Source organism: Mobula birostris, chromosome 11, assembly GCF_030028105.1.
Source record: "Mobula birostris isolate sMobBir1 chromosome 11, sMobBir1.hap1, whole genome shotgun sequence".
NCBI classification, from domain to species: Eukaryota; Metazoa; Chordata; class Chondrichthyes; order Myliobatiformes; family Myliobatidae; genus Mobula; species Mobula birostris.
In genome coordinates this window covers 93,663,183-94,816,615 of record NC_092380.1, presented here as the reverse complement: position 1 = coordinate 94,816,615, position 1,153,433 = coordinate 93,663,183, and the positions used below count along the sequence as shown (strand labels likewise).

The following is a 1,153,433-nucleotide window of genomic DNA, read 5'->3' as shown; positions in this document are numbered from 1 at the left end:
ATTACGAGACTATCAGGCAGGAAACTGGAGGCTTAAATTGGAAACAGATGTTCTCAGGGAAATGTACGGAAGAAATGTGGCAAATATTCAGGGGATATTTGTGTGGCGTTCCGCACAGGTACATTCCATTAAGACAGGGAATTTATGGTAGGATACAGGAACTGTGGTGTACAAGGGCTGTAACCTAGTCAAGAAGAAAAGAAAAGCTTACAAAAGGTCCAGAGAGCTAGGTAATGTTAGAGACCTAGAAGATTAGCAGGCTAATAGGAAGGAGTTTAAGAAGGAAATTAGGAGAGCCAGAAGAGGCCATGAGAAGGCATTGGCGGGCAGGATTAAGGAAAACCCCAAGGCATTCTAGAAGTATGTGAAGAGCAAGAGGATAAGACATGAAAGAATAGAACCTATCAAGTGTGACAGTGGGAAAGTGTGTATGGAACCGGAGGAAATAGCAGAGGTACTTAATGAATACTTCAATTCAGTATTCACTACGGAAAAGGATCTTGGTGATTGTAGTGATGACGCAGTAGACTGAAAAGCTTGAGCATGTAGATATTAAGAAAGAGGATGTGCTGGAGCCTTTGGAATGCATCAAGTTGGATAAGTCGCCGGGACTGGATGAGATGTACCCCAGGCTACTGTAGGAGGCAAGGGATAAGATTGCTGAGCCTCTGGCAATGCTATTTGCATCATCAATGGAGAAGGGAGAGGTTCCGGAGGATTGGAGGGTTGTGGATGTTGTTCCTTACAATAAAGTATGACTATGGCTATGACTATGACTTTATTCAAGAAAGGGAATAGAGATAGCCCAGGAAATTATACACCAGTGAGTCTTACCTCAGTGATTGGTAAGTTGATGGAGAAGATCCTGAGAGGCAGGATTTATGAACATTTGGAGAGATATAATATAATTAGGAGTAGTCAGCATGGCTTTGTCAAGGGCAGGTTGTGCCTTACGAGCCTGATTGAATTTTTTGAGGATGTGACTAAACACATTGATGAAGGAACACAGTAGATGTAGTGTATATGGATTTCAGCAAGGCATTTTGATAAGGTACCCCATGCAAGGTCTGTTGAGAAAGTAAAGAGGCATGGGATCCAAGGGGACATTGCTTTGTGGATCCAGAACTGGCTTGCCCACAGAAGGCAAAGAGTGGTTGTAGACGGGTCATATTCTGCATGGAGTTCGGTCACCAGTGGAGTACCTCAGGGAACTGTTCTGGGCCCCTTACCCTTCGTGATTTTTATAAATGACCTGGATGAGGAAGTATAGGGATAGGTTAGTAAGTTTGTTGATGAAACAAAGGTTGGAGGTGTTGTGGATAGTGTGGAGGGCTGTCAGAGGTTACAGCGGGGCATAGATAGGATGCAAAACTGGGCTGAGAAGTGGCAGATGGAGTTCAACCAGGTAAGTGTGAAGTGGTTCATTTTGGTAGGTCAAATATGATGTCAGAATATAATATTAATGGTAAGACTCTTGGCAGTGTGGAGGATCAGAGGGATCTTGTGTTCCGAGACCATTGAACACTCAAAGCAGCTGCGCAGGTTGACTCTGTGGTTAAGAAGACATACGGTGTATTGGCCTTCATCAATCATGGAATTGAATTTAGGAGCCAAGAGCTAATGTTGCAGCTATATAGGACCCTGGTCAGGCCCCACTTGGAGTACTGTGCTCAGTTCTGGTCGCCTCACTACAGGAAGGATGTGGAAGCCATAGAAAGGGTGCAGAGGACATTTACAAGGATGTTGCCTGTTTTGGGGAGCATGCCTTGTGAGAATAGGTTGAGTGAACTCGGCTTTTTCTCCTTGGAGCGACGGAGGATGAGAGATGACCTGATATAGGTGTATAAGATGATGAGAGGCATTGATCATGTCGATAGTCAGAGGCTTTTTCCCAGGGCTGAAATGGTTGGCACAAGAGGACACAGGTTTAAGGTACTGGGGAGTACCTACAGAGGAGATGTCATGGGTAAGTTTTTTACTCAGAGAGTGGTGTGTGTGTGGAATGGGCTGCCGGCAATGATGGTGGAGGCGGATACAATAGGTCTTTTAAGAGAATTTTAGATAGGTACATAGGGTTTAGTAAAATAGAGGGCTATAGGTAAGCCTATTAATTCCTAAGGTAAGGACATGTCTGGCACAACTCTGTGGGCCGAAGGGCCTGTATTGTGCTGTAGGTTTTCTATGTTCTATGTTTTCTATGAATAGAGTGGCCGCACAATCATCAATCCCCAAATCAAAAAGATGAACAAAATCAGAACAGGTACATCAACCCCCAAAATCCCCTCTCCCGCACACAAAAGTATGAGAAAGATCGAGTGAAAAACACAGAGTACAATAAAAAAAAACCATAAGACTGAAAAAGAGTCCACAGTCCAAGTCTACATCAAAAACACAGAAAACCCTGGGCTGTCTCCTCTCTCCATAGCAGAGTGATCTCAACAGTGATAAAAAGGCAGTCTCCCCTCTCTGGCAGCAGAGCAATCCTCCAGCGATAAAAAGGACAGCAGCTGGCGTTTTCTATCTCCCTCATTGTTTAAATTGTTTTCAATGGAAGCTTTAATCAGTGAAATAGTGTTGAACATCATCTTGCAGGCTTCTTGCCATGAAATTCCCACATGCTGCCCCTGTCTCCTGGAATCCCCTTAGAGACTGAAACACCCGGACGATCTCCAAACTACAAATCACAGGATCCAACAGTTCCAGAATCACATTCAAGATGAAAAACAAATGTAAAAACATAAGAGGAGTGAGGTATATGGTTTTATGATCGATCCAAAAGATGTCACCAGAAGGAGCATTGGACGTAAGTGCCATCTTAATTGGAAGTCCGTCTGTGTTGCAGCTGTGTAATACATCTGTTAGGCCACATTTCGAGTTCTGTATACAGTTCAGGATGCCGCATTACTGAAAGGATTTGGAGAAGACGCAAAAGAGGTTCACCAGGATGTTGCCTGGATTAGAGTGAATTAGGATTCACGAGAGATTGGTCAAACTTGCATTGTTTTCGCTGGAGTCTCAGAGGCCGAGGGGCAATGTGATAGAAGTCTATAAAATTATGAGAGGCGTAGAGTGTTATATCAACTACTAGGCAGTAAAGATTTTTCAGATTAGATTAGATTCAACTTTATTGTCATTGTGCCGAGTACAGATACAAAGCCAATGAAATGCATTTAGCATCTGACCAGAAATGCAAAGAATAGTGTTATTTACAAAATAACTGCGAATAAAAAAAGTGCTACAGCACACAAATATAAAAGTACTGAGACAGTACAATACGGATGCAATACTGCTTAGCGCTGTGACGTGAGGTTCAGCAGGGTCACAGCCTCAGGGAAGAAGCTCTTCCTGTGCCTGCTGGTGCGGGAGCAGAGGCTCCTGTAGTGCCTACCGGATGGGTGGAGAGTAAAAAGTCCATGGTTAGGGCGAGGTGCATCCCTGATAATGAAGATGGAAAAGCTTAAAGGAGATTTTCGATTATTCTTTGCTGAGAGTGCAGGAGCCTTGAATGCACAGCCAGGGAAGTGGTGGAAGCAGCTAAGGTAACAAAATTTAAAAAGTATCTAGACAGACGCATGAACAGGCAGGTAGTGAAGGATTAAAGATGATGTGCAGTAGGTTTGGCAACATGGTTGACAAAGAAATCGTGGGCCAATTGGATTGCTGCATTGTTTATTTTTGTGTCTTCTATTTGCACTCATTCAGGTCAGTACCGCCCGCATCGACAGCAGCTGGGCATCCTTAAATAAGGGACGTTAAGTTGTATTGGGATTCTGTGGAGAGCTTATCATAACTGTGTCACGGCTGCAGAGTGACTCACAGCCTCAGCAAAATGGCTTGGAAATGCTGCTGACCTTCAGAGGGAAAAGGCCTGTAAGTGGCAATAATTATGAAAGAAATCGGATGCAGATCTTTTGAAGATTTTTCTCAATGTGATGATAAATTTACTATTGTTCATTACAAAAAAGATGTAACCAGGAATAATACCCAATGTTCAGAAGAAATGGAAACCGCAGATAAAAAGTCTTTAACAATTATTTTGTATGTATAGTTTAGATTCAGTCAGAATAAGTGGGCTGTGGAACACATTATAATTTAGTTTGTCAGCATAAATGGGCTGTGGAATACATTAGATGTAAATGGACTTGATTTAAATCATAAATCTGCAAGAAGCATTCTCTGTTATAGCAACTCCATTCCATTAAAATCATTAGAAACTTATTTGGAAGTTGACAAATGAAAATTTTCTTTACCATTTTTCTTTGATGGTTTGATTTTGCATCACACACTCAGCAGAGCTTATCAAGTGTGCATTAGCTGGTGCCAGTAACATGGAAACATAGAGGAAGCTTCAGAACACAGATGACCTTTAATTTATCCAACCTAAGGGATTGTCCCAGTCCATATCAAATAACCTTCTTTCCAGCTTCAAGATTCTAGATTCAGGATTCAAGTTTATTTACTGTATCACATGCACATCAAAGCATACACTGAAATGTGTCATTTGTGTTAACAACCAACACGCCTGAGGGTGTGCTTGGGGCTGGTCGCAAGTGTTGCCACACATTCCGATGCCAACATAGTATGCCCTCAACACTCGTCAGAACAACACAAAACACAACAAAATGGAACACAGCAAGAAACAAAGTGACAGAAACAAAGCAAGCTCCATTCCTCCCACCTACACACCCACACAATCCTCTAACCCCACAACTTCTTCAGCATCCAGCTGTCTCAGATTTGGATTCAGATTCAGACCCAGACTTGTAGATGTTGGGCCTTTGACTCCCCCAGCAGACTCATTTATATATTTTTTATTTGTTTATAAATATCAAGCTTAATCCTTCTTAAGTATTCTTTGCCAACCACATGGACAAGTAATCCATCTTTCATCTATTATATTCCATCAATGAAAATATGATTCATCCAATTCCTAAACAAGAGACAATCTACAGATGTTGGAAAACAGTCCTGCCTAAGGGTTTTGACCCAAAACATCAATTGTACTTTTTCCATAGAGGCTGCCTGGTCTGCTGAATTCCTCCAGCATTTTGTGTGTGTTGCTCATGCACTTCCTGTTTTCTTCTGTTATCCTTACTCAGTTAAATATCTGGCATATTTTTGTTGAAGCAAAGCTCGGCATATCATGGACCTCACATTTCAGTCAAATGGCAGATAGTTATCAATGACATTGAATTTAAGAAAGAGTGTCCAATGTTTAATATGCTTTTGTAATATGCATTGAGTGTTTTAGCACATGCAACCATGAGTTAGTTCCTAACCACATTCTTCATTTCCGTAGTTTAGTGAATCTCCAACTCCTCTTCAAATACTGAAGGCAAATGATTCCAAACGTCACATTATGACCTTAAAACAGCAATAAGTAAAGCATGACAAAATATTGTATAGTCCAAAGACACACACAGAATGATCTTTAATCTATCATTTCTGTGAAGAGTGAGGCAATACACTTTCAAATAAACACGCACAACACGCTGGAGGAACTCAACAGGTTGGGCGGCATCCGTGGAAATGAACAGCCTACGTTTTGGGCCAAGACCCTTCATTTCCACGGATGCATCCCGACCTGCTGAGTTCCTCCAGCGTGTTGTGCGTGTTGCTTTGACCCCAGCATTGCAGAGAATTCTGTGTTTACACTCTCAAATAAATTAGACTAATAATATTAAGCAAAAGAAGAACAAGATATAAAATAAAGAAGAGCAAAAATTATTCAGATTTTGTGCTCACGAGGTGTAAATAAAAATACCAAAAAAAAAATCACAAGTTATAAGCAACACCTTTGAGAGAACCATGGGGTTTGGAGGCTTGCATTCCTCAATGACCCGGAGAGCTATGTTGCCTGGAGTCAGCACCTTGTGCTTTGATCCTTGGTAGGGTCACCCATGACAAACAGGTCAAAGGGTAGAGGTCAAAATAAGAGTGGTCCAGGTTTGGGTCTAACAACCCTGACCAGTCAAAAATAATTGTTATGGAAACGGCGATGAAGACTCCTTCTATATCTATGTGCAACAGTATTCCTGAATGTCCTCCCGGGACTTGCATGGCTGACAGTAGTGAAAACCAAGAGGAAGCTAATGGTACGATGGAGGAAACCCTGAACACTGCCAAGAGCAAGACCAAATTTGGTTTTAGGAAAGTATGAACCATGTACAGGCCAAGGACAGAGATGAAGGACTTTATTGCTGCCCTAAGCACTAGCGGCATTAAGGCAGTCAGTAAATATGTAAGTTATAAGGAATAGGACATGTATTCTCAGCGTTGGTATATACTATCAAGTAGAAGACAGCAAGGACATAAGAATGTGTTAAGGCATCTAGATGGACCAGTAACTCAATTTTGAACAAACGATATTAGAGGAACATGGAGCCAGCAACTATATTGCTTAACTTTGCATGTCAGAATTAACTAAATATTCTGGTACAGTTGGTGATGCATTGGAGTCTGCCCTAGAGTTAAACAAAGAACCTGTCATCTCACTTACATGTATCTTTATAATAAAACGGGGGATACCCTGTTGTCTGTGTTCCCATGATAGCTCCCTATTATAACTTTGCTTTGAGGATGTGTCCATGTTCCCTCTGCTCCTGTGAAGTGCTCAGCGTTTTGCTGTTTGAGTGATGCTGCTGCATTTGACAAGCTTGCCCTTTGAAGGCTCGTGCCACTTGTTGCTGAGTATATGGCGTAAGAAGTGTAGATGGAAGCTGCTTAACATGTCATCTTGATGTGCCCAAGTTGACTGTGATTCTCTGTGTGACATGTTCTACACACCCAGTGTTCTTCCTCAAAGGTGAACTTGTCATTGTTCCCTGTGTTTTTTGTTAGTCTGCTGAAGATGGTGGCCATTTTTCTGATATAAAGAAGGCAGTTTTCCTCCAGGGAAAGATAAGTGTAGGCTGCAGAATCCTGGCAGCTTGAGCTCCTTCTTACTAGCTCTCATTAAAAATGGCAAACAAATATGGCGAAGCTCTGTTTCCTGTACAGCTGCTTTTTTTTTGCTGATGAGAGCAAATGCTTAGAAGGTTCTTGAAAACTCAGTAGATTCTTGTTGTAGGTTTTTTGCACGAATTGTAAAGCCAGCATCATGAGCAGATTAAAACTCCCTGAGAAAAAGTGGGAGGAGCACCGGAGGGAGGTGATAGCTCCCTTTTTCTTTCTTTCATGGTCTTCTGTCTTTCCCCAATCAACTTCCCAGCTCTTAAATTCATCCTTCGCCCCTCTAGGTTTCATCGATCACCTCGTGTTTCTCTCTCCTCTCCTCACCCCACCTTTTAAATCTACTCCTCAACTTTTTTCTCCAGCCCTGCTGAAGGTTTTCAGCCCGAAATGTTGACTGTACTTTTCTCCTAGACACTGCCCGGCGTGCTGCGTTTCTCCAGCATGTTGTGTGCATTGTACTCACTAACTGCTTTTGGTTTAATTTTGTCAAGTTAATGGTGACTGGCATGAGGTTCCAACATTCTATAATTATCTAAGTGGATCTCTCGTCAGCTCTATCGTCTTTTAGAGAATGATTTGTCTTGCAGTGTCACTCGTTCATCCCTTTGAGCCTCTGTCAGTATTCCTATGCCTAACCTCTTCATGGGGATTCTGCCACTCCTCCACTCCTGGGTCGAGTCCTGAGTCTGCTGCCCACCGCTCCTGGTGCCAGTGACCTCCAGGACAGAGAGAGTGTCTGCTGTTCCTCTGCACTTGAGTCCAGTCCTGTGACATTATTAGAATCTTGTTCCCACATTCAACAGATCCACTAGGCTACTTATATTCCAACAAACCTACTGCTTGATAATGAGCAGACAGCTTCAATTAGCTTTCCCGCGGTTGGTTCCACGTCTAACTCTGGCATGATCTGTGCAGTTGGTATATGGTCCAGTGGTTTGCAATGTTCCCTTCTCAAGAGTATATATCTCTATATGCTTATTTTTATCTAAGATAGTTTTGCCACTGGATAATATGAATGCAGCACATCAGCCTAGATCCTTCTTCATATCACCCTGGTTGTCTTTTAGATTCATGGTGTTGTTGGCTCTACATGATCTAATGCTGATTTGTGCACTAAATGTGTGAAGATTTGTTTCAGTGCTCTCTGCTGGCTTCTTTTTTGAAGATTAGCTTTATTTGTCACATGTATATCAAAACAGATATTGAAGTACATTTGCATTGATGTTCAACACAGTCCGAGATATGCTGGGACAGCCCATAGGTGTTGACATGCTTCCTGCACCAATGTAGCATTCCCAGAACTCACTAACCCTAACCGTACGTCTTTGGAATGTGGGAAGAAACTGGGACACCCAGAGGAAACACACACAGTCACGGGGATAACGTATAGACATTTTACAGACAGCGGCAAGAACCAAACCCTGTTCAGTGATTGTTAGTGCTGTAAAGTGATTGCTCAAACCATCATGCTTTTTATGTTTCTTACCTACCTTGGATGTTTTGCAGATGGACTGTGTTTTTGACAGGGATGAGAGATAATGTTACCTCAGATAAACAGCACAAAGGTGAGGAGAATTACCTCTTGGCAAGAAGAGGAAAATTTGAAAAGGGAGAGAAAATAGAGGAAAAACAGGCAGTATGATGAAATTGGGAATTCAGACTCACATTAGGAATTGGATGAAGTCTGCTGGGGCTGCGCTGTCACCACAGTGTGGGGAATGTGCCACAATTTTCTGATAAACCTAACAGCAAGCAAGGATGTCAGCTCATGCTTAGAAAATCTAAGCTGTTAAAAAAAAGACATAAAATGCACTCCTGAGAGCACTGCAGTGTTGACACCTAACAAAGCTGGCTCATTGGGCCAGAAGGACCTGTTACCGTGCTGTATCACAAAATAAATAAAGGTTCAAAGTTCAAAGTAAATTTATTATCAAAGTACAGATATGTCACCATATACAACCCTGAGATTCATTTTGTTATGGGCACACTCAACAAATCCATAATAGAATAATAATCATTAAAGAGTCAATGAAAGATCAGACTAAACTTGGGCATTCAACCACAGTGCAAAAGATTTAAAAAAAACCGTGCAAACACAAAAAGAAAGAAACAATAATAATAAATAAATAAGCAATAAACATTGAGAAAATGAGATGAAGTGTTGTTGAAAGTGAGTCCATAGGTTGTGGGAACATTTCAAGTGAAATTGAGTGAAGTCATTCCCTTTGGTTCAAGAACCTGATGTTGAGGGGTAATAACAGTCCCTGAACCTGGTGGTGTGAATCCTGAGGCTCCTGTACCTTCTTCCTGATGGCAACAGTGAAAACAGAGTATGTTCTTGATGGAGGGGTCCCTGATGAGGGATGCTGCTTTCCTGCAACAGCATTTCCTGTAGATGTGTTCAATGTCGGGAAAAGCTCTACCTGTGATGCACTGGGCCGTATCCACTATTTTTGTAGGATTTTCCATTCAAGGGCATTGGTGTTTCCATACCAGGCTGTGATGTAGCCTAAATGAAATAAATAAAATAAAGTAAAACAAAACAGGAAATGCTAGAAACATTCAGCAGATCAGGCAGCATCTGTGTGGAGAAGTACCTTGGATCTAAATTGCAAAATGTGTTTCTTCCCTGAGATAATTCCTTATCTGTGCAGTGTTTCTAGCACTTCCAAGTTTTTTATTTCAGATTTCTAGCACTTGCAGTTTGATTCAGTTTTCATTTACTGCTGTAGGTATAATAAAGATATGTTACTCTTTATGTTACTGTTGTCTGAAGGGATAACTTAATTGAGATGGATAAATTATAAAAAACAGAGACAGAGTAAACAAGAAGAACCTATCCCTCATTAGAAAGAGACCAAAGACCAAGGGACATAGACTTAAGAGAGCTGGGGGATGGGAAGATGGGGAGCCGAGGTAAATTAATTTGACCCATAAGGTGACATGGTTTGGGAACTCACTGTCCAAAAGTACTTGGATCTGTATTTGAAAAGCTCTAACCTGCAAGGATAGAGAAGTAATGCTAGAGGATGAGAATAGGCTGGATAGATAAGTTTTTTTCTTTGACTGGGATAGATAGGATGAGCCAAATGGCTCCTTGTGTGTTACAAATGTTCCATGAATGTTATAGGATGCCAAAACATTAATTATAAAAGAGCACAAGCTTTTTGGAGAACATCCATTGAGCACTGGGATCATAATAACTTGAAATATGCCATTTTATTATTTAGAGCAGTTCATCATTACTTGCTGATTTGTGCTAATCTGTTTGGTCTAGCGTGAATCTATTTTTCCCTATGATATTACATAGGGTGCTTGTTGCTCTCAAATTCAATAAGTCAGCCCAGCAATTTAGAGGGCAACATAGAAAATTAATTAAAACTGCTAAATAATTTCAAGGAAGCTTCCAAGAAAACAGCACAAGTACATTGCTAAATGTAACTATTATGTGGCTGAATTGAATTGAATTGACTTTATTACTTACATCCTTCATATACGTGAGGTGTAAAAACCTTTATGTTACATTGCCATTTAAATGTGCAAAGTGCAATTTATAGTAAGTTATAATAAATAGTATGTACAAGAGGACAGTCAATATAACATAGAAATACAATTGTATTAGCATGATTTAATCAGTCTGATGGCCTGGTGGAAGAAGCTGTCCAGAAGCCTGCTGGTCCTGGCTTTTATGCTGTGGTAGCGTTTCCCGGATGGTAGCATCTGAAACAGTTTGTGGTTGGGTGACTCGAGTCCCCAATGATGCTTCCGGCCCTTTTTATCCACTTGTTTTTGTAAATGTCCTGAATAGTGAGAAGTTCACATCTACAGATGTGCTGGGCTGTCCACACCACACCCTACAGAGTCCTTTGATTGAGGGAAGGACTGTTCTTATACCAGGCAGTGATGCAGCCAGTCAGATGCTCTCAATTGTGCCGCTTTAGAAAGTTCTTAGGGTTTGGGGGCCCATACTAAACTTATTCAACCGTTTGAGGTGAAAGAGGCCCTGTTGTGCTTTTTTCACCACACAGCTGGTGTGTACAGACCATGTGAGGTCCTCGGTGATGTGGATGCTGAGGAACTTAAAGCTGTTTACCCTCTCAACTCCAGATCCATTGATGTCAACAGGGGTTAGCCCATCTCCATTCCGTCTGTAATCCACAATCAGCTCCTCTGTTTTTGCGACATTGAGGGAGAGGTTGCTTTCTTGACATCACTGTGACATCGAGATGACTTCTTCCCTGTAGGCCATCTCGTTATTGTTTGAGATTAGGCCAATCGATATAGTGTCATTGGCAGATTTAATTAGCAGACTAGAGTTGTGGGTGGCGATATAGTCATGGATATACAGAGAGTAAAGAAGAGGACTTAGTACACAGCCCTGAGGGGCTCCTGTGTTGAGAATCAGAGGGGTGGAGGTGAGGGAGCCCACTCTTACCACCTACTGGCGATCTGACAGGAAGTCCAGGATCCAGCTGCACAATACAGGGTGAAAGCCATGGTCTCTGAGCTTCCTGTCAAGCTGGAGGGAATTATGGTGTTGAATGCTGAACTGGGGTCCAAGAACATCATTCTCACATAAGCATCCTTCTTTTCCAGATGTGTAAGGATGGTATGTAGAGCAATGGCTACTGCGTTATCTGTCGATCGGTTCTGTCAATAAGTGAATTGTAGGGGGTCTGGTGTGGGTGGTAGTAAGCTGCAGATGTAGTCCTTGACCAGCCTCTCAACGCATTTTCTTATCATTGAGGAGAGTGAGTGCAGCAGGACCCCAGTCGCTCAGACATGTTACCTTGGTCTTTTTAGGTAGAAGATCAATGGTGGTTGTTTTGAAGTAGGAAGGAATGCTACACTGGGAGAGGGAGAGATTAAAAATATCTGTAAACACACCTGCCAGTTGTGCCACTTCAAAGCTGAATACTTGCAGCTTCAGCAATACTTCTAAATATATTGTGTTCCAATTGAATGGCAGCACTCCTGGATGCTGGAGGGCAGCTATGTGGCTAGACAAAGTCCAAGTGAGTTTTTAAACATGTATTTATGCCAGCTGATATTGCAGAGGACCAAATTTTCCCAAATCTGCATTGCAGTGAATAATGCAGCATATTAATATGCATTTCTAAGTTTAAGGATTTATAAATCTCAGAATGGCAATGCCTGCCCTCCATTGTTTTTGATGTAACACACACAAAATTTTGGAGGAACTCAGCAGGTCAGGCAGCACCTATGGAAAAGTTTTTGTGACCAGTTCAATTCCAATAATCTTGTACAGTCACATAGGTAGAAGCATCAGTATTTCTGAGCCCAGAAACTGTACATTTAACATCATACTTTCCAATTTCTGGCCTCCCTCCTGCTGTTTATTTTCCATTGATACAGTTTATATCATGCAACAATCCATATGGAGTGTCTATCTTCCGTGAAGATTCTGAAGTAGTTAAATAATGCCCGGGGTCTTTTCCACAGTCTGTGCATTTGCCATCTAGAATTTTTAGAAATATATGGGCATGATTACAGCCGCTATATTGCAAGCAGTGTGTGAGGTTCAAATCTCATGCTGCATTTTGTCCTCAAATGCTGACATGTGGATACAAAACTCTCAGGTTTTTACCCACATGTTGTCTGCTATTATGAATATTATTCTATCATAATTCAAAGTAAATTTATTATCAAAGTACATATATGTCACCACTTACAACCCTGGTTTATTTTCTTGTGAGCATACTTAACAAATCTGTAACAGAATAATGACCATAATAGAATCAGTGAAAGATTGCACTAATTTAGGTGTTCAACCTGTATGTAAAAGACTGAGCAAATACAAAATGAAAGAAATAATAATAATAAATAAATAAGCAATAAATATTGAGAACATGAGATGAAGAGTCCTTGAAAGTGAGTCCATATTTTGTAGAAGCATTTCAATGATGGGGCAAGTGAAGTTGAGTGAAGTTGGTTCAAGAGCCTGATGGTTGAGGGATAGTAACTGTTCCTGAACCAGGTGGTGTGAGTCCTGAGGCTCCTGTACCTTCTTCCTGATGGCAGCACTGAGAGAACAGCATGCCCTGGGTGGTAGGGGTCCTGATGATGGATGCTGTTTTCCTGCAACGATGTCTCATGGAGATGTGCTCAACAGAAAGGAGGGGTTTACCCATGATGGACTAGGCCATATCCACTACATTTTGTAGGATTTTCCTTTCAAGGGCTTTGGTGATTCCATGCCAGGCTTTGATGCAGCCAGTGAAATTTGTCAAAGTCTTAGATGTCATGCCGAATCTTCACAAACTCCTGAGGAAGCAGAGGCACTTGTTTTAAAGTACTGCTGCGGGAGAATACACAACATTCATGTAAAACATCTATCTATTCATCAAGATTTGTAATGGTGTATAATGTCCATCTTTTTCTCTGCCAAAATACCCACTACCATGCTTAATTGCTGTGCTGACGATGTACCACAAAGGATTCTTACTGACGGGTAATGGCGATAATTTCCTAATCATGCACTAAAACCTCACTCCATACTGCAGATATCATTGTGGCTTTGATATGCTTAAATGTTACTTGAAAAGCAATAATCACACTGCCTACACATTCCAAGAAGAGGCTTTTGCACCAGTGGACACAAGTGGACAATAAAGATTAAAGCACACTTGGAAAATTATCACAAATTATTTATTTATTTATCTAATTTTATTTATTTATTTGCTTGTTTGTTTATTTATTAAGATGCAGCTTGGAGTAGGTCCTCCAGGCCCTTTGAGATGGCCTGCCCAGCTACCCCCAATTTAACCCTATCGTAATTATGGAACAATTTACAATGAGCAATTAGCCCATCAACCAGTACTTCGTTGGAATATGGGAGGAAACTGGAACACCCAGAGGAAACCCAAGAAGTTACAGGAAGAACGTACAGACTCCTTACAGGCAGCGGAGGAGTTGAACCCGTTTTGCCTGTACTGTAAAGCGTTGCCCGTTAAACAAACCCGGGACGAAAAACTCCCGCAGCTTGATGGAGTAAATTGAGACAGACCAGAATGGAACAAGGTTTGAATTTGGCTGCTGAAATCATGACAGAAAATATGTGAGGTTAGGACAGATCTCCAAATACATTTGCAATTGTCAGGACTCACTAATCTACACCAGTTCATGATCTGGCAGTGACTCATACTTTTTCGTCAATGGCCCTTCACCTTCCCTCTTGCAATCATTTCTTTAGTCCTAAAACATTCAGAGGTATTTACAAAATTGTCCCCTTCTGGTCCCAACTTTCAGCTCAATTACCAGTGAAATGTTAATTAAGACCATAATATGGAAAACAGAATTGAACTGGATGGTCTGTGGCTGACCATGAAATGAGGAGATTGTTTAATTGTTTTATCCTCTATGAAGCAATATTTTAAAATTGTTTTTACTTCAAGTATTGGAAGTAATGATCAAAACACTATTTTCTATGACAGTACAATAACACAGCTCACTCTTCGTACTGCCTGACCGCTCTTTCTCAAATCAATGTCAGCACGTTTCTATTTCTTAATTGAAAATGTACCTAGTGGTGCTTGCAGAGAATTCCCTTGAGTTGAATACCACCATTCTTTACTTGGCAGCATATGGGGGTTGTTTGTGACCTTAATTTCTCGACAATTTAACAACTTAACTCAATAGACTGTATCCAATAGACTACCAGACATAAAATTAGTTAACTATTTCCCTAGTTTTCATTTTCCATGGCGATCTGAACTCACCAACACCTTGCTGAATTCAATATTTCCAAAAGTATTGTGTGTCATATGAACAATTCCATGAAACTTTTGGGCAATTGTATTTCACAGTGCTATTATCTTTAATTCAACACAGACCTTTGAGAGTTTTCTATTTTCTAGGGAAAATCACTATTGTCATCTGCTTTAAACTAAATTGCGCCTTAAATTACGCATTCCAGAATATAGTTATTCTGCACAAAGCATTGAACTCTACATAAAGGATTTCATTTTAAACCTCAAATAATATATAATAGCTTTCTGATAGCCGTGGCTTTTTAAAACATTCTTTCTGTCATGAATATTAACAGCAAAGTACAATGATTATCTTAAAGTGAAGTTGTAAAATAGAAATTTCAAGCAATTGTTCCTTGTTTTATTCCTGATGGACAGAATCAGGTCACAAGTCTTTCCAAATAAAAAAATAACTTTGTAGTCATTAAGGTTTTCTCACACTTTAGGAAGAACTTTTTTCCTTTTGGACCTGAGTTTAAAATTGGCACAATTGAGCAAAAATTGCAAAGCCTGTTCTCATCCCTTCCCAAGTTTGACTGGTTAATAAGAAGAAAGCAGTACGTGTTATAGAAACATAAATGTCCACAAATTATGTTGTTGGATGTAACAAGTATAGTATATTTATCAACGTGCACAATGGACAGTGTACGGGATTCTATTTTATATGTCTTTAATTATTTAAGCCTCATTAGAATTTTAGCAATCGTTGTTGAATTGCCTATATGAACCAATTCAGTAGGCAATACATAGAAAACGAAATCTGTAGATGATCAAAATCCAAAGACTTTTGAAAATCTGCAGTCTGAGCTAAACAAGGCCATTACCTCAATAATAACTGGATACTGGATGACCAGTTTACTGCATGCACATGATGGAAGACGTACTTACATAAATAAAATATTTTCATATCAACAGTTGGAGAATGACTCTACTCTTATTCAAATTTAGAATGAGGTGCTAAAGGAAGTGATTGAAGTAGGTGCAAATGCAATAATTAAGAGGCATTTTGATAGGTACATGGAGGGAAAGGGCTTGGAGGGTTATGGGCTGAATGCAGGCAACTGGGAGTACCAGGGAGATGAGGTGGATGGCAGGGACCAGTTGTGCTGAAGGGCCTGTTTCCATGTATCAATCATCTCTTACTCTAAGACATTGAGACAAAATATTTTGTGAAGTGTTTCTCTATTAAGAGGCTTGAGTTAAGTTCACTCAATGTTTTTCTGCTCCTTCTTTTCAATATACTTCTATGACTAATCTGTGTGTGATTGGAGCCTATAATTTATATTGTGATAATGTGTTTTTGGGCTGACTGAGAAATCTGGCACAATTGCTGTCTTTGGGGAAATTTGACAAGGCTGAAAAAAGAATTTCCAGCCTAAAGGCAGAGCACGGACCCGTGATCAGCTCTGTTTCTTGCCAATCTCAACAATTAAAGTGTATAGCAAGATTGAAATCAGTGAGGACAAGAGCGGAAGGCTAGTGACTGTGTTTGACTGGCTCACTCTTCCTCTCACTTGCTGTGCCAGAGGAAGGCGCAAGGGTCTTGGGTCTTGGGTAATGTATGATAGGCGCAGTTTGTGGATTGGACTCATCTTTAGGTAACCCTGCAGTTCATGTTATATGTGTTTATGGTTCCTCATTTTTTCATTGCTATTTTGCGCAGGTTTTATCAGGGCAGGCTGGCTCTGCAGTCAACGAACAACACAGTGTTAAATTAAAACTGAACTGAACTAAACTGAACATACCTGGACTGTTTCAAGAACTTTGTTTTGATGTATAATATTCTCTGTGTTATTTGCTCAGTTTTTGCCATTTGCACGATTAGTCATTTTTTTTGTTTGTTGGGTTTTTGATGTTTTCTTTGATCAAGTTCCATGATATTTCTTTGTTTTGTGGCTATGTGCAGGACAACAAATCTCAGTGTTGTATATTGCATGTGTACCTTGTCAATAAAGATTATTTAGAGATACAGATCGGTATCAACACAGGTCCAGCATTTAGAGATGCAGGCCACACTGCCTAGTTACATCTATGTGACCAATTAACCTATAAACCCGTCCTTCTTTGGAATGTGGGAGGAAACCTGAGCTCCCAGAGGAAACCCATGTGTTCCCGGGGAGAACATACAAACTCCTTACAAATAGTGGCGGAATTGAACCTGGTCACTGATGTTGTAAAAGTGCTACATGTTGTAAAAGTGATGCTACCACGCCAGTTGTTGGAAGAGCTTTCTAAGCAGCAGTTTCTCTGAGGGAAATTCACTGTCTGCAGAGCTTGGTTGCTGAGTGATATGAGTAAATAAGAGGAGGAGATGCTGAAGATGGTGGGGTAAAGCAGGTGCCCATGTTGGGTTGGGGGGGATTAGACTCTCCCATCAGTACTGCCTTCCAATGTTCACTGAATAGAGTACAAGCTCAATTACATTCATCTGCGGCTGCACTAACGCGTGATGATTGCACTGCTACATGCTCGTTCTTGCTGGAAACCTGGCCCTAGGACAACATCTTGTGCATCTTGAGGTCATGACATGCAGGAATTAGGCTATATTTTTTTTTGTGACTGTATGTTTTACTCCTGTCGTAATTATATGTGCTTTGTGCTGTGTGTGATTGTTGGTGCTGTGTTTAGCACCTTGGCACCAGAGGAATGCTGTTTCATTTGGCTGTATCCATGTGCATGGTTGAATGACAATGACACTTGGAAAGTGTTGACAGCACCCAGAGAGAAATAACAAAGTGCATCGCTGCCACGTTACAAGAAGAGATTTATTAATTTGCAAACATACAAATTTGATGTTTTTGTTTGTTAATAAGCATTGTACATTCACGTGCAGTGTGTTCATATCCTTAAAGGAGGGTTCAGTTATACTTATGGAATTAAAATGAACGTAAATCCTTAACACCTCAACCAGCATCTGTAGAGAGAAAAAAAGCTCCAGTCAATGATCTTTCATCAGAGGAAGATCTGAAAATTAACTTCATTTCCTTTACTACAGAAGCTACCTGACGTAGTGAATTTTTCCAGCCCTTTCAAATATTTATTTTGGATTTGCAGCATCTGTAGTCTTCAATATTGCAGTAACACTTGTGCAACCACAAAGGGAACCCATCTCTTGTCATAATCTGGGTAATATTTTAGAAATTTACTTAAGGGCATTCTTCTATATATTTTGAAAGACATGCCAAACTCCCTTTCTAATCACAAATATGGTCTCTTGCCGAAGTCTGAATTATTGAGATACTAATTTATTTTGGAATGTAAAACATTTCAGTGGAATATTAGTTTTATTTTTGCAGTAGTTGTTTTTTTGAAATTTGGAACACCCTGAACATCGTTTCATCAGAATTACTGTGATACTCAACTGATTCTATCTAACTCATTAGCAAATGAAATGCCTATGTGAGACTGGTTTGAGTGAATATGTGTAATGAAAAGTGACATATGAGTGAAAATCGTAACTCTGAGAAGCTTCGGGGGAAAAAAAATCAGCAATCTGTCCATAAAATAGGTCAAGGGTTTACAGTACTTTCCCTTATTCTATGGAGCATAGTCGTGTGGACTTTCTGCAATGACAACTGAACAACCAGATACACAATTCAACAAAATGCATACACAGCAAGCACGGAAAATGTAGCAATCACCCTCGCTACTGCTGGCAATACTGTGTTCACAAAGGATGTATTTAGTCACCTTCCTGAAGAGAAAACAAATAATATTTGTACATACAATGCTGGTGATCATGGGGCTGAAAGCAATTTAATTTGTCATCTGGCAGCAACAGAGTGATGGTCAATTGGGCAAAGTTCACAGCAGCCTTCAGATTTGCTTTTTTTTTGTGGGATAAAAGTTCAAATATACCTTCTTTTTCATTCATTGGCAAGCTGGAAAGTAAATCAATGAGTCCTGCGCTTTTCATGTGTGCTTCTCTCGTGTTTAATCTTCTCCTTCCTCTAATGATAGTTCAAAGGAAAAGAAACACTTCAGCCATTTTAGCTTCATCCTATTTCCTCTTTGGCTTTTGGCTTCGCTCATTTTTGACAAGCTTCCAGTCCAGTCTTATCAGTATCAACACATTGCCTTTGAATTGGTGCTAAAATATTGCATATAGTTATGCAGTTCATTACTCGTGCTCTTTTTTTGAAAACATCAATAAGTAAAAGAGGAATGCTTTCAGCCTTTAGCTTAGGGCAATGTATCATTAAAAAAAAACACATTCAAATTCTACATAGAACTGCAGGAGCACAGATAAACTGCATTTCCACGCATCTGCCCAAAGGGAAAAAGACAATCACATTTTTTTTTAACTTAGATTAATTAAAATTTAGCAGGACATGAGTATGATGAACTACTCTGCACTTGTTTGGAGAGGTTTAGTTCCAACAACATGCAAGAAGCTTGACATCATTCATCGGAATGACACCTTTTCCGTCACTTTAAATATTTATTATTGATACCGATAGCCTACTGACGCTGGATTGTGCACTTTCTCTAAAATCTGATGTAGCAATTTATTTCCAGGACTGCTGTGATAGCACTTTCCAAAACCTTACCATCCAGATGGACAAAGGCTGCAAGCCCATGGGAACATCACACCCAACATGTGTTCTTCCAAGTCACATGTCCTGAGTTGGGAAAAAAACATTGCCCATTCCTTCAATGTGGCAACACTTAATCCCTGAAGCCCCTTACCTAAGCACATTGACAGCACTGAAGTGGTTCAAATAGAAAGCTTAATATTTTCTTCTGATGGCAGTAGAGAATGACTTTCCACTGACACCTACATTTCATAAAAGCATGAAGATCTCCGGTTTAGCTTATATTAAGTACTGTCCAGATATTCACTCCATTCACAAATACAGGTTAAGCAAATCCATAGTTTTAAAGTTTTCAGCATTGTTTCCAATCTCTTTCATGTCTCTTCCTTATTTCCGAACCCCCTCACAAGTTTATAAGCTTCCAACAAACAGAATATGTGAGCTTTTGGCCCTGGTTCCTTTGTACCATTTTTGTTTAATTTGATTCCTCTGGAATGCCTAATTTGTTGAATTCTCTCTCAAAATCACTTTATTTATATTTCTGTAGTCTTTTAAGGCATTTGTTAATGACAACACTCTGTTCATTGTAAGACAAACAACCGGGATATATACAACTAAATGGCCTTCCAGAAGGTTAATTTACGGACTGAGTCTGGTAAAGAAGGCAAATGCAATGTTGCCATTTATTTCAAGGGGAATAGAATATAAAAGCAAGGAGCTAATGCTGAGCATTTATAAGGCACTAGTCTGGCCAGTATTGTCAACAGCTTTGGGCATCATATCTCAGAAAGGATGTGTTGTCATCCTCGACTTTCTAACCAGAAGACTACCATCTGTGCAGATTGGTGATAACATATCCTCCTCGCTGACGATCAACACTGGCGTACCTCAGGGGTGTGTGCTTAGCCCACTGATCTACTCTCTACATACACATGATTGTGTGGCTAGGCATAGCTCCAATAGAAGAGAAGAAATTTGCTGATGATACACCATTGTTGGTAGAATCTCAGGTGGTGACGAGAGGGCGTACAGGAGTGAGATATGCCAACTAGTGGAGTGGTGCCACAGCAACAACCTGGCACTCAACGTCAGTAAGATGAAAGAGCTGACTGTGGACTTCAGGAAGGGTAAGACGAAGGAACACATACCAATCCTCATAGAGGGATCAGAAATGGAGAGAGTGAGCAGCTTCAAGTTCCTGGATGTCAAGATCTCCAAGGATCTAACCTGGTCCCAACAAATCAATGTAGTTATATAGAAGGCAAGACAGTGGCTATACTTTATTAGGAGTTTGAAGAGATTTGGCTTGTCAACAAATACACTCAAAAATTTCTATTGTTGTGCCGTGGAGAGCATTCTGACAGGCTGCATCACTGTCTAGTATGGAAGGGATACTGCACAGGACCAAAAGAAGCTGCAGAAGGTTGTAAATCTAGCCTACAAATTACCGAGGACAGTTTTAGGGAATGGTGTTTCAGAAAGGCAGCGCCCATTATTAAGGACCTCCAGCACCCAGGACATGCCCTTTTCTCATTGTCACCATCAGGTAGGAGGTTACAGAAGGCTGAAGGCACAAACTCAGCGATTCAGAAACAGCTTTTTCCCCTCTGCCATCCGATTCCTAAATGGACATTGAATCTTTGGACACTACCTCACTTTTTTTTAATAGACAGTATTTCTGTTTTTGCATGTCTTGTTTAAATCTATTCAATATATGTAATTGATTTACTTGTTTATTTATTTTTTTCTGCTAGGTTATGTATTGCAGTGAACTGCTGCTGCTAAGTTAACAGATTTCATGTCACATGCCGGTGATAATAAACCTGATTCTGGTTCTAGTTCGGATTCACTGGAGAGAGGCCAGAGGAGGTTCATGAGGATGATTCCGGGAATGAAGCGGTTAACATATGAGGAGCATTTGGCAGCTTTTGGCCTGTACTCACTGGAATTTAGAAGAATGTGGGGGGATCTCATTGAAACCTACCAAGAGCTGAAAGGACTTGATAGGGTGGATGTGGAGAGGATGTTTCCTATGGTGGGGGTATCCTGAGCTAGAGGACACAGCCTCAAAATTGAGAGGTGACCCTTTAAAACAGAGGTAAGGTAGAATTAATTAAGCCAGAGAGTAGTGAATCTGTGGAACGCTCTGCCACAGACTGCCAAGTCCGGGCATATATTTAAGGCAAAAGTTGATCGTTTCCTGATCAGTCAGGGCATCAAAGGATATGGCAAGACTGCAGATGTGTGGGATTGAGCGGGATCCAGGATTAGCCATGATGGAATAGTGGACCAGACCTGACGGGCTGAATGGCCTAATTCTGCTCCTATGTCTGATGGTCTCATGGTCTTATTCACTTAGAGTGAGCAATACTGAATGACTGATAAAACAATATGCGATTCTTGAAGGTACAGACACACTTCCATCAGTGCATTTTACCTCAATCTTTAATTAATCTAAAATTTGCTTAACATTGATCACTAGCCCGAATATCCCATTACAGACATGGTTTGTAAATACTTATAAACACAAGAGATTCAGCCGATGCTGGAAGTCTTGAGCAACACACAAAACAAATGCTGAAAGAACTCAGCAAGTCAGGCAGCATCAGTTGAGTCCTGAGGAAAAGTCTCAGTCTGAAACATCAACTGTTTATTCCCTTTCATAAGTGCTGCCTGTCTTGCTGAGTTCCTCAAGAATTTTGTGTATGTGTTTTTGGAAATTCTTATGAAAATATTTACTAGTTCCAAAACCATTAACATTGTTGTTGTGCAAAGGGATCTTGGGGTCCAAGTCTATAGCTCCCTGAAAGCAGGGGTGCAGTGCTAATTATTTAGGTGCTGGAGCTGACAAAATGCTTGCCGTTTCCTATGTCCTCTCTCTATATAAGAGGGAAGATTGATAAGTTTGTGGCCTAAGGTTATACAGCTCTCATTACATGCACGTGCAGTTCAACTCTTTGAGTGATTATGCAGGAAGTTTGAAGTTAATAACTCTTGTGCTATTTCTGTTTCAGATAATTGAAAATTGCTACATTTTCTAAAATTGACTCCTACCTTAGGCCACGAACTTATCAACCACTCCTCGTATGTCACACCCAATTTGTGTACCTGCTCATTTCATGTACTGGGCAACTTCCTTGCCCCATTCATGTAATGAGCAGGTACACAAATTGGGTGTGACATATATATATGAATAGGGCTTCTTATAGTGTCAAGCACTAAACCAAGACGAAAGAAATATATGAATTCCAGAGCTTCACAGAAATATAGTGATACTTAAGACAATAACAAAATTATAGTCTATCATTACATTTCAGTGTATAACTGGTACAATAAAACATATAATACTTAATAATATAACAAAGTATTGCACGGTTGCACTCACTAATTATCATAAAAATCAAGCAAGTAAAGAAAAAGACGATAATCATGTATTTTACCAATTTAAAAGTAATTACCTACTTACTAAATGCCACCAATGAGAAATTTCACAATAATTTCCACAAAGGGTCAGGCGTAATGTGTGTTCAGGGGTCTGAATCAACTCTTGTCCTGGTGTCATCTGCTGATCTGTGGTACCGCAGCCATGATGTGACATACGGCTCAGAATTCCACTGAACTAGAGGAGGTCCGTGTAGTTTAACAAATATAAGTGCCGATACATGATGTATGAGAATCCTTGAGCGTGTTGTTGTTATTATCAAGTTCATGTGACATAATTCTCTCTCACATTCAGCAGTACTAATAGGAATAACTTGTGAACAGCTCAGTGACGGGCGTAAATCTTGGGGGATGTGGCATCCACAAACCTCCACACAATCTCTGAAGGCATTTTGATAGTTTGTGATCTACAATATTTTTCCGAGAGACTTCAAGCGTGTACTTTGATTGGCTCCATAATAGGATACTTGGGACATCTGCCATTCATTTGACAGCCTCAAACCCTTAGCAGTGAAATGTGTCAGATTGCTTTTGTTTGCAGTTGCACATACTTTACACCCAAGTTTATCATCCTTCAAGTCCAACCAGGGATAACTTTCCTTCTTCTTCCACATTTCTTCAGTCCAAGCATCTGAACAGGGATACAAGCCTGACTTCACCATTCCTTTCAGAACTCCATAAGGACCTGGGTAGAAAATTTGAACTGGAAGCAGGCGAAACACAGCTTTTGTCACTTTTACTGTTATCAGTCTCATGTACGTTATTCTTGTTACACTCCTCAGCTCGTTTACGAAAGAAAGAAGTTAACGTTGTTTGCTTAGAAGCCATAGGGTTGTTAGCAAGAAAAATTTACTTTCGTATTAGCGAGTAATCCACGGACCACCACAGATGTAGCCTTACTAATAACGAGTGCTGGAGAGAGACTGAGGATCTGTGAAATGGCCGGAAGCTACAGCAGGGTATGCTGGGAAAACAACGGGTCGAACAAGGATGAATTTCACAAATACCTCAATAAAAAACAGTCACAGCTCCAGGATTTCACCAAAAACGATCAAATATCCTAATGTTATTAGTGGTATTTTCCCCACCAGCCACCACCCGCCTCTCCCCAACCACCGCTTCCATAAAATTCCCTCTACTTAATATATGGCGGCTGCTAAATTTCCTGCTTGTTTACTTTGACTTCTTTTTCACAGAGGTGCCAGAGCGGTGCGCCAGTGAGCTCCGGCAGCACTGCACCCCGCCTGAAAGTGACTAACACTGATTGATAGGGTGGTTTAGGAGACATATGGCATGCTTGCCTTTGTTATTCAAGGAGTTAAGTTCAAGAGTCAGGAAGTTATGTTGCGGCTTCTTTTCAACATTCCATGCATTGACACGGTGACTGTAAGATAGCTTACTATCTTATTCCTCAAAGTTCAAAGTAAATTTATTAACAAAGTATGTATAAATCACCATATACTACCTTGAGATTCATTTTCTTGCAGGCATTCACAGTGATATACAATAGAATCAAAGAGAAACGACATGCAAAGATTGACAAGCAAGCAATGAGCAAAGGAAGCCAAACTGTGTAAACAAAAAGTAAATAAATAAACAAATAAATAAATAACACTGAGAACTTGAGTTGTACTGTCCTTGAAAGTGAGTCTTTAGATTGTGAAATCAGTTCAGAGTCGAGGTGAGTGCAGTTATCCACACTGTCTCAACAGCCTGATATATGAAGGGTAAGAAGTGCTTCTGAACCTGAGAGTGCAGGACCTAGGGCTCCTCTACCTCCTTCCCAAGCTTCCCCATATTCTTCCCTGAGTTTTTTTTATTAGATTATGAGGACACACAGTCCTCTTTTATTGTCATTTAGTAATGCATGCATTAAGAAATGATACAATGTTCCTCCGGTGTGATATCATAGAAACACAGGACAGACCAAGACTGAAAAACTGACAAAACCCACATAATTATAACATATAGTTACAACAGTGCAAGCAATACTGTAACTTGATGAAGAACAGGCCACTAACATGGTAAAAAGTTCAAAGTCTCTTGAAAGTCCCACATCTTACACAGACGGGAGAAGGATGAAAATTCTCCCTGCCATATCCGACCACAGTCCGACTCTGAGTCGTCCGAAAACTTCGAGCTCCGTCCAGCCCTCTGACACCGAGCACCGAGCACCATCTCTGCCAAACGCTTCAAACTAAACCCCAGCTGCCAGCAGCAGGCAGAGCCGAGGATTTGGGGCCTTCCCTCCGGAGATTCTCGATCGCACAGTAGCAGCAGCAGCGAACCAGGAATTTCAGAAGTATCTCCAAATGTTCCTCCCTGCTCTCACGGCTGTCTCCATCAAATCAGAATTGTGCACGGCCCCTATTTAACAATATGATATCATTTCACCGGAGAGGCTACGCGCGCTGCCATCTTCTCCTCCTGCCCACTTTCAGAGTTTCAGAGTTTTGACACATTCCTCACCTGAGCAGACTGTGTAACTTTTGGTCAACCACGTGGAATCCATTCAGTGTTAGATCTGAGGACTGAAGGTTCAGACTAGATCTCTATGTAAGTACACAGAAGGGAGGATATTACATATCTCCTAATAATTACATACTTCCTGTTAATCCAGCTAGAAAGGTTTATAGACCACACAATAATGAGCCTCAAACTATCCAAACCTACTGAGTCTAACTAAAATCTTCTCACTTCGGCAGTTTGAGGTGAACCCTGCTTTAAGCAGGCTTTGAAGAACGTGGTAACCTGCCGCAATGATTATCATCCAGTAGCAATTACACCTACGCTGTTGAAATGCTTTCAAAGGTTGGTGATGAAATATATCAACTCCTGTCTGAGGAACAAACTTTGGCTACTCTGATTTGCCTACTGTTTCAACAGATCAACAGCAGATACCATTTCATTGGCTCTTCTCTCAATGCTGGAACATCTGGACAGTGAAGGTGCTTAGATCAAGATGTTCTTCATTGACTGCAGCTTGGCATTCAATACTATCATCCCCTCAAAACTATCAATAATCTTCAAGACCTAGGCCTCAGCATGTCATTGTGCAATGGGTTCCTCAATGCAGATCCCAGTAAGTTTGAATTTGGCAACAACATTTCCGCGACAAGCACCATTGCATAGGTGCCCCACAAGGCTGCCTCTGCACACTTAGTACTTATGACTGTGTGGCTAAGCACAGCTCCAATACCATAATTAAGCTTGCTGATGACACCATTGTTGTTCGGCCACATCAAAGGTAGTGACGAATCAGCAGAAAATCTGGCTGAGTAGTGCCACAACAACAATCTCTCACTCAATGTCAAGAAGACCAAGAGTTTCACTATTAACTGCAGGAGGAAGGAAATGGAGGTCCACGAGCCAGTCCTCATTGGGGAATCAGAAGTGGAAAGGGTCAGCAACTTTACATTCCTTAGTGTTATCATTTCAGAGAACTTGTCTTGGGTCCAGCTCATAAGTTCTATTACAAAGAAAGCACAGCAGTGCCTCTACTTTCTTTGAAGTTTGCAAAGATTTGGCATGGCACCTAAACCTTTGACAAACTTTATAGATGTGCGGTGGAGACCATTTACTGGTGGCATCACGGCCTGGTGTGGAAATGCCAATGCGCTAAAGCAGAAAATGCTACAAAAAGTAGTGGATACAGCCCAGTCTATCATGGCTAAAGCCCTCTCCACCATTGTGCACATCTACTTGGAGTGCTATGACATGAACGCAAGATCTATCATCAAGTACTTTACTATTCAGCTCATTCTCTCCTCATGATTTAAAATGAATTACTTTCAATCAGTTGCCCAGATGAATGGCATCATCTTTAGGAGAAATTCTAAGAACAATTTAATCAACAGCCAGCCCATTTTTAAAGATAATTCAGTCATAAATCTCACTGCTTTTTAGTTTGCATTTTAATTTCTTGTTTTGTTTTTTTTTGAAGTGACTGTGCATTTTCAAAAAAACCCACATTTCTACATTATGATGTACATTGTAGAACATGTGGGTTATTTAAAAATGCACTAGTCATTTGAAGTATTGAAGTATTGTGGTATGTATCATGTCTGTAGTCCATACTCAGCACTGATGGTCTGTTTTACAATACCACAGGATTCAACTACAATGGAACCTTCTGGAATATGTGCGATGCTTATTTCTAGCTGTTCAAATTTCTTTCACATCCTGTTAATCCCCTGTATTTAGCAAAAGAGATAAAAAATATAGTACAAAATGTAATCTATCTCATTTATAATAATTTATTCATAGTTATGTGAATTAAAAGGAATGACACCTGAACATTAGCTACTACAACTTATTGCAGGTAAAGTGGGTTAACAGAAAAATAAGCACCTGTGGTAGGGACTGTCACAGGCTTTCAGGAGAATTTTAACGGCATTAAAGAAGTTACGAGGAGAGAATTTGTTAGGAAAAGAATTCCAATAAGCTCAGGCGTATAGGTTGAAAGTCTGGATAGCAAACGTCATTCTGGAGATGATAATATACACCAGATCCTTTCTTCTCATTGCTTATGTGGTTAGGCAGCAGTACTGGGATCAATGAGTGAGCTAAAAAGGCCAATGACATGTACCAACTGCAAGAAAATGAATCTCAGGCTGCTTTTTACTGACATAAACGCACTTTGATAATAAATTCACTGTGAACTTTGAACATCTCCACCAACTTCCATAATTTTGCCTGTGAGATAATTATTCTGCTAATGTTCAGGTGTCATTCCTTTTCATTAAAATGAGCTGTACCTCACATAACTATGAATCAGTTGTTATAAAAGAGATAGATTACATTTTGGCTTTATATTTTAGTCTGCTTTGCTAAATACATGGGATTAACAGGATGTGAAAATATCTTGAACAGCCAGAAATAATCATTGTACAATTGCCAGAAGGTTATTATGTATTTGAATCCTGTGGTATTAATACAGAACTGTAATTCCTCAAGAAAAAAAAACAATGTAACATAAAAAACTCTATTAACTACCCCAACAGGATCAACCAGGTTAGTTCGAATCTCAACAATATAAAGGCGTAAACACTACCTCACTACTGTGCTCTCGTGTTGCACCAGTGAATTATTTATTCTGATATTGTAACCTGTAACAATTTTTATAATGTATTACACTGTACTATTTTGTAAAACATTTATCGGGGACAATAGAATCTCATTGTGATTCTGATTCTTTTTCCCACAGCCTCTCCATAGCAGACATTGTCTACCATGACCTTTGCAATATTGTCACCCACAGTCCATCGTTCAGCAAGGTACTAATCGTGTCCCCTTCAGTCCAGTGCTCTTGCTGGCTTCCCCACACATCTACTCCAGAACACTGGTGTTCAGTTTCATTGCTGGGTCAGGGTTACTGAATATCAGTTATAATTGTCCTGCGTTCACTTCCGCTCCATCCACAACTCAAAAAATGTAGAAGTCTTACTTGTGCCCTTAATTTCATCACTAGTTCACCTACCAAAAGTAGTGGATACAGCCCAGTCCATCACAGAATAAGACCGTCCAACATTGAGCATATCTACAAGGAACAGAGCCACAATAAAGCAGAATCCATTATCAAAGATTCCCACAAGCCAGGCCATGCTCTCTTCTTGCTGCTGCCATCAGGAAGGAGATACAGGAGCCTTGGGTCCCACACCACCAGCTTCAGGAACAGTTATTACCCTTCAACCATCAGGCTCCTAAACCAGCGTGGATAATTCTACTCATGTCAACACTAAACTGATTCCACAACCCATGGATCAATTTTCAAGGATTCTACAACTCATGTTCTCCATATTATTTATTTATTTATTATGCTGTACTTTATTTGCATTTGCTGAGTTTGCCTTCTTTTGCATATTGGTCGTTTACCAGTCTTTCTGTGTAGTTTTTCATGGATTCGTTGGCATTTCTTTGTTCTACTGCGAAAGCCTGCCAGAAAACGAATTTCAAGATAGTATACAGTGACATATAACACATACTTCAATAATAAATTTACTTTGAACTTTGAACCTTGTTCTCACTATCTCTATAACATACTTCGGGACACAACCTCATAGTTCTTCCATCTCTGGCTCATTTCTCCTCTTTCTTCTCACCACTGATGTTAATGTTCTCAAGTGCTGTTCCTCATTCATTCTCTCCATTCTCTTCATTCGAATTCTGGCCCTCCTTAATACAAAGTCTATCTCTCATCATTTGACTCTGTTGTCGTCTACTCCATATTTCTAAACAGTTGCTTTCTTTGTTAAAGGTTATATATAAATTGAGGTTGTTAATGCAGCAAGGTATATTTGGGAGAGAACAAAAGGATAGATGGATTTTTGAAACAGGGAGATAAACAACTGGAGATATAGGTTCAAATGTAGAATTCCAACTAAAAGATGTTAACAACTTGAAGGTCAACTTTTAATTACAGAGCAAAAGGCAGGAGCTGGAATTCACAGTGAAAGAAGATTGAGAGGCATCACGTCCAGATGATTTGGAAAAATGAGACATTAGCCACCTTGGACTGAGAAGAGGAAAATTGTTTTATTGTAGAACTGTTGTGAAGCAGGAAATATCCATTCAGCTCTTTGAGCCTGTGACAATTTATTGTAATTAAATTCCTATCAGGGCCATTCCTCCATTCTTTCCTCATACACCTGCAACTCGGCTATAACCAGAGCACTAATTGTGAGTTGGAGAGCTGGGAAGGTCCAGGCACAAAAGGGAAATGCTGACTAGTGGGGTGGTCATCAAATGAGCAGTCATCAACAGAGTGGTCTGGTCTGAGGCAGGGTGGTAGGGCTTTGGCTCATTCAGGCTTCGGATGGGTAAGTCATTTTTTTTTTTCTTGCATTTTTTTTGGAGAAATAGAGAGCATGTCTGTAGGGTTAGTATTTTGCTCTGGGTTTCAGATGTGGGAATCCTGAGAATATTCCAGTCTCTCACATGGCCACTTCTGAGTCAGGTGCACCTGAGAGACCATGTTAGGGATCTGGAGCTGTGGCTTGATAACCTACAGTTTATTAGGGAAAGTGAGCAGGAGATAGATAGGAGCTACAAGGAGTTAGTCACCCCGAGGCTGCAGGAGTTAGATGTGGGTGACTGTCAGGGAAGGGATGGGAAGATCTCAGATAGTAGAGAGCACCCCTGTGGCCATCCCCCTCAGTCATCGTTATCTCGTTTTGAATGCTGTTGGGGGGGGGGGGTGACCTGACGGAGGACAACCACAGCAATCAGGTCTCTGGCACTAAGCCTGGTTCCGTGGTGCAGAAGGGAAAGAGGAAGATGAGGAATGCAGTAGTCATAGAGGATTCCATAGTGAGGGGAACAGACAGGAAGTTCTGTCAGCCCGATAGAGATACCCACATGGTGTCATAGTGTAGGTGCCAGGGTACGGGATGACTCGGATCTAGTGCAGAGTATTCTGAAAGGAGAGGGTGAACAGCCAGGAGTCTTGGTACACATCACATTGGTACCAATGACATAGGTACAAAAAGGAAGGAGGTCCTGAAGAGAGAATTCAGGGAGTTGAGTAGGAAGCTAAAAAGCAGGACCTGTAGGGTAGTAATCTCTGGATTGCTGCCTGTGCCACATGCAAACGAGTGCAAAAATAGCACGATCAGGCATGTTAATGCATGGCTGAGAGACTGGTGTAGGGGGCATGGCTTCGGGTTCCTGGATCACTGGGGCCTCTTCCGGGGGAGGTACAACATGTACAAAAGGACAGGTTACACCTGAACCCAAAGGGGTCCAATATCCTAGCAGGCAGGTTTAATAGAGCTGTTTGGGAGGGTTTAAACTATTTTGGCAGGGGGATAGGAACCGGAGTGATAGGCCTGAGGAAGAGGAAAACAGAAATAAATCAAAGATAGCATGCAACAGAGATGATTGAAAGGACAGGCAGGAGATGAGGCATAATCTCAGCCAGTGGGATGAGTTGCAGGGCAATAGAGGCATGGTGCAGTTAAAACAGAAAGCAACAAATATTAGACTGAAAATGTTATATTTGAATGCACTCAGCATAAGAAATAAAATGGACAATCTTGAAATTCAGCTATTTCTCCTCCTATATCTTACAGTCTTATTCTTTTACAAGTGTCTGTAATATTCCCTTTTGAAGTCACTGATCAATCCTGCCTCCACTCACTCCTCTTGCAAGGATTTGTAGAGCTTCAAAGTTGGAAGTAAATTTATTAGCAAAGTACGTAATAAGGCCTCGCTACTCCCCTGACAGAGGTGTGCTGCGTGGCTTCGATTGTTGCATGGACCAGGCCCTCGAGCCGTAGGTCGCTCGTTGTAGCCACCCAGGAAAGGAGATGCTGGAGGCAGTGTAGTGTGTAGGGCGTCCATGCTGGGTTCTGGGCTGCCCTCCAGTGTTCACTCGTTGAAGATGAGCTAGATTGTGTTTGTCTGTGGTTGTAATAGTGCACGATGAACAGACTGCTACGTGCTTATTCTTGCAGAAACATGGCTCCAGACTAACATTCCATGCATCGTCAATCTACAAGCCATGATACTCAGGGACTTGGGCTATATATATTTTTGTCACTGATTGTTTACTGCTATCGTAATTAATTGTGCCTCACGCTGTGTGTGACTGTTGGTACTGTTTTTTCATCTTGGCCCCATATTCATGAGTTTTGTTTGGCTGTATTCATGGGTATTCATGTATGGTTGAATGAGAATTAAACTTGAACTTAAACTTATATACTACATGCCAGCCTGAGATTCATTTTCTTGCAGGCACCCCCAGTAAAACAAGAAATACAATAGAATCCATGAAAACCCTCACTGACAAATGTCCAATGTGCAAAAAATAAAAATATTAAACAAATAATACTTAGATCATGAGCTGCAGAGTCCCCCGAAAGTGAGTTCAAAGCTGTGGCGTCTTTTCAGTGCTGAGGTGAGTGAAGCCAATCCAGGAGTCTGATGGCTGCAGGGTGACAACAGCTCCTGAACCCGGCAGCCTGGGGCTCAAGACTCCTGCACCTCCTGCACAAAAGTAGAAGTGAGAAGGGTCAGACGCAAGCATGCAGGACAGGATCGCATGGGGGATCTAGACTGGAATGGAGAAGTGGTGCTGAACCCCAGTTCATTTTACACTCTCGGGACTTGACGCCTTAATCTAGATTGGAGTCTGCCCCAGCGGTCTCTTCCGCACTCTCCTCTGATGATAGCTGACATTCATTCACCTCAAGGTCCTGTACCTGCATTCCTGAGGATCCTACTGTTCAAAGTAAATTTATTATCAAAGTACATATATATCGCTATATACTGTCCAGAGATTCATTTTCTTGCAGCCATTCACAGTAGAACAAAGAAATACAATAGAATCAATAAAAAACTACACACAAAGATTGACAAGCAACCAATGTGCAAAAGAAGAGAAACTGTGCAAACTCAAAAATACAAAAATAAATAAATATATTCTGAGAATACGAGTTGTCGAGCTGGCTGTGTTCAGTGATCAATTCTGTGTTGAGGCGACTGAATTCATCCACACTGGTTCAGGAGCCTGATATTTGATGGGTAGTGACTGTTCCTGACCTGGTGGTGTGGTACTTAAGGATCCTGTACCTCCTTCTTGATGGCAGCAGCTAGAAGGGAACATGGCCTGGATGGTTGGTTGAGGGGGTCCTTGATGATGGACGCTGCTCTTTTGTGGCAGCGCTCCTTGTAGCTGTGCTTGATGGAGGGAGGGCTTTTCTTGTGACAGACTGGGCTGTCCACAGCTCAGGGAGATACGGATGTAGAATCACTGGGTATTTTCAAGACTGAAGTCACTTGATTTTTTTTGCCATTGAGGGAAAGAGAAGGTATGTGGTTCAGATGTCAAAGTGGATGTGAGGCATAAACATTCATAAAATGAACATAGGTAAACCGGAATTTTTAACTTCAGATTTTAGCTATGTGGTCTATATACTCGAGAGTCATAATGGTTACACTAAGATGCAACTTGTCTAATCCATGCATAATATGTATCTATATGCATTGTTAAGAACATACATTTATACTGTCACAACACGCTGGGGGAACTCAGCAGGTCGGGCAGCATCCGTGGAAAACAGATGCTGCCCGTCCTGATGAGTTCCTCCAGCGTGTTGTGAGTGTTGCTTTGACCCCAGCATCTGCAGAATATTTTGTGTTTACATTTATACTGTAATATTATATCTAGGTTGATTATGAGGAGTTCCAGAGTTATGGAGATAAATTTGAATCATCTTTCATTTTACTTTTGTCCAAACAGTTCATCTCTCTAAGTTCCTCGGGCTGCTACGAATGACGTTCTTCCTTGGCATGGATCCTTGACTTCCTTGTCGGTAGACTTCAGCCAGTGCAGATCAGCAATAACATCTCCTCCTCACTGACAATCAACACAGGCACCCTTCAGGGATGCATGCTTAGCCCTCTGCTCCATTCTGATATCTACATCTGCACGAGGTGCATCGAGCTGCCGGTCCTCAGAGACCGTGATAAGGAACTGGAGTTACAGCTCAATGACCTTTAGCTCATACAGGAGAATGAGGAGGTGACAGATAGGAGCTACAGGGATTATAACTTGCAGGAGGCAGGTCCCTAGGTGACTGTCAGGAAAGGGAAAGGGAATTTGCAGCCTGTGCCGAATACCTCAGTGGCTGTTCCACTGAATAATAAGTACACCACTCTGGATGGGGGAGACCTACCAAGGAGAAGCTGTAGTGACCTGGTGTCTGGCACTGAGTCTGGCTCTGTGGCTCAGAAGGGAAGGGAGGAGCAGAGGAGTAGAGTAGTGATAGGGGTTCATAATTAGAGGAGCAGAAAGCAGATTCTGAGGATGTGAATGGGACACTCGGATGGTATGTTGCCTCCCAGGTTCCAGGGTCAGGGGTCACAGATCGGGTCCACGGTATTCCAAAGGTGCACAGAGAACATCCGGAAGTTGTGGTACATAACACAGGTCGGAAAATGGAGGAGGCCCTGAAGAGTGGATATAGGGAGTCACACAGAAAGCTGAGAAGCAGGACCTCCAGGGTAGTAACCTCTGGATTGCTATCTGTGCGGGCTGCCAGTGAGTGCAAGAATAGGATGATTTGACAAATTAATGCACTGTCTGAAAACCTGATGCGGGGGCTTGGTTTCAGATTTTTGGATCATTGGGAGCTCTTTTCAGGAAGGTCCCTCTCTCTCTCCAGCTATCCATCCCATAGGATGATGATGGTTCCTTTCAGTCAGTTAGTGGGGCTTGATATAGGATACCCCACTCCACAGAAAGGAACAGCGTGTCCGTGAATGGATTTAGGTGAGTAGGGGGTTGCACAGGTCCAGACCCACCTTCTCGACATCCCCTCCCGGATCCAGCTGCATGGTGGGGTCCAAGACAGCTGGGGGAAGTTCTGTTGCAGTGAATGGCCAGACCAAGCTTCGATGCAGGGGATGCCCTTTCCGCACTTCACAGCACATGTTTGCGAGATGGCCGTTGACCCTACAAGAGGGTTCATCCGCCCTTTGACAGGTCTTGTTATTCGTCCTGCAGAGTGTCTAGCCACCCTCCTCACCAGGCAAGCCTAGTAGGGGAGCCAGTTTAGTTGCTGACCACCCGACCATGCGACAGGTAGTACTGGGCTACATGGTACCAATAGCACTCAGAGGAGTGACCTGACAGGAAAGTAGGACCTGTACAAAAATGGTGGGTTTCACTTTTGCCCAGTAACAAGCCTTATTGCATTTAGCTGTAGCTGTTGTCCCTTTTATCGGTGAAGAGACTATAGCTGTAGGAAATGTTTCCAGGGTGACCCCTCTGTGGGAGTGGGGAAGATGCTGGTGGGGCCACCCGGGGGTCTGTGTGTCCGTATGTGTAGCTATTGTAGTGGCTGTGAGGCTGATATGGTGGCGGTGAAAAGTACTGGGGGGGGGGGGAGACATCATATTTCTCATCATTGCAAATCCTCTGCAACAGAGTTAGTCAGTTTTTCTGTGTTCATCGTCAGCTGGGTCATACTGTCTGTGAACTCCCTGTCGGTTACCTCCATACGCTCCAGTATTTTTTTTTAGTTTTAAATCCTCCTGTGCGAGAGCCAACAGTTGTCCGTCATTTGGCAATTTCCTTTTAAGTTTTTCTAGTCTGTAACTGGACAAACGTGCACCAAGTATACCGTTTCCTCTTCGCATGTGTTCTGTAGATGTGTCCTGCGCATGCCCGGTAGGAGGAGATTCGCCCAAATACCCGTTTTAATGTGGACGGAGGTATTTTCAAAAACGCCTGGAGTGGACGCCTATCGTTTTTACAGGAAACTGGTGTTTTCAAAATTATCCAGTCTAGTGTGGACATAGCCTTAGACCTGAGGGCACAGCATCAGAATAGAGTGACGCCCATTAGATCAGAGATGAAGAGGAAGTTCTTTAGCCAGAGTGTAGTAAATCTGTGGGATATATTGCCGCAGATGGCTGTGGAGCCAAGTCATGTTTAAAGCAAAGATTGATAGGTTCTTGGTTAGAGTGGATGTCAAAAGTTATGGAGAGAAAGCAAGAAAATGTGATTGAGAAGGATAATAAATCAGCAAGAAGGAATGGTGGAGCAGATTCAACAGCCAAATGGCCAAATATTTCCCCTATATCTTATGGTCTTATTGTTCTTTTTTATTGCTGACTTCAGGAACAGGAAGTTGGGAGAACACACAGCAACCCTCATTGCTGGGTCAGTGATGGAAAGAGTGAATAACTTCAAGTTCCTGGGCATCATAGTCATAGTCATACTTTATTAATTCCGGGGGAAATTGGTTTTCGTTACAGTTGCTCCATAAATAATAAATAGTAATAGAACCATAAATAGTTAAATAGTAATATGTAAATTATTCCAGTAAATTATGAAATAAGTCCAGGACCAGCCTATCAACAGCTCAGAGAGTCTATGTTGGGCCTACTACACTGATGTAATCACAAAGACGGCACACCAGTGGCTCTACTTCATTAGGTGTTTGAGCAGATTTTGTATGTCACCAACATCTCTTGCAACTTCTTACTCAAGTATGGTGAAGAACATTTTAACTGGTTGCAACACAGACGTATATGGGGCCTCTAAAGCATAGGATTTCAAGGGCCTGCAGAGGGCTGTAGATTCAGTCAGTTCCATAATGGGCACAACCGTCCATGCCTTTAATGACATCTCGAAGAGGCGGTGCCTTGAGAAGGTATCATCTATCATTAAAGACATGTCCTCTTTGTGCTACTGCCATTGGATGGAGGCACAGAAGCCTGAAGATGCACACTCAATGTTTGAATAACTGCTTCTTCCTCTCTGCTATCAGATTTCTGAACGGTCCATGAACCCATGAACACTACCTTGTTATTCATATTTTACACTGTTCATTAATTTTTATAACATATTAAATTTTGTGGCTTGCACTGTACTGATTCCACAAAACAACAAATTTTACAGCATATGTTAGTGATAATAAACCTCATTCTGATCCTAACATTATTAGAGTATTCACATAAGAAGTGCCCCCATTCTAGAAGTATTCCAAACTCCATCACAGAAAGAGATTACCTGGTGGACAGAGGGAAATAAATTGGAGGTTAGATTCAAAACTTCAATGGAAGAAGTGCAAAGACCACAATAGGACTTGCAAATTCTGGACCATAATGACTCTACGTGAAAAGGAGATGTTGGAACGATGTTGAGAATGTCAAGTCTATGCATTGGTGACAGACAAATGGTGCATATCACCTCAGAAACCATCCACCTTCCCACCCTTTCGATGGGTATCTCCTGTACAATCAATGGACGGGCCTGTGGTTTCCATAAACACCAGAAAATCTGTAGGTGCTGGAAGTAGAAAGCAACACACTCAAAATGCTGGAGGAACTCAGCAGGCTAGGTAGAATTTATGGAAAAGAGAAAACGGTCGACATTTCAGGCTGGACCCTTCATCAGGACCAGTGTGAGTTGCATTGGTTCTGTGTGGCTTGCGAAGGCAAAAGTGGAAGCAAAAAATTTTGAGACGGATTTCCAAGGAAGGATTATTTATCAAAATAATCGCTTTTAATATTCACCATTCTTCCTAAGCCATTTAGGACTTTGACTGCTCTACAAGGATGCCAAAGAACTTTTGGAGTAATTCTCCAGTGATCTTATACTCAATAAAATCCTGGATTTTCCTCAGCTTGAATGCAATAGAATTCTCTGTTTAATTCACAGACCATTATGCTCTTCATTTCACTTCTGTGGTTTAATTAGAAATGTTACAGAAGATACACAGAATGCAGCAGATTCATATCTGAGAGATTTATAAATCATTGAAACAAGCAAATCATCCTTAGAGCATAGATTAATTATACATCCAGATAATCATGTAACCATGTTTACTTTACTGAATTTTAATTACATGAACATAGTGAAAGTAATAGTGACAACCTTAAAAAGTTGAGATGCTCTGTGCAAAAGAATTTGAAAAATAGAAGTAATAATAGTAACTAATTATTTGTATTGGTCCCTTCCCTGAATACCACTACATCTGAAGTCCCATTAGAAATTCATAGATAGTTACATTTTGCCTTGTCTATAGAGAACACAACAATGTAAACAGCATGCAAATAAATGCTTATATTGCTGCTTCCAGGTTTCCTGGCATTGATCGGAAAAAAAGATAACAAAACTTTTCAGAATTGTTTTATACATGCAAAGCTTTTGTATATTTTCATTAACCACTAGCCTGCATCTGATTATACAAACTTACACCCTCCTGTCATTCATATTCCACTAAGATCTTTTGTTTGTATCTCATTAAGCAATAGGTTGCAGGACTGAGCCATTTACATGGTGGGCATCTTCAATATTTTAGATTATCGAATTACAGATTGGTTGTAGCACAGAGAGAAACAATTCAACGTCATGCCAATGCCGAAACAGCTCTCTAGTTCCACCCATTGGCCCTATCTCCAGAGCCTTGCAATTTCTTTTCTTCACTATTAAGTTCTTCAGTTTCCTCAAAGGTCACAACGGATCCTGCCTCCTCAACATCTGCAACCAGCACATTCCAACATTAATGCATAATGTGCAAAAAAGATTTAACATGCTATTGTAAGTGTTATTGCCTATTTTAATCCAATGACCTCTCAGAATCAATCCCTCCACTCTCCACTCTTTCCCTAAGCCCTCATTATTTCAAATCGTCATTATCATTATGCACCGTGTTGTATGACATACGTGATAATGGTGGAGAAGTGAAGTTTGAAGTGATATTTCAAACCTTTATCACTTCAAGCCTTACTCTCCATAGATAACAGTTCCAGGCTTTCTACTCTATTCTTGTAACAGATATCATCAACCCAGGAACAATCCACAACTTCTGTTTCCCTGAAGCCTCTCCACTTCCTACACATCCTTCTTACAATGTGGTGAGCAAAACTGAACACAATTTGCTAGTTGATGGTAGAGCAGGGTCTTCTAAGGTTTCAGCATATCTCCCCTGATTTTATTGCCCATGCTTCTATTGATAAAGTCCCAGAATAATAAGCCATTTTCTCAACGTGTCTGCTGAGTTTAATGACTCCTGAAAACATTCCCACCAGAACCCGTGTTTGAACAGGATTGTTTATTAAAGTATAAATTTATCTGACTTGGATGCTGGATTCACATGTTATAGTTCACCACAAGTTGCCATATCCTGTAAATGTCAATCATACCTCAGCTGATGAAAATTCAAAAATCCTAGTTGCAAAGGGACTTGAAAGTCCTTGTGCAGGATTCCCTAAAGGTTAACTTGCAGGCTGAATTAGTGGTAAGGAAGGCAAGTAAAATATTAGTATTCATTTTGAGAGGATTAGAATATAAGACCAACAATTTAATACTGAGGCCTTATAAGGTTTTGGTTGGACTGCACTTGAAGTATTAGGAGCAGCTTTGGGCCCCTTATCTATGAAAAGATGTGCTGGCATTGGAGAGGTCCAGAGGACGTCCACAAGAATGATTCTGGTAATGAAAAGGTTAATGTCTAAGGAGCATTTGAAGCCTCTGGGCCTGTACTCACTGGGCTCTCATTAAAACCTATTGATCATTGAAAGCCTAGATAAAGTGGATGCAGAGAGGATGGGTGAGTCTAGAATCATAGGTCACGGCCTCAGAACAGAGGGACATTCATTTAGAGTGGTGATGGGAAGGAATTTTTTTAGACAGAGGATGGTGAGTCTCTGGAATTCATTGCCACAGACAGCTGTGGCGACCAAGTCACTGGGTATATTTAAAGCAGAGGTTAATAGGTTCTTGATTAGTCAGGGCATTAAAAGTTACAGGGAGAAGGAAGAAGAATGGGGTTGAAAGGGATAATAAAGCAGCCATGATTGAATAAAAGAGCAGACTTGATGGGCTGAATCACCTATTTCTGCTCCTATGTATTATGATTTTATGGTTTTCTGGAGGACTCTTATCTTTCAGTGAGAGTGCAGATGTTCAAATCTCAGTGCAGAGACTGGAGTACAAAAAATTGTAATGATTTGCCACTGAGGAAAATATGCACCATAGGAGTTAGCAGTATTTAGATGAGCTGTTAAATTCTTCAGTTCTTCACTTTTGTAACAACTGTAACCTTACAGTCAACATCAGCAAGACCAAGGAATTGTTTGCGGACCTCAGGAAGGGGAAGTTGAGGGAACACACACCAGTCCTGATTGAGAGGTCAGCAATGAAAAGGGTGAGCAGCTTCAATTTCTTGGGTGTCAACCTCTCTAAAGAACTATCTAAGTCCCTACATACTGATGCATTAGGAGTTTGAGGAGAATTTGCATTTTACCAAAACTTCAGCAAATTTCTATAGATGTACCTTGGAAAGCATTCTGACTGGTCCCCACCACCAAGGACATCTTCAAAAGGTGATGCCTCAAGAATATGGCATCCATCACCAAGGAACCTCATCACCTGGGACATGCCTTCTTCTCATTGCTACCATCAAGGAGGAGATACAGGACCTGAAGACACACACTCAATGTTTTAGAAACAGCTCATTCCTGTCTACCATTAAATTTTTTGAACAGACCATGAATCCATGAACACTACCTGACTATTTTGTCCTCTTTTTGCATTACTTACATATTTCATTCATATTTCTTATTGCAATTGGAAGTATTTTATTATGTATTGCACTGTACTGCTGCCACAAATCACCAAATTTTACAACATATGTCAGTGATAATAAACCTTATTCTGATCCTGATTCAGAATTTCTTGACAGGAGGCTAAAGGTTTTAAACTACTGTTCAGAAGAAGTAGGGGAAAGTTATCTCTCATATGCCAATCAAATATGGCAGTCAACAAAATCAATAAAATTAATCATCAGTTCATTTTACATTTCTAGAGAGATTGTAGATTGAGACTGTTCTGTGTACAATTGCCTGTCATTTTTCCTTCATCACAACAGAGTCACACTTCAAAAATCCTTTCAAATGTCATAAGGTCTGGATTATTGGCTGCCTTTTGTTCTTACTGTTAAATTTCAACATGCTAAATATGCTCAGTGACCTTTTAAAAGTCTGCATGCTTGTCACCTGGCAAGATTTCTCATTCAGTACCAGAGGCCATCTTCCACTGCAGTCATTATAAATTACCTCTACAGCCGCAACAGAGGTTCTAGTCAAGGTATTAACCTTAGCACTGTTGAATATTGAGTTCCAGAGATGATACATCCAAATGAAGGGATGAACAGCAGTAGGAATATGCCAAGCATGTTAATCCCTTAAGCATGCCATTCTATTTAATGGGATCAGCCTAAAGTTCATAACCATTCAGAGGAGGAATAACACATACAAAAGATGCTGGGGGAATTCAACAGGTCAGGAAGCATCTATGAAAAGGAATAAAGGGTTGAAATTTTGGGCCGAGACACTTCATCAGGACTATAAAGGAAGGGGATGAATTCAGTTCAATTCAAGTTTAATTGTCATTTAACCATACAGGAATACCCATTTATACAGCCAAATAAGACAGTGTTACTCTGGAGCCAAGGTGCAAAACACAATACCAACAGTCACTCAGCACAGTCAGCTGATGATAAAGCAGTGGTTGGCCATATCAGCATCAATAATGAGCCAACATACAGAGAGGAGGTAAAGAGGTTTGTCATATGGTGTGAGAACAACAACCTGAGTCTCAACATGGTTAAGACAAGAGATGCTGGTGAACTTCAGAAAGACGCAGGTCAACCACTCTCCATTGCACTTCAATGGCTCTGCTGTGGAGAGCTTCCCTGGTGTGCACATAATGGATGTTCTAACCTGGATCCACAATGTCTCCTCACTAGTCAAGAACACACAGCAGCATCTACAGTACAATTTCTGAGAAGATCTAGCTGTACAAGCCTCCCCACATCCATTCTAACAAATTCCTTTTCTTTATTAATCTTTTTATTGATGTAAAAAAAGCATAAATACAATCAAGAGGCAAATTAGTTCAAATATATATATCAATAACAATATAAACCAAGATTAAGATAGACATTGTCAAAATCATAGATATTGTTAAACTAATATAAAATACACAATAAAAAAATGAAAATAACAATTCTCCTCTTACCAGTTTATGAAGAGAAAGGAAAAAACATTGGATTTTAAACGAAAAGAAAAAAAACACTACACTGAAAAAAAAAAACACAAAACAAAAGAAAAGGGACTGGGCCGTCCATTTTGAGTATACGACCAAAAAGGAAAGAAAGAAAGACTTTCTGATCAAATCTAAAACTTCGAAAAAAAAGATTGGAAGAGTAATAAATCAAATTAAATGAAAATATTGGATAAAATGTCGCCATATTTGCTCAAATTTAAAGGATGTATCAAATGTCCGACTTCTTATTTTCTCCAAATTTAAACAGGACATAATGGAGGAGAGTCAATAAAAGACCGTAGGCGGTAACAAATTCCTACAGCAGCATTATCAAAAGTGTCCTGTCTGGCTGCATCATTGTGTGGTACAGAAGCTGCAGGGCATTGGACTACAAGATGCTACAAGGGACAGTAAATACCAATGAGAGGGTCACCAGGATCTCCCACCCTTCGATTTGTGACATTTACCTGAAGCATGCAGACGAAGGGCCCGAAGTATTGTTGAAGATCCCTACCACCCATCCCACAATAGCTTAGACTCACCACTGTCAGGAAGGAAGTACAGGAGCATCGGGATTATGACTGTCAGTCAGAGTAACAGCATCTTCTCTCAGAATGTGAGACTAATGAATATCCTGTCACTACTCATCATTGAGCAGTAAGCTGTTTGCTGTTTATTTCTCTGTTTACTGTTTACCTGCGTTGCACATGACATGTTGAATTATATTTTATTAAACTTGCTTATGGTAATATTTTGTTTTATGTGCTGTGTGTTATATACCTGTAGCTCCCTGGTAAGCCTCAGGCTCGCTCAGCTCGCTTTCGTCTAGGGGGAGCAGCCTTCAGCCCCGCCAAACTGGCCAAATATCTATCAGTTTGTGGAGATGTTGTGTGATGTACCCCACCACGCCAAATAACAGACAGTACACCATATGCGATTAAATGATTACAGTTTATAAATCTTACTGGAACTATGTAATTAATGGAGATACAATATAAAAAGGAAAGTAAAAGGCGCCAGACTTATCAAAGTTCAAGCACTTCGTGCACAACCGTTGGAGCTCAATTAAAGGAGTCCTCTTTCCACCATTCGATCCCCTTCGACCTCCTCGACCCACCGCCTGGGACCAGCCATGGTGGTCGACCAGACGCTCCACCCAAGTCTGTCCTCGTCTCCTCACCTCGCCGAAGACCCTGGGTCTCGGACTCCCGCTCGCGGTCCGTTCCGTTGCCCAGCTTACAGCATCGCGTCTCCTCTCTCTGTCCCCATCCGCCTTCTGCCCCAAAGCCTGTGAAAACAATAGCTTACAGACACACAAGAAAGAATAACATCTATCCCAATTGGTTAGCAAATGAATACAATTCTCTTTATCAGTAATATAACCCAAACAAGCTGCTAGAGGGAGAATCACTGTCTCAGCAGTTAACATCACAGAGAAGCCATTTTATTGTTAACATAACAAAGAAGAAACCCCTTACACTCTCCCCCCACCAAATTTAGTCATGTCCTCATGACTTCTAAATAACTCGCCAACCCTTCCTGCAGACACAAAATCCCAATCCAGGTACAAACAGTGACATTGCTCCCCAAACAGTGGACATTACGTCCTGTTCCTCAGGCGCTACATGGCCAACCTATCGGGAGTTTCCTGCTCCTCCGAGACCTCCGTACCCCCTCACCTAAACCCTTCAGGCTCAGACACTACTGGGAATACCTCGGGTCTGCTTGACAAATCCTCTCTCAATCTCTTACTTGTGCCCACTGCAACTCGGAGCCCCCTGTCCTATGTCCAGGGCCTTTTTTTTTCTTCCTTCAGGATCCTGCAGTAACCCAGGCTGCCCACAGCTAACCTTCCTCACTACCCCTGACTCAGTGGAATAAGGGCCAAAAGTCTCTTCATCCAACAAGGGGAAATTAGCGAAAGGCAGCATGTACCACACATACAGCACATATTCCTTCGAATCCGTATTTTTTCCCATTTCCTCGATTGGTAGCTGCTGTTTGATTTTCTCCAAACTGAAACACTTAGCCTGGGCTGCCTCTGCAGCCTCGTCAACCTCCTGCAATCGAAACGTCAGCTTCTTCTTTGACTCCGCTGCCTCCACCCGTAGTCGCAGCAGTTCAGACTCACATCTTGTGTTCATCTCCATCTGGAACACAATTACACCACCAGCTTCTTCCAGTCTGTTCTGGATCGATTTCTTGAGTTTCTGCTGATCCTTTCGAAGGTTGGTCATTGTTTCGTCTCTCTAGATTAATTCATCAGTAAATGACCGCAGTTTTGGCTTGGAATTCCATTTCCCCATCTCTACTTTGACAAGCATGGACTCCAATTCTTCAATGGTTGTCCCAAAATTGCAGCACTCAGTCTCCAGCCTGCATTTCTGAGCGTTCAGTTCAGCAGTGCAAATCTCCTCACTCAGGAGCTGCGCCCTTCTCCAGACCTGGCACTCGTCCAAAGAAAGTTTTACTTCATTAATCCCTAGTTGCCCAGGATCCCTCACTCACCTCGCTTCATAGTCTTCCAAGGCGAACGCCAATGCTAGGAGATCATCCAAATACACCAAAACTCCAAACACCTCCACATCCCCCATGGTCTTCCCCATGCCCCGCGGTAAGGTTGCAAGGGCTCTGGATATGCCCTGTGGCATCTTTTTGGACCGGAAGAACCCTAGGGGACTTATAACGGCAGTCTTCTCCTTGTTGGCCTAACTCATCAGGATCTGGGAACATCCACTCCTCATATCCAGCACATTAAACCACGTTGCACCATTCAGACAGACCATCGCGTCTTCGGCCCTCAGGACCATATTCTGGTAAATGACAGTGCGTCTGTTCAGAGTCCTATAATCCACACACATGCTGCCTATGTCCTCCATGGCTACAGGGCCAGTCGCCACGACCTCTCTCTCACTGAGGTGTCTTCAGTGTCTTCCCCTCCCTCGTGGTATTTTGGAGCATCCACTAAGAGGGCCTCACCCTCAGATATTTCCCCCGTTGGGCTGTACCACCATCAGCTCTCGTTTGAATTCAGTACCGGCCCAATCCTGCTACACACGTCCTCACAAGCAGCTCAAAACACTGGGTGCACAGACAATGCCCCCTAACAGCTTTCACCTGCCTCCTCCTGGCAGGCCTCCATGAACCTCCTCACCAGCGGGGTGTTGGTCCCCTCCTGAATCGAAACACTGCCCATCTACCAGGGTCCGGACACATCAGCATTAACGATTCACAGCCCTCTGACACCCACACATTGGCCTCCAAGAACTCCAGTTTCACTGACCAATAACCATCATCTGGATAATCACCGGCATTAGTACCCCAACCTCCAGGGCCCTTAATGTTGTCAAGGGTAAATGCTTCAGAAACCGGTTGTAAAATGAACTGTACAACAACTTGACCTGCACCCCGGGGTCAAGGATGGCTTTAGCATCGCTTCCCTCCACCCGTAACGACACCCAAGGGCGTGGTCCCTCTAAGCCTTCATGAATAGGGTCTTTTCCTTCCGGGAATTCCTTGGTACATTGCTGGGAATGTGTTCCCCCAGAGACCCCAAGCCGTTCCCCCACTGGGCCTCCACTAAGTTTCCCGACACCTCTCTGATCAACTGAACAACTGAGGGAGGGGCTGATCTCCTTAAATGATCCCCCTGGCACTGCAAGCAATTTAGCTGCCCCCTAGCCAGAGAAGATACACTGAAAGCTTTTCCTCAATTTCCTAACACAGGTATGGAAAGCCCCCCAGGTGCTGCATTTTACTTCCAGTCGAACCAAACACATTTTCCCCCGTTTTCAGATAACTGGCAGCTGTCACTGCGGGGTAAGTGAACCTGACAGTTCTGACAACGTCAACAGCCTGCCTATCCAAACTTCCAACCAATCCCTGCCGCTTTCCTTCAACTGAGCACTGCCACTCATCTAACAACTGAGAGATCCGTTCCGCCCACGTCTTGTACGCCCCTCGCCCCTTTAGGGGTGGACATTATCCCAAATATCAGGCGGAGCCTGCCATAGCTGGAACATATATTCGCAGACACTACCTCCGAATCAGACCACTTTATCAGACCTTCGCTCTACGATTTGAAACTCACCATCAGCTTTAACCATACTCAAAAATCAAATTATCAACTCCTCCGGGGTACGACTATCCACCCCACTCACCTCATTACTCACAACAATCCCACGGATGCAGGCATCACTAACCGCAATCCCACAGGAACACAGCAGCACTGATTTAAACAAGCTGATCACACAGCACCCTACAAAAATCCATATCCCGGAGGAGCCCCCACAATGTAGCCCCTGGTAAGCCTCAGGCTCGCTCAGCTCGCTTTCGTCTAGGGGGAGCAGCCTTCGGCCCCGCCAAACTGGGTAATCAAGTTTGTGTGGATGCTGTGTGATGTACCCATCCCGCCAAATAACAGACAATACACCATATGAGATTAAATGATTACACTTTATAGATCTTACTGGTACTATGTAATTAATAGAGATACAATATAAAAGGGAAAGTAAAAAGCACCAGGCTTATCGAAGTTCAACCACTTTGTGCACAACCATTGGAGCTCAATTAAAGGAGTCCTCTTTCCACCATTCGATCCCCTCTGACCTTCTCGACCCACTGCCTGAGACCAACCACAGTGGTCGACCAGACGCACCACCCAAGTCTGTCCTCGTCTCCTCTCCTCGCCGAAAACCCTGCGTCTCGGACTCCCGCTCGGGGTCCATTCCGTCGCCCAGCTTACAGCATCGCGTCTCCTCTCTCTGTCCCCAACTGCCTTCCGCCCCAAAGCCCGTGAAAACAATAGCTTACAGACACACAAGAAAGAATAACATCTATCCTAATTGGTTAGCAAACGAATACAATTCTCTTTATCAGTAATATAACCCAAACAAGCTGCTAGAGAGAGAACCACTGTCTCAGCAGTTAACATCATAGAGAAGCCATTTTATTGTTAACATAACAAAGAAGAAACCCCTTACGTATGTTTTGTGGGTGCACTGTGTCCAGAGGAACGTTGTTTTGTTTAGTTTTATATATGAAGAGTCAGGTGACAATGCACTTGAACTTGATTTTGAGAGGAGCAGAATATAAAAGCAAGGACATAATGCTGAGGCTTTAAAAGATTGCACTTGGGCGTACGTGAACAGATTTGGGCCCCTTATCTGAGAAAAGGTGTATCAGCATTGGAGAGAATCCAGAGGAGGTTCAGAAAACGATTCCAGGAATGAAAGGGTTAGCATTTCTCACAATGCGCTGGAGGAACTCAGCAGGTCGGGCAGCACACATGGAAACGATCGGTCGACGTTTCGGGTCGGAACTCTTCGTCAGGACTGAAGAGGGAAGGGGCAGAGGCCCTATAAAGAAGGTGGGGGGAGGGTGAGAAGGAGAAGGCTGGTAGGATCCAGGTGAAAAACCAGTCAGGGGAAAGATAAAGGGGTGGGGGAAGGGAGGCAGGGAGGTGATAGGCAGGAAAGGTGAAGAATGAATAGGGGAAAACATAATGGGTAGTAGAAGGAGGTGGAATCATGAGGGAGGTGGTAGGCAGCTGGGGGAGGGGGCAGAGTAACATAGGGATAGGGGAAGGGAGGGAGAGGGAATTACTGGAAGTTGGAGAATAGGGGCTGGAGACTACCTAGATGGTATATGAGGTGTTGCTCCTCCAACCTGAGTTTAGCCTCATCATGGCAGTAGAGGAGGCCATGTATGGCCATATCTGAATGGGAGTGGAAAGCAGAGTTGAAGTGGGTGGCTACTGGGAGATCCTGTCTGTTTTGGCAGACGGAGCGGAGGTGCTCGACGAAGCAGTCCCCCAATCTGCGTCGGGTTTCACCAATGCAGAGGAGGCCGCACCGGGAGCACCGGATGCAATAGATGACCCCAACAGACTCACAAGTGAAGTGTTGCCTCACTTGGAAGTACTGTTTGGGGCCTTGAATTGTGGCAAGAGAGGAGGTGTAGGAATTGGTGGACGGAGCGGAGGTGCTCGACGAATCAGCAGACGGAGTGGAGGTGCTTGATGAAGGATTAGCATTTGATGGCTCTGGGCCTGTATTCACTGGAGTTCAGATGAATGGGGGGTGGGCTCTCATTGAAACCTATTGAATATTAGAATGCCAAGATAGAGTGGAGATGGAGAGGATGTTTCCTATAGTGGGGGAGTCTAGGACCAGAGCACAGCCTCAAAATAGAGGGACATCCATTTAGAACAGAGATGAGAAGGAGAGTAGTCTTTAGCCAGAAGGTGGTGAATCTGTGGAATTCATTACCACAGGCGGCTGTGGAGACTAAGACATTGGGTATGTTTAAAGCGGAGGCTGATAGATTGTTGACTAGTATGTGCACCAAAGGTTATGGGGAGAAGGCAGGCGAATGGGTTTGAGAAAGATAGAAGATCAGCAATGATGGAATGGCGAAATAGACTCAACAGGCCAAGTGGCCTAATTCTGCTCCCACGTTTTATGGTTCTATCTAGATTAAAGCCTGGAAATATTGCTGGTTGGCATGTATGAATTGTATTGCAGCATTAGTAGATAAATTGCAAAGTAAAAGTCCTCTTGTAATTACTGACCACACTCCCAAGTTTTGCTGCAGTGTTTTATAGGCAGACAGTCTGTCTTCATCTCCTTCCCACAAACCCCACCACATTTAATTGCTTTACTTCACCTTTTAACACATCCAGTGCTGGCTGATGGGTGGCTGCAGTGAATTCCTAAAAGGAACACATGGGCTCATATAGTCCAGTAGCTATCCAGTAGTACATGAGCAAACATTGATGTACTAGTAGAATGTAAAGCCCACCCCATTCATTGGATTAGGTTAAATCTAGCTATTGTTGAATTTGATAACATCTGTCACAAGGGATTTCCATCAGTTCAACAGATCTGTGTATTCTATTATTGTGTCTTGGGCAACATAAAAATAGATAGCACTTAAAAAGGGATGTGGACAGTGGCAGTAACATCAAAGTTGTTTGAACCTTGAAACGTGCTGTAATGCTTTGGAAAAACAGCTGAAAAAGTTAGGTAGCTCTCACCAGAACTGGCAATGAATGAAAATGGACGTTTTGGTTCAATATGCAGAGAAAAGACAGAGAGGAGGGCTCCGCCACTGGTAGTTAAAACTGCCCAATGGATCATCGCCACCAGCTTGCCCAGCGTCAAGGACGCATATACAGAAAGGTACCGGAAAAGGCCATCAATATCATGAAGGATCACACCCACCCTTTTATAGACTGTTTGCCCCACTCCCATCAGGGAAGAGGTTACACAGCAGCCATGCCAGGACCACTAGGTTCAGAAACAGTTGCTTCTACCAAGTCATCAGGCTGATTAACACTTCCAACCAATAACTCAGCCACCACTACTACATATACCTAAAGTCACTTTATGTCCATATAACCAGTCTGTATATACATTGGGTTTTATTAGATTGTTTTTCTATTTATATGTATTGTGTTTTTGTTTTTATTACTGTGTTCTTTGTGTGCTTATGTTTTTTTTTATGCTGCATCAGATCCAGAGTAACAATCATTTCATTCTCCTTTACACTCTTGTAATGAAGAATGACTATAAAAATCTTGAATCATGAATCTTAAAATAACCTCGACTCACTGGACACATGCAGTCCTCCAGGCTTGTCCGTGTGAAATACTGGGGACAGAGGTGGTGGATTGGTTAGCTGATTAAGATGAGTCTGTTTGATCATTCAGCTGCATACAGGGTTAGCTCAGACAGTGTGTGAAAAGAGTGCGAAATGAGAAAGAGAGAGGGCCCTTTTTCTCACAGGTGCTGCAATTCCTGTAGAATAATTCCAGCATTTTCTGTCCTTACTTCGGATTTTCAGCACCTGTATGTCTTTGATTTTGTGATAAAGGAGAATGGGGTTGAGAAGGATAATAAATCAGCCATGATGCAATAGTGGAGCAGACTCAATGAGCTGAATGCCATAACATATCTTAAGGTCTTAACACATCATTTCAGAGAACAGCTCCCAAAGGTCTGAAATCTATTATTTTGCAATGGATCAGGAGAACTGCAAAACACCTTCATCCACCGCCATTCCCCAGGAGATTTCCAATAACACCATCCTTTCCTAAGACGTGTCTACCTGCAGCACATCCCAGCCATCGTCACACTGTCAAGGTCAGGAGTCAGTACTCTAAAATCAGCCTCTAATAATCTGAAACTGTTCAACAACATCTTACAAGTCGATTGCTTGCTTCCTCAAATAGAACTCAAGGGACAGAAAGAGGGAAGATTCTACATAGAGAATAATCTCCCCTCTCTTTGCAGTCCTGATGAAGGGTCTTTACCCGAAATTTCGACAATTCATTTTTCTCAGTAGATGCTTGTTGACCAGCTGAGTTCCTTCAGCTCCTTTGTGTGTCAGTACAGATTTTCAGCATTTGTATGACTTTGATATTTCCTTATTCTGGTTTTCCCTCTCAGAAGGTGATAAATCTGTGAGGGGCACAGCAGTTGACACAATTGCTTTAGAGCCAGTGATCACCAGTCGGAGTTCAATTCCTGCCACTGTCTATAAAATTTCTTGGATGTTTGTCACTCTTTGTTAGGTTTGGTTCTATTGTGTTTCTTTGTTGTGTGAGAGCCTACAAAAAGATGAATCTTAAGGTTCTATATGGAATACATACTTTGATAATAAATTTGAACTTTGAGTTTATACATTCTCCAGGTGCTCCGGTTTCCTTGCACGTTCCAAAGATGTACAGTTATAGTTAGGGTTTGCAAGTGTTGGCATGCTATGTGGGTACCAGAAGAGTGGTAGCACTTACAGTACAGGCTGCCCCCAGCACAATCCTCACTGATTTGATTTGACACACTCTATTTTTCAATGTTTCATGAAACACATAAAGCTAATCTTAAAGACTTTTAATCTTTAAATCACCACCTCATTCTTTGAACTATCATCCCTTGTCTGTTGTGTCTCACTCAGTGTACTGTTGTCTGAGTTCCTGGACTAAGAAAATGATGTAGTGTTCAGGACATTGTTGTTGGGATTACCCATGAAGGACCTAATACTCAGGTCCTGAACTTCATGTTGAGGAATGGAAATTGCCCGAGTAGAAATTTTCTGTCAATATCGCTCAGTGGTCATTTTGTTAGGACCATACAGACTTAGCCAAGTAACTGAATGACTGGAAACCAGATTTTCATGCATGGCATTAACATGCAATTATATACCCAGTGGCCACTTTATTAGGTGCCTCCAGTACCTAATAAAGCGGCCATTGAGATTATGTTCATAATCTCCTACTGCTGTTCACTACGTTGTGCATTCAAAGATGCTCTTCTGCACACCACTGCTGTAACTTGTGATTATTTGAATTGCTGTTGCCTTCCTGTCAGCTTGAGTAAGTCTAACCATTCCCCTCGCACCTCTCTCATTAACAAGATGTTTCCACCCAGAGAACTGCCACTCACTGCACCATTCTCTTTAAATTCCATAGAGACGCTTGTGCGTGAAAACCCCAGGAGATAAGCGGTTTTAGACTTACTCAATCCACCCTATCTGGCACCAAAACCATTCTGAGGTCAAGATCACTTAGCTCACATTTCTTCCCGACTCTGATGTTTGGTCCTAACACCAACTGAACCTCTTGACCATGTCTGTATGCTTTTATGCACTGAGTTGCTGTCACATGATTGGCTGCATTATGCATGATACTTGCATTAATATGCAGGTGTACTTTATAAGGCGGCCAATGAGTGTAGGTTCGACCTCTTGAATCAGATAAGTAAAGAGATAGAGAATGTCAAGCAGGATCGTGTATTTACTTAGTTAGATATAGCAGATTCAGAGAAAATTTGGCTTCACTTTGCAACACTGATTGCCAGAGTTACTCAGGCATTACATAGTTTACCTTGTATCCAAACACATGGGCCGTAGCATAAAAGAAGCTTGAAGCTTCTATTTGCTATTTGATTGCTTTTATGTTTGGTTTGGCAGTCATTACATAAGCAAGCAAAAAGGTTCTACGGCTCAATCAATTCATTCACTGATGTCAAAAAATACGATCCAGGAACTGAATTCTTGCTTAATTTTAGACAGATAGGCTAAAATTCAAGCCACGAGCTGCCCAGGAGAGAGGCGACAGAGTCGGTGTGGAGTTGGTGTGTTATCATCCACTCTGGAGTCAGTACTGCCCCTCAGTGTTTGCTCAACAGAAGACAAGCTGTATTGTGGGTGACTGCAGATTTCTGCAACATTCATGGACTCAGGGTCTTGGATTTTGTCACTGTATCTTACTGATATCTTACCTGTGCTTGCTATCTTACATGTGCTAAAAGTAGCTTGTGCTGAGTGTGACTGTCGGTACTGTATTTTGCAACTTAGCCCCAGAGTGATGCTGTTTCATTTGGCTGTGTTCCTGGATATTCATTATGGTTGAATGACAATTAAATTTAAACTTGGGGACTTGAAATTCATCAAAAGTTCTGGATACAATTATCTCTGTTACAGGATGGTGACTAAAATAGTCATGTTTTCACAAAGCCTTGGACTAATAAAGCTCAGGAATAATAAATCAAAAGCCACAAGGATGAAACCATCAGAAGGAGGAAGGACATCCTCTTCATTTATGGAAACCTGCACTAGGAATTAACCTACTCCCTTCACTGAATTCTCCAACTAAAAAATCAATTTCCTCTACAAATACTGCTGAAAATATTCATTAAAAAAAATCTCACCTATAATTTCTGGCTCCATGCACAGACTGCACATGCTGTTCCTCATGGCCCTGTTTATTCTTTTGCACTTATTTATAGAATATCTCCAGCAATAGTCCCTGATATGTGTTACTTCAGCCTTTTACCATTAATTAGTCTTGTACTCATGCTATTTCTCCACTATGCAAATGCAAACTTAGCTTTAAGTAGATGCCCCCATTCTACCTTTTCCAGGTCCTTTGTTATGTTACTGTAATTGGCTTTCTCTTGAAGCTCCATCCTTATCCTTTTCAGAAAACACTTTACAATATACATATAGTTATTGCCACTATCTTCAAAATTATCCCCCACTGATGCTGCCTTCACTTACTGACTACATTTCCTAAGATAAGGGCCATTAATTTTCATTCCCTCATTGCTCTATCTACATATTGCATCAAAAAGATCTCCTGGGCATACCTCAAAAATTCTGCCCCCTCTGAGCATTTAGCATTATTGCAACTCCAGGTAAGATTTTGGAAATTGTATCCTCCAGTACAATAACCTAGATGGCAGCGCACATGGACGCAGCAGCCCCTCGGGGAGTGATAAGTGTATCTAGTGTTTGTTCTGTTTGTCCTAGACGCATAACATACAGTCGGAATATGCTCCTTAGCATCAGGGCATACTATGTCAGAAAAACTGACGAGTTCTGGTGTGGCATGGACAGTTTACGCCGCTATGGACTACCATCCGCTACCAAGCCGGCTGCTTCCTGAGGGAGGAGGAAGCAAAAGCGCTGTGAGAGAAGACAGAGGAGGGGGTAAGAGGGCCGGCATCCATGCTAGGCTAAAAGCTAACCCCACCAGGCCAGCGGTACCGTTCTTCCTGCTCTCAAATGCCCGCGCCATCGACAACAAGCTGGATGAGCTGTGTCTGCTGAGAGAAACACGCACGGAAATTAAAGACTGCTGTGTGTATGTCTTAACGGAATCCTGGCTCCATGACAACATACCAGACACGGCGATACAGCTAGAGAGAATGACATCGTTTTGTGCGGACAGAGAGGCAGCTAGCTCTGGTAAGGGCTGAGGAGGAGGTCTGTGTGTTTATATAAACAAAGACTGGTGTGTGAACGCTACAGTAGCTGCTAAACACTGCCCACCGCTGGCTGAGTTTCTCATTGTGAAATGCCGGCCGTTCTATCTGCCGAGGGAATTCACCATCATGCTTGCGGCAGCTGTTTACGTAGCTCCCAGTGCCAATGCTAAGGCTAATACTAATGAAACACTGGGAGGCCTACATGAAGCCATCAGTGAGCTGCTGACTACACATCCTGACAGCTTTGTGGTATTTGCTGGCGACTTTAACCACACCAGCTTAAAGACTGTGTTCCCCAAATTCCTGCAATATGTGGATTTCAAAACCGGGGAGACAACACATTGGACTTGGTTTATACCAACACACCACAGGCATACAAAGCAGCCCCCCCACCCCCATCTTGGCCACTCTGACCACATATCTGTCATGTTAACGCCAGCATATAAACCACTGCTTAAACGTGTGAGAACAGAGAAAAGACAGATAAGGGTCTGGCCAAAAGGAGCGGCCTCAGCACTACAAGACTGTTTTTTGCACACAGACCGGGACATATTCAAAACAGCAGCCTCCTATGACGACCATACCGACATCGAGGAGTATGCGGAGGCAGTCATCAGCTACATAGCCAAATGCACGGAGGATGTCACTGTGATGAAAACCTTCACCGCAGGTGGTTATAAAAAGCCATGGATGACAACAGAGGTGCGTTCACTACTGAAGGCCCGTGACACAGCCTACAGATCGGGGGACAGGAGTGCGCTTCGCTCAGCCAGGTCTGCGCTTTCACTAGGGATCAGAAAAGCGAAAAGGGCCTATGCGGGCAAAATACATGGACTCTTCTGTGACACAGGTGACACCAGACGGATGTGACAGGGAATTAAAGCTCTGACAGACTACAAGATCAGGCAGAAAACTGATGACAGCGATGCATCTCTTCCAGACAGGCTTAACAATTTCTTTGCACGCTTTGAAGCATCAAACACTACCGCAAGGGGGAGAGCCAGTCCCTTTCTACCATCCGACCAGCCGGCTCCAATCATTGATCCAGAGCAAACACGGAGGACTCTTGCCAGGGTCAACCCACAAAAAGCGGGAGGTCCCGACAACATCCCTGGATGTGTGCTCAAGGAATGTGCTGATGTATTAGCAGATGTCCTGACAAACATTTTTAACATTTCCCTTAGTCAAGCCATTGTCCCCAGATGCTTCAAAACCTCCACAATCATCCCTGTAGCAAAGAAATCAGTTGTAGCCTGTCTGAATGATTACCGTCCCGTTGCCCTGACCCCCATAGTGATGAAATGTTTTGAACGGCTTGTCAAGCCTCATATCACAGCCAGCCTCCCCTCATCACTGGATCCTCTACAGTTTGCATATCGTCCAAATCGCTCTACGGAGGATGCAATATCCACCACACTGCACACAGTTCTCTCTCACTTGGACAACAAAGACACTTATGCCAGAATCCTGTACATTGATTTCAGTTCAGCATTCAATACCATCATCCCGCAGAGACCTGTGGAGAAACTGTCGCTGCTTGGTCTTAGCACTGCCATGTGTCGCTGGATTCTGGATTTCTTGACAGAGACCACAGTCAGCCCGTGTTGGCAGGAACATCTCTGACTCCATCACAATGAGCACTGGATCCCCACAAGGCTGTGTGCTTAGCCCATTGCTGTTTACACTGTTAACATATGACTGTGCAGCCGGATTCAAGGAGAACTTGATCATTAAATTTGCAGATGATACCCAGTGGTGGGGCTCATCAGCAAAAATGATGAAACAATGTACAGGGAGGAGGTCAAACACCTAGAAAGCTGATGTAGTGATAACAACTTGATGCTTAATATCACCAAAACCAAGGAGATGATCGTCGATTTCAGACGGTCTCAGCCTGAGCACACACCCCTCAGTACCAGCAGCTCCACAGCAGAGAGAGTGGAAAAAATCAAGTTGCTTGGGGTGCAGATCTCGGACAATCTCACCTGGTCCAGGAACACCACTGTGATTGTGAAATGGCCCCAGCAGAGATTGCACTTTCTGAGGAAGCTTAAACAAGCATCACTCCCCACTAGCATCTTAACTACATTCTACAGAAGCGTGGTTGAGAGTGTGCTGACCTTTTGCATCACAACCTGGTACTCCAGCTGCAGTGCTGTCAACAAAAAAGCCTTGCACAGGGTGGTTAGGGGAGCAGAGAAGGTTACTGGGGTCTCCCTACCTTCTGTCCAATACCTCTTTCAGAGTCGATGCCTCCAGAAGACACAGTACATCATTAAAGACCCCTCACACCCTCTCCATGAACTGTTTGTTCTTCTGCCATCAGGCAAACGTTACAGGAGCATCAAAACTAAAACCACAAAGCTACTAAACAGCTTCCTCCCACAGGCAGTCAGACTGCTAAATAGCTGCCCTACCTGACTCTGCTTTGGACACTTTTAACTTGCACTGGACACTTATAACTTGATTTTAACTGACATGTGGCTGTTGTGTTTTACTATTTATTGTTATGTTTATTATTTAGTGTTGCGTTTGTTATGTTATGATTGCACTGCTCCTGGGAAACGCTGTCTCATTCTGCCCTGCAGAGCTGATATACGGTTAGAATGACAATAAAGTTTTTTGAATCTTGAATCTTGAATCTATCATTATTGCATCTCTACGATATCTACTCATTTTTCTGTTCCTTTATCAGCCATTGACTTGGGAGATCTGTAATACATCCCCAAAGTAATAACATCACTTTTGTAAAGACGAGAGGTTCATCAGATGCTGGAAATTCAGAGTAACACACACAAATATATTAAAAGATTCAGCCTCCAAAGCTTTCAAGGGCAAAGAATTCCAGAGACCAACAATCTTTAAAGAGAAGAATGTTTTTCCTTATCTCAAACTTTGATGGCATCTCTTTACTCTGATACCATGCTCTCCATCTCCAATGAGGTGAAACATCCACCCAGCTTTGATTCCATCTAGATCAAAGATTCCCAACCTTTTTTATACTATGGAGATTTACCATTAACAATGGGGTCCATGGATCCCGGTTTTGAAACCCCTGATCTAGATCCATCAGAAGTTAATATATTTTAATACACTTCATTGTTCTGAACTCAAATACACACAGACCAGACTTATCATTATTTTCATAATACCTTTGTACCTTTTACTATCCTAATGAAACCAATCTGAATCTCCAATGATGATATCTCTTTTTTAAGTAAGGAGATTAAACCATTCCGAGTACAGGGGAGCGATTGATAAGTTTGTGGCCTAAGGTAGGAGTCAATTTTAGAAAACCTAGCACATTTATTTTTCAACATAGTCCCCTCCTACATGTACACACTTAGTCCAGCGGTCGTGAAGCATACAGATCCCTTCTTTGAAGAAGTGGTCCACAGCAGGGGTGATTGATAAATTTGTGGCCTAAGGTAGAAGGAGATGAGTTATTAACTTCAAACTTTCTGCATTATCACTCAATGAGTTGAACTGCACGTGCATGTAACGAGAGCGTCTTGGACCTCCTGGTGGTCCACAGCAGGGGTGATTGATAAGTTCATGGCCTAAGGTGGAAGGAGATGAGTTATACAGCTCTCTTTACATGCACGTGCAGTTCAATTCTTTGAGTGAACATCCAGAAAATTTGAAGTTTCTCCTCACTGCCTTTTATTTTGGGCCACAAACTTATCAATCACCCCATGCTGTGGACCACTTCTGGAGGTCCAAGACATCGACTTCTACAAAGAAGGGATCCGTATGCTCCACGACCACTGGACTAAGTGTGTAAATGTAGGAAAAATAAATGTGCTAGGTTTTCTAAAATTGAATCCTTTTACCTTAGGCCACGAACTTATCAATCACCCCTCGTATTCTTGTTGTACTCTCATTGATGCTTTATAATTTTTATACTTCAAACTCCTTTAAGTATAGGCCATCCTGACTTTCACCTTCCCAATTGCCCGTATGTGATGTTCCATGTTTCATGTAGGACTATCTCCATCCTTCAACACTGCAGCTCTCTGCAGTTTTTCTATTGAAGTAATAATGTGTTTCTGCATTATTCTTTTCAAAGGGAAAAACTTTACATTTTTCCAATTGACACTACATTTACCAATGTTCTACTACTCACCATAACCTATTGATATTTTTTCTGTAAATGGTCTCTAGCTTGTCTTCTCACCTACTTTTGTATTATTCTCAAATTATACTACAGTACATTCGATTCCTTCTTCAAAATCCCTGTACTGATCCCTGCTGTTCACAACATCCAATCTGAAAATCACCCTCCCGAAAAGCTCTTAACGAGCTGTGACTCACTGCTTTCCATTTGTTAGCGAGGAAGTTAGCAGGTCCTGATGCAGCGTTTTGAACTTTCCACAATTCCTTCCCCCAGCTCCCATAGATGTTGTTCAATCTGCTGAGTTCTCCAGCAGCACTTATCAGTATCTGTAGACTCCAATGACCCTTATCCATGTTAGTACATTTGTTCCAAAACAGTGAATCCCCAACTTGTGAAACAATAGTTTTTTTGTATGACCTTATCAAGTGCCTTTCACAAATCAGAATATATTACATCCACTCACTTTGCCCTACCCACTATGGCTGGTACTTCAAAGGATTCAAATAAGTTTGTCAGACATGATTTTCCCTTCACAGATCTGTTCTGTCTCTGCATAATCAGATCATGACTTTTCAAGCATTCTGCTAATATTTCTTTAGTAGATAATTTAACATTTTTCAATAATGGATGACAGGCTAACACATAAGAGTTTTTGCTTCCCATCTTCCTTACATAAGGATGTTGATAGTTTACAAATCCTTCTGCATCTTTCCAGGTTTTGGTAAGATAACAACCAATGTAACCATTATATCTGTAGCTTCTTCTTCTCGGATCTTAGGATGCCAACCAACACACACAGGGAATTTTTGCTTAATGTTAATTTGTGAATGATGATCATGATGTTTCACCTTTTTAAGCACCTTTGAAACACCCTTCTTCATCAAAGAATTCAAATGTTTGAATTACATCTGTTTTAGTATTAATGGGGTGCTGATGGTATTATCTATCATAAAAAATGATGTAAAATATCTGCTTAACTGCTATGACATTTCCATGTTCCAGTAACTAGTTTCTAAGCCTCATTCTCAAAGAGGACTCTGTTCCTTTTGACACTTTCTTTCCTTATCTTATGCCTAAAATAAACTCTCATTATTAGTTTTTTAAATATATTTCTCATTATTTGTTTTCTCCATTTGGTCTTCTTACCCTCCTTCAATGGATTCTGCATTTCTCCAAATCTTCCAGTGTGCCACTAGCTTTTATCACCTTCATATGCCCCTAAACTTCATCTAAACTTATTAATTTATCTAAAATTGGTTCATCCACCACTCTCACCCCACTCTGTTCCTCTCTCCCTAAGCTTAGAATCTTCACTCCTCATTGAGATGTATGTTGGGAGTCATAAATATTGACTTAGGTATCCGCCTCTACCGATTGTCTCACTTGATAATTCATTTGTCCAGTCCACTTTAGCCAATTTTATCCTCATTCTTTCTGTAATTTCCCAAATTTAAGTTTAAAGCAGTTGTTTTTCTCCCTTATACTGAACACTAAATCCAATTATGCTGCAATCACTACTTCCTTGGGATCTTTTCTTCTGACATTATTTATTAAAGTTGTCTCAATACACATTATCAGATTCAAAATAAGCCATTCCCTGGTTGGTTCAGTAACATATTGCTCTCAGTAACTATTCCCAATGTACACTACGAATTCATTCCTGTGTCTACAATTTCAGTTGACTTATGTAAAGAACCTGACACACTATTCCTTTTGTTCATCCCTATTACTTCTTGATTTATATCCTTTGCTATAACATGCACACGGTTTTGGGACCAACACACCATTCCTACTAGTGCTTTCTTTTCCTTTCTATTTTTTAAACTCACCCAGATGTATTCTACATCTTTTGAGCCTGGACTCATTCTCCAAACTTCATTTATTTAATCTCCTGTTAGCAGAGTGACCACACCACATTTTCTTTCACACATCTCTTTCCCAAAAGCAACAAACTTGCATTCATTGTTAGTAGGACCAAAAAGCTGATTGTGAACTTCAGCGAGAGTTAGTCAAGGGAACACAGACCAATCCTCGTAGGAGGATCAGGAGTGGAGAGAGTAGGCAATTTCAAGTTTCATCGGGCAGAGAATTCCACAGATTCATCAGTCTTTGGGGAAAGCATTTCCTCCTCATCTCTGTCCTAAATCTACTCCCCCAAATCTTGAGGCCATGTCCCCTAGTTCTAGTCTCACCTACCAGTGGAAACAACTTTCCTACCTTTATCTTAACTATTCCTTTCATAATTTTATATGTTTAAGATCTAATAGTCTCCATAAAGGCTATCAGAAATTATCCACCTATTTGTGTTAGCACATTAAGTTATTTTTCTTGGTCACTGTGTATATTTAGAAATGGAGCTCCTTATTATTTTTAACCATCTTTCCCAAGTTTAACCCAAGTTTTTTTGGGGGTATATTGCAACTTCCTGCCCTTTACTGTACATGGTCAAGTGTACAAAAGTATTATTTTCCTTCAAACTAGAGACAGTAAGATAAGCTGTATGGATGTAATAGCATGTTATTCCCCACTCTGGCCTCTTACCTCTTTTCACCTGTCTACACCTCCCCCTCCATCTGTATCCTCCCCTCCTTCCCTTTCTCCTATGGTCCACTCTCCTCTCCCATCAGATTCCTTCCTCTCCTGCCCTTTACCTTTCCTACCCACCTGGCTTCACCTATCACCTTCTAGCTACCCTCCTTCTCCTCCCCCCACCCTTTTATTCTAGAATCTTCCCCCTTCCTTTCCAGTCCTGAAGAAGCTCGTCGACCTGAAACATTGGCTGTCTACTCATTTCCACAGATGCTGCCAGACCTCCATCGAGCATTTTGCGTGTATTGCTTTCAATAAGAACGTAGCTGATCTAATCCTTGTCCACTAATCTACTGAATTGCCATAACCCAAAATCTCTTGCAGTCAGAAATGTATTCCAGCCTTGAATAAACTTAATGTCTCAGGTCAGGTAGAGAGCTCCAAAGATTCACAACTTTCTCAGAGAAGAAATTCCTCCTCATCCCAGTCTATAGAGGATATTTAGAGGGTGTTTTGCCTCAGGATGTTCAAATTCTGATACTGATAAATTTATTTGAGCTTTTTCAACAGCACGTGCAACTTTGTCAGTAATGGTAACCAAAACCTTTGAGATGAAAGAGGTTTGAATATGTGCAAATTTTCGTAATTTCACTAGTTATTGTCAAACAGTATGTCCTCAAATTTTACAAATGTGCAAGTATCGAGTGGGATTGCTTTTTCTGAAAATGGATTTCAGAAAAAGGACATAGGAAATCAAATGTAGGCCCCAAGACACCCTTGAGGTAGATCTGCCATTCGATAGTATCAAAACTGATCAAATTCTGGCCTTTTTTCTAATTTCTACCAGCTACTTGTGATATGTACCGCATGAGCTTTGATATGTACAGCAGTGTTCCTTGTCACCAGTTCCCTCCAATGAAGAGTAGACAGATTAAGAGCTTCACAGCATATGCAACTGGTTTGTTCAGCTCTTTAAATGCACTTCACATATACATTTCATATATACATTTACACACTCTACCCTGGTTTCCACTTTGGAACAAGAAAGAATGTACTGTATTTAGAAATCTAGCTTACATATTGGCTCTCTCATTTTTTAATATTTTGTTTGTAGAAACATGTTTCATTTATATTATAACCACTCCGTAAATTGGACAAAATCATGTCCTTGATAAAATTAGCTTTATTTGTCACGTGCACAATGAAGCAACGAGTCAGACAATGAAATGCATTGTTTGCGTCAAATCAAGTGAAATCAAATCAGCAAATTAAATCTTGCATAGATTGTTCCTGTCTTCAGGAGGTCAGCTTTCAAAATTATATAACTTCAAAATTCTTTTGTACAAATCTTGCAGATATTGGTTGATTCAAATGTAGACTTCTAATTATATTTATTTATAGTGTATTATTCAATCATCGCATCAACAATTAGTTCCAAGAGTCAATTTTTTTAGTAGTGTTAACTGTGAGAACAATCTTTCTTCCATCTTTGTCTGCAAGATTACCTGCATTAAGCTTAGTCATACGCAGTGTCTTTAATGCATTAGTAATTCAACATGAGTATTAACCACTCTCAAATGTGGCATTATTCCAGAGTTTCACAAAAAAAAGCCAGCCCTATATTGCATTATTTTATTTGTTTCTTCATTGTGCATTTTAGACAATTTTCACTAATCATTCTGCTTCATCATTTGACTTGCTTAAGATGGTAAAATTCTCACTAATCATTGTACCTCATAAAATATTCAAATTAAAACTGAGAACTGTTATCTGAGACTAATTCTTCTGTAAATGCATAATATTAGAAAGTGTTGTTTTGTAGCATGCTTCATTGTAGCACAAGCTCCAGCAAGTTTCAATTCAATCTATTTTTGGTTCCTGTGTGTTGCTACCAGCTCCCTCACCTACTGATAATTCAGTCCTTATTCAGTGGATTCAGTGGAAGGCAAAATGGAAGAGAAGATTATTATTTAAATAGCTTAAAAAAACTGCAACATGCTGATGTGTAGAGGGACTTAGGAATGCTTGTGCATGAATCACAAAAGGTTGGTTTGCAGGTGCTGCAGGCTATCAGGAAGGCAAATGGATTGTTGGCCTGCGTTGCTAGAGTGATTGAATTTAAGACCAAGGAGGTTATGTTGCAACTGTACAAGGTATTTGTGAGGCTGCACCTGGAGTCCTGCATACAGTTCTGGTCTCCTTACTTGAGAAAATATACACTGGCTTTGGAGACGGTGCACAGGAGGTTCACCAGGTTGATTCCAGAGATGAGGAGGTTAGACTGTGAGGAGAGATTGAGTCACCTGGGACTGTACTCGCTGGAATTCAGAAGGAGAGATGATCTTAGAGAAACATATAAAATTATGAAAGGGATAGATAAGAGAGAGGCAGGAAAGCTATTTCCACTAATAGGTGAGACTAGACCTAGGGGACATAGCCTAGGGGGAGTTGTTTTAGGATGGAGATAAGGAGAAACTGCTTTTCCCAGAGAGTGGTGAATTTGTGGAATTCTCTGCCCAATGAAGCAGTGGAGGCTACCTCAGTAAATATATTTAAGACAAGGTTGGATAGATTTTTGCATAGCAGGGAAATTCCACCACTCCCCTCAACTGTGATGATACTCACTATTAAGAAAGCATATCAAAGTGCAGAATCAAATATCGCTGTGATGATTGTACGTTCTAGTGTCAATTGTTTGGCGACAATAAAGTATAAAGTATAAATTCTGTTTTTTTCTCTCCAAAAATGTTGATTCATCTACTGAGTATTTCTAGCATTTTTTAAATTTTATTTTAGATGTCCAACATCTGCAGCATTTAATTTTTGGAGTCTGGTTGACTGGCAGATCTTTATTTCAATTTCAAGTACACATCTCCGGAAAAAGGAACACGTTCTACTGTAATATGGATAATATTCTAGTTCTAGAGTCTCTTGATACTTTGTGGAGATTCTGAACAGCTTCAAGGAGAGGGATTTCATTGATTGTATACTCATTTAGGATTCAACTGTGCAATCATATACCTCATCTTCTCCTTACAACAAGTGAATATACAAGTGGCTACACTTCAGAGATAACTAGTAGTTTATGAAGCACTTTACAATGTCTTGAGGATGTAATAAGCACCATATTACTCTAAGCTTGTTATTACTTTGACCTTTGCTCATTTCTATGTTTGATTGGCTAAGTATCTATAAACAATGTATCTATTGTTCTTCAAGTGATCTAGAATGATTTGGTTCTCCAGCTTAATCAATTCATGTGCTTACAACTGTGTAGCACTTATCCAAAGTTTACATCTGAAGGTTTGGTGATAATAAGTAGAGTTCAAGCAGTGTGTGTTTTGTATACGTAGAATTATAAGAGGTTTCTGTACAAACATTTACACTCAGTGGCCACTTTATTGGGTACAGTTGTGGAACCTGATGTAGTCTTCTGCTGCTGTAGCCCATCCAGTTCAAGGTCCAATGTGTTGTTCATTCAGAGATGGTCTTCTGCACACCACTGTTGTAATGCACGGTTATTTGAGTTGCTGTCGCCTTCCTGTCAGCTTGAACCAGTCTGGCCATTCTCCTCTGACCTCTCTCATTAACAAGCTGTTTTTACCCACAGAAGCATCGCGAACTGGATGTTTTTGATTTTGTTTTTTCACACCATTCTCTGTAAACTCTGGAGACTGTTGTGCATGAAAATCCAAGGGGATCAGCAGTTTCTGCGATTACTCAAACCACCCCCTTTGGCACCTATGATCAGTCCACAATCAAAGTTACTTAGATCCCATTTATTTCCCATTCTGATATTTGGTCGGAACAACAACTGAACCCCTTGACTATGCCTACATGCTTTTATGTATTGAGTTGGTACCACCTGGTAGGCTAATTAGATATTTACATTAATGAGCAGGTGTACCCAATAAATTGGTGACTAGGTATATTTTCCTGCATATCCATTGTGATAAAAGAAGGCAGATATGCAGTCATAACAAACCACATGAAGTACAAGAATCTGAAGACAAAAAGGCAAAATGACATGTATTTGGTAGAGAAGGCTAGGGCTGAGAGCTGCAGGTAATAAATCAGTGATCTACTTTGCTTTAAATTTGAATTATTCAAGAATCTGAATACCATTATATGATATGCAATTATGTGCATTTACAATATACAAGGTTAAATGAAAAACAATAATGTAGTTATTGTCATGAAAATAAAGGATTTCCTGTTGATTATTGGTGCAAAGTGAGCAGATAAAAAAGGCGTGTTTAGCACTGTGCCTATTATATATACTGTTTAGCATTAACACCAAAGATATCAAAAAGAAAACTAACAAAACCACTATAGCACTGAATAGAATATTGACTTAGTGATGAATAAGATATTGAATAGGATATTGTTAGTGTTCATTTAACTAGCATATACCAATTTTAATAGAAGTTGGTTAAATATCGAGGATGTGGATGATACTGAAGGCAATTTCAATGTTCACTGTTGCTCAGAATGGGTGGACTTATTTTATATAATTATGGTACAAATTCTGAAAAACGGCAGCGTTATTCATTATTATTTACATAGAATAAGTGTTCTACATTCTGATCTGGATTGAAATTCAAAGACATAATGTCCTTAAAATAAGTAATGGTAATGTACTGGAACATTTTCAGATGTGAATATAATGTACAAACAATATCAACTAAATGATTAGAAAGGATAGAACATAACTGTAACATAATGTATAAATGTACTATTAGTATCACATTGATAAAGGCCTTGAGTTAGACATGGGCAATGATGTAAAACCTCACAGCTCGCAGAATAAACCAAAGACATCTTGACAAGCGTACAGTTCAGAAATAAACAATGGTTTAAAGCTTCCTGCCAAAGTACAGTGTACAGAGTTACTAATGTGTTAATCATTCAGCAACTCATGACAAGACAGTGACAGCCCACGAATTATGCTTCATCATAAACTGCTGGAACATTTCTGAATGTCCAATGATAACCTCACAAAGCAGCAATTCATGTATGTGTATTATATATTTATCAGGTTTTCTTGTAACATTGGAGGAGGCTGTTTGACCTATAATTCAAAGCTTCCTCTTAAAACAATACCTTCAATACTTTTTTACACACTTACAGTATTTTCCTGTGACCTATTCTCTTTCATAGGTTAATCAACTTGTCCTTCTAACAACCATCACCAGTTCCCTTAACACCCGCCATTTAGGCCAAGTTACATTAGCCGAATAACACAGCAGCACATCGTTGGGATGTAGAAGAAAACCCTTGAGAGCACAGGGAGATCATGCAAACTCCACACAGACAGCACCAGAGGTCAGGATCAAACACAGATGCTAACCATTGCACCGGATGATGCTCTCAATCTTTCTGAGACTTTCATGATGTTGTTGTATTTGTAAAGCAATTTCTAATTCACCTTGCAAGATAACATTCGCTGTATGAAAATAAACTTCTCTCTTCACTAGGACTAGCTGATTTGGAGAGCATGTCCCATAGCTCAGATACACTTTTCCCTGATTTAACCTATTCTTTTATTTGTTTTCTCTCTCAAACTGCCTCTGATTAATCTATCAACTAGATGGCTTCATTAATTGCTTATCACGATAATCTTGGTCTCTCCCTATCAGAGATATTTCTTCTGTCCTATCCTTCCCTTTCATATTATTTACAATAATAAAATAAACTTGTTTTTCTTTTCCATTTCTGACAATGGATCTCAAACCTGAAAGCTTAACGTGATCTGTTTTCCACAGATGCTACCTGACTTGCTGGGTGTTTCCACACTTCCTGTTCTTACTTTAGATATCAACCATCCTCAGGGTTTTCAATTTTTATTTGCTCCTGATATTATAGACCAGAAATCATTAAAATGTTTTCAGTTTAAGTTTTGACTACTTTCCTCAGTGTAAGAATCAGAAAAAAAAACTATAAATGATTGACACAGGGTCTTTCAAACATTTTGTGACAATTCAATCCATTAGGAGACTAGACACTAAAGAGGAAGAGTTTAGAGGTAACTAGCAGAACCAAAAAGCAAAGTCTAACGAGATGGGATTGTGGAATATCTTCTATGTTGAGGTTTAGAGTAAAATAAAACCAGTTCACCCTTAAATATAACCTATAATTTTTGCACTGATCAATAATTTACAACAGCTCGAGTGCATACATTTTTATTGGTGGTAAGTGTGTTGCAAAAGATAGGTTTTCAGGTTGCTGAGTGCTACAGCTAATCAAAAGGTTTATTCTACTTCATGATATTGTATCCGCAGGTTGCCAATACTAATCTTCCTAAACAAGGTGTAAAAAAGGATATTATATTTTCACATAAAATTTGAATGGTTTTACAACCATAAAACAAACATAAATTTAGGTTTGTTAGACCTATTTAAAATAGAGCAAAACATCCCCATCAAATGAAATCCTGTATCCATCACAGACACAAATGTGCATGTGAAACTTGGCATCTAAAAAAGTTATATTAAACAAATAATAAAACAATTGCATTAACACAGCTAAAAAGAATTTGCACTGTTAATCTCATTAATCTCTTCGAGCCAGTGAAGCATTTTTGAAAGACAGTCACTTATGCAATGAAATGAATCAGAAATGATTGTTTTCACTCAAGATTCAACCAAGTTAATTCACACATGAAAGCAAAGAATGGAAATGGTACTATGATGGACTGGATAGTCTTAAAGTACATCTTTTGATATTGAGCCTCATTGACCATTGAAGAGTGTATACCAACCTTCTGGAATTTCACAAAAGAAGAGATCTTAAAGATTTAGTTTTGTCACTAGAAATAACCCTCAGTAAATGTCAGGAAAGGGACAGTAGAGGAAGAGGAGTTGGGAATTTGAGAAAGAAGAGAAGTAGTTGTGAATAATGTGGGAAACAATGGTGACAGAAGAATGAAAAAACAATCATGTTGCCAGGTCCAGAGGACATGAGCTATAAGGAAAGACTGAATAGCTTAGGTCTGAATTGCTTAGAATGTAGAAGATTGAGAGGAGATTTGATAAAGGTATGCAAAATTATGACAGGTATATATAGGATTAAGGCAAGCAGACTTTTTCTACTGAGGTTGGATGGGACTGCAACTAGAGTTTGTGAGTTAAAGATGAAAAGTGAAAAATTTAAGGGAAACGTGAGAGGAAACAATAGAAGACCCATAGAACACTACAGCACAGAAAACAGCCCATTTGGCCCTTCTAGTCTGTGCCAAAACTTTATTCCGCTAGTCTCATTGACCTGCACCCAGTCCATAACTCTCCAGACCTCTCCCATCCGTATATCTATCCAATTTATGCTTAAAACTTAAGAGTGAGCCCGCATTTACCACGTCAAATGACAGCTCATTCCATACTCCCACCACTCTCTGAGTGAAGAAGTTCCCCTTATGTTCCCCCTAAACCTTTCCCCTTTCACCCTAAACACATGTCCTCTTGTATTTATCTCTCCTAATCAAAGTGGAAAGAGCCTTCTCGTATTTAGCTCTTCACTCAGAGGGTCATGAGAGTATGGAATAAGCTGCCAGCACAAATGATGCATGCGAGTTCACTTCCAATGTTTAAGAGAAGTTTGGTGAGGTATATGGAGGGCTATGGTCCCAGTGGAGGTTGATGGGAGCAGGCTGTTTAAATGGTTTCGGCATTGGAAAGATGGGCTGAAGGACTTGTTTCTGTGCTGCACGTCTATGACTCTACAACATAGGGGGCTCAAAGGTCATAACACAAAAGATTGAGGGTGCTAGCAGTGAGGTACGATGTAGACTATCTGCAGTATGCAGAAAGTGAGGAACACTTCAATTTTGTCCTGCTCCACATTTGAAGTATTCAGAAACCTATCTTGAAATCAATAAAAAAGTGTCTGAAATTAGAACATTTTCCAGTGTTTCATTGTTCTATTTAATCAACAGCCTGATAAGTTCCATTTGCATTCTCTGCAAGAGACTATAATAAATGAAGTGAACCACTGCTTTTCCTGTGCCATAAAATCTGCAAAATCCAAAGGAAGCAGAGTTTACTGGGACTTGATACAGAGCTAAAGAAAGAATGAAGCTTCAAACTGGTACATTAAAAGACTCAATGCAAATCTTATACAATTCCAGCAGGCAAGGTAGTGCATACCAGAGTTAATTGTCAGCCCTGGGCTATACAAGGCAAAATAACAAAATATGCATAGAAAGTACGCTGTTAATGGAAACTATCACAATGGAATTTAAGTGGAAACAAGACTGAAAAGTGTTAAGATCCAATAATTATTCATTGCCAAAATAGGAGAAATGTGAAGAATGTTAACAGATATACTTATAAATAACAGATGTACTTATAAAATAAAATTGCCATCATTAGGAACTACTAAAATTGGTTCTTGCATCTGATTAGTTCCATCTAATTTTGTATGTTTTTTTTGTCATATAATTAAAGTGTGATCCCATTATAAACAAAGTGATTGACATGCTCTTACAAAAGTTTAAACATGACATTTTTCAAATTAAGAAAATGCAATCGCGGCACTTGCTTCTTTGAGTGATCACCTCATCTGAAAATAATCATTGGGTTTAGCCTTGATGCTAACAGCAGAACAGGAAATAAAATCATGTGAATATTCCACCTTAATTGATGTTAAATGATACCTGCAGGTGTGTGTCAGTGAAGTTGGAGTTTAATGTCTTGTGTTCAGATACTTCAACCATGCTGACTTAGGAACCAGAAAAATCCTTTCCAGAATATATTAGGTCCAGTGAACAATAACAATGTGTCCTGAAGACAATGCATTAATCAGGATTAATCTAACTCAGCCATTTATAAATCACGGAAAAATCATTTCAGGACATTTTTTTTACAGCTTTTAACAAATGGGACTAGTTTAAATGCCATTGCTAGCTATGAATCTAACACAAGATAACATATTCAAAATGCAAAGCTAAAATAAATTTATTATCCAAGTACATAAATGTCAGCATACACAACCCTGAAATTCATTGTCCTGAAGGCATGTTCAATAAACCCGATAACCATAACAGAATCAATGAAAGACCGCACCAACCAGTGTGCAAAAGACAACAAAAAGCAAATACAAAAGAAAAAATTGAAAATGATAATAAATAAACAAGTAATAAATATCAAGAACATGAGATGAAGAGTCCTTGAAAGTGAGCACATAGGTTGTGGGAATAGTTCAATAATGGGACAGGTGAAGTTGAGTAAAGTTATCCCCTCTGGTTCAAAAGCCAGATGGTAATAACTATTACTGAACCTGGTGAAGTGAGTCCTGAGGCTCTTATACCTTCAGCAAGAAGAGAGCATGGCTTGGGCGTTGGTGGTCCTTGATGATGGATGCTGCTTTTCTGCAACAGCGCTCCAAATAGATGTGCTCAATGGTGGGGAGGGCTTTACTTGTGATGGACTGGGCCTTATCTATTACTTTCTGTGGGTTTTTCTTTTCAAGGGCATTGGTCTTTTCATACCAAGTGTGATGCCGCCAGTCAATATTCTATTCACCACACATCTATAAAAGTTTGTCAAAGTTTCAGATGTTATGCTGGATCTTTGGAAACTTCTAAAAAAGTGGTGTTACTGTGCTTCTTTTGTAATTGCGTTTGCATGCTGGGCCTAGGATAGGTCCTCAGAAATGATATCACTGAGGAATTTAATGTTCTTGACCCTCTCCACCTCTGATGCCCCAAAAAGGACTGGTTCATTGTCCACTGGTTTCCTCCCCCTGAAGTTGATAATCAGCTCCTTGGTCTTGCTGACATTGAATAAGAGGTTGCTGTTGTGACACCACTCAGCCAGTTTGTACCATGAATGAGAGATTTGAAAATATAAAGTAAACTTCATCATCAGGATATCCCAAGGCACTTTATAGACAATTATGTTCTTTTTGAGTGTCATCACTATTGAAATGTCATAGAGTCATAAAGAGGTACAGCACAGAATTAAGCCCTTCAGCCCTTCAGATTGGTGCTGACCACCAACCACCCATCTACACCAAGATTAATCCTGCTTTTAATCTTGCTATATTATCATCATCTCCCTCCAGACTCCACCAGTTATCCAAAGAGTCGGGGCAATTACAGCAGTCGGATAAGAGACTGATCCATGTACCTTTATGGCATGGGAGGAAACTAGAGCACCTGGGGGAAATTCATGATATAACAAGAAGAGTGTGCAAACTCCAAACACGTGGACCAGGATTGAACACAGGAATCTGGCAATGTGACACAAACATGAGAAAATCTGCCGATGCTGAAAATCCAAAGCAACACACACAAAATGCTGAAGGAACTCAACAGGCCAGGCACCATCTATAGGAAAGATTCAAAGACTTCTCTTCCTGTCCAGCCCTGATAAAGGGTCTCGGCTCAAAACCTCAACTGTTTACTATTTTTCCATAGATGCTGCCTGGCCTGATGAATTCTTCCAGTATTTTGTGTGTTACCTTGGTACTGTAAGGCACTTAGTGTGCTACCATATAGAGCAGAAAATATACAGGACTAAACAGTAGCATCCAGTTCCATGAATCAATTTTCATGTGATCTTACAAATTACATGTAATTTGTAATTCCTTATTGTGAATTTTCACAATCTTACCTTTCTTATTCTTGAATATTTAAAACCGTGGAAAAGGGATCAACTACCACACAGAAAGACAGTTTTGACATTCAAGTGGAATTTAGGTGAAATGCTAAATGTTTCAGACAATAAGAAGATCAATTTATACTCTAAGGCAGGGGTGCCCAACCTTTTTTATGCCATGGACCAATGCCGTTTAGCAAGGAGTTCGTGGACTCCAGGTTCAGAACCCTGCTCTGAGGAATGAATCTAAATTATAGGTACCTTATCCTGGTAAGGAGCTTCAATGATTAGCATGAGTTGGAAAGGGAAATAATCAACTACACAAAGGCATAAATTGTCAGTGAATTTCTCTGTAAACCCCCTCAACAGGTGTTCTCCCCGTTGGCTGCCCTTAAGTTTATACTCTGATGACGATTCACAGCCTCAAGCCCAGGTAGATAATGTCTAAGGGCGATAAAGTCACACGTCACTCTCACCAAAAACCAATTTATCAATCAGTATTGGACAAGCCAGAGGAAAATGAATGCTGTTACTTATAAAGTAGTACTTGATATTTAAAATGACTACTACTGCATACACAGGAAAATAATCAAACCTCAGCTGTCACTGTCAAATTCAGAGCACATTCCCTTTTTTATGTCACTATTCTTCGATTTAATGAGCAGTCAAAGGTGGAATACAGAACATAATTATGTAGAATTTCTCACATGTAATTCTAATTTATTTTACACGTTATACACAAATAAAAATAAAATAAAATTATAATTTTACAATATTTATTAATTTCTCATTAAGTCTAGTCTTAATTTTAGGCAAAGTGATTTAATATTTTCCTCAGGTCTCCCTGCAGCATGCACCATCAAGACAGACAGTAAACCTGCTACATTCCCTCTGATTATATTAATACTGATGTGTAACTGGTTGATTAGATGCATGTTGATGCTAACAAAGCTCTTTCTTGCCCTTCCTTCTTGTGGGACTCAGTCTAGTTTAACTCAAGCAAAATTCAGTAACTCAATGTACAGTCACAGCCTTGGATCAGTACCCTACAGCATACTGTGGTGAACAACCTTGCCATTTAATTAGCTATATGTACGACCTGCACAAAGGGACAGGTTACACCTGAACCCAAGGGCAACCAATATCCTTGCGAGCAGGTTTGCTAAAGCTATTACAGAAGGTTTAAACTATTTTGTCAGGGGATTGGAATCTAGAGTGATAGGGCTGAGGAGTGGGCTTTCGGATTACAGGCGGTGCACGGTGAGACTGTCAGGAAGGACAGGCAGATAATAGGGTAAAATTGCAGTCAGTGGATAAGTTGCAGTGTAGAAGGGGGACACTGTCAAAAAGAAAGGTTTTTTTAGATTATGAGAACACTCAGTCCTCTTTTATTGTCATTTAGAAATTCATACATGCATTAAGAAATGATAAAATGTTTCTCCAGAGTGACATCACAGAAAACAGGGCAAACCAAAGACTAACACTGACAGAACCATGTAATTATAACATATAGTTACAGCAGTGCAAAGCAATACCATAATTTGATGAAGAACAAACCATGGGCACAGTAAAAAAAAGTCTCAAAAGTTCCCAAGTCGATCGATTCCCGAGACCGCGATAGCAGGCGGCAAAAGGGAGAAGCTCCTTGCCATAAACCTCCAGGCACCGTCAACTTGCCGATGCCTTGGAAGCAGCTGACCACAGCTGACACTGAGTCCATCCGTCTGAAAACTTCGAACCTCCGACCAGCCACTCCGATACAGCCTCCCAAGCGCCATCCTCTGCCGAGCACCTTCAACCTCACCCTGGCTGCTGAAACATGCAAAGCTGAGGCTTTCGGGGCCTTCTGCTCCAGAGATTCCGGTTACCACACTGTAGCAGCGGCAGCGAAGCGGGCATTTCAGAAGTTTTCCAGATGTTCCTCTGTACTCTCACGTCTGTCTCCATCAAATCAGAATTGTGCACGGTCCCCTACTTGACAGATAACAGACATCATCAGCGGAGAGGCCGCGCGCGCTGTCGTCGCGCTGCCATCTTTTCCTCCTTTTGGATACAGGATTGAAGGTTTTTTATTTGAATATACACAGTATGCAGAATAAAGTAAATGATTTTGTAGTGCAGTATTCCAGAAGCTTGAGAATGTCAGGGGGCAGAAGTGAGTGCATTTGCTAATACTGGGGAGAAGGAGCTTGGGGAGCTGAAAGGTCTGAGGGTAGATAAATCACCTGGACTAAATGGACTACATCCCAGGGTTCTGAAAGAGGTAGCTGAAGAGATTGTGGAGGCATTAGTAATGATCTTTCAAGAATTAATAGCTTCTGGAACAATTCCAGTTGTATGGAAAATTGCAAATGTCACTCCACCCTTCAAGAAGGGAGAGAGGCAGAAAAAAGGAAATTATAGCCCAGTTAGTCTGACCTTCTGTTGAGAAGATTTTGGAGTCAATTGTTAAGGATATGGTTTTGGGGTATGTGGAGGCACATGATAAAATAGGCCAAAGTCAGCAGGCTTTCCTTAAGGGAAACTCTGGCCTGACAAATCTGCTAGAATTCTTTGAGAAAATAACTAGCAGGATAGACAAAGGAGAATATGTGGATATTGTGTTTTTGGATTATAGAAGACCCTTTACAAGTTGCCACACATGAGGATTCATAATGAGATAAAATCCCATGGTATTACAGGAAAGATACTAGCATGGATAGAGCAATGGCTGATTGGCGGGAGGCAAAGAGTGGGAATAAAGAGAGCCCTTTCTGATTTGCTGCCTGTGTCTAGTGGTGTTCCACAGGGTTCTGTGTTGGGACTATTTCTTTTTGCATTCAATGTCAATGATTTAGATGATAGAATTGATGGTTTTGTAGCCACATTTTCAGACAATAGGAAGGTAGGTGGAGACTCAAACAAATTTGAGGAAGCAGGAAGGCTGCAGAAAGACAGGGACAGATTAGGAGAATAGGTAAAGATGTGGCAAATGGAATGTAGTGTCGGGAATTATGTGGTCATGTACTTTGGTAGAAGGAATAAAAGCATAGACTATTTTCTAAATGGGGAGAAAATTCAAAAATCTGAGGTGCAAAGGGACTTGGGAATCCTCATGCAATATTCCCCTGACATTAATTTGTAGGTTGAGTCGGTGGTGAGGAAGGGAAATGCAAAGATAGCATTCATTTTGAGAGGACTAGAATATAAAAGCAAGGATGTAATGCTGAAGCTTTGTGAGGCACTGGTGAGGTCCCACAGGGTATTGTGAGCAGTTTGGGCCCCTTATTTTAAAAAGGTGTGCTGTCACTGGAGTGGGTTCAGAGGAGATACACAAGAATGAATACTGGAATGAAAGGCTTATTGTTTAGAGTAAGGGGGGGAGCTCAATGAAACTTTTTGAATGTTGAAATGCCTAGATAGATAGAGTGGATGAAGAGAAGATATTTCGTCCAGTGCAAGTGTCTAGGACCAGAGTGCACAGCCCTCGAATAGAGGTAAATCACTACAGAATGGAGATGAGGGTTAATTTCTTTAGCTAGAGGATAGTGAATCTGTGGAATTTGTTGCCCCAGGTGGCTGTGGAGGCCATGTTATCGGCTGTATTTAAGGTGGAGGTTCATACATTTTTGATTAGTGGGGACGTGAAACATTACGGGGAGAAACCAGGAGAATCGGGTTGAGAGAGAACTGGATCAGCCTTGATGAGATGATCAAGCAGTCTCAAAAGGTGGAATGTGCTATTTCTGCTTCTTTGTCTTATGGTCTTAAAGTCTAATACTATTTCTTGATGCAAGCTTTGCAAGCCTGCTCGAGGGATGTTACAAGGATTTTAAATAGTCACATATTGCTTTACATGTGTTATAAAGGAATAAATATTTTCACTGAAATCAACTTGTCCAATTTCAGTCTAAAGCAATACAATGAAGTTCACTGAAAGAATTAATATCAGTGGTGTGAATGAGTTAGTCCAGAGGGTGCCTCTTCCAGATCCCCAGAAAAACTGCAGGGCACTTCATATTTTACACAGCACCAGAAACAAAGTGTAAAATGAGTCCCAGTGAATCATTGTCTGATTTTTATAGTCTGAAATGGCTCAGAATGGCGACGGTGATCAATTATCAGACCCAAGCAAATAATGAAATCCTCAAGCAGTTCTGATTAATAACAATTTAAGCAGTTAAGGGGTAAAATTAATTGTCATTAAGCTTTCTAAGCACACAAAAGGAAACTGTTCTGAGTTTTTGCAGTATAATGCTCAACATAAATATTAGGAGAGTACAACACCTTCAACTACGGACTGATGATGCCTCCTCGATTGGAGACGAAGCATCTGCAAACATTTTGCCAAGCTCAGTGATCAACCAAACTTCCAAATGTTCAGAGAGTATATGGGCATCTAAGCTGAGAGATATAAAGAAATCAAGCAACTTACTTTGTCAGATTTGAAATTACTATGCTAACTGGAATCAGGAGGGAGTTATAAAGGATCAGGGATAAAATAAAACCACAACATTTGGGGATTTAATCAAGATAAAATAAAGCAGAAGGAAAATGTGCAAAATCATAGAACACTACAGCACAGAAAAGGCCCTTTAGACTATTTAGTCCATGCTGAGTACTAGTAATTTAATTCAAAGCAATCCAGTTGTGGATGTTACTGGCCAATTAATCCACACAAACATTTCAAAGTATAATTAATTCATACTTAACTATATATTATGTCAAAAAGAGCAAGATAGAAAACTGAAAATATTATTTTAAGATAATATGGCATTCATATTATGAATATTATTGAAATCCAAAAGTTAATGCAATGTGAGTCGGGAAATTAAGCATGTCTTGTTTGCTATGACAACTTTTCCACAAATTCATATAATATAATTATGTAACTGCATTAGAAATAATTGTAGAGCACTGATTCTAACCTCCATTATTTTGACATTACTGTAGCTTGGTAAGTGCTTAAAGTCTAAAATTAACTCAAATGAACAGGAAATATACTTAAGGAAACATTAGTATATTGACAGTCAGGGAAACAGAAAAATATGTATAACAAATTACATATAAAAGGATAAATTGATAGTGACAGCTCTGAGGCCTGAACTCACCTCAACATTTGGGGACTCAATGTAAGGTATTATTTTGTGAGTGGAAGTGTTTTTCAATTAGCAACTGAATACTCTGTAATTTGACAGATTTTAAGAATCTTAAAATGAGACAGCACAGAAGAGTAATGTTGTGCAGATTACTCTTATCCAATTCAGCTCATCCACATAACCCTGTACATTTTCACTATTTAAGTATTTGTCTGACTCCCTCTTGCAACTCATCAGAATCAGAATCTGGTTTAATATTTCTGCCATATGTTGTGAGATTTGTTAACTGTGGCAGCAGTACAATGCAATTCATGATAACTAATCAAAAAAAAACCCTGAATTACAGTAAATGTATACATGCATATTAAATAGTTAAGTTAAGTGGTGCAAAAACAGAAATTAAAACAAAAATAGTGAGGTAGGGTTCATGGGTTCAAAGATTCATCTTGTGCCTACCATCTGTGTTCTGTTTCCGGCAGAGCACACAAACTAGAAGACTTCAAAGCCAGCCCATAGAAATGCACAGATTCCAAACATCCTGATTGGTGTTCACTGGTGACATTGGATTTGATCAAGCAATGACTCCTTCAGTTCCCTACTTACGCTAGGGAGTCTGCCCTATGAACCTGAGGGAGGCTTGGCAATTCCATCGATTTCAATTGAAGGGAGAAATGGTGAATTGCATCCACTTTACAATTATATGTAGAGAAATACTTTTGCATGAAGAAAGGTAAGACTTGGATCACATTTCATTGGCATCTGAATGAATAATAGTAGAACTGAAAGGCCTAAAATTAGAATATTTGGAGAAGATTCTTGGGAAAATAAACTATGTTTTCCGGATCCAGTTAAAAACAACTTAGCAACGCGAGTTATTTATTTTGTAACTACTAATATTTTAAGGCCGGCTAGTGGCGTAGTGGCATCAGCACCGGACTTCGGAGCAAAGGCTCCCGAGTTCAAATCCAGCAGGCTCCCTTGCATGCCTTCCATCCGTGCTGGGTTGAGCGTTGAGCTAACAACTCAGCCTCGTAAAAATAAGGAAGCCTGCTAAAAAAACGCTGTCATGACAGCGTCCGGATGACTCCAGCCAGAGTTAAGGACTTTCTTCTTCTAATATTTTAAGTTGTTTTGGAATGTTTCTGAATATGAGAGACTGATATATTGCCAGTTTCAACACCAACTAATCATGAGGGATTGAGATAGCCAGCAGTTAAAGCTGTTTTTAATACCACTGCACTAACGGCAATTATGTTGAGATAGACCTAACCTGTTCAATCTCCAACTAGGGCTAGCATTATTGATGAATTTCCTATTGAAACTCAAGATTTACAGCATCTGCAGAATCTCTTGTGCTTATAATTTCCTCCTGAGGTTTCACTTATGATAGGTGCAGACCTAATGATGAATGGCGAGCTTGAGGTGAGATTGAGCCATTAATTCAAAGATTCAAAGAATATTTATTATCAAAGTATGTATGCGGTATACAACCCTAAGGTTTGTCATCCAGCAGACAGCCTAGAAACCCTAATTCACTGTGTGAAATAAATTCCCTTCACTTCTGAATGAGCCTTACCACAATTACCTAACAAGTCTAATTAAAAATTCTGGGATATTTTTGTAGTAGATGCGCATAAAATGGAATTTGAGCATAATTTCAGATCAAATTCAGAAATTATTTTGTATTGGGAAGATAATACTCAGACCACATTCAATAGGCATCTGAATGAATTGTATTAGTGCAGATGTGCTTCAAATTATAATACTTAGAAAAGATTTTTCAGAAAAAAAAAGTGTGCTTGCTGGATTATAAAATCCTATTTTCCTGACAGAATTAAAGGAAGTTTGAGAAAAATGTAAGCAATTTCCATTCTGTACCAGGGTTTTCAATAGATACCATAAATATATATTACCATGTTGTTTAGTTAGCCATGAGTAAGTGGGACATAATTCAAGTGCATTTCAAAAATGTCTATAACCAAATAATGATAGAAAATGACCATTTAGAAGATAAATGTTATCTTTAAGTATCTGCCATCAATCTGTTTACCATGATAAATTTTTAATGAGTATGATAAACCATTGCTTCAGACTGTGATGAAAATATTTGTACAAGATAAATATACTAACAAATGTAATGACTGGGATATAGCATAAATAAAGATTCCAATCAAATTGTGGCTGTGTTGATAACAAAGACCATGGCACCAAGATTTAGCTCAGATGCAATGTTGGGTCAGAGCTTCGGCAGACGAACCTTAGACCAGAATACTATAAGACATAAGAGCAGAATTGGGTCACTTGACCCAGACAGTCTGTTCCACCATTCCATCATGGCCTATTTATTATCCCTCTCAATTCTATTCTTCTGCTTTCTCCCTGTAACTTTTGACACCCTTAATAATCAAGAACCCATCAACATCTGCCTTAAATATATCCATGACTTGGTATCCGTAGCGTCTGTGGCAATGAATTCCACAGAATTACTACAGTCTGGTTAAACAAATTCTTCCTCATTCCTGTTAGTGTCATAGAGTCATAGAAAATGGGACGTCCTTCTATTCTGAGGCTGTGTCCTCCGGTCCCCAATCCACTCAAAGTTGGAAAAATCCTCTCCATGCCCATTCTAGTGAGGCCTTTTAATATTAAATAGATTGCAATGATATCTTCCTCATTCTTTTAAACTGGAGTTTCTTCTAAACTCCAGTAGGTGCAGGCCCAGACCCAACAAATGCTCCTCGTTCGGTAATCCTTTAAATCCCAGGATCATTCTTGTGAACCTTCTCTGGACCCCGTCTCTCCAATGCCAGCACATCCTTCCTTGGTACATACTTTCTAAAATATGAGGCCCCAAACTGCTCACAAACTCAAAAAGGATTTAATCTCAATAAGTTTTTGGTGTTTCACTTTGGGAGGCCAAATAGAAATCAGACATATGCAGTAAATTGCAGAGCACTAAGAAATGTTCATGGAACAGAGAGACCCAGATGTTCAAGTTCACAATTCTCTGTAAGTGGCAACACAGGTAAATAGTGTGCAGAGAAAGCCATGCGACATGCTTGTTTCCAAAGAGCAGGACACAGAAAAGAAAGAATATGAACACACTGTGTGCAATTTTGGTCACCACACTATAGGAAAGATATAATTGTGCTGGGAAGATGGAAAGGATATTCGTTATAATGCCATTTAATTAGAGGATTTTAATTATAGGGAGAGATTGTATAGGTTGGACTGGTTAAAGTGAAAAAGCTTTAGGAGTGACCCAGAAAACATGTATAAAATTGTCAGCGGCATAGATAGGGTACATAGGGTAGTTATTTCTATTCCTCATGACAGCACTCCTCTTAAAGGCAATGTTGGCATTTATTTCAAGGGGAATAGAATATAAAAGCAAGGAGATAATGTTGAGCCTTTATAAGACACTAGTCAGGCCCCACTTAGAGTATTGTCAACAGTTTTGGGCACCATATCTCACTAAGGATATGTTGCCATTGGAGAGAGTCCAGAGGAGGTTCATGAGGATGATTCTGGGAATGAAGGGGTTAACATATGAGGAGTGTTTGGTAACTTTGAGCCTGTACTCAGTGAAACTTAGAAGAATGTGGGGGGGAATCTCATTGAAACCTACCGAATGTTGAAGGGACTAGATAGGGTGGATGTTGAGAGGATGTTTACTATGGTGGGGGGTATCTAGAACTAGAGGGCATAGCTTCAAACTTGAGGGGAAACCCCTTAGAACAGAGGTAAGGAGGATTTTTTTAGCCAGAGGGTAGTAAATCTGCAGCATGCTCTGCTACGGACTGCGGTAGATACCAGGTCCATGCATATATTTAAAGCGGAAGTTGAGTGGTCAGGGCATCAAAGGATATGGTGAGAAGGCAGGTGTATGGGGTTGATTGGGATCCGGGATCAGCCATGATGGAAAGGCGGAGCAGACTTGATGGGCTGAATGGCCTAATTCTGCTCCTATGTCTTATGGTTATATGGATATGGTTAGGGAAAACAAGTAGGCATAGGTTTAAAGTGTGAGGTTCACTCACCCCATCACTAAACTGTAACCACAAACTATGAACTCACTTTCACTCTTCATCTGACATTCTCGATATTTTTGCTTTTTTCTCTCTTTTTGTATTTGCACAGTTTGTTGTCTTTTGCACACTCGTTGCTTCTTCATCCTGGGTACTGTCTTTGATTCTGTTGTCTTTCTTGGATTTACTGAGTATGCCCACAAGAAAATGAATCTCAGAGTTGTATATGGTGACGTATATGTGCTTCAATAATACATTTATCTTGAACTTTGAACTATGAAGTTTTAAAGGGAATTTGAAAATGCTATTTTTTTAACAAATCTAAGTGCCGGAGGAGAATGGAATCAGATATAATTACTACATTTAGGAGACTTCTAGAAGAACATTTGAGCAGTCAAGCCTTAGAAGCTTTGGGACTTAATGCAAGATAGGGAATAAATAGATGGGCTGAAAGGTCTGTATGGATGCCGTCAGGTGTAGGTCCTGTTTCTGCACTGTACAATTTAATGACTCTGTTGACCCAGTACTGAACAGGTTCACAGGCCCTTTGTACTATTGTGTTTGGGGCCACTTTTGCAGTTTTACAAGCAGGGAACAGCTAGATCAATATCAGGTACCCACCTCCCTAACTACACCCAATGTGTCTTAATTACTTTTCTTGAGTGTTTAGAACATAGACCTATTGAACTGAGACAGTTGTTTTGCTTATTCTGTTCTATTTTTTTTCCACAGAGATATCCTCATCAGTAATGGATGAAGATGTTCCTTTAATTTTACACTCATATTTTTTTTAAAGGCAGCATAGTTTTGCCTTGATTCTTATCAGAGTCAGGGCACTGGGAAAAAAAATTACAAAGGGTATAAATTGAGTCAGTCCAACATGGGTTCCAGTCACCCCAGCCATTGAGTACATCTTCAAAAGGCAATGCTTCAAAAAGGCAGCATCCCTCATTCAGAACCCCAGCACCAGGGTGTGCCCTCATCTCACTACTACCATCTGGAAGGAGGTGCAGGAGCCTGAAGGTACACAATAAATGTTTCAGGAAGGGCTTCTACTCCACTGCATCAAATTTCTGACTGGTTGATGAACCCATGAACACTACCTCACTATTCTGCCCCCTTTTGCACTACTTACTTATTTTTCAAATTTCTCATAACGTAATTATTTTACGTATTGCTGCACAAAACAACAAATTCCATCACATATGTCAGTAATTATAAACCTGATTCTGAGTAATGATAATAGATCATCTGAAATATAATCACATTGTGGCCATAGGTCATTGCTTTTATAGGGTGGATGCTGTGTTGATCTCTTGTTTAGAAGACTAGATGAAGTGTAGACCTTAGAAAAATAGAGGGCTATGGGTAACCCTAGGTAATTTCTAAAGTAAGCACATGTTCGGCGCAGCATTGTGGGCCGAAGGGCCTGTATTGTGTTGTAGGTTTTCTATGTTTCTAAGCCTAGAACCAAGCCTTGACAAATTAGATCATAAGCAATTCTGTGACACAGACACTCATTTTCTTCCCATTGCCATAATTCCACTGAAGTGTTCCCTTTTTGCTAGCAGTCTAATTGAAGTTGGACATGATTGTTTTATACTGCTCTTACATCAGACTTTTCCAGACAAAAGAACAGCTTTTTCTCCGCTGCTATGTTGGGGAAGTCCAGAACAAGGGATCACAGTTTGAGGATAAAGGGGAAGCCGTTTAGGACTGAGATTAGGAAAAACTTCTTCACACAGAGAGTGGTGAATCTGTGGAATTCTCTGCCACAGGAAACAGTTGAGGCCAGTTCATTGGCTATATTTAAGAGGGAGTTAGATATGGCCCTTGTGGCTAAAGGGATCAGGGGGTATGGAGGGAAGGCTGGTACAGGGTTCTGAGTTGGATGATCAGCCATGATCATACTGAATGGCGGTGCATGCTTGAAGGGCCGAATGGCCTACTCCTGCACCTATTTTCTATGTTTCTATGTTTCTAACAGAATCCTGGATCACTCACCTCTCTCACACCCACTTCCTGCTGGTTTTTGGACTCTTCGTACTACCTCACTTGGTAATTCCTTTACTGTCATCTCAGCATTTATTTTTGCACGACACCAGATTCCACTACAATCTTTGCACGACACCAGATTCCACTACAATCTTTCCACGACACCAGATTCCACTACGTTCTGCTGGTCTTCTCTTGCTGTTGTATTTATTATTGCTATGTATGTTTACACTGAGAGCAGGAATTTCATTGCACACGGGTCCATACGACAATAAACTAATCTGAATCCCCAACATAATAGCATTATTCTTAATCTGTTTAAATTTTCAGCACTGGACTTCAATAGTCATTGTATTTTTGTCTGTTAAATCTACATAAGATTGTTTTTTGTCGCATTCTCCCCATAATATCAATTTTTCATCTTAATTTTCCAAAAATACCTTTATACCATGAAACAAGCCAGCCTCCTCTGCTATGCCATAAACTCCTTTAAGTAGAATCAATTTATCTCAGCTTTGAAACACAAAGTGAATGTACACTTTTACCTAACTGATATCAATTATACCAAAGTTAGGTATTTTATAATTGCAGCAAAATCCTCCTTTGCATCTTTACCTAATACCTTAAACATGACTGGCATACAATAGTCTAGTTTTCTTGAAGCATAACCCTGTTATCGATTCAGAAAGTGGCATCCAGTAGGTTAGCCTTATTGAAAAACTAGATGCAATTAATTACATTTTGGGTTACCAACAAAACAATATTAGACATCATCAATGGATATTTGATCTTATTGTTAAAATTTGCATGCAAGTGCATCAATAGCAGTTGTTTTTATGTGCTCATTGGTGTAATGCTGAAATGAAGACAATTTTTTTTGATCAATCGTGCTTTACTTCACTGACTACTTTTTGCAATATATTGAAATGGCGTGTAATCCAAGAGAAAAATGCTGAATATCAGCTCCAGAGACAAAACAGCTATCGAGGTCAGCTCAGCCACCTCAAATAACTACTTCAGATTGGTAAACTAAACCCATTCAGCAATGAGCATTCCGATGGAGCTTGTCCAGGAAACAGACTATCACAATCTAATGATGTTCTGCATGGAAAGCAGGTACAGCCTGGTTCACCCTGTTGGGTGAGTCAACATAATTGTTGCCTGGATTGGGGAGCATGCCCTATGAGAATGGGTTGAGTGAACTTGGCCTTTTCTCCTTGGAGTGATGGAGGATGAGAGGTAACTTGATAGAGGTGTACAAGATGATGAGAGGCATTGATTGTGTGGATAGTCAGAGGCTTTATCCCAGGGCTGAAATGGCTAACACAAGAGGGCAGAGGTTTAAGGTGCTTGGAAGTAGGTACAGAGGAGATGTCGGGGCAAGTTTTTTTACACAGAGGGTGGTGAGTGCGTGGAATGGGCTGACAGCAACAGTGGTGAAGGTGGATACGATAGGGTCTTTTAAGAGACTACATGGAGCTTAGAAAAATAGAGGGCTATGGGTAACCCTGAGTAATTTTTAAAATAAATACATCGTGGGCTGAAGGGCCTGTATTGTGCTGTAGGTTTTCTATGTTTTCTATGTTTCTATAATCTGCCGGGTGTTGAGAACAATGCTGTACAAGCAAACGCTCTGTTAAGTCTTTGTATCACAATTCAAATCTTTGGTGAAAGAAAAAGCTGTAATGTTTCATACTATATGGTGCTGATGATGTAAAGCATATTTCCTCATGAATGTACATACCCTTTTCCTGCCACAGCTATACAAAGGAACTGTCAGTAATTTTTATCGGACTAGGGTACAAATGAGATGGAATTACTGGCATTTTTATCAACTGAATAAGAACAAAAAGAATCAGAATTCCTAATGTTTAGCAAAAACAATTGCAACTGTTTTATTTTATTGAAGAAATGTGTGCTTTGTTAAATTAACCACAAAGTAAATTACAGTTCTGTTATCTTTAGATTAACTGCACTGTTAATATAGAGCATGATGCCATCTAATGGTTACGATAAGTGCCTCCACTGTGCCCTTGTATAAATTACATAGCCCATGCTGTATTCTGCATACCGTGGAACTTCATCCTGTGATTTCTAAGTTATGAACACATTAATAACATAAAGGTGAATCTTAGGTATTATTATTAGTATTTATATAATTATAGTTTTGTGAACTAAAACTTCTTTAACAAGAAAGCAGCATCCATAATCAAGGACATGCCCTCATGCAGGCCATGCTCTCTTTTCACTGCTGCCATTGGGAAGGAGGTACAAGAGCCTTATGTCCCACACCATCAGGTTCAGGAACAGTTATTACCTTTCAACCACCAGTCTCCTGAACCAGCATGGATAACTGTATTCTCATCAACACTGAACTGGTTCCACAACCTTTCAGTGACTCTGTAACTCGTGTTCTCAGTATTATTTATTTAATATTTACTTGTTATCATTATATTTTTTCTGTATTTGCACAGTTTGTCTTCTTTAGCATGTTAGTTGTTGTCAGTCTTTGTGAACGTCTGTAAGAAAGTAAACCTCAGGATAGTATATGATGACATATAGACACATTGATAATAAATTTACTTTGAACTCTGAACTTAACAAGTTCTTTGTATAATGTGAATAAAACATCCAATCAGAGAAAAATCTCTAACTCCAACATTGCAAATGGAACATACTACTTGATTTAAAATTATAAAGGACCAGAGTTTCTCACTTATATCAAGTCACCCATGCTTAGTCCTAATCTATAGAAAATACATTTGTTCCCAAACAGAAATGCTGAAAATATAACACATTGATTCTAAAAATTGCAAAGAAACACTTGGGAAAGGTTCTCCTGATTTGTCAAACCATGTTCATGACTACAACCCTGGTTTGGCAGCATGGCACCTTTCCCCAAACATTTCCTTTTGGAAAATGGTGTGTTTTAACGAAAGTGACTGATGGAATTCAGCGCAGTGGCCAGCACTGAACTGTGAAATCAGGTTCTCTGCTAAAGTGGAGCCCATGCAACTTACACACACGGATGCTGCAATTTGTGGTAATCCCAACATGCCAGAGTGAGAGGCAGGAGAGGTGGGAGATTATATTGCACTGTTTCATTCCACATTGCTTCATCATTTCAGCAGTGACGATCATTTATCTGATCAATCTGAACAATTTGTGTCATTAATCATAATGATAGCAATCCATTAATTAGACATGACCATATTTATCATTTCTACCATTGTAAAAGGCAAGAAAGATCTTTGTATTCTCTCTATATATTAGGGATTAGTTAGAAATGCATTAACGCAAGAGATTCTGCAGATGCTGGAAATCCAGAGTAACACATACAGTACTGATGAAGGGTTTCAACCCAAAATGTTGACTCTTTATTCCTTACCATGGATGCTGCCTGACCTGCTGAGATCCTTCAGCATTTAGAAATGTATTAAATATTGTTCAGACAATTGTAATTGTTCTGGTTTTACAGCGTTTCTTCACAATACTTCAGTTGGCTCAAATTTATTTTATCTTCTTCCATAATTTTATTGTCCCTTTAAGATCTTACGGTTGTCAAACTGGCAATGTGTTCCCTTGAAATGTGGCATGGTAACCACAACAGTTAGCATAATGTCACTGCAGCACCTGCAGGCTTGGGTTGAATTCCCACCACTGTCTGTAAAGAGTTTATACATTCTCCCTGTGGCAGCATGGAATTCCTCCATGTGCTTCAGTTTCCTCCTACATTTCAAAGACATATGGGTTACATGGGTGTAAGAATTGTCCCAAGCTACTTTAGAAGCATAACAAGAGCAGAACAATGCATCAATGCAAATATTAAAAGATGGTGTTCAGGGTTTTCTTCAAAGAAAAAGACAAAATGACTGGGAGTTGGAGATCTTGCAGCTAAAGACTGATGCTGAAAAAAAAGTATGATGCCAAGGGGTCAGAGGAATGTGAAACTTACAGTAAAAGAGCATTCTAGAGTTTGGTGAAAATACATGAACACAAAGATAAGAAATTTACATTTTATTCAGAGGTCTGGAAGCCATTGCATTTCAGGGAGGACAAGGGTGATGGGAAACCAGGATTTAGAACAGAGGCAGTTTATTTTTAAATGAAGAAAATATATATAAATATTGGATAATATTAGAATAATAGATGATATTAAAAGAATTAGACAAATACTAGAGGAACAATACCACATATTCTGGGCCATATCCACTACTTAATGCCCTTGAATGGAAAAGCCTGCAGAAAGTAGTGGATATGGCCCATGGTTATGGCATCACAGGTAAAACCCTCCCCTCCATTGAGCACATCTACATCAAACACTATTGCAGGAAAGCAGCATCCATCATCAGAGAGCTCCACCACCCAGGACATGCTCCCTTCTTGCTACTGCCATCGGGAAGACCGTCCAGGAGCCTCAGGACTCACACCACCTGGTTCAAGAACAGTTGTTTCCCCTCAACCATCAGGCTCTTGAACCAGAAAGGATAACTTCACTCAACTTCACTTGCCCCATCATTGACTGTTCCCACAACCCATAGACTCACTTTCAAGGACTCTTCATCTTATGGTCTTGATATTTATTGTTTATTTATTATTATTATTATTATTTGTATTTGCTCAGTTTGTTGTCTTTTGCACACTGACTGAATGCCCCAGTTGGTGCAGTCTTTCATTGATCGTGTTATGGTCATTATTCTATAGATTTATTGAATATACCCATGAGAAAATGAAACTCAGAGTTGTATATGATGATGTATATGTACTTCAATAATAAATATACTTTGAAGGTAGAATCTGATAGGAGATGATGGAATTAAGAGAAGGCAGTGAAGAACCAAAGAGGTGAAGGTGTGGGTGATGACCATGTTATGAGGGGAGGGGAGGAAAAGAGAAGGGGTAAAGGGGCCATAGACATGAGGGAAAGCAAAGGGTAGAGAGGGACAGAGGAGAATGGTTACTGGAGGTTAGAGAAATTAATATGATCTCATCACCCTTTTTCCTGTTTCACTCCTCAAATCCCAGCTTCTTACATTAATCCTTCTCCCCCTCACCTGGAGCCAGGTGAATCACACACCAGCTTGTGTGCCTCACACTTCTCCACCTTTTTATTCAGGTTCTTCCTCCTTCCTTTCCAGTCACGTTGAAGGTCTTTGCCGGTACGTCAATTGTTCAGTTCCCTCCATAGTTGCTGCCTATACTCATCCAGCATTTTTGTGTCCATGACCCTGGAAACTGCAAATATTTGATTGTCCATGAAAACACTGGAATAATGAAGCCTAGGGTGATATGTTTTCATAGGTAACCAGATAATTGCAGATGATTCAAGAGCACAGACACAGGCCCAAAATCATGACTGAACTTTTTGTTCCAAAGCAGGCAATATTATTGAGGGTGAAGTAGACAGACATTGTGCTAGAAACTCTAATATTGGATTGACTAGAATACAATAATTACAAATATGGTTTAGTTGAGTCTGATGTAATATCTGTGGATGATGGAAAAATATTGAGCTTGCAGAAGAGGGTTAATAGATTAAATGTTCCCAGTTTTGTGTTGATGCACATTTGCAGCCCTTCCAACAATAAATATCAAGTAAGCAATTTGGCTGAGAAGGAGTTGTGAGAGGTGGTGAAAAGGTAAAATTTATTCTTCCTTGTATGCATTTGGAAAATGGGCCTGTATTGTAACGAGGAGGCAAGTGGATGAAAACAATTGAAATGTTCAAACTTGAATTCTGATATTCAAGTTTGAGTCCTGATGAAGGGTCTCAGCCCAAAGCATCGACTGTTTATTCCTCTCTATAGCTGCTGCCTGTCCTGCTGAATTCCTTCAGCATTTTGTATGTGTTGCTGCTGATTTCTCAGCATCTGTAAAATCTTTTGGGTTAATGAAAAATTCAAGGACAGATCGTTGGGAGACTGCAGAAGGAAGGTCATGGGACAACAAGCCATTACTGTAAGAAACGAGCTAGACGAGGACAGTTCCACTGAGCCATAAAAAAGGAATAAAGATGCTAAAGATGAATGATTCTGTCAGCATTTTCAAAAGAGGTGGAGAAAAACTTAGAGAAATACTGTGACAATGTCACAATTCAGATAAGGCTATTTATACCTTGCAAGAGAGAAGGAAACTAAACAGTTAGGATGCAAACCATGGTGGTGTATGCGAAGAGGTCATGAATCTAAGAGGTGACAACACATTCAAGGATGTTGGAGTGAAGATGGTATTTTGCAAGATAAGCCGAGTACTTTTTTTTCTTTGAGGAGTGCATTGCATCGGATGATTTGAAAGGAATGAGAGTTAATTTGAGGATTTCCACTAATAGAACATGAAGACAGAGTTATGTGTATTCAGATATGCAGGGCCACATCCAACACATGAAGGAGGAAGCCAACTTGTTGGCACTCTGATTAGAATTCTGTTAAAGACATTGGAGCTGGTTCTCATTGATGATCACTTAAGTGTCTGTACAAAAGGAAACTGAAGTGAGACACAGGGATTCAGGTCTAGGAGAGGAAGATGGCATGGTGATATTGCTTTAATGTAAGATGAAGGGTGAAAGAAATTGGTGACATTGAACTGATGGACTATTCAAATTTCTTATTAGGCAAGAGGAGGAGAGACAGAGATCTAAGGGCATGATTGAGTGCTCTAAAGACTCAAAGGAAATCTCTCTTCTTTAGAGCAGTGAAGAGTTACTTTCTCAGAGATCATGACAATAGTGGAGTTTGATGTGATCCAACAATAATAAGTCATAGGCAGTTTTACCCCAAGTTTTATTATCTGTTTTTTTCAAATTTTTATGTTTTTTGGAAAAGGATGAAGATTCAAGGTTTCCAGGGTGGTTAAAACAGCAATGGAAAATTAGGACAGGGAGATGATGATTTAATTCCACATCATTTGTTACTGCCTCAAACCTGACCTGGGAATAATCCTGTTGCTGGTAATATTGCATGTATGAGGAATGTATTGAAGATACTATATTGATACCCCTTCCTTCAGTGAACAACAAAATCTGTAAATTAATGTACGTGAAACTGACTGTTATTTTCTATAACTAGTCTTGCTAACTTCTGTTTACTATATGGTAGTTGCTTAACTTTCATTTTATTAACTTACTTAAGTTTTTTTTTACCAAAGTTTGTTGGTTGTCAATAGCTTCAGTGGCATCCATTACTGAAAAATGGAAAGATGTAAATAAGGTTGAAAGGATAGACAGAAAATTTACAAGGATGTTGCCAGGTCTGGAAGACCCGAGTTATAAGGAAAGATTGCATAGGTTAGGAACTTATTCCGTGGAATGTAGAAGATTGAGAGGAGATTTGATAGAAGTATACAAAATTATGAGGAGCATAGATAGGGTAAGTGCAAACAAGCTTTTTCTACTGAGGTTGTGTATAACCAGAGGTCATGAGTTACAGATGAAAGGTGAAAAGTTTAAAGGGAAGATGAGGGGAAACTTCTTCACTCAGAGGGTGGTGAGAGTGTGGAACGAGCTGCCAGCACAAGTGGTAGATGCAATTTCAATTTCGACTCTTAAGCAAAGTTTGGATCGGTACATAGATAGTAGGAGTGTGAAAGGCTATGGCCTAGTGCGGGTCAATAGGTGCAGGCAGTTTAAATGGTTCAGCACAGACTAGATGGGCCAAAGGGCTTGTTTCTGTGTGGTACTCTACATCATATCATAAACTCTATGATTCTATGAACAAAAATAAAATGGAACTACCAAATTATACCTTTTTCTCCTAGTGCGCATTCACAGTGTCACACACAGGGTGGCACAATAGCAGAGATTTACAGTACCAGTAACCTGGGTTCAGTTCCTCCCACTGCTTGTAGGGGTTTGTACGTTCTCTCCATGGCAATGTGGGTTTCCTCCGGGTGCTCTGGTTTCCTCCCACATTCCAAAGACATACTGGCTAGTAGGTGAATTGGGTATTGTAAATTGTCCCGTGATTAGGCTAGGATTCAACTGGAGGATTACTGGGCGGCGTGGCTCAAAAGGCCAGAAGGGCCTATTCCACACTGTATCTCAATAAATGAAATAAAAATATATATATTTCAGCTCAAAAGATTTATATGTTCATCCATTGGGAAAACAACCATGCTGGTTGCCTCTCTGTCTAAATATGGAGTAATGAAATATTTGTTTCATTCAGATTTTGTTACCATCTGTTATCTTCAGGTAGGAGGTTCAGAAGCCTGAAGGCACACACTCAGCAATTCAGGAACAGCTTCTTCCCCTCTGCCATCCTATTCCTAAATGGCCATTGAACCTGTGAACACTACCTCACTTTATTTCAATATACAGTACTTAATGTTTTTGCACGTTTTTTAAATCTGTTCAATATACGTATACTGTAATTTACTTGTTTATTATTATTATTTTATTTATTATTGTTGTTTTTTCTCTGCTAGATTATGTATTGCGTTGAACTGCTGCTGCTAAGTTAATAAATTCCACATTACATGCCAATGATAATAAACCTGATTCTGATTTTAGTTACATTCTAGTTTTACAGTCTGAATCCATAAAGTTCCATTAATAAAACATGGAGGAAGTTGCTTGTGGTGAAGAAACTAGTAACAACATCAGCAAAGGCAGAGCTGACGATGGAAGGTGGATAGCTGGGAGGGTTTACAGACATAAACTATTTGTAGATTGTCATATATGGAGCTTTGCAAAAATATCTCATTGACTTCCTCAATAGTAAACAGTGAGGTGGGATACTAATTTACACAGCACAGAAACAGACCCTTTAACGCTAATTGGTCCATACCAACCAATATACTCATTTATGCTTGTCCCATTTTCCTGTGCTTGCCTCACATCCTTCTAACCTTCCCATGTACATTTCCAAGTGCCTTTTACATGTTGTTAAAGTAGCTGCCTCAACAACCTTCTCTGGCAACTCATTCCATATATGGATCACCTTCTGCACGGAAAAGTTGCCTCTCAGGTTCCTAGTAAATCGCTCCCCTCTCACTTTAAAACTATGTCCACTAGTCCGTGATTTCCCAACCCTGGGAACAAGATTGTGCATTCACACCATCTGTGCCCCTCAAGGTAGTAATAATAAATAGTTTATTGATTGAGAGTAGTAAATTCTTATAAACCTCTTGTAAACCTCTACAAGATTGAGAATGGAGACTGCTCAGTCCTATTGACCCTCATCTGGACCACAGAGCTGCAAACCCCTCCCATCCATGTACTTAGCAAAAGTTCAAATTTGCAATCGAACCTGCATCCACCGCTCCCATTGGCAGCTCTGTCCACACTCACACCATCCTCTGAGTGAAGTTCACCCTCAGCTTCCCCTTAAATATTTCACCTTTCACTCTTAACTTACTGAGTCTCACCCAACCTCAGTGGGAAAAGGCTGCTTGCATAAACCTGTCTATATCCCTCATTATTTTGTGTGCCTCTATCTAGCCTCCCCATCATTATTTTACACTTCAGGAAATGAAGTCTGAAACTACTCAGCCTTTGCCTATAACTCATGCCGTCAAGTACCAGCAACATCCTTGTAAATTTTCTCTATGTTTGGGTAAATTTTGTAAAATCTTGTAAATTTTCTCGATATTCATTCAGTGGTATTTCTAATTGCAACTTTTAAAATCTGTTTATTTAGCTAATAAAAGCTCTTTCCCTTCATTCAACTTAATTGCTTATGACTACAACTGTATTCAGAACAGAATTAGAATCAAAATCAGGTTTAATATCACCTGCACATGTTGGAAAAATTGTTGTTTTTACAGCAGCAGTTCATTGCAATACATAATAAAAGCTATGAATTACGGTAAGTATATTATATGGGTTTGTATATAAAGTAGTTAAATTAAATTAGTAGTGCAAGAAGGGAGTGAGGTAGTGTTCATGTGTTTAACATCCATTCAGAAATCAGATGGCAGAGGGGATGAGGTTGTTCCTGAATTGTTGAGTGCGTGCCTTTAAGCTCCTGTACCTCCCCTCTGATGGTGGCAAAGAGAAGAGGGCATGTACTGGGTAATGGGAGTCTTTAATGACGGACTCTGCTATTTTGAGGCATCCCTCCTTGCAAATCTCCTGGATGCTGCAGAGGTTGGTGCCCATGATGGAGCTGACTGCAACTTCTTTCAATCCTGTGCAGGAATGTAAAATGAAAACATTGACAGTTCAGTCTATTAAATAAACAGGTCTGTGAACGGGAAGCAGCAGAGTTGTTGGAATGGATTGAGTATCAGAATGCAATTGCGTAAGGACAAGAACATTGAGCCAAAGAAAATCAGATAAATAGGAAATCATTTGTCTTACCAAAACTGACTGTCACTTAGCTGCAGATTATCAATGAGTGTTCTTTGTACCGCTTTTCCTTAAACAATGCTTCCACTGGAAATACAGAGATATCCAAAAGGGCAAGCAGGGTACAGAGATACAGAAAGAAAGAGTATGTATTTGTGCTGAACTCAATCTGGTTTTCCTCTTTAGAAGACATGCAGCAAAAGGGAAAGAATAGCTAGATCAATGGTTCCCAATCTGAGATCTATAAATCTTTTGCTTAATGGTATTGGTCCATGGCATGAAAAAAGGTTGGGAACCCCTAGACTCGATCCTGACACATAAAATACATTTGTACATCTGAGGGAAAAATGTAACTGGAACACTCAGTGTTCTCCTGAAACAGCAAAACAGTTTGCTAAGAACTTCAGTGGCATGAAAAAGGCGAGCATTGTAATATATGTTGATCACTGAATCATTAAAATCTTGAATATCAGACCTAACATACCACTCATTCATTAAAAAATATTTAATGCTGAGCAACTACTTCATCTGGGAGTGAATAGCAGTTCCTACAAGAAACAATTTTTAAAGACTCTTTCTTTAATTTACCCTACCAAGAATTCACTAACTTTACAATTTTTTTTCAGTTCATTCATTTTTTGCTGCATTGATGCTATCAACAAGATAATACTGCATGAAAAAAAGAAATAAAACTTAGCCAACTTCAATTCCACTCATTCCACAACTCATTCCATGGAGATGCAACACAGAACGTCATAGGAAGTCATTACTGCCTGTGGCCATCAAACTTTACAACTCCTCCCTTGGAGCCAATAGGCTGGTCCTGGACTTATTTTCTGGCATAATTTACATATTACTATTTAATTATTTATGGTGCAACTATAACGAAAACCAATTTCCCCCGGGATCAATGAAGTATGACTATGACTATGAATTGGAGTGTTGACCCTTTTACTTGTATAAGGTAACTACTGACATGTCAAACAAAGAGACTCTAAACCAAGATTTAGTACAATTTAATCTATGTTTCTGTACCACTGAATTCTAAAAACTTCACATTTAAATTACTATTACAACTTATCATTTCCAATATCAAATTAAAAGACATAACTTGCATTCAAACATCGCATTTGCCTTTCTTACCATCGACTCAACCTGCAAGTTATCCCTTAGGGAATCCTGCACAAGGACTCCCAAGTTCCTTTGCACCTCTGATTTTTGAATATTCTCCCTGTTTAGAAAATAGTCTATCTCTTATTCCTTCTACCAAAATGCATGACTGTACACGTCCCTATACTATATTCCATCTGCCACTTCCTTGCCCATTCTCTCAATCTATTTAAGTCCTTCTGCAGACACTCTGCTTTCTCAATTCTACCTGCCTTCCACTTAGCTTCATATTGTCCACAAGCTTGGCCACAAAGGCATCAATTACTTCATCCAAATCATTATCTTATAACGTGAAATGAAGTGTTCCCAACACCAGTCCCTGTGGCATACCAGTCATCACCAGCAGCCATCCAAAAAAGGCCCCCTTTATTCCCACACTTTGCCTCTTGCCGGTCAGTCAATCTCCTATCCATGCTAGCACTTTTCCTGTAATACGTTGGGCTATTATCTTGTTAAGCAGCCTTTTGTGTGACACCTTGTCAAAGGCCTTCTGAAAATCCAAATAAACAACATTCACTGATTTTCCTTTGTCTATCTTGCCAGTTATTTCCTCAAAGAATTCCAAAAGATTTATCAGGCATAATTTCCCCATTAGAAAACTATACTGACTTTGGCCTATTTTAATATGTGCTTACAAGTATTCTGAAATGTCATCCTTAATAACGAATTCCAACATCTTTCCAAATTAAAGTCAGGCTAACTGGTCTATAATTTCCTTTCTTCTGCCTCCTTCCTTTGATAAAGAGTGGAATGAAATTTGCAGTTTTCCAGTCCTCAAGAATCATTCCAGAATGTTGTGATTCTTGAAAGATCATGACTAATGCTTCCACGATCTCTTTCAGAAACCTAGGGTGTCTTCCATTTGCTTTAAGTGACTTACCTACCTTCAGTCCTTTCAGCTTTCAGCTGCTGAGCTCCTTAACTCTCTCTAGTTTCTGGCATACTACTTGTACCTTCTGCAAAGAGGGCTGACATAAAATATTTACTAAGTTCTCCACCATTTTTTTGTCAACTATTACTACCTCTCCAGCATCATTTTACAGTGGTCCAATATCCACTCTTGCCTCTCTTTTAATATTTATTTATCTGAAAAATAATCAGATTCCCTTTTATATTATTGGCTATCTTTTATATTTCATCTTTCTATATTTAACATTCATATTTAATCTTTTCTCTTATTATGGCTTGTTAGTTCCTTCTGCTGGTTTTTAAATGCTTCCTAATCCACTAACTTCACACTAATTTTTGTTATATTATTTGCCCTCTCTTTTACTTTTATGCTGCCATAGAGTCATAGAAAAGTACAGCACAGAAACAGGCCCTTTGGCCCATATAGTCTATGCCAAATCCATTTAAACTGCCTAGTCACATCGATCTGCTCCTGGACTATAGTCGTCCATACCCCTCCTATCCATGCACCTATCCAAACTTCTCTTAAACGTTGAAATCAAAGTCACATCCATCACTTGCACTGGCAGCTCATTCCACACACTCACCACCCTCTGAATGAAAAAGTTTCCCCTCATGTTTACCTTAAAAATTTCACCTTTCACCCTTGACCCATGACATCTAATTGTAGTCTCACCCAACCTCAGTGGAAAAAGCCTGCTTGGATTTACTCTATCTATATCCCTCTTAATTTTATATGCCTCTATCAAACATCTCCTCAATCTCCTATGTTTTCGGGAATAAAGTTCTAACCTATTCAATCTTTCCTTATAACTCAGATCTTCCCATCCCATTAATATCCTTGTAAATTTTCTTGTAAAATTGGTAGTCTTTCAACCTTATTTACATATTTCCTGTAAATAGGTGACCAAATCTGCACACAACACCTCAAATTAGACCTCTCCAATGTCTTATACAGCTTCATTGTATTCCTACACAATGTCTTGTACAACATCCCAACTCCTGTACTGAATACTTTGACCTATGAAGGCAAATGTGCCAACAGCTTTTTTTTAGGCTGTCTTTGACATCCCTTGTCAGCCACTGTTACCTTATCCTCCCATTAGAATACTTTTTCACCCTTGGAACTTATTTATCTTGCGGCTTCCAAATAGCCCCCAGAAACTCCATCAATTACTGTTCTGCCAGCATCCCTGCTGGTGTCCCCTTTCAATCAGCTTCAGCCAGTTGAATATGCAGTCCCTTCACATGAGAACTATTTCCAGACACCAGTACAGTTTCTCATGGTCAAGGCACATACCTATAAAGCTGTCTTAACTATACTCTGAACAGGTGTTAGTCACCTGACCTTTCTTCCTCTGTGTTGTCTCTCCGTCTCTGAGTGCGGCCTGCTGGGAGGACATCCCGTTTCCAGCTACAGGAGATGGTAGTGTTGCATTTCCTTCCTTTCAATCATCAGCTCAATATTTAAAAAATGACTACCAATCCACACACCATTTTCACAACTTTCTTCAGAACCTTGTATGGATGTATGCCATTAGGTTTTGGGATGTATTGGCTTTCATAAGACCATAAGACCATAAGACCATAAGACAAAGGAGCAGAAGTCAATCATTCGGCCCATCAAGTCTGCTCCACCACTTTATCATGAGCTGATCCATTTTCCCATTTAGTCCCACTCCCCTGCCTTCTCACCATAACCTTTGATGCCCTGGCTACTCAGATACCTATCAATCTCTGCCTAAATACACTCAATGACTTGGCCTCCATTGGCCCCCGTGGCAACAAATTCCATAGATTCACCACCCCCTGGTTAAAAAAATTTCTTCACATTTCTGTTCTGAATGGGCGCCCTTCAAACCTTAAGTCATGCCCTCTCGTACTAGACTCCCCCATCATGGGAAACAACTTTGCCACATCCACTTTGTTCATGCCTTTCAACATTCAAAATGTTTCTATGAGGTCTCCCCTCATTCTTCTAAACTCCAAGGAATACAGCCCCATTAGCTTCTCTAATATAGGTTTCTTTCATGAACACTGATTTGTTTCAATCCTCTTTCAGTCTAAACTAGTTGATTTTCACTATTTCTGGAAGGTTTTCTGTTTCTTATTCCATGACAACAAATCTGGTACCTGTCTGGGTACTGAAGACCTGTGCCAATCCAACTTGCTGGTGTATTCTGATATCTTCAGTCTCTCGCTCCAGCAGTGTGCAGTCCCCATCTGCTTCAAGCAGGCTTCAGTTGTGCAGGTGTCCAAGAAGAGCTTGGTAACCTGACAAGGTGACTATCACCCAGTGACATTTACATCCATCATGATGAAGTGTTTTGAGAGGCTGATTTTAAAGCATATCAGCTCCTGTCTGAGTGACGACTTGGATCTGCTCCAATTCGCCTACCGAAGCAAAAGTCTACAGCAGATGCTATCTTGTTGGCTCTGTACACAACCTTGGTATATCTGGGGAGCAAAGATGCATACATCAGGATGTTCCTTATTGATTACAACTCAGCATTTAACACCATCGTCCCCTCTAAACTAATCAGTAAACTCAAAAACCTTGGCCTCAATACTCCCTTGTACAATTGGATCCTGGATTTCCTCACTAGTAGACCCTAGTCAGTTCGGATTGGCAAAAACATCTCTTCAGCAATCTCCACCAGTCATCACAACCATAAACTGTTTCAGCTGCTTCTGTCTGGCAAATGGTACGGCATCATTAAAGCCAGGACCAACAGGCTATGGGACAGCTTCTTTCTACAAGCCATTAGACTTAAAAATTCACATGCCTCTACATTGCGATGGATTCATAATGCAAAGATTTTGACTCCCTCATGTTGTGGGATGAATGTAAGATTTAAATAAATTCTAATCCCATCAGACCATAAATAAGACAATAAGACATAAGAGCAGAATTAAGATATTTGTCCCATTGAATCTGCTCCGCCATTCAATCATGGCTGATTTTTCCCCCTCCTCAGCCCCACTCCCCAAGTTTCTCCCCATAACCTTTGATGCCATGGCCAATCTAGAAACTACCAATCTCCACCTTAAATACACCCAAAAGCCAGGCAACCACAGCAGTGTGTGGTAACAAATTCCACAAATTCACCACCCTCTGGCTAAAGGAATTTCTCCATATCTCTGCTTTAAACTGATGCACTTCTTGGAGTACTGTTTTCATTTCTGGTCACCTCACTACAGGAGGACATGGATACTATAGGGAAAGTGCAGAGGATATTTTCAAGGATGTTGCCTGGATTGGAGGGCATACCTTATGAGAATGGATTGAACTTGGCCTTTTCTCCTTGGAGCGATGGAGGATGAGAAGTGACCTGTTAGAGGTGTATAAGATGATGAGAGGCATTGATGGTGTGGATAGCCAGAGGCTTTTTCCAGGGCTGAAATGGCTAACATGAGGGGACACAGTTTTAAGATGCTTGGAAATAAGTACGGAGGGGATGTCAGGGGTAAGCTTTTCACACAGATAGTGGTGGGTGTGTGGAATGCACTGCAGGTGGCGGTGGTGGAAGCGATATAATAGAGTCTTTTAAGAGCCTCTTACATAGGTAAATGGAGCTTTGAAAAATAGAGGGCTATGCAATAGGGAAATTCTAGACTGTTTCTGGAGTAGGTTACATGGTTGGCACAACGTTGTGGTTTGAAGGGCCTGTAGTGTGCTGTAGGTTTCTATGTTCTATGTTCTTTGTTCTATACCGAGGTTATGCCTTCTTGTCCTAGACTCCACCACCATGGGAAACATCCTTTACACATCTACCGTAGAGAGCATGCTGACATGTTGCTCTGGTATGTGGAGGCTACTGCACAGGATCAAAATAATTTGCAGAGGGTTGTAAATTTAGTCAGCTCCATCTTGGGTACTAGCCTACAAAGTAGCCAGGACATCTTCAAGGAGTGGTGCCTCAGAAAGGCAGTGTCCATTATTAAGGACTCCCAGCACCCAGAGCATGCCCTTTTCTCATTGTTACCATTAGGTAGGGGTACAGAAGCCTGAAGGCACACACTCAGTGATTCAGGAACAGCTTCTTCCCCTCTGCCATTCAATTCCTAAATGGACATTGAACCCATGAAAACTAGTTCATTTTTTTAATATATATTATTTTGGTTTTTGCATGATTTTTAATCTATTCAATATACATATAGTTACTTATTTATTAATTTTTACTTTTTTCCCTCTAAGTTATATATTGCATTGAACTGCTGCTGCTAAGTTAACAAATTTCATGACACATACTGGTGATAATAAACCTGATTCTGATTCTATAGCCAGCAAAGTTATGACACTGACCTGTTAGACTGTCTGGGGTATCTTATTTTTTATTCTTTCTTACTTCCTCTCTAATATTTGTATATCTGCACATGTGTAATGCCACTGTGACACTGTAATTTTCTTTGAGATCAATAAAGTATCTATTTATGATTAGCGTTTTTTCCTTTATCCAAAACTATCCTCAACTTCTCTTGTTAACTATGACAACTAGACAACATTTCCTTTTTAATATCTTTGTTACTTACAGAGATACACATTTACTGGGCCCTATGTATTAGTCATAGTCATACTTTATTGATCCCGGGGGAAATTGGTTTTCGTTACAGTTGCACCATAAATAATTAAATAGTAATAAAAACCATAAATAGTTAAATAGTACTATGTAAATTGTGCCAGGAAATAAGTCCAGGACCAGCCTATCAGCGTGTCTGACCCTCCAAGGGAGGAGTTGTAAAGTTTGATGGCCACAGGCAGGAATGACTTCCTACGACACTCAGTGCTGCATCTCGGTGGAATGAGTCTCTGGCTGAATGTACTCCTGTGCCCACCCAGTACATTATGTAGTGGATGGGAGACATTGTCCAAGATGGCATGCAACTTGGGCAGCATCCTCTTTTCAGACACCACTGTCAGAGAGTTCAGTTCCATCCCCACAACATCATTGGCCTTACGAATGAGTTTGTTGATTCTGTTGGTGTCTGCTACCCTCAGCCTGCTGCCCCAGCACACAACAACAAACATGATAGCACTGGCCACCACAGACTCGTAGAACATCCTCAGCATCATCCGGCAGATGTTAAAGGACCTCAGTCTCCTCAGGAAATAGAGACAGCTCTGACCCTTCTTGTAGACAGCCTCAGTGTTCTTTGACTGAGTGTTTATTGTCAATTCGTATCCCCAGGTAATCCTCCACCATGTCCACACTGACCCCCTGGATGGAAACAGGGGTCACCGGTACCTTAGCTCTCCTCAGGTCTACCACCAGCTCCTTAGTCTTTTTCACATTAAGCTGCAGATAATTCTGCTCACACCATGTGACAAAGTTTCTTACCGTAGCCCTGTACTCAGCCTCATCTCCCTTGCTGATGCATCCAACTATGGCAGAGTCATCTGAAAACTTCTGAAGATGACAAGACTCTGTGCAGTAGTTAAAGTCCGAGGTGTAAATGGTGAAGAGGAAGGGAGACAAGACAGTCCCCTGTGGAGCCCCAGTGCTGCTGATCACTCTGTCGGACACACAGTGTTGCAAGCACACGTACTGTGGTCTGCCAGTCAGGTAATCAAGAATCCATGACACCGGGAAGCATCCACCTGCATCACTGTCAGCTTCTTCCCCAGCAGAGCAGGGCGGATGGTGTTGAACGCATTGGAGAAGTCAAAAAACATGACCCTCACAGTGCTCGCTGGCTTGTCCAGGTGGGCGTAGACACGGTTCAGCAGGTTATATGTTCATTTACTGCTATTTTCCCAAATATACAACCGTCATTAAACCATTCTTCAGTTTTAGAGCAAACTAAATTATTTACAAACTTAATATAATATTCTATCTTATTATCCTTATTCTTCACTATAGATCCCTTTACTACCAAATTATTGATTATTCTTTTCTCAGTGCATCACACAAGATACAAAATAATCTGGCCCATTCTGATACACGGAGAAAGCAAGGTAACTCAACACAGCCTGACCTGCTGTCACAGTGCTGAAGGACTATCATGTCCCTTTGTCCATGTTCTCACTCTCTGATTACCCCATTAACCCATGTACCAGACAGATGAAGTTGTTTCAGCTCACCCAAAGGGCAACTGCAGCTTCACCCTACCCGAGATATCTCCTTTGCCCTCCCCATCCTACCTGTAATTGGATATCAATTAATTCTCACTCTTTCCCAGTTCAGGCAGATGAAATTTAACCAGCATTCTACTTCCCTTTCTATAGATGCTCTCTGAATATTTCCTGCATTTTCTGTTTTAAATTTGATATTTTTCTCATTTGCTTCTCAGTCATTACTGAGCTCAGAAACTATCTCTAATATATGTCAAAGTTATATATAACTACACTAATATTACAAAGTGTATTCCAAGGCCAAGAAAGCACACTAGTATCTCTACTTCCTAAAAAGGCTAAGAATATTTGGCATGCCTCTAATGACCCTCATTAATTTTTATGGATACACCACTGAATATTGAAAAGCCTAGCTAGAGTGGATATGGAGAGGATGTTTCCAATTGTGGGGAGTCTAGGACCAGAGGGCACAGCCTTCGTATACAAGGATGTCCAAGAACAGAGATGAGGAGGAATATCATCAGCCAGAGGGTGGAGAAGCTGCAGAATTCAGTGTCACAGATGGTTGTGGAGTCCTAGTCATGGGGTGTATTGAAAGCAGAGGCTGATAGGTTCTTGATTAGTAAAGATGTCAAAGGTTACGCAGAGAAGGCAGGAGACCAGGTTGAGGGGGATAATAAGTCAATCATGCTGGAGCAGACTCAATGGGCCTAATAACCTCATTTTGTTTCTATGTCTTACAGTCTCATCCTATCCAGATGTACCATGTCTTAGCATGGCAACTGCTCTGCCCAAGGTCCCAGGAAATTTCAGAGGGTTATGAATGCATCTCAGTCTATCATGAAAACCAGCCTCCCCTCCATTGATGCTGTTTCAACCCCAACTGTTGATAACGCCTTTCATATCACATTGCTACAAAATCCACTGAGTGCCTCCAACTTATTGCTTTTTGCTCCAGATCCCAGCATCTCACTCACTTGCGTTCCTCCTCTACAGACTCTGCCTACTCTTCCCACTGCTATTGAAAGCAGCCAGCATAATCAAGGGCCGCCCCCTACCCTGATCACTCTCTCTTCTCCCTCCCTTCCATCAGGCAGAAGGTACAGAAGACTATAAAGGTGAACCTTCAATTTGAAACCATAACCCAATAAGTTTGCAAATCAGACATACAGCTGTGAATTGAGCTCCCACATGGTAGATTACGTCTGTGGCCACAAACATTCCTTCAGAATTATAAATTGTATATACATTGAGCACTTCTAAATTGGGAGGGCATGAATTTAGGCCAGATATCTACTTCTTAAATGTGCCATGAAGGCATTAAGCCCACAGTTGTCCAACTTGCTGTGGAGGGAGAATTTCCTCATGGCCACCCATTTTAATTCCACTCCCTATTCCCATTCCAATATGTCAGTCCATGGGCTCCTCTACTGTCACAATGGGGCCATTCTGAGGTTTAAGGAATAACACCTCATATTACATTTGAGCAGCCTCCAACCTGAAGGCATGAACATCAATTTTTCCAACTTCCAGTAATTTCTCCTCCCACTCCCCTTTCGCTCCTTTTCTATTCCATATTTTGGTTCCCCTCTTACCACTCCTCTTCTCCTTTCCTTCCTATCAACACCTTCTGGTGCTCCTCGTCCTTCCCTTTCTCCCATGGTCCACTCTTATCAGATTCATTTTTCTTCAGCCCTTTATCTTTTCCATCTATCGCTTTTTATCTTCTCATTACATCCCCCAGACTCCACATACCTTGCCCCTCACCTGGCTTTACCTATCACCTTCCAGCGAGTAGTCCTTCCCCTCTCTCCACCTTCTTATTCTGTCTTCTGCCCCCTTCCTTTCCAGTCCTAATGAGGAATATTAGCCCAAAATGTTGACTCTTTATTCCTCTCCTTAGATGCTGTCTGAGCTGCTGATTTCCTCCAGCATTGTGTGTGTGTTTTACTCTGGATTTCCTGCAGAATCTCTTGTCTATGGCACAGTTAGATGCTGTTCCCTCACAACTCCAGTGGTCCAGGGCTACTTCTGAAACTGAAGCTTGCATGTGTGGAGCAGACCTGCATTCTTCATGACCCTGTGGGTTCCATTGGTTGCTCTGATTTTATCTCATGTTCCAAAGATATCCCGAGATGTTAATCAGCTACTGTAAATGAGACTTTAATGTTGGTAAGTAGCAAAAGAATAATAGGGTAGTAGATGTGTCTATGTGAGTGAATAGCTTGAAGAGCTGCAGCTAAATCAGCAGAGGGGACAACGGAATGTTGAGTTTGCAATTCAGAGATCTGGTATGGACACATGGAGCGAACAGCTTCCCTCTGTATCATGATAAACAATTAATTGTGCACATAATTCAATACAATTGCACCGGATAAGGGGAAAATGCTTACACATTCTGAATTCATCGCTAACTCCAATTAAGTGTTTCTGACAAACAGTTAAAAGATTTGGCTACTAAGCTTTCATCTGGGTTTATCATAGAACACAAAGCTCTCATGTTCCAGGGGTTTTGAATTATTAGAGTTTCTTCTTCTGAAATCAAAAATACTGAACTAGATCGTAATCAGAATATTACAATTACTTCTGTTTCATTTTAATTAGACCAGAGTGAATTAACCACTACCCTAATGTTAATGAGTAAATTAGAATATAAACCATTTTTCAACCAGAATTAGAAATTCCCAGAAGCTAGTTTATTTTAAATTGTCGAAAGGGAGATTAAAATTTGTTTTGCTTTGAAAGTTTCCCTGATTTGATGCAGACCGTATCTTCAGTAGAGGTAACAACAAAAGTTTAGAAAACAAGTTTCCACATATTACTGTACTGGGGGAACTGAAATTATTAAAAGAAATATTACATTTGAACTGATTGTGATTAAATAAATTAGTTTCAGAAACGCAAGAGCTTATTTGAACCATCTAGCTGGTCTTCATTTTAATTGCTCATTGTTACACTGCAAAGGTTCACTTGCCAGTGTTTAACGTTGATCCACCAACGGCATTTTGGCAAAATGTGAGAATAATATGGAGTTTGTCCTTGTAATTGTCTTGGTATGTTCATCTGAATTTGAACATGCATTAAATGTGGACCAGATAATGCACAGAATTGTCTCTCCTCTTCACCTTGAGAAGTAAAAACAAACAGATTAGCACCTTGGATTTCTGTACTTCAGTTTTCTTGAGTATTCAAGCAAGAAATTTCATAATGCAAGCTTTGAGATTCCTCACAGAGCCTTCTGCATCATCACCGTTCCCACTTGGGAAGGTCAAGGGTCCTAGCTTCCATGTCTAAATCCAGTGAATATCAATGTTTTGACACAATGAAAATATTCCAGATGAGCATTGGGGTCATAAGAGAGAAGATCGTTTCTCACAAATCATAAGCATAGTGTGATCTTTAGCTTTAAGCTGAAGGAACCGAGCAGTGAAAGCTGGTGACCAATCCACCAGGCACATTTCTGCTTGAATGCCCTGATTTTACCTGTGTAAAGCAAAGTCTGCTCAGCCCCATGCCTCTCTGGCACTGATGATATTGGCATGATTCTGCCAGCAGTTATCCTGCCAGGATGCCGAGGTTGGCAAGTTGGTGAGAGTGATGATATTTAATCACCAGGCCACATGTTGATTATGTCTGAAAACTAAATGGGTTTTTGTTTGACCTGGCTATCTTGTGCATGGACATAACCTGCTATTTGCCTGATCAAGCCTAGATGTTATTCTGACACGTAACGGGCAGCTCTGTTGCCAGGAGAATTGCAGAGTTAAGATAATACTGGATGGAAAATAATGATAGTCCTGGAATTGAAGGACTGTCCATATGTGTGGATATTTATATACCTGTATTTATGTAAAATGTATTCCATATCTGTACTTTAATCTCTAACTATTTATATATTTTTTTTATGCTTTATAATTGTTGAATGTTGTTTTTTTTGTTGCATGTCACACGAAAACCCACAGCAAATTCCTATCATATATAAATGCATATGGCAAATAAAGTTGATCCTTGATCCTTGATCATTAAAATCCCTTCTCCCATGAAACTAGACTAATGGATAGAATTACCAACACTTTGAGGATCACAATGAACTAGGCCAGTTAGCATCTCATCATGAGACTATAAGATATAGTAGCGGCATTAGGCCATTTGGCCCATCGAGTCTGCTCCACCATTTCATCATGGCTGATCCATTTCCCTCTCAGCCCCGTCTCCTGCTGTTTTCCCATATCCCTTCGTGCCCCGCCTACGTGCCCCGCCTAATCAAGAATCTATTGCCCTCTACCTTAAATACCTGTAAAGTCCTGGCCTCCACAGCTACCTGTGGCAAAAAATTCCACATTCACTACTCTTTGGCTAAAGAAATTCCTCCTCATCTCTGTTCTAAATGGACCTCCCTCTATTCTGAGACTGTGCCCTCTGGTCTTAGACTCAGCCATCATAGGAAACATCCTCTCCATATCCGCACTATTCAGACCTTTCAAAATTCAATAAGTTTCAATGAGATCCATCCTCATTCTTCTAAATTCCAATGTGTACAGTGTTCAGAGCCATCAAACACTCTTCATATGATAAGCCTTTCAATCTTGGAATCATTTTCATGAAGCTCCTTTGAACTCTCTCCAATGTCAGCATATTCTTTCTCAATAAGGGGTCTAAAACTGCTCATAATACTCCAAGTGAGGTTTCACCAGTGCCTTATAAAACATCAAGATTACACCCTTGCTTTAATAGTCTACTTCTCTTAAAATGAAATTCTATTTGCTTTCCCCACCACTGACTCAACTTGCAAATTAACCTTTAGGGAATCCTGCACGAGGACTCCCAAGTCTATTTGCACCTCAGATTTTTGAATCTGGTCTAGATGACTTTCCCTTCAACATTTCAGTTTCCTAAACCCCTTCACCCTAGTAATGGAAAGTTCACTCACTTCTGCCTGCTGAATCTCTCAAACGTCCAACATTCTGATGGTGTCTTCCACAGTGAAGATTGATGGGAAATACCTATTCAGTCCATCCACCATCTTTGACACTTTATATATCTAAAGAAACTTATGGTATCCTTTTTAATATTATTGGCTAGCTTACCTTCATATTCCATCTTTTCCTTCTTCATGATTTTTAATTGCCTTCTGCTGATTTTTAAAAGCTTCCAAAATCTCCAATTTCCCACTAATTTTTACTCTATTATATGCACTCTCTTTGGCTTTTATGTTGGCTTTGATTTCTCTTGTCTGCCATATTTGCACCATCCTGCCTTCAGAATACTTTTTCTTTGGGATACTTCTATCCTGCATCTTCCAAATTGCCTCCGGAAATTCCAGCCATTGCTACTCTGCAGTCATCCTTGCTATTGCCGCTTTCCCATCAATTTTGGCCAGCTTCTCTCTCATGCCTTCACTATAATACTGATACTTTATACTTTATTGTCGCCAAACAATTGATACTAGAACGTACAATCATTATAGCAATATTTGATTCTGCGCTTCCCACTCCCTGGATTACAAATCGATAGTAATTATTAAAAATTTAAATTATAAATCATAAATAGAAAAATGAAAAGGAAAGTAGTACAAAAAAAATGAGAGGCAGGTCCGGATATTTGGAGGGTACGGCCCAGATCCGGGTCAGGCATTAGCTTCTCCCTCTCAAAATGCAGAGCGAATCCTATCATATTGTGCTCACTGCCTTCTAAGTTTTCCTTTACCTTAAGTTCCCTAATCAAATCGGGTTCATTAGACAATATCCAGTCCAGAATTGCTAATCCGCTAGTGGGCTCAACCACGAGTTGCTCTAAAAAGACATCTCATTGGCATTCTGTAAGTTCCCTCTCTTGGAATCCAGCACCAACCTAATTTTTCCAATCTACCTGCATATTGAAATCCTGCATGACTATCGTAACACTTGCCTTTTGACATACATTTTCCATCTCCTGTTGTAATTTGTAGACTACATCTCTGCTAATCTGTGTAAGTTTGTACATAACTCCCATCAGGGTCTTTTTACCTTTGCAGTTCCTTAGCTCTACCCAAAAAGATTTTACACCTGCTGATCCTGTGTCACCTCTTTCTGATGATCTGATTTCATTTTTTATCAACAGAGCCACCCCAAGCCTTCTGCCTACCTGCCTGTCTTTTCAAGACAATGTGTATCCTTGGACGTTAAACTCCCAGCTATAATTTTCTTTCAGGCACACTTCAGTGATGCCCTCAACATGATATATGTCAAATTGTTCATCTACCTTATCCTGCATACTGTGTGCATTCAGTCCTGTATTCATCACCGTTTTTGATTTTGTCCCTCTTTTACATTTTAACTTAATTCATTGACTGCAATTTTATCCTATCACCAGCCTCTTCTTGCTAGCAGTCTTACAACAAACTGCCTCAGTTTGTACTACCCCTTCCTCACCCCTATCAATCCAATTCCCATCCCTCAGCCAACTTAGTTTAAACCCTCCACAACAGCCCTAGTAAAACTGCCCGCAAGGATATTGGACCCCTCAGATTTAGATGTAGCCCATCACTTTTGTACAGGTTGTACAGTCCCCAGAAGAAATCCCAATGATGCAGATATCTGAACCCCACCCCCACCCCCTGCATGAGTTCCTCAGCCCCAAATTTATCTGCCAAGTCATCCTATTCTCACACTCAGGTTGGAGGAACAACACCTTATATTCCATCTGGGTAGCCTCCAACTTGATGGCATGAACATTGACTTCTCTAACTTCCGCTAATGCCCCACCTCCCCCCGTACCCCATTCATTATTTATTTATATACACACACATTCTTTCTCTCTCTCTCTCCTTTATTGAAACATATAAGATTATTAAGGGATTGGACACGCTGGAGGCAGGAAGCATGTTCCCGCGGATGGGTGAGTCCAGAACCAGAGGCCACAGTTTAAGAATTAGGGGTAGGCCATTTAGAACGGAGTTGAAGAAAAGCTTTTTCACCCAGAGGGTGGTGGATATGTGGAATGCTCTGCCCCAGAAGGCTGTGGAGGCCAAGTCTCTGGATGCTTTCAAAAAAGAGATGGATAGAGCTCTTAAAGATAGCGGAGTCAAAGGTTACGGGGATAAGGCAGGAACTGGATACTGATTGTGGATGATCAGCCATGATCACAGTGAATGGCGGTGCTGGCTCGAAGGGCCGAATGGCCTACTCCCGCACCTATTATCTATTTTCTCCCTCTGTCCCTCTAACTATACCTCTTGCCCATCCTCTGGGTTCCCCCCCCAGCCTTTTCCTCCTCCCTGGGCCTCCTGCCCCATGATCCTCTCATATCCCCTTTGCCAATCACCTGTCCAGCTCTTGGCTCCATCCCTCCCCCTCCTGTCTTCTCCTATCATTTTGGATCTCTCCCTCCCCCTCCAACTTTCAAATCTCTTACTAGTTCTTCCTTCAGTTAGTCCTGACGAAGGGTCTCCATCCGAAATGTTGACTATACCTCTTCTTAGAGCTGCTGCCTGGCCTGCTGCATTCAGCAGCAACTTTGATGTGTGTTACTTGAATTCCCAGCATCTGCAGAATTCCCCGTGTTTACATCCTATTCTTATCCTCGCCGACGCACGGCACAGGCAGCAATCCATGGATTATCCAAGCAAATCAAATAATGTATCACTTGTCAGTGTTACACACGTTGCTCCAGGTTACAATAATTTTGATAGGAGTAACAAAATAATTTCTATTCATGTCATGGGATCATACTCTGTGATTTACTCAGCCCATATTAATCTTGAGTTACCTCAGCATTGTCAGACACATTTGAAATGTTTCCTGCATTTTCAGTAAACTAGCTTCAAAGTTGTTGATTGACATAAAGCCAATAAAATTTCAGACGCATTTCTGTTCAGATGCATAGCTAAGATTATTGATATCCAGCCTCAGATAGCAGGGATTTCTATTTCTACCTTGACTTCACCAGAAGTTGCTAGGAGATAAGACCTGCATAATTTGGATTCATGTCAGCTGAACCTTAATGATTATCAAACCACAAATACAAAGTTCAAAGTTCTAAATAAATTTATTATCAAAATACGCATATGTCACCACATAGTACCTTGAGATTCAGTTTCTTGTTGGCATTCAACAAAGAAATACAATAAAAAGACTACACACAGACTGACAAGCAATTGCAAGACAAGACAGACTGTGCAAGTACAAAATAATAATAAGGAAATAGATAATTACAGTGCAAAAATTAAAGTGCAAAATAAAACAAAATTAAAATCTACACTGAGTGGGATGTGAACTTTCCTAATATCTTCAAATTTGTCACAATCAAGAAAAATTATATACAGTTAATTCGACCATCAGTTAATTGGGGAAGTGCTTATTAACTAAAAACAAATCAAGAAAATAGCCGCTTAGTTTATTTGGGACACTGTGCCACCTAATTAGGGCAGGAAGCTGTTGCCAAACAGTTTCTAACTAGCGTCAGTTTCATACATGCTGTGTGGTCGTTAGACACTATACCATGCTTAGAGTGAACAGTTTTGAAATAGTGTCACTTGCTTACTTGTGTTCAAAAAGTGTTCAATTTTTGTCACTGATAAAAAGTGCGTCATAAACAGTAATTGTTTGAAGGCTGTTCACTATCTGCCTTAGGTGTCTGTGCTAATTTTGTTCATTTACAGTCAATTGAAAGAATACATCAGAGTACACTGAATGAATTCCTCTATCAATAACTATTAGAAACTAACACAAAGTTTTATAGTACTGTGCTAGTTTTGGTAGTGTTGTAATTTATTCTATATTTCAGTTTAAATACATAATTTGCTATTCTATTAAATGGTAGTTTGTCTTCTTCATAACTTTTCAACGATTTCCATGAAACTTTGACTAATTAGGACAGCCAATTAATTGGTTGAAAATGTATTGGTCCTGATGTGTCCCAATTAACTGTAATCCATTGTAATTAATGACTAGTAAAAGCTGAAAAGATATTCAGCTGTAAGTAATAATTTATTATATAAAAGGACAAAATATCTTGGTGAATATGAATGTTAATAAAAGCAATCAGGATACTTCAAAATGGGGAATGAGAGGTTTCAAATTGAAGTTAACCTCTTTACCTTACTGTTGTCAATGAGAGGAGTAATACCAATAATTATACAGTGCACTCTGTACACACCTAGCTTAACAGATTCCAGTCACATAAATCTTGTCAGCCACATGCTTCACAGGAAAGTGATCTATTCATCTACATTAAAAAGGAAAAGAAAATATTATCGGAACTGGCCATGTGGTACATTGTTTGCCCTGATAAGCAAGTAAATATATTCAGTACAGATGGTAATTAGTGCACCATGTTGCATCACAACAAAAAGTGTCAAATAAGACAAAGTATAAACAAACTATCAGAGAAAAAGACATCATTTAAATAATTGGTCTATCACAGTCTTTGATTTCCAAAGAAAATTATGTATAATTTGTGCAGAAATTATGATAAATCTATGTATTTATGAAAGAACATCAATTTAGAAGCACAATCCCACTCAGCTCAGAGTCTTAAAATAATAGCACAATATGATGGAAGGATTTTGGTGAGGCAGTTTTCAAAATATATCTAATTCATCACTGTCACATAGTTTCAATGTGGATTCTCATCTGACAACTTGAAACCATTTGTCAATGACCTTCAGCCAGCCTTTTATGAATAGGAATAAATGTGAACCTTCAGCTTCTCCACCAGACCTGCTCCTCACATGGATAACAGATGCTCCATCTCTCATCCCAAAACCAGTCCCACTCTGGGTCCTGTACATGAAGTAGAATTAGATTTGAGCAGCTCACTGGATTAGGTCCAATGACCTGGCTACAATTCTGACCTCACATCCTGTAGGCATAGGAGATTGTGTGTTCTCCCTGCTGTCTCATGAGTTTTTTTCCCAGATGCTCCTGTCCCCTCTCATATCCTAGGGACATGCATATTGATGGGTTAATTGGCCACTGGACCTGTTGTGTAGGTGGGTGGAGGAATCTGACAGAGATGATGAGAACGTAGTGGGGTTAGGACTAGTGCAAATGGGATTAATGTAATTTCTTCTTTGCTAATTAGAATGGACAGTGAGTAGAAGGGTGTATGGTTCCATGACTCCATGATGTAAAAGAAACAGAAGATGAACACAAGAAATAGAAGCAGCAATAGGCCATACAATGACTCCACAACTCAGTAACATAAAGACTGAACTAATCTAACAAACTCTCCTCCTTGTTAATAGTAACTCTTGATTCACCAGAAGTCTAAAAATGAATCCATCATAACTTCAGCTATACCAGGGCTGAATGTTCTAATTCTGCACCTATGTGTTGTGTATTTAATATTTCAGTAATATCTGAGAAATATTCTAAATATATTGTTTGATTAAGCAGTCTTATTCATTTAAACAATTGATTGTGGTTATATGTATGAAGTACATGAACGATGTACATTATCACGCTACCATGTCATATGCACATGATTTGCTTAAAATTCAAACTAAGAATGTACTTGAGTTATTCCCAGCTCTGTGTTTTCCTTTTATTTAGTTTTATGATTTAGAGTTATAAAATATAGCAATAGAGATGAGGAAGTATTAAATGAACCCAAGGCAACTACCTACTTCTTGAAGCACAGCGAGACGTTCAAGTTAAAAAAAAACACAGCAAGAAACCACACAGTACATGCTGTTTCAGGAACAGACAGAGACTGTCGAGTTAAAAAAAAGCAGAAAACTGAATAATTTGCGAGTTCATATACAGTGAGTACCATGTAATAATAATCATAAATGTTTAAAAGGAGCAGAAGTGGCTGGATACATCAGAAAGATAGATGCATTTGATTCCACAAAAGGTAACTGGATTTTGTATACAGAGTGAATTGAGCTATATTTTAAAGCAAATAAGTTAGCCAGTGAGAAACAAGTCCCAGTTTTGCAGAAGGCATTGGGTTTAAAGACATACAGTTTGCTTAGAAGTTTAATTGCTCCAATCAAGCCCGCTGCAATTGATTGACTGTAGAAAGCTTTCAGTTGAATAAGTGGAATCAAAAGGAAAGGGAGTCAATTTCAGCATACATGACTGAATTGAAGAAGTTATCTAAGCATTGTTAGTTTAGTGATAGGCTTAATGATGCACTGAGAGATCATTTAGTTTGTGAAATCTTGCAAGAAAGTATTCAAAAATGGCTCTTAACTGAAGGACAACTTGCATATAAAAGAGCAGTTGAAATTGCTGTATCAATGGAAATAACAGGCAAAAGTACAATTGAGTTGGAGTCAGGAATGAAAGTCAGAGTGAACAAAATTGCAATGTCTAAACAGAAACCTGCCTGGCTGAACAAATTGTGTTAATGCTGTTGCAGGGGCTCACATACACCAGACCAATGCAGGTTTAAAGGCAAAATTTGCAGAAAATGCAACAAGGTAGGACACATACAAAGATCATGTTGGGCAGACAAAAATAAATGCTCTGCACAAGGAAGAGAAAAAAATAAAAAGTGAAGATGCAGTTTCAAAAAGAGCACTAACCTGCATGCTGTTGATGAAAAATCTGATAATGATGAGAATGACACAGGACTGATTGGTCTTGAGATTTACAATGTGAAAACTAGCAAGAGACAAGCAACATGGCTTATACCGGAAGTGAACAGCAAATTAATTAAAATAGAATTGGACATGGACTCAGCTGTTTCAGTCATTCCAAAATGAGTTTGAATGGCATTTTAACGATACTGAAGTGAAGCTTGCAGATATCCAACTTAGAACTTATACTGGAGAAAAGGTAACTCCTGTGGGAATGACATTCATGCCAGTGAAATACAACAAACAACTTCAATGTGGTAAAAAAAAAATAACAGAAGGGCCAGCATTGTGAGGCTGTGATTGGCTGAGACAAGTATAACTTGACTGGAGACCCATCCACTATTTGCATGCCACATCCCCTGCAATAGAGTCAACTGAAAGTGAATTAATAAAGTTACTAGACAATGCCACAGCAGTGTTCGGGGATGGTGAAGGAAAACTCAACCATATCAAGGGTAAAATAATGTTAAATAAAAATGCCACACCCAGGTTTGACAAAATGTGTTTGGTGCCTTATACTATGCAAAATAAATTAGCCAGTGAACTTGATCACATGGAGGTTGAAGAAATTCTTTCCCAGTTTGAGTGGAGCCTACGGTTCCAGGAGCCAAGAAGAATAGATCCATCAGAATCCATGGTAACTATAAGGTCACAATCAACTCAGGACTGAAAGTAGATCAATAACCTCTTCCCAGGGTAGAGGATACCTTTGCAAGCCTTTCTGGAAGGAAACAATTCAGCAAAGTAGACTTAGATGAGGCCCAACTGCAGATGGAGATGGAAGAAGAGTCCAAAGTTTTTCTTATCACAGACACCCACAAGGGGGTATTTTCACTAGAATAAGCTTATTTTTAGAATAGCATTTGCATTTTCACTCTGGCAGAAAGTTTTGGATCAGGTGCTACAAGGCAGCCCAAGCACTCAGAGTTACCTGGATGACATAACTGTTACTGCTGAGGATGACAAGGAACATCTCCAAAATCTCAAGACAGTGTTAAAAAGATTGAAAGGTTCTGGGCTTAGAGCAAGAATTCTTTAAACCAAGCATCTCTTGATGCAGTCATATCATTGATGTACAAACATTACATAAGTGTGCTGAGAAAGTTTAAGTAGTGTTGGATGCCCCAAGGACAAAAGGCCTGGCACAGTGACAGTATTTTTTGAGATTTACAAAATTACAACCAGCAACAGACAGCAAACATGGCTTACACAAGGAGTGAACTGCAAATTAAATAAAATGGAACTGGACATTGGAATGGCTGTTTCATTCATTCCACAAATGAGTTTGAACAGCATTTCGAAAGTGCTGATCTGAAGCCTGCAGACATCAAACTAAGAATCTATACTGGAGAAAATATAGTTCCTGTGGAAATGACATTTGTAACAGTGAAATACAGCAACCAACAAGCCACTTTGGGTTTCTATGTGGTAAAAACTGGAGGGCCAGCAACGTTGAGTCACGAGTGGCTGAGACAACTACAAATTGATTGGCAATCCATCCACCATTTACATACCACATTCCTTCAACAGAGTTAGCAGAAAGCAAATTAACAAAGGTACTGGTTGATGCCACAACTTTGTTAAAAGATGACATTGGAAAACTCAAACATATTAAGGGTAAAGTATTGTAGAACAAAAGTGCCACTCCTAAGTTTTACAAAGCACGTTTGCAAAGGATAGATTTGCAAACCTTTCTAAACACTCACAAAGAGCAATAATGGGCTTATCTTTGGAATACCATCTGTACCTGCACTCCGGCAGAAAGCTATGGACCAGGTGTCCAGGCACTCAATGTTACCTGTACGACATCATTGCTACTAGTAAGAATGACAAGGAATATCTCCAAAGTCTAAAGACAGTTTTAAAAAGATTAGAAAATTATCATCTCAAAGTACAATGCAACAAGTGTAAGTTGTTTAAATCAAGTATCACTTACAGTGGCACAGCATTGAGACACAAGAATTACACAAGTGTGTTGACAAAATTCAAAAGTCAAGCAGTGGTGGATGCCCCAAGGCCAAAGGATGTGTCACGGTTGTGGTCCTTTTCAGCATTTGTCAATTACAACAGGTTCCTGGCAAACCCGGCTACTGTGGTTCATTCGTTGAACTCGTTACTTCAAATCAGAGAGAAATGACAATGGACAGGGCAGTGTGAGGCAGCTTTCAAAAAGGTAAAGGAATTGGCATCGTCAGAAACTGTACTCACACATTATCATCCAAATCAGCTGCTGAAGCTTGCCTGTGATGCCTCACCTTATGGTACAGGTGCAGTCATATCATATGTTAAGAGAAGTAATGGAAGTGAATTGCTTCGCATTCCCTTTTCACTGCAGAGAAAAATTATGCACAGATTGACAGAGAGGATTTGAGCCTGGCTTGGGTTGTAAAATGTTTCAACAAGTACTTGTCTGGGAGAAAGGTTACCCTCATTACTGATCATCAACCATATGTGTCCATTTTCAATCCTCAGTAGGGTGTTCCACTAACAGCAGCTACGCAAATGCAGAATTGTCCTTTGTTTTTTGGAGGACACAAATAAAAGGTTGAATTCAAAAGGATGACTAATCATGGAGACGGTGATGGATTGCCCTGTTTAACTTGGGAAAGGGGAATATTTGAAAAATTTACTAAAGTGTCCACTCCTCTCAATGTTGTTCAAACGTCTCCTATTATGGCAGAGATGATCCAAAGGGAAATGTCATATGCATGCACCTCACTTCAAGCAAAGCTAAGAATGTACATGAGTTATTCCTGGCTCTATGTTATTCCTTTCAACTATTTTTATGCTTTGGGGTTACAAAACATAATGCTATGTCCTAGCAACACACATAAAAGTTGCTGGTGAATGCAGCAGGCCAGGCAGCATCTCTAGGAAGAGGTGCAGTCGACGTTTCGGGCCGAGACCCTTCGTCAGGACTAACTGAAGGAACAGCTAGTAAGAGATTTGAAAGTGGGAGGGGGAGATCCAAAATGATAGGAGAAGACAGGAGGGAGAGGGATGGAGCCAAGAGCTGGACAGGTGATTGGCAAAAGGGATATGAGAGGATAATGGGACAGGAGGCCTAGAGAGAAAGAAAAGGGGGAGGGAGGAAGCCCAGAGGATGGGCAAAGGGTATAGTGAGAGGGACAGAGGGAGAAAAAGGAGAGAGAGAAAAAGAATGTGTGTATATAAATAAATAAATAACAGATGGGGTACGAGGGGGAGGGGGGGCATTAGCGGAAGTTAGAGAAGTCGATGTTCATGCCATCAGGTTGGAGGCTACCCAGACGGAATATAAGGTGTTGTTCCTCCAACCTGAGTGTGGCTTCATCTTTACAGTAGAGGAGGCCGTGGATAGTCATATCAGAATGGGAATGGGACGTGGAATTAAAATGTGTGGCCACTGGGAGATCCTGCTTTCTCTGGCGGACAGAGCGTAGGTGCTATGCCTTATGGTCTTTTATTTAATACAAGTCACCAAATAAAAACACAGGTATGTCTTCAAAGCAGCCTTCAGCCATTGCTTTACAAAAGACCATATGTTTGTGCTGTGTTAAGGTGAATTGCCAAGGTGTACAGCCACTGACTAATTTAAATGCTGCTCAGCAACAACAATATTTAAATCACCCACCCACTCTTGACCCTCTACAGAAGCAACAGGCCCCATTAAAAATGGAGACACTTAGGCCCTACATTGCCTACTCTTGTACCTTCAGTTTCCTTGGGTAGAGAATTTATGCTGATTGCCCACAACTCTCTCCATTGCTTGTTAGGCAGCACGTCAAAAGGGATGACCCTGGAGAGTGAAAAATAGGCATTTGCTTTTCGGTCAATGCCAGCTTTACTGGGCTTTTCATGTTTTAAATTCAGTACATGGAAGAGGCATATCATTGAGCTTCTTGATTGGTACCTATGACAGATTCTGATAGATAGATTCAGTGTTAAATTAAGGGAGCACATTATACTAGTGGATGCAAATATCCCAAAGGTTGCACTGTTTTATCACTAGGTTCCCATGAAATTACTCTGAATTTTTCAGAAACTACTTTATTTCCCAGCAATTGATGTGATTAATATCATAAAATGAGCATTTTATTAAAAAGACGTGACTATGTTTTCTCAATATTCTTTGCATTCATTCAATGCCTTCATGGTTTTCACTCGATCTTACCTTGACTCAAAACATTGGCCTATTGGATCATTTCTCATAGTCCTGTGTCTGCCTGAGCTGAATCTGAATGATGCTGCCTGAACATCCTCCCAAGATGCATTGTGTCATTCTATCAGCTCAGTCCTGCTTTCTTTAATTCCCGGCTCAGCTGATTTCATCAAATAATTTTGAAAGTTAAGAGAAAATGTCCAACAACCAAATATATCTGAGAAGGGGAAAATAATGCTATTTGATTTTGCAGCTGTTGTAATGTTTGTTTTGTATTCAATTAAGACAGATTTGGTGGGTGTCTTTTGTTCTATAACATGCAGGAAATCCAATACAACACACACAAATTGTTGGAGGAACTCAGCAGGTCAGGCAACAATGAATAAATAGTCAATATTTCAAGCCGAGCTCCTTCTTCAGGAGTGTCTCGATCCAAAACGTTATTTGTTATTTAACACTAGCTGAAAAGGAAAGCTCAGCAGTTGAATTTCGAACCAGATAAATTGGTAAATTTGCCTTTTGTTATATCTACTGAGAGACAGTGGAAAACATGGTTTTTGCATACCATACACACAGATCATTTCAATACAACAGCACCTTGAGGTAGCACAAGGGAAAACAATAACAAATGCAGAATAAAGTGTTACCGTTACAGAAAAAGTATACTGCCAGCAGTGAGGTGCAGGGTCATAACAGGAAGGTTATGAGGTCAAAAGAGCATGTTATTGTGTGCGCGGACCATTCTGTAGTGTTATAACAGTTGCCTGAGTTGTGTATAACTATGAATGATTGTGGTCTGGAGCATCCAGACATTTACATCAGACTATTGTTTATGCCTTATAGTTTTGCCCGACGCCGGCCCCCTAGGCCTGAATCGACATAGTAGTACTGTTTATGCACAACAACTCCACGCTCAACACTATAATTCCAAGCAAGCTCACCACCAAACTCTGAGACCTGGGAGTGAACACTTCCCAGTGTAATTGGATCCTCAACTTCCAGACCAATAGATTGCAGTCAGTAAGGACTCTGCTTTGGTTCTTTCAACACAGCTGCCCACCAAGGTCGTGCCCTCAGCCTGCTTCTCTACTCTTGTACACTCATGACTGCATGGCCAGATTCTGCTCCAACACTATCTACAAGTTTGCAGACTTTGAGCTCACACTCAGCATCAGCAAGCCCAACGGATTGATTGTGGTCTTCAGGAAGAGGAAGTCATAAGAACACACACCAGTCCTCAATGAGGAGTCAGTGGTGGAAAGGGCAAGCAGCTTCAAGTTTCTGGGCGTCAACATCTCAGGGGATCTATCCTGGGGCCAACACATTGATGCGATTATGAAGGAGGCACAGTGGTAGCCCTACTTCATGTAGACTTTGAGGAGATTTTGCATGTCATCAAAGAGTCTCACAAATTTCTACAAAGCTACATTGAAGGACATTCTAACTAGTTGAATCACCACCTCATATGGTGGCTCTAATGCACAGTATTGAAAGAAGCAACAGAGGGTTATGGACTCAGTCAGGTCTATCATGGGTACAACCTTCCATACTATCGAGGACATCTTTAAAAGCCATAGCATCAGGAAGGCAGGATTCATCATTAAAGCTCCTCACCATCAAAGATATGCCCTTGTTGTATTGCTACCATAAGGGAGGAGATATAGGAGCCTGAAGACTCACACCCAAAGTTTTAAGAACAGCCTCTTTATACTTTATACTTTATTGTCGCCAAACAATTGATACTAGAGTGTGCAATCATCAGAGCGATATTTGATTCTGCGCTTCCCGTTCCCTGGAGTACAAATCGATAGCAAATATTAAAAATGTAAATTATATATCATAACTAGAAAATAGAAAATGGAAAGTACAACATCAGATTTCCTAATGCTCCATTAGCCCATGAACACTATTTATTTGTTTATCTATTTATTCGTTTTGAGATACAGCACAGATTAGGCCCTTCTTGCCCTCTGAGCTGCACCAACCAAATACACTCCGATTTGCCCCGTGATTTTAGCCTAATCACAGGGCAATTTTCAATGACCAATTAACTCACTAATTGGCACATCTTTGGACCGTGGGAGGAAACAGGCGAACCCAGAGAAAACCCATGCATTCCACCAAGAGGACATACCGTACAGATGACATTGCAATTTAACAAGGACACCCCAAGCTGTAATAGTGTCACGGTAACTACAAAGTACTACCCTACTGTTGTTTTCTGCACTATTTATTTATTTTGCAACTTATAATTTTCATATCTTGCACTGTACTGCTTCCACAAAGCAACAAATTTCACAACGTATCTCAGTGATAATAAACCTGATTCTAATACCACCATAATGGACTGTATCTCAAACACCAATGAGTCAGAGGACATGAGTGAGATAGAGAGCTTAGTAAAGTGGTGACACGACAACAACCTTTCCTTTACTGTCAGCAAAACAAAAGAGCTGGTCATTGGTTTCAGAAGTGCTGACGTTCAGAGGATTGAGAGCTTCAGGTTCCAAAATCACCAATAACCTGTGCTAGAACAATCACATTTATAATCAAGGACACGACCCACCCAGCCAACACAATTTTCATCCCTCTCCCCTCCAGAAGAAGGCTTGGGAGCTTGAAGACTCGTACGGCCAGATTTGGGAACAGCTTCTTTCCAATTGCTGAACGGATCCTGACCCGGATCTGGGCCGTACCCTCCAAATATCCAGACCTGCCTCTCGGTTTTTTTGCACTACCTTACTTTCCATTTTTCTATTTCTATTTATGATTTATAATTTAAATTTTTAATATTTACTAATTTTTACAATGTTTAATATTTTTAATATTTAATATTTGTAGTCCAGGGAGCGGGAAGCGCAGGATCAAATATCGCTGTGATGATTGTACATTCTAGTATCAATTGTTTGGCGACAATAAAGTATAAAGTATAAAGCAGATGCCATGGTCAAGAAGGCTCCAAAACACCTCTCCTCAGGATGCTAAAGGAATTTGGCTTATCTCCATCAACCATTACCAATTTTTATCAATGCACCATAGAAAGCATCCTGTCTGGGTGCATCACAGCTTGGCATGGCAACTGTTCTGCACATGATCACAAGAAACAGCAGAAAGTTTGACGAGGGTAGTTATGGAAAGTATGACGATTAAAGAAGAGGAAGTACTGGCGCTTTTAAGGAATATAAAAGTGGATAAGTCTTTCGGGTCCGGACAAGATATTCCCTAGGACCTTCAGGGAAGTTAGTTTGGAAATAGCAGGGGCTCTGACTGAAATATTTTAAATGTCATTAGAAATGGGGATGGTGCCGGAGGATTGGTGTATTGCTCATGTTGTTCCATTGTTTAAAAAGGGTTCTAAGAGTAAACCTAGCAATTAATAGCCTGTGAGTTTGACGTCAGTGGTGGGTAAATTGATGGAAAGTATTCTTAGAGATGGTATATATAATTATCTGGATAGATAGGGTCTGATTAGGAACAGCCAACATGGAGATTTGTGCGTGGAAGGTCATGTTTGACAAATCTTATTGAATTCTTTGATGAGGTTACTAGGAAAGTTGACGAGGGTAAAGCAGTGGATGTTGTCTATATGGACTTCAGTAAGGCCTTTGACAGGGTTCCACATGGAAGGTTAGTTAGGAAGGTTCAATCGTTAGGCATTAACATCGAGGTAGTAAAATGGACTCAGCAGTGGCTGGACGGGAGTCGCCAGAGAGTAGTGGTGGATAACTGTGTGTCAGATTGGAGGACGGTGTGTAGCGGCGTGCCTCAGGGATCTGTACTGGGTCCAATGTTGTTTGTCATATATATTAATGATCTGGATGATGGGGTGGTAAATTGGATTAGTAAGTATGCAGATGATACTAAGATAGTTGTGGATAATGAAGTAGGTTTTCAAAGTTTGCAGAGAGATTTAGGCCAGTTAGAAGAGTGGGCTGAAAGATGGCAGATGGAGTTTAATGCTGAAAAATGTGAGGTGCTACATTTTGGTAGAACTAATCAAAATAGGACATACATGGTAAATGGTAGGGCATTGAAGAATGCTGTAGAACAGAGGGAACTAGGAATAATGGTGCATAGTTCCCTGAAGGTGGAATCTCATGTGGATAGGGTGGTGAAGAAAGCTTTTGGCATGCTGGCCTTTATAAATCAGAGCATTGAGTATAGGAGTTGGGATGTAATGTTGAAATTGTATAAGGCATCGGTAAGGCCAAATTTGGAGTATTGTGTACCGTTCTGGTCACCGAACTATAGGAAAGGTGTCAATAAAATTGAGAGAATACAGGGGTGGTTTACTAAAATGTTGCCTGGGTTTCATCTCCTAAGTTACAGAGAAAGGTTGAACAAGTTGGGTCTTTATTCTTTGGAGCGTAGAAGGTTGAGAGGGGATTTGATAGAGGTGTTTAAAATTATGAGGGGGATTGATAGAGTTGACGTGGATAGGCTTTTCTATTGAGAGTGGGGGAGATGCAAACAAGAGGACATGAGTTGAGAGTTAAAGGGCAAAAGTTTAGGGGTAACATGAGGGGGAACTTCTTTACTCGGAGAGTGATAGCTGTGTGGAATGAGCTTCCAGCAGAAGTGGTTGAGGCAGGTTCGATGTTGTCGTTTAAAGTTAAATTGGATAGATATATGGATAGGAAAGGAATGGAGGGTTATGGGCTGAGTGCAGGTCGGTGGGACTAGGTGAGAGTAAGAGCTCAGCACGGACTAGAAGGGCCAAGATGGCCTGTTTCTGTGCTGTAATTGTTATATGGTTATATGGTTAAAGTTGTGGACACAGCTCAGCACATCATGGAAACCGACCTCCTCTCCATGGACTCTGCTGGAATCAGAATTGGTATCAGGTTCTTTATATCACGGCATATGTCATGAAATTTGTAGTTACACTGAAGCAGTACATTGCAATACATAATAATAAAAATGGTAAATTACAGTCTACAATCTATATATCTACAGTATATGAAGTTAAATTAAGTAAGTAATGCAAAAAGAGAAAAAAAATGGAAGGTAATGTTCAGGGGTTCAATGTTCATTCAGAAATCTGATGGCAGGGAGAGGCCATACTTCTTGCTGCCTGAATAAAGTAGCCAGAATAATCAAAATTCCCATTCTTTCTTCTCACCCTCCGCGCGGCCAGAAAATACAAAAGCCTGAAGTAATATACCACCAGTCTCAAGAAAATCATCTGCCTTGATGTTATAAGATGATTGAATGGTTCTTAAGTATGATAAGATGGGCTTCTGATCTCACAATCTACCGCATTATGATCTTCCACCTTATTGTCTACCTGCATTTTATCCTGCATGAGGTAATATTCCAGAATTGGAATACTACCCCAAAGCACCGTGTAATGATTTGATCCAAATGAACAGTCAATATATGTGACAATAATAAACCAATCTGAAATCCAATTTCATCTATAGAAGCAGATTATGAGAAGGGATAGGGGAAGACATAAATCTAGGTAAGGGTTACAAATATGCACAGAACCAACAGGAATCATTTCATCCTGTATTTTCTGTTTCAAACAATACCCTCAGGTTAATGCATTAAAAGCAGTAAGGAGCTCACTACCGAAGTGTGAAGAAGAACATTTTTGAATAATATATTAAATATTATAATTCTACATTCTCAAGCACTCTCCAAAGAAATCATGACTTTCAAAATTTCTACTGAAAACATCCATAATTCTCCCTTCACCAGGGGGGTAGTTTGCTGTCTTGTAATTTATCAGCCGGAACTCTGTGTCCGACCATTATTTTGCCTCAAAATGAATGAGCATCAAGAATCATGACTCAATGAATTGAACTTAAGAAACTGTTTCAGATATTTTTTCTTCTCATTGAGCATATAGGATATATTTTATGTAAGTACATTATGTTCACTTTCAATGTAATAAATAACCTGCAAATTCCTCATATTCCTCTGTGTAATTTCCGCCGCTGCCTGTAAGCTGTAAGGAGTTTACACACACAAAATGCTGGAGGAACTCAGCAGGCCAGGCAGCATCTATGGAAAAGAGTAAACAGTCGACGTTTTAGACTGTGTACATACATCTATTGATGCTTCTGGACACATCTTCAGTGATGTTCCTGGAATCATCGGGTGTTTCAGGTCTTTCAACATCATACAACCTCCTCCAGGTGACCCAGCCAGGGCTGATCAGACTCCAGCTTGTGTCCAGATAGCTACTTATGACTCCATGGCTCCCCTCTTTTGAGCCACAGCCATCTTGAGGCCCTCTCTGCCGCATCGGTGGTACTGCGGATGGCTCTCCTCTTCCTCCCTCCCTCGATGCCCAAAATGCTGAAGGCTCTAACTAAAGAACGGGCTGCGAATCCCCTACAACCAACCTCCACTGGAAGACACCTTGCTCTCCATCCAGCCTGCTGACAGTTGCTGACCAGTCCTGCGTACTTGGAGAGCTTCCTTTCAAAGGCCTCTTCCAAGCTATCTTCCCATGCGACTGTCAGCTCCAGCAGCACCACTTGCTTAGTCGACTCAGACACTGGGACAATGTCTGGTCGCAGGGTGGTGGCTGCGATATGGTTGGGGAACTTCAGCTGTCCTTCGAGGTCCACCAACAACTGCCAGTCCCTTGCAGAGGTCAGAATGCCTGCAGATGTTCTTTTGGCAGGTATTGGCTACTCCCCAGCTCTGACAAAGGCAATGGTCTGCTTGGAGGGTCGGGACCACTTCACATCAGGACAAGAAAGAAAGAGAAGTGAGACATATGAGAAAATGTTCAGATGCTGGAAATCCAAAGCAATGCACACAAAGTGCTGGAGGTACTCAGCAGGCCAGGAGGTATCTATGGAAAAGAGTAAACAGTCGACATTTTAGGCCAAGACACTTCTTCAGGACTGGAAAGAAGGGAAAGAAGTTGGGAGTTTGCACATTCCCCTCATAACCACATGGATTTCCTCCGGGTGCTCCAGTTTCCTCTCACAGTCCAAAGACATACCAGTTGGTAGGTTAATTGGTCGTTATGTAGGCTAGGATTAAACTGGGGGATCCCTGGGCAGCATGGCTCGAAGGGCTGGAAGGGCATGTTCCGATCTGTATCTCAATAAATCAAAAATGGAAAAAAAAATAAAGTTTTGATCTCCTTTTCTGCATCAGTTTTTAAACCCAACTTACCATTCTTTGTGTAGGTGACCAAAGCCTCTTTAATATTTGTGCTGCAACCTGGAGCTTGCTTTTAGATTGTGCAATCCTTTGTTCACTGCAGACATGTCTTCAAGACATATTAGCCATCTTGATGACGTACTTGATTTCAGGTGTCCTTCACTACACATGGAGGGCACTTTATCAGTATCAGAACATCATGACATGCTACTAATGGACTGCTGAGAACACGCAGTACATCAGATCTGAAAGAAAATGTTCTCCGTTACCTGAGCGATACTCTGTCAGACTCTACACTCCACAGGTGAATTAAAGTTTGGGTGATTTATGGTTCAGTTGGGTCCACTACTACTCACTCATTGCATTTACAACAGCTTCTGGAAGTGGACAGTGTAGCTTGCAATCCAGAGGCTATAATTGATTGATAGCTTTCTCTTTATGAAGGAGATGAACCTTTATGCAAACAACAGCCATCATTTTACCGAATGGATCAAAATCTTTTACATCCACGTGGCCCATGAAGAATCTCACCGGCCACTAATAAAAGTTAAAGCCTTTGTAGTGTCTCTGGGTTTTTCGTCTTGCTGCATGCATAAGTAAAAGACTAAAAGATAAAAATTAACATCCTTTACTGAAGGCAGTTACTTGCAACGGACTAGAAGTCTCTGGGTACAGTAATGTAATGGAATCCCTGCATGTGATATAGGACCATTTCCTAAAGATAAACAAAACTGTAAACATTGAAGAGAAATTTGGATAATTACATGGAATGGGGGAGGGGGGATATGGAGGGCTGTGGTCCATGTTTGGGTTGATGGAATAAGGCAGAATAACAGCTCAGCAAGGACTAGATGGGCCGAAGAGCCTGTTTCTCTGCTGTAGTACTCCATGACTTTATGACTGTTTTCTCTTTAATGAAAATGATCCATACTTTAAATGCAACTCTTTATATCTATTAAATGATTTAATTGGTTCATTATTGTACAGTATAATAATAAATTCAACCAATTGTGAACTTAATCTCTGTTTATGTAATGTTTTGCCACACTGCACTTGATATCTCTGTACTAGCTACTTCTGGTACTTGCAATTTCAGTAGATCATTTCCTGATTCTATAAGTGCAGGAAAACAAGGAGAAAATATCTGAACTTGGAAATTAATTTCTGATTCTTCACAATTGATGGGGCGAAATATTGAAACTCACTCCACAACAGGGAGGGCTACAATGTTTAAAGAAGGCGACTCACTATAATCTATTCAAGGAAGATTAACACTGACCTTAATTGTAATACCCTCAAACCTGAAATATAAACCAGTACTGTAATATGATGAGACCAGATGTATACATAATGAACCACATGATGCTGAATATATGGGACTACATATATCAGATCATCCCTACCTTGGTCTCACCTGCATTAACTAATCTGCTCAAATCAAAATGACTCCAGAATCCTGTAGCTCTAACCGAATAATTTCAGTACTTAGTTTGGAACATTACGGGACAACAAGAAGTTCTGCTTTGACACGAGAAAACCTGCAGATGCTGGAATTTCAAGCAACACACACAAAGTGCTGGTGGAACGCAGCAGGCCAGGCAGCATCTATAGGAAGAGGTACAGTCGACAGTTTGGCTCTGGCTCCTTCTTTAAGTTCGCCATTCTGTACCCATATTTTCACATTCCCACACATGCTTCTTCTCATTTTGAGTAACAAACTTTTCCTCTTTCCTTCCTTTAACATTAGAGTCAACTTCACTGAGCTTCCTTTCAGCATTTTGTTTTCAATCTGTCATGTTACAATCTAGTTATGCTGTCAGTCTGATGTTAATAAGTTGATGTCTTCTGTGACATTCTGCAGAGAATCACATTTGAAGCAAATAACTCAACTTGTTCTTGATTCAGTCTATGCAGCAATGCAGTATAATATGACTTGGCTTATCTCGTTGAAACTTTTCTCCTTCCCCACCTTCTTACTCTGGCTTCTTCCCCCTTACTTGCCAGTCCTGATAAAGTGTCTTAGCCCAAAACATTAACTCTGTTCCTTTCCATAGTTGCTGCCTGGTCTATTGAGGTTCTGCAGCATTTTGTGCATGTTACTCTGAACCTCGAAGACACTGAGTTCTTTGGCCTGACCAACGGAAGTCTTAATTTCTGAGTCGGTGGGAAACATCATTCCAGCATCTCACTCTGAACCTGCTACTATCACCTTTTTCTGGCTTCTTAAATCCATTTTGTTATTGCCAGGCCATCGTCTTTATTTTCAGTGGGTTGAAATTAGTGCAAGACATTGGTGGATGGTGACACAGTGAGAGGTTTAAATTAAACTAAGGTGCTGCTCTGCGATTCTTCAATGGGCTGCAATCAGCACAAGAGGTTGCTCGCTGGTGACACAGCGTGATGTTTAAAAAAAGGCTCAGGTGCTTTTTGGCTCTTTCTCAGCAGGCTGCAATTAGGCAAGAGGTCATTCATTGGTGACGCAGTGCAAGATTTGAAAAAGAGCTTGGATGATTTTTGGCTCTTTTTTTGTCTGGTTACAATCAATATGGCAAATAAAAGGAAAGAAAGTGTAAGCAGAACAGCAATTCTGTTGCTGAAGTAGCCATTCTATGAGTGGAACAGTGTTGGAATTGTCTGACTTTGGCTCAACAGGCTTATGCCTTGGTAAGCACAGGCAGAGTTCAAAAACGCAAACAACAGGAATTCTGCAGATGCTGGAAATTCAAGCAACACACATCAAAGTTGCTGGTGAACGCAGCAGGCCAAGCAGCATCTCTAAGAAGAGGTACAGTCGATGTTTCGGGCCGAGACCCTTGGTCAGGACTAACTGAAGGAAGAGCTAGTAAGAGATTTGAAAGTGGGAGGGGGAGGGGGAGATCCAAAATGATAGGAGAAGACAGGAGGGGGAGGGATGGAGCCAAGAGCCGGACAGGTGATTGGCAAAGGGGATATGAGAGGATCATGGGACAGGAGGCCCAGGGAGAAGGAAAAGGGGGGGGGGAACCCAGAGGATGGGCGAGGGGTATAGTCAGAGGGACAGAGGGAGAAAAAGGAGAGTGAGAGAAAGAATGTGTGAATAAAAATAAATAACAGATGGGTACAAGCAGGAGGTGGGGCATTGGCAGAAGTTAGAGAAGTCGATGTTCATGCCATCAGGTTGGAGGCTACCCAGACGGAATATAAGGTGTTGTTCCTCCTTATAAGCAGGATCTCCCAGTAGCCACACATTTTAATTCCACATCTCATTCCTATTCTGACATGTCTATCCACGGCCTCCTCTACTGTAAAGATGAAGCCACACTCAGTTTGGAGGAACAACACCTTATATTCCGTCTGGGTAGCCTCCAACCTGATGGCATGAACATCGACTTCTCTAACTTCCGCTAATGCCCCACCTCCCCCTCGTACCCCATCTGTTATTTATTTTTATACACACATTCTTTCTCTCACTCTCCTTTTGCTCCCTCTGTCCCTCTGACTATACCCCTTACCCATCCTCTGGGATCCCCCCCCCCCTTGTCTTTCTCTCCGGACCTCCTGTCCCATAATCCTCTCATATCCCCTTTGCCAATCACCTGTCCAGCTCTTAGCTCCATCCCTCCCCCTCCTGTCTTCTCCTATCATTTTGGATCTCCCCCTCCCCCTCCCCCTCCCACTTTCAAATCTCTTACTAACTCTTCCTTCAGTTAGTCCTGACGAAGGGTCTCGGCCTGAAACGTCAACTGTACCTCTTCCTAGAGATGCTGCCTGGCCTGCTGCGTTCACCAGCAACTTTGATGTGTGTTGCAGAGTTCAAAGTAAGTTTATAGATCCATGGCATTCTAAAGGGGTAGGGTGGAAGTTGTGGTACATATTGGTACCAAGGACAGAGGTAGGAAAAGGGAGGAAGTCCTGAAGAGAGAGTATAGGTAGTTAGGCAGAAAGCTGAAAAACAGGATCTCCAAGGTGATAATCTCTGGATTGCTGCCTGTGCCATGTACCAGTGAGAGGAGTAAGAGGATGACTTGGCAAATGAATGTGTGGCTGAGGAACTGGTGCAGGGGGTCAGAGTTTCAGATTTCTGGAAAATTGGGATCTCTTTTGGGAAAGGTATGACCCTTACAAAAAGGACAGGTTACACCAGAACTATAGTCAGGATTGCTAGAGCTATGGGGGAGGGTTTAAACTAATTTGGCAGGGGGTTGGGAACAGTAGTGAGAAGGCTGAGGATAGGGCAGTTGGCATTCAATTAGATGCAGTGTGTAGTGAGACTGTGAAGAGGTGCAGGCAGAAGATAGGGCAAAATTGCAGTCAGTGGAATGAGATACAGAGTAACAGGAGGGTGAGATCAAAAAGGTGGATGAACGCAGGACTGAAGGCTTTATACTTGAATGCACGCAGTATACAGAATAAGGTAGATGAGGCTTGTAGTATATTTTGAGATTGGCCTGTGTAAAGTTCTGGGCATCACAGAATTGTGACCGAAAGATGATTATAGCTGGGAACTTAATATGGAAGGATACACATTGTATTGAAACAACAGGCATGTTGGCAGAGAAGGTGGGGTGGTTCTGTTGATAAGAAATTAAATCAAGTCCTTAGAAAGAGGTGACATAGGGTTGGAATGTGTTGAATTGTGGATAGAGGAACTACGAGGGTAAAATGATGCTTACGTGCTCTACAAATTACAACAGGGGATAGAAAATGTATGTCAAAAAAGGCAATGTTGAAATAGTCATGGGGGATTTCAAAAGGTTGGTAGATCAGGAAAATCTGTTTGATGCTGTATCCCAAGAGATGGAATTTGTAGGATCAGAATCAGGTTTAATATCACTCACATATGATATGAAATTTATTACCTTTGCAGAAGCAGTACAATGAAATATATGATAAGTAAACATAGGGAAAAAAACTGAATTTCAGTAAGTACACACATGTCTATTGAGTAGTTAAGTTAAAATACGCAGTGCAGAAAAAAAAATACGAAAGTAGTGAGGTAGTGTTCATGGGTTCAATGTCCATTTAGATATCGGATGGCAGAGGGGAAAAAAATTGCTGAGTGTGTGCCTTCAGGCTTCTGTACATCCTTCCTGATGGTAACAGTCAGAAAAGGACATGTTCTGGGTGGTGGGGGTCAATCATGGATGTCACTTTCTGAAGCACTACTCCTTGAAGATGTCTTGGATACTATGGAGCCTAGTAGTTATGATGGAGTTGACTAATTTTGCAAGTTTCTGCAACTTACTTCGATCTTGTGCAGTAGCTCCCCACCCCCACACAATACAGTGAGCAACCAGTCAGAATGCTCTCCATGGTGCATTTGTAGAAGTTTTCAAGTGTTTTAGTTCACAAACCAGATCTCCTCAAACTCCTGAATATCTACGAGATGGCTCTTTAGAGCAGCTTGTGGTTGATTCTTCCAGGTGAACAGCATTTCTGGACTGTGTATTATGTGATGACCAGATTTGATAAGGGAACTTCAGTTAAATTAACCCTTAGGAGGCAATGATCGTAAAATGATAGAGTTCACCTAACAGTTTGAAAAGGAGAAGCTAAAATTTGATGTATCTATATTAGAGTGGAAAAAGGGGAATTACACAGTTATGAGAGAGGAGCTGGCCAAAGTTGATTGGAAGGGGACACTAGCAGGGATGAAACAGAACTGCAATAGATGGTAACACACATCAAAGTTGCTGGTGAACGCAGCAGGCCAGGCAGCATCTCTAGGAAGAGGTACAGTCGACGTTTCAGGCCGAGACCCTTCGTCAGGACTAACTGAAGGAAGTGTTAGTAAGAGATTTGAAAGTGGGAGGGAGAGGGGGAGATCCAAAATGATAGGAGAAGACAGGAGGGGGAGGGATGGAGCCAAGAGCTGGGCAGGTGATTGGCAAAGGGGATACGAGAGGATCATGGGACAGGAGGTCTGGGAAGAAAGACAAGTGGGGGGGGAACCCAGAGGATGGGCAAGGGGTATAGTCAGAGGGACAGAGGGAGAAAAAGGAGAGTGAGAGAAAGAATGTGTGTATAAAAATAAATAACAGATGGGGTACGAGGGGGAGGTGGGGCATTAGCGGAAGTGAGAGGAGTCGATGTTCACGCCATCAGGTTGGAGGCTACCCAGACGGAATATAAGGTGTTGTTCCTCCAACCTGAGTGTGGCTTCATCTTTACAGTAGAGGAGGCCGTGGATAGACATGTCAGAATGGGAATGGGATGTAGAATTAAAATGTGTGGCCACTGGGAGATACTGCTTTCTCTGGCGGACAGAGCATAGGTGTTCAGCAAAGCGGTCTCTCAGTCTGCGTCGGGTCTGGCCAGTATATAGAAGGCCACATCGGGAGCACCAGATGCAGTATATCACCCCAGCCGACTCACAGTGAAACCTGTGAGTCACACATTTTAATTCCACATCCCATTCCCATTCTGACATGTCTATCCACGGCCTCCTCTACTGTAAAGAAGAAGCCACACTCAGGTTGGAGGAACAACACCTTATATTCCGTCTGGGTAGCCTCCAACCTGATGGCATGAACATCGACTTCTCTAACTTCCGCTAATGCCCCACCTCCCCCTCGTACCCCATCTGTTATTTATTTTTATACACACATTCTTTCTCTCACTCTCCTTTTTCTCCCTCTGTCCCTCTGACTATACCCCTTACCTATCCTCTGGGTTCCCCCCCCCTTGTCTTTCTTCCCGGACCTCCTGTCCCATTCTTCCTCTCATATTCCCTTTGCCAATCACCTGTCCAGCTCTTGGCTCCATCCCTCCCCCTCCTGTCTTCTCCTATCATTTTGGATCTCCCCCTCCCCCTCCCACTTTCAAATCTCTTACTAACTCTTCCTTCAGTTAGTCCTAACGAAGGGTCTCGGCCTGAAACGTCAACTGTACCTCTTCCTAGAGATGCTGCCTGGCCTGCTGCGTTCACCAGCAACTTTGAAGTGTGTTGCTTGAATTTCCAGCATCTGCAGAATTCCTGTTGTTTGCAATAGCTGGTGTTCCTGGGGGAAGTTCGGAAGGCATGGGAAAGATACATCCAAAGATGAAGTAGTATTCTAAAGGGAGGATAAGGCAACCATGGCTGGCAAGGGAAGAAAAAGACAACATACATAAGAGTTAAAGAGAGGGTGTATAATATATCAAAAACTAGTAGGAAGCTAGAAGATTGTAAAGCTTTAAAAACTACCAAAAGGCAACTAAAAAAGCCATAAAGGGAGAAAAGATAACATATGAAGTTAAGCTAGCCAATAATATAAAAGAGGATACACAAAGTTTTTTCCAGATATATAAAGAATGAAAGAGAGACAAGAGTGGATATCCCAACACTAAAAAATTACGCTGGAAAGGTAACATTGGAGAAAGAAATGGCAGACAAATTGAATAAGTACTTTGTATCAGTCTTCACTTTGGAAGAAACCAGAAATGCAAGAGTTTGAGGGAGCAGAAGTGAGTATCATTGCTATTACCAAGGAGCAAGTGCTTGGGAAACTGAAAAGTCTGAAGGTAGATAGGGGATCAGGTGGACTACAACCCAGGGTTCTGAAAGAGGTAGCTGAAGAAATCGTGGAGGCAATAGTAATGATCTTTCCAGAGTGACTATATTCTGCAATGATTCCAGGGGATTGAAAACTGCTAATGTCACTCCACTCCGAAAGAAGGGAGGCAGTCAGAAGATAGGAAATTATAGGCCAGTTCGCCTGATTCAGTGGTTAGAAAGGTATTCAAGTCTATTAGAAAGGATAAGGTTTCAGAGTATTTGGAGGCACCTGATAAAATAAGCAAAGTCAGAATGTTTTTCTAATGGGGAAATCATGCCTGACAAATCTGTTGGAATTCTTTGAGAAAATAGCAGGCAAGATAGACAAAGGTGAGAGAGTGAATGTTGCTTGTTTGGATTTTCAGAAGGCCTTTGACCAGGTACTGCATATGAGGCTCCTTAGCAAGATAAGAGCCTATGCCATTATGGGACAGGGACTAGCATGGATGGAAGATTGGCTGACTTGCAGGAGGCAAAGAGTGGGAATAATGGGGGACCATTTTCAGTCGGTTGGCGAAGATGAGTTGTGTGTCGCAGGGGCGGTTATGGGACCGGTTCTTTTCATGTTATAAGTCAATGATTTGGATGAAAGAATTGATAGCTTTGTGGCCAAGTTTGTGGATAATAATAAGATAGGTGTTGCAATGAGCGAATGAGGTGTACCCAAGTGCAGGATACAGGCACGGAGATTTAGTTAGGATGCTGACGTGAACGGCAAACAGGAGGGAGAGCAGGAAGGTAGGAGACGGGCAGAATTTATCTTGACACAGAGTGTAGAAAAGGAAACAGCAGACAAAACTCTTCTCAGCACGGAGAGACGGAGTTACGTAGGCAACTCTCGGTGCAGAAGTAAAACTTGAGAACACTTATCTTGACACGGAGAGGCTGGGTTTCATAGGTAAACCTTGGAACTGGAGTAGAACTTAGAAAACTGATCTTGACACAAAGAGACTGAGTTTTATAGGTAATTCTCAGTACCGGAGCAAAACACAGTCCTAAACAGCTGGGAAATGTTAATTACCACACAGGCAAAACCAATGATCTGGCAACTAGTGGTTGTAAAGCCGGGGTTCTTATGCTGCAGGTCTTGATGGAAACCAGATGTGCCATTATCAAAGAGAACTAGGAGCAAATGGGAAATTAATGGTCGGAACTGTGGCACAATCAAAGGAAATTAGGAGAAAATAGGGAATTAACGATTGGGATCATGACAATAGATGCCTGCAGAAGAACTTAAATTGATTGAAAGAATGGGCAAAGTGGCAAATAGAAATAGTGTAGGGAAGTGCATTATCATGTACTTTGGTAGAAGGAATAAAGAGGTAGACTATCTTCTAAATAGGGTTTAAATTCAAAAATCAGAGGTGCAATGGAACTTGCGAGTCCTTGTGCAAGATTTCTTAAAGGTTAACTTGCAGGTTGAGTCGGTGGTAATGAAGGCAAATGCCATATTAGCATTCATTTCAAGAAGACTAGTGTACAAAAGCAAGGATGTCATGCTGAGTCTTTAAAAGGCATTCGCCAGGTCACATTTGGAGTATTGTGAGCAGTTCTGGGCTCATGATGTAAGAAAAGATGTGCTGCCAAAGGAAAGAGTCAAGAGCAGGTTCCTGAGAATGATTCTGAGAGTGGAAGGGTGCACCAATCTTTCATTCTCTGTTAAGCATTGTACCCTCGGATCTCAAGAAATTCTGTTGTGTTTCTGAGCATACAGCCTTCATTAATATTGTCCACTTGTACCAAAGACTTGATAATATTTGCATCCTCCTGTTTTCAAACCCTGTCTGAATGTAGAGTGTGAATTCAATACCTCTGGGGGATTTATTAGAACATAGAACAGTACAGCACAGGAACATCCTTCTTATAATAGGACGACCAGAACTGTATCAAGATGTGGCCTAATTAGAGCTTTATAAAGTTGCAGCATTAACTTTCAGACTTTTAAAGTTAATATCTCTATGCCTGCTTAACTTCTCTTCAATCTTTGTAGCCACTTTCAGGGAACTATGAACTTGGATCCCAAGATCCCTCTGATTATCAACACCGTTAAGTTCTTGCCCTTACTGTCTCTACATTTGACTTACTGAGGTGGAACACTTCACTTTTGACTGGATTAAACTCCATCTGCATTTCTCCACCCATATCAGCAAATAGTCTATATCTCACTGTATTTTTTGCCAGTCTTCTATGCTATCCAGAACACCAGCATTCTTCATTTTCATCTGCAAATATACCAACTCACCCATCTACATTTTCGTCCAGGTCATTTTTATACATGACAAACAGCAGAGGACCCAGTACAGATCCTTGCAGAACACCACTAATCACAGACCTCCAACTGCAACCTCTAACCTCTGCCTTCTAGGAGCAAGCCAGTTCTGAATCCAAAAGGTCAATGCATCATGGCTCCCACGCATCTTAATCTTCTGGATGAACCTCCTGTCAGGGACCTTGTCAAGCACCTACTAAAATCCATGCAGATGACATTCACAGTTCTACCTTCATCAATCACTCTCATCACCCCATGAAAAAACTCAACAAGTTAGTAAGATACAACATGCCCCACACAAAGCCATGTGGTCTCTCCCTAAATTGGCCATGGTTATCCAAATGCTCGAATATCTCAGTTCTCTCCAGTAACTTGCTTACCACTGACACGAGATTTACGAGTATATAGTTTCCAGGATTATCCCTGGCTCCCTTCTTGGATAATGGAACAATATTAGCTAATTGCCAGTTCATAAGACCATAAGACACAGGAGCAGAATTAGACTATTTGGCCCACCAAGTCCGCTCCATCATTCAATTATAGCTAATCCTTTTTTTTCTCCACCTCAGCCCCACATCCTCCATTCTCCCCCGTAACCTTTGATGCCGTGTCCAATCAAGCTTTGCCTTAAATACACCCAACATCTTGATCTCCATAGCTGCCACAAATTCACCACCCTCTGGCAAAAAAAATGTCTTTACTTCTCTGTTTTAAATAGACACCCCTCTACCCTGAGGTTGTGCCCTCTTGTCCTAGACTCCACCACCATGAGACACATCCTTTACTCATCTACTGTCTCGGCCTTTCAAAAGGCATCAATGAGATTCCCCCCCCCCCCATTCTTCTAAATTCCAGCGAGTACAGTTCCAGAGCTATCAAACGTTCCCTGAATGATAACCCTTTCATTCCCAGAATCATTCTTGTGAACCTCATCTGAAATATTTCCAATGCCAGCACAACTTTTCTTAGATGAAGAGCCCAAAACTGATCACAATACTCAAGGTGAGGCCTTGCCAGTGCCTTATAAAGCCTCAGCATCACATCCTTGCTCTTGTATTCTAGACCTCTTGAAATGAATGCTAACATTGCATTTGCCACCTACTCAAACTGGACTCCAAAGTCCCTTTGCATCTCAGGTTTTTGGATTTTCCTCCCCATTTAGAAAATAGTCTGCACATTTATTTCTTCTACCGAAGTGCATGGCCATGCATTTTCCAACATTATATTTCATTTGCCACTTTCTTGCACATTCTCCTAATCTGTCTAAGTCCTTCTACAGGCTACCTGTTTCCTCAATACTACCTGCCCCTCCACCAGTCTTCATATCAAAAGCAAACATGGCAACAAAGCCGTCTACACCATCATCTAAATCATTGATATACAGCATAAAGAGAAGCAGTCCCATGTTACATAGATGCTGCCTGGCCTGCTAGAGTTCCTCCAGCGTTTTCTGTTTTTCAGCATCTAAAGATTTTCTTTTGTTTGTGATTGCAAGCTCCCTTTATGTTTGTGTCACCCCATATTCTCATTCTTAATGACCAGTGGAACAGATCATTGCTCTCTGGTTATAAACAAGAGAAAATCTGCAGATGCTGGAAATCCAAGCAACATGCACAAAATGCTGGAAGAACTAAGCAGGCCAGGCAGCATCTATGGGAAAAGAGTATAGTCGGTTTCGGGTCGAGACCCTTCCTCAGGACTGGAGTAAAAGTCAGGGTTAGAAGGTGGGGGGAGGGAGAAATACAAGGTGATACAGTAGGTGAAACCAGGAGGGGGGTAGGGGTGAAGTAAAGAGCAGGGAAGTGGATTGGTGAAAGAGACACAAGGCTGGAGAAGGGGGAGTCAAATAGGAGACGACAGAAGGCCATGGAAGAAAGAAAAGGGGGAGGAGCACCAGAGAGTGTAGGCAAGGAGATAACGTGAGAGAGGGAAAAGGGGATGGGGAATGGTTAAAGGTGGGGAGGGGCCCGTACTGGGAGTTCAAGAAATCAATGTTCATGCCATCAGGTTGGAAGCCACCCAGCCTGAGTGTGGCCGTAATACAGTAAATGAGCTCATGGATTAACATATTAGAATGGGAATTGGAAGAGGAATTAAAATGGGTAGCCACTGCGAGTTCTTTAGTTAATCATTTCTTCCTTCTGGCTCTCAAACTATTGCAAGGCAGGTAGGCAGTTGTGTTATATTCCAGCTGATTCTTATCTGTATCTTGTTAGGCTAACGGCCTCCTCCAAACCCCTACAATGTTCATAAGAGCTTCTTATGCTTTGTTGCATTTTAATATTTTCCAAATATTTTCAGAATTTTCTACCTCTGAATCTAAATTGTAAACAGTTTGCTCTTTGTATCTCAAAGTTCAAAGTAAATTTATTATCATGCTATGTATATGCTACATATACTGCCCTGAGATTCATTTTCTTGCAGGCATTCACAGAAAAACAAATACAATAGAATCGATGAAAAACTGCACACAATGACTGATAAGCAACCAATGTGCAAGAGAAGACAAACTGTGCAAGTACAAAAAAAAGATATAATAAAAATAAATAATAGAGAACATGAGCTGTAGAGTCCTGAAAGCATGTCCGTAGGTTGTGTGCAATCATCAGTTCGTTGTTGAGGTGAGTGAAGTTATCCACGCTAGTTCAGGAGCCTAATCGTTGAAGAGCTATAACTATTCCTAAACCTGGTGGAGTGGGATCTGAAGCTCCAGTACCTCTTTCCCAATGATAGCAGCGAGAAGAGAGTATGGTGTGAATGCTGATGTTCCTTAATTGCGGATGCTGCTTTCTTGTGGCAGTCTTCTTTGTAGGTGTGCTCTATAGTGGGAGGGCTTTTCCTCATGTCAGCTCTCGGGTGTCCATTTCTTCTCCAGTTAGCAGGAATATTTCTTCAAATGATGAGAAATTAATCCTCGATCCATGGGACAGGATTTCAGGCATTTATTAGCTATTAAAAATTTACAGCTTCATTTTATCTTTCAATTCTACTCCCAAAGGCATAATAGAAATATCTAGGATTCAATTCTAAACACATGTTTTCTCAGACATTTCTAGAGCTGGCAAATGTCTGATTTTGTATATTAGCTTTATTTAATGTATTGAGAAGTACTCTGATCTCTTGGTATTTCATTGTTTTATTACAAATTTTGTAAGTTAAAGCATCGGCAATTCACCTTATGGTTCTGTTTTATGCTGCCTTAGATAAATGATCTGCCATAACATTATATGACTCCAGAGCAAAGAAGTTCAAAGCTGCTACTTCCAGTGAAATCATAAGGAACATAAACATTTTATTGGACAACTGGGCACACTGCATTAATGGGTATATTTCACAAAAAGCTATAGAGTAGACTATCCACGATGGCTTTCTCATTCTACCTCTGTGCCTTCCAATGTGAAAGATTGCTTAAAAACATTATCTCTCCTTGGAATTCATCAGGTCTGCAGAAGGAAGGTGTTGGGATGCTGCTCTATTCCAGGGTTGGCCAGCAGGGGCAGACATAGTCTGTCTGTTTGTATCTTGTTTTATGGCGGTTGGCATCCAGCTTAATGGTGCATTACCACCACAAGGGGCAGACATAGTTCCCAAAGGGCCTCTCTTATTGTTGATCATTGACCGCACATGTTCCCAATTAACATTTGTGTATTTAAACCCTGCTTCCTGCTCCTTACTTTCTCAGTCTTAAGTGTGATTTTGTAAATAGCAAGAGTCTCAGGTATCTTTGAAATTTTTGTGTTTTATTTTATGTCTGCTTACTGCCTGTCAATTTTGAATTTTATTTGTGCATCAAGATCTTTAATATCTGAATTTGTGTTTGGATTGCTGCATTTTAAGTTGGACTGGTTGCTTGCTTTTGGCCATCTTGACGAAAAGGAAGTAAAACTTGCTTTTGAATCTGGATGTTAAATCATTGTGGTTTCTGCAATTAGGTTCACTCGCAATCCTCAGTCTAGACTGCTGGACTTTCAACCCAGTGACCCGAGTTTGATTCCTGCGTGGGTCATTTCTCCGACAGAAGGTGGGAAAGACCTTGCTGAAATTCCAGGCAAATTACTTTGGTGCAGTGATATTGGAATTAAGGCTGAGTGATGGAAAATGACAAAGTAGTTATTAAGAGCAGAAAACTCAAGAGGACAATGATAATGTGAAACATATTCTGACAGTGACATCCAAATCAACAACATGTGTGGCAAGGAGAGAACCTTTTATATTTTACGATATTATTGACTAGTTTTCCTCAGTCGTAATTTAATCATTGTTTTTGGAAGTACAGTAGTATGTTTTAAACCAGGATCAGTTAACATTGATGACTTACATTTTTTGTTGCATTCTTCTGAATACATTCATGATCAGTCCTAGGCACCATTAACATTCACAATGAACTACCCAGCTCTTGGTATGCATAAAATGGGAAGAGCAATAAAATTGTGTGCTTTTAAACTATTTAGCATTACATTTAAAAAAAAACTTAGGTTGGTTCTTCCTTGGAGTATAAAATACATGAATTTTAAATTCATTAGGTGAGATACTGCTGTCTATAATCTTAGATCCTGCCCTACAACAGGACACAATTCAGAGCAATGACAACAGATGGCCTCTCTTGTGAACATTACCATAATTCATTTTCTGAAACAGAAGACATATTTTCATATAAAACATAAATTATATTCCTAGTGACTGTTTCAAAAGGATGCTGAGATCTAAAGATAAGAAGCAAGTCTATGAACTCTTCAAATTTTCAAACAATTTAAGCTCCAAAACAGAAATAAGAGGGCCAGACCAAGGGAGATGTGAGTCATATAATGAGTATGAAGAGACTCCATTTGTTTGCTATACATTGTGAAATAATTTGGGGAAAATTGTGAGAACACCTACAAGATGGAGTAATAGAATTATTTCCAAATGGGAAGTTGGCAGTGATGGATAAGAATTTGTTCTCACTGTGACTACATTCAGTTTATTGCAAGAGTGTTTTATGATGACATGACTCACTTTGCACTGGCTATGTGTCATGTGCAGCTCTTTCATGAGTCGTGCCTGCAGCTTACAGATGACTGGAGCAATTCAATTATTACTCTGTGTGGAAATTGTAATCTCACATGCATTTCAGCACCAAGTGCTCTTGGCTAGGCTGCCCAATTATCTGGATCCATGGCTGAAGAGGCCTGCCTACTTGACAGGACAAAGTCTGGTAAAGGGGCCTCTTCAAGATGATAGTTCCTCAATCCTGTCTTCCTATTTCCCCTCACTGCGCCAAAAAGTGTAGGGCTGGAAAAGAGGGCAATGTTTCCTGAGAACAAGCCAACTGATTGGATTGAAACTTGCTTTGAAGTAGTGTTAAAATCCTACTCCATATTAAGACACTGTGTGCATCATACCATTACCTCTCAAAGTACTGTACATTGGAACATTATTATTGCACTATCACTGTAAAACTTATAAGACTCCACATTTAACAGTAACATTTCTTGTGCTTGTAAGTGGCAGATGCTGCAATTTTCAACATTAAATGTTATTTGATCTTAATGAAACAATAATTGTTCTATGGGGCTTGAACCTCCTTAAGCTTTCAGACAATTCATTTCAGAATAGGGTGATGTGGAATGGCGACTGGGGGTTCCCACTGAACTTCTGCAACAAAAATCTCTCCTCACAGCATTTCCCCATGTAACTACAGGAGATGCAACACATGTTTTTCCCATTTTCCTGGGCCCTGAGTCCTCCAACAAAACATAGTGATTTTCTTCTATATTCTTCATCCCAAATTCTGTCGGAAACAATGTTTCCAATGATCCCTCTATGGTGTGTGCACACACATCTTTTGCTACTAGTACACAAAAATTTAAGCTGTGCACAAAGAGCTGTCGCCCTCTATCTTGTTTGAATGTTAAGTATATTTCATGATGGTACACAATCACATTTTTGTTTACGGTTTCTGATGTGGACAGTTTTGAAACATGGGGTTTGCGATAATTTGTCTGCAGTTTTTTAGAACTGCCTTATTTATGCTGTTTTTATTGAATAAATTATTGATTCACTACGTCAAATTCCAAAGAAGCAAAGGGCAAGAAGCGCAAAAGAACTGCTAGTGCATTTCAAGCAGAATGGATTAATGAAACATTGCACAGCGTAAGATTTTTGGGCACACTGGTCATTACCAATTAGAGGGATTATTGGTTGTTTCCACTACTTTTGGACACTAAATACAGGTTGTCTGACTACTATGCAAAACTCCTTTCAGTCAGCATGTATAACCCCAAGTTTCCATTTGCTTGTCATTCTGTTTCTCTATGCCGCTCCCACTCTGATCTCAGAGCAAGAGATTCTGCCGAGGCTGGAAAGCGAAAGTTACACACACAAAATGCTGGAGCAACTCAGCAGGTCAGGCAGCATCTATGGAGAAGAACAGAGTCAATATTTCAGGCCAAGGCACTTCATCAGGGCTGGAAGGAAAGGGAGAAGAAGGTGGGGTGAGGGAAAGGAAAACAAGCTGGGAGTTGATGGGTATGTGGACACGAGTTCAGTAATCTCTCTGTCTTCATCCTGCACTGTTCCAAATAACACACATCAAAGTTGCTGGTGAACGCAGCAGGCCAGGCAGCATCTCTAGGAAGAGGTGCAGTCGACGTTTCAGGCCGAGACCCTTCGTCAGGACTAACTGAAGGAAGAGTGAGTAAGAGATTTGAAAGTGGGAGGGGGAGATCCAAAATGATAGGAGAAGACAGGAGGGGGAGGGATGGAGCCAAGAGCTGGACAGGTGATTGGCAAAGGGGATATGAGAGGATCATGGGACAGGAGGTCTGGGAAGAAAGACGGGGGGCGGAGAACCCAGAATTGGGCAAGGGGTATATTCAGAGGGACAGAGGGAGAAAAAGGAGAGTGAGAGAAAGAATGTGTGTATAAAAATAAATAACAGATGGGGTACGAGGGGGAGGTGGGGCATTAGCGGAAGTTAGAGAAGTCGATATTCATGCCATCAGGTTGGAGGCTACCCAGACGGAATATAAGGTGTTGTTCCTCCAACCTGAGTGTGGCTTCATCTTTACAGTAGAGGAGGCCGTGGATAGACATGTCAGAATGGGAATGGGATGTGGAATTAAAATGTGTGGCCACTGGGAGATCCTGCTTTCTCTGGCAGACAGAGCGTAGGTGTTCAGCAAAGTGGTCACTCAGTCTGCGTCGGGTCTCGCCAATATATAAAAGGCCATATCGGGAACACCGGATGCAGTATATCACCCCAGCCGACTCACAGGTGAAGTGTTGCCTCACCTGGAAGGACTGTTTGGGGCCCTGAATGGTGGTAAGGGAGGAAGTGTAAGGGCATGTGTAGCACTTGTTCCACTTACACGGATAAGTGCCAGGAGGGAGATCAGTGGGGAGGGATGGGGGGACAAATGGACAAGGGAGTCGCGTAGGGAGCGATCCCTGCGGAAAGCAGAGAGAGTGGGGAAGGGAAAGATGTGCTTAGTGGTGGGATTTTGTTGGAGGTGGCCGAAGTTACAGAGAATAATATGTTGGACCCGGAGGCTGGTGGGGTGGTAGGTGAGGACCAGGGGAACCCTATTCCTAGTGGGGTGGCGGGAGGATGGAGTGAGAGCAGATGTACGTGAAATGGGGGAGATGCGTTTAAGAGCAGAGTTGATAGTGGAGGAAGGGAAGCCCCTTTCTTTAAAAAAGGAGGACATCTCCCTCGTCCTAGAATGAAAAGCCTCATCCTGAGAGCAGATGCGGTGGAGTTGGAGGAATTGCGAGATCTAGAAAGATCTAGAATTGAAAGATCTAGAAAGGGGAGGGAGGTGTCTGAAATGGACCAGGTAAACTTAAGGGCAGGGTGAAAGTTGGAGGCAAAGTTAATAAAGTCAACGAGCTCTGCATGCGTGCAGGAAGCAGCGCCAATGCAGTCGTCGATGTAGCGAAGGAAAAGTGGGGGACAGATACCAGAATAGGCACAGAACATAGATTGTTCCACAAAGCCAACAAAAAGGCAGGCATAGCTTGGACCCATATGGGTACCCATAGCTACACCTTTAGTTTGGAGGAAGTGGGAGGAACCAAAGGAGAAATTATTAAGAGTAAGGACTAATTCCGCTAGACGGAGCAGAGTGGTGGTAGAGGGGAACTGATTAGGTCTGGAATCCAAAAAGAAGCGTAGAGCTTTGAGACCTTCCTGATGGGGGATGGAAGTATATAGGGATTGGACATCCATGGTGAAAATAAAGCGGTGGGGGCCAGGAAACTTAAAATCATCGAAAAGTTTAGCGGAACAAGTGCTACACATGCCCTTACACTTCCTCCATCACCACCATTCAGGGCCCCAAACAGTCCTTGCAGGTGAGGTTGTGAGTCAGCTGGGGTGATATACTGCGTCCGGTGCTCCCGATGTGGCCTTTTATATATTGGTGAGACCCGACGCAGACTGGGAGACCGCTTTGCTGAACATCTACGCTCTGTCCGCCAGAGAAAGCAGGATCTCCCAGTGGCCACACATTTTAATTCCACATCCCATTCCCATTCTGACATGTCTATCCACGGCCTCCTCTACTGTAAAGATGAAGCCACACTCAGGTTGGAGGAACAACACCTTATATTCCGTCTGGGTAGCCTCCAACCTGATGGCGTGAACATCGACTTCTCTAACTTCCGCTAATGCCCCACCTCCCCCTCGTACCCCATCTGTTACTTATTTTTATACACACATTCTTTCTCTCACTCTCCTTTTTCTCCCTCTGTCCCTCTGAATATACCCTTTGCCCACCCTCTGGGTTCCCCCCCACCACCTTGTCTTTCTTCCCGGACCTCCTGTCCCATGATCCTCTCGTATCCCTTTTGCCTACTACCTGTCCAACTCTTGGCTCCATCCCTCCCCCTCCTGTCTTCTCCTATCATTTTGGATCTCCCCTCCCCCTCCCACTTTCAAATCTCTTACTCACTCTTCCTTCAGTTAGTCCTGACGAAGGGTCTCGGCCTGAAACGTCGACTGTACCTCTTCCTAGAGATGCTGCCTGGCCTGCTGCGTTCACCAGCAACTTTTATGTGTGTTGCTTGAATTTCCAGCATCTGCAGAATTCCTGTTGTTTGCTGTTCCAAATAACCTCAGTTTACAATCTGGGCATTACAAACTTAACAACTCAATGAGTTCAACTGTTTCAAATAAGATTCAAGATTGTTTAAAGTAATTTCATGTACACAAAGGTAAAGGAGAATTAAATGATTGTTACTCTGGATCCCATGCAGCATTTAAAAAATGCAAAAGATAAAGAATGCAATAATAATTTAAAAATATATACAAATACATTAGATAGTTTATACACATTGATTGTATGTCCATAAAGTGATGCTAGGCCATACACAAGGTGACTGACAGGAAATAATAAAGAAGTGGTGGAGTTGGTGGGTGGAGGTGTTGATCAGTCTTACTGTTTGAGGAAAGTAACTGTTTTTGTATCTGGTGGTTCTGTCATGGATGCTACATAATGTCCTCCCTGATGGAAGTGGGACAAATAGTCTGTGAGCAGGGTGCGTGGGATCCTTCATGATGTTACTGGCCCTTTTCTGACAGCTTTCTGTAGGTACAGTATGTCCCTCATGGTGGGTAGGCTAGTGCTGGTGGTGCGCTGAGCAGTTCTGACTACCCATTGTAGAGTCGTCCTCTCTGCCGCAGTGCAGTTTCTGTATCAAGCAGAGATGCGGCTTGTTAGGATGCTGTCTACTATGCATCTATAGCATGACTGAGAATAGGTGTGTAAAAGTTCAGCTCTTCATCTTGTTTCTCATATTTCCAGTATTTAGATTTCTATTCCCTCTTTTTCTGGTATTTCAGATTTGTTGTATCTGTTCTGATCTGCACCTTATCCTGATGACCTTTGTATTATTCCTTCGGATCTCACCTCTATCCATCAGCATCATTCAATCTCTTCTGGAATCTACACTATTACAGATCCATCTTTTTTCATTTCTCCACAACTTTAAAAACTCTTTTAATGTGATCTTTTCACTTCTATGATAAAGTTATCATCCTGAGGTGTCTCTATCACTAGATGTGTTGAGTATTTCAAGCACATAATTTGGCTTGCTAGCAACAGCCATTTTGTTCTGTTGAATTATTTACTAAACTCACTTTTTGCTTTTTTGCTCAGATCTGGAAAAAAAAATCACCTTGTCCATCTCAAAGTCAAAGAATGCCATCAGGTTTATTAAAGAGGATTTTCCTTTGTTGAAGTTCAGCCTAATTAACAGTTCCATGAAAATATTGTTTCGTTGTGTTAGGGAAAAAAGAGTCATGGGAAAGCAAGATGTATAGTGCCAAATTAGGGAACAATCTTGGGCAAGTTGCTAAGGTGGCATAAATGCCTTTTGAATTCAACATTTAGCCCACTTTGTCTCACTGGATGAACTGTAGTTTCCTAGTTCCATCTTTACCTATCCTGTCACAGCCTGTCATTTGCCTTTGACCAGTATAGATGTACTATTGTCTCTAGAATTAGCAAGGATTTATTCTTGAAAGATCTCTAATTCTCAGCCATGTGCTACCCCAAAAGCAACATCAGTTTCTTCACAAATGTCAATAATGCCCACATGTAAACAATCATTCAGCTCTCTTGATGTTTGCCCAGTGACACTGGTTTGTTAGATCTCCATTTCTGTGTGAACAGGGGTTGTAAGGAGGGATAATGACATGATTCAACTAAAGATTTTTTTCTTGAAACTCGGCTAATCCTACTCCCTCCCCCCCCCCCCCCCCAAGGTAATCTGAACCTCTCAGTGCCTTCTGGCTTCTGATAATTTTACTCTGGTTATAAAGCATACCCTTTTGACAAGCATTCCCTTTAGAATATCCCAATTATTTTTGTGTTTTATTGAATGCAGAATAAGTTTTTATAAAATGTAAAAAATGTGAATAAATGTTTGTACAATATGCTATATTGTTCAATCAAGTATTTCCTTCAAATGTGCACCGCTGTTGGGTCTCAATTTTGCCTTGAATTAATTAAACCTGAAATTCAACCTTATCATTTTTGAATCCATTTTATGCTCTGTTTTACTATTAATGTGGAAATGTTACGGCAGACAGGAAAAAAACATTTTAAATGAGAATATTATAAGAAGGAGCATTCAAGGAAATATTACTCTTCCATTAAGAAAAATGAGAAGTCAGGATTTAATTGCAGTTAATATAAAATTTCAGGTCAAGAAGTGCCATCTTGTGGATGACAGAATGTATGCAATGATTTTCATATTGATTTTGTACACTATAACAGTAGGTGGTAGTAGAGCATACAGTGGTCTTTATCATTCAAGCTCAATGTTCACTCATACTAACATAGAGTGCACAATTGGGGTTTGGAACTTGTTCTGGCTGAAGTACTGTTGATTTTTGTTATTTTTTAAAACAAATTGGCACTGATTATTTCACATGTGAATTAATCTGGGACCACATTCAGCGCCAATCGTATTTCTTTATTTCACAGTAAATTTCAGATCATTGCAAAAATGAGGGCAGCTTGCATAGGAAGATTTCATGATTTCAACAGCACTAGGCTGAAACCTGACAGCCTTCCCTGCAACATTAACTTTTGATCACATGGTGAACAAAATGTATTACAGTCATCTTGGTTGGCTGCAGGACCGGATGGTGTCAGTACCAGAGTGCTCAAAGCCTGTGACCCTCAGCTATGTGGAGTACTTCGCCATGTATTCAACCTGAGCCTGAGGCTCCGGAGGGTTCCTGTGCTGTGCAAGACGTCCTGCCTCGTCCCTGTGCCGAAGACGCCGCGCCCCAGCGGCCTCAATGACTTACAGACCGGTGGCATTGACCTCCCACATCATGAAGACCCTGGAGAGACTTGTTCTGGAGCTGCTCCGGCCTATGGTCAGGCCACACTTAGATCCTCTGCAGTTTGCCTACTAGCCTCGACTAGGAGTTGAGCATGACCTCGTCTACCTGCTGAACTGTGTCTACGCCCACCTGGACAAGCCAGCGAGCACTGTGAGGGACATGTTTTTTGACTTCTCCAGTGCGCTCAACACCATCCACCCTTCTCTACTGGGGGAGAAGCTGACAGCGATGCAGGTGGATGCTTCCCTGGTGTCATGGATTCTTGATTACTTGACTGGCAGACCACAGTACATGTGCTTGCAACACTGTGTCAGACAGAGTGATCAGCAGCACTGGGGCTTCACAGGAGACTGTCTTGTCTCCCTTTCTCTTTACCATTTACACCTCGGATTTCAACTACTGCACAGAGTCTTGTCATCTTCAGACGTTTTCTGATGACTCTGCCATAGTGGGATGCATCAGCAAGGGAGATGAGGCTGAGTACAGGGCTACGGTAGGAAACTTTGTCACGTGGTGTGAGCAGAATTATCTGCAGCTTAATGTGAAAAAGACTAAGGAGCTGGTGGTAGACCTGAGGAGAGCTAAGGTACCGGCGACCCCTGTTTCCATCCAGGGGGTCAGTGTGGACATGGTGGAGGATTACCTGGGGATACGAATTGACAATAAACTGGACTGGTCAAAGAACACTGAGGCTGTCTACAAGAAGGGTCAGAGCCATCTCTATTTCCTGAGGAGACTGAGGTCCTTTAACATCTGCTGGACAATGCTGAGGATATTCTACGAGTCTGTGGTGGCCAGTGCTATCATGTTTGCTGTTGTGTGCTGGGGCAGCAGGCTGAGGGTAGCAGACACCAACAGAATCAACAAACTCATTCATAAGGCCAGTGATGTTGTGGGGAGGGAACTGGACTCTCTGACAGTGGTGTCTGAAAAGAGGATGCTGCCCAAGCTGCATGCCATCTTGGTCAATGTCTCCCATCCACTACATAATGGACTGGTTGGGCACAGGAGTACATTCAGCCAGAGGCTCATTCCACCGAGATGCAACACAGAGCGTCATAGGAAGTCATTCCTGCCTGTGGCCATCAAAATTTACAACTCCTCCCTTGGAGGGTCAGACACCCTGATAGGCTGGTCCTGGACTTATATCCTGGCACAATTTACATATTACTATTTAACTATTTATTATTTATGGTGCAACTGTAACAAAAACCAATTTCCCCCGGGATCAATAAAGTATGACTATGACTATAACTATGACTATTTATATTATGTAAAAGAAAAGTTTTACTCTGTTAAGTACATGAAGGGTTAACATGCATTCCTGATTTAAAGGGACTTTGCATCTGGAAGTGGAGCATCCTCAAATTGTTTCTTGGTCACTTAAATCTGTAAACATTTAGTGTACCATTGGTATTTTCTGTTGGTCACACATTGTACTGGACAAGAAATACAGATGTATTAGAGCAAAGAACTGCAGATGCTAGGAATTTGAAAGCAAAGCAGAAAGTGCCAGAAATATTCAGCAGGTAAATCCGTGGGGAGAAAAAACAAATTAATGCTAAAGATCAACGGCTCATTATCAGAACTAGCAAAGAGAGTGCAAGCTTGTTTTAAGTTGCACTAGGGGACAGATGTCAAGAAGATGGATAAAATGTCTGTGTTTGGGCTGCAGATCAAAGTTTACAGATTTGAAATAATTAAATAACAGAAGAGAAAAAGAAGGAAATTGAATCAGAAATAGTCAGCTACAAATGTGGAAAGAAAGAAGAAAATAAATCTATAGCAAACTCAATTTCAAATGGAAGCTATTTCATGAAGTCTCTTTTGAAAGAAATGCAGATTTTTCCCACATGATGTTGAAGTGTTCATGTTACCTTAACCAAGATCTAGTATTTTTAATTTAGTCATTTTGTTTGGATCTGTGTAGGCAAACCCAAAATTTATTGCCCTTTTCTAATTTTCAGAGAAAGTGTTGATCAGCCGCCTTAAACCTTTGCAGTACCATTGATAATGGTCCAGAAGGGAGGGTGTCACAATGTCAACTGTTCACTCTTTTCCATAGATGCTGCCTGATCTGATTTCCTCCAGCATTTTGTGTCTGTTGCTTTGGATTTCCAGCATCTGCAGATTTTCTGGTGCCATTGATAAAGATCCTTCCTTAATGATTTGGGTCAGGATTTAGCAAAGTCAGTACAGCTTTGAGAGGGATATGCAAAAGATGGTACTGTATTCCCATGTGCCAAAATCCCCCAAACATGAATTTGGCAGTAGCCCTGTTAAATAACCGGCTTGAATTTTGTAGTTAATGTGTACCAGTTGGTGGTGGATGGAGTACCAATCAAGTTGGCTTCTTCACAATCACTTGTGATTCATCATTGTAGCAGATTAGTTGCACTCCTCAATTCACATGACCTATTGTATCCCCTTAAAGTGATTTTTGTTGATCATAAGATTTATTATACTGACTTCAGAAATTATTTTTAAATAGTGGAAGTGAAGATTTACATGATGATTTACTGAGTTTCAGTATATACAATATTTTATGAAAACAAATACATTACTGAGTGAACCAGGGTTGCATAAACTTAACTTCAGAAAAAATATCTGTTATGGAAATCATCCCTTTACAATACTGCATCAAATCTGAACTAATGCCACTGTGATCCATTGTCAATGATGTCAAATAAAACTCCTATGAGATGCTTTACGACTTAATTTTATTATCTAAAGCATCTATATTCTTGCATGTTGTCATCACCCACCAGTGAGGAACAAATTTGAATTATAACAAGTGCTATTACAGCTCATTACAAAGCACTCCGTGTCCATTAGGAATAGAGAAAGTGTAGCACTGTGTAATCTATTGAAGACTTGAAACGGGGAGAAAAAGCACATATCACATTGGAATGTGAGATCAAAGACTAATAATGCAAATCATGACTACTTTCCAACTAAGAATTTGTGAAGCTTGGTCGCCATACAAATATTGATAGCTAAACAACTAATCTACACAACTTAAGGTTTAAAATTAACCTGTCTTTCTGCAATTTCATGTTATAATTAGATTGCAATATGATGACATCATTATGGCAGTCTTTTGCATGTAAACTGATCCCTGCCTATTGAAGTCATCAGGTTTCCATAACACATTTAATACAGTTGAATATCAGTGAAAAGGACTCGTAAATTCAATGGCTTAATCCTTGTATAGATTACCCTGTACATAAGGAACAGAAACATTTATAGGCAATTTATCCTCTTGCAAATGATTCATCATTTTATACAAATTGTGTATTACCTCAGCACCACTATTTTGCACTAAGCTATAATCTCTTGTTTCTCTTAACATTTAAAAAAACTATCAACCTGTCTTGAATATACTTAGCAACTTCCATTTGTATAGAGAATTCCAAATACTCAGAACCCTCTGGGTGAAAAATTTTCATTTCATCTCATCTGTCCTGAATGACCGTGGCCTAAAGAGGCTCATTGCCACTCCATAGAAAAAGGTGCACAACATTTGTCTCTTATTGCCTTGTAATCTTCTGCACAGACTCACAGCTAGTCCAAGAGTTAGTAAAACAGAAAAAAAACATGGTAGTCTTAAAAGGGAAATACACTGTGTTCTTTAAGTTGATTCAACACCGTAACAGTAATACAAATATATGTGATTAACTTAAATGTTTAACTGCCTTTTGATAAAACGAAATAATCTTTATTTTTGCCAGGACACTTTATAATTAACCTCAAAATAACTGATTTTCAAATGTAGTTTACGGAGTATATTTTCCATATCTTGCATTGATAATGTATCTAGGATTCCAAAAAATGGTTTGGACCATGGATCAACATTCCTGGTATAAGATATTCAAGTACAGGAGGAATAATGTACAAAAGCAAGAAAAAAAAACTAATTAAATCTCACCATATTGTACACATACCAGTGAACGCTTGAGTAAAAGAAATCAATTTTCTTTAAATAGCTTCTTCAAAATGGAATTTAGCATTAAGTAGTAGATCCTTATTTGTACATCACTCATTAAAAAGAGGAATGTTTGGCCATCAATCACTTGTGATCCATCATTGTAGCAGATTAATTGCACTCCTCAATTCACATGACCTACTATATCCCCTTAAAGTGATTTGTGATAATCATTAAGATATAGTAAAACCTTTAGACACAAAATGAACAAAATAATTGAGGTACATTACAGGTAATGCCAAATGGTGTTCTCGTACTAACCAGAGGTAATAAAACTACAGATTGCAGTTTCTAATTTCTCTGCAGAAAGCTAAGTGAAATTCTTCTCTCATTTGTTAAGTTGCAAGCAAAAACTTGGATTTCAGTCTGAAAAAGTCTTCCATAGGCTTATTCACCAGTCAGGTTTGTGAGCCAATGGGGCAAAAGGAATCAGGACATAAAGCTTATTTAATGCTGCTGTAGGAAAGCAACATCCATCAGCAGAGATCCCCACAACCCAGATCATGCTCTCTTGCTGCTGCCATCAGCTAGAAGGTACAAGAGCCTCAGGACTCACACCACCAGTTTAAGAGCAGTTACTACCTCTCAAACATCAGGCTCTTGAATGGATGGGGATAATGGTACTCACTGGAACCATCATTGAAATGTTCCCACAACCAATGATCTCACTTTAAGGACTCTTTTTCTCAATACTGTATCTCATGTTCTCTTTGCTTATTTCCATTTATTTTTATTTGCGTTTGCACAGTTTGTCTGATTGATCTTTCATTGTTCAAAAGTTCAAAGTAAGTTTTATTATCAGAGTACATGTATGTCACCACATTCAACCCTGAGATTCATTTTCCTGCAGGCCTGCTCAGCAAACCTATAGAATAGTGACAATAACAGGATCAAGAATGATCAAGTAGAGTGCAGAAGACTACAAACTGTGCGAATGCAAATATAAATAAATAGCAATAAATAATGAGAAAATGAAATAACAAGATAAAGAGGGCTTAATGTGAGATCATTGGCAGCGGTAACATCAAGAGCCTGATGGTTTTGGGGTAGTGACTGTTCCTGAACCTGGTTAGTGAAATCTATGGCTCTTGTACCTTCTACCTGATGGATAAGACCACATTGCCAACTAGCAGACTGGCAGGAGGAAAAGAGTGGGAATAAAGGGAGCTTTTTCTGGTTGGCTACCAGCAATTAGTGATGTTCCACAGCAGTTGGTGTTGAGACCGCTTCTTTTCATGTACTGTATGTTCATGATTGGGAAAGGTACACCATTGGAAATATTTTCTACCAGCAGTGCCAAGGACCACATATATTTTACCTGCCTACTGAGATCCCCATTATCTAAGAAGGCAATCTTTAAGCAATTCAAATCAACTATTTGATAGAAAAGATCACTGATTGTACTGAAGACTCATTCTCCAGGATTACCTTCTGGTAACTCTTCTAATCTAACACTGACATCAATCCAGCAATATAGAAAACAGTTCAGGTATGTTCTGTCCAAAGTAATGCAGGACAAATCTAATCAGCCTTATCATGCAGAATGTGCTTAATTGTTAGCTAGATGGTGGAAGGTCTAGACTGATGAAGGAGAGGTAAGGTTAGTCTATGCCTCACGTTGATTCACTTCTTGGCTAACATTCTGGCATGACTCAGCTAGCTCGACCTCCTCTTGTGCTGCCAAGCCACTTGATAGTGACAAAGGTCATCTAGAGAATATTCCATGCCCTGACTACTCTCAGAGCTAGTCAGTATAAAGAACATCGATTCACTGGCTGAGTGAGCACAATAGGTGGGAATCTAAAGACAAGTTCTGATGCCAGTTTTTAATCTGATTCCATTAAATGATGGGGTCTCAAACCAGTTATGACACCAAGGTTAGACCATAAGATGATAAGACATACAAGTAGAATTAGGCCATCTGGCCCATTGAGTCTGCTCTGCCATTCAATCATGGCTGATTTTTTTTTTTTTTTCTTCTTCTTCTCCTCCTCAACCCCAGTTCTCGGCCTTCTCCCCATAACCTTTCATGTGTTGTCTTATCAAGAACCTATCAATCTCTGCCTTAAATATATTCAACGACCTGGCCTCCACAGCTGCATGTGGCAACAAATTGCACAAATTCACCATCCTTTGGCTAAAGAAATTTCTCCGCATCTCTGTTTTCAAAGGGTGTCCCTCTATCCTGAGGCTATGCCCTCTTGTCCTAGATTCTCCCACCATGGGAAATATCCTTTCCACATCTACTCAGTCTAGGCTTTTCAACATTCAAAAGATTTCAATGAGATCCACCCCCCCCCCACCCCCCTGATCCTTCTAGTTCCAGTGAGTACAGACCCAGAGCCATCAAATGTTCCTTGTATGATAACCCTTTCATTCCTGGAATCATCCTTGTGAACCTCCTCTGGACCCTCTCCAATGCCAGAACATCTTTTCTAAGATGAGGGGCCCAAAACTGTTCACAATACTTAAGGTGAGTATTGCCTTATAAAACCAAAGCATCGCATCCTTGCTCTTGTATTCTAGACCTTAAAATGACATGACATATGCCTTCCTCACCACTGATTCAACCTGCAAGTTAACCTTCAGGGTGTTCTGCACAAGGACTCCCAAGTTCCTCTGCATCTCAGAATCCTGGATTTTCTCCCCATTTAGAAAATAGTCCGAACATTTATTTCTACCAGCAAAGTGCATGACCATGCATTTTCCAACATTGTATTTCATTTGCCACTTCCTTGCCCATTCTCCTAATCTGTCTAAGTCCTTCTGTATCATACCTGTTTCCTCAACACTACCTGCTCCTCCACCAATCTTCATATCATCTGCAAACTTGGCAACAAAGCCATTTATTCCATCGTCTATGTCATTTATACACAGCATAAAAAGAAGTGGTCCCAACACTGAACCCTGCAGAACACCAATAGTTACCGGCAGCCAGCCAGAAAAGGATCCTTTTATTCCCACTCACTGGCTCCTACCAATCAGCCAATGCTCTAACCATGTTAGTAACTTTTCTATAATACCATGGGCTTTTAACTTGGTAAGCAGCCTCACGTATGGTACCTTGTCAAAGGCCTTCCCAAAGTCCAACTATACAACATCCACTGCATCCCCTTTATCTGTCCTACTTGTAACCTCCTCAAAGAATTCCAACAGGTTCATCAGGCAGGAATTTCCCTGAAGGAAACCATCTGACTTTGTCCTATCTTGTTGTGGCTCACCAAGTACTCCATCACCTCATCCTTAACAATTGACTCTAACATCTTCCCAACCACTAAGGTCAGGCTAACTGACCTATAATTTCCTTTCTGCTGCCTTCCTCCTTTCTTAAAGAGTGGAGAGACATTTGCAATTTTCCAGTCCTCTGGCACCATGCCAGAGTCCAATGATTTCTGAAAGATCATTTCTAATGCCACCACAATCTCTAATGCTATCTCTTTCAGAACCCTAGAATGTAGTTCACCTGCTCAGGGTGGCTTATATACCTTTAGGTCTTTCAGCTTTTTGAGCACCTTCTCTTTTGTAATAGTAACTGCACCCACTTCTCTTCCTTCACACACAACAGCATCAGGTATACTGCTCATGTCTTCCACAGTGAAGACAGATACAAAATACTCAGTTAGTTCATCAGCCATCTCCTTGTTGCCCGTTATTATTTCTCGTGCCTCATTTTCTAGCAGTCCTATATACATTTTCATTTCTCTTTTACTTTTAACATACTTGAAAAAACTTTTACCATCGATTTTGATAGCTTGCTTTCATATTTCATCTTTTCCCTTCTAATGATGTTTTTAGTTGCTTTCTGTAGGTTTTTAAAAGCATCCCAATCCTCTATCTTCCCACTAATTTTTGCTTTGTTGTATGTCCTTTCTTTTGCTTTTACAATAGCTTTGACTTCCCTTCAGCTATGGTTCTGCTATTTTACCATTTGGGTATTTCTTCATTTTTGGAATACACATGTCCTGCACCCTCCTCATTTTTTTCCATGAACCACACGCTACTGCTGCTCTGCTGACATCCCTGGCAGCAGTTCCTTCCAATTTACTTTGGCCAAATACTCTTTCATACCACTGTAATTTCCGTTACTCCACTGAAATACTGCTACATCAGACTTTACTTCCTCCCTAACAAATTTCAAGTTGAAATCAATTATATTGTGATCACTGGTTCCTAAGGGTTCTTTTACCTTAAGCTCCCTAATCACCTCCATTCCATTACATAACATCCAAACCGGTATAGCTGATCCCCTGTAGGCTCAATGAAAACTGCTCTAAAAAGCTATCTCTTTGGCATTCAACAAACTCACTCTCTTAAGATCCATTACCAACCTGATTTTCCCAATTAACCTGCATGTTAAAATCTCCCATGACTGCCATAACATTACACTTTTGACTTGTCTTTTCTATTTCCTGCTGTATCCTTTGCTCCACCTCCCAGCCACTGTCTTATCATCCTCATTTCTATAATCCTTGTTACTCATCCTCATTTCTATAATCCACAATTGTGTCCTCAAGGGTAAGTTTGCCTTGCCAATGAGATAAAGACGTACCCAGGGGATTCTGATGAGGAGACTGGCATACTGTTTGCAACACACACATGAGTCCATGATATAACTATGTCAGACTTGACACCACTTTCAGAATCATTGCTTTGTCTCCCTCACATGTCATTAGGAGAACAGGTTTGTTTAAAAAATTAGATGTTGTATAGAACAGGGGTCCCCAACTTTTTTTGCACTGCGGACCGGTTTATTATTGACAATATTCTTGCCGACTGGGGGCGGGGTGGGGGGGGGGGCGGTGGTGGTGGTAGGGTTGCCAACGGACAAGAGTAATACGCTGGGTTTACCACGAAAAAGACTACAATGACCATGAAGCCTTGCATGGGCACTAGTGCACATGCGTGACTTGCGAATGCGTGTACGATTTCTTTCTGCAAATCGTTTTTGGCGATTCTGTTCAGGAGGGTGGGGGTGTTAATCATGATTGGAATATCGGTGATATGTGGCTAATACACTCAATTTCCTTTCTAAAAGGGTTTATCTAACGAATTTAATATTAAACACACAGCGCATATTTTCCTCGCATGAATATAATGATAAGTCAATTATCAGGGGAGGACAGGGGAGCTTGAAGTAAGTGTTGAACGAACTTCTAGTAGAAGTGGTAGAGGCAGGTTCGATATTATCACTTAAAGAAAAATTGAATAGGTATATGGACAGGAAAGAAATGGACAGTTATGGGCTGAGTGCACGTCGATGGGACTAGGTGAGAGTAGTGTTCAGCACTGACTAGGGGAGATATGGCCTGTTTCCATGCTGTAATTGTTATATGGTTATATAAGTAAGTCAATAGCATCATAACATTTTAAGTAACGTTTGGATATTAAACACACAGCGCATATTTTCCCCGTATGAACATATAAAATCATTGCAACACACCAATATCGCTGAATCAGTGGGAGCCCTGGGCTTGTTTCCCTGCAACAACACGGTCCTATCGAAGGGTGATGGGAGACAGCGGTAGTCGAATGGGGTTCCTTATGTCCTTATGTCGTTATTTCATCCTCCGTCGGATTCACGCCTGCAATCGCCGTTCTTTTGACTTTGTCATGTTAGGCAAAGATCACAAGATCCTACATCTACGGACTCCAGAGTCTGCTGGCCCTGAAACTAGCAGGCATGAACTTCAGATTGCAGCCCCTGCCACTGATCTCGGCGGCTTCAACACTTCGGCATATTCAAAACCCGGACTCCAGCAACGACCATGGACACCTTCACAGCGATTGCGCAACCACCACCTGCGACGCCAGCCTTGAACTCCAGGCCAGGTCTTTATGTGCTGCTATTGTGACTCCCGTCTCCCCTTCCCCCACCAATACTCTGCAACCCCGTCTCCTTCAGATCCCATCGTCAGCTCCTGGGTCCTCAGAGGCTCCATCTTCCTCTCACCCCAACCCTCCCCTCTCCACTGACACCCCCAGCCTCCCCCCTCCCCCCTCTGATCCCAGCTCTCAAGATTCCAGCCTTGAACTCCAGGCCGGGTCTTTATGTGCTGCTGTTGTGACTCCCGTCTCCCCTTCCCCCACCACCACTCTGCAGCCCCGTCTTCCTCAGATCCCACCGTCAACTCCAGGGCCCTCGGAGGCTCCATCTTCCTCTCACCCCAAACCTCCCCTCTCCATTGACACCCCCAGCCTCACCCTCCCCCCTCTGATCCCAGCTCTCATCTGTGCCGGGTCTTTACCATCCCCTCCGACCTTCAACTGTCGGAGGCAGAACGCTCAGTCCTCAGTAAGGGCCTCACCTTTGTCCCCCTTCGCCCACACCTCAGTGAGTTCCGTGTTCACCACGATGCGGAACTTTTCTTTCTCCGTCTCCGAGCCTACTTCTTCGGCAAGGACTCTTCCACCCCCACCGATGACCCCTTCTCCCATCTTCAACCCTCCTCTTCTTCATGGACACCCCGCTCTGGTCTTCTGCCTGCTCTGGATCTCTTTATCGCTAATTGCTGACGGGACATCAACTATCTCAACTTCACCACACCTTGTCCCCATTCCAACCTCACTCCTTCCGAACGCTCTGCTCTCTACTCCCTCCACACTAATCCTAACCTTATTATTAAACCCGCCGATAAGGGGGGTGCTGTTGTAGTCTGGCGTACTGACCTCTACCTTGCCGAGGCACAGCGACAACTCGCGGATACCTCCTCTTATTTACCCCTCGATTGTGACCCCACTAAGGAGCACCAGGCCATTGTCTCCCACACCATCACCGACTTTATCCGCTCAGAGGATCTCCCATCCACTGCTACCAACCTTATAGTTCCCACACCCCGCACTTTCCGTTTCTACCTCCTACCCAAGATCCACAAACCTGCCTGTCCTGGCCGACCTATTGTCTCAGCTTGCTACTGCCCCACCGAACTCATTTCTGCATACCTCGACACTGTTTTATCACCCCTTGTTCAATCCCTTCCGACCTATGTTCGTGACACTTCTCACGCTCTTAAACTTTCCGATGATTTTAAGTTCCCTGGCCCTCACCGCTTTATTTTCACCATGGATGTCCAGTCCTTATATACTTCCATCCCCCATCAGGAAGGTCTCAAAGCTCTACGCTTCTTTTTGGATTCCAGACCTAATCAGTTTCCCTTTACCACCACTCTGCTCTGTCTAGCGGAATTAGTCCTTACTCTTAATAATTTCTCCTTTGGTTCCTCCCACTTCCTCCAAACTAAAGGTGTAGCTATGGGCACCCGTATGGGTCCTAGCTATGCCTGCCTTTTTGTTGGGTTTGTGGAATAATCTATGTTCCGTGCCTATTCTGGTACCTGTCCCCCACTTTTCCTTCGCTACATCGACGACTGCATTAGCGCTGCTTCCTGCATGCATGCAGAACTCGTTGACTTTATTAACTTTGCCTCCAACTTTCACCCTGCCTTCAAGTTTACCTGGTCCATTTCCGACACCTCCCTCCCCTTTCTAGATCTTTTTGTCTCTGTCTCTGGAGACAGCTTATCCACTGATGTCTACTATAAGCCTACTGACTCTCACAGCTATCTGGACTATTCCTCTCCTCACCCTGTCTCTTGCAAAAACGCCATCCCCTTCTCGCAATTCCTCCGTCTCCGCCGCATCTGCTCTCAGGATGAGGCTTTTCATTCTAGGACGAGGGAGGTATCTTCATTTTTTAAAGAAAGGGGCTTCCCTTCCTCCACTATCAACTCTGCTCTTAAACGCATCTCCCCCATTTCACGTACATCTGCTCTCACTCCATCCTCCCGCCACCCCACTAGGAATAGGGTTCCCCTGGTCCTCACCTACCACCCCACCAGCCTCCGGGTCCAATATATTATTCTCCGTAACTTCCGCCACCTCCAACGGGATCCCACCACTAAGCACATCTTTCCCTCCCCCCCCCCCCGCATTCCGCAGGGATCGCTCCCTACACAACTCCCTTGTCCATTCATCCCCCCCATCCCTCCCCACTGATCTCCCTCCTGGCACTTATCCGTGTAAGCGGAACAAGTGCTACACATGCCCTTACACTTCCTCCCTTACCACCATTCAGGGCCCCAAACAGTCCTTCCAGGTGAGGCAACACTTCACCTGTGAGTCGACTGGGGTGACATACTGCGTCCGGTGCTCCCGATGTGGCCTTCTATATATTGGTGAGACCCAACGCAGACTGGGAGACCGCTTTGCTGAACATCTACGCTCTGTCCGCCAGAGAAAGCAGGATCTCCCAGTGGCCACACATTTTAATTCCACATCCCATTCCCATTCTGACATGTCTATCCATGGCCTCCTCTACTGTAAAGATGAAGCCACACTCAGGTTGGAGGAACAACACCTTATATTCCGCCTGGGTAGCCTCCAACCTGATGGCATGAACATCGACTTCTCTAACTTCCGCTAGGCCCCACCTCCCCCTCGTACCCCATCTGTTACTTATTTTTATGCACACATTCTTTCTCTCACTCTCCTTTTTCTCCCTCTGTCCCTCTGACTGTACCTCTTGCCCATCCTCTGGGCTTTTTCCCCCTCTCCCCATTTTCCTTCTCCCTGGGCCTCCTGTCCCATGATCCTCTCATATCCCTTTTTCCAGTCCCCTGAACAGCTCTTGGCTCCATCCCTCCCCCTCCTGTCTTCTCCTATCATTTTGGATTCCCCCTCCCCCTCCAACTTTCAAATCCCTTACTCACTCTTCCTTCAGTTGGTCCTGACGAAGGGTCTCTGCCTGAAACGTCGACTGAACCTCTTTCTAGAGATGCTGCCTGGCCTGCTGTGTTCACCAGCAACTTTGATGTGTGTTCCTTATGTCCAGTCTATTCCGCAATTTAGTGTTCGTTACATTCATTGCAGAGATATGTTGGAAATGGAAGCAACGTTTTCAGTGCTTTCGTGGCTATCTCAGGATTTTTAGCCTTGAATTTGATCCAGAATGCCGCAGGGATGTTACGTCAAACATACTTTCCAGCCCGTCGTCATTTGCAAGCTCGAGGAGTTGATCTCCTTCCCGTGCTGACATGGATGACGCGAGGGTAATGACCTCAAATGCATTCAAGCTCAACAGTGCATGACAGGGAATGAGGAAAGGTGCAGCTGACTCATATCGCCAAATCATATCGTTTCCTCGTGGCCCGGTAGCGCATGCTTTGCGGCCCGGTAACGGTCCACGGCCCGGTGGTTGGGGACTGCTGGTATAGAACACTATTATTCAAAGAATGGAAATGTTAAATAGGAAAATACAGATAGTCTGACATCAATTGCAAGCAAATACTGGAAACAATTAGGACAGGTAATTATATTAACAGGACACTTAGAAAATGATAATGCAATTAGCAGGTAACAATCTTTTACGAAAAGGAAATTGCATTTGATAAATCTATTGGTTTTTACTGAGTGTGTGATTAGAAGGCCAGATATTACAAAGGCAATGGTTTACCTTATAACATATAACCATATAACAATTACTGCACGGAAACAGGCCATCTCAGCGTTTCTAGTCCATGCCAAACTCTTACTCTCACCTAGTCCCGCTGACCTGCACTCAGCCCATAACCCTCCATTCCTTTCCTGTCCATATATCTATCCAATTTAACTTTAAATGACAACAAAAAAAACCTGCCTCAACCACTTCTGCTGGAAGCTCGTTCCACATAGCTACCATTCTCTGAGTAAAGAAGTTCCCCCTCATGTTACCCCTAAACTTTTGCCCTTTAACTCTCAACTCATGTCTGCTTGTTTGAATCTCCCCCACTCTCAATGGAAAAAGCCTATCCACGTCAACTCTATCTATCCCCCTCATAATTTTAAATACCTCTATCAACTCCCCCCTCAACCTTCAACGCTCCAAAGAATAAAGACCTAACTTGTTCAACCTTTCTCTGTAACTTAAGAGATGAAACCCAGGCAACATTTTAGTAAATCTCCTCTGTACTCTCTCTCAATTTTATTGACATCTTTCCTATAATTTGGTGACCAGAACTGTACACAATACTCCAAATCTGGCCTCACCAATGCCTTATACAATTTCAACATTACATCCCAACTCCTATACTCAATGCTCTGATTTATAAAGGCCAGCATACCAAAAGCTTTCTTCACCACCCTTTCCACATGAGATCCCACCTTCAGGGAACTATGCACCATTATTCCCAGATCCCTCTGTTCTACTGCATTCATCAATGCCCTACCATTAATCATGTATTCTTCAATGCCCTACCGTTAACCATGTATACCTGTATTTTCAAAATCATTAAAATAGTGTTGCATAATCTAACGGCTCATGTGATGGGGAAAAATAAATTGTGAATTAGAATCATTTCTTTTCAAGGTTACTACTACTACTACGTCAACTCAAGCCTCCGGGGCTGGCGTCGGGCACGATGACGGACTCTCCACTTCTCCCTCTCCCTCATCAGTGTGTTCAGTTCATCTACATTAGCCGTGCCGCTGTCTTATAGGAGCGTGTTGACCATAGTTTTGGGAGGGCGCCCAGGGTTCATCCTCCCGTGCTTGGGCTCCCATATGATGACTAGGCTGGCAGGTAGCTCGGGGTGGCGTAGACAGTGCCCCGCTAGTTGCAGTCTTCTCCCCTCGATTTTAGTGGAGAGCATTGGTAGGTTGTTATAGAGCTCAACATTCGTCATGTGCTATTGCCAACTCACATCAAGAGCCATCCGGAGCATTTGTGTATAGCAACCATCTCGAGACTTTCGCATCATCTTGGTGAGTGTCCACGTCTCGCATCCGTAGGTAAGAATGGACTCTATGACTACTATGAAAATCCTCTTTTAAAGCCCTCTTGTCAGGTTTGACTTCCAGATTTCCTTCATGTCGTTCATAGCCCTCCATGCCAGCACCTTCTGTATCTTTATGTCCATCTCCGAACTCATCATTCTTGACCCGAGGTACTTGTAGTACTTGTTTTCAAGGTTAGTAAGCAGTAACTAGTTGGGTGGCACAAGTACTGGACATTTATCCATTCTATAATAAGATTATAATACAAATGTATGTGGATCAGTGACTTTGAAAACAATTCCAAGGATCTGCAAAGGGATTTAAGCAGATAGCAAAGAGAATAATGTAAAGTTATGGAGCAAAATGTAAAGTTATTCACTTCAACAGGAAGAATAATAATTAAATAGTTCAATAGTTCCCATTAATATCAAAGAATATATACAATATACAACCTGAAACTCTTGTTCTTTGCAGACATCCATGAAAGCATAAGATTGTCCAAAGAATGAGTGACAGTAAAAGCATTAGAACCCAAAGCCCCCCTACAACCCCCTCATGCACGAGCAGCAGCAAAGCAACACCCCTCTCCCTCCTCTACTTGTTTCAGCAGAATAAAACATCAGCATCCTTTACCCACCAAGCAAACAATAGAAAATCCCCCAAAAAAGATCGTGATCTGTAGTACAACAAAGACTAAACATTCACCAGATAATTCGGCATACTACAGGCTCTCTCTCTGACTAATAAAGGGACAGAGAGGTGCCACCCTTCCACTGCGAGAGGGGAGACCAGCAATGACAAAGAACTCAGTCACTTACAGTGTTAAAGTCTGTGGTGACGGTTCCATTCCGCCCCCCCCCCCACCCGACTTAAGTTCTCCGACTCAAGAATCAGCAACAAATTCTACCCTATCAATAAGAGAAAGAGAGTATTCTCTTGGGGCACTAGATGGAGTAAGTCGCATTTTGGCTTTGCTCTGTTCATTTTTTCAATCTTTTTACCACCTTTTTACTATCTATGTTGAAGTGTTTATAACACTTTTATATGCTTGAACTTTGATTTTTAATTGTTGGAAATGAATACCAGAGGGGAAAAAGGCATTAGCCGATAGCAAGGAAGCCGGTAATGGAAATGGAAGGAGAGAAAGTGACTCTCAACAGCATAATCGTAAACACGAGGAATTCTGCAGATGTTGGAAATTCAAGCAACAAATTCAAGCAGGATCTCCCAGTGGCCACACATTTTAATTCCGCATCCCATTCCCATTCTGACATGTCTATCCATGGCCTCCTCTACTGTAAAGATGAAGCCACACTCGGGTTGGAGGAACAACAGCTATATTCCGTCTGGGTAGCCTCCAACCTGACGGCATGAACATTGACTTCTCTAACTTCCGCTAATGCCCCACCTCCCCCTCGTACCCCATCCGTTATTTATGTACACACATTCTTTCTCTCACTCTCCTTTTTCTCCATCTGACTATACCCCTTGCCCATCCTCTGGGTTTTCCCCCCCCTCCCCCTTTTCCTTCTCCCTGGGCCTCCTGTCCCATGATCCTCTCATATCCCTTTTGCCAATCACCTGTCCAGCTCTTGGCTCCATCCCTCCCCCTCCTGTCTTCTCCTATCATTTTGGATCTCCCCCTCCCTCTCCCACTTTCAAATCTCTTACTAGCTCTTCCTTCAGTTATTCCTGACAAAGGGTCTCAGCCTGCAACGTCGACTGTACCTCTTCCTAGAGATGCTGCCTGGCCTGCTGCGTTCACCAGCAACTTTGATGTGTGTTGCTCAACAGCAGAAATCTCAACTCACTTTGGAGGCTATGTCGAAGTTCCTGGATGATAAATTCAATACCAGATTTTCTAATTTGGAAGTATTTTTAAAGGAGATCGAAAGTAGACTGGGAGCACCTAAGCGGGAGAGTGAAAAACAATGGAGGCAAATTTCTGAACTCAATGAAGCTGGTAGACAGAGACCGCAAGCTAGGTCTTTTGAAAAAGAAATTAACTTCGACCACTCAAACACTGGGACGATATAAAGCTAAAATTATCGACCTGGAAAATTGCAGTCGTAGACAGAATTTGCGAATAATAGGACTCAGTGAAGACGTTGAGAGTGATGACCTTACTAAATTTTTTTCGCAATTTTTAATGGACGTGTTCGGCTCTGAAGTTTTTTCTACTTCCCTTACACATGATCACGCCCACTGGGCTCCAAGAGCAAAACCCCTAAAGAACTGAGACCTCGACCTGTTATACTCCGATTCCACTATGTGCATAGCAAGGAGCATTTAATTCGAATTGCCCGTCGGAAAGGGGTTATTGAACACGAAGACATCCAGTTTCGTTTGGTTGAAGAGTACAGTCCTGAGGTAATGCGAGAAAGATTGCTTTTTAAACCGGTAATGTCCGACCTCTATCAAAGGAAGTTCCAACCAGCCCTGCTATTTCCAGCTCGCCTAAGTGTTGTTCTGCCTGATAAATCACGTAAATGGTTAAAATCCATGGACGAAGCTCATCAATTCCTTGAGGATCAACGTTCGATCTCAGCTGTCTAATAAATATACTGTTTTTTCATGTCTATATTCATTTGGTTTATAAGTTAATAACCAGTTCATAGATTTGGACTTTTAAAGTTTGAAGAATTTTGCCCTTGGTTTGATAATACTCGTACTTTGTTTTGGAGTATGGATATTTATCATGCTTTTATGTTAAAGTTCCTTTTTTTCTCCCTTTATTATTTTATTTTACTATTTTGAATTGTTTGTTATTGAAAATAATTAAGAATCTGATTTGGTGATTGATCTTTTTCTTGAAATATTATTATAATTGTACTCTACTTCACTTTCCAAGTTCTTGTCTTTCAAAATGTTTTGCAAACGGCTGTCTTTTAACATTTGTTTGTGTTTTTTATGGCATTCTTTTCTCAATATTTTGACTGTGGGTGGTGTTTTGCATTCTTGTCAATTTTGGAGACTTGCTGTCAAGATAGATGGGGTAGGGAAGTGTCTAGATAGCTTTCTGGCTGTCTATTAGCCAGTTTTCGGACTTTTGTGGGTGGAGAGTGGGTCTATTTTTAGTTTAGTTTTTTCCATCTGGGCTGATCTGAAACTAAAAATATGTCTGAATTGTCGTGCCTTCCGGTTCCTCTTTAAACCTTTTTCCCTCTTCCTGATTCATGAGTTTCTTATGCAGTAAGGTTAATCCTTTACATACCATATGGTTTATTCAAGTACAATGGATAATATTATTAACTTTGTTTCATGGAATACAAATGGTTTGAATCATCGGATTAAATGAAAGAAGATTTTTAAAGTATTTTTCATAGATTGAATGCTCAGATTATCTTTGCCCAAGGAACTCATGTAAGGAAGGAAGATAATCAGCATTTTTTTTTTAGGTTTTGGAAAGATTATAAATTTCACTTCAATTCACAGGATAAGGTGAAAGGAGTTTCGAGTTTTATAAATTCTTCGATATCATTTGTTCATTATGAAACAATTTCAGACCCGAATGGTAGATTTCTGTTGATTACAGGTTTACTTTATAACCAGAAAGTTGTTACAGTTAATATCTATGCACCAATTACTGATTATCTGAATTCTCTAAGCATTTATTTGCATCTCTTCCTAATTTAAATGAATATATGTTGATAATGGGTGGAGATTTTAACTGTTGCCTGAATCCCTCGATGGACAGGTGTGCATCCAGTCAGGTACTTCCAAACAAATCTGCTATTTTTATTAATTTCTTTTTAGTTGACTCCAGAATTTTAGAAATTTGGAGGTTTTTATATCCTAATGATAGTTCTCATTCTTTTCTCATAATTACTCTAGAATTGATTCCTTTTTATTGACTCTTGATTAGTTTTGTCTGTTACTGCCTGTGAGTACGATGCAATTGCTGTCTCTGATCATGCGCCCCTGAAACCGTCAATCAAATTAACTGATGTAACTTTCTGTGCTAGACAACGGAGGTTCAATTCTACTCTGCTTCAGGACTTAAATTTTGTTAACTTTATTAAAGAACAGATTGCCTTTTTCTTCTCAACTAATTTTACAGAAGAAATTTCCAGTGGGATATTATGGGATACTTTTAAAGTATATATCCATGGGCAAATTATAATAATGAACTACGTACATTGGTTGATAAGATTAAAGAAATTGATAAAAAAATATTCTGCTGCTCCTAATTTGGAGCTTTACAAAAAGGAAGTTGAACTTCAGATGCAACACAGTTTGTTATTAACATCCTTGATTGAAAATCAATTACCTAAAACTAAGAGCCAATTTTATATGCATGGTGATAAATCGGGTAAATTATTGGCCAACCAATTGAAAGCTGCTTCGGCTAAATGTCAGATTATTAAAGTTCGTAAATGGGATGGTACTTTGATGGTTGACCACGACAAAATTAATAAATCTTTTCAAGAATTCTATACCTCTTTATACCAATCAGAATTTCCTGATGATTCTACCATAATGCATGAATTTTTAAGAAAATTGAATATTCTAAAACTACCAATTAATGAATGTTTAACATTAGATGCACCCACTACTGAAGAAGCAATAAAGAAAGCAATTTCCTCAATGAATTCTGGTAAAGCATTTGGCCTGGATGGATATACAGTAGAATTTTTAAAATCTTTTTCAAGTTTACTTTCTCCTTGGTTCTGTAGAGTTTTTAAGGATGCCTTATTTGTAGGTAAATTACCACAATCTTTTCATGAAGCATCTATTTCTTTAATTCCTAAGAAAGATAAAGACCCCACTAAATGTGCATCATATAGACCTATATCCTTGTTAAATGTTGACTCCAAAATTTTTTCCAAAATATTAGCAATTAGATTGGAAAATGTATTGCCACAAATTGTCTCTGATGACCAGACAGGATTTATTAAAAATCGTTATTCGTATTTTAATGTTAGGAGGTTGATGAGCGTTGTATATACTTCATCTAAAATTCCAGAACGTGTTATTTCGCTTGATGCCGAGAAGGCATTTGATAGAGTTGAATGGGAATATTTATTTTACTTCCTTGAGAAATTTAATTTTAGCCCAAAATTCATATCTCGGGTTAAATTGATATATCATACAACTTTGGCTTCTGTACTTATTAATAATCAGAGATCTCCCTTTATTAGGCTTTTTCAAGGTACTAGGCAGGGCTGTCCTTTAAGCCCTTACTATTTGATATTGCCTTGGAGCCCTTAGCAATCGCTCTTCATGATTCACCCAATATATTTGGCATTGTTCGTGGGAATGGGACGCATAAGTTATCACTATATGCAGATGACCTGTTACTATATATCTCTAATCCAGAGAAATCCATCCCTGCAGTAATATTACTACTTGTTCAGTTTAGTAGTTTTTTCTAGTTATAAATTGGATCCTAATAAGAGTGAGCTTTTTCCATTAAATATGCAAGTTCCAATCTATAAGCAATCACCATTTAGACCGGTTACTGATTATTTTATTTATTTGGGTGTTAAAATTACTAAGAACCATAAGGATCTATTTAAAGTTAACTTTTTACCCTTAATTGATCATGTTAAACAACTGCTTACTCAATGGTCCCCATTGTCCCTATCATTGATTAGTCGAATCAATGCTATTAAGATGATTATTTTACCTAAATTTCTGTATCTATTTCAGGCGGTACCAATCCTCATCTCTAAATCCTTTTTTGATGTTATTGATTCTAAAATCTCTTCATATATATGGCAGAATAAAAATCCTAGATTAGGTAAGAAATATTTATAGAAATCAAAAAAGGATGGCAGTTTGGCATTGCCGAACCTTAGATTCTATTATTGGGCAATTAATATTCGATATCTAACGTTCTGGACACAAGATTTGGATGAAATTCAATGTCCGCGATGGGTGAACCTCGAGTGTGAGTCTGTACAGGGGTTCTCATTGGCACCTATTTTAGGGGCTTTGCTTCCCTTTACACTTACTAAATTGAATAAACAAATGATTAATCCAATAATTAAACATATAATACGAATATGGTTTCAATTGCGTAAATTTTTTGGATTGAATAAATTTATCCTATCAAGTCCTATTATATCCAATTTTTTTCTTCCAACCATCCAGAACTGATCAAGCTTTTCTTTTATGGAAGGCAAAGGGAATATATGTTTTTGTGATTTATTCATGGATAATTGTCTCATGTCCTTTGAACAGTTGTCTAATAAATACAATTTGCCCTGATCACATTTTTTCAGATATTTACAGATTAGAAACTTTTTGAAGGTTATTTTACCTACTTTTCCGATATCACATCAAACTGAAATTACAGAAAATATTTTAGGTTTAAACCCCATCAGAAGAGTTTAATAGCAATTGTTTATGATTTAATTACGAAAATACACGTTCGTACATTTAGGTATGCCTGATAAAATTAAGAATGAATAGGAAAGAGAACTTCAGGTATCTTCACCCATAGAGAAATGGGAGAAAATTCTCCAACTAGTTAACACTTCTTCAATGTGTGCTCGACATGCTTTGATACAATTTAAAGTGGTTCATACGGCCCATATGCCTAAGGATAAGTTAGTTCGTTTTTATGGTCATATAAATCCTGTCAGTGACGGATGTAATTCTGAGGTAGCTTCCCCGACACCTATGTTCTGGTCTTGCCCTCTTTTGGAAAAATATTGGAATGACATTTTTAATATTATTTCAGTAGTTCTGTGTATTGATTTACAACCTTATCCTATTACTGCAATTTTTGGACTACCAGTGATAGGCTTTAGTCATTTATCCCCTTCAGCTTGTCGTTTGATTGCATTTGTTACATTAATAGCCAGAAGATCCATTTTATTTAAATCCATTTACTTAAATGGAAAGATTCTAATCCCCCTACTACATTTCAATGGTTTTCCCAAACTATAACAAGTTTAAACTTGGAAAAAATTAGGAGTGGTACCACCAATCCTTTGGTTAAATTTGAAGAAACATGGAGGCCATTTATTCAACATTTTCATATGAAGTAAGCTGACCTTTTCCAAATCCTTTTTAATAACCTTTTGTTTGTGTATAGAGGAGCGGAGTTAATGACAAATAATGATCTTAACCGATGAAATATGGCAGCCCAGTCTTTGTTTTGTTTTTTTTTTAGTGCAGTGGGTAAAAACTTTTTTTTCAAATCTTTTTCACGGTCAGTTATTAAGAGATTAGGAGGTTTAGATTAAATATGTTACTCAGAGTCTGTGTCTGTATATGTTAATCATTATTAATGTAATCCCAATCGCTTTGTATCATTACCATTGTTATGCTTATCAATTTGAAACTCAATAAAAAAGATTGAAAAAGAAAGATAGAGAAAATGAGAGAGCGAGAGAGAGCACGATTTGAGTACAGAGCCTCTGACAGCTGACCTGCTGTTCCTAATGTTCTGTTTTCTTCTGTCATGCTTCAGTCAGCAGAGGTAGCATAGAATCTGCTCTTCCTCAGGGCCACAAATCCTTAGAACTCGAAAAGCGTGCTCGTCTTCTAGGTGGTGTCCTTGGGGTATTGAAAAACGGCCAGTTGGAGTACCCTGGGAGGGAATCCCATCACTGCAAAGAACTGAAGTTTGGGTGTAGCTCTAGCTCAGGGTCTTTGACAGAACACTATCCACCTTGAAAAGGGAAAAGAGAGGTGTTAAAGGTAAAGATTAAGCTGGTTCCACAGATGAGCTTGAAGTCGCTGTTGAGCACCATAGTAAATGGTGACAGACTTTAAATATCAGTCTACAGGAAGATTGGGGCATGCTGTTCTATAGTAATTGAGAGTAACTGCAGCTGTATAAGAGTCTAGTTAGATTACATTCAGTGTAATACATGCATTACAGGTAGGATATGGAGTCTATGGAGATGGTGCAGAAGAGGTCATTACCTGGATTACATTTTATCAGCCATAACAGAGGTTAGATAAATTGGGATTGTTTTCTCTATAGTATTCGAGGCTGAGGGACAACCTGATCAAGCCACAAAGGACTATGACAGGCATAAATGGAGTAGATAGTGTCATTTTCCAGGGAATGTCAAATACTAGAGGACACAGCCTCAATCCCTTTAGAACAAAGATAAGGAACATTTTCTTCATCCTAAGTGTGGTGAATCTATAGAATTCATTGCCATAGACAGCTGTGGAGGCCAAGACATCGGGTATATTTTAGGCTGAGGTTGACAGGTTCTTGTTTAGTGAGTCAAAGATTATGGGGAAAAGGTAAGAGAATGGGGTTGGGAGGAATAATAAATCAGCTATGATAGAATGGTGGAACAGACATAAAAGGCCGAATGGCCTAGTTCCAGTTATGGTCCAAGGACAGAGGGGAGAAGTACAAAGACATGTAATAGGCATCCGTTACTCTCGTGAGACCATGGATTTGTACCTTGGAAGGTTTCCAGGGTGCAGGCCTGGGCAAGGTTGTATGGAAGACCGGCAGTTGCCCATGCTGCAAGTCTCCCCTCTCCACGCCACTGATGTTGTCCAAGGGAAGGGCATTAGGACCGATACAGCTTGGCACTGGTGTCGTTGCAGAGTAACATGTGGTTAAGTGCCTTGCTCAAGGAAACAATACACTGCCTCAGCTGAGGCTCAAACTAGCGACCTTCAGATCACTAGACCGAGTTAAGGGATATACTTAAGGGATATGTGGCAGGTATTTTTGCATAGAAAGTGACAGGTGCCTGGAATGCACAGCTGGGATGGATGTGGAAGCAGAGTCAAAAGCAATGTTTAAGAGCCATTTGCACACACATATAAACAGGCAGGCAGGAAATTGAGGGATATCAACAATATACAGAAAGGCATGTAGTTAAGTTGCCATCATCACAACCATCATGAGCTAATTTGTCAGTTCCTATATTGTACTGTTCTATGTTGTACTTTGAATAATTTGAAGTAGTAACTCAGAAAACAAAACATGCATTTATGCATTTCTCAAAATGCATTTTGCAGAGGGCAGAGAACATTCAATGATATGCTCAAAGCTTCCTTGAAGAAATGCAACATCCCTCCCATTGTTTGGGAATCTCTGGCCCATTAAAAACTCAAAATGGAGAGGACCCTTTGGGGATTACAATGTGAAATTTAAGGTCATAGATTGGGAGTAATCTGAGGCCCTTTATATCTTGTACAAAAAAAGGACCACCTAACAAACTACCCACGTCATCTGCCATCTGCCTCATCCGTAGAAAAATTTCCCACTTTTGTCTTCTGAATCATCTGAAAACTGAAGTGGATGTAAATCTCAAAGGAGTCCATCTCAGAGGACTACCTCAGATAAAGAAGCATCACAAAATGTTCTGCAGCCAACAATTTACTTTTGCAATGCAGTCACTGCCATGCCTGAGCCAAATGTAAACAATGCAGGAATTTGCTCTTTCATGTAGGTGTTAGTAATAATGAGGAATGGTGTACAATTTAAAAAACAATATTTGGCACAGTTAAATGTATTCATTATTGTCATTGAACTTATTTATGATGCAGTGCATATACTTTATTTGATAATATTTGGGGTTGAGATCAGGGAAGGGAGGTAAAAGAGGTGGGGAGCGGGATTGCTAATCAGGGATAGTATCACAGCTGCAGAAAGGGAGGACATTTTGGAGGTATTATTTACTGAGTAAGTGTCAGTAGAAGTCAGAAACAGGAAGGGGGCAATCACTCTTTTGGAAGTTTTCTGCAGACACCACCCCCCTCTGCCCCCACACACTGATAACAACAGAGTAACTGGGGAAGAGATCGAGAGGTAGATTTTGGAAAGGTGAGAAAATAACAGGATTGTTGTCGTCAGAAACGTCAACATTCCTAATATTGATTGCATCACTCTTAGTACATGTGGTTTAGATGGAATAGAATTTGTCAGGTATGTCCAGGAAGAATTTGGGAAGGGAAATGATGGTAGGAAAGTGAAGTAAATAAATAGGCAAGAGGAAGAGGAAAAAGTAGACTTGTGTTTAGGAAGCAAGTGCTCTAGTGAGTTATGAAGTGGCCAGGAAAGAGCTTAAGAAGGGACTGGGGAGAGCTAGAGGGAAAATGAGAAAGAGTTGGTGAGTAGGATTAAGGAAAACCCCAAGTCATTGTGCACGTAGATGTAGAATGACATGAGTGATGGTAAGACCCACCAGTGATAAAAGAAGAAATGTTCTTGGAGTCAGAGGAGGTAGGGGAGGTCCTTAATGAACACTTTGTTTTATGTTCACCAGTGAGAATTTGATGAAGGTGAGAACAGTGTTGAACGGGCCAATATGTCAGAACATGCCGACTTTAAGAAAGAGGACATGCTGGAACTTTTGAAATGCATTGGGATAGATAAGTCCCCGGGGCTGGATGGGATATAATCCAGGTTACTATGGGAAGTGAGGGAAGAGATTGCAATGATCTTCGTCTCCGCACTGGCCACAGGAGTAATATCAGAAGATTGGAGGGTAACAGATGTTATTCTTTTGTTCAAGAAATGTAATGGGGATAATCCTGGGAATTACTGTATAGACCAGTGAATCTTATGTCATTGGTGGGCAAGTTATTGGAAAGGGTTGTTAGAGACAAGATTTACAAGCATTGGGAGAAACAGTCTGATTAGGGATAGTCAGCATAGCATTGAGAGGGTGTATCCAGAGAGCCATGCCTGTCACGGCTCAGCACTGCCCTCTACCTGGTCGGAAGGCACACCATATGGCAGTCAACATTTCACCCCTCCCAACTAATCAATGCACACTTAACCATTTGCCACCTTAATTGGATTAACCCATTTAGCACCAAGCTGTTGGCCCCCTGGTGAATCACCTGGGCTGGACCCTCCAGCCTCCTGACCTATAAAGGGTGCTACATGTGCTTGGCTCGCTCTCTTTTTTGCTATCTTTGAGGGATCACCCTGCTTTACTCCAGGCTGAAGACTGCAGAACAGCGCTGGAGACACGTGGTGAGCTGTGCATTGAATAGGGTTTTGGGAGCGTTTATTGGTGTCCCTGTAGCAGAGAAGTATGTCTGCCCATAGTCGAGGGGTGGCAGGTATCGTAGTTACTTTTCCTTGCTTGTATATGTACCTGTACTCTGTCCCCACACCGTTTTCCCGTGTATTGTACTGCCAACCCAACTTTTCCCATGCTCGTCTATTCTAAGCACGTTTGTACGAATATTGTAGCCGCTTTTGTTATCCCCAAGCTCTTCTCCACTTGTAAGTAAACTCCTTATTGTTAAAACTGTACGTCCAGAATCCTTGCCTTTGAGACCCAAGGAATCTGTTTCATTTCCATCACAACAGAGGGGCAGGTCATTGCTCATGAAGCTGATTACATTTTTAAGGATGTGTTAAAACACATTGATGAAGGTAGAGCGGTGGATATGGTGTACATGGATTTTAGTAAAACATTTGACAAGGTTCCCATGGTAGGCTCCTTCAAAAAGTCAGGAGACAAGGGATCCAGGGAAATTTGGCTTCACGGATTCAGAATTGACTTTCCCACAGAGGTGGTTCTAGATGAAATATATTCTGTCTGGACATCCAAAATTAGTGGTGTTCCAAAAGGATCCGATCTGGGATCCATACTTCTTGTGATTTGTTTTTTTTTTTAAAAAATGGCTTGGATGAGGAAGTGGAAGGGAACTTGGTAACCACATCTATCAATGCATGGCAACTTCAAGGGGTTGGTGGAAGAGTTAAGACATATGATGCCTTGGCCTTCGTTAATCAAGGGATTCAGTTCAAGAGCTTCAAGATAATATTGCGGCTCTATGAATTCTAGTTTGAATATACCTGGAATATTGTGTTCAGTTCTGGTCACCTCATTGTAGGAAACATGTAGAAGACTTGGAAAGGGAGCAAGGAGATTTACCAAGATTCATTCTGCAAAGGGAGCATGTTTTATGAAGAATGGGTGAACAAGGTAGGACGTTTTCTTTCGAGCGAAAGAGAATGAGAGGGAACTTGATAGAGTTGGAGAAGATGATAAGAGGCATAGACACAGTGGACAACCAGCTCTTTATACCCAGAACGGCAATAGTTAATACAGGGTGTATAATTTTAAGGTGATTAGAAGAAAATATAGGGGAGGATGTTTCAGGAGTAGGTGTTAAACATAGAGTGGCTAGTGTGTGGAAAGCACTGCCAGCAGTGGTAGTAGAGACAGGTACATTACGGACATAGAAGAGACTCTTAGGCATAAAGATGAAAAAATGATGGGCTTTGTGGCAGGCAAGGGTTAAATTGGTCTTGGAGTAGGTTAAAAGATTGGCACAACATCATGCACCAAAGGGCGTTCTATGTTCCAAAATGACTTCAAGAATAAGTCACAGATTTTTCTTCTCTCTAATGGTGTTGAAATTTTGATTTAGTTGATTACACTTTTGGATTTGGCCCAGATCTGTTGAAAATGTATTGACAGGGGAAAACAAAGGATTATTTAACAAATAATATGTCATCCACTTCATTTTGTTGAAACTCTCTCTATGCAATGTGGTGTTTGTCATTCTCTTGCAAAAATCACTCCTGAAACAAAATCAGAATCAGGTTTAATATCACTGGCATGTGTCGTGAAATTTGTTGCTTTGCAGCAGCAGTACACATTAATAAAAACTACAAATATCAATAAATATAGAAAAAGAAAATTAAATTAAGCGAGAAGCGCAGAGTCAAATATCGCTATGATGATTGTACGTTCTAGTACCAATTGTTTGGCGACAATAAAGTATACAGTATAAGCAGTGCAAAAAGAGAGGAAAAAATTCTGAGGTAGTGTTCGTGTCCATTCAGAAATGTGATAGTGGAGGGGAAGCAGCTGAAATTGTGTCTACAGACCCCTGTGATCGTAGCAATGAGAGGAACGCATGTCCTGGGTGATAGGGTTTTTTAATGATGGATGCCGGCTTTTTTGAGACATCACCTTTTGAAGGTGTTCTTGATGCTGGGGAGGCCAGTGCCCATGATGGAGCTGGAGGTCACAACTTTCTGAAGCTTTATCCAATCCTGTACAGTGGCCCCTCCATACCAGACAGTAATGTAACCATAGAAAGCTCTCCCCAGTACATCTGTAGAAATTTACGAGTGTTTTTGGTGACATATCAATTCCCCTCAAACTCCTAATGAAACATAGCCATTGTCGTGCCTTCTTTGTAATTGCATCAATAGCTTGAGCCAGGATATATCCTCGGACCCAGGAACTTGAAAGTGCTCACGCTTTCCACATCTGACCCCTCGATGAAGACTGGTGTGTGTCCCCTCAACTTTCTCTTCCTGAAGTCTGCAATCAATTCCTCGGTCTTACCGGCATTAAGTGCAAAGTAGTTGCTGATGCCACTCAACCAGCAGATCAATTTTGCTCCTATGTGCCTCCTCATCACTACCTGAAATTCTGCCAACAACAGTTGTGATGTTGGAAAATTTACAGATAGCATTTACGCTGTACCTAGCCACACAATCATGTAGGTGAAGAGGTAAGAGTAATGGGCTAAGCATCCACCTTTGAGGTGTGCCATTGTTGATTGTCAGTGAGAGGAGATGTTATTTTCGATCTGCACTGGTGTCCTGGTGAGGAAGTCACGGGATTGCAGAGGGAGCAACAGAAGCCCAGATTTGGGAGTTTTTTTTGATTAGTACTAAGGGAATAATTGTGTTGGACACTGAGCTGTCGTCTATAAACAGTCTGGCATAGGCATTGTAATTGTCCAGGTAATCCAAGGCCGAGTGAAGACCCAGTTAGACTGCATAAGCTAGAGACCAATTGTGGTAATAGGCAAATTGTGGTGAGGGTGCAGGTCCTTGCTTAAGCAGGAGTTGATTCTAGCTAGGACCAACTTTATCACAGTAGATGTGAGAGCCTCTGGGTAACTTGACAGCCAGCACTTTTGACACAGAATTAGTCATGTTAATAAAGAAAACTGTGAATTTTGACAAAGTACATTTCCATAACTAATGGAATTGAAATGATCTTATCACCTTATACCTCTGTATAAGATATAATGCTGTCACTGTACCTTCAAGCAGAATTCTTGTCTCACTTTTGTTAAATGTAGATCCTGTCTAGTGTTCATCCAATCAATTTTTTAAGATGTCTCTGGCACAACATTTTATTTCAGTCAATTTGCAATTTGAGTCCATGAGCCTTAACAGAAATATTTTTGAACTTCTCCCAAGGAAAGCTTGAAGTTAGCCTGAATAGCTTGTTCCCAAGAAAGCTGCAAGAAGTAGGAAGACTTGGAGAAGTTCAAAATTGTAATAGTGGCCTGAGCTGCGATGATTATAAAGTCATTAGCATTTGTCAAGCTGATACAAATCGAGGATTTCTGCACCTTTGTATTTTAACGTAGACCTTTTGAAGTTACTGTAAGCAACTCATTTCTCTTCCATAGGCCACCTATATATTCCTATTAACTTCAGGAGAAATGGGTCTCCTCTCCACCCACTCATCATCAACAACAACTCTATAGTTAGCACCATTTCGATATTCATCCTGGGCATTATTATTTTGCAGGACCTCATGCGAGAACCATATCTCCTTCATTAACAAAAAGGCTCAGCAGAGGATGTATAAAATGCCATCTTCCCCAGAACATGCTGGTGCCATTCTACACTGCCAGCACAGAGAGCTTCCTCAGATCATTCATTACTGTCTGGCCTGGTGCAGCATCCTCTCACAATGTACAAAAACTACATCAAACTGTCTGCGCATTGGCTTCAGTCTATCATCACTGCAGAACTCATATGTGTCCAAGACAAAAAAAGTGGCCGGGAAAAATCATTTTGGGCACTACCCACCTGACAAACTGCCTTTTCCAAAAGATTCTTTCTGAAAAACACTAAGGCTATTAAACAAATATTAATAGAAACATTTTGAATGTTGAAAGGCATGGACAGTGGATGTGGCAAGGTTGTTTCCCATGATGGGGGAGTCTAGTATGAGAGGGCATGACTTAAGGATTGAAGGGCACCCATTCAGGACAGAAATGCGAAGAAATTTTTTTAGCCAGAGGGTGGTGAATCCATGGAATTTGTTGCCACAGGCAGCAGTGGAGGCCAAGTCATTGGGTGTATTTAAGGCAGAGATTGATAGGTATCTGAGTAGCCAGGGCATCAAAGGTTATGGTGAGAAGGCGGGGGAGTGGGACTAAATGGGAGAATGGATCAGCTCATGATAAGATGGCAGAGCAGACTCGATGGGCCGAATGGCTGACTTCTGCTCCTTTGTCTTATGGTCTAAAACAAAAGCTTTCCACATTTTAAAAATTTCTTCCCCGAGGTAGTTAATCTGATCAACCATTTTCACTAGCCCCTCAACCCCCTCTATTAGCTTGTCAGAACACTGCATTGTAACCATTATTAACTACTTTGAAAAATGTTGTTAACATTGTAAAAATATGCTGGTATTTATGCATTTATATAGGCACATTAATTCTGTATCCATACTTTAACCACTTTAACCACTAACTTTATATAATTCTTAATTGATTTTTTTGTTGCATGCCAACACACCACTGCAAATTTATAATATATATGGCAAATAATATTGATCCTTGATCGTCATTCTTTCTGGGCCATATCTGAAAACTAAATCCACTCAATTTTAAGCAAGCAAGTCAAAATGCCAACTCCTTTTAAAGGACTGAAGTAATTACATGATTTAAGAAAATTTAATTATGTGATTTCCTTATTCTCAAAGGTATTTAACTACATACAAGTATGTTATAAGCTTCATACTCTTTAATCTATAAAATATTTTCAATTATATCAATGAATACATTTAACTGTGCCAAAACCTGCTTTTTAAATTAAATACCTCCCCACATTTACCGTATATTAACAACTAATTTAAAAGTACAATTTCAGTATTGTTCAAATTTAAATACACTTAATACACTAATTTTCTCTTCTATCATAGCTTCTACCTAAACACTTCAATCTTTGTATTGCTAATATAAAATGTTGGAAATATTAATGTAAGAACTGTCTTTCTTTTCCTTCTTGGTTAGTTGAGGTGATTTTCAATGATAAGCCACTCATCCAGCTTGTTTACCAGTGTTAGTGAACATGGGGCTTGCCTTCTGTTTCATTTTTTTTATTTTATCTAGAGATACAGACGGGTCCTTCAGGCTTACTACACTGCCCAGCTACTCACCTATTTAATACCAACCCAATCATAGGACAATTTACCAATTTGCCCCAACTGGTAAACCTATTAACTTGTCTTTGGACAGAGGGAGGAAACCAGAGCACCTGGAGGAAACTCACTCACAGGGAAAATATACAAACTCCTTACAGGGAGCACTGGAATTGAACTTCAAACTCCGACGCCCTGAGCTGTAATTGTAATGTGCTACCCATTATGCTACTGAGGTGACCCAGGGTATTACTGAGAGACTGGAGGACATCTGGTAAGGAAAAAAATGCTACTGTGTTACTGCAAGGAAGTGTTTGTTTTCTTTACTATGAGCCTGTTGCCAGAGAAACAAACAAATCCCCATCTTCCCAACATTAAGAGTGCAAAATATGCACATGAAGAGCAATTAGTCACATGATAAGCTCTTAAAGCAGACACACCAGTTATTGCATGTGTTACTCCTTGCAGAAGTACAATAAGCAATATTGGAAAGTGACAGTCAATCTCAGTGAGATAGCTGGGCTAGATTTTTACCTCACTGCTGAATGTAACTCCCAAGAATGTTGTCTTGTGATAGACAGGATGTAGGGAGAAGACAATGTACCGTAAATTCTGGTGTATAAACCGACCCGGGGTATAAGCCCCCATTTTCAAGGATAAAAAAGTGACTTCTTCATGTTACCTTTGTATAAGCCAACCCCTTTTGTAGAGGTTTTTGATTTAACCAGAAAAGATCCCAAGATCTCACATGCCAGTATTCAGCTTTGCCAGATCTGGAACCTGGAAATTTTGTGAGCCAGTACCTGCTAAGGAAATAGGCCTACACATTGTAGAGCATTATAAGCGAATTCTTAATAAATAAATCAAGGATGGAAGTTCTGGATTAGGTTCCCAACGGTAAAGGATCCTCTGAAATGTAAACCCCCGTGAAACCATTTAGCGTCTATCGTAATCTCGTTAAAACATAACATGGGGTGGCGGGATCAGTACGTATACTCAGTATTGAGTTTGTGACCACCATGTACAAAAGATTAAAACGAATGCGATATGATGCTGGATTCAAGCTGAAGGTTATTGATTTTGCTGAAGGAAAGAATAATTCTGCAGCTGCTAAGAAGTTTAGTGTAAACGAGAAGCAAGTGAGAGTGGAGAAAGGCAGAGGACACGCTGAGGGAAATGCCAAATGCGAAATGTGCAAACCGCGGGAAAACATGCCAGTGGCCAGAACTGGAAGAAAAAGTTTTAGAGTGGGTGAATCAGCAGTGATTGTCTGGATAAATTATTACCAGAGAAATGATTCGAGTTCAAGCATTGAAATGGGCCGAAAAACACCGTGAGGTCAGCGAAAGTTTCAAAGCTACGTGAAGTAGGTGCACCCGATTTATGAATAGACGTGATCTTGTGTTGAGACAAGAAACAAAGATTGCTCAGAAGTTGCCTAGCGACCTTGAGAATAAGATTACGGCCTTCCAATCGTTTGTAATCAAGCATCGAAAGGCACATTCTTACCCGCTCTCACTGATTGGTAACATGGACGAGACACCAACATTCTTTGATTTTGCTGGCAACCACACTGTCAATCAGAAGGGGGAGAAAGCAGTCCTTGTCAAAAAAACTGGACACGAGAAGCAACATTTTACTGTCGTGTTAACGTGTATAGCTGATGGGACCAAACTACCACCGATGGTGATTTTTAAGAGGAAAACATTCCCAGGGAAAGAAAAATTCCTGCGGGGTGTTGTTGTTTATGTTCAAGAACACGGCTGGATGGATGAAGCGGGTTGCTTGAAGTGGGTTAAAGAGGTGTGACGTCGATGTCCCGAAGGTTTCGGGAAGGAAAAGTCGCTACTTGTCTGGGACATGTTCAAAGTGCACTTGTCAGGTGAGACAAAAGCAGCATTGAAAGCTGAAAATACAGACATTGCAGTCATCTCCGGTGGTTTGACGTCCGTGCTCCGGCCACTAGATGTGAGTTTAAACAAACCATTCAAAGGATTCATGTGTCAAGAGCGGAACGAATGGATGATGTCTGGAAATTAGTCATTCACTCCAGCGGGAAATATGAGGGCCGCATCTCTAGCTACAGTTTGCGAGTGGGTAGTGCAATTGTGGGAGGAATAAACCCCTTGCCCATCCTCTGGGTCCCCCCCCCCCTTGTCTTTCTTCCCGGACTTCCTGTCCCATGATCCACTCGTATCCCTTTTGCCAATCACCTGTCCAGCTCTTGGCTCCATCCCTCTCCCTCCTGTCTTCTCCTATCATTTTGGATCTCCCCCTCCCCCTCCCACTTTCAAATCCCTTACTCACTCTTCCTTCAGTTAGTCCTGACGAAGGGTTTCGGCCTGAAACTCCGACTGTACCTCTCCCTAGAGATGCTGCCTGGCCTGCTGCGTTCACCAGCAACTTTGATGTGTGTTGCTTGAATTTCCAGCATCTGCAGAATTCCTGTTGTTTGCGTGGGAGGAAATGGAGGCTGAGTGCATTGTGAAGGCCCTCAAGAAGTGCAGCATCACCAATGCTTTGGATGGCACTGAAGATCATTTGCTCTGGGAAGAAGACGATGGAAAATTGGCAACCAGTAAAGCTGCAAATGACGATGTCGAAGCAGAAATTGACAATCCTTACAATGATATGGTGACTGCCGAAGAATGGGACGCAATTTTCGGAGAGTCAGATAATGAAGAGTGTGAAAGTTTCAAGCGCTGAACGTTTGAGGACAACAGTGCGTACAAGTAAATTGAGAAACAGAATGTGTTTTGTGGATCTTTTGCGTAGATTCCATAAGCATTTGTATTTGACTCAAAAACAGCCAATAAATATGACCTGTCTGCTGTGTATTCGTTTTTCCAAAGTTGGCACCCTCTGTATAAGCTGACCCCCTAATTTTAGGACCAAAATTTAGGACGAAATTCTCAGCTTATACACCGGAATTTACTGTAATTGAGGATTATACACTCAGAAGCCACTTCATTAGCCACCTCCTGTACTTTAAAAAAAAAAAGTGCCACTGTGTATATTTGTGGTCTTCTGTTGCTGTAGCCCATCCACTTCAAGGTCTGATGTGATGTGTATACAGAGATGCTCTTCTGCACATCACTGTTGTAACACGAGGCTATTTGAATTACAGTCAGCTTGAACCAGTCTGACCATTCGCCTCCGATTTTTCGTGTTAAAAAAGCATTTTCACCCATAGAACTGCTGCTCACTAGATGTTCTTCTCACCATTCTCTGTAAATTCTGGAGACTGTCCTGCATGAAAATCCCAAGAGATCATCAGTTTCTGAGATACTTAAACCACCCTGCCCAAAACCAACAATCATTCCATGGTCATAGTCATTTAGGTCACATTTTCTTCCCCGTTCTGATGTTTGGGCTGAACAACAACTGCAACTCTCGACCATGTCTGCATTGAGTTGCTGCCACATGATTTTCTGATTAGCTATATGCATTAATGAGCAGATGCATGGGTGTACCTAACAAAGAGGCCAGAGAGTGCACAGGAAGTCATCCTAGGGGAGTATGTGGACTTAATACACTTGTTATGAGGCTACAACCACTGGTAGGGGTGATCACACAGAGGGATCTATTAACTATCATATTACAATATCATCAAACACAACCACTAGTCCTGTTTTTCTCTCTCCTCAGGTACTGCCTCAGATATAGAGTACTTCCAGGGTTTTCCATTTTTATTCCACATGCAGTTGGTCTACAGGCCCTGTTTTTTAGTCCTCATAGGAACAGGCATTTTGACCCAGTGAAATTCCAATTCTAATTAAGTGATAAATGAGTTATATTGGTTTCAACGGCATTTATTTGTTGCTAATTGCAATAAGTTGTACTGTGAGTGATGCCCACATCTATCATGGCTTCCAAGAATCATTTTAAAATGACTTACAAATGAAGTAAAGCAGACAGTGGATCACTATTTTAAGTTTAAAAGATAAAAATATTTTGAGGCTCTATCTTCATTAAGATGCACCCATCGTTGTGAAGCATTGGATATATCTTCAGAATATTTTGCTTTGAAATGCAGTTGTTAATTTCTTTTATAATTGTCTGGGAGCACACATCAAAATTTATACTGTCCTGGATTTTCAGAGTATTAATTTCTATCAAGTTCCCCTTTATCTTCCTCGTTTTCAAGGAATGAAGTTTCAGGCAAGATACTCTTGCTTCATAATTCAGTCCAGTAAGTTCATGAATCAGTTTTGTAGCCTTTCTCTGGCTTTCTTCCAATAACTACTCTAATGTGGACAGCAAAAGTGAACAGCAAGCAGAATATTGTCATGACATGGACTCTGCTGCGGGGTATACTCACCCGCGCAGGCAGCTTGCAGAACTGGTTTAGCAATCGTGCTCGTGAATATACACATTCCAGCTAATTATTGCTTCACTGTGGGTGGTATTTAACTCCCTTCCTCTCATTCCAGTCTTGTCAAGACTTCACCAAAATCACAGCAACATTTATGCTCACTGCTTACATTCATCCTTGTGTGGGAAAGAGGACTACCATTTTGGTTGATGATATAAAGGAGTGGTATTCATATAGTATTTAGTTATTGCTTCCAGCTGCAGGGTTGGCATTAACTTTTAGTTTGAATTAATAGCCCTATTGGCCTCACAGTTATTGTTTCTCTTTTCACTCAAACTCTGCAACAGTCTCATTAAGGTCAGTGAACTGTTGACCCACTTTAGTGTCTCTCTCTCAGCACTTGGGCAATATCTGCACGACTTGACAAATATACAGCATTACTCAATCTAGATGCAGCTTAAAATCACTTTATCAGAACAGTAGCTCACACCTATACTCATTTTAACTGTTTTCTCATGGATATTTGTCTAAGTGGAATTAGTATTGATAGGTATTTGATGGTCAGATGGACGTGATAGGTCAAGGGGCCTGTTTCAGTGCTGTATTATACTCTGACTCACCGACCAACTAAGATCCCTAAACAGAAGTCCAGAAGACAATCACCAGAATGGTCCTTGAAATGAAAGAGTTAACTTATGAGAAGCATTTGAAGGCTCTGGGTCTATACCTGTTGGAGTTTAGAAGAATGAGGGAGGATCCCATTGAAACCTATGAAATATTGAAAACCTAGATAGAGTGGATGTGGAAGGGATGTTTCCTATAGTGGGTTAGTCTGGAACAGCCTCAGAATAAAAGGATTTTATTCAGCCCATTTAGAACAGAGATGAAGAGGAATTTCTTAAGCTCAAGCGTAGTGAATCTGTGGACTTCATTGCCAGAGATGGCTGTGGAAGCAAAGGCATTGGGCATATTTTAAGCAGAGGTTGATTGTTCTTGATTAGTAAGGGTGTCAAAAGTTATGTGGAGAAGACAGAAGAATAGATTTGAGAGGGATAATAGATCAGCCATGATAGAATGGCAGAGCAGATGTCAAGTCAAGTTTATTGTCATTTCGACCATAAGCTGCTGGTACAGTACACGGTAAAAACGAAACAACGTTCCTCCAGGACCCTGGTGCTACATGAAACAACACAAAACTACACTAGACTATGTGAGACAGGACAAGGCCACGTAAAACAACATTAAAAACTGCACTAGACTACAGACCTGCACAGGGCTACATAAAGTGCACAAAACAGTGCAGGGCAGTACAATAACCAATAAACAAGACAGTAGGCACAGTAGAGGACAAATTACAACATAATAACAAATGATGTAAATGTCAGTCTAGACTCTGAGTATTGAGGAGTCTGATGGCTTGCGGGAAGAAACTGTTGCACAGTCTGGTCGTGAGAGCACAAATGCCAGATGGCAGGAGGGAGAAGAGTTTGTATGAGGGGTGCGTGGGGTCCTTCACAATACTGGTAAATTTGCGGGTGCAGTGTGTGGTGTAAATGTCTGTAATAGCGGGAAGAGAGACCCCGATGATCTTCTCAGCTGACCTCACTATCCGCTGCAGGGTCCTGTGGTCCGAGATGGTGCAATTTCCGAACCAGACCATGATGCAGCTGCTCAGGATGCTCTCAATACAACCTCTGTAGAATGTGGTGAGGATTGGGGGGGGGGGGAGGGGGGTCGCAGAAAGTAGAGATGCTGCTGGGCTTTCTTTGCTATGGAGCTGCTGTTGAGGGACCAGGTGAGATTCTCCACCAGGTGAAAACCAAGAAACTTGGTGCTCTTAATGATCTCTACGGAGGAGCCATCAATGTTCAGTGGAGAATGGTTGCTCCGTGCTCTCCTGAAGTCAACAACCATCTATTTTGTTTTGTTCACATTCAGAGACAGGTTGTTGGCTCTGCACCAGTCCGTTAGCTGCTCCACCTCATCTCTGTATGCTGACTAGTTGTTCTTGCTGATGAGACCCACCACGGTCGTGTCATTGGCAAACTTGATGATGTGATTTGAACTGTGTATTGCTGCACATTCGTGGGTCAGCAGAGTGAACAGCAGTGGACTGAGCAACAGCCCCGGGGGGGGGGATGCTGCTCTCGATCTGGACTGACTGAGGTCTCCCTTTCTAGGATCCAGTTGCAGAGGGAGGTGTTCAGGCCCAGCAGTTTCAGCTTTCCAATCGGGTGCTGAGGAATGATTGTGTTGAATGCTGAACTGAAGTCTATGAACAGCATTCCAACGTATGTGTCTTTTTTTGTCCAGGTGGAAGGTGATAGCGATGGCATCGTCTGTTGAGCGGTTGGGACAATACGCGAACTACAGGGTGTCCAGTGATGGGGGCAGTAGGGTCTTTATGTGCCTCATGACGAGCCGCTCGAAACACTTCATGATGATGGATCTGAGTGGAATGGGACGGTAGTCATTGAGCCAGGACACTGAACACTTCTTCCATACGGGGACGATGATGGCAGCCTTGAAGCACGTTGGAACGATGGCGCTGCTCAGGGAGATGTTGAAGATGTCAGTGAGACCATCTGCCAGCTGGTCTGCACATCCTCTGAACACTCTGCCAGGAATATTGTCTGGTCCAGCAGCCTTCCGTGGGTTGACCCTGCACAGGGTTCTCCTCACATTGACCACGGTAAGACACAGCACCTGGTCATTTGGAGGAGGGGTGGTCTTCCTCACTGCCATGTCATTTTCTGCCTCGAAACGAGCTTAGAAGTTGTTCAACGCATCTGGGAGGGAGGCATCACCAGCATAGGCAAGTGGTGTTGTCTTGTAGTTGGTGATGTCCTGAATGCCCTTCCACATGCGTCGCTGTCGCCGCTGTTCTTGAAGTGGCTGTGGATCCGCTGGGCATGTGCATGCTTTGCCTCTGTGATGGCCCAGGACAGTTTGGCCCTCGTTGTTGTTAGGGCTGCCTTGTTGCCTGCTCTGAAGGCGGAGTCACGGGTCCTCAGCAGCGCATGCACCTCTGCGGTCATCCATGGCTTCCGGTTAGACCGTGTAGAGATGTGATGGGCCAAATGGCCTAATTCTGCTCTTATCTCTTAAGGTGTAATCACTCATTGCTTTCTTATATTTATCCCAACTCTTGTACTCAATTCCATACATGTTTCTCACCATTCTGCCAAACAGTGTTCCATTTTCAGGGAATGATGAATCTGTGCCCCAAAGTTTCTCTGCTCAGTAATGCTCCTTTTTACTGCATTAGTTCAACTTTCAAAGAGACATCACTTTGCACTAGTCCAAGTTAAGTTCCATCTGCTGTTCCCTTGCCCACTTTCCCAGTTGTACTTCTCAGTTCATTAGTACATTGAGCAACAAAAATGATCAGATTGACTAACTCAATCAAAATTAAATGACTTTCTCATAACCAAACAAAACAAATGTGCTAATATTCCTCCCATTGTCTTTACCTAAAGAGGAATAAAATTCAAAGCACAAAAATTAGTGAACCTTCAAGAATCTTTTTGATTTAATTTTCCTTTCCCCTTTCGATTCAAATTGGTGGGATATTATTTCCAACCACCATAAAACACATTCAATAAAGAGTGGTGAAAATCATGTTGGCTGTACGGTCCTGTTAATAAGTGAATGTTTCTCTTTCATTGTGTCCTGCATTACATCTGTATCTGTTATCAGTTCAACACTGAGCATAAAAGCTTTGGGGTGATCCACGGCATCCAGAGACCCCATATATGAAACATCTAATAAAATTATTCTTCCTCAGTGCAGATCAGTGGTGAGAATTCAGTTGTGTTCCAAACTTTCAGTGAACTTGACATGATAACAGGGTTCCGTGTTATGTGTTCTGTGAATTTAAACCTTTTTTTCTTCCCTGGTGATTAATTGCTGTTTATTCCATGTTCAATGACCTGTTCTCTTCTTCAAAGATTGTGGAGTCTGAAAAAGACTTCAGATGTTCAGAAATTCTTGACAGCAATCATGGAAAATTCCATCTGCAATTATTAGAAACAAAATTTCCTGAGGCAGCTGATGATTGCACACAAAATAAAAGGCTAGACATTTTTATAACATGTACAGCATTTCAGAGAAACTCTGAGTACAAAGGTAAAATGGATGATTGTTTCATACCCACTAGCATTGCTGTGCAATCTGGTTACAAATAAATGAAGAAATTCCCTCTTAATAACCAGCAAGTTGACAGTTTCAAAAACTGTTTGCAATAAGTTACCAGAAGTATACATTCAGAATAGTTGTAATTAGAGGATGTGTACTGCAGGTAACATTGCAAGAGATGAACCATCTGAAGCACTCTGTTCAGTGAAAGTGGTGGGTGAAATATAAAGTCACCACAGTGTATAAATGCCACCACCTATGCAGACTTCGTTATCCACTGTTTTGCTCTCTGCAGATTCGTGCATTTGTAATGCCAATCGCAGGACCCAATGCATTTTTTGCAAATAATTGTACCTGCATACATGTACATATTGAGGAACCAATCACTGTATGCACACATTGATAATCAGTTATAGATAACTAATATACAGTTTCTACACCACTTGTCTCAAGTAGCTCCCTACTCTGTACTGTTCTGATGGAGAGCATTTGTTGTTTACACAGATGCACCTTGTGATTTCAAAATATATGAGTGATTGTAAGTTTCAATAAATTCAATCAAATACAGTGGATTCTGGTTAATTGCGATACCTCGAGACCCGTATGTTTTGGCGCTATTAAACAGCTGTCACAACTACCTGAAGTTCCATGGAAATAGTTAAAAAGATACCAAAAAAGCCAAATTTCCATTTAGCCATTTAACTGAGTAACAAATTATGTACTTAAGTGAAATACAGAGCAAATTAGAACACTATCAATACTACTAAAGTACCATAAAGCTGTGTATTAGTTCCTAATAATTATCGATGGAGGATTTTATCCAGGGAACACTAGCATGTTTTTTTTTGATTGACTGAAAGTGAACAAAATCAGAGCAAAGACCTAATGTAGATAATGGACTGCTTTCATACAATGCATCCTCCAAATCTTCATTTTCATTGTAACGTTCATGATGGATGTCAATACTTTAAATTCTTCATTGTTCCTAACTTGTTGAAATAGTGAAATTGTTTCATTTCCATTCCCAGGCAAATCTGCCATCTCCAAACCTGAATACAGGTTTCCCCCGCCATCCGAAGGTAGAGTGTTCCTATGAAACTGTTTGTAAGCCGGAATGTCATAAAGCGAAGAAGCAATTACCATTAATTTATATGGGAAAAATCTGTGAGCATTCGCAGACCCAAAAATAACCTACCAAATCATGCCAAGTAACACATAAAACCTAAAATAACAGCAACATATAGTAAAAGCAGGAATGATATGATGAATACACAGCCTATATAAAGTAGAAATACTTTTCCACAATCATTGCCGCACTGTTCTCCCGAGCGAAAATCTCATGCAAGCGCTCTCGGCAGAAACATGGCGCAAACGTTGTCGGCAAAAACACGGCACAAGTGCTCTGCAGTAACCTTTAAGCTATGAAGCTGCCAAATCATACCAAATAACACCCAAACATACACAGCCTATATAAAGTAGAAATAATGTATATACAGTGTAGTATCATTTACGGGAATCGGGAAGACATCGCGCGCACTGATGATGGTGTGTTAGGCTGAGTCGTGGAGGTTGGGATGGTGCAGTGGCCCCCACCCTCCGGGCAGCGACCCGATACCGATTCGTGGAGAATGCAAGGGTACGGCGGTAGATGGAATACACTCAGCACATCTTTAAAAAAAGAAGCCAAACAAGCTAATTAATTAGGTGCCGCCCAGCATGTAAATGTCGGCCCAGATCAGAGGCGACGCAATCGTCTCTGATCTGGGCCGACATTTACGTGCCAGGCGGCACCTAATTAATTAGCTTGTTTATTTCGGCTTTTTTTCTTAAAGATGTGCTGGGTGCCTCCCGGCTACCGCTGCATTCTCCGTGAGTCGGTATCTGTCCACGGCCCGGGGGGTGGGGTGGTGTGACATAGGGGTGTCATCTCATCATCGTCTGTTTCCATCAGGGCAGGTAGGTCATCTTCTTCTATGTCTGCCTGCCTCGATGTCGAAGGTCGAGGTTCGTCATCTGCTGTGGCTGATGTGGAAGGCTTGCTTGACCGCTTAGCCTGGCACATTTTTAGATCATACAGTTCTTTGTAAGGACTCAGACCATCCTGAAAATATGCCCTAAACCGACGTACCCTTTCAAAATTAAAGTCGTACTTTATCATTGCAGCGAAAATCTCATGCAGTTGCTTCACGTTCAGTTCCTGGATGACTTCACTTTCGGTCCGTTTGCTACTGCATTCGGTTTCGATGGTTATCCTTTCCTCTTCCAATTGCATCAGTTCTTCATATATCAGTTCTTGGTCATGGGATGCCAAAACCTCTTCAACATCATCTTCGTCAACTTCCACAAGCCAAACTCACATTGTTCTTACTTCGTTCACCATGATCGAAACACTTAATTATGTCTAGTTTTATGCTAAGTGTAACACCCTTACAAGCTCTTTTAGGCTTTTCCGATACCTTAGAACTCATCTTGCTAACAGATGCTCACAGACACGTGTTTAAGCAATGCCGGTGAGAATGCTGTTCCGAATCCGGGGGAGGAGTGGCACGCTACTTTTTTTTCACGCGCTGCCTTTTTTTCATAACAGTGAAAACACCTTCTGTTAGCGAAAACAGGTAACTAATGTAGGTCTTTCGTAACAGTGAGGTTTCATAAAGCGAAGGTTCGAAAAGCGGGGGACACCTGTACTTGTAGGTGCAGTAAGCAAAACAATTGTCTTACAGCTTATTTCTCATCAACTATCTGAGCTTCTGACCACTCCTCCCCCAGCCACCTACCTTCCAAAGACAAGCGCACGCACAACTAAGACTGCTTTAAAACCCTTTGATCTAAGCGTGGTGTGGTGTCTAACAACCACAAAAATGCATGCCAGTAACGCTAATTAGAAGCTGTTCACCAACAGTCTCCTGTCCCAATTAAGTGGCACAGTGCCTCTGTGGTAAACCATATATATGTTGTAACTGGGTTAACTGTCTGGACACGACCCTCTGCTGACTGCCCCTGTGGCTCCTCCCTCAGAGTCCTGTACAAAGGTGTTTCGCCTTGCCCCTCCCCCTCAGTCCGGGGGCAAACACTGACCATGGAGGTCGTATTGTACAGCGAATAAAAGCCTTTCAGTATTTTACCCAACCTCAGTCTTTTGGAGTTATTGAAGGTGCTTCAATTTTATTCTCTGTACATTTTAAAGCATGCAACATGCACCAAGACCCGACAAATTAGACCTCGATCGATCTGCAAACACCTGAAGCTGGAAACGCTTTCGAACTCTGGCTGGCTTGCTTCGAAGAGTACCTAGAGGAGATTAAAGCGTCTGACCCTGTAGCGAAGCGCAGAGTTCTACTCTCCAGGGTCAGTCCACGGGTCTATTCGCTGATCAGAGACCAGCCAAGCTACGACGGCGCAATGAGTGCCCTCAAAAAACAATACCTGCGGCCGATAAACGGCGTCTATGCTTGGCACCGCTTAGCGACAAGGCAACAACAGCCCAGGGAATCAAGTGTTGAGTCCGGCCGAGCGCTACAGACACTCGTGCGGGCCTGCAATTGCCAGGAGCTGACGGCGGCACAGCATGCAGAACTCCTAGTGAGAGACGCCTTCGTCACAGGGACCAGGTCAGTGTACGTGTGCCAGCGGCTGTTGGAAAAAGCCGATCTTACCTTAAGTTTGGCGATCGAACTGGCCGACACACTGGAGGCCGCTCTGCATAACTCCGAGGCTCTCCAGGCACGCGATCCCCCGATATCCTCGTGGGCGCCACAGACCCCGCAACCCGCCGGCGAATTGACCTTAGCTGCCACCAGTCACGAGTCTGCGAAGTGCTACTTCTGTGGACTGGAGAAGCACCCCCGGAAACGCTGCCCGGCCCAAGAAGCTACCTGCTCCAGCTGCGGAAAGAAGGGCCACTTCGTGAAGGTCTGTAAGTCCAAACCGCGAGCGGGATCGAGCAGCGCTGCGTGCGAAACATGGGGGTCGCCATCTTGCCTGCAGCCATCTTCCCTGCACGCCGCCACCACCTGCGAGACATAGGGGTGGCCATCTTGGTCAGCGCCACCTCCCATCGCCTACGACCAACGGGCGATCATGGGGCACCCCACCGCGCCGGACCAAGACAGTGACCCCACCCTGGCTTCCGTGACCCTCGACCAAAGCGCTCCCCACCAGCTCGCAAGGTCAATGATGGATATCCTGGTGGAGGGGCGCAGGACAAGCTGCCTGTTTGACACAGGCAGCACGGAGAGTTTTATCCACCAGGACACGGTGCGACATTGCGGACTCGTGATACGGCCAGTAAGTCAGAAGGTCACCATGGCTTCCAGGTCGCATACAACAGACATCTGGGGGGGTTGTGTAGCGACACTAGTGGTGCAGGGCACAGAATATCGAGACTTTACGTTGCTGGTTATGCCTCAATTGTGTGCCCTGTGCTTTTGGGGCTCAACTTCCAGAGCCAGCTGAAAAGCATGACAATGGAGTATGATGGGCTCCTCCCACCAATCACTGTCGTAAATCCCCAGTCTTGTAGGGATATGTCACATACCCCGCTACTGACCACACACACACACCGACCCGCACATCCCACCCAACACCATGCCAACTGCTGCACTACTGACACCACTTGCGGCCTCTCCACCCTCAGGATCCCTCCCCCACTGCTGTTCGCCAACCTGACCCCTGACTGTAAACCCCTGGCAACTAAAAGCAGGAGGTACAGCGCGGGGGACAGAGCTTTCATTAAGTCGGAGGTGCAGCGGCTGCTCAGGGAGGGGGTCATTGAGGCAAGCACAAGTCCTTGGAGGGCGCAGGTGGTCGTTGTTCGGAACGGGGAGAAGAATAGAATGGTTGTGGACTATAGCCAGACCATCAATAGGTTCACGCAGCTCGATGCGTACCCTCTACCCTGCATCGCGGATATGGTCAATCTGATAGCACAGTACAAGGTGTACTAGACCATAGACCTAAAATCCGCTTACCATCAGCTCCCCATCCACCGGGAGGACCGCCCTTACACCACCTTCGAGGTGGACAGCAGGCTTTATCACTTCCTGTGCGTCCCCTTCGGTGTGACGAATGGTGTATCTGTCTTCCAGAGGGCAATGGACCGGATGGTGGACCAGTGCCAACTGAAGGCCACGTTCCCATATCTGGATAACATCACCATCTGCGGTCACGACCGGCAGGATCACGACAACAACCTCCAAAAATTTCTCCAAGCGGCCAAATCTTTCAATCTCACCTATAACAAGGACAAGTGTGTATTCAGGACCACCTGACTTGCTATCCTTGGGTGTGTCATGGAGAATGGATCATTGGCCCTGACCCCGACCGTATGCGCCCCCTGTTGGAACTCCCTCTTCCCAACACCCTCAGAGCCCTCAAAAGGTGCCTGGGCTTCTTTTCATATTACGCCCAATGGGTCTCTAACTACGCAGACAAGGCCCGCCCCCTGGTCAAGTCCACCACATTCCCCCTCTCAGCCGAGGCCCGCTCGGCCTTCAACCGCATAAAAAGGGACATTGCCAAAGCAGCAGTGCATGCGGTGGATGAGTCTGTTCCCTTCCAAGTAGAGAGTGACGCCTCCGACTTTGCACTGGCTACTACCCTCAACCAGGCGGGAAGACCAGTGGCGTTCTTCTCCCATACCCTTCAAGGCCCTGAACTTCGGCACTCCGCAGCGGAGAAAGGTGCCCAGGCCATAGTGGAAGCTATTAGGCACTGGAGGCACTATGTCGCTGGCAAGAGGTTCACCCTGCTAACTGACCAGTGCTCAGTCGCATTCATGTTTAATAACCAACAGCGGGGCAAAATCAAAAATGATAAAATTCTGAGGTGGAGAATAGAACTCTCCACCTACAACTATGACATCATGTACAGGCCTGAGAAGCTGAACGAGCCCTCCAATGCCCTATCCCAGGGAATGTGCGCCAGCGAGCAGATTGACCGGCTATACGCCCTACATGTAGATCTTTGCCACCCGGGGGTCACCCGGCTTTTCCACTTCGTGAAAGCCCGGAACCTGCCTTACTCCCTTGAGGAGATCAGGACGATGACCAGGGGCTGCCAAGTCTGCGCAGAGTGCAAACCGCACTTCTACCGACCCGAAAAGGCACAACTCATCAAGGCTACCTGCCCCTTTGAGTGACCAAGTGTTGACTTTAAGGGCCCCCTTCTGTCCACCGACCGCAATGTGTACTTTCTTAACGCTATCGACGAGTTCTTGCGGTTCTCCTTCGTCATTCCCTGCTCCAACACCACTACCACGTCAGTTATAAAAGCCCTGCGCAAGCTCTTCACTCTGTTCGGATACCCATGCTATATTCACAGTGACAGAGGGTCCTCGTTTATGAGTGACGAGCTGCACCAATACCTGCTGGCTAGGGGTATGGCAACTAATAGGACCACGAGCTATAATCCCTGGGGGAATGGACATGTGGAGAAGGAGAATGCCACAGTGTGGAAAACCACAATCTTAGCCCTCAGGTCAAAGGGACTGCCGGTCTCCTGCTGGCAGGAGGTCCTTCCCGAGGCACTCCACTCCATCCGCTCCCTGTTATGCACAGCCACCAATGCCACCCCTCATGAGCGGCTCTTTCCTTTTCCCAGAAAATCGACCACTGGGACCACCCTACCAACTTGGTTGACGTCCCCGGGGCCAGTGCTGCTCCAGAAACATGCGAGGAGCAATAACTACTCCCCGATGGTCGAGAGGATTCACTTACTTCATGCGAACCCTCAGTATGCCTATGTGGTTTTACCTGATGGGCGGGAGGACACGGTCTCCATCCGCAACCTGGCGCCCGCAGGAGCACCGGGCCCCTACCCTGAGCACTCCGTGGTGTCTATTGACCCTGTACCCACCGCTGTAAGTACCCACGAGACAACGCGCACACCAAACCATACACAGACACCACAAGACACTCCCATACCGGGCGCGACGCACACGCACAAGGGATTAACAACGCCGAACGTGCTGACACCTCAAGTCAGGCCGGAGCCAGCACAACCGCCATCGTCGATGCAATCACGACCGGTGCTACGTAGATCACAGCGACGGACTCGACCGCCTGATAGACTTAACCTGTAAATATACTTGGTGTAAATATTGTCAGTCACTTCACCCCGCAGGACTCTTTTTTAAAAAAAGGAGGGGTGAATGTGGTAAACCATGTATATATGTTGTAACTGGGTTAACTGTCTGGACACGACCCTCTGCTGACTGCCCCTGTGGCTCCTCCCACAGAGTCCAGTATAAAGGTGTTTCGCCTTGCCCCTCCCCCTCAGTCCAGGGGCAGACACTCACCATGGAGGTCGTATTGTACAGCGAATAAAAGCCTTTCAGTATTTTACCCAACCTCAGTCTTTTGGAGTTATTGAACGTGCTTCAGCCCCAAATAAATGAAGGGAGTCTCAGCTATTTTCTTGACCAGTTTTTGCTTCGTAAGAGTTGTGCCAGGTATGCAGCTGGCCCAATTAACTGGAATCCATTGTAGTTTGTTATTGAAGAATGATCCCTGATCCCAAGTGTTAAACTCTATTTCTCTTTCCACAGACACTGTTCGGCCTGGTGAGTGTTTCCAGCATCTTCTACTTTTATAACTGATTTCCAGCATGAATGTTTTTTATATTTTCATTTCTAGTGGTAGGATCAAGAATGCAGTAGCTCACAGACAGGTCAGAGTGAATATGAGATGTGGAATTAAAGTGAAAAGCAACCAGAAACTGAGAACTCTGAAAGAGATGGGAGGAGAAGACGGCAACACGCCTGCGTGTGCGCAGCTCTCCGGTGAAAAATGATGTTGTATCTGTTAAATAGAGGCCATGGACAATTCTGATTTGATGGAGAATGAATGTGAAAGCACAGAGGAACATCTGGAGAAATTTCTGAAATGTCCACTGCTGTCATTACTGTGTGGTCAAGAATCTTTCAGAGGGTAGGCCTCAAAATCCCCGGCCTTGCCTGCTTTTGGGGACCGAGAAGGAGGTCAAATCTTTTGGACAGAGATGGCGCCCAGTACTCGGTGTCGGAGAGCTGATCAGAGCTCGAAGTTTTCGGATGACTCAGAGTCGGGTTGTTGTCGGCATGACAGGGAGAGTTTTTCTTCCTTCTCTCGTCTGCGTGAGATGTGGGACATTTGAGAAACTATGAACTTTACTGTGCTCACGGACTTCTTCATCAAGTTATGGTATTGTTACACTGTTTGTAACTATATGTTATAATTATGTGGTTTTGTCAGCTTTTTCAATCTTGGTTTGTCCCGTGTTTTGTGATATCACACCGGAGGAAATAATGTAGCATTTCTTAATGCATGCATTACTAAATGACAAAAAAAGAGGACTACGTGTCTTCATAATCAAAAAAAAAGGTATTCACCCCATTCACATTCAGCTTTCCAATGTAGAAGAAACCAACACAATGTGAACATCAAATGCAGAAGGACATCAATCTTCAGGTCACATAATTCGACAGTTATCTTTCACTATTGGTCTATTATTCTAACTCTACTTAAATAATTAAATATTCTTGACTTAAATACTCACCTCCTCTTCCCTTTCTCCCATGGTCCACTCTCCTGTCCTATCAGATTCCTTATTCAGCCCTTTAGCTTTTCCTCCTATCAACTCCCAGCTTCTGACCACCACTTCCCCAACCACCAACCTTCCCCTTCACATGGCTTCACCTATCACCTATAGCTTGTTTCCCTTCCCCTCCTACTACCTTCTGGCTTTTCTCCCCATTCTTTCCAGTCCTTATGAAGGGTCTCAGCCTGACACGTCGACTCTTTATTCCTTACCATTGACGCCACCTGACCTGCTGTGTGTGTGTGTGTGGTACTGTGATTCTCTATTTAACATTGGTTTGGTCCACCTATTTCACCAGGACTGTGGTTGAAATCGGTGAACTTACACACAATCAGAACTTGAGTACTGAAAAGGGCTGCTGCGAAAGTAATTACCTGGCAGCAGCTAAAAAGGCATGTTAAAGCTGATAGGCAGTGTAATCTATATACAGCCAATCATCAAAATCCAAATTACCAGTTTAATATTGACTGTTCTAAGTTATGGCACTGATTTGTTCAGACTCTAATCACTATATTGAAGTGAATATATTGTTAACATACCATTGCAAATTTTATGCATTTTTCATCAAATAAAATTAGGTAAATCTGAATAATCCATCCAGTATTGGATCATATACTTTATGTGTGCGTCCTTAACTCCTGACGGAGTTGTCGGAGCGCAGTCATGACAAGGTTTTTGCACTGATCTTTTTGGTATGCTCGTTGTACGGCGTGTCTTGGGCATCTGAAACCTGGCAGATCCCATCCCTCTCCAGGTTTTTTTTTTACGAGGTCGAGTTGTTAGCTCGATACTCAACCCAAGCATGGATGGAGAGCGTGCAAGGGAGCCGGCCGGATTCGAACTCAGGACCTCTCGTCCCGAAGTCCAGCGCTGATGCCACTACGCCAGCAGCTGGCGTCATATACTTTACGGGAAATGTTAAATCCTTCTCTATTAATCTTTGGCCAAAATAATATCAGAATTACTGTTATATGAATTTATAATAATATTGTACTAATAATAATTTTAATAATAATCCAATTATAATATTGGAAAAGATTTAAAGGTTCTTATTATTATAATAATACACAAAATGGAAGTTGATTTGGCTAAAGAACTAGCATAAATGTTTTGAAAATGTCTCATTTTGCAATAAATTGACATACTCCATCAAATACTGATGATTTTTTTAAAAAACAGAAAGCCCAACCACATTAATCTTTTACATGTACAGTATTCTGTCTGGGACTTTGAGAACACAAACAGCAATTCTGTCAGTCACAATGTGAATGTAGTATTTTTGTTTCCTGCATGGTCACAAATCATTCAGACAGGTTTTACCTCTTATGGTCTGTTCTAAAGGACGGCAGAAACTGTTGGTTAAAAGAAAGATTAATCTTTCAACCTATGCAAGCTTTTTATTGTGGAGTTTTTTTCATTTGTCCTGGTCGGGTTTGAAACCAGCGAAACTATCACTATTACCGAACAGAACATTGTGTAGCAATATGTGATATCTGTGCAAAACAGAAGTTCAGAAGTTTTTATCGCACTTGGCCTGTTTCTCCAGATATTGTGAGTAAAAGGTATTTTGCTGGTTTCATACTTAGTCATAGTCATACTTTATTGATCCCGGGGAAATTGGTTTTCGTTACAGTTGAACAATAAATAAGAAATAGTAATAGAACCATAAATAGTTAAGTAGTAATATGTAAATTATGCCAGTAAATTATGAAATAAGTCCAGGACCAGCCTATTGGCTCAGGGTGTCTGACCCTCCAAGGGAGGAGTTGTAAAGTTTGATGGCCACAGGCAGGAATGACTTCCTATGACGCTCTGTGCTGCATCTCGGTGGAATGAGTCTCTGGCTGAATGTACTCCTGTGCCCACCCAATACATTATGTAGTGGATGGGAGACATTGACCGAGATGGCATGCAACTTATGCAGCATCCTCTTTTCAGACACCACCGTGAGAGAGTCCAGTTCCATCTCCACAACATCACTGGCCTTACGAATGAGTTTGTTGATTCTGTTGGTGTCTGCTACCCTCAGCCTGCTGCCCCAGCACACAACAGCAAACATGATAGCACTGGCCACCACAGACTCATAGAACATCCTCAGCATCGTTTGGCAGATGTTAAAGGACCTCGGTCTCCTCAGGAAATAGAGATGGCTCTGACCCTTCTTGTAGACAGCCTCAGTGTTCTTTGACTAGTCCAGTTTATTGTCAATTCGTATCCCCAGGTAATCCTCCACCATGTCCACACTGACATCCTGGATGGAAACAGGGGTCACCGGTACCTTAGCTCTCCTCAGGTCTACCACCAGCTCCTTAGTCTTTTTCACATTAAGCTGCAGATAATTCTGCTCACACCATGTGATAAAGTTTCCTACCGTAGCCCTGTACTCAGCCTCATCTCCCTTGCTGATGCATCCAACTATGGCAGAGTCATCCGAAAACTTCTGAAGATGACAAGACTCTGTGCAGTAGTTGAAGTCCGAGGTGTAAGTGGTGAAGAGAAAGGGAGACAAGACAGTCCCCTGTGGAGCCCCAGTGCTGCTGATCACTCTGTCAGACACACAGTGTTGCAAGCACACGTACTGTGGTCTGCCAGTCAGGTAATCAAGAATCCATGATACCAGGAAAGCATCCACCTGCATCGCTTTCAGCTTCTCCCCCAGCAGAGCAGGGCGGATGGTGTTGAATGCACTGGAGAAGTCAAAAAACATGACCCTCACAGTGCTCGCTGGCTTGTCCAGGTGGGCGTAGACACGGTTCAGCAGGTAGACGATGGCATCCTCAACTCCTAGTCGGGGCTGGTAGGCAAACTAGAAGGGATCTAAGTGTGGCCTGACCATAGGCCAAAGCAGCTCCAGAACAAGTCTCTCCAGGGGCTTCATGATGTGGGAGGTCAATGCCACCGGTCTGTAGTCATTGAGGCCGCTGGGGAGCGGCGTCTTCAGCACAGGGACAAGGCAGGACATCTTCCACAGTACAGCAACCCTCCGGAGCCTCAGGCTCAGGTTGAAGACATGGCGAAGTACTCCACATAGCTGAGGGGCACAGGCTTTGAGCACCCTGGTACTGACACCATCCGGTCCTGCAGCCTTGCTTGGGTTGAGACGTTTCAGCTGTCTTCTCACCTGTTCAGCTGTGAAGCCCACCGTGGTGGTTTTGTGTGGGGAAGGGGTATAGTCATGAGAGCATGGTGGAGGACTGTGAGGAGGGTTAGGAGGGGAGAGTGGAATATGTGTTGGTTCGGGGCCAACAACAGATGGCTCATGGGGGGGAATGAGCAGGGGCCACAATGTCAAATCTGTTAAAGAACAGGTTAAGTTCATTGGCCCTGTCCACACTGCCTTCAGCTCCTCTGGTGCTAGTTTGCCGGAACCTAATGATGGTCCTCATCCCCCTCCAGACCTCTCTCATGTTGTTCTGCTGGAGTTTCCACTCAAGCTTCCTCCTGTACCTGTCTTTAGCCTCCCTGATCCTGGCTTTCAGGTCCCTCTGTATTGCCCTCAGCTCCTCCCTATTTCCATCTCCAAACACCCTCTTTTTCATGTTCAGGATGTCCTTAATGTCTTTTATCACCCATGGCTTGTTATTTGAATAACAAAGGACAGTTCTTGTCGGAACATTGCAGTCCACACAGAAGTTGATGTAATCAGTGATGCACTCTGTGAGCCCATCAATATCTTGTCCATGTGGCCCACAGAGTGCCTGCCAGTCTGTCACCTCAAAACAACCCTGGAGCGCCTCATAAGCCTCCTCTGACCATTTCCTCACTGTCCTTGAGGTTGCAGGTTTACTCTTCACCAGAGGCATGTAGCAGGGTTTTAGATGCACCAAGTTGTGATCTGACCTTCCCAGTGGGGGGAGGGGAGAGGAGCTGTACGCATCCTTAATGTTAGCGTACATCAAATCCAGAGTCCTCTCCCCTCTGGTTGTACAGCTCACATACTGTGTGAAGTTGGGCAGTGTTCTAGCCATGGTGACCTGGCTGAAGTCACCCGAGATGGTAATGAGGGCACTCGGGTGCTGGGTTTGTAATCTGGCTATGACGGTGTAAATGATGTTACACGCCGACGTCGGGTTGGCAGAGGGAGGGATGTACACAACAACCACAATTGCATGCGAGATTTCCCTTGGCAAATAATATGGCCAAAGTCCAACAGCAAAAAGTTCAATATCCGGGCTACAGACATGTTCCATGATCGTAATATGCCCAGGATTGCACCATCTGTTATTTACCAGAACCGCCAGCCCCCCTCCTTTACGCTTACCGCTCTCGGTGCAATTCTGGTCAGCTCGAACGGTCTGGAAGCCCTCTATGGAAATGCTTTGATTGGGTATGTCCTCGTGCAGCCACGTCTCAGTGAAGCACATGACCTGCTCTCCCGAAATGTTCTCTGACTCCTGACAAGCGACGTCAGTTTGTCCATTTTATTCCCCAGCGATCTCACATGTCCCATGATGAGAGAGCGGAGACACGGCTTATAACTTCTCTTCTCCATGAGTCTCTGTTGTCTCAACCCGGTCCTCTTCCCTCGCCTTTTTGATCCCCCTCTGCATCCTCTGTGTGTTTTCCTCCAGATTTCAGCTGGGAATGCCGCTGCTCTCTTCGCTAAGCAGGCAGGCATGAACGCAATCAATTGGTCCCTGGCACGCTAACAAGACGTGTCCGAATGTAACTAATTCCAGCGCTAAAAAAACAAGTAAAACTCTCTCCACCAGCATGTTAGAGAGGGTGCTGCTTCAACGTGTTACCGTGAGAAAAAAAATACAACAAATAACTAAGTTAAAAAGTTTAAAAGTAAGACACTACAGAGCAACTGTAACAGGCTGCATGCACGACCAGCGCATGCACATTAAATACAATGTGAAATTCCTGTACTTCTGTGTTACGTACCCACAAACCTCACAAATATAAATTAGAATGGCAAAATATCCTAAATGCTGCTAAACAACCTCTAGTATTGAAAACTAACTTCTATTAGCCCAGTGTCCCAATTCATTTGATTTTACTTACTGAAGAATGTTAAATGTTATTTAAATGTTCAGTTTTATTTTACTCTCTCCTTTGCCTCATATCCGTTTCACAGGTTTTTCTTCCCCTCCCCTACTGTTTCATTTTTTCTCTATACTTGAATTGACAATGAAGATAGGTATTTAGTTACTCATGTTTCCTAGTCCAGACTCCACATTGACCCTGTAGAAGCCTTCAGCAGGATTGATGAAGGTGAAAAGTATGCAAGCAGTTTTCAAATCTCAATTCTCCACTGAAATGCTCCTTTGATCATTGTATATTTCAGTACCAAAGCCCACAGGAAATCCATGACTAGGTTTATGTATAATTGATGGTTGGTCCATTCATTCTTGCCTGACTACAAAAACCAATGCACTGAGCTAGGTCATCTTAAGCTTACAAGGCCATTCTGTTCAGAAACACTGGAATTCACTGAAATTGAAGAATTTCATGGACTTTCATGTGGATGCTGAATCTTGCCAACAAATTCTGAGGGCCCAATTTCCCAGATTAGAGAACCGAAGCTCTTGTGCAATACAGCAACAGAGACCAAATTTGCCAGGAATGCCTAGCATTTTGTTCAATCCCAACTATGGAATCCCAGACCTCACTGATTTTACTGGAGATTGTAGGTCAAACACTTTGCCTTATCTTTAACTACTTAATTGTTTCTTTCTTTGCATTTTTAACTAAAGTTTATTTTATGAAATTCAAAACTTGTTAATTTTGTGTTAAACCTAAATTAAAGTAAACGATTTATAACTTACTTACACAAATTTTAAGTTTCAAAAAAACTATTAGAACCAGTAATACACTTTGCATCAGATGAGGTCCACCTCTCCCATACTATCTATCAAGGATAGCATCAAGCTTCCTCATTCCATGACCTGCAGGCTGGTTACCACACAAAACAGAATGCTGTCTGGACCAGGGATGCACGAGACTACATATACTGGAAATCTGGAGCAATATGCAAAGACATTGGAGGGATGAAGCAGGTCAAGCAGCATCTCTGACGGTAAATCGACGATCCAGAATTAGATGAAGAGTCTTAACCCAAAATGTCAGTTATCCATTTTCCTCCATAGTTGCTGCCTGAACCATTGAGTTCCTCTGTTGCCTTTGCATGTTGTCATCTGGACTGTGCTCCTGGACTCAGGGATACGGAGAGCAAAGAGGTAGGCCTTCTGTATCCTGCCGAGACATCGCGGGAAACAGGTTTGTAATTCTGGGCAGAAACACTGAGTCAAACCCTTCAGACCTGAATGTACATGTTATATTATTGATCAAATTGTGTCCTTCTGCCATGTATAAAAGCACATGTTTATAACTGGAAATCCACCTAGCTAGACTAGATATTGGAAGACAATGAAACATTTCAACTACCCATCAGCAATTTTAAATGTATAAAATTAAAAGAGACATAGATAGAGTAGGTAGTCAGAGTCCTTTTTTTCCATGGTAGGTGTACTAAAAACAAGAGGGCATAATTTTCAGTTGAGAGGAAGGAACTCTGAAGAGGATTTTTAGCGGAAAGTTATTTACACAGTAAGTCAACCTGAAACTCATTCTCAGAGGGTGTGGCAGAATCAGATGCAATTATTATGTTTAAGAGGTAATTAGACAAGCACTTAAATAGACAAGGCACAGAAGGATACAGATCGAATGAGAAAAGTGGTTTGGGCAAAAAGGTTGGCATGAATCTGCAAAGCCTGTTTTTGTACTGTGCAACTCTGTAACTATGACTCTAGCTTAAATATGTCCTATTGGAATTATAATAGAACATTGTAAACTCATGAGACCAAGGATTTAATTTTGATAGAAGTAACCGCCGGTAGAAAATCACTTACGGAACTTTATTCTTGATAAAGTGCCTTACATTTTGTATTTGTGTAAAGAATTTCTAGTAATTGAGAATGACCTTGGCCCACTGTGTCTCTGGGAACACCCTACCTCCTGGGGGTTATCCCATTATCCTTTCCCTCCACCAATGCTCATTAAATAAGATTGACGTTTTTTAAGAATGCTCTTAACTGCTCAGCTTTGTTCTTCTCTTAATTGCTCATTACTAAAATGTACTACACTGCATGTGTTTGAGGAATGTTCTACTTACTTACTGTAACTATTCACACTGTTTATGTATCTATTTATTTATATTATATACTCCTTCTCAAACTTATAGTAACTGTTTTGGCATTGTAGTGCTGCTAGAAAACAACAGATTTCATGACATATATCAGTGCTAACCTGATTCTGAACACTGAAGGATGCCAATTGGCCCTTTGGCTTTCTGCCAGATCCAAATACTGTAGATCAATTCTATTTGGCCATCTCCTTTTTTCAAAGCTCTAAGTTCAAAGTAAATTTATTTCAAAAGTATACATATGTCACCGTAATCAACCCTGAGATTCGTTTTCTTGTAGGCATTCACAATAAATACCAGAAACAAAATAGGGTCAATGAAAGACGAGCCCCCAGTAGGATGGACAAACCATCGTTGTGCAAAAGACAACAAACTGGGCAAATACAAAAAGCAAATTAATAATAATCATAAATAAGCAAAAAATATTGAGAATATGTGATAAAGACTCCTTGAATGTATTCATAGGTTGTGGGAACAGTTTAGTGTTGGGATGAGTGAAGTTATCTCCTTTGGTTCAAAACCCTGTTGGCTGAGGGGTAATAACTGTCCCTGAACCTGCTGGTGTGGATCCTAAGGCTCCTGTACCTTTCTCTCCAATTGCAGCAGTGAGAAGAGAACACAGTTTGGCTGCTGGAGGTCCTTGACAATGGATGCTGCTTTCCTGTGTCAGTGCTCCGTGTAGGTGTGCACAATGGTAGGGAGGGCTTTACCTGTGATGGACTGGGCCATATTCATTACTTTCTATAGGTTTTTCCATCCAAGGGTATTGGTTTTCCATACCAAGCCATAATGCAACCAGTCAATATCCTCTCCACCATACAATTACAGAAGTCGGTCATAGTTTTAGATGACATGCCGAAACTTTGCAAGTAGAGGTGTTGCCATGCTTTTGTAGCGGTGTGCTACACACAGCGCTAGAATAACCACACAGAGTCGGTGAGTTAGAGTTGCAATGAAAGAGATTTATTCAAACTTCGCGGCCTGCTTTAAAGCCTTCCCGCTCCTGCCCTCCCTGGGGCGGGACTGCTGTGGGGAATGCCTATTCCCAGACCCTTTCCGCGTGCGGGATTTTCCCCCTGCTGGTGAAGATGGCCTGGCGCCCTTTCTGGGGCCGGCCCTCTGCCTGAGCGTGCTGTTGTGAGCCAGTTCGTGTGTGCCAGAAAGTGGGTCGCCACATAACCCGCTCCCAGAACCGGCGATACCTCCCCCAATGTCCACAGTCTGGATCGGCCTCTGTTTGGGAGGTCTGCCCCTGCGCCGCGATGCCTGAGCCTGGACCGGCCGCGCCAAGTCCACATGGGCCGGCTTGAGTCGGTCCACCGTGAAAACCTCCTCTCTCCCCCCAATATCCAGCACGAACGTGGACCCGTTGTTCCTGATCACCTTAAATGGCCCCTCGTAGGGCCGCTGTAGCGGTGCCCGGTGTCCGCCCCGTCGTACAAAAAGAAACTTACAGTTCTGCAGGTCTTTGGGTACGCAGGTCGGGCTCTGTCCGTGCTGTGAAGTGGGGATGGGGGCCAGGTTACCGAGCCTCTCCCGTAGTCTGTCCAGGACTGCTGTGGGTTCTTCCTCTTGCCCCCTTGGGGCTGGTATGAACTCTCCTGGGACTACCAGGGGTGCGCCATACACCAACTGGGCCGACGAGGTGTGCAGATCCTCCTTGGGCGCCGTGCGGATTCCGAGCAGGACCCAGGGAAGCTCGTCCACCCAGTTAGGCCCCTCCAGGCGGGCCATGAGAGCCGACTTCAGGTGACAGTGGAAGCGCTCCACTAGTCCGTTCGACTGTGGGTGGCAGGCAGTTGTGTGGTGTAGCTGAGATCCTAAAAGGTTGGCCATAGCCGACCACAGGCTGGAGATGAACTGGGCGCCCCTGTCAGAAGTAGTGTGGGCCGGTACCCCGAAGCAGGCTACCCAGGTTGCGATCAGTGTTCGGGCACAGGATTTGGAGGTGGTGTTGGTGAGTGGGACTGCCTCTGGCCATCTGGTGAACCGGTCTATCATAGTTAGGAGGTATCGCGCTCCTCTTGACACTGGCAGGGGCCCCATGATATCCACATGGATGTGGTCGAACCTCCGGCGGGTGGGTTCGAACTGCTGCATTGGATCCTTGCTGTGCCGCTGCACCTTGGCCGTTTGGCACTGCATGCACGTTTTGGCCCATTCACTGACCTGTTTACGCAGTCCATGCCACACGAACCCGTTGGCGACCAGCCGGATGGTTGTCCTGATGGAGGGGTGCGCTAAGTTGTGAATGGACTCGAAAACCTGCCGGCGCCAGGCTGCTGGGACGACGGGGCGGGGTTGGCCGGTAGCTACGTCACATAGTAGGGTCCTCTCACCTGGGCCTACGGGCAGGTCTTGGAGCTGCAAACTGGAGACTGCAGTCCTGTAACTGGGGATCTCAGCGTCTGCCTGCTGTGCCTCTGCCAGCACTGCATAGTCCACCCCCTGGGACAGGGCCTGCATAGCCGGTCTGGAGAGTGCGTCCGCCACAACGTTGTCCTTTCCAGAGACATGCCGGATGTCCGTCGTGTACTCAGAGATGTAGGACAGATGTCGCTGCTGGCGGGACGACCAGGGGTCGGACGCCTTCATGAACGCAAAGGTAAGCGGTTTGTGGTCTGGGAATGCGGTGAAGGGCCTACCTTCTAAGAAGTACCTGAAATGCCGGATTGCCAGGTATAGTGCCAATAGCTCCCGGTCGAAAGCACTGTATTTGAGTTCAGGTGGTTGTAGGTGTTTGCTGAAGAACGCCAGGGCTTGCCAGCGACCCTCGATGAGTTGTTCCAGCACTCCACCGACCGCTGTGTTGGATGCGTCCACCATGAGGGCAGTAGGAATGTCCGTTCTGGGGTGCACTAGCATCGCGGCGTTTGCCAAGGCTTCTTTGATTTTAACAAAATCGATTGCGGCCTCTTCATCCCAGGTAATGCCCTTACCCGACATCAGAGTGAACAGGGGGCGCATGGTTCGGGCTGCTGAGAGGAGGAAACGGTGGTAGAAATTCACCATACCCACGAATTCCTGCAGGCCTTTGATTGTGTTGGGTCGGGGGAAGTTGCGGACCGCGTCTACCTTGGCGGGCAGTGGGGTTGCCCCGTCTTTAGTAATCCTGTGGCCCAGGAAGTCGATGGTGTCGAGTCCGAACTGGCATTTGGCTGGATTGATTGTAAGGCCGAATTCGCTCAGGCGGGAGTAAAGCTGGCGGAGGTGGGACAGATGCTCCTGCCGACTACCGCTGGCTATGAGGGTGTCGTCCAAATAGATGAATGCAAAGTCCAGGTCGCGTCCCACTGCGTCCATTAGCCGCTGGAAAGTCTGTGCGGCATTCTTTAGACCAAACGGCATTCGGAGGAATTCGAAAAGTCCGAACGGGGTGATAAGTGCTGTTTTGGGGATGTCGTCCGGATGTACAGGGATTTGATGGTATCCCCGGACGAGGTCTACCTTGGAAAAGATCCTTGCGCCGTGTAGGTTTGCTGCGAAGTCTTGAATGTGCGGCACAGGGTAGCGGTCTGGCGTTGTAGCCTCGTTCAGTCTGCGGTAGTCACCGCATGGTCTCCAGCCCCCCGTTGCCTTGGGCACCATGTGAAGGGGGGAGGCCCATGGGCTGTCAGACCGTCGTATGATCCCCAATTCCTCCATCTTCTTGAACTCCTCCTTCGCCAGTCGGAGCTTGTCCGGGGGAAGCCTTCGAGCACGGGCGTGGAGGGGTGGTCCCTGGGTCGGGATGTGGTGCTGTACTCCGTCTCTGGGCATGGCTGCCGTGAACTGCGGTGTCAGTACTGACAGGAAATCCGCCAGGACCCTGGTGAATTCATCGTCGGACAACGTGATGGAGTCCAGGTGTGGGGCTGGCAACTGTGCTTCACCCAGGGAGAACGTTTGAAAAATCTTGGCGTGGACTAATCGCTTCCCTTGCAGGTCGACCAGCAGGCTGTGGGCTCGCAGAAAATCCGCCCCCAGGAGTGGTTGGGCCACGGCGGCCAGTGTGAAGTCCCACGTGAACCGGCTGGAGCTGAACTGTAGCCGCACCGTGCGGGTGCCGTAGGTTCGTATTGTGCTGCCATTAGCGGCCCTCAGGGTGGGTCCCGGTTCTCTGTTGCGGGTGTTGTAACTCGTTGGAGGTAAGACGCTGATCTCCGCTCCGGTGTCGACCAAAAAGCGGTGTCCCGACTGCTTGTCCCAGACGTACAGGAGGCTGTCCTGATGGCCAGCCGCCGTAGCCATCAGCGGCGGCTGGCCCTGGCGTTTCCCGGGAATTTGCAGGGTGGTCTGCAGCGGCAGGCCTCTGTGCCCCACCGCTGGTGGTAGAAACACCATTGTTCGTTGGGCTCCTCACTCCCGTCGCCGGGTTTTGTAGGCTCTGCTGCCGGGCCTGGTCTGGTCTGTTGTTGGGCACGCGGCTTGGTGATCTGTGCGACGGATGCCCCTCTCTCTTTCCTGGCATTCCACAGCACATTTGCTCAGGCCGCCACCTCCCGGGGGTTGCTGAAATCTGCGTCGGACAGCAGCAGGCATATGCCCTCGGGCAGTTGCTCTAGGAACGCCTGCTCAAACATGAGGCAGGGTTTGTGTCCTTCAGCCAGGGCCAGCATCTCGTTCATTAATGCTGACGGCGGCCTGTCTCCCAAACCATCCAGGTGCATTAAGCGGCGTGCTCGTTCACGCCGTGAGAGTCCAAAGGTCCTTATGAGCAGGGCTTTGAATGCTGTGTATTTGCCATCCTCCGGGGGCGACTGTATAAACTCCTCAACTTGTGCAGCAGTCTCCTGGTCGAGTGAGCTCAGCACGTAGTAGTAGCGAGTGGACTCCGAGGTTATCTGCCGAATGTGGAATTGAGCTTCTGCTTGTTCGAACCATAAATGGGGTCACTTTGTCCAGAAGCTTGGCAGTTTTAACGAAACTGCGTGAACAAATGCAGCGTCGGTCATCTCTGGTCCAAATATCGTTTGGGCCATCGGGGTCACCAATTGTAGCGGTGTGCTACACACAGCACGCTAGAATAACCACACAGAGTCGATGAGTTAGAGTTGCGATGAAAGAGATTTATTCAAACTTCACGGCCTGCTTTAAAGCCTTCCCGTTCCCGGTAGTGAGATCAAGTCTTGAAACTTAATGATTAGTTTTGAGGGGAGAATAGTATTGAGCTGTAGTCAATGAAAAACATCCTGATGTATGCATCTTCACTGTCCAGATATTCTAGGGTTGAGTGAAGAGCCAATGAAATTGCATCTGCCATTGACCTGTTGTGACAGTAGGCAAACTGGAGTAGATCCAAGTTATTTCTCAGATAGGAATTGATATGTTTCATCACTAATCTCTCAAAACACTTCATCACAGTGGATGTAAGTGCTACTGGACAATAATCATTGAGGCAGGTTACAATGTTCTTCTTAGGCACCTGTACAATTGAAGCTTGCTTGAAGCGGATGGGTACCTCAGACTGCTGAAGTGAGAAAGGTAGAGATATCATCGAACACTCCATCCTGTCAATCAGCACAGATGTTTAGTACTCAGTCAGGTACCCCCTCTGGGCCGAATGCTTTCCATGGGTTCACTCTTCAGAAGGACACTCTCACATCAGCTTTCGTGTGGCCCTACAGCTTAATCACTCTCACATCCAGTTAGTTTCAATTTAATTCTTTTGCAACCAACTTACACTGGGAAGTAATTTACAGAAACTAATTAACCTATCAACACTTATCTGGAAGTGGAAACAGCTGGCAAAATCTCACATGGTCACAGGGCGTACGTGCAAATCCCACACAGACAGTACCTGAGGGCAGGATCAGACATGAATCTTGAGAGCTATAAGACGGCAGTGCCAACTACTGTGCCAGTACTTTGATAATGAACTTACTTTGAATCTTTGAACCTTACTATCTGAGTGTCATCCCTTGAAGTCAATGTGCTCTCTTACCAGGCCTCGAACTGATTTGGTGATCAGAGAATCAAGGCAGCCAGCTTTTTTGCTATTACACAGCCTCAATCAGCCTCACAAATAAATTCTGTTCCAGGGCATGGTCAGTTTCAATATTCCTATATGCCTTTTGCTATCTGAAATAATTAGTAGGTTAATACTAGTAGGTTCAATCTCATCACTCTGGGCACCTTCATTCTGTGCACACGCACTAGATGCGTGCCAGATTCAATAGTTTTGTAATAATGGATTCCACTTACAATAGGTTTTTTAGTTATACCTCAGCTAAAAGGTGCATGTTTGACATTGCATTACACGGACCAGACTTTTCAATTATTTACTTATTCTGTTGTGCTTATGCCTAACTGATGAATCTATTGCAAAACCTGCAAACGTTATGCCTGTTCTACAAACTTACATTGGTTGGGAACTGGAAGCACAATCGCAGGGTCATGAACAATGGGAAATTCTTTAAGTTCTCTAACTCCAAGGGTTGTGGCTGTTGAGTCTTGGCATGTATTCTTGGCTTGGGTTAATAATCGTTGAACTTTGAGGGAATCAGGAGTGCAGGCAATAGATTTTAAGGCTTAGCAACAGCCTTGATCTTGAATTTTCAGAATGAGCTTTAACAGCCAGGTGTCTTCCTGCCATTGTCTTATCTTGTGTTTTTATAGGAGATGAAACAATACTTAACAGTTAACTGAAGGCCAAGAGGTTAACATTATACTTCATTCTGAATTTCTAATGTGGCCGTCTTAGGACTTAAATAAAGTTAAAAGCAGCCAAAAAAAACTGAATGAATAAACTATAGAACTGAGGCTAATAACCACCACAGGAACTAATTGTATATTCAGTTTTCCAGTTTGCATTGTTGTAAGAATCTCATGATAAATTTCCTTCAATTCTGTTGAAACTTATTTGCTGAGTAACAGATATCGTTAGTGGTTTTGATGAAGGTTATGAGGCAGCACATCATAAAAACTATGACATTTCCAGTAAAATGTTTGAATTTTAACATAGACCTAAATGTTCTGTACTAAATCTTCAGTCTTGTAGAGATTCCTTTGCTGTGTTTCATCTTCTTTCATTATTTTCATCACATCATAACTTCCAGGATCATAACTTTTAGACTCACTGCAGTAAAATTAAAGTCACATCTAATGTTATAAATTCCAATTCAGTTTAAGGATAACACTGCAGCTGAATGTTTAAAAATTCCACTAAATTGAGATTACAAAGAATAGTGCCGGCTGGTGGCGTAGTGGCATCAGCGCTGGACTTCGGGGCGAGAGGTCCCGAGTTCGAATCCGGCCGGCTCCCTTGCACACTCTCCATCCGTGCCTGGGTTGAGTGTTGAGCTAACAACTCGACCTCGTAAAGAGAACCTGGAGCAGGATGGGCTCCACCAGGTTTCGGATGCCCAAGACGCGCTGTACGATGAGCATAAAAAAAAGCTTGTCATGACGGAGCCCTGTTAACTCTACCAGGAGTTAAAGGCGCGCGCGCGCGCGCACACACACACACACACACACACACACACACACACACACACACACACACACACATAGAATAGCAGGCATTTAGTCCCCAACAAGGATGATTAAAAAAGAACCAGATGTGAACACAGGAGGTGAAACCCCTACTCAAACTCAAGGTGATATTTTTATAGGAACCTTCCTTTGTAATTTTCCTTTTCTTTCTCCTTCAGCTTTTGCTTCACCTTCCTTCCTTAGTGCTATTGTTGCATCTACTTGCCTTTGCCATTATAACTACTCCTGCATGCCTTGTTCTTTCAGCTGTTTCTCTTTGCAAATAACTAGAAGCAATAATCACAAGCAAAAGGCTGAACACCAAAAGTGAGTACAAAGATTGCCACAAATGTGTTGCAATACATCTATTGGTGGACATTCATTCAATTCAATGTAAAGTCCTTTATCTGATATTATGCATGTATATGTATCTATATGTCTAAGGTGTCTAAGACTTTTGTAAGGCACTGCATTTGTCAACATAGAGCGGAAAGCCAGTTTGTGAATCTGGTGGGAGCAAAGGATGTTGGGAATGGCAAGCAAGGAGCATCATGGGAGGAGTTTGGGACAGGGAGTGGCAAAGGTGCAGATACACCTAGCCCTGAGAAACCAGGCAATGTGATTTGATTCCAAACAATTGGTTTATTGATTACAAACACAAGAAAATCTGCAGCTGCTGGAAATCCAAAGCAACACACACAAAATGCTAGAGGAACTCAGCAGGTCAGGCAGTATCTGTGGAAAAGAGTAAACAGTCAACTTTTTCAGCCAAGTCTCTTCATCAGGATCTGTGTGGTCATCAGAACGTTCTGTGTGTGTTGTCTTGAGTAATTGATCATTACAGAATGTCTCTCTGGTGCTTTCTGCCCCCTTCTCTCTTGCTTCGCCTTTTTCACAACCATTAGTTCCTTCTCCCTGCTTCTTTCCCACTCTCAGTCCAGAATAGAAACCCATATCAGAATTAGGTTTATCATCACTCATCTATGTCAGGAAATCAGGAAATATAGTTTTGTTTTTTTTTGTGGCTGCAGTACAGTGCAATACATAAAATGAGTACAGTACTGTGCAAAAGCCTTAGTCAACATATATATATATATATATATACACACACACACACACACACACACACACACACACACACACACACACACACGGTGATTGATAAATTTGTGGCCTAAGGTAGAAGGAGTCAATTTTAGAAAACCTAGCACATTTACTTTTCAATATAGTCCCCTCCTACATTTACACACTTAGTCCAGCGGTCGTGGAGCATACGGATCCCTTCTTTGCAGAGGTCGGCATCTTGGACCTCCAGAAAGTGGTCCACAGCTGGGGTGATTGTTAAGTTTGTGGCCTAAGGTAGAAGGAGATTAGTTATACAGCTCTCGTTACATGCACGTGCAGTTCAACTCTTTGAGTGATTATGCAGAAAGTTTGAAGTTAATAACTCATCTCCTTCTGCCTTCTATCTTCTATCTTCTATCACCTTCTATCACCTTCTATCCAGGTGTTCGGGGCTGCCATTGTCACAGCACTGCTATACGGCTCCGAAGCCTGGGTCTTGTACCGCAAGCAAATCCAGTTGCTCGAGTGTTTCCATCAGCGTTGCCTCTGTTCCATCATGGGTATTGCAATGTATGTCCTTGTGTCTTTTAGAACAATGACCACTCCTCTCTTAGCACCAAGTATTGTTCTGTTGTCTATGCAGATGCTGTTCACTACACATACACATGTGTGTACTTTTACTTGATTGAAATGTAGTTGTGCACAGACACAACAAATTGTCGATGGGTACGAAACTGAATGTCATAAAATATCACAAGCTGCATCGACAGTCATGGGACGAAACAGCGAGAGTTAAAAAGCAGGAGAACGCAGAAGGATCGGTGAGTAACAGTAGAAGACACACAGAATTTAAAGTGACAATAACGTGGCGATGGCTTCAGTTGGGAAAGTTGACAACTTTGATAGTACTAATGAAGGCTGGAAGCCATATACCGAATGGTTGAACTGTATTGTAATGTGAACAATGTTGAAGAACAAAAGAAAGCCCCTGCACTTCTTACCTGAATGGGTGCAAGGACATAGACTCTATTACGTAACCTAGTAAGCCCTTTAAAGTCAGCAAGCAAGCTGTTCACTGAAATTGTTACAATTTTACAAAATCTCTTGAGTCCTAAACTGCTGGCAATAGCTGAGTGAAATAGATTTTACAAAAGGAACCAGTCAAAAGACAAAAGCATTTCTGAATACATTGCAGAATTGCGTAAACTTTCCCAGTACTGTGACTTTAGAGATGGATTCCCTGATGCACAAAGGGACAGGCTTGTATGTGGCATGCATAGTCAAAGCACTCGAAACAGGCTATTATCTGAAAGAGATCCAAACTTGGAATGGGCTTTGACATTGCAAAGGATGCAGCAGAACTACAGAAAAGGAGGTCAGAATGTGAAATGCACAAAATGTCCCTGGATGGTGTAAAAAGCCAAAGCTGGTGTTGATGTGGCAAATCCTCCCATGATGCAAATGACTGCTAGTTCAAAGAAAAAATCTGCATCAAGTGTCACAGACAAGGTCACATAGAAAGAATGTGCAAGGCAGACAAAAAGCACAACTGAACGAAAAGTCTCAAAGACAAAACTAAGCAAATGCAAAAAGTTAGCAAATGTAAAACAGAATCAGACTACATAGAGTCTGTCAAAGGTGAACTGTCATGCCTAGAACTGCATAGTACAACTGAAGCAGATCACAAATCATCTGGATCACAACAGATGTGTCTGGTGTAAAACTGAAAATGGAGCTGGATACAGGGTCAGCTTTGTCCATAATTTGAGAGGCTGACTACAACAGACTGTTTTCTAAGATACCATTAGAGAAGACTTCAATGATGTTAAAGACCGACACATACAAAAAAAGTGTCTCCCAAAGGCAAACTGAAGGTGAATGTTACGTATGGAGGCCAAACACAGCAGTTAGAACTTCATGTATTGAAAAGTGGAGGGCCCGAATTTTTCAGACCTGAGCAACTGAGAAAAATCCAACTAGACTGGCGCTCAATCAAGGCTCTCAGTGTGACATCAACAAGCAACGGCAGCCCAAATGGTAGCACTAACCAGAGACTGGCACAGCAGCTTAATGCCAATGAGAAGATGTTTGAGAAGGGTATTGGTAAACTCAAAGACATAAAAGTCAGCACCATCAAGATTCCGTAAAGCACGTCCAGTGCCTTACGTGCTACATCCTAAAGTGGATGCTGAACTTCAGAGCTTGGAGGCATCTGGAATTCTCTCCGAGGTTGAGTGGAGCAATTGGGCCACGGCCATTTTCCCAGTGATCAAGAAGGGAAGGCTGGAGCCATTCACATATGTGGGGATTTCATGGTGAGCATCAACCTGGTGCTGTGTACTGTGTAGTATCCCTTGTCATGAATTGAAGGCAATTTTGCATCTTTGTCAAGTGGGAAAAGGTTTTCAAAGATAGGCTTGTCACAAGCCTATCTGCAAATGGAGATTGAGGAGACAAGCAGGAAGTTCCTCACAATCAACACTCCTCACAAAGGACTGTTCCAGTATAATTGTCTCATCTTTGGCATTGCATCAGCTCCAGCAATTTGACAAAGAGAATGGATCAAGTGCTCCAAGATATCCCAGGAACAGAATGTTACCTTGATGCAATCACGGTGACTGGCAAAATGATGAGAAGCACCTCCAGAACCTTGCTAAAATGCTTACCAGACCGAGTGAGCGCAGTCTGTGTGCAAAGAGAGAGAAATGTGAGTTTTTCAAGAATGAAATCTCATATTGTGGACATGTCATTAACAAGCGTGGTTTACACAAGTGTCAAGAGAAGATTGAAGCAGTGCTACAGGCACACAAACTGGAAAATGTTTCACAATTCTGGTATTACTTAGGCCTTGTAAACCACTACCACTGGTTTCTCCCACAATTACGACAATGCTGCATCTATTGAACGCACTGTTACTGATAGGAAATAAGAAGGAATGGTCAGAAAGATGTGAAAAAGCTTTCAAGGAAACAAAGGAACTAATAACATCCGATGAACTGCTCACCCATTATGATCCATCCCTGTCCATCAGACTGGCATGCAATGCATCCCCTTATGGCATTGGATCCATTTTGTCACACATTATGAAAGATGGATCTGAATGTCTGATTGTGTTTGCTGCTAGATTACTGATAAGCGCAGAATGCAACTACACACAGATTGACCAAGAGGCCCTTAGACTAGTATGTGGAATAAAGAAGTTTCACTACTACCTCTATGGAGAAAAGTCTATTCTAGTGACAGATCACCAGTCCCTTGTGTCCAATTTCAATACCAGGGAGGGAATCCCGCTCATGACTGGTACCTGGTTACAATGTTGGGCACTATTCCTAGGAGCCCACTCTTATGACACAGAGCTCAAGGTTACCAAACAACATAGCAACACTGATGGCTTGTCTTGTCTTCCACTACTGGCAGCTGAAGAAGAAAAGTCTTCATTCTGTGACCCAGCAGAAGTGTTCCACACAGCATTGGTGGACAGTTGCCGGTCTATGAAATCATGATGCAAGGAAGGCAGCTCATGGTAACCCTATGTTTCCAGAGTTCTCAGTGAGATGAGACCAACTGTCGATATTCAAAGGACACTAATGTGTGGATCTCTTGTTATGCTGCCCTCTAAACTGCACACTAGAGTGTTAGAAAATCTGCATGAAGGACACTTCAGTACAGTCAAGATGAAGAGGCTCACCCAGAGCTCCATGTGGTGGCCGGGTATAGATATACAGACTGAAAACTTGGCCAAATGCTGTTCGGGATGTCAAAAAGTTCAAAATGCACTTCCACAGGTACTGTTACACCCACGGGAGTGGCCTTCTTCACCATAGCGAAGAGAACCTATTGTCTTTGCTGGGCCATTCACTGACTCCATTTTTCCGATTGCTTTGGATGCTCATTCAAAGTGGCTGGAGGTTATACCAATGAAGTCAACCATCTCAGCAGACTGTCTCCACTCTGAGGACTAACTTCACCAGAAATGGCTTACCGAAACAAATTGTCAGTGACAATGGACCACAATACACATCAGAGTAACTCTGACTGTTCATGAAGAAAAATGGCATCGGACATTTCAAGTCAGCTCCTCACCACCCAACAACAAATGAGTTAGCTGAAAGGTTTATCCAAACTTTCAAGAAGCGATCGACAAGGAGGACATTTCTCTACAACTCAAGGTGGACAACTTCCTTTTTGTGCTTTGGAAATCTGTTCTTGCAATGACAAATCAAACACCTACAATGCTGTCCATGAGCAGGAATCTGAGATCTTCCACAGACCTCGTGAAACCAGATCTATAGAGGGAAGTGCAGGAAAAAAAATTTCAACTAGTTGCCAAGTGAATCAGCAAGGAACTTTGAGATTGGACAGGAATTCCTTGGGTGTGATTACTGAGAAGACAAGTGGACACTTGTTAGGATAGCTACAACAGCTGACTTGCTGATGTACTGTGGATATTGGAGATCAGACATGGAGACGTTATGTGGACTAGATATTGGGTGCCTAACTGAAGAACACGCCTGAGTCGACTGCATCCAGCAAGACAGACACATTACAGTCACCGGACTTACCTCTCAGTGATGATGTCACTGACAGCAACGTGATACCGGAAACTGAGAACATTGTCTTAGACAAGACACCTACCAAACCCAATGCCAGTCCATGGTCCAGAGGTGTGACAAGAACAATATTGGTAACAAGATACCTGCCAAACCTGATATCTCTCCACAGGTCTAGAGGTGCTATACTGAAAGAATCAGTGGGCTACCCAAAAAACTGAACTTGCTGAACTGAAAAGTTAGTTATGGACTGTTATTGTGAAAGGATGTTTATTTAGAATATGGGTTCATAAAAGGCAAATTGAATGTTTTGTACATATACAGTTTTATGTTGAATTAATCTAAAGGGGAGGAAGTGTAATGTATGGATCTATTTCTTTTGGATCAATAACTCACATCCCCTTAGCACTATGCATTGATCTGTTATCTGTGCATCACTATTGTCTATGTATGCACATTTTTCCCGTTCACTCTCTTGCCTCAATGTGAATACAGCAGTTAAAGCCAACTCCCACATGCATGTTTTTTTAATTGATACGTAGCTGTGCACAGACACAACAGCTATCTCCAACAACGAGGTCCTGGAGAAGGCTCAATTTCCAAGCACTGAAGCCACTTTCCTGCTTAAGCAGCTTCGCTGGTCAGGCCACGTCTTGCATGGACAACTCCAGGTTACCGAAAGCCGTTCTTTACGGAGGACTCTCTCAGTGCAAGAGAGATCATGGTGACCCACGCAAGAGGTACAAAGACCAACTTAAGCAGCAGCCCTCTCAGGAAAATATTAAGGTCAATGAATGGCAGCAGCTGGCTTGTGACAGAGACCGCTGGAGAATGCTGATCCATGGTGCTGCCATGAATTTTGAGGAACCCAGAAGAGTGACTACCGTAGAGAACAGGAGACACAGGAAGGATCCTACTACTCGAGCATCTGCATCCCAGCTGTTCCCATGTCCCTAGTGCTCCAGAGTCTGCAGATCCAGAATTGACCTCTACAGTCACCAATGACTCTGTGCTATTGCTGCTGGGGACTCTTCTTCCCTCCTGATCTTTGCAGGTGAAGAACCGGCCATCATCATCATGATGTATACCATTTAGAACTTTGAGATATGTCTCCTTACAGGCAGCCACGTAACAAAGAAACCCAATATAACATATCACAAAGAAGAAGATTGTCAAACAACCAATGTACAGAAAAAAAAACCTAATTCATGTAAACTATTGAAATAAGAAAATAACTTTCAGAACTGAAGTTCTCGTAAGTGAGTCCATAGCCACAAAACCAGTCACAGCCGATAAAGGAGCCTGTTAGTTTCAGGTACAGCCTTGGATCAGTGCAGAAATGAGTAGGCCTTGCAGGCAGTGAGCTTAACACCAGCCCATCTCTCTCCTCCAGCCCTAACACCCTGACCTTTCCAAATGGCCTAGCACTTAAATTGGCCAAACAGTAGGTCATTGTAGTCTGTACATGCCAAGCCACAACTGTCCTTCATCTTCAAGGATTCAATTCACACCATCAAAATGCTAGATTGTACATGCAATTCAAAAGCTTAACTCTGAAAATGTAATTACAGTTTATTGATTGCAGTGATCGTCTACGAGAAAAAAAAAGGCATTATTTGATAGAGTAGTTAGTAATTTTGTTTGCTGCCAGCAAGTCATCGCTGTGTTTCATCAATGCCATTTTAAACTGAGACCTTGATAAGGAATATCTTTTCTCTTTAATTGAACAGTATAAAGTGGTAGTTGAGATCAGTTGTCATTTCTTCATTGGGTTAAGTTGGACAAATCTATTCGAGTCCAATGACTCCTACTGGACATCCTAAAATGTTCTCATTTCTATGGATTCTCTTCTGGGAACACTTGCCTTTCATAAATTAAGAGACCTCTACCTTCTTGTGCCAACTTTGACAGGTTCAGTGATTGATGTTTAGAGAGATTATGGCTACATTAGAGAGGTCAAGGCTGCCGTGATAGCATAGCAGTTCACACAACGCTATTATAGCTCGAGGCATTGGAGTTCAACGGTCAATTCCAATGTCAGCTTAATGTCCTCCCCGTGGAACGGCACGGTTTTCTCCGGGTCCTCTGTTTTCTTTCCACAGTACAAAGACACACCAGTTGGTAGGTTAATTGGTCATTGCAAATTGTCTCTTGATTCAGCTAGGGTTAAATCGAGGGCTGCTGGGCGATGTGGCTCGAAGGGCTGCAAGGGTCTAAACCGCACTGTATCTCTAAATAAAATAAATAAATTACTGCTGTCATGAGAGCTGTGGTGGGTACCCCTTGAGTTGCAAACTAAGGAGCAGCAACATCAAAAAGTAAGTGGGAAAAGGAGGGTGCAAAAGGTTCCAACAAGGCTGTGGACCTCAGGGGTACAAGTCCTTCTGAAGGTAAGTGATCTCAAAACTGCTACATCAGCTACATCACATACGCATGAAACCAGTCAAAAATTGAAATGCCTAGATACAGTGGACATAGAGAGGTTGTTCCCTGTAGTAAGGGATTCCAGGATTAGAGGGCATAGCTTTAGAATCGAGGAACAGAGGTGAGAAGGAAGTTCTTTAGCCAGATGGTGGTTAATCTGCAGAATCCATTGCCACAGACAGCCCTGGAGGCCAACTCAGTGGGTATATTTAAAACGGAGGTTGATAGGTTCTGAATTAGTAAGGGTGTCAAAGGTTACAAAGATAAGGCAGGAGAATGGTGTTGAGAGGAATAATAAATCGACCATGATCAAATGGTGGAGCAGACTCAATTGGCCAATGGCCTAACTTTGCTTTTTGGTCTTACGATCTTGTGTATTATAAGTGCTGCAGGTCATACAAGCAAAAAGAGATATGGATGATAGATTTCCTGCACTGACAATAGTCATAGTCATAGCAATACTTTATTAATCCCGGGGGAAATTGGTTTTCGTTACAGTTGCTCCATAAGTAATAAATAGTAATAAAACCATAAATAATTAAATAGTAATATGTAAATTATGCCAGGAAATAAGTCCAGGACCAGCCTATTGGCTCAGGGTGTCTGACCCTCCAAGGGAGGAGTTGTAAAGTTTGATGGCCACAGGCAGGAATGACTTCCTATGACGCTCTGTGTTGCATCTTGGTGGACTGAATGTATTCCTGTGCAATTTGTTAACAAGCGTTAACAAATTGAACATTTTTTTAACAGCAAACCATTAGTTTTGTGATCATTATTAGTAACAATAAATTTGTTTTAAAAATTCTGATTAGACTAGAAGTCATGGCTATGGATTATTAGTCCAAGCCTTGGGTTGCTTGTCTGGTATCCTTGCCTTTGTACCATGGCTTGAACATGGACGGAACTTAATTGTACCAATTACACGACATGACTGTATGTTACAAGCATGTGGAATAACTGACAGTATTTAACAGTAAAAGTACACATCTTCTTCCCAAAGGCTGTAGTGGGTTTTAAATAGCATAACAGAACATAATGTTCCCACTCCATCTGGCAATCTGTCCAGTGAACAGATGCTTTGAATTGGCAGCCTAACTTTCCACTGGATGGTCATTGAATTGTTATGACCAATGCTCCCTCGAAGGTATACACATGTGCACGCACATGCATCTTTTGCTATGAGCACACAAAGGAATTTAAATTGCACATAAGAGGTTATCATCCTCTACATCATCATTGGCATGTTAAGTATATTTCACAATCATGTTTGCTTCTCAGGTTTCTGACGCTTATCGTGCTGACAATATGGAGTTTGCGATGATTTGTCTGCAAATTTTAGAACTGGCTTATTTATTCTGTTTTTACTGAAGAAATTATTCACTGTGCATATGTTGTCACTGGGCAAAAAAATTACACAGCAGAAGACTTTTGCACACACTGGTCATTACAAATTAGAGGGAACATCGGTTATGACACAGGAAGAGGTCTATCAAATCTATGCTGGCTTCTGATGCAGCAACCCATTTATCCTATTCCCTTGTTTCTTTGCTCCCAAAGCCTGCCATTTGTACCCTCCCAAGTATCTAGCCTTTCAATATAATTGTCCCATTGAGACAAATTCCTCAGCATATTGGTGACTAAGTGATTAGGACAGGCTCTACATTTATCATGCCAATTTGATGTGTAAAAACAAGCACACCTCCATTTTGCATCAAAGTTTGGTCTGGAGAAATGTGTCCAGATTGGCTGAGCCCACGGAATACAGTTTGGGCAATTAAGTTGAACTCATTGTTACTTTTCTCACATTGCACAGAATTCCATTTCAGCTTCAACAAAATGTTCAGTCTTTCATTTTGTTTGTCATTTGTTGTAAAATGTGTGTATACACAATGCTAACAATAAAAGGGTCTAACTGCTCAGATTGAATAAACTGTTTTTGGCAAATGTCACTGAAATGGTTTTAGTACTATATTGTATGTACTGTACAACCTCAAAAGCTCCTGCACGTCAGAATTCTTTGAACTTTTCCATTTGAAGTATTTTCAAACTGCTTTTATGATTGATGAACTCATTCTATAAAACTAAACTATAGATATATTTATGAATTAATAGCTTATTAAAATCTTATAAACATAATTTCAAGAATGTAAATTATGAATGAAAAATATACAAAAATTGTTAAACATTATTCAATACTGAGCATCGTCTAATAACTAGGAAGCAATTCATGGAATAGTTCATTAAGAATAACAATTGACTTTGAAGAGACAGCTAAGGGGTCCTTTTATCCTAAATTTATCAGATGAATAATTTTTTATTGAAACTTGTGAATATAAGGTTCTAAAATCCCACTATTTTGCAAATTTTGATTCATTCTAATTTACCCTGAAATTAAACCTCAGGGTAGTATATGGTGACATTCAGTATATGTACTTTGCTAATAAATTTACTTTGAACTTTGATTTTTCAAAATGGTATTTTAATTGCCACATCAAATTCATCCACAACAGTCCAGTTTTTATGGCTTTTATATTATGTGTTTTCAGCCTGTTTTTTTTCTGTTTGTTGTGGGAGGGGAGGGGGTTTGGGGCTTGATGTTCTTGTTCCTTTTATTGTGGAGGCTGGGGGTTTTAGATTTGATGTCCTTGCTCCGTTTTGTGCGGGGCAGTGGGGGCTTTGGGATCAATATTTTTGTTCCATTTTGTGTGGGGGAGGGGGGTTTGGGGGTTGATAATCGGGATGTCATTCTATTTTGTGCGGGTAGTGGGTTTGATGTTTCTCTCTGAATGACTTTCATGTTCTTTCTTTGTTTCATGGCTATCTAGAGAAGACAAATCTCGGAGTTGTATATTAATATGGACATTGATAATAAATGAACAGTTGATCCTTTGAACCTTTGAAAAAGAGAGGTAGTGCTCATGGGTAGAATGCCTTGTGATTTTCCTTAATCCTAGTCTCCGAGGCCTTCTCATGTCCCTTTTTGCCTCTCCAAAGTCCATTCTAAAGCTCCTTCCTGGCTACTCTATAACACGCAAGAGCCCTATCTGATCCTTGCCTCCTAAACATTACATATGCTTATTTCTTCCTCTTATCTAGATGTTCCACATCTCTTGTCAACCATAGTTTCTCAGCCTACCAATTTTTCCCTGCCTCAATAGGACAAGCCTATCTGGCACCCCAAGCAATTAATCCCTAAACATCCTCCACATTTTCATTGGAGGATGAAAGATGAATTGATAGAAGTGTGTAAATTGATAACAGGCATAGATAGAGAGGACAGCCAGCAACATTTTGCCAGGGTGGCAATGACTAATATGAGAGGACATACTTTTGAGGTGATTGTGAGAATGTATCAGGGAATGTCAGGGTAGATTTTCAACACAGAGTAGTAAGTACATGGGATGTATTGCCAGAGCTGGTTGCAGAGGTGGATAAATTAAGGACTTGTAAGAGACAAGTAATTAATCCCTAAACATCCTCCACATTTCCATTGTGCATTTCCCTGACTATATCAATTCCCAGTTTATTCTCCCAAGATCCTACCTAACAGCATCATAATTCACCTTCCCCCAATTTCTCATACCGCCTGCTCCTATACCTGACTTAGACTGTGGTAAAGGCCAAGAAGTTGTGGTCCCTATCTCCGAAATGCTCACCCGCGAGTAATGTGTCATCTGACCAGATTCATTGCCTCACTCCAGATCCAGTGTTGCCTCTCCTCTAGTTGGCCTGTTGACATACCTTGTGAGTAATCCTTCCTGGACCCACCTAACCAATTCCATCCCACCAAACCTTTTGCATGAGGAAGTGCCCTTCAGTTTTAGGGAAGTTGAAGTCTTGAAGTCATCCATCATGACAACCCTGTTATTTTTCACAACTTTCCAACATCTTCCTTCTGACCTGCACCTTGGTGTCTCTATTGTATTGCTAATACTCCCAATAAAATGTTTGCTCCCTTCCTGTCTCTGACTCAGTAATCAATCCCTCCACAATGTTCTCCCTTTCTGCAGCTGTGCTACTGTTCCTGATTAACAATTCCACTCCTCCACCTCTTTTACCTCCCTCCCTGTCCCTTTTGAAACATCTAAACCCCAGAACATCCAGCAGTCATTCCTGCCCTTGTGACAGTAATAGCCACAATGTCACAGTTCCATGTACTAACCTATGCTGTAGGTTCATCACCCTTGTTACTGATACTTCTTACATTAAAAAGACTCATTTAAACCCATCCAATTGACCGCAGTTATGCCCCTTCCACTGCCCATCCTTCCTCATATTCCCTCTACATCAGCATTCCCCAACCACCGGGCCGCAAAGCATGTGCTACCGAGCCGTGAGGAAACGATATGAGTCCGCTGCACCTTTCTTCATTCCCTGTCACGCACTGTTGAACTTGAACATAGGGTTGTCAACTGTCCCATATTTGCCAGGATATTCCGTATATTGAGCTAAATTGGTTTGTCCTATATGGAACCACCCTTCTCCCGTATTTCCCCCGCTAACGTACAGCGTTCCTATGAAACCTTTCGTGCCAAAATGACGTAAAGCGAAGAAGCAATTACCATTAATTTACATGGGAAAAATTTTTGACCGTGCCCAGACCCAAAAAATAACCTAACAAATTATACCAAATAACACATAAAACTAAAAATAAATAACACTAACATATAGTAAAAACAGGAATAATATGATAAATACACAGCCTATATAAAGTAGAAGTAACGTATGTACAGTATAGTTGGGAAGATGAAGACAAAACCAATTTGTGGGAGGAAAAAAAATCGGCACGTACATGCATGTGGACATCACATGCGTACATCACGCATGCGCACACAGGGGCCCGCGCAAGGCTTCATGGTCATGGTAGTCTTTCTTGGGGTAAAGTGTCCTGGGATTTGACTGCTACTTTTGTCCTTTATTTGGCAGTGAGAAAGTTGGCAACCCTAACTGTAAAAGACATGTTGAGGTGAGTTTATCCCTACTTGAACATCCCGACCCCTTCCGGTTGGCCGGTCCACAAGAATATTGTTAATATTAAACCGGTCTGCGGTGCAAAAAAGGTTGGGGACCCCTGCTCTACATGATGCATTTACCTTAACACCTATGACATAACACTCTGATTCCCATCCCTCTGAGATGGGAAATGTGTAGTCAAAGCTTTCTGGACTTTTAAAGCATTTCTATAGTTGAGCTACTTTGCTCACAACGAATTAATTATGTTTTAACAGACATTTGAGGCCACCATTGCCGAGTTGAATCATTTGTAGTAGAGAATGCATTAAACGTCCAATTCAGAACATAGAACATAGAAAAGTACAGCACAGAAGAGACCCTTCCGTGCACAAAGTTGTGCCAACTCTTTAACCTTCTCCAGGATAAATCTAACACTCCCCTCCTACATATCTCTCCATTTTTCTTTCATCTATAGGTCTATCTAAGAGTTTCTTAGAAGTCCCTAATGTATCCAGCTCTACCACCAACTCTGGCATTACATCCCATGCACTTACCACTCTGTGTTGAAAACCTACCTCTGATGTTCTCTGATACATTCTCACAATCACCTTAAAAATATGTCCTCTCATATTAGTCGTTGGTACTGTGGGAAAAATTTTGTTGGCTGTCCTCTCTATCTATGCCTCTTATTAACTTGTGCACGCCTATCGATTCACCTCTCATCCTCCTTTGCTCCAAAAAGAATTGACATAGCTCACTCAACGTTGCCTCATAGGCATGCTCTCCAATCCAGGCAGTATCCTGGTACATCTCTTCTGCATCCTTTCCAAAGTTTCCACATCCTTCCTCTAATGAACCAATCAGAAAAGAACACAATATTTCAAGTGTGGTCTAACCAGAGTTTTATCCAACTGCAAAATTACCTCGTGGCTTTTGAATTCAATCTCCTGAAAAATGAAGAGCAACACACTATATGACTTCTTAAACACCTCATTCAACTTTCATTCCAATTTTGAGGGATCTGTAGACATGAACCCCAAGAACCCCGTTCTTCCAGACTGCTAAGAATCAGAATTTGTTGATGTAGAAAATACCCACTCTCTCTGTAAGGTCCAACAGTACGGCAGCTTCTCAACAGGACAAACCAAATGAAGACAAAAACATTCAAGACAAATCAGGGAAATGATAACAGAGAAGCACAAACTTGGAGAAGGGTACAAGACCATTTTAAAGGGTCTGAACATACCTCGGAGCTCAGTGTAGTCCATCATGAAAAAGTGGAAAAACACTGCCTAGGACAGGCCGCCCCTCTAAAGTTAGCTGCAGAAGAAGAATGGCCCTCGTAAGAGAGGCTGCTATGACACCGCCAGTCATTCTGAGTGAGCTGCTGAAGTCCGAGGCTGCAGCTGCAGATGGTGTTCATGGCTCCACAATCCCTAAGGCCTTGCACAAGAAGCGTATTTATGGAAGGGTGACAAGAAGCCCTGGCTAAAAGAAAACATATCTTTGGCTGTAAAGTCTTTGCAAAGCATCACTCAGAAGATACTATAAAGATGTGGACGAAGGTCTTATGGTCAGATGAGATTAAAGTGGAATTTTTTAGCCTCAGCACTAAGCAGTACTTGTGGTGTAAATCCAGCTCTGTGTATCAGCCCGGTAACAGAATCCCTACTGTAACATATGGTGCAGGTAGCATCATGTTATGGTGATACTTTTCAGCAGCAGGGACTGGAAATCTGGTCAGGATTGATGGGAAGATGAACGCTGCAAAATACAGAGAGATCCTGGATAAAAACCTGCTAGCCTCTGCCAGAAAGCTTAAACTGGAGATGTAGTTCATCTTTCAATATGATAAAAGCCCAAAGCACACTGACAAACAACCATGAAATAGCTTCAAATTAAGAAAATTGATGTCCTTGCATTTTGTAGTCATAGTCCTGACTTTAACCCAATCAAATACCTCAAGGTTGCTGTCCACTGCCACTCCCCATCTAACCTGGCACAGCCTGAGCGATTTTGCAAGGAGGAATGGGCAAATCCTGCTCCATCCCGTGTGCAAAGCTAATAGAGACTTATCCAAAAAGACTATTCGATGTAACAGCTGCAAGAGGTGTTTCAACTAAGTACTGAGCAAAGGGGGAAGAGTACTTTTGAACTCCTGACATTTTAGTTTTTGAATTCTTAGTTTTTCATGCTTTACAGTTTTCCCTTTTTTAGGCTCTATTGTGGGGGAAAAAAAGGAGCATATGATTCACAAATAAAAGATATCAGTTAAATTGATCAAAATCCCTGGTTGTTCTACTCATTTATGTGAAGAAAGGTTTGCGGAATGAATACTATTACAAGGCACTATAAATCTGAATCTGTTCCATTAAGGAGGATTTTAGTTCCTTTGGGATCATCACTGTACATAACCATTTGTTGTATTCACCTTTCATATAGTGCAGGAGGGAAGCATGGGTGATTTCTGCCTCTGCTGATTACTGGATGGGTAATTTAATGCGGACCGGCTGGTGGTGTAGTGGCATCAGCACCGTACTTCGAGCCAAAGTCTAATAAAATATAGTCAATTGCCTCAGAAATGGCAAAAATACCGCCTGATGCACCACAAGGCACGAAAAGGAACAACAACAATTTTATGCTACCACTAGCCTTGAAGTTTTATAATAATTTCAAGGACTGTTGAAGCATGTTGAAAGTTCATTCTGTCATTTAGTGTTTGTCAGAGATATACGGTGCTTCACATTTTCTTGAGAAGTTACAGACTTTTTATTTCAGTTTAGCATAAAGTTCCCCAGTAAATACAAACATTTGTATATAGAGGCAAAATAACCCTTTACTGGTATAGGTAAACACAAAATATTAAATATTAATGACACAAGCAGTGATTTGCACCTACACTGTCCTCGTATGCTATCCTGATGATATCCCAGATTTGGCCATTATGGACACTGAAGACCTGCACACATCATTCCCTGAAAGAAAAAGCATAAATCAACTCAGACAGCAGTAGCATAGATGATCTTGATAATGATATCAGCTTCAGACATATTAGAGATATGGGTCACTAGATAACACATTCAGACATAAAATAACTCACCAATGTCAAATGATTTGGAAACCAGCTGCTTTGAATTCAGTACAGTTGGGTATAGTAGGTAAATATCCTGACTGGAACCACTGTCAATTACCTTCATGCATGCATTTTCAAGTCCTGTGCATGTTACAGAATCAAAATCTGCATTTTCCATCAGACTTCCCATTGACAATTCACTGGCAAAGCCACAGACTGATAGGTAATCTTGCAAATCCTGCCCGTCAGATTTCTGAACAGTCCATGAATACTACCTCATTATTTTGCTTTCTGTACTACTTTGTAACTTATAGTAACCTTTTGAATGTATGGCTCTATACGCTGCTGCAAAACACAAATTTCACAACAGACATCAGATATAATAAACTTGATTCAGATTAAGCCTGATACTGACTTCGAACGTACCAGGCATAGATCCAGGAAATCACGATTTTAATAGTATTGATACAGTTGGGAGTTATGTCAAAAGAAAAGACAAGTTGTCTTTTAAAATATTTATTTAATTAAATTGCTCTTAAAAAGACATACGAAAAGAGATGAAGCTAGCAAAACTATGAATGTTCTTGATGGTGAGGTCTTCAATTATTCCATCTTGTCCCTAAATGACAGCCTTCTTCAGAACAGAGACAGGTTTTGAAAGAGAAAATAAAGATCCTCAGTTTTCTCTGACAGAAGGTTCTGAAATGACAGGGCAAACATTTAAGGTCTTGCTCAAAGGAATCTGAGGAGATGTTTAACCTCTGCACAGTGAGTTGCTTTGATCTGAAAGATGATACCTGTCCGGCAACAGAAGCAGATTCATTCCTGGCTTTTAAAAAGGAGAAAAGAGCTGCATAAATATGATGGTGAAATGCTCATAGAACTGGATCATGTAACAAAAAGTTAGAAAATGTGACTTTTTCCCCAATTTTTCCCCCAAAATGCATGGACATATTAATATTTTCAGTCATCATTTTTTTTCCATGATGCTTCTTATGTGGGTTTCTCAGTAGTTTGGTTTGGATGCTCTTAATCGAGGTAGTGAATTTTCATGCTGCAAAGACATTTACAACAAAATAAAAGATACAACATAGCATATTACAGATCTATTTCATGTAATTAAGTGAAAATTGTGAAAGGAAGTTTTAATGAATTAATTTTAACGATAAGTTACTTCATTTAAATTAACTGATAAGTAATCTCAAGTATAAAATGACAAATTCTTTATTTATTGATTTAAACATAGGAGCAGATGAGGTTGGCCATTTAATCCATCTTATGGTGCTCACAGTATGGCAATTGATTGTTCTTTAAATAACTCTGTGACTTAAGTATCCACTATCATATTTAATTATTCGAAGCATTAGCTCATGTTTCATATCTTAAAAGTTGGTTAAAATTTATTCTGCTCCCTTAATATGATTTAAAGTATTATTTCTGATTATCTATTTCAATGTGATTAACAATAGGGGTAGATCTACAAGGAGCACTGCCACAAGAAAGCAGCATCCATCATCAAGGACTCCCACCATCCAGGCCATGCCCTCTTCTCGCTTTTGCCATTGGGAAGGAGGCACAGGAGCCTCAGGTCCCACACCACCAGCTTCAGGAACAGTTCTTACCCTTCAACCATCAGGCTCCTTCACCAAAGCAGATTCACCTCAACATTGAGCTGATTCTGCAACCTATGGACTAATTTTCAATTGCTCTACAACTCATGTGTCCAATCATGAGGAAATCTGCAGATGCTGGAACTTCAAGCAACACACATAACAGTTGCTGTAGCAGGTCAGGCAGCATCTTTAGGAAGAGGTACAGTCGACGTTTCGGGCCGAGACCCTTCGTCAGGACTAACTGAAAGAAGAGCTAGTAAGAGATTTGAAAGTGGGAGGGGGAGGGGGAGATCCGAAATGATAGGAGAAGACAGGAGGGGGAGGGATGGAGCCAAGAGCTGGACAGTTGATTGGCAAAAGGGATATGAGAGGATCATGGGACAGGAGGCCTAAGGAGAAAGAAAAGGGGGGGGGGGAAGCTCAGAGGATGGGCAAGGAGTATAGTGAAAGGGACAGAGGGAGAAAAAGAATGTGTGTATATAAATAAATAAATAAGGGTATGAGGGGGAGGTGGGGCATTAGCGGAAGTTTGAGAAGTCAATGGTCATGTCATCAGGTTGGAGGCTACCCAGACGGAATGTAAGGTTTTGTTCCTCCAACATGAGTGTGGCTTCATCTTTACAGTAGAGGAGGCAGTGGATAGACATATCAGAATGGGAATGGGAATGGGACGTAGAATTAAAATGTGTGGCCACTGGGAGATCCTGCTTTCTCTGGTGGACAGAGCGTAGGTGTTCAGCGAAATGGGGGGGGGGGCGAATGGACCAGGGAGTCGCGAAGGGTCCAATGTTATTTAATATTTATTTATTTAAAGTTCAAAAAGTTTAAAGTTCAAAGGAAAATTTATTATCAGAGTACATGCACGTCACCACAAACAACCCTGAGGTTCCTTTTCCTGTGGGGATGCTTAGCAAATCTATAGAACAGCAACTATAAACAGGATCAACGAACAACAAACTGTGCAAATACAAATGTAAATAAATAGCAATAAATAACAAGAGCATGAATTAACAAGATAAAGAGTCCTTAAAATAAGACCATCAGCTGTGAGAACACCAGAAACAGAATGAGATGTTCTGTCCAAGAGCTCGATGGTTGAGGTGTAGTAACTGTTCCTGAAACTGGTGATGTGGCTCCTGAGGGAAGTGCTCCTTCCACCTGATGGCAGTAGTGAGAAAAGAACACAGACTGGGTGGTGTAATAATAATATTATTATTATTTATTTTTCTTTTTGTATTTGGACAATCCGTCATCTTTCATACGTTTGTTCTTTGTCCATCTTTCTTCATGTGTGGTTTTTCTCATTGGTTCTATTGTGCTCCTTTGTACCTACTGTGAATGCCCACAAGAAAATGAATTTCAGGGTGGTACATAATAACATACTCTTTGAACCTTGAACTTTGAATCCCTGTGTGGGAAACTATAGGGCAGTTTATTATTTGTAACAAATTTTACTTTACACAAGCATACTTTTTTTTTGCTCTATGGTTAAGACCAGCATGTAGTAAATGGAATATTCACGTAGTATCCCAATCTGTGATGTTGGTACACTGCAATTTGCAATGTCCAAGTCAGTTCAACTGCTAGCTGCTTTGCTAATTTATCTACCTAGTCCAGATCTGAAAGCTGATGGAAACACTGAAATCCCTTCTCCTCAGGCATTCAGGAGAATCTTAAAAGAATATTAATGAACTAGATAACCGGGTGACCTGTTGGGGAACCCTTTGAGAGAAAGGTAGTGCAGTCTGATGGGACCAGAATGAACGTTAAATTTCCCTGAATGCTATTGCTATTGCTTTGCTTTGGAAGTTAAAGAAGAAAAACTCAGTTTATTAAAGAAGAAAGACACGTAGCAAGACAAATATAGCTCCTCCTCGTTTAATGAAGGACAATTTTGATGACAACATTTCTGGTTGATCTACCACCCTTCAAGAATACTCTAACGTTTTCATTTCTTTTTCCCTGGCTTACAGCTGACCATGCTGAAATAGTGGTTTCAGATAAATCAACACATTCTCCATGGTTTGGCCTTGCGCCTTATGTATAGTCATAGGAAAGCATGACTGTATCGGGAACTGGCTCTGCTGAAGAGGGACATCTTCCCCTTCTGATAAACTGACAGTAATTCTTGGGATCATGACAATGTCATTTTTGAATGCACCAATGTTTACCTGTGCTACGATGAGATTGTCGTGCAGTTCTTCCACCATCATTTGCGTTCCATTGCAAAGCCTTGGTGGATCCCAGTTCCTCACTGAAATGATAGGATGTCGTGATCTTGCTTCAGGTTCGGTGCTGTTCAGTATAACGACAGCAACTTCATTGGCAATTTTTGTATTAAATCTTTTCTCATGTTCAGATGCCGGTCTCTGATCAGGATCAATGACAATGGACACCTCTCGCATGCCTCAAATTTATTCTTTTGCAAGTTGAAGAGATGCAATGTACAGTTTTCGTTGTCGTAGTAGGTTTTCCAATAATTCAAGAATCTCACGTTAATTCCTTCATTCTATAGTATTCCCATTCTCAATTCTGCGCTGTCTTGAGTATCCATGAAGTAAATTTGAAGGAACCGGGCTTGCTGTTTGGGGTCTGGCATTAAATGTCCGATGTCTATGTTTCTATGTTTCTATGTAATGATGGATTTGGCCATGAATAATCACAGAAGGATTCCATCTATTCCTCGTTGGAAGGACTTCTTTGGCACCAAAGGATGTCATTTGGAAGGGGCAATTGTATTGTCTGATGTTCTTCCTGAACTCATTTGCAATAGCTTCATCATTGCTGTATAAATTGAGGAGTTCATTGGGTAGAGGTTGCAAATTGCTTTCCCTTCATACAGCAGAAACTTGTGGTTTCTCCAGTGAATAGGAAGGCAAGACAGTGAGGGGATACTCTAGTCATCGTACCAACATCAGCAGAAATGTTACAGCATGTGAGTCGTGCATTTTGCCTTGCTCTTTCTCTGTCGTCGTTGAAAGTGGGCATTGTCATCTTCAGCAACTCTCGCAATAATTACTCTTTGCCGCATATTCTTGAGTCGATTTTTCCTTTTTTCCTCTGTCTCTTCCTCTCTCCTCCTGTGCCAGTTTTTGTCATTCTGGAGACGGTCAGCCCGTCTCTTCATCTCTTCTGCCATTTCTTCTTTGTCTCTGATCCTAGAGACGTGCATTTCTCAACTCTATGCCAGTTGTTGTCATTCTGGAGACGCACAGCCCTTTCATCCTTCGTCTCTTCATCTCTTCTACCATTTGTTCTTTCTCTCTGATCCTGGAGTCATGCCGCCCTGGCCTGATCCGATTCTTGTTCTCTCCTCCTTCTGTGCCTATTGTTGTCATTTTGGAGATGTGCATGCCTCTCCTCCTCCGTCTCTTCTTCCCTCATCTTTTTTGTCCTGACTCTTTGATCCTGGAGTCGTGCGGCCCTGGCCTCATCCGATTCTTGTTCTCTACCTCTCCTTGCCGCTTCCCGATGAGATGACGTTTGGCATAATCTCTTGACCATAATGTCCTCCTTCTCTTTCCATGCAGCATAATTAGGCTGATCATATTTTTTTACCCTAATGCTTGATAGGAGATATGAAGCAGTAACACAAAAGCCTCCAGGATGCTGATTTCTCTTGACGATGTGGTTGGTGATCTCCTAAATGGACATGATATAGTCACCATTGTCCTTTGACTGCAGCAAAGGGTTTGATGGGTGTTTTGAAGTACTTCATTACAATAAGATTAAATTATATTTTATTGATGGATCCCAATCCTGCACATGCTGATGGTGATGAGCAGAATGTGACTGCTCGAAGTAGAGCTGCCCTGCCCTTTTGCTGCGGTTGGTGGTGCTGCTGAGGCTGGCCGTGCGCATGCGTCGTGGTGTCGCGTCGCTGCTTCCATGAAAGATGGAATTGGGACCTGTTGATGAGTGAGCAATTTTAAACGAATATAACCCAATTTAACCCTGACCTTTGCAGGCATTCTGTGAGTTAACGCATTTAAGTCCATTTAGTTCAAAAGTGCCGCTGTAATGCACCGTTTGGGCTACTTCGAGGGCACAAACAGATAAACAGAATGAGAATTTTAGTAATGTATAGATAACAGCTTTGGGATAAATGAATTGTATATTCGAGGTCTATTATATAAGGACAATGTACAATGATGTGCAGGAAAATTAGGGGAAAATAATAAATTCAGGTTTCAAGCTGACAATAAAAACTGTCAACTCTTACAAAATTCATTCTACAAAAGATGTATTATTTAGAAGTTCTTTTATATATTTGCTTCAGCCTTTTCTACCTTCACTTTTATTAAAAAAAATCTTTGCCAAAGAAATCTTTGCACAACTTAAATTATTAACGGGATAATCACGGCAAGTCTCTGCTGACCTATGTTTAGCCACACACTTTTGAAGAGAAAATGGCACATGCATAAAAAAAAGGACAAATGATTTATAAAATAACCTTGATGCCCAATCAAACATCATGATTCTCAGTGACATTCATAATTTTTTTCCATATAATTAATGACATACAATAAAACAGAGAAAACTTTGATAACATACGGTAGAGGATGTGGGTTGGCAGGAGAGGGTGGTTGGGAAATACAGTCTGACCACTAACAGGCATGGTACACGGTAACCATGATGCACTGAATGCCTTCCATTTACTGATCTTTAGAATTCATTGTTACCTCACCAATTATCATGCTGCATCTTCGGACCCAAGTGCAGCATCACACAGTGTCTTGGAAGGGTTAAACAAAACTAGGAATTTTATGAACCAAAGCGACGAAACAAAACAGTATAACTTCCAAAATCTTGGATAACTCAGCCAGAACTTCACAAGGCAAGGATCAGGCCAACTCAGCCCCCAAGGAGTTAGCGTTGCCCTTATAGATACACTCCAGGACACAAAGGAATCCGTACCCAGCTAATTAAAACCCCAGACTCTTGACAAGCTTACAAGTAACCATTCTGAGAAGAGACAAAGGTCCAAAGGTATTTAATTGGATACTTGCAAAGTCTCAAGGAGAATTAGTTGGAAGTATCAAAGAACAATTGCAGCTTGAATGTAAACAAGAAGAGACCTAACTATAACACATGAAAACCCAAAGTTCAACAATACATTATAAATAATAAAATGCAGAGTATACACAAGAAATCAACAGCAAAGATCTGAGTCCTCAGAATATACTACTGACGACATGAGGTTGTAACACCAAAAAACTACTACAGCTCCTTGGTTGAACAACTTGCAGCAAATTCACACACACACCAGATGACCTGTTAACTTCCATTAGTGTCAGCACGCATGTGATCTGTAATTTTATTTATAAATTGTACACAATCTCTTTTAGTTTTCTCATTTTTAAATATTGCTAAGCTTATGCCTCAGAACTGAAAGAGGAAACATTACATATCACCACCTTGGGGATTGTTACAGAACAGAGAACCCAAGGATTGCAAGTACATAATTCCTTGAATGTAGTGACAAAGGTAGACAGGGCAGTGAAGAAACAGTTTGCATGCCTGCCTTCGTCGGTCAGAATATTGAATACTAGAGCTGAGACATCATTTTACAGCTGTACAAGAGATTGATATGGCAACATTCAGAGTACCGTGTACCATTCTGGTCACTTTGCTAGAGGAAGGATAGATGAAGAGCTTATACAAAGGAGTTTATGAGGATGTACCCAAAACGGGAAGACTTAGGTTATAAAGAAAGGCTGAATCGGCAAGGACATTTTTTTGTTTGGAGTGTAAGAGTGGTGTTATGGAAGTTTATAAAATCATAAGGGATATATTATCAGGGCGTAGCCGAAGTCTTGGTTGTTCACCTTACCTTAGAACAGCAGGTAGGCAGAAGGGATGGGGGTTGGTAAAAAAATGAAATCAAATCATTAGAAAAAAGTGACATAAGATCAGAAGGTGCAGAATCATTGTGGGCTGAGCTAAGAAGCTGCAAAGGTAAAAATACCCTGATGGAAGTTATATACAGACCTCCAAACAGTAGCAAAGATGTAGTTTACAAATTACAACAGAAGACAGAAAATGCATGTCAAAAGGGCAATGTTACAATAGTCATTGAGGATTTCAATATGCAGGTAGATTGGGAAAATCAGGTTGATGTTGGAGGTCAAGTAATGAAATTTGTAGAGTGCCTATGAGATGGGTTTTTACAGCAGCTCATGGTAGAGCCCCCTGGGGGATCTGCTATACTCGAATGGGTATGGTGCAACGAACCAGAATTGATTAGGGTGCTTAAGGTAAAGAACTCCTAGGAGCCAGTGATCATAATATGATAGAATTTACTTTACAACTTGAGAAGCAGAAACTAAAGTCAGATGAATCAGTATTTCAGTGGAGTAGAGGGAATTACAGAAGCATGAAAGAGGAGCTGGGCAAAATTGATTGGAAGAGAACACTAGCAGAGATGAAGGCGGACAGCAGTTGCTGAAGTTTTTGGGAGAAATTTGGAAAATGCAGGATAGATTATCCCTAGGAAGAAGTATTCTAAAGGTAGGATGACGCGACCGTGGCTAACAAGAGAATTCAAAGCTAACATAAAAGTCAAAGTGAAGGCATGTAACAGAGCAAAAATTCTCTCACTAGCTCTTCTTTCAGTTAGTCCTGACGAAAGGTCTCGGCCCGAAATGTTGACTGTACCTCTTCCTAGGGATGCTGCCTAGCCTGCTGCATTCACCAGCAACTTTTATGTGTGTTGCTTGAAATTCCATCATCTGGCAGATTTCATCGTGTTTGTGTTTTGGGTAGAAACCCTGCATCAGGCCCTGCAAATGCATAATAATCATGCTAACATAGAAGAGTTTGGAACTGCTCAGGTCATTTGGATCATAATATTGTGCCAATCTTGATGCCAATGTAAATGAAGGTTGCAATGAAGTAAATGAGGGTGAAATAAAAAATATGAGCTATAACGGACAGAGGTTTGGTGTAGGGCTGGATGAAATTATTTTTACAGTTGGTCGGATGTGGCACTTGATAATTACGTTGACAAGTTGGGTGAAGTTGCTAAGCTTTCTTCTACAATTAATCCATCCTTTTGGGCTTAGGTTCCTGGCTTTGGCTTCCACTTGATTTTGTTTCCATGGTTTCAGATTGGAGAATTTTCCATTACTGATCATGCAATCTCTCTTGCGTTTCACCTCATCCAAAAAGAACTCCAGTGAGGACTCTAAAAATATTAGTGCCTGCTTTCTCAAACATTTAGCTAGGGTGTAAAGTATCAGAGCACATGCCCAGTTTTCTAATAAATCCCACCACTTCCTTCAGCCATGCAGCATCTTCCCATTGGTAAAGCAAGGCAGCCCGAGTATTGGGCTCCCAGTGAATGCTGTATGCAGCTAATATTGTCCCATAGTTCCTCCCGTAAATACAGTTTCAATGAACACATCTTATGCAGAGGATCCAAAACAGAAATTCTGGAGTTCTGTTACTAGTGCATCATGTACCTGATACCAAATGCAAATATTTTAGCAATATTGGTGATTGAAGTGTTTGAATTTCTGGACTCTTTACATTTAAAAGTAAACAAACATCAGCATTTTCAAAACGTGCCTTATTTTTGAACAGCTAATGTACCTCTTATCAGTAAATTAATAAACATCACTATGTTCCTTTCTTCATCTCAGAATTATAGATAAAATTATTGAGAAAAATACCTAATATTTATTCCTACTAAGCCTCCTTCCTCCAGATGCACCTGTTTAGTATTTTTACTTCTCCGGTTACCATCCTTTGCCTTCTGACATTTCATCTTTCCTTCTTCCTTTTTGGTGACAAAATAATGGGAATGCCATGGCAGCCTTTAATATATTGCTGTAAATTATCCTTAGAGTTTCTGGATGGGATAAATCAGATTGATACCTCTTCAAGTTCAATTAAACTGTTAATCATTAATAGAGTTCAAAACACATGCAAAATCAGGCTCACAGTTAAATCACTTTATTAGGCACTAGTTAATCATTTTACTTACTTCCCAAAATGATTCTAACAGTTTCTGCGTGGGATATATACTTTTTTGTTTATTGGAATACATTAATCTACATAATTTGTGATAGAAACAAACAGTATTAATATGACACATTAGCATATCACTGGTAAGAAATCAAAACTCCAAATGCACCGATTTCAAGGTGCTGTGAAAATATCCATTAGATCTTAAGACATGGGAACATAATTAGGTCATTCAGCCCATCGAGTCTGCATCACTGGAATTGTCTGCCTATGTAATCTGCCGTGGGGTAGTGGCAAATATACTGAAGTGCATAGACTACAAGGAAAGTTATTTTAATAGAATCAATTTGAAACTCAAGGGATATCAAAAAGATGTATACACTGTGGACAACAAATTCCATTCTTTTGATAAGAATCTGTAGGTGTTTTATTGCTGAATCTTGCACTAATCTTTGCATTTGAGCTAACAGGCTCAATAAACTGATTAGAAAGACTGGCTCTGTTATAGGAGTCACACTGGAGGCTGTGGTAGAACAAAGGACCCTGTGGAAAATCCTGGCAATTCTGGACGATGTTTCTCACCCTCTGCATGCTACCTTGACTGAACAGAGGAGCAGTTTTAGTAATAGACTAAGAGTGCTAGAGCTCCAAAGAGCGCTATATGAGGTCATTCTTACCCTTGGCCATTATCAACCCATAGCTGGGGAACTGATGACCCCCTCCTGTTAGACTATTTGAGGTAACTTATTTTTTACTCTTCCTTACTTCTCCTCTAATATTTGTATATTGTATATCTGCGCACGTGTAATGCTACTATGACACTAATTTCCTTTGGGATCAATAGAGTATCTATCTATCTCAAAAAATATTTAATCTGTTTATGGGTATCTAATTGTACAGTTGTTAAATGTCTCTGAGAGTAATAACAAATTAAAATCAATGAAATATTCTTATTATAGAAACCTTTCAAAAGGGGTCAGTGCATCTGGTACCAGAGCTTCAAAATTAGTTGCCTGCCGCTTGTCACCATATGAAGTCTGGCACTATGACATCTGATATCCTTTGGGAGCAGTGGTTCTGTCTGCTTGGCCCTCACCCTTTGGAAAGTTAAGCATGGCCAGAAAATTTCTCAGACATGAAATATGGATCTGAGCCCAGTGTCGTCCTGAATTTCCTTTCACCACTGTTGGACTTGCTCAACATTCCAGCAGCTGATCCAAATCATTTGAGATAATCGACTGGCTTTGACACTAATGATGAACTCACTAAAGACGAAGGAGGAAACAGGGAGTACCCAATATCTGAAGGCCCATAGTGATTCAAAAGGAAGAGACTGGCAAAGCTATCACAAGCACTGCAAATATGTTCAGTGCGGTTTTCTTCTTGACAAAATCATTATGCACAAAAATAGCAGCTGAAAGATGAAGGCAAAGTGCAGTTGCAGGAAATAGTCTGTGACCTCATGAATTAATGGTGGAAGCTCAGCTGTGGCTTTTATGTATGATGGGTATCTTTCTGTTTGGCACTGTAGGGTACATTCCCAGGACAGGAACATTACAGCATGCCTGAAGGGAACAGAGTAGCCATAACAATCAACTACATACAGCACCCCTGGGACATAAATGAGAAAGCATGGAGAAGGAAACACGAAGAAGTTGTAAAGGTAAGACTAGTCAATGATCTTCAGGCAGAGGGCTGGAGTATGCAGTTATCAACTCTTGATCATATTACATATACTGCTGACCCATGCAAAGGGTCTGTCATGGCTTTATTGTATGTAAAATGTCCAGAGGGCACTGTAGAGTCTTGTGAATAAAACATGCGTGCAAATACGAGGAATTCTGCAGACGCTGGAAATTCAAGCAACACACATCAAGGTTGCTGGTGAACGCAGCAGGCCAGGAAGCATCTCTAGGAACAGGTACAGTCAACGTTTCGCGCCGAGACCTGTGTCAGGACTAACTGAAGGAAGAACTAGTAAGGATTTTGAAAGTGGGAGGGGGAGGGGGAGATCCAAAATGATGGGAGAAGACAGGAGGGGGAGGGATGGAGCCAAGAGCTGGACAGGTGATTGGCAAAGGGGATATGAGAGGATCATGCAACAAGAGGCCCGGGGAGAAGGAAAAGGCGGGGGGGAACCTAGAGGATGGGCAAGGGGTATAGTCAGGGGGACAGAGGGAGAAAAAGGACAGTGAGAGAAAGAATGTGTGTATATAAATAAATAACGGATGGGGTACGAGGGGGAGGTGGGGCATTAGCGGAAGTTAGAGAAGTCAATGTTCATGCCATCAGGTTGGAGGCTACCCAGATGGAATATAAGGTGCTGTTCCTCTAACCTGAGTGTGGCTTCATCTTTACAGTAGAGGAGGCCGTGGATACACATGTCAGAATGGGAATGGGATGTGGAATTAAAATGTGTGGCCACTGGAAGATCCTGCTTTCTCTGACGGACAGAGTGTAAGTGTTCAGTGAAACGACCTCCCAGTCTGCGTCGGGTCTCGCCAATATATAGAAGGCCACATCGGGAGCACTGGACGCAGTATATCACCCCAGCCGACTCACAGGTGAAGGTGAGGCGACACTTCACCCGTGAGTTGGCTGGGGTGATATACTGCATCCGGTGCTCCCGATGTGACGTTCTATATATTGGCGAGACCCGACGCAGACTGGGAGATCGTTTTGCTGAACACCTACGCTCTGTCCGCCAGAGAAAGCAGGATCTCCCAGTGGCCACACATTTTACTTCCACATCCCATTCCCATTCTGACATGTCTATCCACGGCTTCCTCTACTGTAAAGATGAAGCCACACTCAGGTTAGAGGAACAGCACCTTATATTCCGTCTGGGTAGTCTCCAACCTGATGGCATGAACATTGACTTCTCTAACTTCCGCTAATGCCCCACCTCCCCCTCGTACCCCGTCCGTTATTTATTTATATACACACATTCTTTCTCTCACTCACCTTTTTCTCCCTCTGTCCCTCTGACTATACCTCTTGCCCATCCTCTGGGTTTTCCCCCCTCCCCCTTTTCCTTCTCCCTGGGCCTCTTGTTGCATGATCCTCTCATATCCCCTTTGCCAATCACCTGTCCAGCTCTTGGCTCCATTCCTCCCCCTCCTGTGTTCTCCTATCATTTTGGATCTCCCCCTCCCCCTCCCACTTTCAAATCTCTTACTAGCTCTTCTTTCAGTTAGTCCTGACGAAGGGTCTCGACCCGAAACGTCGACTGTACCTCTTCCCAGAAAACATGCATGCGTCGTTTCATGTGCTTAATAAAAGGCTACAGCCCTTTACTTTCATTGTGAATAAAGCAAAAGCAGCTGCCTTACACTGACATCATTACATCGGACACCATCTCATAAAGTGAACACAACTCAATGGCTGTGTTTGTGAATTATGTAGAACAGTTTCTATTATGAACAACATGTGTCATCTATCACCCATTATATTACGCTGCACACTCATCGACTTCAGTTTAAAATAACATAGGGAAGCTGATTGCAGTACTATTGACTTCCATGGTGCTTTGTCAGCATTGATGGGCAGGATATGGCAGAAGGACAATGGATGCTCACGACACTGAGACTGTAGCACTGTGGGAGCAAACCATGTCACGTTGCTTGCCGGAGGGGGGAATAAAGCCTACGTTCAAGGACTCTACAATTCATGTTCTCAGTATTCTTTATTTATATATAAATTTTTCTCTTTCTTTATTTGCACCATTTGTCTCTTTTCGAACATTGGTTGCTTGTCAGTCTTTGCTTATGTATATTACTTGAGAAAATGATCCTCAAGGTACTATATAGTAACACAGGTGCACTTTGATAATACATTTACTTTGACTTTGAACGTGCTGATCTCATGTTGATTTTGACAACATTCTGATGTTGGTATATGTGTCCAGCACGTAATCAAATAAAACACTTCTGTTAATACCTGCAAACATCAGATTGTATGAACATTAAAATATCATTTTAGCCATCTAGCTAACTCTGTCAGTCAAGCTTCAATAGAAACATTGCCATTTCTCCAATAACAAAGCAAGCATGGTTTGTCTTTAGAGAAAGAAAAATTACTAATATAATTGTGTTCTTCTAATTTATTTTATTTTAATATTTATTTCTGAGATATAGAACAGTAACAGAACATTTCTGAGTTCAGCAATCCACGTTGGGGGTGCGTAAAAAGAGCTATCTTTCAATCAGGACAGCGATCGAGATTTAAAAAGGCAGAGCTTCATGGCGGTTTTCTCTGAGTTGGACAATCCATGTCAGGGGCGCGTTAAAAAAAAGCTGCCTTTCTATCAGGATGGTGGTCAAGATTTAACAAGCCAGAGCTTCAAGGTAGTTTCTCTGAATTGAGGAGCGACCAATCAATGAGGGGGATTCATTAGAAAGGGCCAATAAAAATAACTGAAGTGCGAGCCAAGCGGCCACTCTTTAGAGCGTGACAGTGTCTGGAGTGGCTTTGGCTCATCAGGCTTAGGCACGATCAGGCTTGAGTGAGATAAAGTATTTGGTAAGTTTTCTGTTCTTAATTGTTCATTCCTCATCAGTAGTTCAGTGTGACTGGCTCCAGGGGCAGGTAAGTGTTTGGTATTGTGTGAGTGGGATGTGGTAAATCTGGGAGACGCATCTGCATCAGCTACACTGAGCTGCAACTTCCGAGAAAAGGAATTGACCCAGAGCTGCAGCTCGATGACATTCAACTCATACGGGAGAATGACAAGGTGATAGACAGGAGCTACAGGAAGGTAGTCACCCTTAGGTTGCAGGAGGTGGGTAACTGGGTGACTCAGGAGAAAGAGGGGAAATGCACAGCCAGTGCAGAATACACCTGTGGCCGTTCCCCTGAATAATATGTATACATATTTAGATACTATTAAGGGGGTCAATCCACTAGGGGAGAAGCCACTGTGACCGGGTCTCTGGCACTGAGTCTGGTGCTGTGGCTCAGAAGAGCAGAGAAGTGAAGAGATCTGCAGTGTTGATAGGAGATTCCATAGTCAAAGGGACAGAGTTGAGATACTATGGGTGCAATAGAGACACCCGGAAAATATGTTGCCTCCTAGATGCCAGAGGCAGGGATGTCTCAGATTAGGTCCATGGCATTCTCAAGGGCAAGGGTAAGCAGCCCAAAGTCTCGGTGCATATTGGCACCAATGATACAGGTGAACAAGGTGAGGAGGTCCTGAAGAGAGATTTAGGGAGCTAGGCAGAAAGCTGAGAAACAGGACCTGCATGGTAATAATCCCTGGATTGCTTCCTGTGCCACATGCCAGTGAGGATAAAAATAGGATGATTTGGCAGATGAATACATAGCTGAGGAACTCGTGCAGGGGGAAATGTTTCAGGTTTATGGATTATTGGAATCTTCTCTGGGGACGGTACCACCTGGACAAAAGGGATGGGTTACACCTGAACCCAAGGGGTCCAATATCCTTGTGGTCAGGTGGGCTAGAGTCATTCAGGTGGGTTTAAACTAATTTTGCAGAGCGATGCGAACCAGTGTGATAGTGCTGAGAATGAGGGAGATGATTTACAAACAGAGGCAATGTGTAGTGAGACTCCTAGTGAGGAAAGGCTGATGATGGGGCAAAACTGCAGTCAACAGGATGAGCTGCAATGTAAAAGGTGGACAGAATTGAAAAGGGTGAACACAAGACTGAAGGAGTTAAAATTTGAATGTGCGCAGGATACAGAGTAAAGTAGATGAACTTGTCGCACATTTACAGATTGGCGTTTAGGCATCACTGAATCATGGCTGAAAGAAGATTATAGCTGGGAGTTTAATGTCCAAGGATATACATTGTGTTAAAAGGAGAGGCAGGAAGACAGAAGGATGGCGTTGCTCTGTTGATACAAAATGAAATCAAATCAATAGAAAGAGGTGACGTATGGTTGGAAGATGTTGAATCATTTTGGATAGAGCTAAGGAAATATAAGACTGAAAAGACCCAGGTGGCAGGTATATACAGTATTCTAAAGGCAAGGATACAACCGTAGCTAACAAGAGAAGTCATAGCCAACATAAAAGTCAAAAAGAGGGCAGATAATCGAGCAAAATTTAGTGGGAAGTTAGAGGATTGGGAAGCTTTTTAAAAACCAGCATTATGCAACTAAAAATGTCATTAAGAAGGTAAAGATGGAACACAAAAGTAAGTTAGCTAATAACAGTAAACAGGATACCAAATGTTTCTTCAGATACATAAAGAGTAAAAGAGAAGCAAGAGTGGATATTGGACAAAGGGGAATCGGTTGACATTGTGCAGTTGGACTTTCAGAAGGCCTTTGACAAGGTGCCACACATGAGGATGCTTAACAAGTTACGAGCCCATGGTATTACAGGATAGATTCTAGCTGGAAAACAATGCTGGAAAGATAGTAATGAGGGACAAGGAAATGGTGGATAAACTGAATAAGGATTTTTTTAATCAGTCTTCACTGTGGAAGACATTAACAGTATGGTGGAAGTTCCAGGTGTCAGGGGTCATGAAGTGTGTGAAGTTACCACTATTAGGGAAAAGGTTCTTGGGAAACAGAAAAATCCGAAGGTGGATAAATCACTTGGACTAGATGGTGTACACCCCAAGGTTCAGAAAGAGGTGGCCGAAGAAATTGTGGTAGCATTGGTAATGATTTTTCAAGAATCACTAGATTCTGGAATGGTTCTGGAAGACTGGAAAATTGAAAATGCCACTCCACTGCAAGAAGGGAGAGAGGCAGAAGACCACTGAGTTAGTCTGACCTCAGTGGTTGGGAAGATGTTGGAGTCGATAGTTAAGGATGAGGTTTTTGAGTATTCAGAGACACGTGATAAAATACGCTGTAGTCAGCATGGTTTCCTCAAGGGAAAATCTTGCCTGACAAATCTGTTGGAATTCATTGAAGAAATAACAAGCAGGATAGACAAAGGAGAATTGGTTGATGTTGTGTATTTGGATTTTTAGAAGACTTTTGACAAGGTACCTCACATGAGGCAGCTTAACAAATTACGAGCCCATGGTACTGCAGGGAAGATTCTAACTTGGACAAAGCAGTGGCTGATTGGTAGGAGGCAAAGTCTGAGGATAAAAGGAGTCTTTTCTGGTGATAGTGGTGTTCCACAGGTATCCGTGTTGAGACCAATTCTTTTATATTATATGTCAATGATTTGGATTATGGAATTGATGGATTTATTGCAAAGTCTACAGGTAATAAGAAGATGAGAAGGGGCAGGAAGTTTTGAGGAGGTAGAGAGGCTACAGAAAGACTTATTCAGATTAGGAAAATGGGCAAAGAAGTGACAGATGGGCTACAGTGTTGGGAAGTGTATGGTCATGCAATCTGTTGGAAGAAATGAAAGGGTAGATTATTTTCTAAATGGAGAGAAAATGCAAAAAACTGAGGCACAAAGGCAATTGTACTTGTGCAGAATTCCCTAAAGATTAACTTACAGGTTGAGTCTGTGGTGAGGAAAGCAAATATACAGTATGTTAGCATTCATTTTAAGAGAACTAGAATATAAAAGCAAGGATGTAATGTTGAGACATTTTAAGCACCGGTGAAGCCTCACAAGGGCTATTGTGAGCAGTTCTGTACTCTCTGTCTTAGAAAGAACATTCTGAAACTGGAGAGGGTTCAAAGGAGTTTCATGAAAATGATTCCAGGATTGAACAGCTTGTCATATAAAGAGCATTTGATGGCTCTGGGCCTGTATTCAGTAGAATTCACAAGAATGAGGGGTGACCTAATTGAAACCTATTGAATGGTGAAAGGCCTAGATAGAGTGGATGTGGAGAGGATGTGTCCCATGGTGGGAGAGCCTAAGTCCAGAGGGCACAGCCTGAGAATAGAGGGGTTTTCCTTTGGAATGGAAACAAGGAGGAATTTCTCTAGCCAGAGAGTGGTAAACCTATGGAATTCATTGCTGCAGGCAGCTGTGGAGGCAAAGCCTTTATGTATAGTTAAGGCAGAGGTTGATAGATTCTTGTTTGGTCATGAAATGAAGGGATATGGGGGGGGGAGTGGGGAGGCAGAAGATTGGGGCTGAAGGGAAAAATGGATCAGCCATTATGAAATGGCGGAACGGACTCAATGGGTCAAATGGTCTGTCTCTGCTCCTATACCTTATTGTCTTATGGTCTTATTCCTGCCCGCAAGCACAAGCCACCTAATTACAGCCATAGGACAAATTAATTCACTAAACCGTACGTCTTTGGAATGTCAGAGGAAGCCAGAGCACTCTGACGTAACCCACACTGTCATGGAGAGAACATATAAACTCCTCGCAGACAGTGGCAGAAATTGAACCCAACAGGAGTATGGAATAACATTTTTAAAAAGTCCTTAAAGTGACATCATTGGTTGTGGGAACACCAGCAAAAGATTGAGTGTAGTTTTCCCCTTTTGTTCAGAGACTGATGGGTGAGAAATAGTAACTGTTCTTGAACCTGGTGGTGTGAGTCCTGAGGCATTTGTACCTTTTACCTGAGCAGCAGCAAGAAAAGAGCATAGCCTCTGTGGTGAGGATCTTTGATAATGTATGCAGCTTTTCTACGGCAACGTTTCATGTATACCTGCTCAATGCTTGGGAGAGCTTTACTCATGATATACTGGGCCAAATTCACTACTTTTTGCAGGAATTTCTGCTCAAAGGTATTGGTGTTCCCATACCACGTGATAATGGAGCCGTAATTCTAGAGTTAGGTAATATAGCAAATATTAATTTCAACAGCAACCAGACTTCATATCTGAATGTGGACTGTAGCTTAAATTAAAAATGCAGTTCAGAACAATGGACTTCCTAGAGCTGCAGAATGGGATTGTTGGCAAACCAGGAAACACCCATTCACCTGAGATGTCTGCATATGCATGAATGCAGCTCAGATTAGAACGCATTTTGGGTGTGTTGGTGTGAAGATCTTGGTATTTGAAACTACAGGTATGCGTAACTCAAAGGAAACATTATGAATGCATTGTAACGATAGAAACTGTCCTGTAAAATGTGATCTAATAATGGGTCAGGAGGCCTCTTCTTCCAAGAGGGTCTCCAGTATGATGCCTACTTGTTTTGCTGAACGAAGACTTCTGTACCTATCAGCTTCAATGTCTCTCTGGTGACTTTGTTCACAGTCACCACATGACTATTCCATCCCAATATGACCATTCAGCCCATTAAGTCTATGTTAACTTTAAGCAGAATAATCCTATTGCTCCATTCCCTCTTTCCTTATATTTTCTTGTGCCTTCACACATGGACTTCACCCTTTTTGTTTCCTTTTTGTCATCTGCATACATTAAGGATTAACTTGCCAATTAATCTACTATTAAATCTTTGAGGTGTAGTGAAAATAGGAGCACCCAGGGGATGCACAGATTGCACATGGATGTAGAGAGAATGTGCACAAAACACACAGACGTGGTGCAAAGTCAGGATCAAATCCTGATTCTCCCAGCTGTGAGGCAGCAGTACAAAATGTTGTGCCACAGTGCTCTTTGAACAACATTGTCGAACCAAACTAATAATATTATCATTGCAAAATGGAGCAATAAGGGACAAAAGACCTGAAAAGTACTGGCGACCTGAAAAGTGCTGGCGATCTGAAACACAGACAGAGAACTTTGGTAATATATAGGTCAGTCAGTACCTGTTAAGAAAACATTTTCTGGTGGAGTATTTTGGTGGAACTGAAAACAAACCACATCCTTTAATGTGGTCAGAGGGAAAGGAGAGTGAAAGCACTGACAAGAAAATGAAGCTAATTGGTTGAATACACCATGAAATGCATTAGAGAATTTAGAAGAATCATAAAATCAGAGTCAAAGAACACTACAGCACAGAAATAGGCCTTTTGGCCCATCTAGTCTGTGCTGAACTATTATTCTCCCTAGTTCCCATCAACTTGCACCTGAACCACAGCACTCCATATTCCTCGCATCCATATACCTGTCTAAATTCTTCTTAAATGGTGAAGTCAAACCCACATCCACCACTCCCACTGGCAGCTCGCTCCACTGTCTCACCACCCTCTGAGTGAAGAAGATCCCACTCCTGTTCCTCTTAAGCATATCACATGTAACCAATGAGCTTTCATTCTGGACTCTTCCAACCTCGGTGGGAAAAGCCTATTTGCATTTACCCTACCTACACTTCTCATAATTTTGGATTCCTCTGTAAAATATCCCTTCATTCTCTTACTCTACACAGAATCTTCTTTATCCAAAGAATGAAATGTGAACTTCATTGTTATTTAAAGTAGGATAAGCCAATAATATTGATACAATTATGGATGGGTGGATAAGCACAATAAGTGAAAAGGGATTACAGGGTTACTTAAATGAGGAGAGATTGGATGAGGCTGGAGTGGATCATAAAGTGCATTATGGATTCTATTTCTGTGCAATATATCCTATCTAATTCTGTGAAAACTATTTGGAGTGGAATGATAGTAAGAATGAGACAATTTAAATGCAGTAAAATACTGAAAGCAAGGTAGGGCTCCAGTTTTCCAAGCAAATAAAAGCCAGCCAATAACCCAAGCAAAATATTACCAACTGAAATAGTAAAGAGGCTGTTGAAATGGGCCAATGAATGGCAGACAATTCCCAATCCCCCACCCCCCTCCTCCAGAACTGTATCCTGATGATGATCTTGAAAAGGAAATCCACTTCTCCTTCAGGTACCAGCAATATACCCATTCCTAATGTAGCATCGAGAAGTGGCTGGCTGAATAGAAAACTCAGTCACAGGTCTGCACAAGTTTCTGTAACTTAACACATTATTGCCCTCGTCTCTTACGAGTCTGTTTTCTCCACTTCACCCAATCTAAAACTAAAGTAGTAAGGGAATTGTTATCAACTACATTGTATCTATGCTGGCTTGGTGAGGGGATATTCAAGGATCAACAATCAAATTCATTCGCTATACAGTATATATTTACAATAATTCAGATTTTGCTGTGGTGTGTGGCTACAATGCAGTACATAATAAAAAGCTATAAATTACAATTAAAATATATACGTACGTAATTACCATTGGGACCTGAGGAGTGCTGGATTAGTGAAAATGCTGAATTACAGAAGGATCACATTAAGCATAATCAGTGCCAGAGAGAAGGAGAGAGAGTGCGCGCGCTAGGGTGCCTAAAGACTTTTATGTGTTGCACGACTGCCACAAAAAAATATATCATGACATTAATGAATGACGATAAACCTGATTCTGATATGGGTCTCTTTTGTGGACTGGGAGTGGGAAGGAGGCAGGGAGAAGGGAATTAGTGTTGGGAAGAGGGGAAGGGAGAGGGGAGGGAGCAGAAAGCTCCAGAAGGACATTCCATAATGATCAAAAAAACATTTGCTTGGAACAAAATTACCTTGCCTAATGTCTCAGGGCTGAGTGCTTCTGCACCCACGCCACACCTAGCTCTTGGCACTCCTTCTCTGCACCTGTCCCACACCCCCCTGAAGGTGCTCCACCTTCGCCATTCCCGATGTCCTTTGCTCATGCCAGATTTGCTCCAGTCTACATTGACAAATATAGTACTGTGCAAAGTGTTAGGCAGCCTAGCTAGATATACAGCATGTGCCTATGACTTTTGTACAGTACTGTGTGTATACATATATGTATTTGGTTCTAATACCTTTGGAGAAAAATGAATTTGTCACTAGGAAGTCCTCCATTTGTTATGAATCCATGGGCCATGAAGATTAAACAGCTATCTTGGGATGGGATTTATTGCAGGACACTTTAAAGTTTCCAAGGGAACATGGCTAGGACAGAAATCAATCTTCAAAAGGTGATTGCAATTTAACCTGAACTAGTATTTGGATTCTGAGAAATTTTCCATTTTTCCTTAAACAATAAATTATCTTTTTTAGTGTACTGGTTCGCGCAATGCTTTACAATGCATCACCTGTGGAATTGGGATCCAATTCTCACCACTGTCTGTAACGAGTTTGTACATTCTCGCCATGAGAGTGTAGGTTTCTTCCAGGTGTTCTGGTTTCCTCCCACAGTGCAAAGGCAGACGGGTTAGGGCGAATAAATTGGGTTAATGCTGGCACTGGATATGTGGCGACACTAGCAGGCAGCACAGAACAATCTTTGCTGATTTGATTTGATGCAAAATGAAGCATTTGACTGTATGTTTCCATGTACAAGGCACAAATAAATCTAATCTTCAAAGAAAATCTTTAAAAATATTTACCTCTCTCAGGAAGTTACATAGCTCCTGATATATGAGAATGTTGGGGACTATTATACTAAAAATACTATCATTGTGTTTGAAAGGGTTAGTTGGGCCAACAGATTTTATGTTGTCCATACTGTAAGCTCCTTAATCATCACTGCAACCTTTCTTTCCAGTCCTGATGAGGGGTCTTGGCTCGAAACATCGACTGTTTACTCTTTTCCACAGATGATGCCTGGCCTGCTGAGCTCCTCCAGCATTGTGTGTGTTGCACTGCAACCAAGTACACCGATAAAATCCTTTATTACAGTACTTTCTTTCTCACACTCTTTATATCCTTTTAAAATATTACAATTTGATTTATTAATTTCTAAGCCTTGTCCAAATTTCAGCCACATCAATCTTGAAACTATTATCTCTCTATATCGGATGTTCCCAACTTTTTTTATGCCATGGACCAACACCATTAAGAAAGGGGTCCGTAGACTCTTGGTTGGGAACCCCTGCTCTGTAATTATTGGACTCACCAATTGACTTTTGAATGCTTTCTGTATTCTCAATTTTCACTCCAAATCATTCCAATATTTGAAGCACCTTATCCTGTTCTCCTGATTTTTCATTTAACCTTAATTCTGTTCCCATGCTACATCATGATTTTCACTCTCACAGCATTTACTTTCATCTGTTCCAAACATGTTGACCTCCAGCGGTGCTTCTTTTGCTCTCAATACTTAAGATTTCATCAATCAAGATGTTTGCCTTGTAGACAGCTTCCTATGGAACACTTTTGCTGAAGTTATGAGTGATTCTCTCAAAGCACAGTGTTAGGAGAGATGTACTGACATGTTGGATCCAAGTTCTATGCCAGAAGACATCCCCCACTATAGGATCATGTGTAGGTTTATTATTGTAAGCTTGAAGCGCATAAGACCATAAGATATAGGAGCAGAATTAGGTCATGCGGCCCATTGAGTTTGCTCCGCAATTTCATCATGGCTGATCCATTTTCCCTCTCAGCCCAATCTCCTGCCTTCTCCCCGTATCATCCCTTCATGTCCTGATCAATCAAGAATCTATCAATCTCTGCTTTAAGTATACATAATGACTTCGTCTCCACAGCTGCCTGTAGAAAAGAATTTCACAGATTCACCGCTCTTGGGCTAAAGAAATTCCTCCTCATCTCCATTCTAAAAGGACACCTCTCTATGCTGAGGCTGTGTCCTCTGGTCTTAAGATTCTCCCACCATAGGAAACATCCTCTCCACATCCACTCTATCAACGCCTTTTACCAAACATTTGTTATGTGTCAATGAGGTCAACCCTCTTTCTTCTGAATTCTAGTGAATACAGGCCCAGAGCCATCAAACACTCTTCATATGACAAGCCATTCAATCCTGGAATAATTTTTAGGACTAGTAATCTATCTTGTGTATTACCAAATTTTCATTTTGTGTAAACTCCATCTGCTGTTTAGCCTACACAAGGTCCCGCATGGGAGGTTAGTTAGGAAAATTCAGTCGCTAGGTATACATGGAGAGGTGGTAAATTGGATTAGACATTGGCTCAATGGAAGAAGCCAAAGAGTGGTAGTAGAGAATTGCTTCCCTGAGTGGAGGCCTGTGACTAGTGGTGTGCCACAGTGATCAGTGCTGGGTCCATTGTTATTTGTCATCTATATCAATGATCTGGATGATAATGTGGTAAATTGGATCAGCAAATTTGCTGATGACACAAAGATTGGAGGTGTAGTGAGGAAGGTTTTCAGAGCCTGCAGAGGGACTTGGACCAGCTGGAAAAATGGGCTGAAAAATGGCAGATGGAGTTTAATACAGACAAGTGTGAGGTATTGCACGTTGCAAGGACGAACCAAGGTAGAACATACAGGGTTAATGGTAAGGCACTGAGGAGTGCAGTAGAACAGAGGGATCTGGGAATACAGATACAAAATTCCCTAAAAGTGGCGTCACAGGTAGATAGGGTCATAAGGAGAGCTTTTGGTACATTGGCCTTTATTAATCAAAGTATTGAGTATAAGAGCTGGATGTTATGATGAGGTTGTATAAGGCATTGGTGAGGCTGAATCTGGAGTATTGTGTTCAGTTTTGGTCACCAAATTACAGGAAGGATATAAATAAGGTTGAAAGAGTGCAGAGAAGGTTTACAAGGATGTTGCTGGGACTTGAGAAACTCAGTTACAGAGAAAGGTTGAATAGGTTAGGACTTTATTCCCTGGAGTGTAGAAGAATGAGGGGAGATTTGATAGAGGTATATAAAATTATGATGGGTATAGATAGAGTGAATGCAAGCAGGCTTTTTCCACTGAGGCAAGGGGAGAAAAAAGCCAGAGGACATGGGTTAAGGGTGAGTGGGGAAAAGTTTAAAGGGAACATTAGTGGGGGTTTCTTCACACAGAGAGTGTTGGGAGTATGGATTGAGCTGCCAGATGAGGTGGTAAATGCAGGTTCTTTTTAAACATTTAAGAATAAATTGGACAGATACATGGATGGGAGGTGTATGGAGGGATATGGTCTGTGTGCAGGTCAGTGGGACTAGGCAGAAAATGGTTCAGCACAGCCAAGAAGGTCCAAAAGGCCTGTTTCTGTGCTGTAGTTTCTATGGTTTCTACACATTTTATTGCTTTTATCTTACAATAAGTAGCATTTTGGTATTTTCTCTGCCATACATTTTCTTTTTCCATTGCTCGTGGACATAATCCAGCAGATGAAATTTCAAAGTAAGTTTATTATCAAAGTGCTTATATGCTACCCTGAGATTCATTTTCTTGTGGGCATTTACAGGAAAGTAAAGAAATACAATAGAATTTATGATAAACTATGAATAAAAAAGACTGAAAAACTACCAATATGCAAAAGAAGAGAAATCATGCAAATAATAAAAAAGTAAATAAGTAATTTTGAGAATGTGTGTTGTAGAGTCTTTGAAAGTGAGTCTACAGGTTGTGGAGTCAGCTTAGCAGTGGAGAAGGATGCATAGATCAGACAGACACAAGGAAGTCAGTAGATGCTGGAATCCAAAGCAAAACACACAAAATGCCGGAGGAACTCAGCAGGTCAGGGAGCATGTATAGAAAAGAATAAACAGTCAAAGGAGCAGGCCGAGACCCTTCTTCAGGACTGGAAAGGAAGGGGGAAGATGTCTAAATCGGCCCCTTCCTTTTCAGTCCTTAAGAAGGGTCTTGGCCTGGTATGTCGACTGTTTATTCTTTTCCAAAGATGCTGCTTGACCTGCTGAGTTCCTCTGACATTTTTGATCAGACATTATCTGACCTCCTACCTGTTACTATTGTCAACAATGAAGTGTTAAGCTACTTCAAATTGAGGCTGCTAATAAACAGGTTTATACAATTCATCACATTAGATTCCTTTCTATGAATGGCTATTTTTATTTCCTTTTTCCCTTTGCTCTCCATCCACTCTGTAACCTGTTTGCACCTTTGCTTACTTTGACTTCTAAAGGTCTACAGTGAAAGAATGAATCTACCTTATCTTTTTGATAACCGTTCAATAATGCATCAGCAACACTTTCAAGTTCTGGTAGAGTTAATCTCCAGGTATAGTTACGTGATCCGAAGAAATCTAAAGGAAAGTAATATTACCTTATTATGGAGTCACATTTTCAAGTAGTCTTTAAATAGAAATAGCCTTTCTATCTTGTTATCAGTGATGCTAAGGCTTTCTAGAAGGCGCACCACAAAACGTCTTTGAGTTCGGACAATGCTGTTAGTTGATGTATATTTAATTTTTTTCAATCTGTATATTTACTTCTCACTAATGTTTTTTTATTCAGGCCAGTTCTTATTGGTTTCAGCAGCATTACTTAATGGAGATCTTAAACATTGGAGAAATAAAAGCTGCATTTATTTGTAAATTTATTGCTTGGTAACCGATGAGTAAAAGTGGGTGCAATCTCTTGGGAACTCCCACTTATTCTCATCAGATTCTATATCCACATCTCATTCACTGACTGTGGTGTGGCCAAATACATTATCCATGAGCCGCATTTCCTAGCATCTACTAAAAGTTAATAATGTGTAACACTTAGCAACATTAATGCTTTAAATTGAAACCCTGATTTCTGCCAAATATGAAATATATCCTGCTTCATATTCAACATTATCCATAATTTTTTGACTGAGTAGTACCATAGTCTGAACAGATGCCTTTTTCATCTCTATATTTGTGTGTTCAAAAGATCTCCTAACTGGCAATACATTTTCCAGCTATTCTTCAAGGCCAGAACCTCCTTGACACTTCTCACCTCCTGCATTTCTACATCCCAGTCAAGTTCTCTGTTCTTTTGACTCTAGTCCCATGACTCCAGCTCTCCTCATCAATAGGCTGGCTGGCATCTTACTAACCTCCAAAGTATCCCAATTTTGAAACTGCTGCCCCTTTAACCCGCTCTGAGATCAAAGCAACACACACAGAATGCTGGAGGAACTCAGCAAGCCAGGCAGTATCTATAGAAATGAATAAACAGTTGATGTTTTGGCTGAGACCCTTCATCAGGACCCTGATGTAGGATCTCAGCCTGAAACGCTGGCTGTTTACTCTTTTCCATAGATGCCGCCTGGCCTGCTGAGTTCCTCCAGCATTTTGTGTGTGCTGTTTTGGATTTCCAGCATCTGCAGATTTTCTTGTGTTTGTGTCAGTCAGGTAATTTTTTGTGTGTGTTTCTTTTCTCTATCTAAATTCAGAGATAACAAAGTAGATAAAAATTTAGCACTGGGATATCCATTCATTCATCAAGTTAGCCTGGTGATTAACCTACTTATTCTAAATGGACAATGGCTTGTACTGAAATAGACAACAAACAATGGTTTCTTCAATTTCCATTGACATTGGCGACTTCCATCTATATTACAAGCTGCTTCACAATGATGTTAACAGACAAAGTAATGGCACCAGCTCAGAGAAAGAATGATTATAGCAGCTGAACAAAAGCTGGGTTGAGGAAGGAGGATCTGCGATGCCTTTCAGAAGAGATATGGACAACGTTAGATTGTACAAGGGACCCTATTGCTTAGGGCCTAGATATGCAAAGATGTAGCTGCTACAGAAGAGCAAAGGAAATCAGAGGTACTAGAAAATGGAATTGGGACAATGCAAACTTTTCACAAAAAAAATCTTTTCTGAAGCCCTCCTCTCTTTCTCTCTTCCTAATTTTATAGAATCCCACACTCTACTGCTCTTTCCATTTCCTCTCTTTCACTAACTGGTGCAAAAACCTCATTCGTGGTTTTCTCTCAGCAGGAAACCAGACTGGATGAGAGTTTGGCTGATGGTGGTGGCCTTGGATTGACAGCAGGAATTGGGGTGAGCCTCGGAGGCATTACTATAATCAGTAGTATTGGGGAATGAACCTCTTGCACCTGCATTCTGAAACCAAGTCCTTACCATCAAAACCATGATTTCTCTGGTTAGAAGGACAGGTCTAATGCTTGTATTCTTGGTGAGGACTCACCTCTGGACTCCCCAAAGCCAAAGACAGCAATTAAACTTGACAGTATGCTGGTTAGAACAACACATGTGGTTCACTCATAATCCTTTACTTTAGGTCTTCATTCTTTCCTATCATGGAAATTTGCTAAGCTTTGTTAAACAGGATCTTCTGAAACCTTGCCCTCTGCAATATGTTAATGGCAGGAGTCACCTGGAAAGGCCACTACTAAAATATTGTTCTAAAGTTGCACACTATTCTAAAAGAAGAAATGTACCAATGGTCCTTTAACATCAGAGGATCTATACCCTCTAAGTCCATAGGCAACAGGTCCATGAGAGGGATTGTGACTGTTCAAAAAGGCAGCTGTCCACCTTTATCTCAAGGCAGACATCCCACCCTGCAAAAACTCATTTCAGGGAGGTAGCACCCTCGCCCCCGCAACCCCATATCACCCCACCCCCGGTCGACCTCCAAGGGTGCATGTAATACTTTGTTCAGTGATTTTGTCTAATCTGTAAACCATGTTGGGTATATGCAGAAAATGTGACATTAAAATATGTACTTATATTATCATGTTTATTTCATTACATCTTCAAGCAAGTCTACAGGGAGTTTGGCCTCATCACGTAGGACATCAATAGAGTAGCTCCTTAGCAGCTAGCCAGCTAGTTTAAATAACGTTAGCTACGCTAATGAATGAATGACACCTGTTAAACTCACCTCAACATGTCTTTTACATTTTAACCCACCATGGGCAATAGAAAAGTCACTGTTGCAAACAGTGCAGCAAGCAACACTGTCATTATTTTTGAGGTTGACTGTAAAGCCCGCCCACAGAGAAAACTGATAGGTCTACTTAGCACGAAGGGAGACCAATCAGGATGCTCGCTCTCCCACTCACTCTCAACAAAATCGATTTCCAGGATATTGTATATAATTGCTGGGCAGCAGGGAGCCGCTATCAATATGCAGGAGACTCCCGGAACTTCAGGGAGAGGTGGGATGTCTGTCAAGGACGATAAGAAATTGACATTGGATGTCAGAGGTGCCATCTTTCTGCAAATGAGTTTACAAAGTGTGCATAATTTTCATGGAAGCTGGACTTAAATTCCATCAGGGAATTATGCAGGAAAAGGTGTTGGCCAACATTAGGCAGGTTCTTAATGAATGGCCACCAGGGACAAAATGCCAGATTGTTTTTTTTCCTGATCCTCATTCTTATGTTCCCCTGACCCAAATAGGCATTGCTATTGAACGCAACATCCATTAGTGCATCAATAGAAAGCAAAATCTGCTGTCTAAGCTTCTGTAAACTGAAATAAGCAAGAAAATCTTGAAGCACTCATTAGGAAATGCAGAGTTAACTTTTAGATTAACAGACCTCACATCAGAGCTTTCTAACGCCGTTTCTTTCACTTTTTAATCAAGTGATTAAACCTTTTAATCACTTTTCCATGTAAGATTTTAATAACATAAAAAACGTTTGTTTTTATTTTAAACACGGGGATAATGCTTCACCCATGCTGGAGGGTAACTGAGAATCAGACCTTATCTACACCAAAGGCGTTGAGTGCTTAAAATCCCGCTCTGGAACTTCAGATATGGTATTTATTTCTAACATGCAATAGATTGAGCCTTTGTAAATCCCTGACAGAGTGCGTTCAGACATGAACTGAGAGAATATTCACACATTCGTAAGGATGACTTCATGAGTAAATACATTCACGGTTTTAAAACAGAAATTACTCGGTGCCACTCTACATCGGGCAACATGTGCATTTGTCATAAATTAAAAATTAGAAGGAATCGATTCTTGGCGCCAAAGGTTACAGAACTTCCATTAAGTAGTTGCGCGCCACGTCTAATGCTCTGCTCCCTTTGGCAATCAACATTAAGAATTTGTTTCTGTAATGACTCGCCAACTTTTGTTTTCGGATTCGTTGGATAGGTCGTAGGCTGCCCTACTGTTATCTCAGTCTCGGGGGACTAAACAGCGTTTTGCCGACGACTGAGGCGTTTTGAGTCCGTGCGCTGCTCGCCGGACTCGAGGCTAAATTGGTACCGTATTTGTTGAATTGGGTGCCGTAGCCACACCCTGACGTTAAAGTGAATGTGCACGGGAGAATTGCTGCTCCGAGGGAGAACGGTTTATACTTGTCTGTTAATCTGGAAGTGAATTCTGAAGTCTGGATATTGTACTTCAACTAAAGTGTTTTCGACTCGAACCGAGAGCAGGTCATCGCTCCCTACTGCACCTTGCAGGCTCCAGTTCTTACCTGAGATGGATGTTGAACTCGGCGAACTGGAGTTCAAGATCGATGACAAGTCCGCCTCCGAGCCGGACATCAACTCTGCGGAGGGAACTGGATTGTTGAATCCAACCTTTGATCACGAACTTCAGCCTCAGACGCCGTCTCCGTCGGCTCCCGATGGTAAGTAGGTACCCGTGTAAAATGTTCTTCATTAATGTTTGGGATAGTCATGCTGATGGCGGGCACTCAAGTGCCTCCGCACCATGAAGTGAACTGTGTCGTACCAACAAATGCGCAATAACAGAACTTTGTGAAATACATTGTAAAACGGTCCGATAGTTGAAACGCGTGTTGTGTTGACGAAGGGGAAAATAAATCCATTCATTTGATGCCTTTAAAGTTCTTTAGGGGGAAGCCATTTCCTCAACAATTTTGCATATTTGGAAGCCCCGGTTGTAATGTAGGGAAGTCAACGACCAATTTATGGACAGCAAGGCCCCATGTAGAGAAACTTAATGATCGTAGGTTATCGTAGGGAGGCTTGTTCAGTCTATTGAGTCAATGCAAGAGTAGTCAGTATGTTACTGTATTTGAGTAAGAGCTCTACTCCCCCCCCCCAAGTAATGTCATGAGGTATTTGTCTACTGTCTGAGAGGGCAGACAGAACACCTATTTGGTAAAGTCAAGAGTTTCTGCAGATGCTGAAAATCTAGAGTAACCACACAAAATGTTGGAGGAACTCAGCAGGTCAGGCAGTATGTATGGAAAGGAATAGTCGATGTTACACCCCAAACGTTGACTTTATTTCTGTTTATAGATGCTGCCTGACCTGCTGAGTTCCTGCAACTAGAATATTTATTTGCAATCTTCGTTAAACACAGAACAAATATCAGTACAGCAGTCTCAGTGTAGCAGCAATCGAACTGTTTAGGTTTTAAGAGCAGGATTTGAAGCTACAGTCCTCAGTTTTGGAAGTAAAAGTGTTGGTAAGATACTCTAAATGTTAACGGAGAACTTTTTAAAGTCAATAATTTTATTCAGACTATATGTGTACTTAAAAATGAATCAGCAGAATATAATATCGCAATAGAGTAGTGAAAATCCGCCCTTGTCTCTGCTACTTAAGGTATTTTCATTGTAAATACGAGAGTCTGAAGATGCTGAAAATCCAAAGAAACACATACAAGATGCGAGAGAAACTCAGCAGGTCAGGCAGCAACCATCTATGGAAATGAATAAACAGTTGACATTTTGGGCCGAGACCCGGATGTCTTATTGCAGGGATGCTGTCTTTAAATTCTAAGCCTTTAATATTTTTCTGTTGAGAGGCTGAACTTCTCACTTGGGTACCTCAAGTATTATGATTTTCATTTCTGTAGTAGCCATGCATTGTAGAATTGGTTATAAAGCCAATTCTACAACAATGGAACATGGATTGTCTTCAACAGTTTCTAAACAGAAACTCTTGCATAAGTAAATGTGAAATTAAATTGGATTCAGTCACGTACTAGTATATGTATTGAAACTGCAATGTACACAATCCAGAGAAGCGGATTGTGCTTCTATGAGGTATAGATAGCCAGAGACCTTTTCCCAGGGAAGAAATAGCTAATACAAGGGGGTATAATTTTAAAGAGGATAAAGGGGTAATATTTTTATGCAGTGTGGTGAGTGGATGGAGTGGTAGTAGAAGCAAATATATTAAGGGTATTTAGGAAACTCTTAGATAGGTACATGGATGATGGAAAAAAGGATGGCTATGTAGGAGGGATGGGTTAGGTTGAGCTTAGATTAGGTTAAAATGTCTGCACAACATTGTCTATTATAGGGCTTGTATTGTGCTGTAGTGTTATATGTTCTAAGTGAGTTTAACTCCTGCCGGTGTTAATAAAACTGGAATTTAAAAAGTTAGTAATTGTAGCTTAAAACTACTGGATTGTAATGAATTCAGTTTGCTAATTTCCAACAAGGAAGATAATTTTTTGTCCTCCTGGAGTCTGACTTCCAGACTTATAGCAATGCCCTTGACCTGCAATTGCTCTTTGAAGTGTCCTGCCAAGCTTCTTTGTGTAGGAGCCATTGGTGATAGCAATTAATGCTAGGATTACTAGTGACAGCCTCATCCTGTGTGTGAGGGGGAAAACATATTTTGGTTTATATGAATAATTTAAATCTTTAGTTGCAAACTTCTGGAGTAAAATATAAGTGCTAATATAAATGTGTTCTTTAGTTAGAAACTAATCTACTTAGTTGTTGTCACTTGACTTTTTCTGCATCAAGTTAAACTTAGACATACCAAATCTGAACAAATAATTGTCAGCAAGAACATTGAATTCCACTTAGCAAAAGAGGGTCAAATTATTGCAATGGAGGAGAAGGACTAAAGCACAAGGTTAATAATAGGATTTTTCCCCCATATGACAATTGTGACCATAGTCTTATGTTATTGACTGTAAATCATTTTGAAGTCCAAAGGTGATGAGAGATTTATGTAAATGAAAGCTGATTTTTTTTTTGTTCATTTTGTGTTGCGAAGATTTGGTATATTGCAATCATTGTCTTCATGGAATTCTGAACTTGAATCTTTACCTTTAAAATCCAACATGCACTAAGTTTGAATGAAAACATACCATGGCATAAAACATACCATGGTCCAATAATAAATGAATTATTTTCCCTAATCTATTCTCGTTTGCATTGGATAATTGAAGTATAATTTACAATTTTTTATGCCATTGGAAAATTTATTTTAAAAGAAAGTGAGCACTATATGACTGGCTTACAAAATCTTAACTTCATGGATATTGCAAAGAAGATTTTCTTTTTAAAGGCAAAATTGATGAATTTTAACTCAGCAAGTTTGACTAGTTAGTTTATTTTCTGAAATTTTATTATGTTGAATAATATGCTTTAATGCTGTTACAGTATTTGAGTCCAAGGTTCTTGTATGTATTAAAACAACATTGAAGAATGCAAAGAATGTAACGTGAAAGAATTCCGTGCCAAGGTCTTGTTGTTTTGTATAAAAAAGATGAAAGGAAAACAGTTCTCTTTACAGTTCCAGAGTTCCTGAGTCATGTTGAAACTCTCAGCCTTCATTTAGTAATGTTGCAAAATGTAGTCTGTCTTGAACCATTGCAAAGATGGTCCATGACTTCAACTAAATAAGTACAGTGAGGAGTTAAGAGTATAATATTGGGTCCAAATGTTAATGGTCCCATTGAACACCAGGGCAGCGTGCGTTGATCCCTGTTGACACCACGGGTCACAAAACTCCAACCTGAAAAGCAAACTTCCACCACTACCCTCTGCCTCCTATCACCAAGCTAGTTATGAATCCAAATGGCCAGCTCATCTTGGATCCCATGTGCCTTAAGCTTCGGTACCAGCTTGCCATGCAGGACCTCGTACAATGCCTTACTAAGAAACAATGTATACTGTATTATTTTGTATAGCATTCTGTTGTCTTGCGCTCCTCCTTATAATTATTATTACCATCTACACTTAGTGGCCTCCTGTACCTAATAAAGTGGCCACTAAGTGTATGTTTGCAATCTTCTGCAGGAGAGAAAAATACTCAATAATAAAGAACATCTAATATATAAAATGTATGAAATATACACTCAGTGGCCTCTTTATTAGGTACAGGAGTAGAACCTGGTGTGATTTTCTTCTGCTGTAGCCCATTTTGTTCAGTGTTGCTCTTCTGCTCATTATTGTTGCAACGCATTGTTATCTGAGTTGCTGTTGCCTTCTGATCAGCTTGAACCTCCTGGCCATTCACCTCTGACCTCTCATTAACAAGGCGTTTTCACCCACAGGACTGCTGCACTCCTTTCTCCATAAACTCGGTTGTGCGGGAAAATCCCAAGAGATCAGCATTTTTTGAGATACTCAAACAACCTCGTCTCTCACTAACGATCATTCCTTTTCCAATCTTTTTATTAATTTTCAAAATTATAAACATAACAACAATATTAATGAACAGAAATTGGGATTACATTATTAATAATTGACATTACAAATATAGCATTGGTAATAATACAGATGTATAAAGTTTCCCAAACTCTAAATATAATTAAACATGATAGAGGGATAAATTAGAAGAAATCTTAAAAAAAACCCAAATTAGAAAAGAAAAAAAAAGAGACATATTAATTAACTAAGCAATATTATCCTAAACTAAATAAAACTAAAAAAAAAAACGAAACCAGAACTATAGGAAAAAAAAAGACAGGCTAACATATTACATTGGATAGAATCATTAATGTCGTTAACTCCACTCCTCTATCCATGTGTTTTAGGTTTTTAAAAAAAAAGATTTGAAAAGGTCAAACTACATCATATGGAAATGTTGAATAAATGGTCTCCAAGTTTCTTCAAATTTAATTGAAGTGTCAGGGGTGCCACTTCTAATTTTCTTTAAATTTAAACAAGATATAGTTTGAGAAAACCATTGAAATGTAGTAGGAGAATTGACCTCTAAAGACAAATTAGCTCGTTTCTATTCACATATAAGCCCAATTTGTGATAGATGCCACTCTGAAGTTGCTTCCTTGACTTATATGTTTTGGTCGTGCCCTTTCTTGCATAGATATTGGAAAGATATCTTTGATATTATTTCTACTGTTTTGCGCACTAATTTACAACCACACCTGTTACTGCAATTTTTGGGTTACCAATGATGGAAGATAGTTAGTTATCCCCTTCAGCCTGACAGATGATTGCTTTTTTTTAACATTAATGGCTAGAAAATTTATCTTATTAAACTAACAAGGTCAATTCCATGGTCAAAGTCACTCAGGTCACATTTCTTCCCCATTCTGATGCTTAGTCTGAGCAACAAATGCACATCTTGACCATGTTTGCATACTTTTATTCATTGAGTTATTACCACATGATTGGCCAATTGGATGTTTGCATTGCTGATCTGGCGTGTAGTTGTAACCAATAAAGTGGCCACTGAGTGAATAATGTTTACTCTATGAACTTCAATTGAACAAGGAATTTTCTTGCACATTGGTATACATGACGATAATCTAGTCTGAACCTGAATTTGCCTTTATCATTATTCTTAACTACCTCCTTAAAAAAAACTCTATTAAATCAGTGAGGTAGTATTTTTCCCAGACAAAGCATGCTGAGTAGTCCTGACCAAACCCTGTCTTTCCAAATGAATGTAAATTCTGTCCCTTGGGAATTTCTTCAATAATTTCTTTCCCACAGATGTCAGGCTTACCAAACTGTAGATAACTGGCTTATCCCTGTGGCCCTTCATAAATTTTCTGTCCCCCATTCTTCTAACTTGTCTTTGGCTGATGAAGATGCAAACCTGTCCATCAGGACATAAGCTATCTTCTCCCTTGCTCCTGAGAGCAACCTGGGGTAAATCTCTGGGCATTTGTCAACCTTTATGCACTTTATAGTATCTAGCAGATTTTCTTAACTAGCTCTAGATTATCCAACTAGAAACAAATGGCAGGTATGGGATAAAGAGAGTCTCATGACGAATATAGGGTGTTAAGGAAAACCACTGAAGAAAACAATTAGGAAGGCAAAATTGGGCCAGAAAATATTCTTGCAAGGAAGATTCTGGGGAATCCCAAAATATAAGTACATTGGTGCAAGAAAGTAGCCAGTGAAATGGGGATCCCCTTAGAGAGCAGAGGATAATGTTGGTGGTTGCCAGGTGATATTGTGCTCTAAATGGATTATAGTAAGGCATCTGAGAAGGTTCCTCATGGAACACTCATTCAGAAAGTCATGAGCTTCAGGCATCCATAGAAGCTTGTCGGTGTCGATTTGGAATTTATGAGCCCACAGAAAGAACAGGGTGGTAGCAGATGAGGTGTACTCTGTCTGGAGGTTGGTGCTTAGTAGTATACTGCTGGGATCTATTCTGGGACCCCGCTGTTTGTGATTTTTGTAAATGAATTGGATGAAAAAGTGAAGTTAATAGTTTTGCAGAAGTCACAAATATTGATAGTGTAAAAGATTGTTGTGGCTTTTAATAAGACATAAATGGGATGCAGAGCTGGGCTGGGAAGTGGCAGGTGGAGTTCATTCTGAAAAAGTGAGCAATGATACCCTTTGGAAAATTGAACTGGGAGGTGGAGTACAAGGTTAGTGGTAGAATTCTTAGCAGTGTGTAGGAACAGAGAGATCTTGGGGTCCATGTCCATACATTCCTCAAAGTTGCTGCACAAGTTGATATGGTGGTTAAGATGGTATATGTGTTTTGGCCTTCATTAGTCAGAGGATTGAGTTCAAGAGCCACAAGGTAATACAAGGGTTCTGTAAAGCTCTGGTTAAAACACACTTGGAGTATTATGTTCACTTCTGGTCACCTTATTATAGGAAGGCTATGGAAGCTTTACAGAGGCTACAGAGATGATTTAAGAGGATGCTGCCTAGGTTAGAGAACATGTATTATGAGGAAAAGTTGAGTGAGTTGCTGTTTTTCTCTTTGGAGCAAAGGAGGATGAGAGGCAAATTGAATGAAGTGTGAAAGAGGCACAAATAGAGTAGACAACGTGCGTCTTTTTCCCCAGGTAGTAGTACCAGAGGACATGCATTTAGGGTGAGTAGAGCAAGGTTTAGGGGAGCTGCCAGAGGTAGTTATTGTTTTTTTTTTACAGAGTGGTAAGTGCCTGGGATGCACTGCCTGGAGTCATGGTGGATGTTGAAACATCAGGAACATTTAAGTGAATTGTAGATAGGCACGTGGATGAATAAAAAGATGGAAAGTTCTGGGCTGTGTGGATTTAGATTGATTGTGGAGTAGATTAAAAGTTCACCATATCATTGTGGGCTGAAGGGCCTGTACTGTGCTATTTTGTTCAATGTTCTATCCACATAATCTGCCTGAACTCATTATCTTCCATGTGTTTCTCCTTGATTAAAGTAGATGAGAAATGTTAATCTAGGACCTCCTCTAAATGTCAACTCACAAATAACAATATTACCCATTGTTCCCTGACCTAACCCCAGACCATTACCCTGCATACCCCTCCCATGCAGGTACTGTACCTATCCAAAATTTCTCTTAAAATTTGAAATTGACCCTATATCCCCACATCCACTGGCAGATTCTATTTTGTTTTTTTTTGTGTCTACTGTAAATGTCCACAAGAAACAGAATCTTGGGTTTGTATATGGTGGCATATATGTCCCTTCAGGATAAACTTACTTTGAATTTTGTGTTTGACTGTTTCTAAGCCCATTAGTATATAACACAGTGAGCAATCCCAACATTATACAGGTGGCCCCTGTTTTCCGAATGTTCGCTTTACGACACCTCACTGTTATGAAAGACCTACAGCAGTTACCTGTTTTCACTAACAGAAGGTGTTTTCACTGTTGCGAAAAAAGGCGGCGCGTGCCTGAACAGCCAAGCTCCTCCCTCAGAACTGCATTCTAGCCGCCATTGTTAAATACGTGCTTTATCTTGATTTATTTTGTGCATCTGTTAGCAAGGTGAGTTCTAAGGTATCGGAAAAGCCTAAAAGAGCTTGTAAGGGCGTTACACTTAGCGTAAAACTAGACATAATTAAGCGTTTCGATCGTGGTGAACGAAGTAAGGAGATTGTCCGCACGTTGAACTTGCCTGCGTCCACCGTTCGCACTATTTATACACGGAGAGAAAGAATTTTGAAAGCTGCTGATGTTACAGTTGGTTCTGCTCTTAGCAAAGTGGTCTCTCTTAGTCGGTATCCAATAATGGATAAAATGGAAAGTCTATTGCTTGAGTGGATTGATGAGTGTACAAAGTGTGGTGTTCCGTTAAGTTTTCTTATACTTAAGGAGAAATCAGTCAGACTTTTTAATAAGCTGAAACAGAAAGCACTGGACGGTGGTGATGAAAGTGTTGTGAAAGTGGAATTTAAAGGTAGTCATGGGTGGTTTGATCAGTTTGAGGTGAGGGCAGCTTCATAGTTTAACGTTTACCGGAGAGAGTGCTTCGGCTGATACTGAAGCTGTTGTAAAGTTCCCAACAGAACTGAAGAAAATAATTACAGAAGGTGGTTATTTGTATAAGCAAGTGTTTAACTGTGAAGAAACTTCAATTTATTGGAGTCTTCCCGATTCCGGTAAGTGAAACTACACTGTATGTACATTATTTCTACTTTATAAAGGCTGTGTATTTTTATGTGTTATTTGGTATGATTTGGCAGCTTCATAGCTTAAAGGTTACTGGGGAGAGTGTTTCTGCCGAGAGCGCTTCCGCCGAGAGTGCTGCCGTGAGATTTTCGCTGCGCTAGACAGTGCTGCAGAAAAGTATTTCTACTTTATATAGGCTGTGTATTTATCATATCATTCCTGCTTTTACTATATGTTACTGTTATTTTAGGTTTTATGAGTTATTTGGCATGATTTTGTAGGTTATTTTTTGGGTCTGGGAACGCTCAAAATTTTTTCCCATATTAATAAATGGTAATTGCTTATTCACTTTACGACATTCCGGCTTATGAACCATTTCATAGGAATGCTGTACCTTCGGATGCGGGGGGGGGGGGGGGACCTGTATCCCTGTAGATAATGCTTTTTAACTTACTGCCTAATGTACTAAGCATGCTTTGCAGGACCTCATTCATTGCAGTTTCTTCCCATATTGTTAATACAATTATGTGCTCTAACCTCTGGCTGTGCTTCCTCCCTTCAGAATGTTCTGTACTCAATCCAAGACATCCTTGACTTTGGCACCAGGGAGGCAACATACCAATCTGGAACCTTGTTCTCAGCCACAGAAGAGCCTGTCTGTTTCACAAAAGAAACCCCCACCACTGCTGCTTGCGTAGACTTTTCTTGCCATGCATAAAAAGAGAACTAAACAGCCAGAACATTCATCTGTTTCCCTCTGAGAGCCCATTCTTCCTAATGGCATCCAAGCTGTTACACCTATTTGAGAAGAGAATTTATACAGGGTGTTCTACACTACCTGTTCTTATTGCTCTTCCTGATGGCCACCTATCTCCTTTCTTTCTTTACCTGTGACATGACTAACCTGCTGAAAATACTTCTATGTATTTTCATAAACACAGGAGACTCTGCGATGTTGGAGATCCAAAGCATCACACATAGAATGCAGGAGGAATCAGCAAGTCAGGCAGCATCCATTGAGGAGTATAAACAGTTGACATTTCAGGCTGAAACCATCCATCAAGATTGGAGCAGAAGCGGGCACTGGCTAGGGTGGGAAGGAAGTGCAAGATGGTGGGTAGTGGGTACGATTATGTTGAGGTGGGGGAGTAGGTGGTAGAGGCGGGTGGGTAAGAGGCTGGAAGGTGGTGGGTGGAGGCTGTGGGAGTGGAGTGAGTGGTGGGGGGAGCTGTGGGCCATGGGGGGTGAGAGGGGTGAATGAGGTGGGGGGAGTTGGTGGGAGGGTAGCCAGGGTGTGGAATAGAAGGAAAGGGGTAGGGAGATAAACTGCCATTTTGTAGGTCTTCCCTCCCCCCATCCACACCTCCTTAGTCTGGCTTCTCCCTTCCTTTCTAGTCTTGATGAAGGTTCTCAGCCTGAAAGGCTGACTGTTTATTCCCCTCCATAGATGCTGCATGACTTGTTGTGTTTTTCCTATATTTTTAGCATACTGCACACTTCAAAGTTCAAAGTGAATTTATTATCAAAATACATATATGACATCATTTATAACCCTGGGATACATTTTCTGGTGGGCATATTCAATACCCATAATAGAATTGGTGAAGCCTCATCCTTAATACTAGATTCCAACACTTTCCCAACCACTTAGGTTAGGCTAATTGGCCTATAATTTCTTTTGCCTTCCTCCCTTCTTAAAGACTGGAATGACATTTGCAATTTTCCAGTCCTCCAAGACCATGCCAGAATCAAGTGATTCTTGAAAGATCATGACCGATGCATCCATTATTTCTTCAGTAACCTCTCTCGGGACTCTGAGATGTAGTCCATCTGGTCCATTGTGCAAAAGCCATCAAGCAGTGCAAATTAACAAAGAAAGGAAAAAGAAATAATAATAATAAATAAACAATAAATATCGTCAACATGTGATGAAGAGTCCTTGGAAATTAGTCCATAGGTTGTGGAAACAGTTCAGTGATGGGGCAAGTGAAATATAGAAAACATAGAAACATAGAAAACCTACAGCACAATATAGGCCCTTCGGCCCACAAAGCTGTACCGAACATGTCCCTACCTTAGGACTACCTAGGCTTTACCCATAGCACTCGATTTTTCTAAGCTCCATGTATCTATCCAGGAGTCTCTTAACAGACCCTATCGTTTCCGCCGGCAGCTCATTCCACGCACTCACCACTCTGTGTAAAAAAAGTTACCCTTGACACCTCCTCTGTACCTACTTCCAAGCACCTTAAAACTACGCCCTCTCGTGCTAGCCATTTCAGCCCTGGAAAAAAGCCTATGACTATCCACATGATCAATGCCTCTTAATATCTTGTACACCTCTATCACGTCACCTCTCATCCTCCGTCACTCCAAGGAGAAAAGGCCAGGTTCACTCAACCTATTCTCATAAGGCATGCTCCCCAATCCAGGCAACATCCTTGTAAATCTCCTCTGCACCCTTTCTATGGTTTCCACATCCTTCCTGTAGTGAGACGACCAGAATTAAGCACAGTACTCCAAGTGGGGTCTGACCAGTGTCCTTTATAGCTGCAACATTACCTCACGGCTCTTAATCTCAATCCCACAATTGATGAAGGCCGATGCACCGTATGACTTCTTACCCACAGAGTCAACCTGCATAGCAGCTTTGAGTGTCCTATGGACTCAGACCCCAAAATCCCTCTGATCCTCCACACTGCCAAGAGTCCTGCCGTTAATGCTATATTCTGCCATGATATTTGACCTACCAAAATGAACCACTTCACACTTACCTGGTTTGAACTCTATCTGCTACTTCTCACCCAGTTTTGCATCCTATCAATGTCCTGCTGTAACCTCTGATGGCCCTCCACACGATCCATAACACCCCAACCTTTGTGTCATCAGCAACTTTACTAACCGATCCCTCTGCTTTCTCATCCAAGTCATTTATAAAAATCACAATGAGTAGGGGTCCCAGAACAGACCCCTGAGTTATCTCCTCTGGTTTAAAAGCCTAATGGTTGAGGGTAATAATTGTTCCTGAACCTGGTGGTGTGAGTCTTGAGGCTCCTGTACCACCTTCCTGATAGCAGTAGTGAGAAGTCCATCTAAGGTTCCAACTGCTCTGTGTGGCTTGATGTGAGCTAGACACACAAGCATTGTCACCATGGATATTAAATATGTCTCAGGTTTCCTACATCCTGCAAAAGGAGTATACTGAGCTTTTATATCTCCAGTCCTTTTCCACTGCAGAAGGGAGGAAATTCCTCACCTGGATATCTAAACCTGAATCCCTCCAAAGTCTGCATTTTGACCTCCCAGTCCGACTCAAAATGGCTGTTCCCACTTTGTTTACTCTTCTTTTCAAAACTGCTGCCTGTAGGCTTTGTCTTATTTACTGAGTTGCTCTTGTAACATGTCCTAGCAGCTATATCATTAGGCTTCAGTGGAGGCTGTTTCTGGCTATTGGTGACATGATAATGATGGTGGCTTTTCTTGTTAGATATAGTGACTGCCAATCATTTGGGAAGTGTGGCTCCCTCGTTAAAGCAGGGATGTTGACACGAAATGTGGTTTCTTCAAATAAAGGCAGCTGCAGGCTTTTTGGCAGTGTAATTTGATGTCAAAAAAGTACAAGATTTAGTGTAGCCCAAAGAATTATTGATTTATTTACATGATGCTACTGGTTACATTTGCAGAAGAGCTATTGTAGTTTGCCTAATTTTCTTTAATAATGGTAACCTGCCCAAGGTTGCATCATAGAAACATTATTATTCACATGAGTTCCCTTAAGATACTTTAAGGGCAGATTATTTTAAAGCCTGGTTTAATGGGAGAGGTCCTGAGGGGCATCTTAAAGGACAAGGAGGAAGTTAGAGTGTTTTAAGAAGAGAATTCCAGAGCATTGGGCTTCATTTGTTCAAAGGACAGGACTTCATGGTTCTCACTATGACCTGAGAAAGTTTAGTTTTGCATTAGTTTTACCCTGCACACCTTCCTGTGAACGTTATTGCAGCAGACTCAAACTCAGTATTATTGTTATGTGTTGTGCAAATGACATTAGGCTAAGTGCCCTTTATGAAAGGTGTTTTAAGCTTGGGACCTCAAACTGTGTACAGAGCTCATGGTTTCAAAGAGTTGGAGTGGACACAAGTCATTATCAATCCTGAAGGGCCACCGGAAAGGAAAACGTGCCTCCATTTGTGAAGGGGAGAACTGTAGTGGTGAGCACAATCGCTTTACAGCAATCACTGATTGGTGATCAATTCTTGCTGCTGTCTGTAAGGAGGTTGTACATTCTCCCTGTGATCCTGTGGGTTTCCTGCCACATTCCAAAGCTGAACAGTTAGGGTTAGTAAGTTGTGGGCATGCCATGTTGGCGCCAGAAGCATGGCAACATCTACGGGCTGCTTTAAAAAATCTTTAGTGCAGGAGACAGTTACTGGACAAGTACTTCAAAGTATAGACAGCAGGGAGCCTTGTCTGAGTTCTGTATGCTGAAACCAATATTAGAAGTATTTTCTGCTGTTTTAAAACTATACATTGTGTTCTGAAATCGTTAGCTGTAAAATGAAGTTAACAGCACAGAACAACACTATGTACTCTGATAAAGCTTTGTGCCTATGTGCACTTATGTTGACTAATTCAATAGCTCGTTACTTAAATTGTACTCTTTCAAAAAATGTTAACACTTGTAAGGCGGTTACAATTGACTTCAATTCTCTTCAACTTGCCAAATATTGATTGGCACCTCCTTAGTGCATAACAATCAGATAGGGCAGAATTTGTTAGGGGTATCCAGGAATCTGAATCTGAATCAGCTCTACTATCATCGACATTTAATGTCACAAAATTTGTTGTTTTGCGGCAGCAATATATTATAATTCATAGTTTTTATTACTATATATTGCAATAAGTATTATATAAAAACTAAGTAAGTAGTACAGAAAGAGAGGGGTAAAATTCTGAGTGAGTATTCATGAGTTCATCGTCCATTTAGAAGTCTAATGGCAGAGGGGAAGAAACCGTTCCTGAAATGCTGAGGGTGTGACTTAGGGCATGTCCTTGGTGATGGGCGTCCTTACTGATGGACGCTGACTTTCTGAGGTATTGCCTATTGAAGGTGTCCTGGACGCTGGGGAGGCTGGTGCCCACGATGGAGCTGGCAGGGTTTGCAACTTCCTGCAGCTTTGTCCGATCCTGTGCAGTGGCCCCTTTGTACGAGACGGTGATGCAACCAGTTAGAATACTCTCTGTGGAACATCTGTAGACATCTGCGAGTATCTGTGGTTACATAACAGTTCCTCATGGAGTATAGCCACTGTTGTGCCTTCTTTGTAATTGCATCAAACTGTTGGGCCCAGGATAAATTCTCAGAGATGTTGACACCTAGTAATTTGAAACTGCTCATCCTTTCCACTTCTGATCCCTCAAAGAGGACTGTTGTGTGTTCCTTCGACTTCCTCTTCCTGAAGTCCACAATCATTTCCTTGGTTTTGGTGATGTTGAGTACAAGATTTCTGTTCCAATACCACTCAGTCAGCTGATCTATTGCATTCCTGTATGTCTTCTCATCACAATCTGAAATTCTGCCAACAATAGTTGAGTCAACATCAAATTGAAAGACGGCATTTGAACTGTGCTTAGCCACACAGTTGTGGGTGTAGAGTGAGTAGAGAAATGAGCTAGGCACACATCCTTGAGGTGCACCAGTGTAGATTGTCAGCGAGGAGCAGAAGTCATTTCCAATCCGCACAGACTGTGGTCTCTCAGTGAGGAAGTCAAGGATCCAGTTGTAGAGGGAGATATAGAGGTCTAGGTTTTGGAGTTTTTTGAGGGTATGATTGTGTTGAATGCTGAGCTGCAGTCAATAAACAGCAACCTGACAGACATGTTACTATCACCCAGGAGATCCAAGACCAAGTGGAGAGCTGGTGAGATTGCATCTGCTGTAAACCTATTGTGGCAGTAGGAAAATTGCAGTGTGTCCCAGTCCTTGTTTAGGCAGAAGTTGATTCTAGCCATCAAGAATAAGAGGCCAGTAGTTAGCCAGAGATGACGACTTAGGGCAGAAATGGCTAATACAAGGTGGCAAAATTTTAAGGTGGATTGCAGCAGGCCAGACAGCATCCATAGAAAGAAGCACAGTCAACGTTTTGGGCCGAGACCCTTCGTCAGGACTAAATGAAAGAAGAGATATCTCTTATGGACTTATGAACTGTTGATAGTAAAAGCAACAGAAGGCTGATAGGAAACAAGGAAGATGCAGCATTGATCTCCTGAATGAGATGTCTAGAACCAGGGTCTAATTAAGGTACTAGCCAATCAAGGCAAAGAGAAGAAATCTCATAAATCATATTATTGCATAATATCTATTCCTTTCAGTTAGTCCTGACGAAGGGTCTCAGCCCGAAACATCGACTGTGCTTCTTCCTGTGGATGTTATCTGGCCTGCTGCGTTCCACCAGCACTTTGTGTGTGTTGCTTGAATTTCCAGCATCTGCAGATTTCCTTGTGTTTACAATTTTAAGGTGATTGGAGGAAAGAATAGGGTGTATTTCAGATGTAGGTTTTTTTTTACACAGAGGGCTGTGGGTGCATGCCAGGGTGGTGGCAGAGGTAGATACATTAGGGGCATTTAAGAAACTGTTAGATAGACAATGGAAGATAGAAAAATGGAAGGTTGTGCAGGAGGAAAGGGTTAGATTGATCTTAGAGTAGGTTAAAAGGTCGGCACAACATTCTGGGCTGAAGGTCCTGAGCATTGTACTGTTGTACTATGTAATAATTACACGATAATTGAGCTCAGGGGTGAACATTTTTTTCTTAGAACATTTAAACCAGTACTTTTGAGTAAATAAAAGGTCATTTGACTTTCCACTCGCCATGATTCACACTCCCATTCACTGCTGCATTAAGACTAGTGGACTCTGCTTATGGACTGTTGATAATAAAAGCAACAGAAGGCTGATAGGAAACAAGGTAGATGCAGCATTGATAGTTCTCCTGAATGACATGTCTAGAACCAGGGTCTAATTAAGGTACTAGCCAATCAAGGCAAAGAGAAGAAATCTCATAAATCATGTTATTGCATAATGTCATGCTAAAGTAAAAGATCAGCTAAATCTTATTATCTGCTGGAGCAGGAGTGAGGGGCCAGATGGCCTTCCTCAGCTCCTATTTTACTGATGCTTTTGTGTAAGTTACTGCTTTTGCTTCAGTCCAGTGACAAACTATTGTGATGCAATCATAGCTTGTTTACCGAGACTCATTGACATGTTTTTCTCTTATCCATCTCTTCGTATTAAACACAATCCATTCCCGTTACTTAAGTTCTCTCAAAATCAGAGAAAATGCTTCCATAGAGCAGAGAAAGGATGAACAGGATGAACCATCCCAGTGGAATTTGAAACTGGGTTCATCAGGAATCTCACAGAGCAAGAGTTAAATAATTTTCTGGTTAGCTAAGGCTTATGAAAGATGAATATTGGTGGATCTTAATTTCTAGAGGGTACACAAAAAATATTTAATGAAAAAATGATGGTTTGCATTTTGGCACTATTTGATTTTTTTAAAAAATCTGCCAAAAATGTTTTGAAGTTTAGAAATATTTACTTGATCAAAACTGAGTCATGCCATATTATCTGTCTGCCAAGTACGGCTATGGCTTTTGATCTTGGATCATTATAAAAACATAAAAGTTAAGCATTATTCTTTTTTTCTATACATAAGTACATGAAGATAGATTAGAATTGGGCATCTTAGGCTAATTTGCAGCAGACAAATTGAACAAAGTCTGACAACAAATCCAATCGGATATTAGAGCGGGTAAACGAAATGGAGGGAGAGGTAGATGGCTTGAGGGAATTTATGTTGGTGTGCCACATGCAACTGAAGTACAGGTGTCATTGCTGAAGCAACATAAACAGACAGTTGGAGGATAGTAAATCCTGAAGGCTACAGAGATCGGACATGGAGGATGTCATGGAAGTAAGGATGATTTTTAAATTTTAAAAAATCACAATGGTGTAAGTTCTCATGTCAGGCAGCATCTTTTTAGGGGTATAAACAGAGCAAGACCTTTGGATCTTCTAACTGAAATGACTCTTCACCTGCAAGTCTATCTGGGTCATTTGTTGTATCTAGTGCTCCCAGTGCAACCTCCTCGATATTGGTGAGAACGCTTGCAGATTGGAGGACTGTTTTCTCAAGCACTATTCCTTTGTCTGCAGGCGGCAAGAGGCAGGATCATTCAGTGACCACCCATTTCCATTCATCTTCCCACTTCCATTCTGACGTGTTTGAACAGAGGCCAATCAGAGATCAGACACGTGAAAAGATGTAGCTCACTCAGGTTTGCCAATTGAGTACGTAAGGCATTGATTTGGGGCAGTTTGGATTTTGAACAGCGGCCAATCAGCGATTGGGAAGAACAACTATAAATAAGGCAGGGACAAGCAGAGTGACCACTGTTGGAGTGCTCTTTGCTGGAGTGGATGGTGTCAGTGGTTATTTAATGCTTTAGTTCTTCGAGGCTTCAGCAACGAGAGACTCGTGTGAGAGAAGGCAAAAATGCTGTAGGTAGTTTATTTATTGTTTCCTTTATATCTGCACAGTTAGCAGTACAGATGCCAGGCAGGATAGCTGAATGTTCCTCTTGTGGGATGCGGGGAGGCAGGGAGACCTCCAGTGACCCTGACAACTTTGGCTACAGCTTCTAACACTCCGCATTAAGGAGTTGGAGCTGGAACTGGAGAAACTTGGATCATCCGGGAGGTTGAGGGGGTAATAGATTGGGCATATAGAGAGGTAGTTTCACCCAAGGTGCAGGACACAGGAGACTGGGTGACAGTCAGAAAGGGGAACGATGTTAAACAGCCAGTGCAGAGTACCCCTGTGACCATTCCTCTCAACAACAGGTGTACCATTTTGTCAACTGTTGGAGGGGATGACCTAGCAGAGGAAAGTTGCAGCAGTCAGGTCTCTGGCACTGAGTCTGACTCAGAAGGGAAAGGGGGAAAGGAGGCAAGCTGTGTTGATAGGGGATCTGTTAGTAAAGGGAACAGAAAGGAGGTTTTGTGGACGAGAACGAGATTCACGCATGGTTTGTTGCCTCCCAGGTGCCAGGGTCCAGGACATCTCGAATCAAGTCCTTAGCGTTCTTAAGTGGGTGGGTGAGCAGGCAGAGGTTGTGGTCCATGTGGGTACCAATGACATGGGTAGGACGAGTGATGAAGTTCTGCAAAGTGAGTTTAGGGAGTTAGGTACTAAGTTAAAGGACAGGATCTCCAGGGTTGTAACCTCAGGATTGCTAACTATGCAACGAGCTAGTGAAGCTAGAACTAGGTAGACCATACAGTTTAACACAGGGCAAAGGAGTTGGTGCAAAAGGGAGGGCATCAGATTTTGGAATAGTTGGTCTCTCTTCCAGGGAAGATGGGACCTGTACAGAAGAGATGGTTTGCACCAGACTGGAGGGGGACTAATATCCTGGCCAGGGGATGGGGGGGTGCGGTTACGCTAGCGTTGCAGCAGGATGGGAACCAGAGTACCAGAACAGATAGTGGAGAGGTTGTGGAGACAGATGTTAAGACCTCAGACAAAGTCAGGAATCAAAATGTTAAGCATAGTGTGACTAATGTTCTGAGCAGCATGTATGTCAAAACAACAAGTATTGTAGGAAACAAACAAAATGCAGGAAGAACTCAGCAGGCCAAGCAGCATCTATGGAAAAAGAAGTACAGCCTGCCAAAGGGTCTTGGACTGAAATGTCATCTGTACTCTTTTCCATAGATGCTGCCTGGCCTGCTGAGTTCTTCCAGCATTTTGTGTGTGTTACTTGGGTTTCCAGCATCTGCAGATTTTCTCTTTGAGTACTGTAGGAAAGGCAAATGAGCTCAGGGCATGGATCGACACATGGAATAGTGACACTGTAGCCGTTAATGAAACTTGGTTACAGGAGGGGCAGGACTGACAGCTCAATATTCTGGGGTTGCATTGTTTTAGACACAAGTGGAGGGGTGGAGTTGCCAGTCAGCGAAAATGTTACAGCAGTGTTCAGTCAGGACAGACTGGAAAACCGATCTAGTGAAAGGTCAATATTGATGGTATTAGAAATTAGCTGGCAGGTGTCGATTGGGACAGGTTATTTTCTGGCAAAGGTGAACTTGGTAAGTGGAAGGCCTTCAAAAGTGAAATTTTGAGAGTATTTAATGTTCTTATCATAACTAAAGGTAAAGAGACAAGTGGTTTTCAAGAGAATTGATCGAAGCCCTGGCTTAAAAAAAAGAGGAGGTGCATAGCAGGTCAAGGCAGGTAGCAACAATTGAGTATGGAATGTAAGCAATGCAAGGTAGAAATCAGGAGAGCTGACACACAGATGTGTTAAGAGCAAAGACTTCAAAAGGATGGCAAGGGACAAAACTGGTCCACTGGAAGATCAGAATGGTAACCTATGCATGAACCCAAAAGAGATGGGATCGAACCGAAATGAGTATTTTGCATCTGTATTTACTCGGGAGGTAGACACAGTGTCAATGGAAGTGAGACGAAGCAGCAGCGAGGTCATAGGCCCTGTACAGATTACAGAGGAGCAGGAGGAAGTGTTTCCTGTCTTGCGGCAAATTAGGGTGGGTAAATCCCCAGGACCTGATAATGTGTTCCCTCAGACCCTGTGGGAGACAAGTGCAGAAATTGCAGGGGCCCTTGCAGAGATATTTAAATCATCCTTAGCAACAGGTGAGGTACTGGATGATTGGAGGACAGCTCATGTTGTTCTGCTTTTTAAGAAAGGCTCTAAAAATAAACTAGGAAATTAAAAGCCGTTGAGCCTGACATCTGTAGTGGGAACATTTCATGGATGTTGCCAGGACTTGTTGGTGCTGCCCTCTAGTGCTCACTCGATGGAAGACAAGCTGGATAGTGTTGGTCTATGGCTGGACTAGCACGTGATGAGGAACTGTGTGCTTGTTCCTGCACAAACATGACTGCAGGACAACTTTCCATTTATCATCAATCTACACGCCATGACACTCAGGGACTTGGGCTATATTTTTTTGGTGACTGTATGTTTTTGAGGAGGATGAGAAGAATATCATGGACGAAACAAATATCTAACGATAATGTCATGAACAGAGCAAACACAAAAAGAGAAATAATGTATGAGATCATGAAAAGGCAACATAACCTCATTGGACATGTGATTAGGAAAGAGGAGTTAGAATGCACGGTAATTATGGGAAGGATTGAAGGGAAGAAAGCAAGAGGAAGACAAAAACAAATGATGATGGAGACAGCAGCCAGAGAACTGGAAATAAATACCAATGAATTGATCCACTTAACCCGAAACAGGAGTGTGTGGGCCATGGCAGTCAAAGCTCAAACTGGGCACGGCACCTGATGATGATGATGATGATGATTTACTGCTTCGTGTGCCTTGGGCTGTGTGGGACCATTGGTACTGCATTTTGCAACTTGGCCCCAGTAGAGTGTTTCATTTGACCGTATTTATGTGTATGGTTGAATGTCAATAAATTTGGACTTGAACTTGAGGAATTGAGTGATAGGGAAAAGTTGAATGGGTTTGGACTTTATTCCTGGGAGAGTAGGAAAACGAGAGATTTGATAGAGGTATACAAAATTGAGGGGGCAGACAGATAGGGTAAATGCAAGCAGCCTTTTTTCCACTGAAGATGGGTGAAACTAGAACTAAGGGTCAGTGGTTAAGGATGACAAGTGAAATATTTAAGGGGAACCTCCTCACTTACAGGGTGGTGTTGGGTGGATTGAGCTGCTGGAGGAAGTGGTGCATGTGGGTTTGATTGCAGCATTTAGGAGAAATTTACATGTACGCAAATGAGATGGGTATGGAGGCCTATGCTCTATGTGGACGTCACTGGGACTTAGCAGATTAGCAGTTCAGGATGTACTGGATAGGCCATATGGCCTGTTTCTGTGAGTCTGTGTGCTGTTGTATCTTGGAAGAAGATGTCGGAAATATGGAGAATGATTTTTTTAATGTGAAGGTAGGTGTGGTAAAGTATTATAACAAGTGGAACCCAGACCTTAAGTAGATGGGGGTACCTGCACTGTTTCAACAAAGTTGTAGTTTGAGGAACAGCAGCTCATTTCCAAAAGGCATATTTGCACCTTCTGAAGACAGCGTAGTGTTGAAAATTGTGCATAACCAGCTGTTTTGGTTTACATCATTTAGAATTTTATTTTCTCTGCTCTTAGAGTAATTTCAAATTTCATTAACTCCTATTTATACGTTGGCATCTGGGACATGCCACCTTATTGCTATCATCGGGGAGGGGGTACAGGAGCTCAAAGACCTACAATCAAAGGTTTAGGAACAACTTCTTCCCCTGCACTGTCAGAGATCTGATTAACCCACAAACATTACTTCATCATAATTGCTTTGCTGCACATCTTATCATTTTATAATTTAGAGTATTTTATTTTCTTTGCACTGTACTGATGCTAACAGATCGTATGTCATATAAGCTCATGACATAAATCAAATTATGAGTTTAAGATACTTCTATTATTTACCAGCTTTCATCTTCCTTCAGCCAACACCCCTTTTGTCGCTCGGTCTCTCCCGTCCCCACTCTTCCCTTTTCATTCCTTCTAACCCTTTATTTTTGCCCAATGAAACATCCCCCAGCCCTGATGTGAAACAATAATTGACTTGGTATGTTAATTTTTCTGCTTTTTCCACAGTGATCCCTGACCTGTTGAGTATTTCCAGCATTTCCTGTTTTTATTTCAGACATTTGGCATCTGCAGAATTTTACTTGCAGTTCAGTGCATAGAATGAGAGTAGTAGAGCACAGTATAGGCCCCTGCACACATGTTGTGTGCTTACCAATCCAACCCTTCCTTCTTAAATAGCCCATAATCCTCTATTTTTCTTTCACCTATGTAACTATCTAAGAGTCTAAATACTTCTGTAGGAGATCTACTTCCTTAAAAATACCAGCCTCTCCACCTATCTTCATGTTGTCTACAAACTTTGCAACAAATTCGTCAATTCCATCATCCAAATCATTGACATATAATGTAAAAAGAACTGGTCCTAACACAGACCCCTGTGGAACACCACTAGTCACCAGCAGCCAGCCAGAAAAAGCTCACTTCATTCCCGGTCTTTGCCTCCTGCCAATCAGCCACTGTTTTATCCATGCAAGAATCATTCCTGTAATACCATGGACTCCTAGCTTGTTAAGCAGCCTCATGTGTGGCACCTTGTCAAAGACCTTCTGAAAATCCAAGTACACAACATCAACAGATTCTCCTTTGGTCTATCCTGCTTGTTATTTCTTCAAAGAATTCCTACAGATTTGTCAGGCATGATTTTTCCTTTGGGAAACCATGCTGACCATGACCAATTTAATCACGTGGCTCCAAGTACCCTGAGATGTCATCCTTAATGACAGACTCCAATATCTTTCCGACCACTGAGGTCAGACTAACTGACCAATAGTTTCCTTTCTTCTGCCTTTCTCCCTTCTTGGATTGACATTTGCAATTTTCCAGTCTTCCAGAACCATTTCAGAAACTAGTGATTCTAGAAGGATCATTACTAATGCCTTCACAATCTCTTCAGCTATGTCTTTTAGATACCTGGGTGTATACCATCTGGTTCCGGTGACTTGCCCACCTTCAGACCTTTCACTATCTCAAGAGCCTTCTCTCTCTAGTTATGGTAACTTCACACACTTCATGCCCCCAACACCTGGAACTTCCACCATACTGCTAGTGTCTTCCACAGTGAAAGTTAATGGAAAAAATAACTTTTTCAGATGGTCCGCTATTTCGTTGTACCTCATTACTATTTCTCCAGCATCATTTTCCTTTAACTTCCTACTAATTTTGCTCGATTATATGCCCGCTTTTTGGCTTTTATGTTGGCTTTGACGTCTCTTGTTAGCCACAGTTGGTCACCTGCCTTTCGAATATTACTACTTCTTTGGGATGTTTATATCCTGTGCCTTTTGACTTGCTTCCAGAAATTCCAGCCATTGCTTCTCTGCCATCATCCCTGCCAGTGTTCTTTACAAATCAATTCTGGCCATCTCCTCTCTCAAGCCTCTGTAATTCCCTTTAATCCACTGTAATACTGATACATCTGATTTTAGCTTCTTCTTCTCAAATTTCAGAGTGAATTTGATCATATTCCGATCACTTGCCCCTAAGAGTTCTTTTACCTTAAGCTTGCTAATCAATTCTGGTTCATTGCACAACACCCAATCCAGAATAGCTGATCCCCCAGTGGGCTCAACCACTAGCTGCTCTAAAAAGCCATCACGCAGGCACTCCAGAAATTCCCTCTCCTGTAATCTAGCACCGACCTGATTTTCCCAATCTACCTGAAATTGAAGTCCTCCATGACTATTGTAACACTGCTCTTTTGGCATGCATTTTCTATCTCCTGCTGTAATTTGTAGGTCACATCTTTGCTATTGTTGGGGGGAGGGATCTGTATACAACTGCCATCAGGGACTTGTTCCCCTTGCAGTTCCTTAGCTCTATCCACAATGATTCACCACCTTCCAAACCTATGTCACCTCTTTCAAATAATTTGATTTCATTTTTTGCAAGTAAAGCAACACCACCCTGTCTGTCTTCCTGCCTGTCCTTTCAGTACAATGTGTATCCTTGGACATTAAACTCACGGCTATATAATTTAGTGATGTCTACAACATCATACCTTCCAATCTGTAGCTGTGCTACAAGTTCATCGACCTTATTCTGTATAAAGTGCACATTCAGATACCACACCTTCAGTCTTCTATTCACCTTCCATTTTATCCATCTTTTACGTTGCAACTCATCCGGTTGACTGCAATGTTACCTTATTTTCACACTACTTACTGCCTCCATTTGTAAACCAGCTACCTCATCTTCAGCACTATTATTCACCTTTCCTACAATACTTCTTGTATTAAAATATAGGCAGCTCAGGACTCTAATCGCAATGTTTAGATTCCTAACTTTGTCTGAGGTGTTACCAATGTCTGCCTTCACAAACTCTCCATTAACTGTTCTGGCACTTTAGTTCCCATCCTCCTGCAACTCTAGTTTAAACCACACCATGCAGCATTAACAATCCTTCCTGCTAGGATATTTGTCCCCCTCCAGTTCAGGTGCAAACCGTCCCTTCTGTACAAGTGCCACCTTCCCTTGAAAAGAGCACAATGATTCAAAAATCTTACGCCCTCCCTCCTACACCAACTCCTTAGCCATGTATTAAACTGTATAATCTTACTAGTTCTGGCCTCACTAACACGTGGCATGGGTAGTAAACCTGAGATCACAACCCTGGAGGTCCTGCCCTTTAATCTGGCGCCTAACTCCATGAACTTCCTATGCAGAACCTCATCACTTGTCCTACCCATGTCATTGGTACCTACATGGACAACTTCCGGCTGTTCACTCTCCTACTTAAGAATGCTGAGGAACTCAATCCAAGATATCCCAGACCTTGGCACCTGGGAGGCAACATACCATCTGGGAATCTTGTTCTTGCCCACAGAATCCCACGTCCGTTCCCTTAACTAACAAATCCGCTATCACCACAGCATACCTCTTCTCACCCCCTTCCCCTCTGAGTCACAGAGGCAGACTCAGTGCCAGATATGTGTGTGTTTTTTCCAGACAACCTGTTAGACGATGGGCTACACCTGGGGAAAATGTGAGAGACTTGGCAGTGATAGTGGATTCTGGTGAGGTGCTGTCAGCAGCCTATGCTCCAGTAGGGATGATGGGGTTAAGAAGAATGAAACGTATTTCAAAAAAAGTCCTTCAGATTTATCTCTTAAGAAGGCCGCTGATGTATTCTGGACCGTGTTCATATTTTCCAGTGATGTTCCTGGTACAAAAAAGCAATAACTTTTGTGAGATGAACTATGTGTAACACCCTGGCTAAGATTTTTACTGCTATGCTGTAGGTATTTCATTTTTGCAGTCGTGCAAGATCAATCTATTCTGCTTTCGGTCTGTTTGGGTTTGAGCTGAGATATAGGGCTATGTTGTTCAAAGTAGGAAAGTGGCATCAGCCAGTCAGGATGGTGGAATTGGGAGAAGGTTCTAGAGAACGCTGGGCGGAATGTTTCTTTTGGGTGAGGGACACTGGTGTGGGTCGAGGTCTTTTTGGCGGGAGATGGGAAAAGGCAGGAGGGAAGATGGCTGAGGATGCTGTCCCTGTTGTACAACATGCTTTGTGCAGATGAATGGCTTCAAGGAGGAAGGATCATTAATGCTGTGGGAGAGCCTGTTTGTTTGAGATGGATTTCGAGTGTCATTCGGCGGGTGGTGTGTGCTTTTACACAGACTGTGGGTCAAGCACTTGAGTTATGGACCACTGCAAGATGAGCTCCAACGTGTGTGCATATTTGACTGTTATTCATGATAGACTCTTTTGTTTTTTTCTTTAATAACTATTTGGTTAAGTTAACATTCTTAAATACACTTCCTTTATAATTGTACGATCTGTTATTTCATGCTAACAGGCGATTCCAGGGAGCAGTAAAGCATACATTCACACAAATTGTGATTTGGATGGGTGAAATCGCCCAACCTCACGGGTTTGACAGGACCAGTCTACACCCTAGACGTATGAAGCCTGAGGAAGGTGTGTTCCTCACCGTGTAGTCTAGTGGCTGTTAGTGAGGGACTAGTGAACCACATTTCCAGAGACGCCCAGTCAAAAGGGGTTGCATATGTTTTTAAAATCTAAAATACGGTTGTGTTGTTCATCTGTGAAGCCTCCAAGTCTATTTATTTGCCATTAACAAGGACCAATACTATTCAGTCACACCATATTAATTTAATGACCTGATTATTAATTAGTCGAGTTCCACATCACTGGCTAAACCTTGAAGTATCGCTTTCTTTTGCATTTACTGTGTACTTTTATTTTTGCTATAAAAAGTAATGACATTTTAACAGTGGATATTATGTTGCTGGTAGAGTTTATAATTTGTACTTAGCATAAATCAGGTGTTTTTGGAAGGTTTCTTGATGTTTTACTGGGAGCTGTATCGATGCCAGAGCCTGGGTTATACATACAATAAACTTCTGCACAAGAACTATGAAAGTTTGGGTTATCCAAGAAAGCTTTGAAATTTCTCCAAGTAACTTTCCAGTTGTAGCACTTACAGACGAATTATAGGATCACCAAGACCTTTGATGTACCACACCAGCCTAAACAAACCTCGGCTCTCCTGAGAGAACTATATTACAAGTCCATAACTCACCCTTTCCAAAGATCTTTCTTGTTCTAATGGCCACTAGTAATGGATTTCCCTTGTGAAAATTCAAATTCTTATGATGATTCTGTGTATAGATTGTTTAAAAGAATCATTTTATCCATAAGTGTTTGAGAGCCTTTGACTTTTATTCATTGGTAAATGAATGTGAGTAGTAATTGTAAAATGTGTGTAAATTCATATTTAATATTTCTGTATTTCACAACAACCTACAAATAGGCTATTTGGTCCATAAAGCCTGTGCTGGCTGTCAGTAAGCCCATTCTCTCACTTAGTTGCTGGTAACCTATCCTCACACCTGCCATTAAAACCATTCCTCCTACTAACCACTTACACAAGATAAAGGTAATTTACAATAGCTAATTAGTCTAAACAAATAGTAAGTCTTTAGGATATTGGAGGAAGTGCTTTACCCAGCAGAAACCCATGTAGCAATAGGGAGAATGCGAAAATGCCACAGCGGTGGTACCATGGGTCAGAGCTGAACATGGATCATCGAAGCTATAAGACTGTTACACTTTCCATAGCACGACTGTGCTACCCTTAAGCACTCTTATCTACTTGTCTTGCCATCCTCACTGAATTATGAATGTCCATTTCAAAATCTTCTGTGGTTCCAAACATTGCAGTATCTTACCATCAGTTGTGGATCCCCTCACCTTATCTGGCTGTCCCATATACTGTAGATTCAGATTTGGATAATATATACACCCACAGGCATATCTAGGATGTCTAAGACTTTTGCACTGTACTGTCGTAATTTTACCCTGCAAAAAAAATTCATGACATACATGAATGAGTGCTGGCTGGTGGTGTAGTGGCATTCAGCGCCGGACTTCGAAGCGAAGGCTCCCGAGTTCGAATCCAGCCGGCTCTCTTGCACGCTTTCCATCCGTGCTGGGTTGAGCATCGAGCTAGCAACTCGGCCTCGTAAAAAATAAGAAAGTGTACTAAAAAAAACTCTGTCATGACGGTGTCCCGATGACTCCACTTGGAGTTAAGAGATTTCCTCTTCTTCATGTGAGTGATGATAAATGTGACTCTGATACAAAGTCCCTATTGTGGACTGAAAGTGGGAATGGGACCGGGAGAGGAGATCATGGTTGGGAAAGGGGAAGGCAGCAGTAAGCACCGGAGGTATATTCTATAATGATCAATAAACCAGTTTACTTGGAATGAAATGACCTTGCCAGGGGTCTTAGGGCTGGGCATGTCTACACCTTCATCATCCTCTGCCCTTGGCACTCCTCTGCCACCTGTCTCATACCCCTCCTGGGGAGTTCTACCCTCTCCTTTGCCAATATCCTTTGCTCCTGCCGTATTTACAAACTCGCTCTCTGCTCCACATTGACAAATACAGTACTGTGCAAAAGTCTGAGGCACATTATGTGTAACATATATAATGTGCTAAATACTTTCACACAGTACTATATTTAAAGATGTACAGTTACATCATTTGTGTATATCAACCAACACACACAAGGGTTTGCTGGGGGCAGCCCTCCACTTTTGCTACACATTCTAGCACCAAGGTAGTATGCCCACCATGCTTGGCAGAACAACATCAGAATGCAACAGAACAGATTTTGCCAAGAAACAAAGCAACAACAGCAGAATAAGTCCCATTCCACCTTCCCACCCGCCCACATGACCCCAAGATAGACCGTCTTCACCTTCCAGACTTGTGGATCTGCAGGCTTTGGGCCTTCAACTTCCCCAGCGGAATCACAGAGATTCGTAGACTTGGGGCTCCGGCCATTGCACCTTGACTTCTGGACTCTCATCGACCTTCGGGCTTCGACCATCGGTATTGACCCAGGATTCGCCAATGGCAATGGATGAAGACCTGAATGCCAGACTTGCCAGTGATAGGACCCAAACACTGGGCCTTGAACTCCGGTCTTGTTGATCTGTGTACCTAGATGGTCATGTCTCCTGTGCATGGAACTCCGATCCCAGAACATGCCAAGAACTCCTGGTCTGTTGGCCCAACATCCAGTCATGCTTCATTGGCTTTCAAAAGTGAAGTGGAGGCTTGGACTTTGGCCTGTCCTCTAATTCCCCTACATCTCTGTCCCTAAACCCTAACATGACCCCTAACTCTTTCTGTCCCTAAAGCCATCCCTATTACCTGAAAACAAAAACCTAAACATCTTATTCTGAGCTGAGACTTCGACAGAGACTGAAGCTCAGAACTCACATTATCTGGGCTAGATTCTATTCACTCGCCAATTTGCCACAAATATTTTCCAGCTTACTGAAAATTAACTGCATAGCCAGATTTTTAATTATTTGGATATTCATGCCCCCTACATTCAGATGTATTTCAGTAATAGATACCACAAACAGAAAGATATTTAAAAACCAGGAAACTGCTGAAAATGGCCTGCAAGTCAGGATAATACTTATTGATAGTTTACTCCTTATTTCCTTCCACAAAACACTTCGAATTCAAATTAGTACGTTTCTTGGGCTTCATTTCTGATGAAGAGTCTGCCATGTGAGATCTTATCCAAAGACTTACTGAAACATACAGATGATATTGCAGCCTGTCCGGTGAAATGATATCATATTTGTTAAATAGGGTACCTTGCACAATTCTGATTTGATGGAGACAGCCATGAGAAGCACGGAGGAACATCTGGAGAAACTTCTGAAATGCCCAGTTCGCTGCCACTGCTACTGTGCGATCGAGAATCTCCAGTGGGAAGGCCGCAAATCCTCAGCTTTGCCTGCTGTTGGCAGCCAGGGCTGGGGTCGAAGCGCTCGACAGAGATGGTGCTCGGTGTCAGAGGGCTGGTCGGAGGCTCAAAGTTTCGGACGACTCAGAGTTGGACTGTGGTCGGGCATGGCAGGGAGAGTTTTCTTCCTTCTCCTGTCTGCGTGAGATGTGGGACTTTTGAGAGACTTTGAACTTTTTTTTAACCATGCCCATGGCATGTTCTTCATCAAGTTACGGTATTGCTTGCACTGTTGTAACTATATGTTATAATTATATGGTTTTTGTCAGTTTTTCAGTCTTGGTCTGTCCTGTGTTTCTGATATCATTTCTGGAGGAACATTGTTATCATTTCTTAATGTATGCATTACTAAATGACAATAAAAGAGGACTGCGTGTCCTCATATTCTAATCTAATCTAATCTTGAATGCACAAACTCCACTAATTGCCTCAAGAATTCAGTCAAGTTTGTTAGGCTCAGTTGTTATGTCATACTGATTTTCCTTGTTAATTTCTAAATAGTTAAATATGACCTTCTGAACCTCTAATAATTTGTGCATCACCTAGGTTAAACTGATATGTAATAGTTTGCTTATATCACTTACAAACCAAAGTACTCGTTATTTTTTTGCTCATTATTTGTTGCTTGTAGAGACTCTCATAGAACTCAGATTAATAAAGCATTGTGGAGTTCAAATTATTTTCAGCAATTTAATGGTACATTACAAACCAACACAAAATACTCTGCAGATGCTGGGGTCAAAGCAACACTCACAACATGCTGGAGGAACTCAGCAGGTTGGGCAGCATCTGTGGAAACGATCAGTCAACGTTTCGGGCCGGAACCCTTCGTCAGGACGGTATTCATTTGTGCCTTTGTTCTAATCTTTTTATTTTTGTGCCTTTGTTCTAATCTTTTTATTACAAACCAACAGCCTGTGGTTTGTACCAGTGATTGCAATGTCCAAGCGTAGCAATCAAAATTTCAACCAGACTAGAGCCCTGTTCACAGTGAATTTTTTTTTTATTGTTTTATTCTCAACATCACTAAGTATCATTTTCCAGGAAAAATCACTGCAGTCAATTTGATTTGTGAAGGTGTAATTCGGAAACTCAATCGTGAAGTCGATAAAGTTTAACAGCAATTCCACAGCATAAAATGGGCAAAAGTGCATAAGGTATAACTTCTGATTTCTGAACTTTAAAACAGAGTAGGTCTTAATAAATACCACTCAATAGCTGTCAGAGTCAGAAAATGTAGTAATACTTTGCAGATATACATCACAGTTGTTTCACAATGAGTTAATGCAAAAGTGCAAACATTTTTATAAACTATTGCCTGTGGATGTGAACAAACTAAGTGAATTATCAGTTGACTGAGTGCTTCCAGCATTTTAAGTTTGTTTTAAATTTCCCTTTAGTCCTATTTCCTTGCTTGTACCAGACCTATGAAGCATTAAAAAATTGACAGTGCTCTTCCACAAATGGCAGTAAACTCCAATAATCCGGCACATTTGGGGATTTGGTAATATTTGGCTGACAGGTTTTCCAGACTATTGGATACTGCTTCTGTTAATAGACCAGCATTTAACTTTAATTATCTTTATTTTTTTAAATTATTGTCCAATGCATAATAAAACTTTCAGTGATCCTAGTGAGTTTAAAAGGAGTACTGGTAAGCTTAAAATAAGGGAAGAAATGGGACCTTGTTGAGCTTAATAGGAACATGGGTCTGGGATCATAGTGAGCATAAAGGGAACCTGGGAATGTGGGAATATGGCCTCTGTGCATAAAGAGAATTTGAGAATGAGGTTCAGGTGAGGTTAAAAAGTCTTAGAGTGGTGCCCTTGTGGAGTTAAAGGGAGAGTGTGAAAAGCATCCTTAGAGTTTAAAGGGAGCAGAGAAACGGCACTCTGACAATTTTAAGGGAGTGCTGGAAATGGAAGCAGGTGAGACTGATGCTGAACCATCAGGTTTTCTGAATAATAAGGTAACATTGTCAGTGTTTTCCTTTTGTGCAGTCTGAAAGTGCCTCTGAGAAGTGGTTGTGATGTAATTCAGTACTCCTATTGGTAAAGCATTAGACTTGTAACACCCGTTCCTTAGTTTGCAGAGGAAGTAACTTAAGGCAAATCCAGTCTGCTGCCAATTTCAGTAAATAACCATTTCACACTCTGGTCAAAATATGCCTGATAGAAGTTCAGATGAACATATCACTAATCACTTCCAGTTTAAGATGGCGCTATTGAAGGTGTGCAACAGCTTATAGTCATTCAAAGGCAAGAGATTTGACTAAAAACATTACTTATTATATCTTTTCTGAGGCAAATTGTGGTGAACTATCACCACAGGCAGTGAGGAGGAAGATGGAAGCGAGGCTGGTTTGGGCGATGAGCTGTGTTGGGGCATTGCGAGGCGTGACATGTTGGATGGAGTAACTGATTTGGAGAGGAGTTGATGCTGAAGAGTCTCGATGCCCATCCACCTAACCCGGGTGCAAGGTTGGATTGCTCCAAACGCTGAGCCAATTTGCTGAGACCAAGAAAGGCTTCAGACTGGGCATCCCAAGCGTGTGATGGCGCTCAGGTCTGGGTTTCAGAGAGAGGCACTACCTGGTGCTTGGACCTTTTAAACGCTAGACCAGATATACTAGAAGCCTGAGGGTCAGGCTGATTTCACTCGCTCTCCTGCAAATGTTCATTCCTTCCTCTGCAGTACCAGGGCTGGGAACTGGGAACTGATCTAGCTGCTGTGCGCTTTTGCCCCTCTGGTGTCATGAACTGGGACCGAGGCTTGGCCCTACTCCAGCTGCTCCAGGAGTGGATCTGGGGACTTAGTCTGGTTCAGAATATTGTTGGCTTGTTCTATTATTTGCATGATTTGTGTTTATTCCCCCTCCCCTTTCTCTGTGCAGTGGTTTTGCGGTCAGTTTTTTAAAATTGGATCATTCAGGTTTCTTGCTTTGTGGCTGCCTGTAAGCAGACAAATCTCAAGGTGTATAATTTATAGGTTTGAATCTTTGATCTTTGAATTGACTTCTTGAGGAATATTGTGGACAGTCAACTAGTATCCTGTTACATTACTTTTTTGTTTTTATTCACTTCCCTTTTACAGATCTTTATGGATTTTGTATTGCGTTGTTCTGTCAAATTATCATACATTTATGTTTCCTAGCATGATCTTGTATTTAATATTCCTAGTGTCAATGCACAAATCTATGGGAGTAGATTCTGAAAGGAGTGACCAGAAATGGTTGTTTCTTTATTCTTGAGAGTATAGCTCCTTGAACCTCGGTGCCTCATTAGGCTATTTTAGGAGTTAGTTAAGAGTCAACTATTTTCAAGGGCTCACAATCTCATTTAGATCATAAGACATGGGAGTAGAATTAGACTACTTGGCCCATTGAGTCCGACCTGCCATTCAATTATGGCTGGTTTATTTACTCTCTCAGTCCCATTCTCCCATAACCTTTAATGCCCTTACTAATCAAGAATCTATAAACGGCCGCTTTAAATATACCCAATGACTTGGTGTCCATCACTGTCTATGACAACAAATTTCACAGACTCACCACCTTCTGGCTAAAGGAATGCCTTCTTACTGCTTTTCTAAAGAGATGTCCTTCTAGTCTTAGATGGTGCTTTCTGGTCCTCGATGCTCCCACTATCAGAAAATCTTCTCCACATTCACTTCTAGACCTTTCAATATTTGAAGGCTTTAGTAAGGTTGGATAAGAATGGCAGATTTCTATCCCCACAGAAGATTAGTGAACTACACATTTTTTGTGTTGATGGTTATATTTGTTGGTAGTATATATTTATTTTATTTCTGATTTATTTAATCACTTAATTTTTTTATTTCCCAGCTGTTATGATGGAATTTGAGTTTGCTGCCTGAATCGGTAGTACGGGAACCTTACCATTGAGGCCCTCCATTGGTTGCGGTCAGCCATGGATGTTGCATTCTAGCTGCCTATGTGATATGCAAGCCAGGACAGTACAATATGGTGAGCAAGCTATTGGCCATGTGGCTGGCTCCCTCTCTTCATGCAGCTGATGAACTCAAAAGAATAGCAGAAACCGTTACAGTTTGGCACCAGTGGCCTCACAGGAGCTGACAGTCAGTGTTGAACTCAATGTATGACTGGCTTAGGGACTCCAGCTCTGGATTTTCTCCTCAGGCCCGAGAGCATATCAAAGGGGGAAGTCCTGGGTCCCAGAGTGAGTGGTGACCTGAGGTTTGGACAATTTAAGCACCGGGCCAGATTGAAAAGGTCAGGGTGTCGGGCCTGGAGGCGAGGGACATGCCGGTTCGGCTCACTGCTCCGTGAAGTTTACTTTTCTCTGAGCTTAACTGATGCTGTGGCCTGCAACTAATGGGCTCCTGAATCGGCTACCGCGATGACTGTGACTTCAATTCTGGATGTTATTTGCTTACTTTTTTTTTTGCACATTTATTTTTGCACATTGGGTGTCTGATGGTCTTTTTTAATGGGTTTCTTTGTTTTGCTTTTGCCTGTAAGGAGACAAATCTCTAGGTTGTATATAGTATATAAACTTTGATAATAAATGTACTTTAATTGGGGTCTAACAAATGGGTTATGAGTTGAACATTGTCTTCTCCCTTTTCTAGTTAACATGTTGTTTTAGAAAATAAAAGCAATTCTTTTAGAAAGACTAAGAGCGTGTACACTCCAATCCTGGAATTTGTCTTCCTGTTTGGTTGCATATTTTGACATTTAAAAAGGTTTGTTGATAAATGCCCTGTTTTAATTGACCCTTGTCTCTGAGTAAATTCTCCTCTGTACAGCACAGTTTAAATTAAATAGTATGTGACATTGTGTCATCTGTTTTAAATAGGACAACATTGTTAACCTCATTCTACTATTTGGAAATTTATTTCACTCTGCTACTGGTTTGCTTTTGCTCAGAAATTTGATCCATTTGCCTGTTGTTTCTAAGGAGAATCCTTCTGGCGTAAATTATAAACAGAACTGATAGTCATAGTCATACTTTATTAATCCCAGGGGAAATTGGTTAAAATTGGTACAGAGGGAAATTATAACAGAGTCCATCCCAGCCACTCTTGCTGAGAATCTGAATGGATCAACCTAAATGTTGGGGATAGAGTGGTGGAGTCATGAAGCAGAGGAGCAGGTCTTTTGCCTTGCCGAGTGCACTGATTATCAAGCATTCAGTAACTTTTCATTCTCCTCACATTCTTCCCAATTATCCCCGAACTCCCCTCCTCACAGTCACTATCACTCACCCACACATTTGAGATAAGTTATAGTGGCCATTTAACATACCAACCTACACAATGTGACTTTGTTCTTCAAGCAGGTTATCCTGCTCAGTTACGCACCTAGAGATCAGGTTATTTATGCTGTGGACAGTCAACACATTATTTTCTGATGGAATAATGCCATGAAGTGTGGAGTTTGCTTAAGAGTTTCTTTTTAACAAAATAGAAAACCGCAAAAACTAGAAATCTAAAATTTTTTTAAAAAGTGTTTAAGAAATATCCAATTTGGTCAGTAGCTTTGGAATGAGAAATAGAGTCAATATTTTTCAGGTCCATGTCACTTCATGAGGACTGGGATGGACAGAAAACAAATTATTGTTTAAGTTGGAGAGAGAGATTTATGGAGGGATAGATAGGAGAAGTGATAGTGATAAGTCTGCACCAGGATTGCCAAGGCAAAAGCTGAAGATTGGTTGATCAGTCAATGAAGGAAGCAAGAGAAGGGCTGACACATTAACTGCGAGGCATATGAAGGCTGTAAAATGCAGGCCAACACTGTAGAAACTGCATTTCGGAGGAGCTTAGTGGCTTAGATTAGGAAAAAAAGAAAGCTGCTTTATTTGGAGCAGTTAATGGTGCAAATCAAAGGTTCCCAACCTTTTTTTATTCCATGGACCCCTTCCATTAACCGAGGAAATCAGCTTCTTGGAGATAAGGGATTGCAGATGCTGGATTTGGAGTAAACAAGAAAAGAGTTGCTGGTGGAATTCAGTGGGTAGAGGAAAATGGACAATGTGGCAGGTTGAGAATCTTTATCCTGTCAATTTTGCAGGTTTTGTGCATCTTGTTTACTTTCTATTTCGTTAACTACCATTATTAACCTATCAACTGCAAAATTACTTCAACAGGTAGTCAGCTTGATTGGCATGTAAAGGTTCATTCCTGTGGGGTATTGCCCTATGACTTGAACAGCAGACCACGGTGACAATTCTTGCCTCTCAGGGATATTCCATTTATCCTATCTATTCCTTCACGCTCTCCCTTGCTGCTAATTAAAGCTAACTCTTTTTGTCACTTGTGCGCCAAAACATTGAAGCTTACGAGATGTCTTGTTTATATCAATAGGCAACAAGGTGTGAGGATTGTGGTGGGGGCAGCCTGCAAATATCACCACACTTTTGGCGCTAATATAGCATGCCCACAACTCACTAACCCTAAGCCTAACTGTACATCTTTGGAACGTGGGGGAAAGCAGGAACACCCAGAGGAAACCCACCTGGTCACAGGGAGAACCTGCAACCTCCCCACTGACAGCAGCAGGAATTGAACATTGATTGGCGGTCACTAGCACTGTAAAGCATTATGCTAACTGCTGCACGTTAAAATAATTCAAACATATAACAAGTTCATAACTTTATTTCCAGTATGTGTTCTTGGAAGTTTAGCTAATTAATGGCAGAGTGAAACTAGAACAAATTATGCTTTAAATACAGGTTACAAGAATTACTTGCAGAATATTTTTTCCCTGCCCTAAGCACAGCAAAATTGTATTGATGTTCATAATAAACCTTCAAGCCTCTCATCCATAAACAGCAAACAATATCTCCCTTTTTACAAGATAATTATCTTCAGAAATTATGTCCAGTAATTATGTCAGAAGGGGAAAATGCTAAAATGTCAATAACACTTGTATCTTTATGTTTGAGTGTTTGCATTCAAATGAAGCATTAATTATGGCAGTTAATGCTGCAGAGAAGTATAAATGCAGACAACAATATTGATACAAAATAGCTGAACTGATAGAAAACAACAGGAATTCTGCAGATGCTGGAAATTCAAGCAACACACATCAAAGTTGCTGGTGAACGCGGCAGGCCAGGCAGCATCTGTAGGAAGAGGTGCAGTCGACGTTTCAGGCCGAGACCCTTCCTGAAACGTCGACTGCACCTCTTCCTACAGATGCTGCCTGGCCTGCTGCGTTCACCAGCAACTTTGAACTGATAGAAAAGTGTGTTGGCTTGCACAGCAGTAGCAAATAAGGTTATGTTTTACTGCAAGGTTCCATTCACTAGAGAACATTTCAGACAATAACATTGTTCAAAACTGAAAATTGCTTGTCAGGTTTTGCAAATAAAACAAATCTATTTCCATTTTTGAGCACAAGTAATAAAGGCCAGGCTTAAGGAACAGGGGAATAGTACATTGGTGGTAATGAGTTTCAATTGCAGACTTTGTCTCCAGTTGTAACCTGTCTGAGCATTACAGAAATTTCAGCTGCCTTATGGAACAAAATTTCATGGATTTAAAACTTTCATCCTTACTAGTTACAGATTCCAATGGTTTCATCAACAGTTAATGGTCAGGACTAAAAAGATTTTGAAAACGCCTCTGCAAGCGGCTTCTTTTTCCTCTTCCCCTTGTGCTTTAAGTCCTCCTTCAGTTTATGATCTGTTTCCACTACCCCTTTGGGTAATCCATTTATGATAAAGGAACTGCTTTGAAGTGACTTTATATTCCTTTGCAAACCATGACTGCACTTTGAGGAGGGTAGTTTCTGTGACCAACACAAATTGACCCACCAGATCCCTTTGAAATGCCTCCCCTCTTTATAAATCTGCGCCCTGTAGTTCTGTATATCCACACTCTTACCTAAACCCCACATAATGTTGTAAACTTATACAATTTAAACCATTTCAAGATGCTTTATCGATTTTCCTAAGTGGATGAAGTTTTGAACTGGCCTATTATTATAAGATTGTTACTCTCAACTCTCAATATTTGTACACAGAATCCTACATATTGTCTTTTTCTGCTTTGATGGTGTTACAAAAAAAAATCTACTTTCATTTTACTGAAATAAATTTTCATTTTCATTTTGATTACACTTGCTTTATTTCCTGTAATGTCAGCTTTTTAATGGTATTTATTTTGTAAGATCTGAATGTCATTGGCAGTTCCAGCATTATTACACCATCCCTGCTTGTACTTGAAAAGGTGGTGGTGAGCCAGCTTCTTGCACCATGGCAGTCCTCCAAACTGCTGATGAGTAGGGAATTCCTTGAGCTGGGCGCAGTAGAAATGAAGGACTGGAGATGTATTTTCAAATTGGAATGGTGCGTGACTTGCACAGCAATGGGTGGATAGTGCTGTTCCCACGTATCTACTGCCCTGTTGTTTAGAGTGGTGTCCCAAAAATATCCAAGCAAACTGGTATGAGCACAAGCCAAAATACCATGGGACAGAGGTGCAGAATTAGGCCATTCAGCCCATTGAGTCTGCTTTGCAATTCCATCATGGCTAATACATTATTCCTCTCAATCCCATTTTCCTTCCCTCTAGCCCCTAACCTTTGATACCCTTACTAATCAAGAACCTATCAACCTCCACTTTAAATTTAAACAACGATTTGACCTCCAACGCTGTCTATGGCAGTGAATTTCACAGATTCACTGTCTTTGGGCTGAAGAAATTGCTCCTCATCTCTGCACTAATTAGGATGCTCTTGTGCAATCTGTGTTCCCTATTGATTAATTGTCTCTTGGCAAGTTTATATAATATGGAACCTGCCTTGAAAATAAGGATTTTTTTTTTGTTGCTTTCTTTGGTGTCTATGAATCCTCTACGATTAATTCTTGCTGAATCAATATAAGAGATATTATGCTCCTTTTGTTATTAGTCTCCTCAAGTGGTTAGATGTCAGCATAAAATAAAGTGGCTTCTTGCATCAGAAAATGCTATCTGTTGTTTGTTTCTCCTTGAAGTTGTGAGTGGAAACAAGATGAAAGAAGATTTAACTGGGCAGGTTCAGGAGTAGGGATTGTTTACCTTTCATGGGACGTTGGAATATCTTATTCTGGGGCAGTGTGGGTTACAAAGATTAAGTTAGATTTCACTGCTTTGGCTTTTTGTGATTGCATCCATTTGTGTGGGTGTGCAGTGACAGTCAAGATGAACCACACTGGCACTTCAGACTCTTCCAGCAGTTTAACTGCATCAACTATTGGATGTGTGAATCAGACTGAGGAAGCGGTGATGTATTTTGCTCATGTGAATAGGTTGAAACAAATACAAATTTTGCGAAGGCATACACATTAGGTCAGGCAGCATCTATGGAAAGGAATAAGAGTTAACTTTTCATGCCAGGACCCTTCATCAGGACTGATTAGACAAATTAATAAACCATACGAATTGTTAAAACTTCTGACTCCAGCTGAACAAGGAGTGGAGAAGTTTGAAGAATGATTTATTGTGCTTGGGCTTGCAGAGACACAAGCTATTTTTGTCTCTTCACTGGGTATGTGGAAGATTTCTCATCTCAGTCTAACTTGGCTCCTCTCCATCAACTCATTTTCTGGTATGATGATGATTGTATTGGTTTAGTTTCTGCACTCATGCAGAATTCAAAAAATATTGTTAACTTTACAGCCCTACTCTTACTTCAATATGATTCTTCACTTCCCTTTGCACTATCTCTGGGGTTAGATTAGCTACCAGTTTCCATTAAATTGTCAATAACAGCAATAATTATTCTCACTCCCCCCACTCTATTTCATAGAAACATAGAAAACCTACAGCGCAATACATACCCTTTGGCCCACAATGCTGTCCCAAACATATATGTACTTTAGAAATTACCTAGGGTTACCCATAGCCCTCTATTTTTCTAAGCTCCATGTACCTGTCCAGGAGTCTCTTAAAAGACACTATTGTATCTGCCTCCACCACAGTTGCCAGCAGCCCATTCCCCTCACTCACCAATCTGTGTAAGAAAAAAACTTACCCCTGACACCTCTGTACCTACTTCCAAGCACGTTAAAACTGTGCCCTCCTGTGTTAGCCATTTCAGCCCTGGGGAAAAAGCCTCTGACTATCCACACGATCAATCCCTCTCATCGTCTTATACACCTCTATCAGGTCATCAGATTTCCTGTAAGAAAATCAGTTCTCTTCTCCCAGTTTCCCTGTGTGTTTTTATCAGATCAAATGATGACCACTTCCACACTGGTGCTTCTAATATATTTTCATTTTCTTTATTTTCCAAACTTGTACTCTCAATTCTGCTCCTCCTAGCCAAGTCAAGGAGAGGGTTCATGTTGTCCTCACCTTCGACCCCACCAGTCTCGTCAGAAAACAGACACTGGTCCGTAATTTTTACCACCAGAAATATCTTCCCTTCTCCATTCCTTTTGGCATTTTGAAGGGATTGTTTCCTCCCTTTTCCATACCCCATTCTGGCTCCCTTTTACCCCTTCTTTTCTCACCTGCCTTTCACCTCCTGGTGCCCTTCTTTCTTCCTTTTCTCCCATGGTACACTCTGCTCACCTATTCCATTCCTTTATCTTCAACCCCTTCATCCTTATGTGCTGGGTCATGTGACATGGGTGATCATAGTCTTCTGACTATGATTGTTGGCAATTTTTTCCCTACAGAAGTGGTTTGCCATTGCCACTTTCTGGGCAGTGTCTTTACAAGATTGGTGACCTCCAGGCTATCGAAGGGAAAGAGCACTTTACACATCTTTTGGTAGCAACATATCCCTACTCCCCCACCCAATCAGCCCTTTACATTTCCCATTATCACCTCCCAGCTTCTCAGTTTATAACCCCTCACCCACCCACCCCCTCAGTCTCTCACCTGGCTTCACCTTCTGTCTTGTGCCCTATCTTGTTTGCTTCTATCAGATAAGCAACCATCTACAACCATTCTTTGGCTTCTCCCTTGAAGTAAATGGCTAATCCAATTCACTACCTCATCTTGAGTCCCAAGGCAACTGCACCTTCTTGAACCTTTACGTGGGACATTGTCAAATGCCTTGTTAAAGTCCATGTAGCCAACATCCACCTCCTTGCCATCATTGACATTCCTGGGAAAGGGGAGGGGGGGGGGAGGGAGGGAGGGAGAGATAGAGAGAGATTAATAATAAATAAATAATGGATGGGGTACGAAGGTATGAACATTGACTTCTCTAACTTCCGTTTAATGCCCCACCTCCCCTTCGTACCCCTTCTGTTATTTATTTATTTGTTATTATTAATTTTTTTTTAAATCTCTCTCCTTTTTCTCCCTCTGTCCTTCTCACTATACTCCTTGCCCATCATCTGGGCCTCCCACATTTCTTTCTCCCTAGGCCTCCCATTCCATGATCCTCTCCCTTCTCCAGCCTCGTATCCCTTTTGCCAATCAACTTTCCAGCTCTTAGCTCCATCCCTCCCCCTCCTGTCTTCTCCTATCATTTTGGATCTCCCCTACCCCCTCCCACTTTCAAATCTCTTACTATCTCTTCTTTCAGTTAGTCTTGACAAAGGGTTTCCTATAGATGCTGCCTGACCTGCGGTGTTCACCAGCAATTTTTGTGTGTGTTGCTTGAAATTCCAGCATCTGCAGATTTCCTCATTTTTAAGATCGCTCTCATCTCTTTCAGCTCCATGCATAGATTGCCATTCTCTTTTTTCCAGAAGACTTACAATCCTTTTTCATTTAACATATCTGTACAATCCTTTAGTATTCACCATCATCTGATCAGCTAGAGCAACCTCATGTCCTCTTTTAGCCTTCTTGATTTCCTTCTTTATATGTTCTCTTATAGTCTTCAAGTACCTTTCCCTAATTTAGAATCTCAACTCGAGGACTAGACGTATGCACTTCCATAGTTACCTTAAAACTAATGGCAGTATGATCACTAGGTGCAGAGTGTTCCTCTACACAAACTTCTGACACCTGCCCTGTCTCATTCCCTAATAGGGGATCTAGAATCCCACCCTGTCTAGCTGGGACTTTTATGTACTGACTAAAGAAGCTTTCCTAAAAATATTTGACAAACCATATTTATTAATTTGATTTTGTTTAGATTTTGGAGGTACAGTGCTGAGCAGACCATTTCTGCCCAGTGACCTGCTCCACCCAGCAACCTACCTATTTAACACTCGCCTAATCATAAGGCAAGTTACAAAGACATCCATGCACTCAGAGAGAACGTACAAACCCCTAACAAGAGGGTGCTGGAATTGAACTCCAAACTTGGGAACTCCCTGAGTTGTAATAGGGCTGCCCTAGCCACTAAGCTACCTTGGTTCTTAACACAGTGTATCAGGTGTATGATGTTGCCTGGGCAATGAAGACAACACCATTCGAACTGATCAATGAGATTGGGCCAAAGACCAACAAAGGACTACCTGTAGGGATCTTTCACTCTGCCCTCAAATTCACCAGGTCCATTTCGAACACTTCCCTTTCTCAATCTCACTGTCTCTATCTCTGGAGATAGTTTATCCACCAATGTTTATTCTAAACCAGCGAACTCTCACAGCTACCTGGACTATACTTCGTCCCACCCTGCTACCTGTTATATATAAAAAAAAAATGCCATTCCTTTCTCTCAATTCCTCTGTTTCTGCTGCATCTGCTCTCAGGATGAAGCTTTTTGATCTAGAATGAAGGAGATGTCTTCCCTTTTTCAAAGAAAGGAGCTTCCCTTCCTCTACCATCAATGCTGCCTCAACCGCATCTCTTCCATTTCACGCATGTTTGCTCTTACCCCATCCTTGCACCACCCTACCAGGGATAGGGCTCCTCTTGTACTCACCTACCATCCATCAGCCTCCATGTCCAGCACATAATTCTCCGAAACTTCCGCCATCTCCAACTGGATCCCATCACCAAACATGTCTTTCCATCTCTTCACCCCCCCCCACCCCATTTTCTGTTTTCTGCTGGGATCGCTCCCTATGCGATTCCCTTGCCCATTCGTCCCTCCCCACTGATTCTCCCTCCTGGTACTTATCCTTGCAAGCGGAACAAGTGCTACACCTTCTCCCACGCTACCATGCAGGGCCCAAACAGTCCTTCCAGGTGAGGCAACACTTCACCTGTGAGTCTGTTGGGGTCATATACTGTATCTAGTCCTCCCGGTGTGGCCTCCCGTATATCGGTGAGACCTGACATGGATTGGGAGACTGTTTCACCAAGTATCTATGCTCTATCCTCCAGTACAAGCGGGATCTCCCGGTGGCCACCCATTTTAATTCCACTTTCCATTCCCATTCCGATATGTTCGTCCTTGGGTCTTTCCACTGTCATAATAAAGCCACACTTAGGTTGGAGGAACAATACCTTATATTCCGTTTGGGTAGCCCCCAACCTGATGGCATGAACATCGATTTCTCAAACTTCCAGTAATGTCTCACCCCCCCCTTCACTATTTCCTATCCTGTTTTCCCTCTCTCATGCTATCTCCTTGCCCACCCATCGCCTCCTTCTGGTGCTCCTCCCTCCCTGCCTTTCTTCTTTCTTCCATGGCCTTCTGTATCTTTCACCAATCAACTTCCTAGCTCTTTGATTCATCCCTCCCCCTCCAAATTTCACCTATCACCTGGTGTTTCTCTCTCCCTCTCCCCAACTTTCAGATCTACTCCTCAGCTTTTTTTCTCCAGTCCTGCCAAAGGGTTTCAGCCTGAAATGTCGACTTTACTTTTTTCCACAGATGCTGCCTGGCCTGTGGAGTTCCTCCAGCATTCTGTGCCTGTTGCCCGTAGGGAAGGGGCTGTTGTGACATTGCACAACATTGGATCAGTGAGTAAAAAGGGTTGTTTGCCTGTAGCGTAGTAGTCCTTCGTCAACCAATTGCATGAAAGTTCAAAATCGATTACAGTAACTGGGATGTGCAAAACCAATTTATTTTTGTAACACACATCAAAGTTGCTGGTGAACACAGCAGGCCAGGCAGCATCTCTAGGAAGAGGTGCAGTCGACGTTTCAGGCCGAGACCCTTCGTCAGGACTAACTGAAGGAAGAGTGAGTAAGGGATTTGAAAGTTGGAGGGGGAGGGGGAGATCCAAAATGATAGGAGAAGACAGGAGGGGGAGGAATGGAGCCAAGAGCTGGACAGGTGATTGGCAAAAGGGGATACGAGAGGATCATGGGACAGGAGGTGTCCACTTGCAACCACTGAAAGCTGTTGATGAAATTAGAATTATAACTTCTCTTAAAAGAACCTCTCACAGCAAGGAATACCACATGAAAGACAGCATTCTTTCATTTGACATCATCTAAAGACTCAGGTATGCCATAGTCCTTCTCAACCAGTGAAGTATATTCATAGTTTTGATTACAGACAAATATTTTAACAGCAATGAAGAAGCAATGAATACAGATTTAAATTAATGCACACATCTGGGTGAAATGTAGGAAACAACTAAGATTTTCATTGCTGAATTACATATATTCAGAATTTATAAAATATATGAGAATTTTAAAGAGATTTAAAGAGATTAGCTTTATTTGTCACATGTTCATTGAAACTTCGAAACACAGTGAAATATATCGTTTGCATCAAATCTGCGCGGGCTGTGCTGGGCAGCCGGTGTTGCTACATTTTAGGCACCAACACAGAACTCACTAATCCTGACATGTACGTCTTTGGAATGTGGGAGGAAACCAGAGCACCTGGAGGAGACCCGTGTAGTCACAGTGGGAACCTACAAACCCATTCAGGCAGTGGCAGGAATTGAACCCTCGGTGATCGCTGGCACCGTGAAGCTATGCGCTAACAGTGATGTTACTCTGCCACCCCACTTAACGAAATCCTTTTGTTGTTGGTGGGACCATGTAGCTTGCAATTTGGCTGTTGTGGTTTTGGAAAGATGACAGCTGATATGCGAACCACATATGTCTCATTGCCAGCAAGATGTTAGTTGCCTATCTTCACTGATTGTTTAAGGTTCAGACAAGTGGGAGCAGTTAAAGTGAGATGCCAAATACAACATTTGTAGAGCATGGGCATGTTTCATTTAGAAACTTGTAGAGTGCTGCTGTTAAGTTTGTTAGATTACTTTATTCCCTGTAGAAATGTTTGAGATTGATATTCATTATTCAGCTCATGCGATCTGAATAGCCTACAGAAGAGCCAGCTCAATGCACTTTAATTAAAATTCACATACTTGGAAACTGGATCTATTTGTACCTGTTTTGTTTTAAGTCCCAGTGGTACACAAGAGTGATTTTAAACCAGGTTATATCATGCAGGCAATCATTTCCCATTGCAATTGCACTTGTTAGGAAACTAACCCAGACAGTATGCAATTCACCTTAAAGCAGCTGATGTTTTCCTGTGATACCACAAGTTGTTCACCTTTCATTTCCTCCCATACTGGCGTAATTGGAGCTTTGGGGTCCAAGCTATTAGCTTTGTTAAACAGTACAAAAATAGTTTGCTATAAGTGCATAATTCACATTTCAACCATTCCCACCACTGAGTGGTTATTCTCTTGTATACAGTTTAGCCAGCCTCTGTTTTCAGTGCCTAGAATGTTTGAAATCTCATTGCTAATTGTCCCGTCTCTGATTGTAACCATTTGATCCTGAGTCTGTGAATCTCTGTGAGTCAGTTGGGGAAGTTGAAGGTCCAGTGTCTGTGATTCCATGAACCTGCTGGAAGATGAAGGATGAAGACTTCTGCTGGGATTAGAGGATTGTGTCTGTGCATGGGCAGGTGGATGGATGGGACGGAGGAGCAGGGCTTGATTTGCTGCTGTAGCTTTGTTGCTTGGTATGTTCTGTTTTGTGTTCAGAATGGTGGGTGTGATAGGTTAGCACCTGAATGTGCTGGTTGTCCTCAGCACATCCTTGGGTTGGTAACGCAAATGACACTTTTCACTGTGTGTTTCCATGTACTTGAGATAAGTGAATCTGAATCTGGTCAAAGCTACACATCATGATGTGTGCCTTGCTGATCATCCCCAGTATCCAGGGGCCACGTTCATTGGCGCTCTAAAGGACGGTGGTCCATGTAGAAGGGCCTGCGGTCTTGCACAAAAGATTGTCATGACTCCCTTCAATTTCTCTACACTTTGTGGGAAGTTCTTTTAATGTTTGATGCTATTGCCAGTGATCAACATAACAAGAAGTACTTTGGCACTCTTCAAGCAGCTCACGTGAGGAGATGGATTTGAGAGCCGAGAAAAGCTGAATGTCCTTTCGAGTGTTCCACCATTTTGAATAAGCATGGCTCATCAGATTGTAACTACATTCCCGTCTGCCTGTGGGGGCTTTTAACCCTGTTACTTATCAAGAACCTATCTGCATCCAGGAAGAGACTTGTTCTAGATAGCACTGAGCTGAGACCTCTGAGGTCAGTTTTAGCTGCTTGTTTAGAGCATTTTTGGGGTTCATAGGGATAGATTGGAGACACAAGGAGTAAGGCAGCAGGTTTGGATTTTAGGGAGAGGTATGTGGGAGCATTAGAGAATAGGTGGAGTATTAAGTCTTAAATCTCTCCTCTACATTTGAAGGACAGTGACGTGGATGTAGGACAAGTGTGGCAATGTTCCCTCTAAGGCATGAATGTGCATGCATCTTTTGCTACTCGCGTACAAAGGAATTTAAACTGCACACAGAAGGTGTCACCCTCTATTGGCATCTTAAGTATTTTTCACAATCGTACACAATCACATTTCCTTTTCCAGTTTCTGATGTGGATGGTGTTGACAACATGACATTTGTGATGATTTGTCTGCAGATTTTAGAACTAGCTTATTTATACTGTTTTTATTGAAAAAGTTATTCAGTGCACACATGTTGTTGTCACTGGGCAAAATAATTGCACGACAAGATTTTTGTGAACACTGGTCACTACAAATTAGAGGGAACATTGGTCTGTGGACTGGGCTGGGATGTCCGGTGAACAGACCAGCATTGACGAAAGCTGATGGCTCCTCTAGGATCAGCAAGTTGTCTGGCACTCCCTTGCAGACCCTCCAGGAACCGCCAAAAGACAAGGAGGAGTCCATGAATGAGGGGAGAGCTGAGGTGAAAAGCGGATGGAGCGTCGTGAGCAAATGCAAAAAGGCTCAAAAGGTGGCGGCCAAACGACAGAGGGCCGGGAAACTAAAGAAAATGGTAGGGAACCACACAGCCTCCAGTACCCCGTCCTCTTCAGAGGAGGAAGGAGTTGGGGGAGGCCAGCAGCCCCGGCGGAGAAGGTGGCTGGCAAAACAGGTGGAAAGGAGGAGAGAGAGTGGAGAAAGTCTGCTGGCCACCCCTCAAGTATAGGAGGCAGAGAGCAGCAGAGACCCCCAGCTCCGGGAATCCGGGAGCAGAGCCACGGCTGGCGCCCCGCAGCCTGAAGAGCAAGCAGCCCCAGAAGTCAACAACCCCCCAGGCTCAGAACCAGAACTGCCACACCCAGGGGAGGATTACCTGCGGTACCTGAGCCCACAGACGGTGAAAGACTTCACAAAGGCGGTGGGCATGAAGGCTCAGGACTGCGAAGGTGAGGATGGGGAGCAGCTGAAATAAAGAACTTTAAATGATGGCAGACCTTAAACTGGCGTGCTTGAACATGAGCAGTTTGAAGAGTACTGGGCGATGCGTCAGCGCGCTCCAGTACTTGGACACTGTAAAGGCCGACGCGACCTTCCTCCAGGAGTACGGACCACCACACCTCTGCAACTACTGGAGGTGGTCACGGTGGAGGACCAAAGGTTTGTCTGTGTGGTCGGGGGGCAATGATTGTCGCGCTTCTGGCCTGGGGATTCTGCTGCAGGGAGGCAACTTCTCAATCACCCAAATTAAAGAGGTAGTTGCGGGGCGCCTCCTGGTAGCAGACGTCAAATACCGGGGCACTCTGCTCCGGCTGATCAACGAGTACGCCTCCCCCGTGTGGAGTGAGCTGCTGGCCGTCTTTGAGCAGCTCCCACAGCTGCTGCTGACGTCCCAGCTGGTCGTTCCGGCTGGAGACTTCAACTGCACCGTTGATGCAGCTGGATGATCCGGCAGTGCTGACGGCAGGCTGGACAGTACCTCCAGACTCCTGATGGAAACGGTGAAGACAGCCAAGCTGCGCAATGCCTTGGCACCCCCACAGGTGGAGCACAGCCACAAGCTGCTTGGACATGATCGGACGACATAGCCTGCTCCCAGATCAACTTCCTCTTCCTGTCTGCGTCTCTCACGGTCAGGTCCACCGACGTCACGCCGGTGTTCTTCTCTGACCACTGCCTTCTGTGAGCCACCTGTCACTTACGGGAGGACCAGAAGACAGGCAGGGGAACTTGGAAGCTGAATGTTAAGCTGCTGACTCCAGAGAACATGGAGGAACTAGAGAGGGAGTACACAGGTTGGAGAACCTTGAAAGCCTTCTTTGATTCCCTGGTTCACTGGTGGGAAGCCACCAAGGAGAACATCAAGACGTTCTTCATCCGCAAGGGTATCCAAAAAGCAAAGCTGGAGCAGAGGGAACTGCGTAAACTCCAGAGAGAGTTGCAGCAACTTCTCCTTCTGCAGTCAAAGGGGTGGATGTCAGGGAGGAATTGCGAGAGGTGAAGGGCCGGCAAGCCCAGCACCTCACCGCCGAATCCTCCAAGATCATCTTCCGATCAAGGGTCCAAACCGTGGAGCAGAACGAGACGTACTCACGCTTCTTCTTCCAAAAGGTGCACAGGGGGACCTCTGTGATCCACAACCTTAAGGAAGACGATGGCTCAGTCGCGTCCTTGCAGACTGACATACTGAGGATCTGCAAGTCCTTCTATGCCGGTCTGTGTGACGAAAAGGCTACAGAATCCACAGCCTCCCGCAACTTCCTGTCGTCTATCATGCAGGTCTTAGATGACGGCAAGCGGGAAAGTCTGGATCAGCCACTGACCCTGGACGAGCTGACAGGCTCCATCCGTTCCTTTGAGTCAAATAAGACTCCCGGAAGTGATGGCTTACCGGCTGAGTTGTACTCGGCTCTGTGGAACTGGGTGGGCCCAGACCTGCTGGAAGTGTACAACGCTATGCTTCTGGCCGGCAGCATGTCAGAGTCCATGAGAAAGGGCATCATCACCTTCATCTACAAGCAGAAGGGGGAAAAGGAGGGCATTAGAAATTGAAGGCCCATCTCTCTGCTGAATGTGGACTGTCCAAGGCTATCGCCAACAGGGTCAAGTCTGCTCTGGAACAGATGATCCACCTGGACCAAACCTGTGCTGTACCAGGCAGGAAGATCTCAGACAGCCTCGGGCTGCTGAGGGACACCATCGCCTATGTGCAGGACGGGGGGGGGTGAACGCCTGCCTGGTCAGCTTGGACCAGGAGAAAGCCTTCGACAGGATATCGCACACGTACATGGCGGATGTGCTCTCCAAAATGGGATTTGGGGAAGGAATCCGGAAGTGGATCAGACTGCTCTACACAGACATCCATAGTGCAGTCCAGGTCAACGGGTGGGAAACAGACAGCTTCCCCATCAGGTCTGGAGTCAGGCAGGGCTGTCCCCTCTCCCCTGTCTTGTTTGTCTGCTGCATAGAACCCTTTGCGGAAGCCATCAGGAGGGATGAGGGCATAAGAGGGGTGACGCTGCCAGGCAGTGGAGGGACCCAAGTGAAAACCTCCCTGTACATGGACGACGTCGCCGTCTTCTGCTCTGATCTGAGGTCAGTTTGCAGGTTGATTGGCATCTGCGAACAGTTCGAGCTAGCGTCGGAGGCCAGGGTCAACCGCACGAAGAGCGAAGCCATGCTCTTCGGCAACTGGCCCGACCGATCCAGCGTCCCCTTCACCATCAGGTCTGACCACGTGAAGGTGTTGGGGATCTGGTTCGGAGGGGTTGAGGCGTGCAACAAGAACTGGTGGGAGCGGACTGCCAAGGTGAAACAGAAACTGGGGCTCTGGGGAGGGTGCTCCCTATCGATAACGGGCAAGAACCTGGTCATCAGGTGTGAGGTGCTCTCAGGGCTGCTGTACTTGGCGCAGGTGTGGCCCGTCCCCCACTCCTACAGCTCTGAAATCACCTGAGCTGTCTTCAGATTCGTCTGGGGATCCAAGATAGAGCGGGTGAGACGGACCATCATGCACAAGTCCCTGGACAATGGGAGCAAGAACGTCCCCAATGTTGCCCTCACCCTGATGGCCAGCTTCGTGTGTGGCTGCATCAGGTTGTGTGTAGAACCCAGGTATGTGGGCACCAAGTACCACTATGTGCCCAGATTCTACCTGTCGCCTGGCTACGAAGGATGGGTCTGGCCCCACTCCCGTGCAATGCCCCAGTCAGCTGGTCGTTGCCACCATACCTGTCCTACGTAGCAAAGTTCTTCTGGGAAAACGCCTTTGACCACAGGGCCATCAGGCAGTGGTCGGCACGTAATGTCCTGCAGGCACTGCAGGAGAAGGACGTGATGGACACAGTGGGATGGTTCCCTGAGCAGACCGTCCAGTTCATCTGGCAAAATGCCTCATCGCCAGATCTCACCAACAGGCACCAGGACCTCGCCTGGCTGGCGGTGAGAGGGGCCCTCCCGGTCAGATCCCTCCTGTACGCCTGGAACGTCGTCTCTGCACCCCACTGCCCACGGGAGGACTGCAGTGAGGAGGAGTCTGTGACCCACCTCTTTGCACACTGTCAGTTCGCAGAGAGGGTGTGGAGGAGGATGGATGGGCTAGTGTCACATTTCATCCCCAGCAGCTACGTAACGGAGGACTCTCTGATCTACAGGCTGTTCCCTGGGACGCACACGGAGACCAACATCCGGTGCTGCTGGCAGATCATCAACTCGGTGAAAGACGCTCTTTGGTCGGCCCGAAACTTGATGATCTACCAGCACATGGAGATGTCCGTGGAAGAATGCTGCCGACTGGCACATTCTCGGCTGCAGGAGTACGTGCTGAGGGACGCACTGAAACTCGATGCAGCCACCGCAAGGGCCCGGTGGGGAAGGACCACAGTATAGGTTTCTCCACCCGCGGGAGTGGGAGGGGTTGGGCGGTGGGGAGTAGACCCCTCAACAATAACAATGATGTGGAAAGGTGAACAACTGGAGTGCCACGTGGGTGGCCATAAGCGTGGATATGTACAGACCATAATGGAAACATACGTAAAGGATGGAAAGTTATTGAATGGTTTATTGTATATAATTTTATTTTTGAATAAAGTATATTTTGAAATCATAAAATAAAAGTTGTCCCAAGCAGCTGTGTAACAGAGGACTCTGATCTATGGGCTGTTCCTGGGGACGCACACGGAGACCAACATCCGCTGCTGCTGGCAGATCATCAACTCGGTGAAAGGCGCTCTTTGGTCGGCCTGAAACTTGATGATCTACCAGCACATTGAGATGTCAGTGGGAGAATGCTGCCGACTGGCACATTCTCGGCTGCAGGAGTACGTGCTGAGGGATGCACTGAAACTTGGTGCAGCCACTGCAAGGGCCCAGTGGGGAAGGACCACAGTTGAGGGTTCTTCTCCTGCGGGTGTCGGAGGGGTCGGGTGGTGAGGAGTTTACCCCTCAACAGTGGTGTGGCAAGGTGAAACAACTGAGTGCCACATGGGTTGCTAAAAGTGGGGAAATGTATAGAACGTAATGGAAACATCTGTAAAGGATTGACAGACATTGAATGGTATATTGTACAAAATTTTATTTTTGAATAAAGTATATTTTGGTAAAATAAAAAAAAGCAAGTTGTTGGTGTGTTCCGGGTTGGAGTTCTGTGCGGGGAGGAGGAACGAGGCCCAGTAGCCCTCTTGGTCCGTCAATCAGTGAAGCTGGTGCTAGAAGCCTAGTGTTCGGGGTTCCATCAACAGATCCAGAGTTCCAGGTTGCATTTCATTGTATGTTTTGATGCACATGTGATAAATTATCCTGAATCTCAAGAGTTCCAATCGACTTTATACTTTTTGTACTTTCATACTTTATACTTTACTGTCGCCAAACAATTGGTACTAGAACATACAATCATCACAGCGATACTTGATTCTGCGTTTCCCACTCCCTGGATTACAAATATTAAATATTAAAAGTATTAAGAATAGTAAAAATTAGTAAATATTAAAATTTTAAATTATAAATCATAAATAGAAAATAGAAAAATGGAAAGTAAGGTAGTGCAAAAAAACCGAGAGGCAGGTCCGGATATTTGGAGGGTATGGCCCAGATCGGGTCACGATCCGTTCAGCAGTCTTATCACAGTTGGAAAGAAGCTGTTCCCAAATCTGGCCGTATGAGTCTTCAAACTCCTGAGCCTTCTCCCGGAGGGAAGAAGGATGGAAGGTGTGTTGGCTGGATGAGTTGTATCCTTGATTATCCTGGCATCACTGCTCCGACAGCGTGCGGTGTAAAGTGAGTCCAAGGATGGAAGATTGGTTTGTGTGATGTGCTGCACCGTGTACACGATCTTCTGCAGCTTTTTTCGTCTTGGACAGGACATCTTCCATACCAGGTTGTGATGCACCCTAGAAGAATGCTTTCTATGGTGCATCTATAAAAATGAGTGAGGGTTTTAGGGGACAGGCCAAATTTCTTTAATTTTCTCAGGAAGTAAAGGTGCTGTTGGGCCTTCTTGGCAGGGAACTCTGCCTGGTTGGTCCAAGTCAGGTCATTTGTGATATTGACCCCGAGGAACTTAAAGCATTTGACCTGTTCCACTTGCGCACCACCGACGTAAATTGGGTCGTGTGGTCCGCTACTCCTTCTGAAGTCAACAACCAATAACTTTGTCTTGCTGACGTTGAGGGAAAGGTTATTGTCTTTGCACCATGCCACCAGGTTCTTAATTTCCTCTCTGTACTCAAACTCATCATTACCCAAGATACGGCCTACAGTTGGCAAGCTCCAAGAGAAGACATTTAATCTCATCTTGGTTTTAAGTTACTAAACCCGTGTTTTGAAACAGGAACCCCTATACTTAGATTCTGCTGGGAGGAAAGAACATTCCACATCCACCTTGTCAGGGTTATCCAGGCCTCATGAAAGTGTCTCAGCCCAAAACATCGACTGCTTACTCTTTTCCAAAGATGCTGCCTTGCCTGCTGAGTTCCTCCAGCATTTTGTGTGTGTGTTGCTTGGATGTCCAGCATTTGCAAATTTTCTCGTGTTTATCCTTCAGGATCTTGTATGTTTCAGTGAAGTATCCTCTTGTTCTTTTAACTCCAATGAATGCAAGCCTGGCTCTCTAACCTTTCCATGTAAGACAACCAGCCCATTTAGGGTTACAGTCACCCGTTTTTAGCAATAATTCTTTCGTTTCTGTTATAACTCTCAATTACTGTATAAAATGCTTGTAGTTCGATGTATTTTTTGTCAAATTTATGATATTGTTTTTGCATTGGAGATTGTAGAGCATTGCCACTGCATAGAATAGGTGCTTAGCTTACTAAAAATGGTTGAAATCCACTTTGCGATTTTCATCTTAATGTTTACCTAATGTAACTTGAGAAATTGGTGCAGGTTAATCAAATTATAGTAAATGAATTAAAATTTTAGACCATTAATGCAAACATCATAAGAAAAAGTATAGAAGTAAGCCATTCAACTTCTCATATCTGTTCTTCCAATTAAGAAGATCAAGTCTTAGAGTTAAGTTTGCACCTTGGTAGCTGTAGTTACATGGGTGCTCGGTCACCTGCTGTTGGTACTTGCCCAAATGGTTACATTTCATTAAATTGTCATTGCTATCCGTTGTGCAAGCTTAACTGATGAGTGAATTATTTAAAGTGAGTTGTGCAGTTAAACTTTGTCCCAAAAACTACTTATTGTTTGATGTTTAAACCATCTTTGTCAAGGTTCCCCTTGTTCACCTGTCATTTAAACTGCTCTATGTTACAGTCTTCAACTAAGCATTTCTGACCTAAACCTCCCTTAACACCTTAAAATCATCTATAAATTGAAATGTTCAATTGAAGTATTCATTCCTCTTTGATGTCTGTCTCTAGTTGAAAGAACTGTAGGATCAAATAAACGTTATGATCTGTCAAATGTAATCCATTTAGTTATTGATGTGTCATTCACTTTCCACCTGCAGACCTGATAAGCCTTGGGCATGTGTTTGCTTCCCATTTGATTGTCACATCCATTTTTATAGGAGTCTGCAAACTCAGCTATAAACTGAGCACTGCTGGTACGGATTGGGCACAGATGTGCTGAGTTCACAGCACAGTTTGCAGACTTCTATAATTATTTCCTGAAACTTGTATGTTGTTTCATGCAGTATATCATGTTCATAACAACAGAGAGTACTGGAAACGCCCAACAGATCAGGCAATATTTGTGGGTGGGTAAAATTGTCAGATCAACAAGCTGGGAAAGAGAGAAAACATTTATTTCTTTGGGACCACCTGGTAAAGGAAGTCATTGAAATAAAACTAGTGGAAAAGAATTTTAACAAAGACGAAGGTCTCACTCTTAAGTAAGAAAGGGAATTCAATTGTAAACAAGGTGGGAGAGTGGAAACCTAATTAGATGCAGACTAACCGACCAGGAGGGACAGACTATGGGGGTATAAATACCACTCGACTACACTTAGCCTGACATCATCCCTGAAGAAGATGGCAGTGTTTGTCGTCGAAATGTCGGTTGTAATCAATACCTATACCTGGCTTGAAGCCCAAGAAGAGTTTACTCTTTTATTTTAAGTTGCAGAAAGAAGAGGGATGGATGCAAATATTTTTGTTAGGCCGGGCTTGCCTCGAGAAACTAGACAAAAGCACACATAAAACTGTAAAATGCAACTCAGCTCTGAAGCTAAAACCAAAAGATATGCACAGTAGACTGCGCAGAAAAAAACCATAAATTTATATTCCAAATGAGTAACCCAACACCAGAACTCTTGTATGCAAAAAAGGAAGAGCAACTTAACTAAAATGAATGAATATGCGCTGGAATTCCGAAGTCCAAGGTGCTCTGGTGGAAAGTGTAGTGCTGGCCCTGAACTCAGTGTTGGATTTGGTCAGAACAGTATAAGAGGCCACAGATAGGGTGGAGTGGGGTGGATAATCAGACATCCCACCCTGCAAAAACTCATTTCAGGGAGGTAGCACTATCAATTTGTGGAAGACTTCCGGGAGAGGTGGGATGTCTGCAATAGAGTAGCTCCTTAGCAGCTGGCCAGCTAGTTAAAATAACGTTAGCTATGCTAATGAACTGAATGACACCTGTTAAACTCACCTCAACATGTCTTTTACAGTCTTAACCCACCATGGGCAATAGAAAAGTCACTGTTGCAAACAGTGCAGCGAGCAACACTGTCATTATTTTGACCCCTATTAGGCAGGGGTACACTTTAGTGTAGTCTGGGGTGACGTACGTTTTATATATTTTTTTGGAGCACTCTGCCATGGCGCGCTCTCGCTCTCTCTCGTGGTCGCTCTCGAGCTCTCTCTTGCTTTTCTCTTGCTCGCTCTCAAAAAAATTGATTTCCGTGATATTGTATATAATTTGCGGGCATCAGGGAGCCACTATTACTATGCGGGAGACTCCCGGAAGTTCCGGGAGAGGTGAGATGTCTGGATAATTAAACTGGCAATTGAACGCTCAAGGTCATCTTTGTGAACTGGACAAAGTTGCTGCTTCAAAGGACTCTGAAGTGAATGGTGAAAAAAGAATGGTAATATGACAGTAGAAATTATTGTAGTGCTGTTTGTTTTGTGCAACAACAAAATTAATACCTAATATCACTTGTTTGTGAAGTACATAATACAATTATTAAATTTTATATATTCAGTTTGTAGGGGTAATTTCTGTTAGATAATTTCCTTAGCCCTCTTAAATGTATACTTTAGGTTGACTTACAGCTTTGAAGAATAGAATAAGTCTGTTTTGAAATGTTCAAGATATAAAGGCCTAAGAAAGAAAGATTCCTTCTGGTGGATGGGCATGATCTACCCCCAGTAAAGTATATGTGCACATCATCAGAATGTTTAGTGCTAACATTGAGGAGTATTTGGATATAAAATGATTTCAGGTTGTAGGATGAATCAGACTTAATTACAGTGCCTATTAAAATATTCACCCTGTTGGAAGTTTTCATGTTTTATTGTTTTACAACATAGAATCCCAGTAGATTTAATGTGGCTTTTTTTGGTACTAATCACCAGAAAAAGACTGTTTTGTGTCAAAGTAAAAACCGATCTCTTCTATTTTTTTTAATAGTATAGTGTACAAAATTTATTGAAAATGGGGTGGATTGTTGTTGCCTTCACAGATATGCCACGGTAGTGCAGTGGTTAGTGTGACTAAACACATTGATGAAGGTAGAGCAGTAGATGTAGTGTATATGGATTTAGGAAGGCATTTGATAAGTACCCCATGCAAGGCTGATTGAGAAAGTAAGGAAGCATGGGATCCAAGGGGGCATTGCTTTGTGGATCCAGAATTGGCCTGCCCACACAAGGTAAAGAATGGTTGTAGATGGGTCATATTCTGCATGGAGGTTGGTGACCACTGGTGTGCCTCATTGATCTGTTCTGGGACCCCTACTCTTTGTGATTTTTATAAATGACCTGGATGAGGAAGTGGAGGGATGGCTTAGTAAGTTTGCTGATGACACAAGGGTTGGGGGTGTTGTGGATAGTGTGGAGGGCTGTCAGACTCTACAGCAGGACATCGATAGGATGCAAAACTGGGCTGATAAGTGGCAGATGGAGTTCAACCCAGATAAGTGTGAGGTAGGTTAAATATGATGGCAGAACATAACATTAATGGTAAGACTCTTGGCAGTGTGGAGGATCAGAGGGATCTTGGGATCCGAGTCCATAGGACACTCAACGCTGCTACGCAGATTGGCTCTGTGGTTAAGAAGGCATGCAGTGTATTGGCCTTCATCAACTGTGGGATTGAATTTAGGAGCCGAGAGTTAATGTTGCAGCTGTATAGGACCCTGGTCAGACCCCACTTGGAGTACCGTGCTCAATTCTGGTCGCCTCACTACAGGAAGGACGTGGAAACCATAGAAAGGGTGCAGAGAAGATTTACAAGGATGTTGCCTGGATTGGAGAGCATGCCTTATGAGAACAGGTTGAGTGAACTCGGCCTTTTCTCCTTGGAGCATCAGAGGATGAAAGGTGACCTGATAGAGGTATATAAAATGATGGGAGGCATTCATTGTGTGGATAGTCAGAGGCCTTTATCCCAGGACTGAAATGGCTAACATGAGAGGACACAGTTTTAAGGTGCTTGGAAGTAGGTACAGAGGAGATATCAGGGGTAAGTTCTTTTTTTACACAGAGATTGGTACGTGTGTGGAATGGGCTGCTGGCAACGATGGTGGAGGCAGATACAATAAGGTCTTTTAATAGACTCCTGGAAAGCTACATGGAGCTTAGAAAAATGCAGGGCTATGGGTAACCCTAGGTATTTTCCAGAGTATGCACATGTTTGGCACAGCATTGTGGGCAGAAGGGCCTGTATTGTGCTGCAGGTTTTCTATATTTCTAAGTTTCTATTTAGTAAATTGGAAATAATGTACAAATCAGTGTAAATAATTCTTAAACAAAGTGATTAAGGGACTGAATTACAAAGCAGAAACAAAACGGTGGTAATCTCTGGATTACTATCTGATACATGTGCAAATTGGCATAGGGTCAAGAAGGTTAGAGTGTTAAATGTGTGGCCCAAGGACTGGTGTGGGAGAAGTGAGTTTGAATTCATGGGAAATTGGCACCAGTATTGGGGAAGGAAGGAGCTGTATCATTAGGGAGGCTCCATCTGAACCATGATGGGACCTAAATCCTAGTAAATCACATAGCAAGGGTTGTGAATAGGGCTTTAAACTAAATGTTGGAGGAGTGGGTTCAACAAATTGGATAAGTATGGATAAAGAAAAAGAGAAAAGTGTGGAGAAAAATAAAGAAAAAGGAAAAAATAAAAAAGAGAAAAGTAACAGTGGAGTAAAGAAAAGTCAAATGCAAAAGAGAAAAAGATTAAAAGCTCAGTATACTCCTTTTGCAGGATGTAGGAAATCTGAGACATATTTAATATCCATGGTGGCAATGCTTGTGTGTCCAACTCACATCAAGCCACACAGAGCAGTTGGAACCTTAGATGGACTTCTCACTACTGCTATCAGGAAGGTGGTACAGGAGCCTCAAGACTCACACCACCAGGTTCAGGAACAATTATTACCCTCAACCATTAGGCTTTTAAACCAGAGGAGATAACTCAGGGGTCTGTTCTGGGACCCCTACTGGTTGTGATTTTTTATAAATGACCTGGATGAGGAAGTGGAGGGATGGGTTAGTAAATTTGCTGATGACACAAAGGTTGGGGTGTTGTGGATCGTGTGGAGGGCTATCAGAGGTTACAGCAGGACATCGATAGGATGCAAAACTGGGTGAGAAGTAGCAGATAGAGTTCAAACCAGATAAGTGTGAAGTGGTTCATTTTGGTAGGTCAAATATCATGGCAGAATATAGCATTAACGGCAGGACTCTTGGCAGTGTGGAGGATCAGAGGGATCTTGGGGTCTGAGTCCATAGGACACTCAAAGCTGCTATGCAGGTTGACTCTGTGGGTAAGAAGTCATACGGTGCATTGGCCTTCATCAATTGTGGGATTGAGATTAAGAGCCGTGAGGTAATGTTGCAGCTATAAAGGACACTGGTCAGACCCCACTTGGAGTACTGTGCTTAATTCTGGTCGTCTCACTACAGGAAGGATGTGGAAACCATTGAAAGGGTGCAGAGGAGATTTACAAGGATGTTGCCTGGATTGGGGAGCATGCCTTATGAGAATAGGTTGAGTGAACCTGGCCTTTTCTCCTTGGAGTGACGGAGGATGAGAGGTGACGTGATAGAGGTGTACAAGATATTAAGAGGCATTGATCATGTGGATAGTCATAGGCTTTTTTCCAGGGCTGAAATGGCTAGCACGAGAGGGCGTAGTTTTAAGGTGCTTGGAAGTAGGTACAGAGGAGGTGTCAAGGGTAACTTTTTTTACACAGAGTGGTGAGTGCGTGGAATGAGCTGCCGGCGGAAACGATAGGGTCTGTTAAGAGACTCCTGGATAGATACATGGAGCTTAGAAAAATCGAGTGCTATGGGTAACCCTAGGTAGTTTTAAGGTAAGGACATGTTCGGCACAGCTTTGTGGGCTGAAGGACCTGTATTGTGCTGTAGGTTTTCTATGTTTCTATGTTACTATTACCGCACAGGGCGTCCTGGAGTTTGGAGTACAGTTCTGGCGCTGTTCTGTAAGGAGGCTCTGTATGTCCGCCCCGTGGAATAGTCGGGTTTTCTCCGGGTGCTCCCGTTTCTTTCCACAGTCCAAAGACGTACGGAGTGAGTTGATTGGTCCCATGATTTGGTTAGGTTTAATTGGGTTTGTCAAGGGTTGCTGGGGCGCCATGGCTCAAAGGCTGGAAGGGATTACTCAGCACTGTATCACCAAATAAATAAATTTAATATTCTGGAGTGGAACAGATTTAACCTGTTTCTGCTTCCGCTAAAACATATTATATATCACTTCAATGTATTCTGATGAATTTTAATTTACTGATATCACCTAATACCTCTACTATTCGTTTATATTTCCTCCCAAGATCTACCACTTTAATTGTAAGATGGGATGGAACATTATGAGATGCATGGCCTTTGTGTAACACGTTGAAATATTTATGTCCAGTTTTAAGCATCTCTCGAGCATTTTGTTCAGTTACTGCAGTATGACTCGCAAACAAACTGGAACTTGCCATCTTGAAGTTATAATTGCTGATCTGTGGTTCTTCAGTTTCTTGCAGGTTTAGCAAATTTAACATGCTAATTTTAATAATTGGCCACATTATTAATGCACTTAATTGGAAATTTGTCTCTGAAATTTTAAAAGGTGATCGCTTGGCATCCAAAGTCACTAGAAGCAGGACTGGAAACTTGAGTGGCCTTTTGGTTACATTATTTCATTGCTTCTGCCTGCGTATAAAACTTTTAATGGTGCATAGAATTCAATTAGAGTTCCAAGTTATAGCTTCCAACTTTCCAGTGATTTGCAATGTTGGAAGGAGATTTATCCTACGGCATCATTAGATTTTCTCTGCTGTGTCCATAGATCTGTACTAAAGGATCATAGATGCAACCCGACACCTGGTGACTACAACCTGCTGACATTGAGCAACATTAAACGGGCCATTGGAAATTTCTTTGTGGGAAATATTTGAGGGTCTACGAGCGATTGTCATGAGTGGCTTTGCTGATGCGTTGGAGGTAAATGGTGGGACAACTGGCAATTAAGGAATGCTCTCACCACAGGAGCGAGCAGTTGGCCAGATATGACCTGGGGTTGGGGTGGCAGTGGGGAATTAGGAGAGCAGGCAGGTGGGTTGCTACTGGGAAGAGGGTGCTATGAAAAGGTGTGGAGAGGAACAGGATGTGAGCAAGAGCTGTATGTGGGAGGGATGAGATTTTTCTCCCCTCCATGCCCCCCCACATCAACACTTCTAATTTACGTGTGCAAGGTTCTTCAATTCTGCAGTTGTTGCCAATCCCCAATGCCTGTAGACTTTCTGCAAACAATTCTCACATAATTTGAATCCTGAATGTATTTATATCCAAAAGTTAATATGAAAAGCAGAGAAATTTCTAATAATTGTTCATATTATTAATGCATGTGAGTTCAAATTTGTTATTTAAACTTTGAAAGACAAATTCTTGGTATTATCAAAGAACTCGAGAGGCAGGACTGGAGAACTGCTTTAAAAGCGGCAGCTTAATAACAAAACAAAGAGCTGGCTGCTATTTCCATATTTTTGTGAGTTAAAAATAATTGTTATTTGCAAATAATCACCCTGAATATAGTCAAAAATATATTTGGGTTATTTGTCAAAGAGGATTGTTCATCTTCATTTTCACAAAAACAAAGGAGCTGGTTGTGGACTGCAGGAGGAATGGAGACAGGCTAACCCCTATTGACATCAATGGATCTGGGGTTGAGAGGGTGAACAGCTTTAAGTTCCTCAGCACACACATCACCAGGGATCGTACGTGGTCTGTATGTACCGGCTGTGTGGTGAAAAGAGCACAACAGTGCCTCTTGCACCTCAGACGGTTGAAGAAGTTTGCTATGAGTCTCCAAGTCCTAAGGACTTTCTACAGGGGCACAGTTGAGAGCATCCTGACTGGCTGCATCACTGCCTGTACTTCCCTGAATCGCAGGACTCTGCAGAGAGTGGTGTGGACAGCCCAGTGCATCTGTAGGTGTGAACTTCCCACTATTCAGGACATTGATAGAGACAGGTGTATAAAAAGGGCCGGAAGGATCATTGGGGACTCAATTCACCCCAACTACAAACCGTTCCATCTGCCACCATCTGGGAAACAGTATCGGCGGAATAAAAGCCAGGGCCAACAGGCTCCGGAACAGCTTCTTTCTCCAGGCTATCAGACTGATTAATTCATGCTGATACTATTGTATATCTATACTATATTGACTATCATGTTGTACATGCTATTTATTACAAATTACTATAAATTGCACATTACACATTTAGACGGAGATGTTACATAAAGATTTTACTCCTCGTGTATGTGAAGCATGTAAGAAGTCAATTCAATTCAATTCTCTCTTAATGAGATGAAAAAATTATGATCTGAAAAATCCACTCACACTCAGTGATCTCTATGCAAATCTAAACATTTTATGGAAGCATGTTTACTTCTGGCAATCTCTTTCCCTTTGAGCAAAGATTACAAACTGTCCAATTACTTTGCAAAAAGTAATTGGGCAGTTTTTTCTGCAGTTATTTCTGCATGCACAGAAATAACTACTTGCTTCCTTGCAAACAGCTGGCCGTGACGTGGGCACTAGTCTCCCCAGCATCAAGGACACCCTCAAAAGACAATATGTCAGAAAGGTGGCATCCCATCATTAAGGATCCCGATCACCCACAACATGCCCTCTTCTCATTGCTACCGTCAAGGAGGTGGTACAAATGCCGGAAGACACACACTCAATTTTTTAGGAACAGCTTCTTCCCTATAGCCATCAGACTTCTGAATAGAAAATGAACCTATGTAGACTACCTCACTTTTTTCTTCCCTTTTTTTTGCTCACTTTTTGTTCAACTTATTTTATAAACAGCACTGTGCGAGGCTTGGTGTGTGTGTATAGGTGCGTATATAAGCTTAGGTGTGAGCAAAGAATGTTGGGAATGGTAAGAGTGGAGCACTATGGGATGGGTCTAGGACAGGTGGCATAGAGGGAGTGCCAAGTTCAAGGGTGGTGCGGGTGCAGACACACCCAGCCCGGAGACACTAGGCAAGGTCATTTGATTCCCCAAAGAATTGGTTTATTGATTATCACAGAGTGTTTGTCTGGTGCTTCCCATTTCCTCCACTCCCTCTTCCCTTTTTCCTAACCCTCTCCCTGCACCCTTCCCACACTCAGTCCGTAATAGAGACCCAAATCAGAATCAGAATTTTTATCATATGTCCTGAAATTTGTATTTTTTTTGTTGCAGCAGTACAGTACAATATATAAAATTACCACATTACCGTGCAAAAGTCTTAGACATCCAAGCTATATATATGTGCTAAAGACTTTTGCACAGTATTGTGTATATACTTAGTGTAATTCATAACTTTTATTACATACTGCAATATTCTGGTGCTGTAATGCATTTCATTGACATGCCAGTGATATTAAACCTGATTCTGATTTTTTTAATAGTTCCTGCGGATAGGTTGTTCATTTTCCTGGCTGCTAACTGTAACTGAAAACATCATTAACTGAGAACTGAACAGACCAAGTGAAATGCTTGAAATGTAATGATCGCCAACATCATCAACTCTCCATTTTTGCCACCTCATAACCCTTGGGCAGATTCAGCATGAAATACATTCAAAGAATAGCATCTGGCCCTTTAATAATTCTGACACTTATTTAAGTCGAACACAGTGTCATGTCAGTTGAAACACTCAGCCCCCTGATAATTTTATTTAATTCATTTCTGTCAAGGAATAGCAGAGGTAATATAAGACAAATACTTAACAGTGGTAGGTAGGGAAGGGATAGTGTGACATTATTCCATGAATGAAGCTTGTGTAATTTCCCAGTGTAAGTAACTCCAGTTTGCAGACTTTTTGGAACCTTCCTAATGATGATTATGCACACTACTTTTGTAGCCTTTTCTGTTCAAGAGCATTGATGTTTCCATACCAGGCCATAATGCACCTAGTTAGGATACTGTCCACAGTACATTTGTAGAAGTTTGTCGAAGTCTTAGATTGCATGCCGAATTTCTGCAAACTTCTAACAGTGTAGAAGTGCTACTGTGTCTTCTTTATAATGGCACTTGCGTACTGATCACAGGACAGATCCTCTGTAAAGATAATACCATGGAATTTAAAGACACTGACCCTCTCCAACTTCGATCCCTTAATGAGGATTGTGGAGGAGATGTTGTTGCTAATGCTAGCGTCTGCAAGTGAGGAAATCGAGGATCCAGTTGAAAAAGGAGGTATCGAGTTCAAGGTCTAAGAACTTATTGATTAGCTTCAAGGGAATGATAACGTTGAATGCTGAGCTGTAGTCAAAGAAGAGCATCCTGATGTATGTTTCTTCATTGTTCCAAGGCTGAGTGAAGAATGGTATCTGCTTTCGACCTGTTGTGTTGGTAGCCAAATTAATGTGGATCCATGTCACTCCTCAGGCAGGAGTTGATATAATTCAGGACCAACCACTCAAAGCACTTCATCGCAGTGGATATAACAGCTGCTGGATGATAGTCATTGAGATGTTGTATTTCACCATGCAAGTGGCAGCCAGGAGCTGAGTCAAGTAAGCGGACAGTATTTGTGCACACTGCGAGTTTATACCATATCGTTGTGGGCGGATAGGCCGGTGGAGGAATAACCAGCCTTTTGTTCTCATTTATCCCTTTGTTTATATTATGTTGTTGCTAAAGCTCATTAGGTTTAAAGTTGCCATAAAAGCAAAAGTGTTACTCGACTAAGTGATAAAGTTTCCTTTTGCTTCATTTATGCTAGTATAGCACCTTATTTAAATCCTAAAATTTGACTATGGGGGGTTTGGTTAAAAAAATGTTGCAATTGATTGACCTTGCCCCATTTTTGCAACACATTTTGTTTTATTATAGTCCATCATAAAATGAAGCAAGAGATGCTCTGGGAGGCAAGTGGATATGATTATATTTATGGGTAAGCTGACATTCAGTCTGGCTACATGTTCTTAATAGATCAAAAGCAAACGTTGAAACAAAACTATACAATTGTGTGTATTTTTGTGGATAGCATCAACTGACGTAGATCAATAAACAGAATTTGAGAAGCTTTACCTTTTGAAGTGAAAGGAGCTACCATCTATCAAATCATGTTGTCAAAGAAGCAGTGTGTTGTGAGATGTTTGAACTTGCAAACTAATTAGGGATATTTAAAAAAGAAAACTTTGGATAGCCGTATGCAATGGGCGTTCAAGTTTCCATTCTACTTAATAGATCATTTTGATCTTGGAATATGCTGCCTGAAAATGTTATGAAAACAGATTTAACAGTATCTTTCAAATGAGTATTGGAAAGTTGCTTAGCAAGCAGAACATTTTGGGACTTTGGAGGAAATAAGCAGGGAATAGAACCAGTTATATTGGTTTTTCACACATCCAGTTTTGACATGATGGGCGAAGTGGCCTCTTAGAGTGTTGCAAGTTTCTGCAGCTCCATGATGAGAGATCTCCTTCATATGGTTGTACTTGTTCTCTGAATAAAAGCTCTAAATGAAGTTTTTGAATAAACAGCCACATAAAACATGAATGGGATGAACTCTGGGTAGAAGAACAGAAGGATGTAGTAAATAGTTTTAAAGTAAAACGTGAGAGGCGTAAGATTAAGGAGAGAATGCCATTTTGGGATCTAGAGAATAGTAAAAATTATACTGGACTAATGATGAGTAAAATGAAAATTGAAAAGAAATTACAGATGCTGTAATCAAAAATGACAGGTTAGGCAGAATCTGAAAAACTAAACAGAGCTATGTTTCAGATGGAAGAGTCTTCAACAGATTTGATAACTTTGTTTTACTTTTTAAAATGCTGCCACAATGAGTAAAATACTGAGTGTGACAGTGATATAACGAAGTTATTTGTTAGTCTAATTTGCAAACAACAGAAATTCTGCAGATGCTGGAAATTCAAGCAACACACATCTAAGCTGCTGGTGAACGCAGCAGGCCAGGCAGCATCTCTAGGAAGAGGTACAGTCGACATTTCAGGCCGAGACCGTTCATCACGGACTGACGAAGGGTTTCGGCCTGAAATGTCGACTGTACCTCTTCCTAGAGATGCTGCCTGGCCTGCTGCGTTCACCAGCAACTTTGATGTATGTTGTTAGTCCAAATTGCAGTGTAGTTTTGCAAGTCCATTGCTGCCTGAAAGTGGCAAGGGAATTGGAAAGGTTGGTAAAGAAGGTGTGTGGCATGTTTGTCTGTATTAGTCACAGCATTGAACAGAAGAGTCAGAAAGTTGTGTTGAAGCTGTATAAAATTTTTGCTTAGCCCACATTTGAAGTATTTGTGCAGTTTTGATTACCGTCTTAGAAGAAAGATGCTGCAGAAGAGCTTCGTCAGGATGTTGTCTCAACTGGAGTGTCAGCTCAGATTCCTGAACTGGCATGGATAACTTCACTCACCTCAAATCTGAACTCATTCCACAACCTACAGACTCACTATAAATGAATCTACAACTCGTGTTCTCAGTATTATTTATTTTTATTTGCATAATTTGTCTTTTGTACATTGGGTGTTTATCAGTCTTTATGTTTAGATATTCTAAATTCTCTAGCATTTTTTTTTTATTTTCCTATAAATGCCTGCAAGATAATATATGGTGATATATACGTACATAGTTTGACTTTGAAAAGGAGGGGTCGCCCGAACTTCGATTGTTCCTCTGGAGTATTGGAGGCTGGGAAGCCACCTTCTCAGGATGGAAATGCCAATGACTAGAGGGCATAGCTTAAGGTGAAGGATGTAAGATTGAAGGGATATGCGAGGCATGCTTTTTTTTTTTAAACAGAGTTGTAGGTGCCTGGAATGCACTGCCAGAGGACGTAGTAGAAAGTAACAGAAGCAGATATGATAGCAACATCCAAGTGGCATTTTGAGAGACACGTGAATGGACAGGGAGTAGAAGGATATAGATCATAATGGTATTAGTTACAAGGGGTGATTGATAAGTTTGTGGCCTAAGGTAGAAAGAGATGAGTTATTAACTTCAAACTTTCTTCACTATCACTCAAAGAGTTGAACTGCGCGTGCATGTAACGAGAGTGTCTTGGACGTCCAGGTGATCCACAGCAGGGGTGATTGATAAATTTGTAGCCTAGGGTAGAAGGAAATTAGCTATACAGCTCTCGTTACATGCACATGTAAGGATAGGTAGCCACAGGATTTTTTCCAAGGTGAGTGAGTATGAAAATAAACAGCATAGGTTTAAGTTGAGAAAGGAATGATTTAAATAGGATCTTAGCGGCAAGTTTTATTGATCTAAATAGGATCTGAGCGGCAAGTTTAGCAGCAAGTTTTATTGGTTTAAATAGAATTTAAGCGGGGTGTCTCATCCCCATCCACCCACCTCCACACAGAGTGATGACCATATGGAACAAATTGTCCAAAGAGATAGTAGAAGCAGCTACAATTACAACACTCAATGCATTTGGTTAGGAAAGATTTAGATCAGAGATTTCCAATCTGAAGTCCAGTGACCCCGTGGTTAATGGTAGGGGTCCATGGCATAAAAAAAGGTTGGGAACCCCAGGTATTGGGGGATATGGGCCAAATGCCGATGAATAGAATTAACCTCAATAGACATTTCGATTGGCACAGACATTGGGCTGAATTTGCTGTTTTTTGAGCTGTATAACTCTCAATCATAATACACCATCACATGATTTAGTAGTCAGGATTCAATAAAACTAGCATGTGTTCTTATATTTTCCTGTAATATTAAAGCAAACTCATTTGAGTCTATGCTGGTTTTTGGAGCAATCCAATCATTCACTTTCCCATGTCTATTTCTCAAGCCCATAAACACCATCTGTTTTTTGTCCCCACTACCCACCTACACGAGAGGCAATTTCCCCCTTGGAAAGGACATGCAAACTCCACCAAAGAGGAGGACTGAACTGAGTTGTTGGAGCTGTGAGTCAGCAGCACTGCTTGCTGTATCAGTGTGGAAATCTGTCTCCTGGTGTGCTCAAGTGTGACTAACAAGGCTAAATGTCTCCAAGGCTAAATGTCTGATCATCTGTAATCATGGGATTATCATTCAGCCCCTGCTTGCCATGTTATTCAGAGTAAAAAAAAAAGTAGAGAAGTTCACAAAACATACAAAATACTGGAGGAAATCATCAGGTCAGCCAGCATCTATGGAGGGGAATACATAGTCAACATTCTGGCCAAGACCCTTCATCAGAAATGGAAAATAAGGGAGGCAGAAGCCAGAATAAGAAGGTGGGGAGAGGCTAAGGGGCAAAGGCTGGCAGGTGATAGGCGAGAGCAGGTGAGGGGGAAGGTGAGTGGATGGGGGAGAGACTAAAGTAAGAAGATGGAAGGCGATTGGTGGAAGAGCTAAAAGGCTAAAGAAGTAGTCATCTCATAGGGTCATTTGAGAAAGGGAAAGAGGAGGGGAACCAGAAGGAGGTAGTGGGCAGGTAATGAGAAGAGAAGCGGTGAGAGGGAAACCAGAATGGTGAATGGAGAAAGAGGTGGGAGAAATAACTGGGAGAAATCAATATTCATGCCAATAGAGAGAAGCTCAGTGGGTCTTTAGGCATCTGTAAAGGGAAATGGACAGTTGATAATTCAAGTTGAAACCCTCCATCTCCCTTGCATCTCCCCTTCCACCCACTTTTCACTGAATGTTTTTACTTAACTCTGCTTTCCTATTTCCAATGGAAGGCCATTGAGCTGAACCATTACTCCTCACTTCACCAATGCTGCCTGTCCTCCTGAGCATATCCAGCTTTTGCTTGGTTCTCCTGAAGAGTGATAGCCATTTTGTTGATCACTCAAGATGGTCAGGCCCAGCTTGTTTGTACCCACAGATGGACTTTGATTTGACTCATTGGGTGGTGATTTGAGATATAAATCAGATCTATTTTTCTTTTGCACCATGGTGTGGTTGAAGACTACTAATTAAGGAGACTCCCAGATTTTGCTTCCAGCCTGGATTAGCTTGTTTCCATTAAGATTTAAAAAAGACCTATCTTTTCAAATAAACTTTGTTCAACTTTTCCTTTAAATAGAATGATTTAAAAGCTATAACTCCAGAGAAGTATTATATCATTCAGCTTCACATAGCTGTGTTAATGTGGAATTTAGAAGTGACTAATTGGAAGCATGACTTTGATTTTGTGTTTAGTGTTCAAATTTGTTTTGGAACAAAATGTTATTTATTCCCCTGCATGTTAAGTCCAGGTGTATACAGTCCTTGGGTGGATTGGTGGAGATATGTCTCTGGAAAAGAAAGTGTCAGGCGATTCTCCTTCCCTCAGCTAGCCTGCAGGTCACCCTTGGGCAAGGCGTAACACCTGCTTCGCAACCATGGGTCATGCAAAGCCATGGGAGCAGGTGGTGGGTGGCCCTATGAGCAGCTGGCGCACATAACAAGTCCAGGTTATGCAACCACTGACGCAAGACAGACAATCTCTGAAGAGTATTGAAAAAGGCTGGGGTCACCCGTCTTGTAAATGCACTGCCCAGAAAGAGGCAATGACAAACCATTCTGTGGAAGAATTTGCCAAGAATAATCATGGACAAAAGTCCATGATCACCCATGTCATATAAAATGGCACATTATAATGATGATATCTACAGTCCACAAAGGCATATGCAATCCTACTAATTTCCATCTATTAGTTTATTATCAAGCAGTGATAAAATATATGAACAGTAGCTGACGAGTAGAACTACCTGATTTATTTTGTTTGTATTTTGATAGGAACACAGTGTTAGATCTTAATGCAGCCTTGGCCCAAACATGGAACTTATTCCATGAATAAGGCACGAGGGACTGCTTTTGACATTAAGGCAGCAGTTGTCTGTGTGGCTTGAGGATCCCTGTTAAAAATGAAGTCAATGAGAATCAAGGAAAAACCCTTATAGTTTGACGGCAGTCAATGATCTCAGCCCCAGAATCAGGATCAGGTTTATTATCACTGATCCATGCTGTGAAATTTACTGTTTTGCAGCAGCAGTACAGCACAAGGCAGAAAAAATTTCCATAAGTTACAAAATAAATAAATAGTGCAAAGCATGAATAATAAGGTAGCATTCATTGACCGTTCGGTATCTGAATGTGGACAGGAAGAAGCTGCCCTTACTATATTGAGTGTGGATCCCCAGGCTCCTGCACCTCCTCCTTGATGGTGGTAATGCAAAGAGGGTATGTCCCAGTGGTGAGGGATTTAATGATGGATGCCACTTTCTTGAAGCACTGCCTCTTGATGTCTCCAATGGTGGGTAAGGTTGTGCTCAAGATGTAACTATCTGAATCAACAGGATTGCAGCCTTTTGCAATCCTGTGCATTACAGGCTCCAGACCAGGCTGGATGCAAACATTCGGAATACAAATGTAGAAATTTGTAGGTGTCTCCTCAAATTCCCAACGAAGTAAAGCTGTTGGCATGCCTTTTTCTTGGTTATATCAATGTGTTGGACCCAGGACAGATTGTAACATAATAAATTTTAATTATGGCACCGGAGAGCAGTGACTTGGTGTGTTCAGCTCCCCCAGTGCAGGAGTATATCAGGATTTGGTCCTGGGCCAAACCACCTTCATCAGATTCTGACTCTCCTTCCATAAACAATACAATCAAAACACTGGAGGAATCAATCAACATTTTGTGTGTGTTGCTGTCGACGTCCAGCATCTGTAGTCTCGCTTGTATTTCTTTCCATGAAGTCAGGAGTGGGGATGTCCCCTGATGACTATCAATAGTTCAATCCCATTTGTCACTCATTAGAAAATTCATCCAACTGGCATGCAGCAAGGCCACCACAGCCATCGAGCTCAGGCTGATAAGTTGCAGACAATAGTCATTAACAGTAGAAAATTCCTTAATAACATGTTCTTGATTTTCATAGTACAGCCATTGTCAGATCGTTTAGAATCAATAGCCTGAAGACAGATTCCCACTGATCAGAAATTTAACAGTGTTGATTACCAGAACACTCAGAGGTTGAATGACTCATTTCCTGATTTGCCAAATGATTTTTGCTATTTACAAAGCATGTTAAGAGCTTAGAGTTGCCACTTGTCGGGATGATTATTGTTCCAGCAACATGTAAGCAGCAAATCATCCAGAAGGCAAATTCACATTAATTTTTAATGAAGTATACAAGGAAAATGTTTTATTCCACAATTCAATAAGACCATATCTGACCCTTTGTCTCATCAACTTTTCAGCCCAATTCCATATTTCCCAATCCCTCGTGAGTGGCTCCCCATTCATGGCTCCCTACTCAAGTGGTTACTTGATTATGTACCCCTACCCTCTACTCCTCTATGGTTAAAATGTCTACCATTAGAAACTGCAGTACAGTTTCTCTCTGAGGACTCTAAAGTTCAAAGTAAATTTATTGTCAAAGTACATATACGTTACAATAAACTACATTCAAATTCATTTTCTTGTAGGGACTCACAGTAGAACAAGGAATTATAATCGAATTAGTGAAAAACTACACGTAAAGATTGACAAATAACCAATTCCAAAATAAGACAAACTCTGCAAATAAATAAATAACAAACAAACGCTGAGAACATTAGTTGTAGAGACCTTGAAAGCGAGCTTATAGGTTATGAATCAGTTAAGAGTTGAGATGAGTGAGTTTATCTATGCTGGTTCAGGAGCCTGATGGTTAAAGGGTAATAACTGCTCCTGAACCTGGGGTGTGGGATCTTAGTCAAGTCAAGTCAAGTCACTTTTGATTGTCATTTTGACCATAACTGCTGGTACAGTACACAGTAAAAACGAGACAACGTTTTTCAGGACCATGGTGCTACAGGAAACAATACAAAAACTACACTAGACTACAGACCTACCCAGGACTGCATAAAGTACACAGAACAGTGCAGGCATTACAATAAATAAGACAATAGGCACAGCGGAGGGCTGTAGGTTGGTAGTCCGATGGCTTGGGGGCAAAATTGTCTTATAAATAAACAGCTGAATGGTGGCATCTGGGATCACGTCCGTTTCTGTACTCCCGCCGAGTATTTCTTTGGAGTTGGATATAGTCCAATTTAATGTCCATTGGAGAGCAGAATGGACGGGAGAGCCGGCCAGCTAGGGCTTGCTTTTTTCCTGGCACGGACTCCTGCCCGCTTGCCTCGCATCCGCTTCCTCGCACACCGCTTACGACGTGACCACCTCCGGCCACTGGCATCAGGCAACTCCAAGGTCTGCGGGCCTGATTCTCTCAGCAAGCCGAGGTCACGCATTCTAACCAGCAGATCTTCATGAAGGTTTGTTTTTGGGTGATCTCTGTATTGTAGCAGTATCTGGCGATGGTAGATAGTCGTTCTGTTATCCATTGTCCTAAACCCTAATTGTGCCTTAAATTTAAATTAAAAAACTAAGTTAAAGTAGCACCAGATCCGAAAGGCCGCTGCTGCCATGCCGCGCCGCCCACTGGAGGCTACCATACCTCTTTCCCAATGGCAGCACCGGGAGCAAAGCAAGGCCCTGTTGGTGGGAGTCCTTGATGATGGATGTTGCTTTCCTGCTGCACCACTTTTTGTAGATTTGCTCAATGGCAGAAAGGGCTTTCCCTGTGATGGACTGGACTGATATCTATCACCTTTTGTAGGCTTTTCTGTTCTTGGGCATTGGTATTTCCATACCCAGCTATGATGCAACCAAGTCAGGGGACTCTCCACTGTGCATCTATTACTTTCCATCACCTTACCAAACCAATGTCCTTCATTAATTAGATGGGCAGAGAACAACTGGTGATTGGGAACATTACCTACGCTTACACTTTCAGTCAAACACCAGGTTAATTTGTAAATATAACATCAATCAATCTTTCAGCGGAATTAGTTCCGAATCCTGGAACTCGATGCCCCATAGCACTGTGTCTGTCTTCTCTCCGCAGACTGCCTTGGTTCATTCCCACCTACTTCAGCACTTGAGGAGGCTCAAGAGCAGGTTCCACACCACTGGTATCAGACTCTTGAATGGATGTCTTTACAATAAGATGGAGTCAATCTACCTTGTCATGATCTTGCACCTTATCATTTACCTGCACTGCACTCTTTCAGTAGCCTTTACACTTCATTCTCCATTGTTATTCTATCACCTTATTCTAGCTCAATGCACTGCATGATGATTGGATGTGTATAAAAAGTATGCGATGCAAATGTTTTGATGTAACTGGTACACAGGAGAATAATAATCCAATATCAATAAATGCTTCTTTCTCCCCTCCTGCCACCTTCTTATTCCGACTTCACCCCTTCCTTTTCAGTTCTGAAGGGTCTCAACACGAAATGTTGTACATTTATTAATTTCCCTAAATGTGGCCTGAGCTGCCAAGTTCCTCCAGCATTTGGTGTGTGTTACATTGGATTTCCAGCATCGACAGCTTTTCTCGTGTTTCCAATAAATGTCAGCTTTGCCAGTGGCGTCCACATCTCATTAATACAAAATTCCTAAGTTTGTATCAGTCATGCTCATTATAAACACCAGGAAAGCTTTTAACGTTTTTTCCAATTTACAAATTACTGAAGTTTGAAATGAATACCTTACTTTCTGTAAGGTAATATGAGATGCTCATGAAAGGATATAGGAGATATTTATAAATAAAACTCTCTTTTCTTTCAGTGAAAAAATAAATGAAAAGGCAAATCACTTGATATTAAACATTTGTACTTTTTATCTTGTGTGATGCCTGGTTTCGAACAGACATCAACTCAAGTCCACAAATCCTGGCAACAAAATTGGAAAATTTTCTCTGTTTCTCTTTTAATCTTATTGACGGAAATCATAAGACATAGGAGCAGAATTAGGCCATTCAGTCCATTGAGTCTGCTGCACAATTCTATCATGGTTGATTTATTATCCCTGTCAATGCTATTCTCCGGCATTCTATCCCTAACCATTCGTACCCAGACTAATCAAGAACCTTTCAATCTCCACTTTAAATATATCCAATGACTTGGCCTCTACAGCCATCTGTGGCAGTGAATTCCATAGATTCGCCACCCCGGCTAAAGAAATTCCTTCTCATCTCTCTTCTAAATATGTGTCCCTCAATTCTGAGGTTGTAATCTCTGGTCTTAGACTCACCCAGTGTAGGAAACATACACTCCATATTCACACTATCTGGGCACTTCAATATTCAGTAGGTTTCAATAAGTCTCCCCCCTCATTCTTCTAAATTCCAGCGACTGCAGGCTAGAGCCATCAAATGCTCCTCATAGATTTACCCTTTCATTCCCAGAATCATCCTTGTGATTCTCCTCTGGACTCTCACCAATGCCAGTTCATATTTTCTTAAATAAGGGATCCAAAACTGCTCACAGTACTCCTAAATGCAGTCTGATCAAAGAAAATCATTTGTACACATTCCCCTCTTGGGATCCAACATCAACCTAATTTTCCCAACCTACCTTTTACTGAAATCCCCCATGACCATCAAACATTGCCTTTTTTGCATATCTACATCTTCCAACCCTATGTCACCTCTTTCTAAGGATTTAATTATATTTTTTTACCAAAAGAGCTACCCCACCACCTCTGCCTACCTGCATGTCCTTTTGATACAATGTGTATCCTTGGTTGTATCCTTCCAACTATGATCTTCTTTCAACTATGACCTTGAGATGCACACGTCATACCTGTGCTCCTGGTTTCCTTCTCAAGTGTGCTCTTGCATTTCTGAGACTTTTCAAATACCTCATTTGATCCTTCCTGCCTATACCAGATATACTGTGTACTCCTATCTCCTTGATTAAGGCTTCAATATTCCTTGAAAACCAAGGTTCCTTAAATCTGATATTCTTTTTCTCCTGACAGGAGCATATAAACTCAGTACTCTCAAAACTTCACCTCTTGAAGGCCTTCCACTTTGCAAGCACACCTTTGCCAGTAAACAGACTGTCCAAACGCAACACTTGCTGCCAGATTATTTCTTATAAATCAAAATTGTGTTTCTCCAATTTAGAATCTCAACCCAAGGACCAGACCTATCCTTCTCCATAATTATCTTGAAACTAATGTTGTTGTGCATATCTGATGCAAAATGCTCCTCTTCAAAAACTTGTTACATGCCCTGTCTGATTCCCTAATAGGAGATCTAGTATCTCTAGCTGGGATGTCTATAATAATGACTAAGGAAACTATCCTGAACATATTTGACAAACTCTATCCCATTTAGCACTTTCTCTCCCTATCATCCTCCCCTCCCTCCTCCACCCCCCTCTCCACCCCTTCCCCTCCCCCTCCCTCTCTCCCCCTCCTTCTCTCCCTCTCCCCCTCCCCCTCCTTCTCTCCCTCTCCCCTCCCCCTCCTTCTCTCTCCTCCCCCTCCCCCTCCTTCTCTCCCCCTCCTTCTCTCCCCCTCCTTCTCTCCCCCTCCCTCTCTCCCCCTCCCTCTCTCCCCCTCCCTCTCTCCCCCTCCCTCTCTCCCCCTCCCTCTCTCCCCCTCCCTCTCTCCCCCTCCCTCTCTCCCCCTCCCTCTCTCTCCCTCTCTCCCCCTCCTTCTCTCCCTCTGTAACACTATCAAAGCTTTCCATAAGGATATTAGTCTTCCTCAACTGTAAACTGACTAGTCTGTATAGGTCCCATCTTCCCTGGATGAGAGCCCAACGATATAAAGATCTGAAGCCCTCACTCCTGCACTATCTCCTTAGCTACGTGGTAAACTGTATTATCTTTCTATTTCTAGTGTCACTACCACATGGTACAGATAGCAGTCATGAGATCATAACCCTGTGTTTTAATTTAGCACCTAACTCTCTGAACGCACATCATCATTCATCTGAAATTAGTACTGAAGTGGACATAAGCTCTGGCTGCTCACCCTCACGATTAAGAATTCTGTGGACTCAATCTCGGATGCCCCTAACTCTGGCACCTGGGAGGCACCATGCCATTGGGAATCTTGTTCTTGTCCGGAGAACATCCTGTCTGTTTCCCTCACCACTGAATCACTGCATCTCACCTTTTCTTCCTCCCATTCTAAGCCACAGAGCCAGACTCGGTCCCAGAGACCTGACTGCTGTGGCTTTTCTCTGCTAGGTTATCCACCACCCCCAAAAGTATCCTAAGCAGTATACTTGTTTTTGAGGGGAATGGCCACAGGGTACTATGAACTGCTGCCTTTCCTCCCCTCCCCCGATGGTCACCAGTTACCTGTGGCCTGCTCCTTGGGTGTGACTACTTCCCTGTATGTCCAGTCCATCACCTCTCTATCTCCCAAATGATCCAGAATTCACCATCTCCAGCTCCAACTTCTCTATATGGTCTGTAAGAAGTTGTAATTGGATGTACTTCTTGCAGATGTAGTCATCAAGGACATGGGAGGTCTCCCTGCCTTCCCACATCCAGCAAGAGGAGCATTCCAGTATCCTGTCTTGCATCCCCACTGCACTGAGTGTGCAATAAGAAAGAAAATTAAACAAAACAATAAATCTACCTACAGCCTTCACTTCTCCTCGCCAAAGCTTCGACTTTCCACTCTCACACTGGCCCACTCTCACAGTCGCCACTCTGCTTAAACCTGATTTCATTTTATTGGCCCTTGCAAAGTGCCTGATTATGGACAATCCAATGTCTCCTTGGGAACTGTGGCATGCAGAATGTCCTGACTGCTTCTGCCCACTTCTTTCAAAATCCCTCACCTGCTACGTACAATCCAGTGTCTCCTTGGCAACTCTGTCGTATGGAACTGTTGCACTGGCATCAGCCTAGGTTTGGGCACCCCGTTGCTGTGCTGTGTCGGTGTTGAGAATGGGGCTTGGTTTTGGAGCCACCTCCTCCCTTTTGATCATTTTATTGATCATTACCATTCACTACTTTCTGTGTTACGATTTCAGAGCTCTACTCCATTCCATTGACCACGTGCTCAGTTAGTTCTTTTTTGTGGAGGATTGGTTTTCCGGTTCTTAACAAATACAGAGATAGGAAAAATAGGGTAGGATGACAGGACAAAGATCTCTGGTAGGATGTTAATCAGATGGGTCAAATGACCAAGCTATGAATGCACCAAGTAAAATGGGATTCAATAGAAGTAGCAAGCTGTCACACACGTTATGTTTGGAGCACAAAAAACTAATTACAAAAACAGTATCACTCATAATTTGCACCAGTTATCCACATCAGTTAAGCAGTTCAGAAACAGGAGCAGAGGCAGGCTATTTGGCCCATCTGGGCTTCTCCATACATCCACAAGTTCACTGTCAATCTTTAACCACAACTTCATTTTTGTCCACTGTTCCTGTATTTTGTGATTGCTTGAATATCCAGAAATACTTAACCCTCTTTTGGCATCAGTTACTAAATGTTCTCAAATTCATAGCCTTCACCAATACTTTTTTACAGTTGTGTGGACCAACCATTACTCTGAGCAGAAAAAAATTTACACGGCTCGAAAACTGCGTGACATCTTAAATCTTCTTTTTGTAATATGCATTGGCATTCAGCTGGCTGGCGGTTTGTTAACAATGAGCTACCAACTTCTATTCTGTGTTTATTGTTACAATTTGTAACAATATTGTAACTTGAAGCACTGACAATGTAAATACATTGAAGCTCTAAAATGTATCAAGGTAAAGGTTGTGGTATGCTTATTATTTACAAAATTTATAGATTATATTCATTAACATATTTACAAGGTATTTCACTATTATGTTAACAGATTTCAAATTAACATGTTAGCATAATTTCAAAATTATATTAACAATATATAAAAGAAAATTCCAGCTGTATGGCAACAAAGGCTATGTATGTGTGTGCATTTTTTTTTAAGATTATGAGGACACTCAGTCCTCGTTTATTGACATTTAGAAATGCATGCATTAAAAAATGATACAACGTTCCTCCAGAATTATATCGCAAGAAAACACAGGACAAACCAAGACTAAAACTGACAAAACCACATAATTATAACATGTAGTTACAACAGTGCAAAGCAATAGCATAATTTGATAAAGAGCAGACCATGGGCATGGTAAAAAAAAAAAGGTCTCAAAGTCCCGATAGCCTCATCATTTCACGCAGGCGGCAGAAGGGAGAAACTCTCCCTGCCATGAACCTCCAAGCGCCACAAACATGCTGATGCAGCACCATTAGACACATCCGACCGCAGCGGACTCTGAGTCCGTCTGAAAACTTCGAGCCTCCGACCAGCCCCTCTGACACAGCCTCTCCGAGCACCATCCTCTGCTGAGTACTTCGACCTCGCCCCGGCCACTGAGCAACAAGCAAAGCCGAGGACTCGGGGCCTTCCCCTCCGGAGATTCTGGACCACACAGATTCTCAGTTACTGCGTGGCTGCGTACCTACACAGCTTAGAGGAAACGGTAGTCTTTACCCTCCAAGTGAAAAAAATTCTTCTCGTCTCAGTCTTAAGTACCTTGTGCTTTCCAATAAGACTGTGATCACAAGTACTGAGCTTCTTATCTGGGCAAACAAAATCCCATGACTACCCTGTTGTGTATCTGTAAGATTTTTCTATGTTTCAGTGTGCTGACCCCAATTTTTTTTCTATCTTTGAATTAAGTAGAGGCCAATTCTATCCATTATCTCCTCATCATCCCACAAACCTGTAGGGAACATCTTTTCTTCAGTCTACTTCTGCAGGAACATTCCATTTTAGCAAAAGAAAATTGTAGATGAGACTCAAGGTCTGGTCTCAAATGGTCCCTATGTAATTGACAATGTTTTTCCTCATTCTCAAGTCCTCTTGTAGTAAAGTTTTTTGGATTTCTCATTAGACCTAGCAGCAGAATTAGGCCACGCAGCCCATCAAGTCTGCTCTGCTATTCAGTCATGGCTGATTTATTATCCTTCTTAACCTCATTCTCTTGCCTTCTCCTTATAACCTCTGATGACCTTACTAATTAAGAACCTGTCAACATCCACATTAAATATTTCTAATGACTTGGCCTCCACGGCCATCTATGGCAATGATTTCCACAGTTTCACCACCCGCTGAAATTTCTCCTCATCTCTGTGCCCTCTGCTCCTAGACTTCGCAAATATAAGAAACATCCTCTTCACTTTATCTATGCTTTTCAATATTTAATAGGTTTCAGTGAGGCCCCCCCTTGTTCTTCTAAACTCCAGTGACTCCAGAGAATCATGTGCTCTTCAAGCATTGACCCTTTCATTCTTGGGATAATTCTAGTGGACCTCCTCTGGACCATTACCAATGGCAGCACATCCTTCATTAGATAAGGGGCCCGTAGTCAGATTATGCTCCTGTTTTTATCAGGGATTATAGGCAACTAAAAATGCCAAGCTTGTGAGGTTTACAAATGGCTGTGCTTTAAAAAGAACCACTTTCTTAGGTTTGCAGAAGTGAATGGAAGAAATTATAACCATTTTAGTGTTTCTGTTTTCTCTTTGTTTTTTGCCTGCAGAGGTGATTCGGCTTGACTTCCTCTTGAAAGGTAAGCTTGTGTCAGTGGATGCTCACAAGCAGAAGACCAGCTTAGCCAAATGATAATTCAAAATGTGGGCTTAGTCAGCAGGATTTGAGGATTGGTATGGTGCAGGGAAATAAGCTTTTTTTTTTAAATTGGTGATCTATTGATGACCTTTACCATAACTTAATAAACTTCCAAAGAAACATAACTATTGGAATTGTTTGTCCTTTGTGTCAATTCTACCTTGATGCTATCTATAGCTGGATGTAGCACAATTTAGTGCCCCAATTTTCATTTTTAGTCTGCTGATTGTAGCAATGAACACAGTTCTGAACTATCAACTATATCTCTCATCAGCTTGAGCAGCATTTTTAGAAATGAGTCTGGACATTTAGCAGGCTGTGTTATTTTTAAGATTTCCTGGTTAACATCCATGTGAAAAGTATTCTATCCCTGGTTTATTTGAAGTGTTCCAGTGTACCTTAAATGAGAGAAATATTTCTTTATTGTCTTGACCTTTCATGGAATGATTTCACTGTTGGCCATAAGTTATGTGATACAATATTTTTTCTACAGATGCTTTTTTTGACTCTAATGAAAAGGCAAAATGAACTTGACTAAGATCAGGAAGGGTAAGATGAAGGAACACATACCAGTCCTCTTAGAGGGATCAGAAGTGGAGAGAGTGAGCAACTTCAAGTTTCTGGGTGTAAAATCTCTGAGGATCTAACCTGGTCCTAACATTATCGATGTAGTTAAAAAGACGGCAAGACAGTGGCTATACTTTAGAAGTTTGAAGAGATTAGGCATGTCAACAAATACACTCAAAAACTTCTACAGTTGTACTGTGGAGAGCATTCTGACAGGCTGCATCACTGACTGGTATGGGGAGAGGGGAGGTTACTGCATAGGGCCGTAAGAAGCTGCAGAGGGTTGTAAATTTAGTCACTCCATCTTGGGTACTAGCCTACAAAGCACCTAGGACATCTTTAGGGAGCGGTATCTCAGAAAGGCAGCATTCAAAGGACCTCCAGCACCCAGGGCATGCCCGTTTCTCACTGTTATCATCAGGTAGGAGGTACAGAAGCCTGAATGCACACCCTCAGCGTTTCAGGAACAGCTTCTTCCCCTCGGCCATCCGATTCCTAAATGGACATTGAATCTTTGGACACTACCTCACTTTTTTTTAATATGCAGTATTTCTGTTTTTGCACATTTTGAATCTATTCAATATACATAATTGATTTGCTTATTATTATTATTAGTTTTTATTTTATTTATTATTTTTTTTCTCTGCTAGATTATGTATTGCATTGAACTGCTGCTGCTAAGTTAACAAATTTCACGTCACGTGCCGGTGATAATAAACCTGATTCCGATTCTGATTCTTTGTTTTGCAGTGTCAGATCAGTTAAGCACTGAAGTTGGGCCCTGTTTGATAATTTTAGATTGAGGACTTTTGTGTGAGCCATAATAGTTTGCTAACACTCTGACAAGAGATTGTGGTTTTAAGTCCTCTCCAGAAACTGAGTTCTGAGGGAACAGGAGGTGTTATCTGTCAACAAAAAGCAAAGCTGAGGCTCCCCATCTGTCTGTGGTGTGTATGAATGATGCAATCACATCAATCTGAAGATGTCCAGGGAGTTGCCCCATGTGTCCTGGCCAATACTTATCCCTGAATTACCAAAAAAGCTGATTATTATCACATTGCTGATGTATAATGTATATGCTTTGTTCTTATTGATTGATGCCATTCAGTCTAAATGAAACTGTTGACAATTAACAATGTAAATAGAAGCTCTTCCAGGATATCTGAATATACATGTGGAACATGGAAATGGTAGTCTTAATGCTGAACATATTTGTTGGGTCCACTGCCAAACTTCATGTGGATAAGTGAGGCATAGATTAGTTGTCTTATATTGGTGCATTGCACTAAACAGGCCGGAAATGAGACCCCACTGATTTCAGTGCTAACTGCCAAGATAAAAACATTAGGAGGTAAATCAGGTGGTAATCGTTTTAATTATTTGAATTTACCGGTGTTTTTATTGATTGTTTTAAAATGTTTAGTGCTACATCAAAGTTCAAAGTGAAGTTATTATTAAAGTACATATATGTCACCAATTACAACCCTGAGATTCAGTTTCATGTGGGCATACTCAATAAATCGATAATAGAATAATAACCATGATAGATTCAATGAAAAACCACTCCATCCTGGGTGTTCAAACAGTGTGCACAAGACAACAAACCTGTGCAAATACAAAATGAGAAAAATAGTAATAAATAAATAAATAAGCAATAAATATTGAGAACATGAGATGAAATGTCCTTGAAAGTGAGTCCATTGGGTGTGGGAACTTTTCAATGAAGGGATGCCTGAAGTTATCCTCTTTGGTTCAAGAGCCATATTTCAACTAAATAATGTTAACTTAAATAGATTTTAGTATACTTAGTGTCAGAGTCTTAAAAACCGCCTACAGCCAATGATAGCAGACCAAGCACATTTTAACTGGCATACCTGTACGCATATGCACACACACGTATGCATGCATGTGCATATGAGTGTGGCTACCAGTCCCAGGACCAGAGCTGCATTACTTGTGACAGAATATGGAAGGTTATTGAGACAGTCCCCATAAATTTATGTTGTGAAGCCTTGCTCAATGGTTCTGGGCTGGGGGGTGGAGCGGCTGTGATTACGTGATCTGGCCCAATCTCTTCTCATCAACTGGCAACATAATTAAATTTATAACCTCCTGGGATGACAGGTAAGAAATAATAAAATTATTACTATCCAGGAAACTCTTCTGGAGTACAGGAAAAGAGGAATAACATTGGTTAATTTTGCCCTATCCATTATCAGTTATATTCTATTTGTTTACTGGAGTTCTTTTTAAACAGTGTTAAGAAACATTATTTTTTATGAATCTAAAGAGCTGCTGGGAGTGTCAATAAATGTAAGATTGTTCGAGTTTAATAAGGATAAGGCAGAATTTGCTGTCAGTCCAACTGCTGCCTTTTTAGGCAAAAGAACTGAACAGTGTGAATCAAGAAGATGGGATCTGTCAACTGAAACTACTAATCATAATCAAGGAGAATGTAAAAATAGTTCAGCACACATTTAAAAGTAAGTTGGAAATAGCCAAATGGTTTGTTGATATTGTACTTGAGTTTACTTTTTGTAGATTGATGATGGTGTGCCAATGTGTGAGGAGATTATCTCTGGAAACTGTAGATAGAAAATTTACTGAGATGTGGTGCGTAGGCATTAAATAGGCATATTGGGAGTGGTGAGCAGAGTGGCAGAGATGCTGAACTGAGGGAGGGATGAGGATGAGGTACGTGTTGGGAGGAACAGGTTATATGAGATAAAAACCTGCACTGTTAAGTTGCTGAAAGTTCTGTAAGATTCTGGGTTTTTGCACACTATGTAAAGCGTGAAGGTCCAGCAACCATAACTGATTGTCAGTATTGTCTCTTAGATCCTGCACAAGATCAGACCAAGCATGGTATCCCATTTTCTATTAATTAATGGAGAGATTGTAGTTAGAGATTTAGGATGCAAAGATGAGTATATTTTTAAAGTTAGTATTTCTAAAGTTTTTAATAACTTGTATTTTTTCATTTATTTTTTTTCAGAATCACGTTTGTATTTACTGACTTATATTTGTTAACCAGTTTGACTTAATATTTCAATAGTCTTTGAAGGTATACTAGTAGCATCTGTAGTTTATTTGTAATGCCCCCTTTTTGGTATTTCTAGCACTTAGTTGTTATTTCAGCTTTCCAGAATCTTCTGCATGTCGCTCGTATCTGTATTATGATGCCTCTGGCTTTATACCTATATTTGTGTCAAAGTATTCAAAGTTCAAGGAAAATTTATTTTCAAGGTACTTATATTTTGCTGTGTTGGCACGTGGCCAAGTGATTAGGGCATTGGCCTAGTGATCTGAAGGTCGCTAGTTCGAGCCTCAGCTGAGGCAGTGTGTTGTGTCCTTGAGAAAGGCACTTAACCACACGTTGCTCTGCAACGACACCAGTGCCAAGCTGTATCAGCCCTAGTGCCCTTCCCTTGGACAACATCAGTGGCATGGAGAGGGGAGACTTGCAGCATGGGCAACTACCGGTCTTCCATACAACCTTGCCCAGGCCTGCCCCCTGGAAACCTTCCAAGGCGCAAATCCATGGTCTCATGAGACTAACGGATGCCTATAATATATTGCTATATACAGCCCTAAGATTCAATTTCTTGCGGGCAATCACAGTAAATACAAGAAACTCAATAGAATCAATGAAAGATCACATGAGACAGGTCAGACAACAAACCAATGTGTGAAAGAAAAACAACTAACTATACAAATGCAAAAAGAAAGAGAAATAAATAAATAATCAAGCAAGTTCCTAAGCTCCAGAACTTGGTCCTTAGCACTCAGATCTGCAGCTGGATCTTCAACTTCCTCACAGACAGGACCCAGGCTGTAGAAATAGGGGACAAGCTCTCCTCTACAATCACTCTGAGCACCGGTGCCCCACAAGGCTGTGTACTCAGCCCCCTGCTGTACTCACTGTACACCCATGATTGTGTAGCCAAGTTTCCATCAAACTCAATATATAAGTTTGCTGATGACACAACAATTGTAGGCCGTATCTCGGGTAATGATGAGTTTGAGTACAGAGAGGAAATTAAGAACCTGGTGGCATGATGCGAAGACAATAACCTTTCCCTCAATGTCAGCAAGACGAAGGAATTGGTTGTTAACTTAAGAAAGAGTAGCGGACCGCACGACCCAATTTACATTGGTGGTGCGCAAGTGGAACAGGTCAAAACCTTTAAGTTCCTCGGGGTCAATATCACAAATGACCTGACTTGGTCCAACCAAGCAGATTTCACTGCCAAGAAGGCCCACCAGTGCCTTTACTTCCTGAGAAAACTAAAGAAATTTGGCCTGTCCCCTAAAACCCTCACTAATTTTTATAGATGCACCGCAGAAAGCATTCTTCTAGGGTGCATCACAACCTGGTATGGAAATTGTTCTGTCCAAGACTGAAAGAAGCTGCAGAAGATCGTGAACACGGCGCAGCACATCACACAAACCAATCTTCCGTCCGTGGACTCACTTTACACCGCACGCTGTCGGAGCAGTGCTGCCAGGATAATCAAGGAAATGACCCACCCAGCCAACACAATTTTCGTCCCTCTTCCCTCTGGGAGAAGGCTCAGGAGCTTGAAGACTCGTATGGCCAGATTTGGGAACAGCTTCTTTCCAACTGTGATAAGACTGCTGAACGGATCCTGACCCGGATCTGGGCCGTACCCTCCAAATATCCGGATCTGCCTCTCGTTTTTTTTTTTTTTTGCACTACCTCACTTTCCATTTTTCTATTTTCTATTTATGATTTATACTTTAAATTTTTAATATTTACAAATTTTTACTATTTTTAATATTTAATATTTGTAATCCAGTGAGTGGGAAGCACAGAATCAGATATCGCTGTGATCATTGTACGTTCTGGTACCAATTGTTTGGCGACAATAAAGTATAAGGTAAAGGAAAGTAAAGCAATGAATATCAAGAACAGGAGACGAAGAGCCCTTGAAAGTGAGTCCATAGGTTGTGGGAACAGTTCAGTGATGGGGCAAGTGAAATTGAATGAAGTTATTCCCACTGGTTCAAGAGCCTGATGGTTGAGGGGTATTAACTGTTCCTGAACCTGGTGGTGTTGGTGCTAAGGCTCCTGCACCTTCTTTCTGATGGCAACAGTAAGAAGAGAGCATAGCCAGGATTGTGAGGGTCCTTAATGATGGATTCTGCTTTCCTGCACTTGTGCTCAGTGCTGGGGAGGGCTTTACCTTTGATGGACTGGGCTATGCCCATTGCTTTTTGTATGCTCTTCTGTACAAGGGCACTGGTGTTTCCATACTAGGCCATGATGGAACCAAAGTTTGTCAAAGTTTTAGATGTCATGCTAAATCTTCACAAACCTCTAAGGTAGTAGAAGCACTGCTGTGCTTTCCTCACAATGGCACTTGCATGCTGGACCCAGGACAGATCCTCTGAAGTGATAACACCAAGGACTTTAAAGCTGCTGATCCTGTCCACCTCTGATCCCCCCCCCCCCCCCACTGAGGACTGGCTCATGGACCTCCAGCTTCCTTCCACTAAAGTTAATAATCAGCTCCTTGGTCTTGCTGAGGGAGAGTTTGTTCTGTTCTTCAATCTCCCTTCTATATGCTGATTTGTCACCACCTTTGATTAGGCCAACAACCGCGGTGTCATCAGCAAACTTGTATATGGCATTGGAGCTGTACTTAACCTTACAGTTTAAAATGGGGGGCTAAGCTCTCAGCCTTATGGTACACCTGTGGGGATGGAGATTGTGGGAGAGATGTTGTTGCCAATCTGAACTGACTGGGGCCTGCAAATGTGGAAATCGAAGATCCAGTTGCACAATAAGGTATTGAGGCCTACAAGTTGAGGGTTATTCATTAGTTTTGAGGAGATGATAGTATTGAATGCCAAGCAGTAATTAATGAAAAGCATTCTAATGTATACATGCAACACACATCAAAGTTGCTGGTGAACGCAGCAGGCCAGGCAGCATCTCTAGGAAGAGGTACAGTCGACGTTTCAGGCCGAGACCCTTCGTCAGGACTAACTGAAGGAAGAGTGAGTAAGGGATTTGAAAGTTGGAGGGGGAGGGGGAGATCCAAAATGATAGGAGAAGACAGGAGGGGGGGGGGGATGGAGCCAAGAGCTGTTCAGGGGATTGGCAAAAGGGATATGAGAGGATCATGGGACAGGAGGCCCAGGGAGAAGGAAAATGGGGAGAGGGGGGAAAAAGCCCAGAGGATGGGCAAGAGGTATAGTCAGAGGGACAGAGGGAGAAAAAGGAGAGTGAGAGAAAGAATGTGTGCATAAAACTAAGTAACAGATGGGGTACGAGGGGGAGGTGGGGCATTAGCGGAAGTTAGAGAAGTCGATGTTCATGCCATCAGGTTGGAGGCTACCCAGACGGAATATAAGGTGTTGTTCCTCCAACCTGAGTGTGGCTTCATCTTTACAGTAGAGGAGGCCGTGGATAGACATGTCAGAATGGGAATGGGATGTGGAATTAAAATGTGTGGCCACTGGGAGATCCTGCTTTCTCTGGCGGACAGAGCGTAGATGTTCAGCAAAGCGGTCTCCCAGTCTGCGTCGGGTCTCGCCAATATATAAAAGGCCACATCGGGAGCACCGGACGCAGTATATCACCCCAGTCGACTCACAGGTGAAGTGTTGCCTCACCTGGAAGGACTGTTTGGGGCCCTGAATGGTGGTAAGGGAGGAAGTGTAAGGGCATGTGTAGCACTTGTTCCGCTTACACGGATAAGTGCCAGGAGGGAGGTCAGTGGGGAGGGATGGGGGGGACGGATGGACAAGGGAGTTGTGTAGGGAGCGATCCCTGCGGAATGCAGAGGGGGGGAGAGGGAAAGATGTGCTTAGTGGTGGGATCCCGTTGGAGGTGGCGGAAGTTACGGAGAATAATACGTTGGACCCGGAGGCTGGTGGGGTGGTAGGTGAGGACCGGGGAACCCTATTCCTAGTGGGGTGGCGGGAGGATGGAGTGAGAGCAGATGTGCATGAAATGGGGGAGATGCGTTTAAGAACAGAGTTGATAGTGGAGGAAGGGAAGCCCCTTTCTTTAAAAAAGGAAGACATCTCCCTCGTCCTAGAATGAAAAGCCTCATCCTGAGAGCAGATGCGGCGGAGACGGAGGAATTGCGAGAAGGGGATGGCGTTTTTGCAAGAGACAGGGTGAGAAGAGGAATAGTCCAGATAGCTGTGAGAGTCAGTAGGCTTATAGTAGACATCAGTGGATAAGCTGTCTCCAGAGACAGAGACAGAAAGATCTAGAAAGGGGAGGGAGGTGTTGGAAATGTCCAGATGTTCCAGGTTTGAGTGAAGAGCCAATGAAATACCATTTTCTGTGGATCTGTTGTCACAATAGGCAAATTGGACCAGTCCTAGTCCCTTCTCAGGCAGAAGTTGATAGGTATCATCACCAACCTCTCAAAGTACTTAGAGTGGATGCAAGTGCAACTGGATTATAGTACTGGAGAAGGAAAGATTAGTAAATGGGTTTATCATATTCACATGTACTTTGGAAGTAGTCAGAAATGTGAGTGCAGTTGTGTCTGCTCAGGCAGACAGTAATTCCAGACTATGCATGTTGATTCATTAAACCTGAACCAAAAATCTTTACCTGTGACTAACAAAAGTGATGTATAGCTGCCCAATGCAGAACGTTTAAAAATTCTTCTCTAAGCATTGCAACTTTTGGACTATCGGACTATCTGGGGAGGTAAACAATATCTTTCACAGTTCATATTTCACCATACTGCTCACTAACATAATTTCCTAATCGAGCATTTTTACTCCTATGGAATTCTCGTTCTTGTTTTCCAAGTTATCCATTGCCATTTGTCACCTGTCCACGTCAGTCTCTCTTATTCCATCACACTCCAGCAGTTTTGGGCTGCATTCACCCCTTCTCAGATGTTCATCACTACATGGACAGTTGCACTTTTGGCTGCCTAGACTCCCACTGGTGGAATATCATCCCAAAGTTATCCTGCATCTCCAAATTTCCATCATCTTTTCAAGCTGTTACTCGTGACTTTGTGACTTATTTGGTTGATGAAGCATTTGCTCACCCTTGTCCCAGAGGCAAAATTTATTCAGTAAAATTTCTGGTATGTTATAGGCATTATATATAATTATATAATTGCCAAGTTTCTTGAAAATACAGATTTATGAGATGAATACTGGCTAATTTCAAGTCGAATTTCATACAAAGCATTTAAAAGACATTTTGCCTTACATTAGTCTGTATTGTACTTTTCACTGGAACTTGGGGGAAGAGAAAACTGAGAGAAATTTTATATAATTTAAAATGTGGCTGACTTGTAGTGAGCAAAGGTAAATGCAGGATTCTGTCAAAGAGAAAGCAGTCCAAAAGTGGAACAAAAATGTGATCTACTTCAGTGACGATTCATGAGGAATTAAGTCAATTCTACTCTTCTCATTGGTCTCCTGTGAAAAATTTGTTTATATATTTCAGACATCCCACCCTGCAAAAACTCATTTCAGGGAGGTAGCACCATCGACTTGCGGGAGACTCCCGGAACTTCCGGGAGAGTTGGGATGTCTGCAATAGAGTAGCTCCTGAGCAGCTAGCCAGCTAGTTTAAATAACGTTAGCTGTGCTAATGAACGAATGACACCTGTTAAACTCACCTCAACATGTCTTTTACAGTCTTAACCCACCATGGGCAATAGAAAAGTCACTGTTGCAAACAGTGCAGCGAGCAACACTGTCATTATTTTGACACCTATTAGGCAGGGGTACACTTTAGGGTAGTCTGGGGTGACGTACATGTTATATTTTCTTTTTTTGGAACACTGCCATGGCGCGCTGTCGCTCTCGCTCAAGCTGTCTCTCGTGGTCGCGCTCTCTCTTGCTTTCTCTCTCTTGCTCTCGCTCTTAAAAAATTGATTTCTGTGATATTGTATATAATTTGCGGGCATCAGGAAGCCACTATTAATATGCGGGAGACTTCCGGGAGGGGTGGGATGTCTGATATTTCTCGGAGGGATCTGAAGCTGATTCACATGACTTTTCTTTCTTGTAATGGTCTTTCATGTGATTTATCACATTTACATGGTAAATAAAACCAGGATAAAGTAACCCATTTAAACCACAATAACCAGTTACTCTTGATCGACTGCTATCTGAGTATTTTAATGGTGAAATAATTACACTATTTAATATTGCATAGTATTAAATTGCAGTGTCTCAGATAGAGTGATGAGACTCCTTATTAATTTCTGTGCATAGATCATGTCATAAATCACCTTAATCTTTATGGTGAAGAACTGAAGAAATTGTCAGAATTCTTAAGGTTAAGTGATTTCCTGTTGCTCAATTGTAACCATCCATCATGGTGAAAATTCATAACATTAAATAGTGATAATGAGGATTAAAGTGGTTCCTGAAGTAACTTGATTGACGATTCTGCCACGTTGCAGAGTAATAGTCAAAAGCCCAGTTTCTCCAGCCTTTTATTCATTTTTAGTACCTGGGTACGGTGGTATGCTCAGAGCTCAATCCGTATTGCTTTTGAGGGGGTGGTGCAGAGCCATCTTATTGAACTGCTGCTGTCTTTCTAACAGATGGACTCCAAATGAAAACGTGGTGAAACACAAAATCTGCTGGAGCAACTCGGCAGGTCGGGTATAGAAATAAAAGTTCAAAGTAAATTTATTATTAAAGTGCCTATATGTCACTATATACAACCTTCAGATTCACTTTCCTGTGGGCATACTCAATAAATCCATAATAGATTATTAACCATAATAGAATTAATGAAAGACCACACCACCTGCACATTCAACCATTGGGCAAAAGACAATAACTGTGCAAACATAAAATAAATAAATAAATAAATAAATAGATAAATAAGCAAGCAATAAATATTGAGAGCATGAGATGAAGAGTCCTTAAAAGTGAGTCCATAGGTGGTGGAACAGTTCAGTGATGGTACAAATGAAGTTAAATGAAGTTATCCCCTTTGATTCAAGAGCCTCAGGTAATTACTGTTCCTGCATCTGATGGTGTGATGTTAATATTTCAAGGCAAGACCCTTCGTCAGGACCGACTGATATCATTGACTATGTAGGTGGCTGGAATTGATCATTGCCTGGCCCTTTCTTTTGTCCATTGATATTACTTGTCTTTTTGCCAACCTGCTGCCTAATGTTGTTTAGATCTTGTTCCATGTACACATGAGCAAATTCATTGAGGAACAGTGAATGACATTGAACATCATAGAGTCATGGAGCACTACAGTACTGTCTAATCCACGGCAAGCCATTATTCTTCCTAGTCCTATTGACCAGCACCTGGACTATACTGCGCCATAACCTTCTGATCCATACACCAATCCAAATTGCTCTTAAAATTTGAAATCAAACCTGTAGCCACCACTTCCACTGGCAGCTTGTTCCACACTCTCACCACCCTCTGAATGAAGAAGTTCTACCTCAGGTTCCCCTTAAATATCACCTCCAGTTCCAGTCTCACCCAATCCTTGTGGAGATAGCCTGCTTGTGTTTATCCTATCTAATCCTTTATTATTTTGTATACCTCTATCAAATTTCCCCTCATTCTCCTACTCGCTAAGGAATGAAGTTCTGACCTATTTTACCTTCCTCTAAAACTCAGGTCCTCAAGTCCTGGCAACAACCTTGTAAATTTTTTCTGCACTCTTTAAATCTTATTGATATCTTTCCTGTAGGTAGGAGACTGGAGCTGTAGACGATACTCCAAATTAGGCCTCACAAGTGTCTTGTACAACTTCAACATAACATCCCATCTCTTATGCTCAGTACTTTGATTTATGAAGGTCAATGTGCCAAAAGCTCTCTTTACGATCTTATCTACCTGTGATGCCACTTTGAAGGACCTGGGGATCTATAAGAAATAGGAGCAGGAATTAGACCATTTGTCCCTTTGAATCTGCTCCACCAGATATGGTGTATATGTAGAGCCTACACCGTAGATACAGGTTCCCAGGCCAACCCAGTCCGTGTTGTGTTTGATATTGAGGGAGACTACAGAGCACAGACCAGAAAGCCAGCATGCAGGGTACTCAACTGACAACACTGCTTGTACAGTATACAGCACATGTGGGAGTGGCTAGTTGAGTGAGATAGGAATAACACCATTAACTACCACAACAGTCCACACCCAATCAGAATCAGGCTTATTATCACCCCCATGTGATGTGAAATTTGTTAACATAGCTGCAGCAGTTCAATGCAATGCATAATCTAACAGAGAGAAAAAAATAAATAAAATAAAACATGATAATAAATAAGCAAGTAAATCAATTAAGTATATTGAATAGATTTTTTAAAAAGTGCAAAAACAGAAATACTGTATATTTTTTAAAAAGTGAGGTGTCCAAAGTTTCAATGTCCATTTAGGAATCGGATGGCAGAGAGGAAGAAGATGCTCCTGAATCGCTGAGTGTGTGCCTTCAGGCTTCTGTACTTCCTACTTGATGGTAACAGTGAGAAAAGGGCATGGCCTGGATGCTTGAGGCCCTTAATTAAGGGCTCTGCCTTCCTGAGACACCGCTCCCTAAGGATGTCCTGGGTACTTTGTAGGCTAGTGCCCAAGATGGAGCTGACTAGATTTACAACCTTCTGCAGCTTCTTTTGGTCCTGTGCAATAGCCCCTCCTTATCAGACAGTGATGCAGCCTGTCAGAATGCTCTCCACGGTACAACTATAGAAGTTTTTGAGTGTATTTGTTGACTTGCTAACTCTCTTCAAACTCCTAATAAAGTATAGCTGCTGTCTTGTCTTCTTTTTAACTGCATCGATATGCTGGGACCAGGTTAGATCCTCAGAGATCTTGACACGCAGGAACTTGAAGCTGCTCACTCTCTCCACTTCTGATCCCTCTATGAGGATTGGTATGTGTTCCTTCGTCTTACCCTTCCTGAAGTCCACAATCAGCTCTTTCGTCTTACTGACGTTGAGTGCCAGGTTGTTGCTGTGGCACCACTCCGCAAGTTGTCACATTAATCTTACAGTAAGCTCACTCCCATTTTCCACTCTTGATTCTTCCAGTCATGGATATAATGGGACACATGTACCTGGACTAATTAATCATCCTTGGAATGTGGGAGGAACCCTGAGCATCCAGGGGAACCCCATACGGTCAAAACACTCCGCGATTCAGGAAAAGCTTTCTCTCTCTCTACCATCCGATTTCTAAATGGACATCGATCCAGTGAACGCTACCTCCCTTTTTAAAAATTATCTCTGTGTTTGCAATACTATTTTAAAATTAACTATTTAATATATAAACAATGTAATTCAATTTTTTTCTATATTTATCAGGGATTGCACTGTAGTGCTGCTGCTAAGTTAACAAATTTTACGACATATGCCAATGATATTAATTCTGAATCTGATTGCCATGGAAGCCATGTTTAGCTGCAGGATACAATGTTTTGGGGATGTTACGTACCCCGTAACTGGGTTGCCAAACCAGCAGAAATGGATCACTCAGTTGGAGTCTGGATTACTAGGACTAAGAAAGTTTTATTAAAGAAACAAGCAACACAGTACTCTAATCAAAAGGATAATAAATGCAACAGTTCAGCAATGATAAACATACATGTACACAGAATTAAGATAACAGGATCAATCAAGCTCTATCGTCGTCTAGGGGTAAATGACCACTTTCAAAGTGACGCAAAGTTCAGTTCAATTTAGTTCAGTTCAGTTCGCAGTAATCGCTGCCGTGGCGATGGACAGTGGGGGGAAGGAGAGAGAGAGCAAAACGAATGAATATTCAAGGCTTCCACACAGACCTTCGCAGTCAGCTTTCGGGCGAGTCCTTTGTGATGTCACCTGAGGTCACCGACCGTGACCCCTCTGTTTCCAGATACGATCGTTTCCCTGCGGTGAACCTGGCACCCAGGCAAGGGTGGACACACACCAGGTTCCCGCCGATCGCGCCTTTCCACCCTGTGCGTCTATGGCCCGGTACTTCCCACCGACTTATGAGAGACACACCGCTTCTAGGGTCTTGTTACCTCGGGTGTCATGTGTGTCCTGCCTTAGCGAACCTGTCCCTTTTTATCCCCCTGCTGGGGTATCGCCTGTCAATCACTTCAAACTGTTCAGGGTTCAAAGGGGGAGCCGATATTGACAGCTCTCCTTCCCCTTCATTAACATCTCCAAATGCTGCTCCATTGTTTTCCTTATCTCTCTCTCTCCTGAAGACAGGTGGCAGACCAACTGCTGATCCCACTGGTGCCAGCACAGGACAGCTACATCTTAATCTATGTGTATTCTCGTCACAGGGAAAAGAGACAAAAGGTGCTGGAATCTGGAGCAATAATTTGTTGGAGTAGCTCACTGGTTTGATCAGCATCTGCAGTGGGAAAGGTGTTGTCAGCATTCCCATCAAACTGAAGAGGGACATGAAAGCAAGAAATAGACTGAAAACATTTATTTTTATATTAAGACTTTACTGACAACTGGATGTATTATAACAGAAGTAATTACTGAGTACAAGCGCTATGTGCATTGTGGGAGTTCCTCCAGTGACAAAGACCATGGTCAGATAATGGGCTGAATTGTGTGGTCCATTGATCAGCAGTTACAGGAGTAACCTGGCATTTGTGGTTGTACTGATTCCATGTTTGAGATAAGTTAGTATTCTGTATCACACATATCTTTAGCTCTCTGCACTCTTTTCATCCTTAAGCATGCTCCAGATCAATCAGTTTAGATGCCCCTGAGATGTCAATTTATCTGCCTTGGTTTGCCAATGGAAATTAAAATTCCCCGAGCAAAATCACAAATCAACTGATAATAAGAGCTGAGGTGACTTACTGATCCACATGAATCATGACCCATATAAAAAGGAATTTAAAATTAAGACGTACATTTGGTTGGTGCCACCTCTCTTCCTTTTGCTCTAGAAGTTGTTAAGATAGATTGCACTGTGCGCTTTGGTAAAAAAAACTTAAATAGGTGCTGGTATTATACTACTAGAAGAACACGCTGATGAATTTGCACTATTTAGTGAGGACTTGAATGGTGATAGATAAAACAATAGTGTACTTGGTACAGGCAGGAACCCATTTCATAAATGGTGAATGAAAATCAAACAGCTGCAGATGCTAAAAATCTGCAGTAAAATTTGTGTTTATTATCACATGACCTGGTATGGCGAGGTCCAATAAAATACTTGCTGCCACATCATAGATGCAGACAACACACAGTATATAAGTTATACAATGTAGTGAAGAGAGAGAAAACAAAAGATTGTGTGCAAAAACGAGGCCTTTGTCAGTGGTAGCGTAAGAGGTGGCCTGTGGTGTTTTGTTCCTGAGGTGGCATTAGAATTGTGCAGGTCAGTTCAAGAACCTGATGCTACCATAATGTGGTGGAAGTACTCAACAGGTCAGGTGGCATCCTGCTGAAGGTTCCCTGACCTAAAGTATTAGCAATTTCTCTTCCCATAGATATGGCTATTTCCACTATTTTCTATTTAAATAACGAATTCTCAGTTCAACATTTAAGGCTTGCATCTCTATGCTTCACCTGCGCTGAACTTGAATCTCAGATTCACAAAGGATGTTTGGATTTGTTTTTTTTTAATATCCATTGGATTCCATTTGATAACCAATGTTTGTGGTTGTAATAAATCCAAAAGATCCATATTGAACATGCTGAAGTGTAATAAGAACCTATCCATCAATTGCTAGTGTTACCTGTCCCGTGAGTATCTCGTGAACATGATGTAATTGTCTTGTGATAGTGGGGTGATGTGATGTCACGCGATGGCATGTTCCAACTGGTATATAAGGGGAAACCTTAGTTGTTGCTAGTTTGTTTTGTTGGGAATTCATTGTCGGTAGTTACGCCATCGGAGAAGAAGAGAGAGTGAGAGTGAAGAATCATCAGCTTCAAACGAACCCCAAAGAATTGGAGTTAATCAGTGGCACTCGGTGCATTAAGGGGTGTGACTGACATTTGGAACCGTCCGTACGTGGCAGGCATGTTTTGTTAACCCTTACATGGTTTGGGTATCGTGTGATGACCACTTCGTCGAAAGGCTAGTTACTTTGGTTACTTTGAGAAATCTTACTCTGCGTCATATCTTCAGACAAGGCATTGCGGCTGGGAGCTTCGTCAGCAGTGTCGTCTTTACTTCGGGAACTGTTCCAAAGCTGGTTTGGGAAGTCTCTCCTCTCGAATATTTCAGGAATCACTTGGGCTTATTGAATTACCACTTTAGAACTGAGCTTAAGAATTGTTAAGAATTGTCTTTAAGTTCGACCGTTTGATAACTGTAGACGCATAACGTAGTTAACTTCCGTTTAAGTTAGTCGTTCGTTTACTGATCAATGTTTTTGCGTAGAGATTATTAAATGTCATTATTTATTTTATAAAAACTCAACTCAAATTCATATCTATTGCTGCTGGTTCATAACACTGGAAAGACAAGGATGCCTATCATTGACTGAAATAGATCATACTGGAAACTTAACAAAGAGTTACTCAATAATCCATTCAAATTGATCTTCTTACTGCCTTTTAATAATAATAGGCATCCGTTAGTCTCATGAGACCATGGATTTATGCCTTGGAAGGCTTCCAGGGCGCAGGCCTGGGCAAGGTTGTATGGAAGACTGGCAGTTGCCCATGCTGCAAGTCTCCTCTCTCCACACTACCAATGTTGTCCAAGGGAAGGGCACTAGGGCCTATACAGCTTGGCACCGGTGTCGTCGCAGGGCAGTGTGTGGTTAAGTGCCTTGCTCAAGGACACAACACGCTGCCTCAGCTGAGGCTCGAACTAGCAACCTTCAGATCACTAGACCGATGCCTTATCCACTTGGCCACGCGCCTTTTACACTGCTGGTATTTAGGACAGCAATGAGGGTCTGCTATCTCTGGCGGTATTCAAGGCATCCTTCACTCAGAATGAAAAAGGATTCTTCTTTGATCTTTCTGTTTTAAAAAAAAGTTTTACCAGTCAGGGTTGTTAGCCCTGAGCAGACATCCTGAACTTAGAGGAAAGGTCGACGCAAACTACAACAAGGTTTTCAGCCTTTTGGAGATTTTATAATCTAATACAATATTAGTACTTCTACAAACCAATAAGTCAATTTATTTTACAAAGTATTATTATCTATCTAATACCTTCCCATATGGAAGTATTAGATAATACTAATTTATGCAAAAGAATTTCTAGCTAACTTTTGTATGGAACATCTAATCAGAACTCTTTACCTGCCACCTGGTTTGAGGATGTTTAAAGAAAAGCTGGGTATTTTTCATTGTTCCTCATCAGTACTTTGCTCTCTCCCTTTGTGGATAATTTATCTGCTGTAGCACATCTTTGCTCTGTAGGAAGAGGCAATGATATTTATTTGAAGAATTAAAACATTAAGCAAATTGAGGGAAGAACTCACTGTGATGTAATCATCTTACAAGGGCAAAAGGCTTGCAGGTTTCCCAGTGTGCTCTCTAACTCCAGTCAACTGGGCACTGAAGAGACAGTGCTTGGGGAAGATCACTTACACATATTTTAAGTGAGTACTGTCCCATCTTTTGGGACAATCTGTGCATTTATTGTTGAATGATTAAGACCTGTCTTGTTACCTTCAGCAGGTATTAGTAAAGTCTGTTAATTCAGGGTAACGAAAACTATTGACAAAACATATTTAAAGTAACATTCAGCAACTACTGCACCTATTATAAAATGGCTGATTATTCCAGGCAATGCAACAGATGTGATGATCTCATTGAAGCATCCTTCTAGGAGAGTTGCATTATGTCTTTTATGACATTATCTTGAGCTCATTTGCAATCGTTGCACTGCTCTTGCTTTTTGCTGCATTGCACTTGTGCTTCTTTGGCTTCAGGACATCGGATGCGTTATTTATTCGCTGTAAGAATGTCAGACTCTGACATATAGAAAAGGAAAGACCATTTTTATTAGTCAGTGATATTTGGTATCCTTTGTTGTATCATTTGTCATATTTTCCTTGAATTGGTTTGTAGACGGATCGACTCCAAGCAGACTGAGTTGGTGCCCTCCAGGGCCGTGTGCTCAGCCCGCTGCTGACTCATGACTGTACTGCCAGAATCAGTTCCAACAACATCATTAAGTTCACTGATAATACCACAGTGGTTGGCCTGAGCAGCAACAATGATGAGTCAGCATACTGTGAGGAGGTAGAGAGGCTTGTCAAATGGTGGGAGAACAACAACTTGATTCTCTTGGTGGACAAGACAAAGGAGATGATTGTGGACTTCTGGAAGGCACAGGTTGACCATTTCCTGTTGCACATCAGTGGCTCTGCCATGGAGAGAGTGAAGAGAACAAAGTTTTGTGGTGTGCATGTAACGGATGATCTAACCTGGAGCCACAACACCTCCTCACTAGTCATGAAGATGCAGAAGTGTCCACACTTTCTGAGGAGATTGAGGCATGCAAGGCTTCTTGCCCTCATTCTAACAACTTTCTGCTGGAGCACCATTGCGAGTGTCCTGTCTGGCTGAGTCATTATGTGGTATGAAAGTTGCAAGGCATCGGAATGCAAGACCCCAGAGTGTAGTAAAAAACTGCCATGAGCATCATCGAGGACCCCCTCTGTTTGTGATATTTATCAGGAGCGGTGCACACAGAGTGCCCAAAGCATTGTTGAGGATTCCTACCACACATCCCACAATCTCTTTGATCCACTGCGGTCAGAAAGGAGGTACAGGAGCATCAGGATTAGGACTGCTAGACTCAGTAACAACTTTCTCCCTCAGACTGTAAGACCAATGCATACCCTGCCACCAAACAAGGTCTCCTCTCTAGGGCAGCAATAGGATTGCACTGTTTACTCTTTACTGTTAACTTGTGCTGTACACTACATACATTTTGAATTACATTTTATTAAGTTATTTATGGTAGTACTTTGATTTATGTGCTGTGTGTGATTATATGTTTATGAGTGAACTGTTTTTGACGAACTTTATTTCATTTTGTTATATACATGTACGGTCAGATGACTGAACTTGAACTAGAAGTATCTTAATTCTGAATTGTTTCTCACTGTCTCTGCATGCTACCTTGGTTAAAGAGAGGAGCACTTTTAGTAATAGAACAAGATTACTGTGCTACTCCAAAGAGTTCTAGATGAGGTCGTTCTTACCCTCAGCCATTAGGCTTAATGAGTCAGTCTGTAGCTGGGAAGTGAAGATCCCCTCCTGTTAGACTGTTTGAGGTAACTTTTTTTTATTCTTTCTACTTCTTTTCTAATATTTATATATGTATGCACTGGTAATGCTGCTGTGACATTGTAATTTCCTTTGGAATCAATAAAGTATCTGTCTATCCATCTGTCTTCTATTTAATGGAATATATGGTAACTAAATCATTACTAAGCTGCAGAACACTTGCAGTTGAGTATGACATACTGTATTTCAGTCAATAATAGGCATCCTTGTCATTCCAGCAAGTGATGTGGTTTTTGTACTTATAATGATGGACAACCCTTAACATTAAGCTGTTGCTGATGAGATGCAACTGCTACTTTCCAGCTGCTGTGCAATACTGGTGGAGGAAGAATATGTATCAATCTGGTATCTACTTGCTAGAGTATTCTGTGCAACCATGTTGAGCAAGTGCAAAGTAGTTGCAGCTTTCGCATTAGAATTTGGATTCACAAGATAATTTAATTAAAAAATATATAGTAGCAGATGCTCCCAATGTACTAGTTGTCTCATTTTCTGACTTTCCGTGCATCATTGACAGCTGTTGCCTCAAATGCCTATTCTACCATCTTTTAAATCAGAGTCTCTCCTTTTTATACCCCTTTACCTCGCTCTATCCCACTTGCTTCCTCTCTCCCTAACCCCCACTCGTCTCTCTCTTGTTCTCTATATCCTATCCCACCCTTAAGATACTCCTTGAAACCCACCTTTATAATTAAGCTCTGGGTCAACGGTCTAATATATGGAGTTTAATTGTAGTTAATATTGGTTCTGTATATCATCTTAGAACACTCTACCATGTTGAAGTCAAATGCAAACATTGCAGTTTCTGACGCTCACCTTGAAATGCACCAGAGTCTCCAGAAGCATAACCAGGTTCAAAGTTCCAATATAAATTTATTTTCAAAGTGTGTAAACGTCATCACGTACAACCCTGAGATTCATTTTCTTGCAGACCTACTCAATAAATCCTTAATAGAATAACAACCATAATAGAATCAATAAAAGACCACACCAACTTGAGTGGTTGTGGGCTCACTGGGCAAGAATGGCCTGTTACCATGCTGTATGTCTAAATAAGGTTAAACAGCTTAATGGTTAAATTATTACTGCAATACCACAACTTTCCCAGAAGCTGAATTAAAATCTCACTGCACTGACTGCATTTAATCCAGTTCTTAAAAGAATCCTTTAATGAAATAATTTTTGTAATGGTAACCATATACCTATTGTAAGATCACACACAAAATGCAGGAGGAACTCAGCAGGTCTGGAAGCATCAATGGCGAAGAATAAATAGTTGATGTTTTGGGCTGAGGCCCTTGGTCTGAAAAGTCGACTGTTTATTCCTCTCATTACATGCAACCTGACCAACTGAGCTCCTCCAACATTTTGTGTGTGTCACTCTGGGTTTCCAGCGTCTGGTGAATCTCCTGTGTTTGTAAAAACACATATGATTCACTACTGGGGAAAGGATTTGCTCTCTGTACACCAGCTGGCTTATGTGTAGCTCTTTGACTAATATGCCATTTTGAATCAACCAGGTAAAACACTTCGTTTCAAGAAGACAGCTCGCTACTGAAATGCACAATTAGGCTGAGAATCAAATATTACTGTTGTCAGTGATACACACGATCTGTTTGAGCGTGTTACAGATTGAGTGATGTCTACAGGGACAGTTGTCAACAGCGCTTTTTTTTACTATATTATTTGAGGTAGTGTCATTTAAAAAAATATTTGTATGTCTACTTCATAGTAAAGCAATCATACTTGGTGGGCCTATTAATGTAAGATCAAATGCTGTATGAGTCTCGACTCTACGATCAAAGCCTATGGGTGTGTTTGACCTGCATTGTTTATGTACACATTGTTTAGTGTGAGTTGTGTTTAAAATGTGCACTGTATGTGATCTGGCAGTGTAATACATACGTGTTGCATGTGCATCATAAATATTTGTGTGATGGGATGTTATGCTGAAGTTGAATAATATGTTGGTGAGGCCTAATTTGGGGTATTGTGTGGAGTTTTAGACACCTACCTACAGAAAAGAAGCAAATAAGCATACAGAGAAAATTTACAGGGGTGTTGCTGGGACTGGAGGGCCTGCGTTGTTATGAAAGATTGAATAGGTTAGGACTGTAGATGATGGAGGGGAGATTGGCTATAGGTTTACAGAATTATGAGGGGTATATGCAAGCAGGCTTTTTCCAGTGAGGTTGGGTGGGACTGCAGCCTGAGGTCACGGGTTATTGAAATATTGAAATATCTTTATTGTCATTGCACTGTACAATTTGTCATGCACCAATACAGCGAAAATGAGTTTGCAACTCTCATACTCAATGCTATAAAACAATAAATATAATAAATCAACAATAAATAAAATCAAGTAACCAGCCAGTACAAGCAACGTCCAGCAATACAAATGCACAACTCAGATGCATGACAGCCATAAAATCAGTATTAGAGTAGCAATATAGCAAATTTATGGATGATGCTTGATCGATTGGTTCAGAACAATTATGGCTCTGGGGGAAAAAGCTATTTTTCAGTCTGGAAGTGTGGGCATAGAAAATCTTATAACGTCTGCCAGATAGAAGAAGTTCAAACAGATGATTGCATGGGTGTGTATTGTCCTTACAGATGCTTGTAGCTTTCTTTAGGCAGCAAGAGCTGTAAGTCCTCCAGGGCTGGGAGCTGTGTCCGGATGATCTTGTGTGTGCTGGAGACAACCTGCTGAAGTGCTTTCCCATCAGCTGCTGTACAACTGAGATACCACACAGAGATGCAGTACGTTAAGGTGCTCTCTCTGGTGCAGCGAGAAAAGGTCACCAGTATCTGTTCAGGTAGACCAGCTTTCTTCAGCGTCCTGAGGAAAAACAAGTGTTGCTGTGCTTAACTATTGTAGTGGTGATAGTGGACCATGTAAGGTCTTCTGAGATATGTATTCCCAGAAACCCAAAACTGGACACTCTCTCCACTATGTCTCCATTGACGTAGACTGGAGCGTACTCGTTATCCCGTGACTTTCCAAAATTGATAATTAGCTCCTTAGACTTTGCTGTATTAAGAGACAGGTTGTTTTCTGAGCACCAGCTTGCTAAGTTCTGTACCTCTGCTGTGTACACCGATTCATCTCTATTGGAGATCAACCCGATCACTGTTGTGTCGTCTGTGAATTTGACGATGGTATTGGTGTTAAATGCAGGTACACAGGTGAAAAGTGAACAGTTTAAGGGGACCATCAGGAAAAATTCTTCACTCAGAGGTCATGAGAGTGTGGAACAAGCTGCTAGCCCAAGTGGTGCATACAAGCTCAATTTCAATGTTTAAGAGAAGTTTGGATGGGTTAGTGTAGGGTATGGAGGGCTATGGTTTGGGTGCAGATCAACAAGACTAGGCAGCTTAAATGATTTGGCATGGACTAGATGGACTGAAGTGCCTTTTTCTGTGCTATACTTTTCTGTGACTCTGTGCTTTCAAGTTTCATCCTAGACTGGAAATTCCTTGGTGCTACTTTTTTCTCAGTGATAAAATGCTGTGCATGGTCTCTGATCTGTTTTTAAAAAGCTTAGGAGATTTAAGCATGTTGCATAGTAAGATATAAGTGTTTTTTAAGAGTGTAGTAAATAGTACCAATGCATTCATCGGGGTGCAGGAAAATAAACTGATGGAAAGCTGCTGAATAGGATTGAAATAAAGACTCCAAAACTAGGGACATGTAATTTTACATAGCAAAATCAGGTTAGTTATCACTGACATGTGTCAGGAGATTTGTTGTTTTGTTTTAGCAGTACAGTACAAGTCATAATAAAATTATTATAGGTTTTAATCAAAAATAGCATGATTGAGGATTAGTGAGGTACTGCTATTGACCATTTAGAAATCTGATGACGGAAGGGAAGAAGCTGTTATAAAGAACATTGTCAAACAACAGGAATTCTGCAGATGCTGGAAATTCAAGCAACACACATCAAAGTTGCTGGTGAACGCAGCAGGCCAGGCAGCATCTCCAGGAAGAGGTACAGTTGACGTTTTGCCGAGACCCTTCGTCAGGACTACCTGAAAGAAGAGATAGTAAGAGATTTGAGAGAGGGAGATCCGAAATGATAGGAGAAGACAGGAGGGGGAGGGATGGAGCTAAGAGCTGGAAAGTTGATTGGCAAAAGGGGTACAAGGCTGGAGAAGGGAGAGGATCATGGGATGGGAGGCCTAGGGAGAAAGAAAGGTGGAGAGGACTGCCAGAGGAAGATGGAGAGAAGGCAAGGAGTAATTGTGAGAGGGACAGAGAGAGAGAAAAAAGGAAACAATAAAAATAAATAAATAGCAACACACATCAAAGTTGCTGGTGAATGCAGCAGGCCAGGCAGCATTGTTGTGTCTAACCTCCCACCTCAAGCTTTTATCCAACTTCAACATAAGGTCCGAATTCTTGTACTCAGTGCATTGATTTATGAAGGCCAGTGTGCCAAAAGCTCAGTTTGTGACTGTATCCATCTGTCATGCCATATAATGGATAACGTCCTTCAACTCACTGACTCCACAATGACCCTCAAGCACCCATTTGCACTAATTCTACATGAATCCCACTTCATTCTCCCCATGTTACCATCAACTACTTCCAGATTCTTTCATGCGCCTGCACACTAGTAGCCTGGTAATCTACCAAACCTGCATGTCATTTGGATATGGGTGGAAAACCAACCACAGCACCCAGAGGAAATCCACACAGTCAAAGAAAGAACATGCAAACTCCACACAGGTAGCAAAGGAGGTCTCAGTGAACTCAAGATGTGGGATCCGTGAGTCAGCTGCACCACCGTGCTACCCTTCAGATGCCTGAATGCTCTGCCATTGAGTGCACATAGAGAAAACGTTTTCTCAATCTGTATGGCGTCTGTGTGCTGACAATGGGAACTGCAATGGCTGTGCGGGAGCACCATATGAGTAACTGCTCCTGGAGGAAGCTTGCAGTGAAAGTAAATACTCGTTCCAGGTGTGGCTGCTCTTGTGGGTATTGACTAGAATGATTTGTGGTCTGGACTTGGTTGTCAGTTGTGCTAATATAACAGTATAGTTGGGAGTTCAATTCTGACGCTGTCTCTAAGAAGTTTGTATATATCTTTCCCGTGAGCTCATGGGTTTCCTCCAGGTGTTTCAGTTTCCTCTCACGGTTCAAAGGCATACTAGTTGGTAGATTAACTGGTCATTGTAAGATGTCCCATCTTATAGTGGCTGGCTTAAATGGGTCCATTTTGGTGCGGTGCAGCTCGTTGAGCTGGAAGGGCCTGTTCGGTGCTCTATCTCTAAATAGAAAAAATATTAAGCATGTCTACTAAAGGATATGATTTAATGAACTAGTATTTTAATATGGTAATCATGTTATTATAACTCTAGTTACTGAGGGAAGTGCAGTATATTTCCAAATCAAGGAACAGTCAATCTTATTGTTTACGGTTCCTACTGCCGAGGGAAAGCAGCCATCAAAATCAAGATACTTCCCACCCATGGACTTTCTCTCTTCTCCCACCTTTCATCGAGCTTAAGATACAATGCATGTACCACCTGGCTCAAAAAAGAGTTTTCTATCTGGAATCTGGAACAGACCTGTTGTTTGATCAAAATCACAGCGAACTTAGGGATCTAGGATGAAAGTTTTAAAAAGTAGAACTTTCAGGGTTTAGACCACAAGACCATAAGATATAAGAGCAGAATTAGGCCATTTGGCCCATCGAGTCTGCTCTGCCATTTCCTCACAGCTGCTTCAATTTTCCTCTCAGCCCCAATCACCTGCCTTCTCCCCATATCCTTTCAAGATTAATCAAGAATCTATAAACTGCTGCCTTAAATGTACATGAAGACTTGGCCTCCACAGCTGCCTGCTGCAAAGAATTCCACAGATTCAGCACTCTCTGGGTAAAGAAATTCCTCCTCAGCTCTGTTCTAAAAGGACACCCCTCTATTCTGAGGCTGTGTCCTCTGGTCTTAAGACTCTCCCACCACAGGAACCATCCTCACAGGAGTAATCTCAGGATTACTCCCCATGTCAGGTGTTAGTGAGGTGAGGTGAAAAATAGATATAGTGCAGTTCAATACATGGTTAAGGAGCTGATGCAGGAGAGAGTGCCTCAGATCTATGGATCATTGGGCTCTCTTTTCCAGGGTTTGGGGAGACCTGTACAAACAATATGATATGTATTGGAACCAGAGAGAAACCAATATTCTCTCTGAGATGTTTGCTTCTGTTACTCAGGAAGGTTTAAACTAGAGTGATGGTGGATGGGAACCATAGCAACAGAGCAGCAGGTGGGTAGGTTAAGGGTCAGGAGATGTTATAAAAATGTGACATTGAAAGGAAGGACAGCAAGGGGAAGCACAGTAAAAGTGGTGGGACTGATGGGCTAAAATGTATTCATTTCGATGCTGGGAGTATTATTGTTAAGGGAGGTGAACTTAGAGCCTAGATCAGTACGTGGAACTACAGTGCTGTTGCTATTACAGAAACCCTGCTGCTTGATGGACAGGACTGGCAGATCAGTGTGCCCGGATTTTGTTTTTTTTTTAGATATAATAGGGCTTTTTTAAAAAAAAAATAAAGAGTGGAGGGGTTGCAATACTGATATGGGGGAAGGTCATAGCAGTACTCAGAGGCCACACTAGAGGGCACATCCACGGCCCATTTGGGTGATGCTCAGAAGTAAGAAATTTGCAATTCCATGGGGATTATGTAGGCCCCTCAATAGCCACTGAAAGATGGAACAACAGATATGTTGACAGATTATGGAAAGATGCAGAAACAAGGTCATCATTGCAGGGGACTTTAACTTTTCCTGTATTAATTGGAGTTGGTTTACTGTTGTTGTATGTATTGAGGGGATGGACCAGGCTGTAGTGCCTGAGCATTGGAAGCTGAAGGAAACCTGAGAGAAGATTTTATAATTATGAGCCATAGATAAGGTAGGGAGCCATACTGTTTTATTACCCAGGATAGGAATGTCAAATACCAGACGACATACTTTTAAGGTTAGAGGAGGGAAGGTCAAAGGCAACATGAAGGCATTTTTTTAACGTAGAGTGGTAGATGCTTGGAAATAGGTTACTTGGGTAAGAGTGGAAGAAGGCAGTTTGATAGAGTTTAAGAGGCTTTCAGATAGGCCCAAAAAGAATGAAGAGATATGGATGATATACAGGAGGTGGACATTTATTATAAATTGACATCAAGACTGGCCAACAATGTGGTCTATGTTGCCTGTACAGTGCTTTCTGTTCAATGTAAAGATGAACTCTAGACCTTGCAGTTGATCTCATCATAACCCTCGCACCTTATCGTCCACCTGCCTGCATTTTCTCTGTAATGATAACTGTAACAGTGCATTATTCCTTCTGTTACTGCTCTTCCCTTCGTACCTCCTCAATGAACTTGTGTTTATAAATGATCTGTATAGAGGGCATGCAACACACAGTTTTTCACCGTATTTGGGCCATGTAACAATACTTAACCATTTGCAACTCTCTGAGATGTGAACTGTGGAGTCAGTGGAACTGAACTGCAATATGGTACACAGAGAATATAAAGATGTCAAGTTTATTAGCAAAATTATCAGGATGACTGGATTTGCCAGGCGGTGACCAGACTGTCTCCAACATTGCTTAAAGAAGTAAATAAATCTCTGTTAAGTGCACTTGTGGAAAGTGAAATGAAGTGAAACAAAGCCTGAGGGAGGGGGAGGGAGACTGTAGCCACTGTGATGCACCAGTTGTGGGAGGAATAAATGTTCAAGGTTATAGACTTCTATTGATTGAATTTGAGAACTTGAGAGTCATTGGTGCTGCACCTATCTATCAGATTGCTGACTTGTTGATGGTGGGACACTTCTGTGAATCTGTTGGGGCCATCAATTGTGTCCAATGCTCCGATGTGGCCTTCTCTATATTAGTGATTAACATCACCGATTAACTGAAAACTCTCACTTATGTTCCTCAATCACTCTTTATTTACTTGTGCACAAGGCAAACAGCATGGCCCCTGCCACCCCACTGTTCTGAAGTCTGAAGTCTTTTTGTATGTAATTGACTAACAGTTACAGATATTGGTAAACTGTATGGTTAAATTCCTTATTTGCAAGATCAATCACTATTCACAATACAGGTGTTCAAAGCCAAAAGGAACTACAAGCTATCAACTGTTGATATACCACAAACAACAGAAAATCTGCAACACTCACAACATGCTAGAGGGACTCAGCAGGATGGGCAGCATCCGTGGAAAAGATCGGTCAACGTTTCAGGCCGGAACCCTTTGTCAGGACTGTAGAAGGAAGGGGCAGAGGCCCTATAAAGCACTATAAGCCCTTTATAAGGCCTCTGCCCCTTCCCTGTACAGTCCTGACGAAGGGTTCCGGCCCGAAATGTCGACCGATCTTTTCCACGGATGCTGCCCGACCTGCTGAGTTCCTCCAGCATGTTGTGAGTGTTGCTTAGACCCCAGCAGCTGCAGGTTATTTTGTGTTAAAGAAAATCTGCGGATGCTGGAAATCCAAAGGAACACACACAAAATGCTGGAGGAACTCAGCAGGTCAGGCAGCATCTGTGGGAGTACAGTCGATATTTTGGGCTTTCAGCCCGAGACATTGGCTGTTCTCTTTTCCATAGATGCTGCCTGACTTGCTGAGTTCCTCTAGCATTTTGTGTGTGTTAAACTGATGATATATTGAAGTTAGTAAAATATTTGCCCTTTAGTTGGTTTGTGTACTCCTTGCATCCTTTGGTTATATCCTTATTTTGTCTCTGTAATCAAAATTGCTCTGGCCCCCTGCTATGCAAAGGGAAGCTATGCTTTTCAAGGAACTTTTCTTGCCTGAGCTGTCGGCACTCTATCTTTGCCTGAACATTATGTTACCCATTGCATTGCAACAATTTCCACAGTATCAGATAGTGAATCACTCAAGGTAGGATGCCTGGCATCTGACCTGCTCTGAGAGTAATGCCATTTATGTGGATGTTGGATATCCCATTTGAGTTTTTGGTAAAGGCCGTGTCCTGCAGGATAATATACTGCGGGAGGGTGGTGTTAGTAATGGGCGAGTGATGGTAATGCCATTGCATATAAAATGTAGGCGATCCAACTCCCCCTTACTGATGAAGGATTTTGCCTGGCACTTTTATGACACAAATGATACTTGCCACTAATCCGGTCGTGCTTAAACGTTGCCTTGGTCTTGTAGCACGTGAGTGTGAGCTGTATCAATTGCAGAGTAGCTGCAAGTGAAGGTGAAAAAATGATCACCGTTACCTAAGCCTTTGTATTAATCCTAGCACCACAGTCTCTGTTGTCATTCATGAAGAGGACTCTCTTGTCCTGACAAAAATGTTGTCAATTTTGTTTGCAGCGAACTTTTAGTCTTTAGTGTGTAAAATGTGAAGTGAGCATGTAGAGCAGAGTACCACAGTCTGGTTGTAAATTCAGATTTAGTATGGTAGACTTGTAAGTAAAAATTCTGAGCCAGTAAATGTTGCGAGTAACCAGTACCTGTCATTTTTCAGACCATATTACTGTATAAAAATCTCCTCTGGCTATAACAGCACCATTAATGTCACTTGGGTTTGATGTTAGGGAGGACTACAGTACCCAGACATGGTGTTAGCAACTGGTAATGAACCACTTACTAGTATGTGGAAGAATATTTTAATCTAATGCAATTTTCAAAAACGCAGGTTCTTTGGACTTCCTGTCTGTATGAATCTCACTGCCATTGTAACACCCACAGCAATGCACAGCAAATGCTAGAGGATCTCAACAGGTTTAGAATCATCCTCAGCAGCTTTAAAATGTTCCTTCCTCATTCTTTTGAACCAGCTTACTGTAAATTTGGAAGATGTTGTTGATTCATAATTGTCTGATTTATTTCTGGAGTAAGAATGATCTGGAATGTTTGAATCCATTAAATTAGTTTTAAAATAAAGGCTGCTTAAGATGGCTGGATATAAATGGACTCTGAGCTTGAGAGTTGAGTAGCAACTTTCCTACTGGTGTGGGGCAGGTCAGGACAAGAAGTATATAATTGGTTCCCACTATTACCATTAAATTCATTTCAGATTTTGCCAAGAGTAGGAGCAGCAGCTGATGGACTGTAGGAAAGGGTAATTGCTCTTTGGAAAGATGCTGCTTTTAATCCAAAACACAAGAGCTTCTGCAGATGCTGGAAATCCAGAGTAACACAGACAAATTGCTAGAGGAACTCAGCAGGTCAGGCAGCATCTATGGAGAGAAGTAAACTGTTGAAGTTTCAAGCTCAGAAAGGAAAGAGGAAGAAGCCAGAGTAAGGGGTGGGTGTGGGGGGACGAAGGATTAAATGCTAGAAGGTGATAGGTGAGGCCAGATGGATGGAGAAGGGAGAATAAAGTGAGAAGCTGGGAAGTGATAGGGGGAAGAGATAAGGGACTGAAGAAGAGGGAATTTGTTAAGAGAGGAGAGTGGACCATGGGAGAAAGGATGGGAGGGGCAGCAGCGGAAGGTGCTAGACAGGTGAGGAGAAGAGAAGAGGTGATAGGGAAGGCAGAGTGGGGAATAGAAGAAGAGAGAAGGGCGGGAGTGGACATTTTCGTGGAGTTAGAGAAATCGACGTTTATGCCATCAGGTGGAGGCTACCCACATAGAATATGAGGTATGGCTCCTCCAACCTGACGGTGGACTCATCATGAAAATGAAGGGTCTCAGCCTGAAACATTGACTGTTTATTCCTTTCCATAAGTGCTTCCTGACCTGTTAAGTTCCTCCAGAATTCTGTATGTTCTTTCAATCCTGTTTGGTGCATTAGAATGTGGGAGCCAGCATCAATGCAGAACTGTCTCACAGAATGGAGAAGTACATATTAAAATTATTATTTCACTTTATTTCTAAGTATTTTTGTTTTAAATTTTTAAATTTATTTTGCAAAGATTTGCCTCAATGTTATCAGCTTTTAAAATATACCTGAATGTCAGGGAAATTTTGAAGGTGTAAAAGTTCTTGCTAGCTTTGACAAGACAATGTTCTGCCCTCGTTTTTAATTTCTGTCAAAGTCTTTTAGGAATCTTCCACAGGCAGAGCATCAGCAGTACACCACCTGAGGTCTAGGTATGGTCAAGACCTCTGACCCTCTGCAATACAGTTCAGTGTAAGTGTGCTGAGATTGTGGAAGTGACTGTGTGTGCAGCCGACCATTACAGTACAAAGCATCCCATTATATTGGATCTGAACTTCCCTCATCAGTTTAAGCCACTTTCTTGTAGTTTAACTCCAAAGCGCAGTGAGGATTAATCTTTTCAACTTGCTATCTGCTGTATTTCTATAGCCTCTCTTTAGTTTGTACCTGAAGATTTCTAATCTCTTCATATTTCAGCCTTTGACAGCATAGAGTTATCTTAGTGTTCTGTCATTGGGTTGATTCAGATGAAATGATTTTCTGACACTTGGGTGACCAAAAGTAGATGCGCTGTTTGAGATGGCATCTGCCCAGGGCAGTATAAAGCATTGGAGAGATAGGCTTGAGCCTCTGCTCATTTGGTTCATCAGCCAAGCCCAGTATTTAGATTTATTGGTTCATTACCCCTCTCCAGTGACAGAATACTATCATTGCTGAGAATGCTCCAAGTCTCTCCCACAGCTGGCTTGCCATCATTCCTCATGTGCTGATCTTTTCCTACCAGTGCGTGAAACCAATTTAGCTTCAATTTGGTCTGTCTGCACTCACAAGAACATTTACCCAACTGATTTGCCAGGCAGTCTCATGAGCCTCCTGAATGCACAAGTGACCACGATAATCAGTACCACTGTTTCTTTTTGTGTTTTGTGTAACCAGGATTTGTAACAAAACAAGATCATATCAGAGTAAGAGCTTAACACAATGGAGAAATGAATTCATTAGAAAGAACTGAAAATTTAAAAAAAAAAGGTAAGTCTCAAACACATCAATAGGTAACTGATTGGGCAGAGGAAGCACAGTAGATATATGTACAAATGTAATTAGTGGTAGATGATCTGAAATACAGATGCTACACTGCTGAAGGCTGTGGGAAGGAGATTTCTTGACGAGGTGGCAAGGAAATTGGAGTCAGTAACCAGAAACAGTGAAATTAGAACTGTGTACATGGATATTGTCTAGCTGGAATCTTCTTTCCAACATGAGCAGTCTGTTCTATGGCAGACCTGATTGACCCTTGATGATTAAGTGAAACAACCGACACTTAAACTTTCACTTATTCCTTCACATACTTACTGGTTTGATTGTGTCAATAAACATAAGTGGGATTACGAAATAAGGTTCAATAGTTCCATTTAATATCAAAGACATGTATACAATGTCCATCCTGAAATTTGTGTTCTTTGCAGATATCCACGAAAACAGAAGAGTGCCCCAAAAAATGGGTGACAGTAAAACCGTTAGAACCACAAGGGCCCCACGTTAGCAACATAATGCTAATTGCATTTTAGTGAGAAGGATCCTTGTGTTATTAGGCATGTAAATAATAATGCCCAGAAAACCTGCATTGTTTCACATGTGGACAGGTAAATGTTTCTCCAAAAGAATCAACTGTAAATTTAATGAAAAATTTCTTGGTCAGCAAAGTTTATAGATCAGCTTCGCACATAAGCATTCCTATTCATTCTGAATGAATAGCTTTCTGAGCAAATCTCTCTCCCAGAAAGCCCTCCATCTATTGAGTGCTTATCCTAGTTACAAAACTGTATACTAACAGATACCAATTCAATAGATTTTTACAAAATAATCTGCAGATGCTGGGATCAAAGAAATACTCACAACACGCTGGAGGAACTCAGCAGGTCCGGCAGCATCCATGGAAACGATGAGTCAACGTTTCGGGCCGGAACCCTTTGTCAGGACTGAAGAGGGAAGGGGCAGAGGCCCTATAAAGAAGGTGGGGGAGGGTTGGAAGTAGAAGGCTGGTGGGTTCAGTTGAAAAACAAAGGGTGGGGGAGGGGAAGCAGGGAGGTGATAAGCAGGAAAACAATGGGTAGTAGAAGGAGGCGGAACCATGAGGGAGGTGATAGGCAGCTGGGGGAGGGGGCAGAGTGAAATAGGGATAGCGGAAGGGAGGGGGAGGGAATTACCAGAAGTTGGAGAATTCTATGTTCATACCAAGGGGCTGGAGACTACCTAGACGGTATATAAGGTGTTGCTCCTCTAACCTGAGTTTAGCCTCATCATGGCAGTAGAGGAGGCCATGTATGGACATATCTGAATGGGAGTGGGAAGCAGGGTTGAAGTGGGTGACTACCGGGAGATCCTGTCTGTTTTGGTGGACGGAGTGGAGGTGCTCGACGAAGCGGTCCCCCAATCTGTGTCGGGTTTCACCGATGTGGAGGAGACCGCACCAGGAGCACCAGATTCAATAGATGACCCCAACAGACTCACAAGTGAAGTGTTGCCTCACTTGGAAGGACTGTTTGGGGCCCTGAATGGTGGTGAGAGAAGATGTGTAGGGACAGGTGTAGCACTTACGCTTACAGGGATAAGTGCCGGGTGGGAGATCCGTGGGGAGGGATGTGTGGATAAGGGAGTCGCGGAGGGACCAATCCCTGCGGAAAGCGGAGAGGGGTGGAGAGGGAAAGATGTGCTTAGTGGTGGGGTCCTGTTGAAGGTGGCGGAAGTTGCGGAGTATACATAATGTGCTGGATCCGGAGGCTGGTGGGCTGGTAGGTATTGGGGGCATCTATTGCATCCGGTGCTCCTGGTGCGGCCTCCTCTACATCGGTGAAACCCGACACAGATTGGGGAACCGCTTCGTCGAGAACCTCTGCTCCGTCCACCACAACAGACAGGATCTCCTGGTAGCCACCCACTTCAACTCTGCTTCCCACTCCCATTCAGATATGTCCATGCATGGCCTCCTCTACTGCCATGATGAGGCTAAACTCAGGTTGGAGGAACAACACCTCATATACCATCCGGTAGTCTCCAGCCCCTTGGTATGAACATAGAATTCTCCAACTTCTGGTAATTCCCTCCCCCAGCTGCCTATCACCTCCCTCATGGTTCCGCTCCTTCTACTACCCATTGTTTTCCTGCCTATCACCTCCCTGCTCCCCTCCCCCACCCCTTTGTCTTTCAAATTACTGGTTTTTCAACTGAACCTACCAGCCTTCTACTTCCAACCCTCCCCCACCTTCTTTATAGGGCCTCTGCCCCGTCCCTCTTCAGTCCTGACGAAGGGTTCCGGCCCGAAACGTTGACTCATCGTTTCCACGGATGCTGCCGGATCTGCTGAGTTCCTCCAGCGTGTTGTGAATAGATTTTTACTTTCTACATTACTTGCAAAAGTCTTGGACACATACATGTCCCACACTCCTCCTGCAGCACTGCACCCTCGCCATTTTCAAAACCTTTGCTCTTGCCACATTTACAAGCTTGCGTTCTGCTCCCTGTTGATAAATACAGTACTGTGTAAAAGTCTAGGCCACCCTAGCTATATATATGTGCCTAAGACTTTTATATCACTAAACTAAGACAATAGCCTCTAACAAACAACTGCTTTCAAACATTGAGCCTCCTGTTATCATTGAGCTAAACCAATATGAACAAACACTTACAGCATATATCTTATATTTCAAGGTAATTTCAATGGCTAAAATTTATTCACTTGGCTCTCTCGTTCCATTTACACACATCAAATTATGTGAATTCTGGAGTTGTTTAATGATGCAGTACTATAATTTCTAAATTTATGGCCTGTAACCATTGGATGGTGAAATCAAAGGACTCTGAGCTAAAGATATTATCAGACAGAATGTAAAATATATACTTTTTTTGTTCGAACTTAAAACACTAAAATAAATTATTTCTAGTGCTTCATATGCATTTCATAGTGTAAATTAACCAGTGTTAACTTTGAGAATTGACTGGGGGGTTGCAAAGATAACGGCAGTCTTTGAAGTTTCATAAAATGTAATTATTTATTAACGAAATAGAATACTAATTTCCCACTTGCATGCAGCCCTGTAGAAAATGCATACCAGGAGCACGAACTTTGCTAACTAATTAAAGGCACCTCAGAATAAATAACTAGTCTCTGGTATTGGAGGCTCTTATTTCTTTTGAATGGTGGAACAGACAAAAAGGATAACATGACCTTCTGTTGCTTCTATATCTCAGGCTTTTAATTGCCGGTGTGCTCTTCGCCATCTTAAAACAGCACTTTCTCAATTAACATGAGATATTTGTGTAACCCACAATCTTAATGCTTGGGTTAAAAATGCTCATAATGTTTGACTCCCTTGATTAGGCTGTGTACAGAAGAAATCTCTAAATCTTTCTGTGCAGTGAATGTGTGCTTCTCATTTGATGAAACCTGATCAGTTTGGACCATTTGGAATAATGTCTGAAAATATCTGCTGATCATATTCACTTGTTGTTTAATTTTCAGTCAGAATTAATGTAATCTATACTGCCTGTCAGGTGCTTGATTTGTATCTTGTTATCTTGCACTGTAGATACTTGTGATAGAGTATAGTTGTATACCGTACCCTCAACTTAGAAATAACTTGGTTTGTAGTTTAAACATTGTGATGAGGCCCAGTCTGCTTGAATACAATTGTATAACTATTTCCCTTGCTTTAGTTCTTGATGCAATAGCTCCTGTGATGTCATGTTGTGTATTATTTGGAATCAATCCCAATATCCCAGGCAATGTTGACTGTTTGTTCCTCTCCAGAGATGTTCCCTGATATGCTGAGTTCCTCCAGCATTTTGTGGGTGTTGCTCTAGATTTCTAGCATCTGCAGAATCTCTTGTGTTTATACACCAGCATTTACCTGCAGCCATTCAAACAACAAAATTTGTAGCGCTATGGTTAGCTTTACAGTACCAGTGACCCAGGTTCAATTTTCACCACTGTCTGTAAGGAATTTGTACATTCTCCCCGTGATAGCACCGGTTTCCTCTGGGTGCTCCAGTTTCCTCCCACAGCCCAAAGACACACTGGTTGGTAGGTTAATTGGTCATTGTAAATTGTCCCGTAATTAGGCTGGCTGCCCAGCCTGAAGGACCAGAAGGGCCTGTTCCATGCTATATCTCAATAAAAATAAAAACAATAAAAGCACCCACTCATCATGGTCAAGAATAAATCAGAAGAGATCAAATGTGGTATTTAGCATGGTGGTAATAAACTTCACCAGGGTCTTTAGTTTTAATGAAAGGGAGATTATGTTAAGAATTCAATTGACTTTATTACTTCATCCCTCATATACATGAGGAGTAAAAATCTTTACATTATGTCTCCATCTAAATGTGCAATTTGTAGTAATTTATAATAAATAATATGTACAACAGGACAGTCAATATAACATAGAAATGCAATTGTATCAGCATGCGTGATGGCCTGGTGGAAGAAGCTGTCCCGGAGCCTGTTGGTCCTGGCTTTTATGCCGCGGTACCATTTCCCGATGGCAGCAGCTGGAACAGTTTGTGGTTGGGGTGACTCAGGTCCTCAATGATCCTTCGGGCCCTTTTTGCACACCTGTCTTTGTAGATGTCCTGAATATTGGGAAGTTCACATAAACAGATACACTGGGCTGTCCGCATCAATCTCTGCAGAGTCCTGCAATTAAGGGAAGTACAGTTCCTATACCAGGCAGTGATACAGTCAGTCAAGATGCTCTCAATTGTTCTCCTGTAGAAAGTTCTTAGGATTTGGGGGCCCATACCAAACTTCTTCAACTGTCTGAGGTGAAGGAGCCACTGTTGTGCTTTTTTCACCTCTCAGCTGGTATGTACAGACCATGTGAGATCCTCAGTGATGTTTATACCAAGGAACTTAAAGCTGTTCACCCTCTCATCCCCAGATCCATTGATGACAATAGGGGTTAGCCTGACTCCATTCCTACTGTAGTCCCTAACCAGCTCCTTTGTTTTTGTGGCATTGAGAGAGGGGTTGTTTTCTTGACACCACTGTGTCAGGGTGATGACTTCTTCTCTGTAGGCTGCCTCAGTATTATTTGAGATAAGGCCAATCAGTGTAGTATCGTCAGCAAATTTAATTAGCAGATTGGAGCTATGGGTGGTGACACAGTCATGGGTATAGAGAGTAAAGGAGGAGGCTTAGGACAAAGCCCTGGGGAGCTCCTGGGTTGAGGATCAGAGGGGCAGAGGCGAGGGAGCCCACTCTTACCTCCTGCCAGCGATCTGACAGGAAGTCCACGATCCAGCTGCACAAGGGAGGGTGAAGACCAAGGTCTCTGAGCTTCTTGTCAAGCCTGGAGGGAATTACAATGTTGAACTGGAGTCTAAGAACAGCATGCTCACTAAAGTATCCTTCTTCTGCAGATGTGTAAGGATGGTGTGTAGAGCTGTGGCTGTTGCATCATCTGTCAATCGGTTCCTTTGGTAGGCAAATTGTAAGGGGTCCAGTGTGGGTGGTAGCATATTGCAGATGTAGTCCTTGACCAGCCTCTCAAAGTATTTGCTTATTATTGAGGTGAGTACAACAGGACGCCAGTCATTCAGACATGTTACCTTGGTCTTTTTAGGTACAAGAACAATGGTGGATGTTTTGAAGCAGGAGGGCACTCTACACTGGGAGAAGGAGAGATTAATTTTACAAGATCTTATTCTAAGTTCTTGATCTGAGGCACCAAGTGGTTGAAAGACTAACTTTCAGTGTTAGAGTGAAGATAATTCAGAACATGCCATTCATTAAATCAGGAGTCCCCAACCTTTTCTGCACTACGGACCGGTTTCATATTGACAATATTCTTGTGGACCGGCCAACCCTGGGGGGGGGGGGGGGGGCGGGTAGGGTTGCCAACGGACAAGAGTAGAGCCAAATACGTTGTTTACACAGAGACTACAATGACCATGAAGCCTTGCGCAGGCACCAGTGCGCATGCATACTTTGCACATGCGTGTACGTGCCGATTTTTTTTCTACAAATCGTTTTTGGCGATTCTGTTGGGGGGGGTGGGGGGTGTTAATCACGACCGGAATACAGGTGATAAATGGCTAACACACTCAATTTTGTTTCTAAAAACGTTTATCTAACAAATTTAACATTAAACACACAGTGCATATTTTCCTCGCATGAATATAGCGATAAGTCAATTATCAGGGAAGGACAGGGGAGCTTGAAGTAAGTGTTGAACGAACTTCCAGTCGAAGTGTCAGAGGCAGGTTCTATATTATTTAAAGAAAAATTGGATAGATATATGGACAGGAAAGGAATGGAGGGTTGTGAGCTGAGTGCAGGTCGGTGGGACTAGGTGAGAGTAGGGTTCGGCACGGACTAGAAGGGCAGAGATGGCCTGTTTCCGTGCTGTAATTGTTATATGGTTATATAAGTAAGTCAATAGCATCATAACATTTTAAGTAACGTTTGGATATTAAACACACAGCACATGTTTTCCAACATGTTTTGCAACACACCAATATCGCTGAATCAGTGGGTGCCCTGGGCTGAATGCTTGTTTCCCTGCAACAAGGTCCCATCGAGGGGTGATGGAGGACTGCGATACTTGAACGGGGTTCCTTATGTCCAGTCTATTACGCAATTTGGTTTTCGTTGCATTCATTGCAGAGATATGTTGGAAATGGAAGCAACGTTTTCAGTGCTTTCGTGGCTATCTCAGAATGTTTAGCCTTGACTTTGAGATCCAGAGTGCCGGCAGAGATGTTATGCCAAACATACTTTTCAGCCCGCCGTCATTTGCAAGCTCAAGGAGTTGATCTCCTTCCCACGCTGACATGGCTGACGCGCGGGTAATGACCTCGCATGCGTAATGGCTCAACAGCGGGCATGACAAGGAATGAGGAAAGGTGCAGCTGACTCCTATCGCCAAATCATTATCATTTCCTTGCACATGCTTTGCGGCCCGGTACCGGTCCGTGGCCCGGTGGTTGGAGACCGCTGCATTAAATTGAGTAACATGAGAGCCATAAAGTGATTTATCAGGTGATCGGAAAAACTTTCCATTCACTGCTGAGGTGGAGAGAAGAGACTAAAGGCCAATGATTTAATATGGATAGCCAATGTAAAGTTAGTTACTTCTATTATTTCAGTGCGTTAGTAATTGAAAGCTTATCCGCTAAAGCTAGCTATTTCTGATCAAGGATATTTTGGCATTTTTAAAAGCATGTGGATACAAAACCCGTTTCTTCTATATATGTTACTATAATTATTACTGCAGCTAATTTCTAAATATCTTGCAAGTCATAGATTATACATTATACTTGTTTCATTCCCCACAGTGTTATAATTCAATGAGCATTTCAAAGAGAAATTAATATTTGTATTGGCAGTACAACCAAAAAAAGTCTTCATTGAGATCAGTTAGTAAAGTTTCACAGCGTTTTTTCTTTTGAGGTTACATCTTATTATATGATTTCCTTTTAAATCAGATGTATATTATACTGACAGAAATGTACTTCTATGGTAAAAACATCTGTACTGGCATCCATGGATATATACGATGTCTTCTAAAGCAGCTGGAAATAAATAAATAAACATTCAAGAAGCCTATTAATTAAATATACATGTTATATTTTCTTTATTTGTACTAGATTATTTCTAAATATAATTTTCAGAATGTTAAGCAGATTTTTTTTAGCGTTTGACACTTCAATTCCCTCAAGTTTTGGTAAGAAAATGAACTTGCGCCTGTTGTAAAATGTTCCCGGATTCTTAGACCATAAGACGTAGGAGCAGGGTTGGGCCATTCAGTCCATTGAGTCCGGTCCACCATTTGACCATCTGAATTTCAGCCCCATTCTCTTATCTTCTCCCCATAACCTTTCATGATCTGACTTATCAAGAATCTATCAACCTCTGCCTTAAATAGACCCACTGACTTGGCTTCCACAGCCACCTGAGGCATCAAATTCAATCATTTTCTGCCAACTCCACCATTGAGATCTTGGTTAGATCACTCTTTGGAACCTCACCCTCGACCTTGCCACCATGAGTCACCCTACCAGGAGCTTAGCGCCAGATGGCTAAACTGCAGACAGCATCTTTCTCAGGAATGCCAGGTGTTCGTAAGCCTCTTCATCACGACAAGGTGATGATCCTCAGATTAACTGTACTTCCCTGAGTTCAGTTTAGATATGATGTCCCTAGTACAGATCAGTCAATTTCCAACCTGAATCAACTGCTTTGGCTTGCATGGGTCCAGCTAATTAGGCTGTTAGGTGCTGCACTCAACTATATTGACTCCAATTTAACAGTGCAGTGCAGTACTGCAGAATTCAATAGATATTATTTAATATCCATTTCCAACCTTCTGTACCTGCCAGTTTGAACCGGACTGGCTAGTGAGCTTTTACATTCATGCTGCTGAGTAGCTTGCTGTGTGTGCAAACTGCAATTTCCTGCCCAAATTGCACTGTTGGGTTGGAGCTCCCACTGTAATCCGATGATTTGTTCCAGATATTCTCATGGTCCTTTGACTCAAGCAACTTACTTCAAATGTTGAGTCAAGATTCTTTATTATCATTCTTCAGTAAACTAGTGTAAAAGAAAACAAAATGATTGTTACTCTCGATCCAATACAGCATTAAGGAACTAGAAAGAACACAATAAAGATACATTAGACATGAATACATAAGATTAGCTTTGTATGCACATAGAATGACAAGAGCGAGATATAGGAGTATCTGTGTACGTAAGGTGTTGCAGGGTGAATCTTTTGATAAGAAATCAAATCAAATCCTTAGAAAGAGGTGATATAGGATCCAGAGATGTAGAATCCTTGTGGCTAGAGTTAAGAAACTTCAAGGAAAAGAAGTCCCTGATGTGAAGTATATACAGACCTCTGAACAGTAGCCAGAATGTGTGCTACGAATTACAGTGGGAGATAGGAAAGGCATGCCAAAAGGATAATGTTGTGATAAGTCATGGGGAATTACAATATGCAGGTAGATTGGGAAAATCAGTTTGGAGCTGGATCCCAATAAAAGGAATTGGTAGAGTGCCTATGAGATCGTTGTTTAGAGCAGCTTGTGGTTGAACCCATTAAGGGAATGACAATTCTGAATTGAGTGTTCAATTTGATTAGGGAGCTTAAGGTCAAAGAACCCTTAGGAGGACGTGATCATAATATGACAGAATTTACCCAACAGTTTGAGAAGGAGAAGCTAAAATCAGATGCATCGGTATTACAGTGGAGTAAAGGGAATTACAGAGGCACGAAAGAGGAGCTGGCCAAAATCAATTGGAAGGAGACACTAACAGGGGTGATGATAGAACAGCAATGGCTGGAGTTTCTGGATGCAATTTGAAGGTGCAGGATAGATACATCTCTAAGATGAAGAAGTATTCTAAAGGGAGGATGAGGCAACCATGGCTGACAAAGGAAGTCAAAGACAGCATAAAAGGAAAAGAGAGCATATGATACTCCAAATTTAGTGGGAAGTTGGACGAGTGGAAAGCTTTTAAAAACCAACAGAGGGCAACTAGAAAAGCAAGAAGGAGAGAAAAGATTAAATATGAAGTTAAACTAGCCAATAATAAAAAAAATACAATAAGTTTTCTCAGATGTTAAAAGAGTAAAAGAGAGATGGCAGTGAATATCGGACCATTGGAAAATGACGCTGGACAGGTAGTAATGGGGGACAAAGAAATGGTGGACGATTCTAATAAATATTTTGCGTCGGTCTTCACTGTGGAAGACACAAGCAGAATGCCAGAAATGCAAGAGTGTCAGGGGGCAGAAGTGAGTGTCGTTGCTATTACTAAGGAGAAGGTGCTTGGGAAGCTGAAAGGTATCATGGTGGATAAGTCACCTGGACCAGATGGACTACATCCCAGGGTTCTGAAAGGAGTAGCTGAAGAGATTGTGGCAGCATTAGTAATGATCTTTCAAGAACTGTAAGATTCTGGAATGGTTCCTGAGGACTGCAAAATCGCAGATGTCACTCAACTCTTTGAGAAGGGAGGGAGGCGGAAGAAAGGAATTTCTCAGGCAGTTAGCCTGACTTCAGTGGTTGGAAAGATGTTGGAGTCTGTTATTAGTTTTTTTGTTTTTTGCATGTACATGTTTTTTTGTTTTCTTTGCTCGCTATTTGAATGTGCTGTGCATGTTTTGGAAGTTGACTCCAAAGGAGCACTTTTTTTTCACCTGTATAGAAATGTGGCAGTCAGTCCATGATTAGAATGTGTGGGATCCTTCATGATGTTGCTGGCCTTTTTACAGCACATTTCTACACAGCTACCCTTGATGGCTGGTAGCTGGTGCTGGTGATGCATTGGGCAGTTTTAACGACTCGTTGTAGAACCCTACTGCCCGCCGTAGTGCAGTTTCTTGACCACACATTGGTGCGGCATGTTAGGATGCTCTCAACTGCACATCTCTAAAAGGTCATCAGTATTGATTTCCATCATCTAGCTCTCTTCTGCCTCCTCAGGAAGGCGAGGCATTGGTGAGCTTTCTTGACTGTAGAGAATAAAATCATATAAAAAATGATACATTGCTTCCTAAAAATTTTGAGAAGGTTAACATTGATTCTGATGAAGGATTTCAGCCCAAAATGTTGGCTCTTTATTCCTCTCTGTAGATGCTGCCTGGTCTGATGAGTTCCTCCAGCATTTTATGTGTATTATCCTGGATTTCTGATTGTTATTTTTGTTTAGGGACCTTTTTTAATCAGCTGGGATGATGCTTATAAGCATTGATTGCCTCAATAAAATATAGAAAACAGGAACTTTTGAAGGTGGTGGTGTAAGATTTACAGAATCTTTACAGGAAACTCCTTTGGCCTGTAGTGCTGCTGCTTCGTAGCTCCAATGGTCCTCGGTCGTTCATGGGATATATGCAATTTGCACGTTACCCTTTATGTTGGAGTTTTCCTGGGTACTCGGGGAACGTTGACTCCAACCATGAGGCCTGCGTCGGGCATTTTCATGCCTTACAAGGTGCCAATTGGAAGTCTGTGTGGGGCGCCACTCCTCGCACAGCCTAGAGCAATGTGTGATTAAGTGCTTTGCTCAAGGACACAAACACGCTGCCACAGCTGAGGCTCGAACTAGCGACCTTCAGATCACTAGACAAATGCCTTAACCACTTGGCCACATGCCCAACACAAAGGTACTTAAGCCTTCCCCTATAACTCAGATGTGTGGGTTAGTGTGTTAACTGACCAGTTAAGTTGAGCCTAGTATCTGATCGGAGTGGTAAGGGGATTTGAGAGAGAATGGATTGCAGCAAAATGAGCGGGAGAGTGGGGTCGATGGAACTGCTTTGAAAGCTAGAATGGTAATAATAACATGCATCTAGGAGACCCTCTGGCTTGTCCTCTCAAGTTAATGAGTTGACAGACTGTGACTTGGTCGCCATGGCTTTTGTGGCTGTTGACAGATTTAGTGGCTGTGACTCAGAAGCTTCAGATTATCACTTTTCAGGAGCTTGGCTGAATCTTTGTGAATGTGGTTGCCAACAGGTAGGGAAGGATAATGGCAAGAACATCAAAGCAATAGCTCCCTTCAGTCGTTGGCTGATCAGCAGATTCTGAGCTGCTTGTTGGCATTGTAAGTGGAACTGATTTCAGTTTATTGTTTCTTTTTATTTTGTGCCTGGTAATATGGTGAAGACCATAGTTCAGACTCAGATTTATTTATCACACGTATGGTACATCAAAATATACAGTGAAATGCTCTGTTTGCGTTAACAACCAACACAGCCTAGGGATGTACTGGGGGCAGCCTACAAGTGCTGCCACACATTCTGGTACCATTATAGCGTGCCTGCAATACCCAGCAAACAACAGCACGACATCAAAACAGACACATTCTGGTACCTATATAGCATGCCTGCAATACCCAGCAAACAACAGCACAACATCAAAACAGACACATTCTGGTACCTATATAGCATGCCTGCAATACCCAGCAAACAACAGCACAACATCAAAACAGACACATTCTGGTACCTATATAGCATGCCTGCAATACCCAGCAAACAACAGCACAACATCAAAACAGACACATTCTGGTACCTATATAGCATGCCTGCAATACCCAGCAAACAACAGCACAACATCAAAACAGACACATTCTGGTACCTATATAGCATGCCTGCAATACCCAGCAAACAACAAAACAACATCAAAACAACCCCCTTTCTTCCCTCCCATCAACCTACACAGACAGACAGTTTTCCAACTCTAGACAGGCCTCTAGCCTCCAGGCTTCAGCCATCGAACTTCAACTCCTGGACTACTGATCGACCTTTGGGCACTGATCTTGGCTATCGATCACCAGACTGGCCGATGACTGGATATCAAACTCCAGGCTTGAACGCTGGCAGGAATAATAAAACAAAGCTCTCTTCAGTTGTTGACTGATCAATGGTCTCTGAGCTGCTTGTTGATGTTTTAGGCATCCGTTAGTCTCATGAGGCCACAGATTTGCTCTTTGGAAGGTTTCCAGAGCGCAGGGCTGGGCAAGGTTGTATGGAAGACCGGCAGTTGCCCATGTTGCAAGTCTCCCCTCTCCACGTCACCAATGTTGTCCAAGGGAAGGGCATTAGGACCCACGCAGCTTGGCACCGGCGTCATTGCAGAGGTAAGTGCCTTGCTGAACGACACAACACGCTGCCCCAGCTGAGGTTTGAATTAGCGACCTTCAGATCACTAGACCGACGCCTTAACCACTTGGTCACGCGTCAACACTTGGTGTTATAAGTGGAAAAGATTTCAGCTTGTTTTTTAAATATATATATATATATATATATATATATATGTCTGGTGATGGGAGGAGGAAGACCAGAGATGTTTTCTTTAAAACCACTTCAGAACGGAGTACCTTTACTGGTCATCTGCTACAGCAATATTGGAGCAACCCCACTGCGTTGCTCTTTGGCAATCATTGCATGTTTCTTGACTGGAGTAATTCACTCATTTATCAATTTTAAAGATAAAAGGGAATATGAAGTCCATTAGTATTTCATTATAGAAAATAATGTAGAAGTCTAAAATAAAGAACCTTGGAAAAATGTAGGGGGAAATTGTGACACTGGTTAGCAGAACTTAATGTGAGAGATGGCTGTTGAAACATTTACTCATTTCATTTCATTGGCTTCAGTAAAATAAAATATGCAAAAATGATTTAAAATGGCATTAATTATTCTTGCTGGAGTTAGGGCAGTTAACAAAAGGCATTTGATTTATTAATCGCATATAGTGAAATGTGTCATTTGCGTTAACAACCAACACAATCTGAGGATGTGCTGGGGATTGCCCACAAGTGTTGCCGCAACTTCCAGCACCAAATTGGCATGCCCAAGGTGTTTGACAGAGTTACATATGGCCAACATACAACAGGCAAAATAAATTCATTTCCCACACCCCCTCCCAAAACCCAAATACAGAGTAGAGGAATTTTAGGTTCTGGATGTAGATGACCAAAACTAATTTACTGAGAAAGCAAGCCAGTGAGATTTTTTTGCTTTTTCAAGGAGATTTATTTGTAGGGAGAAATGAAGAGTGTAGGGTAAGCTTGCACCATAAATTGTTTCATTAGCTTCTGTGAGCAGTTTGCTCCCAAAAGCATACATTGGAATCTGAGATAATGGAATAGATCGAAAGCAAAAACTTTCTTAGAATGATACAAGAACAGAGAGTTTATGTTTATGAGAAATGACTGGGCAGGATAGGACATGCATCTCTAGGTAAAGATGAACAGGTGACCTGATGGAGTCAACATAGAACATAGAAATCTACAGCACATTACAGGTCCTTCGGCCCACAATGTTGTGCTGACCATGTGACCTACTCTAGAAAATGTCTAAAATTTCCCTAGCGCATTAAAAATGTTTCTGTTGACAATCAGAACTTTGTTCATAGAGTTGGAGGTTATAATTATCATTCAGACATTCAAAAGCGAAAGAGGGAATTTGGATAGAGATGCATGGGGCTGGCGGAGATGGGGAGGTGTGGAAACAGTAGGGGAAGCATTTTACAGTGCAATTGGATAATGTAGCCCCCTGCCCACTGCATCTTCACCTAAGAATTGGCAAATGCATTAAGAGGACTGTGCAGAAAAATAAAAATGGAAAATGCTGGACTTACTCAGCAGGTTGCAGAGTCAGCTATGGATAGATGTTATCTGACTTCTCTAGGGAATCAGGCTTTTACTCAACTGAAAGTTAGCTGTCTTCATGCAGTCTCTGATGTGACCCTGAAAGTAATGATTGGCTCAGACAAAGGGGCAGTTAACTGGACAGATGGATGTTCTTTCGAAATGTAATCTGTTTAGGGGTGACAATTGACAAGAACGTGCATTATGGTCTAAGTGCCAAGAAAGAGAGACACTGAAACTGATCAACAGTCCACTGACTTTTAATAGGAACTGTGCAGAAATATATGAAAAACAATAAATCTAGACCAACAGGGCCATTAGCTAGAGCCTTCAAACCAAAGCTAACACCAATACAGCAGCTCAGCAGCAGTATAATACTGAATGAACTCCATTCCTTAACAGTGTCAGTCTAAATGTTAGTCGTCTTTCCCAGAACCAAGACAATTGGTAAGTAGGGGGCATTGACATTGCTATGCTTTAGGTCAAATCATGGCAAAACTGAAACAAGAGGACGGGAGTTAACTAACACCAGGATGAAACACTAACTGGCTGGAACATGTATACCTACTAGTGTGATTGCCAAAAGAGTTCTGCAGCCCTGCTGTGAGGCCGTGCAGAGCCTGAGGTTGTTACATGGCCCCCTCCCTTGGTAGGGCTCCCGAGACACCTGAGACCTGTGCTTGCCAGAAGTCCTGGATAAGAGTCAAGTCGAGGAAGTCATGGGCTAGAATCCAGAAATGTTCCTTAGGGCCATACTATTCACAGTCCACAAGATACTGGACTGTGCCTTGCACCCAGCGAGATGCCAGGAGGCACCACACAGAATTGACCAGGAAACCATCCAACAAGCTGGGAGGTGGGGTGGGGGGTTGACTAGAGCCACTGGGGTGTTAGTCACCAGCTTGAGCTGGGAAACATAGTACACTGGGTGAATCTTCATTAGCAACGGGAGGCACGATCTGTATGAGAACTTGTTCACAGCATTCTCCACTACAAATGGTCCCATGTGGAGTAGCTCTCGACTTTCAAGGGATGATCCCTAAACACTAGCCAGACTTTCTCCCCAAGCTTGAGAGGTCTTACCTGCCAGTGGAGTTGATCAGCCTGCTGGACATGACCTGAGTGTGCAGCTGAGAAACATTGGCCCATCTCCCCATGTGCTTGTGAGAGCAACGAAGTGGACAGCCATGGAGAAGTGGTCCACAAACACCAGAGTGGTAGTGTTCCCATTAGAGGGGGACACACCAGGGATGAAATGCTCCGAGAGGTTGGACCAAGGACAGTGAGGCACATGCTGTGGACAGAGGAGACCGACAGGGCGTTGATGTGACGTCTTGTTCTGGACACAAGTGGGACAGCCAGAGCAAAATCGTCTCTTGATAAATTCCAGGGTACTTTGAATTTCTGGATGTCCAACCAGACAGGAGGAGTAACCCTACTAAAAAAAAAAGTCTGGGGTGTATCGTATCAGGGACAAACAACTGGTTCACAGGTCCCCAATCTGGGCCTGCATCCAAATGTTCGATCCAGAGCCTTAAACTCTGCCTCTATTCCCCAAATCACTGGAACAATAATGCACGAGAGAGGAAGGATGGGCTCTGGATTGGTGTTGTCCTCAGACACTTTGGTCTGGTCTAGGCTGGTCATTCTGAGATTATCTGTCACACTGCTATTGCAGCTTCAACTCATTGTAACTTCTCTCCTGACTGTCCAACGAATGTCAGGGCTGTTCTCTCTCTGCTGGATCCATTTTCTTTGGTTGAGACTTGCTAGAGCCACTTGGTTGAGCAATATGTAGTTATGGAGGAAGTGCGGAGAGAGAGAGAGAAATGCTGAAGCCAATTAACAATTCACTGACTTTTAATAGGAGCTGTGCAGAAATAAAGGAGAAACAAAAAACACTAGACCAACAGGGACATTAACTAGAATTTTCAGTCTAAAGCTAACACCAATACAGCAGCTCGGCAGTAGTAGCTTAATACCAAGTAAATACTGCTCCTTAACAGTGTCGGTTTCCCGGAATCAGGACAACATAGGTAGGGAGTGTGGATATTGCAGTGCTTTTGTTCGCATCTCAGCAACACTAGAATGAGAGGAAGGGAGTTAAATACCACCATAATGCAGGTTGATTGTTTTAATTGCCGGGTGTAAATCATGGCCATTATGTAGGTGAGTGGTATAATTTGGGCGAGGGGGGGGGTGTGATGGGAATGTGAGAATAAAAATTGAATTATTAGGGTAAGGTACTCATCACAGGTAAAGCCTGCTCCACCATTGAACATCTACGTGAAACACTGTTGCAGGAAAGCTGCATCCATCACCACGGACCCACACCACCCAGGTTCTCACTGCTGCCCATGAAACTCATGTCTCCAGCATATAATTGGGTCTCTTGATTACTGATCCAGTGGTTATTACCACTAGGCCAAATCTCCCCCTGTTGAACCAAGGGGAATAACTTCATTTGCTGCATCATTGAAATTTCACACAACCAATGGACACACTTTCAAGGACTCTTATCTCATATTCTCGATATTTATTGCGTATTTATTTATTATTATTTCTTTCTTTTGTATTTGCATAGTTCATTGCCTTTTGCACACTGGCTGAATGCCCAAATTCGTGTGGTCTTCCATTGATTCTGTTACGGTTATTCTATGGACTTATTGAGAGTGTCCACAAGAAACTGAATCTTAGGGTTGTGATTAGTGACATATGCATTTTTATAAAAGTAATTTTTTCAACTTTAATGTAAATGGGCATTTGAGAGTTTGCATGTATCCAGTGAATCAAGGAGCCTGATTCCATCCTGTTTCACTCTAAATCTTTTGGGATTTGGGTTGTCATTTAATCTCTATTTTGCATCAGGAGATGGCAAACTGAAAGATGCTTCATATAACTTCAGCTTCCACATTGAAGTAGCTTGGTGCCTCATTGTTTTTGGCCATGGTCATCTCTATCAACTGTCAGTGTTATTCTTGTCCAACTCCAAAGTGCTGAATCAGTATAAAGAATAGGAAAATTCAAATGGGAATACCATTATGGATGTGAAAACATTTATCGCATTTGCCCATATTGAGGTTCAGAAAAAATTGCTTCTGAAATAACTTCAGATGAAAACGGCTTCCTGTGAAGTCCTTTTCTTCCTCTTCCTGTCTCATTCAGCTACTTACTCTGTTTTACAATCCCTCTGCTTATTCTCCCGGTCAGGTTGTTTTGCAGGATTGCCTCCTAGTGCGTTACATTTGTGTAGAATGTCTGAGCGCAGACTAGAATCCTTTATCCACAAAAGTTAGAATTAAAACCAAAATAACTGTGATATAAATCACCAGCACATAGGGCTACATCTCACAGTCTGCTGTTTATCTGTTATTGTAGTTGGGCAGGCTGTGCATCTGCTTAACTTTTCAGTATGTCAGCTGGAACTAAAAAAAATTGCATGCATGAATTGGATATAATTTTGGAATTTAATTGTGCTTCTAGGAGTCATGATCTGCTGATCCAAATGTTGTAATGCAATGTTCCAGCAGATCTCTGTATCAGTTTCTAACTTTGGCATTATTCTTTAACTCAATAGCCTGTTTTCTGTTAAATAATATTTTGTGAAGAAATATCAGTGGTTACCCACATAACTGCAAGAAATCCAGAGTAACATGCACAAAACCCTGGAGGAACTCAGCGGGTCAGGCAGCATCTATGGAGAGGGATAAAGAGCTGACTTTTTGAGCTGAGCCTCTTCATCAGGACACATAGCCCACGTTACCCACAACACTGTTGCCAAATCCCTGCATAAATGACAGTAGCCAGAATTTATGCCCAAAGGCAGGAGAATTGATGTTCCTTGCATATTTTTGAGAAAGCGCTCACATTAAACTAAGCGTAAATTTGTGTCAGTTCCCCAGAATTCAGACCCATCTGCCTGAGTGAATGGAGCCAAGTTGGATCTGTTATAGTATTGGTGTATTTATCTGTTTAACTAGGGATGAATAGCTGCAAAATAAAGCAAGTTAAGTTTTAGCAAATTTATGTTTATCTCTTTAGGCATCTGTTAGTCTTGCAAGACCATGGATCTGCGCCTGGAAGGTCTTCACTCTCCAGGGCGCAGGCCTGGGCAAGGTTGTATGGAAGACCAGCAGTTGCCCATGCTGCAAATCTCCCCACTCCATGACACTAATGTTCTCCAAGGGAGGGGCATTAGGACCCATACAGCTTGGCACCAGTGTCGTCGCAGAGCAATGTGTGATTAAGTGCCTTGCTAAAGGACACGACACGTTGCCTCGGCTGGGGCTCGAACTCACGACCTTCAGGTAGCTAGTCCAGTGCCTAAACCACTTGGCCACATGCCCACACTTTATGTTTATTATAATGTACTTAAATACTGCATTTTAATTATTTGAATACCTGAGGACAGGCTGCATGCAGTACCTCAGTAATGAAGGTTGGTCCAGCACCCTGAAGCACTGATGGGTATGTGGTATCTATTAAAGATAGATGCAGAAATAACATTAGCTTAAGGTAGCTCGCTGCTGGAGACTTTTTTTGTCCAAGTTTCTTCCATGCTTTTATCATGAAGTAATGTGGAAACCAACAGGATATGATTGTGTGTCACATCTGTCATATCCTCAGTCAAGTTGATGAGTCAGCTGCCACATCTCCAAACCTTTTAAGAGACTGTAAATTGTTTCGACTACAAAACTTATCAGCAATTTCTATGTAACTGATGTGAAACCCGTGAGCCAATGATTCCCAGAATCAAACTTCTGAACTCTTCCTTCCTTTAATAATGGGATCCCATGTGTCTTCCTCCAAACCTGGGCACTGTCCCAATATATGAATACACTGCGACCCAGCAGCTCCCACTGAGTTTTACTGGCTTCCTTTGGTTCAGTCGTTCATTTCTATCAGCATTTTGAATTAAAATGGATGGCATCCAGTTACAGCTGTGACTTTAAGTACCCTGCTTCAGCTCAGACTATTTCAGCAATAATTTATTTAGAAGGAATTTTAATTGTGCTTTTATATGGTATTATTAGGGATGTTATTGAATTCTGATGAGAAAGTGGATGCATGGCAGATGGGCAACCATGGGAAATGTGACAGTCTTTGTTTTTGGCTGATGAAGATTTTTGCATGTTTTGTTTATTGAATTTGAAATTTAACAAGTTTCATCAAAACTATCATAATATAGTTGTTCTATCTCATTCTAATGATATATTTTAATTTTTTTTTGTTATTGAGATACTGCATGGAATAGGCATTTTTGTCCACCCAGCAAATACACTGATCTAACCTTAGTCTAATAACGGGACAATTTACAATGACCGATCAACCTACCAATCCAGTACATCTTCAAACTGTGGGAGGAAGCCAGAGCACCCGAAGGAAACCAACAGGGTCATGGGCAGAACATACATATTTCTTATAGGCAGTGTAATTTATGGAGAGTCCATCTCTGCTGTAGAAACAAATGTAAATTTTTAAGTATTTTAGTAAGCCTTGTGTATTGTTTTAGTGTACTTTTACAATGGTGATACTGTGCATTAAACTCAAAAAACAATATAGATGCCAGAAATCTCAGGTGAAAACTTGATATGCTGTAAATTCTCAGTAGGCGAGGACACATCTGTGAGAAGAAGAAGGCAGTTAATGTTTCAGGGTTAAGACCCTTTGTCAGAATCAACAGTGCTGCAGATTTGAACATTCTTGCATGTTGTATCGGCAATTCAAATATACAGGAATATAAGAAAGAGCAGAGAGTAAAGGGCTTAGCCCAATACATCATGGACACATCCCTCCTCACATTGGTAGTATCTACAGGAGGCACTGCCTTAAGAAGGCAACGTCCATCCTCAAAGGTCACCACCATCTGGACCATGCCATCTTTTCACAGCTACTATCAAGCAGGAGGTGCGGAAGCCAGAAGTCTCATACCATTGGTTTCAAGAACAGCTACTTCCCTTCAGCCATTTTGTTCTTGCATCAGCCATCAAAACCCCCAAAAGCTACAGTTCAGAAACATTATGACCATTTCGATAACTTTGCACTAAAATTGCCTTCACTTTTTTGTGAAAATTGTGTAATATTTATGTTTAGTTCATGATTTTCTTGTGAATACTGCTTATATGATAATGTGTGCCTGTGATACCAGTAAGATTTTCATTATACCGGTGTGTATATGTTATGTGCTTGTTCATATGACAATAAATTCAACATTTGATAAATCAATATTGCATCCAGCAGGCTACAGTATGCTCAGATGAAAGATATTGTGCTGGTTATCCAACTTGTCAAAAGTCTCAGACTTGTGCAAAAGCCCACAGACAGAGAACTCAGAGAACTGTTATAAGGTGAATGGTGGATTTGATGTTTCCCTTGGGTAGAATTTCATTGAAAATATTGGTAATTTCAAAGAATGGTTGGATGAATGTTGTTTATATTAACTAAAGATAACATCTGGTTTCAGCGAAGCATTCTCCTGTAAAATCAGTATATTTTACAAGTCATTTAAGTTTTGCTGAGCTTCTAATATCTGTAACTTCCATTTAAATTCTGGTTTTGATGTTTGGAAACATTGTAAGGTGCCTGTTGGAGTGATACTGAACAATAATTGACACCAAATATTGGGAGGAAAATATTGGTTGAAGAGTTGTATAAGGAAGCACCTTACAGAATCTAGGGGAGAGAGCAGTTTGTTTCAGTGAGGGACTGATTTGAAATTATTTCTGGCTATCTGTTGACAGTGCGACTTTTAAAATTAAGGATATGCAAGAAGCCAGGTTTGATGTTGTGGTGAAGGGTTACAGACCAGTCGGGTATAATTCCGGTTAAGATGCGGCAGCATTCTGGTCATCAAAAAGCTAAGAAATCTGACTAAAAACATCACTAAAAATACCTTCCCTGAGGTAAATTGTGTAAAACTAAATTATCACTGCAAACAGTGAAGAGGCGTGTGATGGCAAGGCGAGTTTGGGGGATGAACTGAGATGGTGTGTTGCAAAATTGTTGCAGGTGTAGTTCTGTTGCCTATTTAGCTGGCTTGTGAGTGAGGCTGGATCACTCTGGGAGCCTAAGGGAGAAGTGGAGGCCCAGGCAGAGGAGATTTGGTGCCTGTACAGCTGGCCCGAGTATGAAGTAGTTGGATTGTTCTGGGTACCGAGCTGATTTGAAGAGCTTGAGAGTGGCTTCAGGCTTGGTGACCAAATCTGGGGCTGGAGTGAGTCGCTGGGCAACGTGGTCCAGGCCTGGAGCCTTTTGCAGCAGCAGTGTTTGAGTCCTTGTACAAGGTACAATACGCTATTTAGACAATTTAAATATCAGCCCAGATCGAAGGCAATAGTCGATATCACTTGCTCTCTGTGATCTTCACTCCTCTCTCCAGGGCACCGGAGCCTTTCACTGTTCTGTTGTTTGGTCAATTTAAACACCAGCCCAGACAGACTGAAAATATAGGGTGTCAGTCAGGACCAGAGCCAATTTCACTTATTCTCTGTGATGGTAAGTCATCTTCATGGAGCAGAGGCCATGGAGACTGCCTCAGCTGCTGTGCTCCTGGGTTTGGATCTGAGGACTCAATTTTGGTTCGGAATACTGTTGATCATTTCAGTTGTTTGCATAATATATATTTGTTTGCATAATATATATCTTGTGTGCCAGGTGTTGGTCTTTTATTTTTATTTTTATTTTTTTTCCTTAATTGGGTTCTTTCAGGTTTCTTGCTTTGTGGCTACCAGCAAATCTCAAGGTTTTATAATTTATACGTTCTTTGATAGTAAGTGTACTTGAATCTTGATAATTTTAACGTCAAGGATACAATGCTTATAAAAAGTATTTACCTCCCCTTGGAAATTTTCTTGTTTTATTGTCTTAAAACATTGAATCACCGTAGAATTAATTTGGCTTTTATTTGATAGTGATCAACAGAAAAAGACACTTCTGTGTCAAAGTGAAAACAGATCTCCACAAATTCATCTTAATTAATTGCAAATATAAACCACAGAATTATTGATTGCATAAGTATTCACCCCCTTTAATATGACATACCAAATCATCACTGGTGCAGCAAATTGGTTTTATAAATGGAGAACTGTTTTTGGAAATTTGTTTGCAGTCAAGGTGTTTCAATTGATTGTAATAAAAATACACCCATATCTGGAAGGTACAACTGGTGGTGAGTCAGTATTCTGGCAAAAGCTACAATATGAACACTCCAAGCAATTCTCTGAAAGGGTTATTGAAATGCACAAGCAGGAAATGGGTACAAGAAAATTTTCAAGTCACTGAATATCCCTTGTAGTACAGTTAAGTCAATCATCAAGAAATGGAAAGAATATGGTACAGCTGTAAATCTGCCTAGAACAAGCTGTCCTCAAACACTGAAAGTTTTCCCAAGTACGTCTGGGCATTATTTATCCTAACCTGCTGATATTTGCCAGGTGTCAGTCTTAAAGATAATGTACAGTACACCCATCTTCCAGTGCTATAAGAAATTGAAGCTATTGGGGGAAGATTACAGCTTTCATTACAAACCCTCCTAAAAATCCAAGAGCACATGTTCAGGGTTCAGTAATGGAGAACCTGCTTTTGGAGAGTCTGAACTTTTTTTCTTTTCAAATCTTTTTATTGGTATACAAAAGAAATAACACGAATACATTGAAGTAACAACACTTACAATGTATCAAAAAAGACATTATCTTAAAGATTTAAAAAAAATTGTGATAAAAAAAACCTACTAAGCAGAAAAAGTGAGAGAAAAAAAAGAACCCATTAGGTGTACAACCCCGGAGCCATGTGTCATACAAAAAGCTTCTAAGAGTCTGAACTTTCATATCCCTATTTTGAAAGGTTAACATGGCGATAGTCATTGCCTGGATCTCTCTCCAACGATTACAACTTTTTGTGGTCCTGTTTTAGCATGAGATTACCTGAATGAAATATGATGGCATTACTTTTCACAGACTTTTGGACAATTTCCAAAGTACTTTTGTGAAATGGAAGTAGGCATTACTGGTCTCTGGTTCAAAAGAGAATGAAGTCTAATGTGCAGCCAATTCCATTGTAAATATTCTTCAATGTTATTGAAATGGTGTAAACCAGACCAATTCAAATAGTTTAGATTTCTCAAATCTGGTAAATGTCAAACTGAGGCAAGTTATTTATTTCACCTTTCTGAGCTTCATTGCTTCTATAAAGCATTCTGCAAGGTAATGTATGGATCCCTTTTTAAACATGCACAAGCAGAAGAAGACAACTGTAATTGAAATCTTTGTAAATTCAGCAAGTTGTTTTTAAAAATAAACTTTTGCTAATATATAGGAATTTCGTACTTGATCGATGATCAGGAATGGGTGGTGGGGTGTGAGGAAAGATGGGGGTGGAGGTAGGAAGTGAATTCTGTCCGGGGAAACTTTGAGGATCTACTTTGTTGTGATGGCAGAGAACCCAATCCGAAGATTTTGGGTTTTGAACGTGTTCTTTTTACAATGTTGCTTAATTTTAGCTCTGTCTTGGAAGCGTTAAAGTACATTTGACAACATTACTGATATTAGGGATTGATGGTTCCAGCTTGACACAGATATAAAGCAGAGGAAGGTGTTTACTGTCTTATTGCTGGAATGAGGAACAATTGAAACAATTTTGTTTAACAATATGGACGTTCAGCTTTTGTGTATATTTTAGACAGGAATTAATAGATGTTTTGATAAAAGTAGGGAACCGGATAAATTTGGCCCGTGGCTCACCCCAAATTTTACTGAATACCAGAGCAACCTTTAGAGCTTTTTCTATGTTGTAACATATTGTGCTATATACTCTTGTGTAATTGAATTAATTTAAAATCTGAAGTAATTTTCATTAAAGGATATTTGAAGATCAATATTGCAAAAGGAGCATACAATGACGCTTAATGGAGATTAGAAATGATTTTTGAACATCAAAGTGCAATACAGGTGCAAAATTCAGTGGAGTATTGAACTGGTTTATAATTTTGGACTGCCAATTAGTTTTGGCACCTTTTAAAATCAAAAGCATGTTTTCTTTAAAATATTCTTCAAATAAAACCTAAATATTACTAACTTATTCTTAAATAGATTTTTTTGGGGGTCTCATTATTTCCTCTCTGATGCGATTAAAAGTAGTACAATGTGGTTATGCAAAAGTGTTCAGTATGTCAGATAATGCTAATTATCCAAGGTATCATTTGAAGGGAGAAGGGCATTATAGAAAATTAACTCTACAGATTGTATTTTGTGCTTGAAGGTGAATTAATTCATGTATAATATGCTTTTTCATTGTACACATGTAAGTCTAATAAAGCAAAATTTTTTAAGTGAGTTTTCTATTTAATAAACCTTACCTTTAGGCAATAATGAACATTATAGAGTGAAATTCCTTTGTTCCTGCTTATGCATTATGACATATATTCGCCTTGCGCTGATTTACACCTGTATTGCTAACACACAGCATGAGATAAACAAGCCACACCATTCTTTGGGCTTGACCCAATATCAATAACTGAAGCTAAAGCAGTGATTAGTTTCTGAAAATGACATCCTGAAATCCATATAGTCTTTTTCACTTTTCATCTGAAGAGATTTAGAGAATAATTAACTAAAATTTCAGCACTTGTTGAAAGGAGTATTTGTAGCTGTAGTTTTTCATCACAGCTTTACTGAAATATTTTGAAACATTAAAATTGACATTCACCGATGTGAGGGGAAATTGAGACCATAATTGAATGGAGGTCTGCTTGACAGAGGCTAGAAATGAAATTGGCAGATTCGATTTCATAGTGGCCTACCACACAATTCTCAAAATGATTTTTGAGACTCTGCACCTTTTGGTGGGAATATATTTCATTTCAGGTTATGACTTTGCACAATGGGACATTTGTCTGAGAACTGCTGCGCACATTTTTGGAATGAGGAGCATTGTAGCATGTGCTATTTTTTCATCAGTTTTATCAGTGTGGATAACTTCACTCACCTGAACATTGAACTGATTCCATAATCTATGTACTCATTTTCAAGGACTCTACAACTTACGTCCTTAATGTTACCTACCTACCTACTCTTACTAAATTACTTACCTAGTTACCTATCTATCCTTACCTACGTACATACCTTCCCTTACTTACCTACCTACCCACTCACCTACCTAGCTACCTACTTATCCTTACCTACCTATAAACCTTCCCTTACTTACCTACCTACCTACCCACTTAGCTACTTTCCTACCCTTACCTACCTACCTACATATCTACCCTTACTTACGTACCTAACTACCCACTTACTCGCCTACCTACATTCTTAGCTACTTACCCAGTATTTGCACATTTTGTCTTTTGCACTTGGGATGTATGTCAGTCTTTGTCTGTGTGTAGCATTATAGAATTAAATTCCTTTGTTCCTGCTTATGCATTATGACATATATTCACCTTGCGCTGATGTACACCCATATTGCTAACACACAGCATGAGATAAACAAGCCACACCATTCTTTGGGCTTGACCCAATATCAATAACTGAAGCTAAAGCAGTGATTAGTTTCTGAAAATGACATCCTGAAATCCATATAGTCTTTTTCACTTTTCATCTGAAGTGATTTAGAGAATAATTAACTAAAATTTCAGCACTTGTTGAAAGGAGTATTTGTAGCTGTAGTTTTTCATCACAGCTTTACTGAAATATCTTGAAACATTAAAATTGACATTCACCGATGTGAGGGGAAATTGAGACTATAATTGAATCAGTAAATGCCCTGTGGGTTTGTGCAGCAATTTCAAATCATCCTTACTTATTTTTTGTTCTTTAGGGTATTTTCTATATTACTGAATTTATTGATAAGCTTTGAATCCATGACCTTCAGATGCATGAAAGCAGACATATGAAGTATCTGTAACAATTGCTACTTCTTCAGATTTGCAGGATTGATTAATTGGATAGTAGCTTTTGAAAAGAGAGCTTCTCCTTATTAGGGATGGCTCAGTGGTAAAGGGCCACAATTGATTTAAATGGCATTTAAACGTGCGAATCTGAAGAAGTAGCAATTGTTACAGATACTTCATATGTCTGCTTTCATGCATCTGAAGGTCATGGATTCAAAGCTTATCAATAAATTCAGTAATATAGAAGAGACTCTAAAGAAAAAAAATAAGTAAGGATGATTTGAAATTGCTGCACAAACCCACAGGGCATTTACTGACCTTCAGCAAAGCAAGAATACACGTCCTATCTGATCTGCCACTGCACACCGCACGCCACATGGGTGACTTATTTAATACCATCTGAATGGATCTACTTGTAATCCAAATGTAAACAATGGCAGCAAAGTTTACTAATCGCAGTCATGCAGAAATAGCATCATCATAAATACCACAGCTCACTGCAAAGCCCCTTCTAACCCTCCCGCAGAGACAGGGAGTAAGTCGTGCATTCTGAGAAGCAGATTTCAAAACAAATGCAATGACATTTCAACAATCATCTGAAAACTGATCTTAGTAATTATTAATTTATATTTACTGACGTATGAACGTTTGTATTGAATGAAAACTTATAAAGAGTATGAGTGTATGTATTGCATACTGCTCAGAATAAAAACGAAAATTCTGCTGTGCTGCAGACACATGTAATGTTGTTTTGGCTGCACAATTACACTGTGAAATATTGGCTTGTAATGTGTGCCTCCTCAAATAGCAAGCAAATGACAGGAGAAAGGTTCTTGATTGACCTTGGAAGGTAATTTTATTGCTTAAAGCCTGGGGTGTTTAGACTCTGAGTTTCACCTCAAGGGCCATTTTGAATTCAATTGTGACTGCTTAAATATACCTCACTTAAGAACCCCTTGAAGCTATCAAAATAGGAGACCTATATCCTGTTTGCCTGGGCTTCAGGCCAGATCTGTTTTCATTAATAAGCTTGGTATGTGGTATTGTTGTTCTCTATAACAAGCATGGTGCTTCCATTTAATTGCAGCTGCCTTTATAAACAAAAACTTATCCTTGACTTTTTTGGAAAAAAATGGTACTAATTGTATTACCTTGAACAATGAATGTTCCGCTTGAAAGAGTGATGTATAGAATACACGACAGGTTAAATTCATTACAAGAATTTTGTTTGGGGGGGGGTCATTATTTCATAAAAGTAATAAACTTCTAAAGATTCAGAGTCTCAAACAGATAATAGGCTTGAATTCAGTCTAGTTTTACCCTATGTAATGTCGTTATGATTTATCTTGAGATTTTGTTCTATTCTTGCTGATATTTTAATGCCGATTTATTGGGTGCTCTCTCTTTGATACACAATGCTGCTTGGGTATCTTATATGCTTGTGAAAAATAATGAGTTACAGGAATGAATTTGTAAATGGCCAGCAGCTCTATAAACTCCTGAGGCTGAAAGAGGCTTGAGTTTCATATCAGGTTTATTCTGTGTTCTGCCACCTATACATGTCAAAATATGACATTGTGGTGTAGTTGCTTGGACAATATAACCTGAAAGGTCCACCTGCTCATAAACACTACCTCACTATTTTGCTCTCTTGTTGCACAATTTATTTATTCTTAAAGCTATTCTTATTGTAATTGATATATTTTTTATGTATTGCACAGTACAGCTGTTGCAAGAAAACAGATTTCACGATATATCTCACTGATAAGCTTTTTCAAGTATATAAGGAGTAAAAAACAGGTGAGAGTAGATATAGGACCGATAGAAAATGAAGCTGGAGAAATTGTAATGGGAGATAAGGAGATGGCAGAGGAACTGAATGAGTATTTTGCATCAGTCTTCACTGAGGAAGCCATCAGCAGTATACCGGACACTCAAGGGTGGCAGGGAAGAGAAGTGTGCGCAATCATAATTACAACAGAGAAAGTACTCAGGAAGCTGAATAGTCTAAAGGTAGATAAATCTCCTGGACCAGATGGAATGCACCCTCGTGTTCTGAAGGAAGTAACTGTGGAGATTGCGAAGGCATTAGCGATGATCTTTCAAAAGTCAATAGATTCTGGCATGGTTCCGGAGGACAGGAAGATTGCAAATGTCACCCCGCTATTTAAGAAGGGGGCAAGGAAGCAAAAAGGAAATTATAAACCTGTTAGCTGGACATCGGTGGTTGGGAAGTTGTTGGAGTCAATTGTCAAGGATGAGGTTACGGAGTACCTGGAGGCATATGACAAGATAGGCAGAACTCAGCATGATTTCCTTAAAGGAAAATCCTGCCTGACAAACCTATTACAATGTTTTGAGGAAATTACAAGTAGGCTAGACGAGGGAGATGCAGTGGATGTTGTATATTTGGATTTTCAGAAGGCCTTTGACAAGGTGCCGTACATGAGGTTACTTAATAAGATTAGAGCCCATGGAATTACGGAAAAGTTACATATGTGGATAGAGCGTTGGCTGATTGGCAGGAAATAGAGAGTGGGAATAAAGGGATCCCATTCTGGTTGGCTGCCGGTTACCAGTGGGACAGCTTTTTACATCAACGATTTGGATTATGGAATAGATAGCTTTGTGGCTGAGTTGGCTGATGATACGAAGATAGGAGGAGGGGCCGGTAGTGCTGAGGAAACAGAAAATCTGCAGAGAGACTTGGATAGATTGGAAGAATGGGCAAAGAAGTGGCAAATGAAATACAATGTTGGAAAGTGTATGGTTATGCACTTTGGCAGAAGAAATAAACGGACAGACTATTATTTAAATGGGGAGAGAATTCAAAGTTCTGAGATGGAATGGGACTTGGGAGTCCTCGTACAGGATACCCTTAAGGTTAACCTCCAGGTTGAGTCAGTGGTGAAGAAGGCGAATGCAGTGCTGGCATTCATTTCTAGAGGAATGGAGCATAGGAGCAGGGATGTGATGCTGAGGCTCTATAAGGCGCTGGCGAGACGTTACTTGGAGTACTGTGGGCAGTTTTGGTCTCCTTATTTAAGAAAGGATGTGCTGACGTTGGAGAGGGTACAGAGAAGATTCACTAGAATGATTCCGGGAATGAGAGGGTTAACATATGAGGAATGTTTGTCCGCTCTTGGAGTGTATTCCTTGGAATTTAGAAAAATGAAGGGGGACCTCATAGAAACATTTCGAATGTTGAAAGGCATGGACAGAGTGGATGTGGCAAAGTTGTTTCCCATGATGGGGGAGTCTAGTACGAGAGGGCATGACTTAAGAATTGAAGAGCGCCCATTCAGAATAGAGATGCGAAGAAATTTTTTTAGCCGGAGGGTGGTGAATCTATGGAATTTGTTGCCACGGGCAGCAGTGGAGGCCAAGTCATTGGGCGTATTTAAAGCAGAGATTGATAGGTATCTGAGTAGCCAGGGCATCAAAAGTTATGGTGAGAAGGTGGGGGAGTGGGACTAAATGGGAGAATGGATCAGCTCATGATAAAATGGCGGAGCAGACTCGATGGGCCGAATGGCCGACTTCTGCTCCTTTGTCTTGTCTTATGATAATAAACCTGATTTTGATTCGGAATTTGGATGTTAAGTTTTCTTTTTCAGTAAAACATTCCAAGGCAGATTATCATCTGAATGTTACAAGCTTTATTTTTAAAGAAAGAGATTAGCTTTATTTGTCACTTGCACATCGAAACGTACAGTTAAGTGTGTTGTTCGTGTCAACAGCCAGCACAGTCTGAGAATGTGCTGGGGCAGCCTGCAAGTTTCGCCATGATTCTGGCACCAACATAGCATGCTCACAACTTACCATCCATAACCCATAAAACTTTAGAATGTGGGAGGAAACCAAAGCACCCAGAGGAAACCCACTCCATCACGGGGAGAATGTAGAACTCCTTACTGACAGTGGTGGGAATTGAACCAAGATTGCTGTCACTGTAAAGCGTTATGCTAACAGCTATACTGCTGTGCTGACCACAAGCACCTCTTGCAAGTGTCATTGCAAATGGTGTTATTTATTTTGGAATAAAAGCGCAAATCCCTGGTCTTTAATGATGTAAACGGTGAATTGTGTAAGTCAATTTCTTCTACGTTTTTGCTTCACTGTCATTGTGCAATTTCAAATACTAATTATACACTTGCAATAAAAGATAACTTTAGAATTTGGATGATTTGCTGAATAATATTCCGTGAGATTCAGTAACTGCAGCTGATTCATACAGTGAGTGGATTTGCGTACTATTATATTGTTAAGTAAGGTTTACTTTTACCCCAGCTTGCTTTCGTTCTTCTGTTCTGCACCTCTTTCTTTTTTAAACATCTTTCTTATTTGGCTGCCCCTTTCTATGTCAGCTTCATTTTCCTTCACTTTTTTGACACTTTCTTAAAGGCTTTTTTTCAAAGATGATCTTTATTCCTCACATGTACATCACTGTGCAAAAGTCTTAGGCACATCGTATATATAGTTAGGTAGTCTAAGACTTTTGCACCGTATTACACTGTACTGTTGCTGCAAAAAAAAAAATCCCTGACATATGTGAGTGGTGATAAACCTGATTCTGATATGGGTCTGTATCGTGGACTGGGAGTGCGAAGAGAGCAGGCTTAACAGATTGCAGTAGACTCTGTAATAAACACTTTTATATCCTTTGCAGTCAGAAAAGTTGGAAGATAAATATCATCTAAAATTTGATTTGCGAGTGCAAAATATTCAAATCTTTCAGTATATGAACTCCATTGCTCTGTCATTTCATCATACGGCCCCATACTTACAAACATTGTTGCTATTTTCAAACACAATCATGTTCTGGAAATACTAACTAGTCTTATCCATCCCTCTCTCCCATTCTTAGTTGTTTTATTTCACCATCCCGTTCTCGTTCTGTCCCGTCGGATTCTTCGCTCGGCGTGCTTCCTGCGGCTGTTTTCTTTTCACTCACCCACGTTATATAGTGGTACACCACCAGTGTTGCACACAGCCTCTCCTTGCCGAAGGGAACCAAACAATACTATAATTTATGAGGTAAATCTGGGGCATAAGAAATGCAAGAGAACTCTTAAGAAAGAAATCAGGAGGGCTAAGAGAAGGTGTGAGGTTCCCCTGGCAGACGAGGTGAAGAAGAATCTAAAGGGATTCTATCGATATGTCAAGAACAAAAGGTTTGCAAGGGTCAAAACTGGTTCCCTGGAAGATCAGAATGGTAATCCACGTGTGAAAGTAAAAGAGATGGTGGAGATCTTAAAAGGATTTTTTTGCATCTCTATTTACTCAGGAGATGGACACAAAAGTCTGTATAATTGAAGCAAAGCAGCAGCGAGGTCATGGACCACATACAGATTCCAGAGGAGGAGATGTTTGCTGTCTTGAGACATAATAGGGTGGATAAATCCCAAGGGCTTGAGAAGGTGTTCCTTCAGACCCTGTGGGAAGCAAGTGCAGAAATAGCAGGGGCCCTGGCAGAAATATTTAAATCACCCTTAGCTACATGTGAGGTACCAGAGGATTGGAGGATGGCTAACGTTGTCCCGCTGTTTAAGAAAGGTCCTAAATATAAAACAGGAAATTATAGGCCGGTGAGCCTGTCATCAGTAGTGGGAAAGTTATTGGAAAGTATTCTCAGGGACTGGATATATGAATATTTGGATAGATATGGACTGATCAGGGATAATCAGCATGGCTTCATGTGTGGTTGGCCAGGTCGAACCAATCTTATGGAGTTTTTTGAGGAAGTTACCAGTAAAAGATAAAGACAAGCAGTGGAGGTTGTCTACATGGACTTTAGTAAGACATTTGACAAGATCCCGCATGGGAGCTTGGTTGGACAAGAAGTTTCAGTTGTTCAGCTTTCAAGATGAGGTAGTAAATTGGCTTAGACATTGGCTTTGTGAAAGAAGCCAGAAGGTAGTTGTAGCTAGTTGCCTCTCTGACTGGAGGCCTGTGACTAGTGGTATGCTGTAGGGATCACTGCTGGGTACTTTGTTCTTTGTCACCTATATCAATGATCTGGATGATAATGTGATTAACTGGATCAGCAAATTTGTAGATGACAGCAAGTTTGGAGGTGTAGTGGACAGTGAGGAAGACCATTAGAGCTTGCAATGGAATTTGGGCCGACTGGAAAAATAGCAGATGGAATTTAGTGCAGACAAGCGTGATATGTTGCACTTTATTAACACCAGCCAGAGTAGGTCTTACACAGGGCATTGAGGAGTGCTGCAAAACAGAGGGATCTGGCAATACAGGTCCATAATTCATTGAAAGTGGCAGCATAGGTAGATAGGGTCACATAGAAAACTTTTGCACATTGATCTTCATAAATCAAAGTATTGAGTACAGGAGATGGGATGATTCGTTGAAGTTGTATAAGATGTTGTTGAGGCCTAATTTGAAGTCTTGTCTGCAGCGTTAGCTACTTAGAAGAAAAATGTAAATAAATTTGAAAGTCTACAAAGAAATTTTACAAGGATGTTGCTGGGGCTGGAGTACCAGAGTTATAAGGAAAGATTGAATGGGTTATGGCTTTATTCCTTGGAATATAGAAGGGGAGGTTTGATAGAAGTATTCAAAATTATGATGAGTATAGATAGGGTAAATGGACGTAGGCTTTTTCCACTGAGGTTGGTTGGGACTGCAACTAGAGGTCATGGGTTAAAGGTGAAAGATGAAAAGTTTATTGGGAACATGGAAAATGAGGGAAAACTTCATTCAGATGGTTGTGAGAGTGGGAAACAAACTGTCGGCGCAAGTAGTACATGCGAGCTAGATTTCAATCTTTTATGAAAAGTTTGGGTAAGTACATGGAAGATAGGGATCTGGTTCCAATGCAGGTTAATGGGAGTAAGCAGTTTAAGTGTGCTGAAGGGCCTGTTTCTGTGCTATACTTTTCTACAACTGTCTGATTCTATCATGTGAGAATATCATCTCGTCATCATATGGTACTGGGAGCCCAGGTGGGCCATGAATAACACACACAAGAGTTAGAGAAGTGAGGAATAAGTGTGCTGTTGCTTACTTTGCTTGTGGGTCATCAACCTAGAACGCCCTCTCACGTTATGTTCAGTGTGTAACACTCAGGGAAGCTTGACTGCTACCCATAACGGTCAAAATATACGTGTTACATAACACAGACAGCAATTGTTCTCTTCTGCAACCTGGTGAGATGTCTGTAACATGTACATTAAATCTTCATATACCATCCAAGAAACTTCTCAACCAAAAAATAGGGAAACTGGTAGAACTAATGTATTAATTACCTAGTGTGACGGGGTCCTGAGTTACCTCTATGAATGAACTGTGCTTTTGAAAAGAGAGGGAGAGGGAGAGGGAGAGAGAGATAGAGATGGAGAGACGTTCAACACCAGACACCTTGTTATTAAGGATCCTGAATTACCTCTATGAACTGTGCTTTTAGAGGGAGAGGGAGAGGGAGAGGGAGAGAGAGAGAGAGAGGGGGAGAGGGAGAGAGAGAGAGAGAGAAATAGATAGATAGATAGATAGATAGTTATTCAACACCAGACAGCTTGTTATTAAGAGAGAGAGGCATAGACTGCTTGGAGATGGTGTTATGGTCTCTCTGCAGCATGTTTACACTTTGAAGGGAACTGGCAGCTTCCAAGTTTTTACAGAGAGAGAAGGGAGGAGCTGCTTGATGGACAGCGGGTGTTCAGCATGGTGAGATTAGTAGAAGGTCAGCTGTTAGACCTACAGACACATGGTTTTGGACACTGAATGAGCTTTGCTGTGCCCACAGAAAAGGTGGATCTTGGAGGATCGATCAGGTAGATCGGTCAGTGGCCCTCGCAGTTTGAAAAGGGTGTGACCGGTGGGGAGTTATTCGGTTGATCATTCCACCACAGAAGAACGGTTCCCTTTGTTGTGGTCACAGTCGGTGACTTCTAAAGGATTTCAAAGGACAACAGGAAGATGGACGGTGTCAACTCACCTGAAGACACAAATCTCTCCCTCTCTCTGTCTCCCATCATTACTCAACTCAATGCCACGAACTGAACTGAACTTTACTCATCATCATAAGACTATCTATTTACAATTAGACTTGAAGAAGCTTGGTTTTCATATATTTCCACACTTACGTATATATAATCGTTGCTAACCTGTTTGATACATCTGCATTTATATTACTGTATTGTGTAGTTACTAATAAATACCATTAGTTAATAGCAATACCGGACTCCAAAGTGTTTTCCATTTCTGCTGGTTCTTTAACCCGTCGCGGGGTATGTGACACTAGAATCAGCTGGTTGAATTTTTTTCATTTTGGATTATTTGAGTAAGTAAATTTGTGCTTTTTGAAATTGTTGAACTTGCCGGTAGGAATTTCGTAGTTTTCCCAAGTAGCAGTCCCAATTATAAAGCAATACTTTCTGCTAGGAAGAGCAGAGAAAAGCTATAGTGGGTACATTTCAAAAGAGGGTATAGGAATAGAGAGACCTGAGACCTTGGTCTATACAGTATGTGCACAAGTTCTCATTGACTCAGTTCCTCTTGCTGGCAGCAGCTGGATCCAGACCTAGATTACTCATGGCATTGGGGTCTTGTTTGACCTGGACTGGAATTTCATACGAGGTATCCACATTCCTGCGTATATTTCATCATTAATGTTGTTTGACTCTGGCCTGGCTTTGGACATAGCAAGATTCACCTCCCTTGTCATATCATGTATGGTTATGGAATATGGTACTGTTTCTAGTTCCTGGATCATAAAGGGAAACGTGCTCCCTCTCCTTGCAGAAGGCAGATTGATCAGTTGTTTTTGAACAGCTGATCTCTGTACACAGTTGGAATAGACCACTCAATTGGTGTCCTGTGATCATTTAAATTTAGCATTTGAGGTAATGGAATTAAAGGTTCATGTTTGAAATGACAGGATATAGTTTTCCACATTGATGGAATCAGATGACTGTGTGACGCTTGCTTGTCATCTTTGATTTTAATTGGAAAAGCTTGTATATTCTTTATTTTCATATAGGCATATAATTCTGTAGGGATTTTCTAAGTAAAACCAATTTTATTGCAAGTCCTTTTTTCTGGTTCTCTGCTCCATTTATATGAATCCTGAAGCCTATAGAACTAAAAATCTATAGACAGTTCAAGGTAAAAATTTGTGTCTCATTTATGGGTAATAGACAGTATGGGTGTATAATGTTGATATAATTATTACAGTTAGACATTTAGGACAGCATTGGGTGCCTACATATTTGTGGTGGTGGTGTTGTGATAAAATCTAATTTCTAGATTTGATGGATGGCTAGGGAAGAGGATTTGTTTTAGAGACCAACGATGCATTATGAACAACATTAGCAAAAATTCCATGAGTATATGAATTAGAGCAGGGGTCCCCAACCTTCTTTGCACTACGGACCGGTTTAATATTGATAATATTCTTGTGGACCGGGTGGTGGGGTGGGGGGGTTGGGTTGCCAAAGGACAAGAGTAGCAGTCAAATATGTTGAGCTTACCCCAAGAAAGACTACAATGACCATGAAGCCTTGCGCGGGCACCAGTGCGCATGCGCAATCTGCGCATGTGTGTACCTGCCAATTTTTTTTTTCTGCAAACAACAGGAATTCTGCACATGCTGGAAATTCAAGCAACACACATCAAAGTTGCTGGTGAACATAGCAGGCCAGGCAGCATCGCTAGGAAGAGGTACAGTCGACATTTCAGGCTGAGACCCTTCGTCAGGACTAACTGAAGGAAGAGTTGGTAAGGGATTTGAAAGTGGGAGGGGGAGGGGGAGATCCAAAATAATAGGAGAAGACAGGAGGGGGAGGGATGGAGACAAGAGCTGGACTGGTGATTGGCAAAGGGGATATGAGAGGATCATGGGACAGGAGGCCTAGGGAGAAAGACATGGGGGAGGGGGAGAACCCAGAGGATGGGCAAGGGGTATAGTGAGAGGGACGGAGGGAGAAAAAGGAGAGTGAGAGAAAGAATGTGTGTATAAAAATAAATAATGGATGGGGTACGAAGGGGAGGTGGGGCATTAGCGGAAGTTAGAGAAGTCAATGTCCATGCCATCAGGTTGGAGGCTACTCAGACGGAATATAAGGTGTTGTTCCTCCAACCTGAGTGTGGCTTCATCTTTACATAGAGGAGGGCATAGATAGACATGTCAGAATGGGAATGGGATGTGGAATTAAAATGTGTGGGCACTGGGAGATCCTGCTTTCTCTGGCGGACAGACTCTTCCTTCAGTTAGTCCTGACGAAGGGTCTCGGCCTGAAACGTCAACTGTACCTCTTCCTAGAGATGCTGCCTGGCCTGCTACGTTCACCAGCAACTTTGATGTGTGTTCTTTTTTTCTTGCAAATCGTTTTTGGCGATTCTGTTCGGGGGGGCGGGGGGGGGGGTGTTAATCACGACCGGAATATAGGTGGTAAGTGGCTAATACACTCAATTTCGTCTCTAAAAGGGTTTATCTAATTTAATATTAATTAATACACAGCGCATATTTTCCTCACATGAATATAGCAATAAGTCAATTATCAGGGGAGGACAGGGGAACTTGAAGTAAGTGTTGAACGAACTTCCAGTAGAAGTGGTAGATGCAGGTTCGATGTTGTCGTTTTAAGTTAAGTTGGATAGATATTTGGACAGAAAAGGAATGGAGGGTTATTGGCTGTGTGCAGGTCGGTGGGACGAGGTGAGAGTAGCGTTCAGCATGGACTAGAAGGGCCGAGATGGCCTGTTTCCATGCTTTAATTATTATATGGTTATATAAATAAGTCAATAGCATCATAACATTTTAAGTAACGTTTGGATATTAAACACACAGCACGTATTTTCCCCGTATGAACATATAAAATCATTGCAACACACCAATATCGCTGAATCAGTGGGAGCCCTGGGCTTGTTTTCCTGCAACAGGACGGTCCTATCGAGGGGTCGATAGGAGAGAGCGATACTCGAAGGGGGTTCCTCATGTCGAGTCTATTCCTCAATTTAGTTTTCGTTGCATTCATTGCAGAAAAATGTTGGAAATGAAAGCAACGTTTTCAGTGCTTTTGTGGCTATCTCAGGATATTTAACCTTGAGTTTGATCCAGAATGCCGGCAGAGATGTTATGTCAAACATACTTTTCAGCCGGCCGTCATTTGCAAGCTCGAGGAGTTGATCTCCTTCCCGCGCTGACATGGATGACGCATGGGTAATGACCTCGCATGCGTTCAAATTCAACAGTGGGCGTGACAGGGAATGAGGAAAGGTGCAGCTGACTCCTATCGCCAAATCATATCGTTTCCTCGCGGCCCGGTAGCACATGCTTTGCGGCCCGGTGGTTGGGGACCACTGAATTAGAGCAAGTTCAGCACATCTTTGTGATGGAATCTCTGTAGCTTGTATGGATGGACTGGGGAAAGAAATATGTAGAGCTGTTCCCATCTGGCAGAAAATGTCTGAGCAGCCAGCCAATCCATCCCTATCCATCTCACCGGTCTTCCAAATGCATGTTCGTATGTTCAAAACTATATATATTTTTTAAGTTACACCAGAAACTTTCAAAACCACATCACCAGGTATTTTTTGTTGTTGATTATCTTCAAGGGCTGGAGATGCCAGATTGGAAGTTTTCAGGCACACCGGAGCCCCTGAAGGATGTCTTCCCATCAATGTGGTCAGAACAAGGAGAGATCGTTGGCAGTAACAATCCTCTTCTGAAACCCAAAGAAAGATTTCCTTCCACATTCTCCTCATCATCCTCACCAACCAGTTCAGAAATATCCAAAGCAGAGGACTGGGAAACAGGTAGGACAACAATAAAAATACTCAACAAATACAATTGTTACTGAATGGAATTGACAAATGAATCTGTTTGATTGTATTTCACATTTTTTGTAGAATACATCTCCCGATGCTCTGAACATAATATCAGTGATGTCACCTAGGACCATGGGGTATTTTGGGACTTTTGACATCAGACACCCTCACTCATGTGATCCAGCCGTGGTTGAACGAGCCACAGCTTGTGTTCAGATACTATGCACTACATATCCCCATGGATTTGCTGTCTTCGTCCAGAGCCATCTTGAGGCTTTCTGTACTGCCCCAGTGATGTTGCTGATAGCTCTCTGCCTCCTTGTACCAGCGATGACCAATGTGCTGAGGGCTCTGTGAAGAGACTGTCCAGCAAAACCCTGCAGCTTACTTAAATGGGCAGAACATTATTAATTTTGAGCAGTAAGACTTTACTGATTATAATTGTTTTCAATGTCAATAAGAACTTAGGATTGGCTATCCAATATCAAGGTTACAATTCCAAAGTGGTTGCAATAACACAAAAGATCAAATGGTGTGTGCATGCATATTACAGAAGACAGATGGAGAAAGTGATGCAAGTTACTTACAGAATCTTTAACTTTATAAATAGGAGTCAAAATTTAGGTTAGCGGTACTAAGGATGAGGGACACACAGATGCGGATCGACTGAAGCAGCTGAAGTTGTTCTCATTGAAGCAGAGAAGTTCGGGAGCTGAAGTGTAAGAAGCTCATGAAGGGTCTGAAAAAAGTGAAAAGGGAGAGCGTGTTTCCATGGATGGAATAGTTGAAAATCTGGGGAATAAATTAAATGCAATTAGCAAAGTAACTTGGAGGACTGTGAAGAAAATCTCTCCACGAGTCAGCAGATGTGATCTATAATTTACACCATGAAAGTACATTTCAAATCTGATTCCAAAGGGAATTGGTTGGATGGTTGAGGGAGGAAATATTTTCAGAGACTGGCCAATAGGACTCTTTACTGCACATTGACAAATTTACTGTAACGATCCCCTCCCCCATCCCCCTCATTCCATCCCTCTCTCTGTCCCTTCCTCCCTCTCCAATTCCTTCCTGTACATATCCAGTTTTGACTTTCATGGCCCCACAGAACCATGATATAAGCCTTGCTTAGATTATAATACACTATAATTTCAAAGCTTACACTTTGAAATTCCTCCTTTATTGTCCACTCCATCTTTCGTTCTTTGAGATGGTCTAGAAAGCTGCTCTTTTTGGGCCAAGTTCAGAGTTATCTCTCCTTGTATCTTATTAAATGGCTCAATCATTTTTTTGTTTGATAAAATACCTGTGAAGCATTTTCAGATTTATATTTTTTACCTTTAAGTTTGCTATACTGGAAGTTTTATATAACCAAAAATTGTTTCTCTAAATAAATGCAAAAAATAAATAAAAGTTATGTAATCAATGTTACAGGATTCTGAATATATTACTCAAATAGAAGAACTACGTTGCAGAGTTCCTTCATAGAGCAATCATGCAGGCCCTGAGGGATATATGAGATGGACTTGCCTAATCCGTAAACATGCCAAGCACCCCTCTGACAGGAATTTTGTCAGGCTTTCTAATGGACTGTTGTGTACTACTGGACTAATTGTTGCTTAGTAATTAAATACCTCCTGATTCTTTCACAGTGCATTCTGTTGACTGGCCCACTACTGTTACATAAATAATCTATTTCCAAAATATTGATCAACGACTGTGTTTTACTTTTGTTAAAAATCTCAAGTTTGTCCCATATTTCCAAAAACTGGTAAAGTTCAGACTTTGAATTTGTAGTTCTAAGTTTAGAGCAAACATATTACTTACTTTTTCTTTAGCTAAAGGTTGGCATTTTTAACATCCGTTGTTATGAAGAGGCCAGGCCATTGAGTATATTTAAGGCAGAAGTTGATAGATTCTTGACTAGTCAGGTCATGAAGGTTTACAGGTAGAAGGCAGGAGATCAGGGCTGAGAGACAAATGGATCAGCCATAATGAAATAATGGAGCAGACTTGCTGGGCCAAATGGCCTAATTCTGTTCCTATTTCTTATGGTCTTATCAAACATGGGAACCAAAACAATCCACAAATATTGCAACCTGTCAATGTTTCTAATAATCTGGTTTACTTCCCTTCTGGCTTTCATTATGGTATTAAGTATGTCCCAAATGTCCTTGCACAACAGCCACAATAACCTTCATGCACCAGAAACCTTGCACCATTTTTGACGACGTTATTTCAACTTGTAGCCAAATTGTATTAGCTTATTTCTTTTCTCAATGTTAAACCTTATGTATACATATTGCTTCATTGATAAATTTATACAATTGCCTGGTGTTTAATAAAGTTAATCAATAGCAGTGAAGTTATGTTTTGCTGCTTTAAATTTGTGGTTGCCCTTTATTACCTCCAAGTAGTTTTAATGTGGCGAGTGAGCATAATACACAGGATTTTCAGTAATGGAGTTGAACACCTGCCTTAATCACTTCATTATTGCTTGATATTTCTATTTTTTTAAAATTGGTTATAGACATTCAAGAAGATATACAGTGATAGAGTTTCACTATAATTAACTGCACTGAGTACTTTGGTGAATCAGATCACAAATGATCCTCGTTTTGTAGTTGGTGGCAAATAAGCTGCTTTAGCCTTCCATTTGATGCGCCCAATGCATGCTCTTTTTGACCTCTTTTTTTTCCCAATAAATTCTATGATTAGAAGACTCTTTTAGTGCAATGACCTCCACAGGGATTAAACCAAATATGGTGGAAATACTTCGTAAAAACAGGCTGTATCTTGAAACAAAGAAATAAGAATTAAATATCTGTATCAGAATGTAAACATTTAGACACATCCAGAATTTTAAAATATTTGGAAAGGGAGAAGAGGATGAAAAAAATAACAAAGAGAAAGCTTTCGAAGGTGATAGGTAATATTGCTTATGTTGCATCAATTGAACAATTGTGGGGATATACTGGTAATTTAAATATATATCCAAGAAAACAAAGATATTACGTTATTCAGTCTGAATTCCATTTAAAGCATTTTTGTGACTTAAGATTCTAACAACTCCGTCGGTGATAATAGCTGATATAGGCTTCTAATCCTAATCATGTTCAGTGCCCTGTTTATTGAGAACATGTATGTGAAGTATATATACAATAGGATTAGACCCAATTTTCCAACAAATCCACCAACACTTGATACCCAGATTCACACCTATAGAATGATTCCTGGGATGGCAGGACTTTCATATGATGAAAGACTGGATCGACTAGGCTTATACTCGTTGGAATTTAGAAGATTGAGGGGGGATCTTATTGAAACATATAAAATCCTAAAGGGATTGGGCAGGCTAGATGCAGGAGATTGTTCCGGATGTTGGGGAAGTCCAGAATGAGGGGTCACAGTTTGAGGATAAAGGGGAAACCTTTTAGGACTGAGATTAGGAAAAACTTCTTCACACAGGGAGTGGTGAATCTGTGGAATTCTCTGCCACAGAAAACAGTTGAGGCCAGTTCATTGGCTATATTTAAGAGGGAGTTAGATATCGCCCTTGTGGCTAAAGGGATCAGGGGGTATGGGGGGAAGGCTGATACAGGGTTCTGAGTTGGATGATCAGCCATGATCATACTGAATGGTGGTGCAGGCTCGAAGGGCCGAATGGCCTACTCCTGTACCTATTTTCTATGTTTCTATGTTTCTGTGACCACCTGGCTGAAGTACTTGGATTCACAATCTCATTTAAATTCCAATTTATATTGCTGCTCCAAGACTAGGTGGGAGTGGAGAACATTTGAAGGAGCAAAATGTTTGGTGCTGTTTTAATGCCAAGGTGAAGGAAACCTTGTTACAAATGGTATAAGGCTCAGGTTATTGATGTGATTTTTGTTTCAGATCTTATGATTTCTGCTATTACAGATGATTGAAATTCCACTGTTATTCACTTGATTTGATTTTTAAGATAAATGAATTCATGGATGGCAAGTCATAAATAATTTCCATTTGCATCACAGAAATAATATTAGTAGGTCTAAATGCAGTCGCACAGTAAGTTACTCCTCAGCACAATATACAGTATCTGTAGTTGTGAATATGATTTGTTGCATTTAGATAGGCAGGTTTGATATGTATTCATATTCTGAATTTACGTGACTATAGATTGCTCAGATGTGAATTTCATACCATCATTTATGGGATAGGGATTTGTCATGGTTTTGTACCACCTAGTGGCAGCATTGACTTGAAAGGAAGAAATTTTGCAAATGGGTAAATTACGGAGCTGCCGTTGTACAACATGTGTTTTGCTATCAAGCTAAGATGAATTTCAAATTATCAGTGTTTTCACATAATAATGTGTACTTGTGCGATTTCGTTCATGACAAATCAGAGGTACTTCCTTTCATTTATTATTACATTTTGTAGAATTGTCATATTTTCTGTTTCAATATGGATGTTATTTTCTAATCGTGGTTGAGGGAAAAAAAAGTGGGCTGGAAAACTTGATGGAAAATACCATGTTGTCTGTTCAGTTCAGGGCTATTCCTGGCCTAGTGTATGTGTTAGGTTGAGTTAAATAATCCCAAATTGATTGTGTGAGGTTTTATTGATTGATTGATTGTGATGAGTAGACCTTCTGGCCCTTTGAGCCACCCACCCAGCAATCCCCCAATTTAATCCTAGCCTAATCACGGGACAGCTTACAATGACCAATTATCCTTGCAACCAGTATGCCTTTGGTCTGTGGGAGGAAACCGGAACACCTGGAGGAAACCCATGTGGTGAGGGGAGATCTACAAACTCCTTATAGGCAGCAGTGGGAATTGAACCCAGGTTGCTGGTACAGTACTGGAAGGTGTTGTGCTGCAATGCCGGTGTTTCTGAAGTGGAGCATTTGGTGCATGAAATCTGGTCTGTTCAAATTTTCAAAGTAAATTTATTATTTAGTAAATTGACATATACTCATATGTCAGCAGATACTACCTGGAGTTTCATTTTTACAGGCATTTACAGTAGAAGGAAATACAAAGGAATCAATGAAAAACTACACACAAAGACTGACACACAACCAATGTGCAAAAGACTAACTATGTAAATTAAAATTAAATTAATAAACAAAGCTTACTGAGAACATGAGTTGTACAGTCCTTGAAAGGAAGTTACAAATGCCTAATTTGCCTGTCTTTTAGTTTGCAAGTGGCAATGTGCCATCTACAAACTGACTGCATAAAAATCCAAACTGATAACCTGGCAGAAACCATACCCTTTATCATTGTTATTTAATGTGATATGATTAAATTAATTTCTGTTCGAGTATAAAATCATTTTAGCTATTTGAAAATATTGTACCTATTATACAGTAGAATGTAAGAGTTGCCTGACAATGACTGAAGTTAACATCTGCGGTTTCCAAAAATAATTATAATCTAATTAGCGAATTTTTGTGCTCCAACCACTTCCATTCTCTCCTGTTATGCAGCTTTTCTGTTTCAGACATTGAAGTTAATACCCAAATCCTGTTACTGCCTTTGTCCATTCTCTAACTATCTCCTCCATGGTAATCAATTCCCTAGCATTCACCTTAAAGCAAAGAATTGATCAAGTTTAACCCCAAGTTCAGTAATTTAAACTTCTTTATGAATTTTATTCAAACTTTAGCTGACCAAGAAGGTTATTCCAACTGGAAAAAAGTTAACACGCATAAATTAGAGATAGATGATATTGCAGATGCTGGAATCTACAGCAAAAAAGAAACTGCTATCCCCCTATTTTGAAATGACTAGTGTGTGCAGAAATCTTGTGCTTTGCTATTTTTTGCCCAGTGACATCATCATGTGCACACTGAATAATTTATTCTATAAAAACAGTATAAATAAGCCGGTTCTAAAGTGAATAGATAAATCATCGTGTACTGTATAGCCTACATTATAATAAGGGACTACTTTATGCTTTAGTAACACGTTGTTGCATGCGCTATTAGGCGTGTATTGATCTGTATGTGTGTGTCAAATTCGGACTTTACCAGTAAAGAACCATGAAACTTAGTTCCCATCTCCAGCGTTTTTATTAATAACATAGTTGTGTAAACAGGCCACATACACAACAAATCGGCGACAAGAATTATGAACCTACTTCTTATCGGAATGTCGTGTTTTAGTTGATAACGACACTCTGAGAAGAGAGAGAAGGGAGATGAAAAGGAGCAACACACGCATCTAGACGGAGTACACTCGTTGCTGTAGGAAAAAGGACATGTGAGGCAAGTGGAGCATGCAGTGACTGCAAGGAGCTAGCTAAAAAGAAAACGAGGAAAAATTAGACTAAATTAACATAACAAAGATGGTGATGATTAGATCAATTACAGCATTTGAAAATGGCATTGAAAACTGGGTAATTTACAATGAAAGAGTGGAGTTATATTGTGATGCTAACAATGTTAATGATGAAAAGAAACCTAGTGTCTTACTCAGTGTTCTGGGAGCAAAAACATACGGGCTGCTACAGAGCTTGTTAACTCCTGAAAAGCCAGCTGACACTACATTCAAACAAATAGTAGACACTCTCCAACAGCATTTAAACCCCAAACCACTGGTCATTGATGAAAGATTTAAGTTTCACAAACGGAATCAGAGCAAAAATAAAAGCATTTCTGAATATTGTGCTGAATTGTGCAAATTATCAGAACATTGTCAATTTGGATTGACGCATTGAGGGACAGGTTAGTGTGCAGCATGCGCTGTGAAACCATACAGAAGAAGATCCTGTGTGAAAAAGACCTTACATTAGAGAAGGCACTGAACATTGCAGTATCATTGGAACCAGCAGCACGGGGTGCTTCAGAGATGTAACAAAAATCTCTGGAATATGCTACAAATAAAATGTCACTGAACAGAAATAAAGGAAAGAAATGTTACTGTTGTGGGAACATGTCACATGAACCTGAGGGCTATTGGTTTAAAGACAAAGAATGCAGAAACTGTGGCAAACAGGGCCACATTGGCAGAGTATGCAAAGCTAGTAAACAGCAGAAAAAGGGCAAAATACAGAGAAACAAGAAACTCCAGAAAGGAAAATACAACAAAATGCAAGAAAGCAGTCCTGATGAAAACGACTCAGACAAAAGTGAATTCTCTTGTCTGCAACCTCACAGCGTAAAAGAGACAGATGAGCGAAGAGTAATATGGATCACTGCACAGGTAGCAGGCGTGAGACTGAAAATGGAGTTGGAGACGGGCTCAGCTTTAACAGTGATCTCTGTACACAACTACAAACAACTGTTTTCTCACATAACTCTGAAATGAACTGAACTACTGCTAAAGACTTACACAGGACAGAGAGTGCGTCCCAAAGGTAAAATTAAAGTGACAGTGACCTACAGAGACAAAACACAGCTGCTGACCTCTATGTACTGAAAAATGGAGGACCACCATTGCTGGGACGTGACTGGCTCAGGAAAATCCTATTGGATTGGCACACCATCAAGGCGCTAGTTGTGTCAGCAAAGGAGGGCAGCAAGTCTACATCTGATAGACTGTCACAAATACTTGCTGACTCTGATGAAGTGTTCATGAAAGGAATAGGAACACTTCAGGGCATGAAGGCAAAGATTGAGATTGAGGAAAATGCATGTCCAAAATTTCACAAAGCCAGACCAGTGTCATATGCAATCCGTCCTACAATAGAGGCAGAGCTGAAAAATCTGGAGCAGACTGGGGTCCTGTCAAAGGTGGATTGGAGTGAATTGGCCGTGATGAAGAAAACCTCCAGCACAAAACCAGGAAAACCAAGCAAGGTGTGCATATGTGAATACTTTAACGTGACTGTTAACCCAGTTCTCTGCACAGTACAGTGTCCTCTACCTCACACTGAGGACATCTTTGTTTCCCTGTCAGGAGGGGAACATTTCACAAAAATCGATTTGGCCCGGCTTATCTCCAAATGGAAATCGATGAAGCATCCAAGAAATACCTGACAATAAATACACAAACGACTTTACCTGTACAACAGGTTGGTATTTGGGATAACATAGCTCCTGCAATCTAGCAAAGGGCAAGGGACCAGGTCCTGCAGGGGATTCCAGGGACTCAGTGTTACCTGGATGACATCATTGTCACCGGCAAAGATGACGATGAACATCTTTCTAATCTTGAACAAGTGCACACCAGGTTACGAGAATATGGGCTCAGAGCTAATCGACAGAAATGTGAGTTTTTCAAAAAGGAAATCTCATACTGTGGGCATGTGATCAACAAGGATGGCTTACACATGTCTGAAGACAAGATAGAAGCAGTGCTTAAGGCACCACAACCTGAAAATGTGTCTCAACCGAGAGCTAGTGAACTATTATCACAAGTTCTTGCCTAACCTATCCACAGTCCTACACCCACTAAATGCACTATTACAGACAGGGACATAATGGAAGTGGACTGAGAGCTCTGAGAAAACATTTCAAGAAACTAAAAGACTCATAATTTCGGAAGGGGTGCTCGCGCACTTTGACCCCTCCTTACCAATCCGACTGGCTTGTGATGCCGCACCCCATGGGATAAGAGATGTATTATCGCACAAGTTTCCAGATGGTTCAGAAAGACTAATAGCCTTTGCCTCAAGAACGCTAGCTTTAGCTGAACACAACTATGCACAGATTGACAGAGAGGCCCTAAGCCTCGTGTGGGAATCAAGAAATTCAGTCACTACCTGTATGGTCAAAAGCTTACCCTGTTGACTGACCATCAACATCTCGTGTCAATCTTCAACCCAAGAAAAGGTGTTCCAGTGACGACAGCACAAAGGCTGCAGCGATGGTCTCTTTTCTTAGGAGGTCACATGTATGACATTGAACACAAGGGGACCAAGCAACATGGCAATGCAGATGGTTTGTCACGTTTACCACTGCCCACTTCAGAGATAACAACACAAATGGATTCAGCAGAGGTCTTTCACACAACAATAGTTGAATAGTCACCAGTGACAAACAGCCTCATTGAAAGAGAAACACGCAATGACCCTATGTTGTCAAAAGTGTATGACATCACGGTAAAGGGATGGCCAGCGCGGGGTAACACACTGTCTCCAGCCTTCTCAGCGAGGAAGGAGCAGTTGTCAGTGTGTTGAGGAGCAATAATGTGTGGTTCACGAGTTGTGACTCCTCCCAAGCTATGCACCAGAGTGCTGCAGGAACTGCACAAGGGGTACCTGGGTACCGTGAAGATGAAAAGTCTTGCCCGTGCCTATATGTGGTGGCCAGGAATCGATAAACAGATTGAGGACTTGACCAAGAACTGCCCTGGATGTCAAAAGATCAAGAACACACCACCACAAGCCCCTCTCCATCTGTGGGTGTGACCCTCATCACCATGGCAACCAGTGCACAAAGGCTTTGCTGGACTATTCATGGACTCAATCTTTTTAATCGCCATGGATGCACATTCCAAATGGCCAAAGGTCATCAAAAAGAAGACAACCACATCAGAAAAGACCATTACAGTTCTGAGGACCATGTTCGCCAGGAATGGCATACCAGAACAAATCTGCACAGACAATGGACGACAATTTGTCTCTGAGGAATTCCAAAGTTTTATGAAGAACAATGGAATTGAGCACTTTACATCTGCCTCTTACCATCCATCCACAAGTGGCTTGGCAGAAAGATTTGTGTAGACATTTAAGAAAGCCATCAAGGCAACAGACAATGAAAATCGACCACTGAAACACAAGATAGACAATTTCCTCCTTGCCTATCATAATGCAGTACATGCAACCACTAATCAGACTCCAGCGATGATGTTTCTAAACAGGAACTTGAGGTCTCGCATGGATCTTCTCAAACCAGATGTACGGCATGATGTGGAGAACAGACAGTTCAAAGACTTGAATGCTAAGTCAACATGGAGCTTCAGTGTGGGACAGTCAGTTCTTGTACATGATTACTGGACTGAAAAGTGGCAGCCGGGTACAATTTCCATCATAGACGGGCCACTGATATATACACTGGAGGTGGGAGACAACGTATGGAGACATCATGTGTACCAAATCCTGGATGTTCAGGTGAAAAACACAACACCTTGCCCGGACTCCCCTGATGTAGAAGCAAACACTCCTGATATGAACATATCAGCCTTATCTACAGATAAGCCTGTTATCAGTACTGATGACCCACCTGATATACCTGTGGAGACTCATTCTGCAAAGCAAATGCTTCAGGACAGATGTTACACAGAGAGGCAGAGAAGACCTCCCCAGAGACTTGACTTCTAAATGGGTCTTAGACCAAAAGTAAAAAAAAAGCTTGGTCTAATATGATATTATTACGTTACTTCGTTATAATTTGTAAACAAATGGTAGGCGTTTGTATGTTAAGGGCAAACAGATTTGTTTGGCATAGTGCCCCAGTAAAAAAAAATGGTTGATACACAATTAAAATGAAAGGGGAGGAGTGTGCTGTATAGCCTACATTATAATAAGGGACTACTTTATGTTTTAGTAACATGACGTTGCATGCACTATTAGGCGCGTATTGATCTGTATGTGTGTGTCAAGTTTGGACTCTACCAGAAAATAAACATGAAGCTTAGTTCTCATCTCCAGCGTTCTTATTAATAACATAGTTGTGTAGACAGGCCACATACACAACACATCACAAACTCCATGTTGTTAGGCAGATGAAGCAGAGAAGAGTTGAATTAGCAAACGGAGGCTGGAGGCAACAAAGGTCAACGTACAGACCAGAGAAGGGACACTGGAGCATGGAATAATTTATCACAGTTTTCTGCAATCAAATGATTTATAAAGTGATTAAAATTTTCAAGAATCATGCAAAACCAGATTCAAAACTGAAATCTTAGGGATTGTATGATAACATAAAAGTTAATCTTGTTCACTAGGTCAAAGGTCAATGTAAATATTTCTGGGGGAAAAATTACCTCAGATTTTCTGAGGTGTCATTTGGATCAATGATCCCAATTAAAACCTCTCTTTGTAAAGACCAAAGCAGTAAGAAAAATACAATTTTTGAAGTTAAATTGTTGTCTTAAGTCAAATTCTATTTCTGGGGAAAAAAGTGTTTATTTTAAGGATCTGAAAAGTGCTTAATAATTACAGAAGATTAAGTTTTATTAGAAGCATGTTTCATGTGAAAACTTAGTGATTTGAATGTCTTGAGCTGATTCTACTGCAAATTCTTTGGCATAAATACCAGATTTTAAAATATACAAATTCATACGGCTAACAAGAGAAAATCTGCAGATGCTGGAAATCAGAGCAATGCGCACAAGATGCAGGAGGAACTCAGCAGGTCGGGCAGCATCTAGGAAAAGAGAATGGCTAGAAGTTGGAAAAAAAACTGCAGATGTTGGAAATCTGAAATAAAACAAATACAGTGCTGTTAACTTTTTTTTCTCTTCTTGGAATTATATTTGTTATAGTATCACTGTGTTGGCGTGTGGCCAAATGGTTAAGGCGTTCGTCTGTGATTTGAAGGTCGCTAGTTCGAACCTTGGCTGAGGCTGCGTGTTGTGTCCTTGAGTAAGGCACTTAACCACACATTGCTCTGCGATGACACTGGTGCCAAGCTGTATGGTTCCTAATGGACAACAAGAGTGGCGTAGAGAGGGGAGACTTGCAGCATGGGCAACTGCTGGTCTTCCATACAACCTTGCCCAGGCCTGCGCCCTGGAAACTTTTCAAGGCACCAGTCCATGGTCTCATGAGACTAACGGATGCTTATATATATTATCACATGTCCTGACCTACAGTGAATAACTTGTCTTACATTCTGTTCATACAGATCAAATCATTAACACTGAATTGACATGGAACAAGGGAACATGATAACAATGCGGGTTAAAGCGTAACAGCAACAGGAAAAGTGCAGTGCAGGTAAACAACAATATCATAATGAGATAGACTGTAAGATGAAAAATCTGTTTTATCATACATTAGTTGTATAACAGCAGGGTAGAAGTTATCCCTCAGCCTAGTAGTACAGGTGTCCCCCGCTTTTCGAACGTTCGCTTTACGAAACCTCACTGTTACGAAAGACCTACATTAGTACCCTGTTTTCGCTTTCAGAAGGTGTTTTCACTGTTACGAAGAAAGGCAGCGCGCGATAAAAGGCAGCGCGCGCCCTGAACAGCCGCTCTGCCCCAGATTTGGAACGGTATTGTTGAAACACGTTGCATTGAGCAACCGTTAGCAAGGTAAGTTCTAAGGTGTTGGAAAAGCCTGAAAGAGCAAGGATGTTACATTTAGCGTAAAACTAGACATAATTAAGCATTTCGATCGTGGTGAACAAAGCAAGGACGAAGTGAGTTTGGCTTGTGGAAGTTGACGAAGATGATGTTGAAGAGGTTTTGGATCCCATAATCAAGAACTGATAGATGAAGAGCTGATGCAATTGGAAGAGGAAAGGATAACAATCGAAACCAAATGCAGAAAGTGAAGCAACTGCGTGAGATTTTCGCTGCAATGATAAAGTACGACTTTAATTTTGAAAGGGTACGTAGGTTTAGGGGATATTTGCAGGATGGTTTGAGTCCTTACAAACAACTGTATGATAGAAAAATGCACAAGACTCAGCTGTCAATCAAGCCTTCCACATCAGCCACAACAGACGACGAACCTCGACCTTTGACATCGAGGCGGGCAGTTATAGGAGAAGATGAGCTGCCTGCCCTGATCAACGGTGAGATGACACCCCCGTGTCCCACCACCCCAACACCTGGGACACGGACAGATACTGTACCGATTCGCGAAGAACGCAGCGGTAGCGGGGAGGCACACAGCACATCTTTAAGAAAAAAGCCGAAATAAACATGCTAATTAATTAAGTGCCGACTAGCGCGTAATTGTTGGCCCAGATCAGAGGCGATGCAATCGGCAATCGTCTCTGATCTGTGCCAACATTTACGTGTCGGGCAGCACCTAATTAATTAGCATGTTTATTTCGGCTTTTTTGCTTAAAGATGTGCTGTGTGCCTCCCGGCTACCGCTGCGTTCTTCGCAGCAATGTATCGGTGTGGGGGCCACTGCACCACCCAGCCTGCGACGACTCAGTCTAACACACCATCATCAGTGTGCTCGGCGCTGTTTTCCCAATTCCGGTAAGTGATACTACACTGTACATACATTATTTCTACTTTATATAGGCTGTGTATTTTTACATGTTATTTGGTAGATTTGGCAGCTTCATAGTTTAAAGGTTACTGGAGAGCGCATTTATGCCAACAGCGCTTGTGTGAGATTTTCTGCCGAGAGCCCTTGCGTGAGATTTTCGCTACAGAGATCTGTGCAGGCAATCATTGTAAAGAAGTATTTCTACTTTATATAGGCTGTGTATTTATCATATCATTCCTGCTTTTACTATATGTTACTGTTATTTTAGGTTTTATGTGTTATTTGGCATGATTTGGTAGGTTATTTTTGGGTCTGCGAACGCTCACAAAATTTTCCCATGTAAATAAATTCGCTTTACGACATTTCGGTTTGCAAACCATTTCATAGGAACGGTCTACCTTCGGATGGCGGGGGAAACCTGTACATGCTTTCAGGCTTTTGGAATCTTCTGCCCGATGGAAAAGGGGAGAAGATAGAATGTCCAGGGTGGGTGGGGTCTTTTATTATGCCGGATGCTTTACTGAGGAGTGTGAAGTACAGACAGATGCCATTGGGAGGGAGCCTGATTTCCATGATGTGCTGAGTTGCAGATATAACTCCTTGCAGTTTGATGCGGCTACAGGCAGAACAACTGCCATACCAGTCCATGGTACATCCAGACAGGATGTTTTCTGTGGGACATGGATAGACAAAGGGTAAGGGTCAATAGGAACATGCCTCATTTCTTTAGTCTCCTGAGAAGCAGGTAAGCTTTCTTGGCTATGGCCTCTGTATAGTCCAGGATAGGCTATTAGTCATGCTGCCCAATCTTCGATTTTCAGTATTTTCTGTTTTTAAATGGCTGAAACTAGATTTGCTGAACTGTAGTGTAAGTGGAATTAGTTGAAAGGCTTTCAAAAGCAATACTTTCAGTTGCTTGAGGATCCTTGTCACCACTCAAGGACTCAGATGGAATAATGGAATCAAAAATCGTTATAACATCTTTATCAAAACATCAGTTTGAGATAAGATGGCTAGAGGAAGTAAAAGAACTGGAAGAAAATGTTGTTTAAAGGAGAATTTATAATGCTCAATAACAAAAAGTCTGCCCTCTTGTGTGTACATATTTATATTTGAACAATTTCTTCACTTCAGGGAAACATAGAACAGCTTGTAGAAGTCTACAAAGGCCAGCAGAGGGAGCATTTTCCAATATTCTCCAGGATTATTTAATTACAATGAAGGAGGATTTGTTTTCAACTATATTGGAGATACTTAATAATGAAGCAAGAGGTGCAGTTTCTGAGATCAGTATGAAATGATTCAACTTTGTAGAAGAGCAGAGGTTCATGTATTCGGTATGATAACTGTTTTCAGCCAGAATGTGACAATTTGTCAAAATAAAAATAACCATCAGCAGGGTGAAAATGATGTATTTAATTTCAGGGGACTGCCTTCCATCAAACTGAACACTGGAAATTTGAAATATTTTTGTATGATAGGCCTCAGTATGAACCATTGACGGAGACTGCTGAGCAAATGCAAAAATGCCAAACAGCAGAACATATTTATTGCAACTGAAGAACATTAAACAGAAATATATTCTTTGCAGTTCAGTAACATTACTTTTTAAATGCATAGTCGGCACAGTGGTACAGGAGGTTGTGCTGCTCGCTCACAACTTCAATGATCTGAGGTTTGCCTTGATCGCTGGGACTGCCTGTGTGGAGTTTGCATGTTGTTTCTGTGCCTGCAGGGGTTTTCTTTGGGTGCTCTTGATTCTTTTCTCTTTCTCTCTATCTCCATCTCTAACTCTCTCTCTATCTCTCCCTCTTTTTCTCTTTCTCTCTCTCTCACTCTATCTCTTTCTCTCTCTCTAGCTCTCCCTATCTCTCACTCTCACTCTCCCACTCTCTCACTCTTTCTCTCTCTCACGCACTCTGTCGCTCTCTCATGCTCACACTAACACTCTCACTTGCTCACTTGCTTTCTCTCGCCCTCTCATGCTGTCATCCTCTCGCGCTTTCACTCATTCGCTCTCTTGCTCTCACGCTCTTGCTGTCTCTCGCTCTCACTCTATCACTCTTTTGCACACTCTCTCACACTCTCGCTCTGTTACTGTCACCTTCCTGTCAGCTTGAACTAGTCTGACCATTCTGCTCTGACCTCTCTCATTAATAAGGCGTTTTCACCCACAAACCTGCCGCTCACCGGGTGATGTGGGTGATTATGGTCTTTCACCAGGACTGTTCTGGGCAGATGTTTCTACAGAATTGGTTTGCCATTGCCGCTGCCTGGGCAGTGGCTTGACAAGATAGGTGACCCTAGCCATTATCAATACTTTTCAGGGATTGTCTGCCTGGAATCAATGGTCGCATAACCAGGACATGTGATATATACCAGCTGCTCATATGACCCTGATCAGGGGGCTAAGCAGGTGCTACATCTTACTGAATGGTGAGTGGTGACCTGCTGGCCAGTAGAGGGAAGGAGTGCCTTATACCTCCTTTGGTAGAGACATATCTCCACCAGGCCTCCCAAATATATGTATATATATATATATATCTGGCTAGTGTGTCTAAGGCTTTTACATGGCAATGTATTTGTCAGCATGGAGCAGAGAGTGGGTTTCTAAATTTGGTGGGAGCAGCAGATATAGGGAATGCCAAGGGTGGAGCACTGCAGGAGGTGGTGTGGGACAGATGGCAGAGAAGGAGATCCAGGATGCAGACACACCCAGCCCTGAGACGCCAGGCAAGATCAGTTGATTCCAAACAATTAGTTTATTGATCTTTACAGAATGTCTCTCTGGTGCTTCCTGCTCCCTCCCCTCTCCCTTGCCCTTCTCCCAACTGTGATTCCCATCTCCCTGCCCTCTTCCTTCTCTCAATCTGCTATAGAAACCCATATCAGAATCAGGTTTATCATCATTCACATATGTAATGAAATTTGTTTTTTGTGTGTGGCAGCAGTACAGTACAATAAACAAAATTACTACAGCACTATGAAAAAGTCCTAAGCATCATAGCTGTAGATATGAGATATTTCATTTGCTTCAAAATACTGCTCATATCACTGTTTATGCCTTTCCTTAAATGTTACCTGAGTTCTTCCAGTGGTTTATAGGCATTAGAGGCATTTAAGGTGGTCTTAGACGGGCACGTACATGATAGAAAAATGGAGAGCTACATAGGCTGGAAGGGTTAAAAGGTCAGCATAGTGGGGTGAAGAGCTTGTACTGTGCTGAAGTGTCCTATGTTCACAGCGTTGCACCAATGAGCTGAACTCCGAAAGTAAGGTGAGAGGGAATACCCTGGTAAAACTGGGTATCAAGGCAGCAAAAAAATAGTGGATGCAGTCGTACAGTGCTCAAAGGAAAATGGCGGCAATTGTTAATAATTCTAGCCCCAGGACATTACTGCAGGAATTCCTCAGGGTATCGCCCTGTGCCATCTGCCATCTACTTTCAACTGTTTCATCAGTGACTTTCCTTTTATCATAAAGCTAGAAGTGGGGGTGCTTGCTGGTGACTGCATAATCTTTTATTCCATCCACAAATCTCAGTAAATAAAGCATGCGTCAGTAAATGTAGACATTCAGGCATCGAGCTGAACTTCTGGAACCTGCTTGAAATATTTCTCTCAAAAAAAAGCAAGAAAGTGTTCTCTTTCAATTTTCCAGATGGTGGTGATTTAGGTCTGTGTTCCAGTTATGGAGGTCCACTGGAAGATTGGGTTAATTGCATGGTTTTACAGTTGTGCATTTTTTACCTCAAACTGTCTTCTTATGACTTTCTGAAATGCACCTGAGTAGCATTTGGTCTTTGGTCTTGTTTTGAACGATCCTTGAAGTTTGACAGTAGCAAGTATTAAGGGACTGTTAATTGCTCGATAGTTCGTGATTTAGGTCAAGTAAATGAATTTGACGGATAAGTGACAACAATTACAGTCCTGGTTCGATAATTCACGGATATTTGAGCAGCATTGGAGTATTTTCAGAATTCTCAAAATCTGTATGTAGTACAAAAATGACAGTGTTGTTGGCAGGGATTCTTCCTTTGAAAGGACCTTATGCCACCAACCTCATCGACTGGCTGAACCTTAACTCATTAAACATTTTGAATTTCATGTAGCTGTAGCTCAAGTGTACACTTGTTAAGTAAGGTACCCATTTACATTGTAATGTGATCTTTACTTTTAAGGCTGAGCAGAGGTGAGTGGTTTGTTTAGTAATGGATTTTGTAGCTCCAGTCTTTGAACTTGCTGAACTTTACACTTTAAAACATTAATTCAAAATTTAATAGTTTAAAACACAGAGTGTATTGGAAGAATAATTGACTATGCAACATGATTTATGTCTCCAGATCTGTGTTTGTAAGACAGAGTGCTTTGCAGTAATGCCACACTGCAGTACAAATGCAGCCAAGTTCTGCAGTCCAGATATGCCTTGAGACAGAACTGCAGTGTATGATGTTCCCAGCAATAGGGAATCTTTGCTGAGGAGTCAAGTTGAGCTGTTACTTCTGATTTACATTGCGTAATTTGGTTCTGTCCCAGTGAATTTTGCATTGCTCAGATCCCTTATCTTGAAGAAGCCATTCCACCCCAACATGCCCCATGAATAAGCTAACTATTTGTCCAAATAATGGGAATTTTAGATGTCCTGCTATAAATTCGGTGCAAGTTTGACAGAAACTTTACAGAAGTAATAATTAATCAGGCAGAGGTGTTTGCCAAATACCTTCCTAAGTTAATCCCCCTGGAAATTCAATTTATATCATCCCTTTCTTGTTGTAAGCAGTAAACTTATAGCCTTAGTTTAACTTGTGACTAATTAAGTAATGTATTTAATAGGGATTCTTGATGGTTATTAAATCTTAATTTGCTGAAACATCAGGTTGAGGTTGCTTTGCTGAATAGCCTTTGAGAATGTAATGCCAATTCTCATCTGAATATGACAAACTGAAGAATATAGGTGTATTATTTATATTGCCAAAGATCTGAACTAAACCATTTCAGAATTACAAATCATTTTTGCAGCATTTTTTCTTTTAATATATGAGTTGACAGTGAACTTTTTGTGCACAGCTTGGATTGATGTTTATCTGGAATTTTGGCAGTGTGTGGGACATTGGAGATTTGTGTAGTTCAGACATTAGATTTGCCAACTTGAAGTGGTTTGTTCAATCATCGGCTTGTCAGCCTTGGAGAAAAGAATGAGGTGGGGAAACTGAATCTAATTGCTCTGTTAGAGCAACATTTCCAAAGAGGACAGGGAAAACATTAAAAATGAGGGGAAGCAACCCGTGGAAAAAGAAATCAATATCTTTTCCAAACATCAGCAGGGGACAAAAAATAGTCTTTACGGCTCTAAATCCACAAGTGACCATGAAATAAATGTGCAGTCAGCTTTTTTACATGTTGAAAAATGGCATCAACCTTACACTATTATTTAGGTTTCGAAGGCCAAAGCAGTTCTTGTGGTTTGCATGTTTGATATGTGGCAAATAAGATACTTGCATTGGTTTAAGTTTCATGTTCAGTTAACATTCAACCATATATGAATATAGCCAAATAAAGCTGTGTTCCTCCGGGTCCAAGGTGTGAAAACAGCACACAGCACAGTGCACATAGCAGAAATGGCATGTATGGTTACAATTTCAGAAAAATTACAGCCACAAAGAGAAGAAAAATATAGCTCAACTCTCTGAGTTGACCAGGCCCAGCTTGTTCTTCCACCAAGCAAGCTCTGGAGGGCAGCATTGAGTGAGCACTGGAGAGCAGCACCAATGAGAGGAGCTACCCCCATCTGAGTATGAAATCTAGTGGTGTACAGCCAAGTCCAGCTTCTCCTTCGGTGACGGCTGCAACAATTGACCCCGAGGTATGAGAGCCTTGTCCATGTAACAATCAAGGCAATGCAGCTCCCCCTGCGCCGTCAAGTCTTACCAGTGAACCAGTGAACAGGACTTGCAGGATTTTGTTTCCAGTTTCCAGTGATACAATAAAAACGTCCAAACACTCACACCTTTGTTTTGGATGGTGGACTGTCTTGGCATAATGGTATGCAACAAGTCCAGGTGACAACACAACAACTGTATGCATTAAATCCGCTTCCTTTGCTATTGAGCAACCCACTGATGAGATAGTCCTGCAGTACTTGATGTTTTTAGTATCCTGAAGTGACTTGCAATTATAGAGAGGCATAGAGGACGAATAAATGCATCTTTGATTGGACCTGAAGTGGCCACTGCGTCTGAGTACACTGCCATTTTATCGGAAGATTAGGGCTTAATTAACCCTAACCCTAATGCATTGTGCTGGAAAATGGCATTTTCCAAGGAAGTATCCTTGATAATTAGTTGTATTACAATTGTCATATCTCCATCACTTTCATCCTGGGAGCATAATAGATAAGTTCACGGGACGAGCACAGAAGAGATGCTAAGTCAGAGACTGAGTGTCCTTTGGTGATTGGTTGATCTTCTGACACCCCAAAGACTTTCAACTATTTACCAGGCATGTGAAAGATTGCTCTGCTTTTTCTTTGATGAGTGGACCTCAATCATGACTTGGGAAGCTCAACAGAATCTAGGACGTAGGAGCTTGCTTTGCTGGCGGCCCACCCATTGGATATGAATGTTCCTGAACATTGCTATCTTCACCAGTGTTGTACAGTGGCTGCAGTATGTGCCATCTGCAGTTACTTACCTGGTCTTCTGATGGAACTGTCTAACTTTGCAGCTCCGCCCAGGGCAGTAGATGCATGGAAGCATCACCATTTGACTGTTCTTAGAGTATGATGCTGTACTGACACTGAAATATATTGCTGGCCCTGCATCATCTTCGGGTCTAAATCACAGAATTCCCTTGCCTACAGCATTTTGGATTCACCTTCACTGGAACTTTCAGAAAGGTCCAGCCAAATTGTCCATGCTGTGGGGCCGCTAGCAGTGCGCAGTCAATATGTCCTGCCAATGATGTGCAGAACCTGAGAAATGAACAAGTGAGAAAAGGATGAGGTGGGTGCAAGATTGCCTTAATTGGTTCATTTAGCCTAGATTTCTGTTTATTTCCAACAAAGGATTCAGTGATCAAATCAAGATGGACAAGCAGAGCCAACCTTCCTCTCTTTGTAAACACAAACAGGACAGCAGTAGCTCAAAATAGCCTCTTTTTAAGCTATATTTGGAAACCTTGAGTGTAAGCCTTGTGCAGGATAATGTCATCAATGAAATTCACTGCTTGTAGTCATCCAGGCTATTTCTGTAGCACCTTCTAAATCCGAAGCCTTCATAACAAGGACAGTATGTACATAATAACATAGAAGCAGGAAAAAACTCACTCAACCCTTTGTACCTGGTGCACCATTTAATAAAGTTGTGATTTATCTATTACTTTATTGCCATTGCCTTTCACACCTCCCATACTCTGATTCTCGTACCATCCAAAACTTTAACAATCTCACACTTGAATAGACTCAGCCATTGAGATAATTCCAAGAATTCTCGGTCATTGCAAGTAAGGACATTGCGTAGTCCTGACTGGCTGACCCTTACCATTGAGACTTAGACCTTAGATATGGATCAATTACATGGTATGGCCCAGGAATAAATCTGCTGGGACTTTGTTTCACTCCCCATATTACAGTTTCAAACTTCTTGAGTTTCAAAGACTAGACCAGTACACAGTATTGCATATGTGGTGCCCGGCCCCAGCAAAGAGATCTTCAACCTTGTAATAAAGGTCACTGTACCATTTGATATCTTAGCTGATGGCTGCATTAACACATTAACTTTCAGCAATTTCACCAATCTGTCTCTCACACAATTTTCAAAATGTACTTTGCCTTTTGATTTCCCTCTACTAAAACTGATGGCCTAACAATGGGAACACTACCACCAGCAGACTACTCTGCAAATTGCACAATATTCTGACTTGGAAATCTGTTCCCCATCCTTCACCTCTGGATCCTAATCCAGAACTCCTCTCTACCCCAGTGGTACTTGGGGCTAGTTTCAGCAGCAATTGAAGTACAGCATGGCTGGCTGTACCACAATGCCTACTAACCACCAATGGACATGTACTCAAAGTGGCCTCTTCTCCTTTCTTCCATCAGGAAGGATGTACAGGAGCCTGAAGATGCATTCTCAGCATTTTAGAAAAAGCTACTTCCCCTCTGCCATCAGAGTTCTGAAAGGTCATGAACCCACAAGCTCTATTTTACCATTTTGCTCTCCTTTTGTATTTTTTTAAAAGCTCAGTGGCCACTTTATTAAGTGCACCTGTATATCTGTTTGTTATGCAAATATCTCATAAAAACAATTATTTGGCAGCAGCTCAATGCATAAAAGCATGTAGATGTGGAAGTTACAGTAAAGACAATGATAGCGTGGGGGCAGTTGTGGTCAAGTGAGGCTGCTGGAGAAGCATCTGCTTACTACAAATGAGATAGTAGCACTTAGTGCTGAGGTCAAGATGTTCCACTTGAGTCTCTTTTGAGCACAAGACCTTCTTCTACATCTTTACTGTATCTTCTAAGTGATGCTTTGCAAAGTCTTTACAGGCAAGTATATGCTTTCTTCAGCAGTACATGTGGCGTAAATCTAATACTCCACATCAGCCAGATAACATCATTCCTACTGTAAAGCATGGCGGAGGTACTATCATGCTATGCAGATGCAGGTTGAGTCTGTGGTGAGGAAGGTAAATATTAAAGCAAGGATGGAATGTTGAGACTTCATAAAGCACTAGCGGGGCCCCATTTGGAGTATTGTGTGCAGTTTTGGGGCCCTTAGCTTAGAAGGGATGTGCTGAAACTGGAGAAGGTTCAAAGGAGGTCCACAAAAATGATTCCAGGATTAAACAGCTTGCCATATGAAGAGCGTTTGATGACTCTGGGTCTGAATTCACTGGAATCTAAAAGAATGAGGGGTCACCTCATTGAAACTTACTGAATGGTGAAAGGCCTTGATAGAGTGGATGTGGAGACGATGTTTCCTGTGGTGGGGGGGGATGTCTAAGACCAGAGGGCACATCCTCAAACTAGAAGGACGTCCTTTTAGAATGGAGATGAGGATGTACTTCTTTAGCCAGAGAGAGGTGAATCTGTGGAATTCATTGCCACAGGCAGTTATGGAGGCCAAGTATTAATGTATATTTGAGGTAGAGGTTGACAGATTCTTGATTGGTCATAGCATGAAGCGATACTGGGAGGGAAGACAGGAGATTAGGGCTAAGAAGAAAAAGGAATCAGCCATGATAAAATGGAGGAGCAGACTCAATGGCCCAAATTGCCTTATTCTGCTCTTGTATCGTATGGTCTTATGCTTTTCAGCAGCAGGGACTGGAAATCTGGTCAGGATTGATGGGGAGTTGAATGCTGCTAAATACAGAGAGATTCTAGATAAAAACCTGCTAGCCTTTGCCAAAAAAGCTTAAACTGGGGAGGAAGTTCATCTTTCAGCAGAACAATGATCCAGAGCACACTGCCAGAGCTACCGTGCAGTGGCTTCAAATGAAGAAAATAGATGTCCTCGAGTGGCTCAGTCAGAGTCCTGACCTTAACCCAATTGAATATCTCTCTCAAGATTGCTATCCACTGCTGCTTCCCAGCTAATCTGGCACAGCTTGAGCAATTTTGCAAGGAAGAATGGGCACATCTTGCTCCATCACTTTGTGCATAGCTAATAGAGACTTATCCAAAAAGACTACTGGCTGTTATAGCAGTGAGAGGTAAACATAGAAACATAGAAAATAGGTGCAGGAGTAGGCCATTCGGCCCTTCGAGCCTGCACCGCCATTTATTATGATCATGGCTGATCATCCAACTCAGAACACCGCCCCAGCCTTCCCTCCATACCCCCTGACCCCCGTAGCCACAAGGGCCATATCTAACTCCCTCTTAAATATAGCCAATGAACTGGCCTCAACTATTTCCTGTGGCAGAGAATTCCACAGATTCACCACTCTCTGTGTGAAGAAGTTTTTCCTAATCTCAGTCCTAAAAGGCTTCTCCTCTATCCTCAAACTGTGACCCCTCGTTCTGGACTTCCCAACATCGGGAACAATCTTCCTGCATCTAGCCTGTCCAATCCCTTTAGGATCTTATACGTTTCAATCAGATCCCCCCTCAATCTTCTAAATTCCAACGAGTACAAGCCCAGTTCATCCATTCTTTCTTCATATGAAAGTCCTGCCATCCCAGGAATCAATCTGGTGAACCTTCTCTGTACTCCCTCTATGGCAAGGATGTCTTTCCTCAGATTAGGGGACCAAAACTGCACACAATACTCCAGGTGCGGTCTCACCAAGGCCTTGTACAACTGCAGTAGTACCTCCCTGCTCCTGTACTCAAATCCTCTCGCTATAAATGCCAGCATACCATTCGCCTTTTTCACCGCCTGTTGTACCTGCATGCCCACTTTCAATGACTGGTGTATAATGACACCCAGGTCACGTTGCACCTCCCCTTTTCCTAATCTACCACCATTCAGATAATAATCTGTTTTCCTATTTTTGCCGCCAAAGTGGATAACTTCACATTTATCCACATTAAATTGCATCTGCCATGAATTTGCCCACTCACCCAACCTATCCAAGTCACCCTGCATCCTCTTAGCATCCTCCTCACAGCTAACACTGCCACCCAGCTTCGTGTCATCCGCAAACTTGGAGATGCTGCATTTAATTCCCTCATCCAAGTCATTAATATATATTGTAAACAACTGGGGTCCCAGCACTGAGCCTTGCGGTACCCCACTAGTCACCGCCTGCCATTCTGAAAAGGTCCTGTTTATTCCCACTCTTTGCTTCCTGTCTGCTAACCAACTCTCCACCCACACCAATACCTTACCCCCAATACCATGTGCTTTAAGTTTGCACACTAATCTCCTGTGTGGGACCTTGTCAAAAGCCTTCTGAAAATCCAAATATACCACATCCACTGGTTCTCCCCTATCCACTCTACTAGTTACATCCTCAAAAAATTCTATGAGATTCGTCAGACATGATTTTCCTTTCACAAATCCATGCTGACTTTGTCCGATCATTTCACCGCTTTCCAAATGTGCTGTTATCACATCCTTGATAACTGACTCCAGCAGTTTCCCCACCACCGACGTTAGGCTAACCGGTCTATAATTCCCCGGTTTCTCTCTCCCTCCTTTTTTAAAAAGTGGAGTTACATTAGCCACCCCCCAATCCTCAGGAACTAGTCCAGAATCTAACGAGTTTTGAAAAATTATCACTAATGCATCCACTATTTCTTGGGCTACTTCCTTAAGCACCCTGGGATGCAGACCATCTGGCCCTGGGGATTTATCTGCCTTCAATCCCTTCAATTTACCTAATACCACTTCCCTACTAACATGTATTTCGCTCAGTTCCTCCATCTCACTGGACCCTCTGTCTCCTACTATTTCTGGAAGATTATTTATGTCCTCCTTAGTGAAGACAGAACCAAAGTAATTATTCAATTGGTCTGCCATGTCCTTGCTCTCCATAATCAACTCACCTGTTTCTGCCTGCAGGGGACCTACATTTGTCTTTACCAGTCTTTTCCTTTTTACATATTTATAAAAGCTTTTACAGTCTGTTTTTATGTTGCCTGCCAGTTTTCTCTCATAATCTTTTTTCCCCTTCCTAATTAAGCCCTTTGTCCTCCTCTGCTGAACTCTGAATTTCTCCCAGTCCTCAGGTGAGCCACTTTATCTGGCTAATTTGTATGCTGCTTCTTTGGAATTGATACTATCCCTAATTTCTCTTGTCAGCCACGGGTGCACTACCTTCCTTGATTTAGTCTTTTGCCAAACAGGGATGAACATTTGTTGCAGTTCATCCATGCAACCTTTAAATGCTTGCCATTGCATATCCACCGTCAATCCTTTAAGTGTCATTTGCCAGTCTATCTTAGCTAATTCACGTCTCATACCTTCAAAGTTACCCCTCTTTAAGTTCAGAACCTTTGTTTCTGAATTAACTATGTCACTCTCCATCTTAATGAAGAATTCCACCATATTATGGTCACTCTTACCCAAGGGGCCTCTCACGACAAGATTGCTAATTAACCCTTCCTCATTGCTCAAAACCCAGTCCAGAATAGCCTGCTCTCTGGTCGGTTCCTCGACATGTTCGTTCAGAAAACCATCCCGCATACATTCCAAGAAATCCTCTTCCTCAGCACCTTTACCAATTTGGTTCACCCAATCTACATGTAGATTGAAGTCACCCATTATAACTGCTGTTCCTTTATTGCACACATTTCTAATTTCCTGTTTAATACCATCTCCGACCTCACTACTACTGTTAGGTGGCCTGTACACAACTCCCACCAGCGTCTTCTGCCCCTTAGTGTTACGCAGCTCTACCCATATCGATTCCACATCTTCCCGGCTTATGTCCTTCCTTTCTATTGCGTTAATCTCTTCTTTAACCAGCAATGCCACCCCACCTCCCCTTCCTTCATGTCTATCCCTCCTGAATATTGAATATCCCTGAACGTTGAGCTCCCATCCCTGGTCACCCTGGAGCCATGTCTCTGTGATCCCAACTATATCATAATCATTAATAACAATCTGCACTTTCAATTCATCCACCTTATTACGAATGCTCCTTGCATTGACACATAAAGCCTTCAGGCGCTCTTTTACAACTCTCTTAGCCCTTATACAATTATGCTGAAAAGCGGCCCTTTTTAATGCTTGCCCTGGATTTGTCGGTCTGCCACTTTTACTTTTCTCCATAGTACTTTTTGCTTCTACCCTCACTTTACACCCCTCTGCCTCTCTGCACTGGTTCCCATCCCCCTGTAGTGAACTAACCTCCTCACGCCTAGCCTCTTTAATTTGATTCCCACCCCCCAACCATTCTAGTTTAAAGTCACCTCAGTAGACCCCGCTAATCTCCCTGCCAGGATATTGGTCCCCCTAGGATTCAAGTGCAACCCGTCCTTTTTGTACAGGTCACGCCTGCGCCAAAAGAGGTCCCAATGATCCAAAAACTTGAATCCCTGCCCCCTGCTCCAATCCCTCAGCCACGCATTTATCCTCCACCTCATCGCATTCCTACTCTCACTGTCGCGTGGCACAGGCAGTAATCCCGAGATTACTACCTTTGCGGTCCTTTTTCTCAACTCCCTTCCTAGCTCCCTATATTCTCCTTTCAGGACCTCATCCCTTCTCCTACCTATGTCATTGGTACCTATATGTACCACGACCTCTGGCTCCTCACCCTCCCACTTCAGGATATCTTGGACACGATCAGAAATATCCTGGACCCTGGCACCAGGTAGTTTAACTAAGTACTGAGTAAAGGGGGATGAATACTTTTGAACTGCTGACATTTTAATTTTTGAATTTTAGTTTTTCATGCATTACAATTTTCTATGTGTTTGGGCTCTACTGTGGCGAGAAAAAAAGGAGCATATGATTCACAAACGAAAAATCTCAGTTAAATTGATCAAAATCCCTGGTTGTAATACTCACTTATGTGAACAAAAGGTTGGGAGCTGAATTATATTTCAAGGCACTGTACTGTTACTTGTGTGAGATGAGAGAGGTAAGTAAAATTGTGAGTGTTTTATGATATTGTCAAAAGCAAATAAAACATCAAAGGATCAAAGCTGTTAAGGGGAATGGGGACAATACTTGTGTGAGACTTTCTGGCTGCTCCACTATAGCCTCCGAGTAATATTGCACATTGCCTTAAAAGTATTTCGATAGCTGCCCTATGCAATTTGAATGTTATTGTAAATTATCATTATCATCATAATTATGTGCCATGTTGCATGACGTGGGCAATTATGGTCTTTGACCTTGATGGTTCTTGGCAAATATAATATCCCAGGGACGCGTACTAGAAGACAAGCACGTCTTCAGGGTTCCGGGCTTTCGTGGCTCTAGAGACAGGCTGATTCCAGGCTGGTGCCCCTGACAGAAGCGTCGAGGGAGAACACGGAACATTGGGAGCAGCGGGTTAGCTGCCAGGGGTTGTGTGCCTGCAGAGCTGCTCCCTTTTGGTCCCGACTCTCCAGGCACAGAGCTCAGAAGAAGTGATGCAACAAACTTTTAATATCGTAAATTAGTGAGTTTTGTTATGTCTCCCCTCCCATAGAGCATTCCTATGAAACGGTTCGTAAGCCAAAATGTCGTAAAGCGAAGAAGCAATTACCATTTATTTATATGGGAAAATTTTGTGAGCGTTCGCAGACCCAAAAATAATCTACCAAATCATGCCAAACAAAACATAAAACCTAAAATAACAGTAACACATAGTAAAAGCAGGAATGATATGATAAATACACAGCCTATATAAAGTAGAAATACTTCTCCACAATCATTACTGCACTGTTCTCCATAGCGAAAATCTCACGGAAGCACCGTCGGCAGAAAATCTCACACAAGCGCCATCGGCAAAAACATGCAAGCGCTCTCCAGTAACCTTTAAGCTATGAAGCTGCCAAATCATACCAAATAACACGTAAAAATACACAGCCGATATAAAGTAGAAATAATGTATGTACAGTGTAGTATCACTTACTGGAATTGGGAAAACAGCGCCGAGCACACTGATGGTGGTGCTTTAGACTGAGTCGTCGCAGGTTGGCTGGTGCAGTGGCCCCCCACCCTCCAGGCCATTGCCGCAAAGAACGCAGGGGTCCAGCGGTAGCCGGGAGGTACACAGCACATCTTTAAGAAAAAAGCCGAAACAAACATGCTAATTAATTAGGTGCCGCCCATAATTGTCAGCCCAGATCAGTGCCGATTTCCGATTGCGTCGTCTCTGATCTGGGCTGACAATTACGTGTCAGCGGCACCTAATTAACTAGCATGTTTATTTTGGCTTTTTTCTTAAAGATGTGCTGTGTGCCTCCCGGCTACCTTTGCATTCTCCGCTAATCGGTATCTGTCCGCGGCCTGGGTGTTGGGGTGGTGGGACACTGGGGTGTCATCTCGTCGCCTGTTTCCATTAGAGCAGGAAGCTCATCTTCTACTATCTCTGCCCGCCTCGATGTCAAAGATCGAGGTTCATCGTCTGCTGTGACTGATGTGGAAGGCTTGCTTGACTGCTGAGGCCTCGCGCATTTTTCTATCACACAGTTCTTTAATAAGGACTCAAACCATCCTGCAAATATCCCCTAAACCGACGTACCCTTTCAAAATTAAAGTCGTACTTTATCATTACTCATTCGGTTTCGATTGTTATCCTTTTTTCTTCCAATTGCATCAGCTCTTCATCTATCAGTTCTTGGTCATGGGATGCCAAAACCTCTTCCACATCATGTTCGTCACCTTCCACAAGCCAAACTCACATTGTCCTTACTTCGTTCACCACGATCAAAACGCTTAATTATGTCTAGTTTTACCGTAAGTATAACACCCTTACGAGCTCTTTCAGGCTTTTCCGATACCATAGAACTCATCTTGCAAACGGCTGCTCACAGGCTCGTGTTAAAGCAATGCAGTTCCGAATCCGGGGGAGAGCGGCTGCTCGGGGTGCGCTGCCTTTTATCGCGCGCTGAATTTTTTTTTCATAACAGTGAAAACACCTTCTGAAAGCGAAAACAGGGTACTAATGTAGGTCTTTCGTAACAGTGAGGTTTCGTAAAGCGAACGTTTGGAAAGCGGGGGACACCTGTACTTGCTGTATATCACTCAAGTGACTCACTTGTGACAGGGTAATTCTTATGTTGAAAGGCCTAGTTGTTTAGATAATAGTATTCTAAATGTATGGGTTTTACAGTTCTTTGATGCCACAAACATGGAAATGGGACAGTGGGGACGGTGGGAGTAAACATAATGATGTCCATGAGGGTTGTCAGACAGCCTGGCCAAACAACTAGGCCATTCAACATAAGAATTACCCACTCACAAGTGAATCACATGAGTGATATACAGCAAGCAATATTTAAAAAAATGACATTACAATAAAATTTTAAACAGAGTTAATCTGGTAATGATTAGCTTGAAGATGCCCTCAGGCCAAGGCAATTTTGATAACAGTTTCCACTTCCACCACCACCACCAGCACCATAGACTGCAGTTTACTTTAAATAATCTTTTCCCAAACTCGTATAATTTTAATTCTGCCCATTGTAAAATGCCACTTGACGTAAGCCCACATGTAAGATTTCTTTAACACCTTTTCGTCCTGATCTGTAGCTGAAAAAAATGTGGAATATTTTAGTGGGTATGTGGAGAGTGTGTGTGTGTGTGTGTGTGTGTGTGTGTGTGTGTGTGTGTGACATAACCGCTGAGGCAGCATAGCTACATTCCCTCCTGTTCTGTTCCTGCAGTTGAGCCTTCTTACCTTGACAGAAGCCTGCATCCTTGCAGGCAGTGCACTGAATCTTGTTATGCACATGACAATGGACATTTGTGGAAACTACATGGATTTCCCACCTCGTCGGAACTCTGGTAAAATACAGTGAACTGTGAACCTCTCCCCGCTTTTTAATGTCTTACTATGATTATTGTTATAAACGTGCAGCTCATACCAGTGGAAAGGGTGAAACAACTACAGGGAACAAATGAGCTGACTCCTTTGCCAAGGCAACAACAGCGGATCTTTATGGACATGTAGCACTCCAGTGTGATCAAACTGCCAATACTTTCCAAATTCTTAGATGAACTATTAAAATTACAGCATGATGCATCAGTGGCTGAAAAAGACTTTATGGTCCAAAGTACCTGCCGACTATATGCAAAGCTATAAAGGATTATGAGTATAATCGAAAATGAGAGATTGTAGACCACAGCAAGAAGAGTAGCCGAAACTAAATGATATGCTGAAAGACACTGCTGGTATTTGCCACTGGGCTCTCCCCAGGAGGTTAGCTGTGAATTTCCAAATGGATGTTATACAGTTACCTAAATGTATGTGCTGTGATTATGCACCTGTTACTGTGTTGTTATCGCCATGGGTAGAAACTTCTCAAACTCACAGAAATGATGCTAAAACTGTTGCTAAATTTTATAATGAGAATTTATTCCTAGGTTTGGGATCTCTAAGAAAAATTTCATGATAACGACCCTCAGTTTACAGATAAAGTTATATAGAAACTAACAAAAGCGACGAGTCTCCATTAGGCAGCGTATGGAGTAAGACGTTTTTTTTTGTCTCAGCTCCGTCTTTCACAACTTACTTTTCACTGCTAGATCCATTTCAAGTTTGAAGATTTATTATATTTGCTGAAGGATTTTACGATTTGATTACGAAGGCTGGAACCGAATTACGGAGTGGCAAAACTCTTCATGAGCCGCAACAAACAGAGAAATCAGAGGAACTTTCTACTTCAGAAAGAATGCCCTCTTTAATGGAAGCTATTAATGTGAAGATCGGTACGCTGGATACCAAAATGGATAAATTGACGAAAGCTAATCAATCATTTGAAAAAACCATCATCGTTATTCAGGAGTCTTTGAAGAATTCGGAAGATCGATATCAGACGCTTAAGCGGAGTACTCACAGAATTGAAAGGGAATTTGAATTAATGGATCAATCTATTAAGGAACAGGATTTGAAGATGTCTTTTATGAAAAAGAAAATTAATGAGAATACTTCGGAATTATCAAGAATTAAGAAGAAAACGATTGATTTGGAAAGCAGAAATTGCAGGATGAATCTAGGTATACTGGGCTTGCTTGAAAATACAGAAACTGGTGAGCCACTAAAGTTTTTTTTGAGCATGTTATATTCACTTTTTAGTGACATTCTCGAAACCTGTCCGATATTGGACAGAGCCCACCGAATTCAGCATTTTAAACCATCAGCCGAGATTAAACCATGTCCTGTAATTCTCTGTTTGCATTATTTTACAACCAAAGAAGCTATACTTCGGAATGCGAGGAAAAGGGATAAGCTAATCTATAATGACGTTCAGATTCGTATCGTGAAAGATTTTGCCCCAGAGATTTATGCCGGAAGAATTAAATATCGGGAAGTGATGGCGGAATTTTTTAAAGTGAGCTGTTGCCAGTCGCTGCGTTTCCCGGCACGTCTGATGATTACTCCATCCAATGCTCGTCCAAAACGGATTGAATCTCCAGAAGATGGTTGGAAATTTATAAAAGAGTTTAAGTCCACTTCGTAAGCAATTTGAAAAGTTGATCCTTAGCTGGGAGTGGTTTGTAATGCCATTGATTAAAAGTATGCTTTTCGTTTTATCAATATTCAGGTACAGACTTGGTTAACTTACTTTGATCTGTTGTTGTTTGCTTTAACAGTTAATGGAGTTCTGAATTTAACACATATATATTTACTTATTTTTTCTTGGATTTGTAAGTCTTTAATATTAGTTGTAGTATATGTTAATTGTTGGATTTATCCTTTTTGAAAACATGGCTGCGTATATTAAATGGATTTAAGATGGCCGTCGTTAATTCGGTTTTAACTACTGTTAGACATGATATGAAAATATTTGGAACTTGTTTACTTCTTTATGTGTTCTTTGTTATGTCTTTTTGGTGGCGCTAACTTTTTACTTTGTAAATAGAGCTGCCAACTGGAGACGGGTTAAGAGTTAATAGATTAGCATATCGTTCGCCTATTGGACGATTTCTAGACTTTTGGGGGAGGTGGGTGGCTCTATTAGGTTCAAACAACAGGAATTCTGCAGATGCTGGAAATTCAAGCAACACACATCAAAGTTGCTGGTGAACGCAGCAGGCCAGGCAGCATCTGTAGGAAGAGGTACAGTCAACGTTTCGGGCCAAGACCCTTCGTCAGGACTAACTGAAGGAAGAGTTAGTAAGAGATTTGAAAGTTGGAAGGGGAGGGGGAGATCCAAAATGATAGGAGAAGACAGGAGGGGGAGGGATGGAGCCAGGAGCTGGACAGGTGATTGGCAAAAGGGATATGAGAGGATCATGGGACAGGAGGCCCAGGGAGAAAGACAAGGGGGGGGGGACCCAGAGGATGGGCAAGGGGTAAATTCAGAGGGACAGAGGGAGAAAAAGGAGAGTGAGAGAAAGAATGTGTGCATAAAAATAAATAACGGATGGGGTACGACATTCCTTTATTTGTTTGTTTGTTTATTTATTTATTTATTATTTATTATTTCCCTGTTTTTCTCTCCCTTTTTTCTCTCTCTGTCCCTCTCACAATAACTCCTTGCCTGCTCTCTATCTTCCTCTGGTGCTCCCCTCCCCCTTTCTTTCTTCCTAGGCCTCCCGTCCCATGATCCTCCCCCTTCTCCAGCTTTGTATCCCTTTTGCCAATCAATTTCCCAGCTCTTAGCTTCATCCCTTCCCTTCCTGTCTTCTCCTATCATTTCAGATCACCCCTCCACCTCCCACTTTCAGATCTCTTACTATCTCTTCTTTCAGTTAATCCTGACGAAGGGTCTCTGCCCGAAACGTGGACTGTACTTCTTCCTAGAGATGTTGCCAGGCCTGCTGCGTCCACCAGCATTTTGTGTGTGTTGCAGTAACTTAATTACATTGAACAGTAGTTTTTTAAAGTATTGCTTCCTCAGATTTTTTGTGGTTATGATAGACTGCTTGAAACTAAACATAAATATTATTTCAGTCTACTTACATCATGTAGGGATTTGGAGAAACTAAAAGAAATTAACTTTTATTGAATATAATGCATTTAGTTACATAACTCTGCTGATGTTTTGCAATAGTTCAACTTAGGTCAACTGATCTAAAAACGTTTTGTTGCTGATTTTTATTTGCACTTGCTGTCTGAGGCTTCTCAGTGAGTGTCCAACAATAATGGGCCAGCATTGATGGATTCCAGTTGCCCTGGTATGGTTTCTTCATAAACTCAATATCCTGGTGAAACCTTTCACCATACTCGTCACTAACAGTGCCAAGATTAGTAGTGAAGAAGTCTAAATGGAAATGCAGAAAATGAATCTTTAGTGACATATTGCACTTCATAGTTTTGTATGCTTGAGCATGTTGACAACTAGGTGAACGTAGTCTGGTGCTCTGTAGTTGCTGAGAAAATTTTCAACAACATCTTTGAATGCCTTCCATGTGATTTTTCTGTAGTCCCACAGGAAGTTCTTCGAATTGCCTGTCACTGATGACCTGCTTGATTTGTGGACCAACAAAAAAGCCTTCCTTAATCTTAGCATCAGTTAATCCTCTGGTACCTCTCCTGTTGCTAAGGATATTTTAAATATCTCTGCTAGGGCCCTGCCAATTTCTGCTCTTGCCTCCGAGGGAACCTCTTGTCAGACCCTGTGGATTTATCGACCCTGATTTGCCTCAGGGTAGTAAACACCTCCTCCTCTGTAATCTGTTCAGGGTCCATAAAGTTAATGCCACTTTGCCTCACTTCTATAGACTCTGTGAGCACCTCATGAGTAAATACAGATGTAAAGAATGCATTTCAGATCTCCTCCCATCTGTTTTGGCTCCACACATGGATTACCATCCTGCTCTTCCAGAGGACCAATTTTATCCTCAGCAATCCTTTTGCTCTTAACATTTCTGTAGAATCCCTTAGGATTCTCCTTCACTTTGTCTGTTGGAGAAACTTCATGCCTTCTTTTAGCCTTCCTGATTAATTTCTTATGTGTTCTCTTGCATTTCCTATACTCCATAAGTACCTCATTTGTTCCTACTTGCCTATACCTGCTATGTACCTCTTTTTTTCTCTTAACCAGGGCTTCGATGTCTCTTGAAAACCAAGGTTCCCTAAAACTTAGTATCTTTACCTTTTATTCTGAAAAGCACATACAAACTTTTTACTCTCAAAATTTCATTCCTGAAGACCTCCCACCTTCCAGGTACACAGCCTGTCCCGTGCCTGAAGAGAGATTGGGATATTCAAAGATTTCTTGTTTTTAGCAAATAAACTATTTTTCTCAACTCTTGCACTGTACTGCTGTTGCAAAGCAGAAAATTTCATGACGTGTCAGTGATAACAATTCTGATTCTGGTTAATATATTGGAATATATACTGTACAGTATGAGCCTATGCAATCAAATGATTGGCAATGAGCTAATATTCCAACTTTTATACATAGACCATGACGATTGGAAGATTATAAAAGTAACTTACAGTGTTAGCAAATTAAGATGAAAAGGAGATAATGGCCTCCCACAGTACCATTCAGTGTTTGAAAAGAATGATTTTACAACTTGTTTCTTCAATGTGACTCATTTACTTGTAAATGTGCTGGAGCATAGGCTGTGAAATGTAATTATCTGGTGATATTTTTTCCACATGTATTCTGCCAAACTGAGATTTCATGCACGGGTTTCTCTTCAAAGTGTAGCATACACGATGATTCTTTATACAGGCAACAAAATGAGGATGTGGTGTGATTATAAACTTGAGCAAAGCTAACATACATAATTGGAAATAGATTGCAGTTCCTGTTTGTCAATGTTAGATGGTGACACACTTGTATATTCTTAGAAAGTAGAAGAGGAAAATAATTTTTTGAAGATTTTACTCATTTATATTGATGAGCAAGCAAATTCATAAATTCATACTACATTCCAAAATTGCCTTCTGGAAATAAGTTGCTGCTGGATACAGGGCAAGATACGATAATCCTCGATATCATTTTTACTCAGCAAATAGAATATAGATTACAATACACATTTTTTTCAAAAAATGCTCTGATTTTTATTCCTGTAATTCAGAAATAATAGCTAGTAAATATATAGTGTCTCCAACTGAGCAAAACATCCAAAAGTACCTCACGAGAGGCATTGCTAAGCTTACTTGGATACTGAACCATGCAAGAAGCTATCTGATCAACAGAGGCAGATTATAATGAGCATCTTTAGAAAGGGAAGAGAGATAAATGAAGACTTCAGCCTTTCTGATGATTGAAATTACTGTGCATAATTTATATTTTGTATCAATATAGAGGGAAGCCAGAGGTCCACAACGTGTCTGTGCTAGCTTTCACACAATCCCCATTCTCACTCCCATTCCCTCCACATTTCCCTATATCCTGTTTTCTCTCATATGCTTGTTACCTTCCCCATGAACCCCTTGCAGCCCTGGGGAAACACTGAGTTGTGGGAGGAAACTTCAGTCCCCCGAAGAAACCCATTTAGTCACAGGGAAAATATGGAAACTGAAATGTAGTACTTGGATTGTGGATTAAATTCAGGTCACTGGAGCTGAATGGAAACTGCACTGATTATTGAGATACCACGCTGTCCAGTCATGGGTTAGTGCAGGCAGTCAGTCTGAGTGAGTTTAAACATATCCAAATTTCAAAATATTTTATTCCCAACCGTGACATTTAGATTTGAAAACATATGTAAATAGCTCTGCATTTTATGATTTACACAGTATGTAATGTATAAATTGCGTTATGCTTTACTTGAGTTATTTTAAAATTCCTTTATAGGATAAGGCCAACACTGAAAAGGCTAGCATTATTACCCATCTCCAGTCACCCTTAGTGAGTTCCTGCCTTCAACAATTGCAGTCCTATTGCTTGCAATTTTCCTGCAGTGCTGTTGGGGAGAGAGTGCTTCATGACTTAGACTCAGTGCTATGCAGGGGCTATGATGTGTTTTCAAAACTTCATAGGGTATGATTTGGTGGAGAATATTCACGTCTGGCATTTCTCCTGTATGTACCACCCTTGTCCTTGGTAGATAATTGCAGATTTGGCAGAAGTCCGGATAAATAACTGCACATTAGTGCACATCGAGATTACTATGTGCTTGTTGTTGAGTGCGTGAATATTTAGAATGGTGGATAAAGTGCCAGAGTGAATCCAGCTGTCAAACCTAAACCAAAACACTTTAGAGAGGAACTTCCCTATTGATATCTCTCCATGCAATCCAGTAAGGATAATGGCAGAAAATATAGTAAGCGGTATTCATAATTAAAAGTACAAGGAACCTGTTTGCAACATGGCTGTAGTATCGTGTCTGGGTAAGCACGTGGTCGAATAGTCGGGGGGCTGCAGAGCTCTCAGAGGGGGAGCAGTGACAGATGGTTTCACTGAACTCTAATCGAAGAGAAGATTTAAACTTCCTCAGGGTAGGCATCCCTGGAAGAGGCTGCTTCCCCTCTGTGAGGAAACCCTCTCTCACTGCTACCCCTCTAGCATACTACACTGCAAAGTCTCTTCCAGGGATGCCTACCCTGAAGAAGTTTAAATCTTCCCTTCGGAAGTTCAGTGAAGCCCTCCCTCACTGCTCCCCCTCTGTGATTTTGTGTGTGTTGCTTGGATTTCCAGCATCTGCAGATTTTCCCTTGTTTCTGCTTGCATCATACTTACTTCAGTTGTGTTGGATCAGGATTTTTCTTGTTCTTCATCTTTGCTATCCTTTCATGTGCACATATTTTTTGCCATGAACACATTTGGATTTCATGTTTATGACTGATAGTAGAAAAGTAGTGAAAGAAAGTACTTATTGTTCCTTATTGTTTTATCCTTATTGTTTTAGAGTAGTTATGGATGTGACATTGAATGCTTATTCGATCCTTATTGTTTTAGAGTAGTTATGGATGTGATATTGAATGCAGACTGTATTTGTGCTATTACTGATCTACGTGTATATGAAACTGTACACCAAGACTGCAGTTTTGCCAAAGCAGTTTGCCACTAATATTCAGCAACACATACAGCAGTGGCAGTGTTTAAGCTGGCAATGGAAAATGAAGCAGGAAAGAGACTGGGGATGGAGTTGTGAGATTATAATCAATGAGTGGACAGTCAGAGTCAAAATACTGTGAAAGACTGAGTTCGAGCTGTTGCTCTCCTCAATGCTGACGGAGAATATTTTCGAAATCTGAGATGTGTGAATATCAGTGTGGACTGTGGTTTATATTAGTCTCCTTCAGTTTTTCTGTGTTTTCTTGTTGCCAGTTGGAGGATGGGTGATTATGTTGCTTTTTTTTGGTGAGGAAAGTGTTGGATGTTTGAGGTTACTGTCCCTTTTTTTTTTGCTTGGGAGGAGCTATGGGGATAGGATCTTGATGTCTTAGCTGCCATGTCTGTGTCCGGAGAAGACAAATCTCAGAGTTGTATTCTGCGTGCATACTTTGATAATAAAATAAACCTTTGAACCTTTATATTTGCACCAGAAACAGTAATTATACTGTAAATGGGTCACTGGACGATGTTTCCATTTTAAATCTGCTGTTCACACTTTGAGGAAGGTGACTATACACATACGTATTTATTTTTAATATTTTAATATCTGCAGTTAAATTTTTTCTAACCTCTAATCAACCCTGGGTCTACTTTCCCTCGTTCTACTGCTTCTTTGATACTTTATTGCAGGAATACATCCTGTTGTTGGGTAGCCAACACTCGCAGCCTGCCCTTGCACAGCTTCATGTATTTGCATGCTTTATGCATGTCTATAGAGTTAACTCTGTCTTATATAACAGCTATTTCCTCAAGCTGGACCCCTAAGTTCCACAATTAATACCTTTGCTTCAAGTGAGTCCTTCAAGCCTGGTAAGAGGCCTTAACTCCAATAAATGTCCTCCCTCGTCTTGAGTGGCGACTTTCAATTATTCCGTATCTAAGCCAGTTCCAGTATGTTTGCAAACAATGTGATACTTTTACCAGAGCCATATTTAAAAGCTCTAATGCATGGGTTCTCAACCTGGAGTCCATGGACCCCTCAGTTAATGATAGGAGTCCATGGACCCCTCAGATAATGGTAAGAGTCCATGGGCCCCTCAGTTAATGATAGGAGTCCATGGACCCCTCAGATAATGATAAGGATCCATGGCATAGAAAAGGGTGGGAACTCCTGCCCTTGTGACTAACGAGTATAACAGCATCTTCACTTCCATCTGTTCTGCTAGTATTTTGCACAGCCAGCGCAGTATAGAGTGTAAGCTCTTCCTTGCACCATAACCATTCTTAGGGTTGGTTATAAAGACAAGCAATTCTGCGGATGCTGGAAATCCAAAGCAACACAGACAAAATGCTGGAGGAACTCAGCAGGTCAGGCTGCACCGATGGAAATAAGCAAACAGTTGCCGTTTCAAGTCGAGACCCTTCTTCGGGACTTAGGTTTGGTTACTTGCTTGGAAATGTAGTGGCTCAGTTGTCTTTATTTGTCCCATGGTGTAGCATTGGAGCAGCCTGATGTCTCTTGGTTGCACGCTCATGGATTATTTTAATTGAGAGGGAGCCCACTTTGTGTTTGGTATTCAGTGTGGTGTTAAAGTTTCACACTTTTATTCACCAGTTTTTCTGACATAATATCTCTGAGATACTGGAGAATAGCTGGTAAGTTGAACAAACAAAATGTGTTATTAACCAACCCTCAGGCAGACTGGTATCATTTTTATATTGTGTGCCCAACTATACAAAGATAAGCAGATGGTATTCCACAGAGGCATACCATCTAAAGTCTCTTTAATCATTGTTAAGGTGTTTACAGAAAGCAAATGGTCACATACTACAACCCATAAAGAGTATTATCCAAGCCCCACACGGTGTTACATACCTCAAGGAGATCTTGTGACTTTATGAGAATGATGTAATGGTTTTTTTTTGGAGGTCACCTGATGTAATTTTCCCGCCGATGTGAGATCACGTGATGACATGTTCACCACGGGTATAAAAGGGAAGACCCCTGGTGACGCAGTTAGTTTTCCAGTTAGAACGTCAATGCGATACTGTGCTCCGCTGCTTATTTGCATTATGACACAGTTTTGATTTTAAACGGAGTTTTATGTTCCAATGTAAGGTACAGAAGTCTGAGCCAGCAGTTTGACAGTCGCTGCCAGCTTTGTTAGTGTATCTTTTCAGTAACATTGGAGAGTGAAGATGGGACCCTGAAGGAGCCGTTCGACGAGTTTGGAAGGGATCAACCATTTTTGAATTCGTTCACGAAGAGTGATCTGCATGAGATGGCCTCTGCTAAAAGTGACAGAAAGACTGTGCAAGATCTATTCTATGGAGGAGGAAGGTCAGTGCCTTTTAAAACTGTTTTATTTCCGTCGTTGTGAATCCTGTGGACGAGGCAGGATCCGACTGGGAGTGGCAGTGACGTCGTGTCTTTGAGGAATTCGTTACTTCATGAAAGTCTCTCCTAATTGACTGTACAAATCTCTTGGACTGTAAAATTTACCATTTAAAGAACTGTGTTTGAATTTATCGCTTGGAGAACTGGTTTCGCATTATCGCTTTAAGAACTAGTACTGAGTAGCGGTTTACCGAATGGCCACATAGCCGTTTACTTCCGGTTAAGGTTTTCATTTTTTTTTCATTGATAATCAGGGTTTAATAAATGTTTGTTTGTTTATAAATCTTGACTCGATAGATTCATTGTTGCTGATCACCTGACAACAGAAAAAACGGAGGTAATAAAAGTAACCAGCCTTTTTGAATATTTGCTTATTCAGAAGCCAACGATATAAGATTAATTTTTATTCCCAAGTGCAAATAAATTATAAACTAAACCTGATCAATTATTCAATCCAAAGGATATTTATCAAAAATTTGAAATAATTTTATTCAAAACACATTTAATCTTGTTTGTGTCATCAATTGGATTAACAGCAACTTACCGTATTTTACTCTGTATTGTGTACTGTCAAGACATTATTCATAAATTGCTAATTTAATGCAAAGGAAATTATTGATTTCAGGAAGGCTATGTAGATTTATAAAAATAATAAATAGTAATTGGGAGTGAATAATGGGCTGTGATTGAGTAAAAGCTTTGACAGAATGAATTTCAAGATTAATTTGTGAACAGCTCTTATTAATGCAGTGGTCTCACAGAATAATGTACAGATAATAACATTTAAAACTGGTAAATCTAGATTTTCCATGGTCAGCAACGTGCTTATAAAATGCTCTATAATGATTTATTGTACATCTGGTCTTCCTGCTTGCCGTGAGATCAGGTCCTGTATCTGAAATAAGTGTTCTGTCAGGCGATATATAAAAAGGAGATAGCAGAATATTGATTGTGCTAGTTGCTGGCAACAAAGAAGGGGGGCAGTTCAGGGTGGACGGTAGATTAGTGATGGTGCTCTCGAGGATAGCTTGAAGTACCCATGCTCAGAAAACAGTAGTGCAATAAGTGGAGGTAATCTGCAGGTTAAAGGAGAATCCTATTCAACCATAGGGCAGAGAGTGTCAGCAGCAGGGGTCCCCAAACTTTTTTGCATTGCGGACCGGTTTATTATTGACAATATTCTTGCGGACCGGCCAATGGGGTGGGGGGGGGGCGGTGATAGGGTTGCCAACGGACTAGGATAGCAGTCAAATACGTTGCGTTTGCCCCAAGAAAGACTACCATGACCATGAGGCCTTGCGTGGGCACCAGTGCGCATGCGTGTACGTGCTGATTTTTTGCTACAGATAGTTTTTGGCGAATCTGTTTTGGGGGGATGGGGGAAGGTGGATGTTAATCACAGCCGGAATATAGGTGATAAGTGGCTAATACACTCAATTTCGTTTCTAAAAGGGTTTATCTAACGAATTTAATATTAAACACACAGCGCATATTTTCCTTGCATGAATATAGTGATAAGTCAGTTACAAGTCACTTATAGGTCAATAGCATCATAACATTTTAAATAACATTTGGATATTAAACACAGAGCACATATTTTCCCAGTATGAACTGTGAGGGGATCCTGAAGTACCCCTATTAACTGTGCTTTTGAAAAGAGAGAGAGAGAGAGAGAGCTATTTAACAGCTTGTTTGTAAAAGAGAGGGAGAGAGAGAGACGAAGGTTAATGGTTGGACTGTCACTTTAAGGCACTGGAAGTAACTTTGGATTTCTACTGAGTTTGGAGTTGGAGACAGCACCGAGCAGCTCGAAAGTTGCTATGGCGACCGAATGCAGGCTGTTGATACTTGTTCAAGGACAGTTTGCCTGCTTGTGCATTTCTTCACAGAGAGGAAGGAGGAGTTATTTGAATGACAGGTGGTACCCAGTACGGTGAGATAAATAGGAGGTCAGATGATAGACCTCAGACACGTGATCTGGACACTGAATGAGCTTTGTTGTGCCCGCAGAAAAAGTGGGTTTTGGAGGATCGATCAAGTGTATCGATCCATCGCTCTAACAGTGGAAGGAAGGAAAAACGGTTGACTGGTGGGCAGTTGTTCATGTGTCCACCCTCGCCTGGGGGATAGCTCCACCACAGAAAACCGGTCCCCTTTGTTAAAGTCACAGTCGGTGACTTTGAAAGGATTTCGAAGGACAACGAGAAGATCGATGGCGCCAGCTCACCTGAAGACTCAAATCTCTCCCCCTCTCTCTCCATCACTCCTCAACTCAATATCACAAACTGAACTGAACTAAACTTTACTCATCATCGTCAGACTGTATCTTTTTACCCCTAGACTTAAAGAAGCTTGGTTTTTCATACATATTGTATATTTGGTACATTGGCCTTTAATAATCAAAGTATTGAGTATAAGAGCTGGAATGTTATGATGAGGTTGTATAAGGCATTGGTGAGGCCTAATCTGGAGTATTATGTTCAGTTTTGGTCACCAAATTATAGGAAGGATATAAATAAGGTTGAAAGAGTGCAGAGAAGGTTTACAAGGATGTTGCTGGGACTTGAAAAACTCAGTTACAGAGAAAGGTTGAATAGGTTAGGACTTTATTCCCTGGAGCGTAGAAGAATGAGGGGAGATTTGATAGAGGTATATAAAATTATGATGGGTATAGATAGAGTGAATGCAAGCAGGCTTTTTCCACTGAGGCAAGGGGAGAAAAAAACCAGAGGACATGGGTTAAAGGTGAGGGGGGGAAAGTTTAAAGGGAACATTAGGGAGGCTTCTTCACACAGAGAGTGGTGGGAGTATGGAATGAGCTGCCAGACGAGGTGGTAAATGCGGGTTCTTTTTTAACATTTAAGAATAAATTGGACAGATACATGGATGGGAGGTGTATGGAGGGATAGGGTCCGTGCGCAGGTCAGTGGGACTAGGCAGAAAATGGTTCGGCACAGCCAAAAAGGGCCAAAAGGCCTGTTTCTGTGCTGTAGTTTTTCTGTGGTTTTCTATAGTTTTCTATATTTCCACACTTACTGATATACTTACATATATATATAATCATTGCTAACCTGTTTGATTTATCTACATTTATATTATTGTATTGCATAGTTACTAATAAATATTATTAGTTTAAAGCAATACTGGACTACAAAGTGTTTTCCATCTCTGCTGGTTCTTTATTCCCGTCACGGGGTATGTAACAGAACATATAAAATCATTGCAACACACCAATATCGCTGCATCAGTGAGAGCCGTGGACTTGTTTCCCTGCAACAACATGGTCCTATCGAGGGGTGATGGGAGACAGCGATACTCGAAGAGGGTTCTTTATGTCCAGTCTATTCCGCAGTTTATTTTTCGTTGTATTCATTGCAGAGATATGTTGGAAATGGAAGCAACGTTTTCAGTGCTTTCATGGCTATCTCGGGATATTTAGCCTTGACTTTGATACAGAATGCCGGCAGAGATGTTATGTCAAACATACTTTGCAGCCTGCCGTCATTTGTAAGCTCGAGAAGTTAGTCTCCTTCCTGCGCTGACATGGGTGACGCACGGGTAATGACCTCGCATGCGTAGTGACCTCGCCTGCGTTCAAGCTCAACTGTGGACGTGACAGGGAATGAGGAAAGGTGCAGTTGACTCATATCGTTTCCTCGCGGCCTGGTAGCACATGCTTTGCGGCCCGGTACCGGTCCACGGCCCAGTGGTTGGGGACCACTGGTCAACAGAACCTGGGAAGAGCTCAGAGCCACAGAAGAAGGTGGAAGATCTCAATAATCCAAAATAATTTACCCCTCTTATTCATTCTGAATTGCCCTAGATAAACCTCCATTGGGCTGCTGCTTGCTGATTGTATTTATGGTTCAGGAATTAATGCAAGTTTAAAAATAGCATTGGGCAGGCAATCTTTTATAATCTGCATGCTGATGATTTTGCAGGGTCTTTAATATGATTGGCTGGAACTTCAAGTGCTTGGCTGTTTTTTGATATAAAATGGGAAACTCTTCATAATGGGGAATGGGAATTGTAACTTGAATAGGCTAATCTGGGGTCTGCTGGAGAGATTATGATAAATGTTAGCATTTTATGTTTTTTGCATTAGGAGGAACAGGGTAGTTTCTAGTGGTTAAGACCTGACTCTAATATTCCTGGTCCGCAGCAGGTCTTTGACAGTCTGCTTGCTGTGAGTTGCTTTTGGGACTGATGCAGCACTGCGTAGTTGGTGTCGAAGATGGAGTCTTCAGTGTACTGCAGTGTCTGAAAGAATCAACAGCAACAGCCTTTTGTCCAATGGGAAACTGGGGAGAAGATCTGTTAGCTTGGCTGTACCCAGAACAAAGGCGGCCACCTGCATTCCTTTTACCCTTCCATGCAAGCAGTCATCTTTTGTGGAAGTTCCTTGTGCCCTTCTTTCCACCGTGGTGTGTGGGTTCTGAGGTGTCTGATGAGTATCTACGGAGTCTGAAAATTCTGCCATTGGTGCACCAGGAGGTTCTCGATGGGGCTGACAGGGACATTTGTGGGATATTACGTTCTTACTACTATTGTTGTACTACTGCTGCTTCTGTGTTGCTCCCGCTACATGGACTCAAAAGTTCTTAGTGTTTTTCTGAATATGCATTTTAAGCCACCATTGTCCAGGAATTTCCAAGAATTAGTGAGAGCATTGCACTCTTTCAAGTAGATTTTGGATAAATTCCTTGAATCATTTCCACTCTCTTGCTCCTAACCTCTTGTTCTGACTGTCCTTGGAATGGAGAGCCTATCTCGGAACACGCAAGCTAAGTGGCCAAGTCATTAGATTTAACTAAGCATAACTGGAGCACAGATTACTTTCTTATAGAACATAGAACAGTACAGCACAGTACAGGTCCTTCGGCCCACAATGTTGTGCCGACCCTCAAACCCTGCCTCCCATATAAGCCCCCACCTTAGATTCCTCCATATACCTGTCTAGTAGTCTTTTAAACTTCACCAGTGTATCTGCCTCCACCACTGACTCAGGCAATGCACTCCACGCACCAATCACTCTCTGAGTAAAAAACCTTACTCTAATATCCCCCTTGAACTTCCCACCCCTTACCTTAAAGCCATGTCCTCTTGTATTGAGCAGTGGCACCCTGGGGAAGAGGCGCTGGCTATCTGCTCTATCTATTCCTCTTATTATCTTGCACACCTCTATCATGTCTCCTCTCATCCTCCTCCTCTCCAAAGAGTAAAGCCCTAGCTCCCTTAATCTCTGATCATAATGCATACTTTCTAAACCAGGCAGCATCCTGGTAAATCTCCTCTGTACCCTTTCCAATGCTTCCACATCCTTCCTATAGTGAGGTGACCAGAACTGGACACAATACTCCAAGTGTGGCCTAACCAGAGTTTTATAGAGCTGCATCATTACATCGCGACTCTTAAACTCTATCCTTCGACTTATGAAAGCTAACACCCCATAAACTTTCTTAACTACTCTATCCACCTGTGAGGCAAGTTTCAGGGATCTGTGGACACGTGCCCCGAGATCCCTCTGCTCCTCCACACTACCAAGTATCCTGCCATTTACTTTGTACTCTGCCTTGGAGTTTGTCCTTCCAAAGTGTATCACCTCACACTTCTCTGGGTTGAACTCCATCTGCCACTTCTCAGCCCACTTCTGCATCCTATCAATGTCTCTCTGCAATCTTTGACAATCCTCTACACTATCTACAACACCACCAACCTTTGTGTCATCTGCAAAATTGCCAACCCACCCTTCTACCCCCACATCCAGGTCGTTAATAAAAATCACAAAAGTAGAGGTCCCAGAACAGATCCTGTGGGACACCACTAGTCACAATCCTCCAATCTGAATGTACTCCCTCCACCACCACCCTCTGCCTTCTGCAGGCAAGCCAATTCGGAATCCACCTGGCCAAACTTCCCTGGATCCCATGCCTTCTAACTTTCTGAATAAGCCTACCGTGTGGAACCTTGTCAAATGCCTTACTAAAATCCATATAGATCACATCCACTGCACTACCCTCATCTATATGCCTGGTCACCTCCTCAAAGAACTCTATCAGGCTTGTTAGACATGATCTGCCCTTCACAAAGCCATGTTGACTGTCCCTGATCAGACCATGATTCTCTAAATGCCTATAGATCCTATCTCTAAGAATCTTTTCCAACAGCTTTCCCACCACAGACGTAAGGCTCACTGGTGTATAATTACTCGGACTATCCCAACTACCTTTTTTGAACAAGGGGACAACATTCGCCTCCCTCCAATCCTGCGGTACCATTCCTGTGGATAACGAGGACATAAAGATCCTAGCCAGAGGTTCAGCAATCTCTTCTCTCGCCTGGTGGAGCAGCCTGGGGAATATTCCGTCAGGCCCCGGGGACTTATCTGTCCTAATGTATTTTAACAACTCCAACACCTCCTCTCCCTTAATATCAGCATGCTCCAGAACATCAACCTCACTCATATTGTCCTCACCATCATCAAGTTCCCTCTCATTGGTGAATACCGAACAGAAGTATTCATTGAGGACCTCGCTCACTTCCACAGCCTCCAGGCACATCTTCCCACCTTTATCTCTAATTGGTCCTACCTTCACTCCTGTCATCCTTTTTTTCTTCACATAATTGAAGAATGCCTTGGGGTTTTCCTTTACCCTACTCGCCAAGGCCTTCTCATGTCCCCTTCTTGCTCTCCTCAGCCCCTTCTTAAGCTCCTTTCTTGCTTCCCTATATTCCTCAATAGACCCATCTGATCCTTGCTTCCTAAACCTCATGTATGCTGCCTTCTTCCTCCTGAGTAGATTTTCCACCTCACTTGTCACCCATGGTTCCTTCACCCTACCATTCTTTATCTTCCTCACCGGGACAAATTTATCCCTTACATCCCGCAAGAGATCTCAAAACATCGACCATATGTCCATAGTACATTTCCCTGCAAAAACATCATCCCAATTCACACCCGCAAGTTCTAGCCTTATAGCCTCATAATGTGCCTTTCCCCAATTTAAAAATTGTCCTGTCCTCTTTGATTCTGTCCTTTTCCATGATAATTATAAAGGCCAGGGAGTAGTGGTCACTGTCCCCCAGATGCTCACCCACTGAGAGATCTGTGACCTGACCCGGTTCATTACCTAGTACTAGATCTAGTATGGCATTCCCCCTGGTCGGCCTGTCCACATACTGTGACAGGAATCCATCCTGGACACACTTAACAATTTCATCCCCATCTAAACCGTTGGAACTAATCAGGTGCCAATCAATATTAGGGAAGTTAAAGTCAGCCATGATAACAACCCTGTTAATTTTGCACCTTTCCAAAATCTGCCTCCCAATCTGCTCCTCTGTATCTCTGCTGCTACCAGGGGGTCTATAGAATACCCCCAGTAGAGCAACTGCTCCCTTCCTGTTCCTGACTTCCACCCATATTGACTCAAAAGAGGATCCTGCTACATTAAGAGTCATGTTAGGGCCTTTCAGGCAATTGTGTCCAGACTGGTTCCTAGTAGAGCAATTCCATTGAAGGTATCCCACCTTTCCCAATAAAAGAAACTGAGAAAGGTACCGTGGATAGGAGACGTTTAGAGGGATATGAAGTTCAAGTTTAATTGTCATTCAACTGTACAAATGTATAGAGCTTAACGAAACAGTGTTCCTTCAGGGTCAAGATGCAGAACACAGTGCATACAGACACACACAACACGTATAGTTACAACAACATGTACAGTCACAAAATAATACTTAAGCACAAATCTCTGAGTAACATGGCCTGAACATTGATGGTACATGGGATGTTGGCTTGGAGCCATGTTTCTCTAACAACAAGCATGCAGCAATTCCTCATCTCATGCTGAGACAGCCACAAAATGAAAATAATCCAGCAAGTCTTCCAAAGAGCAAACGATAGAGTGAAGCACTGGCGGGAGAGCCAGCCTGCAGAGGATTCCAGCACTCATACTGTGCCTCTGTTCTCCCCCACGATGCATCCGTTGCCTCCTCTCATGGGTGGCTGTAACAGGCGACGCCACAGCACGAGGACCTGATCCATGCAACAACTGAGGCCGCGCAGGTCCTCCATCATTGTGCTCACTGATGAACTAATGAACCAGACTGACAGGATTTCGTATTTGCACCTTTTACATCATTTTACAGAGCAGGAAAGTGCACTGTAACCATCTTATCAGATTGCTGTGACATGTGTATGCAAATCAGGCTAGCTTGGATGGGAATCTCGGACAGTTTGGAGCACGTGAGCTGAAGGTCCTGTTCCATGCACTATGACCTAGTCAGTCCCATTCTCTCTCATTCATTTCATAAAGATTTGGCATTTATTCCCCTCTCATCTGCCTACTGATCGACATTAAAAGATCATTTGTAGTAGCTATTCCTGTAGGGATCTGAGGGGAAACTAGAGCACCAGTTGAAAATCCATATGGACATGGTGAGTACATGTGTACTGTGCATAAATGGCACTCAAGGTCAAGAGAAAACCTGGTCCAGTGGGCTGGGGGGCAAGAGCACTAACTGTTATGCTACTGTGCTACACAAAAAAAAGTGCAGGAAAGCCCTGGAATTGGAAGATTTTGCAGTGCCAGCACTAAGGTCTTGTGCAGTGACTTGGGTTACCTCCTGAGCAGGTGGTCAATATCTCAGCAGTGTACGGGAGGCCAGGGATCACTGCTGCCTGGCAGACCACAAGTGTGTTGCTTGATTTGAAGCCCTGCTCTTTAAATATCACAAGAGTCATAGAAAAGTACAGCACAGAAATGGGCCATTTGGTCCATCTAGTCCATGCTAACTAATTTATACTGCCTACTCCCATCGACCTGCACCAGGACCATAACCCTCCATATCTCTACCATCTAGTCCAACTCTTCGTGCCCTCAAGTACTTCTGCACACCAAGCCACCTTGTTGGAAGCTGCCTCTCTAAGATCCCCCAAGGTCATACACATTGTCTGAGTATTGTTATCTATCCATTGTAGCCTCTGTATCCTCTCCTTCTTTCACCTTCTGTTTTTCCTAACATGAAAGTCTTCTCCAAGGAATCCTGTCTTCTCATCAGTGTACCTATCCAAACTTGTCTTAACCATTGAAATCGAGCTTGCATGCAACACTTGGTCTGGCAGTTCATTTCACACTCTCATGACCCTCTGTGTGAAGATGTTTCCCCTCATGTTCACCTTAAACTTTTCACCTTTCACCCTTAACGTATGATCTCTGGTTGGATTCCTACCCAACCTCAGTGGAAAAAGCCTACGTGCGTTTACCCTATCTATAGCCTTCCTCGCTGTCTACTGCAACCTCAATCTTAGAGTGATCTGCAAATTTGCTGATCCAGTTAACCACATCATCATGCAGATCATTAATATAGAAGACAAAAACAATGGACCTGGCTCCGATCTCTGCACCACTCTGCTGGTAACAGGCCTTCAGTCAGAGAGGCAACCATCTACTACCATTCATTGGATTCTCCCATTCAACCTCTAATCCAATTTTCTACCTTACCTTGAATGCTGAGTAATTGAACCTTGTTGACTAACCTCCTATGTGGGATATTGTCAAATGCCTTGCATGTAGCCAATATCCACTGCCCTGCTTTCATCAACTTCCCTGGTATCTTCCTCGAAAAACTCTTAAGTTTGGTTGGACATGACCTACCACGCACAAAGCCATGCTGACTGTCCTTAATCAGTCTATGTCTATCCAAATACTTACATACCTGGTCCCTTAGAATATCTTCCAATAGCTTTCCAACTACTAATGTCAGGCTCACTGGTCGATAACTCACTGGTTAATTTTTAGAGCTCTTCTTGAGCAGTGGAACACCATTGGCCATCTCCCAATCTTCGGGAGCCTCACCTTTTGTTAAGGATGATTTAAGTATCTCTGCTATGGCCCCAGCAATATCTGCACTTGCACCCTGCAGGGTCTGAGGGAACACCTTGTCATGCCATGGGGATTTATCCACCCTAACTTGCCTCAGGTCTGCAACTACCTCCTCCTCAGTAATGCCATTTTGCCTCATCTCTGTGCACCTGTGTCCATCTCCTGAGTAAATACAGATTATTTTCCTCAGACATCCAAAATTGGTATTGGTGTTGGTTTACTGAAGGTCATAGTTCATGTTGTTATGGATGTCTGCCCTCATGAACAGGTGTTCTCTGCAATGTGAAAAGTGACTGTGTTTTCCAAGGTTATTAAAAATCTGGTCTTATGGTCTTGATATGCACCCTCATTATCAGAGAGGCATCGTCACAAAGCAGGAGAGAACCTTTGTCTTGCAAATTGTAAAACAATAGAGCAGAATTAGGCTACTCGGCCAAATGGGTCTGCTCTGCCATTCCACCGTGTCTGATTATGGAATCATAGCCCATGTTCTGCAGCTTACCAATCAGGAGTGTAGGAATGATGGTGTTAAATGCTGAGCTATAGTCAGCAAGCGGCATCCTGATATGGATGTCTGTATTGTCTAGGTGTGAAGAGGCATTGAGGTTGCGTCTGCCATAGACCTATTGTGACAATAGGCAAATTGCAAAGGGTCCAGGCCCTTGCTGAGGCAGGAGTTGATTCTAGACATGAACAACTTCTCAAAGCATTTAATCACCGTAGACGTGAGTGCTACCAGATGATGGTCATTAATGTAGCTCATTCTACTCTTCTTGGCCACTGGTATAATTGTTGCTTTTTTGAAGCTGGGGGGGGGGGTCTTCGGACCATAGCAGTGAGAGGTTGACAATATCTTTGAATACACCCACCAGCTGGTTGGCACATGTTTTCAGAGCTTTACCAGGTACTCGACTGGGTCCTGTAGCCTTGTGAGGGTTAACTCTCCTAAAATACAGACTGACGTTGGCCTCCGAGACAAAAATCACTGGGCCACTGGATGTGACAGGGATCTTCACAGCTGCAGTTATATTTTCCCTTTCAAAGCAGGCATAGAAGGCGTTGAGTTCATCTGGTAGCGAAGCATCACTGCCATTCATGCTGTTGGGCTTTACTTTGTTGGAAGTAATATCTTGCAACCCCTGCCAGAGTTGTTGTACATCTGATGTCACCTCCAACCTCATTCAGAATTGTCTCTTTGCCCTTGAAATAGCCTTCCGCAAATCATACCTGGTTTTCTTGTGCTGACCTGGGTTGCAGACTTAAATACCACAGATCTAGCCCTTAGCAGACAACAAACTCCCTGGCTCATCCATGGCTTTTGGTTTGGGAATGTAAGCAAGTTTTCGTAGGCACACAGAGGTTTTAATGAAGTCAGTAACATCCTGATTCAAAGAAGAATCACTGAACTCAGTCCAGTCCACCAATTGAAAGCAGTCCTGTAAGCACGCCTGTGCTTCCCTTGTCCGTATCTTTGTGCTCCTCACTACTGGTGCTGCAGTCTTCAGTCTCTGCCTATAGTCAGGGAGTAGAAGTACAGCCAGGCACTCTTGATTTTAGTGTATCAGTGGCCCAGTGTTCTGTTTCCTGTGGTACTGCAAGTAATTTATTGATGGTAATTATTTAGTGATAATTTATTTCAAACTGGCTTCGTTAAAATCCCCTAAAATGATGATGATGGCATCAGTGTGTACTACTATGTGCATGTTAATCCTATTGCTCAGATCATCTAGAACCTGTTTCACATGGCCTGAGGTGGAATGTACACTGCTACCAAAATGATCGCAGAAATATCCTGCAGCAGGTAAAATGAATGGCACCTGATTGTGAAATATTCCAGCTCTGGTGAGCCGAATTGGGACAACATTGATACACTTGTGCACCAAGAGGAGTTGATCATGAGGCATACACCACCACCTCTACTTTTGAGAGACTCAACAGTCCTATTCTGACAGTGAACCCATCAATTTGAATCACTGCATCTGCTACGGAAGGGTTTAACCAGGATTCTGTGAAACGGAGGACACATACTGTCCTAATGTCCCTCTGATACAGCACCTTAGCTCTGAGATCGTCAATTTCATTTACTGGAGACTGTATGTTTGCTAGCAATATAGTCGGTATTGAGAGTCACAAACTTCATTTTTTAAAGATGCACTTGCGTCCTGGAACAACAGCCACATTTCTGTCAGTTTTAATGAGAGATAGATTGTTCAATCACACTAAAACATCTTTATTAGCAGTACAGACCTTGGATGCAGTTGGGATTCTCAGCTGTAGCAGGCTGAAATGGGAATATTTAATCATATCCATTGAGCTGCACCTCATCAAGTTCTCCCTGAAGGCACCCTGGAAGCAGTCTGTATTCATCAACCTTTTCAATTTTGCACCCATGTTATACTTCAACTCATCCCACTGACTGCAATTTTGCCCCATCATCGGCCTGTCCATCTTCACAGTTTCACTTCCCACTTGTATACCAACTGCCCCATCCTCAGCCCTATCACTCCAGTTCCCATCCCCATGCTAACTTGTTATAAACCCATGCTTACAGCTCTGGGAAACCTGCCTGCAAGGACATTGGTCCCCTTTGGCTGTAGGTGTAACCTGACCTTTTGTACATTTCATACCTTCCCGAGAAAAGATCCCAATGAATCAGAAATTTGAAACCCTGCCCCCTGCACCATTTTCTCATCCGCTCATTCTTCTATACCATCATCATATTCCTGCTCTGACCAGCACATGGCACTGGGAATAATCCAGAGATTACTACCTTGGTGGTCCTGCTCTTCAGCCTCTTCCCTAACTCCCTAAACTCACTGTGCAGGACCTATTCCCTCTTTCTACCAATGTCATTGGTGCCAGTGAGCACCATGACCTCTGGCTGCTCACCCTCCCTCTTGAGAACCTTCTACAGCCGTTTTGAGACATCCTGGATGCTAGAAACTCAGAGGTAACATACCATCCTAGCTCCGTTTTGTGGCCACAGAATCTCCTGTCACTACCAATCTCCCTAGCTATCAAATCCCCTTTCACGACACTCTGCCTTAGTTTTCTTTCTTTTTCTTTTTAAATCTTTTTATTGAATAAGTATACAAAAAGGTAAGCCATATAGGCACTAATACACTGTTAGAATATAATAAAATTACAGGAGATATTAATACAAAAAAATAATACAAACAATGTAATTTAAACGTAACATACCAAGGTAACATAATAGTATACTAATTTTTATATATATCAATAGAGAAAAGGAAAAAAAAAAAACCCCCAAAAAAACCCACCGTGCAACTAACTAAAAGCAAAGCAAAGCAATGGGCTAACTTGAAACCAAACAGAGTTAAAAAACTTAAAATCACGTCCTCAATCCCGACCTCCATTAAAAACAGTAAAAAAAAAACAAGCAGGATCTATATTACATTAAATGAAAATATTGAATAAAAGATCTCCAGGTCTGTTCAAATTTAAATGAAGAGTCATAAAGATTGCTTCTAATTTTCTCCAAATTCAAGCTTAATATCGTCTGAGAAAACCAAAAAAAGGTAGTTGGAGCATTAAGCTCTTTCCAATGTTGTAAAATACATCTTTTCGCCATTAAAGTAAGAAATGCAATCATTCTACGGGCTGAAGGAGAGAGATTACTGGAAATATTAGGTAGTCCAAAGATAGCAGTAATAGGGTGAGGAGAGATATCTATATTCAATACCTTGGAAATAATATTAAAAATATCTCTCCAAAAAGTTTCCAGAGTAGGACAAGACCAAAACATATGAGTTAAAGGGGCTATCTGCCCCGGACATCTATCACAAAAAGGACTAATATGAGAATAAAAGCGAGCTAATTTATCTCTGGACATATGTGCTCTATGAACAACTTTAAATTGAATTAGGGAATGTTTAGCACAGATAGAGGAAGTATTGACTAATTGTAAAATCTGCCCCCAGTCATCCACGGAAATAATAGATCCCAATTCTTGTTCCCAATCTGACCTAATCTTATCAAATGGAGCTTTCCTAAGTTTCATAATAATATTATAAATAATAGCCGATGCACCTTTCTGACATGGATTAAGGTTAATTATAGTATCTAAAATGTATGTAGGAGGAAGCATTGGAAAGGAAGAAAGTATGGTACTTAGGAAATTTCTAACTTGTAGATATCTAAAAAAATGTATTCTTGATAAATTATATTTATTAGATAATTGTTCAAAAGACATAAGGGAACCATCTAAAAATAAATCCAAAAACCGTGAAATACCCTTAGTCTTCCAAATTTGAAAAGCACGATCCGTAAAAGAGGGAGGAAAAAATATGTTACCTAAAATAGGAATCGCTAGCCCAAATTGGTTCAGATCAAAAAATTTTCTGAATTGAAACCAAATACGTAAGGTATATTTAACTATCGGGTTAGACACCTGTTTAAGGTGTTTCCAATCAAAAGGAAGAGAGGAACCTAAAATAGAGCCAAGTGTATAGCCCTGAACAGATTGTAATTCCAATGCTACCCATTTAGGAATGGATAGTATATCCTGGTCAAGTAACCAAAATTTCATATGTCGAATATTAATTGCCCAATAATAAAATCTAAAGTTAGGTAATGCTAAGCCTCCGTCTCTCTTAGCTTTCTGTAAATGTATTTTACCCAGTCTTGGGTTTTTATTTTGCCAAATAAATGAAGAAATTTTGGAGTCAACTTTATCAAAAAAAGATTTTGGAACAAAAATTGGTAATGCCTGAAATATATATAAAAATTTTGGCAAAAAAAACATCTTAACTGCATTAATACGACCAATCAAAGTTAAATATAAAGGAAACCATTTAGATGAAAGTTGAATAATATGTTCAATTAAGGGTAAAAAGTTAATCTTAAATAAATCTTTGTATTTACAAGTAATTTTAATCCCAAGATATGAAAAATAATTATTAATCAATTTAAAAGGAAAGTTATTATATAAGGGAAGTTGTTTATTAATCGGGAAAAGTTCACTCTTACTAAGATTTAATTTATAACCTGAAAAAAGACCAAATTGTGCTAATAGCTCTAAAACAGCAGGGATGGATTTTTGGGGATTAGAAATATATAAAAGTAAGTCATCAGCATAGAGTGATATTTTATGGGACTTTAAGCCCCGAGTTATCCCAGTAATATTTGGAGATTCTCGAATAGCAATTGCAAGAGGTTCTAAGGCAATATCAAATAATAAAGGACTAAGAGGACACCCTTGTCGAGTACCTCGAAAAAGAGGGAAAAAAGGTGAGCTTAAGGAGTTAGTACGGACCGAGGCCACAGGAGAATGATATAACAATTTAATCCAGGATATAAATTTCGAGCTAAAATTAAACATTTCAAGCACCTTAAATAAATAAGGCCATTCTACTCTATCAAAAGCTTTCTCAGCATCTAAAGAGATAACACACTCAGGAACATTTTTGTGAGGGGGTATAAACAACATTTAACAGTGTGCGAATGTTATAAAAAGAGTAACGACCTTTAATAAAACCCGTTTGGTCTTCCGAAATAATAAAAGGAAGTACTTTTTCTAATCTATTTGCTAATAACTTAGAAAAAACTTTAGAATCAACATTTAATAAAGATATTGGTCTATAAGATGCACATTGAGCAGGATCTTTATCCTTCTTTAATATTAGAGAGATTGACGCTCTATTGAAAGATTCAGGAAATTTACCAAGTTTTAATGAAGCCTCAAAAACCCTACAGAGCCAAGGGATTAATGAAGGTGCGAAGCATTTATAAAATTCTACGGTAAACCCATCAGGGCCAGGAGCTTTCCCCAAATTCATAGAGAAAATAACATTCTTAATCTCATCTGTGGTAATGGAAGTATCTAACATAGAAGACATATCCTGTGAAATCTCAGGGAAGACTAGATTATCTAAAAAATCATTCATATATTTAGAATCTCGAGGAGACTCTGATTGAAGCCTTAGTTTACCCTTCTCTGTGAGTCACAAAGCCACCACAGCACCACTGGATTGGCTGCTGCTGCTGTTCCCCAAAAGGACATCCATTTCCACCCCCACCCAGCAGTATCCAAAGCAATATACTTGCTGCTGAGGGGAATGGCCATAGATGAACTCTGCACTGATGGCTTATTCCTGGTGGTTACCCATCAGCTATCCGAAGCCTGCACTCTGGGTGTGACCACCTCAGTAAAAGACTTGCGTGTGCAGCTTTTAGCCTCTCCAGATTGTCCTGAGTGCATTCAGCCCCAGCTCCATTTCCTTAACCTTGTCAGTCCTGTCCCCCAAAACCCTCACTAATTTTTATAGATGCACCGTAAAAAGCATTCTTCTAGGGTGCATCACAGCCTGGTATGGAAGTTGTCCTGTCCAAGACCGGAAGAAGCTGCAGAAGGTTGTGAACACAGCCCAGCACATCACACAAACCAGTCTTCCATCCTTGGACTCACTTTACACTGCACACTGTCGGAGCAGTGCTGCCAGGATAATCAAGGACACGACCCACCCAGCCAGCACACTTTTTGTCCCTCTTCCCTCCGGGAGAAGGCTCAGGAGCTTGAAGACCCGTATGGCCAGATTTGGGAACAGCTTCTTTCCAACTATGATAAGACTGCTGAATGGATCCTGATCCGGATCTGGGCCGTACTCTCCAAGTATCCAGACCTGCCTCTCGGTTTTTTGCACTACCTTCCCTTCCCTTTTCTATTTTCTATTTATGATTTATAATTTAATTTTTTTCTATTTGCTATCCATTTATACTCCAGGGAGCGCGAAGCACAGAATCAAATATCGCTGTGATAATTGTACACTCTAGTATCAATTATTTGGCGACAATAAAATAAAGTAACGTAAAAATCAGGTGTTGAAGTTGGGTTCATTTCCTGCAGATAAAGTCATCAGGGAGATTGTTAGGTTACCTGAAATCCCAGAACATAGGCCTCTAGAAATATGTTTCTTCTGTTACCAGCTATATCAATAACTGTGTAGACAACATTGCAAGCTTAAGAGCAGTCATCTTAGAGGCCGACTAGAAGCTCTGGTTTAACATGGAGTTGTGCTCCCTACTAAAAGCTGCCTTCAAGACTGGAGACACAATAGCTGTCAGAGTGGCTAGGGGAAACCTCATCTTAGACATCAACAGGGCAAAAGTTGCCTACACACAAAAAATTGTCAAGCCTGTCTGATAACGACCCCCGGCTTATGTTTGGACATCAAGGGAGTTACTGACTACGCAAGAAAAAATAGTGTTGACTGTACCGGTGACACCTGCCTCTCTGATGCTGTAAACAAAACAACTTCTGTGCACACTTTGGGGCATGTTATACCACAGCGACCACAAAAACTAATCCCCTCCCAAGTGACCAGCCTCTGTCTGTAACAGCAGCGGATGTGAGAAGAATCTACCAAGATGCTGTTTCTGGGTTTCAGCTCAGCATTCAGCACCATTGTCCCACAGACCTTGGTGAAGAAACTCCTACTCCCCAGTGCAATGGGGTGTTGGACTTCTAAACCAACAGACTTCAGATAGTCAGGATGCACAACTGCTTCTCCCTCCCCGTCATCCTCAACATGGGTGACCCCAGGGCTGAGTGCTGAGCCTGTTCCTGTACACTCTGCTCACACACGACTGCACCGACAAACACCCGAGTAATCACATTGTCAAGTTCGCTGATGACATGACAGTAGTAGGGCTCATCACCAGCCACGATGAAATGGTTTACAGAGAGGATGTGGAAGAGTTCCAGACCTGGTGCCAGGCAAAGAACCTCTTCCTTAATATCAACAAGACAAAGAAGTTGGTTATTCACTCCAGCAAAACTTGGACCACTCACACTCCTCTTTACATCGGCATAGCAGTAGAAACTATAAGCAATTTCAAACTCCTGGGAGAGCAAATCTTGCACAACCCCTCTCATGGTCCCAGAACACATTCTACACAATCAGGAAAGCTCACCAATGCCTCTACTTTCTGAGGAGACTGAAGAGATCTGGGCTGTGCACATCTATACTCAAATCGTTCTACAAATGTGCTGCATCTCTGCATGTTAAGGAATCTGTACTGTGGTGGATGGGAAGGCTCTACAGTGGGTAATCAGAACTACCCAATGCATCCCCGGCGCCAGCCTACTCATCATCATGGGCATCTAGGCAGAAAGGTGTCGGGAAAGGGCCAGTACCATCATCGAGGGTCTTACCCACCCTCCTCATTGGCTGTTTGTCCGACTCCTATCAGGGAGGAGACTATGAAGCATCCATGCTAGGACTACCAGACTTAAAAACAGTCACTCTCCCCAAGCAATAAGGCTGATCAACACCTCCAGCCACTAACTCAACCTCCACATCCCTCACCACCACTATTTTATCATCTCCTGTTAGTCACCTTATGTACAGGCACTCCTGTGCCTAGCGTCACTTTATGGACAAACAATCAATCTATCTATAGAAGCTATCTTATGTATTTATATTTATTGTGTTTTTTTTATTATTGTGTTCTTTATCTTATGCTTTTTTTTATGCTTCGGATCTTGAGTAACAATTATTTTGTTCTCCTTTATACTTGTGTACTGGAAATGACAGTAAACCGTCCTGAATCTTGAGTCCTGAACAGATCTGCTGCAAACCCATTGGTTCTGATTATGATTTCTCAGCCCATCCTGCAGTAGATCCAAGATGAAGCAGTATCTTTAAAGGCAATCAGTTTTGAGCAGGGTACTCCAAGGTCTATCGAAATGACAGTCAGAAGTACTTGGTACAGTTTAAAAAAACTGCATTTATATAAGGCAGTCATGAGGAAATACTGTAGAGAATTAAAGACAAAATGTGTGTTACCCAAAAAGTGGCAAGAATGAGCATGTTACCATGGTGAATTGTAGAAGTTTAAGAGGACATTGGCCAGGAATATAAAGGAGAATGGATCAGTGAGTTGCATTAACAAATTTGCTGAGGAAAGATGAGAGGAATCTCACCTTATCATTGCGAATGATCAATTAGAAATTAGAGGAATCTCATCTTGTATGAACTGGTTGGGCTGAGTGGAGTGTATCCTAGATGTTTCAGCAATATTTAATGGCCTCAGTTGCAATTATAAACTAGTGTATCCTCAGTTTGACTGGCAAATCCACAGCCGGCAGTAATCACAAAAGATTTTTCTTTGCCAAACATTAACAATCTAAAATAGGCAAGGACCAAATATAGGATAATTTAGATGTTCTGCTCGAGGTTTAACTAAAAATTGCAGCTTCAAAATTGATCATATTTGTGATGGATTCTACAGCCCACACATCACAAGTTGTGTACATATATGATTGTTTTCATGAATATTGATGTTGATAATATTGTATCACTGAGAAAAACATCATTGATCTCCCTGCAATTGTGAGTATTGGACTGCTGCTTTAACAGGATTTGCATGTATTCGAAGGGAAAATATTACAAGATTAAGGCCTATCTGGAGCTGATCCTGTGTAATTCATGGCTCTGCAGTATCAGGCCTGTGCTGCAGGTGGCTTAGATTGTCCAAACTCTTCCTGCCCTGGGCTCTCTGACCTCATTTTATGCTGTTTCTAGGATTTTGGGCCTCTCTGCCATTCTACGATTTTCCATCTGCCCACCCAATCCAAAAGTAAATTATTGCAATTAACAAGAAACACATGTTATTCCAGCACTGTTTTACTTATTTTGACTGCAGCTGAGCTATTTATGTTTTAAACTTTATCCTGCAGCTTTAAGTTGGTGTTAGGCAGAATTCTTTTTTTTATCTGGGTATTCGGTGTGTATGAATGTGACCACAAGAGGGCAGAGCAGAACTTCAGCTTCCTTAATAATTAGCAAATCTAATGTAGGTGGTATTGGATTTAGCCATTTTCTAGTGATTGATTTCTTACTTGCCGCTAAGAGGGCCTGCAGCAACTTTATATCTTCCTTCTGTTCAAGAGACAATACATGCCCCAAATAGAGCGTCTCATGTCTGCGGGCAGGAGCAAGCATGAACAAATTAGGATATAAACACCTACAATGGTTGATACATAGGCTTATATACAACATTTTGGACCAGTGGAAATGGTCCAGAAGGGTTATATGGAAACTATTATTACCATTTTTCTTAACAACTAATTCCATTACTTAGCCTAATAGGTTAGATTTACCACAGTACATAATTATCTATTTAAATGTTTATTTTCCTTTTATATCATCTTAATGTGTACTTAAGAATGTATAAATAGTTGTAGTTTTATACATATAAAAAAATAGAAAAGGTTATATGTGTGAAAAAAGTACATGATATTTGTGAATTCCTTGTCCAAATAAAAGTAAAATTAAAAAAAAAATTAGCAAATCTATCACTAATTTTCTCTTTCTTTCTTGGTCTGCCAAGTTACTTAACTGAAGCCTCATCCTGACTCTGTGATTTTGTGCAACTATACATTCTGCTTCCAGCTGAAGTAACATTGCGAATTATATACTTGAACAATTAAAGATGTTTGGTCAACAAATAATTATGGCCAGAAAGTTACTGCCACTAAGTGGCACTGAATGTAATTCATGCTAAGAAACTGCAAAAACCATCTGGTTTATGTGTTTTCTTCATGGTCAAGGAACCATAATCTGTATTTATTTGTAAATGGCTCAAGGTCATCTGGACCAGCAATGAAGAATGATCAGCTCCTCTTTCTACATCAGCAAAAACTCTAAAATACATTTTTAATCATTTTTGTTTTAAATTATGAGAATAGGATAACTTTTATCTTTTTGAATGAGTTCAGTGATGAGCTTAAATTTTAAAATTTTACTTCTCTCCACATCTGTCCATGGTTTTGCCCTCTCTATTTCAGTGATCTGCTCTATCTCTACACTCTCCTAATCCAAGATCCTGATCATTGTTCCAACCTTGGTCATCAACTGATGAGCCCCTACACTTTGAAATTTCCTTTTTAAGCGTTTTGCTTTTTTCCTTAAGATCCATCTCTGAGCATGGTTTTTGCCATCTGGCATACCATCTCCTTGCAAGCTTCACGACCATGTTTGGCTTGATTACATAACTTAATGTTTTAGAAATGTATTCATAGTAGATGTGGCTGCTCAGACATACTAGAATTAATATTTGAAATACATAAAAATCCAATTAGGTCAGACTTTATTAAGAACTAATGTTCTTAAAAAGAATGCTCTGCAAAAAGAATGTGCTTTTTATTAAAATATCCCTATGTGTGTTTATTTTTGAAGAATTGATTCCAGGCTCAAATGATTCCATGAAGACTTTGTGGTGAACCTTACCAGATGTATTCATCATTTCAAGATTTGACAAGCTGAAAATGAGTTGTTTATAAAGAAAAGCAGTCAATTTGACTTAAGAGCTTCCAGCAATTCCAAAGGGAACAGTTGGCATGATTTACATGTCCCATTATTTATTTCATTTAATTTATTTATTCAGAGGTATGTCACAGTAACACATCACACCGGCCCACAAGCCCAGACTGACCAGTTACACCCTCATGACCAATTGACCTACTAATCCGTACATCTTTGGAATATGGAAGGAAATGGGAGAATCTGGAGGAAACCCATGTCTTCACAGGGAAAATGTACCAGCCCGTTATAGACCGCAGCAGATTTGAACCGGAGTCACTGGTGCTGTAATAACGTTAACTGCTCTACCAAACTGACCTAAGGAGAAGGACTAGGATTTCTGATGTCAGGTAAGGAAGTCCTGACAGTAGTGATTTAGAATGTTAAACCTACTTGTTCACTCTGCCATTGGTGCTTCTAAGACAAACCTATTACAGGGAATTTTCACACTAGGCCTAGCACAGAGTCTGAGGCCCCAGTCAAATCACTGGGGATTGTAGGCCTATGGATATGAAGCGATAGGGAAAAGTAATTCAATGCCTTAAAGTTGTTTTTGGTTTAGTTGTTGTATTCATTCATATTGTCAGCAAACTTCAGACTTTATTATGTTCTTCACTTTTAGCATCACTTTGACCTATTGCAACAAGCAAAGTGGATGTGAGGCTTTGCTGGCTGACAGCAAATTTGTGGCAACGAACAATCTGCCGGGTGAGCTCACTAGGTTGGGCAGCATTTCCTTTCCTCTTGCTTGATCTACTGCCTTCCTCCAGCGAACCATTTGTTAATCCAGATTCCAGCATCTGCAGTCTCTATAGGGTTTGTGGTATTTTGAACCTGGGGCTCTGTAAGTGCCACCATTACAGTTGTATTCCAAGTTGCTTTGGGGTAGGTGATCTACATGAAGGCCGGGTTAATAAAGCATCTGGCATAGTTTGCATATTGTTGTTTGATTGTTTGTGGTTTTTGTATTTCTATATTTATGCTCTATTCTTGGTTGGTGCAGCTGTAATGAAACTCGATTTCCCTCGGGATCAATAAAGTATGTCTATGTCTATGTCTAAGGACACATTGATGACTGTGAGTCTGGGTGAAATGATCAGTCTGGCAAGATAGATTTAGACTCACTAAAATTTAACCAAATGATGCTGCCCTCTCATTTCATTTTAATAGCAAATTCATAATCCTGGCAATTCTGAACAATGTTTAGACTAAGAAACTGTTCTTCCCCAAAGAGCACTAAATGAAGACATTCTTACCCTTGGCCATTAGGCTTTATAATGAGTCAACCTATAGCTGGGGAAGTGATGTCCTCCTCCAGTTCAACTGATTGTGGTAACTTATTTTTTATTCTTTCTACTTCTTTTCTAATATTTATATCTGTGCACTTGTAATGCTACTGTGACACTGTACTTTCCTTTGGGATCAATAAAGTATCTATTTATCTATCTCTATTTTATATATATGTATAATTTAATGAAAGTGAAAAACAAAATATATCTTGTGAGTCATTTCAGGACAATACCATAGTCTATGTCCCCTAATGCTGGATTTACCTACCTGACAAAATATCCTTGCAGCATTAAACATGCCCAGCTTCCTCACAATCTTGCAGCGTGCCTTTGGGAGGAAAACAATGAGCTAAGAGAGAGTCCACCTACTCACAGAGAGAAAATGAAATCTCTGCACAAGCAGCACTGAGGATGGGTCAGATTTGTGTCCCTGAAGCCGTAAGGCATCACAGTTAATCATTGCACAATAGCTCCATCATCATCTTAATTATTTCAAAATGATATTACTATGGAAATTCTATGACTCTTTTACCTCAAAATCCTTCAAATTTTATGTTGCTTCACTTCGAGCTTTTCTCTGATGCTATGTGTATGTGATGCTGCTACAGGTAAGTTTTTCATTGCACATACATGTCTCGGTGAATCAGAATCAGGTTTATTATGTGACATCTGTTGTTTTGCAGTAGTGGTATAGTGCAAAGTCATAAAATTACTATAAATTGCAAAATGAGTAGATAGTGCAAAAAAAAAGGAATAATGACGTAGTGCTCATGAGTTTATGGGCAATTCAATAATCTGATGTTGGAGGGCAAGAAGCTGTTCCTGAATCTTGAGTATGAGTCTTCAGACTCCTGTACCCCTTGATGGTAATGAGAACAGGGCATAAGCACGAGATTCTGCAGATGCCGGAAATCCCGAAGGACACAGATGAGTGCTGGAGGAACTCAGTAAGTCAGGCAGCACCTGTGGAGGGGAATAGACAGTAAGTGTTTCATGCCAGGATCCTTTAACAGGAGAAGAGGGCATGTCCTGTTTGGTGAAGATCGTTAATTATGTGTGCTGCCTTTTTGGAACGTCCTCAATGGTGGGGAGAGTTGTGCCTGTGGTGAAGCTGTCTGAGTCTGTAACCCTCTACAGTAGGATTTCCCAACCTGGGGTTCACAGATCCCTCAGTAAATGGGAGGGGTCCATGCCGTAATAAAGGTTGGGAAGCCCTACCCTACAGGCACGTGACCGTGTGCGTTGGAGCATCTAACCAGGCAGTGATGCAACCAGTCAGACTGTTCTCCACTGTACATCTACAGAAATCTACAAGTCATTTGTGACATACCAAATCCCTTTAAACTTTTAACGAACTAGGGCCGCTGGGAGAATGGAACAGTGTACAAAACATGACAGATACCAGCCCAGACCATCACAGGAAAAGCCCTCCACACCATTGAGCACCTCTACAAGGAGCGCTGCCACAACAAAGTAGCATTTATCATCAAGGATTCTTGCCATCCAGGCCATGCTCTCCTCTTACTGCTACCTTTGGGAAGGAGGTGAAGCAGCCTTAGGTCCCAGATCACCAGGTTCAGGAACAGTTATTAACTTTCAGCCATCAGGCTCCTGAACCAGTGTGGATAACTTCACTCACCTCAACTCTGAATTGATTCCATAGCTTTTAGACTCACTTTCAAGGACTCTTTTACAACTCATGCACAGTGTGCCTTCTTTTGCAAGTTATTTGTTTGTCGGCCATTGTGTGGAGTTTTTCATTGATGCCATTGTATTTCTTTGTTTTCCTATGAATGCCTGCAAGAAAATAATTTGGTGACTTGATAATAAATTCACTTTGATACTTTGATAATCTTCGAAAAGATTGCACATAATTTTATCCTCAGCCAACATCAAAGTCACTGACCAAAAATTATTGATTTTTTTTCTCCAACGCATAAAGTTAGCACCTCCATTCAGCTTTTAGTGACTTCTGGAGGTTTTATAAATGTGCAGAATTTTCAGAAAGGAACTCACTTAGCCAATACATGAGCAGCTACGTCTACCATCACAATGTAACTATTCCATATGCCAGGCATAAACAATCTAATCAAGAAAAGCTGTGAAAGCAGATTAAAAGACCGTGGAAGTTGAATAAAAGCTGAAAAAAAATTCCCTTAGTTCCCTTTATGAAATCAAAGATATCCAGATCTGAACTATTCTATTATTATACACTCTCTTATTCATCTCTTGGATTTATCTGCCATAAGGCAGTACAACAAATGTGTGCTATAATGAAATTAACCTTTTAAAAAATGTTATTTAAATAGGTTAATTGCATCATGGCATGCATTTTCCTTTTACCAAGGTGACAAAGGCAGCAATTTACATTTAGCAAGCACTTGTACTAAAACGTTTAAAGCAACCTTGCAGGTATATTAAGCAACATTTCTCATTTAGCCAAATAAGGATATGTTAGGGCAGATGGCTGAAAGTGTATTCATTGAGGTGTTTTTTGAAGAAGTATCTTTTAGGAGGAGAATTTTTAGATTGGACTTCCAGAAGTGATGATAAAGCATTTAAAATTTTTAATGCCTAGCATTACTATTTAAATTAATATACCTTTAATTAGAATCCTTCATTTCTTTTGCTACCTTCAATTAAAATTCATTGGCCAAAGGGCTTGTACTTAGCTGTAATGTTCTAAAACTGTTCCTTCCCATTATTGCACCCCAAGGCTTGCTATAAAGGTGTTCACAAAGTAGCCAGTGGTGAACAATTTATAGGGTGAATCTTGAAAGCAGCCTTGTCTTCTTTTTGTGATCTTAGATAGATAGATAGAAAACCTACAGCGCAGTACAAGCCCTTCGGCCCACAACGCTGTGCCAAACATATCCTTACCTACCTAGGCTTACCCAAATAGCCCTCTGTTTTTCTAAGCTCCATGTACCTATCCAGGAGTCTCTTAAAAGACCCCTATCATTTCCATCTCCACTACCGCTGCCGGCAGCCCATTCCACGCACTTGCCACTCTCTGCGTAAAAAAAACTTACCCTTGACATCTCCTCTGTATCTACTTCCAAGCACCGTAAAACTGTGCCCTCTCATGCGAGCCATTTCAGCCCTGGGAATAAGCCTCTGACTATCCACACAATCAGCGCCTTTCATTATCTTGTACACCTCTATCAGGTCACCTCTCATCCTCCATTGTTCCAAGGAAAAAAGGCCAAGTTCACTCAACCTATTTTCATAAGGCATGCTCCCCAATCCAGGCAACATCCTTGTAAATCTCCTCTGCATCCTTCTATAGTTTCCACATCCTTCCTGTAGTGAGGCATCCAGAACTGAGCACAATATTCCAAGCGGGGTCTGACCAGGGTTCTATATACAGTAGCTGCAATATTACCTGTGGGTTCCTAAACTCAATCCCACGGTTGATGAAGGCCAATACACCGTATGCTTTCTTAACCACAGAGTCAACCTGCGCAGCAGCTTTAAGTGTCCTATGGACTCGGACCCCAAGACTCCTCTGATCCTCCACAGTGCCAAGGTTCTTACCATTAATACTATATTCTGCCATCATATTTGACCTACCAAAATGAACCACCTCACACTTATCCGGGTTGAACTCCATCTGCCACTTCTCAGCCCAGTTTTGCATCCTATCAATGTCCTGTTGTAACCTCTGACAGCCCTCGACACTATCCACAACACCCCCAACCTTTGTGTCATCAGCAAATTTACTAACCCATCCCTCCACTTCTTCATCCAGATCATTTATAAAAATCACGAAGAGTAAGGGTCCCAGAACAGATCCCTGAGGCACACCACTGCTCACTGACCTCCATGCAGAATATAACCAGTCTACAACCACTCTTTGCCTTCTGTGGGCAAGCCAGTTCTGGATCCATAATGCAATGACCTCTTCGATCCCATGCCTCCTTACTTTCTCAATAAGCCTTGCATGGGGTACCTTGTCAAATGCCTTGCCAAAATCCATATACACTACATCTACTGCTCTACCTTCATCAATGTATTTAGTCATATCCTCATAAAATGCGATCAGGCTCGTAAGACATGACATGCCTTTCAGAAAGCCATGCTGACTATTCCTAATCATATTATGCCTCTCCAAATGTTCATAAATCCTGCCTCTCAGGATCTTCTCCATCAACGTACCAACCACTGAAGTAAGACTCACTGATCTATAATTTCTTGGGCTATGTCTACTCTCTTTCTTGAATAATGGAACAACATCCGCAACCCTTCAGTCCTCCGGAACCTCTCCCATCCTCATTGATGATGCAAAGATCATCGCCAGAATCTCCTCCCACCGTAGCCTAGGGTATATCTTGTCCATTCCTGGTGACTTATCCAACTTGATGCTTTCTAAAAGCTCCAGCACATCCTCTTCCTTAATATCTACATGCTCAAGCTTTTCAGTCTGCTGTAAGTCATCCCTACAATCACCAAGATCCTTTTCCTTAGTGAATACTGAAGCAAAGTATTCATTAATTACCTCTGCTATCTCCTCCGGTTCCATATGCACTTTCCCACTGTCACACTTGATTGGTCCTATTCTCTCACGCCTTATCCTCTTGCTCTTCACATACTTGTAGAATACCTTGGGGTTTTCTTTAATCCCGTCCACCAAGGCCTTCTCATGGCCCCTTCTGGCTCTCCTAATTTCTTTCTTAAACCCCTTCCTGCTAGCCTTATAATCTTCTAGATCTCTATCATTGCCTAGTTTTTTGAACCTTTCGTAAGCTCTTCTTTTCTTCTTGACTAGATTTAACAGTCCTTGTACACCACGGTTCCTGTACCCTACCATCCTTTCCCTGTTTCATTGGAACATACCTATGCAGAACTCCACGCAAATCTCCCCTGAACATTTGCCCCATTTCTTCCATACATTTCCCTGAGGACATCTGTTTCCAATTTATGCTTCCAAGTTCCTGCCTGATAGCCTCATATTTCCTCTTACTCCAATTAAACGCTTTCCTAACTTGTCTGTTCCTATCCCTCTCCAATGCTATGATAATGGAGATAGAATTGTGATCACTATCTTCAAAATGCTCTCCCACTGAGAGATCTGACACCTGACCAGGTTCATTTCCCAATACCAGATCAAGTACAGCCTCACCTCTTGTAGGCTTGTCTACATATTGTGTCAAGAAACCTTTCTGAACACACCTAACAACAGTAAGTCTCAGTGTATACAGAAATGACAGCTGTATCACCTTCCGTTCAATGGGCATTCCCTGGGTTTCCTTGGACTTTGATAATAGCTATCCACATCCAGCTGTCCAACTTTCTGGGTCAAGTATTTTTTCACAGTTGAACTTGTTGTTTTGAATGGCGTCATGGAGTGAATTGGCTTATTATTGTGACATGGATCAAGATGGTGAAAAACCATTTTGTACGGTATCAATACAGCTAATTCCATTACAACAGGACATTAAGTTAGCACAAGGGAAAACAATAACGAAATGCAGAATAAAGCATTACAATTACAGAGGACGTGCAGTGAAGAATGACAGGGTAGATTGTGAGGTAAAACACAAAAGTTTTTTCACTTTATCTTAATGTGTATGACAAAGGTAAAGGGCTGGAAAAGGAGGAATCTGATAGGAGAGGAGAGTGGACCATAGAGTACAGCCATTTACCTTTCCCACCCACCTGGCTCCACTTATCCCCCTCCCCCCACCTTTTTATTCTGGCATCTTTCCCCTTCTTTTTCAGTCCTGAAGAAGGGTCGCAACCCAAAATGTTCTCAAATCTATTTTTCCTTGCTGCTAAATGATGTCTCCTTTGATATGACCAACAACATTTCAGACACCAGGAGCATGACTGTTCACATAGTACTCATTAAACACAAGTAAATTGATGCCTTTAATGCATTACAAAGACTGAACCATCATATACATAGGGCAAATTCAGGGGTGGTTAAAACATTATGTTGACATATGTTTCATCTATTCAGTTCTAAAACAACTGCATTATCATTGTAGTCAAAGCAAATGTTTTCCAAAATGAGTAAACACGTTCATCTGTATTTACAAAGATTCAAAGGTTAATTTATTATCGAAATATGCAACTCCGAAATTATTCTTCTCCAGATAGCCTCAAAACCAAAAAAGAGAAGAACAGCACTATGATCATCTATCTTCAACTGCCTCCTCCCCGCACAAAAAAAATGAACCAAGGTGGAACAGGCACATCGATTGCCAAATCCCTTCCCCCCCACACAAAAAATGAGAAAGATCAGGCAAAAAGCACAGAATATGAAAAACATCAAGACTGAAAAGTAAATCTACAGTGGTGATAGAACGTTTGCAAACCCTGTAGAATTTTCTCTTTCTGCATAAATATGACCTGAAATGGAGTCAGATCTTTACTTAAGTCCTAAAACTAGATAAAGAGAACCCAGTTAACTGAATAACACAAAAAATTATGTCTGTTCATTTATTTATTGAGAAAAATGATCCAGTATTCCATGTATTTGTTGGAAAAAGGATGTGAACCTTTGCTTTCACTAACCCCCTTGTACAGCAATAACTTAAACCGAACATTTCCGATAACTAAAACAACACACATCAAAGTTGCTGGTGAACGCAGCAGGCCAGGCAGCATCTCTAGGAAGAGGTACAGTCGAGGTTTCAGGCTGAGACCCTTCATCAGGACAGGCCTGCTGCGTTCACCAGCAACTTTGATGTGTGTTGCTTGAATTTCCAGCACCTGCAGAATTCCTGTTATTTCTGATAACTGTTGATCAGTCCTGCACATTGGCTTGGAGGAATCTTAGATTATTCCTCCTTACAAAACTGTTTCAACTCTGGGATATTGGTGGGTTTCCTTGCATGAACTGCTTGCTTCTGGTCCTTCCACAACATTTCTATAGGATTAAGGTCACAACTTTGACTCAGCCGTCCCAAAACATGAATTTTCTTCTTTTTAAACCATTCTGTTGTTGATTTACTCTTGACTTTTATATCATTGTCTTGTTGCATTATTCAACTTCTTTTAAGCTTCAAGTGACAGACTGCTATGCTGACATTTTCCTGTAAAATGTCTTGATACAATTTTGAATTCATTGTTCCCTCAATGATGGCAAGCTGTCCAGGCCCTGAGGCAGCAAAACACCTCCAAACCATGATGCTCCTTCCACCATACTTCATCGTTGGGAGGACGCTTTGGTGTTGGTGTGCAGTGTCCTTTTCCTGCAAACATAGCAATGTGCATTTCTGTCAAAAAGTTTAACTTTTGTCTCATCTGTCCATAAAACATTGTCCCAGAAGCAATGTAGAACTTCCAGGGGGGTTTGCAAACTTAAGACATGCAGCAGTGTTTCTTTTTGAGCAGCAGTGGTTTCCTCTGTGCTGTCCTTCCATGAACACCATTCCTGTTCAGTGTTTTTGTTTTAGTGGACACATGAACAGAGACTTTAGCAAATTTCTGCAAGTCTTTTGCTGTTACCCTTGGGTTCTTTTTCACCTTCAGCATTGCACATTGTGCTCTTGGTGTGATCATTGCAGGACGCCCACTCCTAGAGAGAGTAGCAACAGTACTGAATTTTCTCCATTTGTAGACCATTTCTCTTACTGTGAATGAATGAACAATCAGGTCTTTAGAAATGCTTTTGGAATCTTCTCCAGCTTCATGCATCTCTACAATTCTTTTTCTAAGGTTCTCTTAATGATCGAGGCATGGTATACATAAACAGATATTTCTTGAGAAGAGCAGGCTCTGTCAATAACCTGACTTAGTGTGTCTTTTTTATAGAGCAGGGCACCACTACAACCCTCACCTCCAATTTCATCTCATTGATTGGAACACCCGACTCCATATAGCTTTTGTAGAAACCATTATCGCAGAGGTTCACATACTTTTTCCAACAAATACATGTAATGTTAGATCATTTTTCTCAATAAATAAATGATCAAATATAATTTTTTTGTGTTATTTATTTAATTGGGTTCTCTTTATCGAGTTTTAGGGTATACATGAAGATCTGATCACATTTTAGGTCATATTGATTCAGAAATAGAGAAAATTCTACAGGGTTCACAAACTTTCTAGCATTATATAGTCCAAGTCCATATCCAAAATGCAGAAAACCTGGGTAACATCCTCCAGGCATAGTGGCTGGCCTTTTCCTCTCTGTAGCAGAGCCATCTCACCAGTGCTGAAAAGGCAGTCCCGCCTCTCCCCCCAACAGCAGAGTGATCCACCAGCTGTATAAAAAAACGCAATCTCCCCTCTCAGGCAGCAGAGTGATTCCTCAGCGATAAAAAGGCAGTCTCCCCTCTTAGGCAGCAGAATGATCCCACAGCATTCGACTTGATGTTTTAATCTCATATATCCTACATCTTTATAATGAACAATTATACATATATTAAAACATGATTTTAATAGGCAAATCGAGTACCGGTTTGCATGCAGAAAGAATCCAAGTATTTTTTTGTTAGCAAGAAGCACCGTTCCCCTATCCATGTTCTTCTGTTTGTTTTAACAGGGCATTGTGGCCACTTGTGCTTAGTTACAAAGTTCATTCTCGCAAACTAACAATTTGATGAAATGTGATGTGGAAAATGCCTTTGGTATGGAAGATTGTTTTGAAACAAATGAATAAGAGTGTTTATCATCATGATATTAAATAATGTCTTGGTCAATTATAAATTAAAATTAACAGATGGGAAATACAATTTTTTTAAATTAAATTTAGAGGCAGGCAAGACTGCCCACTCACTATGACCTGCTTAGTTTATGTGCTGTACTAAGTCTTTTGCGGCTTGCATTAGGAAGGACATGGGCATAAGAGGTGTGATGGTGCAAGGCAGTGAGAGAATGCAAATCAAAGCTTCTATTTCGATAGATAAACAGTGCTTTTATGCACAACTTGAGCTATACTCATTCTACAAATAGATTGGTAACTGTTATCCATTTCATGTGGCTGCAGTAAAAGTGAGCCCATGTGCATTGGCAACTTTGGGTGGCAGGGTAGCATATTGGTTAGCACATCATTTTACAGTACCAGCGACCTGGGTTCAATTCCTGCCACTGCCTGTAAGGAGCCTGTATCTTCTCCCTGTGACTGCGTGGGTTTCCTCTGGGTGGTCTGGTTTCCTCCAACAATCCAAAGATGTACCAGTTGGGAGGTTATTTGTTCATTGTAAGTTGTCCCATGATTAGGCTCGTAGGACTGGAAGGGCCTATTCTGTGCTGTATTTCAAATAAAATAAAAAGTAAAAAAAAAAGATCTGTTCTCCTCACTGATGAGTTTACCTGACATTGCTGGGTCTCTGGTTTAGAGGAACAGGGTGGGGCAAGAATTGCAAAATGAAATAGTAGAATGGAATAGAGAGCAGTGCATCCTGTTGATGGTGGGAAAGCTTTTAGTCAGTGGGTGTGAGGTCAATGGAGCAAAATCGATGGGCCAAATGGCCTAATTCTGCACCTATGTCTTATGGTCCAATGGAGCTCAGTGTTATTGTAGATCATAAGACTAAAACCATTAGATATTGGCCAATTGAGTCTGCTCTGACATTTCGTCATTGCTGATCTATTTCCTTCCAGCCCCAGTCTCCTGCCTTCTCTCCATATCCCTTCATGTCCTGGCTAACCAAGAATCCATCAGCCTCTACCCTAAATTTCCCCAATCACTTGGCTTCCACAAATGCCTGTGGCAACAAATTCCACAGATTAACCACTCTCTGGCTAAAGGAGCTAAGGGAGGAGATTGCTGAGCCTGTGGCGATGATCTTTGCATCATCAATGAGGATGGGAGAGGTTCCGGAGAATTGGAGTGTTGTGGATATTGTTCCCTTATTCAAGAAAGAGAGTAGAGATAGCCCAGGAAATTATAGGCCAGTGAGTCTTACTTCAGTGGTTGGTACGTTGATGGAGAAGATCCTGAGAGGCAGGACTTACGAACGTTTGGAGAGGCTTAATATGATTAGGAATAGTTAGCATGACTTGTGAAAGGTAGGTTGTGCCTTACGAGCATGATTGAGTTTTTTGAGGATGTGACTAAACACATTGATGAAGGTAGCTCCGTGGATGTAGTGTATATGGATTTCAGCAAGGCATTTGATAAGGTAGACCATGTAAGGCTTATTGAGAAAGTAAAGAAGCATGGGATCCAAGGGGACATTGCTTTGTGGATCCAGAACTGGCTTGCCCACAGAAGACAAAGAGTGTTTGCAGACGGGTCATATTCTGCATGGAGGTCAGTGACCAGTGGTGTGCCTCAGGGATCTGTTCAGGGACACCTACTCTTCATGATTTTTATAAATGACTTGGATGAGCAAGTGGAGGGATGGGTTAGTAAACTTGCTGATGACACAAAGATTGAGGGTGTTGTGGATAGTGTGGAGGGCTGCCAGAAGTAACAGTGGGACATTGATAGGATGCAAAATTGGGCTGAGAAGTGGCAGATGGAGTTCAATCCAGATAAGTGTTAGGTAGATTAAATATGATGGCAGAATATAGCATTAATGGTAAGACTCTTGGCAGTGTGGAGGATCAGCAGGATCTTGAGGTCCGAGTCCATAGGACACTCAAAGCTGCTACGCAGGTTGACTCTGTGGTTAAGAAGCCATACAGTGCATTGGCCTTCATTAGCCGTGGGATTGAGTTTAAGAGCCGAGAGTTAATGTTGCAGCTACTGTATATAGGACCCGGGTCAGACCCCAGTTGGAGTACTGGGCTCAATTCTGGTCGCCTTACTACAGGAAGGACATGGAAACTATAGAAAGGGTGCAGAAGATATTTACAAGGATGTTGCCTGGATTGGGGAGCATGCCTTATGAGAATAGGTTGAGTGAACTCGGCCTTTTCCGCTTGGAATGACGGAGGATGAGAGGTGACCTGATAGAGGTGTACAAGATGATGAGAGGCATTGATCGTGTGGATAGTCAGAGGCTTTTCCCAGGGCTGAAATAGCTCACATGAGAAGGCATAGTTTTAAGGTGCTTGGAAGTAGATACAGAGAAGATGTCGGGGGCAGGAAGTGGCAAGTGTGTGCAATGGGCTGCCGGCGGCGGTGGTGGAGGTGGAAACGATAGGGTCTTTTCAGAGACTCCATGGAGCTTAGTAAAATAGAGGGCTATGGGTAAGCCTAGGTAGGGAAGGACATGTTCAGCACAGCTTTGTGGGCCGAAGGGCCTGTATTGTGCTGTAGGTTTTCTGTTTCTAAAGAAGTTCCTCCTCATCTCCATTCTAAATGGGTTATTTAGTAGTATATTTTTAATTCTAGATGGTGTATTTGTAGCTCCTACCCCACTGTGGCCCAGCAGCAACTCCACAAGCCACCTCCTGTTTCATCTGAACATTTAAGGCAGATCAGGTATGATGCACAGATCTCCAGTGAAAAGCACTGGAAAATGCACCCATGGTACCTATCATTCTACTAGCCATCATTGTATGTGGCTGCATCAAGCTATCTGTCAAGTCTGTGTACTTTGTCACCAGGTCTCACCCTGTGCTGAGGTTCTAACTCTCTCCAGTCACCAAAGGATGCTTGGCATTCCATTCAGCAGGACCATTCAAGTTCAAGTTTATTGTCATTTCAACTCTATACATGTATACAGCCAAACAGAACCATGTTCATCCAGACCAGGGTACACAACACAGCATGTATAACTCACTCACAGCACATAAAGTATTATTATCACAAATAAATTAACGAATAAGGTGCATTTACTTCACAAGGTCAAAAGTAAACTTCATTTGTGGTGAGACCTGAGTGGGATCAGGGTGTTCAGTAGTCTCACAGCAAGAGGGAAGAAGCTTTTTCCCATCCTAACAGTCCTTGTCCACATACCTCGATACTTCCTGCCTGATGGTCGGTGGCCAAAGAGATTGTTGGACTTTTGGCAGTGGTTATTGCCAATGCTAAAGACATTGCATACGCAGAGTTCCTTGTAAGTATCTCGAATGGGTGGAAGAGAGAGCCTGATGATGCTCCCAGCAGTCCACACAATACTTCGTAGGGTTTTGTGGTCAGACGCCTTGCAGTTCCCATACCAGGGAGTGATCAGTCAACATCGAAACCGATGGACAGCCGAAAAAGAAGACCAGAGAGTGACGTAGCTGGTCAGGATGCTGTCAGTGGCACTACTGTAAGAATAAGTTGGAGTGGTTGGGGCTGGGGGAGCATCAGTTGCCTCAACCTCTTCCGGAAGTGGACTTGCTGCTGTGGTTTCTTGACTAAAGAGGTGGTGTTAAAGGACCAGGTGAGATTGCCATCCGTATCACCTGCCCCTCGAAGAAGAGTTTCTGTGTAACAGCATCTCTGACAGCAGTCCACCATTTTCTTCCCCTGTTCAGCCTGGACCGTGGTTTGCATGGAATGCCATCCAGGCTGAATGGGGGAGGGAAATGGTGGATTCTTTTGGATGCTTTCAGAGTCCATTCACTGAAACGCTCATCACCCAAACTCTAGCTGGTAATGTGAAAGGCCTCTCTGTTAGTGTCTTCATATACAGCTAGAATCTCAATCCTAATGCAAGGCTCCTTGTTGAATGTTCACCAACCCCAAATGTATTGAGTGGGGTTAAGGGGTGGATGCTGGGACCAATATCACCATGATCTGTAGGGTTATACCTGAGAGTAGAAAATACTATTTGCAGTACTGGGACCTAACATTCCTATCCTTCCTCAAGCTAAATACAAATAACTGAGTAACCCTTCTTAGAAAAGGAATTTTGATTAAGAAATAAATATTAACTAAACAACTCCTCTTCCTCCCCCTAAATTACTGCTAGTGGAATCTGAGAGAGAGAATGGGTGCTTGGTGTAAAAGATGGCAACAATATAGTGCTGTCAAAGCAGCACTGTAATGCCAGTAAACGTAGTTGTTTGGAGTGGGACTTGGATCTTCAGACTCAAAAAGTATTTTACTACCAGGTCATTGCTGATAACCGTATTATTAAAAAAAAATGCTCATGGATGCTTACCATGTGTCAGCATTTTTAGATACAGTGAGAAATAAAAGTAGTATTCTGACTCTTAAATTAAGCCTTAGTGACTAGGATATCATAATTTCAGTCTGAAGATTCTGTCGAAGGGACAGTTAAATAAGTGGTGGCTGCATCATTTATAACTCTTTATTATGATGTAACATTCTGCAAGCAAGTACAATTGTACAGCTAGCTCTCACGGGATATGGATTGTTTAAATATACACAATGATGTCCCTTAATGCTGTTAGAGTTTCGGAGGGGTTGCTGGTTGCTGGTGCCTCTGGACCTCCCATTCTGTCACTATGGTAACTGCAGAGAGTAGGTCTTTGAGCAAAGTGCTCCATAAGCAGGTGTCGGGTTGCGCAGTGCTTCAGAAGCTCCTGTGTGTTTGTGAGCAGCAATCCGTTAAAGTCCCTCGCTGAAAGAGGAGACGGTCGGTGTTAGATTCCACTGAGTACCGTGGGATTTTTTTGTGTGTGAACACTGACGATAAGGGAAGATGGTGCATCACTCGAGATCCATTCAATCCTTCAAGCAACAAAAGGGTCAGTAATACTTGGTATTGTTGTTAAATCTGTGGCTTTATCACTGTGTTGCTTGTGTGGGCCAGCACCACTCCAAGCTGAAGCATGCTGACAGTGCTGTGCTTTGCAGTGTACCGTAATATCCTCGTTTTGTCCATTCTGTAATGTTCTAGATGAAGGTTGTTATTTCCTCTTCAATATTTTGAACCTAACTGAATATCGGATCAAGTTTTGCACAGGACGGTAATATAGAAGCAGGGATAATGAAATTATAACAAAGCTTATTCAGCAACTAAGTGATTTGTTTCAAGTATAATAAAGAAAAAGGTTTTTTAATGTTTGTTAGTGATATTAAAATAAAATACAAAACTATTACCTTGATGTGTAACACAAACCTTCTGACCATATACTGGTAATCAAAATGACAAAGTATATTTGCAAACATTCACAACTCCTCTTTGCATCTAACACTGATCCCAGCAGACCATGTTCACGGTGATGTCAGCCCTGGAATGTCAGTCATTCTCCTGTGGATACTAGAGCTGCCTAATTTGAGCTTTGTCAACCTGACCCACTGTATTATTTAGGAAAGAAAAAGCTAGGAACATTGTGGTATCATATTACTGGATTTGACAATTGTCATAATAAATGTTTGTTTCTTTCTGTTTTTTATATAAGTCAGCACCCTCTGTCCCCTTGGTATTTGTCACCAACGGTAAAATACACTGTCCGTACGAGAAACAGTACAAGTAGCGAAGAAATGATCTATGCTCTTTACATAACTCAGAAGTGGGAGCCCATGTCTGTGAACCTTGCCCTACTCTATATCAGTATCATTTAATTCTGCAGCTTTCAGCGATCAAACTTCTGAAATGTTTCTATAATTCATAATTTTAAACAGAACAAATACTTTTCTATTGCTGCATAGATATACGTACAGTTATGCAACAATGTGGAGTAGGATCTAATTATTTTTGATGCATTTAATGGATTTTGTTTTATTGGATTTTACATGCAATCAACAGGAAGTAGGCTGTACTAACTTTATTGGCTTTCACTTCTAGATTATTTTCTCGTCCTCTCATTTGCCATCATAACCATTTACAATGCAGAGTTGATGCTTCCACTGGCTGGGCTGTCTCAGGGGTCATGGTCTCAAAGCAAAGAACATAGATGAGAAGATATTCCCTCAGAGGGGTTGTGTCTTTCCTATTTATTAGGGCTATGCAGGCTCACTCACTTGGTGTATTCCAGAGAGATGTCAATTGATTTTTAGATATCAAAGAACTTACGGGATGTAGTGTTAATGCAGGAAAATGACGCTGAGCTAAATTAAATGCAGAACATGCATGAGGGACTGAATGGCCTACTGCTGCTTTTCTTTATGTTGTAGCCATTGATTTGGGCACTCCATTAAGTAAGTGGCCTTGATTTGAACATAGCACATCAGTGAGAATTCTAGTAGTGGACCTCATGATTAACGATGTGTCGTTTATCTAGTGTTTGAACAAGTATTTAGAACACAGTTACATGCTGTTTTGCAGTCAGGGCTCACTTGGTTATTTAAATATGCAAGGACTCCCGCAAATATCTACAGATGTACCGTGGAGAGCATTCTAACTGGTTGCATCACCATCTGGTATGGAGGGGCCACGGCACGGGATGAGAAAAAGCTGCAGAAAGTTGCAAACGCAGCCAGCTCCATCATGGCACTCTCCTCCCAGCATCGAGGACATCTTCTAAAGGTGATGACGCAAAAAAAGCAGCATCCGTCGTTCAGGACTTCCATCACCCAGGACATGCCCTCGTCTCTTTGTTATCATCAAGGAGGAGGTGCAGGAACCTGAAGACACAAACCCTGTATGTTAGGAACAGCTTCTTCCCCCAGCCATCAGATTTCTGAATGGACAGTGAACCCATGGGCACTACCTCAGTATTCTTGTTGGTCTCTTTTGCACTGCTTATTATTTTTTATATATATAATGTGTGTGTGGGTATTTCTTATCATCAGTTATAACTTCTTAAATTATGTATTGCAATGTACTGCTGCCGCAAAACAACACATTTCATGACATATGCTAGTGATATTAAACCTGATTCTGATTCTAATTCTGATGAACTCTTCCCTCTCGCAGTGGCAACACCACACATGTTGCGCAGTGATGAGTTCCTGTAATTGATCATGTCATATACTGTACACAGAGCCCACACAATAGGCGCCTATAACATGCACCAAACTGACCTAAGCAATCTGGATCTTCAAGTCACATTGTATTAAAAAAATTCATGATGTGAGTCTCTGGACTTTTACCTGCATACAAGGATCAGATTTGGATTCCTTCATTTGACGTCCAATTATTGGAGTCTGTATGTGAAATTAAGATTATTTCTATCATTTTCCCAAATAAAATGGCCTTAACCAAAAAAGGGAATACTGGAATAAAAGATGCTAAAGGTTTATGTGTTTGGTGATTCACTGAAGATGCAAGTCACCCCTTTGGAATGTCTACACATGGCGTATAATGATTGCCATTGTGTTATCTTTTGGATTTTGATAACAGAGAGACAAAAGTTGCACATAATTCCTCCATGTCAGAAGTAACAGCAACACTGAGATCAACCTACATCGACTTCTTCAACACAAGCTGTTTCCTGTATGGCTGTTATGAAATACATACCCAAAGGCCTCATTCAATGTAGAGTTCTGTCAGTATTCTGGTCACACTTGACTCTCAGCCATCAATACTATATCAAATAATCCACCACTTATTGAATTAGCTCCTATTGGCTGCAGAAGATTGCAAGTTGATTGCCCTGTTTACTCACAAAACTATTGTCTAGGGTGGATCTTGGGATATACTACGGACAGAACGTTATGTAAATGCACGATTTTTCTCTTGTTCCTTTTTCTCCTCCCGCTGAAGTAAAGCACAGATATCCAGAATACATGGACATTTTAATATTGCAATGAGAAATAATCCAGTACTTACTTGGTCTTTGTGAAATGACTGGCCTTTATAAAATGCTTGATGTTCAAATGTCTATTATTGGAGAATGTATACAGTATATAGCCTGAAATACTTGTCTTCACAAACATCCATGAAAAGCAGAACTCCAAAAGAATGAACAGAGAAACGTTAGACCCCCCAAAGCCCCCTCTCTCCACTCACCGCACAAGCAGCAGCAAGCATCAACTCACCAAGCTCCCCCCTCACCACACTGCCCATTACAGCAAAAAAGCGTCAGTGCCCACCACCCACCAAGTAACAACAAAACACCCAACGAGACCATGATCTGCAGTCAACAAAAACTATTGTTTAACCAACAGTTCAACATGCCACAGTCTCAGAGAGATATCACCCATTTACACAGTGAAAGGGGAGATTGACAGTCGCTGTGATGATATTACACTCTGCAGCGTCACTTTTCCATATATCCACCGCAGCGAAATCCTGATGTTCCATCTCCACGATGCCTCAGTCGGCAACACCATCCTGGAATCAGTCATCTGCGGGGCCGCACCCCAGAGGCACCATAATCCAAGCTGCACAAGGAGAATATTGGAAAAGAGTCAACCGACGAGCTCCCGGAATGGGAACTCATCCAGTGTAAAACAAATCAAATTTGCTGGTGAACGCAGCAGGCCAGGCAGCATCTCTAGGAAGAGGTACAGTCGACGTTTCGTCCTGACGGAGGGTCTCGGCCCGAAACGTCGACTGTACCTCTTCCTAGAGATGCTGCCTGGCCTGCTGCATTCACCAGCAACTTTGATGTGTGTTGCTTGAATTTCCAGCATCTGCAGAATTCCTCGTGTTTACAGTGTAAAACAAAACACAGTTTGAGTGTCACTTGCAGATCACACCTCAATAGAACCCCAGCCTCCTTGACAAGGGAAAAAAAGAGGCAATGAAGAGAGGAATTTAAGCTGTTTTCGCAGATGAGTCTAGGGAGGCAGCCACTTGGTGCCATCTTAACTCTGCCCATGACATGACATGACATGATCATTATCCGTAGCTGGTCACCCTGCGCATTTCAGTGTGTTTTTCAAGCAAGATACTGTTTAGATTGGTGTTCCGATCTTTAGTAGTACAAATCACAGAACAACCTGACACTATTATTTTTGCAGCCTATAGTTTTAGCAGTTACAATCTAAATAAGGTTATCACTAACTTTATATGCCCAAATTTTGAACTTGCATGTCAAAAAACTGTCTCACATGTTGTATGTACTTTTTAATTTAACTTTCTATGTTATCCTATTCGTAGATAACTATGATGCCAGTAAATAAATTAGTGTTGTAGTTCCAAATTAAACGTGTGGGAATTGGCTGCTTCATTACATTTTGATGAAAGGCATTCAGATATTTTAGTTCTATGCTCTATGTTGTCAAGGGATTTAGCTCAAGGCTTTCATCATTACAAAGGATTTGCAATTTTCAAACTTTGTTTCCAAACAGTTTAAGGGGCTTGGCATCATTACTAATGGGAAATTGCCTCACTTTTTCAAGGAAGTACACAGTCTTGATTTATTTAGGAAACAGATCGGTCGAGATGCTACATTCATTTGAAGAAGAGTTACGTTTTGAAAATAATGCTGTGTTGTAAATTTAAGTTGGCATGAGTTACTTTAACACACACAAAATGCTGGAGGAACTTTAAAACAACCAGTTCCTTTAAATGTGTTCAATGGAGAAAAACTTAAACAGAAATAATAAATATAAATGTAAGTGGGTTGGAAAGAGTGGTGCTCTTCAACAAACTTTTGCTTTATTTGTTTAGGCTTTGATATACTCAAAGTCCTTTTTAGGATATGGTTTAATATTATCAGTGCTTGGTGCTTGAAAATGTAATTTCACTGAAGTATTGTGCTACATCTCTTGATTTTAATGCACTATGGCTGCACATTCTCTCACTTTCATTCCCAATGCATGAAAGCTCTCCTATCTACGACGTCCATCTGCCTCCAGTGGTGAATTGTGATTAAAAATTATATGAGGCTGCAAGTTCTAAATTTGTTCACTGCCGCTTCAACAATGCTTTAAATGATTCTGACGACTGCATTCTGTGGGTGCAGGTTGTCAGGAGAGGAGGGATATTGCCTTGGGCGTACAGAGACTACGGATTTATTCTGTGGTAGAAATTGTTCTCAGTTGCCAAGGATGGAAAGAAGCTACAATAATCATGTTGGGGGGAAAGTGGTATTTTAGGAATTTTGAGAGTGACACTGCAACCTTCCTGAGAGTGGAGTCTTCCTTGTGATATTGTGATGCATAGGCAAATACCTTTAACTAAAATCACTCCTTGGGCCATTTATCTTAACTGTGGCCTTTGAGAACTGAGGAGTGTAGTAACTTTTGCTTGGCTTTGTGGATCCCCCTTTGAATCCCACTGTAATAGCGTTCATTTTCCTAGCTGTTTCCCCCTGCTCTTCCCCCACTTAGCTCCATCTGTGCTTTCTGGTGTCTGTCTCCTTCTATCATCCACCTTCCTCTGACCCTCAACTTTAGCCCTCCCATTCCTCATCCTGACCTGATCTACGCATTATTCTTCACCCTTCTTGGTCCACTTCTCCTGTCTGACCGCTCGTCCTCCTCTCTTTATAAAGCTGCCTTCTCTCTCTATTTCTAGTCTATATCAACAATTTATCTTCCACCACCTCCCTCCCACCCCCCGAGATGCTGCCCTGCCCACTGAATTGCTCCAGCAGATAATTAGCCAGTTGGAGTAAGTTGGCATCAGGCCACAAAGAAAATGCTTATCATGTGTGTGGCTTTGTTGAAACTTCAGTAGCTTCTGAGCCTTTTTATAGTATCTTTTACTTTCAGAAATATTCCAGAATCTTCCAGATTTAAAGCTCTGAATTTAAGTTCACCTGCTACTGTGGTGATATTTAAAACAATGTTGAGATACCACTGACCCAAGGCTTGGGTTACGTCCAACAATGACCAGTATCCAACTATAGTTCACAGGGAAAGAGCATTGTCAAATATAAAAATGATTATTTTAATGCACTCAGTAGCCATTTGGTTCTTCTGCTGCTATAGGCCATCCACTTCAAGGTCCAGCGTGTTGTATGCTTAGAGATGCTCTTCTGCACACCATAGTTGTAAAGCGTGGTTATTTGAGTTACTATCATTTTCCTGTCAGCTTGAACCAGCCTGGCCATTCTCCTTTGACCTCTCTGATTAACAAGGCATTTTCACCCACAGAACTGCTGCTCACTGGATGATTTTTTTTTTTTTGTTTTCATATCATTCTCTGTAAACTCTAGAGGCTGTTGTGCATGGAATTCCAGGAGATCAGCAGTTTCTGAGATGCTTAAACCACCCCACCTGACACTAACAATCATTCCACAGACGAAGTCACTTAGATCACACTTCCCCATCCTTTCTTTTTTCACAGTGAATTTTTTTATTTATCAATTTACATGACGTGGGCATCACCAGCTAAGCCAGCATTTATTGCCCATCCCTAGTTGCCCTTGAGAAGGTGGTGATGAGCTGCCTCCTTTTTTTAAAAAATTTTTTTAATTCAATTTTCAAATTTAATTACATAGAACCATAGAAACTACAGCACAGAAACAGGCCTTTTGGCCCTTCTTGGCTGTGCCGAATCATTTTCTGCTTAGTCCCACTGACCTGCACAAGGACCATATCCCTCCATACACCTCCCATCCATGTATCTGTCCAATTTATTCTCAAATGTTAAAAAAGAACCTGCATTTACCACCTCGTCTGGCAGTTCATTCCATACTCCCACCGCTCTCTGTGTGAAGAAGCCTCCCCTAATGTTCCCTTTAAACTTTTCCCCCCTCACCCTTAACCCATGTCCTCTGGTTTTTTTCTCCCCTTGCTTCAGTGGAAAAAGCCTGCTTGCATTCACTCTATCTATACCCATCATAATTTTATATACCTTTATCAAATCTCCCCTCATTCTTCTACGCTCCAGGGAATAAAGTCCTAACCTATTCAACCTTTCTCTGTAACTGAGTTTCTCAAGTCCCAGCAACATCCTTGTAAACCTTCTCTGCACTCTTTCAACCTTATTTATATCCTTCCTGTAATTTGGTGACCAAAACTGAACACAATACTCCAAATTCAGCCTCACCAATGCCTTATACAACCTCATCATAACATTCCAGCTCTTATACTCAATACCTTGATTAATAAAGGCCAATGTACTAAAAGCTCTCTTTACGACCCTATCTACCTGTGATGCCACTTTTAGGGAATTTCGTATCTGTATTCCCAGATCCCTCTGTTCCACTGCACTCCTCAGTGCCTTACCATTAACCCTGTATGTTCTACCTTGGTTTGTCCTACATAGAATAATATCTTATCCTCCCCCTCCCCTTAACCCTTCCCCCGTAACATACCCCTACCAAAAAAAAAACAGGAAAAAAAGAAAGAAAGACTGCCTGGATATTGGAAGGTCTCCACATGCTCCATGGGATTCAAAATAAATTTATTATATGTATTTGTTTCTTTCCTCAAAGGACCAACATCTTTATCATCGGAGCACTTATATATACAATCCTATCTTTAGTAAATAAGGGCGCCAAATTGAGCCTCCACACCATATCTGCACGTTTTTGTGCACCAAGCTGCTGGCACATGACTGGGTGGTTAGAAACTTGCAGTAACGAGCAGGTGTTCATAGTGAGGAGGCCACCAAGTGTGGAAATTCTCAGCAAGATGCTTGTGTGAGCGCATGAAGTGGTGGGATTAATGGGGTTGCTGGGGCTAGGGCCCAAAGTCTGGAGAGTGGGACTGAGCTGAAATCTGTGTTTGGTCAGCCAGGCTCGATAGGCTAAATTGCCTTTTCTATACATATCCCCAATTCTTGATCAAAGATGTTACTGAGACGAGAGAACTTGAGTTTAAAGGAGAGACTGGATTTAAACAAATATATTTAGAAACAGAGTGCAAGAACAGGCCCTTCTAGACCAACTGAGCTGCCCAGTTACATCCATGTGACCGATTGACCTAATAACCTGTATGCCTTTGGGATGAAGGAGGAAACCAGAGCACCCTGTGGAAAACCGCATGGTCAGAAGGAGAGCGTACAAACTCCTCACAGACAGCTGTGAAATTAAACACAGGTTGCCAGCACTGTAAAGCATTACGCTACCTGCTATGCCGCTGTACTGCCCTTGGAGTATAGGATACAGAGGTGTGATCTCATGGATGTATAAAATCACTGGAGTCATGCATAAAGTTAATGTTCACAGTCTTCCCCCAGGGTAGGGAAGTCTGTAACTAAAGGGCATAGATTTAACACAAACATGAGGAATTCTGCAAATGCTGGAAATTCAAGCTACACACATCAAAGTTGCTGGTGAATGCAGCAGGCCAGGCAGCATCTCTAGGAAGAGGTACAGTCGACGTTTAGTCATACTCCAGTTGTCTTTAGGCCAGCTCTTGGCTCCATCCCTCCCCCTCCTGTCTTCTCCTATCATTTTGGATCTCCCCCTCCCCCTCCCACTTTCAAATCTCTTACTAGCTCTTCCTTCAGTTAATCCTGACGAAGGGTCTCGGCCTGAGACGTCGACTGTACCTGTTCCTCGAGATGCTGCCTGGCCTGCTGCGTTCACCAGCAACTTTGATGTGTGTGGCATAGATTTAAGGTGAGAGGGGAATGATTTAAAAGGGACTCGAGCAACTTTTTAACACGGGGTTGGGGGTGTTATGGGTATATTCAATATGCTGCCAGAGGAAGTGATAGTCACCTGTAGAAGTTCATCTTTAAGACATTTGGACAGGTCCATGGTTTGGAAAGATTTAGAGGAATATGAGCCAAATGTAACGAAGTGGGATTCATTCATCAGCATTTAGGAGTTGGGCTTAGGAGTGTCTATGCTGTGTACTTCTATGAATCTAACTTCAAAAGTTCGAAGGTTCATATATTATCAGAGCATGTATATTAGATTAGATTAGATTCAACCTTATCGTCATTGTGCTGAGTACAGATACAAAGCTAATGAAATGCAGTTAGCATCTGACCAGAAGTGCAAAAGAATAGCATTATTTACAAAATAACTGCGAATAAAAAGTAAGTGCTAAATATAAAAGTACTGAGACAGTCCAATATGGGTGCAGCGCTGTGATGTGAGGTTCAGCAGGGTCACAGCCTCAGGGAAGAAGCTCTTCTTGTACTTGCTGGTGCGGGAGCAGAGGCTCCTGTAGCGCCTACCGGATGGGAGGAGAGTAAAAAGTCCATGGTTAGGGTGAGATGCATCCTTGATAATGCTTTTCACCCTGCCCAGGCAGTGTTTATGGTCTGTGTTCTCAACGGTGGGCAATTGGGTGCCAATAATCCGCTGGGCAGTTTTCACCACCCGCTGGAGTGTTTTGCGGTTTGATACGGGACAATTGCCATACCACACTGAGATGCAGTTGGTGAGTAGACTCTCAATGGTACAGCAGTAAAAGTCCGTCAGTATCCTGGGACAGTGCTGAGCTTTTGTGATGCTCTGCAGGAAATAAAGGCGCTGTTGCGCCTTTTTGATCAGGATGGAGGAGGTCAGGGACCAGGTGAGATCATTGGAAATGTGGATATGGTATACAATCTGAAATTCATTCTCTGCACAGACATCTATGAAATATCGAAGCCCCCCTCACTCCCTCAGTCCCTCACTTCGCACAAGCAGCAGCAAAAGCATTGACCCCCCCCCCCCACCTGTACCAACAGCAGCATTGACCTGCCCCACTCCACCATGGAAGCACCAGCAGAAGACCCCAAGAGTCCTTGATCCAGACTCATATCTAAACTACAGTCCACAAACCAACACTTAAGTATTTCAGACAGGCTCTATCTCTCACTGAGAGAGAGAGAGAGAGGTCAGTCCTGCAACAAAGAGAGCGTAGACCAGAAGCTCGCTGTTACAGTCTTCCACGTCACTTTGCCAAGCCCTTTGTCTTGAGCACTAACAGGCAGTCACTCTCTATCAGAAATCAGAGAGGGATCACTTGAGTACAGGGGCTTTACTCCAACAGCAGCCAGTGATTGGCAGACACACCACCTGCCCATTTCTATCATTGTAGTTTTGCTAGCTTATACCTTCACCCATGGAAAAGTGCAAGCATACCTTGGAGTACTCATTGTTGAGTTTTACAATCAAGTTGGATAATGTTTCAAAACACACAGAAGTACCTATTGTATTACGAGAATCTCTGAAATAGAATGAATCTTAATAAAAATAGCAATGGCAGATAACATGAAAAATATTTTTATTTCTTCTGTCTTTCTACCATCAAATAATTGATGACAAATGAGTCGAGAGGAATTATTGTCCAAGAAGTTTAGTCATGCTTGAGAAAGGATACTCTGTGCATCTAGAAAGCTAGGCATGTGTCTGTTTTGACAATTGCAAGGACAACATGGGAAGTTATTACACTCAGTATAATGACTTGATGTGCAGCCGGTTATTATAATTTCATCCAAGCTATTATGTTGGAATTGCTATCTGGTATCATTGAGGTCTTCAAGCATAACTTAGAAGGAGTAATAATGTAAAGCATCAGTTACTAGCATGACCCACTCTAAAACATTTGACTTGCCATGGTGAGGGTATATGCCTACTTACATCAGAGTAGTATTTGGCTTTGGGATCATTTGCCATTTTGCCACATCAGTTATTTTCCATTGAATACAATTAAGGATAAACTTTCCATCTAAGTAATCGTAAGGTTAATCACACCTGCCATTATTGTTGTGCGAATGGGACAATGGGGCAGAAGATGAGGCAAATGCCACAATTCATGTTTACAAATGGTAAGTGGTAGTTGTGTGGAAAATGAAATATTAACTGTTGCATTTTCCACAGATTCTGCCTGACCTATTGTGTGTTTTCAGCATTTTTCTGTTCTTGTTTCAGATTTCTGGCATCCACAGTTTGTAGATTTACAAAAGCTATCTCACCTTTACCCACGTTATTTCAAAGAACTCCAAAAAATTAGTTTGTACCATTTCCCTCTTAATTTTAATTCTCTTGAGTTCTTTTTTCCAATACCTGATTAAGGTTATTTCTGGGATTTTACTTCTAGCTTCTATAGTGAAAACCAGTGCAAAGTTCCTGCTTAATTCTTAAGATATAGGAGCAGAATTAGGCCATTTAGCTACTTGTCCTGTGAGGGGATGTGGCTTGTATTCTGCCTGTCAAAAGTCGCTTTGTCGTGATTGGTTAGTTTAGAAACTGCAGCTGTTTTTCCCATTGGTTAGTTTCTTGGTGTCCAGTTTCAAATATCCCAGGTATGATATAGCCCAAGAAAGAGGCTTGTTCTCTGTTCCCTTGTTTAAGGTAAGTGGTGCGCATAACCATTGGGAAGGTATGCTCTGTGCACGCTTTTAACTAAGTATGTTTGTTGAATATTCAGGTTCGTAGTTTCTGCAACTAGGGGAACAGAAGCATTTGGTCGAATTTTTACTGTTTGTAAAACGATTAATGTATTCACATTTAGTGTTTCCTGTCTCATTCATTAGACCTGCAAACTCGATTAAGTGTTACACCCCTCAAGTTTGTTACGCCATTCCATCATGGCATGTTTATTATTCCTCTAAACCCATTCTCCTGCCTTCTCTCCATAACCTTTGACATCCTGACTAATTAAGAACCTTTCACCATCTGCTTTAAATGTACCCAGTGACTTGATCTCCGCAGCCATCCTCGACAATTAATTCCACAGATTCATCACCCCCAGCTAAAGACATTCATCCTCATCTCTGTTCTAAAGGAATGTTCTTCTATTCTGAGGATGTGCCCTCTCATTCTAGACTCACCTACTATAGGAAACATCCTCTCCACATCCACTCTGTTAAGGCCTTTCAATATTTGATAGGTTTCAATGAGATATCCCCTCATTCTTCTAAACTTCAGTGAATATAGCCAGAGCCATCAAATGCTCCTCATATGTTAACCCTTTTATTCCTGGGATCATTCTTGTGAATCCTCTCTGGGCCCTGTGCAATACCAACACATCCTTTCTTAGATAAGGGGTCCAAAACTGCTCACAATACTCCAGGTACAGTCTGAACAATGCCTATAAAGTCTTAGCACTACATCCATGCTGATCTGCCATCTTATTAATTTTCAAGATCAAGAGAACCACTGGAGCTTCATTTTAGTGTTTTTTTGGACAGGTTAGGCCTCCTTGGCCATTGTACTAAACTGTGTATCCCTATATTTGTGTTCAAATCCCTGGAGTGGTAACTAAACCAACAGTGTACTCATTGTCTAATTTAGCGAAGGCACGAGCAATTGAGTCGTACCTGACACTTACACAGAACACAAACTTTAATTATTTAAAATTATTTTTGCCTAGGAGTATAATTTTCCAGTTGGAGACTTGGTGTATGCCAGTCATAAGCTAGTACTTGTTAATCTTCTCTATATTTGCTGGTAGATCAGGCAAAGCTCTAGTATAACCTCAAATAAGAACAAAACAAAATAAGGGTAGAGATATGCCACCCAGCTCCTTGAGCCTGCCTCACCATTCTATATGATCATGGTTGATCTGTCCCAGGTCACAACTCCTCCTCTATACCAGCTCCCTCAACTCGATAATCTTTCAAAAACACAACCTGTGGGCACAAAGATAATCCTGATTAGGCATTTCCAAAGGTTTACTACCCTCTATGAGAAGCTCCTACACCCATCAGTTTTAAATGACCACTCCCTAAGCTAGTAACTATATTGCCTTATTTGAAATTCTTCCACTAGTGAATGTGACCTTCACTGCTTATCTTGCTCATATATCGTTCAACAAATTGGTAGGTGCCATGTATGTTCCTTCTATGGTAAATGAGTGCTTATAACCCTAGCATTATGGAAGGGTCTGTATATTCATCATATATACCCTTGATGTGCCTGATGGTTTGCAAATTTTATTTTTCTTTGAAACCAAGGTGAAAAGTTGGTCTCCTTCTGCCAATATTCTGCTATTCCCCTTCCTATCCCTGTCCGTCTTCTTGAGTGTTCCCTTTTGATCACATCCACGTTGGGTAAGATGTAACTGCGGACACGGTAGGCAGATCGTCCCACTGCTATCTCAGTGACTGGGAGAGCATGGCAGGTGGCCCAATCATGAGGAAAGAGGGCTGGACTGGCTGTCTTTTTTTGCACCTATGAGTTTAAGTGTACATTTTAGTTGCATTTCTACCTTCAGAACTGATCATCTCCAGCCCAGAGGTTGTGGGATGTCAACTATGTTTCAAAATCTATGCTGCAGCACTTAAGTTCAAGGTTAATTATTATTCAGCCATATGTGAATATAGTCAAATGAAACAGCATTCCTCCAGGACGAAGGTGCAAAACACAGTACCAACAGTCGTACACAGTGCAAGGCACATATAGCACATTTTAGATAGTAAGTAAACATACAGTCACACACAAAAAAAATATATATAGTCCAAGTCCCTGAGAGACATTTCCTGTAAATTGAGAGTGCATGGGTGTTGTCTGCAAGAAGAAGCAATTCACAACAGCCCACAGAGTAACGTATGCAAGCAATCCGGCTTATCATTCCATTGATCGAACACTGGAGGGCAGCACTGACAGGAGACGACTGCCCCAAAACCAGCAGGGATGCCGTGCTACACCACCTCTGGCGTCTCCTGTCCTGGACTGCTGCAGCAGGCAAGCCCGCAACTTGAGGCCTTAGTGTTTGCTACAACAGAGGTCACACAGCTCCCCCTGCTCCCTGTCTCACCAATAAACAAGGGCAATGGACTTGCAGCATTTTACATTATCGACACCCAACAGGCCCTTGCACTTGCAAGAGAAATGCCCAGGACAATCACTCACTGTTCGCCGGCTCACGACCTTTGTGCACCAACTCCCCTGGATTCCTGTAGCAGGCAGGAACACAGTCCAGCTCCACCAATGAGCAGCTTACTGATGGGGTAGACTTGCAGTACCAAAAGTTCTAATGTCCAGCATTGTCCTGTGATCGTAAAAAAGATAAAAACACCTTTGGTTGGCCTCCAGACGGCTGCTGCATCTGAACGCCTCGCCACCTAACCAGAAGCTAATGTTTGTTTGTTTGCTGATGGTGTAAAGCTGAAATGGTTCCCACCAGCAAATCTGGTAATGTAAAACCAGATGGCAGTTCAGCATTCTACAGTTAATAGGGCGGTCATTGATGAGTGATGGGTTATCAGTCTTTCTTGGGCAGATGCTACAGCTCAACACACAGAGTTTTATGGAAGCACTTATCTTTGATTATTGCCAGTGAACTGGGCCAGAGCTGGTAGGTTTTACTGGTGGCGTAATTTATGCAGTCTGGGACCTGTAGCCTGCTTGCCTCTTTGGAGTTCATTACTTTGGTTTTTGCTATTTCAATTAAAAAAAGAAAACCCAACTTGGCATGTTTTAAGTTACTTTGATCAGTAGTTTTGATGATGAAAAATTAGGTGGCATTTAGGACTAAAGCAGCAGTGGATTTTTACATTGGAAATTCCTTTTTACTACTTCTCTCTCTGTTATTCCTCCATTTGTGTTCTGATTGATTCCTGCAAATGACTTATTGGAAATATCTAGACTTTTTGGCAGCATGGAGCCACTCTCACATCTAAATAAAAGTTCATTATATTTCCACTCATAGAAAGAGAGGTTAAATAAAATCCTGAGAATACAAAGAATATTGAAGAAGCACAGAAGTACAAGAAAATAGTGTTAGAGGTATCACTGTCCATTCATTGCTGCTGGAACTAGTATCGTGGACATACATATATTTGCCAGAAGGACTTCAGTGGCTGGGGCTTTGCTCTTTTAAGACATTTGAAAGTTAGCAAAGAAGTGAACAAGATTTATATTTCACAGCTGACTATCTCAGAATGCTTCATAATTGGATACAAATGAAGTGAAATCACTGTGAGGATTTGGAATATTTTTGTATTCAGGAGAACACACACAAGTCCTTGCTGCAGTCTGCTGTGGAAAGGGCAAGCGGTTTCAGGATCCCGGACATCAACATCTCCGAGGATGTATCCTAGGCCTGACGTATTAATGCAGTCATGAAGAATGCACACCAGTGCCTATACTTCATTAGGAGTTTGAGTAGATTTGTTACCGAAGGCTAGCAAGGCTAGAGGGCTGTAATCTCAGCCAACTCCATCATGGACACAAGCCTCCTCACTGTTGAAGACATCTTCAAAAGCTGTTGCCTCAAGAAAGTGGCATCTATCATTAAAGACCCTCGCCATCTCTTCTCATTGCTACCATTAGGGAGGAGGTACAGGAGCTTGAAGACCCACACTCAACATTTTTGCAACAGCTTAATCCCCTCCATCATCAGACTTCTGAATGGTCCACGAACACTACCGTGCTATTCCTCTTTTGCACTATTTAGTGATTTATTTTTATAACTTATAGTAATTTTTTATGTCTTGCCATGTACAGCTGCCATAAAATAACAAATCTCCTGACATATGCCAGTGATAACAGAGGTGATTCTGATTCTGGTAACAGTTGATCTCTTGAACCATTGATTAAGATCACTACATGGTGTGTTCAGAGTCTTTTCAGATGACCGAGAGGGATCTTGCAGGTCACCACTCTTTGTCATGCATAGGGACTGAAAAATGTACCATTCCACAAGGTACATTAATTAAAAAAACTCATCTTATGGGTTTGAATTACTGATTTTTATCAAAAAGACAGAAGTAAAGATTTGTAATTAGAAAACTTGTTTGGCCTCTTTACTGGTAAGTTTTGAGGAAGCAAATCATGGAATGATTAACTTAAAGTTCAAAGTTATTGTTATTCAATTATACACATGTATACGGTTAAACGAAACATCATTCCTCTGGGGTCAAGATGCAAAATACAGTGCATGTAGTCATACACAGCATATATAGTCATGATCCAATGCATATAGTCACAGACTAATATTAATACTTATCCCTGAGTGGCATGGCCTAAAGTTTGACAGGTTGACGTAAAGTGCGAGGGTCTTGTTTATGTAAAACAGTTTAATGTGACTGGCTCTATCATAATAATAATAGTGTTATAATTATAATAGAATAATTAAGGATAAACAGCGGACATGAAGTGATTGATTGAACTTTTAGAAGGCTGTTAGGTGAACTTGTTTGTAAAATAAAAGGAACGTTTTCGTTGTGATGTATTGGCATGAATTGAAAATCGGTGACTAACAGAAAACAAGCTGGCAATGCACATGGACACTTTAGACTGGTGGACTAACAGGGAACAGTAGCTGATCGTCAGCTACTTATGAAATACTTGGATGAGGAAAAGGTCTGTGGATATCCTGAAGCTGGGTTGGATTTTTAATGACAAGGTTTAAGGCGATATTGATAGATAGGGTGAGTAGGCTATTACTGGCACTTGCACTATCTAACATGGATCAATGTGATTTACTCAATTCCATAAGAAAAAAGTCAAAAAGTAATATATTATTAACGCACTGTTAGATTGTAAAGAGTTGACATAAAAAGGGGAGTGGGTGTTCTTGTGTATCTGTCAATAAAAACAAACATGCAGGAACAGCAAGCAGTTAACAAGGCAAATGATATGTTGGCTTTAAAAGCAAAGAATTTGAGTCCAAGAACAAAGATATAATGCTGTAATTATACAGGGTATTTGCAACACAATTTCTGTGAAGTTTTGGTCCCTTTATCTGAGAAAAGAGATACTTGTTGCAAGAAGGAATACAAGGAAGGTTCGCCAACTGATTCCTGAGGTGGTAGAACTGCTGTGGGAGAAATTGGGTCAACTATGTTTGCATTCACTGGGGTTTAGGAGAACGCTCCAAAAAGCATGTACAGACATACTATTGAAAGCATCCTGACTGGATGCATCATGGTCTCATACTACAGGGGAATAAGGCCATAAGACCGTAAGAAATAGGAACAGAACTAAGCCATTTGACCCATCGAGTTTGCTCCACCATTTCATCATGGCTGATCGAATATTTCTCTCAGCTCCAATCTCCTGCCTTCTTCCCATATCCCTTCATGCACTGACCATGCACTGACCAATCAAGAACCTATCAACTTCTGCATTAAATGTAATAAGGACTTGGCCTGTGGCAAAGAATTCCATAAATTCACCACTATCCGGCTAAAGAAATTCCTCCTTATCTCCATTCCAAAAGGATGCCCCTCTATTTTGAGGCTGTGTCCTCTGGTCTTAGACTCTCCCACCGTTCAAAACATCCTCTCCACATCCACTCTATCTAGGCCTTTCAGTATTTGCTAGGTTTCAATAAGACACCCCTCATTCTTCTAAATTCCAGTGAGTACAGGCCCAGAGCCATCAAACTGTCTTCATGTATTAAACCTTTCATTCCTGGAATCATTCTCGTGAGCCTCCTTTGAACCCTGTCTAGATTCAGCAATTCTTTCTAAGATAAGGAGCCCAAACCTATTCACAAATAATCTAAGTGAGGCCTCAACAGTGCTTTATAAAGTATCAGCATTACGTCCTTGCTTTTATGTTCTAGTTCTCTTGAAATTAATGGTAACATTGCATTTGCCTTGCTCACCACAGACTTAACCTGTAAATTAACCTTTAGGGAACCCTGCACAAGGAGTTCCAAGTCCTTTTGAACCTTAGATTTTTTCAGTATTTTCTCTGCATTTAGAAAATAGTCAACCCTCTCATTTCTACTACCAAAGTGCATGACATTACATTTCCCGAGACTGGATTCCATCTGCCATTTTTTGCCCATTCTCCTAATCTGTCTAAGTCTCCTACGTTCTCAAAACCACTTGCCCCTCGACCTATCACCATATTGTTTGCAAACTTTGCAACAAAGCAGTCAATTCCACCATCCAAATCACTGATGTATAGTGTTAAAAGAATCGGCCTCAATACAGACTCCTGTGGAACATCACTAGTCACCAACAGCCAACCAGGAAAAGCTCCATTTATTCCCACTCTTCGCTTCCTGCCAATCAGCTACTGCTTTATCCATGCTAGAATCTTTCCTGTAATACCATGGGCTATACTATGGGAAGTAAAAGGAGTTATGGGCTCAGCTCAGTTACCTCATGGAGACATCCCTCCCACCATTAATCGTATATACATGAGATGCTCTCTCAAGAAGGCAACATCTATAGTCAAAGATCTCCACTATCTGGGCCATGCCATCTTCTCACAGCTGCCATCTAATAGGAGCTACAATACCCTGAAGTCCATAGCATGTGGTTCAAGAACTGTTACTTCCATTCAACCATTCTGCTCTTGACCCAACCTATTAACTTCAGTACTGCAATACCATGACTATTTTCCACTACAATGGATTTAATTTTCTTCAAATTGTATTATATCTTGTAAAAGTTATGCAAATATATGTTAAATTTATTTTTTTCTTGTGAATGCTGCTTATGTGATGTGCTACAAGTAAGTTTTTTATTGTTCCCATGCATGTACTTGTGCACATGGTAATCATCTTGACTTTGAACAAGAGGAAATCTAATTAAACTTACAAATGGATGTGGGAAGATCGTTTCTGCTGGTGTTTAGACTTAGGCCAGAGCTGAGAGAACTACCTATATAGGAAGAGTGGTAAATCTATGAAATTTACTACCAGAGGATTTTATTCCAAGATTGTGAATGCCATTTACATATAAGATATCTTGGGGAGTGGTGTGTTCTCTAACTGGTGGGATCACTTCCATTGCAGAAATATTGCTGTGTATATTTCAGAAGATGAAAAATGAATTTCTAGATTAATAAAAAAAGCACCAAGAGAAGGAAGGAGAATGTTGTACTGAGATGCATGATTAAACATGGTCCCAATGAATGACAGAGCAAGTTTGAAGGGCCGAGTGACTTACGTCTGCTCATGTATTTCTATTGAAAAAAATGCTAAAGGTTTTTTAATTAAATATTTCACATTTGCCCGGTTTAATTGAATATTTCACTGAAAATGATAAAGTAATATTTCAAACTCTTAAATAAATCTGGTAATGCAGTCATAATTTACATTTAAAGCACTTTCAATTCCATTGTCAAATCACATTAAAATTGTGATACAGTGAATTCCAGATTTCCATGATTTTATAAACATGTAAGGGTTGTCACTTAACTCAAATTGCAAAAGGTTCAGTAGAATAAGATTCCTTAAAAAACTGTACGATGCTAAATTCTGATATATTTGCAATTGCACATCTCATTGCAAGTTATCTGATTATTGGTGTTCCAACAACCTTGGAGCTCAATTGAATCAGCTTCCTCAACTCATCATAAATTACCTCCACGGCAATGCATCCCTTCATCCATGCATTAAAATATACACTGTGTCACATATTTTGGCCACAATTGTCACTTAAAATCATTTTTTATTTACTGGATACAGGCATCACTGGCAAGATGAAGATTGATTACCTGTCAGCCATTAGGCTTCAGAATCTGCGAGGATAACTTCACTCATCCCAGCACTGAACTGATTCTACAACCTATGGACTTACTTTCAAGGTCTCTACAACATGTTCTCAGTATTATTGAGGCCATGAGATGATAAGACATAAGAGCAGAATTAGGCCACTTGGCCCATCGAGTCTACGCTGCCATTCCAACATGGCTGATTTATTATCTCCCCTCAATCCCATTCTCCTACCTTCTCCCCATAAGTATTGACACCATGTCTAATCAAGAACCTGTCTAACTCCACTTTAAATATATGCAATGACTGGGACTCCACAGCCATCCATGGCAAGAAATTCCACAGATTCACCATGTTCTGGCTAAATGAATCTTTTCTGAGGCTTGCTGACGGATCCAAGACTCACCTACTGTAGGAATCATCCTGTCTACACCCACTCTATCTAGGCTTTGCAATATTCAGTAGGTTTCAATGAGATACCCCCATATTCTTCTGAACTCCACTGAGTAAGGTCCAGAGCCATCAAAGACTCCTCATACATTAATCCTTTCATTCGTGGAATCTTTCTCATAAACCTCTTCTGGACCCTTTCCAATGGCTGCACATTTTTTTTTAGATAAGGGGCTCAAAATTGCTCTTAATACTCCTAGTGCGGTCTGAGGAATACCATATAAATCCTCAGCAACACATATTTGATCTTGTATTCTAGTCCCTTCGAAGTGATTGCAAACATTGCATTTGCCTTCCTTACCACCAACCCAGCCTACAAGTTAGCCTTTAGGAAATCCTCCACAAATCCCTTTGCAGCACTGATTTTTGAATTTTCTCCCCATTTAGAAAGTACTCTACACCTTTATTCCTTCTGCCAAAGTGCATGACCATACACTTCCTGACACCATACTCTATCTGCCTCTTTGCCCATTCTCCCAGTCTGCCTATGACCTTCTGCAGACTCCCAGCTTCCTCAGCACTACCTGCTCTTCCACCTATCTTTACATCATCAGCTAAATTGGACACAAAACCATGAATTCTGTCCTCCAAATTGTTGACATATATTGTGAAAAGAAACAGTCCCAATATTGGCTCCTGTGGAGCACCACTAGTCACTGGCAGCCAACCTATATTACCATGGGCTCTAGGGGGAATGCCATACTAGATCTAATACTAGGTAATGAACCGGGTCAGGTCACAGATCTCTCAGTGGGTGAGCATCTGGGGGACAGTGACCACCGCTCCCTGGCCTTTATAATTATCATGGAAAAGGATAGATTCAGAAAGGAAGGAAATTTTTTAATTGGGGAAGGGCAAATTATGAGGCTGTAAGGCTAGAATTTGCGGGTGTGAATTGGAATGATGTTTTTGCAGGGAAATGTACTATGGACATGTAGTTGATGTTTAGAGATCTCTTGCAGGAGGTTAGGGATAAATTTCTGCCAGTGAGGAAGATAAAGAATGGTAGGATGAAGGAACCATGGGTGACAAGTGAGTTGGAAAATCTAGTCAGGTGGAAGAAGGCAGCATACATGAGGTTTCAGAAGCAAGGATCAGATGGGTCTATTGAGGAATATAAGGAAGCAAGAAAGGAGCTTAAGAAGGGGCTGAGGAGAGCAAGAAGGGGGCATGAGAAGGCCTTGGTGAGTAGGGTAAAGGAAAACCCCAAGGCATTCTTCAATTATGTGAAGAACAAAAGGATGACAGGAGTGAAGGTAGGACCGATTAGAGATAAAGGTGGGAAGATGTGCCTGGAGGCTGTGGAAGTGAACGAGGTCTTCAATGAATACTTCTGTTCGGTATTCACCAATAAGAGGGAACTTGATGATGGTGAGGACAATATGAGTGAGGTTGATGTTCTGGAGCATGTTGATATTAAGGGAGAGGAGGTGTTGGAGTTGTTAAAATACATTAGGATGGATAAGTCCCCGGGGCCTGACAGAATATTCCCCAGGCTGCTCCATGAGGCAAGGGAAGAGATTGCTGAGCCTCTGGCTAGGATCTTTACGTCCTCGTTGTCCACGGGAATGGTACCAGAGGATTAGAGGGGAGGCGAATGTTGTCCCTTTGTTCAAAAAAGGTAGTAGGGATAATCCGGTTAATTATAGACCAGTGAGCCTTACGTCTGTGGTGGGAAAGCTGTTGGAAAAGATTCTTAGAGATAGGATCTCTGGGCATTTAGAGAATCATGGTCTGATCAGAGACAGTCAGCATGGCTTTGTGAAGGGCAGATTGTGTCTAACAAGCCTGATAGAGTTCTTTGAGGAGGCGACCAGGCATGTAGATTAGGGTAGTGCAGTGGATGTGATCTACATGGAATTTAGTAAGGCATTTGACAAGGTTCCACACGGTAGGCTTATTCAGAAAGTCAGAAGGCATGGGATCCAGGGAAGTTTGGCTAGGTGGATTCAGAATTGGCTTGCCTGCAGAAAGCAGAGGATTGTGGTGGAGGGAGTACATTCAGATTGGAGGATTGTGATTAGTGGTGTCCCACAAGGATCGGTTCTGGGACCTCTACTTTTTGTGATTTTTATTAACGACCTGGATGTGGGGGTAGAAGGGTGGGTTGGCAAGTTTGCAGATGACGCAAAGGTTGTTGGTGTTGTAGATAGTGTAGATGATTGTCGAAGATTGCAGGGAGACATTGATAGGATGCAGAAGTGGGCTGAGAAGTGGCAGATGGAGATCAACCCAGAGAAGTGTGAAGTGGTACACTTTGGAAGGACAAACTCCAAGGCAGAGTACAAAGTAAATGGCAGGATACTTGGTAGTGTGGAGGAGCAGGGGGATCTGGGGGTACATGTCCACAGATCCCTGAAAGTTGCCTCACAGGTAGATAGGGTAGTTAAGAAAACTTATGGGGTGTTAGCTTTCATAAGTCGAGGGATAGAGTTTAAGAGTCGCGATGTAATGATGCAGCTCTATAAAACTCTGGTTAGGCCACACTTGGAGTACTGTGTCCAGTTCTGGTCGCCTCACTGTAGGAAGGACATGGAAGCATTGGAAAGGGTACAGAGGAAATTTACCAGGATGTTGCCTGGTTTAGAGAGTATGCATTATGATCAGAGATTAAGGGAGCTAGGGCTTTACTCTTTGGAGAGAAGGAGGATGAGAGGAGACATGATAGAGTTATACAAGATAATAAGAGGAATAGATAGAGTGGATAGCCTTTACCTCTCCCCCAGGGCACCACTGCTCAATACGAGAGGACATGGCTTTAAGGTAAGGGGTGGAAGTTCAAGGGGGATATTAGAGGAAGGTTTTTTTACTCAGAGAGTGGTTGGTGCATCCACTAGTGAAGCTTAAGAGACTACTAGACAGGGATATGGGGGAATTTAAGGTGGGGGGTTATATGGGAGGCAGGGTTTGAGAGTCGGCACAACATTGTGGGCCGAAGGACCTGTAATGTGCTGCACTATTCTATGTTCTATGTAATCTTGTTAAGCAGCTTTAGGTGCAGCACCTTGTCAGAGGCCTTCTGAAAATCAAAGTAAACAACATCCACTGACTCCTTCATCAAGGTTGAGGTTATTTCCTCAAAGAATGCCAACAGATTTGTCAGGCAAGATTTCTCCTTAAGGAAACCATACTGACTTCGGCTTACTTAGATTAGATTAGATTATGAGAACACTCAGTCCTCTTTTATTGTCATTTGGAAATGCATACATGCATTAAGAAATGATGCAATGATACATGATACTTTATCATGTCCTTCAAGTACCCTGAAACTTTATCTTTCAATATGGACTCCAACATCTTCCCAACCACTGAAGTCAGGCAAACTGCCCTATAATTTCCTTCCTTCTGCCTCCTTGCCTTCTTAAAGAGCGGAGTAACAGTTGCAGTTTGCCAGTACTCCAGAACCATTCCGGAATTGAAGATTCAACATAATTTATTATCAAAATGTGTACGCAGTATACAACTCTGAAATTCATCTTCCCATAGAACATAGAACCATAGAACATTACAACACAGAAACAGGCCTTTTGGCCCTTCTTGGCTGTGCTGAACCATTTTTCTGTCTAGTCCCACTGACCTGCACCTGGACCATATCCCTCCATACACCTCTTATCCATGTACCTGTCCAAGTTTTTCTTAAATGTTAAAAGTGAGCCCGCATTTACCACTTCATCTGGCAGCTCATTCCACACTCCCACCACTCTCTGTGTGAAGAAGCCCCCCCCCAATGTTCCCTTTAAACTTTCCCCCTTCACCCTTAACCCATGTCCTCTTTTTTTTTTCTCTCCTAGCCTCAGTGGAAAAAACCTGCTTGCATTCACTCTATCTATACCCATCATAATTTTATATACCTCTATCAAATCTCCCCTCATTCTTCTACGCTCCAGGGAATAAAGTCTTAACCTGTTCAACCTTTCTCTGTAACTCAGTTTCTCAAGTCCCAGCAACATCCTTGTAAACCTTCTCTGCACTCTTTCAACGTTTATTAATATCCTTCCTGTAACTTGGTGACCAAAACAGTACACAATACTCCAAATTCGGCCTCACCAATGCCTTGTACAACCTCACCATAACATTTCAACTCTTATTCTCAATACTTTGATTTATAAAGACCACTGTACCAAAAGCTCTCTTTACGACCCTATCTACCTGTGATGCCACTTGTAGGGAATTTTGTGTTTGTATTCCCAGATCCCTCTGTTCTACTGCACTCCTCAGTGCCCTACCATTAACCCTGTATGTTCTACCTTGGTTTGTCCTTCCAAAGTGCAATACCTCACACTTTCCCCTCAGAGAGTCATGAAACAAAGAAGAGCCCATGGAACCAACATAATCAAAGAAAAATATCAAACATCAACCCCACCAGTACAAAAAATCACGCAAATTGCAACAAAAAAAGTGAAAGCACAGAATATAAAAACATAAATCAAAAGGCATATTTCAGGATAGCTGTGGTCAGTGTTCGTTATCCGCAGACTGTCCCAAAAGTAGTAACAAAGAGAGCATCTGAACTAGAGCACATCCTGAACCTAAGAGTCCGAGCCTACAATCTGCGTTGATTAAGCCATACTATGGCACTGTCTGCTGACAGCATGGAGGGAAAGAGAGAGATCATTCGAATGCAAGCATCTTCTCTCAGGTGCAGCAAGTGAAAGGCTGATAGATGATGCTGAACACTTGCTTGCCCTCCGCACCAGCTTCAATGATTTCAAACATCCTCAGTGCTTTAGTTGGTGAGAAATCTTTAATGGAGTTATTCATGAGCTCGTGGCTCCATGGCCCCCTTACCACATGATTTCATCACAGCCTCATGGGAGACAGCAAAGCACTAGATCTCCCAATCAGCCCAATATCTAGTGATTCTTGAAAAATCATTACTAATGCCTCCACAGTCTCTTCAGCTACCAGGGATGATATCCAGATGGACCAGGTGATTAATCCACTGTCAGACCTTTCAGCTTTCCAAGCAACTGCTCCTAATTAAAACACTCACTACTGTTCAAGGCCCGGTATACAACTTCTATCGGGGTCTTTTCACCCTTGCAGTTTCGTAACTCTAGCCACAAGGATTCTATACCTTCTCCATCCAAAACACCTTTCGATCCTATATCACCTCTTTCTAAGGATTTGATTTCACTTTTTTTTACTGTCGATCTGCCTGTCCTTTTGATTGAATGTGTACCCTTGGATGTTAAGCTCCCAACTATGATTTTCTTTTACCCATGACTCAGTGATGCCCACAACGTCATACGTGCCAATCTCTAACCGCGCTGCGAGATGATGTACCTTATTCCATACACTGTGTGCATTCAAATATAACACCATCTCTCCTGTATTGAACACCCTTTTGGATTTTGACCCTACATTGCTGTCCAACTCATTCCACTGACAACAATTTTGCTCGCTCATCTGCCTGTCCTTCCTTACAGTCTCACTACATAAAGCATCAACTATATACCAATTGACCCACTCTCAGCCTTATCACTCCAGTTCCCAACTTGGTACCCTCCCCAACAACTCCAGGAAACCCATCTGCAAGGATATTTGGCCCCCTTGGTTCCTTTTTGTACAGGGCACTCCTTCCCCAGAAGTGATCCCAATAATACAAAAATTTGAAACCTTACACCTTGTCAGCCACTCATTCATCTGCACTAACATCCTATCCAAGTCTGTTGAGCCAAAGCCTGACCACTCTAACACTGGCCCACTCCCAGAATGGCTGTTCTACTTACACCTCAGTTCCTTTCATTAGGTCCGAGTGCCTAAAAGATCGTGATGAATATAGCCGGGCAAAAAAAGCCCTGAGCTCTTTTTAAACCTTGCACAGCTTCAGCAATTAACAAAAATATTTATTTATTTGTTTATTTGTTATTATTTATTTTTATTTGGTTTTTTTATATTTGTACAATTTGTCTTTTGCACATTGTTTGTTTGCCAGTCTTTGTGTGTACTTTTTCTTTGATTCTATTTTATTTCTTTGTTCTACTGTGAATGAATGCCTGCAAGTATTTCTGAAGCTGGTCTGGTCAGTGGTGACATTCAGGATGTTTTAGATTATGAGGACACTCAGTCCTCGTTTATTGCCATTTAGAAATGCATGCATTAAAAATGATACAATGTTCCTCCAGAATGATATCACAAGAAAACACAGGACAGGCCAAGACTAAAACTGACAAAACCACATAATTATAACATATAGTTACAACAGTGCAAAGCAATACCATAATTTGATAAAGATATGGGCACGGTAAAAAAAGTCTCAAAGTCCCAATAGACTCATCATCTCACGCAGGCGGCAGAAGGGAGGAACTCTCCCTGCCATGAACCTCCAAGCACCACCAACTTACCGATGCAGCACCCGACCGCAGCGGACTCTGAGTCCGTCCGAAAACTTGGAGCCTCTGACACAGCCTCTCCGAGCACCATTCTCGACCCCGCCCCAGCCGCTGAGCAACAAGCAAAGCCGAGGAATCGGGGCCTTCTCCTCCAGAGATTCTGGACCACACAGCAGCAGCAGCAGCGAAGCAGGCATTTCAGAAGTTTCACCAGATGTTCCTCCATGCTCTCACGTCGGTCTCCATCAAATCAGGATTGTGCATGGCACCCTACTTAACAGATAACAGACATCACCACTGGAGTGGCCGCTGCGAGCTGTGTCCCGCTGCCACTTTCTCCTCCCGGGTGTTGGTGTGGAGGCTTTGTTCATGATGTTCACTCAGAACTTTTGGTCAGTTTCTACTCATTATTGAGTTCAGAAGCAAGTTCCAAATTGCCTCACATGGTTAGTCCAACAGGAATTTGTAGTGAGAGGGTCAGCTCTAATAATTGTGGGGAGGCATGGGACAGCCAACAGGGTCTTCATTGTGGATATGAATTGATGAGTGAATGGTTAGGGGACAGAACAAACTTGTCCCTCCAAGAAATGAAGCTCTAGTGACTAGTGAGCCAGTTGTTGGAGCTGTCAAAGTACTGAATGCTTCAAACATTTAAGAGCATTCAAAGTTAGTCAAAAAAGCAGTTACTGTCACAAGTCTACATTCAGGAGCACCCACCACAATCATGTGCCATTTAAAGTTGTATCTCTACAGGGCCTAGCTGCTTTTGGATTCTGCTTTTTTTGTCTTCTGTTTTAATGCAGCTTTATTGCCTAATTTTCTATTTAAGAATTGTTTACAAGATGTATACTTTATCCTAAATAGCACATTCCTACTTTTATTTATTCAGTGATCTTAATACAATGTCATTACAAGTTTTGTTCACACTACTTTATTAAATTAAAATTACTTCTTGATTATATATGTGTCATGCTTAACATCTTACTTTTGGTGATGGGTATTAAATCCTTTGCCTTTGCTACTGTCAGATCTTCCGAGTGTGCAATAGTGTAGAGAAATACAAACTGTTTCATTAGCTGAAAGAGCCTGGAGCAGCTATGGTTCCAGACACCAAAACAACAAATCAACTTTGATGATTTCCTGGGCCACTTCTATCTAAAGATTAGCCTTAATTGCCGTGTGTACATCAAAACATTGAAAGGCACAATAAAATGTGTCATTTGTGTCAAATCGAATCAGTGAGGATTGTACTGGAGGCAGACTGCAAGTGTCATCACATGTCCAGTGCTAACATAATGTGCTCACAAATTACTAACCTCAACCATACATCGTTGGAGTGCAGGAAGAAATCCAAGTTGAATGGTGACTGGTGATCGCTGGCATTTACTACTATGCTACCAAACCACCTTACTATCCTGGACTGGTGGGAGAGGAGGCTGCCAGATACTGAGATAGAGTATGATCCATTGACTGACAGATATATTGCAGCTAGTCCCTGGAATGGCTCTCTCAGATTAGCTGCTAGTTATTCGGTGTTCATGAGAGGAGAAAGCAAAATCCTTTGGGCTGGTTGTGGATTTGCTACATCCAAATCTGCTACTTGGTCTGTATGATTTCTCCACTCCTAGTTTATTCAAATGTTATGCGGAGGTTTAATTTTCAAGAGAGATTTGAGGCAATGGAAGAAGTAGAAGGCAGTCAATGTTGAATTCATCCTCCTCTTCCCTCAGGACAGTCCCAAATGAATATCTTCCTGGCTCTACCACAGGATTTATTATTTGTTCTTTGATTTTGTTTCTTGCATCCTTCACATACACGAGGAGTAAAAATCTTTATGTTACGTCTCTGTCGAAATAGGCAATGTTGCAATCATAGTGATTTATAATAAATAGAACAGTTATTGTAACTTAGAAGTACACTCAAATCAGCATGAGTTAATCAGTCTGATGGTCTGGTGGAAGGAGCTGTCCCGGAGCCTGTTGGTCCTGGTTTTTATGCTGCGGTATCGTTTCCCGGATGGTAGCAACTGGAATAGGTTGTGGTTGGGGTGACTCCTCAATGATACTTCAGGCACTTTTTTCACACCTGTCCTTGTAAACTTCCCATGATTCAGGACATTTACAACTACAGATGCACACCACTCTCAACAGAATCCTGCGATTGAGGGAAGTACATTTCCCATACCAGGCAGTGATGCAGTCAGTCAGGATGCTCTCAAGTCTGCCCCTGTAGAAAGTTCTTAGGCTTTGGGGGCCCATACCAAATTTCTTCAACCGTCTGAGGTGAAAGAGGCCCTGTTGTGCTTTTTCACCACACAGCTGGTATGTACAGACCACGTGAGGTCCTTGGTGATATGGATGCCAAGGAACTTAAAGCTGTTTACCCTCTCAACCCCAGATCCTTTGCTGTCAACAGGGGTTAGCCCGTCTCCATTCCTCCTGTAATCCACAACCAGCTCCTTTGTTTTTGCGACATTGAGGGAGAGGTTGTTTCTTGACACCACTGTGTCAAAGAGATGACTTCTTCCCTGTAGGCCAACTCGTTATTGTTTGACATTTGACCAATCAATGTAGTGTTGTTGGCAGATTTAATTAGCAGATTAGAGCTATGGGTGGCATTACAGTAATGGATATACAGGGAGTAAAGGAGGGTTCTTAGTATACAGTCCTGAGGGGCTCCTGTGTTGAGAGTCAGAGGGGTGGAAGTGAGAGAGCCCACTCTTACCATCTGCCGGTGATCTGACAGCAAATCCAGGATCCAGCTGCGCAATGCAGGGTGAAGGCCAAGGTGTCTGAGCTTCCTGTCGAGCCTGGAGGAAATTATGGTGTTGAATGCTGAACTGTAGTCCAAGAACAGCATTCTCACAAAAGCATTCTTCTTCTCCAGATATGTAAGGACGGTATGTAGAGCAGTGGCTATTGCATCGTCTGTCGATCGGTTGTGTTGGTAGGTGAATTGTAGGATGTTCAGGTTGGGTGGTAGCATGCAGCAGATATAGTCCTTGACCAGCCTCTCAAGCATTTGCTTATTATTGAGGTGAGTGCGACAGGACGCCTGTTGTTCAGGCATATTAGCTTGGTCTATCTTCAGAAGTAATCTTTAATTTGCCAACCTGTTTTCGCATGGCAGGTCTTCCTTTGAACCAGGTTACACTCCAAGTTGACTTCAAAGATTCAAGGTGCATTTATTATCAAAGTATATGCAGTATACCACCCTGTGATTTGTCTTCCCACCAATAGCCGCAAAACAAAGAAAACCCATTCATAGAAAAACATCAAAAAGAACAACGCCAATGTGCAAAAAAAACAAATCTTGCAAATAGCAAAAAAAATAGCAAAAAACACGGAATATAAAACACAAAAGAGTCCAAGCATATTCAGTTCAGCTCAGTTCAATTCAATCTAGCACTGTATAATCCGTTACCTGCAGGCCTGGACGATCAAAATCGCCCAAAAAGCAACAAAAAAAGAAGAAAGCAGAAAACAGAAACACATCATAACATGAACTGCAGGGTCCAATCCACAAACCGCATTGATTAAACCTTGCTCAAGACCCAGAACTTCATCACAATACTCCGGCAGCATCAAGCGAGAGAGGGAGAGACAAACCAGTCAATTGCAGGGACCTTCCTTCAGAAGCAGCGAGTGAGAGGGGGGGAGAGAGAGAGAGAGAAGCCATCACAAGCAAATACCTCCCTCTGGCAGCAATGAGTGAGGGGCTGGTAGACAGCACTGACTACCCGTTTACCTTCCACTCTTGCCTCGATGGTTTCAATCCTCCTTTACAATTTAATCGGCGAGAAATGGAGTAGATCATGGTCTCGCACCTCCTTTTCCATGCTTCTTGGCCCTTGGTCATATTGTTTGCTAGTGCCATGTTCTATACTTAGAAGTATAGAAGTTGTAATGTTGTGTTACAGTTATAATTGGAATATTGTGTTCAGTACTTAACGTCAGTAAGTCGAAAGAGATTGTGGGCTTCAGGAAGGGTAGGATAAGGGAACACAAACCAATCTTCATAGAGGGATCAAAGGAGAGAGTGAGCAATTTCAGGTTCCTGGGTGTCAGGATCTCCAAGGATCTAACCTGGTCCCAACATATTGATGCAGCTATAAAGAAGGCAAGACAGCGGCTATATTTCATTAGGAGTTTGAAGAGATGTGGTTTGTCACCTGAAACACTTGAAAACTTTTATAGGTATACTGGGGAGAGTGTTCTGATAGGATGCATCACTATCTGTGCAGGGTTTTGGGGGGAGGTGTTGCTACTGCACAGGAGCAAAAGAAGCTACAGAAAATTGTAAAATTAGTCAGCTCCATCTTGGGTTTGCGCCTCTATGATATCCAAGACATCTTCAAGGAGCAATGCCTCAGAAAGGCAGCATCAATTATTAAGGGCCCCCATCATTAAGAACCCCATCACACAGGAGATGCCCTCTTCTCATTATTACAGAGGCCTGAAGGCACACTGTATGCAATTCAGGGGCAGTTACTTCTCCTCTGCCAACCAATTCCCAAAATGGACATTGAACCCATGAACACTTAATCACTTTTATTTATATTACCCGTTTTGCACTATTTTTAATCTATTTAATAAATATATACACTTAGCCTAATCGATTTACTAGTTTATTTTTTTCTTTCTATATTATCATGTATTTCATTGTACAGCTGCTGCTAAGTTAACAAATTTCACAACACCTGCCGGTGATAATAAACCTGATTCTGATTCTGAGTTTTGGTTGCCCCGATGTAGGAAAGATCTCATTAATCTGAAAAGAGTGCAGAGGAGATTTATGAGAATGTTAAGTTATGGAGAAAGGCCGAGCAGGTTGAGACTTTTCTTGCTTGAGTGTAGGAGAATAAGGGATGAGGAGCATAGATACAGTCAATGTGCGTTGTCTTTTTCCCTGGGTTAAGGAATCTGGAACTAGAGGGCATGGTTCATAATCTAACTGTCTGCTTCCAATGGGCTCTTGAGTTCTTCACTGGTGAACAATTAACTTAAAAGCTAACCAGTTAACAAGATAATGATATCAATGGCTCCCTACAACAACACCAGAAAATACTAGAGGTACTCAGCAGGTTAACAGCATCTGTGGGAAGAGAAACAGAGTTAATGTTTTGACTCTTCAGAACTGGGAAGGAGAGAAAAGAAGCTGATGAGCTGCAACGTGTCTCTGATGGGGTAAAACAGGGTAACTGTGAGGATTAAGTTATCTGATCAATGAACATACCGATTCTCATGCCACAGGTGCATCCTGAGTGTGTCTAGCATTTTCGGTGCTTTTGTTGAGACTTCCAGCATCTGCAATTATCTTATGATTTACAAGATGAAAATGAACTTACCTTTGACTTTGACTTTGACCACAGTATTGTCATTTGTCAGTGCTTTCTTTTACCGCTGCTTGATTTTCAAACGAAGCTCATTTTGAAAAGCAGATGTCACTGGAAGAAATGTGTAATGACAAGTCTGAACACTTTACAGTGAGCAATGATCCTCCCAACCTGCAGGGGTTTGTGATCTGAGAGGAAGCTGTAGCAGCCATGCGGTCACTGAGAGAAAAAGCAAACTCCACGCTCTCGGCATCCAAGGTTATGATTGAACCTGTGTCTCTGATGCTGTGAGGTGTGTTTTACTGCACTGAGGATTCTATACAAAAACATTTAATGTAATATTCCCATAAACTTGGATTACATTTATTGCAGTAATCATGTTTTCTTTCTGTCTGAGATTAAACAAACTTGTCCATTCATCTGTTGTTTATTGCTTAATTTGAGTTGTAATAATTTATCATCTGCTTCTCGCTCCTTCACTATCCTACAAGTTTCCAGAGCAGTTTACTAGTTAGCCTTAGTTAAACTTCCTATTTTTTTTGATCTCCGGTTTATTTTCAGATTCCATCCACTAATAGACTATGTGTTCCTTTCCCCGCCTTGTGGCACTTTGGGGGGGCAACCTTGCTGACTCTTCAGCATCTGTCTGTTTTTTACGAGGCCGAGTTGCTCGCTTGACACTCAACCAAACGTTCAGGGAGCCAGCCGGATTCGAACCTGGGACCATTTGCCTCAAAGTCTGGTGCTGATGCCACTATACCACTGGCCAGCCATAATAGTCTGTGCACTTGTTTGAAATGTCACAAGCTAATGAGACAGTTATTTGTTATTTATATAAACATGAGAAATTCTGCAATTGCTAGAAATAACCTGATGGCATGAATATCCATTTCTCCTTCTGGTAGAAAAAAAATTCCCTACCCCACCCTCCTCCTTCTATTCCCCACTCTAGCCTCTTACCTCTTCTCACCTGCCTATCATCCTATGGTCTGCTCCTCTCTCCTATCAGATTCCTTCCTCTACAGCCCTTCACCTTTCCCACCCACCTGGCTTCACCTGTCGCCCACTAGCTATCCTCCTTCCCCTCCCTCCACCTTTTTATTCTGACATCTTGCCCCTTCCTTTCCAATCCTGAAGAAGGGTCTTGGTCCAAAATGTCAACTGTTTATTCATTTCCATAGATGCTGCCTGACCTGCTGAGTTCCTCCAGCATTTTTTTGTGTGTTGTTCTGTTACTTAAATCGTGCTAGTGACTGAGTAGCTAACATGGACTGCTTCAGGGTTGAAAATAGGGATAGAAAATGTAATATGCTGGCACTTGTGCTGAATCGTATTCATTTGATGAAGCTTTTTTTTTGCTGTGTGGTGTACCTTGTGAGTAACAAAGTTTATTGTGTATCAGTGTGGTTCATCACCATCAGTGTTCCATTTGGTTTAATTCAAACACTAAACTAGACTCTTAGTAATATCTATGAAGAGACAGTCAGCATTTATAGAATAGTACAGCACAGTACAGGCCCTTCGGCCCACAATGTTGTGCTGACCCTTAAACCCTGCCTCCCATATAACCCCCCCCACTTTAAATTCCTCCACATACCTGTCTAGCAGTCACTTAAACTTCACTAGTGTATCTGCCTCCACCACTGACTCAGGCAGTGCATTCCACGCACCAACCACTCTCTGAGTAAAAAACCTTCCTCTAATATCCCTCTTGAACTTCCCACCCCTTACCTTAAAGCCATGTCCTCTTGTATTGAGCAGTGGTGCCCTGGAGACGAGGTGCTGGCTATCCACTCCATCTATTCCTCTTATTATCTTGTACACCTCTATCATGTCTCCTCTTCTCATCCTCCTTCTCTCCAGAGAGTCAAGCCCTAGCTCCCTTAATCTCTGATCATAATGCATACTCTCTAAACCAGGCAGCATCCTGGTAAATCTCCTCTGTACCCTTTCCAATGCTTCCACATCCTTCTTATAGTGAGGCAACCAGAACCGGACACAGTACTCCAAGAGTGGCCTAACCAGAGTTTTATAGAGCTGTATCACTACACCGCGACTCTTAAACGCTATCCCTCGACTTATGAAAGCTAACTCTCCATAAACTTTCTTAACTACCCTATCTACCTGTGAGGCAACTTTCAGGGATCTGTGAACATGTACCTCGAGATCCCTCTGCTCCTCCACACTACCAAGTATCCTGCCATTTACTTTGTACTCTGCTTTGGAGTTTGTCCTTCCAAAGTGTACCAACTCACACTTCTCTGGGACTGGGAAATGAAGAATTCCAACAGGCATAGGAATAATTTAAATGGCTGTATTGTTATTGTGTTCATAGTCATTACATGAACCTGACTGCCTTTGATACAGGATTTTACAGTTTTTATTTTAGTTTTATTTTAGTGATACAGCACGAGTAGCCCTTCCGGCTCTTTGACATTCAGCGTTTGAACTGGGAAATGAAGAATTCCAACAGGCATTGGTAACATTTAAAGGGCTGCATTGCATTGTGTTCATAGTCATTACATGAGCCTGACTGCCTTTGATGCAGGATTTTATATATTTTATTTTAGTTTTATTTTAGCGATACAGTGCAACTAGATCTTTTGGCTCTTTGAAGCACACTGCCCCAACAACCCCCAGCAATCCCGATTAACCCTAACCTAATCAGGGGATAAGTTACAAAGACCAATTAACCTAGCTGGTATGCTTTTGGACCGTGGGAGGGAACCGAATCTCTCAGGGAAAACACACAGCGAGGATGTACAGAGGCTCCTTACAGACAGCACTGGAACTGATCTCCGAACTCCGCTGCCCCAAGCTGTAATGGTGTTGCACTATCCGTGATGCTACTGTGATGCCCGGAGAGGCATTTGAAAAGGAGAAGTACCGACAGTCCTCATATACTTATTACAACATTGTGTGAATTTTACACACTTCAAAGTTCAAAGTGCATTTATTTTCTAACTATATATGCATTATACAACCTTGAGATTTGTCTCCTTACAGGCAGCCACAAAACAAGAAACCCAAAAGAATCACCAAAAAAATACCCAATATGCAGAGAGAGAGAAAAGGAAGAATTCGGCTATTTAGCCCATGAGTCGTCTGCCTCTCAACCCCATTTTTCTGCCTTCTCCCTGTAACTATTGAAGTCCTTACCAATGAAAAACCCTTCAACCTCTGCTTTAAATATACCCAATGACTTGGCCTCCACAGCCATCTGTGGCAATGAATTCCACAGATTCACAACCCACTGGCTAAAGAAATTCATATAGTCATAGAGTTTCTGTAATTAATTCGAAGTAATTTATCTGAAGTGTGTCTGAGCTATTCACCAACATGTGATTTAAGTTGATTCAGATACACTGTACACTTGTGATTTACGGGAACAGTACAAATATACGGTGCATATACATAGTTAAGATTCCAGAAACTTGAGCTGTGAAAATGGCCAGGGTGTGGCCTCTTTCACGGGATACCTGCCTTGTGTGTCTGAAATGCACTCGCTGCAGTTTTTGGCAGTGATGGTATTTGGTTTTAGATCAGTTCAGATTAAGAATGTGGAGACTGGATCTTACAAATGATGTGGAGTTGCAGCAGGTTTTACAAGAAAGGTAGTCAAGGGCATGAATGAAAAAGGAACACAGCAGTAAAATATTGTCAGACTGGCAGAATTCTTAAATCAGTCCTGGTTTGTTACACCTGTAAAGATATCTCTGTTTTGGAGCATGTTCTTTCGGATCGAACAATTGAACTAGGGGGATGGTAAATCAGTCATAATGGAACGGTGGAGCAGACACGATTGGCCAAATGGCCTAATTTGCTCCTATGTCTTCTGTCTCTAACATTTCATATTAACAGAGCATTTTCACCCACAGAACTGCTGCTCACTGACCTTTGTACTGTTTTTGACAGCATTCTCTGTAAATACAACAGCAGGGGTTCCCAAGCATTTTTATGCCCTGGACCAATACTATTAAGCAAGAGGTCCATGGACCCGCAGGTTGGGAACTCCTGCTCCAGAGACTGTTGTGCATGAAAATCTCAGGATATCAGCAGTTTCTGAGATACTCAAGCCACCCTGTCTGGTACCATCTATCATTGCATGGTCAAGGTCATTTAGATCACATTTCTTCCCCATTCTGATGCTTGGTCTGAACAACTGAACTTCTTGTGCAATCATTAAACCGCTGCCACATGACTGGCTGATTAGATATTTGCATTAGTGAGCAGATGTACCTCATGAAGTGACACTGAGTGGTGTGCATATGTTTGTCTGTGTGTATATATATCTTACTGTAATTATAGTATATTTTATGTATTACACTCTACTGCTGCCGCAAAACAACAAATTTCATTACATACACTATGTCAGTGACAAAATTAATTCTTAAAGTCAGAATCAGGTTTATTATCACCGATATATGTTGTGAAATGCAATGCATGATAATACAGAAAGAATAATCAATTACAGTTAGTGTATATGTATGTATATATATATATAATGTAGTGCAAAAACAGAAGTAAGATATATTTTTTAAAAAGTGAGGCAGTGTTCATAGGTTCAATGTCCACTTGGGATTTGGATGGCAGAGGAGAAGAAGCTGTTCTTGAATTGCTGAGTGTGTGCCTTCAGTCTTCTGTACCTCCTTCCTGATGGTAACAATGAGAAGCGGCCATGTCCTGTGTGGTGGGGGTCCTTAATGATGGACAGTCCCTTTCTGAGGCACCCCTCCTTGAAGATGTCTTAAATACAATGGAGGCTAGAACCCAAGGTGGAGCTAACTAATTTTACAACTTTCTGTAGCTTCTTTTGGTCCTGTGCAATAGCCCTCACCCCCATAACAAGCAGTGATGCAGCCTGTCAGAATGCTGTCCTCAGTACATCTACAGAAGTTTTCGAGTGTTTTAGGTGACAAATCAAATCTCGTCAAACTCCTAATGAAACGTAGCCACTGTCTTGCCTTCTTTATAGCTGCATTGATATGTTGGGACCAGGTTAGATCCTCAGCGATATTGAACCCAGGAACTTGAAATTGCTCACACTCTCCACTTCTGATCCTTCTATGAGGAGTAGTTTATGTTTGATTGATACGATTCTGATTTTGATTCAGAATTGTTTTTGTTTGCTTTGGAATCCTTAACATAATTTCTTCGCCTTTCCCTCTTCCCTCTGAAAACCATGTCTTCTAACACTTACTGAATTTTTCCCTCTTCCAGTTAATTTTAAGCCTCCACTCAGCCTTTCTTCTTCCTCAATGTTGTCATCTTGTTTGGCATCTCCTCTATAATAGTCCCATTCAGTGAAAAGGTTGTCTGATAGTCTGTATTCCTTACCATCTGCATTTCACCTTAATTTCTTTTCCCTTTCTACATTCACAATTTGGAAATCAGCCCCTCCCCCCAGTTTTCTACTTTCAAACTATTTTTTACCCTCTTGTTTGGACATATTCAACAATGTCATGAGCAACATTTATATCTCACCCCTAACCTTAGACTGAAGTGATTTTCTGGGCAATTTCACAGACTACATTACTGACTGTCAGAAGTCATAAGTCATATATAAATTGGAATAGGTAAGGGTGACAAATTTTCTTCTCTGAAGGAATTTCGTGATAGTTCATTAATTTTGTGCTTGCCTTTGAACGTTTTGACTTCTTATTAAATGAAGTCATGACTTCTTACGTGTTAGCCGTAAAAATAATACAAACTCAGGAATGGATTGTACTCCTGCTGACCTGGTTGGGTGGTGGGGTGGTGCGGGGGGTGGGTGAGAGGAGAGCTTGATGGAGAAGAACTTTGTACACAAATTCATAGATGCATTGTTTAAGAGGAGGAGGATATTCCAGGAGTTTGCAAGAATTGAAACAAGTCTGATTTGCTTTAATTCTCTGTGGTTTAGTTGTATTAACTGCAGTGAAGTGCCATTATCCATTGCATGGAATGCCATCCCTGTTTACTACCATAGAAGAAGGGGAAGTCAGAAGAACGCACACTAGTTCTGATTGAGGGGTGAGTGGTGCAAAGAGTGAGCATCTTCAAGATCCTGGGCATCAACATCTCAGAGGAACTACAGTACCATGCAAAAGAATTAGGCACATTAGATAGATATATGCATATATATGCACACACGCGCACACACACACACACACACACACACACACACACACACACACACGACTGTAGGACTAGTGGCAGAGAAGGTGTGCCAAGGTGGGGGGTTGTTACAGGTTTTAGATTAGATTCAACTTTATTGTCATTGTGCCGAGTACAGATACAAAGCCAATGAAATGCATTTAGCATCTGACCAGAAATGCAAAGAATAGTGTTATTTACAAAATAACTACGAATAAAAGAAGTGCTACAGTACACAAGTATAAGAGTAGTAAAACAGTCCAATACGGATGCAGTACTGCTTAGCGCTGTGACGTGAGGTTCAGCAGTGTCACAGCCTCAAGGAAGAAGCTCTTCCTGTGCCTGCTGGTGCGGGAGCGGAGGCTTCTGTAACGCCTACCGGATGGGAGGAGAGTAAAAAGTCCATGGTTAGGGTGAGATGCATCCCTGATAATGCTTTTCGCCCTGCCCAGGCAGCGTTTACGGTAGATGTTCTCAATGGTGGGCAATTGGGTGCCAATAATCTGCTGGGCAGTTTTCACCACCCGCTGGAGTGCTTTGCGGTCCGATACAGGACAATTACCATACCACACTGAGATGCAGTTGGTGAGTATGTTCTCAGTGGTACAGCGGTAAAAGTCCGTCAGTATCCTAGGACAGAGGTGAGCCTTCTTCATGCTCTGCAGGAAATAAAGGCACTGCTGCGTCTTTTTGATCAGGACGGGGGACTTCAGGGACCAGGTGAGATCCTCGGAAATGTGGACACCAAGGAATTTGAAGCTTGATAACACGCTGCACTACAGTTCCGTTGATGTAGATAGGGACGTGAGTGTGACTCCTGGCATGCCTGAAGTCCACAATGATCTCCTTGGTCTTCTGGGTGTTAAGGGCCAGATTGTTGTCGGCACACCACACGGCCAGGTGCTGGACCTCGTCCCTGTAGGCCATCTCGTCATCCCCTCTGATCAGGCCAACCACCGTGGTGTCGTCTGTAAACTTAATTATGGAGTTAGAACCATGTACATGAACGCAGTCATAGGTGAAAAGGGAGTACAGAAGAGGTACAGACCTAACCAGCCCCGCGACACCAGGCAAGGTCATTTGATACCAATCAAAATCAGGTTCAGTATCGAAGGCATATGTCGTGAAACCTGTTAACTTTGTTGCAGCAGTACAATATATGATAAATATAGAAAAAAATCTGAATAATATTAAGTATAAAAATGAATATTAAGTAGTTACTTTAAAATAGATAGTGCAAAAACAGAAATTAAAAAAAAAGTAGTGATTTAGTGTTCATGGGTTCAATGTCCATTTAGAAATCAGATGGCAGAGAGGAGGAAGCTGTTCCTGAATCACTGAGTGTGTGCCTTCAGGCTTCCGTACCTCCTTCCTGATGGTAACAATGAGAAGGGGGCATGTCGTTGGTGTTAGGGGTCCTTAATGATTGACACCGCCTTCCTGAGGCACCGCTCCTTGAAGATGTCTTGGATACTACAGAGGCTGGTGCCCGTGATGGAGCTGAATAATTTCGCAGCTCTCTGCAACTTACTTCGATCCTATGCAGATGCACCCCCGCCCCCCCATACCAGATGGTGATGCAGTCAGAATGCTGTCCACAGTACATAGGTAGAAGTGTAAAACCAAATCTCCTCAAGCTAATGAAATATAGATGCTGTTTTGCCTTCTTTATAGCTGCATCAATATGTTGGGACCAGGTTAGATCCTCAGAGATTTTGACACCCAGGCGCTTGAAACAATTGGTTTATTGATCATTACAGAATGTCTCTTTAGTGATTCACCCTCTCAAACCTCGCTCTTCCCCTTTTCCCAACCATGATTCCCCTCTCTCTGCCCCACCCACTCATTCCACAATGGAGATTCATATCTGAGTTATGTTTATCATCGGTTATGTATGTCATGAAATTAGGATTTTTTTTGCGACAGCAGTACAGTCGGCCCTCCTTATCCGTGGGGGATTGGTTCCGGGACCCCCCAAGGATACCAAAAAATGTCCATTATATAAAATGGCGTAGTATTTACATATAACCTACGCACATCGTCCTGTATACTTTAAATCATCTCTAGATTACTTATAATACCTAATACAATGTAAATGCTATGTAAATAGTTGTTGTACTGTATTGTTTAGGGAATAATGACAAGAAAAAAAATGCTGAAACAACGAGTGCTGGAGAGAGAACCTCCGAGTTTTCCCGATCCGTGGTTGGTTGAATCCGCGCATGCGGAACCCACGGAAAAGGAGGCCCGACTGTGCTGCGCAACACTCTATGTTACTGTGCAGAAGTCTGAGCCACCCGAGCTATACATATGTGCCTAAGACTTTTGCATAGTACCGTATTTGAGCCCCAACACATTGGTGCGATCACAGAGAAGGCATGCTGGTGACTGCACTTCATTAGGACTTTGAGGAGATTTGGTATATCAGCAAAGACTCTTACAAATATCTACAGATGTAGTGTGGAGAGCATTCCAACTGGTTGCAACTCTGCCTGGTAGTGAGCCTCCCAAGTCCAGGATCAGAAGTGGCTTCAGAGGGTTGTAGACACAGCCAGCTCCAAAACAGACACAACCCTCCCCATTATTGAGAACATTTTCAAGAGCTGGTGTCTCATGAAGGTGGCATCCATCATTAACGACCCTCACCTTCATGAGCATGCTTACGTCATATTCCCACTCTTGGGGAAGAGTTACAGATACATCCAAACCCACACTCAATAGTTTAGGAACAGTTTCTTACCCCAGACCGATTTTTGAATGGTTCGTGAATCCATGAACACCATCTTACTTGACTGTTTGCACGCTTCATTTATTGTAACTTGCATTAATTTAGGTTTTGCACTGTAATGCTGCTGTTGCAAATTTCACAACACGTGCAGTAAGTCAGTAATAATAAACCCGATTCTGGCCTTCTCCACTGAAGAGGTACTCTGCATATTGCAGCATGAGTTCTGCTCATCCAGAGGCACAGTGAACTTGATATTCATCATGTGTAATCTCCAAGGAATCAGCATCATCTGTGTCCTTTCTGGACCACACAAAAGCCCTGGACTCTGAGTCGAGATATCCTTCTCAAATCTGGCTGTCCTAAAAGTTCAAAGTAAATTTATTATCAGAAGTTCACCATAGACGACCTTGTGACTCATTTTCTTGCAGGCATTTACAAGAAAAAGAGAAACCAATAGAATTTTATGCAAAGCTATACATATACAGTCAAAGACCGACAAACATCCAATAGCAAAATAAGAACAACTGTGCAATTGAAGAAATACTACCAGGAACTTGAGTTGTAAAGAGCCCTTGAAAGTGAGTCTGTAGGTTGTAGAAACAGCTCAGAGTAGCGGTGAATGAAGTTATCCACGCTATTTCAGGAGCCTGATGGTTATAGGGTAATAGCTGTTCTTGAACCTGGTGATTTGTGTCCGAAGGCTTCGGTCCCTCCTGCCTGATAGTAGTGGCAAGAAGAGGACATGGCCTGTATGGTGGGGGCCTTTAATGATGGATGCTGCCTTCTTGTTGCAACACTCCTTGTAAATGTACTCATTGGAGAGAGAGCGTGGTTTTGCCTGTATTGGACTGAGCTCAATCCACTGATATTTCATTCCTTGGCATTGGTGTTTTCAGACCTGGCTGTGATGCGGCCGATCAGGATATTTACCGCTGCATCTATAGACACTTGTCAAAGTTTTAGATGTCATGCTGAATCTGTGCATACTTCCAAGTAAGTATACGTGCTGTCTTGCCTTCGTTGTGGTGATCTTTCTGGTCCCAGGACAGATTCTCTGACACATTAATGCCCTGGAATTTAAAGTTACTGACTCTCTGTCAATCATCAAATCGGCTTGGTGCTTGGAGCAATCCAACCTTGCACCTGGGTTAGCTGAAATATTCCATCAACTAGTCCTTGGCATGATGGAATGTAAACACTGATGCTTACTGATGTAAGGATTAACTAGTTCAGTTTGTCACGTAATACATACCTTGTCTCAGTAGTTTTTACCACTCTGCTTTGCACACCTGAATCAGGTTAATTTAAGAGGGGTTTTGAGGGAGGGGAAAATCAAGTGTTGGAAAAAGAAAGCTAGTATTTAGTTCAAACTTTCTTTCTTTATTTCTGATCTTGTATGACAAAAAAATGAACATCTTTTTATATGCTAATATCAAAAATTACTTATTGGCTAAAAGTAGAGGGCATAGGTTTAATGTGAGAGGGGAATGATTTGAAAGGGTTTAAGATGATACTGCTGAAGATATGTGACAGCTTACAGGTAAATCGTAAAATGAGATTCAACTAAAAACACTGCTTATAACATCTTTCGTGAAACAAATTGTGGTGAGCTGTCGCCGCAGACAATGAGGAGGCAGGCGGAGGTGAGGCTGGTTCGGGGATGAGCCATGCCGATGTTACGAGGCGCAATGTGTTCGGGCCACCTGTTTCACAGGTGGAGTTCGTGTTGCTACCGGAGATGAAGTGAGCGATTTGGAGAGGAGTCAGTGTGGAAGAGTTTTGATCCCCATCCACCTAACCCAGTGTGAGTTTGGAGCACTTCAGGCGCTGAGCTGATTTGGGAGATTGAGAGTAGCTTTGGGCCGGGCATCTGAATTTGGGTCCGGGACTGTGGCACTGCTTGGGGCTTCAACAATTTAAACATCGGCCCAAATGGACTAGAAGCCTGAATGATGGGTACGGAGGCAAAGGTCAGGCTGAGTTTGCTCGCTCTCCCATGAATGTTGATTCCTTTCTTTGCTGTGATGAGGCTGTGAACTAATCCGGGTGCTGTGCATTTCTGCCCCACTGGTGTGAAATCTGGGGACCGAGGCTTGGCTTTGGGCCTACCCTGGCTGCTCCAGTAGTGGATCTGGGAATCAGTCTGGTTCCGAATGCTGTTGGCTTGCTTCTACTGTTTGCACGAGGAGTTTTCTTTTGTCTCTCTCTTTCCCTGCACAGCGGTTTTTGTTTTTTTAATTGTGTTGTTGCCTATAAACCATCAAATTACAAGGTGTGTAGTTTATGTATAACGTGTTTTGAAACTTTGAGAAGTGACTTTTCACACAGATTACCGAATGTATGGGATGAGCTTCTAGTGGAAGTGGTTACAATTATGACATTTAAGGATCATTTGTTCTTTTGTGAATATGAGGGGGATAGAAGGATATGAGGCAAATGCAGGCAGATGGGACTGGGTCAGTTAGATTACTGTTGGATACAAATGAGTTGGGCTATATACTGTTTCTATGCCATATGGCTTTCTGATTCAGTTACTCTGAGAATGCAAACCAATGTCTCATAGAATTCACCATATAAATATGAATTACAGAGACAGGCAACAACAATAAATAAACATACTTTCAACCACCAATAGTGTGTCTTCTCTGAGAAATTTATTTGATTTAAAATTACAAATCTTATTTCTTCTCGCAGAAACTATATTGAGATGAATTGAATTGAATGGATTTTATATTTTACATCCTTCACATACATGAGGAGTAAAAATCTTTACGTTATGTCTCCGTCTCAATGTGCAATGTGTAAATTATAGTAATTTGTAATAAATAGTTTGTACAGTAAGATATACAACAGAACAGTCAAGATAGCTTAGAAATACAATTGTGTCAGCATGAATTAATCAGTCTGATGGCTTAGTGGAAGAAGCTATCCTGGAGCCTGTTGGTCCTGGCTTTAATGCTGTGGTACCGTTTCCCGGATGGTAGCAGCTGGAACAGATTATGGTTGGGGTGACTTGGGTCCCCAAAGATCCTTCGGGCTCTTTTTTACGCTCCCTGTCACTGTAAATGTCCTGAATAGTGGGAAGTTCAAATTCACATCCACTGCACTGCACACACTACTCTCTGCAGAGCCCTGCGACTTAGGGAGGTACAGTTCCCATACCGGGCAGTGGTACAGCCAGACTGGATGCTCTCAATTGTGCCCTGTAGCAGTTGGCAAGGAAATAATTTTCATATTTTCCTGAGAAACGCCACGATGAAGCTTTGGCAGGGAATTGGGTACACATTTGAAGTGTGAGAGTGCAGAGAGGGTACAGCACCCAGTGTGGCAAACCAAGACGGGCCAGCACTCAGTCTGCGACAGAGGTGGAGATGGAGCTGCCCAGAGTGAGGAGACCTGAAGGAGCAAGCTGACAAAGGGGAGGTGACTGAGGTTACCGATCTGCTGGCTTTACACAGACCAGTTAAATTCACAAGAAGAGCAGAGGCGGCATTAATCATATGCTCCACATTCACCCATCATATCCATCAAAGCCTGGCTGAGTGGGACTGAGGCTCCATGGGCCAGGTATTTAATGGGTGGCATTGAAAGGACCTTATCTGCCTGGGTCTGACAGACTTTTGCCATTGATGTAGGCTTTCTGCTGGCCTGGTGTTACGAAGTATTTGCAGCACATAAAAAAGAGCTATTCAGCCAACTGGTTCATTCCAGTGTTCACAATCCATTGAGACCTCCTCCAATTCCTTCTCTAACTGTATTGGAGACGCCTCCAATTCTTTCTCTAACTGTATTGGAGACTCTATAGTCAGGGGAGCAGACAGGAGATTTTGTGGACGTGAGAAGGACACCCGCATGTTTTGTTGCCTCCCGGGTGCCGGGGTCCGGGATGTCTCTGACCGGGTGCACGACATCCTGGTACGAGAGGGAAAGCAACCAGAAGTTGTGATACATGTTGGGACCAACAACATAGGCAGGAAGAGGGATGAGGTCCTGAAGTGTGAGTTTTGGGAACTAGGCAGAAGGCTGAAGAACAGGACCTCGAGGGTGGCATTCTCAGGATTGCTGCCAGTGCTACGTGACAGAGATGGTAAGAATTGGAGGAGATGGCAGTTGAATGCGTGGCTGAGGAGTTGGTGCAGGGAGCAGGGTTTTAGATTTTTGGATCATTGGGATCTCTTCTGGGGAAGGTGGGACCTGTACAGATTGGATGGATTGCACCTGAACTTGAGGGGGACCAATATCCTTGCAGGTTGGTTTGTCAGTATGGTTTGGGAGGGTTTAAACTAATTTGCAAGGGGGATGGGACCCAGAGCGATAGAGCAGTGAAAGAAGTGCATGGAGTAAAGCCAGATCTAACATATAGAGAGGCTTTGATGAAAGAGAAGCAGAATAAACGGTGTAAAGACAGCAAGGTAGAAGGGCTGAAATGTGTGTACCTCTACGCAAGAAGCATCAGGAACAAAGGTGATGAACTGAGAGCTTGGATACATACATGGAATTATGATGTAGTGGCCATTACAGAGACTTGGCTGGCACCAGGGCAGGAATGGATTCTAAATATTCCTGGATTTTAGTGCTTTAAAAGGGATAGAGAGGGCGGAAAAAGGGGAGGAGGAGTGGCATTACTGGTCAGGGATACTATTACAGCTACAGAAAGGGTGGGTAATGTAGCAGGATCCTCTTTTGAGTAAATATGGGTGGAAGTCAGGAACAGGAAGGGAGCAGTTACTCTATTGGGGGTATTCTATAGGCCCCCTGGTAGCAGCAGAGATACAGAGGAGCAGATTGGGAGGCAGATTTTGGAAAGGTGCAAAAATAAGAGGGTTATTATCATGGGTGACTTTAATTTCCCTAATATTGGTTGGCACCTGATTAGTTCTAAGGGTTTAGATGGGGCAGAGTTTGTTACGTGTGTCCAGGATGGATTCCTGTCACAGTATGTGGACAAGCCGACTAGAGGGAATGCCATACTAGATCTAGTACTAGGTAATGAACCGGGTCAGGTCACAGATCTCTCAGCGGGTGAGCATCTGGGGGACAGTGACCACCGCTCTCTGGCCTTTAGCATTATCATGGAAAAGGATAGAATCAGAGAGGACAGGAAAATTTTTAATTGGGGAAGGGCAAATTATGAGGCTATAAGGCTAGAACTTGCGGGTGTGAATTGGGATGATGTTTTTGCAGGGAAATGTATTATGGACATGTGGTCGATTTTTAGAGATCTCTTGCAGGATGTTAAGGATAAATTTGTCCCGATGAGGAAGATAAAGAATGGTAGGGTGAAGGAACCATGGGTGACAAGTGAGGTGGAAAATCTAGTCAGGTGGAAGAAGGCAGCATACATGAGGTTTAGGAAGCAAGAATCAGATGGTCTATTGAGAAATATAGGGAAGAAAGAAAGGAGCTTAAGAAGGGGCTGAGAAGAGCAAGAAGGGGGCATGAGAAGGCCTTGGCGAGTAGGGTAAAGGAAATCCCCAAGGCATTCTTCAATTATGTGAAGAAAAAAAGGATGACAGGAGTGAAGGTAGGACCGATTAGAGATAAAGGTGGGAGGATGTGCCTGGAGGCTGTGGAAGTGAATGAGGTCCTCAATGAATACTTCTCTTCAGTATTCACCAATGAGAGGGAACTTGATGATGATGAGGATAATATGAGTGAGGTTGATGTTCTGGAGCATGTTGATATTAAGGGAGAGGAGGTGTTGGAGTTGTTAAAATACATTAGGATAGATAAGTCCCCGGGGCCTGACGGAATATTCCCCAGGCTGCTCCATGAGGCGGGGGAAGAGATTGCTGAGCCTCTGGCTGGGATCTTTATGTTTTCGTTGTCCATGGGAATGGTACTGGAGGATTGGAGGGAAGCGAATATTGTCCCCTTGTTCATAAAAGGAAGTAGGGATAGTCCAGGTAATTATAGACCAGTGAGCCTTACGTCTGTTGTGGGAAAGCTGTTGGAAAAGATTCTTAGAGATAGGATTTATGGACATTTGGAGAATCATGGTCTGATCAGGCACAGTCAGCATGGCTTTGTGAAGGGCAGATCGTGTCTAACAAGCCTGATAGAGTTCTTTGAGGAGGTGACCAGGCATATAGATGAGGGTAGTGCAGTGGATGTGATCTATATGGATTTTAGTAAGGCATTTGACATGGTTCCACACGGTAGGCTTATTCAGAAAGTCAGAAGGCATGGGATCCAGGGAAGTTTGGTCAGGTGGATTCAGAATTGGCTTGCCTGCAGAAGACAGAGGGTGGTGGTGGAGGGAGTACATTCAGATTGGAGGATTGCGACTAGTGGTGTCCCACAAGGATCTTTTCTGGGACCTCTACTTTTTGTGATTTTTATTAACGACCTTGATGTTGGGATAAAAGGGTAGGTTGACAAGTTTGCAGATGACACAAAGGTTGGTGGTGTTGTAGATAGTGTAGCGGATTGTCGAAGATTGCAGAGAGACATTGATAGGATGCAGAAGTGGGCTGAGAAGTGGCAGATGGAGTTCAACCCGGAGAAGTGTGAGGTGATACACTTTGGAAGGACAAACTCCGAGGCAGGGTACAAAGTAAATGGCAGGATACTTGGTAGTGTGGAGGAGCAGAGGGATCTGGGGGTACATGTCCACAGATCCCTGAAAGTTGCTTCACAGGTGGATAGGGTAGTTAAAAAAGCTTATGCTGTGTTAGCTTTCATAAGTCGAGGGATAAAGTTTAAGAGTCGCAGTGTCTTGATGCAGTTCTATGAAACTATGGTTAGGCCACACTTGGAGTACTGTGTCCAGTTCTGGTCGCCTTATTATAGGAAGTATGTGGAAGCATTGGAAAGGGTACAGAGGAGATTTACCAAGATGCTGCCTGGTTTAGAGAGTATGCTTTATGATCAGAGATTAAGGGAGCTAGGGCTTTACTCTTTGGAGAGAAGGAGGATGAGAGGAGACATGATAGAGGTGTACAAGATAATAAGAGGAATAGATAGAGTGGATAGCCAGCGCCTCTTCCCCAGGGCACCACTGCTCAATACAAGAGGACATGGCTTTAAGGTTAGGGGTGGGAAGTTCAAGGGGGATATTAGAGGAAGTTTTTTTACTCAGAGAGTGGTTGGTGCGTGGAATGCACTGCCTGAGTCAGTGGTGGAGGCAGATACACTAGTGAAATTTAAGAGACTACTGGACAGGTATATGGAGGAATTTAAGTTAGGGGCTTATATAGGAGGCAGGTTTTGAGGGTTGACACAACATTGTGGGCCGAAGGGCCTGTACTGTGCTGTACTATTCTATGTTCTATGTTCTATATTAACATGTCTAATTCTTAATGCTTCATGTGCTTAATTTATCCACATTCAGCGCCAGATTTCAATCAACCCCCCTCCCAAGTTCCTCCTGAACTCCCTGTTGAAATTGTTAATTACTGGCTTAATTATATGGTCATTAGACTTGGCCTCTCTCACCCTTCATTTGGGACAGCTACTGTATTTTCATCCTACCTGGGCTTCCTCCTCTGCTCTCTGACCCCAGAGAAGCTGTTATTGCACCTGCTTCATCCCTTCCCATGAAATAGGCAGTGATATTGAAATGCCTGTTTGTAATATTGTTCATCTACAGACGTGTTTGGGCATTCGGCTAGAAACACATTAATGGTGGCTGCTTGTACTTCTCGAGAAGTCGTTCTACGTCTGAGTGTGTGACTTATTATGGGTCCTCTGGCCTTGAAACAGCTATCAAGTAGTTTTAATCCCATCAATTCTAATGGCTTGAAAGATATTAGTTTACTTGAGGCAGACTATGTATTCATCCAAATGCACATTTATTGTGAAGAAGTCTATAAAATGATTTTAGAAAGAAATAATGATCAAAATCCTTAGCTGTTTTGGATGCAGGGTCATTAAAATCCCCAAGGCATTAAGTTTAGAGATTTCATTGTCAGTTTGCTGCAGTGTGAGCAAATTCTTATTTTTAAAAGAGATAGTTGGTGAGCAGACCCTTCTGGCCCAATGTGCCGCATTGCCCAGCAACCCACAACCCTTGCCTAATCACAGAACAATTTGCAGTAGGACGTACAAACTCCTCACAGACGCTGACAGAATTGAACTTTGAACTCTGACGTCCCGACCTGTATTAGCGGCACACAATCTGCTACTTCTTGTGCCTTTGTAACAAAGATATGTGACTTTTGAAGAGCCCAATATGTGGTGTCAATTATTTGTTTGCAATTCTTGATTAGCTCAATAATAAACAATAGTTTCACTACTACATTTTTCTGATATTTTCCATAACAACTCTCTATTCATTTATATTAACTATTTTTTATGGATTCATTCCACCTGGTGCTTTTCTCACTCCTGTCCCATCACAAGCTCTCGATGGACTTGCAGTTAGGTAAGCCAATTATATCTAGTTGACTCTGTGTTTTTTGTGAAGTATATATCCAGATGGTGGTTGTTACAGACAGATGAATATGTAGTTCTATCAATTTAAGTATCCATATTAAACCGTCAGAATGATTATTTGTCCTTCTCTGTGCCTATATTTGTTACTAGCACAACAAATAAATTGTAGACTTTCATTCCCTAACATCTTATTTGTCAACACATCTTACGTGTCAGAGAGCTTCTGTATGCAGACGAATCAGCTCTGGTTGCTGATGTTAATGTGATTCAAGAAATTGTAGACCGCTTCTCGTTCGCTGCCACTCTTTTGGCCTAAGAATCAATGTCTCCAAAACCGAACTTCTGTACCAGACTCCTCCTCTGTGTAGTCCCAGTGAGACCCAACCACCAGTCATATCGGTCAATGGGGTAGCGCTGAAATGTTCTGACTCTTTCACATACTTAGGAAGCACTGTGACCAACACCAACTCATCAGATCTGGAAGTTGAGAGGAGAATACAATCAGCTACAAAAGTCTTTGGTGCTTTGCAGAGGTGACTTTGGTCTTGCCACGACATTAGAATGGCAACCAAGGTCAAAGTGTATAACACAGCTGTTTTACCATCTCTGCTTTATTCAACTGAAACAATGACATTGCATCGGAAGCACATCAAGAAATTGACCAACACACAACATAGGCATTTACACCAAATATTACAAATCAAGTGGCAAGAGAGGGTACCAGATGTGGAGGTGCTCAAGCGTGCTGGGACAGTCAGCATAGAATCACTCATTACAACTTCTCAGCTGCGTTAGACTGGTCATGTCACAAGAATGAGCGATGATCATTTACCGAAAGCTTTTTTCTATGGTGAGCTACATGAAGGAACAAGGAAGCATGGTGGTCAGAAGCTGCCCTACAAAGATGTGCTCCAGCGCCATATGAAGAACACTGACATGAATGTCAACACCTGGGAGAAAGATGCTTTGGACAGAAGAAGTTGGCACTGCATTGTCAAGAAGTCAATCCCAGCTATTGAGGAGAAAAGGCAGAAGAAATATGAAGCAGGTCATGAACGCAGACATTCGGCACTAGACCAGTCAAATCACAAGTGCAACCGATGTGGGAGACAGTGCTGATCCAATGCTGGTCTTGTGGCCCATAAACGTGCCTGCAGAGACTAAACTCTCAGCACAGTCAACATCGAAATTGATGGACAGCCAAAGAAGATTTGTCAACACACGCAAAATGCTGGAGGAACTCAGCAGTCCATGCAATACCTATGGAAAAGAGTAAACAATCAACGTTTCTTGCCGAGACCCTTCATCAGGACTGGAAAGAAAGATGAGAAGTCAGAGTAAGAAGGTGGGGGGAAGGGAGGAAGAAGTACAATGTCGTAGGTGATGGGTGAAATCGGGAAAAGGATAGGGGGTGAAGTAAAAAACCCGGCGAGGAGTCAGAGGGCTGCAGAGATCACAAAGAGAGAGCAGTGAGAGAGTGTATCACTGAATTCCTGACGAAGACAAGATTTAAACTTCTTCAAGATGGGCATCCCTCAAAAAGACTTCGCAGTGTAGTAAAATCACAAACATGAGGAAATCTGCAGATGCTGGAAATCTGAAACAACACACACGATCTGTTTTTCAGGTTTTATTGGAAGTTTAAATAACATCAATAATTTGTTGAATCACAATGATGTAGATTAGAAATATAGAAACATAGAAAATAGGTGCAGGAGTAGGCCATTCAGCCCTTCGAGCCTGCACCGCCATTTATTATGATCATGGCTGATCATCCAACTCAGAACCCTGACCCAGCCTTCCCTCCATACCCCCTGACCCCCGTAGCCACAAGGGCCATATCTAACTCCCTCTTAAATATAGCCAATGAACTGGCCTCAACTGTTTCCTGTGGCAGAGAATTCCACAGATTCACCACTCTCTGTGTGAAGAAGTTTTTCCTAATCTCAGTCCTAAAAGGCTTCCCCTCTATTCTCAAACTGTGGCCCCTCGTTCTGGACTTCCCCAACATCGGGAACAATCTTCCTGCATCTAGCCTGTCCAATCCCTTTAGGATCTTATACGTTTCAATCAGATCCCCCCTCAATCTTCTAAATTCCAACGAGTACAAGCCCAGTTCATCCAGTCTTTCTTCATATGAAAGTCCTGCCATCCCAGGAATCAATCTGGTGAAGCTTCTTTGTACTCCCTCTATGGCAAGGATGTCTTTCCTCAGATTAGGGGACCAAAACTGCACAGAATACTCCAGGTGTGGTCTCACCAAGGCCTTGTACAACTGCAGTAGTACCTCCCTGCTCCTGTACTCGAATCCTCTCGCTATAAATGCCAGCATACCATTCGCCTTTTTCACCGCCTGCTGTACCTGCATGCCCACTTTCAATGACTGGTGTATAATGACACCCAGGTCTCGTTGCACCTCCCCTTTTCCTAATCGGCCACCGTTCAGATAATAATCTGTTTTCCTATTTTTGCCACCAAAGTGGACAACTTCACATTTATCCACATTAAATTGCATCTGCCATGAATTTGCCCACTCACCCAACCTATCCAAGTCACCCTGCATCCTCTTAGCATCCTCCTCACAGCTAACACTGCCACCCAGCTTCGTGTCATCCGCAAACTTGGAGATGCTGCATTTAATTCCCTCATCCAAGTCATTAATATATATTGTAAACAACTGGGGTCCCAGCACTGAGCCTTGCGGTACCCCACTAGTCACCGCCTGCCATTCTGAAAAGGTCCCGTTTATTCCCACTCTTTGCTTCCTGTCTGCTAACCAATTCTCCATCCACACCAATACCTTACCCCCAATACCGTGTGCTTTAAGTTTGTACACTAATCTCCTGTGTGGGACCTTGTCAAAAGCCTTTTGAAAATCCAAATATACCACATCCACTGGTTCTCCCCTATCCACTCTACTAGTTACATCCTCAAAAAATTCTATGAGGTTCGTCAGACATGATTTTCCTTTCACAAATCCATGCTGACTTTGTCCGATCATTTCACCGCTTTCCAAATGTGCTGTTATCACATCCTTGATAACTGACTCCAGCAGTTTCTCCACCACCGACGTTAGGCTAACTGGTCTATAATTCCCCGGTTTCTCTCTTCCTCCTTTTTTAAAAAGTGGAGTTACATTAGCCACCCTCCAATCCTCAGGAACTAGTCCAGAATCTAACGAGTTTTGAAAAATTATCACTAATGCATCCACTATTTCTTGGGCTACTTCCTTAAGCACTCTAGGATGCAGACCATCTGGCCCTGGGGATTTATCTGCCTTCAATCCCTTCAATTTACCTAACACCACTTCCCTACTAACATGTATTTCCCTCAGTTCCTCCATCTTACTGGACCCTCTGTCCCCTACTATTTCTGGAAGATTATTTATGTCCTCCTTACTGAAGACAGAGCCAAAGTAATTATTCAATCGGTCTGCCATGTCCTTGCTCCCCATAATCAATTCACCTGTTTCTGTCTGTAGGGGACCTACATTTGTCTTAACCAATCTTTTTCTTTTCACATATCTATAAAAGCTTTTACAGTCCGTTTTTATGTTGCCTGCCAGTTTTCTCTCATAATCTTTTTCCCCCTTCCTAATTAAGCCATTTGTTCTCCTCTGCTGAACTCTGAATTTCTCCCAGTCCTCAGGTGAGCCATTTTCTCTTGGCTAATTTGTATGCTTCTTCTTTGGAATTGATACTATCCCTAATTTCTCTTGTCAGCCACGGGTGCACTACCTTCCTTGATTTATTCTTTTGCCAAACTGGGATGAACAATTGTTGTTGTTCATCCATGCAACCTTTAAATGCTTGCCATTGCATGTCCACCGTCAATCCTTTAAGTTAGTTTGTGTTCTAATGGAATTAATAAAATATCAAGTGCAACTCTTGTTAACCTTTGACATTGCTACACAATTTTATATACTCCACACTATCTACAACACCCTCAACCTTTGTGTCATCAGCAAATTTACTAACCCATCCCTCCACTTCCTCATCCAGGTCACTTATAAAAATCACAAAGAGTAGGGGTCCCAGAACAGATCCCTGAGGTACACCACTGGTCACCGACCTCCATGCAGAATATGACCCGTCTACAACCATTCTTTGCCTTCTGTGTGCAAGCCAGTTCTGGATCCACAAAGCAATGTCCCCTTGGATCTCATGCCTCCTTACTTTCTCAATAAGACTTGCTGAAATCCATATACACTACATCTACGGCTCTACCTTCATCAAAGTGTTCAGTCGCATCCTCAAAAAACTCAATCAGACTCGTAAGGCACGACCTGCCTTTCACAAAGCCATGCTGACTATTTCTAATCACATTATGCCTCTCCAAATGTTCATAAATCCTGCCTCTCAGGATCTTCTGCATCAACTTACCAACCACTGAAGTAAGACTCACTGGCCTATAATTTCCTGGGCTATCTCCACTCCCTTTCCTGACGAAGGGAACAACATCCGCAAACCTCCGATCCTCCGGAACCTCTCCCATGCCCATTGATGATGCAAAGATCATCCCAGAGGCTCAATAGTCTCCTCACTCGCTTTCCACAGTAGCCTGGGGTACGTCCCGTCCAGTCCCGGTGACTTATCCAACAACATAAGTGAGAGATGATAAAGCTGATTCTGATATGGGTCTCTACTGTGGTCTGGGAGTGGAAAAGGGGCAGGGAGAGGTGAATCATGTTTGGGAAAAGAGGAAGGGAGAGGGGAGGAAGTGGGAAGTACCAGAGAGACATTCTGTAATGATCAAAATGCCAGTTCTTTGTAATGAAATGATCTTACCTAGCATCTCAGGATTGGCTGTGTCTGTACCTGTGCCATCTTCCCCACCACCCCTGACAGTCCTTCTCTGCCATCTGTACCACCCTCACCTTTCCTGTTGTAGTGCTCCACCCTCACCATTCTCAACATCCTTTGCTCCCACCAAATTAACAAACTCGCCCTCCACTCCACGTTGACAAATACAGTCCTGTGCAAAAGACTTGGGTATCCTTGCTATATAAATGTATCTAAGACTTTCTACAGTACTGTATAATATTCCTGAAATCATCCCTTATGAGGAGCAGGTTGATGGAAGTAGGCAGTTTAAATGGTTCAACATGGACTAGCTGGGCCAAAAAGCCTGTTTCCATGCTGTATTTATATATGACTCCATGACACTATAACATCACCCCCTTATAAATATGCGGTGCATAAAATGATAAAATCTATCACTTCAGAATCATTTGACAAAATGGCTTCCTCTGATTTCCACTTACAGATGTGCCCATTCCATGTGCAAACAGAGCAGCTAATATGAAAGGTGGTTTCTGAAGTTCTGCCCCTATCCAATATATCTGCTTGAAATATTTCAAGTGTTTCGTACAGTGGATAGCTTTGGAATTTAGCTGCCTTGTTGATGTGAGTCGCTGATAGCAAAGAGTGGATGAGGCAAATTATTGCACGTTGGAATGTGAACGTAGATTGAAGCAGATAAGCGTACAGAGTTTGGGGAAGTCAGCAGGGTAGTAAGATTAATTTAAAATTGCTCTAGGTTACAGTTGTTATCTGCATTCTGTAAAGCGGCAATAGAACAAAGACATTGAACAGAAATCTTTTCCAAGGTTGTTATATTATTTCTTCTCTCCAGAATGAAGTGAGGATGCCTGAATTTAATCTTTAAAATGCATGTAATTTTGTTTTTAATATACCATTAAAACACAACTCACTTTGCCAGTGTTTCCACAAAGGTGTGATCAAATAGCACGCATTGTTTCCATAGCAGCATTTTAAATGGAGTTGAGAGTGGATATAAACCATGCTTAACTGCAGGTTGTATGAGAGAGCACTGCCTGATAAAAGCTGCATCTCCATCTGGTATGGGAGCAGCCGAGCATCAGATCGGAGGCCTTTACAAAGGACTGTGAGAACGGCTGAGAGGATCATAGGGGTCTCCCTGCCATCTGCTGGGGACATTTATCAGGAGCACTGCTTACTCAGGGCCCTTAGAGTTTTCAAGGGTCCCACCCGTCCATCCAGCATCCTTTTCGACGTTCTACCATCAGGCAGGAGACTGACGCATAAATACAAGAATGGTCAGGATGAGAAACGGTTTCTTCCCTCAGGATATAAGGCTTCTGAACACTATGCTGCTTTGTATTTGAAGGATCACCGGTTAATCTATTCTATACTTTACAAAATTTAATTCATGCACTTTACTTTGTATATTATAGTAATACATCTGAAGAATGTATCCTTACTTTCCTCAATTATTTTGTGTTGTACGTATGTGTGTTATATGTGCTACTGTACATTACACCCTGGTCTGGAGAAAGATTGTCTCATTTGATGGTATAAGTGTACATAGTTAAATGACAATAAACTTGACTTGATGTACATCTTCATGAAGCAAACGTAGAAAATTACAGCATTTTTTTTTAGAGAATGAACATACTATAGTGTTCTTGTGCTATATTGTTATCACCAGTGTTTATCTTGCCGAGAGAGATATGAGTATTTCTCGCTCAGGCTTCTGTTACACTTCACTTTTGTTATTTTATTCATCAATTACTAACTACTATTTTGAAAATTTAAAAATATCCTTTCGCTGTCCGATTTGGGAAATGGAATCAGGCAAATGCTAGGTCAACCACACTAGAATATATAAAGGACAAAACAAGCTACCTTCTATGTCAAGAGAAGCTATAAATAGTGAAAGTCAAGGTAAGCTGGTGATCCATATACATGTAACATGAAAAAATCATGTCACATCTACACATAGCCCTGATGAATCCACACCAGAAGTATTAAGGGCAGGAGTGGATACCATTTTGGCTGGGAGTGCATCATAAGTATAATCTGATACCCCAGACGTAAAGAATTCAAAGTTAAAAGTACATGTATTATCAAAGTTTGTATACTATATACTAACTTAAGATTCGTCACCTTACAGACAGCCACAAAACAAAGAAACCCGTAGAACCCGTTAAAAAAGAAAACCGTCAAACACTCAATGTGCAGAGAAAAACAAATCGTGCAAACAATAAAAATAAACAAGTAACTAACATTCAGAGCTGAAGTTCATGAAAGGGTTAAACAGTGAAGAACAATTACACGTTACAATAAATTCACTGGAATGGAGAAGATGAAAATCTGATCAAACTTTTCAAGCTCTTGCAGAGAATTGAAATGGTAGCTGGAGAGAAAACAACTATGTAATCAGGGAATTCATAACTACAGGAGGTGGTCTAGAAATTACAACATTTAGTAAGTCAGTTTAATAAAATAGTCTAGATGTTAGAAAGTTAAAATACATTTCTAAATTGTTGGAAATCCTCTGCAAACCAGGCAGCATCTGTTACAAATGTAACATAGTTAGTTTCTTAGGTTGATGATCTTGCAACATGTAAACGTTCATGGAAATCTTGTCATCACTATTACCCTAACTCAGTCTCTCTCTGGTTTAAATTCTGTTTTATTCAACAGAACTTTGTCTTTTGTGGTGATATCACGTGTCACATGTAAGAATGTGATTGGACAGAGTCGGGATCATGTGCAGAAATGTCAGAATGATCTAGAAACTGTATGTTAAAGATGTGTTTGTTGTTTGCTGTTGTAAATAAATGTTCTAGTTTTAATTCTTCCAGAATATGGTTTGTTCTTAGTAACCCATGGTACATGTAAAGAACACAACATGGTGTTGGAAGTCGGTCTGTAAGAATAATTTGTTTCGCTAACGCGGGAGAAGCGAAGATAATCGGAAAAAAAGAGTGCAAATTTTTTCGTTGTTTGCTAACAGCTTTTAAAATGGAAGATTTGCAACCCCCATCAACGCTTCAGCTGACTGGAAACGTAGCTGAAAACTAGAAAAGATTTAAACAGCGTTTTGAAATTTATTTATCAGTGATCGGAGCAGATAATAAAATGGAAAAAACGAAAGCTGTAATCCTACTCCACATAATAGGGGATGATGCAATTGAGGTACATAACCATTTTACTTTTGAAAATGGAGATAATTTGAATCCAAAAGCGACAATCGACAAATTTGTATACCGAAGTGTAATGTGACATATGAGCACTATAAATTTTTCAAATGTCGGCAGAGACCTAGTCAAACGTTTGTTCAAGTTGTTACGGAGTTGAGAAACCACAGTAAAAGATGCAAGTTTGCAGAGCTTACAGACTCTCTCATTAAAGACAGAATTGTTTGCGGCATTCTGGATAATGGTCAGAATACAGTGACTTGATGAAAGAGTATGAGGACTTGTTCAAAGGGCTTGGTTGTCTTCCAGGAGAGCACTCGATTAAAATTGACAACACAGTGCCACCCGTAGTACATCCATGTAGAAAAGTACCTTTTGCATTACGTGATCAACTGAAAACAGAGCTTGACAGAATGGAACGGTTAGGAGTCATATAAAAAAATTGATGAACCCACTGAGTGGGTCAATTCGCTTGTTATTGTTGATAAGAAAAATGGAAAACTGGGGATTTGCTTAGATCCAAGAACCTTGAATCGAGTCATTAAAAGAGAGCATTTCAAATTGCCTACCCATGAAGAAATTATGTCACAGTTTGCTAATGCAAAGTACTTTAGTAAATTCCTCTGGATTCTGGCAATAAACTAGATGAACCGAGTTCAAGGTTGTGTACCTTTAACACTCCTTTTGCCAGATACTGTTTTCTTTGGCTTCCATTTGGAATTGCATCAGCTCCTGAAATGTACCATAAAACCATTCACATGCTATATGAGCACATTGAGTACATAGGTACTTCCATGGACAATATTATTGTTTGGGCATCATCTGAACAAGAGCATGACGCTAGACTTAGAGAAGTCCTGGAGGCAACACGCAAGGCAAACCTGAAGTTGAATAAAGACAAATGTCAGCTAGGAGTGAATAAACTTACCGTTGTGGGTGAGATCATCAGCAATGAGGGTGTGTGTCCTGATCCATTGAAGGTTTCTGCTATTGAGAACGTGCCAAGACCGCAATGTAAAAAGGATGTTCAAAGGTTTATGGGAATGGTTAACTACATGAGAAAATTCATACCTAATCTTTTGGAACAGCTTGCTCCATTGAGGCAGCTATCAGAAAAGAAAAAACGAATGGAGCTGGAATCATGAACAGGAGAAGGCATGGCATAACCTCAAGAAAGTGCTCACCTAAGAACCTGTGTTGAAATTCTGTGATGCTGAGAGACTCATCAAAATCTCATGAGATGCATCTTAATCAGGCTTAGGGGCAGTATTACTCCAGAAACATGATCAGGAATGGCTACCAGTGGCATTTGCATCTCGTTCATTATCTGATCCAGAAACAAGGTATGTCCAAATTGAAACAGAATTGCTCAGCATTATGTTTGCTTGTGAGAAATTTCAGCATTTTGTGTCAGGGCAATCTATTGATGTTGAAACCGATCATAAGCCTTTGATTGCATTGTATAACAAACCTTTAAGCGACTGTCCTTTGCGAATTCAGCGAATGATGATCAAATTGCAAAGATATGCGTTGAGTGGTGTCATACACACCTGGAAAATTCATGTACACGGCTGACACACTTTCCAGAGCTGTGGATCCAACAACAAAAGACAGTCACAGGGACGTTGTTGATGTTCAGGCGTTCATTGATATGATCATAGAAACTGTAGCTGTTGCTCCCAAAAAGTTGGAACTGCTGTGTCTTGAGACAGAGAAGGACAAAATTCTCAGTCAGGTTATACAAGTGGTGATGGATGGATGGCCAGATAATAGGCATGACTGTACCTCAGAAGTAGCAGAATATTGGAACCACAGATCAGAATTTGCTGTTGTGGATGGGATATTGTACAAAGGTAGCAGAATTGTGATTCTTAAAAGTCTCTGAAAGGAAATGCCTGGGAAAATTCATGAAGGCCACCTCGGTATTGAAAAGTGTAAGAGAAGGGCGCGGGAAGTGATGTTTTGGCCTAGGATGAATCAAGAAATTGAAGAATTGGTGTCTTCTTGTCAGATATGCTTTAAATACCAACCTAGCAACCCTAAGGAGCCACTGCATCCACAACATAGTCCTCAGAGACCTTATCAGAAGGTAGGCGTTGATCTTTTTGTAACTGACAACAAAGGTTATCTATTAATAACAGATTACTACTCATTGTATCTTGAAGTGTATGGTTTGAGCAGAACAACAGCAGAGAACATAATTACATGCATGAAATCATTTTTTTCCAGACACGGTGTATCTGATGGAGTTTTCAGACAATAGTCCACAATTCAATGGTGAATGTATGAGACATTTTGCTCATGAATGGGGCTTTGTTCATGCAACATCTAGTCCATTTTTTCCTCCAGTCCAATGGATTGGTTGAGAAGTCGGTAGGAATGATCAAGAAACTGATGGACAAAGCAAAAGATAGTGGAGGTGATTTTTATAAAGCTTTGTTAGCCTGTCGAAGTACTCCACTTGAATGTGGATCTTCACCTGCTCAGCTCTTGATGGGATGCCGTTTGAGATCCAATCTGCCAATAGATGAGAGCCTTCTGAGAACAGAGGGAGGTGAACAAGGTGAGAAGATGGAAAGATGAACATAAAGCACAGAAAACATACTTTGTCAGATGTTCTCGTCCATTACCTGAACTGCACCAAGGAGATGAAGTGAGGATACAAGACAAAATGAACACATGGACACAGAAAGCTATAGTACTTGAAGAAGTAACCCAGATCATACATGGTCCAAACAGAAGAAGGAGCAGCGTTAAGAAGGAATCACAAAGACCTTAAGAAAGAGCCAGCTTCAGAGTTTTAGTTAACTGATGCAGACCAGATGAAACGAGGAAATAACAATGAAATACAAGAACTGTGTGAACCACTTAGAAGGTCTACTTGTGTTCGTAAACCCCCAGAGAGACTGACAGAGACATGTTAAATTATGTATTTGTTCTGATCAATGTTGCTAATTGTTTTTCTTTTCAAGGAAAGGAAGATGCGGTGATATCACGTGTCATGTGTAAGAACGTGATTGGACAGAGCTGGGAGCATGTGCAGAAATGACAGAATGATCTAGAAATTGTATGGTAAAGATGTGCTTGCTGTTTACTGTTGTAAATAAATGTTCTAGTATTAATTCTTCCAGAATATGGTTTGTTCTTAGTAACCCATGGTATATGTAAAGAACACAACACCTTTACCACGGTGTAGATAATTAAACCTGTTTCATTGGGAATGCTGTTGTAGGCTGCAGTCTGTGAAATTAGTACTTCATAAATGCAACATCAGCAGTGAGGAGTTTAGCAAAGACTGAGATTGTGATTTGCAATCCAATCACATCAGACTGGACACAATGGGATTTCATTACTAGAGCATTTTCCCCAATGTTCATCGATCAAACTAAGCCCAATTGTACTGTAATCACTTGGTTTAAAAACTTTGAGAGCATAATAGCTTGAAAATCTATAATACAATTGGAGGGCAAACCAATGACAAACTGTCCTGCTTCAGTGTTTTAATAACCTTGGTTTCACTCGGCAGCTTATCAGGGGGATTTGATCATCGATTTTCTCCTTGGAATTTGTTATCAGTTTATCACACAGGGAAAACCCTAATTCAAATAGAACATATGACTTCCCTCAAAACGCAATGACGTGAAATAATTGTAAAACTTCGGATGTTTACTGAGAACAATGTTATGCATCTGAAGTAACAATGGGCCAGAATATCCTGGAGATGGGTTTTCCACAGCATGTGCATTAATGTCTGCAAGATCTTAAACTAAGTTCACAACTGGAAGTGTGGAATTAATGAGTTGATAGTAATAACTGTGAGTAAACTCTTCACTCCGGATCCTGAGTGTCCACACCTCCTCCTGCAAATGAACTCTTGACCTCTTGACCAACAGACAGCAAACACTAAGAAAAGGCAGCAACATCTCTGGTGTTATTGTTCTCGACACTGGCGCCTCGCAGGGTTTCATCCTCAGCCCCCTACCTTACTCCCTGCACACACATGGCTGCATGGCCGGATTCTGCTCGAACTAAATCTGCATGTTTCCAGATAATACCACCATTGCCAATAATGACGAGTCATCATACAGGAAGGAGATAGCTTAGTGCATATTGTCATGAAAACAACCTTGCCCTCTATGTCCGGAGAACATTGACTTTGGGATGGGAATGCACCTGGTCCTCTCTGCATCAATGGTGTTGAGGTTAAGAGCTTCTAGTTCCCAGGAGTAAACATTGCCAATAGACTGTCTTGGTCTAATCATATAGATGCCATTGCCAAGAAAGCTCACCAATGTCTCTACTTCCCCTTTGACCCTAACTAATTTCATTGGTGCACCATAGAAAGCATCGTATCTGGCTTGGAATGGGAACTGCTTTGCATGTGATTGAACGAAACTGCAAAGAGCTGTGGATGTAGATCAGCACATCATGGCAACCAGCTTCCACTTTATGGACTGTATACTGCCTCAGTAAAACAATAAGAATAATCAAAGGTCCCATCCATCCCAGACATTTTCTCTTCTCCCCCTTCCATCAGATAGAATTTTAAAAAGCCTGAAAGCACAAACCAGCAGAATCAAGGACAACTTCTACCCACTTTTTAAGACCCTTGCAAACACGAGGAATTCTGCAGATGCTGGAAATTCAAGCAACATACATCAAAGTTGCTGGTGAATGCTTACGCCCCACCTCCCCCTCGTACCCCATCCATTATTTATTCATATACACACATTCTTTCTCTCTCTCTCCTTTTTCTCCCTCTGTCCCTCTCACCGTACCCCTTGCCCATCCTCTGGGTTTCTCCCCCTCCCCCTTTTCTTTTTCCCTGGGCCTCCTGTCCCATGATCCTCTCATATCTCTTTTGCCAATCAACTGTCCAGCTCTTGGCTCCATCCCTCCCCCTCCTGTCTTCTCCTATCATTTTGGATCTCCCCCTCCCCCTCCCACTTCCAAATCTCTTACTAACTCTTTCTTCAGTTAGTCCTGACGAAGGGTCTCGGTCCGAAACGTCGACTGTACCTCTTCCTTTAAGACTCTAGAATGGTTCTCTAGAACGATAAGGTGGATTCTTGACCTTACAATCTACCTCATTATGACGTTGCATCTTATTTACCTGTGCTGCACTTCGTAGCTGGTACATTTTAATTTGCCTTCTGCTATTGTTTTACCTTGTTCTATCTCACTGTGTAATGATTTGATCTGTATGAACAATATGCAAGACAAGCTTTACACTGTATCTCAGCACGTGTCAATAATAATAATTTAATTCCTCTGAATTTGTTGAGGGGTACACTCATTAATAAGGACAGCATTATTAGCAAACCATTAGTATCTTCTAGTCTGGAACAAGATGTGAAATCATTTGTTTAAAATGTATTTTTCTTTCCTGATATTCTCAACCATAATTTATTTAGATGATCAAAGTACACAAAAAGATGATTTTAAAAGTTGGGACAAATGAAAATAGCTGGTACCAAGTTCAAGTAATGATCTATCAAATCATCTGCATGTAGTAAAAATGGATAGTAAATTCAGATTAGAAACTACAGAAAGCAAATGAAACATGAACTACAATGTATTGCCGTAAAAGAAAGTTTCCTGTGTTGTGTTAACACAGAGAGACAAGCATTCTGTGTTAGCTGAAGAGAATATGGATGTAGGCTCAGGGTAGACAGGGAATAGGAGCAGAAACTAACCATTCAGCCCTTCGAGCCTTCTCTGCTATTCCATGCTATCATAGCCAGTCCTCTATTACAACACTGTATTCCATTCTCTGCACAGCTGCTTTGATGCCTTTTGTATTTAGAATGAAGCAGAATGCAGAGAGATAATCAAATATGAATTAAGAGTTAAAATTAATGTTTTATTAACACAGTACTTCAAACTATACTACTATGTCGACTCAGGCCTGGGGGGGGGGTGGGGGGGGGCATCGGGATCGATGACGGATTCTCCACTTCTCCCTCTCCCTTATCAGTGTGTTCAGTTCATCTACATTAGCTGTGCCGCTGTCTTCTAGGAGCGTGTTGACCATAGTCTTGGGAGGGCGCCCAGGGTTCATCCTCCCATGCTTAGGCTCCGATATGATGACTAGGCTGGCAGGTAGCTCGGGGTGGCCTAGACAGTGCCCCGCTAGTTGCAGTCTTCTCGCCTTGATTTTAGTGGTGAGCACCGGTAGGTTGTTATAGAGCTCGACGTTCGTCATGTGCTGTTGCCAACTCACGTCAAGAGCCATCTGGAGCATTCGTGTATAGCAACCATATAGAGATTTTGTATGTGGCCAGGTTACAGTAATTCTGACCTGTAGATGTAATTATGCCTCGTATCAAAAGAGTAGGACATCTCAGTTTGGCTAGATGCCCTCTCCATTTATACGCGATCATTAAACATCAACATAGCGTTGAAAGATGTCATCAGCATTGCTATCATTTAGTACTTACTCATAAATAAGTTGCTCACCAACTCTGGATGGAGAGCAGGCAAGGGGTTATAGTAAGAGGGAGGGAGAGAGAAAAAAAGGGAAAAAATAAAAAAATAATAAATAAATAAGGGATGGGGTACAAAATGGAAGAGGAGCATTAGCAGAAGTTAGAGAAGTCAATGTTCATGCCATCAGGTTGGAGGTTACCCAGACGGAATATAAGATGTTGTTCCTCCAACCTGAGTGTGGCTTCACCTTGACAGTGGAGGAGGCCGTGAATGGAGATCTCAGAATGGGAATGGGACGTGGAATTAAAATATGTGGCCACTAGGAGACCTATGCTCTGTCTGCTAGAGAAAGCAGGATCTCCCAGTAGCCACACATTTTAATTCCACGTCCCATTCCCATTCTGATATGTCTATCCACGGCCTCCTCTACTATCAAGATGAAGCCACACTCAGGTTAGAGGAACAACAGCTTATATCCGTCTGGGTAGCCTCCAACCTGATGGCATGAATATTGACTTCTCTAATTTCCATTAATGCCCCTCCTCCCCTTCGTATCCCATCCCTTATTGATTTATTTATTTATCTCCAACCCCCCCCCCCCGCTCTTTCTTTTCTCCTTCTGTCTCTCTCACTATAACTCCTTGCCTGCTCTACATCCTCTGGGCTCCCCTCCCCCTTTCTTTCTCCCTAGGCTTCCCGTCCCATGATCCTCTCCCTTCTCCAGCCTTGTATACCTTTTGCCAATCAACTTTCCAACTCTTAGCTCCATCCCTTCCCCCTCAGTCTTCTCCTATCATTTCGAATCTCCTCCTCTCCCTCCCACTTTCGAATCTCTTACTATCTCTTCTTTCAGTTAGTCCTGACGAAGGGTCTCAGCCTCAAAAGTCGACTGTACCTCCTCCTATAGATGCTGCCTGGCCGGCTGCGTTCACCAGCATTTTTGTGTGTGTTGCTTGAATTTCCAGCATCTGCAGATTTCCTTGTGTTAGGGTTGTTATCATGGGGGATTTCAACTTCCCTGGTATAAACTGGGACCATAATGGTAAGTTTTTCCTGAGTAGGGAAATCTAAAAGTAAAGGACATAAATTTAAGGTGAGCGTTGAAAGATTTAAGGAGGATCTGAGGGGTAACTTTTTTTGTTTACACAGAAGGTAGTGGATATGTAGAATAAGCTGCCAGAGGAAGTGATAGAGATGGTGCAAGTACAATATTTTAAAGAGATTTGGATAGGTACATGGATAATTAAAGTTAAGAGAGGTCCAGGCAAAAAGCAGGCATTTGGGACTAGCTTATGTAGACAACTTGGTTGGTGTGGATGTTTAGGGCTAAAGGGATAATTTCTGTGCTGTCTACATGCGTAAGAACAATGCTGTTTCCCTTTGCATGTCTTCAATAAATGAGTGAGTCAGTCCTTTCCTGTAACATCAGCTTGAAAGTATTGGGACATGAGCTGGTAAATAGCACTGCCGGACACTGTCTATATCCAGGAAGCAGTATCAACAATCATTCTTACCATTCACTCCATCCATCAACAACTTGAGTCTCTCTACTGTTATAAACTCAACTTTAGCAGATAAATAAGTCCCAGGTTTACAAGGAAAGCTCAAAGGCTGGATATCTTGCAGCAGTTATTTAATCATCTGATGGTCTATTGTGCTTTCACTATTTTCAAGCACAAAGCAGGAGCCTGATGGAATACCTACCATGTGACTGGATGCGCGCATCTCCAATAAGCCTGGAGAAGTTTGACACCATTGAGGACAAAGCAGATCACTTGACTGCCATCCCATCAACTATTGTAAACATTTGTTCCCTCCACTACCAGTGCATAGTGTCTTCAATATGTTAAAATGCATCAGATGTGCCTCCCTGCAGGCGCAGTGCAGGATCTACGCTGGAGTTTGCAGAAGACCTGGAGTTGGTAGGAGTGATTAAACACTGACTTTAATCAACAGTGAGCTGGGCTTAGCTCAAGAAGCAGCTCCCAGTTGGAAAAGAATAGACTCTTCCCTTTTCAGTCCCTTATTGCTTCCATTTATCACCTCCCAACTTCATGCATCATCTCATCTCTTTACCTGGTCTACCTGTCACCTGCTAGCTTATACTGCTCCTCCTCCCCCCACCTTATTCTGGCTTCCGTCTCCTTCGTTTCTGGTCCTGATGAAGGGTCTTGGTCAGAAATCTTAACTGTTTATTCCCTCCTTATATGCAGCCTGATCTGAGTTCCTCCAGCATTTTGTATGTGTTCCTCAGTGAGTAGTCTGATGCTAGATTTCGAGATACTTGATAATGATGGGGAAACCTTGGAAACTAGAAGATGACAGCATAAATACAAGCTCAATGACAGGATCTCTCTAGCATATCTTGCCTGAAATATAGCCAAATAAAGAGAGCTCAGTCTCCATTAAGAATACCAGCCCAGCAGGAAAAAAGCCTACAGTGTTGGGGCTGCACCAGGCAGTGGGAAAGTTGTTAGGTTATGGTGCTGGGTGGAAGTTTTACAGCCAGGTGGGTGAGGAACTCCATCTTGAGGTTTGAGAGTTGTTGCCAATCAGTATTCCTGGCAATTTTCCCAGACTGTTCACTCTGGGATCTTTTATTTAGCATTCAGGTCACAGGAAATCTTGGAAGTTCCAGGGGAAGCTTTAGAGGGGCTGCAGAGAAAATTTACCAGTGTGCTGTCTGGATTGGAGAGCATGTACTATGAGGATAGTTTGAATGAGCGGCAGTATTTCTCTTTGAAATAAAGGGTGATGAGAGGTGACGATAGAGTTGTGTAAGATGATAAGAGGCATAGAGCAAGAGGTTAGCCAGAGACTTTTTCCCAGGGTGCAGATGGCAAATACAAGTGGTCATAATTTTAAGTTGATTGAAGGAAAATTTTGGAGAAATGTCAGAGATATGTTTTTCACATAGAGTGCTGGGTGTATGCAACACCCATCCACAGGTAGTAATAGGGACAGAGACATTAGTGACATTTTGATAGGCACATGGATAATAGAAAAATGGAGGGCTATGTGTGAGGGATGGATTAGACTGATCTTAGAATAGGTTGAAGTTTAGCCCAACATCATGGTCTGAAAGGTGTGTATTATGCTGTGATATTCTATGAGTTTCCTCTGCCTACAGAAATTGGAGGTGACAGTATGAAAGGTTCAGGATTAAGTGAGCTTGTAGGCATGAGCATGGCTGCCCTGCAGTTCATAGAGTCAGAGTCAGATTTAATATCACCGGCATATGTCATGAAATTTGTTAACTTTATGGCAGCAGTACAATGAAATACATGATAAATAATTATTGAGGAAAAAATCTGCGTTACATTAAATATATATGGTCTATTAAATAGTTAAGTTAAAATAAGCAGTGCAAAGAAATGGAAATAAAAAAGTAGTGAGGTAGTTCATGGGTTCAATGTCCATTTAGAAATTGGATGGTAGAGGGGAAGAAGCTCTTCCTGAATTGCTGAGTGTATGCCTGCAGGCCTCTTGTGGAATTGCTGAAGGTTCTGTCCAAACAGACAGCTTCTAGGCTTGGAATTGGAATGGTCAAGTGAAAAGGGTGACTTCTGAGTCTGAAGGAAGCTAAACTTTCATTGGTAGTTGAGGGTGGGTATTCATATTGGGGAGGCATGAATTCTCAAACCCCGTGCACTTGCTGACCCATGAACTGCTGTGAATTTTATATCTGTCCCCATCTGCATTGTGTAGGTACAGCTTAAATGCATTAATTAGTTGCTTTGCCTCACAGGTTGAACACTCAGGCATTCATGTACTTGTGGAGACATTCCCTGCATTAATTTCTCTTAAACCCTCCACATATGGAACAGAGAGATGGGCGGCAATTAGAGTTTCATAGTCTTGCTGGTAACTTTGCTTTAAAGTTTCATTGTTGATTGACTTATGCTGTTTTTGGTATTTCGTGCAGGTCAACTTCAGTGGTCATTGTCTTTGTAAATATCTGAGCTAGAACTGGTAATTGAGAGCTCATTTGAAAGACAGATTTCATGTCACTTAACTAGTCATTTATGAATTATTCACCACACATCCAGTTGGATCAAGTAATGGGATATGGTAGTCATGTGGATTAAATTTCAAATATATGACTTTATAACAAAATGCAGTGTGGAAATAGGCACTTAAGCCTATCAAGTCCATACCAAAAACAGAAAATAATGGAAATACTAAGTAAGTCAAGCAGTTTTAAATATACCCAATGACGTAGCCTCTACAGTCATCCGTGGCTTCAACAATTTTTGTTTGTTAGTTCAGACAGAATCTGCAGTTTTATTGATTTTCATTCCCAGGTTCAACTGCTCATGCGCACACATGGGGCAATTTACAGTGGCCAGTTAACCAATAGGATGGGTAACCACAGTTTGAAATATTAAAGGGAACTAGAATACCTGGAGGAAGCCCAAACATCAAAAGAAAGCCAACCCAGCCATGTGGAAGATCACTAACACCACACAGACATCACTGGAGCTGGGAAGCACTAGCTTTGCCACTGTTCTAGCCTTGTTTCTGTAAAAGAATCAGCTTCTCTCTTGAAAATGGGGGATTTTTTTGCTCCCACACTTCTCAATGATAAACGATGTAATGATGGAATCAACTTGGCTGCACTGTTAATGGAACAGTTACAACAGGTGCATCAAGCACAGTGCAAAGATCTGTCAAGATCCCCAACGCCAGCCTGGATTTTATCAATGTGACAGATCCTCCATTAATCATGAAACAACTGGCTGCATGTCATTGAATCATCCTTTGTCCCACTGTGGTCCAAGGTGCAGTATACTTCTGAAGGTCTGGCTTCTTGTCTATCACTGTGGTCTAGGGCAGTCTAATGCAGTGTAGTGCAAGCAGCAACCTAGACTTAAAGAATAACCTGTCTCCAAGTTCATATGCAGTCTGAGCTGTCATTGTGTCACTGAAATTGCTGTTTTTGGCATTCATAATCTTGCAAAATCACCCTGAAATTATTCAGAATTAGAAGTAATATTGGTATTACTAAGTAATATTAAACACTTAGAGCTATGATAAGTAAGTGCTTGAAGGCAATTAAACACATTAAAACTAAGTGGATTGGATCAACTCAAATAAAAAGTCTATTTACTATTCTGTAGACAACAGTCTTTTCCCTGTGGTGGTGTTCATTAAAATCCCTGCATTCTCTGATGAGGAAGTTCACTTTGGTTGAAAATGTTGGTGATGAGATACACTTGATGGTGATGATTTCCAACAGAAATATGTTTGCTGGAAATCTGGAACAAGAACAAAAAATACTGCAAATACTCTGCACGTTCATCCTGCAACCGTGGCATATGTCTACTTAACACACGTTCAAAAGTTTTTCAAAGCCCATCCATCACTGCATTTCAAATTCAGCTTAATACAGTACAAGTAGTGTAATTTACTCTCCTCCATCACTTGTACAGTGTTGAGATTGGAGAATAAACAGGAATGCTTTTTTATGCAGATGCACTGGTGATAAAGGGTATTTCAATGCTACGTTGCTTAATTTCATTCTCCACTAAATTCAGCATGCAAATCTGAATTAGGAGCAGGAGGAAGTCATTTGGTCTCTTAGGTCTGCTCCACCAATTTATGGCACTATGGCTGATCTGTGTGTAGCTTGTATTATGTATTCTTATCAACTCATGGTACATATTCACCAACCCTCCACTCGGTCATAAAGAATCGAAAGACTCTGCATCTACCACCTTTGAAGAAGTGCCTTTGAAAGACTTGGATTCCAAAATCAAATGAGCTAGGTATTGATTGGTAAAGATTAAACTTTACTCTGAAACGTGACAATGATTTAAAGTTGATACTCATGTTGGGGTAATTGCTGGAGCAGTTGGTAACATTGGTCCTCTCTCAAATCCCGGCTGAAAATTGCAAGCTAATTTAAACAGTACTTCACTCATTGTAAGCACTCTTCGGCTATGGAGGCTAGCTGCTGATTAAACCATGAATCCAATTTCATGATGCTCCTTCCCAATTTGCTTATCACAACACAAAAAGAGGCTGTAAAGTTCATCAACTCTGTGCTAGCTCGCAATGGAACAATCCCATTAGTTTCATTTCCCCCTCGCTTCCACCAAGTATGCCAGAAACCTCCTTTCCAACATATCTACAGTAGAGTAATCACCTAGCAATTTATTTGGTTGGCTTATTGCAATCTGGAATGCACTGCCTGAGAAGGTGGTCTGAGGGAAACCCAGATGAGAATGCATTAACTCCATGCAGACAGATGAAGGTGGAAGCTGGAGGTAATCAAATGAATTGGTGCAGCACTGTACCACTTGCTGGAATCCTCCATTCTTTAATTAGTTGCTGACTGTGCTACATCAACTTGACATTCCTTTCATAGACAGATATCAACAGATCAGAAAGGTATTACTATCCGCATTGGTACTTACAGACAACTCTTCAAAATTACAGAGTTCACAGCACTTAATGAATTTGTTTGAAGATTGATCGAACCTGTCGAATTGACTTATTAAGTGCAATATGCATTGTAGCAGATCCTCCAAGGAGACCATGATAAAAGAAGCCAGAGCAAAGAAAGTAAGAACAGAGGTCTTGATACCACTTTTTAATGCATTGCTTAACTACAATATTTTATGCATTTCTGATTGCTGCATTGAATTGGTTTATTATTGCACTGAGGTACAGTCTTGCATATATTCATTATGCAGTGCTTTGAGGTAGTACCAGGTCGAGCAATAAATGCAAAATAAAGTGTAAAAACTGCAGAGAAAGTGCAGCATAGGGAAACAAAGTGCAAGATCATGACGAGGTAGATTGTGAGGTCAAGAATCCATCTTATCATCCTAGGGAACCTTTAGATAATCTTATAACAGTGGGGTAGAAGCCTGGCGGTACATGGTGAAGGTATCGCGGCCTATCCTAATGGATTGTGGTTTGTTCATCAGGAAGTCGTGGATCCAGTTGCAGGATGAGATGTTGAGTCCCAGGTCTCAAGAGTTTGGTGATGAGAATTATGGGAAATAAATGATTTTTACTGACGATGCTGCAGGGTAGATTCACCAAGATGTTGCTTGAAGTGTTTCAGTTATGAGGAGAGTTGTGGTAAGTTGTTTTTTTTTTCCTTGCAGCACATGAGACTGGGGTGGGACGTGAAGGAGGTGTAGAGAATTATGAGAAACATAGCTAGGATAGATGGTAGGTCTGAAACCAAAGAACATAGATTAAGATGAAGTGTAAGTGGATTAAAAGGGATCTGAGAAAGTATCAGTAAAAACACTTGAATTGCTATGGCTTAGAAGTAATCAACCAAGTGCTGGGAAATGGATTAGTATAGTCATAGTCATAGTCATACTTTATTGATCCCGAGGGAAATTTGGTTTTGTTACAGTTGCACCAACCAAGAACAGAGTATAAATATATCCTCATAAAACCATAAATAATTAAATAATAATATGTAAATTATGCCAGGAAATAAGTCCAGGACCAGCCTATTGGCTCAGGGTGTCTGACCCTCCAAGGGAGGAGTTGTAAAGTTTGATGGCCACAGGCAGGAATGACTTCCTATGACGCTCTGTGTTGCATCTCGGTGGAATGAGTCTCTGGCTGAATGTACTCCTGTGCCCAACCAGTATATTATGTAGTGGATGGGAGACATTGTCCAAGATGGCATGCAACTTGGACAGCATCCTCTTTTCAGACACCACCGTGAGAGAGTCCAGTTCCATCCCCACAACATCATTGGCTTTACGAATGAGTTTGTTGATTCTGTTGGTGTCTGCTACCCTCAGCCTGCTGCCCCAGCACACAACAGCAAACATGATAGCACTGGCCACCACAGACTCGTAGAACATCCTCAGCATCGTCCGACAGATGTTAAAGGACCTCAGTCTCCTCAGGAAATAGAGACGGCTCTGTCCCTTCTTGTAGACAGCCTCAGTGTTCCTTGACCAGTCCAGTTTATTGTCAATTCGTATCCCCAGGTATTTGTAATCCTCCACCATGTCCACACTGACCCCCTGGATGGAAACAGGGGTCACCGGTGCCTTAGCCCTCCTCAGGTCCACCACCAGCTCCTTAGTCTTTTTCACATTAAGCTGCAGATAATTCTGCTCACACCATGTGACAAAGTTTCCTACTGTAGCCCTGTACTCAGCCTCATCTCCCTTGCTGATGCATCCCACTATGGCAGAGTCATCAGAAAACTTCTGAAGATGGCAAGACTCTGTGCAGTAGTTGAAGTCCGAGGAGTAAATGGTGAAGAGAAAGGGAGACAAGACAGTCCCCTGTAGAGCCCCAGTGCATTGGCTTTAATGGTCAGCATAGATTTGGTGGGCTAAAGGACCCTGTTTCTGTATTGTTGGACTCTATATGAAAATAGATAATGCTAGAGGTACTCAGCCAGTCAGGCATTATCAATAGAGAGAAAAAAAAACAGCATTAATGTTTCAGGCCAATGACTGGGCAGTATGGTGGTGTTGTCGTCAACACAACACTTTATAGTGCCTGCTATCACTGATCAGGGTTCAATTTCCACCACTGTCTGTAAGGAGTTTCTATGTTCAATCATGACCATGTGGATTTAGATTATGAGAACACTCAGTCCTCTTTTATTGTCATTTAGAAATAATTTAGCATTTCCTTTAAGGACTCCATCTTCATCCACATTTTAAAGACAGTGGGTTAGGTTCAGTAAGTTGTGGGTGTGCTATGTAACCACCAGAAGAATAGCAACATTTGCAGGCTACCGGCAGCACATCTCGGATTATGTTGGCCGTTGACACAAAAGACACATTTGACTGTGTGTTTTCATGTGCCTGTGACAAATAAGGCTATCCGTAATCTTTATCTTCTCATCAGAGCTGGAAAAGACAAGGAGTATGAGGGTAGTTGGAAGCAAGAAACTGCAAGGGACAATGCAGGAAGAGACTTGCTCTGACAGGCTTTAGTTGCCTCCACATGGTGCGAGAATCCCCAATCAGTCAAGCAATGCACACAAATTACATATCCTAACAACACTGTCAGGGTTAACTTCATACTAATTATAGACAGTGGACACCAGCTTTATCAGTACTTGAATTAGATGTTGGTATCTGTAGTATGATCAATGGACTGATAAAACAACATGTGAGTGATCCCTCTGGTTATTGGTCCATAGTGCTGTTGATAACTAATAAAGTGTGGGGAAGGTCACTTGGTTTGCTTTGGGAACTAGCAGAATTCATATATGAAGTATCTCCTCATGGATTCTCCTAAGACCTGAAAATTCAGGCTTGCTTCTTTCACTTCTCTGAGAGATAAGGATCTGGATGGAGGCCAAGGGCGTTCCATCTGGCTGCCATTGACTTCCTTCTGTTCTTATTGCTCATCCAGGTCTGTATCAGCATTCCCAGGCATCACCTATTAAAACATGGAAGCAGGATATTCAGTCCATCAAGCCCACCCTGACCAGTGGGCACTGACCCATATTAATCCCAACTTCCAGCACCACATGCAGCTTTCAGTGTCTAGCTCATTCAGTTGTGCATTTATCCTGCTCAAAAATGCTGCTATCAACTCTGCTTCTGACACTCTTTCTATCAGCATTAGGGAGAAAGGGCCTGTGGTATGTGGAATTACTGGGTGAAGGAGTAGTCTTTGGGGTACTACAAATCTGTGTCTTTATTGATGCTTTGCTGCACACTTGAGTGCTCGTTGGGGGGGGTGGTCGCTGATACATTTTTGCTGGTGAAGGAGGGGGAGGGATGTTGCCTTGCTTACTTATTTAATCCCATCACCCCTACTGGGACATAGGCTGCCGATAGCAGCTTGCCAGAGTTCTTTGTCCTGGGCAAGTCTTTCAAGTTGTCCCCAGGTGTATCCCACCTTTGGAGACCTTCTTCTCCCAGAGATGAAGTCTTTAGAGCTTCTGTTGATGGCTCTGTAGCACTGGGTTTTTATTGGATGGGGTTGCTAGCCCCATATCCAACTTCCTTTTGCAGCCAGGCTTGGGACCGTCAATGGTGCAGTTTAAGGGTTGTAAGTCTGATTTTAATCTGGAAACCTGGCAAGCACTAATATTTGTATGCACATGAGGTTTGTCATTACAGACTGTCTTAGCTGGGATATACCACATGACCACTTCGCTTTTACTGCTGCATTGCAAAAGTAAAGAGGAAATCATCTGGGGTCACTTTGAGTTTTGGTCAATGCTTACTTTGCATTCACTTCTGGAAGGTCTCCCTTGGCAGCATTGCAGGTTTCTGAAATTCAAAGAGGTATATGCTGTTCCAAACACAGGCATTTTCCTGTGTTAAATACTGCTTCCTTGTCATTCTACACTTGAATTTAGGGGAGGTGTCATTCACATGTCCAGGCAATGGGCTGTCAAGGGGTCAGTCCCTCTACTAAGGATAGGTGTATGCCTGAAGAGGTCCAACTGACTTTCAGGCGGTGGTTGTGGGGGCTAGAAAGCATCCCGGACAAGAATAATGATGCCTTAATTTGAAAATATTCCAAAGGTGCAAATAAAGCTTTTTTAAAGCAAAAAAAAATGTAGCTTCTTGCAAACATTTTTCTTTAGAAGCTTTTGAATTTAAATCAGGCTTATTATCATGCACATGTATTTTAATATATATTTTTCCCTTGCCAACACACCACAAAAATGAAAGAGAGCTGATTATATTAAGATGAGACTCTCTATGGACTGCTTCCTAGGTAAGGGGAAGAAGGTGTTCTTCTGGTGCCAGCTCTTTTGTCCACAGCTTTTCTGTTTTCTTTACATTGCAGATCCATTGAATATTTGCAGAATTTCATCTCAATTACTATTGAGGAGGATCCTGCCAAAACCAGCCAGAGATATGTGGACTGGAATCCCAATTGTGTGATGCTAGTTGGGGCTTGTTTCTCACAAGATGGTGCCGAGCTACAGTCTTCATTGTGTCACAGCTCAGATCTAGTTGTTTGATTCTTAGCTGCTTTCTAGGCTCATAAGGATGATTTTGAGGATAGTCAGGGGCAGGAAGGGGTCAGGTTAGAGTCTGTGGACAGGAATGTTAGGGGATTAGAGGTTAGGCCAGAATATTAAGTCTCTGCTCCGCACTCAAAGGCTAGTGACATGGACGAGGGACATCCATGGGCTAGTCCAGGATGTCCAGCCGTATGTCAGACCAGCAGACCAGCATGGATGAAGTCAGATAGTCCCTTGGGGTCAAGGAGTCGTTAGTGGGTTCCAGAGTCAGAGTTCCATGTGGGCAGAAGAAATAAGTTCCGATGACCTTCTGAGTTTATGAATTGGTGAGATCAGAGTTCAAGGCTAAGTGTTCGATGATTGGAGTGCCCTGAGATCAAGGCCAGAGGGTTGAATCATAGGTTTAGAAGTCAAAGCCTGTTGGTCAGAGCTGATTCTGCAAATCTCTGTGAATTTGCTGAGGAAGTTGAAGCCCAACGTCTTCAGGCCTGATTCCAAGTCGATGAAAACCTAAGAAGATGGCTTGCCTTGGAATTAAATGACTGTGTATGTGAGTGGGTGGGAGGGAAGAATGAGGCTTGTTGTCCTGTTGCTTGTTGTGTTCTGTGTTGTTCTGCCAAGCGTTGTGAGCAAGCTATGTTGGTGCTGGATGTGTTGATTGTTCACACGAATGACACATTTCACTGTATCTTTCGATGTACACATAAATAAACACGCATCTTGATTCTGGAAGTCCAGCATGCTACCTGTGAATATAAGAGAGATGTGTCTGATCTTACAAATGTCATTTTCAGCCTTCAGCATTATGAAAAATTATTTTTTTTATTGAAGCGATGGACCAGTCAAGATTCAAAAAATGTATTTGAATATCTCACCTGAGGTGAATTTTGGACATTTTAATACTGTTATATAGAACTTGGGAGAGTTCAGCGCAGTGCCAGCATTGATAGTAGTGGAAAGAAAACTCCGTTTCCTGAGGCTCAGCACTTGCCTCCTCAGCATTTAGAACATCTTCAGGGAACGATGCCTCAAACAGGCATCCATAACTGAGGGCCCCTGTTACCCAAGACTTACTGTCTTCTCTTTGCTACAATCATGGAGGAGGTATAGGAGCCTGAAGACACACACTCAATGATTCAGGAACTGCTTCTTTCCCTCTGCCATCAGATTTTTGAATGGTCATTAAAACTAGGAACACGATCTCACTACTTTTTTTTCTCTTTTAGCACTCTTTATTTAATTTAACTTAATAAATATTTTTTTTAAAAGAATCTTCACCCCTTATGGGTGGTGTGTATGTGTATTTTTCCCTCAATCTTGGGTCCTCTACCAGAAGCCTGGGAGCTTGAGGGTTTGGCGAGGTATCCTTGCTGTTCATAATAGTGTGTTCTTCTGGACTGAGATCTCAGATGCTGTTCCCGGGATCTGTTGCAGCCACTCTCCCTGTCCGGGTGTCACAGCTGCAAGTGCTCCTATCACCACCGGGATTACTTCAGCTTTAACCTTCCACATCCTTCCTATCTGCTCTATCAAACCCTGGTATTTCTCCAGTTTCTCACATTCTTCCTGATGTTTCTACCATTTGGGATTGCCACATCCCTTGTCTAGTATTACCAGGTCTGGTTAGTTGGCCAGTACCTACTTAGCAGCCTGTATTTGGAAATCTCACAGAATCTTAGCTCTGTCATTCTCTACTACCTACTCGGGCGTTTCCCATTTGGACTTGGGAATGTCCAGTTTATACTCAGCACAGATGTTCCTGCACATAATTCCTGCAACTTGGTTCTGCTGTTCACAGTGTATGCTGTCCCTGCCTGCATCTTGCACCCTGCTACTATATGCTGGATGGTTTAAGTGGATTCCTTGCACAGTCTGCATCTTGGGTCTTGTCTGATGTGATAAATCCCTGCTTCTATTGCTATTGTGCTCAGTGCTTGTTTTTGTGCAGCCATGAGTAGTGCCTCTGTGCTGTCCCTTAGCCCTGTTCTTTCCTTTCTTATGTCAGCCACCTTTGATATCTGGCGATGGTACATTCAGTGCAGTGGCTAGTCGTGCCATGGACTGTCTTCTGGCTCTGCTTCACCCACTTCAATTTCTATGGTCCCTGCCTCCCTGCCTGCTGCCTGAGGTATTCTCCTTGCAGGTCATCCTTAGGGGCCATCTTCCTCACATATTCATGGATGTTCTGCATTTCTTTCAGGACTGTGGCCTTGATACTTCCAAGTCCCCATCATCCTTTATGCCGGCGGGTGAACAGTCACTTGACATTGGAGTTTGGGTGCAATCCTCCATTGTGTTGTTAGTAGTTTCTGGATCTTGATGACAGTGGCTTCCAGTTTGTTCCCTGGCCAGCACACTATTGCAGCTGGGTATTTGATGTCTGGGAGGGTGAATGTGTTGATGGCTCTGATCTTGTTCTTCTATTCAGCTGGCTTTTTAGGACCTGTCTCACTCTTTGGAGATTCTTGGATGTTGCAGCCTTACTTGTGTCCTCATTGTGGCTTCTATGTACCTGCAGGATCCCCAGGTATTTGTAGCTGTCTTGTACATCTGGTATGTGGCCTTCAGGTAACTTGACTGCTTCAGTTGTGATAAGTTTGCTTCTTTTTACTACCATCCGGCTGCACTTTTCCAGTCCAAATGACTTCAGGTGGATTAGTAAGTCAATGTCTCATTTCTGGCATACAGCCTGTTGTCGTCGATGTACAGAAGGTGGTTGATGGTCACTCCACACTTGAACCTGTACCCATATCTACTCATTTGGATGATTTGGCTGAGGGGGTTCAAGCCTATGCAGAACAGCAGCAAGAATAGTGCATCACCCTGGTATATTCCACATCTGATGGTCACGTGCTAATGGCTCTGAGTTAATTTCTAGCATTGTCCTCCAATGGCCCAATGAGTTCTTGATGAAGGTCCTTAGTGTCTTGTTGACCTTGTACAGAGACAGGCATTCCAGGACACATGTGTGAGTCACATTCTTTCTGGTAGTTGAGCCAGGCCATGCCTAAGTTGGTTTGCTTGCTCTAGGAGTCCTGCATGACTGCTTTGTCTTCCAGTAGTTGGTGCTTGGAGCCTCTGATTTCATTACGAATCCCCCTTTGAGCAGGGCTCAGGAATTTACACATATGTTCCTTCACCTTGGTGGCTGTGATGCCTGATAGGAGCTTCCATGTTGTTGAAAGGCAGGTAATAGGCTGGTGGTTTGATGGTGTTGCTCCTTTGTGACAATCCTTCATTATGAGTACTGTTCTACCTTGAGACAGTCCTTCATTAGCCAAAGTGGTTCATTTGAGCTGCCAGCTGTGTATGTAATGCTGTTTGTTTCTTCAGCCAATAGGCATGGATTATGTCAGGCCCTGGTGATGTTCATACTTGCTACTCGGTGCTGGACGTCTATTACTATGATGGTGACTGGTTCTCCCTCTGGGAGATTGAAGAGCCTTGCTTGTAGGTCTTTCAGCCATTGGGCACTGGTGTTATTTGATGCTTCTTTTTCCCATGTATTCTTCCAGTATTCCTCAGTTGCTGTTTTTGGTTGGTGCAGGTACTGTCATGTTGCTACTCTGGAACTGTGCGAATACTTTTCCTGGAACTCTTGTCCACTGTATCCTTAGTGTACCTCTGTAGGCTGGAAGCTAGAGCTGTTAACCATTGCTTGGCAGTTTCCAGGGCTTTGGTTATGGACATACCTCTGTACTTCCTTGGTAGCCGAGATGAGTGTTTGTTCTTCACACCTTTCAGTAGCTCAGTTAGTCTGCTGACCTCTGTCCTTGTGGTTTTCATCTTGGCTTCCAATCATTGTCTCCAGGGGAGGTGATAACAGTAAATCCGCTGTACTTAATTTTGTAGCCCAGCATTTCTTGGATTGCTGCTGCCAATGCATTTGTCAGGATATTAGTCTCAGTTATTTTGGAGGTTGAAATGTGAATAGTGATTCATTGGCTGCTTCTAGCATGCTGTCTGAAGGAATTTTATCACTATATCTGAGGAGTCTAGTTCGTTGATTGACAGTTGTCAGTTTAGCTATGATCTTCTCTCTGATTGTAGCAGCCAGCATCGATATGCCTGAGGTGACAACTGAACTTGTATTTCCCATGCACAAGCTGATGCTATTACCTTTGTGCCACTTATGAAGTTGCGGAGGTGCGGTTTGAACTCGCATCTCCTGATGAGCTCGGCTCTGTGGTGATGTTGCTGTGGTGCATCGTGATGCATGCCTTCCATTTCAAGATGTGATAGCAATCCTCTGTTGACAAGGTTTGATCTCTGGGTAATCAGTTGTTTTCCCGTGAATGTGGATGATGGTCTTTGTTGTTTCCAGAGGCCCCATATGTGCTTGATGTATTCTCTTTCATGTGGGTTGCTGTTGAAGTAACATTCCTTTAATTCCATGTTGTCCAGTCTCGTCCATTTATGGCTTGTTCCAGTCGCTAGTTTCTCGCCATGTTGTCCCAGATCCCCTACAGCTAGCAAATACCTTGTTAATCTGCGCAATATCTGAGCCGGCATAACTCTTCTTGTTCTCGTCACTCTCATCCCGAGGTTTTTGTGGGCACAGTAGCGTGAGCGCAGAGGTCCAGCACAAGACTCCAACCAGACCACCACCACCGAGACCCGAACCATGGACCCCTGCACCAGGTGTTCTAGGTGTTGACCTCTGCTCCTGGCAGCCTCAGGCTAGGCCCAAGTTCCAATGGCATCCTGTTGATTCTTACACCCAGCGAGAATTACTTGCTGTATGTATATATCTCACACACACACACACACACACACACACACACACACACACACACACACACACTCAGTATACATATATATATTTACTGTAATTTAATTTTTTTATTATTATGTATTGCAATATATTGGTGCTGCATAACAACAAATTTCACAACATACAATATGCCTGTGATATTAAACCTGATTCTGAAAAAGAGGATCAACCAGATGTCCTGAAATGGAAAGCCTCATCCAGTGAACAGATGCAGTAGAGGTGGAGGAACTGAGAGAAAGGAGTAGCATTCTTACAACTGACAGGGTGGAAATAGGTGTAATCAAGGTAACTGGGAGTCAGTGAGTTTGTAAAAGATGTTGGTAGATAATCTATCTCCAGAGTTGGAGACAGAGAAATCAGAAAAAGATATATATATACAGGTTTCCCCCGCCATCCAAAGGTAGAGCGTTCCTATGAAACGGTTCGTAAGCCGAAATGTCATAAAGCAAAGAAGCAATTACCATTTATTTATATGGGAAAATTTTGTGAGCGTTCGCGGACCCAAAAATAACCTACCGAATCATGCCAAATAACACATAAAACCTAAAATAGCAGTAACATATAGTAAAAGCAGGAATGATATGATAAATACACAGCCTACATAAAGTAGAAATACTTTTCCACAATCATTACTGAACTGTTCTCTGTAGGGAAAATCTCATGCACGTGCCGTTGGCAGAAACTCTCAAGCAAGCGCTGTTGGCAAGAACACTCTCTCCGGTAACCTTTAAGCTATGAAGCTGCCAAATCATACCAAATAACACGTAAAAATACACAGCCTGTATAAAGTAGAAATAATGTATGTACAGTGTAGTATCACTTACGGGAATCGGGAAAATAGCTTGCCAAGCACACTGATGATGGTGTGTTAGACTGAGTTGTCGCAGGTTGGGTGGTGCAGGGGCCCCACCCTCCGGGCCACCAACCGATACATTGCTGTGAAGCACACAGGGGTCCAGCGGTAGCCGGGAGGCACACAGCACATCTTTAAGAAAAAAGCCGAAATAAACATGCTAATTAATTAGGTGCCGCCCAGCACGTAATTGTCAGCCCAGATCAGTGCCGATTTCCAATTGCGCCGTCTCTGATCTGGGCCGACATTTACGTGCCGGGCGGCACCTAATTAATTAGCATGTTTATTTCGGCTTTTTTCTTAAAGGTGTGCTGTGTGCCTCCCGGCTACTGCTGCATTCTCTGCGAATCGGTATCTGTCCGTGGCCTGGGGGTTTGGGTGGTGGGACACTGGGGTGTCATCTCGTCATCTGTTTCCACTAGAGCAGGTAGCTCATCTTCTCCTATGACTACCTGCCTCGATATCGAGGGTCGAGGTTCGTTGTCTGCTGTGGCTGATGTGGAAGGCTTGCTTGACTGCTGAGCCTCGCGCATTTTTCTATCACACAGTTCTTTAATAAGGACTCAAACCATCCTGCAAGTATCTCCTAAACTGACGTACCCTTTCAAAAAAGTCGTACTTTATCATTACTCATTCGGTTTCAATTGTTATCCTTTTTTCTTCCAATTGCATCAGCTCTTCATCTGTCAGTTCTTGGTGATGGGATGCCAAAACCTCTTCAACATCATGTTCGTCACCTTCCACAAGACAAACTCACATTGTCCTTACTTCGTTCACCACGATCAAAACACTTAATTATGTCTAGTTTTACCGTAAGTGTAACACCCTTGCGAGTTCTTTGAGGCTTTTCCAATGCCATAGAACTCATCTTGCAAACGGCTGCACACAGGCTCGTGTTAAAGCAATGCAGTTCGGAATCCGGGGGAGAGCAGCTGCTCGGGGCGTGCTCTGCCTTTTATCGCGTACTGATTTTTTCGCACGCTGATTTTTTATCGCGCGCTGAATTTTTTTTCGTAACAGTGAAAACACCTTCTGAAAGCGAAAACAGGGTATTAATGTAGGTCTTTCGTAACAGTGAAGTTTCGTAAAGCGAACATTTGAAAAGCGGGGGACACCTGTACATATATATGTGTGTGTGTGTGTATATATACATGCATATATCACCATATACTACCCTGAGATTCATTTTCTTGCAGGCATTCATGATAGAACAAAGAAATACAAAAAAATCAATGAAAAACTACACATAAAGACTGACAATCAATGTTGAAAAGAAGATAAAATGTGCAAATGCAAAACATGATGAAGTAATAAACAATACTGAGAACATGAGATGTAGAGTATCTAAAAGTGAAACCATGGTTTGTGGAATCAGTTCAGAGTTGAGCTGAGTGAAGTTGGTTCAGAAGCCGAGTGGTTGAAAAGTAATAACTGTTCCTGAACCTGGTGGTGTGGGACCTAAAACTCTTGTATCTCCTTCCCGAAGGTGGCAGCAAGAAGAGAACATGGCCCGGATGGTGAGGAGTCTTTGACGATGGATGCTGCTTTCTTGGGCAGTGCTCCTTGTAGATATACTCAAGGGTGGGGAGAGTTTTGCCTGTGAAAGACTGGGTTGCATCCATCATTTTTTGTGGGTTTTTCTATTCTTGCATTAATATCATTTTTTTTCTAAATTCCAATAACCACTCCCCTTTTTTCTTTCCACCGCCCTTTGTTTCCCTCATTCCTGTGGACCCCTATCCCTTCTCTTCCCCTCCTCCACCCTCATAATCTGCCAATCACCTTCCTCTGGTTCCCCACCTCCTTCCTTTTATTCCATGCTCTGCTGTCCTTTCCTATCAGATTCCTTCTTTTTCTGCCATTTTCCTCTTTCACCTATCATCTAGCTTCTCTCATCATGCCCTTTCATAACCCTCCCTGCCCACCTAACTTCTTTCTCTCACTTGGACTCACCTAGCACCTGCCAGCTGGTGCTCCTCCCACTCTCCCCCCACCATTTTATTCCGGCATCTGTCTTCTTCCTTTCCAGTCCTAATGAAGGGTCTCAGCCAGAAACATCAGCTGTTTATATCAGAAACAAGAGAAAATCTGCAGATACTGGAAATCCAGCAACACACACACACAAAATGCTGGAGGAACTCAACAGGCCAGGCAGCATCAATAGAAAAGAGTATAGTTGACGTTTCTGGCCGAGACCCTTCGGCAGGACTGGAGAAAAAAAATGTTGTTTTATTTATTGTGATTAGCTTTTTTTCTCCAGTTCTGCCAAAGGGTCTTGGCCAGAAACAACGGCTGTACTCTTTTCCATAGATGCTGCCTGGCCTGCTGAGTTCCTCCAGCATTTTGTGTGTATTGCTTGAACTATTTACTTCCCTCCATAGTTGCCATCTGACCTGCTGAGTTCCTCCAGCGTTTTACATACATTGTCAAATTAAACTGACTCTCTTCTAAAGTTTCAAAGATTCAAATTACATTTATTATCAACGTATGATAGCATCAAAATATCAGTATGCAACTCTGAGGTTCGTCCTCCTGCAGGCAGCTGCGAAACAAAGAAATGCCATGGAATCCGTTCAAGAAAACATCAAACACCCAATGCATGAAAAAACAGCAAACTACACAAACAGCAAAAAGCAACTGGACATCACCTGGAATATCAACATCAAAGGAGGAGTCCAGAAGCATTGAGTTTAATTCAGTTCAACGTCATGTTGCTGGCCCACTGCAGGCCACAAAGGAAAGCATTCTTCACTGAAGCACCCCAAACCGCATTGATCACCCCAGTCAAACCACTCAAAAAGAGAAAAAAAATAGAGTTACACACATCAAAGTTGCTGGTGAACGCAGCAGGCCAGGCAGCATCTCTAGGAAGAGGTACAGTCAACGTTTCAAGCCGAGACTCTACGTCAGTCCTGACCTGACGAAGGGCCTCGGCCTGAAACGTCGACTGCACCTCTTCCTAGAGATGCTGCCTGGCCTGCTGCGTTCACCAGCAACTTTGATGTATGTTGCTATCTGTTGATACCATTTGGATGAACTGGGTGCCAGAAAATCTTGTGCCATACTCAATTGCTCTCATGTTAACAATTAACCTACTAACCCATAGGTCTTTGGAATGTGGGAGGAAATGGGAGCACCCGGAGGAAACCTGTGCAGTCACAGGGAGAATGTACAAACTTGTTACAGAAGAGCGGTGGAATTGTACCCGGGCCCTGGTGCTGGAATACTGTTCTGCTAAGAACCACACTACCAAGCCGCCTGATACTTAGATGATGCTGCACTTTTCTGCTTCTGGTCTTTGCAAAACCATTCTTACTGGTATTGTCTGCTGCAGGTATATTTTTTAACCTATTTATCAGTCGCAGATGAGCCCTCTGTATCTAATTGGTTGAAAATGAAATATTGTAACTATACATACTTTATAAATTCTACTTTCTGGCTCTGCAAAATACGTGCAGGCGTTTTGTTAAAAATGTAATGAGGACTTCTGTCTGAAACACACCTTCAGGAAATGAATTCCAATTCCCGAGTGTTTGGTTGAAAAAGCTTCCTCATCACTGCTCTAGTCCTTTTGTTGCTGCCTTGGAACTGTGCCCCCATGTTATTAAGACATCTCTGCAAAAGAAAATCCTTCCTTCAGCCATAATTTTAATGCCTCTTGATAAAATCTCCTGTTCACCTTCTCAGTTCTAAAGAGAAGCCATGTCAGCCTCGCCAATTTTTATTATATAAATTGACCTCTATACTTAAAATAATTTTTCCACCACCCCTGTTTTTCTTCTAAATTAGGGGTTCCCAATTTGGGGTTCATGGACTCCTTGGTTAATGGTAGGGATCCATAACATAAAAAAGGTTGGGAACTCCAGCTCGAGCTGTTAATATTCCTGCAATCTGCAATGTTGTTTGGCCACCATGTGTTCCATCTGCAATCTTGCTAACTGAGAAGCTGATGAGGTGGCACCTTATTCTTTTTAGTCCTTTGGGGTTCCCACATTGTCCTCTCAATAGAGGGTGGCTTCCTTCTATCTTGTTTTTGTGGCCAAAGAGGCCAGCGTGGGAACTGCAGACTGTTCAAGAGATGGTGATTAACAGGGTTTGTGAATAAATATTTGTGAGGTGATGTGCCTCTTGTACAATAAGCAGAGCTTTTGAATACTTCCATTGTATGGCCTTGAGGTTCTCAATACCTTCCCCAATGCCCCTCCTCAACTTGGAATAGCCATGAGCTAGAGATTCCTTGGAGACAGGTGGGGATGTTGCAGTCCTTCAAAGAAACCTTCAGCATGTCTTTCAATCTTGTCTTCTGTGATCACCTCCCTTGGAATAGAATGCCTGTGAGCCTGGTGTTGGGCATGTGAATTACAAACGTACATGGCCAGCCCAATTGAGTTAACTGAGTGTAACCAGGGCTTCAAGATTGGGGATGTTGGCTCGGAGAAGATGCATGTGGTTATTTGATTTTCCATCCAGTGAACTTGGAGGGTTTGCAGAAACTGTATTGGTACATCTCTCTTTCATTATTGTGGTTTGCCTCACTATCACTTTTCAATAAATTTTTTGGTAAAGTGAATTATAACCCTGTATGTTGATGGAAATTATTTCAAAGGTCCAGAGGTTCATTTATTATCAAAGTATGTATGCAGTATAAAACTCTTCTCCAGATAGCCTCAAACAAAGAAAGCCATGGAAATTGTTCAAAGAGAAACATCAAATGCACCCCCACACAAAAAAGTAACACGATCATCAACTCCCAAACCGATCCCCAAAACCCCCCCAGCACAAACTGACTAACAAAACGCAACAAGAACATCACCCCAAACCCCCTTCCGTCGCACAAAAAAAACCCACTAACCACGCAACAAGAATATCAACCCGCAATCCACATCCCCTGCACAAAAGAGCAACGAGAAAGAATGGGCGAAAACAGAGAATATAAAAATCATAAAACTGAATTAGTCCATACTCCAATCCATAAACACAGAACCTCCATAACATCCTCCAATTGCATTGAGAGAGACAGAGCAGTCAAATGCAGAGGTCTACACTCCAACCACAGTGAGACACCACACAACAATAGACTCCTTCTCCAGTAGCAGAGAGAGATCTGTCCCATCAGCGATCAAAAGGCAGGTGGTCAGCGCTGAACTCTCACTCACCTCAGTGTTTCAGTCTTTCCTGAAGCTTCATTCAGCGATTAATGGATGCTTTAATCGGCGAAATGTTGTGTCTAAGCTTTTTCGCCTCAAGGGCACTCAAGCTTATTATGTTATTGTAGATTGCCCTCTTTATCAAACTCCACTGCATTTATGCTACAAATGTTTGGGAAATGAATTGATAACACTGCAGTAATGCCAATGGAACTTGGTAAATGCTATAAACAATAGTGTAAACACAAAATAATCTGCAGATGCAGGGGTCAAAGCAACACTCACAATACGCTGGAGGAACTCAGCAGGTCAGGCAGCATCCGCGGAAGTGAACAGTCATCGTTTTGGGCCGGAACCCTTCGTCAGAACTGAAGAGGGAAGGGGCAGAGGCCCTGTAAAGAAGGTGGGGTGAGGGTGGGAAGGAGAAGGCTGGTAGGTGCCAGGTGAAAAACCGGTAAGGGGATAGATAAAGGGGTGGGGGATGGGAAGCAGGGAGGTGATAGGCAGGAAAGGTGAAGAAGGAATAGGGGAAAGCACAATGGGTAGTAGAAGGAGGAGGAACCATGAGGGAGGTGATAGGCAGCTGGGGGAGGGGGCAGAGTGAAACTGCGATGGGGGATAGGAGAGGGAGGGAATTACCAGAAGTTGGAGAATTGAATGTTCATACCAAGGGGCTGGAGACTACCCAGACGGTATATGAGGTGTTGCTCCTCCAACCTAAGTTTAGTCTTATCATGGCAGTAGAGGAGGCCATGTATGGACATATCCGAATAGGAATGTGAAGCAGAGTTGAAGTGGGTGGCAACTGGGAGATCCTGTCTGTTGTGGCGGACGGAGCGGAGGTGCTCGATGAAGCGTTCCCCCAATCTGCGTCAAGTTTCACCGATGTAGAGGAGGCCGCACCGGGAGCACCGGATGCAATAGATGACCCCAACAGACTCACAAGTGAAGTGTTGCCTTACCTGGAAGGACTGTTTGGGACCCTGAATGGTGGCAAGAGAGGAGCTGTAGGGACAGGTGTAGCACTTACGCTTACAGGGATAAGTACAGGGATAAGAAACAATAGTGTATCCTTTCAGGGAAATAATATTCTGAAAGTCTCTGTAGGGAAAGAAAACGCAAAGTCTCCTATCACTCCTGGGAACCCCTTGTTAGTATCAGTGTTGAAGTAGCAGCCAGAAAAGCATTTAGAGTCTTAAGTCCAAGCATCAGGACCATTGCAAAGCCCAATGAAAACAGCAGAAGATGAAATCACCTCACATGTTAACCATGCACTCATAACACAAGGCACTTCCTGTTCCAGCTGTGGTAGCATCTACAGTATGGGTCCTACATTGGCAATGGTAACCATCTCCGAACCCAGAGAAGCAGAATGGAAGCAAGCCATTCTTAGTCATGAGGAGCTGCCTAAGAAATAAGATCTTCAGGATAAAAACAAAAGAGAAAATCAGAGATAAATAAAATAAATTACAGGTGGAACACAAAAGTCTGGAACTAAAGTAATAAAATTAATTAAAAGGGTGAAATTTAAACCAGAGAGGAAAATTAAGGGAAAAAATTAACAAGCATGAGAAAAAGATATACTAGCAATTATATTTTGGAGAAATTGGAGTGGGAATTGTAGAAATAATCTTGATCCATGTCTTATTTAAGCAATAACTTCAATCATTGAGAGGAAATGAATATAATCATCTTCATAGATGGTTAAGAATTAGCGATGAAAAATTATTTTTCAGCATTTGCTTGGACTTATACTGCTATAGTAATAGATTTATTATGCAATGCAGAGTCATTGCTTTTTTCCTAAACATGTTCCAGCTAACTCATCAAACCTTGAATTACTCATCTATTATATTTGGAAAGGAATTCATCTTATCTGCAGTATTTCCGATCAAACTTCTTTAAATCTCAATAATTGTACCTCAGTACCAACAAGACTGGCTGATAAGAGTGGCACAAAGGTAATATTAAGAAGCATAGAAGGTTTCCAGTAGTCCATCATCTGTGAGTGAGATTGGAATCTCATAGTAAAGGAAAATTACAGATCTGCAGATTCTGGAAATATGAAGTAACAACAGGCCATGGTAGAAATACTCAACAGATCAGGCAGCATCTGTACATACATCTATTGATGCTTCTGGACACATCTTCAGTGATGTTTCTGGAATCATCAGGTGTTTCGGGTCTTTCAACATCATACAACCTCCTCCAGGTGACCCAGCCGGGGCTGATCAAACCCCAGCTTGTGTCCAGATGGCTAGCTACTTATGACTCCATGGCTCCCCTCTTTTGAGCCACAGCCATCTTGAGGCCCTCTCTGCCGCATCGGTGGTACTGCGGATGGCTCTCCTCTTCCTCTCTCCCTCGATGCCCAAAATGCTGAAGGCTCTAACTTAAGAATGGGCTACGAATCCCCTACAACCAACCTCCACTGGGAGACACCTCGCTCTCCATCCAGCCTGCTGACAGTTGCTGACCAGTCCTGCTTACTTGGAGAGCTTCCTTTCAAAGGCCTCTTCCAAGCTATCTTCCCATGGGACTGTCAGCTCCAGCAGCACCACTTGCTTAGTGGACTCAGACACTAGGACAATGTCTGGTCACAGGGTGGTGGCTGCGATATGATCGGGGAACTTCAGCTGCCCTTCGAGGTCCACCAACAGCTGCCAGTCCCTTGCAGAGGTCAGAATGCCTGCAGATGTTCTTTTGGCAGGTATTGGCTGCTCCCCAGCTCTGACAAAGGCAATGGTCTGCTTGGAGGGTCAGGACTGCTTCGCCCACTCAACTCCTGCGCTGACAGCTTCAGCGATGGTCTTCAGGACCTGATCATGCCTCCTCCTGTACCGTCCCTCACCAAGTGCCCTTGCACAGCCGCTGAGGATGTGCTCCAGGGTTCCTCGCTTGGAGCACAGTGGGCACACAGATGACTCTGCCTTGCCCCATGTGTGCAGGCCCGATAAAGAAACAGGTAACACATCAGAAGGTCCATCTGCCAAAAGCGGCACTTCCTGGTGCCCCAACATTTTAATTTTTATTCCCATTCCCATTCCAACATGTTGGTAAATGACCTCCTCTTGTGCCATAATGAGCCTACCCTCTAGGCAACCTCCAATTATGATGGCATGAATATCGATTTCTCCTTCTGGTAAAAAAAATTCCTCCTCCTCCCCTCTTCTTTCTGTTCCCCACTCTGGCCTCTTACCTCTTCTCTACCCCCCCCCCCCCCATCCCCTTCTCCATCCCTTTCTCCTATGGTCCACTTTCCTCTCCTATCAGATTCGTTCCTCTCCAGTCCTTTACCTTTCCCACTAACGTGACTTCACCTCTCACCTTCTAGCTACTTCTAGCTAGTCCTCCTTCCCCTACCCCCACCTTTTTATTCTGGATCTTCCCTCTTCCTTTCCAATCCTGAAGAAATGTTTCACCATGTAATATCAACTGTTTACTCGTTTCCCTGGATGGTGCCTGGCCTGCTGAGTTTCTCCAGCATATTATGTGTGTTACAGGTGGGTTCTTTCATCAGAACCAGGAAAAAAGAGAAAACAAATTTGTTTTACGTAGCAGAGATGACATTGGAGGAATGGGTGGAATAATCTCTGATATGCTGAGACCAGAGAACTTAATGTGGCAATTAAGTGGCAGTTAAAAATCAGACTTTGCACAGGTAGGGTATTGCTGGTGAAGAGGGTGACAGAGAAAGTGAACTTGTTACAGTGAGTAGGAATGTGATTGGTCACAGTGGGAAAATGTTTGAGTGTTAGGAGCAAGTGAAGAGGTCATATTTAGGGCATGCTCGAGATTGAAAACTGGGGCAAAGGATCATGGGCAAGCAACAACTTGTAAGTTGCGGGGGGAGTTTTCATTGATGGCCACATTTGCGGTAAGTAGATTATTGCCATATCCAAAAACTTTCTGCCTTGGCATAAGCAGGCTAATAAATAACCTAATTGCAATCTTCACGACTGTTTAACTGTGAAATGAAGTAATTTTGTTTCACACTGTCAAAGATGCTTCCTTTGTTCTATCCATCCCCATCCCTTCCCTGTAACACCTTCTCTGCTATTCTCAAACTAGTCTTCTACCTTTATCATTCTGACAAAGGCTCCAGAGCCAAAATGTTAAGTGTTTCTTTTTCCACAAATGTTATTTATTTCCAGCATTTTCCGTTTTTTTAATCCACGGCTTCATAGTTTCTATCTTGGATCTCCAAAGTTAAGTGAAATGATTGAGGCACTAATCAAGTTGTGCACAAGACCCATATATCACCACCCAGAAAACTCCATGAGAAAATTAATTCAAATTAGCAAAGTAAATCTGATAATTTAATGACACATAATGAGGAGGGAAAATCAATGTTCCTTCCTTGTGTGGTTGGGACACATTTACATCTCACTATGTGTAATGTCTTAACTTTTTATACTGGTGTTCTTTTCAAACCTCCTCTTGTCACTGAACTTCTGTTTGAATAGTTCTTTTCTAATTAGTAGCATTAGTAGCTTCAGTACCTTTTTTTGAGGCAGTGAAGAAAATAATCATTCTAATAGCTACCACTGGTTAAACGTCTATCCTTTCATTGTTCCAAACTCTGAGGAATATGTGTTGATACAAGGGACTGTAGATGTTCGAATCTGGAACAAAACAAAAATCAAGCATGGTAGCATGGTCATTAGCACAACGCTTTACAGTACCATTGACCTGGGTTCAATTCCCACCACCGTCTGTAAAGAGCTTGCATGCTCTCCTTGTGATTGCAGGTATTTCTCCCAAGTACTCCGGTTTCCTCCCACAGTCCAAAGACTTTGGAAGGTTAATTGGTCATTGTAAATTGTCCCATGGTAAGGCTAGAGTTAAATCGGGAGCTTCTGGGCAGTGGGTCCCAAAGGACTGGAAGGTCCTGTTCCACATTGTATCTCAAGAAACAGATAAATAAATGGCTAGAGGACATTGATGGGCCAGGCAGATAAAAATGGGCACATTGACATTCTGGGTAGAGAACCTTCATGTGGACTGAAATAGTAGAAGGCAGATAACTACTGTAAAGAGGTGAGGGGGAAGGGTGACATCAGAGTTAGCAAGCAATAGGTAGATCCATGTGAGATGGGTGATAGGTAAGTGGGGGAGGGAAAGGAGGAAATAGCAACAGGATATGATAATGTGTTCTCTGGCTGCTATAGAGCTGGAGATGCCTGTTTACTTTGGAGAGATCTTTGGATTCACAATACCAAGAGTTCAAAATAGCCAAAGTAAAAACCCATGTTTAAAGAATGCAAATAACATGTATATTTTCATAAGCAAGAGATGTCAAAAGTGCTTCACAACCAGTTAATTAATTCTGGAATGCGGTTACTGTTACTTCATGGGCACTTACCCTAACAAACATAATTAACCAATTAGCTGATTTCCCTAAGCATGTGAATAAGTAAGTTGACATTTTTGTAACATTTCAGAATCTTATTCAATATTATGGAGTGAATTATAAAAAAGAAACAGTTTCAAGATTGGGAATAATCAAAGGTTGCTGATGTTGTTAGATCACTCAGATCAATTAGTCTAAATGAAGTTTATGTGTGCCTCCAAATTAAGCAATCACAAAAAAATGTTGTTAAACGTGACAATCTTAAAAATCTTTAAGCATAGATGCAGTTGCCAGTGATAAAGGAAAATCCAGATGGAAAGGCCTCTGGCAGTGACTTCCCTGCACATTACAAGTTCCGGTGCAGACTCAAAGAATAACCCTCAACTCTCTAATACTTTGGTTAGGCTGTTCTTGGAGAATTCTGGTCACCCATTACAGAAGTGATGTGGAGGCTTTGGGAAAAAGAGGTTTACCAGGTTGTGTCTGGTTTAGATAATATGTACTATAAGAAGAGGTTAGACAGACTTGGATTATTTTTTGTTGGGTATTGGATGCTGAGGGGAGACCAAATGGAAATTTATAAAATTATGAGCAGCATTGATAGGGTAGAGAGTGAGAATCATTTCATTAGAGTAGAAATGTCAAATGTTAGAGGACATACTTCTAAGTTTATAAGTTTAAAGGAGATATACAGGGCATATTTTTCTTACACAGTGGTAGATATCTAGAACAGGCTGTCAGGTGCAGATACCATGGGCCAGAAGGGCTGTTCCGGTGCTGTGGTGTTCTGTGTTTTATGAATCATTTTTTGGTCAAAAATCAAAGTGCTGCGAATCGGAAAACCAAAATAAAAGCAATATTCAGAAAATGCTCAGCATGCCAGACAACAAAGAGGGAACCTGAATTAACACTTCACACTGGTAGTTCTGGTGCATGACTATTTGAGTGTGGCATGGCAGCAGACAGTTAGCAGCCATTTTGTTCTGCATTGCATCTATTGTTCAGGTAACGTTCACTGAAAAGCTAGAGTTTAGCTCTTTGTTGTAGTGTTATCTGGATTGTGGTAACATCCTTGTTTGGCATAAGAAACTTTGGATAGGAGCCAAAATTTTTTTTCTCTTTTATGGCTGTTTTTGCTTATTACAACATTGAGACTTCAGGATTTATTATACAGCACAGACATCATCATCCAAGCAGTGCTATACCTGTACTTCAGCTGTGTCTTAACAATTTTGTTTTCTTATTGCTGACTGACATCTTACTGGCTTCATTTCAATTCAGTAATGCAATTCACACTGATGTTAACTGTGCATCGAATATGAGCAGCAGTCAGGTGTCTTGAGTAAATGTTATAGGAATATGCAGTTGGAATCTGAACAAAATATCAAGGATAAAAGACATGGAGCTCCTGATATTCATAAGACAATGTAAGTGATTGGATTTGACATCTGAGAACAGAGTAGTTGTGAGTTAGTGAGATATGGCTGGCCTGGATTTCCTGCAAGTTTAGGTTGATGAGGTTCTCTCTACCTGACTGGCAGCAGGTCTTCTGGTGGGGGTCCAAAGTGACGGAATGGTGAAAAGGGAGATAGGGAAGCAGAAAATGATAAGGGGAAACTGAATATTGTGGTGATTAATGAGGTTGGGAAAGGAATTGAGAAGAGATCATTGTTGGGGCATGCCAGTGATCAGCAGGGAAGAGTTTGTGGACTGAGGGAGAACCTTTGGCAGGGATTCAAATTTAGAGCAAGCGTGCTATTAATATGTGCAATCACCACCTCAGAACTAAAGAAGACCGTCACCTAAGGTGAAGCATCTTTGTTTTAGAAGGCCTAGAACCAAGTTTTAATTCTTTACAGATATTTTACTACCCCTCAACCATTTCAGGACAATACCTTTCCATTAAAGAAGGGTTCTGCTGAGGAACTTAACTAAGTGAAATTCCAGAGATAAAGGAAGGTAGTTGAGAACAAAAGGGAAAATAGATTCATAGTCATTCAGCATAGAAACTATCCCTTCAGCCCATTATATCAATGCTGACCTTTATGCCACGTACAATATGCTAATTCCATTTGCCTGTTCCATCTGATTCTATCTCTTCAACTGGTAGCATGTTCCAGATATCAAACCCTCTCTGTGCAAACATAAAAATTTATCCTTGAGTTCCTCTTTAAAGCCCCTTTCTCTCACCTAAATCCTACATCCTTTTTTTTAAAAGACCACTACCCGCAGGAAAATAGCTCTGGCTACCTACCCTACATCTGCCTCACATAATTTTAAATATCACTCCTCAGCCTCCTTCACTCCAGGAGCAACGAGATCAGCCAATCCAATATCTCCTCATGAATGAAACATTGCGATCTAGTCAACATCCTGATGACTATCCTCTGCACTGTCTGCAACCCCATGCTTAAATATGTGATTGGACATCAGGCAAGAGGAAGTAAGTGAAAGTGGATGAAGGGACTTGGCCCTAGTTCTGTTGGTAATACTCTCACCTCTAAACCTGAACCTTGACAACTTGAACATTCATGTCTCGGCTGACACTTCACTGCAGTAATAAAGGAGCACTGCACTACCAAATATTCCTTCATTTTTGGATGAGTCAGTAAACCAACACATTATCAACACTTAGGTAAACATAAAAGTTCCCATAGGGATAGTTCGAAGAAGATATACTGCTTTGTACAATCCAATATTTAATCCTCAAACAGTCATAAATACAGTAGTATACAAAAGTCTAAGACTGATATACTGTCTAAAGCTAGGGAGCCTAAGACTTTTTCACAGTACTGTAGTAATTTTCTGTGTTGCACTGGACTGCTGCCACACAAAAAAAAACAAATGTCATGCAATATGTGATTGTTGAAAGACCTGATTCTGATATGGGTCTCTATTGTCGACTGAGAGTGGGAAGGGGGCAGGATCAAGGGAATCATGGTTGGGAAAGGGGGAAGGGAGAGGGAGAGACATTCTGTAATGATCAAAATACCAATTGTTTGGAATCAAGTGGCCTTGCTTGCTGTCTCCGGAATGGGTGTGCCTACACCTGTGCCACCCTCGCCACAACACTCCTGCCACCTGTCCTACCCTCCTCGCATGGCACTCCACCCTTGCCATACGCTACATCCTTTGCTTCCATTTTCTTTACCAACTCGCTCTCTGTTCCACGTTGACGAAAACAGTACTTTGCAGAAGTCTTAGGTATATCTAGAGTGATTAATACTTTTCACAGCATTAAAAAAAACACCACTCAGTTGATTATTTCCAGAAATGTTGCTGAAAATTCCAGTATTCACCATATCTACTAGTTGTTATTTCATATAAGCATTCTGCTTCTCCTATTGACATCTATTGCAAGCTGTAGCTCTGCTTGAAGATCAAATGATCGTAAAAATTGAAAACCTGAAATAAAAATAGAAAATGCTAGAAACTCTAAGCAGGTGAGACAGCATCTGTAGAAAGAGAAGGTGTATTAATGTTTCAGTACAAAGACTCTCGGGGTACCAGGAAAGAGATGAAATAAGTTAACATTGAGTTGCAGAGGAGATCACATAATTGAAATATAAGCTGCGTTTCCCCAAGCTGCCTTCAGCCTGTGATTTATTCATAACTGAAGCACTGCAGTGACAAGCCCAGCAGCTAAATACATTATGCAGCCAAATTCACTCAGCAGCTTGTTTATGCATTGTGCATTAGCATCTCTTGAGTCTGAAGGCAATGGGCTCCCATGTATTAATCTTAAGGCTGTAGACAGAGATGCTAATCACAAACGGAGTGACTTCTGTTTAGAAGCGTCAACAATACTGGTTACTTAATCACCTCGGACATTTCAGAAATAGTTCATTAACTCTTTCATGATGGTATTTATCCTTTCATTACAATGACCGTCAAGTTGCAACAAATACAACAGTGTAAATAGAATTTGTTAATAAACAAAGGCACAATCCCTACTTCAAAGACTCACTTATTACCAAAGTTTGTATACAGTTTACAACTCTGAGATTTGTCTTCTCCAGGTAGCCACGAAACAAAGAAAACTACGGAAGTTGTTCAAAGAAAAACATAAACATCCCCCAAGCACAAACAAAACAAATCTTGCAAACGGCAACACATGAAAAGGAAATCACGCCAATTATTCCCACTCCCCAACTCCTTCTTCACTGTATTAATGACTGCATTGCTACTGCCTCTTGCACCTGTGTGTAACTTGTCAATCTTGCTGCCGTCAAATTTTCTTGCACTAGTACCTCTCATCCATTTCTGGATGTCTCTGTCTCCATTTCAGGAGACAAATTATTCATTGACATTTAGCTGGTTCAGGAACCTGATGGTTCTGGGGTATTAACTGTTCCTGAAACTAGGGGTGTGGAACAGTGAGAAGAGAGTATGGCTTAGATGATAAGGTCCTTGATGACGGCTTGCGCCATCGACCACATCTTTGATCTTTCTCCTCGCCCTTCCAATTAGAGCAAGGATAGATTTCCCCTTGTCCTTGTCTTCCACCTCAACAGAGTTCATATTGAATGGATCATCTTTTGCAATTCCATCCACCTTCTGTGGGTTCAGCCAGATAAATTATGTGCTAGATTCTCCTTACAACATTGTAAAATGCCTTTTCCCTCTGCAACTCTGTAGATTCCTGTCTTATTCACACTAGTAGATGTTCCTCTTTTCATAGCAGAAGCCAATGCAACTCTCACCTCTTCCCTTCCTACCATTCAGAGACCCAAATAAACCCTCAGGTACAGGAGTGTGTTACTTGCCCTTTTACCAATTTATTGTTTTGTTGACAATGGATATACCGAATGCAGTTTGGATGATTGCTTCTCAGAGTACTTCTGTTCAGTTCGCAAGAGTGCTCTCACCATGCCCTTGTTTGCCTATTAGTTTAATTCTCCATCATGCACCCATTCTCTGTCTATTCCAAAGACGTTCACATATTATTCTGCATGGAGGTTGGTGACCAGTGGTGTGCCTCAGGGATCTGTTCTGGTACCCTTACTCGTCATGATTTTTATAAATGACCTGGATGAGGAAGTGGAGGGATGTGTTAGTAAGTTTGCTGATGACACAAAAGTTGGAGGTGTTGTGGATAGTGTGGAGGGCTGTCAGAGGTTACAGCAGGACATTGATAGGATGCAGAACTGGGCTGAGAAGTGGCAAATGGAGTTCAACCCAGATAACTATGAAGTGGTACATTTTGGTAGGTCAAATATGATGGCAGAATATAGTATTAATGGTAAGACTCTTGGCAATGTGGAGGATCAGAGGGATCTTGGGGTCCGAGTCCATAGGACGCTCAAAGCAGCTGCGCAGGTTAACTCTGTGGTTAAGAAGTCGTATGGTGTATTGGCCTTCATCAATCGTGGAATTGAATTTAGGAGCCAAGAGGTAATGTTGCAGCTATGTAGGACCCTGGTCAGGCCCCACTTGGAGTACCGTGCTCAGTTCTGGTCGCCTCACTACAGGAAGGATGTGGAAATCATAGAAAGGGTGCAGAGGAGATTTATAAGGATGTTGCCTGGATTGGGGAGCATGCCTTATGAAAACAGGTTGAGTGAACTCAGCCTTTTCTCCTTGAAGCGGTGGAGGATGAGAGGTGACCTGATAGAGGTGTATAAGATGATGAGAGGCATTGATTGTGTGGATAGTCAGAGGCTTTTTCCCAGGGCTGAAATGGTTGCCACAAGAGGACACAGGTTTAAGGTATTGGGGAGTAGTTACAGAGGAGATGTCAGGGGTATGTTTTTTACGTAGAGAGTGGTGAGTGCGTGGAATGAGCAGCCGGCAATGGTGGTGGAGGTGGATACGATAGGGTCTTTTAAGAGACTTTTGGATAGGTACATGAAGCTTAGTAAAATAGAGGGCTATGTGATTTCTAAGTAATTTCTTAGTCATTTCTAAGATAGGGACATGTTCGGCACAATTTTGTGGGCCGAAGGGCCTGTATTGTGCTGTAGGTTTTCTATGTTTCTATAATCTAAGGAAGCAGCACCTCATTTTCTGTCTCGGTGCATTGCAGCCCTTAGGATTCAACAATAAACTCAACAATTTCAGGTAGCCAGGCTTTTCTGCTTGTCTGATAAAAGGTAACATTAACTCAATATTCTTTCTCCACAGGCACTGAGCTGTTGTGCATTCTCTTTTATTCCTCATTTCCACCAGCTGTAGCTTTCTGTACCTTACTGTTTAAGCATTGTTAGTTTTTCTTTCCCTTGCTAATTTGTCTCTCTCTATTTACACCTCCTGCATTCAGCCCCTTTCTGATTACCAAGCATTCACCAAGCTCTCTAATAGACAGCAGCATCATCGGTCATCTGGATTTTTTAGTCACCCTATCACCGATATTTTTATCTATGTACTTCTCAGCCATAACCCAGTCCTTTTCCAATCTCCCTCCATCCCCACTGCAAAGGCCTCTGGTTAACCTTCCATTTTTGTAGTTTACTGGAATCCATGAGTATTCGGAATATGACAGAAGTATTCAGAAAAGTTGGGCACCATCTGTCTAGGCAGGACAATGTAAAACTTTAATTCTCTTTCTTGCAACACACATCAAAGTTGCTGGTGAACGCAGCAGGCCAGGCAGCATCTCTAGGAAGAGGTGCAGTCGACGTTTCAGGCCGAGACCCTTTGTCAGGACTAACTGAAGGAAGAGTGAGTAAGGGATTTGAAAGTTGGAGGGGGAGGGGGAGATCCAAAATGATAGGAGAAGACAGGAGGGGGAAGGATAGAGCCAAGAGCTGGACAGGTGATAGGCAAAAGGGGATACGAGAGGATCATGGGACAGGAGGTCCGGGAAGAAAGACAAGGGGGGGGGACCCAGAGGGTGGGCAAGGGGTATATTCAGAGGGACAGAGGGAGAAAAAGGAGAGTGAGAGAAAGAATGTGTGCATAAAAATAAGTAACAGATGGAGTACGAGGGGGAGGTGGGGCCTTAGCGGAAGTTAGAGAAGTCGATGTTCATGCCATCAGGTTGGAGGCTACCCAGACGGAATATTTGAACATCGACTTCTCTAACTTCCGCTAAGGCCCCACCTCCCCCTCGTACCCCATCTGTTACTTATTTTTATGCACACATTCTTTCTCTCACTCTCCTTTTTCTCCCTCTGTCCCTCTGAATATATCCCTTGCCCACCCTCTGGGTCCCCCCCCCCCCGTCTTTCTTCCCGGACCTCTTGTCCCATGATCCCCTCGTATCCCCTTTTGCCAATCACCTGTCCAGCTCTTGGCTCCATCCCTCCCTCTCCCGTCTTCTCCTATCATTTTGGATCTCCCCCTCCCCCTCCCACTTTCAACTCCCTTACTCACTCTTCCTTCAGTTAGTCCTGACGAAGGGTCTCGGCCTGAAACGTCGACTGTACCTCTTCCTAGAGATGCTGCCTGGCCTGCTGCGTTCACCAGCAACTTTGATGTGTGTTGCTTGAATTTCCAGCATCTGCAGAATTCCTGTTGTTTGAATTCTCTTTCTTGTTTCACTGGTGCTACTAGGGTGCAACAGTAGCATAGTGATTAGTGCAAACCATTCCAGAGTCCAGAGTTCAGTTCAGTAAGGTGTCTCTGTACATTCTCCCTGTGGAGTGCCTGCATTTTCCCTGGGTGCTCAGGTTTTCCCCCACTGTCCAAAGACATACTGGGTTGGTTAATTGGTCATTGTGAATTGATCTGAGATTACGTTAGGATTTGTCGGGGTTGCTAGGGTGGCGTTGGGTGAAGAGCTGGAAGGGTCTACTGCATTGTATTACTAAGTAAGGTAAATCCGACCTGAATTTTTCCCATATTCTCTATTTCATATTCCCAGATTTTGCAATATTTTGCTTGGAGAGTATTCTATTTGTGCCTTCTCTCTGTTGTGTCTTTTTGACCTGGCCTAGGTTCTTCCACCTCATTTCTGTTATCACAATACATTGTACTTAATTTCATTCATTTCAACGTTGCAGAGAAAAATCTTTCTGCCCCCTGGGAGTGCGTACCTTTCACCCAACATTTTTAAGAGTATATTTGTATGAACATGAGTGAATCCTTCTGTTCATGAGATTTAGCTTTGCCTCAAAGTTCATAGGTCGTACAACATAGCAACAGCCCACTGAACCCAGTCAGTCAATGCAGGAGTTTATGCTCTGTTTTTGTTTAAATGAAGGAAATTCAATTCCACTTAGTCCTCCTAATGATGCTGAAGAGTTGGAGAACACTACAGAGAGCTGTACATCACGATTTATCTGTTTAATCACTTGTAAGATTACAACCTGGTGTACTGTTTGTCTAATTATTTAAATTTTCTCCCATTATGGGTAGATGCAGACACATAAGGTGTGATTATGAAGAGTCTGATATTTGGTTATGGAAGATGATCAACATCTAATGGGCATGAATTACAATGCAGAAATTTAAATGTGGCTTCATTTATTCTTGGCTTAAAGGCCACTGTTCGTCAGTTGCACTTCTCGCAAATAACCCAGAGTATTTACTGGCAAACCTGAGTTGAAGCTGGGGTATTGTGTGCGACCTGCAGCAACAAGTCGTTGGTATCACAATAGTTTTACTTATTCCCTTGAGAAAATAGACTACTTTAGAAGCAGAGGAAACAGAAAAGAATTAAACTTATAATGAGAGCATGTATTTTTTTCTACCCCAGAGAAATACAGGAAGTGGAGGACAAATGTGCATACAAGAAGCCAATAAAATAGTTATTTATAGCAGTATGATCACGAATTTAATTGACAGTGAATCTATCCAGTCAAAGTTTTTGTCTGACATATCAATATCTGAACTGGCATTACTAAAGCAGGTTATTAAGTTAGTATTGCATGGTTCACGTTTCCTACAAATGGTCTGTTTGTGTGCTCGATACGGGATGTAAAATATTTATGAGCAGACAGTAATACAGCATTGAGACATGCTGTTCAGCTCAATGGGGCCAAGAAAACCAAGGCACTTATCCAATCTAGTCCTGTTTGTCTCATATCGCTCAAAAGCCAAGAACATGTTTGTCCACTGTCATTTAAGATTGTCAGTGAACCTGTCTCAACCACTTCATCCAGTACCATATTCTAAGTAAATTTATTTTCAGCGTACATATCTGTCACCATATACAACCCTATTCATAGTAAATACAAAAAAACCAATAGAATCAGTGAAAGACCACACTGAACAGGACGGACAAATAGTCAATGTGCAAAAGACAGCACATTGTGCAAATATGAAAGGAGAGAGAAAAAGAGGAAATAGTCATAAATAATTGAATAATAAGTATCGAGAATATTCCATATTTGAACCACCTCCTCGATCAGGGGTTCCTGACCTGGGCACCACTGACCCCTTACTTAATAGTATTAGTACGTGGCAGAAAATACGCTGAGAAACCCTCCTCTAGATGGAGAAAGTTTCCATTCAGGTCTTGTTAAATCTCTCCTTGCTCAGTTTAACTTATCAGCTCTGTGTCACCAACACTTGGATGATCATATCCTAAGCAACTCCAGGGATAGAAGTTCATCCTTGGTCTCCAGCAGTAAATAACATGATGACATCAGTCCTCCATTGTTGGGCTCACCTGATGTAAGATTCCATTGAAGTGAGTGGAACTTAATATGGGAAAGTGGATCTTGCTCTGTTGTACTCACAGATTGATGGTAAGTTTCAGATCTATTTATTTTTCATAAGTTCATCAAAACATACAGTGAACTGCATCATCTGCATCATGCCGGACACAGGCCTCTCATGGTCTTAGTCCGTGTTCCCCCTCCCCGCATCGTCTGTGTTAATAACCAGCACAAACTCATAACCCAAGCATGTGTTGGATGCAGCTTGCAAGAGCCCACACATTCTGGCACCAACATGGCATACCCACAATGTTTGCTGCAATACAAGCAACGACAACAATAGCAACAACAGATCCAAAGCTGTAGTGTGTTTGCTATTTCAGTAATATTTGAGTAATATTGCAAATAAATTGTTTGATTAAACATCACACACAAGCTGCTGGAGGAACCTAGCAGGCTAGGCAGCAACTATGAAAAATAGTACAGTTGATGTTTCGGACCGAAACCCTTAAGCAGGACTAGTGAAAAAAAGATGAGGAGTGAAAGTTGGAAGGTTGTGGGAGGAGAGGAAGAAACACAAGTTGATAGGTGAAATTGGAATGGAGGGCTGAAGTAAAGAGCTGGTAAGTTGATTGGTGAAAGAGATATAGACCTGGAGAAGGTGGAATATAATAGGAGAAGACAGAAGGCCATGGAAGAAAGAAAATGGGGGAGAGGCACTTGAGGGAGGCAGTGGGCAGGCAAGTAGATAAGGTGAGAGAGGGAAAAAGGAATGGGGAATAGAGAAGTGGGGTGGGGGGCATTACTGGAAGTTCGAGAAATTGATGTTCATGCCTTCAGTTTGGAAGCTATCCAGTTGGAACATAAGCTGTTGCTTCTCCAATTTGAGTGTGGCCTCATCATGGCAGTAGAGGAGGCCATGAATGGACATGTCAGAATGGGAATGGGAAGTGGAATTAAATTGGGTGGCTACTGGGAGATCCTACATTTTCTGGCAGATGGAGTATAGGTGCTCGGCAAAGCAGTCTATGTCAGGTCTCACCGACATACAAGAGGCCACACTGGGAGCTAAGTGATCTATTGTATCTGGTGCTCCCAGAGTGACCTCTTCAAAGGGGAGAGAGATGTTCAATAAAATAAGTGCAGCAAATGTTTTTTTGGAAGAGGAAAGAGATGTTTGAGTTTTTTAAAAAAAAGAAAAAAGGCAGAAAACAGATGAAATTCAAGGGTTCATAAACAATAAATACTGGGTGATAATAAAATGCACAAATAGCTGGCTACATCAGAAAGATAGATACATTTAATTGCACAACGGATAACTGGATGATGTATATTGAATGAATTGAGCAGTTTTTTTAAGCAAATGACATGACCAATAAGAAATGAATGCCAGTGTTGCTGAGTGTAATTGGTGGAAAAGCATAAAGTTTGCTTAGATGTTTAATTGCTTCAACAAACTAACGGAAATCAGGATTGTTGATATCATGAACACAATGCAGGAACTTTTAGAACCAAAACCACTGTTGATTGTAGAGTGAGTGAGGCCACCATTGGTCAGGGTCAGCAATGGATGTTCCGTCTTAGTTGTCTAGATATGCAACCCTGTGTAGTATGATATTGAGAGCAAGCTGTTCCCCATGTAGCAAGCTCCTCCTCTCCATGCATCTGATGAAATCAAAAGAAAAACAGAGACTGACACAGTTTGGTACCAGCAGCATTGCAGGAGTTGCCAGTCTGCATTGAACTCAATGTAGGACTGCTTTAGGGACTCCCAACTCTGGATTTTTTCCCTTGGAGTTTACTCCCAAAGACTTTCCCATGATTGGGTATAGACGCAAAGCAGCGGAGGCTTGAGATCAGAATATTCCTTCTCTTAGATAAGCTGTCAACCACAGCTAATGAGCCCCATCTACCCAAAGCAACCAGTTTTAAGGTGCCAGTAGCTGGCTTCTGCCCCTACTGTCAGTGGAAATGGGTCCACTGGGCTTAGTAGCTAAGGCGCTCATGAAGACCAGGAGCCTTGGTTGTCAGAGGCTATTTGAGGTGATTACCATTGGGAACATTTAATAGGTAGTGGGAGCTGGTCTCCATTACCAACCCCAGCTGTAACAACCTTAAGGAGCCTGATTGCTGAACACCTTAGGTTTCATAACCACAATCAAAAGAAAGGAGCGTCCATTTCAGTGTATATATCTGATTTGAAAAGAATTGTCTGAGCATTGTTATTTCAGTGCTGGGTTCAATGATGCACTAAGAGATTGTTTAGTTTGTGGGAACTTACAAGAACACATTCAAAAATGTTTCTAACTGAAACAAAACTCACATTTAAAAGAGCAGTTGAAATCGCTGTATCAGTGGAAACAGCAGCCAGAGTTGCAATTGAGTTGCAGTCAGGAATGAAAGAGAGTGTGAAAAAATTGCAACATCTAAACAAAAGCCTGCCAGGCAAATAATGTTACCATTGTGGCAATGGTTCATATACATCAGGCCAATGCAGGCTTAAAGGCAAAACTTGCAGAAAATGCAACAAAATGGGACACACACAAAGAGCATGTCAGGCAGAGGAAAACTAAATGGATTGCACAGGGGAGAGAAAGTGAAAAAGTAAATTTTGCAGTTTCAAAACGAGCACCAATCTACATGCTGTTGATGAAAATCTGATAATGATGAGAGTGACTCAGGACTGAGGAGCCTTGAGATTTACAGTGTGAAAACTAACAAGAGACAAGCAACATGGCTTACACCAGAAGCGAACAGAAAATTCATTAAAATGGAATTAGACACTGGCATTGCTGTGTCATCATTCCCTAAAATGAGTTTGAATAGCATTTCAAAGATACTGAACTGAAGCTTCCAGATATCTAACTTAGAACTTATATTGGAGAAAAGATAACTCCAGTGGGAATGACATTTGTAACAGTGAAATACAACAACCAATAAGACAGCTAGGGCTTGTATGTGGTAAAAATAGGAGAGCCAGCATTGTGGGTCTGTGATTGGCTGAAACAGCTACAATTTGATTGGAGATCCATCCACTATTTGCATGCCACATCCATGCAATAGAGTCAACTGAAAAGGAATTGACAGAAGTACTGGATGATGCCACAGCAGATATCCGATAATGGCATTGCAAAATTCAAACACATCAAGGGTAAAATAGTGTTAAAATGCCATGCCCAGATTTTACAAAGTCTGTCCAATTCCTTATAGCATCTGTGATAAAATTGCCTGAGAGCTAGATGATGTGGAGGCTGAAGGAATTATTTCCAAGGTTGAGTAGAGCCCAAGGGTGATGCCAATGGTCCCAGTAGCCAAGAAGAATGAGCCTGGCTTGATATATGGTGATTTTTAGGCCATCATTAACCCAGTACTGAAAGTAGATCAACACCCTCCACTCAAGATGGAGGATATCTTTGCCAACCTATCTGGAGGGAAACACTTCAGTAAAGAGGACTTGGTGAGGCCTACCTACAGATCGAGATGGAAGAAGTGTCCAAAATGTTTCTCACCATAAACATTCACAAAGCGCTTTTACCAATCCACAGAAGGGTGTTCCACTAACAGGAATGCAGGAGCAGGAGCAGCAGCAGGAATGTAGAGATGGGCTCTGTTTCTCGGAGGACACAATTACCAGATTGAATTCAAGAGGACAACCAATCATTGAAATGCTGATGGATTGCCCCATTTACCCTTGGAAAAAGAAATACCAGAAAAAATTTACAAAAAAAAGACACACCTCTTGACTAATGCTTTCTCCCTAATGCAAATCGAAAGTTTCCCTATTACGGCAGTGATGATCCAAAGGGAGACCAGAAAAGACTTCACACGGTTTCAGATCTACATGGCAACCAAAAATGGCTGGAATGTGCATCAGGAAATTCCATTTCTCTCATTTTACCAGCAGCAGGATGAACTTGCCTTTTACGGGAGTTAGCTTATGTGGGGATCCGATAGCTAGTGTTGGAGAAGCTACATGCTGGTCATTTAATATGGTAAAACAGAAGTGTTGGCTCAAGGCTTTGTCTGGTGGCCTGGGTTAGACCAGCAGATCAAGTGGTTTGCTATGTGCTGTTCGGGATGCCAACACATCCAGAAGATACCAAGAGCAGTGCCTCTCCATCTCTGACAATGGCCTATATTGCCCTGGCAGAGGATTCGTGTGGATTTTGCCAGACCATTTGTCGGCACAAATCTCTTGGTAGTAGTGGATGCAGCTGCAATGTGGCCAGAAGTGTTCCCAATAGCCTCCACTACAGCTTTGCACACTGTTGATGTGTTGACAAATCTCCTCTCAAGTATTGGTGTTCCAGAACACCTAGTCAGTGAGAATGGACCACACTTTGTTGTGGAACAGTTTCAGTCATTCCTGGAAATGAATGGAATGTGACACATTACATCTGCACCGTATCACCCAGCTACAAATGACTTTGCAGAAAGTTTTGTCCAGAGTCTAAAGAATGCATTATGAACAATGTCAGCAGGACACACTACACTGACACTGAATCAGAAGCTCACCAACTTCCTCCTTGCATTTCGCAATGCAGCACACGCCACCACCAACAACTCAGCGGCTATGCTTTTCCTGGGTCCTCCCTCGTGCTCCTGCTTGGATCTCCTCAAACCTAACCTCACAATAAGTATACAGGACAAACAGCTGAGACAAATAGGGGTGCTTCTGAAACAAGGTTCAGTGTTCCACTCCTGGGCAAGCAGTCCTGGAGATTACAGAGGTGATTAAAAGTGGGTACTTGGGAAGATTAAGACAGAACGGGACCACTCCCCTATAGACTGGAGATTGCGTCAGTTTGTCAGGAAATACATTATCCCACAACAGGAAGAAATCCTCCACAGCAATTAAGTCTTTAGCCCTGAAAGGGACAATTAAAATTTACTATTGCTGTGCTCACGTACCTAGCAGATCACTGACCTTTATGCCCCGGCCTGCATGAACCTCTGATCCTGACCCCACAGACCTGTGAGGGCTCGCTGACCCTGTCAGCCATAAGCCATCTTCCTCACTGGCCTCCTTCCACATTGCTTGCTGGCCTGACATCTGTTCATGGGAGTCCTTCATCACATGTCCACATCGCTGGCCTTCAAACATGAAGCCGAAGCCTACACTCCAGCCTGGCCTCTAACTCACACACATCCCTGTCCCTAAACACTAAATTTTCTTTCCCAAAATCATCCTTATGAACCTAAGAAATAACTAAATCTGAGTCATGACCTCGACAGAGACTGCAAATCAGCATCATTTAGATTGGAACCCTACGTTGACTATGTTTTTTATCTTTGGTGCAATATTCTTTCCTTCACTGCAGAGCTAGGGCTCTTGATCAATTTTGTAAGTTTATTATGAACATTTATTTTGTTTTTTTCTTCAGAAAATTGTAATGACAGGCTTCAGTCAATTTTCTGTCAACTTTAAATCATTTCTACATCGATTTTTTTTGTGGTATTCATGGCCAAGTTTTTCTTTGACAAGTTTAAAGGCAAAGCACTGGAATTATATCATGTCAGACAGCATCTGTGCAGAGAGAAGATGTGTTGATATTAAATGAGAATGGAAGAGAAAATGTGCAGGCAATATGACCATCTATTAAAAATAATAGACTTGATTCTGACAGAAGCTTTTATGTGATGTTCAAGTTATCTGCTGAATACTTCCAGCATTTTCTGTTTTTATCTCACGTTAGAGGGGGTAATATTATTTTTTCACTCATACCTCCTCCTGTTTATGTACAAGCGCAACAACCTGCAAAAGTACGTATACAAATTGTTTTAGATTTTGAGAAACATGGAAAGTTTTTTAATTAAGTTGTTAATCGTTTTAGAAATTATTATTTATTGAATATTAGTTTTAGAGCTTTACAGCAAGGCATGAGAACAAACCATAGCAAATGAACTTTTTAATGTTTCACTGTTTGTTATTGGGACTTTCCAAACAGACGAGCAAAATCTTCCATTTCTTTCCTCTTTCAGTTATAATAGATGTAGTCAAATTCCCAGTAATTTTAGAAACAAGCAAAAGAATAAAAACTAATTTCATGGATGACGTAAAGCAGGTGGAATTAGAAGACCATCCAAATGTACAGGGTCTGACATTTAGTTCTGTTGTGTCTGTACAACTATGTATCAGTTAAATAAAAGCATGCATATGGAAGTGAGGTTAGCTGGTGTATTCACTTTGCAGAGAGAGGAACACAGATCAATGTGCATGGGTAAGTTATCAGTCAAAAAGTAGTGGTATGGTGTCATTGCACTAAAAGAAGTAGATTCATACATTACAATTCCTCCCCCTTTAGATTAGTGTAACATAAAACTGTATATGTACAAAATATTCAATTTTCCTTTTACAAGCCATAGCTGACTGTACTATACTAAAGATTCAGTCTTTTGGATAGTACTGTGTTTCTTTCAGGATAGTGCCTTTGGACCTGTGGACTGGCTTCAGGTTTGGCAGGTGTCTTGTCAAAGACAACTTTCTCGGTTTTCAGTATCATGTTGCTGGTAGTGACATAATCATCACTGAGAGATAAGTCCGGTGACTGTAATGTGTCCGTCTTGTTGGATGCAGCCGACTCAGGTGTGTACTTCAGTTGAGCATCCACTATCTGGTCTATATGATGTCTCCATGTATGAACTCCAACATCCACTGCATACATCAGTGGTCTGGTTCTTGTAGCTATTCTACCAGGTGTCCACTTGTCTTTTCAACATTCAGGTGCTAGGATTTCCTGTCCAACCTCAAAGCTCCCTGCTGATTTACTTGGCAACTGGCTAAACTGTAAATTCTGCACTTTCCTCTGTAGACCTGTTTTCAGGAGGTCTATGCAGGATCTCAGATTCTTGCTCATGCACAGCAATGCAGGAGTTTGGTCTGTCATCACATGACAGAGTTCTGATACGCAAAAAAGAAGTTGTCCACCTTGTGCTGCAGAGCAATGTCCTCCTTGTCCATTGCTTTAATGGACTTCTTAAAGGTTTGGACAAACCTTTCAGCTAACCTATTCATTGCTGAATGCTGAGGAGCTGACTTGAAATGTTTGATGTCATTTTCCTTAATGAATAGTCTGAACTCTTCTGATATGTATTGTGGTCCATTGTCATTCATAATTTGTTCTGGTAAGCCATTTCTGGAGAAGATAGTTCGCAGAACGGAAACAGTCTTTTCTGACGTGGTTAACTTCATTGGTATAACCTCCGGCCACTTTGAATGAGCATCTGCAGCAATCAGAGACATGGAGTCCTTGAATGGCCCAGAAAAGTCAAGATGTACTCTTTGTCATGGTGATTTCAGCCACTCCTGTGGGCATGATGGTGCCTGTGGGGATGCATTTTGTAGAATGCTGAAGAGCTTTTGGTCAAGTCTTCAATCTGTCTATCTATTCCTGGCTACCACACGTAGCTCCAGGTGAGAGTCTTTATCTTGACTGTACCCAGGTGTCCTTCATGCAGATTTTCCCTGATGGAGTGGCAGAAGGATGGAGTGAGGGCAAACATATACAAAATGGAAGGAGATGTCCTCCTCCTTCAAAGAAAGGGGCTTCTCTTCTTCCATCAATGCTGTCCTCAACCAAATCTCATCCATTTTGTGCATGTCTGCCTTCACCCCATCCTCCCGCCACCCTACCAGAGATAGGTTTCCTCTTGTCCTCACCTACCACCTCACCAGCCTCCACATCCAGCACATAATTTTCCGTAACTTTCATCATTCTCCAACAGAATCCCACCACCATGCATTTTGGATCTTCCCCTCCCCCTCTCACTTTCAATCTCTTACTAACTCTTCCTTCAGTTAGTCCTGACGAAGGGTCTCGGCCTGAAACGTCAACTGTACCTCTTCCTAGAGATGCTGCCTGGCCTGCTGCGTTCACCAGCAACTTTGATGTGTGTCCCTTGTTCATTTGTTGTTCCCCACTGATCTCCTTCCTAGCACTTACCCTTGCAAGCAGAACAAGTGCTACAACTGCCCCTACAACTCCTCCCTTACTACCATTCAGAACCCCAAACAGTCCTTCTGGGTGAGGCAACACTTCACCTGTGAGTCTGTTGGGGTCATCTACTGTATCTGGTGTTCCCGGTGTGGCCTCCTGTATATTAGTGAGACCCTATGTAGATCGGGAGACCACATCACCAAACACCTACACTCCGTCCTCCAGGAAAAGCGGGATCTCCCACCCATTTTAATTCCACTTTCCAATCCCATTCTGACACATCAGTCTATGGCCTCCACTATTGTTGTGATGTGGCTACAATCAGGTTGGAGGAGTAACACCTTATATTCCATCTGGGTAGCTTCCAACCTGAAGGCATGAACATCAATTTCTCAGACTTCCAGTAAAGATCCTCCCTTTCCTTCACCATTCCCCATTCCAATTTCCCTCACTCACCTTGTCTCCTTACCTCCCCATCAGCTCCCTCTAGTGCTCCTCCTCCTTTTTCCTTCTTCCATGGCCTTCCGTCCTCTCCTATTAGAGTGCCTCTTCTCCAGCCCTGTATCGCTTTCCCCAATCAACTTCCTAGCTCTGGTCCACCCTTCCCCCACTCCTGGTTTCACCTATCACCTTGTCTTTCTTCCTCCCCTCCACCCAGCTTCTAATTCTGACTCCTCATCTTTTTTTCTCCAGCCCTGATGAAGGGTCTCGGCAAGAAACGTTTACTCTTTCCATACATGCTGCCTGGCCTGCTGAGTTCCTCCAGCATTTTATGTGTGTTGCTTGTTATTGTTTTACCTTACTTAGTTCAATGCATTGTGTAATGCTTTGATCTGTATATAGCTTTTCACTATATCTTGGTACGCGTGACAATAATAACCAAAAACAAAAACCAAGATGCTGAGCCCGCAGAAATATCTACCCATGAATTTGAGGAGCTTTGAGGTAAGAGTGAGGAAATAGGACTTGGGAATTGCTCCATAAGGGACTGATATGAATTCAACAAGTGGAATGATCTTCAATGGCTTAATAACGCTGAAATTCAATTTATTCTTACTCTGAATTTAATAAGCATAATAAAGCCACTGGTTCAGATTGACAAGTAAAATGAAAAATGTAAGGCAATTGTCAGAAGGCTGTTTTAACATCTCTTGTGTTCTGAACAAAGTTTACTGCACAATTTTCACATTTTATGGTAACTCACCATAGTCAGTGCATGAACAATTAATCAGTTTTATGTAGAGCTAACTTGATGGGCTGAAAGGCCTAATTTTTCTTCTGTGCCTTATGGTCTTTTTTTGCAATGGATCTTATTAAATTCAGTGCCCGATACTAGAATATCACCAGAAGTTATGGTAAGCTAGAAGTAGCTCATTCATTCATTATGTGTGGAGTTGTATGACATCGACAATTATGGTCTAATGACCATGATCGTTCTTGGTAAATTTTTCTACAGAAGTGGTTTACCATTGCCTTCTTCTGGCCAGTGTCTTTACTTTGTACATCAACGATTTGGATTATGGAATAGATGGCTTTGTGGCTAAGTTTGCTGATGATACGAAGATAGGTGGAGGGGCCGGTAGTGCTGAGGAAACAGAGAGTCTGCAGAGACTTGGATAGATTGGGAGATTGGGCAAAGAAGTGGCAAATGAAATACAATGTTGGAAAGTATATGGTTATGCACTTTGGTAGAAGAAATAAATGGGCAGACTATTATTTAAATGGGGAGAGAATTCAAAGTTCTGAGATGCAATGGGACTTGGGAGTCCTCGTGCAGGATACCCTTAAGGTTACCCTCCAGGTTGAGTTGGTAGTGAAGAAGGCGAATGCAATGTTGGCATTCACTTCTAGAGGAATAGAGTATAGGAGCAGGGATGTGATGTTGAGGCTCTATAAGGCACTGGTAAGACATCACTTGGAATACTGTGTGCAGTTTTGGGCTCCTTATTTAAGAAAGGATGTGCTGATATTGGAGAAGGTTCAGGGAAGATTTACTAGAATGATTCCAGGAATGAGAGGGTTAACATATGAGGAACGTTTGACCGCTCTTGGACAATACTCCTTGGAGTTTAGAAGAATGAGGGGGGACCTCATAGAAACATTCCGAATGTTGAAAGGCATGGACAGAGTGGATGTGGCAAAGTTGTTTCCTGTGGTGGGGGAGTCTAGTACGAGAGGGCATGACCTAAGGATTGAAGGACGCCCATTCAGAACAGAGATGCGAAGAAATTTTTCAGCCAGAGGGTGGTGAATCTATGGAATTTGTTGCCACGGGCGGCAGTGGAGGACAAGTCATTGGGTGTATTTAAGGGCGAGATTGATAGGTACCTGAGTAGCCAGGGCATCAAAGGTTTTGGTGAGAAAGCGGGGGAGTAGGACTAAATGGGAGATTGGATCAGCTCATGATAGAATGGTGGAGCAGACTCGATGGGCCAAATGGTGCTCCTTTGTCTTATGGTCTTTACAAGACAGGTGACTCCAGCCATTATCAGTACTCTTCAGAGGTTGTATGCCTAGTGTCAGTGGTCCCATAACCAGGACTTGTCATATGCACCAGTCGCTCATATGACCATCTATAACCTGTTCCCATGGCTTCAGGTGACCCCAGTCAGGGAGCTAAGCAGGTGCTATACCTTGCTGAATGGTGACCTGCAGACTAGAGGAGGGAAGGAGCACCTTACACCTCCTTTGGTTGAGACGTGTCTCTAGCCCGCCACCCTTAATTAATTAGGAAAACTAAAATTCACACACAATAGCAGATATTTTTGCTGATTACATTTTGCTGAGCCTGAAGTATTACAGTGCAATTTCCAGCCATAATATGGTCCATGAGTTAATTAGATTGATCACTTTTAGTCTCATTGATCCATTTGTAAACTTAAGTGCTGTAAAGTCAACTGGTAACAGAATTTAATGTTGCAGATTTTATGTTTGAAAAGTGCATATCAGGTGATTTATATAAAGAGAAGCTTATGATATAAACAGACAACTGAGCGTGATGCTGCCTACTTTAGAGGTCAGGGAGAAAGCGGAGAAGCCAGGGTAACCCAATCAATCACAGGAAGACCTTGCACACAGTACACAAAAGGCACTAGAGGTGAGAATCAAATCTAGTGACAGGAATTGTGAGGCATTAGAAAGTAAGGATGAACTTACTTTCTTTGCATGTATTAGGAATTTGTTGTGGTGTGTTGATCAGAGTACAGTATTCAACAATTATAAACAGTAAAGAATTGTATAAAAGTTGAAATTAGAATTTAAAGGACAGATATGGACTAAAATGTGCAAATATACAGTACATAACAAACAACATTATAAAAAGTGGTTTTAGTGTGTACAGTGCAGTGCAGGGATGCAGGTAATTGATTGAGATGGGGGAAAGTGTATATCTAGAATGGTTGATCAGATTTAGCTGCCTGGGAAGGCAACTTTTATGATGGCATGAAGTTTTTGTTTCAATAGCCCTGTATTTTCCACAGTTTTCTCATTTTGCTTGATGTTGTAGTAGTGTGATCACTTGAGTCGAGTATGATGTTCTCTTTAGGGGTTATTCCCTTAATGGAGAAGGTCTGTGTGTTACTTTGTTTGACATGTGAGCCACCGCACGGTCCTTGACCGATCAGGATCAAAGTCCAGTGGCGTGGAATCAAGTTGACTGGGGCTTTCTGCAGCCTTCACTACGATGGTGATACGTCATCATCTTCCATCAGCTCCACTGCTGAGTTCTTGGTTGGATCACACTTTGTCTGAGAGCTCCCCCTTGAACTTACAGCCATGGGTGGCCCTACCAGGAGCTAAGCTCCTGATGGTATTGCTCTCAGGATCTCTCCACCATGATAAAGTGATGGTCCTCGGAAAAGTGCTTGATATATGCATCACTAGCATGGGGAAAGTGTATGGCATGTCCCTGATTGCCTTTGAGAAGGTGCTGGTGCGCTTTCATCTTGACTCACTGCAGTCCTGCAGTCTTTCTGGTAATGATACACCCATTGTGCTTTTGGGAAGGGAATTCCAGAACTTAGACCCCCTGATGTTGAAGCACGGATGATTGATTTGCATGTCAAATTGAGGTGTGGCCTGAAGATGGTGGTGCTCCCTTACTGCCTGCTGATCCATTTTCAGAGTTTATGAAGAGTTGCGAACCTGAAGACTTTAGGGTAGTCACACTGAGAATTCTTCCTGCTGAACCAACACCAGTGTAGACCTGGAACAAGTCCAGCAAAACCATTTATTCTTTCATATTGGCAAACATTTCTACAATTTTTTAAATTATTTTCAGCTATTTAACAGAGTTAATGATTGTGGACAGATGAGTCTGATTAAAGTGCTGATTTTCTGTGACGAAACACATATTCTACTGCACTCACAAGAGAAAACCTGCAGATGCTGGAAATCTAAGCAACTCACAAAATGCTACTGCACTCAATGTACTTCACCATTTAACCATTCAAAAGTATTTCCAAGAAATATATGTTAAAATGAGAAGTGCTATTGTAGTCTATAACTTTGCCAGTTTGCACTGGTTCATGACAAATATTTTTCAGGAAGCAAAAGTGAATTTAAGTGAGATAGCCATAAAATCTACTGCACATTTGAGTGTGGTTTGCCTCTTTATTGCTGTATGCATATAAAGCAAAAAAACGCTATGTTGGCAACGGGGAGAAATCTGGCATTTACAGACCTGGAACATTAATCAGAGGTGGGGAGTATAATGTGAAAAATTCTAAGGAAGAGGCACAGACAACTGACAGGGCTTCATCAAGGGTAGGTACAATTGATTGAAAAATGGGTAGAATAGTAGCGTAGCGGACAAGATGCAAAAGAGGGTTAAGAGGATGCTGCCTGGATTAGAGGGCATGTGCAATAATGAGAGGTTGGACAAACTTGGGTTGTTTTCTTTGGAGTACTGGAAGCTAAGGTGAGATCTGACAGAGGTTTATAAGATTATGAGAGGCATAGGTAGAGTATACAGACAGTATCTTTTTCTCAGAGTTGAAAAGCCGAATACCAGAGGGCATGCGTATAAGGTGAAAGGGTGTAAGTTCAAAGGAGATGTGAGGGGCAAGTTTTTACACAGGGAATGGCTTGTGACTGGAATGCAATGCCTGGGATGGGGGTAGAGGCAGATATATTAGGAATTGTTAAAGATGTTTAGATAGGCACATGAATGTGAGAGAAATGGAAGGACTTGGATGTTTTATAGGCAGAAAGGGTTAGTTTAGTTGACTATTTGATTACTAATTTTGTTGGTTCAACACAACACAGTGGGGTGAAGGGCCTGTCCCTGTGCTATACTGTTCTATGTGCTATGTAGTGGTTAGCGTATAGCTTTGCAGTGCCTGCTTTCACAGATTAAGGTACAATTCCTGCTGCAGCCTGTAAAGAGTGACCCTGTGTGTTTCCTCCAGATGCTCTGGTTTCTTCCCACACCACAATGCTGTGTGGTTTGAGTTCATGAGTTGCGGGCATGCTACGCTGTTGGCACTGCAAGTGCAGGTTGCCTAGCACAATGCTCACTGATTTGACTTGATGCAAATGACACAGTATGTTTTGATGAAAAGCTAATTTTATCTTTAATCGTTGAATTCTTTGAAGAGGTAACAATGAGAATGGATGAGGTGGAGTGACTTACATGGATGTTAGTACTTTTGCGAAGATCACAACGGGGAGGCTGGTTGATTTGGGGAAAATTGGGAAATGAGATCTAAAATTGTCTATTCAATAGAAAATTGTCGTCGTGGCTATCCCCCGAGGTCGAGGATGATGGTCTTCATTCTGTTGATCTACTTATCGGCTCTCAAGTGGCTTATGAGTCCAACCTTGAAAATAGAAAACAGAGTGAGATTGTAGAGGGGTGTTTTTGCAGTTGGATGCCTGTGATCAGTGGCATTCCACAAGGATACATTATGAGACCCTTGGTGTTTGAAACATATGATTCGGGAGGCACCATCAATAAATTTGCAGATGACACAAAGATTGGCCAAGTTGTTGATAGTGAAGAAGATAGTCTTAGGCTGCAGAGAATAATTGATGTGTTGATGAAATGTGCTGAGAAATGGCAAATGGAATGTAATCCAGACAAATGAGAAGTGTTCCATTTTGAGTGCATACACCATGGATCATAGGGTCTAAGTGACTAATGAGGAAAAGAGGGACCTTGGAGTACGTTGAAAGTGGAAATGCAGACAGTTCAATAGTTCCATTTAATATCAGAGAAGTGTGTACAATATACATCCTGAAATTCGTTTACTTTGCACACATCCACAAAAACAGAAGAGCGTCCCAAAGAGTGAATGACAGTTAAAACGTTAGAACCCCAAAGCTCTCCCACACACAAGCAGCAGCAAAACAACTACCCTCCCCAACCCCAACAGCAAAAAAGCATCAGCATCCTCCACCAACCAACCAAGCAATAGCAAGGCCCCCAATAAAGACCGTGATCTGCAGTACAACAAAAACTAATGGTTCACCCGACAATTCAACGTACCACAGGCTCTCTCTCCCTAATAAAGGGACAGAGAGGTTCCCCTTTCACAGCAAGAGGGGAGACACAACAAAACAACTCGCTGATTTAAGGTGTTAGAAGTCTGTCACATCACTTTTTTTCTCAGTTCTGTGACTCGAGAATTGGCAACCATCTCTCAGCCACTGACGAGAGTGAGAGAGCACAACTCGCTGAGTTCACAGCCTCCAACAGCTGATTTGCTGTTCCTGATGTTCCGTTCTCTCCCGTGATGCACCGGCTTAGAATCAACCCGTCCACAGTGCAGTGAAACCTCGGAACCGCAAAGGCTCTCTCGTCTTGTAGGGTGCGTCCTTGGGATATTGAAAAGTGGCTGTCATGAGCCCCCAGGAGTGGGTCCCATCACCGCGGAGAACTGAAGTCTGAGCGTATCTCCAGGTCAGGGTCTTCAGCAGAACCCCATCCATCCTGAAAGGGAGAAGGAGAGACATCAAAAGTAGAAATTAAGCTGTTTTCATACAAGAACGGGAAGTAGTCGCAATTTAGCGCCATCATGACTCCGTCTCCACCTATGTCAGATAGACAGTGTGGTTATCAAGTTAAATAGGATATTGGCCTTCAGTAATCGGAGCATCAATACAGAAATGGAGAGTTTATGCTCTGAAATTATAAACATTTTGGCAGAGGGCCGCATGGTATTCTGGTGATAAATGTAGAAGCAGCAGGTGATAATGCTGAGAAGGTTCAGAGAAGATTGCCTGAGATGGAGCAGTCAAATTATGAGGAGACAATGAAGTAGTTGAGTTTGTTCTCCATGGAGCAGAGAGTGCTAAGAGGCGATATGATTGAGGAATATAAAATTATGAGGGATATAGAGAGAATGGGCTGCAGAAAACTTTTCCCCATGTCAGAGATAGATAAAACTAGAGGGCTTATGTTTAAGGTAAAAAGAAGTGGTTTAGGGTGGAACTGAGGGGCATCTTCTTCACACAGAGGTTGGTAAGTATCTTTAGTAGATTGCCTGAGAGAGTGGTTGAAGCTTGAGTAACACATACAATGCTAGAGGAACTAATTAAGTCAGACAGCATCTATGGGGGGGGAATGGACAATATCTTATGAATATTGTATGAGTTACTCAAGATTCTCTGCATCTGCAGTATCTCTGTTATCTGTGGCTAAAGCTTGGTTGTTCTCAACATCTAGTTGAGCATTTGGATCATTAGAGGGCTGTAGACCAGGTACTGCATGATGGGTTTAACACCAAAGAATGACATGGATGAATTGGCCTAAATGACTTGCTCTATTATAAGCATGGTGAATGTTTTGATATTGAAGAAATGAAGAGATCTGTGTTCCGTGCAGGGAAATAGCACTGTAGAATGACATAGAGAGAAGCTTTGCGGCGCCAGCAATAAATGATCAGATTTCAGTTCCAACTGCTGTCTGAAACAAGCTTGTACATGATCACAGGGTTTCCTCCAGGTGCTTCAGTTTCTTCCCACATTCCAAAAATTTCCGGTGAGGGTTAGTGAGTTGTGGGCCTGCTATGTTAATGCTGGAAACATGGCAACACTTATAGAAAACCCTAGCTCACCAATCTGATTTGACGCAAACGATGGATTTCACTTTATATTTCTATTTTTTGATGTACATGTAACAATATAATATATTTCTTTAAAGAATATTCTTGATGGTTTATTGAGTAGCAGAGCAGATGCAATAGGCCAAAATACCAACTTCTTCCATTTCTTGTCTTTTTATATGTAAAACAAAATCAAAAACTGGCTCATAAATTATCACCTGAAACAATACAGGAATTGAGCATGGAAAGAAGAAATAAAACTATTTACACACAAAATGCTGGAGGAGCTCAGCAGGTCAGGCAGCGTCTATGGAAAGGAATAAACAGTTGATGTTTCGGGCCAAGATCTTTCATCAAGACTGGAAAGGAAGCAGGAAGAAGCCAGAATAAGTAGGTGGGGGGGAGAAGGAGTACATACAGGTAGATGATAGGTGAAGCCAGGTGGGTGCAGGAGGGGGGGGGGGATGAGTTAAGAAGCTGGAAGATGATAGGTAGAAAAGGTAAAGGACTGAAGAAGAAGGAATCGGGTACGAAAGGTTAATAGGCTATGGGAGGAAGGGTGGGATGGGGCCATTAAAGGAAGGTTCAAAATTTAAAGCAAATTTTATTATCGAAGTACACATATGTCACCATATACAACCCTGAAATTCACTATCTTGTGGGCATACTCAATAAGTCTACAGAATAATAACATAGCAGAATCAATGAAAGTCTGCACTAACTAGGATATTCAACCAGTGGCAGAAGACAACAAACTGTACAACTAGAAAAAGAAGCAATAATAATTATAAATAAATAAGCAATAAATTTTGAGAACCTGAGATGAAGAGTCCTTGAAAGTGAGTCCATTAGTTGTGGAGGAGATAAGCAGGTGAAAAATGCATATGTTTCCAGGGGTTGAAATCAAAACATCACCAAGAAGTCATTTCTATGCAGTAATTTATATCTGGAACTCAAATGGAAATCAAAGTGGCTCATATAAATGGATTAAAATCTAATCAGAAGGTGCCATTTAGAATATTATCTTCTGTGGCTCTTTGGTGGTTATTTGTCTCTTTGCAGTGTTTGAATGTGGTCATGAACTTTTGAATATAAAACGGGCCTGTGGAAAAGTGATTCATCTGATGGCATGGATGAGTTAATACGACGGAGAAGATAGGTGCAGTTCTAGCCTATCACCTGAAAACTGGAACTTAGCCAACTTTTCTGATGCTATCAAATTGAGATGCCTTTGGCAACCAAGGATAGCTCATTTTGAGAGCTAGAAAATCAAGGAAGATTAATCCTAAGAGCCAGCACTGGAATTCTTAAAATAGGTCAATGCAGATGAAATTGAATATGGATAAATGTGATGCAATGTAATTGGGGAAAAAAACTCTTGTCTGAGATTTTAGGTTCTGCATGTAACAAGTCTTTTAACTGCAGTGCAGCAATCAACCAGAAAAACAAACCAGATGCTGAATGGTACAGTTACATAGAATGGTGTGGGAGTAAATTATGCCCCATCCAGTTACTAATAGAGTATCTAGGGACAAATGGCTACCTTTTCTTCTGTAAGGTCTGGGCTACTTAATCAAATCAGGATATGAGGCTTATCCTCAGCTGCAGAGGACTTGAGTTAGGAGGGAAAAATTAATAAGTAACTTTGAGAGGAGATGACTGAGAGGGTAATCTCCCAAAGTTAAATAAAATATTCAACACTCGTTGTATCTGGTCCAAGGCCTCAAAGAAAGAGCAGACAGCCATGGTAGTGGAGAAGGTGACAAGAACAGAACAGCAGTACTACAAGGTGACGACAGTGGCATAGGGCCACCAGGGAAGATGGAAAATTTGGAAGGGCATCCATCAACAGGTCATTCAGCAGATCTGACTCGTGGAAGGTCTCACATTTCAGACTCTGCTTCCTCATCAGGGCAACATATGATACCTTACCCTGCCACCGAGATCTTCATCTGTGGTTTGGCAGTGAGGGTAGCTGCCCCCTGTGTGATACCACCAACGCCAACCTCCAACACATCCTGGCAGAATGCAAGACTGTGCCATCCCAAGGGTGCTACAGGTGGTGGCATGACCAAGTCTGGAAGAAGCTGGTGGAGATCCTTGAGACCTGCAGGGGGGATGCCAGAAGCAGCCTTTCCCCCGTGGGATGACAACACATCATATTTGTAGAGGCTGGTAAGAGCGCTGAATACACCTGCCCAAGAGCTTCTTCAGGACTCCTCTCCATAGGTATGGAGTAGAATATGATGGCAGATCTCAGCAGGCAGCTACAGTTCCCAACTGAAGTTACTACCGCATCTCTCGACCCAGACAGTACTGTGGTCCATGGCTGCCAAGCCAGTCCTGCTCAGTGAGTAAACCATCTCATGGGAGGAAGGAGTGGAGGCTGCCCACAAGCAGACGATGCTGAAGTACTCATACTTGCCAGCTGAGTGTAAGGAAGCTGGTTGGAGGACCATCATCTACCCTGTGGAGGAAGGATGCCAGCACTATCTTGGTGCGTCGACGACGAGGATACTCTGTGATAATCCACATGGTGACTGGAGCGAAGCTCAGGAGGGCCATCAGATAGATGGCTGAAGAGGCAGAAAGGGCAGCTACTGGCAGTGGCTGAGGAGGAAGGACAGAAATCTGGTGACCGACTAACCCCACTGAAAGCCGCAGGGGATGGCATGGGGGGTCCCTGCCACTGCTCCACCACCAGGAGTTGTACGAGGGCTAAGGGAGCGAAACATCAATGAATAGTGGTCCCTGGTTGATGATCCTGCAGCTGAACTAAGGGCACTGTTGGAAGTGCGGCAGGTAGTAATGCCAAGCAGGAAACATCCTCCTGTAGATCTCATTGAAACTTCTGGGTATCCACTGACTACTGTGAAAGGTCAGTTGAAGTCCAGGGAAGACTGGAGGACGTCCAGGTAAAACTGGATGACTACAGGAAAGTCTGCACTAGGAGTTGTCAGCTAGTCACCCTATCCGCGAGCTTCTTGTGGCAGAGACACTATCAATGACTACAGAGATGAATAAGAGAAAACAACACAAAGGCCCCCTGAGAGGCGGGATGAAAGAATGGCCCAAAAGGATGGATTGCGTGGCAATGACCAGATCTAATACAGGCAACTTGGTAAACATCCTTTGGAAATGCAGGCATGGATGGGAGAACGTGATGAACATGACACACAGGGGACTATGAATCCATCAGGGGAGAATGAAGTGCAGTGAGCAAGGCCAACAGCAACCTTGCACAGCTGTGGCAGATCAGACAAGAGTAACGCAAAGCCAGGAAGTAAACCACAGGGCTAAAAGACCCATCATTACTGTTGGTGATATATTAATAGGGAAGAAAGGCCTAACAATGGAGGGTAAACACCACCCCCCCCCCATGTGTAAACACACAAATACACCTGACATCCCCCCATCTGTGGAGCCACACCACAAAGTAAACCAGGAATGAGGCACAAGATCAAGGGGCCAAAGGTGAATGAAGTGTCCGAGTGGCAGAGACTGGGCCCGAGCGTGATCCTAGAACACGCGCTACGCGGCCGAGCAGAAGGCAAGCTTAACTCATTTGGAGACTTCCTCTATGAGGCATATAGGAATAGAGTTGGTGAAGTTCACATCAAGCTCAACATGTCGCTGCTCTCGGAGGAAAAGGAAGAAGGGAGAAGGACGTAGAGCAGCTAGCATGAAGTCGGCGCCAGTGCGGAAGAAGTGCAAGAAAGCAACACAGGAAGAGAAGGTGGACTTAAAGTCCTAGTGGAACGAATTAAAGCAGAAGTTGACTAGGATGTGAAGGGCAGAGTGCATGTGTAAGTGCAGGAGAAAGAAGGGGGGAGAGAGAGAGAGAGACAGCTGCTTCAGGAATCCCTTCAAATATGCCATCAGCTGTTGGAGGATTATAAGAACGGGAAGCTAGAAGCCACCAAAAAGGAGTTGGAGCGGTACATCGGGGCCAGTACAGTGATCCAGCAAGGACAACTTCTCTTCTCTTGGATCACCAGGATACGTCCCACATCCTGCTCGCCCAACTGTTTCATTGGACACCAAGCTAAGTGAAGTCAGAGAAGTCATCAAAAGGGCAAAGTCAGCATCAGCGACAGGTCTGAACGGAATTCCTTACAAACTCTATAAGAACTGCCTGGTGTGTGAAAGATCCTGGGGAACCTAATGAGAACTGCCTTGAAAAACCAGAGCGGCAAAGAGCTGTGGTGGTTTTCATCTCCAAAGAGCAGAACACCAGTTTCATCAACTGCAGGAGCATTGAACTGCTGAATGTCGAGGGGAAAATCATCTTCTCTGTCATAGTTGAGAGGATGACCAGCTACCTCATGGGCAATGGCTACATTGATCCCGGCTGCCAGAAGGCAGGAGTTCTAGCCTTCCCGAGATATGTGGAACATACATCAATGATGTGGGACCAGATCCAACAAGCCAGCTGTGAGAAAGGTGACCAACATGTTGTGTGGCTGGGTATTGTGAATGCCTTTGGATCTGTGCCTCACCAGCTCATCAACTTTGCGATGGAGTTCTTTTACATTCCTGACTGCATTAGAGACCGGGTTTCTGTTTACCTCAGTGACCTCCAAATGGGCTTCTCTTTTAGAGACTTCACAAAAGTAGGTTCAAAGTTGGTATTGCAGTGGGGTGTTCCATCTCTCCCATCCTGTCTGTAGCCACCTCTGAGATCATCCTTATTGGAGCAAGACAGGTGGTTGGAGGGATAAAGCTACAGTCAGGACAGAGGCTTCCTCCGCTGAGAAGCTACAAGGATGATGTCACAAAGATCCTTAAAATGGTTGCATGCACAAGAAGGCTGCTGAAGAGGCTGGATGAGTTAATGACATGGGCAAAGGTGAAGATCAACATCTCCAAGTCGCAAAGCCTGTCCCTTCGAAAAGGGGTCTGAAGTGACAACATCACCTTTGGTGTAGGGGGCAAGGAAATCCCATGGTTGGCCAGGCAGCCCATCCAAAGCCTTGGGAGGTAGTACACCGCAGAACTCTCTGACAGGCAGATGGGAAAAGTAGCACAGAAACAGCTCGCAGAGAGCCTGGCCAGAATCGATCAGAGCCTACTACCTGGAAAGTATAAAGTGTTGTGCTACAATTCACACTGTACCAAAGGTGGCCCCTAAAAATGTGTAAAATTCCCTCATCAGCCAGTAGGACGGATGGGATAGCCAACTCCCACCTCCTGAAATGGCTGGGTCTCTCGGACACTGGCCTCTTCAGGAAGAACATGTTGCAGCTGCCACTAAGGTCCACCAGCCTGGGGTACAAGCAGAAGAAAACCCGACTGGTCATTGAGCTGAGGGAGTCCACTGAGCCGCTGATGTGGAGCGCCAGTGCCTTAGTCCGTACCGGCCATAAGTGGAGAGCTCAAGCTGAAAGTAGACCAGGCCATCAGCAGCTGGCAGCACCAAGAGGTCGTCAGCAGTGTCCAGGCTGGACATGCAGGATTTGTCTGCGGGAAGGCTTCGTATTTCTGGTCCAAGTTCTCAAAGAAAGAGAGGAAAGCCATGGTGGTGTAGAACAGTCTTTCTCAACTTTTTTGCTCTGGAGGAACACTTAAAATAATTTTCCGGTCTCAGGGAATGCCTGCGTAAATATTAATTTATCTACAGATCACAGCATGTTAGAGTGATCAGTAAGTTGTAGAAATAATAATCCAGGAATAATTGTCAATGCTTTTTTAAGCAGAGAATGATTTTTAGCCAACTTTTATTGAAATAAAACAGATAGTTAATATAAGTTTACTTTTCTTGAAATAATTAATCTCTTTCTTTCACATACATAAATTTAAAAACTCATCAGGCAAAACATTGTAAATTTCTCACTTAAGCCAAAATGGGATTTAATTTTTCCAAAGGTAGGCTCAGTAGATTTAACTTAACTAAAGGTTGTAAATTGATTTTAATTAATCCTATTTACAACATGAAAATTTATTGACAATGTTGATCAGTAAAGTTAACTAAAAACCAGAAGCCAAAGCAATATGAATAAAAATATAGCCTAAGACACAATTTTATGCAAGACTTTGAAAAAATATGTTCTTGCTAAATGACATGATCAGGTTCAAATATAGGCCTAACATGTGAAACCTGAGCTTTCTTTTTGCTGCACAAATACTCAATTCTGGGTTGAACTTAAGATAAGCACACACTGACTTCACTTTCAATTGAAATGAGATGATTTCTATCCTTCCTCTTGATGCTTGTTAAACAAGAAAAAGCTTGCTCACACAAGTAAGAAGATGAAAACTGCAGCATAATGTTCATTAATCTCCTGTGAATGGTAGGATACTCTTCTTACACAGAAATCCAGAAATTGCCCAGGGACAGGTCAGTAATTCTCACCTTGAGTGCATGATCAGACTGCAGCTCACAAAATTCTTCCTCTTCTCTCGAAGTCAAGTGTTCAGGCTGAGCAGAAGATTCAGAGAAAGGGTCCCTCACCCAGTCATACACTTGTGTTGAAAGGGAGGAAAAGTATTGTTCAGTTTTGTTCTGCAGTTCTTCCAGGTGGTCTTCAATAAGACTCAAGACTTTCTGATATCCTTCCTCACTCTCAAGCCCCAAGCAACAGTGGAAACATTTCAAGATTTCTTTTTCACTCATGATTTTTCCAAAGGTTTGGTTTCCTTTTAAATCCAGGAATCTTGTCACTTGAATTCTAAACATTTTCACCAGGGCCTTGCAGAGACTTGTTCAACCGGTTCATATGATGAAAAAGTCTGCTAAGTAGGCTAGTTTCTGTAGCCATTCTTCATCTTCAAAGCAGTCAGCAAAAGCCGGCCTACTATTTTATTGAAAGTACTCCTGCAATTCACCTTTCAGCTCAAGCACCCTGTTGAGAACTCTTCCTCTGCTAAGCCACCGGATTTCCGTATGTCACAGAAGACTGGTGTGCTTTTTGTACAGGTTTTCACAAAGTTTTTTAGACATTCTCGAGTGAACTGGTCATTGTTTAATAAAGTTCCGCTTTCAGCTGATACACCTGTTGAGAAGTCTTCTTCTGCTAACCCACTGGATTTCCGTATGTTGCAGAAGATTAGTGTGCTATTTGCACAGTTTGTTATTTAACTATTCTTGACTGAACTGGTCTTTGTTTAATAAAGTTTCCCTTTCAGCTCAAAAACCCCGTTGAGAATTCTTCCTCTAATAAGCCACCGGATTTCTGTACGTTGCAGAAGATTGGTTTGCTCTCTGTACAGGTTTTCACAGTTTTTTTTTAAACATTCTCGAATGAACTGGTGTTTGTTTAATAAAGTTAACCATTTTTGTAGCATTTCTTTAATTTCATCTCCAAGAGTTTTTGTCATCAGCACCTCTCTGAAGAAAGCCGTGTGTTGTGACTGTAAGGATTGTCTCTTTTTTTTACAAGAGAAAGAAAGCCTCTCATGAAACCAACCATTGATGGGGCACCATCTGTTCAGATGCCAACGCAGTCCCTCCAAGATAAACCTTTTCTTTCCAGATATGGAGACAAAACATTAAATATATCTTGGCCTTTGCTTATTTCGGGCAGATCTTTGCACCAGAAAAAGTTTTCTTGAATTTCACCATCATTTATAAATCTTACAAATGCTGTACCATGACATTTATTGGTGGAATCTGTTGACTCATCAACCTGGATAGAAAAGCTGTTGTTTTTCAGTTTATCACACAAAACCTTTTCAGCATCATGTGACATGTCATCAGTACATTGACTTATCGTACTGTTTGAGAGTGAAACCTTTTTGACATCTCATACTGCATCTTGTTCTCGCATTTTACTCACTATAATTTTACATGCTGACATTATTAGATTCTCACCAACTGTGTGACTTTTCCTTTTCTGGGTAATAAGTTCTGCTACTAAATAACTTGCTTCCCCACACTTTTACTGACTGTGACTTTATTAACAAGAGGTTTACTCTGTTTTGAGATTCCAATAGCCATTTAAAATAATCGGCACTTTTACATGTCATATCGCTGTGATTTGTAGTTAAGTGGGTTTTCAATTTTGCTGGAGCTATTGTAAGTTGTAAACTAGGCACAATGGAATAGGACAACTAGGATTAGTAGTCCACGTACAACTCATTGGTAAGTAGCTTTTTTTTTGTTCATTGTTGTACTAGTGAAATGAAATGACTGAGAAGACTGTAATTCTTAATTATTATCCTTATCGGAATTGTCCATTGCCCTAGGGCTGGAATCCTCCTCTTCCGTCTCACACCTCCTCTTCAATCTCACATCTCCTCTTTAAAAATTACCACATTGGACTGTCAGACATGTCTGTAAAACACAGGGGTTAATAAAATGTAGAAAAGAATGGCTTAATAAATAACTAAATGAGAAAACCACCAAAAATACAAAAACATCACAATACAATACACTTATAAACAACACAATCCAACTTTTGCAACGTTTACAACAACAGCAAAGTGGCAGGCCAGCAGTTGAGTTGAGGCATGTAAAAATTCCTTCTTTAGAATGAAAATTTTCCTCCAATTCTGTACTACGCTGGTAAAGTTTGTTCGCTCCCATAAGTCAGTCACCGGCACATATGGGAAAGTTGGATGTAATTCAGGAGGGAGGACTGATGTCATGGCCCAAGTTGGGCAAGTCAGACATGCTCGGAAAACACACTTTACGCTCCTGATCAGACTTTTTTCCTCCTCTCCGTGCAATACAGCGCTCACCAATTATCCACAGCTTCCTCCATCTTGCCTAAAACTGAGAATGGACTCAACCAAAATGAACACGGTCCTACTGCGCACTGTCATACTGGGCTGAGAGACGGCTAATGAGATCGCTAACAGAGCTGACGAAGGGTCTTGGCCCAAAACGTCGACTGTACCTCTTCCTAGAGATGCTGCCTGACCTGCTGCGTTCACCAGCAACTTTTATATGTGTTGCTTAAAATTCCAGCATCTGCAGATCTCCTCATGTTTGCGTCGCTAACAGGGCTGCTCGGTCACTGCCCACCGCTGGGAGCGCTAGCATTGTGCGCTGCGTGAGGTTCATAAAACAATGTTTTTTTTTCAAATCACAATCTCTCATGGAACCCCTTGCAGCTGCTCATGGACTCCTCGGGTTCTGTGGAACCCCGGTTGAGAATTCCTGGTGGAGGAGGTGACAAGGACAGAGCAGGAGTGTCACAGGGTGAAGGCAATGGCACAGGGCCATCAGGGAAGATGGACAACCTGGGAGGGCACCATCAAAGGTTCAAAGGTCCAATTTAATGTCAGAGAAATGTATACAAATATACATCCTGAAATGCTTTTTCTTCGCAAACATCCAGAAAACAGAGAAGTGCCCCAAAGAATGAACGACAGTTAAACGACAGAACCCCAAAGTCCCCCCCATGCTCACCCCTCCTGCGTGTAAGTGGCAGTGAGCAACAATCCCCCTTCCCCCCACCGGCAAAAAAAAGCAAGCATCAGCACCACCGTCGAGCACAAGCGTGAACTAGGCAGTAGCAAAGACACAGACCTGCTATAACTCAAAAAGACTTCGCATTTCAACCAGCATTCGACAAAACACAGGTTCTCTCTCTCCCTAATAAGGGAGAGGGAGGTGTCCCCCATTTTCACAGCGAGCAGGGAGACATAACAACAACCTGCTGGTTTGCGATGTTAAAAGCCTGTTTTGTCGCTTTTTACAAGCTCTGTGCCTGAAAAATCACCAAAATCTTGGGCCTTCAGGCTCACAGCAAAAGATTTTCTGGCCCTCCCGATGACACACGAGTCTCCTGCCGTGATACCAGCCCATCTCCAGATCTTAGGCTTCCAAATACAAGCGGACTCTCAGGCCGCACCCTTGGCATGTCGGATAACAACCAGTCCTGAAACCCCGAGAACTGGTCCCATTCCCGCAAAGAGCCAAAGTCTGTGTGTAACTCCAGGTCAGGGTCTTCAAAAGAACCCAGAAAGGGGAAAATAAAGATATTAAAGATGGAAATAGAGCTGTTTCTGAAAATGCAAGCAAAGGAGTCGCCATTCAGCGCCGTCTTTAAGAAGGGTTCTAAGAGTAAACCTAGCAATTATCGGCCTGTGAATTTGACGTTAGTGATGGGTAAGTTGATGGAAAGTATTCTTAGGGATGGTATATATAATTATCTGGATAGACAGGGCCTGATTAGGAACTGTCAACATGGATTTGTGCATGGAAGGTCATGTTTGACAAATCTTATTGAACTTTTTGAAGAGGTTGCTAGGAAAGTTGATGAGGGTAAAGCGGTGGATGTTGTCTATATGGACTTCAGTAAGGCCTTTGACAAGGTCCCACACGGAAGGTCAGTTAGGAAGGTTCAATCGTTAGGTATTAATATTAAAGTAGTAAAATGGATTCAGCAGTGGCTGAATGGGAGACCCCAGAGAGTGGTGGTGGATAACTGTCAGATTGGAGGTCGGTGACTTGTGGTGTGCCTCAGGGATCTGTACTGGGTCCAGTGTTATTTGCCATTAATGATCTGGATGATGGGGTAGTAAATTGGATGAGTAAGTATGCAGATGATACTAAGATAGGTGGAGTTGTGGATAATGAAGTAGGTTTTTAAAGCTTGCAGAGAGATTTAGGCTGGTTAGAAGAGTGGGCTGAAAGATGGCAGATGGAGTTTAATGCTGAAAAATGTGAGGTGCTACATTTTGGTAGGACTAATCAAAATAGGACATACATGGTAAATGGCAGGGCATTGAAGAATGCAGTAGAACAGAGGGATCTAGGAATAATAGGTGCATAGTTCCCTGAAGGTGGAATCTCATGTGGATAGGGTGGTGAAGAAATCTTTTGGTATGTTGGCCTTTATAAATCAGAGCATTGAGTATAGGAGTTGGGATGTAATGTTGAAATTGTACAAGGCATTGGTGAGGCCAAATTTGGAGTATTGTGTACAGTTTTGGTCACTGAATTATAGGAAAGATGTCAACAAAATAAAGAGAGTACAGAGAAGATTTACTAGAATGTTACCTGAGTTACAGAGAAAGGTTGAACAAGTTGGGTCCTTATTCTTTGGAACGTAGAAGGTTGAGGGGGGACTTGATAGAGATGTTTAAAATTATGAGGGGGATAGATAGAGTTGACATGGATAGGCTTTTTCCATTGAGAGTGGAGGAGATTTAAACAAGAGGACTTGAGTTGAGAGTTAAAGGGCAAAAGTTTAGGGGTAACATGAGGGGGAACTTCTTTACTCAGAGAATGGTAGCTGTGTGGAACGAGCTTCCAGCAGAAATGGTTGAGGCAGGTTCGATGATGTCATTTTGAAGTTAAGTTGGACAGCTATATGGACAGGAAAGGAATGGAGGGTTATGGGCTGAGTGCAGGTCGGTGGGACTAGGTGAGAGTAGGAGTTCGGCATGGACTAGAAGGGCTGAGATGGCCACATCCGGGCAACAGGTCATTCAGCTGGTCTGACTTGTGAAGGTCCCACATGCCAGACTCAACTTCCTCATTAGGGCAACATATGATACTTTGCCCTCCCCCCCCCCCCCGAGATCTTACCAGCGATTCAGCAGTGAGGGTAGCTGCCCCCTGTATGATACCACCAATGCCAACCTCCAACACATCTTGGCAGGATGCAAGACTGCGGTGTCCCGGGGGCACTAAAGATGGTGGCATGACCAGTTCCTAAAGAAGCTGGTGGAGATCCTAGAGACCTGCAGGTGGGATGTGAGAAGCTGCCTCTCCCCAGCAGGATGACAACTCATCCCATTTGTAGAGGCTGGTCAGAGCGCTGAATGCACCCGCCCAAAAGCTCCTTCAGCACGCCTCTCCACAGGCAAGGAGTGGAACATGAGGGCAGATCTCGGCAGACAGCTACAGTTCCCCACGGAAATCACCAGCACATCTCTCCACCCAGACATAGTACTGTGGTCCATGACCACCAAGACAGCCCTCCTCATTGAGTTAACTGTCCCACGGGAGGGAGGAGTGGAGGCTGCCCACGAGTGGAAGAGGCTGAAGTATTCAGACCTGGCAGCTGAGTGAAAGGAAGCTGGTTGGAGGACCATCATCTACCCTGTGGAGGAAGGATGACGGGACTTCATCAGCGCGTTGACGACAAGGTTACTCTGTGATAATCCACATAGTGATTGGAGCTGAAGAGGCAGGAAAGGGCAGCTTTTGGCTGTGGCTGAGGAGGAAGGGCAGAACTTTGGGGACCGACTAAGCCCATTGAAAGCCGCAGGGGATGGCAGAGGCGGGGGGCATCCCTGCCCCTGCTCTGCCACCAGGAGGTGTACCAGGGCTAAGGGGGTGAAACATCAATGAATGGTAGTCCTTGGCTGATGATGTAAGGGCACTGTTGGAAGTGTGGCAGGCAGCAATGCCAAGCAGCCAACATCTTCTGGTAAATGTTACTTAAATGTTAAACGGAAGAGATTCTGCAAATGCTTGAAATCCAAAGCAACACATAAAACATGTTAGCAGGACACAGCAGGTCAGGCAGCAAATATGAAAATGAATAAATAGTCGACATTTCAGGTCAAGACCCTTTCATTACAACTGGAAAGGAAGGGGGCCGTTGCCAGAGCACAATCGATGACCCCAGCAGATTCATAGGCGAAGTGTTGCCTCACCTGGAAGGATTTTGTGGGACCTTGAGGTGAGGGAGGATGTGAATGAGCAGGTGTAGCATTTCATTCACTTGCAGGTACATATGTCAGGAGAGAGATTAGTGGGGAGGGATAAATGGACAAGAGGATCACTCGGAGCGATCCCTGCTGAAAACAGGGAGTGGGTGGGGTGGGAAGTAAAGATGTGTTTAGCGGTAGATAGCAGAGGTTTCAGAGGATGATGTATTGAATACAGAGACTTATGAGGTGGTAGGTGAGGACAAGAGGAACTCCATCCCTGTTAAGGCAGCAGGAAGATGGGGTGAACACGAATATCCGGGAAGTGAAGGAGATCTGGGTGAGGGCAGCATCAAAGTTTCAGGAAGGGGAAACTTCATTCTTTGAAGAAGGAGGACATCTCTGATATCCTGGAAAGGAAAGCTTCATTTTAGGAAACAGATGTGGTGCAGATGAAGGATCTGAGAAAAGGGAATAGCATTTTTACAGGACGTAGTTGGGAAGAGATATAGTCAAGAAAGCTGTGGGAATCAGTGTGTTTATAAATATTTCTAATTAAATAATATCTCTAGTATGAGTGTACAGGTTCAAAACGACTCCAAAATGCACTTAGAACTGATTACATGAGATTCATTACAAGAGTGACTAGGGAATGAATGTTGCCTTTGAGACTATAATGTCACACTGGGAATAATACAAGAAACTGAGTAATATCTTGCTAGTAAGAGAATGATAAGCATTTCAATACGTACTTCCATTTTGAACATAGAACACCATACAGGCCCTTCAGCCCATAATTTTGTGCTGACCTTATAACCTACTCTAAGATCAATCTAACCTTTCCCTCCTACATAGCCCTCCGTTTTTATATTTAACAATATAATTTTAATTATCATAATAATGTAAGAATACGAGAAGTCAAATGTTGTTTTTCTTCTTTTGCCCATCTGTTGTCAGGCTGTGAAATTAATGACTTCAAAATAGATGGTGGAATTGGTCTCAGAACTTACGTTGGCACTGTTGTAACCCCATTATCTCTGCGAACGTGGCAGGCTCCAGTTTAGGGCGGTCAGGAGCCCTACCTATTTTGGACAACATGATCTTTTTTTTTTCATTTGCAGGTTGGGTTTCTATAATGTAAGTAACACTCCAGATGGCAAGTAGTTTAGAACACGCACCCTGCAGGGACTGGAAATTGGTATGCTAAATTCAGTGGAATTGTTGAATGCAATTAACTCATTCTTAGCAAAGCAGTTCCACAAATATTGAAATCCTGCCCTCTTTGAATGCTCAGAAATCAGTGCAGTACTAAATCCTACTGCACCTTCAGATCGGAGAGAGCTTGGGTGCGGTCAAAACCATGCTCAGGCACCATAATCAGTGAAAAAGCTAAAGACAATATCCATTTGTGTAACCAGTGTCTGTTTTGTAAGGGGATCGAGTTAAGTGTTTTATTGCTGTGCTCCATATTGCCTCTAATCAGCTAATCTGCAAAATCCCACCACAAATTGCTTCTCAAGCCCATTAAAATAATTTCAGGCAAAATTGAAAAAAGTAAGAAAGATATTTAACCTGTACAAACAATCCCTTCTTCTATCTTTCTTTTTTGTTCTGCTTGATGCAGTGCAATGACCAGCTAATGGACAATTCTGTTGTATTTTAGACTGTTGGTGCTCATAATCTTTCTTGCTTTAATATAATCTCCCTTGGAGTAAGTACAAATTTAAAAAAAAATATTTGTAGGGAGCAGATTGGCTTTGATTCAGTAAAGTATTTTTTTATTATCAAAGTGCATATATATCACCATATAAAACCCTGAGATTCATTTTCCTGTGAGCAGACTCAGCAAGTCTGTAGAAGATAACCCTAACAGGATCAGTGAAAGATCAACCAGTGTGCAAAACAATAAGCTGTGCAAATGCAAATATAAACAAATAGCAATAAATAATGAGAACATGAGGTAATGAGATAAAGCGTCCTTAAGGTTGTGGGAACATTTCAATGATGGGACAAGTGAGTGTAGTTATTTCCTTTTATTCAAGAGCCTGATGTTTGAGGGGTAGTAAGCATTCCTGAACCTGGTGGTGTGAGTCCTGAGGCTCTTGCACCTTCTATCTGATGGCAGCAGTGAGAAAAGAGCATGACCTGCATGGTGAGGATCTCTGTTGATGGTTGCTGCTTTCCTATGACAGCATTTCATATAGATGTGCTCAATGGTTGTGAATGATTTACCCATGATGTACTGGGCCGAATTCAGTCCACGTTCCTAATAAGGTGCAGGACGAGTTCGGTAGGTCAGCCAGCATCTGTTGAGGGAAATAGACAGTCCACATTTCGAATTGAGACTGAAGAGACTTCAAATGTCGACTGTCCATTTAACTTCCACAGATGCTGCCTGGCCTGCTGAGTACCTTGAGCAGTTTTTTTCTTAATGTGACAAACAAGTTCATTTTCAACAACAGAGAAAGTGTGGGACAGTGTCTAGGACATGGAGAATCTCAAGTACAAGGAGATGTGTTATAGAGTGCAGGTGAAGGGCCTTGACCTGAAATATTCCTGTCCACCAAAACGCCCTGACCTTCCAGCATCTTGTTTCCCACACCTATGGTTCCTTGTGTCTCCAAGTTCCTGTCCTTCAACTATTACTGTCTACTTTGATAGTCCCAGGTGACCTTATATTACATGAAGAGTTATCTGACTTGATACATTTCTTGCAGAAATAGACCAGTCAGATAAATTTTGTGGATAGCTTATGTTTCTTTGTTTTAGCCAAATCAAATTGGAACAGGGTTTATACTGATATCAAAGGAGAAAATTTCACCTTTGCTCACTTGTACCAAATAATGGAACTGAATGGTGCAGACGAATTCGCAGTTGCAAATGTTTAGCTTGAACAGCAATAGGACTTTTTTTAATCTCATCTCTCCCAAAGATTTTATTAAAAGCTCAAAATAAATGTATTATCAAAGTACATATATATTACCATATGCTACCATGAGATTCATTTTCTTGCAGGCATTTACAGTGCAGAAAGAAATAGAATAAAATTTACAATAAATCTACGCATAAATGGACAAAGGCTGACAAACAACCAAAGTGCAAACAAAGATCAACTGTGCAGATTAAAATTAAGACCAACAGCATGAGCTGTAAAGAGTCCTTGAGAGTGAGTCTATCGGCCGTAAAATCGGTTCAGAGTAGTTGTGATTGAAGTTTTCCATGCCAGTTCAGAAGTGTGTTTGTTGCCAGGTAATAACTGTTCCTGAACACGTTTGTGTGAGACCTAAGTCTTCTGTACCTCCCGCCTGATGGTAGTAGTGAGAAGAGGATATGGCCTGAATGGCAGAGGTCTTTGATTATTGATGCTACTTTCTTGTGGCAGTAAGTGCTTTTTCTTCATAGTCATCTGTTGCTTTAGCTCATCCACTTGAAAGTTCCAGATGTTGTACGTTCAGTGAAGCTCTCCTGCACACCACTGCTGTAAAATGTGGTTAATTGACTTACTGTTGTTTTCCTCTCAGCTTGAACCAGTCTGGCCATTCTCTCCTGACTCCTCTCATTAAAAAGATATTTATATGCACAAAACTGCCCCTCACGGGATCTTGCCCGCAATACTGCTGCTTACTCAAGCCAACAATCATTCCATGGCCAGTGTCACTTACATCACATTTCTGATGTTTGGTCTCGATGATGTCTGCATGCTTTTGTGCATCGAGTTGCTGTCACATGCTTTGCTGATTAGATATTTGCATTAATGAAGTGTACAGGTGTGCCTAATAAAGTGGCCAGAGTCTCTATACTGAGACACAAAGTCAGTTATGAAAGTGGTTAAAGCATCTGCAATCCTCTTTCTTTTCTAGGAATGAACAGCAGTATCAGTGGGATCATTACAGAGCAGCCATTGAAGCCATCCCGAAGAAGCTTACCTTGTCTGGCTCAGAGTCAAACACTTCCTAACAATCTGAGCAAGCATTCGCTGCAGCAGGCATCCAGTCAGAAGGAGGCAATAATCGCAGGACCATGTACCACAGATTTATCTTTTCAAAGCGGTCAGTGTTTCCACTAAATATTCTGAGCTACAACAGATGAATCATGGTTTGAAATTTCTATTAAATACTTCAGCATTAATTTAATGTGGTGATTATAGAACATGCACAACAAGCTGGAGGAATTCAGTGGATCAGTCAGTGTCTATGGAGGGGAATAAACAAAGTTTTGGGCTAAGTAACTATCAGGATAAAATGAAAGGGGCAGAAGCCAGAATAAGTAGCTGATTTGGAAAGGTTCAGTGCTGGGACCGCAGCTGTTTAGAATATATATTAATGATTTAGATGAGGGAATTAAAAGTAACATTAGCAAATTTGCCAATGACACAAAGCTGTGTGGCAGTGTGAAATGTGAGGAGGATGTTATGAGAATGCAGGGTGACTTGGACAGGCTGGGTGAGTGGGCAGATGCATGGCAGATGGAGTTTAATGTGGATAAATGTGAGGTTATCCACTTTGGTGGTAAGAACGGGAAGGCAGATTATTATCTAAATGGAGTCAGGTTAGGAAAAGGGGAAGCACAACGAGATTTAGGTGTTCTTGTACATTAGTCACTGAAAGCAAGCATGCAAGTACAGCAGGCAGTGAAGAAAGCTAATGGCATGCTGGCCTTCATAACAAGGGGAATTGGGTATAAGAGCAAAGAGGTCCTTCTGCAGCTGTACAGGGCCCTGGTGAGACTACACCTGGAGTACTGTGTGCAGTTTTGGTCTCCAAATTTGAGGAAGGACATTCTTGCTATTGAGGGAGTGCAGCGTAGGTTCACAGAGTTAATTCCCGGGATGTCGGGACTGTCATATGTCGAAAGATTGGAGCGACTGGGCTTATATACTCTGGAATTTAGAAGGCTGAGAGGGGATCTTATTGAAACATATAAGATTATTAAGGGATTAGACACGCTGGAGGCAGGAAGCATGTTCCTGCTGATGGGTGAGTCCAGAACCAGAGGCCACAGTTTGAGAATAAGGGGTAGGCCATTTAGAACGGAGTTGAGGAAAAACTTTTTTACCCAGAGAGTGGTGGATATATGGAATGCTCTGTCCCGGAAGGCTGTGGAGGCCAAGTCTCTGGATGCTTTCAAGAAAGAGATGGATAGAGCTCTTAAAGATAGCTGAATCAAAGGTTATGGAGATAAGTCAGGAACTGGATACTGATTGTGGATGATCAGCCATGATCACAGTGAATGGCGGTGCTGGCTCGAAGGGCTGAATGGCCTACTCCTGCACCTATTGTCTGTTGTCTATTGAGTACAAACTGTCAGGTGATAGGTGAAACCAGTTGAGGAGGAAAGCAGGTGGGTGGGGAGGGGGGAATAAACCAAGAAACTGGGAGGTGATAGGTAGAAGAGATAAAGGGTGAAGAAGAAGGAATCTAATAGGAGAGGACAGTGGATTATTGAAGAAGGGGAAGATGGAGGGGCACCAGGAAGAGGAGATGTTCATGCCATCTGTTTGGAGGCTACTCAGATGGAATATGAGGTATTGCTTCTGAGTATGGGCTCATTGGAGGAGGCTAGAGAGAGACATGTCAGAATGGGAACAAGAAGTCGAATTGGAATGTGCGGCAACTGGAGATTTTACAGTGGATGGAGCAATGGTGCATGGCCACATCTCTTAGTGGCTCCCAATTTAACTTTGACTACCTATTTCCATTCCGACATACCTGTCCATAGCCTCCTGTACTGCCACAATGAAGCTAGACTCAGGTTGGAGGAGCCACTGGAATTCACTGGAATTCAGAAGAATGAGAGGAGACCTGATAGAAAATTATAAAGTTATGAAAGGGATAGATAAGATAGAGGCATGAAAGTTGTTTCCACTGGTAGGTGAGACTAGAACTAGGGGACATAGCCTCAAGACTCGGGGGAGTAGGTTTAGGATGGAGATGAGGAGCAACTGCTTTTCCCAGAGAGTGGTGAATCTGTGGAATTCTCTGCCCAATGAAGCAGTGGAAGCTACATCAATAAGTATATTTAAGACAAGTTTGAATAGATTTTTGCATAGTAGTGGAATTAAGGGTTATGGGGAAAAGGCAGATAGGTGGAGATGAGTCCATGGTCAGATCAGCCGTGATCTTATTGAATGGCAGAGCAGGCTCAATGGGCCAGATGGCCTACTCCTGCTCCTATTTCTTATAGGAGCAAGAAATAGCTTGCTCCTATAAGGTTGTTATAGGACCTTTAGGAGATATAAGGTCCTATATACCTCCTATATGTTGTTATGTTCCTGTGAATTTGGAAGTTCACCCAATCACATATTTATTTTTGAGTGCCAAATGACAACACTCTATTTGCTTATTTTGAATCTTATTATTAGTATTGATGGAGCTGAACGATTGTGTGCAATCAAGAAAGAAAGCATCCTAACAGAATGTATTATACATATGAGCTCTCCTTATCTTCCTCCCTTTTTATATGCACGATATTGACTTGTTAGTTTGAAAGGTTGCAGAAGAAGTAGTAAGTGTAATTTGCCAATATATTGAAATTCTGGTCATTGTATTATTTTTGTAGAGGTTTCTGGTTGTTTTGGTGTTTATTGATATCAATTGAAAGGAAAATAATGTGGTTTCTTAAGTGAACAGTCATTGACGTTACTGGTTTTACCCCCACACTGGCCAACTAAAATCTATTTTTGATGTAATAACAATTTGGATTAACTATGATAAATATTTCATTGAAAGTAACCAAGCATCAGCTTAATAACATCCAGGTTAATAATATAATGCAGGCACAAACAACACTTTCTATTCCTCTTACACGAAGAGTCCACCACTCAAAAAATTTCCTCTTTTTTTCTGAACTTCAAATTATTTAAGCAGAGGTGCTTTGAGTCATGTTTTTACATAAATGCCCAGAATTTCAGAAAGCTGCTTGTTAAATTTCTCATGTCCTGATCCTTGATTGGAGTGTCAGGCCCCTCTAAACAATGATTATCCCTAATACCTCCCTAAAGTTGACTGCTCAACTGTTTAGACAGACTGCTATGTAAGCAGCTTTGGGAGCACATATTGCATTTTATTCAATACAAGATGGTGCATGATGTGAATATTAATAACAAGACTTCACAATTTTCTAATTGAAAGTAATATTAACATATGTCGCATTATAAAACTCCTGTTCTTTGCTTTCGAAGTGCTTGAAGTATGATATAATTTTGAGGTGAAATTTGTTAGCTGCATTTAAATGCAGTGGTTAAATTGTCAACCTGAATCTATTTCATTTCTCAAGATATTAGTAGAGCAAAATTAACCATGACAAAACTCCAAAATTGTTAGTTTTAGTCATGACTATGAAGAAGTTATTATTTTAAAATTTAGTTTAAACAATCACTGAATCATGTCATTTTAATTAATATAGCTATTTTGATAATGTAATCATAGCTAGGACCAATTTGACAAAAAGTACATATCAAAAAGTGTAAGAATTCCTCGTCACAAACAAGAGAAATTCTGCAGATGCTGGAAATCTGCCGAGTAACACACACAAAATGCTGGAGGAACTCAGCAGGCCAGGCTAAGAATTCCTTGTCATTTGTTCTGGAGACATTTTATATAGAGATGTATTCAAAATATTTTTGAAACCTGTTTCTAACCTCGTTCAATTTTTAGGAACCTTTTCGTGTCCTAAGGGACAGTTGTCTCTGAAGGTGCTGTCAGTTTAAGTATGATATCCTGTAAAGTTATCACAGACACAGGGGAACACAATTCCTGTAATTCGTACTTGTACTTTGTGCAGTGATAGTGCTGATGTTGGGAAGTTCTGCAGGTATAAGCTCATGGATGAAGTTTTGAAACATAGCTGACAAATTCTTAATCCATAGCTCTGAATAATTTAATGTGCAATCACCAGTTTACTAAGCCGTTCAGTAAAACACAAGGTACAGGTGCTGTCTCTTGAGCTTCACATGAGATATGAGACACATAAAATACTGACTTGGAAATATATTACCAATCCTCCATCAATAATAGGTATGAATTCTGGAGATCCCTAATGGACAACACAGGAGAAATGTCTTCACTGGAAGAATTACTATAGTGAATCCTCACCACATTCTCAAGAGCTGTTAGGGATGGGCAAAAATGTTGGCCTTTTCAGTGACACCTAAATCTTGCAAATGTATATTTAGATTATAGAAGTGAATATATCCTGTACCTGTGGAATTGGGATTTTGCTTTCCCTGACATCTCTAGTTTTAAGCTTTTTCAGTAGGAGTCTCCATCATTTTTGCTCTTCGCTTTAACCAAAATGATTCATGAATTTCCACCTGCTTTCCAGCTCTTTCTCTGTGTTTGTGAACCAGATTGTTTTTCTTCTAATTTTGCAGATATGACTCCAAAGTCTGGTTCAGGTGATAACGCTATGGTTTACAGTTCCTCGGAGCAGACCCATTCCAGACTTTGGCCACAAGAATCTGTTGTTGAATGCATTGTTCCCTTAGGTAATCTCTGCTTTAAATTACTCACCTTGGTCATTACATATAGTATTGAGAGAGTTACACGAAATAACTGAAAATTCTCAACAGGTAAAATCAGTGTTTCTGTTGCAGTTTGACGAATTGAAATGATCAAAACGTGGCATATTCAGAATGCTGTCTCCTAATGCCTAATGTTGGCTCCTTCATAGTTCAATCCAGTGTAGACTTTGAATTAGAAACCTAATGAAAATGAATAGTTTGCAAATTAATTTGATTTAAAAGGATCATTACACCTAAATGAGTAATCATGATTAAAAAAAACCTAGATAATGTCTGCAAATAGGCAAATTTATGACTGGTGCAGTTCAAGACTCTTCCTTTTGCACAACTTATTATGAAAGCTTTTGTGAGCCATGGTACATTCAGTGCTTTAAGGCTTAGTTATGATTACGTGAATACACTGTCAAATAATTCTTCAACAGTAATCCAACATAAATTGAAAATTTCCATCTGAGTGATGTATTTGAGATAGCCTTCAACACTACTAGCATCCTCAGAGCTACTTTTGCTTAACATAAGAATGTCTACAATCTATAGTGGATCTTTCAGTGTAGGAATTCCCAAGCTTTTTTATGCCCGGGACTAATACCATTAAACAAGGGGGTCAGTATACCCCAGGTAGGGAACCCCTGTATCAATGATTAGTCTTGTAGCAAGCTGCAGTTGAAGAAAAACGCAAACACGAGGAAATCTGCAGATGCTGGAAATTCAAGCAACACATAAAAGTTGCTGGTGAACGCAGCATTCTCTTACTAGCCCTTCTTTCAGTTAGTCCTGACGAAGGGTCTCGGCCCGAAGCGTCGACTGTACCTCTTCCTAGAAATGCTGCCTGGCCTGCTGCATTCACCAGCAACCTTTATGTGTGTTGCAGTTGAAGAGGGTGGATTGTACTGGCCACAGGTAATTGGCTGAGGGGAATATTTTAATTTTTCAATAGGTCATGGAGTAAGTATATCTAGCACTCAGAAATCATTACAATTTATAAGCATGTTTTCATACTCAATGGTGTGTAAGTGTGATGTGTATTTTGGCCAATTGTTTTATTAGGATGGAGTATTTGCATAACAAAAAATATGTGTGCTCTCAAAGCTAATGACAGTCCATGTAATCAAACCATCAACAACAAATGTGGAGAGTAAGCAGCATTTACTTAGATTCCAGAAAATAAGAATTAATTTCAGATCTCAAGCAAGAGAGATTCCTGTGCTCATTTCTGGTTTTGCAACTGTGTGTAAAATGTGTTCCATTTTGTTTGTCTCCACACCTTAATTGAAAGCACTATTTCTGTCCTCTTCCAGATGAAGATAAAGAGTGGAGTACAATAGAATCTGAACAAAGAACATATGATTCTCAGACTGATCATATCTTTCTCCTCCAGACCCCATCAAATCAAGATTATTTGGAAGTTTCTAATGACAAACAGAAGGTATTATTTTCTGCAAATTCATATAATATTTTTCATAATTCTGTAGGTATTCCAACTGCAACAACACTGCTCTTCCTTTCTGATTTTGCTGTAATAAGCTTAAATCAAGCAAAGAATATTGATGTATATTTTTACTTTTTTGAATGAGTAGATTTTTCGTCCTTGATTAAGTCTATCGAATTTGCATTCCATTTGTTTCTTGTTCCAACTGTTTCATCTTTTGCAACCATATTACTAGTTTTTGTGTTCTATTTTTGTTGCTCCATTGTCTGCCTTTCATAATCTTCATTGATTTGTACTTTGCCCTTTCAAAGTCTAGCAAAGATGAGAGGAATTTTGATTAAACCTACCAGCTAGCTGCCTCTTTGATGACTAGATGTTTACTGCTGCTTGGGAAATGCGCAAAAGAGTGCTGCATTATGAATCAACTGGATGAAGTAAAGTAAAGAAAAAATGTTTGTGCTCAAGAGTTTTTGAAAAATAGTTATAGAATTTCAAAATTGCGTTGGTATTCTGGCTCCTGTCACTCAGCTGTAGCCCCTTGGGAAATTGGGAAAAAGCCCCATTACTCAGCAGTATGATATGTCTGGAATGAGAAATGTGCATAACAGCGTCTGCATGCCTGGTTTAGTACTCTTGTAGAAACACTAAACAGAGGTTATTTCATCCCCCATGTTTATCTGATTGAAGACCATCTCAATCCAAGAGCCTCATGTGCAGACACATAGGAGACATTCTGGCAAAACAAAATAATTGTGTTCAAAGCAAAAAGGAGCATATAAGCAAACATTCACGTAGAGTGAATAAAGTTTTTAGTTAAGCTACTGTATTCTCAAAGCCTAGACAGCTTTGCAGAAGTGATTGAACAAATGACTGGCTTGTACACTTGATGTAAATATATTATTGTGAACCAGCTGTTGATCAGGGTTTGGATTTTCTTGCTAAGAGACGGTCTGCCTATTGAAGCTGCCTACCAACAGGTAAGAAATTCTACTTCTCAGCCTCTTCAGTCATTATTAACTTCCTTTGACGGATCGATACATCATGATTTTTCAGTATGATGGTTCTCCTTTGTAGAGTAATGCTCTGTTGCACACAGTTATCGTTGCCAATATAAAATAAAATAACTAAAATAATGGGGCCCAGAATCCACTTACTCTTTCGACTCAAACATAATTTAATTTACTTGTGCACAAGGAGAACAGCATAGCCCCTGTCACCCACACTGTTCTGAAGTCTGAACAAATAACTGCTATTTTTATACAGAATTTGCTCATCATTTATGGATATTGACCATTTGATAAATTATATATGTTTGAATTCCTTACTTGCAAGATCAATAGCCATTCACAATAGAGATGTTAAAAGTCAATTGAAACTTCAAGCCGATAACTGACGATATTTTGAAGTTGGTAGAACAATTGTCCCTTAGATGTTGGGTGTATTTCACATCCTTCCATTATTCCTATCTCATTTGTCTCTGGCACCGTTTACTGTGTAAAGAGAAACTGTATTCTTCTTGATTGATTACACACTGCTGTAGTCCTTCTCACCTGTCTACTGCAGTAAGCAAATTTGGCTCTGGCAGTCTCACTTCAAAGGTTTCCCTTGTCTGGGTTTGACTACACACCACTGCAGTCATCCTCACCTGAATGTTGTCTTTAACCCTTGCTTTACCACAACATACACACAATTATCATACTATGTTATGTATACAATATACATCCTGAATTGCTCTTCCTTTGCAAACATCCCCGAAAACAGAGAAGTGCCCCAAAAAATGAACGACAGATAAATGGAAGAACCTCAAAGTGCCCCCCCAGATCCTCTCCCGTACATAAGCAGCAGCGAGCAACAATCCCCCTTCCCCCCCCCATGGGCAAAAAAAAAAGCAAGCATTAGCACCGTCACCGAGCACTCAAGTGTGAGTAAAGCAATAGCAATGACAGAGACTTGCAATTACCCCAAAGGCTTGGCGTTACACTCGGCATTCGACATACCGCAGATTCTCTCTCTCTCTCTCTCCAATAGGGGAGAAAAAGGTGTCTCCATTTTCCCAGCAAGCAGAGAAATATAATAAGCAACTCATTGATTTATGATGTTTTAAGTCCGTTCTGTTCCTTTTTTCGAGCTCTGTGCCTGAAGGTCTCTAAGATCCTGGGTCTTCGCACCCACAGCTGATATCCGGACTCCCCTGACAACACACGGATCTCCTGCCGTGACACCGACCCTCGATCCGCCTGTCTCTAGAGCCCCGAAATGTTGGGCTTCCCAGTTCAAGCTGGACTCTCAGGCCGAACCTTTGGCATGCCAAACAACGGCCAGTCCTGGAACCCTGAGAACGGGTCCCATTCCTGCAAAGAACTGAAGTCAGCGTGTAACTCCAGGTCAGGGTCCTCAAAAAAAACCCTAAAAGGGGAAAAATAAAGATATTAAAGATGGAAATTGAGCTGTTTCAAAAGATGCAAACAAAGGAGTCGCTGTTTAGTGCCATCTACACTAATCCTACAATAATCTTACTTGCTTTAAAAATCTCTCCACATTCTTATTACTTCCCCATTTCTCCCACAGTTTACTATGGCCAACTAACCTACCGTCCCACATGTCGCTGTGATGTGGGAGAAAATTGGAGCAAATAGAGGAAACCCCCATTCATGCTTAACATAGGGAGCACCCACAATGAGATTGAACTTGGTGCTCTGGCACTGTGGGCGAGCAGCTAATAGCTGTACTGTGTGCACCACCCTCATCACTTGTGTGCACTCACACACACGTGTTGTATCACTCATATGCAAAAATGGTTACAAATGCAGGAGCAGACATTAATGAGAAAGGCTGGTCCATTTTAAGACAATAAGACGTAGGAAAAAACTTAGACCATTTGACCTATCATGTCTGCTCTGCAATTCCATCATGGCTGATTTATTATCTTTCTCAACCCCATTCATCTGCCTTCTCCCTTTGTTGCCTTACTAATCAAGAAACTATCAACCTCCACTTCAAATACATGTCTTGGCTTCAATGAATTTCATAGATTCACCACCCTCTGACTAATGAAATTGCTCCTCATCTCTGTTCTAAAGAAGTGTCCTACTATTTGGATTCTGTGCCTCTGGTCCTGACACCTCCACTATAGGAAGCATCTTCTCCAAGTCTGCTGTATCTTGGCCTTTTAATATTCGATAGGTTTCAGTGAGATCCCTTCTCATTCTTCTAAACTCCAGCAAGTACAGGGCCAGAGACTCAAACACTCCTTAGACATTAGCCGTTCCATTCCTAGATTCATTCTTGTGAACCTCCTCTGGACCCTCTCCAATGTCAGTGTATTCTTTCTTAAACAAGGAGCTGAAATTGCTCACAGTGCTCTAAGTGCAGTTTGACCAATGCCTTATAGCACCTCAACATTATATCCTTGCTTTTATATTCTAGTCCTCTCAAAATTAGAGCATTTGCCTTCCTCACCACTGACTCAATCTGCTTTTGTATAAAAAGGATTTGGCCTTCAATGAGCTGCCGTGAGGTCCAACAATGAAGCAAACTGTGGAATTGTGGATGGTCCATTGCTTCTGATTTGAAGAATAAAATGTTCCTGTTTTGTTGTGTTACATGTTACCGTTGCTTTGATTAAACGTAAGCGTCATTTAAGTGCGTGGGGGATGACGTCATATAACAAACGGGAAGGGTTCTTCGATTCAAATCAGGAGTTTTCTGGAAATTTCAGTAGCTACGCTGGAGCACGGACTGTGAGCTGCCAGTGGGAGAGCGTGCTGGATGGAGTTAGTTAAAGAGTCCACTACAGTAGTAGGCGATCCTAATATTTCTCCATGTCCAGGGGGTTATGAAAATTAATGGCACACAGTGCATATTGGATACATGACTGTCACTTTGTATGATCCATACATGGATTTCTGGAGTATTCTGTGGCGACCATTTGTTGTTAATCCAAGAATGGATTCGGGTGTGTTATGTGGCGACCACTCGTGTTAACGAATATTCCGTGACTGTCGCCTTGAGATATCCTTACATGGATTTTGGAATTTAGGCTTTACTTTGTTGCTCCCACATGGACTCCAGTTTTTAAGTGACGTCTACTCGACATCTGGAACCTTCTGTGACTGTTGCTTTGCTTTCCCTGTGTGGTCGCAGTGTGAAGGTGACGATCACTTGTCCCCTGGAATTTTCCCGTGATCGACCTCTTTGTCAATTTAACGTGTATTTTAGAACCCTTCCTTACAGACACCTATACCTGCTCCCGTAGCTTTGGAAACCTTCTGGGTTGCCATCCTAAGACGTGGGAAGAACTGTTTCTAAACCTCCACAATTTGTGAGCTAAGAGGCAGTAAACTGTTTCCGTTTTCTTTGTTGTTAGGGAAGTAATCTGTTTAAATCTGTTCAAATGTCTATATTTTGGGGTGGTATTGAAAATATATTCATTTAATATTAAAAGCAGAGTCCGTGGTCTGTTGCTGCTGGTTCATAACAGTTGTCATAGGTTAATGGGCAACACATGATTCTTTGCCTTAGGTACTTAGCTCTGACAGTGCAATTTCCCATCATCTGTCAGTCATGTGGTACTCACATTTATCTTCCAAGGTGAAGTAGTTGCATATCAGCCAGGAAAAATGAATGAAGAGTTCCAAATCAAGTTCAACTTCAAGTTTATTGTCATTCAACCATTCACATGTATATAGAGAAAAGAAACAGTATTCCTCTGGGTCAAGGAGCAAAAAGTATAGAAAGGTGTCAGAAAAAACATCATGGAGGTTACCCACCCCGCTCATGGACTGTTGGTCCCACTCCCATTAGGGAGAAGGCTTGCACCAGACTCAAAAATAATTACTTTCTCAAGCAGTAAGTCTGATCAACACCTCCACCTACTAATCCTACCCTGCACACCCCCAGCCACCACTATTCTATCATTTCCTGTCAGTCACGTTTTTGTACAGATACTCGTGAGCTTAGCGTCACATTATGGACATAAAATCTAGCTGTGTATATCTTGTGTATTTATATTTGTGTGCTTCTTGTAATCATTGTGTTCGTTATCTTAAGCAGAAATGTCGACTGTACTCTTTTCCATAGATGCTATCTGGCCTGCTGAGTTCCTCTAGCATTTTGTGTGTGTAACAATTCCTTTATTCTCCTTTACACTAGTGTACTGGAAATTACATTGAACAATCTTGAAGCTTGGAAACACAGTACATTGAGTCACGCAAGCACATATAGTTACGATCCGCACATTTAGTCACAAAATAATATCAACACAAGTCCCTGAGGGACAAGGCTGCAAGATTGACAGGTTGACATAAAGTGCAAGTTGTCTGTTTATATAAGACAGTGTAATGTTACTGACACTATTACTACTCTGTACAAGGGTTTTCATTGGTTTCTATTTTAGGAACTTCACTTCCCTTTCTATTTTCTAAATTGAATAAACAATTGGTTAATCCAATAATTAAACATACATTACGAATATGGTTCCAGTTTCATTCAATTCCAATCAAATTTTTTGGTTTGAACAAATTCGTATTATCAAGCTCTGTTATATCCAATCGTTTTTCCAACCCTCGATTATGGATTAAGTCTGTTTGATATGGAAAATGAAGGGTATAACATGTTTCCGTGATTTATTTCTTAATAACTGTTTCATGTCTTTTGAACAGTTATCTAATAAATATAACTTGCCCAGATCCCATTTTTTTTAGGTATTTACAAATAAGAAACTTTTTAAATACAATGTTGCCTACGTTTCCGATTTCACACTCTACTGATATCGTAGACAAAACTTTAGGTTTAAATCCTTATCAGATGGGATTAATAGCAATTATTTATGATACAATTATGAAAATACAGCCAGGTATATCTGATAAAATCAAAAATGAATGGGGAAGGGAACTTCAACTTCGCCTGCCTATAGAGAAATGGGAAAAAAATCTTTCAATAGGTTAGCTCTTCCTCTATATGTGCTAAACATATGCTGATACAATTTAAGGTAGTGCATAGGGCTCACATGTCCAAAGATAAACTGGCTCGTTTTTTACTCCCATATAAATCCTATTTGTGAGAGATGTCACTCTGGGGTGGCTTCTTCGTCTCATATGTCCTGGTCCTGCCCTCGCTTGGAAAAATTTTGGGAAGATATTTTTGTTATTATTTCAACAGTTTTGCATTTTGATTTACAGCAATTTACAGCTGTTACAGCAATTTTTGGTTTGCCAATGACAGAACATAGATCTTTATCCTCTTCAGCCCTTCGGATGATTGCATTTGTTACACCAATGGCCAGAAGATCCATTTTATTGAATTGGAAAGAGACCAACCCCCTACTACATTTCAGTGGGTTTCCCAAACTATATCATGTTTAAATTTAGAAAAAATCAGAAGTGACACTATTACAATAAAACAAGCAGCCGTATAATCATATAAAAGATGAAAAGTGACCAGAGCAGGATGAGACTGTGGCCTTGTCTTATGGACTGGGGTTGGGAGGTGTGGCAGGGCATTCAGACAGGGTGTAAGTGTGTGCTGGGTGGCAGCAGGGTAATAAGAAGTCTAACAGCCTGAGGGAAAAAGCTGTTATCCAGCTTAACAGTTCTGGTTCCTATGCTGCAGTACCTTCTCCTTGATGGCAGGAGGTTAAATTGATTGTGGAAAGACGGGAGGAGTCTTTGACAATGCTGGAGGCACTACATATACAGCACTTTTGATATATGTCCTGAATGGGGCTGGGGTGGTGGGAGTGGATAAAGGCCCCAATGATGTTTTCAGCTGTCATCACTATCCACTGCAGGGTCGCGATCTGATGTAATTCCCATACCAGACGGTGATGCAGCTGGTCAGGACACTCTTGATGGAATGGTTGCTTGCCTCAGTTGGGGCAATGTGTGCTCTGTTGACTAAAGAGCTGGTGGATGAGCACCACTCATTTATTTTTCTGCTGTGGTGGGCAAATAGTTAACATTTCTCACATGTCACAGAGAGGACCTGAAATTAGCCATTTTCATGTGTACATGTTCTCAGTTATGTATTTAAGGAAATGAAATCCCTGTGCCCTGAATATAACTGGGTTGGGTTCCCAAACGTAGTTCAAAGGTGAAAATTTGATGCGCTGTGACTCAAAAACAAAATTGTAAGAGATTTCAAAATGACACCGACCAAATCTTCTGCTTCATTTGGCAGTTACAAGTTAAGTGTCCATTTCCGTAGGAAACAGTAGATGAGGGAGGTCTCACGTAACAAAGGTAGAATTGTTCTGGAACAAAGCTGGAAGGAAGAGCAGATGCAGTGTGCTGTTGTTTGAATCGCTGAGGCTATCTGAAGCTTATAGTTGCAGTTGCATCTCATATGATAGCAGTGGCGATAATTAAAAAAAATTAGCGAATGTTAAGCTCTACCTCATGTGCCCTCAGCTATTATCTAATAATTTAGGTACTTCTGTTGTTAAACCTTGTCAGTATACCAGTGTGGATAAGGAGGGAGTAGATTTGATAGTATACCTTCCAAAACTGTAAGCTTAAGTATTAGCCAACAGTTGATCCTAAGAGATAGGAGAAGAATTAGGCCGTTTGGCCCATTGAATCTGCTCTACCATTCAATCATGGCTGTTTTATTATCTCCCCAAACCCCATTCTCCTGTCTTCACCCTGTATTTTTTGACACCCTTATTAATCAAAATCTATCAACCTTCGCTTTAAATATACCCAATCATTGGCCTACACGGCTATCTGCAGCAATGATTTCCACAGATTCACCACCTTCTGGCTAATTAAATTCTTCCTCGTTTCTGCTCTAAAGGGACTGTGATGCTGTTAACTGTACCAGCCTCACAACATCCATGGAATGGTTAATATAGAAAGGTGCAGCAAGGCTCATGTATTTTATGAGCAAAAAAGTTAAAGGGCCTGAGGGAGAAAAATGTGTTAAGTTGTGAGACTGATTTGCCTTTACATAAGTGGTTAGTCAGTGGCTAGGTAATGAGAACATTTTTTAGGTTTATAGTAATTTTAAAAAATGAATTGGATTATTTGGCAACCCTATGGTATCTCCACAAAAGATAAATGACAAAATAATCAAAGGGGAGTTGATGGACTTGTAGAGGGTTGCAGAGAAATATGTGGGGTTTGCATGATGTGGTGATTGGATTGATGGGATTGCTCTTCTGCAGCCGGAATGGATGCAGATGGCCTTCTGTTTAATTAAGTAGCAAAAGGTCACAGAGGCTTACTCTTACTCTGCAGAGAACGAGATCTACTCACACGTCTGTGCCAGCTACCAGTGCAGCAGTTCTGTCATTCCAATTAACATTCCCACAGAATGTGTAGCTCCGAGCTGACGAGACAAAGAATCACAGCAAGAATCCCATCTTGCTTGTATCAACTCTTTGAAGCAAAAGCCTGAGTGATACCCTTTCCCTTTTCTTTTCTCACAGTTTGCCAGTGAAGTACTTATCAAAATGGCAATTGAATCTGCCTCTACCATCCTTTCAGTCAGTGCATTCCAGTTCATTACAACTTGGTGATTTAAAGATAAATCTGGTTGGAGTAAAATAAATTAGGTCATGGTTAAATAATTTTCATCTTTGCTTTGGTAATTTGTTTGATGGATTTTCTCATTTGGATGACCTATGAAGGCAAAATGCAGATCAAAGGTAATTGTTATAAAATGCAACGAATAACACGATAGCAACCACCTGACAAATATGGCAGTCCTGTAGGAGTCACTTATTTCCTGTTGGTATATTTAGATAGAATTCAGCCATCATAAAGGACCCTCAGCATCCAGGCCATGCTCTCTCCTCACTGCTGCCATCATGAAGGAGGTTCATGAGCCTCAGGTCCCACACCACAAAGTCTGGAACACTTATTAATCCTCAAGCTTCAGGCTCCTGAACCAGTGGTGATAACTTTACTCACCCCAATATTGAAATGATTCCACAACCTATGGACCCACTCACTTTCAACGACTCTACAACTCACGTTCCCAATATTATTTATTACTTATTTATTGTTGCTGCTTTTTTCTATTTCCACCATTTGTCATCTTTTGCACATTGGTCGTTTGTCCATCTTTGTTTGTGTGGTTTTTCATTGATTCTTTTGTGTTTCTTTGAATCTACTGTAAATGTCCTCAAGAAAGTGAATCACAGGGTAGTATATAGTGGCATTTAAGTACCTTGGTAGTTAGTTGCTTTAAAATTTAAACTTAAACTTTGAATTATAAGAAAATGTAAAATCCATCTCTATACTGTCAAAGATGTTAAGCTTACTCTGCTTTTTATCACATCAATGTTTAAGCTTCTTGGCTAATTGCAAAATTATTCCAACTGGTAACGATGAAAAAATATCATTTGTGGATTATCAAGGGGCTTATGTGCCTTCGACTTTCTGTTTGCAGTGGTCAGTTCTGATTGTTCTTAGTGTTATTTGACAGTAGGAATCTTGTTTCCTTTGTCCAGCATAAAGGCCACTTGGTACTGGAAGACAGTCTGTTCTTCAAAGATGGAAAGAAAAGGATTGACTATATTTTGGTCTACAAAAAATCAGATATGCATGTAGAGAAAAGAAGCACCTTCGAAAAGAATCTGCGGGCAGAAGGACTGCAACTTGAAAGAGAGGTCAGAACAAAAGTTTGATTATTTATATACATGTTTAATGTCAAAGGTTATGATGTCTTCAGAAGTTTCTAGTTAGAATTAGCTCTTTGGATTGATCATGCGGTTGAAGCACCTACTAAGTGAGCCAAGTAGATCAAGAAGGCCCTGTTTTTACTCGATGATCTATGAAACATTAGCTAATTGTTATCTGAACAGCAGGAGTATTACAAATTAGGGTTCAAAGGATGGGTAGGATACATATCATAAAATCATAATAAATAGGAGCCAGGTTAGTCTTTTAGGCCCATAGAGTCTACTCCAGCATCCCATCATGGTTGATTTATTATCCCTCTCAACCCTTTTTCCTGTCTTCTCCCCATAATATAGAACATAGAACAGTAAGCGCAGGAACAGGCCCTCTAGCTTTCAGTGTTGTGCTGAACCAACTAAATGGCTCAGTAAACTAATCCCTTCTGCCTACACAATGTTCTTCTGTTTTCCATTCATATGTCTATCTAATTGTCTCTTAAAAGTTTGCTAATGTATCTACCACCATCTCAGGCAGCACATTCCAGGCATTCACCGCTCTGTGTCAGAAAAAAAACTTGTCCCTCACATCTCTTTTGGCATTACCTCCTCTCATCTTAAATGAATGCCCTCTGGTATTAGACATTTCAACCCTGGGAAAAAGATACTGCCTATCTCTGCCTCTCATAATCTTATAGATATCTATCAGATCTCACCTCAGCCTCTGCCACTCCAGAAAAAACAACCTAAGTTTGTCCAACCTCTTGTTCGAGCACATTCATTCCAATCCAGGCAAAATCCTTGTAAACCTCTTCTACACCCTCTCCAAAGGCTTGTCATGCTTCCTATAATGGGGTGGCTAGAACTGTATGCAATACTCCAGATGCAGCCTAACTCGTGCTTTATAAAGTTGCTGGGTACATACCTCGACTGATGCTTCTGGACACATCTTCAGTGATGTTCCTGGAATCATCGGGTGTTTCGGGTCTTTCAACATCATACAGCCTTCTCCAGGTGACCCAGCCAGGGCTGATCAGACCCCAGCTTGTGTCCAGATGGCTAGCTACTTATGACTCCATGGCTCCCCTCTTTTGAGCCACAGCCATCTTGAGGCCCTCTCTGCCGCATCGGTGGTACTGCGGATGGCTCTCCTCTTCCTCTCTCCCTCGATGCCCAAATTGCTGAAGGCTCTAACTAAGGAACAGGCTGCGAATCCCCTACAACCAACCGCCACTGGGAGAACCATTCAACTGCGAAGCTGGCAATGATTGTTGTCATGGCTTGCAGTTTCCTATCAACCCCTCCCTTCGCCATTGCCTCCAGAATTTGGTTAACATCTTCATCAAGCTGCTTCCACAATGAAGTCATGTTAGCTGCAGGCCATTAGATCCACCTCCTGTTAGACTTGATGTTCGAGGGATTAGTTTGCAACAGTTGGAGGTTCCAGGCACTATGGGTTGACTCCGGGCCTGGCACCTCCTCTGTCTCACCAGGTTGGACACCTGCGCGTTGTGCTGCTCCTGCTCCCGCCAAACACTTCATCCTCGCTTGGTGGATCTTCAAGCCGCGATCGTTCTTGCAGACTTTGCCACATGCATACTGCTTCCTCATTGTCGTTTGTTCATTGCCTGGGTCTGATGCCATTATGTCCGTCTGACTGGGGTGCTCTTCCTCCCCCCCCTCAAATGGTTTTCTGACTTTTGGATTCAATGCCTCAACTAATTAAGGGAAGCATGCCATTTGCTGCCTTAACCACCATATAAACTGCATAACCACTTTCAAAGAGCTATGAACTTTGACCCCAAGATCCCTTTGCTCATCAACACTGTTAAGTGTACTGTCGTTTTACATTTGATCTATCAAGGTGCAAAACTTCACATTTGGCCAGGTTAAACTCCACCTTCTATTTTTCCTCCCGTATTTGCAAATGATCTATATACAGTTTGCTAATCTTCTACACTATCCACAACACCACCAACCTTTGTATCATCTGAACAACTGCAAACCTATTTTCAGCCAGGTCATTTATATACATCACAAACAGCAGAGGTCCCAGTACAAATTCCTGTAGAACACCACCAATCACAGACCCCCAGCTAGAATGAGTCCCATTGACCACTACCATATGTTTTCTATGGGCAAGCCAGTTCTGAATCCAAATGGCTAATTCACCATGGATCCCATGCATCTTAATTTTCTGGATGAGCCTCCCATGAGGGACCTTGTGAAAGACCTTACTAAGATCCGTGGACAGCATCCACAATTCTCCCTTCATCAATCACCCTTGTCACTTCGTCAGAAAACTGAATCACAATTTGCCCCACACAAAGCCATGCTGGCTCTCCCTAATAAAACCAAGCAAATGCTTCCAACTTTATCATTGACTGGTTGTTCCCTCTCCTTAGTTATTGCCTTGCTCTTGACTTTTGATGTGTGTATTGAATGCCTTGTGATTCTCCTTAATCCTAATTGCCAAGGAGTTTTCATGGCCTCTTCTGGCTTTCCTAATTCCCTTCACCAGTTCCTTCCTGGCTTTTTTACGATCTTCAAGGACTCTGTTTGACTCTAGCTTCCTAAGCTTTACATACTTTTCCCTTCTTGACTAAACTTAACACCTCTCTCAATATCCAGGGTACTCTTAACTAACGATCCTTGTCATTTCTTCTGACTAGAACATACCTGCCCTGTACTTTTTGCAGTTAGTCTTTAAACACCTTCTACATGTTGGGTGATGACATGCTGTTCCAAATTAGCTGTTCCAAAATTAAAACAGCTATCCCAAATTAACTCTCCCGAGTTCCTGCCTAATTTGTATTGCCCAATTTAGTACTCCCCATAAGGTCCATTTTTATCCTGATATATAGCTATCTTAAAACTTAAGGAATTGTGGTCGTCGTTCGGCAGATAAATGTGTGGCTGAAGAATTGGGGTAGGGGGCAGGGATTCAGATTTCTGGAAAATTGGGACCTCTTCTGGGGCAGGTGTGACCTGTACAAAGGGGACGGGTTGCATTTGAATCTGAGGGGGACCAATATTCTTGCAGGCAAGTTTACTAGGTCTGTTAGGAGTGTTTTAAACTAATATGGCAGGGTGATGGGAACCAGTATGACAGAGCTGGGGGTGAGCCAGCAGGTTTACAATTAGATGATGGAAGTAACATGAATATAAGGAAGGACAAGCCAATGATTGGGTACAAATGCAGACAGCGCAAGGAGTTAAATTGTACCACAGAGGCAAAATGCAAAAGGTGAAGAATGCAGGACTGAAGGTGCTGTATTTAAATATGCATAGCATTCAGAATAAAGTAGACAAACTCGTGGCACAATTACAGATTGGTTGATATGATGTTGTGAGCATCACTGAGTCATAGATGAAAGAATGTCATAGTTGGGAGTTGAACATCAAAGGAACAGGGAGGAAGGCATAGGCGATGGTGTGGCTCTGTTGGTAAGAGATGGAATTACATCTTTAGAAAGAGGTGATATAAGGTCAGAGAATGTTGAATCTTTGTAGGTGGAATTAAGAAATTGCAAGGGTAAAAAAAAAAGACATTATGGGAATCATATACAGCCCTCCAAATAGTACCCAAGCTGAGAGTTTGAAATTGCAAAGGGAGCTGGAAAATGTATGTAATAAGGGTAATGGCTTAATTGTAATGGGGAACTTCAATATGCAAGGGGATTGGGAAAATCAGATTGGTGTCTGATCACAAGAGAGGGAGTTTGGTGAATGCCTATCAGATGGCTTTTTACAGCAGTTTGTGCCTGAGCGTACTCGGAGAAAGGCTATCTTAGATTGGGTGTTGTGTGATAACCCAGATCTTATTATGGATTTTAATGTAAAGGAACCCTTAGAAGGCAGTGATTATAATATGATTGAATTCATACTGCAGTTTGAGAGGGGGAAGCACAAGTCGCATGTATCAGTATCACCATGGAATAAAGGGAGTTACAGAGGCATGAGAGAGGAGCTTGCACAGGTGGATTGGAGGAGGATATTGGCGGGGATGACGGCAGAGCAGAGATGGCTGAAGTTTCTGGGAAAAGTTCACAAGGTGCAGGATAGATAATGTCCCACAGAAGAAGTTGTTCACAAATAGCAGGAGTAGGCAGCTAGTCTGAAGTTGATAGACCATGAATATTGCTGGAGAAGATTATGAAGTTAAAAGTTGCTTATTGTGGACACGTTACACGGAGAGATAACATCTTGTTGGACCTGCTATATGGAAAGGTGGAGGGAAAGAAAGGAAGAGGAAGGCAAAGAACAGCGTGGCTGGATAACATCAAGGATTGGACCAAGCTGGACATGATTAGGGATGCTGTGGACAAGTGTCGGGACAGAGTGGCGTGGAGGGAAATCGTCCGCCAACTGGAAACTCCAGATGCAACCTGACGATGATGACGAGGCAACTGTGGCTGACAATGGAAGTTAGGAACTGCATAAATGCCAAAGAAAGGGGATATAAGGTAGCAAAAGTGAGTGGGATGTTGGTGGTAGGAAAGCTTTTAAAATCCAACAAAAGGCAACCAAAAAAACTATAAGAAGGGAAAAGATGAAATATGAGGGCAGACGAGCCAATAGTGCTGAAAGAGGTCGCTGAAGAGATAATGGATGCATTGGTCATGATCTTTCAAAGAATCACTTGATTCTGGCACTATCCTGGACGACTGGAGGATTGCAAATGTCACTCCACTCTTTAAGAAGGGAGGAAGGCAAAAGAAAGGAAATTATAGACCAATTAGCTTAACCTCAGTGGTTAGGAAAGTGTTGGAGTCCATTATTAAGGATGAGGTTTTGGGGTACTCGGAGGCTAATGATAAAATAGGTCAATTGTCAGCATGGTTTCTGTAAAGGGAGATCTTGTCTGACAAATCTGTTAGAGTTCTTTGAGGAAGTAACAAGCAGGGTGGACAAAGGAGAGGTAGTAAGTAGAATTTACTTGGATTTTCAGAAGGCACTTGATAAGGTGCCACATGTGAGGCTGCTTAACAAGATAAAATCCTGTGGTGTTACAGGAAAGATACTGGCATGGATAGAGGAATAGCTGACAGGCAGGAGGCCGTGAGTGGGAATAAAGGGTGCCTTTTCTTGTTTGCTGATAGTGTTTAGTGGTGTTCCTCAGGGGTCAGTATTGGGACCACTACTTTTTACATTGTTTCTCATTGATTTGGATAATGGAATTGATTGCTTTATGGCAAAGTTTGGAGATGATATGAAGATGGGTGGAGAGGTAGGTAGTGCTGAGGAAGCAAGATCCTTCTGATCCTCCACACTGCCAAGAGTCTTACCATTAATATTATATTCTGCCATAACACTTGACCTACCAAAAAGAACGACCCCACACTTACCTGGGTTGAACTTCATCTGCTACTTCTCAGCACAGTTTTGCATCCTACCAATGTCCCGCTGTAGCCTCTGACAGCCCTCCACACTATCCACAACACCCCCAACCTTTGTGTCATCAGCAAATTTACTAACCCATCCCTTCACTTCCTCATCCAGGTCATTTATAAAAATCACAAAGATAGGGGTCCCAGAACAGATCCCTGAGGCACACCACTGGTAACCAATCTCCACACAGAATATGAGCCATCTACAACCACTCTTTGCCTTCTGTGGGCAAGCCAGTTCTGCATCAACAAAGCAAAGTCCCCTTGGATCCCATGTCCCCTTACTTTCTCAATACGCCTTGCATGTAGTACCTTATCAAATGCCCTGCTAAGTAATCCAGAGATTCCTACCTTGGAGCTTCTTCTCTAAATTTGTGTACTCATTGTGCAGAACCTCTCCCCCCTTTCTTGGTTCCTATGTGCACCATGAACTCTGGCTGCTCACCGTCCCTCTTGAGAATTTTCTGCAGCCACTCTGAGACATCCTGGACCCTAGGACCTGGAAGGCAACACATCATCCTGACGTTTCTTTTGTGGCCACAGAATGTCCTGGCTATCTACCTCACGATTGAGTCTCCTTTATCGCTCAGCCCTTCACTGCTGTGCCTCAGACCCAACCATAGTGCAACTGCTGCTGTTGTGCTCTGACAGGTCATCTCTGCCATCAGTATCCAAAGAGGTATCAGGGAAACCATGTGCTGACTGCTTTCTCCCCTTACTTCTTTCAGTAGTCACCCATCTACTGTTTGAAACTTCTTCTCTAGAAGTAACCACCTCAGTAAAAGTATCATCTATGAAGGTTATCAGCCTTCTGGATGGCCCAAAGTAACTTCAGCCCAAGCTTCGGATCCTTGACTTTGCAGGCCAGGAGCTAAAGTTGGGTGCACATCCCACTGATGTAGTCATCAGGGAGAACATTAAGTACACTGCAATCCCACATCTTACAGGAGTAGTATTCCATTGCCCTCACTACCATACTGTCTGCAGTTTTTATACCTTTGGCTTTAACATCTCAAGCTTAAGCTCTGCAGTCGAATAAATGATTCCATATGACTCTCACCAAAGACTATTGAGCCAAAGCCTCCCACTCTAACCCTGGCCCATTCCAACAATAGCCGCTTCCACGATGATTGCTTCCCTTAAGTCTTAACTTCTTTTTCTGGCCCCTGATAATGCAACAAAATTACCACTCTTTCGACAAGTCCCAACAGGCCTTACTCGTTCTTTAAAATTGGCATGTAAACTCCACACGGGCTGGCTCCTTGTCATTCCATGGTCTCCGGCTCTGCAGACAATCCCCGACAGGGCCTGATCACCCTTTAAAACTGGTGCATCAACTCCACAAGCAACAGTCTTCAACTCCACAAGCAACAGTCTCCAACTCCCTCCGCAATCTCTCGCTCTATCCTTTGGTGCCCTTACTAATCAAGAACTTATCAACCTCTGCATTAAATAGACTGAATAACTTCGCCTCCACAGCACCCTATGGCAATGAATTCCACAGGTTCACCACTCCCTGGCTAAAGAAATTCTTCCTCATCTCTTTTCTAAAGGAATGTGCTTCTACTCTGAGGCTGTGCCATTTGGTCCTTGACTACCAACTATAGGAAACATCCACTCTGTGTAGGCCATTCAGTATTTGATGAGATTCTTCCTCCCCCCCCCCCCCCCCCAATTCTTCAAAACTGCAATAAATACAGACCCAGGGCAAACAAACGCTCCTTATATGTTAACCCTTTCATTCCCAGGGTCATTCTTGAGAACTTCCTCTGGACCCTAAATCCAACTCTATTCACCAGAATGACACTTCTACACTGTGTGTGTGTGTGTGTGTGTGTGTGTGTGTGTGTGCACGCGTGCGTGTGCGCAATCATCTATACATGCAAAACGCACAGAGGGATTAGGTTTGGTTACTATGAAGAGTGGTCTGGCAGGATGCTTTATCCTGGATTTGTGATCTCACACTTGGATGAAGCAGCAGCAGGAAGTAATGCAATTGGAAAGAGGAGAAAGAGGAATGAAAATTGTAATAAAAGTGCATCGTGTTGTGCTACAAAATAATTTGATTTCTATAAGAAATCATCTACCCAAACTGGACCTGCAGCCAGAAGTTTGAAACTGGACCAAATGGATCTGCATTATTCATGGAATTTATGTTTTTACATTTTTTTTATTTATTTCTGGCATTTTAATTATTGTAAAGCTCCACTGACTTAGTAATAAGTTCTATTTTCAAATTGATGAGACGTATAGATAGAATAAATGCAAATAGGCTTTTTCCATTGAGGTTGGGTGAAACTAGAACAAGAGGTCATAGGCTAGGGGTGAAAGGTGAAATATTTAAGGATGAAATATTTAATATTCACTCTGAGTGTGATGCAAATGTGGAACAAGTTGAGAGCAGAAGTGGTAGATGTGGATTTGATCGCAATATTTAAGAGAAATTTGGATACGCTCATGGATTGGAGGGGTATGCAGTACTATGGTCCAGTTGCAAGTTGATGGACTAGGCTGAAGAACAGTTCAACATGGACTACTTTACTTTTCTCTCCCAGTTGATCTCTACTGCCTTTGGAAAGTGAAAGGTTCATTCCATCAAGAATGATTATCTGGGCAGATTCTGGAATAAAATCTTTTGTTGTAGCTGGTAAAAATATCAAAATTTTCACCAGTCATAGCAAAGATCAAAATCAGTTGGATGTAATGAATCTCCAACCATGTCATTCATGCACAAATAACAAGTTGCATGCATAACATAAAAAAAATAGAAGCAGGAATATATCACTCCTTAGTATGATCATGGCTGATTTGTTCCAGGCCTACTCATGTAGAAATAACCATCCCCAAGTAGAGAGAGACTCACCAGTTCTGAGGGAAACAATGGTATTGTTATTGCCCATTTCCCCTCCAGGACGTGTATTTTGAAGATTGTGATGGATTAGAAGATAACTGACTTATTCCAAGGTCTGCAGCAGCTGTATTTTGGAGAATGTAAATTCCATAGGAACCTCCTTATTTTGCAAACATCTCTGAAGTAAAAAGAGAGAATATGGGAAATGATTAGATAGTCAAGCAGTATTTGTGGAGAAAGAATCAGATTTAGTATGGACTTTGGGCATTGGAGCATATAAAGGTATGGAGATCGTGTAGGCAGGAAGTATTGGTTTAGTTGTCAATTTCATCATTAATTTGATTGGTTTTGCTCAGCATGCTGGGCCAAAATGGCCTATTCATGTGTTGTACAGTTCTGTATTCTGTGTTCCAATATTTCAGGTTTCTCCATCAGCACTTCCCATCTCCCAGTTCAATCCTTTCTTAATATTGACCAGTTGAGTTGCTCCTTCAACACTGCTCTCTAATAGTGCAGCACTCTCACAATAATGACTCTGATGATGCAGTGTTCTCTCCACACTACTCCTCTGACCGTTCGGCATTTCTGCAGCACAGCCCTTCCAATAGTGTGGTTCTTCCTTTCTACTGCCCCACCAGAAGTGTTTTCTTTCATTCAGTTCAGATGCTCCCGTAGTGTGGAGTACTACTGTGGGTGAATATATGAGGTGTAAGATGTACTGTGCAACAGTGTGTGCTTCCCATAGGAGTGATAGTGGATGGAAATATATGGCTGATTCTAATGACCTTGATGATTGAGTTTCATCATTAAACTTCCTGTGGCACTGAGATCCAGAATAAGAGGCATCAATACCAGCATTGACCACTGACCATCGCCTCTCACTTCTGTTTAATTACACTGGAGGTTATAGTGAGGAAGTGAACACGGAATGGAATAGGTGGTTAGCTAACTGAGTAATGGCAAAATACATATGCCGACTCCAAAATACATCCATGGGTGCATTGACTTCTCAAACTTCCGCTAATGCCCCACCTCCCCCTCGTACCCCACCCGTTATTTATTTATTTATATACACACTTTCTTTTTCACTCTCTCCTTTTTTTCCCTCTGTCCCTCTCACTATACCCTTTGCCCATCCTTTGGGCTTCCCCTTCCCCTTGTCTTTCTCCCTAAGCCTCCTGTCTCATGATCCTCTCGTATCCCTTTTGTCAATCAACTGTCCAACTCTTGGCTCCATCCCTCCCTCTCCTGTCTTCTCCTATCATTTCGGATCTCCCCCTCCCACTTTCAAATCTCTTACTAGCTCTTCTTTCAGTTAGTCCTGATGAAGGGTCTCGGTTTGAAATGTTGACTGTACCTCTTCCTATAGATGCTGCCTGGCCTGTTGTGTTCACCAGCAATTTTTATGTGTGTTCCATGGGTGAGAATCCAGTTCTTAATAAACTCATGAATATCTTAAACAGGAGGTTTACACTTAAGAAAAATTCTGCCATCCAAACGCATGGTCATCTTCAAGTTCAGGGTAACTTTGAATCCATCATTTAAAAAAGGTTCAAAGGTTCATTTTATTATCAAAGTATGAATGCAGAATACAACTCTGAGATTTGTCTTCTCCAGACAGCCAGAAAATACAGAAAACCATCGAAGTAGTTGAAAGAAAGACATCAATCCTCTCCCCACAGAAAAAGAAAAAGGAACAAAAACTCGCAAACCCCAAACCTCCCCAACCCCTCCCTCACATGAAAAAATGCTAATTGAGTATCATTACATCATACAGCATAGAAAGAAACCGTTGACCCAACATGCCTGTGACAAAATGACCCACTTGTGCTCTTGTTCCCTATTTTTATGAAAGTGACAGAGAATTTGCCTGCACTATGACAGAATCAAGCAACATTCCTTTCTGGAAATCCTGTAGATCACTTGGGTGGGCACTTAATGTCAGCAGTGTTGCTTTGACCCCAGCATCTGCAGAGTATTTTGTGTTTAATGTCAGCAGTGATAATTTATAAGGTAATGGAGAGAATTGAGCAAGGTTTAGAGTAACAAGCTAGTGATTACCCTTTTTGTGGAGGATTCCTTGTCCATCAGTGGAATTAACATACTTGAAATTTACACAAGAGCGCAAAAGAGAATTTTGTTTCTGTAGATGCATTGTCACTTTGCTGGAACTGGAAAGTGCAGTAAAAAGTAATGGCACCATTATACATGCTGATGTGGATTTCTAACCTTCAGCCTGATGATTCCTATTTAAGCTATTGTTTATTTGTGAATGTTACAATAAAATCCTCAAGTATCCTTACTTTGCCATCTGTGCCATTTGTTGGTGCCTTCAAAATCAATTTAGATTTGCTGTGTGGTTCCTGTGATTCATTAGTCTTGCTGCCTAAAGAAAATGACCTTTGGAAACATTTGACGATGAGGTGAAGACCTAATTGAATTTTAAGTATGGGATGATATTATAAATTTTGATGCCCTGTATATGAAGGAATATCTTTTATTACATATTAAGCTTTTGACCACTGATTTGAATTTGTAGAGCCGCGTAATACACTCTCCCTGAATTTGTATTGATATTGATGTGAAAGTATTTTGAAAGCCACTTACTTCCTATTTCTGTTTCTTTGTAACCACAGCAATCCATCACAAATAGTGACATAATGTTTGTGAAACTCCACGCACCTTGGGAAACAATATGTAAATATGCAGAAAGAATGAACATCCGCATGCCCTTTAGGTATTGTACGTGCCTTGCTCTGTTAAGTTTAAGTATCATAACTTCGTTAAATTACTAACCATTATACTGGGGTTTTAGTGATATTTTAGCAGCTAGTCAGGGAAATTGTTAAAGATGAAAGCCAGATTATGGCAACATTTATAATAGAAGCTTTGAAAAGGGATAGCCTTCAATAGGAGAATTGTTTTGTTTTCCCACTAAGAAGCAATGCATTCCTTGACTGTCATCAAGTTAGTACCAACTCTGTTAAAAGATGAATAACACTTCTTTATCTTTGGCAGTTTGTGAGAATTACCACAAGATAATAACAAGTCAATAGTAGTGACCCCAAGCATGTTTCCCAAAGCTTCCTGTTATTCTAAAGCACCATTAAATAGTGATTATTTCAATCATTTAATGCTTTAGTTTGTGTGGTACGGCATGTACTGTGCATGATTGAATTACAATGTTCTTATTGCTTAATGGCAACTTGACATTTAAAATACACAGCAAGTAAATATTACTTGGTCTTTCCTTCCTTGTGTTTAGTTTTTGTTTTCCTATCCATCCAGGAAAAAATGTTATTATACTGATTGGAGGAGCAAAATGATGAGCAGGTTGGTTGGTGCTATGAAGCATTTGCTGATACCACAGTCCATCCTGTACAGATTGTGGTTGGTGGTTGTAAAATCACAGGTAGAACACTACAGATGTTGTTGCTGTCCAATATAGTTTGATGCAGTACAAAATTAATTTTAGTGAAAGCAGATCAACTCTTTGGAGGATGAAATGCTTAAATTCAATTTGCTTATTGATTTATTAAGCACTTGGACACAACGTTGCAATCACGCAAGTTAAACTTATTCCTACAATTTTCCAAGACCTTATCAAAAGGCATAGCTTTATTTGCAAGCCTGCCACTGTTTATTTCATACATTTCCATTGAACACTTCTGGCGAACTGAATGTAATGGACACTCCACAAATGGTTTACAGGTCCTTCGCTCCCTGCTTCAGGCAGTGGGGAGAGGCTGAGACAATGAAATCCTTCTTGGCTGGTAATAAATTCTTTCAGCTGTGAATGATAAATCTACTGCCCAATCTTTTCAAGCATACTTAAATCCTTTTTAGACACTTACAACCAGGATCATGAGCTCTTCCTTTGCTTGAAAATGAAGATGTCAGATATAATACCAGATTCAACAAGCAATGTTTTCTCAATCGGAGTTTTGATTCGCATAGCAATCAAGCAGCCCACCTTTTCTAACAACAAGTAGTTGTGGTTTCCTCCATTCCATTAAACCTTCCAGTCTGCGATGTAAAGAGCTGGCAGTCTGCTCTTGATTTAATGACATACTGAACATTGTTAGTGTGTTCAACATGTGACCATAAAGTGACATCAATATATTTACCCTTTAAAGAGCATTTGTGATACTTCGTAATTTTCTCCAACCAATAGATTTAAAATATTCCCATTAGTATACTAAGAACACAAAAGTATCTGTTTCCAAATAAAATTAAATGATTTAGCCATATATTATTGAAAGTCATGTCTATATTTGTTGCATTATTTAAAACTGAGAGTTTCTTTAGCGTGAAAATAGCATTATCTTCCTATGTAGAACCTGCTGAGTCAAAGCACAGACTTTCCAGCCAAATTATTCTCAGGTGGATGCATTATCTAGAGTAATATGTAACATAAAATCAGTTATACTATCAATAAGTCTGGTTCAGCAGTTTGTAGACTTTTATTTTTTGAATTTGTTACAAACTTGGAAAGAGTTTGTTCAACCCATTTAGTCTAAAGGTGCTCCCTGAACAATCCCATCTACCTCCTTCCTCGATGTATCATTCTATGATCAATTTTGTCTCACATGCCCATCAAATCTCCCATTAACGCCAACTCCCAATTAACGCCAACTCGTCTGTGAGTTGTGCCATGGAATAAGAGCACCCAAGCAAAAGGCAAACAATACAGATGGTAGCTGAAATCAGAGTCAAATCTAGTTTGTTGGAATCATAACCACACTACCTGCTGTGTGACTGTACCCTCCCAAATTCGTTCCCACTTTGTTGTTGCAGGTTTATTATATATGTTTTTCTGTGCCACTCCTGCAGATTAAAAATGATGCAGATTTTGGCATGGAGTACGTATTTCCCAAAATGAACACTCATTGTTTGAAACACTATTTGGGATTATCAGTGTCAACATCTAAATTGTTTTGATTCTAAATTGTTAATTTTGATAATGTTCTTCTGAGATACATAGGCATTTTTTACCATGCTGAAAGCTTTACTAGTATGTTTTTTTTCTTAAGGTATAAAGTTTTCTGACTTTGTTGTTCATCAAGCATACAAATTAGCCAGAGAAAGTGGCTCACCTGAGGACTGGGAGAAACTCAGAGTTTAGCAGAGGAGGACAAAGGGCTTAATTAGGAAGGGGAAAAAAGATTATGAGAGAAAACTGGCAGGGAACATAAAAACGGACTGTAAAAGCTTTTATAGATATGTGAAAAGGAAAAGACTGGTAAAGACAAATGTAGGTCCCCTGCAGACAGAAACAGGTGAATTGATTATGGGGAGCAAGGACATGGCAGACCAATTGAATAATTACTTTGGTTCTGTCTTTACTAAGGAGGACATGAATAATCTTCCAGAAGTAGTAGGGGACAGAGGGTCCAGTGAGATGGAGGAACTGAGCGAAATACATGTTAGTAGGGAAGTGGTGTTAGGTAAATTGAAGGGATTGAAGGCAGATAAATCCCCAGGGCCAGATGGTCTGCATCCTAGAGTGCTTAAGGAAGTAGCCCAAGAAATAGTGGATGCATTAGTGATAATTTTTCAAAACTCGTTAGATTCGGAATAGTTCCTGAGGATTGGAGGGTGGCTAATGTAACTCCACTTTTTAAAAAAGTAGGGAGAGAGAAACCGGGGAATTATAGACCGGTTAGCCTAACGTTGGTGATGGGGAAACTGCTGGAGTCAGTTATCAAGGATGTGATAACAGCACATTTGGAAAGCAGTGAAATGATCGGACAAAGTCAGCATGGATTTGTGAAAGGAAAATCATGTCTGACGAATCTCATAGAATTTTTTGAGGATGTAACTAGTAGAGTGGATAGGGGAGAACCTGTGGATGTGGTATATTTGGATTTTCAGAAGGCTTTTCACAAGGTCCCACACAGGAGATTAGTGTGCAAACTTAAAACACACGGTATTGGGGGTAAGGTATTGGTGTGGGTGGAGAGTTGGTTAGCAGACAGGAAGCAAAGAGTGGGAATAAACGGGACCTTTTCAGAATGGCAGGCAGTGACTAGTGGGGTACCGCAAGGCTCAGTGCTGGGACCCCAGTTGTTTACAATATATATTAATGACTTGGATGAGGGAATTAAATGCAGCATCTCCAAGTTTGCGGATGACACGAAGCTGGGGGGGCAGTGTTAGCTGTGAGGAGGATGCTAAGAGGATGCAGGGTGACTTGGATAGGTTGGGTGAGTGGGCAAATTCATGGCAGATGCAATTTATTGTGGATAAATGTGAAGTTATCCACTTTGGTGGCAAAAATAGGAAAACAGATTATTATCTGAATGGTGGCCGATTAGGAAAAGGGGAGGTGCAATGAGACCTGGGTGTCATTATACACCAGTCATTGAAAGTGGGCATGCAGGTACAGCAGGCGGTGAAAAAGGCGAATGGTATGCTGGCATTTATAGCGAGAGGATTCGAGTACAGGAGCAGGGAGGTACTACTGCAGTTGTACAAGGCCTTGGTGAGACCACACCTGGAGTATTGTGTGCAGTTTTGGTCCCCTAATCTGAGGAAAGACATCCTTGCCATAGAGGGAGTACAAAGAAGGTTCACCAGATTGATTCCTGGGATGGCAGGACTTTCATATGAAGAAAGACTGGATGAACTGGGCTTGTACTCGTTGGAATTTAGAAGATTGAGGGGGGATCTGATTGAAACGTATAAGATCCTAAAGGGATTGGACAGGCTAGATGCAGGAAGATTGTTCCCGATGTTGGGGAAGTCCAGAACGAGGGGCCACAGTTTAAGGATAGAGGGGAAGCCTTTTAGGACTGAGATTAGGAAAAACTTCTTCACACAGAGAGTGGTGAATCTGTGGAATTCTCTGCCACAGGAAGCAGTTGAGGCCAGTTCATTGGCTATATTTAAGAGGGAGTTAGATATGGCCCTTGTGGCTACGGGGGTCAGGGGGTATGGAGGGAAGGCTGGGGCGGGGTTCTGAGTTGGATGATCAGCCATGATCATAATAAATGGCGGTGCAGGCTCGAAGGGCCGAATGGCCTACTCCTGCACCTATTTTCTATGTTTCTATGTTTCTGTGTATCTCTCTCCATAGCTTAAGGTTGAAAAGTTAATAAATTGTATCTATTGGATGCTTCAGGATGAAAATCATCCATGCATAAAAGGAAGCTATCCTTTAGATTATTCTGCTGCCTTTTTCTGAATCTGTCTTGAGCAAAATAAACAGATTTATTTTTAAGTCATTTGAAAATCCCAGAAATGAAGGTACTGACAAGGGTTTCTTCGGTGCTGCAGAAAGGAATGGAAAATTGTCGAATATTTGTAATGTTTTTTCCCACCTAATGTATAACAATTGATTTGCCTGGAAAACCTGTTCTGTTAAAAGAAGGTGCATTGATTTCATTGTGTTTGAACAGGTATTGGAGGGAATGTAAGTAAGTTATCACCTGGATTAATTTTAAAATGAATAAAATGCATTTACAATAATATTTGGAACTTGAGCAAAGGATGCTGATTACATTTTTCCAAAGTAAATTATAAATTAAATAATATAACCAATTGATCATTTTCATTTTTTTGTTCATAAGGCTCCTCTGTCTTTCATCTGTTCTAGAGTTATACTTTTTCATTCATTAGGTTTAAGATTTACCCAGTTGAGTTCAGTACAAATTACCAGATACCCATGTGTCAAACAAACGTCAGAGACGAGGACATTTTCAAAGGCAGTGCATTAAATGGACAACAACAGTAGCTGACAGATGATTTTAATGTGATTTTACAATTCTCCAAATTAGTGCATGGGCATTTACATAGTCAGTGTTTCCCAAACATCTTTACTGCGGAATAAAACTTGCCTGAAAAATCCTCCAGTGTCATGTTTACATGTTTAAAATCAAACTTCTGATATTGTATCTTCATTTCATTGCCAATATTACAACATTATTGGCCAGGGATAATGCATTAAAAACTCAGTCTTAGTTTTAAATCATTGTAGACTGTAGGAATTGATCTGCTTCTCTGCCAACTTTGTTAAAGGAATCAGTCTGGCTCAGAATTGATCTGGTTCCAAACCTCAGTGCTCTGATTGCTTCACTACCCACTGTTCATGCATTGTTCTTCACCTGCTAACAAATATTAAGAACAGTAAAATAATAACTGAAAATGCTGGAAAAATTGAGCTACGTTAGATAGCATCTATGGAAGGAGCAGCAGACAACGTTTCAGGTCAAATATTCCAGAACATCAGTAAAAGTGGGGAAAATACAGATTGATTTTAAGTCGCAGGGAATCAGAATCAGGTTTATTGTCATTAACTTAGATGATTTTTTTTATTTTTGCAGCAGCAGTACAGTGCAAGTTACAGGTTGACCTTCACTAATCCGGCACCATTGGGACCTGAGGAGCGCCGGATTAGTGAAAATGCCAAATTACAGAAGGATCACATTAAGCATAATCAGTGCCGGATTATCAAAGGAACCGGATTACAGGTAGTCGGATTAGTGAAGGTCGACCTGTGTTAATAAATAAGAAAATAAATAAATAGGTAATAAAAAGAAATAAGAAGGTAGTGTTCCTGGGTTTACAGATATTCGGAAATCTGATGGTAAAGAGGAAGAAGCTTTTTCTGAATCTTTGAGTATATTGAGAAGATAGGGGCAGGATGATAATAACTAAGGGAAAATCACTGATAGGATGAGATCAGGAATACCATAGTTTACAAAGCTGTCTGCTTCATCAATTAATAACAGAAGTTAGAGAGGGAGCAAACAAAGAGAGCCGAGGAAGTAGGTGACAGCCTTTGTAGAAAAACTGAGTGGAGAGTTTTCCTGTCTGTCAATCCATTAACCTGTCAGCCATACAGCTTCGTATGAGCATGGCAGTCTTGAATTCAGCCTCTCAGGTTCATCCATTGTTCCCCACTCTCTCTGCAACATCAAACATCTCACTTTTGCCATTCTGATGAAAGATCTTAAGCCTGATAGATTACTCTCCACAGATTTTCAACAGGGTATGTGTTTCTTTGCATTTTTTTGTTTTTATTTCAGATTTCCATCATCTCCCGATTCTTTTTGATTTTCAGTGGAATAATCACTTAGTCCAACCCAAAAATCTTTTAAACCCTTGTTTCTCAGAAGATATTCATCCAATCGAATGACCTTTGCTGATTGAAAGTTGAATCTTAGCTTCACTTTGTGCAATGCTGGGTGTTTTATTATTGCACACTGCTGTTTCTGCCAACTTGAATCATTGCTGAGGAATCTGTGGCACCTCGATGTGTATTGCTTCATTTTTTTGTACATAATAACTAGAAACCCACATTAATGCAATGATTTTAATTCAGCTCTAGTCTGCTGAAATAGTAAGTTAGTTAATCTCTTGAATTTCTGATGTGGTTCTGTCAGAAACTATTTCAACTGCTGGGATTTTTGGCACCATGGAGACAATTCATTCCAAATAGCACAAGCCTTACTGAAATAGGGAAGTTGTATGCTGATGATGCTGGTGTTATTTTAGTTTTCATCATGAGCCATGTCTGCCACATACAGGATGGTGGCATTCCAAAAGGCATTGTCTACAGTGAGCTGGCTTTGGGTCAAGAGAACCACTGACTCCCGGCAACTCTGCTACAAGGATGTCTGCAATCGGGCCATGAAATCACTGGACATCAACAGTGAGTCCTAGGAGGAGCTTGCAGCCAACCGCACCAGGTGCAGAAGCACCCAGAGCAGCAGCTTAAGTCAGGCAAGGAAAAATTCCTGAAACCAGCAAAAGACAAACAGGCCCACAGAAAGAAATGCTGGGTCTCCAGCAGAGCTGAGACCACTTATAGATGCGACATTTGCAACAGAGACTGCTACTCTCGCATTGGACGGTGCTGCACCAACAACGTAGATGGCAAGGACGCAACTACCATGGTCAGCCTCGACCAACAGAGGCCCACTTTATTTCTCGTCACTTGGGCATGTTGTAGCAATGAGGAAGGACTGCCAGATATTATCTTTCCTTAAGGTTCAGGAAGATCAGAACTGAAGTATAAAACCAACTTCTGGCTTAGCAACGAAACCTGGTGGCTCCTTTGTCTTGGGTTGTGCTTTCCTTCTTTTTCAATCCCTGTCTGAGCCCTTCACAGACTGGTGCTGAATGCTGCACAGAATGTAAGTGTTTCCCTGTCCCGGAGATAAAGTCACATTGTTCTATTGGCCCGTTGAGACATTCCCATTTTAGTTTGACCTGCAGTACTTGGGATTGATAGCGTCTCACTCTGAGCAGGTGACTGCTCTCCGGGTTTCACAGCCCACCTTCCTGCCATGCGGTCTGCAGGGAACTGGCTTTATGCTTCTCCTCTGTCACCCAAAACAAATACTGGCCTGCAACTTGCTAAGTGCTATTAACTGCCTGTGTTTGCCACCAAGTCCATTTCAACCATCCTTGGCGTTCCTGTGTCATAAGGATGACATTACTGTTTGGCAACATCAGTGTTCCATTGGGCAGGTTCCTATGGTATTCTATCCACGGGAGAGGGTTAGAACAAAGCCTGAACACAAAAGTATGAAGCAAACCTTTTAATGGGCTGCTGTTAATTGATTATAGCTCAGCCTTCATCACAATGAAACCCTCAGTTCTAATCAACAAGTTCCAAAGCCTGGGCATATGTACCTCCTCCGGCAACTGGATCCTTGACATCCTCACTAGGAAGCCACAGTCAGTACAGGTCAGAAATAACATCTCCTAGCTGACAATCAACACTGGCGCACACCTCAAAGATGCATGCCTTGTCCACTTTTCCACTCGCTATACACCTGTGATCCTGTGGCTAGGCACAGCTCAAACACTGATGACACAACTATTGTTGGCAGAATTTCAGATGGTGATGAGGAAGTGCACAGAGGTGAGATAGATCAGCTAATTGAGCGGTGTCGCAACAACAACCTTGCACTCAAGATCAGTAAGACAAAGGAATTGAATGTTAACCTTAGGAAGGGGAAGTCAATGGAATACGCCTCTTTAAGGGATCAGCAGTGGAAAGTGGGTGCAGTTTCAAGTTCCTGGGTGTCAACATGTCTGAAGGTCTATCCTGGTCCCAACATTTTCATGCAGTTACAAAGAAGGCATGACTGTGACTATATTTCATAGGAATTTGGTATGTCACCAAAATTTCTTGCAAATTTCTACAGATATATCTTGGAGAGCATCACCATCTGGCATGGAGGGGCAACTACACCGGATCGGAAAAAGCTGCAGAAAGTTGTAAACTCAGCCAGCTCCATCATTGGCACTAGCCTCGTCACCATTGAGGATGGTGATGCCATCATCTATCATTAAGGAGTCCCATCACTCAGGACATGCCCTCTTCTCAGAATCGGAATCAGCTTTAACATCACTGGCATATGTTGTGAAATTTGTTCTTTTGTGGTGGTAGTACATTATAATACATAATAAATTACAATAGGAAGTATATCTAAAAAAGAAATTTAAATTAAGTAAGTAGTGCAGAAGGAGGGAGAGAAAAGCTGAGCTAATGTCCATGGGTTCATTGTCTATTCAGAAATCTGATGGCAGAGGGGACAAAGCTGTTCTGAAATTGTGAGTGTGTGTCTTCATGCTCCTGTACCTCTTCCTTGATGGCAGCAATGAGAAGAAGGTTTGTCCTGGATGACGGGGGTCCTTAAAGATGAATGCCACCTTTTTGAAGCATCATCTTTTGAAGGTGTCCTGGATCCTGGGGAAGCTAGTGCCCATAATAGAACTGACAGAGTTTACAAATTTATGCAGCTTATTTTGATCTTACTTCTACCATCAGGGAGGAGGTACAGAGCCAGAAAGCCTTCATTTAATGTGTCAGAAAAAGCTTTTTCCCCTCTGCTATCGGATTTCTGAATGGACAGTGAACCCTTGCACACTACCTCACTGTCTTTTCTCTCTTCTTTCCCTCTCTCTTTTTGCATACTTATTTTAAATTTTGTAAAAATTTCTTATTGTAACTTACAGTTTTAAATATATTTTTATAATTATGAATTGCACTGTGCTGCTGTCACCAAACAACAAATTGCATGACATATGCCAGTGATATTAAATCTGATTCTGCTAACAGACAACTAAGTCACAGACTGCACCGAAATTTTTCATTGATCAAATCCACCATTTTTCCAGTGCATTCAGAACCATTAAAACATTCAGATTTAAACAAAAAGTAACTATTAAAATACTCTTAAAATTTGTTCGTCTTGAATGAATAAACACACTCCAGGAAACCCAGATAAGAATGCAATTGATCCTATTGTTACCATTCTGATCCCAGCTTTTAAATCTTTAAGTGGAAGGTCTCATGGATACTGCCGCAGCTGTAGGCAGGTTTACCCATGGAGTCCTGGAATACAGGGTAGTACCAGGGCTTGGCCAGCAAGTTTACAATTTGCAGGTTTTCAAAGCAACACTGAAGCTGCTGGAGATCACACTGAGAAATACCAGCACATCCAATAAGGCCAACACATTTTCAGAAGATCTTGGCCCACAGGTTTAAAGTCCTAGCTTCATGTTTTCAAATCTGTTGGGAAAGAATAAGTAAAATCCTTCTAAAATGAACCTAATCCATTGATTTACATTTTAATAAATTGCTAGACACATTCTCTGTGAAATAATGGATCCACTGTGGTGCCCTCTGAGCGAACAGGGTTACGAAGATTTTAGTATTATCTTGGTCATATAATCCAGGAAAGCTTCTAAATGGCCCATGCTTGTGGGCTTAGGGTTAACAATTTTGCATCTTAGGAAGAATATGAAAAATATTTTACCTCCTGCCCTGTAAATCATTCTTGAAGAAATGCCATTCAACCAGCTTGCCTTGTTCCAACTTTGGAGGGCCGCCTGAGTTTGGGAAACACTGCTCTACTTGCATGCATGCACTGCATGAGTTACTTGGTTAGCATGTCTTTATAATATTAATTTCCATAGGGGTGGAAACAGATGTCCCAGAATACACAGCTGGGAACCCATGGACATTAAACATGACTCAAACAATTTTGGTACAATTTATTAAAACAATTGCTGCAGTACTGAAAAGAGTAATTAAAGTTGGAATTTAGTATGGGAGATGTGATTATCTGCCACTAACAATAAAATATCAAGCCATGTGATTGGTTAATGGTCACCATGGATTGTAAATAGTAATATAAATGGCCAGTCTGGAATGATTAGTGATGACTATCATTCACAATGCACCATCTAAGATAAATAACAATCATTTTAAACATCATCCCTGAGTTTATCACTTTGAATTTGCCAAATGGACCAGATGTTTTCATCCAAACAGATAAGTGAGTAACCCCAATATATTTTATGTGTCTCCCAGTGAATTCACTCCCCTTTTAGTTACATTGGTTTTGCAACAATATCAAGGAAAACTTAAATACACTTTACTTTGATTTCATATGTCATTTTGAAATAAATGTTTAAAATGGAGAATACTTTGGCTTAACTTCCAGAATAGTCCCATGATAACTAAATTGTATCCTTATATAATTCCTAAAGTTTTTTCTGGTCAAATATTCCAGACATTTCAAGCAATAATTATTTCATGTAGGCATGAAAGATAATAAGGAAAACAATAAATTTAATTGAATGAATCGTAGGAGTGAGTATCTAATATCTTGATAAATTAGAAAGATTTCAAAATAAATATTAATAAATGACCCCCATAGTAAATATTCTGATAGATTTGAATAGTTAACATTAGTTCTGTTGAATAGTACTTCAATCAAATTTGGCCTACAATATTTAATATTTTTATAAAAGAAATATTGTAAATAGATTATTGTACATGTTTTGGGCAAATGTTTTTAAAATCCATGAGTTTAAAGTACTTAAATTAATGTTCTAAGATTATTTATGTGCACTTCAACTTAAGTGTTAGTAGTGTAACTTTTTTGTATTAGTGTTCAGAAGAACTTGCGACATATAAAAAGCTGGTTGCCAAGAAACCCAATGCAGCTTGATAAAGAAGCTCTACCAGATCTTGAAGAGACTGAGAGCTACACAGCACCATTCAGTAGAGCGAGGATGCACCAGTAAGTATAAAAAGTGCATGGAATTCAAAATTGTATGCATGTAGTCCATTAGTAATATTAAATTATATTAATATTACAGAAAGAATATGAACAAAACTATTCTGGACGTGAGAAGATACGACAATGTAAAGTTTCAAAATTCACTTAACTTCCTGAAAGTTCAACACCATTTGGATGTAATAATCTTGTTATGTGCTATCATTAATAAACTTTGTAATCAATCTCAAAAATTAATTGCCAAGTACTACTGATGGAATGTGTCTACATTTCTCGTTGCTTGGTAAAGCAGCCATCATAATCAACAATCCCACACACCCTGGACATTTTCTCTTCTCCCCCTCCCAGTGGGCAGCAGATACAAAAGCCTGATGGTATATCCTGCCTGGCACAAGGACAGCTTCTATCCCAGTGCTATAAGATGATTGAATGATTCCCAAGTATGATAAAATGGACTCTTGACTTCACAATCTACCTCACTGGGCCCTTGCACCTTACTGCCTAACTGCAGTTTCTTTGCACTGTAAACACTAAATTCTGCACTCAGTTATTACCTCAGTACACACTTGGAATGAATTAAACTGTATTGAACAGTATGCAGGGCAATGCTTTCATTGTGACAATAATAAAGTGTTTTACCAATGTACCTATAGGATTAGGTGGTGGGGTGGAAATATACCAAAGGAGGTGTAGGGCATTCCTTCCCTCCGCTAGCCTGCAGGTCACTCTTGGGCAAGGTGTAGCACCTGCTTAACCCACCACTGCCAGGGTCACTTGAAGCCAAGTGCGTTGGTGATGGTTGGTTGTATGAGCAGCTGAGCATATCACAAGTCCTAGTTCTGTGACCACTGACAGCAGGCAGGCGGTCTCTGAAGAGTACGGATAATACCTGGGGTCCCCAGTCTTGTAAAGACTCTGCCCAGAAGAACAAGCAAACTGTAAGATATTTAGTGGTACTGACCATGAAAACATCTCCGGACAATTTCTAGCAACTGTGTTTAAGTTTCAATGGCACGCAAAACTTAAATGTAAGATATCACAAATCGTACTTCTTTCTTTTTGGAACATTTTCAGCTTCACCATAACCAACAAAGATACATTCTTTAGTAATGCTACAAGAAGTAGAATAGTGCATCATGTACTACAGAGGACAAAATATGAAGATGGAAAATCTAAAATGGGTAATGTTTTAATTATTAAGTTTAGTTGTTAAATTTATTTTCTTTAAACCACTAGTTCAAAAAAAAACAATTTTGGTAATTTCAATGTGATATTGTACATATTGTATGCATTGATATTACAGACTGATATTTCAAATTAAAATAAAAATATAATATATTTTAATTGTAGTGCCATTTTTAATGTAATTGGCTTTGAACTTGTATTTTAAGTTAATGCCATAGCATTATTCTTTGATTGTTCAGAGCTTATACTGGATTTAGTTTTACAGAATGAATCCAGCGATGTAAAAAGCTGGCAGTTGGAGAGCATTTTTGTTTGACGGTTACAGTTTAATTTGGTTTAACAAAAGTCAGCAGAAATCAGCTACTTGCAGGTTCATCAGTGTCAGCTGTCACTGGGAGGTATTCAAGCAGAAGGGGTTATTCAGGCCAAATTTGTTCCTATTAAAAGTGAAAAGTTCATTCCCAAAAATAGACTTCTTGGATGTTGGGAAACATTTAAGATAGGATCAAAAAAATAGGAAACTTCTGAAGCTACCAAGAGTTCAGCATCACTGATATCTCAGAAGAATATAGGACAGAAAGGGTGAAATGAAAAAAGAGAATTTCTTGGTCAAAGAGGGTACAAACTAATTGCAAGCAAAATCAATAAAAAAATAAGGTAAATAAAAATATGATTAGAAACAGGAGAACAAAGAAAAGAGCAGTGGTTATTGGAAAAACTAAAACAGTAACCTTAATATGGTGGATACATGACATGCAGGATGTGGAGAATCTCTGCCCAATTATCATCAACATATCACACTTGACTGCTGTTATACTACAATCTGGCAACCAAGTAAAATACAAGAGTTCCAGGTATGACCTCCAGAAAGCCATCTGATACGCGTCAATTCCAGTCCAAACCTGAATCACAGGAAGATGCTGGACTGCTGTGGCAGAACTTGAATACTATCGGCACCTACTAAGTGAAACCAAGCAACACATGCAACATGATTTCGCTCCCAGGTGAGCTCAATGCCTTTTCTGCTTACTTTCACTGACAAAACATGAACTTCACAAGCTCCTACAGCCCCTGATGATGCTGTGATTTCAGCCTCTGGAGCTGACATCCTTCAGGAGGATGAATCTACAGAATGCATCAGGCCCAGCTGGGGTACCTGGCCAAGTACAGGTGGCCTGTACTATTCAACTGGCTGGAGTATTCACTGATATCTTTAACCTCTTGCTTCGGCAGTCTGGTGTACCCACCTACTTCAATTATACAGATGCCCAAGAAGAATATGATAACCTGCCTCAGTGACTATCACCTAGAAGTACTTACATCCACTGTGATGAAGTGCTTTCAGAGATTAGTGTTGATGCATGTCAACTCTGGCCTCAGGAGCAACCTGGATGGCTTCAATTTGCCTACTGTAGCAACAAGTCCATAGCAGATGCCATTTCATTGGCTCTTCACTCAACCCTGGAATATCTGGACAATGGAAGTGCATAGATCAGGATGCTCTCATCAACTACAGCTCTGCATTCAATACTATCAGCTCCTCAAGACTATTCAATAACCTCCAAGTCCTGGGCCTCAATACCTGCTTGTGGAATTGCAACCTTGATTTCTTCACAGTTCAGACTGGCAACAACATCTCTTCCGTAATCACTATTAGTTCAGGTGCACCACAGGGCTGTGTGCTTAGCCCCTGCTCTACTTGCTTTATACTTATGACTGTATAGCTCCAATATCATATATAAGCTTGCTGATGACACCATTGCTGTGGGCTGAATCAAAGGTGCATATCAGAAGGAGACTGAAGATCTGGATGAATGGTAGAACAATAACCTCTCACTCAATGTCAGCAAAACCAAAGAGCTAATTATTGACTAAAGGAGTAGGGAACCAAAGGTCCATGAACCAGTCCTCATCAGGGAATCAGAGGTGGAGAGTGTCATCAGCCTTAAATTTCTCAGCATTATCATTTCTCAGGGTCAGTCCTGGGTCCTGCGCGTAACTACTTTCTTGGAAGTTTGCATGAATTTGGCATGTCATCTAAAACTTTGATAAACTTCTATAAATGCGCAGTGGAAAGTACACTGACTGGTTGCATCATGGCTTGAAATGGGAGCGCTAATGCCTTTGAAAGGAATAACTTAAAAAAAATAGTGGATAAAGCCCTTTCCATCATACCAGCAGGTTCAAGAACAGTTATTACCTCTCAACCATAAGGCTGTTGAACCAGAGGGATAATAGATTCCACAGTCTATGGACTCGCTCTTAAGAGCTCTACAACTTGTGTCCTCGATATTCATTGCTTGTTTGTTTACAATTATTTTTCTTTTTGTTTGTATTTGAACAATTTGTTGTCTTTTACACGTTGGTTGCTTGTCTTTGACATTGATTCTATTGTCAAGGTTGCTGGTGAACGCAGCAGGCCAGGCAGCATCTGTAGGAAGAGGTGCAGTCAACGTTTCAGGCCGAGATCCTGACGAAGGGTCTCGGCCTGAAACGTCGACTGCACCTCTTCCTACAGATGCTGCCTGGCCTGCTGTGTTCACCAGCAACTTTGATGTGTGTTGCTTGAATTTCCAGCATCTGCAGAATTCCTGTTGTTTTTGATTCTATTGTGTTACTTTGTAGCTACTGTGAATGCCTTCAAGAAAATGAATCTCAGTGTAGTATATTGTGACTATAGTAGTATATATATGTACTTTGATAATAAATTTATTTTGAACTTTGAAGATTCATATGGATGCAACTTGACTTCATAGAAAGGGATAATATAGGCATTGATATTCGGGTGAAAGAATGTGAAGGAGGTAAATGCATAATAATAGATTACAAGATATGTAAAGGACAAAAGGAACTTAAAAGAAAAAATAATTGTAAATAAATAAGCAATGAATATCGAGAACATGAGTTATAGAGCACTTAAGAGTGAGTCTGTAGATTACGGGATCAGTTTAGATTTGGGGTGATCGCAGTTACCCTCTCTAGTTCAAGAGTCTTAGAACCTCCGAGACACAATAGACAGTGGATCAAGCATTGATATGTGGGAAACCTGTTGATTGGCATGGACATAGCAGAAGGAAATTATTTTCTGCTGCTTCACTCGATGCAATCTCCAATTTATTTATGCAAATGGAAGAAATTGTTAAAATTCATGCAGTTTTTTGTACTTTAACAGCCAACATGTTGAATGCAAAGGCAGGGTCATTATATCAGAACAATGTAAACACACTAGCTGATCCACAGCTAAAGTTTGGATCACATACTACTAGAATGTTATGAATGTTGACAAGACTGTCCAGGCTGAGATCATACATAAGTTTTTGATATTATACACTCTAGAGACTACTGTGTGTGAAAATCGCAGGAGATCAGCTGCTTCTGAGATAATTAGACCACTCTGTTTGGCACCTACAATCACTTCATGGTCAAAGTCACTTGGATCACATTTCTTCCACATTGTGAAATTTGGTTTGAACAACAACAACTGAACATCTTGACCATATCTGCATGCTTTTATGCATTGAGTTGCTGCCACATGATTGGATGATTAGATATTTGCATTAAGCAGCAAGTGGATCTAATAAAGTGGCCATTGAATTCGAGATTTAATTCTGAAGGAGATTTAGGGAAATTGTAAGAGGTCCAGACAGGTTGAACAGAAATAATTTATTTCCTTTGTCAGAGACATCAATAGCAAGGGAATATGGATTTAATGTAGGCACAAGAGGTACTGCAGATGCTGGAAATCTAGAACAATACGCACATTGTGCTGGAGGAGCTATGTAGCAGTTAGCGTAGCACTATTACAGCACCAGGTTCAGTTCCTGCTGCTGTCAGTAAGGAGTTTGTATGTTCTCCCCGTAACTGTGTGGGCTTCCTCCGGTTGTGCACGGTAGTGCGTTAATTGGTCAAATAGGTGTTATTGGGTAGCATGGGCCAGGAGGGCCAATTACCATGCTGCATCTCCAAATAAAATTTGTATAAAATACCACTAACATCAATAAAGGCATTTCTAGCTGGCTGAGTACAAAAACCTGTACCGGCTAACATTTATTTCACTGGTTCTTCTTCTTCTTTCCCTTTTCCTCAGGTTTAAATTAGGTTACTCAACAATGGAACATATGATGCTGCCTTCCCTCCACATGAGGTGAGAGTGTGTTAACCTTTTACTGTTGATAGAGTGAGGAACCCACCACAGTTCAACGTAAGATCATTGATGCCTGGCTAACCTGCCTGATCTTTTATTCCAGGCTGGGACTTTTGAGTCACTCCATCAAAAAAGTGAACACTCGGTAAAGATAGAACGTGACTGTAGTAGCTTAAATTTCACACATTTACCTTTAGTTCTACATCAACATTATTATCTTGCTGAAGATTTAGTAACTATGGCCATGTTTCTTGAGATATCATAGTTGGCTCCATAATACGTTATTCTCACTCCTCTGTCTTCTCAGCCCTGCCAAGTCTTTCCTTTGATCTGTAATTAGCTCTTTTCACATCACTGCAATTAAATTGGCCTCCACTTCCACTTTCCAAGTGTATTCCAGCCCCTAACCATTCCTATTTGCCCCTCATGTCATGTTCCTTTAACTTAGTTTTATGCCCTTTTGTCTGTGACCACTCTACCAATAGGAACAATTTCTCTTCATCTTTACTGTTCATCCTCATTAAATTACCTCCAATGTCCAAGGAAAACAACCCCTGCTTCTCCAGTCTGTTCACGGAGCTCATCATTGGAATCATTTTTGTGAATGTCTTCGGTGTGCTTTAGAAAGATTTTACATCCTTAAAAGTTCAAAATAAATTTATTGCTAAAGTACATGTATGTGTGTGTGTGTATATATATATATATATATATATATATATTTATGATCATATTACTACCTTGAGCTGATTTGCTTGCTGGCATTCACAGGAGAACAAAGTAATACAATAGAATCATTGAAAAACTACACACAAAGACGGACAAAAAAAAAACAATGTGCAAAAGAAGACAAACTGTGCAAAATACAAAAATAAATAAATAATATCCTTTCAAAGGTGTCATTCAAACTGCGCACAATCCATTTTGTGATTGAACTGGTGTTTTTTCAGATTCGCTATGACTTGTATTGTTAGCCCCTGTTTATAAAGTGAGAAGCATCCCATGCACTATTTTAACCTCATCTCAATCTATCCTGCACTTTGCAGGAACTAGAATGTGCTCTTGACTTTATTTTGCTCTGTTTAGCTTCTTTTCGAATTATCCAGCATTATGTTTCATCTGCTTTCCAAACTTCCATGCTATCAACCTGTTTGTCTCACTTGAAGCTTTTTGCTGTCCTTCTCCATAATTCACCATGTGGCAGGTTTTTTAATCAGCAAATATGCAAATTGCACCTTGTAGTTCAAGTATAGCTGTAGTCCTTGAACAAATCTTCATCCCAAATCAACCTTCCACTTACACTCTTTTTTCTTTCAATTTTGTATTTATATGCTATAGGACCCTTATATCCCATAGCCTTTAATCTTCTTACAAGTCTAACATGTGGCTCTTTAACAAAATGGAAGTCCATATTACCACCACAATATTTCCCTCATTTTTCTGCTCTGTTCCTTCTTCAGAAATCCTTCAAAAGGTAGTGGATTCACTGTCAGCGAGGGAAGAGGAAAGGGCAGGCAGAGCAGGGTTCCCCTGTGGCCATTCCCTCAACAATAAGTATACTGCATTGGATACCGTTGCGGGGGCTGTCTTACCTGGGACAAGCAGCAGTAGCCGGATCTCTGGCACTGAGTCTGGCTCTGCAGTGCAGAAGGGAGGGTGGAAAAAGAGGAGAGCGGTAGTGATAGGGGACTCGATAGTTAGAGGTGCAGATAGGAGATTCTGTGGTCGTGATTAGAGAATCCAGATGGTTTGTTGCCTCCCGGGTGCCAGGGTCAAGGATGTCTCTGATCGCTTGCATGACATTCTGAAGTGGGAGGGTGATCAGCCAGATGTTGTGGTGCACATCGGTACCAATGACATAGCAAGGAAGAGTGAGGAGGTCCTGGAGAGTGAGTATAGAGAGCTGGTAGGAAGTTGAAAAGCAGGACCTCAAGGGTGGTAATCTCAGATTGCTACCTGTGCTACGTGCCAGTGAGGGTAAGAATAGGATGCTCTGGAGGATGAACAAGTGGCTGAGGAACTGGTGTAGGGGGCAGGGTTTTAGATTTCAGGATCATTGAACCTCTTCTGGGGCAGGGGGACCTGTACAAAAGAGACGGGTTACACTTGAACTACAGGGGGACCAATATCCTTTCAAGGAGGTTTGTTAGTGCTATTGGGGGAGGCTTTAAACTAGATTTGCAGGGGGATGGGAACCAGAGTGCCAGAGCTGACAGTGTGGCTGGGGTGAAAATAAATGAAGTTAAAAGTTCAAACAAATCTGCTAATAGAAAGGTTGTGAGTGGTAGGTAAAAATCTTCTGAGGTGTATATATTTCAATGCTAGAGTATTGCGAGGAAGGCGCTAGGTATACATGGAGAGGTGGTAAATTGGATTAGACATTGGCTCAATGGAAGAAGCCAAAGAGTGGTAGTAGAGAATTGCTTCTCCGAGTGGAGGCCTGTGACTAGTGGTGTGCCACAGGCGATCAGTGCTGGGGTCCATTGTTATTTGTCATCTATATCAATGATCTGGATGATAATGTGGTAAATTGGATCAGCAAATTTGCTGATGATACAAAGATTGGAGGTGTAGTAAGACAGTGAGGAAGGTTTTCAAGCCTGCAGAGGGACTTGGACCAGCTAGAAAAAATGGGCTGAAAAATGGCAGATGGAGTTTAATACAGACAAGTGTGAGGTATTGCACATTGGAAGGACAAACCAAGGTAGGACATACAGGATTAATGGTAAGGCACTGAGGAGTGCAGTAGAACAGAGGGATCTGGGATACAGATACAAAATTCCCTAAAAGTGGCGTCACAGATAGATAGGGTCGTAAAGAGAGCTTTTGGTACATTGGCCTTTATTAATCAAAGTATTGAGTATAAGAGCTGGAATGTTATGATTGATGTTGTATAAGGCATTGGTGAGGCCGAATCTGGAGTATTGTGTCTCAGTTTTGGTCACCAAATTACAGGAAGATATAATTAAGGTTGAAAGAGTGCAGAAGAAGGTTTACAAGGATGTTGCCAGGACTTGAGGAAACTCAGTTACAGAGAAAGGTTGAATAGGTTAGACTTATTCCCTGGAGCATAGAAGAATGAGGGGAGATTTGATAGAGGTATATAAAATTATGATGTGTATAGATAGAGTGAATGCAAGCAGGCTTTTTCCTCTGAGGCAAGGGGACACACACCGGGTTCCCGCTGATCGTACCTTTCCACCCTGTGCGTCTAAAGGCTTGGTTCCGCAACCAGCCTTCCAAACGACTCCCGCCAGTTGCGGGGGGGGGGGCACCGCTTTCCAGGGTCTCATTACCTTGTGGTGTCGTGTGTCTTGCCTTAGCGAACCTGTCCCTTTTATCCCCCTGCTGGGGTATCGCCTGTCCATCACTTTAGACAGTTCAGGGTTCAAAGGGGGGAGCCGCTCTAGACAGCTCTCTCACACCGTCCCTTCATTACACATCTCCAGATCGCCTGTCCATTACTTCAAACAGTTCAGGGTTCAAAGGGGGAGCCGCTCTAGACAGCTCTCTCTCCCGTTCCTTCTTTACACATCTCCAAATCGCCTGTCCCATCACTTCAAACAGTTCAGGGTTCAAAGGGGAGCCGCTCTAGACAGCTCTGTCTCCCGTCCCTTCATTACTCATCTCCAAATGCTGCTCCAATGTCTTCCTTATCTCTCTCTCTCCCGAAGACAGGTGGCAGACCAACTGCTGATCACACAGGACAGCTAACATCTATGTGTATTCTTGTCACACTTCCCCCCTTTAAGGATTTTTACCGGGGGGTAAAAATTACAAACATGAAAACATTATTTGATACACACACAAATATAAGATCTTTATCAGCTATTTGGCTAACACAACGAGTTTGAAGTTGTCAACACCTTGACAGACAGTCAGCAATCACATTTTCCGTCCCTTTTATATGTGTTATTAATAATCCCTTAGACCAGGCTCCAACTTAGCAAACTTCATAGTGGCCAAAAACACTGATGAATTGCGATCAATGTAACCTCTCATTTGGTTTTGTCCAGACCACAATAACAAGGGTCATCCCATTCCGACGTAGTTTTCTCTTGCAAGGCTTAGTAGGAGGGGGAGGGTAGTGACCGCAGAGTTATTGCAAAACTTCCTACAGTACCCCACCATCTCCAAGAGCCTTCTGAGGGCCCTCTTGTCTGTGGGGTGTTGGGAGGTCAGCGATAGCCTGCACTGTAGCTTGCATCGCTGCAGCTGCCCTGTGTCACCACAATTCCCAGATAAGTGACCTTCGCGTGGCCGAACTCACTTTCTTCAAGGTTCACTATCAAGCTGGCTTCAGACAGCCGTATTAAATTGCCAATACACACCTCTGTGTTTGTCAGCCCTTTAGTCACTGAATTACTCATTCTATATGGATGTTGTTTACTAGGCTGGCTCTTATTGTAACATACACCACCCAACGTCCCAGTTCTTTGCATCCACCTCGGGACAATCAAAACACATGGGTGCGAGTCGTTTAATTACTTCTCCTAAAGAGTCGCTCTGTTCGGGGATTAAGGGAGAGACCTTATCAGTAGACCTGGCCAAAACAATAGCCTTCTCCCATCTGATCGATCCCATACTAATCTTTTTCAAAATGGTTTCTTTCTCTTATCAGGGGGCCCCTAGCTTCACTGATTTCCACGCTGACAACGACTAGGTTGGTTAGCATATCAAAAGCCGGTGGACCGTCTCAGTTCGCGTCGGTCATGATCAATAACATCCTTCCCCCTGGGCAGCCGGTAAACCTCTTTCATGATTCCACCAACTGTTTCCTCCAGCACCGCAAAATGTCCACCGGGGGGTACCCTCGTGGGCCATGTTAAAAACCTCATCCCCATAACTCTTTTGCACCACCCCCCCGTTCCTCATCTGCGGGCATGGTACTTGGTCTCCCTTTCTTCCTTAGCACTTCCTCCTCCGCACAATAGCCTACTAGTTCCCTTGTCAAGTCTGTGTCAGAGAGAGCTGTCTCTGCCAAAACCACCAGCCCCTCGTCTCGCTCCTGCGTCTGCACAAATTCTTTCCTGGCTACTGCTATGTCTGTCCCAGCTCCCTCACTACCTCTTGTCTCACTACACTCCTTCTTTTCATTTTCTACCCTCTTCTCGTACAAGGTTGGCAGAAACGTTTCAGCTAAATTCACTACCGCAGCCCCATGATGAACCTGTGAGTCCATGGGCGGGGCCTCACTGCTGGCAGGCTGACCTGTCAATCTCACGACTGGGAACACGATTCCCCCCGGCGACGTCATTACCGAGCAAGACTTCCACGCCTTTCATCGGTAATTCAGACCTCACCCCGATCGTGACTAGTCCAGAGGACCAGGTTGCTTTGTAAGTGTATCTGGTGCAAAAGGGACTGACTCTGTCCCTTCCCCAACACCTTTGACCTTTACCTCCCCAGTCTGGGTCTCTGAGCTAAACTCTAATACACTCTTCAGTATTAGTGACTGACACGCTCCCGTGTCTCTCCAGATCCGCACTGGAACTGGTTTTAAACCCCTCTTCACTGACACCAATCCGGCCGAGATAAAACCTCTCGCGCCCTTCCTGAACTTTGGCAGACCTGTCCCTTCCCTAGCGGTTTGCTTAACAGCTCGATACAGCCAGTCAAAATCGCTGTCTTCCCTTTTCCCGTCTCCTTCTTTGGGGCAAGCACCTGGACGCAAAGTGTCCGACTTTCCCGCAATTATAACAGACCACCCCAGGGAGACTTCCTACCAGACTGCTCCCGGTCTACCTTATCCTTCTCACTAGTCCCCGGCTTACTTTCTGACTTTTCCGGCGGACTCTGCCCGCCGTCTGACTACCCTTCTGGTAGCCTTTACTCGGGGCAAACTTCATTTTATGCGTCAATGCATACTGATCCGCCAACTTAGCAGTTGCGGCTAACGTGGCTGCCTCTTTCTCATCTAGGTAGGGTCTCATACCCTCAGGGACACAACCTTTAAAACTGCTCAATCAGGATCAGCTGCAGCAGTCTGTCATAATCCCCCTCTACCCCCTTCGAGGCGCACCAAACGCTCACAATATGTCTGCATCTCACGGGCAAACTCCAAATACGTGCGGTCCCACTGCTTCCTCGCATTCCGGAACCTCTGCCGGTATGCCTCCGGGACCAACTCATAATCCTGAGGATGGCCTCTTTTACCACCCTCATACCTCTGGGCATCTTCCGCGGACAAAGCGGAGTAAGCTTGTTGGGCTTTCCCTTTCAGTACACTCTGAAGTAAAACAGCCCACTTATCCCTCGGGCCAGTCCTGACTTATAGCCACTTTTTCGAAATGGAGAAAGTACCGATCCCCGTCGGTATCGTCAAATGGGGAACCAGCCTAACCTCCTGGGTCACCCGGAACCCTCCACCTTGGTTCGGCACGAGCCCCTGCTCTGCCCTTAACCTTAACTTCTCCAGCTCGAATTCCTTTCCCACTGTTCTCTCCAACTGCCTCTCTTCTCCGCTCCAACTGCCTCGTCTCTTGCCTTTCTAACTCTCTCTCCTGCTCTTCTCACTTGTAACTGTCTGTCCGTCTCTTTCTCTTCTCGCTCCAACTGCCGTACCCGGAACTCGTGTTCGAGTCTCAGTTTTTCAAGCTGCACCTGTACCGCGTCTCTTGCAGGTTTTTCAATAGACACCACCTCCAGGTCGCCTTGGGGAACACACCTTTTGATACATAGTGCTCTACGATAGCTCTGTGTATCTTCTCTCTCCTCATTGTCGACTTCCCCTTAGCAAGATTCAACCGTTTGGCCACAGCTACCAATTCCGATTTCCTGGCATCCTCTAATGCCTCAAGGTCAGCGCCTTTATAAATTCCTCAGCCTCCATTTCTGCTGTTTGTCTTTTCTCTTTCTTTCGGGAATTTTGACCCAATCAATTTACTCCGTCCCAAATTTAGCGTTCAAAATCGCGGACGAGAACCCCACTTATGTTACGTACCCCGTAACTGGGTTGCCAAACCAGCAGAAATGGATCACTCAGTTGGAGTCTGGACTACTAGAACTAAGAAAGTTTTATTAAAGAAACAAGCAACACAGTAATCAAAAGGATAATAAATGCAACAGTTCAGCAATGATAAACACACATGTACACAGAATTAAGATAACAGCATCAATCAAGCTCTATCGTTGTCTAGGGGTAAATGACCAATTTCAAAATGACACAAAGTCCAGTTCAATTTAGTTCAGTTCGCAGTAATCGTTGCCATGGCGATGGACAATGTGGGGAAGGAGAGAGAGAACAAGAACAAATGATCATTCAAAACGGCTTCCACACACAGACCTGCGATATTACTCACAAGCAGCTTTCGGGCGAGTCCTTCGTGATGTCACCTGAGGTCAGCGACTGTGACCCCTCCTCCAGATGCGGTCGATCCTCTGCAGTGAACCTGGCACCCAAGCACGGGCGGACACACACAGGGTTCCCGCTGATCGTACCTTTCCACTCTGTGCGTCTAAGGCTTGGTTCCGCAACCAGCCTTCCAAACGACTCCCGTCAGTTGCGGGGGGGTGGGGGGCACCGCTTCCAGGGTCTCGTTATCTCGTGGTGTCGTGTGTCTTGCCTTAGCGAACCTGTCTCTTTTTATCCCCCTGCTGGGGTATCGCCTGTCCATCACTTCAGACAGTTCAGGGTTCAAAGGGGGAGCCGCTCTAGACAGCTCTCTCTCCGTCCCTTCATTAAACATCTCCAAAAGCTGCTCCATTGTCTTCCTTATCTCTCTCTCTCCCGAAGACAGGTGGCAGACCAACTGCTGATCACACAGGACAGCTAACATCTATGTGTATTCTTGTCACAGTATGCCCACAGTAAAATGAGTCTCAGGGTTGTATATGGTGACCTATACATACTTCGATAATAAACTTTACTTTGAACTTTTTGATCAAGTTAATGAGGTATGACTTGCCTTTAGCAAATCTAGGTTGGTTTTTCCTAACCAGTGACATTTGTCCAAGTGACTACACATTCTGTTTCTGATTATGGTTTCTAGAATTTCCTCTATCACTGAGTGTAATCTGACTGATCTGTTGTACTAGTTTAGTCTCGTGCCTCTTGTTGGACAACACTGTTCCAAACTTCAAGCATCAGTCTTGAACTAATCTATGTTTGGAAAATTATGGCCTTGCTTTTGCAACTTGTTGCTGAGTATCTTTAGTAATCTCTAATGTATCCCACTTAGAGCAGCTGCTGGAGGAACTCAGCAGGTCATGCGGCATCTTTAAATGGAAATGGACAGTCACATATCCAGCAGGAATATTTTAAATAATGTGGGATTCACCCCATTCACAGATATGAGTGAGAATTAAAGATGAAGATTGCATGTTGTGACCTATTGATCCAATTGCTCTCAGGCCATCCCTTGTTCAAGATAGGCTGGGGCAATGACATTTGTAGAGGGAAAACTCTGTTGGGAAATGTCTGCAGTGTGGAGCTTGAAAAGGGGATTGGCGAAAGCACGACAAGGCGTGTGCTAAATGTTCCTCTGGGAAATTTATTGGTAAGGCAACTTACAAATAGTTCTCAGTAACATGGATTAAAGTGTTCATTTCTGTATGTTTCTGGAGCAGGCTTAAATTCTATAAAACGGAGTAAACAATAAATCAGAGGATAGAGAGAATTGCAGTCTAAGCAGATTGCCAGTAGTCTGTGTCCAGTTCTGGTTGCCTCACTATAGGAAGGATGTGGAAGCATTGGAAAGGGTACAGAGGAGATTTACCAGGATGCTGCCTGGTTTAGAGAGTATGCATTATGATCAGAGATTAAGGGAGCTAGGGCTTTACTATTTGGAGAGAAGGAGGATGAGAGGAGACATGATAGAGGTATACAAGATATTAAGAGGAATGGATAGAGTGGACAGCCAGCGCCTCTTCCCCAGGGCACCGCTGCTCAATACAAGAGGACATGGCTTTAAGGTAAGGAGTGGGAAGTTCAAGGGGGATATTAGAGGAAGGTTTTTTACTCAGAGAGTGGTTGGTGCATGGAATGCACTGCCTGAGTCAGTGGTGGAGGTAGGTACACTAGTGAAATTTAAGAGACTACTAGACAGGTATATGGAGGAATTTAGGGTGGTGGGGTGGTTATATGGGAGGTGGAGTTTAAGGGTCAGCACAACATTGTGGGCCGAAGGGCCTGTACTGTGCTGTACTATTCTATGTTCTATATGTTCCTAATAGTAGACTTGTAGACTTCGGCACTACAATAACGTAGTGGTTAGCGTGACACTATTACAGCTCACAGCACCAATGTCCAGAGTTCAATTTTGATACTGTCTGAAGGAAGTTTGTCAGTTCTTCCCGTGAGCATGTGAGTTTTCTTCAGGAGCTCCAGGTCTCCTCCCACATTCCAACAATGTACCAGTCAGTAGACGACATGGCCATTGTAAATTGTCCCGTGATTAGGCTACTGTTAATTAGGTGGGTTGCCGGGCAGGGCAGCTTGTGGACCGGAAGTGCCTGTGCCGCACTGTATCTTTAAGTAAAAAAAATAATGGGTGCAAAAACCTTGTAATGATTTGTTTGAAAGGTTCAGTTGGTATCTTGATTTTAATCATTATTATACATGTATTGATGACAAGGTTTACATTATTATTTTAATTCAGCACTTTTCTGTTCATAATTCTTTTTGCTCATTCTCAGCATCCAAAACAGTGATAAGGATGGAGTTTTGTTACACAATTCCTTTACTGTTCTCATCCAAAGAATACTTGTCGTAACAAATAATTTCATCATGTATAAATGTTTCTTTTGGGGTGGGGCATTACTCTGTTGCTATTTATATACTGAGCTCTGTTTCCTCACAATTGTTGTATTACTCAATGAAATTCAATGTTAGTCACACTGCCGTTTAATTTGTAACGCATTGGAAACTCATGAAATCAGTCACTCATCCACTGCTGGGTTCAGTTTCCATAGATGCTGAAAGTATTTGTTTTATTTTAAGTACTTTCCATGTGCATATCATTCAATGAAAGCAATTATTTTCCACTCGTATGTCAGCCCTTTTGAAAATTTATGTTAGATTACCATTAATGCAATAGCACTGTGCCTGCTGCATGGGATAAAATGTTTCCTTCTATCTATCTATCTATCTATCTATCTATCTATCTGGCTACCTACCTATCTACCTCCTTCCCCCCTTTATCACCATCCCTCTCTCCCCACACTCCACCATCCACCCTCTCCCCCTCTCCTTCCCCCTCCCGCTCCCCCCTCTCCCCTCCCTCCCCCTCCCTTTCCCCCTCCCTTTCCCCCTCCCCCTCCCCCTCCCCCTCCCCCTCCCCCTCCCTTTCCCCCTCCCCTTCCCCCTCCCCCTCCCCTTCCCCCTCCCCCTCCCCCTCCCCTTCCCCCTCCCCCTCCCCTTCCCCTTCCCCCTCCCCCTCCCCTTCCCCCTCCCCTCTCCCCTCCCCCCTCCCCCTCCCCCTCCCCCTCCCCCTCCCCTCTCCCCTCCCCCCTCCCCCTCCCCCTCCCCCTCCCCCTCCCCCTCCCCCTCCCTTTCTCCCTCCCTTTCTCCCTCCCTTTCCCCCTCCCTCCCCCTCCTTTTCTCCCCTCCCCTCCCCCCTCCCTTTCCCCCTCCCCTCCCCTCCCCCTCCCCCCCTCCCCCTCCCCCTCCCCCTCCCCCTCCCCCCTCCCCCTCCCCCTCCCCCCTCCCCCTCCCCCTCCCCCCCTCCCCCTCCCCCTCCCCCTCCCCCTCCCCTCCCCCCTCCCCCTCCCCTCCCCCCTCCCCTCCCCCCTCCCCTCCCCCCTCCCCTCCCCCCCCTCCCCTTCCCCTTCCCCCTCCCCCTCCCCTTCCCCCTCCCCTCTCCCCTCCCCCCTCCCCCTCCCCCTCCCCCTCCCCTCTCCCCTCCCCCCTCCCCCTCCCCCTCCCCCTCCCCCTCCCCCTCCCCCTCCCCCTCCCCCTCCCCCTCCCCCTCCCCCTCCCCCTCCCTTTCTCCCTCCCTTTCTCCCTCCCTTTCCCCCTCCCTCCCCCTCCTTTTCTCCCCTCCCCTCCCCCCTCCCTTTCCCCCTCCCCTCCCCCTCCCCCTCCCCCTCCCCCCTCCCCCTCCCCCTCCCCCCCTCCCCCTCCCCCTCCCCCTCCCCCCCTCCCCCTCCCCCTCCCCCTCCCCCTCCCCTCCCCCCTCCCCCCCTCCCCTCCCCTCCCCTCCCCCCTCCCCTCCCCTCCCCTCCCCCCTCCCCTCCCCCTCCCCTCCCCCCTCCCCTCCCCCCTCCCCCCTTTCCCCCCTCCCCCCCTTTCCCCCCTCCCCCTCCCCTCTCCCCTCTCCCCTCTCCCCTCCCCTCCCCCTCCCCCCTCCCCCTCCCCCCTCCCCCCTCCCCTCCCCCCTCCCCTCCCCCCTCCCCTCCCCCCTCCCCCCTCCCCTCCCCCTCCCCTCCCCCTCCCCCCTTCCCTCCCTCTCCCCTCCCCCTCCCCTCCCCCTCCCCCCTCCCCTCCCCTTCCCCTCCCCCCTCCCCTCCCCTTCCCCTCCCCTTCCCCTCCCCCTCCCCCTCCCCCCTCCCCTTCCCCTCCCCCTCCCCCTCCCCCCTCCCCTCCCCCTCCCCCTCCCCCCTCCCCTCCCCCTCCCCCTCCCCCCTCCCCTCCCCCTCCCCTCCCCCTCCCCCCTCCCCTCCCCTCCCCCTCCCCCCTCCCCTCCCCTCCCCTCCCCCTCCCCCCTCCCCTCCCCTCCCCCTCCCTCTCTCCCCTTTCCCCCTCTCCCCTCTCCCCCTCCACCTCACACTCTCCTCCCTCTAATCATGGGACAATTTAAATGTCCAATTAACCTATCAACCAGTATGTCTTTAAACTGTGGGAGGAAACTGGAGTGGCCAGAGGAAACTCATGTGATTAAGGGAAGAACAAATTCCTTATAGGCAGCGGAAGGAATTGAACCCGGGTCGTTTGTACTTTAATGTGTTGTGCCAGACATTATACTACCATCCAAGATAACGTTCCATTTTCTTAATTCAATTTTCAGAGTGGTGATATTTATTTCCCATCCCTAATTACCCTTGAGATGGTGGGTGGTGAGCCAGCATCTTGGACCACTGCAGTTATTCTAGTGAAGGTATTCCCACAAATCCATTGGAGAGTCTGTTCAAGCAAGCATTGACGACAGGGGAGCAGCCCTATATTCCGAAATCAGGATGATTTGATGTCGGGGAGGGGGTTACCTGTAGGTGTTTGGAGACACCGTGCATTTGGGAAGTGCGACAGCAGAGGGCCATGTGAAGTAACTTTTTCTTTAGTAACTGCAGTACTTTGTGTGCATGGTAAACATTGTACCCATGGTACACCAGTGTGGAGAAAATGTATGTTTAGTGTGATTCAGGATCTCAAGCAGCTTTATTGTTTGAGCCAGGCTGATAGGGAGTAGAGAGTATTCTTTCACTCTCCCAAACTCGTGCCTTTCAGATGACGTAAACATCTTGGAGTATCAGAAGCTGAGTCACTCACCTCAGGATATTCGGATTTTATCCTGCTCCTGTAGGCCCAGTACTTAACGATTCCGATTAGTAGTAACTTGGGGGTCGAAGGCATGCTGATGGTAATACAATTGAAAGTCAAGAATTGGTGGTTAAACCCTCTCTGTTGTTGGAGACGTTGGTTGCCTGCTGTTCGGGTTCCTGAATGAGGTTTACCCCTGAGACAACATCCAGACATGGGTGGTTGTCTGGTTTCACTGTTGAATGCTGATCATGACCCTGTGGGTAACAGGTGTACTGGCTGCACCGCTGTGATGCTACATGTGCACCATTATGCAGTTCACATCCTCACTAAATCCCGCACAGCTGAACTCCAGATGGCAAGCATATTGCCCTCGCTGTTTTCAACCCCTTCCATCATTTTAATCCCCTCAATCTTTGTGACTTGCTCCAGGCCTACAATTCCTTCCAGATATATTACACCAGCCTAACCTCTGCAGCATCCCCAAATGTAATTGCTTTATCACTGATGGCAATAAGAGGCCCTTTTACCTCAGTGCATTCTCTCAAGTGTTCTACCTTGTTTCTCTTTTAAGCCAAGTATTAAAACCTGTTTTTTCTACCCAGCTTTTAGTCATATGTACAATTATCTACTTAGCCAGTGCATTGCTAATTTTGTTTAAATACACTCCTTTTTAAACATCCTGAGTAATTTTACCATGTTTAAACTGCTGCATAAATTATTATGGTATTCTAAACTCTTCTCTCTCCAACATTCCTGTGAGACAGTTTAATTTTTTTTTAACTCTGAAAAACAGAATTATTTTAGTTAGCCTGTGGCAATTAAAGTTTAAAGCCAAAACAATATGATTTGCTCTACCTTGATGAATACATTCTGCTTTTCACAATTGTTCTTTTTTGAGATACTCTGCAAAATGGGTTCTTTTTGAATGGTACCTGGTTTTAATGGTGTGTGTCCACTGTGCTTGTACAGGATTTAAAGTTTCACAGAGTACTAACACTCATCTGCCAAAATTTATAATCTGCTGGACTTTTTCCTTCTACTTCTCAATCCCATTGTTTATCACTTTAAATCACAGTTTTGAAAATTAAGTTCTACACATTTGGCATCTTTTATTTTGCAGCTCTGTTCCCTTCATATGTTGTAGTGCACATTATTGGACCACAAAGGACATCTCCTCATCCTGTGTTATAGCGTTCGAGAAGTGAGGCAGGGCATATGACAGCTCCATTTATAATGTTTCTAAGATTAGGCACCGTGTTATAATATGATCTGTATTTATGGGAGATCTTCACACACTCATTTTTGTTTTGTACAGGGAAGCTACAAGAGCAGGCATTCGATCATAACACATGGCGCACTTAATCACAGACATTTACTATATGAGCGCTGGGCTCGTTGGGGCATGTGGTACAAGTACCAACCATTGGACCTCATCAGGTGAGAGAGATAATCTTCATGTAAGTAGTAACTCTACCTGAAACCTGTTTATTTTAGCTATTTACAATCAATTTGTCAGTGCTATCTTGGTGACAATATAAATCATAAATACTAGCTTGGATTTCACAGTTTTTATGTGTAGTGTATCATGTTAGATTTAATTTGATGAAACATTATGTGGAAGTTAGAGGGCAAAACCTTGAGGCTTGAAATGCTTTGCTGTATTGCTGAGTAGCAGTATTTTTGTAATCAAACACTAGACTGTGATTTTAAGTGGAAACAATATTGTAGTTTCTAGAGCAAGACAGGTAAAAAATATAGAGCTGTGAAGTAAACATCCTTCATTGGAGGTGAACAACACCTAAGTTACTGTAATAAAAAAGAAATGTACTGGAAATGATTGGCAGATCAGGGAGCATCTAGAAATCATCTGTTAACTTTTCTGGCCTTTGTTCTTTCGTCAGTATTGGCAAGCAAAACTGCAGGGAGTAGAGACGTTGTAGTTGAGAGCCTGATGATCTTTATGATAGAGGGGAAGGCACACTTAAGGTACTTCATAGAGAAGTACAGTACAGAAACAGGCCCTTCAGCCTATCTAGTCATGCTGAAACCATTTAAACTGCCTTCTCCCATTGACCTGTATCAGGACCATAGTCCTCCATATCCCTACTATCCATGTGCCTATCCAAACTTCTCTTGAAATCGTGCTCGCATGCACCACTTGTGTTGGCAGCTCATTCCACACTCTCATAAACCTTTGAGTGAAGAAGTTTCTCCTCATTTCCCTTTAAACTTCTCACCTTTCACCCTTAACCCATGACCTCTGGTTGTAGTCCCACCCAACTTCAGTGGAAAAAGCCTGCTTGCATTTACCCTATCTAGACCCCTATAATTTTGTATCCCTCTATCAAATCTCTTCTCAATCTTCTACATTCTAAAGAATCTCCTAACCTATTCAATCTTTCTTAAAAACTGAGGCAACATCCTTGTGATTTTTTTCCTGCATTCTTTCAACCTTCTTTACTGTAGGTAGGTGAGCTACACTGCGCACACACTTCAAATTAGGCCTCACCAACATCTTATACAACTTCAACATAACACTCTACCTTCTGTATTCAATGCATTGATTTATAAAAGCTAACGTGCCAAATATTCTCTTTACAACCCTATCAACCTGTGATGCCACTTTCAACAAATTTTGTACCTGTGTTCCTGATCCCTTTATTCTACCACATTCAACAGTGCCCTACTGTTCACTGTGTAAGACCTACTCTGGTTGGGCCAACCGAAGTGCAAAGCTTCGCACTTGTACGCCATTTTTCAGCCCATTTTTCTAGCTGATGCAGCTCCCTCTGAAAGCTGTCCACTGCACCCCCAATCTCGGTGTCATCTGCAAATTTGCTGATCCATTTAACCACATTATCACAAACAACAAAGGCACACCTCTGGGCACAGGCCTCCAGTCAGAGAGGCAAGCCTCTACTACCACTGTCTCGCTACTCTCACAAAGCTAATGTCTAATCCAATTTACATCCTCATCCTGAATGCCGAGTTACTGAACCTTCTTGACCAGCCTCCTGTGCAGGACCTTGTCAAATGCCTTGCTAAAGTCCATGTAGACAACATCCACTGCCTTGCCTTCGTCCATTTTCTTGGTAACTTCCTCGAAAAATTCTACAAGATTGATTAGACATGACCTACCACGCACAAAGCCACGCTGACTACCCTGACTCAGTCCATGTCTATCCAAATATTTATATACCTGGTCCCTTAGAATACCTTCAATGAAATTTCCGCAACTGATGTCAGACGCACCAGCCTATAATTTCCTGGCTTCTGTTTAGAGCCTTTTTTAAACAGCAGAACAATGGAACAACATTGACTATCCTGCCCCTCCTGCAACCAAGTTTCACTAATGGCTGCAGAATCATAATTCCAGGTATTGATCCATGCCCTGAGTTATCCGTCTTTCCAAAGTAAAAAGGGGAGACATCACAAGAGTTAGTGTGGAAAGTCTCATCAATAGAATGGATTTGAAGGAGATGGAGGAACTGTGAGAATGGAATGCAGTGCTTGGAGAAAGCAGGGTGCAAGGGTGTGTAGTGAACATGATCGTGGGAATTGTTGAGATTGATTGGACTTTTGGCAATTAGGACACAGAGCAGTGAAGCACAGGAACAAGCCTTCAGATACAATGCTGTGCCAAACTAAATAAATCTGTAACCAAGTACCCAACAAAACCAATCACTCTGTCTACACATTGTCAGTATCCTTCCATCTCTACACATTCATGTGCCTGTCTTGAACACATTTATCATCTTTGCTTCCAGAACCTCCCCAGGCAGTGCATTAGACCATCCACCAGTTTTCTGTGTAGAAAAGCAATCAACTTGCACCACTCTTCTTTCTGAACTTACCTCCTCTCAACTTAAATGCATACTCTCTGGTCTTAGATATTTTCACATTAGGAAAAAGATACTGGCTTTTTACTCTAGTGGCTTCTCCCTTCTTTTCCAGTCCTGAAAAACGGGCTTGGCCCAAAATGTCGACTGTTTATACATTTCCAAAGATGCTGCCTGACCGGCTGAGTTCCTCCAGCATTTTGTGTGTGTTGAAAAAGATACCGGCTGTCTGCTATATCTGTGCTTCTCATAATCTTATATACCTAGCAGTTCTCCCCCCCAGCCTTCTGCCGCTACAGAAAAACAGCACAAGTTTGTCCAACCTAACGTTATAGCACAGACCCTCTAGTCCAGGCAACATCCTGCTATACCTCCTCTGCACCTTCTCCAAAGCCTCAACCTCTTCCCTATAATGGGGTGACCAGAGGTGTGTACAATGCTCCTGATGCAGACTAACTAGAGTTCTGTAAAGCTGCAACATAACTTCCAGATTGCTGAACTCAGTGCCTTGACCAATAAAGGCAAGCATACCATATGCCTACTTATCAACCCTACCAGCCTATGTAGCCACTTTCAGGCAGCTGTGAACTTGGACCCCAAGATCTCTCTGGGCATCAACACCTTTAAGGGTCTTTCCATTAATAGTATACTCCTATATATTTGATATCCTAAAATGCAACGCTTCACTTTTGTTGGCTAAACTTCATTTGCCATTTCTCTGCCCATATCTGCAATTGATCTGTATCCACTATATTCTTTGCCAGTTGTCTACACTACCCACAACACCACCAAACTTCATATTGACTGTGAACTTACTACCCACCCATCGAAGTTTTTCATACTGGTCATTTATATAAAGTATATCACAAATAACAGAGGTCCCGATACAGATCCCTGTAGAATACCACTAGTCACAAACCTTCAACTAGAGTAAATCCCATCAACCACTACCCTGTGGCATCTGTGGGCAAACCAATTCAGAATCCAAATAGCAAATTCACTATGGATCCCATGCATCTTAATATTATAGATGAGCCTCCAATAAGGGACATTGTGAAATGCCTTACTAAAATCCATGTAGGCAACATTCCCTGTTCTACCTTGATTATTAACCTTCATCACCTCCTTGAAAAACTAAATCCAATTCATAGGACATGTCTTGGCCCGTACAAAGCCGATCAAAAAAGAAGCTGCTGCTCGTCTGTTTCTCATAGTTTGGCTGTTACCCTCTATCCTCACTGTGAGAGCAAGGATGATATTCCCTTTGTCCTCATCTTAAAAGGATGTGAAATTTCTCTCCAGCTCCTGCAGCCTCCACCTCCACAACCAGGCCATCAATGCTGCCTTCCTTTCTCAGCATTCCAAAGGAGCCATTCCCTCTGGCCTGCTGTTCCCTGTCTACCCACCGGTCTCCTTCTCATGGCATTTTAACAGCTGCCATAGAAGGTGCAACACCCTTATCTCATGTTCCATCTTGGGACCCAGAGTGTACTCCTAGATGAACCAGCGATGGGCTTCTTCCAGTTTGGGGTTTTGCATTCAGTACTTGTGATGTGGTGATAACTAGACTGAAAAAAATCAGCTGTGAATTTGTGCAACACTCCACAAGCTTCCGGTTGCCAAGGTTCAATTCTCCATCCCACTCCCACTTAACTTTTTTCTCTTCATTTCCTTAGTCTTACTGACATTGAGCGCTAAGCTGTTGGTGTAAACTAAATGTTATAGTGATCTTCAAAATTTGCAAATTCTGCTATTTATTGCAAGAGTTTAAACCTCCCCGAATAAGATAAATATTATTTGTTAGTATGAAGGACTCATGTCCTGCACTGTGAGGCTATGGTGTGGTTGAGTGATTTATGTGTTGACATGTGCTCTGTCTATTTTTGCCGTCATTTCTCCACCTACATTACAATGGCTGAGGTTGCAAAGTAATATACATCTCTGATGTTATTTTATAAATAGAGTTGATTTGAATCAGTTTCATAGAGCAATAAAATTCTGACCAATTGGACATGATGGAGACATAGAATTGTTTGTGAGTTATTTTGCATCTTCTGAACACCGTGAGGGCTGGTCTGAACTTGATTAGCTCCGCAGCAATTATGTTCATACGTACACCCCTGAGAAGTCATCAGTAATGCATTGCTTATGAACCTTTACATACTCATTGTATAAGCCTCAGGGCCAGCACAATGACATATGTTTATCCTCCCACAGTTTTATTCAAGGTTATTCCGCCAGTTGTCACGTTTATTGAGCTGAGGATGAATTAGCTTTGCTTTCACTTTCATTCTTTTAGAGGTTAATGTGATGTAACATATTGGCTTTGAGATCTTTCCATGTTGATAGAAAGTGACTATTATTTTACAAGCTTGGAAGAGGCGAGGGAAGGTGATAACTCTTGCTGCCGTTTATCCTCTCTCAATCTAGAGTCATGGAGCCCCTCAACACAGAAATTGTCCCTTCCGCCCCTGAGTTTGTACCAACCAACTAGCACCAATTTACAGTTAATGCATGTTAATCCCAATTTATTCTCCCCACATTTTTCCAAACCCTGCCTCTCTCCATGATTTTTCCATTTACCTGCAAACTAGGGGCATATCACAGTAGTCCCAAACTGTTACAATTCCCTGCAATTAACCTATCAAGCTGTACTTCTTTCTGATTATCTATGGGACTAGGAAATAGCAGTTTGACACATCTAGATGGGCTGAAAGGCCTGTTTCTCTGCTGTAGTGCTCTACAGCCTTGTGAAATGTGGAGGTTTTATAGTGTCATGAATGAGCACAGAACAGGTTTCTAAGGATAACAGTTCAGCACAGACTAGATTGAGGCCAGTTGAGGCTAGTTCATTGGCTATATTTAAGAGGGAGTTAGATATGGCCCTTGTGGCTAAAGGGATCAGGGGGTATGGAGGGAAGGCTGGTACAGGGTTCTGAGTTGGATGATCAGCCATGATCGTACTGAATGGCGGTGCAGGCTCGAGGGGCTGAATGGCCTACTCCTGCACCTATTTTTTCTATGTTTCTATGTTTCTAGATGGGCTAAAGGGCCTACTTCTATGCTGTAGACTGAACGAAACCCAAATTTTACCATTTACCTACCAACCAGGGGTAACTTACAGCACTGTTGTAATTGCTAGCAACCAACCTACTAACGTGCACGTCCTTCTGATGTGGGATGAAATCTGGAGGAAAGCCATGTAGTCACTGGAAGAATACACCAAGTAGAAGCTGAGAGACAGCCGTGCAGCTACTGCCCCACAGTGAGTGAAGCTGTCTGACAGTAGAGCAGCAAGATCAGGTGGTGTCGGGCAGAGGAGTGGATGTCTTCAGTGACAGTTGTACGTGTAGACTTAATGTCTTCTCAGTGGCTGGAGGGAAAATTCCTCATGGAGTCTGGCAGAACTTAGACTGTAGATGAATTGGCTTGTGAGAAAAATGGAATTAAGTCCAACAATCAGACCAATATTTTGTTGACTGGACAAACACAAATAAAACACTCCCCACTATCGAGCACACCTATGTGAAACATAGCAGGAAAGCAGCATCTATCATCAGGGACCCCCACCACCCAAGAGATTCTCTTTTCTTCCTGCTGCCATCACATCAGTAGGAAGGTACAGGAGCCCCAGCACTCACACCACCAGGTTCAGGAACAGTCATTACCCCTCAACCATCAGGTTCTTGAACCAAAAGGGATAACCTCTCTCAACTTCACTTGCCCAACACTAAACTGTTCCCACGATCTGTGGACTCACTTTCAAGGACTCTTCATCTCATGTTCTCTATTTATTGCTGATTTATTTATTATTATAATTTCTTTCCTTTTGGTATTTGCACAGTATTTTTGTCTTTTGCACACTGGTCAAACATCCAAGTTGATTCGATTATGATTATTATTTTATTATAGACTTATTGAGTATGCTTGCAAGAAAATGAATCTCAAGGTTGTATGTGGTGACATATATGTATATTGATAATAAATTTACTTTGAACTTTGAAAGGGGATTTAAGGGCATACCTGACTATTTTCAACTCGTAATATTTAGTCTCTATCTTTGATTGCTTAGGCATTGCCTTTGCAATCAGAGGCACAGATATTTTACACATTTACACTGACTTTTTAAAAGACATTATGCTAAATTCATGGATCATGGATGATAGAAAAATTGGAGGGCTTTGTAGAAGGGTTGGGTTTAATTGATCCTAGAGTAAGTTAAAAGGTCAGCACGACATTGTGAGCTGAAGGACATATACTGTGCTGTTGCATTTTATATTCTAAATTAAGGTTCATAATGAAGTAAAGATCTAAGAAACTAAATTCTTTTTGCAATTGTAAATCTTGAAGAGTAGCTAAGCACTCAGACACTTGGCAATGTAGAACTCTAGAAGGACATTCATTTGTTACAGCTGAAGATGATGATGCTGAAAAATGGTTGGATTTCAGCTGGACTCTGCAGTATTTAAGCAGAGTCAGTGTGCAGGGACTTTGTAACTGCCTGTCTAAAAATAATGGTGTAATAATTCCACAAGATTACAGTGGTGCATTCTGTGCAATTCCCTTAAAAAACAGTGATCCATCACAGTGGTGTAGCAGTTCGCACTGCTCCTTTATGTCTCCACGGACTCAGGTTCACGCCAGCCCTTGGGAACTCGTTGCGTGGAATTTGCATGTTCTCACTGAGACTTCATGTATTTCAACTGATAATTCTAGTTTTCTCACACATCCCAAAGATACATTGGTAGGTAACTGGCCACTGTAATTTATATCGGTGAGTGGCTAAGAAAAATCAAAGTTGTGATAGTTTTTGGACAAAATTCCAAGAAAATAAAAAGAGTAGGTTATAAGACTGATGGAATTGTTCTTTTGGGAAATGGCATGGATCTGATGGATTGAAAATTCACCTTAAAACGAAAAGAACATTCCTCACAGGAGCAGACCCCTCCTGTGATGTGTGCCAAACACGATGCCAATTTAAATGCTCACAATGCTTTCACATATTCCATATCCCTCAATTCCCTGCCTGTTCACATGTCTGTCTAAATGCCTTTTAAACATTCCTATCACACCTGCTTCCTCCATGTCCCCTGGCAAAAGATTTCAGGCACCTGTCACTTCCTGTGTTTAAAAAAAAAATCTTGTCAGATAAATTTCCTTCAAGACTTTCTCTCTCTAAAATTTATGCCATTTAGTGTTTGATATTTCCATCCTGGGGAAAAAATGCTGAGGGTCTACGCTGTTTATACCTCTCATAATTAGGTATCATTTGATCTGCTTGCCCCTCAGCCTCCCAATGCTCATGAGGAAACAATGCAAGTTTGTCCAATGTCTCCTAATCTTGTGAAACTTATCCCAGTGAACCGTTTGATGTCATAATTAGTAAAGAGCCAATCTAGCAGATGTTGACTGATGTCACAGATCTCTAATACTGTGTACATTGAGGTTCCACAGTCTTTCGCGATTGTAATATTTCCTTCCTCAAAAGGGGATAAATGCTCGATGATTGTTCAACTTAATTATTGAAAAAAATACTTCAGGATGTTATTGTTGTGAGCAACATTATTTTAGATTTTGACCATACCATTGTCTGGAAGTTCATCTCCGTTAGTAGGACTAGGTGTGCCAGATAGTCACATCAGCAAGTTTTATGCTGCCCTTGATGTTCATTCAAAGGGAGAAAGCAGACACATCTGTATAATATGTTTAACAGCACCAATCTGAATACATTTTTAAACCTTTTTTTAATGTAAAGTTGAATATTCAATGTTTAATGCCCTTTTAAAGTAAATAGATCTCCAGTGAATTTTACAGAAGAACACAGTAGAGTGTTAAGCCATGCTAATGCTTTTGCCTCACTCTGTGTAGGCGATACTTTGGTGAGAAGATTGGCCTGTACTTTGCCTGGTTGGGATGGTACACCGGGATGCTTATCCCTGCTGCCCTGGTTGGGGTGCTTGTATTTCTTTATGGATTACTTACAGCCGACCACAGCCAAGTCAGGTAGGTGAACATTGCAGTTCTTCAGCTTTCCAAAGAACATTTCATACCTGTGTTTTATTAATATTTGAACTTTGTGAACAGTGGATTTTGATCTCCAAGCAGAAGGTTTAAGGCAATGTAAAAATGCCTTGTCTGGTTCTTCATCGACAAATTTTGTTTTGCCATCTCCCTCTTGGTCTCCAGAAGCCCATGAACACTACCTTGCTACTTTCTTTTTAAGTTCTGTCTTTGCACTGCTTATTTAATTTTAACTAATTAATATATATATACAATTGTGCTAGAAAGTTTGTGAACCCTGTAGAATTGTCTCTATTTATGCATAATAGTTCACCTAGTTCTGCTCACCTCACTGCAGGAAGGATGTAGATACTATAGTGAGAGTGTAGAGGAAATTTACAAGGACGTTGCCTGGATTGGAGAGTATTCCTTATGAGAATGGGTTGAGAAAACATGGCCTGTTCTCATTGGAGCGATGGAGGATGAGAGGTGACCTGATATAGGTGTATAAGATGATGAGGGGCATTGATCGTGTGGATCACCAGAGGCTTTTTCCCAGGGCTGAAGTGGCTACATTGAGGGGGTATAGTTTGGAAGTAAGTACAAGGGGGATGTCAGAGATAAGTTTTTAACACAGAGTGGTGGGTGTGTGGAATGCACTCCCAGCGACAGCTGTAGAGGTGGATACAATAGGGTGTTTTAAGAGACATAGAGCTTAGAAAAAATAGAGGGCATTGCGGTAGGGTAATTCTAGGCATTTTCTAGAGTACATGGTTAGCACAGCATTGTGGGCCGAATGTGCTGTAGATTTCTATGATTCTAAATAAATAATACAAAAACATTATATTTATTCAATTATTTATTGAGAAAAATGATCTGGTATTACATATACTTGTTAGAAAAGGTATGTAATCCTCTGGGGTAATGCTTTGTACATTGCTATGTTTTGGAGTCAGGTGTTCCAATCAATGAGATGGGATTGGAGGTGTGGTTGTAGAGGTGCCCTGTCCTGGAAAATACACACACACGCACACACAAAGTCAAGTTATTGACAGAGCCTGCTCTTCTCCGGAAAGATCTGTTATGTGCAGCATGCCTTAATCAAAACAACTTTCAGAGGACCTCATTAGAATTATTGTAGAAATGCATGAAGCTGGAGAAGGCTACAAAACATTTCTAAAGACCTGAGTGTTCATCAGTCCACAGTAAGAGAGATTGTCTACAATTGGAGGAAACTCAGTACTGTTACTACCCTCCCTTGGAGTGGGCATCCTGCAAAGATCACGCCAAAGCACAACATGCAATACTGAAGGAGCTGAAAAAGAACCCAAGGGTAACAGGAAAAGACCTGTAGAATTCTCAAAAACTTGCTAAAGTTTCTGTTCATGTGCTCACTATAACAAAAACACTGAAAAAGATTGGTGTTCATGGAAGAACACAATGGAGGAAGTCACAAAAACAAAACATTGCTGCACCTCTCAAGTTTGCAAAAGACTTCTTGGATGTTCTACAATGCTTCTAGAACAATGTTCTGTGGACAGATGAGACAAAAGTTGAACTTTCTGGCAGAAATGCACATTGCTATGTTTGGAGGAAAATGACTGCACACCAACACAAAAGCCTCACCCCAACTGTGAAGCATGGTTTGGGACTGCTTTGCTGCCTCAGGGCCTGGACAGCTTGTAATCATTGATGGAGCAAATAATTCAAAATTGTATTAAGATATTTTACAGGAGAATGTCAGGGTAGCAGTCTGACATGTGAAGCTTAATAGAAGTTGAATATAGCAACAAAACAATGTTCAAAAGGATAAGAGTAAATCAACAACAAAATGGTTTAAGAAGAAGGAAATTTGTGTTTTGGAATTGCCGAATCAAGGTCCTGACCTTAATCCTACAGAAATGCTGTGGAAGGACCTGAAGCAAGCAGTTCATGCAAGGAAGCCCATTAACATCTCAGAGTTGGAGCAGTTTTGTAAGGAGGAGTGGCCTAAAATTCTTCCAAGCTGAGTGCAGGACTGATCAACAGTTACTGGAAACGTTTGGTTGAAGTTACTGCTGTACAAGGAGGTCACACCAGTTACTGGAAGCAAAGGTTCACATATTTTTTCCAACAAATACATATAACATTGGATCATCTTTCTCAATAAGTAAATGAACAGGTATGTTTTTGAGTTATTTGTTTAATTGGGTTCTCTTTATCTAGCTTTAGGAATTATGTGAAGAGCTGATCACATTTTAGGTCATATTTTAGATTATCAGAACACTCAGTCCTCTTTTATTGTCATTTAGAAATGCATACATGCATTAAGAAATGATACAATGTTTCTCTGGAGTGATATCACAGAAAACAGGACAAACCAAAGACTAACGCTGACAGAACCACATAATTATAACGTATAGTTACAGCAGTGCAAAACAATACCATAATTTGATGAAGAACAAACCATGGGCATGGAAAAAACAGTCTCAAAGTCCCTGAGTCGATTGACTCCCAAGTCCCCGATAGCAGGCGGCAAAAGGGAGAAACTCCCTGCCATAAACCTCCAGGCACCATCAACTTGCTGATGCCTTGGAAGCAGCCGACCGCAGCCGACACTGAGCCCGTCCGTCCGAAAACTTCGAGCCTCCAACCAGCCCCTCCGATACAACCTCCCGAGCGCCATCCTCCGCCGAGCGCCTTCGACCTCACCCCGGCTGCTGAAACACGCAAAGCCGAGGATTTCGGGGCCTTCTGCTCTGGAGATTCTGGTTACCACACAGTAGCAGCGGCAGCGAAGCGGGCATTTCAGAAGTTTTCCAGATGTTCCTCCGTACTCTCACATCCATCTCCATCAAATCAGAATTGTGCACAGTCCCCTACTTGACAGATTACAGATATCATTCATTCACCGTCGCCATCTTCTCCTCCTTTTATTTATGCAGAAATAGAGAAAATTCTACAGTGTTCACAAACTTTCTAGCACCACTGTATATATACTTACTGTAATTCAGTTTTATTTTACTATATTTATCATATATTGCATTGTACTCCTGCTGCAAAGTTAACAAATTTCACGACATATGCTGACGATTTTAAACCTGATTCTGATCCTGAAACTTGTCAATGGATTCAAAAGAAATCTGCATCATATATGCTTCAGTGATCTTTTATGTTGCATTGTTACTCAAAACTATTACCCTTTCAAAGCAAATTCCACCTTTTTAGTTCTTAATCTATAATCTCATATTTATCACAGACTTGAATCAGTAAAAAGACCTGAAAACAATTCACGTTTTGCACTATGTTGATTCTAAATTCACCCCGTAACTGGAGGCCACTGTCATTTTTGCAGATTCCAGGTAGTTCACAGGTACTATGCACCTGGCACAGCAGAAAAGTTTCCTTGCTCTTCACTCTAGTGAAGTTGCACTTATGCAAGAGATTTCCAACCAATCCTTCACCGGCTCTTGAACCGGTGGGGATTACTTCACTCACCTCAAATCTGAACTGATTCCACAACTTATGGACTCAATTTGAAGGACTCTACAACTTTTGTTCTTAGTGCTATTTATTTATTTGGTATTTACACAGATTGTCTTCATTTACACATTGGTTATTTGTTAATCTTTGATTGTGTGTAGTTTTCCATTGATTCTATTGTATTTCTTTATTCTACTGTGGATGCCTGCAAGAAAATGAATCTCAGGGTAGTATGTGGTGATCTATATCATTCAGTAGTGCTTACAGTGATGAAGTACTTTGAGGGGTTGGTTATGACTAGAACTAACTCGTCGCTCAGCAAGGACCTGGACCGCCTGCAATTTACCTATCACTACAGTAGGTCTATGGTGAAAACAATCTCATTGGCTCTTCACGTGACCTTGGATCATCTGGACAACATAAATACCCATGTCAGAATGCTGTTGATTGACTACAGCTCAGTATTTACTGTAACACAATCATTCCTACAGTTCTGATCAAAAAGCTCTAGAACTTGGGCCTCTTTACCTCCCTTTGCAGCTGGAAATTTGACTTGCCAACCGATAGCCCACTGCTCTCCTCTCTCTCTACACCTATGACTGTGTGGCTAGGCACAGCTCAAATGCCATCTATAAATTTGCTGATGATGCAGCCATTGTTGGCAGAATTTCAGACAGTGACGAGATGGCATAGAGGAGTGAGGTAAATCAGCTAGGTGGCGAGAAAACAACCTTGCGCTCACCGTCCATAAGACCAAATAACTGATTATGGATGTCAGAAAGGGTAAGATGAGGGAACACACACCAGTCTTCATAGAGGGATCAGAAGTGGAAAGAGAGAAATTTCTAATTCCTGGGTGTCAATATCTCAGAGGAACTAACCTGGAACCAACATATGGATACAGCTACAAAGAAGACACAACAGTGGTTATATTTCATTAACAAGTTGAAAAGATTTGGTATGCCTCCAAAAGCACTCGAAAATTTCTTCAGATGTACTGTGGAGAGCACTCTAACTGACTGCATCACCGTCTGGTATGGGAGTGGGTGGGGCGACTGCACAGGATCGAAGTAAGCTGCAGAAAGTCGTAAACAGTCAGATCCCTCATGAGCGCTAGCCTCCGTAGTATGCAGGCCACCTCCTAGGAGCAGTGCCGCAAAAAGACGGCATCCATCATTAAGGACCCTCATCACCCAGGTCTCATTGCCCTGTTCTCATTGCTAATACCAGGAAGACACACACTCAGTAATTCAGGAACAGCTTCTTCCCCTCAGCCGTCCGATCTCTGAATGGATATTAAACCCATGAACACTACCGCAACACCTTTTTAATTTCTATTTTTGCACTACTTATTTACATAACTATTTAGTATACATTTTTACCATAATTCACAATTTTTGTCCCTACTATTTATTATGTATTGCATTGTACAACTGCTGCAAAGTGAACAATTTCATGGCATATGCTGGTGATATTAAACCTGATTCTGATATGTGTGTACTTTCAGCTTTGAACATTATAGACCAATGGCAAACTCAGACATAAATTAGAAGTGAGTGAGATTGGTAGCTTACAAGCTATTTTCAGTCACCCTCTGCAGGATTTAGATATGAAATTGCAGTAACTTTACAAGAGATTGCTAGTCATTTGCCCCAAATGTTAAATGCTAAATTAGCCTCTTCCATCTCTTAACTCATCAAACTTTTCTAGAAGCACAACCCTCTCCTCCCCCCATGCTTATCGTTTTTTTCCCTGAAGTACATCCATGGTATTTCTCTCACCAATTCCTAATGATACATGTTCTATGTTTCCAAGTTCAGTGAAGCTACTGTTGGTTAGGCACAGATTATCAACTTTAGGGCACCTTTAAAGACTGAGAACAAGAGGTTTTTGGGGAGAATAATTCTGATATTTTAATGGCATTTATAGTTCAACATTCAAAGCACATTTATAAAAAGGCATCCGTTAGTCTTGCGAGACCATGGATCTGCGCCTGGAAAGTCTTCACTCTCCAGTGCATAGGCCTAGGCAAGGTTGTATGGAAGACCGGCAGTTGCCCATGCTGTAAGTCTCCCCTCTCCACGACACCAGTGTTGTCCAAGGGAAGGGCAAAGGCCGATACAGCTTGGCACCAGTGTCGTTGCAGAGCAATGTGTGGTTAAGTGCCTTGCTCAAGGACACAACACGCCGCCTTGGCTGGGGCTCGAACTCACGACCTTCAGGTCGCTAGTCGAAGGCCTTAACCACTTGGCCACGTGCCCACACTAATAAAGCACACTTATTATCAAAGTATTATACCGTATTCAATCTTGAGATCCATCCTCTTGCAGGCAGCCACAAAACAATGAATCACATTAGGATGCATTAAAAAAACCCACACAACAAAGATCGTCAAACACCCAATGTGTGACAAAAAGAACAAATTGTGCAAGCAATATAAAAGTTAGCAAATAACACTCAGAACTTTAACTGCAAAGTCCCCAAGGGTGAGTCAGCAGCCACGGAGCCAGTTCAGCACTGAGGCGAGTGAAACCTGCCCTGGAGCCTGATGGCTACAGGTCACAGCAATGGAGCCCATTCATTGCTTGAAATCCACAGCGGCAGAGTCGATTCTGCGCTGAAGCGCCTTGATCAAATCACGTAAATAATTTTAAAAATCAACAAAAAACACAAGAATCATGAACCGCCGAGTCCCCAAAACGGAGCCCACAGATGTGGAGCCTGTTCAGCGTTGCGGCAAGAGAAGCCCAATAAGCTGTAGGGCAACAACTGCTCCCGAATCTGGCCGTGAGGATCCAACACTCCTGCACTTCCCCGCCCGATGGTAGAAGTGAGGAGAGAGGAAGACTGGTCAAACGCAGGCAAGTCGCACTGAACACCAGTTTGTTTTCCACACTTACCCTCAACGATTTCAATCTTGCTTGACGCTTTAATCAGTGCAGAGTAATGGAGCCGACCATGACATCGTGTTCTGCCAGCAGGCATCGATGCAGCCTCCACCCCCCGTGATGGCACTCTCGAGAGTCTGGTTCGCTAAATGCCCCAGGTAGTCGCAAAAGTGCCAGATCATTTAGTTGGTTCAAAAGTATATCCTTAAAAAGGGAATTACAGGCAGCAACCTATTAAAGTTCAGAAGAAGTAGGGTCTCTTGTAGTTTTCTGAGCTGTCTGCAACATGTCACCGTTGGTCACTGGTGCCATCTTGTCATATAGCTGGCTGATCTCATATGCACAAATACACTTACAGTAAAGACTGGAATCATAAAATTATCTAGCAAACTTTGAACAAATAAGTTAGAGTTGTATCTATTTCTATTGCAACTCATTTTTATCTAATTCAATCCTAACTGTCTGAGTTAATTTATCAGAAATCCACAAGCAAGTATTTAACTATTGTAATCTGCAATGGCAGTTCTAGCAAGTATTGTAAAATGCAGATTTGCTCTTATCTAATGACTACCATATTTTATTCAATTTTTTTTATTCTTTTCTACTTTGTTGTTCTCTGGCATACTGGGTTTTTAATTCAGTAAGCTCATGTCTTGTACTTTCTTGTACTATATGAGATCAGCTCTACGATTACCCTGCACCCTCTTTCTAGGACATTTGGGGCTCCCTAATCCAACTCTCATTTTTTTAAATTAAAATTTAAGGATATGTCAAATTGGAATGTGATGATAACAATACCAGCACTTTTGAGGTACATCTGGTATCTCTCACTGATGCAGGAATTTCTTTGGAAACCCAGTGTAAGACTTATATCTTTGATTTTTACAGCTTTAATATGTAGCGGGGGGGTTGAAGTAAGAAACTGGGAGATGATAATTGGAAACGGCCAAGGGCTGGATAGGAAGGAATCTGATAGGAGAGGAGAGTGGACCTTGGAAGGAAGAGGAGGAGGAGGGACACCAGGCGGACTTGATTGGCAGGTGAGAAGAGGTAACAGGCCAGAGCAGGGAGTAGAAAAAGGGGGAAATGGGAAGGGGAAAAAAACCTGGAATAGAGAAATCGACGTTCATGCCATCAGCTTGGAAGTTCCTTCGACGGAATATGAGGTGTTGCTCCTCCTACCTGAGAGTGGCCTCATTGAGGCAGAAGAGAAGGACATGGACTGATATGCTGGAATGAGGAATTTAAATGGTTGGCCACTAGGAAATTCTGCTTTTTGAGGATGGAGCAGAGGTGCTCGACAATTTATGTTGGGTCTCACCAATGTAGAGGAAGCTGCATTGCGAGCACCGGATACAATAGGTGACTTCAACAGGTTCACGAGTGAAGTATTACCTCACCTGGAAGGACTGTGTGAAGCCCTGAATGGAAGTGAAGGAGGAGGTGAATGGGCAGGTGTAGCACTTCTGCCATTTGCAGGGATAAGTGCTGGGAGGGAAATTACTGGGAAAGTTCAAATGGACAAGGGAACCACAGAGGGAGCTGAGATTGGGGTGGGGGGGGGAGGTGAAGATATATTTGGTGGTCGAATCCCATTGAATATGGTGGAAGTTAAGAAAATGATGTTTTGGATGCAGAGGCTCATGAGGTGGTTGGTGAGGAAAAGAAGAACTCCATCACTGCTAAGGCTGTGGGAGGATGGGGTGAGCATGGATATCTGGGAAATGGAGGAGATGTGGGTGAGGCAACATCAATGGTGGAGGAAGGGAAACCCGTTCTTTGAAGAAAGAGGACATCTACAATGTCCTGGAAAGGAAAACCCCATCCTGGGAACAGGTGTGGTGGAGACAAAGGAACTAAGGAAAGGGAATAGATAGCTGGAATAGCAGAGATCTGGAAATTTTTGGAACTTTTATCACATTGTGTATCAAATGGTATCTAATTATTTATTTTATCTTCATTTTCCAGCAGAGAGATCTGTGAAGCCAATAAAACTCTAATGTGTCCAATGTGTGAGCGTAACTGTTCCTACTGGATGCTAAATGAAAGTTGTGTTTATGCAAAGGTAACACATTTTATGATCAATTTACTTCATTCTTCTGTTATCCCAATTGTCCTGAAAATATCGGCTTGCATATTAAAGCAATAAGATTTCAAGATTCAAGTTTGTTTATCACATGTACACCGAAACATATAATGATATCCGTAGTTTGCATTAACAACCAACACACTCGAGCATGTGCTCAGGGCAGCCTGCTAGTGTTGCCACACCTTTCGGCACCAAAATACAAAACAACAACAACAAAACAAGCCCTATTCCTGCCTCCCACCCACACACGTACACCGATCTGTAACCCCTGGGCAGGCCTCCAGCCTCCAGCAGACTTGGACCCAGACTCGGGTTTGCAGACATTAGGCTTCAATTTCCCCTGTGGGCGCACAGAGACCTGCTACTTGGCTTTGGCCGGTGGGCCTTGACCCCAGACTTCTGATTCAACCCTCGGGCCTCAATCCTTGGCTCTCTAATAATTTCCATTGATGGAGATTTTGTTTGATAATAGAATTATGGGTTAGGAAACCAAAATCTGCAGGTGAAGTTAGCAATTCGAGCAGTCATGCTCTAACAGGGAGAACAGGATGAGCTTGAAGGATCAAATGGCCAACTTGCATCAATAAACATGATTCTTCCTCATTCTGATTATGAATGGCTTGCAAAGCCAGCGTGAAATTTTAATATTGTATAATACCTCATCTGCATTTGTTAATACGGCAGATGCATTAGGAAATTAAGGGAAACATTATGAAGATTAATCTGGCAAAGGTATGCTAAAAAATTAAAGATTTGCTTTATTTGTCACACGTATATTGGAAGCGTGCAATGAAATGTGTCAGTTGCGTCAGCAACCAACGCAGTCTAAGCATGTGTGGAGGGCAGCCCGTAAGTGTTTCTGTGCTTCTGGTGCCAACGTAGCATGCCCACAAATTACTCACTCTAACCCCCATGTCTTTGGAATGTGGGAGGAAACCAGAGCACCCAGAGGAAACCTACACTGTCATGGGGAGCACATAACAAGCTCCTTATAAAGATGTTAAAAAGATGTTTTGTCTCATTTAAACAGAAGATGGGAGCCCCAAGTGAGCCTGAGTTTAAACTAAACCATTTATAACTGGAGTAGAACACTGCAGTGTTTCTCTATCTTTAATTGATTAAATTACTAGGATTTGGTCTTAGATGGTTTCTGTTTTTTAAAAACTTTTCATTGATCCAGATCAAACTATTACTTAAAAGTACATGAAATGCAGAAAAAAAAGTGATTCTAGTTAAATTTACTAGTGTTTATGCTTGCATCAATTTTATCAAACTCCTTCAAAATATTAATGCATTCCACCTGGCCACAACTATCCTTCTGTACAGCTTTACAAATAGATTATATCCCTTCAGTTCTGAAACCCACTTGCACAGCCTTTTATTCAATACCCCCTCACCATTTTGATTTTTATTGTTATTATGTGGAGACCAGTATACAGTTTATTAAGTGTCCACACAAGTTCAGAAAACAACTTTTTTCATTCTACATCTATTTTGTATCTTTCTGAAAATTAGCTTGCATCTTTTCTTTATAATCTTGCTCTTTTACCAACTAGGCATTGCTATTTTTACTGCATTTTTGTACCTGTAATTCTAGTTCCCCAAATGCCCATGTTCCATGTATAATATCCAACTTGTATGTGACCTACTTACTCTGCCTATTAAAGTGTCATGCTGTAAAATTTTACCATGTCAGGGGTATGAAGGCACATTGTAGGAAGAGGGAAAATCGTGCCAGAGCAAAATATAAGTAGAAGGGGAGAACACTGGCACAGGAGCACAACACTCTCAAAAGGATTCAAAGTGCATCACAACTCAGGGTAGTATGCCAAGATTAAATGGTTAGAGGGTTAAGGAAGGCCAGACACACAGGCTACAAGCTGTGGACAACTGTATTTTAATCACTTGCTTTGGTGCGTCTTATCAGCAGGTATCCATACAGCAGATGGTCTGACTGCTAGCCCAGATACTCCAAAGACTCTTTTCTACCAGTGTTGTCATGTGACTTTACTGGAGCCTGTAGGTATAGTTTCTGGCTGATTATCAGGGAGTTTTGTTAGTTCTCCAGCAAATAAAGCTCTCATGGAAGTGTTTGAAGGAAGGATGGAATATCATCAATGTTCTGCCCAGTACTTAACCCTCTGTAAACAGAATTGAGGAGCATTGTCTGATCATAACTGGATAGCTCATTGTAGGAGCATATTTCCTACATCATCATAACGTCATAAGACTGAGAAGGATAATTAGACCTTTTGGCACACCAAGCCTGCTCTGCCGTTCAGTCATAGCTGATTTATTTTCTCTCTCAACCCCATTTTCCTGCCTTCTACCCATAACCTTTGACACCCTTAGTAATTAAGTACCTACCCACCTCCACTTCAAACATACCCAGTGACTTGTTCTCCACAGCTCTTTCTAGCAACGTATTCCACAGATTCACCCCCCCCCAACCGGGCTAAAGAAATTTCTCTTTACAGTAGTATCTATGCTTCACAATTAGGTCACAGGTTATAGAGGACTTTGGGAATAAATTAAAGTGCGACATAAATGCAATTTTTTTGGTTGTCAATGCTCCCTCTCTTCTCAGCCCCCCTTTTCTCAGTTGTAAACTATTATGCCTATTATACCTTCACTCTTGCTGAGGGAAAGTAAAGTTTACTGAGAACCATATGCACATTAAAGGTCAAATGCCATCAAGCCATCCAGTCCAAGTGCTTGGACTGCAGAAGGAAAGGTTGTTTGATGTTCTTGCTCATTTTTTACAACTTTAGACCCCTTCCCTTTGATGCCAAAGCATAGAAATAGAGATGAGTCTCCAGACAATATCATGCACAGTTTTGAAATAGATATTTATGCCTGCTTAGGACTTGTGTTCCTTGGATCTGCCTGCACACCCATAACTCATTGAGTCCACTAAATCCAGGTCAATCCTCACTGCAAACCTGTCCCATTTACCCACTACATTCACTGACATTAACCTTCCAGCACATCTTTGGGATATGGGAAGACCTGGAGGGAACCAATATGGCCTCATGGAGAAAATGCAAATCACGTAGACAGAATCCATGGTCAGAGTTGAACCTGGATTCCTGGAACAGTGAGGCTATAGTGCAATAATTGTTACACTGCATTGCTGTCCACCATGTTTATGGGCTTTATTTTGGACATTGGAGAGGATAATATTACCCAGCATAATGATGTCTACACTTTGTACAACACCATAATGTCATGGAAGCAAGTACATCAAGATCTTTAGACTCCTGGAAGTTGAATTACATTGTTAATCTTGTGTACAGTTCTGGTCACCGAATTATGGGAAAGATGTCAATAAAATTGAGAGAGTACAGAGGAGGTTTACTAAAATGTTGCCTGGGCTTCATCTCCTAAGTTACAGAGAAAGGTTGAACAAGTTAGGTCTTTATTCTTTAGAGCGTAGAAGGTTGAGGGGGGACTTGATAGAGGTATTTAAAATTATGAGGGGGATAGATAACGTTGACGTGGATAGGCTTTTTCCATTGAGAGTGGGGGAGATTCAAACAAGAGGACATGAGTTGAGAGTTAAAGGGCAAAAGTTTAGGGGTAACATGAGGGGGAACTTCTTTACTCAGAGAGTGGTAGCTGTGTGGAACGAGCTTCCAGCAGAAGTAGTTGAGGCAGGTTCGATGTTGTCACTTAAAAGTTAAATTGGACAGGTATATGGACAGGAAAGGAATGGAGGGTTATGGGCTGAGTGCAGGTCGGTGGGACTAGGTGAGAGTAAGAGTTCCCCACAGACTAGAAGGGCTGAGATGGACTGTTTCCATGTTGTAGTTGTTATATGGTTATATAGTTATAATCTGGGGCAATATTGCTTCCTGTCTCTGTACAAATATTATGCATATTAAAATCTATAAATAACAGATGTAATCACCAAATTCCTGGCACTAATTTAGCATTTTAGCATTGTTATTATGTTATCAATTTTATTTATTTTTCTAATTCACCAGATACCACTAGAACAAATATTTTTGTCTTACAACGTTATATATTTTATTGAATATTGATATATATTGCTTAATATTGAAAATCTCCATGTATTTTCATAACTTCTGATATTTTTCTTCAGAGAGTTTGTGATTGTAATCTAAAATATTCGATACACTTTGCCTAAGTATCCCTCATATCTGCTCTTCTTGTTCTTTTTCGCATCTTGTGGCACATCGAGCGGCATTTTTGCCATTTCCATAGTATTTGTCTGTCTTTTACGAGGCTGAGTTGCTAGCTTGATGCTTAGCCCAGCACAAACAGAAAGCACCCAAGAAGCCGGCTGGATTTGAACCCAAGACTATTTGCCTCAAAGTCTGGTGCTGATGTCACTACACTGCTGGATGGCTATATATGCTGTATTTGTGGCCAATCTAATTTGTACCTACAGGAAAAGCACAAACATGCTTGATGAGGCTATGTTTTGACTGTACAATGATGAAAATGAAGAATTAGCACAATTGGGGATGGGAACTTGCCATTAAGAGAATGTATGACCTCTTGCACCCATTCCACCATTCAACATGATTATGACTGACCTTTCTGCTACTGTCTTGTATTTGTCCCATGAAATTTGATTTCCTTAGTATACAAAACTTTACTGATATTTGTCGTGAATGTATTCAGAGTCTAAGCCTCTGTGGCTATCAGGTAGAGAATTCCAAAGATTCATTATCCGGTGGATAAAGAAATTGCTTCACAACTCTATCCTGAATGGCTGACCTGCTCATCATTGACTGTGCTCTTGCTTTGAAATATCGAGCTAGGGGAAATATCATCTCTGTTTTCAAGCATAAAAAAACTATGTTCCAGTGAAATTATCTCTGATTCATCTAAATTCTAGACACAGACTGGTTAATCTCTATTGGCGTGATAACCCAGGAATCAATCTGGTAAACTCTCTGTGATGCAAGTGTTGCCCTCCTTGGAGAGGGAAACCAGACCTATGGGCAATTCTCCATGGTGAAGTCTCTCATAAAACATAGAACATTCCAGCACAGTACAGACCATTTGGGCCAGGGTAGCGTGCCAACCTTTTAATCTACTTTAAGGTCAATCCAATTCTTCTCTCCTACATCACCTTCCATTTTTCTATCATCTATGTGCCTATCTAAGAATCTGTTAAATGCCTCTGTCCTGCTCCTATATAGCTACAGTAATGGGTATTTACTCCTGTACATGAATCCTCTTTCCGCAAGGGCTGAAACACTGCCCACCTTCCTAACTGTTTGCGGTACTTGCATGTTAAGTTTAGTGATTCATGTACAAGGACACATGGGCCCCACTGAAAGCTTTTCATTCCCTCGTCACTTAAGGCAGTTCTCTACTTTCTTTTTTTCAATCAAATCTATGCATTTACACAACATACAAATTATATTTTTTGCAATTTTACAATTAATTTTGTCACACTTGATATCATTACCTAACCATATTGTACATTGCTGTTACTGTAATACAATGCAGTATAATCCCATAATTAACATGTTATGAAAGTGTAGCTAATATTTAATTGGAGGAGAAATACTCATGTCAAATAATTGCTTGAATTCAGGTGAGGTTTCCTGCGATGTTCAATCTTGTTATTTCATTATGTACATTATCGATTGGCAAATGCCCTGTATTATCCTGGCAGTGCAGCTGAAGAACTCCGTCTGCTGACAAGTTAGGTTTAATTTCTTTCTTACAATTTTGAAAAAAAAATATTGAAAAGCAAGACTACTATGTTTTCATTGACTGAAATTTAAAATTAAAAAAATTCACTTTGATTTTGGGAACTGGATTTTATCTCTACAATCTTGCAGGTGTTTTACACATGGCTTAGAATTCAAACAGTACTTCCACCTTTATTTCCACAGTGCTGGTGTTTTTGGAAAGTCAGTGATTGAGGATCATTGAGTATGTTTTCTCTTGTGAATTAGGGATGTGTAGATAATAAATGAAGATGTGTCAAACAGAGAAAATTCAAAGTTTAAAGTAAATTTATTATCAAAGTACATATACACCCTTGAGATTCATTGCGGACATACCGTATAAATCCATAATAGAGTAAACCATGATAGAATCAATGAAAGACTGCACCAGCTTGAGCACTATATATGTTGAATCTAAATACTTAGCTGTCAAGGGTCCTCCTGTGAAAGACTGGGGATGTAGTGGTAGCAAACTGTCAAACGAACTTGATTGTCCTACAGGCAATGGGTCCAGAAATACTAACAGGACACCTTGTGGATAGCACTATCAAAAACTAAAGACATCATCAAGGATCTCACGTGGTCTCTACGTATCAGCTGTGTGATGAAAAAGGCATAACAGCACCTCTTTCGCCTCAGACAGTTGAAGAAGTTTGGTATGGGCACCCAAATCCTAAGAACTTTCTACAGGGGCATGATTGAGAGCATCCTGACTGACTGCATCACTGCCTGGTATGGGAACTGTACTTCCCTCAATCACGGAACTCTGCAGAGAGTGGTGTGGACAGCTCAGAGCATTTGTAGATATGAACTTGCCACTACTCAGGACATTTACAAAGCCAGGTGTGTAAAAAAGTCCCGAAGGATCATTGGGGGCCGGAGTCACCCAATCACAAACTGTTCCAGCTGCTACCATCCGGGAAATGGTACCGCAGCAATAAAGCCTGGACCAACAGGATCCGGGACAGCTTCTTCCATCAGGCCATTAGACTGATAATTCATAGTATTTTGATGTTATATTGACTGTCCTGTTGTACATAATCTTCATTATAAATTGCTATCAATTGCAAATTGCACTTTAGACGGAGATGTAACGTAAAAATTTTTACTCCTCGTGTTACTCCTCATGTGTACTCCTCATAACAAAGAATAGCATAGTGCTTTTTGAAATATTAATTGACATATATCAAGGCATATTGACTGGCTGCATCACAGCCTGCTGTGGAAACATCAATGCCCTTGAACGGGGAATCCTACGAAAAGTAGTGGATACAGCCCATTCCCTCATGGGTAAATTCCTCCCCATCATTGGGCACATCTTTACAAAGTGATGTCACGAGAAAGTAGCATCTATCATCAGGAACACCCGCACTGCCCAGCTCGTGCTCTCTTCTCACTGCTGCCAACACTGTGCCGTGTTAGCAAGAGAGAGAGAGAGCCTGTGGCATGTCAGACTGTTGGGTTAACAATTTTTTGTTGACTGCAGATCATGGTCTCTCTTTGAGTGCTTTGCTGTTGCTTGGTGGATGGTGGGTACTAAAATGAGTGAGGGGGAGAGGTTGTTGTGTTGATTCTTGCTGCTTGTGCAGGGAAGGAAGGAGAGGGATCTTTGGGTTTCTAACAGTTTTCTATTGTTCATTCTTTTTTGGTTCTGTTTTTGGTGGATGTCTGCGAAGGCAAGTATTTCAGGTTGTATGCTGTATACATTCTCTGTTAATAAATAGAACCATTTGATTTGATTTGAACCATTTGACACACACTTATTGCCCCTCAACCATCAGGCTCTTGAACCAAAGGGGATAACTTCATTCAACTTCACTTGCCCCATCACTAAAATGTTCCGACCACCTTTGGACTCACTTTCAAGTATTCTTCATCTCATGTTCTCAATATTTATTGCAATTATTTATTATTAGTATTTCCTTATTTATGCATTTGCAGTTTGTTCTCTTTTGCATACTGGCTGAATGCCCAAGTTGTTGCAGTCTTTCATTGATTCTATTATGCATTTATTGACTATGCCCATCAATGAATGTCGGGTTTTATATACAGTAGTGACATATATGTACTTTGATGGTATGAATTTCTACCACCAGTATTGCAAATTTGGATACCAATATAGTCAGCAAATTGAGATTACCATTGCGGCACACAGAAAATGCTGGAGGAACTCAGCAAGTCAGGCAGCATCTATGGAGAGGAATAAACAGTTGACATTTCAGACTGAGAACCTGATTATTCCCTTCCATAGATGCTGCCTGATCTGCTGAGTTCCTTGAGCATTTTGTAGGCGTTGCTCAAGACTTCCAGCACCTGCAGCATCTCTTGTGTTTTTTGATTACCAGTGTCTTTTTCTCAATGCTCGCATGTGGATTTGGGTTCATGGGCTCATTAAATGTCTTCATTTTTTTTTCATTTGTAGCTATACTTCTGCTTCTGGCTGCAATGGTGAAGACAGAGTTTAATTAACACAATAAATGTTACATTCTTGGCATTCTCACCAATTGAGAAAACTTGGACAAAATGTAGAAATTTTGGAAAAGTGAAAATGTCAGCAAGTCTTCACTTAGTTTCAGAGTTTGTGGAAATGACACATTGCTGCCCATGATTGGCTGATTTGATATTTCCATTAATGAGCAGGTGTCCCGAATAAAGTGACCGCTCTGAGTGTGAGTGCGTGCGTATATGTATATATATTTATGCTTCTGCTGAGTTAATGCATAAAACCAATTCTTTAGCATGCTATTTTGATTATTATTTTTTGGATTCACTTCAGACTGATTGTTGTGTCTTCAGTTCATGAAGTGCAAATCTGAGATGTTTATGCACAGTCCATCTGCTCTGAATGGGTAGTTTGAACAAAGGCTTGGAAGAAATTGCTTATCTCTGAAGCTGGCTATAATATCTGTGCACCACATGCTAGTGAGATTTAATTTCATTTATTTGTATTTAGGAAAGTGCAAATTAATCAGCCAGAATTTGTTGTCAAAATAACAGAGCCTGACAGTTCCTGCTTTTATGTATGAAGAATTTAAACATCTCCAGGCATGGAACAGATGAGCAGTTAAAAGCAAGTCTCTAAGCATTACTATTTGAACTTCAGGAAATCAGTGCATTTGATTATGGTGTCTGTGTCTTTGAAAAGAAGGTGTCAAAATTGAAGAGCTGATTGAAAGCCAGCAATGCTGTTCAGCACTAAAATGGAACGTGTTGAGTGGATACTATGTAGGTTGAATAAGGACCATGTTGTCCAGCAAACTGGAGGGAGCAATTTTACAAAGAGATCCTTGGCCAGACAAGAGGGCTTTACTTTTTCTGGACATGAAAAAGGGCCTAACATTTTGTATGTCTCTTTTCCATTAGATAGGTGTTCTCAGTTCCACCATGAAATATGCCTATTTCATTGTGTCTTGTAAAACAAGCACAAATTCAGCAAATTATAGACCCACGTGTTTGTGCCTTATTACAGTACTAGAGGCAGAGACATACTTCTGGTAGAACCATTGCTTAATAGAATCAGATTCAAATGTTTCAAGATTTAAAGTACAGTTATTATCAAAGTATGTATGCGGTATACAACCAATACACACAAAATGCTGGAGAAACTCAGCAGGCCAGGCAGCATCTATGGAAAAAAAAGTACAGCTGACGTTTGGGCAGCAAAAAAAAAAGAGCAGCCGGAAACGAGAAGCACATCATAACATGAACTATGGAGTCCAATCCACAAAACACGTCGATTAGACCTTGCCCAAGACCCAGAACTCCAGCACCATCCTCCATCAGCATCGAGAGAAAGGCCATTCAAATGCAGGGACCTTCCTTTGGGAGCAGCGAGTGAGTGAGAGAGAGAGAGAGAGAGAGAGAGAGAGAGAGACTGTCACACACAAATGCCTTCATCCAGCAGCAGCAAGCGAGAAGCTGGTAGGCAGCACTGAACACCTGCTCTCCTTCCACACTCAGAGAACTGGGTTCGAACTTGGCTGCGGGTGCTGTCTGTGTGGAGTTTACACATGCTCCCTGTGACCTCATGGGTTTCCTTCAGACGTTCTGGTTTCCTCTCATGTCGCAAAGATGTGCAGGTTGATAGGTTATTTGGCCACTGTAAATTGCCTCCAGTGTGTAGGTGGGTGATGGAATCTGGAGGTGAGGGGAGTTTGGTGAGAACGTGGGGAGCATAAAACATGGCGATTGATATAGGATTAGCTTAAATAGGCAATTGATAATTGGATTAGTTTAAATAGGCAATTGATGATTGGCAGGGATTGGATACTCCAAGGGACATTTCCTTGATGCATCTCTGTCTGGGTACATCTATGCTAACAGACACTGATGTTTTCCCTTTTATTTAGATTTTACTCCAGTCTAGGTATTCCAAAAGATTTGTTTGGAACTGAAGCTCGGAGAATGATGAAATGAAGTGGGTGGATCTGATTCTGATGAGATTTGACAGAATTGCTGTGTCCCTTTGATGTTAAACTGCAGGGAGCCAGCAACAAAGGCTGTGCCATCTGCCGTGGAATAGTCTTCGATGTGTATTTATTGCAAAGAATGCTGCATCAGTGTGCATCAGAAACAACAGAAATTCTGCAGATGCTGGAAATTCAAGCAACACACATCAAAGTTGCTGGTGAACGCAGCAGGCCAGGCAGCATCTGTAGGAAGAGGAGCAGTCGACGTTTCAGGCCGAGACCCTTCGTCAGGACTAACTCTTCCTTCAGTTAGTCCTGACGAAGGGTCTCGGCCTGAAACGTCGACTGCACCTCTTCCTACAGATGCTGCCTGGCCTGCTGCGTTCACCAGCAACTTTGATCAATGTGCATCAGCTTTTGTTCTGAGACACAACATTTGTAAATTTTGATGCTGTCCTTTGAAATCTTTATCACATACTGTTTCATATTAGAAATATAGAAACATAGAAAATAGGTGCAGGAGTAGGCCATTCGGCCCTTCAAGCCTGCTCCACCATTCAGTATGATCATGGCTGATCATCCAACTCAGAACCCTGTACCAGTCTTCCCTCCATACCCCCTGATCCCTTGAGCCACAAGGGCCATATCTAACTCCCTCTTAAATATAGCCAATGAACTGGCCTCAACTGTTTCCTGTGGCAGAGAATTCCACAGATTCACCACTCTCTGTGTGAAGAAGTCTTTCCTAATCTCAGTCCTAAAAGGCTTCCCCTTTATCCTCAAACTGTGACCCCTCGTTCTGGACTTCCCCAACATCGGGAACAATCTTCCTGCATCTAGCCTGTCCAATCCCTTTAGGATTTTATACGTTTCAATCAGATCCCCCCTCAATCTTCTAAATTCCAACGAGTATAAGCCTAGTTGATCCAGTCTTTCATCATATGAAAGTCCTGCCATTCCAGGGATCAATCTGGTGAACCTTTTTTGTACTCCCTCTATGGCAAGGATGGCTTTCCTCAGATTAGGGGACCAAAACTGCACACAATACTCCAGGTGTGGTCTCACCAAGGCCTTGTACAACTGCAGTAGTACCTCCCTGTTCCTGTACTCGAATCCTCTTGCTATGAATGCCAGCATACCATTTGCCTTTTTCACCGCCTGCTGTACCTGCATGCCCACTTTCAATGACTGGTGTATAATGACACCCAGGTCTCGTTGCACCTCCCCTTTTCCTAATCGGCCACCATTCAGATAATAATCTGTTTTCCTGTTTTTGCCACCAAAGTGGATAACTTCACATTTATCCACATTAAATTGCATCTGCTATGAATTTGCCCACTCACCTAACCTATCAAAGTCACTCTGCATCCTCTTAGCATCCTCCTCACAGCTAACACTGCCACCCAGCTTCATGTCATCCGCAAACTTGGAGATGCTGCATTCAATTCCCTCATCCAAGTCATTAATATATATTGTAAACAACTGGGGTCCCAGCTCTGAGCCTTGCGGCACCCCACTAGTCACTGCCTGCCACTCTGAAAAGGTCCCGTTTATTCCCACTCTTTGCTTCCTGTCTGCCAACCAATTCTCTATCCACATCAATACCTTACCCCCAATACTGTGTGCTTTAAGTTTGCACACTAATCTCCTGTGTGGGACCTTGTCAAAAGCCTTTTGAAAATCCAAATATACCACATCCACTGGTTCTCCCCTATCCACTCTACTAGTTACATCCTCAAAAAATTCTATGAGATTCGTCAGACATGATTTTCCTTTCACAAATCCATGCTGACTTTGTCCGATGATTTCACCGCTTTCCAAATGTGCTGTTATCACATCTTTGATAACTGACTCTAGCAGTTTCCCCACCACCGACATTAGGCTAACCGGTCTATAATTCCCTGGTTTCTCTCTCCCTCCTTTTTTAAAAAGTGGGGTTACATTAGCCACCCTCCAATCCTCAGGAACTAGTCCAGAATCTAAAGAGTTTTGAAAAATTATCACTAATGCATCCACTATTTCTTGGGCTACTTCCTTAAGCACTCTGGGATGCAGACCATCTGGCCCTGGGGATTTATCTGCCTTCAATCCCTTCAATTTACCTAACACCACTTCCCTACTAACATGTATTTCCCTCAGTTCCTCCATCTCACTGGACCCTCTGTTCCCTACTATTTCCGGAAGATTATTTATGTCCTCCTTAGTGAAGACAGAACCAAAGTAATTATTCAATTGGTCTGCCATGTCCTTGCTCCCCATAATCAATTCACCTGTTTCTGTCTGTAGGGGACCTACATTTGTCTTAACCAATCTTTTTCTTTTCACATATCTATAAAAGCTTTTACAGTCAGTTTTTATGTTCCCTGCCAGTTTTCTGTCATAATCTTTTTTCCCCTTCCTAATTAAGCCCTTTGTCCTCCTCTGCTGAACTCTGAATTTCTCCCAGTCCTCAGGTGAGCCACTTTTTCTGGCTAATTTGTATGCTTCTTCTTTGGAATTGATACTATCCCTAATTTCCCTTGTCAGCCACGGGTGCACTACCTTCCTTGATTTATTCTTTTGCCAAACTGGGATGAACAATTGTTGTAGTTCATCCATGCGATCTTTAAATGCTTGCCATTGCATATCCACCGTCAACCCTTTAAGTGTCATTTACCAGTCTATCTTAGCTAATTCACGTCTCATACCTTCAAAGTTACCCTTCTTTAAGTTCAGAACCTTTGTTTCCGAATTAACTATGTCACTCTCCATTTTAATGAAGAATTCCACCATATTATGGTGACTCTTACCCAAGGGGCCTCTCACGACAAGATTGCTAATTAACCCTTCCTCATTGCTCAATACCCAGTCTAGAATAGCCTGCTCTCTAGTTGGTTCCTCAACATGTTGGTTCAGAAAACCATCCCGCATACATTCCAAGAAATCCTCTTCCTCAGCACCCTTACCAATTTGGTTCACCCAATCTACATGTAGATTGATGTCACCCATTATAACTGCTGTTCCTTTATTGCACACATTTCTAATTTCCTGTTTAATACCATCCCCAACCTCACTACTACTGTTAGGTGGCCTGTACACAACTCCCACCAGCGTTTTCTGCCCCTTAGTGTTATGCAGCTCTACCCATATCGACTCCACATCCTCCCGGCTTATGTCCTTCCTTTCTATTGCGTTAATCTCCTCTCTAACCAGCAACGCCACCCCACCTCCTTTTCTTTCATGTCTGTCCCTCCTGAATATTGAATATCCCTGAATGTTGAGCTCCCATCCTTGGTCACCCTGCAGCCATGTCTCTGTGATCCCAACTATATCATATTCATTAATAACAATCTGCACTTTCAATTCATCCACCTTGTTACGAATGCTCCTTGCATTGACACACAAAGCCTTCAGGCTTGCTTTTACAACTCTCTTAGCCCTTATACAATTATGTTGTTATATTGGACATAACAAGGTGTTGTGCAATTGAGAAACCGGAGGCTTAACTTCCTTTTAGTTTCTCTACTTGGCTGGTGATTTTACCTGTGCTCAACAGGCAAACATTAAAAATAGAAACCTTTCTTTGGGTTGATGGCCAGTACTATATTGTTCTCTTCAATCAACGGTGAAGGTTGAAGTCTCTTAAGCGTGCAGTTACTGACAGAGGTCAGGCATGTGAAGTAGCTGGGTCAATAATTTATGGTCATCTAGGATGCCCACCATCCAGGCTACGTTTCCTCCTCACGACTACCATTGGGCAGGAGGTACAGATCCCTTAGGTCCCACATCACCAGATTCAGGAACAAAGTTCAAACTGATAACTTAAATAAGTTTTGTCATCAAAGCCACTTATGGCCTCCTACCCACACCCCAGAACCTAAACCAGCGGTGGGGAGAAGACCCCGCTTGCTCTCTTTGTCAAGCACCTGGATCACTAAGGCACATTTTAACAGGATGCACCACAAGCCTCACCCAGGGGCGGTACGCTTGGCGGTATAACCAAGTTCTCAGACATCTGGCATCAATCTTGGAACAGAGGTGAATCACCACAAATGCTCTACCACAAACATCAGCAGGAAATGTCCACATCACACGATTTGCACCAGCAGACCAACCTCCAGAGCACCATTTAACATCAAGTGAGGTAAGTATTCTGCAGGTTGCTGGGGATTGGAAAATGGACGTGGGCTTGGAAAAAAGCTTGTGTTTCCCCCAGATATTGCAGCTCCTGTGGTCCATAACAGCCAAGCTGGCATATATTGTGGAATTGGCAATCCCATGAGAAGATGGTGTCAAAGAAGCTTATGAGAGGAAAAAGACCAAGTACTCTGAACTGGCAACTGAAGCTGCCCAGAATGGCTGGAAGACCAAGATTTTCCCTGTAGAAGTGGGATGCAGGGGATTTGTTGCTACATCTACGACCAGTCTATTGAAGAAGATAGGGGTGAGGGGTCACTCCCTCCAACAAGCAATCAAGTCCTTGTCAAATGCAGCAGAAGAAAGCAGCAATTGGATTTGGATTAAAAGGAAAGACAACAACTGGGCTGCAAAATGAAGACAGGAGGGTATGGAACTGAGGGGGGTGTATCTGGGACGCCAGGTAGCACCGTTGAGCCCTCTGGAGACGTCGTGGGCTTATCAACGAAATGTCAAAGAGGGAAGGTGCTCACCTGATGACCCCGATGACATACCTACCCTCCTTCCTTGTCACCACTCCAAACCCCTGCCAACATCGAGAGTGCTGACTTACCATAGGGATTGAAACATCAAGCCCTAGTAGCTCTACTAATCACTGCAACTCTGAACTGATTGTATGACGTACAGACTAACTTTAAAGGACTATTTACAGCTCATGCTCTCTGTATTATTTTTATTTGCATAGTCTGTCTTTTGCACACTGGTTGTCTGTCAGACTTGGTTTATGTATAGTTTTTTGTAAAATTCGATTATATTCCTTATTTTTCCTGTAAATGCCTGCAAGAAAATACATCTCAATGTAATATATGGTAGCATATACATACTTCGATAATAAATTTACTTTGAACATCTGATAAATATGCTCGGGGTTATAAATTATATTGCAACTACAGGGTGCTATGCCAGCATAGTGGTTAGCACAATGCTGTTAAAGTTTGGGGTGTCCTGGAGTTCTGTAAGGAATTTGTATGCTCTCCCCATGAGGGGGTGGATTTCTTCTGAGTGTTCCAAAGATGTACCAGTTAGTAAGTTAGTTGAACATTGCAAATTGTGCTGTGGTTAGGCCAGTGCTAAATAGGTGGGTTGCTGGGTAGTGCTGCTCATTTGACTGGAAGAGCCCGTTCTGTGCTGCATCTCTAAACAAATAAATAAATAAACGCCTTCACCTCCAGAAATGGCCATGAAATTGGGAAGAACTACTATTTGTTGCGCCTGATGCAAGTGTTACTTGGCTGCACACCTCAATGATACCTTGAAAGGCTCGTACAAAATGAAGCAAATTCTGCACAGGTTAAAGCTGGATAACTTCGCTTAAGGAAGAGTGTGCATTCAAGGGATCCATAAGCAGAATCCATAGCACAATAGCACAAGTAGAAGCCTGTGGAGAGCAGATCCCTGGATATTTAGAGAGGAAATAGAAAGTTCAGAGAAGAGGTGAGGCCTGGGCATATCAGCCATGATTGTACTGGATGGCAGGAGAGGGTCATCTGGCCCTTTGTCCTACCTCTCTTCCTTTTTCCTGTATTTTGATCTGGAAATGCTTGAAGAATGATTCTAGATAAAATATGTAAACACGAGGAATTCTGCAGATGCTGGAAATTCAAGCAACACACATCAAAGTTGCTGGTGAACGCAGCAGACCAGGCAGCATCTCTAGGAAGAGGTGCAGTCGACGTTTCGGGCCGAAACCCTTCGTCAGGACTAATTGAAGGAAGAGCTAGTAAGAGATTTGAAAGTGGGTGGGGGAGGGGGAGATCCAAAATGATAGGAGAAGACAGGAGGGGGGGGGATGGAGCCAAGAGCTGGACAGGTGATTGGCAAAAGGGATATGAGAGGATCATGGGACAGGAGGCCCAGGGAGAAGGAAAAGGGGGAGGCGGGGAAAAAAAACCCAGTGGATGGGCAAGGGATATAGTGAGAGGGACAGAGGGAGAAAAAGGAGAGAGAGAGAAAGAATGTGTGTATATAAATAAATAACGGATGGGGTACGAGGGGGAGGTGGGGCATTAGCAGAAGTTAGAGAAGTCGATGTTCATGCCATCAGGTTGGAGACTAACCAGACGGAATATAAGGTGTTGTTCCTCCAACCTGAGTGTGGCTTCATCTTTACAGTAGAGGAGGCCGTGGATAGGCTTCACCTTTACAGTAGAGGACTAGCTCTTACTAACTCTTCCTTCAGTTAGTCCTGACGAAGGGTCTCAGCCCGAAACGTCGACTGTACCTCTTCCTAAAGATGCTGCGTGGCCTGCTGCGTTCACCAGCAACTTTGATGTGTGTTGCTAGATAAAATATGCTTTTTATCCCTGCTGTGTTGGCAGCCTTGGTGGAAGAGGTACTAAGCACAACAGATGTGATTCATCCACAGGGACCGAGGGTCTTTTGGACGGGTACTGAATGCAATGGTAGCAAATAGCCATGCTGATCAAAGTCAGGTCCAACTCAAGAGATGGATGCTGTACAAAGAGAAGTTCAATGATTTTACCGATGCCATTGAATTTGTAGTACTACCCTCACACACACCTCAAAGCAGCACATCTCCTTCATCTTGTACCAACTATTGTGGCTTGTAGCTGACAGTGAATCCTTCACCCCACTTCGCACTACTGTAAACCTCATGCTAACACCTCATTGCATGCATGTGACATCAGCTGATTACCCATGACTGGCACACCATCCTTACTTAACACTCGTAAGTGTTAACACTATCAAGAAGACAGCTGGCCACCATCACCTTTATGGTAAGTAGTCAGGAGCAAGAAGTACTGAGTAATTACATCACATCCCAAGAACTGGATAAGTAAGTAAAAATGCTTCACTGAACTTTATGGATCAGCAATGTTCAACTACTTTATGTTCCCAGTTCTTGATATTTCTCAGCATTTCACACTTAGTTTTGTTCATGTTCAGGATTTAGGTATGAAAGTTTAATGTGGCTAAAATATACTGTAAAACATGTCTTTGCTGCCAGTTTTCTTTTGTTTGTAAAACATTTTTTCCACTTTTGACAGCGGCTTACAACAACAGCCCGTTCTGCATCTTGTTTTTGCAATTTATTTTCCTAACTCAAAAAACAGGATCTGCATTTTTCCCTTCTTTACTCAGAGAAATTGTAGTATTTGTTAAAATAAAATTGAGGTCTGGAATTATTGATGAAGTATATATTACCTGTTTGCACTCTTTGTTGAGGAGAAATGCTTAAAAGACATTTTGATGGACGTGAAGAGGAAAGGTTTTAGAGGGATTTAGGACAAGTGCTGAATGTCAGCGGAAGAAATGGGTGTGGTTCGATTAATGCATTAAGAGAACTTTGGATAATTACATGGATGGGAGTTGCATTGAAGTCTATGGTCCACTTGCAGGTCAATGTGACCAGGCAGAATAATGATGTAGCACTGACTAGATGGGATGAAGGGCCTGTTTCTGTACTCTAGGACTAGGTGGACAAATGGGATTATGTTAAGTCAAGTCACTTTTTATTGTCATTTCGACCATAACTGCTGGTCGAAACTGCATAACTGCTAAAAACGAGACAACATTTTTCAGGACCATGGTGCTACATGAGACAATACAAAAACTACACTGAACTACGTAAAACAACACAAAAACTACACTAGACTACAGATCTACCCAGGACTGCATAAAGTGCACAAAACAGTGCAGGCATTACAATAAATAATAAACAAGACAATAGGCACAGTAGAGGGCAGTAGGTTGGTGTCAGTCCAGGCTCTGGGTATTGAGGAGTCTGATGGCTTGGGGGAAGAGACTGTTACATAGTCTGGTTGTGAGAGCCCAAATGCTTCGGTGCCTTTTTCCAGATGGCAGAAGGGAGAAGAGTTTGTATGAGGGGTGCGTGGGGTCCTTCATAATGCTGTTTGCTTTACGGATGCAGCGTGTGGTGTAAGTGTCTGTAATGGCGGGAAGAGAGACCCTGATGATCTTCTCAGCTGACCTCACTATCTGCTGCAGGGTCTTGGGATCCGAGATAGAGCAATTTCTGAAACAGGCACTGATGCAGCTGCTCAGGATGCTGTCAATACAACCTCGGTAGAATGTGGTGAGGATTGGGGGTGGGAGATGGACTTTTCTCAACCTTCATAGAAAGTCGAGACGCTGATGGGCTTTCTTTGTTATGGAGCTGGTGTTGAGGGACCAGGTGAGATTCTCCGCCAGGTGAACACCAAGAAATTTGGTGCTCTTAACGATCTCTACGGAGGAGTCGTCGATGTTCAGCTGAGAGTGGTCGTTCTGTGTCCTCCTGAAGTCAACAACCATCTCTCTTGTTCACATTCAGAGACAGCTTGTTGGCTCTGCACCGGTCTGTTAGCCGCTGCACCTCCTCTCTGTATGCTAACTCATCGTTCTTGCTGATGAGATCCACCACGGTCGTGTCATCGGAAAACTTGATGATGTGGTTGGAGCTGTTCGTTGCAGCACATTCGTGGGTCAGCAGAGTGAACAGCAGTGGACTGAGCACACAGCCCTGGGGGGCCCCCGTGCTCAGTGTGGTGGTGTTGGAGATGCTGCTTCCAATCCGGACTGACTAAGGTCTCCCAGTCAGGAAGTCTAGGAACCAGTTGCAGAGGGAGGTGTTCAGGCCCAGTAGGCTCAGCTTTCCAATCAGATTCTGAGGAATGATTGTGTTGAATGCTGAACTGAAGTCTATGAACAGCATTCGAACGTACATGTCTTTTTTGTGGGTTAGGGTCAGGTGGAGGGTGATGGCAATGGCGTCGTCTGTTGAACGGTTGGGACGGTACGTGAACTGCAGGGGGTCCAGTGAGGGGGGCAGCAGGGTCTTGATGTGCCTCATGATGCGCCTCTCGAAACACTTCATGATGATGGATGTGAGTGCAACGGGACGGTAGTCGTTGAGGCAGGACACTGAAGACTTCTTCGACACGGGGACGATGGTGGCAGCCTTGAAGCACATAGGAACGATGGCGCTGCTCAGGGAGATGTTGAAGATGTCAGTGAGAATCTCAGCTAGCTGGTCTGCACATCCAGTAAGCACTCTGCCAGGAATATTGTCTGGTCCAGCAGCCTTCTGTGGGTTGACCCTGCACACGGTTCTCCTCACATCAGCCACGGTAAGACACAGCGCCTGGTCATTTGGAGGAGGGGTGATCTTCCTCGCCGCCACATCATTTTCCGCCTCAAAACAAGCGTAGAAGTTTTTCAACGCACCTGGGAGGGAGGCATCACCAGCACAGGCAGGTGGTGTTGTCTTGTAGTTGATGATGTCCTGAATGCCCTTGCACATGCGCTGCGTGTCGCCGCTGTCCTGGAAGTGGCTGTGGATTCGCTGGGCATGTGCACGCTTTGCCTCTCTGATGGCCCGGGACAGTTTGGCCCTCGCTGTTGTTAGGGCTGCCTTGTCGCCTGCTCTGAAGGCGGAGTCAGGGATCCTCAGCAGCACACGCACCTCCAAGGTCACCCATGGCTTCTGGTTAGCGCGTGTGGTGATGGTCTTGGCCACAGTGAGGTCATCAATGCACTTGCTGATGTAGCTGCTCACTGATGCCGTGTACTCCTCTAAGCTGGTAGAGTCGCCATCGGTTGCAGCCTCTCTGAACATGTGCCAGTCAGTGTGCTCAAAGCGGTCTTGAAGAGCAGAGATGGCTCCTGCTGGCCAGGTTTTCACCTGCTTCTGAACTGGTCTGGAGTGCCTGATGAGTGGTCTGTATGATGGGATTAGCATAACAGAGATGTGGTCTGAGTAACCGAGGTGGGGGCATGGCTCCACCTGTTAGGTGGAGATGAGTTGACAGTATGCGAAAATGACAGCCTGGATGAGTTGGGCCAATGCAATGAGGAAAAGCTAAGCTGCAAGCAGTAGATCGCACCTCAGTGCCTGTTGCCCACATTCAGACTCAACTTTCAGCCACGTAGTGTTATGTGAGTGAAGTGTGAAGTGCGTATGCAATGTGTCACAGGGCCTTTATTTTAATACTTAATCACTTCCAGGATGGGGAGTCACTAACAGTGCCAGCATTTATCATCCATCCACTGAACAGGAGGCAATTTAGTATCAACCAGAGTGATGAGTTTATCATTTCAGACCAGGTTTAACCTGAAAGATATCATTGAACCAGAAAAGTTTTCACTGTGATCCATAGTTACAATTACTAAAGCTAGCTTTACTTTCAAAGATCAAGATTAATAAAATTACTTGAATTTAATTCCCCAGCTGCTGAGCTGAGTGTTAAATTCAAATGCATGACCCTGATTGTTATTGTAGTAACTTATGTTCAGATTTTCATAAATACTGTTTCTTTATATACAAACCTGCAAGAAAATAAATCTCACTGTTGTGTTTGGTGACATATGCGTTGTTTGGTAATAAATTTACTCTGACTTGATTTTTTTACTTTGACCTTTGACTTTGACTTTCCCACAAATTTTCTCTCATTCTTCAAAAGACGTCAGGATCAAATCGCAGTCAAAACCTGTTCCTGGAGCATTTTCAAGTTATTTAACTTTTCAACAAAATATTTTCAATTCTGTTAGGGAAAAAAATGGATCAGATTAAAGAGAGCAGTTTGAATTGCTCACTGTAGCCTTGCGTCAGAGAGGGATCAGAATGAGCCTATTGTTTAATGTGAATACGACAGAATGCCCCAGTGCTGTTTAATCAACTTGTGCTCAGTTTTCACGTAATTTGGGTATCCTCCCAATATTCAGCTGGAGTTGGCAAACGATGGCCCAGATTCAAAGTATGTTCTTTATGGAAGCTATATTGTTCTTATCTATGGGGTTTTCCCTCCTTTATTCTTTGCTTTGTTTCTCTCTGTTTATTTAGTATTTTATCAGTATGACTGTACTTTTAAGAACATGTTCTATGGGGTATACATTCAGTGTCCATTTTAGTGGATACACCTCTATACCAGCTCATTAATGCAAGTGTCTAATCAGCCAATCGTGTGGCAGCAACTCAGTGTATAAAAGCATGCAGACATGGTCAAGGGGATCAGTTGTTACTCAGAATGGGGAAGAGATGTGGTCTAAGTGACTTTGACAGTGGAATGATTGTTGGTGCCAGATGGGGTGGTTTGAGTATCCCAGAAATTGCTGATCTCCTGGGATTTCCATGCAGAACAGTCTCTAGAGTTTACAGAGAATGGTGCAGAACAGTTTCTAGAGTTTGCGGTGCAAGAAACAAAAAAAAATCCAATTAGTGTTCTGTGGGTGAAAATACCTTGTTAATGAGAGAGTCAGAGGAGAGTGGCCAGACTGGTTCAAGGTGACAGAAAGGTGACAGCAACTGAAATAGCTGTGCATTACAACAGTGGTGTGCAGAAAAGCATCACTGAACACCCAGCACATCAAACCTTGAAGCAGATGGGCTACACAAGCAGAAGACCATGAGCATACACTCAGTGGCCACTTTATTAGGTACAGGAGGTACCGAAGAAAATGGACACTGACCCTATGCCACACTGGCCACTGATGTTAGTTGAGTGCCGTCATCAGTAAAGGATGTTTTGTTGAGAGCTCTATCCTTGTCGCTTGCCTTAAAAGATAACAACACAAAAGTGGTTCTGGGCATTAAAGCTTAACATCCGGTGCTTTAATCTCAGTAAACATGGCAGCTTTTAGCTGGGTTCACCTTGACAATGGTGGGCAAGTCAGTTCAATGATGTTACAGAACAATGATCCCAGTAATACTGCGGTGTGTAATCCAGTTCTGTTAAGAAATGTCAGCTAGCTCTATTCTCTATTCTTTGTGAAGCAGTGTAAGCCACATCTTGCTTTTGAAGTACCACCTTAACCAGGAGGTTTACTGCATAAAGCAGCTAATTTCTCTCCTCTTTTCTTCAAAGATCTGAACATCACTGTGTTTATTTCAATGAATAAAATTGAACTCCACTGTTTTGAAAAGGCATCCTTCCTTATTATCTGGCCAGTTCTGATATAAGTTTATCAACTGTAATGATAGCAATTATTCTCTCATGAGTGTTTGCTGACTTTCCAGGGTATTGACAGCAATCTCTTTAACTGCAGGTTTCCTGCAACTGCTATGTACTCAATCTTTGTTTCTCTCTCCTCAGCTTTCATTTATCTTCGTCTGTTAACACATCCAATAGGCATATCAATGTTAATGAACAAATTTTGACCAGCTTCTCTGATTTGACTGACGAATAGCTTGGCACGGCCTAGGTAAGCCTAAAGTCCTGCTCCTGTGCTGCACTGCTCTATGACTATGACACCTACTCATCTGTGTCACTCTGTTTCCCCCGGTCTTTACTATATCACAAGCACTCTTTGTTCTCTCCTGCCACCTCTCTCTGAAAACTGTAATTGTTTTCTAGCTTTTCCTCATTCTGATGGAAAGGCATTACTTCAGTTTCACAGATGCCTCTGACCTTTTCAGCTTTTCCAGTTCTTTCAGATTTTATTATGTTGTATTAACATCAGTTTAAGGTGTGAGCAGAATTATCTGCAGCTTAATGTGAAAAAGACTAAGGAGCTGGTGGTAGACCTGAGGAGAGCTAAGGTACTGGTGACCCCTGTTTCCATCCAGGGGGTCAGTGTGGACATGGTGGAGGATTACAAATACCTGGGGATACGAATTGACAATAAACTGGACTGGTCAAAGAACACTGAGGCTGTCTACAAGAAGGGTCAGAGCCATCTCTATTTCCTGAGGAGACTGAGGTCCTTTAACATCTGCCGGAAGATGCTGAGGATGTTCTACGAGTCTGTGATGGCCTGTGCGATCGTGTTTGCTGTTGTGTGCTGGGGCAGCAGGCTGAGGGTAGCAGACACCAACAGAATCAGCAAACTCACTCGTAAGGCCAGTGATGTTGTGGGGATGGAACTGGACTCTCTAACGGTGGTGTCTGAAAAGAGGATGCTGTCCAAGTTGCATGCCATCTTGGACAATGTCTCCCATCCACTACATAATGTACTGGTTGGGCACAGGAGTACATTCAGCCAGAGACTCATTCCACCAAGATGCAACACAAAGTGTCATAGGAAGTCATTCCTGCCTGTGGCCATCAAACTTTACAACTCCTCCCTTGGAGGGTTAGACACCCTGAGCCAATAGGCTGGTCCTGGACTTATTTCCTGGCATAATTTACATATTACTATTTAACTATTTATGGTTTTATTACGATTTAATTATTTATGGTGCAACTGTAACAAAAACCAATTTCCCCCGGGATCAATAAAGTACGACTATGACTGTGACTATTATTAAGCATTAATAATTGTTCTATGTTGAGCATTGTGTCATTTGGCTGATTGCTGTTTGGGCTGCAACAGTGTATGTAGAAACTCATAGAGGTGATCTGATCCACTTGGAAGAAAGCCACAGTAAGAATGCTTGTTATCTTAAGTCCCAGTTTTTAAATAATTAATGAACATTGTTGAACATGAACAAAGTCACCGGAGAGATTTGAAAGCTAGTGGATATAGAGGTGTTTTAGTTAACAAAAAATGAGCCTCACGCATCATATTGAGACCCATTTGGAGAAAGTGGCCTGGTCGACCCAAGTTACATGACATTTGACAGAATATATCCCAACAGAAAGACAGAGAAATGGGGACAGCTTTGCAGAAGCATTTAATGCAGATCATTTCCAGTTCCATTGTTGGCCACCTTGCAGTAACTTGTTTAGGGGTTTATACTTTCATTGTTAAGTATCTGCACAACTTTACTTCTCATCTTTGTATCATCTCTTAAATACACAGCCTTTCCTCTTTCCTCTTGTGCATCCCAGACTTCCTTTGCCTACTGCTGGCAGCTGTGCCTTTAACATGATAACAAGTCCTGGGACTCCCTCAGCAAATACTTCTAACTCTAATCCTCACTTCCACCTTCTTAGGATGCTGTTCAGTGACTGAGCGGAGATTAGCTACCTGTTCTAATGTCCCCTTCTATGGTTCAGTTTAATGTCAGAGAGTGTGTACAGTGTACAACCTGAAATCCTTGATCTTTGCAGACATCCATGAAATGAAGAAAAAAAAAGAATGAATTACATTAGAACCCCAAAGCCGCATTCCCCCCCCCCACCATGCACAAGCAGCTGCAAAGTAACAACCCTCCCCCCTCCCCCTCGCTCCACTTGTTCCAGTAGAACAGGGGTCCCCAACCTTCTTTGCACCGTGGACCGGTTTAATATTGACAATATTCTTGCGGACCGGCCGACAGGGATGGGGGGGTGTTAATCACAACCAGAATATAGGTGAAACTACAAGTCACTTATAAGTGGTTAATAATGCACTCAATTTTGTTTCTAAAATGGTTTATCTAACGAATTTAATATTAAACACACAGTGCTTATTTTCCTCCCATGAATATAGTGATAAGTCAATTATAAGTCACTTATAAGTCAATAGCATCATAACATTTTAAGTAACGTTTGGATATTAAACACACAGCGCATATTTTCCTCGTATGAACATATAAAATCATTGCAACACACCAATATCGCTGAATCAGTGGGAGCCCTGGACTTGTTTCAATGCAACAAGACGGTGCCATTGAGGGGTGATGGGAGACAGCGACACTCGAAGGGGGTTCCTTATGTCCAATCTATTCCGCAATTTAGTTTCATTGCATTCATTGCAGAAAATCCTGCTTCACAGAGATATGATGTTGGAAATGGAAGCAACGTTTTCAGTGCTTTTGTGGCTATCTCAGGACACTCAGCCTTGACTTTAATCCAAAATGCTGGCAGAGACGTTATGTCAAACATACTTTTCAGCCCACCGTCATTTGCAAGCTCGAGGAGTTGATCTTCTTCTCGCGCTGACATGGATGATTCACCGGGGACATTCACAAATGGGTCACGGACCCATTCCTTTGCATATCTTGGGTCATTTACGGTTGGGAAGTAACGCTCGAATTCTGCCGACAGCGAAGTTAGGTGATCGCGCACCAGCTTTGAGAAAGACAATGCAGCCTCAGTCTCTCCCAAAATCCCAGCTAATGTTGGGAACATGTCAAATATGCCCCTGTCCACTCGCCGTCCCCACATTTCCAGTTTGGCTTTGAAAGCAGACACTTTATCTGCCAACTTGAAGACAGTTGTCATTCTCCAGTGAAGTGACAAACTGAGTTCATTGAGCAGGTTGAAGATGTCACACAGATAGCCACGAAGTACGACACTCTCAGAGCAGCAGCATTCGTGGAGGTGGTTGCTCTCAGAACTTGCTTCCGTCCCACTTGCTCACATTTTTTCCTCTCAAAAAACTCAACGGGTTTGTCTTTAAGTGCAGGGTGCTTGGACTCAAGGTGCCGAAGCAGTTTTGAGGGCTTCATTGCCTCACTAGACAGCTTGTCTCCACACATATCACACACAGGGGGCTTGGAGCGTGCGAGTCACCGGTCGCAATAAAGCCATATTTTATGTACGACTCGTCGTATTTTCTGTTGAAGGAAGCTTTCTTTTTTTTTGCAGTCTCTACCTCTGCTGTCTCTGCATTATCATCATCATTAGGCCTTTTATGTCCTCTTCCACCTCTTCCGAAGAAACTCTCAAGCGACATTTGTTTTTTACTCATACCAACTGATGACCTCACGTGGGTATTGACCTCGCGTACGTTCAAGTTCAACAGTGGACATAACAGGGAATGAGGAAAGGTGCAGCTGACTCATATTGCTTCATACCACCAAATAATATCATTTTCTCATGGCCCCGTAGCACATGCTCTTTGGCCCCGTACCAGTTCACGGCCCGGTGGTTGAGGACCATTGCAGTAGAAAGCATCAGTTCCCGCCCCCCCCCCCCCACCACCACCCACCAAGAAATAGCAATCCCCCAGAGACCTTGATCTATAGACAGTCAAAAACACCTCATCATCTCATCAGGCCTTCTCTTTCACTAACGAGGGAGAGAGAGAGATATCGCTCCTGCCACATCGAGAGGGGAGGCCAACCACTTGCGATTCCGGTTACAGTCTGCAGCATCACTTATTTCGAGCTTTTGAGACTCCAGAGTCAATAGACTCACTCTCACCATCAAGAGAGAGCAATTGCTTGAATACAGAGGCTTCCTCCAACTGCCCCCATTCTCTCGATGTTTTGATCGCCCCGATGTTTCAGTTGGCAATATCGGCAAGGAATCAGGTTGTCCACAGGGCTGCACCCCAAAGTCGCACATCTTCCAAGCCGTTCCTGGAGACACCGAAGCGCTGGGTGCTGAGCACTCGGTGAGTTCTGAAGAGCAAGACCCCACTGTCCATGAAGAACACAGTTTGAGAGCAGCTGTGTTTCACGGACTCTGACATTGTGCAGATAAAACTGCACAAGGACACATTCCATGTGAAGGGTGCTTTGTGAGTGCAAGTTAATAAGTAACAGGAGAAAACAAGAAAAACTAATACCACTTTTATGATTTATTGTAAATGGTGAACACAAATAATTTAGATTTGTACATGATTATGAAATTGCATATTACAAAGAAATAACAGTAGTGTGTTACCATAATTATCAACATTTATTCAAAGAGTTAAGTGTGCCTTGGCAAGGTAGTATCAAATCAGTTTATACTGCTCAAAGTCAGAACTTCTTTTATACAAACTATTATTGCAGGGATACATTAATGTTTTGAAATGGAGGTAATAGCAGTTTCAAAATGTTAGCATTAAAGATCACTGCATCTGAGATTCAGAACACCACAAAAAAGACAAGAATGTTAAATGTGATATTTCCATCATGCCATATAAAATACTTATGGAAAGACAAAATGTAACTTCTCCCAAAACATAGCAACATGGATAACTCATAAAACCGATGTACATACCAAAGGAGCCATGCCTTTTCTAAAATGATGACTGCTATGACACAGTACAAGCACATTTCTAGTGCTCGTTAGAATTATGTTCAGCACTGGTAGCAAACAAGGAATTTTATCATTGAACAAACATTGATACAAAAACACACATCTTCTCATGAAACTTAAATGCTATTTAATATTAAGAACTTGTGTGTAACTGGGTCAACTATGCCATCATGTGCAAGTAAAACACTGAAGGTCTAATTTATTAGAAGTTCTCTCAATTAGAGGAAAAATCCATTCTCTACATGTAGAAGTTGTGTGAAATTCCAATTTAATACTCTATGGATTTGTATGTTGATTGAGGACCATTTTCTATAACAAGGTAATTAGAATTTCATTCCTTTCTCTTCCTCCAGGTAACGCATTTGTTTGATAATGGAGGCACAGTTTTCTTTGCCATTTTCATGGCTCTTTGGGGTGAGTACAGTTCCAAATTTGTTGTTTGTTTATCTGTATAAACTACCCATTCTTTCAGATAGAACCTATTTGATGTTACTACTGACAATAGCAAAAGGATCTGTAAATTCTCTCCTGTGGTTTTCACTTGTATCCATTTAAGATGTTTGTTTTGTGATTTAGTTTATGCGACATTTCCATACGAAGGCGGTAAGTCATCCATCTGTATGGCATAGTTAACATTGCCCTCTGATTGTCCGCCATAAGGTGATGGGTCGTTCATGGCAGCAGGATTGTAGTACGCTGCTCCATCCTGATACCTTAAATCCACAGCATCATCCGTGTTCAGACGAAGGACTGTAAATAAATTCAAATAGAAGGTAATTGCATTAGAAATCATGCAGATGTACACAGTAATATGTTATGGTGGACTGATAATTTTGTAGAGATGTATTGGCAATCTAATTATGCTGGCACTATCTTCTACTGTCATTAACCCACTTCCGAGAATTAGTCAGTACATCTCCAGTAGAATAGTTCTGATTGTTATGATGCTGCCCTAGTGCAGTGGCAGTTATTGGGCAGCACTTTGCTGTCTTACTGCTCCAGTCATCTGAGTTCATACCTGACCCCTAGTGCTGTCTCTGTGTAACCATATGGATTCCTCTTGGGTGCTCTGATTTCCTCCCACATACAATGCTTGGTGGGTTAATTGACCATTGTAATTACCTAGTGTTATTCTGCATATCATAAGAATAACATAGCGAGCATGGCAGCTACATTATAGCTAATGTTGTTTGTGTGAGTACTGTTTGCTACTTTAAAACTGCTACACCATTATGAATATTGTGATGGAATTATTTGCTCTCTGGGTCAGAATGATAGTTCTGGAACAAAAGTCTGTGAAGAACACAACACAAACTTTGAATGTGCTTTTAGTGTCTTAAATAAAGAAAACTATACACTCAGAACAGAACTTTGTTGGAGATGATAGACTCATTGAGCACATATGCATTTAAGAGAGAATCAAAAATTCATTTTCTAGCCGTTCAAATAAACTTTGCACAGGGTAATAGGGAAATTAATTAAAATAAACATCGGAAAATCAGTTGAGAACAAAATATGCTGCTGATAATGCCATTATCTGTTTCGTACTGTTATCCAGTAGTGTGCACTAATGGCATCTCAGGGGATAATTATGGGTGCATACTGGAGCCGAAACTGCATTGTTGACCTCCAAACAATCAGCAGGGGAAGGGAGAGCAAATTTCTGACTATGTTAACAACACAAGTGCATAATAGTGATGGATTTCATTTGCAATAATTTTAACTGGGATACAGTGTAAAAGGAGAAGAGGATACAGAATTCAAAGCTGCATACAGGAAAGCATTTTCAGTTGGAATACTTAAAACCCACAAGATGAGGCTGGGAGTAGTGGCTAGTTCTGTTTTTGGTTTTCGAAATTAAGATTGGCAGGTGGAAAGAGTATCAGTGGTGGAGAGTTTTATGTCGCTTTGCTGTGATTTAGTTTAATTTAGGATAGTTGTAGAAGGATAAAACAGGATAAATTATTTTAAGCTGGGACAAGACAATTTTACTAGACTGAGAAGAGTGGCCTAGAAACTGATACTAGAAGATAAATTAATGTCAGAGCAAGAGGAGGAGGCACTTCAGAAAGAGTTTCAAAGGTGTCAGACTAACTGTGTTCCCAGCAAGGGAAAGGATGGATCTACTAAATCTAGAATCCCCTAGATGGGAAGATGTATGAGCAAAGAAGGAAGGCTTGAAACTGACACCATAAACACAATCCGACAGAAAGCCTGGAAACATAGGAGGTATAGCAATGGAATTAAAAAGGAAAATATGAAAGCTAAAAGAGGATGTGAAAGCACATTGACCAATAAAATTAATGAAAATCCATTGATGTTTTATTAGTGTATGAAAAGCAAGAAAATAAAGAAAATGTTGGGTGAACGAAATAACTAATTTGTGGAGATGGAAAATGTGAGTGGAATTTCCAAAGAATATTTTCTAAGTCTCTTCACAAAAGGAGGACATAATGTTGATGTTATACATAAGGCTAAAGAGTGTGAAGTATTGGATGGAATAAACATGATAAGAAAGTAAATGTTCTTTGAGAATAGATGCAGGACCAGGCCGAGTTGAATTAGGTCCCAGGTTGTTAAAAGAAGGCTTGGTGCTTGAGGATTGGAGGTTTGTTAACACTGTTGTTGTGTAATTAATATTTCAATAATATTTGAGTAATCTTGTATATATATTGGCTCATTAACTATTCTTGTTTGTTTAAATAATAAATTATAGGTTATATGTCAAAATACTTTAACTGCATTCGTCATGATGCCACCATGTGACACGTGCGCACCTCACTAAAAGTAAACTCAAAGTCACACCTGTATTTTTTGGACTCTTGTATTTTTCTTTGAATGTTTAATGTTTTGAAATTACAAAACATAGCAGCTGTATCATATTTTGAAAAGGGAGAAGAGATAAAAACAAGTTAATACAGCCCAGATGATTTATCTTTGTTATTGTCCAGATTAAAAGGAAGGAAGCGAAGAAAGGAAGAGGTAAATTTCCATTGGTAGAGGCACAGCATAATCAAGAGGAGTCTACAGAGATTTGTAAAGGGGACTTTATGAAAATTGAATTATTTGTGAAGATAACAAGGAAGGTTGATTAAGGCACTGGTTTGATGTACTTCAAGTGGATTTTAGAAAAATAAACTTTAAAGACTATCCTACTTGGCATCTGAGATTTGTCAAAAATAGCAAAAGTTCATGTAATCTAAAGAAGCCTGGAAAACTGGGACAAAGTAGTGGAAAGTAAAGGATAATGGTTGGTGGATGTTGTGTGGCTGAAATGCTAACTTTAGAGGAGTTGCACAGGACTGATTACACATTCCTTTGCTTTTGGCAGTAATCATTTAAATCAAAAAATATTTGCAGATTTTGCAAAAGTGACTTTGCAGTTGACAGTGAGGATGAAAGATTTAGACTATGAGAAGATATAGACTGTCTAGTCAGTGAGCAGAAAAATGTGCAAAAGGACATTAAACTGGAGAATTATGCTGGATGCATTAGGAAAAGTGAAACAAAGCATCAGAACTGACAGTGAATGTTAGGTTGTTGAGAAGAGGAATAAAGGGAATTAACAGTGTGTGCCCACGGATTGTGAATGGTCAATTATCTGTTCACAAATGCTTGCAGGATGCTTCCATTTATTAACCAAGACATAAGGTTCTGAAAGTTATGCTAAATAAATCATATATTACACTAGTTAGACCATAGCCTGTAAGTTGTGTGCATTTCTGATCATCACATGACAGGAAAGAGCTGATGACTGTGAATGGATGCATGAGAGATTTACAAACATATTGCCAGGAATGGAATTTGTGGCTTTGTAGGAAGACTGGATAAAGCACGATGTGTTCTTTGGAGCAGAGGCTGAGGAGAGAAAACAGCAGAATGTATAACGTGACAAAAACCCTAGCTAGAGCAAATGGGAAGGACCCATGTCCCAAAGCAGAAGGATCAAGATCTGGCATGGGAGCTGATCTTTGGTGGAAAGTTTTTTTGCGGGGGCTCATGAAGAACATACACAGAACAGTAGTGATCTGGAACTCTCCACCTAAAAGAATGTTAGAGGAAGAAACCCTCATCAGATTTAAACAGTGGCCTACAGGACTGTGCACCAGGTGCTAGAAGATCGAATTTGGTCAGGTAATTCTTATTTGATTCGCACAGGTGTGCCTAAAGTCCTCTTCTCATTGTCTTAAATTTTCTAAGATTTTCTGATTCTAGTACTGGTATGGTTTTGTGTTTTAGAATGGGTAGACGGTGACTCAGTATTCCTATATGTCAGTGAATGAAATAACTTAAGTAAATACTTAAAAGTCTCCAGCATTGCTTGTGCCTGAAATACTGAAATGCTGTCAACTCCAACCATTCAATCCAGGAAATTGCTGCCTTTGCTAAATCAGGCCATTAGCCAAGACTACCATGAGGACATAAGCAAATAGCAAAGTTTCAGCAACTATCCGAAGGCCCAAAAACGTGATGAACTGCTGGGGAAAAACATTATTACTGAACATTGGGCTGCAATTGAACTTGTCTTGAATTTAATGATGCTTAAACATGTAAACACAAGAAATTCTGCAGATGCTAGAAATCCAGGGCAACACACACAAAATGCTGGAGGAGCTCAGCAGGTCAGACAGCACCTATGGAAAGGCATAAACAGTCAATGTTTCAAGCCAAGTCCAAAAACGTTGATTGTTTATTCCTTTCCATAGATGCAACCTGATCTACTGATTTACTTCAGCACTTTGTGTGACACTTAAAAGTGTGCGTGTGTGTCCAACTTTTATCTCTTAACTGGAGTTAAACCAGATAACCTAGCTATTTATTTACTGCTGTTAATAGGATCTTGCTATGCATAACATCACTTCTGTTTTCCTATTACATTGAAAAGGTAATTTATTAGCCTTTATGACTTTTGCCATTCCTGAACTCATGAAAAATGCTCTGTAAATGTAAAATGGTTTGGATCTAAGTAGAAATATGTGAGAAAATCTTACTATTTTACATAGAAGTTGTGAAAGGTTTTTCAACAATGATCAGAACATCAAATTGCAATTGACTGCTGATGGAAGTTTGGATTTTTTCATCTAGTATTATTTATCCCAGTGTTTGGAGGAACTGCTGGTTATGAGCTTGAACAAAAATTAATTAAGATTTTTAATAAAGTGTTGGGTAGGTACTTAAGAGAAAACAAATTGCAAAGTCTTAGAACAAAACAGAGAATGGGATTGGATGGATTGCCCACCTAGACAATAAATGAAGTATAAAGTGTGTTTCACACAATACCTGTCAAACTATACGAAATAACTTTTTTCCCTTCGTGGATACAGTTCGCATCATTGCAATAATACAAACAGGATCTATTTGCCAGGTCTTAAAAAAAAGTGAAATTAATCTTAGACGTGATAGATCTTCTTTGTTGCCTTTAACTTCTGGTGCCAAACTTGAAAAGATCTTACATTGCTTTTTCTGAACGTCGATAAACTTTGACTTGTAGCAGGTTGTACTTTTTGTGTGTCTGTGTAATTATACATTGCAAAGAATTGCTTCAGCAGAATCACGAATGTATAATGTTCTTTTGTCTGCTTCTTTTTCAAAAGCAGGGTTGTGTGGGCAGTTCTCTTACAAATTGAAATACCAAGAAATGACAATTACAACAAACATTCAATGAAGCTTGAAAGTGCCTCCCTTATTTTGTGATGGGCCAAATGACATATGTATTGCCCCTTTGCTCTAATTCTGCATTTAATCTATTGAGGATTCTGTTAGAAAAAACCAAGTTGCATTGATTCATTTCCATAATGACCCAAACTTGCTCTTTATCTGCCAGATACTACAAAGCACATTGATATTTAGATTAGTTATTTCTAAATATTAGTGCAAAGCAACGTTATTTCATTTGCTACATGCTAAAGCCACCCGAACTATCTTATCTTCCATCCTCTCTCCTTCTGCCTCCTTCTCTCTTTTCTCCTCCTTTCTGTAATGGGATCACAATTCAGAGAAACAAAAGAAGCTGCGGACAAGAAGTGGGCAGCGCACTGCACAGCGGCTGTGACGCACTGCTGCCTCACAGCTTTGGTGACCGTGTACTGCCCATGAGGAGTTTGCATGTTGCACATTTGACTTCCCTCTGGGTGGTCTGGTTTGCTCCCATCTACTAATGGTATGCACTTCGGAGGGTCAAATTGCCACAGTAAATTGCCCCTAGTGTGTGGATGAATGCCCCTAGAATCAGGGGGAAGTTGATGGGGATTGTCAAGAATAAAATGGGATTAGTGTAGATTTCTTGTAAATTGGTGCTCAGCAGTCGAAGTGGACTTGGTGGGCAAAAGGACTCTTTCCCATGTGCCATGCTGGCTATCCCTAATGAAACTATGCTTCTCCAAATCTCATGAACCCTGTCGTCTAAGAATTCCTTCTATTAGACTACCCATCACTGGTATAAGGCTCACTGGTCTGTAATTCCTCTATTACGTTTACCTGGTCTATAACATACCTATTACATTTCTTGAGCAACATAACAGCATTTGCATTCCTCCAATCCTGTTACTCATCCTGTGGCCAGGGAGGTTGCAAAGATTGTCGTGAATAACCTATTAATCTCTTCTTTTGGTTCCCATAGAAACCTGAGGTATATCCAGTCTGGCCCTGGGGACTTAAGTATTCTTACATTTTTCCGAATCTTCAAAACTGCCAACTTTCTTAATCTCAATGTGCTCTAGCACATTAGCCTGTTGCATGCCAGCCTTACATTCATCAACATCCCTTTCACTGTTGACTACTGAAGCTAAGTGTACACTAAGGACCTCCAGACACATGCTTCCTCTCTTACCCCTGATCAGTCCCACCTTCCCTCTAGTCATCCTCGTGGTTTTCACATTCATGTACAATGTCTTGGGTTTTTCATAATTTATACTTGCCCAGTGGCGTCTCGTGCCCCCTTCTAACTCTACTAAGTTCTTTCTTAAGCTCCTGCCTGGCTAGCTTATAACTCTGAAGACCCCTGTCTGATTTTTGATTTCAAAAACTTTAACTACACTGCCCTCTTCCTCCTAACTAAATGTTCCACCCTTTCCCTGTCTCATTGGGACAAATCTATTCTGAGCACCTTGCAATCTCCCTAAACAGCCTCCACATTTACACTATGTTTTTCCCTGAGAACATCCGTTCCCAAAGTTCCTGCCTAATACCCTCATAATTAGCCCTCACCCAATTAAATGCTTTCTCATACTGTCTACTCCTATCTTTATCTGTGGCTGTGCTAAAGGTCAGGAACTTGTGCTCACTATCTCCGAAATGCTTGCCCGCAGAGAGATCTGTCACCTAACTTACTGTTTGCCCAGTTATAGATTCAGTATGACCTCTCTTCTAGTTGCTCTGTCCACAGACTTCAGAAAGCCATGAAATAGGATGGGTAGCAGGCACTGAATTAAATTCAGAACAAGAATCAGAATCAGATTTACTATCACTGATAAACGATGTAAAGTTTGTTGTTTTGTGGCAGCAGAACAGTGCAAAGACATCAAATTACTTTAAATAAGACAATAAAAAAGGAATAATGAGATAGTGGTCATTGATTCATAAGTTGTTTGGAAATCTGAGGCAGAGGGGAAAGAGCTGTTTCTGAGTCATTGAGTGTGGGTTTTCAGACTCTGGTGCCTCAACCCTGATGATTGTAACAAGAACAGGGCATGTCCAGGATGGTGAGGGTCCTTAGAGACATATCATGCATGAAGTGTGTGGAATTAAGGGAAACAAGTAGTGAGATCATGGAAACTGTACAGATTGAAAAGGAGGAGGTGCTTGCTGTCTTGAGGAAAATTAAAGTGGATAAATCCCCGGGACCTGACAGGGTGTTCCCTCGGACCTTGAAGGAGACTAGTGTTGAAATTGCAGGGGCCCTGGCAGAAATATTTAAAATGTCGCTGTCTACAGGTGAGGTGCCGGAGGATTGGAGAGTGGCTTATGTTGTTCCGTTGTTTAAAAAGGATCAAAAAGTAATCCGGGAAATTATAGGCCAGTAAGTTTAACGTCGGTAGTAGGTAAGTTATTGGAGGGAGTACTAAGAGACAGAATCTACAAGCATTTGGATAGACAGGGACTTATTAGGGAGAGTCAACATGGCTTTGTGCGTGGTAGGTCATGTTTGACCAATCTATTGGAGTTTTTCGAGGAGGTTACCAGGAAAGTGGATGAAGGGAAGGCAGTGGATATTGTCTACATGGACTTCAGTAAGGCCTTTGACAAGGTCCTGCATGGGAGGTTATTTGGGAAAATTCAGTCGCTAGGTATACATGGAGAGGTGGTAAATTGGATTAGACATTGGCTCAATGGAAGATGCCAAAGAGTGGTAGTAGAGAATTGCTTCTCCGAGTGGAGGCCTGTGACTAGTGGTGTGCCACAGGGATCAGTGCTGGGTCCATTGTTATTTGTCATCTATATCAATGATCTGGATGATAATGTGGTAAATTGGATCAGCAAATTTGCTGGTGATACAAAGATTGGAGGTGTAGTAGACAGTGAGGAAGGTTTTCAGAGCCTGCAGAGGGACTTGGACCAGCTGGAAAAATGGGCTGAAAAATGGCAGATGGAGTTTAATACTGACAAGTGTGAGGTATTGCACGTTGGAAGGACAAACCAAGGTAGAACATACAGGGTTAATGGTAAGGCACTGAGGAGTGCAGTAGAACAGAGGGATCTGGGAATACAGATACAAAATTCCCTAAAAGTGGCGTCACAGGTAGATAGGGTCGTAAAGAGAGCCTTTGGTACATGGGCCTTTATTAATCAAAGTATTGAGTATAAGAGCTGGAATGTTATGATGAGGTTGTAGAAGGCATTGGTGAGGCCGAATCTGGAGTATTGTGTTCAGTTTTGGTCACCAAATTACAGGAAGGATATAAATAAGGTTGAAAGAGTGCAGAGAAGGTTTACAAGGATGTTGCCGGGATTTGAGAAACTCAGTTACAGAGAAAGGTTGAATAGGTTAGGACTTTATTCCCTGGAGTGTAGAAGAATGAGGGGAGATTTGATAGAGGTATATAAAATTATGATGGGTATAGATAGAGTGAATGCAAGCAGGCTTTTTCCACTGAGGCAAGGGGAGAAAAAAAACAGAGGACGTGGGTTAAGGATGAGGGGGGAAAAGTTTAAAGGAACATTAGTGGGGGCTTCTTCACACACAGAGAGTGGTGGGAGTATGGAATGAGCTGCCAGACGAGGTGGTAAATGCGGGTTCTTTTTTAACATATAAGAATAAATTGGACAGATACATGGATGGGAGGTGTATGGAGGGATATGGTCCGTGTGCAGGTCAGTGGGACTAGGCAAAAATGATTTGGCACAGCCAAGAAGGGCCAAGAGGCCTGTTTCTGTGCTGTAGTTTTTCTATGGTTTCTATGAGTATCAGGGGATGTGAGGTAATAGTGTTTGTATGTTATGAGAGGCTTTGCTGTGGGCTATGAAGGCTCAAATTGATCCGACAGGCAATGTTAGTTCATTTAACTGAGCTAGTAAACTAAGATAATCCATGCGCTACTTTGGCGAATCGGGCAGCAACCTTGCTGTTTCTTTAGTGTTTGTCTGTTTTGTGAGGCCATATTGCTAGCTTGATGTTCAACCCAGCATGTGCAAGGAGCCAGCCAGATATGAACCCAGGACCTCCTGTTCTGAAGTCTAATTTTACTACACCACAGGAACAAAGCAAACTAAAATGGCTACAAATTCACCTATAATCAATGGTTGCATTGTAAGCCAATTTTGAAATTTGGTTCCATTGACTTTAGCGCAGCCAATATTTGGAAGCAGGGAACGGTGGAGGTAGGAACCATTACATTCTTAAGAATATAATGGAGAAATATTTCAAGCAAAGAATGACGTGAAAGTGTAGAGAAAGAACCAGTATTGGCACCAAATGTGTGGCAGTCTTGCAAAGGGAACAGAATGGTGAAAACTTCTAAATAGTTTTAGAATATTTTATGTATAGCATTTACATTTTCCCCAGATGCAGTAGTTTAATGGGGCAGATCTTCCTTTGACTGGTGAGCATTCCTCTCCCCTGGAGCATGCTAGCGTTCTTCTCTTGGGACATGAGACATAAGAACAGATTAAGCTATTGGCCCATTGAGTCTGCTCTGCCATTTGATCATGGCTGATTTATTACCCCCCTCAACCCCATTCTCCTGCCTTCTCCGCATAACCTTTGACACCCTTACTAATTAAGAACCTAACAAACCAACCTTCACTTAATTGCACCCAATGATTTAGCCTCCACCACCATCTGTGGCAGTGAATTCCACAGATTCACCACCCTCTGGCTAATGTTTTCCTTTGGGAGGCAGTTCCCATATGATTGCCACAAATCGTCCCAGGTTAACTTTGAAAGCTGGCAAGATACTATCTCAGGCTCATCAGTTGCTGAATGTATGTGATCATCATTGTATGTGATACAAACATTCAAAAACACCATGGAAATACCAGCTGTAATTTTAGAAAAATAAAACACTAAAAACAGAATTAATTGAGGTAAAGAGGCATGCATAGGCTATTTCCAGCAGTTGTTTCTTCTCAGTTCTATCTGTATTGTGCCAGGTTATTGTATTTCATTGGTTGAACAGCTAGATGTTCCAGTTGATGAATTACGTCCAATGAAACCTGGACTCTGAGGAGCCTGCCAACATCCTGCTGGAAACCTGGAGCCCGTAGTTATTTGGAACAGCAGAATACATTAATTTTGTTTGCCCCAATAACTAACTGAAGCTGTGTAAAAGGGTCAGCACTATTGATGCAGAGTTCTATTTACTGCTTACCTGGGTCATTCAGGAAGACATCGTACAGTCTGCGATGACTGATGTTGTCTGACTTCCTGCGCGTACACAACACATAAGCAACAAGCAAGACCAGAGTGAGACCCAAGATGGTGCCAAGTATTGCCCCAATCACCACACCTCCTTGATTTTTCTTCTCAGCAGGAGATGCATCTAAAACATTATGGAAATGATTATGATTACAAAATTCAGCAGATCTGGCCTGCTACTGCAGACTGTTAATGCCTTAGCTAATTACAACATAACATTTACTGGATTAATAATTTATTTTTCATATAGCAGTTTTAATTCAGAGATAAACAGCTGAGCAGAAATTGAAGCAAAACTAGTTCACTGGCTTAATGCACATATTAATTGGTGTTTCCCTATGTTGCATTTACAAGACTGCCCATTGGGAATACTTATATTCATAAAGAAGTAACTTAAGCATATTTTGCTTTAGAGTTGCTTCTTATAGTCATAGTCATAGTCATACTTTATTGATCCCAGGGGAAATAGTACTATGTCCAATGAATTCACTTTGATTCTGTTCAGTAGCAGCAAAGAAGTTTAGAATGATCTTCAGGTCACTTCCAAATTAAAAACATTAAGGTTTGATTTTTTTTCCTATTTTCTGGTTGAGGCTCTCAGAGCTTTCTGTCTACTGGCAACATGGCAGATTATAACATTGAAACAGCAAGCTGCGGGTCCACCCTCTCGTTGTTGTAGGAGTGATATTTTTCACTCCCTCACTAGTAAAAGAGAGAGCCAGTCAAAGATACTGAAGGTTTGAGATGGACAGTAGATTTTGATGGACTCCAGATCATGGTCTCTTTGGGCTTTGCTATTACTTGCATGGTGGGTGGTAGGGGTTGATGCTTTTGCTGGATCAAGTGGGGGGGGAGGGGGAAGGATGATGCTTTTGCATGCATGGGAAGTGAGAGGGGGTTTAGGGTTCTAACATTTACTATCATTCATTCTGGGATTCCTTTTTCCTGTTTTGGAGATGTCTGTGACGAGTAAGAATTTCAGGTTGTATTCTGTATACACTATTTGATATTAAATTGAACTATTGAACCATTGGTGAGAAGGCAAAGCCAATGAAGCCCATTTTCTGAGTTACTAGTTCTATTGGCCGGAAATGTCAACTGTACTTTTATCCACAGATGCTGCCTGGCTTGCTGTGTTCCTCCAGCATTTTGTATGTTTTACTCAGATTTCCAGCATCTTCAGATTTTCTCTTGTTAGTACTATGTGATGTCTTATTTTCCTTATCTATCTCTGTCCACTAGAGGCACTATTTTTAGTCATTCAGAATCAAGTCATGGTCGTAATCATATGCAATCTTAATTAAATATTCTCTCTAAAAAATATAAAATAATTTTTGTATTTTTTGTAGTGTGGCGGAATGTCAAAGATGCATAAAATGAGTTTAAGCTACCTGGCGCTTTGACAGGAGATAAAGTTTCATCCCCTCCTTTCCCTTCTGTTAAAGTCCTGTCAGTGGTGTGGGTGAGTGGGATCTCTGTCCGGTTACTGTCCAGATTGCAAGAATCACCCATACAGATCTGACTCTATGACCTTCTGAAGAACATGCTCAAATTTAAAAATGCTTTGTCATTTTAGAACATAGATCATGTTATAAAGTAGTTGGGCAGGACAGTTGAAACCAGATGACACTAAGTAAAGAAATTGGTACAAGGCCAATGGGAAAGTGCAGTGAAATGAAACTGATAGCAAACACTTTCTCAGACCTGTCAGGGCCCTGTTGGCCGGAGGCCCACAGACTGTGCTGTATTATTATAAGTTGAATCAAAACTGTAACCAAATGATTCACAATTAAAAATCATGCCATAATAGTTCTTTTAAAAAAGAGAAATATTACACTCTGAATTACTTGGCTTTTCCATTCTTGCATTAATGTACACTCAGTGGCCTATTTATTAAGTACAGCTGTACACCTGCAGGTTAATGCAAATATCTAATCAGCCAATAATGTGACAGCAACTCAATGCATAAAAGCATGCAGACGTGGTCAAGCGGTTCAGTTGCTGTTCAGTGCAGACTTCAGAGTGGGGAAGAAATGTGACTTTAACCATGGAATGATTGTTAGTGCAAGACAGGATATTTTGAGAATCTCAGAAACCGCTGATCTGGGATTTTCATGTACGACAGTCTATAGAATTTACAGAGAATTGTGTGAGAAACAAAAAGCATCCAGTGAGAAGCAGTTCCGTGGGTGAAAATGCCTTGTTGAAGATAGAGTTCAGAGGGGAATGGCCAGACGGGTTCAAGCCGACAGGACGGTAACAGTAAATCAATTAACCATGCATTACAACAATGGTGTGCAGAAAAGCACCTCTGTACACTCGACACATCAAACTTTGAAGTTGATGAGCTAGAGCAACAGAAGACCACACCGGGTTCCACTTCTGTACCCAATAAAGTAACCACTGAGTATAGATTGAAATCTTTAGAGGCAAATACATTGCTAACTTAGTTGTACAGGTTGAAAGTTTCTTTTCCTGACCCATGCTGCACCACAGAAAATGATCTCTAAACATCTCGCTCAGAACAGGACAACTGTTCACTTTATGTACAGAGACAGTCCCCAGGTTATATTCCTGAGAACTGTCTGTAATCCGAAGTTTCCATGGGTTGAAAATGCTGTCAGCTAAGATTGCAAAGCTTAATTAGCTGCTGATTACTACAAATCTCAGTTAATTTAAGATATCAGTGAGACCTTAGTTAAAATTAAGTTTTTAGTACAGGTTCCAAACCTGGTACCTCCAGATCTATACTCCAGATTGAGACTCGAACTAGAGGTCATGGATTAAGAGTGAAAGGTGATGTACTTAAGGAGAACATGAGGGGAAGCTTCTTTATTCACGGGGTGTGAGTGTATAATAAGCTGCCATCAGAAATGCTGGATGCAGGTTCGATTTCAACATTCAAGAGAAATTTAGATAAGTACACCAATGGGGGAAGTATGAAGGGCTATGATCTGGTGTAGGTCAATGGGACAAGGCAACATAATAGTTCAGCACAGACTAAGTGAGCCAAAAGGCCATCTTCTGTGCTCTATAGCTCTATGACCTCCTGGATCAAAGAATTTGGGTAAAAGAGTTTTGCTCTTTCTTTTGGTTTTTTTGTGGTTCAGAGTTACAAGCTTTTTGCAATGCTGGGAAGATAAACTAACAAAACATGCCCTTATATTTATGTTAGCGGTCTTACCTTTCCCACTGTTAGTTGTTTCATTGGTCGTATTGATTGTCGTAATAGTGGTGAAATCATTGATGGTTGTTATTGTAGTACTGATTGTCGTACTGGCAGTAGATGAGCGTACAGTTGTTGGAATTGTACCAGTGTTCATATCTGGGATAGTTGTTGAGGTATTGCTGGATGTTGTTGATCCAGAATCTATGGTGATAGTACCATCAGTCACCTTAGATGTCATATTAGGGCTTGCTGTCATCCCATTGGGATGTGCCGTTGTCCCACTGGAATTAGTCATTCCCACATTAGGACTTGTTGTCACACTAGAATTTGCCGTTGCCCCATTAGGAGTTTCTGGTGTCACGCTGGGACTTGTTATTGTCACACTAGAATTTCCTGTTGTCACATCAGGATTTGCCGTGATCGTAGTAGAATTTTCTGCTTCCTCAGTAAGATTTGTCGTGGTCATACTAGGATTGCTGGTAGTTTCTACTGCTTCAGTAGTGCCTTTGCTTATAGTGTGTTGACTTGTTTCTGTAGATATAAGTAAAGAGGTGCTTTTCACTGATGTAGTGTGTGAGGTGTTAGAGCTTTCCATGGGTGTGGTCACACCTGTTGTGAAAGTAGTAATGGTGGAAGTATTGCTGGTTGATTCTACTAAAGTTGTATTGACATTGGTAATTACTGATGTGTCAGTGACAGAAGAAGTTATCTTTGAAACTGTTGTACTATATTCAGTTGTATTTTGTGAACTCCCAATTGTCCATAGTTGGCAAGTTAGACAAGAGGATATTAAAACTCTAAGAAGCAATTGCATTGTGTCGATTCCTTTGGTAAATATCTGCTGAATTGAATCCTGGAAAAGATCATCAAATTAAATACAGCTAAGAAACTTGCATAATAGTTTCTTTGGAATTTAGCTTATATCTCCAACAAATAAAATTAAGCCGTAGCATAGCTTGTTGCATTTTGAGTGACAAACCTAATTTGCAGACGAACACATTTACAGAAACAATAATCATGGAAAAATAATTAATAAACTGCTGCTCACATTTGAGTTCATTCAGCAGTTAGTACAAATGAACCAAAGGCAAATTGTATCTCACCATTCCCAGAGAAATGTTTGATGAAGTAACCAAAGAAATTGATGAAGGGAATGAGGAGAGGTTGCCTACATGCCTTTGTAGCAAATGTCTGATAAATTGTCACATAAACGATGGTGAGCAGAGCTCAGAATGGGATTAAAGGGTAGCAGCAAGAACATCAAGTTGGTTTAGGAAGACAGAAAATAGAGATATAGTTGAAAAGTTCTCGAGGAACGCAGCAAATCAGGCAGCATCTATGGGGGGGAATAAACAGTCGAAGTATCAGGGTGAGGGTCCTTCACCAGGACTGGAAAGAAAGGGTGCAGAAACCAGAATAAGAAGGTGGTGAGAGGGGAAGGAGCCCAATCTGACAGATGGGTGAAACTGGTTAAGATAGAAGGTGGATGGGTGGGGAATGCGGATGAAGTGATCAGGAAACACCAATATAAAATCAAACAGTTGGGCTTTAAGCAGGTCTGTACATCATTTAGAATGATAACATTTTGTGTATTTTTCTTGTTTTCTGCCAGTCTGTAACACTTCATACTTGACTACATTAAATTCCATCTGGTGCTGCTGATATTTTCCTAGCCTGTTCAATCCTCCTGCAGTCTTTACCTTCCTGCTCGCTGTTCACACTTACATGTTCAGTATATAGTATAGCACAGTACAGGCTGCTGAGGTTTAGCCAACCTTTTAACCCACTCTAAGATCAATCTCACCCTTCCCTTCCATATCGCCTTCCACTTATCGTTCGTCTATGTAGCTGTCTAAGAGTCTCTTAAATGCCCCTACCCTACCAGCAACCCTGGCAGTGCAACCACCACACTCTGTGTAAAAATCAGATTCTGACATCACTCTATATTATCCTCCAATCACCCCATATTAGCCATTTACCCAGAACACCCAAGAGATGGGGAGGCAAGTACATTTGACATAGTTATAGCGGAGGTAGATGTATATTGAAAGATTGAGGATTGAAGGCAATGTATCTACCTCCACTATAACTATGTCAAATCTGCTTCCCTCCCAGGTGTTCTGGGGATCCACAAAACTATTTTTATATGCAATTTGCACAAAATACAGTGCAGCATGTTTTAATTTCCAGGTTGAAGACTTATTCAGCAGGGTACGTAACTTCAGATATTTCCTTTGAAGGTTGCTTGAATAGTGGCCTATTCAACCTCTGATAAAGCCTAACTTTTTCATTTAAAATTGAGCAATAATAGGTGTGGTTTTACCTGAATGAACGTCAACTGTCAATGAGAAATATTTGCAAAGAAAGTATATTGAATTTTTAATGCTGAAAATATTAAGCTTGTCATTGATGACTGTTGTGATTTTACTTAATCTGACGGTGACTGATGTGATGTTACTTAGTGGGTACCTTAATAACATACAGTAAATCATCTAGGCAATCACTTTCTATTTTTATCATGTGAGCTGTTACTTTGTTATATTGGACACCATTTTATACACCACACACATTTTTTTCCACAAAGGCAGAGAACATTTTCAACAATTAATTATCAACGCTGCCATTAGTCCTGTATAAACACATGATTACCTCACCCACTAAAAGTTCAATGTATTATGTATCAGCAGTGTGTGCACTATGACCAGATAATATTCTTTCTGTGTGGCTAAACTATGACAGTGTATCAGGAGCAATGTTAGTACGCAGTCAGAATTAAAATCTGTTTGAATTAATAGAAACATAGAAAACCTACAGCACAATACAGGCCCTTCGGCCCACAAAGCGGTGCCGAACATGTCCTTACCTGAGAAATTACCTAGGCTTACCCAAAGCCCTCTATTTTTCTGAGCTCCATATACCTGTCCAGGAGTCTCTTAAAAGAACCTATTGTATCTGCCTATACCACTGTTGCCGGCAGCCCATGCCACGCACTCATCACTCTCTGCATAAAAAACCTACCCCTGATATCTCCTCTGTACCTACTTCCAAGCACCTTAAAACTGTACTCTCTCATGCTAGCCATTTCAGCCCTGGGAAAAAGCCTCTGACTATCCACACAATCAATGCCTCTCATCATCTTATACACCTGTATAAGGTCACCTCTCATCCTCTATCGCTCCGAGGAAAAAAGGCTGAGTTCACTCAACCTATTCTCATAAGGCATGCTCCCCAATCCAGGCAACATCCTTGTAAATCTCCTCTGCACCCTTTCTATGGTTTCCACATCCTTCCTATAGTGAGGCAACCAGAACTGAGCACAATACTCCAAGTGGGGTCTGACCAAGGTCCTATATAGCTGCAACATTACCTGTCAGCTCCTAAGCTCAGTCACATGATTGATGAAGGCCAATGCACTGTATGCTTCCTTAACCACAGAGTCAACCTGCGCAGCAGCCTTGAGTGTCCTATGGACTCAGACCCCAAGATCACTCTGATCCTCCACACTGCCAAGAGTCTTACCATTAATCTTACTTGAATTGCCTAACTTTGGAAAGAGATTTTTGACAATACATTATTGTCTATTCAGCTAAATCAAGATCACAGAATGGTGTGTTAACTTGCATATTTTTCTGATAATGATGGATGGAATTTGGTGAAAATCACTTTTCACTAATATTCCATCTTGACTGCTATATTGGTATTTTGGTAACAACAGCAATTCCTTCTTATATATTGGCTGGTCTTATGCATTTATTTGTATCTTTCATGAAATATATTTATGTGGTCCAGGTAATGTATTAAGCCATATCAAGGCCTCACAGGAAACAAAACGACAAAAAATGCTAGTGGCCACTAGCAAATAAATTTTTACACTGAGACTTACTGTATAAAGAGATATTACATCTGATGACTGAGAGTAAGCCAAAGAGCAAGGTTTCAAGGGGAGGAGGATAGAATTTCAAAGGTTGGTGCCAAGGAATCTGGATTTGACAGTGTAAATGGGAATACACTAAGGGCCAAAAACTAAAATGGTGTGGAGATTATAAGAAGTTACCATAATACATAGAGTGAAGGCCATGAAGGGATATTCAAACTTGAAATATCAAGACTTGACCAGGCCAAGATCTAGAATCGGTCAATGATTAGAAACAAAAGTTCAGCTTGCATCTTGTTTCTCCGGCTTTGCCTGTCATTTGAACATTTAATCTGTTTTCTAACCTTGATCTTTAGGATACAGTTAGTCTATGAGCTAAGGAGTAACTAGAGATATTAGTTCCCTCTCTCTCTATCTCTATCGCTGTCTATTATCCTGCAACAGGGATGAGAAGACTTTTTGAAGACCTGCGCCCAAACTGACGAGTCTTCTAAAAAAAATTCTCCTGTGTGCCATGTTAATTTTGAACAGAGATAGTCATGAATTAGTGACAATAACTGTGGACTTTTTAAGGAAAGAGGACGAATTCTGTGGCTTATTTGCATATATTCCTTGCTTTGCTATTAATGAAAGTATACAGAGACAAATTGAAATAAATGAAGCATTATGAAAGCATGTTCAAATATTATTAGAATTAATCTTTTAAAAAGAATTGAAAATTAACATTATTTCTAAATATTATTGTTATGGTCTGAAACATTATTCTGTGAAAACATCTCACTGCCCTTTGGTTGTAAAAAATTATTCGCTACTTCATTTGGCAGTAAAAGTAATCATTGTGTATTTTTTATTATCTTTTTATAATCACGGGGCAGCACTGCGTGCTGCGTGCCAACGAAATTCTTGCACAGGCCATCTTGGACAGCATGCCATAGGTTCACCATCCCTGACGCCAAAGCCAAGCCCAATAGATCCAGCTTTCATCCCCTTTCACCTCCTGATACACTTTACATACAAATTAGTCGTTGATTGGAATTTAATTTGCCAGCTCATCAGACAGCCAAACTCACCTCTGACCTTCCTAGAATCTGTAGCTTGACCCATGCATTTATCTGAATGTCATGCAATTCTTTTCCTCCAGTTTACTCTCAAAAGTCAATTCAATCCTCAACAGTAACTTGTTCTTATACTTAGATATTGATTATTTCTCTTTCAAGAGTTACTGTAATATATTTAGATATCTTACAATTGACCACATCATCATCGCCACTTCTTGTTGTATTGCCAAGCTCCCTTAATGTTGAAAGTTGTGGAAGATATTACAACCTGATTCCCTTATATCCTTTTTGCTGTCCTCATCTAGATCAGGGGTTCCCAAACTGGGATCCATGGAACCCATTGTTTAATGGTATCGGTCCATGGCATAAAAAAGTTGGGAACCCCTGAACTAGATGAATCCTTTCAACCTGACATCCTCATCCCCTAAGGAACCGGAATCACAGAATTTTATTATAAAAATTATATATGATTCTTTCTTTCTTCTTCATTTTGCTCTGTCTAGGGTATGATAAACTACACATTTTATCAATACCACTCTTTAGTAGTATACCCCTTTGTATCATGGCCCCATTGATATCGATCTCATGGAAGATTTGGAAATCTTTTAGCTAGTAATTTATAACTGTGTTGTATTCACCATGCAGCATCCTGAAGATGAGAATAATGCTACAAAAATGCAAGTTATCTTTCCTTCCTATGCCTAAGACTACACATTTACCATAGATATGTTTCAAAGATCCAGTATAGCCCTTCTCCTACTTTTCATCCAGGTTTGCCTCACAACATGATTCTCTTTTACATATATACCAATGCTACTTTAATCAGAATCAGAATCAGGTTTATTATCACCGGCATGTGACATGAAATTTGTTGTATGTGATTCACAATTTTTACTGTTACATGGTGATATTTTGGTGATTAGGAGGAAAAATTATCTTTTTTTTGCCATTCAAATTCTCAGTGACAGTGTCAAAGCTTTCTTGATTAATTACCACTGTTGTATTTTGCCTCTGAATTTCATTATGCAGATGCTTAACTGAGTCTGAATTCTGATAGTATACCAGTGTATTGTTTAGTTCCAATTAGAACCAAGTTTGAAACAATGACTCACCTCTATCAGTAGGATGACATCCTCCAAATATGGGTAGTCTTGGTCTCTACTTTATTCCTATCTTTGAGAAGCCAAGCTGCCATTGTTCCTAGTCTCAATTTCTGTGACATACTTCCTACTTAGATCTGCCTGGGGGTTTAAACTCCAACCTATCCGGAGTATTATATTCACTCTTGTGTGGAGTCATCAGTCACTGTTGTCTCGTTTGGATTTCTTATCCCTGACCATATTGAATCTGTAGTCTTCGACTGTATCTGAAATCCCTCAGCTGGCTTACACTATCTTACTTCTGCAACTGCCTGCAGCTACACATTGTAGCTCATCACCTGCACCAAATGCAAGCTGCTCTTTGTTTGTACCCCTTGTCTAGATCACTAGTATCGAGAATACCTGGATATACTTTCTTGCAAAAGGATTTTTAATCTAAACCCCTGGACATTACTGAGTCACTCTTCGTCTTCTTCTTAAACAAGCCTTCGTGGCTGAATCTTAATTATTTCATTTAACAGCTTCCTCCATAGTATGACTTGGGCAGAGTAGTTAACCAGCATAAAGATATATAACATATATAAGATAGAAAATTTCAGCACAGGAAAAGACCTTTCAGCCAACCCAATTAAATTAAGTCTCTTCAGTCTATGTGTGATCTATATCCCTCCATTCTATGCACGTTCATGCATCAATGTAAAAGTATCTTGAACACTGCTATCCTAACGGCTTCCAGCGCTAACCTGGCAACCTGTTCCAAGCCTGATCAATTGTGAAGTCATTAAGGGATTGTGAAGATACAGCATGGTAAAGAGTAAGCTCAAAATTCAGGATGTAGAAGTAACCTCTATAAGTGCAAGAAAGGAAGATATCATGTCACAGCGTGCAATATAATTTCAATCGTAACCGCGTCTCTGAAATATCAGTCTGCCTGCTGTGAAACACACAGCATTGTGAAGACCTTAGAGATGATGCCTGCAGTGTAATTGCAGCAAAGCTATAAAATAATATTCGCATCTGATTGAATCCTCTGTGTATTAGATTGCATATGAGACATTTTTCTTAAGTGTTGCAGGATGTTCAAAAGCTTGGTACACCTGAATGCTTCCTGTGGTATAATCTGCTCCAAAACTACCTAATATCAATGTTAATTGTACCAATTCACATAGTGCATAATTCTCATGAAAGTTAATATTAACTCCTTTCCAAAGTCTTGCCCCAACTTCTGTATTAGTACGTACGGTAAGCACTCCTTAATTTGATAACATGTAGATCAATTTAGACATTCAACTCAGTAAGTATTATTAATGCGCCATTGGAAATTTTTACTTTCACGTCAAGAGAGCAACAATAAAGAGATGTAATGTTGCTGGTTCTGAAAATGTGGATCTGTCCACTTATAGCACAGACTTATATTTTTTTAAGACAGAAATGTTCTCAAATGTGAATGTGCTGTTATTTACATAAAGTTATTCTGCAACTCTGTAGGAGAATGGGAGCAGAGAGCGAGCTCATCTGTGTAGATCACAAACATTACCAGAAGTTTCCTGCTTTGTGCAGCTAAATTCTTTATAACTCCGAGTTAAACTAAGCAGGTTTATCAAGGGAAGCAATAGCAGAGGTTTAGTGACAAGTCAATCCACACATAATCTATACTTCATTTAATAATTACCAGAGACAAGGTCATAGCCTGAATATTCTTTAGTAGTATTCAGCGTTTGGCCTGTGTGTAAACATACAACTGGAAAATCTGTTATTCTCTTCAACACATGAAGATTTTGTAAACGGTGGAAGAAAAAGTTTGTCATTTATGTGCCCTGCAGATTTAATTTGTTTACATGATGTTAGTGTGTGTATTCCAAGCAGGAATCATACACCACAACTGTAGTTGGCACTAATTTATTGAACAGGTATAAGAAAATTGTTCCACAGTTCAAACTGCTTCAAACTGAACCAAACTGTAGAAATAACAATTAAGAGAGCACTTACCTTCTTTCAGCCAATGTGATTCAGGGGAAAAACCTGTAGGAGTTCTTGGTGTCTCCAAGTTAGTTACGTCCTGTGTAGTTCAGGAGAGCACAACTGCATTAGCAGTGGAGTAGTAAATGAATTTAGTTAGCAGGTGTGGATACTTCTTACAGTCAGAACTGGATAAACCTGATCAACCATTTGAGTGCATTCATTTATGTGTACAGCAAATACTTAACAGGCAAGATGGGTGTGTTCTTTTCACTTAACCGCATTACAATTTTGTGCTGAAATATTTCAGTGACGCATAATCTTTTGTTTAGTTAATTAGATCAGCACCCTGGCCAAGTAATATTAGTCTACTAAATAGCAAATCTTTTGTTAGCAGTGCTGGTGGATACAGATTTTCAATAAGGTAGAAGTGATTGGTGTGCTGTGCTCGATTTAAAACCACTGCAATACACAAAACACTCTTAAGAATTTTGGTTAGATTAGTGTCTTCTCAAGTTTTAAAAAAGAATTTGTCCTGTATGCTATATTGTGGTAATATACTATTATTGACATATGCTACTTAAATTCAATTCCAGCAGAAGACAATCATCAAGGAAAATCAGGCATTCCCTCTAAGGTCCATGAAGTGTGTTAACTATAGTAGTTTAGCCCTATTCATTGCAATTGACACCAGGAGCATTTGCAATACATTCTTGAATGGTACTTCAGTAATTGTCATCCATGCATACAATGCTTTGCAGAAGAATTCTACATCAACACATGGAGACCTTCACTGATGAGGTACCATACCATAGAGTCCAAAACTGCAATCTCTCCTCAGCTAGACTCACATTAAGTACTTACTCCATTGAGATTATTAAGATACTCACTCTTTCCCAAGTCTCACACCTTTCTCTCACCTCAAATAACATTCATGACCTCTATTTTACTCTCTGACTTTCATATTTTGTTGTTTCCTAAGCTCTCTGTAAAGGTAATGTTGTCTGTCTTAATCTTGCTGACCTCAGGGAACCAACTTTCTTAATAACTTTACCGAGGTTGAAAGTTTTCATGAGTGAATCCCCTATGATCAAAAGTCAAACACCAGAGGACATACCTTTAAGGTTAGAGGGGGATGAAGTTTAAAGGTGATGGTAGGTACCCAGAATAGGTTACCGGGGTAACAGTGGAATCAGTAATCTACAGATTATTACAGACAGATCAATAAATATGAAAGGAATGGAGGGTTAGGATGATATACAAGAGGAGAGCATTGAATATAAAGTGGCCTCAAGATGAGCACGGCATCAAAGGCCGACTGGCCTATCCAGTGTTGTACTGTGTTGCGACTCATACAGGTGCTGCCAACATCACCAACAGGAAAATACCAATTTGTTAAAATACCAATCCAGAGATCAAAAACCTTCAAATACCAGCAAAACAGCCGGAAGTTGATAGGTTCTTGATTAGTAAGGGCATCAAAGGTTATGGGGAGATAATAGGTTGAGAGGGTTAATAAATCAGCCATGATGGAATGGCAGAGCAGACTCAATGGGCTAATTCTGGCCTTATGGGCTTAATAAGGCACACAACCACATTTGTAACAGCAACATGATATGGGCATTAAATAGCTGCCTTTTCAGTGATATTAATGAAGTTAAGAACGTATTTGCATCTTGATGCTCACCTTGAAAAGATAAACTTCTCTGAAGCCTTCTAAGCCTTCAGTTTTATCAATGACTCTGATTGATTTCTCTAGAAACTGGATCCTCTGTGGTCAATTTTTTTTGTGTAAAGAGTGGCTGTTATGATCTCCTGTGTGATTGTTGTTCATTGGGAAATTGGTCCCAGCACTTCCAGTCATCATTCACTCTATCATATTTTTTCACTTTCCCACTGAATTTTGAATATGTGGTGATTTTATCAATGTGTAGTGCTTGTTTCAGTAATGAAAATTGGGTCAAAAGGTCACAACCTCCAAGCAAATTGAACTCCTTTGTTCAAAAATGGAGGGGGACAGTTACCTTAATATCAGTGAAGAAAAAATATGAGAAGCTCTTTTTAAAAAAACATCCCAAATCTTTCAAAGTGCTCAGCTTTAATAATCAGGAAAGGTCACATATACTTGTGAAAGGGAAATCAATTTGACCAGTAAATTGGAGTTCTTTAAATAAATATTATCTGCTGTGGATAAAGTGGGATATAGGTACTGACAGAACTGAATGTAACAACAAGGAGATATACATCATTTATTTGTGGTATTTGTAAATCCACATTTGGAGCACCATGTTCAGTATTAATTCTGTTAATGCACTGGAGAAGATTTGCTACAGTAATACCCGGATTGACGAGGCTGTGTTATGAGTAAAGTTGGACAGAATTGGCTTGTATCTGTTGGCATTTAGAAGAATGAACAGTATCTTGATTGAAGCATATAGAATCCTGCAGGTACTGGATGGGGTTACTGTAGATAGATATTTCCATTTTTGGGAGAATCTAAAGTTAGTCACTGGTCAAAAATAATGTTCTGGCAATTTGAGATAGACAGGAGGCTTATCTTTCAGAGGGTCATGAGTCTCCCGAACTCTCTTCCTTGAATGGAAGTGGAGGGAGAATTTTATTCTTAAAACAAACATAGATGGCTTCTTGATAAGAGAGCGAGATTTAAGTCAGCAATTGATGTTACAATTTCATTAATTTCTATTTGTTTCACAAGCACACTATCAGGCCGCTTAACCGAATATTATTTTTTCTCTTTTTGTAGCTGGAATCTTTGTTCCAGTAATAAAATTAATAAGTTCACAGTCTCAAGCTGAGAGTTAGATTGCACCATTCTGTTGCCTTGTATCTTTTCCTATCATATCTGTTTGACAAAGCAATAGGTAGGTGAATTTCCTAGATTTGAGAGAAGGTGTAAAGCTTCACCAACTTCCTAAACATCAGAATCAATAAAAATGAATTTTTTTCTGATCACCGAGTTTTGATTGAAAATTTCTCTAATTATTTAGCTACATTTTATATTCCTTAGTACTAATAACTGCAGAATTTCACTAATTTTAAACGGTACTTTTAAAGTAAGTCACGTGTTTGTTAATGTGCCTCTCATTTAACATTCCATGTTGAAGTGGAGAGATTTTTTACATTTATATAGCACATTTTATATGATCTCAGTAATAACAGCTTGCATTTAAATGGTGCCTTTTACAGAGATAAACACTCAAAAGTAATCTAAGGAAGCATTATCAAAGAAATTAGACATTGATCTGCATAAGGGCACATGTAAAAAGAAAAAACATTAGTGATAGCATGTAGACAGAAAAAGGAAAACTCATAATGTTCCAAAGACATGATTATACAGTATATATATTGAGGGTGCCTTTGTAGTGTATCACTGCTACAAAAAAAAATCATGACATATGTGAGTGATGATAAACTTGATTCTGATATGGGTCCCTATTGTTAACTGTGAGTGGGAAGGGGGCAGGGAAAGGGAAAGGGAAATCATAGTTGGGAAGGGGTGCGGGGTGGGAGCCGGAAGAAACAGAAAGACATTCTGTAATGATCAGTAAATCAATTGCTTGAAATTAAATGATCTTGCATGGTGTCTCAGGACTGGGTGTGTCTGCATCCGTGTTTCTCTCTGCCACAGCTCTGCTCTGCCACCTGTCCTACATCCCTCCTGTGGTGACCCACTCTGGCCACTCCTAATATCCTTTGCTCCTGCCAGATTTACAAATTCACTCTCCTCTCCACGTTGACAAATACTTTAATGTGCAAAAGTCTTAGGCACGCTGTATGTGCCTAAGACTTTTGCACAGTACTGTACTATAAACAATGCTTTGTAACACACATCAAAGTTGCTGGTGAACGCAGCAGGCCAGGCAGCATCTGTAGGAAGAGGTGCAGTCGACGTTTCAGGCCGAGACCCTTCGTCAGGACTAACTGAAGGAAGAGTGAGTAAGGGATTTGAAAGTTGGAAGGGGAGGGGGAGATCCAAAATGATAGGAGAAGACAGGAAGGGGAAGGATAGAGCCAAGAGCTGGACAGGTGATAGGCAAAAGGGGATACGAGAGGATCATGGGACAGGAGGTCCGGGAAGAAAGACAAGGGGGGGGGGGACCCAGAGGATGGGAAAGAGGTATATTCAGAGGGAGAAAAAGGAGAGTGACAGAAAGAATGTGTGCATAAAAATGAGTAACAGATGGGGTACGAGGGGGAGGTGGGGCCTTAGCGGAAGTTAGAGAAGTCGATGTTCATACCATCAGGTTGGAGGCTACCCAGACGGAATATAAGGTGTTGTTCCTCCAACTGAGTGTGGCTTCATCTTTACAGTAGAGGAGGCCGTAGATAGACATGTCAGAATGGGAATGGGATGTGGAATTAAAATGTGTGGCCACTGGGAGATCCTGCTTTCTCTGGCGGACAGAGCGTAGATGTTCAGCAAAGCAGTCTCCCAGTCTGCGTCGGGTCTCGCCAATATATAAAAGGCCATATCGGGAGCACCGGACGCAGTATATCACCCCAGTCGACTCACAGGTGAAGTGTTGCCTCACCTGGAAGGATTGTTTGGGGCCCTGAATGGTGGTAAGGGAGGAAGTGTAAGGGCATGTGTAGCACTTGTTCCGCTTACACAGATAAGTGCCAGGAGGGAGATCAGTGGGGAGGGATGGGGGGGACGAATGGACAAGGGAGTTGTGTAGGGAGCGATCCCTGTGGAATGCAGAGAGGGGGGGGGAGGGAAAGATGTGCTTAGTGGTGGGATCCCGTTGGAGGTGGCGGAAGTTACGGAGAATAATATGTTGGACCCGAAGGCTGGTGGGGTGGTAGGTGAGGACCAGGGGAACCCTATTCCTAGTGGGGTGGCGGGAGGATGGAGTGAGAGCAGATGTACGTGAAATGGGGGAGATGCGTTTAAGAGCAGAGTTGATAGTGGAGGAAGGGAAGCTCCTTTCTTTAAAAAAGGAAGACATCTCTCTCATCCTAGAATGAAAAGCCTCATCCTGAGAGTAGATGTGGCGGAGACGGAGGAATTGCGAGAAAGGGATGGCGTTTTTGCAAGAGACAGGGTGAGAAGAGGAATAGTCTAGATAGCTGTGAGAGTCAATAGGCTTATAGTAGACATCAGTGGATAAGCTGTCTCCAGAGACAGAGACAGAAAGATCTAGAAAGGGGAGGGAGGTGTCAGAAATGGACCAAGTAAACTTGAGGGCAGGGTGAAAGTTGGAGGCAAAGTTAATAAAGTCAACGAGTTCTGCATGCGTGCAGGAAGCAGTGCCAATGCAGTCGTCGATGTAGCGAAGGAAAAGTGGGGGACAGATACCAGAATAGGCACGGAACATAGATTGTTCCACAAACCCAACAAAAAGGCAGGCATAGCTAGGCCCCATACGGGTGCCCATAGCTACACCTTTAGTTTGGAGGAAGTGGGAGGAGCCAAAGGAGTAATTATTAAGAGTAAGGACTAATTCCGCTAGACGGAGCAGAGTGCTGGTAGAGGGGAACTGATTAGGTCTGGAATCCAAAAAGAAGCGTAGAGCTTTGAGACCTTCCTGATGGGGGATGGAAGTATATAAGGACTGGACATCCATGGTGAAAATAAAGCGATGGGGGCCAGGGAACTTAAAATCATCGAAAAGTTTAAGAGCGTGAGAAGTGTCACGAACATAGGTCGGAAGGGATTGAACAAGGGGTGATAAAACAGTGTCGAGGTATGCGGAAATGAGTTCGGTGGGGCAGGAGCAAGCTGAGACAATAGGTCGGCCAGGACAGGCAGGTTTGTGGATCTTGGGTAGGAGGTAGAAACGGGAAGTGCGGGGTGTGGGAACTATAAGGTTGGTAGCAGTGGATGGGAGATCCCCTGAGTGGATAAAGTCGGTGATGGTGTGGGAGACAATGGCCTGGTGCTCCTTAGTGGGGTCACGATCGAGGGGTAAATAAGAGGAGGTATCCGCGAGTTGTCGCTGTGCCTCGGCAAGGTAGAGGTCAGTATGCCAGACTACAACAGCACCCCCCTTATCAGCGGGTTTAATAATAAGGTTAGGATTAGTGCAGAGGGAGTGGAGAGCAGAGCGTTCCGAAGGAGTGAGGTTGGAATGGGGACAAGGTGCGGTGAAGTCGAGACGGTTGATGTCCCATCGGCAGTTAGCGATAAAGAGATCCAGAGCAGGCAGAAGACCAGAGCGGGGTGTCCATGAAGAAGAGGAGGGTTGAAGACGGGAGAAGGGGTCATCGGTGGGGGTGGAAGAGTCCTTGCTGAAGAAGTAGGCTCGGAGACGGAGACGGCGGAAGAAAAGTTCCGCATCATGGCGAACACGGAACTCGCTGAGGTGTGGGCAAAGGGGGACAAATGTGAGGACCTTACTGAGAACAGAGCGTTCTGCCTCCGACAGTTGAAGGTCGGAGGGGATGGTAAAGACCTGGCATGGATGAGAGCTGGGATCAGAGGGGGGATGGGGGAGGCTGGGGGTGTCAATGGAGAGGGGAGGGTTGGGGTGAGAGGAAGATGGAGCCTCTGAGAGCCCAGGAGCTGATGATGGGATCTGAGGGAGACAGGATTGCAGGGTATTGGTGGGGGAAGGGGAGACGGGAGTCACAATAGCAGCACATAAAGACCCGGCCTGGAGTTCAAGGCTGGAGTCGCAGTTGGTGGTTGCACAATCGCTGTGAAGGTGTCCATGGTCGTTGCTGGAGTCCAGGTTTTGAATATGCCCTGAGGTGTTGGAGCCGGCGAGATCAATGGCAGAGGCAATCTGAAGTTCGTGCCTGCTAGTTTCAGGGCCAGCAGGCTCTGGAGTCCGTAGATGTAGGATCTTGTGATCTTTGCCTAACATGACAAAGTCAAAAAAATTCCACATCCCATTCCCATTCTGACATGTCTATCCACGGCTTCCTCTACTGTAAAGATGAAGCCACACTCAGGTTGGAGGAACAACACCTTATATTCCGTCTGGGTAGCCTCCAACCTGATGGCATGAACATCGACTTCTCTAACTTCCGCTAAGGCCCCACCTCCCCCTCGTACCCCATCTGTTACTCATTTTTATGCACACATTCTTTCTCTCACTCTCCTTTTTCTCCCTCTGTCCCTCTGAATATACCTGTTGCCCATCCTCTGGGTCCCCCCCCCTTGTCTTTCTTCCCGGACCTCCTGTCCCATGATCCTCTCGTATCCCCTTTTGCCCATCACCTGTCCAGCTCTTGGCTCCATCCCTCCCTCTCCCGTCTTCTCCTATCATTTTGGATCTCCCTCTCCCCCTCCAACTTTCAAATCCCTTACTCACTCTTCCTTCAGTTAGTCCTGACGAAGGGTCTCGGCCTGAAACGTCGACTGCACCTCTTCCTACAGATGCTGCTTGGCCTGCTGTGTTCACCAGCAACTTTGATGTGTGTTGCTTGAATTTCCAGCATCTGCAGAATTCCTGTTGTTTGCGTCATCACCATCATTATGTGCCCTGTCATATGATGTGGGCGATCATGGTTTTTGACCATGATTGTTCTTGGCAATTTTTTCTAGAGATGTGGTTTGCCAATGCCTTCTGTTTAGCAGTGTCTTTACAAAACAGATGACCCCAGCCATTATCAATACTGTTCAGAGACTGTCTGCCTGGCATCAGTGGTCGCATAACCAGGACTTGTGGTATGCACCAGCTGCTCATACGACCATCACATGACCTTCTCCCATGGCTTCACGTGATCCTGATCGGGGAGTTAAACAGCTGCTACACCTTGCCCAAGGGGTGACCTTCAGGCTAGCAGAGGGAAGGAGCACCTCACACCAACTTTGGGACAGATGTACCTCCACTCCACCACCTAATTAAGGAATAGAAAGAGAAAATGGTAATTACATATCAATTAGCTCAACATTAGCAGCAAGGAAACAGTAGAATCTATTATAAAGAAAATAATAATTAGATCATTTAAGTATCAACAGAAATACGTCAACATAGAAATATGAGGGGGAAACTAGTTCAACAAGCATCTAGTGTTTTGAGTTTGTAATGGTTGAACAGGTAAGTGAGAATTGGTGAGATATGTATTTTGGATTTTCAGAATTCCTTTTAAAAGCTTATTCTGTTGTTGAAAGAGAGCAAAGTGGGAATAAAGAGTTTTCTTGGGGATCCCGTACTACTGGGGCTAGTGCATAAATCGAGTCTTGTGACCAAGCAACTCATAATGTATATTAGTGACTTCGGTGAAAACGTATGTAAACTTGCCAATGTAAAGCTAGCTGATGTTGTGAGAAGGATGAAATAAGGCACTTTGGTCAAGTTAAACGATAGGCAAAGACATGGCAGATGCAGTGTAATATGGATAAGTTCAGTTATCCACTTCGTCGGTGAAACAGAAGGCAGAGTATTATTTAAGCAATGACAAAATGTTTCTATGCAAAGCAACCTTGGCATCCTTGCACCCTAGATACCAAAAGCAAACACAGTGGAAAAGATAACTGTTATGAGATTTCTTTAAGGGAAAAGAGAGATAGAACTGGTAAGAAGTTCTGGGCCTTTGAAACGGATGGCAAAACTCCTGCCTAAATGTTGATCAAATTTGAGTAATATCTCTCAATATTTCAGTGCACTTTCCAACTACTAAACTACTTCTGATATGAAATACCTATTGTATCAAGAAAAATGTGAAAGGCATTTTCCTTCACAGTAGGTTTTGACATGTGCTGATGAAATAAATGACCAAGTTATCTCTTTATTGACTTGTTTGAGGGGTAGTCATGCACAAGGCCATTCTGGCCTAGTCCTGGCAACTCTAGTATTAGAATTGGTTTATTATTGTCACATGTATCAAGATACAGTGAAAAGCTTGTTTTACATACTATTTATACAGATCAAATCATTTCACAATGCTCTGAGCCATTAATAACGATGCAGAATAAAGTGTAAAATTTCCATGCAGGTAAGAAATAAAGTCCAGGATCAGGAAGATGTAGATTGTAAGACCAAGAGGCCTCTTCAAGAGTCAGGTAACAGTGGGATAGAAGCTGCCCTTTGGCCTGGTGATACATGCTTTCAGGCTCTTGTATCTTCTGTCTGATGGGAGAGGGGAGAGAAGAGAATGTTTAGGGTGGGTGACTGGAGCCTTTGACAGAGCTGGCTGTTTTACTAAGGCAGCAAGAAGTATACACACAGTCCATAAGAGGGGAGGCTGGTTTCCATCATGTGCTGAGCTTGTCCACAACTCTCTGCAGTTTCATGTGGTTACGTGCCATTCCAAGGTATTATGCATCTAGTCACAATGCAGCACCATCAAAAAATGCTGAGAGTTGACTGGGGCATGCTGAATTTCCTTAGCCTCCTGAGGATGTTGAGGTGTTGGTGAGCTTTTTTGGGCGTGATTTTGGTGTGGTTCTCCATTGAATTGATAGCCTTAATCATACATTTAGGGTCTCTGGAATGGGACAGAGACTTCAGCAGTTAAGTAGAGTTGACTGATCTGAGGTTGTTTTGAAGTCAATGAAATAAGAATAGGAATTTACTTGTACCTGATTCCCACCAGGAGCGCTAGGTTGAACCATTCCCCTTGATTGCAATCTCCTGTGGTATGTTTCCCGTAACAACTGTTTTATCTTGAACTAACATAGGAGTTTCCCTGGACAACAGGTGTTGTGAGTCTGGACATTGGGTCTTGCAGCTTACACATCTGATCATGTTATTTGATATCTATACAAATGCCCTCTCCAACAGTGTTTGTTAGCAGGTCGATGGACACTAGCAAGTAGATCTCATGGCTGTGCTTATAAAGAATTATACATGTGCCTCTAACTTAGACTGTTTTAAAATTATTGGATATTTTAATATAAACAGCACAGCACAAGAATAGATGATTTTGGGCATGATGTTTTGCCAAATTAATTACAGTATTAATTAAATGCCTAGGTAAACAAATGCTTTCTGCCTACACAATGTCTATTCCCTGCACATTTATACATCTAAGAGCCTTTTGAAGGCCTCTAATGTATTTGCATCCACCACTACCCCTGACAGCAAATTGTAGGCACCTACCACGCTCTGTGTGGGGGAAACAAAAGTTTGCTTCACAGACCTCCTTTGTACTTAGCCCATCTCACCTTAAATACTTATCTTCTAGTGTTATCTATCTTGACCCTGTGGAAAAAGGATACAAGATCTCTATCTTTGCTTCTTATGACCTGTTAAACTTTCATCTGGTCTCCCTTCAGCCTTTGCCACTCCGAAGAAAACAACCCTAAATTTGTCCAGTTTCTCATGCCCTCTAATACAGGCAACATCCTGTTAAACCTCCTCTGCACCCTCTCCATAGTTTCCACATCCTTTCTATATTGGTGTGACGAGAATTGAATGCAATACTCTAGATACTCCCCAAACAGAGTTCTGTAAAGTAGAAATACTACTTCTTGCCCCTTGAACTCAATCCCTTGAAATTGCCTTTGGAGTGAAGGAATGCAAAAACTTGTTTCCAATAACAATGTAGTGAGTGCCTAGGTGTGGCTTTTGATGGGATAAGCTATTTGTATTACGTCAAAACGTGGGTGGAGAAGGATTTACTCTTCTGAGATTGACCAATTCTTGTGATCTTGACCTTTTCCTGCAGTTAAGGCATGAATTCCTTTTACTGAGTTTTGTTTCAATGTTATTTATACTCATAGTTAAGAACAGGAGCATCTTGTTTAGTTCTTTGAGCGCATTCTCCCATTCAATTAAATAATGGTTCATTTATATTTTAACAACAACTCTGCATTGATTATGAAAAATGCCCGTGTTTAATTCTTATGTAAGCTAGCCCAGCATTGCACTGGAATATGAACTTCCCAAATTGTTTTTAAGGATGTTTTGATGTAAGTTGCATGGTTGAAGGTGGCATTATGGTCAAATCAATGCCTATTTAAAATGATTCATTATAAGGATAATGGCCTCACTCGGGCAGCAGCTTTGCATCCAATTACAGTGGATTCTGGTTAATGGGAATACATCAGCACCATACATTTTGGCCAATTAAGCAGGTGCCCCAATTAGCCAAAGTTTCATGGCGATAGTTAAAATGGTATAAAAAACAACTACTGTTTAACTGAGAAGGTAACTATGTGTTTAGATGCAAAACAGAACAAATTAGAACACTATCAATATTATGGTTGTAATTTGAAACTGTACATTAATTCCTAATAGTTATCAATGGAGGAATTCATTCAGTGAACACTGCCGTGTTCTTTTGATTGACTGTAAATGAACAAAAGCAGCACAGATAATGGACTGCCTTCATACAATCCTTTTAATCATTACATCCTCCAAATCTTCATTTTCATTGTAACATTCAAGATGTTTGTTGATCATTTCAAACTCTTCATAGTTCTTAACTTGTTGAAGTAGTAAAATCATTTTATTTTCACTCCTGGCCCTTTCTGGCATCTCCAAGCTTGAAAAATCAGTGAGAAAAACTGGTCTGTATTTATTACTGCTTACATCTTACATCCTTTTTTGAACTCGTGTACCGGTAACTAATGCTATTTAAAAACTGTTAGCTCTGAGTACGGTGTAGCCACAGAAGTGCATGTCACCAATGCTAGTTAGAAACTGTTTGACAATAGTCTTCTACCCCAAATAAGTGGCAAATAAAGTGCCAAATAAATGAAGGGAATCCCAGCTATTTTCTCAATGAGTTTTTGTTCTTTAAGTGTTGGCCCAAATAAGCAGCTGTCCCGATTAACCGAAGGCCCAATTAACCAGAATCTACTGTATTGATTTAACAAATAAGGCAAGGAATTGATTGTAGACTTCATGAAAGGGAAGTGCAGGGAACACTCACCAATCCTCATGAGGGGCAAGCAGCTTCAGGTTTCTGGGTGGCAACATCTCAGAGGATTTATCCTGGGCACAACATATTGGTGCAGTTGTAAATAAGGCATGACCATCGCTATACTTTGAGCGCATCCTCCCATGAGATACTGAGGAGATTTGCTTTGTCATCAAAGACTCTTAACAAATTTCTACAGATGAACCTTGGAGAACATTCTGTGTAGTTGCATCATTGGCTGATATGAAGACTCAGGGTCAAAAAAGGCTGAAGAGGATTGAAGACTCAGCCAGCTAGATTACAGGCACAAGTCTCCCCATGATTGTGGACATCAAAAGACAGTGCTTCAAGAAAGTATCTTACATCATTAAAAACCCTCACCACCTGGGACGTGCCCTCTTTTCATTAACTACCATCAGGGAGGAGGTATAGGAACCTGAAGACTCACTCAATGCTTTAAGAAAAGCTTCTTCCCCTTTGCCAGCAGATTTCTGAATAGTCCATGAGCCCATGAACACTATCTCATTCTTCCTTCTTTTGCACTATTTATCATTTTTTTAAGTTACAGTAATATTTTTGTGTCTTGCACGGTACTGCTAAAACAAAACAACAAATTTCATGATATTTTTCAGTAATAATAACTCTGATTCTGATTCTGCTATCTCTCACCCCTTCAAAAGAAAAGCAATCTCTCATTTGTTCTGTTTCTTTAATTTCATTTTACACTTACTCTCATTATCTTGAAATTGCCAGAATTAGTTAAGAAACATTTCACCAGAAGTCACTTGACACCACGTGCAAATTTTATTTATGGAATCCTTTGTAGTTGAAATAGATGAGGTTCTGTGTCATTACTCCTTCCCCACTCTTAGGCATGATTAATACTCTGCATAGTGCGCAGTGACTGGGTTATCGTAACAAAAGATGAATCAGATGTATCCATTCCTTCTCTCCAGTAATGGATGAGATATCCCAACACCACAAAATACTCATCAATTACAAACTCTATGAAGTGGCGTGTGGGGGTGTGACAAGGAATTTTCTTCAGCCTGAAGCATTAACTCCATAGGTGCAGTCTGACCTGCAGCATTTTTTAAAAATTTCATACTTCCACCATCTGTATTTGTTTTGATATTCATGGGAGGATTGTGAGAGTCTAAAAATCATCTCTGATTGTCAAAATGAAGAATAGTGTCACTGGTTACACTGGGCTCCTGCACACATGGTTCTTTTGATTCTTTTGAGATACAGAAACCTTAGGTCGTACATCACAAGGTTCAGGAACAGTTATTACCCTACAACCATCTGACTCATGAACCAGCATGGATAACTTGACTCACCTCAACTTTCAACTGATTCCACAACCCTGGACTTACTTTCCAAGATACTTCCAACTCAGATTCTCAGTATTTCTTCTTTTGCACATCGATTGTTTGTCAGTTTTTGTCTATTTTTGTATAGTTTTTTTTTGTAAATTCCATAGTATGTCTTTTTACCCCCAGCCTGCAAGAAAGTGAATCTTAGGTAGTATCTGTATGTACCTTGATAATAAATTTGCTTGAACTTTGAAGTTGATGGGAAATATATGTGATAACAGTGATCCCCAACTATTTTCCACAGGAGCTCACATTTGCAGTTCCCGTGGTCTTACATAGGATGAACACGCACAACTGAATTCTTGCCTATTCATTTCTATGCTGCCACATGCCTACTTTTAAAAGAAGCACTAAAGGTATTAAGTAGAGCGACACACATCTTTACCCACTCCTTCCTACCAAACCCCTGGTGACAACCTTTACTTGTTTTTGAAAAGGATGTGGACCCCAGGGGTGGACTCAGTGGATGGCTGGTTGAAAATCTCTACTGCAGCCAGTAGGTAATTCTGTTCTGCTCAGTCACAGGCTGTGTTTCTCCAGTGAAGGCACTGTAGCATTCATGATGTTGTGATAGCATTCATCAGCAAGATGAAGGAATTGATTGTTGACTTCAGAAGGAGTAGCGGACCGCATGACCCAATTTACATCGGTGCTGCACAAGTGGAACAGGTCAAAAGCTTTAAGTTCCTCGGGGTCAAGATCACAAATGACCTGACTTGGTCCAACCAAGCAGAGTCCACTGCCAAGAAGGCCCACCAGCACTTTTACTTCCTGAGGAAGCTAAGGGAATTTGGCCTGTCCCCTAAAACCCTCACTAATTTTTATAGATGCACCGTAGAAAGCATTCTTCTAGGGTGCATCACAACCTGGTATGGAAGTTGTCCTATCCAGGACCGGAAGAAGCTGCAGAAGATCGTGAACACAGCCCAGCACATCACACAAACCAATCTTCCATCCTTGGACTCACTTTACACCGCACGCTGTCGGAGCAGTGCTGCCAGGATAATCAAGGACACGACCCACCCAACCTACACACTTTTCGTCCCTCTTCCCTCCGGAAGAAGGCTCAGGAGCTTGAAGACTCGTATGGCCAGATTTGGGAACAGCTTCTTTCCAATTGTGATAAGACTGCTGCACGGATCCTGACCCGGATCTGGGCTGTACCCTCCAAATATCCGGACCTGCCTCTCATTTTTTTGGCACTACCTTACTTTCCTTTTTTTTATTTTCTATTTATGATGTGGGCACGTGGCCAAGTGGTTAAGGCATTGGACTAGTGACCTAGAGGTCATGAGTTTGAGCCCCAGCCGAGGCAATGTTTTGTGTCCTTGAGCAAGGCACTTAATCACACATTGCTCTGCGATGACACTGGTGCCAAGCTGTATGGGTCCTAATGCCCTTCCCTTGGACAACATCGGTGGCGTGGAGAGGGGAGACTTGCAGCATGGGCAACTGCCGGTCTTCCATACAACCTTGCCCAGCCCTGTGCCCTGGAGAGTGAAGACTTTCCAGGCGCAGATCCATAGTCTCGCAAGACTAACGGATGCATTAAATATGATTTATAATTTACATTTTTAATATTTACTATCGATTTGTACTCCAGGGAGCACGAAGAGCAGAATCAAATATCGCTGTGATGATTGTACGTTCTAGTATCAATTGTTTGGTGACAATGAAGTATAAAGTATCCAGAGTATTTTTTAAAAGACATCTCATATGTATTGAGTTTGTGTTTGTTTTGTTTTGTTACAGCTACAGTTTTTTTGGAATTTTGGAAAAGACGGCGAGCGGTCCTCACTTACAACTGGGATCTAATTGACTGGGAGGAAGAAGAGGTAAGTTCAGAAAAATACCATTCTTCTCCAGAAGCATCCACTGTAAGTCAAGGGAATTAACACCTGAAATACACAAATGGATGGACTGAGGAAAAGAATTGCAGGGTTGTACTTCCCTTTGGCTGGTTGTTGAAGACGTATTTTCATCTGCCCTCTAGCTGACTACACCATTCCCCTGTGTCAGATCACTGATAACTCCCATGCCTGAACACAGCTGCAGAGAGTGACAGAATGGTCTGGGTGGCCAGTGCACCTGACTTCCTGGTCCTTCCTCCTTCCACCACTGAGTTCAATTGATATATCATATTGAACTGAGGGGCTAGATATTCTTCATGTCTTGTCCCTTGAATGTACGGCAACCATGGTTCAGCATTTGAATGCAATCAGTGACCTTTATAAGTAATGTGGGTGAATATTTTTCATGTTTTTCTTTATTCCCCTGTTAAGTTAATCGATGAATTTCACAATGACTCAGAGAGGATTGTTTAGGAGTGAATTGGTAAACTCCTTTGATAACACAAGCTGTTGGAAGATTATCAGGGCAGCCCAGGGCTGGGTTCTGAGGTTGAGCTGCTTGAGGCTTCGTCACTCTCGCTGGATGGCCATGAGAATAAGAATGCCATAACCACAAAATATCAGTACAATTGTCACACCCTGAGGTGCAGGCTGTCTCGAGTGTGACTCAGGGGAATGCCACATGCACTATTTTAATTTCTAAGTCACAAATTAGTTTTGTCTAGGTGAAGTTCTGTGTTCACGGATTCATGAAAATTAACAGGCAAAGCAGTAAAATTCACTTGCTACATACGGGCCATCTTTCATTGCTGTCATTACACAAAAGCAATCTCATTCCTTTTTAGTCACTTGGAACTGATATCATCAGGGGTTCTGGATTAAATAATCACTTTAGGAGTATGTTTTCTTCAGTATCAAAGGAAATAAGCTATTCTATTACCATTAAAAACAATGAATTATTATTTTATCAATATAGAAGGAAATAGACTCTGTATCATGCAGTTTATCATGATGATCTTAAGTTCTACATATTTCTGTGTCTGAGTCTTTTTAAATAACACAGGTAGGCATTTTTTTTCTTTTTATTTATCAGGGTCTGGACCTTGCTGTCAGGGCCAGCATTTATAGACTCTCCCTACTTCCTCCCAAAGAAGTAGTGAGATACTCTCTCTATACTCTCTTCAGTGGGAGGATGTCTCTGTCCCTTTTGATCCAGATTCTGTTAACCAAAGGCTATTTTACAAACCTCAGGACGTACCTCTGGAAAAAAATACAGTTTTAAGTAAAGTGTGGAGCTACAAGAATGAGCTGGATTGGTCCGACCTTCATAGTTTTTCAAAATACCACTACGTTTTGACCCTTTTCTGATCACCTCTGCCCTCAGTCTGAATTAGCTGACCTATCTGTTGTTGCTAAGTACCTGCTAGTAGCTGCTTGCCCACATGTCACTAATAACTTGCCTTTGAAATTGTCAGGGGTAAGTTTTTTATGCAGAGAGTGGTGAGTGCGTGGAATGGGCTGCCAGCAACTGTGGTGGAGGCGGATGCAATAGGGTCTTTAAGAGACTCCTGGATAGGTACATGGAGCTTAGAAGAATAGAGGGCTGGGGTAAACCTAGGTAACTTCTAAAGTAAGTACATGTTCAGCACAGCATTGTGGGCCGAAGGGTCTGTATTGTGCTATAGGTTTTCCGTGTTTCTTCTATGAATGGCAAAGCCCAGCTTATTCATTCTTCTTCCCCACGCCATTCACTGTCACCTTACATACACTTAAACTCCACACCTCATACCTATACTGACATAGTTACTGTCCTATTGCTTTATCATATGCCCTGCTTCTACCTAACAGAGTTCTTCTTGCCAAGTCACTTTGTCATTTCCTTTCAGTCACCTTATGTTCAGATACTCCTGCACCTGGAGTCATTTTATGAACATACTATTAGTCTATGTATTTAAGCTAATCTTATGTATATATGGCCACACTCAAACAGTTACTTGTACATTGTGTTTTAGAGGATTACTCTTAGAGTTCCTCTTGTCCACATCTACCATCCCATAAGACCCTACAACTTTCACCATCCTCTACAGGATCCTACCACTGAACACATCTTTACCTAACCCCCACACTCTCCTCTTTTCACAGGGAATTGTTCCCTCCATGATTTCCTTGTCCATTCATCAAGGAGAAAATCACAGATCTGTTTCAAGCCCAAGTCCACTGATAAAGTAGTATGCAGTTTCTCCCTCCTGGCACATATCCCTGAAAGCAACAGAAAAGGTACACTTGCCAATTCACCTCCCCCTTTACCTCCAATCATTCTCCTTTACACTCATGTACTGAAGAATGACAATAAACCATATTGTACTTTGAATTAGCAATATATTGATGGTGAACTTAATTCTGGTGGCCACTGGGGAAAGCATCTTTTCACCCAGAAGATACATATCTTAAATACTTTAAAAAGCAAAAGGGAAGTGTTTTATTTAAACAACCCCCACCCTCCTAGAAATTCCTTGGCACTTTATTTAAGCAAGTTGATTGTTGGTTCAATAGTATAGGAGCATCCTCACCTTTGGGGAGATCATTTGAGGGTCTAAAACAACAGGAAGCTTATTGTTTAATGAACGGTTAAATAAACTCATCCCATCTTGCAAGCCTTTTAAACTGAATGGTTTCCACATTATAGTCTAATTGATAAAATCCAAATGGGTGTAACAAGAATTTAATCAAAATGATGTTTTATACAAGAAAATGTGTTTTTTTGGCATAAATTTAATAGCACAATAGTCGTTGTTTGCATTCCTTTTGTTGAGACTACTCACAAATCCAGTTCTCCAACTTAAATGGCTCTGCAGCAAATAGTAGGTCTGAAAAATCCCCTATATTGATTCCTGTTAAATTGTCTTTTGATAGGAGGAACTTCGTCCCCAGTTTGAAGCAAAATATTCCAAGAAAGAACGTGTTAATCCCATCACAGGGAAGCCAGAGCCCTTCCAACCATTCATTGATAAACTCAGCAGGCTGCTTGTGTCTGTCTCAGGAATATTTTTCATGGTAAGTTCTCAAGGGGATGCCTATAGCTTTACTGACCTGGTTACTTCACCGCAATTCGTTACATCATCTATATTCTCAGAAAAATAGATTGGAGATTCTGGCAAGCTTTTTCATTGTGCTGCAGTGGCTCTTGTGAAAGTAAATGTAAGATTTGTTGATTTTTCTTAAAATAGATTGCATGATGGTATGGTACACAGTCCTATTTGCAAACCACTGTCATTCCTAAACCTCTAAAGTTCAAAGTTCAAAGGAAATATATTATCAAAGTAAATATTTGTCACCATATACAACCCTAAGATTCGTTTTCTTACAAGCATACTCAGTAAGTCCAAGAAACACAATGGAATCAATGAAAGACCACACCCAGTAGGATGAACAAACAACCAAAGTGCAAAAGACAACAAACTGTGCAAATACAAAAAGAGAAATGATAATAATAAATAAATAGAAACATAGAAAACCTACAGCACAATACAGGCCCTTCAGCCCACAATGCTGTGCCGAACATGTCCCTACCTTAGAAATTACTAGGCTTACCTATAGCCCTCAATTTTACTAAGCTCTATGTACCTATCTAAAAGTCTCTTAAAAGACCCTATCATATCCACCTTCACCACCATTGCCGGCAGCCTATTCCACGCACTCACCCTTTTCTGAGTAAGAAACTTACCCTTGACATCTCCTCTGTACCTACTCCCCAGCACTTTAAACCTGTGTCCTCTTGTGGCAACCATTTCAGCCCTGGGAAAAAGCCTCTGACTATCCTCACAATCAATGCCCCTCATCATCTTATACACCCCTATCTGGTCACCTCTCATCCTCCGTTGCTCCAAGGGGAAAAGGCTGAGTTCACTCAACCTATTCTCAAAAGGCATGCTCCCCAATCCAGGCAACGTCCTTGTAAATCTCCTCTGCACCCTTTCTATGGCTTCCACATCCTTCCTGTAGTGAGGCAACCAGAACTGAGCACAATACTCCAAATGGGGTCTGACCAAGGTCCTATATAGCTGCAACGTTACCTCTTGACTCCTAAATTCAATTCCATGATTGATGAAGGCCAATACACCATACGCCTCCCTAACCACAGAGTCAACCTGCACAGTTGCTTTGAGCGTCCTATGGACTCGGACTCCAAGATCCCTCTGATCCTCCACACCGCCAAGAGTCTGACCATTAATACTATATTCTGCCATCATATTTGACCTACCAAAATGAACCACTTCACACTTATCTGGGTTGAACTCCATCTACCACTTCTCAGCCCAGTTTTGCATCCTATCAATGTCCCGCTGTATCCTCTGACAGCCCTCCACACTATCCATAACACCTCCAACCTTTGTGTCATCAGCAAACTTACTAACCCATCCCTCTACTTCCTCATCCAGGTCATTTATAAAAATCACGAAGGGTAAGGGTCCCAGAACAGATCCCTGAGGCACCCCACTGGTGACCAACCTCCATGCAGAATATGACCCATCTACAACCACTCTTTGCCTTCTGTGGGCAAGCCAGTTCTGGATCCACAAAGCAATGTCCCCTTGGATCCCATGCCTCTTTACTTTCTCAACAGACCTTGCATGGTGTACCTTATCAAATGCCTTGCTGAAATCCATATAGACTACATCTTCTGCTGTTCCTTCATCAATGTGTTTAGTCACATCCTCAAAAAATTCAATCAGGCTAGTAAGGCACGACCTGCCCTTGACAAAGCCATGTTGACTACTCCTAATTATATTATACCTTTCCAAATGTTCATAAATCCTGCCTCTCAGGATCTTCTCCATCAATTACCAACCACTGAGGTAAGACTCACTGGTCTATAATTTCCTGGGCTATCTCTACTCCCTCTCTTGAATAAAGGAACAACATTCGCAACCCTCCAATCCTCCGGAACCTCTCCCATCCCCATTGATGATGCAAAGATCATCGCCAGAGGCTCAGCAATCCCTTCCCTTGCCTCCCACAGTAGCCTGGGGTACACCTCATCCGGTCCCAGCGACTTATCCAACTTGATGCTTTCCAAAACCTCCAGCACATCCTCTTTCTTAATATCTACATGCTCAAGCTTTTCAGTCTGCTGAAAGTCATCACTACAATCAACAAGATCCTTTTCCATAGTGAACGCTGAAGTAAAGTATTCATTAAGTCTCAAGCTTCCACTAATACCCCACCTCCCCCTCGTACCCCATCTGTTATTTATTTATATACACACATTTTTTTTTTCTCTCTCTCCTTTTTCTCCCTCTGTCCCTCTCACTATACCCCTGCCCATCCTCTGGGCTTTTCCTCCCTCCCCCTTTTCTTTCTCCCTGGGCCTCCTGTCCCATGATCCTCTCATATCCCTTTTGCCAATCAACTGTCCAGCTCTTGGCTCCATCCCTCCACCTCCTGTCTTCTCCTATCATCTTGGATCTCCCCCTCCTCCTCCCACTTTCAAATCTCTTACTAGCTCTTCTTTTAGTTGGTCCTGACGAAGGGTCTCGGCCCGAAGCGTCGACTGTACATCTTCCTAAAGATGCAGCCTGGCCTGCTGCATTCACCAGCAACTTTGATTTGTGTTGATTAAGTACCTCTGCTAGTTCCTCCAGTTCCTTACACACTTTCCCACTGTCACACTTGATAGGTCCTATTCTTTCACGTCTTATCCTATTGCTCTTCACATACTTGTAGAATGCCTTGAGGTTTTCCTTAATCCTGCCCACCAAGGCCTTCTCGTGGTCCCTTCTGGCTCTCCTAATTTCCTTCTTAATCCTCTTCCTGTTGGCCTTATAATGTTCTAGATCTCTAAAATTATCTAGCTCTCTGAACCTTTTGTAAGCTTTTCTTTTCTCCTTGAGTAGATTTATTACAGCCTTTGCACTCCACGGTTCCTGTACCCTACCATAACTTCCCTGTCTCATTGGAACATGCCTATACAGAACTCCACACAAATATCCCCTGAATATTTGCCACATTTCTTCAGTACTTTGCCCTGAGAACATTGTTTCCAATTGTTTCCATTGTTAAATTGTTTCCAATTTAAGCCTCCAATTTCCTTCCTGATAGCTTCATAATTCCCCCTTACTCCAATTAAATGCTTTTCTAACTTGTCTGTTCCTACCTCTCTCCAATGCTATTGTAAAGGAGACAGAATTATGATCACTATCTCCAAAATGCTCTCCCACTGAGAGATCTGACACCTGACCAGGTTCATTTCCCAATACCAAATCAAGTACAGCCTCTCCTCTTGTAGGCTTATCTTCATATTGTGTCAAGAAACCTTACTGAACATACCTAACACACTCCACCACATCTAAACCCCTTGCTCTAGGGAGATACCAATCAATATTTGGGAAATTAAAATCTCCCATCATGACAACTCTGTTATTATTACACCTTTCCAGGATCTGTTTCCCTATCTGCTTCTCGATATCCCTGTTACTATTGGGCAGCCTATAAAAAACACCCGTAAAGTTATTGACCCCTTCCTGTTCCTAACCTCCACCCACAGAGACTCCGTAGACAATCCCTCCATGGCATCCACCTGTTCTGCAGCCGTGACACTATCTCTGATCAACAGTGCCACGCCCCCACCCATTTTGCCTCCCTTCCTGTCCTCTCTGAAACATCTAAAACCCGGCACTTGAAGTAACCATTCCTGTCCCTGAGCCATCCAAGTCTCTGTACTGGCCACCACATCATATCTCCAAGTACTGATCCACACTCTAAGCTCATCTGCTTTGTTCACAACACTCCTTGTGTTAAAATAGACACATCTCAAACCTTTGGTCTGAGCGCGTCCCTTCTCTATCACCTGCCTATCCTCCCTCACACACTGTCTACAAGCTTTCTGTATTTGTGAGCCAACCTCCTCTTCCCCAGTCTCTTCAGTTTGGTTCCCACCTCCCAACAATTCTAGTTTAAACTCTCCCCAGTAGCTTTAGCAAACCTCCCGGCCAGGATATTGGTCCCCCTGTGATTCAAGTGCAACCCATCCTTTTTGTACAGGTCACACCTGCTCCAAAAGAGGTCCCAATGATCCAGAAATCTGAATCCAGCAATAAATATTGAGAACTTGAGATGGAGTCATTGAAAGTGAGTCCATAGGTTGTGAGAAGAGTTTAGTGATGACGCAAGTGAAGTTGAGTGAAGTTTTTCCCGCTAGTTCAAGAGCCTGACGGTTGAGGGTTAATAACTCTTCCTGAACTTGGTGGCGTGGGCCCTGAGGCTCCTTTTCCATCTTGCTGATGGCAACAGAGAGAAGAGAGCCTAACTTGGATGGTGAGTGTCGTTTATGTGACAGCACTCCATGTAAATGTGTTCAATGGTGGGAGGGATTTACCCACGATGGACTGGGCTGTATCCAGAACTTTTTGTAGGATTTTCCACTCAATGCCCTTGAATGGAAAATCTCCTCTCACTATCTATAGAAGTTTGTCAACGTTTTAGGGGTCATGCCAAATATTCACAAAACTCTAAGGAAGTTAAGATGCTGCCATGTTTTCTTCAAAGTTGCACCTCTCTGCTGAGCCCAGGGCAGATCCCCTGATATGATAACACGGAGGAATTTATAGTTGCTGATCCTTTCCAACTCTGATCCCCTGAGGAGGACTGGCTCATGGACCTCCGATTTCCACCTCCATCATTCCTGAATCCACTTCATTCCTAGACTGCCATCATTCCTGGGCCACCATCATTCTTAAACCGTCTACTTTATTGTGGTGAATGTGACCTGGAGGTAAATTCAATGATTATAAAAGGTCAGGAACTGTGGGTATTTATTAACAAGTGACTCATATCCTGAGCTCCCAAACACTTCGTAAAATCAACAGAATATACAATAGGAATGTCAAAGAAATATACTTCAATTTCCTGGATTAGTTTAGATCCAACAACACTAAAGAACTTTGCACAATCTAGGAAAAAGCAACCACTAAAGAAGAAACACGTGGTTTCACATCCTGTCTATTATCTTTAATGTTTATTCCTCTGTTGCTGATACATCATGTCTCACTTGTCTACTGTGTAGAAGAAGAACAGGATCTAAGGACGAAGCCAGGTGGGCTAGGTGCTTACCGCAGGTACAATCTCCGGAAGCGTAATCTGCACCCACCATCGCAATGATGAATGTGGATTCAAGTACATTGAGGCTTTTGGGGTGGGTGGTGACGTACCAATCCCCTTTTCTTCAATGCATGCATGGAATTCATCAGGAAAAGATGTGACATTGTCAGCAATGCTGCCTAACTTCATTTTGTGACCCATTATAGTATATGAACCCTGCCACTCTGACGGCTGGACTGGGACTAGGTTTTTGACTGGCACTAATGTTTAACATCTCTGATAGCCTTGAGGAGGTTATATCTTGATTTCTTATAAAAGTCAGGATCACCTGATTTGAATTTATCCATGGTTTCTCGCTTTGGAACAGTCAGATTGTCCTCTTTGATACACAGTCCTCAACACTCTTACTTATGAAGCCTGTGATGATAGTAACAGACTGGCTGCTGAGTCTTTGAACATGAACTAGTCAACCAAATCACAGCAATTACGAAGAAGCCCATCTGTTTCTTTGGACTAACATTGTATGACCTCATGTACATGATCCTCCCACTTGAGTTTCTGTTTGAGGAAAGAGCATAGTCTGGCCATCTGATTATCATCAAAGTATGGATGGGGCATGGCTTGGTAGGCATCTTTGATGATTCTACAGCAATCGTCAAGAGTACCCAGACCCCTTGATGGTACAGGAGATGTGCTGGTAAATTTTTGGTAACACACTCTCGAAGTTGGCCCGGGTAAGGTCACCAACAATGCCTATTTGGTCATTTATGTTACTATTCCTTTGCCTGGTTGGAACAAATTCCTGCAGTTCTCTACCTCAAGGACCATGCACAGCTTCCCACATAGACTGTTGATCATTGCCTTTTCGGAGGTTAGTGCTGGGCATTAACTTCAGACCATCCAGTAATGCTTACTTCATGTATGTGAATTTCACAATTTGGTGAGACTGCTATCATGACTTTTTCATTTCATTTAGCTCATTAGCAGTCTTTGCTTTTCATTTTCCTGTCCCATACTTAGTCATGCTTTCCGCTGCTAGGCTGAACTGCAGCCCAGAACTTCAATAAGTTGGGTCACCCAAGAATAGCTGTCTGAGATTGATTTCAGTAAATCAGTTCTGAAAAAGGATGTAGAACTTAATAAGTTAATCAGTTCTGCTTTGCAGTTTCTGATGAAGTATCTTTCTGGGCCTGTCACTTCGCTCAGTTGTTCATTCATATCACTGCTCAGGGAACTGGATCCTTGGGAGAATAAAATGATTAATTTCCTACCAGTTTGAGTGGTCTGTTTCAGTTATATCTAAGGTGTCTTTATGAAGCATGTTTAGTCACAACGTTTCATTTGGTACCATGTGTTTTGTTCTTTTTGACACTATTGAGGGCAACTACATTACTCATGATAAAAGTTGTAATATGTTCCAACATGGGAAGAGAGCTGATTCTTCAAATGCCCTCCCCGCTTCTTTTTATACTGTGGGCACTACCAGAGCCAGTAGAACCCAAATCTTCCTCGTGGACTAAATGTCACCGTGGTAGCACAGAGATTAGCATAATGCTATTACGGCACCAACAATCCAGGTTCAATTCTGCTGCAGTCTGTACGTTCATCCCATGGGCTTCCTCTGGGTGCTCCCCTTTCCTTCCACATTCCAAAGACATGCGAGTTAGTAGGTTAGTTGGTCACATGGATGTAATTGGATGGTGCAAGCTCAGAAGGGTCTGTTACCTTACTATACCTACAAATAAATAAAAATAATGGTCAGAATATGGCATTATTTTTGGTCTTGCGGGAAGAGCCTTAACCCTGTGGGTGCTCTCTCTCTGTCAGATCGTTAACAGAGCTATGCGGCCACATAATGTCCAGCACAGTATGCTTTGAAGAAATTTGTTCTACCAGGGTCACATTATAGAAATCTAACATAGGTTGAATGTACAGTATAGTCATTGCCTGCAATAACATATTCTTTACAATGACTAACCAATGACCTTCAATGGGCTTCAGTAGAGTTTGCTGTCATTCAGTGGGTATAAGCTTTGCAGCTAACAACGCTGATAGCTCGGAAATATTATCACACGGGAATGCTATTGGAGTTGCTAGCTCCAGTGGGAGTGTATCTGTATATGTACAGTACAACTTTCAAGGTGTCATGCACATGACTGTGACGTTCATGGCCATTAAACCTCATTTTTAACCATGGGTGCTTTCAGAAGTTGGACAGGTGAGACATACTTACCAACATAGTGTTTGTGACATGGCTGCACTTCTTGGAGCAGCAAATCTTAAGCCTCAGGAGCAGAATGAGGCCATTTGGCCCACTGAGTCTGCAGCACCATTAAATCTTTTCCCCTCCTCAGCCCCACTCTCGGCCTTCTCCCCGTAACTTTTGATGCTGTGGCCAATCAAGAACTTATCAATCTCTGCCTTAAATATACCTAGCAACCTGGCCTCCACAGCTGCCTTTGGTAACAAATTCCGCAAATTCACCTCCCTCTGGCTAAAGAAATGTCTCTGCATCTCTATTTTAAATGGGTGTGTCTCTATCCTGAGGCTGTGCCCTCTTGTCCTAGACTCCCCCACCATGGGAAACAGACCTTCCACATCTACTCTTAACATACCTTCCACATCTAAGGGTAACCTCCAGGTTGAGTCGGTGGTGAAGAAGGCGAATGCAATGTTGGCATTCATTTCTAGAGGTATAGAATATAAGAGCAGGGATGTGTGCAGTCACAGTGTTTCAATTCATTGTAGTAAATATACACCTGTACGAGGTCAGGCTACACACACAAAATGCCAGAGGAACTCAGCAGGCCAGGCAGCATCCATGGAAAAGAGTACAGTCAGGCTCTCTGGTCTATAATTTTCTTTCTGCTGCCTCACTCCTTTATTAAAGAGCGCAGTGACATTTGCAATTTTCCTGTTCTCTGGAACCATGCCAGAATCTTATGATTCTTGAAAGATCATTACTAATGTCTCCACAATCTCTACCACTGCCTGTTTCAGAACCCTAGGCGTAGTTCATCTCATCCAGATGACCTGTGTACCTTTAGTTCTTTTAGCTTTTTGAGCACCTTCTCCTTTGTAAAAGTGACTGCACTTATTTCTCTTCCCTCACACCATTCAACACCTGCCACATTGCTGGTGTCTTCTACAGTGAGGACTGATGCAAAATACTCATTTAGTTCATCAGCCATCATGTTGTCCCTCGTTATTTTTCTCCAGCCTCATTTTCATACGGTGTATTGGTCTTCATCAACCATGGGACTGAGATTAAGAACCGAGAGGTAATGTTGCAGCTATATCGGACCCTGGTCAGACCCCACTTGGAATTCTGTGCTCAATTCTGGTCGCCTCACTATAGGAAGGATGTGAAAATCATAGGAAGGGTGCAGAGGAGATTTACAAAGATGTTGCCTGGATTGGGGAGCATGCCTTATGAGAATAGGTTGAGTGAACTTGGCCTTTTCTCCTTGGAACGACGGAGGATGAGAGGTGACCTGATAGAGGTGTACAAGATAATGAGAGGCATTGATCGTGTGGATAGTCAGAGGCTTTTTCCCAGAGCTGAAATGGCTAGTACGAGAAGTCATAGTTTTAAGGTGCTTGGAAGTAGGTACAGAGGAGATGTCAGGGGTAAGTTTTTTACGCAAAGAGTGGTGAGTGCGTGGAATAGGTTGCCGGTGGTGGTGGTGGAGGCAGAAACAATAGGGTTGTTTAAGAGACCCCTGGATAGTTATGTGGAGCTTAGAAAAATAGAGGGCTATGGGTAAGCCTAGGTAGTTCTAAGGTAAGGTCATGTTCGGCACAGCTTTGTGGGCAGAAGGGCCTGTATTGTGCTGTAGGTTTTCTATGTTTCTATGTTTTTTCTTTGTTTCTTGCAATACTATGTCCACTCTCATCTCTCTTTTATTTTTTATATACTTGAAAACACTTTTTCTATCCACTTCACTATTGCTTGCTGGCTTGTTTTCATTATTTCATTTCTTCTCTCCTAATGATTTTTTTGGTTGCTTTCTGTAGGTTTTTAAAAGCTTCCCAATCTTCTATCTTCCCACTAATTTTTGTTTTATTGTGTGCTCTCTCTTTTGATTTTATATTAGCTTTGACTTCCCTTGTCAGCCATGGTTGTACAATTTGCCACTTGATTATTTCTTTGTTTCTGAGGTACATCTATTCAGCACCTTCCTCATTTTTCCCAGAAACTCAAGCTGTTGCTGCTCTTCTGTCATCCCTGCCCGCATATCCTTCCCATTTACTTTGGCCAAATGGTCTCTCATACCACTGAAATTTCCTTTACTCCACTGAACTGCCATAATGTCTGTCTTTACTTTCTCCCAATCAAATTTCAAGTTGAACTCAATCATATGGTAATCACTGTCTCCTAAAGGTTCCTTTACCTTAAGCTCCCCAATCACCTCCGGTTCATTACATAAAACCCAATCCAGTATAGCTGATCCCCTAGTAGGCTCAACGACAAACTGCTCTAAAAAACCATCTCATACGCATTCAACAAACTCACTGTCTTGGGATCTATTAACAACCTGATTTTCATAATCTACCTGCATGTTAAAATCTCCCATGACTATCATAACATTGCGCTTTTGACATGCCTTTTCTACTTCCCATTGTAATCTATAGTCCACATCCCAGCTACTGTTGGGAGGCCTGTATATAAATGCCATCAGGGTCCTTTTACCCTCACAGTTTCTTAACTCAACCCACAAGGATTCAACATTTTCCAGGCCTATGTAACATCTTTCTGATGATTTGACGCTATTCTTTACCAGCAGAGCCACGGCACCCCCTCTGCCTACCTTCCTACCCCTCCAATTCAACTCCCAACTATAACCATTCCGCTGCCATGATTCAGTGATGGCCACAACATCATACCCAACAATCTGTAAAAGTGCAACAAGATCATCCACCTTATTTCGTATACTCTGTGCATTGAGATATAACACTTCGAGAACTGTATTTGCTATCCTTTTTGATTCTGCATTCCCAATGCATTGATACCGACCCTACTGGCTGCAATTTTGTCCCATCATCTGTCTGTGCCTCTTGACAGTCTGACTGCACGCTACCTTTATTTTTTTTTTACCATCTATTCTATCACGAGTCCTTTCATTCTAGTTCCCATACCCCTGCCAAATTAGTTTAAACCCCGCCTTCCCCCCCCAACAGCTCTAACAAACCTGCCTGTGAGAATATTAGTCTCCCTTGGGTTCAGGTACAAACCGTCGATTTTGTACAGGTCATACCTCCCCAGAAGAGATCCCAATGATCTAAGAACCTGCAGCAACTTCTCAGCCACAAATTTATCTGCCAAATCAACCTGTTTCTACTCTCACTGGCACGTGGCACATGCGCCAATCCAGAAATTACTACCCTGGAGGTCCTGCTTCTCAGCTTTCTACCTGGCTCTCTAAATTCTTTCCTCAGGACCTCATTGCTTTTCTATCTTATGTCATTGGTAGCAATATATACCAAGACATTTGGCTGCTTTCCTTCCCTCTCCAAAATGCTCTGGACACAATCCGAGACATCCCTGACCCTGGCACCTGGGAGGCAACATGCTATTTGGATGTCCCATTCATGTCCACAGAATCTCCTGTCTGTTCCTCCGATCCCCACCTCTTCCCTCTTCTCCCGCTTTACCTTCTGCACCACAGACCCATGCTCAATGCCAGAGTCATCTCTCTCAACAATATCCAAAACATTATTGAGGGAAATAATGAATAGTTAACTGACGCACTTGGCAGTACAGAGCGATCATATGGTGTGTGTTCAGCATTCACGTGCAGCGTCTGATACCCCTACTGACACACCTGACTCAGAGTTGTGTTAAAGTTATCAGGAAGTGAAATGTAAACAATATTGCACCCCATTTTAATTTTATGTTATATAAAAATGAATATCTGAACTGCATGCGAGGTTGGATCGCTCCTAGTGCTGAGCCAGTGTGGTGAAATTGAGAACGGCTTCGGGCCGTGCAGCCCAAGCATATCACTGAGCCGGGGTCGGGGTCCCAGAGCAAGGCACTAGCCACTGTTGGGACAATTTAAACCCCAGTCCAGATAGACTGGAAAGCCCAAGTGTTGGAATCGGAGGCAGGGCGAGGGTTAGACTGATTCTACTCGCTCTACATCGCTCTGCGATGTTCATTCCTTTCTCTGCAGCGCTGGGGCTGAGAACTGTTTTCTGGCGACTGTCGTCCCTGCAAGTTATGCAGCATTTCACTCTGCTAATACGATGAACTGAAGTCAAGACTTGGGCCTACTCTGGCTATTCCAGAGATTTGGATCTAATGGTTTCTTGCTTTGTGGTTTCCTGTGACCAACCTCCCATGCAGGATCTTGTCACAGGCCTTGCTGAAGTCCATGTAGACAACATCCACTGCCTTGCTTTCATGAACTTTCCTGGTAACTTCCTTGAAAAACACTATGACATTGGTTAGACATGAGCATCATGCATAAAGCCATGTTGATGAGTCCTAATTGCCCTGTCTATCCAAATACTTATACATTCAGTCTCTTAGAATTCATTCCAATAAATTTCCCTATACTGATGTCAGGCTCACTGACCTATAATTTCTTGGCTTATTCTCAGAGCCTTTCTTGAACAACAGAACAACACCAGCTACAGTATCCTCTAATCTTCCAACACTTTACCCGTTGATGAGGATGTTTTTAATATCTGTTACGGCCCTTGCAGTTTCTGCACTAACCTCGCACAGGGTTCAAGGGAACACCTTCTCAGGCCCAGGGGATTTATCCGCCCTCATCTGCCTCAGAACAGCAAAACGCTCATCTGTAATCTGTATGGGGTCCATGACCTCACCGATGCTTTGCTTTACTTCTATAAAAGCACAACTGAGCACAACTGTACGGAGCACTGGTGCAGGAAAGCAGCATCCATCTTCAGGGACCTCCACCATTCAGGACATACCCTCTTCTCGCATCTGATATCAGGAAGATGGTACAGGAGCCTCAGGACTTGCACCACCAGGTTCAAAATCAGTTATTATCCCTCAACTATCAGGCTCTTGAACCAAAAGGATTAACCTCACTCAACTTCACTTCATCATTGAAATGTTCCCACAACCTGTGGATTCATTTTCAAGGACTCTTCATCTCATGTTCTTGATATTTATCGCTTGCTTGCTTATTGATTTATTTATTGTTTATGTATTTGAACAGCTTGTTTTTTGCATACTGGTTGAACACCCAATTTGGTGTGTCTTTCACTCATCCCACTATGATCATTCTATTATGGATTTATTGAGTATGCCCACGAGAAAGTGAATCTCAGGGTTGTATAGGGTGACATATACAACATGTACTTTGATAGTTGTATAGGGTGACATATAAGTACTTTGATAATAAATTTTGGTTTGAATTTTCCCCAGTCCCTGTTCCAATGGGAAGTCATTGTCCTGAAAGACCTGTGCTGTTTTTCTCACTCCAGATACTGCCTGACCCCCTGGCTCCAACATTTGCCAGTTTTATCTCAGACAATCAGCACCTGTCGTACCTCACTTTCATCCATCCACTGTTGTGTCACGACTGAGGCTTTGATCCAAACCCACAATGTCAGCTGCATGTCAGTACAAAAAATTTTGGAGTCAGAACACAGTGCAGCAAATTGTGGAACATTGCTTACACCCACACAGAGTAAAATGTTTGAAAGGATTTCGTGATGTATAATCACAAATGTAACTAACACCACTTTTAGCATTTTAATGCTGCAATCAAGGTACTGAAAGGATTTAAAAGCACAAGAGATACTGCAGATGCTGGAAATCCAGGGTAACGCACACAAAATGCTGGAGCAACTTAGCAGGACAGTCGGCATCTATGGAGATGAACTAAGAGTTCACATTTCAGGCAAAGACACTTCATCTCCCTTAATGAAGGGTCTCATCCTGATCAAGGGACTCAATCTGAAACACTGGCTCTTTATTCCTCTCCCTAGATATGGCCTAACCTGCTGAGTTCCTCCAGCATTTTGTCTGTGTAACACTGAAAGGAATTTGTTTACTCCGGCTGTCTTAAACTATTAGCTACTTTTGTGTTTCATAGGCATTTTTTGAATATGCAAAACAGAATTAGGAGCAGGAGAGTGCCTATCATTTTGCATGCCACAGTTTCCGAGGAGTCATTGGACGGCGTAGAGGGAGAGAGTGTTTAAAAGAAGCAAGCAAGGGTAGTGGAGACAGTGTGTGGGCCACAGTCCCCGAGAAGGCACTCGATTATGTAGAGGGAAAGAAAGCTTAAAGAAGTGAGTGAGGGCAATTGGAACAGTTTGCACATCACAGATCCCAGGGAGGCATCTAGAGGGAGAGAGTGTTTAAAGAAAGTGGAGGCAGCCTACATATTTTGCACGCCACAGTTCCTGAGGAGTCTTCAGATTGCTCATAATTAGGCACTTGGCAAGGTCCAATGAAAAGAAACTAGGTGTAAGTGGAGTGGGCCAGTGTCAGAGTGAGGAGCTGAGGCTTTGACTCATCGAGGCTTTGGTGGGGTATGAGCAGGTAGGAACAAATAAGGTTCTCGAAGAATATAAGAAATGCAAGAGAACATTTAAGAAGGAAATTAGGAGGGCTAAAAGAAGGCAGGAATTTGTCCTAGTAAACAAGGTAAAGGAAAATCCTAAGGGTTTCTAGTCATAGTCATAGTCATACTTCATTAATCCCCGGGGAAACTGGTTTTTGTTACAGTTGCTCCATAAATAATAAATAGTAATAGAACCATAAATAGTTAAATAGTAATATGTAAATTATGCCAGTAAATTATGAAATATCGGCTCAGGATGTCTGACCCTCCGAGGGAGGAGTTGTAAAGTTTGATGGCCACAGGCAGGAATGACTTCCTATGACGCTCTGTGTTGCATCTCGGTGGAATGAGTCTCTGGCTGAATGTACTCCTGTGCCCAACCGGTACATTCTGTAGTGGATGGGAGACATTGACCAAGATGGCATGCAACTTAGACAGCATCCTCTTTTCAGACACCACTGTGAGAGAGTCCAGTTCCATCCCCACAACATCACTGGCCTTACGAATGAGTTTGTTGATTCTGTTGGTGTCTGCTACCCTCAGCCTGCTGCCCCAGCACACAACAGCAAACATGATAGCACTGGCCACCACAGACTCGTAGAACATCCTCAGCATCGTCCGGCAGATGTTAAAGGACCTCAGTCTCCTCAGGAAATAGAGACGGCTCTGACTCTTCTTGTAGACAGCCTCAGTGTTCTTTGACCAGTCCAGTTTATTGTCAATTCATATCCCCAGGTATTTGTAATCCTCCACCATGTCCACACTGACCCTCTGGATGGAAACAGGGGTCACCATTACCTTAGCTCTCCTCAGGTCTACCACCAGCTCCTTAGTCTTTTTCACATTAAGCTGCAGATAATTCTGCTCACACCATGCGACAAGGTTTCCTACCGTAGCCCTGTATTCAGCCTCATCTCCCTTGCTGATGCATCCAACTATGGCAGAGTCATCGGAAAACGTCTGAGGATGACAAGACTCTGTGCAGTAGTTGAAGTTCTAACAGATATATTAAGAGCCGAAGGATAGCAATGGACAAAATTGGTCCTCTGAAAGATCAGAGTGGTAATATATGCATTGAGCCAAAAGAGAAGAGGGGGATATTAAATGGATTTTTTGCATCTGTATTTACTCGGAAGACAGACACAGTCTGTACTCTCCAGTACACATCTATAGAAGATTGTCAAAGTTTTAGATGCCATGCTGAGTCTTCACAAACTCCTAAGGAAGTAGAGTCACTGAGATAAAACATTAGCTAGTGAAAGCAATAAGGCATGTGTGTCTGATTTGGGAGGAATGGTCAAAAGTTTAGCCAGTACTGTGCCTACCTGAGACTTCTCCAATCAGTATTGAATATTTCTGACTGTGGAGATTAATCAGAAAGTAACTATCTTACCCTGTATTGACTGCATAAATAATGATTTTGCAATATTGCGTTTAACAAAAAGATACTTGTAGAAAGTCCCTTATTGTTACTTTATAGTTCTGCGTCACTTTTAGGTCACAAATCGAAAGTGAGAACTGACATTTCCCACATGCCAAGCACACAAATCAATAAAAGCTGAAGATGTTTGCCTGAAACTATCTGCCAAAAATCTAATGAGGCTTGACATCAATCTACTATATTATTTTCTAGCAGTCAGTCTCAATAGTGGTTCTCTAAATTTAGTGCAATTCTTTCACAATTGTTCATGATTCATCCTGAACATCACAAAGCTGCAGTGACACAAAATACGATGAACATAACAAAAACTGCAGCAAACCAACTTCAAGCTAATGTGAAGCCAACAACACTCAGGTGGAATCAAACAGCATGGGGGCATAACGGTTGGCACAATGCTATTAGAGTGCAGGGCATTCCAGAGTTCAGAGTTCAATTCCAATGCAGATTGTACATCCTCCCCGTATAACGTAGGAGTTTTCTCTGGGTACTTCAGTTTTCACCCACAGTCCAAAGACGTACCAGTTAGTAGGTTAGTTGGTTATTGTAAATTGTCCTGTGGTTAGGTTAGTGTTAAATAGGGTGGGCTGTTGGGAGATGCAGCTCGTTGGGCCAGTAGGTTCTGTTCTATGCCATATCTCTAAATAAGTATATGAACTAGCATCAAACTAATCTCAAACTGGTGTTAAGCTAACTTAAGTAATGCAGCTCGTTGGGCCAGAAGGGTCTGTTCTATGCTGTATTCCTAAATAAATATATAAACTAGCATCAAACTAGCCCCAAACTGGTGTTAAACTAACTTAAGTAATGCAGCATCAAAAACAACCAGCTTCAAACCGACTCCAAACAAACAAAACCTTAAATTAGGATCAAACTAACTAAATTTCAAGGTATCCCTAGATTCAGTATTCAAATCAGTTATGAAATAACATCAAATCAATCTCTAAACAGTTTCAAACTCTACTCAAAATATTCCCAAACTGGCGACAGATCCAACTTCATAAACAAATCAAATCAAATCCAAAATGGAATACGACTAACTTCTTAATCTTTACCTTTAATTTAATTTAAAGGAAATTATTAGCAGCTGGTAGAGAAGGACTTTGTGTCTTTAATCCCATCTCCATTTTAAGTTACAATTTTAAGCATCAAAACTCCAGAAATATCAATGGGTGACTCTGCAACAATCCTGTTGTTTAATTCTGCTGAATCTAGATTTTGCTGGTCCTGGCTGCAGTCTTTGGCGTGGTGTTGTATCGTCTTGTGACGATGGAGCTCTTTGCATCTTTCCGATGGGAGTTTGTGAAGAAAAACTGGCAGTTTGCCACAGCTGGATCTGGGGTCTGCATTAACTTCGCTATTATCATGGCACTGAATGTGGTAAGTGCTGCATTATTGTTGCAGATTTAAAGTCTGATATTGAGTTTGTTGTAATTTGCACAAGTATATACAGTACTGTGCAAAAGTCCTAGGCACATACTATGTATATATTTATATATAGCTAGGGTGCCTAAGACTTTTGCACAGTACTGCACTAATTCTATGTATTGCTCTGTAATGCAGGTACAAAAACAGACAAATTCAGGACATATGTCAGTGATGATAAACCTGATTCTGATATGGGTCTTGTTACGTACCCCGTAACTGGGTTGCCAAACCAGCAGAAATGGATCACTCAGTTGGAGTCTGGATTACTAGAACTAAGGAAGTTTTATTAAAGAAACAAGCAACACAGTAATCGAAAGGATAATAAATGCAACAGTTCAGCAATGATAAACACACATGTGCACAGAATTAAGATAACAGGATCAATCAAACTCTATCGTTGTCTAGGGGTAAATGACCAATTTCAAAGTGACACAAAGTCCAGTTCAATTTAGTTCAGTTCGCAGTAGTCGTTGCCATGGTGATGGACAACGTGGGGGGAGGGAGAGAGAGAACGAGAACGACTGATCATTCAAAATGGCTTCCAGTCACAGACCTGCGATATTGCTCACAAGCAGCTTTCGGGCGAGTCCTTTGTGATGTCACCTGGGGTCACCGACTGTGACCCCTCCTCCAGATGCGGTCGACCCTCTGCAGTGAACCCGGCACCCAAGCAAAGGCGGACACACACCGGGTTCCCGCTGATCGTACCTTTCCACCCTGTGCGTTTAAGGCTGATCCCCCAATCAGCCGTCCAAGAGCTTCCCACCGACTTGTCAGGGGCGCACCGCTTCCAGGGTCTCGTTACCTCGGGGTGTCGTGTGTCCTGCCTTAGCGAACCTGTCCCTTTTTATCCCCCTGCTGGGGTATCGCCTGTCCATCACTTCAAATAGTTCAGGGTTCAAAGGGGGAGCCGATCCTGACAATACGCAGACTGATGGCTCCTTCATTAACATCTCCAAATGCTGCTTCATTGTTCCTTATCTCTCCCTCCCCTGAGGACAGGTGGCAGACCAACTACTGATGCCACTGGTGCTAGCCCAGGCCAGCAAACATCTTAATTTATGTGTATTCTCGTCACAGTCTCTATTGAGAGTGGAAACAGAGCAATGGGAGAAGAATCGTAAGACCATACGACCAAAAGACCATCAGGTGTATCGATATTTCAGTGGAACAGGGGAAATTACGGTGGTATGAGAGAGGAACTGGCCCAAGTCAATTGGAAAAGTAAACTTAATGGAGGGACGGCAGAGCAGAATTGGATGAAATTCCTACAAGAAATAAGGAAAATGCAGGAAAAATATATTCCAAGAAAAAAGAAAATCATGAATGGAAAAATGGCACAAATGTGGCTAACGAGAGAGGTTAAGGCAAAAATAAAAGCAAAAGAAACGGTGTACAAGGAAGCAAAAATTAGCGGGAAAAATGAGGACTGGAAGACCTTTAAAAACTTACAGAAAGAAACTAAGAAAGTCATTAGGAAAGAAAAGATGAATTATGAAAGGAAGTTGGCGATTAACATAAAAAAGGATACTAAGAGTTTTTCTAAATATATGAAGAGTAAAAGAGTGACAAGGGTAGATATGGGACCGATTGAAAATGATGCTGGAGTAATTATAATGGATAACAAAGAGATGGCGGAGGAACTGAATGAGTATTTTGCATCAGTCTTCACAGTGGAAGACATGAGCAATATACCTGATAGCCAGAGGTATTAGGTACAGTCAAGATAACTAGAGAGAAAGTGCTTGGGAAACTAAGTGGACTAAGAATAGATAAGTCTCCCGGCCCAGATGAGGTACACCCAAGGGTTCTGAAGCAGGTGGCTTTGGAGATTGTGGAAGCATTGGAAATGATCTTCCAGGAATCAATAGACTCTGGCATGGTTCTGGAGGACTGGAAGGTCGCAAATGTAGTTATGCTATTTAAGAAAGGAAGGAGGCAGCAAAAAGAAAATTACAGACCTATTAGTCTGACATCGGTGGTTGGAAAGATATTGGAGTCAATCCTCAAGGACGAGGTTATGAAATACCTCGAGGTGCATGACAAGATAGGCCGAAGCCAGCATGGTTTCATGAAGGGAAGATCCTGCTTTACCAACTTATTGGAATTTTTTGAGGTAATCTCAAATAAGATTGACAAGGGAGAGGCTGTGGATGTTGTGTATTTGGATTTTCAAAAGGCCTTTGATAAGGTGCCGCATAAGAGGCTGCTTAATAAGATGAGAGCCCATGGAATTACAGGAAAGATATTGGAATGGGTGGAGCATTGGCTGATAGGCAGAAAGCAAAGGGTGGGAATAAAGGGATCCTATTCTGATTGGTTGCCGGTTACTAGTGGTGTTCCACAGGGGTCAGTCTTGGGGCTGCTTCTTTTTACGATGTATATCGATGATTTGAATTATGGATTAAATGGTTTTGTGGCCAAGTTTGCGGATGACACCAAGATAGGTGGAGGAGCAGGAAATGTTGAAGAAACGGAAAGGTGCAGAGAGACTTGGTCAGTTTAGGAGAATGGGCAAAGAAATGGCAGATGAGATACAACGTTGAAAAATGTACAGTTGTACATTTTGGAAGAAGAAATAATCAGGCAGATTATTATTTAGATGGGGAGAAAATTCAAAAATCGGAAGTGCAAAGGGAATTGGGGGTCCTCGTGCAGGATACCCTAAAGGTTAACCACCAAGTTGGATTGGCGGTAAGGAAAGCAAATGCTATGTTGGCATTCATTTCAAGAAGAACAGTGTATAAGAGTAAGGAGGTGTTGATGAGGCTCTATGGGGCATTAGTGAGACCTCATTTGGAATACTGTGTGCAGTTTTGGGCCCCCATCTTAGAAAGGATATACTGATGTTGGAGAGAGTTCAGAGAAGATTTACGAGGATGATTCCTGGAATGCAGGGGTTAACATATGAGGAGCGTCTGTCGGCTCTTGAATTGTATTCATTAGAGTATAGAAGAATGAGAGGGGATCTCATAGAAATGTCTCGAATGTTGAAAGGGTTGGACACAGTAGATGTGGAAAGGTTGTTTCCCTTGGTGGGTGAGTCCAGGACAAGAGGCCATAGTCTTAGAATTAGAGGGTACCCAGTTAAAACAGAGATGAGGAGAAATTTTTTTACCCAGAGGGTCATGGATTTGTGGAATTCGTTGCCACATATGGCTGTGGAGGCCCGATCATTGAGGGTGTTTAAGGAGGAGATTGACAGGTATCTAATTAGTCAGGGTATCAAGGGATATGGGGAAAAAGCCGGAAATTGGAACTAGATGGGTGAATAGTTTAGCTCATGGGGGAGCTGCGGAGCAGACTCGATGGGCCGAATGGCCTACTTCTACTCCTTTGTCTTGTGATCTTGTGAAGACATAGGAGACATAGGCCATTCAGCCCATCGAGTCTGCTCCACCATTCCATTAGGCTGATTGATCCCAGACCCACTCAACCCCATACACCAGCCTTCTCACCAAATCCTTTGATGCCCTGACCGAACAGGAAGCTTTCAACTTGCGACTTAACCATACCCTTGCACTTGGCCTCCACTGCAGTCTGTGACAGAGCATTCCACACATTCACTACTCTCTGACTAAAAAAAATACCTCCTAACCTTTGTTCTAAAAGGTTCCCCTTCAATTTTGAGTCTGTGCCCTCTAGTTCTGGATGCTCCCACCAGAGGAATCATCCTCTCTATATTGACCCTATCTTGTCTTTTTAACATTCAGTAAGGTTCAATGAGATCTCCTGCATTCTTCTAACTTCCAGTGAGTACAAGCCCAAAGCTGCCAAATGTTCCTCATTTGTTAATCTTTCTGTCCCTCATCTGCCATTTATTTGTCTCCCATTTCTACCTCACCAACATAATTTTCCAGTGGTCCATTATCAACTCTCACCTTCCTTTTACTCTTTATATAACTGAAAATTTTTTTAGTATCCTGCTTTATATTATTGGCTAGTTTGCCCTCATATTTCATCTTTTTCCCTTCTTGAAGCTTTTTTAGTTGCATTTTGTTGGATTTCAAAAGCTTCCCAATCATCCAACTTCCCATTCACTTTTGTTACCTTATATCCCCTTTCCTTGGCTTTTATGCAGTCCTTAACTTACCTTGTTAGCCACAGTTCCCTACCCCTGCCATTGGAGAACAACTTCTTCTTTGAGACATATATTTCTGTACCTTGTGAACTATTCCGAGAAACATCAGCCACCTCTGCTGTACTGTCATTCGCGCCAGTATCCTCCTCCCATTCATATGAGCAAGCTCCTTTCTCATGGCAACGTAATTCTCTTTATTCCATTGTGATATTGATACATGTGCCTTTTGCTTCTCCCTCTCAAATTGCAGTATGAATTTAATCAGATTATGATCACTGCCTCCTGAGGGTTCCTTTACGTTAAGCTCCCAAATAAGTTCTGGGTTACTATACACACCCAATATAAGATAGCCTTTCCCTGAGTAGGTTCAAGCACATGCTGCTCTAAAAAGCCATGTCACAGGCATTCAACAAATTACCTCTTTTTTGATCCGACACCAACCTGCTTTTCCCAATCCCCTTGCATATTGAAGTCCACCATTACAGTTGTGACATTACCCTTGTTACATGCCTTTTCTAGCTCCCTTTGCAAACTCAGACCCACTTTGGGCTACTACTTGGAGGCCTATATATGATTCCAATTATGGTTTTTTCACCCTTGAAGTTTCTTAACTCCATCCACAATGATTCAACGTTCTCTGACCCTATGTCACCGCTTTCTAAAGGTGTAGTTCCAGGTCTTACCAACAGAGCCACACCACTGCCTATACCTTCCTGCCTGTCCTCAATCATGGTTGAGAAAGGGGGAAGGGAGGGGGGGGCGTGGGAAACACTAGAGAGGCATTCTGTAATGATCAATAAACCAGATTTTTTAGAATCAAATGACCTTGCTTGGTGTCTCAGGGCTGGGTGTGTCTGCATTCATGCCATCCCTTCTCTTCCACTTGTCCCGCACCACTTCCATGGCACTCCAGCCTCACCTTTCCCAACATCCTTTGCTCCCACCATATTTACAAACTCACTCTCTGCTCCACGTTGATAAATACAGTACTGTGCAAGGTCTTAAGCACCTTAACTACAGTATATATTCCTAAGACTTTTGTGAGTACTGAATCTGCACGGATGGATAGGAAAAGCTTAATTGCAGCAGCATCACAGGCACATAGCGTCAGATAAGCAGTATTCACAAAAAAACTTAAGTTAAACATAAATTATCTCAACTTTTTTTTGGCGTATGCCTGCGTGCGTGCGAGTCTGTGCGTCCAAATGTAGAAGTAGCTGTGAAGAGATGATGTGGCCCGATTGGTGGGGATCCTTCATGACAGATACTACTTTTTTGAAGCAGTGCCTCCTATACAAACGGTGGATAAGGGTGCGTCCATGATGTATTGGTCAGAATCCACTACTTTCTGCAGCATCTTCTGCACCTGCACGTTCGAATTGCTGTACCAGACCATGATGCCACCAATCAGGACACATTCAACAGTGCATCCACAGAACTTTCTTAGAGTGTTCAGTTACAAAAAAATTCTCCTTAACCTCTGAAGAAAGTAATTTACGTACCTTTCTTGGAGTGAAATATTTACAAAAATCTTCAAAATGTTAGAGACATTAAGATGAAAACCAAATCAATATACAAGCATGTTTTGAAAATGATCCTTGGTGAATCATAGTGATTGGACAAGCAAGTGAAACATTGGATAGAGAGCTGCTGGAATACAGTTGACAAAGTGATTTCAACTAGAGCTCTGGAAAATTTAGAAAAGCAATCAGTCTCAGGGTTGGGCTGCAGATTCAATGTGCTTTGATTAGGTCAGTCATACAAAGAAGAGGGGACCCTTAAGATGAGTGTAGCATTGCAGAGATTTGTTAGCCTAATTCTGCGTTTGTATTTTGTAGAGTGTCAAAAGAACACACACAATAATTTTAGGATTAAAGTATTAATTTATGTTCACAACTAATATTGTACACAGCTTCAGTATTCATTATATTAAATATCTCGCATTTCTGTTTTTTTCTATCTTGAGGTTTATGAAAAAGTTGCACAGATGCTTACAAATTGGGGTAAGTAAATGAGATCTTACCAACACATCTGCATACAGAAACATAATCTTTTAAGTGACATAACTCCTAAGAGTAAAGTGCTTATATTTCCTCATGGTTGAATGAATCTATGGGCCGAATGGCCCAATTCTGTTCCTATATTTTTTTAAAAGGATGTTGGGATACACACAATGATGGCAGATAAATCAATTTAATCTCAGCGATGGAGAGTGTGCTAGAAACAGTAAATCAGGGACAGAATCCACATCCACTTGAACAAGTGTTGATTGATCAGAGAAAGGCAGCATGGATTGTTTATGGGAAACTAATGATAAGAGTTTTCTGATGAAGTTATGGGGAATGTGTTTCCAAATATTGAGCTTCCAAAAACTACTTTTGGATGATGCCTTAAAATTCTTGAATTCAATATCGGAACATCAAATTCAATCATTTCAGGTTACCTGATTTCCCTATTTGTATAAGAAGCAGCTAGTTCTGGTGTAAGGATAAGCATCTGTAATATTAAGTCCATTTTTTAATCTATAGACAATGGTAGTTAGTGTATTCTTGTCACGTACTGAGATGCCGTGAAAATCTTTGTTTTGCATGCCATTCATGCAGATTGCTGTAAAATATGCATACACTGAATTAGGGCAAAGGGAAGAACAATAGTGGTAGAAGTGTGACCACTCAATTTGAGTATGATATTCTCCTAAAGGTTTGTCTATTGGTGGGTCCTCAAGTGACTGTAGAAGCCAATCAGGATGGTCGCATGTGAGCAAGAATAAGTTGTAGTTGTGGGTAGTGGTTGGGTCTTTTTGCTTTGGAAGAGCAAAGACACACTGCAGGGTATATATTGTTGCAGCTAAAAAGAAAGTGAAATGCAGGTGGATGGAAAAATGCAAAGGCCCTGATAGGGTGGGTTGTGAGGTCAAGAGCTCAACTTTATCACTTTATCATACAGGAGGTCCATTCCTGAGCCTTACAACAGCAGGACAGGATCTCTCTTTGAGCTGGCACTACATGCTTTCAAGGTTTTGTACCTTTGTTCCTAATGGAAAGGGAGAAGTGAAAGTTGTTGACTTACTGTTCTTTTTTGATTTCAGTTCTCTGCAACAGCTCTGAACTGAATCTCACACCTGTACCAGATCCTTTTTTAAAATTTCCTTTTCTCTAACTTCCTTCATTAATCTAACAGCCAGATAGTTTTGTAAACAAAGTATTGCTATGGCTTCAGAGACAATCCCTTCGTCCTATTTTTCACTTCTTCCTCTTATCTTTGAAATTTAAAAGCAACTTGTTTCCTTAAATTTGCATTTGTAACCAAGGGTGACAGACCTGGCATGTTAACTATTTCTCATTCTGTAAGAGTTGCCAGACCTGCTGAATGTTTTTCTGGTTTTATTTCAGTAACGTTCATTTAATTCATTTTCTGGGAGATATGGACAGTTGGGTTGAATGGATGGAAATGTGGCTGGTGAAATTTAAGACCTTGTAATTTTTGACAAGAAGAATGAGGAAAAACATGTAAAACAGAAAGCACAATAATAAAAGGATAGAAATTTGAGATATTTGAGGCTATATAGAACATAGAAAACTAAAGCACAAAAACAGACCATTTAGACAACTATGTTGTTCTGAACAATTTAAATTAGATATCAAATATCCAGCTAATCCTTTCTGCCTATGCAACTCAGATTCATTTATTTATCACATACACCAAAACATACTGTGAAATGTGTCATTTACGCTAACAACCAACACAACCTAAGGATATGCTGAGATGTGCAAGTGTTGCCACACAATTCTGGTGCCAATATAGCGTGCCACAATGCTTGGCAGAACAACGTAGAGCACAACCAAACAGAACATAACAAGCCACAAAGCAACAGCAGCAAAACAAGACTCCTTCCAGCCCACCCACACATACGCACAGTCCTCCACCCCAATGCACAGCCATCAGAGCCCCCAGTCTGAAGGCTTCAGCCATTGTGCTTTGACTTCCGGACTTCCGATCGACCTTAAGGCTTCGGTCTTTGGTATCAGTCCTAGAATTGCTGATGACAGGACCCCAAACTCTGGGTTCACTGATTCACCAGACCTCGCACTTCCAGTTCACAAGTACATCTAATACCAGGACCCATTGTCTTGGGATGGTCTGACAATCGTGGATGTCCTTTGTCATCCATCCATGGTGCTTGCTTTTGAGCAATCTGCGGAGGCCCAGACTCCATCCTGGTTTCTAACTCCTCAACATCCCTTCCCTTAAACCTACTATGGCCCCTAACTGGCACTTCTGTCCCCTAAACCATCTCCAAGAACTTAAAAAAACAACTAAGTCTATACAACTAATGTCCATAGCCTTCTATTTAGGACACATCAATGAAAACTTGCCCCCCACATCTCCTTTGAACTTAGATATGTGGTGTTAGATATTTCAACCTTGGAGAAAAGATATTGACTGTCTACTCATTCTATGCTTTCAAACTCTTATAAACCTTTATCTGATTCCCCCTCAACCTCTGCCACTCTAGAGGAAACAACCAAAGTTTGTCCAACATCTCCTTATAGCACATGCCCTTTAATCTGACAAACCTCTTCTACATCCTTGCCAAAGCCTCAGCATCCTTCCTATAATAGGATGACCTGAACTGAAATACTTAGAAGGGGGCCTAACTGGAGTATTACATAACTTAACCAATTCTTTAACTCAGTTCCTTGACCATTAAAGGCAAACATGTCATATGCCTTCTTTACTGTCCTATCCACCTGTGTAGTCACTTTCAAGGAGCTATGAACTTGGACCCCAAGATCCCTTTGCTCATCCAGGCATCGATAGGACACTCAAGGTTGCTGTGCAGGTTGACTCTGTGGTTAAGAAAGCATACAGTGCATTGGCCTTCATCAATCTTGGAATTGAGTTTAGGAGCCAAGAGGTAATGTTGCAGCTATATAGGACCCTGATCAGACCCCACTTGGAGTACTGTGCTCAGTTCTGGTCGCCTCACTATAGGAAGGATGTGGAAACCATTGAAAAGGTGCAGAGGAGATTTACAAGGATGTTGCCTGGGATTGGGGAGCATGCTTTATGAGAATAGATTGAGTGAACTTGGCCTTTTCTCCTTGGCGTGACGGAGGATGAGAGGTGACCTGATAGAGGTGTATAAGATGATGAGAGGCACAGATCGTGTGGATAGTCAGAGGTTTTCTCCCAGGGCTGAAATGACTAGCACGAGAGGGCACAGTTTTAAGGTGCTTGGAAGTAGGTACAGAGGAGATGTCAGGGGTAAGTTTTTTACGCAGAGAGTGGTGAGTGCGTGGAATGGGCTGCCGGCGACAGTGGTGGAGGCGGATACGATAGGGTCTTTTCAGAGACTCCTGGACAGGTACATGGAGCTTAGAAAAATAGAGGGGGGCTATGGGTAACCCTAGATAATTTCTCAGGTAAGGACAACTTCGGCACAGCTTTGTGGGCCGAAGGGCCTGTATTGTGCTGTAGGTTTTCTATATTTCTATGTTCCTCTATCAGCTATCTTAAGGGTTTTGCAATTAACAGTGTAATGATCTCCTAAAGTGTAACACCTCATATTTGCCTGAGTTAAACTCCATCTGCCACTTCTCCACCCATGCCTACAAATAATCTGTATCCCACTGTGTATATGTGTCTGGTTTATTAGAAGTGCTAGCATAAACTAAAATTCATTCCGAAGGCTGGCATTTATAAATAGAATACAAGAGACAGGACATCATGATGAACTTTAATGAACACGTGAGAATTGTATCCCATTCTGGACACCATGCTTTGGGGAAGATATGTAGATTTTGGAGAGCTCACATAAAAGTTTTGCTGAAATGTTTCAAGGGAGACAGAAGAAAAGACAGGTGCTGGAATCTGGAGCAACAAAGTTCAAAGTGTATTTATTATCAGAGTACGTATGCTTGAACTTTGTCTTCTTACAGGTAGCCACAAAACAAAACCCAGTCGAATCCATTAAAAAAACGACTGTCAAACACCCAATATGCAAAATATTGCGCAAACAATAAAAAGTAAACAAATAACATTCTGCACTAAACTTCACGAAAGTGAATCCACAGCCACAAAGCCAGTTCGTCACTGAATTCCTCCAGCACGCTGTTTGTTGTTTCAGGGATAAGGGATTGAGTTATGTGGTTAGCCTGGAGAAGCTGTGCTTGTTCTGTGCAGAATAGGGGAGGTTGTGAGGTCATTAAAACCATGAATGTAAATGGAGGGAAACTGTTCTTTTGTTGGAGGGATTAAGAAGTAGGGAGCACAGAATAAAGCTGAATGGCAAAATCAGTCTAGGAAAAACAGAGGTTGAATTGGAGGCAGGTTCAATTTAAAAAGGAAGTGTAAATAAAAGGACGTGATTTGCAATGCTTTGTTTTCCAAAAGTGTTCTATTCAGTGATTACAGGATCACATTAATACAATGTTCCGGTCCTTCTGTCTGCATGCTATTTATTCTTACAAATTAAAACATGGTCAGTTATCACTATCCAGTTGGAAATCGTGCTCCTTGTGGTGCCCATGAGTCCTGGAATCCCCATTGTACCCGTGTAAGCTCCTTCTCTGTGGACACATGTACGTAACCCTGGAAGAGGGGTAGGCAGTTGGCTTGGGCAGAACTCGAGCCTGCCCCCAGACCAGTGAATGGCCAGCTGGGCCAGGCCCAGGAATATTTGCAGTTGAGAACAGGAGAGTGGGGTTAACTTCATTCCTTTTGCGTTGAAGTGATACATGCTATTAATGAGCTGAAGGGTCTCTATGGGTGGGTAATCCTATAAATCTTGCAGATATTGATGGAATTAATTTTGACTTTTACTGCAGTTAGAGTCATTACAAAATATCTACATCTCTTTAAAAACTATTTTCATGGAACACATGAATAATTTGAATTCAAAACCTGAATTTAAATTTGCCCAATATCAAATGAGCATTTATTGGATACTCATAGAAGGCACAAAGAGTTAAAGAAGTCTCTCTGTAAGGATGTTTTACTTTTATTTTTCACCGAGATCTTGTGTGCCATTGCAGAGCACCCGCGTACAGAGTCAGAATGGGAGAACAGCTTTGCTTTGAAAATGTTTCTCTTTGAGTTTGTCAACCTCAACAGTTCAATCTTCTACGTTGCCTTCTTCCTCGGCAGGTGAGTCTCACTAAATTGCTTGTATAACATTCCAGTGTTGAGTGCAGCCTCAGGTAATAGGAAGCTGATGCCAAATGAATCACCTTATCTCGACATTGAAGAATGCTTAATTTTAGTGCATGAATTTAAGTTGCAGCACAAACTGATACTGATTCGCCAGTTGCTGAAAGAGTATCATTTGCAACTGCTATTTAACACATCCCTTCTTGTTACTGTAAGAAACTGTCAAGGGACTAATTTAAAGAGGTACAGATGTCACTAAAGATCTTAGTACCATAACGTTCTGTTGAGGCATTTAATTGCAGCCTCCCATTACATTAAGTTGTTGGCTAGACATCGTCCTGATTTGAATAAAAATCAGTTTGCCAGCTGATGTTTTCATTTAATGCACACAATGCGCTGAAGGAGCCCAGCAGATCAGGCAGCATCTGTGGATGGGAATAATCTGTTGACATTCCAGGCAGAGGCCCTTCTCAGGACTGGAAAGGAAGGGGGGATGTCAGAGTAGGAAGGTAGGGGGAGGGAGGAAGAAGGACAAGGTGGCAGGTGATAGGTGAAACCGGGAGAGGGGGCGGGGTGAGGTGAAGAGCTGGAAATTTGATTGGTGGAAGAGATAAAGGGCCAGAGAAAGGGGAAATCTGATAGCAGAGGACAGAAGACCATGAAAGAAAGAGAAGGGAGAAGAGCACCAGAGGGAGGTGATAGGCAGGAAAGAAGTGAAGCTGTGGGAGGGATACAGGAATGGGAATGGTGAGGGGTGGCGGGGGGGGGGGACGGAATTAATTACCAGAAGTTTGAGAAATCAATGTTCATGCCATCAGATTGGAGGCTACCCAGACAGAATATAAGGTGTTGCTCCTCCAACCTGAATGTGGCCTTATCGTGGCAGTAGAGGTGGCCTTGGGCTGACATGGCAGAATGGGAATAGGAAGTCGATAAATTTTAGTTTTAAGCCCAGCATGGAATGTCCATAGGTACTGGTAACTCAGAAGGCCAGAGAAGAGATCTGATGGAATCCTGTCTGTCAGCTCCTTTTAAACCCTTTCTCATTGCTCGCCCAAGTACTGGTTCAAACCCATTGGTCAAGGAAAGATGTTTCCATTTCTAGAGTAATTCCAAAACATGTCAGCCATTCTCCATTAGATTATGCTCATAGCATAAGCATTATTTAAGGCTGACAAATGTACTTGGTTAAACAGTTACCACTGCTGCTGAACGGTTACTGCTACTAACTGCACCAGTTCCGAGAGTTTGCCTGCAGCGAAGTCCTAACGCATGGGTGTATGCACAATCTGTGCTGTTGACTAGAACTCCCGTCAATGGAAGGCTCAGTTCTAATCCCCTCCATCAAAGCAGTATTATCCTGATGGTTCTTAATTTCAAAAAGGCAGCCTGTTGTCACCTTCTCAGGACTGGCACTGACCTGGAGAAAAACTTTCCAATATACCTTAACACGAGGAATTCTGCAGATGCTGGAAATTCAAGCAACACACATCAAAGTTGCTGGTGAACACAACAGGCCAGGCAGCATCAGGATGCTGGCTGTCCCAATATACCTTGCATTTCTGACCCAGATTCATTTCCACTGCTGTGTGTTAGAGCTTTTAACTCTGCCCGTGATGACAATTTCCTCACACATTTCAAAGACATACAGGTTAGTAGGTTAATTGGTCACATGGGTGTAAGCGGGTCGGAAGAGCCTAGAATCGTGTCATATCGCTAAATAAAAACTAAAAATGTAATATTAATCATTTCCATTGAATCAATGTGTAGCACAGAAATCGAATTTCAAGAGAAATATTTTCGGCTGCTCTAAAATTATCTCTCAGAAGTGTGCCAGTCTTCACTCTAATCCGAAAATAGGATGGGATTTGTGCAGTTTGTAGAGCAGCTGTGAATGTAGGTAACTAGGTAATGGAGTAATTGAAGGTGCAGATGTTTCCTGATAATATTTTTATATTGTTCAGTGCTTTAGTTGTTGGGGTTTGTTTTGAATTTTGATGCGAACAGAGAGAGAGATTTTATATGTTGTGGAAATAGACGAGGTCAAAGCGATACTTTAAAGGCCTCAGCAACAGAGCCAAGAGAAGTAGAATATGAAGCTGATTTCCTGTAATACAAACCCATGAAAAACTAGTTTGCAATCAGCAAGGAAACTGCTTTTAAAGCATACAAAATTCATGGTACAATGGTCACAGATTTAAGCACAAGATGGCACAATGATCATATATCAGCCTCAGACTGGTAACTATGCATCATGTCACACATCAGATTGGCGGTATCCTGCAGACTGAGATTATTTGTTTGTTTGTTTATTTATTGAGATATTGCATGGAATAGGCCCTTCCGACCCTTCGAGTCATGCTGCCCAAACACGCCTGATTTAACCCCAGCCTAATCTTTGGACAATTTACAATGACCAATTAGCATACCAACTGGTATGTCTTTGGAGTGTGGGAAGAAACCGGGGCATTTGGAGGAAACCCACACGATCACAGGGAGAACATGCAAACTCCTTGGAGACAGCAGTAGGAATTAGTAACTGCAGATAAGTGGCTCTTTATTGGGCAGTCTGGATGACCAGAGGCCTCTATCTGATTATAGTGAGTCTCTACTAGTAGGTTAGGATGTAAGGAAATGCTCAGTGCTGGTACAGCACCACAATAATTCACCAGGTTTTTGGAGAGCACTTATAGCAGTGAGTGTTGTAGAGTCAGAACAAAGTTGGTATCAAGCTCCAATAGAAGGTATTCACTGGCAAATACTTAATTATTCAAGTGGCCTGTGGTGTAACATCGAGTATTATTTGAAACTTTTAAGATGTGTTTTTAGTAACAACACTTTGCACATCTCTGTCATCTTTGCTGTAATATATCCCAAGCGTTCTTCAGATAAAATGCTAAAAATAAAATTGGATTCGCTGCCAATAAAATGATATTAGTATCGACCTCCATTAGCTCAGTCAAGGTGGCATTTTCTCAATGGGGAAAGGAGAAGGGGTAAGAGGAAGGTTTGGAGAAGGAACTCAGAGCAACTGGAACCTGGCTGCTAATGGTGGGGATGGAAGTTAGGGATGTATTTGAATTTGAATTTATTTAAATCTTACATCCATCCCATAGTGTGAGAGAGTAAAATATTTGTAATATGACTCCGTCGCAATGTACAGACATGTGAATTTTCAAGACTAATGACTTGTAGAAAGAAGCTGTCTGTAGCTTGTTGGTCCTGGCTTTAATGCTGTGGTACTGTTTGCCAGACAGAAGGAGCTGAAACAGTTTATGGTTGGGGTGACTGGTGTCCCTGATGATCTTCCAGGCCTTCTTTCTGCACTTGCTACTGTAAATGTCTTCAATGGAGGGAGATCACGTCCACAAATGCTGTGGGCTGTCAATACCACTCTAGCAGTACCCTGTGATCAAGGTTGGTGCAGTTCCCGTGCCAGGCAGCTGATCAAGATGCACTCAGTGGTGCCTCTGGAGAAGGCCTTGAGTATTTGGGGGCTCATGTCAAACTTCTTCAGTTGCCTGAGGTGGAATAGAAGCTGTTGTGCTTTTTTTGCCACACAACCGGTGTGTACAGTCCAGATGAAATCTCCAAGGAACTTGAAACTACTCACCCTCTCAACAACAGACCCATTGATGTCGATCGTGGTGAACCTGTCTCTATTTCTCCTGTAACCCATGATCAACTCTTGTTTTCTGGACATTGAGGGAGAGGTTGTTTTCTTGGCACCACTGTGTCAGGATGTCAACCTCTCCCCTGCAAGCTGTCCCATCTCTGCTAGAAATAAGGCTGATCAATGTTGTGTCATCTTTGAATTTGATCAGCAGCTTGGAGCTGTGTGTGGCCGCACAGTCAGGGGTGTAAAGGGAGTAGAGGAGGGGCTTCAGGACATGACCCTGGGGGGAACCTGTGTTGAGGGTCAGAGGGACAGAGATGAGAGAACATCAGGTTGGAAATGAGACAGGCAGAGGTTTCAGGCAATGTTGAAGAACATAGAACAGTACAGGAGCAGGCTACGATTTCAACCTACAATGTCTGTGCCAAACGCAATGCCAAACTTACCTGCATATTCATTTATCTGTCTAAGATCCTCTGAAATTCCACTATCGTGTCTGTCTCCACCACTACCCCGGCACCTCTTTCCAGCCATCTACATGCTGTGTTAAACATCATCTTTAAACTTACCTCCTCACATTTAAAATAACTCTTCTGCCTACTTGTGATCTACAGGACATTCTTTCATTTCCTTGCATATTCACATGCCTGTCTAAAATCTTTTTAAGTGCCATTATTGTATCTGCCTCAACCATTACCTCATTCCAAGCTTTTAATACTCTCTGTGCTAAACTCCTGCGCCGCACATATCCTTTAAACTTTACTCCTTTCACTGAAATTTATGTCTTCTGGTATTTGACATTTCTACCCTGGGAGAATGATTCTGACTGTCCACCCTATCTATGCATCTCATAATTGTATGTACCTCTATCAGGTATTTGAGACATTGCATCTTGCTCAGTGAACATAGACTTCACTGGCTTGGGATGTTAGCACCTTATTACATCTCCCTACCCATTGTATGCTTATCTGATCAATACATCATGATGTGTATTATTAGCCTCAGCTGTATTTGTTATAAGTCAAACATAGAGCATCATTGTGGAACAGCAGGCCAAAGCATGAAAGCCTTCAACCATGGTTAACATGTGCAGAATGAAACTAATCAGATACATTCTGTGAAATGGTGAGAGCTCATCAAGCAAGTTGACTCTCAATACAGAGATGTTATAGTGAGGCATTTAAGCAGTTCCAGTAATATGGTGACATGTTTGGTCACAGCAGTCTCTTTGGGTCCAAAAAAAGTGCAAGTGTTTGTCTTAAACATGTTTCTTGTGATTGCAAGAGCCTGTTGGAAATTGGAAATGCAAAATACTGCAAGTTTGGTTCATTGGCAAGACTAGTGGCGGAGGAATGTGTGGACCAGTCCGTTATGCTGTGATATCGCTTGTTACAGTCACCCAAGGAAGGAGAAGCTGGAGGGCGGTATTGGAGAGAAACAGAGGTGCAAATGAAATCCTGCTGGCCCTTATAGGCCAGCTCTCCCACCAGTGTAGCTCTTCAGTGTCATTCCCTGAAAAGCAAGTTGGATTGCTTTCATCTGCAGCTGACCCAGTGCAAGATGGGGAACTGCTGTGTGCTTGTTCTTGCAGAAACTTGGCTCCAGGACAACATTCTATGCATCATCAATCTTCCGTCCATGTGAGGGACTATGTTTTGTGTCTATATGTGTTATCGTAACAGGGGTAGAAACTGTTCTAGAATCTGTTGGTACCTGCTTTCTGACTATTGTATCTTCTTGATGGGAAAAGGGAGTAGAGAAAATATCTGGGGTGGGTAGGGTCATGTTAACACAGTGTAAATTCTGTCAGCAAAATTAATTCTATGCTTGGTATTGAAGGTGTAAGAATGTATTGTATTGGATATGCACTCAATGGTTACTTTATTAGGTATAATTATACACCTGCTTGTCAATGCAAATATCTAATCAGCCAATCATGTGGCAGCAACTCAATGCATAAAAGCATGCCAGCAATGTCAAGAGGTTCAGTTGTTGTCTAGACTCAACACCAGAAAGGGGAAGAAATGACTTTGACCATGGGATGACTGTGGTCCAGATGGGGTGGTTTCAGTATCTCAGAAACTGCTGATCTCCTGAGCTTTACAAGCACAGCAACCTCCAGAGCTTATAGAGAAAGGGGCAAAAAATCAAAAAGCAGTTATGTGAGTGAAAATGCCTTGTTAATGAAAGAGGTCAGAGGAGAATGGTCAGACTGGTTCAAGCTGACAGGGAGGTGACAGTAACTTAAATAGCCATGTGTTACAACGGTGGTGTATAGAAGAGCATCTCTTTGACACACAACACATCAAACCTTGAAGTAGATGGGCTACAGCAGTAGAAGACCACGATGCATACACTGAAAGTTTAAAGTAAATTTTACTATCTAAGTACAAATATGTTACAATATACAAACCCTGAGATTTATTTTCTTAAGGGCATGCTCAGCAAATCTATAGACTGGTAACTATAACAGGATCAGTGAAAGATCAACCAGAGTGCATGCGACAACAAACTGTGCAAATGCAAATATAAATAAGTAGCAATAGATAACAAGAACATGAGATAAAGAGTCACTTTATTAGGTATAGGAGGTACATAATAAAGTGGCCACTGAACGTATATAATGAATGAAATATTTTTGGGAAAATAATCACTAGCCCTCATCTGAACTTCACTGGACACTATTTGGCAACACACTCTGCCCCATATCTAAGGCAGAGAATGAAATCATAGGACAAAAAGGCCAGCTTTAAATAAGACAGGCTTCATAATAAGGCTGGCATGCAAATAGTATTACTATCTATTATCATATTTAGGCTGGCATATAAATAGTGTATCAACATCTATTATTATAATGGTAGAATTTAAATGTAAGTTCTCAGCTTTGGTTTTGACAGTAGACTGTACCATTGTTTCTCAGTTAATATTCTATGCCCTATTGTAGCTGATCAAAGTAAACTCACTTGAGATCCATGTGCCTTCGACGAAGTTGCTCTGTTAAATTATTTAATGCCAGAGAGGGGAATACCGTTCAGCTAACTCATCAGGCTGTGCATGGAAGTTGAGGCAATAGTCTCTGTTATTTTCATTTAATTACTGCAGGCAGTTTGCAAAGCTAGGTTACTGAGCTCTTAAAATTCAGAACCAAGAACATTTAATGACTCCTTGGGCTAAACATATAAATGATCAATCCTTTGTGTGCATGTGTTAAAGTCTGTCACGAGCCTTGTGGTCCATCAGGCCGGTGCTTATGCCGGTTTCCGTGGCGTGAAGCGACTGAGAGCACAAGACTCCCCCCACCCCCGGATAGGACACCAGTCTATCATGTGTGTGCATGTGCAAAACTTATTAATACTTGTAGTAATTCAAAGTAAAATGCAATTTCAAATATATTAAATGGAGAAATGGCGTGGGGTGACTTTGATGCAAAGTTAAAGTGTACACCAGTGGCGGCATTTGCCCAGATTAGCAGTTTAAAGCTAGTGAACTCTGGATGGGCTGAGTGTCTGTCTCAAGCCTCAGGTGGTGCCATGCACACAGAATGAAAAGCACCACGAAGTGCAGGGGAAAACAGTTGTTACTCCCATCTCTGTGAAGCTCTTCTGACAGCAAATTTATATAAACTTGTAGGAGCCATGTATCTGTTCTCTATCTGCTCTGTATTCTGTTTTGTGCATTTATTTTGATATGAGTCACATGACTGGAGGCTTGGTAAAAGCAAAGGGAGTAAGTTACATATTCTTGCTTATTTCCTGGCAGTTTATAGCCTGGGACCAGCGGAGGTCGTATCTTTTGCTGACCACTGAGATTACGCTTAATAACACTGAATAATGCTTAGCTTACATTTGAGTGCGCTGCCATCGCTTCAAGATTGTATGTTTGCTAATTGCTAACAAAGGATCGAATAAAAGATTCGACTCTTTGGAGCACTCACTTTGTTGGAGCTGGGGTATGACATGCAAGTACAACAACTGCCTAGTGGTCGTAAGCTAGCAGCAATTGTTTCGGTTTGGTTTTGCCGCTACACAACTGTCTTCCCAATAATGCTGGATCAGTTCAGTAACGTTGATCCACACCATACCAATTACGCCCACCCTTCTCCCTTCACCGAAAGCTCCTCTCTGCAGGCTAACTCCGTGCAGAAACCAGTTGCTTCCCACATGTAGAAGAGACAGGTGATCTCTAAACAGACGTAGAACATCAAAACAACAAATGATGGTGTGTAACACACACAAAATGTTGGGGGAACTCGGCAAGTCAGCAGCATCTATAGAGGAGAACAAATAGTTTTCATTTCAGGACTTGATATACACCATCAAACTCCTGCAGGTATTTGAATCTAGGACAAGTGTGTAGGTAGGCAGTCAATCTAGGGGGTATGTGGAGAATTGGTTACATAGAAAATTGGTAGGGGATAGACAGTACTGTTTTCAGACAAGATTATTACCATTGAATATTTGCAGTTGCTGATCTAATTTCTGTTCCATGCTGCATAGATGCTTGTGTGCTGTGCTGTATGCTACCATCCCATCCCTTATCCCCATTCCTAATATAAAGATTTCTATTAGGTAAGAGAGCTAAGGCATGTAGGACAGGAGCAGGTGAACAAATTTGAGGTGCAGACCCATCATGATCAAATGAGACATTGCATACCTTTAGGTCATCATCCAATTTGGGGTCACAAAGATGGTCAACAGTATAAGATTGGTTGGATTATTTCCTTTGACAGGACAATTGACTTGGTATCATCATAATCATGTTTGGCTATTACAAAGTAATCCATTCATTTACAATATAAAGTCTATAAACAAGATTTGCCTGCATGTTGACAGGATTATTTTTGTGATCTCAAGACTCCTGCCATCTTTAAATGGGCCCATTTTGAAGGAAAGAGTTGGAAACAGCTGGTCTAAAGGAATGGAAGACTAATTTTATCAACTGCTCCTGTATTTTGCCTTCTGTCTCAGATGTTGGAGATTTCAATAGTCTCTGAAATTTTTAAAAACTATTAAAATAACTGCTCGGTGTAATTTAATTGTTTTTAAAATATTGTACCAGGTGCTCACAATGAAACTATACATACAACCCGCAAGTTATGGGGAGGGGTTGGGATGGTTGTATTCATTTGTATTTTTTATATTTAGTTAGATACAGTGCAGAATAGGCACTTCTGGCTCTTCGAGCCGTGCAGCCAGCAATCCCCGATTTAACCCGAGCCTTATCACGGGACAATTTACAATGACTAATTAACCTACTCACCAATACATCTTTGGAATGTGGGAGGTAACCGGGGCACCCGGAGGAAACCCACGTGATCACAGGGAGAATTTGCAGACTCCTTACAGACGACAGCGGGAATTAAACCCAGGTCGCTGGTACTATAAATCACCGTGCTAACCACTGTGCTACTGTGCCACCTCAGATTTTTTTTAAATCTATATCACAACTATAGTAATGTCAAATGATATTATTTGCACATGCATCAAGAAATGCAAGTTGAAAAACAACTTGTGAGAGTAAATATTTATTCTATATCTCAGATAATTTAATAGTAAATTGTGAATATTCATTAGATTAAATTTCTATTACTGAAGATCTGTAAAGCGGGGGGATTGCTGGTAGTCAGAAGTTTTTCACATATTTCATATTTCCATATTTGCTTATAATATATTTCAGCCCACCAGGCCTATGATCACTCATAGAGCATTCCAATTCCCCATTAATTTTCTATGCAACCTGTTCTCTACACATTCCAATCAACTTCTTCCCCACCCCTCCCAACAGATTAGGGGCTATTCGCAGAGGCTAGTTCACCTACCGACCCATTGGCCTTTGGGATGTGGGAGACAACTGGAGCACCCAGAGGGAACTCAGACAGCTACATGGAGAATGTGTAAAGTCCACGCAGACAGTACTAACTCAAATGAGAAATTCCAAAGTGTAGGCTATGATGTTGGTCAGAAAGCTGGAGAAACTAGCAGCAGAAACAATGACAGTGCAAAGTTAAATTTAATACATATTGTAAGTTCCTGCATGTTAATTACATTATTGGAGGCAGCTAGTTTAATGGCTGTGGGCGTAATACAGTTGCCACAGTTTTAACATCTACTTTTGTGTTGATCAGGTTTGCAGGACGGCCTGGTGCTTATGCCAAGCTGTTTCACAGGTGGAGACTGGAAGAGGTAAACCAGTTATTATTTGAATTCACCATAGCCGTAATAACCTTCATGCCAATAATTTTTAACTGATGTTTAATTCTTGAATTCTGTAAGATAGTCAAAATCACAGTTCACAATTATATTACATGATGACATAAAAGAGTCAATTATTTATCATGAAATTCCCTTTGCACTGTTGAAAGGTATTGGTACTTGTTCATATGGTTTTGATTAAACCTTCCAAGAAACATCTATGAAGTTAGAGCAGTGGATGTATTGTATATGGATTTCAGTAAGGTATTTGATAAGGTTCCCCATGCAAGGCTCATTCAGAAAATAAGGGGGTATGGGATCCAAGGAGACTTGCTTTGTGGATCCAGAACTGGCTTACCCAGAGAAGACAAAGGGCGGTTGTAGATGTTTCATGTTCTGCGTGGAGGATGGTGACCAGTGGTGTTCCGCAGGGATCTGTTCTGGGACCCCTCCTCTTTGTGATTTTTATAAATGACTTGGATGAGGAAGTAGAAGGGTGGGTTAGTAAGTTTGCTGATGGTGTGTTGTTCTTCATCAACCATGGGAATGAGTTCAAGAGCTGGCAGGTAATGTTACAGCTATATAAGACTTTAGTTAGACCCCACTTGGAGTACTGTGTTCAGTTCTGGTCACTTCATTACAGGAAGATGTGGATACTATAGAGAGAGTGCAGAGGAGATTTACAAGGATGTTGCCTGGATTGGAGGGTGTACCTTATGAAAATAGGTTGACTGCACCTGGCCTTTTCCTCTTGGAGTGACAGAGGATGAGAGGTTACCTGATAGAGATGTATAAGATGATGAGAGGCATTGATCATGTGGATAGCCAGAGACTTTTTCCCAAGGCTGAAATGGCTAACGCAAGGGGACATAGTTTTAAGGTGCTTGGAAGAAGGTGCAAGGGGGATGTCAGAGGTAAGTTTTTCACACAGAGAGTGGTGGGTGCACGGAATGGGCTGCCAGCAAAGATGGTAGAGGCGGATGCATTAGGGTCTTTTAAGAACCTTTTAGATTGGTACAAGGAGCTTAGAAAAACAGAGGGTATGCGGTAGGGAAATTCTAGGCAATTTCTAGAGTAGGTTACATGGTTGGCGTAACATTGTGGGTTAAAAAGCCTATAATGTGCTGTAGATTTCTAGGTTTCTAAACATCTTCAAGCAAATGAACGTATAATGTATTGTGTCCTTTAACATACACAATCTGGACTACAGTATGATAACCAACACAGAGCTTGAATAAATTGAATATCCCAGTCATTATGTGCTGTGTCGTATGACGTGGGCAATTTTGGTCTATCCATGACCATGATTGTTCTTTGCAAATTTTCCTACATGTGTGGTTTGCCACTGCCTTCTTCTGGGCAGTGTCTTTACAAGACAGGTGACCCCAACCTGTAACTATACTCTTCAGAGACTGTCTGCCTGCCATCAGTAACCTCATAACTAGGACTTCTGATATGCACCAGCTGCTCATATGACCATCCACCACTTGCTGCCATGGCTTCACATAATCCTGATCGGGGGTCTAAGTAGGTGCTACACCTTGCCCAAGGATGACCAACAGGCTACAGAGGGAAAGAGCATCTTATACCTCCTTTTGTAGAGACTTATCTCCACTCGGCCACCCAGAATATCCTAGTACGTGGTTGTTAATGTACACCATATTATTAGGAACATTGGGGAAGGCTTGTTCGTTGGATAATTGTATCAGCTTTTCAGACATATTTATTGATTGAAAATAACTGTCCACATTTTAATAATGTTTTAAGTTCATGAGAGCCCAGGAGCACTGATAAATGTTGAAAGGGTACATGTGTAATGGAAGTAATGGGACAAATATCAGCACCCATTCATGTCTTATGTTACTTATCTTTATTGAAAGCCATTTGGAGCCCCGCCAACCCAATTATTCTTTCAGTGCAAGGAAAAGACAAAATCCTGGACTTAATCACATCTACAGGTCAAAATACAAAAGCATCCTGCAGTGGATGCTGCAAATCTACAGAATAAACATGGAAAATTCAGGAAATATTCAACAGGTCAGATAGACACCAACAATATCCAAGGAACTAATTTCAGCTTACTCACGTTCCATCAAAAATGTTCTGTATTCTGACGGAACATCCTGGACATGAAATGGTAACAGTGCTTCTCTATACAGGGGATGAAAGAAGTCAGGATAAGAATTTCTCCTACTCTAATATTAATTTTATATTTTAATAATTATTTTCCATTTGAAAAAAGTGTTATCAAAAGTGAGTTTTATTGTAGCAAATAAAAAGGAAGGAGGTGTAAGCAGAGTGGCCATTGTTGGAGCGAGGCAGTATCAGATTGGTCCAACTTTGATTCAACAGGCTTAGGCGACCACAGACTTGGGCAAACACAGATGCAGTCTCTAAATAAGTCTCCAGTAAGTTCTTTTTCCATTGCTACATTGCTAGTACACTGAGAATGGGTCCAGATTTTGTGGTATGTTCCTTCTGTGAATTGAGGGAACTCTGGGAGATTCTTCATTCTCCCTGATAATTACATCTTCACTGAGTACACTGACCTGAAGCTCCTTAGAGACCATGTTAAGAAAAGGGAACTTAAGCTCATACGGGAAAATATACTACATGAGGTAGTCAACCCTAAACTGGAGGAGGCAGGTACCTGCATGACTATCAGAAGAGAAGAAGGGAATAGGGAGCCCGTACAGAGTACCCTGTGGCTGTTCCTCTTCAATAGGTTTCAATAGGTTCAATTTAATGTCAGAGAAATGTATACAATATACATCCTGAAATTCATTTTCTTCACAAACATCCACAAAACCGGAGGATTGCCCCAAAGAATGAAGGACAGTTAAATGTTAGAACCCCAAAGCCCCCTCAGCTCCCCCTTCGCATGCATAAGCAGCAGCAAAGCAATGAACCCCCCTCCTCAACAGCAAAAAAGCATCTGCACCCTCCACTGAGCACTCAAGTGTGCAGCAAAGCATCAATAAAGACACAGACTTGCAGTACCCCAAAGACTACTCATTCACCCAGTAATTCAACATACCGCAGGCTCTCTCCCTCCCTAATAAATGAAAAAGAGGTGTCCCAATTTCATAGTGAGAGGGGAGACATAACAAAACAACTCACTGATTTATGCTGTTAAAAGTCTGTTGCGTCGCTTTTTCCAAGATCAGTGCCCAAAGATCTTGGGTCTCTGGGCACACAGCCAGCAGCCAGTTCGCTGCTTATGATCTTCCGTCTCCCACAACACACCAGATTTCTGCAGCAGCATGGACCTCGAATCCGCCTGCCTCCAGAGCCATGAAAATCTGGCACCCTGAAGGCACCTAGTCTTCTTGGGCACATCGTTGGCATATCGATAAACAGCCGGTCGTGAGGCCCTGAAAGTGGATCCCATTCCTGCAAAGAACCAAAGTCAGCATGTAACTTCAGGTCAGAACCCTGAAAAAGGAAAAAAGAGATAATAAAGATGGAAATAGAGCTGTTTCCAAAGATGCAAACAAAGGAGTCGCCATTTGGCGTCATCATGCTAAGCACCACTTAGTATAATAAGTATACCACTTTGGATTCTGTTGGAGGGATAACCTATCGGGGGAAGTTGCAGAAAATTGTTCTCTGGCTCAGAAGAAATATGGGGAGAAGAGGAGTGAAATTGTGACAGGAGATGCCAAGGTCAAGGGAGTCGACAGGAGATTTTGTAGACATGAAAAAGACACTTGGTTAGTAGGATAGTATTTAGTATAGCAGAAGTAGCATTCTTGTTGCCTTTGGATCAGGACAAAGGGGGATCTGGATCTCCAGGGATGAGCTCAAATCCCACCATAGGATCTAGGGACATAGCTATTAATGCAATTAAATGTTAGTTGACAGATATTAACAAATCATCAGTGTTGTCATACTTAAGCAAATTCATTCAAAGAAATGTGCCAACCTTGCCCAGTCTGTGCATTACCGCTATCTACAGGTAGATTTAAATGTAAACCTGCCTTTCTATCTTTTCTGATGTACCTCTCCCTTATATTTGGTGCAGTGTCATCCCAGTGGCTGTTTGATTGACCTCTGCATGCAGATGGGAATCATCATGGTGCTGAAGCAAATGTGGAACAACTTTATGGAGCTCGGCTACCCGTGAGATTTCTATTTTATCTTCAGCTGTCTGGTAAAGCCAATGATCAGGGCTGAAAAGCCAATTAAAACTGAACTCAACGAGACATTGAACATTTCCCTTTGGTTCTGCTAACAGCTTGAAGGGCATTCAATATACACGAACTGCCACCAATTAAAATCATTTTCATTGTACACTTGTGCAAGCAATGAGAAATAACTTGGATGAAAAGAAGGTCCAGAGTGAGCTGTCTTGGATCTCATAGGGAATCCCTGGGTTCTCCTGCCTCATGGCAGACCCCAACCTCACATTGCATGCTTAATCGTCTTTAGGCCACCAGCAGACCTTCCATCACTGTCCAGCACTTACTATTCCCATCAGATTAGGGTCGGAGTCTGTGTAATCTGCTGCTGGTGTCATGGGAACTCCCCTTCCATCCCTATTGGAGGTTCAGGACTGACTGATCACCTCAAAGAGGTGAATATGGATTAAAAATGGTGGGAGCCACAGTTAATCTAGAACCCCAGGTTGCTACTGCCATCTCCGGGATATAAGGTTGATTCCTGGGGTTATTGATGAGATGATTTGCCAAGACAGGAATTTCAGGATGCAGTGAAACACCTGCTTCATTGAGTTTTATTTGAATTTCTCAGTTTCATGTTCATGATGAGGTAATCATGAGAGTTTGAAGAACTCTTTTGTACTATTTATTTATCTTTTTACTGTGACAGACGGTAATTTTTTATGACTTGCCCTGTGCTGCTGCCACAAAGCAACACATTTTTATGACATACACTCAGTGGCCACTTTACTAGGTACACCTGCTCATTATTGTAAACATCGAAGCAGCCAATCAGCTCCCTAATCAAATTTGGTTCACCCAGTACAGAATTGTCTTTCCCCTAGCGGGCTCAACCACATGCTATTCTAAAAGCCATCTCGTGGGCAATCTACAAATTCCCTCTCTTGGGATCCAGCATCAACCCGATTTTTCCAATCTCCCTGCATATTGAAATCCCCGACGACTATTGTAACATTGCTATTTTTACATGCCTTTTCGATCCCTCATTGGAATTTGTACCACACATCCTGGCTGCTGTATATAACTCCCATCAGGGTCCTTTTACCCTTGCAGTTTCTTAATGACACACAAGGATTCTATCTCTTCAAACCCCATGGCCCTCTTTCTAGAGATAAGATTTCCTTTTTTACTAACAGAGCCACTCCACCCCTCTGTCTACCTGCCTATGGTTTCAATACAGTCTGTATTCTTGGATGTTAAGCTCCCAGCTATGATCTTCTTTCAGTCACAACACAGTGATGTCCACAACATCATACCTGCCAATCCCTAACTGCGCCACAACATCATCTAGCTTAGTCTGTATACTATGTGCATTCAAATATAACACCATCAATCCTGTATTCATCACTCTTTTCAATTTTGCTTCCACGTTGCGTTTCCAACTCATCCCACTGTCTACAATTTTGCTTGCTCATCTGCCTGTCCTTCCTCACAGTCTCGCTACACACTGCATCTACTTGTATTCCAACTGCCTCATCCTCAGCCCTAACTCTCCAGTTCTCATCCTCCTGCCAATCTAGTTTAAACACTTCCCGACAGCATAAGCAAACCTACCCATAAGGGTATTGGTCCCGCTTGGGTTCAGGTGTAACCTGTCTTTTTGTACAGTGATACCTTCTGCAGAAGAGATCCCAATGATCCAGAAATCTGAAACTCTTTCCTCTGCACCACTTGCTCACCCACTCATTCATCTGCAATATCATCCATATCTATCCTGTTCCTTCCCTGACTTGCACGGGGGTGGGGGGGCTCAGAATCCTGAAATTACTACCTTGGAGGTCTCACTCTTCGGCCTCATTCCTAACTCTCTATACTCTCTACACAGGACCTCTACCAATGTCATTGATGCCAATGTGTACCACAACTACTCGTTACTCACTCTCCCTCTTGAGAAAATTCTGCAGCCACTCTGAGGCATCCTTGACCCTAGCACTTAGAAGGCAACACATCATCCCCCCCTTTCTTTCTTTTTTTTTTGGTGTGTGCCTGCGTGCGTGCGAGTCTGTGCATGTGCATGTGCGTCTGCGTGTGCATTTGTGTGTGTGCATCTGCGTGTCCGTGCGTGCGTCTGTGATGATGTCTTTTTCATGGCTTTTACAAGGCGCGGAGCGAGAGAGAGAGAGAAACTGTGTGGCGCGCCACTCCTCACACAGACATTTTTGCAGTATTTTCCCTTTATTTTGCAAGGTCGAGTTGTGATCTCGACACTCAACCCGGCACGGTTGGAAAGCGTACTCAGGAGTGGACCCGACTAGTTCCGAGCCCGGGAACCTCCGCTCCCGGGTCCGGCGCTGATGTCATTGCGCCACCAGCCGGCCGTCCTTTCTCTTTCACAGCCACAGAATCTCCTGCCCGTCCCTCCCCCTCCAAAAATACCCTCCCCTCCTGGTCCTCAGAGCCAACCATAGTGATACTGGCCTGGCTACTGCTGTTGTACTCTGATAGGTCACTCTCAGTATCCAAAGGGCTATACTTGTTTCTGAGAGGAATGGCCACAGGGGAACCCTGCACTAACTGCTTATGCCCCTTACTTTTCTTGGTGGTCACCTTCATGCCTGCGCCTTGTATGTCTCAGTAAAATTCTTATCAATGTGGTTTTCAGCCTCCCAGATGGTTTTGAGTACATCTAGCTCCAGTTCCGTAACCTTGTCTGTCAGGAACTGAAGTTGGTTGTACTTCCTGCAAATGTAGTCATTAGGGAGACTGTTAGATACCATCCAATCCCACATCTTATAGGAGGAGCATTCCACTGCCTTAACTACCATCTTGCCTACATTTGTTATTCCTTTGGCTCTAACTTCTTATTTTAATTTTATACTTAAATTCTTCAATCAACTGAATGATTCCAATTGACTCAGCAACCTTAGCCTCTTCCTGTTCTCGCTGAAGCCTGTTGAGCCAGAACCTGATCATTTAACACTGGCCCACACTTAACAATGGCTGCTGCTATAATGGCTACTCTGCTCACACCTTGCTCCATCTCATTGGCCGTTGCTAAGTTACTAACAACCCAAGTAATCTCCTGCTCAGCAGACATGTCCTGACAGGCCACAAGCACTCTTTAAACCAGCTTCCAACTCAGTCCACGTTCTCCCACTGGCAGACAGGTTCTGAGAAACCCCAGTCATTTTTTCAATCTGTCCATCAATTCAGGACATCTACTGGTGAATCAGCTCTGCATTCTCTCCAGAATAATCACATCCTTTCTGTAGTGCAGTGACAGAATTGTACATGGAACTCCCAGTGTCATCTAACCAATGTTTTGTAAATTTGTAATTATTACATACAACTTCTATATTGTCTGCCTTGACTAATGAAGTCACTATACCATATGCCTTCTTGACTACAGTATTGATCCATGTTGCCTCTATGTCCCTCTGTGCACCACCATTCCCTATCATGCTACTGTTGACAGTACGTGTTCTACCCCTTTTTCACTTCCTAAAGTACATCACCTCACACATATTGGAATTAAATTCCAGCTGCTAATGCTCTGCCCAATTTTTTATCTGATTTAGCCTTGGAAGACTTTCTTTACTATCTGCAACACCACTAGTTTTCATGACATAGGACACTGGAAATACTGAACAGGCCATGCAGTATCTGCTGAAATAGAAACAGGAGCTAACACTTCAAATGAATGCCATATGTATATGTAGATGTCATAATATGGCTTTTCCCATGGTGTTCAACAAAATGTCATGCAAAAGGTTACCTGGCAAGTCCAAGGTCCATGGTGTCAGGTGTACTGTATCTGCATTGAACAAGACTACCTTACTGGGCGGAAGTAGGGAGTAGGGATAGACTTTCAGCGTGATCAGTTCTGGGATCACATATGTCAACAACAGAGGAAGGAATGAAATGCGCGTGTATACAAATTTGCAGATGGTGGAAGTGCAGGGGTGGGGAAAAGGCGAGCTGTGCAGAAGATACAGTTTACAAATAAATTTTACAGATAGATTGAGTGAGTGGGCAAAAGGTTAGCAACAGGAAAATAATGTGGGAAAATGTGAAGTTGCTTGGTTTGAAAGGAAAAGTGATAACACAGGTTATTATTTAAAAGTGGATTTGGGATTGTCTTTATGAATAAAGTACTGAAAGATTGCACACAGATGCAGTAAGTAACTAGGAAATGCTTACTTTTGAGGAATAAACTTTTCTCAGGCTTCCAGCTGGATAGGGGTATCAATTATAGCTGACTTTTCAATGACAAACTCTGCCATCTTCTTCAGGGATGATGCCTAGGCATGTCTAGTCTGGCGATTCTCCTTCTTCTTCTTGTTTTATGGCGGTTGGCACCCAGCTTAATGGTGCATTACCGCCACCTTCTGCTCTGCAGTGTGCAATAGACTTATATTACAAATTCCTTCGCCCAATCATACAGACATATATACCCTAACCTACATTTTATCCTCCCATCTCTGGCCATCCTAGTACCCTACCTTATTCATCATATCCTATTAAAAAAACCTGTACCCCTTAAGAAAGCTAAAAATACCCTGACCTGTGCTTTCTCACCCATACCCAGCAACCCTTTTAATGTGAATTCCTGCACCCTGAATTCCCTTAGACTGATTATCATCATCGCTCTCTGTATCCTGTACTTCCTGCAACTCAGAACTACATGTTCTACTGACTCCTCTTCCTGACATTCCTCACACAATTCTTTTCAACGGCATAAAGCTACTGTTATATATATATAACCAGACTGGACATGCCCAAGCATCATCCCTGAAGAAGATGGCAGAGTTTTTCATCGAAATGTTGGTTAAAATTGATACCTGTACCAGTCTGGAAGCTGGAAAAGAGTTTATTCACCATATATGCCGGGAGAGCATTATATCCTTTTTGCTTGCATTGTGATTCAAGGGGGTTGGAATGTAAAAGTAAGAGAAAGTATTAATTTTCTTTTCCCAAAAGTTAGAAGGCAGATGTCCTTTATGATGCAGAGTTGGGTAGCAGATAAAGAGAATGAAGGGAATATACCGCATGATTGAGACCAAGAGAAAATGAATGACTTGGACCAGTGCCAGTTGAGGGAATGTTTGTGAATGCTTTTTATTCTTTATGGAGGATTTGTAAATCAGAGAACATAGAAGAAAGAAAGGAAAAGAGTAAAATTCAGGAAATGGTGGCTGTTAGGAAATTGACTTAAGGGAGAATGCTGGGAAGGCCCAGTAGATCAGACAGCACCTGTAGAGAGAGAGAAGCTGAGTTGCATCAGAACAGCAAGAAGTGGGGGGAAAAACTACAAGTGCCAGATACCTGATACAAAAACAAAATGCTGGAAACACTCAACGACCCAGGCAGAGAAACTGATCTGGGCAATTCTGACATAAGAGCTGGGGTTGCTGGGAATGATTGGTTTCTGGAGGAGGGGACAGGGACATTTTGATTGGATGACCTTTCCGAGTGGGGCCAGCTGTCTTTGATTGGGGCATTGTTGCTGTCATCTCTCTACAGATGCTAACAGACCTGCTGAATGTTTCCAACAGGTTTTTTTTTTGTTTCGTGTTTCCAGCAGCTCTGTGTTCTATGTTTCACAGCTCCAGCATTATCTATTTTCCTGTTTTCTTCATTCCTTTTAATTACACATCCTCCTGGGCCTGTACTTTACGTACTCATCCTCCTGGGCCTGTACTTTACGTACACATCCTCCTGGGCCTGTACTTTACGTACACATCCTCCTGGGCCTGTACCTTATGTACTCATCCTCCTGGGCCTGTACTTTACGTACACATCCTCCTGGGCCTGTACTTTACGTACACATCCTCCTGGGCCTGTACTTTACGTACACATCCTCCTGGGTCTGTACTTCTCATACACATCCTCCTGGGCCTGTGCTTTATGTACACATCCTCCTGGGCCTGTGCTTTATGTACACATCCTCCTGGGCCTGTACTTTCTGCAGCTTAGCAGAATGAGGGTGAGGGAATCTCGTTGAAACTTAGCGAATATTGAAAGGTGTAGGTAGAGTGGATGTGGAGAGGATGTTTCTTACAATGGATAAGTCTAGGACCAAAGGGCACAGCCTCAATTTAGAGGGACATCCCTTTAGGACATAGATGAGACGGAATTTCTTTAGCCAGAAGATGGTGAATCTAGAATTCATTGCACAGATGCTGTGGAGCACAATTCACTGCATGTATTTAAAATAAAGTTTGAAAGGTTCTTGACTAATAAGGGTGTCAAAGGTTATGTGAAGAAGTCAGGAACTTGGGGTTGACAGGGAAAATAAATCAAACATGATGGAATGACAGAGCAGACTCAAGGGGCTGAATAGCCGAATTCTGCATCTATGTCTTATGGTCTTCATCAAGTTCTGTACTTATGTTATCCACATATAGTGAGGTGTACAAAACTACGAGGGGTGATTAATAAGTTCATGGCCTAAGGCAGAAGCAATCAATTTTAGAAAACCTAGCACATTTATTTTTCGACATAGTCCCACGGTTCCCTTCTTTGTAGAAGTGGTCCACAGCAGGGGTGATTGATAAGTTCGTGGCGTAAGACAGCCGGAGATGAGTTATTAACTTCAAACTTTCTGCATTATCGCTCAAAGAGTTGAACTGCACATGCATGTAATGAGAGCGTCTTGGACCTCCAGGTGGTCCACAGCAGGGGTGATTGATACGTTCGTGGCCGAAGGTAGAAGGAGATGAGTTATTCAGCTCTCGTTACATGCACATGCAGTTCAACTCCTTGAGTGAAAATGCAGAAAGTTTGAAGTTAATAATTAATATCCTTCTACTTTAGGCCACGAACTTATCAATAACCTCTGCTGTGGACCGCTTCTGGAGGTCCAAGACGCCATCTTCTACAAAGAAGAGATCCGTATGCTCCACGACAGCTGGACTAAGTGTGTAAATGTAGAAAAAGTAAATGTGCTAGGTTTTCCAAAATTGACTCCTTTTACCTTAGGCCACGAACTTATCAATCACCCCTCGTATATCAAGTGCAAGGAAGCACTGGCAGGAATTCGTCATGAAGAGTGATGTGCATTGCTGAGCATTTGCATTTTGCAGACACTACTTTCACTGGAGAAGTAATTTCTAGGTCTTTTTTATTTGCACAGCCTACCACCTTGTGGCAAGGAAAGTTAAACAATCCGTTGCTTTGATTCCAGTTAGCAAAGTGCAAAAAGAGCCAGCATTCAAGCAATTCAGACTTGCCTTGCTAACAGTCCAGGTTACACTGTGATTGTAAATGTGTTTCATATCTGGAAAGAGAAAAGCAATGAACCCACAGATTTGAGTTGCTTACCATTTTCAAAGTTGTTGAAAATCATTTTTAATTTGCAATATGCATATCAAGTTTTGGGCACAATATGCATATTCTGATCTGTTTTCAGGATCTCAATCAGGTTTAATGTTAGTGGCATATATTGTGAAATTTATTGTTCTATGGCAGGCAGCAGTACAGTGCAATACATAAAGGGAACTATAAATTACAGCAGGATAAATTAAATTAAACAAGTAGTGCAAAAAGAGAGCAAAAGTAATATTGAAGTAGTATTCATGGGTTGGTACATTGTCCATTCAGAAATCCGATGGTGAAGGGGAAGAAGCAGATCTGAAAACATTGAGTGTTTGTCCTCCCTGATGGTGGCAATCAAAAGAATCTTCATACATCCAGTTCTAATGTGCATTCGCAAATAAGTTATGTGTGTGTGCATGAGAGAGACAGAGCACAAATTAAAGACATTACTGTCAGGTATTAACTTATTACATTGTTGGTGCTCAGTGGAAAATAACGTCTGGATTGATATAGACTGTTACAGAATTGGTGGTCACGAAGGAAGGTGAAGAAAGCCAGTCAGAGTGAGAAGAATGACAATTACCTACCTCAGTGGGAGCAGGATTGGAATCTGCAGCCTATGAATATCCATGGACTGATAGATGAATATCTAGAAATGGGTAAGTACCAGACCAACATTTGTAATGTTATTGGATAAAAAGGCTCATGTATTTGAATAATTAATGTGAGCATTTTGATGGGCAATTATTTAACACTGTCATAGAACATAAAACAGTACAGCTCAGAAACTGAGCAAACCAGTAAGTACTACAACAGATTTTTTTTCCAGAATGTGTTTCATGGTATGACAATAATTAGTGGAACTTACCAACTACTGTATTTGTATTCCTCGTTAATAGCATATTAATAAAATTCACCTGTGTGGCATATTATCCAATTTTCAGCTGGGTTTATTAAACACATTTCATCAAAACCTTAGTCACTTTTGTAAGACTGGAAAAAGGAAACGCTTTGACAATTTAATTGAATGAAATAAATAACGTTGAAATTTAAAACTAATGTTAAAAAATATCAAGATCAACAAAAGCTTAGGTCAAATTTCCTCACCCTGCTGAGGAAACCTGTTTTCCTCAGCAGTACGAAGATATTTGACCTAAGTATTTGCTGCAAGTATGTAGCATTTTCCTCCTTTTTAGTGTAATTGGAATATAGCAAATCTTTAGAGAATATTTAAATATATCAAGCTTCATATTATTCAGCAACTCATGCATAAGGCTTTCATTTCTCTGGGGTGAGTTATATATTTATATTTTCAATTTCTATTCAAGACACTTGCCTGTTGCCACAAGGACCTAAGTCTTTGCTCTCTCTCTCACTCTCTCTCCCCCTCACACTCCCTACCTCTTACTCACTCTCTCTCTCGCACTTTCTCATTCTAACTTATTCATTCACTCTTTCACTCCTACTCTTTCTCACTCTCATTCTCTCTCTCTCTCTCTCACATTCATACTCTCACTCTTTCACCCTCTCGTTCTCATTCACCCTTTTCTCTCACTCTCTCTCATGCTCCCTCTCACTCTCTTTCTCACTCACTCTTACAATCACCCTCTCTCTCCCTCTCTCACCCTCTCTCACACAAACACATCTTTTTCCCCAAATTCCCAACATTTCTTTCTTTTCCTGGCATCAGAAAATTTCTAATTAGAGGTTTACATTTCTTTCCCTTCTTAAGTCGGGATACAAATTGATAGTCAGGCCTTGCTATTTGTTCAGATCTAGAGTTAAGCATGGAATTACAGATTTTCCAGTCTCAAAACAACACTCTTTACTTCCTGCTGCCTTTGAGCTAATCACAGACCCTAGACAACAGAGGAGAAATAGGACTATACAAATAAACGTCAAGGTTTGTATTTTATGTTTACTAAAATTCAAGTGAATTTGTTGAACACCATTATATGATATTCCTTCTGCTCTGCCATTAATAGACATTAACCTATCATAGGAAATAAGATTATCATTGCCAAAAATAATGGAATGAGGAATCAAGTGTAAGAAGCAAATTATTCCTTACTTAAACGATTGCCAATTGAAAAATCATGCCTAAAGCAAAGTAAGTAACTTGTCTAAGAGAGTAATGTTCGTTTAATTTGAAAAAATAATTTCCCTGTATTAAATGAAATAAATTATTTAAGCAGCTCTCCAGAATAGGTTTGAAACAAACTCTTACTGTGAGTTTCAGACTTCAGACTGGTTGGAATCCCAGATCTGAGAGAATAAACTTCATCTGGGCGCCCCAGGTAAAGCTATAGATGCAGCTTTTTTTTAGAGTCCTAAGAGATGTTTGAATGTAAGAGTTTTAGTTAGAATCACACTAAAATTACAGTAAGTACTTTCACAAAGGATACACCTACTTAATTTCAGGTACTTGATCTTCAATCCTGCATTGTCTAATTTAGTGCTTTCTTCAAGCCAAGTCAGATTTTAAAACCCTAAGGATGCACTTCACAATATCTGGTATCCCCGAGTGTTTCACGCGCAATGATATTTAGTCACTGATATAAGATAAGAAACAAGACAGCCCATTTGTGCATAGCTCACTTCCACAAACAATGAAACAAGACCTGAGCAAACCCTCTAATTTCGTGATTCAGATTCAGACTCATTTATTTATCACATGTACATCGAAACATAAAACCAAGATTATATCGACCACCCCTATTAACTCCGTGGTAATAAATGGAATGGAAATGGAAGCAGTGATGGAGTTTGTCTTTCTCGGTTCAAAGATTTCTATGGATGGTAACTGCAGCCATAACATTAAATGGCACTCACTCCTGGGAAGGACAGCAGTGGGAAATTTAGATAAAATACTGAAGAGCAGACACATAACATTGACTACGAAGATCCGTACAGTCAAGTCTATGGTATTTCCAGTGGTGATGTATGGCTCTGAGAGCTGGACTATTAGAGAGGCTGAATACAAAAGAATCAACGCCCTTGAACTTGGAACTTGGATGCTGGAGGAAAATGTTTCGTTGAGTTCGTTGGGCAGAAAGAAGATCCAACAAGTCAATACTTGAAGAAATCAGCCAGACTGCTCACTAGGAGACTTGATTATGAGACAAGAGCTCAGATATCTTGGCTACGTCATGAGAAGACAAGATTCCTTGGAGAAGACTCTCATATTAGAAGGTAAATGAAGGGAAGGACGACAGAGGCTACGATGGATAGATAAAATTATTCGGGCAATGTGTCTGACCTTGGGCGATCTTAGACAGGCAGTTTCCCACAAGAAGGCTTGGTGTGCGGAGTCCATGAGGTCATGAAGAGTCAGACTCGACTTAACAACTGAACAACAACAAACATCGAAACATACAGTGAAATGCGCCATGTGCATTAACAGCTGACACAACCTAAGAATGTGCTGGGAGCAGCCCCTAGATGTAACCACGTATTGCAGCACCAACACAGCTTGCCCACAATGTTCAACACAAGCAAGAAAAGTAGCAACACAACAACAGCAAAACAAGCCCCTTTGTTCCCTCGCACCCACCTAACATCACTCCAACCCCAGGACAGGCTCCGGCCTTCAGTTCTTGGTCCAGACTCACAGACATTGCACATGTAGGTCGACTGATAAGCATTGGCAGAAGAATGTGGAATGCCACCATGAGAGATTTTTATACCCGTGTGAAACTAGGCAGCTCATCTGAGAGTTATTAGCACTGACAGTGCAGCCCTTTGCAAACCCTGCATCAAAGTGTCAGCCTGCAATAATCACCGAACTCCCTGGAGTGAGGCTTGAACCGAGGATTGTAGGAGAAAAGAGAGTTGCCCATTGTGTCTAGCACGTTACATGTTTTATTAAATAATATTGTGACAGAGTATTATTCCTTAAGTCTTATCCTCTGTTGCAGAATGAAAAAAAAAGTTAAATCAAATGTTTGATTTGCTAAGGTCTGTGTTAATAATTCAAATTTACGTTATCAGTTTCATTTGGGTAAATGAATCAATCTGTATGTTTTCAAGCAGTCATAATTATGGCTCTCATTTCAATCTAGTCTTACAGTTTGGCTTCACAACCATATTTGTTGCTGCCTTCCCACTGGCTCCTCTCCTCGCTCTCCTAAACAATATCATTGAAATAAGACTGGATGCCTACAAATTCGTCACACAGTGGAGACGGCCGTTACCTGCCAGAGCGACAGATATAGGTAATATAGACCAGGGCATTTGCTGCCATTCCCAATGTAAAGATGAGTTGCTTGTTAGAACATTGACCCAACCTGGTCACTGCCAGCCGAATACTTAAAGTGACTGTACTGAGCATGAACTTTCCCCTCTGGTCAAACTGCATTATCCATCTGGGTAGCCTCCAACCTGATGGCATGAACATCAATTTATTGAACTTCTGGTAATGCCCCTCCCCCCCCTCGCCATTTCCCATCCCCTTTTCCCTATCTCACCTTATCACCTAGCCTGCCCATTGCATCCCTCTTGTGCTCCTCCCCCTTTTCTTTCTTCCATAGCCTTCTTTTCCACAGACCCTGCCTGGCCTGCTGTGTGTGTTGCTTGGATTTCCAATATCTGCAGATTTTCTCTAATTTTTGTCCAAATTTGTGTCAATTATGATTATTTCTCTTGTTTGAGAGGTTAAAATTGACTTCTGTGCCAAATAAAATGATATTAGTATAAACCTCCATTAGCTCAGTGAAGGTAGGATTTTCTCTATGGAAAGGAGAAAGGGTAAGAGTAAGGTTTGGAGAAGGAATTCCAGAACAACTGGAACCTAGCTGCTAATGGTGGGGATGGAAGTCAAGGATGTATTTGAATTTATTTAAATCTTGCATCCATCCCACAGTGTGAGGAACTAAAAATCTTCGTGTTATGACTCCGTCACAATGTACAGACGTGTGAATTTATAAGTCTAATAGCCTGTAGAAAGGAGCTGTCCCATAGCATGTTGATCATGGCTTTGATGCCGCAGTACCACTTGCCAGACAGATGGAGTTGGGGTGATTGGTGTCCCCGATGATCTTCCAGGCCTTCTTTCTGCACCTTCTGCTATAAATGTCCTCAATGGAGGGAAGTTCACATCCACAGATATGCTGGGCTGTCTGTAACACTCTCTGCAGAGCCCAGCGATCAAGGTTGGTGCAGTTCCCATACCTGGAAGTGCTACAGCCTGTCTGTATGCTCTCAGTGGTGCCCCTGTAGAAGGTCTTGAGGATTTGGGGACCCATGCTGTACTTTTTCAGTCACCTGAGGTGGGAGATACGCTGTTGTGCTTTTTTTGCCACAAAGCTGATGTGTACAGTCTAGTGAGATCATCAGTGATGTGTATACCGATGATTTAACGCCGGAAGTTAATGAAATGAACTAATAAGGCCAGGAAAAACACAATGAATGGTAGTACCTAGGAATGATTGATGAACAGCAGGATTATGTGTGAATTTGGAAGTTCAAGAAATTGAGGATTATATGGATTGTGTACATAAGAAGATCTGTGGTCAACATAAATAAGCCATGTTCATAATGAATGGTGGAGCAAGCTTGATTGGCCTGGTGGCCTGCTTGTTCCTATTTTCCATGAGAGTGTAAGACATAGGAGCAGATCATGGCTGATTTATTTTCCCTCTCAGTTCCATTCTCTTGCTTTCAAGAGAATGGGGTTGAGATGGAAAATAAATCAGTTATGATCAAATGGTGGAGCAAACTCAACGGACCAAATAGCAAATGTCAACATTTTCTCCCTGTAACTTTTGACACTCTTACTAATTAAGAACCTATCAACCTCTGTTCTAAATATACCCAATGACATGGCCTCCACAGCCATCTGTGGTAATGAATTCCACAGTTGTGCCACCCTCTGGCTAAAGAAATTCCTTCTCATCTCTGTTCTAAAGGGATATCCTTCTATTCTGAGGTTGTGCCCTCTAGTCCTAGACTCTCTCACCAATGGAAACATCCTCTCATATCCACTCTTTGTAGGGATTTCAATATTTGGTAGATATTCTTGTGTTCTTTGCATCTGCCTGAGTATCGTTAAAGGCAATAACACAGGTAGATAAGAAGGTAAAGCAAGCATATAGGATGTATGCATTATTTAGAATCTAAGAGATAAATCACTTCAATTCTCAACTGGGGTACTATTTACAGTTCTGATTGTGACACTGTTAGAAAGGATATGATTGCACTGAAAAATAGGTTTTTCAGCTCTGGGGAGAGATTGGATAGGATGGGTTTGTTTTCCTTAGAGTATAGAAGGCTGAGGGGTGAAGTCTAGATGCTGTATTGGTTTGCCAAGACATGAATGGGATGCACTTATGGGATGAGTTGCATTGGCTACCACAGATATTTGACCCACTAACACCTACACTAGTCGGATACAATTATCTTATAACAGCTTTGCAATGTGAATTTAATGCATAGTTTTAAAACAAGCAATAGGTACAAGCTAGTAGTGACCATCACACCTGCTGTGGGGTGGATGATGGCAATATCTAATGCTGCACCCATGTTTGAAGAATTCCATTTCTATCAGCCACTTCACTTCCTCTTAAAATTCTCTTCTATGAAGCACAAGGCTGGAAACTTCTAGGGTAAAAATGATCTATTTTTCATGATTCAACTGTAATCAAAATGTACTTGTTCACTTAGTTCTGGTCCAGTTTATAATTAAATAACACCTCAATATATACTTGCTTATACATAAGTAGATCCCACTATTTACCACAGGAGAGAGCTCTAACACTGAGTCATCTCTAAAATTTTCCATTGTGTAGCACACACCTACAAAATGGATTCAGAAACAGAATCTCTGCCAGTTCCATCATGAGCACTAGCCATCTCAGCATCAAGGAGACCTTCAAAAGGCGATGCCTCAAAAAGGTTGCATCCTTTAATATTAATGTTAAGGATCCCCATCATCCAGGACCTCTTCGTATTGCTACCAAAGAGGGGTACAGGGAGCCTGATGATACACACCCAACATTTTAGGAACGGCTTCTTCCCCTCCACCATTAGATTTCTGAATGGGCAATTAACCCATCGACACTACCTCAGTATTTTTCCTGTCTTCTTACACTATTTATTTAATCCAATTTTCTTTTGTACCTACCGTTTGTGTGTGCCTATATATATATATATATATATATACACACACACACAATTGTAACTTATAGTTTTTATTATTATGTATTATAATGTACTGCTGCTATGAAACTTCAAATTTCATGAGGATGCTGTGATATTAAACTTGATTCTGAGATTAACTAAAGCTTTGAAAATAGCCATTTAAATGTTCGAGGCAGCAAATTTATGTGCCCTTGATAAGTCTTATCAATAGTACTTTGTCATTATTCAGATTTGAATACCTACATTAAGAAATTCCTCAAAGATTCTCCCACCCTTGTATATTTAAAGACAGATTAGTGGAAAGTCCAGTTAAAAGAGCTTTCTAACTGAGACAGTGGGGGCTGTTTGGTCCTTCATTCCTACTCAACCAACCCCTGGACCTTGAATCTTTCAGTATCCAAAAGACTGTCAATCTCTCTGTATCCTCTGTGACTGAGACCCTTACAACCCTAAAGAAATTTCACCACCTCTCAAAACTGAATGACTGGATTCTTATTTAAATCTGCACTTCCAGTTTGAGACTCCCAGTCCGGTGAGGTGTCATCCTGCATCTATTTTATGGGTTTCACTGAAATCTGTAGTTAAGAGAATTTTTGTGAGCTTTTGTGTCGATATTGCAGAAACCAGCTACGTTTTTGTCATGGAGTACAAAGTCTGCTGGAGAATCTCAGTTGTTCAGACAACTTCTGTGGAGAGAAATGGGCAGTTCAGGTCATGACGTTTCATTTGGACTGAAAGATGGGAGATGGTCAGTCTATAGAGATGGGAGGAAACGGTGGAGCAAAAGCCAGCAAGCATTAGGTGGATCTAAATGAGGAGGGGTGTAGGCAAATGGGGGAAGAAATTGTGGAAAAGGCACAGAGGCTGGCAGGTGGTAAGTGGAGGCAATAAAGAGCTGCAGATGATGGAAATCCAATGGGAAAGGAAAATACAGCATTGAACCAATAATGGAAGTGAGGTAGCCAAATGGGAACAGTAGGAGAAGGGGGACACCATGTGTGAGTGATGGACAGTTGGAGAGAGTGGATGAGGGGAAAAGAGGGTAATAGGGAGGCTTGGGAGGTGTGAGGGTGTGAAAGCAACCGGGCAGATAGCAGGAGAGAGAAACAGAATGCAGAGGGAGCAGGATACCTGAAACTGGAGAATCCAGTGTTCATGCCTTCAGGTTGTTGATTATCCAGGCAGAATGTGAGGTACTCTTCCACTAGATGCATTTAGACTCACCCTGGCAGTGGAGGAGACTGATAGTCGAACAGGTTGATGTAGAAATGAGATTCCGCAGATGCTGGGAATGCAGAGCAACACATACAAAATGCTGTCGGAACTCAACAGGTCAGGCAGCATTTATGGAGAGGAAGAAACAGTTAATGTTCTAGGCTGAGACCCTTCATTGGGTCTGGAAAGTAAAGGTGAAGAAGCTAGAATAAGGAGCTGGATCTGGGGTGAGGGGGAGTGGGTGGGGGAAGAGGAAGGTGTACGTAATAGGCACCATGATAGTGTAGAGGTTAACGCAACACTATTAAAGCTTGGGGCATTGGAGTTTGAAGTTCAATTCCAGCGCCATCTGTAAAGACTTAATATGTCCTCACCATGAACACATGGGTTCCTTCTGGGTGCTACACTTTCCTCCGCAGTCCAAAGACACACTGGTTAGTAGCTTAATTGGTCATTTTAAGTTGTCCCATGATTAGGCTCAGATTAAATCGGTGGGTTGCTGACAGCGCAGCTCGAAGGGCGGAACAGCTTATTCTGCGCTGTTTCTCGAATTGAGAATAAATAAAGAATGGCTGGTGACAGGTGAAACCAGGTGAGGGGGAAAGTGGGTGGGTAGGGCAGGGGTAATGAACTGAGAAGCTGGGAGGCGCTAGGTGGAAGAACAAAAAGGCTGGAGGAGGAGGATTCTAATTGAACAGGAGAGTAGACCGTGGGAGAACTAGATGGAGGAGGGGCACCAGAAGCAGGTAATAGGGAGGTGAGGAGAAGAGAAAGGGTAAGAGGGGAGCCAGAGTGGCAAATTGATAAAGAGAGAAGGGAGAGATGACTGGAAGTTGGAGAAATCAGTGTTCTTACCATCAGGTTGGAGTCTACCCAGAGGGGTTATGAGGTGTTGCTCTTCCAACCTGAGGGTGGCCTCATCATGACCATAGAGGACATGTTGGAATGAGAATAGGACATAGAATTAATTGGCTAGCCACTGGGACCTCCCGCCTCTTGTGACAGCTGGAGTGAAAGTGTACGACGAAACATTCTACATTGGGTCTCACTGATGATACTCGAAGTACTGGATGGAACGAAGATGTGTGATAAAGTGGACCCCCAATGCGGGTTATTCTCCAACTCTTTCTATGCTACGTCATGCATTGGTGTTGCTTCCTCTAACTTTGCCGCCAACATCCACTCTACCCTCAAATTTACTTTTCTCCCTCTGACACCTCTATCACTTTCTTCAATCTCTCTATCTCCAACTCTGGAGACAGACTCTCTACTGATTTTATGAACCTACTAACTCTTCCTGTTCTCTTGGCTATACCTCTTCCCAGCCTGTCACTTGTAAAAATGCTGTTCCCTCTTCTCAGCTCCGCTGCCTCTGCTGCATCTGTTCTCAGGATGAGGCTTTCTATTCCAGAACATCTGAAATCTCCTCTTTATTCAATGAATGGGGTTCCCCTTCCTCTGCTATTGAATCTGCCCTCATTCACATCTGTTCCATTTCCCTGGCATCACCATATTCCCAGGATAGAGTTCCCTTTGTCCTTACTACCACCCCATGTGCCACCACATCCAGCACGTTATTCTCCATAATATCTGCCATCTTCAATGGGATCCTACTACTAAACTTATCCTTCCTTCCCCCTACCTCCCACTTCCCACTTTCTACAGTAATCACTCTCAATGTGACTCCCTTGTCACTCGTCCCTCCCCACTGATCTTCCTCCTGGCACTTATCCCTGCAAACAGGAAAAAACCACCCCTTCCCCGACATCTCCTACCTCACTACCATTCAGGGCACCAAACCATCCTTCACCTGTGAGTTTGTCAAGGTCATGTATCCAGTGCTGCCCAGTGCAGCCTCCTCTACATTAATGAGACCTGACGTAGACTACAGGATTGCTTTGTCTTGCACCTTCACTCCATCTGCCACAAAAGGTGGGATTTCCTGGGATCTTCATTTTACTTCCCATTTCCATTCTGACATCAGTCCCATGGCCTCCTCTGCAGTCACAATGAGCAACACCTCATATTCTGTCTGGGTAGCCTCCAACCAGATGGCACGAACAACAATTTCTCATAACAACAAGAAGCAGAAATGAACACGTGTTTAAATGGTTTTAAATGACCATAACAATGCAATTCTATGTTTCCTTATGGTATCAGGAATCAGTGACTTGAATGTTGATTATTTTCCTCTCTCCATAACTACTGCATGAACTTTGTATATTTCCACATTTTCTATTCTTTGTTCAGGATTAGAGAACTGCTCTATTTTGCTTTGGAATGGTGTTTCCTTATTCTCTTAAGCACTGTTGAAATACTTAGAAATAGAAGAACCATACACATGAACATCTCTAATGTTAGCTTATTGGAGACTATCACTTGATTAATTTGTTCCAAACCTAAAGAAATGAACTGACTCAATCTGGTAACTAACAATAGTTCTACATTTCCAAAGTGATTACTTCATAAAGCCATATGCATCACAGATACAGATTATGAGGTTTTTATTTCTTGTTTTGAAGGCTACAAGTTAAAACGGAACAGGTGAGACACTCATACCTCACAAGGACTTTGGAATCCATTAATACACTTCTAATTATAAGAATTTATTGTTAAGTTTGCACTCAGTCATTGAGTGAACTAAATATTTTTACACAGACTATAAATACTGTATTAGATGATCAATCCTGAGACTAATAAACCTGCTAGTTTAGCAATTAAAATTTCACAATTTAAATGTAAGGTTTTAATTTTTAATATACTTTAGAAAGGAATTATTGAATGGATGGCAATATTGGAACAGAAAAATGCTGAAGGGTATAAAGAAGGACCCAGGAGTTTGATGCCCTGGCTCACTGAAAGAATGAGTGCTGATGGATTACAGCCTATATACGTTTCTTAGTATCTTTGATTACAGTATTCCTCACAAAAAGACAAAATTTAGACCCAGAACAAAATAAGTAACAAACTGACGTTGTATGTGATTAGGCCATAATGAGAAACATGATATCACATTGTAGAATATTAAAACTCAAGAGAATGGGCAGTGAACATTCATGGAATATTGCCAAGTTAGGATGTTATATCTATAAGTAGTGATTTAAGTTGCTATAACAATGTCCTTTAGAGCAAAAAAGATAACAGGAGCTTCAACATGGCTATTTTTAAATCACAAGGATTTCACAAGGATGATTCCAGGAATTGTCATACAAGGAACGTTTGAATGCTCTGGGTCTGTACTCTCTGGAATTTAGACGGGACGAAGGGGGATCTCATTGAAACCTTTCAAATGGTAAAAGGCCTAGACAAGGTAGATGTGGAAAGGATATTTCCCATGGTAGGGGAGTCTAGGACTAGAGGGCACAGCCTCAGTATAGAGAGGCATCCATTTAAAACAGAAATGTGGAGAAATTTTTTTAGCCGGGGGGTGATGAATTTGTGGAATTTATTATCACAGGCAGTTGTGGAGGCTAGGTTGTTGGGTATATTTAAGGCAAAGCTTGATAGGTTCTTGAATGGACATGGCATCAAAGGTGATAGGAAGAAGGCCGGGAAAAGGGGCTGAGGAGGGGAACAAAGGATCAGCCATGATTAAATGGTGGAGCAGACTCGATGGGCCAAATGGCCTAATTCTGCTCCTGTGTCTTATGTTCTACGCAAATATTTTCCTAATTGAACATGGAAGGACAGCTTCTTCGGGTTGGGGATTCTGGGATGGGTGAGAAGGAATGGTACAGTGTTTGGAGAAGCCATTCAGATCATCACCAACTGTACCAGGTTTTTCACAGGAATCCAGTCTATTTCAGATTCAAGAGAGATTGTTTGATCCTTCTTGCCTGCTCTGCTATTCAATGTGATTTTGTCTGATCTTTTGCCTCAGAGATCTAAACCACATATCCTGAAGTAACCATATACCTTGTGAATATTCAAAAATCTCTTAATTTCACCATGAATATACAAAGCAATGGAGCTTTTTCCAGCCACTTTGGGTAAAGAATTCCTTAAAGAACTCGTTGTTATTACCCTCACCATCTAGGACATGCCTTCTCATTCCTACCATTGCGGGGGAGAGACGGGATCCTGAAAACATACACTCAATGTTTTACAAACAGCTTCTACCCCTCTGCCATCATATTTCTGAATGATCCATTAACCCATAAACACCCCCTCGTCATTCCGCTTGCAATGTTTACTTAGTTATTTTCTCTAGCTTACAACAATTTGTTACTTACCTCTGCCGCAAAACAACACATTTAATGACAATGGACACAACATTCTGGAGGAATTGGGCGAGTCAGGCAGCACCTATGGAGGGAAATAAACAGTTGAGGTTTTAGGCTGGGACCCTTCATCAGGACTCAGTCAATATTCCAAAATATCAACTTTGTATTTTCCACCATTAATGCTGCCTGACCTGCTGAGTTCCCCCAGCATTTTATGTGTGTTGCTCAAGATTTCTAGCATCTGCAGAATCTCATGTTTAAAAATTCATGACATATATCAATGATAATGTTTCTGATTCTGAGATTTACAGTGCTCCAGGTGAAGGATTTTTTTTTACTCTGTTATTTGTTCTAAAAGGCTGACTCTTTATTTTGTGACTGTTGATCCCTAGCTCCAGGCATCCCTAGCAAGGGCAACACTGGCATTAACCCTTTCAAGACCCTTAAGAATTTTATGTGTTTTAAGGAGATCACCTAATTTTTCTAACTCAAGAGTGTAAGCCCAAATGGAAATCAAAATCCCTCAGATTCTGGAAATCCGAAGTAAAAACAGAAAACGTTGGAGGTCCGTGGGTAGTGCATATGGCAAAACAAACCAGCATTTATTGACTTCTTCAGGCTTCTGTACAAATCAATTGTCCTCCACCCAAAAGAGCAAACAAACTCTGGTGTGATGGGCTGCAGATGGGAGGAGCTGCTGCTTGCTGGGGGAGCTGAAGTAGGCAAATAAGGGAAGATGTGCCAGAGGGTTTTGGAGGACCAGAAGGATTCTCAGAAAAAGCCTTATCATCCAGGGTGTGGATGCAACAACTCTCGTTCCCGTCCAGTGGTGAAAATAAACACACAGTATAGCCTATTTTTCACTCTGGATGTGTGGAATAGCTGATGATGGACTTTGCAAAGGTGGAATATTCTATTAGTTATACCTGAGGGGGAAAGCAAGTGAGAGTCATCTCCTGCAATTCTAAACGTAATGTGCAGTTCACCTAATGGACTGAATGGTTCTATGGACTGAATGGACTTCTCACTTAACTGATATGCCCAGCATTTAAATAGATTGTGCCTGCTTTCTTAGCTTTCTTATGTAATAGAATCACAGATGATGGTTACTGACCATTGATGAAAGACAAGGAGAAAATAATTTAATTTGTCAGTTTTAAACACTCTAATATAATCCAATTGTACTGAATGGATGGGACAGAAAAAGTTTGGATTAACAATTGTTCTCTGACTGGAAACATTATCATTCAAAAATCAAATGACTATCGATAAAACAGAATAACCCTGAAATATATTCCACAAGAGCCTCATTAGCACTTTAACCATGGTTCAGCGAAGATGGACATTCATCCTGTCAATTATGTGCTAGCTTCATTCAGCTCCATGTATGTCCCCACTCTTTTTCCATTGTTCTGCAAATTATTTTCCCTTAAATACTATACATCTCCTTTTCAAGATTGATGAGTAACTGTTTCTAAAATCTATACAACAGAGTTTCATACAATTTGTCTACATAAATATGAGAATTTCTTCACAGGCCCCTCTTGCCCAGCCCTTTGAATCTGTGATCCCTGATCCTCAAGCTCTCATCTAATTGTCATCTATTTCGATTTTACTGTTGCTGCTCCCATGTAGCATTAAAATTTGCATATCAAACTTATCGTGGGCCACTAGCATTTGAAGAAATTCATTCAAGTACAATAATAAAATACACAGTGCATTGTAACTTTGAGCATCCGAAGTGGTTTAGCTATTCTAAGTATATTATGAGCTACTTTTTTTTAACTTGGGTTTTAAAATTCTGCATTTCAGGGTCCACAGGTTTTTAGATTTTAATTCTGTTCACTTTCAAGACTGACTTTGTTTTTCTTTACCAGGGATATGGTATGGAATCCTGGAAGGAATCGGTGTGCTCGCAGTGATCACCAATGCCTTTGTGATTGCCATCACTTCGGACTACATCCCTCGCTTTGTCTACACATATAAATACGGTCCTTGTGCAGACCAGGGATATACACACGAAGAGTACTACGATTTTTTTGTATTTCTACCCACCATCATATCTAAACATAATGTGTGTTCTTGAAGGAGTCCTGGTTATCTCATTTAAAAATAGGGAATAATCTCCTTTGAGACATTAGCCAGTGGGATGTGTTTGCTTGGCAAGTATGGAGGCCAGTCAGAAGCACAGATCATCTTTGGTTCACTAAATGCAGTTGACTCAAGTGAACTCCTTCCACAAAGGTCCAAGAACAGTTTTGATGGTCCAGATTGTAATGCATTTAACCAGCTAGTTAACTTGGTGTATACTTCTGATTGTCTTAATAAATCAACCAATCAGATAGAGCCAGGTAGCTGATATGTCACCAGATCCAACAGTTCACACACTCTACCTGATCCTCACTAAGAACTTAGACTTTCAACATTTCAACAAATACTTGTTTATATCCACTTTACTTACTCAATCTTTTCTAGATTAGATTTTTTAAAATAACATGCCTTTTTAACATATTAAAATCCTATTGTTGCCTTAAATTGGGTTAACGGAGTATTTGCAACTTCCTTCAGTGCTACAGACTTCTGCATGTTTTAGTTACTAATTTTCTTTTAACTCATGTGACCACAGAGTAATATCATGCATTTACCTCTTAAAGAGATAAAAAATAATAAATTGCATTGGCAATTCATCTGTAGATGTGTTGACCCATCGGGTCCCCTGGTCTTGGGCAGGTGTATTGAGTTGGCCTTGTTGTCTCTGAGCGGCATTAATACCAATGTAACTGCCGCCATCGCTCAACTGTTCTTGGAACCTGTGGGTCTTTGACAAGGACTCAGTGGACAAAATGCTTTCTTTTTGTGCATCAGTTATCGTGTGATTCTATTCCCTAGTTCCAGATCTGTGATTTGTACTGAATTTTCTTGCCATCAATTGCACTACACTTCTAAAAATAGTGGGAGCCATAAGGTAGTTTGAAGTTAGGTTGATCAACTGTTTATTGGCATGTACTTCATCAATGGTTTCATCACCTTAAATCAAACACTTAAGAAGCTGGAACTATAGGCACTCTCTGGAGATGGTCCAAATAATAGTCCAAGTGATACACAGTTGCTCAGCCCCTGTGTGGAAGCAACAGTAATAGACTTTAACATCTCGCCTGTCTCTGCTATCAAATTTAAGATGTAAAGCATAAAGTAAAGGAATCATTAAAAATTTGTTTTTGTTCAACAATCTTCTGAATTCAGGATGACAATAACATAATTCTCACTCTGTACACTAAACAGAAGCCTCCTTAAATTTGTACTTGCAGTAATGTTAGCAAGACACAAATTAAAGGATTATAAAAAGGCTTGACAAATCCGTCATGGCCCAGAGTAAAGGTTGAATCATCAGCATTTGTTTTATGGCTGAAGAGGCCTATTCCATTTCACTGGAAATGAAAAGACTTGGATTAGGTGAACATGTGTTGGTATAAAATAGTAACTTAATATAAGTATAAATATTTCTAGAGCCATATTCTCAAAAGGATTTGTACAAATTCCTGTTTATCAATCTGCTTAGGAAGTTCAGTGGAAAGTGAGCTCATCCTTTTGGGACTTAAACCATCCAATTTTGAAAATGTGCAGAGTAGTTTACAACTTAATTATTATTATTCACAGAAAAGTGACTTGTTTAATGTTCTTACAGATGTTTGACGGGCTATGTAAATAGCAGCTTATCCTATTTCAATAAAAGTGACTTTGGGACACATGAAAAAGGCTTCTGCAGGTGAGTATTATGGTTAGAATGATGTATTTTTTCTTCCCTTTTTTTCAATACAAGTGTGGCCAAGTGGTTAAGACGTTGGACTCACGGTCTGAAGGTCGTGGGTTCAAGTCTCGGCCAAGCACCTTGAGCACTTAACCACACACTGCTCCAGCTGAAAATGGGTACCGCCTGGGGGTTAACCTCGTGATAGGACTGGCGTCCTATCTGGAGGGGAGTCTCGTACTCTCAGTCACTCTCAGCCACAGAAACCGGCATAAGCACCGGCCTGATGGGCCACAAGGCTCGGGACAGACTTTGACTTTGTTCAATACAACCTTCTCAAAGCTAACTGATGTCTCTGCAAAAGAGGAAATAGGGAAAGAAACAAACTGACGAGCCTGTTATGGTATTTCCTGAACTACTCTCCCTCATCCCAGCCTTCATCCCACTATTCTCCCTCATCCCTCCTCTTTTACTGCAGGACCTGTTTTGGAATAGATTAGGTGTAGGTCCTGAAGCATATTTTCTTATATTCCATGTTCTACCAAATATTTTGGACAAGCTGTTTTGACACCAGAATGCGTGGCTATACTTGGGGCTGTCCCCAGCATATACTGAGGTTATTACGCAAATGACGCAGTTCACTGTATGTTTCGCTGTACATGTAATAAATAAATCCAAATCTGAATTTATTCAATATAGCACTAGCTGGTCTGAGCATGATCCCTGGCCTTGTATAAACAAGATCCATACAAAACTGTTATAGGTAGCCAGAGAGCTACATATTACCAAAGTTTTAATTAATCTTTTTCGTATTCACAAAAGCACTAGAAAATAGGAACAGGAGTAGGTAGCTCAGCCCCTCAGTTCTGCCCTACTATTCAATATAATTATGGCTGACCGATGCTGGTCTCAACTTCTAACAACACATATACAATGTTGGAGGAACTCAGCAGACCAGGCAGCATCTATGGAAAAAAGTAAACAGTTGACATTTTGGGCTGGGACCAGTTGACATTTTAGGCTGGAGGACAGAGAATCTGATAGGAGAGGACAGAAGACCAAGGAAGAAAGGGAAAGGGTAGGAGCACCAGAGGGTGGTGATAGGCAGGCAAGGAGATAAAGTGAGAGAGGGAAATGGGAATTGGGAATAGTGAAGGAGCGATGGGGGGGGGGGTGGGGGGAGGCATTACCAGAAGTTTGAGAAATTGATGTTTATGCCATCAGGTTGGAGGCTGCCCAGACAGAATATAATGTGTTGCTTCTCCAACCTGAACGTGGCCTCATTACAGCAGTAGAGGAGGCCATGGACTAACATGCTGGAATAGGAATGGGAAGTAGATTAAAATGGGTGGCTACTGGGAGATCCTGCTTCTTCTGGAGGCTGAGGCATAGGTGCTTGGCGAAGCAGTCTTCCAATATCAGCCCTTTTGTACCAGTTGCCTGGTACCCTTAATTTCATTCATTCAAATATTTATCTGTCTCCACATTAAATTTATCTGATTTATCTTATCTTCATTACCCTCAGGTGTAGAAAATTACGAAGATTCTTTACCCTCTGACAAAAGAAATTTCTACTCACCTCAGTGTTGAATGACCTGTTCTTTATTTTGAAGCTATCTCCCATTGTTTGTTGCTCACACGCTCATGAAAGCATTTCAATATCAGACCATAAGACATAGGAGCAAAAATAGACCATTTGGCCCATTGAGTCTTCTCTGCCATTCCATCCTGCCTGACTTATTCTCCCTCTCAACCCATTCTCTTGCCTCTTCCTGAAACATTTAATGTCTTTACGAATCAATAACCTATCTACATCCACTTTAAATAAACCTAATGACTTGATCTCCACAGCAGTCTGTGCCAATGAATTCCATAGATTCACCACTCTCTAGCTTAAGAAGTTACTCCTCATCTCAACATCTACCCTGCGAAGTCTCCTCACTGATATACTAGAATAAGGTGACCCTACGTTCTTCTTAACTCTGAGGCAAATAGAAAACAGCCTAGTCTGGTGAATTTCCTTTAGACTGCCTCCAATGCTACTACAGATCGAATACCCCTAATCTGAAATGCTTAGGTCTGGAGGTGTTTCAGATTTTGGACTTTTTGGGATTTTGGAATATATAATGAGATAGCTTGGGGTCAGCATCATTTCCGACTCTGAATTTATGTGCCACTGATAAGCAGTCTTTGTCTTACACTTGTTCATCATTAATGATCTTGACAAACTCATCAATGAATTTCTCTGCTGCTTTCTGATCAGCAGACATTTTCAAAATTTAATGCCATGCCTTTTCTTAAATTTCTGCAACCAACCTGCTGAGTATTCACAATTACTTTTAATTTTCAGATTGTTGTGATAGATCTTTGATAGTTATTGTCATACCATTAAGCAATAAATGTTCACTGCAGTGCTGGTGAATCCACTTTTTCAATACACTTTTGAGATCTTCATTTTTCTCTTTTTGCCGTGTTTTTCTGTTTCTCGTTCATTTCTGTTCATTACATATGTCCGGTTACTTCTCAGAACCGTCTGTGTGTGTGCAGAGACGTGATCATTGCCTGAGAACTTTCTCAGTGCCATGTGTCATTTTCTATTTGAGTCAAGTCAGTGCTCAAAAACAATTTGGATTCTGGAGATTGGTTTTCGGATTTTGGGTTTTTGGATAAGGGTACTCTGCCTGTATTTATCTTTTTCATATAATTGGACAAAAAGTTGTGCACGGCATTCCAGAAGTGACCTCAACAACACCTTGTACAATTAGGTAAAATCTTCCCTTGCCTTAAACTTAAGACCTTTCACAGTAAAGGCTATCCTGCTGTTCGATGTATTATGAAATGCAGTATATTTCTCCAAATCTCTTTCTTTCTGTTTTTTTTTGTACAATTGATGGGATGTTTCCCATTACAATGAATGAAAACATATTTTGGGAGCATGTGTTAACCCAGGCCATGATTCTCCAGGCTAGCAATTATTCCTTTGTTGCAGAAGCTTAATGAACTATCCAGATTAATCTTTTCTTCGGAAATGCAATTCCATTAGGGTACATGTTGCTACAATTATGATTAGCACATAGGTGGTCTTTTTGCCCAGTCCATCCAATAAAACATTTTTCTAATGTACTTGAAAAGATTGAGGTGAAATGGAAATGTCTCATTTTCCATCATCATTCTCAACTGGAGGAATTAAAGGAAAAGGAACATTTCTTCATTATATAAAGCTATGACATTAGGAAGGAGGAGAATATGAACAGCTAATGAAATGCAAAGATGCATGTTATCATTTTATATTATTACTTACAAAGGTGCAAATATACAGTACTGTGCAAAAGTCTTAGGCACATGTATATAGTTAGGGTACATAACTGTATTTCTCAATGTGGTGTGGAGAGCAAGTTTGTAAATCTGCTGGAAGCAAAGGATGTTGGGAATGGGGAAGCTGGAGTGCCGCAGGAGGGGTGGGGGACAGGTGGCAAAGAAGGAGTACCAGGGGCAGGGGGTGCTATGGGTATAGACACACCCAGCCCTGAGGCACCGGGGAATTCCAAACAATTGGTTTATTGATCGTTACAGAACGTCAGGCTGGTGCTTCCCGCTCCCTCCCCTCTTCCTGCCCCCTTCCCACACTCAGTCCACAACGGAGATCTATATGAGAATCAGGTTTATCATCACTCACATATCTCATTAAAATTGTTTTATTTAGGTGGCGGCAGTACAGTGCAATACATAAAAGTACAATGGTATTTTGCAAGAGTCTTAGGGACCCTAGCCTTTGTGCCTATGGCTTTCACACAGTGCTACAGATGAGATTATTACGGCAGTTTTAGGATGGATAAATAGCAGAAAAGTTGAAATCTATTTTTAAAAATCTTGAGATTGCCTTTATTGCATACAGTGAGAGAATGATATGGACCGCGACTTGTGTTAGTTTGTCCAGCTGATATGGAGGTATGTTGAGACAGCTTATTCATAGAAGCATAGAAACATAGAAAATAGGTGCAGGAGTAGGCCATTCGGCCCTTCAAGCCTGCACTGCCATTCAGTACGATCATGGCTGATCATCCAACTCAGAACCCTATACCTGCCTTCTCTCCATACCCCCGATCCCTTTAGGCACAAGGGCCTTATCTAACTCCCTCTTAAATATAGCCAATGAACTGGCCTCAACTGTTTCCTGTGGCAGAGAATTCCACAGATTCACCACTCTCTGTGTAAAGAAGATTTTCCTCATCTCGGTCCTAAAAGGCTTCCCCTTTATCCTCAAACTGTGACCCCTCGTTCTGGACTTCCCCAACATCAGGAACAATCTTCCTGCATCTAGCCTGTCCAATCCCTTCAGAATTTTTTACGTTTCAATCAGATCCCCCCTCAATCTTCTAAATTCCAGAGAGTATAAGCCTAGTCAATCTAGTCTTTCATCATATGAAAGTCCTGCCATCCCAGGAATCAATCTGGTGAACCTTCTTTGTACTCCCTCTATGACAAGAATGTCTTTCCTCAGATTAGGGGACCAAAGCTGCACACAATACTCTAGGTGTGGTCTCACCAAGGCCTTGTACAACTGCAGTAGTACCTCCCTGCTCCTGTACTCGAATCCTCTTGCTATGAATGCCAGCATACCATTCGCCTTTTTCACCGCCTGCTGTACATGCACGCCCACTTTCAGTGACTGGTGTACAATGACACCCAGGTCTCGTCGCACCTCCCCTTTTCCTAATCAGCCACCATTCAGATAATAATCTGTTTTCCTGTTATTGCCACCAAAGTGGATAATCTCACATTTATCCACATTAAATTGCATCTGCCATGAATTTGCCTACTCACCCAACCTATCCAAGTCACCCTGCATCCTCTTAGCATCCTCCTCACAGCTAACACTGCCGCCCAGCTTCGTGTCATCCGCAAACTTGGAGATGCTGCATTTAATTCCCTCGTCCAAGTCATTAATATATATTGTAACCAACTGGGGTCCCAGCACTGAGCCTTGCGGTGCCCCACTAGTCACTGCCTGCCATTCTGAAAAGGTCCCGTTTATTCCCACTCTTTGCTTCCTGTCTGCTAACCAATTCTCTATCCACACCAATACCTTACCCCCAATACTGTGTGCTTTAAGTTTGCCCACTAATTTCCTGTGTGGGACCTCAACAAATACTAAGTGTTATAGATGGAGAGCTTTTATTTCCACAAGTTATTTGATTCATTTAGAAAAAGGCCTAATGTTGAGGATCTATCTTTAATTTTTCTGTAATTTGATTATATGCAGTTTTTTTTTCTCCTTTTTCTCTTTACTGTCCAAGTTCTTTTTTTAAATCTCAATTCATTTGTGGGGACAGCTTTGGAAAAATAGTCATTCCAATTCTTCTTCCAATGAATGAGCTGGCCTCCCTTAACCAGCTCTCTGTGAAGTAGTTTGTTTTAACTTCCTTGCCATGACAGCGTAGCCATATATGTGGAAAAAGTAGAGGTGCAGGAGTTCAAAGTGAATTTTATTATCGGAATACGTATATGTCACCATATACAACCCTGAAATTCATTTTTCTGCAAACATGTCAGCAAATATATAGAATAATAATTGCAACAGGATCAATGGAAGTTCAGCTGGAGTGCAGAAGAAAACAAACTGCGCAAATGCAAATATAAATAAATAACAATAAATAACGAGAGCATGAAATAACAAGATAAAGAGTCCTTAAAGTGAGATCATTGGTTGTGGGAACATCTCAAAGGATGGGCAAGGAGAATAGTTTTTTTCAGGAGCCTGATGGTTTCAACTGTTCTTGAAACTGGTGGTGTGAGCCCTGAGGCGAGGCTCTTGTACCATCTACACGAAGGCAGCAGCAAAAAAAGAGCAAGACCTGAGTGGTGAGGATCTCCGACAACGGATGCTGCTTTCCTACGGCAGCATTTCATGTAGATGTGCTCAATGGTTGGGAAGGCTTTACCCGTGATGTACTGGACTGAACCCACTATTTTTGTAGGATTTTTCATTCAAAGGCATTGGTGTTTCCATACCACACTGTGAGGCAGCCAGTCAATACACCCTCCACAACACATCTGTAGAAGTTTGTCAAAGTTTTAGATGATGAATCTCCACAGACTCCTAAGGAGCTTGGAATAAGATGGTTGACTTTAATTGTGAATATTCGAGAACCTAACTGGGGCTACTCAGAATCCAAAATGGAAACATATGTGTTATAATCTGCCCTCAACAGTGGTTGTGTTGCCATTTGTAGGAACTTCAGATTTCTATCTAGCTTTTAACTTGCAGGTACAGAGACTACAGGGCTCCTCCATGGGATCACAATCGATATGAAGTCACCTTGCAATTCTGGCATGTTCTGGCTGCACGTTTGGCTTTCATCATTGTGTTTGAGGTCAGTTGTTCAATTCTCTGCCTACCTTCACCATGTGAAAAGGAATTTTCTCTGAGAAAAGTATGTGAATTACTATTTAAAACGTGTAACATTTCTCTGGATGTGGTGTATGAGGTTGATTGTGTGTCCAGAATAGTGTATTTTGGGGACAGGATGACTTGCAAAATGCTGCCAGTTCCCTCATCTGATACTAGTTGTTAGTATTTTCTTTTTAAATTGACTTGTTTATTAGTGCGAAGCCCTACATTTATTGCCTATCCTGGATTGCCCTTAAGGAGCCACCTTGAACTGCCCCGGACTTCCTGCTGAAAATTCTTCAATAGAGTTTGTTTGAAGTTCCAGGATTTAATGAAGGATGTGGAAATGTTCAAAGTTCAAACTAAATTTATTATCAGAGTACATACATATCACCACATATAATCCTGGGATTCGTTTTCCTGCAGGCATACTCAGCTAATCTATAGAACAGAACTGTAAAGAGGATCAATGAAGAACAAACTGTGCAAATGAAAATGTAAATAAATAGCAATAAATAATGAGAGCATGAAATAAAAAGATAAAGAGTCTTTCAAGTGAGACCACTGGTTGTGGGAACACCAGAAATAGACTGAATGTAGTTATTCCCTTTTGCTGAAGGGCCTGATGGTACAGGGGCAATTTTCACATCAGGATAGTGTACAACTTCAAGTTGGTGTTTCGACATGCCTACTGATCGTGACGTCCATGGTGGCAGAAGACAACTTAGGCTTGGTGAATAACAGTGTATTTTGTAGATGTGGTACCCTGCAGTCACATTGCACCAGTGATAAAAGCAATGTAAGTTTAATTTAGTGGCTAGGCAACCAGTCAATTTGCCTCTTTAGCCTGGATTGCATTAAACACTAAATGTAGTTGTAGCTGCACTAATTCTGATAAATGGAGAGCATTCCATTATTGTTCTGACTTGTAAATGAAAGAAAGGATTTGGAGTTCGGTCTCTTATCGTTCTGTAAAAATTACAGAGTTTATATTGCTAGCTTATCCGAGTTTCTGATCATCGATATTCATAGTGGAGGACTCATAAATGTCAATGGGATACTCTTGACTCTCTATAGTTGGAAATAATACCTGGCTCATTTAGTATAAATTTTCTATGTTATTTAGAAGTTCATGCCTGGGCATTTCAAGGTCTTTCTGCATGCAGGCATCAGCTGCTTTATTTTCTGAGAAATTAAAAACAAAATAGAACATTGTCCAATTAGCAAAGATCCCTACCTTTGAGCTTATGATGGAAAGTCATTTCTGAAGCAGGTGAAGATTGACAATGCCCTGAGGAACTGCTAAGGGTTTGAATAATTTTGCTATTATTATTGCCACTCTACATTGATCTGATATTTGTTGTGCATTTACTTGAATGAAGCGATATTGCACTATAAACTGTAGATGAGGTATATCCCTGTACGCTGTCATGTCAGTCTCAAGTTCCATTGCTTAGTAATATACATGCATTATGAATGTGTTTACTTGTAATGACCATTGCATGTGTGCCTTTCTTCTCTTATCTGCTTGAGTGTTCTCGGTTGTAAGTTGACTGCTCCCCTGAGAAACACTTGCAGATGTTGTTGCCTGTGACAGTGGTGGGCTACTTTGAATCTTGGTTGTATCTTTTCTGGGTTTCCCAGTGCCTGCCGGCCTATTCAGTAGTGCACCACCAGCGGTTTGCTGACTGTCATGCCCAGCGGTTAATCCAGGCATGTCCTGGCGATCCCCAGGCAGCGGCCGAATCACTCTATTCTGTAGACGTTTCTCCACTGATAAATCGAAAGGGTATTGCTTTTATACCTACAGCCAGGGTGTAGTTTCAGCCACCCCTAACATAGAGAACAGGCGCTGACTAGAGCACCACCGGGGTCACAGTTGATTTTACACCAATGGATGTCCTCTCCCTGCAACTATGTCCCAATGGATGTCCTCTCCCTGCAATTATGTCCAATCATGCCAGATCCCAAGACCAAGCTCTGGCTCCTTACCTGTCCTCCGAGTCCATGCGTCTGAGCACTAATTATTAATAATAATAATCATTACTATTATTGATATATTTTGATTTTTTTTGGCAGCTCAAGCTGCTAAAACCTGAGGCACAGGCATAGCCAAGCGCACTCATTTCTCAATTCCTATGAATTTTTATCACCATAAATCAGCGAGTTGTCTTGTTTTGCCTCCCCTCCCGCTGTGAAAGGGAGCACCTCTTTTTCCCTTTATTAGAGAGGGAGAGCCTGTGGCACGTTGAATTGTCAGGTGAATAATTAGTTTGTGTTGCACAGCAGATCATGGTCTTTATTGGGGGCTTTGTTATTGCTTGCTTGGTGAGGGAAATGCACTGATGCTTTTTTTTGTGGAAGTGGGTGGGGTAGGGTCAGTGCTTTGCTGCTGCTTCTGCATTGAGGGGCAGTGGGGACTTTGGGGCTCTAACATTTTTACAGACATTCATTCTTTGGGGCACTCTTCTTCTATAGAACATAACATAAGAAATAGGAGCATGAGTTGCCTCCTCCACCATACAATAAAATCATAGCTGATCTGGCCATGGACTCATCTTCACCTACCTGCCTTTTCCTTATAACCTTCAATTCCCCAACTATGCAAGAATCTATCCAACCTTGTCTTAAATATATTTACTGAGGTAGCATCCAGTGCTTCATTGGGCAGAGAATTCCACAGATTCACCACTCTCTGGGAAAAGCAGTTCCTCCTCATCTCCATCCTAAATTTACTTCCCCGAATCTCGAGGCTATATCCCCTAGTTTTAGTCTCACCTACCAGTGGAAACAACTTTCCTGCCTCTAATCTATCCCTTTCATAATTTTATATGATTCTATAAGATCTCCTCCATGAATGTCAGTGGATGTCAGCGAAGAACAAGAATTTCAGAATGTATATTGTATACATTTTTGTGATATTAAATGGAACTATTGAACTTTTGGGCATGTGGCCAAGTGGTTAAGGCATTCGTCTAGTGATTTGAAGGTCACTAGTTCGAGCCTCAGCTGTGGCAGCGTGTTTGTGTCCTTGAGCAAGGCACTTAATCAATCACACATTGCTCTAGTCCGTGCGAGGAGTGGCGCGCCACACAGACTTCCAATCGGTGCCTTGTAAGGCATGAAAATGCCCGACGCAGGCCTGTCATGGTCTGAGTCAATGTTCCCTCCCCTTCCATTGAACTTTTGGACTATTCTTGTGGTGTTTAGTATTGTGGCATTCCGAAGATTTACTTAAGTACTGCTGTGTAGGCCTAATTGTTTAATGCCATTGTGTGGTGACTTTGGGATGATACCAGTTGTAGATATTTCTATTGGGACAATGTATAGCTTGTTCATGTTCCATAGTCTTTCAATTTCCTATTTAAATTCAGCATATTTCTGGTCTTTTTCTCTTACTGATTTCTGTATGTTATGGCTTTATCTATAATGTAAGTTGTTCTTGCTTGTTTATCCTGTAATATTATATCGAGAGCGTTATTATGGATTGTCCTTTCTGTAAAAATGGATTGGTCATAATATAAATTGTCGGACTCTGACTCTGAAACTGGATCAGGCTTGTATTTATATTAAGGTATGGTGACTTTTATGAGTTTGCATTTTAAAGCAAGATTTAGGTGAATGATGTTTTCCACTTGATTGTGCCTGTGTTAGTAACTTCTATTAACCATGAATGTGGGACTGAATCAAATGCTTTTTGATAGTCAATATAACAACATGAAAAATTCCTGCTTTTCCATCAGGCTTGATTTAGAATTACGGAATCTATAATAATTATTAAATCAATTGAGGTGGTAGCAGAAAATCTAGATGCAACCATGTTATTTTTCTTTCTCTGTGTTCTGATATTCCTCTGTACATATAAGTATATTTTTGTCAGCAGCTTTATTTTAAGCTGTATTTTAACAGAACTGATACTCTTGTGGCCTTTTGTGCAGAATTAGTGTCAAATTTTGTAAGATTTTTAAAAGATTTTGCAGCTGGCATTCCTCACTCACAGCCCAGCAAACACACTAGATTTCCTTTCCATTGTAGATTGCATAATGCTGTCTGCTCTAGAATACTCAAGCAAGGAGAATAATGCCCTACCTCCAGAGGATTGTAAATGTTCTCTATCAGAGTAGGTGACAACTCAGTTGCTGAAAGTATTCTAAACTGACATCAGTGGATTTTTGGATACTATGGACAGTGAGATAAGGGTTTCGGCTGGTGCACGTTGAAGTTGTTATGTTGCTATGGAGAGAAGGCAGGGGACTGGGGATGACTGGGAGTATTGAATCAGCCCATGATTGAATGACGGAGCAGACTTGATGGACCTACTTCTGCTCCTATGTTTTGGTATTATGGCTGCCATGATCTTACTGGTTCAAGGCTACTTTCTCTATTTCAACTATTCTTCTGTCTGTTTTTACCAACTTTTCATTCTGTTGAGGTCAATAGAAGAAAGAATGGGGGAGGAGTAAGTTGAATGACAGATTTGGTGTCATGCAGTTTTTCCTTACCAAATCACTATTGATATTTTATTAGTCGTTGCTTTTCAAAATGGTGAATAAAACTGTCCAAAGTTATTGATTTTAATTTCTCTCGCGGGATCTGTATTCATTTTGTCTTCCCCCCCCCCCTTCTATCTAGAAGATGTTTCGCCACTCATCCGAGAGAGTTCTTCAGTTCTAATCCATGGTGGGTAGTTTTCTGGTTTATAAACTCTGAGTTGTTTAAAGGTATAGCTATCACATGAGGGTTGTTAAGAGTCATAGAGAAGGTCATTAGTCTTACCTTTGATATGAATGGAGGTGTGAACTGTTGTGGAGACACAAGGGTAGAGGTTGCACTGTAAATAGCTGATAGGTGGTGTCATACCCCAACCCTCTGTTCAGGGATGGGTTTTCATGCAAAGATAAGACTATTGACCCTCACATAACCTCTATGACTCTTAATGATCCTCATGTGATTGCTATGCCTTTAAACAACTCACAGAGTTAAAAACCTGAAAACTACCCTCCATGGATTCGAACTGAAGAAACCTCTCGGATGAGTGGCGAAGCACCTTCTAGACAACACAGCAAGTTCAGTTTCCTTGATTTACTGCTGCTTGATATACAGTGACCTGGATAACCGAGAACCTTCATAATCATTTCCTCAACTACACCTAACTTGCTTATTCTATCCAATATTTTGTTCTATTACACTTCATTGGCAACACCATCTTCTGAAGGAGCTTTGTGCAGAAGTACAGTTGATTGAATATTTGTTAAGGATTGTGTAATAATGAGTTAAAAATAATTAATTAGATTTCAGAGAGTTTAATTCTAACATGGCCACCTGTTACAATTTTATTATAATCAATATAATATGGATGGAATAACAGCTTATAAAATAATCCTCTGTAATCACTGGTGTGTAGTTCCATTAGCGTCTGGAAAAATGTAAGCAATAAGTCACAGTGTGGGCGCCACGGTAGCGTAGCAGTTCGCGTGACGCTATTACAGCTTAGGCTGTTCCAGAGCTCGAAATTCAATTCTAGTGCCATTCTGTAAGGGGTCTCTGTACTTCTTCCACGTTGAATGCGTGGATTTCCTCCAAGTCCTCCAGTTTACTCCCACAGTCCAAGGATGTGTTGAGTAGTCTTATTGTAATTTGTGCCGTGATTAGGTTAGAGTTAATTGGGTTTGTCGAGTCATGACTCGAAGGGCCAGAAGGGCCTATTCCATACTGTATTGCTAAATTTTAAAAATACATGAATAAATATTCTGGAAACTAATTGAGAGGTGAGGGTTTGCCCTTCTAGTTTGAAAATAATTCACTTCTGTGACACTGGTCCTGGCTCTCAGCAGGAATTGATGAGATTCTAATTGTACAAGACATTAAGTATTGTTCTCCATCTTTACTTTGCCAATTAAGGATAAAATATGTTGGGATACCTCCGTAACCCAGGTTCCAGCTGACCAAAAACTTCAAGTTTGGGTTTTTAATTTGGTTGCCAATTGTTACCAGTGACTTTTTCTTCAGGGCAAGAAATGGTGAAATAACAGCTGCTTTGCTAATACATCCTAATGCTTTTTGTGGTAATGCTGAGGATTTAACTCAAATCCCCTTGGTGCAAGTATTTACATTAAGAATGATTAAATATTCTGAGAACATGAAAGGGAATCAAAACAATTATTAAAGAATAGAGAGCCTGTAGTTTGGTCCCTCCATATCGCGTTCATTCAGTGGCCTGTTGCAATTACACCCGTTTTTAAATCACAAGCTAATAATCTTTTTCACTGTGCCAATGGTATGTGCCATGTTCATAAGTTTCACATTGATTTGATGTTTTAGTGTTCATGTAACACTGTAATTCATTAAATCTATTTTAGTTAATGCTTTGGTGGTGATAAAGGGCCTAGATAGAGTGGACGTACAGAGGACATTTCCTGAAGTAGGGGTCCAGGAATAGAATTAGAATCAGGTTTAGTATCACTGGCATATGTCGTGAAATTTGTTTTTATGGCAGCAGTACATTGCAATACACAATAAAAAAACTATAAATTAGAATAAGATTTTATATATGTATATAAACACACACACACACGCACAAACCTACAGGTTCATTGTCCAATCAGAAAAATCTGATTGTGGAGGGGAAGAAGCTTTTCCTGAAACACTGAGTATGTATCTTCAGGCTCTTGTACCTCCTTCTTGATTGTAGCAATGAGAAGAGGGCATGACCTTGGTGATGGGGGCCCTTAATGATACACGCCGCCTTTTTGATGTATCGCTTTTGGAAGTGTCCTCAAGGTTGGCAGGAGAGTAGGGCTGAGTGGGAAAATAAATCAGTCATGATCGAATCGCAGAGCAGACCCGATGAGCCAATTCTGCTCCTGTGTCATATGGTTTTATGATAATATTAACTGTGTGAAATCATCGTGGGCCTGACCTTTCACAGTTGATTTTGTTTATTTTTGTGTTTGCCAGTGAAATAGGTGGGGTTTCTTGTGACCTTGTAAGTGAGGGTTTGTACAGGAATTCAAGAGGTCCTCACAGCACAACAGGATTTTATTATATTCCAAGGGCCTCTGAAGACTGGCTCTATAGACAATTTTTCAACTCAGAGAACAATAGATCATAGGACTCTTCAAACTAGCACCCTTGAAGCTAAAGACACCATTTTACAAGCAAATACATGACATTGTTCCACATGAAACATTATTTAGTATTTCTAATGCAAACACAGGTCACATAGAAAGCACTTCCGGGACAATATGAGTAAGCAAAAGAAATTATTGTGGGAATGAACAGAAAGCAATGATCATTATTTTTGGAGACATTTTTTGCTATTTGTATCAGATTTTTGAAAAGGTTTTCCATGAGGTCCTACACAGGATATTGTTAACAAGATGATAAGGCAGCCTTTCTCAACCTTTTTACCCTGAAGGAACCCTTGAAATAATTTTCAGGTCTCAGGGAACCCCTGCGTAAAAATTATATTGGCAGTTCACGGCACATTAGTGTGATCAGTGAACTACAGTTCAGCATTGGATGCCATAATTCCCTCCAGGCTTGGCAAGAAGCTCAGAGACCTCAGCCTTCACCCTGCCTGCTGGAGTTCCTGTCAGATCGCCGGCAGGTGGTAAGAGTGGGCTCCCTCACCTCTACCTGTCTGACCCTCAACACAGGAGACCCACAGGGTTGTGTCCTAAACCCCCCTCCTTTTCTCTCTGTATACCCATGAATGTCACCACCCACAGCTCCAATCTGCTAATTAAATTTGCAGATGATACTACATTATGTCAAATAATAATGAGGTAGCCTACAGAGAACAAGTCACCACTCTGACGCAACGGTGTCAGGAAAACAACTTCTCCCTCAGTGTCGCAAAAACAAAGGAGCTGGTTGAGGACTACAGCAAGAATGGAGTCAAGCTAGCCCTTATTGACATCAATGGATCTGGGGTTGAGAGGGTGAACAGCTTTAAGTTCCTCAGTATACACATCACCGAGGAGCTCGCTTGGTCTGTACATAGCAGCCGTGTGGTTGAAAAAGCAAAACAGCCCCTCTTTCACCTCAGACGGTTGAAGAAGTTCAGCACGAGTCCCCAAATCCTAAGAATTTCTACAGGAGCACAATTGAGAGCATCCTGACTGGCTGCATTACTGCCTGGTATGGGAGCTGAACTTCCCTCAATCGCAGGACTCTGCAGAGAGTGGTGCGGACAGCCCAGCGCATGTGTGGATGTGAACTCCCACTATGCAGGACATTTACAGTGACAGGTCGGGGTGTCACCCGAACTACAAACTGTTCCGGCTGCTACCATCCAGGAAAAGGTACTACAGCATTAAAGCCAGGACCAACAGACTCCGGGACAGCTTCTTCCACTGGGCTATCAGACTGATTAATTCATGCTGTTACAACTGTATTTCTAAGCTATATTGACTGTTTTGTTGTATATCTTACTGTACATACTATTAATTACAAATGACTGTAATTTGCACATTGCACATTCAGATGGAGACGTAACAAAGATTTTTACTCCTCATGTATGTGAAGGATGTAAGAAATAAAGTCAATTCAATAAGTTGTAGATATAATAATCCAAAAATAATTATCAATGCTCTTTTGAGCAGAGGATGAATGTTTAACCAACCTTTCTTGAAATAAAACAGGTAGTTAAGCTCAGCTTACCTCTCTTGAAATTAATTTCTTTATTTCCCTTTCTTAAATTATAAAAATTAATCAGAAGAGCTTAATATTTGTTAAATAACTGGCTTAAGCCAAAATGGGATTTAATTTTTCTAAAGATAGGCTCAGTAGATTTAATTTAAATCATCATCATCATCATCAGGTGCCGTGCCCAGTTTGAGCTTTGACTGCCATGGTCCACACACTCCTGCTTTGGGTCAAGTGGATCAATTCATTAGTATTCATTTCCAGTTCTCTGGCTGCTGTCTCCATCATCATTTGTCTTTGTCTTCCTCTTGCTTTCTTCCCTTCAATTTTTCCCATAATTACCGTGCATTCTAACTCCTCTTTCCTAATCACACGTCCAATGAAGTTACATTGCCTTTTCATGATCTCATACGTTATCTCTCTTTTTGTGTTTGCTCTTTCCATGACATCCTCGTTAGATATTCGTTTCGTCCATGATATTCTTTGCATCCTCCTCAAAAACCACATCTCTACTGCTTCAATTCATTTCTTCATGTTACTAGATACTGTCCAACATTCTGAGCCTATAACATAACTGGATAGACGTAACATTTCAGTACTCTGAGGCGGGTTGTCATTCGTAGTTTAGTATTGGTCTGTATACTCTTCATTCTCGTAAAGGTGTCTTCTGCCATCCCTATTCTTCTTTTGATGTCCGTGTCGCACCTGCCATCTGATGTCACCTAGCTTCCTAAGCAGCAAAATTTCTGTATTTGTTTTATGTCTTCCCCATTTATTCTCAGCCTGCAGATAGGATTCTCCTTCTTTTTGGATATCACCATACATTCTGTCTTTTTGCAATTGATAGCTAGACCCATTTTTGCACTTACTTCAACAACTATATCAATTAAGTTTTGTAGTTCTTCCTCCATATTTGCAATTAACACAGTGTCATCTGCATATCTGAAATTATTGATGTTTTCACCGCCAACTTGATTCCCAAGATGTCTCTTATTTTTTGTAATATTGTTTCACTGTACACATTAAATAAATCAGGGGAGAAAGCACACCCTTGTCTAACACCTCTCTTGATTTTCGTAAACTGACTCACTTCTCCATCTCTTCTTACTGCGGCTTAATTTAAATAAAGGTTCTAAATTGATTTTAATTAATGCTATTTACAACATGAAAACTTATTGACAATATTAAAGTTACCAAAAAACCATAAGCTAAAGCAGTATGAATAAAGATATAGCCTGAGACCCAATTTTGTACAAGACTGAAAAAATATTTCCTTACTAAGTGACATGATCAGGCTCAAATATAGGCTTAGCATGTGAAACCTGAGCTTATTTTTTGCTGCACAAATGCTCAATTCTGGTTCGAATGTGAGATAGGCACACAACAGATTTCACCTTCAACTGAAATGAGGTGATTTCTATCCTTGCTCTTGATGCTTGTTAAATAAGAAAAGGCTTGCTCACACATGTATGAAGTAGAAAACTGCAGCAAAATGTTCATTGTTTTCCTATGAGTGGCAGGATGTTCTTCTTTCACAGAAATCCAGAACTTGTCCAGGGGCAGGTCAGTAAGTCTCATCTTGAGTGCACAATCAGCCTGCAGCTGACAAAGCTCTTCCTCTTCTCTTAAAGTCAAGTTCTCAGGCCCAGCAGAAGATTTAGGAAAAGTGTCCCTCACCCAGTCATACACTTGTGTTGAAAGAGAGGAAAAATACTTTGCAATTTTGTTCAGCAGTTCTTCCAGGTGGTTTTCAATAAGACTCAAGACTTTTTGATATCCTTCCTCACTCTCAAGCTGATAGAGTTTGTTTGCTCCCATAAGTCAGTCAGTAAGGGGAGGTAATTCGGGAGGAAGAGGCTGATATCACAGCCCAAGTTGGATGAGTCCATTCAATGCTCAGAAAATGTACTTCACGCTCCTCATCAGCCTACCGTCCTACCCTTTGTGCACTATTGCGCTCACCAATTTTCAATGGCCTTCCCTATCTTGCGTCAAAAGCTGAGAATGGACTCAACCAAATAAACACGGTCCGACTGTGCACAGCCATCCTGGGCTGAGAGACCGATAGTGAGATTGCTAACGGAGCTGCTCGATCACTGCCCACCACTGAATGTTGCTCAAAGTTCAAGAAACAATCTTTTTATTTAAATCACGATCTCTCACAGTACCCCTAGCGACCTCTCACTGAAACCCTGCAATAGGGTAGAAAATCAGATAAAATATTCATCATAGAATGAGAATCAGTTAACAGACAGAAAGCAAAGAATGGGAATTAATTAATCTTTCTCATATTGAATATGAAATTGGCTTAGTGGAAAGAGTCAGGGAGTAGTAGTTGAGGGTTTTTAGTTAGACTCGAGGCCTGAGACTAGTGGTATGCCACAGGGACTGCATCTGGTCCATTATTGCTTCTCATCTATATCAACAATTTGTATGGCAATGTTATTAACATGAACAAGTTTGTGAGTGGAGGTGTAGTGGATAGTGATGAAGGTTTTCTAAGACTATAACAGGAACCAGATGAACTGGGGAAGTGTGCCAAGGAATTTAACTTGGGCAAGTGCACAGGGCAGGACTTGCACACTGAAGTAGCAACTTGGAAAGAATTGTAGGACAGACAACCTATGAGCACAGACAGCTACCGCAACGCTACTAAACAAGGTGGTGAACATTTGGCACAATTGCCTTCATCAGTCAGGGCACTGAGTACAGCAGTTAGGATATCATGTTGCAACTGTACAAGATGTTGGTGAGACCACACTTGGAGATGTCTGCATCTTATGGAATGGAAATGTATGTAGGTGTCGAATAATACCGGAGTCCTTTTTCTAATTTCCTTCATCATCAAGCCTGAGAATTAATTAGCAATTATATCTTTATTAGCACTTCTAATGAGTATCACAAACCTTTAAACTGAGTGTGACCAACCCTAAAGTGTACTAATGAAATCATCATGATGCTTAGCATGGTTAGCTTTAACTAAGTATTAGAAATGTTACTATTTAAAAGCAGTGCCAAAACCACATTCTGTTGTTGTTGCATGCTGCTGCAGTAATATGCGGGGTACCATTCAATTCATATTGGCATTCAATTTTTGATCATGACTCTGCTACACGGAAGAAACTCCATGCGGATTTCCAGGAATTCCATTGGAGTGAAGGAGGATGAGAGGTGACTTGACAGATGTGTACAGGATGATAAGGGACATAGATAGAGGGGATAGCCAGAGACTTTCACAGGGTGTAAATCACTAATACCAGGGAATATAATTTTAAGATGCTTGGAAGAAAGTATAGAGGGGATATATAGGTTGTTTTAAAGAGAGTGGTGGGTGTGCCGAATGCCTGCTGGGCTAGTGATAGAGGCAGATACATTGGGAACATTTAAGAGAAAGAAAAATGGAGGGATATGTAGGAGGGAAGGATTAGATTGATCTTAGTGTGGAATAAAAATGTGGCACAACATCATGGGCCAACAGGCCTGTACTGTGCTGTAATGTTCTATGTTGTAAATTCCTGAAAATGCTCCAAGTTCTCCTCCAGGAGCTTTCTGTGGACTTTGTGCTAACCACCTTTGAGATTTAGTTCAAGTTTGAAGATGGGGTGTGGTAGAAAGTGAGAATGGGACTGAAAGTGCATTACCAGAAGATGGGGTCCCAGTATTGTAAATCTCAATAACTTAACTCAAGTATTACTCTTTACATACACATGCTGTACAAAATGGAGATATCACACTAGACTGATATCCTTTTTGGCAAGTTGGGCAATCTGCCAAGAAAAGAGATATTCCTTGATACACTCAAACATATTTTTAGTTTGAATAACTAAGCATTTACATCATGTAATCCAAGGGCTGGAGCACCAAGAAGCTGGAAACTGAATATGCACCTTAAAAGTTCAAAGTAAATTTATTATCAAGAATACTTAAGTCACCATATACAACCCTGTGATTCATTTTCCTGTGGGCATACTTAATAAATCCATAATAGAATAATAACTAAAATAGAATCAGTGAAAGACTACATAACTTGGTTGTTCAACCAGTTTGCAAAAGACAACCAACTGTTCAAATTCAAAGAAAAATAAATAATAATAAATAATAAATATTGAGAACATGTGTTGAAGAGTCCTTGATAGTGAGTCCAAAGTTGCAGGAATATTTAAATTATGATGCGAGGAGTGAAGTTATCCTCTTTGGTTCAAAAGCCTGATGGTTAAGGGGTAATAACTGTTCCTGAGGCTCCTGTACCTTCTTTCCAATAGCAGTAGCGAGAAGAGAGCATGATCTGGGTGGTGGGGGTCCCTGATGATGGATGCGGCTTTCCATAGAAAACCATAGAAAAACTACAGCACAGAAACAGGCCTTTTGGCCCTTCTTGGTTGTGCCGAACCATTTTCTGCCTAGTCCCACAGACCTGCACACGGACCATATCCCTCCATACACCTCCCATCCATGTATCTGTCCAATTTATTCTTAAATATTAAAAAAGAACCCGCATTTACCACCTCGTCTGGCAGCTCATTCCACACTCCCACCACTCTCTGTGTGAAGAGCATTCCTGCGACAATGCTTCATGTAGATGTGCTCAATGATGGGTGGTGGGCTTTACAAGAAGTAGTATCCACTACTTCTTGTAGGATTTTCCATTCAAGGGCATTGGTGTTTCCATACCAGGCTGTGATGCAGTCAGTCAATATACTCTCCACTACACATCCATCATGCCAAATCCTAGTAAACTCCTAAGGAACTAGAGCCATAACTGTGCTTTCTTCGTAATTGCCCTTATGAGCTGGTCCCAGAACAGGTCCTCTGAAATGATAACACTGAAGAATTTAAAGTTTCTGACTCTTTCCGATGAGGATTAGCTCATGGACATCTAGCTTCCTTCTCCTGAGGTCAATAGTCAGCTCTTTCATCTTGCTGAAACTGAGTAATAGTTTGTTGTTATGGCACCACTCAGCCAGATTTACAGTCTTCCTCCTGTATACTGATTTGTCACTACCTTTGATTCAATCTAGGGCAGTAGTCTCATCAGCAAACTTGAATATAGCATTGAAGCTGTGCTTAACCATACAGTCATAAGTGTACAGTATATAGAGCACGGGGCTAAGCACACAGCCTTGTGGTGCACCTGTACTTATAAAGAGCATCCTGATATAGACACCTTTGCTGTCCAGATGTTCCAGGGTTGAGTGAAGAGCAGTGGGATTGTATCTGTTGTGGACCTGTTGCTCCGGTAGGCAAATTGGAGTGTATGCAAGTTGCTTCTCAGGCAGGAGTGGATATGTTTCATCACCAACCTCTCAAAACTGTGATTGTAACTGCTACTGGACAATAGTCATTGAGGCAGGTTATTCCATTCTTCTTAGGCACCGGGAGAAGTGAAGTCTGCCTGAAGCAGGTAGGTACCTCAGAGTTCCAAAGCGAGAGGTTAAAGACCTCTGTGAACACTCCAGTCATTTGGTCAGCACAGGTGTTTAGTACTTGACCAGGTACCAGGTCTGGGCCGGATGCTGTCCATGGGTTTCACCCTCCGGAAGGATGCTTGCATGTCGGCCTCAGAGACTGAAATCACAGGATCACTGGGGGCGGCAGGAGCTTGTGATGGTTCCTCCATGTTTTTACAGTCGAAGTGAGCATGGAAACCATTGAGCTCATTTGGAAGCGAAGCCCTGTTGTCACCTATATTGCTTTATTTAACTTTATAGGAGCTGATAACATTCAAGCACTGCTACAACTGTTAAGCATTCTTTATTAACTCTACTTTAGTCCAGTATTGCCACTTTGCCCATGAGATGGCTTTCGAGACATCATATCTAGACCTCTTGTTATTTTCTTGGTTACCAGATTTAAAAGCCTCTGATCTGGCCCTCAGCAGAGTGTGAATCTTATTGTTCATCTAGGGCTTCTGGCTGGAGAAGACTCTGAATGATTTCGCGGAGACACACACATTAATAAAGTCCACGACACCCATGGTGTGTTCATTCAGATCCACAGATGAGTGCTTGAACATGGCCCAGTCCACTGAATTGAAGCAATCCCACAGCCGCTCCTCTGCCTCCAGCAACCACTTCGTCGTGGTCCTAATCTCTGGAGCTTTACTCTTTAGCTTCTGCCTGTATGCAGGTCGGAGAATACAGCCAAGGAATCAGATTTCCTGAAATGTGGTCAGGACGTGGAACAGTAGGTATTCCTTATCTTAGTATAACAGTGGTCTTGTTTGTTGAGACCTCTGGTGCTACAGGTTATATGTTGATAGCAATTGAAATGTGTTAGGATAGACTCTAAACTCTTGTTTGAAGGCGGCATCATGCGGTCTCTCAAGCGCTTGATGGTGGGTGTAAATTTGAGAAGGTAAAGCAAACCAAATTGACATTGGAACAAGGTGTTAAGATTATGTAAAGGAACACATGATAAAGCAGGTGTCAAACTTTTGATTTCTGTTTTATTTCAGCATTTTGTGTTTGGCTTCAAGACCTTCATAGCTTACCTAATCCCAGATATGCCTAAAGACTTGTGTGACCGAATGCGTCGAGAGAAATACTTGGTACAGGAAATGATGTACGAGGCAGAGTTGGAACACCTGCAAAAGGAACGGAAAAAGAGTGGCAAAAGATACCATGAATGGCCTTAGCATGACCAATGCAACCACCGAATAGATACTTAAAATGGACTGCACTGCTACAGAAGATGGAGATGCCAGCTATGCTGCACAAGTTCTTGCAAGTTTTTATTATATATATATAAAATAATGTGTATTATAAATATGTGTATTATGTATATATAAAAAACTTTTATAATTATAAAGACCTCGAATGCATGCTTTCAAAAGGAAAAAAAAGTTGAATGCTCAGTCCATGTTTGGATTTTAAGTCCAGAAGGCAGGTTGTTGAGGACGCCCTGTGTAAATCATTTGGTGTTCATTTTATTTACGTTACGCTGCACAAATTAGTTTAAGCTCACTGATCAGAATTCGATGTTCCATCTTTATCAAAGGATGAAGTTTATTTGCAAGCGACTTCTCTGCTTCTTTAGGTTTTTTCCCCACGTGTCCCTGCTCTTGACCATTTCCTTTCTAAGCCTGCCATGGGAAGCCTGATCCCAAAAGGACTGATGGTGAGCAGAATTACAAACTGGTTTGCAGGGCCTGTACTGGATCACTGCTGTCAACTACTAACAAATTGTGCTCATTCTTCAGATGTGTTTGGTGTGCAGCTGGTCAAAAATCCTTAACCTTGACCAGGATTTTAGCTGTGTATTCTTTTGCTGAAGCTGAAATGGCCATTGGTAAAGTGGCACATTGGTTATGAAAATAAGCCCACAAAATATAGTTGCCCTTTAATTTTTAAAATTATTATTCAAAAGCATTTCATTTGTGTTCCTCATTTCTACTGTGCCTTTGTTTTCAGTAGGAAAATGTGTAATTGTGATTGTTTAATGACCTGAAACATCTCTAAGTAGTGTTGACTAAATCACTACACAATGCTGTTGTAGTATCTTCTGGTTCCTATGAAGTTTGGTACATGTACGGAGATGTATTTCTCTGTCAGTTTTTAGAGGGAGTAGAAGGCTGCATTGCGTTAAGCTGGAAATAAGAATTTTGATATCCTTTTTCACATTTCTTCCAACTGTGCAGAAGACAGATCATGATTTCTATTGAGCACTATAAACGTGCATCCATTTATCTATTCATATTCTAGATATTTTCTACATACCAGTGTGTGAAGCATCAAGTTCAGGCAGCTCTATATAACTGTAAACAATGCACAATGTATGAGAAATAGTATAGATGTATACTGCCTCAAATCCAAAAACATAACCAAACAGGATAAAGGAAAAATACAGAATTAATAAACAGAGTGCCTCAAAAATCTATAGTTTGTTCATAGTGTAACTTGCCATGGTGCAACAAACGGCAGTGAAATGTTCATTTTAAGTGACCTTGCCTTGCATCAGTATTTTTCTTTGATATCATCAGAGTAGTTAGATATTGTTAGATGGGACGTTCTGCCCAGATACAATTCATACATAATATTGAGTGCAGGAATGTTTACATTTAAAACTCTCACTCTCTTTGTACGATCTTCTTATTCCTGATTTGGTTCAATATCTGACCTCCATTTCCTGCTTTAAGAGTGGTGTTAAGACAAATGGTTTTGCATGATGCAGCAACAACCTTTTCTTGACCAATGTAAATTGTGATGTGCATACAGTACATATATCAATAGTCACACCACAGCATGTTTCCCAGTTTGATTATGTCTCAGTTATAAATAGGCCTGTGATCTACAGAGTAGAAGATAGTTTATAATCATTGAAGGCACAGCTAGTGATTCCAGTGATGCTGGGATCATGGTTAAAAAGGTCTGTTGTAAGACTACCAGATCAAATTTTAAGAAAGTATCCATTTAGTAACCATGTCTGGAACTTTATATTAACTCCAAAATCAATACAGAGTAAAAAAATAACACAGTGTGGCTATATAATGCAATCCATTTGTGTGGATTCTTGATAAGCATGCCCCTTAGAAGCTTTGATTTCTCCATTGACAGGCTTGTTCCTGATTAGGTAGCAAATCAGGGCAATTACTGTAAGTTGTTTACTATGCATTTCAAAGGGTTGTACACTACTGTCAAGCCTTATGTAATATAGGATTCTGAATACCTTAATCGGTACTTTCAACCCCAAAAAATGCATATTGCTTGAATATACAGTATAATTGTAAGAAATGTCTTGAAACAAATGCCTTTTATGTAAATAATTCTGCAAAATAAGACAATGCAAACATATGTCATGATTTGAATCATGGGCTATGCATTGCTATTAGAATTGATGCGATGTTTAAAATAATTATGTATTATCATCACAATAGTTTTAAAGCTCCATATGTTTAAAATCAAATTTTCACTTTAACTATTAGATTTCTGGTATACAGCCACAAATTTCTATGAGTAATTTAAGTTTTAATTACATTACTTGTAACCAAATAGTTAATACAACCGGTTTATGGAGTGGTCACAGGATCTAACTTTGTGTGTGAGAAGATCTCTTCTGTTCATTGGTGATTTACACCCGTGTAACCAATGGGTGGCAAATAGAAGGGCCCTTTCATAGGTTGTTGTGCATTTCCTCAATTGATTATTAACTTAACAAACCAAGCTTACAATGCCATATACCCTTCAAAAGCTGGATAATAGCTAAATGATTATAAATAATAATCTGCAAATATAAACTTAGAATCCTTGACCAGAAATAATCCACTCCATTCACCTGTTCATTCTGACTACACAAATGAAACCAGTGAAATTTTAAGGATTTTGTGCTTTTGGAACCAATACTTACTGTCTTTTATACACTCTATATCTATGTTTGTGCTGCTTCATTGTTTCTGTAATAACATGTTTATGATGATATGGCTTTATTGATTGACTGGGCAATTTCCATCTGTCAATGCTTGGCCTCTTTCACACGTCTTTCATTTGTATTATCCTGGCTATATTTGCAGAGGGCCCTTATTGCAATATTGCAAATGAAATAGCATGTAAATATTTCAAGCAACACAATAGTCCCTAAGCATTTTCAACAAGTGTAGCCAAGAGTTTCTCCCATTCCTAGAACTTAATACTCTTGCCTATTGTCCTGTTGCATCGCACGAGGTATCTGTGGATTATTGGCCTTAAGGATTCCATCATTTATAAACCACTTCCCAGTATTTACATTGCCAACACCTGGGGCCCTGCTCCTTAACTTTGTGTCCATTTAAATCTCTTATAATCACTCTGTGAGCTGCTATCTAGCAATCCGCTTCCTTTGTATGATGGCATATCAAATATTAATGTTTGAGTCAGATACAGAGGCAGATCAGATTCCAATTCAGTCTTATTTATTACATGGACATGTTAAAATACAGTGAAATGCATAATTTGCATTAGCAACCAACACACCTTAGGATGTGTTGGGGTCAGCCCGCAAGTGTCACCACACATTCCGGGGCTAATATAGCTATGTATTGTTTTTAGAATTGATATTATGTTATAATTAATTATGTGTTTTTAAAAGGACATGCGAGGGCCCCTAGTATAACACTATGGGTCTTTGAAGGCTCCTTTAGGGTTATTGTAATGATTAAATCTTAGTGATTGGATGATAGAATTTGACCGTCCATCTATAGAGAACATGATAGAAGGGAAGCAATGAGCTTGGATCTTCTTGATGAATATCCATTGTTAGAAAGGACAATGTTGATCCTCTAGGTTCTATTGTCAGGCTGTTGTCTCAAGCATACTGCTGTTTGTAATCAAGGTGATGATGCAGAATTGTCTTCTAGATTTCAGAGGCTTTGGGATAGGCAAATCAACCTGGTTCATCTCTCCTCCATTGTAGTCAGGGTATTCAGCAGATATTGTATAATCGTGACAAGTATGTAATGTGGCAGTGTTTGCAAGTACAAATAGTAAGAGTCAAATAAAGCATATGAGTAATAATTCACGTACTAGGATGTTACTGGATTAATGGCTACATTATTGCAGACTGTACTAACAGGATTGTTGCTGTTTGGATTGTTGAGCATCCATGGCAAGTTAGGCAAGATGCTGCATGAGAGGTACCCTTGCCCTCTGTCAGAACTCCTGAAGATGCTGGCTACAAAACTGGGTGCAATCAAGTGGGACTCAAGATAGATAGGTTTGAGCAGATTTTCTTGCTGTGTATTGTGATATAATACGAACAATTTGTGTTTAGGTTTAGCCAGAAGTGATCGTCAACAGATAAAGGTTAATTAAATATCCTGTTACACTGTCAGCAAGAGAATGTCAACGTTAAGTGCAAACTTGTGAAGCTCTGTTTACAAGTTATGCTCGCATAACTGATAAGTTATAAGAATGACCATATAAAGCTGCAAAGAAGTCCATTGTTCAACCTTCTCTTGTAACTGGAAATTCAGATAACAAAACAATGGTTGCTAACCATGGTCTATATGGTGGTTCAGTATTCTGCAAGGTAAACTAACAAAGCTTATGAGTCTGTTCAAATTCCATTTAATGTTTTGCATTATTAAGCAACCTATAAGTGCCTTTTTAGTCTTTGTTTGGAACTAGGTTTCTTTTACACGAGGCAGATCTAACAGCACCATCTTCAGTACAAAATAAAAACTGCAGGAGGCGGCTGGATCTTTCAGATGCAGGGGCAGCATGTTCTTTTAATGCTTTCATTAATTTACCATTCTCACCAAATTCAAAAATTGCATAGCCAACAGTGAAGCTGTTGATGCATTTAACATGAACCTTGCCCTTTATTTCAACTTTTCGCTAAATGTCACATTTTTATTTTCCATTTGGCAATACCACTCACATTAAGTTCATTGATGCTAAGATTCTTGAAGAATAACAACCACGGAGACTGAAAGTAGAAGACTTGCTTTTTCCTTGATCTTTTCTTTAAACCATAAGCTCTGAGTTTTTCTTTCTGATGTGAGCCTTTTTTGGTTAAGTTAGGACTTAAGGCCCAGAACATGATCATGCCAACTTGTATGGCACATTATTCTCAACTTAAGTATTATCACTGTAAAAAAACTCTGTTTAGGTTAAGAGGAAGAATGTGTTAAATATTTCAAACTATTTACTACTGATCAATTTTCTGTTTTAATATTTTGATTGCTACATACAAAAGAAAATCCAAGTACTGACATTGTTTACTTCCAAAGCTTGTCACATCTTGCAAGGGATCTTTCCTAAAGCTGACAAGTTCCTCTTGTGACACTTTAGGACAGGCTATGTTATATAATTTTCCAGTAGAGAGCGTTGCATTTCATATATCATGTATAATCTATCAAATAATGTTCAGAACCTTAGCAGGTGATATTGTCTATCTAGCTTGTCACTGAGAAATCAGTAAATTATTAATTACTGCTTGTCACAAGAATTAACATCCTTTGATTCATATCTAACAAGCCTGTATTGAGGAGGGTTGGGCACAGGATAGCTAGTTTGAAGCGGAAGTGTTCAGAGGTATAGGCCTCCATGTAATCACTTCTGGGTGGTGCCTTCCACTTATCCAGTGCAGCAGACTGTTAGTGAAATCTCTAACTGGGGGGAAAGGATGAGAAAATTAAAATGAAAACTGCCCCTTCTGAGGCCACAATACTGCTGGTGTGGGCCAGTGGTGGAAGTTTTCAGGATGCCATCCCAACAGCATTCTCAAGGCTTGTTGCCACAAAGCAGTCTGTTTGATTTGCACGTGACTGGTAAAAAATCATTCCTGCCACCAGAGGAGATACAAGGTTGCAGTTACTTTGCAACCACACACTCCTTTGTAACTTGCACACATATCCTGACTTGTAGTTCATTTGTTAGGTCTAAATGCTGGAGCTCGTTACCCAATAGATTCACGGACCTTCATCAGGAGTATTGCAAGGTCTGATTCAGCTCCTTCTCAAGGCACCTAGAGATGAGCAATGAACGTTGGCCTTGTTGACAAATGTCATACCCTGTAAAACAAATTTTAAAAACATATTGCGACATCCTAAGTCAAAGATCCTTTCAAATCTGCGTTGCCTTTATGAGACATTTCCTAAATAACAAGCCCAAATTTAGCTATGAATGTTTGATCAAAGGCCATCTTCCCTTCTGGGTGCCACTCTGGACTATCTCCACAACGTAACATGTAAATAAACCCAGTAGTTATGTTTCATATAGTCTCTGAGAGGCAACCGATTAACTTCTCGAGGGAGGCACAGTGGCATGGAATTAGCATAAAGCTATCACTGTGCCAGCCACCAGAGTTCATTCCCGCTGCATCTGTAAGGAGCCTGTATGTTCTCCCTGTGCACGTGTGGGTTTTTTTCCGGGTGATCCCATTTCCTCCCACATTCCAGACATATGGGTTAGTGGGTTAATTGGTCACATGGGTGCAATTGGGCCAAAAAGGCCTATTAGTGAGCAAAATAACTTGTCAGCATACTCTCTCACCAGAAAAGCACATTTTTTTGGCAGAAGTCTGTACTATACTGTAGAAATGGAAAAGCAAAATGTTGGAAAAGTTCAGCAGGCTGGATGGAGGGAAAGCTGAGAATCAACACTAGTCAATGGCCTTTCATCAGAAAGTAAAAAAAAGTGTTGAGGTTTAATTAGTTTTGAAGAAGTACAGAGGTGTGGGAGGTGGGGTGGGGTGGGGGGGAGAAGCAGTGCAAAGGAAAGAAAATAACCATCGTAGGGTGTATGGCAGAAGGGATTATATGACAGAGGAGTTGACAGTGTAATATTAAAAGCATTGTTAATGCAGATAAACCAAAGCAGATGAATGGTTGGGAGGAAATGTAATCACAGGCACTATAGTAATTTAGACAGTGGAAACTATCATTGCTTATCCTTTATATGGACAAAAAAGTCAAGCTAGGAAATACATTACCTCTTCTCAATAAAAGTAATTATTCCACTAGAGCATTCCATCTTCCAGATAAGCCTTTCTTTCTATTGGTGTTAATGATTCTTGCTCTGTATTGATATTTCATGTAGATTATTAAGTCTTCTTAGGCTCCAAATTCCTCCTCCCTTGCTCTTGGCTGTTTCAAAATTATTTATGGATTATATGCACTGATTTTATGTCATCTTGCATTATAATTTATTGCTGATGATTTGACATATTTAATCCATGTTGATGCACGATGTCTACCTGATGTGTCGACCATCTCTTTCCCTCCACAAATAGTGCACAAGTCCTTTGAGCAATTTATCTTTTACTCCTGATTCCAACATCTGCTGTCTCAAATGCATGTGTCCTTAATCCAGTTTAGCCTGTAAATTCCTACCTAGCCCTTTTGGCTCCATTGCCCTTCCTGATTCGAAGTTAGTTTGCACCTTTTAATGAATTTCAGAATCCAGATCATAACTAAAGTTGTCTTCATAACTAAGCTTTTCCAATCCTGACAACATCCTTGCCTTCTGTACTGCTGCATACAGTCCCTCAGAACAAGCATTTTGTACAATTCAAACCCTGCCTTCATGCTCTTGTACTCTGTTTTTCTTTAATGCAAATTATCCTAATGCCTCTTACTAACTTTCCTTTCATCAGTTTTATCCTCTTGTGTGAGTTTTGGGTTTCATTTTGAAATGGCATAATACAAAACTCTCATGGTCCTAAATACGTCATGTGTGTGTTACGGTGTGCGGAGAGAATCTGAATAGGAAGAGTGCCATATATGCCTTGCATTTGGAAAAACTGCCATTTTACAAATCCACCAAGGTACATAGAGAAAGGAAAAAGATCATATGCAGAATTGTTGATAACAGAATACATGTTCCCATTGACTTCTCTTTTGTTTAAGAGTACTGGTGTGCTAAGAAATTTGTGTGGTCAGACAGTTCTGAGCGCCATTTGGAAAGCATCATGCTCAGGAGTGTTTAAATAGGAGAACGGTAAAGAAACTTAACGGACAGTTCACAAGTTTTTCGTAATCTTAACAGCTCTCTTTTAAAGTAGTTTTAATTTTCCGCTAAAGCTTCGTACTGTTCTTAATCGGATATCATGTAAATTAACAAGTTCAGAATGCAGTTTACAAATTAAGAAATGCACTCAGTTCTCAGGAACCTTTGCTGAATTATTGTGAAGTATTCCAGTGAATGCACAGATATATTTTGATAGCTAAATTGCTCTGTATTTTGTATTACTGAATAACACAATGCTGCATGCAAATTATTTACACATTTTGCAAGGAATGATTGATATCCAGTTCATTTTGAAATAAAGCTTGCAAAAATGGGTTGCTGATCTGGTTCAGAAGCTATTTGTTTTTTTATCCAAGTCTCAAAAGTTGTAGCATGATTTAATTAAACCTGTATTTATTTCATGCATCACTTATAATGTGGCAGTGCTGAAACATTTTTGAGAACAAAACCAAAACTGGTGCTCAAGTAGTTGCTGCAATTTCTGCACCGCTGTCAGATGCCATTGCTAATTTACCATACCTTTTTACAAAAATTCAAACCGGTTTTCCACGACAGTTTGTTTGTGGTGTTTGCAAACTTGTGTCTTGATGGAACATAAGTTCAAGAAACAATATACAGTCTTAATCTGTTGTGACAACTTTTGTTCCAGGAATTGTGAGATCACAATTTTGTGAGGCTTTTTGACCAGTTCTATTTAATGTTTCAGTCATCAGATTTACAGTGTCTCTCCTGAAGTAAAGCAGACAGTGCTTTTGAGTGTGTGCGTGCGTGTGTATGTGTGTGCGTGCGTGTCTGCACGTGCATGTTTGTTCTAAAACCTGAACCATAAAAATACACAAAATAATCATTGATACTTGCTCGAGCCTGTAATGTAATATTTAAAAAATGCTGTGTCTAATTTTGTAAGATTTACATGTAAAAAATTGCAATGGCTGTACTATACTTTGGATATCAGGATTTTCATTAATAAATTGCTGTATGCACATTGTTGTTTGAATTAATGAAGTGCAAAGTAATTTATACAGTGGAAATTATTGCACTATGACAATGAATAACATTTGCTACAGAAATGGACAACACTCATGCCTTGAATCCATATTGCTGCTGTCGATGAAACATTCGAAAAAGCAGTCAAAATAGCAGTGAGGAGGGGTAACCATTTGCCCAGCTCTTCAGCTAAGCATAAGAGAACAAAAGCTCAAGTTCAACCTTAGACGAATTGACAAGCCACCAAGAGTACTGCCTTGGAGGTCCTGCTCTTACATAACTCCCTATACCCCCTTTCTGCCTTTGTCATTGGTGCCTTTGTGCTTCATGATCTCTGGTTGCTCATCCTCCCACTTGAGATTATTCTGCAGCCGCTCCAAGACATCATGGACCCCAACACCTGGGAAACAACACACTATCCGAGCTTCTCTTTCATGGCCACAGAATCTCCTGTCCGCCCCCTAACTATTGAGTCTCCCATTGGTGTCGATCTGCCGGACTTCACCTTTCCCTGCTGAGCCTCAGTTCTGGCCAGAGTGCCACTGGCCTGGTTGCTGCTGCCTTCCCCCCACAAAATCCAGATGGGTATGCTTGTTGCTGTTGGGAATGGCCACAGAGGTCTCCTTAGTTTTCCTGCAGATCACCCACCTACTATCTGATGCCTGCTCTCTTCGTGTGACTACCTCAATAAAAGTTTCATCTGTGAGGTTTTCAGCCTCCTGGATGGCCCTGAGAACATAGAGCACCAACTCCAGTTCCTTGAACTTGTCAGTCAGGAGCTGAAGTTGGGTGCACTTCCTGCAGATGTAGTCATAAGGGAGACCATCAGGTACCCTGTAATCCCATATCCTACAGGAAGATCATTCCACTGCCTTAACTACCAAAGGGTCTACTCTTGTCATACCTTTGGCTCTAACTTCTCATGCTTAAGCTCTACAATCAAATAAATTACTCCAAAAGACTCAGCACTTTTAGCCTCTGCCTGTTCTCACTGAAGCCATTTGTGTCAAAGCCCGACCACTATATCCTGGCCCACTCACACAATAGCTTCTCCCACAATTGTCACTCTGTTTACACCTCACCTCTTTTTATCAGCCTTTGCTGTATTACTAATAACCCAAGCAATCTCCCACTTGGCAGACAAGTCCCGACACGTACTGCTCTCGTTTTAAAACTGGCACATAAACTGAATAGCTAAGGTTTCTCTCAATGATGAGATATGCATTCCAGTAATGCCACTCAGTCAAAGAAGAAGTAAGTCAAACTGCGGTGTTTCATTCAGGCATTTCGTAATTTTCAACATATTAAATGTGTTTGTTTATTCTACATTTTCCTTTTTGTCTTTATTTCTTTGAATTTGTCTTTCTTTCTCTTTTCCATTCTTTGCCTGATTAGATTCTTGATTTGCCCTGCTCTTTTTACTTCAATATATCAGAATCAGGTTTATTATCATTGACATCGGTGAAGGAATTTGTTGTTTTGCAGCAGCAGTACAGTGCAATACATATATACTATCAATAATAATGAGAAATATATATATAAATTAGTAGTGCAAAAATAGTGAGGCAGTGTTCATGTGTTCATTGCCTGTTCAGAATTCTGGTGGTGGAGTGGAAGATGCTGTTACTAAAAAGTTGATTGTATGTCTGCAAGCTCTTGTACCTCCACCCTGATGGTAGTAATGAGAAGAGGACATGTCCTGGGTGGTGGGGGTCCTTTTTGATGGATGCTGCCTTTTGAAGATGTTCTCCTTCCTTACTGGTGAAGAGATAGTTTGGAAGTTCTCTCTTTTGCCCTATCTATTGATCGTGCTCACACTCACACTTCCTGTATGTAGCACTACAACCAGTTGCTGCACAGAGGATTGAAGAATTCATGTTATGGTCACACAGCAAGAAACCTTATTCTGGGAAATTCAGTGTAACAATATCTTACATCTTCTTAAAATACTGCTTTCATTGATGCCTGTAAGGAAAGGAAGGATGATAGCATTCTGTGTGGATTAGAAATAAACATCTCCACTGACAATCAACACTAATGTACCACAGGGATGTGTGCTTAGTCCACTGCACTACTCTCTCTCCGCACATGGTTGTGTGGCTAGGCATAGCTCAAATACCATCTGTAAATTTGCTGATGGTACAACCATTGTTGGCAGAATCTCAGATGGCGACGAGAAGGCGTACTGCTGTGAAATATACTAGCTAGTTGAAAGGTGTTGTAGCAACAACCTTGCTCTGAATGTTGGTAAGACCAAAAAGCTGATTGTAGACTTCAGGAAGGGTAGAATGAAGGAACGCAAACCAATCCTCATAGAAGGATCAGAAGTGGAAACAGTGATCAATTTCAAGTTTCTTGATGTCATTATCTCTGAGGACATAGCCTGGTCGCAGCATGTTAATGCAGTTACAGTATAAAGAAGGCAAGACCGCAGCTGTATTTCATTAGGAATTTGAGCAGATTTTATTGTTACCTAAAACATTCAAAAACTTCTGCAGATGTACCATGGAAAGCATTCTGTCTGGTTGCATCAACTTCTGGTATGGGGGTGGGGGGGTGTATAGCAAAGGACCAAATTAAATTGCAGAGAGTCGTAAAATTATTCCGCTCCGTCATGGCTACTAGCCTCTGTAGTATCCGAGACATCTTCAAGGAATGGTGTCTTAGGAAGGCAACATCCATGATTCAGGACCCCGAACACCCAGGACATGCCCTCTTCTCACTGTTACCATCAGGAAGGAGGTACAGAAGCCTGAGGACACACTCAGCAATTCAGAAACAGTTTCTTCTCCTCCACCATCCAATTTCTAAATGGACATTGAAACCATTAACACTATCTCAATACTTATTTTATTTATTTCTGTTTTTGCACTACTTGTTTTAAATTAACTATTCAATATACATATATTTACAGTAATTTGTTTTTTTCTATATTTATCATGTATTGCATTGTACTGCTGCCACAAAGTTAACAAATTTCACAACCTATGCCAGTGATATTGAAGCCATTTCTGATTCTGATACCAGATACTATCTCAAAGCCTCAGGTCTGGACCTTGAAGCTTCATCGTGGCTTTCAGAGGGAATTAACTTGCAGTTGGTTAAGCTGCAGGAAGGTTTGCACCTGAACTGGAGGGGGACTAACATCCTTGCGGGTAGATTTGCTAGTGCTGCTCCGGGGGGTTTAAACTAGATTTGCTGGGGGAGGGGAAACAGGGTGTTAGAGCAGATAGTGAGGTGGAGGAAGATAAAGGTCAAGCAAGGACTGCATGTATAGACAGAAATCGAAGGTTTGTATGTGATAGAAATGTCAGGTGCATCTATTTCAATGCGAGGAGTATTGTAGGTAAGGCAGATGAGCTAAGGGTGTGGATTGGCACGTGGGATTACGACATTATTGCTATTAGTGAGACTTGGCTACAGGAGGGGCAGGACTGGTAGCTTAATGTTCCAGGGTTCCGTTGTTTCAGACGTGATAGAGGGGGAGGGATGAAAGGGGGAGGAGTGGCATTACTAGTCAGGGAGAATATCACAGCTGTGGGTAGACAGGACAGCCCGGAGGGCTTGTCTACGAGGCCATATGGGTGGAGCTGAGGAATGGGAAAGGTGTGACCACACTAATAGGGTTGTATTATATATGTATCAGAGAGAATTGGAGGAGCAAATCTGTAGAGAGATAGCAGACCGATGTAAGAAACAGAAAGTTGTAATAGTAGGGGATTTTAACTTTCCACATATTGACTGGAAGTCCCACACTGTGAAAGGGCTAGATGGCTTGGAGTTCGTCAAATGTGCTCAGGAAAGTTTTCTAAATCAATAGATAGAGGTACCTACAAGAGAAGATGCAATACTTGATCTCCTATTAGGGAACCAGACAGGTCAGGTGACAGAAGTATGTGTAAGTGAACATTTTGGTTTCAGTGACCGTAATGTCATTAGTTTAAAGTTAATTATGGATAAGGATAGGTCTGGTCCTCAAGTTGAGGTTCTAAATTGGAGAAGGGCCAATTTTGTGGAAATGAGAAAGGATCTAGGAAGAGTGGATTGGGATAAGTTGTTTTCTGGCAAGGATGTGTTCAGTAAGTGGAAGGCCTTCAAAGGTGAAATGTTCCTGCCAGGATTAAAGGCAAAGTTAGCAGGCATAGGGAACCTTGGTTTTCAAGGGATATTGGTGATCTGGTTAAGAAAAAGAGAGGTGTATAGCAGGTATTGGCAACAAAGAACAAATGAGGTACTTGAAGAGTATAGAAAATGTAAGAAAATACTAAGGAAGGAAATCAGGAAGGCAAAAAGAAGACGTGAGATTGCTTTGGCAGATAATGTGAAGGTAAACCCGAAGGGTTTCTACAAGTATATTAAGAGTAAAAGGATAGTAAGGGACAAAATTGGTCCCCTAGAAGATCAGAGTGGTCATCTATGTGTGGAGCCTCACGAGATGGGAGAGATCTTAAACAGTTTTTTTGCATCAGGAAACTGGCATAGCATATATGGAAGGAAGGGAAACAAGCAGCAGTGTCATGGAACATATAGAGATTAATGAGGAGGAGGTGCTTGCTGCCTTACAGTGAATAAAGGTAGATAAATTCCCCCGGGTCTGACATAATATTTCCTCGGACCTTGAGAGAGACTAGTTTAGAACACTCACAACGCGCTGGAGGAACTCAGCAGGTCGGGCAGCACACATGGAAAAGATCGGTCGACGTTTCGGGCCGGAACTCTTCGTCAGGACTGAAGAGGGAAGGGGCAGAGGCCCTATAAAGAAGGTGGGGGGAGGGTGGGAAGGAGAAGGCTGGTAGGTTCCAGGTGAGAAACCAGTAAGGGGAAAGATAAAGGGGTGGGGGAGGGAAAGCAGGGAGGTAATAGGCAGGAAAGGTGAAGAAAGAATAGGGGAAAACACAATGGGTAGTAGAAGGAGGCAGAACCAAGAGGGAGGTGGTGGGCAGCTGGGGGAGGGGGCAGAGTGACATAGGGATAGGGGAAGGGAGGGGGAGGGAATTACCGGAAGTTGGAGAATTCTATGTTCACACCAAGGGGCTGGAGACTACCTAGACGGTATATGAGGTGTTGCTCCTCCAACCTGAGTTTAGCCTCATTATGGCAGTAGAGGAGGCCATGTATGGACATATCTGAATGGGAATGGGAAGCAGAGTTGAAGTGGGTGGCTACCGGGAGATCCTGTCTGTTGTGGCGGACGGAGCGGAGGTGCTCGACGAAGCGGTCCCCCAATCTGCGTCGGGTTTCACCGATGTAGAGGAGACCGCACTGGGAGCACCAGATGCAATAGATGCCCCCAACAGACTCACAAGTGAAGTGTTGCCTCACTTGAAAGTACTGTTTGGGGCCCTGAATGGTGGCAAGAGAGGAGGTGTAGGGACAGGTGTAGTACTTGCGCTTACAGGGATAAGTGCCAGGTGGGAGATCCGTGGGAGGGACCAGGGAGTCACGGAGGGACTGATCCCTGTGGAAGGCAGAGAGGGGTGGAGAGGGAAAGATGTGCTTAGTGGTGGGGTCCTGTTGAAGGTGGCGAAAGTTGTGGAGGATAATGTGTTGGATCCGGAGGCTAGTGGGGTGGTAGGTGAGGACAAGGGGAACTCTGTCCCTGTTGTGGTGGCGGGAAGATGGGGTGAGAGCCGAAGTGCGGGAAATGGAGGAGATGCGGGTGAGGGCATCATTAATGACAGTAGAAGGGAAACCACGATCCTTAAAGAAAGAGGACATTTGAGATGTCCTGGAATGGAAAACTTCATCCTCGGAGCAGATGCGGCAGAGACGGAGGAACTGGGAATAGGGAATGGCTTTTTTGCATGTGGCAGGGTGGGAAGAGGTGTAGTTGAGGTAGTTATGAGAGTCAGTGGGATTGTAGAAGATGTCAGTGGACAGTCTGTCTCCAGAGATGGAGACCAAGAGATCGAGAAAGGGGAGAGAAAGAAGTGTCCGAGATAGACCAAGTGAATTTGAGGGCTGGGTGGAAGTTAGAAGTAAAGTCGATGAAATTGACGAGCTCAGCATGGGTGCAGGAAGCAGCACCAATGTAGTTGTCAATGTACCGAAGGAAAAGTTGGGGAGCAGTACCAGAATAGGTTTGGAGCACAGACTGTTCCACATAACCAACGAAGAGGCAGGCATAGCTAGGGCCCATGCGAGTTCCCATAGCTACACCCTTGGTTTGAAGAAAGAGGGAAGAGCCAAAAGAGAAGTTATTGAGTGTGAGAACCAGTTCCGCCAACCAGAGGAAGGTAGTGGTGATGGGGAACTGGGGAGGTCTATTATTCAGAAAGTAGCGGAGAGCTTTGAGGCCTTCTTCATGGGGAATGGAGGTGTATAGGGACTCAGACCAGTTTAGAAATTGCAGGGGCCCTGGCAGAAATACTTAAAATATCCTTAACCACGGGTGCGGTGCCAGAGGACTGGAGGGTAGCTCATGTTGTTCCGTTGTTTAAAAAAGGCTCCAAAAGTAAACCAGGTAATTACAGGCCAGTGAGCCTGACATCAGTAGTAGGTAAATTATTGGAGGGTGTTCTGAGAGATCGGATATACAAGTATTTGGACAGCCAAGGGCTGCTTAAGGATAGTCAGAATGGCTTTGTGCGTGGTAGATCGTGTTTAATGAATCTTGTAGAGTTTTTCGAGGAGGTTACCAAGAAAGTAGATGAAGGAAAGGCTGCGGATGTTGTCTACATGGACTTTAGTAAGGCCTTAGACAAAGTCCCACATGGGAGGTTAGTTCAGAAGGTTCAGACACTCAGTATCCATGGAGAGGTTGTAAACTGGATTCAAAATTGGCTGTGTGGGAGAAGACAGAGAGTGGTAGTGGATGATTGTTTCTCAGACTGGAGGCCTGTGACTAGTGGTGTGCCTCAGGGATCTGTGCTGGGACCATTGTTGTCTGTTGTCTATATCAATGATCTGGATGATGATGTGGTAAACTGGATCAGCAAGTTTGCTGATGGCACTAAGATTGGAGGCATTGTGGACAGTGAGGAAGACTTTCAAAGCCTGCAGAGGGATCTGGACCAACTGGAAAAATAGGCCAGAAAATGGCAAATGGAATTTAATGCAGACAAGTGTGAGGTGCTGCATTTTGGAAGGATGAATCAAGGTAGGACGTACACAGTAAATGGTAGGGCACTGAGGAGTGCGGAGGAACAAAGGGATCTGGGAGTTCAGATACATAATTCCCTGAAAGTGGCATCACAGTCAGACAGGGTTGTAAAGAAGGCTTTTGGCATCCTGGCATTCATAAATCAAAGTATTGAGTATAGGAGTTGGAATGTTATGGTGAGGTTGTATAAGACATTGGTGAGGCCAAATTTGGAGTATTGTATGCAGTTCTGGTCACCTAACTATAGGAAGGATATCAGTAAGTTTGAAAGAGTGCAGAGAAGATTTACTAGGATGTTGCCAGGTCTTCAGGAGTTGAGTTACAGGGGAAGATTGAACAGGTCAGGACTTTATTCCTTGGAGCATAGAAGAATGAGGGGAGATTTGATAGAGGTTTACAAAATTATGAGGGGTATAAACAGAGTAAATGCGAGTAGGCTCTTTCCACTTAGATTAGGAGAGATAAGTATGAGAGGACATGGCTTTAGGGTGAAAGGGGAACGGTTTAGGTGGAACATTAGGGGGAACTTCTTCACTCAGAGACTGGTGGGAGTGTGGAATGAGCTACCATCTGTCATGGTAAATGCGGGCTCACTCTTAAGTTTTAAGAATAAATTGGATAGATACATGGATGGGAGAGGTCTGGAGGGTTATGGACTGGGTGCAGGTCAATGGGACTAGCGGAATAAAGTTTCAGCACACACTAGAGTGGCTGAATGGCCTGTTTTCTGTGCTGTAGTGTTCTATGGTTCAATGGAAAGCTGAACAACTCCATTTGATCTTCATCCTCCTCTGCTTCATCATTATCACACCAAAATTCCTCAGCTGCTGCTACTCATTACGATCATCACTGTCGTCATTCTTCTCCTGTTGGTGTGAGGCATCGACTTGCCTGGATAATGGAAGCCAATGGAGGGTAAGAATGAACCACAAGTTTAAAGAGTTAGCAGCGGTTTTGATTTGTACAGTCCTTCGGGAGGCCAGAATGATGGTTAGACTAATTAGTTGCTAACCCAGTATCGTCATTCATTCCCTACAAGACCAAAGCCATGCAGACCTTGTGCACACCCTGCTTTTGGTAAGTATTCTGTGTTGATTTATTCTGTAAGAATTTACAAAAGAAGGTGTTAGCAGTCTCTAGAGTGGACCAGACATGAACAAATAACGAGATATCAGAAAATGTTCCTTTTCAAAGGGAGTTAAAAAATAATTGTTCTAAAATGCAGTTGCTCTAAGAGGCATGGATAGTCACAATTCAATACATTTTACTGTACTGGAAGTCTTGAGGGTGGATTGAACTTTTAATTATGGCAGGGTCCAACATAGAAACATAGAAAACCAAGAGCACAATACAGGCCTTTCGGCCCACAAAGTTGTGCCGAACATGTCCCTACCTTAGAAATTACTAGGCTTACCCATAGCCCTCTATTTTTCTAAGCTCCATGTACCTATTCAGGAGTCTCTTAAAAGACCCTATCGTATCCGCCTCCACCACCGTTGCTGGCAGCCCATTCCACGCACTCACCACTCTGCGTAAAAAGCATACCCCTGACATCTCCTCTGTACCTACTCCCCAGCAGCTTAAACCTGTGTCCTCTTGTGGCATCCATTTCAGCCCTGGGAAAAGCCTCTGACTATCCGCATGACAGATATCCACATGACAATGCAAGACAGATAGATAGATAATTTATTGATCCCAAAGGAAATTACAGTGTTACAATAGCATTACAAGTGCATAGATATACAGATATTAGAAGAGAAGTAAGAAAAACAAAAAAATAAGTTACCTCAGTCTAACAGGAGGCGGTTGTCACTTCCCCTGCTACAGGTTGACTCATTATAGAGCCTAATAGCCAAGGGTAAAAATGACCCTGTATACTGCTTTTCTTTAACCAGATTGCCGAACGTGTTCCCATTGGGCAAGGAACTTGGAGAAGGCCAAAAGCACAGAACAGGTAGGAAACACACTACTTTCTTAGTCAAAATTATGGATATTGAAATCTGTAGGATTTTGATTCTGTATTAAGTCAGCAAGAGAGTGACAGAGTGCCTTTGGAGGAGGTGAGGCTGGAGGGGAAATGGAATCCTTTCCCATTCTGTTTTAATCCATTAGAAAATTAATTTAAAGTAATTTAATTTTATCTCTGTTTACCCTCCTTCTATTTGTGGATCAATATTTGAAACTTAAAAAAAAGCTTCAACAGATATGTATTTTCTTGCCTGAAAACAGTTTCCTATTTTGTCAATAATCAAAGATATAAAGACTGAAAACAGTTGAATACTTGATGTAAACGCAGATATTGATGAATAAAAAATATGTAGGATTCATAAAATGAGAACTCAAGCACATTGCAGAAAGTAACATAACAGGATCTCAATTGCAAAGTAGATTAATGCATCAATGATGAGAAGGTAATATCTAAATGTGGGTAGATGGGGACTGGCAGAAAAACAGGTTGGCATGGACCAAAGGGCTAAATTGCTCCACAATTTTGTGAATATATTTATTTGCTTACAGGAGTGTTGTTACACATGATCCATTATTGTCAGTCAATGAGAAGCTGGTGGTGAGCTGTTGGGTGAGAATATTGGGGGGCTTTGATCAAGAGGTAATAGATTTCCAGGAAGAATTGTATATGAATTGAGGGACACTGATATTTTGTAAACTAAGTGGTGGAGTTTCCTTTATTGGGTCATGATTTTCAAGAAACCCCATTGAATGGCTGTAGTTCCTTTTTTTTTTAAGATGGTGTAAACTTGAACCACTATACCATAGCAAAGGAGGGAGTGCATGCTTAAGTGTGGAAATAAGGCACCAATCAATTGGATTTTTGGATGGTGTTGAATTGGGCAAAATTGCAGTCAACAGGATGAGTTGCAACATAAAAGGCAGGCAAAATCAAAAGGGTGAATACAGGACTGAAGGTATTGTATCTGAATGCACGCAGTATATGGAATAAAGTAGTTGAACTTGCAGCACAGTTGCAGATTGACAGGTATGATGTTGTAGGCATCACTGAATCTCACAGGGATGATGGCAGATCAGCAATAGCTGGAATTTCTGGAAGCAATTCAGAAGGCACAGGTTATACACATCCCAAAGAGGAAGAAGTATTCTAAAGGAAAGATGACACAACCAAGGCCAACAAGAGAAATCAAAGCCAACATAAAAGCCAGAGGTGGGCATTTAATATAACAAAAACTAGTGGGAAGCTAGGGGATTGGAAAGCTTTTAAAAAACAACAGAAGGCAACTAAAAAATGTCATTAATGTGGTAAGGATGGAATATGAAATTAAACTAGCCAATAATATTAAAGAAGATACCAAAAGTTTCTTCAGATACATAAAGTGTAAAAGAGAGGCAAGAGTAGATATTGGACCACTGGAAAACAATACTGGAGAATGCAATGTTTGCATTCATTTCAATAGGACTAGAATATAAAAGCAAGAATGTAATGTTCAAACTTTATAAAGCACTGGTGAGGCCTCATTTACAGTATTGTAAACAGGTTTGGACCCCTTAGAAAGGATATGCTGAAACTGTAGAGAGTTCAAAGGAGATTCGTGAAAATGATTCCAGAATTGAATGGCTTGTCATATGAAGAGCATTTGATGGCTCTGGAATTCTAGAATTCAAATGAATGAGGGGTGGCCTCATTGAAAACTATTGAATGGTGAATGGCTTTGATAGAGTAGATGTGGAGAGGATACTTCCTATGGTGGGAGAGTCTAAGACCAGAGAACACTGCCACAGAATAGAGGGGCATCCTTTTAGAACAGAGATAAGGAGAAATTTCTTTAGCAAGAGAGTGGTGAACCTGTGGAGGCCAAGTCTTTATGTGTATTTAAGGCAGAGGTTGATAGATTCTTTATTGGTAGAGCATGAAGGGATACGGGGAGAAGACTGGAATTGGGGCTGAGAGGAAAATTGGATCAACTATGATGAAATGTTGGAGAGACTCGATGGGCCCAGTGGCCTAGTTAGCTCCTATATCTTATGGATCTCATTGTCTTGTTGGTGTAGTGCTGTTCCTAATAGTTGGAGCGTATTCCATACTATCTTAGCTGTTTGTTATAGGCAGATAGGCTTTGCAAAATACAAACTCTGATATGTTCTTGTAGCCACACTATGATACTGGGTGGTCCAATTAGGATTCTGAACAGTGATGGTCTACCTTTGGTGATGTTGGATCAGGAATAAATGTTGCCCAACACATTGATCCTTTCTTACATCATACAATAAGACATTTTATATCCCACTGAGAGAGCAGTCAAGAAAACCTCATTCTAGAAATAAGAATCCTAGAATCAGTGCACCTCCTCAGTACTTCCTGGATTTATTGCTCAAATTCACGGAGATGACTTCAATGGAAACACATACTATTCAAATTTTGAATATAAGTTAATGTTTTGTGATTTTCTGCATATCAGCATAACAGAAATCTTATTTACTCTTACAGGGAATGCAGTGTTTTGATGTTAATACAAATAGATTGGAATCCTTGGGACCAAAGCAGAAATAATACAGTCATCTCTAAGCAGGTGATGCAAAAATCAATTTATATAATATTGTTGTCAGTTGTGTAATTATTATTTTTCTTTATTTCCTCTTGAAGTAATTTAATATTATTGTCAAACAGGTTCCTATAATCTCAAGTTGTCTGTTCTATCTAGGTACAGGGTATATGTAAACAGGAGCTGGTAATAAGTTTCGATGGCTGTCATCTGAACTGGGGAATTGAAATCAATAACATATCCAGTCAATACCTTCTGACTTTATTCCTCATTGTAATGAGAAGACAAATATTACACATATTAATATTTTCTTTCTAAATCTGCAGGGTGGCTAGGTACTGTATATGGAATAAAATGATTAAATGCTGAATTCTGCACTTCTTCCCCCCAACTCTCTCCCCCAGCCCATTCTGCCTCATCACCAAATATGCAATCCTACTATGAGTAATATCACATGTTTATATTGTCTTCATCCTCATTGATAAAAGAATAACGACTTTACACTGGCATTACAAAAATTTTTGCTGTTAATAATATTTTTATAACATTGTTTCACGGCTTGTATGAGTTTGGACAGCATGGTTCTGTGACCTCTGAACATTTCTAACCTCACAATCTTTGTCAACATTGCAAGTTTTGTTAATTTTGTGTTTAGATAGTGATCAAAATTTCCTTAAGTGCTTTGAGATGTTGAGGCACGATGTAAGTGGCACCTCTAGTCGAGGTGTTGCCTCATAGTTCCAGTGACTCCAGATCACGCATGACCTCCAGTGTTTGCTGTATGGAGATTTTACACTCTCCCAGTGACTATGTGAGTTTCCTCCAGGTAGTCCTCATACATCCCAAAGACATACAGATTGGGTAGATTAATTGCCATCTGTAGACTTACCCCCTATGTTGGTTAGTGGAAATTGATGAGAAAAGTAGAGTATAGAGAATATTAAGTGGGGGGGGGGGTGATTGTTTGATGGTGCTGTGAGCTGGCATGGATAAAGAGACCAAATTTCCTCTTGACAATGTTGTACTGGTTGGTGAGGCAAGTTTGAGAAGCTGAGTGGCTGACTCCTGGTTCCATTATTTGTCTGCTCTCATGATTTGTCTAGGGTATCTGAGCAGAGAGGGTAGAAGACTATGGAAGGAAAGGAAGGTGGAGGAGAACCAGTGGGAGGTATCAGGCACATTAAAAGATGAGGTGGGAGAGGAAACTGGAATGGGAATAGTGAAGAAGGGGTGCGACGGCAATTACTGGAAGTTCAAGAAATCAATGTTCATGCCATCAGGTTGGAGGCTACCCGGATGGAATATAAGATGTTGCTTCTCCAACCTGAATATGATCTCATCGCAGCAGTAGCTGAGGCAATGGAATTGCACTTCAGAATGAGAATGGGAAATAGAATTGAAGTAGGCGGCCACTGGGAGATCACACTTTTTCTGGTGTTGTATTCTACATTGGTGAGGAAGGTCAGCCAAAATCAGAAGGGAAATTCTCTCAGAAGTGAGCTGAATAGAAAAATTGAGTATTTAGATTGGGAACCAGAATTTCAGGAGCATACTGTAAATTGTCATGCATTTTCCAGCTTGCTTCATTGTTGAGTTCTATAGAGAAAAGGCTTGTTGATTTGTAATGGGGAAGAAAGGCAAATTATGTTTTCAATATTTTTGTTATTTGGAAAATGCTCTTCTTAAAAGTTCAATATTCCATTGAAATATGGTTGGAGCTAATGGAACCCTATTCCATTCCTACTGAGGTCAGGGTTGAATTAATAGACTTCATAAAGTTAATGGCTAGATGGTAGTTTTTGCACTTGGCTTATTAACCATGGTGAAGCTAACAGTTTTCAGTGATAGTTTAGCCAAAAAATATTTTCACAGTTTATAGTAATAACTGAATGATTTTCTATTTACAGCTCTTGAGCTTCATTGTAATCTTAGTCTGGAATTAAAAATATGTTTCTTTCATAAATCCAAAATTAAAATGAGTACATTGTTCAGGGATATAGATAGATAGAAGTTTCCTTGATTCCCGATTATACGCATAATTAAGCTCTTCTCCTGTTGATATTTCCATTATCTATTTGTTATCTGATGCCGTATTTTCTTCTTTGGCCTGCAAACAAATTTGAAAAGTTATAAGGGGTATAGTATTTTTCATCCTTGAAGAAACACTACTCTTCATTTTGTGCAATAATTGCTTGTTAATATATCAGTATGTGAAGACGTAGTTGCCCCCTTGCCTGAGGAAGGGGAAGAAGCCAGAGTAAGAAGGTGGGAGGGAGGGGTAAAAGTACAAGCTGGAAGGTGATAAGTAAAACTAAATGAGGTGAAAGGGGGATGAAGTGAGAAGGTGTGGGGGTGATAGGTGAAACCAGGTGACGGGGAAGGTAAGTGGATGGGGGAGGGGGGATGAAGTGAGTAAATAATTCAATATTGATTCCACTGGGGATTCCTCCGATAATCCAATACTACTATAAAATACATATTATTTGTGTTTATACATAAACCACCAAACCAAAAACTCTACATTGGACAGCTCCAAGCCCAGCTGTAAAGGGAGGAGGGTTGGCCGTGCACCTAGCCATGGGGCTAAGTTCATCCCGTTTAAGGAAAAACAGCTCTACAGTAGCTCCAAAGATCTCATTCCTGGGAAGGGAAGACTCTTTGCCTTGAAGATGTACAAAGTCTTATGGTGAAAGCTGCAAGTCTGCGGAATCCTCAGTACCGATCATCCAGTGCGCGCGGCTGCTCCAAAATGATATCATATTTGTTAAGTAGGGGCCATACACAATCCTGATTTGATGGAGACAGACGTGAGAAGCATGGAGGAACATCTGGAGAAACTTCTGAAATGCCCCTTCGCAGCCACTGCTACTGTGCGACCGAGAATCTCCGGAGGGGAAGGCCCCAAGTCCTCGGCTTTGCCTATTGCCTGTTGCCGGGGCCAGGGTCGAAGCGCTCGGCAGAGATGGTGCTCAGTGCTCGGTGTCGGAGGGCTGGTCGGAGGCTCGAAGTTTTCGGACGGACTCAAGAGTCGATTGTGGTCGGGTGCTTCCAGGGTGCTGCATCGGCAAGTTTGCAGCGCTGGAAGCTCATGGCAGGGAGAGTTTCTCCCTTCTACCGTCTGTGTGAGATGATGGGACTTTCGAGAGATTTTGAGTTTTTTTTTACCGTGCCCATGGTCTGTTCTTTATCAAATTATGGTATTGCTTTGCACTGTTGAAACTATATGTTATAATTATGTGGTTTTTGTCAGTTTTTTAGTCTTGGTTTGTCTTGTGTTTCTGTGATATCATTCCGGAGGAACATTGTATTATTTCTTAATGCATGCATTACTAAATGACAATAAAAGAGGACTGCGTGTCCTCATAATCTAATAATCTAATCCTATCGTCTGGGACCACCACCACTGGAGCATAGAATGTGAAGACCATGTATGAAAGAGGAATCCCCAGGAAAAGCTGAAGAGAGACTGGCCAAAGAGCACTGGCGATGTGACCTTGAATCTGACACCTAGAAGCTGGCAACACCTGGGGACAACTTGAAAGACTGGCCCAGGATGAAGGACTCTGGGAAGCTGCTGTAGATGGTCTATGTCCCATTAGAGGTGATGGGTTTAACTAACTAACACTGAACCAATACTAGACAGCCAAATAAAAACCTTGCAGTATTTCATTATGTGCTCGATTTAAATCATTCCAGCTTCAGGGGCAGAATAGTAGGATCTAACATTATTAGATGGCAAATTTAGCACCAATATTGAAGGAGAAATTTATACATTCTTGTATTTTATCTGCTGTTTCAAAAATAACTTGTGAAACAATAATGTCACAAAATATCCAAGCAAAGTTCATTTTCTGAACAATGATGTTTTCTCACAAGCTCAACCAATGTCTTCCACACATTACTGACTAAGCGTGTCTTAATGGCTAAACAACATCAGAAATGTTGTTTAGCCTGGGAGATCGTTTTGCTGAACACCTACGCTCTGTCCGCCAGAGAAAGCAGGATCGCCCAGTGGCCGCACATTTTAATTCCACATCCCATTCCCATTCTGATATGTCTATCCATGGCCTCCCCTACTGTAAAGATGAAGCCACACTCAGGTTGGAGGAACAACACCTTATATTCCGTCTGGAACATTCTCTAACTTCCGCTAATGCCCTACCTCCCCCTCATACCCCAATCCATTATTTATTTATATACACATATTCTTTCTCTCTCTCTCCTTTTTCTCCCTCTGTCCCTCTGACTATACCCCTTGCCCATCCTCTGGGTTCCCCCCCCCCCTTTTCCTTCTCCCTGGGCCTCCTGTCCCATGATCCTCTCATATCCCCTTTGCCAATCACCTGTCCAGCTCTTGGCTCCATCCCTCCCCCTCCTGTCTTCTCCTATCATTTTGGATCTCCCCCTCCCCCTCCCACTTTCAAATCTCTTACTAGCTCTTCCTTCAGTTAGTCCTGACGAAGGGTCTCGGCCCGAAACGTCGACTGTACCTCTTCCTAGAGATGCTGCCTGGCCTGCTGCATTCACCAGCAACTTTGATGTGTGTTGTTACAAATGCAAGATCCTATACTTTCAGAACAGGAAGTGAGGGTTTAGATTAAATGAACATGATGCCCTATTTGTGCAATTTTGATTTAATTGTGTAATTTATTTGTGAAGTGGACTTGATGGGCCACTTCTGCTCCTGTATCTTATGGTCTTAATATAATTTGCAACTCTTGTCAAATATATTATGTAAAGGAGGCTCAATAAAACTCTAACCTCTGCATTGCTTTTCAGTCTGTACTGAATTCCAGACCCACACCTCTTTCCAAATTTATCTGACCAAAAGCAAAACAGATTGGAGAGTGGTCTGATGAGTGCTGGTCTCACAGTAGCAGTGTCTTTGGATCCTGGAAAAGAACACAGGAATTCAAAAGAGTATCTCAGAATTATTTTACACCTGCTTCAAATGCAATTTACTATACATTCTAAGAGGACTGCAAGTGGAGATCCAAGTTGTGGATCATTATCACTTAGAGCCTACAGGGGATTTGCTTTCTCTCGGGTTCTTTCTCATCTACACTCAGTGACCACTTTATTGGGTACTCCTGTACACCTGCTCATAAACGCAAATATCTAACTAGCAATAATGTGGTAGCAACTCAATACAAAAAATAGGTAGACAGGGTCAAGAGGACCAATTGCTGTTTAGACCAAACATTAGAATGGTGAAGAAATGTGATCTAAGCGACTTTGGCCATGGACTACTTGTTAGTGCCCGACGGGGTAGTTTGAGTATCTCAGAAGCTGCTGATCTCCTGGGATTTTCATGCACAACTGTCTCTGGAGTTTACAGAGAATGGTGAGAAAAATTAATAAGATCCAGTGAGCAGCAGTTCTGTGGGTGAAAACTTGTTGTTAATGAGGAAGGTTAGAGGAAAATGGCCAGACTGATTCAAGCTGACAGCAAGTGGACAGTAACTCAAATAGCCACGCGTTACAAAAATCGTGTGCAGAAGAGCATCTCTGACTGTACAGCACATCGAATCTTGAAGTGAGTGAGCTACAGCAGCAGAAGACTACAGCAGGTTCCACTTCTGTACCTAATAAAGTGGCCACCCAGTGCATATTTGATCCTTACTTGTGAATTAATTTTCATTCTAGGAACTAAGGTAGCAGTATTGATGCAACATTTTAGTCCTTAGAAGATTTAATCAAGAATACACAAGTTCTTGGCTTTTCCTTGTTCTTCTCTTCTTAATTTGGCCTGTCCCCTAAAACCCTTACTAATTTTTATAGATGCACCGTAGAAAGAATTCTTCCAGGGTGTATCACAACCTGGTGTGGAAGTTGTCCTGTCCAAGACCAGAAGAAGCTGCAGAAGATCGTGAACACAGCCCAGCACATCACACAAATCATCCTTCCGTCCTTGGACTCACTTTACACCACACGCTGTCAGAGCAGGGCTGCCAGGATAATGAAGGGCACGACCCACCCAGCCAACACACTTTTCGTCCCTCTTCCCTCCAGGAGAAGCCTCAGGAGCTTGAAGACTCGTACGGCCAGATTTGGGAACAGCTTCTTTCCAACTGTGATAAAACTGCTGAACGGATCTTGACCCGGATCTGGGCCATACCCTCCAAATGTCCGGACCTGCCTCTCAGCTTTTTTGCACTACCTTACTTTCCATTTTCTATTTTCTATTTATGATTTATAATTTAAATTTTTAATATTTACTATCGATTTGTACTCCAGGGAGCGCGAAGCGCAGAATCAAATATCGCTGTGATGATTGTACACTCTAGTATCAATTGTTTGGTGACAATAAGGTATAAATTATAATTTTATTATTCACTAGTGGCCCATAAAACTGTTAAAAGGTTGGCAGATAGTTAAACCATTTCCCATCTAAGCACCGGAAAGTTAATGCTTCATTTCACACCACTGCACAAATATCAAAGAGTGAGGTGGCACAAGAGATCTGGCACTTGGTATAAGACCAAGATTTGTGGCCTTGCATCCAGAACATTCCTGAGTGAAATAAATATTGCACTTAATCCTGAGAGTCATGCTGAATTTCAAGGACTATCATCCTGTTTTGAGATTCATCGGTTTTCATAATCAGCCAAGCTTCAAATGAAATTCTGAATCTTGTAACAGTTCAACAGGGTGATAAACCTATAGTGTTCATTACCATTGGCCAAGTCATTGGGTACAATTAATGAGGAGGTTGATAGGTTCTTGGTTAGTTAGGGTGTCAGAAGTTACGGGAGAAGACAGGAGAATGGGGTTGAGAGAGATAATAAATCAACCATAAAGGAATGATGGAGCAGACTCGACTGCCCCTATGTCTTATGATGTTTAGTTCTCAAAGTTGAAGGCAGGCCTGTAGTTAGATGGGGGTTAATGTTCCATTTTCATGCTGGATGATAGTGGCTGACTCTATTTGTCTCCTGCCTCAGCTTCCTTTTCCTGGACCGAATTTGAAGCTCCACATGTTAAAGCCCCACTTCAATCTGCCACAAAGCTAGTTATCATCAACATTATCAACATGTTGCTATTATTGTAAATCCGCTCTAGAATGGGGATTAACTGAACTTTTAATAGCTGTAATCTTGATCTTTAGCAAATAAATATTTCTGGGCCAGGCTTCAGGCGTCAAGTCAGAAAGGAACTATCTGCGCAGCCAGAAACAGAGGCATAAAGTTTGCTCGAAGTTAATCCACAGTCTTATCTGCATAATTGAGCTGCACAACTTTCTCTGCTGTCACATTCAGCTAGAGAGATTTTGGACAGCTTAGTAATTCCAGAGCCAGCAGGAGATGTGCTTGAGAGGAGCAATGTTCTGTGGTATGTCCCAAGGCAGGTGGGAGGAGATGCAATTGGAAGACTGAGGTGGCCCAAAACTTTAGAGAAGGAAGAATTATTTCAGTAACTTTTCAATATTATTTTATAAATGTACTGCTCTTAGAGCATGATAGCTGCTGAATAATCTAAAGCAAGGGAAGCGGGTTGTGGGGCTTCAACACTCAGTATCCAAACATATGGTAGCATCCTTATTTGCAATGACTTTGTAGCTTTTTCAGTAGCCTCACATGAAGCTCCTCTCAGAGATGATCATTTGGCTTTGAACAAATTGTTCTACATCCACAATGTGGTATCATTACTATCGCTATTCAATGACTTGATGCTACATTATTCAGAGCGACAGTGAATTAGAATGGACCTACAATGTATTTTATTGGATAAAGTATCTTTTGAAGCAGATTAAATCATACGCAATTTCTTTACAATCTAAACAGTATAATGTTTGTTTATTTGTCGGAAAACTAATGCTGTTTCTATTTAAAATGCTGAAAGGTGATTTTCACTGCTGGGCACGTTGGTGAAGGATTGCTTTGGGGCTGCCCATCCAATTACTATATCTGAAGATGCGTGCCATGAGATTGGAGTTTCACTTATTTGTACCACATACCACCCGGAAGCTTCCTGATTAATGGAACTGGTTCGGGATTTCAGTTCCTATATATCAGGGTGTCGCCATGGACCCCTGGCTTAATGGTATTGGTCTATGGCATAAAAAGGTTGGGAACCCCTGAGAATATATAACATTAATACAAATCTGCCAAAAGGCACATCCAATTAGTTCTATTTTGGGGATATTAGTTTGTAGTACAAGTCATACATTTGCATTTTCCTATTAAATTATCAGCAGTGAACTTAAAAACTTGTGCTCTAAATAATTAATTTAAACCCATTGTAAATCGATATACAGAAATTCAAAGCAACTGTTTAAAAAGTAGATTGATTGATGAAGAACCATGAAAAAGTGAGATACTTCATTCAGAAATTAATTGATCTTGAAAAAGTTTGGAGCAAACCTGACATGAAGCTTATGAGAAGCCCTGCAATCAATGTGCCCAAGCATCCTAGAGGACTGTAGTAGAGATATGAGAGAGAATACCAACTGTCCGCCAGAATAGGTCTGTCAATGTAAAAGTGCAATACAGTATCATTATTGTCACATGGCACTTTACATAGTTACAGAAAATGTCAATTTTACCAAAAGTTGATACCTGTCTCTTTCTTGAGGAGTTAGGGTCAGCGATTGTGTAGGTAACAATTCCGAGATGTTCAGTGGCAAGCAACTGTTGGTGCTTAAATGTAAGGGCCGCGTTCTTGATGCAGGTGCGGGGTAAATAAATCCACCGATTGCAGGCCAGAAGGATAAAAATAGTCCAACGACTAACCCTCCGAAGGCACCCTGTGAAAATGAGCCAGGTGGTTGATGGTGTGGAGTATGGAGGTGATGAATTTCATGAGGGAACACGTTATATACTGTACTTACAAATACAAGAAATTCTGCAGACACTGGAAATCCAAAGCAACACTCACGAAACGCTGAAGGAAGTCAGCAGGTCAGGCAGCATCAATAGAAATAGTACTGTCAACTGTTTGGGCCGAGACCCTTCTTTAGGACTGGAAGAGAAGGGTGAAGATGCCAGAATAAAAAGGTGGGTGTAGGGGAAGGAGGTTAGCTATAAGGGGACAGGTGAAGCCAGGTGGTTGGAAAGGTAAAGGGTTGGAGAGGAAGGAATCCGACAGGAGAGGAGCATCGACTATAGGAGAAAGGGAAGGAGGAGGTGCATCAAGAGGAGATGATAGGGAGGTGAGAAGAATGGGGAATAGAAGAAGAGGGACGAGGGAGGGAATTTGTTTTATACCGGAAAGAGAAATCAATACTCATGCCATCAGGTTGGAGGCTATTCAGATGGAATATAACATACTGTGCAAAAGTCTTAGGCACATGTACATAGCCAGGGGGCCTAAGACTTTTGCACAGAACAGTAGTAATTTTATGTATTGCACTGTACTGTTAACACAAAAAAGACATGTGCATGATGGTCAACTTAATTCTGATATCGGATCTCTATTGTGGACTGAGAGTGGGAAGGGGGCAGGGAGAGAGGAATCATAGTTGGGAAAAGGGAAGGGAATGGGAAGCACCAGAAAGACATCCTGTAATGATCAATAATCTAGTCATGAAGAAGGGTCTTGGCCTGAAACGTTGACTACTTGTTCGGTTCCATGGATGCTGCCTAACCTGCTGAGTTCTTCCAGCATTTTGTGTATATACTTACAATCCAGTTTGCACAAGGAAATAAAATCCCCAGTGAAAACAATCCAAGCATGGGGCCACCGCACATGCCATGAATACTGGCTGCAGCCTGCAACCAAAAGGAAAACAGTAACATCAATTAGCACAGAAAGTTCTTTTTTAAAAGTAAGAATCAGTTTTACATAATGGGGACATGGCCTGAAAAGTTAGTATTGTTTGCTAATTCTTCATTTCCCTTAAGAAGGTATTAGGGCAATGTTTTGAAATGATAAAGTCCCTTTAGAGAAGGGACATCCTCTGCATTATTCCAGGGTGATGGGAGGGAAGAGATAAGTCCCAGATTTAGAAACAGTAATGCTGAAGAAAAAAGATCTGTTTATAAGTTGGGATAATATGAGACATGGAGTAATGCCGCACAGAAAGTGGCCCTTCGGTTCAACTAGTTCAAGCCAACCAAGATTTCCGATCTAAGCTATCCAGTTTGCCTTTTCCCCCCAAAGCTTTCCTATCCAAGTACCTGGAAAGTACCTTTTAAATATTGGTAATATACCTGCCTCAACCACTTTCTCCAGCAGCTCATTCCATATATAGACCACTTTCCAGGTGAAAGGTTGCCCGGCAGGTTCCTACTAAATTGTCGCAGTTGTATTAGTCATAGAGTCAGAAACAATCTCGTTGGCCCATTTTCAGATGGGCCATGAAAAACCAATCTAGTGCAATCCAAATACATGGAGATTATCAATACATTCTGTTCCCACTTTGAAATAGCGGCAGGGAGGTCTGAAGGCAGCATTGTCCCAGATATATACAGCCTTCATACTCATCTCTAGATGGTTGCTATACATGTATGCTCCGGATGGCTGTTGACCTAAGTTGGCAACAGCACATGACGAACGTCGTGCTCTATAACAACCTACCGATGCTCACCACTAAAATCAAGGTGAGAAGACTGCAACTAGCCCGAGCTACCTGCAAGCCCAGTCATCATATGGGAGCCCAAGCACGGGAGGATGAACCCTGGGTGCCCTCCCAAGACTATAGTCAACACGCTCCTAGAAGACACTGGCGCGGCTAATGTAGATGAACTGAATACACTGATGAGGGAGAGGGAGAAGTGAAGAGTCCATTATCGTGCCCAACACCGGCCTCCTAGGCCTGAGTCGACATAGTAGTAGTTCATACTCATGCCAGTCAAGACTGGGAGCTTTGGAAATGCATCGGCATAGCCTAGGTGAGTAACTACATTATATTTTGTAAAGGCCACACACTGCTGGTGGCAGGGTGGAGATATGTCACTACCAAATGGGGTGTAGGGCACTTCTTCCTTCCGCTAGCATGCAGGTTAAACCTTGGGCAAGGTGTAGCACCTGCTTATCCCCCCAATCAGGGTAACGTGAAGCTATGGACGGATGGTGGATGGTCCTATAAGCAGCTGGTGCATATCACAAGTCTTGGTTATGCGACCACTGACACCAAGCAAACAATCTCTGAAGAGTATTGCTAATGGCTGGGGTCACCCGTCTTGTAAAGACACTGATCAGAAGAAGGCAACGGCAAACCACTTCCATCGAAAAGTTTGCCAAGAACAATGGTCATGGATATGGATAGACCATGATCACCCACATCACAAAACATGGCACATAATGAATGAACGAACAAGCTGCTGTCACTGTGGTTGGTTGGCATTTGTTGTCTTGAAGGACAATGGGTGATCATCCTGATCATCACAAGCCTAGGGGGAAGGTATGGTAATCCTGAGATGCCCAGTCACCAAGATTCCCCTCTTGGCCTCACCAGTGTAGTCCAAAGGAAAGCTTATGAAGCAGTATGTTTGGCACCAGTCTAGCTGCAGGAGCTGCGGGAAGAACATTCAATGACATCCAGCCCCCTTAGGGGCTCCACTCCAGATTTGGTATCTAGGATTACTCCAGTAGCCTTCATCCTTCCCAAGGCTGCTGCAAGACAGTGGGGCTATTTACCCATAACCAGGAGCCTGGTTCATGAGCACCAGTTGTCACTGTACACTGGTGATACGCGGGAATATCACTCAAGAGGGCTGCTGTATTCTGCATGTTGTGGACCTCGACTGTTGCCAGATCTGCATTCTTCCAGGCGAGTGGACAGTATTCCTTCAATCCACTGATCTAAGTCCAGTGAATGATAGCAAAGGCTTGCAGTGGCAGACAAGTCACCAGATCTCTGATCTGATCTTGTCAACCATCCCTCTTCACTCAGTTTCCCTTCATAATTCACAAAAGAAAATAATAGCATGTTCTGGAAGTCTGTAAGGAAAACAGAAGGTCAATATTGTGAGTCAGTTAGAGCTGCAGAGGGAATGGACTGGTCAATGTTCTCAAAAGCCATTGAGGACTGGAAGCTGAAATACTTAATCACTTTACTGCTTCCTGATTATTACTCTCCCACCCCACCCCAACCTCCAGACCAGAATTCAAGGCCTAGTAATCAGGGTCCCATTTTTTCTGTAGTGGCAAAACTAATCCCAAATCATAACAAAATACAAAATCGGCAAGCCTGGAGTTTGAGGCCTGGTGTTTGGGCTCCTCATCCATGGTCCTCCTTCGTAACTATTGGCTGATAGCAAAAATCAAAGGTTGAAGGTGGACCGGAAGCCTGTGTCTATGAATCTCCGCAAATCTGCTGAGGAAGATCTGTAAATCCACGAGTCCACTAGAGGCCGAAGTTGGCCTGCCTTGGGGTTGCACTGTATGGGTGAGTGGGAGAGAGAAATAGGCTGGTTTTACTATTGTTATTTTGTTGCTATTTGTGTTTTGTTTCGTTGTGTTCTGTATTGTTCTTCGGAACATTGTGGGCATGTTGGTGCAGAATGTGTGGCGACATCACATCCCTAGGTGTATCGGTTGTTAATGCAAGTGACGCAATTCACTGTATGCTTCAATGTAAATGTGATAAATGAATGAATCTCCATCTAAATCAGAATGTATATAAGTTTATTGCAATCAAGAAATAGAAAGAAGCATTAAAGAAATTAAGGGCAGAAGACTGGATACTGGAACCTGGAGGAACTCAACAAGTCAGGCATCATCTGTGCAGTGAAATGGACAGTCAGTATTTTGGGTCAAACCCTTCATCTGAAATTGTACAGTTGGAAGACATTAAGGAGATTGAAAGATAATCCTGTATGTTTCGTGTATTTTGGGTACCTGCTAGGTAAATTGTTAGCAAATGGGGTGGAAAAGCAGATTACGTACTAACTAACTTGTTTGAAGAGTGGGATTCCCCTACAGATATAAGCAGCTCAATTTTCATGATTTTAAGCATAGCCACTGACAATGGTGCAGGATAAGAGCTTAAATCCCATGGTCTTGATGAAGAGTCATTGCCTGAAATGTCAACTGTTTCTTCATAGATGCTGCCTGACTTGCTGAGTGTTAGTCAAGATTCCCAGCATCTGCAAAGTCTCTCATGTATACCCAAGGTCTTGGCTGTTTAACATCTACTGTTAGAGCTATAGAGTCATACAACAGGCTTTTGGCTACCGAGTCCACGCTGACCATTTACCACCCCTTAAACTAATCTCACATTACTCTGATTTTATTCTTCCCACATCCTCGCCAACTACCCCACTCCCAAAATTCTCAGATGGGCCAAAACTCATACACATGGGCCAATTTACAGTGCCCAGATAACCTACCAATTCACACATTTTTGAATGGAGAGTAAACTGGAGTATCACAGTCAAACTTATAAGTTCATAGAGAGAACATGAAAACCTCACTCCAACAAAATATGAGCTCCTTTCTCCTCAACTATCAGGGTCTAGAACCAAAAGGAATAACTTCACTCAATGTCACTTGCCCCATCATTGAAATGTTCCCACAACCTATGGACACACTTTCAAGGACTCTTCATCTCATGTTCACAATATTTATTCCTTATTTATTTATTATTATTTCTTTCTTTTTTGTATTTTCATAGTTTGTCTTTTGCACAATGGTTGAACCGAAGTTGGAAGTTTGAAGTAGTGAGGCAGCTGTTTAACTTTGCTACTGCACCACCCAGATGCAAGCAGTATAAAATTTATATCCAGTGCTTCACCACTTCCAAGGTCTGTATTTACAACATACAGCTACGTACACCAGAGTAATTAACATTAGCTGTATGCCAGTCCTATTACTCCCCATCACAAAGGTATAAACACTGGAGTTATGTAAGGTAGACTTGGGATTAAATGTCAGTTTGCATTTCACTGAAGTGTTATTAATTTGGCTCCTTGTCAAACCTGGTTTAATGGGGCCACAACAATAACATCTCACTCAAAGTCAGCAAAGCCAAAGAGCTGCTTATTGACAACAGGGGTAAGAAGCCAAAGGTCCCTGAGCCAGACATCATTGTAGTATTGGAGGTGGAGAGCAACAGTAACTCTAAATTCTTTGTTCTCATATCAGAGAATCTGTCTGGTACCAGCACTATAGAGTACTGTGCGAAAGTCTAAGGCACATACAATCTATGTACAATAGTACATACAGTGTTATGCAGAGTTTTGCACAATACTGGGGTAATTTTATGTATTGCACTGTACTGCCACTGCAAAAAAAAATCATGACATATGTCAGTGATGAAATACCTGATTCTGATATGGGTCTGTATTGTGGACTGGGGTGCAAAGGGGACAGGGAGAGGGGAATCATGGTGGTGAAAAGGGGAAGGAGCAGGAAGCATCAGAGAGACGTAAACACGAGGAATTCTGCAAATGCTGGAAATTCAAGCAACACACATCAAAGTTGTTGGTGAACGCAGCAGGCCAGGCAACATCTCCAGGAAGAACGTCGACTGTACCTCTTCCTAGAGATGCTGCCTGGCCTGCTGCATTCACCAGCAACTTTGATGTGTGTTGCTTGAGCACCAGAGAGACATTCTGTCATGATTAATAAATCAATTGTTTGGAATAAAATGATATTGGTATCGCAGAGCTGGGTATGTCTGTAGCCGCGCCACAACCCGCCCCCCCCCAATCCTGGTACACATTTTCTGCCACCTGTCCTACACTCCTCCCATGGTTCTCCACCCTGGCCATTCCCAACATCCCTTACTGCCAGCAGATTTACAAACCTGATCTCCTCTCCATGTTAACAAATATAGCTTTGTGCCAATTCTTAGGCACCCTAGGTACATATACCTATCTAAGACCTTTGCACAGTAAGTGCCATCACAAACAAGGCTACTTTCTTAGATGTATAGATTTGGCATGTCACCTAAAACTTTGACAAACTTCTTTAGGTGCATGGTGGAGAGTGGTTGCATGATGTCCTGGTTATGGAAACCCAGGTTTGGAGAAACATACAGAAAGTGATGGATACAGCCCAGTCCATCACAAGCAATGCTCTCCCCGCTACTGATTTCGTAAATTCTGTTGTATTCCTTTATTTTCCTGTAAATTCCTGCAACAAAACAAATCTAAAGGTAGTATATAGCAACATATACTCCTTTTGATAATAAATTTAATTTGACTTTTATTTTACTCAAGAGTTGATTTACAGTTTGATCAAACAGCTCAGATGGCGGCAGCAAATGACTGGTAGAAAAGGAGCAGTCAATGAGTCTTGTTTGAAATGAAATCAAAGTGGATATTTGGGGTGTCATTGTTCATATTATTGAATGGCATTGTTGTTTCAACCTTGGCAGAAAAGGAAGAGCAGAGAAAAAAAGAGGAAAAATATGGATTGAATTAATATTCTTATCAGTGGTATAAAAGATGGAAGTACTGGAAATACTTAGCTGGTGAAGGAGCATCTTTGCAATAGGAAAAACAAGGAACACTTCTGATTGATGAACTTTTGACAGAACTAGCTAAATTCAGAAACCAGCTAAGTATTGCCACAGCAAAGGGGAAGGGGTGAAGATGTGATGGCAGACAGAGAGACTAACACAAATAGTGGCAGTTGTGAAAGAGTGGTGAGGTTTATTGATCACATTTGGTCTCTCTAGAGAAGTTATAAATAGAAGGCAACTAGACAACGGGGTGACCTGTTGGGGCACCCTTTGTGAGAAGGGTAGTGCGGTCTGATGTGACCAGAATGAACATTAAATTTTCCTAAATGCTATTGCTATCTCTTTGATTTGGAAATTAAAGAAGAAAAATTCGGCTTATTAAAGAAGAAAGCTGCATAGCAAGTCAAACATGTGACCAGAATGAACATTGAATATCCATGCAGTAAATTTGAAGGAATCGGGCTTGCTGGGTCGGGTCTGGAATTAAATGTCCGATATAATGATAGATTTGGCCTTGAATAATCACAGAAGGATTCCATCGATTCCTAGTTGAAATGACTTCTTTGGCAATTGGAAGAGGTAATTGTATTGTCTGATGTTCTTCCTGAACTCATTTGCAATAGGTTCATCATTGCTGTGCAAATTGAGGAGTTCATTAGGTAGAGGCTGCAAATTGCCTATCCTGACCTGTCCCTTCGTACAGCAGAAATGTGCGGTTTCTCCAGTGAATAGTAAGGCACAATAGTGAGGGCATACTCTGATCATCAAACCAACATCAGCAGAAATGTGACGGCATGCGAGTCGTGCATTTTGCCTTGTTCTTTCTGTCGAGGTATTGTCGTCGAAAGTGGCCATTGTCATCTTCAGCAACTCTCGCAATAATTACTCTGTGCCGCATATTCTCAAGTTGATCTTTCCTTTTTTCCTCTGTCTCTTCCTCTCTCCTTCTTCACTGCCTGCTTTTGTCATTCTGGAGACGCGCAGCCCTTTCATCCTTCGTCTCTTCATCTCTTCTACCATTTGTTCTTTCTCTCTGATCCTGGAGTCGTGCAGCCTTGGCCTGATCGGATTCTTGTTCTCTCCTCCGTCTGTGCCTATTGTTGTCATTTTGGAAACGTGCATGCCTGTCCTTCTCTGTCTCGTCTTCTCTCATCTTTTTTGTCCTGACTCTTTGATCTTGGAGTCATGCGGCCCTGGCTTCATCCAATTGTTGTTCTCTCCCTCTTCTTGCTACTTCCTGACAACGTTTGGCGTCACCTCTTGACCATAATATCCCCCTTCTCTTTCCATGCGGCATAATTTGGCTATCCATATATTTTTACCATAATGCTTGATAGAAGATAGGAAGCAGTAACATCAAAGCCTCCAAGCTGCTGAGTCTGGCCGTGCGCATGCGTCGGGCTGTGGCGTCCCGATTTCTATGATGGCCGATCAGGTCTCGGATGAAAGACAGCCTGTTGATTTTTGACGACTGAGCAATTTTATACAAATATATAACCCTGAACTTTGCCTGCATTCTGTAAATTAGCGCATTTTAATTTGATTCAGCCACAAAAAGTGCCGTTGTAATGCACCGTTTGCGCTAATTGGAGGTCACAAACAGACAGACAGACAGAGCATGAGAGTTTTAGTAATATATAGATAAATGAGAACAGAGCAGAGAGAGAAAAGAGAATAATGCTGTAACCTTGAAATATAGAGCAATGCAATTTTTGGAAATCAGAAATAAGGAAATATTAGAAGTACTAGTAAGAAAATAGGTTGATTAAAATTTAAAAGCTGTATATTTGCAATATTAAATTTCATTGTTGAGTGTTAAGATCTACAACATGACTAGACAGATTAACTTTTTGTAAGTTGGGTCTTTTAGGAACAGTGTAAAAGGCAGAAGACAGTGAGGGTTGAATGAGATGGGAAAAATAAATTTAAGTATGATTGGAAGGTCAGATTGCCTTGTAGACTCCCACACAACCTTGACAATACCTCATCCTATCCATTTTATACAGATTCCTGTCCAAACCCTCTTTTTCTCAGAATCTATCACATCTGTTCTGCTGTCAACAGATTGAACATCACTGCCCTGAGATATCGTTTCCCTCCTCCGTACCGGACAGAGCTTTGAACCATGTCTGTTCCACTGCCCACACTTGTGTCACTTCCTCTCCTTCCACAAGGATAAGAGTCTCCTAATCCTCAACTACCATCCTACTGTTCTGCACATTCAGTAGATCATCTTATGTAATTTTAGCCACTTTCAATGAGGTTCCACCACTGAACATGATAGGGAAAAATGTAGTGGAGACGTCAGCATACTTAAAACTTCAATCTCTCACTGCCACAGCCAAAGGTTCCCACCTGATTCAAACAGGCAACAATTATACCAGTGCCCAAGAGGGACACAGTGTGCTGCCTCAGTAATAATCACCCAGTGACACTCATATCTACAGTGAAGTGCTTTGAGAGGTTGGTCAACTCCTGCCTAAGCAAGGACCTGGACCTGCTGCAATTTGCCTATCATCACAATAGATCTACAGCAGAGGCAATCTCACTGGCTCTCCATCAACCTTGAATCACCTGGACAATAGTGTGTCTGGATTTTCTTTGTTGACTACAGCTCAGCAGTTAACACAATAATGCCCTCAGTACTATTCAAAAAGCTCCAAAACCTGGGCCTCCGCACCTCCCTCTGCCATTGAATTCTTGACTTCCTCACCAGCAGACACAGTCCGTGCAGATCGGAAATAACACCTCCTCGCTGACAATCAACATTGGTGCACCTGAAGGATGTGTGCTTAGCCCACTGCTCTACTTTTTCGATACCCATGACTTTGTGGCTAGGCACAGCTCAAACACCATCTATAAATTTGCTGATAACACAACTATTGTTGGCAGATTTTCAGATGTTGTTGAGAAGGTGTACAGGAATCAAAATCAGAAGCAGAATCAGGTTTAATATCACCTGCATACGTCATGAAATTTGTTAACTTTGCAGCAGCAATACAATGCAATACATGATAATATAGAAAAAAAACTGTGAATTACAGTCAATAACCAGCATTCTGACATAGGTATTTGTAATGTCAAGGTGATTCAAGGCTGTATGGAGGCTAATTAGATCATGTCTGCTGTAGATCTATCTGGCGACAGGCAAATTGTAATGGGTCCGGATGTTTGGTGAGGCAGGAGGTGATTTTATGCATGACTAACCACTCAAAGCACTTCATCACCATAGATGTGGGTGCTACTGGACAATAGTAGTTAAGGGAGGTTACACTACTCTTCTTGCGCAGGTGGAAACTTCCAACTGTAGCAGTGAAAAATTGAAAATGTCCTTGAATACTTCCGCCAGTTGGTTGGCACAAATTTTCGGAGCCTTACCAGGCACTCTATCGGGGCCTGCCACATTTCAAGGGCTACTCCTCTTGAAAGACAGCCTGACATCAGCCTCTGAGACAGATCCCAGGGTCACCGGATGCTGCAGGGATCCTCATAGCTTTATTTCAGAGAGAGCATGAAAGGCATTGAGCTCGCCTGGGAGTGAAGTATTACTGACATTCATAATGTTGGGTTTTGCTCCTGCCAGAGTTGACCTGCATCCAATGTTGCCTCCAACCTCACTCAGAGTTGTTTCTTAGCTCTTGAAATAGCCCTCTGCAAGTCATGCCTGGTTTTCCTGTACAGACCTGGGCCTCCTGATTTAAATGCCACAGATCTAGTCCTCAGCAGATGATGAACCTTCTGGTTCATCCATGGATTTAGATTTGGATATGTGTAGTACGTTCTCATAGGCACACACTCATCCACACAAGTTTTAATAAAGTTGATGACATCTGTGGTGTACTCATTCAGACTCAAAAGTGAATCCCTGAATACAGTCCAGACCACTGATTCAAAACAGACCTGCAAGCGCTCCTGTGCCTCCCTTGTCCATATCTTCCTGGTCCTCACTATGGTGCTGTAGTCTTCGGTCTCTGCCTATACTCAGGGAGTAGAAGTACAGCCAGGTGATCAGACTTTCCAAAGTGTGGGTGTGGAATAGCATTATATGCCCTCTTGAGCGTGGTGTTAGCAGTGGTTCAGAGTGTTGGTTCCCCTGGTACTACGTGATTTGTTGTTAATAATTATTTGGAGTCTTTTTCAGGCTGGCCTGGTTAAAATCCACCAAAATGCTGGGGAAAGCATCAGGATGTTTCCTGCCTGTTGATTGCATCGCTCAGATTGTCTGGAGCCTGTTTAACAGGGCCTGAGATGGGATGTACACAGAAACTAAAATGATCGCTGAAATCTCCAGCAGTAGTTAAATTGGCCGGCACTTGATCGCGAGGTGTTCCAGGTCTGGTGAACAGGACTGGGACAGCACTGCTATGTTTATACACCACAAGGAAATGATTAACAAGCATACACCTCCATCTTTGACTTTAGAAGACTCAACAGTCCTATCTTGGTGGTGTATTATGAACCTGTCAATTTAAATCACTGTGTCTAGAATGGCAGGGGTTAACCAAGATTCCATGAAACAACTGTCCTTCTGATACAACACCCTAGATCTTCAATTTTATTTACCAGAGACTATATGGAAGTGAAAATGGAGAGAGATAGATCAGCTGGTTGAGCAGTGTCACAGTAACAACCTCACACTCATCGTCAGTAAGACCAAGGAATTGATTGTGGACTTCAGGAAGGGGAAGTCAAGGAAACACACACCAGTCATCCAGGAATTAGAAGTGGAAAGGCTGAGCAGTTTCAAGTTCCCAGGTGTCCACATCTCCAAGGATCTATCCTGGGCCCAACACATTGATGCAATTACAAAGAGGCATGACAGTGGTTATGTTTCTTCAGGAGTTTGAGGAGACTCGGTATGTCATCAAAGACTTTCGCAAATTTCTACAGGTATACCATGGAGAGTATTCTACCTAGTTGCATCACAGTTTGGTATGAAGGGTCTACTGCACAGGATTGGTAAAAGCTTCAGAAAGTTGTAAACTCAATCAGCTCCATCATGGGCACGAGCCTGCCCAGCATCCAAGGCACCTTCAAAAGGTGGTGCCTCAAAAAGGCAGCATCCAACATTAAGAACACCCCTCACCCAGAACACTCTTCTCATTCTTCCCATCACCCTCTTCTTCATCAAGGAGGAAGTATAGGAGCCTGAAGACACACACTCAGCATTTCAAGAACAGCTTCTTTCCCTCCACTGTTAGATTTCTGAATGGACAATGAACCCATGAACACTTCCTCAGTTTTTTCCCCTTCTCTTTTTGCGCTAATTAATTAATTTATTTTTTATATATTCTTTTTATTGTAATTTATAGTTTTTACTACTACATACTGCAATGTACTACTGCAGCAAAACAACAAATTTCATGACATACACTGGTAATATTAAATGTGATTCTGATTCTGTAATGATATTACAGTGCCAGTGTCCCTGGTTCAATTCCACCACTATCCTGTGAGGTATAGGGTGGTTACATGCCCTAAGGGGGTATTAGGGGAAATAAAAGTCATCGAGAGGCATTTAAAATTCTTGGGGAGGGCGGTAAGTGGGACCCTAACTTAAGGCATGAGACCAGACCAACCATGTTAACTCGCTGTGTCAACAACATCCGATAGTCATTCCCAGTTTGTGTTAATTTTTTATCTTAATTTAGCCTCGCTAAAGATGGATAAATGTATAGTGTAATCTCTTTGAGTCTGAAGGTGGTGAGGCCTTGAATTCTAAACCTGCTAAGAAACAGTAACTACAGAAATTGCATCAATAAAATGTTACATACCTGGACTATGATTTTATTTCATCCCCATTAGATCAGTGATGCCCCATGTGTCTTATTTGTAATACTGTACTGTTGAAGGAAGCGATGATACATTAAGATTACAGGTACACTTTCATAAAAGACACCCTGAAAAGGCTACTAATGGTACTACTCAGTTCCAGAAGCTTTTAAAAGCATTGCACACTCGAGTTATTTGCCAAGAATGCTAAAATTAACCATAATTGTGGTCTTATTGCAGCTTATAACATTTCCAAAATGATAGCAAAGTGTGGAAAATCTCATACAATTGACGAATGATTCATAAAGCCTGCTGTATCAGAAGTGCTCACCACTGTTCTCAAAAGAGATCCCAGTATTTTAGAATCAATTCCTCTGAGTAATAACTCTGTAGCTCATCGTATTGATGAAATGAGTGAAGATATTGAATATTAACTGTGCCTAGAGCTTCAAAAAGCGGAATTTGCGATACAACTGGATAAGTCAACTATGTGAGACAATGAGGCATTGTTAATAGCACATCAAAAATGGAAAACTTTATTAAGAGGTTTTCTTTTGTAAAAAGTTAAAAAATCTACAGCAAGCTCAAAATGTATGTTGAGGATAAAAGTATTCCGATTAAGGATATGACTTCTTGTGCAACAGATGGAGCACCATATATGACAAGTCACCATGCTGTTTTAGTGGCATTATGAAATAAGAAATACAAAATTCCAAGTCTGTTTGCAATCCATTGTGTAATTCTTCATCAACATCTTGCAGCCAGAAATGTCAGAGCCAGTGACTTTTTTCAAGCATGAATCTTATAATATCTGCTATCAATAAAATTAAAGCTCATCCATTAAATAGCAGAATATTTCACCAGCTATGCCAAGATAATGATGAAAAGTTTGAACATTTGCTTCTTCACACTGAAGTGTGCTGGCTGTCAAAATTCTGTTGCTTAAGATGTTTCTTTGATCTTTTTGACACTGTGGTTGAATTTTTACTCAAAGTCAACAGAGCTTGGTAACAAGACTGAACTTCTACATGGAGATGTGGCATACCTAGCCAATCTGTACGATAAAATGAATATTCTAAATATGAAACAGCAGGGTGAGAATTTAAAGTTAGTCCAGGCAAAAAGTGCAGTGTCCACTTTTATTGGAAAATGGAACTATATAAGCAAAACATTGAGAGAAGAATTTTCTCAGTTTCCCTGCATGAAAAGTATGGCATGCTTTTTCACAGATGGTGATTTGCAAGAGTACTGCTTACACCTGCAGTCACTGAAGAAGGATTTTCAGAATTGATTGAAGGATTTGAACAATCTGGAAATTCTGGAATGGGTTATTAACCCATTTCTTTGCAAAATGGAAGAACATGAAGAGATCTTGCAAGAAGAAATTATCAAAATTCAGAATACTGAAGTAGCAAAAATACTGTTCAAAAATGTCGGCTTTTGTGGTATGAAGTTTCTTAGTCTTTGGAGAAGAGTCAAACTGCCCTTCATTGTATTTACATCCTCCTACCTTGCTGAAAGAGGCTTCAGGACAGAGAACCACATACTCACAAAAAAAAACAGAAACCGTGGGGACTTCAGTATTTTGCTGTCACAACTTGAACCAGATCTTTCAACTATTTCTAACAACCATCAAGCTCAAGGATCAAAGCTGCTGTACAGCGCACAAGTACTGCGTAAGCTAGGTTTAAAGACAAATAAAAATTTAAAGTAGAATAATTTTTCTGATGTTAGCACATAGTGGACATGTTTTTACAATATTGGGGCACCAAAACATATATTGCGCCTAATAGGGGCATTGGCAAGTATGAAAGTGCTTTAGAGGGGTGTTGAGCTAAAAATGGTTGGGGAACACTGCCCTGAGTGTTCCAGTTTCTGCCACATTCCAAAAATGTGCGGGTTAGTAGGTAAATGGGTCATTGGGCATTATGGGCTCATTGGGCCAGAAGGGCCTATTCCCAACTATATCTGTAAATGAATATACAAATAAATAAATAAACATGCCACCCCATTCCTTCCACTTTCAGCATTCTGAAGTGATTAATCCATCTGAAATTCCTCTTCATTCACTCTCTGTGCACATTCCCAAACAAGCACAAGAGATACAACATCTGCCCTTTTACCTTTTGTCTCCCCACCATCTTGATATCCAAAAACACTTTAAAGGTGAAATAACAATTGACATGTACATCTTCCAGCTGAAGGTACGGCATTTGGTGCCCACTATGCAGTTCCCTTTTGCAATGGAAAATCAGAAACTGCTTTGCAAAACAGGGCATGTCCTTTTCTCAGTGTTACCATCAGGTAGGAGGTACAGAAGCCTGAAGGCACACGGTCAGCGACTCAGGAACAGCTCCTTCCCCTCTGCCATCTGATTCCTAAATGGACATTGAGTCTTTGGACACTACCTCCAAAGAAGAAGCATACAAATTAGCCAGAGAAAGTGGCTCACCTGAGGACTGGGAGAAATTCAGAGTTCAGCAGAGGAGGACAAAGGGCTTAATTAGGAAGGGGAAAAAAGATTATGAGAGAAAACTGGCAGGGAACATAAAAGCGGACTGTAAAAGCTTTTATAGATATGTAAAAAGGAAAAGACTGGTAAAGACAAATGTAGGTCCCCTGCAGACAGAAACAGGTGAATTGATTATGGGGAGCAAGGACATGGCAGACCAATTGAATAATTACTTTGGTTCTGTCTTCACTAAGGAGGACATAAATAATCTTCCAGAAATAGTAGGGGACAGAGGGTCCAGTGAGGTGGAGGAACTGAGCGGAATACATGTTAGTAGGGAAGTGGTGTTAGGTAAATTGAAGGGATTGAAGGCAGATAAATCCCCAGGGCCAGATGGTCTGCATCCTAGAGTGCTTAAGGAAGTAGCCCAAGAAATAGTGGATGCATTAGTGATAATTTTTCAAAACTGGTTAGATTCTGGACTAGTTCCTGAGGATTGGAGGGTGGCTAATGTAACTCCACTTTTTAAAAAAGGAGGGAGAGAGAAACCGGGGAATTATAGACCGGTTAGCCTAACGTCGGTGGTGGGGAAACTGCTGGAGTCAGTTATCAAGGATGTGATAACAGCACACTTGGAGAGCGGTGAAATGATCGGACAAAGTCAGCATGGATTTGTGAAAGGAAAATCATGTCTGACGAATCTCATAGAATTTTTTGAGGATGTAACTAGTAGAGTGGATAGGGGAGAACCAGTGGATGTGGTATATTTGGATTTTCAAAAGGCTTTTGACAAGGTCCCACACAGGAGATTAGTGTGCAAACTTAAAGCACATGGTATTGGGGGTAAGGTATTGGTGTGGATGGAGAATTGGTTAGCAGACAGGAAGCAAAGAGTGGGAATAAACGGAACCTTTTCAGAATGGCAGGCGATGACTAGTGGGGTACCACAAGGCTCAGTGCTGGGACCCCAGTTGTTTACAATATATATTAATGACTTGGATGAGGGAATTAAATGCAGCACCTCCAAGTTTGCGGATGACACAAAGCTGGGTGGCAGTGTTAGCTGTGAGGAGGATGCTAAGAGGATGCAGGGTGACTTGGATAGGTTGGGTGAGTGGGCAAATTCATGGCAGATGCAATTTAATGTGGATAAATGTGAAGTTATCCACTTTGGTGGCAAAAATAGGAAAACAGATTATTATCTGAATGGTGGCCGATTAGGAAAAGGGGAGGTGCAACGAGACCTGGGTGTCATTATACACCAGTCATTGAAAGTGGGCATGCAGGTACAGCAGGCGGTGAAAAAGGCGAATGGTATGCTGGCATTTATAGCGAGAGGATTCGAGTACAGGAGCAGGGAGGTACTACTGCAGTTGTACAAGGCTTTGGTGAGACCACACCTGGAGTACTGTGTGCAGTTTTGGTCCCCTAATCTGAGGAAAAACATCCTTGCCATAGAGGGAGTACAAAGAAGGTTCACCAGGTTGATTCCTGGGATGGCAGGACTTTCATATGAAGAAAGCCTGGATGAACTGGGCTTGTACTCGTTGGAATTTAGAAGATTGAGGGGGGATCTGATTGAAACGTATAAGATCCTAAAGGGATTGGACAGGCTAGATGCAGGAAGATTGTTCCCGATGTTGGGGAAGTCCAGAACGAGGGGCCACAGTTTGAGGATAGAAGGGAAGGCTTTTAGGACTGAGATTAGGAAAAACTTCTTCACACAGAGATTGGTGAATCTGTGGAATTCTCTGCCACAGGAAACAGTTGAGGCCAGTTCATTGGCTATATTTAAGAGGGAGTTAGATATGGCCCTTGTGGCTACGGGGATCAGGGGGTATGGAGGGAAGGCTGGGGCGGGGTTCTGAGTTGGATGATCAGCCATGATCATAATAAATGGTGGTGCAGGCTCGAAGGGCCGAATGGCCTACTCCTACACCTATTTTCTATGTTTCTATGTTTCTCACTTTTTAAAAAAAATACAGTATTTCTGTTTTTGCATTTTTTTAAAATCTATTCAATATACGTATACTGTAATTGATTTACTTATTTATTTTATTTATTATTATGATTGATTTTTTTTCTTTGCTAGATTCTGTATTACATTGAACTGCTGCTGCTAAGTTAACAAATTTCACATCACATGCCGGTGATAATAAACCTGATTCTGATTCTAATTCTGATTCTGACCTCTCCGCCTACATCAGTAATTCTGAATTTTCAATTCCCTCTCACACTACTTCTGCATCCCACTCCCACTTTTCCCAGATCTCAACTTGTCCATCTGGACACCTCTTTGAACCATGGCTGGTTTATGTAAATTCAGACTGAGAGATGTGCTATGTAATGACATTACAGCTTGAGCTAGTGTGTACTTCTACTGAAGATCCATAGAATATGCCGGTATGAACTGTCTGCTTTGACTCCATCCAATTTAGCACAGTTATATTGCCACAGAACATGAGGATGCCAGGAGCTTTACCTCATAAGAAATGTTCAGTAGTAATTTCTTTCATGACTGTTTTTGTACCCAGATGCACATACCAGAAGTACAGGTCGACATTCACTAATTCGACTACCTGTAATCCGGTTCCTTCAATAATCTGCACTGATTTCAAATTTTCCGCGCAACTGTAATTTCAAATTTTCCGGGCCACCATACCAATCTGCTGCGCATTGTTTTGGTTGCACTAGATCTGTTCACATGTTGGCGCGCTCTTGTAAGCACAGACAGGCAATTCCTGCTTGTTTTCCTGCATTTATTAATATCATTTGCGTGAGGTGCGGCTGCCCGACACCCGCCTGTCTCGCCCGCCAGTGGTGGGGGAGCTGGTGCGCGCTGGGTCGGTCCACCTTCTCACCCGCCCTCCAGCGTTGCCCGGTCAGTGCTCCATTCTCTTCTGCCTACGTCCGACCTCAATCAGACATGGTGACCCGCTGAATTTAAGCATATTACTAAGCGGAGGAAAAGAAACTAACGAGGATTCCCTCAGTAACTGCGAGTGCAATGTAGTCCTTGAGGTAACTGCAAGTCTGTGTCTTTGCTATTGCTTAGCTCACGCTTGAGTGCTGGTAGTGGATGCGCTTTATTTTTTGCCATTGGGGAGGGGGGATTGTTGCTCGCTGCCACTTACACGCGGGAGGGAGGGGAGCTTTGGGTTTCTAACATTTAACTGTCGTTCATTCTTTGTGGCACTTCTCTGTTTTCGTAGATGGTTGCGAAGAAAAAGCATTTCGGGATTATATCGTATACATTTCTCTGACATTAAATGAACCTTTGAATCCTATGTTATTTTAAAGGTATGATGAGGCGGTTAGCTTTTGCTTAATGTGATCCTTCTGTAATTCGGCATTTTCAATAATGTGGCACTCCTCAGGTTCCAATGGTGCTGGATTATAGAAGGTCGACCTGTACTTACGTACTTTGTAGTTGAAAGTCAAAGACCATAAGATATAAGAGCACAATTAGACCAATCAGCTCTGCCATTTCAACTTGGCGGGTTTATTATCTCTCACAACTTCACTCTCCTGCCTTCTCCCTGTAACCTTTGATGCCCTTACTAATCAAGAAGCTATCAACTTCTGCTTTAAGTACACCCAATGATTTGTCCTTCACAGCCATATGTGGTAATGAATTCCACAGATTCGTTCCCTTGTGGCTAAAGAAAATCCACCTCATCTCTTCTCTAAAAGGATGTCCATGTATTCTGAGGTTGTGCCATCTGGTCCTACACTCCACTGCAGAAAACATCCTCTCCACAGTAATGTACAGGTAAAAACAAGTTCCTGTAGCCATTTCCCTGTGTTCACTCACTATTTTCTGCTGACCTCTTCTCGTTCTTCAATGAAGTCCACTGTACATTCATGGAACAGCAACTCATTTTCCAGCTAACATATTAGCGATAGCATGATTCAGCATTGACATCAACAATTTGCCCTGGACATCTGTATCGCAACAGGCCATTTCTGATGAAAGTCATCATCAGCCGCATCCACTCCACAAAAGCTGCCTGATCTGCAGGGTATTTCCAACATCTTCCTTTTATTTCAGATTTCCATGAACTACACTGCTTTCTAGTTCAATTTCCATCTCTCCTGGCTGATAAGCTACAAGTCTTCAACATCCTTTCTCAGAAGGCACCCCTGTGTCAATCAATCTCTTCTGGTCTACACCTCATCACAAAAATTCCCATTTTCTGTCTTCACCCATCAATTTTCTCTACAAATTAAAGCAGGTTTATGTTTAACTTGTTCTGATGAAAAATAATCAACCTGAAATGTTAATTCTTTTCTTTCCTTTATTTGTATTTCTTTTGTTTTTCTGCTTTTTGTCACAGTTATATCTCTTGTCCAAACTGTTAGTGAAACCTCAAGGGACTGCAGATGCTGGAATCTGCATACTGGCCAACTTTGCTCTTCACTCTTGGTCCTCATGTAGGGTTTCAACCTGAAACATTAACAATTACTTTCCTCTACCTTCTGAGTTCCTCCAACACATTGTTTGTTGCTCAAGTTACTGAAGTACTTGATAGGCCTGATTTGAGTACATTAACGGTGACAGGGTAGGGGAGGAGTGTGTTAAGTTAATGTTAATGTTCCACCCTGACCTGGTACCTGACCAGGTACCTGGGTGTTTTAGCTGGAAGATGCTCCAAAGACCTGGGCCAGAGAACATATTTAGTTATGATGATGGTATTGCTTTCTTCAAGAGGATTAAGTTACGTTTTCAGTGCCGGAATCCTCTCAAATCTCAAACATGGAATAGACTGATGTAATTTGAGGAGGATCAGTACTAGACCAGTAATTTAACTGCTGTGCCACCACCATACTATTGACTTTGCATCCCCAGTGTATAGTGAATGAAGCACAAAACCTCTGAGGAGTCCAATGAAACTGACGGGGTTATATTGGAAAAGAGACACATCGAGTTGGAGCACAATCTAGAACAGACGAGGAATGGAGACATTGGGTTCACAGTAAAACTGGGAAGGTATCTTTATCAGAACAATGAATAGATAGACTATAGGGTCATGGAAGTTCATAGCACTTTGCCCATTGTTTTCTTGTCCACCAGTAATAAGTTGTCTGGCTTAATCAACATCCCAGTTCTTAGTCCCACACACAAAATGGCTGGAGACATTCAGCAGGTCAGGCAGCATCTACAGAGAGGAATGAAGAATCAACATTTTTTGACCAAGACATTGATCAGGACTGGAAAGGAAGGGGGAAGAAGCCAGATAAGTAGGTGGTGGGAAGGGAAGCCTCTTACTGCACTGCACTTACCTGAATAATCCCTCCCATCAAAGATGCTGCAACTGCCATTGATGTACAGAGAACACCAAATACTATGCCTGTAAAACAGTGTTAATAATGGAGATTAGAGTCTACAGTATTCATGGTGGAAATCATAAATTGTGAATGTCAGTACTTTACCACTGAGCAAAATGTTGGCATATGTCCTGAATATCATTTTGTTTATGAAAACCACACTTTAGATTTTCATCGTTTACATTCTGAGAACTCCTTAGTCTTTCACTGACTGGAGGCGTTTTTGAGGACAACTTCCAGTTGGTGTGTGAAATGGTCATATGCTCCACGCCCTGAATGACTGAAATGAAGCGAGGCACGCAAGGTGTAAATCCATAGCCTGGCTAACAGCAACTATTTCATATGCCTCTATAAAAATTTACAGGATCAAAGAAAACTTTTGGGTTATTGTGTCTGTGCCAGCTATCCAGAATAATTAAAACAAATCCAAAGAAAAAGAAATTGGAAACACTCAGGCAACATCTGTGGATTGGGAAAGAGTTAACATTTCAGATGGATGATCATTCATCAGAATTGAGAAAGAGAAGAGTTAATTTATTTGCTCTCCTTCCTAGTTCTAATGAGTCTTTGATTTGAAATGTTAACTGTTACTTCTCTCTCCATAGGTGCTGCAATGTTGTAGATGTTTCCAGATTTTCTGCAGCTCCGGTGTTAATCTGACACAAATTTGTTTCTTGGTCATGTCTTGAACCACAGAAGAGGGGGAGGAATGTTGACCACTGAGACAGAAAATGAATAGGCTTGGAAGCCAGCTATGCATTACCATTAAGAGAAAAATCTTGAACTTTCAACATTCCTGCACTATTCCTTAATGAAGAACTTCACGGCCTTTTACCTTAGTTTTTTTGCATCCCAGTGAGCTGAGAGAGCCAAACAATGTTTCAGACTAAGTATGGAAACAATGTCCTTTGCAATTCTGACAAGTGATAATCATAATTGCATCAACTTACGTTAGCATGGAGCTGAGTTGACAAGGCTCATCACAAAGATAATTTCCAGAAAAAAATGACATCATGCTATGCGGGATATTAAGACACAAGAGCAAATGCTTGGGTAAAATTGTTGATTTTAATCAATATTAAAAAGGAGGTGTCGTGGGTGGGGAGAGGTAGAGGTAGGAATATCTGGTGCAGAGAATCCAAACTTAGGTCCTTGGTAGTATAAAGCAGTAAGTGATCAGTGGTGAGAGGTTTGAAGTTGGGGTTTCTGAGGAGGCTAGTGTTGAAGGAACATGGACATCTCAGAGGACTGCATAATTTTAGATTGTAGAGATATTAAAAATTGAAACAAGAATAAAAATTTAGAAATTGAGCCATGTTTGACTTTGGAGAGAGTGGTGGTACATGAACACAGGAGTAAGGAGTGAATGAGTCTTTATGTAACTTATAATAAAGGTGATAGAGTCTAACTGCGTTGAAATTTTGGTTGATGAATGTACTAGAAAAATTAAGTGAGAAATATTGAGATGCCATCTTAGTTTGATGTGCTTCCTCGTTCAATCCCTGTCACCCTCTTAGAAAGTCCTAGAATATAGACAGACAAAGCCAAGACCTAATTTTTGATCCTGCAAAGTGGTTTCTGGAGATAGATTTTCAGGTTGGGCTTTATTACTGTACCACGTCGATTTAAACTAACTTTGTATTAAGCAAAAAATCAGCAGTACAATGGTCAAGCCATGGTTCATAACGTATTAACCAGAAATTAGAGAGCAAAGACAGTAAGAATTTCTTACGAGACAAAATAATTCTAATCAGCTCACATGAGAGACAGGTAGTTCAGAATGTCTGGGTGAAATTATGTCAGCTTGAGATCGACATTAGTAATGAATTGATAGATCCTGAAGGTACTTACACAAGCCTTTACTGATCCAAGTGCTCATCTTGTCTGACAGATTGGGGAAACATTGTTTAATGAGGTCTTCATATGTTACTGTTGCAAGAGCATTAATACTGGCAGCAACTGTACTGTGGACCAAAAAGGAAACCAAGATCACTGCAAAGGGCTCACAATCCATAACTGGGTGCTATTTGAGAGAGTGATTTTCCAATAAAAATTGCTGTGTACATACCTAAGTGTGCCACTAAATGTGCAGGTCGCAAAGAGTCCAGGCAGTCCCGGAAGGTGCCCCAGTATTTCCATAACAAAATATGGCATTAACTTTAAAAAAAGAAATATGAAAAGTGAAAAAAGTTTTCCCTGAAATGTTGAATGAAAATTTAAAAACAAATCTGAAACTAAAAGCAGAAATGGTGGAAATATCAATTTAATTCTTCATTCCATTCCATTCCATCTCTGAGCACCTCATCTTCCACTTAGGTATGTGGCAGCCTGCACAACTCAATACTGAATATAATGTCATAAGGTATCCAGTATTTTCTGTTTCTAATAAAAGTAATTATTTCTGTGGTGAATTTATCCAGACGTAATATTAACTCAAAGGCCCTACTCCGTAAGTGATATTAATTCAGTTTTTCACTCTCCACTGACTCTGCGTTGTCTGCTGAGCATTTTGACCTACTTCCTCAGGAGGCTAAAAAAATTGACATGTTCCTGTCAACCGTGAAGAATTAATACACCACAGAAATGATCCTATCTGGATGTATGAAGGCTTTGTATGGCAACTGCTCTGGCTATGACCATAAGAAATTGCAGTGTTTTCAACAATTATCATAGCATATCATGGAAACCATAGGACCATAATATATAGGAGCAGAATTAGGCCTTTTGGCCCATCGAGTTTGCTCTGCTATTTCATCATAGCTAATCCAAATTCTCTCTCAGCCCCAATCTCCAGTCTTCTCCCCTTGTTCATTCATGCCTTGACTAATCAAGAATCTATCAACTTGTTCCTTAAATATTCCCAATGACTTGGCCTCCTCAGCTGCATGTGGCAATATATTCCATCGATTCACTACTCTCTGGCTAAAGAAATTCCTCCTCATCTCTGTTCTAAAAGGACGCTCCTCTATTCTGAGGCTGTGGCCACTAGTCTTAGACTCTCCCACCATAGGAAACATCTTCTTCACTTCCACACTATCGGGGTTTCAACATCCGATAGGTTTCAATGAGGTCACCCCTCATTCTTGTGAATTCCAGAGAATACAGCCTCCCCCTCCATGAACTCTCTCTGTACTTCTCACTGTATCAGTAAAAAGCAGCCAGCAAAATCAAAAAAGCTGCCCACACTGGAAATTCTTTCTCTTCCCCTCTTCTGTTGAGCACAAGATGCAAAGGCCTGAAAGTGTATCCATGAGATTCAAGGGACAGCTTCAACCCCACGATTATAAGACTATGAACTAATTACCTAGCACAATAAGTTGGATTCCTGGCTAATAATCTACCTCATTATGATCTTGCACCTTATTGTTTACTCTGCACTGCAACTTCGGCATTACCTGTTTTATTTGTTCTAACTCAATGCACTGTGTAATGATTTTATCTGTAGGAATAGTATAGAAGAACAAGCTTATCAATGTACATGCAAACTTAACAAACCAATTTCATTTCCAATTCCAATCAGTCTTTAAAAGGCCCTTTGTTCTCCAATTGCCTGCTATTAATCAACTTGATTTTCCACTACAATACTGTTCACCAGTGTGGCATACAGCAATTAGTATGCAATAGGCGTTGTATGCTATAAACTATGTAATAAGAGAAGCACCAGGAAATTTGGTCAATTTGCTATTTCCCTTACCCTGAAAATTGCAGTGTTAAAGTTAATCTTGAATTTACAATGTCATCAGTAAAACAGTGGATAAAGAAATATCATATGAACAGAGATTATTCATTCAGTATTGCCAATTGGAATTTTTTCTTCCTCAGGGCAATGACATCACTGAAGCCAGAACCACTACATATTCCTTCACTTTGCAGCCTAACGTGAAAAGTTGATTTGTGTACACATGTGTAGAAAATCCTGCACTATTTCTATATTCCACCTGCAGATCAATTTATGTGGTTAATTTAAGTATTCAAAATATAATGTCACTCATTGAAACAAGGAACTGGATTCCGTTTCAAAATTCGACCCGTCTAGGAGTTATTACACTGTTATCTGCCAAACACATGTTGCAGTAATATTCCACTGCTGGTGTAGCCAACAGCTTTGAAGTCATATTAGACTTACCAAAACACCAGTGTAAATGGAGAATTAGTAGTGCTCAGAATCAGAATCAAGTTTAATATCACCAGCATATGTCATGAATTTTGATAAGTTTGTGGCAACAGTACAATGCAATGCTTAATAACAGAAAAAACATGAATCACAGTAAGTATATATATCTATATATGTGTGTAATATATATAAAATGTATGATATATACATAGCTATAAAAGTTAAATTAAATAAGTAGAGCAAAAATAGAAATAAAAAAAGTAGAGTTCATGAGTTCAACGTCCATTCAGAAATCACATGGCTGAGGGGAAGAAGCTGCTCTTGAATCACTGAGTGTGTGCCTTCAGGCTTCTGTACTTCCTTCTTGATGGTAGCAATGAAAACAAGGCATGACCTGGATGATGGAGGCCCTGAATGATGGATGCCACCTTTTTGAGACATTGCTTCCTTGAAGATGTCCTGAATACTACGGCACTAGTGTCCATAATGGAGCTGACTAAGTCTGCAACACTCTACAACTTATTTCGATGGTGTGCAGTAGCCCCACCCCCCACCAGATTGTGATGCTTCACGAGTATCAGTAATTTGATTTTAATTAAGATTAAAATGAAATTAAATGTACTTTGATAGTATGCATCTGAAATAAATAAAAGCAGGAGGTAATCATTTGTTTTATGTATCGTCACAAACAAATTCAGGACTTGAGCACAAGTTATTTCTTCACCAGTTTGATGGGGGCACGACTGTGCAAGCACGTGGAGGTCAGCCAGTAAGAACAGAGAGAAGAGTTTAAAAAGAAGACAGTTTTATAGAGCAGGCGCCAGAGTAGAGGGAGACACAGTAGGAAGGCTTTGGCTCAACGGGGCTTAGGCATTAGGGGTCGAGGCAAGGTACGTTACTTGTGTAGAATACAGACAGGAAGTACGTATGTGAGCCCAGTTTTCTGTGCTGGGTGTCAGATCCTGGAGACTCCCAGACGGCCACATCTGCGCCAGGTGCGTCGAGCTGCAGTTCGTTGGGGACTGCATTAGGGAACTGAAGATGCAGCTCAATGACCTCTGTCTAGTCAGAGAGACTGAGGAGATGATAGAGAGGAGCTATAGGCAGGTAGTCATTCCGGGACCTCGGGAAACAGATAAGTGAGTAACAGTCAGGAGAGGGAAGGGCAAGAGGCAGTTGCTAGAGAGTACCCCAGTGGCTGTCCATCCCCCTTAACAAGAAGTACGCCTGTTTGAGTACTGTCGGGGGAGATGGCCTACTTGGGGGAAGCAACATAGGTCGCGCCTCTGGCACAGAGTCTGGCCCTGTGGCTCAGAAGGGGACGGAAAGAAAGAGGATGGCAACAGTGATAGTAGACTCTATAGTTAATCGGTCAGACAAGCAATTCTGTGGACACAGGAAAGAAACGCGGATGGTAATTTCCCTCCCAGGTGCCAGGGTCCAGGATGTTTCTGATCGCATCCATTATATCCTGAAGTGGGAAGAAGAACAGCCAGAGGTCATGGTACAAATTGGTACCAATGGCATGGGCAGGAAAAGGGAGCAGGTCCTGAATACAGACTACAGGGAGTTAGGAAGGAAGTTGCGAAGCAGGTCCTCAAAGGTAGTAATCTCAGGATTACTGCCTGTGCCATGTGACAGTGAGTATAGGAATAGAGTGAGGTGGAGGATAAATGCATGCCTGAGGGATTGGAGCAGGGGGTAGGGATTCAGATTTCCGGATCATTGGAACCTCTTTTGGGGCAGACATGACCTGTACAAAAAGGAAGGGTTGCACTTGAATCCAAGGGGAACCAATATCCTGGCGGGAAGGTTTGCTAATGCTATTGGGGAGAGCTTAAACTAGAATTGCTGGGGGGCAGAACCCAACTGAAGTGACGGAGGAAGGGGCAGTTGGCTCAAATCGAGAAAGCTTGGAGACATTGCGAGAGGGAAGATAGGCAGGTAATAGAGAAGGGACGCGCTCAGACCGATGGTTTGAGATGTGTCTATTTTAATACAAGGAGTATTATGAATGAGGATGCTCTTAGAGCGTGGATCAGCACTTGGTGCTATGATGTTGTGCCCATTACAGAGACTTGGATGGTGCAGGGGCAGGAACGGCTACTTCAAGTGCCAGGTTTAGATGTTTCAGAAAGGATAGGAGGGAGGATAAAGAGGTGGGGGCATGGCACTGTTGATCAGAGATAGTGTCACGGCTGCAGAAAAGGAGGAAAGGGTTGTCTATGGAGTCTCTGTGGGTGGAAGTTAGGAATAGGAAGGGGTCAATAATTCTACTGGGTGTTTTTTATAGACCACCCAATAGTAACAGGGATATCGAGGAGCAGATAGGGAGAAAGATTCTGGAAAAGAGTAATAATAACAGGGTTGTTGTGGTGGGAGATTTTAATTTCCCAAATATTGATTGGCTTCTCCCTAGAGTGAGGGGTTTAGATGGGGTAGAGTTTGTTATGTGTATTCAGGAAGGTTTCTTGACACTATATGTAGACAAGCCTACAAGAGGAGAGGCTGTACTTCATCTGGTATTGGGAAATGAACCTGGTCAGGTGTCAAGTCTCTCAGTGGGAGAGCATTTTGGGGATAGTGATCACAATTCTATCTCCTTTACCATAGCATTGGCGAGGAATAGGAACAGACAAGTTAGGGAAAGGTTTAATTGGAGTAAGGGGAACTATGAGGCCATCAGGCAGGAACTTGGAAGCATAAATTGGAAACAAATGTTCTCAGGGAAATGTATGGAAGAAATGTGGCAAATATTTAGGGGATATTTGCATGGCGTTCTCCATAGGTACACTCCAATGAGACAGAGAAAGGATGGTAGGGTACAGGAACCGTGGATTACAAAGGCTATTGTAAATCTAGTCAAGAAGGAAAAAAGAACTTAGAAAAGGTTCAAAAAACTAGGTAATGTTAGAGATCTAGAAGATTATAAGGCTTGCAGGGAAGGAGCTTAAGAATAAAATTAGGAGAGCCAGAAGGGGCCATGAGAAAGCCTTGGCGGACAGGATTAAGGAAAACCCCAAGGCATTTTACAAGTATGTGAAGAGCAAGAGGATAGGACGTGAGAGAATAGGACCAAACAAGTGTGACAGTGCAAATGTGTGTATGGAACCGGAGGAGATAGCAGAGGTACTTAATGAATACTTTGCTTCAGTATTCACCATGGAAAAGGATCTTGGCGATTGTAGAGATGACTTATAGTTGACTGAAAAGCTTGAACATGCAAATATTAAGGAACAGGATGTACCGGAGCTTTTGGAAAGGCGCCTTTTCATTGACTACAGCTCTGCCTTTAATACCATCATTTCAAATAAACTGATTCCTAAGCTCCAGAACCTGGGCCTTGGCACTCAGATCTGCAGCTGGATCTTCAGCTTCCTCACAGACAGGACCCAGGCTGTAAAAATAGGGGACAAGCTCTCCTCTACAATCACTCTGAGCACCGGTGCCCCACAAGGCTGTGTACTCAGCCCCCTGCTGTACTCACTCTACACCCATGATTGTGTAGCCAGGTTTCCATCAAACTCAATATATAAGTTTGCTAATGACACAACAATTGTAGGCCGTATCTCGGGTAATGATGAGTTTGAGTACAGAGACGAAATTAAGAACCTGGTGGCATGGTGCAAAGACAATAACCTATCCCTCAATGTCAGCAAGACGAAGGAATTGGTTGTTGACTTCAGAAGGAGTAGCGGACCGCACGACCCAATTTACATTGGTGGTGCGCAAGTGGAGCAGGTCAAAAGCTTTAAGTTCCTTGGGGTCAATATCACAAATGACCTGACTTGGTCCAACTAAGCAGAGTTCACTGCCAAGAAGGCCCACCAGCGCCTTTACTTCCTGAGAAAACTAAAGAAATTTGGCCTGTCCCCTAAAACCCTCGCTAATTTTTATAGATGCACCGCAGAAAGCATTCTTCTAGGGTGCATCACAACCTGGTATGGAAATCGTCCTGTCCAAGACTGAAAGAAGCTGCAGAAGATCGTGAACACGGCGCAGCACATCACACAAGCCAATCTTCTGTCCGTGGACTTACTTTACACCGCACGCTGTTGGAACAGTGCTGCCAGGATAATCAAGGACACAACCCACCCAGCCAACACACTTTTCGTCCTTCTTCCCTCCAGGAGAAGGCTCAGGAGCTTGAGGACTCGTACAGCCAGATTTGGGAACAGCTTCTTTCCAACTGTGATAAGACTGCTGAACGGATCCTGACCCGGATCTGGGCCGTACCCTCCAAATATCCGGACCTGCCTCTCGGTTTTTTTGCACTACCTTACTTTCCATTTTACTATTTTCTATTTATGATTTATAATTTAAATTTTTAATATTTACTAATGTTAAGTATTTTTAATATTTTTAATATTTAATATTTGTAATCCAGGGAGCGGGAAGTGCAGAATCAAATATCACTGTGATGATTGTACATTCTAGTATCAATTGTTTGGCAACAATAAAGTATAAAGTATTCCTTTCCATTGATACTGCCTGACCTCGTGAGTTCCTCCAGCGTTTTCTGTGTGTTACTCTGGAATCCAGCATCTACAGAATCTCTTGTGCTTAAAATAAGTTGCCAACATGTAAAGGAACACTGGAGGCCCATCATGCCCATTGAACTGAAAACTACATTTTCTACATTTACAACATTTACTACTATTATTTCTGAATGCTCCAATGCATTTGTTTCATGTTCCGTGATAATTGATATCTTGTATTGTTTATATCATACTGTGCTAACTTAGTGCATTTTTTGTATTAGCTGAATATCAATACTTACCTGGTCTGGTGCTGAAATAAATCCTGCAGTCCACGGATCACAGTTTACGTAAAAGGCGTACATCACCAGCCCTGAGAACACTGCACAGACATTGATCACCCAGAGTCCAAGCAAGTTCAGGTACATTGCCCTATATCAGAAACTGAGGTCTTCAATTGAATCAACATTGCAAACAGTTCCAGTTTCTTTTACGTAATTCAGCAGACTAAATCCAAACTTATAATATTTCTAGTTTTGTTTTGAATTAAGCTTTCTCACTTGTTTTCAAAATGTGCTCAATAATTTAGTAATGGTAATAGCCTGGTAGTGAGCAGGGGTACATGGGAAGAAGGAATATTTATTGGAATTTAAGGTTGGAAATCCTCATACAGTATTCTCATGTTACCTTATGGCATGAAAGGATGTTTCTTGGCTACACTCACTTCAATCCCATCTCCCACATTTCCTTAACAAACAGCTTTTGGATGGAGGAGACCAGGACACCTGGGAGAACATGCAGGTTCTACTTTGACCATAGGTCAGGATCGAACTTGGATCACTGGAGCTGTGGTATAGTTGTGCTTCCCACGGGGCCACCAGTTATATCCATTATAGTCACTTGTCAGAAACTAAGGTGGAAAGAATACAGCATTCATCAAACCAATGTCTCCTGCCCTACCAGTTCTAGAATCTGCAGGTTACTCACTGGCTTCAGCAGCCCCCTGAGTACCCCAGCAAATGGACCCCAAAGGAATGCCTCAGAAGACTCTGCAATATGACATACTTGAGTCTTGTCAGTGGAAGCTAATCAAAGAACTAAAGCCCTTAACACGTCTTTCAAAACAAATAAACTGAAGGGGATCTTTGGAATTATGAATTGGATCTGGAAGTGAAGCACATTGTACTTACATTTTAGCATGTCTTTCTGACTTGCATGAAATGCACCTTTGGACTATTGATTGATTCGCTCCATAGACTCCCAGCCAAGTGAATGTGCCTCCGACAGTCAGTGTCCAAAAGGTATGCCGCCTCAGAGGATCGACCGAGAAGCTAATTCAAAGTCAAGTGGATTATTATTAAAGTCAGAATCAGAATCGGGTATAATATCACCAGCATTTGTCATGAAATTTGTTAACTTAGCAGTAGAATGCAATACATCATAATATAGAAAAAAAATTAAATCAATTACAGTAAGTATATATAAGTATATTAAATTGTTAAATTAAGAATAGTGCAAAAACAAATAATATAAAATAGTGAGCTGTGTTCATGGGTTCAATGTCCATTTAGGAATCGGATAGCAGAGGGGAAGAAGCTGTTCCTGAATCATTGAGTGATGATTTCAGGCTCCTGTACCTCCTTCCTGATGGTAACAATGCGAAGAGGGCATGTCCTGGCAAATGGCATCCTTAATAATGGAAACCGCCTTTCTGAGGCACTGCTCCTTGAAGATGTCTTGGATACTGCAGAGGTTAGTACACAAGGTACAGCTGACTAATTTTACAATTTCCTGTAGCTTGTTTCTATCCTGTACTGTATCTCCCCCTCCATACCAGACGGCGATACAGCCTGTCAGAATTCACTCCACAGTGCATCTGTAGAAGTTCTTGAGAGTTTTAGCTGATATTCCAAATCCCCTCAAATTCCTAATGAAATATAGCTGCTGTCTTGCCTTCCTTACAGCTGCATCGATATGTTGGGACCAGGTTAGATTCTCAAAGATCTTGACACAGAGGAACTTGACATCCTTCACTCTCTCCACTTCTGAGTCACCTATGAGGATTGGGTAGTGTTCTCTCGTTTTACCCTTTCTGAAGTCCATCATCAGCTCTTTGGCCTTAATGACGTTGAGTGCAAGATTGTTGCTGTGACACCACTCAACTAGCTGGTATATCTCACTCCTGTACGCCCTCTCATCTCCATCTGAGATTCTGCCAACAATGGTTGCGTCATCAGCAAATTTATAGATGGCATTTGAACTATATCTAGCCACACAGTCATGGGTATAGAGAGAGAATAGAGCAGTGGGCTAAGCAAACATTCCTGAGGTGCACCAGTATTGATAGTCAGTGAGGAGGAGCTATTATTAGCAATCTGCACAGATTTTAGTCTTCCAGTTAGGAAGTCATGGTTCCAATTGCAGGGGGCAGTACAGAGGCCTAGGAGAGCTTATCGATCAGGACTGTGAGAATGATGGTGTTAAACCCTGAGCTATAGTCAATGAACAACATGGGTGTTTGTATTGTCCAGGTGATCCAAGATCGAGTGAAGAGCCATTGAGAGTGACTGCCATATTAATTCAATTTATTTCAAGAAACAATTGGTTGTTTTTCAGGCTGCAGATTCAATTTAGTCCTTAGCCATGAACTATTTCATTCTAATGATCAAACGGAATTGAATTTAACCTTCCATTTTTTTTTCATAATAATTGTCCCTGTCCAAGCCTTTTCCATTACAGCATGGTGCTGGAATTAGGTCTGTAGTAGTTGAGACTGGTTTTTCTGCAGATACTAGAGACTGCAATGAGAACTTTCGAGATCTACCTGCCGGATTTATGGGATTTCTCAGCTCGCTTTCTGAACCCATTTATGTTGAAAGTTCAGAATATGCCTTCAGTACTATGAATAAAACTCTTTCCAGTGACATTGATCACTTGTTGGCAAACTCTACAAACTACAATGCGGCCAACACAACACCCTGCAGACTTCACAAGACTACTTCTTTCAAATATGATTCTACTACTAAGCTGCATCTGATTAGAACCTGTAATTTACACTTTAATGGTGTGTTCTTAGACTGATAGATCGATCTGGTGCTTTGCTGTCTCTGAGGGAGTTAGCTAAGATTTGGAGTGCAGTGTGTGGCCTGGAATCTGGGAGAAGGGGTTGACTCCATTGCTTCTCTCCAATGGAGGGATCGAGCAAGATTGAAGTTGACAAATCCGAGAGCGAAGGGTGGGTTGTGTTCAGCCACCTGCCTACATTTGACTGGTCCTCCTCTCCCTCTTCCTAGCCGCTTTTGAACATAGAATAGAATAGACTAGTACAGCACAGTACAGGCCCTTCGGCCCACAATGTTGTGCTGACCCTTAAACCCTGCCTCCCATATAACCCCCCACCTTAAATTCCTCCATATACCTGTCCAGTAGTCTCTTAAATTTCACTAGTGTATCTGCCTCCACCACTGACTCAGGCAGTGTTTCCACGCACCAACCACTCTCTGAGTGAAAAAGCCTTCCTCTAATATCCCCCTTGAACTTCCCACCCCTTACCTTAAAGCCATGTCCTCTTGTATTGAGCAGCGGTGCCCTGGGGAAGAGGCGCTGGCTATCCACTCCATCTATTCCTCTTATTATCTTGTACACCTCTATCATTTCTCCTCTCATCCTACTTCTCTCCAAAGAGTAAAGCCCTAGCTTCCATCATTTTGAAGGAAAGGTCAGTAGTCTTGGGATCCACATTGCAAGGATTAATTGGAGAAGCTGTGGACTCATTTTGGGTGACTTTGAGATTCATGTTGCATGTGTTCCTGGATTCTGGTTACTCTTTTTTTTGCTGCTTTTGAGTGGTCTGATCACAGTAATTGATGCTGTTTGGGGCGCTTCAGCAAAGAATGCTTTGTCCTGCTGCCGGCAGTGAGCTAGAGGGGTGATGCTGAACTAAACTAAGCTGAATACTACTCGAATCATGGTTTGATGTTCGGACTCCTGGTTTGATTTGTCATCTACTTTCTTTTTGCCGTTTGTGCAATTTGTTCTTTTATCACGTGTTGGATGTTTGATGTTTTTTTGAACGGGTTCCATGGTGTTTCTTTGTTTCATGGCTACCTGCAGGAGGGCGAATCACAGAGCTGTATTCTGTCTACTTACTTTGATAATAAATGTACTTTGAACCTTTGATTCTAGTGTTCCTTCTTAGCATCAAGGGAAGACCATACTCCAGCCAGCTGTCCTCTAATGCACTTCTGATCGCTTCTTCAATGATATGTGACAGTGTGGGGCTACTTACTCAAGTACATTGACTCTTTGGCCATTCCTTGCAATCTTCCACATGTTGCTACTTCCTCCCAGTTGGATAGTTCCCTGGATGAGAACTGTTAAAAATCCCAATACCATCACAATCACCTGGAAAGCATCTGTCCACACCACAGCCTTCAAACCACCCTGACAAAGGAACAAAGCATAAACACCAGGTGTGAGACTTCATCCTCAAGGAGAAACAGTTGAGTACAAAGCATCTGTTTACATTAGTTCTACTTTAAATCCATTTTATTCTCCTCAATACCTCCCAGAGTTGACCATACACCCACACACCGGTGGCCAATTAACCTCCCAACTTTTGTGATGTGGGAGGAAAGTGGAGCACCTGGAGGAAACAAGGTATGGTCACAGGGAAAATGTGCCAACCCTACAGAAAATGGAGGTCAAGTCTGAACCCAGATTACTGTTAGATATGGCCCTTGTGGCTACGGGGGTCAGGGGGTATGGAGGGAAGGCTGGGGCGGGGTTCTGAGTTGGATGATCAACCATGATCATAATGAATGGCGGTGCAGGCTCGAAGAGCCGAATGGCCTACTCCTGCACCTATTTTCTATGTTTCTATGTTTCTATGTTTCTACTGAAGCTGTGAGGTAGCAGCACTACCAGCTGCATCATTATTAATCTTTTCTCAAATTATATGTGGGATGGGTGGGCATCACTGACTGTCTGGATTCATTCATTTCTCATTCCTGATAGTACGACTGATTGAAGTGTTTGGCCATTTCAGAGGGCAGTACACCACATTAGTAGGTTTGGAATCACATATATGCCAGCAAGATTGAAATGAAAAAAGTAAAGAATGCACTAGAGAACCAAATAAGTTTTTATAACAAAACTGAAGTTTTAGGGTCTTCATTACTGAGACTAGCTTCTCATTCCATATTTGCTTAGTTACTTGAATTTAAATTCCCCATAACCTAAAGTAGTATTCAAACTTATGTCTCTGCATCGGAAGCCCGGGCCTCTGGATACTCATTCTGAAATTCAGCAGGAGCAGTTCCTTCACACGGCGCTGTAGTGTAGTGGGTAGCATAACACTATCGCTGTGCCAGTGACCCAGTTTTAATTCCACCATTGCCTGTAGGGAGTGTGTATGTTCTCCCCATGACCGCGTGGGTTTCCTCTGGGTGCTTTGTGTTCCCCCTACATTCCAAAGATGTTCCGGTCAGTAGGTTAACTGGTCACATGAGTGTAACTAGGCACACCAGGCTGATTGGGCAGAAGGGCCTGTTACTGTGCTGTATCTCTAAATAAAAAGCAATTTTGCTCCTCAGCACTGCCTTGCCATTATAATAAGACCACATACAATTCCATTACAATGCATTCTCAATGCAACAGTTCTGCTTACCTGTAACGGCCTTTCATCCCCATGATTATTAAGTACATATTTATCGATGCCTTAAAAATATCCAAAAGTTTTGTTGCTACTGCCCTTTGAGGAAGGGAGTTCCAAAGACTTTTGATTCTCTGAGACAGAAACATTCCATTTCAATCCTGAATTCGATATTTAATCCTACCACTCCCTCCTTTATCACCCAATTAATACAAGCTCAGCCTGTCCAGCTATTCTTCGTAAGACCATCCACCCATTCCTGGGATGGATACACTTTCTCTGAACTGCTAAACATCTAAGATGTCCCTAAACATCTTCCCTTATACAGTATAAGCAGGTTGAATCTGAACACAGTAACCCAAATCTAGTCTCTTCTGTGTCTTCTATAACAAAATGAGCTGTATAATTAAAGCAAGACTACCCTACACTTGCATTCTATTCCCCATCCACTAAAAAGCAATGTTATATTAGTTTTCCTAATTATTTCTTGAACCAACAATATTAGTTATTTTCACTCAAACGTCCAGATCCCTCTGTATTTCACAGAGTTCTACAATCTGTATTGAAAATATGCTTCCATTTGATTTTTTCCTGCCAAAAAGAAAATATTCATGTTTTCCTGCATGGTATATCATTTAACAGATCTTTGCTCAGGGACTTACTCTAGCTATATCCCCGCCTATTCTCCTTTAGTCCTCCTCACAAATTACTTTCCTACCTGCTTTTATGTTAACAGCAAATATAACAACCAAACCTAGGTGCATTAAACATTTTTCCCCTTATTTTCCTTCTAAATCTCTTCATTGATATCTTAAACCCACGCCCTATGTTACACATACCTCTGCATTGGAGAAAAGTCTTACTACTGTCTACCTTTTTTATGCCCCACATTAATGCCTAAGGATCCTTCTTGTCAACTTCTGCTCCAAGGGAAAGAAACACAGCTCATCCAGTCTTTCCTTATAACTAAGACATTCCATCTCAGAGAACATCCAGGTGAATCTTCCCTTCGGGGTTGACTTTGCCTGATCTTTATGAACTTTATCAACAATGTAGCCTGAAGTAGCTGCCATCAATATAGACAGAAGTGACTCCTAACATTTTCCTGATGAAACTGCCTATAGTTCCTTTGCATTCTGTCTTCCTCCCCTTTTTGAATATAGAGTTGCAATTGTTATTTTTTGTTATTGTTATCAAGTGGAATTTTTCCCAGATCTTGTAAAATATCAATTATATCACTATCAAGTATTTTGATAATCACTTCTTTAAAGTGCTTATATTTCTGGGGACATTCTGAAGATTGCATCTGCAGTACAAAAGATTCTACAGATGTTGGAAATCCAAAGCATCACGCACAAGATGCTAGAGGAACTGCTGACCTGCTTAGTTCCTCCAGCAATCTGAAGCTCTTAATTGTTTTTCCCAGGTTTCCTATCCATTCCTAGCCCGCTTGAATGGGGATAGAGGGGCTGGAGAAATCCTGTATTAGGAAAAACACTGCCGATCTAATCTGAATGAGTTATGAGGGACAGAAGTTGGTACCTAGCATGGGGAGGAGATCATAAATCAGGGATCTTTAATCAATGTACTTTGTGGATTGGACTCTACAGTTCATGTTATATGTGTTTCTGAGTTTTGGTTACTCCCTTTTTATTGCTATTTTATGCAATTTTGATTGGGGCGATCTGGCTCTGCGGCGTACAGTCAACAAACAACACAGCACTAAATTGAACTGAACTAAACTGAACAGTACTAGACTGTTTCAAAGTGGTTTGATGCTTTATGTTCTGTGTTTTCACTTATTTCTTTTTTTGCCACTTGCGTGATTTGTCCCTGGTTTTTTTGCACATTGGATGTTTGCTGTTTTCTTGAACATGTTCTCTTTGTTTCATCATTAACTGTGAAAAGACTAATTTCAGGGCTGTATACTGCATATATACTTCAATAATAAATGTACTTTAATTCCTTTAATCTTTGATAAAGTTGCAGCAGCTTGAGGAAGCAGTCCTGCTTCTCCTGTTCTTTAAGCAGTGATATCAAGGCGCTTATCCCCATCGCCTAAAACTTTCATCAGTCGTGGTTCCTGAAAGCTGACCAACTATGATTCAAGGCAGAATCAACGTTGAAATAAAGTCCGAAAGAATTATTTAATGATTCAATGTTCATCGTGTTTCTCATGAAGAGATTGGACACTCATTTTTGTCCTATTCTCATAAAAAGGAGGGGAGGAGAAGATGGCAGTGCGCGTGGCCACTCCGAATTTGTTAAATAGGGACCATGCACAATCCTGATTTGATGGAGACAGACATGAGAAGCACGGAGGAACATCTGGAGAGACTTCTGAAATGCCTGCTTCGCTGCCGCTGCTACTGTGTGATCGAGAATCTCCAGAGGGGAAGGCCCCAAATCCTCGGCTTTGCCTATTGCCTGTTGCCGGGGCCGGGGTCGAAGCGCTCGGCAGAGATAGTGCTCGGTGATCGGTGTCGGAGGGCTGGTCGGAGGCTCAAAGTTTTCGGATGGACTCAGAGTCAGACTGTGGTCGGGTGCTTCCAGGATGCTGCATCGGCAAGTTTGCAGCACTGAAAGCCCATGGTAGGGAGGGTTTCTCCCTTCAACCATCTGCATGAGACAATGGGACGTTCGAGAGACTTTGAGATTTTTTTTACCGTGCCCATGGTCTGTTCTTCATCAAATTACGGTATTGCTTTGCACTGTTGTAACTATATGTTATAATTATGTGGTTTTTGTCAGTTTTTTTTTAGTCTTGGTTTGTCTTGTGTTTCTGTGATATCATTCTGGAGGGACAAATTGTATCATTTCTTAATGCATGCATTACTGAATGACAATAAAAGAGGACTGCGTGTCCTCATAATCTAATCTAATCTAATCTAAACAGGAAGGAACATTAGTGGGGTGAGATTTACTCTAATGTGGGTTAGGTTTCTATTTAGATTTATAGACTTATAAACTGTTCTGTGGTTTTTGGAGTTAATTTTAATACAATCCCAACTGTAGCAAACTGACAAGATTACAATGGTTCACCATTTTATATGCTGACACAATACATTATGTCTAATGGGGTTTGGGAAAGCACTCCAACAGTCCATCACAAACAGTAGCATGTCATAAAGACCATACTGCTGAAAGGCTGCTTAAACCACTTTGAGCCTAGATTGAGAGTCAATCAGGTGCTGGTCATCTGCACTCTGCAGGCTTCCAAGAAAACGGAGCTTGAGCGGATGCAGGAGAGCGGTGGGGGGGGGGGGGGAGATGGCAGAGATGGAGAGAAAGTGACACAGGGGACACAGAAAACAACTATATTGTGGAGACTGCAGAGTTGTTCCAGTTCTTCCTGAACCCAGGGAGGAAATGTTTTGACTCAGTGGAGAGTCTCTTTGTGTTTCCCTCTGGCTGTGAATTTAAGGTAACTTCAAATCTTACACAGCCCTTCTCTGTTTGGGTAGACATATCATCCACTCAGAGAACCCCAGTGTTTATTTCCAGAAATAGTAATAGCTTCTTACTGTAATTGCCTGTCTGCCTAATTAAAGTTGTCCCCTATTTAGGAATATTGATAGAAGACCACTAGATTCAGCACAAAGTAACAATTTTATAACGAATGGCCCAAAATGCAGAGCATTTTTCCCCACAAGATCAAATCAGCAAAAGAATATTTATTGTAATTCAAGTTCCACAGAATAGCTGAGGAAATGCTGCAAAAGCATCTTGACCACTATTTTTGATATGGATAATTTTTAAGCATTCATACATACCAGGGTGCAATAGAAGGTGCAAATAATTCCTGTTGCAAATACTGATCCCCACAGATTAAGACCAGTCACTATAAAATGAGAAGACATATACTTAAAATGCAATATTAGGAAGTAAATAAGGAGTATAAAGAAACTAATATAGAATGTATTTAACACTGGATGTTACATTTGGCCAGTGAATGTCTACTAAACATGGAACAAAATGTAGGCTAATAGAATAGTGTATAAAACAAAATTAAGCAATAATTTATATAATGTTCACATTCAGAGTATTTAAACTGCAAAAACGGACCACAATAAAGATAGCAAGTAGGAAGAATCAAGAACACAGAGCCATTCATAAACATTAACACTACTGTCCTGGAAGTCTACGTAACATGAAAGCTCGTGGTATAGGAGGTAACATTAGCATGGATATAAGACTGGTTGGCTATCAGTAAACGGAGGTTAGGTATAAATGGAATTATTTTTCTGATGGGCAAAATGTGACAAGTATTGTGCTACTGGATTTGGTGCGAGCACCTCAGTTGTTTACAGCTTGTATAAAGACTTGAATGAAGTCATCTAGAGTGTACTTGCCAAATTTGCTGATGGTAATCTGCTAATGTCAAGCTACAAAGAGCATTGTTCTTGATCAGAATAGCAAAATGCATTAAAAGAGACAATATTATTCGTAACAACTCTCCATATCAAATAAGGTAACTTCATTCACCTGATATCTCCAGATTAATCTTTACAAAATTCATTTGACCCAAAATGCAATACCCCTTTTACTGTCCGATGTGCAGGTGACCGATTTCATATTAGTAAGAGCTTCACTGTAATTAAATGTCTTGTAATGTTCAATAATTACCAAGTTGTGATGCTTACCTTGATTCAGTGCCAAAGCTGGTGCATAGACCACAACCCCTATATAGAGAATCTGAAAATTATGTTAAAGGCATAAATTACTTTAAATATAAATATGGACTTAAATATAAATATGACTAAAAATTAAACTTTAATAATTGTCTTACAGTTTGCAGAATGTATATAATTGTAGCAGCAACACGAACCGCCCTATTAAATCTCAGCTCCAAGTACTGAAGAAAAGAAAGAAAAGATAAAATTTATGAAGTAAAGAGTTTGTAGTCATGAAGCACCATATGCGTTTTCAGATATCCTAGAGTTCTTTACTGTGAATCGATAAATATTAAAATGCAGTCGCTGTTCTTTTCTGGGTGAACGTGACATGGTCATCAATTTTCACATTTATTTATTTAGAGAGACAGTGCAGAACAGGCCCAATGAACCACCACCCCACCCCCCCAGCAACCCACCTGCAGTATTAAAACCTCACCTAACCACAGGAGAATTTAATTACTGGATGTATTCAAGACAGAGAATGATGGGTATTTGGATGTTAAGAAAACCAAGGAATATTGAATTAACACAGAAAAACAGAGCTAATAAGATGGTCAGAGCAAGCATGAGAGTATGAATGGCCTACTCTTTCTTCTATTTTTAACATTGTTATTACATTGAAGATGATCTGGTGATTGGAAAACTGTCTCATCAATAGAGACTGGAGTAATACAAGTCCTCCAACAAAACTATCCAGATACGACCAATTCAGTCTTATTATTTATTTAGAAATTCAGCATTTAACAGGCCCTTCCAGCCCAACAACCTAACTATTTAACACTAACCTAATCACAGGACAATTTACACTGACAAGTTAACTGACTTACTGGTACATCTTTGGACTGTGGGAGGAAACTGGAGCACTCGGAGGAAACCCACGGGGTCATGGGGAGAACTCCAAGCTCTGACATCCCGAGCTGCAACAGCATCATGCTAACTGCTACGCTACCGTGAGCTGTGAAGGATAGTGCGAGAAATTATCCGAATACCGTGAGAAGTGTTTGAATTATCTACTTAGGTGTTTCTTGCTGAGGCTGATATTTTGAAACTACATATGATCTGAATTAGAAGATTGGAAGAGTGGGCAAACCTACCTAAAACTGTCATTTTTTTTATTCCATGTGTAAAGGTTGAATGAGGAAGGAGTTTTGCAGAAATAAGTTCCTTTGAAATGGGTGCAGGAAGGAGAGCTTGAAACCTTTATATTACAGGATCAGGTTTAGCCAGTATTCTGGAAGAAGTCCCTATGTTCTTATGGCTTTTTGAGATCATTTTAGCACAAAGTAATCAAAATGGTCATAGTTTCACTAAACCAGTGATTTGCATTGTGAAGGTCAGTTCAGGAAATGAATGGTTGAAAGGAAATAATTCAGGTGAAACATAATTTGAAGGAGTCTTAATCAATTTATCCAGTTTTCAAAAGTAGACAGTATGTATAAAGTATATTGCTGTGTTATTTTCTCAGAAACTTCAATACAATATTCTGTAATAGATCAATTAAGTACGATATGCAAAATATTTGGCATGAATTTATCCATAGTCCTCTTCTTTGGAAGTCCTGAGGGATTGAGGTTTACCCATTTACATTTAGGTCTTGTAGATTCTGAGATGGCTAAGAGGCCAATGTACAAACCATTGAATCTTTTGCAGGTTAGGTAGGAGGTTGGGTCGGCGGGTGAGTCATTTATCAGCTGGTTTATTTCTCCTGTTGTTATGCAGGTCTTCTGTGTGCTCCCAACTCAAAATTCTCATGATCATCCTGAATACTGCTTCCTGACTTTAGGTTATCATGGCTCACAGATTGTCAGGGGTCAACAGGGATCTCACCCTTCTTCAAGGAAGCTTTGACCCTATCCTTAAATCTTTGTCCCTGATTAGTGTGTGTCCTCCTCAGCAGAACTCAGTATTAATTGTTTATGGTGGTAATGGAAGTGAAAAAGGTAGTGAAAATAATCTGCTCTCAAACGCATCTCTCCCATTTCACGCGCATCTGCTCTCACCCCATCCTCCCGCCACACCACTAGGAATAGGGTTCTCCTTGTCCTCACCTACCACCCCACCAGCCTCTGGGTCCAACATATTATTCTCCGTAACTTCCGCCACCTCCAACGGGATCCCACCACCAAGTGCATCTTTCCCTCCCTCTCCTCTCTGCTTTCCGCAGGGATCGCTCCCTACATGACTCCCTTGTCCATTCGTCCCCCCCTCATCCCTTCCCATCCATCTTCCTCCTGGCACTTATCCTTGTAAGCGGAACAAGTGTTACACATGCCCTTACACTTCCTCTCTCACCACCATTCAGGGCCCCAGACAGTCCTTCCAGGTGAGGCGACACTTCACCTGTGAGTCGGCTGGGGTGATATACTGCGTCCGGTGCTCCCGATGTGGCCTTCTATATATTGGCAAGACCTGACGCAGGCTAGGAGACCGTTTCGCTGAACACCTACGCTCTGTCCGCCAGAGAAAGCAGGATCTCCCAGTGGCCACACATTTTAATTCCACATCCCATTCCCATTCTGATATGTCTGTCCATGGCCTCCTCTACTGTCAAGATGAAGCCGCACTCAGGTTGGAGGAACAACACCTTATATTCCGTCTGGGTAGCCTCCAATCTGATGGCATGAACATTGACTTCTCTAACTTCCGTTAATGCCCCACCTCCCCTTTGTACCCCATTCGTTATTTATTTATTATATATATATATATTTTATTCTCTCTCTTTTTCTCCCTCTGTCCCTCTCACTATACTCCTTACCCATCTTCTGGGAATCCCCTCTCCCCATTTCTTTCTCCCTAAGCCTCCTGTCCCAAGATCCTCTCATATCCCTTTTGCCAATCAACTTTCCAGCTCTTAGCTTCATCTCTCCCCCTCCTGTCTTCTCCTATCATTTCGGATCTCCCCCTCCCCTCCCCACTTTCAAATCTCTTACTATCTCTTCTTCAGTTCATCCTGACGAAGAGTCTCGGCCCGAAACATCGACTGTATCTCTTCCTAGAGATGCTGCCTGGACTGCTGTGTTCACCAGCAACTTTTATGTGTGTTGCTTGAAATTCCAGCATCTGCAGGTTTCCTCGTGTTTGCATGAAAATAATTTTCCTTGTTTTGTGAAATTGACAGATGAACAACTTTATTATATATAACATATTTTTTTAAATTTTCATTTTGAGAGACAGCATTGTAGCAGGCCCTTTTTGTCTAACAAGCCATGCCATCCAATTGCACCCATGTGACCAACTAACCTACTAATCCATACGTGTTTGGAATGTGGGAGAAAACCAGAGTGCTCAGAGGAAACCCATGCAATCATGGGGAGAACGTACAGACAGTGGCAGGAACTGAACTTCGATCATTGGCACTGTAAAAGTGTTACACTAACAACTACACTACCATGCTGCCCACATCACACACTGTACATAGAAAGCTGCTCTGAACTCATTCTGTTGCAAAGCACCTTTCAAATCTGATGTTTAATTACTTGTGATTGAAGAAATAATTTTTGATCAGTAAATTATCTGAACCCAAAAACTCATTATACTTATGTGTATTATTAAATCCCTTAAATGGTGAATATTTCAAAATATTAGTAAATTGAATATTTAGAGAAACTGTATATTTAAAGTAAATTTTGTATCCAAATTTATTCAAATCCAAGTGAAGATTTGAATAGTAATACGAATTTGGATCTGAAACATGGTATTATTAAACATGAAGCATGAATTTAAAATGATGTTAGTGTTTTGTGGAGGCATGGTAGCATAGTGGTTATTACAACACTTCACAGCGCCACCGATCCGGGTTCAATTCCCGCCGCTGTCTGTAAGGAGTTTGTACATTCTCTCCATGACTGCAACCATAGGATGGAGAGTCTCACGTCACTGGTACAGAAGCTACTGGAGAAAATTCTTAGAGATTGGATATATGGGTATTTATAAAACCATGGTCTAATTAGGGAGAACCAGTATGGCTTTGTGCAGTGCAAGTCGTGTCCAACTAACTTGATTAAGTCTTTCTGAGAGACGACAAAGGTGATTGATGAACAAAGAGCTATGGATGTTGTTTACATAGGTTTTAGTAAGGCACGTGACAAAGATACCCAACACTATCTCCCCCTTTACTTTGAAATACTGATGTAAAGTACTCATGATAAGTCTTTGGCAAATAGGTATAAAGAGAATCCCAAGGCATTGTAGACATGCATCAAGAGCAAGATGATAATTAGGGAGAGGATAGATGCACTCAAAGGTAAATGGGGGCAGTGACCATTTGCTTTGATGCAGAGTATGTGGGGGAAGTCCTTAATGAGAACTTTACATCAGTATTTATCAAGGACAAGGACGTGGAGGATAGGGAGTTCAAGATTGAGTGTGTTAATATACTAAAGCATTTCAAAGTAAAGAGGGAGATAGTGTTGGGTCTCTTAAAGAGCATTAAGGTGGATAGATTCCCAGGGCCTGATGGGATATACCCCAGGTTATTGAGAGAGGCAAGAGAAGAGATTACTGGGACCTTGACCAATACCTTCATGCCATCTCTAGCCACAGGCAAAGTCCTGGTGGACTGTCGAGAAGCTAATGTTGTTCTTTTATTCAAGAAGGGAATCGGAAAATTCTTTGAACTATAGGATGGAGAGTCTCGCGTCACTGGTACAGAAGCTACTGGAGAAAATTCTTAGGGATAGGATTTATGGGTATTTATAAAACCATGGTCTAATTAGGGAGAACCAGCATGGCTTTGTGCAGCGCAAGTCGTGTCCAACTAACTTGATTAAGTCTTTCTGAGAGACGACAAAGGTGATTGATGAACAAAGAGCTATGGATGTTGTTTACATAGGTTTTAGTAAGGCACGTGACAAAGTCCTTTGTGAGAGGCTCATCCAGGAGATTAAGGTGGTGTTGTGGATAGACTGGCAAATAATACAGTGGGATATAGATCAGTTACAGATATGGGTGAAGAAATGGCAGATGGATTTAACCCTTCCAAATGTGAAGTGTTGCCTGCAGGTAGGCCAATGTAAAGAGACAGCACACTGTTAAGGGCAGGACCCTTAACAATGTTGATGAGCAAAGAGATTTTGGGGTCCAAGTTCATAGCTCCCTGAAAGTGGCTGCACGGCTGCACAGATTGATGGGGTGATTAAAAAGGCATGTGGCATGCTTGCCTTTATTGGTCAAGGATTTGAGTTCAAAAGTCATGAGGTTATGTTGTGGTTTTATAAAACTCTAGTTAGGCTGCTTCTGGGTATGGTTCTGGTTACCCAATTATAGGAAAGTTGAAGCTTTGAAAAGGGTGTAGAAGGGATTTACTCAGATGCTGCCTGGATTAGGGTGCATGTGCTATAATGAGAGGTTGGACAAACTTGGGTTGTTTTCTGTAGATGGCAGAGGCTGAGGGGAAATCTGCTAGTGGTTTAAGGGATTATGAGAGGCATTGATAGAGTATCTTTCCCCAGCATTGAAATGTTCAATACCAGAGGACATGTGTCACGTACCCTGTGACGGGTTAAAGAACCAGCAGAAATGGAAAGCACTTTGGAGTCCGGTATTGCTATTAACTAATGGTATTTATTAGTAACTACGCAATACAGTAATATAAATGCAGATACATCAAACAGGTTGGCAATGATTATATATAAGTAAGTGTGGAATATGTATGAAAACCAAGCTTCTTCAAGTCTAGGGGTAAATAGATACAATCTTATGATGATGAGTAAAGTTCAGTTCAGTTTGTGGTATTGAGTTGAGTAGTGATGGAGAGACAGAGAGATTTGAGCCTTCAGGTGAGCTGACACCGTCAATCTTCCCGTTGTCCTCCAAAACCCTTTAAAAGTCACCGACTGTGACCACAACAAAGGGGACTGTTCTTCTGTGGTGGAGCTATCGACCCAGGCGAGGGTTGGACACATGAACAACTCCCCACCGGTCACTTCCTTTTCACACTGCAAGAGCTACTGATCGATCCTCCAAAAGCCCACTTTTTCTATGGACTCAACATAGCTCATTCAGTGTCCAAAATCATGTCTCTCTGGTCTATCATCTGACCTTCTATTTATCTCACCGTACTGAGTACCAACTGTCTCTCAAATAATTCTTCCCTTCTCTGTCTGTGTAAGAATATACAAGCAGGCAATGTCCTTGGAGTAAGTATAAACAACCTGTGAGCAGTCTTCATCTCTCTCTCTCTCTTTTAAACAACGTGCTTGTATTAAATACCTCTCTCTCTCTCTTTTCAAAAGCACAGTTCATAGGGGTAATCAAGCACAGTTTATAGAGGTAATTCAGGACCCCATCACACATATATTTGAGGTGAGGAGGGTAATTTCAAAGGAGACGCGAGGGCAAGTTTTTTTACGCGGAGTGCAGTGGGTGCCTGGAATGTGCTATCTTGGGTGGTGGTAGAGGTAGGTACATTAAGGACATTTAAGAGATGTTTAGCAATTAACTTTAGCAGTTAACCAATGTCCCCCGGGATTAATAAAGTATGACTATGACTATGACTAGATAGGCACATGAAAATGGAGGAAAACAGAATGATGTAAGTGTAGGTGTAAGGGATAAGTTTTGTTGGTCATTTGATTACTAATTTAATTGGGTTGGCACAACACTGTGGGCTGAAGGGCCTGTTCTTTGTTCTATGCTTGGTAATCAATGCCGCTCTCACTGTACCATGCTGCATTACTCTTTCTGTCTCTGGCTGCCTTTAATGGCATCTCAACTGTGAGATACCAGACAACCTTGACTTGATACGCAACACCATCAGGAGACTAAGAAAAGGAAGCTTTTGCTATATAAATCATAGATCTTTGTGAGGAACTTATAACAAGGTCAGCAAAAAGTACTGTCATTTCGCCACAAAAGCTGTTTCCTTTCAAATCTGACAAGGAAATTGATGGAGCCAGCCAAGCAAGAGAAAGTTGGAGGCACTTCACTCAATGGTAGGGTGAGGGTGAGGGCAATGGAAACATGGAGTTAGATAAGGGTTAAGGTGAGAGGACGGCATGGTGGTGTGGCAGTTAGTGCAATGCCAATACAGTGCCTGCAACCGAGGCTCAATTACTACCTCTGTCTGAAAGGAGATCGTATGTTCTCCCTGTGACCATGTGGGTTTCCTCCGGGTGCTTTGATTTCCTCCCACATTCCAAAGGCATACAGGTTAGCAGATTAATTGGTTACATGGGTGTAATTGTGCAATGTAGGTTTATTGTGCCAAAAGGAATCTCTAAATCAAAAATTAAACAATTAATTTTCTAAGGATTCTAGTGGAAAGAGCATGGAGGGCTGTGGTCTGGGTGCAGGTCGATGGCGTTAGGCAGCTTAAATGGTTCAGCCTGAACTAGATGGGCCGAAGGACCTGCATCTGTGCTGTATTTTTCTATAACTTCAAAGAGGGATTTGAAGGCATCTGAGCAGAAGGATGAAAATCAGAAATCAAGTAGAATGAACATAAAATGCCAGTACAAATCAGAAGTCCCTGGATGTTGGATGAATAGAATCATGAGTGATGAGAAAGAAGTAGCAGAGATTTGGAACAGTTGAAGACTACAGCGCAGGGGTCCCCAACCTTTTTTGCACTGCAGACCGGTGTAATATTGCAATACAATATTCCTGTGGACCGGCAGACAGGTCGACCCGGGGGGGCGGGGGGTAGGGTTGCCGAGGGGACAAGAGTAGCAGTCAAATATGTTGGGTTTACCCCGAGAAAGACTACAATGACCATGAGATGAGCGGGCACCAGTGCGCATGCGCGTACATGTAACATGCCGAATTTTCTCTACAAATCGTTTTTGGCGATTCTGTCGGGGGGGTGGGGGGTGTTAATCACAACCGGAATATAGGTGATAAATTGCTAAGACACTCAATTTCATTTCTAAAAGGGTTTATCTAACGAATTTAATATTAAACACACAGCACATATTTTCCTCGCATGAATATAGTGATAAGTCAATTATCAGGGGAGGACAGGGGAGCTTGAAGTAAGTGTTGAACAAACTTCCATTAGAAGTGGTAGAGGCAGGTTCGATATTATCATTTAACAAAAAATTGGATAGATATATGGACAGGAAAGGAATGGAGGGTTATGGGCTGAGTGCAGGTCAGTGGGACTAGGTGAGAGTAGCATTTGGCACGGACTAGAAGGGCAGAGATGGCCTGTTTCTGTGCTGTAATTGTCCTATGGTTATATAAGTAAGTCAATAGCATCATAATATTTTAAGTAACGTTTGGATATTAAACACACAGCACATATTTTCCCCGTATGAACATATAAAATCATTGCAACACACCAATATCGCTGAATCAGTGGGAGCCCTGGGCTTGTTTCCCTGCAACAAGACGGTCCCATCGAGGGGTGATGGGAGACAGCGATACTCGAACGGGGTTCCTTATGTCCAGTCTATTCCGCAATTTGGTTTTCGTTGCATTCATTGCAGAGATAGGTTGGAAATGGAAGCAACGCTTTCAGTGCTTTCATGGCTATCTCAGGATATTGACTTTGATCCAGAATGCCAACAGAGATATTATGTCAAACATACTTTTCAGCCCGCCGTCATTTGCAAGCTCGAGGAGTTGATCTCCTTCCCGCGCTGACATGGATGAGGCGCGGGTAATGACCTCGCGTGCGTTCAAGCTCAACAGTGCGTGACAGGGAATGAGGAAAGGTGCAGCTGACTCATATCGCCAAATCATATCGTTTCCTCACGGCCTGGTAGCACATGCTTTGCAGCCCGATATCGGTCCGCGGCCCGGTGGTTGGGGACCGCTGCTACAGAGAACAAGATCTAAGCCCAGAGACCATTGGAATTATCGTGCATATACGTAGCAGCCAGAGGTGTGAAAGTAGTTGACAAAGAAAGGATGTGTGAAGTTATAGGGCTGCAAAGAATTAGGAAAATATCATCTAATGCTTTGAGCTTGCTCTGCCATTCAACAACCTCAGAAGTTTCAACATATCCCTAGGTTTCCTTAACGTCCAGAAACTGTCAGTTTCTGTTTGGGAAAATCATTGTAACAGCATGGAATGTTGGTCAGAAACACTGCTTTCAGTAATTTTTACAGCTGAGATGTGAAAGAACGAATTCCTGAAGTAAGTTCAGAGAAATAAATAAAAGATATTTGTTTATCATGAAACTAACTTTTCAGTTTCACTTCAGGTTAGAGAATCAATAATGTTAGTGAAAGAAAAGATTGTGAAGAAATGTTATTTATAACAAGGCTGAAACCCATTGGCTGTTTGCATTAAAGCAACATTTCAGGAAATCAGTAAGCACCATCAAATGGCAAAACTACTATTTCCCCAATGTAAACAGCAGAATCACATTTGTTCACTTGCACTTTTCCAATGGTGCAATATGAATGTTTCAGCACTAATCTTAATATCCTAAATTTGTCAGCACTATAAATACTTGGGCAGAAACTTAGCTTGTATCTGCTTCCCTGGAATCTGAGAGTGCCTTTGAAATGTCTGTTGACAATATGCACCATGGTATTCAGGTGAATAGACAATTTCTGGGGTTTGAAATATCCAAATGTTGCAACAGTACCAATTCTGAATTTCAATTGCACACAGACTAAACAGATTTCACATAATTGTGCAGGTAATGAGAAGCCTAACCATCTGTTTTTTTTTAGAAGTGGAACTTATTCAAGATTGTTATATAATAGCAGATTCCTGTAAGGTACCTTGAACCCACGGAGCAAGTAAAACCATAAGACCATAAGACATAGGAGAAATAGAATTAGATCATTTGGCTTACCAATTCTACTCCACCATTCAATCATGGTGGATTTATTTTTCCCTCTAAATCCCATTCTCCTGCCTCTGCCCATAATCCTTGATACCCTTGCTAATCACGAAACTATCCACCTCCACTTTAAAAATACCCAAAGACTTGGCTTCTATAGTTGTCTATGGCTATGAATTCCACAGATTTATCACCCTCTGGCTAAAGAAATTCCTCATGTTTTCTAAAGGGATGTCATTTTATTCTGAGGTTATTCCTTTGTCTTAAATTCCCCTTATACCAGAAGCTTCCTCTCCACGCCCACTCCATCCAAGCCTTTCAGTATTCAGTAGGTTTTAATGAAATTCCCCCCCCCGCCCCCATCCCTCTAAATCCAAGAAGTACAGGCCCAGAGTCATCGCGTGTTGCTCATCCAACAACCCTTTCATTCCTAGGATCATTTTCATAAACCCTTTCTGTAGCTTCTCCAACACAAGCCCAACCTTCTTTCGATATGGGGACAAAACTGCTCATGATACTTCAAAAATGGTCTGACCAATGCCTCAGCATTACACCATTGCTTTTATATTCTGGTCCTATTGAAATGAATGCTGACATTGAATTTACTTTTCTTACTACTGACTCAGCTGCAAGCTCACCTTTAGGGATCCCTGCATTCGTACTCCCAAAGTCCCATAGCACCTTCAATTTCTAAATTCTCTCTCCAATCATAACTCAATCATTGCCTTTATTGCAAGAACTGTGTCTATTCAGCTATATCTAATATTCTGAGACAAATATTTCGGGCTATCTGAAACAACAGAATGCTTGACAAATCTATATAATAACCTTACCTCATATGTGCTTGTGATTCCAGATCTGTAAAAGACCGGCAGGAAGAGTTCGGCTGTGAGGACAACAACAAAAAAGAAGGCAAAGCAGAAGAGGATGTAAGAAGCACCATAGCGATAAACCTCCGCAGGAACTCCCAGCACAGTGACTGCAGACATGAAGCTGGCAGTGAGCGAGAGAGCCACTGGGACACAAATCATCTGTCTCCCGCCCATCAGAAAAGCTCGGGAGGTTGCATTTTTTCGTTCCTTGATTGCAAAGAAGACACCGATCGCTGAGGAAATAACAAGGAGCAATGCACAAACAAAATAATCCCAAGACATAAAGGTTCCTACACGTGGATTTTCAAACTGAGTCATTTTTTTTTAATTTTAAGAACCAAATCAGGTAAATTGTATTGTTTTTTTTCAGAGATAAACCTTCACAGAGCAATAATCAACCTGACTCGTTCTTGGGTATTGCTTCCTTGCCCAGTGTCTGCTCTGAACAGTTCCCTTCCAGGAGGTGCCTTTCCAATGGTATGGACCAAAGGACACGAAATGGTTTGCTGACATAGTAATAAATTTGCCAATGATCGACGACAACAGATATGTACTTACAAAAGCAATGCAAGATTTACTAAATTACTGTTAAACTTGCTAAAGATTAAACTGGCCATTCAACCAAAGTGAACAATTTGCAATAATTGTAATTCCTATTTTGAACTCTCTACTGTGTTGTATAAACATGCAAGCAAATTTATTAGCATGGCAGTTTTCAATCACAAGGCAATTCAAACCGCTTTACATATAACAAGGTATAAAAATCAAACATCAAATTTCAGACAATATATAAGAGAATAAGATCACATGAAAAATAAATATGATAAATAGAATTTACAGTGCAGGAGATTCTAATTAAAAGCTACAGCGAAAAGAAAAGTTTTAAGCCTCAATTTAAAAGAGCTTAAAGTTGGGGCAGGCTTCTGATCCTCTGGAAGATTATTCCAGATATGTGGAGCATAGCAATGAAATGCTGCTTCATCATATTTAGTTTTAACCCTGGAGACGTAAGCAAACCTGCCCCAGATGTCCTGAGAGCTCAGGAAGGATCGTAACGCAGCAGAAGATCAGAGATGTATTTTGGCCCTAGACCAATCAGTGCTTTATAAACTGGTAATAATATTGTAAAATTAATCCTCTGATGGATAGGAAGCCAGTGTAGCCATCGGAGAACTGGAGTGATATGTTCTACTTTCTTGGTCAGCAAGATTGTGTTGTTCACATTTGGTCAAGGACATCTATTGATGATCCCATTGACTGGAGCATGAACCGATGGGCAATTTGTTTCAAGTTAATTGATTCACAGTTTTGGCAGTCCCTTACTTAACAAAACAGTAACATAAATTAATAGACACATTTCTAGACACGATGTCTGAAACAGACAGATCTTTTTAAGCATGATATATGAAAAAAAGAATTCAAGACTTTTTGGGAAATTCCAAAAAAACCCATAAAATATTGGAACAGAATTAGGCAATTTGACTCATCAAGTCTTATGGTCTTATTGAGGAGAAGGCAGAAGAATGGAGTTGAGGGAATTAGATCAGCCTTGATGAAACGGTGGAGCAGACTTAATGAGATGAATTGCCTAATTTTGCTCTTATGTCTTATGGTTTAAGTCTTATGCACCATTAAATCATGACTGATTTCTCTTTCTCAATGCCATTCTCCCAACTTCTTCCTGGGACTCTTAACCCCTTTATCAGAAAAGAACCTATCCATCTCTATCTTAATTATATCCAACAACATGGCCTCCACGGCTCTCCATGGCAATGAGTTTACTTGAGTTATGCATATAATTAGGTCTAGAACCAAGTAATTCTGGAAGAATAAAGCTCATGAATTCTGACTGTCAGATCTGAAGGGTAACAAGTAATAGAATATTAAGAGTATTTAACATGAAAAGTGCCATGCTCTAGCTCTATAGGTAATGTACAATATACTCTGTCTAGATTTCCTTGGTCCTAAATATGATTGAGTCAAGCCTTGTATTATTTGCCGGTACCATGCAAACTCAAGACCTCGGTGAAACACAAACCATCAGCTCCATAAAAGACAGTTTAAGAGATTATTGAAATTGGATCAGCGCCAAACAATGCACTCTTTGAACCAGAATTCTTATTAGTAGCTTGCTATCTAAATGTGTAGCTAAAAATGTGTGGAATTGCTTTTTTGTTTTCCTACAGCTTAAATTGTCATACAGAACAGAAGGAATGTCCATTTGGAAATTCAAAAGTCCAGTTGTTATGCAAGAGTTAAGATAGTTAATGGTCCAGTCTGCCAAGTGGTATACAGTATTAATTTGTCCACAGAGGTCCAGTGACTGTTGTATGGGATGGAGCAGTTCAATAGATCTCCAAGAAACATATCAAGATAGATGGGAAAATCAAGGTCTGCAATTTGTTTCCAATGATGATGAAGCTTATTCATTTCAATGCAGTCTGGGAGACTTACAGTATGTAATTCACAACAGGTGATTTTTGTTTTTAAAGATGTGCCTCTTTACTCATGCTGTGAGTGTAATCCAGGCCACCTCTTCCCAAAGGCAGGATCTTAAATTCCAGGTGACATGCAACCAAAGGAGTGCTTTTAACTAGCTTTTGCCACACATGAGGAGATCATATCAAGGATTCAAAGAATTTTGCCCATAATCAAGTTCAAAGTACATGTACGGTATATTAGAATATTCTACCTTGAGATTTATTTTCTTGCAGGAGTTCACAGAAAGAAAAGAAATACAACAGAATTTTAAGAAAATCTATACGTGAACAGACAAACACCAATGGGCAAAGGAGACAAACTACAAATAAAGACAATACTGAGAACATGAGTTGTAAAGAGTCCTTGAAAGTGTGTTTATAGGTCATAGAATCAGTTCAGAGTAGTAATGAATCAAGTTAGTGTGACGAGAATACACATAGATGTTAGCTGTCCTGTGAGATCAGCAGTTGGTCTGCCACCTGTCCTCAGGGGAAGGAGAGATAAGGAATAAGGAAGCAGCACCTGGAGATGTGTAATGAAGAGATGGGAGAGAGAGCTGTCTGGAGCGGCTCCCCCTTTGAACCCTGAACTGTTTGAGGTGATGGACAGGCGATACCCCAGCAGGGGGATAAAAAGGGACAGGTTCGCTAAGGCAGGACACACACATGACACCTGAGGTAACGAGACCCTGGAAGTGGTGCGCCTCTCACGAGTCGGTGGGAAGTACCGGACCTTAAACACACAGGGTGGAAAGGTACAATCAGCGGGAACCCGGTGTGTGTCCACCCTCGCTTGGGTGCCGGGTTCACTGCAGAGGATTGACCGCATCTGGAGGAGGGGTCACAGTCGGTGACCTCAGGTGACATCACCAAGGACCCGCCCGGAAAGCTGCTTGTGAGCAACATCGCCAGTCTGTGAGTGGAAGCTGTTTCTGAATGATCAGTCGTTCTCTCTCTCCCTCCCCCCCACGTTGTCCATCACCATGGCAACGATTACTGCGAACTGAACTATTAAATCGAACTGGACTTTTGTGTCACTTTGAAATTGGTCATTTACCCCTAGACAACGATAGAGCTTGATTGATGCTGTTATCTTAATTCTGTGCACATGTGTGTTTATCATTGCTGAACTGTTGCATTTATTATCCTTTCGATTACTGTGTTGCTTGTTTCTTTAATAAAACTTTCTTAGTTCTAGTAATCCAGACTCCAACTGAGTGATCCATTTCTGCTGGTTTGGCAACCCAGTTACGGGGTACGTAACATAAGTTATGTCAGTTTTGGAGCCTGATAGTTTCAGGGTAGTAACTGTTCCTGCACCTGATGGAGTGGGACCTAAGAGTGGGATCTGGCAGCTTCTGAGTGATAGTGTTTGTGAGAAGAGAACATGGCTTGGATGGCAGAGGTCTTTGAAGATGGATACTGTTTTCTTGTGGCAGCATTCCATGTAAATGTGTTCAATTGTGGAGAGGGCTTTGCCTTTGATGGACTGGGCTACATCCACCACTTTCTGTAGCCTTTTACATTCCTGGGTATCGGGGTTTCCATATGTCTCCACTGTGCATCTATAGAAGATTGTCAAAATGAATGGTCATGTGCCAAATCTATGCAAAATTCGAAGAAAATAGAGGCGCTCTTATCTCTTCTAAATGGTATTTAGATGTTGGCCCCAGGACAGACACTCTGATAGGTTAATCACAAAGAATGTAAAGTTACTGACAACAATCTTTGTATTGTTCCTTGCAGTCATTGTTTGAACAAATGTTACACTGATCAGTGTGAGAATGAACCTTGGAGTCTTCAAAGCATTGAAGATGGCACTGGTGAACCATGGCTATTTACATAAGTTGTAAATATACTTCTTCTGAATTACTCTCACTGCAGTCTGCAGCCTATAATTTCCTTTTAAGCAATGTACTTTTGAACTGTCCTAATAAACTAGCAAATCCATTATCATTTGAAGAACTTGGTGGAGTTGACTCACAAGCATGCAGGTACAGTATCTTTAAGTAGACAAAGGTACGTCACCTTGACCAAAAGAGAGGGAGGGTGTGGAATGAAATTCCCTCTACCCAGCAACATGTTAGCAAATATACAGTCACTGGAGAACAAGACTGAGGACGTATGGGCACGATTGCTGTATCAGAAAGAAATGAGAAATTGCTGTGTTCTGTGTTTCACGGAGACGTGGCTCACTCTGGACACACTGGATATGTTTGTAAGACAGAAGTGATTCTTGATTTACTGGATAGACCAGACTACGTATTCAGAGAAGGGAAAAGGTAGGCATCAGTGTTTCATGAAAATCTCTTATTGGTGCTGGGATGCAGAATCTTCTTGCACTCTTGTTCCCCTGACCTGGAACATCTGATGATTAAGTGCTAATCGTTTTACTTACCAAGAGTGTTCTCCCCTGTGATTCTGACTGCAATTTACATCCCACCAAAGGCATACATTATGCAAGTACTTGATGCATTGAGTGTAGCAATTAGCAAACAAGAAACAGTCTATCCCGACACCTTTCAAATTATTCACTGGGACTGCATTCAGGCTTGTTTGAAGAAATCTCTGCTCAGTTATCATCAATATATCACCAGCAGTACCAGGGTTTGCAAGACACTCAACCACTATGACACTATGATTAGGAATGCCTACTGTTCCATGTTAGACTGCAGTTTGAGAAAGCGGATCACTTAACTGCCCTCCACATACAGGAAGAAGCTAAAGAGCAAGGCTTCAGAGATAAGGATAGCAAAGAGGTGGATGCGGAAGGTTGATGAGAGGCTATGTTATTCAAAGGATCTGAACAAGTACACCATGGTTGTCATGGATTTTATTAAACTGTCGTAGATGAGTGTGTCCTCACAAAAACATTCACTATCTTCCATAACCAGAAACCCTGGATGAAACATGAGATCTGACGTCTGCTGAGGGCCAGATCAATGGTATTTGGGTCTGGCAACCAGTTAAATACAAGAGGTTCAGGTACGATTTCCAGAAAGCCATTTTACATGTGAAGTGGCAATTTATGTCCAAACTTGAATCACTGACGGATACTCAACAGCTGTGGCAGAACGTGGATGCCAACACCTCCATCAGTGAAATCAAAGAACGTAGGTGACAACAAGGCTTCACTCCAAAATGATCTCAGTGTCCTTTATGCTCACTTTTACCATCAAAACATGGAAGTACATTCATGAATTCCCAAAGCCCCTGATGACCCTGTGATTTCAGCCTCTGAGGAAAACGTGAGAACATCCTTCAAGAGAGTGAGCTTCTAGAAACATGGAAAACCTACAGCACAATACAGGCCCTTCGGCCCAAAATGTTGTGCTGAACATGTCCCTGCCTTAGAAATTACTAGGCTTAACTATAGCCCTCTATTTTTCTAAACTCCATGTACCTATCTAAGAGCCTCTTAAAAGACCCTATCGTATCACCTCCACCACCATTGCCGGCAGCCCATTCCACGCACTCACCACTCTCTGCGTAAAAAACTTACCCCAGATATCTCCTCTGTAGGTACTCCCCAGCACCTTAAACCTGTGTCCTCTTGTGCCAACCCCTTCAGCCCCGGGAAAAAAATTCTGACTATCCACAGGATCAATGCCTCTCATCATCTTATACATCTCTATCAGGTCATGTCTCATCCTCCATCGCTCCAAGGAGAAAAGGCCGAATTCACTCAATCTGTTCTCATAACACCTGTTGGGCACGTGGCCAAGTGGTTAAGGTGTTCGTCTAGTGATCTCAAGGTCGCTAGTTCGAGCCTCAGCTGTGACAGCGTGTTTGTGTCCTTGAGCAAAGCACATAATCACACATTGCTTTAATGTCTGTGCGAGGAGTGGCGCCCCACACAGACTTCCAATTTGCACCTTGTAAGGCATGAAAATGCCCGATGCAGGCCTCTCATGGTCTGAGTCGTCGTTCCCTCCCCTGTTCTCATAAGGCATGCTCCTCAATCCAGGCAATGTCCTTGTAAATCTCGTCTGCACCCTTTCTATGGCTTCCACGTCCTTCCTGTAGTGAGGTGACCAGAACTGAGCACAGTACTCCAAGTGGGGTCTGACTAGGGTCCTATATAGCTGCAACATTACCTCTCGGCTCCTAAATTCAATTCCACAATTGATGAAGGCCAATACACTGTATGCTTTCTTATCCACAGAGACAACTTGCGCAGCTGCTTTGAGCATCCTATGGACTTGGACCCCAAGATCCCTCTGATCCTCCACACTGCCAAGAGTCTTACCATTAATACTATATTCTGCCATCATATTTGACCTACCAAAATGAACCACTTCACACTTATCTGGGTTGAACTCCACTTGCCACTTCTCAGCCCAGTTTTGCATCCTATCAATGTCCCGTTGTAACCTCTGACAGCCCTCCACACTATCCACAACACCTCTGACCTTTGTGTCATCAGCAAATTTACTAACACATCCCTCCACTTCCTTATCCAGCTCATTTATAAAAATCACGAAGCGTAAGGGTCCCAGACCAGATCCCTGAGGCACTCCACTGGTGACCGACCTCCATCCAGAATATGACCTGTCTACAACTGCTCTTTGCCTTCTGTGGGCAAGCTAGTTCTGGATCCTCAAAGCAATGTCCCCTTGGATCCCGTGCCTCCTTACTTTCTCAATATGCCTTACATGGTGTACCTTATCAAATGCCTTGCTGAAATCCATATACACTACACCTACTGTTCTACCTTCATCAATGTGTTTAGCCACATCCTCAAAAAATTCAATCAGGCTTATAAGGCACGACCTTCCCTTGACAAAGCCATGCTGACTATTCCTAATCATATTATACCTCTCCAAATGTTCATAAATCCTGCCTCTCAGGATCTTCTCCATCAACTTACCAACCACTGAAGTAAGACTCACTGGTCTATAATTTCCTGGGCTATCTCTACTCCATTTCTTACATAAAGGAACAACATCAGCAACCCTCCAATCCTCCAGAACCTCTCCCATCCCCATTGATGATTCAAAGATCATCGCCAGAGGCTCAGCAATCTCCTCCCTCACCTCTCACAGTAGCCTGGGGTACATCTCATCCAGTCCCGGCGACTTATCCAACTTGATGCTTTCCAAAATCTCCAACACATCCTCTTTCTTAATATGGAGAGCATTCACCCCAGACAGGGTACTTGGCCGAGTACTACCGATCTCTGCTGATCAACTAGATGGAGTATTCACCGACATCTTTAACCTCTCACTTTATCAGTCTGAGATGCCCACCTGCCCCAAGCAGAGGCTCTCCACTCAATCCTGGAACAATGCGTACATAAGGATGCATTAATGAGCAAGTGTATAGCTGTAACTAATAAATGGCTACATTACTAGGTACAGCCACGTGTCTTCGTGATGCGGATACAGTCTAGTCCACCCAGGTAAAACCCTCCCCACTATTAAGCACAATTACATGGAATGCTGTGACAGGAAAGTAGCATCCATCATCAAGGACCCCCACCATCGAGGTCATGCTTTTTTTTTGCTGCTGCCATCAGGAAGAAGGTACAGGAGCCTCAGGACCCACACCACCAGGCTCAGGAACAGTTATTACCGCTTCATCCATCAGGCTCCTGGACCAGAGGATATAACTTAACTTATCCCCTAACTGAACTGTTCCCATAACTTACAGACTCAGATTCAAGGACTCTTCATCTCATGTTCTTGATATTTATTGCTTACTTATTTTTTCACTCTTTCTTCTTGTATCTGCACAGCATGTTGATATTTTTTGCACAATAGATGTTGTTTATCACGTTGGTTGAGGTCTTCCATTAATTCTAATGTCCTTCATGTATTTATTGTGATTGTCAACAAGAAAATGAATCTCAGGGTTGTATATGGTGACATATATGTTCTTTGATAATAAATTTACTTTGAGCTTTGATTAAGTTTTCCATATTTTGCAAATATCCTGTTTTAAGACTTTCCCTAAAAGCACCAAGTGTGATAACAGAAGACATCAATATTCCTATTTCCTCTTCCTGGCAGGTATTATTTGTGAATCTGATTGCCAGCCCCAGTAGGTTATTCTACATGGGCTGACAAAGTTCCAGTTAAATGTGAACCATTTCTGATGCATTATTTCAACATCTTGTAGTATATTTCTAGAAGGTCATATGTGAGAAGGGTAAGAACAAAAGAAGTAGAAGCAACAGGTTACCTGACCCTTGAAGCCTGCCCCATCATTCATCAGAATCATAGATGATCTCCATTTTCCTGCACTATATGCATATCTCCTGATTTAGCATTCAGAAACCTATCAGTCTCTGCTTTGGTCGAGAATTCCAGAGATTGTTGAGGCTCACTTTAAAGACATTTCTCCTCATTTCAGTCCTGAATTGCCTAACTCATACACAGATATTGTGACACCTTGTTACAGACTCTTCAGGCAGGGTGGGGGGAATCATTGTTCCTGCATCCATCCTCACAAATCCTGTAGGAATTTTGTAAGGTTCACTTTTCATTCCACTACACTCTAGTTCGATGCACAGCCAAGATGCATGTATAATAGTCTAATTAGCTCAAAGTTGGATTTGACCATGCAGTTCAGGTCACTGCAGTATATGAATGACATGAATAAAGTCCAGAGAAGGTGCAGACATGATGCCACGGTTGGAGAAATTGAGTTCTTAGGAAGATTGGCTTGAGTTGTGTAAAGTAATGGGAGTCCCAGAGAAACACGAACAGTATGTCATTAACTAGAGAACATTAATGATTAAGTGGAAGTTAAGGAATTCATTTGTTACCAGTGTGTAGACAATTGACTGAATAGCCTCCGCCTTTGCCGTGTGAAAAATAAATTATCACACATATGGTAGCATAGCAGTTTGTGCAATGGTATTACGGCTCGGGACGTTTCGGTCTTTGGAGTTCATTTCTGGCACTGTCTGTAAGGAGTCTGTACACTCTCCCCATGAAATGCGAGGGTTTTCTCCAGGTGCTCCGGTTTCCTCCCACAGTCCAAAGACGTGCTGGTTCGTAGGTTAATTGGTCATTGTAAATTGTCCTGTGATTAGGCTAGGGTTAAGTAGGTAGGTTGCTGGGTGTTGTGGGTTGTTGGGCCGGAAGGGCCTGTTCTGTGCTGTATCTGTAATTAAATAAATAAGGCCAGTGTCCCCTACCTTAGTGGGGCTTAACGTAGATTAGGGGACCACTTTGTCAAGCACCTACAGAAAGTGGGATCTCCCAGCTGCTCACCCATTTTAATTCTACTTCCCATCCTCATTCCCATTCTGATATGTTGGTCCACGACCTCCTTTACGATGAGGCCGATCTCAGCTTGGTGGAGCAGTGTCTTTTATTCTGTCTGGTTAACCTCCAACCTGACGGCATGGACATTGATTTTTCTAATTTTCAATGATTAAACCCACATTCCCTCTTCTCTTTTTCCATTGCCCATTCTAGCTTCCTCTCTCACCCAAATAAATGAAGCATCAAAAAGACAAAAATAAATATCATACCATAGGACATAGGAGCAGAATTAGGCTGCTCAGCCCATCTATAGGATAATAATTGTAGGATAGCTGAAGAGTTTATATTTTTATTTTGTTTTTTCTTATTATTATTGATATATTGTTTAGCTTGGTTAATCAGTTATTTGATAGTTTAACTCTTATTGTACATATTGATATGTTGATTTGATTACTTTAATGTATTTTTTGTTGATTTTCAATAATAATTAATAAAAAGATTTAAACATGAAATGAAAAAAATATTTTTATTAAACTCTCAATCTGTTTTGGCATATTTGCAAAAATATATGTTGTGGAAAGTTGGATTGTGTTTATCAAAAATTTTGTTGAATGGCCCCTTCCATTCTGCAAAGATTTTATGGTTTTCTCATAATATATAAAGTAAACCCTATTCATGGAGAATTTGTCTTGTATACCATTCATACAGATTAATTCATTACAACAGTGCATTGGGGTAGTACAAAGTCAAATAATAACAGAATGCAGAATTAAACAGTTACAGTTGCATTGCAGAGCAGGTAGACAGAAAGCTGCAAGGCCATATGGAGGTAGATTGTGTTGTCAGGAATCCAGCTTAACATACTAGGGAACTAATGAATAGTCTTATGACAGTGGGATAGAAGCTGTCCTTCAGCCTGGTGGTACATGCTTGCAGGCTTTTGGGTCTTCTGTACAATGAGAGCGGGGAGAGGAGAGAATATCCAGGGAAGATGATTATGCTGGCTACTTTACTGAAGCAACAAGAAGTGTATATGGACTTCATAGAGGGGAGACTAGTTTCTGTGATGTGTTGAGCTGTGTCCAGAACTCTCTGCAGTTTCTTATGGTCACCAGCAGAGCAATTAACATACCAAGCTGTGATGTAATTGAATAGGATGCTTTCTATGGTGCATCTATAAAAAATGGTGAGAATCATATGGAATGTGACAAATTTTTCAGCCTCTTGAGGAAGTAGAAGTGCATGTGAGCTTTTCTAGTCCCTGGTGTCTAAATGGTTGGTACAAACTTCAGTAAGGTTACCGTTGCTGTTCATTCTTATGAATGTGAGGTTCTCAACCCTCTTGACCTCAGCGCCATTGATGTAAAAGGAGCAGGGACACTGCCTCTTCTCCTGAAGTTAATGACCAGCTCTTTTCTTTTGCTGGGAAAGTTTGTTGTCATAAAACCATGTAACTAGGCTCTGCATCTCTCCTGAACTCTGACTTACCATAATTTGAGTTACAACCCACTACGCGGATGCCATCTGCAAACTTGCAGCAGGAGTTGAATGGAATCTGGCCACACAATAATTAGTGTCTACTAATTAACCAAATGTTATGCCTGTTATGTTTTATCATGGAGACTAAATGTCTCCTCAAGTTTTCTTCACCTCCAGGTTAATCAACAACAGGTGCTTTGGACTGCAAAATGGAGACACAAAAGAAGACTGCAGATTCTGGAAATATAGAGCTACACCATCCTCTTTTCCCTACACTCATGTTTTCCTACCTTCTCCCTTTCGTGGATTCACTTGTTACCCACCAACTCGTATCCTCTCCCTCCTCCCACCTTTTTATTCTGACTTCTGCTCTCTTTCTTTCTTCCCAGTAGTTATGAAGGGTCTCAGCAGAATCGTTGACTGTTTATTTTCATGCATATTTGCTACCTGATCTGGTGACTTCATCAGGCATTTTATCTGTGTCTACTTGCAAATCTATTGGGGTTAACTATTATATCGGGTGATCCCAATGCAGCTTCCTCTGCACCAGTGAGGTCTGATGTAGATTGGGAGCCACTTCATCAAGCACCTACAGAAAGCGGGATTTCCCAGCTGCCCATCTATTTCAGTTCTACTTCCCATCCTCATTCCTTTTCAGATGAGGCCAATCTCAGCTTGGAGGAGCAATGGATGTTTTTTCTTCTGTCTGGATAGCCTCCAACCTGATGGCATGATCATCCATTTTTCGAGTTTTCAGTGATTTTTCCCATATTCCCCCTTCTATTTTTCCATTGCCCATTCTAGCTCCCTCTCTTACCCATTCTCTTCTCCTCACCTGCCCATTACCTCTCTCCAATGCCCCTTATCCTTCACTTTCTCTTATGATCAATTCTTCTCTCTTTTCAGTTTCCTTCTTTTTCAGCTATTTAACTCTTCCAACTACCTCCTCCCAGCTTCCTACTTCATCCTCCCTCCCCCCGACCACTCTTCCCCTTTTCTGGTTTCACCTATCACTAGCTGAAGGGTCTCAGCCCAAAACGTTGATGCTGCCTGGCCAGTTAGGATTCCGGTTTACGGTCCGGTCCATTGTTCCATATTCCAGGTTTTCTGGTTTTCCCTATTTCTCTTGGGTGCTCTAAATTAAGCAGCTGATTCACATTTTGGGCTGGCTACATAAATAGCTCCTTGGTTCAGCTTCAGTTGCTGGATTGTTCCTGTCTAAACCCTTTCTCTGCCCCTTCCCCCGAAGCCTCGCCTCCACCACTGTCAAGTTCAACTGCTGGAGCAAGATAAGGAATTGTCTATCATTGTTTTGAACTGTCTCTGTGTCCATGCCTTGGCGAGGTAGGTCTGGCTGTTTGCCGCTACCTCGTGTTGGGAACTGTCTCATTGTGTTTAGCATTCTGTGTATGAGTCCCAGCCCTATGTCCTGTTCCCAAGGAGGGGTCCAGGCTCCTGTCTCTCCCTCGACCAAGGCTCTGCGTTCTGAGGTTCCTGTTTCCCAAAACCACATCATGTCTTCGCCTAGTTCCGGAGTCCAAGCCCGAGTTAAGACCCAGATTCTGGGTCCTTGTCCAGTCTCCGGCTCGGAGTCCAAGCCCAGGCTCCTAGTTCATAGTTCCTTGTCCTGGTTCAGCTTGCCTAGCCAATGTCCTAGCCCAAGTCTGTGTTCTTGTCCCAGCTCCTAGTCTGCATCCAATCACGTCCCTAACTCTAGTCCTAGTCCTGTTCCAAGTACTTCAGTGCCTGTGTTTTGCATTGGGGTCCGCTCCCAGCACCCCATATGACACAAGGAGAGCAACTGTTTGGTGCACTCAGACTCCAGTAGTCCAAAAGTCTGTAAAACATGAGTTTTCAGTGATCAGTATTTATTCTGTTCAGGTGGGTGTTCTAGTAGGCTCACCACTCCCACAGCTATGGAGTTGCTGAACAACACTACTATATAGAAATATGTGGTGTTGTCAGCAGAGATTTGTCAAAGAAGAGACTGAGCCTCTGCTTGTACGACCCAGACAATTTGCTCTCAAAGCGACTGCTTTGGCCGACAAGTTCAATAAGTCTAGAGATGTCCGACAGCATCGGGGTCACCACTGTAGGTTTCTGCAAGTAAAATAGCAGAGGCTTTTTTATGTTTCAGAAAAGCCATGGCAACTCATTTAATGAAAACCAAAAAAACTGAGCTTAAAGTGTGCTAAAAACCCTTCACGTAATTATATCATCATATCAGACTGAGCACTTAAAGTGAAACCCCAAGTTAATGTCGGTGGTTGTAAATTATATAGACTTCTACCAATTATGTTACTCTACATAGAAGCCTCAGGACTCACACCACCAGATTCAGAAACAGTTAGCTCCCCTCAACCACCTAACTCTGTTTAAAGAATGAGAGCCCCTTACAGATATAAGCAACTCAGTTGCTTTCTTTTCATGATTTTATGCATAGCCACTGAACATGATGCAGGATAAGAGCTTAAATCCCTTGGTCTTGATGAAGATTCTTGGCCGGAAATGTCAACTGTTTCTTTGTAGGTGCCACCTGATTTGCTGAGTGTTAGTCAAAATTTCGAGCATCTGCAAAATCTCTCTCTCTCATATATCCTATGGATTCCGTTGGTTAGCATCGACTGTTAGAGCCATAGAGTCATACAACAGGGCTTTGGCTACCAAGTCCACACTGATCATCCACCACCCACTTACACTAATCTCTCATTACTCTGATTTACTCTTCCCACATCCTCACCAACTCCTCCAAGGTTCTACCACTCACTCATACATGTGGGGCAATTTACATTTCTAGTTATAGAACATAGAATAGTACTGCACAGTACAGGCCCTTCAGCCCACAATATTGTGCTGACCCTTAAACCCTGCCTCCCATATAACCCCCCACCTTAAATTCCTCCGTATACCTGTCTAGTAGTCTCTTAAATTTCACTAGTGTATCTGCCTACACAACTGACTCAAGCAGTGCATTCCACGCATCAACCACTCTCTGAGTAAAAAACCTTCCTCTAATACCCCCCTTGAACTTCCCACCCCTTACCTTAAAGCCATGTCCTCTTGTATTGAGCAGCGGTGCCCTGGGGAAGAGGCGTTGGCTGTCCATTCTATCTATTCCTCTTAATACCTTGTGTACCTCTATCATGTCTTCTCTCATCCTCCTTCTCTCCAAAGAGTAAAGCCCTAGCTCCCTTAATCTCTGATCATAATGCATACTCTCTAAACTAGGCAGCATCCTGGTAAATCTCCTCTGTGCCCTTTCCAATGCTTCCACATCCTTCCTAAATTGAGGCAACCAGAAATGGACACAGTTCTCCAAGTGTGGCCTAACCAGAGTTTTATAGAGCTGCATCATTACCCCGTGACTCTTAAACTTTATCCCTCGGCATATGAAAGCTAACACTCCATAAGCTTTCTTAACTACCCTATCTACCTGTGAGGCAACTTTCAGGGATCTGTGGACATGTACCCCCAGATCCCTCTGCTCCTCCACACTACCAAGTATCCTGCCATTTACTTTGTACTCTGCCTTGGAGTTTGTCCTTCCAAAGTGTACCACCTCACACTTCTCCAGGTTGAACTCCATCTGCCACTTCTCAGCCCACTTCTGCATCGTATCAATGTCTGTCTGCAATCTTTAACAATCCTCTACACTATCCACAACACCACCAATCTTTGTGTCATCAGCAAACCTGCCAACCCAACCTTCTACCCCCACATCCAGGTTGTTAATAAAAATCACGAAAAGTAGAGGTCCCAGAACCGATCCTTCTGGGACACCACTAGTCACAATCCTCCAATCTGAATGTACTCCCTCCACCATGACCCTCTGCTTTCTGCAGGCAAGCCAATTCTGAATCCACCTGGCCAAACTTTCCTGGATCCCACGCCTTCTGACTTTCTGAATAAATCTACTGTGTGAAACCTTGTCAAATGCCTTACTAAAATCCATGTAGATCACATCCACCACATTACCCTCATCTATATGCCTCGTCACCTCCTCAAAGAACTCTATCAGGCTTGTTAGACATGATCTGCCCTTCACGAAGCCATGCTGACTGTCCCTGATCAGACCATGATTCTCTAAATGCCCATAGATCCTATCTCTAAGAATCTTTTCCAACAGCTTTCCCACCACAGACGTAAGGCTCACTGGTCTATAATTACCCGGACTATCCCTGCTACCTTTTTTGAACAAGGGAACAATATTCGCCTCTCTCCAATTCTCCGGTACCATTCTCGTGGACAATGAGGACGTAAAGATCCTAGCCAGAGGCTCAGCAATCTCTTCCCTCGCCTCATGGAGCAGCCTGGGGAATATTCCGTCAGGCCCCGGGGACTTACCCGTCCTAATGTATTTTAACAACTCCAACACCTCCTCTTCCTTAATATCAACATCCCAATTCACACATTTTAGAATGACAAGGAAACTGGTGCATCAAGGTCAAACTTACAGGTTCATAGGGAAAACATGAAAACTTCACAACGGCAACATCTGAGCTCCGGACTGAACCCCAACCATCAGGCTGTTGAATCAAAGGAGAAAACTTCACTTGCCCTGTCATTGAATGGTCCCAAAATCTATAGACTCATTTTAAATGACTCTTCATTTCATATTCTTGATCATTTTTGCTTACTTATTTATAATTATTATTTATTTCATTTTGTATTTGTACAGTTTATTGTCTTGTGCACACTGGTTGAACAAAAGACAATGTCATTGATTCTATTCTGGTTATTCTATTATAAATTTATAGAGTATGCCCATAAGAGAATTCATCTCAGAATTGTATCTGGTGACCTATATGTACTTTGATGATAAATTTACTTTGAACTCTGGAATGTACACTGTATTTAGAATCCATTCAGCTCCTCTATTTTGCACTGAATATAATTTTGGTCTTTTGCATATTAAAAATTTTCACCTGTAAGAAACACTTCAGATCAATAGCTGAGCTTAACTAATTCCCCTGGAAGGTATTTTTAGAGCTGAGTTTAATTACCTGGGAGGTCCCGAGTTATTTTAAAAAAGATAAAAATGTTGCTGCATTAATGACTTGATGACCATCTAATTGCCTGTAAACTGAGCAGCTCGATGGGTCATTGGGCAATTAAGATTTCTTTCCCCTAAATTACATTACTGAAAGTTTTAATGAGCCATTTGAAGTTTTTTAAAACAGTATAAATTCCATGGACACTGTTACTGATGGTTATTTTATTGTCATGGGATTTCACTTCATAATTTATCATGTCAAAAGATTTGCAAGAATAAAATTACTTTTGTGAATAATTTGGAACACATACAGACATATATCCAATTATTCAAATATTATGAGGCCAGATCTGTCACGTGGCTTGCCTTTTTAACAACAACTGAGACTGAAATTAGGGGCGATGGAGTCAGAATAGAATTTATAATTCATGACATCGATTTTTCCAACTTCTGGTAATTTTTCCCCTCCCCTTCTCTCTTCTTCATTTCCCCACTCTAGTTCTCATGTCTTCTCCTCACCTTCTCATCACATCTCCTTGTTGCCCTCCTCTGTCCCTTTCTCTCACAATCCATTCTCCTGTCCATTCAGATTCCTTCTTCTCCAGCCCTTTGCCTTTTCCACTTATTATATCCCAACTCCTTACTTCACCCCACGCGCCTGGCTTCATCTCTCACCTTCTAGCTTTTCCGCCCTTCCCTAATCCCCCACCTCCCCCGCCACCTTCTTATTCCAGCATCTCCCACTTCCCTTTACCAAGAGGAAGCTACTCACATGATGAAGGAAGCCCTGACCACCATTGTAGATGGAGGATCTTCATTACTACCCTAAATGCCAGCGCTGCAATCAGCAATTAAAAAATATCCCCTTTCCTTTCCAGTCCTAATGAAGGGTCTTGGCCCGAAATATTGACTGTTCATTTCCTTAGATGTTACCCGACTTGCTAAGTTCTCCGGCATCTTGTGTGTGCTCTTAAAATTATTATAATCAATTTGTCCATTAAGGTGGCTGACATTATTGTAAATTGACTTTATTTCTTATACCCTTCACGTACATGAAGAGTAAAAATCTTTACGTTACCTCTCCGTCTAAATGTGCAATGTGCAATCATAGTAATTGATAATAATTTATGATAAATAGAACAGTCAATGTAACAAAGAAAGACACTCAGATGATCAGCATGAGTTAATCAGTCTGATAACCTGGTGGAAGAAGCTGTCCCGGAGCCTGTTGGTTCTGGCTTTTACGCTACGGTACCATTTCCCGGATGGTAGCAATTGGAATAGATTGTGGTGGGGTGACTGAGAAATTGTAAGGGCAAAAAGACCCTGATGAGAGTTATCTACAAGCCCCCAAACAATAGCCTGGATATAGGGTGCAAGTAGAATGAAGAGTTAAAATTGGCTTGTCGCAAAGGTAATGCTACGGTTGTTATGGGGGATTTTAACATGCAGGTAGACTGGGAAAATCAGGTTGGTACTGGACCCCAAGAAAGGGAGTTTGTGGAGTGCCTCCGAGATGGATTCTTAGAGCGGCTTGTACTCGAACTGACCAGGGAGAAGGCAATTCTGGATTTAGTGTTGTGTAATGAACCAGATTTGATAAGGGAACTTGAGGTAAAGGAGCTATTAGGAGGTAGTATGATATGATAAGTTTTAATCTACAATTTGAGAGGGAGAAGGGAAAATCGGAAGTGTCAGTATTGCAGTTGAACAAAGGGGACTATGGTGCTATGAGGGAGGAGCTGGCCAAAGTTGACTGGAAAGATAGCCTAGCAGGGATGACAGTGGAACAATGGCAGGTATTTCTGGGAATAATACAGAAAGTGCAGGATCAGTTCATTCCAAAGAGGAAGAAAGATTCTAAGGAGAGTAAGGAGCGACCGTGGATGACAAGGGAAGTCAAGGACAGTATAAAAATGAAAGAGAAGAGGTATAACATAGCAAGGATGAATGGGAAGCCAGAGGATTGGGAAGCTTTGAAAGAGCAACAGAAGATAACTAAAAAGGCAATACGGGGAGAAAAGATGAGATACGAAGGCAAGAATATAAAGGAGGATAGAAAAAGCTTCTTTAGGTATGTGAAGAGGAAAAAATTAGTTAAGACCAAAGTTGGGTCCTTGAAGACAGAAGCAGGTGAATTTATTATGGGGAACAAGGAAATGGCAGACGAGTTGAACAGGTACTTTGGATCTGTCTTCACGAGGGAAGACACAAACAATCTCCCAGATGTAATGCAACACACATAAAAGTTGCTGGTGAACGCAGCAGGCCAGGCAGCATCTCTAGGAAGAGGTACAGTCGACGTTTCGGGCCGAGACCCTTCGTCAGGACTAACTGAAAGAAGAGCTAGTAAGAGATTTGAAAGTGGGAGGGGGAGGGGGAGATCCAAAATGATAGGAGAAGACAGGAGGGGGAGGGATGGAGCCAAGAGCTGGACAGGTGATTGGCAAAGGGGATATGAGAGGATCATGGGACAGGAGGCCAAGGGAGAAAGAAAAGGGGGAGGGGGGAAAAACTAGAAGATGGGCAAGGGGTATAGTGAGGGGGACAGAGGAAGAAAAAGGAGAGAGAGAAAAAGAAAGTGTGTATATAAATAAATAAATAAGGGATGGGGTACGAGGGGGAGGTGGGGCATTAGGGGAAGTTTGAGAAGTCAGTGTTCATGCCATCAGGTTAGAGGCTACCCAGACGGAATATAAGGTGTCGTTCCTCCAACCTGAGTGTGGCTTCATCTTTCCAGTAGAGGAGGCTGTGGATAGACATATCAGAATGGGAATGGAACGTGGAATTAAAATGTGTGGCCACTGGAAGATCCTGCTTTCTCTGACGGACAGAGTGTAAGTGTTCAGTGAAACGACCTCCCAGTCTGCGTCAGGTCTCGCCAATATATAGAAGGCTATATTGGGAGCACCGGACGCAGTATATCACCCCAGCCAACTCACAGGTGAAGTGTCGCCTCACCTGGAAGGACTGTCTGGGGCCCTGAATGGTAGTGAGGGAGGAAGTGTAAGGGCATGTGTAGCACTTGTTCCGCTTACAAGGATAAGTGCCAGGAGGGAGATCGATGGGGATGGATGAGGGGGACGAGTGGACAAGGGAGTCGTGTAGGGAGCGATCCCTGCGGAAAGCAGAGGGTGGGGGGGGAGGGAAAGATGTGCTTAGTGGTGGGATCCCGTTGGAGGTGGCGGAAGTTACAGAGAATTATATGTTGGACCCAGAGGCTGGTGGGGTGGTAGGTGAGGACAAGGGGAACCCTATTCCTAGTGGGGTGGCGGGAGGATGGAGTGAGAGCAGATGTGCGTGAAATGGGGGAGATGCATTTGAGAGCAGAGTTGATGGTGGAGGAAGGGAAGCCCCTTTCTTTAAAAAGGGAGGACATCTCCTTCGTCCTGGAACGAAAAGCCTCATCCTGAGAGCAGATGCCGCAGAGACGGAGGAATTGCGAGAAGGGGATGGCATTTTTGCAAGAGACAGGGTGAGAAGAGGAATAGTCCAGATAGCTGTGAGAGTCAGTAGGCTTATAGTAGACATCAGTAGATAAGCTGTCTCCAGAGGTAGAGACAGAAAGATCTAGAAAGGGGAGGGAGGTGTCGGAAATGGACCAGGTAAACTTAAGGGCAGGGTGAAAGTTGGAGGCAAAGTTAATGAAGTCAACGAGCTCAGCATGCGTGCAGGAAGCAGCACCAAAGCAGTTGTCGATGTAGCAAAGGAAAAGTGGGGGACAGATATCAGAATAGGTTTGGAACATAGATTTTTCCACAAAGCCAACATAAAGGCAGGCATAGCTAGGACCCATATGGGTGCCCATGGCTACACCTTTAGTTTGGAGAAAGTGGGAGGAGCCAAAGGAGAAATTATTAAGAGTAAGGACTAATTCCGCTCGATGGAGCAGAGTGGTGGTAGGGGGAACTGGTTTCCTCGTGTTTGCGTTCCCAGATGTAATAGTGGCCAGATTACCTAGGGTAACGGAGGAACTGAAGTAGATTCACATTAGGCAGAAAATGGTGTTGGGTAGACTGATGGGACTGAAGGCTGATAAACCCCCAGGGCCAGATGGTCTGCACCCCAGGGTACTTAAGGAGTTGGCTCTGAAATCGTGGACGCATTGGTAATCATTTTCCAATGTTCTATAGATTCAGGATCAGTTCCTGTGGATTGGAGGGTAGCTAATGTTATCCCACTTTTTAAGAAAGGAGGGAGAGAGAAAACAGGGAATTATAGGCCAGTTAGCCTGACATCAGTGGTGAGGAAGATGCTGGAGTCAATTATAAAGGATGAAATAGCGGCACATTTGAATAGCAGTAACAGGATCGGTCTGAGTCAGTATGGATTTATGAAGGGGAAAACGTGCTTGACCAATCTTCTGGAATTTTTTGAGGATGTAACTATGAAAATGGACATGGGAAAGCCAGTAGATGTGGTGTAGCTGGACTTTCAGAAAGCCTTTGATAAGCTCCCACATGGGAGGTTAGTGGGCAAAACTAGAGCACATGGTATTGGGGGTAGGGTACTGAACACAGAACATAAAACAGTACAGCACAGTACAGGCCCTTCGGCCCACAATGTTGTGCTGACAGTCAAACCCTGCCTCCCATATAAGTGCCCACCTTAAATTCCTCCATATACCTGTCTAGTAGTCTCTTAAACTTCACTAGTGTATCTGCCTCCACCACTGACTCAGGCAGTGTTTTCCATGCATCAACCACTCTCTGGGTAAAAATCCTTCCTCTTATATCCACCTTGAACTTCCCACCCCTTACCTTAAAGCCATGTCCTCTTGTATTGAGCAGTGGTGCCCTGGAGAAGAGGCGCTGGCTATCCACTCTATCTATTCCTCTTATTATCTTGTACACTTTCATCATGTTTCCTCTCATCCTCCTTCTCTCCAAAGAGTAAAGCTCTAGCTCCCTTAATCTCTGATCATAATGCATACTCTCTAAACCACGCAGCATCCTGGTAAATCTCCTCTGTACCCTTTCCAATGCTTCCACATCCTTCCTATAGTGAGGCGGCCAGAACTAGACACAGTACTCCAAGTGTGGCCTAACCAGAGTTTTATAGAGCTGCATCATTACATCACAACTCTTAAACTTTATCCCTCGACTTATGAAAGCTAACACTGCATAAGCTTTCTTAACTACCCTATCTACCTGTGAGGCAACTTTCAGGGATCTGTGGACATGTACCCCCAGATCCCTCTGCTTCTCCACACTACCAAGTATCCTGCTATTTACTTTGTACTCTGCCTTGGAGTTTGTCCTTCCAAAGTGTACCATCACACACTTCTCCGGGTTGAACTCCATCTGCCACTTCTCAGCCCACTTCTGCATCCTATCAATGTCTCTCTGCAATCTTCGACAATCCTCTACACTATCTACAACACCACCAACCTTTGTGTTATCTGCAAACTTGCCAACACACCCTTCTACCCCCACATCCAGGTCGATAATAAAAATCACGAAAAGATATGGATAGAAAATTGGTTGGCAGTTACAGGAAACAAAGAGTAGGGATTAATGGGTCCTTTTCAGAATGGCAGGCAATGACTAGTGGGGTACTGCAAGGCTCGGTGCTGGGACCGCAGCTATTTACAATATACTTTAATGATTTAGATGAGGGAATTAAAAGTAACATTAGCAAATTTGCCGATGACACAAAGCTGGGTGACAGTGTGAAGTGTGAGGAGGATGTTATGAGAATACAGGGTGACTTGGACAGGCTGGGTGAGTGGGCAGATGCATGGCAGATGCAGTTTAATGTGGATAAATGTGAGGTTATCCACTTTGGTGGCAAGAACAGGAAGGCAGATTACTACCTGAATGGTGTCAAGTTAGGAAAAGGAGAAGTACAACAAGATCTAGGTGTCTTTGTTCATCAGTCACTGAAAGTAAGCATGCAGGTACAGCAAGCAGTGAAGAAAGCTAATGGCATGTTGGCCTTCATAACAAGGGGAGTTGAGTATAGGAGCAAAGAGGTCCTTCTGCAGTTGTACAGGGTCCTGGTGAGACTACACCTGGAGTATTGTGTACAGTTTTGGTCTCCAAATTTGAGGAAGGACACTGTTGCTATTGAGGGAGTGCAGCGGGGGTTCACGAGGTTAATTCTCGGGATGGTGGGACTGTCATATGTTGAAAGATTGGAGCGACTGGGCTTATATACACAGGAATTTAGGAGGATGAGAGGGGATCTGATTGAAACATATAAGATTATTAAGGGATTGGACACGCCAGAGGCAGGAAACATGTTCCTAATGTTGGGGGAGTCCAGAACCAGAGGCCACAATTTGAAAATAAAGGGTAGGCCATTTAGAACGGAGTTGAGGAAAAACATTTTCACCCGGAAAGTTGTGGATCTGTGGAATGCTCTGCCTCAGAAGGCAGTGGAGGCCAATTCTCTGGATGCTTTCAAGAAAGAGTTAGATAGAGCTCTTAATGATAGCGGAGTCAAGGGATATGGGAAGAAGGCAGGAACAGGGTGATCAGCCATGATCACAGTGAATGGCGGTGCTGGCTTGAAGGGCCGAATGGCCTACTCCTGCACCTATTGACTATTGTCCCCAATGATCCTTCTGGCCCTTTTAAATGTCCTGAATCAGGGGAAGTTTACAACTACAGATGTGTTGGGCTGTCCACACTATTCTCTGCAGAATCCTGTGATTAAGGGAGGTACAGTTCCCATACCAGACAGTATGCTCTAAGTCAGACATAGTCTGATGCAGCCAGTCAGGATGCTCTCAATTGTACCCCTATAGAAAGCTCTTAGGATTTGGGGGCCCATACCAAACTTCTTCAACCGTCTGAGGTGAAAGAGGTGCTGTTGTACAGCTGGTGTGTACAGACCACGAGGTCCTCGGTAATGTGGGCGCTGAGGAACTCGAAGCTGTTTATCCTCTCAACCATTGATGTCAGTAGGGGTTAGCCCGTCTCCATTCCTCCTGTAATCCACAACCAGCTCCTTTGTTTTTGCAACATTGAGGGAGAGATTGTTTTCTTGACACCACTGTATCAGAGAGATGACTTCTTCCCTGTAGACCAACTCATTATTGTTTGAGATTAGGCCAATCAATGTAGTGTTGTTGGCAAATTTAATTAGCAGATTGCAGCTGTGAGTGGTGACATAGTCATGGGTATACAGGGAGTACAGGAGAGTTCTTAGTACACAGCCTTGAGGGGCTCCTGTATTGAGATTCAGAGGGGTGGAGGTGAGGGTGCCCACTCTTACCACCTTGCCAGTGATCTGACAGGAAGTCCAGGATCCAGTTGCACAAGGCAGGGTCAAGGCGGAGGTCTCTGCGCTTCTTGTCAAGCTTGGTAGGAATTATGGTGTTGAATGCTGAACTGTAGTCCAAGAACAGCATTCTCACATAAGCATCCTTCTTCTCCAGATGTACAGCATGTAGAGCTGCGGCTATTGCATTGTCGGTCGATTGGTTGTGTTGGTAGGCGAATTGTAGGGAGTCCATTTTGGGTGGTAGTAAGCTGCAGGTGTGGCCCTTGACCAGCCTTTCAAAGCATTTGCTTATTATTGAGGTGAACGAGGCAGGGCGCCAGTTATTCAGGCATGTTACCTTGGCCTTTTTTGGTACAGGGACAATGGTAGATAATTTGAAGCAGGAGGGCACTCTACACTGGGAGATGATGATGACGTCAACTCAGGCCTGAGAGGCCAGCGTCGGGCATTTTCATGCCTTACAAGGCGTGGAACGAGAGACTGTGTGGCGCGCCACTCCTCACACAGATATTTCGCAGTTAGTATTTTTCTTTATTTTACAAGGTCGATTTGCGAGCTCAGTACTCAACCCGGCAAGGATGGAAAGCGTACTCAGGAATGGCCCAACTGGATTCGAACCCGGGAACCTCCGTTCCGGAGTCCAGCACTGATGTCACTGCGCCACCAGCTGACACTGGGAGAGGGAGAGATTAAAAATATCTGTAAACACACCTGCCAGTTGTGCTATGCACGTCCTGAGTACTCACCCTGGGAATAAATATTATACAAAATTAGTTTTTATTTTATCACTGAAGAGTGAATATTTTGTGAGATTATTTATAGTAACATTTTTTATCATTACAAACATGGTCATTAACATAATTAAGTATTTAGTGTTTTTTAAAAAACACAAAACATTGGAAATATTCTTTGTCTGATAATCTGGTAGATTAGGTTTAACACCTCCACCCCTCCAAACCCCCTACCACCACTACTTAATCATTTCCGGTCAGAGTTGCCATATATACAGGCATTACTGTGCCTTGCATCACTTTATGGGCATAAAATCAGTCTATGTATATAACCTATCTTATGTATTTATAATTATTGTGCTCTTATTATTGTGTATATTATTTTGTATAGGGGAGCACTTTGGTTCCAGTGATCATAACACCATTAGTTTCAATTTGATCATGGACAAGGATAGATCTGGTCCTAGGGTTGAGGTTCTGAAACGGAAGAAGGCCAAATTTGAAGAAATGAGAAAGGATCTAAAAAGCGTGGATTGGGACAGGTTGTTCTCTGGCAAAGATGTGATTGGTAGGTGGGAAGCCTTCAAAGGGGAAATTTTGAGAGTGCAGAGTTGGTATGTTCCTGTCAGGATTAAAGGCAAATTGAATAGGAATAAGGAACCTTGGTTCTCAAGGGATATTGCAACTCTGATAAAGAAGAAGAGGGAGTTGTATGAAATGTATAGGAAACAGGGGGTAAATCAGGTGCTTGAGGAGTATAAGAAGTGCAAGAAAATACTTAAGAAATAAATCAGGAGGGCAAAAAGAAGACATGAGGTTGCCTTGGCAGTCAAAGTGAAGGATAATCCAAAGAGCTTTTACAAGTATATTAAGAGCAAAAGGATTGTAAGGGATAAAATTGGTCCTCTTGAAGATCAGAGCGGTCGGCTTTGTGCGGAACCAAAGGAAATGGGGGAGATCTTAAATAGGTTTTTTGTGTCTGTATTTACTAAGGAAGCTGGCATGAAATCTATGGAATTGAGGGAATCAAGTAGTGAGACCATGGAAACTGTACAGATTGAAAAGGAGGAGGTGCTTGCTGTCTTGAGGAAAATTAAAGTGGATAAATCCCCGGGACCTGACAGAGTATTCCCTCGGACCTTGAAGGAGACTAGTGTTGAAATTGTGGGGCCCCTGGCAGAAGTATTTAAAATGTCGCTGTCTACGGGTGAAGTGCCGGAGGATTGGAGAGTGGCTCATGTTGTTCCGTTGTTTAAAAAAGGATCGAAAAGTAATCCGGGAAATTATAGGCCGGTGAGTTTAACGTCAGTAGTAGGTAAGTTATTGGAGGGAGTACTAAGAGACAGAATCTACAAGCATTTGGATAGACAGGGGCTTATTAGGGAGAGTCAACATGGCTTTGTGCGTGGTAGGTCATGTTTGACCAATCTGTTGGAGTTTTTCGAGGAGGTTACCAGGAAAGTGGATGAAGGGAAGGCAGTGGATATTGTCTACATGGACTTCAGTAAGGCCTTTGACAAGGTCCCGCATGGGAGGTTAGTTAGGAAAATTCAGTCGCTAGGTATACATGGAGAGGTGGTAAATTGGATTGGACATTGGCTCGATGGAAGAAGCCAGAGAGTGGTGGTAGAGAATTGCTTCTCTGAGTGGAGGCCTGTGACTAGTGGTGTGCCACAAGGATCAGTGCTGGGTCCATTGTTATTTGTCATCTATATCAATGATCTGGATGATAATGTGGTAAATTGGATCAGCAAGATTGCTGATGATACAAAGATTGGAGGTGTAGTAGACAGTGAGGAAGGTTTTCAGAGCCTGCAGAGGGACTTGGACCAGCTGGAAAAATGGGCTGAAAAATGGCAGATGGAGTTTAATACTGACAAGTGTGAGGTATCGCACGTTGGAAGGACAAACCAACGTAGAACATACAGGGTTAATGGTAAGGCACTGAGGAGTGCAGTGGAACAGAGGGATCTGGGAATACAGATACAAAATTCCCTAAAAGTGTCGTCACAGGTAGATAGGGTCGTAAAGAGAGCTTTTGGTACATTGGCCTTTATTAATCGAAGTATTGAGTATAAGAGCTGGAATGTTATGATGAGGTTGTATAAGGCATTGGTGAGGCCGAATCTGGAGTATTGTGTTCAGTTTTGGTCACCAAGTTACAGAAAAGATATAAATAAGGTTGAAAGAGTGCAGAGAAGGTTTACAAGGATGTTGCCGGGACTTGAGAAACTCAGTTACAGAGAAAGGTTGAATAGGTTAGGACTTTATTCCCTGGAGTGTAGAAGAATGAGGGGAGATTTGATAGAAGTATATAAAATTATGATGGGTATAGATAGAGTGAATGCAAGCAGGCTTTTTCCACTGAGGCAAGGGGAGAAAAAAACCAGAGGACATGGGTTAAGGGTGAGGGGGGAAAAGTTTAAAGGGAACATTAGGGGGGGCTTCTTCACACAGAGTGGTGGGAGTATGGAATGAGCTGCCAGACGAGGTGGTAAATGTGGGTTCTTTTTTAACATTTAAGAATAAATTGGACAGATACATGGATGGGAGGTGTATGGAGGGATATGGTCCGTGTGCAGGTCAGTGGGACTAGGCAGAAAATGGTTCGGCACAGCCAAGAAGGGCCAAAGGGCCTGTTTCTGAGCTGTAGTTTCTATGGTTCTTTATCTTATTTGGCTTTCTTTGTGCCATTAACCCTTCATTCCTGGGATAATTCTCGGGAACTTCCTCTGGACCTATTCCAATGCCAGCACATCCCTTCTTAGATAAGGAGCCCAAAATTGCTCACAATAGCTGTGCAGTCTGACCAATGCTTTATAAACCTAACAAGCTAAGTAGCTATTAATACAAGAATGAAGTAACATTGAATTAAGATTTAGGCTAAGAATATTGTGGGAATATGAAGAAAGATATTTAGTGTAATAATTGGTAATGCCTACAATAGTGGTGGCAGTTGAGGTGATTAATAATTTCAAAAGGAAATTAAATAACCACACAAGAGACAGAGCAAGGGAATGCAGCCTACTTGATAATTCAGTGGAGAGCAGCGTGATCTCGATGGGCTAAATGATTTTCTTCTGTGCAATTGTGACTCTGTGATCAATTTATTGCTTTCAAGATGGTGGCGCTGATGAGCTAGCATCTGCGTGTTGAACATATTCCGACAGCACTGTTGGAATAGGTTGGCCAGGATTTTGTCCCAATGGTGATTAATGAATGGGGATATATCTTCATTGTTTGATGGAGACGCAAGTGTTTACAGATGCTGCAGATCTGGAGCAACACACAAAGATGCTTCAGAAAGTCATAATCTCAGGCTCCATCATGGGCACAAACCTGGCCAAAATAGAGGACATCCTTAAAAGGCATCCTCAGGAAGGTGGCATCAATCATTAAGGAACCCCATCATGCCCTCTTCGTACTGCTGTGAAAAAGGAGGAGGTACATGAGCCTAAAGATGAACCCATGAACTATATATATATATGTATGTATTTATTGCAATTAATAGTTTGTTTTATTATGTATTACAATGTACTGCTGCCATAGAACAACAAATTCTACGACAAATGCCCAGTGATATTAAACCTGATTCTGATTTTGCTTGACTTGCTGAGTCCCTCCAGCTCCTTTGTATGTTATTCCTTGTTTAAATGTTCCATGCATGAACAATTAAAACTTAATTAAACCAAAGAAAAAAATTCTTTACACTCAATGGCCACTTTATTAGGTATACCCGTCAACTGCTGGTTAATGTAAATATCTGATCAGTCAATCATGTGGCAGCAAGTCAATGCATAAAACCATGCTGACATGTTCAAAGGGTTCAGCTGTTCTTCAGACTAAACATCAGAATGGGGAAGAAATGTGATCTAAGTGACTTTGACCATAGATTGTTTGTTGGTGCTAGACGGGGTGGTTTGATTCTCTCAGAAACCAGATGATCTTCTGGGATTTTACAGAGAATGGTGCAAAAAATAAAGAAGCATCTTGTTAATGCGAGAGATCAGAGGAGAATGTAGAGGTCAGAGGAGACTTTACAGACTGGTTCAAGCTGACAGTAAGACACCGTAACTCACTTTACAGTAGTGGCTTGCAGAAGAGCATCTTTGAATGCACAACGTCAACCATTGAAGTGGATGGACTACAGCAGCAGAGGATCAGAAACTTACATTCAGTGGCGACTATATTAGTTACATGAGGTACCTAATTAAGTGGCCACTGAGTTTACTTTACCTGGTAGATTCATTTGAATGGGGCTGTTGTACCTGTGTTAGGATTTACTGGCAAGTGTTGAGATCTAGGAGATCCTTTGAAATTTAGAGCTCCACAGTGGACCTGTTGCAGGCGTGCCAAGGCCAACACACCATGGAGAACTCCAGTCTGTCCTCAATTAAAGGTTTACCTGCTGGCAGCTCTCAGCATGTGATTGACCCCAGACACCAGAAGGGAAAATTGGAGGCACAGCAAATAAGCTGGAAGGAATGAAGAAAAGAGATCAAAGAAACAACAGGCAGTACTTCTCAAAATGAGGAGGAGTGTGTGTCTTTGTTGTGAGAGCTTGGACAGAGATTGATGAATAAGGATCTCAGGGATGGATAAATAAACCAGGATTCACTATTTTTTTTAGTTATTTGGAGAGTAAACGTACAGCCAATAAAAGTTGAAGTATATAGATTTTGTTTTTGCTTTCTCAATCTTTTTAGTCTTTCTTTTTCTCTTACTTTAAATTTTGTAGTCATAGAGCATGAAAACATATTCTTCAGTTCCCTGTTGCTGACTCTTACATGAGAGAAAATTTACCAGGATGTTGCCTGGTCTGGAGGACCTGGTTTATAAGAAAAGATTGAATAGGTTAGGACTTTATTCCTTGGAACATAGAAGATTGAGGAAATATTTGATAATTATGCAAAATTATGAGGGGTATAGATAGGATAAATGTAGGCAAGCCCTTTCACCTAAGGTTGGCTGGGAGTACAACTAGAGGTCATAGATTAAGAGTGAAAGATGAAAAGTTTAAGGGGACCATGAGGGGAAACCTCTTCACTCAGAGGGTGGTGAGAGGGTGGATTGAGTTGCCAGCACAAGTGGTGCATGCGAGTGCAATTTCAAGACTTATGAGAAGTTTGGATAGGTACATGGATAGTAAGGGTTTGAAGGGCTATGGTCTAAGTGCAGGTCAATGGGAGTAGGCAGTTTACATGGTTTACATGAATCTAACACATGAAAATAGGAGCCGGGCTAGGCCAACTGACTCCTCAAGCCTGCCCGATGTTTCAATATGATCATGGGTGTTTCACCCCACCCCTCAGCTCCACTTCTGTGTTCATTCACTGTTACCCTCAACTCCCCAATCTTTCAAACATGTATCCCCCTCAAATTTACTTGCTATAATTTAGCCTCCACAAGCCTAAGAGATGGAGAATTTCAGAGATTCACCAGCCTCTACAAAAAGGAATTTCAACACATTTCCATTTAAAATATTCATTCATATAAAATGATTTTATTTTTCATTCATAATAAAAATAATTTACCAGAATAAACTGTTCAATGCCTTTTCATTCTTATATTTGTATTCAATACTTTCCATATTGTTCTATTACATTCCTCAAAACCAATAGGACTGGTGCCACTTGTAAGGCCCCCTTGGTTATACACTACTACGATAATTGAAGGGATTCCTTACCCAACTTGGCCGCTCCCTTTCCAGTAACAGAAGAACTCTACACTGTGGTCCTTCACCACAGAGCCCCACATTCTCATCAGTTTCTATATTAACTGTAGAGAAAACATACACTCAGTGAGCACTTCATTGGGTACCTCCTGTACCTAATTAAGTGGCCACTGAGTGTCTGTTCATGGTTTTCTGCTGCTGTAGGCCATCCACTTCAAGGTTCAACGTGTTGTGCATTCAGAGATGCTCTTCTGCACACCATTGTTGCAACACATGATTATTTGAGTTACTCTCGCTTTCCTGTCAGTTTTAACCAGTCTGGCTGTTTTCCTCATTGACAAGATGTTTCCACCTTGGAACTGCCATTCATTGGGGATGCTTTCTGTTTTTTGCACCATTCTCTGAAAGCTCTAGAGACTGTTGTACATGAAAAATCATAGAAGATCAGCAGTTCCTGCGATATTCTAACCACCACGTTTGGCACCAAAATTCATTCCACAGATGAAGTCACTCAGATTACAATTCTTTCCCCATTCTGATGCTTGGCCTGAACAGCATCTAAACCTCTCTGTCTGTATCTTGTTTTACGGCGGTTGGCATCCAGCTTAATGGTGCATTACCGCCACCCTCTGCTCCAGAATGTGCACTAGACATACATTCTAAATCCCTTCACCCAATCACGCACGCGCACATATATGTATGTGTGTGTGTATATATATATATATATACACACATATACACACACACACACACACACACACACACAAACCTACACTTCACCCTCCCATCTTTGACCATCCTAGTATCCTATTCCTGTTTATTCGTCATATTCTATTTAAAACCCCTGTACCCCTTAAAAACACTAAAAGTACCCGGACTTATGCTCTCTCACCCATGCCCAGCAACCCTTTTAATGTGAATTCCTGCATCCCCAACTCCCTTAATTTATTTCTCATCTCTCTCTGTATCCCATACTTCCTGCAACACAAAACTACATGTTCTACTGACTCCTCTTCCTGACATTCCTCACACAATCCTGTCTGGTGTTTCCCTATCATTTTCAATGTTTTGTTTAATGCACAATGCCCCAGCCTTAACCTAGTCCACACAATTTCCTCTCTTCTGTTTCCATTACCTACCCTAGTAACTGCAACACTCTTTTGTATTTGATATAAATGCCTCCCTTTCCCCTCCCTGTCCCATCTTTCTTGCCACATTCGGTTGACTTTTTCCCAGATTACACACTTAACCTCTGCTTTACTGATACTAATGTGCATTTCCACATTTTCTTTCTTTAACACCCTCTTTGCCAACTCATCCACCCTCTCATTCCCCTTCACCCCTACATGTGCTGGAACCCATAGAAATTTTACCTGACCTCCCTCATTTGCAATTCTTGTAACTAACTGAAGCACTTCATAAAGTACATCTTGCCGACTGTTTGTGTGAAAAGACCTTAAACTTGCTAGAACTGAGGATGAATCTGAACATATCAATGCTTTGGCTTGTCTGGCTTTCTGCACCCATTGCAACACAACCAACACCGCCGGCATCTCCACTGTAAACACCCCTAACTTATTAGATGTTCTTCTGCTGATTCCAATTTCTTTTGCTGGTATTACCACCCCAAACCCTGTCACTCCTGTTTCAGGTTCCTTCGCACCATCTGTATAAATGTGAGTATAATCACTATACTTTTCCATCACATGACAGTTAAATGCATTTACCAAATCTGTTTTATATCTTTCTTTCCTTTTTACCTCTAACAAATGCCAGTCGATGTCAGGCCATACAAGCTTCCATGGAGCTACAACCGGATAAACTACTGAAGGACTTATCCTCAGATCAAATACTCCACATTCTTTCGCGATATCATTCCCTACCTGACTAAAGGTATCCCTCTGAAACCTCCCATTTTCCCAGCACTCCTGCAACACTCCTTTAGTAGGGTGAGAATCATTGTGCCCCTGCAAGTTAGCCCAGTAGTTTGCCATCAGTTGCATCCTTCTTAGTTCCAAAGGCATTATTCCCATTTCTACCTGTAGGGCTGACACTGGTGATGTTTTAAAAGCCCCACTGCACACTCTCAAGGCCTGAGCCTGAATCACATCCAGTTTCCTTATAAGAGACTTAGCTGCTGATCCATATACTATATTTCCATAATCCAATACAGATCTCACTAAAGCCACATACATTCTCTTCAAAGCTGAACAACTTGCTCCCCATTCCCTACCAGTCAAACATCTCATCACATTTATTACTTTTTTACATTTCTTCTCAACTTTCCTGATATGGTCCACCCATGTTAATCGTGAATTAAATATAACTCCCAGAAATTTAAATGATGCAACCCTTTCTAATTCAACCCCATACATCTTAACTTCTTCCCTACCTCAACCCTTTTCCTGGTAAAAAAATACAGTTTGAGTTTTATCTACTGAAAATCTACATCCCCAATCATAACCCCACTCCACCACTTCATCAATTGCTTCTTGTAGTTTCCTGATTATATGGTCCATGTTCCTGCCTCTTTTCCACAAGGCCCCATCATCCACAAACAGTGACCTACCTATATCCACTAGTACCTTTGTGAAGACATCATTGATCATAATGATGAAAAGTAACAGGCTAATCACACTACCTTGAGGTGTGCCATTTTCCACTATGTACTGTTTTGATAATTCTGATCCAATCCAAACTTGAATTTTTCTACCAAACAAAAAATCTTTAATCCAATTAAAAACTCTCCCACCAACCCCCATCTTGTGCAGTTTAATTAATAATCCTTCCTTCCACATCATATCATAGGCTTTTTCAATGTCAAAGAACACTGCCACTACTGACTCTCTATTTGCCTGGGCCTTCCTTATTTCAGTCTCTAACATAATCACTGAGTCCATGGAATTCCTTCCCTTTCTAAAACCACTCTGATAACTTGCCAGCATTCCCCTTTTCTCAAGCTCATATGATAACCTTTCTGTTATCATCATCTAAACCTCTTACATGTCTGCATGCTTTTATGCATTGAGTTAATGACACCTAATTGGCTGATTAGATATTTGCATCAATGAGCAGGTGTATAGTTGTATCTAATAAAATGGCCACTTTATTGGATACACCTACATGTCTTCGTGATGTTGTCAAAAGGAAAATAGGTGAACTCCACACAGTAAGTAAATGGATCAGTGAAGCAAAAGCTCTATTCACTCGGCACCGTTCATTTCGAACTATCCATAACTCTTCACATATACCATTGGCTTGGTGGAAGGAGTCAGTAGGTGATAGTGGGGTGTTGTTATTCAAACTGAAGTCCTGTGACCAATGGTATGACACAGATATTAGAGCTGGTTAGATTGTTGTTTGTCATTATATTAGTGGTTCAGATGTTAATGCTGTTTACGTGGTTAGTAAGTTTGTAGACAAATCTATATTTGTCGATGAATCTACATCTCAGTAGATCTAGATGAACTGGGGAAGCAGGCAAAAGAATGGCAGATGGCGTTTAACTTGGAGAAGTATGTTGCATTTTGGTCAATTGAACCAGGGCAGAACTTAAACAGCAAACAATAGGGCTGGAGGGGGGTGGGGTCGGTGTTGTGGAACAGAGTGAATGAGGAAAGCTGAAAGTCAGCATTATTGGTAGACAGGGTGGTGAAGAAAACCACAAGTATACTGCCTTCATCTGATTTGGCACAGAGTGCAGGAATTGAGTTGTCATGTTACAACAGTGGAAGAAATTGGTGAGCCTACATTTGGAGTATTAAATGCTTTTCAACTTGTTCAACTTAAGGACAGATGTCATCAAGTCAGACAGAGTAAAGAAAAGATTCATGAGCAGGATGGGCTGTTTCTTTTTCACTAGAGTGCAAGAGGTTGAGGGGTGGCCTTATTGACATACAGTGGATTCTGGTTAATTGGGACACATCAGGACTAGTACATTTTGGTTCAATTAATTGACTGTCATAATTAGCTGAAGTTTCATGGTAATAGTTCAAAAAGTAAAAAAAGGCAAACTAGTATTTAATTGACTAGCAAATTATGTACTTAAATGAAATACCAAACAAATTTGAACATTAACAATACTACTACAGTATTATAAAACTGTGCATTAGTTCTTAATATTTATCATCAGAGGAATTCATCTTCTGTACACTGCTGTGTTCTTTGACTGTAAATGTACAAAATCAGTACAAACACCTAGTGCAGATAATGGACTGCCTTCACACAATGTATCCTCCAAATCTTTATTTTCATTGTAAGATTCATGTTGATTATTGATACCTTCAAATGTTTCATAGTTCTAACATGTTGAAGTTGTGAAAATCATTTCATTTTCTCTCCTGACTGTTTCTAGCATCTCCAAGCCTGAACGCTTGAAACCTCAGTGAGCAAAACAGTTCTGAGTTGTTTTACTACTTATTTCTCAGCAACTATCGGTGACAAAAATCATTGCTTTTTGAACACGAACACAGGCAGCTGACACGATTTAAAAACTTTTTGCACCAAGCATGGTGTAGTGTCTAATGGTCATGCAAGTGCACATGACTGACGCTAGTTAGAAACTGTTTGGCAACAATCTCCTGTTCCGGCTAATAGGCATAGTGTCCCAAATAAGTGAAGGGAATCCCGGCTATTTTCTCGATTATTTTTTGCTCTTTAAGAATTGTCCCAAATAAGCAGCTGCCCTGATTAGCAGAAGACCTAATTAACCAGAATCCACTGCATATAAAATCATGAATGTATGGTCATAGTTTTCTTTCCAGGATGGGGACTCTAAAACTAGAAGCCATAGACCCAAGGTGAGAAGGGAAAATCTTCAGAGGGTCCTGAAGGGAAAACTTTTCCTGCATAGGGTGGTGAGCATATGGAACAAGCTGCCAGAGGATGCTGTAGAGGTGGGTATAATTACCAATGTTTCAAAGACAATTGGGCAGGTACACAGATAAAAAAGGGCAAGATGGATGTGAGCCAAGCACAAACAAATTTGAGACACAATAGAATGGTGATACTGCAATCTGCAGCAAACACACAAACTGCTGGAAGATCGCAGTGGAACAGGTTGAATCTATGAAGGAAAATAAATTATCAATGTTATTAAGACCCTTCATCTGGACTGAAATAAATAGGGGTGTTAGCACTATAAAAAGGTAGAGGGAAGGGGTGGAGCAAGAGCTGGAAGGTGATGGGTGGATCGACATGTGCGGGGAGTGGGAACGATGTCAGAAACTGAACTGTGATAGGTGGAAGGGACAAAGGGCGGAAGGATGGAATCTGATAGGAGAAGGAGGTGGAAAGATTGGAATATTAGTCTAGCTCAGAAAGGCATATTAATCAGCATGGACAAGTTGGGCTGAAGGGCCTGTTTCTGAGTTGTATAGCCCCTGTGATTCTAACCTCGTGTTTGAATACAATGGGCAATCTTATTTGGAAAAGTAACTGTAGGTAGGTTTTTAAAACTTAGTATTTTTAATTTCTAGCAATTATTTTAAAATAAATAAATACTTCTGGTTTTCTAACAAAATAAACAATTGAATTTTTGGTTGTCTCTGATTATTAGAGAGATTTAAAAAGCAGGTAAGGATCCTTGTCAGCAGCCAGTTATCAATAGGGCCTCAGGGTGATCCAGAAGCAAAATCTTAGGACCTGCCAGCTGATGCCAAGTCACCACCTGTGGTCTAACGACCCTACTGAATGGTCATAACAGCCAGAACTCTGGAACAATTGGTTGGCTGGTTACGCCACATGACATAAAAAGAGTTGCAGGAAAACGCAGCATGGAATGATCAAGAACCTGTGAAAGTTTGAGTCCGGAGGGGTTGTATGATGAATTTTCATATTAGTTTTTCTTTTGTGAGCTTATGTTTTTCTCCCTGCTCAGTTTGAATAATATATCACCCATTCATTCTAGTTTTAAATGAAAACCCTCATGCATTTCATTACCACCAAAGTAGAAACTTGTTCCTGCTTACAGATACCAAATGGACGCAAAGCATTGGTTATGTTGTAGTCCTCTTAACAATCTTCTCCCCACTCCCCTACCCCATTCTACTCCGCATTCAAGTCAATGAAACTACACTCAGGGCTGGACTCCATTCACTGGTTGATACATTACCAGCTCCCTTCTGCTGGTGACCAGAAGCAGATTTCCATTTGATGTAAGGTTTAGTATCTTCTGCTTTTATTTTAGTATTTATTTTGTATTTAGCAATACAGCACAGAGTAGGCCCTTTCCGCCCTCCAAGCCACGCCTTCCCAGCAATTCCCAACAAACCTGATTAATCCTAATAACAGGCAATTTACAATGACCAATGAAGCTACCCGGTAAACCTTTGGACTGTGGGAGGAAACCAGAGCACCAGGAGAAAATCCATGCACTCCATGGGGAGGATGTAGAGAGACCTAACAGAATGATACTGGAATTGAACTCTGAACGCTGGAACGGCCTGATCTGTAACAGTGTTGTGCTAACCACATTAGCAACTTCACTTACTTATAACTGACATCTACACAACATAAGTAAAATAAAGCAGATGGAATTTAGTTGTCAAAATAGTGACTTTATTTGCCAGTGCACATAACTTACATTGTAATTTATTTTGTGCTGTCTGTAGAAGACCACATGCAGGAACAGACCAGTTCTTCCAGATTAACAAATGGTGCTGGCCATTTAGCATGTTGCTTTAAGAGTTATCTTTTATATATTGTTTAAATTAAAATATTTTAAAAAATTACTAAAACATGAAAACACATCGCATGGTCCCAAAAGTTAGCTGCTACCTAATTTAATAGTTACATATATTTAAAACTAATAATATTCACTGAGGTCACATTGAGTTTCTCCAAAGTCAGGTTTTAATGTCAGGTGCGTGAATCACATGTTCTTTTCATTGGGCCCACTGGACGGGTTGGAAGTGAGGTATGCATCGTTATTGTTCTTTCCCCTTTGCTGCGTTAAGGAACAGTGCGCTGGTTCCAGAGCTGAAACTGTACAGTCAGTGGTTTCAGTGTTACACATTCCACATTGACAGCTAATCGCAACGGGATACGTAAAATAAGGGTTGACATTGGGAGGGCAGTTTGGAATGGTTATGGTTTCATAGACAATTTCTTTATAACTGCAAATTTCTTGATAGACAAAAAGCAAAGAGTGCTTGCAGACTGGATCCTAAACAAAAAAAAATATAACTTTTAGATTAAAAAGGAAATAAAGGCACATTTCTAAATTAAGCCCCATATAGACACCAACACACTACATTATTTGATTATGATTAATTATATTATCAAGAGCATTTTATAGGCTATTCTGCTATATTATTCAATAAATACTTCAGCTGCTCTATTGAGCAACTTTGTGTACAAGTTTGAAATGGTAAATATACAATATCTCATTGTCAGTGAATTGAATTCCGTATCTGAAATTAACATTTTTTACATTAATATGAATATTACATTAACTGAACATTTTTAACATAGCAACCAGGTTAAATTTCAATACACCAATTTTATTAATATGTCCCCATGAGAAATATATTTTTTATGAATGCATAAATAAATCAGAAAATAGTTTGGATATGATCTAAGCGGACATGAAGTAAAAAATGAAAAGCAACATATAACTAATTTTGACATTGGAAAATCCTTCATTCTTTCAAATCAGGATAAGCCTACTGAGTTTCATTTTAAGGAGTTTGGCATTTCCATGTACCATCAGTATAATCTCTGCTTGTTTTTTTTCTTTTAAATTTAGAACTTTCCCTTACTCTTGTAGAAGAACTTGAGATTGCTTCTCTTGTATCACAACCCAGTGCATATTAAACTCACATTATAGACAACCTGTAGCCAGTGATGTGGATTTCCTCACCTTGGTAAAACAGTAACCAGAGCACCAAGTTATGTTAACTGTGCTGCAGTATCCACACTCCTCTTTTTCCACTGCTATTGTAACGTTTGTCAACTGGCATCTGTTCTGAGACTTCACCGACATCCAGCACAGCAACAGGAAAAATGCATGAATTGTAATGATCTTGGTCACCATAATTTGGAGTGTGAAACTAATCAGAAACAAATAAAGTGATTTAATTAGCATATCAATCAATCATCTTTACATTATTAAACATAACAGCTTTAGGTTGGATTGTACAAGATAAATCATACTTTGAAAGTGAATTACAGCTAAAATACTTCCATTCAAGTTTAACGTGAAAACTATTTATATGACACTTAAATTGTCACAAGTCATTTATGTCCAATCTATAGTAAATAAAATTGCACACATATTGTAGTCATGTATAAATATAGCAATCACTAATTTATTATTTTCTCAACAATATACTAAAATTATACTAAACATGCTTTTTCATTCATATTCTGCTTTCTTCAATATAATAGAATAAAAATTTAAATGCAGATAGTCACTTTCCCAAGCCTGAAACACAGAAATATATCTTAAAGAACCATTAACATTATTCAGCATGCTGCCAAAGAAAAACAGTAAATGAAGAAACCTTTGTATGTGCACACAATGTAGTTTTCTCCGAGCTACAGTCACCAGTAATGCTACAGATATGTGCAGGCTGTGTTTCCCTTTATACTGCATCAATGCTATCACCTCAGAATCAAAGGATTTAGGGTTTTACTTCAGCCAATCGTTCCCGTTATTTGGCTCCTCCATTTCCTCACTTATGGTAATTGGAGCTTTGAGATTGCAGCAATGATTCACTTCAGTCAAAACATAAACAATTTATTTTTGCAAAGCTGGTGATAATGAGCTATTAAGCTGAAGGGAGGAAGGTAAAAAGACATTTTTCTGAAGACAACACAAATATATTCATCATCTATATTGTGACAAATGTTCAATATATCATTTCCCTGACTTGTCTTGAATGCACTTTTGTCTTCATCTGCGTCTGTTCTGTTGAAAATCTACCATACTGTTGGAACTTACAAAGAGAGAGAGTATTTATTCAGGTGACTGTCTAATTTTCTACATCAACAAATTAGATGTGTTGGTAAGGTAATACACAGTGTTGCACCTGAAGGAAGTTACAAAGGGAATGAATACTTTATCAGTCTCAAATTTTTGCTTTTTAAGTTTGAGTAAATTGTTGATGGGCTTTGGAGTTTTTCTTTTGACTTGACATGCTGGACAATGTTTTGTAGACTAGCTCAAAAATCCTACTTCAATACTTTTTTAAATTTATAAAGTGAGGTAGTAAAATGTGAAAATAGTTATGGGGGCTAAGTACTTTCTCAAGGCACTATAGAATGCCAATTCAAGTTAAGTCAAAATAAAATAAAGGAAACACGAGAGACTGCAGATGCTGGAATGTGGAGTAACACACAATGTACCAGATGAACTCAACAGGTCAGGCAGCATCTACGAAGGGAAATGGACAGTCAGCATTTCGCGTCAGAATGTAAAAAGCGGGCTGACCCATTTGGGAACTTATCAATGAATCGTAAAAGGTTGGTTTGCAGGTGCAACAGGTTATCAAGAAAGCAAATGGAAACTTAGCCTTCATTGCTAGAGGGACTGAACTTAAGAGCAGAGAGCTTGTGCTACAACAGTGAAGGTTACTGGTGAGGTCGCAATCCTGATCTCCTTACTTCAGAAAATAAAAAAAAACTAGTTTTGGAGGCGATGCACAGGAAGTGTGCCAGTTTGATTCCGGAGATGAAGTTAGCCTATGAAGAGAGATTGAATCATCTGGGACTTTGCTCACTGGAATTCAAAAGGTCTGAGGGGATCTTATAGGCAAATATTAAAGTTATGAAAGGGATCAATAACATTAAGGCAGGAAAGTTGTTTCCACTGGTAGGTGGGACTAGAACTAAAAACATAGCCTGAAGATTGAGGGAAGCAGATTTGGGATGCAGACGAGGAGGAACTGCTTTTCCCAAAGAGTAGAATTCTCTGCCCAGGAATCAAGAGAAGCCACCTGATTAAGTATACTTAAGGCACAGCTAGGTAGGTTTTTGCATTGTAGGGAAATTAAAGGTTATGGGAAAAGGCATGTGGGTGGAGCTGAGTCCAAGCCATATCAGGCATGATCTTCCTGAATGGTGGATCAGACTCAATGGGTTGAATGACCTACTCCTGCTCCTGCTTCTTGTGGTCAAATGTTGTCATTATTGGTAGTAAATTGGAAAACACCTGCCTTTGTGTAAATTGCTAAGTCTTTGAGCTCTGATAAGGAGTTATTTGAAGAGGCAACCATGAGAGGATGTGAAGGTAGTGCTGTGGTTATTGTCTATATTGGCAAAGTTTTCAGCTGTGCATGGGGGAGTCAAAGAGCTTCTCCCAGGTCCACAGCACTCCTTAGTGAAGGTGCCTGATTGCGCCCCTCCCCAACAATATTTTCTTTTAGTGTTCTCTCCTCCCTCTGTGAGGGAGATAACAATTTACCAGTAGGATACAAATTTGAGAATAGACTCCATGGGTGGCATGGTAGAGTAGCAGTTAGATCGGGGTTCAAAGTCTTTAAGGAGTTTGTATGTTCTCTCCATGACAATAAGGATTTCCTCTGGATGCTCCGATTTCCTCCCACATTCCAAAGTCATATGAATTAGAGTCAGTGAGTTGTGGGCCTGCGATGCTTGCCCAACACCATCCTCGTGCTTTGATTGAACACAAGCAATGCATTTCGGGCTCTGTTTCAATGTACATATGATAACTTTTATCCTTCTCTTTAACAATCTGCCTCTGGCAATTCAACATACTAACTTTCCAAGGCCAGATCCAGATTCACATCCCTTCCAGGCCAGCTTCTGATGTTGTCTGTAGCACCAGTCCACAGGGGACAACAGACACAAACCAATTTCTTCCTGAACCTGAATCAGGTAAAAACACTGTCTTGTATGATACACAATTGATGGCTTTGTTTGAGCAGCAGTCTAATGTAAAGACACAAATTACTTAAAATATAATAGTGCAATAATAATAAATAATGAGGTAATGTTCATGGAGTGCTCAGATATCTGATGGACCATGGGAAGAGGCTGCTTCTGAATTGTTGCGTGTGCGTCTTTTCACTGTTTTATCTTTGCCCCAATGGTAGCAATGTGAAGGGACATGTCTGGGATGACAAGAGTCCTCAGTGATGAATGCTACCTTCTGGAGGCACCACCTCTTGAAGATGTCTCTGGTGATTGTGTTTGTGATGGAACCGGATCTATCTACAATCCTCTGCAGACTCTTGAGATCCTGTGCATTGGAGCCTTCATATCAGGTGATGATGGAACCAGCCAGAATGCTCTCTATTATTTATCTATAGAAATTCGCAAGAGTCTTTGGTGACAAACCAAACTTCTTCAAACTCCTAACAAAGCAGAGCTTCTGGTGAGCTTTCCTTCTGATTGTATCATACGTTGGCTCCAGGACAGATCCTTCAAGATGTTGACACACAGGAACCTAAAGATGCTCATCCTTTCCACTGCTGAATCCTCAGTGAGAATTGGTTTATGTCCTTCTGACTTCTCCTTCCTGAAATCTACAATCATTTCCTTGGTGTTGCTGACATTGAGTTACAATGGCAATACCACTCAACCAGCCGGTCTATCTCACTGTACACCTCCTTGTCAGGATTTTACCTTGAACAGTGGTGTCACTTGCAAACTTATATTTGGCTTTTGATTTGAACTTAGCCACACAGTCACGTGTGTAGATAGTGTAGAGCAGTGGGCTAAGTATACATTCTTGAAGTGTTCATTGTCAGTGAGGAGGAGATGTTATGATCAATCTGTGCTGACTGTGGTCACCCAATATGGAAGACAAGGATCCAGTTGCAGAGGGAGGTACAGAGGCCCAGGTTTTGAAGCTTGGTGATTAATACTGAATGGATGATGGCATTGAAAATCAAACTGTAATCATTAACCAGTAGCCCAATGCATGTTTTGCTGTTTTTTAGGTGCATGAAAACAGCAGTGGAGAGCCGGTGAGATTGCCTCCACTATAGGCCTGTTGCAGTGGCCAGCAATTTGCTGCAGATCAGGATTGTTGATTTTGCAAGAGTTCAGAATCAGAATCAGGTTTATTACCATTGGTGTATGTCATGAAATTTGCAGTTATGAGGCAGCTGTACATTGCAATACATAATAAAAGCTATAAATTACAATAAGTACATATTGTGCAAAAATAGTGAGGTAATGTTCATCGGTTCAAAGTCCATTCAGAAATCAGTTGGCAGAGAAGAAGCTGTTGTAAGCCATTGAATGTGTGCCTTCAGGCTTGTGTACCTGATGGTAGCAGTGAGAAGAGGACATGTCCTGGGTGATGGGAGTCCTTAATGATGGATGCTGCCTTTCTGAGGCATCACTTTTTGAAGACGTCCCGGCTGTTAATTTTAGCCATCAGCATCCTCTCAAAGCGCTTCATTATGGCAGATGTGAGTGCTACCAATTTACTAATTTGGCTTAAACATAAGGAAATTATGGGTTGAGATCAAGCTGCCAAGCTGATCATTATACAGAGAAATAATAAGTAGTGATTTTTCAGTACTGCTTTGAGAGTTGAGCTTTTTATAGGTTTATAGGTTCTTCCAGTATCATCGAGGGAGTTAATGATCCAGGAATCCTTTCATAGATTTGTGTATCCTTATCTGATAAGTTGCTTCTGAGGAAGATGAAGTGATATTTTAGATTAACTTTGAGATAGATGTTAAATCTCCTCATTTGCTATTAAGTTGTTTCACGCATTAAGTCACAGCAGCAAAGCAAACTTTATTCTTCACGGCTTCCTCACCTACAGGAAATGGATACAGATAAACCTTGAAAAGATTTCACTTTAATTTACTCAACTGCATATGTTGAATGTTTTCCTAATCAATATCACGAATGATATCAGGGTCAGGATCAGGTCTAGTATCACAGGCAAAGGTAGTGAAATCTGTTAACTTAGCGACAGCAGTTAAATGCAATCCATGATGATATAGAAAATAATAAATAAATTACGATGTAGTTTATATTATATATATATATATATAGGATATATACATATTGCAATTTTTATATATACAGTATATAATAGTTAAATCACAAATAGTGCAGAAACAGAAAAAAAGGTGAGGTAGTCTTCATGGGTTCAATCTTCACTTAGAAACTGGATGGCAGCGGGGAAGAAGCAGTCCCTGAAACATTGAGTGTGGCTTTCAGGCTCTGTACCTCCTTCCTGATAGTAGCAATGAAAAGAGGCACATCCTGGGTGATGAGCGTCCTTAAGGATGGATACCATCTAAGGCTCCGCTCCTTGAAGATAGTCTTCGAAACTACAGAGGGTAGTGCTGACTAATTTTACAACTTTCTGTAGCTTGTTATGGTCCTGTGCAGTAGCTGCCCCCCTCACCACCACCCCCCATACTAGATAGTGATATGCGATTAGCATTGCATTATGCAATTATTAAACTTACATCTTCTATTTCAAGACCCAAAATGCTTCTAAATGAATGTTTCCATGAAGTGCGGCTTGTGGCAGCAAGTGAGAGGTAAATGAGAAAAGGTACAATTGCAGTGGCTGTACGGAGAATACAGATAAAGACTTATATCCCTTTAAGTTCAGACAATAAAATAGCCTTGAACTGAAAACACTTCAGACAGATGGCAGCAGATCAGAGTGAGTAAAGTAACATACTATGGATCAACTGGAGTTTCATTTAATTTTTTAGTTGCTTGGAAATTAAGATGCTTCCTGCCAGGATCTATATTAACCACTGAAATATGCCAGTTCAATCCATTAAATAGCTTTGTTATCAATTGCCCTTGGATCAAGGACTTCCAAAGTTCACACAAGATGTATTTGGCATAGATCCATTGCAGCACTTAGAAAATAAAATCTAAATATGAAATTTAAGACCATTTGCATAAACAATTCTTGACTAAGCAATAATAATGCAATCTGAATCTGGGTTTAATGGTCTGTGAATCTGTCCAAGGTGGGTGTTTCAAGGCGAATGAGGATATTCTGTCTAAAGAACCGGAGTGGTACCTAGTGCATCGACAGCTTGTGTTAAGACCATAAGACCATAGATAAAGGAGCAGAACTTGGCCATTTGGCTCCATGATTTCATACGCTTCCATTTTTTTCTCAGCCCCAATCTCCTGTTTTCCCTCTGTATCCCTTCATGCCCTGACCAATCAAGGATCTATCAACCTCTGCCTTAAATATACATAAAAACTTCACCTCCACAGCTGCCTGTGGCAATGAGTTGCACAGATTCACCACTCTCTGGCTAAAGAATAATTTATTTAAAACAGAATGGAATCAATGTGATTTGTGGGACAAATTGAGACACGAATGAAAAGAACTTTCTCACCTGGAGGGTGGTTGGAATATAGAACACTCAACCTGACTGGAAGGTGACGGGAGAGTGTCTCACAGCATTTACAAAACATTGGGATGAATTGCCAAGACTCAGAAGGCCAGGGATGAAGTGCTAATCAGCAGATAAATATACCGTAGAGAGGGCTTGATAGTCATCATGGACATGCTGCATCCTAGGGCCTGTTTTTGTGCTGTAGACTCCATTACAAATTGGACAAGGCTCACCAAAAGCTAGGTTTTAAGAAGTTCTCTTGAGGGTGAGACAGAGGAAGAGTGTTTTGATGGGATTGGAGTTGGAAAGGCCTAGATAGTGTGGATGTGGAAAGGATGCTTTGATTAATGTGAGAGTCTAGGACCAGAGGGGTATAGCTTCAGAATGGAAGGACACCACTTTAGAAAGGAGATGAAGAGAAAATTTGTTAGACAGAGGTTGGTGAATCTGTGGAATTCATCGCCACAAGTAGCTGTATAGGCCAAGTCATTGGGTATATTTAAATCAGAGGTTGATAGGTTTTCAATGAATAAGGATGTCAAAAGTTATTGGGGAAAGGCAGTAGAATAGGGATTAGGGGAAAAATAAATAAGCCATAACAACATAATAAAACAAACCAATGGAAAGTGAAAAAAAATGGAGGATGCATAAGACGCCAGATTTCGAAGGCTGTAGGATTGAGAATGATGCTTGTGATAGGAATTTGTGATAGGAAGCAGTGGAAAACAGGAACTTAAGCACACTTGTAAATACACGTACTTTGAAACATGCAGTGAAGTATGCCATTTGCGTCCTTTAATATGTGCTGGGGGCAGTCTGTAAATGTTCCCACACCTCTGGTGCCAACACAGCATGCCCACAACTCACTAACCCTAACCGTATGTCATTGGAATGTAGGAAGGAAAGGGAGTAGCCAGAAGAAACCCATGCGGTCATGGGGAGAATGTACAAACTCATTACGAGCAGCAGTGGGAATCATACCCTGATCAGTGATCGCTGGCACTGTCAAGCGATTGCTCGAACCACTGTGCTTCCATGTTGCCCATGTCTGAAAGCAAGACGATCATGACTTTATGGTCCAAGATGGATGCGAAATGGATTTAGATGGCCTTTTTAGGAGACCCAGAAGCTCTCACTTAGGGCTGAGAAAAATGCTGAGGATATGAACAGTCTGTTCTAGCTTGTTCTAATGGCCAGGAAAGGCAATGGACTCTTAAAGTTAAGACAGGTGCCTGGAATAAAATTTCAAAACATTGCTTTTTTCTGGTACTATGCAATAAAAAAAAATGGGTTTACTCTGAGTATATTATGTTTTTTGTAATTTACAGATGTTGGCATGCCAATCAGGGAAGTTGAATAATTGCTTCTTGGTATGAGGCACTCTGGAAAAATGGGTGTGGTTTGTGTAACAGTTCCTTTTGGAGCTGTGGTAAACCATATATATGTTGTAACTGGGTTAACTGTCTGGACACGCCCTTCTGGTGACTGCCCCTGTGGCTCCTCCCACAGATCCTGTATAAATGTGTTTCGCCTTGCACCTCCCCCTCAGTCCGGGGGCAGACATTCACCATGGAGGCTGTATTGTACAGCTTGAAGGAGCTTCAATTTTATTCTCCGTACATTTTAAAGCGTGGAACATGCACCGAGACCCGACAAATTAGACCTCGACCCACAAACGCCTGAAGCTAGAAACGCTTTCGAACTCTGGCTGGCCTGCTTCGAAGCGTACCTAGAGGAGATTAAAGCGACTGACCCCGTAGCGAAACGCAGAGTTCTACTCTCCAGGGTCAGTCCACGGGTCTATTCACTGATCAGAGACCAGTTGAGCTACGATGGCGCGATGAGCGCCCTCAAAAGACAATACCTGCAGCCGATAAAAGCGTCTATGCTCGGCATCGCTTAGCGACACGGCAACAACAGCCCGGGGAATCAAGTGCTGAGTTCGTCCGAGCCCTACAGACACTCGTGCGAGCCTGCAATTGCCAGGAGCTGACAGCGGCACAGCATGCAGAACTCCTAGTGAGAGACGCCTTCGTTACGGGGACCAGGTCAGTGTACGTGCGCCAGCAGCTGCTGGAAAAAGCCAATCTTACCTTGAGTTCGGCAATCGAGCTGGCCGACATGCTGGAGACCACCTGGCATAATTCTGAGGCTCTCCAGGCACGTGATCCCCCGATGGCCTCGTGGGCACTGCAGATCCCGCAACCCGCCGGCGAATCGACCTTGGCTGCCGCCAGTCGCGAGTCCGCGAAGTGCTACTTCTTCGGACTGGAGAGGCCCCGCCGGAGGCACTGCCCGGCCCAAGAGGCTGCCTGCTCCAGCTGCGGAAAGAAGGGCCGCTTCGCGAGGGTCTGTAGGTCCAGGCTGCGAGCGGGATCGAGCAGCGCCACATGCAAAGCATGGAGGTGCCATGTTACCTGCCGCCATCTTCCCTGCACGCCGTCACCACGTGCGAGACATGGGGTCCGCCAGCTTCCCTGCACGCCGCCACCACCTGCGAGACATAGGAGCGGCCATCTTGGTCGGCGCCACCTCCCACCGCCTACGACCAATGGATGCTCACAGGGCATCCCACTACACCGGACCAAGACAGCGACCCAACCCTGGCTTCCATGACCCTCGACCAAAGCACTCCCCACCAGCTCGCAAGGTCAATGATGGACATCCTGGTGGAGGGGCGCAGGACAAGCTGCCAGTTTGACACAGGCAGCATGGAAAGTTTTATCCACCCGGCCACAGTGCAGCATTGCGGACTCATGATACGGCCGGTAAGTCAGAGGGTCACCATGGCTTCCAGGTCGCATACAACAGACATCCAGGGGGGTTGTGTAGCGACGCTAGTGGTGCAGAGCACAGAATATCGAGACTTTACATTAATGGTTATGCCTCAACTGTGTGCCCCTGTGCTTTTGGGGCTCAACTTCCAGAGCCAGCTGAAAAGCGTGACAATGGAGTATGATGGGCCCCTCCCACCAATCACTGTCGTAAATCCCCAGTTTTGTAGGAATACGTCACATATCCCGCTACTGACCACACACACACACCGACCCGCACGTCCCACCCAACACCATGCCAACTGCCGCACTACCGACACCACTTGCGGCCTCTCCACCCTCAGGATCTCCCCCCCACCGCTGTTCGCCAACCTGACCCCTGACTGTAGACCTGTGGCAACTAAAAGCAGGAGGTACAGCGCGGGGGACAGAGCTTTCATTAAGTCGGAGGTGCAGCGGCTGCTCAGGGAGGGGGTCATTGAGGCAAGCACAAGTCCTTGGAGGGCGCAGGTGGTCGTTGTTCGGAACGGGGAGAAGAATAGGATGGTCGTGGACTATAGCCAGACCATCAATAGGTTCACGCAGCTCGACGCGTACCCTCTACCCTGCATCGCGGATATTGTCAATCTGATAGCACAGTACAAGGTGTACTCGACCATAGACCTAAAATCCGCAGGGCAAAATCAAAAACAATAAAATTCTGAGATTGAGGATCGAACTCTCCACCTACAACTATAACATTATGTACAGGCCTGGGAAGCTCAACGAGCCCTCCGATGCCCTATCCCGGGGAATGGGCACCAGCGCACAGATTGACCGGATATACGCCCTACATGTAGATCTTTGCCACCCGGGGTCACCCGGCTTTTCCACTTCGTGAAAGCCCGGAACCTGCCTTACTCCCTTGAGGAGATCAGGACGATGACCAGGGACTGCCAAGTCTGTGCAGAGTGCAAACCGCACTTCTACCGACCCGAAAAGGCACAACTCACCCGCCCCTTTGAGTGACTGAGTGTTGAATTTAAGGGCCCCCTTTCCTCCACTGACTGCAATGTGTACTTCCTTAACATTATCGACGAGTACTCGCGGTTCCCCTTTGCCATCCCCTGCCCCGACACCACTACCAAGTCAGTTATAAAAGCCCTGCACAAGCTCTTCACTCTGTTCGGATACCCGTGCTATATCCACAGTGACAGAGGGTCCTCGTTTATGAGTGACGAGCTGCGCCAATATCTACTGGCTAGGGGAATTTCAACTAGTAGGACCACGAGCTATAATCCCCGGGGGAATGGACAGGTGGAGAAGGAGAATGCCATGGTGTGGAAAGCCACACTCTTAGCCCCCAGGTCAAAGAGACTGCTGGTATCCCGCTGGCAGGAGGTCCTTCCCGAGGCACTCCACTCCATCCGCTCCCTGTTATGCACAGCCACCAATGCCACCCCTCATGAGCGGCTCTTTTCTTTTCCCAGAAGGTCGACCACTGGGACCACCCTACCAACTTGGCTGACATCCCCGGTGCCAGTGCAGCTCTGGAAACATGCGAGGAGCAATAAATACTCCCCGATGGTGGAGAGGGTTCACTTACTTCATGCGAACCCTCAGTATGCCTATGTGGTTTTACCTGATGGGCGGGAGGACACGGTCTCCATCCGCGACCTGGCGCCTGCAGGAGCACCGGGCCCCTACCCTGAGCACTCCGTGGTGTCTATTGACCCTGTACTCACCGCTGTATGTACCCACGAGACACCACACACACCAAACCATACACAGACACCACACGATACTCCCATACCGGGCGCGACGCACACGCACGAGGGATTACCGATGCCTAACGTGCTGGCACCTCAAGTCAGGCCAGAGCCAACACAACCGCCATCGTCGATGCAATCACTGCCGGTGCTACGTAGGTCACAGCGACGGACTCGACCGCCTGATAGACTTAACCTGTAAATATACTTGTTGTAAATATTGTCAGTCACTTTACCCCGCGGGACACTTTTTAAAAAAAGGAGGGGTGAATGTGGTAAACCATATATGTGTTGTAACTGGGTTAACTGTCTGGACACGACCCTCTGCTGACTGCCCCTGTGGCTCCTCCCTCAGAGTCCTGTACAAAGGTGTTTCGCCTTGCCCCTCCCCCTCAGTCCGGGGGCAAACACTGACCATGGAGGTCGTATTGTACAGTGAATAAAAGCCTTTCAGTATTTTACCCAACCTCAGTCTTTTGGAGTTATTGAAGGTGCTTCAGGAGCATTGCAGAGATTTCACACTTGTCTACTTTAATTGGAGCACCAGAATTGGCTCCCTTTTGCAAAGATACCTGAAAAATATTAACAATGGCAAAAGTTAAGCCAAGCAACAAAGCATTATAGATAATGCTTAAAAAATATAAAGGTTAATTTGGAGGTTGAGTTTGTGGTGAGGAAAGCAAATGCAATGTTAGAATCCTTTCAAGAGCACTAGAATATAAAAGCAAGGATGTAATGTTGAGACTTTATAAAGCACTGGTGAGACCTCACTTGGTGTATTGTGAGCAGTTTTGGGCCTCTTGTAAAGGATGTGCTGAATGTGGAGAGGTTCACGAAAATGATTCAGGGTTTGAATGGCTTGCAATATGAAGAGCGTTTGATAGATCTGGGCTTGTATTCACTGGAATTCGGAAGAATGAGGGGTGACCTCATTGAAACTTATCAAATAGTGAAAGGCCTTGATGGTGAATGTGAAGAGGGTGTTTTCTATGTGTGAGAGAGTCTAAGACCAGGGGACACTGCCTCAGAATAGAGGACTATCCTTTCAGAAACGAGGTGAGGAGGAATTTCCTTAGCCAGAGCATGGTTAATCTGTAGAATACATTGGCACAGGCAGCTGTAGAGGCCAAGTCTTTATGTATATGGTTAGCACAAGAGTGTGTAGTTTTAAGGTGCTTGGAAGCAGGTACAGAGGAGATGTCAGGGGTAAGATTTTTACGCAGAGAGTGGTGAATGCATGGAATGGACTGCCAGCAGCAGTGGTGGAGGCGGAAACAATACGGTCTTTTAAGAAGACTCCTGGATAGATACATGGAGCTTAGAAAAATAGAGGGCTATGGGTAAGCCTAGGTAGTTCTAAGGTAAGGACGTGTTCGGCACAGCTTTGTGGGCCGATGGGCCAGTATTGTGCTGTATGTTTTCTATGTTTCTATATCTAAGGCAGAGGTTGATAAATTCTTGATTGGTCTTGGCATGGAGGGTTACGGGGAGAAGGCAGGGGATTGCGGCTGAGAGGAAAATTGGATCAAGCATAGTGAAATGGCAGAGTAGACTCAATGAGTCAAAAGCTCCTATGTCTATAGTCTTATGGCACAAAAGGCTGAAGGGTAACCTTATAGAGGTTTATAAAATTATGATGGTTAGAGATAAGATGATAAGCAGCAGCCATTTTCCCAGGGTAGGGGATTCAAAAAACCAGAGGGCAATGAGAGGGAAAAGATTTAAAAGGGACATGATGGGCAACATTTTCACCCAGAGATTGGTATATATAAGGAGCAAGCTGCAAGAGGAAGTGGTACAGACAGCTACAGTTACATCATTTAAAATGTTTTTGGACTAGTACCTGAGATGTTTTAAAGCAGGGGTTCCGAACCTGGAGTCCATAAACCCCTCAGTTAATGGTAAGGCTCCATGACATCAAAAACTTCAGAAACCCCTGTTTTAGAGGGCTATGGGCTAAACAGTGGCAAATAGGACTAACTCTAGCAACATGGTTGGCATGGAAGAGTTTTTAGGTTTGTAGGGGTGATTTTGGAGGCTGTGGGAGAGTTAGGGGTCATTTGGTTATAGGGACTGAAATATGGGGGAATTAGAGGTCAGGCCAGAGTCTAGGTCTTTGCTGATGCCTACCCAATCTACTAGTCTTTGGAGCATTCCTGAATTGGAGATCCATGCAGGCAAGAAGCACAAGGGTCAGTGGTCCCCTAGGGACGTGAGTCAATGAGACCAGAGTTCAAGGCCTAATGTTCAGGGTCCTCTCATCGGCAAGTCTGAAGTTCAAGGCCTAGTATTCGAGGTCATTATCCAGGATCATCATTGGTGAGTCCTGGGTTCGAAACCTTCGGGCTTTGATCTTGGGTAAAGTTGGATAAGTCTCTGGGACCAGACGAGATGTACCCCAGGCTACTGTGGGAGGGTAGGAAGGAGATTGCTGAGCCTCTGGCAATGATCTTTGCATCATCAATAGGAACAGGAGAGGTTCTGAAGGATTGCAGGGTTGCAGATGTTATTCACTTATTCAAGAAAGGGAGTAAAGATAGCCCAGGAAATTATAGACCAGTGAGCCTTACTTCAGTAGTCGGTTAGTTGATGGAGAATCCTGAGAGGCAGGATTTATGAACTTTTGGAGAGGTATAATATGATTAGGAATAGTCAGCATGGCTTTGTCAAAGGCAGGTCGTGCCTTACAAGCCTGATTGAATTTTTTGAGGATGTGACTAATCACGTTGATGAAGGTAGAGCAGTAAATGTAGTGTATATGGATTTCAGCAAGGCATTTGATAAGGTACCACATGCAAGGCTTATTGAGAAAATAAGGAGGCATGGGATCCTAGGGGACCTTGCTTTGTGGATCCAGAATTGGCTTGCCCACAGAAAGCAACGAGTGATTGCAGACAGATTATATTCTTCATGGAGGTCGGTGACCAGTGGTGTGCCTCGGGGATCTGCACTGGGATCCCTACTCTTTGTGATTTTTATAAATGATCTGGATGAGGAAGTGAAAGAATGGGTGAGTAAATTTGCTGATGACGCAAAGGTTGGGGCTGTTGTGGATAGTGTGGAGGGCTGTCAGCCGATACAACGGGACATTGATAGGATGCAAAACTGGGCTGAGAAGTGGCAGATGGAGTTCACCCAGATAAGTGTGAGATGGTTCATTTTGGTAGGTCAAATATGATGGCAGAATATAGTTTTAATGGTAAGACTCTTGGTAGTGTGGAGGATCAGAGGGATCTTGGGATCTGAGTCCATACGACACTCAAAGCTGCGGCGCAGGTTGACTCTGTGGCTAAGAAGGCATACAGTGCATTGGCCTTCATCAACCGTGGGATTGAGTTTAAAAACCCAGAGGTAATGTTACATCTACATATTTGCTGACGATATAACTACTGTTGGTAGAATCTCAGGTGGTGATGAGTGGGCGTACAGGAGTGAGATATGCCAACTAGTGGAGTGGTGCCGCAGCAACAACCTGGCACTCAACACCAGTAAGACAAAAGAGCTGATTATGGACTTCAGGAAAAGTAAGACGAAGGAACACATACCAATCCTCATAGAGGGATCAGAAGTGGAGAGAGTGAGCAGCTTCAAGTTCCTGGGTGTCAAGATCTCGTGGATCTAACCTGCTCCCAACATATTGATATAGTCATAAAGAAGGCAAGACAGCGGCTATACTTTATTAGGAGCTTGAAGAGATTTGGCATGTCAACAAATACAGTCAAAAACTTCTGAGGTTGTACCATGGAGAGTATTCTGTCTGGTATGGAGGGGCTATTAGACAGGACCAAAAGAAGCTGCAGAATGTTGTAAATCTAGTCAGCTCTATCTTTGGCACTAGCCTACAAAGTACCCAGGCCATCTTTAGGGAGCGGTGTCTCAGAAAAGGCAGCGTCCATTATTAAGGACCTCCAACACCCAGGGCATGCCCTTTTCTCATTGTTACCATCAGGCAGGAGGTACAGAAGCCTGAAGGCACACACTCAGCGATTCAGGAACAGCTTCTTCCCCTCTGCCATCCAATTCCTGAATGGACATTGAAGCTTTGGACACTACCTCACTTTTTTAGTATGCAGTATTTCTATTTTGGCACGTTTTTTAACATCTATTACAGGCACGTAATTGATTTACTTGTTTATTTATTATTAAGATTTATTTAATTTATTTTTTTTCTCTTTCTGCTAGATTATGTATTGCATTGAACTGCTGCTGCTAAGTTAACAAATTTCACATCACATGCTGGTGATAATAAACCTGATTCCGATTCTGATTCTGACATAGGACCCTGGTCAGACCCCACTTAGAGTGCTGTGCTCATTTCTGATCACCTCACTACAGGAAGGATATGGAAACTATAGAAAAGATGCAGAGGAGATTGACAAGGATGTTGCCTGGACTGGGGAGCATGCCTTATGAGAATAGGTTAAATGAACTCGGCCTTTTCTGTTTGGAGTGTTGGAGGTTGAGCGGGGACCTGATAGAGGTGTATAAGACGATGAGAAACATTGATCGCATGGATAGTCAGAGGCTTTTTCCCAGAGCTGAAATGGCTAACATGAGAGGGCACAGTTTTAAGGTGCTTGGAAGTAGGTACAGAGGAGATGTTAGGGGTAAGTTCTTTATGCAGAGAGTGGTGAGTGCATGTAATGGGCTGCTGGCAAGGTGGTGGAGGCAGATACGATAGGGTCTTTTAAGAGACTCCTGGATAGGTACATGGAGCTTAGAAAAGTAAAGGGCTGTGGGTTGTCATAGGTAATTTCTAAAGTAAGTACATGTTCGGCACTGCATTGTGGGCTGAAGGGCCTGTATTTTACTGAAGGTTTTCTATGTTTCTACGTTAATCTGAAGTCAGGAATTCTACTAACATCTGGATCTGTGAATCTGCTGAGAAAGTCGAAGCCCATTATATGTGAATCTATGAGTCCACTAGTGGCAAATCATAGCCCTGGGAGAAAGAGAGAGTGTGTGTGTGTGTGTGTGAGAGAGAAAGAACGAGAACAAGGGTTTGTTTTGTATTATGTTGCCATGTTATTGTGTTGTTCTGCCGAGCATTGTAGACATGCTATGTTGGCACCGGAATTTGCAACAACACTTGCAGCACATCTTTAGGTTCTGTTGGTTGTTAACACAAACAACACATCTCACTGTATGTTTCGATGTGCATGTAAGCAGTAAATGAATCAGAATCCAAAGATCTTCCATTCTGTTCAATATGTTCCCTTTCGCTGTATATTCCCTTGCAAGATTGCATCTTATCAATGCGTTACCGAGTAATTCCTTGGATTAAATTGCCACTCTCCTGCCTAAGTGGTCAGACTGCCCATATCTTCGTGCAGTCCAGATCATTGATCCTCACTAATAACCATGCAGCCTCTTCTCAACGTTGGCAAACTTTCTTATCATGCCCCCTACTCTTGAGTCAAAGCTGTCCATATATGTCTTGGAAAGGGAAAAGCTCAATACTGAACTTTGGTAAGTTCTGTTGGTAATAGTCAGAGTCATACTTTATTGATCCTGGGGGAAATTGGTTTCTGTTACAGTTGCTCCATAAATAATAAATAGTAATAGAACCATAAATAGTTAAATAGTAATATGTAAATTATGCTAGTAAATTATGAAATAAGTCCAGGACCAGCCTGTTGGCTCAGGATGTCTCACACTCCAAGGGAGGAGTTGTAAAGTTTGATGGCCACAGGCAGGAATGACTTCCTATGACACTCAGTGCTGCATCTCGGTGGAATGAGTCTCCGGCTGAATGTACTCCTGTGCCCACCCAATACATTATGTAGTGGATGGGAGACATTGACCAAGATGGCATGCAACTTAGACAGCATCCTCTTTTCAGACACCACCGGGAGAGAGTCCAGTTCCATCCTCACAACATCACTGGCCTTACGAATGAGTTTGTTGATTCTGTTAGTGTCTGCTACCCTCAGCCTGCTGCCCCAGCACACAACAGCAAACATGATAGCACTGGCCACCACAGACTCGTAGAACATCCTCAGCATCGTCCGGCAGATGTTAAAGGACCTCAGTCTCCTCAGGAAATAGAGACGGCTCTGACCCTTCTTGTAGACAGCCTCAGTATTCTTTGACCAGTCCAGTTTATTGTCAATTAGTATCCCCAGGTATTTGTAATCCTCCACCATGTCCACACTGACCCCCTGGATGGAAAGAGGGGTCACCGATACCTTAGCTCCCCTCAGGTCTACCACCAGCTCCTTAGCCTTTTTCACATTAAGCTGCAGATAATTCTGCTCACACCATGTGACAAAGTTTCCTACCGCAGCCCGGTACTCAGCCTCATCTCCCTTGCTGATGCATCCAACTATGGCAGAGTCATCCGAAAACTTCTGAAGATGACAAGACTCCGTGCAGTAGTTGAAGTCCGAGGTGTAAATGGTGAAGAGAAAGGGAGACAAGACAGTCTCCTGTGGAGCCCCAGTGCTGCTGATCACCCTGTTGGACACGCAGTGTTGCAAGCACATGTACTGTGGTCTGCCAGTCAGGTAATCAAGAATCCATGACACCAGGGAAGCATCCACCTGCATCGCTGTCAGCTTCTCCTCCAGCAGAGCAGGGTGGATGGTGTTGAACGCACTGGAGAAGTCAAAAAACATGACCCTCATAGTGCTCGCTGGCTTGTCCAGGTGGGCGTAGACACGGTTCAGCAGGAAGACAATGGCATCCTCAACTCCTAGTCGGGGCTGGTAGGTGAACTGGAGGGAATCTAAGTGTGGCCTGACCATAGGCTGGAGCAGCTCCGGAACAAGTCTCTCCAGGGTCTTCATGATGTGGGAGGTCAATGCCACCGGTCTGTAGTCATTGAGGCCGTTGGGGCGTGGCGTCTTCGGCACAGGGACGAGGCAGGACACCTTCCACAATACAGGAACCCTCCAGAGCCTCAGGCTCAGGTTGAATACATGGCAAAGTACTCCACATAGCTGAGGGGCACAGGCTTTGAGCACCCTGGTACTGACACCATCCGGTCCTGCAGCCTTGCTTGGGTTAAGGTGTTTCAGCTGTCTTCTCACCTGCCGAACTGTGAAGCCCACCGTGGCGGTATAGGGAAGGGGTATAGTCGTGAGAGCAGGGTGGGGGACTGTGAGGAGGGGTAGGAGGGGAGAGTGGAATATGTGTTGGTTGGGGGCCGACAACAAATGGCTCATGTTTTGGATGGGCAGGGGCCACAATGTCAAATCTGTTAAAGAACAGGTTAAGTTCATTGGCCCTGTCCACACTGCCTTCCGCTCTTCTCTTGCTAGTTTGCCGGAACCCAGTGATGGTCCTCATCCCCCTCCAGACCCCTCTCATGTTGTTCTGCTGGGGTTTCCACTCAAGCTTCCTCCTGTACCTGTCTTTAGCCTCCCTGATCCTGACTTCCAGGTCACTCTGTATTGCCCTCAGCTCCTCCCTATTTCCATCTCTAAATGCCCTCTTTTTAGCGTTCAGGATGTCCTTAATGTCCTTTGTCACCCATGGCTTGTTATTTGAATAACAAAGGACAGATCTTGTTGGAACATTGCAGTCCACACAGAAGTTGGTGTAATCTGTGAGCCCATCAATATCCTCTCCATGTGGCTCACAGAGTGCCTGCCAATCTGTCACCTCAAAACAACCCTGGAGTACCTCATAAGCCTCCTCTGACCATTTTCTCACTGTCCTCGAGGTTGCAGGTTTACTCTTCACCAGAGGCACATAGCAGGGTTTTAGATGCACCAGGTTGTGATCTGACCTTCCCAGTGTATTCATCAACTATAGAAACACCAAGCAACTAATTTTAAACACAAGAGATTCTGCAGATGCTGGAAATGCAGAGTTACACACACCAATTCTGGAGGAATTCAGCATTTCAGATACAGATGAAGTGTCAATGTTTCAAGCTGAGACACTTCATCTTCACCTACCCATCTCTCCTATCCTTCCGTTGCCCCTCCTCCTTGCCTTTCTTCTATGCTCCACTGTCCTCTCCTATCAGATTCCTCCTTCTTCAGACTTTTATCTCTTCAACAATCATCTCCCAGTTTCTTACTTCATCTCCCCGCCACCACCCACCCACCTTCGAGCTCACATGGTTTCACCTATCACTTTTTTGTTTCTACTCCTTCCCCTGCACTAATCTTATTATCCTGACTTCTTCCTCCTACCTGTTCATAGCCTGAAATGTCGACTCTTTATTCCTTTCTATAGATGCTGCTTGACCTTCTGAGTTCCTCCAACTTAACAAGATAAAATCCTATGGAATTACAGGAAAGATAGAGGAATGGCTAACAGGCAGGAGGCAGTTAGTGGAAATAAAGGGCCTTTTCTGGTTGGCTGCCAGTGACCATGACATTCCTCAGGGGTCAGTATTGGTACCACTACTTTTCACATTGTTTGTCAATGACTTGGATAATGGAATAGATGGCTTTGTGGCAAAGTTTGCAGATGATACAAAGCTAGGTGGAGGGGTAGGTAGTGCTGAGGAAGCAATGTGATTGCAGCAGGACTTAGACAAATTGAAAGAATGGGCAAAAAGTGGCAGATGGAATACAGTGTTAGGAAATGTATGATAATGCATTTTGGTTAAAGCAACAATAGTGCAAACTATTATTTAAATGGGGAGAAAATTCAAAATTCAGAGGTGCAGAAGGACTTGGGAGTCCTTGTGCAAGACTCCCAGAAGGTTAATTCACAGCTTGAGTCTGTGGTAAACAAGGCAAATACCATGTTGGCATTTATTTCAAGAGGAACAGAATATAGAACATAGAATAGTACGGCACAGTACAGGCCCTTCGGCCCACATTGTTGTGCCGACCCTCAAACCCTGCCTCCCATATAATTCCCCACCTTAAATTCCTCCATATACCTGTCTAGTAGCCTCTTAAATTTCACTAGTGTATCTGCCTCCACCACTGACTCAGGCAGTGTTTTCCACGAACCAACCACTCTCTGAGTGGAAAAACCTTCCTCTAATATCCCCCTTGAATTTCCCACCCCTTACCTTAAAGCCATGTCCCCTTGTATTAAGCAGTGGCGCCCTGGGGAAGAGGTGCTGGCTATCCACTCTATCTATTCCTCTTAATATCTTGTATACCTCTATCATGTCTCCTCTCATCCTCCTTCTCTCCAAAGAGTAAAGCCCTAGCTCCCTTAATCTCTGATCATAATGCATACTCTTTAAACCAGGCAGCATCCTGGTAAATCTCCTCTGTACCCTTTCCAATGCTTCCACATCCTTCCTATAGTGAGGCGACCAGAACTGGACACAGTACTCCAACTGTGTCCTAACCAGAGTTTTATAGAGCTGCATCATTACCTTGCGACTCTTAAACTCTATCCCTCGACTTATGAAAGATAACACCCCATAAGATTTCTTAACTACCCTATCTACCTGTGAGGCAACTTTCAGGGATCTGTGGATATGTACTCCCAGTTCCCTCTGCTCCTTCACATTACCAAGTATCCTGCCATTTACTTTGTACTCTGCCTTGGGGTTTGTCCTTCCAAAATGTACCACTTCACACTTCTCCGGGTTGAACTCTATCTGCCACTTCTCAGCCCACTTCTGAAACTTATCAATGTCTGTCTGCAATCTTTGACAATCCTCTACATTATCTACAACACCACCAACCTTTATGTCATCTGCAAACTTGTCAACCCACCCTTTTACCCCCACATCCAGGTCGTTAATAAAAATTATGAAAAGTAGAGGTCCCAGAACCGATCCTTGTGGGACACCACTAGTCACAATCCTCCAATCTGAATGTACTCCCTCCACCACGACCCTCTGCCTTCTGCAGGCAAGCCAATTCTGAATTCACCTGGCCAATCTTCCCTGGATCTCATGCCTTCTGACTTTCTGAATAAGTCTACCGTGTGGAACCTTGTCAAATGCCTGACTAAAATCCATATAGATCACATCCACTGCACTACCCTCATCTATATGCCTGGTCACCTCCTCAAAGAACTCTATCAGGCTTGTTTGGCATGATCTGCCCTTCACGAAGCCATGCTGACTGTCCCTGATCAGACCATGATTCTCTAAATGGCCATAGATCCTATCTCTGAGAATCTTTTCCAACAGCTTTCCCACCACAGACGTAAGGCTCACTGGTCTATAATTACCCGGACTATCCCTCCTAACTGTTTTGAACAAGGGGACAACATTCACCTCCCTCCAATCCTCCGGTACTATTCCCGTGGACAATGAGGACATAAAGATCCTAGCCAGAGGCTCAGCAATCTCCTCCCTACCTCATGGAGCAGCCTGGGGAATATTCTGTCAGGTCCTGGGGACTTATCTGTCCTAATGTATTTTAATAACACCTCTTCTGCCTTACTATCAACATGCTCCAGAACACCAACCTCACTCATATTGTCCTCACCATCATCAAGTTCCCTCTCATTGGTGAAATCTGAAGAGAAGTATTCATTGAGGACCTCTCTCACTTCCACGGCCTCCAGGCACATCTTCCCACCTTTATCTCTAATCGGTCCTACCTTCACTCCTGTCATCCTTTTGTTCTTCACATAATTGAAGAATGCCTTGGGGTTTTCCTTTACCCTACTCGCCAAGGCCTTCTCATGCCCCCTTCTTGCTCTTCTCAGCCACTTCTTAAGCTCCTTTCTTGCTTCCCTAAGTTCCTCAATAGACCCATCTGATTCTTGCTACCAAAACCTCACGTATGCTGCCTTCTTTCACTTGACTAGATTTTCCACCTCACTTGTCACCCATGGTTCCTTCACCCTACCATTCTTTATCTTCCTCACTGGGACAAATTTATCCTTAACATCCTGCAAAAGATCTCTAAACATCGACCACATGTCCATAGTACATTTCCCTGCAAAAACATCATCCCAATTCACACCCGCAAGTTCTAGCTTTATAGCCTCATAATTTGCCCTTCCCCAATTAAAAATTTTCCTGTCCTCTCTGATTCTATCCTTTTCTATGATAATGCTAAAGGCCAGGGAATGGTGGTCACTGTCCCCCAGATGCTCACCCTCTGAGAGATCTGTGACCTGACCCGGTTCGTTACCTAGTACTAGATCTAGTATGCCATTCCCCCTAGTCGGTCTGTCTAATACAGGAATCTGTCCTGGACACACTTAACAAACTCTGCCCCGTCCAAACCCTTGGAACTAATCAGGTGCCAATCAATATTAGGGAAGTTAAAGTCACCCATGATAACAACCCTGTTAATTTTGTACCTTTCCAAAATCTGCCTCCCAATCTGTTCCTCGGTATCTCTGCTGCTACAAGGGGGGCCTAAAGAATACTCCAAATAGAATAACTGCTCCCTTCCTGTTCCTGACTTCCACCCACTCATACTGACTCAAAAGAGGATCCTGCTACATTATTCACCCTTTCTGTCGCTGTAATAGTATCCCTATAAAAGCAAGGAGTTAATGCTGAGACTGCACTTGGAGTATTGTCAACAGATTTGGGCCCATATCTCAGAAAGGATGTGTTGTCATTGGAGAGAGCCCAGAGGATGTTTATGAGGATGATTCCGGGAATGAAGGGGTTAACATATGAGGATTATTTGGCAGTTTTGGGCCTGTATTCACTGGATTTTGGAAAAATGTGGGGGACCTCACTGAAACCTACCAAATGTTGAAAAGACTATGTAGACTGGATGTGGAAAGGATGTTTCCTATGGTGGGAGTATCCAGAACTAGAGGGCACAGCCTCAAAATTGAGGGGCAACCTTTTAGAACAGAGGTAAGGAGGAATTTTTTAGGCAGAGAGCAGTAAATCTGTGGAATATTCTGCCGCGGACTGTGGTGGAGGCCAAGTCCACGGGTATACTTAAGGTAGAAGTTGATATTTTCCTGATCAGTCAGGGCATCAGAGGATATGGTGAGAAGGCAGGTGTATTGAGCTGAGTGGATCTGGGATCAGCCATGATGGAATGGTGGAGCAGACTCAATGTGCTGAATGGCCTAATTCTGCTTCTATACCTTACAGTCTTATATGTGAGTTACTTTGGATCCAATTTGCTCCGCTCCATTTGATTACATGATTTTTAAATTTGTGACCAGTCTGCTATGTGAGTTCTTCTCAAGATTCTTCTGAAAATTCACATAGACTACATTGACCCTCCTTATTACTTCCTTATTACCCTCCTTATTACTTCCTCCCAGCTGGGGGAGGGGGCTTCCCATTCCCATTCAGATATGTCCATACATGGCCTCCTCTACTGCCATGATGAGGCAAAACTCAGGTTGGAGGAGCAACACCTCATATACCATCTAGGTAGTCTCCAGCCCCTTGGTATGAACATAGAATTCTCCAAATTCCGGTAATTCCCTCGCCCTCCCTTCCCCTATCTCTGTTTCACTTTGCCCCCTCCCCCAGCTGCCTATCACCTCCCTCATGGTTCCACCTCCTTCTACTACCCATTGTGTTTTCCCCTATTCCTTCTTCACCTTTCCTGCCTATCACCTCCCTGCTTCCCCTCCCCCACCCCTTTATCTTTCCCTTTACTGGTTTTTCACCTGGAACCTACCAGCCTTCTCCTTCTCACCCTCCCCTCACCTTCTTTATGGGGCCTCTGCCCCCTCCCTCTTCAGTCCTGACGAAGGGTTCCGGCCCGAAACGTTGACTGATCGTTCCATGGGTGCTGCCCGACCTGCTGAGTTCCTCCAGCGTGTTGTGACCACCGACGCGAGACAGACAATCTCTAAAGAGTATTGATAATGGCTGGAGTCACCCGGCTTAAAAAGATACGGTTCAGCAGAAGGCAACAGCAAAGCAGTTCTATATATAAAAAAAAAATTGCCAAGAACCATCATGGTCATGGAAAGACTACGATTGTCCACTTCATACGACACAGCATGCATTGAACGAATAACTTTCGTATTGTCTTTTGTACCAATATACAGTGAAAAGCTTATCTGGTATACTGATCACTTAGCTCAAATCATTACAGTGCGTTGAGGCAGAACAAGGTGAAACAATACCATTGCAAAAACTGGTGCAATTAAAAATAAAGTGCAAGATCATAACAAGGTTGACTATGAGGTCAAAAGTCCATCTTATCATTCAATATTCTGAAAAGTGCTGGGATAGAAGCTGTTCTTGAGCCTAGTGGTACATGGTATCAGGATTTTGTATCTTCTACCTGATGGGGGAGAGAGAGTAGAAGGGAGAATGTGCAGGGTGGGTGGACTGCTTTACTGAGGCAGCGAGAAGCATAAACAGAATCGGTAGCTGCTTTCTGTGATGTGCTGAGCTGTGACCACAACTCTCTGCATTTTCCTGTGAGCAAGTGCAGAACAGTTGCTGTACCAAGCTGTTATGCTCTCAGAATGTTTTTTTCTGGTGCATCGATAAAAGTTGCTAAGGATCTATGGGGACTTGCCAATTTTTTCTAGCCATCCCCTACAAAATGTCCTGCATTATCAGAGCCATACAGGAAAATTCTAACATTACAGGTACTCAGTAATTGAATGTGGTGGAAGAACAGGTGTAAGAGACATAAACAGAACCATGCTATCCTTGAACTGAAGTGGGAAACATGGTTTGTTTCAAGTGTATCAACGCCATCTGGTGGCAATAAAACAAGCTGCACTAGGAAAAATATTCCAGATGTTAAAAACGCATCCTGCTTAAGTTAGGTTTAAGTTTATTGTCATCCAGCTGTACATACATAAATAAAGTAAAGGCATCCGTTATTCTTGCGAGACCATGGATCTGCACCTGGAAAGTCTTCACTCTCTGGAAAGGTTGTATGGAAGACCAGCAGTTGCCCACGCTGCAAGTCTCCTCTCTCCACGACACCAATGTTGTCCAAGGGAAGGGCATTAGGACCCATACAGCTTGGTACCAGTGTCGTCGCAGAGCAATGTGTGATTAAGTACCTTGCTCAAGGACACAACATGTTCCCTCGGCTGGGGCTCGAACTCACGACCTTCAGGTAGCTAGTCCAAAGCCTTAACCACTTGGCCATATTGTACATGCATACATACATGCATGCATACATACAACCAAACAAAAGCAGATTCCTCCACAGCAACACACACAAAATGCTGGTGGAATTCAGCAGGCCAGGCAGCATCTATGGAACTGAGTAAAAAGTCGTCGTTTCGGCCGAGACCCTTCATCAGTCCTAAAATAAAGTGCACAGTACATAAAATAAAATACAATTACAAATAAGTGAATAAAATATTATTGAAAGTGCATGTGAAGTATGCCGCACAGGCAAACTGTAAACAGTATAGTAAACAGCTCATTGTCCTCATGATGAGACCTCGGTGGTGGCAGCGTGGTCATTAGTCCCACAACCTGAGGAAAGAAGCCGTTACCAGTCTGGCAGTCCTAATCCTCATGCTCTTGTGTCTCCTTCCTGATGGTAGAGGGTCAAAGGGATTGTGGGATGGGTGGTAGGGCTCCACAACAATGCTCCGGGCCCTTTGGATAGAATGGTCCTGGTAAATATCACAAACTGGGGGGGAGGGAGACCGTGGTGTTCTTCTTGGCAGTTTTTACTAACATCCGTAGGGTCTTGTGGTAGAAAGCCTTGCAGCTTCTGTAGTACACAATGATGCAGCCAGGCAGAATACTCTCGATAGTGCTGTTGTAGAAAGTTGCAAGGACGGGGAGCCTGACTCATTCTCCTCAGAAAGTGTAGATGCTGCTGTGCCTTCTTGACTAATGAGGAAGAGTTATAGGTCAAGGTTAGATCATACGTTATCTTTCTTTTCCAATTCTCATAGTGTAGTTCCTTCATTCTGAATCTCTAAGTCACTTCCTTTCTTAAAAGCTGCCTGATCTGCTGAGTATTTCCTACATTTCTCTGCTTTATTTCATCTGGTAACGTAATTGCTGGTCACCAGTGTTGCACACCATGTAACCATAAAAGTAAACATTTTTATTCGTTGTTTCCCTCCATTTAAATATTTCCTGATCACCTTAAGGCAATGAGAAGAAATAAAGTTATAATTTACTTGTATCAACAAAGTGACTTTATTTTAAAAATAAATCACCTTGTACAGATTTTATAAAATACTGGAAATAAATAGGACAAAGTTGAAGCTTCTGCCAAAGTTCAGGATCAGTCTTGTAGTAATATAATCACCCATCAACACTATCAGAAAGAAATAATAGTCAGAATAGATGGATATAATCAGCAGGTTAGACATGTGTGTGGATGTATCAGAAAGGTGTTTGTGTCGATATTCAAAATCATAATTTGTGATCATTAGCAAGGCCTAATGACACTGTTTTAAATAGAATTCAACAGAGCCAATGTCTTTTAGGTGAGCCGTAAAGCCAAGGCCAGTTCTGCTCTCTGACAAGGGCATAAACGTTCCCATGGCACCTGTCAAGGAGAATGAGCCCAGGAGCCAATATGTATCCCCTGAACAACATTAGGAAAGTGATCTAGTCATTATGTTCGCGCAGCTCCCTATTTCATTTTCCAGATTAGAACAAAAACGACACTTCAGAGAAAGTGGCTGTAAACCGTAAATTAAGGTGGTACCATGGCTGCCAGAATGTTTCTCTATTTTAATTCAGCCTCAAGAAAGCTAGCTCTCTGTGCTTCCAGTTCTTTAAGTTGCAGTTTATAGTGCATGTGCCCTCGTGGTTTCTCATTGAAGTGACGTGTATAGTATGCAGAGCAGCAAGTGAAACACATGGAGAGTGTGTAAAGATATATGTGGTTTATTCAAATTTTCTCCTAGACTGCATATAACAATACATGATCAAATACATTATAAGCTTTATCACATCCATCTACCCAAGATGCACCTCTGTCCCCTTAAGACCTAAAGAGCTGAACTAGTTCAATGACATTTATGGATACAGTATATAAATGTGACTGATTAACTATTTCAATGCCTCTTCAGTTTCCATAAGTGCACCAGTGTTACCTGCACTGGTCTGGAGACTTAACAGATGATGTTGATTTACCATCTATTTTTAGACTCACTGAAGATTTCACTTCTTTGTTGTTCTCAGTTATGCTTCACGCCAAATTTCAATCAACTACTGTAGGGTTCACTTAAAGAATATATTCAAATTCACATATTTCCTTATGGTTGGATATCTTGCAGTGAAGTTAAATAAGCTACATTAAACTGTCTGAATCTCTCATTACTCTTAGTTTAAGATAATTTTTGAAATTGTATATCTTCACAATCACATCAATATCCCTTTTTCTCATTGCCAACCTGCATGATGTTCGTGGTACACAAACCTCAAAATATCATCTGAAATTCTTCCCTTTATAACATGTGTAGTATTTTTTTGTATCAACTGCTTTTCTGCTGACATTCTTTCCAGATTCCATTGAATCAGTTCCAGACCCATTCTCATTATTTCTGTGGATTGCATCCTATAGTGAAGTGAGTGAGGTATCAACCCACGGTTCCGAAGAAATTCTGTGGAAAAAAAACATTGTGGAAATTGCAGATCTGGGTACAGGAGAGATCTGGTTGTTTTCCAGTGTGGGCAGCCTATTTAACAAGTAATGGTAGAACCTCCAGATCCTAATGAAGACTGCCAGTGCCTCCTTCTCCATCCAAATAAAGTTCATCTCACTTATCATTAGTCCACAGACAATAGGTCTTCCTAGGTAATGCAGCTTACAATTATCTATTCTTTTACTTGAAGTTTCAGTTAAGCTTCAGCATCAAATGACATTATGGTGCAGTAAGAGAGATTTAAATAAGTTGTTTGGTTTCCCTTGCTCCTTTTCCACTTCCAAGGTTCAGCCTTCTGTAGTTGACACAGTGATACCAGCATTGTTGGGAGGCTGAAACCTGGCACAGTATGACAGCACACTTCAGAAAAATCAAAGTTCAGTAACATACTCGTGTACTCCATCCATTACAATGCCTTTAACTCTCCCTCGATTTATTGCTGATCATTTGCTTCCACTTCAGGCCCAGATAAGCTACTCCCCCCTACACAAAGCTTAGTTTTCTGAAGCTTAACAAATATTCAAAAGGCCTCCTAAATAGCCCCCCTCAGGGGTATTTACGAGGTCTTTAGAGCATTTTGCTAAGCTTTGGAGATTTCCTTCCTCTGGTAATTGTGACAAAGATGACCATGAGCAGCATAATTCTTTTTGACTCTTGTGGAAATTTGTGTGTGTTTTAATGCAGCAATGCTCTATTGCTCTGTGTCCATGTCCATCCGGCCTTCATGTGGGTCTCACACTTCACTTACCATTTGCTCAGGTGCTTGAGGCACACCTCCACCTCAGGCAGCAGCTTGTTGCTGGTAACTCTGCCTCAGCTGGCAGGTAAAGGGGCTGGTTCTCAGCCATTTTATTGCCCTATGACACATCACTGTAGGCAAAAGATGATTTATTTATTTTAAACTGTCTCTGAAAATTATTTAAAAGTTCCATATACATTAAAAAGTTGACACTCAAGGCTCTTCTAAATCTTTTTCCTCTCACCTTAAATCTATGCTGTCTCGTGTTAGACTCCACTAACCGGGGGAGAAGATAGCTACCGTCCACTGTATCTCCACGAACTGGGGAGAAGGTTGCTCCCATCCATTGCATCCCCATTAACCTGGGGAGAAGATAGCTTCTATCCACCGTATCTACACTTCTCATAATTTTATAAACCTCTATAAGTATGCTCTGAAGAATAAAGATATATACTGGCTAACTTCTCTCTGCAGTTCAGGTCCTCCAGTCCTAGCAAAATCCTCACAAATCTTTTTGCATTCTTTCCAGTTTAAATGTGTTTTTCATATTAAAGAGACACCAAAACTGTAAACAGCCTTCCACATGTGGCCTCACCAATGGTCATATAATTGCAGCATGAAGTCCCAGCTCAAATACTCAGTGCCTAACACTGTGCCTAATGCCCTTCTCATCTCCTTTCTACCTGTGTAGCTATATCAATGTCATAGTCATACTTCATTGATCCCGGGGGAAATTGATTTTCATTACAGTTGCACCATAAATAATAAATAGTAATAGAACCATAAACAGTTAAATAGTAATATGTAAGTTATGCTAGTAAATTATGAAATAAGTCCAGGACCAGCCTATTGGCTCAGGGTGTCTGACCTTCCAAGGGAGTAGTTGTAAAGTTTGATGGCCACAGGCAGGAATGACTCCTTATGACGCTCTGTGCTGCATCTCGGTGGAATGAGTCTCTGGCTGAATGTACTCCTGTGCCCACCCAGTACATTATGTAGTGGATGGGAGACATTGTCCAAGATGGCATGCAACTTAGACAGCACCCTCTTTTCAGACACCACCATGAGAGAGTCCAGTTCCATTCCCACAATATCACCGGCCTTGCGAATGAGTTTGTTGATTCTGTTAGTGTCTGCTACCCTCAGCCTGCTGCCCCAGCACACAACAGCAAACATTATAGCACTGGCCACCACAGACTCGTAGAACATCCTCAGCATCGTCCGGCAGATGTTAAAGGACCTCAGTCTCCTCAGAAAATAGAGACGGCTCTGACCTTTCTTGCAGACAGCCTCTGTGTTACTTGACCAGTCCAGTTTATTGTCAATTCGTATCCCCAGGTATTTGTAATCCTCCACCATGTCCACACTGACCCCCTGGATGGAAACGGGGGCCACCGGTACCTTAGCTCTCCTCAGGTCTACCACCAGCTCCTTAGTCTTTTTCACATTAAGCTGCAGATAATTCTGCTCACACCATGTGACAAAGTTTCCTACCGTAGCCCTGTACTCAGCCTCATCTCCCTTGCTGATGCATCCAACTATGGCAGAGTCATCCGAAAACTTCTGAAGATGACAAGACTCTGCAGTAGTTGAAGTCCGAGGTGTAAATGGTGAAGAGACAGGGAGACAAGACAGTCCCCTGTGGAGCCCCAGTGCTGCTGGTCACTCTGTTGGACACACGGTGTTGCAAGCACACGTACTGTGGTCTGCCAGTCAGGTAATCAAGAATCCATGACACCAGGGAAGCATCCACCTGCATCGCTGTCAGCTTCTCCCCCAGCAGAGCAGGGCGGATGGTGTTGAACGCACTGGAGAAGTCAAAAAACATGACCCTCACAGCGCTTGCTGGCTTGTCCAGGTGGGCGTAGACACGGTTCAGCAGGTAGACGATGGCATCCTCAACTCCTAGTCAGGGCTGGTAGGCGAACTGGGGGGGATCTAAGTGTGACCTGACCATAGACCGGAGCAGCTCCAGAATAAGTCTCTCCAGGGTCTTCATGATGTGGGAGGTCAGTGCCACCAGTCTGTAGTCATTGAGGCCACTGGGGCACGGCGTCTTCGGCACAGCGATTAGGCAGGCCGTCTTCCACAGTACAGGAACCCTCCAGAGCCTCAAGCTCAGGTTGAATACATGGCAAAGTACTCCACATAGCTGAGGGGCACAGGCTTTGAGCACCCTGGTACTGACACCATCCGGTCCTGCAGCCTTGCTTGCTTGGGTTGAGACGTTTCAGCTGTCTTCTCACCTGTTCAGCTGTGAAGCCCACTGTGGTGGTTTCGTGTGGGGATGGGGTATAGTCATGGGAGCAGGGTGGGGGACTGTGAGGAGGGGTAGGAGGGGAGAGTGGAATATGTGTTGGTTGGGGGCCGACAACAGATGGCTCATGTGGGGGATGGGCGGGGACCACAATGTCAAATCTGTTAAAGAACAGGTTAAGTTCATTGGCCCTGTCCACACTGCCTTCAGCTCCTCTGTTGCTAGTTTGCCGGAACCCAATGATGGTCCTCATCCCCCTCCAGACCTCTCTCATGTTGTTCTGCTGGAGTTTCCACTGAAGCTTCCTCCTGTACATGTCTTTAGCCTCCCTGATCCTGGCTTTCAGATCACTCTGTATTGCCCTCAGCTCCTCCCTATTTCCATCTCTAAACGCCCTCTTTTTAGCGTTCAGGATGTCCTTAATGTCCTTTGTCACCCATGGCTTGTTATTTGAATAACAAAGGACAGTTCTTGTCAGAACATTGCAGTCCACACAGAAGTTGATGTAATCAGTGATGCACTCTGTGAGCCCATCAATATCTTCTCCATGTGGCTCACAGAGTGCCTGCCAGTCTGTCACCTCAAAACAACCTCAAGTGAATTTGTAGTCCTAGGTTGCTCTGTTCCAATACACTCCTTAATGCCCACCATTGACAGTATAATTCCTAAACTGGTTTGACTTTCCAAAATACATTACCTCAAACTTAATTGTATCAAAATCCATTTACCCCTCCTTGGCCCACTTCCTGAACTGATCAAGCACCCCCCCCCAGTAATCTATGATAACATTCACCTTAATTTGTGTCATCCACAAACTCATTGATCAAACCTTGTGCATTTGCATCCAAATCATTGACAGTATATAACTAACGAATAACAAGGGTCCCAACACTGAACACTAGAGCACACCACTTCATTTTAGAAATAATCTTCAACCACCATCCTCTGTCTCCTATTTCCAAATCAATTTTGATTCCATTTAACTAGCTCACCCTGAATTCTCTGCTAACTAGCCTTCCAGACTAGCCTGTTATGAGTCTTTGTCAAAGGCCATGCTAAAGATCAAATACGTAACATTCACTATCCTGCTCTCATAGGACGGAGGATGAGGGATGACGTGATAGAGATGTATAAAACGATGAGAGGCATTGATTGTGTGGATAACCACAGGCTTTTTCCCAGGGATGAAATGGCTAACACGAGCGGGCATAGTTTTAAGGTGCTTGGAAGTAGGTACAAGGGGGATATCAGAGGTAAGCTTTTCACACAGAGAGTGGTGGGTGCGTGGAAATACACTGCTAGGGAAGGTGGTAGAGGCGGATACAATAGGGTCTTTTAAGAGACTCTTAGGTACATGGAACTTAGAAAAATAGAGGGCTATGAGGTAAGGAAATTCTAGGCAGTTTCTAGAGTAGGTTACATGGTCAGCACAACGTTGTGGGCTGAAGGGCCTGTAATGTGTTGTAGATTTCTATGTTCTAAATACCATTCAGTTAAAAAAAAACTCTGAAAGGTTCATCAAACATGACTCTTCAGAGACAAAGCCATGCTAATCCCCCGATCAGACTTTGTTCATCCAATATGCTGGTAGATCCTGTCCCTCAAAATTTCATCCAGTTAGTTCCCCACTACTGAGAGATAGATAGATAGATAATTGATACCAAAGGAAATTACAGTGTCACGGTAGCATTACAAGTGCATAGATATCCACATATACAAATATTAGAAGAGAAGTAAGAAAGAATAAAAAATAAGATACCTCAAACAGGAGGGGGTCATCACTTCCCCAACTATAGGTTGACTCATTATAGAGCATAATGGCCAAAGATAAGAATGACCCCATAAAACACTCTGAAGCAGCTCAGTTATCTTAGTCTATTACTAAAAGTGCTCCTCTGTTCAGCCTAGGTGGCATGCAGAGCGTGAGATGCATTGTACAGAATCTCCTGGATTTTCCTGGGTCCCTTATTCTGCCACAGCCCCCGTCATGTCCAGTTTGACTCCAATAACAAAGTCAGCCTTTCTAATCAGTTTATTAAACCTGTTGGCATCACCTGTGTTGGCGCCATTGCCCCAGCACATCACTGCGTAGAAGATTGTACAGGCGACAACAGACTGGTAGAGCATATGAAGGAGAAGCCTGCATATTCCAAAGGACCACCGTCTCCTCAGGAAGTAGAGGTGACTCTTACCCTTCTTGTACACAGCCTCTGTGTTGGTGTTCCACTCAAGTCTGTTATCCAGGTGTACCCCCAGGTACTTGTAGGTCCTCACCACATCCACATCCTCACCATCAATAGTAACAGGAAGCAATGCAGGCTTAGTCTTCCTAAAGTCCATCACCGTCTCCTTTGTCTTACTGATGTTGAGCTGCAGGTGATTCAGCTTGCACCATCCGACAAAGCCCTCCACCTGTTCTCCCTTTACACACCCAACTATTGCTGAGTCTTCAGAGAATTCCTGCAGATGACATGACTCAGTGTTGATAACAGGTTGACTTGCCTGTAGTTTCCTGGCTTGTCTTTGCTACTCCTCTCAAACAACAGAACAACAGTAGTCATCTTCCAGCCTTCTGGAATTTCATCAATGGCTGCCAATGAAGCGAATAACCCCACAAGGGTCTTTACAATTTCCTCTCTATTGTCCCACACAGTCTGAGATGCACTCAGTCAGGTCCTGAGGATTTATCCAACTTTATGCATTATAAGGCTGCAGATATTTCCTCCCAGGTGACATGAATATCCTCCAAAAAATCCCCATTTGTTTCTTTTATCTCTTGAGCAACCATGAGTTTCTCTTCAATAAACACCGAGGTGAAATACTCATTTAAAAATCCTATCTCCTGTGGCTTAAGATATAGGCTCCTCTGATCTCGAAGAAGACGTCCTCTCTCTTCAGCCACTCTTCTACTCTCAGTAAGTGTTTGGAACTTCTTGGGTTTTCCTTCACCTTACCTACTAGATCTTTCCTCTAACAACACACATCAAAGTTGCTGGTGAACGCAGCAGGCCAGGCAGCACCTCTAGGAAGAGGTGCAGTCGACGTTTCAGGCTGAGACCCTTCGTCAGGACTAACTGAAGGAAGAGCTAGTAAGAGATTTGAAAGTGGGAGGGGGAGGGGGAGATCCAAAATGATAGGGGAAGACAGGAGGGGGAGGGATGGAGCCAAGAGCTGGACAGGTGATTGGCAAAGGGGATATGAGAGGATCATGGGACAGGAGGTTCGGGGAGAAAGACAGCGGGGGGGGGGAACCCAGAGGATGGGCAAGGGGTATAGTCAGAGGGACAGTGGGAGAAAAAGGGGAGTGAGAGAAAGAATGTGTGTATATAAATAACAGATGGGGTACGAGGGGGAGGTGGGGCATTAGCGGAAGTTAGAGAAGTCAATGTTCATGCCATCAGGTTGGAGGCTACCCAGACAGAATACAAGATGTTGTTCCTCCAACCTGAGTTGGCTTCATCTTTACAGTAGAGGAGGCCGTGGATAGACATGTCAGAATGGGAATGGGATGTGGAATTAAAATGTGTGGCCACTGGGAAATCCTGCTCTCTCCGGCGACAGAGTGTAGGTGTTCAGCAAAATGATCTCCCAGTCTGCGTCGGGTCTCACCAATATATAGAAGGCCACATCGGGAGCACCGGACGCAGTATATCACCCCAGCCGACTCACAGGTGAAATGTCGCCTCACCTGGAAGGACTGTCTGGGGCCCTGAATGGTGGTAAGGGAGGGAGTGTAAGGGCATGTGTAGCACTTGTTCCGCTTACAAGGATAAGTGCCAGGAGGGAGATCAGTGGAGAGGGATGGGGGGGAACGAATGGACAAGGGAGTCGTGTAAGGAGCGATCCCTGCGGAAAGCAGGGGGTGGGGAGGGAAAGATATGCTTACTGGTGGGATCCCGTTGGAGGTGGCGGAAGTTATGGAGTATAATATGTTGGACCCGGAGGCTGATGGGGTGGTAGGTGAGGACCAGGGGATCCCTATTCCTAGTGGGGTGGCAGGAGGATGGAGTGAGAGCAGATGTGCGTGAAATGGGGGAGATGCGTTTAAGAGCAGAGTTGATGGTGGAGGAAGGGAAGCCCCTTTCTTTAAAAAGGAGGACATCTCCCTCGTCCTGGAATGAAAAGCCTCATCCTGAGAGCGGATGCAGCGGAGACGGAGGAATGGCACCCGTATGGGTCCTAGCTATGCCTGCCTTTTTGTTGGCTTTGTGGAACAATCTATGTTCTGTACCTATTCTGGTATCTGTCCCCCAGTTTTCCTTCGCTACATCGATGACTGCATTGGCGCTGCTTCCTGCATGCATGCTGAGCTCGTTGACTTCATTAACTTTGCCTCCAACTTTCACCCTGCCCTCAAGTTTACCTGGTCCATTTCCGACACCTCCCTCCCCTTTCTAGATCTTTCTGTCTCTATCTCTGGAGACAGCTTATCCACTGATGTCTACTATAAGCCTACTGACTCTCACAGCTATCTGGATTATTCCTCTTCTCACTCTGTCTCTTGCAAAAATGCCATCCCCTTCTCGCAATTCCTCCGTCTCCGCCGCATTTGCTCTCAGAATGAGGCTTTTCATTCCAGGACGAGGGAGATGTCTTCCTTTTTTAAAGAAAGGGGCTTCCCTTCCTCCACCATCAACTCTGCTCTCAAACGCATCTCCCCCATTTCATGCACATCTGCTCTCACTCCATCCTCCCGCCACCCCACTAGGAATAGGGTTCCCCTTGTCCTCAGCTACCACCCCACCAGCCTCCAGGTCCAACATATTATTCTCTGTAACTTCTGCCACCTCCAAAGGGATCGCTCCCTACGCGACTCCCTTGTCCATTCGTCCCCCCCATCCCTCCCCACTGATCTCCCTCCTGGCACTTATCCTTGTAAGTGGAACAAGTGCTACACATGCTCTTACACTTCCTCCCTTACCACTGTTCAGGACCCCAGACAGTCCTTCCAGGTGAGGTGACATTTCACCTGTGAGTTGGCTGGGGTGATATACTGCGTCCGGTGCTCCCGATGTGGCCTTCTATATATTGGCAAGACCCGACGTAGACTGGGAGATTGTTTTGCTGAACACCTACCCTCTGTCCGCCAGAGAAAGCAGGATCTCCCAGTGGCCACACATTTTAATTCCACATCCCATTCCCATTCTGACAAGTCTATCCATGGCCCTCCTCTACTGTAAAGATGAAGCCACACTCAGGTTGGAGGAACAACACCTTATATTCCGTCTGGGTAGCCTCCAACCTGATGGCATGAACATTGACTTCTCTAACTTCCTCTAATGCCCCACCTCCCCCTTGTACCCCATCCATTATTTAGTTTTATACACACATTCTTTCTCTCACTCTCCTTTTTCTCCCTCTGTTCCTCTGACTATACCTCTTGCCCATCCTCTGGGCTTTTTCCTCCCCTCCCCGTTTTCCTTCTCCCTGGGCCTCCTGTCCCATGATCCTCTCATATCCCTTTTGCCAATCCCCTGAACAGCTCTTGGCTCCATCTCTCCCCCTCCTGTCTTCTCCTATCATTTTGGATCTCCCCCCCCCCCTCCAACTTTCAAATCTCTTACTAGCTCTTCCTTCAGTTAGTCCTGACAAAGGGTCTCGGCCTGAAACGTCAACTGCACCTCTTCCTAGAGATGCTGCCTGGCCTGCTGCGTTCACCAGCAACTTTAATGTGTGTTGCTTGAATTTCCAGCATCTGCAGAATTCCTCGTGTTTACGTCTTTCCTCTAACCCTGTCTTGCCCTTTTGATTTCCCTCTTTAGGGCATTCCTAACCATTTTGTAGTCATCAAAGGATTCAATCGTGCCCAACCTCCTAAACTTCTTCTTCTTTACCAGAGCCAAATAAATGTTGGGAAACTAACCCATGAACTATGATTCCAGGTCAGAAATGAACAGAATTTCAGTGTAAAACTATGGAAAGAAAAAGAATAAGGTGGATGTAAATATGTCAATTATTTGCGTTTTCATTAATTATTTTAAATTCATTAAATTTTTTTATATGTCTTTGCAACTTTTTTAAAAAAGAGTTTTTTTTTCTATTTGAGATACTTCGATGTGTTTTTGTAAGTTAGGGACAGCTGTCAATAATGACAGGCTGAAAGTGAGGCAAGGCTTTGCCAACTGTCAAAGCTGTCAGGTCTAACCATACCTGAAGGAAAAATGGCTGGCTGTGCCACATTGTTTAACCACATCTTTTCACAACCTTCAAAGAGCTATAATGTCCAAATTGTAATCATAAAGACAGGCTCCATAATCAGAACTATTGAGTTGGTAAAGTTGTCAGAAAGAATGCAGCTGGAAACCTTACTGTGTATCTGAAGAACTTGTCTACACATGGCACTTTAACAAGCTGTTTGCTCGTCTTAACAATAGAAATAGCAATAACCCAACTTTAATTAGGTATGCCTACACCTGCTTATTAATGCAAATATCTAATCAGCCAATCATGTGGCAGCAAATCAATGCATAAAAGCATCCAGACACGGTCAAGAGTTTCAGTTGTCTTTCAGACCAAACTGAAAAATGGGGAAGAAGTGTGATCTGAGTGACTTTGACCATGGAATGATCGATGGTGCCAGACGAGGTGGTTTCAGTATCTCAGAAACTGCTCATGTCCTGGGATTTTCACGCACAACAGCGTCTGAAGTTTACAGAGAATGGTAGAAAGAAAAACATCCAGTGAGCGGCAAATCTGTGGGCAAAAACACCTTGCTGAGAGAGGTCAGAGGAGAATGACCAGACTGATTCAAGCTGACAGAAGAATAACAGTAACTCAAATAACCATGTGTGGTGGTGGTGGTGGTGCAGAAGAAGAAAGTTGTGGTGTGCAGAAGATCATTGCTGAATGCACAACATGGCAAACATTGAAGTGGACGGGCTACAGTAGCAGAAGAGCAAGAACATACACACAAGTGCCCACTTTATTAGGTACAGGAGGTAAAATTAATGTTAGTGAAAATTAGCGTTGAATCAAAGGGGTATTTCAATTTCATTGGTTAGCGTGGGATTATGTAAAAGATCTCTCAGATGTGAGTGTGTTGCATCAGAGAGGATGACTGGTCAGGCACCATGAGACATTCCCATCAAGTTGTGAGCTGCACAGAGCTCAGCTGGACGCACACATGGCAGCAGTGAAAGGGAAAGGCATGTCAGAGTCATATCCTATGCTTAGGTTATTGTGCTTTCTCAGTCCTAAGTAAAGATATTGTCATCTTTTATCCTTCACTAAATTCAGAACTTCTACATAGTTGGCATAAATTCAACTATTTGTCTCCTATGATGATAGGTAGTCAGGGAAAACTCAACCCTGATGCTGGGGGATTTTACTGCCAACTCTTCTCCATTGTATTGGTCATAGCACTGCCCTTACTCAGGACCTCACTGATAGACTGTGGCGTATTTTGGACTGGGAAAATAGACCCCCACTATCGGAAGTAAACGGTGTTAATCACCTGGTCATTTTCATCAACCTAGTCTGGCTCCCTTTGGTAGAGTAGCCAAGATTTTTTCATAGGTGCCAATTATTATGACCATTAGGACATCCCATAAGCTACAGGCATTCTGTTGCTCCAATTGTCAGTAAGTCATCTTCTGACAAGAACTAACTTTGAAGAGTCTTTGAGAACTTCACCATTGATAATCTTGTGGTAACACTTTTATTGATGCTGATTATAAACATAAAAGATTCTGCAGATGCTGAAAATCCAGAGCAACATGCGTAAGATACTTGAGGAATTCGGGCAGTATTTATGGAGAGGGATAAGCAATCGATAGTTCAAGCTGAGACCCTTCATTAGGGCTGGAAAAGAATGGGAAGAAGCCAGAATAAGAAGGTGGGTGGAAGGGAAGGAGTACAGATTGGCAGTAATAGGGAAACCATTTGGGAGGGGAGATGAAATGAGAAGCTGGGAGGTGATAGGCAGAAGAGGTAAAGGTGTGAAGAAGAAAAAATTAATAGGAGAATGAGCCTTTGGAGAAAGGAGGAAGAGGGGTACCAGTGGGAGGTGATGGACAGGTGAAGAGAAGTGGTAAGAGAGGAACAAGTATAGGGAATGAAAAAGGAGAGAAGAGTTAAGGGGAAGATATTACCACTATTGGAGAAATTGATATCCATGCTGGTAAGTTGGAGGCTACCTGTGAGTGGCCTCATTGTGACAGTAGACGAGGCCATGGACCAACATGTCAGAATGGGCATGGGATAGGAAAGCCCACCTTTTATGGTGGACAGAGTGAAGGTGCTTGATGAAGCAGTCTCCCATCTATGTTGGTGTCACCAGTATAGAGGAGGCCACACAGGGATCACTGGATATGGTAGATACCAGCCCCCCAAGAGACTCACAGTTGACACACAGCCTCTGCTGCAGGGCCCTGAATGGTAGTCAGGGAGGAGGTGTATGGGCAGGTGTAGTCCTTGTCCTGTTTACGAGGATGAGCACCAGGATGGTAATCAGTAGGGAGGGATAGGTGGACAATAGAGTCATGCGGAAAGCAATTGTTGTGGAAAGCAGAGAGTGGGGAGGGAAGGGAAAATGCTGATGTTTGGAGCCAAAATTATGGAGGTAATTAAACACATTATGTGATGGTGTCTTTCATGGCATATGTTATGGAGATATATTTGTGTATCTTGCTTGGACATTATAGAAAATCCTAGTGGAGCCACATGTGGAATATTGTGCACATCTGACCTTTCTATCTGTAGAAAGTATTCTTGCAGCTGATGAAATGCAACAGGGTTCACCAGATTAATTCCTGAGATGTGGAGTTTTGTCTTCTGGGAAAATGTGAAGAAGATTGGATTTACACTCTCTCCGGCTGAGAGGAATGAAGTGATATTCATTGAAACCAGTAAGATTCTTATTGGGTTTGACAAGCCAGAGTAAGAGATGATGCTTGCCCTGGCCTGGTTATTTAGAACAAAGTGTCACAATCTCATATTAAGCCACCTGCGATTCAGAATTGAGCTGCAAAGAAATGCCCTCAGCCAAAGGACAGTAAATATTTAATTCTTTATCAAAGAGTGCTCTGGAGTCTTGTTCACCGTGTATAGTTAAGTAGAGATTAATATCTAATAAGAAAGAAAAGTGTGGTTTAAATGGAAACGGACTACAAAATTATGCTGTGCAAAGGCAGATGTAGTGACCAAGTACAACAAACACAGAAATTTATCATGCAAGTCAAGCAGTTAATTTGGGAAGGCAAATGGAATGTTGGCTTACAAAGGGGATGGAGTATTAAAATAGAGGAAGTTTTGTTCAGTGTTGGTAAGGCCACATCTGGAACATTGTGTCGAATTGTGGTCTCATTCCAGAAGGATATACATTAGAAGCTATTCAGAGAAGTTTTGCTGTGCTGAGATGGATTATTTTATAAGGTCTGTCCTCAATGAAATTTAGAAGAGCGAGAGGAGAACTTACTGAAAGTTGATGCTGAGAGGATATATCATCCCCTAAGTTGACCAGAAGTCCAGAAGTTGAGGCCCAATGGCAGGAGCCTGGGTCTGAGAATCTTTACAAGTCCACTGGGAAAGTCGTGGCATAGTGCTTGCAAATCCACAAGTCCGCTGGAGGCCAAAGAAGATGGCCTGTTCTGAGGTTAGAGGACTGCGTATGTGCATGGATAGATGGGTGGGAGAAAGGGAAATAGGTGCTTAGTTCACTTCTCTTGCTTTGTTGCTTGGCATGTTCCATTTTGTTGTGTTCTGTGTTGTTATGCTGCACGTTGTGGGCATGCTATGATGGTTCTGGAATGTGTGGCTGCCCTCCTGCACATACTTGGGTGTGCTGGTTGCTAATGCAAATGACACATTTCACTGCATGTTTCTATGTACATGTGGTAAATAAATATACATATAAATTGAGGAATCTAGTACTGGAGATATACGGTAGTTTAAGATTAAGTTATTTAAGAAAGATATGAGGAATTTCTTCTCTCAAAGGGGCGATAGTATTTTGAATTCTCCGTCTTAGAAACCAGTGAAGGTAGAATCATTGAAAATATTCAAGGCCCAGGCAAACAAATTTTTGGTTTACTGTATATGGAAATAAAGGTTCTGGAGAAGTGGTTGGAAAGTGAATTATCAGCTCAGGCATGATTTAATCAAACTGAATGGTGAACCTGGTTTGAAGAGACACTTGACCTAATCCTGTTTCTTCCTTGTAGTTTGTTCTTTTGAAAATGAGGCCTACCTCAATCTGTGTGTAGAGCTGTACAGTGGCTTTCCATGTCCAAGCCTGAGAAGAAATATTTTTGTAATTTATTTTTTATTGAAGTTCACCATCAAACAAACATTTCCATAAGATGTGTTTCAGATACTGTACATATACATCATATAATCATATTTGTCACAAATCCCCACATAATATTTATCTGAGGTATACACTATCACAAGTCTCAGAGGAGCAGAGCAAAGTTAAGATGGTGCTAAACGGCAACTCCTTTGCTTGCATCTTCGGAAACAGCTCTATTTTTATCTTTGATATCTCTTTTTGTTCCTTTTCAAGGTCCTTTTGAAGGCCCTGACTTGGAGATCTACTCTGACTTCGGTTCTTTGCGGGAATGGGACCTGCCCTCAGGGCCTCACAACCAGTCACTTTTTGATATACCAAGGGGACAACCTGGAAGACTAATGCACCTTCAGGGTTTCAGATTTTCATGGCTCTGGAGACGTGCTGATTCCAGCCTGGTGCCCCTGATTGAGGCGTCGCAGGAGAACATGGACCATTGAGAGCAGCGGGTTAGCTGCCGGGGGTTGTGTGTCCGGAGAGCAGCGCCTTTCTGGGGCCGACTCTCTGGGTGCAGAGCTCCGAAAAAGCGATGCAACAGACTTTTAACATCATAAATCAGAGAATTGTTTGTTATGTCTCCCCTCTCGCTGTGAGACGGAGACTCATCTTTTTCCTTTATTTGGGAGAGAGAGAGAGCCTGTGGTATGTTGAATTACTGGGTGAACGCGTAGTTTTTGGGCCACTGCAAGACTGTGTCTTTATTGATGCTTGCTGCACACTTGAGTGCTCGATCGAGGGTGCGGATGCTTTTTTGCTGGTGGGGGTGGTGGGAGGGGGGTTCATTGCCTTGCTGCTGCTTGCGTGGAGGAGGGAGAGCTGGGGGGGCTTTGGGGTTCTAATGTTTAACTATCATTTTTTGCGGTCACTCCTCTGTTGCTGTGGATGTTTGCAAAGAAAAAGAATTTCAGGATGTATATTGTATGCATTTCTCTGACATTAAATGTATCTATTGAACCTATTGAACCATAAGACATAGGAGCAGAATTAAGCCATTTGACTCATTGAGTCTGCTCCACTATCCGATCATAGTTGATTTATTTTCCCTCTGAACTCCATTCTCCTGCTTTTTCATTACAATCTTTGTCTCCTTTTCAATTGAAGATCTATCAGCTTCCACTTTAAATATAACTGATGACTTGGCCTCGTCAGCCATCCGCGGCAATGAATTCCACAGATTCACCACCATCTGGCTAAAGAAATTTCTTCTCATTTCAGTTCTGAAGGGATGCCCTTCTATTCTGACGCTACGCCCTCTGGTCCCAGGCGCTCCATGTTCACTCTACCTATGGCTTTCTATATGAATAGTTCTTAATAAGATCTCCCTCGTTCTTCTAAACCCCAACAAGTACAGGCCCAGAGGCAACAAATACTCTTCATACTTTAACCCTGTAATTCCAGGATCATTCTCATAAACCTCTGGACTTTCTCCAATGCTGGCTCATCCTTTCTTAGATACAGAGACAAAACTGCTCACTGGATTGCCCTATCCAAGGGATTGGTGGTTGGGTGTTTGGGGTGTTTGAGACTCGGTTTCCTGTGCATGATTAACATGATTAAGGCAGTATTGGTGCAATGGGAAGGACCTAATGAATCAGAATCAGGTTTATTATCACTGGGGTATGTTGTGAAATTTGTTGACTTAGCAGCAGTAGTACATTGAAAACATGATAAAAACAGAAAAAAATCAATTACAGTGAGTATATAATCAGCATGTATATTGAATAGTTAAATTAATAGTAGTGCAAAAGAAATAATATTAAAAAAGTGAGCAACAGGAATTCTGCAGATGCTGGAAATTCAAGCAACACACATCAAAGTTGCTGGTGAACGCAGCAGGCATGGCAGCATCTCTAGGAAGAGGTACAGTCGACGTTTCGGGCCGAGACCCTTCGTCAGGACTAACTGAAGGAAGAGTTAGTAAAAGATTTGAAAGTGGGAGGGGGAGGGGGAGATCCAAAATGATAGGAGAAGACAGGAGGGGGAGGGATGGAGCCAAGAGCTGGACAGGTGATTGGCAAAAGGAATATGAGAGGATCATGGGACAGGAGGTCCAGGGAGAAAGACGGGGTGGGGGGGAACCCAGAGGATGGACAAGGGGTATAGTCAGAGGGACAGAGGGAGAAAAAGGAGAGCGAGAGAAAGAATGTGTGTATAAAAATAAATAACAGATGGGGTATGAGGGGGAGGTGGGGCATTAGCAGAAGTTAGAGAAGTAAATGTTCATGCCATCAGGTTAAAAATGTGAGGTAGTGTTCATGGGTGCAATGTCCATTTAGAAATCAGGTGGCAGAGGGGAAGAAGCTGTTCCTGAATCACTGAGAGTGTGCCTTCAGGCTTCAGTACCTCCTTCCTGATGGTAACAATGAGAAGAGGGCATATCCTGTTTTCAATTTCTCAGAGACTGTACATTTGCAGCAAGATAGTCGATATTGGGAGTTGAAGATCTCATTTTTTAAAATGCACCAGTACTCCTGACCGACAGCCTTGTTTCCATTGAGGAGTCTTCCTTGTGAGGATAGCACGGCCAAAGGCCAAAGCCAGCATTATTTCTGTCAGTTCTAAGCAGCGGTAGAATGTTTATTTGCATTAAAACATCTTTATTAACTGTATAGGACTTGGATGCAGTTGTGATTCTCAGCTGTAGTAGGCTGAAACAGGAATATTTAATCCTATCCATCAAACTGCATCGCTTCGAGTTCGCCCTTGAAGGTGCTCGGGAAGTCAATGTAACATCAATTCAACACAGCATGGTGGTGTAGTGATGGATCCTTTGTCTGTCACCTCTAACGTACCTCTGTGACATACAGTTTCTCAATCATTGAAATGTTCCCACAACCTATGGACTCACTTTGAAGGACTGTTCATTTCATGTTCTTGATATTTATTGCTTAGTTATTTATTATTATTATTATTTCCTTCTTATTGCATTTACAGTTTGCTGTCTTTTGCACACCGGTTGAACACCCAAGTTGGCATGGTCTTTCATTGATCCTGTGATGGTTATTATTCTACGGATTTATTGAGTATGCCTGCAAGACAATGAATCTCAGGGCTGTATATGGTGGCATATATGTACTTTGATAATAAATTTACTTTAAACTTTGAACTCTGAATATGCAATTAGCATGTTGTGAGTCATTCACAAAAGCTTGCTGCCATGGTTTGAACTGTGGATTGCATTCATTATGTTACTCAGAGCACCAAAGGTTAGTGCCGTGAGATTAAATTTTGCTAACTGTGCATGATCTGGTCAGTTTGTATGTGACCATGGCCTTGGCAGGCATTATGTACAACACAGCAGTAATGAACCTTGATGCTCGGACTTTAAAGAATATTTAACATCAAATTTAGCTCAGAGATTAGTGCTAAAAACAATATAATTAAATACAAAAGTCAATACACTATAACTGGGAATGTTCCAGATATATCACACGTTTAATTTTGTCAAAAACATTTTAAAAATTAGATCAAAAGCTGAATTAAAATGGTAATCCAAAATTGAACAGAGATTTTAAAAGACAATTAAGACCAAGAGGCATTGCACTATAAGAAGTGTGTTCACACTGAGCACAGATCTGGGGAACAAGTCAAAAATATAAACTGGTAAGACAAGACAGAGGTTACATTGAAACCAGTGTGCTTCCTGTTCCATAGACACAAGAGATTCTGCAGAAGCTGGAAATCTGAAGTAACACACACAAAACGCTGGAGGAACTCAGCAGGTCAGGCACCGTCTATGGAAATTAATAAACAGTCGGCATTTCAGACCAAGATGCTTCTTCAGGACTGGAATAGAAGAGGGAAGATGTCAGACTAGAAAGATGGGAGAGAAGATGATAGATTAAGTCAAGCAGGTGAGAAAGGTAAAGGGCTGAAGAGGAAGGAATTTAATAGGAGATGAGAGTGGACCACAGGAGAAAGGGCACCAGGAGGAGGTGATAGGCAGGTGAGGAGTGGTAAGACGCTGGAGTGGGGAATAGAAGAAGAGCGGAGGGGAAGGAATTTATTTTTAATGAAGCGGTTCCCCCAGTTTATGACGGGTCTCACCAATGAAGGTAAAGCCACGTCGGGAGCACTGGACACAAAAGACAATCCAACAGTTCGCGGGTGAAGTGTTGCCTTATCTGGAAGGACTGTTTGGGGCTCTGATTGGAGGAGAGGCAGGAGCTGAATAGGCAAGTCTAGCACTTTGGCTGCTTGCAGGATGTATCGGGAGGGAGATTAGTGGGGAGGGATGAATGAACAAGGGAATCATAGAGGGAGCAGAAAGATGTGGCCCATGTAGGTGTCCATGGCTACCTTTTGAATCTGGAGGATCTCTTTGGAGATGCCGGAAGTTCTGGAGAATGATGTGTTGGATGCAGGGGCTCATGGGATGGTTGGTAAGGACAAGAGGAACTCTATCACAGTTAAAGTGTAGAGAAGAGGAGTGAGCACAGCAGCATGTGTTTGAGAAATGGAGGAGATGTAAGTGAGGGCAGCATCAACAGTGGAGAAAGGAAAACCCTGTTCTTTGGAGATCTCTGATATCCTGGAAGGGAAAGCCTTTTCCTGGGAACAGATGGAGTGGAGACTATGGAACTGAGAAAAAAGAATAGAACTTTTCAGCAGACAGGGTGGGAAGATGTATATGTCAAGGTAGCCGTGGGTATCAATAGGTTTATAAAAGATGTCGGTCTGCAGTTTGTCTCCAGAGATGGAGACGAAGAGATTGAAAGAGAGGAGGGGAAGAGTTCAGAAATGGACCGATTGAATTTAATAACAGAGTGGAAGTTGGGGGAAAAGTTGATGAAATTGACGAACTCAGCAGTTGTGCATGAAGTAGCAGAGGAAGAGTCGAGGAGCATTACCGGGGAAGGCTTGGAACATGGACTCTTCTATGTAGGCAATTAAAAAGTAGGCATTGCTGTGGCCCATGTGGGTGTCCATGGCTACCTTTCGAGTCTGGAGAAAGTGGGAGGAGCTGAAGGAGAAATTGTTGTGGCTGAGGACGAATTCTGCCATACAGAGGAGAGTGGTGGTGGAGAGGAACAGTTTGGTTCCTTTATTAAGAAAAAAAGTGGAGAGCTTTCTTGATGGCAGATGGAAGTATATAGGGACAGAACATCCATGGTATAAATGATGTGATCAGGGCCAGGGAATTGAAAGTCGGTGAGGAGATTAAGAACATGAGAAGTGTTGCGGATGTAGGTGGGAAGAGACTGAACGAACGGGATAGAATGGAGTCACGGTATAAGGACCTGCGTTCAGTGGGGCTGGCATCGTGGACAGTCAGGTCTGTGGATCTTGGGTAGGAGGTAGAAGTGAGCAGTGGGAAAGTAAGGGAACTATGAGTTTGGTGGCAGTGGATGGGAGTTCTCCAGGGTTGATGAGGTCAGTGACAATTTTCTGATGGTCTGGAGTGGGGTTCTCCTCAAGGGGTAGACATTCCATAGGAATGTTATAGCTACTAAATATAATAGTTTAAATATGTTCAGCTTATCTTATTTTTACTATTCTTTGCTTCTCTCCTCCACCCATACGGTTAATCGAGAAGAGACTGCAAATCATCAATGCCCTGAGGGTGAGAAAGGTATGGATGATTATTTCACTGGAGATCAACACGGCATCATTTACTGGGACAAGTTAGAAGATTATTAAAAGAAGGTGAATGCCTCAAAGAGAACCCAGATTAAGATTGAATGCAATAAAAACCTCTATGAATGCCCAATAGGCAGTCACATAAATCACCTTCTTTGAATATCTTAATATGGATAATTTCATTTGATCTTGTAACCTGCTGCTTTTGCCCCAGCACAGAATATTGCTGTGAACTTGTACGGCAGGATTAAAATAAGAGAAACTGGATTGACAACTCTTCCTCACACACACTTGATCAACATTCAACGTTCTTCTAAACTTCCTGTAATATTTCATACGAAGAATTTATCAGGGTTATGATGAATCTGTGTTGCATCTTTTTTAAAAAAAAAGGACAGTGCGGAACATATTCTCATTCAATGAATATTTGTCTTTTTACAGAAAAAAAAATACCTGCAGAATGTAGGCATATGCAGTAGCTTCATTCCTTGAGAAGTTGTAAGCGGAACTGCTCACCCGGTAAGAGTATGACTAAAGTGGAAGTTGGAGAAGAGGAATATCTGTATGCTTGTATAATTAGAGCTGCATACCTACTCATAGTTAAGCCTCAGAGTGCGTCATAAACTCCTGCATAGCAATAACATGCATAGCATAATTACCTTGACTGGTTGTTAGTGTATATATTCCAATTTCATAGAAGGAAGTGATCTTTAACCAATATTATGTTTCTGGTGGTATTCAAAGGAGAAAATATTAGTCCGTGAGCCAGTAGGGTTGGTTGGTACCATCTGAGAGGAATAATGTTCATAGTGATTTTTGGCAAGGTATACATCTCTAGAGTTAAAAAATATGTGATAGCATTGCACGAGTGGTAGCTTTATCATAATCATAATAATCACAATATTTTTCATAATTATGATTAATTATGATTAATAATCATAATAATTTTCCAAGTCTTCCACATTTTCATCTGAACTTTCCACACTCTCTGAGGTGGATGCCTGGTTCTCACAGTCTGCCAGTCTACACTTGTCAGTACACCTGAGGCCATCTGCAATACACACACACATCTTGGGAGTGAATAATTTTTGGGCAGTTACAGGCCAGTAGATCCAGGATGGCATAGGGTGCTGGCTGGCCTTCCATCCAGTGCACCACCAACTGTTCAGCTTCCTCTTCTTTCTCCATCTTCCATCCTCTGCCAACAGGGCTTGGCACTTGTGGGTCCTTCTCCAAGCATCTTCTCCATATACCAGCCTGGTAGTTGGCTCGCTGTGAATGTTTTGTTAAGCAGTCCTTGCGTGGTGGCAGTTGATGACTTTCGATTTCACCAAGGGGATGAGAAAGGATATCCTCCATATGTAGACTGCACCCTTGTGCCATCACTATGATGTGTCCAAACAAAGACCTGTCCGCTTTCAAGATGATTGCCCTCCCATTTGATTTCACTTCTCTCTTCTTACATCTGAATGTTTTCAGCCTGTTGGTTTTCATTGGGTCATGGAATTTCTTTGCTGGTGTGTCTTCCTCTAGTCTCTCATCCTTGAAGGTTGCATAGCATTGCTCACCAATCTCATCTGCCTTCATCAGGTCAGAGGCAGTGTCCTTGAGGGCTGCCTTTGCCGTAGAGATGCTAATGAGGTCCCGCTTCTCCGCAAATGGGTTGACCCATTCATGTATGAGGCTAACCACTGCTGAAACTGCTTCCTCATCTTTCTGGGTTCTTGGCCGCTGTAGCTCCGCATGACAAAGCTCTGATTTGTTGCCTTGCACCATCTCCCTTAACTGTCCCAGGAATGCACTGCGGTGCTCAGCTATTATGTAGTAACGCTTGATAGCTCCAGCATTCAGGCTGAACCGTGATGTGCTTCAGGAGTCTGTGTGTCTTTGTTCACTGTAGCTTCAACATCCTGGTCCACAGGGATCTGCCCAAAGGGGTTGTTACTTGACAGCTGCACTGAGAATTGGCCTGTCTTGAAGGCCTCATACACAGAAGGATTCTTCTCTGGGAGGTTCATCATCTGAGCAAAGTAAGGGGACAGGTACCTGACATAATTCATCTTATCATAGGCAAAGCTACCACCACTGCAATGTTATCACATATTTTCTAGCACTGGGGGTGTACACCTTGCCTAAAATCACTATAAGAATTATTCCCCCCAGATGGTACCAGTGGCCCAAATTTGGGGTACTGGCTTACGGACTATATTAACATTTGAAACAATGTTCCCTCTAAGGTGTGCCAGCGTACATATCTTTTGCTACTAGTGCACAAATGAATTTAAACTGTGCACAAAACGTTGTTACCCTCTACCTCAGTGGTACATTAAGTATATTTCACAATTGTACACCATCAGCTATCCTTCTCTGCTTTCTGATGCGGATGGTGCTGACAACATAGAGTTTGCCATGATTCGTCTGCAGATTTTAGAACTGGCTTATTTAAACCGTTTTATTGAGGTTTACTTCCACTTAAAAATTCAGTGCACACATGTTGTCAATGGGCCAAAAAATTCAACGGCACAAGATTTTGCGCACACTGGTTAATACAAATGAGAGGGAGCATTAATTTGAAACTGAAATGCAGAATGAAAAATCAGAACAAAAGGCCTGCATACAGGAGAGAAAGGAAAGGATGCAGTAAAGCTTAGTGAGCAAAATACTGAAGTTAGGGTCAAAGCTGCTAAATTAATGGTCAGCAGCAAAGTGATTGATGTATGGTATCAGAACTATCAGAACTGGATCTAGAGAGATTGTATGTTATAAGGAAACTACAGAGTTGAAGCAAACAGAATTGGGGTGAAGGGTTGCTGTGTTCATCTTGTGTACAGACTTGCTAAGAGTGGTAGTCCATATCCGATAACAAATAAATGTGAATAGGACTTTGAATGAAATATATGATTCAGAAACTCTATCTATGTAGGTTGCTGGATAGAAGTCTCAACAGGAAAACTTCGGTGGATAGAATTGGACTGATTATGGGTTTGAAAACCGAGCTCTTGTTGAGACAGAGCACCGAGTTTGCAAATGCTGCATTGCAACTGCAGACAGTCTCCACAAATTGAAATGATGTCCAGAGAACTATGCTTGTGGTGGCAACCAAAATCAATGGGTTCAGCCAAAACAGAATGTGCTGGAAAAGCTCAGTGGGTCAGTCAGCATCTGCGGAAAGAGAAACAGTTGATATTTCAGGTCTGAGACTTTTCGTCAGAATGAAAACTAGCAACCAATATTGCAGTCAGTCATAGTATTGCTAGATGCTACAATAAAATGAAAGTTTGCAAGGAAGAATTTTAAAGCTAATAATTTTCAAGGATTATCCAGAACTGATGAAAGGTTGCAAACCCAAATTGTTGACTGTTTCTCTTTCTATAGATACTGCCTTACCTGCTTAGTTTTTCACCAATTTTTGTTTTTACTTCAGATTTTCAGCATCTGCATTTTGTTGATTTCAGTTTTTTTATACTTTTAAGGAATGTTATATTTATCAAGTATCAAATGCCAGTGATAATTTTCTGCAGCTAGAATCACAAGGAACTATCTTGGTGGAACTGGGGAACAATTTGAAGGATTTCAGACTTTGAATTGTATGAGTATTGGGATGGAATAGCACAATCAGGCCCAGATAGAGTGGGTGTGGAGAGGATGCTTCCTGTAGCGGTTCACTCTAGGGCCAGGGGGCAAAGCCAGAGAGAGGTGAATCTGTGAGATTCATTGCCACAGGTGGCTGTGGAGGCCAAGTCATTGGCTATATTTAAAACAGAGGCTGGTAGGTTCCTGATTAGTAAGGGTGTCAATGGTTACAAGGAGAATGGGGTTGAGAGGGGTAATAAATAAGCCATGATGGAATGCTGTAGAAACTCAATGGGCTGAATAGCCTAAATCTGCTTCTGTGTCTTATGGTCTTATCAAAGACATTGAAATGGAAAAAAATATGGTGTTGGGAAGTCATTTTCAATGATGAGAGTCAGGGATTATATTCTAAAGAGATGACAGTAACAAATTTAAAGAAGTGTCAGGCATTTGCCTATAAGAAGTACTCACTAACAAAATTGACTTACAAACAATACACTGGACGAATGGAGCAAGGCTGATGCTGGTTTCAACCTGAAGCTTCAACAATCCCTCCTCCAACTCCTAGACCCCCAGCCCACCCACCAAACCCACAGATGCTGCTTGGTTTATTGAGTATCTCCAGCATCTGCTTCAATACCAGCTCACCTTGGCTCCAGGAGGAGAAGTTAGCTGTCAACAGTCCGGTAGGAATGATATCAAACGACTAGGAAGCAGATTATATGGACAATATAAACTTGGAGGAAGAAATTAAAATGTGAGACGGAATCTAAAAATATCCATTCAGGACTTGGATGCAAGGTATATCAGAAGATATACTCAGTATGCTATGAAACACATGTTTTAGGAATAGCATCTGCCCTCCACAATTAGATTTCTGAACAGACTATGAACACTTACTCAAATTTTGCTCTCCTTCATGATATTTTTATATATTTCTTTTTGTAACATAGTAATTTTTTTATTTATAACATCTTACTGCTGCCATGAAACAACAAATTTCATGACATAATGTATGTCAGGGATAATAAACCCAATTCTCACTCTGAAGAGTGGTAAAGGCAATTAAAGACAAGAGAAAATCTGCAGATGCTGGAAATCCGAGCAATGCACATAAAATGCTGGAGGAACTCAGCAGGCTAGGTAGCATCTATGGAAAATGTACAGTTGAAATTTCGGCCCGAAACGTTGACTGTACTTCTTTCCATAGATGCTGCCTGGCTGCTGTGTTCCTCCAACATTTTGTGTGTATTGAAAGGTAGCTAAAGAAATAGTCTCAATCACTGGCAAAAACGTCTATGACCTGCTTACTCTTGTGGTCTATAGTGTAAGTAGAAGAAAGCGAGGCAGCAGAGGTAAATGTAAATATTTGTAATTGTGAAAAAGTGCTAGGGCTCTTTGTACATTTTTTGGATAATCTTTGAATATTCATTATCTTTATAGTTGGAAAGACAACTTCTTCCTCTGCTTCTGCTCTTCTTTGCTGCATACCTTGCAAACCTCATCATCATCTCCTCCCCTACGACCTCCCAGCCTCTATTTCATCTACCCTCCCCTATCCGCCTAACTTCCATCTCACCTAGTTTCATTGATCATTAGCCAGCTTGTACTCCTGTCCTCCCCCTACCTTCTTATTCTGGCTTCCCTGCCCTTCCTTGCCAGTCCTGATGAAGGGTCTTAGCCCGAATGGCGACTGTTTATTCCCCTCCATAGTTCTTCCAGCATTTTGTGTGTGTAGCTCGGTATTTCCACCATCTGCAGAACCTCCTGTGTTTATTATGTTAGTGCTATCTGCAAGATCAGATGCTATTTTTACCTTGATCCACAAATCTGGCACTGGGGACTGATTCACAAATCTGCCTCTTGAATTTAAATAATAGAGTTTTGTGGATTTGCTGTGAACTCAGTTCTGTGACATGAGGCAGCTTGAAGTGAAAGAGAAGTCATGGAGGATGTTCGGTGTTGAGACAGAGGGAGGAAAGTGGAGAATGACTACTAGTTAATTCATTATTGTCACATTTACCAAGCTATAGTGAAAATCTTTGTTCTGCATGCCATCTATACAGATCATTTCACCACCTCAGTGAGTACAAGGGAAAAGTAATAACAAAGTGTAGACTATAGTGTTAGAGTTACAGAGAAAGTGTGGTATAAGACCATAAGACATAGGAGCAGAATTAGGCCATTTTGGCCCATTGAGTCTGCTCCGCCATTCAAATATGGCCAATCCTTTTTCTCCCTCCTCAGCCCCACTCCCCAGCATTTTCCCCATAACCTTTGATGCCATGGCCACTCAAGAACCTATCAATCTCCGCCTTAAATACGCCCAATGGTCAGGCCTCCACAGCTGCTTGTGGTAAAAAAATCCACAAAGTTGCCACCCTCTGGCTAAAGAAATTTTTCCGCAACTCTTTTTTAAGTGGACACCCCTCTATCCTGTGGCTGTGCCCTCTTGTCCTGGACTGCACCCCCATGGGGAAACACCCTTTCCACATTTACTCTGTCTAGGCCTTTCAACATTCAAAAGGTTTCAACGTGATCCCCTCCTCATAGTTTTAAATTTCAGGCCCAGAGCCATCAGACGTTCTTCTTAAGATAACCCCTTCATTCCCAGAATATCCTTGTGAACCTCAGTGAACTATAAGGAGACTATAAAGGCTGATTTATACTTGTGCATACTAGCTTACGCCGTAGCCTACGCAAGTGGGCTACGCCGTTGTGAGCATTTATACTTGTGCGTTGGTGTGTCTGCGTCTCTCTGCGATTCACCCTCAAAACGCTAAGTTGGCGATGGGGTTTCTATGCCACTGTGTTGAGTTTCTTAGAAACTCAAACTTCGAACAATGGCGACTGAAACTGAAGGAGGGTGAATTTTCTGTGCTTGTCCGGCCACTGAGAGACATGGACGAGGAAATGCATTTCAAATATTTTCAGATGTGGGCAGGTAGATTTGACGATTTGGTTCATCGTCTCCAACCATTTATTTCGCATCAGTGTACGCACAGTATATTCAGAGACTGGCAATCACCATTCCAGTTTTAGCTTCAGGTGGAAGTCAACAGGCTGTAGCAGCTAGCTACAAACTGGCGTCAAGCACAGGGTCCTCCATAATTTCGGAGGTCTGTAAAGCTTTATGGAAAGCATTGCACCCAGAGTTCCTTCCCTGCCCCTCAGTCACCCAATGGGAAGCTATTGCAGCGTAGGAAGAAATGCGATGCTACTAGGCAGATCAATCACAGTTGTTGCGGTCTGTGTCGCCGTGATGTGTAGTTACATTTTGGGAGAGGTGCGCATTAGGCTACGGCATAGGGTTCGGCGTAGAGTACAGCGTAGGGTACGCGGCTATGCCGTACCTACGGCATACATTTGACGCACAAGTATAAATTGGCCTTAAGGTGCAAGGCAATGAAGTGATAGATTGTGAGGTCAAGAGGCCCTGTTATTATATATAAGGTCCATCAATAGTCATATAATGGTGGGATAGAAGCTGTCTTTGAGCCTTGTTGTTTGTCCTTTCATATCTTCTGCCTGATAGGAGGGGAGAGAAGAGAGAATGTCCGGAGTGGGAGAGGCCTTTGATTAGGTTGGCTGCTTCTCTGAGGTAGTGAGAAGTGTAGACAAAGTCCATGGAGGGTTGGATGTTTTTTTGTGACATGGTGAGTTGTGTCCATAAGTCTCTACAATGACTTACATTCTTAGGCAAAGCCAGTGTCATACCATGATGCACCCAGATTGGTAATGGTCAACAAGCTGTAATGAATTTCTTTAGTTTTCTGAGGAAGTAGTCTTTTCTACGTGGTTGGATCAGGACAAGACATTGACGCAAGGGATGTGTAGGAAAGCATCATCCACAGATCTGATGAGATCATGAGGGTGAGCACAATTTTACTTGATAATGTGAATGATGTGTGCATGCACCCCTCCAAGCCACACAGTTTAAGGGCTTATACGTGTCCCTATGAAGGAAGGGAATCATGGAGACACTTGGTTTAAAGAAATTCAAAGAATTGGATGCATTTCTAGGCATGTTTTATTCATAAAGTTGTGCATAAGTGTCATTTTATGCACTCTTTATATTAACTGCGATAATTTCCAATTGAAGTCGCACCTACCCGGATAATGCAGTCAACACTTGGATAATGGAGATCAGAAGCTTGAGAGGACAGAATTTCACTCGGGTACGGTGACCGAGTATAAAAAGTAGTAACACGTGGCAGTTTTTTTGGAACTTTGACCAGCAACCATTCAGCATTTGGGATTCATTAGCAAGAACAAATTAAAGGAAAGCAGGAGCAAGCAGAGTGGCCATTGTCGGAGTGGATAGAATTAGAGTGGAGATTTTGAGGCTTTAACTCTTTGGGGCTTCAGCAAGGAGAGGCTTCAGTCAGACAAAGCAAAAATAAAAGCTGCAGGTAGAGGTTCACACCCCGCCCTTTGCATTTTCTCAGTTAGGACAGCAGAGATGTCAGGCAGGATAGTGAAATGCTCCTCTTGCGGGCTGGAGGAAGGCAGGAGGCCCTCCAATGTCACTGACAACTACAACTGTGAGAAGTACATCCAGCTGCAGCTTCTAACAATCCACGTTAAGGAGTTGGAGCTGGAACTGGATGAACTCTGGATCATTCGGGAGGCTGAAGGGCTGATAGATAGGACATATAGAGAGGTAGTTGCACCCATGGTGCAGCATACAAAAAACTGGATGACAGTCAGGAAGGGGAACGGGGTTAAGGAGCCAGCACAGAGTACCCTTTTGGTCATCCCCCTCAACAACAGGTATATCACTGTGGATACTGTTGAGGAGGGGAATGGCCTAGCTGAATAAAATCACTGCAGTAGAGTCTCTGGGTCCGTGACTCAGAAGAGAAGGGGTGGGGATGAAGAGGTGTGCTGTGGTGATAGGGGATTTATTAGTTAGGGGAACAGAAAGAAGGTTCTGTGGGTGAGAATGAGATTCCTGGATGGCACATTGCCTCCTTGGTGGCAGGGTCCGGGAGTTCTCGGTTCGAGTCCTCAGCATTCTTAATTGGGAGGGTGAACAGCTAGAAGTCATGGTCCATGTAGGTACCAATAACATAGGTGGGTGAGTGCCGAGGTTCTACAAAGAGAGATTCAGGGAGTTAGGTGGTAAGTTAAAGGGGAAGACCTCCAAGGTTGTGATCTCAGGATTGCTACCTGTGCCACATGCTAGTGAGGTCAGTGCTAGGAAGATTATACAGTTTAACATGTAGCTAAGGAGTTGGTGTAGGAGGGAGGGTGTCAGATTTTTGTATCATTGGGCTCTCTTCCAGGGAAGATGGGACCTGTACAGAAGAGACTGTTTTTACCTGAACTGGAGGGGGACTAATATCCTAGCCGGAAGGTTTGCTAATGCTGCATGATGGTATTCAAGCTAGAGTTGCAGGGGTTGAGAACCACAGTTAATGGAGAGGATGGGGAGACAGATATTGGTAAGATCTCAGGCAAAGTTAGGAGTCAAACGTTTGAGCATGGTGTGACTAGTGTCCTGCGCTGCATACATTTCAATGCAAGATGTATCATAAGAAAGGCAGATGAGCTCGGGGCATGGATCAACACCAGCAATTGTGATTTTGTGAGACACTTGGTTGCAGGAGAAGCAGGACTGGCAGCTCAATATTCTGGAGTTCTATTGTTTTAGACATGACAGAGTAGGAGGAATTAAAGGAGAAGGGAGTTACTAGTCAGGGAAAATGGCATGGCAGTGTTCCATCAGGACAGATTGGAGAACTCGTCTAATGAGGCGTTATGGGTGGAACTGAGAAATAAGAAATATATGACCACATTAATGGGGTTATATTACAGGCCACCTAACACTCCGAGGGATTTAGAGGAACAAATTCGTAGAGAGTTTGCAGACTGTAGCAAGAAACTTAAGAATGTTATAGTAGGTGATTTTAACTTTCCACTATTGACTTGGAATCCCATACTGTAAAAGGACTAGATAAGATGGAGTGTGTCAAATGTGTTCAGGAAAGTTTCCCTCATCAGTATGCAGAAGTCCCAATGAAAGAGTTTGCAATACTGGATTTGCTGTTAGGGAATGAGACAAGCAGGTGACAGAAGTTTATGTAGGGAAACACTTTGTTTCCAGTGACCACAGTGCTCTTAGTTTCAAACTAAATATGCAAAAAGATAGGTCTGGTCTGTGGGTTGAGCTTCCAAATTGGAGAAATTTGGTTGGAGCCCTTGTGGTATTTTAGATGGTAACAGAAATGATCTGGAAAGTGTGGATTGGAACAGGCTGTTTTCAGCAAAGGCGTACTTGGTAAGTGGAGACCTTCAAAAGTGAAATTTTAAGGGTACAAAGCTTGTAAGTGCCTGTCAGAATAAAAGATAAAGATAATAATTGTAGGGAACCTTAGTTTTCAAGAGATATTGAGGCCCTGGTTAAGAAAAAAAAGGTGCTTAGTAGACGTAAGCAGGTAGGAACAAATGAGGTACTTAGGAAGTAGAAGAAATACAAGAGAACACTTAGGAAGAAATCTGGAGGGCTAAAAAAGGCACAAGTTTGCTCTAGCAGACAAGATGAAGGAGAATCCGGAAAGATTCTACAGATATGTTAAGAGTAAAAGGATTGCAAAGGACAAAATTCTGTCAAGGGTCCTTGACGAGGATGAATTGAATCAAAATGATGGGATATCTGAAGCAAGGTTCGAGACATGGTATAACACTGGATTTGAGCTCAAACCAAACATTAGACGATATCAAAACTAACACCAGGTGTTGAGGCTAAGGATCTGGTGCAGACAGGTTTTAATATAGAAATGGGGAAGGTGGGGTTGATTTTTAGGGTCTTGGGGAGCTTCAAGCTGTAAGCCACCAGGTTTACTTTCCGCTGGATTTCAAAGGGTCCAATGAACCTGGGCGCCAACTTTCCAGATTCCTCTCAGAGAGCCACATCATGATTGGACAGCCAGACCTTTTGCCCAGGCTGTAAAGCAGGTTCCTGACTTCTCTTTTGGTTTGCCTTGCTGTCCACTTTCTGGGTAGCGTCCACAAAAATCCCTCTCGCCCTAATCTATCTTTGCTGAGAGTGTTGGGTGAGATCTTCGGCCACAAGGGCTCCAACCTCGGCCTCTTGTTCTGGAAAGGAAGATGGAGGATAATCAAACTGGCACTCAAATGGTGACATCCCATGCAGCAAATGCTATTTGGTGCACATATATAAAAATATATGGTGTACAGAGGTATTGCGGGGGACCTCTACCCCCATCAAATGATCACATGACTCATCCAGTGTTTCCGACGTTTATAAAGGCTTGGAAAATGGCTGGAGCATTTGCAAGGCTGAAGGGCATAACCAGGTACTCACAGTGCCCTGTTGGTGTCTTCCACTTATTGCTTTCCCCAATAGTTAAATATGCACTCTGTAGGTCTAGTTCTGTGAATACCCACACTCTTTAGAGCATCTCATGAGTGGAAGTGGTTAACAAATCTTGGCTGTTATATATTTTAATCCCCTAGAATCAGTGCATGGCCGCAGGCTTACATCTTTCTTTTGTATGAAGAAGCCTGCATCAGCGGGTGAAGTGGAGGGCCAAATGGCAAGTGCTTTCTTCATATACTCCTCTATTGCTCTTCTCTCTGGGCCTGAGAGCACATACAATCAATACCATGGGGGACAGGTACCAGGCAGTAGGCCCATAACACAGTTGTAGGATCGGTGTGGTGGAAAGGTTGAGGCCTTGCCATTGCTGAAGACTTCTTCCAAGTCCTTGTAAATGGAAGGGATTTCACCTGGGATGGGTGTTGCTATCTCCGTCAGTTCTTCTTTCGAGGATGACTCCTAAGGCTTCTTAGGTGACAGGGGTAAATTGACAGATCGGAGAGTCCTCTCCCTACACTCACAAAGTTCCATCATAGAAACAGTGGTCAAATCAGAGTCCAAATCCGTGTCTGTATCCTCAGGCAATGGCAGTGAGGCATCAGAGAGTTCTTGCTCTGCCCCCCCTCCCCCCCCCCCCCCCAGAGAGAACAGACTTCTAGGACTGATGTAAAGGAGCCTGTCCCTTCATGAGACCTGGCAGCTGGATTCCTTAAGCTTAGTGGCAAGTTTCTCAGGCTGCTCGGACGTCTCCTTGGACCTCTCCTGACTATTGATTCCCTCTCTCTAGTTCCAGTGCGATCCTGACTGGAATCTGTTGAGACTTGAACAGTCCTATTGGACAGAACTGGCTTATCCACTAGAGGACGGGACTAGGTCTCCAGAAAGTCTAAAGTTCCCTCGCACTGAAGGCAGTCCACGTAATGGGTGTTGGTCACAAGACAGCCTGGGTGTCGGAGTACCAAGCTGCAAATAAACCCTCTTACAATGACTGGACAAAGCAGTGATTCTCTCCTCCCTCCAGTCCATGGATCGGTTATGCTGGGGCAGCCAAGAGTACCTGAGAATCAGGGGTATGAGTGGAGAGTCAATAATGTAGAAACTAACGTCTTCCATGTGATCCCCTATCCTTACCTGCAACACTAAAGCCTGTTTCTGGATCTGCTCAGACCGCAGCGGGCAGCTGTCCAAGACAGTTGTGGGCATGGCCTGACTCAACTCTGGCATGTGGTATATTGAGACAATAGGCAGTTCCTAAATCCAGAAAATTACCTGCTGCCCAGAGTCTACAAAAGCCTTCACCTGCCTCAAGTTCTTACCCCAGGTGAACTCCACCTTCAGCATGAAACCAGAATCGGTGGGATTGGGCATTGTGGCTGCTTCTGTCACAGTCCTCCCGACACTGGATGGTCTTAGCTCCAGACATTTGGCCTGCCAGTGACCTGCTTCCCTGCAGTAAATCCCCAGGGCCTGACAATGTGTTCCCTTTGACCTTACGGGAGGCAAGTGCAGAAACTATTGGCAGAGATATTTATATCATCCTTAGCGACAGGAGAGGTATGAGAGGATATTGTTCTGCTGTTTAAAGAAGGCTGTAAACAGAAACCAGGAGGTTATAGGCTGATGAGTCTGACATCAGTTGTGGGAAATTTATTGGAAGGTATTCAAAGGATCCGATATATAATTACTTGGATAGACATGGATTGATTAAGGATAGTCAGCATGGCTTCATACGTGATAGGTCATGTCTAACAAATATTATAGAGCAAAGTTGATGAAAGCAAGGCAGTGGATGTTGTCTACATAGACCTTAGCAAGGCCTTTGACAAGGTCCTACATGGGAGGTTGGTGGTAAAGGTTCAGTTGCTCGACATTCAAGTTGAGATAGTAAATTGGTTTAGACATTGTCCTTATTAGGAGAAGCTACAGAGTAGTATAGAGGATTGCCTCTCTGACCAGAGGCCTGTGAAAGTGATGTGACAGGGATCAGTGCTGGGTCCGTTGTTGCTTGTCATCTATATCAACGAACAGCATGATAAGGTTTTAATTGGATCAGCAAATTTGCGGATGACACCAAGATTGGGGGTGTAGTGGACAGTGAGGAAGATTATCATGGCTTGCAGAAGGATCTGCATCAGTTGGAAAAATAGGCTGAGAAATGGCAGATGGAATTTAATGCAGCCAAGTGTGAGATTTTGTGCTTTGGTACATCTTACACAGTGAACGGTAGGGAACTGAGGAGTGGTAGAACAAAGCGATCTGGGAATACAGGTCCATAATTCATTGAAAGTGGCATCACAGGTAAATACGTAGGGTCATAAAGAAAGCTTAAATTGGCCTTCATAAATCAATGTATTGAGCACAGGAAATAGGATATTATGTTGAAGTTGTATAAGGTGTTGGTGAAACCTAATTTGGCAGTTTTGGTCTCTTACCTACAGGAAAGATGTAAGCAAGGTTGAAAGAGTATAGAGGAAATTTACAAGGATGTTGCTGGGTCTGGAGATCCCTGAGTTACAAGGACAGATTGAATAGATTAGGACTGTATTCCTTAGAAAGTAAAAGATTGAAAAGAGATTTGATGGAGGTATACAAAATTATGAGGGGTATAGATAGGGCAAATGCAAGCCGGCTTTTTCCATTGAGATTGTGTGGGATGGCAATCAGAGGTCACAGGTTAAGGGTGAAAGGTGAAATGTTTAAGGGGAACATGAGGGGAAACTTCTATACTCAGGGAGTCATGAAAGTATAGAATGAGCTGCTAGCACAAATGGTGCAAGTGAGCTTGATTTCAACATTTAAGAGAAGTTTGGATACATATATGGAGGGAAGGTGTATGGAGGACTATGGTCCCGGAGCAAGTCAATGGTAGTAGGCATTTTAAATAGATTTGACATGGACTAGATAGGCCAAAGTGCCTATTTCTGTGCTGTACTTCTCTGTGATTATGGTAGTAGGCATTTTAAATGACTTTGATGTGGACTAGATGGGCCGAAGGGCCAGTTTCTGTGCTTTACTTCTCTGTGATTCTATGACTTTATGACCTCTGGTCTCAGTTCACCCAATTATGGGTGTCTTTTCCTTGGCATCATTTGAAAACACATTGTAATCATCAAAATGCTGGAAGAACTCAGCAATGCAGACAACATCTCTGGAGAGGAACAGTCGACATTTTGGGCCTTCAGAGCAGTCTTGGCCCAAAACATTGACTGTTTATTCCTCTCCATAGATGCTACCTGAATTCCTCCAGCATTTTGTGCATGTTACTCTGGATTTCCAGCATCTGCAGAACCTCTTGTATTTGTAAATATCAATGTATGAGATGTTTCTTTCTGCTCTTCTGAGACAAGCTGGGGAAAGACTGAACAATAACTTGCATGTTTAGTTCCTTCTAAAACATGAAGCAAAACAAAAAACATTATTTATGAGAAACTATTGCTTTGAACAATGCCTGTGTCTGAGTGAATATTCCCTTTACATTGAAAAAATCATTGCTGACTTATTCCTAGTATGAATGCATGCTGTACACTGTGACCTCTATAAGTAGCTGTTTCTTTGCAATGGCATGGGGCACTTTATAATACGAGAGGATTAACAACAATGTTTATGGTTGGACTGACCATTGCCTTCCAATTACAATTCAAAGATGAGCTGATGTCACAATGAAATCTAGTCGTAAAATACAACAATAGTGAGCTGATCACCAATATTCAGTAAAAATGTTCGCATCAATTTTTTGTTTTATTTGATTTTATTTTATGTCATGTTCCTCAATATTCATGAAGGCTGTAATAACAGCTAAAATTGATTTAATATATTAGTCCTGCATGCTTTGTAATCATTGCGTTCCAATTTTTGTTGTGAATTGTTTTCTTTCAAATAAGCAGAAATTTAACTCAGGCATGAAAAATAGTAAGAGGCCTATAAAGGAATACATTCCCCTCAGTAAAGGAATCCGTAGAGTACAATGGTGGGTTAAAGTTTACAAGCTGTCTGTGGGTTAAAATTGTCTGGCTCGTGGACATCACCTACATAAGAAGAATGAGCTCCCATAATGTTATTAAACTTGAAAATCTAATATGTTCTTCCTATAAACAGCAAATTTAGTTTCCTCCCTCTCCACTTTTAGTCATTATTTTGATCAGTCATATGTATTGACTAAAATAATGTGGCGATATCAGAATCAGGTTTAATATTATCAGCATATGTCGTGAAATTTGTTAACTTAGCGACAGCGGTTCAATGCAATACATGATAGATACAGAAAAAATAAATCAATGAATGACTAAGTATACATACTGTATATGTATATTAAATATTTAAATTTAAAATAGTAGTGCAAAAACAGAAGTAATGGAAAAAAGTGAGATAGTATTCATGGGTTCAATGTCCATTTAGAAATTGGATGGCAGAGAGGAAGAAGCTGTTCTGGAATCACTAAGTGTTTGCCTTCAGGCTTCTGTATCTCCCCCCTGACGGTAACCATACAAAGAGGGCATGCCCTGTGTGACGAAGGTCCATAATAATAGATGTTACATTTCTGATGCATTGCTCCTTGAAGATGTCTTGGATACTATGGCAGCTAGTGCCCATGATGGAGCTGACTAATTTTACAGGTTTCTGCAGTTTCTTTCAATCCTGTGCAGTAGCTCCCCCACCCCCGTCATATCAGATGGTGATGCGGCCTGTCAGAATGCTCTCCACTGTACATCTGTAGAAGTTAGGTGACAAACCAAATCTCCTCAAACTCCTAATAAAATATATCTGCTGTCTTGCCTTATTTATAGTTGTATCAATATGTTGGGCCCAGGTTAGATATTCAGAGATCTTGACATCCAGGAACTTGAAATTGCTCCCTCACTCCATTTTTGATCCCTCCATGAGAATTGGTTTGTGTTCCCTTGCCTTACCCTTTCTGAAGTCCACAATCAGCTCTTTGTTACCATATCAAAAGATTTTTGTGTATTTTCCAGCTTATGGACAAAATCAGCTTATGGATGTTTGTTAAAACAAAAACTGTTTGTTACCCAGGGACAAGCTGTGTTGATAGCAGTAATATGAGAGAATTGAGAGAAAATAGGTAATTGTCTGTGTCACACATTCTGTCATAATAATTTTTTAAATTCATTTTCATCACACAAATCATTCACAGACAATTGTACCTCTGTAATTATAACCCCTCCCCACCTGAGCAATCTATTCAGGTCTATGATTACTTCAGTGCCAAAATGTCACACACTTGGCCCCTTATTCAACTCACTGAATACTACAAGCTTCTAGTACAAGAGAGAGAAAACAGAAAGTCAAGAATATTATGTAATGCTCCAGTCAGGTCATAGAATGGCCAAGTACATAGGAAGATACCAGACAATGTGCCCACCAAACCACCATTCCATAATAACTCCAATTCTACTTTCCATGACTCTCCTGACTTATTACTACATACTCGTCAGTTACTCTTTCCCTCCATATGGTCCCTTCCCTCTGCCTCCAGTTTTGCTTTACTGCTGCCCTGCTAAAGATAATACAGATGACAGATGGATGCAGTAGATCAATGCTCACACTCCCTTCTAAGTAAGAATTATGGGTTTATGAGGTTCTAAAAGCTGGAGCAAGGGCTCAACGGCAGCTGAATTTGGAGGAGAGGGGCATTGATATGTTTGTGTTAAATATCTATTCTGTGCAAACTAGGTTTTAAAGTATGCCTTATGATGTCTGCAAAGACAATTTTGCATGTTGATTTTTGTTTTACTTGCGATTTGCTTCTTATCTGAATTGCACAACTGCAGGAGTAGCAGGATGGGCATTTTCATGGACAAGTCTGAACAATTTCCCCAACTATCCTGATTCATTACAACTTCCTCCTTGTGTTTTGAAATCATGTTCCTTTTAGTTAGTTAAGAGATGGGCTGAAGTTGCACTTTTGAATAAGGCAGATTTAATCAAGGAATGTAAAATTACAAAAAGCATATAAAAGATGCATCCTCTTAGTGAACGAATACATAACTAAGATCAATTTAAAGATCAATGGAAGGAATTGCAAGAGGAAAAAAAATCTCTCTAACTGATATAGCTCTGGAAACCACTTGAGAATTTGCCTCAGGCAGAAAACTTGGAAAGTACCAGCATGCACAGGTGTAACTACAGAGCTGTAGATGGTGAAGCAAATTATTGTCTTTGCTGGGTGTGAATTCTTGTATTTTTCATTTATTTATTTTTCAAGTTCCAGCTTAGGTCCTGAATTTGAACTGCACACTTCCTCCCTCTGCTGGAGTCTCTCAGTATTTTCACACCTATTTGGAACACTTTCTCCCTCCCTGGAACTGCTTATGTCAAATAATGTTACAGTCGAATGGAAATTCACATCTTCATGGCTGATGTTAAATTAAATCTAAATGCAAAGCTTCCTGCTAACTGAGACTGCAACTTGTGTGTCCCAAACCAGCAGCATCATCCAATATCCATGAATGGAAAATTAAGCATTATTTAGATAGTGCATATTATAAAATTTTGGTCGGAAGTTGATGAGACAACTGATCCATGACTCTCTCCATATTTCTCTCCACATTTTGCATAATATAAAAAAGTTCTTGATGCAGTATCAAATATAGATGCTCATTCAAACAGCAGTTAACAAACACCAAAGGTTACATATAATCATCTCAACATTGGCCAGTAAAGAGGCTTTATGTACTTTGTGGACCTTTTCAGCTGATGCATAGTATCTATTCTAAACTAATCTTTCTGTATTCATAAATTAAAACCCAGCAATTTCATATCTTTTTTTGTGGAAACATAAGAATATAAATACCTTCAAAATAGGAACAGAATTTAGCCATACAATTCCTTATGTCTGCTCTTCCACTTAGGAAGATAAAGGGTGATAGGTGGTCTCAATATCACTTTTCAACACGTTTCCCCAATCCCCTGGCTCTAGTATGGTTGAAGAAAAATCCCCTTTTTTTGATGTTTTCCTATGTTTATGTTTTCATTTATGAAGATACTCAGGTCCTTCAGTATCACAGAATTTTGTCATGAATTTTATATTCCATCTGCCAATTTTTCCCCCAATAATTGAATGTATATATATTCCTGTAGATTCTTTGCATCTCCTTATATGTTGTTTGACACCTACCTTTATATGTCAATAGACTTGGTGGTAGTGCCCTAATTCTTTCATCTCCCTCTCTAATATAGGTTGTAATTAACAAAGCCCCTGGGTTGATCCTTGCGGCATTACACTGCTTAAAACTTGCTTCCCTGAAAATGAGCTGAAATTCCAACTCTCTGATTTCTATTATATTACAGTAACAAAAAGCTGCAATAATTTTCTTCAGTTTTATTTCACTTTCATAAAACCATCTTGACTCTGCTTGATTGGATTGAACCTCTCAGAATTTAATGAGCTTTAAGTAATCATATTGGATGTATACTTCATCTCTGCAACCAGGATGCAGGCCAACAGGTCTCAGAGCGTGTCAGGGTTTAGTCTCATTAGTTTGCCAGGTACATATTTGCACATGACAATAGTTGTTTTCTGCTTCTTTTTCATTTTTAGGGCCATAGAGTCACAGAATAATAACAAAATAGAGCATTTGCCGAATCCTGTCCATGCCGACCATCAAGTAGCCATCTATACGAACCTTATTTAATAACACTTGTTCTGTAGCCTTCTATGTCTTTCAGTTCAACTGTTTCTCTAAATAGTTTGAAATGTCATGAGAGTCTCTGCCTCCAACAACCTCTCAGGCAGTGCATTCCGAACTCTGGGTTAAAAAAACTGTCCTCTGGGTGAAAAAAAATCCTCTCTAATCCTCTTACTCCTTGCCTTAACCTATGCCCTCTGGTTTAGATTACTCTATTATTGTGAAAGGTTTACAACTAGTCTGTCAATACCCCTGATAACTATGTACATACATCTCTATATCAGCTCTCCCTCTCAGCTTTATTCACTTCAAAATAATAGGCTGTCCTTGTGAAGGAATGAGATGTGAATTATTAGAGATGTATAAGATGATAGGAGACATTGACAGGGTGGGCAGCCTATGCCCTTTACCCAGGGCGGAAATGGCTAATGCAAGAGGGCATAATTTTAAGGTGATTGGAGGAAAGTATAGGTGGGATGTCAGAGGTAGATTTTTTACACAGAGAGTGGTGGGTGCGTAGAAGGTGCTGCCAAGGGGTCATGGTAGAAGCAAGTGCATTAGGGACTCTTAGGTAAGCACATGGATGAAAGAAAAACTGAGAGCTATGTGGGATGGAAGCATTAAATTGATCTTGGATTAGGTTAAAATGTTAGCACAATACTGTGAGCCGAAAGGGCCTGTCCAGGCTGAACTCTTAGAAACCATAGAAACTATAGCACAGAAACAGGCCTTTTGGCCCTTCTTGGCTGTGCCGAATCATTTTCTGCCTAGTCCCACTGACCTGCACACGGACCATATCCCTCCATACACCTCCCATCAATGTATCTGTCCAATTTATTCTTAAATGTTAAAAAAGAACCCGCATTTACCACCTCATCTGGCAGCTCATTCCATACTCCCGCCACTCTCTGTGTGAAGAAGCCCCCACTAACGTTCCATTTAAACTTTTCCCCCCTCACCCTTAACCCATGTCCTCTGGTCTTTTTCTCCCCTTGCCTCAGTGGAAAAAGCCTGCTTGCATTCACTCTATCTATACCCATCATAATCTTATATACCTCTATCAAATCTCCCCTCATTCTTCTACACTCCAGGGAATAAAGTCCTAACCTATTCAACCTTTCTCTGTAACTGAGTTTCTCAAGTCCCGGCAACATCCTTGTAAACCTTCTCTGCGCTCTTTCAACCTTATTAATATCCCTCCTGTAATTTGGTGACCAAAACCAAACACAATACTCGAGATTCGGCCTCACCAATGCCTTATACAACCTCATCATAACATTCCAGCTCTTATACTCAATACTTCGATTAATAAAGACCAATGTACCAAAAGCTCTCTTTACAACCCTATCAACCTGTGATGCCACTTTTAGGGAATTTTGTATCTGTATTCCCAGATCCCTCTGTTCCACTGCACTCCTCAGTGCCTTACCATTAACCCTGTATGTTCCACCTTGGTTTGTCCTTCCAACGTGCAATACCTCACACTTGTCAGTATTAAACTCCATCTGCCATTTTTCAGCCCATTTTTCCAGCTGGTCCAAGTCCCTCTGCAGACTCTGAAAACCTTCCTCACTGTCTACTACACCTCCAATCTTTGCATCATCAGCAAATTTGCTGATCCAATTTACCACATTATCATCCAGATCATTGATATAGATGACAAATAACAATGGACCCAGCACTGATCCCTGTGGCACACCACTAGTCACAGGCCTCCACTCGGAGAAGCAATTCTTTACTACCACTCCTTGGCTTCTTCCATTGAACCAATGTCTAATCCAATTTACCACCTCTCCATGTATACCTAGTGACTGAATTTTCCTAACTAACCTCCCATGCGGGACCTTGTCAAAGGCCTTACTGAAGTCCATGTAGACAATATCCACTGCCCTCCCTTCATCCATTTTCCTGGTAACCTCCTCGAAAAACTCCAATAGATTGGTCAAACATGACCTACCACGCGCAAAGCCATGTTGACTCTCCCTAATAAGTCCCAGTCTATCCAAATGCTTGTAGATTCCGTCTCTTAGTACTCCCTCCAATAACTTACCTACTACCGACGTTAAACTTACTGGCCTATAATTTCCCGGATTACTTTTCGATCCTTTTTTAAACAACGGAACAACATGAGCCACTCTCCAATCCTCCGGCACCTCACCTGTAGACAGCGACACTTTAAATATTTCTGCCAGGGCCCCTGCAATTTCAACACATACATCTTCTATGTATGTTTTATCCAGTCTATTCTCATAACTGGAAAGCTCCATCACAGGGAACACCTCTGCATCCAGAGCAATCCGACTCTTTTATCCCTTCTGGAACTACGTACCTGCCTCACTCATAGTCACACTCTCCAGCTCCTGTCTACGGTATTGACTCTCAGAGACATGGCTAGTTTTCAGAATGATGCACTGGAGCGACTTTTTCCTCCTTAATGCATCACGTTCTGGATCTCGGATGTCAGCTCATCAACTCTGAGTCTTCATTCCCCCTACAGCAGGCTGCAGATCTGGCTTCATTGGATCACATTGGTCACTGGTAGTTTCCACATCATATAATCACAAAACAGTATTCAGCCTGCCACGTCTGCCATCATTTAATTTATTTAACTATTAATTATCCTTTCATGTCTTTCCACACTTTTTTTGGATTTTCTTTATTTTATTGCTGATTTTACTGTCTGAGTCTCTGTGTTTCCCAGTCTTGCTGCTGTTTAATTGTTGTATTGTGGTTCAGCTGTTTGTTTGTGACAGGACAAAATTAGCTCAGCATGCACAAGCATTCAATGATACCATGTCACAACAAAAGAGTGTGAGGTTACACATCGCACAAGATTAACCACAGCTCCCATTTGTAGTCCAGAAGTTTTAGCCAAGCCTTGCATAAATTAACAACTTAACCTTTTCCTTACCCAAAATGAGTGACTACATACTCATAAAATATTCAATTACCAAAAAGAGAAAATCTGCAGGCGCTGGAAATCCAAGCAACAGACGCAAAATGCTGGAGGAGCTCAGCAGGCCAGGCAGCATCTATGGAAAAGAGTACAGTCGACGTTTTGGGCCAAGACCCTTCGGCAGGACTGGAGCAAAAAAAGATGAGTCAGAGTGGAAGATGGGGGGAGGGGAGGGAGAAACACAAGGTGAGAGGTGAAATTGGGAAGGGGAGGGGTGAAGTAAAGAGCTGGGAAGTTGATTGGTGAAAAAGATACAGGGCTGGAGAATGGGGATTCTGAAAGGAGAGTTCAAAAGGCTATCGGAGAAAGAAAAGGGGGAGGAGCACCAGGGGAGGCGATGTTTTAATTCCACTTCCCATTCCCATTCCAACATGTCCATCCATGGCCTTCTCTACTGTCATGATGAGGCCGCACTCAGGTTGAGGAGCAACACCTTATATTTTGTCTGGGTAGCCTCCAACCTGATGGGATGAACTTTGATTTCTTGAACTTCTGGTAATGCCCCCCCCCCACTTCTCTATTCCCCATCCCCTTTTCCCTCTCTCACCTTATCTGCTTGCCTGCCCATTACCTTCCTCTGGTGTTTGTCCCCCTTTTTTCTTTTTTCTATGGCCTTCTGTCCTCTCCTATCAGATTCCCCCTTCTCCACCCCTGTATCTCTTTCACAATCAATTTCCCAGCACTTTATTTCACCTCTCCCCCTCCCAGTTTTACCTATCACTTTGTGTTTCTTCCACCTCTCTCTCCCCACTTTTGAACTCCTCATCTTTTTTTCTCCAGCCCAACTGAAGGGTCTCGACCTAAAATGTCGACTGTACTCTTTTCCATAGATGCTGCTGGCCTGCTGTATGTGACATGTTCTGACTAAGTTTACTAAACCATGCAAAGACTGAAAATAATGGAATTATTATATTTACTATAAAACAGATTCGTGTTTCAAAAGACAGAAATGATGTCCTTTATCTAATCTGGGAAAAGTATCCCAGCAGTCTAATTTATGCTTGCAAAACCATTCCAAACAGTGGCTTCTCATTGGTGATCCTTGGTGTCAAGATCTCCAAGGATCTAACCTGGTCCAAACATATTGATGCAGCTATTATGAAGGCAAGACAGTGGCTATATTTTATTAGGAGTTTGAAGAGAATTGGTTTGTCAACTAAAACACTCAAAAACTTCTATCAATGTATCGTGGAGAGCATTCTGACAGACTGCATCACTCTCTGGTATGGGCGGGGGGACTATTGCACAGGACCAAAAGAAGCTACAGAAAGTTTTAAGATTAGTCAGCTCCATCTTGGGCACTAGCCTCCATCATACCCAAGACATCTTCAAGGAACCGTGCATCAGAAAGACGACGTCCATTATTAAGGACCCCATCACCAAGGACATGCCCTCTTCTCATTGTTACCATCAGGAAGGAGGTACAGAAGCCTGAAGGCACACACTTAGTGATTCAGGAACAGCTTAACATAGTAACATAGAAAATAGGTACAGGATAGGCCATTCAGTATGATCATGGCTGATCATCCAACTCAGAACCCTGTATCTGTCTTCTCTCCAAACCCCCTGATCCCTTTAGCCACAAGGGCCATATCTAACTCCTTCTTAAATATAGCCAATGAACTTCCTGTGGCAGAGAACTCCACAGATTCACCACTGTCTGTGTGAAGAAGTTTTTCCTAATCTCGGTCCTAAAAGGCTTCCCCTTTATCCTCAAATTGTGACCCCTCGTTCTGGATTTCCCCAACATTGGGAACAATCTTCCAGCATCTAGCCTGTCCAATCCCTTTAGGATTTTATATGTTTCAATAAGTTCCCCTCTCAATCTTCTAAATTCCAACGACTATAAGCCTAGTCGATCCAGTCTTTCATCATATGAAAGTCCTGCCATCCCAGGAATCAATCTGGTGAACATTCTTTGTACTCCCTCTATGGCAAGAATATCTTTCCTCAGATTAGGGGACCAAAACTGCACACAATACTCCAGGTATGGTCTCACCAAGGCCTTGTATAACTGCAGTAGTATCTCCCGTCTTCCTCTCTGCCATCCAATTCCTAAATGTTCACTGAACCCATGAACACTATCTCACTTTTTTATATATTATTTCTGTTTTGCACTATTTTTAATGTATTTAATGTACATATCTATATTTACTGTAATTTAATGTATTTATTTATATACTATCATGATTTGCATTGAACTGCTGCTGCTAAGTTAACAAATTTCACGACACATGCCGGTGATAATAAACCTGATTCTGATTCTGATTCTGAAGTTTAATAGATCTTGGAAGAAACTTCCATTTATTAAAAAAAAACTGTTGTTGAGATGACAGTGGTAATCTTAACTAATTTGGCTTTTGACTTCGAGACCCATATCACCAATCAGTTCACTTTACGCCTACCTTTAATTATATTTGCAACTATACAATTGGGGTTCTGTTTGCCTGTTTTCCATTCTTGAATGTGAAAGATCCCAAGATGCTAGTTGAAGAAAAGATGTCCAATATCTTGGCCAACATTCCTTCAACAACAGCCATATTAATAAAGATTGGGCTAGATTGCCTGACTAGACATGAAGCTGTCACTTACCTTTTTGTTACAGTCATAATGTGTTCTGCTCATCAAACCCTCACCAACCCTGCCCAAACTCCTGATGGAGTTCAGCAAATCCCCATCACAACTTACCTTGTTGGCCCTCCCTTTCATTGCCTGGGGGAGGCATGTGCCTGGTTCTCACACACAATGATGATGTCACGTACTCCTCCCCAGAAGTGTCTTTTTTTCAACTTAGGCCAAAGTTTGTTTGTAAAATTTATCATAGAGCTGCTCCAGCAACCACTGCGAGTGGCGTTCAAGCATTCAAAATATTGCTAAAATTCCAGTTGCATATAATGATCAGATTTTAAAATATTCTTGTCTTTTAATTTTACTGCTTGTTTAAGCTATTATTTTGACCACATATGGCAACTTCAAGCAGACAGACTTCAGGATCACTTGCTATAAGAAATATCAATACTAGAGGGGCTTGGGTATTTTCCATTCTGGGATTAGAACACCTCATTGGATGGCAGCAGTGGACATTTTACACCATAAGACCATAAGTCAAAGGAGCAGAAGTCGGCCATTCGGCCCATCGAGTCTGCTCCATCATTTTATCATGAGCTGATCCATTCTCCCATTTAGTCCCACTCCCCCGCCTTCTCATTTTATATGGAATGTCTTATTCTGTACAAGCTATGTGAACTTTATGGAATGAAGTAGGGTGAGCTAAGGTTAGTGAAGTCTTCTGGATTTGATATGTGCACAACATTACTATAAGTTATAAAGAGTTGTCCTTAAATTCAAAAATGTTTTCTTAAAAATAATAAACCAAAATCAGTAAAGTCTAGGCTGATTTCGAAAGTTAGATGTATGAATGTGTGTTCAACAATTATCATAATTAACATAGGAAATACCAGGTAATCAATAAGCTCCAAGACCTTGGCCTCAATACCTCCTTATGCAAATGGATTCTGGATTTCCTCACTTGTAGATCCCAGTGAGTTTAGATTTGCAAAAGCATTTCCTCCGCAATCTCATGCGCACCTTAGCTGTGTGCTTAGCTCCCTGCTTGACTCGCTCTACAACTATAACTGTATGGCTAAGCACAGCTCCAAGACCACTTTCAAGTTTTCTGAGGACACCACCTGTGGGTGTGTCAAAGGTGCTGATGAATCCGAGTACAGGAGAGAGACTGAAAATTTGGCTGAGTGGTGTCATAACAACAACCTCTCACTCAGTGTCAATAAGACCAAGGAACTGATTATAGACTTCAGAAGATGGAAACCAGAGGTCATTGAGCCAATGCTCATTGGAGGATCAGAGACAGGGAGGGTTAGCAACTTTAAATTCCCAGGTATTACTATTTCAGAGGACCTGTCCTAGACCCAGCACGTAGATGCAATTGCGAAGAATGCACGGCAATGCCTCTACTTCCTTAGGAGTTTGTGGAGATTTGGCATGTCATCAAAAATTTTGATAACCTACGACAGATGTGGAGTGGAGAATGTATTGACTGGCAGCATCACAGCTTGGTATGGAAACACTAATGCCTTTGAACAGAAAATCCTACAAAAGGTATAATGGATTTGGCACAGTATATCACAGATAAAGCCCTCTCAACCATTGAGCACATCTATGTGAAACACTATTGGAGGAAAGCAGCATCCGTCATCAGGAATCCTCACCACCCAACAATGCTTTAGTCTTGCTACTGCCATCAGGTAGAAGGTGAAAGAGCCTCAGGACTCACACCACCAGATTCAGGAACAGTTACTGCCCCACAACCATCAGGCTTTTGAAGGAAAAGTGATAACTACATTCACTAGCCCATCTATTGAGGTGTTCCCAGAACCAATGATCTCACACTAAGGACTCTTTATTTTGTTATTTCATGTTATTTATTGCTATTTATTTATATTTGCACAGTTTGTGGTCTTCTGGTTGATCTCTCATTGATCCTGTTATAGTTCTTATTCTCTAGATTTGCTGAGCATGCCAGCAAAAAAACTGAATCTCAGGGGTGTATGTGGTGACATACGTGTACCCTGATAAATAAATTTACTTTGAACTTTTGAACTACTTTGAACCTGCTATTTCCAAGGCAACAAGTCAGGAATCCACTCTCAAATTGTCATTGAACTTTTCTTAAAAGGTGTACAAAATGGCATGGGATAACTATAGTAAACCAAGTGGGATAATTAATCATGATTAAAATGGGAAAGAAAATAGCATATTGACCTAAAGGTATAATTTATCATGATAAAACCATCATACAAAGTATATTTAGTCCATATAGATTATAGGTATTCATTAAATTGTGGTAATGTGCAGTTTTTCTCTGATCAAAGTTATTCTGGCTCTAGAGAGAGCAGACTTGGAAAAAAAATCACATCTAAAGCTTTGAACTATGAGAAAAGGATGGAATTACTTGTATGTACTTTAGTAGAATTCTTATCTAGAGGTGACATGGCTGAAGTGTTAAGTGACAAAGAAACCAAAAATATACACTGTTCTCCAAATGCGGCTTAGCAAAGTCCTCATGTGTACCTATAAGACCATGTTACTCCGGTATTCAGATTCTCTCAGATAAAGGGTCTATGTATTTCCTTTCCTAATCACTTGCTGCATCTGCATATTGGTTTTCAGTGACTTATGTAAAAGCACACCCTATGAATATCATCAGTTCCTATTTGTTTACTATTCAAAAAATATTCTGCCTAAATTTGGTACCAAAGTGAGTGATCTCACATTTTTCAATCTTACGGTTAAATTACCATGTCTTGCTTGCTCTCTTCATTTAACTATAATCTCTTGCCAAGAGACAAACAATTTGGAGATGAAAGAGAAATGAAGTTTTGTTCGGCCTGTTTTGTAATCTCTTTGCTGGAAAATATGCTGTGCTGATGGTGGGACCAAAGACAATGTTTTCAGTCATTCAGAGATTTTACCCTGGGAAACAGCAGCACGATTACTTTGGATGTGTGACAAGGAGTCTGATGACATGGAGATTTGGAGAGGCGAGGCAAGTATGATCTGATCTCTGTCTGCAGATGATGAAAGAAAGGACCAGTACGTCAAATAGGAAGGGAAAGGTCATGTCTGAATCCCAGTGATCTCTTAACGTGATGATGAGGGTGTGGTAAATGAAGCCATTTTATGAGTTCAAACAACAGGAATTCTGCAGATGCTGGAAATTCAGGCAACACACATCAAAGTTGCTGGTGAACGCAGAAGGCCAGGCAGCATCTCTAGGAAGAGGTAAGTGTCGACGTTTCAGGCCGAGACCCTTCGTCCTGACTTTGATGTGTGTTGCCACTTTATGCCACTTCTTGACTATAATGCACAAATAAAAGTTGAACCAGATAAAGGCTGTCATTCTAATTGTGGTAAAGGAATTAAGAATGAACTTATTAGAAAGAGGTTAAGAAATCTTACAAGCTCTGTGTGAATCTGTGGAAATTATCATACAGAGTTTAAGAAACATTGGCCTAGAAATTGGAAGATTTGTCCAGAACATTTATATGTTAAGTTCAAATGTCAAAGTACATTTATTATCAATGTACGCATGTTTTATACAACCTTGAGATTTGTCTTCTTGCAGGTAGCCACAAAACAAAGAAATACAATAGAACATGTTTTTAAAAAAACCACACAACAAAGACACAATGTGTGAAAAAAGAGCAAATGTGCAAACAAAAAAAAACAAATAACACACAGAAGATTAACTGCAGAGACTCCGAAAGAGAGTCCACAGCCATGGAGCCAATTCAGCACTGTGCCAATGGTTGCAGGCCATAGCTGTAGAATCTGTTCAGTGCTAAGTACCTTGAAGTGAGTCCGCAGTTACAGAGCCCGTTGAGCGCTGAGGTGAGTGAAGTCCATCCAGGAGCCTAAATGGCTGCAGGGCAACAACTGCTCATGAACCTGGTGGTGTGATACACAGGACTTCTTCACCTCCTGCTCAACGGCAGCAGCGGGAAGAGAGGGAGACCTGTCGACCTGAGGTAGGCAGCGCTGAACACCCGTTCATTTCCTGCTCTCCTTCTCAAGGATTTTAATTTTGATCGACTCTTTAATCTGCACTGAGCTATGGAGCCAACCATGAATTTGTTTTCTGATGTCAAGGATCAATGCAGTGCTCCCAGCGATGGTCGTTTTGACTGCAGCTGCTATCTCTACTCTCATCCTCACCAAATTCTCCAAGACATTGCAAAAGTGCTGGATCATTTAGTTGGATCAAAAATTACATCCTCAAAATGGAAATTACAGGCTGCAATTGATTGCTCTTCAGAAGAAGTATATCCAGAAGAAGAGTATCCAGTTATTTTGTGAGGTGTCTGCAACGTGTCGCCGTTGGTTGCTGGTGCCATTTTAACACATAAATGCTATTTTATGGATCAAGCAACCATCATAAAGTTGGTGCAGCTACTCTTTGGCATGCACCCTGCCAAAGAATTGCTTATATTCAGTCACAAAGCAATTGACATCATTGGATATACTTCCCTTATTGACAGTGAAACTTGATGGTTTTTCTGAGGGGAACCTATGACTAATTAATTCATGATAAAAACAGGAACACATCATTAGATTAGATTGGTTAATAGTCATATACACCAGGGTACAATGAAATTCCTTGTTTGCATGAAGTTCCCTAGAGTAAAGAGTAAACTTTGTAACAATACAAAGAGTGATGAACACAAAACAGTAAAATGGAGCCAAGATTGCAGAGCAGTCTGAATTAGTGCAAATAAAACACTACAGTGACCTTTATTGATTGATTGATTGATTGGGATACAGCATGGAATAGGCCCTTCCAGCCCTTTGATCTGCACACCCCAGTAACCCATGATCTAACACTAGCCTGGTCACAGGACAATTTACAATGACTAATTAACCTAATAACCAGTACGCCTTTGGACTGTGAGAGAAAACAGAAGTACCTGGAGGAAACCCCACTTATTCCACACAGAGAAGGTACATGTTTCTCAAGATGACGTTGGAATTGAATTCTGAGCTCCGGTGCTCTGAGTTGTATTAACTTTGTTTTTACTTCTATGCTACTGTGGCATAATGAAATAACCATGAGTATGAGTATGTGACAACATCTTCTCCTAGAAGGTAGAAGGAAATGGTTAAGGTGGCAGGTATCCTTGACAGTACTAGCTTTCCTCAAGCAGCACACCAGGATGGTGGATTAGAAGGCAGGAAATGATGAGCCTCTGATGGATTGGGCTGGGTTTGTCCACTCTCTACAGGTTCTGAAAGTCAGAGTAGGCAGTTACCATATCAGGCTGAGATGCAAGCAATTGAGATACTTCCTATAGCATACCTGTAGAAGTTTGAGAAAATCCTTCTGGATGTACTGGATCTTCTCAGACACCTAAGGCAGTAGGTACACAGATGTGCTTTCTTGATTCCGCATCAGTGCGAAAGGACTGGGTGAGTCTGTTGGTAATGTAAAACCAACTTGAAGCTCTCTCTACAGCACCTCCGTCGATGAGGACAGGATTGTATTCCCTTCACTACCCCTCCCCTCTCCACACCACACATTCTCCCACACCTCTCCCAAGAGCATTAGGTCAATAACCAACTCTTCAATCTTGCTGATGTTAAGCCCAAGGTTGCTTATCTGACACCATGATCCAAGGTTCGTGATCTCTTTGTAATAGTCTGTCACATTATTGTTTTTGATCCAGCTGATTGCTGAACTTAAAAGATCAAGTTGGCATTGCATCTGGCCATGCAGTCATTGGTAGAGGGAGAGCAGTAGGTCAGGGGACTGAGCGCACATCCCTGGCAAGCACCAGTGTTGGGTATCAGTGTGGATGGAATCTTATGAACAACTCTAACCAACTGAGGTCTGTCATTCACAAAATCCAGAAATACATGGTTGGGAATGAAATATCACTTAGATTGATGTACCGTACATTGATGTTAAGTGTTTAGTATTTCAAAGATTCAAAGCACATTTATAATCAAAGAATGTATAAATTATATACCATGAAATTTGTCTGCTTACAGGCAACCACAAAGCAAGAAACCTGTACGACCCAATTAAAAAAGAGACCAAAAGCCACTGGACAGAGAATAAGAGAGAGAGAAAAAAAACCCAAATCATACAAACAATAGAAGCAAGATAACAGCATCCTGAACCAGAGTGAGTATGAGATCTGCTTCCAGAGCAGACGGAGTAGGCCCAAGGCTCAGTCCTCAGTACATATTTTACAACGACTAGGATAACTTAACTCAGGGCTACTTTACACCAGTATACCTGCTTGTTAATGCAAATATCCAATCATCCAATTATGTGTCAGCAACTCGATGCATAAAAGCATGCAGACATGATCAAGTGGTCCATTTGCTGTTCAGACAAAGCAACAGAATGGAGAAGAAATGTGATCTAAGTGACTTAGATGATTGAATGATTGTTGGTGCCAGTTGGAGTGGTTTGTGTATCTCAGAAACTGCTGATTTCCTGGGGATTTTCACACACAGATCTCTAGAGTTTACAGAGAATGGTGTGAGAAAAAAAGAGCATCAGTGAGCTGCAGTTCTGTGAATGACAACAACTTGTTAATGAGAGCGGTCAGAGGAGAATGGCCAGAATAGTTCAAGTTAGTAGGAAGGCGACCCTAACTCAAATAGCCATGGGCTATAACAGTGTTGTACAGAAGAATATCTCTGAAGACAAAACACTTTGAACCTTGAAGCTGATGCTCTGCAGCAGCAGTAGAACACAAACATCGCTAGGGCTCCCTTCACTGATCACAGCCATTTTCTGTTGGGCCTGCTTCCACTGACACCTCCAACCTTGCACATGCAGGAACTTCCCAGTATCCACCCAGATAATAGGATTCACCTGCCACTCATTCCAGACTCCTCACCTGCAGCCTATTTAAGCCCGGTTCTCATCCACAGCCCTTGCTCACATAAAACCAGCCTGCCTCAACTAGTTTCTCCTAGCTTTTACTCTCCCTGCTTAAAGTTTACCTTGTTGCCTGCTGTGTTCAGTTTCTGTTCTCTCTTGTTCGGTGGCTCCTTGTAGCTTGTTATTTCCTGGTCTATTATTAAAGTTATCATTCACTGCTGTTCTGCTTTTGGGTCAACCTCCTCTACATTTCCAGACATTTTCATATCTCACTTGTGATCTGTATGTATATATTACTGATTCACTGATCAGTTCATAAGTCTTAAGGTCACTTGCAGTCCAATCATATGGACCTGGGGACCCAGAAAAATTGCAAACTGCTTTGCCCCCTTCCCTGTTTTTCCCTTTCTGTCATCACAACCTTCTTTGTCACTGTATGTGTTTGCTACAGGGAGAGTTCTTTTAGCTGTGCCCATCTACTGAGCAGACAGAGGCACAACAATATAGTTGCTTTATGCTCTACACTGAGGTCCTAATGGAAACAAATGAAGCCCTGATTTAAGGCTTGAATTTGTGCCAATTGTTTTTGGACTAACTTACGTAAATATTTAGCAATCTTGTGAAGATTTTCAGGAGATTAGTGTGGGTGTAAGTGCTATACGTACCATATGTTTAGCTGCCATCTCCCTCAGCTCTAGGTTTCTTCCCAAATGCCTCCACCTAGCAGTTAAAGATCTATGCCCAGAATCACAGAGTGGATTCCATCTAATTAAAGGTCCAATGGATATTCTTCACCAAGCATCAACTGCATAAGAAATGCAAGGACTATTTTCAGCCTCTATAAATGACCTACTTTGACGTCCATCAATCAAGACAAATTTGGCTGCCAGGAGTAATTTGTCTCTAGCTTAAAACTCTTTCTTGATGGCATACATGTGGTCATCTTGATCCATGAATCCATACAAATCTAATCACAGTACAGACTGGACGTCAAGCAAGGTTGCTTCGTCACTCTAATACTTTGCTGAAACTATTTCAATACAATGATGGAACTCAGCTCCAACAGAATCTCTGTTGTAATGGACTTAATCTATGAGACATGGACATCTGTTCTTCTGATGTTGTCACCACTATGGAGTTATGGCCACCCCAATATCAGTCATCAAATGGCAAAACACAGACAATGCTTGTGAATTTCCATGTTGTGAAGTTCAGTTGAAGGTTATCATTGGTTTATTCACTGAAGACCATGAAACAATGGATCATACACTTTAAAACTGTAAATCAAAGCTCTTCTGCTGATCTGCCACTGCTGTGCAGCATCACCTTTTGATAACAAAGATACACAATAAGAACATGGAAAACATAGACTCACTACCTTTATTTCAAGAGCCAGGACTCAGTGCAGCAACAGAGCCTGTAACCATCTTGAAGAAAAGTATGTTTGAAAATCAAAGTTGCGAGGCAGGCTGAAAAAAATGAGAGAAATGTCAACACAAAATCCTCTAAATTCATAAACAGTTTCTTTTCTTCCGCCAATAGATGCCTGAATGGCCCATGAGCAATACCTTGTTCATACGTTTTGTTTAACACTATTTATTTTTGTAATTTATAGTAATTATTATGTCTTTGCTCTGTACTGCCGCTGAATTGCACATCATTTAATTCAATGATAATAAATTTGATTTTGAGTCTGTTTCGTTGCTACATCTACGACCAGTCTATTGAAGAAGATGGGGGTGAGGGGTCACTCCCTCCAACAAGCAATCAAGTCCTTGTCAAATTCAGCAGAAGAAAGCAGCAATTGGATTTGGATTAAAAGGAAAGACAACAACTCTGCTGCAAGATGAAGACAAGAGGGTACAGAACTGAGGGGGGTGTATCTGGGACACCAGGTAGCACCGTTGAGCCCTCTGGAGACGTTGTGGGCTTATCAACGAAACGTCAAAGAAGGAGGGTGCCCACCTGATGACCCCGATGACGTACTTACCCTCCCTCCTTGTCACCACTCCAAACCCACTGCCAACATCAAGAGTGCTGACTTACCACAGGGATTGAAACATCAAGCCCTCGTAGTTCTACTACTCTACTGATTCTCTGCTGTAAAAGTAACTCAACCTGGAATTTATTTGTTACACGTACATCAGAACATCAAACATTCAGTGGTATGTGCCAATTGTATTGAGAATTATGTTGAGGGCAGCCTGCAAGAGTCGCCATGCTTCGGGCACCAATATAGCAAGCCCTCAACTTACTAACCCTAGCTTGTACGTCATTGGGAGGAAAACCACACAGTCACAGGGAGAACATACAAACTCCTACAGCCAGCAGTGGGAGTTAAACCTTGGCCTTACTGCTGATGTTGTAAAGTGTTAAGCTAACCGCTATGATGCTACCACTATACTTGACCAGTTATGAGGAGCACGCTACTACGTCACTGAAACAAACACTCTAGCATGAACTCATTTAATGTAAGAGATTACCAGGTGGACAGAAGAAAATCCACAACCTATGGACTCACTTTTAAGGACTCTACAACTCATGTAATCAGTATTATTTAGTTATCTTTTTTTCTGTATTTGCAGAGTTTGTCATCTTTTACACATTGGTTGTTTATCAGTCTTTATGTGTAGTTTCTGATTGATTCTATTGTATTTATTTGGTCTACTGCAAATGCCTGCAAGAAAATAAATCTCAAGGTAGAATCTGATTATATATACTTACTTTGTTAATACATTTACTTTGAACTTTTGAACGTTGAAGATTCGAAGCGGTTCTCAAAGCCTTGTTGTAAAGTTTAAATTCCCAATGATTAGTAGAAATTCCTGGTTCATGACAGAGAAGAGGTTTTCCAGGTGGCACTGCGAACTTTGAGTCCAGTCACCTGGAGAACATTGAAGCCCAGCATAAATGATGGAAGCAACGCACCATTTCCCAAACTACCTACCAGCTGGCATCATTAAACACTTAATCCACACCAGTATTAGAGTTTACATATTCCACATTGGTCCCATTCGGTACCTGAGCAACCACAGAACCTGAATCGAGGCAAGTCCTCCTGGAGTCCGAGGGGCTCATTATGAAGAAGATGTGTTTAGCACACCATATGGGTTTCTAGGCAGCAACTGGGAACACGAATTAAAATAAAACGCAGTAACATAATAGTACAAACTAAAATTCAGCTCGATGATTTGAGAATTGACAATTACTTACGTGGCTATAAAACGTTCATGAAAGTCAAAGAACAAAAATAATATGTATCAGTAATATTAATTAAAGATAATTAAATTAGAATGTGAAGATTTAAGTGCAGAATTGGTTTAAATACAATTTATATGGATTGGTCTAAGGAGGATCTTATTACAGAAAGTGAAATGTAAATCAAATTGTGGAGATGAAATTTGCAGACAAATTTTTGAGGCAAGCAAGAATGCTCTAAAGCAATTGCTGTTATTTGGATGTAAAGATGAAGCCACATTCAGGTTGGAGGAACAACACCTTATATTCCGTCTGGGTAGCCTCCAACCTGATGGCATGAACATCGACTTCTCTAACTTCCGCTAATGCCCCACCTCCCCCTCGTACCCCATCTGTTACTTATTTTTATACACACATTCTTTCTCTCACTCTCCTTTTTCTCCCTCTGTCCCTCTGAATGTACCCCTTGCCCATCCTCTGGGCCCCCCCCCCTTCTTGTCTTTCTTCCCGGACCTCCTGTCCCATGATCCTGTTATAATCCCTTGCTCTCTTTCGCTCTCTCTTTCTCACTCTCACTTTCTCTCCCCTCCCCCTCTCCCTCCCTCCCCTTCCCTTCCCCTTCCTCCTCTTCCTGCCCCTCTCCCCCTCTCTCTCTCTCTCTGATGCGCACCAAAGATATGTTTATATTCCATGGATAAAGCAAACTTCCTAATTTATTTATGCTCCTGTATCTGAGAGCTAAACAATATTTTATTACAATTTTAAACAGAGCTTTGAAAAGAAACCGGCAGTACTTAACTGCAGTTCCAGTAGTGTTGACACTTCATGCAGCTACTGCTTAATCATGTTCACAGAAGGAATAGCAGGAACTGGGCAAGTGGAACTGTCATGAGATCTCAGTTGATAGCCCTACTCATGAATAAAACATTGCCTGAAATGGGACTTTAAATGTTTTATAATATCAAATTACATAACAATTGGAAGTTTTTTTTGTGATTTGGGATTTCAAGATTTTTATTAAAAATTTAAATTTAAAAAAAAATATCGTTCAATTTCCTGTCAACACAAATAAAAACAACTGTATACATTGACTGGGATCAACCAGTTAACCCCAATAAATTTGTATGAAGCTGATGACGTTTAGCTTTACAGCTGTGAGGAAGTTTGGGATTTGTGTACAAGCACTGCATGCTTACAGAGAATCCCAAAGTTCTTCACCGTTGGCTACTGTATTCCATAAGAGCACTGGACTTTGGAGCAGAAGTAGTCTATTTGGCTCTTTGAGTTGGCTCCACCATTCCATCATGGCAGATTTATTATCCATCTCAACCCTATTCTCCTGCCCTTAATATCATAGAACCTATCAACCTCCACTTCAAATATACCCAATGATTTAGCTGCCATGGCAGTCTGTGGCATTGAATTCCACAGATTCATCACCCTCTAGCGAAAGAAATTCCTCCTCAACTCCATTGAAAAGGGATGTCCTTTATAGGCTATACCCTCTGGACCTAGACTTCAAGTCAAGTCTAGTCAAGTCAAGTTTATTGTCATTTAACTATATACATGTATGCCAACAAGCAAGAAATTTCTCTGGGCTAGTGTGTAAAGCACAGTTGTACACATAACACACATATAAGCACAATAACTCAGGAAACATCTCCCTCTCCGTGTCCACTCTATCTAGGTCTTTCAAAATTTGATAGGTTTTAATTAAATACCTCTCCCCCCCCCCCGCCCATTCTTTTAAACTCCAGTGATTAAGTCCCAGAGCCATCAAACATTCCTTATATGTTAACCTTTTCACTCCTGGAATATTTCTTGTGAACCTCATCTGCGTCCTCTCTAATGCCAACAGATCCTTTCTTGGATAAATGGGACCAGAACTGTTCACAATAGAATCCAGCAGAAGAGTACAAATCTCCTTCTGTTTCTCAGTTATGATGCTGGGAAATTTGCCCCTTAAACTTATACTAGAATAGTCTTGGCCCAGTTTACGTGACTCTCTTCATTGCAATAGAGAGAAATGGTAAATTTCAAACTATCAATATATTTTGAATTGATGGCATTACAGTCAAAATACTTAACTGTTCTTTAGTGTTTCAATTGTTTCAATGCTTTAGCTAATCACATCAAGCTTTTTTTTTAACTTTTGAGAGATTTTGAGTGTGAATGCCAACATTCAATTTATTTGACAGCCTTTTTTCCCCATTCAACCTTGTGTTGTAGCTTCATTGGTGTTTATGGCCTTTCTCTCGGACGTATAATTGGAAAATACTGCACTGCAGTTAGACCTGGCTTTCATGGGGAGCTTCATAACAGTGGACCAGCTAAAGGTAAGAGCAAATTCTTATGGTAGATATACAATGAACACTGATAGTATTGATATTGGTTCATTATTGACACATGTACCAAAATTCAGTGAAAAGCCTGGGTTTGCATGCCATCCAGACAGACCATTCCATACATGTATAAGTATGCAAGATAGTTAAAAGGAAATTAGAATGAAGAATATACTGCTACAATTACAGAGGAAGTACAGTGCAAATGGACAAATAAAGAACAAAGGCCAAGACAAGGTAGATCCTGCCAAAGGGTTTTGGTCCAAAACGTTGACTGTACTCTTCCATAGACGCTGCCTGGCCCGCTGATGCTCAGATTTCCAGCATCTGCAGATTTTCTCTTGTTCTAGATCTTTTAAAAGTCTGTTCCAGAGACTGATAACAGTGGGTTAGAAGTTGTTCCTAGGCATGGTGGAAATGTGCACTCCCAAACTGTTGTATCTTTTACCTGATGGGAAAAAACAGAATGACTGGGGTGGGAGAAGTCCTTGATTACTTTGGCTGCTTTTCTGAGGCGGGTGGAAGGTAGGCAAGGTTGGTAAGGGGAGGTTGGTTTGCCTGATGGACTGGGCTGTGTTCACATCTCTCTGCAATTTCTTGTGGTCTTGGATAAAGCAGTTGCCATATCAAGCTGTGATGCATCTGGACAGGATGCTTTCTATGGTGAATCTGTAAAACTTGGTAAATGTCATTAGGGACAGCAATTCCAAGGAAATCCCGAGCTATTACTTGTACCACAGACTTCATTCATAATGATAAGCTATGTTTTCTAATTAGTTACTTCATACTTTATACCTTTTTGTCGCCAAACAATTGATACTAGAACGTACAATCATCATAGCGATATTTGATTCTGCGCTTCCCGCTCCCTGGATTACAAATCGATAGTAAGTATTAAATATATAAATTATAAATCATAAATAGAAAATAGAAAAATGGAAAGTAAGGTAGTGCAAAAAAACAGAGAGGCAGGTCCGGATGTTTGGAGGGTACGGCCCAGATCTGGGTCAGGATCCTTTCAGCAGTCTTAAAATAGTTGGAAAGAAGCTGTTCCCAAATCTGGCCGTGCGAGTCTTCAAGCTCCTGAGCCTTCTCCCGGAGGGAAGAGGGACGAAAAGTGTGTTGGCTGGCTGGGTCGGGTCCTTGATTATCCTGGCAGCCCTGCTCCGATAGCGTGTGGTGTAAAGTGATTCCAAGGATGGAAGATTGGTTTGTGTGATGTGCTGGGCTGTGTTCACGATCTTCTGCAGCTTCTTCCGGTCTTGGACAGGACAACTTCCATACCAGGTTGTGATGCACCCTAGAAGAATGCTTTCTACTGTGCATCTATAAAAATTAGTTAGGGTTTTAGGGGTCAGGCCAAATTTCTTTAGTCTTCTCAGGAAGTAAAGGCACTGGTGGGCCTTCTTGGCAGTGGACTCTGCTTGGTTGGACCAAGTCAGGTCATTTGTGATATTGACCCCGAAGAACTTAATTATTTCTTCAGCAATAGGAAAGATGATATAATATTTAAACTTATGTGTTAGTAACACACCTCTAAGAAGACCACAATCTTGTCATAGTTTGGAGGCTTGCGTGCTTCAACAACCCAGAGAGCTATCTTGATATCAGTAAGGGCTTTTATGCTTTGAATTGTGGTAGGCTCACCCATGCCAAACAGGTCAAAGAGAAGAGACCAGACTAAGAGTTGTCCATCAGTCCTCCAGGTTCAGGGGTTCAGCTCAGGGCTAACAACCCTGACTGGTCAAACAAAACTGTTTTGAGATATCAATGAAGAATCCTTCTGCATCTGAGTGACCAAGGATAGACAGAGATGGAGGAACTTCATTTCTGCCCTAAGTGCCAGCGGCATTAATGGCAGTAAATAAATAAATTAGTTCATAAAGAGACATGGTGTCAATTTCAACTTAATTGAACTTTTAGTAAAACTGGTCTCAATGATAACGTTGGATCTGGAAATAAAATTGTCCAGGCATTTCTTAGGACGTTTAAAATGCAGAGCAAGTCTTGTGATTATAGCTGTTTTGTTAGATGGTCTGCAAAGCATACAGGACCAGCTGTAATACAAATTCCTGAAAATCCACTGAACACTTACAGACAAAAAGGTGATTATATAAACATATAAGCAATCATAAAGAAAATTGATTCTATAATTTAGACCCTAATCCAACAGTAGTAACTATAAAGTCTCAGGATTGTCTTAACTTAATGTTCTTCAAAAAAAGTAATCTGCTGTCCTTGCCTCTTATGTGATACTAAACCCACCCATTGATTCATAACTGTCCACTGAAGAACTAATTTCAGAGTGGTAACATTATTATTGGGTTATTTGCTGACTTTTGAAGGGCATTGAGCAAAGCTGGCAGACTAAAGTTGGACACGGGCAGAATTTTGTACTGCAGCAACCTGTAACCTCATGGCCCACAAATTCCTCATCTTACGAATGCAACCAAGTCATGGAATCATCTTTGTTCAATGAGGAGTAATGAAGAGAATGTGAGGTTGGCTCTATCCAGTTCCAAAAGGGAGGTGCCAATGACACAAAGTTGCAATATGTGAAAGAAACAGCAAAAAATAGGTGGTTAAATAATGCCACAACTAACAAATCAGACAAAACTGTCACATTTAGTTATGAATGATGGACATGCAAATTGCTAAGAAGAGAAGGAGGTTCCAAAAGACATTATTTACTCCCAACTGCTGGGCCAGGACATAAATGCCAAAGACAAGGCTGAGGGACTATTGACCACATTCAGATTCGGATTTACTTACACACGCACACCAAACTATACAGTGGAGTGTGTCATTAGCATTAACAGCCAACACACCTGAGGCTGTGCTGGGGGCAGCCCGCAAGTGTTGCCACACATGCTGGTGCAAGCACAGTATGCTCACAATTGCCAGCAGAACAATCACAGAACATAATGAAACAGAACACAACAAGCAACAAAACAGCGATGGCAAAACAAGCCCCTTTTCTCCCTCTCACCTACGCACACGCAAGTACAATCCACCAACCTCTGTATCCAAGCTTCTGCCATCAGGCTTTGACTTCTGGTCTCCAATTGACCTTTGGGCTCCAATCTTCAGTATCAACCCTGGACTAACTGATGATGGAACTGAACTCCAGGCTTGAACATTGGGCTCGCCGACCAACTGGCCCTCAGGCCTCCTCCTCATATGCTTCATCCATGTGCTGTGGACAAGTCATCTTGGCTTCCTTCATCATAGAGGCCAGTCTTCAGCAAACTTGATTTATGCAGCATGATATCAAGGAATATCAGATTCAGCAAAAGCTTCAGGACCAGACTATATCATTTCTGTGATACTGAAGACTTTTATTACATAGAAAATTGAACATAAAGCTAGTATAAGCACTGGAAATTCTGCAGATGCTGGAAATCCAGAGGGACACACACAAAATGCTGCAGGAACTCAGCAGGTCAGGCGGCGTCTATGGAAATGAACAAACTGTCGACATTTCAGGCTGAGGCCCTTCTTCAGGACTGGAAAAGAATGGGAAGATGCCAGAATAAAAGTTGGGGGGGAGGGGAAGGAGGACCAGCTAGAAGGTGATAGGTGAAGCCAGGTGGGAGGGAAGGGTAAAAGGCTGGAGAAAAAGGAATCTGATAGGAGAGAAGAGTGGGCTATGGGAGAAAGGAAAGAAAGAGGGCACCAGGTGATAGGGAGGTGAGAAGAAGAGGTAAGAGGCCAGAGTGGGGAATAGAAGAAGAGCAAAGGAGAAGGAAATAAAATTACTGGAAGGAGAGATCGATGTTCATGCCATCAGGTTGGAGGCTAACTAGACCAATTTTGAGGTGTTGCTCCTCCACTTGGAGAATAACCTCATCATGGCAGAAGATGTAGCCATTGACCAACATGTTGGAACAGGAATGTGGATAGGAATTAAAATGGTTGGCCACTGGGAAATTCTGCTTTTCGCAGATGGAGCGGAAGTTCTCAACAAAGCAGTCCCCAAATTTACATCGGGTCTCACAAGTGTAGAGTAGGCTGCACAGGAGTACTGGATATGATAGATGATTATAATAGATTCACACATGAAGTGTTACCTCACCTGGAAGGACTATTTAAGGCACTGAATAGAGGTAAGGGAGGAAATGAATGGGCAGGTGTAGCACTTCGATCACTTCCAGGGAAATTAGAGGAGAGGGACAAATGGAGAAGGGATTCAAGGGGAGAGTGCTTCCTGCAGAAAGCAGAGAGTGGGACAGAGGTAAGGATGTACTTGGTGGTAGGATTCTGTTGAAGATGGCAGAAGGAATGAAGAATGATGTGTTGGACTTGGAGGCTCATGAGGGGCTAGTATGTTTGCAAAGCAATATAGTATGTCAGATGAGTTTTTAAACGATCAGCCAATTATCACTTCAAGCTGAGGATAATTTGAGTCATAGAGTCATAGAACTCTACAGCAGAGAAACAGGCCCTTTGGCCCATCTCGTGCAGGCTGAATTATTATTCTGCCTGGTCCTACTGACATACACCCAGACCATAGCCCTCCATATCTCTCCCATCCATGTACCTATCCAAATTTCTTTGAACTGTTGAAATCAAACCCGCATCCAACACCTCTGCTTGAAGCTCATTCCACACTCTCACCACCCTCTGATTGAAGAAGTTCCTCCTCATATTCCCCTTAAACATTTTACCTTTCACCCTTTATCACAACCTATACTTCTAGTCTGACCTCACATGGTGGGAAAAACCCACTTGCATTTAACCTATCTATATCCCTCATAACTTTGTATATCACTATTAAATATTCCCTCTTTCTTTGATGCTCCAGAGACTAAGGTGGACCTATTCACTCTTTCCCTATTACTCAGGCTTCAAGTACCGACTTATATCCATGTAAGTTTTCCCTGCACTCTTTCAGTCTTATCGATCTCTTTCCTACACTCACTACATTTTAAAGTTATAAAAGTATGAAAAAAAATGTTTGAGGTTTAGAAGTTACGAACAGAACACTGTGATCTGGGAGCATTGCCCAAAGCTCTCAAAATCCATTTATGACGATGCTGAAACAATTACATTAAAAATTTACGTTCCCAAACCTATTATTGACTGGTCCCTTTCCAGCTATGAAACAAAGGAAGAGAAGAAATAAGAAAGAAAAGTTTGAAGTTATACACTTCTTTATGTGTACACAGAGCTGCAGTGACAAGGGCTATCCTGATCTCAGCTGCTCTCAGTGTGAATTTACACATTTGTTTTCACTGTGACTGAATGGGTTTCCACTTGGTGCTCCTTTTTCCTAGCACATCCCAAAGATGTGTGGATTGCTAGGTGAATTGCTGCAGTGCATTACCTCCAGCATACAGGTGAGTAGTAGAATTTAGGAGAGTAGATAGGAAATCATGGGGAGATTAAATTGAATTAGTGTACCATCAGGCTCTTCAATAAAATGGGATGACTGCACTCAACGTCACTTGCCCCATCATTGAAATGTTCCCACAATCAATGATTTCGCTTTCAAAGACTTTTCGTATCATTATCTCATGTTCTCATTATTTATTGCTACATATTGATATTTGCATTTGCCCATTTGGTTGTCTTCTGCACTCTGGTTGATCTTTCATTGATCCTGTTATAGTTACTATTCTATAGATTTGCTGAGTATGTCCACAAGGAGATGAATCTTAGGGTTTTATATGATGACATATATGTACTTTGGCAATAAAATCCACTTTGAACTTTGAGTAAACATAAACATGTGCTTGCTGGTTGGTGTGACCAAAGGGTTTGTCCCCATGTTATAATACCCAATGGCTTTATGATATTATGGCCTTTTGTGCCTTCAGATATTTAGACACTAAGATTTTGAATACCTGTATTTATCCTTTCCACCTCCCCACTTCTATATTAAGATGAAAGTTGAAACTTTCCTCTTTAATGGTCATTTATCCTAATGTTGGCTACTTGTCTTGTTATACCTCTCAATAGCTCTCAATATGCTTCACTATATTAAGGGTCCCACATGACCACCAAGTACGTCATTGTGCACCAACTTTAATGTAAAAAACTCATTTCAAGTGCCTGTATTGATCACAGGATCTTTTCATTACCTACCAGCAGGACTTCTAAAATATTAGTGACGCACTACATCCCGTATATTTTGTTTCAGGGGGAGAAGTAGCTGAGGAAGAGTCCGTTGACGTCTTATTTCTACCTGTAGAATTCCGTCACAACCTCAACTATAATTTAGAAATTGCCTTAATAATATTGAGAACTAAGTAGCCAGAAGAAAGAATATTTGTTTTTCTTAAACTGGGCTCTGGCAGTTCTGCTTTGATTTCACTTAACTCCACATTTTGGGCAGTGATCACAACCGGATAACCGAAACTTGCATCGGTTCCTGTTAAATCATTAAATCCTATTATATGGCCAGACAGAAGGCAGACATGTGACCAGTTTGGTCTGTCACAACTCTTTGAAAGTGCATGCAGTTAATTTGATACTCGTATTTTCCATGTCTCTGCAATATTTTTCACCTGTATGTATTTCCAATGCCCTGCTGAAAGCTGCAATTGAATTTGCTTCTATCAGTCTTTCTTAACATATGCTCTAATTCCTAATCGCTCATTTTTTCTCATTAATTCTAAACTTGTCATTTTACCTACAGCCCATTCAACCACTTTTACTACTTAGTCAAAATATCTTCATTAACTCTTAAGCAGAAGAAATTTTGCTGATGCTGGAAATCCAAAGCAACATACATAAAATACTGGATGAACTCAGCAGGTCAGGTAGCATCAATGGAAATGAGCAAGCAGTCAATGCTTCGGGCCAAGACCCACATTAAATCTTCGCTCCATGAAAATGCTTGAGATTATTATAACGAGCCACTCTAAGACTATGGCTACCTCTGGGGTTCTCTACTAATGTGGCACCATCCTTGGTTCTGGATGAGGGAATAGTGGGTCAGCAGATTTGCTGATGACCTGACGGAGGGCACCATGTGTTGTAGCCATTGCCTTACTTGTAATTTCATAGGGCTGAGGATCAACAATTCTATCATCTACAGGAAAGCAGATTGAAGAATATGAATTAAGAATTATGCAGACACTGTCTATTTACTTTATCAATCTTTCCAAAGATCTTGAAGCAGATACTTGACTCTATGAAGTATGATTCAGTTTTCTTCAAAGTTGAGACCAGATTTGAAGCCTGAGTCTGTTTTGGTTTAGATGCTGTATCCTGTGGAGTCTGATTCTCAATATGAAGGTTTAACTGCAGTAGTTGGCCAGATTCCTAGCACAAGATTGCAGAAAACTTCTACATCCTGGAAGCAAATTCCTCCAAACTTGGGCCATTGTGGTGAAAGCCCAATGTAACAATATACACTAAATGGCCACTTTATTAGGTACACCCTAATTAAAATGCTTGTTAATGCAAGTATCTAATCACCCAATCATGTGGCAGTAACTCAATGCAGAAAAACATGCAGACATGATCAAGAGGTTCAGTTGTTGTTCAAATCAAACTTCAGGATAGTGAATATATGTTATCTAAGTGACTTTGAATGTAGAATGATTGTTGGTGCCAGATGGGGTGGTTTGAATATCTCAGAAACTGATAATTTCCTGGGATTTTCACACACAGCAGTCTCTAGAGTTTACAGAGGATGCTGAGAAAAACAATAACAATCACCCAATGAACAACAGTTCTGTGGGTAAAAATGCCACGTTAATAAGAGAAGTCAGAGTGGTTGAAGCTGACAAGAAGGCAACAGTAACTCAGAAAACTGAGCAGTACAGCAATGGTGTGCAGAAGAGCATCTCCAAATGCACAGCATGCAAATCTTTAAGTGGATGGGCTTCTGCAGCAGAAGACCACAAACATACACTCAGTGGCCAATTTTATTTGGTATAGGAGGTGTATATTTAAGTGGCCAATGAAAGTATATGATGCAGTTAATATTATTTTCATTGTTGCACATCTGAAGTTCACTTCTGCATTCTGTTTGGTAGAGTTGGGAGAAAAGCACACTCTTCATCAATTTGTTTATCAGGCTGTCAAAGACTTAAAAGAAGCAACCTGAGCCACAGAATGAAAGATATCGCTTTGCACTCAGCAGCCAGCCCACCTCCTGATCCACTTTTTGAAACAGAACTGAGTCACTGGACTGACAAAGTATAAAGAAATCATAACAGCTTCCAACATATTATGAATTTACTCATATACAGCAAACAATAGCTATCAGAATCAGAATCAGGTTTATTATCACCGGCATGTGACGTGAAATTTGTTCACTTAGCAGCAGCAGTTCAATGCAATACATAATTAGCAGAGAGAAAAAAATAAATAAAATAAAAATAATAATAAATATTAAACATATTAAACATAATAATAAATATACATTGAATAGATTTTTTAAAAACATGTAAAAACAGAAATACTGTATATTAAAAAAAAATGAGGTAGTCAAAGATTCAATGTCCATTTAGGAATCGGATGGCAGAGGGGAAGAAGCTGTTCCTGAATCGCTGAGTGTGTACCTTCAGGCTTCTGTACCTCCCACCTGATGGTAGCAGCGAGAAAAAAGCATGCCCTTGGTGCTGGAGGTCCTTAATAATGGACACTGCCTTTCTGAGACACTGCTCCCTAAAGATAAGTAGCACATTTATGGAATGGAAACTATTCAAGTCCATATAAAGGCCATCCATTTGGCACACAAAGCTCACATATACAATCAATGGCCTTGCACTACTGAAAATTGCTCTGACTTCCTTAGTTATCTGCTTGTGCAAATGTTACTCAGCATCATAAACTGAGCTCCACTCAATAAGCTGAACTCATTGATTACTTGCCTTTTAGAATAAAGCAGAGGAAATTGGCTAATAGGATAAATTTGCCCTTGGCTCCCTGAAATGAATGTGGTAATTTTCTCTGCAATGTTGAGAGCCTGGCACTGCTGTGGATCAATAGCCTCCTCCAAAGATTTATGAATGAAACACAGCCTTCCAAGCCAGACCTTGTTTTAATGTTTTCCTGCTGTTAGTGAAGAAAATTATAACAAATGGAAAAAAAATTAAAGTCTATTATGCAGTAATTGGGTAGTAGCTCCTTAAATCTCTTGACATATAGTGCTTTTTAAAAAGAGAATGTACTATGTACTGGTCGACACAGTAGTACAGAAGATGGTTATTACTTGGAATGAGTCCTAATTATTTCCAAAAATCTCCACTAAAAATAAATCTCAGTTAACCAGTGTACTGATAAAGCCAGTATCATCTAATTTGATAAATGCATTTTGGAGAATTGTGTCTATGGTTAACAGCAAGGAAACGGTAAATAATGGATTTTGGTCTCATTTTGTCATGTGTTGTCATCATTTGCATCTGGCTATCACTGTGCGGATGGGCAATTCTTCAGTATGTATGTAATGAAATAGAACTTATTTTCAGATACTTGTACAACAGAAATTCAGCATACAGTGATACCATTAATTATTCCTAATCCTGAAAAGATAATTGCTGTGACACACCCTTTTCATTCTAGGACTTTAAAGGGCACAATATAATATAAAAGGTCCCAGATGAAAATTCAGAATCTTGGCTAAATTAATTGATCTAAGACAGGTGAAAATTATTGGAATATAGAAATAAGACTGCACGGCTGAGTCATGAAGATATAACACTACAATAAAGGAACACAATCATCTACCATAAATATTTTCTGAATCTGACTTTTTAAATTATGAATTCCTTGAGCTAATAGTTTTACCGTAAAATTGAAATTTAATTTGTGGTAGATATGAGCCATGCCTTCCCAGCAGTATAATATATATGGTGACAAATGGCGATATTAACAAAAAATTAAATAGCAAGTCTAGCAAATATATAGGTGCGCCTTTTGTTGTTAATATTTGCAATGTTCCTTTTAATTCAAATCGCTCCACCATTTGCAGTGTGAAAAAGCATCTTGCCCACATGCTCCCTATTTTTCTATCAATACAATGGATTTGCATGTTAAATCCACATTAAAATGTAGCAGATGCTTAAATCAGTGTTACTTACTTGATAACATTTAATATAATGTCAATTGACTTCCCAAGTAAAACAATGAGGAAGTGTAAAGGGTCTTATCCCTGCATTTCAAAATATTTAAAATTCCAAGAGTGCTGTTAGGCATTCCTGTCTTTTTTTTTGTTCATTTTTAATCCACTTCTTCATTTCCTTCTTTCCTTGAGTTGACTGTAATTCACCTTTTCTAGTTCAGTCTTTTTCTCTGTTATTGCTTTGTTTTTAGCTCCATGTGTTTAGGAAGTATATTGTTGGTCCCATTGTTCATTACTTTCTCGGATGCCATCTTGCAGTTCCAGCAAAGTATGGCATTTGTTTTTATCTCAGTGTTGCTGGGGAAAAGCTAATGAAAGTATACGCCTTGATTTTCTACTTGACAAGATACATGTCCATATGACTTGGCCCAAATATAATGGAACTTTCCAACATATTCAACAAATTCCTTCCTTTGTCCTCCATGTTGCTGCAATTTCAATACGAAGAAACTTTGAAAAACTGCCCTATAGTTGTTCAGCTACTGTACATCGATTCAGGAAATATTATTCAACATATAAAATCAAGGTCTAATAAGCCTTCTGCACTCATGAGGGGAATACAGTTAAACATAGCTTTTCCTGTTACTTCAACTTGATAGCAAATTATAATTACTAATTTAAAATTTATATTAGTCTAAATTAGTTTATTTCCTTAAAATAGTTAATCATGGGGTGCCTAAAACCCTTATCAGAGTCAGATTTATTATCACTGATATATATTGTAAAATGTTTTTTGTGGCAGCAGTACAGTACAAACTATAGAAAATTACTATAAATAAATAAAAAGAGCAAAAGGAGAATAGCGAGGTCATATTCATGGGTTTATGAACCTTTAAGTGTTTATTTCAACTAAATGGGTTTCTCAAGCAATCTTTCCTATGTAAAAATAACTTTTTGTCAAAAAAGTAGCTCCTCATGCATTCAAACTGAAGTTCCTTTTAATATTGAGATAAAAGACGCCACAGGTACTGGAAATCTGGAGTAACACACAAATGCACTGTAGAAACTCAAGTAAGTCAGACAGCATCAATGGAAGAAAGTGGAGAGTTGATGACGTGTTGAGACCCTTCATCTGGACTGGAAAGGAAGAGGAGGTATAGACAGCCTTGCCCCACCCACCCTCCATCTTTCTATACCAGCTAAATACCCCCATTCTTTAAACACAAAATACTGTGTTGTTGTTTGAAATTTCCTCCAGCGTGTTGTGAGTGTTACCTCCATTCTTTCCAGTTAAAATGAAGGGTATCACCTTAAATCTTAGATCTTCATATGTCCATTTCCCTCCATGGATGCTGCCTGACCTGCTGAGTTTCTCTAGCGCCGGGGTTCCCAGTCTCGGATGAAGGTGAGCCTCATTGACATGAACAAGATTGGGAACCCCTGAGATAAAGCCTTTTTGTGTTGTTCTTTTCAATACGATGTGCAATCCCAATGTTGTACTGATTTTTTTTTGTAAATAAGAAACACAGTTTTCTTGTTACTTAATCATTTTATGTATAAATTTGCAACAGTTATTAAAAACAAATATTTTTAGGATGTAACCGTCAGGTGCAGTTCAGACAAGTTTTCCCAACTACTGCAAAAGCATTGACTGATTTTGTTAGAGAGGGAGCAAATCACTATTGTTTGCTTTTATAGCTGAAATTACAAACAGACAGACAACTTCATATAATTATATACATATTCCTAGAACAGTACGTTATGTAACCGCTGTAGCTAATTTTAAATCATACCACCAAGAGTTTAAATAAACCTGCAATTTCTATTCCATCCACTAAGGGAGGATATAAGGCTGTTATGTACGATGCGAGTCGCTTAGAAAACACTTCCTTTTGCCCTTCACAATACACAGCGCAACTGGAGTTGAGAGCAGCAACAGTAAGACGTATAGATATGTAGTAATAACTAACATCTAATGTTCTGTATTATTAAATGGAGAGGCGATTCGGCTTTGATCGGATAAATCTGAATAGAAAATACAATGTTATGGTCAAAATTCAACCTGAAATTGATTTCAGAAAGCTGCATCTGAATGATAATTTACAGCGATTTGAGGGAAATGATCAAAAACTGTCATCGTTTTAATAACATGTTAGGATAAGGACGCAGGGATTATGTTCTTCCATTTGTTTTCCAAGATTGTGTGCACAGAAATACAAGTCCTCGACCCTCTTTACAAAATTCATATCTTTTGATATTTTACTCGGGTAAAATCGGTTTGGAAGCACTTGATCAAGTAATCATAGTGGAATATCTGTACCGGCTAGTTTTGCTCCTGTACCGGTGGTACAGTAATCTTATCACAAACAAAGCAGACTGGAGAGTGACTAACAGAATCTATAAGCGGCATGGGTTTCAGACACATCTTGAATCTTGATGCTATTTATCAAGGATAAATCGTAAGTATTATTGTACTGGCCTTTGTGCTTCAATACATATATATATATATTTAATCTACTTTCATGAAGGTGTTATTTTGGATTAGAAAGCGTCTACAATAGAACAACTCGATTTTAAGACATCTGCAGCGGAAATGTTTTTGGGGTTAAGAGATAACCTGTAATTGACAGTTTTGCTGTTCAAAACACAGACAAATCAATCTCGTTCGTGCCCTCAATTTCACATGCACACCCTTGATCTGTTTTCAATAAGCTCCAAAAATATTTCTATTGACAATAACGATTTCATTTGGAATTGTGCTGCTCACCTACTGTGGTAGTCAGGTTAAGTTTTTTTTCGCATCCTTGTTGACAGAGCGCTAGCAGTGTAAACAATGGAGACCCCTATTTTTAAGCGGATAAGTCCCTAACATTGTCTATCACTTAGATGCTATTGTGTTGTGTCTGCTTTGCCCAAATGCTAGGTGGGGTTCTGCGCGAGCAACATTGCACTTGTGAGGGCTGTTGGCGGGGGTGGATTCTGTGGGGGAATACGAAATGTCTTTGCACCATCACCCTGCAGAAATCTACTTCTTGACAAGGGCCCTAGAACATTTTGATGAAGTGGCAGCGACAGGGGAAAAAAACTGATAGATGTTATTTTTGAGGCTGTAATTAATTCAGAGATGTCCGTTTCCATTGCATAAATGTGTTGATATTGTTTATCTATAGTTATACGTATATATCGAATAACGATATACATGTGCATGATATATCCTTATTGGCAGTGCCAATGTATATCATAATGATATACTTTGCAATATTGATGGTTTGTAGATGGCAATGTTGCTTTTGTGCTTATTATCATGCTTATTTTAATCTGTGTAAACAAAAACTGGATCCGTCAAATTTTATTATTTAGAGGCAATTTTATGTTTTGCAGAGCCTGTGAAATTGCTGGTGCGCTCTTAAAATTGCTGAGGTGTTTCATCCTTAACCAAGATAACAAGTCTGTGAATCCGTGGACCTTTCCAATACTGTGAGGCTGGATCCATTGGTAAAGGAAGATGGAAGCTGCAATGGTGAGCGTGGAAGGCGGTGGGTGCAACAGCCACCCGCCCTATGGCTACGCCCAACGGAGGGAGCGTCTGGCCAACTCGCGTGCTGCCGCCGCCGCCGCCGCCGCTGCCGCCGCGGCCGCCGTTGCCAACAGCAACCAGCACGCGGCGGGCGGCGGCGGCTGTCAGCAGCAGCAGGCACACGCTGGGGAGGGGAGGAGGAGCACCGATCGTCATGGCAACGTCGCCGCTGGTTCGTTCGGAGCAGCCGGGCTTGGTGGTGGAAGCTGCTCGCGATCGGATGCCAGTCGCAGCGCGCGGCGGCAGCAGCAGCAGCAGCAGCAGCAACAGCAACAGCAGGACAGCCGGAGCCGGCATACGCCGGGGGGTCGCCAGGGCAACGGTGGCTCGCGCGCTCTCGGGGAGGAGGAGGAGGAGGCGGGAGAGGAGGAGGAAGAGGAGGAGGAGGAGGAGGGGGTGGGTCGCCATCGGCAGCGGGCGCGCCGATCCCGCCGCCTGCACCTCAACATGGACGGCGACGAAGCGTCGTGCCCCGTCGAGCCGCCTCCGCCGCCGCCGCCATCCCGCCACGGTTACGGTTCGGTGTACAGCGAGTACGAGTGTTGCGAGAGGGTGGTCATCAACGTGTCGGGACTGCGCTTCGAGACCCAGACCAAGACCCTGGAGCAGTTCCCCGACACACTGCTGGGCGACCCCGGCAGGAGGATGTGCTACTTCGACCCGCTGAGGAACGAGTACTTCTTCGACAGGAACCGACCGAGCTTCGACGCTATCCTCTACTACTACCAATCTGGGGGACGCCTCAAGAGGCCGGTCAACGTGCCCTTCGACATCTTCTCCGAGGAGATCAAGTTCTACGAGCTGGGCGACGAGGCCATGCTCAAGTTCCGCGAGGAGGAGGGTTTCGTCAAAGACGAGGACAAGCCGCTGCCCGAAGACGAGTTCAGGCGCCAAGTCTGGCTGCTCTTCGAGTATCCCGAAAGTTCCAGCCCGGCGAGGGGCATCGCCATCGTGTCGGTGCTGGTCATCCTCATCTCCATCGTCATCTTCTGCCTGGAGACACTGCCCGAATTCCGCGACGAGCGGGACTTCTCCCCGGGCTCCAATGCAGCGGCGGCTAACGGCACCTCCCGGGCCTCGGCGGCGTCCGCCGTCGCCACCACCTTCAGCGACCCCTTCTTCATCGTGGAGACGGTGTGCATCGTGTGGTTCTCCTTCGAATTGTTGGTGCGCTTCTTCGCCTGCCCCAGCAAGCCGGGCTTCTTCAAGAACATCATGAACATGATCGACATCGTCTCCATCCTGCCCTACTTCATCACCTTGGGCACCGAGCTGGCGCAAGTGCAGGGCAACGGGCAGCAGGCCATGTCCTTCGCCATCCTCAGGACCATCCGCCTGGTCCGGGTGTTCCGCATCTTCAAGCTGTCCCGCCACTCGAAGGGGCTGCAGATCCTCGGCCATACGCTGCGGGCCAGCATGAGGGAGCTGGGTTTGCTCATCTTCTTTCTGTTCATCGGTGTCATCTTGTTCTCCAGCGCCGTGTACTTCGCCGAGGCTGATGACCCCAAGTCCCACTTCAGCAGCATCCCCGACGCTTTCTGGTGGGCCGTGGTCACCATGACTACTGTAGGTTACGGGGACATGAAGCCCATCACGGTGGGCGGGAAGATCGTGGGCTCCCTTTGTGCCATCGCCGGGGTATTGACCATCGCACTGCCTGTCCCTGTCATCGTTTCCAACTTCAACTACTTCTACCACCGGGAGACCGAGAACGAGGACCAGTCTCAGGTGGTCCAGGCTAGTACGCTCCCTTACCTCCCTTCTAATTTCTTAAAAAAGTTCCGTAGCTCTTCTTCTTTGGGCAACAAGTCCGAATATTTGGAGATGGAGGAAGGCTTCAAACAATCTCTGTGCTTGAAAAAGTCGAAAGGCAACGGCACAGAGACTGTCAAACTCAATTCTGTAAGTCTCAAAGCAGTGGAGACAGATGTTTGAAGCGACAACTCGTGTCCATTTTCACCAGTGCCAGTTGACACGCCGTGTTCATTCACTCACTGCTTCACCGGTACGCAGAAAAAAAACAACAAAGTGATCTAAAAATAACGGGAGAGGTTCAGCTTTTTATAAATAAAGCGAAACATCAAAGTAAAATTGCGATGGTTGTATTTTGCAAACGGGAGATTCTGAAACGGTGGCAGTTCTCTTGAATGGAAAAGCTTTGCACTGTTAAACACTTTGGAGACAACAACAAAAAAACTTTTTTTGTAGTTTCTGGTGAACCATGGATGCCTGCTGCAGCCAGATTCCATACGCAGTATACAAACAAACCTCCGATTTTTTTATGGGAATGTTGCTCATTTTGCACTGCACTTTCTTAGTGATATGTTGAAATGAATATTATTAGTTATGTCCTTTTTTTAGATATCTAAGTGGAATTATACATCATTGTAATCCCAAAAGTACTGTTAAACTATTTCAGTTTTTTTTAATAGCCTATAGTTTACTGAATCATCCTGTTGGTGTTTCCCCTTAAAATGATCAGAACAGATCGTTAATTTAAAAAAGAGCCAAAGCTGAAATATATTTATTATGTTAGATTTATTTAGGTATTTTGGATTACCCTGGGCACAGCATTAACATTAACTATGTACTGCAAACTTTCTACTTGTGAGCCAATGGACAGAGAACACTGACAGGGAAATAATGTAAAACCCATGCTTGTGCTGCAGATTTGTGTAATTTCAGAAGCTGATAGGGTGGAATCAGCACATACATTCAAGCACCAAAAAAAAGTTTAATGCTTCGACAGCACCAGGAATATCAACAGTGACTTCCTAATTGGAGGATTATGAAACTGGGCTTCTGGATAACGCATGCACTCATCAATATCGGCTGGATTTTGGCTCTTTTATTTAAGCATTCATGTAGAACCTGCTGAGAAAGAGTTACAAAGCTCCCATGTGAATCCCAATTTCTCAACAAATAGAAAGGATGTAAATTTAATATTGGGCTGTGATTCGTAAGAAGATTACTGTTTAAACTGTCTGACGTGGCTATTGCTTTTGGTGGAATAACCCTGCATACAGATCTGCCTTTTTTTTGCTCTGCCTGTCAAAAGCTGTGAACCTTTGGAAACTTATTGCAGTTAGTCCACTTTTAACAACTGTGAAATAATGTCAGTGAGAGAAATTGCTTGACAATCATTGGAGCCGACTTAATGCCACATTCACCAATGAAATCACTAAGGAGTCAGCTGAAGAATGAAGATCATGGGATCAGGTTGTAATGATTTGAACTGCACTTCCTGAAAGTGTTTTACTGTATCAAGTACCAACTTAAATTAAGCTGCAAGTATCGAGCCTCCCTTCTGTTGAGGATAAATGCAGTGAGTTGCTGCTACATTTTCAACTTTAATCAGCTAAAGTATTTCAATTGCACTCCAAGAACAAGTAGTAATCAAAGAAGTGAACATTTATGTTTGCATACATATTGAATGACGGCTTTGGGGGTTTTCTGTCTGAAAAGCAAGATTTCTAAAACAATATCAGCACCCGAATACAGTCTGTCATCCTGAAAGGTATTTGTTTTGGGATATGAACTGCGAATTATTGATCTTCCTCTGAACTAGGTATTCCAAATGATGGAGCAGCGAACTGAGAATGAAGTTCAAAGGTATGAAGGGGTTTTATACTTCCTCCTTGGTGTGATGAATAGCAGAAGTTTGCTCACAAATTGCATTGGGGTTAGTGGATGATGGTAGTGGACTTAAATGTCAGCCATTTGGTGACTGAACACTTCCTGACTCTATACGGTAGAAAATCCAGCACTTTTCTACTCATTAAATAAGCTTTTGTGTAAAATACTTTACTTTTTCCCTTCAAACAGCTATGGCTAGAATTTATTTTTAGGTTAAAAGATTTATGTTACAAGCTTCACCTAACCTTGATTTAACTCTCAGATTTTGAGGTATTTCAGCATAAAAATAATTGCAAATAATATTCCACATTCACCAATCAGCTTATTTATGCAAGGGCTGTAAATAGAGTACAGACTTCACATTAAACTTTTGGTCATCTGAATACAATGATACAAAGTTGGGTGGATTCTGAGGAGAATGGAGAGAGCCTCCAGGCTGATTTAGGGGCTACACACATAAAAGTTGCTGGTGAACGCAGCAGGCCAGGCAGCATCTCTAGGAAGAGGTACAGTCGACGTTTCAGGCCAAGACCCTTCGTCAGGACTAACTGAAAGAAGAGCTAGTAAGAGATTTGAAAGTGGGAGGGGAAGGGGGAGATCCAAAATGATGGGAGAAGACAGGAGGGGGAGGGATGGAGCCAAGAGCTGGACAGGTGATTGGCAAAAGGATATGAGAGGATCATGGGACAGGAGGCCCAGGGAGAAAGACAAGGGGGGGGGACCAGAGGATGGGCAAGGGGTATAGTGAGAGGGACAGAGGAAGAAAAAGGAGAGAGAGAGAAAGAATGTGTTTATATAAATAAATAACGAATGGGGTACGAGGGGGAGGTGGGGCATTAGCGGAAGTTAGAGAAGTCAATGTTCTCCACCTCCCCCTTGTACCCCATCCGTTATTTATTTTTATACACACATTCTTTCTCTCTCTCTCCTTTTTCTCCCTCTGTCCCTCTTACTATACCCTTTGCCCATCCTCTGGGTTCCCCCCCCCACTTGTCTTTCTCCCCGGACCTCCTGTCCCATGATCCTCTCATATCCCCTTTGCCAATCACCTGTCCAGCTCTTGGCTCCATCCCTCCCCCTCCTGTCTTCTCCTATCATTTTGGATCTCCCCCTTCCCCTCCCACTTTCAAATCTCTGACTATCTCTTCCTTCAGTTAGTCCTGACGAAGGGTCTCGGCCTGAAACGTCGACTGCACCTCTTCCTAGAGATGCTGCCTGGCCTGCTGTGTTCACCAGCAACTTTGATGTTAGTTGCTTGAATTTCCAGCATCTGCAGAATTCCTGATGTTTGTGATTTAGGGGCTAAATGGTATACTTAGCACCTTGTTTGTGGTCTAGTTGTTTATCAATTAACTTTAAGCTGCAAGAGGAAATCATTCACTCATGAGCAGTTACCTGTGTGTTGGGGAATTTAAAGCCCTGCTTACACCTCGTTGAGAAGTTTCTGCCCTCTGCTGAAATTTTTGGTATTGGTTAGGTAGTATACTGATAATCCTTTTTAACGCGATCATGTTTGTCGAAAACAGCTTTTGAAATTCATTACTGGTTGTATGAAAATATTAACTCAGTTTTTTTTGGTGTTAAAACTCAGTCTATAATTAATTTCCATCTTACTGAAAGAGTGTAATTGCCATGTGTAATTTAAATTCAAAGACTAGTTATTATATAGGTTAGATCAAAGGTCAGCCCCATTGCAATCCTTGTGTAGTATTCATAAACAACAGAAAATCTGCAGATGCTGGAAATTCAAGCAACACACACAAAGTGCTAGAGGAACTCAGCAGGCCAGGCAGCATCTTGAGCCGAGATAGATCAGGAGACTGCTTTGCCGAGCATCTACGCTCCGCCTGCCAGCAAAAGCAGGATCTCCCAATGGCCACCCATTCTAATTCCACTTCCCATTCCGATATGTCCATCCATGGCCTCCTCCACTGTATAATGAGGCCACACTCAGGTTAGAGGAACAACACCTTATATTCGGAATGGTAGTCTCCAACCTGATGGCGTGAATATCAATTTCTCGAACTTCTGGTAATGGCCATCCTGCTCCTCCTCCACCATTCCCCATCCCCTTTTTCCTCTCTCACCTTATCTACTTTGCCCACCCATCGCCTCCCTCTGGTGCTCCTCCCCCCTTCTTTTCCTTCCATGGTTTTCTGTCCTCTCCTATCAGACTCCCTCTTCTCTAGCCCTGTACAGTATCTCTTTCACTGATCAACTTCCCAGCTCTTTACTTCACCCCCCCAACAGTTTGATCTATCACCTTGTGTTTTTCCCTCCTCTCCCCCACCTTTTAACTCTACTCATCTTTTTTTCGCCAGTCCTGTTGAAGGGTCTCAGCCCGAAATGTTGACTGTACTCTTTTCCATAGATGCTGCCTGGCCTTGAGTTCCTCCAGCATTTTGTGTCTGTTCCTTTTGTAATATTTCTAATTTAATAAACAGTTCGGTAACTCACTTGTATGATTTTTGACAATTAATGGCACTATGGTTACCCTTCTATGGGCATGGTCTTAAGTCACAGACTTCTGTCTGTTTTCCCTTTAATTCTTCTATTTGTGCTATGTCTCATTTCTAGCTTATGGTGAACAATGAGGTACTGTGGGATATTGTACAGTTAGGGGCACCATGGTAGCATAGTGGTTAACATGATGCTGTTACGCTGTAAGAAAGTTTGTACATTGTTCCCATGTGTATGTTGGTTTCCTCTAGGTGCTCTGGATTCTTCCCAATGACATACCGGTTAGTAAGTTAATTGGCCATTGTAAATTGTTCTCTCATTAGGCTAGGGTTAAATTGGTGGGTTGCTGGGCGGTGCAGCTCGACCGGAAGAGTCTGTTCTGCACTCTTTCTCTAAGATAAAAAAAGTTTTCTTGGAAGCCCTTTGAGCTTGCTCAAATTTGCTCATTTGGGAATGGACTAGGAATCTGTCTTATTTGTAGGGCCACTTTTGGGATGTAGTTTATCAGGTCCTGGGGATATATCAGTCTTCAGTCCCATCTCAGACCATTTCCCCTGGAAAGCTCAATTCCACTATCTCTTTCACACTAGCTCCCATATTTTAACGTAAGATGGTTACTTGTATCCACCTTCAAGAAGACAGAACTAAGGTTTGTATGTATATAATTCATCTGCTTTTACTTTCTTTCCCATTTCTACATTTATCTTCATTAATCCTTCAAAGTTGAAAGTAACTTTATTGTCAAAGTACATATATATCACCATATCCTGAGATTCATTTTCTCGCAGACATTCACAGTAAATAGAAAGAAACACATATGAGTCATGAAACACAGCACACAACAAAAACAGAGAAACAACCAATGCGAAAAAGACAATACACTGTGCAAATACAAAAAGATGTATAATAATAATAACAATAAATAAATACCTGGCAGAGATCAACATCCTTGCAGGCAGATTTGCTAGAGCTGTTGGGAAGAGAAGCTAATTTGAAGGGGGGATGGGAGCCATAGTGAAAAGGCTGAGGATAAGGCAGTTGCTATATAACTACATGCAGTGTGTAGTGAGACTGTCAGAAAGGACTGGCAGATGATAGGACAAGTTTGTAGACAGTGGGACGAGTTGCAGTATAACATGGGGACAGAATCGAAAACGGTGATAAATACAAGTGTTATATTTGAATGCACGCAGTAAATGGAATAAGTTAGGTCTTGTAGCACAGTTAGAGATTGGTAGGTATGATATTGTGGGCATCACTGAGTCGAGGTTGAAAGAAGATTATAGTTCGCGTTTAACACCCAAGGATACAATTGTAGCGAAAGGACAGGCAGGTAGGCAGAAGCGATGGGGTGGCTCTGTTGGTAAAAAATGGATCAAATCATTGGAAAGAGGTGACCTTGGATTGGAAGATGTAGAAACTTGTAGGTAAAGTAAAGTTAAGAAACTGCCAGGATAAAAAGACTCTGATGGGAGTTATATACATGCCTCTGAACAGTAGCCAGGAAATGGACTACAAATTACAATGGGAGCTAGAAAATGCATGTCGATGTTATGATAGTCAGGGGGAGTTTCAGTATGTGGGTACATTGGAAAAATCAGGCTTGTACTGGATCCCAAGAGAGGGAATTTCCAGAATGAATACGAAATGGCTTTTTAGAGCAGCTTGTGGTTGAGCCCACTAAGGGAAAGACTATTCTGGATCCGGTGTAGTGTAATGAACTGGCAGATTAGGGAACTTAATGGAAAGGAACCCTTAGGAGGCGCTGATCGTAGTATGGTAGACTTACCCTGCAATTTGAGAGGGATAAGCTAAAGTCAGATCTATCATTATTACAGTGGAATAAAGAGAATTATAGAAGTATGAGAGAAGAGCTGGCCAAAATTGATCAGAAGGGAAGACTAGCAGGTATGATGGCAGAACAGCAATGGAAAGATGAAGTAATATTGTAAAGGCAGAATCATGTAACCATGGCTGTCAAATACAACATAAACACAAAAGAGAGGGCATATAATAGAGCAAATATAGTGGGAAGTTAGAGGAATGAGAAGCTTTTAGAAGCCAAGAGAAGGCAAATAAAAAAAGCCATAAGGAGGGAAAAGATGAAATGTGAAGGTAAGCTAACCAGTAATATCAAAAAGGATGCCAAAAGTTTTTCACTTGTATTAAGAGGAAAAGAGAGGTGAGGGTAGATATTGGACCACTAGAAAATGATGGTAGAAAGGTAGTAGTGTGGACAAGGAAATGGTAAATGAAATGACTATTATGCATTCATTTCACTGTGGAAGACACTAGCAGTATGCCAGAAGTTGAGAGTGTCAGGACAGAAGTGAGTGCAATTGCTTTAACTAGGGAGAAGGTGCTTGGGAATCTGAAAGGCCTGAAGGTGGATAAGTCATCTGGACCGGATTGACTGCACCCCAGGTTTCTGAAAGACATAGGTGATGAGATTGTGGAGGCATTAGCAATGACCTTTCAAGAATCAATAGACTTACAAGGTTTGGAGGACTGGAAAATTGCAAATGTCACTGCACTCTTCAAGAAGGGAGGGATGCAGAAGAAAGGAAATTGTGGGCCAGTTTGCTTGACCTCAGTGGTTGGGAAGATGTTGGAGCCGATTGTTAAGGATGAGGTCTCAGTGTACTTGGAGGCACATGATAAAATAGGCCAAAGTAAGCATGGTTATTTAAGGGGAAATCTTGCCTGAAAAATCTGTTGGAATTCTTTGAGGAAATAACAAGATGGATAGACAAAGGACAATCTGTGGATGTTGTGTACTTGGATTTTCAGGAGGCCTTATACAAGATACCGCACATGAAGCTGCTTAATGATAAGATTCCATGGTATTCATGAATAGAGGATTGGCTGATTGGCAGGAGGCAAAGAGTGGGAATAAAGGGAGCCTCTTCTGGTTGACTGCCGTTGACTAGTGGTGGTACGCAGTGGTTGATGTTGGGACCATTTCCTTTTATGTTATATGTCAGTCATTTAGATGACAGAATTGATGTCATTGTGGCCAAGTTTGTGGATGATCTGAAGATAGGTGGAGGTCAGGTAGTGTTGAAGAAGCAGGGATGCTGCAGAAGGATTTAGATTACGAGAATGGGCAAAATAGTGGCAGATGGAATATAGTGTTAGGAAGTGTATGGTCATTCATTTTGTTGGAAGGAATAAAAGCGTAGACTATTTATAAATGGGCATAAAATTTAAACATTCGAGGTGCAAAGGAACTTAAGAGTTCTTGTGCAGGATTTCCTAAAAGTTAACTTGCAGGTTGAATTAGAGGTGAGGAAGGCAAATGCAATGTTAGCATTCATTTCAAGAGGATTAGAATATATAAACAAGGATGTAATTCTGAGGCTTTGTAAGGCACTGGTGAGACCATAGTTGAAGTATTATGATCAGTTTTGGGCCCTTTATCTAAGAAAGGATGTGCCAACATTGGGAAGGTTCAGAGGAGGTTCATGAGAATGATTCTAGAAATGAGAGGGTTAATGGATGAGGAGCATTAGATGACTCTGACCTGCACTTGCTGGAATTTAGAAGAACGAGGGAGAATCTCATTGAAGCCTATCGAATGTTGAAAGGTGCAGATATAATGGATGTGGAGAGGATGTTTCCAATGCTGAGGGAGTCTAGGACCAGATAGGGCACAGTCTCAGAATAGAAAGACGTCCATTCAGAATGGAGATGAGGAATTTCTTTAGCCAGAGGTTAGTGAATCTGTGGAATTCATTGTGGCTGTGGATGTCAGGTTGTTGAGTGTGTTTAAGATGGAGGTCGATAAGTTCTTGATTAGTCAGGGTGTGAAGCAGAGTAGGAGCAGACTCAATGGGCCGAATGGCCTACTTCTGCTCCTTTGTCTTGTCTTGTGAAAGGTTATGGGGAGAAGGCAGGGGAATGCTGAGATGGAAAATGGATCAGCCATGATGAAATGGCAGAGCAGACTCGATGAGCTTTTATGGTTAAGTAAAAAATAAATATTGAGGACATGAAGGGTCCTTGAAAGTTTGTCAGTAGCTTGTAGGATCAGTTCATTGTGGGCTGAGTGAAATTGAGTGAAGTTATCCATCCCGTCTTATTCAAGAGCCTGATTGTTAACGGTTAATAACCCTTTTTTCTTCACCTATCTTTGAAGCATTTATAATCAATTTTATGTTTTCCTTAAGTTTACCACTTTATTCTTATTCTCATTGTTCTCCTTCGTTGAATTCTAGCTATTCTGTGTCTTCAGGTTTTCTGTTTTTTCTGCCTACTTGATTTTTTCACCTCTTTGAATCTAATCTTATTCATAATTTCCTTTGCAAGACCTTTTCTGTGTTATTTTTGTGCCAGATAGAAATAATGACTGTTCTAACTCATCCATGTACTCTTTAAAATTAATATTAAACACTTTAAATGTTAACATTGTATTACCACCATTAAGTCTAAGTCCCCCAGTGTATCCTACCATCTGGTACTTCATTATTTTCATAGTTTCCTTTTATTTACATTCAAACCATAGTTTCACAATTAACTTTATCAATCTCTATCTGAATAAAGAATTCTCTCATGTTAATTATTTTCTTATCACACAATAATGAGTCTAGGATGCCCTGTTTTCTAGTTGGCTCCTCATTTTATTTGGTCCAAAAAAAAGTAACAAATGCACTCCCAGATTTGTCCTATACTGTATTCCTGTTACTTTGATATAATAAATCTATACGTAGCTTAAAGTCACCCATAATTAGTAATTAACACATGCATCTCCAATTTTTTACATAACCTCTACTCTTTAGGGGGTTTTATATAGTACAATCAGTACAATTACCTACCAATGTTTTCTGCCTGTTGGTGTTTCTTAACTCTAGATTCTACATCAGGAATTCCAGAACCAGTATCCTCCCACATTCAACCCCAGCCCCCAAACCAACTGCATATGGATTTCTCTTTTTTTAGCGAAATATATTCCCTTACGCCTGTTATCTCTAAATTTAAATATTTCTGCGTGTTCATTTCTCATACTTGGACATCCCACATCATGATTTCAAAATTTGTCACATCTGTTTACATCTATTTGCTCAGTTAATTCCACTAATTTATTGTGAGATCTCCATTTATTGAGATGCAATGGCTATAGGCTTGTCTATATGACATTCTTAGTTATCTTAGCATTATTTCACAACATGGCTGTGTTTGTTTCTCACTCCTGATTTCTGTACCATCTGCTTTTCCTTTTTCTCTTGTTTCTATTCATTTCTTCCTTCTCCATCTCCCCACTCATGTTCTCATTTAAGTTCTCAACAGCACTACAAAATCCATTTGTAAGAACATCAGTTCTGGTCATGTCTTGGTGTGATCCGTTACATTTGTACAGGTATCACTTTACCAGAATGAATCCCAGTATCCTAGGAATCTGTATCTCTCCCTCCTGTGCCATTTTTCAAGTTTATTCTTTGGTTTCTATGCTCATTAGCACAAGACACAGGAAGTAATCTTAATATCATCACCTTTGAGATCCTGCATTTTAATTTCATTTCAACTCGTTAAATTCACGTTTATTTATTTATCTGGAGATACAGTGTGGAACAGGCCCTTCCAGTCCACTGAGCCGCACTGCCCAGCAACCCACAGATTTAACCCTAGCCTAATTACAGGGCAATTTACAATGACCAATTAACCTTCTAATTAGTATGTCTTTGGACTGTGGGAGCACCTGGAGGAAACCCATGTGCACGCTTTCTTACAGATTTGAACTCCAAACTCCTATGCTCCGAGCTGTAATAACATCATGTCACCCAATACACTGCCATGACACTCTAACTGTACGATAATGTCCTACAGAACCTCGTAGTTCACTGAAAGCTAGAAGTGACGCTACTTATACTACCGATTCTATGACAGTAGAATCAAATCTACCTATGATGTTGTACTGATATGCAGCACAGCAAATGGCTGTTCACTTCCCTCTTTGGAATGTGTTGCAGCCACTCAAGAGAGCAGGGACACAAAGTGTCAACCTAGAATGTCATTTATCGCTACAGAACTGCTGTTTAATCCCTTCTAACTGAATCCCCTATCACTACTTTCTTCTTCTTCCCTCCCTCCTATGGTTCCACCACCTTGGCTGTGGCTCCTTCCCTCAATTATGTTATAAATATTTATCAGTTTTCAAGGAAGATAGTTACAGGGAACCCCTGCAATACACTACACCTGGTTGTTAACCCCTTTCAGCCATTCCTTACAATGTGATAACCTCATTAAGTATGCTCTCTGTGATATCCTCAGCATCCTGGACGACTTACATTGAATTCGTTCGCAGGTCTCGCTATTCAGCACAGTCAATGAAGAGCTGTATAATGTCAGCAAATAGTTGCAACATAATATACGTATTTCACACATGGCTGCTAGGGATATCCGAAGAGCAGTATGCGATGTGACAAAACACTTGTGCTGTGAAGTGCACTTAAATTAAGTTCCTTAGCTGCTGTCTAATTTTGAACATTAATTTCACTGAAGACCTTATGAATTTCAAGCACTATCCTTGAAAGTCCCTGCATTTACTTTTGCTTGAGAAAATCAGAATGGTATACTGAGGTAGAAATATTCAGCTGTTCCTTTTTAACTGCTTTCTGTGCAGTGCATTACTTTCTGAACTGTAATCTTGCTGATGGTTTCTGAATCCACTTGCAAATTTACCAAACTGCTAATTGAACTCAACAATTAGCAATTTCTTTCAGGTCAAGTATCTGACATGCGCATTTTATCTTCTCACAAAACACTCAAAATCAGAAATGAAGATGCTAGACTTTATTTCTAATCAGTATCTCTTGGGGAAAACTAATGGGATAGAAATTTCATGTTCAATTTATTGTCTCAGATCAAGGAATTAACATATTTGGTCATTGTTAGTGTATATTTGAGCTATTTCAGGCCCAACTAGAATGTCCCATTTTTTTAATTGATGATCACAGTGTCTGATCAAGAGAAATGGTATTTCCATAACATTCTGTAGATAAATAGAGTTTATTGGGGCAAAGGAATGATATGGTACATTCTTCTACACTGCGTATGGACTTATTAGGCTGTGACAGTGAAGAGTCTTAAACTTACTGTTTATTGATTTGTCAGTTTTTCAAATGTACCCATAGGTTTTACATTGCTAAGATTGGTATTCATTGTGGTTACTGAACAGTTCTGGAGGCCAGCAATCATCTGAAGTTTCCATTATTAAGCCCCACTGGTGCAAAAGTATAGGAAAGTATTTTTCAAATTTTGCCTATTTGTAATATACTGATGAGTTGGCATCATTGTCAGACAGGACTTTTGTATAATTAGGCTGCATGAAATTCCCTCTAGCCCTCCTATGCTTTGTCAGAAGTCATAGTTGTAAATTTTGAATATCTAACTCTTTAGTGGTAATTGTTTATTCATATAGCTCATGTGAATATCTTTGATAGTTCCACATTGTTTTTTAATTTTTGATGATGAATCTATCTTTCATTGCCAATACTGTTTCCAGAATTCTTAGTTTTATTTTTTGCTTAGAAGCTCTTGCTTCAGTAAGATTTAACTTTCAGGAAACAACAACTCAGATTAAAATCTACAAATTGTACTCGCAACAGGAGAAATTAATCAGATATGTTCCCAGCACTGGTTGCTTAAAGCTGTTATACCAAATGCTCCTAATGGCTTGCATCTCAAATAGCCTCTGACAACTAAGTTTAGCTTCTAGCCTTCACAGGTTCACAGGTGGCTTAGCTTCTGAGCATGGCGGAACTGTTTCTACTGACAGGAGAAGGAGCAAAGGCGGGTTACTAGCGCTTTAAAATCAGTCGCTTTGGGCTGATGGGACTCATCAGCCATGTTCGGCAGCTCATCTAGGAGAAGGAACACTCCGATCTCAAACCAATGCTGCCATGTAGCTATACACACTCATGGGGAAGGTTTCGGGAGTAAACCCAAAGGAAAACACTGAGCTGGAGTCCCTAAGGTAGTCCTACATTGAGTTCATTGCTGACTGGCAACTCCTGCACTGCCATTGGTGCCTGACTGTATCGGTCTCTGCTGTTTCTTTGGGTTCATCAGTTGCATAGAGAGGAGGGGAGCCTGAGCAATAGCTTGCTCTCCACAGTGTACTACCCTAGCCTCTGTATCAGGTGGACAGCTGGGACACAACGTCCATGGTTGACCCTGACCAACGGAGGGCTTCTAGCACTGCCAGTCAAGATAAAGGAGGAAAATATACATTCAGCTGATTTTGACTTACGGGCGTTGTGCTAAGCCTGACTGATGTGGGATTGATAACCAAGTACTCCAACAAAAATTTTATGTTCTGCATTTGAGCACCTTGCACAGAGTGTAGTGGAAAGCTTTTTGGAATCTGTCAGCATTACATATTCACATAGGTTGGTTCATGGCACTGAGAAGCCTAAGCAGTAGCTGCAGATGCCATGCCCACACTGGTATGCATAAGTATGTGCTAAACTTGCAAACTAGCTTGCAACTTCTACAAGATAACCAAAAGACAATAAGACCATAAGACATAGGAGCAGAATTTAGCCATTTGGAGCATCATCTCTGCTCGGGCATTCAATCAGGTCTGATATCTCCTTCTCAACCCCATTCTCCTGCCTTCGCTCTGTAAACCTTTAATGCCCTTACTAATCAACAACCTATCACCTTCTTTTCAAGTAAATCAAGGACTTGATCTCCATTGCCTTCTGTGGCAATAAATTCCATAGATTCACCACCCTCTGGCTAAAGAAATTCCTCCGTGTCTCTGCTCTAAAGGATATCCTCCTATTCTGAGACTGAGCCTTCGGGTTCTTAATTCACACTCAGGATAGAATCAGAATTGGAATCAGGTTTATTATCACCGGCATGTGACGTGAAATTTGTTAACTTAACAGCAGCAGTTCAATACAATACATAATCTAGCAGAGAGAGAGAAAAAAAATAATAAATAAAATAAAACATAATAAATAAACAAGTAAATCAATTACGTATATTGAATAGATTATTAAAAAATGAGCAAAAACAGAAATACTGTATATTAAAAAGTGAGGGAATGTTCAAAGCTTCAACGTCCATTTAGGAATCAGATGGCAGAGGGGAAGAAACTGTTCGTGAATCGCTGAGTGTGTGCCTTCAGGCTTCTGTATCTCTTACCTGATGGTAACAGTGAGAAAAGTGCATGCCCTGGGTGCTGGAGTTCTTTAATAATGGACGCTGCCTTTCTGAGACACCGCTTCCTAAAGGTGTACTGGATACTTTGTTGACTAGTACCCAAGATGGAGCTGACTAGATTTATAACCTTTTGCAGCTTCTTTCAGTCCTGTGCAGTAGCCCCTGCATACTAGACAGTGATGCAGCCTGTCAGAATGCTCTCCATGGTGCAGCTATAGATGCTTTTGAGCGTATTTGTTGACATGCCAAATCACTTAAAACTCCTAATAAAGTATAGCCGCTGTCTTGCCTTCTTTATGACTATATCAATATGCTGAGGTTAGATCCCCAGAGATCTTGACACCCAAGAACTTGAAGCTGCTCACTCTCTCTACTTCTGATCCCTCTATGAGGATTGGTACGTGTTCCTTTGTCTTACCTTTCCTGAAGTCCACAATCAGCTCTTTCGTCTTACTGACGTTGAGTGCCAGGTTGTTGCTGCGGCACCATTCCAGTAGTTGGCAATCTTACTCCTGTACACCCGCTCGTCACCACCTGAGATTCTACCAACAATGGTTGTGTCGTCAGCAAATTTGTAGATGGTGTTTGAGCTATGCCTAGCCACACAGTCATGTGTATACAGAGAGTAGAGCAGTGGACTAAGCACACACCCCTGAGGTGCGCCAGTGTTGATTGTTGGCAAAGAGGATATGTTATTACCAATCCGCACAGACTGGTCTTCTGGTTAGGAAGTTGAGGATCCAATTACAGAGGGAGGTACAGAGGCCCAGGTTCTGCAACTTCTCAATTAGGATTGTGGGAATGACGGTATTAAATGCTGAGCTGTAGTCGATGAACAGCATCCTAACACAGGTGTTTATGTTGTCCAGGTGGTCTAAAGCCGTGTGAAGAGCCATGGCAATTGCGTCTGCCGTTGACCTATTGTGACGATAGGCAAATTGCAATGGGTCCAGGTCCTTGCTGAGGCAGGAGTTCAGTCTAGTCATAACCAACCTCTCAAAGCATTTCATCACTGTTGATGTGAGTGCTACAGGGCGATAGTCGTTAAGGCAGCCCACACTATTCTTCTTTGGCACTGGCTTAATTGTTGCCTTTTTGAAGCAAGTGGGAACTTCCACTCGTAGCAGTGAGAGGTTGAAAATGTCCTTGAATACTCCCGCTAGTTGGCTGGCACAGGTTTTCAAAGCCATACCAGGTACTCCATTGCGACCTTATGCCTTGCGAGGGTTCACTCTCTTTAAAGACAGTCTAGCATCGGCCTGTGAAACGGAGAACACAGGGTCATCAGGTGCAGCAGGGATCTTCGCAGCATGCATAGAAGGCGTTGAGTTCATCTGGTCGTGAAGCATCACTGCCATTCATATTGGGTTTCACTTTGTAGGAAGTAATGTCTTGCAGTCCCTGCCAGAGTTGCCGTGCATCTGATAATCACCTCTAACCTCGTTTGAAATTGTCCCTTCGGCCTTGAACTAGCCCTCTGCAAATCATACCTGGTTTTCTGGTACAGGCCTGGGTTGCCGGACTTGAATGCCACAGATCTAGCCTTCAGCAGACAACGTACCTCCTGGTTCATCCACGGCTTTTGGTTTGGGAATGTACAGTAAGCCTTGGTAAGCACACGCTCATCCACACAGGTTTTAATGAAGTTGGTAACAACTGCAGCCTACTCATCCAGATTCAAAGACAGATTCAATACAGTTCAGTCCACCGATTCAAAGCAGTCCTGTAGGCACTCCTGTGCTTCCCTTGTCCAAACCTTCTTGGTCCTCACTACTGGTGCTGCCGTCTTCAGTCTCTGTCTATACTCAGGGAGTAGAAGTACAACTAGATGATCAGACTTCCCAAAGTGAGGGTGTGGAATAGCATGGTAGGCGTTCTTGATGGTGGTGTAACAATGGTCCAGTGTGGTGTTTCCTCTGATATTGCAAATGATCTGTTGATGGTAGTTGCTTAGTGATTTTTTTCAGACTAGCCTTGTTAAAATCTCCCAAAACGATGGTGAAGGTGTTAAGGTGCGCTGTTTCGTGCACATTGATCCTGTTGCTCAGATCATCCAAAGCCTGCTTGACATTGGTCAGAGGTGGAATGTAAACTGCTTCCAGAATGACCCCAGAGAATTCCCATGGTAAATAAGAAGGACAGCACTTAACTGCTAGATATTCCAGGTCTTTTCGTCCTTCTTCCCGCCGGGAGAAGGCTCAGGAGCTTGAAGACTCGTACGGCCAGATTTGGGATCAGCTTCTATCCAACTGTGATAAGACTGCTGAACAGATCCTGACACGGATCTGGTCCGTACCCTCCAAATATCCGGACCTGCTGCTCGGTTTTTTTGCACTACACCCTGCTTTCCCTTTTCTATTTTCTATTTATGTTTTATAATTTAAATTTTTAATATTTACTATCGATTTGTACTCCAGGGAGCGCGAAGCGCAGAATCAAATATCGCTGTGATGATGCACGTTCTAGTATCAATTGTTTGGCGACAATAAAGTATAAAGTATAAAGAATTGGAACAGCACTGATATATTCGTGCACCAAGAAGAATTGATCATGAGGCATACTCCTCCACCTCTGCTTTTGAGAGATTCTATCTATCTATTCTGACGATCCACTTACGTTTTATCTAGGTCTTTCTCTATTTGCTGCACTTCATTGAGGTTCCTCCTAAAAAGAAAAGAGTGTGTACATCCCCTGAGCCATCAAACATGCCTCATACATTAACCCTTTCTTTCCTGGGATCATTCTCATAAACATCCTCTGGACCTTCTCCAATGCCAGCACATCCTTTCTTAGATGTAAGGCGGAAAACTCCACAAAATAATCCAATTGTGGTCTGATCAATGCCTTGTAAAGTCTCAGCATTGTATCATTGATCTATATTCTAGTCCCCTTGAAATGAATGCAAACATTGCATCTGCCTTTCTTACTACTGACTCAATCTGCAATTTAACCTTTAGAGAATCCTGCACTAGGACTCCCAAATCTCTTTGCACCGCTGATTGCCTTTATTCTTTCTACCACAATGCATAACCATAAACTTCCTTACACTGTATTCCATCTGCTACTTGTTTGCCCATTCTCTTAACCTGTCCAAGTCGTTCTGCGGACTCCCTGTTTCCTCAACGCTATCTGCCCCTCCACCTGTCTTTATATTGTCTGCAAACTTCAAATTTAAAAGTAAATATATTATCGAAGTATATATATATATCACCATATAATACTACCCTGAGATTTGCTTTCTGTAGGCATTCACAGTAGAAGAAAGAAATACGGTAGAATTGATGAAAAACTACACAGAAAGACTGACAAAAAACTAATGTGCAAGAGAGAAACAGCCAATATTCAAAACCACAAAGCCATAAACTCCATCCAGATCATTAACATAAAACATTGGCCCCAGCTGAACACACTACTCATCAGCAGTCAACCAGAAAATTACTTTTTCTGTCCTGCCTGTTATTTCCTCAAAGAATTCCAACAGATTTGCCAGGTAAGATTTCCCTTTAAAGAAACCATGCTGACTTTGGCGTCTTTTACCATGTGCCCCCCCCCCCACCCCAGGCAGCCCGATACTTTATCCTTACAATGATCTCTTAATGATCTCTTAATATTTTACTAGTCTCTGAAGTCAAGTTAACTGGCCTATAATTTCAAACATGAAAATATCTGCAGATGCTGGAAATCCAAAGCAAGACACACAAAATTCGGGAGGAATTCTGCAGGTTAGGTAGCATCTATGGAAAAGAGTAAACAGTCGAGTTTTTGGGTGAGACCCTTTATCAGGACTGGAAAGGAAAGGGGCCTCACCTCCCCCCATCTTTGTATTCCGACTTCTTTCCCCTTTCCAATCTTGATGAAGGGTCTCAGCCGAAAACATTGACTGTTTTCTATTTTCCATAGATGTTGCCTGCCCTGCTGAGTTTCTTGAGCATTGTGTGTGTTGCTTTGACCTTTAATTTGCTGTCTTCTGTTTCTCTCTCTTAAAGAGTGCCATGACATGAAATTTTCCAGTCCTCCAGAACAATTCCAGAATCTAGTGATTCTTGAAAGATCATTACTAATGCCTCCACAATCTCGTCAGTTACCTCTTTCAAAACCCTGGGGTGCTGTCCATCTGGTCCAGGTGACTTATCTACCTTTCAGCTTCCCAAGCTTCTTAGTAATAGCTTAAGAAGCTATTACTTACTTCTACCCATTGACATTATTGAATTTCTGGCAAACTGCTGCTGTCTTTCTGCAGCATCATTTTCCAGTAGTCCAAAGACCACTTTTGCCTCCTTTTTATCTATCGGAAAAAAAACTTAAGGTTTCCTCTTTTATATATTATTGACTAGGTATTCTCTTTTTATATTATTGGCTAGCTTACATTTATCTTTTCTTTCCTTATTGCTTTATTAGGTGCCTTACCTTGTTTTTTAAAAGCTTTCCAATCCTCAAGCATCCCACTAATTTTTGTTATATTGTATTCTTTCACTTTTGCTTTTATGCTATCTTTAATTTCCCTTGTCAGCTAGAGTTGCCTCATTCTCTCTTTAGAATGGCTCTTCTTCCTTGGGATGAACTGATCCCAGAAACTGCAGCCATTTAACTTTGGCCAGTTCCTCTCTCAAGCACCTGTAGTTACCTTTGCTCAACTGTGATACTGATATATTCAATTTTAGCTTCTCCCTTTTAACTAAGCTTCAACTACTGCACAGAGTCTTGTCATCTTCAGAAGTTTTCAGATGACTCTGCCATAGTTGGATGCATCAGCAAGGGAGATGAGGCTGAGTACAGGGCTACGGTAGGAAACTTTGTCACATGGTGTGAGCAGAATTATCTGCAGCTTAATGTGAAAAAGACTAAGGAGCTGGTGGTAGACCTGAGGAGAGCTAAGGTACCGGTGACTCCTGTTTCCATCCAGGGGGTCAGTGTGGACATGGTGGAGGATAACAAATACCTGGGGATATGAATTGACAATAAACTGGACTGGTCAAAGTACACTGAGGCTGTCTAAAGGAAGGGTTAGAGCCGTCTCTATTTCCTGAGGAGACTGAGGTCCTTATAACACCTGCCGGACGATGCTGAGGATGTTCTACAAGTCTGTGGTGACCAGTGCTATCATATTTGCTGTTGTGTGCTGGGGCAGCAGGCTGAGGGTAGCAGACACCAACAGAATCAACAAACTCATTCGTAAGGCCAGTGATGTTGTGGGGATGGAACTGGACTCTCTTACGGCGGTATCTGAAAAGTTGCATGCCATCTTCGTCAATGTTTCCCATCCACTACATAATGTACTGGGTGGGCACAGGAGTACATTCAGCCAGAGACTCATTCCACCAAGATGCAGCACAGAGCATCATAGGAAGTCATTCCTGCCTGTGGCCATCAAACTTTACAACTCTTCCCTTGGAGGGTCAGACATCCTGAGCCAATAGGCTGGTCCTGGACTTATTTCATAATTTGCTGGCATAATTTACATACTACACTCTAACTATTTATGGTTCTATTACTATTTATTATTTATGGTGCAACTGTAATGAAAAACCAATTTCCCCCGGGATCAGTAAAGTATGACTATGACTATGACTATGACTATTTAAACTGCAGGGTGAATTCTATTATGTTCTGTGTCCACTAAGGGTTCCTTTGCCTTAAGCTCCCTCATCAAATCTGGGCATGGTGCAATGAACCAATCCAGAAATGCTACTTTCCTAGTGGGCTCAACTGCAAGATGGTCTAAGAAGTCATCTCAAAGACACTCTAGAAATTCTTTCTCTTGGATTCCAACACCAACCTGATTATTCAAATCTACTTGCATATTGAAATTCCCAATGACCATTTATCACTCATTATAATTTGTACACACATCTTGGCCACTAAAGTTCCCATCAGAACCAGGTTTAATATCATGAGATATGTCATGAGATTGTTAACTTTGCAGCTGCAGTTCAATGCAATGCATGATAAATATAGAAAAAAAGTGTAATTAAATATATGTATATTAAATAGTTAAGTTAAAATAAGTGGTGCAAAAACAGAAATAGAAAAATATAGTAAAGTAGAGTTCATGGGTTCGATGTCCATTTAGAAATTGGATGTCAATGGGGAAGAAGCTGTTCCTGAATCGCTATGTGCCTTCAGGCTTTTGTACCTCCTTCCTGGTGGTAACAATGAGAAGAGAACATGTCCTGGGTGGTGGGGGTCCTTAATGACAGACCGATGCTAGTACCCATGATGGAGCTGACTAATTTTACAACTTTCTGCAACTTACTTCGATCCCGTGCAGTAGCCCATCCCCCACCCTCTTACCAGACGGTGATGCAGCCAGTCAGAATGCACTTCAAGGTACTTCTCTAGAAGTTTGCGAGTGTTTTAGGTGACAAATGAAATCTCCTCAAACTCCTAATGAAATATACCCTTCTTTATATAGCATCAATATGTTGTGACAAGGTTAGGTCCTTCGAGATATTGACACCCAGGAACTCGAAATTGCTCATTCTGTCCACTTTAGATCTCATTATGCGATTGGTTTATGTTCTCCCATCTTGCCCTTTCTGAAATTCACAATCAGCTCTTTGGTCTTAGTGACATTCAGAGCAAGGTTGTTGCTGTGACAGCACTCAACTACAGGTGTATCTCACTCCTGTGCGCCTCTCGTCACGATCTGGGATTCGACCAACAATGGTTGGTATCATCGACAAACTTATAAATGGCCTAGCCACACAGTCATGAGTGTAGAGAGAGTAGAGTAGTGGGCTAAGCATATATCCCTGTGGTGCGCCAGGATTGATTGTCAGCGAGGTGGAGATGTTATTTCCAATCTGCACAGATTGTGGTCTTCTGGCTAGGAAGTTGAGGATCCAGTTGCAGAGGAAGGTACAGGGGCCCAGGTTCTGTAGTTTTGGATCAGAACTGTAGAAATGATCGTGTGAAATGTTGAGTTGTAGCCAATAAACAGCATCCTGACATAGGTATTTGTATTGTCCATTTGATCCAAGGCTGCGTGGAGAGCCATGCAGATTGCGTCTGCCATGGACCTATTGTGGTGAAAGGCAAGTTGCATTCGGTCCAGGTCCTTACTGAGACAGGAATTGATTCTAGCTATAACCAACCTCTCAAAGCATTTTGTCACCATAGATGTGAGTACTATTGGCCAATAGTCGTTTAGGCAGCTCACACTACTCTTCTTGGGCACTGGTATAATTGTCCTTTTGAAGCAGGTGCAAACTTCCGATCAAAACAATGAGAGGTTGAACATATCTTTGAATACTCGGGCCAGTTGGTTGGCACATGTTTTCATAGCCTTACCAGGTTCTCCATTGGGACCTGCTGTTTGCGAGGGTTCACCCCCTTGGAAGATAGCCTGACATCAGCCACTGAGACAGAGATTACAGGGTCACTGGGTGCAGAAGAGATCTTTGTAGCTGTAGTTTTATTCTCTCTTTCTAAGTGAGCATAAGAGGCGTTCAGCTCATCTGATAATGAAGCATTACTACCATTCATAATGTTGGGTTTTGCTTTGTAGGAAATAATGGCCTGCAAACCCTGCCAGAGTTGATGTGTGTATGATACTGCCTCCAGCCTTTCTCAAAATTGTTTTTTAGCTCTTGAAATAGCCTTCCACTAGTCACACCTGGTTTCCTTGTACTAACCTGGGTCACCAGACTTAAATACCACAGATCTAGCCAGCAGCAGACGACATACCTCCTAGTTCATTCATGGCTTTTGGTTTGGGAATATATATTAAGCTTTTGTAGACACACACTCATCCTCACAGATTTTAATGAAATCGGTGATAACTGCAGCATACTTATCCAGACCTGAAGATGAATCCCTGAATTCAGCCCGGTCCACCAATTCAAAGCAGTACTGTAATTGCTCCTGTGCCTCCCTTGTCCATACTTCTTGGTCCGCACTGCTGGTACCACAGTCTTCAATCTCTGCCTATAGTCAGAGAGTAGAAGTACAGCCAGGTGATTAGACTTTCAAAAGTGTGGGTGTGGAATAGGATGGGAGGTGCTCTTGATTTTAGTGTAACAGTGGCCCATGTTCTGTTCTTCTGGTACTACAAGTAATTTGTTGACAATAATTATTCAGTGACTTTCTCAAGCTGGCCTGCTTAAAATCCTCTAAAATGATGGGAAAGGCATCAGGATGTGATGTCTCATGCATGTTGATTACATTGCTCAGTTCATCTAGAGCCTATGTACACTGCTACTAAAATGATCACTGAAATCTCCTGTGGCAGGTAAAATCAGGGACTTTTTATCCTCAAAGTATCTTAACACTATCCACAAAGAATCTTATTTTCTGATCTTTTTCACTTCTTTCTAAGAATTTGATTTCGCTTTTTACCAACAAAGTCACCACATTCCCTCTGCTTACCTGCCTGCCCTTTTGATATAATGTATATCTTTGGATGTTATGCTCCCAAGTGTGATCTTCTTTCAGACACGACAGGGATGTCCACAACATCATGCTGCCATAACTGCACAAAAAGATCATCTACCATATTTTGTATCCTGTGTTCATTCAAATATCACGCCTTCAGATGTGTAGTCACTACCCATCTTTCCAATTTTATCTCATTTTGCCTGAAGTTAAATTCTTATTCCTTTCTGAATGTTTTGTCTTATTCTTTATTCTGGAAACCTCAGTAACCTCTCTTGCATTCTCTTTCCTTACTTTTCAAAGCTGTTGAACCCACCCCTCCATAGCTATAGATTTAGTTATGCGATTCACTGGAACCCTGGTCCTGACATGGAGCCCTCCCATAAGAACAGCTCCTACCTTTCTCAATATTGGTGCTAATGTCCCATGAATTCAAACCTATTTCTTCAACACCAATCTTTGAGCCGCACTTTAGCTCTGATCTTATTGACCATGTGCCAATTTGTACATGGCTCAGGTAACAATTCAGAGATTATTAACTTTTTTCCTGCAATTTAATTTTGCCTCACCCTCTCAAATTCTCCCATCAGAACCTCTTTCTTTGTTCTTGCTATGTTTCTACACATGGACCACAACAACTGGATCTTTCTCCTGCCATTCCATATTCTCCTGCAGGTCAGATGAGATAACTTGAACCCAGGCACCAGGCAGACAACAGAACCTTGAGGTCTCTTATTCTTGTGACAGAGGATTGTGTCTATTGCCCTGAATGTACTGTCCCCAGTTACAACTACATTTCTCTTCTCACCCCACTGCTGAATGGCTCCCTAAGCCGCTTTAGTTGAGATTGGAAATAAGCCATAATTTTCCAACTGCTTAGTAAGATTTCAAACTGATATTGGTGGCTTTGAAAACACCCTTAAAATAAATAATGAAGTACAGGTTTCCCCCGCCATCCGAAGGTTGAGCGTTCCTATGAAACGGTTCGTAAGCCGAAATGTCATAAAGCGAAGAAGCAATTACCATTTATTCATATGGGAAAATTTTGTGAGCGTTCGCAGACCCAAAAATAACCTACCAAATCATGCCAAATAACACATAAAACCTAAAATAACAGTAACATATAGTAAAAGCAGGAGTGATATGATAAATACACAGCCTATATAAAGTAGAAATACTTTTCCACAATCATTGCCTGAACTGTTCTCCGTAGCGAAAATCTCACACAAGCGCGGTCGGCAAAAACACAGCGCAAGCACTCTCCAGTAACCTTTAAGCTATGAAGCTGCCAAATCATGCCAAATAACACGTAAAAATACACAGCCGATATAAAGTAGAAATAATGTATGTACAGTGTAGTATCACTTACCGGAATTGGGAAAGCGCGGAGCACACTGATGGTGGTGTATTAGACTGAGTCGTCGGAGATTGGGGTGGTGCAGTGGCCCCCACCCTCCGGGCAGCGAACCGATACCGATCTGCGAAGCATGCAGCGGTAGCTGGGAGGCGCACAGCAAACCTTTAAGAAAAACGCCAAAATAAACATGCCAATTAATTAGGTGCCACCCGGCGCATAATTGTCGTCCCAGATCAGTGCCGATTGCCAATTGCATTGCATCTGATCTGGGCCGACAACTACGTGTTGGGCGGCACCTAATTAATTAGCAAGTTTATTTCAGCTTTTTTCTTAAAGATGTGCTGTGTGTCTCCCGGCTACTGCTGCATTCTCCGCGAATCGGTATCTGTCCACGGCCTGGGTGGTGGGACACTGGGGTGTCATCTCGTCATCTGTTTCCATTAGAGCAGGCAGCTCATCTTCTCCTATGACTGCCTGCCTCGATGTCGAAGGTCGAGGTTCATCATCTGCTGTGGCTGACGTGGAAGGCTTGCTTGACTGCTGAGCCTCTCGCATTTTTCTATCATACAGTTCTTTGTAAGCACTCAAACCATCCTGCAAATATCCCCTAAACCGACGTACCCTTTCAAAATTAAAGTCATACTTTATCATTACTCATTCGGTTTCGATTGTTATCTTTTCCTCTTCCAATTGCATCAGTTCTTCATCTATCAGTTCTTGGTCATGGGATGCCAAAACCTCTTCAACATCATCTTCGTCAGCTTCCACACTCACTTAGTCCTTATTTCGTTCACCATGATCAAAATGCTTAATTTCGTCTAGTTTTACGCGAAGTGTAACACCCTTACGAGCTCTTTCAGGCTTTTCCGATACAGTACCATAGAACTCATCTTGCAAACGGCTGCTCACAGGCACGTGCTTAAGCAATGCCAGCGAGAATGCCGTTCCGAATCCGGGGGAGAGCGGCTGCTCGGGGCGCGCGCTGCCTTTTATCGCGCGCTGATTTTTTTCCCACACTGCTTTTTATTGTGAGCTACTTTTTTTGTAACAGTGAAAACACCTTCTGTTAGCGAAAACAGGGTACTAATGTAGGTCTTTTGTAACAGTGAGGTTTTGTAAAGCGAACGTTCGAAAAGCTGGGGACACCTGTAGCAAGTCTTATGTGTGAGAGTCCTTTACTGTTTAAAAGGTACAAGAGAGAATTTTTGGCAGTTTCTAAACACAATGTTATTCCAACATTGGATCTGTGCAAATATACTCATACTCATTGTAAACTTTTTCATCAACACACACAAAATGCTGGAGAAACTCAGCAGGCCAGGCAGCATCTATGGAAAAAAGTACAGCTGACACCCAACACATCGACTGTACTTTTTTCCATAGAAGATGCCCGGCCTGTTGAGTTTCTCCAGCATTGTGTGTGTGTTGCTCGGATTTCTAACATCTGCAGATTTTCTCTTGTTTGTAAACTTTTTCATGTCTGTTACTCTTTAATTTCTCTATAAAACACTTTTGCCATTAAAGTCAATAATGGGTAGATACAGGTCAAGCAGATTTTAGAAATTAAAGGGAGAAGTCAAGGCCAGATTATGATGATGTTGTTAGACATAGAAGCAGTGAGTTTAATCTTTAAAAGCTGCTGTGCAAATAGCATTAAACAAACAGTAATATTAACATATTTTGTCAAAGCCTTTAATGCAAAAAATATTTCACAGGAATATAATCAAGCAGAATTTGATGTTGAACCACAAGGAGATATTAGGATGAATGAACATTTGGACATGTAGATACATTTTATGGAGATATCTTGAATGAGAAGGGGAGATGGAAAAGTAGAGTAATTTAGGGAGGTTATTCCAGAATTTAGAAGACTAACTGATGACAGTACATCTTCATTTTCTGTATTCTTCTCCAAAGTTGCTGGAGCAATTACATTTAGTAGTGGTGAAAAGGCCAAGTGTGTGAAAGTCTGGTTTACCTTCCAATATAGCAGCAACTGAACAGAATTTAACAGTGATGAGTGTAACATTATATCACAACACAATGTAATAATTTGGAGACAGAAAAGGAGTTAATAGAAATGGTGGGTGATATGTTTTGGAACTTCAAGACATCAAACTAATTCAAAGGAAAACTTTAAGCGAGACATGCACATATCCCCATGGTAGCTTCATGATACATGTAATTCATGTATTTTACATAAAAATATATACACAAGGAAGAATGCTTAATCAAACAATATATTTACAAGATTACTCAAATATTACTGAAATATTAAATACACAGCACTCCTCCCTACTTAAATATAAATTCCAACTTGACATAGAATGCATCTCAACTATATACACAGTATATGATCTTATGCAACTACTATACAGACGTTCACAGTATAGCAAATTTTAAATTGTCCCATTCAGGCCTAAAGAATTAATCACTATTCAGGATTTCTCACTCTTGTGGTAAACATCTTTCATGACAAGGGAGGTCGCACTGCTTGGCAGGTGTGACTTGTGGATGTGAAAACAATCTCAGGTTCTGGGTCCTTCTCCGTGGTGCTTGTAAGAGTTGACTGAGGCCGCAGGAAGTAGTTCTGAGAGCTCTAGACATCTCTTATCTTCAGGTTCATGCCACTTGATCTTGAGAAGGTGCATTTAGTTCACTTGAGTATTATTAATTTTTATTTTGCTCCCTTTACTAGCTGCTCTCCTCGTGGTTTCCTCATGCATAACATCATCAAATTAATCCTCTGTTTTCTTATCTCTATTGACTCCTTTCTTTTTGGCCTTCCATCCATCTAGCTGGACTTTGGTCTTTGCATCCTCTTTTACAATCAGCTTTTTGACTCCCACTTGAAGTTCGTGCTGTAACCTTAATGTATGCAGAATAAATTCTGGTTCTTTATACTCATCAAACCCAAATATTTACAACTTTTCTGAAACTCCTTACACTCTTTTCCATTTTAAAACCAAGCCATATTTCTCAAGTAACTGCCTGATTAACATATCAGCAGCTTTCTCAGATATGTTGCCTACAAAATCTGTTGTAGTCAGACTACTGCTTTTATCATGTTCACACTTCCTCTGAGCAGCATGGTTGTTCCCTGGTCCAATATGCTTTCTAACCAAAGGCACCAAGGTTGACACCTTTTTAAAATTTGCTTTCAGTTGACTCTATTACCGGGGGTTGGGGCGCGTGGGGATGACATACAAATAGTGGATGTATCTCCAATCAAGTTGTTGTCTCAAGTAATCATGCACCAACAATGCTGGTCCTCCTGTTTTTACCACATGCGAGTTTAATGTGGCTTTGCAGATTGTTGTATTTCACTGTTACAAATGTCATTCCCACAGGAGTTATCTTTTCTCCAATACGAGTTCTTAGTTTGCTATCTGGAAGTTTTAATTCAATATCTTTGAAATGCTATTCAAACTCATTTTGTGGAATAACTGAAATGGCCGAGCTAGTGTCCAATTTCATTTTAATTAATTTGCCATTCACTTCGGTGTAAGTCATTTGCTTGTCTATGGTTAGTTTTCATATTTTAAATCTCAAGGCTACATAGCCCTGTGTTTCATCATTATCAGATTTTTTATCAACATCATGCAGATTATTGCTCTTTTTAAAAATGCAACTTGACTTTTTAGCTTTTTCACTTCCCTGTGCAGTCCATTTATTTTTGCCTGCCCAACATGCTCTTTGTATGCCCTACTTTGTTGAATTTTCTGCAAATTTCACCTCTAAATCTGCATTGGTGTATTGTATGTGAGCCCCTGCCACAACAGTACACAATTTGGTAGACAAGGCCAGTTTCCGTTTAGCCATTACAATTTTGTTCACGCTCACTTTCATTCCTGACTGCAGATCCACAATCCCTCAGTGCATCATTTATCTCATCATTGAACTGAGAATGCTCAGACAATCCCTTCAATTTAGCCACACGTGCTGAAATTGACTCCCCTTATTTTTGATTCTGCTTATGAAACCTAAAGTGTTCTATAATCAGTAATGGTTTTAATTCTGGCTGTTCCTGCATTATTTTAATATCAACAAAACTCATTTTTACTGGTTTGTTTGGAGCAGTCAAACTTCAAAACAAACTATGCTTTTAAACCCAATACATTCAACAAAATTGCTACTCGCTTTTCATTGGCTATTTCATTTGCTTCAAAATACTGTTCAATTAGCTTAGTATACATGAGCCAGTTACCCATTTAGCAATTGAATTCAACAATCTTTCCGATGTAGCCTGCTCTTTTATTTTTGCTCTTTTTTAAAATGACTCTTATCACCCAGTACTCACTGTTTATAAACGCAAGAATTCTTCCATTTTCTCCCTTTTTTAAAATCACGACTGTCTCTGCATGTGGTGCACTGTTTTCTTTACTCATCGTTCCTTGCTGCACTTTGTTTTTAACTCAAACATCTCATTGCGCTTCAACAGGTGGAAAGTCATCTTGAGTTTATTTTAAAACTATCTGTTAAGTTTTGTAACTTCTAGATGCTAAATTAATTCAATGGAAAACAAGTGAGCCAGGAGATAAGTTGTGTACTTTGTTTTTCACTTCTGTGGTAGTGTCATGACATATGCAATTCACTTATTTTTACATATAACCATAATTATATAAACAACAAAGAATGTTTAATCAAACAGTATATGCATAAGATTAGTCAAATATTACTGAAATATTAAATACACGACAGAGGGTAAGGTAGAGCTTATGGTGTGGAAAACTGATGGCTGGCTGTATTTTCAACATGATCTATAAAAAAATCATGGGTCATTTATAAATGAGAGAAAAATGGGGTAAAAAAGCAACATGGGGTGGTATGGGGGGTTTAGTAGGCTAAAAGGAAAGGATTGGGATAAGAAATGGGTGTGCTGAAGTATACCATAGTCATACAGTAATACACCATGGAAACAAGTGTTTTGGCCCAACTCGTCCAGGCAGATCATCGTGCGCAGTAAACTAATCCCACTTGCAGATATAAAGAGCAATAAGAGTATCCCAATTTAGATCATGTGAGAGTAGAATCCATTTGGGCGGAGGTATAATGCAACAAGGGATGAAAAGCAACCCTGCCTGAGAAAAGTTCATTGCACAACTTCCCACACATTAAAGAAAAATAATCAGCTACACTTGTAGAAACACTGTTCATAAAATAGGAGCAACTTTTATTAGGTAAATTAAAATTCTGTATGTGTTGGGGGCAGTGTTGAGTTTTTTACATAAATTGGATAAAAGCAATTTGAAGAATGAGTTCATATTATGAAGTCAGGAGCATTCCTAGGAATAATTCATCATGGAACCGACCAGGGAATAGACTATTTTAGATTTTATCTTTAGTAATGAGACCTGGCTATTTTGTAATATAATGAGGAATCCTGTAGGGAAGAGCAATTATCACTGAATCAGTGAATGACATACTTAGTCAAAACTAGATTGTTAAAATTAACACAATTCTGTAACTACCAGGGTTCAGATAGTTAGAGTAGATAAGGAAATTAGATTTATTACCATGATATTAAATCAACAAACCAGTAATTGTTCTCAAAACTTCTTAAAAAATCTCAATAAATATACATTTTATTGAGAAATAAGTAATCCTCAGGAAACTGACCATCAAGGAATAATGGGAAGTATTGGATTAAATCAAGAGACATAATTTAACAAGGAGAGGAAGCTAATGATCATGTAGCAATGAAAGCCATGAATTACTTTAAATTAACTAATTGATTCTCTGCTGTTCAGAAACATGTAACAGATTCCAAAAATTGATCAGGAGGGGAAAATGGAAAATCAGAGTACACTGGTACTTAGCTTAGTGAACAATCTTATGAATGTGGGTGCGAATAGAATCAATGATAAAAAGAGTCATTATGTAATTATATTTAGAGAGATGTATTTCTGACTAATCTAATGCTAAGCATCATGCTCCTTGCTGTGCTTTCCTGTGATGGGAACCTGGAACAAACTGTGCCCTTCTTGTTTTCCTCATTGCGGTGTGTTGCTAATGTTGGGAACCTGCCACAAATCCTTGCCCTCCACTGTTGCTCTCAGAGCATTGTGTCAGTCATAGATTGTTGTGAGTAGGACGAGGGTGAGGGCTGGCATTGGTGGTGTGGAGTATGTGGTGTGGCCATTGTGCTGAGATGTGTAACTTAGGTTTCCATCATGATTGGTGAATGTGGGCCATTTACTACAGCCTTTCCTGTAGAATGTAATGGAAGCTGATGTTCCCTTCTTAATTGTGTTTGTTGCCATATAGCAGTCTTTAAGATATGTGTAGCCTGAATAAGTATAAAGTAACTTCAATTAAGCTCTTCTGTTGCTTCTTTTTAATTTAATGCACTTATTTTTATTCTACTTCAAACACTATCACTAAGTCTCTGTATTTACTTTTACTTGAGAGAATGAAAATTGTAAACTAAAGTAGAAATACCCAACCTTTCCTACTTAACTGCCGTACTTGCAATGTGTTTCTCTCCAAACAGTGATCTTGGATTTCCCTTGCTGTCCTCATGACAGTCTTAAATATTTGCCACTCCTTGCTCTTTCACGCTTCATTCTGATAGTTGGCTAACCCATCACCCCTTTCCTGTGCAGACCTGCCAAAGTATAATGCCTTTACTGCTGCTTGAACTCGGCAATTAGCAATCTCTTTCAGGTTAGACACCTTAAGTGCTCAGTTTCTGCTGCATCTACATCCTGCCTGACCTCTGGAGTTGCCTGAAATTATCAAGTCAGCTAGAAAGCTATCTGGAAGTACTGAGCAGTACAGTGTTTGTCCCTACTACTGAATTCCAATGCATGTAGGCAGCCTGTCCACCCCAAACGATGAGCCATTCATTGTTGCAAGGGCACAAGTGGAAAGCAAAGATTCACACCAAGTTCCCGTTACATAGATTCCCACTACATCACCATGAGGGCAGGGGTTTGTGTCAAGCCTTCAGTATAGCAATATAAATCCCAACTAGCTGTATTTATGCAAGTACGGGGGAGTATGTACCTGAGAGTCATTCAACATTGAAGCGGACTTTGGCTCACCACATCCAAGCCCATAAGAAATAGGAGTAGAATTAGGCTATTTGGCCCATTGAGTCTGCTCCACCATCCATCAATGGCTGATTTATTACTCCTCTCAACCCCATTCTCCTACCTTCTCCCTATCACATTTGACTCCCTGATTAATCAAAAACCTATCAACCTATGCTTTTAATATACCCAGTGACTTGGCCTGCACAATTGGTTGTGAAAATGAATTCCACAGATTCACCACCATTTGTCTAAAGAAATGTTTCTTCATCTCTTCTGAATGGATATCCCTTAATTCTGAGACTGTGCCTTCTGGTTCTAGACACATACAAGAAGAAACATCCCCTCCACATCCGTTCTGTCTAGGCTTTTCAACGTTCGATAGGCTTCAGTGTGATCCCTCCCTATTCTTCTAAACTCTAGTGAGTACAGGATCATCAAATGCTCCTGATATGTTAACTGTTTCATTCCTGGAATTATTCTTGTGAACCTCTTCTGGACCAATGCCACACACCTTTTCTTAAATAAGAAGGGCAAAACTGCTCACAATACTCCAAGTGCAGTCTGATGAATGCTTTATGAAGCTTCAGTATCACATCCTTGGTCTTATATTCTAACCGTCTTGAAATGAATGCTAACATTGCAGTCGTCTTCCTTATCACCTGCTCAGTCTGCAAGTTAACCTTCAGAAAATCTCGCACAAGGACTCCCAAGTTCCTTTGCTCCCCGATTTTTTAATTTTCTCCTGTTTATAAAATAGTCAATGCCTTTATTCCTTTTACCAAAGTGCATGGTCATACACTTACCTGCACTATATTCTATCTGCCATTTCTTTGCCCATACTGCCAATCTGTCCAAGTCCTTCTGTAGATTCCCTACTTCCTCAACACTATCTGTACCTCTATGTATCTTTGTATCGTCTGAAAACTTCCCGCAGTCATCAGTGGAGTTCTCCAAATCAATGACATATAACATGAAAAGAAGTGGTACCAATACCGACCTCTGCAGCACACCACTAGTCACCAGCAGCTAACCGGAAAAGGCCCCCTTTATTCCCGCTCTTTGCTTCCTGCCAGTCAGCCAATCTATCCATGTTAATATCTTTTCTTTAATATCATGGGCTTTTATCTTGATAAGCAGCCTCATGTGTAGCACTTTGTTAAAGGCCTTTTGAAAATCCAATCATCCACTGACACTCTTTTGTCTATCCTGTGTATTATTTACTCAAAGAATTCCAACAGAATTGTCAGGCAAGATGACTATAATCTATTTTATCTTACGCCTTCAAGTACCCCAAAACCTCATCCTTAATAATAGACTCCAACATTTTTTTAACCACTGAAGTCAGGCTAAAAAATTAAAGTCTGTCCCGAGTCTTGTGGCCCATCAAGACGGTGCTTATGTCGGTTTCTGTGGTGTGAAGCGACTGCGAGTACAAGACTTGCCCCATCCCCCACCCCGGATAGGATGCCAGTCTGTCGCGAGGTTAACCCCCAGCATTTGCCGGTACCCATTTTCAGCTGGGTGGACTGGAGCAGTGTGTGGTTAAGTGCCTTGCTCAAAGGGACAACACGTTGCCTTGGCCAAGACTCAAACCTAGGACCTTCAAATCATGAGCCCAACGCCCTAACCACTTGGCCGCACGCCACACATGAAGTCAGGCTAACTGGCCCCTAATTTCCTTTCTTCTGCCTCCCTCCCTTGTTAAAGAGTGGAATGTCATTTGCAATTTTTCAGTACTCTGGAACCATGCCAAAAACTAGTGATTCTTGAAAGTACTAATGCCTCCACAATCTCTTCAGCTACTTCTTTCAGAACCTGGGGTGTAGTCCATCAGGTATAGGTGACTTATCTACCTTGAGACTTTTCAGCTTCTCTTTGGTAATAGCAATGACACTTACTTCTGCCCCTGGACGCTCACGCATTTCTGGCATTCTGCTAGTGACTTCCGCAGTGAAAGCTGATGCAAAATACTTTTTGTTTGTCTGTCATTTCTTTGTTCCCCCCATTGCTACCTCTCCAGCGGTCCGATATCCACTCTCGTCTCTGTTTTACTCTTTATATATATATCTGAAAAATGTATTATATCTCCTTTTACAAAAGTATATTATTGGCTAGCCTACCTTCAGATTTCATCTATTCTCTCTTTATGGCTTTTCTAGTTGCCTTTGGTTGGTTTTTAAAAGCTTCCCAATCCTCTTAATTTCCCCCTAATTTTTGTTATATGCCCTTTCTTTAGCTTTTGTGCTCCTTTTAGAATACTTTTTCATCTTTGGGATGTATCTATCTTTCCTGTGACTTCTGAATTACCCCCAGAAACACCAGCCTCTGCTATTTTGCTGTCATCCCTGCTAGTGCCCCTTTCTAATCAGCTTTGGCCAGCTCCTCTCTTATGCTGCTGTAATTTCCTTTACTCCACTGTAATACTAATATGTTCAATTTTATCTTTTTCTCAAACTGCAGATTGAATTCTCTCATATTATGATCACTGCTTCCTAAGGGTTCTTTTGCCTTACAATCTTCATTCAAATTGGGGTCATTAAAGACACCCAGTACAGAATTGCCATTTCCCCAGTGGGGTCAGCTATAAGTGCTCTAAAAAGCCACTCCGTAAGCATTCTACAAATTCACTCTCCTGGGATCCAGCACCAACCCGATTTTACCAACTTACCTGCATGTTGAAATCCTCCACGATTATCGCAACATTACCCTTTCTACATGCTCTTTTTTAGTCTCCCATTGTAATTTGCAGCCCACATCCTGTCTATTTTTCAGAAATTTGTATATAACTCCTATCAGGGTCTTTTTACCCTTGCAGTTTCTTAAGTATACATCTTCTGACCCCAGATCACCTCTTTCTAAGAAGTTGATATCAATTTTTTTTACCAACAGAGCCACCCTACCCCCTCTGCTTACCTGTCTGTCTTTTTGATACAATGTATATCCTTGGATGTTAGTTCCTAAATATGATCTTCTTTCAGCCACAACTTAAAAATGCCCACGTCATATCTGCCAGTCTCTGACTGTGCTAAAGATCATCTACCTTATTCTACATACTGCCTGCATTCAGATGTAACACTTACAGTCCTGTATTCATCAACCTTTTTGATTTTGCCCTCCCATTACACTTTAACTCATCACACTGACTGCAATTTTGCCCTATCATCTGCCTGTCCTTCCACACACTTTCACTGCACACTGCATCTAGTTGCCCCATCTTCAGCCCCATCACTCCATTTCCCATCTCCCTGCCAAATTAGTTTAAATCCATTCCACAGCTCCAGTAAACATGCCCGCTACATCTGTCATGCCCGTTAAGTGCCTACCATTTACCATGACTTGTATACCATAGTGTTACAAGTGCTTATACAAGTATTTCTTAAATATTGTGACAATGCTGCTTCTACTACTTAGGTAGTATATTGCAGGTTTCAGTTTCTCCCTTGGTTAAAGTATTATTCAATCCTGTTTAAAGCTCCTTTCCCTTATCTTAAACCTGTACCCTCTGATTATAGACATCTCTATAAGGTGATTGATTCTCGCTACCTACTCTTATCTGTCCTCCTCATAACTTTGTATATTTTAATCAGATTTCCTCTCAGCCTTATCTGCCTTCTCCTCTCCTGAAATCTCCATCCCAAGAAACATGCTGATGAATCAACTTTGCATTGTCGTTGTCTTCATCAAAAGGCTCTGGTAATTGAGCTTTTGATTAATTGATAGAATATCAGTTAAAAATTGCAGATGCCAGAAGTAGGTCAGGCTGCATGTGGAAAAAGAAACAGTCAGTGCTTCAGTTCCAAGAGTCTTTAGGTGTGGTCTCACTTGCTATTTCTAGCAATTTATGTTATTGTATTTGATAGAATTTTACTTCCAAAAGAAATCAACTGATTGTGAGAAACCATTGGTAAAATTGCTGCAAGACAAGAACATCCCTAATTTTATAGACTATCAGGGAAGACGACGATATGTAGGGTGTATTTTTGCTCATATTTATTAATTTTTATAACAATATATTTCTTGTGGGTAGACATAATTATGTATAAAATATTATAATATAACATATATTTTAAACGTAACAAAATTCATTGTCCACCTTGATTTAATGGTAATTTTATGTAATGTATCTTGTACAATATACTATGAAGCAGATAAAGTTAAAACAGTATTAATAACTTATATTTGAATATGATCTTTTATTTTCTGTTCACAGTGAACATGATTATAGACATTGTGTGTACCTATAATGTAATTCAAGAAGGTTCATGACCATTCCTTGGAGTCTACATAACAGACTTTAACTGTAACAGTTTGAAAACGGAATTTGTGGTGATTTTATAGACGTGGTGAATTCTAATCAGTGTCATAATACAAAATCACAAGGGATACAGACAAAACTGAAAGTTCAACAGTAATGAAAATCCAACTGAATAATGAGGCAGATGGATTCTGCAGGATCCAAGGTAGGGACTATTAATATACACTTCTTTTATGCTTTGATCAAGTTATTTTTGGCAGTTGTCCTGTTTGAACTTTGAACAATTATTTCTGTGATATCTGGCAAAAAATAAAGATTCATATTTGCATATTTATTTGCTGATGCAGGGTTCAGTTTTTACTATGCAATTGGTACATTGAAGTGTATTTGGCAGAGATATAAATTACATTTCAGTGTTGGTGAAATTTCTTTTTCATAAGCTTCTTTTAAATTATGTATGCTTAAAAATTGAAAACAATTTATTGTTCACATTAAATGTATTTATAAATAATAATTTAGCAAGAGAATAAAATTATCAAGACATCAGAATGATAAAAGCAAACAACAAAATAGATCATTTGACCGTCCAGATGTTAACATTGTTAATATGGAAAATCTAATTTTAACATGATTGAACAATTAATGTTTCAAAAATGAATTTCAGAACTAGGCAATGATGAGAATATGATAAGATTATGAAAATTCTGCAATATAATTTTGTTGAATTTTTTTGTTGTAATTGTGTATACATAAATTGTTTAAGTTAAGTAGCACTAGTTCATATGGATGTTAAAGTAAAAGTCGAAAGATGAGGCCAATTTCCCAATCATATTACAGCTCTAATTTCCAGAAACTTGTTTTTTTTTGGACTTTTTCCCCCATCTGCCTCTTATAAATAATAGCTAAGATAAGAGTTATTTGATGTTTCCACTATTCTAGGAGTTCCAGCTTCTTTGCCTCACTCAGGACCGGTATACCAGTAAGTTCTAGTGAGGTCTTTCACTAATTGGTTAGTATTGTTGCAGGTGGTCATTATTTGGAACTTCTCTGGTACAAATGTTATTTGCCACTTATAAGCCATTATTGAACCTGCTGCATTTGCTGCAGAATAGTGAATGGAACTAAACATGTGGCAGTCACCAGCATACATTCAAATTTCCCCCTTCAGGAAGATAAACAATGAAAGAGCTGAAGGTTGTTGGTCCTGGTTCCCTAAGGAACTCAGGCAGTGACTATTCCTCTTTCCACAACTGCCTGATCAGTTGAGATGTTCTGTTTTCAATCATCTCTTGGGGCTGATATCATTGACTTCTAACAACTACACACATTTTTCTTTTTGAAAGATGTGACTCCTGTTGAGGTGGAAGAAGGGCATTGGAGACTTTCAATTTCATTGAGGGGGAGGGAATTATTACAGGGCAGTGGGTGTTTGAGAGGATGGTGGTGTGTTCGAAGGATGAAGGTACAACATTTATTTATCTTGTTAGATCCAGAGTTATCTTATTAAGATCTTATTATCCTGGACACAATGGTCCAGTTCCTTTGAAATATTTCTACAGGAGAATCAAATGTGTCTTTTAGATATGGTATATTAAAATAGCAACAGTAATGGTGACAAATTAATGAGCAAAAAACATAAAATAACGAGGATCTGAAATGACAGTGTTCTCCATCCAGCAGTACTGCTATGGGACTGCCATTTTTAGTTAGTCTGCATTTATATGCAGTAAAATTTGTATAGCTGGATAAACCAGTCAGTATTTTAAATTTTACCTAACACAGATAAAAATGTAAAATAAAGTTAATAATTACAAATATGATTGTTTTAGATCTGGATAAGAGGATAATATTGAGCAAATTGATCTAAAAGTTTTATTGTGAAATCATTTTTTTCTCAAGTATTCATTTTAAGCTTGTAATATATTATCTGGGTTTCAGTTCAGAAGAGCTTTGGTTTTATGTGATAAATTGATCTGAAGTCTCTTCTCAAAGCAAGCAAATATTCAAGTAGGATTTAATTTAAGTGAAATTGCTATTTTATGAATAAATACTTGAAACCATTAGGAATTGATGTTTTTCTGTGTTTTTGCCAACTTTGGCAAGAAAAATAAGTTATTGGCAGAAACACTTCTCAAATATTTGTTGAAGTGCAAAATTAGAGCTGCTTTGGCGTTTGGTGTTAGAAGCAGCTAGTTAAATTCCTACAAAGGTCAGATTAGTTTAGTAATTCTTTTATTAACAAAATGTAGAAATATAATAGAAGAATAAATCAGTACAATATTGGTGAAATAACTATCTCAAGCTACCTTGGGCAATTTTGAGGAAATCAAATCTTGAACTAACTTGGTGGTTCACACAGGCCCCATTTAATGGAAGTAATACATAAAAAGTTACAACGTTCACCCACATTACTCCATGAATTCAGGAAACCAGCTGGATTGTTTTTCTCTGTCAGACTACTGCTTTCCAACCTCACTGTGTTTGTGACTCACTTTAGTCTTAAGGAACGTCAAGAAGATTTAAACAGATACTCCAACAATATCCAAAAGCTCTGACTTTTTATGTTTTGTAATTTTTAGGGTAACAAGATTTGCAGGGGGAAGAGTGATGGTTGAGGGAAAGAAAGAGAGAGAGTGCTAGGAGAAGAGGAGAAAAGGGAGAGAGAGGGAGAGTGAGAGAGAGACAGAAAAAGAGTGACAGTCAAGAAGGGGAAAGGGGTTAAGGAGGCAACTGCAGAATAACTCTAAGGCCTTTGCCCTCAACAACAGTGGATAGTGTTGGAGTGGGGGGAGATTTCCTAACAAAGGAAAGTCACAGTAGTCGGGGTTCTGGCACTGAATCTGCTTCTATGACTCAGGGAAGTGGGGAGAGGAGACACGCTGTGGTGTTAGGGGAATTGTTAATTGGGAAAAAGATGATTTTGTGGGTGAGAATGAGATTCCCAGATAGTATGTTGCTCCCGAATGCCAGGGTCTGGGATATCTCACATTGAGTCCTCAGCATTCTTAGTGGGAGGGTGAACAGCCAGAAGTCGTTGGCAATGTAGGTACCAATCACGTGGACGAGTGACGAGGTTCTGCATAGGGAGTTCAGAATGTAGCATGGATAAAACAATGGCTGATTGGCAGGAGGCAAAGAGTGGGAATAAAGGGACTCTTTTCTGGTTGGCTACCGGTGACTAGTAGTGTTCCATAGGGGTCTGTGCTGGAACAATTCTTTTTACGTTATATGTTAATGATTTGGATGATGGAATTAATGGCTTTGTTGCAAAGTTTGCAGACGGTATGAAGATAGGTGGAGGGGCAGGTAGTTTTGAGGAAGTAGAGTGGCTACAGAAGAACTTAAACAGATTAGGAGAAAGGACAAAGAAATATAGTGTCAGGAAGTGTATGGTCATGCACTTTAGTAGAAGAAGTGAAAGGGTTGACTATTTCTAAATGGACAGAAAATACAAAAAAAAAACTGAGACGCAAAGGGACTTTGGAGTCCTTGTGCAGGATTCCCTAAAGGTTAATTTGCTGGTTGAGTCTGTGGTGAGGAAGGCAAATGCAATGTTAGCCTTCATTTCAAAAGGACTAGGATATAAAAGCAAGGGTGTAATGTTGAGACTTTATAAAGCACTAGTGAGACCTCACTTGGAGTATTGTAAACAGTTTTGGGCCCTTTATCTTGGAAAGGATGTGCTGAAAGTGGAGAGTGTTCTAAGGAAGTTCACAAAAATTATTCCAGGATTGAATGGCTTGTCATATGAAGAGCATTTGATGGCTCTGGGCCTGCATTCACTGGAATTCAGAAGAATGAGGGGTGATCTAATTGAAACCTATCGAATGGTTAAAGCCTTCATAGAGTGGATGTGGAGAGGATGTTTCCTATGGTGAGAGAATCTAAGATCATAGGACACATCGTCAGAATAGAGGAGAGTCCTTTTAGGATGGAGATGAGGAGGAATTTCTTTAGCCAGAGAGTGGTGAATCTGTGGAATTCTTTGCCACAGGCAGCTGTGGAGGCCTAGCCTTTATGTATATTTAAGGCAGAGGTTGATAGATTCTTCATTGGTCAGGACATGAAGGGATATGGAGAGCAAGCAAATGATTGAGGCTGAGAGGAAAATTGGATGAGCCATGATGAAATGGCAGAGCAACCTCGATGGGCCAAATGGCTCCTATGTCTTATGGTCTAAAAGGAAGCTGGGATGGAAGAAGAGGAAGATGGCATGAGCCCTTAGTGCAGGAAGGATGGAAGGAGACAGGGAGAGTACAAGAGTGTCATTGCTTTGGCTTTACATATCTGTTGATTGAGTGGCACAGGTCTGAGATGAGTCCATTGACAGGAATTGTAATGCTCTGCCAGCATCTTTGGCTGCATTTCATGGAGTCAGATAAATTAAGGTTCAAGATCGTTTAATGTTATTTCCAGTAGACAAGTGTAAAGGAGAATGAAATAATTGTTACTCTAGCTCTGATGCAGCACAAAAAACAATAGGATAAATAACAGTAATAAAAACAGAATAAATATAAATATATAAGATAGCTTATATACTGTATATAGACTGATTGTATGTCCATAAAGTGATGCTAGGCCCAGGAGTGCCTGAATCCAAGGTGACTGACAGGAAATGATAAAATAGTAGTAATGGGAAGTATGGAGGGGTGAGTTAGTGGGTGGAGGTGTTGATTAGCCTTACTGCTTGGGAAAAGTAACCATTTTTGAGTCTGGTGGTCCTGGCATGAATGCTACTTAGCCTCCTCCCTGATGGGAGTGGGACAAGAAGTCCATGAGCAGGGTGGGTGGGATCCCTCATAATGTTACTAGCCCTTTTCGAACATCTTTCTGTATATAACATGTCGTTGATGACGGGTAGACTGATGCCGGTAATGCATTGCACAGTTTTGACTACCAGTTATAGAGCTTTTCTGTCTGCTGCAAGACATGGTGTGGTGGATTTAGTACCGATGAGTCCAGAAGTAGATTATGAGAACACTCAGTCCACTTTTATTGTCATTTAGAAATGCATACATGCATTAAGAAATGATAGTGTTCCTCCAGAGTGATATCACAGAAAACAGGACAAACCAAAGACTAACACTGACAGAACCACATAATTATAACATATAGTTACAGCAGTGCAAAACAATACCATAATTTGATAAAGAACAGACCATGGGCATGGTAAAAAAAAAGTCTCAAGTCCCAATTGACTCCCGAGTCCCTGATAGCAGGCGGCAAAGGGGAGAAACTCCCTGCCATAAACCTCCAAGGCACCGACAACTGCCGAGGCCTTGGAAGCAGCTGACCACAACCGACACCGAGTCCGTCAATCTGAAAACTTCGAGCTTCCGACCAGCCCCTCTGATACAGCCTCCCGAGCGCCATCCTCCGCCGAGCGCCTTCGACCTAGCCCTGGCCACCAAAACAAGCAAAGCCGAGGGTTTGGGGCCTTCTGCTCTGGAGATTCCGGTTACCACACAGTAGCAGCGGCAGTGAAACGGGCATTTCAGATGTTTCTCCAGATGTTCCTCCGTACTCTCACGTCTGTCTCCATCAAATCAGAATTGTGCACGGTCCCCTACTTGACAGATTACAGATATCATTCACCGGAGAGGCCGTGCGTGCTGTGTCCTCCTCCTAATAGGTCTAAATAGGAAATCTGAAACTTGAGCATAAGAGTGTAGGTTGAAACTCCCGTGCCATGTTTCACACAGTACTACAATAAAAGAGTTGCCATCTATAAATGGATTGCAAGGATTATAGGCCATTTGTCCAGCCAGTCCCTGCTGGAATCGATGTCCCATTCTTGCCTCCTGTTATTCCTTAAAGAGTTTTCTTTTGAATTTTCCTTTTGTTCAACATCATAGGGTGATGACTTCCAGTTACGCTCTTCCCCATTTGGAGATATCATTTATATTTCCACTCTATCAAAATTTGTGTTCATTTTAATTATCTTTATTATCTCATCACTTAGCTTTCCTTTCTTAGGAGGAAAGGGGCCCATTACGTTTATCATTTTTTGTTCTGCAAACTTCACATTGCTGGTATTATCCTTATAATGTTTCTCTTAATCTTTTCCATTGCCTCTATATCCCTTAAAAAAGATGGCAACCAGAACTGTCTTTGTGTATAAGTTAACTAAAGTTCAATTCAAGTTTAGTGGAACTTCTCTACTTTTCAGTTCTGTTCCTCTGGCAATACATGACTACTTGTTTTAATTTTTCTGTGATTGGTGTGTTTATACATTGAAATCCCTTTATTCCTAGTCTATCTCATGTAGTATAGCAACTTCTAAATCATAATACTCTTATCTTTTTCCCTAGAGATAACTTCTGTTGCACTTATTTTTGTTAAACTTTATTTTCCATTTGAAAATATCAGTCTCTTTTCTCAGTGATGTAAATAATTCAAAGAAATCATTTAAAAACAATATCGGAAAATTCTATTAGCATTTGGCTGAATTTTTAATTAAATTATTAGGGCATGATTACATGACCATTTGTACTAACTTGACTTGCAGTAGTTGCTGCATTGCTTGTTTGCTTATTTGTCTTGCTTGCCTTCTGAGTCCGAGAACTTTCAAGTAGTGATATAGGGCAAGCAAGGAAAATAAGGTAACCTTGATCGAAAGAGTATTAAAGTAGAGAAATGAAAGAAGCTTGTGATACTTTTGTTTCTATTGTAACCTTTTGTATATTTTCTAGCCTTTATTTAGCATTCTGCAAAATACCAGAAAGTTAATTAAAAATTGTGCTCTTTGGTTTCTGGTTTGCTTTTAACAAGAATTATTCAGTAAGGTTGGTTATTCAATCAGCTTGATTACATCACAGCTGTTGAATAGTAGAAATCCACTTGAAGTTGAAGCTTGACAAGAACAGGCTTTATACATAGATGTAGTTTCGTTAAGATCATGCAGACTCTAGTTAGAGATAGGAATGGAACATTTTGATTTATCACCTGATAGAATTCTATATTAGTGATATTATGTATTAATCAGGCTCTTCCCTGACAGTCTGGTTTAATAAACCAAAGGCACTTAATGTTTATATTGTTCAGATATCCATAATTGATAGTGTCTTCTTTAATTGGGAAAAAGAACAACATATACTTATTTTAAAATAACTTTTCAGTAAAACTATCAATATTGAAATTGAGGCTATGATTCTATGCATAGCAATTTGGAGAATTTTAGTGAAGTTAGTGCTTTGTAACTATAATTGTTGTAATATGGAAAATGTTGCAGCTAAATTGTGTATATAAGCTCCCAGAAATAGTAATGTTATGACCATACCTTTAATACTATTTGGGAAATAAATAATAACCATTACAGTGGGGATCACTGAGGAACTGTCTCTGATACTTTGTGTGAAAATGGACCATTCGGACAGAAATTGCTGGAAAAACTCAGTAAGTCAGACAACATCAAGAATTTTAATGCATGGGGCAGGTGCCATCAGGGAGTGCCTTTTAAATCAGAATTATTTAAAGTAATTAAAAAGCCATTTTGATTTTATTTGGTGAGCCAAAAACCCAGATCGTACAAACCTTGGAGGATTGCCAGTTCTATGGAAAACACTGAATGTGGGCCCTCATTTCATAGGCACCTATATGCTGTTGTGCTTGATTAATTTTAAGTGGCTGAAAATAGTTTGTTTTTGTCTTTTTTGGTTGTTTTTTTTTATCCTGATTAAGCTTTCAGAAAGGTTTGCTTCATAATTTTTTGATGGAAGAATAATTAAAAAATAATTGAGTATCAGTAGTAGCCTCATTATCTAGGAAAACCAGCTATTGAGACCATTAGAAGAATGGAGAACATAGAGGGCTTGAGCTGGGCAGCAAGGTTGTCTTCCATATAATGACCATCGTGAGGCTTATTCCATCTAACCTCTGATACTTGCATCCTCATGCAGCACAACATGTATGCGTTTGATGGAGGTAGACTTGCTCTGTCTATAACTCATCACTAGTCTTTTGTTTTAGTCTTTTTTTTTTCCAGACTATTAAAAGAACAATTATCTGCAGTTTGTAGTGCTGTAATATCAAAATAGAGAATTCTTGGATACATTGGAAAGACTGGTTTTCCTTATGTCCAGGCCTTTTATGGGCTGTACTCAAATATCCAACAAGCAACAGAAGTTAATCAGCAGCTTTTGTCAGCCGAAATGGCAGCCCTTCAGTTATTGTCTCACCTTTCTGATTACCACAGAAGAGTCATGCAATCCTGTGCTAGTTTCTATCACAACTGCTTTATGCAATGACACTCATCCATCCTCTCATAAGTTCACTCTTCCAGAAATTGAAAGGAACAGCTGTTTAGCATCATGTGATACCATCTGCAAATGTGACTGATAATGCCTCATTGAATCCCCAGCTTGGATTCAATCGCAGCATTGAGTTGAGAACACCAGGAAGATCATTTAGCAATTGGGCTAATGTGTCACTGCAGTGTGCTGTGTAGGATGGCAATACTAAGAGGACTTTGGGAAGAAGAGGCTGCTCAATAAAAAGTCATCAGCTGATAGAGAAGGATGGGATGAAGTTGAATGAGGAAAAACATGTTGGTTGAGCAGATTGCATCATAGCTAATATTCAGAAATCAGCCATAAAACAGTGCTTTTTGTGACAATCTGCACAAACCTCCATTAGTATTCATGCCCTTACTATCTATTTGACCACTTCTTCAAAGTGGTATAAAAATAGATTTATATTAATGAATACTGACAGTGTAGATGTAGGAATTGTTGTGAGAAGAAATTGCACTCTAAAATACCAAATGTGATTAATATAAAATTTAGTAATTGCTTTGAATTTATCTCTCACTCAAATGCCAGTCCACTGTGGTTATTTTAAAGAATTATTGCTGACACAACAACTCATGTAATATCCCCCGAAGTGGCATTTGTAGAGTTTCTGAGATCTTTGAGATGTTCATAGCAGTTGAATACATTTAATCTCAGAGATGGATTTTGGCGGAGTAAGCCATTATTCAGTATTTGCTGAACGCTTGTTGACAATTCATTGGAAATTGATGAGTTTTGATGTACAGAAGTGGCCGAGTTGTTAGTGAAGCAGCATCTGGTGTCTTTTAAAGGACCTTTCTACAAGTTCCTGCTCTTTCGCTATTGATAGAACAATAAATCTCACGTTGCTCTCTGGTGCTATGGTAGGATTTTGTTTGTGTGGCCAGAGAAGCATTCCCATGGGCAAAGACTCATTTTATTTTACATTTGGATAAGAGAATAAACTCCAGTACATAAATGGCATCTTTTGCATTTCTGACATCAATTTTCAAGGTGGACAAGCTGCAACCTAGTGTGTAGGATGGATTGCAAGTTGAGTTCACAATTGCCAAGGCAATTGTTTGTTTTCACTAATACATACAAGTTACTGTCTTTTGATGTACGTATTTGGCTGCAGGATTTGTGATGTAGATTGAAGATACATGTTCTAGGAATTGCTTAAAAGTTCAAAAGTGAAATTTTACACCATTCCACCCATAGTGGTAAAACTCTTAGATAGGCTTTACATTATCTATTAACTCATGTATGTGAAATAAGTAGTTTCTTTCTGATGTCTGGGTCTTTAAAGTCCATATTCTGCCTCCTTCATAGAGTGCGGGGAAAAAAGAAATTACCTTTTCAGTCCTAGGTGCAAGTATTGCCGCTCAGTAGTGCTCAGTGTTTAACGATACTCTATCCATTCTTTAAGCCATCGCAGATTGGTGCTGATGCTTGGGAGTGATGTGAGTACATTTAAAAAGTGTATTAGATGTTGATTATTTCATTGCTTATGTGGATGAGTATATAATTAAATCAGGGGAAGTAATGAAAACTGAATAACAGATGTTTTAAAATTGAGGCATACAAATATCAGAATAGCATGCTCCATTGTGATGTAACTAAAATGTAGAAAAGTAAGAGTTTAAATTCAGCGGTATGCAGAATACATTAGCATTACTGGGGTTAAAAAGGAGAATAAGTCAGCCATGATTGAATGGTGAAGCAGACTTGATTGGCCAGATGGCCTAATTCTGCTCCTATCTCTTAGGGTCTTATGGCCTGTTGGTTACTCCCGTGAAATTACAACCATCCTGAGTGATCTTCACCATGGATGATTTTAACCTTGCGCTGATGTTGGACTGTGTTGAGTATAGCAGCAGTGTTAAATTGCTGCAATGTTAAATTTTCAAAAAGTAGTGTTAAATCTGCATTTCCTTGCTTTTCATACTGGCACTACATTATTAAGTAAAACAATCATCAACATTTCAGAAGAACTTTGCAGAAAGTTTTTGTTTTTTCATCATACTTATCCTTCAGCTTCCAGATGGAACTACCAGAGTTCAGATACTTCAATGGCAATAAAACCCAGATTACCACATGTGGACTATCAAATGAACAAGTCTAGTATTTATTGACAGATGTGGTCTTCTGAATCCATTAATTTGCTTTATTGCTGGACCCCCTGTCTTGTGATTTTCTGTGATATAAAAGCTACGTAAATTCATAATTTTTAGATATTGGGCAATTTAAAAATCAAGCACTTATAAAGTGCTGGCCTGATCCTCAATGGTGAAGCTCTGCATGATAGCAGAGAATTATATGTGCAAGTGCCATTTCGTGGGTTTTGCTGGTGAGAGGGGTTTTGCAGAGCAAGTTGAAACATGAAATAGCTTAAAAAAAAGACTGGCAGCTTGCCTAGCGTCACACACTGGCTTTGTTGCTTATCAAGCTCATCAAAAGTGTTCACATTCTGAAACATTTAAAAATGATGGAAATTAATCAAAGGTCAAAGTAAATTTATTATCAGAGTACATATATGTCACCATATACAACCCTGAGATTTGTTTTTTGTGGGCATACTCAATAAATCTATAGAATAATAATCATAACAGAATCAATGAAAGACCACCCAACTTTAGCATTCATCCAGAGTGCAGAAGACAACAAAAGTGTGCAAATACAAAAAGAAAGAACTAATAATAATAATAAATAAATAAGCAATAAATATTGAGAACATAAGATGAAGAGTCCTTGAAAGTGAGTCCATTGGTTGTGGAAACATTTCAATGATGGGACAAGTGAAGTTATCCCCTTTGGTTCAAGAACCTGATAGTTGAGGAGTAGTAACTGTTCCTGAACTTGGTGGTGTGAGTCCTGGGGCTCCTGTACCACCTTTCTGGTGGCAGAAGCAAGAGGAGAGCATCTCCTGGATGACGGGGGTCTCTGATGCTGCTTTCCTGTGATATTGTTTCATGCAGATGTGCTTAATGGTGGGGCTGGCTTTGTCTGTGATGGGCTGGGCTGTATTCACTAATTTTTGTAGGAGTTTTGGTTCAAAAACATTGGTGTTTCCGTACCAGACAGTGATGCAGCCAGTCTATATACTCTCCACTACGCATCTGTAGAAGTTTGTTGAAGTGTTAGATGTCATGCTGAATCTTCACAGTCTCCGAAAGAATTATTACTTATGAGATTATTCTGCGATTAACTTTTTGGGGAGTAACAACAGCTACCTGGTGGTCTTCTCAACTCTTCATTATATTGTAATGAAAATTATCTGTAGTATTCAAAGCCTTATTCAAGTCCCAGTTCTTTGTGTACTTCTTTCCACTAATCCATGGCAACACTCCAACACTGCACAAACACAGAAATAGTGGGGACCACTATGTTTTATTTCTATCTATGGCTATATTCTTTGTGTGCTAATCAGCAAAGGATAATGAGAGAAACTATTTTTGGATTAAGAAATTGTAAAGACCTTCTCACCCCATTTCCTTGATCAATTTGAAAAATTATTTTCAGCATGGAAGAAGGCATATTTGTGTTCCATTGCACTGAAATAAGATGTTAAATACCTTGATCACAGATGCTTACTAATCTGTCATACCATTATTAATAAGGAATTAGTTGTAAATTTGATCCAAACGCTCTGTAATTTAAATGTGAAGGTAGTTTACCTTACAACAAGAACTTGAAATGTACAATATCGTAATACTATCAAAGGGCAGGTGACACTGCATGCATTTAATCATGATTAGTCTTGAGCTTTTAGAATCACAATACAATACTTCAATTGTGTCCTAAACCACCAATGCAGTGTCATTGGATCTCTTCAAAATGATGTAAAACTTTAAAAATTTTAATTGAAAATTTGATTAATTGTAGTTTTTAAACATTGCAGGCCGAGAAGGAATGGATCAGAATTTGATTTTCTTGTTATGTTAGTAATATTTAGATGCAAAGGCATATATTACAATTTATTCAAGAATACAAGAATTATGATTTGCTAGTTCTTTAAACATTATTTTGTCGAAAGAAACATCTGTAGAAGATACATGATATACTGTACTTTAATGTACTCATACTTGTAGAACTGCCTGCTATAGCTTACATGGATAGAACATTTACCAATTGGCTGACAATCAACCAAGGAGCGTTCTCTTCGTAAAGTTTAAAATCCCAGTACAGACATCTAGCCATCACAGTAATGGAAGGCTACATGCCAGGACTGCAAGAATGATCTGAGCCCTTCACTGTAATTGTACCATTGGAAATGAAGCAGGAGAACTTTGCCTTAGAGTCCATGTCTTAAGTTTTTCAGGGGGTATGGGCACTGTGTCTCAGAGCAGAAATGAAAGGAATACTCCTTGTTAGTGAGACCATTGGAATAAGTGTATGGACCAAAAAGACCATGAGACCCAGCTGTACTGGCAAAATTGCTGATCTCCTATTTTAATGGTTATTCTTGAGTTGAATATGTGATATTTTAATGATTGAGGTATTGTCATAGAGCTATAGAAAAGTACAGAACAGAAGTAGGTCCTTCGCCCCATCTAGTCCATTCCAATGCATTTAAAGCAGAACTCCCTCCATTTTCATATGCAGGCATCCCACCTCTCCTGGAAGTTCCGGGAGTCTCCCGCATATTAATAATGGCTCCCTGATGCCCGCAAATTATATACAATATCCCGGAAATCAATTTTTTTGAGAGCGAGTGAGCGAGAGAGAGAGCAAGAGAGTGAGCGCGAGAGCAACCACGAGAGAGAGAGCGAGAGCACACCATGGCAGAGTGTTCCAAAAAAAGAAAATATAAAATGTACATCACCCCAGACTACCCTAAAGTGTACCCCTGCCTAATAGGGGTCAAAAATAATGACAGTGTTGCTCGCTGCACTATTTGCAACAGTGACTTTTCTATTGCCCATGGTGGGTTAAGACTGTAAAAGACATGTTGAGGTGAGTTTAACAGGTGTTACTCATTCTTGATGAAGGGTCTCGGCCCGAAACGTCGACTGTACCTCATCCTAGAGATGCTGCCTGGCCTGCTGGTGATCTTGTCTGCTGCGTTCACCAGCAACTTTGATGTGTGTTGCTTGAATTTCCAGCATCTGCAGAATTCCTCGTGTGTGTGAGGTGTTATTCATTCATTAGCATAGCTAACGTTATTTAAACTAGCTGGCTAGCTGCTAAGGAGCTACTCTATTGAAGACATCCTACCTCTCCTGGAAGTTCCGGGAGTCTCCCGCAAATTGATGGTGCTACCTCCCTGAAATGAGTTTTTGCAGGGTGGGATGTCTGCATATGCATTCAAATAATGATATTTGTTTGACCCTTTCATCCTCTGTCCAAAATATATTGAACATACTGAAAATTTGCCAATATGCATATTTTTTCATTTGGTTGGAAATTAACCACCTTCTGCATTGTTTAATTAGAAAAGTCTAAGAAACTACATACTTTTCATTATACTAATGCCACATTGCTGAGTTGTTTGATATTTTTCCCATGTTTAGGCTGTTAAGATAATTTATTGTCCGTTGTGTGCTGTTTGGAAGGGACTTCCAATTGAAGTAGTATTTGGAAATTCACTCTTCCGTGCCTGAATGTTTGCTGTCATTTTAAATATGTGTATAAGTCATATGGCTCATGAAACTGCTCTTTCATCTTACAACCTTAGCCTGTAGTGCTGTTCTTATCCCAGCCTTTCTCCCTTCCTTTTAGTTACCCTTGGTGGCATAATTGCTGTTATTAATGCATTACAGCTCCTGAGATTGTAGTTCAATCCTGATCTCCAATGCTGTCTGTGTCGAATTTGCTTGTTTTTCTGGTGACTGGGGTGGGGGGTGGATGTTCTCCTAGGCACTCTAATGTCTTCCCACTTACCAAAGATGTGCTGGTAGGTTTATTGATTTAATTATCTGTTGTGTGGGTATTTGATAGGAGAATCAGGGGCAGGGCAGGAAGAGTATAGGAAGTATATGGGAAGAAGATCGAAAATCTGGTTGAATGGAGCTACAGCAATGACTTCTCACTCAATGTCAGCAAAACCAAAGAGTTGATTATTGACTCCAGGAGGAAAGGCTTGAGGTCCATGAGCCATTCCTCATTAGGAAATTGGAGGTGGACAGGGTCAGTAGCTTCAAATTTCATGGCATTACTGTTTTAGAGGATCTGACCTGGGACCTGCACATACTCTAAGTGGCATCACAAAGACAAATCCTCTACCTTTTTAGAAGTTTGCAAATATTTGTCTTGACATCTAAAACTTTGACAAACTTCTATAGATGCATAGTGCAGTTCATCCTGATTGGTTGCATCTTGATCAGGTATTGAATTGACTTTATTTCTTACATCCTTCGCATACATAAGGAGTAAATATCTTTACATTACGTCTCTGTCTAAATGTGCAATCATAGTAATTTATAATAAATAGAACAGTCAATGTAACACAGAGTACGCTCAAATCAGCATGAATTAATCAGTTTGATGGCCTGGTGAAGAAGCTGAACTGGAGCCTGTTGGTCCTTGCTTTTATGCTGTGGTACCGTTTCCCGGATTGTAGCAGCTGGAATAGATTGTGGTTGGGGCGACTCAGATCCCCAATGATCCTACGGGCCCTTTTTATGCACCTGTCCTTGTAAATGTCCTGAATCATGGGAAGTTCACAACTACAGATATGCTGGGCTGTCTGCACCATTCTCTACAGGGTTCTGCAATTAAGTACAGTTCCCATACCAGGCAGTGATGCAGCCAGTCAGGATGCTCTCAACTGTGCTCCTGTAGAAAGTTCTTAGGAATTGGGGGCCCATACCAAACTTCTTCAACCGTCTGAGGTGAAAGAGGCACCACTGTGCCTTTTTCACCACACAGCTGGTGTGTATGGACCACGTGAGGTCCTCGGTGATGTGGATGCCGAAGAACTTAAAGCTGTTTACCCTCTCAACCCCAGGTCCATTAATGTCAATGGGGGTTAGCCCATCTCTATTCCTCCTGTAATCCACAACCAGCTTATTTGTTTTTGGAATTTTGAGGGAGAGGTTGTTTTCTTGACACCACTGTGTTAGAGAGGTGACTCCTTCCCTGTAGGCCACTTCGTTATTGTTTGAGATAAGGCCAATCAGTGTAGTGTCATCGGCAAATTTAATTAGCAGATTAGAGCTGTGGGTGGCTTCACAATCATGGGTATACAGGGAGTAGAGGTGGGGACTTAGTACACAGCCCTGACGGGTTCCTGTATTGAGAGTCAGAGGGGTGGAGGTGAGGGAGCCACTCTTAACACCTGCTGGCGATCTGACAGGAAGTCCAGGGTCCAGCTGCACAAGGCAGGTTCAAGGCCAAGGTCTCTGAACTCCTTGTCAGCCTGGATGGAATTATGTTGTTGAATGTTGAACTGTAGTCCAAGAACAGCATTCTCACATAAGCATCCTTCTTCTCCGGACGTGTAAGGATGGTACGTAGAGCAGTGGCTATTGCGTTGTCTGTCGATTGGTTGTGTCAGTAGGCGAATTGTAGGGGGTCTAGTTTGGGTGGTAGTAAGCTGCAGATGTAATCCTTGACCAGCCTGTCGAAGCATTTGCTTATTATTGAGGTGAGTGTGACAGGATGCAAGTCGTTCAGGCAAGTCACCTTGGTCTTTTTTGGTACAGGGACAATGGTGGATAATTTGAAGCAAGGGAGCACTCTACACTGGGAGAGTGAGAGATTAAAAATGTCAGTAAACACACCTGCCAGTTGTGCTGCACACACCCTGAGTACTCACCCTGGGATGCCGTCCAGTCCCACAGTCTTGCGACTGTCCACCTATTCGAAACACCTGTGTACTTCAGCCTCAGAGAAAACCAGGTTGCAGGTTGTAGCAGTGGCTTTCCTTGGAGGCTCAGGGTTAGTGACATCGAACCAAACATAAAAGCAATTGAGCTGATCTGGGAGAGAGGTGGCAATGTTGGTGGCACCACAACGTTAGGCTTTGATGTCTGCGATGCAGCCCTCGCCACAAGTCACGTGTGCTATTCGTTGTGAATCTTGACTCAATCTTGCCCCTGTATTGTTGTTTCGCAGCCTTCATAGCTTTGCACAGATCATAGCTGCTTTTCTTGAGCTCTCGCTGATTGCCAGTGATGTAAGCTTGATGTCGCACTGTAAGTGCTGCTCGCACGGAACTATTGATCCAGGGTTTCTGGTTTGGGAAGATCCTGACCATCTTCTGGGGGACAACATCGTCGATGCACTTCCGGATGAAGCACGTGACTCCATCAGTGAACTCGGAGACATTTTCATCATGGAAGACAATCCAGCCAACATCATCGAAGCAGTCCTGCAGCATGGAGGCTGATTGGTTGGACCAATGGCGGTCGGCATTAACTATAGCCATCTCTTCTTTCAGCTTCTGTCTGTAATTCAGCAAAAGCAGGATTGAAGAGTGATCTGATTTTCGAAAAGCTGGGCGAAGGAGAACTTTGTAAGCATTGCGGAAGGGAGTGTAACAGTGGTCAAGTATCCCATCTCCACGAGTGCTTACCTGGATGTGCTGACAAGACTTTGGAGAGACTTTCGTTAGCGATGCTCGATTAAGGTCACTGGCGACAATGAAGGCAGCCTCTGAGTCTGTAGTCTTCAGTGTGTTTATGGTCTTGTACAGCTCCTTGAGAGCCAAGTAGTATCAGCCTGCGGCAGAATGTACACCGCTGTGATGACAACAGCTGTGAACTCCCTAGGCAGCCAGTAGGGTCTGCACAGTAGTACCAGGTATTCCAGGTCTGAGGAACAAAAGGATATGAGTGCGTGCATATTCTAGGGGTCGCACCAGGCAATGTTGACCATGAAGCATACCCCTCCTCCTTTACCCTTCCCAGTGAGGTTTTTCGACGTATTCGCCCAGAACAGGGAGAACCCAGAGGGCTCGATGGCAGGATCCAGTATCTCCTCCATCAGTCAGGTCTCCACGAAGCACAAAACGTTGCATTCCTTTGTTTCCCACTTACAGGAGATTCTGGCCAGGGATTCACAAAGCTTGTTGTCCAGGGACTGAACACTAGCCAGTTGTATTCTAGGGAGTGGCGGCCAATTTGCATTCCATTTCAGCCTCATCAAGGCTTCTTCCAAGGTAGTGGCAGTGTAAGAGATGATTCTCTCATGGATCACGCAAGCAGGGGATCCCAGTGTAGGAAAGGCGGCACATAGTGGATAAATGCTGTCTTTCTGTTGTTCAGAAGGGTCATTCTATCGTATCTGATGTGACTATCAGCTACTTGAACAGAAATAGTTAAGAAAATTGTAGAAATTAGTAGTATACTGTAGATTTGGAACGGAGCTTGCTACACAGCCGCCGTACCCGACGCCATCTTGAGTGCAAACATCAATACCCAGGAATGGAAAAATCGACCAAAAATGGTGGTCCATCACAGACAAATCCGCTGATGAGCACATTTACAAGGAATACTGCCACAGGAAAGCAGCAGCCCTCATCAGCACCCCCCCCCCCCCCCCACAATCGTCCAGGCTGTCCTCTTGTCCTCTCTTCTCGCTACTACCATCAGGCAGGAGATGCAGGAGGAGCCACACCATCAGATTTAGGACCAGTTGTAAATATCACACTTCTGACCCATTGTGGGTAACTTCACTCACTATAACGCTGAACTGACTCTCCAACCTATACACTCATTTTCAAGGACTCTACAACTATTCTCAGTATTATTTATTTACTTTTATTTGCACAATTTGTCTCCTTTTGCACATAGGTTGCTTGTCAGCTTTTGTTTATGTATATATAATTTTTCACAAATTCTACTGTTGTTTATTTTCCTGTAAATGCCTGCAAGAAAATGAATCTTAAGGTTGTATGTGGTGACATACTTTGAGTTGCCTGACAATTGAGAATAAGTAATTGGGAAATTATGGGAGAATAGGCTGATAGCATTGCTCAGATGCTTGAAGAAAGGGCGCTTGACAATGAATTGTAATGTTGACAGCCCTTAAGAATAGTTTATGTAGTAACTTGGCACTCTAGTATAGAAACTGAAAATAAAGAGTATCATATACATGAGAAAGTCTACAGATGCTGGAAGTCCAAAAGAACACACACAAAATGATGGAGGAACTCAGCAGGTCAAGCAGCATCCATGGAAAAGAGTAAACAGTCAGCATTTTGAAATAGTTAAATTAATTAAGTTGTAAAAAATAGAAATTAAAAACATAGTGAGGTAGTGTTCATGAGTTCAATGCCCATGCAGAATTTGGATGGCAGAGGGGAAGAAGTTGTTCCTGAATTGTTAAGTGTGTGTTTTCAGGCTTCTGTGCCTCCATCCTGATGGTAGTAATGAGAACAAGGCATGACCTGGGGTGATGGAAGTCCTTAATGATGGACACTGCCTTTTAGAAGCATTGCTCCTTGAAGATATCCTGGATACTAAGGAAGCTAGTGTCCATGATGGAGCTGACTAAGTTTATAACTCTTTGCAGCTTACTTTGATCCTGTGCAGTAACCCTCACCACTCCGCCCCATACCAGATAGTGATGCAGACAACTAGAATGCTCTTCACAGTACATCTGTAGAAATTTTCAAGTGCTTTTGCTGATATACCAAATCTTCTAAAACTCCAAATTAAATATAACGACTATCATGCTTTCTTTATAGGCGCATCGACATGTTGGGTCCAGGTTAGATCCTCATATATTGAGACCCAGGAACGTGAAATTGCTCACTTTTTCCACTTCTAATCACGCTGAGGACTGGTGTGTATACCCTCGTCTTACTCTTTCTGAAGTCCACAATTAGTTCTTCGGTCTTACTGCTGTTGAGTGGAAGGTTGTTGCTGTGACACCACTCAACTAACTGATATACCTCATACCGATACATCCTTTCGTCACCATCTAAGTTGTGCCAGCAATAGTTGTATTGTCAGCAAACCAAAGAAAAAGATCATTCTCCAATAAATGTTAAAAGTATTAAGTTTAAATGTTTATTGTTGTATATTATTTAGTTTTTATGTTATCTGAAGTATTGACTTGAGACCAGTTCATTAGTGCTAGACATGTTAATGGTTCATTAAGTACTTGGATTTTGCTTTAAAATAAAATATTGTAGAACTAGTGAAGGGTCTTGGCCTGAAACACTGACTGTACTCTTTTCCATAGTTGTTGCCTGGCCTGCTGAGTTCCTCCAGCACTTTAAGTGTGTTGCTTGAATTTCCAGCACCTGCAGATTTTCTCTTTGCCATTGTGGAAACGTACATGGTTTCTCAGATTTAAAAAAAATGCAGTATAGCTCTTTCAAAGAAAGCCTAATTTAATGTTCAAACCTGCTGGTTTAAATCCATGAATCCTAATACACGAAGCATAGACTGTTCATGTTTAGGATCCCAGGATATGAACTTTACATGGTAAAGTATTCTTATGAGAATAACTACTTTCGATGCTGAAAATTGTATATAAATTTTGTACCAAATCAAATACAATACTTGAACAGGGGTTGTCAACAGAGTTTCTGTGGGTGGAAGTTAGGAACAGAAAGGGGTCAATAACTACTGGGTGTTTTTTTATAGACCACCCAATAGTAACAGAGACATTGAGGAACAGATAGGGAGACAGATTCTGGAAAGGAGTAATAATAACAGGGTTGTTGTGATGGGAGATTTTAATTTCCCAAATATTGATTGGTATCTCCCGAGAGTGAGGGCTTTAGATGGGGTGGAGTTTGTTAGGTGTGTTCAGGAAGGTTTCTTGACACAACATGTAGATAAGCCTACAAGAGTAGAGGCTGTACTTGACCTGGTATTGGGAAATGAACCTGGTCAGGTGTTGGGTCTCTCAGTGGGAGAGCATTTTGGAGATAGTGATCACAATTTTATCTCCTTTACCATAGCATTGGAGAGGTATAGTTACAGACAAGGTTAGGGAAACCTTTAATTGGAGTAAGGGGAACTATGAGGCTATCAGGCAGGAACTTGGAAGCATAAATTGGAAACAGATGTTCTCAGGGAAATGTACGGAAGAAATGTGGCAAATGTTCTGGTGATATTTGCGTGGGGTTCTGAATAGGTACGTTCCAATGAGACATGGAAAGGATGGTAGGGTACAGGAACCGTGGTGTACAAGGGCTGTTAAATCTAGTCAAGAAGAAAAGAAGAGCTTACAAAAGGTTCAAAAAACTAGGTAATGATATGAATCTAGAATATTATAAGACTAGCAGGAAGGAATTTAAGAATGAAATTAGGAGAGCCAGAAGGGGCCATGAGAAGGCCTTGCTGGACAGGATTGAGGAAAATCCCAAGGCCTTCTACAAGTACGTGAAGAGCAAGAGGATAAGACGTGAGAGAATAGAGAAGTGTGACAATGGAAAAGTGTGTATGGAACCGGAGGAAATAGCAGAGGTACTTAATGAATACTTTGCTTCAGTATTCACTACAGAAAAGGATCTTGGCGATTGTAAGGATGACTTGCAGTGGACTGAAAAGCTTGAGAATGTAGATATTAAGAAAGGTGATGTGCTGGAGCTTTTGGAAAGCGTCAAGTTGGATAAGTCACTGGGACCGGATGGGATGTACCCCAGGCTACTGTGGGAAGCGAGGGAGGAGATTGCTGAGCCTCTGGCAAGGATCTTTGCATCATCAATGAGGATGGAAGAGGTTCCAGAGGATTGGAGGGTTGTGGATGTTGTTCCCTTATTCAAGAAAGAGAGTAGGGATATCCCAGGAAATTATAGGCCAGTGAGTCTTACTTCAGTGGTTGGTAAGTTGATGGAGATGATCCTGAGAGGCAGGATTTATGAACATTTGGAGTGGCATAATATGATTAGGAATAGTCAGCATGGCTTTGTCAAAGGCAGTCGTGCCTTACGAGCCTGATTGAATTTTTTGAGGATATGACTAAGCACATTGATGAAGGTAGAGCCGTAGATGTAGTGTATATGGATTTTAGCAAGGCATTTGATAAGGTACCCCATGCAAGGCTTATTGAGAAAGTAAGGAGGCATGGGATCCAAGGAGACATTGCTTTGTGGATCCAGAATTGGCTTGCCCACAGAAGGCAAAGAGTGGTTGTAGACGGATCATATTCTGCATGGAGGTCGGTGACCAGTGGTGTGCCTCAGCGATCTGTTCTGGAACCCCTACTCTTTGTGATTTTTATAAGTGACCTGCATGAGAAAGTGGAGGTATGGGTTAGGAAATTTGCTGATGACACAAAGGTTGGGTGTGTTGTGGATAGTGTGGAGGGCTGTCAGAAGTTACAACAGGACGTAGATAAGATGCAAAACTGGGCTGAGAAGTGGCAGATGGAGTTCAACCCAGATAAGTGTGAGGTGCTTCATTTTGGAAGGTCAAATATGATGGCTGAATATAGTATTAATGGTAAGACTCTTGGCAGTGTGGAAGATCAGAGGGATCTTAGGGTCCGAGTCCATAGGACACTCAAAGCTGCTACGCAGGTTGACTCTGTGGTTAAGAAGGCATACAGTGTATTGGCCTTCATCAATCGTGGAATTGAATTTAGGAGCCGAGAGGTAATGCTGCAGCTACATAGGACCCTGGTCAGACCCCACTTGGAGTACTTTGCTCAATTCTGGTCGCCTCACTATAGGAAGGATGTGGAAACCATAGAAATGGTGCAGAGGAGATTTACAAGGATGTTGCCTGGATTGGGGAGCATGCCTTATGAAAACAGGTTGAGTGAACTCTGCCTTTTCTCCTTGGAGCGACAGAGGATGAAAGGTGACTTGATAGAGGTGTACAAGATAATAAGAGGCATTGATCGTGCGAATAGTCAGAGGCTTTTCCCCAGGGCTGAAATGGCTAGCACGAGAGGGCACAGTTTTAAGGTAGAAGTAGATACAGAGAAGATGTCAGGGGTAAGTTTTTTTATGCAGAGAGTGATGAGTGCATGGAATGGGCTGGCGGCGGTGGAGACGGATACGATTGGGTCTTTTAAGATACTCCTGGATGGCTACATGGAGCTTAGAAAAATAGAGGGCTATGGGTAAGGCCCAGTTAGTTCAAGGTAGGGACATGTTCGGCACAACTTTGTGGGCCGAAGGGCCTGTACAGTATTATGCTGTATGTTTTTCTATGTTTCTAAACTGATAGCTACTCAGAAACCATGAAGAATGGAGAACTAAGCAATGAAGATTGTGTAGCACTCCATTATTCTCTCACAATTTGGTGACTCCAACCATCTAGTTGTACTATTTCTGCCTGCAATCAGACAGAATCTGAAGAGTGTTGTGAAGAGGACTATGAAGAGCTGAACAATGAGGAGCAAAGTCAGTATTGCTTCGAGTCCTCAGATTGCAGCATATTCAAGGATTTATCAATGAACCTAAATGAATATGCCACAGTCATCATTCATTTCATAATAGCACACATGGATGAGTGTGTACCCATAAAAATATTGAGTCTTCCCCAACCATAAACCCTGGATAAACCAGGAAGTTCATAATCTGCTGAGGGCTACATCTATGGCATTTAGGGCTGGCAACCCATAATCAAATAAGAAGTAAGATATGACAAGAACAAAGAGGTAATTTTGAAATAAACTGGAATAAACAGATGGACAAACACTCAACAGCTTGGCAGAGCAGTGATAGTACTTGTTGCAAATGACAGTGTTCCATCACGCCCGGATGAGGTCAATGCTCTCTATGTACACTTTGATAAGGAGAACTATGACACATTCATATGAACCCCCATGTCTCCAGATAATGATGAGTCAGCTTAAAGGAGTGTGATAGGACAACTGTTTGAGTGGTAATGCAACAATCACCTCCAGCTCAACATCAGTAAAACTGGAGAGCTGACTGTTGATAACAGAAAAGGGAAGGAGGGTGAACATGTACTAGCTACATTGGGGATTGGTAGTGGAAGAGTCAGCAGCTTTAAATTCTTGACCTTCACCCATATCAGATGATTTTTTCTTGGCCCAGTACATTGATGCAGGAATAAGGAATGTATGCCAGTGTTTTTACTTCATTAGAGGGTCTGCATGTCTCCAAGCATGCTAAAGAACTTCCAGAGATGTACTATTGAAAGTACCCTGACTAGTTACATCATGATCTGGTACAGCAATTGGAATGCACAGTAGCTGAAGACAGTTGTGGATACACCCAAATACATCATGGGTACATCCTTGTTACCATCCATAGCTTCTATATAAAGTGCTACCTTAAGAAGGCAACATATGTCAGAGATTCCCACCATCCAGACTATGCCATCTTCTTGTAACTGCCGTTTGCTAGGAGTTACAGAAGCTTGAAGTCCCAGACCACCAGGTTCAAGAATGTCTACTTCCTTTCAATCGTTCAGTTCTTTAATTAACCTGCACAACTCTAATCATTACCTCATTATAGCAATACTGTGACCACTTTGCAAAAAATGTACTTTGTTTCTTTTTGTTCTAATTGTGTTTTCTTACACAAATTGTGTATAATTTATTTTTTTCTTGTGAATATTGCATATATGCTGCTGTATGCCTTAATGCTGCTGCAAGTTTTTCATAGCACCTGTGCATGCTTGTACATACAATAACAAACTCAACTTTATAATTTAATATTTTCAGCTTGTATTATATTCAGCTTAGATGTCATGCTGCTGTTTATTGATAACAGCTCAGACCTACATCAGACTGTTGTTTATTGATTAAAGGTCGGTGTTCAACCCCATCGTACCCACAGTACTAATTAATAAACTACAAGGTTTGGGACTCTGTACCTCCTTCTGTAGCTGGATTCTTGACTTCCTCATCGGGAGACCACATTCAGTGCAGATCAGAATTAACACTGACGCGCCTCAAGGATGCATGCTTAGCCCACTGCTCTAAGACAGTACCTGCGACTGTGTGGACGGGCACAGTTCAAGCACCATCTATAAATTTGCCAATGACACAACTAATGTTGGCAGAATTTCAGATGGTAATAAGGAGTCATACAGGAGTGAGATAAATCAGTTTTTTGAGTGGTATAGTAGATGCAATCTTGTACTTAACATTAGTAAGACCAAGGAATTGATTGTGAAAGGAGAAGTCAGGAGAACACAAACCAGTTCTCATCAAGGGATTAGCAGTGGAAATGGTGAGCAATTTCAAGTTCCTGGGTGTCAACATCTCTGCAGATCCGCCCTAGACCCACCATATTGATGTAAGATAGCAGCTATATTTCATCAGGGGTTTGAAGAGACTTAGTATGTCACCAAAGACTCTTGCGGATGTACCAGAGAGCGTTCTAACGGGTTGCATCTCTGTCTGGTATGGAGGTACCACAGCACAGGATTGTTAAAAGCTGCAAAATTCAGCAAATTTAGCCAGCTCCATTATAGGCACTAGCCTCTCAGCATTAAAAACATCTTCAAAAGATGATGCTTCAAAATGGCAGCATCCCTCATTAAGATTTTCCCCATCACCCAAGAAATGCCCTCTTCTCATTGCTACCATTAAGGAGGAACAGGAGCCTAATGATACACACTCAAGGTTCTAGGAACAGCTTCTTTCCCTCCACCATCAGTTTCTGAATGGACAACGAACCCATGTATATTACTTTACTATTCTTGTTTATTGGGTTTTTTTTGCTTTTTGCACTATATTTCTTGTATTTTATTATTCTTTTTGTTCTTTTATTACTATGTATTGCTGCTGCAAAACAATAACCATGACATATGCCATTAATATTACACCTGATTCTGATAGTTTAATCCAGTGGTCCCCAACCTCTGGGCCGCGGACCGATACTGGGCCATGAACCATGCAGGGGTGCAGTGATAGCCGGAATGCACCCAGCACATCTTTAAGAAAGAAGCCGAAATAAACAAGCTAATTAATTAGGTGCTGCCGGTGGCATGCTTCACGGCCCGGTATCAGTCCACGGCCCAGAGGTTGGGGACCACTGGTTTAATCAATACCTATGAACAAATATTTAAAGGTTTGGGGGAAAGATTTTAAAACTCTAGAAAATACAGAATATAATTTCCTCTGCAAGGGTTGTCCAAAGCTCACATTGCAGTCCCAGGATACTCAATTTTCATGCTTATCACTTGTTTGGGAAATCCACTGGATGATTCAAATATTTTCTGATATCATTTTATCGGAAGAACCTAAGTTAATAGGTTTTGTAAATTGCTAATGTGTCAGAGTTGATTTGTTTGAGATTCCTCCTGTTGCGTGGGCTGAACTGAAAAGTTATTTTACTGTATCATTTGGAAGTGGCTTTCAGTTGTAATAGGATGTGGATTTTAATCACTGTAAACATTGGAGAAATATGACTTAATAAAGGAGAACCAGCACAAATTTATTCAAAGGCAGATCATACTTGACTAACTTAATAGGATTTTTTGAAGCGGTAATAAAGAAGTTTGACAAAGGGAATGCAATAGATGTTATGGAAATAAGTTTTCAAAGTCCCCCACAAAAGCCTAGTTGACAGAATTAACAGCGGCATCAACTTCATGAAACTTGTACAGATTACAGAGTAGGAGGTAGAAGGCAAATCAGGGTGGATAAATCCCAGGGCCTGACAAGATGTTCCCTCGGACTCTATGTGGGGCAACTGCCGTAATTGCCAGGACCCTAGCAGAGATATTTAAATCATCTTTAGTGACGGGGAGGTACCAGAGGTTTGGAGGATAGCCAGTGTTGTTCCACTGTTTAGAAAAAGGCTCTAAACAGAAACCGGGAAATTATAGGCCAGTGAGTCTGACATCAGTTGTGGGAAAGTTATTGGAAGGTATTCCAAGGGACCAGATATATAAATATTTGGATAGACATGAACTGATTAAAGATAGCATAGCTTCGTGCATGGTAGGTCATGTCTAACCGACCTCATAGAACTTTTCAAGGAAATTACCAGGAATGTGGACGAAGGCAAGGCAATGGATGTTGTCTGCATGGACTTTAGTAAGGCATTTGACAGTGTCCTGCTTTGGAGGCTGGTCAAGAGAGTTCAGTCACTCGGCATTTAGGATAAGGTAGTCAATTAGATTAGACATTGACTTTGTGGGAGAAGCCAGAGAGTAGTAGTAGAGGTTTGCCTCCCTGATTGGTAGCCTGCCACTAGTGATATGCCACATGGATTGGTGCTGGGTCCTTTGTTGTTTGTCCTCTATATCAATGATCTGGATGATAATATGGTTAACTGGATCAGCAAATTTGTGGATGACACCAAAATTTAGGGTGTACTGGATAGTGAGGAAGGCTATTGTGGCTTGCAGAGGGATCGGCATCATCTGCAAAGATGGCAGATGGAATTTAATGCAGACGTGTGCAAAGTTTTGCACCTTGTAGGGCCAGCCAGGGTAAGTTTTACACAGTGAATGGTAGGGCACTGAGGAGTGTGGTAGAACAACTGGATCTGGGAACACAGTTAAATAATTTGTTGGAAGTAGTGTCACAGGTAGATAAGGGTCATAAAGAAAGTTTTTCACAAGTTGGCCTTCATAAATTAAAGTACTGAGTACACAAGATGTGATATTATGTTGAGGTTGTAGAAGACGTTAGTGAGGCCTAATTGTGTGCAGTTTTGGTCATGTACCTACAGAAAAGTTGTAAACAAGGTTGAAAGAATGTAGAGAAAATTTACAAGAATGTAGCTGGGTTTGGAAGACATGAGTTACAAGGAAAGGTTGAATAGGTTAGGACTGTATTCTTTAGAACGTTGAAGATTGTGGGGAGATTTGATAGGGGTTTACAAAATTATAAGGGGTATGGATAGGATAAATACAAGAAGGCTTTTTCAACTGAGGTTGGATGGTCTACAACCAGAGGTCATGGGTTTAGGGTGAAAAGTGAGAAGTTTAAGGGGAACATGAGGAGAAACATCTTCACTTGGCGGGTCATGGGATGGTGGAAACAGCTGCCAGCACAAGTGGTCCATGTGAGCTTGATTTTAACGTTTAAGAGAAGTTTAGATAGATACATAAAGGGAAGAGGTATAGAGGGTTATAGTCCTGGTGCAGGTCAATGGGAGTAGGCAGTTCAAATGGTTTTGATATGCACTGAATGGGCCAAAGGCCCTTTCTCTGGGCTGTACTTCAAAGGTTCAAAGGTCCAATTTAATGTCAGAGAAATGTATACAATATACATCCTGAAATGCTTTTTCTTCACAAATGTCCACGAGAACAGAGAAGTGCCCCAAAGAATGAACGACAGATAAACGTAAGAACCCCAAAGTCCCCCCCAGCTCCCCTCCCTTCCACGCATAAGTGGCAGAAAGCAACAATCCCCCTCCCCCCACCAGCAAAAAAAAGCACGCATCAGTACTTCTCTATGATGCTTTGACTAATTAAATCATCAGTGGCAAAGTTAAGTTGTCATCTTGAAAAACAGATAGTAGGTGGTGATAAGTGACTGTTTTTCCTTTTGGAGATGGTAATTACAGATGATTCCTGGGGGCCACTAATTTTTGATGGGAAAACGTTTTCAAATTTCCAAATGACAAAATAAGAAAAACTTTTGGTAAAATTATGGTGAATGAGTCATACATGAGATATACAGGTTGGCTGAATGGACAGACAAGTGGTTGCTTAAATTGAATACAGAGAAGTGTAAAGTGATGCACTTTGGCATAAAGAATAACAAGTGATGACTTCAGAATCGTGATAATCACTGACCTATGTGTCATGAAAATTGTCATTTTGTTACAACAGGACTGTGCAAAGACAAAGTTACTGTAACTTTGGTTAAGCCATAACTAGACCATTTTTGGTTTCTTCACTCTTTAGATATGGCTGGTGACAAGGAGTGCTAATTGACCTCGTGTTTTTCTGCTAAAACCAGGCACAGTGGAAAATTCATTCTAGAAGGAAATCCCTAACTCATTTTCCTAGCTACCCACTAGTTGCTTAAATCTTGCTGACTCTCTATTTCAAGAAAAACAAGGATCTGATAAAAGTCTTTGAATGTGAAGTTGTGACTTTATGCCAGGACTCCTCCACCCACCTTATCCCTGAACTAGGTCTTGCTTAATTTCTATCTCAACTCTCGACATCTTGTCTATGCTTATTTTGTAAATGAGCTACACTTGTTTGCTTGCCAAAGGGGGAGCAGCTTGCTATAGCTATGCAAGTTATTCAGACCATACCGGGAGTACAGTTTAGTCTCCTTAGGAGTGATATACTTGCATTGCAGTAGAAATGCTGAAGTTAAAATTTATGGGACAATTAATTCCTGAAATTACAGTTATATTCCTTAAAATAACACCAATAAGGTAAGATGTAAAAATTATTAAAGAAATTCAATGTTTCTAAACTCTTTCAAAACTATTTAACTACTGAAGTTAAAATAAAATTTGAAAACACAATACACAGATTATGCCAATTAACTATGTAAATTATATTTATTTTTTCTCTCTTGCTGACATACTTCTACACTAAGTGAATGGTCTTTCTAGAATTGCTCCAGGTTTAATATGGCACAGGTTCATCAATTGCATTTTTGACATAGATTTTGTCTACACCATATGGAACTTACACCTTCTGTGCAATAGATTCAGACCTTTGTTTTGGAGGTCTGGCCCATCAACAGGATCTTCTAGTTTCCCAAGACAAAATAATCATTCAGAACCATATTTATTGACACTGACTTACAATATATGACATGAAATGTGTTGTTTTGCAGTAGCAGTGCAATGCAAAGGTAATAATATTACTATAAATTACAGAAAGGAATAATAAAGTATTGTTCACGGACCATTCAGAAATATGGTGAAGAGGAGGGTCCTTAGTGTTGTACGCTGCCTTCAGGCTCTGCCTCTTGAAGATGTCTTCAGTGATGGGGAGGGCTGTGCCTCTGATGGAGCTGGCTGAGTTACAACCCTCTGCAACCTCCTGTGATCCTGTGCATTAGAGCCTCCATGCTAGGCTGTGATGCAACCAATCAGAATGCTCTCTACCATTCATGTATTGAAATTTATTAGTCTGGGGTTACATACTGAATTCCCTTAATCTCCCAATGAAGTAGAGCCGTTGGCATGTTATTTTGGAGGCTTAAAATAGATCCTCTGAGATGTTGATGCCCAACAACTTTAAGCTGATCACCTCAGTGAAGGTTATTGTGTGTTCTCCCAACTTTTTAAAGTCCACAATCACTTCTGATGTTGAGTGCAAGGTTGTTGTTGCGACACCACTCAACCAGCCAATCTATTTCAATCCTGTACATCTCCCTGCCACCATCAGAGATTCTACCGGCAACAGTGGTGTCATCAGTGAATTTCTAGATAGTGTTTGAACTATGCGGTCATCAGTGTAGAGAGGATAGAGCAGTGTGCTAAGCATGCATCTTTGAGATGTTCCTGTGTTGTTTTTCAGAGAAGAAATGTTACTATTGATCCACACTGACAGGCCCAGGTTTTGAATCTTGATGATGATGCTGAGTGCCAAACTGTAATCAATAAATGGCAGCCTAACATATATTTTGTGGCTGTCTCTGTAATCCAAAATAGAATGGAGAACCAGTGAGATTGTGTCTGCTGTAGACCTGTTGTGGCATAGGTGAATTGCAGCAGGTCCAGGAGTTAATTCCAGCCATAATCAACCTCACTAAGCATTATGATAGATATGAATGCTGAAAAGAGATAACTGTTGAGGCAGCCCACCCTGCTCTTTTTTGGACACCATTATAATGGGTGCCCTTTTGAAGCAGATGGGAAACTAACTGTAGATTCAAGATTCAAAGATTCAAAAAACTTTATTGTCATTCTAACCGTACATCAGCTCTGCAGGGCAGAATGAGACAGCATTTCTCAGGGGCAGTGCAATCATAACATAACAAACGCAACACTAAATAATAAACATAACAATAAATTGTAAAACACAACAGGCACATGTCAGTTAAAATCAGTTATAAGTGTTCAGTGCAAGTTAAAAGTGTCCAAAGCAGAGTCAGGTAGAACAGCTATTTAGCAGTCTGACTGCCTGTGGGAGGAAGCTGTTTAGTAGCCTTGTGGTTTTAGTTTTGATGCTCCTGTAACATTTGCCTGATGGCAGAAGAACAAACAGTTCATGGAGAGGTGTGAGGGGTCTTTAATGATATACCATGTCTTCTGGAGGCATCGGCTCTGAAAGAGGTCTTGGACAGAAGGTAGGGAGACCCCAGTAACCTTCTCTGCTCCCCTAACCACCCTCTGCAAGGCTTTTTTGTCGACAGCACTGCAGCTGGAGTATCAGGTTGTGATGCTAAAGGTCAGCACACTCTCAACCACACCTCTGTAGAATGTAGTTAAGATGTTAGTGGTTGTGATGCTTGTTTAAGCTTTCTCAGAAAGTGCAATCTCTGCTGGGCCCGTTTCACAATCCCGTTGGTGTTCCTGGACCAGGTGAGATTGTCCGAGATCTGCACCCCAGGGAACTTGATGTTTTCCACTCTCTCCACTGTGGAGCCGCTGATGCTGAGGGGTGTGTGCTCAGGCTGAGACCGTCTGAAATTGATGATCATCTCCTTGGTTTTGGTGACATTAAACATCAAGTTGTTATGGAAGGTTGAAAATGTCCTTGAACACTTCAGCCAATTTGTTGGCGCACATTTTCAGTACCCAGCCTGGTACACCATCAGGTCCTGATGACTTGCAAAGATTCATCCTCTTGAAGGGTGTTCTGGCGTTGATGTCTTAGACAGAGATCACAGGGTCACCGGATGCAGTGGGGTTTCACACAGGTGTGTTATTCTTCTTTTCAAAGCATGTACAGAAGGTGCTGTACTCACTGTCGAATGTACCACTGCCCTTTAGAGCATTTTGAGCTTATGGCAGTTTCTGTGGTATTCTTTCAGGCTTTTATGCAAGCACAGAACATATCAACCTCAATCTTTAGGGTGCAATTAAATAACATGCATATTCTAAAAATAAGGCATATCTTTCATTATGACAATGTAACTTTGTACTGAAGTATAATCTGCAACAAATCTATATATTTTTAAATTATTTGACACTTTAGTTATAGAAGGTAATTTATCATTCAAAAATAAGGTATAAATAAGGAGGTAGCATGGGTGAAATTTATTTGCACTATCAAGAGAGATTCCAGTAGTTCCTACAGTTTTCTTGGATGATCACTCACAAGCAAGTTTGTTTGTTTTGGAGGTCAGGAGTGAAGTGAGCTAACAGTATGGGGCAGATCGTATCTCGTTTAAAAATAGATGTCATACCCAAAGCAGAACAATTAGCATTCCTTTTCTTTCTTTTTCCCTCCTGTCTCCTTTGTCCTTATGTTCCTAGCACTTCTCCACTCTATCCCTCCCTCATTTATCTCATCCCTCTTTCAACACTACTGAAACATTAATTTTCCTTTTACTTGCAGAAGCAGCACCCAGCATCTTGATAGGTTACAATGCAATGCCAGCTGACAAAGGTAGCAGCTGCAAACTTTATCAAAAGTAACATTTTTAAAAAGGCTCAATTTAAAATCTATTTATTTATGAAATTTATGCTGCCTCCAGCAGTACCTTCAACAGGGTTTCTTCAAGGAATAGTAGGAACAGTATTTAGGCAGATTTCCCTGTTAGTCTTACAGTCAGGGGAACTTCAGTATTAAGGAACATATGAGTTTGAACATAGACATGGGCAGGAGATTTCAAACTTATTAAATTGTCAGTGTTGTGTCTGTGCACAACTACATATCAATTAAATAAAAGCACAAACACAAGAGATGGCTTTAACTGGTGTATTCACATTGCAGCGAGAGGGGGAGCAGTGCGCATGCGTAGACAGCTGTGCAGGTGCAGACAGCAGATCAATACGTACTGCTAAGGGGGGGATGTCATTGCTCTGAAAGAAATATATCCTTACACTTTCTCCCCCTTTAGATTAATGCAACATAAAACTGTACATGCGCAAAACATTCAGTTTCCCTTTCATAAACCCATATTCCAAATAAACACACTTTCACAATAACAATCCATAACTAATTTCACAGTTCTAAAGGTTCAGTCTTTTGGATAGTGCTCCATTTCTTTCAGGATAGTGCTTTGAGACCTGTGGAGTGGCATCAGATTTGGCAGGTGTCTTGTCAACGATAACGTTCTCATCACACCTCTGGACCTGTGGAGGTTTGGTAGGTGTCTTGTTTAAGACAACGTTCTCGGTTTTCAGTGTTATTTTGCTGTCAGTGATATGATCATTACTGAGAAGTAAGTCAGGAGACTGTAATGTGTCTGTTTTGTTGGATGCAATAGACTCGGGTATGTTCTTCCGTTGAGCATCCAGTATCTGGTCCACATGACGTCTCCATGTCTGATCTCCAACATCCACTGTGTACATCATCGGTCCAGTTCTTGCAGCTGTCCTACCGGATGTCCACTTGTCTTCTCGGCAATCGTGTGCAAGGACTTCCTGTCCAATCTCAAAGTTCCTTGTTGCTTCACTTAGCAACCGGCTGAACTGTTTATTCTGCACTTTCCTCTATACATCTGGTATCAGGAGGTCTATGCGAGCTCGCAGATTCTTTTCATGAACAGCACTGCAGGTGTTTGATTTGTCATCGCATGAACGGATTTCCAGTACACAAAAAGGAAGTTGTCCAGCTTGGGCTGTAGAGAATTGTTCTTGTCCATCACTTTAATGGACTTCTTGAAGGTTTGGATAAATCTTTCAGCTAACCCATTCGTTGCTGGGTAGTGAGGAGCTGACTTGAAATGTTTGATGCTATTTTTCTTCATGGACAGTTGGAATTCTTATGTGTATTGTGGTCTGTTGTCACTCAGTTTGTTCTGGTAAGCTATTTCTAGCGAAGATGCTGTTCAGAGCAGAGACAGTATTTGCTGAGGTGGTTGATTTCATTGGTATAACCTCTGGCCACTTCGAATGAGCATCCACAGCAATCAGGAACATGGAGTCCATGAATGGCCGAGCAAAGTCAATATGTACCCTTTGCCATGCTGAAGATGGCCATTCCAATGGGTGTAACGATGCCTGCGGGGCTGCATTTTGAACGTTTTGGCATTCTGAGCAGCTTTTGGCCAAGTCTTCAATCTGTTTATCTAATCCTGACCACCACACATAGCTCCGGGCGAGACTCTTCATCTTGACTGTACCTTAGTGTCCTTCATACAGATTTTCAATCACTCTGAGTACACTTTAGAGAGTACCACAACATGAGATCCACACATAAGCATTCTTTGACATACCGACAGTTTGTCTCGTCTTGCTGAGAACTCTAGAAACATAAGGTTACCATGAGCTGGCCATCCTTGCATGGTGATTTCATAGAATTTTGACAATGTTGGTTCATTCCTTGTTCCCCTTTGTATTTTGAAATTTGTTACTGGAAATTGGTCCACCAATGCAGTGTGGATCACTTCTGTTGGGTCACAGTATAAAGACTTTTTCTTCAGTTGCCGATAGGTGAAGAACTAACAAGCTATCAGCATTGCTGTTCTGTTTGGTACCCTTGAACTCCGTCATAAGAGTGAACTTCCTAGGAATAGTGCCCAACGTTGTAACCAGGTTGCAGTCATCACTGGAATTCCCTTCCTGGGATTGAAAATGGACACAAGGGACTGATGATCTGTTACCAGTGTAAACTTTTGTCCATAGAGGTAGTGGTGGAATTCCTTTATTCCCCAAACTAGACTAAGGGCCTGTCAGTCGATCTATGCATATTTGCGTTCTGTTCTCGTCAGTGATCTTGACACAAACGCAATTGGGCACTCAGATCCATCTTTCATAATGTGTGACAAAACAGCTCCAATACCATGAGGGGTTGCATCACACACTAGTCTGATGGGCAGGGATGGGTCATAATGAGTGAGCAGTTCATTGGATGTTATTAACCTCTGTTTCCTTGAATGCTTTTTCACATCTTTCTGACTATTCCCACTTTGCTCCTGTCTGTAACAGTGCATTCAACAGATGCAGCACTAGCAATATTTGGGAGAAACCAGTGATAGAAGTTTACAAGGCCCAAATATGACCTGAGCTGTACACATTTTCCAGTTTGGGTGCCTGTAACACTGCTTCAGTCTTCTCTTTTGACTTCTGTAAGCAAAGCTAGTCAATGGCATGTCTGCAATAAGAGATTTCGTTCCTGGAAAAACTCACATTTCCCTCTCTTGGCTCGCAGACCATAGTCACTCAGTCTGGTAAGCACTTTATCAAGGTTTTGGAGTTGCTCTTCATCATTTTTGCCAGTCACAATGATATCATCAAGGTAACATTGTGTTCCTCGGGTATCTTGGAACACTTGGTCCATTGCTCCTTGCTAAATTGCTCAAGCTGATGTGACGCCAAAGACAAGACGGTTATACTGGAACAGTCCTTTGTGAGTGTTGATTGTGAGGAACTTCCTGCTTGACTCCTTAATCTCCATTTGCAGATAGGCTTCTGACAAGTCAATCTTTGAAAACTTCTCCCTGCCTGCCAAAGATACAAAAATGTCTTCTATTCATGGCAGGGGGTACTGCACAATATGCAGCACTGGGTTGATGCTCACCTTGAAATCCTCACATATGCAAATGGTTCCGGCCTTCCCTTTCTTGATCACCGGGACAATGGGCTTGGCTCAGTCGCTCCACTCAAAACCTTGGAGATAATTCTAGACACCTCCAGTCTTTGAAGTTCAGCATCCACTTTAGGACGTAGTGCGTAAGGCGCTGGGTGTGTGTTATGGAATCTTGGTGTTGCTAGTTCATCCATTTGAATCCTGGTCTTTATGCCTTATAGTTTACCAATCCTCTTCTCTAACACCTTCTCACTGGCATTAAGCAGCTGTGCTAGTTCTGGTTAGTGCTACCATTTGGGCTGCCATTGCATGTTGATGTCACACTGAGAGTTTTGACTGAATGTCAGTCTAGTTGGATTGTTCTCAACCATTCACATCTGAAAAGTGCTGGCCCTCCACTTCTCAATATATAAAGCTCTGTTGTGTTTGGCCTCCATACGTCATATTTACTTTCAGTTTGTCTTTTTCGCCTGTGTAAGTCTTTAGCATCACTGAGGTCTTTTCTAATGGTATTTAGTCTGTTGTAGTCAGCCTCTGGAATTATGGACAAAGGTGACCCTGTATCCAGCTCCATTTTCAGTTTTACACCAGCCACATCTTTTGTGATCCAGATGATCTTGTGATCTGCTTCAGTTATCCTATGTAGTTCTAGGCATGATAGTTCACCTTTATCAGACACTGTTGTCTGATTCTGTTTTGCATTTGGTAACTTTATGCATTTGCTTAGTTTTGTGCTTGAGACTTTTCACTTGGTTGTGCGTTTTGTCTATCTTGCACACTCTCTCTATGTGACCTTGTCTGTGACACTTTCTGGAGACTTTTTCTTTGAATTGACAGTCATTTGCATTATGGGAGGATTTGCCACATCGATAACGTTTTTGGAGTTTTTCACCATTCAGGAACATTTTGTGCATTTCACATTCTAACATCCTTTTCTGTAGTTCTGCCATATCCTTTGCTGCAGTATCTACCAATATTGTAATGATCAATGCCCGTTCTAAGATTAGGTCTCTTTCTGCCAGTCGCCACATTTGGGTGCTTTGACTATGGATGCCATATACAAGCCTGTGTCTTAATACATCAGAAAGACCATCTCTAAAGTTACAGTACTGGGAAAGTTTGTATAGTTCTGCAATGTTTTCATCTTTTGACTGGTTCCTGTTGTAAAATCTAAATAACTCAGCTATTACTGGCTGTTTAAGGCTCAATTGATTTTGTAAAATCGCAACAAATGACTTTGCTGGGATTACTAAGTTTCAAAGAGATTGTATGTTCTTGGGCCCATTGAGCTAAGAAATGAAGGGCTTTCTTTTGCCTCTGCACGTTGTTCATGTTACAATACAGTTCAACCATCGTGATATATGCCTCCCAGCACAATGAAATTTGTCAGCTTTCCCGACTGAAGCCATCACCGTGTTATTTTCACTTTAAATTCCGCACATCTTACACTGTTACTCACGTGTTTTTTAGTGTCTGTGACAGCCTTCTTGTGCCATTTAACTCTCACTGTTTTGTCCCATAACTGTAAATGCAGTTCATGATATTTTTTGACATTCAGTTTCGTATTCGTCGCCAATTTGTTGTGTCTGTGCATCACTACATATCAATTAGAAGCGCGTATGCAGCAAATGGCTTTATCTGGTGTATTCCAGTTGCAGAGAGAGAGAGTGGATAATAGTGCATGTGCAGACATTAGATCAATACATTGTGCTTAGGTTGGGGGGGGGTGTCATTTCTCTAAAAGAAATAGATCCTTACATTACAGTCAAGCCTGGAGATTTCTAGGATTTTATTTGATGCATGTTAGAATAATTGTCCCTAACCGTTCTGATAGGGGAAATTGCACGTTTCAAATTCCGTGTGGATTGACGTGCATTTTTGAGTTTCTTGGTTTGTTCAAAAGTTGCTATTTAAGACAAAGTTAGGGAAGTGCACTTGGGGTTCCTCACTGAGGAGTTATGAAAATGTAGTGTGTACGTTATTGGAACAGCTGTCAGAATTAGTGTCAGGAGTTTTACATCATAGAAATAAGTCCTTTGGCCCATCAAATCTATGCTGGTCATCATGCCTATCTATTCTAATCCTACTTGCCTGCATTAATTCTATATCCTGTCTCTTGCTCATTCAAGAAGCTGTCCAGACGTCTCTTAAATGTTCCCTCCTCCACCAGCTCACCTGGCAGTTTATTTCAGATACAAACTACTATATGTGTGAAAGATTTATCCCTTATAAACCCCTTTAAAATTCCTGCTTCTCACTTTAAACCTATACCCCCTAATTTTAGACGCCACTGACCACCCCAGACTTCCATGGGAAATGCACTTTGGCTATCTATGCAATCTGTGCTTTTCATTTTATTTTATTTACCTGTATCATGTCATCTGTGTAGGAGGAGGAGAAAATGGCAGCGCGACACAGCACGCGCGGTCTCTCCAGTGAATGATATCTGTAATTTGTCAAGTAGGGGACCGTGCACAATTCTGATTTGTTGGAGACAGACGTGAGAGTACGGAGGAACATCTGGAAAACTTCTGAAATGCCCGCTTCGCTGCCGCTGCTACTGTGTGGTAACCGAAATCTCTGGAGCAGAAGGCCCCGAATCCTCAGCTTTGCTTGTTTCGGCGGCCGGGGCTAGGTCGAAGGCGCTCGGAAGGCTGTATCGGAGGGGCTGGTCAGAGGCTGGAAGTTTTCGGATGGACGGACTCGGTGTTGGCTGTTGTCGGTGCCTTGGAGGTTTATAGCAGGGAGTTTCTCCCTTTTGCTGCCTACTATCGGGGACTCGGGAGTCGATCGGGACTTGAGACTTTCTTTTACCGTGCCCATGGTCTGTTCTTTATCAAATTATGGTATTTTTTTGCACTGCTGTAACTATATGTTATAATTATGTGGTTCTGTCAGTGTTAGTCTTTGGTTTGTCCTGTTTTCTGTGATATCACTCTGGAGGAATATTGTATCATTTCTTAATGCATGTATGCGTTTCTAAATGACAATAAATGAGGACTGAGTGTTCTCATAATCTAAAATCTCTCAGCCTCTTTCTTCTGCCAAAAAAATGCCCAGCTTACCTAATTGCTCTTTATATCTTAAACTCAAATCTAGAGACTATCCTTGTGAATGTTTTCTGCACTGTCTAAGTTGAAACACATCCTTAGTCTGCTGACCAGAACTGCAGTCTATACTCCAAATGCAGCCTAACAATGTTTTGTACAACTGTGTACTAACTCTTGGACTCGGTGCCTCGGCTAGTGAAAGCATGCATATTATGTTCAGGGGCAGGTGTATTATCACTGTCTTATACTTATAATGTGACTATTCTATCAACCTGTCTTGTCAGTTTTGGGGAACTATGTTCTGGGGTGTGGTGGTAAACTGTCCATCCACGTTGTTTCTGTTGGATTATAATCATAGCATTGAATAATTTCTGGGTGTAGCTTTTATGACGATTTATAATTAGTGTTAATACATGGATGTTTACTTGTAATGAGCCTTGTGGAAGCTGAACCATGTTACTACATGATTAGAGTTATTCATCCACTTCTCCCATATCCTCTTGCCATGATGCACCTCAACATTTCTCTTCTTTGTGCCCTTCTTGCTGGACAATATCCTTGGGAACTGATCATGTGCGACTTTAGGCAGTGGGTGTTGCAAAGCTATTCACTTATGGGGAAAAGTCTCATCTTTTTTAAATGCAAGGTTAGATAGCACAGCACTCATTAGAATATAAAATTTGGGTGTTGCATACATTGTTTAAAATAGTGTCATAACAAGCCAGACTTAGCCCTGTTGCATATGTACACTCCACATCTAAGTAATTTTGACAAAATTACACAAAATGTAGCATTTTCTACTACCTTTAAAATTTGTTCCAAGTTTCAAAAGTAATCTACTTTTATCTAGAAGTAGAAAAATTGATTGTATTGGTCTAAAAATCTGAAGACTGCCGACGTAAAATTGTAGCACTACTAATGTCCTGCCTGAACGTAGACTGAGGATGAAACTTTCCAACTCAAGTGTACCATTCACCAGCTGCTGATCAGAAAGTTGTGGTGCCTCCAGATACAGTTACTCTAACTTGTATATCATGATTCTTATAGCAAAACAAATCCAATTTTGGTTTGTAGCAAGATCTCTAACCTAATAAACATTTTCAGAAATCACTTTAAAAAAAAACCCAAGTAACTTTGCCTACAAATGTATTCCTAGTCAATTACACAAAAATGTAGCATGTTCTATTCTACCTTAAATTTTTTTTTTCCAAATTTCAGAAGCAGACGAGTGTAATAGTACCACTATATAGAACACTGAAGTGGGTTTCTCAGAATTCTAAAAAGACAGGAATATCAATGAAACTTTATTAACTTGTTCCTAAGAGATAACAAGTGAACATGGCTGATTTGATATAGTTTCACTTAAATTAAAATTGATTCTTTTATATTCTATGAGATAGAATTTAATATGTAAACTATTAGTTGACATTGTTATTAATAAAATTACAATTACATTGTATCTGGAATTTATTGAGACATTTTATAGACTAGAAAAACAAAGGACCCCTCTAGTTGTTTGGATGAGAGGTACTCCAATCTGTTTATTATCCCCATAATTATAAATACTATTTACTGGATGCTGTTAATTTATAAGTTTGTGTTAAAGGTCTTCATTTTCACAAGAAAAATAAGAACAGGTGCTAGTGCCTCTGCTGACCGATAACTACCCTGACCTGAGTTGAAAGCAATACAGTTTTTTGATAAGACCCCATTCTTTGGATGCCCTACCAGCAAAGGGTATTCCATTATCTTTTGACAGCAATAGTTTTACTTACTATTTACTCATAATATTGGCATTGATGTGTTGAATTGAAGGTAAGAATCAGGTCATGGAGTTCAAACATAAATGACCCCCAAACCATTCTTACTCAATGGATTACCTCTAGAAATTTATTAAAGGCAATCAGTACTTACTTGTCATATTTTGGGGGTGTTGAAGAAGTCCTCAAATACTGTAGGTACATGAACGCGCAGGAAATAGAAGAATTTATGCAGGCAGGATGGGTTAGTTTAGTTGGGCATTCGATTACTAATTTAATTAGTTTGGTACAACATTGTGGACCAAAGGGTCTGTTCCTTTGCTGTACTTTTCTACATTGTGTTCTAACAGCATCAACTAACCCCTGAATAACGCGACAAAGAAGCGTGAGATTGATCCAATTTTCAGAATTGGAAATATAAGGAAGATCATTTTTTTCCATTCCTTAACTCTCTTCTCACTGTACGTTTCCATGAACTTGTCTGTTTCTCAGGATTTCAACCAGAGCATTATTCTATTCAGCATTAGCAGATGAGATGGAAACCACCTAATCTGTACCTGTGCCACTCTGAAAAGGTGTTTTGTGACACTCCTGACCATAATTAGTTCAATGTGCCTAACCTATTCATGATAACAAATAACATTTTTCATTGTTCATCTATTACTGCTGAGGTTAGGTAATTTAGATACAGAATTCTGGTCACATGATCACCAAACCTCTGAAAATTACACATTTAAGTGGACTCAGATGGTCAAACTTGCACTGATCACACACTAACTACTACCCAGCTGTTAAACAGCATTAGTTCACTGCTAGGTGTGCTATGTATCTACAGTTGTGAAATTTTATAAAGCAAGTTCTGCATTTTAGGAGTTCTACAAGTTTAGTATGCATGAAAAAAAATTTAGCTGAGTATTAGGGTTTAGGTAGTCCAAATTGCCATATTGCAAGGCTCTTAGGCAGGCTGGAATAAAGATCCATGGTCTGGATGTAGCCCAGCGCTTAACATTAAGATTCTGAGAAGTTGGCTGGAGTGATAAGTGGAGTGAGAGTTCACCATCGGCTGGCTATTTTGCTAATTCTATCTGAAGAGAGCAAAGAGTTGAGAACGAGGGAGTAGTAAAGATGAGAGATGAAAGATTACGGTATTTGTGGCTGGTAAATCGGTAAAGATTGCAGATTAAGTACATAGGTGTTTGCAGGAAAAATTGTGGCTATGTTGATTTTTCAATAGCTTCTACCCTCCATTGGCCATTGCCTCAGTTATCATTGATTTCATTATAAACAGATTCCTCTTCCTCCTGAGAAAAGTAATATAATCTTTCTTATTCCCTGATATTTAGTTATGGTTGCCAGCAGTTAGGCATTTCTTATTTTTGTAAGAGAAAGAAGTTGGCTCAACCAGTATAGCTGATCTAATAGTATTCTGCAGTACCCCACTGGTTATAATTTCATAGGCAATATGGAATAACAGGAATTTCTTAATTTGTCATAAGACCATAAGATAGTAGCAGAATTAGGCCACTCGGCCTATTGAGTTTGCTCTACCATTTCATTGTGGCTGATTTATTACACCTTTCAACCCCATTCTCCTTCCTTCTCTCTATAACCTTTGACATCCCCCTTACTAATCAAGAAGCTACTAACCTCAGTTTTATATACCCAATGACTTGGCCTCCACAGCTGTCTGTAGCAATGAATTCCAAGATTTACCACACTTAAGGCTAAAGAAATTCCTCCTCATCTCTGTTCTAAAGGAACACCGTTGTATTCCAAGGCTGTTCCCTCTGCTCCTATACACCCCCACCACAGGAAACATCCTCACCATGCCCACATCTGGTCAATGAATAACATGAATAATAATAGTGAGTACCTTGCTGTGTGTGCCCGCTGTTTTACTCATTTCAGTGTGAGGATATGCATAAATATGGGTGAATATTAGAAAGCCATTTTTCTCGTTGAAAAAAATGGTTGTTGTTGGGTGAGTGATGGGAATATTGTGCACTGAGCATTTCTGAGATTGGTGAACAATTAGTAGACTGTCTTTTGGAATTGTATTCACTGATCTTTGCTATTGGAAGTGAGGGCATTGAACAGCTGGCAGTACTACTTCCAGGAAGCATCACTTGTACTGCTTCTTCCTATTGCACTGGAAGCATTTGCCTGAAGGGCCTTCTGGCCCCAGTGTATAAAGGCCCTCTATCAACCAACACTTGCAATGCAGAATCAGAAAAGGATGAAGGTTCTAACTTCCCATGTTGTGTACTGTTTATATAAGGTATACTCACTGTTGCTCTGATCCATACATTTCTTAAACCATAATGCCCCTCCCTATGAGAAAATGGGTTTTAATAGTGCAGCATAATTCCAGCTGCAGCAAATCACTTCCAAAATTCAGCCCACTATGCTGCAACAGTAATTAATATAACAGCAGCATTATCATTGGCTAGGCATCAAGATCACGAGCAGGCAGCAGAGAATTTACATGCTTTCTGTACTAGTTCAGATGGACTATCTTCTGGTTTATAAAAATAGACATGCAAGCAACTAATTAATTTGCAGATTTGGTTGTACAAATTTCACTGGGGATATAGAAACATACTTCCCATTAAAATAAAAATATCAAAGCTACCATGAAGTGCACTGGCAAAGAAATTAAAGTCACACTGACAAATTCAGTGGTTTGTCCTTCTATGGAAATAGTTTAAAATTTCAGCATGTTAACACCTACCCACATTCTCAATCCCGGCTCTAGCCTCATATCTAGCCCTCAGTTCATCTAGGTCCTAGCTCTGACTGCACACTTAACCCATGCACCTGATACCTGCTCCAGCCACATATCAAGAACTGATATTTTGTTACTTGCTAGCTCAAAAATATCAACTGCAATCTCTCTGAAATGGGATGCATCAGATACCACAGGAAAGGCTCTGGTGGAACATACTGTATACCTAGTGTTGTCATCAGTTGACTGTTTAGTTCAATGATACTATTTGAGCAGTCTTCATTGGTGAGTCGAAGTTTGGTACTACGGGGGACATGCAAAAGAGACTGGCAGATGCAGACACTGAATCTACATTTTGTTGACCATCTTGAAATTTGATACAAGCCCTTTTGGTCAAAGTATACCAGCCTGGTCCATCCTAAGCACAAAACTACAGTACTTTTGTTGAAATACCACTGAGTTAAATACTGCCTTTTAGAATCTTTGTACCTATTTTTTTGGATATCTTTGCAGAATTCCATAAAGGAGTTGGCATGCCATAAAGGAGCTGTCCAAATGGATTACTTAGCCTGTCAGTTGCAACTGTGCCCCCGGGTACACAATGCTGACCATGCCAGTCCTGTCCAGAACTTCCATCACCTTGTTCTGCCATATGTTGTCTTACAATGACCACTGGAAGAGCATGCTTTATTTCTCAACATTCACTGCAATTAATGTCAATCTTGCAAATGCACTGATCCACAGACAATAAGTCAGAGGATAACAACAATTTTTATGCTGCTGCAGAATATGTTTTGGGGAAATTTGAATGATTTTAGAGAAAACAATGGAGACATGAGAGACTGAACATGCTGGAAATCTGAAGCAACACACTCAAAAATGCTGGATGAACTCAGCACATCTGGCAGCATAAACCTGATGCTGATTCTTCCATTTCATGGTCTGAGACCCTTTACAGCAGTGGTCTCCAACCACCGGGCCATGGACCGGTACCGGGCCGTGAGGATATGATATGATTTGGCGATATGAACCGATATGAGTCAGCTGCACCTTTCCTTATTCCCTGTCACGCCCACTGTTGAACTTGAATGCACATGAAGTCTGCAAGAATATTGTCAATATTAAACCGGTCTGCAAAAGGTTGGGGACCCCTGCTTTACACAACCCAGTCTTTGTAATTGAGATCACTATTTTTTTAAACTAACTATCAAGATGCTGGAGCAGGGATCCAATCGCAGACCCAGTACCATACAGAGTGATATTAATTGAGTAACAAATCCCCAGATGCAAACCAAGTCGACGTCAAAGTTCAGGCAGAGGTCAAAACATCCAGAGAAATCCAAAAACCAGAATCGGGAAACAGGCAGAGTCGATATTCAGATGGATGGAGTACAGATACGAATGCTGGAAAGGCTCCGGAAAATTCACTGGCACAATCTGGCAACAAACAGGTGAAAACACAGGACTGAAATACACTGAGCAATAAACAGAGAGGCAGATGATAGGTGGAGCACAATGAGACAGTGGCAGCAATACAGGTAATAATGAGAAACAGATGAGAGACATTACTCAGTAATACAGGGGCTGGAGTAGAGCAGGAGAGGGGACAGGAGCACATGGCAATACAAAACCGCAGACTGACAGCGAGGGGGAAAACACACAAAGACAGAGTTCAACTGAAGGTACTGACACTAATATCTAATATATACAATTTTATATGCAATACTTACGTATTTGTATACAGTATTAAGTTTTTGCTTAAACAAGTGCAAATTTGCATTTTAGTTGTGAAGTGACAGAGCATGGAAACTGGTTCATGCTGACCAAGGCATCCTCTGTGCCAGACCTAATGCCCATGTTGAAACTATAACCTTTCAAGCTCCTCCCCTATGTGTACCTATGCAAATACCTCTTAAACATTGCAATTGTACTTGCCTTGACCACTTCCTCTGCCAGCTCACTACCTTCTGAGTAAAGGAGTTACCCCTCAGATCTCTTTTCAGTCTGTCTCCTCTTATCTTGTATTGGTGCTCACTAATTTTGAAGAGGTCCTAAAAACAGACTACAGGGAGTTAGGAAGGAAGTTGAGAAGCAGGACCACAAAGGTAGTAATCATTACTGCCTGTGCCACGCGACAGTGAGTATAGGAATAGAATGAGGTGGAGGATAAATGCGTGGCTGAGGGATTGGAGCAGAGGGCAGGGATTCAGATTTCTGAATCATTGGAACCTCTTTTGGGGCAGGTGTGACCTGTACAAAAAGGATGGGTTGTACTTGAATCCCAGGGGGACCAATATCCTGGTGGGGAGGCTACTGGGGAGAGCTTAAACTAGAATTGTTGGGGGGTGGGAACCAAACTGAAGAGACTGGGGAAGAGGCGGTTGGCTCACAAATACGGAAAGCTTGGAGACAGTTTGTGAGGGAGGATAGGCAGGTGACAGAGAAGGGACACACTCAGACTGACTGTTTGAGATTTGTCTATTTTAACGCAAGGAGTGTTGTGAACAAAGCGGATGAGCTTAGAGCGTGGATCAGTACTTGGACCTATGATGTGGTGGCCATTACAGAGACTTGGATGGCTGAGGGACAGGAATGGTTATATCAAGTTCCAGGTTTTAGATGTTTCAGAGAGGACAGGGAGGGAGGCAAAAGAGGTGGGGGCGTGGCACTGTTGATCAGAGATAGTGTCACGGCTGCAGAAAAGGTGGATGATATGGAGGGATTGTCTATGGAGTCTCTGTGGGTGGAGGTTAGGAACAGGAAGGGGTCAATAACTTTACTGGGTGTTTTTTTATAAGCAGCCCAATAGGAACAGGGATATCAAAGAGCAGATAGGAAAACAGATCCTGGAAAGATGTAATAATAACAGAGTTGTCGTGATGGGATATTTTTATATCCCAAACATTGACTGGCATCTCCCTAGAGCAAGGGGTTTAGATGGGGTGGAGTTTGTTAGGTGTGTTCAGGAAGGTTTCTTGACAATATGTAGATAAGCCACACTTTCAGTATGCTGGATGAACTCAGCAGGTCGGGCAGCATCAGTTAGAACTGATGAGTCGACGTTTCGGGCCGGAACCCTTCGTCAGGACTGAAGAATGAAAGATGGGGAAGGATTTGAAGAATGCTTGTAGCTTCAGTTGAAAGACCAGTAATTTGAAAGACAAAGGGGTGGGGGAGGGGAAGCATTGACGTCATAGCCCTAGAAAACAATGGGTAGCAGAAGAAGGAGGCGGAACCATGAGGGAGCTGGGGGAGGGGGTAGAGTGAAATAGGGATAAAGGAAGGGAGGGGGAGGGAATTACTGGAAGTTGGAGAATTCTATGTTCATACCAAGGGGCTGGAGACTACCTAGACGGTTTATGAGGTGTTGCTTCTCCAACCTGACTTTAGCCTCATTATGGCAGTAGAGGAGGCCATATATGGACATACCTGAATGGGAATGGGAAGCAGAGTTGAAGTGGGTGGCTACTGGGAGATCCTGTCTGTTGTGGCGGATGGAGTGGAGGTGCTTGACGAAGCGGTCCCCCAATCTGCGCCGGGTTTCACCGATGCAGAGGAGGCCGCACTGGGAGCACCAGATGCAATAGATAACCCCAACAGACTCACAAGTGAAGTGTTGTCTCACCTGGAAGAACTGTTTGGGGCCCTGAATGGTTGCAAGAGATGAGGTGTAGGGACAGGTGTAGCACTTACACTTACAGGGATAAGTGCCGGGTGGGAGATCAGTGGGGATGGACGTTATCTCGACTATACCTCTTCCCACCTCGCCACATGCAAAAATGCCATTCCCTATTCCTAGTTCCTCCGTCTCCGCCGTATTTGCTCCGAGGATGAGGCTTTCCGTTCCAGGACATCTCAAATGTCCTCTTTCTTTAAGGATCGTGGTTTCCCTTCTACCGTCATCAATGATGCCCTCACCCGCATCTCCTCCATTTCCCGCACTTTGGACCTCATCCCATCCTCCCGCAACCACAACAGGGACAGAGTTCCCCTTGTCCTTACCTACTACCCCACCAGCCTCCGGATCCAGCACATTTTCCTCCGCAACTACCGCCACCTTCAACAGGACCCCACCACTAAGCACATCTTTCCCTCTCCACCCCTCTCCGCTTTCCGCAGGGATCGGTCCCTCCGTGACTGCCTTATCAGCAGTCCATCCCCACTGATCTCCCACCTGGCACTTATCCCTGTAAGCGTAAGAGCTACAACTGTCCCTACACCTCATCTCTTGCAATCATTCAGGGCCCCAAACAGTCCTTCCAGGTGAGACAACACTTCACTTGTGAGTCTGTTGGGGTCATCTATTGCATCTGGTGCTCCCGGTGCGGCCTTCTCTACATCGGTGAAACCCGACACAGATTGAGGGACCGCTTCATCAGTACCTCCACTCCGACTGCCACAACAGACAGGATCTCCCAATAGCCACCCACTTCAACTCTGCTTCCCATTCCCATTCAGATATGTCCATATATGGCCTCCTCTACTGCCAAGATGAGGCTATACTCAGGTTGGAGGAGCAACACCTCATAAACCGTCTAGGTGGTCTCCAGCCCCTTGGTATGAACATAGAATTCTCCAACTTCCGGTAATTCCCTCCCCCTCCCTTCCTCTATCCCTATTTCAATCTACCCCCTCCCCCAGCACCCTCATGGTTCCTCCTCCTTCTTCTGCTACCCATTGTTTTCAAGGGCTATGACGTCAATGCTTCCCCTCCCCCACCCCTTTGTCTTTCAAATTACTGGTCTTTCAACTGAAGCTACAAGCATTCTTCAAATCCTTCCCCATCTTTCATTCTTCAGTCCTGACAAAGGGTTCCGGCCCAAAACGTCGACTCATCGTTTCTAACTGATGCTGCCCGACCTGCTGAGTTCATCCAGTGTACTGAAAGTGTTGCTTTGATCACAGCATCTGCAGATTATTTTGTGTTTATGTAGATAAGCCTACAAGAGGAGAGACTATACTTGATTTGGTATTGGGAAATGAACCTGGTCAGGTGTCAGATCTCAGTGGGAGAGCATTTTGGAGATAGTGATCATAATAACCCTCAATAATTTTTAAAGGTGCACTGTAGAAAGCATTCTTCTAGGGTGCATCACAACCTGGTAAGGAAGTTGTCCTGTCCAAGACCGAAAGAAGCTGTAGAAGATTGTGAACACAGCCCAGCACATCACACAAACCAATCTTCCATCCTTGGACTCACTTTACACCGCACGCTGTCGGAGCAGTGCTGCCAGAATAATCAAGGACACGATCCACCCAGCAACACAGTTTTCGTCCCCCTTCCCTCCGGGAGAAGGCTCAGGAGCTTGAAGCCTCGTACGGCCAGATTTGGGAACAGCTTCTTTCCAACTGTGATATGACTGCTGAACAGATCCTGACCCGGATCTGGGCCGTACCCTCCAAATATCCAGACCTGCCTCTCGGTTTTTTTTGCATTACCTTACTTTCCATTTTTCTATTTATGATTTATAATTTAAATTTTTAATATTTACTAAAGATTTATACTCCAGGGAGCGCGAAGCACAGGAACAAATATCGCTGTGATGATTGTACGTTCTAGTATCAATTGTTTGGTGACAATAAAGTATAAAGTAATTCTGTCACAGTTCTTTACAATAGAATTGGAGAGAGATAGGAACAGACAAGTTAGAAAAGTGTTTAATTGGAGTAAGGGGAATTATGAGGCTATCAGGCAAGAAATTGGAAACAGATGTTCTCAGGGAAAAGTACGGAAGATATGTGGCAATTGTTCAGTGGATGTTTGTACAGAGTTCTGTATAGGTGCGTTCCAATGAGACAGGGAAGTTATGGTAGGGTACAGGAACCATGGTGTGCAAAGGCTGGAATTAATTTAGTTAAGAAGAAAAGAAAAACTTACAGAAGGTTCAAAGAGCTAGGTAATGTTAGAGATCTAGAAGATTATAAGGCTACTAGGAAGTAGCTTAAGAAGGAAATTAGGAGAGCCAGAAGGGGCTATGAGAAGGCCTTGGCGGGCAGGGTTAAGGAAAACCCCAAGGCAATTCTACAAGTATGTGAAGAGGATAAGACATGAAAGAATAGGACCTATCAAGTGTGACTGTGGTAAAGTGTGTATGGAACCAGAGGAAAAGGCAGAGGTACTTAATGAATACTTTACTTCAGTATTCACTATGGAAAAGGATCTTGGTGATTATAGTGATGATTTGCATTAGATTGAAAAGCTTGATCATGTAGATATTAAGAAAGAGGATGTGCTGGAGCTTTTAGAAAGCATCACGTTGGATAAGTCGCCGGGACCGGATGAGATGTACCCCAGGCTACTGTGGGAAGTGAGGGAGGAGATTGCTGAGCCTCTGGCGATGATCTTTGATTCATCAATAGGGACGGGAGAGGTTCTGCAGGATTGGAGGGTTGCGGATGTTGTTCCTTTATTCAAGAAAGTGTCATAAGGGTGGCGCTGGTGGCAGACCCAAATACAAGACACAGACACTGAAGTACTAGGAACAGGACTAGGTGTGTCAAGCAAGCAAGGGAAGTGGGGAAGAAACAATGCTGGACAAGAAACAGGCCCTGGACGAGGCTAGGATACAGGGCCTGGGCTAGGACTAGACTAGGAAAGCAGGACCTGGATGAGGAACTAGGAACTTGGAACCTGGACAAGGACTCCAAGCCAGAGACTTGTCAGGGACCCAGAACCTGGGTCTTGACTCAGGCTCAGACTCTGGATCCAGGCAAGGACAAGAAGTGGCACTCCTGCACAGGACATGGCACATGGACAGGATAAGAATATGAAGGCTTGACTTGGTCGAGGGAGGACAGGAACACAGGGCCTTGGTCGAGGGAGGACAGGAACATGGAACACAGAGCCAGGACCCCTCCTTGGGAACAGGACATAGGGCCAGGACTCATACACAAAACACAGAGACAGTTCCCAACACAAGGTAGTGGCAAACAGCCAGACCTACCTACCAAAGGCGTGGACACAGAGACAGTTCTCAACACAAGGTAGTGGCAAACAGCCAGACCTACCTAGCAAAGGTGTGGACACAGAGACAGTTCCCAACAACAATAGACAGTTCCTCATTTAGACATAACAAGGCTCCAGTCTTACTCCAACAGTTGAACTTGACTGCAGTGCAGGCAAAGGTTGCAGGCAAGACAAGGCTTCATAAGACAAGACCATAAGACAAAGGAGCAGAAGTCAGCCATTCGGCCCATCAAGTCTGCTCTGCCATTTTATCATGAGCTGATCCATTTTCCCATTTAGTCCCACTCCCCCACCTTCTCACCATAACCTTTGATGCCCTGGCTACTCAGATACCTATCAATCTCTGCCTTAAATACACCCAATGACTTGGCCTCCACTGCTGCCTGTGGCAACAAATTCCATAGATTCACCACCCTCTGGCTAAAAAAATTTCTTTGCATTTCTGTTCTGAATGGGTGCCCTTCAATCCTTAGGTCATGCCCTCTCGTACTAGACTCCCCCATCATGGGAAACAACTTTGCCACATCCACTCTGTCCATGCCTTTCAACACTCAAAATGTTTCTATGAGGTCTCTCCTCATTCTTCTAAACTCCAAGGAATACAGTCCAAGAGCAGACAAACGTTCCTCATATGTTAACCCTCTCATTCCCAGAATCATTCTAGTGAATCTTCTCTGTACCCTCTACAACATCAGTACATCCTTTCTTAAATAAGGAGACCAAAACTGCCCACAGTACTCCAAGTGAGGTCTCACCAGTGCCTTATAGAGCCTCAACATCACATCTCTGCTCCTGTACTCTATTCCTCTAGAAATGAATGCCAACATTGCATTCACCTTCTTCACCATCGACTCAGCCTGGAGGTTAACCTTAAGGGTATCCTGTACGAGGACTCCCAAGTCCCGTTGCTTCTCAGAACTTTGAATTCTCTCCCTGTTTATTGCTTCTGCCAAAGTGCATAACCATACACTTTCCAACATTGTATTTCATTTGCCACTTCTTTGCCCACTCTTCCAATCTATCCAAGTCTCTTTGCAGACTCTCTGTTTCCTCAGCACTACTGGCCCCTCCACCTATCTTCATATCATTAGCAAACTTAGCCACAAAGCCATCTATTCCGTAATCCAAATCATTGATGTACAACATAAAAAGCTTCAGACACTGGTTGCAGGGCAAGGCTTCAGACAGAAAGTGAAGAGAAGGGAGCAGTCCAGCAACTGAAGCTCAACCAAAGAGCTATTTATGTAGCCAGCCCAAAATCAGGTGCCTCAATTAGAGCACCCAACAGAGCAAGGGAAAACCGGAAAACCTGGAATAAGGAATATGGACCGGACCATGAACCGGAATGTGGATTTTACGGACTGGACCATGACAGAAATGGAGTAGAGATAGCCCAGGAAATTGTAGACCAGTGAGTCTTACTTCAGTAGTTGGTAAGTTGATGGGAAAATCCTGAGAGGCAGGATTTATGAATATTTGGAGAGGTATAATATGATTAGGAATAGTCAGCATGGCTTTGTCAAGGGCAGGTCGTGCATTACAAGCCTGATTGAATTGTTAGAGGATGTGACTAAAGACGTTTATGAAGGAAGAGCAGTAGATGTAGTGTATATGGATTTCATCAAAGCATTTGATAAGGTACCCTATACTAGGCTTATTTAGAAAGTAAGGAGGCATGGGATCCAAGGGGACCTTGCTTTGTAGATCCAGAACTGGCTTGCCCACAGAAGGCAAAGAGTGGTTGTAGACAGGTCCTGTTCTGCATGGAGTTCGGTGACCAGTAGTGTGCCCCAGGGATCTGTTCTAAGACCCTTACTGTTTGTGATTTTTATAAATGACCTGGATAAGGAAGTGGAGGGATGGGTTAGTAAGTTTGCTGATGACACAAAGGTTGTGGGTGTTGTAGATAGTGTGGAGGGCTGTCAGAGGTTACAGTGGGACATTGATAGGATGCAAAACTAGGCTGAGAAGTGGCAAATGGAGTTCAACCCAGATAAGTGTGAGGTGGTTCATTTTGGTAGGTCAAATATGATGGCAGAATATAGTATTAATGGTAAGACTCTTGGCAGTGTGCAGGATCAGAGGGATCTTGGGGTCCGAGTCCATTGTACACTCAAAGCAGCTGCGCAGGTTGACTCTGTGGTTAAGAAGGCATACGGTGCATTGGCCTTCATCAAACGTGGAATTGAATTTAGGAGCCGAGAGGTAATGTTGCAGCTATTTAGGACCCTGGTCAGACCCACTTGGAGTACTGTGCTCAGTTCTGGTCCCCTCACTTCAGGAAGGATGTAGAAACCATAGAAAGGGTGCAGAGGAGATTTACAAGGATGTTGCCTGGATTGGGGAGCATGCCTTATGAGAATAGGTTGAGTGAACTTGGCCTTTTCTCCTTGGTGGGACGGAGGATGGGAGGTGACCTGATAGAGGTGTATAAGATGATGAGAGGCATTGATTGTGTGGATAGTCAGAGGCTTAGGATGCTGGAGAGTAGGTACAGAGGAGATGTCAGGGGTAAGTTTTTTACTCAGAGAGTGGTGAGTGTGTGGAAGGGGCTGTCGGCAACGATGGTGGAGGCGGATACGATAGGGTCTTTTAAGAGACTTTGGGTACGTACATTGAGCTTCGAAAAATAGAGGGCTATGGGTAACCCTAGTAATTTCTAATGTGGGGACGTTTGGCACAATCCTGTGGGCCAAAGGACTGTATTGTACTGTAGGTTTTTTGTGTTCTATGTTTTCTTTCTTCCGAACTCAGGGGTTCCTATCCTGGGGTCCATGGACCCCTCCCCCCCACCCCCAGTTAATGGTAAGGGTTCATGACATAAAAAAGGTTGGGAACCCCTGTCCTAACTGATCAAAATTTCTTTGCAATTCATTGTAATCTTCCTCACCATCAACAAGACTCTCTGATTTAGTATTATTAGCAGACTTACTGATTGTGCCATGTGCATTCATATCCACATCACTTACAAAAATAAACAATTACAGGGAAAATAAATCAGCTATGATCAAGTGGCAGAGCAGACTTTATTCGTTGAATTGCTTAATTATGCTCCTATTAGTCTAAAAGAATCATCAGACATGACCTCCCACACAGAAAACCGTGCTCACTATTCCTGATCAGACCTTGACTATCCAGATGATGGTGGATCTTGGCCTCCAGAATTCCTTTTAGTAACTTTCATATAAATGAAGTCACATTCACTGCCCTGTAGTTGTCTGGCCTGTCTTTGCTAACCTTCTTTAATAATGAAACAAAATTCAAAGTCAATTTATTATCAAAGAACAACTCTGAGATTCATTTTCTTGCAGACATACTCAATAAAACCGTAATCGAATCAATGAAAGAGTTCACTAACTTGGGTGTGCAACAAGCTGTGCAACCACAAAAAGAAAATCGGGACATCAAGGAGCAGATAGGGAGACAGATTCTGGAATCTCCCTAGAGCAAGGGGTTTAGATGGGGTAGAGTTTGTTAGGTGTGTTCAGGAAGGTTTCCTGACGCAATATGTAGATATACCTACAAGAGGAGAGGCTGCACTTGATCTGGGAAATGAACCTGGTCAGGTATCAGGTCTCTCAATGGGAGAGCATTTTGGAGATAGTGATCACAATTCTATTTCCTTTACCACAGCATTGGAGAGGGATAGGAACAAACGTTAGGAAAGCGTTTAATTGGAGTAATAGGAAATATGAAGCTATCAGGCAGGAATTTGAAAGCATAAATTGGGAACAGATGTTCTCAGGGAAATGTATGGCAGAAGTGTGGCAAATATTCAGGGGATATTTGTATGGGGTTCTGCATAGGTACATTCCAATGAGACAGGGAAAGGATGGTAGGGTACAGGAACCATGGTGTACAAAGGCTGTTGAAAATCCAGTCATGAAGAAAAGAATAGCTTACGAAAGGTTCAAAAGAACAAGGTAATGATAGAGATCTAGAAGATTATAAGGCTAGCAGGAAGAAGCTTAAGAATGAGATTAGGAGAGCCAGAAGGGGCCACGAGAAGGCCTTGTCGAGCAAGATTAAAGAAAAGCCCAAGGCATTCGACCAAGTATGTGAAGAGCAAATGGATAAGACATGAGAGAATAGGACCAATCAAGTGTGACAGTGGAAAAGTGTGTATGGACCTGAAGGAGATAGCAGAGGTACTTAAAACTTTCCTTCAGTATTCACCACGGAAAAGGCTCTTGGCGATTGTAGGGATGATTTTCAGCAGATTGAAATTCTTGAGCATATAGACATTAAGGAAGAGGATGTGCTAGAGCTGTCGGAAAGCAACAAGTTGGATAAGTCTCCGGGACCGGACGAGATGTAATCCAGGCTACTGTGGGATGCGAGGGAGGAGATTGCTGAGCCTCTGGCAATGATCTTTGCATCATCAATGGGGATGAGAGAGGTTCCAGAGGATTGGAGGGTTGCAGATGTTTTTCCTTATTCAAGAAAGGGAGTAGAGATAGCCTCAGAAATTATAGACCAGTGAGTCTTACTTCAGTAGTTGGTAAGTTGATGGAAAAGATACTGAGAGACAGGATTTATGAACATTTGGAGAGGCATAATATGATTAGGAATAGTCAACATGGCTTTGTCAAAGGCAGGTTGTACCTTCCAAGCCTGATTGAATTTTTTGAGGATGTGAATAAACACATTGATAAAGGCAGAGCAGTAGATGTAGTGTATATGGATTTTAGCAACGCATTTGATAAGCTACCCCATGCAAGGCTTATTGAAAAAGTAAGGAGGCATGGGATCCAAGGGGACCTTGCTTTGTGGATCTAGAATTGGCTTGCCCACAGAAGGCAAAGAGTGGTTGTAGACAGGTCATATTTTTCATGGAGGTCGGTGACCAGTGGTGTGCCTCAGGGATCTGTTCTGGGACCGTTTCTCTTCGTGATTATTATAAATGGCCTGGATGAAGAAGTGGAGGGTTGGGTTAGTAAATTTGGTAATGACACAAAGGTTGGGAGTGTTCTGAATAGTGTAGAGAGCTGTCAGAGGTTACAGTGGGACATCAATAGGATGCAAAACTGGGCTGAGAAGTGGCAGATGGCATTCAACCGCCCAGATAAGTGTGAGTTGGTTCATTTTGGTAGGTCAAATATGATGGCAGAATATAGTATTAATGGTAGGACTCTTGGCAGTGTGGAGGATCAGAGGGATCTTGGGATCCGAGTCCATAGGACACTCAAAGCTGCTGCGCAGATTGACTCTGTGGTTAAGAAGGCATATGGTGTATTGGCCTTCATCAACTGTGGGATTGAGTTTAAGAGCCGAGAGGTAATGTTACAGCTATATAGGACCCTGGTCAGACTCCACTTGAAGTACTGTGCTCAGTTCTGGTCACCTCACTACAGGAAGGATATGGAAACTATAGAAAGGGTGCAGAGGAGATTTACAAGGATGTTGCCTGGATTGGGGTGCCTACCTTATGAGAATAAGTTGAGTGAACCCAGCTTTTTCTCTGGAGGATGAGAATTGACCTGATAGAGATGATGAGAAGCATTGATCATGTGGATAGTCAGAGCCATTTTTCCCAGGGCTGAAATGGCTAGCACGAGAGGGCACAGTTTTAAGGTGCTTGGAAGCAGATACAGAGGAGATGTCAGGGGTAAGTTTTTACGCAGGGAGTGGTGAGTGCGTGGAATGGGCCACCAGCGACGCAAGTGGATACGATAGTGTCTTTTAAGAGACTCCTGGATAGGTACATGGACCTTAGAAAATTTGAGGGCTATGGGTAACCCTAGGTAATTTCTAAAGTAAGCACATGTTCAGCATAGCATTGTGGGCCGAAGGGCCTGTATTGTGCTGTAGGTCTTCTATGTTTCTATAAATAAATAAATAAATAAATATGGAAAACATCAGATGAAGGGTCCTTGAAAGTGAGTCCTTTGCTTGTGAGTACATTTCTATTATGGGTCAAGTGCAGTTGAGTGAAGATAGCCTCTTTGGTTCAAGAGCCTGATGGTCAAGTGGTAGTTACTGTTCCTGAACCTGGTGGTATGAGTCCTGAGGCTTCTGTACCTTCTTCCTGATGGCAGCAGTGAGAAGAGAGCATGACCTGCATGTTGGACGTCCCTGATGATGGATGCTGTTTTTCTGCGACTGTGCTGTATGTAACACGGCTGAATGATGGGAGACCCATGATGGACTGAGCTGCGTCCACCTCTTTTATAGGATTTTCCGTCAGAGGACATTGGAGTTTCCATACCAGGCTTTGATGCAGCCAATCAATATACCCTCCACCACACATCTATAGAAGTTTGTCAAAGTTTTAGATGCCATGCTGAATCTTTACAAACTTGTAAGGAAGCAGATACACTGCCATGCATTCTTTGCATTTGCGTGATGGGCCCAGGACAGGTCCTCTGAACTGATAACACTGAGATAATTAAAGTTGCTGACCTTCTCCACCTCTGATTCTCTGATGTGTACTTGCACATGGACCTCTGGTTTCTTCCTTCTGAAGTCAATATCAGGATATCGAGAATCCAATTGCACAGGGAGCTATTGAGGCCAAGGTCTTTTGGTTACTTAATTAATTTTGAGGGCATGATGGTATTGAATGCTAATCTGTAGTTGATAAAGATCATCTTGATATATGTATCGTTGCTGTCCAGATGTTCCAGATGGGTAAACTGATGAGACTGAAGGCTGATAAATCCCCAGGGCCTGATGGTCTGTATCCCAGGGTACTTAAGGAGGTGGCTCCAGAAATCGTGGACGCATTGCTAATCATTTTCCAATGTTCTATAGATTCAGGATCAGTTCCTGCGGATTGGAGAGTAGCTAATGTTATCCCTCTTTTTAAGAAAGGAGGGAGAGAGAAAACAGGCAATTAGTCTGACACCAGTTGTGGGGAAGATGCTGGAATCAAAGGATAGGTCCGAGTCAGCGTGGATTTACGAAGGGGAAGTCATGCTTGACTAATCTTCTGGAATTTTTTGAGAATGTAACTATGAAAATGGACATGGGAACACCAGTGAATGTAGTGTATCTGGACTTTCAGAAAGCCTTTGATAAGATCCCACATAGGAGGTTAGTGGGCAAAATTGGAGCAAATGGTATTGGGAGTAGGGTACTGATATGGATAGAAAATTGGTTGGCAGATAGGAAACAAAGAGTAGGGATTAATGGGTCCTTTTCAGAATGGCAGGCAGTGACTAGTGGGGTACTACAAGTCTCGGTGCTGGGACCGCAGCTATTTACAATATACATTAATGATTTAGGTGAAGGGATTAAAAGTAACATTAGCAAATTTGCAGATTACACAAAGCTGGGTGGCAGTGTGAAATGTGAGGAGGATGTTATGAGAATGCAGGGTGACCTGGACAGGTTGGGTGAGTGGGCAGATGCAGTTTAATGTGGATAAATGTGAGGTTATCAACTTTGGTGGCAAGAACAGAAAGGTAGATTACTATCTGAATGGTGTCAAGTTGGGAAAAGGGGAAGTACAACAAGATCTAGGTGTCCTTGTTCATCAGTCACTGAAAGGAAGCATACAGGCAGTGAAGAAAGCTAATGGCATGTTGGCCTTCATAACAAGGGGAGTTGAGTATAGGAGCAAAGAGGTCCTTCTGCAGTTGAGTGTGTGAGTGGGCCAGTGAAAGAGTGAAGCTTTGAGGCTTTGACTCGAGAGGCTTCGACGAGAAGAGGCGGAGGACAAGCTAGCTCGCAGTTAGTTTTTACAATGTCTCCTGAGACGGTGATGTGCCTCTCATGTGAGATATGGCAGTCTTGGGGGAACTCCCCTCTCCTGCCGGGTCACATCTGCTAGAAGTGCATGCGGCTAGGCGATCTGGAAGACTGTGTAAGGAATCTGGAACAGCAGCTGGATGACCTTCGACTCATAAGGGAGAATGAGGCAGTCATAGATGAGAGCTACAGGGAGGTAGTCACACCTAGGCTGTCGGAAGCAGGTCATTGGGTGACAGTCAGAGGGGAGAAAGCGAAGGTGAGCAGACAGGTAGTGCAGAGCACCCCTGTAGCCATTCCCCTGAATAATAAATTTACCGTCCTGGATACTGTTGGCGGGGACGACCAGCCAGGTGTGAGCCACGGTGGCAGGGCCTCTGGCACTGAGTCTGACCCTGTGGTGCAGAAGGGTGGGACGGAGAAGAGGAGAGCTGTCGTCATTGGAGACTTTATAGTCAGGGGAGCAGACAGGAGATTTTGTGGATGTGAGAAGGACACCTGCATGGTTTGTTGCCTCCCAGGTGCCAGGGTCGGGGATGTCTCTGACCGGGCGCACGACATCCTGGTGCGAGAGGAAAAGCAACCAGAAGTCGTGATACATGTTGGGACCAATGACATAGGCAGGAAGAGTGAGTTTCGGGAACTAGGCAGAAGGCTGAGGAACAGGACCACAAGGGTGTCGTTCTCAGGATTGCTGCCAGTGCTATGTGACAGTGATGGTAAGAATTGGAGGAGATGGCAGTTGAGTGCATGGCTGAGGAGTTGGTGCAGGGAGCAGGGTTTTAGATTTTTAGATCTTTGGGATCTCTTCTGGGGAAGGTGGGACCTGTACAGGCGACTGTACCTCTTCCTAGAGATGCTGCCTGGCCTGCTGCGTTCACCAGCAACTTTGATGTGTGTTGCCTGTACAGATTGGATGGGTTGCACCTGAACTCGAGGGGGAACAATATCCTTGCAGGTAGGTTTGCTAGCATGGTTCGAGAGGGTTTAAACTAATTTGCGAGGGGGATGGGACCCAGAGTGATAGAGCAGTGAAAGAAGTGCATGGAGTAAAGCCAGATCTAAGATACAGAGAGGCTTTGAGGAAAGAGAAACAGAATAAACGGTGTAAAGACAGTAAGGTAGAAGGGCTGAAATGTGTGTACCGCAATGCAAGAACCATCAGGAACAAAGGTGATGAACCGAGAGCTTGGATACATACATGGAATTATGATGTAGCGGCCATTACAGAGACTTGGCTGGCACCAGGGCAGGAATGGATTCTCAATATTCCTGGATTTCAGTGCTTTAAAAGGGATAGAGAGGGCGGAAAAAGGGGAGGAGGGGTGGCATTACTGTCAGGGATACTATTACAGCTACAGAAAGGGTGGGTAATGTATTAGGATCCTCTTTTGAGTCAATATGGGTAGAAGTCAGGAACAGGAAGGGAGCAGTTACTCTATTGGGGGTATTCTATAGGCCCCCTGGTAGCAGCAGAGATACAGAGGAGCAGATTGGGAGCCAGATTTTGGAAAGGTGCAAAAATAACAGGGTTGTTATCATGGGTGACTTTAACTTCCCTAATATTGATTGGCACCTGATTAGTTCCAACGGTTTAGATGGGGCAGAGTTTGTTAAGTGTGTCCAGGACGGATTCCTGTCACAGTATGTGGACAGGCCGACCAGGGGGAATGCCATACTAGATCTAGTACTAGGTAATGAACCGGGTCAGGTCACAGATCTCTCAGTGGGTGAGCATCTGGGGGACAGTGACCACTGCTCCCTGCCCTTTAGCATTATCATGGAAAAGGATAGAATCAAAGAGGACAGGAAAATTTTTAATTGGGGAAAGGCAAATTATGAGGCTATAAGGCTAGAACTTGCGGGTGTGAATTGGGATGATGTTTTTGCAGGGAAATGTACTATGGACATGTGGTCGATGTTTAGAGATCTCTTGCGGGATGTTAGGGATAAATTTGTCCTAGTGAGGAAGATAAAGAATGGTAGGGTGAAGGAACCATGGGTGACAAGTGAGGTGGAAAATCTAGTTAGGTGGAAGAAGGCAGCATACATGAGGTTGAGGAAGCAAGGATCAGATGGGTCTATTGAGGAACATAGGGAAGCAAGAAGGGAGCTTAAGAAGCGGCTGAGAAGAGCAAGAAGGGGGCATGAGAAGGCCTTGGCGAGTAGGGTAAAGGAAAACCCCAAGGCATTCTTCAATTATGTGAAGAAAAAAAGGATGACAAGAGTGAAGGTAGGACCGATTAGAGATAAAGGTGGGAAGATGTGCCTGGAGGCTGTGAAAGTGAGCGAGGTTCTCAATGAATACTTCTCTTCGGTATTCACCAATGAGAGGGAACTTGATGATGGTGAGGACAATATGAGTGAGGTTGATGTTCTGGAGCATGTTGATATTAAGAGAGAGGAGGTGTTGGAGTTGTTAAAATACATTAGGACAGATAAATCCCCAGGGCCTGACGGAATATTCCCCAAACTGCTCCACGAGGCGAGAGAAGAGATTGCTGAGCCTCTGGCTAGGACCTTTATGTCCTCGTTGTCCACGGGAATGGTACCGGAGGATTGGAGGGAGGCGAGTCTTGTCCCCTTGTTCAAAAAAGGTAGTAGGGATAGTCCGGGTAATTATAGACCAGTGAGCCTTACGTCTGTGGTGGGAAAGCTGTTGGAAAAGATTCTTAGAGATAGGAGCTATAGGCATTTAGAGAATCATGGTCTGATCAGGGACAGTCAGCATGGCTTTGTGAAGGGCAGATCGTGTCTAACAAGCCTGATAGAATTCTTTGAGGAGGTGACCAGGCATATAGATGAGGGTAGTGCAGTGGATGTGATCTATATGGATTCTAGTAAGGCATTTGACAAGGTTCCACACGGTGGGCTTATTCAGAAAGTTAGAAGGCATAGGATCCAGGGAAGTTTGGCCAGGTGGATTCAGATTTGGCTTGCCTGCAGAAGGCAGAGGGTGGTGGTGGAGGGAGTACATTCAGATTGGAGGATTGTGACTAGTGGTGTCCCACAAGGATCTGTTCTGGGACCTCTACTTTTCGTGATTTTTATTAACGACCTGAATGTGGGGGTAGAAGGGTGGGTTGGCAAGTTTGCAGACGACATAAAGGTTGGTGGTGTTGTAGATAGTGTAGAGGATTGTCAAAGATTGCAGAGAGACATTGATAGGATGCAGAAGTGGGCTGAGAAGTGGCAGATGGAGTTCAACCCGGAGAAGTGTGAGGTGGTACACTTTGGAAGGACACACTCCAAGGCAGAGTACAAAGTAAATGGCAGGATACTTGGTAGTGTGGAAGAGCAGAGGGATCTGGCGGTACATGTCCACAGATCCCTGACAGTTGCCTCACAGGTGGATAGGGTAGTTAAGAAAGCTTAGGGGGTGCTAGCTTTCATAAGTCGAGGGATAGCGTTTAAGAGTCGCGATGTAATGATGCAGCTCTATAAAACCCTGGTTAGGCCACACTTGGAATACTGTGTCCAGTTCTGGTCACCTCACTATAGGAAGGATGTGGAAGCATTGGAAAGGGTACGAGGAGATTTACCAGGATGCTGCCTGGTTTAGAAAGTATGCATTATGATCAGAGATTAAGGGAGCTAGGGCTTTTCTCTTTAGAGAGAAGGAGGATGAGAGGAGACATGATGGAGGTGTACAAGATAATAAGAGGAATAGATAGAGCGGATAGCCAGCGCCTCTTCCCCAGGGCACCACTGCTCAATACAAGAGGACATGGCTTTAAAGTAAGGGGTGGGAAGTTCAAGGGGGATATTAGATGAAGGTTTTTTACTCAGAGAGTGGTTGGTGCGTGGAATGCACTGCCTGAGTCAGTGGTGGAGGCAGATACACTAGTGAAGTTTAAGAGACTACTAGACAGGTATATGGAGGAATTTACGGTGGCGGTTTATATGGGAGGCAGGGTTTGAGGGTCGGCACAACATTGTGGTCCGAAGGGCCTGTATTGTGCTGTACTATTCTATGTTCTATGTTCTATGTACAGGGCCCTGGTGAGACCACATCTGCAGTATTGTGTACAGTTTTGGTCTCCAAATTTGAGGAAGGACATTCTTGCTACTGAGGGAGTGCAGCGGAGATTCACATGATTAATTCCCAGGATGCCGGGACTGTCATATGTTGAAAGATTGGAGCGACTGGGCTTGTATACACTGGAATTTAGAAGGATGAGAGAGGATCTGATTGAAACATGTAAAATTATTAAGTGATTGGACGCGCTAGAGGCAGGAAACATATTCCCAATGTTGGGGGAGTCCAAAACCAGAGGCCACAGTTTAAAAATAAGGGTTAGACCATTTAGAAAAGAGTTGTGGAAAAACTTTTTCACATAGAGAGTTGTGGTTCTGTGGAATGCCCTGCCTCAGAAGGCTGTGGAGGCCAATTCTCTGGATGCTTTCAAGAAAGAGTTAGATAGAGCTCTTAAAGATAGTAGAGTGAAGGGATATGGGGAGAAGGCAGGAATGGGGTACTGATTGTGGATGATCAGCCATGATCACGGTGAATGGCGGTGCTGGCTCGAAGGACTGAATGGCCTACTCCTGCATGTATTGTCTATTGTCTGTTGTTCCAGAGTTGAATGAAAAGCAAATGAGGTGGCATCTGCTGTGGACTTGTTGCACTGGGAGGCAAATTGGAGTGGATCCAGGTTGCTTCTTGGGCAAGAGTTAATATGTTTCATCAGCAACTTTTCAAAACGTTTCATCACTGTGGATGCAAGTGCTACTGGACGATAGTCATTGAGGCAGGTTACCACGTTCTTCTTAGGCACTGGTATTAGTGAAGCCTGCTTGAAACAACTGGGTACCTCTGACTGCTGATAGCTATCACTTCTTATGAAGGTTAAACACTCTAGCCAGTTGTTCAGCACAGGTCTTTAGTACTTGGCCAGCTACCCTCCTGAAGGATGCTTACACGTTGGCCTCAGAGACTGAAATCACAGAATCATTGGGGCAGTGAGAGTTTGTGATGAATCCTCCATGTTTTGATAGTCAAAGTGAGCATAGAAGGCATTAAGCTTATCTGGAGCGAAGGCCTGATGTCACCTATGTCCCTTGATTTTACTTTATAAGAGGTGATAGCATTCAAACCCTGCCATAACATTAGCCACCCTCCAGTCCTCTGGAATTTCGTTAAATACTCATTTCATTGCAGTAATTTATTTCTTGTTATACATCATTGTGTGTCTGTGATTAGGTTTTGAGTGTTTTTTTTCTTATCTAATCAGAACCAAAGAAAAACACCCTAAGGCCAACTTAGTCAAATTAAATCACCTGTTGTTTTTCATGTGATTTACAAACTCTGCATGAGACTTTCAAAAGTTGCATGTTGGCTCCTTTCCAATCTTCTTTATCTGCTGGATGCACTAGTAAATGACTGATGGAAACCTAGTAATGGAACATGATTTAAAAAGATTAATATAATTGATTTCAATTTAAAGGTTCAAAGGTTCAAAGGTCCAAATTAATGTCAGAGAAATGTATACAATATACATCCTAAATGCTTTTTCTTCGCAAACATCCATGAAAACTGAGAAGTGCTCCAAAGAATGACAGATAAATGTACAAACCCCAAAATCCCCCCCAGCTCCCCTCCCTTCCACAAGCAACAATCCCCTCCCCCCACCAGTTAAAAAAAAAGCAAGCATCAGCACTGTCACCAAGCACTCAAGCACCAGCAAAGCAATAGCAAAGACACAGACTTGCAGTTACCCCAAAGACTTTGCGTTACACCTGGCATTCGACATACCGCAGATTCTCTCTCTCTCTAATAATGGAGAAAAAGGTGGCTCCATTTTCCCAGCGAGCGGGAAGACATAACAAACAACTCGCTGGTTTATGATGTTAAGTCCATTATGTTGCTTTTTTCTAGCTTTCTGCCTGAAGGTCGCAAAGATCCCGAGTCTTTGGGACCACAGCAGATATCCCGACTCCCCCAATGACACACTGGTCTCCTGCCGTGACACTGACCCTTGATCCACCCGTCTCTAGAGCCCCGAGATCTGAGGCTTCCGAATTTGAGCTGGACTCTTAGGTAAAACCCTTGGCGTGCCGAACAACGGCCAGTCTTGAAGCCCTGGGAACGGGTCCCACTTCCACAGAGATCCGAAGTCAGCATGTAACTCCAGGTCAGGACCTTCAAAAGAACGCTGAAAGGGAAAAATAAAGATAGTTGCATTTTAGATAAATTTATCCAGATAATCTAGATAAATTTAGATGCATTTATAGAGATCAAACATACAGTATGTTCATATCTTGATTTTTCTTTCCAATGTATAATTTTATGAAACAGTTAATAAGCTGAAAAACATCTCTGAACTGAAATAAAATTAATAACTGCCTTTATCATGGTGAATTTCAATATAATACTCCAACAGAGAAAGATGAAATGGGTGCAGAAAATGCTAGAAATATTCATCTGGTGAAAAACTAAAACTTAAGCTTCATTCCAGACGCAATTGATGGTGATAATCATTTAATGAGACTCTGAGCTGGATTATAATCATTGATAATTATTTGACATGGTAATATACAGTGGCATGCAAAAGTTTGCCATGGCCCTCACAGTCCCTTGACCTAAACATCAAACTTTTGCATGCCACTGTATCTACACAGAGTGCTATACCAGGTAAGTGGTATCCATTATCAGGGATCCCTACCACCCAGGCCATGCTGTCTTCTCACTGCTACCATCAGGAAGAAGGTACTGGAGCCTTAGGACCCACACCACCAGGTTCAGGAACAGTTATTGCCCCTCAACCATCAAGCTCTTGAACCAGTGGAGATGACTTCACTTGCCCCATTACTGAACTGTTCTCACAACCTATGGACTCACTTTCAAAGACTCTTTATCTCATGTTCTTCATATTTATTGCTTGCTTATTTATTTTTTATTATTTTTTTTTCTTTTGTAATTGCACAGTTTGTTGTCTTTTGCATATTAGTTTGTCCATCCTGTTGGGTGTAGTCTTTCAATGATTCTATTATGCTTGCTTGATTTACTGTGTATGTCTGCCAGAAAATGAATCTCAGGGTTGTATATGGTGATATATATGTACTTTGATTATAAATTTACTTTGAATTTTTGAACTTTGCATCATTATCTTGTAGCTCTGGAACTCAATCCCCTGACTAATGAAGGTCAACCTTCACAACTACCCTAACAACTTGCCCAGTTACTTTAAGAAATCTATGGAAATGGACCCTAAGATCTCCCTGTTGCTCCATACTGCTAAGAGTCTTGCCATTAACCTTGTATTCTGTCCCCAAGTTCAACCTTCCAAGGTTTATCATTTCACACTTTTCTGGATTGAACTCCATTTGCTCAGCCCAGCTCTGCATCCTGTTAATATCCCATTGCAACCTACAGCAATCTTCTATACTATTGCACAACTCCACCAATTTTTGTGTTGTCTGCAAACTTTCTAACCCACCCTTCACTTCCTCAACCAAGTCATGTATAGAAATCACAAAGAACAGTGGTCCCAGAACAAATCCCAGCAGAACACTACTAGTCACTGACCTCCAGGAAGAACACACTCCATCTATAACCGTCCTCTTCCTTCAATAGGCAAGCCAATTCTGAATCAATATAAACAAGTTTCCTGGATCATGTACCTCCTAAACTTAATATTAAATGTATATTAATTACTTCACCCTTGTACTTAAAAAGTGGAATATTCAAATTCATTCATGCCCTCATTTTAATATCTCTTTGGAAATCATAGCCGCTCATCCTCAAATGTTTCTTATTCATTACCTGATTAAAACAACTTTAACTGACTGAGCAGACTGCTAAAATTATTCTATTATATCAGTATATGTCCTTTGGCTGGAGAGGGTATGTTTTATGAAATTGGAATGCATTGCAACTACATTCCTAGACCTGTACCGTGACAAGCTGGCTTCATCAGTAATGTTTAAGAAGATGATAAAGTTTCAACTTTGTTTTGCTGTTTCAGATTGTTAGTAAACTTGAAGGGGTTTTAGTTTCTCTGGTGAAATATTTTTGAGTTGTCCTATGAAGTAGCTGTTGAACACTTCAGTTATTTATTGTGGCAAAGTGAGTTCTTTTAATGGAACAGCAGCAGAAAGTTAGGGAGTGGTAATTTTTAGCTGCTGGTATGAAAAGGCTGAAGTACAAAAGAAAGCAGTGAAACTTATAGCATATTAGTGGATTTCTTTACTTCACTTTACAGGAGAAGCTCTCACTGAACTGGTGTAGCAACAATCAAAGTTCATCTGCAAGACATGCACAGCATTTCCTTATGTAACTGCTTCTATGGCTAAGTGTTATTCCAGGCTAATCAGGCTCCAGGCTTAATGATACTGACTAATTTCCTGTGCATGAGACGAGTAACAAATGCACTCTTCAACAAAATTACCATTACTTACTCTTAATAATTTTTCCTTTGGCTCCTCCCACTTCCTCCAAACTAAAGATGTAGCTATGGGCACCCATATGGGTCCTAGCTATGCCTGTCTTTTTGTTGGCTTTATGGAACAATCTATGTTCCACACCTATTATGGTACCTGTCCCCCACTTTTCCTTCGCTACATCAACGACTGCATTGCGCTGCTTCCTGCACACATGCTGAGCTCGTTGACTTCATTAACTTTGCCTCCAACTTTCACCCTGCCCTCAAGTTTACCTGGTCCATTTCTGACACCTCCCTCCCTTTTCTGGATCTTCCTGTCTCTATCTTTGGAGACAGCTTATCTACTGATGTCTACCATAAGCCTACTGACTCTCACAGCTATCTGGATTATTCCTTTTCTCACCCTGTCTCTTGCAAAAATGCCATCCCCTTCTCGCAATTCCTCCGTCTCCACCGCATCGGCTCTCAGGATGAGGCTTTTCATTCCAGGACGAGGGAGATGTCCTCCTTTTTAAAGAAAGGGGCTTCCCTTCCTCCACCATCCACTCTGCTCTCAAATGCATCTCCTCCATTTCACTCACATCTGCTCTCACTCCATCCTCCTGTAACCCCACTAGGAATAGGGTTCCCCTGGTCCTCACCTACCACCCCACCAGCCTCCGGATCCAACATATTATTCTCCGTAACTTCTGCCACCTCCAACGGGATCCCACCACTAAGCACATATTTCCCTCCCCCGCCCTCTCTGCTTTCTGCAGGGATCGCTCCCTACGCGACTCCCTTGTTCATTCGTCCCCCCCATCCCTCCCCACTGATCTCCCTCCTGGCACTTATCCTTGTAAGCGGAACAAGTGCTACACATGCCCTTACACTTCCTCCCTTACCACCATTCAGGGCCCCAGACAGTCTTTCCAGGTGAGGTGACACTTCACCTGTGAGTCGGCTGGGGTGATATACTGCGTCCGGTGCTCCCGATGTGGCCTTCTATATATTGGCGATACCCGACGCAGACTGGGAGATCGTTTTGCTGCACACCTACGCTCTGTCCACCAGAGAAAACAGGATCTCTCAGTGGCCACATATTTTAATTCCACATCCCATTCCCATTCTGATATGTCTATCCATGGTCTCTTCTACTGTAAAGATGAAGCCACACTCAGGTTGGAGGAAAAGCACCTTATATTCTGTCTGGGTAGCCTCCAACCTGATGGCATGAACATTGACTTCTCTAACTTCCACTAATGCCCCACCTCCCCCTCGTACCCCATCCGTTATTTATTTATATACACACATTCTTTCTCTCTCTCTCTCTCCTTTTTCTCCCTCTGTCCCTCTGACTATACCCCTTGCCCATCCTCTGGGTTTTTCCCCCCCTCCCCCTTTTCCTTCTCCCTGGGCCTCCTGTCCCATGATCCTCTCATATCCCTTTTGCCAATCCCCTGAACAGCTCTTGGCTCCATCCCTCCCCCTCCTGTCTTCTCCTATCATTTTGGATCTCCCCTCCCCCTCCCACTTTCAAATCTCTTACTAGCTCTTCCTTCAGTTAGTCCTGACGAAGCGTCTCAGCCTGAAACATCGACTGTCCCTCTTCCTAGAGATGCTGCCTGGCCTGCTGCGTTCACCAGCAAATTTGATGTGTGTTACCAAGTTATCACCTTCTTTCAGAGGGTAAAGGCAAGTAGGGAGTTTAATCGAAGATATGGCTGGGACTTAACATTCAACAAGTTGAAGTGGGATTCAGCTATTGTGGGGATTAGGTCCTCAAGATTTCATCAGGCTAAATAAGACCATAAGATCTAGGAGCAGAAGTAGGCCATTCAATCATGGGCTGATCCAATTCTTCCAGTCATCCCCACTCCCCTGCCTTCTCCCCATACCCTTTGATGCCCTGGCTAATCAAGAACCTATCCTTCTCTGCCTTAAATGCACCCAATGACTTGGCCTTCACAGCAGCCCATGGCAACAAATTCCACAGATTTATCACCCTCTAACTAAAGTAACTTCTCCGCATCTCTGTTCTAAATGGATGTCGTTCAATCCTGAAGTCGTGCCCTCTTGTCCTAGAATCCCCTACCATGGGAAATAACTTTGCCATATCTAATCTGTTCAAGCCTTTTAACATTTGGAATGTTTCTATGAGATCCCCCATCATTCTGCTAAACTCCAGGGAATATAGCCCAAGAGCTGCCAGACATTCCTCATACGGTAATCCTTTCATTCCTGGAATCATTCTCATGAATTTTCTCTGAACCCTCTCCAATGTCAGTATATCCTTTCTAAAATGAGGAGCCCAAAACTGCACACAATACTCCAAGTGTGGTTTCACGAGTGCCTTAAAGAGCCTCAACATCACACCCCTGCTCTTTTATTGTATACCTCTAGAAATGAATGCCAACATTGCATTGATCTTCTTCACTACTGACTCAATCTGGAGGTTAACCTTTAGGGTATCCTGCACAGGGACTCACAAGTCCCTTTGACTCTCTGCATTTTGAATTCTCTCCCCATCTAATTAATAGTCTGCCCATTTATTTCTTTCACCAAAGTGCATGACCATACATTTTCCAACATTGTATTTCACTTGCCACTTCTTTGCCCATTCCCCTAAACTATCTAAGTCTCTCTGCAGGCTCTCTGTTTCCTCAACACTACTCGCTCCTCCACCTATCTTTATATCATTGGCAAATTTAGCCACAAATCCATTAATCCCATAGCCCAAATCATTGACATACATCGTAAAAAGCAGCGGTCCCAACACCAACCCCTGTGGAACTCCACTGGTAACCGGCAGCCAGCCAGAATAGGATCCCTTTATTTCCACCCCACTTGTGCTAGTAACTTCCCTGTAATTCCACCTATGGACTCTTACCTTGGTAAGCAACCTCATGTGCGGCACCTTGCCAAAGGCCTTCTGAAAATCCAAGTACACCACATCTACTACATCTCCTTTGTCTACCCTGTTTGTAATTTCCTCAAAAAATTGCAGTAGGTTAGTCAGGCAGGATCTTCCTTTCAGGAAACCATGCTGGCTTTGGCCTATCTTGTCACATGCCTCCAGGTATTCTGTAATCTTATTCCTAACAATCGATTCCACCAACTTCCCAACCACTGATGTCAGGCTAACAGGTCTATAGGTTCCTTTCTGCTGCCTCCCACCCTTCTTAAATAGTGGAGTAACATTTGCAATTTTCCAGTCATCCCATACAATGCCAGAATCTATCGATTCTTGAAAGATCATTGTTAATGCCTCCAGCTACTTCCTTCAGAACCCGAGAGTGCATTCCATCAGGTCCAGGAGATTTGTCCACCCTCAGACCATTAAGCTTCCTGAGCACCTTTTCAGTCATAATTTTCACTGCATATACTTCACTTCCCTGACACTCTTGAATGTCTGATATAATGCAGATGTCTTCCATTGTGAAGACTGATGCAAAATACGCATTCGGTTTCTCTGCCATCCCTGTGTCTCTCATCGCAATATCTCCAGAGTCATTTTCTATTGTTCCTATATCTACCCTCAACTCTCTTGAAAAAGCTTAAAAAAGCTGTTAGTATCTTCTTTGATATTAGTCACCAACTTTCTTTCATAACTCACCTTTTCCTTCCTAATGACCTTCTTAATTTCCTTCTGCAAGTTTTTAAAAACGTCCTAATCCTCTATCTTCCCACTAGCTTTGGCGTCCTTGTATGCCCTCTCTTTTGATTTTACTTTGGCTCTGACTTCACTTGTCAGCCACGGTAATGTCCTTCTTCCATTCGAAAATTTCTTCTTGTCTGGAATATTCTAAAATTTCTTCTTACTAGGAATGTTTACCAGTAAGCTATCGCACATGTTCAGTAGCGCCTTCTTAAACCAGATCTCCCTGATGTTTCTCTTTCCAAAGACTGCCTATTCCTACAAATGACAGAATTAGTTTCTTTTCTCGCCCCACTTTTAGTAATAGTTCTTTCTTTTCCATGTTATGATTTTGATACTATTCATTACATTTCTGAGGAGCTATGGTTACTGTATTGTGTGATTTCTGTATATTTTCTGGCATAGACAAAGTTGAATTATGGACATCTCTAATAACAGAACCAATTCATTACCCGGTACTTTGTGCTGCAACATTAATAGAATCTTATTTGGTTAAGGAGTAAGCCAGGATATTGTTTTTTGTTTAATTTTCAAGCAGATATATATTTTATCAGACCACAAAATAACTGCAGTATTAACCTCAATCAAAAATTAAATTGTTACCAAAAATTATGAGCAATAAATTTGTTATTGTAAACTTATATTAACAGTTTAAAACAATAGTCACTGAGATAATTATGTGTAGTTAAACAATACTGGCCTATTTATACTGGAACAAATTTCATAATTTTAGTATTACTCTCACAACTAATTGATATAACAAATTTGCAAATACTGTATGAACATACGGCGCAAAATTTGAAAATGTGGAATGAAACTAACATAGTTTTAAAATGGTAAATGAGTAAAGAGGAGAAGATGGTGGCGCACCTGCGCATGCGCAGCCCTCCAGTGAAAAATGATATCGTATCTGTTAAATAGGGGCCATGGATAATTCTGATTTGATGGAGAATGGATGTGAAAGCACAGGGGAACATCTGGAGATCTGAAATGCCCGTTTGCTGCTGTCGTTACTGTGTGGTCGGGAATCTTTTGGAGGGTAGGCCTCAAAATCCCCGGCCTTGCCTGCTTTTGGTGACCAAGAAGGAGGTCGAATCGTTCGGACAGAGATGGCGCTCAGTACTCGGTGTCGGAGAGCTGATCAGAGCTCGAAGTTTTCGGGTGACTCAGAGTCAGATTGTGGTCAGCATGGCAGGGAGAGTTTTTCTTCCTTCTCCCATCTGCATGAGATGTGGGACATTTGAGAAACTTTGGACTTTACTGTGCTCATGGACTTCTTCATCAAGTTATGGTATTGTTGCACTGTTGTAACTATATGTATAATTATGTGGTTTTGTCAGTTTTTTTAGCCTTGGTCTGTCCTGTGTTTTGTGATTATCACACCGGAGGAAATAATGTATCATTTCTTAATGCAGGCATTACTAAATGACAATAAAAGAGGACTATGTGTCTTCATAATCTAACCTTTGAGTGGCTGAAACAATTGAAGAAGGTCCAGGCATGTTCATCAGACTGTGTTGATTACCAATTTCAGCAATGAAACCACATCAAATACCAATTTAGCGAGCTGCAAATAGTTTGATTTCGGATTTCACACTGCAGTCCAAGCATCCCATGTCACAGTACATAGCTTTAGAGATCAGCCAGCAATGAAAATGCTTGGCTGTGATATCTTTGGATGATTTTTGATGACTGCTAACTTCTTAGGTCCACGTTAAAATAATAGCCGCGTGACCATGATACGGAACGAATATTTGTATCCATAGACAGAAGTGATTGCAGATGCTGGCATCTGGAGCAACAGAACTCTCTCTCACCATATAAGGAAATAAACTAACTGGTGAGGTTTACTATTATTCCACCTGGATACCTAGACTGCACTTTTTTGCATCCTGTCTCTTATAGGGATACCAACCCTTTCTCCCTCTCAAGATGAGGCTTTCCATTACAGGACACCTGAAATAACCTCTTTTTTCAGGAAATGTGACTTCCCTTCTAATGTGGTTAATGGAGCCCTGACTCACATTTCTTCCAATTCTTTGACTTCTGCTCTTACCTCCCCCCACCAAACAAAACAGAGCTAGCCCGTATTCACCTCTCACCCTATTAGTCAGTGCATCCAGCACATCATCCTTTGTCATTTCTGCCAGCTGCAAAGATATGCCACCACAAGTCACATTTTCTTTTCCCTAATCTTTTACACTTTATTCAGGAACCATTCCCTCCCTATTCCGCTCATCTCTTCCCAGCTTACCTGATCGCTGGCATTTTCCCCTGCATCTGCAGGAGGTACAAACTTGTTCTTTAACCTCCTTTCTCACCACCATCTAGAGACCTAAACAGCCCCTCCAGGTGAGGCAAAGTTTCATGCACCCCTTCAAACTTTTCTACTGTATTTAGTGCTCCTCAGGTTGTCACCTCAACATCACTGATGCCAATGGAGACTAGGCGACCAACTTGCAGAGTACCTGCCTCTGTCCACAGTCGTCATCCCAAGCTCCCAATTGTATGCCATTTCAACTCAGCCTCCCATTCTCACACTGTTCTGTCTGTTCTCATCCTTATCCATTGGTAGCGTGACCCCCCGCCCCCCCCCCCCCCCGGGAACACAAAGTAATGATACCTCATGTCCTGCCTGGTTAGTCTTTTACTGCATGTTACGAACACTGGATTTTTAAATTTCAAGTAACCCATCCCTCTTATGCCCCCCCCCCCCACGACACCCCCATTTTGCATTTTCTGATCCAACCCTGGTCCTCTCATTTTTTGTCCCCTTTCCC

General features: G+C 41.7%; 5 protein-coding genes and 1 long non-coding RNA gene across 9 annotated transcripts; 3 read left to right on the top strand and 3 right to left on the bottom strand.

The window, feature by feature from the left end:
• The first annotated feature begins 252,402 nt into the window (after nt 1-252,402).
• Nucleotides 252,403-839,228, top strand: ano3 (anoctamin 3). Its single transcript, XM_072272723.1, has 27 exons — nt 252,403-252,424; nt 397,266-397,466; nt 604,563-604,751; nt 609,074-609,187; nt 610,522-610,649; nt 620,104-620,262; nt 631,146-631,246; nt 642,426-642,557; nt 643,629-643,754; nt 647,838-647,883; nt 661,614-661,735; nt 670,006-670,140; nt 678,456-678,552; nt 706,023-706,083; nt 742,588-742,670; nt 745,599-745,739; nt 761,988-762,152; nt 768,248-768,284; nt 773,319-773,430; nt 783,174-783,231; nt 787,265-787,362; nt 795,192-795,337; nt 798,740-798,892; nt 809,131-809,278; nt 810,939-811,019; nt 817,270-817,375; nt 832,496-839,228. The coding sequence occupies exons 2-27, from the start codon at nt 397,274-397,276 to the stop codon at nt 832,673-832,675; spliced, it is 3,111 nt and encodes a 1,036-aa protein (XP_072128824.1). The 5' UTR covers nt 252,403-252,424; nt 397,266-397,273; the 3' UTR covers nt 832,676-839,228.
• Nucleotides 705,217-727,904, bottom strand: LOC140205258 (uncharacterized). Its single transcript, XM_072272722.1, has 4 exons — nt 727,712-727,904; nt 719,706-720,543; nt 716,475-716,645; nt 705,217-706,419 (listed from the first exon to the last, which is right to left on the bottom strand). Exons 2-4 carry the CDS (start codon nt 720,502-720,504, stop codon nt 706,247-706,249), a joined length of 1,143 nt encoding a protein of 380 aa, XP_072128823.1. The 5' UTR covers nt 720,505-720,543; nt 727,712-727,904; the 3' UTR covers nt 705,217-706,246.
• An 11,041-nt stretch (nt 839,229-850,269) lies between the features above and the next one.
• slc5a12 (solute carrier family 5 member 12) lies at nt 850,270-911,966 on the bottom strand. 4 transcript variants are annotated; one of them, XM_072272717.1, is made up of 15 exons: nt 911,481-911,966; nt 901,024-901,089; nt 900,878-900,929; nt 900,008-900,075; nt 894,870-895,024; nt 891,772-891,912; nt 890,884-891,013; nt 884,058-884,146; nt 883,841-883,953; nt 881,945-882,012; nt 862,709-862,795; nt 861,644-861,831; nt 861,449-861,552; nt 857,847-857,977; nt 850,270-855,192 (listed from the first exon to the last, which is right to left on the bottom strand). In XM_072272717.1, exons 1-15 carry the CDS (start codon nt 911,835-911,837, stop codon nt 855,157-855,159), a joined length of 1,785 nt encoding a protein of 594 aa, XP_072128818.1. In that variant the 5' UTR covers nt 911,838-911,966; the 3' UTR covers nt 850,270-855,156. The 4 variants fall into 4 exon arrangements, with proteins under 4 accessions (XP_072128818.1, XP_072128822.1, XP_072128820.1 ...); XM_072272721.1 differs by lacking the exon at nt 857,847-857,977; XM_072272719.1 differs by lacking the exon at nt 862,709-862,795.
• A 36,225-nt stretch (nt 911,967-948,191) lies between these two features.
• Nucleotides 948,192-957,749, bottom strand: LOC140204689 (follitropin subunit beta-like). The gene is made up of 4 exons (XM_072271379.1): nt 957,720-957,749; nt 952,044-952,213; nt 949,182-949,371; nt 948,192-948,485 (listed from the first exon to the last, which is right to left on the bottom strand). Exons 1-4 carry the CDS (start codon nt 957,747-957,749, stop codon nt 948,192-948,194), a joined length of 684 nt encoding a protein of 227 aa, XP_072127480.1.
• An 88,161-nt stretch (nt 957,750-1,045,910) lies between these two features.
• LOC140205555 (potassium voltage-gated channel subfamily A member 4-like) lies at nt 1,045,911-1,047,674 on the top strand. The gene has a single exon (XM_072273174.1). It carries the CDS (start codon nt 1,045,931-1,045,933, stop codon nt 1,047,416-1,047,418), a length of 1,488 nt encoding a protein of 495 aa, XP_072129275.1. The 5' UTR covers nt 1,045,911-1,045,930; the 3' UTR covers nt 1,047,419-1,047,674.
• Nucleotides 1,047,675-1,047,864: 190 nt separating this feature from the next.
• LOC140205554 (uncharacterized) lies at nt 1,047,865-1,151,650 on the top strand. Its single transcript, XR_011887874.1, has 3 exons — nt 1,047,865-1,049,095; nt 1,081,725-1,081,974; nt 1,151,575-1,151,650. It is a non-coding gene; the product is annotated as an uncharacterized lncRNA (long non-coding RNA).
• Nucleotides 1,151,651-1,153,433: the final 1,783 nt, after the last annotated feature.

What these genes read in the sequence shown, in the direction of transcription:
- LOC140204689 (XM_072271379.1), bottom strand. Translation starts at nt 957,749, where the DNA reads ATGTCGGCCAGCTCGATTGCCGAACTCAAG. An exon ending in GCTCGATTGCCGAACTCAAG is followed by an intron (nt 952,214 to 957,719) that starts GTAAGATTGGCT and finishes TCTTTACATTAG; the next exon opens with ACTGCTGCTCAAACAAAGCC. An exon ending in TCTGGATCTGGCCTTGGAAA is followed by an intron (nt 949,372 to 952,043) that starts GTTAGTATGTTG and finishes GTTTCTGATTAG; the next exon opens with TTTCACACTCCAAATTATGG.
- LOC140205258 (XM_072272722.1), bottom strand. Translation starts at nt 720,504, where the DNA reads ATGCAATTGCTTCTTAGAGTTTTAATATCCTCTTGTCTAACTTGCCAA. An exon ending in AACAACTAACAGTGGGAAAG is followed by an intron (nt 716,646 to 719,705) that starts GTAAGACCGCTA and finishes ATAATGTTTTAG; the next exon opens with ATGCATCTCCTGCTGAGAAG. An exon ending in TGTCTTCCTGAATGACCCAG is followed by an intron (nt 706,420 to 716,474) that starts GTAAGCAGTAAA and finishes ATTTATTTACAG; the next exon opens with TCCTTCGTCTGAACACGGAT.
- ano3 (XM_072272723.1), top strand. Translation starts at nt 397,274, where the DNA reads ATGCCAGATTGGAAGTTTTCAGGCACACCGGAGCCCCTGAAGGATGTC. An exon ending in TGAATGCATTGTTCCCTTAG is followed by an intron (nt 609,188 to 610,521) that starts GTAATCTCTGCT and finishes GTCCTCTTCCAG; the next exon opens with ATGAAGATAAAGAGTGGAGT. An exon ending in TTATCATGGCACTGAATGTG is followed by an intron (nt 762,153 to 768,247) that starts GTAAGTGCTGCA and finishes TTCTATCTTGAG; the next exon opens with GTTTATGAAAAAGTTGCACA.
- slc5a12 (XM_072272717.1), bottom strand. Translation starts at nt 911,837, where the DNA reads ATGACTCAGTTTGAAAATCCACGTGTAGGAACCTTTATGTCTTGGGAT. An exon ending in GCACCTTCTATTGCACCCTG is followed by an intron (nt 895,025 to 900,007) that starts GTATGTATGAAT and finishes TTCCTTTGTCAG; the next exon opens with GGTGGTTTGAAGGCTGTGGT. An exon ending in GACTGAAAAGCAATGCAGAG is followed by an intron (nt 855,193 to 857,846) that starts GTTAGAGTTTTA and finishes ATTTGTTTGCAG; the next exon opens with GCCAAAGAAGAAAATACGGC.
- LOC140205555 (XM_072273174.1), top strand. Translation starts at nt 1,045,931, where the DNA reads ATGGACGGCGACGAAGCGTCGTGCCCCGTCGAGCCGCCTCCGCCGCCG.